The sequence below is a fragment of the Pseudophryne corroboree genome, chromosome 10, assembly GCF_028390025.1.
Source record: "Pseudophryne corroboree isolate aPseCor3 chromosome 10, aPseCor3.hap2, whole genome shotgun sequence".
NCBI lineage: Eukaryota > Metazoa > Chordata > Amphibia > Anura > Myobatrachidae > Pseudophryne > Pseudophryne corroboree.
Window position 1 is genome coordinate 66,290,736 of NC_086453.1, and position 950,000 is coordinate 67,240,735.

A 950,000-nucleotide genomic window follows, 5' to 3' on the forward strand; every position below is an offset into this window, starting at 1 on the left:
AGTGGTACTGTCGTATAAGTCCAGTGGTACTGCCGTATAAGTCCAGTGGTACTGCCATATAATTCCAGTGGTACTGTCGTATAAGTCCAGTGGTACTGTCGTATAAGTCCAGTGGTACTGCCGTATAAGTCCAGTGGTACTGCCATATAATTCCAGTGGTATTGGCGTATAAGTCTAGTGATACTGCCGTATAATTCCAGTGATACTGTTGTATAATTCTAGTGATACTTCCGTATAAATCCAGTCCAGTAGTACTGCCGTATAAGTCCAGTGGTACTGCCGTATAATTCCAGTAATACTGCCGTATAATTCCAGTGATACTGGATCCTAGGTTTAAAGCCTACGTTGTATCTCTTTCCAGCAGACACAAGTCTGCAGAGGTTCAAAGACCTGCTGGTGAGAAAATTGTCAATTCAAGTGGAACGTGACCCGTCAACAGCTCCATTTTCACCCGCAACTGGGGCTGCGAGGAAAAACATAAGATTTCCTAGCCCACCCGCTGGTGGTGATGCAGGGCAGTCAGGAGCGAGTGCTGACATCTGGTCTGGACTGAAGGACCTGCCAGCGATTACTGACATGTCTACTGTCACTGCATATGATTCTGTCACCATTGAAAGAATGGTGGAGGATTATATGAGTGACAGCATCCAAGTAGGCATGTCAGACAGTCCGTATGTATACTGGCAGGAAAAAGAGGCAATTTGGTTGCACTTGCACAAACTGGTTTTATTTTACCTAAGTTGCCCCCCCTCCAGTGTGTACTCCGAAAGAGTGTTTAGTTCAGCTGGTAACCTTGTCAGTGATCGGCGTAGGAGGTTACTTCCACTAAATGTGGAGAAGATGATGTTCATCAAAATTAATTATAAATTCCTCCAGGAAGACCTTTACCAGCAATTGCCTCCAGAAAGTACACAGGGACCTGTGATGGTAGATTCCAATGGGAACAAATGAATACTCTGTGAGGAGGAGGATGTACACACTAGAGATGAGCGGGTTCGGTTTCTCTGAATCCGAACCCGCCCGAACTTCATGTTTTTTTACACGGGTCCGAGCGACTCGGATCTTCCCGCCTTGCTCGGTTAACCCGAGCGCGCCCGAACGTCATCATCACGCTGTCGGATTCTCGCGAGACTCGGATTCTATATAAGGAGCCGCGCGTCACGGCCATTTTCACACGTGCATTGAGATTGACAGGGAGAGGACGTGGCTGGCGTCCTCTCCGTTTAGAAATTAAAATAGATAGGAGAGTGAGAGTGAGACACTTCATTTACTTACTGGAGCTTAGGAGGAGTTATACTAGTGACTGATGACCAGTGACCTGACCACCAGTGCAGTTTTATAATTTATTATTATTTAATAATCCGTTCTGTTCTTGTTCTCTGCCTGAAAAAAACGATACACAGTGACTCAGTCACACTCACATACCATATCTGTGCTCAGCCCAGTGTGCTGCATCATCTATGTATAATATCTGACTGTGCTCACACAGCTTAATTGTGGGGGAGACTGGGGAGCAGTTATAGGTTATAGCAGGAGCCAGGAGTACATATTAAACAGTGCACACTTTTGCTGCCAGAGTGCCACTGCCAGTGTGACTGACCACTGACCACTGTGACCAGTGACCTGACCACACTGACCACCAGTATAGTATATTGTGATTGTCTGCTTGAAAAAGTACACTCGTCGTGTGACTTGTGTGGTGTTTTTTTATTCTATAAAAATTAAAAAACTCATTCTGCTGACAGACAGTGTCCAGCAGGTCCGTCATTATATAATATATACCTGTCCGGCTGCAGTAGTGATATATATATATTTTTTATATCATTATTTATCATCCAGTCTATACTAGCAGCAGACACAGTACGGTAGTTCACGGCTGTAGCTACCTCTGTGTCGGCACTCGGCAGTCCATCCATAATTGTATACCACCTACCCGTGTTTTTTTTTTTCTTTCTTCTTTATACATACTACATCTCATTATCATCCAGTCTATATTAGCAGCAGACACAGTACAGTACGGTAGTCCACGGCTGTAGCTATCTCTGTGTCGGCACTCGGCAGTCCATCCATAATTGTATACCACCTACCCGTGGTTTTTTTTTTCTTTCTTCTTTATACATACTACATCTCATTATCAACCAATCTATATTAGCAGCAGACACAGTACGGTAGTCCACGGCTGTAGCTACCTCTGTGTCGGCAGTCGGCAGTCCATCCATAATTGTATACCACCTACCCGTGGTTTTTTTTTTCTTTCTTCTTTATACATACTACATCTCATTATCAACCAGTCTATATTAGCAGCAGACACAGTACGGTAGTCCACGGCTGTAGCTACCTCTGTGTCGGCACTCGGCAGTCCATCCATAATTGTATACCACCTACCCGTGGTTTTTTTTTTCTTTCTTCTTTATACATACTACATCTCATTATCAACCAGTCTATATTAGCAGCAGACACAGTACGGTAGTTCACGGCTGTAGCTACCTCTGTGTCGGCACTCGGCAGTCCATCCATAATTGTATACCACCTACCCGTGGTTTTTTTTTTCTTTCTTCTTTATACATACTACATCTCATTATCAACCAGTCTATATTAGCAGCAGACACAGTACAGTACGGTAGTTCACGGCTGTAGCTACCTCTGTGTCGGCACTCGGCAGTCCATCCATAATTGTATACTAGTATCCATCCATCTCCATTGTTTACCTGAGGTGCCTTTTAGTTGTGCCTATTAAAATATGGAGAACAAAAATGTTGAGGTTCCAAAATTAGGGAAAGATCAAGATCCACTTCCACCTCGTGCTGAAGCTGCTGCCACTAGTCATGGCCGAGACGATGAAATGCCAGCAACGTCGTCTGCCAAGGCCGATGCCCAATGTCATAGTACAGAGCATGTCAAATCCAAAACACCAAATATCAGTAAAAAAAGGACTCCAAAACCTAAAATAAAATTGTCGGAGGAGAAGCGTAAACTTGCCAATATGCCATTTACCACACGGAGTGGCAAGGAACGGCTGAGGCCCTGGCCTATGTTCATGGCTAGTGGTTCAGCTTCACATGAGGATGGAAGCACTCAGCCTCTCGCTAGAAAACTGAAAAGACTCAAGCTGGCAAAAGCACCGCAAAGAACTGTGCGTTCTTCGAAATCCCAAATCCACAAGGAGAGTCCAATTGTGTCGGTTGCGATGCCTGACCTTCCCAACACTGGACGTGAAGAGCATGCGCCTTCCACCATTTGCACGCCCCCTGCAAGTGCTGGAAGGAGCACCTGCAGTCCAGTTCCTGATAGTCAGATTGAAGATGTCAGTGTTGAAGTACACCAGGATGAGGAGGATATGGGTGTTGCTGGCGCTGGGGAGGAAATTGACCAGGAGGATTCTGATGGTGAGGTGGTTTGTTTAAGTCAGGCACCCGGGGAGACACATGTTGTCCGTGGGAGGAATATGGCCACTGACATGCCTGGTGAAAATACCAAAAAAATCAGCTCTTCGGTGTGGAAGTATTTCAACAGAAATGCGGACAACAGGTGTCAAGCCGTGTGTTGCCTTTGTCAAGCTGTAATAAGTAGGGGTAAGGACGTTAACCACCTCGGAACATCCTCCCTTATACGTCACCTGCAGCGCATTCATAATAAGTCAGTGACAAGTTCAAAAACTTTGGGCGACAGCGGAAGCAGTCCACTGACCAGTAAATCCCTTCCTCTTGTAACCAAGCTCACGCAAACCACCCCACCAACTCCCTCAGTGTCAATTTCCTCCTTCCCCAGGAATGCCAATAGTCCTGCAGGCCATGTCACTGGCAATTCTGACGAGTCCTCTCCTGCCTGGGATTCCTCCGATGCATCCTTGCGTGTAACGCCTACTGCTGCTGGCGCTGCTGTTGTTGCTGCTGGGAGTCGATGGTCATCCCAGAGGGGAAGTCGTAAGCCCACTTGTACTACTTCCAGTAAGCAATTGACTGTTCAACAGTCCTTTGCGAGGAAGATGAAATATCACAGCAGTCATCCTGCTGCAAAGCGGATAACTGAGGCCTTGACAACTATGTTGGTGTTAGACGTGCGTCCGGTATCCGCCGTTAGTTCACAGGGAACTAGACAATTTATTGAGGCAGTGTGCCCCCGTTACCAAATACCATCTAGGTTCCACTTCTCTAGGCAGGCGATACCGAGAATGTACACGGACGTCAGAAAAAGACTCACCAGTGTCCTAAAAAATGCAGTTGTACCCAATGTCCACTTAACCACGGACATGTGGACAAGTGGAGCAGGGCAGGGTCAGGACTATATGACTGTGACAGCCCACTGGGTAGATGTATGGACTCCCGCCGCAAGAACAGCAGCGGCGGCACCAGTAGCAGCATCTCGCAAACGCCAACTCTTTCCTAGGCAGGCTACGCTTTGTATCACCGCTTTCCAGAATACGCACACAGCTGAAAACCTCTTACGGCAACTGAGGAAGATCATCGCGGAATGGCTTACCCCAATTGGACTCTCCTGTGGATTTGTGGCATCGGACAACGCCAGCAATATTGTGTGTGCATTAAATATGAGCAAATTCCAGCACGTCCCATGTTTTGCACATACCTTGAATTTGGTGGTGCAGAATTTTTTTAAAAACGACAGGGGCGTGCAAGAGATGCTGTCGGTGGCCAGAAGAATTGCGGGACACTTTCGGCGTACAGGCACCACGTACAGAAGACTGGAGCACCACCAAAAACTACTGAACCTGCCCTGCCATCATCTGAAGCAAGAAGTGGTAACGAGGTGGAATTCAACCCTCTATATGCTTCAGAGGTTGGAGGAGCAGCAAAAGGCCATTCAAGCCTATACAATTGAGCACGATATAGGAGGTGGAATGCACCTGTCTCAAGCGCAGTGGAGAATGATTTCAACGTTGTGCAAGGTTCTGATGCCCTTTGAACTTGCCACACGTGAAGTCAGTTCAGACACTGCCAGCCTGAGTCAGGTCATTCCCCTCATCAGGCTTTTGCAGAAGAAGCTGGAGACATTGAAGGAGGAGCTAACACGGAGCGATTCCGCTAGGCATGTGGGACTTGTGGATGGAGCCCTTAATTCGCTTAACAAGGATTCACGGGTGGTCAATCTGTTGAAATCAGAGCACTACATTTTGGCCACCGTGCTCGATCCTAGATTTAAAGCCTACCTTGGATCTCTCTTTCCGGCAGACACAAGTCTGCTGGGGTTGAAAGACCTGCTGGTGAGAAAATTGTCAAGTCAAGCGGAACGCAACCTGTCAACATCTCCTCCTTCACATTCTCCCGCAACTGGGGGTGCGAGGAAAAGGCTCAGAATTCCGAGCCCACCCGCTGGCGGTGATGCAGGGCAGTCTGGAGCGACTGCTGATGCTGACATCTGGTCCGGACTGAAGGACCTGACAACGATTACGGACATGTCGTCTACTGTGACTGCATATGATTCTCTCACCATTGAAAGAATGGTGGAGGATTATATGAGTGACCGCATCCAAGTAGGCACGTCACACAGTCCGTACTTATACTGGCAGGAAAAAGAGGCAATTTGGAGGCCCTTGCACAAACTGGCTTTATTCTACCTAAGTTGCCCTCCCACAAGTGTGTACTCCGAAAGAGTGTTTAGTGCCGCCGCTCACCTTGTCAGCAATCGGCGTACGAGGTTACATCCAGAAAATGTGGAGAAGATGATGTTCATTAAAATGAATTATAATCAATTCCTCCGCGGAGACATTGACCAGCAGCAATTGCCTCCACAAAGTACACAGGGAGCTGAGATGGTGGATTCCAGTGGGACGAATTGATAATCTGTGAGGAGGGGGATGTACACGGTGATATATCGGAGGATGATGATGAGGTGGACATCTTGCCTCTGTAGAGCCAGTTTGTGCAAGGAGAGATTAATTGCTTCTTTTTTGGTGGGGGTCCAAACCAACCCGTCATTTCAGTCACAGTCGTGTGGCAGACCCTGTCACTGAAATGATGGGTTGGTTAAAGTGTGCATGTCCTGTTTATACAACATAAGGGTGGGTGGGAGGGCCCAAGGACAATTCCATCTTGCACCTCTTTTTTCGTTAATTTTTCTTTGCGTCATGTGCTGTTTGGGGAGTGTTTTTTGGAAGGGCCATCCTGCGTGACACTGCAGTGCCACTCCTAGATGGGCCCGGTGTTTGTGTCGGCCACTAGGGTCGCTTATCTTACTCACACAGCTACCTCATTGCGCCTCTTTTTTTCTTTGCGTCATGTGCTGTTTGGGGAGGGTTTTTTGGAAGGGCCATCCTGCGTGACACTGCAGTGCCACTCCTAGATGGGCCCGGTGTTTGTGTCGGCCACTAGGGTCGCTTATCTTACTCACACAGCTACCTCATTGCGCCTCTTTTTTTCTTTGCGTCATGTGCTGTTTGGGGAGTGTTTTTTGGAAGGGCCATCCTGCGTGACACTGCAGTGCCACTCCTAGATGGGCCCGGTGTTTGTGTCGGCCACTAGGGTCGCTTATCTTACTCACACAGCTACCTCATTGCGCCTCTTTTTTTCTTTGCGTCATGTGCTGTTTGGGGAGGGTTTTTTGGAAGGGCCATCCTGCGTGACACTGCAGTGCCACTCCTAGATGGGCCCGGTGTTTGTGTCGGCCACTAGGGTCGCTTATCTTACTCACACAGCTACCTCATTGCGCCTCTTTTTTTCTTTGCGTCATGTGCTGTTTGGGGAGTGTTTTTTGGAAGGGCCATCCTGCGTGACACTGCAGTGCCACTCCTAGATGGGCCCGGTGTTTGTGTCGGCCACTAGGGTCGCTTATCTTACTCACACAGCTACCTCATTGCGCCTCTTTTTTTCTTTGCGTCATGTGCTGTTTGGGGAGGGTTTTTTGGAAGGGACATCCTGCGTGACACTGCAGTGCCACTCCTAGATGGGCCCGGTGTTTGTGTCGGCCACTAGGGTCGCTTATCTTACTCACACAGTCAGCTACCTCATTGCGCCTCTTTTTTTCTTTGCGTCATGTGCTGTTTGGGGAGGGTTTTTTGGAAGGGACATCCTGCGTGACACTGCAGTGCCACTCCTAGATGGGCCCGGTGTTTGTGTCGGCCACTAGGGTCGCTTATCTTACTCACACAGCTACCTCATTGCGCCTCTTTTTTTCTTTGCGTCTTGTGCTGTTTGGGGAGGGTTTTTTGGAAGGGCCATCCTGCGTGACACTGCAGTGCCACTCCTAGATGGGCCCGGTGTTTGTGTCGGCCACTAGGGTCGCTTATCTTACTCACACAGCTACCTCATTGCGCCTCTTTTTTTCTTTGCGTCATGTGCTGTTTGGGGAGAGTTTTTTGGAAGGGCCATCCTGCGTGACACTGCAGTGCCACTCCTAGATGGGCCCGGTGTTTGTGTCGGCCACTAGGGTCGCTTATCTTACTCACACAGCTACCTCATTGCGCCTCTTTTTTTCTTTGCGTCATGTGCTGTTTGGGGAGGGTTTTTTGGAAGGGACATCCTGCGTGACACTGCAGTGCCACTCCTAGATGGGCCCGGTGTTTGTGTCGGCCACTAGGGTCGCTTATCTTACTCACACAGCTACCTCATTGCGCCTCTTTTTTTCTTTGCGTCTTGTGCTGTTTGGGGAGGGTTTTTTGGAAGGGCCATCCTGCGTGACACTGCAGTGCCACTCCTAGATGGGCCCGGTGTTTGTGTCGGCCACTAGGGTCGCTTATCTTACTCACACAGCTACCTCATTGCGCCTCTTTTTTTCTTTGCGTCATGTGCTGTTTGGGGAGAGTTTTTTGGAAGGGCCATCCTGCGTGACACTGCAGTGCCACTCCTAGATGGGCCCGGTGTTTGTGTCGGCCACTAGGGTCGCTTATCTTACTCACACAGCTACCTCATTGCGCCTCTTTTTTTCTTTGCATCATGTGCTGTTTGGGGAGGGTTTTTTGGAAGGGCCATCCTGCGTGACACTGCAGTGCCACTCCTAGATGGGCCCGGTGTTTGTGTCGGCCACTAGGGTCGCTTATCTTACTCACACAGCTACCTCATTGCGCCACTTTTTTTCTTTGCGTCATGTGCTGTTTGGGGAGTGTTTTTTGGAAGGGCCATCCTGCGTGACACTGCAGTGCCACTCCTAGATGGGCCCGGTGTTTGTGTCGGCCACTAGGGTCGCTTATCTTACTCACACAGCTACCTCATTGCGCCTCTTTTTTTCTTTGCGTCATGTGCTGTTTGGGGAGGGTTTTTTGGAAGGGACATCCTGCGTGACACTGCAGTGCCACTCCTAGATGGGCCCGGTGTTTGTGTCGGCCACTAGGGTCGCTTATCTTACTCACACAGCTACCTCATTGCGCCTCTTTTTTTCTTTGCGTCATGTGCTGTTTGGGGAGGGTTTTTTGGAAGGGACATCCTGCGTGACACTGCAGTGCCACTCCTAGATGGGCCAGGTGTTTGTGTCGGCCACTAGGGTCACTTAGCTTAGTCATCCAGCGACCTCGGTGCAAATTTTAGGACTAAAAATAATATTGTGAGGTGTGAGGTATTCAGAATAGACTGAAAATGAGTGGAAATGATGGTTTTTGAGGTTACTAATACTTTGGGATCAAAATGACCCCCAAATTCTATGATTTAAGCTGTTTTTTAGGTTTTTTGGAAAAAAACACCCGAATCCAAAACACACCCGAATCCGACAAAAAAAATTTGGTTAGGTTTTGCCAAAACGCGGTCGAACCCAAAACACGGCCGCGGAACCGAACCTAAAACCAAAACACAAAACCCGAAAAATTTCCGGCGCTCATCTCTAGTACACACTGAAAGGGTGGTCTTCAGTTTTCCAGCTGTCAGGATCCCGGCGCACAGTATACCGGTGCCGGAATCCCGACTGCCGGCATAACAACACTTATTCTCCCTCTTGGGGGTCCACGACCCCCTTGGAGGGAGAATAAATAGCGTGGCGCGCATAGCGCACCACCATGCCCGCAAGGGACTCATTTGCGCTCAGCGCGCTGTCGGTATGCCGGCGGTCGGGATCCAGGCGCTGGTATGCTGGTCGCCGGGAGCCCGGCTGCCGGCATACAATACTACACCCCACTGAAAGGGGTGAGAAATCGGAGGATGAGGATGAGGTCAACGTCTTGCCTCTGTACAGCCAGTTTGTGCAAGGAGAGATTGCTTCTTTTTTGGTGGGGGCCCAAACAAACCAGTCATTTCAGCCACAGTCGTGTGGCAGGCCCTGTCGCTGAAATGATTGGTTTGTTAGTGTACATGTCCTGTTTATACAACATAAGGGTGGGTGGGAGGGCCCAAGGACAATTCCATCTTACACCTCTTTTTCTTCTTTGAATCATGTGCTGTGTGGGGACTAATTTTTTAAAGTGCCATCCTGTCTGACACTGCCGTACAGCTCCAGGTCTACTGCCGTATCAGTCCAGGGGTACTGCCATATAAGTCCAGTCCAGTGGTGCTGTCTTGTGCTGCATCAATCCAGTGGTGGTGTCTTGTGCTGCCATAAGTCCAGTGGTGGTGTCCTGTGCTGTATATTATTTACTCCAAATAAAAGGGTTATATACATAACTTATATTATTATCCAAATAATCTTTTACAGGGTTTGCCCTGTTTGGTGTAGGGGTACGCTCACCTGTGCTGCATATTATTATAATAGCTCCAAATAAAATGGTTATTATTATCCAAATTAATTTTACAGGCTTTGCCGTGTGTGTGTGTGTGTGTGTGTGTGTGTGTGTGTGTGTGTGTGGTTTAGGGGTACACTCTCCTGTGCCACCAATATTGTACATGTATTACATCTGGGCAAATTCCAGCACGTCCCATGTTGTTTGTGCCGCACACTTGTGTCGCTTAGCTTAGTCATACAGCTACCTCATTGCACCTCTTTTACTTCTTTGCATGATGTGCTGTTTGGGGCCTAGTTTATTTAAGTGCCATCCTGTCTGCAACTGCAGTGCCACACCTAGATGGGCCAGGTGTTTGTGCCGCACACTTGTATCACTTAACTTAGTCATACAGTTGCCTCATTGTACCTCTTTTACTTCTTTGCATGATGTGCTGTTTGGGGACTATTTTTTTTAAGTGTCATCCTGTCTGCAACAGCAGTGCCACTCCTAGATGGGCCAGGTGTTTGTTCCGCACATTTGTGTCACTTAGCTCACTCATACAGCTACCTCATTGCACTTCCTTTACTTCTTTGCATGATGTGCTGTTTGGGGCCTAGTTTTTTTAAGTGCCATCCTGTCTGCAACTGCAGTGCCATTCCTAGATGGGCCAGGTGTTTGTTCCGCACACTTGTGTCGCTTAGTTTAGTCATACAGATAGCTCATTGCACCTCTTTTACTTCTTTGCATGATGTGCTGTTTGGGGCCTAGTTTTTAAATCTGCCATCCTGTCTGACACTGCGTGTCACTCCTAGATGGGCCAGGTGTTTGTGCCGCACACTTGTGTCACTTAGCTTAGTCATACAGCCTCCTCGGTGCAACCTTTTGGCCTAAAAACAATATTGTGAGGTGTTCAGAATAAACTGGAAATGACTGGAAATGAATGTTATTGAGGTTAATAATTCCGTAGGATCAAAATTACCCCCAAATTCTGTGATTTTAGCTGTTTTTATGTTTTTTTTCAAAAAGATCCAAAACCAAAATCAAAACACGAAAGGGTGGTTTTGGCAAAACCAATCCAGATCCAAAACATGAGCATGGAACCAGAACCAAAACACAAAACACGAAAAGTGCCCGCCGCACATCTCTAGTATTTACCCTGCACAGATGTGAAACCCTACTGGTAGTGTGGTACACTTACTTGGGGTACCCGAAATATAGCATTTCACCCCTTTGCTGTTGCTCTCTTCTGCTCCGGCTATGGCGTGGGTATGGCGTCTATGACCAGCAGGGTCCCCGAATACACGGGTGCTCTGCTTAGCACAAAGTACCTGATGGAGGGAATACATATGGACAACAGGTGCAGTGCAAGAAGGAAATGTTGGGTGCCAGACCATCTCGTAATGCAAGAACAAGAAAACTTTATTTATTTGCTTACAAGCTCTAATTCGCCAACTTCCTCCAGCACAATACTTTCAGCAGATGGCAAATGCTGTATACTTAAATCTTGATGGTTACAAAAGGTTAACTATACAGTAGTTTCCACTCCAAACGAACACCTCCAGCACAGTCTTACGCATATGACACAGCAGTAAACACAGCACATACCTGATGTTGCTGGGTACAGTAATTCAATATAGTAGATTCAATCCTCATAGGAGACTTCTAACGTATGGAAACATCCCAATACACAGGGACCCTCTCTCCTTCCGTCACCCCACATGTACCTTCTTCAGGCATACTAACGTCCTCTATATTCAAGGACTCTGCCGCTAATACATATCCCACTATCCAGGGACCTTTCATCTGACACGCTGACAACCTTCACCTCATGCAGGCCTTAAACCCTTCACTGCTGGTCTCTTCCACTTACGTATACGGTTACTCAGGACTCCCCTCTAGCCTCGCTGCCACTTTGCAATGACCCCTCCCTTACTATGGGGCACTTCTCCAGGGGCTATCAACCAGGGATCCAGTGTTACACATCACAAAGACACTCACCCTCTCACGCACGGGCTGTCTCTTCACAGGAGATCTCTCATCTTCCACTGTGGCACTCACTGCTCTGCTACAGGGTTACACTGTACAGGAGCACTCCCCACTGCATATTTCTCACTGCAGACACGTAACAGCTAAAAGCACTCCCCCTCTGCCAGGGGTCTCTCACCAGGGACGTGCAAAACTCTCTCTCTCTCTCTCTCTCTCTCTCTCTCTCTCTCAAACTGCACTGTTACTATAGCTGCAGTCACTTGCATGAGGCAACATCATGTCTCTCTCATGGGCTTCCTTTCCTATCTGAGGGCACTTGAGGGCGGCCCACTATGTCACGGGGCTTTCCCACTTATTTCAAACGATGGGGCACTTAATAGGGGCCCTTATTAACTGTGCCCTAATGGCAATGCCATGCACCCCCCAATGCCAGGGTAAGATAGGACCTCCTCCCGTCCCACGGCTCCAGCTAAAATGCCCGCCACTTTCCTCTTCACATGGACGCCGGGTACCTGAGCCTGTATAGACTCAGGTTCTGACGTCAGGGGCTGCAGCTTCGGGCGGAATGAGATGCTAGGCCATGCACCTTTTTGTCCCGTGAGAGCACCCCCCCCCCCCTTGTGCAGCCAGCTGCTCCCTGCCCTCCCAGTGAGTGACGGGTGATGTCATTGGGAGGCAGGGCTTAATCGTGACAGTGACAGGAGACCGGGCTTAGAAAGGAGGCGGAGCTTAAACCCGGCTCTGACAGGTATTTCACAGAAACAATATAACCAACCCAAATCTAACTCTCTCTGCACATGTTATATCTGCCCCACCTGCAGTGCACATCGTTTTACCCATTGGAGGAAGATTTTGCTTTTGCAATCAACCTTGCATTAGGCCCTATGTGTAGAAACAAGCACCGCATCATCCAGTCACTGTGACTACATCAGCAGTTCCATGCAGCCACATTGTATAACCACAAATTTCAGAACTTCAGGAGTCCCTTTGACAAAGTGAAAACAAACAACACTTTGGGGTCTATTTACTAAGCCTTTGAGCACTTTTTCGCAGCCGTGTGAACGAGACAGAACTGCGCATGCACGCGAACGGAAATGCACTGGCGCATCGCTGCCTGGCGACGGCCGTTGCCGGGCAGCGACGAGAATGGCGGTGCAGCAAGATACAGCAATGGACTACTGTACTGTACTACTGGGTGGTCTTCAGTATGCCGAATGTCGGGATCCCGGCGCACAGTATACCGGTGCTGGAATCCCAACACCCGGCATACCGACAGCTATTCTCCCTCGTGGGGGTCCACGACCCCCCTGGAGGGAGAAAAAAATAGTGTGGCATGCGTAGCGCGCCACCGTGCCTCGCCGCGCTGTCCGTATGCCGGCGGTCGGCCTCCCGGCGCCGGTATGCTGGTCGCCGGGAGCCCGAGTGCCGGCATACCGTACTACACCCGTACTACTATATCTAGGAGTGGCACTGCAGTGTCAGACAGAATGACACGGAGCAGCAAGATACAGCAATGGACTACTGTACTGTACTACTATATACTGGTCACCACAATGCAGCACTGATACTGAGCACAGATATTGAGCACTGTTCAGGATACTAGAACTGACACGGAGCAGCAAGATACAGCAATGGACTACTGTACTGTACTGTACTACTATATACTGGTGACCACAATGCAGCACTGATACTGAGCACAGATATTGAGCACTGATGAGGATATTAGAACTGACATGGAGCAGCAAGATACAGCAATGGACTACTGTACTGTACTACTATATACCGGTCACCACAATGCAGCACTGATACTGAGCACAGATATTGAGCACTGTTCAGGATACTAGAACTGACACAGAGCAGCATGATACAGCAATGGACTACTGTACTGTACTACTATATACTGGTGACCACAATGCAGCACTGATACTGAGCACAGATATTGAGCACTGATGAGTATACTAGAACTGACACGGAGCAGCAAGATACAGCAATGGACTACTGTACTGTACTACTATATACTGGTCACCACAATGCAGCACTGATACTGAGCACAGATATTGAGCACTGTTCAGGATACTAGAACTGACACGGAGCAGCAAGATACAGCAATGGACTACTGTACTGTACTACTATATACTGGTCACCACAATGCAGCACTGATACTGAGCACAGATATTGAGCACTGATGAGGCTATTAGAACTGACACAGAGCAGCAAGATACAGCAATGGACTACTCTACTGTACTACTATAAACCGGTCACCACGATGCAGCACTGATACTGAGCACAGATATTGAGCACTGTTCAGGATACTAGAACTGACACGGAGCAGCAAGATACAGCAATGGACTACTGTACTGTACTACTATATACTGGTCACCACAATGCAGCACTGATACTGAGCACAGATATTGAGCACTGATGAGGATACTAGAACTGACACGGAGCAGCAAGATACAGCAATGGACTACTGTACTGTACTACTATATACTGGTCACCACAATGCAGCACTGATACTGAGCACAGATATTGAGCACTGTTCAGGATACTAGAACTGACACGAAGCAGCAAGATACAGCAATGGACTACTGTACTGTACTACTATATACTGGTCACCACAATGCAGCACTGATACTGAGCACAGATATTGAGCACTGTTCAGGATACTAGAACTGACACGGAGCAGCAAGACACAGCAATGGACTACTGTACTGTACTACTATATACTGGTCACTACAATGCAGCACTGATACTGAGCACAGATATTGAGCACTGATGAGGATATTAGAACTGACACGGAGCAGCAAGATACAGCAATGGACTACTGTACTGTACTACTATATACTGGTCACCACAATGCAGCACTGATACTAAGCACAGATATTGAGCACTGTTCAGGATACTAGAACTGACACGGAGCAGCAAGATACAGCAATGGACTACTGTACTGTACTGTACTGTACTACTATATACTGGTCACCACAATGCAGCACTGATACTGAGCACAGATATTGAGCACTGTTCAGGATACTAGAACTGACACGGAGCAGCAAGATACAGCAATGGACTACTGTACTGTACTACTATATACTGGCCACCGGGATCCGGTCTGAAGATCGACAGTATCTAGGTCGACAATGTTTAGGTCGACCACTATAGGTCGACAGTCACTAGGTCGACATGGATGGAAGGTCGACAGGGTTTCTAGGTCGACATGTGCTAGGTCGACAGGTCTAAAGGTCAACATGAGTTTTTCACTTTTTTTTTCTTTTTTTGAATTTTTTCATACTTAACGATCCACGTGGACTACGATTGGAACGGTAATCTGTGCCGAGCGAAGCGGTAGCGGAGCGAAGGCACCATGTCCGAAGCATGGCGAGTGAAGCGAGCCATGCGAGGGGACGCGGTGCACTAATTTGGGATCCCGGTCACTCTACGAAGAAAACGACACCCAAAAAAAAAAAAATCCTCATGTCGACCTTTAGACCTGTTGACCTTGCACATGTCGACCTAGAAACCCTGTCGACCTTCCATCCATGTCGACCTAGTGACTGTCGACCTATAGTGGTTGACCTAAACATTGTCGACCTAGATACTGTCGATTTGATGAACCACACCCCTGGCCACCACAATGCAGCACTGATACTGAGCACAGTTATTGAGCTGATATTTAGCTGATATTGGGCTATTCAGGCAGAGAACGTTGCCACGTCCTCTCCGCTCAATCTACAATGCACGAGTGAAAATGGCGGCAACGCGCGGCTCTTTATATGGAATATGAATCTCGCGAGAATCCGACAGCGGGATGATGACGTTTTGCCTTGTTCGGGTTTTGCGAGTAAGGCGGGAAGAACTGAGGCTGCCTCGGACCCGTGTTAACCACGTGAAGTTCAGGGGGGTTCGAATCTTGACGAACCGAACCCGCTCATCTTTAACTGAAATACAAATATATATGGCAATTGGGCGACACTCATGGCACTTTTAAACATGCAGACACTCCAAGATAAATCTAATGTTTCAGAACTTTTTAAATGCATTTTTATTTATCTTGGACTCTGTGTATGTCCTTCTCCATCTTCTCTACATGTTGGATTTTGTAAATTTAAGATGGTCACTAGTGGCATTCATACTACTTTAAAGCGCACAGCATGCCGATTACTTTTGTTTTCTGTAAGGTGTTCTTTTTTGTTTTGTTTTTATGAGACTGAGGGATGTAATTAGGAGTTTAATGCTGTGTGTAGAATATGGGTTTACTAATGCTGTCTGTAATATATGGTGTTCACTAATGCTGTCTGTAGTATATGGGGGTCACTAGTGCTGTCTGTAACATATGGGGTCACTAGTGCTGTCTGTAGTATATGGTGATCACTAATGCTGGCTGTAGTATATGGTGGTCACTAATGCTGTCTGTAGTATATGGGGTCACTAGTGCTGTATGTAGTATATGGTGGCCACTAATGCTGTCTTTAGTATATGGAGGGGGGTGTCACTAGGGCTGTATTTAATATTTGGTGGTCACTAATGCTGTCCGTATTATATGGGGTTCACTAGTGCTGTCTGTAGTATATGGTGTTCACTAATGCTGTCTGTAGTATATAGTGGGTCACTTGTGCTGTCTGTAGTATATGATGGTCACTAGTGCGATCTGTAGTATATGTGGTCACTAATGCTGTCTGTAGTATATGGGGTCACTAGTGCTGTCTGTAGTACATGGGGGTCACTAATGCTGTATGTAGTATATTGTGGTCACTAGTGCTGTATGTAGTATATGGTGGTCACTAATGCTGTCTGTAGTATATGGGGGTCACTAGGCCTGTATGTAATATATGGTGGTCACTAATGCTGTCTGTAGTATATGGGGGTCACTAGTGTTGTCTGTAGTTTTTTGGCATCACTAATTCTGGCTGTAGTATATAGTGCCCTCCCCTCTTCTCCCCTCATTCTTCGAGTCCCCGGCTCTTCCTCTCTGAAGCAGTCCTGCTCTTGCCATCAAACCCGTGGATTCTGACATCACAATCGCATGACCAGCCCCTGAGCGAGAAACCAGGGAGGACAATAAGATCCACCCTCCAATTGCTGCAGTACTGGTGTGGGCCCGGGTAAGTAAATAGTATACCCTACAGAATCTCAGCCCAATCCATTTGCACTTCTCCTGTGCAATCCGACCCATTCCCTACGTATATAGCACACACTCCACACAGGGTATAAGCATTATTCATGTACAATGCTAAATAGTTTTTAGTCAAATCAGGATTATGTACTACGGTATTTGTACTTTATGTGCCAGGGCACACGGATCTCATGCCATTCAGCATCCTAAAACAGATTAGTACATGGTTCTTTCACTGTAGAAATACAGATACACATTCCGATGAAAAGTTGAACCCATGTCGTCCATAACTGCGTGCGCGAAAGAGACGCTCCATATAATGATTCTGCCCCAAAATGTTCAACGTATTGAGTAGTAGTAGAAGTACAACTATGGCCCTCATTCCGAGTTGTTCGCTCGGTAATTTTCTTTGCATCGCAGCGATTTACCGCTAATTGCGCATGCGCAATGTTCGCACTGCGACTGCGCCAAGTAAATTTGCTATGCAGTTAGGTATTTTACTCACGGCATTACGAGGCTTTTTCTTCGTTCTGGTGATCGTAATATGATTGACAGGAAGTGGGTGTTTCTGGGCGGAAACTGGACGTTTTATGGGAGTGTGTGAAAAAACGCTGCCGTTTCTGGGAAAAACGCGGGAGTGGCAGGAGAAACGGGAGAGTGTCTGGGCGAACGCTGGGTGTGTTTGTGACGTCAAACCAGGAACGAAACTGACTGAACTGATCGCAGTGGCAGAGTAAGTTCCGAGCTACTCAGAAACTGCTAAGAAATTTCTATTCGCAATTTTGAGAATCTTTCGTTCGCAATTTTGCTAAGATAAGATTCACTCCCAGTAGGCGGCGGCTTAGCGTGTGCAATGCTGCTAAAAGCAGCTAGCGAGCGAACAACTCGGAATGAGGGCCTATGTTGGAAGCATAAGTTTAATATTTGGTACAAGAACCTCACATTCATATTCCATTTTCTGGCTTTCTGCTGTGACTCTGTAAATTTAAATGGGATTTTTTCAATGTCAGACGACTTGGATTAATTGATTACTTTCCCTCCGTCAACTAATATTTGTCTAATCTCTCTCTCTGGCGTCCTCCTGGCCTTATCAGCAATGTCTTTATATCACTAGGCAGGATTGCCTATTTTCTTCACTTTGCAATATAACTCTCCGGGTGCAATTGCACAGAATGCGACCAGCCAGGCAGAGATGTCATATTTCTGGGTAGCCAGAACAAATAGCTCTGCCTGATAACACAAACGTATGGCCTAGAAGCGCATAATGAAGCCAAAGAGATAACGTAATGTATTTACTAAAAGTTACAGGAGTATAATTACCAGCCGACGTATTCATGTAATCTGAAGGTGCAGAACTTTTACTCGTTTCAACTTTTCCTTTTTTTTCTCCTAAAATTCTATTTGGCTGAGTCGTTTTTGTAGTAAATGAAAGTATCTGTATTGCGTGTGCTACTAGTGTACATTGCAATGTCTGTGTTTCTGGTTGGAAGGTGATAACAAATTTGCATTCCTATAAGTGTGCCTGGAAAGTAAAAAGGGCATCCTAGTGACGTGTATAATTTAGTTATCCTATATCTTTATATTATTGTAGCTGGCCGGGAGATACTCGTTGCTGCCCGACTCGCAGCGGCTGCGTGTGACGTCACGCAGCCGCTGCGGCCCGCCCCTTCCCCCGCGCACGGTCCGGACACGCCTGCGTTGGTCGGACCGCGCACACCAAACAGCGGCCAAACGCCGCCGTGCCGCCCCCTCTCACCCAGCGAGCGCCTCTGCCTGTCAATCAGGCAGAGGCGATCGATAGGCAACAACAACCGTCGGCTGTCAGCTGGTGCCGGCGTATGCACAGTTCTGACCTGATCGCTGCGCTGCGATAAACTGCAGTGAGCGATCAGGTCAGAATGACCCCCAATATGTCTCTCCTCCATGGGTACGGCCTGTTGCCGATAAGTTGACACCCAGAAGCTCCCATTTAACTGATGGAAAAGGCGAGATCCGCCTGACTCAGAATTGCTGAGAGAGGAGAATGCTCGTTGCAGTGCAAGCGCAGTTTACGAGAACCCGCTAGATGAAGCCGCATTTGCACTTGTGTGAAAGTCTAAATCCGGACCATTATTTCCTTGCCGCGTAAAATAAACAAAGGCCCCTAGACTGTAAGCCGCGAGGAGCAGGATACTCTGACGCACTTCGTTGTCACCCTCATAAGTATCTTTCCTTATTGTCTGTGTAACTTGTTTATTAGTGTGATACACTGTCCCCTTTCTCCAGTGCTGCAGCTCTTTGTGTCGCCTTACAAAGCAGCCATGATGAGGATACAATCATTTCCACTTTCTATTATTGTGAGTTCTAGCACTTTGCACTGTATATAGGGACAGGATGGGACCTAGCGGGGGTGCCGGCATCAGCAAGTGCATACACACCAATGCCAGCAGCGACGGAGCGACTCAATGGCGATGAATAAACCCCATGGTCAGTAGTATACTCTCCACTGTGAATAAACCCCATGGTCAGTAGTATACTCTCCACCTCTGAATAAGCCTCATGGTCAGTAGTATACTCTCCACCTCTGAATATGCCCCATTGTCAGTAGTATACTCTCCACCTCTGAATATGCCCCATTGTCAGTAGTATACTCTCCACCTCTGAATAAGCCCCATGGTCAGTAGTATACTCTCCACTTCTGAATAAGCCCCATGGTCAGTAGTATACTCTCCACCTCTGAATAAGATCACTGGTCAGTAGTATACTCTCCACCTCTGAATAAGCCCCATGGTTAGTAGTATACTCTCCACCTCTGAATAAGCCCCATGGTCAGTAGTATACTCTCCACCTCTGAATAAGCCCCATGGTCAGTAGTATACTCTCCACCTCTGAATAAGCCCCGTGGTCAGTACTATACTCTCCACCTCTGAATAAGCCCTGTGGTCAGTACTATACTCTCCACCTCTGAATAAGCCCCATGGTCAATAGTATACTCTCCACCTCTGAATAAGCCCCATGGTCAGTAGTATACTCTCCACCTCTGAATAAGCCCCATGGTCAGTACTATACTCTCCGCCTCTGAATAAGCCCCATGGTCAGTACTATACTCTCCACCTCTGAATAAGCCCCATGGTCAATAGTATACTCTCGACCTCTGAATAAGGCTCATGGTCGGTAGTATACGGTCTTCCTCTGAATAAGTCCCATGGTCAGTAGTATACTCTCCACCTCTGAATAAGCCCCATGGTCAGTAGTATACTCTCCACCTCTGAATAAGCCCCATGGTCAGTAATATACTCTTTGAAAATGGATAAAATCATATAATTTTTGCAAACCAAGCCCAAATTTTTTACATTCGAATTACGAGCTGCAGGAAGATCATATCCAGCAATAAGGTCGGTTCGGATCAGCATAATTCAGGAGGGTTCGGATTTTTAAAGAACCGAACCGCACATCTCTACTAGTAGTGCACCCCTAAGTATCACCATAAGAAAAGGCATTGTGTATATAATATGAAAAACTAATGACTAATAACAAGCTGCTAGTGGCAATTAAAGGGTCGGCTGCCGCCACAGGCCGATCCTGTGCATCCTCTCCACAAACACAGGCCAGCCTGCTCCTAGGAACATGTGCAGCATAAAAAGAAATAAATGTCTTTCGATGCTAGAGAACCCCCTTAAGTATCTCTATTCCTCAAGTTAAATGTGACTGGAAAAGGCAAGCTAAGAATGAGGTGTATGCGGAAGAGGCTATTATGTATGCAATCCATGTCTGACGGCTCAATCACCAGCGTGGGGATATGCTGCTATTATGGGTGTGTGAGGACTAGACTTGGGAACACTTGTAATACTATTAAAATACCGATATGAGATGATATATGAGAATGAATGTGATGGTTTCTGTTGCAGTGTGTCAAAGGGGCTATTTAATTTTTCCTCTACGTGAGACACACATAGCAACAGGAGAGTGTACGTGGGTGGAATGGCACACGAAGGAGGTGGAGTGTGTTTCATCGCTGTGTTGGGGGAGAGGTACAGTAGTATTAAAAGGAAATTATTTTGATCACAAGCCTCTAACGTATCTGAGGCTTGTCATCAAAGGCCTAATTAAAAACTTTAGATTTACTAAAGCGCAAACGTGCCTGACACACATGTAACATTTTGTGACAATGCGTCTAATTTTGCACAATTGAGCCTCTTTTCCAGGGAGGTGCAAAAGTCTACATGCTAAGATGGCCAGGATAGTGGTGAGGTTGTTTGACACTCCAGGCAAAGGTTCAGTCTGCCTCCTCTCCTCTCCATTCCCAGCACTTCTATCATTCTCTTTCCTAAAATTAAAATAATAACTCTATCCTTCTCCCTGGCTGGCAAAGCTGGAGTAACGATGCACGGATGTCCAGATTCACTGATGTTTGATGGAGAGTGTTATCAGGTTCCACTGCTGCCAAGGGGCAAATGCAGGAGTTCTAGGAGCGGGTGGTTTCCAAATGTTATACTTAAGGTATATATTTTATTTGCCTTCACATGCCCATCTGCCCTACAACTTATTTCTCACTTAGCCTTCTTCCCACCAGCTTATTATAGCTCACATGTCTCTGTGCCCACCAGCTTTTCCTCACATGCTTCTCTAGCTACCAGCTTTTCCTCACATAGAGAAAACAATGCATTGCCCATTTCTGGTGAACACACTACAGTGCAATGCCCATGACTGGTGACCATACTACAGTACAGTGCTCATTTCTAGCGACCACACTGCAGTGCAGTGCCCATTTCTGGTGAGCACACTACAGTGTATTGCCCATTACTAGGGAACACACTACAGTGCATTGCCCATTTCTGGTGACCACACTACAGTGTATTGCCCATTACTGGTGACCACACTACAGTGCATTGCCCATTACTAGGGACCACACTACAGGGCATTGCCCATTTCTGGTGACCACACTACAGTACAATGCCTATTTCTGGTGACCACGCTACAGTACAATGCCCATTTCTAGTGACTACACTACAGTGCAGTGCCCATTACTGGTGACCACACTACAGTGCATTGCCCATTTCTGGTTAGCACACAACAGTGTATTGCCCATTACTGGTGACCACACTACAGTACAGTGCCCATTTCTGGTGACCACACTACAGTGCAATGCCCATTTCTGGTGACCACCCTACAGTACAGTGCCCATTTCTGGTGACCACACTACAGTGCAATACCCATTTCTGGTGACCACACTACAGTACAATGCCCATTTCTCTTACGTCCTAGAGGATGCTGGGGTCCACATTAGTACCATGGGTATAGACGGGTCCACCAGAAGCCACCGGCACCCCAAGAGCCTGAGAGTGTGGTCTGGCTCCTCCCTCCATGCCCCTCCCACCAGACCCAGTTTAGAAAATGTGATTGGAGGAGCCGGTCACAGCTAAGGGAGCTCTACAGAGCTTCTTTAGAAAAGTTTTTTTTAGGGTTTATTATTTTACAGGGAGGCTGCTGGCAACAGGCTCCCTGCTTCGTGGGACTAAAGGGGGGAGTAGTGACCGCCCTGCGGAGTCTGAGCCCCTATCTCTGCTGACAGGACACTGAGCTCCTGAGGGGATTGATCGTTCCCCGCCACAGGGGATCGCTCACCCCAGCAGCATGCCGCCACCCCCTTACAGAGCCAGAAGATTGGTGGCGAGTGAGTCACCGACCCCCCTAGCAACCGGGGGGCCAGTGTGAAGATAGCGGCAACAGGGTATGGAGCGCAGTACTAACTGCGGTCCGGGGCTCAGCGGTACACAGTGCGGCGCTGTAAGGGGCGCCCTGAGCCAGCGCCTACACCCTACACTGGTCACACAGCCTATTGGGGTCCCGGGATCTCTGCCAGCATAATTCCTCAGGCCAGTATACTCCTATGAAGAGCGGGAAGACAGCGCCATTTTGGGAGCGGAGCTTCTCCTCAGAGTGGACCCAGCAGCGTTCAGCGACATTTTCCTGCCTGCACAACGCTGTCAGTGAAGAGCAAGTCCCTCCAGAACAACTCCAGCTATCTCTCACGGTACCAGGAGGCTGTATACAGGCTGTGTAAACTATTAAGGTGCACAGTCAGCGCTGGTTGGGGGTCTCCCTTTACCTAAAAAGCGCTGTTTGTGGGTTGGCTCCAATCTCTGTGTCTCTCTTGCCATTCTTGGGGGTGAAACTCTGTCTGCCCGTGTGTGTGTGTGTGTGTGTGTGTGTGTGTGTGTGTGTGTGTGTGTGTGTGTGTGGAGTGCCTGTGGTCTCCATTAAGCTATGTCCAGGGACTCTGTGTCATATGCTGCAGAGGATATGCCCTCTCAGGATGATCCCGTTCCATGTAATCAGGATTGCACTGTTTTAGCACAGATACCAGCAAGGGAGCCTGAGTGGTTATCCTCTATCAAATCTATGATTTCTCAGATTTCTACTAGGGTTGCACAGAATGAGTCTGCAAATCAGGCTTTATAGAACTCTATGGCAGTCTAGCCCAGTTCTGTTACCTCAGGGCACCCCACTGTATATTCCCAAAAATATGCTCTTGCACAGATTATGCAAGATGACACGGATACCGATTCTGACACTGAGGACGGTGATGGGAATGTGTTGAGGGGGACAGCATCTCTTGCAAAAGGGGTGCAGTTGATGATAGAGGCCATTAGGGATGTGTTGAATATTACTGATACAACACCCGAGCAGGTTGAGGAGACTTACTTCACTGAAAATAAGAAAGCCTCGCTAACCTTCCCTGCATCAAAAGAATTAAATGCTATTTTTGAAAAAGCATGGGAAAAACCGGAGAAAAAATTCCAGATCCCTAAAAGGGTCCCTGTAGAGGATAAAAAAAAAAGGGAAATCCCGCCCATTGTTGACGCGTCTGTATCCAGACTCTCAAAAAAGGTGGTTTTACCTGTTCCAGGATCCACCACCTTGAAAGAGCCGGCTGATCGTAAAATTGATAATACGCTCAAATCCATGTACATGGCTTCAGGGGCTATATTACATTCCACTATTGCCAGTGCTTGGATTGCCAAAGCTATAGTAAAGTGGTCAGGCACGTTACTTGAGGACTTGGATACTATGGATAAATGTGATGTTGAATTGTTTTTGCGTAACATTCAGGATTCGGCAGGATTTCTGGTAGAATCCATGAAAGACCTGGGTTCCATGGCTGCAGGAATTTCTTCCATGTCTGTCTCAGCTCGTCAAGGACTGTGGCTGCGACAGTGGTCTGCCGACGCGGAATCCAGGAGAAGTGTGGAGACCCTACCTTACACAGGTCAGGCTCTCTTTGGGGAAGTGTTAGATGCGTGGATCTCCACGGCTACAGCGGGTAAGTTACCTTTTCTTCCCTCAGCTGCACCTGCTACGAAGAAACCTTTTTCTTCAACTGCATCACAGCCCTTTCGTGCTGCCAAGCCACGAAAAGGCCAGACCATCCAACACCTTCTTTAGGGGAGGCCGGCCCAAATCCAAGAAACCGGCTGCAGTGGGTTCCCAGGAACAGAAACCTGCTTTAGGTACGCCGACGTCCTCCGCATGAGGGTGGACTGCGCACCCCGGAGGTGGGGCCGGTGGGAGCGAGACTCAGGCTTTTCTGTCACGTCTGGGTGTCGTCCGGCCTGGATCCCTGGGTTCAAGATATCGTGTCCCAGGGATACAGGCTGGAATTTCAAGATCTCCCTCCTCTCCGATTCTTCAAATCAGGCTTGCCAGCTTTGCTGGCAGACAGGGCTGTCCTGCAGGCAGCTGTCCAGAAGTTGGTGGAGGCACAGGTTAATGTACCGGTCCCTCCTTATCTGTAAAATGAAAGTTACTATTCAAACCTTTTTGTGGTTCCAAAACCAGATGGTTCGGTCAGGCCCATTCTGAACCCAAAATCACTAAATCCCTTTCTGAAGGAGTTCAAGTTCAAAATGGAGTCTCTAAGGGCGGTGATATCAAGTCTGGAAGAGGGGGAATTCCTGGTATCCCTAGATATCAAGGATGCGTACCTCCACATTCCGATTTGGCCGCCGCATCAGGCTTATCTCCGATACGCACTGTTGGACTGTCACTATCAGTTCCAGGCTCTGCCATTTGGCCTCTCCAGAGCACCGAGGGTTTTCACCAAGGTGATGGCGGAAATGATGGTTCTGCTCCGTAGACAGGGGGTGAACATAATTCCATATCTGGACGATCTGCTGATAAAGGCACCATCCAAGGAGAAGCTGTTACAGTCCATCCTTCTCATGACCCACCTGCTCAGGGAACACGGTTGGATCCTGAATCTTCCAAAATCACATTTGGAACCAACCAAGAGGTTGTCCTTTATTGGAATGATCCTTGACATGGAAGTGCAGAGGGTGTTTCTTCCAGAGGAAAAAGTGTTGGTGATACAAACAATGGTCCGGGATGTCCTGAAGCCAGCCCGGGTGTCGGTTCACCAGTGCATTCACCTTCTGGGAAAGATGGTGGCCTCTTACGAGGCACTACAGTATGGGAGGTTTCATGCTCGGTCCTTCCAACTGGATCTCCTGGACAAGTGGTTGTTATCCCATCTACATATGCACCAGAGGATACGTCTGTCATCAAAGGCCAGGATTTCACTCCTCTGGTGGTAGCAACTACCTCACCTTCTGGAGGGCTGCAGGTTCGGGATTCAGGACTGGATCCTTCTAACCACGGATGCAAGTCTCCAAGGCTGTGGCACAGTCATTCAAGGGGAGACCTTCCAAGGAAGGTGGTCAAGTTTGGAAGATGGCCTGCCGATAAACATTCTAGAACTAAGAGCCATCTACAACGGTCTTCTCCAATGGGACCATCTTCTGAGAAATCAGGCCATTCAAGTGCATTCGGACAATGTAACGACAGTGGCTTACATCAACCGACAGGACGGAACGAAGAGAAGAGCTTTAATGTCAGAGGTAACAAGAATCATCCTCTGGGCAGAAAAACACGCGTTGGCGCTGTCAGCAATCTTCATTCCGCGAGTAGACAACTGGGAAGCGGACTTCTTCAGCAGAAACGATCTCCATCCAGGAGAGTGAGGACTCCATCCGGAGGTTTTCACGGAGGTAACAGATCTTTGGGGGGGTACCTCAAATCGACATGATGGCCTCTCATCTCAACAAGAAGCTTCGGCGATATTGTTCCAGGTCGAGGGACCCGCAAGCAGTGGCGGTGGTCGCCCTGGTGACTCTGTGGGTTTTCCAGTCGGTGTACGTGTTTCCACCACTTCCACTCATTCCAAGAGTGCTAAAGCTCATAAGAAGAACAAGGGTTCAAGCGATCCTCATTGCTCCAGACTGGCCAAGAAGGTCTTGGTACACGGATCTTCTGGATCTACTGCTAGAAGAGCTGAGGCCTCTTCCTCTTCGGGAGGACCTGCTGCAGCAGGGGCCGTTCGCCTATCAAGACTTACTGCGGCTGCGTTTGACGGCATGGAGGTTGAACGCCAGATACTAGCTCGGAAGGGCATTCCGAACAAGGTTATTCCTACCCTGATACAGGCTAGGAAAGGAGTTACGTCTAAACATTACCATCATATTTGGAAAAAATATGTATCTTGGTGTAAGTCCAGGAAGCTTCCTACGGTGGAGTTTCAACTGGGACATTTTCTCCTCTTCCTGCAAGCAGGTGTGGATATGGGCCTGAGGTTGGGATCCATAAAGGTCCAAATTTCGGCCCTATCCATTTTCTTCCAGAAACAGTTGGCTGCCCTCCCTGAGGTTCAGACTTTTTTGAAGGGAGTTCTGTACATCCAACCTCCCTTTGTGCCACCTACGGTGCCCTGGGATCTTAATGTGGTGTTGCAGTTCCTCCAGTCGAACTGGTTTGAGCCTCTACAGGAGGTTGAGGTCAAGTTTCTCACGTTGAAGGCTGTCAATTTGTTGGCCTTAGCTTCTACTCGACGTGTGTCTGAGTTGGGGGCTTTGTCCTGTAGAAGCCCATACTTGATCTTCCATGAAGATATGGCTGAGCTTCGGACATGTCAGCAGTTTCTTCCGAAGGATGTGTCGGCATTTCATATCAACCAACCTATTGTGGTGCCAGTTGCTACTAACTCCTCAATTTCATCAAAGTCCTTGGATGTTGTAAGGGCTCTGAAAATCTATGTGAAGAGGACTGCTCGTCACAGAAAATCGTACTCTGTTTGTCCTGTATGATCCCAAGAAACTTGGGTGTCCTGCTTCTAAGCAGACAATCTCTCACTGGATCAGGATCCAGCATGCGTATTCTATGGCAGGATTGTCGTGTCCTATGTCTGTTAAGGCCCACTCTACTCGTAAGGTGGGTTCTTCCTGGGCGGCTGCCCGGGGTGTCTCGGCTTTACAGCTTTGCCGAGCGGCTACTTGGTCTGGGTCGAACATGTTTGCAAAGTTCTACAAGTTCGATTCTTTGGCCGCTGAGGACCTGAAGTTTGGTCAATCAGCTCTGCAGGAGCCTCCGCGCTCTCCCTCCCGTTCTGGGAGCTTTGATACATCCCCATGTACTAATGTGGACCCCAGCATCCTCTAGGACGTAAGAGAAAATAGGATTTTGGTTACCTACCGGTAAATCCTTTTCTCGTAGTCCGTAGAGGATGCTGGGCGCCCCCTTCCCCCAGTGCTTCGTTTTCCTGCTATCATTATTTGGTTCAGTACAACTTAGTTTTAGTTGAGTACTGCATTGTTACATGGTAAGTAATGTTTCAGCAGTTGCTGCGTTTCAAGCTAATTAGCTTGATGTGCCTTGTATGTGTCACCTGATGTGAATCTCGCCACTATCTGTGTAAAATCCTTCTCTCAAAGATATCCGTCTCCTCGGGCACAGTTTCTGGACTGGGTCTGGTGAGAGGGGCATGGAGGGAGGAGCCAGCCCACACTCCCAGGCTCTTGGGGTGCCGGTGGCTCCTGGTGGACCCGTCTATACCCATGGTATTAATGTGGACCCCAGCATCCTCTACGGACTACGAGAAAAGGATTTACCGGTAGGTAACCAAGATCCTATTTTCTGGTGACCACACTACAGTGCATTGCTCATTACTGGTGACCACACTACAGTACAGTGCCCACTTCTGGTGACCACACTACAGTGCAATGCCCATTTCGGGTGACCACACTACAGTACAATGCCCATTTTTGGTGACCACACTACAGTGCATTGCCCATTTCTAGTGACCACACTACAGTACAATGCCCATTTCTGGTGACCACACTACAGTGCAATGCCCAGTGCCCATTGCTGGTGATCAGACTACAGTACAATGCCCATTTCTGGTGACCAGACTACAGTACAGACCAGACTGTGTCTGGTGACCACACTACAGTGCAATGCCCTTTTTTGGTGAACACACTACAGTGCAATGCCCATTACTGGTGACCACACTACAGTACAGTGCCCATTTCTGGTGACCAGATTACAGTACAATGCCCATCTCTGGTGAACACACTATAGTGCAATGCCCATTACTGTTGACCACACTACAGTGCAATGCCCATTACTGGTGACCACACTACAGTGCAGTGCCCATTTTTGATGACCACATTAAAAATACACAATCCATCTTCTGAATATTAAAGGATGACTAAGCCTTGAATCATAACATCATAATTTCCTGCTCTTCTGCATTTGAGGAAGAGTCTCCCGGCTCCCGGGAAAGTGGATAACTACTAACTACCAGTGATGTAATGTCATGATGACAAGAGTTGTGGCACCACGTGTCCACTCCAAATCTATGCCAAAGTTGGCAAGTATGCCTAACATCCTACAATATAAAAAGTAGGAGAGGAATGAAAGGTGGCCATGTGTGAATTAGGGTTTCTAACCATTGACAGTAATATGCATTGCAAACCTCTATACTGCTGGGCAATAAATCAGCTGCAGGGCACTATTGTTTGCCGGGATCTGGATGATAAGTCGACCTTAGTACTAAGGTTGACATCGACAAAAGGTCGACATGGCAATAGTCATCACAGAAAAAGTTCGACATGAGTTTTTTTACAATTTTGTTTCATTTTCAACTTTTTCATACTTTACCATCCACGTGGTCTATGACTGGGAATAATAACCTTGTCCGCAGCATGGCGACTCACCATGCAAGGGGACACGCTAATTGGGGTTCCCGGTCAATTTACAGAGAAAACTACACGAAACCCCCCCACCCATGTCGATATTGTCCTGTGTCGACCTTTTCCTAAGTCAACCTTTTCACCATGTCATCTTTTTCCCTGGTTGACCTTTTGCATGTCGACCTTTTTCAGGATAACCCAATCGCCACACACCCATTAGCAATGTGTGATAATACACAGGAATAAGTAACCGGCCACGGATACTTCCCTTCATCTGTCTTCCTTTCTAATGGGTGGGGTACACAATGCCAGAATGTTGACTCTACCCTAACCCTAGCCTTAACGCTAGCCTAACCCTTACCACAATTGTGTTAATGTCCACTTTGTCAACATTCAGAACGTCAACATTTTAGCAATGGGGCGATTCAGAGATGGACGCAGCCGAGCGTCTGGACGCAGGTGAGCGTCTGAATGCAGCGGCCACGTCCATCTGGTCAGCGCACATGCACTGGTAATAGTGCGCATGTGCGACCCCTTACTCTGCGTTCGCATCCTGGAGGAATGCGAGTGCATAGTGATTGACAGCGGCAGGCATTCGTGGGCGGGGCTTATCATTGCAGGTAAAACGGGGGCGTACTGGGAGCATTTTTGTGCCGGCTGGGTGACGTCACATGTTGCCACTTTGATAAGAAAAATGTTGGCGGACAGGCTGTGCTGGCAGGGGTCGACCTTACACCAATACCTCCGCGCATCGCGGGGACGCTCCACACACATGCTGGGCGGCCTTGCCCTGTGCTGGGCGGTCCCCATCATGTGACTAGAGGGATGCAGATCTTGCTGCGGGAAGCAAGATCTGTGTCCATCTCTAAATAACCGCCCATATACACCCTGCTAACACAGTAGCTGCTGCAGGACAATGAATGAGGGCATGGTGGCCAGAATAAATGAGTTGTGTCTTTATTTACTGCTTAAACTCTCCTCCCCTTACTGAAAAAGCAAACAAATGTCAATAATGCATTACATTTAATTTCATTTTATTTTATCTTGGGAAGGTTCAATAAAACAGATACGAGCATCAGTTCTGCGCCTAATTTATTTATACATTTGTTTCAAGGGGCACATATCTGCTATTTATAAAACAGCCATATTTATGCAGAGTCACCCAGAGGGCAATGTTACAGACAGCGCACTGCACATACACTGATATGAAATAGAAAGTCAAAATGATCCAACCCAACTATGTTTACAGGCACTGGGGGATTTTTCGTCTTTGTACATTGGATCTAATTCAAGATTGATTGCAAAACAACATTTTCACCTAATGGGCAAAACCATGGGGGTAATTCAGAGTTGATCGCAGCAGCAAATTTGTTAGCAGTTTTGCAAAACCATGGCTCTCATTCCGAGTTGATCGCTCGCTAGCTGTTTTTAGCAGCCGTGCAAACGCATAGTCGCCGCCCACGGGGGAGTGTATTTTCAATTTGCAAGTGTGCGAACGCGTGTGCAGCCGAGCTCTACAAAAACATTTTGTGCAGTTTCAGAATAGGTCTGAACTTACTCAGCCCTTGCGATCACTTCAGTCTTTTTTGTGCCGGGATTGACGTCACACACCCACCCTCCAAACGCCAGGACATGCCTCCATTTTCCCTACCACTCCCAGAAAACGGTCAGTTGACACCCATAAACGCCCTCTTCCTGTCAATTTCTTTGCGATCGGCTGTGCGTATGGCTTCTTCGTTAAATCCAACACTCAGATATGATCCGCATTGTACCCGTACGACGCGCGTGCGCATTGCGGTGTATACGCATGTGCAGTAGAGACCTGATTGCAGTGGCAGCATGCAATCAACTCGGAATGACCTCCCATGTGCACTGCAGGTGGAGCAGATATAACATTTGCAGAGAGAGTTAGATTGGGGTGGGTTATTTTGTTTCTGTGCAGGGTAAATACTGGCTGCTCTATTTTTACACTGCAATTTAGATTTCCATTTGAACACACCCCACCCAAATGTAACTCTCTCTGCCAGAGGCGTAACTACGGTAGGGCGAGTGGGGCACGTGCCCTGGGCGCCTTGGCAGGCCCAGGAGAGGGGAGCGCCGCCGGCGGCCAGGGCATCATGCCCCACTCGCCCCCGTCATGCCGAAATGTGAGGGGAGGAGAGCGCAGCGTCTCTCCCTCCCCTCACCGCCGCTGCCAGCACTAGCAGCGCTGCGTGTGTCCGGTCTCCGGCGGCGTTAGCCAATCAGAGCTTGCGGACCGGCTCCTGATTGGCTGCCGGTCCGCGAGCTCTGATTGGCTAGCGAACCGGCGCCACATAGCCGCCGCCGGAGACCTGGATCGGTGAGGGGCAGGAGAGGTGCTGCGCTCTCCTCCCCTCACATAGCAGAGGGAAGCGCCGCAGCGGTGAGTGACTGACGGCCCGACTGCAGCGGCGGGGGAGGGGGAGTCTTGTAACTGGCACTGTGGGGCATGTATCTGGTACTGTGGGGCATGTATCTGGCACTGTGGGGCATGTAACTGGCACTGTGGGGCATGTATCTGGCACTGTGGGGCATGTAACTGGCACTGTGGGGCAATGTAACTGGCACTGTGGGGCACAGAAACAATATAACCCACACAAACCCACACAAATCTGACTCTCTCTGCACATGTTAAATATGCCCCCCCCCCCCCCGAAGTGCACATGGGGGGGTCATTCCGAGTTGATCGCTCGCTAGCAGATCTTAGCAGCATTGCACACGCTAGGCCGCCGCCCTCTGGGAGTGTATCTTTGCTTAGCAGAATTGCGAACAAAAGATTAGTAGAATTGCGATTAGAAAATTCTTAGCAGTTTCTGAGTAGCTCGAGACTAACTCCTACACTGCGATCAGCTCAGCCCGTTTCGTTCCTGGTTTGACATCACAAACACGCCCTGCATTCAGCCAGCCACTCCCCCGTTTCTCCAGACACTCCCGCGTTTTATGTTGGCACGCCTGCGTTTTCCATACTCCCAGAAGACGGTCAGTTTCCGCCCAGAAACACCCACTTCCTGTCAATCACACTCCGATCACTTCAACGATGGAAATTCTTCGTTCGGACGTGAGTAAATCTACAAAGTTTTGTGCTAAAATACTTAGCGCATGCGCACTGCGTACCATGCGCATGCTCATTTTTGCCTTAATCGCTCCATTGCGAAAATCGGAAACGAGCGATCAACTCGGAATGACCCCCATGGTTTTGCCCATTAGAGGAAAATTTTATTTTGCAATCAACCTTGAATTAGGCCCATTGTGCAATTATTTGCCCCAGCCCCATGTACACCCACCTGTGCCATAAATTGGAGCACCTTTCCCCTTTATATTTCTGTGAAACACATGCTTTGTTGGTCGTTGTACAATTAAATATTCTCAGGCACCAATCAAAATTAGTAGCAACAAAAACCCCCACACACCTGCGTGCTGATCCTAGGTGGCACAAACTCAAACTGGAATAACCTGCAGCTTCCAAACAGAGGAACTGTTGAACCCCTCTAACTGTTACAAAAGAAAGAAATGTGGGAAATAGATTCCCATTGGAAGCACGGTTTTCCTAGATGAAACTTTTTATAACACAATTAAATTCAGCAATATTACATTGATCATAAAAACTTATAGCCGTAGTATATAAAAACAGTAACTTCTTAGTTTTCATACTAATTATCATTACTGTAAATGTTATGTATACGGTATTGATTATGAGTTTATGTTCTTAGAATTCTTATGTGGCTATAGTCCTTATATTGTATAATCAAGGTGATATTTAGCAATATTTTGCTTGGCTGAATCCGAAGTGTTATAATTGGTTATTCCCAAAAAATTATTTGGTTAGACGCATGATATTATAAAGTCCAAATAATTATTATAGTTAGTATGTCCATATAGTTATTATAATATGTATGTCTAGTTGAGTAATTCCACATTCACTTACCGTGCTCTGATGGTAACAGTAATTATTGCACTGCCTGTGCTAAACCAGTACAGAGCCACACAAGTGGAATTGAAAAAAAAGCCTCTTACCTACCAACTATGATGTCCTAAGATTTAGCTAATTAGGAGGAATCCAAGTCCTACTATATATAAACGATCCTCTAGCAAAGACAAGTCCACTGGATCCTGGGCAGTCACAACATGTGCAGCGCACTGTAGACAGTATTAACGCGTTTCTCCACTTCTCTGTCAGCAGCTTCAGCAGATGAAATGTGAAATGCATGACTTCACTTACTGTATATTTGTCTACTTTATGCAGATCACACCCAAGGTGCAAGTGCAAGGATGTGACTATGGGACATATGTATTAAGTCTGGAGAAGTAATAAAGATTAAGCAGTGATAAGTGCAAGGTGATAACGCACCAGCCAATCAGCTCCAATATGTAAATTTACAGTTAGGAGCTAATTGGCACTTATCACTGCTTTATCATTTCCCCAGGCTTAATACATCTGCCCTAGTGTGACTTGTATCATCATGACCCTTTCCACACTGTGCAGTGTCCGATTTGCCTCATTGCACATTGGTTGTAGGCATGATGATGCTATTTGCAGTGAACTGCTTCAATACTGCTCCGATCACTTTACTTGGCAAGTGGATGGGTTATGGGCCAAAGAGTCGGCTACTGGAGGCTTGGTCACTCTCTAGAAAGCCGGGAAGCACTCTCCCCAAATCTGTGAGTCCCCTGGAAACTCTCAGTTGCCACGTATGCATATAGCACTCTATATACTACTGTATATGTAATGTTTATTTATTTATTGCATACATCACAGCATTGCCCAAAATAGATCAATACTGACATTTGTCATCATAAAGATAGAGGACGGTGGAGACTGGCACATATACTAAATGGTATTAAGATTAATCCTGTAGCTCCACCCAAACTCCCTCGGACACGCCTCCTCGGAATGGTCGCTCAACGTGCCCAAGAGTAGGCAAAGGTGGAGAAAAAGTGAAAACGCAGCACATTTTCCCTCATATTTTCCTTAACACATTTAACTCATACAGTAGAAGTTGTCAACCCGTGATGTTGTTGAACTATAATCCCCAGCATGCTTTGCTAGCCACCGCAGTTCTTGGTCAACAGCCCATTCCAACCCAAAGCCGTGGCTAAGCCTTGTCCACAGTGTGGGGTCATCAAGTACAGAACACAGATTATGCAGTGGAAGTCATTTATTTAAATAAAGACGATCCATTTTATATAGTGGCGGAAGAATATGAACTTGTACAAATGACTATAGGGGGTCATTGAATCTCCGTGATACAGTTCTTTCTGCAGACAAGAGTGACGACCTGGGCATAGATCTTGTCTTGCGGAGAGCCAGGCTCCGGCAAGTGAATCTTAATTTGGTGGAAATACATCATAATACAAGATATAATTTACAGATTCTAAATCATTATGACATAAAGGCCAGCAGCAGCCATTACACATAAAGACATTGTGATTTAAAATGCATTGTATCATGTTCTGACTAATTACCAGACGTCTTACGAGAGCTCTGTTTCCTATATCTACCTCCTGAATGAATTAGTTTTTAAAAGGGCAGGATCCCTGTTTTCCTTGTTATATGACTGGATGATATCCTGAATATAACATTTGTGCTTGCTGATCATTGCTTCATTTCCTAAAGGAGATCTCCAATCCTGACAAAATACTGATTCTTCCCCCACTCGTTTTACCACAGGTGGGATGGCCATCGATGGGTTAACTATTAATGATGCACCCACTGGTTAACATCGATGGTATGAAACCATTGATTGGGAACCATTGATGTTTCAACCACTGTTGGGCATCCTTACTCTATTACTCACCAGGCAGGTGGGGGTGGGGCTTTGTAACAGGAGGTGGAGCTAGGCTCTGTGTTCTGGCACCAGGGAGAAAGAACAAAAACCGTCACAGGGCTCTAGTAAAGGGGCCAGTGTATTTCCGCCATCGATGGTTATTAACCAGTGATGGTGGCCACCCCCAAGCACAGTGTCCTTGGACTGCAGACATTTTCCCATTACACTCCCTTCATATTCCCTACATAATGCGCCTGATTCAATGTCATTTTTACGGATTCATAGCTGTGATAATATACAACTGCTGGCCTTAGCCATCCCCTTGTGTATTAGGGTGCATTGGAATCTGTAAACCCTGAGACGCCCATTTTCAGTGCCCATAGACGGTATAATTCCACCGGTGGTTCTGAACAATCCACCAACGGCGCATGATCGTGCTCACCATCTGTGCTTGCACATGCCTATGGCAGACACAGTGTCTCCTGCTGAACTCTGGGTAAAGATGGCCACTGTGGCTGCAAGCCTGTGCCTGAAAACTCAGTCCACCCACCAGCTTCCCATAACACGCCCATGAGAAAGCTTTTCTTTTTGTTTCCCTCAGGCCACCTTCCGCCGCTCGGGAACGCCCATGAGTTTGCCTCGCCGTTACTAATGCCAGGCATTCCAGACGGAACAGTGCACACTCAGTAGAACGCATGTGCTGTAGGGGTTTTCAGGGTTTTTGGCGCCAACACAGCAGCAAATAATTGAGTAACTGCGCATTGCGTTCACCTATGAATCACGCCCAATATGACCTCCTTGCTCACTGAGTCAGAGAATATTTTAAGGCATACTTAATGATTGTATTCATCTTCCCGCCAAGAGTTCTCAGAGAAGAGATGCAGGTGGCCAGTCTTAGGGGGTGGGAGACGCAAATCCAACATCAGTGCCCCATCCTGTGCTGGGCAATGGCGCATATTGCAGAGGGGGTGAAGCTAAGATGATGCTATCGCCATCAATCCCGTCATCACACCTCTGTCCCTTTCATTTCACCAGGAAATGGGTGGGAGAGTGACCCACTCTTTTGAGAGTCCATGGGGCAATTCGGGAATGGCCTGGATGTTCTGAGAGATCAGGCAAGTATATCTAAGATTACTGTGTAAATGAGGACCGGACATTATGCCGATTGGATAAGCCACTTTGGGGGGGGTGGGGGGTGTGTGAACGTTTTAAAGCCCCATCCGTTTGCTCTTCAAATATTTCTGCAGTGTAGTGGCTGAGCACCGACATGCTCTGTGACATCATCGTGCCTTGACTTGATGATGTCATGACGTACTGCCTCTTCGCCCAGACCCTCTGGCAGGAAATAAAGTTGGAGGATGGTTAAGTATTATAGTGACCCATGTGAACCAAGGACGACTGAGAGAAGTACTGTATATGTGCAGGATGAGTCCTACTTGTCCTTGGCACAGAAGTGGTTAAAGATAACTAAAGACTTTCTCAGCATTGTATGCAAGCATCATTACAGCCGACACTGGATTAATAAACAGCCCCACCAGGGCCATACCTCCAGGCAGGTCTGTCTTGTGAGCCTGGTGAGGCTGGAATTGAAAGCAATGATAGGCCTGTGTTATTGACTGTTAAAAAGAAAACACATTGTGAGCAACACTGAAAGTATACAGGGGATATAAAAAGTCTACACACCCTTATTGAAATTGCCGGTGCTTGTGATGTAAAGGCTGAAATCAGGATAAATTATGTCAGTTCCTTTTCCGCCTTCATTGTGACCTTGCAACCAAACGAATTCAAGGGAAAAAACAAATAGGCAATTCATATGAAATACAAAACCTACAATGCTCTGCTTGCATAAGTGTGCACAACTTTTCATAATGGGGGTGCAGCTGTGTACAGCGTGAACCAATCACATTAAAATCTTATTCAAACGTATTTATCACACACCTGCAAGCGCTGACAGGGACTGTTATTACCCCCAAATAAATAGGGATCCGGTCTCTAGGTCGACCCCTATTGACAATGTCTAGGTCGACCACTATTGGTCAACAGTAACTAGGTCGACAGGGTCTCTAGGTCGACAGGGTCTCTGGGTCGACATGTTCTAGGTCGACAGGTCAAAAGGTCGACATGAGTTTTTCTCATTTTTTTATTTTATTTTTTCATACTTAACGATCCACGTGAACTACGACTGGGAATAGTAACCTGTGCCAAGTGCAGTGGTAGCAGAGCGAGGCACCTTGCAAGGGGACACGGTGCACTAATTGGGGTTTCCAGTCACTGTATGGAGAAAACGACACCAAAAAATAAAAAAACTCATGTCGACCCTTTGACATGTCAACCTAGAAACCCTGTCAACCTAGAATCCCTGTCGACCTAGTTACTGTCGACCAATACTGGTCGACCTAGACACTGTCGACCTAGGTGTGGTCGACCTTCCATACCACACTCAATAAATATCAGCTGTTCCTGTAGGCAGTGTCTGACTGGGGCATGAAGGGCCCACCGGGGGAGCACAGTGTTAGGGGCCCATATTTAGGGGTGTGGCTAGTCTCCAGAGGGGGTGTGGCCAGCCACCATATTTGTTTTCTTAACCATTAGAGAATGCATGGGCTGGGCCCTTTGATAAATATATTTATTAAATACTGTTAGTGCATACATGATAGTGTAACAGATTAATAACAGCAATTCACTGTAGACAAATAACCATAGTCCTGTGCAGTGTGAGGTAACATATGTATAATGTATAATTCAAGAACATAGGGGGTCATTCTGAGTTGATCGCTAGCTGCATTTGTTCGCAGCGCAGCGACCAGGCTAAAAACCGGCAGTTCTGCGCATGTGTATGCGGCGCAATGCGCATGCGTGTTGTACGGGCACAACGAACGATGTAGTTTTGCACAAGGTCTAGCAAAGCTTTTCAGTCGCACTGGTGGCCACAGAGTGATTGACATGAAGTGGGCGTTTCTGGTTGTTAACTGACCGTTTTCAGGGAGTATTCTGCAAAACGCAGGCGTGCCAGGAAAAAGGCAGGCGTGGCTGGGCGAACGCTGGGCGGGTTTGTGACGTCAAAACAGGAACTGAACAGTCTGAAGTGATCGCATGCGCTGAGTAGGTTTTCAGCTACTCTGAAACTGCACAAAAATACTTTGTAGCCGCTCTGCGATCCTATCGTTCGCACTTCTGCTAAGCTAAAATACACTCCCAGTGGGAGGCGGCATAGCGTTTGCACGGCTGCTACAAACTGCTAGCGAGCGATCAACTCGGAATGACCCCCATGGTTTGGAACCTGATCCCTAGAGGAAGAGGTGGGGGGCCCAGGCAGTGGGGCCTACCGGGGGTTCCCCCTGTTGGCCAGTCCAACCCTGCCTGTAGGGTTTCCTGTCAGGTCTCTTGGTAGCACCGTACTAGTACAGACATGGGGCCTAATTCAGCATGGATCACTATTCAGAGAATTCACTAACTGAGCCATTATTGAACAACTGAACATTCATAGCGTTCACATTGCGCACATGTGAGGGGAAATAGCGACAGAAAATGCATACAGATCATAATCGCAATGTAGCCACTGTCTGACTGACAGGAAGCCGGCGTTTCTGGGCGGAAACCTGACGTTTTCTGGGTGTGTCAGAAAAAATGCAGGCATGTCCATGTGTGTTTGGGCAGGGTCTCTGATGTCAGTGCAAACCACTTCCAGGCCGTCTCAGTCGCAGATTACTGGCAGCCTCAGACATACTTACATTTGATCAGATGGCAAAAAACCTTCGATGTTCCAGAAATTGCACGTGCATCTGCGAGTGTATAGCGATCTGCGATGCATTCGCAAACTTGCACGAGGCGTTTTTTCTTCCTGTCAGGGCAGTGCCTTTCTACTCGCAGACAACTGCAATTTCACAGAATAACGATCCATGCAAGTGTCAAGGCTTTATATCCCCTATATAAGAAAAGGCTAATGCTGCTCCTCACCTCTACGGGGGAATGCAAGTGTTTTGAGTGGCGGTGTTTTGAGTGGTGAGTTCTGTCATCACAGTTTTCCCCATTACTAGTATATAAGCTGAAGCTAAACTAACGCACACCTCCCAACTTTGTTCCGGTGGCAAGTGGGCCAGCTGCGCATGCCGGAGGTGAGCTCTCGGAATTAGGGGGCGTGGCCTCACAGGAAATGCTGCAATCGCAAGCCACGTTCCCAATTTCATCACTGTCAGGGCATGATCAGCGCTCTGTAAGCTGCTGGCAATGCTCCCATTCCATCTATTCCCCACCCTCCACCCTACCATGGGACACTGTGACTTGCGGGTGGGACAGCAGGACAGTGTCCGAAAAATGGGACTGTCCCGCCAAAATCGTGACAGTTGGGAGGTATGCTAGTGCAAAAACATTGTAAAAGTGCCCCCAAAAATTAGTAGCCAAGGATCCATGCAGTCTTATCTTTCTATTTTTGGTTTTAAAAAAAAGGCCAAAATGACAAGAAACAATTACATGGGATCCTCATCCCCCTCCAACATTGGAACCAGCACTAGACCTTCAAGCCTAGACTGGTAATGGAAAAACCTGGAAAAGTTGTGTCGCACTGCCATAGTGCCAACCAGCACTAGAGATGCCACAATATGTTGCATGGTTACACATGCGCCCCTCTCGTGTGGCCCTCTGGTGAGAGTCTATGTAGGACATTGGTGGCCAATCAAATGTGGCCACTGGTGGCCAACAAATCAGCTACCATGCACCTGTCCTTGCAGATAAGTGGCTGGGGAGCTCTCAGTCTCCATAATGTAATCGTTATATCGTAAGAAACTCACTAAGGGGTCTATTCATGAAGCAGTGAAAAGTGTGGAGAAGTGAGCCAGTGGAGAAGATGCCCATGACAACCAATCAGTTGCTCTGTATAATTTTATAGTGTGCAAATTATAAATGTTACTTCAATGCTGATTGGTTAGCAACTTCTCCAGTGGTTTACTTCTCCACACTTTTCACTGCTTCATGAATAGACCCCCTAAGCGCTTTCAGACAGATTTCCTGGCCCCGGCAGAGGGAAAACAGTGGCCATCCTGACGCAGACTCTGGTCACGGCACCCAATTGTAGAACAGTCCACGTCACCGTCTTCCCCCAAAACGTGCTGATGCTTAGGTGCACTGAGAGCGACAATGCAGGACCCATTCTGCACATGCGCAGAGTGAGTCCTGTGAATGCTGCGTCCATCCGCCATTGCATTTGCGCACTACTGTGAATCAAGTCCTATGAATTTAGCAGTGGTTTTTATTTAAAACCAAATTAAAGGAACGGCAGAGAGTTATTTGATTGCCTGCTAACAGTGGGGTATATTCAATTAGAGTTGGAAACTGCCGTCTTGTCGGAAAGACGGCAGTTTCTGACTGGAATAGGTCGGAAAGGGGTTCCGACCTATTCAATCCGGGCTCAGTTTCTCCGACAAGTCGGGAAATCCGACTTGTCGGAATGCTGTCAGGATACACATAGATTGGTGGCTTCAGCCGCCGAGCCGCATGTATTGTCGGAAGCGGGGCCAAACCTGACAGGTTTTAGCCCAGTTTCCGACACTGTCAATCCGACTTTAAATAAAGTCGGATTGACAGTGTTGGGAACGGGCCAAACCTGTTGGGTTTGGCCCGGCATTGAATAGAGAGCTGTCAGGTCCTTTCCGTCGGACAGCAATTGAATATACCCCAGTGTCTGGCTTCAGTTACATTTTAGAGAATGTTGTATAATATAGTTCCATCCCCATAGTCAGAGCCAGACTGGAACTGTGAGCCCACATTTCTGAACTTGTCTGAGGCAAAAATAAAAATGAAATCTTCCTAAACGTAATGTCACAGGGAAGGGCAATTATTCTCTGAAAGGCTCAGGGTTGCATCTGTCTGCTGGCACCACTGCTGATCCTACACTAGTGGGAGCAGAGGCTTAACTACTGTATATATACAGGTTGAGTATCCCATATCCAAATGTTCCGAAATACGGAATTTTTTGAGTGAGAGTGAGACAGTGAAACATTTGTTTTCTGATGGCTCAATGTACACAAATGTTAATACAAAAAGATATAAAATTTTTTGTATTAAATGACCTTCAGGCTGTGTGTATAAGGTGTATATGAAACATAAATGAATTGTGTAAATGTACACACACTTTGTTTAATGCACAAAGTTATTAAAAATATTGCCTAAAATTACCATCAGACTGTGTGTATAAAATGTATATGAAACATAAATACATTCTGTGCTTAGATTTAGGTCTCATCACCATGATATCTCATTATAGCATGCAATTATTCCAAAATACGGAAAAATTCCATATCCAAAATACTTCTGGTCCCAAGCATTTTGGATAATGTATTTGGGCCCCACAGAAACTGTTTGTAAGGTCCCTAATGTACAGTCCAATGGTGCAAAATCTATATTACAGGTGGAACATTACCAGGGAAGATGGGCCCCCCCTCAGCTGCGGGCCTCATAGCGGATATGGGCAGGGCCAGATTAACAATGGGGCGGATGGAGCTGCAGCTCCAGGCCCCCCATTGACAATAGGCCCACAGGAATCCCTGCAGCTCAGAGAGTGTTGACAGAAAGAACATTTTCTCCTGTCATCACCAATAGCACTGTTCCATTCGAGTCCAGCCAGCCAAAGTTCCGCCTATCCCAAGCTGCCAGCAGCTGCGCACAATCGCCACCCATGCTGTCAGCCAAAGCTTCAAGCTAGTACCCAGGTTTGAAATAAGCTCCACCTGAAGATCACGATAAGCTCCACCCCCTGGTCCGCCTGCAGTTGTGTCTCCGTTTGCCAAAAGTTTCTCTCATTTGCCAACGCCACCCGAATCTGTGTCTATAAACCATTATAAGGTCTGCTCCTTCCACTGCAGTGCTGAGCACCTATCGCCCAAAGCTCCACCCCCAGCCATGCTAAGCTCCGCCCACTGGACAGTGTGCCGTCGTGGTCGTGTCCTCCCCCCTTCCCGGGTCATATGAAGTCTTGCTGATTCAGCCGCTGAATAGTGGCATGAAGTGTCCTGCTGCTGATGTTTCCAGGTACAAAGGAGCACTACGTTGTATAATGAGGGGTCAAGAGGCAGCAGTGCAGCTAGGCATGTTTTCCTATGCCCAGGAAGCAATTGTAGAAGCCTATGTATGCAGTGAAGTGTGGGCAGTAGATCTGCTGTTACTGTGGCCCTCATTCCGAGTCGTTCGCTCCGTAATTTTCATTGCATCGCAGTGAAATTCCGCTTAGTACGCATGCGCAATATTCGCACTGCGACTGCGCCAAGTAATTTAACAATGAAGATAGTATTTTTACTCACGGCTTTTTCTTCGCTCCGGCGATCGTAGTGTGATTGACAGGAAATGGGTGTTACTGGGCGGAAACACGGCGTTTTATGGGCGTGTGGATAAAAACGCTACCGTATCCGGAAAAAACGCAGGAGTGGCCGGAGAAACGGGGGAGTGTCTGGGCGAACGCTGGGTGTGTTTGTGACGTCAAACCAGGAACGACAAGCACTGAACTGATCGCAGATGCCGAGTAAGTCTGAAGCTACTCTGAAACTGCTAAGTAGTTTGGAATCGCAATATTGCGAATACATCGTTCGCAATTTTAAGAAGCTAAGATACACTCCCAGTAGGCGGCGGCTTAGCGTGAGCAACTCTGCTAAAATCCGCTTGCGAGCGAACAACTCGGAATGAGGGCCTGTGCACGGCTTGGATTGTGTGCCTTTGCCACGGAAGATCCTGTGTGTACTCAGGTTACTTCCAGTGGTTATAAAGGAGCCTGATGATTTACAGTATCTTCATTCCAGTCTCCCGTCATTACGGAGCCTCTTCCAGGGGTCAGAACCTGCTGCACCCTAGCTGAGATATTAAAGTGCAGGAATTAGTCCTGCCCGACTTAAAGAAAAATGCTTTTCCAGGACAAAGAATCAGGTATCACCATTCAGTGCATGTGGTGGTAATATAGTACTACAGTAGTCTCTCCAATGTGTAAATTCCACAGAATGAAAGAAAAGGTAATGTACTATACACAGAATCCACTGTAATGGTGCTGTGACTGCCTGCAATGATTATGGCTACAGTACTGTGACTGATCGAACTGTAGCCCTGTTTAGTTTTATTTCTACAGTAATTCACCAGTCAGACCAGACAGAGTAAAACCATCTCAGTGTGTTACAATTTGTCATTTACCCATTTAGCTATTTTTAATGGGTGCTGTAAAGTCTTACTGTAGTTAGAAGGGGAAAGGGGTTTTAGCAGGTAAACAAAATGCCTAATACAAGAACAATCAGTACATGTATTTGCATCACATATTGGTAACTACAAAATCAGAGTATATACTGAGAGGATGCGGTCAAGATCCCGCAGGTCGGAATACCGACACCCGACCGGCACAATCCCGACATATTCTCCCTCTGTGGATGTCCATGACACCCATAGAGGGAGAATAAATTATGTCCGCAGCGTAGTGAGCGCAGCGAGCCCGCAAGGATTTGCGTTGCGTTCGCCCCCCAGTCAGGATTGTGCCGATCGGGATCCCGGTGTCGGTATTCCGACCGCTGGGATTCCGTCCGGTGGTATTGCATACTGATTTCTTACTGAAGTAGATGCATGAAACTGTACCCTAACGTTCCTTATGTGCACTTGGCACTTTTCCGCATTATCGCGGTGTTTAGAACTCACCATTCTCCCTAATGTATGATTGGTGCTCCGACCCCTTTAAGAATTCGTTGTGGCCAGGGGTGGCGATGCAGTCACACCCTTCTCTTCGGTGTTCGTCGTGGACTTGCACATGCGCAGTGTGCTCACTTCCCAGTGTCCACCGTGCCTGTCACCCTGCACATGCGTGAATCCTTTGTAAGGACTTCGGGGACCTGAGGCGAGCGTGGCAGCGCGCATGCGCCTTCTTTCCAGCGAGCCGTGCTGTGTGACCCGGCGCATGCGCGGAAGAGCCCCCAGACACTGTGGCCAGACAATAAAGTTATATTAAAAAAAAAAAAAAAACACACAACAAAGAACTAGTGTGGCAGCGCCAGCCCCGACCTGCCGAACTCACAGAGGGGGAGTAATGAGCGACAAGGCGCGGCCACCCACATCATACATCAGGTTTCCGCCGCCAACACACAGCACAGCGCACCAGACAAAGCGGCCCCATGCGCATTGCATTTGCCTTAAACTCCCGCTGTGAGCCGCATCATACATAACTGTGATGCGGTAACAGCAGGAGTTACCGTGCGCTATATGCAAAAAGCAAATAGCGCATGTTTTTACATCTGTCCCACTATGTGGTTGTCTATTCTGCGTATTAGAAATCTGCCCCCTGCATTAAGCCCTTAGCAGTGACATGGGTGGCAGAGATACTGCATGATTTCACTAGATAGCTCCTTTGTTTAGCCACTACTGCCAATACAAGTCTCAGGTAAACTCTCTTAGCATGCACAGGCAGGTTACTTTCCATAACATGGTCAAAGACGCCAAACGGGATGGTATTGTTATCCTGGCGCTTGGGATGCCAGCAGTCAGAAGACTGACCGTGGAATCCCAACGCACAGAATCCCAACACCTGCTAGTTAAGTATTCTAACCATCCTCTTTTACCCCCCTAACCCTCCTTCCCTGCAGCCTAACCCTCCCCCCTTAATGCTTAATCCTAACTCTGCCTGTTTTGTGCTTAACCATAACCCTCCCTCCCCGCAGATTAACCCTATACTCCCCCCCCCCCCCCACTCCCCCTGCAGCCTAACCCTAACTCTCCCTCTAGTGCTTAAACCTAACCAGCACTGGCATACTTACGTTTGGGATGCCAACAGTCGGGATTCAGGAGCCAGTATTGTAATTGGTCAAGATCTGAACATCGGTTTTCTAACCAGTGTTGGGATTTTGGCATCAGAGTCCTCATACCTGCTAGCTCACAATCGTACCGATTACTGTTGTACCCAGACGTCTCTATCTATACAGACCCTGCTGTAAGTTACTTGAACAGTCCATCTGCCCGCTATTTCACAGAGGGTAGTGTACACTAATTATGTTTGCAAAGGTAGATTATTTCAGACACACTATCAATCTATCTAGTGCTTACATGTTCTTCCTTAAATATACAAATTATTCTAAAGTAAAAAGAAACAATCCACCCACAGCATTGATCACATAATCATGGCATGGGTCACCCGGCGGTGGCACACAATAGGCCTTTTGTAAATTTCAGCTCCAGGCCCATGTGGACCATAATCTGGCACTGGATATGGGGCCTAATTAAGACACGATTGCTGTTGTGCTAAATTGCACAGTGGACGATTATGGAATAACTGCGCATGCATATGCACCACAATGCCCAAACAGCGACAGGATGGTGCTAAAATTTCGATGGCTAGGCATGCGGACGGTGATTGACAGGAAGAGGACGTTTGTGGTGGGTAACTGCCCATTTTCTGGGAGTGTCAGGAAAAACGCAGTCGGTCCCAAACGTTTTCAGGTAGGGTGTATGACGTCAGCTCCGGCCCCGATCAGCCTGATTCTTTCACCTTGTAGTAGTAAGTCCTGGGCTACGCACGGACTGCATAGACTGGATGGTGAGTGAGTTGCGAACGGATTTGCAGCTGGCCAGTGTTTGCAAAGCGTACGCAGACTTGCACGGGGCGGATTTTCACTCTGGCTGGGCGGCGACTATCATATCGCAACCTCTGCAAATGCGCAGAGGAGCGGTCAGGTCTGAATTAGGCCCATGCTCCTTGCAATTTGAGTGGGAGCCAAATGGACAGAGGCCCTAATTCAGCATGAGTTGTAGTTGTGCGACTATTCGCACAACCAAAATTCATTACACTAACATGCGGGGGGCCGCCCAGCACAGGGCAAGGCCGCCCCGCATGCCGGGTCTTCCCCTCGCTAACATGCAAGCACTCGCATGATAAGGGTAACCGCTGCCTATGCAGCCTAGCTGCATAGACAGACGGCGGGCCGCCACGTTTCGGGACACAGTGGCTGCGTGTGATGTCACGCAGGTGCCGCGGCTCTCCCCACAAATAGTCTGGACACGCCTCCGTTGTCCAGACCACGCCCCCCCCCGAAAGTAGAGTGACCATATTATCCCTTTTTCATGGGACGCTTATGGACTACACAGGTTCTGTGGCTGATTAAGTAACCAGCTGAAATGTAGGCTTGAAGTCAGCCAGTCACGGAACCTGTGTAATACATGAGCTTCCCAGGTAAAAGGGATAATATGGTCACTCTACCAAATGGTGCATTGACGCCTACAAAACACTGTGTTGACGCCCTGTTCCCGACCCCCTGCCGGGACTTAGACTGCGATCACATGCATTCGCAGTTTTAAGTCCTCACGCATGCATGCAACAAATAGCGATTTTATCACTTCAGCGATTCATGCTGAATTAGACCCAGAGCACAGGGGCTGTACAAGAAGATGTGTTGCCATGACGATGTGATGGTGATACAGCAGAAGGAAGGAAATGTGTAGCTACCGAGGGGGGGGGGGGGGGGGGGGGGAGGGGAATATGTTGCTATGGGGATGTGATGGTGATACTGCAGAAGGGAGGAAATGTGTAGCTACCACGAGGGAAGGGGAATATGTTGCTATGGGGATGTGATGGTTGTGATGTTAGTGTATTAGAATGCTTAATATTTGTAGACACTCCCTTACTAACATGTGTAAGCCTGAATCTTCAGTGATGGTCCCTGGGACCAGGGAGATGCTGGGAAGTGGGTGGTCCAGTGTGCAGTGTGCCTGGAGTTGGAGGGAATAAACAGCACAGCAGTGAACTCACATGTCTCTGTGTCCTGATGACTGGATTTACAAACATATGAACAAAACATGGTGTCTGAAGAAGTTTAACTTGGACTGCTAGTGCTCTCAGAGTGTGAAAGAATCTTGCAGAAGTCTGTAAGGCTGTGATAATCAGTGTCTGCAAAGCCTGCCATGTGCTCCTCTCTTCAAATAGTGAGTAATCATGGATAAACTAGCTCCTCCAACCGGCATGCTGATGTCTGGTAACTTGTCTGAAAACTGGAAAAGATTTAAGCAAAGGTTTAATATATATCTTGCTGCATGTGGAGCTGATACAGAGGCTGACAAAACGAAGGCATCCATTTTCCTCCATGTGATAGGAGAGGATGTGCTGGACATTTATAATAGTTTTCAGTTTGCTAAGGGGCAGAATATAGTGCTATCTTCTATAATGCAAAAGTTTGAAGATTACTTTGTGCCAAGGAAAAATGTGACATATGAAAGATATAAGTTTTTCACATGTGATCAGAAGTCTGGAGATGGATTTGATCAGTATGTTACAGAGCTGCAATCACTCAGTAAAACCTGTGAGTTTGGTGATTTAAAGGATTCACTGATTAGAGATCGTATTGTCTGTGGAATACCTGATAATGGACTCAGAGAGAGACTGCTGAGAGAGCAAGACCTAACACTAGAAAAGGCAGTGACTATGTGTAGATCTGCAGAAATAACTAGATTTCAAGCCAAAAAGTTACACACGGATGCTGATGCTGCTGTATATGTAGTGCAGAAAACAGAGCAAAGCAAACCTACATTCTCAAGAATGAAGCAGTCTAAGCCACAGTCTAATAAGGAAATGTGTAGTAGATGTGGAAATGCTCACAATCCTAAAATGTGCCCTGCTTATGGTAAAACCTGCATGAAATGTGGTAGACTTAATCACTTTGCGAAATGCTGTAAAATTAAAAGTAAAACAACCAAAGTGCATGCTGTTAAACAGATTAATTATTTGTGGATTGCATTGAACTTTGCAGTGCAGATAAGAAAGAATGGATTGTCCATTTAACTGTGAATGAGATTGTCATTCCCTTTAAGCTTGATACTGGCGCGCAGGTGAATTTAATATAATTTCAATACTATAAGACTTTTACAGTAAAACCTAAAATTCATCCAGCCAAAGTGAAAGTTACAGGGTACACTGGGGAGGAAATTCCTGTGAAAGGTACATGCTTAGTGACACTAAGCAGGGACAACAGTTTAAAATATCTCTACTGATTGTGGATAAAAATGTGCAACCGATTCTAGGATTAAGTTCCTGTGAGAAACTAAGCTTGCTAAAGAAAGTTTTTATGGTGACATCACAAGTAGAAGATGACTGCAAATCGATGTTTACAGAATACAGAGACTTGTTTGAAGGTCTAGGTTGTTTGCCTGGAGAGCATAAAATAAATATAGACATGCAAGTTTCTTCAGTGATACACCCCTGTAGAAAAGTGCTGTTTGCGCTGAGAGAAAAACTGAAACAAGAGTTAAATCGCATGGAAGCCTTGGGTGTGATACAGAAAGTTGATGAGCCTACTGAATGGGTAAGCTCCTTAGTAATTGTTGAAAAGAAAAATGGACAACTCAGAATATGTCTAGACCCCAAAGATTTAAACAAAGCTATTAAGTGAGAACATTTCAAACTACCAACCAGAGATGAAATCATGTCACAATTTGCAGGTGCAAAATGGTTCAGTAAATTGGACGCATCTTCAGGACTCTGGCAAATGAAGCTAGATGAGGCCAGCTCAAAGCTTTGTACATTTAATACACCAGAAGGTCGATACAGATTTCTTAGACTATCATATGGAATATTGTCTGCTCCAGAAATATATCACAAAAAGATACACATGATTTTTGAACATATTCCAGGTGTTGAAACAATGATGGATGACATTATTGTCTGGGGATCTACAAAGGAAAAACATGATTCTAGATTGAGACAAGTAATGGAACTTATCAAGAAAGTGAATCTAAAGCTAAACAAGGACAAATGTGAATTTGGCGTGAATACACTTACCTTTATGGGCGACGTGGTCTCGGATCAAGGTGTAAAACCAGACCCAAGGAAAATATCAGCCATAGTGAACATGGAATGTCCTAACGACAAAGATGACGTCAGAAGATTCCTAGGAATGATTACTTACTTAGGAAAGTTTATTTCTCAACTCACTGAACGAACAGCCTCTCTTAGATGGTTGTTGGACAAAGATAACGAGTGGATGTGGTCACATGAACAAGAAGAAAGTTGGCAAAACTTGAAACAGATTAATACAGAGCAACCAGTGCTAAAATTCTTTGATCCTGCGAAAAGAATAAGAATTTCAGCAGATGCTTCGCAATTTGGCCTAGGCTCAGTGCTGTTACAAGAACATGAGGATACATGGCAACCAGTAATTATGCATCAAGAGCACTGACAAGTGCTGAAACAAGGTGCTCAGATAGAAAAAGAACTTCTAGCGATCACATATGCATGTGAGCGATTTCATCAGTTTGTGTAGGTCAAACATTTACAGTGGAAACTGACCACAAGCCATTGGTCATTACATGACTGTCCCATGAGAATTCAACGAATGCTTATCAGACTACAGAAATATGATGTACACTTGCTGTACTGTCCCGGCAAATACATGTACATTGCTGATACACTTTCTCGTGCTGTGGACAAAAGTGAAGGTTCCAAAAGTCTGATGGATGAAGAGATAGAAGCCTATGTTAATTTGATCGTAGCTTCTCCACCAGTGTCTCTTGCAAGACAAGAACAGATTAGGAAAGAAACTGAGACAGATGACACAATGAAAGTGTTGAAAGATATCATTCTGAAAGGTTGGCCAGCAGAAAAACATGCGTGTCCGCTGTCTATCCATGATTATTGGATGTACCGCAGTGACCTTACAGTTGTCGATGGTATTATTTACAAAGGCAATAGGTTTGTCATACCTGCACGACTAAGAAAAACTATGCTGTGCAAGATACATGAAGGCCACTTAGGAGAAGATAAATGTAAGCGGAGAGCACATGAAGTTATGTATTGGCCAGGAATGAACCAAGACATAGCACAGACTACAGCTACATGTGAATTATGTCTTACGTAAAGACCGAAACAACAAGTCGAGCCACTGAGTCCTCACGCAGTGCCAGAGAGACCGTACCAGAAAGTTAGCGCAGATTTGTTTGATTGTAATGGGAAAACGTACATTGTCGTGACTGATTATTACTCTAACTACCCTGAGGTGAAGAGACTACATACAACTACTAGTAAAGCCGTAATCAATTGCATGAAGTCAATCTTTGCAAGGCATGGTGTTCCTATGGAAGTGTTCACTGACAATGGTCCTCAGTTTTCCAGTGCTGAATTTAGCCAATTTGCTGATGAGTGAGAATTTGTCCATACTACGTCAAGTCCCCACTATCCATTCTCAAATGGGTTGGTGGAAAGTTCAGTAAAAACTGTAAAGAGTCTCATGAAAAAAGCTCAAGAAGGTAAAGAAGATTTCTACAAAGGTCTTTTAATCTACCGCAGTACACCTTTACAGAATGGACTTTCTCCTGCACAAATGCTGATGGGAAGGAGGATTAGAGCAAATCTCCCGATACATGATGAACTGCTTAATACACATAACTCAGCGTTGGTCAGACTGAGTAAGGAACGTCAACAGGCGAAACAGAAACTGTTCCATGACAGGCGAGCAAAAAGCTTATCTGATCTAAAATCGGGTGACCAAGTCCATTACAGAGATCACGAGAAAGGTATTTGGGTGCAGAAAGGTATTGTGCAAGCACAAGTAGCACCAAGATCTTATACTATACGTACAGAGCGTGGAACGGAAGTAAGAAGAAATCGGGTGGATTTAAGATCTCAACCTAACCATAATGAAGACAACATGACTGAAGAATATCCTTCATCTGACATGTATGATGATCCTGATAATGGTGAACAAACCACGATTCTAGAAAGTCCAATATGGTCGATGAAACGTAGACTGTGTATGAAAGACCCAAAAGGGAAATACGCAGACCTGAGAGACTCATTGAAACGTGTTAGATGATGTTCTTAATATGACGTTGTTAATTGTTGCATTGAAGTGTACAGGGCTTATCTTTAAAGAAAAGAGGATGTGATGTTAGTGTATTAGAATGCTTAATATTTGTAGACACTCCCTTACTAACATGTGTAAGCCTGAATCTTCAGTGATGGTCCCTGGGACCAGGGGAATGCTGGGAAGTGGGTGGTCCAGTGTGCAGTGTGCCTGGAGTTGGTGATGAAATAAACAGCACAGCAGTGAACTCACATGTCTCTGTGTCCTGATGACTGGATTTACAAACGTATGAACAAAACAATGGTGATACTGCAGAAGGGAGGAAATGTGTAGCTACCAGGGGGAAGGGGAATGAGTTTGTATGGGGATGTGATGGTGACACTGCAGAAGGGAGGAAATGTGTAGCTACCGCCGGGGGGGGGGGGGGGGGGGGATTAGGAATGTGTTGCTATGGGGATGTGATGGTGATGCTGCAAAGAGAAGGAAATGTGTTGCTACAGGGGGAAAGAAATGTGTTGCTATAGGGATGTGATGGTGATGTTGCAGAGGGGAGGAAAGGGGAATGTGTTGCTATGGGGATGTGATGGTGATGCTGCAGAGGGGAGGAAATGTGTAGCTATTGGCAGAAAGGGGAATATGTTGCCCTGGGGGTGTGATGGTGATGCTGCAGTGGGGAAGAAATGTGTAGCTACAGAGGAAAGAATAATGTGTTGCTATAGGGGTGGGATGGTGATGCTGCAGAGGAAAAGGGGAATGTGTCGCTACGTGGGATGGCAACATTCCCTTAATGGTGCATCCTACTTTGAGGAATTGTACCTTCTCCTGTCTCTAGTCTATAGGGACATTATAACAATGCTGCAAGGCCTTTGTCCACTAGTATAGGACAAGATTGAGAGCTTCCTCTAAAACCAGGGGTTAGAGTGGGATGGAATGGGGCAGAACGGAGTTCTGTACCCTAGAGTTACCTGGGACGCTCATGATTTAAACAGGTTCTGTGGCTGATTAAAACCAGCTGAAATGTAGGCCTGAAGTCAGCCAGCCACAGAACCTGTGTAATACATGAGCGTCAACAAAAGAAAGGGAACGGGCTGTACTATCGGTGCACATAAAGAGAGGTGGTTTGGTTATCACCTCTCCATAAAATGTAACTTTTATTATTATTCTCATAAAAAATAGTGTAGAATGTCTTTATTTAGACTGCAAGTTAAGGCGAAACATAGAGGTTAAAATCAATGACATAAACAAAACATGTAAAAGTGCAATGGAAATTAATGAATGTGAATTAAGATTAAAAATGTGTGTCGAAGGGCGTGGCTTGGCGGGCTGGGGAGAAGGACGTGCCTTAGATCAGCTCCTGCACGGCGTCCGTTAAAAAGATAAAACATCCAGCCGTTTGGCCCACCAGGTTCACCCACGCCACCTGTTCTCCCACTGCTGCGGACGGGGGACTGGAGGAGGCGGGTTGCGGAGCCGGGGGACGCTCAGAGCGTCCTTGCGGGTTGCGGCCCTCTCACCTTCACACAGCCGGGACCTCTAGTGCGCTGGGCGCCGGCCGCGGGTTGCCAAGGCGACGGAGCGGAGCTACCCACCCCGTTCGTGCCCGCGACTGAAGCGCTGTCTCTCCTGCTCGCCAGCGTGTGTTGCCTGGCGATCCAGGTCCTGGCCTCCCCCTGCATACAACCTACATTCGTCCTACAAACACGGAGCCCACACACAGGATCCCTGGGGTTGATTCCTTGGGCAATACATCATCCGGCGGCCATCTTAAGTGTGGGAAACATTACTGGAAAAGCCTGCAATTCTACCATTCTCCTGCCTTCCAAGCTTTGTGGCTGAAGTAAGCGGGTAAGGACAGACGAGTACTCTGTCTTCCCATACCGTGTGCCCCTCAGAGATATTTCTATTCCTGTTTTGTCATTATTGTTTTTTTTTTTTTTTTTTTTTTCTTCACGATACCTCTTCCGCTCTGGGGCTTTGTTTCCACATATAAGCGGCTATTGCTACGGGGTCTATTTTGTTCATCGGACCGGTCCGCAGCGTTTATCCTGAGACTCCATTCAACTACACCGCAGGCTGGCCTATTTGTGCAGCTATAGAAGGAAGGGAAAAATAAGGGCGGAAAAAGAAAAGATAATTTAAGAGAGAAGGAAGGAAAAAAGAAAAAAAACTGCAGACCATCCTTAACGCATAGAGTGGGAGCTCCCCCAGCTGGTGCGCAATTATATTGCAACTACAAGTCTACCTACACCTTTTATACCTTATCATACCCTGCGGATCCCTATACACCATAAGTGTCTCATAATGGATAAGTACATGGCTAAAACTCCCAGAAACCCCCGCGGTTCACAAGCGAATAAAGGCCGGGGCCGAGACAACATCCCTGCAGATAGCCCTCAGTCACCGGCATCTGGTTCTAATAATAGTCCATTGCGATGCTCATCACTTACTACAACAACGGATTCTGCCAAATCCTTCACAACGCATGAGATCACTGACATCTTGGCCTCCCTCTTGGATCAAAAATTGGCCCCATTGAAGGACTCATTGGACTCTGCCCTTACTCAGTTGAATCATCATGACCAACGTTTGTCGGAGGCGGAGCAAAGAATCTCAGACCTTGAGGATGATTTAACAACAGCCAAAACGGCCCTCTCGGAACAGGATAAAATAGTGACGTCCATGCAGGAGAAACTCGAAGATTTAGAGAACAGAAACAGAAGAAGTAATGTGCGCCTTATAGGGCTCCCAGAATCGGTCAAATCATACGAACTGATGAATCTGGTATCTCAATGGCTGCCGAGGGAATTGGGATGTGTATCAGACTCGGAATCAGTGATGATTGAACGTGTTCATCGTATTGGTCCAGACCGACAATCTACCAAAGATAGGCCCAGACCGGTCATCATGAAGTTTTTGAATTACGCTGATAAGGTTCGTCTGCTTGATGCCTATAGAAAACGTTCCTCTCTGAAATACCAGGAATCCAAGATTCTTCTTTTTCAAGACTTCTCATATATGGTGGCTGCAAAGCGACGAGAGTTTTCCCCAGTATGCAAACGCATGTTTGAGATGGAGCTTCGATTTGCACTACTGTATCCTGCGAAACTGAGGGTCACACATTCAGGAAAAACTTACTTCTTCGACACTCCGCAAGCTGCAAGTAATTTTATAGATTCCTTAGCTTCTTCCCGCTCGTCCAGGATGGACGATGCGGATTGACACTACAAAATTGCTTTGTGAAGTCATCTTCTATTTCTTGAACATTCAGGTTACAGTTGATAGTATTTGATTTAAAACGTATTAGATCTATTTCAGGTAGTTTCGTGCCTAGATATGATGTGCTGTGTTGTAGCATTTGTTGGATTCTTTTCGGGACCAACCATCCTATAGAAAATCTTCAGTTCAGTCTTCCTTTTTTCCTCTTTGGCTCACTTGCCCTCTTTTCCTTATTCTTATTCTTTATCTATGACTCACTGATCTCATTTCTTCTCTCTCTTATCATCTTTACTCAACTTTTAAAATGCTCTAGTACTAGATGGCCCTCTGGTTCGAAATCCCTATTGTTCTCATGGTATGATTGTATCCTGCAATGTTCTGTTGGGATGCGACCCAGTCGGAAATCCTCCTGGGTTCATATAATGTTAAAAAGGTTTATTGTAATTGTTGGAATTTTAATTGAGGTTGACACATTTGATGTATCCCTATTAACTGTGATATGTTTATATTCCCCCCTGCTGGTCACTTTTTCATTATCCCCTTCCCCGCTCGCTGGGACGGGAAAGGGCTCATAAAAAGAGAGAGGTTAATTTTATGATTTGGCCTAGGGTTGACATCGGTTAAATGGCTGCGATTATTAATCCCCCTAAAAAGTTAAAAACAGCTCTTAAACTAGTTACTTGGAATGTGGAAGGTTTAAATTCTCCTATAAAGAGAAAGAAAATTCTGACCCACCTAAAACGTTTACGGCCAGATATTGTTTTCTTACAGGAAACGCACTGGAAAATTTCTGACCCTAATGTAGTACGGGATTCATGGATAGGAGACTTCAAAACGGCATCTTACACATCTAAACAACGGGGGGGTCATGATTATTTTTAGTAAATTTCTGGTTTACAATATTAGTGACTGCTTAATAGACCCAGAGGGAAGGTATCTGTTTTTGAAAATAACTGTACATGATATACCTTACACCTTAGCTAATATATATGCTCCCACGGGTACAAACGCTTACTTTTTCACAGAAATCTATGCAAAGTTGCAAAACTGGGCAGAGGGCGCAGTCATTTTGGGCGGGGACTTTAACTGTGTTCAATTGACAGGATTAGACAGAACCATCTCTACAACCGCCCATGGTTCGTTGGCCCCCCCATCGCTATCCCTATTGACCAACTCGATGAGACTATGCGATCCCTGGAGGTGCCAACATCCTGATTCACGTGAGTATACATTTTATTCACATCCCCATCACTCCTCATCCAGATTAGATTATTGGTTGATTTCGGATGCCCTTTTGCAGCAGGTAGTACACTCCCAGATAGATCCCATTCTCCTTTCTGATCATGCTCCGGTGTGGTTCACTATAAAGTTAGACACCCCTATACCACAATCCTACAACTGGAGGTTTCCAGCCTATATGGAAAACTCCTCAGACTTTCGCCTGCATCTTGAACAGGCATTTTTAAATTACAAAACTGATAACATTGAACATGCGGAGGACATAAATCTGTTTTGGGCCGCCTCGAAACCGGTAATACGGGGCCAGATTATGGAGTACGTCTCCAGGAGACGCAAGGCACTTAACATTCACTTAAATGTTCTTAGTCAAACTTTAACAAAAGCTTATAATTTACTTGTTTCACACTACTCACCTGAAAATCGCCAGGCCTACCTTGCAGCTAAACAGCAATATGATGCCCTGTGTACCGAACGGGCGAGTTTCTCTCATGATATCCGTAGGAACAAGTTTTTTAGAACTGGCAATAAATCGGGCCGGTTATTGGCAAACTTAGTTCGGTCGTGCTCTGCTCCTTCACGTATTACTCAATTGTATATTGACCCTGCTTCTACGGTTATGGATACTCCTACTATCTCTGAGGAATTTTTACGCTATTACCAGACTTTATATCAGTCTCCTCCTGATCATCCAGAGGAGGGACTGAGGTTTTTGGAAAGGGCGGGATTGCCAGTACTAACGGAAGGGGAGAGGGAGTCTCTAACGGCACCGGTCCAGGAATCGGAATTATTATCTCTAATCAAATTGTTAAAAAAAGGGAAATCCCCTGGTCCAGATGGGTTTGGGGCAGAGTACTACCGAATGCTTACTACACATTTGACACCACACCTGCTAGCTCTTTTTAATTCATTGTTGCGAGGAAATCCGGCTCCGACCGGCTTCGATGAAGCTAGAATAGTGGTCTTTCCGAAACCGGGAAAGGATCCTAAATATGTACAATCCTATAGACCGATCTCCCTACTGAACCAGGACTTGAAACTTTTTACCAAATTATTAGTGTTTCGACTTCAGCCCATCTTGCAGCGAATTTTACATCCTGCTCAAAATGGGTTTGTCCGAAACAGAACTTCAGTACATAATATACGTACTTTGTTGGCAGCGATACATAGCTCAAATCAATCAGAATGTCGAAAAGCCCTTATAGTCAGTTGTGATGCCGATAAGGCATTTGACCGCGTCTCCTGGTCCCATATACTGCGAGTCCTACAGGCCCAACACTTTGGTACGGAGTTTATCAATGTTTTTAAAACTTTATATGCCACACCCCAAGCATTTATTACGATTAATGGGTTAAATACAAATTCATTTCAGCTACACAGAGGGACGAGACAGGGTTGCCCCCTCTCTCCATTGTTATTTAATTTGGCTTTAGATCCGCTTATACGCACATTTATTAATGAAGAGTCTTGGAAGGGTATTGCAGTGGGCTCTCATACCATAAAAGTATCTGCCTTTGCGGATGATCTTTTACTATACTTCAGCGACCCTATAACATCTTTTCCCTCATTATTGACTACCTTGCGGAATTTCAACTTAATATCAGGATTTTTTATTAATTTCGATAGGACGGAGGCACTGGCGTTAGGTGGAGATGCGAGGGAGGGATGGGATGGTGCTTTCCCATTTAAATGGGCGCATAACTATATAACATATCTTGGTATACGTGTATCATCTAATCCCTCGGAATTGTATTCTTTAAATTTTTCTTATTACATTAATAGGATAATTGAGGACTTTACGAGGTGGCAACATCTGCCGATCTCATATTTGGGTAGATGCCATTTATACAAAATGGTGTCTTTTCCGCGTTTGCTTTATCCGATACAGATGCTCCCATTCTTGTTATCCAAAAAGGATATTCATGCATTAAATAAAGCCATTACAAAATTTATATGGGCGAATAAACGTCCTCGAATTGCACTGTTTAAATTAAAACAACCACCCTCACTTGGGGGAGTCAATCTCCCCTGCCTGGAAGATTATTCTTTAGCGGCTAATTATAGATGTGCCTTGGACTGGATAGGTGATGGGAACAATTTTGTTAACAAGGAACTAGAACAGGCTTTGTTCCCTAGTCATGATTTGCTAAAGATATTGCATTTCCCGAATTCCTCCATATCGCAGGATTTAAAATCAATTCCATTATTATATGCTCCCTACAAGGCATGGCATCACATTAGAAAATGTTCTAAACTCACTCTGACACATTCCCTGTTCCAGCCTTTATTAGGGAATCCGGCTTTTCAGGGAGGGGAGGCAGGTGAGATTATACACAGTTGGCACCTCCAGGGACTCCGCTCATTATTTCAATTCTTAAATGGTGACTGCTCAGCAGTATTATCATTGTCCCAATTACGGGATAGATACCCGACTTTACACTTCCCTTTTTTTGTGTATTTTCAAATGCGTAGCTTTGCAACATCCGTTTTAGCCCACTCACAGTCCACTGATCTCGCTTTTCCACTAGATGGAATAGTACGACGACGTCTAGACTCCCCTCACTCTACATCTTTAATATACACTTATATCAGACGAAAGATTGACTATACTAAAACCACCACGGGCATAGCTAAATGGAAAGATGTCTTTGCGGGAGTAGATATACACACGATTATTAAATGGTCTAATTTGCTCACTAAACAGTTGGTATCTTCCTCGTATGCGGAGATGCATTTGAAAATTCTGCACAGAGCTTATTATACCCCTCGACTGCGGTTCCTTACTGGGGCTGCAGATGACTCTCTATGTTTCAAATGTCGATCCCCTGATGCTGATATTATACATTGTCTATGGTCTTGCCCAGTTATACAATCATTCTGGAATCTAGTACAGATATACATTAAGACCAACTTGGGTATCCCATTTACATTAACAATGGCATGGGCCTTCTGGAACTATATAGAACCCCAAACCCCTGCACTAACCAAGGGTATACGACTGCTCCTGGCTCGCATCACAGCTGCAGCGAAGAAAACAATACTATCCCAATGGATACAAAAAGACCATATCCCTATTTCTCTTATGTTGCCCCGGTTATTGCTCCTATTCCAAATGGATTGGACTGAATGTGCTTTAGACGTCGAATCCCGTGCTGCTGGGTTTTTTGAGATCTGGCTTCCTTTCTTACTCACATTGCCTATTGATACCAAAGAGAATATTTGTAAAGTGGTTAGATTAACAACTTGGTATAATGCAACAACCCTTACTGATGGGTTGCCACCGTTTTAGTTTCTCTAAAAGGGGACTCTCACTGTTTGATATTTACCATTCCACCCTCACTCATTATCATGCTTTGGCGTAGCTGTTATGTATTATTATACTATACTTTATGACCATTGGGGAATTAAATACTTTGCTTTGCAGTATCTTACAATTAAACGTATCGCTGGAATGAACGGACAGGTGTGTCAACCGTCCGACTTTAATGCTTCATATTGTATTATTACATGTGTGTTACATGTCTTCTATTTAATAAACACAATTTGAAAAAAAAATGTGTGTCAGCGTTCTTCATTCTAATGTCCAAAGAAATATAATATTTGTCCCAAATTAAGCCAGTAGTCAGTTATTCTTTAATTTGTCAACATTGTATTTATGGATATTAATTTCACTATATACTCGATGTGAGATTTCTATAATATAGAGGTATGTTGGAAAGTGCAGGTCCTGTTTAGTATTGTGATAATAGTTCAAAGTTCTATAATAGGTCTTAGATCAAAGCAGATAAGTCAATTATTGTTATTTCTAATTGCAGTGCCAGACACCCTGGCCGTCATCCAGCAGGTGATGGTAACACTAATTGCACTGGTGGAATATAGTGCTAGTGAATCTAGTGAGCGTTATTTAGTATATAGTCTACTATGGATGTATAATACACCATCCAAATAATGTATATATATACCTCCTCAGTGAAGGCAATGCACTAGGTCTGATTATACTAGGTGATACACCTTGGAGGATATATACCTTCATTAACTATGTGATAGTTATAATAATCTGGTGCACACACAATTGTTGTCCTTAGAGGAGAAGCACCCTCATTATTTGGGACTGGTGGCACCCTCTTAACTAATCACATTTAAATCCATACGTATAAAGATGATAGGTATATTTCAATTTATATATGATAATGCCTCATTGTGAGGTGTATCACTAGACCAATAAATTATGCACACCTTTTAGATATACAGAGTATGCTATTATAGGAGGATTTATTTTACACATTCATAGAGAACATTAATTCAGATATTGATTTTATGATTGCTCACTATTCGCACACCACAACTGCGTGCTCATTAAGTAATTGTAACTAATGATATTAGGACATTTGTTATGCTCGTCTGCAAGATTCTTCCCAGATGTCATACAGCCTGCATAAATATCTCCTGTGTATATACAGTGTCTCAATACTAGGCTGACATTGTTGCCATCTATTAGCTATTGAAACATTTGTTGCATCCTTATAAGGACAGTTTGCCTTACTCCAGTCATTGCGGACTCATCCTCATATATTATAGATATAAAGATATATCTACTTCACAATACCTAACATTAGATATATGATCTGAGAATCAGACTATTTAGACATTAGACTAGCTTCGAGACTTTAAGGACTAGCCTACCACATCAATTTAAGATATAATAAATCCTTGCCCCTTTTCACTAGCACTTTATTCACAATTATTGGTATTTTTCTGTAATTTTAACATAGGGGGTCTTAATGTATTTTTCTATCCCCTTTTATCACAAGTTTATTTCACATCTCTGGATACCTCACTCATTGTTTAGTAATTTATGCTGACACATTTATCCATTTTGTCTCTAAGGGATAAATTATACCCTTTTGAGATGATCTTATAGTTTTTAGCCATTTATTTTTGTTGCTATCCTCATTCTTTTCATTCTTAGAGGGTTAAATATACCCTTCATCACATCACTGTACAACACTTGATTATCACAGACCTATCACAACCTCACTAATTCCTTTCTTCCTTTGTAACATGTCACGACACACTTACCATCACCACTTATCAAGCTTAAAATCCCCTTAATTGATAAACTATATATGATTAGTTAATAAATGAACGAGTGTCACTCGCAGGAAATAGTCATACTAATATGGAACTGATGATAACTATATTATAATAGTGATGAGGATTGGTTCTGTATATGATAAATGTACTAACAGATATCTTTACAACTGTGAAATAATATTGATATACTTACCTACTATAATCGATCCAATGATCCAGACATTAATATCTTTATTTTTGCTCCCATTTTGAGATGTCATAATATTGATATAATCAACTGCTGGAGATCCTGATCCCATACATGGTACAGGGTTTCTAGAAGTATGGGACATGTATACTTTTTAATGACTTGAATGGGAAAAGGCACATGCTAGGAAGTGGGAATTGTGTGATATCCACTCCAACTGATGTGTCTGATTGAACAGAATTATTGATATCGCCGGGAGGACTTTGGAGACAATATAACATGGAGAATACATGAATATGACTCTACTTATACAGATGACGGGGCGCTAATGAGCAGCAGCGCCCATGACTTCATACAGATAGAATCGCTGTCATGACAACAAGGAAGCCGTATCATTGGCTTAATAAGTCATGTGACCACTGACGGGGCGCCGACGAGCGGTAGCACCCGTGATCTCGTATAGACAACAATCGTTGTCATGGTAATAAGGAAGCCCCATGATTGGTCTAAGAAATCATGTGACTACTGGACGGGCATTGAGATTGGCTAACAGCCACACATGACTAATCGATCCCCTCGGATTGGATAGCGGGGAAAGCTTAAATTATATGCCAGGAGAGGCATTCGGGTTCAAGCCCTGACGAAGCTGTCAGAGTAATGGCGGAACACGCGTGTGGGCAGCGTGTGTTCAGCGTCTTCCTATGTCCAAACCTAAGCATTGAAATAATGATTAGCCAGTTAACAATTCAGTAAATGTAATCGAATTTAGGTATTGCTGTAAAGTGCAGGCAGATAATTAGATCATAGTAGTAAGAGAACTGTTTAGTACTACAGGTTGAGTATCCCTTATCCAAAATGCTTGGGACCAGAGGTTTTTTGGATATCGGATTTTTCCGTATTTTGGAATAATTAGATACCATAATGAGATGTCATGGTGATGGGACCTCAATCTAAGCACAGAATGCATTTATGTTACATACACACCTTATACACACAGCCTGAAGGTAATTTTAGCCAATATTTTTTATAACATTGTGCATTAAACAAAGTGTGTCTACATTCACACAATTCATTTATGTTTCATATACACCTTATATACACTGCCTAAAGGTCAATTAATACAATATTAATAACTTTGTGTATTAAACAAAGTTTGTGTACATTAAGCTATCAAAAAACAAAGGTTTCACTATCTCACTCTCACTCAAAAAAGTCCGTATTTCGGAATATTCCGTATTTCGGAATATTTGGATATGGGATACTCAACCTGTATATGGATTGCCAAGTGCTTAGATAATAAGTGGCGAATCGATGGCAACAAAGATAATAGGTGCATTATACACTAATGTGAGGAGCATATGACCACTGTGAAACATCCGTGGTAATACTGTCCTTATAAGGATGCAACAAATGTTTCAATAGCTAATAGATGGCAACAATGTCAGCCTAGTATTGAGACACTGTATATACATAGGAGATATTTATGCAGGCTGTATGACATCTGGGAAGAATCTTGCAGACGAGCATAACAAATGTCCTAATATCATTAGTTACAATTACTTAATGAGCACGCAGTTGTGGTGTGCGAATAGTGAGCAATAATAAAATCAATATCTGAATTAATGTTCTCTATGAATGTGTAGAATAAATCCTCCTATAATAGCATACTCTGTATATCTAAAAGGTGTGCATAATTTATTGGTATAGTGATACACCTCACAATGAGGCATAATCATATATAAATTGAAATTTACCTATCATCTTTATACGTGTGGATTTAAATGTGATTAGTTAAGAGGGTGCCACCAGTCCCAAATAATGAGGGTGCTTCTCCTCTAAGGACAACAATTGTGTGTGCACCAGATTATTATAACTATCACATAGTTAATGAAGGTATATATCCTCCAAGGTGTATCACCTAGTATAATCAGACCTAGTGCATTGCCTTCACTGAGGAGGTATATATATACATTATTTGGATGGTGTATTATACATCCATAGTAGACTATATACTAAATAACGCTCACTAGATTCACTAGCACTATATTCCACCAGTGCAATTAGTGTTACCGTCACCTGCTGGATGACGGCCAGGGTGTCTGGCACTGCAATTAGAAATAACAATAATTGACTTATTTGCTTTGATCTAAGACCTATTATAGAACTTTGAACTATTATCACAATACTAAACAGGACCTGCACTTTCCAACATACCTCTATATTATAGAAATCTCACATCGAGTATATAGTGAAATTAATATCCATAAATACAATGTGGACAAATTAAAGAATAACTGACTACTGGCTTAATTTGGGACAAATATTATATTTCTTTGGACATTAGAATGAAGAACGCTGACACACATTTTTAATCTTAATTCACATTCATTAATTTCCATTGCACTTTTACATGTTTTGTTTATGTCATTGATTTTAACCTCTATGTTTCGCCTTAACTTGCAGTCTAAATAAAGACATTCTACACTATTTTTTATGAGAATAATAATAAAAGTTAAATTTTATGGAGAGGTGATAACCAAACCACCTCTCTTTATGTGCACCGATCGTACAGCCCTTTCCCTTTCTTTTGTTGGCATTCACTTTAGCTGTAGTTGGTAGCACCCCCATGATAAATGGTAATTACCAATAACTTATAGGGGTCTTATTAGGAACCTTTGTTTCAAATTCTTATCCAGTTAATTGTGTGTGTGCAGATACATCCCTATTCCTAATACATGAGCGTCCCAGATAAAAGGGATAATATGGTCACTCTATAGTAACCTGCAATTGTAGGCGGAATGGGCTCACAAAGAGTGACACTAGCAGCATCAGAAGATTAGGCTGATGCTGCTAGTGTCACTGTCAGGCTGCAGCCGGCTCCCCCTCCACAGGTCCCGGCGGCTCCATGGTCCTCCTCTGCCTGCGCCCTCCTGGTACTCACACTGTGTCTGTCGGCCTGTTTCCTGGAGTTAGACAGGAAGATTAGCTTCTGGAGGAACATGGGGGCTGCTGGTGGGACACAGGGGCAGGGAGCTACTGGAGGGGCACAGGTAGGGTGCTGCTGAAGAGACATGGGTGGTGAGCTACTAAAGGGGCAGATGGGGTGATGAGCTTCTGAACAGACACAAGTAGAAAGGCGATTTGCTGATGAGATACTGGAGCAGGTAGGTGCTGGAGGGACACAGGGGCAGTGAGATCCTGGTGGACACAGGGGCAGTGAGATGCTGGGGACACAGGGGCAGTAAGATGCTGGGGTACACAGGGGGAGTGAGATGGTGGAGGGACACAGGGGCAGTGAGATGCTGGAGGGACAGAGGGGCAGTGAGATGCTGGGGGACACAGGGTGTTATGTTCAATGTACTCGGAACCCGAGAGACAGGGTGGCAAAAGATGATCTTCGAGTACAGAAACGTGATGCTGCAGTTCGAGCAGAGATTTGCTGCAACCCCTAAAGAAAAAAATGACAGGCGTTATTGTAAGCAAACCCAGCCAGGGGAAGATAATCCTACCAATAGTTCTGAAGCTTGGCAGTATAAAGACACAGATATTGCTTCAGCGATTGATTCACACGCTCCATCTGCCCGTTGGACTGTGGATGGTATCCTGAGGTTAAACTGAGTTTCATGTTTAACAAAGCACAGAAGAGCTTCCAGAAACGGGCAATAAACTGCGGTCCCCGGTCCGATACAATATCCACGGGTAATCCATGGAGCCTGAAAACATGGTGGAGGAACAAGACTGCCAAAACCTGAGCAGACGGCAATTGGGGTAAAGCAATGAAATGGGCCATCTTGCTAAAATGTCCCGCTACACCACCATCGCTAACAGTACCCCCCCCTTAAGGGACCCCTACACCCGGGTTTATGAGGAAATTCCCCCCAAAAAGGCTTTTTTAGCTTAGGGACATGCAAATCCTTGTCCCACACCCAAGATCTTTCCTCTGGGCCATACCCCTTCCAATGGACCAGAAAACAGAGGTGACCACGGGAAAATTTGGAATCCAAAACCTTCTCTACCAAGAACTCCTGTTGGCCCTGAACATCCACAGGGGGGCTACCCCAAATGATTTTCTGAGGAAATTTCCTGGAAAGAACACATGGCTTGAGCAGAGAACAATGAAAGGTGTTGGAAATTTTAAGTGACTTTGATAACTGCAGCCAAAAAGCAACCGGATTGACCTTTTTGATAATAAGAAATGGCCTGATAAATCTAGGTCCCAATTTAGCCGAAGGTTGTCTGAGCTTGATGTTACTGGTTTACAACCTCACCTTGTCTCCCACCTTAAAGGTGCTTGGACGTCGGAACCTATCCGAAAAAAATTTCTCCCGTTAGGCAGCTTTCTTAAGAGCAAGGTATACCTTCTTCCAAATAGCTCTGAGGCGGGAAGTTAAGGCCAAGGAAGAAGATGGACAATTAAGAGTAAAGAAACTGGCTCTAGGATGAAAGCCCAGGACCGAAAAGAACGGGGACACCTTGGTGGATGAATGACAGGCGTCATTGTAAGCAAACTCGGCCAGGGGAAGATAATCCGACCAATCGTTCTGAAGCTTGGCAGTATAAAGATGCAGATATTGCTTCAGCGATTGATTCACACGCTCCAGCTGCCCGTTGGACTGTGGATGGTATCCTGAGGTTAAACTGAGTTTCATGTTTAACGAAGCGCAGAAGAGCTTCCAGAAACGGGCAATAAACTGCGGTCCCCGGTCCGATTCAATATCCACGGGTAATCCATGGAGCCTGAAAACATGGTGGAGGAACAAGACTGCCAAAACCTGAGCAGACGTCAATCTGGGTAAAGCAATGAAATGGGCCATCTTGCTAAAGTGATCTATGACCACCCAGATCACTTGAAAACCAGAAGAGAGTGGAAGATCCACCACAAAATCTATGGAAATGTGTGACCATGGCCTGACTGGAATAGCTAGAGGCATGAGCTGTCCAACGGGCAGAGACAAGGACACCTTGTGCCTAGCAAAATCTTGAAAGGAGACAACAAACTCCCTAACATCCTTGGAAAGATTAGGCCACCACACCGAGTGAGAGAATAACTCCAACGTTTTAGCAATACCAGGATGGCCAGCAACCTTGTTATCGTGAAACTCGGCAAGGACACTGCCTCTCAAGAATTCTGGAACAAAGAGACGACCAACAGGAGTATTACTGGGAGCCTGCTGCTGAACCTGAACTGTGTGTGTAGATCCTGTGTAAGGCCGGTCCGGATTGAGGATGCTGGGATAATAGGAGTAGCAGGAGAATGGTTATCGTGAGCAGGAAAAAAAAACAGCGTGACAGGGCATCGCCTTGGTGTTCTTAGAACCGGGCCTGTAAGTGATGATGAAACAGCGCCCAGCGAGCCTGCCAGGAATTAAGCCGTTTAGCAGACTCAATGTACTGTAAATTCTTGTGGTCTGTAAATATAGTGACAGTATGCTTTGCTCCCTCAAGCCAGTGCCTCCACTCCTCAAAAGCCCACTTGACCATTAACAATTCTCTATTACCAACATCATAGTTGGTCTCTGCAGAGGAGCATTTTTTGGACATGAAAGCACAAGGATGTAACACCAATGACTCGGGGTCTTCTTGAGACAGAATAGCTCCCACCCCAACCTCAGAAGCATCTACCTCAATAATAAAAGGAAGATCGGGGTTGGCGTGTCTGAGGACAGGAGCTGAGACAATGGCCTGTTTCAGAGTCTGGAAGGCATGCTCGGCTTGAGGCGACCACTTAGAAGGATCAGCTCCTTTTTTAGTCAATGCCACAATAGGAGCAACCAACTCGGAAAAAGCATGAATAAAACATCTATAATAATTGGCAAAACCCAAAATCCTTTGAATAGCCTTCAAGTTAGTGGGTTGAGCCCAATTCAAGACTGCCTGGAGTTTCTTAGGTTCCATAAAAAAACCCCTCTGGAGAAATAATATAGCCTAAAAAGGACACCTCAGTAATGTGGAAATCACATTTCTCCAATTTGGCATACAAGTGATTCTCTTGCAATTTATTAAGCACTTGCCCACATGGAGAAAATGCTGTTCCGGAGACTCAGAATAAATTAAGATGTCATCCAAATAAACTACCACGAATCTCCCCAGGAAGTCACGGAGGACATCATTTATAAGATCCTGAAACACTGCAGGAGCGTTAGACAGACCGAACGGCATCACAAGATATTCGTAGTGTCCGGACTGTGTACTAAAAGCCGTCTTCCACTCATCCCCAGATCTTATTCGGATGAGGTTATATGCCCCTCTAAAATCGATTTTAGAAAAAATGACCGCGGTGCAGAGCTGATCGAACAACACAGAAATTAAAGGTAAGGGGTTGGTGTTTTTGACAGAAATCTTATTCAGGGCCCGGTAATCTATGCACGGCCTAAGAGATTCATCTTTTTTTTTCAACAAAAAAAACCCTGCACTCAAAGGGGATTTCGAGGGCCTAATAAACCCCTTTTTTAGACTTTCCTGTCCAGACAGTGCATAGAGTCCCCCTTTTGGCAAAGTAGCACCAGGAACGAGGTCAATGGTGCAGTCATATGAACGGTGGGGTGGAAGGACGTCCGCATTACCCTTGGAAAACACATCTGCGTAGTCCTCGTATACCGAGGGAATAAGTTACGAAACAATGACCGCGACCCGTACCGGTCGAGAAATACACCTCTTAGAACAGTTGGAACCCCACCGTGAAATTTCCACAGATTGCCAATCAATGGTTGGATTATGGAGGGACAGCCAGGGGTGACCTAAGACTAGAGGCATGGCTGGACAATGGGTGTGAAGGAATTCAATCCTCTCGGAATGTAATGCACCCACAGTCAACAGTAATGGTGGGGTCTGATGGGTAATTACCCCGTTAGAGAGAGGGCCACCACCCAGACCGCGCATGGTAATTGGTCTATCAAGCTGGAGCTGCGGAACTCCCACAGCTTGAACCCAATTAAGACCCATAAAGTTCCCAGCAGCTCCGCTATCAATAAATGCTGAAACAAAAGAACTCTGACCTCCTGACGACATTTCGGCAGGAACTAACAAGGAATCATGTGAGGAGACTAATTGAAGACCAAAGTGAACCCCCTCACTTTTCACTTGGTCAGAGGGTTTCCCTGCTTATTTGGGCAGCTGCGCACAATATGTCCCTTGCCGCTACAGTATAAGCAGAGCCCTACATTCAACCTTCTGGTTCTCTCCTCAGAGGACAATCAGAACAGACCCACTTGCATGGGTTCTTCAACGTCCTGAGGGAGAGCATACACACAGGGACTAGGCCTAAAACTAGCCCCTCTTTCAGTCCTCCACTCTCGTAGACGGCGAACGATCTTAATAGCAAGCTCCATGAGCTTATCCAAAGTCTCCGGAGCTGGGTACTGAATGAGACTATCCTTGATCACTTCTGACAAGCCGAGGCAAAACTGACTGCGCAGAGCAGGATCATTCCAGCTACAGTCGTTCGACCAACGGCAAAACTCAGTACAATACGCCTCAGCTGGATTTTGACCCTGTCTTAACGCACGTAAATGGCTCTCCGCAGATGCTTCCCTATCCAGATCATCATACAACAGGCCTAATGACTTAAAACAGGCATCCACCATGAGTAATGCTGTATCATCGGGTTTTAGACCAAAGGCCCAAGTTTGTGGGTCCCCCTGAAGTAAAGACACAATGATGCCCACTCGCTGGGATTCTGTACCTGAGGACCGGGGCCTTAAGCAAAAGTAAAGTTTACAGCTCTCCCGAAAATTAAAAAAATCTTTTCGGTTGCCCGAAAAGTGGTTGGGGAGATTCATCTTGGGTTCAGTGGCTACACTCGGGGAAGTTCGCAAAAGATCCTCCTGAGCCCTCACCCGAAGGGTAAGGTCCTGCACCATCCGAGTGAGATTCTGAATCTGACTGGCCAATACCTGGCTGGGATTCTGTCCTTGCACTGATGGATTCATGAGGACAGAATTTCAAGGCCGGTGATAATGTTATATTCAATGTACTCAGAACCCGAGAGACAGGGTGGCAAAAGATGATCTCCGAGTACAGAAACGTGATGCTGCAGTTCGAGCTGAGATTTGCAGTAACCCCTAACGAAAAACCCTGACTCCGTTGTCTCTCCCTAGTGGCAGTCAACGCCTGCGAGACTATGGTTTCTTGGGCCCACGGCAGCCGCGTTTGAACGGGCGAATTAGGTCTGCCCGAACTCCGATGCCCCCGGTCTTAGTTGGTGACAAGGCGTTAACCGAGACAGAGAGAGATCAAGGGGAAAACTAACTAAGACAGACACAAAAGAGATAGGGAAAACCAATGAAAAACAATAAACCAATTTATGTGTGGCGCGGCCGCCAAGAAAAACCGTAACCAAAATACGCTGCCCAAATACCGAATACGAATCCGTCGTAGTTCGGTAAAGACAACAGTGGTGGAACCTCCGCAGAACACAAAAAAGCAAAAGATAAGAATAATACGGCCAAAGCCATAACACCGGAAAATGTGCATGTAGAAGGAACAGGACCCAAAGGCTGAAGATTCAGGATCTCTGGGCTTGGAAGACTGGATCAGATTCCCAGGACCAGGCTCCGGACACCAGAACATAGGATGCAGGAACGAACTGGCTGCACAGGAACACTCCAGAGGCAGGACACAGCTCCACAGGAAGCTATCATCGGCGGGGCAGCCTTGGTCTGGCTCCTACAAAAAGCCCTGCAGACCAATCAGGCTGCCCAGCCCCCGGATCTTAATTGAGCCAGCTGTCCCTGTGCGAGCGGCGCACAGCGTCCCGGCTGCTTAGCAACCACCGGGACCGCTGTGCAGAGCGGCCGCCTGGCATCCCTGGTTGCCATGCAACCAGCTGCGGACGGGGAGCCAAAGGCTGAAGTGAAGTGCCGGCCCCGCTGCCTAGCAACGTCCGGGAGCTGCTGCGTCCCGCTACACCACCACCGCTAACACAGGGGCAGTGAGATGCTGCGTCCCGCTACACCACCACCGCTAACACAGGGGCAGAGGATGAGGTGAGCTTCTGGAGAGACACAGGTAGTGGGGGTGAGCTTCTGAAGGGATACAGGAGCAGGTAGCTGCTGGAGGGCAGGGCAGTCGAGAGCCGAGCTGGGCCCAGGTACTTTTCAAGGGGCGTGGCCTTATCACAGGAGGTGTGGTCATGTACCCTTAGAAAAAAATATTGGAAAAATAGTATTTTAAGCACCTCCATGGCCACGCTGCAGCCCAGTACAAAGCAGCGAGTGCAGAGCTGCTGCTGCCAGGTAAGGGGGAGTGAGCCTGGGCCCCTACTAGACCCTCACTGGACCCCTCCATCAGACCTGGGCCCAGGTAATTTGTACCCTCTCCCCCCTCTCTCGGCACCACTGCTGGAGGGACACGGGGCAGGGAGCTGATGGAGGTACATGGGGCAGGGAGCTGCTGGAGAGACACAGGGCAGGGAACTGCTGAAGAGACACTGGGCAGGGGGCTGCTGGAGAGACACGGGGCAGTGAGCTGCTGTAGGTACGTGGGGCAGGGGGCTGCTGGAGAGACACGGGGCAGGGAGCTGCTGGAGGGATACGGGGCAGTGATCTGCTGGAGGGACACGGGGCAGGGAGCTGATAGAGGTACATGGGGCAGGGAGCTGCTGGAGAGACACGGGGCAGGGAGCTGATGGAGGTACATGGGGCAGGGAGCTGCTGAAGAGACACGGGGCAGGGAGCTGCTGGAGGGACACGGGGCAGTGATCTGCTGGAGGGACACGATGCAGGGAGCTGATGGAGGTACATGGGGCAGGGAGCTGGTATGGATACACGGGGCAGGGAGCTGCTGGAGAGACACGGGCAGGGAGCTGCTGGAGAGACACTGGGCAGGGAGCTGGGGTTCTGACAGCCAAGCTTTGGCTGAAGGGACAGCTGCCTGGGAAGGGAGTAGACGAGGTGGCTGAATGTAGTTCCTTCTCATGGAGTGGAGGCCTTAGTATGTGTTAGAGTTGGCAAAAGGACATAAGAAGAGAAGGAGGACTCCGTAGGAAGATAACTGTAGTTTTACTGAGAAGTAAAATGGTACACTGATACTTGAGAGATTGAAAGACACTGAATTAAAGAACTGAAGTCTATGATTAATGATTTGAAGAATGAGGCTGAAGAACTCTGGCTTTGAATAACTGAAGACTGTGATTAATGATTTGAAGATTGAGGCTGAGGAACACTGACTTTGAAGAAATAAAGACTGTGGCTTGTGATTAAAAGATGAGGCTGAAGAACACTGACTTTGAAGAACTGAAGACTGTGGCTTGTGATTGAAAGACGAGGTTGAAGAACACTGACTTTGGAGAACTGATGTCCGCGGGAACCACCATTAGCACCCGAATAACTGAAGACTGTGATTAATGATTTGAAGAATGAGGTTGAGGAACACTGACTTTGAAGAAATAAAGACTGTGGCTTGTAATTGAAAGACCAGGCTGAAGAACATTGACTTTAAAGAACTGAAGACTGTGGCTTGTGATTAAAAGATGAGGCTAAAGAACACTGACTTTGAAGAACTGAAGACCGTGGCTTGTGATTGAAAGATGAGGTTGAAGAACACTGACTTTGGAGAACTGATGTCCGCGGGAACCACCATTAGCACCCGAAGCTCCTCTACAACCTGGGACCCCATGAGCGCTCCACGAGTAGTGACAGGCTTTAAGGAACGGGGCTGTAGCAGCAGTAGGTAACCGACAGGCGATAGCAACCAGAACCAGGGCACCTGGAGCAAACTGGGAGCACAGAGCTAGAGCACCGTTCACAAGAAAGTAACTTGAAGCACTGGCACCCTCTCTCCGGACCAGCCCCCCTTTGTAAGGGAAAGCTACACTGGATTGGCTGGACACAGAGTGGGAACTCCAATTGGCAGAACTTTGGTCTCCAACATGGCAGCCCCCAGCACAGGGGACATTCACAGGTGCAGCACACAGCTTACCCAGCTCCTGCCTTTGACTCCCTGGAGTCGTGTATCTGCCGGAGGACCCTACTGCAGCAGCGACCACGCCGCAGCACTCAGCTCACCAGACCCCTGCCCCTGGCCTTCTGAAGCTGCACACGTCCCGGAGGACCCTGCCGCAACAGCTCCCCGCCACAGCAACCGTGTCAATCACCAGGAAGGTAGCCCCCGGGAGCCCACGCCGGAGGATGCTGACTCTTGAGAGACACGGGGCAGGGAGCTGCTGGAGGGACACAGGGGCAGGGAGCTGCCGGAGGAACACGGGGCAGTGAGATGCTGGAGGGACACATGGGCTGTGAGATGCTGGAGGATCAAGGGACAGGGAGCTGCTGGAGGTGTCACGGCTGAGTTTGTTTGTGAACCCGGACTAGTACTGGACATTGGGTTTGGTCTTGAACACTGTGGACAGAATTGGGTTGGCTTGTTGAATGATCTGCTCACTCAGGTGTGGCAGTCAGGCAGTTTACTCTATGAGGAAAGATGACCAGCTATGGGTACTGGAACACTGGTGGTGGGAGCCACCAGTGCAATGAGTATCTGGGTTGTCACCTAATGGAGAGTCACATGAGGACTGGTGAGTTGACGGAATGCTGGGAGGACCGGCAATGCAGGAGATTCTCGGATCAGTGGTTGGAACTAGTGTAATAGCTGTTGAAGAGACTGAGAACAACAGCAATGACTGTAGAGGAAGCTGAGGACATCAGCAATAATTGTAGACGAAGCTGAGGACATCAGCAAAACTTGTAGACGAAGCTGAGAGCATCACCAGTAACTGTAGACGAAGCTGAGAACATCAGCAATAATTGTAGACAATGCTGAGGACATGAGCAGTAACTATAGATGAAGCTGAGGACATCAGCAATACTTGTAGATGAAGCTGAGAGCATCAGCAAAGACTGTAGAGGAAGCTGAGGGCATCAGCAATAATTGTAGACGAAGCTGAGGACATCAGCATTACTTGTAGATGAAGCTGAGAGCATCAGCAATGCGGATTTCCAGATGCTGGCCAATTGACAGAGCCGGCCCTAACCAATATGATGCCCTAGGCAAGATTTTGGCTGGTGCCCCCTAGCACCGCCGCTAGTTCCGCCTCTGACCCTGCACCCCTTTCCCAGCACCATCACCTCTCACCCATTGCAGTCCTGATTTTGGTGTTCTAACCACCTATATTTTAAATAGGAACAGTGCGCACATTTGGCGCACAGCCCAAAAAGAGGTGTGTTCTTGCTAGGAAGGGGCATGTCCGCACAATAGTACCCCCAATTCAAATTACGCCAACAGTACTGCAACTTTATACACATTTTATCATGCGATAGTGTCCATTTTTTACGTCACATCACACAGTAGTACCACTTTACCTTATATACTTACTCCTCACAGTAGTGCCCCTTATTCACATTACACCACACGGAATTGCTCCTTATTCACATTACACCACACCCTATTGCTCTTTACTCACATTAGACCACACAGATACCTGGCGTTAGTCAGCTGGCAGCTCTGCTAACGTTGGGTGCCTTTTTATGAAAATGTGTATTATTTGCATTGCTATGTGGCTAAGATGCACAAGCAGCTTCTGCTGATTAAAATGATATGCAGCATGCCTATATTCTGTGTGTGATTGTGGCTGTATCTGCATATAAAATGCAATGTTACAGTAATTTCCAGGAATACACTGTAACATAGAATTCATATGCAGATACAGTCGCAGTCACACACAGAATATAGGCATGCCGCCTATCATTTAATCAGCAGAACCTGCTTGTGCCCCATGGCATACCAAATGCCCTAGGCATTTGCCTAGTTTGCCTATGCCTAGGGCCGGCTCTGCCAATTGAGGCAGCACTGTGGGGATTCCAAATGCTGTGTAATGCAGTGTCAGCACTGCTGGTTTCCCAGGTGCTGTGATGTAGTGTTTCTGCACAATGTATTAGTTATTGCTGCAAGGTGGTAGACAGCAGTAGCAGGCTTTCCAGATACTGAGGTGCGCTACCTTGCACAGCAGTTAAACTGGAAGCTGGTAGGAACCAGCAGAGTCTCTAATGCCGCTAGGGATATAGGACAGTCCCTCTGGATCACTGGAGGACTTCCAGTGAATCTGGAGATGCCAGGATGCAGTGGCAGCAATGGCCCTTTAAATCATCCAGGGAGTCAGGGAGTGCGGTAGATGGTAACTGCACTGAGTCTATTACCAGCAGGAGATTCTGGAGCTCACTCCAGTTTGAGGGACACCAAAGCATTGACCCCTTGCTAGTGCTGAGACCTGGAACTTATACCCAGTGCTTACAGCTGAGTGGATGAGCGACTCACATGATGCGGAAGTGAATCCGGATTGGCTCCTGGGAGATCAGCTGACTGGAGACTGTCATGGCGCTGTCCATGGGGGAGAGTGGTGGGAACTTCGGCGTGCTGGGCCAGAGCCAGCCGCTATGGCCGCGAGACAGGGAGGCGCTGGTACACAGTTACAGGTGCCGCGGAGAGTAGCGGGACACATCAGAGAAGCGCCGGGATGAAGGATCGCGCCCAGGCTTGCAGCGGAGGTGAGCTAAAGCGCGGCTAGGGAGCGCAGATAACCTCCGTTTTGTGACAGGAGGGACATGAGGCAGTGAGATACTGGAAGGACACAGTGGCAGGGAGCTGCTGGAGGGACATAGGGGCAGGGAGCTGCTGGAGAGACACAGGGGCAGTTGGCTGGTGGAGGTACATGGGGCAGGTAGCTGTTGGAGGGACACGGGTGGTGAGTTGCTGGAAGGATACTGGGACATTGAGCTGCCAGAGTGATACAGCAAGGGTGAGCTGCTGGTTGGACACAAGGTGGTGAGCTGCAGAGATGCAGGAAAATGGTGCTGAAGAGATGCAGATGGGGATGGAGTAGAAGTGAAGACGCAGGGGGGATTACGCTGGTGAAACAAAGGAAGATGGCGCAGGGGGGTGGCACTGGAGAGATATTAGGGGAATGGTGTTGGAGAGACACAGGGGGTAATGGCGGAACTTACCTTATTTGTGTTTCCAATGTATATAGTATTTCAGTATCAATATAAGTATACAGCCAAAATTTGAAAGAACAGTTTTCAAGGGGCAAAATTATTATTATTTGCTCTGGGCTCCATCAAACCCAGCTGTGCCTCTGACCTCTCAGAGTAGCTCCACCTAATGTGTGTGTGTGTGGTGGTGGTGGTGGTGGTGGTGGTGGCGGGTGTAGGTAGCTGGAGAAATTACTTCTATTTTCTCTCTAGGACCACTTTAAGCCCGGTCTAGAACAGGGACGTGCAGTCAGGGGAGGCAGGGGAGGCAGTGCCTCCCCAGTGATTAATTATTAAAATAATATAAAGAAGATACTTATGACACATATTCTGTGTCATAAGTATCTTCTTTATGTAATTCTAATAATTTTCCTGCCTTAAATGTGTTTGGGATGGAAACGGGACAGAGCGGGAGGCGGGGCCAAGCACTGGGCTGTAAAAGCCCATTAAAAAAGATAGGGAAAGCGGCACTTCTACAAGTGCTTCGCTGACAGGGACACCACCCCCATGTCAGCGAGGCATCTGTGCTGGATCCGCTTGTCCAATCACCCACACGCGGCGCTGGAGGCGGCGGGTCCCGGTGGTGAGTGGCGTCTGCAGTGTGCGCCCCCCCATCCTCCTCCGCCGCTGACAGGAGCGGCATTGTGCGGCTCTCCTCCGTGCGGCTCTCCCCTTCCTCCGCCGACTCCGTCCTCCCACTAACAGGAGCGGCGGTGTGCGGCTCTCCCCCTCCTCCGCCGGCTCCGTCCTCCCGGTGTGGCCCTGCAGTGTGCACGGCTCTCCCCAGCAGCAGAAGGTTACTCTCTCTCTCTCTGTCTCTCTCTCTCTCCCTCTCCCCCTCCCTCTCTCTCTCACTCCCTCCCCCCTCCCCCTCCCTCTCTCTCTCCCCCTACATCTCCCTCTCTCTCTCTCTCTCTCTCTCTCTCTCTCTCTCCTCCTGTGGATTGAAGTTTGTAAGTATAATTTTCATTTTTACAGGTACCCCTACCCTATTGGATTCTACTGGACAAGTGGACGTGACCGGTGTGGGATGTAGGTAAGTAATCTGTCTCTCATTTTTACTAGTGATGAGCGGGTTCGGTTCCTCGGAAACCGAACCCCCCCGAACTTCACCCATTTTACACGGGTCCGAGGCATACTCGGATTCTCCCGTATGGCTCGGTTAACTCGAGCGCGCCCGAACGTCATCATCCCGCTGTCGGATTCTCGCGAGATTCGGATTCTATATAAGCAGCCGCGCGTCGCCGCCATTTTCACTTGTGCATTGGAAATGTTAGGGAGAGGACGTGGCTGGCGTCCTCTCCGTTTATTGTTGATGCAAATATTTGTGCTTGCTTATTGCTTAATTGTGGGGACTGGGGAGCAGCTGTATAATATAGGAGGAGTACAGTGCAGAGTTTTGCTGATCAGTGACCACCAGTTTTATCCGTTCTCTGCCTGAAAAAAATGCTCCTTATCTATGCTCAGTGTGCTGCATATATCTGTGCTCACACTGCTTAATTGTGGGGACTGGGGAGCAGCTATATTATATAATAGAAGTACAGTGCAGAGTTTTCCTGACAGTGACCACCAGTATACGTTGTCTGCCTGAAAAACACTCCATATCTGTGCTCAGTGTGCTGCATATATCTGTGCTCACACTGCTTTATTGTGGGGACTGGGGACCACCAGTATATTATATAGGAGGAGTACAGTGCAGAGTTTTGCTGACCAGTGACCACCAGTATACGTTGTCTGCCTGAAAAACACTCCATATCTGGGCTGCATTGTAGTATATAGTAGGAGTACAGTGCATAATTTTGCTGACCACCAGTATATAAAATATAGGAGTACGGTACAGTAGGCTGTACCTACCTCTGTGTCATCAAGTATACTATCCATCCATACCTGTGGTGCATTTAAGTTTTACACAGTTTGCTGACCACCAGTATATAATATATAGCATTACGGTACAGTAGGCCACTGCTGTACCTACCTCTGTGTCGTCAAGTATACTATCCATCCATACCTGTGGTGCATTTAAGTTTTGCACAGTTTGCTGACCACCAGTATATAATATATAGCATTACGGTACAGTAGGCCACTGCTGTACCTACCTCTGTGTCGTCAAGTATACTATCCATCCATACCTGTGGTGCATTTAAGTTTTGCACAGTTTGCTGACCACCAGTATATAATATATAGCATTACGGTACAGTAGGCCACTGCTGTACCTACCTCTGTGTCGTCAAGTATACTATCCATCCATACCTGTGGTGCATTTAAGTTTTGCACAGTTTGCTGACCACCAGTATATACTATATAGCATTACGGTACAGTAGGCCACTGCTGTACCTACCTCTGTGTCGTCAAGTATACTATCCATCCATACCTGTGGTGCATTTAAGTTTTGCACAGTTTGCTGACCACCAGTATATAATATATAGCATTACGGTACAGTAGGCCACTGCTGTACCTACCACTGTGTCGTCAAGTATACTATCCATCCATACCTGTGGTGCATTTAAGTTTTGCACAGTTTGCTGACCACCAGTATATAATATATAGCATTACGGTACAGTAGGCCACTGCTGTACCTACCTCTGTGTCGTCAAGTATACTATCTATCCATACCTGTGGTGCATTTAAGTTTTGCACAGTTTGCTGACCACCAGTATATAATATATAGCAGTACGGTACAGTAGGCCACTGCTCTACCTACCTCTGTGTCGTCAAGTATACTATCCATCCATGCCTGTGGTGCATTTCAGTTGTGCGCAGTATATATAGTAGTAGGCCATTGCTATTGATACTGGCATATAATTCCACACATTAAAGAATGGAGAACAAAAATGTGGAGGTTAAAATAGGGAAAGATCAAGATCCACTTCCACCTCGTGCTGAAGCTGCTGCCACTAGTCATGGCCGAGACGATGAAATGCCATCAACGTCGTCTGCCAAGGCCGATGCCCAATGTCATAGTAGAGAGCATGTAAAATCCAAAAAACAAAAGTTCAGTAAAATGACCCAAAAATCAAAATTGAAAGCGTCTGATGAGAAGCGTAAACTTGCCAATATGCCATTTACGACACGGAGTGGCAAGGAACGGCTGAGGCCCTGGCCTATGTTCATGGCTAGTGGTTCAGATTCACATGAGGATGGAAGCACTCATCCTCTCGCTAGAAAAATGAAAAGACTTAAGCTGGCAAAAGCACAGCAAAGAACTGTGCGTTCTTCTAAATCACAAATCCCCAAGGAGAGTCCAATTGTGTCGGATGCGATGCCTGACCTTCCCAACACTGGACGGGAAGAGCTTGCGCCTTCCACCATTTGCACGCCCCCTGCAAGTGCTGGAAGGAGCACCCACAGTCCAGTTCCTGATAGTCAAATTGAAGATGTCACTGTTGAAGTACACCAGGATGAGGATATGGGTGTTGCTGGCGCTGGGGAGGAAATTGACAAGGAGGATTCTGATGGTGAGGTGGTTTGTTTAAGTCAGGCACCCGGGGAGACACCTGTTGTCCGTGGGACAAATATGGCCATTGACATGCCTGGTCAAAATACAAAAAAAATCAGCTCTTAGGTGTGGAATTATTTCAACACAAATGCGGACAACAGGTGTCAAGCCGTGTGTTGCCTTTGTCAAGCTGTAATAAGTAGGGGTAAGGACGTTAACCACCTCGGAACATCCTACCTTATACGTCACCTGCAGCGCATTCATCATAAGTCAGTGACAAGTTCAAAAACTTTGGATGACAGCGGAAGCAGTCCACTGACCACTAAATCCCTTCCTCTTGTAACCAAGCTCCTGCAAACCACACCACCAACTCCCTCAGTGTCAATTTCCACCTTACACAGGAAAGCCAATAGTCCTGCAGGCCATGTCACTGGCAAGTCTGACGAGTCCTCTCCTGCCTGGGATTCCTCCGATGCATCCTTGAGTGTAACGCCTACTGCTGCTGGCGCTGCTGTTGTTGCTGCTGGGAGTCGATCGTCATCCCAGAGGGGAAGTCGGAAGACCACTTGTACTACTTCCATTAAGCAATTGACTGTCCAACTGTCCTTTGCGAGGAAGATGAAATATCACAGCAGTCATCCTGCTGCAAAGCGGATAACTCAGGTCCACCGTTAATTCAGAGGCAACTAGAGACTTGATTGAGGTACTGTGTCCCCGGTACCAAATACCATCTAGGTTCCATTTCTCTAGGCAGGCGATACCGAAAATGTACACAGACGTCAGAAAAAGAGTCACCAGTGTCCTAAAAAATGCAGTTGTACCCAATGTCCATTTAACCATGGACATGTGGACAAGTGGAGCAGGGCAGACTCAGGACTATATGACTGTGACAGCCCACTGGGTAGATGTATTGCCTCCCGCAGCAAGAACAGCAGCGGCGGCACCAATAGCAGCATCTCGCAAACGCCAACTCGTTCCTAGGCAGGCTACGCTTTGTATCACCGCTTTCCATAAGAGGCACACAGCTGACAACCTCTTACGGAAACTGAGGAACATCATCGCAGAATGGCTTACCCCAATTGGACTCTCCTGGGGATTTGTGACATCGGACAACGCTAGCAATATTGTGCGTGCATTACATCTGGGCAAATTCCAGCACGTCCCATGTTTTGCACATACATTGAATTTGGTGGTGCAGAATTATTTAAAAAACGTCAGGGGCGTGCAAGAGATGCTGTCGGTGGCCCGAAGAATTGCGGGCCACTTTCGGCATTCAGCCACCGCGTGCCGAAGACTGGAGCACCACCAAACAGTCCTGAACCTGACCTGCCATCATCTGAAGCAAGAGGTGGTAATGAGGTGGAATTCAACCCTCTATATGCTTCAGAGGATGGAGGAGCAGCAAAAGGCCATTCAAGCCTATACATCTGCCCACGATATAGGCAAAGGAGGGGGAATGCACCTGACTCAAGCGCAGTGGAGAATGATTTCAACGTTGTGCAAGGTTCTGCAACCCTTTGAACTTGCCACACGTGAAGTCAGTTCAGACACTGCCAGCCTGAGTCAGGTCATTCCCCTCATCAGACTTTTGCAGAAGAAGCTGGAGACATTGAAGGAGGAGCTAAAACAGAGTGATTCCTCTAGGCATGTGGGACTTGTGGATGGAGCCCTTAATTTGCTTAACCAGGATTCACGGGTGGTCAATCTGTTGAAATCAGAGCACTACATTTTGGCCACCGTGCTCGATCCTAGATTTAAAACCTACGTTGTATCTCTCTTTCCGGCAGACACAAGTCTGCAGAGTTTCAAAGACCTGCTGGTGAGAAAATTGTCAAGTCAAGCGGAACGTGACCCGTCAACAGCTCCTCCTTCACATTCTCCCGCAACTGGGGCTGCGAGGAAAAGGATTAGAATTCCGAGCCCACCCACTGGCAGTGATGCAGGGCAGTCTGGAGCGAGTGCTGACATCTGGTCCGGACTGAAGGACCTGGCAACGATTACTGACATGTCGTCTACTGTCACTGCATATGATTCTGTCACCATTGAAAGAATGGTGGAGGATTATATGAGTGACCGCATCCAAGTAGGCACGTCAGACATTCCGTACGTATACTGGCAGGAAAAAGAGGCAATTTGGAGGCCCTTGCACAAACTGGCTGTATTTTACCTAAGTTGCCCACCCTCCAGTGTCAGCAATCGGCGTACGAGGTTACTTCCGGAAAATGTGGAGAAGATGATGTTCATCAAAATGAATTATAATCAATTCCTCCGTGGAGACATTCACCAGCAATTGCCTCCAGAAAGTACACAGGGACCTGAGATGGTGGATTCCAGTGGGGACGAATTAATAATCTGTGAGGAGGGGGATGTACACAGTGAAAGGGGTGAGGAATCGGAGGATGATGATGAGGTGGACATCTTGCCTCTGTAGAGCCAGTTTGTGCAAGGAGAGATTGATTGCTTCTTTTTGGTGGGGGCCCAACCCAACCAGTCATTTCAGTCACAGTCGTGTGGCAGACCCTGTCGCTGAAATGATGGGTTCGTTAAAGTGTGCATGTCCTTTTTATACAACATAAGGGTGGGTGGGAGGGCCCAAGGACAATTCCATCTTGCACCTCTTTTTTCTTTCATTTTTCTTTGCATAATGTGCTGTTTGGGGACAATTTTTTTGAAGTGCCATCCTGCCTGACACTGCAGTGCCACTCCTAGATGGGCCAGGTGTTTGTGTCGGCCACTTGTATAGCTTAGTTTAGCTTAGCCATCCAGCGACCTTGGTGCGCCTCTTTTTTTCTTTGCATTATGTACTGTTTGGGGACAATTTTTTTGAAGTGCCATCCTGCCTGACACTGCAGTGCCACTCCTAGATTGGCCAGGTGTTTGTGTCGGCCACTTGTGTCGCTTAGCTTAGCCATCCAGCGACCTTGGTGCGCCTCTTTTTTTCTTTGCATCATGTGCTGTTTGGGGACTATTTTTTTGAAGTGCCATCCTGCCTGACACTGCAGTGCCACTCCTAGATGGGCCAGGTGTTTGTGTCGGTCACTTGTGTCGCTTAGCTTAGTCACACAGCGACCTTGGTGCGCCTCTTTTTTTCTTTGCATCATGTGCTGTTTGGGGACAATTTTTTTGAAGTGCCATCCTGCCTGACACTGCAATGCCACTTCTAGATGGGCCAGGTGTTTGTGTCGGCCACCTGTGTCGCTTAGTTTAGCCATCCAGCGACCTTGGTGCGCCTCTTTTTTTTCTTTGCATCATGTGCTGTTTGGGGATTATTTTTTTGAAGTGCCATCCTGCCTGACACTGCAGTGCCACTCCTAGATGGGCCAGGTGTTTGTGTCGGCCACTTGAGTCGCTTAGCTTAGCCATCCAGCGACCTTGGTGCGCCTCTTTTTTTCTTTGCATCATGTGCTGTTTGGGGACAATTTTTTTGAAGTGCCATCCTGCCTGACACTGCAGTGCCACTCCTAGATGGGCCAGGTGTTTGTGTCGGCCACTTGTGTTGCTTAGCTTAGTCACACAGCGACCGTGGTGCGCCTCTTTTTTTCTTTGCATCATGTGCTGTTTGGGGACTATTTTTTTGAAGTGCCATCCTGCCTGACACTGCAGTGCCACTCCTAGATTGGCAAGGTGTTTGTGTCGGCCACTTGTGTCGCTTAGCTTAGCCATCCAGCGACCTTGGTGCTCCTCTTTTTTTCTTTGCATCATGTGCTGTTTGGGGACTATTTTTTTGAAGTGCCATCCTGCCTGACACTGCAGTGTCACTCCTAGATGGGCCAAGTGTTTGTGTCGGTCACTTGTGTCGCTTAGCTTAGTCACACAGCGACCTTGGTGCGCCTCTTTTTTTCTTTGCATCATGTGCTGTTTGGGGACAATTTTTTTGAAGTGCCATCCTGCCTGACACTGCAATGCCACTCCTAGATGGGCCAGGTGTTTGTGTCGGCCACTTGTGTCGCTTAGCTTAGCCATCCAGCGACCTTGGTGCGCCTCTTTTTTTCTTTGCATCATGTGCTGTTTGGGGACTATTTTTTTGAAGTGCCATCCTGCCTGACACTGCAGTGCCACTCCTAGATGGGCCAGGTGTTTGTGTCGGCCACTTGTGTCGCTTAGCTTAGCCATCCAGCGACCTTGGTGCGCCTCTTTTTTTCTTTGCATCATGTGCTGTTTGGGGACAATTTTTTTGAAGTGCCATCCTGCCTGACACTGCAGTGCCACTCCTAGATGGGCCAGGTGTTTGTGTCGGCCACTTGTGTCGCTTAGCTTAGTCACACAGCGACCTTGGTGGGCCTCTTTTTTTCTTTGCATCATGTGCTGTTTGGGGATTATTTTTTTGAAGTGCCATCCTGCCTGACACTGCAGTGCCACTCCTAGATGGGCCAGGTGTTTCTGTCGGCCACTTGATTCGCTTAGCTAAGCCATCCAGCGACCTTGGTGCGCCTCTTTTTTTCTTTGCATCATGTGCTGTTTGGGGACAATTTTTTTGAAGTGCCATCCTGCCTGACACTGCAGCGCCACTCCTAGATGGACCAGGTGTTTGTGTCGGCCACTTGTGTCGCTTAGCTTAGTCACACAGCGACCTTGGTGCGCCTCTTTTTTTCTTTGCATCATGTGCTGTTTGGGGATTATTTTTTTGAAGTGCCATCCTGCCTGACACTGCAGTGCCACTCCTAGATGGGCCAGGTGTTTGTGTCGGCCACTTGTGTCGCTTAGCTTAGCCATCCAGCGACCTTGGTGCGCCTCTTTTTTTCTTTGCATCATGTGCTGTTTGGGGACAATTTTTTTGAAGTGCCATCCTGCCTGACACAGCAGTGCCACTCCTAGATGGGCCAGGTGTTTGTGTCGGCCACTTGTGTCGCTTAGCTTAGCCATCCAGCGACCTTGGTGCGCCTCTTTTTTTCTTTGTATCATGTGCTGATTGGGGACTATTTTTTTGAAGTGCCATCCTGCCTGACACTGCAGTGCCACTCCTAGATGGGCCAGGTGTTTGTGTCGGCCACTTGTGTCGCTTACCTTAGTCACACAGCGACCTTGGTGCGCCTCTTTTTTTCTTTGCATCATGTGCTGTTTGGGGATTATTTTTTTGAAGTGCCATCCTGCCTGACACTGCAGTGCCACTCCTAGATGGGCCAGGTGTTTGTGTCGGCCACTTGTGTCGGTTAGCTTAGCCATCCAGCGACCTTGGTGCGCCTCTTTTTTTCTTTGCATCATGTGCTGTTTGGGGACAATTTTTTTGAAGTGCCATCCTGCCTAACACTGCAGTGCCACTCCTAGATGGGCCAGGTGTTTGTGTCGGCCACTTGTGTCGCTTAGCTTAGTCACACAGCGACCTTGGTGCGCCTCTTTTTTTCTTTGCATCATGTGCTGTTTGGGGACTATTTTTTTGAAGTGCCATCCTGCCTGACACTGCAGTGCCACTCCTAGATTGGCCAGGTGTTTGTGTCGGCCACTTGTGTCGCTTAGCTTAGCCATCCAGCGACCTTGGTGCGCCTCTTTTTTTCTTTGCATCATGTGCTATTTGGGGACTATTTTTTTGAAGTGCCATCCTGCCTGACACTGCAGTGCCACTCCTAGATGGGCCAGGTGTTTGTGTCGGTCACTTGTGTCGCTTAGCTTAGTTACACAGCGACCTTGATGCGCCTCTTTTTTTCTTTGCATCATGTGCTGTTTGGGGACAATTTTTTTGAAGTGCCATCCTGCCTGACACTGCAATGCCACTCCTAGATGGGCCAGGTGTTTGTGTCGGCCACTTGTGTCGCTTAGCTTAGCCATCCAGCGACCTTGCTGCGCCTCTTTTTTTCTTTGCATCATGTGCTGTTTGGGGACTATTTTTTTGAAGTGCCATCCTGCCTGACACTGCAGTGCCACTCCTAGATGGGCTAGGTGTTTGTGTCGGCCACTTGTGTCGCTTAGCTTAGCCATCCAGCGACCTTGGTGCGCCTCTTTTTTTCTTTGCATCATGTGCTGCTTGGGGACAATTTTTTTGAAGTGCCATCCTGCCTGACACTGCAGTGCCACTCCTAGATGGGCCAGGTGTTTGTGTCGGCCACTTGAGTCGCTTAGCTTAGCCATCCAGCGACCTTGGTGCGCCTCTTTTTTTCTTTGCATCATGTGCTGTTTGGGGACAATTTTTTTGAAGTGCCATCCTGCCTGACACTGCAGTGCCACTCCTAGATGGGCCAGGTGTTTGTGTCGGCCACTTGTGTCGCTTAGCTTAGTCACACAGCGACCTTGGTGCGCCTCTTTTTTTCTTTGCATCATGTGCTGTTTGGGGACTATTTTTTTGAAGTGCCATCCTGCCTGATACTGCAGTGCCACTCCTAGATTGGCCAGGTGTTTGTGTCGGCCACTTGTGTCGCTTAGCTTAGCCATCCAGCGACCTTGGTGCTCCTCTTTTTTTCTTTGCATCATGTGCTGTTTGGGGACTATATTTTTGAAGTGCCATCCTGCCTGACACTGCAGTGCCACTCCTAGATGGGCCAGGTGTTTGTGTCGGTCACTTGTGTCGCTTAGCTTAGTCACACAGCGACCTTGGTGCGCCTCTTTTTTTCTTTGCATCATGTGCTGTTTGGGGACAATTTTTTTGAAGTGCCATCCTGCCTGACACTGCAATGCCACTCCTAGATGGGCCAGGTGTTTGTGTCGGCCACTTGTGTCGCTTAGCTTAGCCATCCAGCGACCTTGGTGCGCCTCTTTTTTTCTTTGCATCATGTGCTGTTTGGGGACTATTTTTTTGAAGTGCCATCCTGCCTGACACTGCAATGCCACTTCTAGATGGGCCAGGTGTTTGTGTCGGCCACCTGTGTCGCTTAGTTTAGCCATCCAGCGACCTTGGTGCGCCTCTTTTTTTTCTTTGCATCATGTGCTGTTTGGGGATTATTTTTTTGAAGTGCCATCCTGCCTGACACTGCAGTGCCACTCCTAGATTGGCCAGGTGTTTGTGTCGGCCACTTGAGTCGCTTAGCTTAGCCATCCAGCGACCTTGGTGCGCCTCTTTTTTTCTTTGCATCATGTGCTGTTTGGGGACAATTTTTTTGAAGTGCCATCCTGCCTGACACTGCAGTGTCACTCCTAGATGGGCCAAGTGTTTGTGTCGGTCACTTGTGTTGCTTAGCTTAGTCACACAGCGACCTTGGTGCGCCTCTTTTTTTCTTTGCATCATGTGCTGTTTGGGGACAATTTTTTTGAAGTGCCATCCTGCCTGACACTGCAATGCCACTCCTAGATGGGCCAGGTGTTTGTGTCGGCCACTTGTGTCGCTTAGCTTAGCCATCCAGCGACCTTGGTGCGCCTCTTTTTTTCTTTGCATCATGTGCTGTTTGGGGACTATTTTTTTGAAGTGCCATCCTGCCTGACACTGCAGTGCCACTCCTAGATGGGCCAGGTGTTTGTGTCGGCCACTTGTGTCGCTTAGCTTAGCCATCCAGCGACCTTGGTGCGCCTCTTTTTTTCTTTGCATCATGTGCTGTTTGGGGACAATTTTTTTGAAGTGCCATCCTGCCTGACACTGCAGTGCCACTCCTAGATGGGCCAGGTGTTTGTGTCGGCCACTTGTGTCGCTTAGCTTAGTCACACAGCGACCTTGGTACGCCTCTTTTTTTCTTTGCATCATGTGCTGTTTGGGGATTATTTTTTTGAAGTGCCATCCTGCCTGACACTGCAGTGCCACTCCTAGATGGGCCAGGTGTTTCTGTCGGCCACTTGATTCGCTTAGCTAAGCCATCCAGCGACCTTGGTGCGCCTCTTTTTTTCTTTGCATCATGTGCTGTTTGGGGACAATTTTTTTGAAGTGCCATCCTGCCTGACACTGCAGCGCCACTCCTAGATGGACCAGGTGTTTGTGTCGGCCACTTGTGTCGCTTAGCTTAGTCACACAGCGACCTTGGTGCGCCTCTTTTTTTCTTTGCATCATGTGCTGTTTGGGGATTATTTTTTTGAAGTGCCATCCTGCCTGACACTGCAGTGCCACTCCTAGATGGGCCAGGTGTTTGTGTCGGCCACTTGTGTCGCTTAGCTTAGCCATCCAGCGACCTTGGTGCGCCTCTTTTTTTCTTTGCATCATGTGCTGTTTGGGGACAATTTTTTTGAAGTGCCATCCTGCCTGACACTGCAGTGCCACTCCTAGATGGGCCAGGTGTTTGTGTCGGCCACTTGTGTCGCTTACCTTAGTCACACAGCGACCTTGGTGCGCCTCTTTTTTTCTTTGCATCATGTGCTGTTTGGGGATTATTTTTTTGAAGTGCCATTCTGCCTGACACTGCAGTGCCACTCCTAGATGGGCCAGGTGTTTGTGTCGGCCACTTGTGTCGCTTAGCTTAGCCATCCAGCGACCTTGGTGCGCCTCTTTTTTTCTTTGCATCATGTGCTGTTTGGGGACAATTTTTTTGAAGTGCCATCCTGCCTGACACTGCAGTGCCACTCCTAGATGGGCCAGGTGTTTGTGTCGGCCACTTGTGTCGCTTAGCTTAGCCATCCAGCGACCTTGGTGCGCCTCTTTTTTTCTTTGCATCATGTGCTGTTTGGGGACAATTTTTTTGAAGTGCCATCCTGCCTGACACTGCAGTGCCACTCCTAGATGGGCCAGGTGTTTGTGTCGGCCACTTGTGTCGCTTAGCTTAGTCACACAGCGACCTTGGTACGCCTCTTTTTTTCTTTGCATCATGTGCTGTTTGGGGATTATTTTTTTGAAGTGCCATCCTGCCTGACACTGCAGTGCCACTCCTAGATGGGCCAGGTGTTTCTGTCGGCCACTTGATTCGCTTAGCTAAGCCATCCAGCGACCTTGGTGCGCCTCTTTTTTTCTTTGCATCATGTGCTGTTTGGGGACAATTTTTTTGAAGTGCCATCCTGCCTGACACTGCAGCGCCACTCCTAGATGGACCAGGTGTTTGTGTCGGCCACTTGTGTCGCTTAGCTTAGTCACACAGCGACCTTGGTGCGCCTCTTTTTTTCTTTGCATCATGTGCTGTTTGGGGATTATTTTTTTGAAGTGCCATCCTGCCTGACACTGCAGTGCCACTCCTAGATGGGCCAGGTGTTTGTGTCGGCCACTTGTGTCGCTTAGCTTAGCCATCCAGCGACCTTGGTGCGCCTCTTTTTTTCTTTGCATCATGTGCTGTTTGGGGACAATTTTTTTGAAGTGCCATCCTGCCTGACACTGCAGTGCCACTCCTAGATGGGCCAGGTGTTTGTGTCGGCCACTTGTGTCGCTTACCTTAGTCACACAGCGACCTTGGTGCGCCTCTTTTTTTCTTTGCATCATGTGCTGTTTGGGGATTATTTTTTTGAAGTGCCATTCTGCCTGACACTGCAGTGCCACTCCTAGATGGGCCAGGTGTTTGTGTCGGCCACTTGTGTCGGTTAGCTTAGCCATCCAGCGACCTTGGTGCGCCTCTTTTTTTCTTTGCATCATGTGCTGTTTGGGGACAATTTTTTTGAAGTGCCATCCTGCCTAACACTGCAGTGCCACTCCTAGATGGGCCAGGTGTTTGTGTCGGCCACTTGTGTTGCTTAGCTTAGTCACACAGCGACCGTGGTGCGCCTCTTTTTTTCTTTGCATCAAGTGCTGTTTGGGGACTATTTTTTTGAAGTGCCATCCTGCCTGACACTGCAGTGCCACTCCTAGATTGGCCAGGTGTTTGTGTCGGCCACTTGTGTCGCTTAGCTTAGCCATCCAGCGACCTTGGTGCGCCTCTTTTTTTCTTTGCATCATGTGCTGTTTGGGGACTATTTTTTTGAAGTGCCATCCTGCCTGACACTGCAGTGCCACTCCTAGATGGGCCAGGTGTTTGTGTCGGTCACTTGTGTCGCTTAGCTTAGTTACACATGGACCTTGATGCGCCTCTTTTTTTCTTTGCATCATGTGCTGTTTGGGGACAATTTTTTTGAAGTGCCATCCTGCCTGACACTGCAATGCCACTCCTAGATGGGCCAGGTGTTTGTGTCGGCCACTTGTGTCGCTTAGCTTAGCCATCCAGCGACCTTGCTGCGCCTCTTTTTTTCTTTGCATCATGTGCTGTTTGGGGACTATTTTTTTGAAGTGCCATCCTGCCTGACACTGCAGTGCCACTCCTAGATGGGCTAGGTGTTTGTGTCGGCCACTTGTGTCGCTTAGCTTAGCCATCCAGCGACCTTGGTGCACCTCTTTTTTTCTTTGCATCATGTGCTGCTTGGGGACAATTTTTTTGAAGTGCCATCCTGCCTGACACTGCAGTGCCACTCCTAGATGGGCCAGGTGTTTGTGTCGGCCACTTGTGTCGCTTAGCTTAGCCATCCAGCGACCTTGGTGCGCCTCTTTTTTTCTTTGCATCATGTGCTGTTTGGGGACTATTTTTTTGAAGTGCCATCCTGCCTGACACTGCAGTGCCACTCCTAGATGGGCCAGGTGTTTGTGTCGGCCACTTGTGTCGCTTACCTTAGTCACACAGCGACCTTGGTGCGCCTCTTTTTTTCTTTGCATCATGTGCTGTTTGGGGATTATTTTTTTGAAGTGCCATCCTGCCTGACACTGCAGTGCCACTCCTAGATGGGCCAGGTGTTTGTGTCGGCCACTTGTGTCGGTTAGCTTAGCCATCCAGCGACCTTGGTGCGCCTCTTTTTTTCTTTGCATCATGTGCTGTTTGGGGACAATTTTTTTGAAGTGCCATCCTGCCTAACACTGCAGTGCCACTCCTAGATGGGCCAGGTGTTTGTGTCGGCCACTTGTGTCGCTTAGCTTAGTCACACAGCGACCTTGGTGCGCCTCTTTTTTTCTTTGCACCATGTGCTGTTTGGGGACTATTTTTTTGAAGTGCCATCCTGCCTGACACTGCAGTGCCACTCCTAGATTGGCCAGGTGTTTGTGTCGGCCACTTGTGTCGCTTAGCTTAGCCATCCAGCGACCTTGGTGCGCCTCTTTTTTTCTTTGCATCATGTGCTGTTTGGGGACTATTTTTTTGAAGTGCCATCCTGCCTGACACTGCAGTGCCACTCCTAGATGGGCCAGGTGTTTGTGTCGGTCACTTGTGTCGCTTAGCTTAGTTACACAGCGACCTTGATGCGCCTCTTTTTTTCTTTGCATCATGTGCTGTTTGGGGACAATTTTTTTGAAGTGCCATCCTGCCTGACACTGCAATGCCACTCCTAGATGGGCCAGGTGTTTGTGTCGGCCACTTGTGTCGCTTAGCTTAGCCATCCAGCGACCTTGCTGCGCCTCTTTTTTTCTTTGCATCATGTGCTGTTTGGGGACTATTTTTTTGAAGTGCCATCCTGCCTGACACTGCAGTGCCACTCCTAGATGGGCTAGGTGTTTGTGTCGGCCACTTGTGTCGCTTAGCTTAGCCATCCAGCGACCTTGGTGCGCCTCTTTTTTTCTTTGCATCATGTGCTGCTTGGGGACAATTTTTTTGAAGTGCCATCCTGCCTGACACTGCAGTGCCACTCCTAGATGGGCCAGGTGTTTGTGTCGGCCACTTGTGTCGCTTAGCTTAGTCACACAGCGACCTTGGTGTGCCTCTTTTTTTCTTTGCATCATGTGCTGTTTGGGGACAATTTTTTTGAAGTGCCATCCTGCCTGACACTGTAGTGCCACTCCTAGATGGGCCAGGTGTTTGTGTCGGCCACTTGAGTCGCTTAGCTTAGCCATCCAGCGACCTTGGTGCGCCTCTTTTTTTCTTTGCATCATGTGCTGTTTGGGGACAATTTTTTTGAAGTGCCATCCTGCCTGACACTGCAGTGCCACTCCTAGATGGGCCAGGTGTTTGTGTCGGCCACTTGTGTCGCTTAGCTTAGTCACACAGCGACCTTGGTGCGCCTCTTTTTTTCTTTGCATCATGTGCTGTTTGGGGACTATTTTTTTGAAGTGCCATCCTGCCTGACACTGCAGTGCCACTCCTAGATGGGCCAGGTGTTTGTGTCGGCCACTTGAGTCGCTTAGCTTAGCCATCCAGCGACCTTGGTGCGCCTCTTTTTTTCTTTGCATCATGTGCTGTTTGGGGACAATTTTTTTGAAGTGCCATCCTGCCTGACACTGTAGTGCCACTCCTAGATGGGCCAGTTGTTTGTGTCGGCCACTTGAGTCGCTTAGCTTAGCCATCCAGCGACCTTGGTGCGCCTCTTTTTTTCTTTGCATCATGTGCTGTTTGGGGACAATTTTTTTGAAGTGCCATCCTGCCTGACACTGCAGTGCCACTCCTAGATGGGCCAGGTGTTTGTGTCGGCCACTTGTGTCGCTTAGCTTAGTCACACAGCGACCTTGGTGCGCCTCTTTTTTTCTTTGCATCATGTGCTGTTTGGGGACTATTTTTTTGAAGTGCCATCCTGCCTGATACTGCAGTGCCACTCCTAGATTGGCCAGGTGTTTGTGTCGGCCACTTGTGTCGCTTAGCTTAGCCATCCAGCGACCTTGGTGCGCCTCTTTTTTTCTTTGCATCATGTGCTGTTTGGGGACTATATTTTTGAAGTGCCATCCTGCCTGACACTGCAGTGCCACTCCTAGATGGGCCAGGTGTTTGTGTCGGTCACTTGTGTCGCTTAGCTTAGTCACACAGCGACCTTGGTGCGCCTCTTTTTTTCTTTGCATCATGTGCTGTTTGGGGACAATTTTTTTGAAGTGCCATCCTGCCTGACACTGCAATGCCACTACTAGATGGGCCAGGTGTTTGTGTCGGCCACTTGTGTCGCTTAGCTTAGCCATCCAGCGACCTTGGTGCGCCTCTTTTTTTCTTTGCATCATGTGCTGTTTGGGGACTATTTTTTTGAAGTGCCATCCTGCCTGACACTGCAATGCCACTTCTAGATGGGCCAGGTGTTTGTGTCGGCCACCTGTGTCGCTTAGTTTAGCCATCCAGCGACCTTGGTGCGCCTCTTTTTTTTCTTTGCATCATGTGCTTTTTGGGGATTATTTTTTTGAAGTGCCATCCTGCCTGACACTGCAGTGCCACTCCTAGATGGGCCAGGTGTTTGTGTCGGCCACTTGAGTCGCTTAGCTTAGCCATCCAGCGACCTTGGTGCGCCTCTTTTTTTCTTTGCATCATGTGCTGTTTGGGGACAATTTTTTTGAAGTGCCATCCTGCCTGACACTGCAGTGCCACTCCTAGATGGGCCAGGTGTTTGTGTCGGCCACTTGTGTTGCTTAGCTTAGTCCCACAGCGACCGTGGTGCGCCTCTTTTTTTCTTTGCATCATGTGCTGTTTGGGGACTATTTTTTTGAAGTGCCATCCTGCCTGACACTGCAGTGCCACTCCTAGATTGGCCAGGTGTTTGTGTCGGCCACTTGTGTCGCTTAGCTTAGCCATCCAGCGACCTTGGTGCTCCTCTTTTTTTCTTTGCATCATGTGCTGTTTGGGGACTATTTTTTTGAAGTGCCCTCCTGCCTGACACTGCAGTGTCACTCCTAGATGGGCCAAGTGTTTGTGTCGGTCACTTGTGTTGCTTAGCTTAGTCACACAGCGACCTTGGTGCGCCTCTTTTTTTCTTTGCATCATGTGCTGTTTGGGGACAATTTTTTTGAAGTGCCATCCTGCCTGACACTGCAATGCCACTCCTAGATGGGCCAGGTGTTTGTGTCGGCCACTTGTGTCGCTTAGCTTAGCCATCCAGCGACCTTGGTGCGCCTCTTTTTTTCTTTGCATCATGTGCTGTTTGGGGACTATTTTTTTGAAGTGCCATCCTGCCTGACACTGCAGTGCCACTCCTAGATGGGCCAGGTGTTTGTGTCGGCCACTTGTGTCGCTTAGCTTAGCCATCCAGCGACCTTGGTGCGCCTCTTTTTTTCTTTGCATCATGTGCTGTTTGGGGACAATTTTTTTGAAGTGCCATCCTGCCTGACACTGCAGTGCCACTCCTAGATGGGCCAGGTGTTTGTGTCGGCCACTTGTGTCGCTTAGCTTAGTCACACAGCGACCTTGGTGCGCCTCTTTTTTTCTTTGCATCATGTGCTGTTTGGGGATTATTTTTTTGAAGTGCCATCCTGCCTGACACTGCAGTGCCACTCCTAGATGGGCCAGGTGTTTCTGTCGGCCACTTGATTCGCTTAGCTAAGCCATCCAGCGACCTTGGTGCGCCTCTTTTTTTCTTTGCATAATGTGCTGTTTGGGGACAATTTTTTTGAAGTGCCATCCTGCCTGACACTGCAGCGCCACTCCTAGATGGACCAGGTGTTTGTGTCGGCCACTTGTGTCGCTTAGCTTAGTCACACAGCGACCATGGTGCGCCTCTTTTTTTCTTTGCATCATGTGCTGTTTGGGGATTATTTTTTTGAAGTGCCATCCTGCCTGACACTGCAGTGCCACTCCTAGATGGGCCAGGTGTTTGTGTCGGCCACTTGTGTCGCTTAGCTTAGCCATCCAGCGACCTTGGTGCGCCTCTTTTTTTCTTTGCATCATGTGCTGTTTGGGGACAATTTTTTTGAAGTACCATCCTGCCTGACACTGCAGTGCCACTCCTAGATGGGCCAGGTGTTTGTGTCGGCCACTTGTGTCGCTTAGCTTAGCCATCCAGCGACCTTGGTGCGCCTCTTTTTTTCTTTGCATCATGTGCTGTTTGGGGACTATTTTTTTGAAGTGCCATCCTGCCTGACACTGCAGTGCCACTCCTAGATGGGCCAGGTGTTTGTGTCGGCCACTTGTGTCGCTTACCTTAGTCACACAGCGACCTTGGTGCGCCTCTTTTTTTCTTTGCATCATGTGCTGTTTGGGGATTATTGTTTTGAAGTGCCATTCTGCCTGACACTGCAGTGCCACTCCTAGATGGGCCAGGTGTTTGTGTCGGCCACTTGTGTCGGTTAGCTTAGCCATCCAGCGACCTTGGTGCGCCTCTTTTTTTCTTTGCATCATGTGCTGTTTGGGGACAATTTTTTTGAAGTGCTATCCTGCCTAACACTGCAGTGCCACTCCTAGATGGGCCAGGTGTTTGTGTCGGCCACTTGTGTCGCTTAGCTTAGTCACACAGCGACCTTGGTGCGCCTCTTTTTTTCTTTGCATCATGTGCTATTTGGGGACTATTTTTTTGAAGTGCCATCCTGCCTGACACTGCAGTGCCACTCCTAGATTGGCCAGGTGTTTGTGTCGGCCACTTGTGTCGCTTAGCTTAGCCATCCAGCGACCTTGGTGCGCCTCTTTTTTTCTTTGCATCATGTGCTGTTTGGGGACTATTTTTTTGAAGTGCCATCCTGCCTGACACTGCAGTGCCACTCCTAGATGGGCCAGGTGTTTGTGTCGGTCACTTGTGTCGCTTAGCTTAGTTACACAGCGACCTTGATGCGCCTCTTTTTTTCTTTGCATCATGTGCTGTTTGGGGACAATTTTTTTGAAGTGCCATCCTGCCTGACACTGCAATGCCACTCCTAGATGGGCCAGGTGTTTGTGTCGGCCACTTGTGTCGCTTAGCTTAGCCATCCAGCGACCTTGCTGCGCCTCTTTTTTTCTTTGCATCATGTGCTGTTTGGGGACTATTTTTTTGAAGTGCCATCCTGCCTGACACTGCAGTGCCACTCCTAGATGGGCTAGGTGTTTGTGTCGGCCACTTGTGTCGCTTAGCTTAGCCATCCAGCGACCTTGGTGCGCCTCTTTTTTTCTTTGCATCATGTGCTGCTTGGGGACAATTTTTTTGAAGTGCCATCCTGCCTGACACTGCAGTGCCACTCCTAGATGGGCCAGGTGTTTGTGTCGGCCACTTGTGTCGCTTAGCTTAGTCACACAGCGACCATGGTGCGCCTCTTTTTTTCTTTGCATCATGTGCTGTTTGGGGATTATATTTTTGAAGTGCCATCCTGCCTGACACTGCAGTGCCACTCCTAGATGGGCCAGGTGTTTGTGTCGGTCACTTGTGTCGCTTAGCTTAGTCACACAGCGACCTTGGTGCGCCTCTTTTTTTCTTTGCATCATGTGCTGTTTGGGGACAATTTTTTTGAAGTGCCATCCTGCCTGACACTGCAATGCCACTCCTAGATGGGCCAGGTGTTTGTGTCGGCCACTTGTGTCGCTTAGCTTAGCCATCCAGCGACCTTGGTGCGCCTCTTTTTTTCTTTGCATCATGTGCTGTTTGGGGACTATTTTTTTGAAGTGCCATCCTGCCTGACACTGCAGTGCCACTCCTAGATGGGCCAGGTGTTTGTGTCGGCCACTTGTGTCGCTTAGCTTAGCCATCCAGCGACCTTGGTGCGCCTCTTTTTTTCTTTGCATCATGTGCTGTTTGGGGACAATTTTTTTGAAGTGCCATCCTGCCTGACACTGCAATGCCACTCCTAGATGGGCCAGGTGTTTGTGTCGGCCACTTGTGTCGCTTAGCTTAGTCACACAGCGACCATGGTGCGCCTCTTTTTTTCTTTGCATCATGTGCTGTTTGGGGATTATTTTTTTGAAGTGCCATCCTGCCTGACACTGCAGTGCCACTCCTAGATGGGCCAGGTGTTTCTGTCGGCCACTTGATTCGCTTAGCTTAGCCATCCAGCGACCTTGGTGCGCCTCTTTTTTTCTTTGCATCATGTGCTGTTTGGGGACAATTTTTTTGAAGTGCCATCCTGCCTGACACTGCAATGCCACTCCTAGATGGGCCAGGTGTTTGTGTCGGCCACTTGTGTCGCTTAGCTTAGTCACACAGCGACCATGGTGCGCCTCTTTTTTTCTTTGCATCATGTGCTGTTTGGGGATTATTTTTTTGAAGTGCCATCCTGCCTGACACTGCAGTGCCACTCCTAGATGGGCCAGGTGTTTCTGTCGGCCACTTGATTCGCTTAGCTAAGCCATCCAGCGACCTTGGTGCGCCTCTTTTTTTCTTTGCATCATGTGCTGTTTGGGGACAATTTTTTTGAAGTGCCATCCTGCCTGACACTGCAGTGCCACTCCTAGATGGGCCAGGTGTTTGTGTCGGCCACTTGTGTCGCTTACCTTAGTCACACAGCGACCTTGGTGCGCCTCTTTTTTTCTTTGCATCATGTGCTGTTTGGGGATTATTTTTTTGAAGTGCCATCCTGCCTGACACTGCAGTGCCACTCCTAGATGGGCCAGGTGTTTGTGTCGGCCACTTGTGTCGCTTAGCTTAGCCATCCAGCGACCTTGGTGCGCCTCTTTTTTTCTTTGCATCATGTGCTGTTTGGGGACAATTTTTTTGAAGTGCCATCCTGCCTGACACTGCAGTGCCACTCCTAGATGGGCCAGGTGTTTGTGTCGGCCACTTGTGTCGCTTAGCTTAGTCACACAGCGACCTTGGTGCGCCTCTTTTTTTCTTTGCATCATGTGCTGTTTGGGGACTATTTTTTTGAAGTGCCATCCTGCCTGACACTGCAGTGCCACTCCTAGATTGGCCAGGTGTTTGTGTCGGCCACTTGTGTCGCTTAGCTTAGCCATCCAGCGACCTTGGTGCGCCTCTTTTTTTCTTTGCATCATGTGCTGTTTGGGGACTATTTTTTTGAAGTGCCATCCTGCCTGACACTGCAGTGCCACTCCTAGATGGGCCAGGTGTTTGTGTCGGTCACTTGTGTCGCTTAGCTTAGTCACACAGCGACCTTGGTGCGCCTCTTTTTTTCTTTGCATCATGTGCTGTTTGGGGACAATTTTTTTGAAGTGCCATCCTGCCTGACACTGCAATGCCACTCCTAGATGGGCCAGGTGTTTGTGTCGGCCACTTGTGTCGCTTAGCTTAGCCATCCAGCGACCTTGGTGCGCCTTTTTTTTTCTTTGCATCATGTGCTGTTTGGGGACTATTTTTTTGAAGTGCCATCCTGCCTGACACTGCAGTGCCACTCCTAGATGGGCCAGGTGTTTGTGTCGGCCACTTGTGTCGCTTAGCTTAGCCATCCAGCGACCTTGGTGCGCCTCTTTTTTTCTTTGCATCATGTGCTGTTTGGGGACAATTTTTTTGAAGTGCCATCCTGCCTGACACTGCAATGCCACTCCTAGATGGGCCAGGTGTTTGTGTCGGCCACTTGTGTCGCTTAGCTTAGTCACACAGCGACCATGGTGCGCCTCTTTTTTTCTTTGCATCATGTGCTGTTTGGGGATTATTTTTTTGAAGTGCCATCCTGCCTGACACTGCAGTGCCACTCCTAGATGGGCCAGGTGTTTCTGTCGGCCACTTGATTCGCTTAGCTAAGCCATCCAGCGACCTTGGTGCGCCTCTTTTTTTCTTTGCATCATGTGCTGTTTGGGGACAATTTTTTTGAAGTGCCATCCTGCCTGACACTGCAGTGCCACTCCTAGATGGGCCAGGTGTTTGTGTCGGCCACTTGTGTCGCTTAGCTTAGTCACACAGCGACCTTGGTGCGCCTCTTTTTTTCTTTGCATCATGTGCTGTTTGGGGACTATTTTTTTGAAGTGCCATCCTGCCTGACACTGCAGTGCCACTCCTAGATTGGCCAGGTGTTTGTGTCGGCCACTTGTGTCGCTTAGCTTAGCCATCCAGCGACCTTGGTGCGCCTCTTTTTTTCTTTGCATCATGTGCTGTTTGGGGACTATTTTTTTGAAGTGCCATCCTGCCTGACACTGCAGTGCCACTCCTAGATGGGCCAGGTGTTTGTGTCGGTCACTTGTGTCGCTTAGCTTAGTTACACAGCGACCTTGGTGCGCCTCTTTTTTTCTTTGCATCATGTGCTGTTTGGGGACAATTTTTTTGAAGTGCCATCCTGCCTGACACTGCAATGCCACTCCTAGATGGGCCAGGTGTTTGTGTCGGCCACTTGTGTCGCTTAGTTTAGCCATCCAGCGACCTTGCTGCGCCTCTTTTTTCTTTGCATCATGTGCTGTTTGGGGACTATTTTTTTGAAGTGCCATCCTGCCTGACACTGCAGTGCCACTCCTAGATGGGCCAGGTGTTTGTGTCGGCCACTTGTGTCGCTTAGCTTAGCCATCCAGCGACCTTGGTGCGCCTCTTTGTTTCTTTGCATCATGTGCTGCTTGGGGACAATTTTTTTGAAGTGCCATCCTGCCTGACACTGCAGTGCCACTCCTAGATGGGCCAGGTGTTTGTGTCGGCCACTTGTGTCGCTTAGCTTAGTCACACAGCGACATTGGTGCGCCTCTTTTTTTCTTTGCATCATGTGCTGTTTGGGGACAATTTTTTTGAAGTGCCATCCTGCCTGACACTGTAGTGCCACTCCTAGATGGGCCAGGTGTTTGTGTCGGCCACTTGTGTCGCTTAGCTTAGCCATCCAGCGACATTGGTACGCCTCTTTTTTTCTTTGCATCATGTGCTGTTTGGGGACTATTTTTTTGAAGTGCCATCCTGCCTGACACTGCAGTGCCACTCCTAGATGGGCCAGGTGTTTGTGTCGGCCACTTGTGTCGCTTAGCTTAGCCATCCAGCGACCTTGGTGCGCCTCTTTTTTTCTTTGCATCATGTGCTAATTGGGGACTATTTTTTTGAAGTGCCATCCTGCCTGACACTGCAGTGCCACTCCTAGATGGGCCAGGTGTTTGTGTCGGTCACTTGTGTCGCTTAGCTTAGTCACACAGCGACCTTGGTGCGCCTCTTTTTTTTTTTTTGCATCATGTGCTGTTTGGGGACAATTTTTTTGAAGTGCCATCCTGCCTGACACTGTAGTGCCACTCCTAGATGGGCCAGGTGTTTGTGTCGGCCACTTGTGTCGCTTAGCTTAGCCATCCAGCGACCTTGGTGCGCCTCTTTTTTTCTTTGCATCATGTGCTGTTTGGGGACTATTTTTTTGAAGTGCCATCCTGCCTGACACTGCAGTGCCACTCCTAGATGGGCCAGGTGTTTGTGTCGGCCACTTGTGTCGCTTAGCTTAGCCATCCAGCGACCTTGGTGCGCCTCTTTTTTTCTTTGCATCATGTGCTGATTGGGGACTATTTTTTTGAAGTGCCATCCTGCCTGACACTGCAGTGCCATTCCTAGATGGGCCAGGTGTTTGTGTCGGTCACTTGTGTCGCTTAGCTTAGTCACACAGCGACCTTGGTGCGCCTCTTTTTTTTTTTTTGCATCATGTGCTGTTTGGGGACAATTTTTTTGAAGTGCCATCCTGCCTGACACTGTAGTGCCACTCCTAGATGGGCCAGGTGTTTGTGTCGGCCACTTGTGTCGCTTAGCTTAGCCATCCAGCGACCTTGGTGCACCTCTTTTTTTCTTTGCATCATGTGCTGTTTGGGGACAATTTTTTTGAAGTGCCATCCTGCCTGACACTGCAGTGCCACTCCTAGATGGGCCAGGTGTTTGTGTCGGCCACTTGTGTCGCTTACCTTAGTCACACAGCGACCTTGGTGCACCTCTTTTTTTCTTTGCATCATGTGCTGTTTGGGGACAATTTTTTTAAGTGCCATCCTGCCTGACACTGCAGTGCCACTCCTAAATGGGCCAGGTGTTTGTGTCGGCCACTTGTGTCGCTTAGCTTAGCCATCCAGCGACCTTGGTGCACCTCTTTTTTTCTTTGCATCATGTGCTGTTTGGGGACAATTTTTTTGAAGTGCCATCCTGCCTGACACTGCAGTGCCACTCCTAGATGGGCCAGGTGTTTGTGTCGGCCACTTGTGTCGCTTAGCTTAGTCACACAGCGACCTTGGTGCGCCTCTTTTTTTCTTTGCATCATGTGCGGTTTGGGTACTATTTTTTTGAAGTGCCATCCTGTCTGACACTGCAGTGCCACTCCTAGATGGGCCAGTTGTTTGTGTCGGCCAATTGTGTCGCTTAGCTTAGCCATCCAGCGACCTTGGTGCGCCTCTTTTTTTCTTTGCATCATGTGCTGTTTGAGGACAATTTTTTTGAAGTGCCATCCTGCCTGACACTGCAGTGCCACTCCTAGATGGGCCAGGTGTTTGTGTCGGCCACTTGTGTCGCTTACCTTAGTCACATAGCGACCTTGGTGCGCCTCTTTTTTTCTTTGCATCATGTGCTGTTTGGGGACTATTTTTTTAAAGTGCCATCCTGCCTGACACTGCAGTGCCACTCCTAGATGGGCCAGGTGTTTGTGTCGGCCACTTGTGTCGCTTAGCTTAGCCATCCAGCGACCTTGGTGCGCCTCTTTTTTTCTTTGCATCATGTGCTGTTTGGGGACAATTTTTTTGAAGTGCCATCCTGCCTGACACTGCAATGCCACTCCTAGATGGGCCAGGTGTTTGTGTCGGCCACTTGTGTCGCTTAGCTTAGTCACACAGCGACCATGGTGCGCCTCTTTTTTTCTTTGCATCATGTGCTGTTTGGGGATTATTTTTTTGAAGTGCCATCCTGCCTGACACTGCAGTGCCACTCCTAGATGGGCCAGGTGTTTCTGTCGGCCACTTGATTCGCTTAGCTAAGCCATCCAGCGACCTTGGTGCGCCTCTTTTTTTCTTTGCATCATGTGCTGTTTGGGGACAATTTTTTTGAAGTGCCATCCTGCCTGACACTGCAGTGCCACTCCTAGATGGGCCAGGTGTTTGTGTCGGCCACTTGTGTCGCTTACCTTAGTCACATAGCGACCTTGGTGCGCCTCTTTTTTTCTTTGCATCATGTGCTGTTTGGGGACTATTTTTTTGAAGTGCCATCCTGCCTGACACTGCAGTGCCACTCCTAGATGGGCCAGGTGTTTGTGTCGGCTACTTGTGTCGCTTAGATTAGCCATCCAGCGACCTTGGTGCGCCTCTTTTTTCTTTGCATCATGTGCTGTTTGGGGACAATTTTTTGAAGTGCCATCCTGCCTGACACTGCAGTGCCACTCCTAGATGGGCCAGGTGTTTGTGTCGGCCACTTGTGTCGCTTACCTTAGTCACACAGCGACCTTGGTGCACCTCTTTTTTTCATTGCATCATGTGCTGTTTGGGGACAATTTTTTTGAAGTGCCATCCTGCCTGACACTGCAGTGCCACTCCTAGAAGGGCCAGGTGTTTGTGTCGGCCACTTGTGTCGCTTAGCTTAGCCATCCAGCGACCTTGGTGCGCCTCTTTTTTTCTTTGCATCATGTGCTGTTTGGGGACTATTTTTTTGAAGTGCCATCCTGCCTGACATTGCAGTGCCACTCCTAGATGGGCCAGGTGTTTGTGTCGGCCACTTGTGTCGCTTAGCTTAGCCATCCAGCGACCTTGGTGCGCCTCTTTTTTTCTTTGCATCATGTGCTGTTTGGGGACAATTTTTTTGAAGTACCATCCTGCCTGACACTGCAGTGCCACTCCTAGATGGGCCAGGTGTTTGTGTCGGCCACTTGTGTCGCTTAGCATAGCCATCCAGCGACCTTGGTGCGCCTCTTTTTTTCTTTGCATCATGTGCTGTTTGGGGACTATTTTTTTGAAGTGCCATCCTGCCTGACATTGCAGTGCCACTCCTAGATGGGCCAGGTGTTTGTGTCGGCCACTTGTGTCGCTTAGCTTAGCCATCCAGCGACCTTGGTGCGCCTCTTTTTTTCTTTGCATCATGTGCTGTTTGGGGACAAATTTTTTTAAGTGCCATCCTGCCTGACACTGCAGTGCCACTCCTAGATGGGCCAGGTGTTTGTGTCGGCTACTTGTGTCGGTTAGCTTAGTCACACAGCGACCTTGGTGCGCCTCTTTTTTTCTTTGCATCATGTGCTGTTTGGGGACAATTTTTATGAAGTGCCATCCTGCCTGACACTGTAGTGCCACTCCTAGATGGGCCAGGTGTTTGTGTCGGCCACTTGTGTCGCTTAGCTTAGCCATCCAGCGACCTTGGTGCACCTCTTTTTTTTCTTTGCATCATGTGCTGTTTGGGGACAATTTTTTTGAAGTGCCATCCTGCCTGACACTGCAGTGCCACTCCTAGATGGGCCAGGTGTTTGTGTCGGCCACTTGTGTCGCTTACCTTAGTCACACAGCTACCTTGGTGCGCCTCTTTTTTTCTTTGCATGATGTGCTGTTTGGGGACAATTTTTTTGAAGTGCCATCCTGCCTGACACTGCAGTGCCACTCCTAGATGGGCCAGGTGTTTGTGTCGGCCACTTGTGTCGCTTAGCTTAGCCATCCAGCGACCTTGGTGCACCTCTTTTTTTCTTTGCATCATGTGCTGTTTGGGGACAATTTTTTTGAAGTGCCATCCTGCCTGACACTGCAGTGCCACTCCTAGATGGACCAGGTGTTTGTGTCGGCCACTTGTGTCGCTTACCTTAGTCACACAGCGACCTTGGTGCACCTCTTTTTTTCTTTGCATCATGTGCTGTTTGGGGACAATTTTTTTAAGTGCCATCCTGCCTGACACTGCAGTGCCACTCCTAGATGGGCCAGGTGTTTGTGTCGGCCACTTGTGTCGCTTAGCTTAGCCATCCAGCGACCTTGGTGCACCTCTTTTTTTCTTTGCATCATGTGCTGTTTGGGGACAATTTTTTTGAAGTGCCATCCTGCCTGACACTGCAGTGCCACTCCTAGATGGGCCAGGTGTTTGTGTCGGCCACTTGTGTCGCTTAGCTTAGTCACACAGCGACCTTGGTGCGCCTCTTTTTTTCTTTGCATCATGTGCTGTTTGGGTACTATTTTTTTGAAGTGCCATCCTGTCTGACACTGCAGTGCCACTCCTAGATGGGCCAGTTGTTTGTGTCGGCCAATTGTGTCGCTTAGCTTAGCCATCCAGCGACCTTGGTGCGCCTCTTTTTTTCTTTGCATCATGTGCTGTTTGAGGACAATTTTTTTGAAGTGCCATCCTGCCTGACACTGCAGTGCCACTCCTAGATGGGCCAGGTGTTTGTGTCGGCCACTTGTGTCGCTTAGCTTAGCCATCCAGCGACCTTGGTGCGCCTTTTTTTTCTTTGCATCATGTGCTGTTTGGGGACTATTTTTTTGAAGTGCCATCCTGCCTGACACTGCAGTGCCACTCCTAGATGGGCCAGGTGTTTGTGTCGGCCACTTGTGTCGCTTAGCTTAGCCATCCAGCGACCTTGGTGCGCCTCTTTTTTTCTTTGCATCATGTGCTGTTTGGGGACTATTTTTTTGAAGTGCCATCCTGCCTGACACTGCAATGCCACTCCTAGATGGGCCAGGTGTTTGTGTCGGCCACTTGTGTCGCTTAGCTTAGTCACACAGCGACCATGGTGCGCCTCTTTTTTTCTTTGCATCATGTGCTGTTTGGGGATTATTTTTTTGAAGTGCCATCCTGCCTGACACTGCAGTGCCACTCCTAGATGGGCCAGGTGTTTCTGTCGGCCACTTGATTCGCTTAGCTAAGCCATCCAGCGACCTTGGTGCGCCTCTTTTTTTCTTTGCATCATGTGCTGTTTGGGGACAATTTTTTTGAAGTGCCATCCTGCCTGACACTGCAGTGCCACTCCTAGATGGGCCAGGTGTTTGTGTCGGCCACTTGTGTCGCTTAGCTTAGTCACACAGCGACCTTGGTGCGCCTCTTTTTTTCTTTGCATCATGTGCTGTTTGGGGACTATTTTTTTGAAGTGCCATCCTGCCTGACACTGCAGTGCCACTCCTAGATTGGCCAGGTGTTTGTGTCGGCCACTTGTGTCGCTTAGCTTAGCCATCCAGCGACCTTGGTGCGCCTCTTTTTTTCTTTGCATCATGTGCTGTTTGGGGACTATTTTTTTGAAGTGCCATCCTGCCTGACACTGCAGTGCCACTCCTAGATGGGCCAGGTGTTTGTGTCGGTCACTTGTGTCGCTTAGCTTAGTTACACAGCGACCTTGGTGCGCCTCTTTTTTTCTTTGCATCATGTGCTGTTTGGGGACAATTTTTTTGAAGTGCCATCCTGCCTGACACTGCAATGCCACTCCTAGATGGGCCAGGTGTTTGTGTTGGCCACTTGTGTCGCTTAGTTTAGCCATCCAGCGACCTTGCTGCGCCTCTTTTTTTCTTTGCATCATGTGCTGTTTGGGGACTATTTTTTTGAAGTGCCATCCTGCCTGACACTGCAGTGCCACTCCTAGATGGGCCAGGTGTTTGTGTCGGCCACTTGTGTCGCTTAGCTTAGCCATCCAGCGACCTTGGTGCGCCTCTTTTTTTCTTTGCATCATGTGCTGCTTGGGGACAATTTTTTTGAAGTGCCATCCTGCCTGACACTGCAGTGCCACTCCTAGATGGGCCAGGTGTTTGTGTCGGCCACTTGTGTCGCTTAGCTTAGTCACACAGCGACCTTGGTGCGCCTCTTTTTTTCTTTGCATCATGTGCTGTTTGGGGACAATTTTTTTGAAGTGCCATCCTGCCTGACACTGTAGTGCCACTCCTAGATGGGCCAGGTGTTTGTGTCGGCCACTTGTGTCGCTTAGCTTAGCCATCCAGCGACATTGGTACGCCTCTTTTTTTCTTTGCATCATGTGCTGTTTGGGGACTATTTTTTTGAAGTGCCATCCTGCCTGACACTGCAGTGCCACTCCTAGATGGGCCAGGTGTTTGTGTCGGCCACTTGTGTCGCTTAGCTTAGCCATCCAGCGACCTTGGTGCGCCTCTTTTTTTCTTTGCATCATGTGCTAATTGGGGACTATTTTTTGAAGTGCCATCCTGCCTGACACTGCAGTGCCACTCCTAGATGGGCCAGGTGTTTGTGTCGGTCACTTGTGTCGCTTAGCTTAGTCACACAGCGACCTTGGTGCGCCTCTTTTTTTTTTTTGCATCATGTGCTGTTTGGGGACAATTTTTTTGAAGTGCCATCCTGCCTGACACTGTAGTGCCACTCCTAGATGGGCCAGGTGTTTGTGTCGGCCACTTGTGTCGCTTAGCTTAGCCATCCAGCGACCTTGGTGCGCCTCTTTTTTTCTTTGCATCATGTGCTGTTTGGGGACTATTTTTTTGAAGTGCCATCCTGCCTGACACTGCAGTGCCACTCCTAGATGGGCCAGGTGTTTGTGTCGGCCACTTGTGTCGCTTAGCTTAGCCATCCAGCGACCTTGGTGCGCCTCTTTTTTTCTTTGCATCATGTGCTGATTGGGGACTATTTTTTTGAAGTGCCATCCTGCCTGACACTGCAGTGCCATTCCTAGATGGGCCAGGTGTTTGTGTCGGTCACTTGTGTCGCTTAGCTTAGTCACACAGCGACCTTGGTGCGCCTCTTTTTTTTTTTTTTGCATCATGTGCTGTTTGGGGACAATTTTTTTGAAGTGCCATCCTGCCTGACACTGTAGTGCCACTCCTAGATGGGCCAGGTGTTTGTGTCGGCCACTTGTGTCGCTTAGCTTAGCCATCCAGCGACCTTGGTGCACCTCTTTTTTTCTTTGCATCATGTGCTGTTTGGGGACAATTTTTTTGAAGTGCCATCCTGCCTGACACTGCAGTGCCACTCCTAGATGGGCCAGGTGTTTGTGTCGGCCACTTGTGTCGCTTACCTTAGTCACACAGCGACCTTGGTGCACCTCTTTTTTTCTTTGCATCATGTGCTGTTTGGGGACAATTTTTTTAAGTGCCATCCTGCCTGACACTGCAGTGCCACTCCTAGATGGGCCAGGTGTTTGTGTCGGCCACTTGTGTCGCTTAGCTTAGCCATCCAGCGACCTTGGTGCACCTCTTTTTTTCTTTGCATCATGTGCTGTTTGGGGACAATTTTTTTGAAGTGCCATCCTGCCTGACACTGCAGTGCCACTCCTAGATGGGCCAGGTGTTTGTGTCGGCCACTTGTGTCGCTTAGCTTAGTCACACAGCGACCTTGGTGCGCCTCTTTTTTTCTTTGCATCATGTGCTGTTTGGGTACTATTTTTTTGAAGTGCCATCCTGTCTGACACTGCAGTGCCACTCCTAGATGGGCCAGTTGTTTGTGTCGGCCAATTGTGTCGCTTAGCTTAGCCATCCAGCGACCTTGGTGCGCCTCTTTTTTTCTTTGCATCATGTGCTGTTTGAGGACAATTTTTTTGAAGTGCCATCCTGCCTGACACTGTAGTGCCACTCCTAGATGGGCCAGGTGTTTGTGTCGGCCACTTGTGTCGCTTACCTTAGTCACATAGCGACCTTGGTGCGCCTCTTTTTTTCTTTGCATCATGTGCTGTTTGGGGACTATTTTTTTGAAGTGCCATCCTGCCTGACACTGCAGTGCCACTCCTAGATGGGCCAGGTGTTTGTGTCGGCTACTTGTGTCGCTTAGATTAGCCATCCAGCGACCTTGGTGCGCCTCTTTTTTCTTTGCATCATGTGCTGTTTGGGGACAATTTTTTGAAGTGCCATCCTGCCTGACACTGCAGTGCCACTCCTAGATGGGCCAGGTGTTTGTGTCGGCCACTTGTGTCGCTTACCTTAGTCACACAGCGACCTTGGTGCACCTCTTTTTTTCATTGCATCATGTGCTGTTTGGGGACAATTTTTTTGAAGTGCCATCCTGCCTGACACTGCAGTGCCACTCCTAGAAGGGCCAGGTGTTTGTGTCGGCCACTTGTGTCGCTTAGCTTAGCCATCCAGCGACCTTGGTGCGCCTCTTTTTTTCTTTGCATCATGTGCTGTTTGGGGACTATTTTTTTGAAGTGCCATCCTGCCTGACATTGCAGTGCCACTCCTAGATGGGCCAGGTGTTTGTGTCGGCCACTTGTGTCGCTTAGCTTAGCCATCCAGCGACCTTGGTGCGCCTCTTTTTTTCTTTGCATCATGTGCTGTTTGGGGACAAATTTTTTTAAGTGCCATCCTGCCTGACACTGCAGTGCCACTCCTAGATGGGCCAGGTGTTTGTGTCGGCTACTTGTGTCGGTTAGCTTAGTCACACAGCGACCTTGGTGCGCCTCTTTTTTTCTTTGCATCATGTGCTGTTTGGGGACAATTTTTATGAAGTGCCATCCTGCCTGACACTGTAGTGCCACTCCTAGATGGGCCAGGTGTTTGTGTCGGCCACTTGTGTCGCTTAGCTTAGCCATCCAGCGACCTTGGTGCACCTCTTTTTTTTCTTTGCATCATGTGCTGTTTGGGGACAATTTTTTTGAAGTGCCATCCTGCCTGACACTGCAGTGCCACTCCTAGATGGGCCAGGTGTTTGTGTCGGCCACTTGTGTCGCTTAGCTTAGCCATCCAGCGACCTTGGTGCGCCTCTTTTTTCTTTGCATCATGTGCTGTTTGGGGACTATTTTTTTGAAGTGCCATCCTGCCTGACACTGCAGTGCCACTCCTAGATGGGCCAGGTGTTTGTGTCGGCCACTTGTGTCGCTTAGCTTAGTCACACAGCGACCTTGGTGCGCCTCTTTTTTTCTTTGCATCATGTGCTGTTTGAGGACAATTTTTTTGAAGTGCCATCCTGCCTGACACTGTAGTGCCACTCCTAGATGGGCCAGGTGTTTGTGTCGGCCACTTGTGTCGCTTAGCTTAGCCATCAAGCGACCTTGGTGCACCTCTTTTTTTCTTTGCATCATGTGCTGTTTGGGGGCAATTTTTTTGAAGTGCCATCCTGCCTGACACTGCAGTGCCACTCCTAGATGGGCCAGGTGTTTGTGTCGCCCACTTGTGTCACTTAGCTTAGTCACACAGCGACCTTGGTGCGCCTCTTTTTTTCTTTGCATCATGTGCTGTTTGGGGACTATTTTTTTGAAGTGCCATCCTGCCTGACACTGCAGTGCCACTCCTAGATGGGCCAGGTGTTTGTGTCGGCCACTTGTGTCGCTTAGCTTAACCATCCAGCGACCTTGGTGCACCTCTTTTTTTCTTTGCATCATGTGCTGTTTGGGGACAATTTTTTTGAAGTGCCATCCTGCCTGACACTGCAGTGCCACTCCTAGATGGGCCAGGTGTTTGTGTCGGCCACTTGTGTCGCTTAGCTTAGTCACACAGCGACCTTGGTGCGCCTCTTTTTTCTTTGCATCATGTGCTGTTTGGGGACAATTTTTTTGAAGTGCCATCCTGCCTGACACTGCAGTGCCACTCCTAGATGGGCCAGGTGTTTGTGTCGGCCACTTGTGTCGCTTAGCCATCCAGCGACCTTGGTGCGCCTCTTTTTTTCTTTGCATCATGTGCTGATTGAGGACTATTTTTTTGAAGTGCCATCCTGCCTGACACTGCAGTGCCACTCCTAGATGGGCCAGGTGTTTGTGTCGGCCACTTGTGTCGCTTAGCTTAGCCATCCAGCGACCTTGGTGCGCCTCTTTGTTTCTTTGCATCATGTGCTGTTTGGGGACAATTTTTTTGAAGTTCCATCCTGCCTGACACTGCAGTGCCACTCCTAGATGGGCCAGGTGTTTGTGTCGGCCACTTGTGTCGCTTAGCTTAGCCATCCAGCGACCTTGGTGCGCCTCTTTTTTTCTTTGCATCATGTGCTGTTTGGGGACTATTTTTTTGAAGTGCCATCCTGCCTGACATTGCAGTGCCACTCCTAGATGGGCCAGGTGTTTGTGTCGGCCACTTGTGTCGCTTAGCTTAGCCATCCAGCGACCTTGGTGCGCCTCTTTTTTTCTTTGCATCATGTGCTGTTTGGGGACAATTTTTTTGAAGTGCCATCCTGCCTGACACTGCAGTGCCACTCCTAGATGGGCCAGGTGTTTGTGTCGGCCACTTGTGTCGGTTAGCTTAGTCACACAGCGACCTTGGTGCGCCTCTTTTTTTCTTTGCATCATGTGCTGTTTGGGGACAATTGTTTTGAAGTGCCATCCTGCCTGACACTGTAGTGCCACTCCTAGATGGGCCAGGTGTTTGTGTCGGCCACTTGTGTCACTTAGCTTAGCCATCCAGCGACCTTGGTGCACCTCTTTTTTTCTTTGCATCATGTGCTGTTTGGGGACAATTTTTTTGAAGTGCCATCCTGCCTGACACTGCAGTGCCACTCCTAGATGGGCCAGGTGTTTGTGTCGGCCACTTGTGTCGCTTACCTTAGTCACACAGCGACCTTGGTGCGCCTCTTTTTTTCTTTGCATGATGTGCTGTTTGGGGACAATTTTTTTGAAGTGCCATCCTGCCTGACACTGCAGTGCCACTCCTAGATGGGCCAGGTGTTTGTGTCGGCCACTTGTGTCGCTTAGCTTAGCCATCCAGCGACCTTGGTGCGCCTCTTTTTTTCTTTGCATCATGTGCTGTTTGGGGACAATTTTTTTGAAGTGCCATCCTGCCTGACACTGCAGTGCCACTCCTAGATGGGCCAGGTGTTTGTGTCGGCCACTTGTGTCGCTTAGCTTAGCCATCCAGCGACCTAGGTGCGCCTCTTTTTTCTTTGCATCATGTGCTGTTTGGGGACTATTTTTTTGAAGTGCCATCCTGCCTGACACTGCAGTGCCACTCCTAGATGGGCCAGGTGTTTGTTTCGGCCACTTGTGTCGCTTAGCTTAGTCACACAGCGACCTTGGTGCGCCTCTTTTTTTCTTTGCATCATGTGCTGTTTGAGGACAATTTTTTTGAAGTGCCATCCTGCCTGACACTGTAGTGCCACTCCTAGATGGGCCAGGTGTTTGTGTCGGCCACTTGTGTCGCTTAGCCATCCAGCGACCTTGGTGCACCTCTTTTTTTCTTTGCATCATGTGCTGTTTGGGGACAATTTTTTTGAAGTGCCATCCTGCCTGACACTGCAGTGCCACTCCTAGATGGGCCAGGTGTTTGTGTCGGCCACTTGTGTCACTTAGCTTAGTCACACAGCGACCTTGGTGCGCCTCTTTTTTCTTTGCATCATGTGCTGTTTGGGGACTATTTTTTTGAAGTGCCATCCTGCCTGACACTGCAGTGCCACTCCTAGATGGGCCAGGTGTTTGTGTCGGCCACTTGTGTCGCTTAGCTTAACCATCCAGCGACCTTGGTGCACCTCTTTTTTTCTTTGCATCATGTGCTGTTTGGGGACAATTTTTTTGAAGTGCCATCCTGCCTGACACTGCAGTGCCACTCCTAGATGGGCCAGGTGTTTGTGTCGGCCACTTGTGTCGCTTAGCTTAGTCACACAGCGACCTTGGTGCGCCTCTTTTTTCTTTGCATCATGTGCTGTTTGGGGACAATTTTTTTGAAGTGCCATCCTGCCTGACACTGCAGTGCCACTCCTAGATGGGCCAGGTGTTTGTGTCGGCCACTTGTGTCGCTTAGCCATCCAGCGACCTTGGTGCACCTCTTTTTTTCTTTGCATCATGTGCTGATTGGGGACTATTTTTTTGAAGTGCCATCTTGCCTGACACTGCAGTGCAACTCCTAGATGGGCCAGGTGTTTGTGTCGGCCACTTGTGTCGCTTAGCTTAGCCATCCAGCGACCTTGGTGCGCCTCTTTTTTTCTTTGCATCATGTGCTGTTTGGGGACTATTTTTTTGAAGTGCCATCCTGCCTGACACTGCAGTGCCACTCCTAGATGGGCCAGGTGTTTGTGTCGGCCACTTGTGTCGCTTAGTTTAGCCATCCAGCGACCTTGGTGCGCCTCTTTTTTTCTTTGCATCATGTGCTGTTTGGGGACAATTTTTTTGAAGTGCCATCCTGCCTGACACTGCAGTGCCACTCCTAGATGAGCCAGGTGTTTGTGTCGGCCACTTGTGTCGCTTAGCTTAGTCACACAGCGACCTTGGTGCGCCTCTTTTTTTCTTTGCATCATGTGCTGTTTGGGGACAATTTTTTTGAAGTGCCATCCTGCCTGACACTGTAGTGCCACTCCTAGATGGGCCAGGTGTTTGTGTCGGCCACTTGTGTCGCTTAGCTTAGCCATCCAGCGACCTTGGTGCACCTCTTTTTTTCTTTGCATCATGTGCTGTTTGGGGACAATTTTTTTGAAGAGCCATCCTGCCTGAAACTGCAGTGCCACTCCTAGATGGGCCAGGTGTTTGTGTCGGCCACTTGTGTCGCTTAGCTTAGTCACACAGCGACCTTGGTGCGCCTCTTTTTTCTTTGCATCATGTGCTGTTTGGGGACAATTTTTTTGAAGTGCCATCCTGCCTGACACTGCAGTGCCACTCCTAGATGGGCCAGGTGTTTGTGTCGGTCACTTGTGTCGCTTAGCTTAGTCACACAGCGACCTTGGTGCGCCTCTTTTTTTCTTTGCATCATGTGCTGTTTGGGGACTAATTTTTTAAGTGCCATCCTGCCTGACACTGCAGTGCCACTCCTAGATGGGCCAGGTGTTTGTGTCGGCCACTTGTGTCGCTTAGCTTAGCCATCCAGCGACCTTGGTGCGCCTCTTTTTTTCTTTGCATCATGTGCTGTTTGGGGACAATTTTTTTGAAGTGCCATCCTGCCTGACACTGCAGTGCCACTCCTAGATGGGCCAGGTGTTTGTGTCGGCCACTTGTGTCGCTTAGCTTAGTCACACAGCGACCTTGGTGCGCCTCTTTTTTTCTTTGCATCATGTGCTGTTTGGGTACTATTTTTTTGAAGTGCCATCCTGTCTGACACTGCAGTGCCACTCCTAGATGGACCAGGTGTTTGTGTCGGCCACTTGTGTCGCTTAGCTTAGCCATCCAGCGACCTTGGTGCGCCTCTTTTTTTCTTTGCATCATGTGCTGTTTAGGGACTATTTTTTTGAAGTGCCATCCTGCCTGACACTGCAGTGCCACTCCTAGATGGGCCAGGTGTTTGTGTCGGCCAATTGTGTCGCTTAGCTTAGCCATCCAGCGACCTTGGTGCGCCTCTTTTTTTCTTTGCATCATGTGCTGTTTGGGGACAATTTTTTTTGAAGTGCCATCCTGCCTGACACTGCAGTGCCACTCCTAGATGGACCAGGTGTTTGTGTCGGCCACTTGTGTCACTTAGCTTAGTCACACAGCGACCTTGGTGCGCCTCTTTTTTCTTTGCATCATGTGCTGTTTGGGGACTATTGTTTTGAAGTGCCATCCTGCCTGACACTGCAGTGCCACTCCTAGATGGGCCAGGTGTTTGTGTCGGCCACTTGTGTCGCTTAGCTTAGCCATCCAGCGACCTCGGTGCAAATTTTAGGACTAAAAATAATATTGTGAGGTGTGAGGTGTTCAGAATAGACTGAAAATGAGTGGAAATTATGGTTATTGAGGTTAATAATACTATGGGATCAAAATGACCCCCAAATTCTATGATTTAAGCTATTTTTGAGGGTCTTTTGTAAAAAAACACCCGAATCCAAAACACACCCGAATCCGACAAAAAATTTTCAGGGAGGTTTTGCCAAAACGCGTCCGAATCCAAAACACGGCCGTGGACCCGAATCCAAAACCAAAGCACAAAACCCCGAAAAATTTCCGGTGCACATCACTAATTTTTACAGGTCCCCCTATTAGATTCTACTGGACAAGTGGAAGTGACCGGCGTGGGATGTAGTTAAGTATGTGTGAGTGTGTAAGTGTGTTTTAATAAAATTTTACTGTTTACTGTGTGTTGTGTTTTTATTTGGGTATTTTTGTTGTTGTATAACTACAGGTACCAGCGGGCCCGTTATTTCCCCGCATGCTGGTACTTGAGGTTCTCCTAGTACCAGCAAGCGGGGGAGGCTTGCTGGGCCTTGTAGTTCCACAACTTAAAACAATATTCTTTTTTTTACACACATGGCTATCAGCCTCCCATCCACCACCCACGGATGGCTTGCTGGGCCTTGTAGTTCCACAACAAAAAACAATATTCTTTTTTTTACACACATGGCTATCAGCCTCCCATCCACCGCCCACGGATGGCTTGCTGGGCCTTGTAGTTCCACAACAAAAACCAATATTCTTTTTTTTACACACATGGCTATCAGCCTCCCATCCACCGCCCACGGATGGGGGGACAGCCTCGGGCTTCACCCCTGGCCATTGTGTGCCTGGAGGGGGGGTGACCCCTTGATTTAAGGGGTCCCCACTCCTCCAGGGTACCCCGGCCAGGGGTGACTAGTTGGGGGGGGGGGTAATGCCACGGCTAGTGGAGCCCGGTGCTGGTTTTAAAAATACGGGGGACCCCCACATCTTTTGTCCCCCATATTTTTGGAACCAGGACCAGACTAAGAGTCCGGTGCTGGTTGTCTAAATACGGGGAACCCCTGTCCAATTTTTTCCCAGTATTTAAACAACCAGGACCGGCTCAAAGAGCCCGAGGCTGGTTATACTTAGGAGGGGGGACCCCACGCATTTTTTTTTACATTTTTTAACCCATTCAGACCCTTCTACATTAAGTTAATGGAAGCCCTGGACAACAAAATTGCATTCATGTCCTCCTCCCATCCCTTCCCAATCCCAAGCACTAATTATTATTTTTTTCTATAAAAATGTACAATATATCACAAGTATGATGAGCAGGCAGGCAGCGGGCATTGGCGGCATCGGACTGAGATGCAAATTAGTGGCGGAGGGCTGGGTCAGTTGATGGTGGGCGAGTTTGTAAGCCATTGGTGGTGGCAGTGGACATCGGCTCAGAGGCAGTAGCGGGCATTGGCTCGGCGGCAGTAGGGGTCATCAGCAGGATTCGGCGGACATTATGGCCCTCATTCCGAGTTGTTCGCTCGCAAGGCGAATGTAGCAGAGTTACACACGCTAAGCCGCCGCCTACTGGGAGTGAATCTTAGCTTCTTAAATGTGCGACCGATGTATTCGCAATATTGCTATCACAAACGAGTTAGCAGTTTTTGAGTAGCTTCAGACTTACTCTGCCTGTGCGATCAGTTCAGTGCTTTTCGTTCCTGGCTGACGTCATAAACACACCCAGCGTTCGCCCAGGCACACCCACCGTTTCCCCGGCCACTCCTGCGTTTTTCCCGGAAACGGTAGCGTTTTCAGCCACACGCCCCTAAAACGCCGTGCATCCGCCCAGTAACACCCATTTCCTGTCAATCACAATGCGAACGTCGGAGCGATGAAAAAGCCGTGAGTAAACTTACTTTCTTCATAGTAAAGTTACTTGGCGCAGTCGCAGTGCGAACATTGCGCATGCGCACTAAGAGAATTCTCACTGCGATGCGATGAAAATCTCCGAGCGAACAACTCGGAATGAGGGCCAATGGCTGTAGTGCCTCACCAGCCACTGACCTCACCGCACGCCACTGGTCTAGAATCAACCCGGAAGATGAAGGAGCTTACTAGCAACGGCCTCTCTTGAGACTTCTACAATGATTAATTCATCCTCATGTCTACACATTCCGTTGCATCTCCTCATTCCACGCATAGCACACTGCCGGTAGCTGCACAGAATGACAAACCCCAGTGGCTGCTTCTAATACTGGCGGCAGATTGTGTTCTGTCTTACAGCAGCCATAGCCCACTTCCCCCACCAACAGCTACAATTCTTATTCCTCTACCTTGTGCTGCCAGGATTCCTCTCACCTATTTGATGAAACAACATATAAACATGGTAAACTTTTGACATTTATTGCTTAAAAACTGCTGCTTGTATGATTTTCTTTTATAGGGGTGATTGTCACAGTCACGTATAAGACCCCAACAGTAGTCAGCCATCATATGCCTCTCCCATCTACCTTGATACCTCTCCTCCATCACTTTTATGTCCTGGTGAAATCTCTCACCTCGTTCCTCACTGTAGTCTAATAAATTACCTGGGAATCTGTCCAAGTGACTGTGAAACGAAAGTGCACCTTTATGCTCGTATTTGCCACTATCTTCTGCAAATATTTTAGCATGTTTTCGACCAATACTTGATAATTCTCTGCTTTGTGATTTCCCAAAATATTTGCCGCAAATGTAACAAAATACATCAGGATAATTTAAGCAAGATCTTCGAGATGAACTCATGTTTGCCTGGAAAAACAACTAATTTTGCTCTTTAATGATGTTTGTGAACGAACAAACAAGTAACTAAAAGTATCAGATGCAGTAAGTACACAATGAAGATCAAACCACAACTACTAAGACAAGCAGGTCTAAAGCGCTTATGGGAAAAATGCAATTTCAGGGTATATGCAATATCTCACAAAATAGAGCCAATCTGGGAAAACCAATGGTATTTTTGGAATCAGCACCCTCAAATTAACCTAAATTCATTCAAATATCCTTAACTATAGAAATTCTTATTTATTTTTATTTTTTGAGCAGTACAATAAATGGGACATATTGCAGGACTACTACAGTGTAAAGGTTTTTAGAATTAATTAGTTATACAGTGAAGTTGTCCCCTTCCTGTCCAATTCTTCCTTTTCATGTTCTATATCAGGGGCGGCCAACCAGTCAGTGACAAAGGGCCAAAAAACCTTGTTAGGTACGTCAAAGAGCCGACATCGAGCCGAAGGCGCGCATGCACAAATGGAATGTGGCCTTGTGCCTGCTAGACCACGCCGCTGGTATAAAATACATTGAAAAAGCCAGAATGACATAAAATAAAATATTTTAAAGTCCTATCCATTGAAAAAGCCACTTTCACATAAAATAATTGAAAAGCCAGATTCACATAATAAACTTAAGTTCCCCCATGTGTCACTCCAGCCAGCTCCCCATGTGACACTCCTTCTAGAACGCTCCTATGTCACTCCAGCCAGCTCCCCATGTGACACTCCTTCTAGAACGCTCCTATGTCACTCCAGCCAGCTCTCCCATGTGTCACTCCTGCCAGCACCCCCCTGTGTCACTCCAGCCAGCTCTCCCATTTTTCACTTCTGCTACCACCCTCCTATGTCACTCCAGCCAGCTTTCCCATGTGTCACTACTTCCAGCACCCTCCTTCATCACTCCAGGCAGCTCCTCCATGTGTCACTCCTGCCAGGACCCTTCTGTGTCATTCCAGCCAGCTCCGCCTTGTGTCACTATTGCCCACCCTCATGTGTCACTAAAGTTCCCCCACCAAGTCGTGCCATTGCAGCAGTCCCTCTTGTGTTCTCTGTTTGCCAGTGGGTGTCTCGCCTCTAGTATCTGGCTCCTTTAATTCTCAGTCCCTGTAGTGCTGCTGCATGTCTGGCTGGAGTGTAGCAGTTTCTGTATCTGTTGTGGTCACATGATTTAGAGTGTTGGGAGCCACATTTAAATAAAGAAAGAGCCTCATGCGGCTCAAGAGCCACTGGTTGGCCACCGCTGTTCTATATTGTCCTCCACATGTCTAGGCCAAGTCCATCTGCATAGTATTTGGCCTAGTGTCCAGTCCTTTATTGTTAGTACACAATTTATGTGTTTCTACTTAGTGGAATTCGCCGCATGACACATGCCAGTAAAATATGCACAGGATTGCAGCAAAGTATGGAAACACTGCAGTCTTTCTGGTTTAGCAGGCACTGATTCTGCCAAGATGAACTCACAGGAAAAGTAATCTTCTACAGGACTAGTCTGGTGTGCCGAGAGGTCTGCGCTATGCCTTATAAAACCTGGAATGAAACACAGAGAGAGCATTGCAGAATAATATAATTTATCACTTCTGTCCTGTTTCACTAGTTTATTTCTGTACTAAAGTGAGGCCAATCATGAGCCGGAGAGAAGGAATTCTTTCCTTTTTATGTCATATCCAGCGTCTTCACACACCACATCTTGTCCAATGTCTCAGCACTAAATTATTCTTCAGCTAGAAAATTGTACCTAGAAAGTCAGAAGGTAACAACTTGTACAAAACACACACACACATGCACACGCACACACACACATATTTTATATATATATATATATATATATATATATATATATATATAGTTACATATACATATGCGTAGCAATCAATGTGATTCATTCTAAAAGTCCTTATTTAAATGATTCTTTTAAAATCAGATCCACTACTGACAGAAGAAGAGATGAGTTTAACACCAGCCAATTACTATAAAGATGGGGTGGAGCTTATGTTTTGGAAAAGTGCTGGTTCCCACTGCGCGACAATCAATGCTGAATTTTGACATCCAATCAGGGCCATCTTAACATATAGTCACACTGGATACAAAACAGATGTCTGCCCAGGGCCCACAATTTTAGTGGCGGGGCAGGTTGTGGTCAGACAATTAGAGCGACCAGGCAGCATTCTCTACCTGCCTCCCAGCTTCAGCCAGTGGATAGCTGCCAGCATGCTGGTTGGTGGATGGCTGGAGCTGTCCACCAATCAGAATGCTGACAGCCATTTACTGTATGGAAACGTGGAGAGACAATGCTGGACCGCAGGAGGGGTATGTTATATTTAATTGAATTGGTTCCCTTGAATGTGTGAGTAGAGGCCCCAGTGCACTGCATTGTCCAGGGCCTACAATGCTGCATCCAATGTTGACATCCAGAAAGTCCTCATTGTCTGATTGTCAACATTCAGAATGCCGACATGGACAGGAGGTTGACACTGATTATGAGATAGCGATTGCTAAGACCCGATTGCACGCTGCAGTTATTCATAGCACAGCGATCAGGGCGGAACTGCGCATGCACTGGTGCCGCAGTGCACCGGCGCATGCCAGACGGCCCGAGGGCCGTCGTTACCTAGCGATCGCTTCTGCCTGATTGACAGGCAGAGGCGGTCGCTGGTCGGGAGGAGACGGATGGATGAATTGATGATCTGAGGAGTGTGAGTAATATTTAAACACTGTTTGATACTTGTTTTTTATTTTATTTTTTTCGCTGCTATATTTGACCTTCCTAGTCAAATCCTGTATCTGTTTATGTGGATGTTTGTATCCCTTGTGGATTAATGTGTAATCCAATAAATTTTGTCATTTTTTGGAAAAATTGTGAAATCGAGTGTGATTGATCTCCTCTGAATAAGTAGTTTATCCACATAAAGATACCTCTATGCGAACATCTCGACATTATGAATTGTGAGTTGGGGTACGCTTCATGTTACCTGATAAAGATACCCTTATGTGTTTTCTACATATCTCTATCCTGTGAGTTTGGGTACGCCTTTATAAAGTAAGCGTGATCTGTCTATACCACTCACGTCTTTCCGTACACCACGGGGTTATCTGTAAAGGCATCCTACCTGGATTGGATCCCTCACTCTGAATATCATTCAGGACATGACGGCTGTTAAAGATACCTTTATGTGCTTTCTACCTACTTCTATCTTCTGAGTTTGGGTACGCCCCATATAAAGTAAGCCTGTTCTGTCCACACAAGTTTTATTCACTCCTGTCTGCATACTACGGGTCTATTTGCAAATTCACCCTATCTGGCGAGCTTGAAAAAAAACTCTGGTGAAAGATACCTTTATGGGTCTACAATCATTTCTACTTGTGTGAGTGGGGTACACTTTAATCCTCCATTATAACAACTCTCCTGTTTCTAAAGGCCATCCTTTTATTTGGACACTAGGTGATTCATCGCGCCCTACGGGCGCTCTTCACACCGTCGTAAGGGGCTATGCACGCAGGGCCTGATGAATTACCTAGTAGGCGCAGATGGGGGAGGGGCTCCAGAGGTTTCACAAGTGGGGGAGGAGCGGTTGTGGGGGTGCTGCGGGTGGGGCTGGTGCTGTGGTGTCGTGCATGAGGGAGGGGCGGGTACGTGGGTGGCGCAGGTGGGGTCCGGAGCAACCGCGGGTGGGAGAGGAGCGGTTACGGGGGTATCGCGGGTGGGGGAGGGGTGGTTACAGGGTTGGGTGGGGGAGGGTCGGGTGCGGAGGTGTTGCAGGTGGGTGAGGGGGTCCGGAGCCACAGTGGGTGGGGGAGGGGCGGGTTCGGTGGTGCCGCGGGTGGGGGAGGGAGTGTATGTGATGTAGCTTTAGGGTTGAGGAATGTCGGAGGGGAATGGAGGGTTGTGCATGAGGGAGTGGTGTGTGCAAGGGCTAGGGGGATGGTAGAGGGTGGTGAAAGGTGCCATGAGTGTGTGTGGTCCACATGGGGTGGGTGGGTGAATGGTGGAGGCTATTGGGGGTGTGTGGTTTGGAGGGTGGGGGGGGGTATGCGGATGGGCAAGGGTGTGTTGAGGCGCAGGGGTGGAGGAGGGGTTGTGTATATGTTGAAGGAGGGTGCAAGGTATGGGGCTAGCTTGGAAGGGTAACAGGCTTGTGAGAATGTGGCGGATGTAGCATTGGTGGGTGTGTTGTTGTTGGGGGTGTAAAAATAAAATTGTGTGTTTTGGATTTGAAAGGGGGTGGGTGAAGTGAGGTGTGTCTGTATGCCGCTGTCTTTTTGTAATGTAGGTAGTGCCTGCTAGTGGGTACGGATAGTGTAGTACAACGTGGTTAATGTGGTGGATGGGTGGTTGAAAAAGGAGGCTGTAGATGGGGGTGTGGTTTCTGAGTTGCTGTTGCAAATGGGGTATGTACATGCTGTGAGTGGTGGATGGCTGGCTGTGGGGGGGATGGAAATGGTGGAGAGGGTAGGGATGTGCTCTGTGTGATGAAGGAACGTGTGGTGGAGAGGTGGGTTCTGAGAGGGTGAAGCGTATGTCAGAGGGGGTTCCAAGGTGGTAGTGGCGGTGGTAAGTCAGGTGGTGTAGGTTTAGGGGTGGTGGTTGTATGTGATAGGTTGTGGGGGGGTTACTGTAGGAATGTGGAGGCTGGTGAAGGTATTGTGGTTGGTGGTGAGGTAGTTGTGAGGAGTAAGTGGTTTGGGGTGGGTGTCCCCGTGCTGCTCTGGGTGGTGTATGATCAGGCGTGGGCAAGATTGTGGGTGGGGGATGGTGACTGTATATGGTGCGGCCTAGGGGTGATGGATAGGGGAGGGGACTGGAGGTGTTGTGCTTGGGGGATTTGTGGGTGTGGTGGGCTGGGGGATGGTGGCGGGTGATGGAAAGTGCCATGAGTGATGGAGGGCCACATGGAGTGGCTGTGGGGATGGGGGAGGGTATTGGGGGATGTGGCATGTACAGGGGAGGCTGGGGGAGTGGGGTAGGCGGATTGGGAAGGTTGTGTTCAGGTGTAGGGGGTGGTGGAGGGGTGGGGTATTTGTGTAAGGTGGGTGGCAGGTATGGGGCTAGTTTATTTGGGGAATGTCCGGTGTGTGTTGCATAGGTGGGTGCGTTGTGGGTGGGGGTTAGCAAATTGACCTGTGTGTGGTTTGGATTAGAAAGAGGGAGGGTGGAGTGAGGTGCAGTTTCAGAGGGGATGCAGGGTATGCTAGATGGGGTACATAGGCGGTGCTGGGGTGGAGTGGCAGTTTGTTTACGGTCGGGTACGGAGGTTTGTATGTGATTGGTTATGGGGGGTTTAGTGCTGGATTGTGGTGGGTGGTGAAGGTACTGTGGTTGTTGGAGTAGTGTTTGCGAGGGGTACGTAGATTAGGGTGGGGTCCCCGAGATGCTGTGGCTGCTGGATGACGGGACTTGGCCAAGAGGTGTGGGTGCCAGGGGGATGAGGAAGGTTGCGTGAGGGTGGCACGGGTGGGGGAGGTCCACATGTGCTGGGCGGGTGGATGTGGGAGGGCATTGGAGGGTGTAGTGTGTACTGGGAAGTGGGTAGGTAGATGGGGAAGGGTGTGTTAAGGTGCAGGGGGTGATGGAGGGGTTGTGTATTTGTGGAAGGTGGGTGATAGGTATGCTTGGGGGATGTCCTTGTGTGGTGCGGTGGGTGGTGTACAGGCGAAGTTGTGGTGAGTGGGCTTTGATGTTTGCTTGGAGTTGTGGTTGTGCGAGGGTGGTGTTTGTTGCTGTGGTGTGTGAGTTAGGTGTGCATGAGGTGTAGTGGTTGTGTGGGGGTATTTTACGGATGGAGAAGGGGTTTTCAGTTTGCTGGGGGTGGAGGAGGGTGCCTGCATGTTGTAGTTGGCAGGGGTATTCCTGTGTGTGAAGGAGAAAAGGTTACTGTGGTGGGGAGAGTGGTGGTGGCTCAGGTGTGATGGTGTGCCTCATGTGGAAGGTGCGCTGTACACCTTTGCGGCTGTACCATATGTAGCTATGGGTGTGCACTCCCTGACTGCTGCCGTGAGAGAATGATTCGGCTGCAGAGGGAGGGAGCGCCGGGTGCTACAGGAATACTTCAGGTGTATTGGTCCGTCCTGTGGCAGGTCTGCAGCGCTTGGTCTGTCCCTTGTGAGCAGCGGCATGCCTCCACACTGTGTTCTTGGGGCCAGGGGGATGTGATGGGGCTGCTACGTGCGTGTGTCCCCAGGGCAGCGGACTGGCGGTGAGCCGAAGGGAAGATGCGGATACGGGTGTGCGCTCCCTGACTGCTGCAGAGGGAGGGAGCGGCGGGTGTATTGTTCCGTCCCATCTGCAGCGCTGTCCTCCACACTGTGTTCCTGGGGCGGCGGGCTGGCGGTGAGGCGCATGCAATGGGCATTAGTCAGTGTGTGATCCGTGTGGCAGGCCGATGAACATAATCCCCGCTGCCTCCCTGGCACCTTTCTCCCCCAGTGACTGTATGCGGCAAGCGGTGGCATGGGGGAGCATAAGGGAGGTGGTCCGGCGTGGGATGTAAGGGGCAGCATGGTGTGTACCCGGCAGAGGTGTGGGTTCCATCCACCTGCTGCTTCCATGTATCCTTAGTGTACTCTGTCTGTATACCTGTCTCTGCTGTTGCCATAGCCCATGGAGATGCATTAGCCTCCGCCCAGCTCTGTGAATCCGCCCAGCGTTACAGGCCAGGCACAGAGTCACAGATCTGGGCTATTATCACAGGCGTGCGCAGCACATTTTATTAGGGGGTGCACCGTCAGAGTGGTGTGTCTAGCACCGCCTTTTGGGTATGTCTAGCACCATCTATTGACGGTCAACACAATATAATTATCCACCCTTGTACCAATCCTAATAATGCAGATACATTGTCAGATGTTGTGGTGTGCACCAAACAAACACCCCTGATGGCACTCACTGCAATTACACTGCTCCTCCTCAGCCTGGTCTGGCTCCCCCGCTCTTTCCCCTGCAAGCTCCAGCAGCTTACTTACAAGTCAGTAACTCACTGACACTGACAGTCGCAGACTAGGGGGTAAATTTACTAAGATAAGAGTTTTATTTAAGATGGGATGTTGCCCATAGCAGCCAATCAGAGTCTACTTCTCATTTATCTAGCACCATCTAGAAGATAATACCTGGAATCTGATTGGTTGCTATGGGCAACATCCCATCTTAAATAGAACTCCCATCTTAGTAAATTTAGCCCTAGTACTGCTGCTGGTGGAAAAACGAGTGACGTGTCAATGCGGTCTGCCTGCCAGTATTGAATTTATCTTCCTAAGAGGAACGCTGGCTGCATGCTGATCCTCATCAGTGGCTGGCGTTGGCATAATATAGAAGGAGAGAGGTGGGCGTGTGACGTGTGGGCGTGCGCGCAGCATGACGTCATCATGTCACATCATGCTGTTTTTGTACATGGAGGTGGAGCCGGGAGTTTGAAAGCCGGTGGCAGTGGCACCCTTCATTAACCCAGGCGTCCAGTCAGTAATGCAGTCCTGACAGGGTGCAGCGCAGAGGGGACAGTAATCAGCCTGCTTGCTGCATCAGGCATGTGAGATCGGGGTGCCAGACATTAGGGGGTGCCTGTGCGCACCAGGCACCCCCCCTGCGCATGTCTATGGCTATTATATAGGAGTTACTACACATTGGATTGTTGTTTTTTATCTTTTTGTTTTGCATGATTGGAGCTGTTGCTCTGAACACTATCCAGGACAGGAGAACGCACATCAAAGGACATTATTGTCAAATACAGACAAGGGGGTATATTTACTAAGGTCCCGATTTTGACCGAGATGCCGTTTTTTCTTCAAAGTGTCATCTCGGTAATTTACTAAGCAAAAATCACGGCAGTGATGAGGGCATTCGTAATATTTTGGAAGTCCTAGGAAAAAATCACGAATCAATACACCATCGGTCAAATACGCCTGCAATTTGGTAGAAATCGGTCATTTACAGGTTGAGTATCCCTTATCCAAAATGCTTGGGACCAGAAGAATTTTGGATATCGGATTTTTCCGTATTTTGGAATAATTGCATACCATAATGAGATATTATGGTGGTGGGACCTAAATCTAAGCACAGAATGCATTTATGTTACATATATACCTTATACATACAGCTTGAAGGTAATTTTAGCCAATATTTTTTATAACTTTGTGCTTTAAACAAACTGTGTCTACATTCACACAATTCATTTATGTTTCATATACACCTTATACACACAGCCTGAAGGTCATTTAATACAATATTTTTAATAACTTTGAGTACTAAACAAAGTTTGTGTACATTGAGCCATCAAAAAACAAAGGTTTCACTATCTCAGTCTCACTCAAAAAAGTCCGTATTTCGGAATATTCCGTATTTCGGAATATTTGGATATGGGATACTCAACCTGTACTAAAAAGTGCAAAACACAAACACTGCCGACAATAGCCAAACACTGCCGTGCTAAAATACAAATCGTGATAAAGTGCTAAAAAAAAACAGACCTGCTTTTTTATCCCGTGTTTGTATAGGCATGCACGGATCCATGAGATCCGTGCATGTTTTTCAGTGGGAAGGGGTGGGAAATGTTATAATTTTTCTAAAAAAAAATGCGTGGGGTCCCCCCTCCTAAACCAAACTAGCCTTGGGCTCTTTGAGCCGGCCCTGGTTGCAAAAATATGGGGAAAAAATTGACAGGGGTTCCCCCATATTTAAGCAACCAGCACCGGGCTCTGCGCCTGGTCCTGGTTCCAAAAATACGGGGACAAAAAGCGTAGGGGTCCCCCGTATTTTTGAAACCAGCACCGGGCTCCACTAGCTGGACAGATAATGCCACAGCCGGGGGTCACTTTTATACAGTGCCTTGCGGCCGTGGCATCAAATATCCAACTAGTCAACCCTGGCCGGGGTACCCTGGGGGAGTGGGGACCCCTTCAATCAAGGGGTCCCCCCCCCAGCCATCCAAGGGCCAGGGGTGAAGCCCGAGGCTGTCCCCCCCATCCAATGGGCTGCGGATGGGGGGCTGATAGCCTTTGTTGAAAGTAATGAATATTGTTTTTAGTAGCAGTACTACAAGTCCCAGCAAGCCTCCCCCGCAAGCTGGTACTTGGAGAACCACAAGTACCAGCATGCGGCGGAAAACCGGGCCCGCTGGTACCTGTAGTACTACTACTAAAAAAATACCCCAATAAAGACATTACACACACACCTTGAAAGTATAACTTTAATGCATACATACACACCACCATATACACATACTTACCTTATGTTCATACGAGGGTCGGTCCTCTTCTCCAGTAGAATCCATGGTGTACCTGTTGAAAAAATCCTACTCACCAAATCCAGTGTAGAGGGCTCCTCGGATAATCCATTTGTAATCCACGTACTTGTAAAAATAAAAAAACGGGACACCCGACCACGAACTGAAAGGGGACCCATGTTTTCACATGGGACCCCTTTCCCCGAATGCCAGAAACCCCCTCTGACTGATGTCTAAGTGGGTTTCTTCAGCCAATCAGGGAGCGCCACGTTGTGGCACCCTCCTGATCGGCTGTGTGCTCCTGTACTGTCTGACAGGCGGCACACGGCAGTGTTACAATGTAGCGCCTATGCGCTCCATTGTAACAAATGGTGGGAACTTTGTGGTCAGCGGTGAGGTCACTTTCGGTCAACCGCTGACCTGAAAGTTCCCACCATTGGTTACAATGGAGCGCATAGGCGCTACATTGTAACACTGCCGTGTGCCGCCTGTCAGACAGTACAGGAGCACACAGCCGATCAGGAGGGTGCCACAACGTGGCGCTCCCTGATTGGCTGAAGAAACCCACTTAGACATCAGTCAGAGGGGGTTTCTGGCATTCGGGGAAAGGGGTCCCATGTGAAAACATGGGTCCCCTTTCAGTTCGTGGTCGGGTGTCCCGTTTTTTTATTTTTACAAGTACGTGGATTACAAATGGATTATCCGAGGAGCCCTCTACACTGGATTTGGTGAGTAGGATTTTTTCAACAGGTACACCATGGATTCTACTGGAGAAGAGGACCGACCCTCGTGTGAACATAAGGTAAGTATGTGTATATGGTGGTGTGTATGTATGCATTAAAGTTATACTTTCAAGGTGTGCGTGTAATGTCTTTATTGGGGTATTTTATTAGTAGTAGTACTACAGGTACCAGCGGGCCCGGTTTTCTGCCGCATGCTGGTACTTGTGGTTCTCCAAGTACCAGCTTGCGGGGAGGCTTGCTGGGACTTGTAGTACTGCTACTAAAAACAATGGCCCTCATTCCGAGTTGATCGGTCGCAAGGCGAATTTAGCAGAGTTACACACGCTAAGCCGCCGCCTACTGGGAGTGAATCTTAGCTTCTTAAAATTGCGACCGATGTATTCGCAATAATGCGATTACTAACTACTTAGCAGTTTCAGAGTAGCTCCAGACTTACTCTGCCTGTGCGATCAGTTCAGTGCTTGTCGTTCCTGGTTGACGTCACAAACACACCCAGCGTTCGCCCAGGCACTCCCACCGTTTCCCCGGCCACTCCTGCGTTTTTTCCGGAAACGGTAGCGTTTTCAGCCACACGCCCCTGAAACGCCGTGTTTCCGCCCAGTAACACCCATTTCCTGTCAATCACATTACGATCGCCGGAGCGAAGAAAAAGCCGTGAGTAAAATTACTTTCTTCATAGTAAAGTTACTTGGCGCAGTCGCAGTGCGAACATTGCGCATGCGTACTAAGCGGATTTTCACTGCGATGCGATGAAAAATACCGAGCGAACAACTCGGAATGAGGGCCAATATTCATTACTTTCAACAAAGGCTATCAGCCCCCCATCCGCAGCCCATTGGATGGGGGGGACAGCCTCGGGCTTCACCCCTGGCCCTTGGGTGGCTGGGGGGGGGACCCCTTGATTGAAGGGGTCCCCACTCCCCCAGGGTACCCCGGCCAGGGGTGACTAGTTGGATATTTGATGCCACGGCCGCAAGGCACTGTATAAAAGTGACCCCCGGCTGTGGCATTATCTGTCCAGCTAGTGGAGCCCGGTGCTGGTTTAAAAAATACGGGGGACCCCTACGCTTTTTGTCCCCCGTATTTTTGGAACCAGGACCAGGCGCAGAGCCCGGTGCTGGTTGCTTAAATATGGGGGAACCCCTGTCAATTTTTTCCCCATATTTTTGCAACCAGGGCCGGCTCAAAGAGCCCGAGGCTGGTTTGGCTTAGGAGGGGGGACCCCACGCAATTTTTTTTTAAAGTTTAAACATTATTATTTTTTTTAACAAGGTGCACAATGAAGCCCAGCACGGATCTCTCAGATCCGGCCGAGATTCATTGTATTAAAGTCGGCAGTGTTTTACAAGTCACTCACGTAAAACACTGCCTAAAAAAACGAATGACATCGACATCGGAAAAAACGAAAATGCAGAATACGGCAGCTTAGTAAATTAGTCGTAATCAATTCAAAAAGTTGCATATTTACACTTTCGATGTCATTCGTGATTGAACTTTGACCTCAAACGGGAAAATACGATTCTTAGTAAATTTACCCCAAGGAATGTATTGTATTTCTTCTTTCTAGCGCTCAGTGTGTTATAGCGGCTGCTTTCTCGATTGTTGTTTTTGTACATTTAAATGTGGTGACATTTATTTAGGAGCCTCAAACACCCGAGCTGCTTTGCGCCAGTTTGGTGAACTTTCCAAACTTTATTGTATTCTTAGGGCCGAAGGCCGTCGTTACCTAGTGATTGCCTCTGCCTGATTGACAGGCAGAGGCGGTTGCTGGGCAGGAGGGGACAGCACGGCGACGTTTGGCCGCCGTTTTCAGGGCGCGGTCCGGCCAACGCAGGCGTGGCCGGGCCCTGCGGGATTGCGGGCCGCAGTGGCTGCGAGACGTCACACGCAGCTGCTGCGACCCAGGGCAGCGACGAGCAACTCCCGGCCAGCCGCAGCAGCTGCGCTGGCCGGGAGCTACTCTTAAAGTACAAAAGCTTCGCCGCTGTGCAATGCTTTTGTACTTGTGCGGGGGGGGGAGGGGGCGGACTGACATGTGGGGCGGACTAGCCCTGTGCTGGGCATCCCCCCGCATGTCTGGGAAGATGATCGTAGCTGTGCTAAATTTAGCACATCTACGATCATCTCAGAATGACCCCCAAAAAGCAGAATATTACTACAAGAGTTTCTTTGCAAGGTGTCAGTGTCACCACAGACAGACAGACCGATAGATCGATAAATAGATGTGCTGAATAATTGCGTTCCCTTGTTGGATTTGATATTAATCTTTAAAGAAGTGTTTTGTATTGTTTTTATTTCATTATGGCTTATATGCTTTTAGTGTTTGCGTTGTAAAAAGTTACATGACATTATTAAGTTCATCCATAAAAAATGACGCCAGTAGTCATTGCCATTATCACCATAAACATATAGGTCTGTCAGGAGGCCTCGCTGTCACACACATAGATATTTCCTTCGTTGTACAGACATCTGTATCTGCTTTTGGAAACACCTCCGTGTTTGTGGAGCCATGTGCGGGGGGGGGATCAGGGGCCTCTGGGCCTTAAAGCACTGTTGTTGGTTGCTTATCCTCTTGCCAGAATGGAGTATGTGTGCTGACTCTGCCTCTTTCATCCCCAAACAAAATAGTACAATGGCAATGCTTACACAGAATAATGACTGTCAATTTCTGTGCTTATTTGGTCATTTACTGTGATGTTTCTCATAAGGATTGTGTCTTTATGCTGAGACCGTGTTATTACATTACCCCGTGCTTACTGACATTTTTCTCATTGTATAAGATAACAATACACCGCTATGCCACTTACGAAAGGAAAATAGACAAACTGAAATACATTCACAAACTCACCCTCGCACTAGATCTGCCAAAATAAATTCAATCACTGAACAGGTGAGTCAGATGGATGCTGAGAGAAGTGAAATATGAGGACTGGCAGAAGTTACACCAAACATTATGGTATTGTGTGCATGACATTGCATTCGTTTGAAATTCAAATATTCACTCGGAGTGATCAATGGGACTGTAAATGTTCGCAGATTGCATGCAAGGAACAAACTGCCTGTTTCTGAGCCAAAAAAGGCAAGTAACTTTGGGGCAGATGTATTAAGCCTGGAGAAGTGATAAAGCAGTGATAAGTGCAAAGTGATAACGCACCAGCCAATCAGCTCCAATATGTAAATTGACAGTTAGGAGCTGATTGGCTAGTCCATTATCACCTTCCACTTATCACTGCTTTATCATTTCTCCAGGCTTAATACATCTGCCCTTTGTGTCTGAAACAAACCATGTAGCAATGCAAGGGGTGCAAATGCCTATATTATTTTTGCATGCATGGTAAATACTTGCTGCTTTTGGATGTAGCCCACAAATACGGGACACATTTCTTTTTTGCACTGCAATTTACTGTAGATGTGAGTTTGGACACGCCCCTCCCAACTCTAAATCTCTCTGCACGTGTTACGTCTGTGCCACCTGCAGTGCAACATGGTTTTACCAAGGTGCAGAGTAAATACTGGCTGCTTTTGCATGTCGCCCACAAATGTTAAACAACTTTATTTTTACACTGCAATTTTGATTTCAGTTTGAGCACACCCCACCCAAATCTAACTCTCTCTGCACATGTTACATCTGCCCCACCTGCAGTGCAGTGGATTTGGCCAGTTGTTTGCTTTTGTACTTTCATTGCAAACATGAATTACCCCCAAAGTGCAGCTACTCAGCAGTATGCAGTGTGGTACACATCTACGGGTAGTTTGAGGGTCATTGCCGAGAGCGCTGTAGCCTGAGGTTGCAGCTACAATCATCACCTGCCCGCACGCTACAGGCGGGTTAAAGTTCCTGGTGTTGATCAGAAATGGTCGGGGGTGGCAGATAGCAGTGCCGCCCACATGATCATTTGTGCTGGGTCATTCTGCTGTCTGCGGCCACCTCTGATCCAGGTCCCTGCGTTTACACTGTGCGACAATGTGTGGTGTTCATCGATTATGTACAACATCACGCCGCGTCACCGAAAATGAAGAGGAGCGCGAAGATGAGCATTCCAGCTGTCAAAGATGAAGGGAAATTGGAGGGGGCCAGTGAGGTGATTGGCTTTTGAGGTAACACAGGATGGAGGAGGCTGGAGTGACAACAGGGCTAGAGGATGGAGAAACATGGGGCAGGACAGGAGGCTGGAAAGACACAGGGCAGAAGGGTGTAGTTACAGGGACAGGAGGCTGGAGAGACACAGGGCAGGGGGGTGTAGTTACAGGGACAGGAGGCTGGAGAGACACAGGGCAGGGGGGTGTAGTTACAGGGACAGGAGGCTGGAGAGACGCAGGGCAGGGGGGTGTAGTTACAGGGACAGGAGGCTGGAGAGACACAGGGCAGGGGGGTGTAGTTACAGGGACAGGAGGCTGGAGCGACAGGGGCAGGACAGGAGGCTGGAAAGACAGGGCAGAGGGTGTAGTTACAGGGACAGGAGGATGGAGAGACACAGGGCAGGGGGGTGTAGTTACAGGGACAGGAGGCTGGAGAGACACAGGGCAGGGGGGTGTAGTTACAGGGACAGGAGGCTGGAGAGACACAGGGCAGGGGGGTGTAGTTACAGGGACAGGAGGCTGGAGAGACACAGGGCAGGGGGGTGTAGTTACAGGGACAGGAGGCTGGAGAGACATGGGGCAGGACAGGAGGCTGGAAAGACAGGGCAGAGGGTGTAGTTACAGGGACAGGAGGATGGAGAGACACAGGGCAGGGGGGTGTAGTTACAGGGACAGGAGACTGGAGAGACACAGGGCAGGGGGGTGTAGTTACAGGGACAGGAGGCTGGAGAGACACAGGGCAGGGGGGTGTAGTTACAGGGACAGGAAGCTGGAGAGACACAGGGCAGGGGGGTGTAGTTACAGGGACAGGAGGCTGGAGAGACACAGGGCAGGGGGGTGTAGTTACAGGGACAGGAGGCTGGAGAGACACAGGGCAGGGGGGTGTAGTTACAGGGACAGGAGGCTGGAGAGACATGGGGCAGGACAGGAGGCTGGAAAGACAGGGCAGAGGGTGTAGTTACAGGGACAGGAGGATGGAGAGACACAGGGCAGGGGGGTGTAGTTACAGGGACAGGAGACTGGAGAGACACAGGGCAGGGGGGTGTAGTTACAGGGACAGGAGGCTGGAGAGACACAGGGCAGGGGGGTGTAGTTACAGGGACAGGAGGCTGGAGAGACACAGGGCAGGGGGGTGTAGTTACAGGGACAGGAGGCTGGAGAGACACAGGGCAGGGGGGTGTAGTTACAGGGCAGGAGGCTGGAGAGACACAGGGCAGGGGGTGTAGTTACAGGGACAGGAGGCTGGAGAGACATGGGGCAGGACAGGAGGCTGGAAAGACAGGGCAGAGGGTGTAGTTACAGGGACAGGAGGATGGAGAGACACAGGGCAGGGGGGTGTAGTTACAGGGACAGGAGGCTGGAGAGACACAGGGCAGGGGGGTGTAGTTACAGGGACAGGAGGCTGGAGAGACACAGGGCAGGGGGGTGTAGTTACAGGGACAGGAGGCTGGGGAGACACAGGGCAGGGGGGTGTAGTTACAGGGACAGGAGGCTGGAGAGACATGGGGCAGGACAGGAGGCTGGAAAGACAGGGCAGAGGGTGTAGTTACAGGGACAGGAGGCTGGAGAGACACAGGGCAGGGGGGTGTAGTTACAGGGACAGGAGGCTGGAGAGACACAGGGCAGGGGGGTGTAGTTACAGGGACAGGAGGCTGGAGAGACACAGGGCAGGGGGGTGTAGTTACAGGGACAGGAGGCTGGAGAGACACAGGGCAGGGGGGTGTAGTTACAGGGACAGGAGGCTGGAGACACAGGGCAGGGGGTGTAGTTACAGGGACAGGAGGCTGGAGAGACATGGGGCAGGACAGGAGGCTGGAAAGACAGGGCAGAGGGTGTAGTTACAGGGACAGGAGGATGGAGAGACACAGGGCAGGGGCAGGGCCGTCTTTTCGTATGGGCTCAATGGGCTCTTGCCCAAGGGCCCCAGGAGTATAAGGGCCCTAGGCTGATAGCTATGGATCCCCTCTTTCCAGGGGTACCAGATTTTTGAAAATCGGCTCTGGGAAACCAGAGATATCTGACTTGAAAGCAGTGGTCACCAACCAAGCCTGTTAATTATTCTTCCCAGCCAGATATCTCGGGTTTTGACTGACTTAGAGTTTTTCTGCGGGTATAATCCAAAAGCTGCGACTCTCCCCTTTTGGTGGACACTGACAGCTTGTCTCTACTATGCCCAGAACTAGAGATATCAGCCTTCCAGCAGCCAGTCCCTGCTCCAGCTCCACACGCCTAATGTACAGTTTTAGATTTTCGTTGGTGAATTGCTTTGGCTCCTGAAGTCTGATCCCCAACTCAGCAGAACCTCCTGAAAGATGGGACTCTGTAGTTTTTTTTTATCCCATTCAAAGCTAAGAAATATATTTTCAGGAACTTGAGATATCTGCAGTCAAGCAAGCTGCCCTCCCACCGGAAAATAATAAATATTAAGCCCACTCCACTATCCACCCCTCCCCTATGCATTAAACACCCCCTACCACCCTGGAAGTCATGTACCCGGGCTCCTTCATTCAGCCCAATGCCCCCTTCTACAGTTTAGCCCCATCTGTGCAGTAAAGGAGTAATTAGCAGAAATTACTGCTCCAGGTCCTACATGCTGAGCGGAAGATAGAACACCCCCTACCGCCCGCGGGACATCAAAGCTGCCGCTGATAGCACCTCCCACCCCTGCCGCTGGAGGACAGGTAGGGGGCCCCAGTGCATTGCTGTGCCCAAGGGACGACACTGCTGTTAAGACGGCCCTGGGCAGGGGGGTGTAGTTACAGGGACAGGAGGCTGGAGAGACATGGGACAGGAGGCTGGAAAGATAGGAGGTTGGAGAGACAGGGGCAGGAGGCTGTAGTTACAGGGGGCAGGAGCTGGAAATATAGGAGGCTGGAGTGAAAGGAGGTTGAAGAGACATAGGACAGGAAGCTGGAAAGACAGGAGGCTGAAGTGAGAGGGAGTCTGGAGAGAGACAGGGCAGGAGGCTGGAGAGTTATGGGAGGCTGGAGGGTACACATAGGGCAGGAGGTAGATACAGGGGGCACGAGCCTGGTTGAACCTCTGTTGTATGATGATGACATTGGTTCTATTCCTACACAGGCACCTAAATCCATCAACAATAGTCAGCTTTGGGGCTGACGCAGAGGTGCATGCTGTCCTGATTCTTACGGCGTAGGCTGATGTTTATAGGACTGCGCATGTGCCTCGTTACAGCTGGGATGTCGGTCGCAGACTCACAGTTCCATGTTAGCTGCAGCATGATTGAGAGTGTAGATGGGGAGCGCTGTACAAAATGCAGGTGTGTTGCCTCCGTTTTGTGGGCATGTCAAAGCCAGTGTCTGCAACAGCCGACGCAGATTCACTGGGCTCAGCAGCTAAGAGTACTCAGTTGTCTTATGCTGCGACAGATTGTCGTAATGTTGATCTGATGCTGCGACATTTGCATCCAACCTTGAATCAGGCCATTACTCCTTTTGCGGAAGAATGGGTGATGTATTGTTTTAGATCTGTGCAAGGCAGTTCCCCGTGTCATTCAATGCTCTCCCTAATCTGCCTAATATAATGTCCACTTTCAGACCTGTCCCTGCTCTCTTCCCCTAATACCCCTTTCAGACAGAAAACCCGGCAATTACCTGGCATTTTAGTGCTGGGTCGTGTTGCCGGGCTCTGTCTGATCCCCCCTTTCACACAGACAAGCAAATTACCGATTCGAGAATTTAAACTTGGTAATTTGCGGATCAACACGGATATTTTGTCTGTGTGAAAGGGTCAACTCGGGTCGAAATTCCCGGGTCTCCAACCCTGGTAAATTCCATGGTCGAAGTCCCAGGAATTTCAACCCGGGTTGACCTGTCACACAGAAAAAGGAACCGCGTTTTTCACGAAATTACCGGGTACAACTGCTTCATCCGGTAATTTCAGTTTCTGTGTGAAAGTGGTATTAGCTAAAGCCGCATACACACTAGACGATATTCGCTCATCACTAATTTTATATAGAAATGGGCATGATTAAAAATTGGTATTATTCTGATTGATGTATCGATGTACCAATGTGTTATACCAGTTAAATGTCTTTGGATGTAAAATAGCAGAAACTTAATTGATCTGCTTGTATAGAGCTTGTTTACAGTACAGAGCTGTCAGATACCCTTTAATGCAGGGAACCAGAGATAGCTTGGAGAATGCATGTAAGTGCCTGGAGGGAATCCCTCAGAGATGCTTGGCCAGCAGGGTGTGACTTTCCTTTCCTGGGACCCGATTATAAGGCCAGGATATTTACACAGGCCTCATACTACAGCTTTAAAGCAATCCATAAAGATGATAAAAACAGTCCAGGCTCCTTACAAAACCAACTCTCTAAGCATCAAACAAGCAATAGAAGATAAGAGCATCCACCCCTGCCAGAATGGATGAGCTGAAACTCAATATACTCTTGCTTTGGAAGGGTTAAACAGGAATCCCAAGAGAGGGGGGGGGGGGGGGGTCTGGAGGTGAATTGGAGGGGGTTTAAATATGGGACACTCTGCCATTCGGTCATTATCATGAAGGGGTCTGGATGATCATAACGAAACATACCTACTAGAGGAGACTTCACCTCAATCAGTATTCAGCCCTGCCTAGGTGATATGAATGTTGTACCTTTTTTTTTCTCAATATTTTTATTTCTTGAGATTGTTATGACGTGTGTGTGACTATTTAAATTATTATTTTCTTGTAAGTTTCTTTTTTCTGTAACAATAAGCTTTGAAGTTTTTACTTAAATTAAATTATCTTAATTTTATATCTGATTGTCTGTGTTTTAACGCGGAAGCCTTTAGAGGCTCAAGTCACCTAATTTTTTACGTATTAATAATTTTGTGTGCGGGTTAGAGCAGAAGCTCACCATGGGCATAGTCCCTTAAAGTCGCTTAGCCTGGCTGGTGCAGCGACTGGTACTTCTGCTGGTGGCAGTTACTGCATGGATTTACCACACGCACTTAGGTAATCAATAAGGTGTTATGGGCAGTGTTCTCAGATTGGCGTATCTGTAGAATCGCCGTGCCGGAATCTTGACAGATATTATGAACTATATCGCTCATTTTGGGCTTTATGAGCGATATCATTCACAATACAGTCCAGTGTGTATGCAATGAATGATGAACGATGCACGCCCCCTCCCGTCGTCAGCTAGGGTTTCTGTCGTCTGAACTTGCAGCTCAATTTTGCCTATATCGTTCATGTAAAAGTGTATATTGTTCAGTGTGTATGCAGGGATCGATGAATGACGAGCAATATGAACAATATTTATCATAATAGCCTCTCTGTAATGCCAACCCATTATTTAGATTAGCCACCATAGTGTCCCAGATGATACTAGCAATATTGTTCATTGTTAATATCGTTTGAAAAATCATTTAGTGTGTATGCACAATATCTTTCATCAAGTATGCCTGGAAGCTCAAGGGAAATCATTCACCAATATAGTTCATCGTTCATATCGTTTAGTGTGTATGGGCCTTAAGGTCCATTCGTGGTTTGTGGGACTGTAGTTGAACAGTTGGGAGCCCTCCAGTGGGTATGGGTCGTTGGGTTGACACACATTAGGTCGACATGCATTGGGTCAACCACTAAAGGTCAACATGCACTAGGTTGACAGGGTGTCTAGGTCGACAGGGTCGTTAGGTTGACATGTGCAAGGTCGATGGGTCAAAAGGTCGACATGGGTTTTTTGACTGTTTTTGGTGTCATTTTCTTCGTACAGTGATGGGGAACCCCAATTAGTGCACCGCGTCCTCTCGTCATGCTTCGGGCAAGGTGCCTCGCTCCACTACCGCTGTGCTCGGCACAGATTACCGTTCCCATTAGTAGTCCATGTTGATCGCAAAGTATGAAAAAGGTAAGAAAATTAAAGAAATGGTGAAAAACTCATGTTGACCTTTTGACCTGTCCACCTTGCACATGTCAACCTAATGAACCTGTCGACCTACTGCATGTCGACCTTTAGTGGTCAAACCAATGCATGTCGACATAATGCATGTCGACCTAACAACCGCAACACCATGTAGTAGAGACAGCATTTTGCCTGAGAGAGCCAAGTTCTGAGAACAAGGCTGCAGAAACGCAACAAGACGCAGCTATGCTAAAGGGGCCTATTTATGAATATTCCTCCCATTACACGGATAGCTATGCCCGGGGCCTTCAGAGGCAGATGCCTGGGAGTATGCACGTACACCACAGACAGACAGGCACAGCCACCAATACTACGATGCACAGTGGAATGCAACCACGAGGGGAGCCATTACTTCTCCTCTATGACTGGCCTGAGCCTACACCAGGCCCTCCCAGGGGAGCCTGGATCTGGTTAATCAGTATCCTCCCCACCCCTCCGTCTGTGCAACTATATGCTAATTGTGTAGTAGCTTATCTTATCACTTTCCTGTCTATTAAATATTAAATATCACTGTAATAATCATTAGCTTCATAGCTCAGTCAGTCTATCAGACCTAGGGGTATATTTACTAATATTTGTGTTTTAGCCGTTTTTAAGGGTGTTTGAACTCGAATGGTATCGGGTGCATTTTACTGCAACTTTTTGAATCCTGATACGGTCATTTACTAAGCTGCCGAGTTTGCAACATTCGTCTTTTCCGATGTCGATGTGATTCGTAATGTCAGGCAGTGTTTTACGGGAGTGATGAGTAAAATACTGCCTGACAAAACACAAGGAATCCCGGCAGGATCTGTGAGATCCGTGCAGGGCTTCATTGTGCACCTTTAAAAAAAAAATTAAAGTGTAAAAACTTTTAAAAAAAATTGCGTGGGGTCCCCCCTCCTAAGCACAACCAGCCTCGGGCTCTTTGAGCCAGTCCTGGTTGCAAAAATATGGGGGAAAAATTGACAGGGGTTCCCCCATATTTTAACATATTTTAACTATATAAAAGTGTCCCCCGGCTGTGGCATTATCTCTCTGACTAGTGGAGCCCGGTGCTGGTGTTAAAAATACGGGGGACCCCTACGCTTTTTGTCCCCCGTATTTTTGGCACCAGGACCAGGCGCAGAGCCCGGTGCTGGTTGTTAAAATATGGGGGAACCCCTGTCAATTTCCCCCCCATATTTTTGCAACCAGGACCGGCTCAAAGAGCCCGAGGCTGGTTGTGCTTAGGAGGGGGGACCCCACGCAATTTAAAAAAAAAGTTTTTACACTAAACGACCCTTTCCCATTGATAACCATGCACAGATCTCACTGATCCGTGCATGATTATCCAAACTCGCCAGGAAAAAGCAGGTCTATTTTTTTGCTGCTTTTTTTAACGAATCGCAAAAAAAAACACCCGCACTTGAGCATTCAGAGACTAACACCCAAATACGAATTAATAGTGAATACCCATGTTGTATGAAATAACAGACGCATTTGACCGATGGTCTATTCATACGTATTTCTGAACTTAGCCTTGAAAACCATTACGAATAGCCCAAACACTGCCGAGATTTGTGCTTAGTGAATTCCCGTGTTGGGACTTAGAAAAAAAAACACAAATCGGTCAAACTCGGATTATTAGTATATATAGGCCCTAGAGTCAAGTTTTTATGAACGGTATTAACAGGTTGGTTTTGTGGTTAATGACTTATATTGTACTAATTAATGCAACAATTGCAGCAAGCAAGACTAATTAATGCGCTGCCCAATATGCAACCGAAAAAAAACATCCTATTAAAATAGTTTTGGAAGACTAAAATAGAAAAAATAATAATAATAATAATAATAATAATAATAATAATAATAATATTACAGGTACTGTATATAAAACTGGCGTAACAGAAAAATATGAACATGGCCCCGGCCTGGAAGGGGTTAAGGAGAGAGATAGCTGGCAGATTGTTCACAGTTTATTACAGTTTTCAATGTGAAGAATTAATCAATGTTTTGCGTTCCGCCCATAGTTCATTCCTCTAATGCAGCTTCTCCATAGCCAGAGTGGGAAACAAAAGGTCGGCAAGGCAGACGGACAAAGCATTGCCGCAATCAATACCCTCATCACTCAGCCGCTGAATGCTAGGATGCTCAGGGACCTTAGCTACTTCTCTTCCACCGGGTGGCTTCTGCTTCTGAGAATATCTTCCACAATTATATCAGTTTTTCTTTTAAAGAGCCCATTATGAGGGTCGAGCAGTTCCCGATAATCACCTGTGTCCATAAGTGTACCTGTAATGGGTGCACGAAGGTCCTTGGGTCCGTCCGGGACTCTTCTCTCTGAGCATACAGTACCTACCTCTCGGACCCCCCTTCCTCTGAGCACCTCCTGTACCTCCTTACCTACCTGGTGCCAGTAAACGGGTTCCCACTCCTACGCGGTGCTATCTTCCCAGCGCCTCGCAGTGAAAGTAAAGACTGTGCCAGTTGCTATCTCGCGCACAGTGCGCCATCTTCTTGAATATCACTGGGAAGATGGTGTTACAGGGTGGAAATCCACTTGTTGGCACCAGGTAGGATGTGGAGGGGTAGGGAAGAGGCTGCTGCTCAGAGTAGGGGGGCCCACTGCACACTGGACCCCTCAGGCAATTATACGTCCCTGTGTGTCATCTGCCTAGGGGCACCGTTTGCCCCTAGGCACGTACAATGCACGTAAGTTACTACTAGCGAGCTGTTACCTGGGGGCTACCTGAATGTGTGACAGGAGGACCCACGTCCAGCTGAAACCTCCCATACCGGAGGGGGCATCCGGTACACCAGCAAGTATTGCAACAATAATATTGTACTAAGGAGTGACCTGATCCCTAAATCCGCCCCTGGGGCTGCGTACAGTATCTCAGGCACATTTTCTTGAACGCAGTACGGAATTTCTAGCCATGGATTGTGAATCTACCACGAATATGGATTTAGGTAGCGTGGCTCACCGGCTATTGAGGCACTGTTTGTGCCAGCATATGTCACAATTGGCAAACCAATCTCTAAGAAGCCTATACAGGTTGAGTATCCCTTATCCAAAATGCTTGGGACCAGAGGTATTTTGGATATCGGATTTTTCCGTATCTCCTATATAATAGCCCAGATCTGTGACTTTGTGATTCATTTGCTAACGCTGGGCGGAGTCACAACACTGGGCGGAGTTAGTCAAATGAGTCACAGATCTGGCCAAATCTATAGGAGACTAGGAGCAGAAGCAAATAGTATGGGCATGGCACAGGCAGGGGTGCACACCTCCCAGCTTTCTGCAGGAGCTTTCTTCAGGCAGAAGGAGGGACACACACTCGGCGAAAAGGGGGCGTGGCTTCACGGGAGGGCCCCCGTTTTCGTCAATGAGGGGGCATGCCCAGTGCTCTGTGAGCTGCTGGCATGCCCCCAGGGGCTGATTATGAGTCCGGGGGTCCCAGGGCACTTGTGACAGGGGAGCCCTATCTCATTGCTGTGCCTGCTGTGGGTTGGGGGCGTGGCCTAATCGCGACCGCGAGGCCACGTCCCCTTACGCAAATTCCGTTGTTGTTTTTTTGGGGGGTTTTTTACATGGAATTTTGGCCCCTCAGCTAGGGGTAAATCCAGAGGGGGTGGTCGCTCCCCTCTACACACCTGCACAGGCAGAAGAAAGCACTGCTGCCTCCCTGCAACACCACAGACCTGCCAATACGCAGCAGCGTGTGCTGACAGTAGCACAATGCTGCCGTTGTTGCTGGCAGGACAGGGGGGGGGGGGAGCTTCTGAGCTGGGACAGAGCTTCTCGAGCCGGGGGGCCCCCTAAAACTGTGGGGCCAACGGTACGTACCCCCTGCCCCCCCCTTAATCCGGCTCTGCTGCTGGAACCCCCCCTTAATCCATACCCCCTGATGCCCCCTCTCCCTCTGTCTCCACTATTCACCGCTGCTCTGCTAAGCAGAACAGCGAGTACAGGAGCTTTCCAACTGACCCCCCCGTTACCGCGGGACACTGCGACCCGCGGGTGGGACAGCGGGACAGACCCAAAAAAATGGGACTGTCCCGCGAAAATCGGGACATTTGGGAGGTATGGGGGTGTGTGAGGGGGTATGCCGTACAGACAGACGGGCACCGGCTCACTGTGTGCTTGACCCCCCCCCCCTCTGGCGCAGAGGAGCGTCACTTTCTGGCACACTCCACGCTTCTTAGCTGCAGTTTTGTGGGGCACCTGCCGCTGTGCAGGTTCCGTACTGCCTCTGTTATCTCCAGCCCCGGCAACCCCACCGCTAGCTGCAGCGCTGCCACCCACAGTGAGGTGCGCCCAGCTCCTCCACACACTTTAGCCGGCGGGTAACGCTGCAGAAGTCCGAGCTGCTTGCAGGGTCCGACCCCCTCCTCCCTCCAGCCGCAGCATCTCCTGGGGGCTAACCAGTCATTCCCAGTCTCCCCTTACCACAGTGCCCGGCAGCTGCGCGAGGTCTGCGGTGTGTGACTGAGGAGGGGGGGAGGGATGCGGACGGGCAGAGGAAGCAGGACTCCAGCCTAAGAGAGTCAGCCATGCCAAGTCTCCACCAGCAGCAGATCCCAACAGGTTGGAGTGGAACAGCAGCAGCCAGCAGCAGTGACTCCGGTAAGACACATCTGTCTGTCACCACTGTTTTGTCCCTAATACCAATCTCTCCCGTGCCCTGTGTTCTGTCATGTCCCTGGCCTTGCCCTGCCACCCTTATCCTGGCCCTTTCACCCTTTTCCTGGCCCTGTCACCCTTATCCTGGCCCTTTCACCCTTATGCTGGCCCTGTCACCCTTATGCTGTCCCTGTTACCCTTATGCTGGCCCTGTTACCCCTATCCTGGCCCTGTTACCCCTGTGCTTGCCCTGTCAACCCTATACTGGCCCTGTCACCCCTGTCCTGTTCCTGCCACCCCTACCCTGGCCTGTCACCCCTATCCTGTCCCTGTAATTTCTGTCCTGGCCCCGTCGCCCCTGTCCTGGCCCCGTCACCCCTTTTCTGACCCTGTCACCCCTGTCCTGGCCCCGTCAACCCTGTTCTGACCCTGTCACCCCTGTCCTGGCCCTGTTACTGCATACCCTCCAACTACCTTTTTGGCAGGTACAGTACCCGCAGCGCCTCCAGACCTCTCCCCAATGCACCACACCTCGGCACCTTCCCCTCCACCACATGCGGCACTCCACCCCTCCCCCACACGCTGTGCCTCCAGACCCCCTACACCACCTGCGGCTCCCACTCCTCCGCCCCTTCACCACCCACAGCACCTCCAGGCCCCCTCCACCATCCACCCCCTTTATATGTCTCCCCCCACACCTGCCCCCCTCCACCCGCAGCATCTGTAGACACCCTCCTCCATCCGCGGTCCCCCCTCCCCCACCCCTCCCCCACCAATGGCACCACCGCACACCTGCCCCTCCACCACCACCTCCGGACCTCCTTCCCTATGCGCCGCACCACCCGTACCTGCCCCTCCCCTACCCATGGTGCCTGCGGACCCCTACCCCACCCCCGGCACCACCGCCCTTTCCCATCCCACAGCACCTCCGGAACCCTTCACCCATCCACAACATCCCCACACCTGCCCCTCTCCCTCCCATGGCACCCCTGCCCCTTCCCCACCTGCAGTGCCTCCGGACCGCTCCCCAATCTGCATCCCCCACTCCTCTACCCCTCCCCCACCCGCAGCACCTCCCGACTCTTCCCCATCCGGGCCCCACCCTCACTTTTGCCCCCCCTCCACCTGCAGCATCTACAGACACCATCCGCAGTCCCCCCCGCACCCGCTACATTCTGTACATCGTGCCCTGCAGGTGCTGTTCACGCCGTCGCAAGGGGCTGCGCCTCCTTCACCATCGCACGCCCTTTCATTGTGCAATATTTAACCACTAACAAAGGAATGCAGGTAATACTTTATATAATACAAATATTGAACCCCAGAAAGGCATGCAAGGGTTAAGGGGGCGTAGCCCCTTGCGACGGTGTGAAGAGCGCCCGTAGGGCGCGATGAAGCACCTAGTTTTGGAATAATTGCATACCATAATGAGATATCATGGTGATGGGACCTAAATCTAAGCACGGAATGCATTTATGTTACATATACACCGTATACACACAGCCTGAAGGTCATTTTAGCCAATATTTTTTTATAACTTTGTGCATTAAAACAAAGTGTGTGTACATTCACACAATTCATGTATGTTTCATATACACCTTATATACACAGCCTGAAGGTCATTTAATACAATATTATTAATAACTTTGTGTATTAAACAAAGTTTGTGTACATTGAGCCATCAAAAAACAAAGGTTTCACTATCTCACTCTCACTCAAAAAAGTCCGTATTTCGGAATATTCCGTATTTCGGAATATATGGAATACTCAACCTGTACTACATCATTGTCAGTCACATACTTGAGTGATGTAAGACAGAGAAGCTCCACCCTGCTAAGCAGCTTCCAGCTGGTTTACTTTTATGGTAGACAATTTCAGCCATGTTAGCAGAAGCTTGCTGAGGTTTATCGTTCATCAAGAGCTGGGGAGAACCATCCCTCTACCCTGCGCCACACTACTGAATGTTTGCAGCAATCTTATCTGAATAAGCTGTATAATTTCATAGCCTGGAATCCTTGTATCTTCTCTGTAGCTGGTATGTTCTGCTTCAGTGTCCAGCGCCTCATTCTTATCCCTATATTTCTTTGTTTCTGCGAGTCGGGCTATTTCATGTCTGGAAACCTTCCTTTAGTCTAAAATCATTTGTGGACGAGCCGATTCATTATGGTAATTCTCTGTGTCAGTGGAGACAATTCATTTCCTTTACTAGGGAAAATTATATTATAACAAGGCTTTCTGTCAATAAAGATGCTGTGTGGTCTGACATATTGGATCTTAAGTAACATTATTAGAAGTGGGACAGATTAGAGGAAAACTAGCATTTAATATATCATTTACTGTAAGCAAGCTTTACAACATTCAAAACTGGAGGCTGCTTTTCTAAAACTAGTCCCACGCGTGAAATATTCCTGTCCCCACACCCTTACCCTGGTGTGGTAGGTCTTTTACAATATGGATCTCATTGTATCTGCAGTCAGCATCAACATCTTAAGTTTCAGTCTCAAAAAGAAGAAATGATCCTTTCATGGGTATAGCATCAAGTTGGTGGTGCTCCCAGAACTAAGAACAGGAATTTAATTGCATAGACGCAGAAGGAAAAAAAAAATCTGTGTGGGGCACTCTTTATTTGATAAATGTTTTAAATTAAAACATAACTTTTCATGCAAATAACAACAAATAAGAGAAGTATTAGGTCACCTCGTGGATTTACTCCAATCTTTTTAAAGGAGTATGGTTCCTCCAATGATTATCTTACTCGGTTCTAGGAGTATGGTTCCTCCAATGATTATCTTACTCGGTTCTAGGAGTATGGTTCCTCCAATAATTATCTTACTCAGTCTACGAGTATGGTTCCTCCAATTATTACCTTATTCGGTTCCAGGAGTACGGTCCCTCCAATGATAATTATCTTACTTGCTTCTAAGAGTATGGTTCCTCCAATGTTTATCTGCTGTGCCCTGTCCCCAGAAGCTGACACCTATGCGGAGAGACTTCCTCCTAAGTGCACATGCCTCCTGCCCTCATGTCCCTTCCTCGCTGTTGCTGTATGGGAAAGCCACACAGGAAAATGATGTCCCCTTTAGCAGCTGAATTAGTACCTGTCCCCCTCCCCCTCTCGGTGCCCCTACCAATTAGATCACCTTTGATACTCCTCGCTGCAGGCCCCAACACCCTGGGCTGGCAACAGAAACCTTGGGGCCCAGTACACTGATCTCTCTGGGGCCCACCCTCAACCACACTCAACCTTCAACCTGCTACAAAAGCATCTTTACATACATACACACACACACACACACACACACACACACACACACACACACACACACACATATATATAGTCATAATTATTACCTCTCCCTGACTTTCCATCATCCCTCCCTTATCCTTCGTGTGATCTCCATCACCATTGCCCATCCTGCAAGTACGGAGCACAGAGCAGAGGAGAGACACCAGGACACCAGCCCCAACAGGATCGGACCAAGTGACCGGTAATAGCGGGGGGTGCTGGTGCGGACAGTTAACTGGTTATTGATTTAATTGGCGGGCTGTTTCAAGGCTATCAATAGGTGCTGCTGCCCCATTTTTAAAGTCCCTGGTCCTCGGGGCCCCTCTGACTCACAGGGCCTGGTACAGGTGTCCCCTTTGATCCACTTGGCGCCGAGCCTGCCGACACCTGCCTGCATACACCACTCACATTGACAAAGAAGGCTGTAGAGAAAGCCTGCACAGGATCTCTGGCATTTGGAAGGAGCAGATGTCTGTCTATCATATCAGCTGAAGCTGGCGACTCATTGGCTTGGACTCCTAGAACTGCCGCCATGAGGATGGGAGCTGAGGCTCTGCGACATTAGGAAAGCACGGCTGCCAGTCCATCCTCGTGTGCACAGATTCAGTGAATAAGAGATATCACTTTACTTTTAATTTTTTACTGTAGGGTCCCCCTGTGTGAAGCTCCCTGTGACCTTCAAAGCCTTAATCTGGTCCTGATTGTATTATATTATTCTTGACAATCAGATGTTTGGTGCATGAATGAACGACAGAAGAGTAAAACAGATAAATGGATCATATAAACAGCAGCACATTCCTGTCTCACTGACAGCAGCACATCCCTTCCTCACTGACAGCAGCACATCCCTTCCTCACTGACAGCAGCACATCCCTTCCTCACTGACAGCAGCACATCCCTTCCTCACTGACAGCAGCACATGCCTTCCTCACTGACAGCAGCACATCCCCGCCTCAAAGACAGCAGCACATCCCTTCCTCACTGACAGCAGCACATCCCCGCCTCACTAAAAGCAGCACATCCCCGCCTCACTGGCAGCAGCACATCCCTTCCTCACTGACAGCAGGACATCCATTCCTCACTGACAGCGACACATCCCTTCCTCATTGACAGTGGCACATTCCTTCCTCACTGACAGCAGCACATCCCTGTTTCACTGAGTGCAGCACAGTCCTTCCTCACTGACAGCGGCACATCCCTGCCTCACTGACAGCAGCACATCCCTGACTTACTGACAGCAGCACATCCCCGCCTCACTGACAGCGGCATATTCCTGTCTCACTGACAGCAGCACATCCCTGCCTCACTGACAGCAGCACATCCCTTCCTCACTGACAGCAGCACATCACTTCCGCACTGAAAGAAGCACATTCCTGTCTCACTGACCGCAGCACATCCCTTCCTCACTGACAGCAGCACATCCCCGCCTCACTGACAGCAGCACATCCCTTCCTAACTGACAGCAGCACATCCCCGCCTCACTGGCAGCAGCACATCCCTGCCTCACTGACAGCAGCACATCCCTGCCTCACTGACAGCAGCACATCCATTACTCACTGGCAGCAGCACATCCCTGCCTCACTGACAGCAGCACATCCCTTCCTCACTGACAGCAGCACATCCCTTCCTCACTGACAGCAACACATCCCTGTCTCACTGACCGCAGCACATCCCTTCCTCACTGACAGCAGCACATCCCCGTCTCACTGACAGCAGCACATCCCCGCCTCACTGGCAGCAAATCCCCGCCTCACTGACAGTAGCACATCTCTGCCTCACTGACAGCAGCACATCCCTGTCTCACTGGCAGCAGCACATCCCTACCTAACTGACAGCAGCACATCCCTGCCTCACTGCAGCAGCACATCCATTACTCACAGGCATCAGCACATCCCTGCCTCACTGACAGAAGCACATCGCTGCCTCACTGACAGCAGCACATCCCTGCCTCACTGATAGCAGCACATCCATTCCTCACTGACAGCAGCACATCCCCGCCTCACTGGCAGCAGCACATCCCTGCCTCACTGACAGCAGCACAGCCCATCCTCACTGACAGCAGCACAGCCCTGCCTCACTGACAGCAGCACATCCCTGCCTCACTGGCAGCAGCACAGCCTAGCCTCACTGACAGCAGCACAGCCCTTCCTCATTGACAGCAGATCCCTGCCTCACTGACAGCAGCACATCCCTGCCTCACTGTCAGCAGCACATCCCTGCCTCACTGGCAGCAGCACATCCCTGCCTCTCTGATAGCAGCACAGCCCTTCCTCACTGACAGCAGCACAGTCCTTCCTCACTGACAGCGGCACATTCCTGTCTCACTGACAGCAGCACAGCCCTTCCTCATTGAGAGCAGTACATCCCTTCCTCACTGACAGCAGCACATCCCTTCCTCACTGACAGCAGCACATCCCTTCCTCACTGACAGCAGCACATCCCTTCCTCACTGACAGCAGCACATCCCCGTCTCACTGACAGCAGCACATCCCCGTCTCACTGACAGCAGCACATCCCTGCCTCACTGTCAGCAGCACATCCCTGCCTCACTGGCAGCAGCACATCCCTGCCTCTCTGATAGCAGCACAGCCCTTCCTCACTGACAGCAGCACAGTCCTTCCTCACTGACAGCGGCACATTCCTGTCTCACTGACAGCAGCACAGCCCTTCCTCATTGAGAGCAGTACATCCCTTCCTCACTGACAGCAGCACATCCCTTCCTCACTGACAGCAGCACATCCCTTCCTCACTGACAGCAGCACATCCCTTCCTCACTGACAGCAGCACATCCCCGTCTCACTGACAGCAGCACATCCCTGCCTCACTGCAGCAGCACATCCATTACTCACAGGCATCAGCACATCCCTGCCTCACTGACAGAAGCACATCGCTGCCTCACTGACAGCAGCACATCCCTGCCTCACTGATAGCAGCACATCCATTCCTCACTGACAGCAGCACATCCCCGCCTCACTGGCAGCAGCACATCCCTGCCTCACTGACAGCAGCACACCCATTACTCATTGGCAGCAATGCATCCCTGCCTCACTGACAGCAGCACATCCCTGCCTCACTGACAGCAGCACATCCCTACCTCACTGACAGCAGCACATCCATTCCTCACTGACAGCAGCACATCCATTCCTCACTGACAGCAGCACAGCCCTTGCTCACTGACAGCAGCACATCCGTGCCTCACTGGCAGCAGCACACTCCTGCCTCACTGACAGCAGCACAGCCCTTCCTCATTGACAGCAGCACATCCCTTCCTCACTGACAGCAGCACATCCCTTCCTCACTGACAGTAGCACATCTCTGCCTCACTGACAGCAGCACATCCCCGCCTCACTGGCAGCAGCACATCCCCACCTCACTGACAGCAGCACACCCATTACTCACTGGCAGCAATGCATCCCTGCCTCACTGACAGCAGCACATCCCTGCCTCACTGACAGCAGCACATCCCTACCTCACTGACAGCAGCACATCCATTCCTCACTGACAGCAGCACATCTCTGCCTCACTGACAGCAGCACATCCCCGCCTCACTGGCAGCAGCACATCCCCACCTCACTGACAGCAGCACACCCATTACTCACTGGCAGCAATGCATCCCTGCCTCACTGACAGCAGCACATCCCTGCCTCACTGACAGTAGCACATCTCTGCCTCACTGACAGCAGCACATCCCTGTCTCACTGGCAGCAGCACATCCCTACCTCACTGACAGCAGCACATCCCTGCCTCACTGCAGCAGCACATCCATTACTCACAGGCATCAGCACATCCCTGCCTCACTGACAGAAGCACATCGCTGCCTCACTGACAGCAGCACATCCCTGCCTCACTGATAGCAGCACATCCATTCCTCACTGACAGCAGCACATCCCCGCCTCACTGGCAGCAGCACATCCCTGCCTCACTGACAGCAGCACACCCATTACTCACTGGCAGCAATGCATCCCTGCTTCACTGACAGCAGCACATCCCTGCCTCACTGACAGCTGCACATCCCTACCTCACTGACAGCAGCACATCCATTCCTCACTGACAGCAGCACATCCATTCCTCACTGACAGCAGCACAGCCCTTCCTCACTGACAGCAGCACATCCGTGCCTCACTGGCAGCAGCACACTCCTGCCTCACTGACAGAAGCACAGCCCTTCCTCATTGACAGCAGCACATCCCTTCCTCACTGACAGCAGCACATCCCTTCCTCACTGACAGTAGCACATCTCTGCCTCACTGACAGCAGCACATCCCCGCCTCACTGGCAGCAGCACATCCCCACCTCACTGGCAACAGCACATCCCCGCATCACTGATAGTAGCACATCTCTGCCTCACTGACAGCAGCATATCCATTCCTCACTGACAGCAGCACATCCCTGTCTCACTTGCAGTAGCACATTCCTGCCTCACTGACAGCAGCACATCCCTGCCTCACTGACAGCAGCACATCCATTACTCACTGGCAGCAGCACATCCCTGCCTCACTGACAGCAGCACATCCATTCCTCACTGACAGCAGCACATCCCCGCCTCACTGGCAGCAGCACATCCGTGCCTCACTGACAGCAGCACAGCCCTTCCTCACTGACAGCAGCACATCCCTGCCTCACTGGCAGCAGCACATCCCTGCCTCACTGACAGCAGCACAGCCCTGCCTCACTGAGAGCAGCACATCCATTACTCACTGGCAGCAGCACATCCCTGCCTCACTGACAGCAGCACATCCCAGCCTCACTGACAGCAGCATATCCATTCCTTACTGATAGCAGCACATCCATTCCTCACTGACAGCAGCACAGCCCTTCCTCACTGACAGCAGCACACCCCTGCCTCACTGGCAGCAGCACATCCCTGCCTCACTGACAGCAGCACAGCCCTTCCTCACCCGCAGCAGCACATCCCTGCCTCACTGACAGCAGCACATCCATTCCTCACTGACAGCAGCACATCCCCGCCTCACTGGCAGCAGCACATCCCTGCCTCACTGTCAGCAGCACATCCCTGCCTCACTGACAGCAGCACAGCCCTTCCTCACTGACAGCAGCACATCCCCGCCTCACTGGCAGCAGACAGCCCTGCCTCACTGACAGCAGCACAGCCCTGCCTCACTGACAGCAGCACATCCATTACTTACTGGCAGCAGCACATCCCTGCCTCACTGACAGCAGCACATCCCAGCCTCACTGATAGCAGCACATCCATTCCTCACTGACAGCAGCACAGCCCTTCCTCACTGACAGCAGCACATCCCTGCCTCACTGGCAGCAGCACATCCCTGCCTCACTGACAGCAGCACAGCCCTTCCTCACTGACAGCAGCACATCCCTTTCTCACTGACATCAGCACATCCCTTCCTCACTGACAGTAGCACATCTCTGCCTCACTGACAGCAGCACATCCCCGCCTCACTGACAGCAGCACATCCCCGCCTCACTGGCAGCAGCACATCCCCGCCTCACTGACAGCAGCACATCCCTGCCTCACTGACAGCAGCACATCCCCGCCTCACTGGCAGTACACATCCCTGCCTCACTGACAGCAGCACATCCCTGCCTCACTGACAGCAGCACATCCATTCCTCACTGACCGCAGCACAGCCCTTCCTCACTGGCAGCAGCACATCCCTGCCTCACTGGCAGCAGCACAGCCCTGCCTCACTGACAGCAGCACAGCCCTTCCTCACTGACAGCAGCACAGCCCTTCCTGACTGAAAGCGGAACATCACTGTCTCATTGACAGCGGCACATCCCTGCCTCACTGGCAGCGGCACATTCCTGCCTCACTGACAGCAGCACAGCCCTTCCTCACTGACAGCAGCACAGCCCTTCCTCACTGACAGCAGCACATCCCCGCCTCACTGACAGCAGCACAGCTCTTCCTCGCTGACAGCAGCACATCCCCGCCTCCCTGACAGCAGCACATCCCCACCTCACCGACTGCAGCACAGCCCTTCCTCAATGACAGCAGCACCTCCCCGCCTCACTGACAGCAGCACATTCCTTTCTCACTGACAGCAGCACATCCCTGCCTCACTGGCAGCAGCACATCCCTGCCTCACTGACAGCAGCACAGCCCTTCCTCACTGACAGCGACACATCCCCGCCTCATTGACAGCAGCACAGCCCTTCCTCACTGACAGCAGCACAGCCCTGCCTCACTGTCAGCGGCACAGCCCTTCCTCACTGACAGCGGCACAGCCCTTCCTCACTGACAGCGGCACATCCCTGCTTCACTGACAGCAGCGCATCCCTGCCTCACTGGCAGCATCACATCCCTGCCTCACTGACAGCAGCACAGCCCTTCCTCACTGACAGCAGCACAGCCCTTCCTCACTGACAGCAGTTCAGCCCTTCCTCACTGACAACAGCACAGCCCTACCTCACTGACAGCAGCACATCCCTACCTCACTGGCAGCAGCACATCCCTGCCTCACTGGCAGCAGCACATCCCTGCCTCGCTGGCAGCAGCACAGCCCTTCCTCACTGACAGCAGCACAGCCCTTCCTCACTGACAGCAGCACAGCCCTGCCTCACTGACAGCAGCACAGCCCTTCCTCACTGACAGCAGATCCCTTCCTCATTGACAGCAGCACATCCCTGCCTCACTGGCAGCAGCACATCCCTGCCTCTCTGACAGCAGCAGAGCCCTTCCTCACTGACAGCAGCATAGCCCTTACTCACTGACAGCAGCACATCCCCGCCTCACTGACAGCAGCACATCCCTTCCTCACTGACAGCAACACATCCCTTCCTTATTTACAGCGGCACATTCCTTCCTCACTGACAGCAGCACATCCGTGCCTCACTGACAGCAGCATATCCCTGCCTCACTGACGGCAGCACATCACTGACAGCAGCATATCCCCGCCTCACTGACAGCAGCACATCCCCACCTCACTGACAGCAGCACAATCCTTCCTCACTGACAGCAGCACATCTCTCCCTCACTGACAGCAGCACATCTTCGTCTCACTGACAGCAGCACTCTTTTTAGTAAACATAAAAACCGGAGAGAAGTTGTTTTTTCTCTTCTACCTATTTATAGAAGAAAACACTGTAGTGAATTCAATGATTACATTCTCTTCAGAGATGTGCCATTTCACTGCTTGACACAGTCATCCTCTCTCCCTGCCTGCTGTCTGCAACAGGGGAGGGGGCTGAGGGGGCAGTGGGACCCTGGACCTCGCCGGAACCCTCCAACAGACATGGACCCAGGTAAAGAGTGCCCCCCCTTTTGGTGCCACTGCCCGTACACACAGCCAGATGTGACAATATATCTGTAGGCCATCGGCTGCGCAGTAGAGCCAACGCGATACGTCTGTAAACGACGTCATGGTAAGAGAACTTTACATACTGGGTTGGACACTTTTTATGGAACTTATCTGAGGGCAGTTACACATATTAATTTCATGTTTTCTTACTGTTGTGATCAGTAGCCCTGAGTGATATACATTCTGATTTCTGTATTATTATTGTTGTTGGGTACAGTTTGGGAACACTTCATATCTAGGGGGGTAAGTGCATATTTCTCTCTGTTCTGTATTGATGTGAATAAACGTGTCTATAGAACATGGGCCCTCATTCCGAGTTGTTCGCTCGGTATTTTTCATCGCATCGCAATGAAAATCCGCTTAGTACGCATGCGCAATGTTCGCACTGCGACTGCGCCAAGTAACTTTGCTATGAAGAAAGTAATTTTACTCACGGCTTTTTCTTCGCTCCGGCGATCGTAATGTGATTGACAGGAAATGGGTGTTACTGGGCGGAAGCACGGCGTTTTAGGGGCGTGTGGCTGAAAACGCTACCGTTTCCGGAAAAAACGCAGGAGTGGCCGGAGAAACGGTGGGAGTGCCTGGGCGAACGCTGGGTGGGTTTGTGACGTCAACCAGGAACGACAAGCACTGAACTGATCGCACAGGCAGAGTAAGTCTGAAGCTACTCCAAAACTGCTACGAGGTTTGTGATCGCAATATTGCGATTACTTCGGTCGCACTTTTAAGAAGCTAAGATACACTCCCAGTAGGCGGCGGCTTAGCGTGTGTAACTCTGCTACATTCGCATTGCGACCGATCAACTCGGAATGAGGGCCATGGAGTTGTACTTTAAGTTGTGCTGCAGTCATATATTCTCTTTGTACTTTTGTGGTTCAGTAGATGGGGTCAAGGCATAGGCTGTTGTCACCAGGAGAATTACATTCTCAGTATGACTACATGCTTTAAGCACCGGGAGGTCTAACAGCTCCAATATCCACAAATTAAAATAATTAGCTTGTTTACTAGTAATCCTCATAATACCCTAACAGAACATTAACTCCATCCCTGTAGAAAGACTAGGATTCTGGAATAGAAAGTGAATTAACCCCTTCCCTGCTTAGTCGGCTAAATCACCATCAGTGCACTACATACTATTTTATTTTAGACTGAGCTGCTGCATCTATGGCAAGGTTCTCCAGGTTACCGTCCCTAGCACGGGACTCACTAATTGCATACTGTATGTCCAGATATTTTGGACAGACAAAGTGGTACCGAGTGCACCACTCCCAACTGTCCCACTTTTCATGGGACAGTCCCGTTTTTCTTTTTTGTAACCTTTTCCTGACCACTTATTTATATTGGAGAAAGAAAAATGCTGATGCACACTCTAATGCTGCATTCAGACTGCAAATGCCGGATCCTACCCGGTAAGACAAACGTGTACTTACCGGGTGGGATCCGGCATTTGTACTCTGCTGCTGGCTTTCCGACCCGGCAATATACCGGGTCGGTTGCCATAACAACAGAGCGCGCAGCAGCAGCAGGGGCGGGGGTGGAGGCGGTGTCGGGAGATGAGCTCATCTCCAGCGCCGCCTCTCCCTATCTTGTGAATGGGAACCGTGTCGCATCGACACGGCTCCCATTCACACCGCACCTGACCCGGTAATCAACCCGGGTAAAACCCTTCTTTTTTACCGGGTTGATTTACCGGGTCAGGCGACCCGCTAAATCGGCCAGTGTGCTTTCACATCGCACACTGACCCGGTTCGACACGGCAATATGCCGTGTCGGTACCGGGTTATTTGTGCGATGTGAAAGGGGTATAAGAAAAATGATAGTAAAAATAATTTTATAGGGTGTGCAGTTCCCCCTCCCCCTTTTTACCTCTATATGTGTGTTTATATATTGTACTGTACTCTTGAAGGTAAGGCTTCCTTCCTCTGGTATTGGCACCCCTCCCATTTACCCTGAGGGGTTTTTAATTAGCACAGGTTCCTACATTGCTGACCACACATTAATAAGGGCTCTATTTGAAGGTAAGACCTAGATAAATTTACGTAATGTAATAGTATTAGGAACTCATGTAATTAGGTCACCTGGTCGCGGTACATGGGCCCACATATTTGCGCAAATGTGTGATAAGAACTTCACTTATACTCCATGTTAATTGTGAGGGTTTATCAAAATTATTTTAACTATCAGTGTTCTTAGTGCTTGGAGTGTGCATCAGCATTTGTCTTTTCTCCAGCATAGTACTAGAAGCCTTAGCATGGTAGCACCTCTTAATATGCTTAGAAATAGGGTGTCCACTTATTTATATTATGTAACTGTTTGATACAGCCTATACTAGAGACCATCTATAACGTTACATATTAATACTGTATTCCATACAGTATCCAGTGTATAAAAAGACCAAAGTTTATATTAATGTCCAGGGTGAGAGATGGCGCATTCTCCACGATGTTCCCTCTCTATATAATTAGTCAGGAGGTTATGAGGACATTGTAGGGAGGTTGTCATTTTTATACTGGCAAAAAAAAAAGGGTGCAATAAATAAAACAGTAACAGAAAACCTAACATTCCACTTTAAGTCAAAAGAGCTTATTTGTCCAGTATTAACATGTCCCGGCTCGGGCAGCAGTCATCTCTGACTAAAGTTCCCAACGCTGTTTTCCTTGTCTGGATTCCCCTGTGTATTAGGGGAATCCTGTAAACTCCTTGTGCCTGGTGTCAGTAGAAGTTCCCTGAATGTGTCACGCTCAGGGACTTCCTTATTCCTGTGACTAATATTCCTGCTGCTCCACACAGTTCTTAGGCAGACATGTAACTATGGGCAAATCCATTTCATCCCACTTTACTAGTACAATATAACCGGGGTAGAACTAGAACTATTGCAAAGGGTGGGGTGGCTATGGGGTCCAGAGGTAAGGGACCCTACAGCCATCATGCACACTCGATATACCGGGTTTAGTATGAAATACCTACAATCAAAATCCCAACAACAATTGACTGACGGTCAGAATCCCAACAAGGTCAAAATACCAACAAGGTCAAAATACCGACATTTAAAATGTTGACAGGTCAAAAAGTTGACACACATTTTTCATTGTGGTTTTTTTTGGTGTGTATTTCAACCTATAGGTCGACATGGACACCGTATAAGTGTACCGCGTCTCCACGCATGGCTCGCTGTGCTCGGCACACTATTATATTCCCCCTTCAGGTCCACTGGGATGGTATGAACAAGTCGGTTTCTAAGAAAAAATCATGAAAAACCCCTGTTGACTTTTTGACCTGTCGACATTTGAAATGTCGGTATTTTGACCTTGTCTGTATTTTAAATGTCAGGATTTTGACCATGTTGGGATTTTGACCATCGGTCAATGGTTGTTGGGATTTTGACAGTCGGGATTTTGGTTGTAGGTAAATTGACCGCATCCCAATATACCTTCCTCCCTTTTGAATTTTGCTATACATGTTATAGTCGGTCCCGAATCCTTTTCCCGTTCACCCCCACCCTCATCCTCCTGTCCATCACTTCTGTTCTCTTATTGTTTTCTTGTTTTGTTACAGATTTGCATACAGAAAAAAAATAGACCTTGTGTACCTACTCACTGTATACTGTAGCCTGATTGGTTTGTACCCGTCACTTCCGTTTTATAGTTCAGAAATCAGGACAAAAGTAAGCCAAATTCCTGATTTCCCAGCCCTACCCCAATTTTGACATGCCCACACTGGCAGATAGAAAACCAGCCCCCTTTCAGGTACAGTAACAGGACTTTTGGGATAAAGGACCTAATTACTACTCATTCTATAGCACCAGCATATGCCGTAGGGTTGTACAGAGAATTTGTATTCATTCCCCAGTCTATTCCCCAGTCTATGCGCCAGTAGAGTTTGCAGCTCACACTAGGGCCAATTCATCTATCAGTTTGCTTTAGAACCCTGGAAGGAGACCAGAGAGCACCATACCCTCCAACATTCCATTAGGTACAAAATGCTCTGTTTCTGAACTTCACCAGTGGCAGTTACAGAGGTGGGGCTGTAGCATGGTCCAAAATTCAAATAGGGGAGCCATACCAACTGCCAGTGAGTCCCGGCAAGTGATGCTTGGGGTGGCAGTTGGTGTGGCTCCCCTAGTTGAATTTTGGACTATGCTGCAGCCCCACCTCTGTAACTGCCACTGGCGAATTCCAGAAACAGAGCATTTTGTACATAATGGAATGGGTCATGTTGGAGGGTATGGAGTACCTGGAGGAAATTCATGTGGACACGGGAAGAATATAGATTATCCATACGTATGGTATACCCCGGTCGGATCCTAGTGGGGTGCAGCTGCAATGCTAATTAGAAATATATCTAAATGCAAGGAAATACAATTGCATGGCATAGGGTACACCAGTGACTAAGTGGTGAGCATTGATGTTTCATAGCCTTCAGGCCATGGGTTTGAAAACAACCTGGGCCCTACATATGTGGAGTTTGTATGTTGATGTAGCCTATTGGGATAGTGGTGACAATAGGGGCACAGCAGACATGAAAGTGACTGTTAGGCTCCACAGACAGTCCGTAACCAGGGAGATGGGTTTATTGGTAAACAGCAGTAACAGGATATGCAGGATCACAGTGGTAATGCAGGGGCTAACAAGAGTGGGATCACTCATAGGGTAATAGCGGTATATAGCAGCTATCTGAGTGTCTCACCTCAGGAGCTAACACTCTTACACAGTAAATATGGCTGAAGACTGCACATATCTAGTTGGAGGTCTCACCTCCCTGCAGAATCTGGGTCCTAGTGGCCAGAGTGTATGCAGCATATAAGATGGTCAGCGACTATCCATGATTCAAAACCATTGATGGTCTATACCCAATGTTGAATACTTGATAGGGGAGAACCAGATGGTTTCCCGCCATCGAAAATAAAGAATCACCTGATGCTTGTTTGATTTTTCCTTCCAAGGTGTCAGGACACGGATCCTAGCTCCACCTCCTGATGCACCCACAAAGCCCTGCCCCTGGACTCTGATTTGTCCGCAGCCCAGTGAATGGTTTCACACCATCAAGGTTGACCATCAATGGTACCATTGATGGTTAACCCACCAATTACCATCCCTATATGAGATATTTCCAGGAGTTTAGTGCAGTTAAATTACTGCTGACTAAATGGACTTTAATGTGTGGGTGTTTGTGAGGTAGAGAATTCAGGCAATAAGCTCCATTTTGAATAATGAAATATTCTTTGTAGATCCCTGTGTAACATGGTGGCAGTATGTAATACACTACTAACGACTAGTTGAAATCTTTCATATATGTGTCCAATAAGGTAATTAACAAATCAGTACAATGCTAGATGCTAGCCTTCACTTTATTAGCAATAACCATACACATATGGCAAAATGGCTGCATGAAAACAAATAGTTCAGTCACAAAATGGCTACTCCCGCTGCATTAAAACAAACAGTTCAGTCACAAAATGGCTACTCCCGCTGCATGAACACAAACAGTTCCGTCACAAAATGGCTACTCCCGCTGCATGAAAACAAAAGGTATACTTTAATGTGACTTTTTTTTATTCTTTTTATTTCATACATTTTAAATTTATTTTGATTTAACGTTTTTCTAAGCGTTCCCGACTTAATCAAAATGGGTTCCACTCTATCGGCTCGGACATGATTCATGACTAGATTTCATATGTTCATTACCTCTTAGAGCTCTTATCACCTTGTTATATTATACGCTGGTATGTATTATATACTGCTCATTTATATGCAGTCCTTCATTCTTCCTGCCTTACATTAAGAATTGAGCAGCGCTCTCTCATATTCTGCATCAATCAGGAATCGGAGATGCAGGAGCCGCCGTACAATCTCGAGGCGAACGGGCAATTTTTTCTTTCTTTTTCGCAACAGCCTGAGGGATAATGAATCCTTCTCAGAAACTAATAAAAATATAGCAAGCAATGAAGCTTAAATATACTACTCTTGGAATCACCTGAGATGTAGACAGGCAGACACAAGCTCTTCATAAAACAGGGATTACTAGAGCAACTGTAATGTGGAGTTTGCGGATGATGTTATATTACAGGTATAATCTTCTAACAATATTAAAGCCTACGACAAAATCAACAATTTGTAGCATCTTTAAACACTGCACCGATGGAAAGAAGGGAGGTGACATTTCCAGCGGGCCAAATGATTTATCAATATTCATAAAGCAGAAGGTGCCTGTTGGGTCATTGTAATTTTATATGTGGGATAATGATTCCTTTACTGTGAAATCTAAGGATATTAGTGAAACTGGCAAGGAGTGAAGGTAGGCCCTACGTCATCAAGTGCTGAGGGGGGACACAGCCCTTTTCCCTGATGTTCCAACAGTGGCCTCTGGCAGGGCTTGGAAACAGGGACTATGGGGGAGATTTAGAAAAGCTTGGAGAGAGATAAAGTATGAACCAATCAGCTCCACACACACACTTTGAAACCGTGTCAAAACCACAGTAATAAACAATTGGTGACAACCAGCACCATCAGGGTACATCCAGCACACATTCCCTAGGAAACTGGATAGGAACACAAGAAAACTAACATGCACCTCAGATACAGTATTGTGGGGGACTGTGACTGGCCAACTTCTGTAGGACTACAAAGCTTAGCATGCCAGTCAGTACCTAGGACCATTTAAAGAGGAGTAGTAACAACTTTCTGGGTAGGGGGGATACACAATGTGGGTTATCCTGGCTGCAGAGAGGCGTTCATAGGACTGGCTGGTGGTATATACCTGATATGAGCCATGCAGTCACTGTATCACAATGAAAGGGGGGGGGGGATGACTCCGGCTGGCCAACTGCAAGACTACAAAGCCCTGCATGCCAGTTGGGACCTAGGGCCACTGTTTGGGAGGCAGCAGCAGCTGTCCTGGCGTATAGAGACCTCACCTCAGTGCCCAGACTATTTATTGGCTGCTGTTGCTTCCTCTCGCCCTTTCCTTCTCTGGTGGAGCTGCTGTGCAGGAAGGGGGAGGCCCTAAGGAACAGGGCCAGGGGCAGACATAGTTTACACAGGCACAGGAGTGTGTGAACGGCCACCTCTGCCCCATTCAAAACTGTTGTAGTTGCTGGGGGGCTAGTTTCCCAGGAGTCCACATTGGTGGTACTGAGGAGCTGGGATCTGCAGCGAGGGTTCTGTCTGGGACCCGGCAGTAGGTAGCCTCTTAGGTCCATGTCCTCCTCTGGTGGAGCTGCATGTGGGAAGGGGGAGGCACCGGGAACAGGCCTGGGGGCAGATATTGCTTACACAGGCACAGGAGTGTATGAGTGGCCATGGACCAGCCCGTGGGAAATGAATGAGTACAGCAAGTTGCCGGGGAAAGGGGGGGGGGGGGAGTTTCCCAGGAGTCCACATTGGTGGTGCTGGGGAGCGTGTACCTGCAGCAAGGGTTCTTGGATCGGGCAGAAGGTAGCCCCTTAGGGCTGAGAGGAAGATTCTGCACCCTTACCACCCACCCACCCAGTTGCGACCATGGTATTGCTATCACTTCACCTCGCCAGCCTGAGGGGGACACCAACTGGCATCTGCAGTCAGATCAGGACTGACTTACTGTACTAGTAAGAGGTGGTGTGGTGCCTGCTGCTTTGCAGTTGTAGCCCTCGCGACACACCCTCTTACCTTCAGGCAGGGCCGGACAGCGCCAGCTGGAACTTCTGGCATATGCCAGAAGGGCTGATGGTCTGGTAAGCCAGTATGGTCCGACAGAGAGCCAGGAAGGCAGCACGCAGTGCAGCTTCCGGCTCTCTGGTTTGGCCGCCCCCGCCCGAAGCATGTGTCTTTAGGAAAATGGGGCATGCCACGATCTACATCCCTCTTGACTAGTGGCATGCCCTTGTGAGCCAAGTCCGCGCATCCATGTCTGTTTTGTTCATACGTTTGTAAATCCAGTAATCAGGACACAGAGACATGTGAGTTCACTGCTGTGCTGTTTATTCCATCACCAACTCCAGGCACACTGCACACTGGACCACCCACTTCCCAGCATCCCCCTGGTCCCAGGGACCATCACTGAAGATTCAGGCTTACACAGATTAGTAAGGGAGTGTCTACAAATATTAAGCATTATAATACACTAACATCACATCCTCTTTTCTTTAAAGATAAGCCCTGTATGCTTCAATGCAACAATTAACAACGTCATATTAAGAACATCATCTAACACGTTTCAATGAGTCTCTCAGGTCTGCGTATTTCCCTTTTGGGTCTTTCATACACAGTCTGTGTTTCATCGACCATGTTGGACCTTTCTAGAATCGTGGTTTGTTCACCATTATCAGGATCATCATACATGTCAGATGAAGGGTATCCTTCAGTCATATTGTCTTCATTATGGTTAGGTTGAGATCTTAAATCCACCCGATTTCTTCTTATTTCCGTTCCACGCTCTGTACGTATAGTATAAGATCTTGGTGCTACTTGTGCTTGCACAATACCTTTCTGCACCCAAAACCTTTCTCATGATCTCTGAGATGGACTTGGTCACCAGATTTTAGATCAGATAAGCTTTTTGCTCGCCTGTCATGGAACAGTTTCTGTTTCGCCTGTTGACGTTCCTTACTCAGTCTGACCAACGCTGAGTTATGTGTATTAAGCAGTTCATCGTGTATCGGGAGATTTGCTCTAATCCTCCTTCCCATCAGCATTTGTGCGGGAGAAAGTCCATTCTGTAAAGGTGTACTGCGGTAGATTAAAACTTTTGTAGAAATCTTCTTTACCTTCTTGAGCTTTTTTCATGAGACTCTTTACAGTTTTTACTGAACTTTCCACCAACCCATTTGAGCGTGGATAGTGGGGACTTGACGTAGTATGGACAAATTCCCACTCATCAGCAAATTGTCTAAATTCAGCACTGGAAAACTGAGGACCATTGTCAGTGAACACTTCCATAGGAACACCATGCCTTGCAAAGATTGACTTCATGCAATTGATTACGGCTTTCCTAGTAGTTGTATGTAGTGTCTTCACCTCAGGGTAGTTAGAGTAATAATCAGTCACGACAATGTACGTTTTCCCATTACAATCAAACAAATCTGCGCCAACTTTCTGGTACGGCCTCTCTGGCACTGCGTGAGGACTCAGTGGCTCGACTCGTTGTTTCGGTCTATACGTAAGACATAATTCACATGTAGCTGTAGTCTGTGCTATGTCTTGGTTCATTCTTGGCCAATACATAACTTCACGCGCTCTCCGCTTACATTTTTCTTCTCCTAAGTGGCCTTCATGTATCTTGCACAGCATAGTTTTTCTTAGTCAAGCAGGTATGACAAACCTATTGCCTTTGTAAATAATACCATCGACAACTGTAAGGTTACTGCGGTACATCCAATAATCATGGATAGACAGCGGGCACGCATGTTTTTCTGCTGGCCAACCTTTCAGAATGATATCTTTCAACACTTTCATTGTGTCATCTGTCTCAGTTTCCTTCCTAATCTGTTCTTGTCTTGCAAGAGACACTGGTAGAGAAGCTGCAATCAAATTAACATAGGCTTCTATCTCTTCATCCATCAGACTTTTGGAACCTTCACTTTTGTCCACAGCACGAGAAAGTGTATCAGCAATGTACATGTATTTGCCGGGACAGTACAGCAAGTGTACATCATATTTCTGTAGTCTGATAAGCATTCGTTGAATTCTCATGGGACAGTCATGTAATGATTTAGTCATGATACCTACCAATGGCTTGTGGTCAGTTTCCACTGTAAATGTTTGACCATACACAAACTGATGAAATCGCTCACATGCATATGTGATCGCTATAAGTTCTTTTTCTATCTGAGCATACCTTGTTTCAGCACTTGTCAGTGCTCTTGATGCATAGATTACTGGTTGCCATGTATCCTCATGTTCTTGTAACAGCACTGAGCCTAGGCCAAATTGCGAAGCATCTGCTGAAATTCTTATTCTTTTCGCAGGATCAAAGAATTTTAGCACTGGTTGCTCTGTAATAATCTGTTTCAAGTTTTGCCAACTTTCTTCTTGTTCATGTGACCACATCCACTCGTTATATTTGTCCAACAACCATCTGAGAGAGGCTATTCATTCAGAGAGTTGAGAAATAAACTTTCCTAAGTAAGTAATCATTCCTAGGAATCTTCTGACATCGTCTTTGTTGTTAGGACGTTCCATGTTCACTATGGCTGATATTTTCCTTGGGTCTGGTTTTACACCTTGATCCGAGACCACGTCGCCCATGAAGGTAAGTGTATTCACGCCAAATTCACATTTGTCCTTGTTTAGCTTTAGATTCACTTTCTTGACAAGTTCCATTACTTGTCTCAATCTAGAATCATGTTCTTCCTTTGTAGATCCCCAGACAATAATGTCATCCATCATTGTTTCAACACCTGGAATATGTTCAAAAATCATGTGTATCTTTTTGTGATATACTTCTGGAGCAGACAAAATTCTATATGGTAGTCTAAGAAATCTGTATCGACCTTCTGGTGTATTAAATGTACAAAGCTTTGAACTGGCCTCATCTAGCTTCATTTGCCAGAATTCTGAAGATGCGTCCAATTTACTGAACCATTTTGCACCCGCAAATTGCGACATGATTTCATCTCTGGTTGGTAGTTTGAAAAGTTCTCATTTAATAGCTTTGTGTAAATCTCTGGGGTCTAGACATATTCTGAGTTGTCCATTTTTCTTTTCAACAATTACTAATGAGCTTACCCATTCAGTAGGCTCATCAACTTTCAGTATCACACCCATGGCTTCCATGCGATTTAACTCTTGTTTCAGTTTTTCTCTCAGCGCAAACAGCACTTTTCTACACGGGTGTATCACTGAAGAAACTTGCGTGTCTATATTTATTTTATGCTCTCCAGGCAAACAACCTAGACCTTCAAACAAGTCTCTGTATTCTATAAACATCGATTTGCAGTCATCTTCTACTTGTGATGTCACCATAAAAACTTTCTTTAGCAAGCTTAGTTTCTCACAGGAACTTAATCCTAGAATCGGTTGCAAATTTTTATCCACAATCAGTAGAGATGTTTTAAACTGTTGTCCTTATATTTCAGTGTCACTAAGCATGTACCTTTCACAGGAATTTCCTCCCCAGTGTACCCTGTAACTTTCACTTTGGCTGGATGAATTTTAGGTTTTACTCCTAAAAGTCTTATAGTCTTGAAATGATATTAAATTCACCTGTGCGCCAGTATCAAGCTTAAAGGGAATGACAATCTCGTTCACAGTTAAAGGGACAATCCATTCTTTCTTATCTGCACTGCAAAGTTCAATGCAATCCACAAAGAATTAATCTGTTTGTTTATGTTATGAGCCACGGCTGTGGCTCATTCCTGTTTTGCAGTTTTGTTCTGTATTTCATGTTATACTTCTGTTTATGTCCCCCGTGGGTGTCATGGGGTGCTCGGAGCTCACCCTTAAGGAGGGGATACTGTTATGAACCACAGGTAGTGGTTCATTCCTATTTTATGTTTATAAAGTTGTCTTGCATGCCAGGATTTCCTGTTGCTCTGTTTTAGAATACTCTTGTCTGCTGCCGATGGTGAGTCTGTGTAATTGCAGCTTGTTCCCTTGTGTTCAGCCTCACCTGGCTGCTAATTGCATCTGGTCAGTTTGGAATCATGCAACAAGGCAGCTGCATGGGATTATTAATTAGGCCTCTCTGTTATATGCTGGCTGTTTGCAATTCACAGATGCTGGTGATATTCCTTGGTTTGCAGTCTGCTTGAGTTCTGAGCTTGATTCCTGCTAGTTCCTGAGCTTCCTGTGTCGATTCCTGTGTCAGTCCCTGTGTCGATTCCTATGTCTGATCCCGTGTCCTGCCGTGAGGCGTTCCTGTCCTGAGGTCCAGTACCGTTGCCTGTGCAAGTTTCTGGCTTCTTGGTGTCCACCGGTCTGTCGTTTGGGATTCTGCCTGTCCTCCAGTTCTGAGAGTCTGTGTCAGCAGCATTGGGAGTTCCTGTCCGTTTGCCAGTATTCGTACCGGTTCCGTGAGTAGCGGCACGGCTGCGTCCGTCGGCCTAGGCCGCTGTATTCCCTTATTATTTCTGTCACTGGTGTTTTGCAGAGGGTTCTGCTTATGCTGTCACCGCCGGTACACAAAAGTATTGTGTCGGCGTGTGGTCAGCATTTCCTTTGTTGTTCTTTTCCTTTGGCGGCAAGCCGCACATACTTTGGTTTTAGGTTTGTTAGTAGCCCCTGGCCTTGTTGTTTAGTCAGAGGGCCCCTTGTTATCACCCTGTCTCGGTTCACTCTTTGTCTCTCATTAAGACCTGAGGGGGCATCGAAGTTGGGCAGACGTAATCCGCCCTTCAAACACGGCTGCCATCGGCTCAAGCAACCATAGTCTCGCAAGAGTGTACTGACAGCACGGGTGAGACAACGGAGATAGGGCGCCAGGGGCTATTCCCTTTCCATTCCCCTTTCCCAGCATTACGTCCTGGTGCTCTGGACTCGCTTCATAACATCTCCCTTGTTCTGAGCACCAGGAACCTAACATTATCACCAGCCATACCACAAAAAAGAAATAAAACTTTTTTTCTTTTTTGGCCCAGTCCAGTGTCTAGTCTAGAATCCAGTCCTGTCTAGAATTCAGTGTTTAGAATCCAGTCCAGTGTTTTAGAATCCAGTCCAGTGTTTTAGAATCCAGTCCGGTGTTTAGAATCCAGTCCGGTGTTTAAAAAAAAAAAAAAAAGTCTTGTTTTGTTTAGCAAAATTTAGTCTTGCCTTGCCTTGTCTTGCCTTGTCTTGCCTTGCCTTGTCTTGCCTTGTCTTGTCTTGTCTAGTTTTAAATCCTCCTATGTCTACTATGCAAGCCCTGCAGGCATCTCTCGCAGCCCTGAACTCTGTATTCAGTGCTTTGAGACCAGAGCGACTAGAAGTTTTGCAGCAATCCGTAAAGCAACTGCAAAACCTTCTGACTAAAATCTTGCTCATTTTGCCAGAAGTCGTTGAGAGTACATCTATCTCTAAAGAGACTCTTGTTCACAGTATGGTGACAAGAGAATCCTCTGGTTTAATTGAAGAGAAAAGGTTTAAAAGTTTTCTGCGGCCCAGGCTCTCAGAAGAGGAGCGTCTGCGTCGCGGAAACTTAAACTTATGCCTATATTGTGGGGGTTTAGGCCATTATCTGCAGACCTGTGAGTTGCGCAAGCCAAAGTGTGGTGACGAGTCTTGCCCTCTGGCCAAGTTGAGTCATGATACAAGACCTACTCCTGTCTCTACTGTGGCAGAGGTACTTGTCACACAACCCACACAAAAAAGCTCTCTGTCCTATAATTGGGGTCCTTGGGCAAGGGAGCCCCATTATAGATTCAGGAATCAAAAGAGAATGTTTCTCTCCTCTCTAGGGGTTCCTGTGGAAGCGGAGTTGCAAGTCCCTGGAGTGGTGCCTGATGCCCAGGTTCCTGGAGTGGTGCCTGATGCCCAGGTTCCTGGAGTGGTGCCTGATGCCCAGGTTCCTGGAGTGGTTCCCGATGCCCAGGTTCCTGGAGTGGTGCCCGATGCCCAGGTTCCTGGAGTGGTGCCCGATGCCCAGGTTCCTGGAGTGGTGCCCGATGCCCAGGGTCCTGGAGCGGTGCCCGATGCCCAGGGTCCTGGAGCGGTGCCCGATGCCCAGGGTCCTGGAGCGGTGCCCGATGCCCAGGGTCCTGGAGCGGTGCCCGATGCCCAGAGTGCTGGAGCGGTACCCGATGCCCAGAGTGCTGGAGCGGTACCCGATGCCCAGAGTGCTGGAGCGGTACCCGATGCCCAGAGTGCTGGAGCGGTACCCGATGCCCAGAGTGCTGGAGCGGTACCCGATGCCCAGAGTGCTGGAGCGGTACCCGATGCCCAGAGTGCTGGAGCGGTACCCGATGCCCAGAGTGCTGGAGCGGTACCCGATGCCCTAGCTTATAGAGGGACATCAAATATTATTGTTCAGGTGTCCATACCGGAAGGGGTCTCAGAAGCTGTTACCCCAGGTAGGGACTTGAAAAGCGCAACCCTAGAAAGGGTCTCTAAAACCATAGTTCTTGAGGGGAACTCGAGAAGCAAAACTCCAGAAGGGATCTTTGAAGTAATATCCCCAAGTGGGGTCTCGAGAGACGCAGCCCCAAAGAAGGGTCTAGAAGTCGCTTCCCCAGGAAAGAACTTAAGAAGCATAGCATTAGTGGAGGATCTGAACGTTATTGCTTCAGCAAAAGTCCCGGAAGTCATAGTCCCGGGAGAACTTTCGATAATTATTGACTCAGAGAGGGAGGCCGATGGCCCGATCCCAGTCAGGGAGGCCAACGGTCCGGTCCCAGTAAAAGAATCCGAGGTGCTGGCCCCAGCGGGGTTCTCGGAGGCCACTGCCCCAGCGGGGTTCTCGGAGGCCACTGCCCCAGCGGGGTTCTCGGAGGCCACTGCCCCAGCGGGGTTCTCGGAGGCCACTGCTCCAGCGGGGTTCTCGGAGGCCACTGCCCGAGCGGGGTTCCCGGAGGTCACTGCCCCAGCGGGGTTCCCGGAGGCCACTGCCCCAGCGGGGTTCCCGGAAGTCACTGCCCCGGGTGGGATTCAGAAAGTCACTGCCCCGGGTGGGGTTCAGAAAGTCACTGCCCCGGGTGGGGTTCAGAAAGTCACTGCCCCGGGTGGGGTTCAGAAAGTCACTGCCCCGGGTGGGGTTCAGAAAGTCTCAGCCCCGGGTGGGGTTCAGAGAGTCTCAGCCTCGAGTAAGGTCAATAGTGACCAGGTCCTAGCAAAGCACTCCAGTCAGTCAGATGAGAAGGAAACAGATCCTGACTCTGATATCTCAACATCCATAATCTTTGATGGGGACTTAGCCCAATTTTTGGCACTTTACAAACACTATTACATTATTATGTTGTCTAGACCATTTCTGGGCATCACTTCAGAGAACATTGTGCTTTATCTGATTTATTATTTTAGAGGAGAGCCTTTTGAGTGGGCGACCAGCCTAATGAAAGCTGAAGATCCCATTCTTCAGGATCCCCCAGCATTCAGTGATGCAATTATTAAAAGATATGGTTCCAAAGAAATTGGTTCAGGTTCCTCTAAGTCACCCGTCTTGTCTGCTGAGTGTCCACCAAATACTGTAAACTCGGCACAAGAGTCCCAGCCCGTTGTTTTGACTGCAGGATGTGCTTTTTTGACTTCTTCTTCTAATAATAGTACTTTACCAGAAAGTTCAGCTCCCAAGGGTAAGAGACCTGTCTCTGATTTGAACGCAGCCTTGCTGGGTGGTACCATCAGTTCAGACAATGTTTGGGGAATTACCTTGGTCAGACCTAAAGAGCTTTGTAAAAAGAAGAAGAAGAAAAAGAAATAATTTTTGACTCTTGCCTTGATAAAAAAAAAAGGATTTTTTCCCCCCGTGTCTTGTGTCCAGTGGCCACCATCAAGGGGAGGGCACTGTTACAAGTTGTTGCTACAGCTTGTTTTTTGTTTTCTTGTCTGTTAGACCAGTGTGTCAGGTTTTTTTTTTTGTATCCCTTGTTCTGGATAGTCTGAATTTTGGGGTCTTTTGACCCCTCCTCAAGGGGGGGTAATGTTATGAGCCACGGCTGTGGCTCATTCCTGTTTTGCAGTTTTGTTCTGTATTTCATGTTATACTTCTGTTTATGTTCCCCGTGGGTGTCATGGGGTGCTCGGAGCTCACCCTTAAGGAGGGGATACTGTTATGAACCACAGGTAGTGGTTCATTCCTATTTTATGTTTATAAAGTTGTCTTGCATGCCAGGATTTCCTGTTGCTCTGTTTTAGAATACTCTTGTCTGCTGCCGCTGGTGAGTCTGTGTAATTGCAGCTTGTTCCCTTGTGTTCAGCCTCACCTGGCTGCTAATTGCATCTGGTCAGTTTGGAATCCTGCAACAAGGCAGCTGCATGGGATTATTAATTAGGCCTCTCTGTTATATGCTGGCTGTTTGCAATTCACAGATGCTGGTGATATTCCTTGGTTTGCAGTCTGCTTGAGTTCTGAGCTTGATTCCTGCTAGTTCCTGAGCTTCCTGTGTCGATTCCTGTGTCAGTCCCTGTGTCGATTCCTATGTCTGATCCCGTGTCCTGCCGTGAGGCGTTCCTGTCCTGAGGTCCAGTACCGTTGCCTGTGCAAGTTTCTGGCTTCTTGGTGTCCACCGGTCTGTCGTTTGGGATTCTGCCTGTCCTCCAGTTCTGAGAGTCTGTGTCAGCAGCATTGGGAGTTCCTGTCCGTTTGCCAGTATTCGTACCGGTTCCGTGAGTAGCGGCACGGCCGCGTCCGTCGGCTTAGGCCGCTGTATTCCCTTATTATTTCTGTCACTGGTGTTTTGCAGAGGGTTCTGCTTATGCTGTCACCGCCGGTACACAAAAGTATTGTGTCGGCGTGTGGTCAGCATTTCCTTTGTTGTTCTTTTCCTTTGGCGGCAAGCCGCACATACTTTGGTTTTAGGTTTGTTAGTAGCCCCTGGCCTTGTTGTTTAGTCAGAGGGCCCCTTGTTATCACCCTGTCTCGGTTCACTCTTTGTCTCTCATTAAGACCTGAGGGGGCATCGAAGTTGGGCAGACGTAATCCGCCCTTCAAACGCGGCTGCCATGGGCTCAAGCAACCATAGTCTCGCAAGAGTGTACTGACAGCACGGGTGAGACAACGGAGATAGGGCGCCAGGGGCTATTCCCTTTCCATTCCCCTTTCCCAGCATTACGTCCTGGTGCTCTGGACTCGCTTCATAACATCTCCCTTGTTCTGAGCACCAGGAACCTAACAGTTTAACAGCATGCACTTTGGTTGTTTTACTTTTAATTTTACAGCATTTGGCAAAGTGATTAAGTCTACCACATTTCATGCAGGTTTTACCATAAGCAGGGCACATTTTAGGATTGTGAGCATTTCCACATCTACTACACATTTCCTTATTAGACTGTGGCTTAGACTGCTTCATTCTTGAGAATGGAGGTTTGCTTGGCTCTGTGTTCTGCACTACATGGACAGCAGCATCAACTTCCTTGTGTAACTTTTTGGCTTGAAATCTAGTTATTTCTGCAGATCTACACATAGTCACTGCCTTTTCTAGTGTTAGGTCTTGCTCTCTCAGCAGTCTCTCTCTGAGTCCATTATAAGGTATTCCACAGACAATACGATCTCTAATCAGTGAATCCTTTAAATCACCAAACTCACATGTTTTACTGAGTGATTGCAGCTCTGTAACATACTGATCAAATCCATCTCCAGACTTCTGATCACATGTGAAAAACTTATATCTTTCATATGTCACATTTTTCCTTGGCACAAAGTAATCTTCAAACTTTTGCATTATAGAAGATAGCACCATATTCTGCCCCTCAGCAAACTGAAAACTATTATAAATGTCCAGCACATCCTCTCCTATCACATGGAGGAAAATGGATGCCTTCGTTTTGTCAGCCTCTGAATCAGCTCCACATGCAGCAAGATATATATTAAACCTTTGCTTAAATCTTTTCCAGTTTTCAGACAAGTTATCAGACATCAGCATGCCGGTTGGAGGAGCCAGTTTATCCATGGTTATTCACTGTTTGAAGAGAGGAGCACACGGCAGGCTTTGCAGACACTGATTATCACAGCCTTACAGACTTCTGCAAGATTCTTTCACACTCTGAGAGCACTAGCAGTCCAAGTTAAACTTCTTCTGACACCATGTTTTGTTCATACGTTTGTAAATCCAGTCATCAGGACACAGAGACATGTGAGTTCACTGCTGTGCTGTTTATTCCATCACCAACTCCAGGCACACTGCACACTGGACCACCCACTTCCCAGCATCCCCCTTGTCCCAGGGACCATCACTGAAGATTCAGGCTTACATATATTAGTAAGGGAGTGTCTACAAATATTAAGCATTCTAATACACTAACATCACACTGTCCCCCTGCCCAAAGTGTGTGTCTCAAGGAAAATGGGGGCGTGTCATGAGTCCACGCCCCCCTGACTCACAGCATGCCCCCGTGCGCCATGTCAGGGTGCCCCCTGTGATGTGTATGCACACCTTCACTAATGTCAGGGCTGATTAGTAGCCCTAGTCCATCCCTGCCTTCAGGCCATATAAGTAACAGACGGTCTTGGTATGCAGACTTTATCTAGAAGGAAGTGCATTAGCCTAGGGTGGACAGTTCCTAGTTGCTGCTTATCCAGACTGCGGCATTCCACAAGTTCCGATTGCTACATACTCCGACTGCAGTATTACCCTAGGCGGACGCGACCTGCGAGTTCTCTACATCACAGAACATCCTGCCTTGTGTTAGTTCTTGTTAGTGGGCGTTCCTGGCCGGTGACAGGGAGGTGGCTTAGCGGACGCACGGAGGGAGAGGGCAGCCAGGTTGGCACCGTGGGAGGCGATGTGGGGGGCGTGGCTTGACATAGGGTCGGGGAGGGTGTGACAGAGCACAGGAGGCTGTGGTGGACGTGGCCACACAATCATGTCATCGTGGCCAAGCACCCCCGCTATATAAGGGCGGCGTGGCTACAATGATGTGATTCAGCGCGAGAGACAGAAAAGTGGGGGCAGACCCCTCTGCCTTAAGGCTTTATCCGGCTCTGTCCATTGCCATGCTGCCCTGCGGTGCGCCATAGGGCATAAGTAGAGATGTGGCAAAATTGTGGATGACTGTGTTCCCTGTAGCTACGTCTGCTTTGTTCCGGAGCTTTCTTTGAGCGAAACACACAAATTACGCTTGCATTCAACTCTGCATTATGCCTACTGTCAGCAAATTTCCTTACAAAATAATGTCAGAAAACCATATAATTTGCCTAATGAAACATATTGTAAATTACTCCCGTACTGTGTCCAACACATGATAGAACTGGGCAACATTTACCTTATAAAGCAGAATTGCTGCCATCTATATCACTGCCAATGCAGACTCTGAGCTACAAATCTGCAATGCTTTTGTATATTTTCAGCCTTAAAATGAATTATTACTGAGACATAAAACAGTCAGTTTACAGAATGCTGTAAATGTATGCAGGCGGAGACGGCCGTAGCCAGCAGTGGTTTTCTGGTGTGAAAAATCTCCTTTGGAAATTGTTTCAAAAGGTTCTAGAAATGTAACTAGAAAGTATACATTTAAATTGTAATGCGAGGAGAGCAAGTTAATCCAATAGCAAAGCCATAAATATTCCAGAACAGGCCTTAGAATAATGGTAACGCTTTACCGTTCTGCCGTACAGTAAGTTATTGGGAATTCCAGCCATGACTTAGAAGGTAAGTAGTCCTGTGCATCTTTCCCTTGGCGTTGTCACACCTGTAGTGGTGGGTGGCTTCTCCAGCCCTGTAGTAGCTAATGCAAGGTCCGCGGGAGCAGCCCTCACCTGGGAACTACGCAATTTCCAATTAAACATCCGCAGGTTGTGCCTCGCATAGTTGCCGTGTAATCTGCGCTTCTCACATATCTCTTCAATATCGTCTTACTGTGTGTGGCCAAAACACATCACTCAAGTCCCTGTAAGGTTCAGGTAGGAGACTGCTTGAACTAGAAGGAGTTGTTTCAGGAATTACCTGATGACCTTGGAGAGGTACTACATGCGCAAGACATTTCTGAAGACTCTGAGGACCCCAAGCTAAAATATACATAGTGGACCAGTCCACAGTGGGCCTATGAACTTGAAGCTATGGTAACCCTAGAACCAAACTATAGCCCGATTCAGCATGGAACACGTTCGCATGCTGGGGCCTTTTGAAGTGTGCGCACGTGCGCAGTGAGATACAATGACATTTCACATCTGTGAACACCTCTGCCTGATTGACAGGCAGAGCCGTTTCACGGGGCAGGAGGGGGGCGTCTCGTTGACTTTTAGGGGGCGTCGACTCGCCATTAGGGGGCGCGTTCCGGACAACACAGGTGTGCCTGGACCGTTTGAGGGGCGGGCCGCGGCGGCTGCGTGTGATGTCACACGCAGCTGCTGCGACACGAAACTTGTAGAGTAGCTGTTTGTGTGTGCAGCTAGGCTGCGTATGAATAGGGCTACCCTATACATGTGAAAGCATCGCTGCTGTGCAAGGCTTTTACATGTTTGAGGGGGGGTGCTGGATCCGGCATGCGGGGTGGACTTGCGCTGTGCTGAGCGTCCCCCCGCATGTCAGAGTATTGGATGGTAGATGTGTGTTTTTTCGCATATCTACGATCCATGCTGAATTAGGCTCTACGGGGGTCATTCCGACCCGATCGCTCGCTGCAGTTTCTCGCAGCGCAGTGATCGGGTCGGAACTGCGCATGCGCCAGTGCCACAGTGCGCCGGCGCATGCCAGCCGTTGTTGCCTAGCGATCGCCTCTGAGGCAGAGGCGTTCGCTGGGTGGGAGGGGGCTGGACGGCGGCGTTAAGCCGCCATTTAGGGACCGCGATTCAGCCAACGCAAGCGTGGTCGGACAATTGGGGGGGCGGGCCACAGCGGCTGCGTGATGTCACACGCAGCCGCTGTGGGCCAGGAGCGGTGAGAAGCTCCCGGGCAGCACGCTAAAGCTGCGCTTGTCGGGAGCTACTCTTCAAGTGCAAAGGCATCGCCGCTGTGCGATGCCTTTGCACTTCTGCGGGGGGGGGGGGGGGGGGGCACTGACATGCGGGGCGGACTAGCCCTGTGCTGGGCGTCCCCCCGCATGTCAGTGTGAATGATCGTAACTGTGCTAAATTTAGCACAGCTACGATCAACAGGGAATGACCCCCTACGTGCAGGATTAGACAATACAAGAAACTCTGTTTCTTCATGGTGCAGGGCTCCGATAAGGACTTTACCCGGAGGTGTGCCTGTGGTACTAGTACCTCCCTGATTACGACTTCCAATAACTGCTGAAAGAACTAGCGGAGGAGAAAATTACTTGGTTGGAATCTTTAATTCTTGAACCAGACTCTTGGAAATAAAATTCCCTGCTGCCCCGGATTCTATCAGAGCATCCACTTCCTTAAGAACAGATATAGAAAAAATTTGAACAGGTAAATAACTATCTGAAAAATGGGAGACTGTACAAAGGACCCCCAACCGAGCACTCAGAACCCTGGTTAGGGTTTCCCGTTTCCCGAGAGCTGCGGGCAGGTGTTAATGAAATGACCAGAGGTAGCACAGTAAATGCACAGTTTATCACGAACGCGACAAAACCGTTCTGCTGGAGATAGGCGAGATCTATTTATTTGCATTGGCTCGTCTTTGGAGGGAGAGGATAGCCTAGAAGAAGAAGATACAGGGCGATTCCTGCCTCGACCCTCTTGCCACCTATTTGACTGTCTTTCTCTATGATGAAGATCAATCTTAATGCACAGAGAGATTAATTCCGACAATGTTTCTGGAAGATCATGTGCAGTAAGTTCATCCTTTAGTTTTTCTGATAAACCATTGAGAAAAACAACTCTTAAGGCTCCGTCATCCCAAGCAATAGTTTTAAACTGGACTACGTATTGTCCCACCGTGCGTGATCCCTGGCGTACACGTAGAATCTCAGAAGAAGCAGACATAAGCCTACCAGGCTCATCAAAAATTCTCTTGAAGGACTTGATAAAATCTGTATAATTAGAGACCAAATCATCCGATCATTTCCGTAAAGGAGAATCTCATTCCAGGGCAAAAGCTGAGAGTACAGAAATAATGTATGCAACTTTAGCCCTTTGAGTAGGGAAATTCTGCGGGAGAAGTTCAAAGTGGATCTCGCACTGATTAATAAAACCCCAACAAAGTTTAGGGCTTCCATCAGAACTATTTGGAGCCGGCAATTGAAGGCGAGACTTAGAAGATGAATGCGCACTAGAAGGATTCACCGGAAGTGCCACTGGAGCTGGCGGAGCAGGAGACACGGTGGCCAGAGTGTTCTGGATGGTTAACAGCTGAGCCAAAAAGTCTTGCAGGTATTGAACCACCTGTTGCTGAGTGGCTTCTTGTTTCTTGACACAAGAGGCTAGATTCTGGATAGCCCCCGCACCTTGAGAATCCTTTTGGGCCTGAAGAAACTGTCACATTCTGGGTCCCTGTGAACTCAGCTGATGGTTTGTGAGAGGGGGTTACTGGGTTGGGATGCCACAATAAACGGGGAGGGCGAATGTAGGATCTCTTCATGTACTGCTAATACCTGATATTGGCGAGACCTGACCAGAGACCTCCCAAGGAGGTTTTCACCAGTGATCCCTTCCAGGTACCGATGGTACTCCGTACTTGAGACACTGGAGAACTAGAAGACACTTGAAGAAGCAATAGATGGTAACCGTTGGTACTCAGTACTTGAGACACTGAGAACTAGAAGATACTTGAAGAAGCAATTGATGGTGACCGGTGGCACTCGGTATCAGAAGAATCAATCGATGTTGATGTTTAATAACTCTGAGCGTAGATTAGTACTGAGCAATGATTACCATGTAAATGCTCTGGGGAACACGTCGTGGAGACACAGAGTGGAGCCTGGAACCTGGAGCAGCAACACACAAAGCAGCATGCACTGAAGAAGGAAGTTGTTCAGACACCTTCCTGCTCCCAGGATCCCACTTATATACCATGAGACAGTCTGCTATTGCTGGAAATAATCAGCTGAGAAATCCCAGGATTCCCATTGGGAATTAATGCAGTCAGCTGACTCTGTAACATCGCTGCCCAACGTCCTGTATACTCTAAGCTTTCCATTACAGTGTACCCTGAGATGGAACAGAAGCATGTATCGCAGCCACAGCTGACAGCACCCCTGACCCACGGAAGCCGGCATCGTGGTGAGTAACTGCTGGCTGTAGGCCAGATCCTGGCACTGGGTACACACTGTAGCAATGTTGGGCCGATTTGCCATTTCGTAACATTAAACCGCCTACATTGCTCAGTGTGTACAGGTGATTCGGCTCTCCCATGGTTGCTTGGGACAGTCAGCTGGTTTGATGTGTTGCACATCAAACCTAGAGAAATCTCTAGTGATTTGGTGCCTATCGGGCAGTGTTTACGGTGAATAGGACAACTGTAAAACCCCACTGGTACTAGGCATGCAAAACTGCAGTCACTGTGTATAGTGCATCACACTTACTCTGCCCCGGCTGGTCATGGGTTCAGGCACAGATACCAGAGGGTCCCCTGAATAATCAGGTGTTTAATTATAGTTGCATTGTGGGAGTGGACTACAGGTGTTAGTGCAGCACATAAAGAATTGGGCGCCAGGCCATCTCATAAAACAGCATAAAGTTTATTTAACATAAAGCAGGGATATAGCAGGGATAACTTCTGAACACTCTCCTCCAGCACAAAGCTTAATGGTTACATTCGATCCCACATCAGGGCACCTCCTCCAGCACATCACTTAATTGCAGTGGCATAAATATGGCGAACAGCATTACGTACCAGGGCATTCTGTGACCAGTGGTGCTACACATACCAGGTTACCATCTCTCTCTCTTGATAGCGAGGACTCTTGTCCATGGGGGGCTTCTAATCATGCCGCATGGCTTCCGACCACTCACCCAGATACATCCTCTCTTGAGACTCACACCTGTAACAGTCTTCTCCTGGCATCACCCTTTCACTGGATTCTGAATACTGCTGCTCTCACACTGCGGTCTCTCCCTCTGTCAGGTGCCTTGCTGTATCTGGTATCTCTCCCCACATAAACATGTGAGGAGCCCTCACTGGGGCTACATCTTTCCAGCTCACACACCACGCTTCTCTCCTAGCTAACACACATGCTTCTCCTAGCTAACACTCCAGGCTTCTGGGCTGCAAAGACCATGCTGCTGCTGCATGACAGCCTTTTGTAACCTTTTACTCCCAGGAAGACATTCCATCTTGGATTTCCCGCCCTGAGCTGCAAATTGGTGAGCCCTGCCTTTGCTTTTTGCAGGCTGATCTGTCTTGCTGTGAGCTGGGCTGTTAACCCCTTCTGTGCTGCAAGCTGTAGGCTGCTGGCTCAGTTCTATGCAGCTCCAGCAACCCTTTTACTTTTATTACATAGGGCTAGATGCATCATCGTTTGGAAAGTGATAAAATGGAGAGTGAAAAAGTGCCAGCCAATCAGGTCCCACCTGCCATGTCACAGGTTGTGTTTGAAAAATGGCAGTTAGGAGCTGATTGGCTGGTACTTTTTCCACTCTCCATTTTATCACTTTCCAAGTGATGATGCATTTGGCCCATAGTCATGCTGGCACCTGTAGTGCCACAGTTGCTTTGTGCTTGCAGGCCCTTGCAGTTCCAGGATATTACACAACAAATGTTATGCCAGACCGATTTCAGGTCACCTTTATGCCACTCCTTTTAAGGGAATCCTAACGACGGTTGTTCTAGTGTATACAGGAGCAACGATAAATCGCATGCTTCCAAATGATGTGATATATCGTTCGGTCATGAGCAAGATTGCAGTGTGTGTACTCTCAATCTTGCTGTTCTGGGCTCAAGGGAAATCATCAGTAAAGTCAGAATGATTGCTGGTCGTTCCAGTCCGTACCCAGCTTTTGAAATACAAAACAGACATGTCTGATAATAATGGGTTTCAGTGGTAACTTTACAGGAGGATTATTTTGGGAAACTTAGTAAACTGTGGGCCTAATTCAGACCTGATTGCCGTTGTGTGAAATTGCACAGTGGCCGATTATCGAATGACTGCGCATACGTATGCGCTGCAATGCACACGCGCGAGCCCAAACAGCAACAGAATGATGCAAAAATTTTGATCGCTAGCCGTACGCAAGGTGATTGACAGGAAGCGGACGTTTGGGGGGTGGTAAGTGACCGTTTTCTGGGAGTGCCAGAAAATACATAGGCATTCCCAAATGTTTTCAGGGCGGGGATGTGACGCCAGTTCTGGTCCCGATCAGCCTGTTTGCATAGCACTGTAGGAGTAGGTCCTGGGCAGCACACTGACGGCACAGAATGGAAAAATCATTCAATGGTGAATGAGCTGCGAATGGATTTGCAGAGGAGCGATCAGGTCTGAATTAGGCCCAGTATCTCTTAACCACTTGCCTGGCATGGTGGCATCAGATGCGACCAAACCAGCAAGTGTTTTACCTGACCTGGTCGCACAGGATGCGACCAGTAAGATAAACAGTGTTAGCAGCGGCAGGGAAGGGAAGCTTCCCTCCGCTGCTGCTCTCAGAGGGACCGGAAGGTCCCTCTGCCTCCCTGCACACTCCTCCAGTGTTGCCGTGCTTCTGCTCCCTGCTGATCGGTCAGCAAGGCAGGACATCCCGCCCAGCGGCTGCAGACAACAGCAGCCGCTGGGAAAGTGTAAAACATCCCCCACAAGCCATCCCCAGACCCCCCCTGTGTACCTGGCAGCTGTCTTGGGGGTAAAAAGTAACGTTGTGATGGTCATGATGTTACCGATGTTCCGATGTTACATATCTTCCCAACCGATGTTCTGATGTTTGCGAAAAATGTTTTTTAAACAAATTTAAAAAAAAAATTATTTCCTTTTGTTTAACTAAAATTATTTTGGATAAGGTTAAATTTATGTTCTTCACCTTATTCACTCATTAAAAAAAAAACACGACAACTTCAAGTGGTTTTGGCATACCTCCCAACTGTCCCGATTTTCGCGGGACAGTCCCGTTTTTTGGGGACTGTCCCGCTGCCCCACCCGCGGGCCGCAGTGTCCCGCGTGGGGGGGGGGGGGGGGCAGTTGGGAGGCTCTGTTTCTCGCTGAGCAGCGGTGAATAGACGCTGTGCGTCTATTCACGATTGACAGAGGGAGAGGGGGCATGCCAGCGGCTCACAGAGCGCTGGGCATGCCCCCTCAGTGACAAGAGCGGGGCATGGCTTGCGATCGCGGGTCCTCCTGTGAAGCCACGCCCCCTTTTCTTAGGCCACATCCCCTTTTCGGGAACGCGCACGGCTTCGCCGCGCGTGTGTCCCTCTATAGAAAAAGGAAAAGTTGGGAGGTATGGTTTTGGGGGGAAAAACTGTCAGTTAGGTGGTTAAATGACATAAAGATACTGTAGTAGGGTGAGGTGGCAGAAGATAGACCAACAGCAAAGTATATTTCATTGTAGCAGGCAACAATTGTATCCAGACTTCCACTATGAGTACAGTTACCAGAGACTGGAAATCCAGCCTGAGATACAGGTAATGGGTGTGGATTATTAGATCTACACTAAAAAGGTCTACAGTCAATAGGTCTACCACTAATGGTAGACGTGCATTAGGTCGACAGGGTCAAAATGTCAACATAGAATAGGAAGACAGTAGGAAAGGTCGACATGGTCAAAAGGCTGACATGGAAATGGTCGTCACAAAAAAAGGTAGAAACAATTTTTTTATTTTTTGTGGGGGCATTATGTCACTTGTTTGCCACAAACAAGCCCCATTAGTGTACTGCGTCAGCTCGCGTGGCTCGCTTTAGTCGCCATGCTTCGGGCAAGGTGCCTCACTCCACTACCGCTGCGCTCAGCACAGGTAACTATTCCCAATCGTAGTCCACGTGGATGGTAAAGTATTAAAAAGTTGATAAAAAATGATACAGCATATAAAAAAACTTGTATCTACTATATGTGTGTCAACCATTGCCATGTCGACCTGTTGACCCTGTCGACCTATTGACCCTGTTGACCTTTTGACCCTGTCAACATAATGCATGTCTACCATTAGTGGGGGACCTATTGACTGTAGACCTTTTTAGCGTAGCTCTATAGCCCGGATACCACAGGTAATAAGCCTTCTAAATTCTAAAGATTAATTGTGGTTATTCCTTTCCATGTTTGCCGGATATAAAACCTCACTGGGCGGTTGTGCCATATTTTAGCACCTGTAGTTAAAGCAATGGAAAATAAATTAAAAAGGGTCAGTTCTGTAAGTTTCAAAAAGTTCTCCCTCAGTCACCAAACAGGGGAGTCTCGGATGGCGGTCAGGCACGGCTGTCAGCCACCATTACATTTACTGGCAGTCAGTAAAAGGTTACCTGTCATTAAACAATGAGATCACTGCAAGAATGTCAGCCTGTCACATTACTACGGTTTTCCTTGAATTCACCGCTATGGTTTTGGATGAGAATAGGGTTATGACCCCACTATGTTCTGTATATGACTATATGTATATGCACAGTTTTCCTCTAGATGCTACTGTCTTCACTTTTGCAGACGTTTTACAATTAAGTAAGAATGTTGGGTTATTAGTATACAGATGGAGCCCTGCTCATCTATCCCTTTAGTAGGACTAACTGAGCCAATGCTGTAATGACTTAATCCCCTGCTGTAATGACTTAATCCCCTGCTGTAATGACTTAATCCCCTGCTGTAATGATTTATGGGCTAATTCAGGTTGGATCGCAGTGTGCGATCCATTTCCCGGGAGGAGACGGAACGTTGCGCTGGCGGGGCTACCCGAACGGTGCGATGCGAACGGGGGCATATCGGGGGCATTGTCACGGTGGCTGCATGACGTCACACGCAGCCGCCGCAACAGGTAAGATGGCGCCGGGACTCCTGTGGCCGCAGCTGAGCTGCGCCGGCAGGAGTCATCTTTAGTTTCTGCAGAAGCAGAAATTGTGAAGCGATCGCAATTTCTGCTTGTTGAAGGGGGGGGGGAGGCGCCGGTCAGTATGCTGGACGGCCTTGCCCTGCGACGGGCGGCCCCCAGCATGAGACCAAAAGGATAGCAAATTCTGCTGATTAGCAGCATCTGCTGTCCTTACTGAATTGGCCCCTAAATCCCCTGCTGTATTGTTCTCTTTGTATTGTATTGCAGCTGAGAACAGTAGATGAAAGGACTATGCTAATAAGCCTTGGTGCACCATGGTGCACCAGAGAAGGCTAGATGAGTGAGGCTCCATCTGTATATTGTAACAGACACACCATCGCTGCACTATCGGTCACAATATAAAGGGCTGCACTAGTCCTATATGGCAGGTTGTAATATTGCTATCTGGCCTCCTGTGTCAGTGCACCCTCATCCTTTGCTGCACTGGGTGTCAGCAACACGCCCGCTTGTGGCTAGCCACCCGCATGTTACCACCCCAGGTATGCCCACTGAAAATCAATCCCTCTGTGCGCAATTGTGACCTGCGTCTTCGAGCTGTGACCATCAGGATGCATGTGGGGTGTGACTCAGATGTATGCGCAGGCTGAAAACATCGTCCAATTGTGTGCGCCATTTGCCACCGCGTGCACTAATAAATCAGAACCATTGTCCGTCAGGACTACTCGTAAGGGTTGTCAATCTTACAGGGAGGATAAAAGGTTGTAATCATCTAATAAATAGTTACAAAATAAAATAGTGTAATTTATTATTATTATTATTATTATTATTATTATTATTCTTAATAAAGTTATTTATTTCATTTATAAATACAGAAATAAATGATAGCTGTACCAGGCTGATGCCCCCCTTTTGTAGGGATGGCACTCAGCAAGTCATGGTGCATGGTAATAGCACCCGCTCAGCCTCCTCCATCCATGGTGGCACAAATGTGTGCATCCCGCCAGGCACCATAGTCATGCCACCGATGGGGCGATCAGTGGGCAAGGGTTGTGCCCAGGCGTTTGCGTCTTCTTTCAGTCTTCCGCCTCTGCACACTTCCCAGCAGTGCAGGATAACCAAATAGACAAGCACAATCTTTCTTGAGTCTGGCTCTAGCTCTAAAAACACTGGTAAATGCGCGGGGGCGTGCATTTAACAGGTGTTTTTTCCTAGTGGAACTGGCCCCCCGTGCAAATTCCAGGATCAAGTGATCCGGGGAATCTTACCCGTGTAGCTTGCCGGGTTGAACATGTGTTCAACCCGGTAAGCTGTGTAGTGTAAATGGAAGCCGTGTCGATGCGACACGGCTCCCGTTCACAGTGTATGGAAGGGCGGCGCTGGGAGATTATGTGATCTCCCAGCGCCGCCCCTGCCGCGTCAGCAACAGCGTCACCAACCCAGCAATATGCCGGGTTGAGTGAGCTAGTGTAAAAGGGGGCTCTAGCATGGGTCAGACTCCTGGCTGCGACCCGTGCTACAAGTGGAAAAGGGGTATAATTAAGAGGATGGAGACGCTGGAATACCAGGAAAGGCTTGATATGTTCACACTGGAAAAGAGATTAAGGGGGTCATTCCGACCCGATCGTACGCTGCAGTTGTTCACAGCGGTGCAATCGGGTCAGAACTGCGCATGCGCCGCAGTGCGCCGGAGCATGCCAGACGGCCAAAGGCCGTCGTTGCCTAGTGATCGCCTCTGCCTGATTGACATGTAGAGGCGGTTGCTGGGTGGGAGGGGGTGGCACGGCGCCGTTTGGCCGCCATTTTAGGGGTGCAGTCCGGCCACCGCAGGCGTTGCCGCACCGCTGGCTGGGAGTTACTCTACAAGTACAAAAGCATCACCGCTGTGCGATGCATTTGTACTTGTGCAGGGGGGGGGGGGGCAGCACTGACATGTGGGGCAGACTAGCCCTGTGCTGGGCGTCCCCCCGCATGTCAGTGTAAATGATCGTAGCTGTGCTAAATTTAGCACAGCTACGATCAGGTCGGAATGACCCCCTAAGAGAAGACATGATCAACATTTATAAATACTTAAGGGGACAATACATAGAGCTTTTGGGGATCTGTTTTTGTTAAGACCAACACAGAAAACACGTGGACACCCATTTAGGTTAGAGGAGAGGAGATTCCGCACACAGAGGTGAAAAAGTTTTTCACAGTAAGGACAATACGAGTCACATAGCTCAGGCTGGGCAATGGATAAAACCCAATTGCTTAGCAGGCAAATCTGGGAAATGCAACTTTATAACCTGGGTCCAGGTCCCCTTAAGCCTCTGGGCCCCATAGCAATGGCACCCCCTGCACCCACCATAGTTACACCCATGTATCTAACTATCTATATACAATATGTTGCAGTAATTGCTCAGTAAGGGGTGGTCTTCAGGTTGCCAAATGTCGGGATCCCGGCGCCGGAATCCCGACACCCGGCATACCGACAGATATTCTCCCTCGTGGGGGGTCCACGACCCCCCTGCAGGGAGAATAAATAGCGTGGCACGCGTAGCGTGCCACCGTGCCCGCAGCGTGGCAAAGCGCAGCAAGCCCACAAGGGGCTCATTTGCGCTCGATATGCTGTCGGTATGCCGGCGGTCGGGCTCCCGGCGCCGGTATGCTGGTCGCCAGGAGCCCGGCCGCCGGCATACCATACTACACCCCCCAGTAAGATTTACTTGTTGATGACTATACACTGGTATCTTTCAGAGCTTGGTCATGTATTTTGTTTTACCCACAAGTGGTTCCATATAAGTGGCAATGAGAAACCTTACTTGAAAATGTATGTAGCCATAGGGATCATTGTAAAATGACAGTGATCATCCCTTCTTAATGTATATATCTCTGATTTCTTTTTCCCCAAGTGGTGTATATAAGAGCTACATAATGGGGTTAAGGCGCAATCATGGAGATTGCTACTATTCCAGGGAATCTCCCTGACATTCAGGGAAGGTTGGCAAGTATGGGTAGGGAGCACTGTAATGTGCTGGGTGAAGTAGGGAGCACTGTAATGTGTGGGTGAGGTAGGGTAGGGAGCGCTGTAATGTGTGGGTGAGGTAGGATAGGGAGCACTCTGTAATACTGGGTGAGGTACGGTGTGAAGCACTGCAAAATGCTGAGAGAGGTAGGGTAGGGAGCGCTGTAATGTGTGGGTGAGGTAGGGTAGGGAGCGCTGTAATGTGTGGGTGAGTTAGGGTATGAAGCACTGCAAAACGCTGAGAGAGGTAGGGTAGGGAGCGCTGTAATGTGTGGGTGAGGTAGGGTAGGGAGCGCTGTAGTGTGTGGGTGAGGTAGGGTAGGGAGCGCTGCAGTGTGTGGGTGAGGTAGGGTAGGGAGCGCTGTAGTGTGTGGGTGAGGTAGGGTAGGGAGTGCTGTAATGTGTGGGTGAGGTAGGGTAGGGAGTGCTGCAGTGTGTGGGTGAGGTAGGGTAGGGAGCGCTGTAGTGTGTGGGTGAGGTAGGGTAGGGAGCGCTGTAGTGTGTGGGTGAGGTAGGGTAGGGAGTGCTGTAATGTGTGGGTGAGGTAGGGTAGGGAGCGCTGTAGTGTGTGGGTGAGGTAGGGTAGGGAGTGCTGTAATGTGTGGGTGAGGTAGGGAGCACTGTAATGTGTTGGTGAGGTATGTAGTGCTGTAATGTGTGGGTGAGGTAGGGTAGGGAGCGCTGTAATGTGTTGGAGAGGTAGGGAGCACCGTAATGTGTTGGTGAGGTAGCGAGTGCTGTAATGTGTGGTTGAGGTAGGGTAGGGAGCGCTGTAATGTGCCAGTAGGGTACGGTAGGGAGCGCTGTGCGGTAGGGAGCGCTGTAGTGTGTGGGTGAGGTAGGGTAGGGAGCACCGTAATGTGTTGGTGAGGTAGCGAGTGCTGTAATGTGTTGGTGAGGTAGGGTAGGGAGCGCTGTAATGTGTTGGTGGAGTAGGGTAGGGAGTGCTGTAGTGTGTTGGTGAGGTAGGGTAGGGAGCGCTGTAGTGTGTTTGTGAGGTAGGATAGGGAGCGCTGTAATGTGTTGGTGGGGTAGGGAGCACTGTAGTGTGTTGGTGAGGTAGAATAGGGAGCGCTGTAATGTGTTAGTAGGGTACGGTAGAGAGCGCTGTAGTGTTTTGGTGAGGTAGGGTAGAGAGCGCTCTAGTGTGTTGGTGAGGTAGGGTAGGGAGCGCTGTAATGTGTTAGTAGGGTACGGTAAAGAGCGCTGTAGTGTGTTGGTGAGGTAGGATAGGGAGCGCTGTAATGTGTTAGTAGGGTACTGTAGAGATCGCTGTAGTGTGTTGGTGAGGTAGGGTAGAGAGCGCTCTAGTGTGTTGGTGAGGTAGGGTAGAGAGCGCTCTAGTGTGTGGGTGAGGTAGGGTAGGGAGCGCTGTAGTGTGTGGGTGAGGTAGGGTAGGGAGCACCGTAATGTGTTGGAGAGGCAGCGAGTGCTGTAATGTGTTGGTGAGGTAGGGTAGGGAGCGCTGTAGTGTGTTGGTGAGGTAGGGTAGGGAGCGCTGTAGTGTGTTTGTGAGGTAGGATAGGGAGCGCTGTAATGTGTTGGTGGGGTAGGGTATGGGGCGCTGTAGTGTGTGGTTGAGGTAGGGTAGGGAGCGCTGTAATGTGTTAGTAGGGTATGGTAGGGAGCGCTGTAATGTGTTGGTGAGGTAGGGTAGGAAGCGCTGTTATGTGTTAGAGAGGTAGGGTAGGGAGCGCTGTAGTGTGTGGGTGAGGTAGGGTAGGGAGCGCTGTAGTGTGTGGGTGAGGTAGGGTAGGGAGCACCGTACTGTGTTGGAGAGGTAGCGAGTGCTGTAATGTGTTGGTGAGGTAGGGTAGGGAGCGCTGTAGTGTGTGTGTGAGGTAGGGTAGGGAGCACCGTAATGTGTTGGAGAGGTAGCGAGTGCTGTAATGTGTTGGTGAGGTAGGGTAGGGAGCGCTGTAGTGTGTTTGTGAGGTAGGATAGGGAGCGCTGTAATGTGTTGGTGGGGTAGGGTATGGGGCACTGTAGTGTGTGGTTGAGGTAGGGTAGGGACTCCGCAGTGGCGATTTTTACCTATGGGCTGCAGGGCTGCAGCTCCCCCAGGTAATATCCACCACCTAGCTCACTGTCAGTGAAGCCAGATGCAGTCCGTGAGACTGCACTGGCTTCACTGTGACTGGCAGTGACTTCCCATTGGAAGTCCTACCTGTCAGTCACAGACACACAGGGCCGTCCCATTGGGAGGTGTTTCCTCCCTCCTGGACTGCCAGACCGTAGGAAGTCACTCCCTGCCTCGTTAGCCCTAGCCGGCTTCTACGGACTGTAGCCGATGCAGTCCATAGTAGCCTGGTTATTGCACATGCGCAGTACCATCGCGCACTGGGTCCCAGCGTCTGTGAACTACATAGTACAGGTGTTGGGACTCAGGAGGCGGCCCTCCTCCTCCACCCAGGTAGGAGCCGCCTCCCATAGGGAGCACTGTAATGTGTTGGTGAGGTAGGGTACGGATCGCTCTAATGTGTTGGAGAGGTATGGTAGTAGAGATGGGCAAGCCGAGACACTGGTGTGTGTCGAGTCACATGATTCAGCTCAGTGGAGTGGCTTGGCTCATGGCTCGGCTCATGGCTCATCTTCAATGCATCGCACTGTAGAGGGATTCAGAGCAGAGACAAGGGGGTGGATCCTAATCCCAGGAGTCTCTCAGGACTCATCAGGAGAAGAGAGCCGTAGTCCGAGGGAGAGAGAAGGGGGCAGATCCTGAGCCCGGGAGTCACTCAGGACTCATCAGGAGGGGAGAGCCGTCGCCCGGGGGAGAGACTAGGGGGCGGATCCTGAGCCCAGGAGTCACTCAGGACTCATCAGGAGAGGAGAGCCGTCGCCCGGGGGAGAGACAAGGGGGCAGATCCTGAGCCCGGGAGTCACTCAGGACTCATCAGGAGAGGAGAGCCGTCGCCCGGGGGAGAGACTAGGGGGTGGATCCTGAGCCCAGGAGTCACTCAGGACTCATCAGGAGAGGAGAGCCGTCGCCCGGGGGAGAGACAAGGGGGCAGATCCTGAGCTCGGGAGTCACACAGGACTCATCAGGAGAGGAGAGCCATCGCCCGGGGGAGAGACTAGGGGGCGGATCCTGAGCCCGGGAGTCACTCAGGACTCATCAGGAGAGGAGAGCCGTCGCCCGGGGGAGAGACAAGGGGGCAGATCCTGAGCTCGGGAGTCACTCAGGACTCATCAGGAGAGGAGAGCCGTCGCCCGGGGGAGAGACTAGGGGGCGGATCCTGAGCCCAGGAGTCACTCAGGACTCATCAGGAGAGGAGAGCCGTCGCCCGGGGGAGAGACTAGGGGGCGGATCCTGAGCCCAGGAGTCACTCAGGACTCATCAGGAGAGGAGAGCCATCGCCCGGGGGAGAGACAAGGGGGCAGATCCTGAGCTCGGGAGTCACTCAGGACTCATCAGGAGAGGAGAGCCGTCACCCGGGGGAGAGACAAGGGGGCGGATCCTGAGCCCGGGAGTCACTCAGGACTCATCAGGAAAGGAGAGCCGTCGCCCGGGGGAGAGACAAGGGGGCAGATCCTGAGCTCGGGAGTCACTCAGGACTCATCAGGAGAGGAGAGCCGTTGCCTGGGGACTTATTCTGATGAAACCGACTGCCCTTAAGTCGGAGAAACGCGTTAATTAGGGCTGGAGCTACAACTTTATGGTCCTGACCGCCTCCACATTTGCTACTGGGCTGACTGCCGACCATCTCCGCCACCTTGGAGCCGCGTCTGCTTCCCCCCCGGGAACTGCCAACGTCCGCTTATTGCCACACCTGAGACCTGCCATCATCTCTACACCGCTGCTCCCGCACTGCCTGGCTTCCTGAGGGCTACAGGATACGGCTTCTGTCTATCATCACATCTGCGGTATTGCAGACACCTGAGACCTGCCATCGTCTCCACACCGCTGCTCCCGCACTGCCTGGCCTCCTGAGTGCTACAGGACACGGCTTCTGTCTATCATCACATCTGCGGTGAGCCTCTAGTCTTATATGTGTGGAGGTTGAAAAGTGAAGCAGTACGCAGGCTAGGAGATATCAACATCATTCTCGTTATAGGTGGCGTCCAAATTCTATTTCAAAACATACCTTTTCCAGCACAATATTTACGGAGGTATTTGCAATTCACGGTGGACCTTGTTCATTAAACAGAGTTTGAAGCGAGACATCTCTTCATCAATACTCTGCATTGGTTCCATAAATATTAATTGGATACTCCATGCTTCACAAAATATGGGAGATTGTTATTAGTTATCAGCGATGGTCAGTTGATCTTATGCTCCATGTTCAGTAATCATCTTGTTTAATTGATTATATACTTTTTTAAATATTTTAATAAATTGTATTTATCTATTCAGCACCTTGCGCTCTCTTATATAGTTATATAAGTATAATTATATTTACAAAATATACTGTGTTTTTAGGTGTTGCAGACACCTTATATGGGAGCTGCAGTTTACATATTAATTTATTAGTGTGAACTTATATATTGTTTTTACTTTACTATAGCGCCTGTATTGATTTTGCTTCAATAGTAATATCAATTTTAGTTGTCACTCAGGACTCATCAGGAGAGGAGAGCCGTCGCCCGGGGGAGAGACAAGGGGGCAGATCCTGAGCTCGGGAGTCACTCAGGACTCATCAGGAGAGGAGAGCCGTCGCCCGGGGGAGAGACAAGGGGGCAGATCCTGAGCCCAGGAGTCACTCAGGACTCATCAGGAGAGGAGAGCCGTCGCCCGGGGGAGAGACAAGGGGGCGGATCCTGAGCTCGGGAGTCACTCAGGACTCATCAGGAGAGGAGAGCCGTCGCCCGGGGGAGAGACAAGGGGGCAGATCCTGAGCCCGGGAGTCACTCAGGACTCATCAGGAGAGGAGAGCCGTCGCCCGGGGGAGAGACAAGGGGGCAGATCCTGAGCCCAGGAGTCACTCAGGACTCATCAGGAGAGGAGAGCCGTCGCCCGGGGGAGAGACAAGGGGGCGGATCCTGAGCTCGGGAGTCACTCAGGACTCATCAGGAGAGGAGAGCCGTCGCCAGGGGGAGAGACAAGGGGGCAGATCCTGAGCCCGGGAGTCACTCAGGACTCATCAGGAGAGGAGAGCCATCGCCCGGGGGAGAGACAAGGGGGCGGATCCTGAGCCCGGGAGTCACTCTGGACTCATCAGGAGAGGAGAGCCGTCGCCCGGGGGAGAGACAAGGGGGCAGATCCTGAGCTCGGGAGTCACTCAGGACTCATCAGGAGAGGAGAGCCGTCGCCCGGGGGAGAGACAAGGGGGCAGATCCTGAGCTCGGGAGTCACTCAGGACTCATCAGGAGAGGAGAGCCGTCGCCCGGGGGAGAGACAAGGGGGCAGATCCTGAGCCCAGGAGTCACTCAGGACTCATCAGGAGAGGAGAGCCGTCGCCCGGGGGAGAGACAAGGGGGCGGATCCTGAGCTCGGGAGTCACTCAGGACTCATCAGGAGAGGAGAGCCGTCGCCCGGGGGAGAGACAAGGGGGCAGATCCTGAGCCCGGGAGTCACTCAGGACTCATCAGGAGAGGAGAGCCGTCGCCCGGGGGAGAGACAAGGGGGCAGATCCTGAGCCCAGGAGTCACTCAGGACTCATCAGGAGAGGAGAGCCGTCGCCCGGGGGAGAGACAAGGGGGCGGATCCTGAGCTCGGGAGTCACTCAGGACTCATCAGGAGAGGAGAGCCGTCGCCCGGGGGAGAGACAAGGGGGCAGATCCTGAGCCCGGGAGTCACTCAGGACTCATCAGGAGAGGAGAGCCATCGCCCGGGGGAGAGACAAGGGGGCGGATCCTGAGCCCGGGAGTCACTCAGGACTCATCAGGAGAGGAGAGCCGTCGCCCGGGGGAGAGACAAGGGGGCAGATCCTGAGCTCGGGAGTCACTCAGGACTCATCAGGAGAGGAGAGCCGTCGCCCGGGGGAGAGACAAGGGGGCGGATCCTGAGCTCGGGAGTCACTCAGGACTCATCAGGAGAGGAGAGCCGTCGCCCGGGGGAGAGACAAGGGGGCGGATCCTGAGCTCGGGAGTCACTCAGGACTCATCAGGAGAGGACAGCCGTCGCCCGGGGGAGAGACAAGGGGGCAGATCCTGAGCCCAGGAGTCACTCAGGACTCATCAGGAGAGGACAGCCGTCGCCCGGGGGAGAGACAAGGGGGCGGATCCTGAGCCCAGGAGTCACTCAGGACTCATCAGGAGAGGAGAGCCGTTGTTTAGGGGAGAGACAAGGGGGCAGATCCTGAGCCCGGGAGTCACTCAGGAATCATCAGGAGAGGAGAGCCGTCGCCCGGGGGAGAGACAAGGGGGCGGATCCTGAGCTCGGGAGTCACTCAGGACTCATCAGGAGAGGAGAGCCGTCGCCCGGGGGAGAGACAAGGGGGCAGATCCTGAGCCCAGGAGTCTCTCAGGACTCATCAGGAGAGGAGAGCCGTTGTTTAGGGGAGAGACAAGGGGGCAGATCCTGAGCCCAGGAGTCACTCAGGACTCATCAGGAGAGGAGAGCCGTCGCCCGGGGAAGAGACAAGGGGGCAGATCCTGAGCCCAGGAGTCTCTCAGGACTCATCAGGAGAGGAGAGCCGTTGTTTAGGGGAGAGACAAGGGGGCAGATCGTGAGCCCATGAAGCACTTAGGACTCATCAGGAGAGGAGAGCCGTTGTTTAGGGGAGAGACAAGGGGGCAGATCCTGAGCCCAGGAGTCACTCAGGACTCATCAGGAGAGGAGAGCCGTCGCCCGGGGGAGAGACAAGGGGGCAGATCCTGAGCCCAGGAGTCTCTCAGGACTCATCAGGAGAGGAGAGCCGTTGTTTAGGGGAGAGACAAGGGGGCAGATCCTGAGCCCAGGAGTCACTCAGGACTCATCAGGAGAGGAGAGCCGTCGCCCGGGGGAGAGACAAGGGGGCAGATCCTGAGCTCAGGAGTCTCTCAGGACTCATCAGGAGAGGAGAGCCGTTGTTTAGGGGAGAGACAAGGGGGCAGATCCTGAGCCCATGAGGCACTTAGGACTCATCAGGAGAGGAGAGCTGTCGCCCGGGGGAGAGACAAGGGGGCAGATCCTGAGCCCAGGAGTCACTCAGGACTCATCAGGAGAGGAGAGCCGTCGCCCGGGGGAGAGACAAGGGGGCAGATCCTGAGCCCAGGAGTCTCTCAGGACTCATCAGGAGAGGAGAGCCGTTGTTTAGGGGAGAGACAAGGGGGCAGATCCTGAGCTCAGGAGTCACTCAGGACTCATCAGGAGAGGAGAGCCGTCGCCCGGGGGAGAGACAAGGGGGCAGATCCTGAGCCCAGGAGTCTTTTAGGACTCATCAGGAGAGGAGAGCCGTTGTTTAGGGGAGAGACAAGGGGGCAGATCCTGAGCCCATGAGGCACTTAGGACTCATCAGGAGAGGAGAGCTGTCGCCCGGGGGAGAGACAAGGGGGCAGATCCTGAGCCCAGGAGTCACTCAGGACTCATCAGGAGAGGAGAGCCGTCGCCCGGGGGAGAGACAAGGGGGCAGATCCTGAGCCGAGGAGTCTCTCAGGACTCATCAGGAGAGGAGAGCCGTTGTTTAGGGGAGAGACAAGGGGGCAGATCCTGAGCCCAGGAGTCACTCAGGACTCATCAGGAGAGGAGAGCCATCGCCCGGGGGAGAGACAAGGGGGCAGATCCTGAGCCCAGGAGTCACTCAGGACTCATCAGGAGAGGAGAGCCGTCGCCCGGGGGAGAGACAAGGGGGCGGATCCTGAGCTCGGGAGTCACTCAGGACTCATCAGAAGAGGAGAGCCGTCGCCCGGGGGAGAGACAAGGGGGCAGATCCTGAGCCCGGGAGTCACTCAGGACTCATCAGGAGAGGAGAGCCGTCGCCCGGGGGAGAGACAAGGGGGCAGATCCTGAGCCCGGGAGTCACTCAGGACTCATCAGGAGAGGAGAGCCGTCGCCCGGGGGAGAGACAAGGGGGCAGATCCTGAGCCCGGGAGTCACTCAGGACTCATCAGGAGAGGAGAGCCGTCGCCCGGGGGAGAGACAAGGGGGCGGATCCTGAGCTCGGGAGTCACTCAGGACTCATCAGGAGAGGAGAGCCGTCGCCCGGGGGAGAGACAAGGGGGCAGATCCTGAGCCCGGGAGTCACTCAGGACTCATCAGGAGAGGAGAGCCATCACCCGGGGGAGAGACAAGGGGGCGGATCCTGAGCCCGGGAGTCACTCAGGACTCATCAGGAGAGGAGAGCCGTCGCCCGGGGGAGAGACAAGGGGGCAGATCCTGAGCTCGGGAGTCACTCAGGACTCATCAGGAGAGGAGAGCCGTCGCCCGGGGGAGAGACAAGGGGGCGGATCCTGAGCTCGGGAGTCACTCAGGACTCATCAGGAGAGGAGAGCCGTCGCCCGGGGGAGAGACAAGGGGGCGGATCCTGAGCTCGGGAGTCACTCAGGACTCATCAGGAGAGGACAGCCGTCGCCCGGGGGAGAGACAAGGGGGCAGATCCTGAGCCCAGGAGTCACTCAGGACTCATCAGGAGAGGACAGCCGTCGCCCGGGGGAGAGACAAGGGGGCGGATCCTGAGCCCAGGAGTCACTCAGGACTCATCAGGAGAGGAGAGCCGTTGTTTAGGGGAGAGACAAGGGGGCTGATCCTGAGCCCGGGAGTCACTCAGGAATCATCAGGAGAGGAGAGCCGTCACCCGGGGGAGAGACAAGGGGGCGGATCCTGAGCTCGGGAGTCACTCAGGACTCATCAGGAGAGGAGAGCCGTCGCCCGGGGGAGAGACAAGGGGGCAGATCCTGAGCCCAGGAGTCTCTCAGGACTCATCAGGAGAGGAGAGCCGTTGTTTAGGGGAGAGACAAGGGGGCAGATCCTGAGCCCAGGAGTCACTCAGGACTCATCAGGAGAGGAGAGCCGTCGCCCGGGGAAGAGACAAGGGGGCAGATCCTGAGCCCAGGAGTCTCTCAGGACTCATCAGGAGAGGAGAGCCGTTGTTTAGGGGAGAGACAAGGGGGCAGATCGTGAGCCCATGAGGCACTTAGGACTCATCAGGAGAGGAGAGCCGTTGTTTAGGGGAGAGACAAGGGGGCAGATCCTGAGCCCAGGAGTCACTCAGGACTCATCAGGAGAGGAGAGCCGTCGCCCGGGGGAGAGACAAGGGGGCAGATCCTGAGCCCAGGAGTCTCTCAGGACTCATCAGGAGAGGAGAGCCGTTGTTTAGGGGAGAGACAAGAGGGCAGATCCTGAGCCCAGGAGTCACTCAGGACTCATCAGGAGAGGAGAGCCGTCGCCCGGGGGAGAGACAAGGGGGCAGATCCTGAGCTCAGGAGTCTCTCAGGACTCATCAGGAGAGGAGAGCCGTTGTTTAGGGGAGAGACAAGGGGGCAGATCCTGAGCCCATGAGGCACTTAGGACTCATCAGGAGAGGAGAGCTGTCGCCCGGGGGAGAGACAAGGGGGCAGATCCTGAGCCCAGGAGTCACTCAGGACTCATCAGGAGAGGAGAGCCGTCGCCCGGGGGAGAGACAAGGGGGCAGATCCTGAGCCCAGGAGTCTCTCAGGACTCATCAGGAGAGGAGAGCCGTTGTTTAGGGGAGAGACAAGGGGGCAGATCCTGAGCTCAGGAGTCACTCAGGACTCATCAGGAGAGGAGAGCCGTCGCCCGGGGGAGAGACAAGGGGGCAGATCCTGAGCCCAGGAGTCTTTTAGGACTCATCAGGAGAGGAGAGCCGTTGTTTAGGGGAGAGACAAGGGGGCAGATCCTGAGCCCATGAGGCACTTAGGACTCATCAGGAGAGGAGAGCTGTCGGCCGGGGGAGAGACAAGGGGGCAGATCCTGAGCCCAGGAGTCACTCAGGACTCATCAGGAGAGGAGAGCCGTCGCCCGGGGGAGAGACAAGGGGGCAGATCCTGAGCCCAGGAGTCTCTCAGGACTCATCAGGAGAGGAGAGCCGTTGTTTAGGGGAGAGACAAGGGGGCAGATCCTGAGCCCAGGAGTCACTCAGGACTCATCAGGAGAGGAGAGCCATCGCCCGGGGGAGAGACAAGGGGGCAGATCCTGAGCCCAGGAGTCTCTCAGGGCTCATCAGGAGAGGAGAGCCGTTGTTTAGGGGAGAGACAAGGGGGCAGATCCTGAGCCCAGGAGTCTCTGAGGACTCATCAGGAGAGGAGAGCCGTTGTTTAGGGGAGAGACAAGGGGGCAGATCCTGAGCCCATGAGGCACTTAGGACTCATCAGGAGAGGAGAGCTGTCGCCCGGGGGAGAGACAAGGGGGCAGATCCTGAGCCCAGGAGTCTCTCAGGACTCATCAGGAGAGGAGAGCCGTTGTTTAGGGGAGAGACAAGGGGGCAGATCCTGAGCCCATGAGGCACTTAGGACTCATCAGGAGAGGAGAGGAGAGCTGTCGCCCGGGGGAGAGACAAGGGGGCAGATCCTGAGCCCAGGAGTCTCTCAGGACTCATCAGGAGAGGAGAGCCGTTGTTTAGCGGAGAGACAAGGGGGCAGATCCTGAGCCCATGAGGCACTTAGGACTCATCAGGAGAGGAGAGCTGTCGCCCGGGGGAGAGACAAGGGGGCAGATCCTGAGCCCAGGAGTCACTCAGGACTCATCAGGAGAGGAGAGCCGTTGTTTAGGGGAGAGACAAGGGGGCAGATCCTGAGCCCATGAGGCACTTAGGACATGGCAGAAAGACATGTGGGCTGCACTGTGCTGTATGTGAGTGTGTGTGATCTGGGGAGAGAGGCTGCTGCAGTGAGTATTATGTCTCGAATCATTCGAATATCTACAAGATTCCAGTCAGTGTGTTAAGACATTCACTCAGCAGCCATCTCTATATGGTAGGGAGCGCTGTCATTTGTTAGTGGGATAAGGTATATATGGGGTCATTCCGACCTGATCGCACGCTGCCATTTTTTGCAGCGCAGTGATCAGGTCACTACTGCGCATGCGTATGCACTGCAATGAGCAGGCATGTGGAACGGGTACAAAGTGGATTGGTGCTGAGCGATGCATTTAACGAAGAATCCATTCGCACAGCTGATCGCAAGGAGATTGACAGGAGGGCGTTTGTGGGTGTCAACTGACCGTTTTTCAAGGAGTGGTTGTAAAAACGCAGGCGTGTCCAAGCGTTTGCAGGGAGGGTGTCTGACGTCAATTTCGGGACCAGGCAGGATGAAGTGATCGCAGCGGCTGAGTAGTTTCAGACCTACTCAGAAACTGCACAAAATGTTTTTGCAGAGCTCGGCTGCACATACGATCGCACAGTTGCAAAGCAAAAATACACTACCCTATAGGCGGCGACTATCTGATCACAGCGCTGCAAAAAGTAGCTAGCGAGCGATCAACTCGGACTGACCCCCATAGAGCGCTGTATTGTGTTGGTGAGAGAGTGTAGGGAGCGCTGTAATGTTTGTGTGAGGTAGGGTAGGGAGCGCTGTAATGTGTGGGTGAGGTAGGGTAGGGAGTGCTGTAATGTGTGGGTGAGGTAGGGTAGGGAGTGCTATAATGTGTGGGTGAGGTAGGGTAGGGAGCGCTGTAGTGTGTGGGTGAGGTAGGGTAGTGCGCTGTAGTGTGTGGGTGAGGTAGGGTAGTGAGTGCTGTAATGTCTGTGAGGTAGGGTAAGGAGTGCTGTAGTGTGTGGGTGAGGTAGGGTAGGGAGCGCTGTAGTGTGTGGATGAGGTAGGGTAGGGAGCGCTGTAGTGTGTGGGTGAGGTAGGGTAGGGAGTGCTGTAATGTGTGGGTGAGGTAGGGTAGGGAGCGCTGCAGTGTGTGGGTGAGGTAGGGTAGGGAGCTCTGTAGTGTGTGGGTGAGGTAGGGTAAGGAGCGCTGTAATGTGTGGGTGAGGTAGGGTAGGGAGCGCTGCAGTGTGTGGGTGAGGTAGGGTAGGGAGCGCTGTAGTGTGTGGGTGAGGTAGGGTAGGGAGCGCTGTAGTGTGTGGGTGAGGTAGGGTAGGGAGCGCTGTAGTCTGTGGGTGAGGTAGGGTAGGGAGCGCTGTAGTCTGTGGGTGAGGTAGTGTAGGGAACACTGTAGTGTGTGGGGGAGGTAGGGTAGGGAGCGCTGTAATGTGTGGGTGAGGTAGGGTAGGGAGCGCTGTAATGTGTGGGTGAGGTAGGGTAGGGAGCGCTGTAGTGTGTGGGTGAGGTAGGGTAGGGAGCGCTGTAGTGTGTGGGTGAGGTAGGGTAGGGAGCGCTGCAGTGTGTGGGTGAGATAGGGTAGGGAGCGCTGTAGTGTGTGGGTGAGGTAGGGTAGGGTAGGGAGTGCTGTAGTGTGTGGGTGAGGTAAGGTAGGGAGCGCTGCAGTGTGTGGGTGAGGTAGGGTAGGGAGCGCTGCAGTGTGTGGGTGAGGTAGGGTAGGGAGCGCTGTAGTGTGTGGGTGAGGTAGGGTAGGGAGTGCTGTAATGTGTGGGTGAGGTAGGGTAGGGAGTGCTGTAATGTGTGGGTGAGGTAGGGTAGGGAGTGCTGTAATGTGTGGGTGAGGTAGGGTAGGGAGTGCTGTAATGTGTGGATGAGGTAGGTTAGGGAGCGCTGTAGTGTGTGGGTGAGGTAGGGAGCGCTGTAGTGTGTGGGTGAGGTAGGGTAGGGAGCGCTGCAGTGTGTGGGTGAGGTAGGGTAGGGAGCGCTGTAGTGTGTGGGTGAGGTAGAGTAGGGAGCGCTGCAGTGTGTGGGTGAGGTAGGGTAGGGAGCGCTGCAGTGTGTTGGTGAGTTAGGGTAGGGAACGCTGTAGTGTATGGGGGAGGTAGGGTATGGAGCGCTGTAATGTGTGGGTGAGGTATGGTAGGGAGCGCTGTAATGTGTGGGTGAGGTAGGGTAGGGAGCGCTGTAGTGTGTGGGTGAGGTAGGGTAGGGAGCGCTGTAATGTGTGGGTGAGGTAGGGTAGGGAGCGCTGCAGTGTGTGGGTGAGGTAAGGTAGGGAGCGCTGCAGTGTGTGGGTGAGGTAGGGTAGGGAGCGCTGTAGTGTGTGGATGAGGTAGGGTAGGGAGCGCACGTCACTGGCTGTAATGTGTGGGTGAGGTAGGGTAGGGAGTGCTGTAGTGTGTGGGTGAGGTAGGGTAGGGAGTGCTGTAATGTGTGGGTGAGGTAGGGTAGGGAGCGCTGTAGTGTGTGGGTAGGGAGCGCTGTAGTGTGTGGGTGACAGGGCCAGTTCTTGACCTTGTGGCGCCCCAGGCAAAAGATAGGCGCGTGTCTTAATACGGGGGCGTGGTCAGTCACGCCCCCATTTGTAGCGCCGCTGAAAGGAGAGAAAAAAAAAACAAGTATACTTACTATACCCCGCTCCTGATTCCAGACCTGCAGACCTCCGCCGGCGCCGCTCTTCTCCTCGGATCTATGGGAGAGACGTCAGTCATGACATCTCTCCCATAGCACAGCAAAGACACTAGAGGTCAATTATGACCCCTAGCGTCTGTGCCACAATGCTGTGCGGTGCACGATGACGTCATCGCGCACCGCACAGCAAAGGTCCTCTCCATGAAGGGAAACTAGACGCTGAGCGTCTGATTCCATTCACAGCCGGGGGAGGGTGGGGTGGTGGGGACCAGCGCCACGAAGGGAAACTAGACGCGTAGCGTCTGGTTCCCTTCTCACAGCGAGGGAAGGGGCACAGCGGGGGGCACTGCTGGGGGGCACACTGCACAGTGGCGGATCTTGCCATGGTGCGGCGCCCTCCGGAAGGCGGCGCACCGGGCAAAAGTCCTGCTTGCCCGTGGCAAGATCCGCCACTGGTGGGTGAGGTAGGGTAGGGAGCGCTGTAGTGTGTGGGTGAGGTAGGGTAGGGAGCACTGTAGTGTGTGGGTGAGGTAGGGTAGGGAGCGCTGTAGTGTGTGTGAGGTAGGGTAAAGAGTGCTGTAGTGTGTGGGTGAGGTAGGGTAGGGAGCGCTGCAGTGTGTGGGTGAGGTAGGGTAGGGAGCGCTGTAGTGTGTGGGTGAGGTAGGGTAGGGAGCGCTGCAGTGTGTGGGTGAGGTAGGATAGGGAGCGCTGTAGTGTGTGGGGGAGGTAGGGTAGGGAGCGCTGCAGTGTGTGGGTGAGGTAGGGTAGGGAGCGCTGTAGTGTGTGGGTGAGGTAGGGTAGGGAGCGCTGTAGTGTGTGGGTGGAGTGAGGTAGGGTAGGGAGCGCTGCAGTGTGTGGGTGAGATAGGGTAGGGAGCGCTGTAGTGTGTGGGTGAGGTAGGGTAGGGAGTGCTGTAATGTGTGGGTGAGGTAGGGTAGGGAGCTCTGTAGTGTTTGGGTGAGGTAGGGTAGGGAGCGCTGTAATGTGTGCGTGAGGTAGGGTAGGGAGCGCGGTAGTGTGTGGGTGAGGTAGGGTAGGGAGCGCTGTAGTGTGTGGGTGAGGTAGGGTAGGGAGCGCTGTAATGTGTGGGTGAGGTAGGGTAGGGAGCGCTGTAATGTGTGGGTGAGGTAGGGTAGGGAGTGCTGTAATGTGTGGGTGAGGTAAGGTAGGGAGCGCTGCAGTGTGTGGGTGAGGTAGGGTAGGGAGTGCTGTAGTGTGTGGGTGAGGTAGGGTAGGGAGCGCTGTAGTGTGTGGGTGAGGTAGGGTAGGGAGCGCTGTAGTGTGTGGGTGAGGTAGGGTAGGGAGCGCTGTAGTGTGTGGGTGAGGTAGGGTAGGTAGCGCTGTAGTAAGTATACTTACTATACCCCGCTCCTGATTCCAGACCTGCAGACCTCCGCCGGCGCCGCTCTTCTCCTCGGATCTATGGGAGAGACGTCAGTCATGACATCTCTCCCATAGCACAGCAAAGACACTAGAGGTCAATTATGACCCCTAGCGTCTGTGCCACAATGCTGTGCGGTGCACGATGACGTCATCGCGCACCGCACAGCAAAGGTCCTCTCCATGAAGGGAAACTAGACGCTGAGCGTCTGATTCCATTCACAGCCGGGGGGGGGGGTAAAACGGGGGGCACTGCTGGGGGGCACACTGCACAGTGGCGGATCTTGCCATGGTGCGGCGCCCTCCGGAAGGCGGCGCACCGGGCAAAAGTCCTGCTTGCCCGTGGCAAGATCCGCCACTGGTGGGTGAGGTAGGGTAGGGAGCGCTGTAGTGTGTGGGTGAGGTAGGGTAGGGAGCGCTGTAGTGTGTGTGAGGTAGGGTAAAGAGTGCTGTAGTGTGTGGGTGAGGTAGGGTAGGGAGCGCTGCAGTGTGTGGGTGAGGTAGGGTAGGGAGCGCTGTAGTGTGTGGGTGAGGTAGGGTAGGGAGCGCTGCAGTGTGTGGGTGAGGTAGGATAGGGAGCGCTGTAGTGTGTGGGTGAGGTAGGGTAGGGAGCGCTGCAGTGTGTGGGTGAGGTAGGGTAGGGAGCGCTGTAGTGTGTGGGTGAGGTAGGGTAGGGAGCGCTGTAGTGTGTGGGTGGAGTGAGGTAGGGTAGGGAGCGCTGTAGTGTGTGGGTGAGATAGGGTAGGGAGCGCTGTAGTGTGTGGGTGAGGTAGGGTAGGGAGTGCTGTAATGTGTGGGTGAGGTAGGGTAGGGAGCGCTGTAGTGTTTGGGTGAGGTAGGGTAGGGAGCGCTGTAATGTGTGCGTGAGGTAGGGTAGGGAGCGCGGTAGTGTGTGGGTGAGGTAGGGTAGGGAGCGCTGTAGTGTGTGGGTGAGGTAGGGTAGGGAGCGCTGTAATGTGTGGGTGAGGTAGGGTAGGGAGCGCTGTAATGTGTGGGTGAGGTAGGGTAGGGAGTGCTGTAATGTGTGGGTGAGGTAAGGTAGGGAGCGCTGCAGTGTGTGGGTGAGGTAGGGTAGGGAGTGCTGTAGTGTGTGGGTGAGGTAGGGTAGGGAGCGCTGTAGTGTGTGGGTGAGGTAGGGTAGGGAGCGCTGTAGTGTATGGGTGAGGTAGGGTAGGGAGCGCTGTGGTGTGTGGGTGAGGTAGGGTAGGTAGCGCTGTAGTGTGTGGGTGAGGTAGGGTAGGGAGCGCTGTAGTGTGTGGGTGAGGTAAGGTAGGGAGCGCTGCAGTGTGTGGGTGAGGTAGGGGAGGGAGCGCTGTAGTGTGTGGGTGAGGTAGGGTAGGGAGTGCTGTAATGTGTGGGTGAGGTAGGGTAGGGAGCACTGTAGTGTGTGGGTGAGGTAGGGTAGGGAGCGCTGTAGTGTGTGGGTGAGGTAGGGTAGGGAGCGCTGTAGTGTGTGGGTGAGGTAGGGTAGGGAGCGCTGTAGTGTGTGGGTGAGGTAGGGTAGGGAGCGCTGTAGTGTGTGGGTGAGGTAGGGTAGGGAGCGCTGTAATGTGTGGGTGAGGTAGGGTAGGGAGCGCTGTAATGTGTGAGTGAGGTAGGGTAGGGGGTGCTGTAGTGTGTGGGTGAGGTAGGGTAGGGAGTGCTGTAATGTGTGGGTGAGGTAGAGTAGGGAGCGCTGTAGTGTGTGGGTGAGGTAGGGTAGGGAGCGCTGTAATGTGTGGGTGAGGTAGGGTAGGGAGCGCTGTAGTGTGTGGGTGAGGTAGGGTAGGGAGCGCTGTAGTGTGTGGGTGAGGTAGGGTAGGGAGTGCTGTAGTGTGTGGGTGAGGTAGGGTAGGGAGCGCTGTAGTGTGTGGGTGAGGTAGGGTAGGGAGCGCTGCAGTGTGTGGGTGAGGTAGGGTAGGGAGCGCTGTAGTGTGTGAGTGAGGTAGGGTAGGGAGTGCTGTAGTGTGTGGGTGAGGTAGGGTAGGTAGCGCTGTAGTGTGTGGGTGAGGTAGGGTAGGGAGCGCTGTAGTGTGTGGGTGAGGTAAGGTAGGGAGCGCTGCAGTGTGTGGGTGAGGTAGGGGAGGGAGCGCTGTAGTGTGTGGGTGAGGTAGGGTAGGGAGTGCTGTAATGTGTGGGTGAGGTAGGGTAGGGAGCGCTGTAGTGTGTGGGTGAGGTAGGGTAGGGAGCGCTGTAGTGTGTGGGTGAGGTAGGGTAGGGAGCGCTGTAGTGTGTGGGTGAGGTAGGGTAGGGAGCGCTGTAGTGTGTGGGTGAGGTAGGGTAGGGAGCGCTGTAGTGTGTGGGTGAGGTAGGGTAGGGAGCGCTGTAATGTGTGGGTGAGGTAGGGTAGGGAGCGCTGTAATGTGTGAGTGAGGTAGGGTAGGGGGTGCTGTAGTGTGTGGGTGAGGTAGGGTAGGGAGTGCTGTAATGTGTGGGTGAGGTAGAGTAGGGAGCGCTGTAGTGTGTGGGTGAGGTAGGGTAGGGAGCGCTGTAATGTGTGGGTGAGGTAGGGTAGGGAGCGCTGTAGTGTGTGGGTGAGGTAGGGTAGGGAGCGCTGCAGTGTGTGGGTGAGGTAGGGTAGGGAGCGCTGTAGTGTGTGGGTGAGGTAAGGTAGGGAGCGCTGCAGTGTGTGGGTGAGGTAGGGTAGGGAGCACTGTAGTGTGTGGGTGAGGTAGGGTAGTGAGTGCTGTAGTGTGTGGGTGAGGTAGGGTAGGGAGCGCTGCAGTGTGTGAGTGAGTTAGGGTAGGGAGTGCTGTAATGTGTGGGTGAGGTAGGGTAGGGAGCGCTGTAAACAGTGGCGTAACTACTGCCCCCGCAGCCCTCGCGGTGGCTTGGGGGCGAGGGGCTGCGGGGGCGCCACTGACAGAACAGATTGACATGCGAACGAGCGTCCGCATGTCAATCTGCAGGTCTCCTCTCCCTCCTTCCCTCCGCTACTGCCTACTGTGTACGGAGGGACACGGAGCGCACATCGCGCGCCTCTCCTGTGTCCCTCCTGGCTCTCCCCCGGCTGGTCTAATAAAGGAAGTGCCGTTCGTGAGCTCTGATTGGCTCATGAACCGGCACTTCCTTTATTAGACCGGCCGGGGGAGAGCCAGGAGGGACATTGGAGAGGCGCGCTATGCGCTCCGTGTCCCTCCAACACAAAGGAGGGGGAGGGGAAGCAGGTACTGGGGGGGCATATACCTGGCACTGGGGGCATATACCTGGCACTGGGGGGGCATATACCTGGCACTGGGGGCTTATACCTGGCACTGGGGGGAAGCAGGCACTGTGGGGGAATATCTGGCACTGGGGGGGCATATACCTGGCACTGTGGGGGAATATCTGGCACTGGGGGCATATACCTGGCACTGGGGGGGAATATCTGGCACTGGGGGGGCATATACCTGGCACTGGGGGGGGGGCATATACCTGGCACTGGGGGGGGGCATATACCTGGCACTGGGGGGGAATATCTGGCACTGGGGGGGAAGCAGGCACTGTGGGGGAATATCTGGCACTGGGGGGGGGGCATATACCTGGCACTGGGGGCATATACCTGGCACTGTGGGGGAAGATCTGGCACTGGGGGCATATACCTGGCACTGTGGGGGAAGATCTGGCACTGGGGGCATATACCTGGCACTGTGGGGGAAGATCTGGCACTGTGGGGGAAGATCTGGCACTAGGGGCATATACCTGGCACTGTGGGTGAAGATCTGGCACTGGGGGCATATACCTGGCACGGTGGGGGAATATCTGGCACTGGGGGCATATACCTGGCACTGTGGGGGAATATTTGGCACTGGGGGGAGCAGGCACTGAGGGGGCATATGTGGCACTGTGGGGGAATATCTGGCACTGGGGGCATATACCTGGCACTGTGGGGGAATATCTGGCACTGGGTGCATATACCTGGCACTGTGGGGGAATATCTGGCACTGGGAGCATATGTGGCACTGGGAGCACGGCCCTAGCAACAAGCACTACCCCCTAGCAACAAGCATGACACCCAGTGCATGAAACCCCTGGCAACGAGCATGACACCCTGAGCATGAAAACCCCTGGCACCGTGCATGGAACCAAGAGCATGAAACCCATGGCAACGAGCAGGTAATTTAAAAGTAATTGGAAGCCTTACTGTAGAACTTAATGTGTAATGGGCATTACGGTGTGTGGTATACTATATCACGGGCATTGTGTGGTATGTGGTATAATGTCTCAGGGTCACTGCAGTGTTTGGCATAATGTATCACGGACATTGCGGTGTGTGTCATAATGTGTCAGGCATTACGGTGTGTTGTATACTATATCACGGGCATTGTGGTATGTGGTATAATGTCTCAGGACAGTGCCGTAACTAGACATTTTAGCGCTGTGTGCAAGATAGGGCATCGGCGCCCCCCCCCCTCTATGTAAAAAAAGGGGCAGTGTGCGCCGTAGGCGCGCGCAAAAAATATAGGGGCGTGGCTTCATGGGGAAGGGGTGTGGCAACAAAATAATACCAATTCACATTACATATTATAGTAGTCTCCATTATTCAAATTACGCCGCACAGTATCGCCACTACACCAGGTACAGCCCCTCTTACACATTACGGCAGACAGATTCCCCTTTTTACACATTACGGCAGACAGCGTCCCCCTTTTTACACATTAAGGCAGACAGCGTCCCCTTTTTACACATTAAGGCAGACAACGTCCCTCTTTTTTACACATTACAGCAGACTGCGTCCCCTTTTTACACATTACAGCAGACATCGTCCCCTTTTTACACATTACAGCAGACATTGTCCCCTTTTTACACATTACGGCAGACAGAGCCCCCTTTTTACACATTACGGCAGACATCGTCCCCTTTTTACACATTACGGCAGACAGCGTCTGTCATCCCCCCAGTCCCTATACACACCACTAGCGTCTCTATAATGGGTGCAGTGTGTGCGGTGCACACGGGCCCCTAAGTCCAGAGGGGGCCCCCACCGCACATGCTGCACCCATTTTCGGAATACTCACCCCTCCGTAGTCCCGCGGCGACATCCACGGCGGTGTTAAAACTCCATGAAAATGGCCCAGCGCCCATTTTCACGGAGTTCTGCGCATGCGCAGTAGAGAAATCTCGGGGAAAATAGCCGCCGCGCCATTTTCCCAGGGATCTGCGCATGCTCAGTAGAGTTTGAGCGCTCTAGTGCTCAGACTCTTCCCGCTGCCGGCAGAGAGGAGGGGGCCCGAACGGAGGAGGCTGCACCCGGGCCTCCTCCTCTCTTAAAACGCCCCTGATACACATGCACACACTCTGTCCCCTGTAGTCACCACACACACTTTACCTCCATGGTGAATGACTGCAGGAGTAACTAGTCAGAAGGTGAGAGAGCACTGAGCAGGTAGGGCTGCACACAATTTGCCAAGGCCAAGTCGGGGGCGTGGCCTAATCGCGGACCCCAGTGGCCACGCCCCCTTTAAAAAAATCCCGAACCATAGAGCACGCACCTCCAGCTGCTGACCTGGCCGGGAGAGCAGGAGATCTGGGAATGCAGGCAAGGCCAGCAGCACATCAGTTCACCTGCCCCTCTCAAGCTGAGCCGGCGTGGGGGCGTGACCAACAAGTATTGCTGGGCGGGGTCTCCGCCTTGCTTTCTCGGGGTCTGCAGGCTTCAAAGTCCCCCTCCCTTATCCTCCTCCCCTCGCTCCGGTGACCGCGCACATCACAGGGCACAGGCGGCTTATAATGAGTCAGTCTGACTCATTACAATGCTGCACACTTTGTGCCCCTTGAACGGGTATGCGGGCAGTGGGAGCGCAGGGGGAATATGCGCTCTAACTAGGTGTGCGCTGTGGGCAACGCCCCTTCTGCACACATCTAGTTACGGCACTGTCTCAGGATCATTGTGGTGTGTGTCATAATGTGTCACAGACATTGGGGTAAATTTACTAAGAATCGTATTTTCCCGTTTGAGGTCAAAGTTCAATCACGAATGACATCGAAAGTGTAAATATGCAACTTTTTGAATTGATTACGACTAATTTACTAAGCTGCCGTATTCTGCATTTTCGGTTTTTCCGATGTCGATGTCATTCGTTTTTTTAGGAAGTGTTTTACGTGAGTGACTTGTAAAACATTGCCGACTTTAATACAATGAATCTCGGCCGGATCTGAGAGATCCGTGCAGGGCTTCATTGTGCACCTTGTTAAAAAAAAAAAAAAAATGTTTAAACTTAAAAAAAAAATTGCGTGGGGTCCACTAGCTGGACAGATAATGCCACAGCCGGGGGTCACTTTTATACAGTGCCTTGCGGCCGTGGCATCAAATATCCAACTAGTCACCCCTGGCCGGGGTACCCTGGGGGAGTGGGGACCCCTTCAATCAAGGGGTCCCCCCCCCCCCCAGCCACCCAAGGGCCAGGGGTGAAGCCCGAGGCTGTCCCCCCCATCCAATGGGCTGAGGTCACTTTCGGTCAACCGCTGACCTGAAAGTTCCCACCATTGGTTACAATGGAGCGCATAGGCGCTACATTGTAACACTGCCGTGTGCCGCCTGTCAGACAGTACAGGAGCACACAGACGATCAGGAGGGTGCCACAACGTGGCGCTCCCTGATTGGCTGAAGAAACCCACTTAGACATCAGTCAGAGGGGGTTTCTGGCATTCGGGGAAAGGGGTCCCATGTGAAAACATGGGTACCCTTTCAGTTCGTGGTCGGGTGTCCCGTTTTTTTATTTTTACAAGTACGTGGATTACAAATGGATTATCCGAGGAGCCCTCTACACTGGATTTGGTGAGTAGGATTTTTTCAACAGGTACACCATGGATTCTACTGGAGAAGAGGACCGACCCTCGTGTGAACATAAGGTAAGTATGTGTATATGGTGGTGTGTATGTATGTATTAAAGTTATACTTTCAAGGTGTGTGTGTATTGTCTTTATTGGGGTATTTTTTTAGTAGTAGTACTACAGGTACCAGCGGGCCCGGTTTTCCGCCGCATGCTGGTACTTGTGGTTCTCCAAGTACCAGCATGCGGGGGAGGCTTGCTGGGACTTGTAGTACTGCTACTAAAAACAATATTCATTACTTTCAACAAAGGCTATCAGCCCCCCATCCGCAGCCCATTAAATGGGGGGGGACAGCCTCGGGCTTCACCCCTGGCCCTTGGGTGGCTGGGGGGGGGACCCCTTGATTGAAGGGGTCCCCACTCCCCCAGGGTACCCCGGCCAGGGGTGACTAGTTGGATGTTTGATGCCACGGCCGCAAGGCACTGTATAAAAGTGACCCCCGGCTGTGGCATTATCTGTCCAGCTAGTGAAGCCCGGTGCTGGTTTCAAAAATACGGGGGACCCCTACGCTTTTTGTCCCCCGTATTTTTGGAACCAGGACCAGGCGCAGAGCCCGGTGCTGGTTGCTTAAATATGGGGGAACCCCTGTCAATTTTTTTCCCATATTTTTGCAACCAGGGCCGGCTCAAAGAGCCCGAGGCTGGTTTGGTTTAGGAGGGGGGACCCCACGCATTTTTTTATTGAAAAATTATAACATTTCCCACCCCTTCCCACTGATAAACATGCACGGATCTCATGGATCCGTGCATGTCTATACAAACACGGGATAAAAAAGCAGGTCTGTTTTTTTTAGCACTTTTTCACGATTTGTATTTTAGCACGGCAGTGTTTGGCTATTGTCGGCAGTGTTTGTGTTTTGCACTTTTTAGTAAATGACCGATTTCTACCAAATTGCAGGCGTATTTGACCGATGGTGTATTGATTCGTGATTTTTTCCAAGGACTTCCAAAATATTACGAATGCCCTCATCACTGCCGTGATTTTTGCTTAGTAAATTACCGAGATGACACTTTGAAGAAAAAACGGCATCTCGGTCAAAATCGGGACCTTAGTAAATATACCCCATTGTATGTGCTATAATGTATCAGGGGCATTGCAGTGTGTAGCATAATGTATAACGGGCATTGCGATTCCTGTCATAATGTGTCACAGGCATTGCGGTGTGTGGCATAATGTGTCGGGGGCATTATGGTGTGTGCATATTGTGTCATGTGCATTATTGTGCGTGGAATAATGTCTAAGGGCCATTGCAGTATGTGGCATAATGTATACTGGGCATTACTATAAGGAGGAAAAATGACAAATAATGTAAGGGGCATGAATCAGGATTATTTTTCTTTCCTGTGGTGGCTAACGTCTGGGCGTGCAGGTTGCAAAACTGGGGTATAAGGTAGTCTTTTCCTGCAATGCCACGCCCCTTTACTCGAAGCCACGCCCATTTCAACGGAGCCACACACCCTTTTTGGCGGCGCGCGCATATTTGTCCCTTTACTAGTGCCAATTATGGGGGGTATGGGGGGGGGCGCCGAAGGATTTTTTGGCTTGGGGGAGAAAAATTTCTAGTTACGCCACTGGCTGTAAAGTGTGTGTGAGGTAGGGTAGGGAGCGCTGTAATGTGTGGGTGAGGTAGGGTAGGGAGTGCTGTAGTGTGTGGGTGAGGTAGGGTAGGAAGCGCTGTAGTGTGTGTGTGAGGTAGGGTAGGGAGCGCTGTAGTGTGTGGGTGACGTAGGGTAGGGAGCGCTGTAGTGTGTGGGTGAGGTAGGGTAGGGAGCGCTGTAGTGTGTGGGTGAGGTAGGGTAGGGAGCGCTGTAGTGTGTGGGTGAGGTAGGTAGGGTGCGCTGTAGTGTGTGGGTGGGGTAGGGTAGGGAGTGCTGTAGTGTGTGTGTGAGGTAGGGTAGGGAGCGCTGTAGTGTGTGGGTGAGGTAGAGTAGGGAGCGCTGTAGTGTGTGGGTGAGGTAGGGTAGGGAGCGCTGTAGTGTGTGGGTGAGGTAGGTAGGGTGCGCTGTAGTGTGTGGGTGGGGTAGGGTAGGGAGTGCTGTAGTGTGTGTGTGAGGTAGGGTAGGGAGCACTGTAATGTGTTGGGTTACACAGTAAACAGAAGTGATCTCATTTGTGTGACACAGATAACAGGCTAATCTCCCCAGTTTCACCACATGCAGCACACACCCACACAACGAGGCTGAAGTTAGCTTCTTATTCGAGCTTCAGCTTCTTATTCAGATCATTCAGTTTTACAACAAATTTGACACCTGAAATTCACAGAGCAGGGTCCCTTTCATATGACCCACCTGTATTTTGGCTTGCCCAACGCTGGTTTGGGCATGAAATACGCTGGCAAAGTGGGCACCTTAACACTATCATTTTCTATTATGAATAAGTAGCTGTAGTTTTCAAGGGTTAACGAGTCTCGGGCAACAATTTTGACACCTGAAATCAATAGAGTCGGGTCACTTGCATATGACCCACATGGATTTTGCCTTGCCCAACATTGGTTTGGGCATGAAATACGCTGCCCAAGTGGGCACCTTAACACTATCATTTTCTATTATGAATAAGTAGCTGTAGTTTTGCAAGGGTTAATGAGTCTCGGGCAACAAATTTGACACCTGAAATCAACAGAATGGGTATCTTTTTAATAAGAAAATTGCTACATTTATATGATAAATATGGTAAAATTCATAAAACAAGACACACAATATACATTGAATTGTTGTCTAGCTAACCAAAAAGAAAGCAACAAAGCTTGTATGGCTGCACACACTTCCAGTACAGCTTAACACAAATCATCTGGACAAAACCAACCTACTATACAAACAATACACATCATAACCACAAGCAATGAAAAAATGAATTAAACCTTTTAGCCACATGTAAACCGTTTCAACAACAAAAAACAGAAAAAGAAAATCTACGGGGAGGGGAAGAATAGAAAGCCAGAAGATGAACAAGAAAAGGATTCTCAAGGGGGTTTCAAGTGGCGCCAGAGCCTGGACCACCCGACAGCATCCAACCTCCTTCTGTCCATATCCATCATCCTCCTAATCTCGTGTAGAATATTTCCCACCACCACTTCACAGGGGAGGACCTTTGCTCTGAGGGAAACCTGACACTGTGCACCCCATGGCCCTCATTCCGAGTTGTTCGCTCGTTCTTTTTCATCTCATCGGTGCGATTTTCCACTAACTGCGCATGCGCAATGTTCGCACTGCGGCTGCACCAAGTAAATTTGCTAAGAAGTTTGGTATTTTACTCACGGCATTACAAGGTTTTTTCTTCGTTCTGGTGATCGGAGTGTGATTGATAGGAAGTGGGTGTTTCTGGGCGGAAACTGGACGTTTTATGGGTGTGTGAGAAAAAACGCTGCCGTTTCTGGGAAAAACGCGGGAGTGGCTGGAGAAACGGGGGAGTGTCTGGGCGAACGCTGGGTGTGTTTGTGATGTCAAACCAGGAACGACAAGCACTGAACTGATCGCACTGGAAGAGTAAGTCTCGAGCTACTCAGAAACTGCAAAGAAAAATCTTTTCGCAATATTGCGAATACTTCGTTCGCAATTCTGCTAAGCTAAGATTCACTCCCAGTAGGCGGCGGCTTAGCGTGTGCAATGCTGCTAAAAGCAGCTAGCGAGCGAACAACTCGGAATGAGGGCCCATGTGTGAAACCTAATTGCTAAACTAACGAAAAAAATTGTGGTTAAATCATATCCTTTATTCCCTTTGAACGTCCCATAAACCCACTCAGGGTAACTATGCCCCGAAAGGCACGAGATGAAACCACTTTACAAACCTTTATATTGAAGGGACACTCAAGGAGGAAGTGGTCCATTGTCTCCTCCTCCCCTAGACATTCCTCACGTGAGCAACCACGATCATCGGCACTTTGGCACTTGAGATTACCCCGCACATAAAGTCTCCCTTGGAAGGAAAGCCAGGCAATATCCCTGAACTTCAGTGGGATTCTCTGAGAATTAATCAGAGACAACCCAACTGAGCAGACACTGCCCGGGCAGTCCCTTAACGACAGCGGAGCATAGAAGTGAGTCTATAAAATTCTTCTCTCCAACTCCCTTCTAGAGAAGTTTTTGACTTCACCCACCTCCAGCCCCCAAAGCCTCGTCATCTTCAAGCACAGTATAACGTAGATCGGGAGGTAGCCATGCCGGACTCCAAGGGTTTTTACTCGGACACCATACATCCATAACCCGAGGAAGGGAGACACCCAGGCCCTAAAACTTTCTACCCAGCGAGGGGGAGTTTCTAGAAACAAACTCCCTAGATTTAGCTTTAAAAAAGTTGTAGCGAAAAACACTACAGGGTTGACCATACTCAGCCCCCCCTTGTTCCCTCGATCTGTAGGTAATCCCTTTCTTGACCAGATTTATTCCATTCCCCCATAACAGAGGGGATTGGGGGAGGGGGATGGGAGGGGAAGGGGTGCGCCAATGACAATTACAAAGTGCGCACATCAGGCAGAGAGAGGACACTCCCTCTCTCCCCAGTCAGCACACAGCATGTAAAAATGATGTCCAGCACAGGACAATCCACCCACCAAGACGGTCACAGTTTCATCACAAATAATAAGTACTATACCTTTGAAAATTTTGGTTGACCCCGGGCTACTCAGCATATTGAGTATGCAGTTGCACTGGACATTATGTTTTAAGTCACATCAATAGCAGCTGACGTAAGATGCATGCGTTGAAAACCACCATGACATTCCTGCATTTTTTTAACCACTCCCTGAAAATGCACATAAACGCCCATCATCTGTCAATCAATCTGTGATCGCATCCCGTCAGCTAACTACTGTAGCTTGAAACTCAGCAACCGCTGAAACAGTACTTACCAAGTAACAATGCAGTACTTAACTAAAAACAAAGTTGTACTGAACCAAATAACCACTGCAGGAAAATGAAGCACTGGGCTAGCTCACAGCATCCTCTACGGACTACGAGAAAAGGATTTACCGGTAGCTAATTAAAATCCTATTTTCTCTTACGTCCTAGAGGATGCTGGGGTCCACATTAGTACCATGGGGATGTACCAAAGCTCCCAGAACGGGAGGGAGAGCGCAGAGGCTCCTGCAGAACTGATTGACCAAACTTCAGGTCCTCAGAGGCCAAAGTATCAAACCTGTAGAACTTAGCAAACGTGTTCCACCCCGACCAAGTAGCCGCTCGGCAAAGCTGTAAAGCCGAGACACCCCGGGCAGCTGCCCAGGAAGACCCCACCTTACGAGTAAAGTGGGCCTTAACCGATTTCGGACACAGCAATCCTGCCGTAGAATATACATGCTGGATAGTGAACCTGATCCAGCAAGAAATCGTCTGCTTAGAAGCAGGACACCCAATTTTCTTGGGATCATACAGGACAAATAGAGAGTCCGATTTTCTGTGACGAAAAGTCCTCTTCACATAGATCCTCAAAGCCCTCACAACATCCAAGGACTTTGATGTTACCGAGAAGTCAGTAGCCACTTGCACCACAATAGGTTGGTTGATATGAAAAGCCGAAAAGCCGACACAACCTTTGGAAGCCTTGAGAAAGGGCCTAGTAAGGCCTGAAACGCGTTGGCACAGCTGGGGACATTCGCTTTGCTGTTTGTGGAAGGAGCTATTGCCGGACAAATCCAGAACGCCATTTCCCGGGAGGCTATCTGGTGACTAAAAACACGCTGGTCCGAGGATTTTGTATCCTCCAACTATCTGGAATAAAAAGGTATTACACTAGATATTCCTCTTTTCCTTTATATGACACCACAAATTGGATTCTCATCGAGACTGCCAGACGATACATATGAGGGAATCAGAGAATACCTCACACGCCTGATTGCAAGTATTTTAAAGGGACGTCCACTCAATATATCTTGAACATCTCCCCATTTTCTTATTCCACTGTTTATACATTGTCATTTGGCGCCCAGTACAGTGTTTACCTACTTTTTGCATACTGTTGTTTTATACGGGATAGAGTTACGCCCATATTTCTTGGTCTACACGGTTAAGGCAGCCATCTCCGCGCATTGGAGAGGCGTTCCACCCAATTTCCTTGTCAGAAGGACAAATAGAGAGTCCGATTTTCTGTGACGAAAAGTCCTCTTCACATAGATCCTCAAAGCCCTCACAACATCCAAGGACTTTGATGTTACCGAGAAGTCAGTAGCCACTTGCACCACAATAGGTTGGTTGATATGAAAAGCCGACACAACCTTTGGAAGGAACTGCTCACACGTCCTGAGCTCAGCTCTATCTTCATGGTAGATTAAATAGGGGCTCTTATAGGACAAAGCCCCCAATTCCGACACACGTCGAGCAGAAGCTAAGGCCAACAAAATGACAGCCTTCCATGTGAGAAACTTAATTTCAGCCTCCTGTAAAGGCTCAAACCAATCCGACTGCAGGAACTGCAACACCATGTTAAGATCCCAGGGTGCCTTAGGCGCCACAAAGGGAGATTGGATGTGCAGAACCCATTTCAAAAAGGTCTGGACCTCAGGGAGGGCAGCCAATTGTTTCTGAAAGAAAATGTTTAAGGCCGAAATTTGGACCTTTATGGATCCCAAACGCAGACCCATATCCATACCTGCTTGCAGGAAGAGGAGAAACTCCACCATAGGAAATTTCTTGGATTCACACCACGACACATATTTTTTCAAAATGCAATGGTAACGTTACCCCTTTCCTAGCCTGTATCAGGGTAGGAATAACCTTGCTTAGAATACCCTTTCGGGCTAAGATCTGGCATTCTACCGACATGCCATCAAATGTAGCCGCAGTAATTCCTGATAGGCAAACGGCCCGTTGCAGAAGGTCCTCGAGGAAGAGGCCACAGATCTTCCAGCAGTAGGTCCAGAAGATCCGCGTACCTAGCTCGCCTTGGGCAGTCCGGAGCAATGAGAATTGCCTGAACCCTTGTTCTCTTTATGAGCTTTAGAATTCTTGGAATGAGTGGAAGTGGAGGGAACACATACACTGACTTGAACACCCATGGAGTTACCAGGGCATCCACCGCCACTGCTTGTGGGTCTCCCGACCTGGAACAGTACCTCCGAAGTTTCTTGTTGAGACATGAGGCCATCATGTCCATTTGAGGCACGCCACAATGACTGGTCACATCTGTGAACACCTCTGGATGGAGGCCTCATTCTCCTGGATGGAGATCGTGTCTGCTAAGGAAATCTGCTTCCCAGTTGTCTTCTCCTAGAAGGAAGATCGCTGACAGCGGCAACGCGTGCCTTTCTGCCTAGAGGAGGATTCTTGTCACCTCTGACATTGCAGCCCTGCTTTTTGTTCCTCCCTGTCGGTTTACGTATGCCACCGTCGTCACATTGTCCGACTGTACTTGAATGGCCGATCTAGTAGAAGATGAGCCGCTTGGAGAAGACACGGCTCTTAGTTTCAGAATGTTTATTGGAAGAATGTCTTCATGATTTGACCATCTGCCTTGGAAGGTTTCTCCTTGGGTGAACGCTCCCCAACCTCTGAGACTTGCATCCATGGTCAGAAGGATCCAGTTCTGGATTCTGAACATGCGGCCCTCCAGAAGGTGAGGCAACCACAAGAGGAGAGGAATCCTTGCCTTTGGTGAGAGATGTATCTTCTGGTGCATGTGCAGATGAGATCCCGATCATTTGTCTAGGAGATCCAACTGGAAGGGTCGAGCATGGAATCTCCCGCACTGTAGAGCCATGTAGGAGGCAACTATCTTCCCCAGAAGGCGAATGCACTGATGAACCGATACCCGGGCAGGTTTCAAGACATCCCGGAACATGGATTGAATCACCAATGCTTTTTCCCTTGGAAAAAATACCCTCTGCACTTCCGTATCGAGGACCATCCCCAGGAAAGACAATCTCCTTGTCGGCTCCAGATGTGATTTTGGAAGGTTCAGGATTCTACCGTGATTCCTGAGCAGTTGAGTCGTAAGAGCAATGGACTGCAATAACCTCTCCCTGGACACTGTCTTTACCAGTAGATCGTCCAGGTATGGAATTATGTTAACTCCCTGCCTGCGGAGGAGAACCATCATCTCTGACATCACCTTGGTGAACACCCTCGGTGCTGTGGAGAGACCGAATGGCAGTGCCTGGAACTGAAAGTGAATTTCCAACAGTGCGAAACGGAGATAAGCCTGATGCGGCTGCCAAATTGGAATGTGGAGGTACACATCCTTGATATCCAGGGATACCAGAAACTCCCCCTCCTCCAGGCCTGAGATCACCGCTCTCAGAGACTCCATTTTGAATTTGAACTCCCTCAGATAGGGGTTTAATGATTTAAAATTCAAAATTGGCCTTACCGAACCATCCGGTTTCGGTACCATGAAAAGGTTTGAATAGTAACCCTTGTTGTGCATATGAGGTGGAACTGGGACAATGACCTGTGACCCTTCCAATTTTTGGATGGCTTCCTGTAGGATAGCCCTGTCTGCCAGCAAAGCTGGTAAGCCTGATTTGAAGAATCGGGGAGGCGGGAGTTTTTGAAACTCCAGCCTGTACCCCTGGGACACAATGTCCTGTACCCAGGGGTCCATACCGGACGACACCCACACATGGCTGAATCGTCTTAGCCTCACCACCACCTGCCCCTCCTCCAGGCCGTGTGGTCCACGTCATGCTGAGGATTTTGATGCACCAGAAGGAGGCTTCTGGTCCTGGGAGCCTGCAGTAGCAGGTTTTTGGGTTTTTTACTGCCCTCCTCTAAAGAAGGGGTTATGCGGCTTTTTATTTCTTGATTTAGGAGTCCGAATGGACTTTGACGTAGCTGAAGAAAAGGGCTTCTTCATACTAGGCACAGCTGAAGGAAGAAAAGGTGACTTACCAGCAATTGTCATTGAAATCCACGCACCTAGCGCTTCCCCAAATAGAGCCTGACCTGTGTAGGGCAGGTTCTCCACGCCTCTCCTGGATTCCGTGTCGGCAGACCATTGGCGCAGCCAGAGTCCTCTAGGAGCCAAGACAGACATGGAAGATATCCCAGCAGCCATCGAACCCACGTCTTTCATGGATTCCACGGTAAATACCGCAGAATCCTGGATGTTACGTAAGAACAATTCAACGTCACTTTTATCCATTGTTCCAAGTCCTCAAGTAAGGTGCCAGACCACTTTACCATAGCTTTAGAAATCCATGCACAGGCAATGGTAGGCCGTAGCATCGTCCCCGAAGCCATGTATATGGATTTGAGCGCAGTGTCAATTTTGTGATCAGCAGGTTCGTTCAACGCGGCAGATCCCGGGACAGGTAAAACCACATTCTTTGACAGTCTGGACACCGATGCGTCAACTATGGGTGGGTGTTCCCATTTCTTTCTATCCTCCTCAGGGAAGGGGAATGTCACCAGAACCTTTCTGGTGATCTGTCATTTTTTATCTGGGTTTTACCAGGATTTTTCAAATATAGCATTTAACTCTTTAGACGCAGGAAAGGTTAGCGAGGCTTTCTTATTATCCGTGAAGTAAGCCTCCTCAACCTGCTCAGGTTTTGTGTCAGCAATATTTAACACATCTCTAATGGCTTCAATCATCAACTGCACCCCCTTTGCAAGAGATGCCGCCCCCCTCAGCACGTCCCCATCACCGCCTACCGTGTCAGAGTCGGTATCCGTGTCGTCTTGCATAATCTGAGCAAGAGCACGCTTTTGAGAGTGAGTGCCAGGGGGCCCTGAAGGTGCCAACCTGGACCAAACAGCCATCGAATTCTGTAAAACCTGAGTTGCAGTTTCATTCTGTGCTACCGTAGCAGAAATCTGAGAGATCATACTCTTAATAGAGGTTAACCACTCAGGTTCTCTTATTGGAATCTGTGCTAAATCAGAGCAATCCTGATTACATGGAATGGGATCATCCTGAGAGGACATATCCTCTGCAGCATATGACACAGAGTCCCTAGACATGGCTTTTTGTGAGACAGCAAACCCCCCCCCCCCCCCCCACACACACACAGGGAAATGGCAGACAGAGTTTCCCCACTGAGAATGCCAAGAGAGACACAGAGTTTGGAGCTAACCCACACACAGCGCTTTTTAAGATAAAGGATACCCCTTACCAGCGCTAACTGTGTACCTTAATAGGTTACAAAGTCTATTACACAGCCTCCCCCCCTTCTACAACCCCCTGGTACCGTACAGATAGCTGGAGTTGATGTGGAGGGACAGCTCTCCCCTGTCAGCGTCCCTGCATGCAAGAAAGATGGCGCTGAACGCTGCTGGGTCCGCTCTAAGGAGAAGCTCCGCCCCCTTTCATAGCGCTGCTTCCAGCTCTGATTTGAATTTTATACTGGCCTGAGGTATGTGCTGGTGGTGATCCTGGGACCCTGACAGGCTTTCTAAATAGTGTAGGGTGTAGGCGCTGACTCAGGTCGCCCCTCTCAGCGGCGCATTAAGTACCGCTAAGCCCTGGAGCGCAGTTAGTACTGAGCTCCCTACCCTGATGCCGCCATCTTCACACCTGGTACCCGCTTGTCAGGGGGGCCGGTAACTAACTCGCAACCGAAGTCTTCTGGCTCTGTAGGGGGTGGCGGCATGCTGCTGGGGTGAGCGATCCCCTATGGCGGTGAACGTACGATCCCCCCAGGAGCTCAGTGTCCTGTCAGCGGAGATAGTGGCTCAGACCCCGCAGGGCGGACACTCCCCCCCCCCCCTTAGTCCCACATAGTAGGGAGGCTGTTGCCAGCAGCCTCCTTGTGCCTAAACTCTATTGAAAAAATAAAACTAAAGAAACTCCTATGGAGCTCCCCTAGCTGTGACCGGCTCCTCCGGGCACATTTTCTAAACTGAGTCTGGTAGGAGGGGTATAGAGGGAGGAGCCAGCCCACACTCTCAAACTCTTAAAGTGCCAATGGCTCCTGGTGGACCTGTCTATACCCCATGGTAGTAATGTGGACCCCAGCATCCTCTAGGATGTAAAAGAAATTGCGATCACCTTGCAATTTCTGCTTCATCGTAAAAACTATTGATGCCTCTTGCCGGCACAGCTTAGATGCGCCCGCAGGAGAACCGGTGCCATCTTACCCATTGCGGCGGCTGCATGTGACATAACACAGCTGCCGCAATCATGCCTATGACACCACCCCCATTTGCGGCGCCCTGCCTGCCGTTTGCGCTGCCCCGCAACGTTCTGTCTCTTCCCTGGAAAGGGAGCGTCGACGCCCCCCACCCCGCAACTGCCTCTGCCTGATTGACAGAAAATGATAGTGTTAAGGTGCCCACTTGGGCAGCGTATTTCATGGCCAAAACAGTGTTGGGCAAGGCAAAATCCATGTGGGTCATATGCAAGTGACCCGACTCTATTGATTTCAGGTGTCAAAATTGTTGCCCGAGACTCGTTAACCCTTGCAAAACTACAGCTACTTATTCATAATAGAAAATGATACTGTTAAGGTGCCCACTTGGGCAGCGTATTTCATGCCCAAACCAGTGTTGGGCAAGGCAAAATCCATGTGGGTCATATGCAAGTGACTCGACTCTATTGATTTCAGGTGTCAAAATTGTTGCCCGAGACTCGTTAACCCTTGCAAAACTACAGCTACTTATTCATAATAGAAAATGATAGTGTTAAGGTGCCCACTTGGGCAGCATATTTCATGCCTAAACCAGTGTTGGGCAAGGCAAAATCCATGTGGGTCATATGCAAGTGACCCGACTCAGTTGATTTCAGGTGTTGAAATTGTTTCCCTGACACTCGTTAACCCTTGCAAAACTACAGCTACTTATTCAAAATAGTAATTCATATTACTGTGTATGTGCCCACCTTGCCAGCGTATTTCATGCCCAAGACAGTGTTGGGCAAGCAGAGCCGGCCCTAACCAATATGATGCCCTAGGCAAGATTTTGGCTGGTGCCCCCTAGCACCACCGCTGGTTCTGCCTCTGACCTTGCACCTCTTTCCCAGCACCATCACCCCTCACCCATAGCAGTCCTGGTACCCCCTATATTTTAAATAGGAACAGTTCGCACATTTGACGCACAGCCCAAAAAGGGGCATCTTCTTGCTGGGAAGGGGCATGGCCACACAATAGTAACCCCAATTCCAAATATGCCACACAGTACTGCAACTTTATTCACATTTTATCTTGCAATAGTGTCCATAATTCATATTACATTCCACAGTAGTATCACTTTACCTTATAAACGTTACTCCTCACAGTAGAGCCCCTTATTCACATTACATCACACTGAATTGCTCCTTATTCACATTACACCACACCTTATTGCTCTTTATTCACATTAGATGACACAGTAGTGCCCTTTCTATATGCAACGCCACATAGTAGAGCACCTTATACACATAATGCCACACATTAGTAATGCATTTATACACAATTCCACACAGTAATGCCCCTTACACATATGAGACACATTAATGTCCATATAAACATAATGCACCTTACACATTATGACAACCTTTATTAATGCCCTTTTACACATAATGTCCCTTACACATATGCCGCACATTATTAATGCCCTTATACACATAATGACACACATAGTGCCCCCTACACATTTGCTGCACATTATTAGTGCCCCTATACACATAATGACACACATACAGTAGTACCCTGTTACACATATGCCGCACATTATTAATGCCCTTATACACATAATGACACACATAGTGGCCCTTTACACATATGTTGCACATTATTAATGCATTTTTACATGACACACATAATGCTCCTTACACATATTCCGAACACTACTGCACAACCAACCCACTCACATGCACACAGCACTCACACTGCCACTAACACTGTGACCTCTGCCTCTGCTTGGAAACAGATGTGTCCTCATTAATCTTGCATCAATGCTAACGTCGGGCACCTTTTTTTCTGAAAATGCATCTTATTTGCATTGCTATGTGGCTAGGATGCACAAGCAGCTTCTGCTGATTAAACTGATATGCAGCATGCCTATATACTGTGTGAGACTGTGGCTGTATCTGCATATGAAATGCTACATACAGAATATAGGCATGCCGCATATCATTCTAATCAGCAGAAGCTGATGGTGCCCCTAGGCATATCAAATGCCCTAGGCAATTGCCTAGTTTGCCTATGCCTATGGCCGGCTCTGTGGGCAAGGCAAAATACATGTGGGTCATATGCAAGTGACCCGACTCAGTTGATTTCAGGTGTCAAAATTGTTGCCCGAGACTCGTTAACCCTTGCAAAACTACAGCTACTTATTCAAAATGGTAAATTATAGTGTATGTGTCCACTTTGCCAGCGTATTTCATGCCCAAACCAGCGTTGGGCAAGCCAAAATGCAGGTGGGTCATATGAAAGGGACCCTATTCTGTGAATTTCAGGTGTCAAATTTGTTGCCCAAGACTCATTAACCCTTGCGAAACTGAATGATCTGAATAAGAAGCTGAAGCTCGAATAAGAAGTGAATAAGAAGCTGGCCGAGTCAGAAGCTAACTTCAGCCTCGTACATACAATGTGATAACATCTGCCTGGCTACTAGTGACGCTCCTACCAGCCTGCTCTGTTATTGGTCAGCAGGAGTCTGGAAACTTTCCCCAGGCTCTCCCCGCCTCCTCCTGCTTGGTGTCACGTGTGTGCGTTGTATTGTTGCATTGTGTGAGTTACTTCTGCTGCAGGAAGCTGCTGTGTTACAAAACAAAGACTGAGGAGATACAGCAACATGAAGTCCCTGGGGTGTTTGCCTCTCCTTGCTGTGATCTGCGCCCTGTCCGCCCATGGGGGTAAGATGCGTGTCCTCCCTGCTAGAGTACTAGTAATGTAATGTGGGGTCCTGGGCACTTTACTGTCTGTGTACACAGGGGCAGTGATGCTGTTACTCTGCTTGTTTGTTTGTGTTTTCCGGTTAGTTTTAAATACTTTTCTCCTTGTTTGTTACTTTGTTTCATGTAGTTACAAGTGTATGCATTATGTATAATTACAAATATAGTGCTGTGCCGTGGGTGATGTTATTGTGCGTATTGCAGGGTGTTACTGTAGCCTTTATGTTCCCTGTAACTTTCACCTAGATCCCATACATGGTAATCCGGTTATAGGATCTTATTACAAATGTCTCTGTAAAGTTATAGGGACCAGGGGTTTACTGTACAGTACAGGTACTGAGAGTTGGTGATTGTGCTTGGAAAAGGGACAATTGTTGGGACCTAATGTGGGTTCTATATTAATAGATTCCATTACAGTGTTGATTTAGGGTCAGGAATAGAGGACACCCATATACGAATGGGCATCCATGCAAATAGCAATCTATATATAATGCTATAGACATTTAAATGTTCTTTATTAATAATGGAATGTGTATCATAATGCTTCAAGTGCCTCAATTAAAATAATTAGAGTGGTAGGAGCATGAAAAATACAGCACTCAAAGTTTAGTCACTTTGAGTGTAATGCGCTGCAGAGTATGCGGGCGCTATATAAGAGCATGCAAAGAACATCAGCTAAAAAGAGCTGAGTAATGCGAACACGGTCCTGGGTTCTGCTGCAAAATGCGTTGTGACCTCATGTGGAGACACTGGTCATATAGAAATGACCTTGTGTAGGAACTGCACTTGGTGAGCTGACAATCTGCTCTGCACACATCTCTGCAAAGTGGAAGCGGTCTGCGGAGAGGCAGAAAAATCTGGAGAGGTGCGATATACAACAGTGTCACATCCAGCTCACAGCTGGCACAAAATAAGTGAGGTTTAACAGTATGAGCGGTATTCAAATGATATATCTCGCCCAATCTCCTTTCTAAAGTGATCCCCGTTATCGCGCCCATAGTAATCAGGTTTAGTTGCATAAAAGGTTATGCGTCTCACTACCCCGGGGGTAGCAAGCTGAAATGATGATACCACGGCCGTCAGCAGAAACAGAACGGGCGTGGAAGGGGGCGGAAAGAATTGAATACCGCCCATGTTCCTTCTCCACCCCTTCATCTCATTTCAATAACCTGCCAGTGCTTCACCTATGTACCCCGCGCAGAATTGCAATGCCCTTCCTCCATTTAGGGGTCTATTCATGAAGCAGTGAGAAGTGTGCAGAAGTGAGCCAGTGGAGAAGTTGCCCATAGTAACCAATCAGTGCTTACGTAACATTTCTAAAGTGCATTCTATACAATTATTCATAGCAGCTGATTGGTTGCAATGGGCAACTTCTCCACTGGCTCACTTCTCCATACTTTTCACTGCTTCATGAATAGACCCCTTAGTTCCTTACGTTGTGCCACAACGTTTTCAGGTTGGGGTGGTGGGGGCCAAGATATCATTTCATTCTCACAGCCTAAATCCCTGAGTGTAAACCCCCCTCCTTGTTCCTGTGCTTATTGTCCTGGCTACTCTGTATCAGTTGGCCACTGTGTGGTGTCTATGCTGTCTGATTGGCTGCTGGTTATTACAGCTTCTCGTGTCCAAGCAGTGGCGGATCCAGGGGGGGGCACTCGGGCCCGTGCCCCCCCTGTCATTTGTGGCCTCCGTCCCCCGTTCTCCCCCGGCGCCAGCGCCGCACAGGGAGATGACGGGCGCCCGCTGAGATTGTGTTACCAGCGGGCGCCCGTCTCCCTGCACAGCGGCAGCCGGAGGCAGGAGCTCAGTACTGAGCTTCGGCTTCCGGTGCTGTCACTGTGCGGCGTGCGCTATGGGAGAGACGTCAGTCATGACGTCTCTCTCATAGTGCTGAGGAGAGGACGCCAGGAGGAAGTCTGGAAGCGGGAACGGGGTTCGGTAAGTATGAAGTTTTTTTATCTTCCTTAATGCAGCGGGGGCATCTACTCGGGGCAAACTACGGGGGGACATTACTACTGGGGGGGCATCAACAAGGGGCATTACTACTGGGGGGGCATTACTACTTGGGGGCATTATTACTGGGGGGCATCTACAGGGGGCATTACTACTGGGGACATTACTACTGGGGGCATTACTACTGGGGGCATTACTACTGGGGGCAGCTACTGGGGGACATTTTTACTGGGGGCCATCTACTGGGGGAATTATTACTGGGGGGTCATCTATTGGGGGCAAACTCCTAGGGGGCATTACTACTGGGGGGAAATTACTGGGAGGACATTATTACTGGGGGACATTATTACTGGGGGGCATCTACTGGGGACAAACTACTGGGGGACATTATTACTGGGGGTCAACTACAAAGGGGCTAACTACTGGGGGCATACTACAGGAGGGCATTACTACTGGCGGCGTAACTACAGGGGCATTACTACTTGGGGGCTAAACTACAGGGGGGCAAAACTACAGGGGCCAAACTACTGGGGGATAACTACAGGGGCCAAACTACTGGGGGCATTACTACTGGGGGCTAAACTACAAGGGGGGCATAACTACAGGGGCTAAACTACAATGGGGCAAACTACAGGGGGCATTACCACTGGGAGGCTAAATTAAAGGGGTGGGTGTAAACTACTGGGGTCATAACTGCAGGGGCATTACCACTGGGGGCATAACTACTAGGGCGCTAAATGACTGGGGGCATTACTACAGGCAACATTACTACTGGGGGCAATACGAGCATTGCATAAGGGGCACCACTACTATGGGGTCTATATAACGGGCACTACCAGTACAGTGGGCATTGTATAAGAAGCGCCACCTCACATGCACCGAAGCCGCACGCAAATGTACTTGCCCCTTCTATGGTGCCCCCCCTATCATTTTCTTCTGGATCCGCCCCTGTGTCCAAGTTCTCTCGGACACTGGTGATTACAGCTTCTTGTATCCGAGCTCTCTGATTGGCCACTGGCTAATACAGCTTCTTGTATCTAAGCTATTGTTGGCCACTGGTCATTACAGCTTCTCGTGTCCTAGCTTTCTGATTGGCCACTGGTCATTACAGCTTCTCTGGTCTGAGCTCTCTGGTTGGCCACTGGTCATTACAGCTTCTCGTGTCTGAGCTCTCTGGTTGGCCACTGGTTATTACAGCTTCTCGTGTCTGAGCTCTCTGGTTGGCTACTGGTCATTACAGCTTCTCGTGTCTGAGCTCTCTGGTTGGCTACTGGTCATTACAGCTTCTCGTGTCTGAGCTCGCTGGTTGGCCACTGGTCATTATAGCTTCTCGTGTCTGAGCTCTCTGGTTGGCCACTGGTCATTACAGCTTCTCTGGTCTGAGCTCTCTGGTTGGCCACTGGTCATTACAGCTTCTCGTGTCTGAGCTCGCTGGTTGGCCACTGGTCATTATAACTTCTGGCTTTATCACCAATTTCTGGCACAATTCAGTTACATGCAACATTCCCACTGCTCATACATTGTGGGATGTTCAGCTAGTGATATCTCGCTTGTTTTGGCTCACATCCTATAGAGCTGGGAGTGAAAAACAAATGAGAGTCCCATACAGTAATGGCTGGAAATCTGAGAATATGCACATTGGGGGACATGAATCAATCCTTCTTAAGTGAAAAAGTGGTGAAATTACCCATAGCAACCAAACAGCTACCAACAGTCATTTTATAGACCAAAGAAGCTGTTCCCCCCTTTGTGAACAAGCCACGGGCGAAACGTACGTTAAAGGAAGGAGCGTGTGGGCGCCCTGCCAGTGCGCACGGCGGGCTGCCCCCGGTACAGGTCGTATGAGACGAATGATACTGTTGTGAAGCTTATATATAGGAAATAGGTGTGCTATAACCGTTTACTAATATCCTCTCTTGATTAGGTATACACCCTGGAATAATTCTGGGCTTTTTTTTTTTTTATGCTCCGAGCCATGATATAATCACTAAACATTGAGCACCGTTGCTGGGGGCAACAAACCATCAGGTTCCTATATATATTCATGTTTTCAACATTGTGCTCCACAACCAGGACGTATACCACAAAAACAAGTATTGTTATTCTGGAGGATTGATTATCATTGTCACAATAGATGAGTATAAGATATAAAGGATAGTTGAATACCAAAGCCAGCAATATTCAAATTAAATTACAGTGGTCTAAAAAAGTTACATATTGGGGTCGATTCTATTTGGCAACTAATGAATAGCGCCGGGAATTAGCTCCCGACGCTATTCAATTCAGCAACTAGTTACGTCGGCGATGGCCCGTTCTCGCCGACAAAACAGGTTGAATTGTCGGGAGAACGGGCATTCTCCGACTTAACTCCCCGGCGCGAGGCTGATTCCCGACAGAATCAGCCTCGCGCCGGCCGCGAGGCAGCACTTTTGTCGGGTTTCTCTTCTCATCCCCCGGGGATGAGAGAAGAATTCCCGACAATTGCAGGTAATTAGTTGCTGAATTGAATAGCGTCGGGAGCTAATTCCCGGCGCTATTCATTAGTTGCCGAATAGAATCGACCCCATTGACCAAATTATTTTTCTATGTATATAAGAAGTATAATTTGAATAAAACCTATGAAAGGAGATAAGAGAACATTGTCCTCTCTGTGATATACAGTACATGCTGATTCTTATCTGTGATAATATGCAATAGATGATAAGAGATGAGATCTACAGTGTCTTTTGTACTTTCAAGACTACAATAGCAAAGCATCAGTAACCCCGAATCGGCTGCACTGATCTTAGTATTATCAGCCAATATCCGAGGTGAATGAGACACAGTGCATATTGACTGGCCTAATCTATGTTTCCATTGACCAGCATCAGTAATGGTCTCTCACCACGCATATAATGCTAAAGCACATGCGTGGCAGCAGAACCACGAAGTGTAATATATAGTCTTGCCTTTATACACACTATACACTCTGTACTCTTCTCAACACCAGAGCAGGTTAAGTGTCAGTAGCTCTCTCATTGGCTGCACTGACCATAGGTCATCAATCAAAAGTTGAAGTGAATGAGACACTCTCCGCTGATGCTCTGGCACTGTCTGTGACTCTAGAGACTGGCACAAGTAATGGTCTCTCACCTACGTATATAATGCAAAAGCACATACGAGACAGCAGAACCAAGAAAACTGCCATAAGGTCTTGACTTAAATTCTGAAGGTGTCATTCACAAAATCATTCTCTATCAACAGAGAGGGCTAAGGCCCATTAGAGTTTATACATTACCTGTACCTTTTATATTTGTTACATGTTGCATTGTATGTAGTGTGTCTATATTTCGCCTTTTTAGATAAAGTGAGTGTTCTATCTCTCTAATATATTAATTATTCCACAATAAAAGTTAAGTTTAAATAGAGTTTTCTTCTATTCCTATCTTTCCTCTTTCTTTCTCTCTTTCCCTATTATTGATCCAAGAGTGTTGCACACATATTTATGACACCAACTGAGTGCCCCAATATAGGAGAGTTCTTGTTTACCTTTCTTGGTAAAGTTCTGTTGCAAAATTTTATAGACCAAGTCAGACAAATCCTAGCTAGAAGCTGATTGGTTTCCGTGGGAAACATCTCCACTTTTTCTCGTTAGAGTGATTGATACATCTCCCCCGTAGTGTGATGTTCAGATGGAGGAGTGAGTCCTGGGCTGCACTCAGACTTCACAAAGTGGATTTTTTTTTTAAATTCTTTATTTTTCATTTTATAAATTGAAACAATTTCCATATACTTCAGCATATATGTCAAAAAATAGAACTTTAGACAATATTTGCATAGCATAGTGACTGTAGTTACAAAAATGGCAACAAAGAAAAAGGGTTATCAGATACATATATATGTCATCCTACGCTGTATATCATTCAACATAAAATATAATATTTGGAATAAAGAGCACCTCTTAACAATACCACTCATTACTATAGTAATCATACAATATTTGAGGTAGCAAACATTTAGAAACAATCAAAAATTAAAAGGGGGAGGACAAGGGGAAAAAGAAGGGGGGGGGGGAGTGGAAAAGGTCACATATATAAATCATTCAGAAGCCAGAGAGGAGGTATCAACAAGTTCCATCCTCAATGTGTACTCTGGTGCGTAGTCAGCGTACGTCTTGGTGGTCTTAAATTCTATCCAGTGAAGCCAAATAGCTATATAGTCTGAATATTTGTCTAAGGCGGCAGAGTAAACATCTTCCATATGCATATAGAAATCAATGCGTTGGAACCATTCCCATATCGTCGGCGGGTTAACGGACCGCCAGTGTACTGGGAGTACAGCTCTTGCTGCGTTATTTAAGTGTTTAAGGAGGGACTTCTTGTAGTGAGACAGGGATATACTGGAGTGTGATAGAAGCCAAAAATCCGGACCTGTTGGCACTGGGCCCCCCAGAATTTCTATTGATAGTTTAATAATTGTGCACCAGAAGGGGGCAATAGACATACAGTCCCACCAAATATGGATCAACGTACCAGTACCCTTACCACACCGCCAGCACAGGGGAGAAACTGAGGGGTAGAATTTATGTAGAAGAGACGGGCACCTGTACCATCTCGTTAGCAATTTGTATTGTGTTTCCACAACTTCCAAGCTAGTGGAGCATTGTGCTATAACCTTGCAATGTGTATCCCAGTGGATCTTAATTCCCCGATGTAGTAAGTCCTTATCCCAAGCATCACAGAAAGAAGGGACAGCAGGGAAGCAGCCCCGCAGAAGGATTTTGTAAATACCCGACACTACATGTAAGGGGGCCATCTCCCGATTGCACATGGATTCAAAGGGGGTAAGAGCCTTATAAAGGTCTATCGCTCCTCTCTGCGACTTAATGAAATGGCGCACCTGGAGGTAGAACCAGTAGTCTTTAGCAGGTATATCGCCCGCTGCCTGTATCTCAGAGAATAGTTTGAGTTTGCCATGTGCAAGCAAGTGAGTCACCCTAGTCACACCCGCCTTTTCCCATCTAGAAGCAATCGTATTCGACCTTCCTGGGGGGGGAACAGCGGGTTATCAAAAATAGGTATAAGGGATGTTCGTCTAGACGAGACTCCCATCTTGTAACGAAGCGTCCGCCATAAAGCTAATGTGGGCCCCACAGTGGGATGGAATGAGCGGCTGAATCTAGGGGACCAGGGCACTGCCTGTAAATTAAGATTAGTGGAAGAAGCCTCCAGATCAACCCACTGTTTCCTATCCGGACTGGGGCGGGACCAATCTACAATCCTATGCAGTAGTGTGGCATGATAGTATGCAGAAATCATAGGCAGTTGTTGTCCGCCTTGAGATTTCAGTCTAGACAGATGGCTATGCTTGAACCTAGGTTTCCGTCCGCCCCAGATGAAATGACTTATCGCCTTGTGTGCTTCAGCTAAGAATTTAGGGGGGAGTTTCAAAGGGATGGTTTGAAAGAGATATAACCGCCTAGGGAGAATGTTCATCTTCACTATATTTATACGGCCTAGCCATGAAAACCTCTGCGTGAGCCAAAACGTCATCTCCTGACGCAGTTTGCGGAGAAGAGGATTGTGGTTAATGGCCACTATGGCATTAAGCGACGAAGGGATTTGAATCCCTAGATATGTAATATGGGATTTCTGCCATGTGAATTGAAATGACTGTGCCAAGAGAGAGGCCGTTGCAGGTGGGAGCGTAATATTCATTGCCATAGATTTTGAATAATTAATTTTAAAATTTGATAGGTTTCCGAAGCGCGTGAATTCATTCATTAGGCTGGGTAGAGAAATCAAAGGATTTGTTATGACCGCTAATAAGTCGTCTGCAAAGAGGGCCAAGCGGTGGTCAACCTTGCCCACCTGCAGGCCCGCAATGTTAGGGTTGCATCTGATCGCACGAGCCAAAGCCTCCATGCATAGGACAAAAATTAGAGGCGACAGCGGGCAGCCCTGGCGCGTGCCATTGGATATCGGTATTGGTTCAGAAAGAATGCCATTCACCCTAACCCGAGCAGATGGAGCTCTATACAACGAGAGAATCCTCTGCAAGAAAACATCTCCTAGACCCAGGCGTCTAAGCACTGCCTCCATAAAGTCCCAGTCCACCCGGTCAAAGGCCTTTTCTGCATCTGTAGAGAGGAGCATAAAGGGGGAATCAGTAGGCTGTGCGTGCGCTATTAGGTCGATGACTCTGGTAGTATTATCCCTTGCCTCTCTGCCCATAACAAAGCCGACCTGGTCAGGGTGGACTATATCTGGTAATAACGGCCGAAGGCGATTAGCCATGAGTTTTGCAAATAATTTGATATCTACATTCAGCAGTGATATCGGCCTATAGCTGGAGGGGAGTGTCGGATCTTTAGAATCTTTTGGAATGACGGTAATATGGGCGCTCAGGGACTGGCCCGACAGAGGGACCGCCGATGATATGGCATTGCAGGCCTGCAGGAGAAGGGGGCCGAGCTTATCTTGAAAGGCCTTATAATACGTGACCGGGAAACCATCCGGTCCTGGGCTTTTACCATTGGGGGATGACTTTAGGGCGGCTAGCAGTTCTTCCTCAGTGAAAGGATCATCTAGGGCCCGTGCTGCGCCTGTTGGGAGAGTCGGAAAAGTAATTTAGTCTAGAAATACCTGTATGTCGTGTATGTGGTCTAAGCGTGCAGACGATGTACGCGTGGAGGTCAGATTATACAAAGTCGAGTAGTAAGTATGAAATATCCCAGCTATCTCAGTATCAGAGGCATGGGACAGCCCGTCAGCGCCTGTGAGTTTAGATATATACGTTAAAGATCTCTGAGCTCTAAGAGCACGTGCCAGAAGTTTACCGGGTCTATTTCCCCACCTATGGTATTTATGGCGACATTTACGAAATGCCCTGCGGGTACCATCGCTGAGCAAAGTATTAAGAGCTTGTCTTGCTGACTGGAGTTTGGCAAAAGTGTCGGACGCTAACGTGGATTTATGTGCCAATTCTAATTTTTTTATTTTCTTTAGCAGGGCGTTTCTACACTCAGCCTTTTGTTTTTTCAGGTGTGTGCCCAATTGTATGCACTTACCCCTTATCACACACTTATGTGCCTCCCATAATATTACCGGAGAGACATCACCAGTCGCATTTAAAGAAACGTAATCCTCTATTGCCTTCTCAATCTGGGCTCGGTAAACAGGGTCCCGGAGGAGTTGTTCATTGAACCGCCAACGCCAGTGCTTGGGAGGTGGATGTCGGAGGGAAAGTGTGATCGTAACCGGAGCATGGTCGGATAGTGTAATTTGGCCGATGGTAGCATCAGTCAATAGATCCAGATGGGCATGGCTCACGCAGAGGTAATCTATTCGGGAGTAGGAATTATGTGGGGATGAGTAAAAGGTAAAATCCTTGTCTGAAGGGTGAAGAAGACGCCAAGCGTCTACCAGTTGAAAATCGTGCAAAACAGTTCTAAACCGTCTGGACTCTCTAAGAGTAGTCCTTGGAGATCCAGAAGAGGAATCCAAACGGGGTTCTAGGACCCAATTAAGATCCCCTCCCACCACCAAAGTACCTACCAGGTTTTGCTCAACTTGCTCCAGGGAGTACCTAAGAAACCGGGTTTGGCCCTGGTGTGGAAGGTAGAGATTTACAAAAGTGAATGTCTGATGGGCTATAGTAGCCCTGACCAGAATCCCTCTCCCATCACCTATTAGCATTTCCGAAACAACATCCATCAGCCTCAGATGCTTGGCAAAAAGGATGGTGACACCTCTAGCCTTCGCTCCGGAGTAATCGTTAAAGTACCCCTTTGGAAAGTGGCGAGAGCGAAGACCCGGGGAGGCCCCCTTCCTGAAATGTGTCTCCTGCAAGAAAATAACCTCCGCCCCATCAGTATGCAAGGTGTGTAGAAGACCTGACCTCTTTTCAGGGATATTTAGGCCCTTCACATTATAAGAAACAATTTTTAAGCTAGCCATAATGGAAGGGATGTAGGGACTGACTGACTGATCGATTTACCATAGCTATAGCTCCAGCATATTTTAGCACCAAGAGTAACCTGAAGTTGGCGGTGGTATGGGAGGGAAGGGGTGGCTGGGGAAACACAAGAGGAAAGAAAGGAGGACACAGATAACTGCACATAGAAAAAAAGAAAAATAACAAAGACATATAAAACAACATGTTATAGCACTCTCTGCATTGAAAGCCATGGGTAAAAACTAAGCATCCCATGGTCTAAGAAATATACAGCAGAGAAGGGGGTCCAAAGGGTGATAACGGGTGCAACACATTTATAATAACAGATTAAATGGGTAGTTTATAGGGATATGTCATGGTCAAGAAGGAGATGAGCGAGAAAAAGGGAAACAACTGCCGTCTCCCTCTCCGTCTCTCAGCTCCATACAACTCACAGGGAACCTCCCAGGCAGAGTACAAAATTAATTTCCACCATCAAGAGAGCAGTACGTATTCCCAAAACAATTTAAGTCCATACATTAAACAAACAGAAAATAAACATGAGCTTTCAATAATAAATTGCGAGGAAAAAAAAAGGATATCACAATTTAGAGTGACAAGTACAGTCACGAGGTTCCAGAGGCCTCATCGGTCTTGCCGGCTCGATTACGTCGTCTGGAGTTGCTCACTTTTTTCCAAGGCTCCTTGCGGGGGAGTGATGTAGTGGGAAGTTGCAGAGGATCCGTCCAATTTGGCAGTGATATGAACGGTAGTCCCAATGCAGAGCAGAACGATGGGACGTCTTCATAATCCTCAAGAACATAACGTGTCCCTTCACGGGTCACTTGGACACTTAAAGGATATCCCCAGCGGTACCTAATATCCTTCTTCCGAAGAGCTTCCGTGAGGGGGTGGAGAAGACGCCTCTGTTGGAGGGTTGCCCATGAGAGGTCCTGGAAGATCTGTATGTGATGGCCTTTAAAATCTGGCCTTTAAAATCTATGTTCGAGGCCTGTCTGGATTTCTGTAGGATAGTCTCTTTCACCTGAAAATAATGCAGACTGCAGATGACATCTCTAGGCCTTTCTGTGGGTGCTCCTTTCGATCGGAGTGCCCGATGCGCTCTGTCAAACATTATTTGAGAGCTGGGGTCGGCACCAAGAAGGTCGTTGAATATTGTAGATAAAGCCGCAACCAGGCCCTGAGGAGGTACATCTTCCGGAAGACCTTTGACCCTCAGGTTATTCCGCCTACCCCTGTTATCTATATCATCCAATCTACGTCTCATTTCAGTGGTGGTACGGGAATATCGAGATACGAGATCATGTAAATCAGCGAGCTTAGAGTCCGTTTCATCTCTGTGGTCTTCCAAGTCAACCACTCTATTCGCTACTTGTGAGAGATCAGATTGGATGGTGGAGAGACTTGCCTGTAGAGAATCGTGAATCCATTTCTCCATGCTGGATAAATCTTGCTGAATGTCTTGGCGTGTTGGAAGAGAGCGCAGTTGTATAAGAACTGCCGCCATATCGGCGGAGTCTTTACTGGCAGACCCAGATTGGCGCTTTTTTGGGGAAGAAGCCGGGGCCCCATTATCCTCCATGATGTTCGATGTCAAGGGTTCAGAGAGGGGCGTAGAGGGAATGGGGCCGGGTACGGGAGTGCCAAATAAAGTACGGAAGGCCGCAGCTCGTGAGGTTACGGGTTTAGCTTTTGATGAGTTGCCAGAGCGGCGCCGCCTTGTCATTTGTCTAAGTGGAGAAAACAGAATCCAGAACAGTTACAAAAATGCATCTCACAATGGCGCATATCACTGAATAGAGTACTTTCCTCATGAAATTTTTGATAGAAAATGAGTTCCACTTTCTTGAATCAAAGAATGGCGAGGTTCTCAATCGTACACCATGAGGATATCCACTTGGAACTTCCAGATTGTTTCCCAATCTCAAAGATAAAAGCAAAAGAATCTAGTGCAATATTGTCTGATATACAAGACAAAATGAATTTTTATTACATTAGACTCACAATAACATGGAATTAAAACAGCATATAGTGGTAGGGGATCACATAAGCTCAAAGTTCCACTTCGTTGCACGTCCCAGATGGAATAAGGGATTGGAGAATGACGGCCCGGGTTCCTTACACCTCCTCAGGTAAGTATTGGACAGAAAAGAGCTCTCCCTTTGGATGTTCTCACCAGCAGCCTAAAGCTTTTCGGACACCAGGTCCTTCATCAGAAGCATGGTGAGTAGTACTAAACCTCCTATATTTATACCCCTTCTAATTGGATTAAATTTTCCCGCCACAGCATCATACATGACATCAGCGGAAGTGACATCGTAAAAAGTCCGTCATAATCAAGCGTCCATAACATTGATAGGAACTTCCTGTTCCCGAATACATTTAAGCGTCCGACAAACACAACAGGAAACCGTCCAAAAAGACACTCCTCACGGACGTGACGTCCCGTCTATCTCCCGTTCTCAAGCGGAAGTGACGTCACCCCGGAACTTCTCTTTGCGTCTCAGCGGGATTCCGATTGCGTTCCAAAGGCGGTGTTGATCCCGGAACTAGCCTCATACATTGCAGAAGGTCCTTCAAAGTGCCGTGCATCAATAAATAGACAATTAAAACGTCCATGAAAAGTCCATACATATGTAAGAGAAGGAAAGAGGGAATAAATAGTATTAAAAATTGTAAACATTATAAAAGTTATAAAAACCATTTCATTTCAAATTCTCCATTAAACCCATTAGGAACCAATGTTTTTAGCTTAAAAATCCATTTCATTTCTGCTTTAGCCAATCTTGATTCCAGATCCCTATGTCTCCAGTTTGTTAAGATAGTCTGTATACCAAAAAAGGTAAGATAGAAAAAACACCCCGAAGGAATTTACTGATAGACAGGCCCAGCCTCCTAGTAGAGAGATAAACACCCATCAGAGAGATAATGGTTGGACAACTATAAAAAGGAATAGACAAGAAGGAACTAATTATCGTTAACCAATCCAATTAGAAGGGGTATAAATATAGGAGGTTTAGTACTACTCACCATGCTTCTGATGAAGGACCTGGTGTCCGAAAAGCTTTAGGCTGCTGGTGAGAACATCCAAAGGGAGAGCTCTTTTCTGTCCAATACTTACCTGAGGAGGTGTAAGGAACCCGGGCCGTCATTCTCCAATCCCTTATTCCATCTGGGACGGGTAACGCAGTGGAACTTTGAGCTTATGTGATCCCCTACCACTATATGTGGTGATATGCTGTTTTAATTCCATGTTATTGTGAGTCTAATGTAATAAAAATTCATTTTGTCTTGTACATCAGACAATATTGCAGGAGGGGGGAGGGGGGGAGGGGGGGGGTTTGGGCGACAATCCTTGGTTATATGAAAATAGGAAATTGCTGCAAAACTGTACAGTGTGGACAGTTCCAACTCTGGGTGTTTTCCTTAGCCTGAGAGTGACGGAGGTGTTTGAATTCTTGGAACTATCTGCAAGTACCGCAGCACTCCTAACTTCCTCTTATACCCCTTTCAGACATAGGACCCGGGAATTTCCCTGCTTCAGACCCGGGATTTTAATTACTGAAAATTCCCGGGTTTTTGCTGGGACCCCCTTTCAAACTAAACCTGAGACCTGGGAAATTCCCGGGTCGACCCCTTTCAGACCTAAGCCTGGTCTGCCCTGGCAGCCAGGTCAGACCAGGCTACTTTCATGTCACATGTCTTATACATACACACACGTCACACTCGTACATTTACACACACGTCTCACACATACATATGTCACACTCAAACACACACATACATGTAATATACACACACATGCCAAATTCATATACATACACACACACACACACACACTCACTCACACAGGCCGCCTCTGTTTTTTGGCTGCGCCGGCTGCTTCAACTACTCACAGCAGCATAGACTACAGCAGCCAGCGCACGCACCCTTTTTACTCCGGCCTCCTCCAGCCAGCCCCGCCAATCAGGTGCAACCTGGGAGCAAATTCCCTGGTCGCACCTTTCAGACCTAAGCCGGGTTGTCTTCCCAGGACTTGAGTCTCGGGAAAAACCCTGGTCAATTGCAGGGTTGGTGACCCGGATCTCGTTCCCGGGTCGGTGCCTTTCAGACATACCAAATTCCCGGGTTGAAGCGCGTTCATGTGCAAAATCCCGGGAATTTGGAGCATGTCTGAAAGGGGTGTAAGCAGCTTTCTCATGGCAGCCTTTGAGTCACTGATTTACCCCCCTGGCTTTTTACAATGTGACACAGGATTGTGAAATAAGACTACGCTCAAGCAGATGTTAATCATTTAACTACAATAAACCTATATTGTATATAATACAGACATCTTTCCGGTGTATAGGATACACTAAGCTTAGGTGTGTCATGTTTCCGTGTGTGCGACCGTGTGTTTGTATAAGTTGTCTGTATTTTTCCTGTGTACTTAAGCTGCTGATGTTTTGCCTTCCGTGTTTGCTTTCCCATCACATGTGTGCGGCCTGTGGCAAACGGCAAGCTGCAATTTATATTCTACTGCTTTGTATAAATACACCTGTGCTCCTCTTCTGTCATCCTATATAATGGTAGTTAGGCAACCTGTGTGTAGCAGTGCCAGCCGGGTAACTACTCCCACCAGGTCTTGATGCCGAGCCTTGCTGCGCAACAACACCCTCAATTGGTGTATGTTTTGTGATATTACTTATGTATGCATTCATTTATTTACTTAAGCACTAGTTACCAGCCCATCAAAATGGCGGAACAACATAACAGTAATATCAAGCACCGGTGGCTATGCGCGTCCGAATGGAACAACAGTTGAATTGCTCTGTTGGATGCCAACTAGTGTCCGCTGGCAACAAAACACTTGAATTCCCCCCATAGAGGTGAGGAGCACACAGTATGGAACATAAGCATGTGAAATATTTGTACTTCGCAGCACTGGGTGCACAAAATACACACAGAAGTCAACATCCCGGTCAGGCTTTATCCCAGCAGTATGAAGGGCCCCATACACTAGAGCGATTATGCCCGATTTCAGCCCAGTTCAGGCATTCGGCCCGATATATTGGATGAAATCGGGCATTTTTGAGGTGTCTCCGGTCCGATCCGATGCGTGTTCCCATGAGCATCGGATCGGATCCTCCAGATTGAGTGTGCTGCAGTCTATTAGGTCCGACCTGGGGCATGGCTGGGATCGCCCAGGATACATCGGATGCAAAAGGACAGCACCCGATTTATCTTGGGCGATCCTGCCCCCCCGGGAGGCTGCTGGGGTGATCGCCTCCGACGTGCGGTCGGATAAGTGTATGGGGCCGTTAACTACACGTACACATCTAAAGGGCAGGAGGAGGAGGGATCTGAAAGGATCCCTCTTTGCAGTCCGGGAAGCAGTGGGGCTCAGTGCGCTAACGCCATCTGAAGTTACAACCTGGACAAGCTCCGAAACCATTCAGATTTTGGTGCTTAGGAATAGTCATCCCCATATTAGTGTATGGGGAAACGTGGGGCATCAGGTCCCTAGTGCATGCAGGAAATAACCGTGATATCTTCTGCATTGCAACTTTAATAAAGGGGTCTATAACTTAAATATATAAAAAACATGTGGAAATTATCCAACTAGCAGAGAAAAAACATTGCCTGTTAGTTTTTTGCTACTTTTTCCCGATGTTTCACCCTTTAATTTTTTACAGGCTATCCAATTTGGTCGCCTATAAAAAAGAAAAAGAAAAATTCTCTCCCAAAAACACACGGGTTCAGTGAAACCTGTGTGTTTTCGGTAGAAACAGCTAATAGGATAGCCCCTGGCTAGACAATTTGCCTCAGTAATTAACCTCAGCTATTTGGGGGATATTCAGCGGTTTTTATTAATGATAAATATTCCCCCAGGTGATATCTTTGATTCACATATAAAAGTACAGTATGTAAAACACTAAATAATAATAATAACGCTAGTGAAAATTCCCAGAGTTCAAGGACATGGGGACATAAAATGTGAGTGCAGAATCTTTAATCAATAGAAAACGCTATATATTCCTTTAATTCACATCTACTGTACATGAAAATAAAACCATACATAATTCAGGTAAAATTGCGCCTGTGAGACGTGCTGCTCGCCAGTGGCATTTCACATAAGAGAAAACTGCATTTCAGTTCTAATTTTCCATTAAGACCTGTGAGATAATCCTTTCTATTTTCCTACAAAGTAAAATCATAAGATTTGTTCTGTTCGGTTTAATTTCAACTCTGAAGACTCGTCACTTGATCTACAAAGGTGTTTCAGATCCTGTAGGGATAAGCCCCCCTCTGGTGATGATACAATTACCAGGCATGTAAGTCACCGTGAACATGTAAAGATCACACTGTGATGGATATTGTCTGAGCCAGCGGACTGTGACTACGGCCACGACCAGGACTTTCATCAGGGCTGGCAAATATTGCTGGGAGTCCACTAGGCAGAAGCTATTAGCTGGGGGATGAGGAGCTCACCAGTCCATCTAACGCTACAGATCTATTGTAAATAGAGGTACAGTTAGTCTCATTGATGTGCCTGTGAGTGTTCTCTGTATCTGTCACATTAGAATGAAGCTTATCTGTTCACTAGGAACTACCCATAGCACTGAGGGACAGCAAGAATATAGGATTGGCACACAAATTTGCTGCCTCCCCCTAGGCACGCTGTGACACTGGCCGGGCCCCCTTCACCCCCCCAGGTACGCTTTGACACTGGCCGCCCCAACACCCCCCTCCCCCCCCCCAGGCACGCTGTGACTCTGGCCGCCCCCCTCCCCCAGGCACGCTGTGACACTGGCCGGCCCCCCCAGGCACGCTGAGACACTGGCCGGCCCCCCCAGGCACGCTGAGACACTGGCCGGCCCCCCCAGGCACGCTGAGACACTGGCCGGCCCCCCCAGGCACGCTGAGACACTGGCCGGCCCCCCCAGGCACGCTGAGACACTGGCCGGCCCCCCCAGGCACGCTGAGACACTGGCCGGCCCCCCCAGGCACGCTGAGACACTGGCCGGCCCCCCCAGGCACGCTGAGACACTGGCCGGCCCCCCCAGGCACGCTGAGACACTGGCCGGCCCCCCCAGGCACGCTGAGACACTGGCCGGCCCCCCCAGGCACGCTGAGACACTGGCCGGCCCCCCCAGGCACGCTGAGACACTGGCCGGCCCCCCCAGGCACGCTGAGACACTGGCCGGCCCCCCCAGGCACGCTGAGACACTGGCCGGCCCCCCCAGGCACGCTGAGACACTGGCCGGCCCCCCCAGGCACGCTGAGACACTGGCCGGCCCCCCCAGGCACGCTGAGACACTGGCCGGCCCCCCCAGGCACGCTGAGACACTGGCCGGCCCCCCCAGGCACGCTGAGACACTGGCCGGCCCCCCCAGGCACGCTGAGACACTGGCCGGCCCCCCCAGGCACGCTGAGACACTGGCCGGCCCCCCCAGGCACGCTGAGACACTGGCCGGCCCCCCCAGGCACGCTGAGACACTGGCCGGCCCCCCCAGGCACGCTGAGACACTGGCCGGCCCCCCCAGGCACGCTGAGACACTGGCCGGCCCCCCCAGGCACGCTGAGACACTGGCCGGCCCCCCCAGGCACGCTGAGACACTGGCCGGCCCCCCCAGGCACGCTGAGACACTGGCCGGCCCCCCCAGGCACGCTGAGACACTGGCCGGCCCCCCCAGGCACGCTGAGACACTGGCCGGCCCCCCCAGGCACGCTGAGACACTGGCCGGCCCCCCCAGGCACGCTGAGACACTGGCCGGCCCCCCCAGGCACGCTGAGACACTGGCCGGCCCCCCCAGGCACGCTGAGACACTGCTGCCTGCCCACCCCCCAGGCACGCTGAGACACTGCTGCCTGCCCACCCCCCAGGCACGCTGAGACACTGCTGCCTGCCCACCCCCCAGGCACGCTGAGACACTGCTGCCTGCCCACCCCCCAGGCACGCTCTGACACTGCTGCCTGCCCACCCCCCAGGCACGCTCTGACACTGCTGCCTGCCCACCCCCCAGGCACGCTCTGACACTGCTGCCTGCCCACCCCCCAGACACGCTCTGACACTGCTGCCTGCCCACCCCCCAGACACGCTCTGACACTGCTGCCTGCCCACCCCCCAGACACGCTCTGACACTGGCCGCCCCTCCAGGCACGCTCTGACACTGCGCTGCTTCCTCCCCAGGCACACTCTGACACTGCGCTGCTTCCCCCTCCAGGCACGCTCTGACACTGCGCTGCTTCCTACCCAGGCACGCCCTGACACTGCGCTGCTTCCTCCCCAGGCACGCTCTGACACTGCTTGGCATGTTGTATCATTTTGTATGATTTTGGATGAAGTCTGAGCTGTCACAAGAAGGTAACAAGCTTGTGTGTGTTTCTCTCTTTTAGCCAGAGCCAGGTTGACTATCTCTGGGCCACAGTATCCAGTACAAGAGGGAGATGACGTGGTCCTGGAATGTCTTTCAGACAGTGACACCGATATGGGGAACTATACGTTTCAGAAATACAGCACAGTAAGTATGCGTGTCTGAATGTGGCGAGGGCTGTGTAATTGGTCATATGTACTCTGTACTGTTACTGAGGTCTGTCTGCCGTCTGCACACATCAGGGACAGACCGCATGTTTGTACGCGGATGCCTGCGCAGCTGCATTTTTATTGTTAGGCTGCGGAATTGTTAATCATGTGAAGCTGCCACCCGCTGGAGCCATCGCAAACTCATTCGCAACTGCGCACACATATGCAGACTATACGCAATAACCAGGAACATTGGCTGTTAGGGTAGCTCTACGGCTATGCAGGCTGGTTCTGGCAGTAACGACGCAGGCGCTATGCTTTTGTACATACATGATCAAAGCTGATGACAGATGCACGCCCCGAAAACGGACATGGGGGGTAATTCCAAGTTGATCGCAGCAGGAATTCTGTTAGCAATTGGGCAAAACCATGTGCCCTGCAGGGGAGGCAGATATAACATGTGCAGAGAGAGTTAGATTTGGGTGTGGTGTGTTCAATCTGCAATCAATTTGCAGTGTAAAAATAAAGCAGCCAGTATTTACCCTGCACAGAAACAAAATAACCCAACCAAATCTAACTCTTTCTGCACATGTTATATCTGCCTCCCCTGCAGTGCACATGGTTTTGCCCAATTGCTAACAAAAATCCTGCTGCGATCAACTTGGAATTACCCCCATGATACGCCTGTGTTTTTGCTGCCGCTCTCCGTTACCTCCCCTAAATGGTTCCTTCCTGTCCATCACTGCAATAAAAATATGCGAGCACAGTTGCTATGGCACCTTGGCGCGCGCAGTGTGATCGCGGCACATGCTGGAGAGGATATATAACAAGTATATATATGGGCGCTGTGGTGAGTAGGTTTTCCCTAGCAGCTGTATGGATAAGGGGTAGTCAAACCCTTGAGAAAACAAGAGGAAAAGAAAATATATACAGCGCTGCTTGACACAGTGTAATCTAAAAATGTATATATTTAATGTAGAGAATTATAAAAATGACAAGACTTAAAACAATTAAAAAATAATAATAATAATAATAATAATAATAACACTTTAAGATATATTATGTCTCATGAATGACTTCAGGTGGACTTAAATGCTGACATTAAATAACCTAAGCACTCATTGGTATACTGAAACCAGCACAAGCACAGTCATAATAATGGACCAGATGTACATTAATTCATCCAATTGGATGTAGTTACCAAGTCTGTGTTCCGTTTAAAAGGATCCCGTGAAGTATAAGTCCGTATGGCAGCGGTATTAATGTTGGGGTCCTGGTTCACAGTTCACTTGGAACTCCGTGTTCCATTAGGTGGATCCTCCTATAGATATCATGGGCAGTAGCAATGCCAGTGGGGGTCCTGGTTCACGGAGGTGAGGATGGAAGCAAAGGTCCTGACTGCAAGTGATGGCGTGATGAAAGTGCTGGTCAGCATAAGTCCACACAGGTTGTTGCCTAATCGCGGCACATACACAGTCTGACGATAGACGCTCCGTTGTGTGAACATCGGCAATTAGGCCAATTTAGTGCATAATTTCCTATTAAATGGACTATATTCTTTTCACTGTGTACATTAATGGTTAGTTGTAGAAAATATTCTTGTAATATATACTAAAATGGACCTATTAGAGTGCTTTTAGAATTCACCTTTGAGGAGAGGTGCCATTGCTTTTCTTCTCTTCCTCATAATCTTTTACACTTCACCAGATCCACGATCTTAGTCTTCTTAAGGCATGAGATTACTTGCATAATAGCATTGTCCTTGGGGCTTGTCATAGTTGCAGAGGTTATGTTTGATATGAATATGGAGAGGTATAATATCACTGGGGGCTGTAGGACAGACAGAAATGTCGGCAGATGCTATCCCTTGAGGTTTCCCCTAAGGCCACATAGAAGCACAACATACAACTATGTTTAGTAAATATGTAGCCTGTCTGTGCTTGACCTAAAAAAAAAAACGCAATGCCCAAAATAAAATTATCTGTACATGTTTTTGTTTTACGTAACTTAAGTCTTTGTGGCATACTATAAGTAGAATCTTAGTATTTACAGCTGTTAACGATTCATAATTCTTCTGAATTTTTTCAGCCTTAGGTGACTATTACCATGGTAACCACAGTCACATGGCATATGATGTAATGAGCAGAAAGGCTTTGGGAAAGCCGATCTGAGCTCTTTTCATTGTGTCACGCCCCATACTTCCTCACGTGACATGCTGAGAGCTGTGCCGCTTTTACTGCCATGTTTATCGCCCCTCCTGTATGGTATAGAAAAAGAGATAACTATTTGTAAGAGTTTAAATAAAGAAAATACATTTAAAATGAGCCTGTGTGGGATTGCTGCTTTAATTCAGTTGCCAGTAAATTTATCAGAATATTTAGAAAAGCCCTGCATTAATGTTTTGCCTTTCTTTGTTTTTTTTCTCGTGTTCTTCTACGTTTTTCTTCTCTGTTGTGGGTTTCGCTGCCAAATGTTTCTGGCCGATACTTAGTAATTGAAAGTGAAATATTAACTTGGTAACAATCTGAAACACAGCTATGCTGTAACCTAGCTTGGGATCTTTGTTATGTCACTGTTTGTTCAAGGGAACGTCATGCATTGTGCTTTGTGTACACAGTATCAAATAACAAGTGATAATGTGATGGCACCAGAGCAGACAAGCTTGGGCCAGCGTCACATGATAAACCTGTAACTTCGTTAGAACTCATGAACTGTTGATGCGGTATTATAATGGTCTGTATCCGTGTGCCACGCTGTACTAGAATAAATCTTTTTTTAATTTTGCTGTGTACATAGGGGGTTATTCCGAGTTGATCGTAGCTGTGCTAAATTTAGCACAGCTACGATCATTCAGACTGACATGCGAGGGGACGCCCAGCACAGGGCTAGTCCGCGACACATGTCAGTGCCCCCCCCCCCCCTCCCCTGCAGAAGTGCAAAGGCATCGCACAGCTCCCGACCAGCGCAGCTTTAGCGTGCTGGCCGGGAGCTACTCGCCTCTCCTGGGCCCGCAGTGGCTGCGTGTGACGTCACCCAGCTGCTGCGGCCTGCCCCCCCAATAGTCCGGCCACGCCTGCGTTGGCCGGACCGCGCCCCCTAAACGGGGGCTTAACGCCGCCGTCCAGCTCCTTCGCGCCCAACGACCGCCTCATTTTCAGAGGCGATCGCTAGGCAACGACGGCTGCCATGTGCTGGCGCACTGCGGTGCCGGCGCATGCGCAGTTCCAACCCGATCGCTGCAACAGACTGCAGCGAGCGATCGGGTCGGAATGACCCCCATACTCTGGAAACCAGACATTGTCACTTTATCCTTGTGCACAGCAGCACCATTCATTGCTATAGACCTATAATGGTGTTTATACAGCCTCCTATAGATGTGTCCTTATATGTACATCTAAACCTGGCACAACTTAGATGCTCTGTCACTGGTAGCGAAAAAATCCATGATAAAGCAGCCTATGGGCTATAATAGGGTAACACCATCTTCAGAGCGACATTAGCCAGGGCCGGTTACTAAGGTGGTGCCACCGGTGCGTGGCACATAGCACAAAATACCCCGTGGGCAGAACCGGACGCATTCACCTACAGTCGCCTGCTGTACATCCTGTAGTTACCACGGTGGATAACGGCGCGGACCAATAAGAAAGGTCCCAGGCAGCAGAGCCCCGCCCCACCCTGTCTCAGCCTGGCAGATTGAAGGTAGCCAGAGAGGCACGCTCTGCAGTAACCCCTCACTGTCTGTTAGCGGTGACTGAGCACCTTCCCCTGGCACCTACACAGAGCAGAGGGGAGGAGAGGCTGCCGCCATCAGCAGTATAGAGCAGCTGGAAAGTCTTTATGCCGGGTTACGTGGCAGGGCAGTCTGTCCTTGGGTCCTAGGCTGCATGGTCTCCCCGGCCAGGTCTATCACCATTCGGCTGTAGTGCACCGCCATCACACACAACAGGTGTTGGAGCTTGTTCCTGATAGCCTGTCCCACCTAACAGGACAGGATATTCAGGTTCCTTCCCAGCACTCCCAGGATTATTCGTATATGCTGGCCAATGGTCCTGTGTGCACACTGAAGACTCTGGCTCAGGACCTGGACGATGTATCTGAAGTTACTGTTAAATTAGTTGTAAACTCTACACTTATCACTGCAAGTAATAAGAAATGATGCTTAAAGGTCAGAAAATGGGATGTGTAATAAATATTCCCCATTAGTCACTGACCGGTTTCTTCTGCAGTCACTGTGCGGAGCAGTGTAGGGAAGGACAGCGTAATACTGCATGTTTCTCATAATAACTGGAAAACAATGCTCAAGTTCCGGGTCAAAGATCCCATTCCTGTATGCTGGGAATTACATGCAGAACCGTGTTGGTTTTGGACCCGCTTGGGGCAATGGCAAAAATATGTGGACAAAGTCACTCATTCAGTCCTCAGCTATTTCAGCTACCTGAATCTATCATGCACGGGCAAGGTCACTACACTTGTGAGGCGCCTGGGACCTTTTCATGGACTGTAATAGTGACAAATATGCACGCTTCATTTTCCTGAAGCCAGAGCGGAGCTTTGGGCTGTGAGAAGTGAAACATTCATAATGACAAAGCAGTTTTGTGGCTTGTTGCAACCATGCAGTAAGCTGACTTTACCGTAACAACACTGCTTACCACCATGCATACTGTAGTAGAGCATCATGCAGGCACAAGCATGTGATTGGTAATTACTGGTGTCATTAATTGTTGCACTACTTTTAAAGGAAATTTGAATCACCAAAGGAGTGTTTAGATTTTTATTTCCCTATTGTGCAAACATATTTATGTTTGCCCTGTTCCCAACTACCCCATTTAGTGCCACCGTATGACCTGTCTGAGTGGCCCCATCTACATTGTATTGTTGGTGGGGAGAATGGTTGTGCTTCCAAGTGTCTTTTTCAAACAACAGATACAATCTGATGGCGCCTTTCCCCATAACTGGGGGTTTGTGCGCCCCGTAATGGCACCCTGCAGAGTCAACTGGAGTCTCTAAGAGACACACCAGGCAGACATCCTGCAGCCTGTGTAGCTTCCGAGAGTGTCCTTAGAATCAGGGCCATCTTAACAGCAGTGTAGGCCCCTGGGCACAGCTATGCACTGGGCCCCCTACGCATCCTCCAGCGGTAGGGGTGGGGGGTGCTATCAGCGGCAGCTTTGATGTCCCACAGGTGGTAGGGGGCGTTCTATCTTCCGCTCAGCATGTAGGACCTGGAGCAGTAATTTCTGCTTTTTACTCCTTTACTGCACAGATGGGTCTAACCTGTAGAATGGGGCATTGGGCTGAATGAAGAAGCCCTGGTAAATGACTTCCAGGGTGGTAGGGGGTATTTAATATGTAGGGGAGGGGTGGATAGTGAAGTGGGCTTAATATTCATCATTTTCTGGTGGGAGGGCAGCTTGCTTGACTGCAGAAATCTCTAGTTCCTGAAAATATATTTCTTAGCTTTGAATGGGATAAAACAAATAGAGAGTCCCACCTTTCAGAAGGTTCTGGGGACTTGGGGATCAGAGTTCAGGAGCCAGAGCAATTCACCAACGAAAATCTAAAACTGCATATTAGGCGTGTGGAGCTGGAGCAGGGACTGGCTGCTTGAAGGCTGATATCTCTGGTTCTGGGCATAGTACAGACAAGCTGATAGTTTCCACCAAAAGGGGAGAGTCCCAGCTTTTGGATTATACCCTCAGAGAAACTCTAAGTCAGACAGAACCCAAGATATCTGGTTGGGAAGAGCAATTAACAGGCTTGGATGGGGACCACTGCTTTCAAGTTGGATATCTTCGTTTCCCCAGGGACGATTTTAAAAAATCTGGTACCCCTGGAAAGAGGGAACCCTCAGCTATCATCATAGGGCCCTTATACTCCTGGGGCCCTTGGGCAAGAGCCCATTGAGCCCATACGAAAAGACGGCCCTGCTTAGAATGTTCCAGACAGCGACCCCGTCCCCTGGGATGGGGTCTGCACGTGGAGCACTGCTGTCCTGTCACAGCACTGGCTGCTGCCCACATATACTTGGAGCTGTGAGGTGAGCCAGGAGGCCCCAGACAGCTCGTGGGGCTCTCCTATTTGTAAGCAATTACAGAGGGGTAGTGAGTTTGTACTTGCACAGTTACCAGCGGTGCGGACCTGTAGGGAACAGGTATTACAGCGGTTAGCTGAACTGGCTTTATAAACTTAGGCACGGTTACTTTAATTATCCATACGTTCATACTCCACATGAGGAGTTTATTTTGACTCTAGTTTCAAAATAATGAGGAGTCTGAGTATTTATAATAACTATTTCTATATTATTGCAACATTGGAATTGTTTGTGACACTAAAGTTGCATCAGTTGCACTTTATAGTTGTTTTTAGATGTATTTAGATACATAATAATGTGTTTTAGTTGTATGAATGTTCATACGTGCTTTTTTATGAATGAAATAATGTTTTTGGATATTATTCTATTGGCTCTACATTGTTTGTGCGGGGATTATTAGTGCGGCCCTTCCTGTATTTATATTTGTGTTTCTTTGCGGAAGGCTGGCAATATCCCACCTGCGTTGGATTGCAGCAGAGATAACCCAGTGTTATTTTGCAGCAGGAAGCAGCAGGAACTCCGTTCCTGAACCTCTCATTAAATATGACCTCATCAGGAACTGGGTTCTTGAACCTGTCCTGGGCCAAAATGTAGTTTCCATTTATTTTAAAGTCCATTTTGAGTGCCTTCGTGTCTAAAAAACTCCTGTCTGTCTGTCTGTCTATCTATCTTATACAACACAGACATACTGTTCAGGAGACACCCACTTTTAATAGCTCTTCCTCCAGACCCATAGTTCTTGAACCTATTTTTCTAGCAAAATAGTACTACAAACACCCATATCTGGGGTGCATTCAATGGGCAGTGTTTCATAAGGCCACACCCCTTCCCTCTGAGGCAATGCCCATTTCCTGGGCACGTGTCTTATATCTCTATGGGGGGGGTGCACTGATGCTCTTTCTGGCACAGGGCACCAAAATGCCTATTTATGACACTGGCGTCACCTATGGGGACCAACCTCTGGAATGTTTCACATTCTGGAGCTTGGTTAATACGACTGCATACAAACTTCTGGGTGCTGCTTTGTGGTCAGACATGGAGGGACTGCAGCAGATATTGGAGATATATGCTGTGGCCCCTCTATCATAAATACTGAGGTTGTTTAATATTTGCATGTACCCCCTGTAAATGGGTGTTAGGGGGGATATCCCTTAAATATTATTTGATAAATAGGTCCCATTGTCTGTCAGGGTAAAACATTGCTAGGTTGCAAATGCAAATTTGGGATAGTCCTGAATATCAGGGAGACCTCCTTTGTGCCCCCTCCCGAATCCCGCTTATCATTCTTGTAAAATGGGCAGGGGCTCTATGATGCAGGTCACATCTCCACGTCCCATCACCACTGATGGTGCAAATTGTGTCATTATGCACCACCCCCTGCTGCACCGTAACATGGAAGGCAGAATTGCAGAGAGGGAGACTACGGTCCTGATGATTAAACATTGTGTCATCATGCCCCTCCTAGTTGACTCCGTCGACCCAATAGTAGCCAAGGCACCATCGCAGGTCCTGCTTGGACTTCTAGTTCCATAATGGCTACAGAAGCACAGGTTACCTATGTCTGATCTGTAAGATCTCCTATTGAGGCAGGAAGCTTTGATAGGACACAGAGACCTTGTCCTCTCGCCAAACTCACAAAAAGGGTCAACTAAGATCTGAACTGTGGCCCAGACACTCTTTCAGTGACCATGTGCATTTACCCACTGAACCACTCAATAAAAAAAATGTAGTTCCCACCCCAGTACAGCTAAAGCCAGCCGCACGTCTGCTCAGTCTCTTGTCTCCCAAAATCTGTATGAAAATAAAAATGATTGTATTACCCGTGTTTGTTTTACACTAAACAAAGAGCGAACACAAAGTTTTACTTGTAAAATGAAAAGCAAATACAATTATATGAAGGCTCCGGTCTCGCTCGGCGGCCCCGTCTCCTTTCTGCTCCGAGCCTGCTTGAGAACGTCACTACATGTTTGCTTATGCGGTGCTCGGCGTGATGGATGGCTAAGAAGCTGCTTACAGGAGAAAAATGCTTCTGTCGGCGTTAAATAAGAGTACTTAGAGGAACAATGTACACTATTTACAAGCAGGGTTTATTTTCTCTAAATGTAAAGGATTACACTGGCGAGCGCTCAGAATTATCCGTATCTCTGTATTGATTTTGCCTGAATTGAGATTTCATCATCATCTATTGGAACCGGGTAAATAACATAGAAAACTATTACTTTTCATGTCTTTATTGAACATGTATGTTGGACGTCAGCATAGGCCCCTGGACTATACAGCTGCCTAATTGCAAGGGGTGGGATTCGGCCTCTTGTTTCATCGTCCTTCCACTTATATTCACGTTTGCCCCAGGTGGCATAAATTCCAAGGGTCATTTTTAACCGCTACTGATTTGTGTGGTCTGTGGCGCTCTGTTGTTGTGCTGGTGTGTGAGCAGCAGAAACGTCTTAGGGGTCAGCCAATGCAAAATTGGTCCTGTACGTGGTTGTATGCAGGAGATTAATTAAGTGCGGTAATTACGTCAGGGAAACATTCCTCGTTCTATCTCGCTCCTCTATGGGATGGGCGCAGAAACATTATCCTGCCTCTATAAGCTGCATTATAGCAGTCAGAATTTTGTGGCTAACTTTCACTTAATGTAGGTCAGGGTTTACCGTACTCTGTCCTCAAGGCATCCTAACAGTCCAGGTTTTAAAGATATCCATGCTTAAGCATAGGTGACTTAATTAGTACCTCAATCATTTTGATTATGCCATCTGTGTTGAAGTATGGATATCCTTAAAACCTGGACTGCGTTTGGGAACTCCCTTCCCCCCGACTTAATACAAGACCGTGCAAAACATGTCACTGTCGCCGTGCAAATACCATTTGCTCCCATTTTCCATGCCAGGTTTTAGTGCTCACAAAGGGCCTGTACGTCAGGTGGTATCTGGATGACAGGTCGCCAGTATATACTGTAGGTCGACCCCATATGGTCGAAAAGTAGACAGTACAAAATATCTATAGGCTTAAAAGGCCGATATGAGAATGATCGACACACACATGGTTGACACAACTTTTTTTATTTTTATTATTTTTCAACTTTTTCATACTTTACTATTGACATGGACTACGATTGGGAATAGTAACCTGTGTCAAGCACGTCGGTAGTGGCGCGAGGCAGCTTGCCTGAAGCACAGCGAACACAGCGATACCCTAATTGGGATAATATGTGGTTCAACTTACAACATGACGCCCAAAAATGAAGACACCCCCCCCCCCCCCCGTGTTGACCCTTTTTGTCAACCGTTTACATGTCAAAATTGTGTACCTGTCTACCTTTTCTATGCCGACCTTTCGACCCTGTTGACCTTTTCAATGCCGACATTTTCACCCTGTTAACCTTTTTTCCTGTTGATCTAGTGAACCATACCCGTGACAGGTACACGTGACAAATGCTTACATCCCACTTGAGTCCGTGATGTAAGTTAATTTTATGTGCAACATATACATTTGCTGCATAAATGAAACTAATTCAGCACAAACAATATCCCAACCTGCATACGCTAAACCTCCGCAAACCCTAATACCTTAGCTTGAATACGCTCAATAAAGAACAGTCAATGCCCCACAGACGACAACATCACCAGTCACAAGCAGCCAATCACAGGCGGTTCCCTAGGTCTGCCCTCTGTAATCATCATCAACACACGTTACTTCAGTCTGCTTCTGACCACGTGCAGATAATACGGCTTTTTGGGAGTATATGCGGTCACTGTCTGGCCTGCATGTATGCCTAATATCACAACCATTTTTCTCCCTTTGAAAGAACTTGATATTTTCCCGTCTTTGCCATGGAGTTATGTATTAAGCCACCTCAGCTGTCTAACTGTGTAACCTGGCATGAGTCACTTATTATCATGGCGTCCGTCTGAGAGATTACTCATCCTAATAATGATGTGCTTAGTACAGACATGTCTGTGTTACAGCTGGTTCTGACAGACGTAGGCTTTGGAAATTTACCTCAGATTAGATTAGTGACTGTGCATCCTGTATGCTCATGGCCCTCTAGTACTTTGTGCTTAGAGGAAAGAGAGGTTGGTAAACTGTAGGTAGGTAATAAAGTGATAAAAATAACACAAAACTAATTGTGTGGTAAATAGATGGAAATAATGAAAATGAACGAACGGCCACATAAAGCAGAGCTAGAGGTGCGCGTCTGCAGAAAAGGGGAAGAGGACGATGTAAGATGTGCTGCGTGGGTGTCATCCGTGATCTGTTATGCTGAAATCTTCCTCTGTGGTAGATGCATCTTCCTCTCAGGGCGAGGTGTCATCGAGATATTCTTCTTTATCTCCTGCTATTCTCTGCCAGTCCTCTGAATTATTGCCTGTCAGGGGCATAGTCTCCCTCGTACCCTGTGTTATTATTTACTGCTCTTGTGATACCGTATTCTGTTACATGATGTGTTATTGCGCAATTTCATACCGTAACCTTCGCTGTTATGTTGCGCATCATATGTTGCTCCCTGCTCCCCTGTTCTGCTGTGTGACTTTTCTATGTCATAATGTGATCAGTGTCCATGCTGTGTACTAATGCTCCCCTGTGATATCCTGTGATACCGGACACTCCCCCATAGCACCATGACACCCAGGGCCAGAATTTGCACCAAAGATGTGTCAACCCTCTAGCTGGCTGTCTGCTCCTGGCAGTGCTGAGCGTGTTATGTCACCTAGCTGAGAGCCCTACTGTAAGTTACCCAGGGGAAGGTGAGTGAGGCGGGGTGAGGCGGGGGGATGGTGAGAAGTAATGCATTATTGTGTGTGCCACCTGCTCATTGCTGGCTTTGGATACACTTCCTGACAACTGGGCAGGAATTGCCAGAGTTGGTAGAGTTGGCAAGCGTACTCATACACATATTATTTCTCTTACGTCCTAGAGGATGCTGGGGACTCCGTAAGGACCATGGGGATAGACGGGCTCCACAGGAGACATGGGCACTAAGAAAGAACTTTAGGTATGGGTGTGCACTGGCTCCTCCCTCTATGCCCCTCCTCCAGACCTCAGTTTATTACTGTTCCCAGAGGAGACTGGGTGCATTACAGGGAGCTCTCCTGAGTTTTCCTGAAAAGAAAGTATTTTGTTAGGTTTTTTATTTTCAGGGAGCCTGCTGGCAACAGACTCCCTGCATCGAGGGACTGAGGAGAGAGAAACAGACCTACTTTAACGTCAGGCTCTGTTTCTTAGGCTACTGGACACCATTAGCTCCAGAGGGAACGGAACGCAGGTCTCACCCTCGCCGTTCGTCCCGGAGCCGCGCCGCCGTCCTCCTCGCAGAGCCGGAAGATAGAAGCCGGGTGAGTATGTGAAGAAAGAAGACTTCAGAGGCGGCAGAAGACTTCAGTTCTTCATTGAGGTAACGCTGCGCACCATTGCTCCCACACAGACACACACAGGCAGGCACTGTAAGGGTGCAGGGCGCAGGGGGGGGGCGCCCTGGGCAGCAATAAGAACCTCCAGATCTGGCAATAAACATATATACAGGCTAGGCACTGTATATAAAAGAGATCCCCCGCCAGTTTTTTTCATTTTTCAGCGGGACCGAAGCCCGCCGCTGAGGGGGCGGAGCTTGTTCCTCAGCATTTACCAGCGCCATTTTGTCCACAGCACACCGCTGAGAGGAAGCTCCCCGGACTCTCCCCTGCTTACCACGGTGAAAGAGGGTTTTAATGAAGGGGGGTGGGGCACATAATTTGGCGCAAATAGATGATTACAGCGCTATCTGGGTAAACATTGTGTTTTTTCCTGGGTCATTAGCGCTGGGTGTGTGCTGGCATACTCTCTCTCTCTGTCTCTCCAAAGGGCCTTGTGGGGGAACTGTCTTCAGATAAGAGGATTCCCTGAGTGTGTGGTGTGTCGGTACGCGTGTGTCGGCATGTCTGAGGTAGAAGACTCTCCTAGGGAGGAGGTGGTGCAAATGAGTGTGGTGTCTTCGTCAACAACACCGACACCTGACTGGTTGGATATGTGGAATGTTTTAAGTGCTAATGTGAATTTATTGCACAAAAGGTTGGACAAAGCTGAGTCTAGGGAACATGCAGGGAGTCAAGCCCTGCCTGCCCCTATGTCGCAGGGACCTTCGGGGTCTCCAAAGCGCCCACTATTCCAAATAGTAGACACTAATACCGACACGGATTCTGACTCCAGTGTCGACTACGATGATGCAAAGTTACAGCCAAAATTGGCAAAAAGTATTCAATATATGATTATTGCAATAAAAGATGTTTTGCATATCAGAGGAACCCCCTGTCCCTGACACGAGGGTACACATGTATAAGGAAAAGAAACCTGAGGTAACGTTTCCCCCATCTCATGAGCTGAACGAGTTATTTGAAAAGGCTTGGGAATCTCCAGACAAGAAACTGCAGATTCCCAAAAGGATTCTTATGGCGCATCCTTTCCCGGCTAAGGACAGGATACGGTGGGAATCCTCCCCAAGGGTGGACAAAGCGTTGACAGACCCTGGGTCATATTAAAGATGCTCAAAGAGACATTGGCCTACTGGGTTCTAGAGTCAACGCTATGTCGATTTCTGCTAGACGAGTCCTATGGACCCGGCAATGGACAGGTGATGCCGACTCAAAGAGGCATATGGAGGTTTTACCTTACAGGGGTGAGGAATTGTTTGGGGAAGGTCTCTCGGACCTGGTCTCCACAGCTACGGCAGGTAAATAAAATTTTTTGCCTTATATTCCCTCAAGGCCTAAGAAAGCGCCACATTATCAAATGCAGTCCTTTCGGTCAAATAGAAACGAGAGTCCTTTCTTGCCAGAGGTAATGGTAGAGGGAAAAAGCTGCCAACCACAGCTAGTTCCCAGGAGCAGAAGTCCTCCCCGGCCTCTACAAAATCCACCGCATGACGCTGGGGCTCCGCTGAGTGAGTCCGCCCCAGTGGGGGCACGTCTTCGACTTTTCAGCCACATCTGGGTTCACTCACAGGTGGATCCCTGGGCAATAGAAATTGTTTCCCAGGGTTACAAGCTGGAATTTGAAGAGGTGCCTCCTCGCCGGTTTTTCAAATTGGCCCTACCAGCTTCTCCCCCAGAAAGGGAGATAGTGTTAAATGCAATTCACAAATTGTATCTTCAACAGGTGGTGGTCAAAGTTCCCCTACTCAACCCTGTTTGTAGTCCCGAAACCGGACGGTTTGGTCAGACCCATTTTAAAATTAAAATCCTTGAACCTATACTTGAAAAGGTTCAAGTTCAAGATGGAATCACTCAGAGCGGCCATCGCCAGCCTAGAAGGGGGGGATTTTATGGTATCCCTGGACATAAAGGATGCATACCTTCATGTTCCCATATATCCACCTCATCAGGCGTACCTGAGATTTGCGGTACAGGATTGTCATTACCAATTTCAGACGTTGCCGTTTGGGTTTTCACGGCCCCGAGGATTTTCACCAAGGTAATGGCGTAAATTATTGTGCTCCTGCGCAAGCCGGGTGTCACAATTATCCCGTACTTGGACGATCTCCTCATAAAAGCGAGATCAAGAGATCAGATGCTGAAGAACGTGTCGCTCTCCCTGAGAGTGCTCCAACAGCACGGTTGGATTCTCAATCTGTCAAAGTCGCAATTGGTTCCAACAACTCGACTATCGTTCCTAGGCATGATACTAGACATGGAACAAAAGAAGGTTTTTCTCCCGTTGGAAAAAGCCCAGGACCTCCAGAACATGGTCAGAGACCTGCTAAAGCCAAAAAGAGTGTCAGTTCATCAATGCACTCAAATTCTGGGAAAAATGGTGGCCACATACGAGGCCATCCCCTTCGGCAGGTTTCATGCGAGGACGTTTCAATGGGATCTTCTGGACAAGTGGTCCGGGTCCCATCTACAATTACATCAGAAAATAACACTGTCCCCCAGGGCCAGGGTGTCTCTTCTATGGTGGCTGCAAAGTGCTCACCTTCTACAGGGTCGTAGGTTCGGCATTCAGGACTGGGTTCTGGTAACCACGGACGCGAGCCTCCGAGGATGGGGAGCAGTCACCCAAGGAAGAAATTTTCAGGGACTATGGTCAAGCCAGGAGTCCTGTCTGCACATAAACGTGCTGGAATTAAGGGCCATATACAACAGCCTTCGACAAGCGGAGAGTCTTCTTCGCAACCTACCGGTTCTGATTCAATCAGACAATGTCACAGCCGTGGCTCATGTGAACTGCCAAGGCGGGACAAGGAGCAGAGTCGCAATGGCGGAAGCCACCAGGATTCTTCGCTGGGCGGAAAATCACGTAAGCGCTCTGTCAGCTGTCTTCATTCCGGGAGTGGACAACTGGGAAGCGGACTTCCTCAGCAGACACGATCTCCATCCAAGAGAATGGGGACTTCATCAAGAAGTCTTTGCAGAGATAACGGGTCTCTGGGGAATTCCTCAAATAGACATGATGGCGTCACGCCTCAACAAAAAGCTTCAGAGGATAATTTGAGGATAATAAGACAAAAAAGAGTACAGTCAATACTCATTGTTCCAGACTGGCCTCGAAGGGCCTGGTACTCAGATCTTCAGGAAATGCTCACAGAAGATCCTTGGCCCCTTCCTCTCAGGGAGGACCTGCTGCAGCAGGGGCCCTGCGTATTCCAGGACTTACCGCGGTTACGTTTGACGGCATGGCGGTTGAACACCAAATCCTAGCTGGGAAAGGTATTCCGGAGGAGGTTATACCTACTCTGATAAAGGCTAGGAAGGAGGTAACGGCGAAACATTATCACCGTATCTAGCGGAAATATGTCTCTTGGTGTGAAACCAAGAATGCTCCTACGAAGATTTCCATCTGGGCCGTTTTCTCCACTTCCTACAGACAGGAGTGGATATGGGCCTGAAGTTAGGGAAGAAATCTGTACCTTAACAGAGCCTATCTATATTCTTTCAGAAGGAATTGGCTTCTCTACCAGAAGTCCAGACTTTTGTAAAGGGAGTGCTGCACATCCAGCCTCCTTTTGTGCCCCCAGTGGCACCCTGGGACCTTAACGTGGTGTTACGGTTCCTTAAATCTCACTGGTTTGAGCACCTTTAAACTGTTGAATTGAAATTTCTCACCTGGAAGGTGGTCATGTTATTGGCCTTGGCATCTGCAAGGCGTGTGTCAGAATTGGCGGCCTTGTCTCACAAGAGCCCCTACTTGATTTTTCTCTAACGTCCTAAGTGGATGCTGGGACTCCGTAAGGACCATGGGGAATAGCGGCTCCGCAGGAGACTGGGCACAAAAGTAAAAGCTTGAACTAGCTGGTGTGCACTGGCTCCTCCCCCTATGACCCTCCTCCAAGCCTCAGTTAGATTTTTGTGCCCGAACGAGAAGGGTGCATGCTAGGTGGCTCTCCTGAGCTGCTTAGAGTAAAAGTTTATTTTAGGTTTTTTATTTTCAGTGAGTCCTGCTGGCAACAGGCTCACTGCATCGTGGGACTAAGGGGAGAAGAAACGAACTCACCTGCGTGCAGAGTGGATTGGGTTTCTTAGGCTACTGGACATTAGCTCCAGAGGGACGATCACAGGTTCAGCCTGGATGGGTCTCGGAGCCGCGCCGCCGGCCCCCTTACAGAGCCAGAAGAACGAAGAGGTCCGGTGAAATCGGCGGCAGAAGACGTTCCTGTCTTCAACTAAGGTAGCGCACAGCACTGCAGCTGTGCGCCATTGCTCTCAGCACACTTCACACTCCGGTCACTGAGGGTGCAGGGCGCTGGGGGGGGAGCGCCCTGAGACGCAATAAAAACAAAAATACCTTAGGATGGCAAAAGAAATACATCACATATAGCTCCTGGGCTATATGGATGTATTTAACCCCTGCCAGTTTTCCAGAAAAAAGCGGGAGATAGGCTCCGCCCCTTCACGACGGCCTTATCTCCTCAGCACACAAGCGCCATTTTCCCTCACAGTTCCGCTGGAAGGACGGCTCCCTGACTCTCCCCTGCAGTCCCTACAGAATCAGGGTAAAAACGAGAGAGGGGGGGCACTATTGGCAGCTAAATTATAAACAGCAGCTATAAAAGGGAGTAACACTTATATAAGGTTATCCCTATATATATATATATATATATATATATATATATATATATATATAGCGCTCTGGTGTGTGCTGGCAAACTCTCCCTCTGTCTCCCCAAAGGGCTAGTGGGGTCCTGTCCTCTATCAGAGCATTCCCTGTGTGTGTGCTGGGTGTCGGTACGATTATGTCGACATGTATGAGGAGGAAAATGATGTGGAAGCAGAGCAATTGCCTGTATTAGTGATGTCACCCCCTAGGGAGTCGACACCTGACTGGATGGTTGTATTTAAAGAACTACGTGACAATGTCAGCACTTTACAAAAAACTGTTGACGACATGAGACAGCCGACAAATCAATTAGTGCCTGTCCAGGCGTCTCAGACACCGTCAGGGGCGATAAAACGCCCGTTACCTCAGTGGGTCGACACAGACCCAGACACGGATACTGAGTCCAGTGTCGACGGTGAGGAGACAAACGTAATGTCCAGTAGGGCCACACGTTACATGATCACGGCAATGAAGGAGGCATTGAACATTTCTGACACTACAAGTACCACAAAGAAGGGTATTATGTGGGGAGTGAAAAAACTACCAGTAGCTTTTCCTGAGTCAGATGAATTAAATGAGGTGTGTGATAAAGCGTGGGTTTCCCCCGATTAAAAAAGTGCTAATTTCTAATAAATTATTGGCACTATACCCTTTCCCGCCAGAGGTTAGGGCGCGTTGGGAAACACCCCCTAAAGTAGATAAAGCGCTCACACGTTTATCTAAACAAGTAGCGTTACCGTCTCCTGATACGGCCGCCCTCAAAGAACCAGCGGATAGAAGACTGGAAAATATCCTGAAGGGTATATACACACATACTGGTGTTATACTGCGACCAGCAATCGCATCAGCCTGGATGTGCAGTGCTGGAGTGGCGTGGTCGGATTCCCTGACTGAAAATATTGATACCCTGGATAGGGACAGTATATTACTGACTATAGAGCATTTGAAGGATGCATTACTATATATGCGTGATGCACAGAGGGATATTTGCACCCTGGCATCAAGAGTGAGTGCTATGTCCATTTCGTCCAGAAGAGCGTTATGGACGCGACAGTGGTCAGGGGATGCGGATTCCAAACGACATATGGAAGTATTGCCGTTTAAAGGAGAGGAGTTATTTGGGGCCGGTCTATCGGACCTGGTGGCCACGGCAACGGCCGGAAAGTCCACCTTTTTACCCCAGGTCACCTCTCAGCAGAAAAAGACACCGTCTTTTCAAACTCAGTCCTTTCGTTCCCATAAGTACAGGCGGGCAAAAGGCCACTCATTTCTGCCCCGGGGCAGAGGAAGAGGAAAAAGACTGCACCAGGCAGCCTCTTCCCAGGAGCAGAAGCCCTCCTCTGCTTCTGCCAAGTCTTCAGCATGACGCTGGGGCTTTACAAGCGGACTCGGACACGGTGGGGGCCCGTCTCAAAAATTTCAACGCGCAGTGGGCTCACTCGCAAGTGGACCCCTGGATTCTGCAGGTAGTATCACAGGGGTACAAACTGGAATTCGAGACGTCTCCCCCTCGCCGGTTCCTGAAGTCTGCTCTACCAAAGTCTCCCTCCGACAGGGAGGCAGTTTTGGAAGCCATTCACAAGCTGTATTCCCAGCAGGTGATAATCAAGGTACCTCTCCTACAACAGGGAAAGGGGTATTATTCCACGCTGTTTGTGGTACCGAAGCCGGACGGCTCGGTGAGACCAATTTTAAATATAAAATCCTTGAACACTTACATAAAGAGGTTCAAATTCAAGATGGAGTCACTCAGAGCAGTGATAGCAAACCTGGAAGAAGGGGACTATATGGTGTCTCTGGACATCAAAGATGCTTATCTCCACGTCCCAATTTACCCTTCTCACCAAGGGTACCTCAGGTTTGTAGTACAAAACTGTCATTATCAGTTTCAGACGCTGCCGTTTGGGTTGTCCACGGCACCTCGGGTCTTTACCAAGGTAATGGCCGAAATGATGATTCTTCTTCGAAGAAAAGGCGTTTTAATTATCCCTTACTTGGACGATCTCCTGATAAGGGCAAGGTCCAGGGAACAGTTAGAAGTCGGAGTAGCACTATCTCAGTTAGTGTTACGTCAGCACGGGTGGATCCTAAATATTCCAAAATCGCAGCTGATTCCAACGACACGTCTCCTGTTCCTAGGAATGATTCTGGACACAGTCCAGAAAAAGGTGTTTCTCCCAGCGGAGAAGGCCAGGGAGTTATCCGAGCTAGTCAGGAATCTCCTAAAACCAGGCCAGGTGTCAGTGCATCAGTGCACGAGGGTCCTGGGAAAAATGGTGGCTTCTTACGAAGCGATTCCATTTGGAAGATTCCATGCAAGAACGTTTCAGTGGGATCTTCTGGACAAATGGTCCGGATCGCATCTTCAGATGCATCAGCGGATAACCCTGTCGCCAAAGACAAGGGTGTCTCTTCTGTGGTGGCTGCAGAGTGCTCATCTACTAGAGGGCCGCAGATTCGGCATTCAGGATTGGATCCTGGTGACCACAGATGCCAGCCTGAGAGGCTGGGGAGCAGTCACACAGGGACAAAATTTCCAAGGCTTGTGGTCAAGCATGGAAACATCTCTTCATATAAACATTCTGGAACTAAGGGCCATTTACAATGCCCTAAGTCAAGCAAAACCTCTGCTTCAGGGTCAGGCGGTATTGATCCAATCGGACAACATAACGTCAGTCGCCCACGTAAACAGACAAGGCGGCACGAGAAGCAGGAGGGCGATGGCAGAAGCTGCAAGGATTCTTCGCTGGGCGGAGAATCATGTGATAGCACTGTCAGCAGTGTTCATTCCGGGAGTGGACAACTGGGAAGCGGACTTCCTCAGCAGACACGACCTTCACCCGGGGGAGTGGGGACTTCATCCAGAAGTCTTCCAAGAGATGGTAAACCGTTGGGAAAAACCAAAGGTGGACATGATGGCGTCCCGTCTCAACAAAAAACTAGACAGATATTGCGCCAGGTCAAGGGACCCTCAGGCAATAGCGGTGGACGCTCTGGTAACACCATGGGTGTACCAGTCAGTGTATGTGTTCCCTCCTCTGCCTCTCATACCAAAAGTACTGAGAATTATAAAAAGGAGAGGAGTAAGAACTATACTCGTGGTTCCGGATTGGCCAAGAAGGACTTGGTACCCGGAACTTCAAGAGATGCTCACGGAGGACCCGTGGCCTCTACCTCTAAGAAAGGACCTGCTCCAGCAGGGACCTTGTCTGTTCCAAGACTTACCGCGGCTGCGTTTGACGGCATGGCGGTTGAACGCCGGATCCTGAAGGAAAAAGGCATTCCAGAAGAAGTCATCCCTACCCTGATAAAGGCCAGGAAGGATGTAACTGCAAAACATTATCACCGCATTTGGCGAAAATATGTTGCGTGGTGTGAGGCCAAAGAGGCCCCTACAGAGGAATTTCAACTGGGTCGCTTCCTACATTTCCTGCAAACAGGACTGTCTATGGGCCTAAAATTAGGGTCCATTAAGGTTCAAATTTCGGCCCTGTCGATTTTCTTCCAAAAAGAACTGGCTTCAGTGCCTGAAGTCCAGACGTTTGTCAAAGGGGTACTGCATATACAGCCTCCTTTTGTGCCCCCGGTGGCACCTTGGGATCTCAATGTGGTTTTGGGGTTCCTAAAATCACATTGGTTTGAACCACTCACCACTGTGGAATTAAAATATCTCACATGGAAGGTGGTAATGCTGTTAGCCCTGGCTTCAGCCAGGCGTGTCTCAGAATTGGCGGCTTTATCTTATAAAAGCCCTTACCTGATTTTTCACACGGATAGGGCAGAATTGAGGACTCGTCCTCAATTTCTCCCAAAGGTGGTTTCAGCGTTTCACGTGAACCAGCCTATTGTGGTGCCTGCGGCTACTAGGGACTTGGAGGACTCCAAGTTACTGGACGTAGTCAGGGCCCTCAAAATATATATTTCCAGGACGGCTGGAGTCAGGAAATCTGACTCGCTGTTTATCCTGTATGCACCCAACAAGCTGGGTGCTCCTGCTTCTAAGCAGACGATTGCTCGTTGGATTTGTAGTACAATTCAGCTTGCGCATTCTGTGGCAGGCCTGCCACAGCCAAAATCTGTAAAAGCCCATTCCACAAGGAAGGTGGGCTCATCTTGGGCGGCTGCCCGAGGGGTCTCGGCTTTACAACTTTGCCGAGCAGCTACTTGGTCAGGGGCAAACACGCTTGCTAAATTCTACAAATTTGATACCCTGGCTGAGGAGGACCTGGAGTTCTCTCATTCGGTGCTGCAGAGTCATCCGCACTCTCCCGCCCGTTTGGGAGCTTTGGTATAATCCCCATGGTCCTTACGGAGTCCCAGCATCCACTTAGGACGTTAGAGAAAATAAGAATTTACTTACCGATAATTCTATTTCTCATAGTCCGTAGTGGATGCTGGGCGCCCATCCCAAGTGCGGATTGTCTGCAATACTTGTATATAGTTATTGTTACAAAATTCGGGTTATTATTGTTGTGAGCCATCTTTTCAGAGGCTCCTTCGTTTATCATACTGTTAACTGGGTTCAGATCACAGGTTGTACGGTGTGATTGGTGTGGCTGGTATGAGTCTTACCCGGGATTCAATATCCTTCCTTATTATGTACGCTCGTCCGGGCACAGTATCCTAACTGAGGCTTGGAGGAGGGTCATAGGGGGAGGAGCCAGTGCACACCAGCTAGTTCAAGCTTTTACTTTTGTGCCCAGTCTCCTGCGGAGCCGCTATTCCCCATGGTCCTTACGGAGTCCCAGCATCCACTACGGACTATGAGAAATAGAATTATCGGTAAGTAAATTCTTATTTTCATGTGGATAGAGCGGAATTGAGGACTCGTCCTCAATTTCTGCCTAAGGTGGTGTCTTCTTTTCATATGAACCAAGCTATCGTGGTGCCTATGGCTACGAGTGACTTGGAGGACTCCAAGTCCTTGGATGTAGTCAGGGCCTTAAAAATGTATGTAGCCAGAACGGCTAGGGTTAGGAAAACAGAGGCTCTGTTTGTCCTGTATGCAGCCAACAAGATTAGCGCGCCTGCTTCAAAGCAGACAATTGCTCGCTGGATCTGTAGCACGATTCAGCAAGCTTATTCTACGGCTGGATTGCCGTTACCAAATTCGGTAAAGGCCCATTCCACTAGGAAGGTGGGCTCTTCTTGGGCGGCTGCCCTAGGCGTCTCGGCAGTACAGCTTTGCCGAGCAGCTACTTGGTCGGGTTCAAACACTTTTGCAAAATTCTACAAGTTTGATACCCTGGCTGACGAGGACCTCGCATTTGCTCAGTCGGTGCTGCGGAGTCATCCGCACTCTCCTGCCCGATCTGGAGCTTTGGTATAAACCCCATGGTCCTTACGGAGTCCCCAGCATCCTCTAGGACGTAAGAGAGAAAATAAGATTTTAAACCTACCGGTAAATCTGTTTCTCCTAGTCCGTAGAGGATGCTGGGCGCCCGTCCCAGTGCGGACTGGATCTGCAAGACTTGTATATAGTTATTGCTTACATAAGGGTTATGTTACAGTTGGAATCGGTCTTTGACTGATGCTGTTATTTGTTCATACTGTTAACTGGTTATGTGTATCCCAGGTTATATGGTATGATTGGTGTGGGCTGGTATGAATCTTGCCCTTAGATTAACAAAATCCTTTCCTCGTATTGTCCATCTCCTTTGGGCACAGTTCTCTAACTGAGGTCTGGAGGAGGGGCATAGAGGGAGGAGCCAGTGCACACCCATACTAAAAGTTATTTATAGTGCCCATGTCTCCTGCGGAGCCCGTCTATACCCCATGGTCCTTACGGAGTCCCCAGCATCCTCTACGGACTAGGAGAAAAAGATTTACCGGTAGGTTTAAAATCTTATTTTTCTCCCCCATGGGTGCCATTGCGTTACATCCTCCTTGGTATGTGCAGGGATATCAGCCAGTGTGAGAACACGTGAGTGCTAAAACCTCTTTTACCCCTGCTAAAAATGAGCAACTGCAGCCGAGTCCATCCTGGAACATGAGAGAATTCCCCTCGCACTCCAGCCCACAGAGATGTTGACAATAATGTGGTCTAAAACCAGTTTGGTTGCATTTCAAAAGGATTTGGTTGTGTAACAGAAACTTTTTTTTTTCTCCTGCTTCATGAACGACTTCCTCGTCTGAGGTAAACAAGGCCTCTGGTGTTACCGGTGTGCTGTGTATGAGGAAATGATGTAACGCTGCAGATTAGAGATGGTTTGAGCGCTGGCAAACACTGACCACTGTCTCAGACCATTTGTTCCCACACCTATCTCCATAAATAACTGCACGGAAAGACCTAGGCCTACAGTATTAGGGCTGTCGGCGTTATAGACATTGTGAGTGATCACACTGCTTCAGAGATGGACACTACTGGCCAGCTGCTGCGACTTTCTACGCAGCAACTGTTTAATAATATGCTAATGGTCGTGGAGGCTTCTTGTGCAAATATACTCCGGCTTCTCTGATTTGCCGATGTGTTCCTTAGGTAACTCAGGATGACCAGTGTTTTTACTCACACTCCATCAGACCCCCCTCCATGGCTATAATAATTTTCATATATTGGCGTTGTGCCATTTTCACGTGGAATAAGCGTTTTATTGGTCAGTCCTCACAGTGAAATGCTATATTGTTTGTTCATGACTGACTTTGGCAGCGAAGTGGAACATACAGCGCTTTGTTCACTTTCATTTTACAGGCAGTAGCAAAAACTGTATTTTTTATTGCCATGATTTTTCCTTTAAACTTCAGTGACACAAATAGACCAAAACAGATGTTTATCCAATAATGCAATCGGCAAGCTCTGCCGTGTATAGCTATACTATATACAAGGTCTGACATTGGTACATTGCCAGGGATAAATGTATGGATTTCACTTGTCACAATGTTATCTCCTTGCTTCTCCTCATACCGTGCACCCATATACTCAGATTCTTCTGACAGGGCCATTTTAACGTATAGGCACACTGGGCAGCTGCCCAGGGCCCCGAAATTCTAGGATCCTTCGAGCAGGGACAGGTGGTGGTCACACAGTCGGAGCGGCTAGGCAACATTCTCTACCTGCCTCCCAGCCAGGCAGTGAATGACTGTCATCATGCTGATTGGTGGATGGCTGGAGCTATCCACCAATGAGAGTGCTGACAGCAATACACTGTATGGAAGCATGTGGAGAGACGGTACAGGGACCGTAGGAGGGGGCATGTTATGACTTTTTTATATTTTAATTGGTTCCCGTGAATGAGTGTGTAGGGCATAGCTCTGCAACCTTGGTCCTCATTACCCCACACGGTGCATGTTTTGCAGGTCTCCTCACAAAATCACAAGTGAAATAATTAACTCCACCTGCGGACCTTTTAAAATGTGTCTGTGAGTAATTAATAGACCTGTGCACCTGCTGGGTTACCTGCAAAACATGCACTGTGTGGGGGTAATGAGGACCGAGTTTGCAGACCTATGGTGTAGGGGTCCCGGTGCATTGGTTTGATCAGGGCCTACAATGCTGTTATGAAGCTATGAAGTAAAAAATAAGGGGTTTAGCACCATTTGGGAAGTTTTGGGGTGACTATCACATACAATCATCAATGTGCTTTTATCAAGCAGGCTTGGGTTCTTATTTTTCCATTTAGTTTTCCATTATTAGTAGTTGTTCAATACTATAATAGAACTTTTCCAGAGAATACAAAGCCCCGTAGACAAATCCTTATGCTACATCATTTGTGACTGTATAAATAAGAGCTGATAATGGGGTATACGTTCAAGATGTCGGCTGTCGGGATCCCGGCAGTGAAAATACAGACGCCGGAATACAGACAGCTGGGATCCCAAAGGTAAGTATGGCCGGGAGGGCAGGTTTTGGCTGTGTTGGGGGTGGGTAGCGGTTTAGCCGCCAACTCGGGGGGTTAGGGTTAGGCACTACCATGGTGGTGGGGATTTAGGTTTAGGCACTAAGGGGGGAGGGTTAAGGTTATTCTGCAGAAAGGGGGGTGGGGGGGTCTAGGTTTAGGCACTAAGGGGGGAGGTTAGGGTTAGGCTGTGGTAAGGGAGGGTTGGGGTTAGGTAGAATACTTGTCTCACCCCTGTCGGGATCGTGACCAATGGGATGCCGGCGTTGGCTTTATGACCGCCGGCATCCCATCCGCCGGGATTGTATACCGATCCCGATAATAGTATGCATTGACGTCTGGCTCTGATTTACATAGAGGAGCACACAGCATCTTCCTACAGAAATGTAGGTACCGGCCATGTAGCGGTTTAAGGCATAATTGTGTCTTTAGACCTTTGTTATGTAGCTTGCACCACATTTTCCAAAGACGTGCAATCTGTGGCCGTCCTACAGTTGTGGAACTGTAAGTCCCAGCATATCCTGCCAGCCGGTGCTGTCTACCATCTGTGAGGACTAGGTTACGGTGGCAAAATTAATTTGCCATTGGTTAATCCCCCACTGGGGTTCTGCCTCCTCAGACATTCAGGGGTGGGGGAAGGCGGTATGTAGTACAGGTGCACCCTATCCTGATTAATGAAGAGAGCTCAGGACAGTGAGAAGGTCCCATAGGCCGGTGAATAGATTTATTTTTGCTGCCTGAATGCTTTTAGTGATCTACAGGTACCGCCATAATATAGTGATCTACAGGAACCGCCATAATATAGTGATCTACAGGTACCGCCATAATATAGTGATCTACAGGTACCGCCATAATATAGTGATCTACAGGAACCGCCATAATATAGTGATCTACAGGTACCGCCATAATATAGTGATCTACAGGAACCGCCATAATATAGTGATCTACAGGAACCGCCATAGGCAGCAGGACAGCAGACTTCACATCAGGGGCAGTTTTACCTCAATACAGCGTTTACCTGTATGACCAAGGCCTAACGCAGTAATAGTTCTAACGATCCCGCGACTCTCCACCTACTGCTATCTGATGTACAATACTATCAGCTGATGTCTTAGTTTTATCTTTTTTTTTTTTAGCTGGTCTATAGGTTTATTGTGTATATTTTAGAAACTTTGTATGACTGTTTTCTTGAATAATGGATTATAAAAAGATTTTGTTTGAATTATAAATATGTCTCTTTAAATTACCAGTGGATGGGGTCTTGGGTTCAACTGGACGCCATTCGGTATCTGCGATGCTGGTTCTTCAACGTCAACATTTCTCGCACCGATGGACGACTGCTCATGCAACTCAACGATATCTCCGATTACCAGAAAGGGCCGTACCGCTGTGTGTCAAGCGGGAACCAGACCAGCGACTACGAGGCGTCAGACAATGTCACCGTCTCTGTCATCTGTGAGTTTTTTTGTTTTATTTTGTTCATTTTCCTTAAGTGCTAGGCAACAGGGTGCCATATAAAGATGGAGTGCCCGGTTGTTTAGAGCGGATGGGTGGCATGGTGGTGCTATTAGGGTCTTGGGTTTGATTTTGATGAGGTTGCCATGTCTGTGGAGTTTGCATGTCCACCCCATGTATGCATGGGTTTCTACTAACCACCTACAAACCAAAAACATACTGCCAAGTTAATTCACTTTCTATGGAATTAGCGGGATGCGGTTAAGATGCCGGCTATCGGGATCCCAGCAGTTGAAATGCCGACGCCGGAATCCGAACACCCGTCAGAATGTAGACGCCGGCATCCCGGAAAGGTCAGGAGACCGACGCCGGCATCCCGACCGTAACTATAGCGGGCGGCTTGGGGTTAGTGCTGGGGGTGGGTGTGTTAGGGTAACAACCTTACTCAGGACTCAGGAGTGATCTGAAAATTGCTTGCTCCAGTAAAAAGAAATGTTGATGAAAAAAATACCATACAGCAAAATGTTTACATTAAAGCAAACAAAAAAGTATCTACAAAAGTGGAAAAGGGGCCCAGGGATTGTAAGAATGATATTCACAAAGGCAAGGGGCACCCACATATCTAGCTGCCTATTCCATGACCGGAATGGGCGATCCATCAGGGAAATTCTTCATGTTAAAAATCCCTGATTTGCTGTTCCCGACCTGTTTCGATCGGAGAATCAAGATATTTGTTGAATATTTCCAGGCGTCAGGGGATTGGAAAATTGCAACAATTTGTCATAGATGTATGGGGGCCTTTTACTTTGGAGAGATAATTATCTAAAGTGGAGAAGTGGAGTCATGCTCATAGCATCCAACCAGATTCTAGCTATCATTTTATACAATGTACTAGGTAGGGAGGCCAATCCCGGGATCGGCGGGATCCCGGGATTTAGGCCCAAAAATGGCCGGGATTCAATCCCGGGATTAGAAGCTCCAATCCCGTGGATTGAGGGATCAGCGTTGTGTCCTCAGGACGCTCAGACGCTGCACGGCTTCCTCCTTCCGGGTCCCCAGCGCAGCGTGACCTGTGAGGTCACGCTGCGCTGTCAGCAGCCGCAGAGCAGGAAGGTACGGCGGTATTCACCCGCCGCCTCATCCCGGCTCCCCCTGCACTCACCCGCTGCCTCCTCCCGGCTCCCCTGCACTTCCCCGCAGCCTCCTCCTCACCGGCTACCCGGCTGTGCAGGTTTGTACTTTTTTTTTTTTTTTTAATGTCTGCGGGGCAGGTGGGGGGGCGTGGGGGATGGCCGGACACAGTTGAAAGCCAATCCCGGGTATCCCGGGAATCCCAGGCTTGACCATTTTTCAATCCCGATACCCGGGATTGAAAAAATGGCCCGGGATTGGCCTCCCTAGTACTAGGTCACAGTGATAGATGCAATCTGATTGGTAGCTGTAGGCAACATCTCCTCTTTGAACTACTCTTAATCCCAAAGCCAAACATTTGGAACCTGCTCCTTACTGACCCTAATTATTATTATTATTATTATTATTATTATTATTATTATTATTATTATTATTATTATTATTTGATTTTTGTTCTACTCCTGAATAAAACACAAATTAATGTGTACTTTTAGTAAATTTGCTGGCGTTGGCTCTCACTTGGATAAGCCAATGGTTGATTTTTACATTATTTTTTTCTTGCAATAGTGACACCCAGTTTTGCTTCTGTGCACCTGTACTAGATGGGTCACCCTGCGTAAATAAGCTGTGGTTTTATTTCTGCAGGGCTGTATTAAGGGAAACACGGGCCTGGGACTGTAAATGATCAAGGGCAGAGCTGGGACCAGTGCCGTGTAGAGGTGGCCAGTGCCGTGTGGGTGTGGCCAGTGCCGTGTGGGTGTGGCCAGTGCACTGCTTCTCCACTTTATCTCTCTCCAAGGCTTGATACATCTCCCCCTAAATATGCTAAAGTAGAAAAATTGCACCATTTTGTGAGAAATTATCAGTTATGATCTATGTCTAACCATGTACAACCGTGTGCCCAGCTGGTTGGCATGGGGCTGGCCGTTATAGTGCTGTCATGATAATGGGCCTTTTTTATGTGGAGGCCTGGAGCTGTAGTCCCAACCGCCCCAGTGTTAATCTGGCCCAGTTGACATATCACAACAAAGTCCACTTTATGACCATTAATAACTTAGAAATGTTCTGTCTGATGACACTGTTTATTCTTAAACTGCCTCAGTTTAGATGTAAAAGAATCAAGGGTGTTTTAGTTTATTATTTATTATTATTTTTTTTATTATACTACATGTACTACTTGTATATGCCTAAAGCTTTGTTTTGGGCACAATGCCCCTAGAATTGCTGCCACGCTATGCAGTCTGAGAGGAAAATGGGCCTGCTTGCTGAAGGAGTGCTGCACCTCGGCACGGAGCTCGGGAAATGAGATCCAGTGTGTTTATCTGTAGTGGCAGCAGAGATAAGCGCCTTTTCCCCTGGCTGTATCACCATCATTGTCCCTTTCTGGAGGCGCAGGTCTTTAGCAGGCGCAGTGCAGGAGCTGAATGCCTAGGAGGGCAGCACATCACAGGCGACATCTTTCATCTAAAGGGCACAGGGAAGCCTAGGAACGTGATCACCACAACAATGTACTAAATGAAAGCAGTGGGAGGCAGGGAGAAATATCACTGGGTTATCACAAAATGTCACTAAACCCCACAAAGAGCCACAGGAAATACATCAAATATTGAAATGGAGCTGGGCGTATAATGAGCTCTTGACTGAAACGTACACAGGGATAGACACAATCGCGTATCCTCAAACACCGTCGCCTGGGCTATCTCCGCAGCCGGGTGTCAGGTGGAAGAGGGGATAGAATGAATGAAACAATAAAACCAGTTGCAGCGCTGGGGTTGTATGTCGGTCCGTGTCACATTCTAGAGCACATGGAAGCTGATGAGGGGGGGATGAATGGGAGGGCCTCTGTCCTGGGCAGGCAGATATACACATCAGGGGCTTCTGACTAAATGAGAATGACAAAAAAAAAAAAAAAAAAGGACGCCAGATTTTTAGTCGGATACGTATTAAAAATGCCAAATTTATATGTTGCCATATGTGATCAATTCTCTGAGGGTAAGTAACCGGGCCGTATGGTGCCCCCGGCATTGTCAGATTGTTGAGGTCAGTGACTGGATTTTTCCTCCAGTTCCGATTTCCGGTATGTAGTCATTATGACAACATCACAATGTCAACCTATGACGATAGGGTTAGGCTGTAGTTATGGTAAGGTATAGGTTGCATTTAGGGTTAGGTTGCATTTAGGGTTAGGCTGCTATTAGGGTTAGATTGCAGTTAGGGTTAGAGCTAGGTGGCTTTTAGGGTTAGGATGCAGCTAGGCTAGGGTTAGGCTGTAGTTAGGGTTAGGTTAGAGTTAGGCTGCAGTTAGGGTTGGGCTGCATTTAGGTTAGGGATATGCTGCTCTTAGAGTTAGATTAGGGTTAGGCTGCATTTAGTGTTATGGTTAGACGTAGAGTTAGGTTTTATGTAAAATTCCATGATTCTCAATCTGACATTCTGGCAGTGTCGGGCCGTGTTGGCATTATGCTGTCGAATATTGACATAGTATGCCAAGTGCATCCCATCTTCCCCCATTAAAATCTGAGCACCAATAATCAGAAATGGATTTGGTTTGCTTGTCATTATAGACCTCAAAACCGTGGTTTATTGGTGTTGCGTATATATTGGTGAAGTTAAAAGCCAGTTTAGATGTGCACCCTTGGACAATACATAAACATGTACAGACTCCGAGTACATCAACATGAAACCCACAAATGTTGCACAACCAAAAACATTACAGTGGTGCTTGAAAGTTTTTGAGGCTGTCAGAATTTTCTATATTTTTGCTAAAATTTGGACTAAAACTACCTCAGATTTTCATACAAGTCCTAAAAGTAGATAAAGAGAACCAAACGAGGGACAAAAGTATGTGAACCTTTAGGCAGATATTTTGAAGGTGAAATTAGAGTCTGGCATTTTCAATCTATGGGAAGACAATTGGGTGCGAGAGGACAACCTGTTTTCTTAAAAGAACAGGGATCTATCAAAGTCTGATGTTCACAACACATGTTTGTGGAAGTGTATCATGCCACGAACAAAGGAGACTTCTGAGGACCTCAGAAGAAGAGTTGCTGATGCTCATCAGACTGGAAAAAGTTACAAACCCATCTCTAAAGAGTTTGGAATCCACCAATCAACAGTCAGACAGATTGTGTACACATGGAGGAAATTCCAGAACATTACTACCCTTCCCAGGAGTGATCGACCAACAAAGATTCATGCCAAGAGCAAGGTGTCTTGATAGTTTGCAAGGTCACAAATTAACCCAAGGTAACATCTAAGCAACTGAAGGCCTTTCTCAGATTAGCTCTCTTTATCTACTTTTAGGACTTGTGTGAAAATCTGAGGTAGTTTTAGGCCAAATTTCAGCAGACATACAGAAAATTCTGTACATCTGTGAATGCCAATGAGATTTACCCACCAGGAGCCTATCCTCCACAGACACATCCTCCTTCACAAACTGTGGGCATTGGCTGAAATTTAGACTGGTTTATAAAAAATCAAGGAGTCTCTTACTCCTAGTCTATCCCATTTTATGTTTTGTGATTGAAGCCTCATTGGAGGCGGGTATTTGGTGGGCTCATACAATAAATATCAATTCTGTATTTACCACTGTATTGAGAATAAGTAGGGCAGTCATTTACAAGGCGAAACCGACCATATTTTTTCATTCCCCTTCACAGATTTGCAGGATATTTACATCCAGAGTGGCCACTCCTGGCGCTACACTGTCTCTGATTACTTGTGGGTGGAAGAAGGTTCCACAATGGAAGTGACATGTGTGTCCTATTCCTCAGAGGAGCCGTATTACTCGTGGAGCCAAGAGGTGAGTGAGTAACGTGATGGGAGACATTTAGGAAAACTGTTCTACAGTTAGCTGTAAAGGAAAGGAGATGTTGGGCATTTTAATCCGCTCGGAAATCTGTTTATTAAGGCAAATGTCTTACAGTCCATGGGCCAAATTACAAAAGAACTTTGAAACTCATGAATGTTCTCATAAAATCTTACTGCCTTTAATGTAATATACTTTTATGTATTTCAAAGTCTTAAGTTTTTTTCTTCTTTCATTCTAACCAGCAAAACTAAAAAAATATAGCATTTTAAAGGACAAAATAATTGCAGCAAGTAAATTGTTGCTTGTTTTGGAGCTTGGAAGCAGTTGGGTTCATTTATTTTAGCCATATTGCCATAAAGGACTTACCAGGATATCTAATTACATTACACTGTATACTGGCTTGGCCTGGGACTGTGTTTCACAGTTCATGCTATTGCACTTAGAGGGCCGTATTCAAATGTTCTCTCCCACCTCCCGGCCGTGATCGCGCCCCTGGCAGTATTCTAATGTTACTGCCGATGGGCGTGACAATTTATTTTCAGCTGAAATGCACTTCAAGAGACCCGTTTGGGTACCCAAATGGGTCTTTCCACAATCACGCTTATTACTTTAGTCGGGTTTTGCGCTCCTAAACCCGACTATAATGGGCGCGAATACGGGGGGGGGGGGGATTCGAATATCGCCCCTCTATCTCCCGTCACTTTAGACAGGAGATAGAGGGTGCGATAAGATTTGAATTCCCCCCCAGAGGCTTCAATTAAAAGAAATTGATGGGCAGACTGAAAGCTGTAATCTACAATATAGAACGGTTTTCAGGAATGATTAGTAGACCTGGGGGTAAATATACTAAGGTGGGAGTTTTTTTTAGAACTGGTGATGTTGCCCATAGCAACCAATCAGATTCTACTTAACATTTGTCTAGCCGCTTCTAGAAGATAATAGATACAATCTGATTGGTTGCTATGGGCAGCATCACCAGTTCTAAAAATCTCCCACCTTAGTAAATTTACCCCCTGATGTAATAATAGTATGGAGAGTCCGTGTGCTGCTGCCCTTACACACTAGTTGTGATCCTGCTTTGTTTTGGCATAAAGAAATCCTTGTCATGTAAGTATATTCTCCTTGCGATAATATTTGATTTGTATAAGCAATACATTATCATAGTAATCACTATGTTGGGCAGTATGGTTGATGTAATGGTAAGCATTGCTGCCTCACAGCAACGAGTTTGTGGGTTTGATTCTCACTGGCGCTGTGTGGGGTTTGCATGTTCTCTCCACGCTTGCATGGGTTTTCTCCAGGTACACCTTTTTCCTCCCACACTCTAAATACATGCTGGTAGGTTAATTGGCGCCCAAAATATAACCCTAATGCATATGTGTACAAATGGCAAGCAGTATAGATTGTATGCTCCACTGGGGCAGGGACTGATGTGAATGGCCAAATATTCCCTGTAAAGCGCTGCGGAATATGTGTGCGAATCTTAATAAATAAGTGTTCATTAAGAAAAGTGTACATGATAACAAATAATGTTCTCCTTATTTTGGGTATCACCTGTGGATTTTTGATGCTGTTATAAAAGCTTTTGGACCATAGACCTCTGCTTTTATGTGGTCAGGAAATGACTGTGACCCCTACAGTATGTACATGTTATATACCGTATGTATTGGAAGGAATAATACACCCATGATGATTATAGATATTAGAAGTCCACAGTTTGTGCCCTGATACTTGTGAATAATCAGACTCCTCTGTAGAAGTTGGAGGGGGGATGGTCACGCCATCCTGTAGATATGGCTGTACCTTTTTAGCACCCCCCCACCTTCCATCCTGCTGCAACCCTAGTAGTCACTATGGATTTCCATAGCCTGAAGTCTTGTACATTTATATGGCCGTAGAACTCATTGGCCCTTATCTATCTGTAGGGTGTAACGTAAGGAACACACAATCCATATGTAACTCATCTCTTGTTTTATAATCCCCATTTCTCTTACGTCCTAGAGTATGCTGGGGACTCCAAAAGGACCATGGGGTATAGACGGGATCCGCAGGAGACATGGGCACACTAGAAGACTTTGAATGGGTGTGAACTGGCTCCTCCCTCTATGCCCCTCCTCCAGACCTCAGTTAGACTTTGTGCCCAGGAGAGACTGGACACGTACTAGGGGAGCTCTACTGAGTTTCTCTGAAAAGACTTTGTTAGGTTTTTTATTTTCAGGGAGACCTGCTGGCTACAGGCTCCCTGCTTCATGGGACTGAGGGGAGAGAAGTCAGACCTACTTCTTCTGAGTTAAGGGCTCTGCTTCTTAGGCTACTGGACACCATTAGCTCCAGAGGGTTCGATCACTTGGTGCGCCTAGCTGCTTGTTCCCGGAGCCGCGCCGTCACCCCCCTCACAGAAGCCAGAAGAAAGAAGCCGGGTGAGTATGCAGAAGGCAGAAGACTTCAGTGACGGCAGAAGACTTCAGTAACGGAGGTACTGCGCAGCGGTCGCGCTGCGCTCCATGCTCCCACTCATACACCAACGGCACTCACAGGGTGCAGGAGGGAGCGCCCTGGGCAGCAGGTTACTGGAGTATTCACTGGCAAAAAGAGCATATGTAAGGTGTCTGGGCACTATATATGAGACCCCCGCCAGTATAATAATTTTACATTTGAGCGGTACTACAGCGTGCCCGGTGGGGGCGTGGCTTAGCCGCACAGCTTACCAGCGCCATTTTCTCTCTTCACAGAGCATGCAGAGACGCTGGCCCGGACCTCCACTCTCATTTACAAGTACAGGGAGCAAAACGGGGGGGGGGGGGACTTACAGTAAATTGGTGCTATATACTTATATATTAAAACAGCGCAGTGATCATATATTATTTTTTAGTAGTATATGGGTGCTGGGGTGTGAGCTGGTATACTCCCTCTGTGTTCTCTCTAACAGGCTTCCCTGTGGGCCTGTCCCCTATTGCCAGTGTGAGTGTGTGTGTGTCGGTACAGTGTGTCGACATGTCTGAGGCTGAGTGCTCCTCCCCGGAGGAAGTTACTGGGGGCGCAGAGAAGGATTTGGGAGTGACTCTGTCGGCACAGCCGACTGCTGATTGGGTGAATATGTTGAGTACATTGAATGCAAATGTGGCGTTATTGTCTAAGAGGCTGGATAAATCTGATTCTCAGACACAAACGTGGAGAAAATCCATGGAGGACGCCTTGTCTCAGGTGCAGGCCCCTTCAGGGTCACAGAAATGTTCCTTTACCCAGATGGCAGATACGGATACCGACACGGACTCTGACTCCAGTGTCGACTATAGTGAGGCCAATTTACATTCAAAATTGGTTAAGAGTATTCAGTACATGATTGTGGCTATTAAAGATGTTTTACATATTTCTGAGGAACCTCCTGTTCCAGACACAAGGGTTTGTTTATTTAAAGGGAAAAATCCTGAGGTGAAGTTTCCCCCCTCTCATGAACTGAACGCTCTTTGTGAAAAGGCTTGGGAGTCGCCTGACAAAAGGTGGCAGATTCCCAAGAGGAATTTTTATGGCATATCCTTTCCCCTCTGACGACAGGGAAAAGTGGGAGTCATCTACCAATGTGGACAAGGCTCTGTCCCGACTGTCCAAAAAAGTGGTGCTTCCGTCTCCTGACACGGCTGCCCTCAAGGATCCTGCGGATCGCAAGTAGGAAGCGACATTAAAGGCCATTTATGTCACTACGGGTGCGCTCCTCAGACCTGCCGTGGCGTCTGCATGGGTGAGTAGTGCTATTGCTAAGTGGGCTGATAATTTGGCATCTGACATGGATACCCTTGATAAGGATAACATTCTTTTGACTCTTGGTTATATCAGGGACGCTGCAGCTTACCTAAAGGATGCGGCGAGGGATATTGGCCTCTTGGGATCAAGGGCCAATGCCATGGCAGTCTCGGCCAGGAGGGCGCTGTGGATTCATCAATGGAATGCTGATGCCGACTCCAAGAAGCTCTCCCTTTTAAAGGTAGTGTCTTGTTTGGTGACGGCCTCGCTGACCTGGTGTCTACCGCTACTGCGGGTAAGTCATCTTTTCTTCCTTATGTTCCCGCGCAACAGAAAAAGGCGCCCCGTTATCAGATGCAGTCCTTTCGGCCTAATAAATACAAAAAAGGAAGGGGCTCGTCCTTCCTCGCTTCAAAGGGTAGAGGAAGGGGACAAAGGTCGCCTGCTGTGTCTGGCGCCCAGGACCAAAAGTCCATCCCCCGCCTCTGCCAAGTCCACCGCATGACGCTGGGGCTCCCCTACGGGAGTCCGTGCCGGTTGGGGCCCGTCTCCGAATCTTCAGTCAGGTCTGGTTTCAATCGGGCCCAGATCCTTGGGTCTTAGACATACAGTAGTGTCCCAAGGGTACAAACTGGAGTTTCAGGAGATGTTCCCCCGCCGATTTTTCAAATCAGCCTTGCCAGTTTCTATCCCAGAAAGGGAAGTAGTAAATGCTGCGATACAAAATCTGTGTCAACAGAGGGTCATTGTCCCGGTTCTTCCGTCCCAACGGGGGGAAGGGTTCTATTCGAGCCTCTTTGTCATGGCAAAACCGGGCGGCTCGGTCAGACCGATCCTGAACCTAAAATCCCTTAATCTGTACTTGAAAACTTTCGAGTTCAAGATGGAATCTCTTCGAGCTGTGATTTCCAGCCTAGAAGGGGGGGATTTTATGGCGTCAGTCGACATAAAAGATGCCTACTTACACGTCCCGATATATCCTCCACATCAGGCCTTCCTGAGGTTTGCGGTGCAGGATTGTCATTACCAATTTCAGACGTTGCTGTTTGGGCTTTCCACGGCCCCCGAGGGTCTTCACCAAAGTGATGGCGGAAATGCTGGTACTCCTACTCGAGCAGGGTGTCACAATTATCCCGTACTTGGAAGATCTCCTTATAAAGGCGAGATCAAAGGAGCAGTTGCTAAGAAATGTGGAACTCTCCCTGACGGTTCTACGACATCATGGTTGGATTCTAAATTTGCCAAAGTCTCAGTTGATCCCGACAACTCGGCTGCCCTTCTTGGGCATGATCCTAGACACGGAACTACAGAGAGTGTTTCTTCCGGCGGAAAAAGCTCTGGAAATCCATTGCATGGTCAAGGAGTTTCTGAAACCGGCAAGAGTGTCGATTCATCAATGCGGTCGAGTGCTAGGGAAGATGGTTGCGGCTTACGAAGCCATTCCGTTTGGCAGGTTTCATGCCCGGGTGTTTCAGTGGGACCTGTTGGACAAATGGTCCGGGTCTCGCCTGCACATGCACCGGAAAATAAGTCTATCTTTCAGGACCAGAATTTCTCTCCTGTGGTGGCTGCAAAGTTCTCGCCTTCTAGAGGGATGCAGGTTCGGGATCCAGGATTGGGTCCTGCTGACCACGGATGCAAGTCTCCGAGGCTGGGGAGCAGTCACACAAGGAAGAAGTTTCCAGGGAAAATGTTCAAGCCAGGAATCTTGTCTCCACATAAATGTTCTGGAGTTAAGAGCCATTTACAACGGCCTTCTGCAAGCGGAAAACCTTCTTCGAGGTCTACCTGTCCTGATTCAGTCGGAAAACATAACAGCGGTGGCGTACGTAAACCGCCAGGGCGGAACAAAGAGCAGAGCGGCGATGGCGGAGGCCACAAGAGTTCTCCGCTGGGCGGAAAAGCATGTGAGCACTCTGTCAGCAGTCTTCCTTCCGGGCGTGGACAACTGGGAAGCAGACTTCCTCAGCAGACACGCTCTCCATCCAGGAGAGTGGGCTCTTCATCAAGAGGTATTTGCAGAAGTGACAAGTCGTTGGGGAATTCCTCAAATAGACATGATGGTGTCTTGCCTCAACAAGAAGCTTCCAAAGTATTGTTCCAGGTCAAGGGACCCCCAAGCCAGTGCAGTGGACGCCCTGGTAACTCCGTGGGTGTTTCAGTCGGTATATGTGTTCCCTCCACTTCCTCTCATTCCAAAGGTGTTGAGGATCGTAAGACGAACAAGGGTTCCGGCAGTACTCGTCGTTCCAGATTGGCCACGGAGGCCCTGGTATCCGGATCTTCAGGAATTACTCATAGAAGATCCTTGGCCGCTTCCTCTCAGAGAGGACTTGTTACTGCAGGGGCCATGCGTTTTTCAGGACTTACCGCGGCTGCGTTTGACGGCGTGGAGGTTGAACGCCAAATCCTAGCTCGAAAGGGTATTCCTGGGGAAGTAATCCCCACTCTTCTTAAGGCTAGAAAGGAGGTCACGGCGAAGCATTATCACCGTATTTGGAGAAAATGTGTCGTGGTGTGAAGCCAAGAAAGCTCCGGCGGAGGAGTTTCAGCTAGGTCGTTTCCTCCATTTTTTGCAGGCAGGCAGGCGTGGATGCAGGCCTGAAATTGGGTTCCATCAAAGTGCAGATTTCGGCTTTATCTATTTTCTTTCAAAAAGAATTGGCCGCCCTTCCTGAAGTTCAGACTTTCGTGAAGGGAGTGCTGTATATCCATCCCCCGTTTGTGCCACCCCATGGCACCGTGGGATCTTGACGTGGTGTTGCAATTTCTTATGTCTCACTGGTTTGAACCTTTGCGGAAGGTTGAGTTGAAATTTCTCAATTGGAAAGTGGTCATGATTTTGGCCTTGGCGTCCGCCAGACGGGTGTCGGAATTGGCGGCTTTGTCTCACCAGAGCCCATATTTGATTTTCCATGTGGATAGAGCGGAATTGAGGGCTCGTCAACAATTTCTGCCGAAGGTGGTTTCTTCGTTTCACATAAATCAACCTATTGTGGTGCCTGTGGCTTCGGATGCCGTGAAGGTGCCAAAATCTCTCGATGTTGTGAGAGCTTTGAAAATTGATGTTGCCAGAACGGCTCTGGTTAGGAAAACGGAGGCTCTGTTTGTCCTGTACGCTTCCAACAAGATTGGAAATTCTGCTTCCAAGCAGACTATTGCATGCTGGATTTGTAATACGATTCAGCACGCTCATTCTACGGCTGGATTGCCGTTGCCGAAGTCCGTAAAGGCCCATTCTACCAGGAAGGTGGGCCCATCTTGGGCGGCTGCCCGAGGGGTCTTGGCACTTCAACTTTGCCGAGCAGCTACGTGGTCGGGTTCAAACACTTTTGCTAAGTTCTACAAGTTTGATACCCTGGCTGATGAGGACCTCGTGTTTGCTCAATCGGTGCTGCAGAGTCGTCCGCACTCTCCCCCCGGTCTGGAGCTTTGGTATAGACCCCATGGTCCTTTTGGAGTCCCCAGCATCCTCTAGGACATAAGAGAAAATAGGATTTTAATACCTACCGGTAAATCCTTTTCTCCTAGTCCGTAGAGGATGCTGGGCGCCCATCCCAGTGCGGACTGTTACTTGCAGTTGTATTGTTAGTTGTTGTTTCAATTACATGAAGGCTGTGTATCGGTTATGTTCAGCTTGTTGCTGTTTTTCGTTCATACTGTTCTCTGGTTTCCTGCTAATCCAGTTGTACGGTGTGTTTGTGGTGTGAGCTGGTATGTATCTCACCCGTAGTGTAACAAAAATCCTTTTCCTCAAAATGTCCATCCCCCTGGGCACAGTTCCTATAACTGAGGTCTGGAGGAGGGGCATAGAGGGAGGAGCCAGGTCACACCCATTCAAAGTCTTATAGTGTGCCCATGTCTCCTGCGGATCCCGTCTATACCCCATGGTCCTTTTGGCGTCCCCAGCATCCTCTACGGACTAGGAGAAAAGGATTTACCGGTAGGTATTAAAATCCTATTTTTTTTTTTTTTTTACACCAATTTCTCTCCACAGGACAGTGACTGGATTTTACCCTCTGACACCCTCCTCATCAAAAATGTGAACAAAGCTCACGAAGGGATCTACATCTGCCAGGCCCGGCACCCCCAAATGTACAGTCTGGTGAAGACCAAGTCCTTCCAGCTCATGGTGATGGAGAGAGGAACACAGCCAGTCAGAGAAGGTAAGTAATGGCCGCTCCCCCGTCTCTTGGAACATTTATGGAAACTCATGATCAGTAACTTCAGTTAAGCCGATAGATTGACACCTAAGAACACGGTCAAGATGCCAATATGAGGGTGGGGTGGGGGGGGGTTTACAAAACCACACACTAGATCTTCCAAATAGATTGTATCTCTGACTATCAATGACACTTGTCATCATTTTGTAAAGAATAAGTAGCTTGGTTGGGGAGACTTACTGAGTAACATTTCAGATGGCCCTAAAAAGTTGCTTTATTCAAAGTACTTCACATATGCTCCAACCCCTCGCCACCCGTATGGGCACAGACTATAAGAATGGGGAGGGGGATGTGCAGGTATTTGCAGAGTACAGTTGGGGCGCCTCATGCAGGCCATAGCATAGACCCATATGCAGTTGACGTAGAACCTGCTGGGGCGCCGACGATGATCCCTTGCTTTGCCTTTGATTGGCTGATCCATCTCACTGATTTTATTACTATTATTTGTGTGACCGCTGTGGTCTATTTGCATTATTAAGTTCATATTTGCATTCGGAAAGATTCCGATTTGATTATTTAAAGGGGAAGACGATAGAGGTTTATATTTAATTGAACTTAATTAGTAATTTACGCTTCGTATTTGTGCCTGTGTTTAATTGTATTTTACTTTGTACTTATAACTAACACTGTCCAGACACAGACTCTCTTATGCAATATAGTACTTTAGAGAGGTATCCTCGACATTAGGGCTTCTCAAACTATTTTGCTCTGGGTCTCTGTCAGACAATAAAAATTATTACAGGACCCCAGCAAGTTATTGCAGAATTTCCGCCACAATATTGCAATCACTTTATTTCTTACACAATCGCAGGGACGAGTTCCTTTCGGAGTCACTGCCCTGCATATGTTTTTTTAATATATTCATGCAAATGTTAACGTGTATACCTGCTGTGAAGGTTTTGGGGGTGGCAGTAGGTGACAGGGAAGAGGCAGTGGATGGCAGAGGGTGATGGGGAGGCAGTGAATGACAGGTAGAGGCAGAGGGTGGCAGTGGGAGAGAGGTTGAGGCAGAGGGTGACTAGGGAGAGGCAGTGGGCAACGGGGATAGCAGTGAGACAGAGGGTAACTGGGGAGTGGCAGTGGGTGATGGGGGTGGCAGAAGGTGACAGAAGGTGGTATAGGGTGGCATGGGAAGCAGTGGGTGATGAGGCTGGCAGCGGTTGATGGAGGATGGCAGGGAGATGCAGAAGGTGGCAGTGGGGGAGAGGTTGAGGAAATGGCTGCATGGAGATGCAGAGGATGATAGGGAGAGGTGGAAAGGCAGAGGGTGACTAGGAAGAGGCAGGGGTTGGCAGAGAGTGACAGGGAAGCAATGAATAATGGAGGATGGCAACGGGTGATGGGGATGGAAAATGGTGACTAGGGAGAAACAGTGGGTGTTTATTGAGTTTTTCCCTGTCCCCCTCCACATCCTACAGTGTGCTCACTTGTCCCCCCCCCCCCCCCATCCACAAACTCATCCCATAGTCTGTGCTCAGTGCCCCCTCTTTCACCCTCAAGCCCTCCGATGCTACTAACCCAGGTGTGCCCTTGCTGCCAGCCGTGTGCCCCCTATAAATATCTGCCTGTAGATGAGGGAGCCAGAAGTGTAGCCTGCTGGTGGCAGCAGCGGCTGCTGATCTCTTGGCATAACACTGGCGCGTATACTGCTGATCTCTCCTGGCATAACCCTGGTGAGTATACTGCTGGTCTCTCTTGGCATAACACTGGCGCATATACTGCTGGTCTCTCTTGGCATAACACTGGCGCGTATACTGCTGTTCTCTCTTAACTTAACACTGGCGAGTATACTGCTGATCTCTTGGCATAACACTGGCGCATATACTAATGGTCTCTCTTGGCATAACACTGGCAGGTATACTGCTGATCTCTCTTGGCATAACACTGGTGTGTATACTGCTGGTCTCTCTTGGCATAACCATTTCTCATATACTGCTGATCTCTTGGCATAACACTGGCGCGTATACTGCTGGTCTCTCTTGGCATAACACTGGCGCGTATACTGCTGGTCTCTCTTGGCTTAACACTGGCGGGTATACTGCTGATCTCTTGGCATAACACTGGCGCATATACTAATGGTCTCTCTTGGCATAAGTGGCAGGTATACTGCTGGTCTCTCTTGGCATAACAATGGCGTGTATACTGCTGGTCTCTCTTGGCATAACACTGGCTCATATACTGCTGATCTCTTGTCATAACACTGGCGCGTATACTGCTGTTCTCTCTCGGCATAAGAGAACCTGTTGTGGTTTAAACAGTCTTTCTTTTTTTTTATATTATTTCGTACTCTTCAAATGAACCTCAGTCAGATAATACGCTGCTCAGTACAACCCCCACCAAGCCGCATCCTGTTACACATGCCATCGCCTCACATGATAGAGATGGGTGACCACTTCTTATCATAAACAGAAGTACTTAAACATATAACACAGTGTACCAAAACATTATTTAACACAACTGCAACTAAAATGTTCTAGTTCCTTTGTTCTAGAATGACTACTCCTGTATTACAAGGAACACTGCACCCTCTACTCTGACCATAATATCCGTCACCTCGGAGCCCCGTCACCTGCATGATTTATATGATCACGGAAATCCTCTGACTTCTAATATTCTTATTTCTCTGTAATTATTATATCTTATGTTATACACATAAGCCCATGTCTGCCTATGTGTTCTCTCTACGTAGGTGCATTAATAATAATACAGTGACGAGGGACTAGCTCAGGATTGTGACAGGCGCACTAGTATGTGAACAAGACTTTAGGCCACGCCTACTGCGCCACCGTCAGCCTATCTTCACTTCGGCGATGTCAACCTTAGTAATGTTGATAGTTAAGTTACATTTCTGTATTCATTATTATGTGTCTGTCTCCTATCAGCAGTTTTCTCGGCCGACGTACCAGATTTTCTACTGTACATAACTATTCCTGCTGTGCTGCTGGCAACCCTCGTCTTCTTCATCTTCTTCATCATCTTTCGTCACCGCAGGCAGCAACTCAGGAAGCCGCAGATCAGCCTGTGAGTGGTTTATGCTATTATCCTTTATTTATAAAGCTCCAACATAATATGTAGCGCTGTACATTGAGGGTTCATGGTGCAAATACCATACCATTATCAATTTTATATATATATACATATATATATATATATATATATATATATATATATATATATATATATATATATACACACACACTTACCAGCAGTAGTGATATAGTCTCACCAGGATAAGCCTCTTATACATGTCTTTTTGTGTAATTTTAAGGTAGATTTATCAAACCTCCCAAGGAGGATAGGCGGAGGTGTTACCCGTAGCAACCAGATTCTAGCTGTCATTCTTCTAGAATGCTTCGGTCAAAACCTCCCTCGTGTCCTCTTTTGAATATTTGGCAAATCTTCCCATTTGTCGCACCAGTGATGCAAATATACAGTGAGCACTATGATCCTCAGCTGGCGCTAGTTATTTCATGCAATGAGCACTATGACCATCAGGTGGCGCTAGTTATTTCATGCAAGCATCTCATACATAATACAATTTGTAGACTATACTAGGGGAAGATACAAATATGCCTCGCTTGTGTGTACACTATATTATATTGTCTAATACAGTGTGGAATCAGGCTTCTAGTAATAGAATTCCATTAGATAATGTGAAGACATGCACGGCCAGTTCAAAGTGCTAGTTTATCCACCAGTAATATAATGTTCTCATGTAATCATTGCCACTTCCCTAGACCCACCATTAATAACCATGGGGGTCCAACAGCCTTCATATCATCAATGAATGTATACAATTATTTTATTTCAGTCATACGGACTATGGGGCAGATGTACTAATCCGTGGAGAGAGATAAAGTACCAACCAGTCTGCTCCTAACTGACATTTTTCAGACACAGGCCCAGATTTATCAAGCCTTGGAGAGTGATAAATAGCACTGTGATGAAGTACCAACCAATCAGCTCCTAACTGCAATGTTACAGGCTGTTTTTGAAAAATGACAGGAGCTGATTGGCTGGTACTTTTTGACCGTGCAATTTTTCACTCTCCAAGGCTTGATAAATCTGAGCCACAGCCTGTAACACAGTTAGGAGCTGATTGGCTGGTATTTTATCCGTCTACAAGGCTTAGTACATCTCATCCTAAGTAACTGTCAACTTCATCCTGTCCATCAGTCCTGGCTGCCCAAGCTTTAGATATAGCTGTCACCCTGTAAATCGTGCCCTCCTGATCATCTGTGGTGGCAGTGCACGTGCCTGAGTGATGTTGAGAAGAACACAAGAGTAAGGGGACATTTACTAAGCAGTGATGAGAAGTGAGTCAGTGGAGAAGTTGCTCCATCAACCAATCAGCAGCTCTGTATCATTTTATAGTATGCAAATTATAGATGTTCATTCAGTGCTGATTGGTTGCCATGGGCAACTTCTCCACTGGCTCACTTCTCCACTCTTATCACTGCTTAGTAAATGTCCCCCTAAGAATGTTCTGTAGCTCACTGGACCTTTCTGTTGGCTCTAGGTGGTAACCAGTAAGTAACAGAGATACAAGGATTAGGCCTGTTCTTCTGAACGGTCTACCACAGGGAGGGCTCTCAGGTACAGTAGCTCCTATGTGAAAAGGCTAAAGGGGGGGATGCATCAAGCCTTGGTGAGAGATAAAGCAGAGAAGTTGCTAAAAGCAACCAGTAAGCTTCTAGCTATCATTTATCTAGCACAATCTACTAGGCAACGTCTTCACTTTATCCCTCTGGAAGGTTTGATACCTCTCCCCCTAAGCGAGAAGACGCGTCAGGGATTTACATTAGGCAGCAAGAGGCGAGCAGTGGTATATGAAGCAATGTCTTGTTGGTGTTCTACATTTCAATTTCAAAATGAGGAGGACTCATCACAGGTTCCCAGTAACTGCCCTGGATCCACGAGGCCAATGCTGTCAGGTGATGACTTCACCACCTGTAAAATGATGGAGTCACTGTCTGAATCTGCCTCACCAGCAGAGGGCTCTGGTGTTCTCTCCCGTTATACAATACAGATACCCAGTGCTGTACTCAATGCATTAACTTGTCCTTGCTGTCTCCTAAACAGAGTGGATGGTGAGAAGAGGTCCCCCATATACAGAGGGAGCCTCCAGTCTGTGCGCAGCACCACCTCGGACACGCAGCCCTTGGTCATGTGATTGGAGGGAGCAGGTTAGTGTCGTAGCATTGACCAGATGATTGCTGTGTTCTAGTCGGGGTAACATTATGCAGAGCTGCAGTCTGGGGGAAATCTCAGAAAGGGACATGTATGGAAGCTTCCGGAAGCCATTCTGGAAAACCAAGCGCAACTGGAAACTCACCGAGATAGTTTGTGGGACAGAACACTGGACAGTTTTATTTATGGGGTATGTTTTGTTTGTCCAGAGCAAGGCTGCCTTAGCCGGTTATTAAAAGGTGGTAAATTCAGTTCCACTTCAGTAAGACACACGGACCATTCTTCAACAGCTTGCGGACTGCGACCTTTACTCGCCTCGCTCGTGTTCTGCCATGCGTTTGGAAGTGCTCAGCGTTTGCCGACAGTCCGGTTCACTACAGTAATGGACGATCTTTATTTTCGCAGCCGTTCAAGGAGCAGCGACCACCCCTTGAAATAGAACGAGCCACTTACACAAGACATACTACTACTGATGTGTCATTATACACCTAGCCTCAGTACGCCTTGCGGCCCGAGACGCCTGCGGCGAGCGAGCTGCACCAAGTGGTGTAGCGGATTTTCTGGCCGCATGTGCTTCTTAATCGCAATGCGATGCAAGAAAACTGGGTCTCTGAATCTGTAGGCAAAGCACAAAGCAACTTGACATGACAAGAAGCCTGCAGCATCGTAGCACTTTGTATACAGATACAGACTCTGGGATCTATTCATGAAGCAGTGATAAGAGTCTAGAAGTTGCCCAAGGCAACCAATCAGCTCCTATGTATGATTTTATAGTATGCAAATTATAAATGTTGCTTCATTGCTGATTGGTTGCTACGGGCAACTTCTCCACTGGCTCACTTCTCCACACTTTTCACTGCTTCATGAATAGACCTCAGTCACACACAGATATACAAGCATCGCATATCAAATTATTCAGCGCAGTATCGCGAAGTGGTTTGACCACATCGCATTGCGATAGTCGCACATTCGGGCAAGCCGAGCCACACAGGACCTAGCACGCCGAAAAGGATTGATTGGCGTGACTGTAAAATTGTATGAGGAGACGTCTTTATATCTACCCATCTACAAGCCGCCACAGAACTTTTCAATGTACGATTACTGGGCACTATAAATATATTATATATGCATTAGGTAACCACCCAGATAAGTAAATGCCACTGACTTCATCTTCAATCCATTCACATTGTAGCTGCAATGTAGGGGCCTCCCTTAGTCATAGTAGTAACGGTGCTTCTTGAATCTGATGATCCTTTGCAAAATACTTTATTTAAGTGTAGGGCCACACATAGCGGCCAAGTGTGTCCCGTTCAGCGGGACCCGCTTGGCCGCAAGGAGACTGCACGTGGGTGCCTATGCATCCACACGTGCAGCAGTCCTGCCGCCCCCGGCTCCAGCCGCAGCATGCTGTGGTCGGGCCGGATGACAGGACGGCGGGATTTCAGTGAGAACACACACATTGAAAGACGCACTGTGTTCCATTGAATTCCCGTGTGTCACTGGCCGGATCCTGTTCTATGGGATTCCGCAGAACAGGATCCGTGTGCACACAGATCCTCCCTCCCGGCTAAGCTAGGGGACCCGCTTGGCCGCTATGTGTGGCCCCAGCCTATGAGGGAATACGTTTTTAGCTGTTGACCTTTGGAACAGGAAGTCATGATAACTGTGAGCAGAGAAAATAAGGGTTATTTGAGTTTTTACAAATAATTGTCAAATTGCAGCCTCAGGCCATGATCTCCTATCAGGCTGGGTGAGGCCAGTGTATGACACTTTTCGCTAATTGTTCCGTCTGTCTCCTTCCAGGACCGCCTGGGACATGTCGTCTTCCCTGCTTCAACTTCACAGCGTGTTCCCAACCAAATAAAGCCTACTGCTTTCCTCTATGTGCCTCGTCTGAATCCGGTGGAGGGAATTCAAGGGACGGAAAAGAGAAATATGTTTGTGTGATGTTATTAATCGATTCAGGGTTTAAAAAAAAAAAAAAAATCTTACTGTAGTACATGGTGATTTAAGACTTTAATCAAACTTCTTTTATGGCAAACCTGATCGCTGTGACACTGCTTACTCTGCAATGCCTACTTCAAAGACCAGCAATTAGCCCGGCAACTTGGGGTACCAAAGATTTCAGACTTGTTTCTTGTGCTGTAGTTGGTAATTGGATTACTACAGATTTCTGTAGTTGGGTTCTGCAAGCTGGCTTCCTCCTGTCTCCATGGAAGAATTGCACCCTTTGTCCCTCTAATCTGTCAGCATTCAATGAGGTTTAGAACAACTTGGCCCTAGTCCTTCTAAGAGCAGATGATGGATCTGAATTGCTTGGCCCAAGTACAAAGCTTTGCTCCTGTGATATACTGTATTTGTGCCATGTTCCGGGTTATAGTTATCACAAATCTAAAGCCAAGTATTACTGTCTTACGCATTTAGCGCACAAAAATAGCACCCCAGCATCCGATAACGGACAGGACCTGTAGCTACTCCCATATCCGGATGTGGTTCATTGGGTCGACAACTATTGGTCAACAGCGACTAGGTCGACACAGCCATCAGGTCGACATGGATAAAGTTTTTTAATATATTTTTTGTGTCATTTTCTTTGTAAATGACCGAGAACCCCAATTAGTGCACCGAGTCCCATCGCGTGGCTCACTTCGCTCGCCATGCTTCGGGCGGCGGTCAGGTGGCCGACGCCGGTATCTTAACAGCTGGAATACCGGTGGCGAGCGCTGTGGTCGCCATGTTTCGGGCCCAGTGGAGACCTTTGGTAGCCACAGGGTTATATTTTTCCGCCTCGTGTGGTGGAGTGGACCACCACCCGAGTGTGTATTCTGGGCGGTGGTCGGTATTGCAACCGCCGTTGTTTCACCAGGTTTCAGGATTCCCGAGTCGGAATTCTGACCGCCGGGACCCTGGTAGCTGGCAACTTGAATGCCTTCCAGCCCACATTGCAACTGATAGGGTTGTTGGCCGCAGTCACATTAATGTACGTAGACTTTCCATACCAAAGTACTTTCTACAAGCTGTACCAACGCTAGAAGACCCAGGGCCTGATGCAGTACATGTCCTGCGCTGTCGGAGGCACTGCGGCTGCAGACGGCAAGAGATTGACAGTCGGCAGCCATTTGGGGATGGAGATGGAAGCTGTTTCCCAAAACGCAGACACGTCTCCTCTGTTTTATTGAAGTGCCGAGACTAGGATCTCCGTCGGAAGCCTGCGATCTCCTGGTCTCTTGGTGGGAGCTGCGGCGGCCAGCTTGTGTGACCCCAAGGATCACTCAGCACAGGATCACACATGCATGCAGGAGGCAGACGCAGCGGCGCCCTCTCCATCCACATCTGAAACAGGCCCTTTGTGCATAAACAACCTTTCAAATGTTAGTGCATGGAACGAATACTGGCAGCCGAGCTGTTCTCCCTTGCCTGTCAAAGCAAGAAACCAGAGGAGTTGGTTTCTTGTGACCGGTGGTTGGGAGACCGCTGGTCACCATACCGACGCCGGGATCCTGGCTGTCAGATGGCCTGCGAGAGGGACAAGCACAACGAAGCCCCTGGCAGGCTCGCTGCGCTCACAACGGTATGGATCACGTGGCTGTTGTTGAACTACAAGTCTCTGCATGCCCTGCCTGGGGAGCTTTCAGAAACCACTGTATGGTGACAGGTTTGTAGAGCGTGGAATCTAGACACATCCCCACAAGTTCATAAACCGGGTAAGCTTTGCATTGCCGGCGCTTAGCAATGTGTGCCAAGTAATATGACTTCAGCCAGGATCTTGTAATGAATAGAGGGGTATGGGTCGTTGGGTCGACTCAAGTTAGGTCAACCATTGAAGGTCGACATGGGCATTAGGTCGACATGCACTAGGTCGACTGGTGAAAAGGTCAACATGAGTTTTTAGATTTTTTTTGGTGGTGTTTTCTTCGTAAAGTGATGGGGAACCCCAGTTAGTGCACCGTGTCCGCTCGACATGCTTCGGGCAAGGTGCCTCGCTCCGCTACGCTCGGCATAGGTTACCGTTCCCAATCGTAGTCCACGTGGATCGTCAAGAAGGAAAAATCCAAAAAATGAAAAGGAAAAAAAAGTGAAAAACTCATCTCGACCTTTTGACCTATTGGCCATGTCGACCTTATTACCTTCGACCTCAGCTGTGTCGACCTAACGATCGTATCCAGATTAGAGAATATTAAAGACCAGTCCTAGCTTTTGGATGGTAATAAAAGTGGATGATGACGGGATAACCGCACACTTCCCTATCATATATGTAAGAATGTGGTCTATCAGTTCATTAGGAGATAGTGACATCACTCAAGCGGGAAGTTTACCCACAGTGATGTCACAAAGTCCTAGTGCACTTTTGAACTGCATTTCCCCTAAATATTGGTTCAGACCTCAGAATAGGGTGTGTGTGTGTGTTGGTGTGTGCGTGTTTGTGTGAGGAGCGTTTATAAATATTTGGCAACGTATCGCACTAGTTGACATATGAAACAGATAATGATGGAAGTTTGGGGGGGAGGGGGGGGGTGTAGTTGTTTTATTTGAATATTTTCTTCCTGTTTTCTTTTCTGCGCTTGGATGTCCAATCCCTGCAGCGTTTCAAAAGCCATACTGAATATTACAGCACATTAATGCACATTTTTATATGACTCGATGTTGTGTATGAATCACTGTTCTAGATTTACCTGTGTTAAGTTTTTCTTGTACTAATAAAGTTCGACATTGGACACCTGACACTTGCGGGTTTTTTTTTTGGAAGAAGCAATCACCGCAGAGCTGGGAAAAGACGTGCACAAGGACAGTGGGAAGAAAGTATTGGTACTGACAGAATAATGGTCCGATACAAAAGTGTACTTAGAATAAAGGATATCAATGTGACGTTATGCATTATACAAGTCCTCACAACTGCAGTGTATGACTTAAACGTACTGTTCAGCTATGAGGACCGGTAAAGCTGCTGTTCTCACATGTTGGGAAAGTTCCACCACTGATTCCGGTGCACCGATCACTGGAACCACAGCACATTGCCAGCTGTGAGGACAGTATAGATTCCAGGATGCCCTAAACCATTCTGGAATTTGTGGTTCATTTATTTATCTCATTCATTCTCCGGGTTTTAATAAAACACCACACAAGTCAAATAACTAAACATGAACTTTATTATTATTATTTTTTTTTCGGTTTTCATATTAGTTTGTTTTAATCTGTCCGCTCTTTTCAACTGTTGTGTTTTTCTTTTTTTTTTCTTTTTGGTACATTGTGTACAAAATTGGTGCTCCGGACAGGCTGTGAGATGACAGAAAAATGGACCAGGGAGTGAAGGAGAGAGGAAAGAGGGGGCATGAAGGGGTAAAAAAAATATACAAAGCCCCCTCAACTTCACCATCCCCCACGCAACAAATACTAGGAATATCCCCCTCTGCCTCTCTCTCTCCATCATCATGATCAGTGTCCACATTTCCCAAACAGTAAAGCAACTTGTATTTTAGTACCAGAGAGACCATATACATTTAAAATAAATGAGACTGTACACAGTTTTCAGCTCAGGCGATAAAAAGACGAACAGAAAAGTCTCTCTGGTTTTCCCGCCAAAAGTTGCAGCTTTTCCCACTTCTTTTTTATTTTTCTCTAGATCTGTGGAACGGGGCATTGTGCTGTTTAAAATATATGGCTTTCAGGCCGGATATTTGAAGCAATTAGCCCTTTTGCTGAGAGAGAGGGGGTGGTTCTACAGACAGCAGAAGAGCTAAAGCAATACATAAAAATAAAAAGATGGCACAATACACGTTAAGTGGGTGAGTGCGTCCATTTCTCTTGTCATGGCAGCGCCCTCTGCTCCTGCCTCCAGAATTGACTTTTGATGCTATAAGTTTTTATTTACATATATATATTTATATATTAATTTCCCCCTAGGTTCATGGCTTTTTAAAGGTTTTACAGTTAACGATAAACAACAAGAGAGACAATTGGGTGTAATAATAATAATAATAATAATTAAAAAACAAAACAAAACCAAAAAAACTCAAACGAACCAGAAAAATAACACGGCACAAAGAAAAAAAAAGAAACACATTCACCCCGCCCCCAATGGAAAAATACAGACAATATACACACAGCCCCGTCAATAATGGCTTCCTGTCAAACAGGAAGCAGTGTTACAAAGCAGGTCATTGGCTCCCAACTGTCTCATAAATATCATGAATTATATAGAAGGAGTGAGATCGAATTCTGTTTCCGTTTGTTGGACATAACCCTGCACTGTATCCCATCACTAAAACAATTCTTCTTGACTTTACAATATATTTCTATAACATTTGTTTGGGATAAAGTAAATGTGTGGGGCTTCTATAAATGGAACACTTGATTTGGGTCAGAAATTAAATTTGACGGATGTAATCTGACCAGTACACTCATGCCCTGTGTGGAATATAGCCTCCGTTTCATGACGCCGAGACTGTACAACGCAACGTTTGTCTCCAGATGCTTTCATCATTATCCCCAAGACGTTTAAATATTGGAATTACAGTATAAAATAAGTTGGATTGCAGCGTATAGCAGCCAATATAAAATCGGCTTTGATTAATTTACTAACAGTGGGAAATGTCTGACTTATTTCTATATAAGAATATAGCGGTAATATTACCATTTTAATAAAGTCGCCTCTAGTGGCTGCGACATCAAAATAAGTGCCTCCTGGTCCTTGTGCCTCGTTGACGAGGCGAGCTCGTAGTGAACTAAGATGGCTGCCTACAGCCTTTGAGACTTAATTGAAGCTAAAATAGAAAAAAAAAAAACTACCATCCTTGGTATATAATTTATGACTAAACATGATCGAGTCACATTATTATGACCACAAGCTAGGTGCAGTGACCTTTCTGATTACTTCGGAGCCTAAGGGTCCGCTGAACTGCTGTTTTAGATACACGTCTGGTAGCCCCCAGGTTCATTTTGATGGTGAGCTGCTCCACTGTAGTGTGTCAGTCGGCCCTCACGCACTTTCGTAGCCGACGTTCACCTCATATCAATGCCGCGCAGTGCTCCGCAGTTTCCACGTCTGTTATTCGCAATGGTGCCATTCGTCCAGTCACAATACACCGCAAACAGTTCACAAACTGCACTGTGTCAGAAATACTGCCACCCTTGGCCCAAAAGCCGATAATCATCCCTTTTTGCAACTCTGGTAAATCGCCCCTTTTACCCATGACAGGAACGAGTAATATGTGTGCAGACGGCCTATCGCACACCTTATATACCCACCAAGCCAGCGCACGACACGTGACGCACTTCATGGATGTCAAATGTAGTAGGTGGTCATAATACTGTGACTAGACCGTGTATCATCCCAGCCCTATTTTGCCCCATGGCTGCAATTAGGGCTGTGGGAGATGGGCAGATACATGGGGTCCAAATATGAAGGGGGTGCATTTGAGGTAATTTGAGGCTTTGGCTCTCTAGTCACAATGATTTTTCCCTCAATGTAACATCTCACCTTAAGGAAGGCCAGTCAGATTTAAAGAAAAAGAATACTGTATAGTGGGAAGCAACTGTGGAACTACAAGCTCTAGCATGTTACACTAGTCAAAGGTTAATTGCTTGAGCCTGCTAAAAAAAAAAAAAATTCTATCTTGTTCTAGCAATTCACAGAAAATAATATGAAATATTATTCTACACCTGATCTACCAGCATTTTTTCTTATTATAATTTGTACTAAATATATTAAAAAATAATAGCTATAAAAATGAACAAGGTCAATGGGCCGGATGTAACGGCGTCCCAAGTTCGGCAGCCGTGGGGGATGCCGGCCGTATTCGGACATTTATTTTTTAAAGGGGCAATCAGCTGGTATCCTGCACGGCCCTGAACTTGGGCATCATTACATCCGGGCCATAAAGAGGTTTTAATACAATTTTTTTTCTCTATTTTTGCATCACAAAGTCTCCAGTTTTGTGGCACAGCCACATACCCTACACCAAAGCTGCTAAGATGAATTCATAAAGCAATAGTCATGAAATAGGGAATTAAACTACATGACCAGGTGGCCATTTTGAAGCACTTTTACAAATGGGAGCAAACAAAATTCTACAGTACTGCCATTTTCACAGCTAGCTCCTATTTCGTGCCTGCTGTCCTTCCTCACGGAACTAGGGTCAAGACCCCTCCCTTTATTACAGAAGCCAAGCATTGTGTAAAGTACAGGTTTTTTTGGAATTACAGCAGTCACTTCATTTTCCTCCTCCCATTATGAGATATTATGAGATATCAATATTTAGCGCTGTAATTATAATTAAAAATTATTATAAATAATTGTAAATGCGCCATGGATAGGGAAATTATTTATTGGGGTAGATCATGAGCCCTTGGGGTTCTCTCATTAGCTAAAACAGCCCATCGCTTCTGAATATCGGAGTCTGTTGCCTGACATGTTGGACCCTTTAAATTTGTTATTTTAAAAGGGGATACGGTCGTTAGGTCGACACAGCTTAGGTTGATAGTCATTAGGTCGACATATATAAGGTCGACAAGAGTTTCAAATTTTTTTTCTTTTTTGGACTTTTTCATACTTGACGATCCACGTGGACTACAATTGGGAACGGTGCCCGAAGCATGGCGAACGAACACGGTGCACTAATTGGGGTTCCCCGTCACTTTACAAAGAAAACGACACAAAAAAAAAAGTCCAAAAACCAATGTCGACCTTTTGACCTGTCGACCTAGTACATGTCGACCTAATGACCATGTCAACCTATTGCCCCTGTCGACCTTCCATGGTCGACCTAATTTGAGTCGGCCCAACGACCCATACCCTTTAAAAGACCATTTATGCGTCACCATTGTGCAAATAAGCCACTCCTATTCAGGACAACAGCCTTCTGGGAAAGCCATTTCCCAAGAATCTGTTCTTTCGAGTCTTCTTCCTACAAAGTAGCTTCAAAACAACCCTGTCTCTCTCCATTGCTTCATCAATGCTGCATAACCATTTAAATGAGTTGCCTGATACATGTTGGGCCCTTTAAATTTATGATGTCATTCTAACACACCATTTATGCGTCACCATTATGCAAATAAGCCACTCCTATTCAGGACAACAGACTTCAGGGAAAGCCATTTCCCAGGAAACTGTTCTTTCAAGTCTTCTTTTCCTAGCTCTTCCCATTGCTTCAGCAATGCTCCGTCACCATTTAAATGAGTTGCCCGATACAGCTATTTACAGACATAATTTGCTGATTTCCACAAAGGATACCCAAGTCAGCCTCATCCTGATTGTAAACTCTTCAGCTGCCACTACAATATGAACAAAGCTATGTCACTGGTGTTATTTAATATTCTGATTTATCTCATTGTTGGCAAGAAGAAAAAAAATGGCTGCATGGGGGTGAGCTACCTCACCTGCATGGGGGGCACTACAGTGTGTTTAACAAATTTGTGGCGCTGGGACTATTTACACTGCTGGGACTATTTTTTAATACAGCATATCTTATTGACAAGTTCAGTTGGCCAGAAGGCACCCATACACCTTACTCCAGCCCTGGATGAACGTGATGTTCACACATAGTCCTCCTCAAATGTGCATGTGCTTTTGCCTGATCCTGTAATATATTTCCTCATGGAACGTGACATGTACGACACAATGGCTCTGTTCTCAACTACCGGACAAAGGGGTTACCAAAGCAAACAGGACAGGGGCTCTCTCGCTTCTGACACAGCGCAAGAAAAACCGGTAAAAGAAAACGCTGCAGCTTTGGATGAGACAGCAGAAGTGGTTCTGCACAGTGCTCCCATATAATTACTGTAACGCGCTCCTCCGGCACCATCATGGCGGTGTCACCTAGATTCCGCCGCAACGGCAAGATTGCTACCGTAAGCAGCTGATTGCTGCAGTTATTTTGACAGAAGTGATGCAATTAGTGTCTAAAAGTAGATGGCAACTAATTAGCGTAACCAATTAATGTATAATGCATGTTTTAAAAGTTGCAGACAAATACTTGTGCACGTTGATTGTGAAAAGTTCCCTACGTGGGGCAGGAGTGTTTTCAGCAAACATAAGTGGCTAGTAACTGGTTTCCTCGCAGTGCTTATAATGCCTCAATCAGTTCCTCGAATTACTCTCGTTCTCCCTTTTAAACCTGTGACTTATGGCTTCATTCCGTCTCCCCGCAGCACTCCCCTCCTCACTGGAGACTCTGAGCCGTGCTGATTTCTGCCTAATTAAGGTGATTAAACAAACGTCACGCTCTTAATACTCAGCCTGTGCTGGCACAAATCTCTGAGCGTTCGTCCTGCCCAGCTCACTTTTCATCCAAGCTATTACCAGGAGTACTGCTCTATAACCATAGCCCTTCCTGGGAACTGTATCGTCCTAGAGGTGCCAGGCTTTCGCCTTTGCAAATGAGAGGGAAGGGCTCCCAGGCCTGGCATTGCCAGCTGTACATCAATAACCGTACTAGGCCCTGTGTCGTAAGATGCAACAGACTCTGTATTCCTTAGCGACAGAATCTCGCCTCCTGCCACCCTTGCTACAGGTTTAGAGACTACGGGTGACGTCCTACAATGGTTGATGGGTTGAGATATAGGTATATTCACGCAAAGGTCTCCCCCAGAGCTATGCATCATGGTCACCTCTCATTTCACCCTTAAGTGCACAAATGCTCTGCTGCGAGCGTCCAACCACAAATATACCGTTTTTTGTTCTTTTTTTTCCGTCCATTAAAGAAGATTCAGAGATCCATAAATACCCTGAACAGAACGGATGTCAAATCATAATCGTTGCCCGCTACTTGTCTCACATCCCCCACGGTCAGTTAAGCAAGTTCTAAAGCCAGATCACTGCCCCGCCCCCTGCGCCGCAAAGGGTTCAGCAACTGCCACGATTGCTGATACTCTTGCAACAGAGAAGCGAGTACGTTTTCCCCCTCTATCAACTCTATACACCTTCTCACTACCCCACTTCCTCAACTCCTCCCATTGCCCACCCGCAAAAGGTAAAGAAAAAGAAAATAAAATGTAAAAAAAAAAATCAGGTTATTAATACTGTGTTGGGATTTTTTTTTCTTCTTCCTCCATGTGTCTTTTTTTTTTAAATAAAAAATTCCTCCTTCCGCTTGTGGTTCTCGCCTCCGTTTAGAAAAGCCTCCCTAGCTTCTCCGTGTTCATCCAAGCCGCTGGCTTCGTGAGTCAGGTAGGAACCTACAAGAGAGAGTCACAAACATCAAATACAGCACGGGCTCGGATACGCGCAGCCACATGACTAGAGGCGTACATAGGACGATAGTGCCAGTCACTGTCAATAGCCCCAAGCGACACTGATGTAAATCCAGCACCTGTCAAGTCAGATCATTGATCTGTGCACAAAGGAACGGAAAAAAAGGAAATATAACTGGAATGAATTTCATGCCTGGTAGAGGAAGTGGTCTTACCTTGATCATCCAGTGTGAAGCCCGGGGGGCATGGCTTAGTCTCCACAGCAGAAGAAGGCAACCTGTGCCCTGCTGCTGTTGAACCATTACCCCAACATGGCCATACCGGCCTCACTTCTGCTGTATAGGTATTTATAGGAGGGTATAATGGCCAGCCACACACATTGCCACTTATTACAGTAAGCAATCACTGCTCTATGGGAGTGCAAGGGCAAATGAGTGAAGATACATGACCTAGAGAGCCATCACATCCGTACCAGGGACAAGAATGGAACAGCCCCTTAAGTATGCTTCATTTTTTTTTTAATGGTAGAGGATAGATTTAATGTATGAGGCGATCCTCATCTGCAGGTCTGGCTCCATTACCAAAAAAACGCTTAAGCCAGTGCCATCGCTATTCTCTAAATATCTCCTGGATGTCCCACTGTTTCCTGTTACCCAACATGGCCAAGAGAGACCTCATTGCTTATTCCTCCTCCTCTCCCCCTCTCTTCTGTCACACCCAAGTCTGCTGCCTCTGTGTCATCCTCAACTCCGCGCTCTCCTTCACTCCCCACATTCAGCCATCTCTCAATCCTGCAGCCTTCTTGTCCAGAATGACAACAGAATCCAGCCCTTCCTTAATACTGATGCCACCAAAACGCTAATCCATGCACTCATCATTTCCCGCTAAGATTGCTGTAACCTCCTCCTCCCTGGCCTAATTATCTCCTATCTCTCCCTACTTGGATCTATTCTTAACACTGTCATTTGTTTCATTTTCTTCCCTCGTTGTACAGCTCCTGCCTCCCCCTCTGCAAAATGCTTCACTTGCTCCTTATCTCACTCAGAATCCAGTTCAAACTCCTCCCTCTCACTTCCAAAGCCTTAAACCATTTGGCCCCTTCCTACATCCCCAACCTCATCTCTGTCCACACTATCTCCTTCCCTCTCCACACCTCCTCTGACCAACGCCTCTCCTCCACCTTAATCATCTCCTTTCATGTTCACCTCAAACATTTTGCTAGAGTCCCAACTGTCCCCAGTTTTAACCCCTTCGGTGGTATGCACGGAAATCTTCCAGGCTAGCCCGGAAGATTTCCGTGCATACTACCTGCTGAGTCCCTGGGGACAGTCGTGCAGCGTGCACGGCGCCCGGGAATCAGCATACACCATTATGGAGTTTAGCCCGCCCCCTGGACTCCTATTGGCTGGGGGGTAGGAGTAGCTGTAAAATGGCCTTTGCTGATTTCCGGGAGCCGACGGCGGGCAGGAATCAGTGCTGGGACTGGCCATCCCTGTGGGCGATCGCCAGGTGAATACCTCGCCCTGCCCCATCCCTCGCTCCCTCTGCACCTTCCCCCCCACTCCCACTTCAATTTAAAAACATCCCCCCAGGGGTTTTTCATTCATTCGTACCAACCCTCGTCAAATTCTCCAACACTCCACCAAGTATCTTCCTTCGTTACCCTCCAACTGTTCTTCCCTATCCCTTAGTATGTGAGCTCTTACAGGCAGGGCTCTCCTCCCTCTCCTTCCCTAGCACTATCCAAATCACCAATGCCCCGCCCCCTTCTCCTCTTCAGCAAATATGACTGTCTGCTCGCCCCTACTGAGGGGTACAGGATCACAGAGTACTGAACAGATTCCCACCTGCGTCTCCTGTCAGTTTCAGCGAGTTGCCCAACCCATGCCTCAGATACCTACAAAGCCTGTGGTGTGATATTAATGTTTGGTACTTGTGCTAGGGTAGGCCATTGTGTATCGTATTAATACCGGTCTACTGTGAAATGTTTTGTGTTTACCCTGTGTGGCACTGCGCATACTTTGTGGCGCCTTATAAATAATAATAGTTAATACTGATAAATATAATGATACATTGCTCAGAAGCGGCCTGACTACTAGCCACATCCACTCCACTGACTCCTCTTACCTTTTTGCCGCACGGAGCACCAGACCATGACAATGAGGACACAGATAACGAGGAAGACCAGAAGCGCCAATATCCCACCTATGATCGCATAGGGAACCTGAGTCTGAGCCTCAATAATCGCTCCAGGATCTGAGGGAGTTATAGAAAACCTCAAATAATCTGTACAGCCTGAAAATAACAGTATACAGTAGTCTGCATCTGTTAGCCATGTCAGTATTTGACCATGTTATGTAATAACCCATAACCACAAAAACTGGGATATTCTACATACAGCTTTTCTAACCAAGCACCGAACACACAGGGAAGATTGGGCTATGGCCAAACATGTAAATGTCATAACATAACATGGAGGATTAACAGGTATAAGGTATAGTAGAGTAAACTTGCACAACAGAGAGATAACTTAAGACACAGCGCCACCTACTGTCTTGCCAGTATAGTTTCCATGGAATAACCAGCCTGCAGCTGTTGCTACACTCCAACAGAGATCTGCATTAAGTAACTTTTTTATTACTCAGGAGAGTCAGTTGGAAACATCTGGTGCTGTACGGCTATTTCACAACCTAAACCCACCGGAACAAATATGTTCTGTAGATGGTGTCATTCTTAATTATGGAAGACACCTTTTGGAATTGCTTCCATGAGCCGTATTCAATTGAATGCAGTAATTTGCAGGGAAAAGGGTGGTAGCTTTAGGCTTTAACGCCCAGGGCTATAAAATTACCATTTCAACTTTGGGGCCCATTTACCAATGTTTTCGCTATTTAAAACTTGTTGCATATGATAAATGGTGCTCCAGCCAATCAGCTCCTAACTGTCGTTTTTCAAACACATGACAGGAGCTGATTGGCTGGAGCCCCAATTATCATATGCAACAAGTTTTAAATAGCTAAAACTCATTGATAAATGGTCCATAATGAAGCCTAGCAACACTCACATTCTGCTGTGCCCCACCACCCCACCACCCGCACTCATTCCACTGGTACTCTGTCCCCTACTCACCATACACCACCAGCACGTACTGGTCGGAGGAGCGACCGTGCTTGTTGGAGACCTGGCAGCTGTAGGTGCCGTTGTCCTGGAGGCTGAGTGAGGGGAAGTTCAGTAGATCACCCTGGATCTGTGTCCGCTCTGGTAAGGAGTCATTAAGGCGGCTCCAGATGATCTCAGACGGCCTGACAGGACGGGAATAAAGGTATTGTCAGTATGCAGCAGTATACAGTATTGCAGATTATACAGATATCATCTATCTGGGCTGTCATTGCCTTACAGTAAACCATTTACCCCATAGTATTGTATACTGTCCAACCAGGAAAAAGAACTATGCTGGGAGTTGTAGTTCACTTTAGCTGTGGATTCATAGGTTGGATAAACCCAACCTGTAGTTCCAGTTTAGCGTAACTTTAATGCAGGGGTTGATGCAGAGCTGTACATGACGCTGGTTTTTGCATGGCACCGTGCGTGAATTCACATTGCGCCTACAGTAGTCAGAAAGGGACCCATTTATCATTGAATACTTGCAGCTTATTCCATTTTCGGGGGGTAACCGCAAATACACTGCTCAAAAAAATAAAGGGAACACAAAAATAACACATCCTAGATCTGAATGAATGAAATATTCTTATTAAATACTTTGTTCTTTACATAGTTGAATGTGCTGACAACAAAATCACACAAAAATTATCAATGGAAATCAAATTTATTAGCCCATGGAGGTCTGGATTTGGAGTCACACTCAAAATTAAAGTGGAAAAACACACTACAGGCTGATCCAACTTTGATGTAATGTCCTTAAAACAAGTCAAAATGAGGCTCAGTAGTGTCTGTGGCCTCCTCGTGCCTGTATGACCTCCCTACAACGCCTGGGCATGCTCCTGATGAAGTGGCGGATGGTCTCCTGAGGGATCTCCTCCCAGACCTGGACTAAAGCATCCGCCAACTCCTGGACAGTCTGTGGTGCAACGTGGCATTGGTGGATGGAGCGAGACATGATGTCCCAGATGTGCTCAATTGGATTCAGGTCTGGGGAACGGGCGGGCCAGTCCATAGCATCAATGCCTTCGTCTTGCAGGAACTGCTGACACACTCCAGCCACATGAGGTCTAGCATTGTCTTGCATTAGGAGGAACTCAGGGCCAACCGCACCAGCATATGGTCTCACAAGGGGTCTGAGGATCTCATCTCGGTACCTAATGACAGTCAGGCTACCTCTGGCGAGCACATGGAGGGCTGTGCGGCCCCCCAAAGAAATGCCACCCCACACCATTACTGAACCACTGCCAAACCGGTCATGCTGGAGGATGTTGCAGGCAGCAGAACGTTCTCCTTGGCGTCTCCAGACTCTGTCACGTCTGTCACATGTGCTCAGTGAGAACCTGCTTTCATCTGTGAAGAGCACAGGGCGCCAGTGGCGAATTTGCCAATCTTGGTGTTCTCTGGCAAATGCCAAACGTCCTGCACGGTTGGGCTGTAAGCACAACCCCCACCTGTGGGCGTCGGGCCCTTATACCACCCTCATGGAGTCTGTTTCTGATCGTTTAAGTAGACACATGCACATTTGTAGCTTGCTGGAGGTCATTTTGCAGGGCTCTGGCAGTGCTCCTCCTGTTCCTCCTTTCACAAAGGCGGAGGTAGCGGTCCTGCTGCTGGGTTGTTGCCCTCCTACGGCCTCCTCCATGTCTCCTGATGTACTGGCCTGTCTCCTGGTAGCGCCTGAATGCTCTGGACACTACGCTGACAGACACAGCAAACCTTCTTGCCACAGCTCGCATTGATGTGCCATCCTGGATGAGCTGCACTACCTGAGCCACTTGTGTGGGTTGTAGGGAGGTCATACAGGCACGTGGAGGCCACACACACTACTGAGCCTCCTTTTGACTTGTTTTAAGGACATTACATCAAAGTTGGATCAGCCTGTAGTGTGTTTTTCCACTTTAATTTTGAGGGTGACTCCAAATCCAGACCTCCATGGGTTAATAAATCTGATTTCCATTGATAATTTTTGTGTGATTTTGCTGTCAGCACATTCAACTATGTAAAGAACAAAGTATTTAATAAGAATATTTCATTCATTCAGATCTAGGATGTGTTATTTTAGTGTTCCCTTTATTTTTTTGAGCAGTGTATTTAATATCCCCCGAATGTATGACAGATGGGCCGCAGCAGACATCTCTGATACCTGCTGCAATCCCTCCATTCCCACCTGCAGCACCATCCCTCGTTCCACGGGGGATTCAATGCTGCCAGACTTCGCAAGTTCAGAGATGCTAGCCTGCACATCGCAAATTTAGCCAGGAGAGGGTTCCCCCGGATCCCTCCCCAGCAATGGCCACTGCGCAAGCTTGGTCAGCCCCGGCACCACACTGAGCACAACGCAGGGACTGGCTTCTGTCGGAGCCCCTGTCCCCGCAGATATAGGGCCTAATTCAGACCTGATCGCAGCAGCAAAATAGTTCTCTAATGGGCAAGACCATGGGGGTAATTCTGAGTTGATTGCAGCAGGAATTTTGTTAGCAGTTGGGCAAAACCATGTGCACTGCAGGGGAGGCAGATATAACATGTGCAGAGAGAGTTAGATTTGGGTGTGGTGTGTTCAATCTGCAATCTTAATTGCAGTGTAAAAATAAAGCAGCCAGTATTTACCCTGCACAGAAACAATATAACCCACCCAAATCTAACTCTCTCTGCACATGTTATATCTGCCTCCCCTGCAGTGCACATGGTTTTGCCCAACTGCTAACAAAAATAAGAATTTACTTACCGATAATTCTATTTCTCGGAGTCCGTAGTGGATGCTGGGGTTCCTGAAAGGACCATGGGGAATAGCGGCTCCGCAGGAGACAGGGCACAAAAAGTAAAGCTTTACGATCAGGTGGTGTGTACTGGCTCCTCCCCCTATGACCCTCCTCCAAGCCTCAGTTAGGATACTGTGCCCGGACGAGCGTACACAATAAGGAAGGATTTATGAATCCCGGGTAAGACTCATACCAGCCACACCAATCACACCGTACAACCTGTGATCTAAACCCAGTTAACAGTATGATAACAGAGGAGCCTCTGAAAGATGGCTCCCTACAACAATAACCCGATTTAGGTAACAATAACTATGTACAATTATTGCAGATAATCCGCACTTGGGATGGGCGCCCAGCATCCACTACGGACTCCGAGAAATAGAATTATCGGTAAGTAAATTCTTATTTTCTCTATCGTCCTAGTGGATGCTGGGGTTCCTGAAAGGACCATGGGGATTATACCAAAGCTCCCAAACGGGCGGGAGAGTGCGGATGACTCTGCAGCACCGAATGAGAGAACTCCAGGTCCTCCTTAGCCAGGGTATCAAATTTGTAGAATTTTACAAACGTGTTCTCCCCCGACCACGTAGCCGCTCGGCAGAGTTGTAATGCCGAGACCCCTCGGGCAGCCGCCCAAGAAGAACCCACCTTCCTTGTGGAGTGGGCTATTACCGATTTTGGCTGTGGCAGGCCTGCCACAGAATGTGCAAGCTGAATCGTACTACAAATCCAGCGAGCAATAGTCTGCTTAGACGCAGGAGCGCCCAACTTGTTGGGAGCATATAGTATAAACAGTGAGTCAGATTTCCTGACTCCAGCTGTCCTTGAAATGTATATTTTTAAAGCTCTGACAACGTCCAACAACTTGGAGTCCTCCAAGTCGCTTGTAGCCGCAGGCACTACAATAGGCTGGTTCAGATGAAATGCTGACACCACCTTAGGGAGAAAATGTGGACGAGTCCGCTGTTCTGCCCTGTCCGAATGGAAAATCAGATATGGGCTTTTGTAAGATAAAGCTGCCAGTTCTGACACTCTCCTGGCCGAAGCCAGGGCTAGTAGCATGGTCACTTTCCATGTGAGATATTTCAAATCCACATTTTTTAGTGGTTCAAACCAATGAGATTTGAGAAAGTCCAAAACAACATTGAGATCCCACGGTGCCACTGGAGGCACCACAGGGGGCTGTATATGCAGTACTCCCTTAACAAAGGTCTGGACTTCAGGAACTGAAGCCAATTCTTTCTGGAAGAAAATCGACAGGGCCGAAATTTGAACCTTAATAGATCCCAATTTGAGACCCATAGACAATCCTGATTGCAGGAAATGTAGGAATCGACCCAGTTGAAATTCCTCCGTCGGAGCACTCCGATCCTCGCACCACGCAACATATTTTCGCCAAATGCGGTGATAATGTTGCGCGGTTACTTCCTTCCTTGCTTTAATCAAGGTAGGAATGACTTCTTCCGGCATGCCTTTTTCCTTTAGGATCCGGCGTTCAACCGCCATGCCGTCAAACGCAGCCGCGGTAAGTCTTGAAACAGACAGGGACCCTGCTGAAGCAAGTCCCTTCTCAGAGGTAGAGGCCACGGATCCTCCGTGATCATCTCTTGAAGTTCCGGGTACCAAGTCCTTCTTGGCCAATCCGGAACCACTAGTATCGTTCTTACGCCTCTTTGCCGTATAATTCTCAATACTTTTGGTATGAGAGGCAGAGGAGGAAACACATACACCGACTGGTACACCCAAGGCGTTACCAGCGCGTCCACAGCTATTGCCTGCGGGTCTCTTGACCTGGCGCAATACCTGTCCAGTTTTTTGTTGAGGCGAGACGCCATCATGTCCACCATTGGTCTTTCCCAACGGGTTACAAGCATGTGGAAAACTTCTGGATGAAGTCCCCACTCTCCCGGGTGAAGGTCGTGTCTGCTGAGGAAGTCTGCTTCCCAGTTGTCCACTCCCGGGATGAACACTGCTGACAGTGCTATCACATGATTCTCTGCCCAGCGAAGAATCCTTGCAGCTTCTGCCATTGCACTCCTGCTTCTTGTGCCGCCCTGTCTGTTTACATGGGCGACTGCCGTGATGTTGTCCGACTGGATCAACACCGGTTTTCCTTGAAGCAGAGGTTCTGCCTGGCTTAGAGCATTGTAGATTGCTCTTAGTTCCAGAATGTTTATGTGAAGAGACGTTTCCAGGCTCGACCACACGCCCTGGAAGTTTCTTCCTTGTGTGACTGCTCCCCAGCCTCTCAGGCTGGCGTCCGTGGTCACCAGGATCCAATCCTGTATGCCGAATCTGCGGCCCTCCAATAGATGAGCACTCTGCAACCACCACAGAAGAGATACCCTTGTCCTTGGAGACAGGGTTATCCGCTGGTGCATCTGAAGATGCGACCCTGACCATTTGTCCAGCAGATCCCTCTGGAAAATTCTTGCGTGGAATCTGCCGAATGGAATTGCTTCGTAAGAAGCCACCATTTTTCCCAGGACTCTTGTGCATTGATGTACAGACACCTTTCCTGGTTTTAGGAGGTTCCTGACAAGTTCGGATAACTCCTTGGCTTTTTCCTCCGGGAGAAAAACCTTTTTCTGAACCGTGTCCAGAATCATCCCTAGGAACAGCAGACGTGTTGTCGGAATTAACTGGGATTTTGGAATATTCAGAATCCACCCGTGCTGCTTTAGCACTTCTTGAGACAGTGCTAATCCCATCTCTAGCTGTTCTCTGGACCTTGCCCTTATTAGGAGATCGTCCAAGTATGGGATAATTAATACGCCTTTTCTTCGAAGAAGAATCATCATCTCGGCCATTACCTTGGTAAAGACCCGAGGTGCCGTGGACAATCCAAACGGCAGCGTCTGAAACTGATAGTGACAGTTCTGTACGACGAACCTGAGGTACCCCTGGTGTGAGGGGTAAATTGGAACGTGGAGATACGCATCCTTGATGTCCAAGGATACCATAAAGTCCCCTTCTTCCAGGTTCGCTATCACTGCTCTGAGTGACTCCATCTTGAACTTGAACTTTTTTATGTACAGGTTCAAGGATTTCAGATTTAGAATAGGTCTTACCGAGCCATCCGGCTTCGGTACCACAAATAGAGTGGAATAATACCCCTTTCCTTGTTGTAAAAGAGGTACCTTGACAATCACCTGCTGAGAGTACAGCTTGTGAATGGCTTCCAAGACCGTCACCCTGTCGGAGGGGGACGTTGGTAAAGCAGACTTCAGGAAACGGCGAGGTGGATCCGTCTCTAGTTCCAACCTGTACCCCTGAGATATTATCTGCAGGATCCAGGGATCTACCTGCGAGTGAGCCCACTGCGCGCTGAAATTCTTGAGACGACCGCCCACCGCCCCCGAGTCCGCTTGAGAAGCCCCAGCGTCATGCTGAGGCTTTTGTAGAAGCGGGGGGAGGGCTTCTGTTCCTGGGAAGGAGCTGCCTGTTGCAGTCTCTTCCCCCTTCCTCTGCCTCGTGGCAGATATGAATATCCCTTTGCTCTCTTGTTTTTAAAGGAACGAAAGGGCTGCGGTTGAAAAGTCGGTGTCTTTTTCTGTTGGGGAGTGACTTGAGGTAAAAAGGTGGATTTCCCGGCTGTAGCCGTGGCCACCAAATCCGATAGACCAACACCAAATAACTCCTCCCCTTTATACGGCAAAACTTCCATATGCCGTTTTGAGTCCGCATCACCTGACCACTGTCGCGTCCATAAACTTCTTCTGGCCGAAATGGACATAGCACTTACCCGTGATGCCAGTGTGCAAATATCCCTCTGTGCATCACGCATATAAAGAAATGCATCCTTTATTTGCTCTAAAGACAGTAAAACATTGTCCCTATCCAGGGTATCAATATTTTCAATCAGGGACTCTGACCAAGCTACCCCAGCACTGCACATCCAGGCTGTCGCTATAGCTGGTCGTAGTATAACACCTGTATGTGTGTATATACTTTTTTGGATATTTTCCATCCTCCTATCTGCTGGATCTTTAAGTGCGGCCGTCTCAGGAGAGGGTAACGCCACTTGTTTTGATAAGCGTGTGAGCGCCTTGTCCACCCTAGGAGGTGTTTCCCAGCGCGCCCTAACCTCTGGCGGGAAAGGGTATAAAGCCAATAACTTCTTTGAAATTAGCAGTTTTTTATCGGGGGCAACCCACGCTTCATCACACACCTCATTTAATTCATCTGATTCAGGAAAAACTATAGGTAGTTTTTTCACACCCCACATAATACCCTGTTTTGTGGTACCTGTAGTATCAGCAATATGTAACGCCTCCTTCATTGCCAAAATCATATAACGTGTGGCCCTACTGGAAAATACGGTTGATTCGTCACCGTCGCCACTGGAATCAGTGCCTGTGTCTGGGTCCGTGTCGACCGACTGAGGTAACGGGCGTTTTACAGCCCCTGACGGTGTTTGAGGCGCCTGGACAGGTGCTAATTGATTGTCCGGCCGTCTCATGTCGTCAAACGACTGCTTTAGCGTGTTGACACTATCCCGTAATTCCATAAATAAAGCCATCCATTCTGGTGTCGACTCCCTAGGGGGTGACATCCCCATATTTGGCAATTGCTCCGCCTCCACACCAATATCGTCCTCATACATGTCGACACACACGTACCGACACACAGCAGACACACAGGGAATGCTCCTAAAGAAGACAGGACCCCACTAGCCCTTTGGGGAGACAGAGGGAGAGTTTGCCAGCACACACCAAAAGCGCTATATATGACAGGGATAGCCTTATAATAAGTGCTCCCTGTATAGCTGCTTTAATATATATATTTTTGCCACAATTTTGCCCCCCTTCTCTTGTTTTACCCTGTTTCTGTAGTGCAGTGCAGGGGAGAGCCTGGGAGCCTTCCTGACCAGCGGAGCTGTGTGAGGAAAATGGCGCTGTGTGCTGAGGAGATAGGCCCCGCCCCTTTTTCGGCGGGCTCGTCTCCCGCTTTTTAACGGATTCTGGCAGGGGTTAAATATCTCCATATAGCCCCCGGAGGCTATATGTGAGGTATTTTTTGCCAAAAAATAGGTTTACATTGCCTCCCAGGGCGCCCCCCTCCCAGCGCCCTGCACCCTCAGTGACTGCCGTGTGAAGTGTGCTGAGAGGAAATGGCGCACAGCTGCAGTGCTGTGCGCTACCTTAAGAAGACTGAGGAGTCTTCTGCCGCCGATTCTGGACCTTCTTCTCGTTTCAGCATCTGCAAGGGGGCCGGCGGCGAGGCTCCGGTGACCATCCAGGCTGTACCTGTGATCGTCCCTCTGGAGCTAATGTCCAGTAGCCAAAGAAGCCAATCCATCCTGCACGCAGGTGAGTTCACTTCTTCTCCCCTAAGTCCCTCGTTGCAGTGATCCTGTTGCCAGCAGGACTCACTGTAAAATAAAAAAACCTAAGCTAAACTTTTCTAAGCAGCTCTTTAGGAGAGCCACCTAGATTGCATTGCAAATGCAATTGTTGATAAATGGGCCTCAAAGTGAGCACAATGCCACGTGAGAGTACAGAGGCCTACGCCATTAGGCAGAACAACTCTTATGACCGAAGAGGAAGGGGGGGGGGGGGGGGGGCATTGTCACGCAGCCACAGGTCAGTGACAGTGTGTCCACGCACAAAAGCGAAACTACACCTGTTAGGAGGAGTATCTGGTGCAGGGTAGGTGCCACAGACTCGCTGATGATGACTTGTAGTATCCAGGGGCAACACACATACATACAGCGCTGCTTACGGGGGACTATACACCGTGTATGCTCTTTTCAGTAATGTACACTTGATATGTTTCTAACCCTGTATGAGCCCCACTCAGCGTACTCTGTGCTGTGTGTCATGGCAGATCGCTGCTGAGAATGCATTTCAGCCAATGGGCTACGTCATTTTCTGAGACTGTTCTTATTTACTTACATATCCTTGTTTAGCAGTTTGTAATGGGGTTTGATTTGGCTTTTATAGAAGTCTCCTTTGTATGCCCTGGAAGAAGAGACTGAATGCTGCAAACACAACAAGGCTTTATAGAGCCGGCGAGCCGTGCCGTCTCCGCAGTCACTGCAGCCTCCACTGTACGTATGAAATAACAATGCCCGCCATATCCCATAATACTGATTCATGCAGGAAACGAGGGAACTGTCTTTACCGGTCAACGGGCTTAATAAGAACTTCTGGTTTTTAGTATGGGGCGGACGCCATTTTCCCTGACCTAAAAAATAAGAATTTACTTACCGATAATTCTATTTCTCGGAGTCCGTAGTGGATGCTGGGGTTCCTGAAAGGACCATGGGGAATAGCGGCTCCGCAGGAGACAGGGCACAAAAAGTAAAGCTTTAGGATCAGGTGGTGTGCACTGGCTCCTCCCCCTATGACCCTCCTTCAAGCCTCAGTTAGGATACTGTGCCCGGACGAGCGTACACAATAAGGAAGGATTTTGAATCCCGGGTAAGACTCATACCAGGCACACCAATCACACTGTACAACCTGTGATCTGAACCCAGTTAACAGTATGATAACAGCGGAGCCTCTGAAAAGATGGCTCACAACAATAATAACCCGATTTTTGTAACTATGTACAAGTAATGCAGATAATCCGCACTTGGGATGGGCGCCCAGCATCCACTACGGACTCCGAGAAATAGAATTATCGGTAAGTAAATTCTTATTTTCTCTATCGTCCTAGTGGATGCTGGGGTTCCTGAAAGGACCATGGGGATTATACCAAAGCTCCCAAACGGGCGGGAGAGTGCGGATGACTCTGCAGCACCGAATGAGAGAACTCCAGGTCCTCCTTAGCCAGGGTATCAAATTTGTAGGATTTTACAAACGTGTTTGCCCCTGACTAAATAGCCGCTCGGCAAAGTTGTAAAGCCGAGACCCCTCGGGCAGCCGCCCAAGATGAGCCCACCTTCCTTGTGGAATGGGCATTTACATATTTTGGCTGTGGCAGGCCTGCCACAGAATGTGCAAGCTGAATTGTATTACACATCCAACTAGCAATAGTCTGCTTAGAAGCAAGAGCACCCAGTTTGTTGGGTGCATACAGGATAACAGCAAGTCAGTTTTCCTGACTCCAGCCGTCCTGGAACCTATACTTTCAAGGCCCTGACAACATCCAGCAACTTGGAGTCCTCCAAGTCCCTAGTAGGCGCAAGGCACCACAATAAGCTGGTTCAGGTGAAACACTGACACCACCTTAGGGAGAGAACTGGGGACGAGTCCGCAGCTCTGCCCTGTCCGAATGGACAAACAGATATGGGCTTTTTTGAGAAAAAACCCACCAATTTGACACTCGCCTGGCCCAGGCCAGGGCCAAGAGCATGGTCACTTTTCATGTGAGATGTTTCAAATCCACAGATTTGACTGGTTTTAAACCAATGTGATTTGAGGAATCCCAGAACTACGTTAAGATCCCACAGTGCCACTGGAGGCACAAAAGGGGGTTGTATATGCAATACTCCCTTGACAAACTTCTGGACTTCAGGAACTGAAGCCAATTCTTTCTGGAAGAAAATCGACAGGGCCGAAATTTGAACCTTAATGGGCCCCAATTTGAGGCCCATAGACACTCCTGTTTGCAGGAAATGCAGGAATCGACCGAGTTGAAATTTCTTCGTGGGGCCTTCCTGGCCTCACACCACGCAACATATTTTCGCCACATGTGGTGATAATGTTGTGCGGTCACCTCCTTCCTGGCTTTGACCAGGGTAGGAATGACCTCTTCCGGAATGCCTTTTTCCCTTAGGATCCGGCGTTCCACCGCCATGCCGTCAAACGCAGCTGCGGTAAGTCTTGGAACAGACATGGTACTTGCTGAAGCAAGTCCCTTCTTAGCGGCAGAGGCCATAAGTCCTCTGTGAGCATCTCTTGAAGTTCCGGGTACCAAGTCCTTCTTGGCCAATCCGGAGCCATGAGTATAGTTCTTACTCCTCTACGTCTTATAATTCTCAGTACCTTAGGTATGAGAAGCAGAGGAGGGAACACATACACCGACTGGTACACCCACGGTGTTACCAGAACGTCCACAGCTATTGCCTGAGGGTCTCTTGACCTGGCGCAATACCTGTCCCGTTTTTTGTTCAGACGGGACGCCATCATGTCCACCTTTGGTATTTCCCAACGGTTCACAATCATGTGGAAAAACTTCCCGATGAAGTTTCCACTCTCCCGGGTGGAGGTCGTGCCTGCTGAGGAAGTCTGCTTCCCAGTTTCCACTCCCGGAATGAAACACTGCTGACAGTGCTATCACATGATTTTCCGCCCAGCGAAAAGTCCATTGCCCTCCTGCTTCTTGTGCCGCCCTGTCTGTTTACGTGGGCGACTGAGGTGATGTTTTTCCCACTGGATCAATACCGGCTGACCTTGAAGCAGAGGTCTTGCTAAGCTTAGAGCATTATAAATTTACCCTTAGCTCCAGTATATTTATGTGGAGAAAAGTCTCCAGACTTGATCACACTCCCTGGAAATTTTTTCCTTGTGTGACTGCTCCCCAGCCTCTCGGGCTGGCCTCCGTGGTCACCAGCATCCAATCCTGAATGCCGAATCTGCGGCCCTCTAGAAGATGAGCACTCTGTAACCACCACAGGAGAGACACCCTTGTCCTTGGATATAGGGTTATCCGCTGATGCATCTGAAGATGCGATCCGGACCATTTGTCCAGCAGATCCCACTGAAAAGTTCTTGCGTGAAATCTGCCGAATGGAATTGCTTCGTAGGAAGCCACCATTTTTACCAGGACCCTTGTGCAATGATGCACTGACACTTTTCCTGGTTTTAGGAGGTTCTTGACTAGCTCGGATAACTCCCTGGCTTTCTCTTCCGGGAGAAACACCTTTTTCTGGACTGTGTCCAGAATCATCCCTAGGCACAGCAGACGTGTCGTCAGGATCAGCTGCGATTTTGGAATATTTAGAATCCATCCGTGCTGTTGTAGCAGTATCCGAGATAGTGCTACTCCGACCTCCAACTGTTCCCTGGACTTTGCCCTTATCAGGAGATCGTCCAAGTAAGGGGTAATTAAGACGCCTTTTCTTCGAAGAAGAATCATCATTTCGGCCATTACCTTGGTAAAGACCCGGGGTGCCGTGGACAATCCAAACGGCAGCGTCTGAAACTGACAGTGACAGTTCTATACCACGAACCTGAGGTACCCTTAGTGAGAAGGGCAAATTTGGGACATGGGGGTAAGCATCCCTGATGTCCCGGGACACTATATAGTCCCCTTCTTCCTGGTTCGTTATCACTGCTCTGAGTGACTCCATCTTGATTTGAACCTTTGTAAGTGTTCAAATTTTTTTAGATTTAGAATAGGTCTCACCTAGCCTCTGGCTTCAGTACCACAATATAGTGTGGTATAATACCCCTTTCCTTGTTGTAGGAGGGGTAATTTGATTATCACCTGCTGGGAATACAGCTTGTGAATTTTTTCCCATACTGCCTCCTTGTCGGAGGGATACCTTGGTAAAGCAGACTTCAGGAGCCTGCGAGGGGGAAACGTTTCGACATTCCAATCTGTACCCCTGGGATACTACTTGTAGGATCCAGGGGTCCTGTACGGTCCCAGCGTCATGCTGAGAGCTTGGCAGAAGCGGTGGAAGGCTTCTGTTCCTGGGAATGGGCTGCCTGCTGCAGTCTTCTTCCCTTTCCTCTATCCCTGGGCAAATATGACTCTTATAGGGACGAAAGGACTGAGGCTGAAAAGACGGTGTTGACATTATCACGTAATTCCCTAAATAAGCCATCCATTCCGGTGTCGACTCCCTAGAGAGTGACATCACCATTACAGGCAATTGCTCCGCCTCCTCACCAACATCGTCCTCATACATGTCGACACACACGTACCGACACACAGCACACACACAGGGAATGCTCTGATAGAGGACAGGACCCACTAGCCCTTTGGAGAGACAGAGGGAGAGTTTGCCAGCACACACCAAAAAACGCTATAATTATATAGGGACAACCTTATATAAGTGTTTTCCCTTATAGCATCTTTTTATATATTTCTAACGCCAAATTAGTGCCCCCCCTCTCTGTTTTAACCCTGTTTCTGTAGTGCAGTGCAGGGGAGAGCCTGGGAGCCTTCCCTCCAGCCTTTCTGTGAGGGAAAATGGCGCTGTGTGCTGAGGAGATAGGCCCCGCCCCTTTTTCGGCGGGCTCGTCTCCCGCTCTTCAACGGATTCTGGCAGGGGTTAAATATCTCCATATAGCCCCCGGAGGCTATATGTGAGGTATTTTTTGCCAAAAAATAGGTTTACATTGCCTCCCAGGGCGCCCCCCTCCCAGCGCCCTGCACCCTCAGTGACTGCCGTGTGAAGTGTGCTGAGAGCAATGGCGCACAGCTGCAGTGCTGTGCGCTACCTTAAGAAGACTGAGGAGTCTTCTGCCGCCGATTCTGGACCTTCTTCTCTTTTCAGCATCTGCAAGGGGGCCGGCGGCGAGGCTCCGGTGACCATCCAGGCTGTACCTGTGATCGTCCCTCTGGAGCTAATGTCCAGTAGTCAAAGAAGCCAATCCATCCTGCACGCAGGTGAGTTCACTTCTTCTCCCCTAAGTCCCTCGTTGCAGTGATCCTGTTGCCAGCAGGACTCACTGTAAAATAAAAAACCTAAGCTAAACTTTTCTAAGCAGCTCTTTAGGAGAGCCACCTAGATTGCACCCTTCTCGGCCGGGCACAAAAATCTAACTGAGGCTTGGAGGAGGGTCATAGGGGGAGGAGCCAGTGCACACCACCTGATCCTAAAGCTTTACTTTTTGTGCCCTGTCTCCTGCGGAGCCGCTATTCCCCATGGTCCTTTCAGGAACCCCAGCATCCACTAGGACGATAGAGAAATACCCTTCTGTATAGTGTGTCAGGACTCATCAAGAGTTTCAGCAGTTTGTCCATCTTTTCTGCAACATGCATTACATGAAAGGAAGGGGGGGGGGGGGGGGGGTTAAACACAGTCCAGATTGATCTACCTGATTGCCACACAACAACTTCCTGTCCAGTTCCATGAGAAGAATCGCAGATTGGACATTTGATCTGCGCAGTTTGCAGCCGTCAGCTGACCAGAATGTTTTCAGCCGGTCGGATCCCGGGTTAGTGGAGATCTCGCTATCATGTTACCAGCTTCTGCGTATGCTGAAATATTTTCACAGCGCTCACAATAAAAGGCTTTTAGGGAAATCTGAGCTCCCACCACAAATGGAGTCAGAACCTGATTAAGATGGGGCCTGAAGCAATATAATGGTTTGTGGTCCCTTTTCCCCTTTCGCAGTCAAAAATGAACACATAATTAATAACGGATTACAGTAATACCACTTCCACATCACATAAAGCGGATCGCACCCAGGATTTGTGCACCGGTGCGACTCTCGAGACACCTTTGAGTAGAGATGGCTACTGACTCACTGTCTCAACACAGTGACTCGAATCATCAGGAAGTGTGAATGATTCGAGTCACTCACTGTTTAATGAGTGGAGACAGCTGCAGCAGCAGCCTCTCTCGGCCAGAGGGAGGAAACTCAGTGTGTCCTTCAGTCAGTGTCTTCTGCTCTGCTGAGTGTCTTTAGCTGTGATTGGCCAGAGGCTATACCAGGTGACACCCAGTGGGAGGGGGGAGGGAGCAGTCACGACTCACCAGTCAGTGAGTGCTGTGCTGCTGTGCCTGAGTCATGTCATGAATCATGATTCATCCTGAGTCTGCCAGTGAGTTGAGACAGTTGTACACTGTGTAGACTCAGTGACTCAGTGGATGAATCTGATTCATGCAGCATAAGCCTGCAGGAGGTGGAGCCCCTGCGGTACAGGGCTCTCAGGCTCAGGGTTGATTCTATTTCGGAGTGGGAGAAGGGACCTTCTGACGTATCTAGGGGAGGAGACACGTCACCAGGGGGAGGAGCTACGTGCGAACAGGGTACCCGATTACTAAAGGTAATAGTTGGTGGCGTGGACAGTAGAGGAACTATCCCGCTGGCCTAGCTCCTCCCCCTTGTGTCGTAACTCCTCCCCCTTACGAAAAAGGTCCCTTAGCCCACTTGATTCTAGCATCTACCCTCAGCTCAGTGCTCACTGATCCTGCTCAGTGTGATTGTGGGTGGCAAACTCCCTGGAGGCTAGATAGTGGATAATATAATAAATCCAAGCCCACCTAAAATCATCCAATTAGCAAAGTATGCAAAATAAAAAATAAAATTTTTATTTGGTTTAGTTATAGACTGAATGATGTGTTTCATGGCTGTTAAGCTTTCTCTCCTCAACCAGAAGTAATGTGCATATTCTGTAACTAGTATGCAATAAGTGGTTATTAATAATATATCAACATAACAGTGAATCTATGTTAATATATTATTAACAATCAGTGCATAAGCAGCTGCCTCCCCCAGATACACTGCACAGTCACTGCAGCTGAATAACTCCATGGGGTAAATTTACTAAGATAGGAGTTCTATTTGAGATGGGATGTTGCCCATAGCAACCAATCAGATTCCAGGTATTATCTTCTAGAAGGTGCTAGATAAATGAGAAGTAGAATCTGATTGGTTGCTATGGGCAACATCCCATCTTAAATAGAACTCCCATCTTAGTAAATTTACCCCCATGAGTCCAGCACTGATCTGCCAGCACTGGCAACTCACTGATTCATGGGCAGTCTCTGCAATTCATTAAAATACAAATGAGTCATGACTCATGTGCCGAGACACTGACTCGAGACACTTCACTGAACTGAGTCATGTGTCTCAACTCAGTTCAGTGAATCACTTTGCCCATGACTACCTTTGAGAATGTCAGCCCTGACACAGCATATTGCCGTGACGTTGACGTCACTGCGTCATGTGCGGAGGCGGTGCTTGGAGATCAGATGATCTCCAAGCGCCGCTTGCTCCCATACAGTGAACGGGTAGCATTGACCTGGCAACCCGCTCATACTGCACTTCAACCCAGGTTGTACCCATGTAAAACTCTGCCTTAATCACGGGTTGAAATACCGGGTTTGCTCCACTCGGGTTATTTCCCCTGGCCCCTTTCACACTGCACAAAAACCCGGGTTACTGCACACTCACGTGCAATAACCCGGATTATTTTTGGCAGTGTGACAGGGGTATAATCTGAATCCCTGAGAGCCCATTGAGGCCTTAGGCAGGAGCCTAGGTTGTCTAACGGATGACTTGACATTGGACATAGTTGAAGCTTTGACAGATCCTAGCGGCTCCCAGCTAATAAGGGCTGAGACTATACGGGTCTATGTACTAAGCTTTGAAGAGAGATAAAGTGGACAGAGATAAAGTACCAGCCAATCAGCTCCTAACTGCCATGTTACAGCTGTGACATGGCAGTTAGGACTTGGTAGGTTGGTACTTCATCTCCGTCCACTTTCTCTCTCTTCAAGGCTTAGTACATAGACCCCTGGTGGGTGTAATGCAAGTTTAGTGCTTTCAAGGATATACACTACATACTGTAGATGAGCATGTAGTATTTTTATGCTTGTGCGTTTAGTTGTACCTTAACAAGCCCTTTTTTAATGCTGGTTAATATACTTGTTCTGGAGGAAAACTGTCATTGCTCTTGTAAACTCTGTTTACAGGAGACTCTCCACCCATGCGGTGATAATAGGTTTTAAGCACCGGGGCTTCCTAGTTACTGAGCAACTGTCATACTACTCAATATGCGCAGGAGACTAACATGTCATACTGTGCAATGGCGCAAGTGTGCACAACTGCTCCGGGATAACTACGGCTCATATGGAGGCTGCAGAGCTGAACCATTTGCCTAGGGCCACTGGTGGCGGCTTGGGTTCCTAGAGAGTAAATCTGCATGTCTAATTAAGGTAAGTTACCGAGGCAGAATTTCTAAGTACATTAACTTTAAAATATTCAAGCTCAGACATGCACATATTACATGATCGCTTATAGTTTGCCTGGAACCTACAGAAAGTGGATTAAACCATTTTGTGGCAGCCTAGGAATACGCAAAGCATTAGTGACATGACTGAGGCATGAGGCACGACTATCAATGAGAAAACTGTATTCCAGGGAGGAGAGTAGCAATCGCTACGTATGGTTCTCGGATGTCGTATCGCTGTACAGTGGGAACATATACATATTTATTTATTATTTATTAACAGTTTCTTATATAGCGCAGCATATTCCGTTGCGCTTTACAATTAGAACAACAGTAATAGAACAAAACTGGGTAAAAACAGACAGACAGAGGTAGGAAGGCCCTGCTCGCAAGCTTACAATCTTCCCACGGATCCCAATAAATCCTGTGACTTCAAAATAGTTTCAGCACAGACAAATGCTGTGCATGCACAACCCGAGCTTACTTGACTACAGAAAAAATTAATAAAGTAAACTGTTGTCCGCCCATTCTCCAGATATGTCAATCTGAAAATCGCCGCCAGGGACTTATGGTTACATCAGACACGGTAACTACCACCGGAAAGAGGAATTCAGTGATATGACACTAGGCAGCTCTTAGTATAATATAATTATTAATATTTCATGAAACAGGTAACATGAACCAAACAAGCGCACAAGATCATCAAGAACACAGAGAATACACTAGATTAAAGGTGTTTTTAATCCATAAAAATATTTCCAAAGTTTATAGCTAAAATAGTATAAAAGTATAGACGCATAGATTATATTGCAATAATTTTGTAAATAAAAACAAAAGGAATAAAGGGGGTTATTCAAAGATGGATGCAGATCGCTGCATACGCAGCAAGATCTGCGTCCATCTCACATGCTGGGAGCCGCCCAGCAAAGGGCATGGCCGCCCAGTATGTATGGCGCCTCCCAACGATGTGTCCGCAGCATTGATTTAAGGTTTACCCCTGCTGGCAGACAGTCCACCACCCTTTTTATGTATTGGAGCGGGTGTGTGTGGCGTCACGCAGCTGCCTAAAAAATGCTTGCGACACACACCCATTTTGGCAACCATGCCCCCGCAATGCCGTGTCGCCGCCTCCCCCTGATGGCCGCCACTGTTAATCACTGTGATCTCTTTTTCTAGAAGGATGCAGCTGCAAGGTGTAGGGTTGCGCAGGCACACTGCATGCGAACCCGTGGCTGTATCCAGGTCTGAATGACCCCCAAAGTTTTCAGAAATCCAGAATTTACTACAAAGATTTTAGGTTTCTGTTGCGGGAGGTTTTGCAAAGACAAAGGGTACCGGGCATTCTCAACATGAGGTTGTCCTCCAAAAAATGCACACTGGACTCAGTTACACATATTTATCTCTCCAGTCCTGCTCCTTGACCCCCACCTCTAGAATTAACTCCTTCAATGCCAAAGCCCCCTTAATCTACTACAGGGTTTCTCTGTCCAACAAGCAGGGCCTACAGAGAATTTACAACATTTGTGTCACAAGTGTCCATCTAGCTTCTGGCCTAGTGATATACAATATGACTAGATCAGTCATATGGCAGGAAACATTCTAGAAGTCACTGATCTGCAGACACACATAACTGTCCTCTCTGAAGAGCGGAAACATCCTCAGAACCCGTTATCTGTACTTCCCTTTTAACTTCAAAAGATATGGGGGGTCTATTTACTAAGCCTTGAAAGGATATAAAGTGCATGGAGATAAAGTACCAGCCAATCAGCTCCAAACTGCCATGTTACAGACTGTGTTTGAAAAATGACAGTTAGGAGCTCATTGGCTGGTACTTTATCTCCATGCACTTTATCTTCATTTAAGGCTTAGTAAATAGACCCCTTGGCCCTGCGTTGTCTCATTGGGGGGTCATTCCGAGTTGATCGCTCGCTAGCTTCTTTTTGCAGCTGTGCAAACGCATAGTCGCCGCCCAAAGGGGAGTGTATTTTAGCTGTGCAAGTGTGCGAACGCATGTGCAGCCGAGCAGTACAAAAGCAGTTTGTGCAGTCTCTGAGTAGCCCAGGACTTACTCAGCCGCTGCGATCACTTCAGCCTATCCGGTCCCGGAATTGATGTCAGACACCCTCCCTGCAAACGTTTGGACACGCCTGCGTTTTTCCAAACACTCCCTGAATACGGTCAGTTGACACCCACAAACGCCCTCTTCCTGTCAATATTCTTGCGATCGGCTGTGCGAATGGATTCTTCGTTAAATCCATCGCCCAGCAGCCATCCGCTTTGTACCCATATGAGGCGCCTGCGCCTTGCGGTGCATACGCATGCGCAGTAGTGACCTGATCGCTGCACTGCGAAAAACGTCAGCGTGCGATCAGCTTGGAATGACCCCCATTGTCTCTTATGCAGCCGCACAGACTATACCCAAAGCAGAAAAAGTGAACAATGTTCCCAGCCCACACACACAGCCCCCTGCAGTGTATGGTACACACACATTCTTTTACAAGCTAGTAGAGGAGAGATAGGAAATCTCAAATGTCCTTTGACTCAGTTTAATTACTTGGGAGTTAATTACAGATTGGCAGTTTTGCATACAGTTTTAAAAATGACACTTTCCATACAGAATATACATTGATACAACATACAGTTTCAACAATACCATATTGTGCGATCTGATAAAAGTGACAGATCACGACATAAACACTAAACTGTAAAATCACCTTTGTGTCTAAGCTATACTTTCTAAGCTGCCACCTGTGGCCTACAAAGCCACAGCGGGCATAATAGTGATGTCATTTGCATAATCATGCCCACCATTATATGATAAGATAAACCATACCAATGGGCGTCAGGGAGCGGAAAGACATTGAGTGCAGCAACACAGGCCTCCAACACGGTGCAATAATCCGTTCTGCATCATATTGCAGCGGTGGCCGGGTCATGATGATGTCAATTGTATCAGCGTGCCCTTGACCCCACCCATTTTTCTGGGAAGGTTGGTATGCATATTGCAGGCCCCAAATCTCCCCTATATCTTACATATAATAGACCATTACCTGCTGAAATGTCTATTCCCTGGAAATGGCTCTATGGGGCTGATCCAACCCTGGAGGCAGTTTTGATTCGGTCAACGACCAACGTCTTTGGGGCTTTGCATGTGCCAGAGCTGCAGTGCACGTCTCGCGCTGGTCTCAGTGTCTGGTTAGCTCAGCATGATTGACGTGATTGACATAGCAGTCATTTCGGGGCGGCGATGAGGAGTGTTCCAGGAAACGGGGGGGTGTCAGCCCCTGGCCATGCCGCAGCAAGTGGCTGAATCCACAGACGCAGTTTCACTGAACCCGGCGGCGTAGTTTTGCCGGACATCCTGTGCTACCCGAGGTCCAATGTTCACGCAGATGATCCAATGCTGCATTCATGGATGTAGCAGTGGATCACGGAAGCTGGCAGTGGGTGTCTTTATATACAAGACGCCTCCTGTGGCTTTGGCATATTTCCGCACAGAGGCCTTATGTTCCAGGAGTGAATATCTGTACAATAAGATGCCTCTCTTTGTGCGGTTTCTACATAACCAGGTCTTACCGCCTACTCTGATCTTCTATTGTTACCATCGCGGCTTAGCATTTATTGTAAATGAGTATTTAAAAAAAGAGAATTCTTATATATAGTACACACAACACGATCGGATTATAGTGGTCCAAGGTCTGTACGAACAGTATGATGTGGAACCTGCGTGGATGGGGAACGAGTCCGTGGGAAATATTTCTGAAAGGTTGTCATTGACTGGGGTTACAATAACTATGAGAACAATCCTGAAAAAGTGAATTTATTTTATAACTAAAAAAAGAAAAAGATATGATGTTTCCTGCAAAACAAAAGCCACAGCTCTCTTGGGGGAGCAGGAAGAGGAGGGGGGGGTAATAATAAAGTGGAATTTAGAAGAGTACACAAAGTAATAAAAAAGAAAAATACTTCTTGGTTAAACAAAGACATAGAAAAACTGTGAGATGTAGTCGGATCACATACAGATTTATTCACGGGCTGACAATAGTATTGTACAGCTTAGTACACACTCCATAGAATGGGATTGTGAAGAAATGTTCTCCTTATTGCATACCACCCAACTGTCCCGATTTTCGCGGTACAGTCCCGTTTTTTTGCCCGTAGTGTCCCGCTGTGGGCGGGGTTGGGGGGGGCAGTCGGGAGACTCCTCTGTCATCGCTGCCCTGCTTAGTAGAGCAGCGGTGAATAGACGCTGTGCACGTGCGCACAGCGTCTATTCACTGGAAACAGGAGGAGAGCGGGCATGCCAGCAGCTCACAGAGCGCTGGGCATGCCCCCTCAGTGATGAACGCAGGGCGTGGCTCGCGATCGTGGGTCCTCCTGTGAAGCCACGCCCCCTTTCATAGGCCACACACCCTTTTCGGGAGCGCCTGTGTCCCTCTGTAGGAAATATGAAAGTTGGGAGGTATGTTATTGGCATACTGCTTAACAGCCTTAGTAATGGCGTGATACAGCCTAACAACCGCAGACATTGCACAGCGCTGCCTAACAGCCCCTCTCAGACAGCTCAGCCCTGCCTAATAAACTCTTCCTATTGCACAGTACAGCCAAAGTCATTACACAGCACTGTTTGAAGGGCAAATATATTCATATAATATCAGATAGATCTTATAGCGTCCCAGTACTTGTTTGCAGTTGCTCGCCTCGGTGTTGCACTGGCTGGTCCCAACAGTGCACATCACGCCGCGTGTCTTACTCCCTGCTCTTAGCGACACCTAGGCTCCGCCAACTGGAAGTGTGCGTTGGTTTGCGTAAAATTCTGGAATGGTGCACGATACTAATGGGTAGCCGCCACCAAAGAGTCCAGCTTGCTGTCACTTTGTTAACGGATACGCCTTTCCCATTTTCCTGCTGAAATCCAGCTTGTTACAGCCTCATGAAGTAGCTTAAGTCATTCACAAGAGTGTGCCTGTATGGGGCAGGTAGGACTGTCTCATGATCAGTTTTACGTCGGGCAAAGCACATCTAGAAACGTCTGCACTGCCATAGTACAACTGGAAGACGCAAAAGTATAAAACAAAATAGATTGCCGTCAGCACAAAACTGGTGAAAAAATATTGGGGATTATTCCGACCTGCTATTTTTTGCAGCGCTGCGATCAGGTCAAAACTTGCCAAAACTGCGCATGTGTATGCACCGCAATGCGCAAGGCACGTCGTATGGGTACAAAGTGAATTGTTGCTGGGCGATGAATTTAACGAAGAATCTATTCGCACAGCCGATCGCAAGAAGATTGACAGGAAGAGGGCGTTTATGGGTGTCAACTGACCATTTTTCAGGTAGTGTTTGGAAAAACGCAGGCGTGTCTAAGTGTTTGCAGGGCGGGTGTCTGACGTCAATTCCGGGACCGGATAGGCTGAAGTGATCGCAGTGGCTGAGTAAGTTCAGACCTACTCGGAATCTGCACAAAACTTTTTTGCAACGCTCGGCTGCACAGGCATTCGCACACTTGCAAAGCGAAAAAACACTCCCCCATAGGCGGCGACTATTTGTTCACAGCGCTGCAAAAAACAGCTAGCGAGCGATCAACTCGGAATGACCCCCCATAGTCCGCTTCACATGTGTATTCATGGTGGTACCACTAGATAGAAAGGTCAATTGCTATGTCAGGTTGTCTGATCTGGCACATTCACCAATGGTCCATAGCTAAGAACACTTTAGACCTGTGATACATATGGGGCCGCGTTGGGCAGACCTCTAACCTTCAAAAGAGCCGCACCTCTGTAGTGGCCCCCTTAATTATGGATCCCTACCACTGCATTCCCCTGGAGGGCACTTTATGCCACATTCCGACACTGGCCACACATTGGGGGTCATTCCGAGTTGTTCACTCGTTAGTGTTTTTCGCAACGGAGCGATTTGTCGCAAACTGCGCATGTGCAATGTTCGCAGTGCGGCTGCGCCAAGTAAATTAGCACAAAAGTTTGGTATTTTACTCACGGCCTAACGAAGATTTTTCATCGTTCTGGTGATCGGAGTGTGATTGACAGGAAGTGGGTGTTTCTGGGTGGAAACTGGCCGTTTTATGGGAGTGTGCGGAAAAACGCAGGCATTTCAGGAAAAAACGCGGGAGTGGCTGGAGAAACGGGGGAGTGTCTGGGCGAACGCTGGGCGTGTGTGTGACGTCAAACCAGGAACGAAACTGACTGAACTGATCGCAGTGTAGGAGTAAGTCTGGAGCTACTCAGAAACTGCACATAAATTTGTATTCGCAATTCTGCTAATCTTTCGTTCGCAATTCTGCTAAGCTAAGATACACTCCCAGAGGGCGGCGGCCTAGCGTGTGCAATGCTGCTAAAATCTGCTAGCGAGCGAACAACTCGGAATGAGGGCCATTACCCTTAGGGGTCTATTTACTAAGCCTTGGATGGAGATAAAGTATCAGCCAACCAGCTCCTAACTGTCATTTTTCAAACCCAAACTATGACAGTTAGGAGCTGATTGGCTGGTACTTTATCTCCGTCCACTTTATCTCCATTCAAGGCTTTAGTAAATAGACCCCTAAATCTCAGTAGTAAATGAAACTTATATATTTAATCACTGAAACAGACACCTGTCTATAATAACATAACAGCGGTCATTGTAAAACAAAGCATTACACGGTATAACAAACAAATATGACAACAAAGCAAGATGGAGCTTGGGGTTGCAAATGAAGGCTCTGGGGAGTTCGGCCATCACTTGCCCATCACATGATGGGATTGTGACCGCTGACAACATACTTAGGCACTTTTTAAAATAAGAACATTGAAAACATAAATGCCCACACGTCCTCTTTAAGAAGGATATTGGGGGGTGTTGGTGTTGTAAGGATGAACTTTGACATGAGGCGTTTACATTGTCTACTACATGCGGAGCAGTTTTATGGGGTGCAGTTCCAGGAGAAATAAAGGCTTTGGGCGTGCTCCTTTTCAAGTGCGAGGAGAATAATTATGTGCATTTCCACACATACTAATGTATTTTACCTCTGCATATTTTCAGAAATTACATTAATTATCTATGGGCCTAATTCCGAGTTGATCGCAGCAGCAAATTTGTTAGCAGTTGGCCAAATCCATGTACACTGCAGGGGGGGGTCGGAATATAATATGTGCAGAGAGAGTAAGATTTGGGTGGGGTGTGTTCAAACTGAAATCTGAATTGCAGTGTAAAAATAAAGCAGACAGTATTTACCCTGCACAGAAATAACATAACCCACCCAAATCTTACTCTCTCTGCACATGTTATATCTGCTCCCCTGCAGTGCACATAGTTTTGCCCAACTGCTAACAAATTTTCTGCTGCGATCAACTCTGAATTACCCCCTATGATGTTCATTAGAACATAGGATACAGAATTTTGAGGCTGGGAAAACTATTCCTGTGTGTATTTGCAATGAAATCTGGCCTAATGCATTTGGTCCTGAGATTAAATAAATTCTCATTCTTAGCGCCACCTAGTGGCCAACAGATTGCAAGAGCTTGCGGATTACTATGTTTGCTTTTACCAAGCAATAGCTTCCAAACAAAAACATCTCTCGTGGAAGCCCATTGCTATTTAGTATTAAGTGGGACAAAGGCAGAACCTGAAAGATATATATATATATATATATATATATATATACATACATATACACACACCCACACAACACAGGTTGAGTATATGAATATCCTTACAAAGTATTAAGATTCAAACAGGGTTGAGATTGCCTAAAGGATAAAAAAAAAGGGGCAGACTAGATGGGCCTAGTGGTTCTCTATGTTTCTATGAGTATCCCATATCCAAATATTCCAAAATACAGATTTTTTTGAGTGAGATAGTGAAACCTTTGTTTTTTGATGGCTCAATGTACACAAACTTTGTTTAATACACACACAGTTATTAAAAATATTGTATTAAATGACCTTTAGGCTGTGTGTAAGGTGTATATGAAACATAAATGATTTGTGTGTCTCCAGTAACCCTGATCCCCAGCTTTCCTTTCTGTTCAGTTTTATAATCACTTTTACATTGTGAGATGGGTTTATAGTTTCCTTCTATCAATGTTGCTATTCCAAGGCTTTTGGGTACACAACATTTCTCTAACGTCCTAAGTGGATGCTGGGACTCCGTAAGGACCATGGGGAATAGCGGCTCCGCAGGAGACAGGGCACAAAATAAAAGCTTGAGATATCAGGTGGTGTGCACTGGCTCCTCCCCCTATGACCCTCCTCCAAGCCAGTTAGATTTTTGTGCCCGGCCGAGAAGGGTGCAAACTAGGTAGCTCTCCAGAGCTGCTTAGAATAAAAGTTTAGTTAGGTTTTTTTATTTTCAGTGAGTCCTGCTGGCAACAGGCTCACTGCATCGTGGGATGGAGAAGCGAAGAAGCGAACTCACCTGAGTGCAGAGTGGATTGGGCTTCTTAGGCTACTGGACGTTAGCTCCAGAGGGACGATCACAGGTTCAGCCTGGATGGGTCACCGGAGCCGCGCCGCCGTCCCCCTTACAGAGCCAGAAGAGACGAAGGTCCGGTGAAAGCGGCGGCAGAAGACATCCTGTCTTCAAGACTAAGGTAGCGCACAGCACCGCAGCTGTGCGCCATTGCTCTCAGCACACTTCACACTCCGGTCACTGAGGGTGCAGGGCGCTGGGGGGGAGCGCCCTGAGACGCAATATAACACACATATACCTTAGCTGGCAAAAGGAATACATCACATATAGCTCCAGGGCTATATGGATGTATTTTTTCCCCTGCCATTTTACACAAAAAAGCGGGAGTTAAGGACGTCGTGAAGGGGCGGGGCCTATCTCCTCAGCACACTGGCGCCATTATTCCCTCACAGCTCCGCTGGAAGGACGGCTCCCTGATTCTCCCCTGCAGTACTGCATCTGATTCAGGGTAAAAAAGAGAAGGGGGGGCATTTTGGCAGCAAATAACTAGATTAACAGCAGCTATAAGGGATTAACACTTATATAAGGTTATCCCTCTATATATATAGCGCTGGGTGTGTGCTGGCAGACTCTCCCTCTGTCTCTCCAAAGGGCTAAGTGGGGTCCTGTCCTCTATCAGAGCATTCCCGGTGTGTGTGCTGTGTGTCGGTACGCGTGTGTCGACATGTATGAGGAGGAAAATGAGGTGGAGGCGGAGCAGTTGCCTGTGTTAGTGATGTCACCCCCTAGGGAGTCGACACCTGACTGGATGATTGTGTTTAAGCAATTAAGTGATAATGTCAGCAATTTATAAAAAACTGTTGACGACATGAGAAAGCCGGCAAATCAATTAGTGCCTGTTCAGGCGTCTCAGACACCCTCAGGGGCCCTAAAACGGCCGCTACCTCAGTGGGTCGACACGGATCCAGATACAGATACTGAATCTAGTGTCGACGGTGACGAGACAAACGTAATGTCCAGTAGGGCCACACGTTACATGATCACGGCAATGAAAGAGGCATTGAACCTTTCTGACACTACAAATACCTCAAAGGCGGGTATTATGTGGGGTGTGAAAAAACTGCCAATAGTTTTTCCTGAGTCTGAGGAAATAAATGAGGTGTGTGATAAAGCGTGGGTTTCCCCCGATAAAAAACAGCTAATTTCTAATAAGTTATTAGCACTATACCCTTTCCCGCCAGAGGTTAGGGCACGGTGGGAAACACCCCCTAGGGTAGATAAGGCGCTCACACGTTTATCTAAACAAGTAGCGTTACCGTCCCCTGATACGGCCACCCTCAAAGAACCAGCTGATAGGAGGCTGGAAAATATCCTGAAAAGTATATACACACATACTGGTGTTATACTGCGACCAGCAATCGCATCAGCCTGGATGTGCAGTGCTGGAGTCGCATGAGCGGATTCCCTGACTGAGAATATTGATACCCTGGATAGGGACAATATTCTGTTAACTATAGAACATTTAAAGGATGCATTGCTATATATGCGTGATGCGCAGAGGGATATTTGTACCCTGGCATCAAGAGTAAGCGCAATGTCCATCTCTGCCAGAAGAGCATTATGGACCAGACAGTGGTCAGGGGACGCAGATTCCAAACGGCACATGGAAGTATTGCCGTATAAGGGGGAGGAGTTATTTGGGGCTGGTCTAACAGACCTGGTGGCCACGGCAACGGCTGGAAAATCCACCTTTTTACCCCAGGTTACTTCACATCAACAGAAAAAGACACAGTCTTTTCAAACTCAGTCCTTTCGTTCCCATAAGTACAAGCGAGCAAAAGGTCACTCTTTTCTGCCCAAGGGCAGAGGAAGAGGAAAAAGGCAGCACCATGCAGCCGCTTCCCAGGAGCAGAAGCCCTCCCCTGCTTCTGCCAAGTCTTCAGCATGACGCTGGGGCTTTACAAGCAGACTCAGACACGGTGGGGGCCCGTCTCAAGTATTTCAACGCGCAGTGGGCTCACTCGCAAGTGGATCCCTGGATTCTACAGGTAGTATCACAGGGGTACAAACTGGAATTCGAGGCGTTTCCTCCTCATCGGTTCCTGAAGTCTGCTTTACCAAAGTCTCCCTCCGACAGGGAGGCAGTTCTGGAAGCCATTCACAAGCTGTACTCCCAGCAGGTGATAATCAAGGTACCCCTCTTACAACAGGGGAAGGGGTATTATTCCACACTATTTGTGGTACCGAAGCCGGACGGCTCGGTGAGACCAATATTAAATCTAAAATCTTTGAACACTTACATAAAAAGGTTCAAATTCAAGATGGAGTCACTCAGAGCGGTGATAGCGAACCTGGAAGAGGGGGACTATATGGTGTCGCTGGACATCAAGGATGCTTATCTCCACGTCCCAATATATCCTTCTCACCAAGGGTACCTCAGGTTTGTAGTACAAAACTGTCATTATCAGTTTCAGACGCTGCCGTTTGGATTGTCCACGGCGCCTCGGGTCTTTACCAAGGTAATGGCCGAAATGATGATTCTTCTACGAAGAAAAGGCATCTTAATTATCCCTTACTTGGACGATCTCCTGATAAGGGCAAGAACCAAGGAACAGTTAGAAGTCGGAGTGGCACTATCTCAGGTAGTGCTAAGTCAGCACGGATGGATTCTAAATATTCCAAAATCGCAGCTGATTCCAACGACACGTCTACTGTTCTTAGGAATGATTCTGGACACAGTCCAGAAGAAGGTGTTTCTCCCGGAGGAGAAGGCCAGGGAGTTATCCGAGCTAGTCAGGAACCTCCTAAAACCAGGACAGGTCTCAGTGCATCAGTGCACAAGGGTCCTGGGAAAAATGGTGGCTTCTTACGAAGCGATTCCATTCGGAAGATTCCATGCAAGAACTTTTCAGTGGGATCTACTGGGAAAATGGTCCGGATCGCATCTTCAGATGCATCAACGGATAACCCTGTCGCCAAGGACAAGGGTGTCTCTCCTGTGGTGGCTTCAGAGGGCTCATCTACTAGAGGGCCGCAGATTTGGCATTCAGGATTGGATCCTGGTAACCACGGATGCCAGCCTGAGAGGCTGGGGAGCAGTCACACAGGGAAGGAATTTCCAGGGCTTGTGGTCAAGCATGGAAACATCTCTTCATATAAACATTCTAGAACTAAGGGCCATTTACAATGCCTTAATTCAAGCAAAGATTCTTCGCTGGGCGGAAAATCATGTGATAGCACTGTCAGCAGTGTTCATTCCGGGAGTGGACAACTGGGAAGCAGACTTCCTCAGCAGACACGACCTTCACCCGGGAGAGTGGGGACTTCACCCAGAAGTCTTCCACCAAATTGTAAACCGTTGGGAAAGACCAAAGGTGGACATGATGGCGTCACGTCTAAACAAAAAACTGGACAGATATTGCGCCAGGTCAAGGGACCCTCAGGCAATAGCAGTGGACGCTCTGGTAACGCCGTGGGTGTACCAGTCAGTGTATGTATTCCCTCCTCTGCCCCTCATACCGAAAGTATTGAGAATCATAAGAAGGAGAGGAGTAAGAACTATACTCGTGGTTCCGGATTGGCCAAGAAGGTCTTGGTACCCGGAACTTCAAGAGATGCTCACGGACGAACCGTGGCCTCTACCTCTAAGACAGGACCTGCTACTGCAGGGGCCTTGTCTGTTCCAAGACTTACCGCGGCTGCGTTTGACGGCATGGCGGTTGAACGCCGGATCCTGAAGGACAAGGGCATTCCAGAAGAAGTCATCCCTACTCTGGTAAAAGCCAGAAAGGAAGTAACCGCAAAACATTATCACCGCATTTGGCGTAAATATGTTGCGTGGTGTGAGGCCAAGATGGCCCCTACACAGGAATTTCAACTGGGTCGTTTCTTGCATTTCCTGCAAACAGGACTGGCTATGGGCCTAAAATTAGGGTCCATTAAGGTTTAAATTTCGGCCCTGTCGATATTCTTCCAGAAAGAACTGGCTTCAGTACCTGAAGTTCAGACATTTGTGAAAGGGGTGCTGCACATACAGCCTCCTTTTGTGCCTCCAGTGGCACCTTGGGATCTCAATGTTGTGTTGAGATTTCTAAAATCACACTGGTTTGAACCATTGTCTACGGTAGATTTAAAATATCTCACGTGGAAGGTGTCGATGCTGTTGGCCTTGGCTTCAGCTAGGCGTGTGTCAGAATTGGCGGCTTTATCATGTAAAAGCCCTTACCTAAATTTTCATTCTGACAGGGCGGAATTGAGGACTCGTCCTCAATTTCTACCTAAGGTGGTTTCTGCATTTCACATGAACCAACCTATTGTGGTACCTGCGGCTACTAGGGACTTAGAGGACTCTAAGTTGCTGGACGTTGTCAGGGCCTTGAAAATATATGTTTCCAGGACGGCTGGAGTCAGGAAAACTGACTCGCTGTTTATCCTGTATGCACCCAACAAGCTGGGTGCTCCTGCTTCAAAGCAGACGATTGCTCGTTGGATTTGTAGTACAATTCAGCTTGCACATTCCGTGGCAGGATTGCCACAGCCAAAATCAGTAAAAGCCCATTCCACAAGGAAAGTGGGCTCATCTTGGGCGGCTGCCCGAGGGGTCTCGGCTTTACAACTTTGCCGAGCAGCTACTTGGTCAGGGGCAAACACGTTTGCTAAATTCTACAAATTTGATACCCTGGCTGAGGAGGACCTGGAGTTCTCTCATTCGGTGCTGCAGAGTCATCCGCACTCTCCCGCCCGTTTGGGAGCTTTGGTATAATCCCCATGGTCCTTACGGAGTCCCAGCATCCACTTAGGACGTTAGAGAAAATAAGATTTTACTTACCGATAAATCTATTTCTCGTAGTCCGTAGTGGATGCTGGGCGCCCATCCCTAGTGCGGATTGTCTGCAATACTTGTATATAGTTATTGTTACAAAAAATTCGGGTTATTATTGTTGAGCCATCCTTTCAGAGGCTCCTTTAAATTTATCATACTGTTAACTGGGTTCAGATCACGAGTTGTACGGTGTGATTGGTGTGGCTGGTATGAGTCTTACCCGGGATTCAATATCCTTCCTTATTATGTACGCTCGTCCGGGCACAGTATCCTAACTGGCTTGGAGGAGGGTCATAGGGGGAGGAGCCAGTGCACACCACCTGATATCTCAAGCTTTTATTTTGTGCCCTGTCTCCTGCGGAGCCGCTATTCCCCATGGTCCTTACGGAGTCCCAGCATCCACTACGGACTACGAGAAATAGATTTATCGGTAAGTAAAATCTTATTTTTTTGTCTTCCCACCTCCATTTCTGTGCATTATTTTAGTTCACTGAATTATGGTCATTTCTGGCAGTTATTACAGTTCCTTAAAAGTTTTCATCCAAATCCATCCAGTGGAAGGCCCAGAACAGACTCCCTGTGTCAAAGCTCTGCCCAGCGTACACCGCCATGAGGTCTGACCGGGAAACCTACCACCCCATTAGGTAACCCAAACCAATTGCCACCCCTCTGTGAAGTTTTCTTCCAAATCCATTCAGTGGATGCCCAGAACAGGCCCCACGGGTTAAAGTTCTGTTTGGCGCATTCCACCGTGAGGTCCAACCAGGACCCTAACTCCCCCCCCCCCCCCCCCCCCACCTCTCCAAAACCTGGTCAGGGTGCAACTGGACCACCTCACCTTGGTTTCATCCCAATCGGTGCAGGGATGTCCAAATGCATAACCGGACAGACAATCAAAACAGACTAATGAAATTTATATATAAGATATTATGAAATTCCAGCATTATATTCTGTATTACCAGAACAATTACACCAATATTCCACAACCTTGGGCATTCTAACTTCTGTGGAACTACAAATCCTAACTGGCCCTTCCAACCGGAGTCCTAGGCGCTCTACATCTAAATGTGCTTGAAGGTCATTAATTTAAAGTTAATTGTATTCAGCCTTTATCGCCTCGGTTTTGAAGTGGGCGGGGACAGAACAACCTGCAGCCAATCAGATCATCAGAATGGTCACAGGCACAGAAGACAATTGGGCCAATCATGAAAGTCCTACAGTGGAAGGAACAGGGGGCCTAATCCATGTTTGAACTACAATTGTATCCACAAGTGTGATTTTATACGCTACGGAAATGCTAACATTAGCAAGTGAAGCCGCCGCCCGGAGTCATTGCAAGCTCATTCACAATTGGGTACACATTAGCGGACTATACGCAATTACGGAGACCGTCAAAGCTAAATGTTGGTTTATAATACTCTTACAGTATGCCAATAATATCATTCTCTTCTCTATATCATTTAGCCAGTGGAGATCTGGTTGTAGTTTGAGGCTGGTCAATTCCCGATCCCAACACAAGAAGATGAGAGAGACAGCAGCGGCCTTCACAACAGATATTCATTGTTCTGCGGAGAACAGATCTCGGATAACTATGGTGACAGACAGAAGGGCAGTCACTGCCGGCGAACACAGAAAACAGCTGGGGAGAACTAGGACGGAGAAATAACCATTTAGGAGCAATTGTCTTTTCCTCTGTGTTGCCGGAACAGAGGGCACCACATTTGTTTGCATTCACTTCAGACAAAGAGAGTAAAATGAGGAGGTGACCGAGTGACAGAGAGGCACAATCTGGACAATGTCTTGTTACAGTCTATGTACTCTCTGGGCTTAGACTTTTGGACATAATAGCAAAAAAATAAATCATTAACCAGACCTGGAAACTGGAAACGTTCACAGTGTATTAGAATTCAGAGTTCATGCTTTTAAGAATACTAACTTGTAATACAGATCTACAGTATTTCCATCACTGTGGGGCACTCCTGTGACACTCCTAAATTAGGGATTCCTGCTAAAGCAGGATAATCACCTGCAATGGCGCTTACCTGCCTGCAGGGTGTGGGGAGACATGCCGTAGTGACACACTTCTTGTGACTGTACACAAGGCCCCGCCCCCTCAATGATGCAAACTGCATCACTAAGGGGGACATGTACTAAGCAGTGAAAAGAGTGAGAAAAGAGAGGAAATACCCTAAGGTATGACTACTCAGGCGCTGGATGTGGGGTTCACCACAGCAGCTATAAAAACCGGGGCTGGTCAGACCCCTAAATACAATAGCAGAAACAAGGAAAAATAGCGCTAAAATGGTCACAAATGCAAAGGTGGATCACAAGTAAATTCACAATTTAATAAGAATTGTATCTGGGTATAAAACATCAAATGCAATGCATATAAGTGGTCAATACCACATAAAAACTCTGTATAAAAACAATTGGAGAATGATAACCGGTGTAACTCCCAATGCCGGATGTTGATAATGAGAATGTCTGGTATAATGTACCTGTTCCTATAACAGTCCCCTTTGATTTGTAAGGCCCAATGTCCTATCTGTGGAGTATAGTTACCACCAAGATCTTTAGAGGTATTTAAGCGAATCTGCGTCCGCAAAGGCTGTTCCTCGTCATATGGTGGAGATGGACTTCCCACGATGAGATAGGAATGTCCTTGTATGATCCAATGGAAATTTCCAACGGGGACTTGGTCCAGGTCCAGAATGTCCGCAAGAAGGGAGTTGACACAGTTGACACAGTCAGGCAGGTCTCACCAACGCGTTTCGTTGCATATATGCAACAAAACGCGTTGGTGAGACCTGCCTGACTGTGTCAACTCCCTTCTTGCGGACATTCTGGACCTGGACCAAGTCCCCGTTGGAAATTTCCATTGGATCATACAAGGACATTCCTATCTCATCGTGGGAAGTCCATCTCCACCATATGACGAGGAACAGCCTTTGCGGACGCAGATTCGCTTAAATACCTCTAAAGATCTTGGTGGTAACTATACTCCACAGATAGGACATTGGGCCTTACAAATCAAAGGGGACTGTTATAGGAACAGGTACATTATACCAGACATTCTCATTATCAACATCCGGCATTGGGAGTTACACCGGTTATCATTCTCCAATTGTTTTTATACAGAGTTTTTATGTGGTATTGACCACTTATATGCATTGCATTTGATGTTTTATACCCAGATACAATTCTTATTAAATTGTGAATTTACTTGTGATCCACCTTTGCATTTGTGACCATTTTAGCGCTATTTTTCCTTGTTTCTGCTAGTGAAAAGAGTGAAGTGAGCCAGTGGAGAAGCTCCTAACTGTGAGAATAGGATGTATCATGGCTGTAGTCTTGCATCATTCTCCACCTTTCATTTCTGATGCTGATCAACAGTGTCTATGGCGGGCCACCAAATGTATGGTCTCTCATAGATGTGGGTGTGGCAGGGGTGTGGCTTGGCATGTCAGGACAATTTTAGACTGTTTCCCCAGGAATTAGAGGAAGCAGGCAGTCGCTGCACAGGTGATCAGGTCCTTATAATCTCGACACTTGCCGATCGGCAGCTGCAAACATAAGCGAGCACAAAAACGGCAGGACAGGGCTACATGCCTGCGACAACAAACAGGATTTCAAGAAAATAGACAATAGTTTTATCGGTCTTAAAAAATTTCAATTTTCTTGTTGCAGAATCCTCAGTTGTCAAAGGCTACGTCTGATAAGCAATGACTATTTTATAGAATACATTGTTCCATACTTCTCAACCGTCCCGATTTCAGTGGGACAGTCAAGCTTTTAGGGCACTGTTCCGGGGTTCCATCCGGAGCGCCGGGCAAGCCCTTGTCATGACAAGAATGTGGCATCACACCCTCATCATGAGACTATGGGGGACATTTACTAAGCAGTGATAAGAGAGGAGAAGTGAGCCAGTGGAGAAGATGCCCCATCAACCAATCAGCAGCTCTGTATCATTTTATAGTATGCAAATTATAGATGTTACTTCAGTGCTGATTGGTTGCCATGGGCAACTTCTCCACTGGCTCACTTCTCCGCTCTTATCACTGCTTAGTAAATGTCCCCCTATGCCTATTTTAAGGTCTCCTCCCCAATGTTGGGAGTTATGTGGCAATTGACGCTGGGGTAGACAAAAAGCAGCCAGTGCAGGGTAGAACGGACGCCTTTTGGCAGCCGTGTATCTTGTGTGTTTCTGCTCTGTGCAAGGCCTCAGACGGTGCATACACCAGCGCATGTAGCAGAGTTTTGCACACTACAACTGCACCTACACAAGAGACTGAGGTGGCGTAACTGCACTGCAACGCAGAGCTCTCACATAGCTTCAGAGAGAGGGCGTGCTGACAGAACTGCGGACTGTGCGGAGCTGGACGTAACCATAAATGCGTCTGTTTCCAGGTGTACCATTTGCATCACGTATAAGCTGGTACAAGTCCACTTACGATAACAAGTAGCATAGCAAACCAGCCCTTATTTATCAATGAGTGATACATTTCACTGTGAGTGATACATTGCACCAGCCAACCAGCTCCTTCCTAACTGTCATTTTTCAAACACATGCTCTTATTTATCAATGAGTGATAGATTTCACTGTGAGTGATAAATTGCACCATCCAACCAGCTACTAGCTGTCATTTTTCAAACACAGCCTGTAACATGGCAGTTAGGAGCTGATTGGCTGGTGCAATTTATCACTCACAGTGAAATTTATCACTCATTGATAATAAGGGCACAAGTGTACCGACAGGGGCCAGATGCGTACAGCTCTGAACACGGGGGAATATACGCATATACTTTCCTGCAAGCAATGCACGTCTCTCAGGGAGAGAACTTCCAGAATTGGGAACATCCAGGTTTGCAAATGATTCTATAGCTGTCAACGTGGCCAGGTGATCAGAATTAATATTTCTACTGTGCGTGCTGAAAATCTGAACTCTTCCATCACATGAGCTGTAAACCGTCCTGTGCGCACAAACCACCGGATAACGCTATTATGTAGTGATTAGATCTTTTGATGACTGCTCAGAAAATGATTTCATGTTTCATAGTGACCGCTATGACCCGTGTCTCCGTTTAGAGGCATTTACAGCTGTGCGTGGCAAGCTGTGCTGTGTGATATTGCTATCGGGGAGACGCTGAGGTGTGTGTACGCACAAAGTGCCTTGGGAGTCAGTGACGTCGCTATGTCCTAGTGATAAGGGAGGCTGCATTCCCAGGCCACATACAGATGCGTTCTCATATATCTGGCCTGAATACACCATGCAGCGGGAGATACCTGGTGTGAGTGAGCCGACAGGTCCCGGACAACTCTGCTAGCCTCAGGCGTCTTTTATTGCCAGAAATGCGTCTTAGTCGCAACGCAATGCCACTAGTGCGCATGGTGAGACTGTGCGGATTAATTTGATATACTGTATGACACTTGTATATTGTGTGTGGCTGAGTCTGTATACGGAGTAGAACACAACTTGTACTGGAAAAAAGCTGTGGCTGCTACATTGTAGCACTTTGTATACAGATGCAGAGACTCACACACAGATATAAAAGTGTCACATTAAATTAATCAACACAAGTCTCCTTCTGCATCCTGGTCGCATTTCGTTGCTACTAGAACACATTTTGGGCAAAAAAAAAAAAGACGCCCAACGCTAGAAGATTCTTATGCAATCTGGAGTGCCAGGAGAGGCTGATTGGTGTAGGGATGGCAATCAGTGGGATATCCATCATACCATCAATGGATAATCTCGATGGTGTAAAACCATCTGTAAGGGAACCATTGATGCGTTACTCTAAAATGAACTGCGGGCCAGTCAGAACACAGGGGTGTGGCTTCACCGGTGCCAGGGGGTGGGGGTAAGCTTTGTGCCCTGACACTTTGAGGAAAAAAAAATTATAATAATTCGGTAGCACTAAACCATCGATGGCGGGAAACCATCTGGTTCTCCCCCATCGATGGTATAAGTATTCAACATCGGTCACAGACCATCAATGATTCCGAATCATCGATGGCCTTCCCTAGTTTGGCGTGACTGTGTTTTGGCGTGACTGATTTGTCCTTATATCAGACCATGTTTAGGTTTCAGGTCTGATTTAAGGACAAAGGGAGATATGTATCAAGCCTTGGAAAGAGATAAAGTGGACAGACATAAAGTACCAACCAGTCGGCTACTAACTGTCATTTTAATGGCTGTGTTTGACAAATGACAGTTAGGACTGGTTGGTAGTTTATCTCTCTCCACACTCCAAGGCTTGATACATTTCCTCCCAGGCACTGCTAGTTGTGTAGCAGGGAGAGCCACATTAGGCTTGGAGCGTACAGTGAAGATTGAGAGTCTGACACCTCGCCGACTACTGATTCATGCGGGCTACCTAGTGCTCTGTACAATCCGACGGTTGTATGGGGTCTTCTAGAGCAATGTGCTGATTAGGATTCTTAGTGGTGTTTAGGGATGCGGTGGGAGGTTGTGCGTCTGCTCTCTCTCTCTCTGCCTGCCGCTGCAGTGTGAGATATATGGGGTGTGCAGGTCGTATTAAAACACGTTTTATGTTCTGCCTGCACGTCACCGGGATATGTCTGTGGGGTTTATACATCCGTGCACAGGCTGCAGAAGAGATGCGGGGACAAATTATAAGAACGGAGGCTGTACAGTTCCAAGTCACAAACCCCCCCCCCCCCCAAATATATATATATTTCCCTGCCCCTTCCTACAGCGCACTGCTGCTAATGACGACCGTATATTTCACTGTGAAACCTTCCTCTGGTGCCTGGACAAGGGGCGAGGTGCTTACATATTCATGTCACGGGCTCTTGGAAAGTCGCTGTCGTATTGGAAAGGCTCGGAAATCCCCTTAGAATCCAGTTCCCATTTCAACATATAAACGCAAAACACAACAGTAAAGTTTATTTCCCATTAACATGTAATTCTGTGTGCGCACCTGCCCTGATGGCGGCTTCAGTGCTCAAAATAGATCTGGCTTAAAAAAAGGCAAAAAGATGGAGATTTTGCATAGACCACAACAGAGCCAACAGCAGAACCTGATTACAGGGGGATGCATAGAATTTGGGGGCAAAGTAAACTCCTTAAAATGGGGTCTTCAGTGGCAAATGCAGGATTTCTAGAGGGGGGTTTCCAAATGCAGTCCATAATATCCCACTCTGTAGAAAACTGGAGCAACTGCGGGAGTCTGGGGGAGCAGTAGAAGTACCCAGTAACGACTCTGGATAATGTAAACATACTGTATACACTGCATACTGCATGGAAAACAGTATTAATATTTAACACTATGGCCCTCATTCCGATTTGTTCGCTCGCTAGCTGCTTTTAGCATCCATGCAAACGCTAAGCCGCCGCCCTTTGGTAGTGTATCTTAGAAGTGCGAACGAAAGGATCGCAGCGCGGCAACAAAAAAATAAGAATTTACTCACCGGTAATTCTATTTCTCGTAGTCCGTAGTGGATGCTGGGGACTCCGTCAGGACCATGGGGAATAGCGGCTCCGCAGGAGACAGGGCACAAAATTTAAAAGTTTGACCACTAGGTGGTGTGTACTGGCTCCTCCCCCTATGACCCTCCTCCAAGCCTCAGTTAGGATACTGTGCCCGGACGAGCGTACACAATAAGGAAGGATTTTGAATCCCGGGTAAGACTCATACCAGCCACACCAATCACACCGTACAACTTGTGATCTGAACCCAGTTAACAGTATGATAACGTAGGAGCCTCTGAAAAGATGGCTCACAACAATAAACAACCCGATTTTTTTGTAACAATAACTATGTACAAGTATTGCAGACAATCCGCACTTGGGATGGGCGCCCAGCATCCACTACGGACCACGAGAAATAGAATTACCGGTGAGTAAATTCTTATTTTCTCTGACGTCCTAGTGGATGCTGGGGACTCCGTCAGGACCATGGGGATTATACCAAAGCTCCCAAACGGGCGGGAGAGTGCGGATGACTCTGCAGCACCGAATGAGAGAACTCCAGGTCCTCCTTAGCCAGGGTATCAAATTTGTAGAATTTTACAAACGTGTTCTCCCCTGACCACGTAGCTGCTCGGCAGAGTTGTAATGCCGAGACCCCCCGGGCAGCCGCCCAAGATGAGCCCACCTTCCTTGTGGAGTGGGCATTGACAGATTTAGGCTGTGGCAGGCCTGCCACAGAATGTGCCAGTTGAATTGTGCTACAAATCCAACGAGCAATCGTCTGCTTAGAAGCAGGAGCACCCAGCTTGTTGGGTGCATACAGTATAAACAGCGAGTCAGATTTTCTGACTCCAGCCGTCCTTGAAACATATATTTTCAATGCTCTGACAACGTCCAGCAACTTGGAATCCTCCAAATCGCTAGTAGCCGCAGGCACCACAATAGGCTGGTTCAGGTGAAACGCTGATACCTTCTTAGGCAGAAAATGAGGACGCGTCCTCAATTCTGCCCTGTCCGAATGGAAAATCAGATATGGGCTTTTATACGATAAAGCCGCCAATTCCGACACTCTCCTGGCTGAAGCCAGGGCCAGTAGCATGGTTACTTTCCATGTAAGATATTTCAAATCTACCGATTTGAGTGGCTCAAACCAATGGGATTTGAGAAAATCCAAAACTACATTGAGATCCCACGGTGCCACTGGGGGCACAACCGGGGGCTGTATATGTAGTACTCCTTTTACAAAAGTCTGGACTTCAGGAACTGAAGCCAATTCTTTCTGGAAGAAAATCGACAGGGCCAAAATTTGAACCTTAATGGACCCTAATTTGAGGCCCATAGATAATCCTGTTTGCAGGAAATGTAGGAATCGACCCAGTTGAAATTCCTCTGTCGGGGCCTTCCTGGCCTCACACCATGCAACATATTTTCTCCAAATGCGGTGATAATGTTGTGCAGTCACCTCCTTCCTGGCTTTGACCAGGGTAGGGATGACCTCTTCCGGAATGCCTTTTTCCCTTAGGATCCGGCGTTCAACCGCCATGCCGTCAAACGCAGCCGCGGTAAGTCTTGGAATAGACACGGTCTCTGCTGAAGCAGATCCCTTCTTAGAGGTAGAGGCCACGGATCTTCCGTGAGCATCTCCTGAAGTTCCGGGTACCAAGTCCTTCTTGGCCAGTCCGGAGCCACTAGTATCGTTCTTACTCCCCTTTGCCGTATAATTCTCAGTACCTTGGGTATGAGAGGCAGAAGAGGGAACACATACACTGACTGGTACACCCATGGTGTTACCAGAGCGTCCACAGCTATTGCCTGAGGGTCTCTTGACCTGGCGCAATACCTGTCCAGTTTTTTGTTGAGGCGGGACGCCATCATGTCCACCATTGGTCTTTCCCAATGGACTACAATCATGTGGTGAACACTGCTCCTTGCAGCTTCTGCCATTGCCCTCCTGCTTCTTGTGCCGCCCTGTCTGTTTACGTGGGCGACTGCCGTGATGTTGTCCGACTGGATCAACACCGGCTGACCCTGAAGCAGAGGTTTTGCCAGGCTTAGAGCATTGTAGATTGCTCTTAGTTCCAGTATATTTATGTGAAGAGACGTTTCCAGGCTTGACCACACGCCCTGGAAGTTTCTTCCTTGTGTGACCGCTCCCCAGCCTCTCAGGCTGGCATCCGTGGTCACTAGGACCCAGTTCTGTATGCCGAATCTGCGGCCCTCTAACAGATGAGCACTCTGCAACCACCATAGCAGAGAGACCCTTGTCCTTGTCGACAATTTTATCCGCTGATGCATCTGCAGATGCGATCCGGATCATTTGTCTAGCAGATCCCACTGAAAAATTCGTGCATGGAATCTGCCGAATGGAATCGCTTCGTAAGAAGCCACCATTTTTCCCAGGACTCTTGTGCATTGATGCACAGACACTGTCCCTGGTTTTAGGAGGTTCCTGACGAGTTCGGATAACTCCCTGGCTTTCTCCTCCGGAAGAAATACCTTTTTCTGAACAGTGTCCAGAATCATCCCTAGGAACAGCAGACGTGTCGTCGGGATCAGTTGGGATTTTGGAAAATTCAGAATCCACCCGTGCTGTTGGAGCACTACTTGAGTTAGTGTTACTCCGACCTCCAGCTGTTCTCTGGATCTTGCCCTTATCAGGAGATCGTCCAAGTAAGGGATAATTAATACGCCTTCTCTTCGAAGAAGGATCATCATTTCGGCCATTACCTTGGTAAAGACCCTGGGTGCCGTGGACAATCCAAACAGCAGCGTCTGAAACTGATAATGACAGTTTTGTACCACGAACCTGAGGTACCCTTGGTGTGAAGGGCAAATTGGGACATGAAGGTAAGCATCCTTGATGTCCAAGGACACCATAAAATCCCCTTCTTCCAGATTCGCTATCACTGCTCTGAGTGACTCCATCTTGAACTTGAATTTTTGTATGTACAGGTTCAGAGATTTCAGATTTAGAATAGGTCTTACCGAGCCGTCCGGCTTCGGTACCACAAATAGCGTGGAGTAATACCCCTTTCCCTGTTGTAGAAGGGGTACCTTGATTATCACCTGCTGAGAATACAGCTTGTGAATGGCTTCCAATACCGTCGCCCTGTCTGAGGGAGACGTTTGGCAAAGCAGATTTTAGGAACCGGCGAGGGGGAGACTTCTCGAATTCCAACCTGTAACCCTGAGATACTACCTGCAGGATCCAGGGATCCACCTGCGAGTGAGCCCACTGTGCGCTGAAATTCTTGAGGCGACCCCCCACCGCCCCTGAGTCCGCTTGTAAGGTCCCAGCGTCATGCTGAGGCCTTTGCAGAAGCCGGGGAGGACTTCTGCTCCTGGGAAGGGGCTGCTTGCTCTCTTACCCTTTCCTTTGCCTCGGGGCAAATATGAATGTCCTTTTGCTCGCTTGTTCTTATATGAACGAAAGGACTGCGGCTGAAAAGACTGCGTCTTTTTCTGCTGGGAGGGGATTTGAGGTAAAAAGGTGGACTTCCCGGCTGTTGCCGTGGCTACCAAATCCGATAGACCGACCCCAAATAATTCCTCCCCTTTATACGGCAATACTTCCATATGCCGTTTGGAATCCGCATCGCCTGACCACTGTCGTGTCCATAGACTTCTTCTGGCAGATATGGACATCGCACTTACTCTTGATGCCAGAGTGCAGATATCCCTCTGTGCATCTCGCATATAAAGGAATGCATCCTTTAATTGCTCTATAGTCAATAAAATACTGTCCCTATCCAGGGTATCAATATTTTCAGTCAGGGAATCCGACCAAGCCACCCCAGCACTGCACATCCAGGCTGAGGCGATTGCTGGTCGCAGTATAACACCAGTATGTGTGTATATACTTTTTAGAGTATTTTCCAGCCTCCTATCAGCTGGATCCTTGAGGGCGGGCGTATCAGGAGACGGTAACGCCACTTGTTTGGATAAACGTGTGAGCGCCTTGTCCACCCTAGGGGGTGTTTCCCAGCGCGCCCTAACCTCTGGCGGGAAAGGGTATAACGCCAATAACTTCTTTGAAATTAGCAGTTTTTTATCAGGGGTAACCCACGCTTCATCACACACGTCATTCAATTCCTCTGATTCAGGAAAAACTACAGGTAGTTTTTTCAGACCCCACATAATACCCCTTTTTGTGGTACTTGCAGTATCAGAGATATGCAAAGCCTCCTTCATTGCCGTGATCATATAACGTGTGGCCCTACTGGAAAATACGTTCGTTTCTTCACCGTCGACACTAGATTCGGTGTCCGTGTCTGGGTCTGTGTCGACCGACTGAGGCAAAGGGCGTTTTACAGCCCCTGACGGTGTTTGAGACGCCTGTACAGGTACTAACTGGTTTGCCGGTCGTCTCATGTCGTCAACCGACTTTTGCAGCGTGCTGACATTATCACGTAATTCCATAAACAAAGCCATCCATTCCGGTGTCGACTCCCTAGGGGGTGACATCACCATTACCGGCAATTGCTCCGCCTCCACACCAAAATCGTCCTCATACATGTCGACACACACGTACCGACACACAGCAGACACACAGGGAATGCTCTGATAGAAGACAGGACCCCACTAGCCCTTTGGGGAGACAGAGGGAGAGTTTGCCAGCACACACCAAAGCGCTATAATTATATAGGAACAACCTTATATAAGTGTTGTTTCCTTATAGCTGCTTAAATATATATAATATCGCCAAAAAATGCCCCCCCTCTCTGTTTTTTACCCTGTTTCTGTAGTGCAGTGCAGGGGAGAGCCTGGGAGCCTTCCTAGCAGCGGAGCTGTGTAGGAAAATGGCGCTGTGTGCTGAGGAGATAGGCCCCGCCCCCTATTCCGGCGGGCTCTTCTCCCGGTTTTTCTGAGACCTGGCAGGGGTGAAATACATCCATATAGCCTCATGGACTATATGTGATGTATTCTTTTTAGCCAGAAAGGTATTAACATTGCTGCCCAGGGCGCCCTGCACCCTCAGTGACCGCCGGTGTGAAGTGTGCCTGAGCGCAATGGCGCACAGCTGCAGTGCTGTGCGCTACCTCATGAAGACTGAAAAGCCTTCAGCCGCCGGTTTCTGGACCTCTTCTTACTTCGGCATCTGCAAGGGGGTCGGCGGCGCGGCTCCGGTGACCCATCCAGGCTGTACCTGTGATCGTCCCTCTGGAGCTAGTGTCCAGTAGCCTAAGAAGCAAATCCATCCTGCACGCAGGTGAGTTCACTTCTTCTCCCCTAGGTCCCTCGTTGCAGTGAGCCTGTTGCCAGCAGGACTCACTGAAAATAATAAAACTATCAAAACTTTTACTCTAAGCAGCTCTTTATGAGAGCCACCTAGATTGCACCCTGCTCGGACGGGCACAAAAACCTAACTGAGGCTTGGAGGAGGGTCATAGGGGGAGGAGCCAGTACACACCACCTAGTGGTCAAACTTTTAAATTTTGTGCCCCGTCTCCTGCGGAGCCGCTATTCCCCATGGTCCTGACGGAGTCCCCAGCATCCACTAGGACGTCAGAGAAAAAGATTTTGAGCACCTCCAGATCTACTCCTACCTTGCGAACACTTCAGACTATTTAGTTCCTGTTTTGACGTCACGAACACGCCCTGCGTTTGGCCAGGCACGCCTGCGTTTGTATCTGACACGCCTGCGTTCTTCCACACACTCCCCGAAAACGGTCAGTTACCTCCCAGAAACGCCCACTTCATGTCAATCACTCTGCGGCCAGCAGTGCGACTGAAAAGCTTCGCTAGACCTTGTGTGAAACTACTTTGGGTGTTGTGAAAGTACGTCGCACATGCGCATTGCGCCGCATACGCATGCGCAGAAGTGCCGCTTTTTTGCCTAAACGCTGCGCTGCGAACTAAAACAGCTAGCGAACAACTCGGAATGACCACCAATAGCTGCAGAGTACTGCACTTTTTAAGCACACACTCTCCCACCTCATGGTAAGGCTCCTGTCTCTTCTTCCTGGTAGCTACTCTCTGGTCTAGTGCACTGATTGAGGACTCAGATCCACACACACAGCGAACTTGGTAGAAGTAGCTCCAGTAGTTGTATTATATACCATTGCTTTGTTGTCATAATTTGAGCCACTTGCCAAGAGGAGGAGGGTTTCCGGGCAACCGGAACCCCCCTTCCCCACCCCTGCATTTGCCTATGGTCTTTAACCACCTAAGTTAGCACCCCCTGTAAAACATTTTGTGAATCTTGCTTTGCACACTGAAATCTTCTATTTGCAATAATCCACAAACCAGATTCAATGTTGCGGATGTAATCACCAAGGGTGTGATATTGAAGGTCGACAATGTCTAGGTCGACCACTATTGGTCGACAGTAACTAGGTCGACAGGGTCTTTAGGTCGACATGTTCTAGGTCGACAGGTCAAAAGGTCGACATGAGTTTTTTATGTTATTTTGGTGTCGTTTTCTTCGTAGAGTGACCGGGAACCCCAATTAGTGCACCGCGTCCCCTCGCATGGCTCGCTTCGCTCGCCATGTTTCGGGCATGGTGCCTTCGCTCCGCTACCGCTTCACTCGGCACAGATTACCGTTCCAATCGTAGTCCACGTGGATCGTTAAGTATGAAAAGGTTAAAAAAAAAGAAAAAATTGCGAAAAACTCATGTCGACCTTTTGACCTGTCGACCTAGAACATGTCGACCTAAAGGTCCTGTCGACCTAGACACCCTGTCGACCTAGTTACTGTCGACCAATAGTCGACCTAGTTACTGTCGACTTAGAGACCGGATCCCAATCACCAAGAGCGCTATGCATTTCGTGTGGGTTGGTTCATAATGTTATCCTGATGGCTTCATTAACATTGTTCTTAAAGTTTTAAAAGAAAGAGACTATCACATGTCTACTTCCCATCTGCAGAACAATCTACTGGGGCTTCCATGCTGGCTGTCAAAGGCATGAGACGACACTGCTGCCGAAACAGTACCATGTGTGAGTCTTGTCCCCTGTATCACCAAACATAAAGATGGAGACATCTTTATCTTGGCCTTTAATAGGATTAACTGAGCCAGGGCAGTCGGACTTAATCCCCTGCTGTATTGTTCTCTGTATTGTATTGCAGCTGAGAACAGTAGATGAAAGGCTTATGCTAATAAACCATGGTGCACCTAGGTGCAGCAGAGAAGCCTAGATGATCGTGGCTCCATCTGTACTACCAAACACAACAGACAATACAGCTAGGTCAGACCCGGAATTCTAGAAGACAGCCCATTGGTAGATATACTGTATATAGCACGGTGAGCTTGGTGGTCAGCGAGTGACGAGACAGCTGGTCCTTACCTGGGGTTCCCAGTTACGTCACATTTCAGAGTAAGCAGGTCTCCTTCTCTCACTAGGCCCGGGGAGGCTTGTATGCGGGCTGTCGGGGAAACTATGGGAGAGAAGAGGGAAAGTGCAGATAAAATGGGTGCAATTCAATCAGCTGCAACCTGCAAGCTACAACCAAAGTACAATTCCTATCGGACGGGCGTCAGAGCGGTGTATGAGGGTGTATCGCTAAGCTGTCAGTTTGTCTCTCTCTTAGTGGCTTAATAAATAAATCAAAAGATCATCATATCATCAGATATCAGTTGGCATCATAAATGGGGCACCCTCATTGGGCGAGATCCGCCCTGTCAGGAGTCATTAAGCCAGGTGGATCATTTTCAACTGACAATGGGCCTTGTTAAGGCTGTCGGAGGCCCATAGCGGTTACTTGCTCCCCAGCATATATCCTTTTCTATTACATTATCATATAACCTCACATCTGTTCTGGGTCCAAAGACAAGACAATATCAGGTCCATCACCCATGAATAGGCAGATGGACTCCTGAGGCCAAAACCTGGGAGTGGAGTGACCGGCGCTATTCGCAAAGGACAACTCTTATTGGAAGAGCTGCCCTTTGCAATACTAATCGCGTCAATGTGATGTGCGGCAGGATGTACCGCCATTGGTTAGTACATCCCGCCCTATATCTCTCTCCAATGCGGTGTCTGTGAGGTGGCTTACATTGCATACACATATTATTGGGTTGCTATAGTTACAGCTGAACCGGTGACGCCCCTGTTGCTAATTAAGTCCGTTGTGTGAGAAATGTTAATTTAATTAGAGGTAAATGATGGAGCTTCGCCGCATCCACTTCATGAAAACTATCAATAGAAGTATTTGGGCTTATCTGAGACACACACAGCGCAGCAGCAGATATATAGTAATGTATTCCTGCCCCCCCACCGGCCTCTCAGGATTCATGTTATTTTATTTACATAATGCTGATTGTGTGCGGCAAGGTTCAGACATCCTCACATGGAGGGGAACTGCATGTGTCTAGTAACGCCATCACTGAGGGAGGGGGCTGCACCCACCTAGGCGACAGCTGCTGGAGCACCTCTTGGCAATTTTTTAAAGGGACACAACATCGTTTGCGCATAAATAATTATTTGCGGAGCGTATGTATATATTTTTTCTTCTGTACGCATTAAAAAAAGAACCATAGGGCAAAATATGCCCCCTCTATGAGTCCCCTCAACCAAGACCGCATTACTGCAAAGAACCTATGCCCATTTATCAACAGGTCTCATCCCGGAATTGGGCCATTCACTGTCCCATCAAGAACAGGAAAGTTGCTCAGGCCCCGTGTAATAATGGGGTAGACGGGAGTACAGCCCATTGAAATAGGCTTATCATTATTACAGTATGAGGATGACTATTCACCCAGCTGGCCACACAGTCAGACATAAATCTTATAGGGTAGATGTACTAAGCCTTAGAGAGTGATAGTGGAGAGAGATGAAGTACCGGCCAATCAGCTCCTAACTACCATCTGCCATGTTACAGGCTGTGGGGCAGATGTATTAACCTGGAGAAGGCATAAGGAAGTGATAAACCAGTGATATGTGCAAGGTGATAAAGGCAGCAGCCAATCAGCTCCAATATGTAAATTAACAGATAGAAGCTGATTGGCTGGAGCGTTTATCACCTTGCACTTATCACCGCTTTATCACTTCCTTATGCCTTCTCCAGGTTAATACATCTGCCCCACTGTGTTTGAAAAACGTGTTAGGAGTTGGTAGTTTCTCTCTCTCCTCTTTATCTCTCTTCAAGGCTTAGTACATCTTACCAAGGGCTGATAGTGTAGGGGTGTATACACCCACATGGCTCTGGCCACACCCCACATATCAGTGGCCACACCTACATGGCTCTGGCCACACCCCACACATCACTGGTCACACCTACATGGTTCTGGCCAAACCCACACAGTACCTGTCCAAGCTCCTCCTCTAGTTCCTTGAACATTTTCAGGCCCAGGCCCGTGTGGCCCTTAATCCGGTTCTAGGTATGCTAATTGCTGGAACTGTAGTTGTCCTCCCCAAGGGGTCTATTCATGAAGCGGTGAAAAGAGTAGAGAAGTGAGCCAGTGGAGAAGTTGCCCATGGCAACCAATCAGCATTGAAGTAACATTTATCATTTGCATAAAATACAATTTTAGAGTAGCTGATCGGTTGCCATGGGCAACTTCTCCACAGGCTCACTTCTCCAACATTTTCACCGCTTCATGAATAGACCCCCATACCTTTTTAATCTTAACTGGAGATGTATCAAACTATTGCCAAGATTTATCAGGCCTTGGAGAGAGATACATTACCAAACAATCAGCTCCTAACTGCCATATTACAGGATGTGTTTGAACAGTTAGGAGCTGATTGGTTCGTACTTTATCACCGTGTAATTTATCACTCTCCAAGGCTTGATAAATCTGGGCACTTCTTTATGTTCATGTTTGATAGTGGAAGTGTTTCCCTTAGCTTACAACAGTACATATTATACAATTATAGCTAGAATTTGATTGGTTGCTATGGGCAACAGCTGCTCTTGTACAGGGTTGGGATATCATAGTGCCTTCAATAACATGCATAGCGATTTCATAGTAATAAAACCCGAACAAAAACTTACATTTATTTTTGAAACACTGGGGCAGATGTATTAAGCCTGGAGAAGTGATAAAGCAGTGATACAGTAAGTGCAAGGTGATAACGCACCAGCCAATCAGCTGCCAATTTACATATTGGAGCGGATTGGCTGGTGCGTTATCACCTGTCACTTATCACTGCTTTATCACTTCTCCAGGCTTAATACATCTGCCCCACTGATAGAACATTGGGGGTAATTCCAAGTTGATCGCAGCAGGATTTTTGATAGCAATTGGGAAAAACCATGTGCACTGCAGGGGAGGCAGATATAACATGTGCAGAGAGAGTTAGATTTGGGTGGGTTATTTTATTTCTGTGCAGGGTAAATACTGGCTGCTTTATTTTTACACTGCAAATTAGATTGCAGATTGAACACACCCCACCCAAATCTAACTCTCTCTGCACATGTTATATCTGCCTCCCCTGCAGTGCACATGGTTTTGCCCAATTGCTATCAAAAATCCTGCTGCGATCAACTTGGAATTACCCCCCTTAAACTATGTTTAAAAGTACAGAGTACCAATGGCTTCCACTATTCAGAAGGCTTATTGTCAGGAAGTCTGGAGTGCCCAGGAAAAAAATACTCGTCTTTAGTCTCTGATATCATTTTGTATTTATAAAATTGTGAATATTATTAGAAATACATAAATCAAATTCTATTTTAACTTTTGATGTCCTGTAATAGGTTCATGCATGCTTGAATTTAAAGTTCCGCAACATATTATCTACAGTATATACCCCAATGGGACAGTACCTGTAGTAGCTACATTATCATGGAAATACTTTATATTATGGGGGTCATTCCGAGTTGATCGCTCGCTAGCAGTTTTTAGCAGCCGTGCAAATGCATAGTCGCCGCCCCCGGGGGAGTGTATTTTCGCTTTGCTGGAGTGCGAACGCCTGTGCAGCAGTGCGCCTGCAAACACATTTTGTGTAAAACAAGACCAGCCCTGTAGTCACTTATCCTGTGCGATGATTGCTGCGACGAGTGACACGGTAATGACGTCAGATACCCGCCCATCAAAAGCCCGGCCACGCCTGCGTTTTTCCAAACACTCCCAGAAAACGGTCAGTTGACACCCATAAACGCCCTCATCCTGTCAATCTCCTTGCGTTCGGCTGTGCGATTGGAATCGTCGCTAGAACCAGTGCAAAACCACAAAGGACTTTGTACCCGTACGACGCACGTGCGCATTGCGGTGCATACGCAGATTAGCCGTTTTTTTCACTGATCGCTATGCAGCGAACAACGGCAGCTAGCGATCAACTCGGAATGACCCCCTATATACCAAGTAATACCAATTACACAAAGCTACTCAGGGCAGCACTTCTTCAGTTCAGCAAGGGAAGTCCTACAGGACATTAGTAGTTTTCAGATTCAGTAATGTTACACTGCAACACCCTTTAAAGACCATAAAGGACTCCGAAGTTGCAGTAAGTCCATTAAACAATCAGCCATATGGGACAGGGACACACAATGCTGTCAGCTGCTCAGTTTAGGGAACATGATATATGCACTACACACATTAAGTCCCTCATTTGTGAACAATGATTCTTAAGTGACGGCTGGAGTCTTAAAGAACATCAATATCTGTTAAGGTCAGGGAGACTGCAAGCAAGGGTCATCGGGAATTATAAAGCTTTCCGTGGAGTTTAAGGGGGGTCTGTGTGGGGATTGCGGAGGATTACTGCCAGTCAATGGGGGTCACAGGGATATAGTCTGAGTATCTAGAAGCTGGTAGGGGGTCAAAGTTATTGAGAATTAGTGGAGGGCAGATGTTATTGTGATTTTATTTCAGATACTGGGATATATGAACCATCAACAGAAGTTGAGTGATTAGGACTATTAGTGAGAATTACAAGGAGTATATTAAGGTTATTAGGAGTTTGTAAAGATTATTATAAACGTCACCATTTGGCGCTGAACGGGCATTTTAGGACATAACGCTGGCTACTGTACTCCCAACAATGGAATAATCAATACTGACTCCACTTACACTGAACATCTAACACATATTGCGTCTGCTTCTTCTGACCCTTTAGGGCGGGGTGTGAGGCCTCGCAGGTGACTATCTCCCCGTTATCCCTCCGTTCCACCGGGAACTGGATGCTGTTTGTGATGCTGAAAGTCTTTATATTTTCCTGTTTGCTGGTGACTCCTAAATGGGAATAGTGACACCAAAACAATTATAAACCGGCTATTGCCGTACACACATACTTATTGCAGCACAAACAGTTGTTTTCAATATACACATTTTGTGTCAGAAAAAGTCACATTTGAACTGCATATGCCCCAGGAATATCCGAGTTATTCATCTCATCTGTTCCATCCGCCTGTTCATATGCACAGTGCAAAGATAGGACTTAGTGGCATCATCATCGATATTAATGTGTGATGTGTAAGAGAAGCATATAAGGTAAAACAAACACAAATTCTATATAAACAAACACACACACATACAAAAAAAAATATATATACATATACACTGCTCAAAAAAAATAAAGGGAACACTAAAATAACACATCCTAGATCTGAATGAATGAAATATTCTTATTAAATACTTTGTTCTTTACATAGTTGAATGTGCTGACAACAAAATCACACAAAAATTATCAATGGAAATCAAATTTATTAACCCATGGAGGTCTGGATTTGGAGTCACCCTCAAAATTAAAGTGGAAAAACACACTACAGGCTGATCCAACTTTGATGTAATGTCCTTAAAACAAGTCAAAATGAGGCTCAGTAGTGTGTGTGGCCTCCACGTGCCTGTATGACCTCCCTACAACCCACACAAGTGGCTCAGGTAGTGCAGCTCATCCAGGATGGCACATCAATACGAGCTGTGGCAAGAAGGTTTGCTGTGTCTGTCAGCGTAGTGTCCAGAGCATGGAGGCGCTACCAGGAGACAGGCCAGTACATCAGGAGACGTGGAAGAGGCCGTAGGAGGGCAACAACCCAGCAGCAGGACCGCTACCTCCACCTTTGTGCAAGTAGGAACAGGAGGAGCACTGCAGAGCCTTGCAAAATGACCTCCAGCAAGCCACAAATGTGCATGTGTCTACTCAAACGATCAGAAACAGACTCCATGAGGGTGGTATGAGGGCCCGACGCCCACAGGTGGGGGTTGTGCTTACAGCCCAACACCGTGCAGGATGTTTGGCATTTGCCAGAGAACACCAAGATTGGCGAATTTGCCACTGGCGCCCTGTGCTCTTCACAGATGAAAGCAGGTTCTCACTGAGCACATGTGACAGACGTGACAGAGTCTGGAGACGCCAAGGAGAACGTTCTGCTGCCTGCAACATCCTCCAGCATGACCGGTTTCGCAGTGGGTCAGTAATGGTGTAGGGTGGCATTTCTTTGGGGGGCCGCACAGCACTCCATGTGCTCGCCAGAGGTAGACTGACTGCCATTAGGTACCGAGATGAGATCCTCAGACCCCTTGTGAGACCATATGCTGGTGCGGTTGGCCCTGGGTTCCTCCTAATGCAAGACAATGCTAGACCTCATGTGGCTGGAGTGTGTCAGCAGTTCCTGCAAGACGAAGGAATTGATGCTATGGACTGGCCCGCCCGTTCCCCAGACCTGAATCCAATTGAGCATATCTGGGACATCATGTCTAACTCCATCCACCAATGCCACGTTGCACCACAGACTGTCCAGGAGTTGGCGGATGCTTTAGTCCAGGTCTGGGAGGAGATCCCTCAGGAGACCATCCGCCACCTCATCAGGAGCATGTCCAGGCGTTGTAGGGAGGTCGTACAGGCACGAGGAGGCCATTGGGCTGCAGGGGGAGGTTAGAGCTAGGCTGTGGGCGGGAGGGTTAGGGTTAGACTGCGGGCGGGAGGGTTAGGCTGGGAGTTAGGGGGCATGTTAGCATTAGGGTTGGTTTACTGCATAGTACCAGTCGGGACTCCAAGTAGTCGGGATGCCGGTGTCGATATTCTGACTGCCGGTATCCCATACCCAACCCGTGTAGATATATACACAAATACAATTTATGACCATATATATATATATATATATATATTGCATTAACACACGTACATTTAGTATACATGCTATACACATACACTGAGCACACCATAATATAATATGGGTATCAGGACATAGCCATACACAGTAGGTCACATCTCACTTTGCTGCTGGGTTAAAATTTAGATCTCCCCCAAAACAAATCTGCATACTACATAAACATGAGCATGCGCCGGTCTCCGCGGGAAGCAGACATCGTACACGGCAATACTAATGAGTAACGCTGTAGTCTGTATACACGGCCTTTCTTACCCAGTAGCTGCAGATGCCATAACTCAGATTTGTTTTTTTATTATTTATTTATATAAAATACATTTCACAGGACGCTGTGAGAAAGTGGCTTTTCCAGCTTTGATTTCAATCTTTTCTGAGTGGTTTTAACTTATCACAGTTGCGATCCTCTCACCAGCAACAGAGGAAAGGAATTCAACATTGATTTAAAACACTCTACACCCCCCTGCAACAGGTCTCAGCAAAAACACATTCCATTAAGAAAAGAAATTGTACCAGATTTCTCAACAAATGATTATTCTTTTACAAAATGACGTGCGCCGGCGGTAAGGTGACACCGACATTTATAAAACGGAGTCCTACCCATTCACGCGGAGGCAGTGATATCACTGAGTCTCCAGCGTGCAGGAAGCGGCTGCTTATGGATTTATAGGAAACAAGCGGGAGGAGTTGCCCTTAGCAACCAATCAGATTCCGCCTATCATTTTGCAGAATGAACTAGATAAATTACCGCTTCACCGGACCAGTCTAAAAGGGATCTGCGCACACCTCCTAGTTCTATTGGTCGAACTATGTTATTTGTTTATTAAATAGAATTAAAAAAAATATGGCCCGGATTTATCAAGCCTTGGAGTGATAAATAGCATGGTGATAAAGTACCAACCAACCAGCTCCTAACTGTCATTTTTCAAACACAGCCTATAACATGGCAGTTAGGATCTGATTGGTTGGTCCTTTATCACCGTGCAATATATCACTCTCCTAGTGTTCACTCTAGGAATTTTTTAGGGCAGGGTGCTGATCACGGGTAGGGCACATTTTTCATTCGTGAGGGCACATTTTTAAGTTAGAAGGGCAAAAATAGGTACATACTATATCGCTTGGTGCGCCCATTCCTATAGGTGAAAGCATGGACAGTGCGCACCGGAATTTTTTTAGGGGTGTTGTTTCGTGGGGAAGGGGCATGACGACATAATAGTACTAAATAACATTATACCACACAATAGTGCCGCTCATACACATTGCACCAGGTAGAATCTCCTATACACACTGCGCCAGGTAGAGCACGTTCTACATATTGCGCATACTGGAGAGAGCACTGGGGCACACTGCACAAGGGAGAGATAGCAGTTGGGACAGTGCTGGGGGGCAAGGGGATTAGGAGCAGGTAGTACTGTAGTCAGTGTTAGGGGTATGGAGGCATTAGTACCCAGGATACCCACTCCCCAATTACCTTTTAAGATCAGCTCCTCTCTGAGATGTGTGTATGCTGGGCACTATGTGTGGACATAGGATTGTATGTATGCTTGGCACTGTGTATGGGAGAGGTGGGGTGTATAATGAGCATTATGTGGGTATGGAGGGTGTAATGGGCACTGTGGGGTGTGTATGCTGGCAATGTGGGAGTGTACATATGCTGGGCACTGTGTGGGCATGAAGGGTGTAGAATAAGCACAGTACGGGTATGAAGGGTGTTATAGGCACCGTGGGGGTGTACATATGCTGGGCACTGTGGGTGTATAATGAGCACTGGGTGGGTATGGAGGGTGTTATGGGCACTGTGGGGTGTGTATGCTGGGCACTGTGGTGGTGTGCATATGCTGGGCACGTGTGGGTGTATGTTGTCCACTGTGGGGGTATTGGGTGTGTTTATGTTGGGCAGTGTGGTGGCATGGGTGAAGTAAATAATGGGCACTGCCCCAGCCCCGACCATTTCTATCATTAGCCGAATTACGCCCCCCACCCCACTCTGTTAGTTGCTTACAAGTTTAACTTTGGCTACATGCGGCTGTACTCCATGGGGACAAAGTTAAACTTGTAAGCAACTAACGGAGCGGGGTGGGGGGCGGCTGTACTCCATGGGGACAGAGACATGGCTACAAGATGGTGAAACTCAGTAATAGATGCATTGGGTGAGGGCGCGCGTTGCTCACAAGTGACATACAGTATCTACCAGAACAGTCTCCCAGCCCTGCCGTACCTTTAGTAACAGCAATGTTACCCGCTGTCAGTAGGTTCCGGAGGGCGGAAGCAGAGAACCTAACCCGTTCCAGCGTCTCCGCTATTTTCCAAGCGACCTCGCACCAGCAAACAAGTAGTGTAGTCAGTCCCTGGAGCAGCATGCGGGCAGGGAGGAGGGAGGGACGTCTCAGGCGGGCTTCGATAGCGAGACACTGCAACTGGATGGGGAGACGCTGCCGGCACCGATTGGATGATGAGACGCTGGCGGCGATTGGATGACGCGGCGCTGCCGGCGGTGATTGGATGAGGAGGCACTGGCGGTGATTGGATGAGGAGGTGCTGCCAGCGGCGATTGGATGAGGAGGCGCTGCTGGCGGCGATTGGATATAGCAGCGCGTATTTTGCGATCACATGGGGGGAGAAGTGACAGCGCGGCGGGGGGAGAAGACAGCTCTTAGCAGGGCGGGCGCAAACGGGCAGGGCGCATTCTGTCACTCAAAAAAGGGGCAGGGCGCAGCGCCCTGCGAAAGAAGCTTAGAGTGAACACTAACTCTCCAATGCCTGATAAATCTGGTCCATAGATATGCAAAACAGTTTTCATGAATCCCAATGTGCAAAAAAAAACCCCAAACTTTTATTTTAAAGGTTTTCACTCTTCTATAGTCGTCACAGCGATAACAGAAGACGGATTGCGTCGGCACTGGCATTGCCGCAGTCCTTGCAATAGTAAGCGAGGCACCGGAATTGCTCGCACCTCATTTCAATTTTTTCCCCTTTCCAGATATTGGGGCAGATGTATTAAGTCTGGAGAAGGCATAAAGACGTGATAAAGCAGTGATAAGTGCAAGGTGATAACGCACCAACCAATCAGCTCCGATATGTAAATTAACAGATAGAAGCTGATTGGCTGGTGCGTTATCACCTTGCACTTATCACCGCTTTATCACTTCTTTATGCCTTCTCCAGGCTTAATACATCTGCCCCATTGGGTCTTAATGATGGTGTCTGTGCTCATGATGTGCGCCCCAGCGACTTGCCAGGAAGATTAAAATGGTGGAGTCACTGCCAGAGGCTCTGTGACGGCTGAGACTCTGTCTCCGATCAGTCCATGTGTTTGGTAGTCCTGATACAGACGGGCGTGCAGAGAGCCATCTATATCTGTCTCATCCATCTACTCTTTCATTATCTCCCTTCCCTATCATAGCCGCACACATTCCCTATACATCTCCCTATTTTTAGCCGCATTTAGCTGATCGCTCTGCACCGCTGCCATCTTCTTATCTGGAGTCATTCTCTATATTCCTGTCTGCATCTCCGCAGTTTCAATCACCCTGCAGCCACAATGAATCCTGGATACATAAACCGAGCGCTTGTTGTTCTCTCTGCAGAACTTCCGCGCGTTCTTACAGCACCCAGGGGGAGAAATCCCTCTTATAAGAACAACGCCGCCTTGCCACGTCCGTGCTGGAGCAGAAAGCACTTCATCCTGATTACAGTGTCCCCGCAGAACCCTGACTGGATCGCTCCCGGGGGACACAAACCAAAGGACGCAATGCGTACACGCACACACACACACAACAAACCGATAACACACATATCTAATCACTATACACACCAAGAACTCACGTGTCCTCCCCCATACAGTGTCACACACAAGCCGAAAAACACACAGTGCACATACAACAGCCATATGCACAGTCGCAAGGGGTGGTCACATATTAACGCACAAATTGATACACACACACACACACACACACACACACACACCCCTGACTTGACCATCTTTAGGGACTAAAGATGGTCCCATATTAACACACAATCCAAAGTATACATTACCCACACACAAACAAACTCACCTACGTAGTCTCAAGAGACATCACACACAAACCCGCAAACTGATACACAATTCATACGCACACACCTGACATGATTAATCTCAAGAGGCTTTCCCCATAAACAATATGTGGCTATTTTCTAAGGAGACTAAGGGGGAGATGTACTAAGCAGTGATAAAAGCGGAGAAGTGAGCCAGTGAAGAAGTTGCCCATGGCAACCAATCAGCTGCTCTGTATACGTTTATAGTATGCAAAATATAAATGTTACATCAATGCTGATTGGTTGCCATGGGCAACTTCTCCACTGGCTCACTTCTCCACTTTTATCACTGCTTAGTACATGTCCCCCTAAACACACAATTACTCTACTCACCCTATGTCCACAATCAAGGGGCCTCATGTACAAACTCATGTGCCTTATACCAAGAGGTGTCACTCACAAACTCATGTACCAATACACACACACATATACCTAAAGAGATACCACGACCCCCCTAAACAAGCGTTATCATACACGAACAGAAATAGCCACAAAATATACGACTTTTATGTACACAATCTCAAGAGGTGTCACACAAAACCAAAACATACACTAGTCACCTCAGCTACCGTCTTTTGGGGGTGATTCCGAGTTGTTCGCTCGCTAGCAGATTTTAGCAGCATTGCACACGCTAGGCCGCCGCCCTCTGGGAGTGTATCTTAGCTTAGCAGAATTGCGAACGAAAGATTAGCAGAATTGCAAATAGAAATTTCTTAGCAGTTTCTGAGTAGCTCCAGACCTACCCACAAATAGCGATCAGTTCAGTCAGTTTTGTTCCTGGTTTGACGTCACACACACACCCAGGGTTCGCCCAGCCACTCCCCCGTTTCTCCAGACACTCCCGCGCTTTTCCCTGACACGCCTGCGTTTTTCCGCACACTCCCAGAAAACGGTCAGTTTCCGCCCAGAAACACCCACTTCCTGTCAATCACACTCCGATCACTTCAACAATGAAAAATCTTTGTTCGGGCGTGAGTAAATCTACTAAGTTTTGTGTTAAAATACTAACCGCATGCGCACTGCGTACCATGCGCATGCGCATTTTTGCCTTAATCGCTCCGTTGCGAAAATCGCCAACGAGCGAACAACTCGGAATGACCCCCTTTGTTTGCATATAAACACACAATTTACACAAATAATCCGAAAATTGTCATGTAAATATACCAGATACAAAGCGAGGCCTTTCAGCTAAACCCTTGACATTTATTTATTTATTGCACAAGAAGGGAGCGGATTGTCTGTGCTGGAAGAATCGCCGGCTACAAACGTAGAGAATGATCTACAGTATAAAATATATCTTTGTTTGCCTGCTGAGGAGCACCTGCAGGAGCAGGGGCTCTGATTGATACCAGCGAGAAACTGGAATGCTGCTCTTCAAATATCAACCGTGATGTTCTGGAGAGTAGAAGTTTATAGGTCAATACGGCCAAGAGCACAAGCCCCCATTCTGACTGCGCAAGACCCCATCCGGTAACCTATGACTGGCTTATGAACTATACAAAATTCAGTGTACATACACGCAATTACAACTAAATTATGCTTAATAAATACACAATTACCCACAAACTACTCTAAATGTACACATAAGCAATACATCAATAACAATTACACTGCACTTAAAGTAGACAAAGCACAACAGAATAAAATAAAAAAAGTAATTTCAAAAAGTAAATGGCATCTAATTATGACTTTAGAATTATAGAATGGACAACATGTACTGACATATCACTTCTGCAATCTCAGATCACATGACATGATACAAGCCTAGACTGGAGGCGGGTTTTGCTCTTGCACAGACAGACAGCAGCATGCAGAGACAGTATGACAGTAGAGCGGGACGCAGTGCTAGCCGTGCACATTTGTGTTACTCTCACCTTTCAGTTCCCTGCGGTCTCGGTACCAGCGCAGTGTCGCTTCAGGTTTCGTCCGGGGTGCCGAGCAGATGAGCTCCACCTGCCCCCCCTCCACCGCCTGCTCCCTTACTTCTACCACTGGGTTTTCTGGGGGAACTGTGAGAGACAAAAAGGTTTTTTTGTAGACAATGTAAATTCGATGGAAAGAGACGCTGCGTTCATGATTGTGTCGCAAAGCATTTTATACGTCAACTAGTGTTAAATAGGTGCAGGTAAGAAAACCCGCCGCAGCTGTGATATATAATTACAGCATGCTTCTGATAGTGATGCAGTATAAAATCTTCTCTTGGGAGCCGCCAATAATGGTTCCGGTATGAATGGTCGACCATGTTATGGCCGACAGTCATTAGGTCGACCACTATTGGTCGACATTGACACATGGTCGACACATGAAAATGGTCGACACGTGACAGGTCGACACATTAAAATGGTCGACATGGATTTATTTTATTTTTTGTGTAATTTTTCTGTAACATGACCTCCAATTAGTGTACCGCGTCCCCTTGCATGGCCTGCTCCGCTCGCCTTGCGTCGGGCAGGTTACTATTCCCAATCGTAGTCCTCATGGATGGTAAAGTATGAAAAATTTGAAAATCTCAAAAAAGCCATGTCGACCTTTTCATATGTCGTCCTGTAACGTGTCGACCATTTGCTTGTGTCCACGTCGACCATGTCAATGTCGACCTAATGACTGTCGACCATAACATGGTCGACCATCCAAACGGATGCCACCAATAATAAGCTGTCCTTGGTGGCCTTGTAGATACACACATGCAATGCCGTTGCGGCACTTACCGAGAACAGTGAGTGTGGCGATCTGGTGGTGGGTGTCTTCTGTATACAGCTGGCAGAAGTAACCACCTTCATCCTCCAACTTTGCATTGGATAAATGGATCTTGACCAGTTTCGGTGTAAACTCCACGAGCTGGAACCTCTCGTCCTTTAGAGCTGGGGACAGATAGCACAAGATAATACTATGAAAGGTGGAAGGAGAGGTCAGGAGATGCTGAGATGATAACAATGAGATGGAGAATGTCATCTCCACCGTAGACACACTACAGATAAAGACATGTTGTGCTGAAACTGAAACACTCCATAATTGTGAAGGGGGGGGGGGGGGGGGGGGGCTGGATTGCACACCCTAATTCTAAACACATCAGAGGTGCTACCATGCTGAGACTTGTAGTGCCACACAGCAAAAAGAGAGAAAATGCAGGTGTGCATTAGGGCAAAAGTCCTAAAAACTCTGATAATTAGAACACTTATAATAAACTCTGCATATTAACATGGGGTAAAACTGAGGTTCTTAGCATAACTTTTGGCCAAAAATATAGTTCCACCTACCACGGCCAGGTGACCTCATCAGGTGGGTCCCTAACATTCCCAAGGTTCAAGTACAGAGCACGGGACCTCCTAGGTCAGCACAACCCAACCGCCCCAAGGCATCACACTAGTAGGAAGTTGCCCTTTAAGTGTTAAAAAGTGTTACATTAAGAAGAAGTAGCAACTAAGTGCTAAAAGTGTTACATAGGTGAGAAGTAAGAACTAAGGCGTTAAATGTTTTAAATTGGTAAAAAGCAATTTAAATGCTAAAAAGTGATATATTAAGTGTAACAATAATGATGCCCAGAAGCAGCCTGGCCTCACCAACCCATGAGGCCCCAAGCCCAAAAATGATTCTAAAAACCTAAATTATACCCTATGCTAGTTTATTATATTTGTTCTGTTTATCAGTGATCTTAGGGCTTAGAGTGTGCGCCTGCTTTTTTTTTTTTTTTGGAGTATGGTGGCACTACAAGTCTCAGCGAGGTAGCAACTCTTATTATGTTCAGAATTAGGGTGTGTAGTCAAGCCCCCCCCCCCCATTATATTTTTTATTGTGTACATGTGTTTACACTTGAAGGTGGAGACTCCTTCAGTTTGGACTAGCACCCCTCCCACCTGTCCTTGGGTGTTTTTATCTAGTATGGGTCTTAATATTTGCAGTCTACATTTTGGAATAGGCACTATGAATGGTAAGTACTGAATACATTTGTATATTATGTAGTATTAGAAATGGGTTCGGCTTTGGGCTCCCCAGGGTTTGCTGAGGCCGGGCTGCTTTGGGGCATCATTATTGTACCACATAATGTAACACTTTTTAGCATTTAAATAGCTTTTTTAAAGATGTAAAAAATTTTAACACCTTAATTACTAGTGAAAAAGATAGATTAGGTGCAATAGGGTGCGCTAAATGCGTGAAATACACATAAGAGTAGATTTATGTCTTATGTGCTGAAATAAAAAGTAATACTTCCCTTAATACTACCTATATGAATATGTTCTTTAATTCGTTCCACATGTAAAAAGAGGAATAAACAGCATATAGTGTAGTATATTTGAATAGGGCAAGATTTAATACAATGAATAATATGAATAATATCATGCAAAATAAAACATGCAAAACACACATAAAATGCAGATCTGGAATGATAAAAGTCTGTTTCTCCCAAATGGAGGGTAATAAGGTGGAGGATTACCAGATAAGAGTAGTAAGTGAGCGTATCAGATGTAACCTTGGGGTAACTGGCTCCGGAACCGGGTTCCCACGTCCACGTTACAATCGTCTGGAATAACCTTTTACCTGTTGAGGGTTTGGTCAGCAACTTCACTCTCCTGCTGCTACGCGTTTCGGGAATATCCCTTCATCAGGCAGTGAGGGTGAAGTGACCAAGATGTCCTATTTATACCTGAACTCATTATTACTTCCGGTTCATAGGTCATATCTTGACAGTAATGAATAAACCTTAAATGGTGTGTAACTTTTACAAAAATACAGCGGAGAAATGTGTATACAGAATAGTAAATATCATAAACACAGAATTCTAGGTGTTTTTTTTAAAATGATAATATACTGGAATTACATTGTGATGACCGGAAGTGACGTTTATGTGACCTCCGGTCCCGACTGGGATGAATGGTGTGTCATATCAAAATAGTCAATCCTTTATACTTTTAAGTGGTGTTGAATCCCCATCTCCTCGGTCTAAATCACGCTACTGAGAGGAGAAAAGAAGTCATATTAAAACAGAGCGTTCCGCGTTACTCGCGGTGAAACGCTCTTGGAACGCACAAGGGTTTCCGGTGACGTACTTCCGGTGATTCGATAACCGCGATTACCAGCGTCTTGGGATGGAACGCACTTGAAGCGCATAATGACTTCCGGTAGTACACTTCCGGTCTCGGCCGCCGTCATCAAGTGGAATAAATCAAGTCTTTGCCATATGTTATATACTGTATTGTTCTGAGTTCTTTATATACGGATTCATATGTGTAAATCAAAACAGGAAACACTCCTTTCCATGGAACTGAATACTGAGTCTCATTCCTCACATATTTCCTGGATCCCAGCTCCATTTTGGAAGTGGGCAACTATGCCCATAATTCTGGTTTTAATAAATAGAAACAACAAGCAAATTAAAATCAGCATGTATTGATGAAGGGCTTTAAAACTAATATGGTGTGCAACAAAAGTTGATACTTGGAGCAGGGAATAGAGGAACAGAACTTATACTGATATACACACATGTATACACACATATGTATATATATATACATATATATATATATATATATATACCAGGGCGAATCAAGCTTAATAGTGGAGTGCTTGTAGGACATTCAGGCTGGTGTAATATGGAAAGAAAGTTGATAGTTGGTGGAGGAAAAAATAAATTAATTGTGACAGGAGATGGTGATAATTGGAGTGAGAATTAGAGGAACCATTTTAGCTCAAAGTCTGTGTTGAGTCCATATGGGATAAGGCTCTTAACTTTGTGGATCCATTTCATTTCACTTTTTGCCAGGCGAGTGGCCTCGTCTCTGTATCTCCAATTGTTCTTAATATTCTCGATTGCTAGAAAACGGACGATATTGTTAGTGGAGCAGTTATGGACTTCTTTGAAATGGTTGGATAAAGAATGTGTAGTTAAGCCCTTCTTGATATTACGAAGATGTTCACTTATTCTGGTTTTCAGGGCTCGGCTGGTCCGACCTATATATACCAGGTTAGAGCTACATTCTATTAGGTAAACCACATTGGTGGTGTGACATGTCATGAATTGATGTAGTTTATATTTATTGTTCTTAACAGTGAAATCTTCATACTTGGATCCGTCTGATTTGATCGCTCGACAGGCCTGGCATGTCCCGCATCTGAAGAAGCCTTTATTTCTTATGGGATGGTGATCCTGGTTTGGTAATGCGCTCCTAGTGAGTTTGTCTTTCAAATTTGGGGCTTTTCTGTAGATGAAGCGCGGTAATTGTGGTAGCACTCCTTTCAATACAGGGTCTTTCAATAGAAGATGCCAATGTCTTCGCACAATGGATTCCATTTTCCTATGCTGGCTGTTATACTGAGTGATAAAAGCGAATTGATTTTTGTTCTCATTTTCTTTCATTTTCTTGGTCCCTTCCAGGAGTTTGGTGCAATCTTGTTGGAGGGCTTCAGTCTTGAATTTTTCTAACTTGTTTTCATCATAACCTTTATTTATGAAGCCCTTTTTCATAATATCTATTTGTTCTTCGCACACTGTTTTTTTGCTGCAATTTCGTCTCAGTCTTAGGAATTGGCTTTTAGGGACACTTGTAAGCCAGTTAGAATGATGTTCACTGGTCATTGCAATGTAGTTATTGGCGTCCGTTGGTTTTCTGAAACATTTGGTCTCTAGTTTGCCGTCCTCAATGTATAGCGATAAATCCAAGAAGCTTAATTCTGTTTGACTGATTGTGACACTCAGTTTAATATTTGAATCTTTGGAATTTAGTTCCTCTGAGAAAGTCTTGATGGTTTCTTCATTCCCTTTCCAAAAAAAGATAATGTCGTCAATGTATCGATACCAAAGGATGAGATCTTTTCCAAATGATTGATTAGTCTTTATGTTATTTTCTTCCCAGTAGGACATAAATAGGTTCGCAAAACTTGGGGCAAATTTTGTCCCCATTGCGGTACCGACAAGTTGGTTATAGTACGTACCATCAAAATGGAAATAGTTGTTCTTAAGTATAAATCTTATACCTTCCAGAAGAAATTCCTTTTTGCCCACCGAATAATCTGTTTTATCCAGGTAGTATTTGACGGCTTCTATTCCCTTCTCGTGTGGTATGTTGGTGTATAGTGCCTCTACATCGGCTGTTGCCATCCACATATCATCGGTCCATTCAAATGTGTTGATCTTCTGTAGTATGTCGGTGGTATCCTTAAGGTGGAAAAGTGTTTTAGAGACCAATGGTTGTAGATGGGCGTCGATGAATTCTGAAAGGTTAGCTGTTAAGCTCCCCACTCCTGCTATGATTGGTCTTCCTGGTGGTTTTGTTGGATTCTTATGTACCTTCGGTAACACATAGATGGTTGGTATTACAGGATCTAGAACATTGAGGTACTCAAATTCTTTCTCGGTAATTGTTTTTTTGTCTAAATGTGTCTTTAACAGTTGGCTAAGGGCATTTCTTATTCTATTGGTGGGATCGCTTCTTAATTTTGAATATGTGCCACTATCTTCTAATTGACGGTAGATCTCTTTCATGTAATCTTCTTTATTCAGTATAGCCACTCCTCCACCTTTATCGCATGGTTTTATCACAATACTGTCATCTTTCTGGAGTGTCTTCAATGCCAATCGTTCCTTTTTTGACAGGTTCCACTTCTTCGTTTTGACTTTGTCTAGTCTTTCCATATCCTCCAAAACGGATTTATGAAAACTGTCCATAAGACTTCCCTTCAGATATTTCGGATAAAAGGTCGATTTTTTCTTAAATTGTTCTCTAGTGTTGTCCATCTCTTTTAGCTCCGCGGGACTTTTTGTTAAGAAGAATTTTTTCACTGTCAGTTTCCTTATAAATTTTTCCACGTCGATGTATACATCAAATGGTGAGGGTTTATTGGTAGGTGCATACTTAAGTCCTTTTAACAGCAGTTTTTCTTCTGTGTCAGTGAGGTTCCTATTGCTCAAATTGAAAATTTTTCCTTGTGTTGGTTCGATGATGTTGTTAGCCATGGTTATCGGAGATGGTCCCGTCTCTTTGGATTTTTTTGTAGTTTTTTTCTTCTTCTTTTTTATTCCTCCTCGCTTCCCCCTTTTTCTTTCATTCAGTACTTCTGGTACTGGCGTCTCTCTAAAAAACGGACATGGTCGTCTTGTCTTTTCGTGATGGTCCTGTCTCTGTTGTCCATATTATTTCTCCAATATCTATTGCCTTCATCCCCGTAATTCTGGTGTCTCCTATTCCAGTCTCTATTACGATATGGGCTTCTGAATCCGTAGTGCTGATAATTCCTATTGTTAAAGATTCTGCCCGCTGCTCTTTCTTTTCTTATTGGTGAAACATACTGGATTCTTCCTGTGTCTCTTCTGGGGCTCTTATGTACAAAATCATCTTCTCTCTCAGGTGAGATATCTTCCAAATATTCTCTCTCTCTGAGGTTGTTACCTCTTGTCTGGTAATTCTTTGGCGATGATCTTCTTTGGATCCTATTTTGAGTACTTGCTTCCCGTTTGGAATTCACTGGTCTCTTTTTCTTCATGAAGCGGGGGCAATCTTCTCGGTGTGTTATATTCAAATCTTGATTAGATTCAGGTGAGACGTCTCCATGATCTTCAGTAATGGAGCATATAGACACCATGGAGTTGTCATCTTTCATATGTGCGAAGGGGTCCTTTCCTTCTTTTTTATAATATTCATGGTCTCGTTTTAATTTCTTCTGTTTCTTGATCATTATTTCTTTAGTGTTAATCACAATTCTCTGTTGTATTTCTTTTTCTTTTTTCTTGTATTCCGGTAATTCCTGGGAAGATTCAATAGTAGATTGGATTGCCGTGATCTGTTCTTTGATAATTTTTAACTTGTCCCTACGTTCTTTCATGATTAGCTCAATTAATGTGTATGAGCAGATCTCCAATGTGCGCATCCACTCGTCTTTAAATTTATCGCTACAGTCATCAAAAGACGGTAATTTCTTGATTCTAAGTCCTTTCGGGATAATTTGATCAGTAACGTATTTTTCTAAGGTTGCGCATTCCCACCAAATGCGATTCTCTTTTAATAGTAGTTTTTCCAGTCGGTCCATCGTTGTCATTAAGTCTTCATCTACCATAGTGGGGGATGTAGTGAGGAATATTTCCTTACATTTTTCTTCTCTGCTTTTTAGATGGGAAAACATGTTGTCGCCTAAAAGTTCTCTAATTAGGGAATAGACGTGCTGTAGTATAGAAGAAGTATAGAGAACGAATATGGCGCCACCGGCAAAAGCAGCTACCCCTTTGCACCAATGGTATTCCCTTATACCAGTGTGTAATAGTGAAAAAGATAGATTAGGTGCAATAGGGTGCGCTAAATGCGTGAAATACACATAAGAGTAGATTTATGTCTTATGTGCTGAAATAAAAAGTAATACTTCCCTTAATACTACCTATATGAATATGTTCTTGAATTCGTTCCACATGTAAAAAGAGGAATAAACAGCATATAGTGTAGTATATTTGAATAGGGCAAGATTTAATACAATGAATAATATGAATAATATCATGCAAAATAAAACATGCAAAACACACATAAAATGCAGATCTGGAATGATAAAAGTCTGTTTCTCCCAAATGGAGGGTAATAAGGTGGAGGATTACCAGATAAGAGTAGTAAGTGAGCGTATCAGATGTAACCTTGGGGTAACTGGCTCCGGAACCGGGTTCCCACGTCCACGTTACAATCGTCTGGAATAACCTTTTACCTGTTGAGGGTTTGGTCAGCAACTTCACTCTCCTGCTGCTACGCGTTTCGGGAATATCCCTTCATCAGGCAGTGAGGGTGAAGTGACCAAGATGTCCTATTTATACCTGAACTCATTATTACTTCCGGTTCATAGGTCATATCTTGACAGTAATGAATAAACCTTAAATGGTGTGTAACTTTTACAAAAATACAGCGGAGAAATGTGTATACAGAATAGTAAATATCATAAACACAGAATTCTAGGTGTTTTTTTTTAAATGATAATATACTGGAATTACATTGTGATGACCGGAAGTGACGTTTATACCTTAATTACTACTTCTCACCACTTTTAACCTTACATTTCTACGTCTCACTAGTGTGATGCCTTGGGACAGTTGGGTTGTGCTGGTCCAAGGAGTCCCGTGATCTGGACTTGAACCTTAGGAATGTTCAGGACCCACCTGATGAGGTCACCTGGCCACGGTAGGTGGGCCTATATTCTTTGGTGAAAATATTGCTAAGAACCTCAATTTTACTCTATGTCAAACTGCAGAGTTTCTTATAATTGTTCTGATTATCAGTGTTCTTAGGGTTAGTGTGCACCTGCATTTTCTCTACACTCCATAACTGTACCTGTTGCCTACAGTGTGTTTAGGAGAATGAAGCCTATTAAGTCACTGTATAGTACTACTTATGTATAAAGATTGAGAAGTGAGGTCAGTGGTAATTATCGCAGAGTAGCTTCCTCCCTTCACATACCACAGGAAGTGTTGTGAATGGTAAAACAATGATGTGTCCCCCCCAATGTAAACTCTTAACATGTGTTACAAGTCACCTCTTAGCTTGTAGCCTCATCCCTTATCAGCGGGCTGCCTGGTGCCTTCTAATATACTAATAACTTACATTACGTTGTACAATATCTCATGCCCAGAGGACAATAAATATTAATATGGACGCAGTACCGAAATAAATCAGAGGGTGCACAATCACTAAAACATTCCTAGTGACCAGTTGCAGCTAATAACGGTATTGGAAAGCAGCTCGAGGCCTGTGACAAATAGTCTTGTGGTGGGGGGGGGGGGGGGGGGGGGGTGGGGGTTTATGATCTAGGAACTGTTGGTAACAAGCATCTAGAAAGCATCTAGAAAGAGTAACGCATTTCGCCACAATCTCCAAAACAGAGACATTTCCACCCCTTCTCTGTCCTCTGGTCGCTGAAGATAAGGGCCCCATACACTAGGGAGATGTATCTCAGCAATGACTTGCATGCAATTTTCCTGCAATCTTGACGGGAGCGTCCCGGGAGGCCTGCGATTGCAATTTCATACTTGAGTGTATTTTTACATGTGATTTATCTCATGCAATCTAATGTTATTAAACCTATTTCCATGCAATTGAGATAAATCCCACGTGCAGCACGTGTGATCTGCGATTGCGATGGGTGACACACCGGAGTGCGCAATCGCAAGAAAAGTACACGCAATTTGACATTTTTCATGCTATCCATCTCAGGAACTCGTCGCAATTGCACGAAAATGTGCAATATCGCACTAGTGTATGGGGTCCTTACAACTGAACTGCAACGGCAGATGTCTGGATAAAATTAGAAGTGAGATGGAATTAGTCTGAATCACAGAAGGAAAGAATTATCATTATGTTAAATTCTAATGTTTAGTCTCCTTTTGGTCTTTCAATCTACCCACTGTATCCTCAGCTACACAGACACCGGGAATCTTTACCCTCAGTTGGATATAACAGAACAATAGGGCAGGCTTTACGGGTTCACTACGGCTGGCCGGCGGTCGGGCTCCCGGCGACCAGCATCCCGGCGCCGGGAGCCCGACCGCCGGCTTACCGACAGCTTGGCGAGCGCAAATGAGCCCCTTTATTTTATTCTCCCTCTATGGGGGTCGTGGACCCCCACGAGGGAAAATAAGTGTCGGTATGCCGGCTGTCGGGCTCCCGGCGCCGGTATACTGAGCGCCGGGAGCCCGACCGCCGGCAAACAGAAGACCACCCGGCTTTACAAGTGTCTGAATAATCCACACTTGAAGCTACTGTAAAAACAAAGGGGGTAATTCCAAGTTGATCGCAGCAGGAAAATTTTTAGCAGTTGGGCAAAACCATGTGCACTGTAGGGGAGGCAGATATAACATGTGCAGAGAGAGATAGATTTGGGTGTGGTGTGTTCAATCTTCAATCTAATTTGCAGTGTAAAAATAAAGCAGCCAGTATTTACCCTGCACAGAAACAAAATAACCCACCCAAATCTAACTCTCTCTGCACATGTTATATCTGCCTCCACTGCAGTGCACATGGTTTTGCCCAACTGCTAAAAATTTTCCTGCTGCGATCAACTTGGAATTACCCCCAAGGACCAAAGTCTACCCAATGAGAGGCAAGCTGCATCAGTGTTGTTTAGTGGTAACGCACAGTTAGGCAACCTGTCGCTCTCCGCGTGTTGTGGAACTACACGTCTTAGCATGACCTAGCAGAATATGTCCCACGACAGCTAAGTGTTGCTTCCAAGTAAAGCGGCATTTATATATTACATGGGGGGTAATTCCAAGTTGATCGCAGCAGGATTTTTGATAGCAATTGGGCAAAACCATGTACACTGCAGGGGAGGCAGATATAACATGTGCAGAGAGAGTTAGATTTGGGTGGGTTATTTTGTTTCTATGCAGGGTAAATACTGGCTGCTTTATTATTACACTGCAATTTAGATTGCAGATTGAACACACCACACCCAAATCTATCTCTCTCTGCACATGTTATATCTGCCTCCCCTGCAGTGCACATGGTTTTGCCCAATTGCTAACAAACTTGAAGCTGCGATCAACTCAGAATTACCCCCATTATGTGCTCGAGGGTTGAACACTATTCAAAATTAGAATCTGTGAGAATCTAAGCAACTCCGACTACGAATAAGCTTTGCTGCACCTGGCCTGCGGGCCGTCAGTTGGAGAACCCCGACTTATATAGACAATCAAATCTATGCTAGCACCATATAAACCAGAGGTTCTCAAACTCGGTCCTCGGGGGCCCACACAGTGCATGTTTTGCAGGTCTCCTCACAGAATCGCAAGTGAAATAATTAGCTCCACCTGTGGACCTTTTAAAATGTGTCAGTGAGTAATTAATACACCTGTGCACCTGCTGGGTTACCTGCAAAACATGCACTGTGTGGGGTCCTGAGGACCGAGTTTGAGAACCTCTGATATAAACAGTACATTAGCCAAGCCGCAGCTAGTGACCGCTACATGTCTGTACTGTACTCACCCCGTGTGCCATTAAAGAAGAGGGTTTGGCGAGAAGGATTCTGGATCACCACGATGGAACCATCATACTGGTGTAACCGGCAGCTGATCTCCGCTGTGCCCCCCTCTACGACTGTCACGTTCTCAGCTTGCACCTCCTGACAGAGAACTGTAAGAGAAAGAGGCACAGGTGACCCGATGATAAATGTTAGAGCCCATTACAGTGTTCTGAACAGCCAGTAGCGGACAATTATAGCTACATTACGATAAGATGAAATAAAATGACTGCACATACTGTAGAACATAAAGTCACATTTAAAAAAATAAAATAAAATCTGCTGATATTCTGCTGTTCCGGCTACAATTGCGTCAAGTTAGTTTTGCCGGATCCCATGAAGAAACAAATACACGCCTTCCAACCGCCTTGATTTTGGCACAGCAGTGCTGGCGGTTACACTGTCCCTCATAAATACTCGTGCTGGGGGCGTGGCCACGTACCACTTTAGCACAGCCACGCCCACAGTATGCAAGGATCACATCCCCATCCCGATTTGAATTCTCCCAGGGATTGGAGGTGTGCAAACATCATATGTAACTCCCAGGATGGTAACCGGATGATAGATTCGACCTATTGTGCCTGTCATTCTGATGCATGTCAACCACTGCCGACCATAAAATTGCCGATCCATTAATCCACACCCCTCGTGATGGCATTCCATTGTATGTGTGTGAGTCATCAACCAGCCCACGCATGTGCAGAGAACTTGGAGACTTCCCCAGGCAGTGCACATGCTGCTGAGTAATGTTTAGCTGCCCCTGCGAATTTCTTTTTTTATATGCAGGCGATACGTAATTTATAGTGGCGATAAAATAAAAAAATTACAGTCATCGCTGTAATAACGAACATTCTAAGCCATGTTGCTGTGGAACGGTGCCGATGCCATTTTGCATTTCCATTCTGCCTGTTTTACACGTAGCACACATATACTGGAGTGCTTTAGAGTAACACAGAGGTGAGCTAGGTTGCGTCCTGTTGGGGTTATTCAGAGTTGTTAGCAAACCAAAAAAGTTAGCAATTGGGCAAAACCATGCTGCACTGCAGGGGGGGGGCAGATGTAATATGTGCAGAGAGAGTTAGATTGGGGAGGATTATTTTGTTTCTGTGCAGGGTAAATACTGGCTGCTTTATTTTTGCACAGCAATTTAGATTTCAGTTTGAACACATCCCACCCAAATCTAACTCTCTCTGCACATGTTTTATCTGCCCCCCTGCAGTGCACATGGTTTTGCCCAATTGCTAACTTCTTTGGTTTGCTAACAAACCTCCTGAATAAGGGCACAGATGCAAAAACTGCTCATTCAAACGCGGTCTACCCTTCCCAGGAACGGAGGCCCAGAGACCTCTAGACATGATAGGGAGAATGGGGGGAAACTAGAATGTGGGACAGGCTACAGGGGCGTAGGAGAAATGCGGGGCGGCCAGAGTGTGACATGCATGAAGGTGGGAGAAAGTGTCACAGGAGGTGCGAGCCTCCATCAGATAAAGAACGCAGCTCCCTATATAACCAGGCATCATCGCCAGGACTTTTCTTTGACATTCCTCTGAGTTTTCTGCAGAAAGCCAGTCAGACAGAAGCAGCTTGTTAACCAAGGTCTTTACACTGACACAGATCATTAGCCAGTAGATTTAGGCTGAAGTTTTACTCGGCCCTCAGAAAAAGGAATAAGTGACGAGCGTACAGCTTTATATGTCCTATTAAAGAAAAGAAAGGCGAATGTGGTGCGCCGCCCAGCGAGTGGCCGGCTGTGGGGGTTAATAATGCAGCATAAGGAAGCGGCACAGAAACCGATCACCTTCCACATAATAATTAGACAGAATTAGAACCTCGCGCACTACCCTCCTGACGCCCACAAAGCATCTTAATCAGACAGCAGACAGGAATTTGTGCTGCTTGCAGACCAGCGTACAACATACACACAATTAGGCCCATTTATAACAACTGTCTTTCAGAGGAGGCTATTTCAGGTGATAAAAAAAAAAAAAGTCATTAAAATGGACTCTCACTTGCAACATATTTATAGTGTTGTACTATATGTTCCGCATCTGTCTCATCATTATCCAGACAATGCGGAGGGCAAGGAGCAGGCTGCAGGGAGCGCGCTTCGTTTTCCTGTTGCCGCGTTGTGGCTAAGTATGTCGCATAGCGGTCTGCACATGTGCACTAACAAACAATTTGGTGGTTCAGACCCGATGTGAACATTCTGATCACCTCATTGGTTGTAGGGTGATCTATATAAGATGATGATGATGATGATGATGATGATAAAAATTTGATTGTGTCCTAGTTAAGTACAATATCAAAATTTTACTTTATAAATCAATATCAAACATAGGGGTCAGCGGAGAGAGATAAAGTACCAGCCAGTCAGCTCCTAACTGTCATTTTTCAAACACAGCCTGTAACATGGCAGTTTGGAGCTGAGTGGCTGGTACTTTATCTCTCTCCACTTTATAAATAGACCCTATATGTAGTAATCCTTGGAGAGAGATAAAGTACCAGCCAATCAGCTCCAAACTGCCATGTTACAGGCTATGTTTGAAAAAAATATCAGGAGCTGATTGGCTGGTACTTTATCTCTCTCCAAGGCTTAGTATACACGCCCTATGCATTGTGCACAACTCCCAGTATTGCATATCCATAAATTGGGACTAGGGGCATGGGTACATTAGAGGGGGTTGTCACATTCTGGGGGAGAGGGGGGTCCTAGAGGTCATGAAGCATTAGGCTGCCCTTTACCCTCCCTCCAAAAAGGCATGGAACGTCCTGCCTATTCAAGCAATTACTGATGGACACATATTTTTGACAGTGCCCGCTTGACCAGATGTGTATCAATCCAATGATGATTTCAACTTGTGCTTCAAAGTCAAGATGGCTGGTACTTATAGAGTGAAAAAGCCAGCTCCAAGACCTGGAGCCACGGCAAAGCAGATAGCGGATTATTTTTGTTTAACTATCTTTCTGGTGTGGAGTTGGGTCAATAGTGAAAAATTCGGGCATTTAATAATGAAATAAAATTCCAGATAAAAAATTTCCAAAACTGGGACCACCCCTCTGAGGTTGGCAACCATGGGGGTCATTCCGAGTTGTTCGCTCGCAAGCTGCTTTTAGCAGCTTTGCACACGCTAAGCCGCCGCCTACTGGGAGTTAATCTTAGCTTATCAAAATTGCGAACGAAAGATTAGCAGAATTGCGAATAGACACTTCTTAGCAGTTTCTGAGTAGCTCCACACTTACTCGGCATCTGCGATCAGTTCAGTCAGTTTCGTTCCTAGTTTGACGTCACAAACACACCCAGCGTTCGCCCAGACACTCCTCCGTTTCTCCTGACACTCCCGCGTTTTTCCCAGAAACGGTAGCGTTTTTTCGCACACACCCATAAAACGGCCTGTTTCCGCCCAGAAACACCCACTTTCTGTCAATCACATTCCGATCACCAGAACGAAGAAAAAACCTCGTAATGCCGTGAGTAAAATACCTAACTGCATAGCAAATTTACTTGGCGCTGTCGCACTGCGGACATTGCGCATGCGCATTAGCGACGAATCGCTCCGTTGCGAGAAAAAAATAACGAGCGAACAACTCGGAATGACCCCCTATATACCGTAATTTTCTTAAGATGGACAGGAACCCTTAAAAATAAATAAACAATAAATAAATAACATTTTAAAAATTCTGAGCCGAAACAGCACTATGGGGCTGATCCGTCGATATATCAGGGATTGCTGGAGCTGGGAGTTGGTATTGGCGCTGGAGACTGGTCTGAAGTTGGCAACACTAGTCCAAACTCCAAAGAAGTATAGTTGGAAAGTAAGCAGACGTTACAATGCGACAGGAGACGCTTCTCTTCATGCTACCACAGCGACAGTACAACACAGAAGTATGTGTCAAGCACTCTTCCATACTAATTACCCAGAAACCGGTTGGAGGGCACACGGCGCCCGGTCCGCTCGTAGCCGGACATCAGTGGACTGGTGGCGCAAGTTCATTTGACACCCAAGGCAAAGATGCTGAAGTGCCCTTTACTCGTTGAATAAACACAATGTAATTGAATAGTCACAGCATAGTAACGCTGCAAGGCTTGTACTTTACACTTCTGTATGTTCTGGTGGCCTTGAATATTAATATAACGAGCTATGGAAACGCTGGGATTTCTCTTTGAAGATACACAGGAAAAAAACATTTATGCCTGACCTTGTGCCACCGAAGATTGTTTATGTTCATTTCTGCCTGCACTCTGCACAACCCTGCTAGTCATTGGTGAACCAATATAGGACATAGGGGCCAATGTACTAAGACTTGGAGAAAGATAAAGTGTACAGAGATAAAGTACCAGCCAATCAGCTCCTGTCCTTTTTCAAACACCGATTGTAACATGTTATGAGCTGATTGGCTGGTACTTTATCTCTCTCCACTTAAACTCTCTCCAAGGATTAGTTTGTAGACCCCGTAGTGTCTACAACTGCCAAGTTTCTAAGGGCTCGCCACAGTTCTAAGGGTGCCCAGGGGGGAGATGTATCAAAGCTTAGAGAGAGATACAGTTGAGAGAGATAAAGTACCAACCAACCAGTTACTGTCATTCTTCAAACATTGCCTGTAAAATGACAGTTAGGAGCTGGTTGTCTAGTATTTTATCTCTCGCCACGCTTTCCAAGATTTGATACATTTCCCCCACATTATCCTGTAACCTTTAAAATGTAAGTGCTCTTTTTGCCCCTTGCTCGTCCAGCACACTCTTCTCCCCTTACAGCCAGAATTTTCATCTCCACCGCTCACTTACTATATTAGTGTGTACTGGTGCAATTATAGGGGGTAATTCCAAGTTGATCGCAGCAGGACATTTTTTAGCAGTTGGTCAAAACCATGTGCACTGCAGGGGAGGCAGATATAACATGTGCAGAGAGAGTTAGATTTGGGTGGGGTGAGTTCAATCTGCAATCTAAATTGCAGTGTAAAAATAAAGCAGCCAGTATTTACCCTACACAGAAACAAAATAACCCACCCAAATCTAACTCTCTCTGCACATGTTATATCTGCCCCCCCTGCAGTGCACCATGGTTTTGCCCAACTGCTAAAAAATTTCCTGCTGCGATCAACTTGGAATTACCCCCATAGTTCCAAGCATTGTACAACTGCTTCCTGTGAGCTCTCAGAACAGAACAAAGCAGTAGTACAGTCTACAGCTCTTACTATAACATGCCGCTGATCTGGGACAAAGATCTCAAAGCTTATTACATCATCCGCAGTAGTTCTGCCGCTTCTCTTTACGCAGTGGATCCAGCTCGTGCCTCAGTGCTTCCATGAGAACCTACAAACACACTGTTATAGTATCACCTCTGAGCAGGGCTTGTTGGTAAGTGCATAGACATGTTTACAGTTAATTATGAGACGGTGGATCTACAGCTCCAGGCCTCCACATATAAATAGGCCCATCAGCCCACAGTCTTTCTCCTCACCGGGCGAGGCTGCCTTTACTGTCTACTTCGGTGAGAGTTTGGAGGTTTTACAGGTCTTTGGAGAATAGGGTAAAGTGACATAAAGTGGAATCTGGACTGAGGGGCTGATTCAGACCTGATGGCTGCTGTGCATGTTCGCACAGCAGCGATCAGGTCTGAACTGCGCATGCGCCAACACCGCAGTGCGCCGGCGCATGCCAGACAGCCGACGGCTGTCTTAGCCCTGCGATTGCCTCTGCCTGATTGACAGGCAGAGGCGGTCGCTGGGTGGGAGGGGGCGTTCAGCCGCCATTAAGGGGGCGCGGTCTGTGCAACACAGGTGTGCCTGGACTGTTGGGGGGGGGGGGGGGCGTGCCGCGGCGCTTCGTGATGTCACACGCAGCTGCTGCGACCCGAGCAGCTCCCTGCCAGCGCGCAGGAGCTGCGCTGGTAGGGAGCTACTCTACCAGTACAAAAGCATCACCGCTGTGGGATGCTTTTGTACTTGTGCAACGGGGCAGGGACTGACATGCGGGGCGTGCTAGCGTCCCCCCGCATGTCAGTGTGACTGATCGTAGATGTGCTAAATTTAGCACATCTACGATCAGGTCTGAATTAGCCCCTGAGTACGATCTGTGGGGGGTTATTCAGAGTTTGCAAACTAAAAAAGTAAGTAACTGGGAAAAACCATCTGCAGTGCAGGTGTGGCAGATGTAACATGTGCAGAGAGAGTTAGATTTGGGTGGGTTATATTGTTTCTGTTCAGGGTAAATACTGCAGAGGGTAAATACTATCTGCTTTATTTTTACTCTGCAATTTATATTTCAGTTTGAACACACCCCACCCAAATCTAACTCTCTCTGCACATGTTACATCTGCCCCCCCTGAAGTGCACATGGTTTCTGAATAACCCCCATTGTCCGCTCCTTTGAATGTGATTTGTCTACTTCTTCTAGTAGACCATCTTATCCGGTCTCTGTCACTGTATATGAAGCATTGAGTGTATACATGTATACATTATCTCATCACAGAGTTACGCTATGGAAACGATGGCCGGGATGTAATGGAGGCCAATAATGCCGCCCGGAAAAGTATCGCACCGCATCGGACAATTCAAATGTGCGTCTATTTACCAGAACTCAGGCACTGTAATGGCATGCGTATATTTCCCGTCTTCAGAGTCTCGGATCTGAGGTGTTGCGGTATTTAAACTAGATAACATTCAATATTTACGGACCAACTGAAATGTCTCTTTTAGTATAGGAGGACCACATTGTCAGAGAAAGTCACCGACTGTCTCCCAAAAGTCCCATGATTTCACTTTCTGGCCGCTATTACATTAGCCAACTTTGCAAAATGCCTGATATTTGCGGCAATAGCAACAAACAACGGGCATTTTGTCGTTATCTGCTCACATTACATCCCAGACGTTGTCTCTTGTGTTTTGAGTATCTTTACAGAACCTTTGAGAAGAAGACTAATTATTAGTGCCATCATGACTAGAAAAGGACATTTTATGTAGTTTGATAGCGCCAGATGATCTAGCAGTAATATCTTTTGGTCTGTGGTATTGGTGAAGTGTGGGTAACATTTCATACCTACTGGTCTACAGGCAACAACACAGGTGCAGATACCTTTTCCATCACTTGTTTGCGTTGTGTAAAAATAAAGCTGTCTAACATTTGTGGGCTACATGCAAAAGCAGCCAGTATTTACCCTGCACAGAGAAAATATAAATGTATTTGCTCCCCCTGCATGGCAACATGGGCCCTCATTCCGAGTTGTTCGCACGCAAGCTGCTTTTAGCAGCTTTGTACACGCTAAGCCGCCGCCTACTGGGAGTGAATCTTAGCTTATCAAAATTGCGAACGAAAGATTAGCAAAATTGCGAATACACTTCTTAGCAGTTTCTGAGTAGCTCCAGACTTACTCGGCAACTGCGATCAGTTCAGTCAGTTTCGTTCCTGGTTTGACGTCACAAACACTCCCAGCGTTCGGCCAGACACTCCTCCGTTTCTCCAGCCACTCCCGCGTTTTTCCCAGAAACGGTTGCGTTTTTTCGCACACACCCATAAAACGGCCAGTTTCCGCCCAGAAACACCCACTTCCTGTCAATCACATTCCGATCACCAGAATGAAGAAAAAACCTCGTAATGCCGTGAGTAAAATACCTAACTGCATAGCAAATTTACTTGGCGCAGTCGCACTGCGGACATTGCGCATGCGCATTAGCGACTAATCGCTCCGTTGCGAGAAAAATATAACGAGCGAACAACTCGGAATGACCCCCATGGTTAGTTCCAGACACAAAGTTACGTGCTATTTTTGCTTTATTTCCAAACATGAATCAGGCCCTTTCAACGTGTTGCTATAGATTCCTCCAGTGCACAGGTACGACGGGATCTTTAGGATAAGGAAAGCACAAAGTACTGTGCAGCGTCTGAATAAATGAAATATTAATGAACTAATGCGCACACAAAATACCCGCACACTTAGGAATCTGTCATAATACACACAATTTACTTTACATCACAAGCAGTACTAAAATAATTAACATTTATATATTTTTTTAAAAGCTTTTTTTAGCCAGAACGTAAGGCGGGGGAGAACAATGCCCGTGTTTTGTGGTATTTTGCCTCCTGCATACATAACCATACATGACAGACTTATTGGCCCGGCAGAGACGCCAACGGGTAGATGATTTAGTCGTCCTGTGTGCAACATATGTGCCAGTCCTGAGGGGAATCTCTCTGTGGATAATCCCCTGAGGACCTGAGCTACTAAGTTATCCCAGTGTTCATGTTAACACCACAGTACCTGTACATTTCTTTCTTCTGCATTCTTACGGTATACAGTACATCCTCCCTTTTCTTATAATCTCTATTCAATAGCCGTCTCGCTTTCGGAACTACTCGCAGACATTCTCTACATAACAATGTACAGACATATAGTATTGTAGTATGGATTTCACATTAAACAACTTGTACACTCCTAGCGCATTCAGCAAACCTTAGATCCCATATCGTTTGGACAATGGTAACGCTATTTGTGGTGTCAATTTATGGAAACTACATTTAGTGAGAGGAGTGCCAAGCCTTGGAGAGAGATAAAGGGGGTCATTCCGAGTTGTTCGCTCGCTAGCTGTTTTTAGCAGCCGTGCGAATGCATAGTCGCCGCCCACCGGGGAGTGTATATTTGCTGTGCAAGGGTGCGATCGCTTTTGCAGCCGAGAGATGAAAACACAATTTGTGCAGTTTCTGAGTAGCTCAGAACTTACTCAGCCGCTGCGATCACTTCAGCCTGTTCAGTAACGGAATTGACGTCAGACACCCGTCCTGCAAACGCCTGGACACGCCTCCAACCACTCCGAGAAAACAGTCAGTTAACAACCAGAAATGCCTCCTTCCTGTCAATCTCCTTGCGATCGCCCGTGCGAACGGATTAGTCGTAGAATTTATTGCTAGGCGCCAATGTGCTTTGCACTCGTACGATGCGCCTGCGCATTGCAGTGCATATACATGCGCTGTTCGGACCTGATCGCTGCGCTGTGAAAATCCGCAGCGCGCAATCAGGTCGGAATGACCCCCAAAGTACCAACCAATCATCTCCCATCTGTCATTTTAAAAATGAGAATTAGAAGCTGACTGGTATGTACTTTATCTCTCTCTAAGGGGGTATTCAATTAGCTCCGGTAATCTCTGAGCTATCGAATTCACCCTCCTGCATATTCAATTGCGGTCCGTTTTCGCTTTCTTTGTATGAAAGGGCATTGGCGAAAAATTACTCAAAATATGCAAACAGAGCCTGCGTTTTCATTGGCGCAGGTGAAAAAACATGTGGATTCGCTGATCCACATGTTTTTCGCTCCTAGTGAATTTTTCGCCTAGACGAAAAAATGGCCCTGCTATTGAATAGGGCGAATCCCCATTCGCCCTAAAAAGCAAAAAAATTTAAATAAATGGACCTAATTGAATACCCCCCTAAGGGGTCCACCATGAAGCAGTGAAAAGAGTGGAGAAACAGAGCAGTGGAGAAGTTGCCCATGGCAACCAATCAGCATCTCCCTTACAATTTATAGAATGTACTTGATAAAGGCTTCCTTCAAAACTGATTAGTTGTCATAGGTAACTTCCCCACTGGTCCTTTTCCTCACGCTTTTCACTGCTTTATGAATTGACCCCTAAGACTTGATACATCTCCCCCTGTGTACCTCAATTATTTCTCTATGCTTAGTGGTAAACAGAACTGTATTATTACTGTGTGTGGAGATGAAAAACTTTTGCCAATGACACAATGGGAACCAAAGGTGTCCCAGTTTCCCTTTTCCTATTCTCTGAGCTTTAATACAGTAGTTACCATTTATTACAGTACAGATGAAAGAGACAAAAATGTTCGTCTTGGGGGTTTTAATGCACCTAGGTCTGTCTATTTGTCCCTCAACCTGCCCAAGCAGGGGAGTGTCCCCAGAAATTGTATTCAGATATGAAGCCTGCTTTCTTCTGGACGGAGTTCACAGAATGGCAGAGAAACAATGGTTCAACAAAGAAATTGAGCCGCAGAGCGACTTGACATGATTTGCCGTATTAAAGGCAATAGCCGAGATTCAGTAAAAGGATCATTAGTCATTGGAAAATGTTTTTTTTTGCGGCCCAAGACAAATATACCAAATGGCATACATTTTATAAGGAACTAAGAAGACGGCGCAATTCGGAGAGCGTGCCGCGCCTCTCTGCTAATATCTAGGTCAATTCATATTCTTTCAGGGCAACAAACAGTTACACACGATGGTTAATCACTCACAAGACTTCAACAACCCTATCATTTATATGTCAGTGAGACAAAAAAGGGGCCTACTTACTAAGCCCTGGGTGCAAATAAAGTGGACAGAGATAAAGTAACAGCCAATCAGCTCCTAACTGCCATGTCACAGGCTGTATTTGAAAAATGACAGGTAGGAGCTGATTGGATGGTACTTTATCTCCATCCACGGCTTAGTAAATAGACCCTTAATCTCCATCCACTTTATCTCTATCCAAGGCTTAGTAAATAGACACCATAGTTTATATTGCCAATAATATATAAATACAACGTCACATGGGACAGCCATTCCAAAGTAAGAGCAGGGGCCTCTGACCATCAGGACAGAGGGCCAACATTAGACACCCTAGCACATAGGACATAAAAATAAGAGAGAGCCAGTGTCGGACTGGGGCATGAAGGTCCCACCAGGGAATGACGTGGTAGGGGCCCAAGATTACGGGGTGTGACCAATTACCGCAGAAGGACTTGGCCGACCATTAGAGAGGGCATGTGAAGAACAGTACCCCTTTATAAAGATACGCGGGTCTGTCAGAACCACCCACTTGGCAGGAAGGCTAATCTTGGTGTAGAGTAAAACGCTCAATAGTGTATCTCTCCCATGAGAAAATATATTGTTTCTATAAAGTAAGGACCGCATCGTTGTATGTGTGTGTATGTCTTTATATGTTGTATACTGGCATTAGGTATTTTTAAACTATACTTTACTGTCATTTAACATATATATATATATATATATATATATATATATATGTATAGCAATAAATCTATATATTTTGTATATTTTTACCATAGAAGTTTTTTCAAAGTCGTAAGTAAGCGCTAGAGGTACCTTTTTCTATTTCATTGAATAGTTCTTCCCCACGTGGCACAGCAATTAACCGCAGGCTGATTGAATTCCACCCTTACTGAATTTACAGGTTGTATTTTTAATTTCTATTTAGCATTAAATATTTACTGGCGTATCCCCCAAATGTATGAAGGACTATATTACTGGTTATTTTGAGGCCTAACAGACAGAGGGGGGATTATATCAAAGAATGGAGAGGACTAAAGTGCAGAAAGATGAAGTCCCAACCAACCAGCTCCTGTAATTTTTCAAACACAGCCTGTAAAATGACACAACGGAGCTGATTGGTTGGTACTTTATCGCTCTCCACTTTAGCTCTCTCCAAGCTTTGATAAATCTCCCCCAGAGAATGAAAAGTCAGTCACAAATCGCTGCTTAGAAGCAGCGAACACGCGCCGTGTGCCAGGTACTTGTCAGAGACAATTGATTCCAATAGAGCTGTATTTTCCAGGAGCGTTTTCCCCCTCGGGTAAATCTATGTCAGCAGCTGCAGCCAGCGCGTCGCTGGTACAACAGCCTTCTCTAACATTTAATGGATGTCAGGGTCTATATTTGCAGCAATTTTCAGTTGTGACTTCTATGGATATAATCAGTGCGGATAAACAGCCAGTGTGACATTACTCCTGACACGTAGAACCTGACGACATGCTCCAGCTGTATTTTTCCCATTCTGACTCTGTCTGCGCTCCTATATTTCCTGCACACGTTGTCCTCTTCTCTCTCACCTTCCTCTTCTATTCTCTCTCACCTTCCTCTTCTTTCCTCGTCAGTCCTCACTCATCACCCGCTATATTTGCATTAATAAGCAGACTTTGGGGATCTCAGTGGTGTTCTGCGTTCCGACATATAATCTGAGGACAGCATCAGCCGCTAAATGCTTTTAAAGTGCTGCATGTGGCAGGGTGGAAATTAAGGTTCTGTAGGAGTTTAAATGTCACCAAGAAATTGCTTTTACTGACAGAAGCTGAACCTACAGCTCCAATGTAACCTGTGCCTGGAAAACCAAGGGACACTTATTATCTACGTTCACTATTAATCACCTGCATCATATAACCAACGCCAAATCAGCTACTTCTGAGCCCAAGCCATGGATAACATATTACCTGGAGTGCCAACCTCCCTCGATGTCTGTTCCATATAGTATTTACTCGTTGTGGCAGAAAGGGTACTTTGCCACGTTACAATGCTCAGAACAGGACCTGGGGAGATGTACTAAGCAGTGATAAGAGTGGAGAAATGAGCCAGTGGAGAAGTTGCCCATGGCAACCAATCAGCTGCTCAGTATAATTTTATTGTATGCAAATTATAGATGTTACTACAATGTTGATTGGTTGCAGTGGGCAACTTCTCCACTGGCTCATTTCTCTAATCTTTTCACTGATTGGTACATCTCCCGCTATGTCCCTAGGACAAGGGGGAAGTAGGGTTAAGAATCCTGTTTCTTGCTACAGCAAAGATAATACACACACGCACAGCTGCACTGCATGGGTGTGACTCATTAATTGTGTGAAGGTATAAAGGTTTGTTGGAACCAGGGGCGGGGCTTCTGACGCCAGTTAGTGGCCGGATGACAGAGAGAGGCGGTGTGGGATTAGCTATCGGTCAGGGAAGCCGTGTTTGCTGAACAAATGTGACGTGACAACATTTGTGAGGAATAAAGAAGCCACCTGATTAATGGGTCATTCTTTGTGAAGCATGCCTTTTACAGTGTCTCTCTCTATAAGATGGGGAAACCCTATCTAAGTCTTCCCCATGCACATCATATGGTTCCCGCCTGTGGTAAGATTCCATAGGCATTGCTGGGGATACCCCTCTTGTGATGCGAACAGAAGATTAATAACGAAGAATATATTTTATCAATTGAACACATTTTTTTTTTCTTTCAAAATTCTGATATAGTTTTTCTAAAAAATGGGTTTTTATTTATTTTTTAAATAAATGAAGCTGAATAACCAAGCCCGGACATTTAGTTAAACCTTGCGTGCCCTTCAGCCTAACATGTGCACGGGGCGTCAGTTAATAATTTCCGTTCTGGGAAAGCTTAGCAGGCAAGACTGATTATTGCTCGGCTGCTGCAACTGGCGAGTATCCCGATAATCAGCGATAGAGAGAAAAAAAAATCAGACCAGTTGCCGACTTTTAATAAGTGGACGCCAGTTGGTCCCATGCAAACAGCACTACATGTATTTCAAGAGGGAATTATGATAATAATGTCTCATCTCATTCTTTAAGATATCCCTATAGCTATGGTACAGTAGCTACGCCCTTGCTATAAACCCCACTGTCCAATGAATTAGGGATGACCATCAATGATTTGAAATCATCGATGGTTTATGACCATTGTCAGTTACTTTTACCATCGATGGGGGAGAACCAGATGGTTTCCCTCCATCGATGGTTCAGTGCTGCCAAAAAAAAATTCCTCCAATCCCTCAAGGGGTCAGGACACTGCGCTTAGCCCCGCCCCCTGACTCAGTGAAGCCACACCCCTGGGCTCTGATTGGCCCGCATTTCATTATACAGGAATGCAGGGGTGGCCATCGATGGGTAAAACCATCAATGGTTCGCTAACAGATAGTTTTACATCATCAAGGTTGTCAATCGATGGTACCATCGATGGATAACCCACCGATGGCCATCCCTACAATAAATACGTAAGAAAATAATGGAAGGGCTCTACAGAGCCACACAATGGCCAAAAATGGTATTGCGTTTAGTTTCTTGCATTAGCGCTATAACCAGTCCAGATTCCTGTTCTGCATGTATGCCAGTGATCCTACTATTGCTTTCCAAGCCAAGTCTATCAACCATTGTTCTACAGAAACTGTTCTAAATACTCTTCTACAGCTCCATAATACATCCCCCCTTCCCTGCTCTACATGTGGGATCTCCAAACCTGTGCAGTAAGGCTTTTATAATCTCTCCTATAACAATTCTGTCAATTCATTGTTGCTATCTTGTATAATTGTTTCTTCCAACAGCCAATTAAAACTTCTAAGAGTCGCTCTCGTCTTAAAATTGCAACAGAGAACATTACACGAAACTCCTCCCTGTACTGATTCCATATAATTCACTGTGATCCTCATACCCTGCCTTTGTTTCATTTCCCCAGTATAGAACAAGGATGATGTCATATAATTCACTGTGCACATCCTGCCATGAAGGCTCTGCGAAGCAGAGCAAGTACACGGGGGGAGCCATCCACCATCCGACGCCCCACAACAGGTTAACGAATGGTACAGAAGCCCCCCCTTACATCTCCCGGACAGAACAGGACAGGCTGACCCCAGATTGCTCATGTCTTGTACTGAGCTGCACAATTATGTAGCATTGTAATGACTGAAGCTGGGCAGCTCTGTACACAGGATGGATAAGGTGCTCTCATCACAATTCCAGACATTTGCTGAGTGTTTAAGGGGTTTGTTTTGGAAAGCTCACACCAGTGCCGAGGATTTACTGGTTACACTTGAAGCCATTAGATGCTGAGAGAACCAGATTAGATTAGAACGTCCTAAAGCCTGGCACCAATTTCAGGCCCTTCAATTATAAAGCAGGACTACCTGACCTTGCCTCACCATGCAGGCTGCCGGCACATGCTTAACTGCGGCGTGTATAGTCTAGAAGCAAGGTCCAATGTTCGAATACGGATATAAAAAACTAGCAACAGCATAAATAGCACACAACACCCTGCAGGCACCAATCGTAAGTGCCTGTTTACTGGCTCAGTTTATAATCGTTGTTCCTCGGCAATTTGTGCTCCTTTGTTCTCCAAATGGTATTTATCCAGGGACTGAGCATTTAGCATTGATGCAGTTCTAAAACTTCCAGGAACAATCTTAGGCCGAAAAATGCGCCAGTCGTCAACACACAGCTTGCGAGCAGGGCCTTCCTACCTCTATGTCTGTCTGTTATTTCCCAGTTTTGTTTTATAACCGAGGTGGTCTTTCAATAAAGCCACGACTTGGGGGACCAAAGTAACAGATGTTTGGGATATGGAGCTAATCACATGTGGGGCTGTTGGGCCACCAGGAGGGGATGTCGGCATAATGTCGGCAGTCACAGAGCTAAGTCGGGTCTCACTGAGTTGGATGCAAACTAGCCGAGATTGCGTGATGCCACAGAAGCCATGCGCTACTGTAAGTTTCCGTAGGGCTATTTGGAGGTTTGCTGCGTCTTTAAGCAGGAAGCCAAACCCCTCCCCCACTACTGTATATCTCCATCCCACAAGACGGAACAGTATCGTGCGATTAAATGATCATCGGGTTACACCGAGCAGCAAATTCCACTGATGAGATGACACATGAAGCACTTATTACAGGAAGTTTTCAACTCTTTAAATCCCAGATTACTTGGTTTCATAAGTAGCCTCCTGATCTCACATATGCTGGAAGCAAACTTCAGTCTTCAGAGCCTGAGGCGGAAGTCATAATACTGCATACATCTCAGCAGTAACCAATAACACTGCACGGATGGGTAACTGCGTAACGTCTCAAGGTCAAAGAGGACACGCAGTTATTAGCACGATTAGCATTTACTTATATAGCACCAACATAATATGTAGCTCCTTCCCATTGGGTACAAACGGTAAATAAACAAGTCTGGGTACTACGGACACAAAGGCAATGCGGTAAGAGGGTCCTGCAATAACACACATCTATGGCAGGTCTGAGAGAGCAACACTGGGATGCAAGGATTGGGCCAGAGCATGCAGACAACAAGTTGAAGTTTCATGCTTCACCTTTAATGCAGCTACGCGCGGGGAGCCTTCACCTTTAAGCTGATAATGCAAAGCATTTGGGGGCGATAGTGTGGTACTGACCTTTTGGGAGGCGGGTGACATTCCAGATGGAGATGACAGCAGAAAGCACTGGGGAGTGGGCAAGGGCAGGGGGGGCAGCGGGGTGACCTGCCCTGCAATGGCGGAGTGTGGAAGTGACAGGCGAGGGGCGCGGAGCTGCCACTTAAAAAGGTCACAGAAAAATGTCACAAGATTTATCACTACTCTGCAGGCCTTGAGAAATGGAGAGATGTAGGAAGGAGGGTGGTGGGGGTGTCGCTGCTGATACCGAGATGGAGCGAGAAAAAGAACGAAGAACAAAGAAATGGAAGAGGATGCAAGGACATCAGCAGTAAAACAAAAAAAAAATTGCCAAGATATAAAGGACGGCGGCGCTTGGAAGACACACTGAGAGGCACACAGCACGTGGACGGAGCTGTAATAACTGTCTAGGTGAGAAGAAAATGAGGTTGGTTCATTTATTGGACCCGAATGGCAATGCCTTATTCATGTCACTTTCACGCTAGCTGCTGATGCTGCAGGATGTGGCATTACAGGCCTCTGGACGTATGGAGAGAGCAGGCCATTTGGCAGTAAAAGAAACAAAATTGTGTATTCAACAACACTAACGGTGAGCTACCTGAGCTACAGAAAGCTGCAATATAACTACAAACACCAGACATGGATGCAATCAGTGGCCCTGGGAACCAATTAAATGCAGAAAACATGGCAAAAAGGGAGCAGGGTTTATTGCACAGTCACTATCACAGACGGTCATGAATGGTCGTATTGTGCATTCTGTGTGACATCAGTCAACTATCCCTAGTATTCACAAAGTAATACACAGAGATAATAGCATGGAAAGCAAATACAGTATATTCAGAAAGCGAGAGATGCAAGAAAGAAAGAAATAACAGAAAAATATCACGTAACACAGCCACACAAAACACACACAGATGAAGAGATTTACGCAGAGAAAGTACACAGGACGTGCGCTGCCGACAGGTTTCTGCACACCTGGCCGTCGTCCAAACACGTTCAAGAAATAAGGAAATCAGCCCAAATCTGACTGAAGTGCGGAGTGATTGTAACTTTACCCACAGTAAATTACATGCCAGAGAGCACTCAGCATGGCAAGCGCAGCTGGCAGGATAGAGAGACTGGGAGAGGGGGAGGTGCGCCAACCGGAAAACAGAGAGAGAGAGAGAGAGCAAAGAGAGGAAGGGTGAATGACAGACTGAGCTAGAGTCATATGAGAGGGAGTGAGAAGATTAGAGGGAGAGACAGGAGAGAAAAGGAATGATAGAATGAAAAGGAGAGGGAAGAGAAAAGAGGAGAGAGAAAGAAATGGAGAAATGGAGAAAAGGAGAAAGTGAAAGAGAGACAGAGAAAGACAGTGTAAAAAAAGCATAGAGAGAGACAGAAAACAGGAAAAGTGAGATGTGAGAGGGAGTGAGAAGCATTAGAGGGGGAGAGACAGGAGAGATAGAAAAAAAGGAGAGAGAAAAAAAAGAAAGCGTGAGAGAAAAAGGAGAGGGAAGAGATGAAGGGAGAGATGGAGAGGGAGAGAAAGAAACAGACAAAAGGAGAGAGAAGGAGCGAGAGAAGGAGCAAGATACAAGGAGAGGAGAAAGGGAAAAGGAGAGAGAAGGGCCGAGAGAAGGAGCAAGATACAAGGAGAGGAAAGAGGGAAAAGGAGAGAGAAGCACAGAGAAAGAAATAGCAAGAGACAGAAAGAAAAGGGAAGAGTGAAAGAAGTAGAAAGAGACAGATAAAGAAAATGAGAGGAGACAGGAAGAAATGGAGAGAGGACAAAGTGAAAGAAACAGAGAGAGAAAGAGAAAATGAGAGGGAATGAGAGGAGAGGTAGAGAAAGAATGAGGGTCAAATAAGAAAGAAGAGAAATAGAGATTACAGGAGAGAAAGATTTAGAGGGGGAGAACACAAGAGAGAGAGAGAGATAAAGAAGAGGCAAAAGAGATAGAAACAGAGAGAGCAAGTGATAGAAATAAGAGAGTTATTACATTACAGACTGTGTAGATTACAGGCGAGACATCACAGGTAACGGCATGTACACAGACATTACACAGTGCCATACTTTTCTCTCTAGGCCAGAGGTTCCCAAACTGTGTGCCGTGGCTCCCTGGGGTGCCTCGGGACACTTGCAGGGGTGCCCTGGGTTGGTGGTCCAGGACCAATTCAAATTATTCATGGTCAATATAATAGGCAAAACCAGTGCTGGTGGCTGCCAGTCATAAAATATGTGGCCAAACAGAAGCAAATCTTGTCCCTCACCACACAACTGACCCTAAGGATGACATATAAACACGATCTACTTAATGTAATATTTCTTTCTAAATTTCTCACTAAAAATTTTTTGGCCTAGGGGTGCCGTGAAGAAAAATTCTGATATTCTGGGGCGCCGTGATTCAAAAAAGTTAGGAAACCACTGCTCTAGGCCTTAGGAGCATGATATAATGGGAGCTCATCAGTGGAAGTACACATTACAGCACCAAGATGTGGACAGCTCCTTTCACACTGTACTAGAAGAGAGCATGACGAGAATGTTGGAACGTGCAATACGCTACAATAACGGCTAGAAATTCACAGAAGCCTAACCTGCACCAGAAGTACAGACAGAGTATCTAACACATATTCCGAGGGACGGGTCATCTTTATTTATTATTTTTGGTTACACTCCCTCTCGCTGTATATGAGAGAATTTGGGGCAAATCCTCTGCAGTTACTAATACAAACCCTGCTGAATATTGTATTCTAGGCACCAGTGTATAGCTAGGGGTGGATTTACTACAGCCATCAAATCGATTCCACCAACACAGTCCCAACATCCTAGTGAGTTCTAGAGCCACCATCGACTGAAGAATAGCGTCTCCATTAGGCTGTATCGTGGTCACTGATTTGCTATTTCAGGAGAGTTTGGGGAATACAATCTATCCATCTTAGGTGGAAGCTGTCATGTTAAGAACAGATCCTTCTTGATTACTAGGCTCGGATAGTGTCTCACACATCTCAGGACCTGCCAACATAGGGAAAATATATAATGCTGCATATACATCAGATTGCAGCGTGCACTTTCAGAGACAACCAGTTCAGGCTATTAAAGTTCATTGCTGCAAAACTTTATATGTAAGTTCCTGGGGGATGGTATTGGGATCCCAGCGCTTGTGATCCGGCAGTCATAACACTGACAGCGGCATCTCGACACCTCGTAGGTAAGAGTTCTATGCCTAATCCCTAACCCCAACCCTTGTTTCTCGCAGCCTAAACCTAAATACCCCCCTGCAGCCTAACCCTAAACCTCCCTGGTGGTGCCTAAGCCTAACCGCCGCAGCCTAAGCATAACCCTCCCCTGGCAATCTCAACCTAACCTTCTCCCCGTAGCACGCCTTACTTTCACTCGGGATCCCGGCGTCAGCATTCTGAGCAGTGTCAGGATTCCTGTGGCGGTTTTCCGATTGCCAGGATCCTGACCACATCCCATTTCCTGGTGCTCCATATAACTGTCCATATATATTACTACCAATGCAGCAAACAATTGCTATCTGACTCTAGCCACTGCACTACTAACCCTAATAACCTCCCTGTTACTGCAATACTGATCCCAATAACCCCCCCCCCCATTATTACAATATGCTGATTCCAATAAGTTCCCAGTCGCTGCAATACTGACTCCATATAGCCTCCCAGTCGCTGCAATACTGACTCCATATAGCCTCCCAGTCGCTGCAATACTGACTCCATATAGCCTCCCAGTCGCTGCAATACTGACTCCATATAGCCTCCCAGTCGCTGCAATACTGACTCCATATAGCCTCCCAGTCGCTGCAATACTGACTCCATATAGCCTCCCAGTCGCTGCAATACTGACTCCATATAGCCTCCCAGTCGCTGCAATACTGACTCCATATAGCCTCCCAGTCGCTGCAATACTGACTCCATATAGCCTCCCAGTCGCTGCAATACTGACTCCATATAGCATCCCAGTCACTGCAATACTGACTCCATATAACCGCCCAGTCGCTGCAATACTGACTCCATATAACCGGCCAGTCGCTGCAATACTGACTCCATATAACCGCCCAGTCGCTGCAATACTGACTCCATATAACCGGCCAGTCGCTGCAATACTGACTCCATACAACTGACCCAGTCGCTGCAATACTGACTCCATATAACCGCCCAGTAGCTGCAATACTGACTCCATATAACCGCCCAGTCGCTGCAATACTGACTCCATATAACGACCCAGTCGCTGCAATACTGACTCCATATAGCCTCCCAGTCACTGCAATACTGACTCCATATAACCACCCAGTCGCTGCAATACTGACTCCATATAACCGCCCAGTCGCTGCAATACTGACTCCATATAGCCTCCCAGTCGCTGCAATACTGACTCCATATAGCCTCCCAGTCGCTGCAATACTGACTACATATAGCCTCCCAGTCGCTGCAATACTGACTCCATATAACCGCCCATTCGCTGCAATACTGACTCCATATAGCATCCCAGTCGCTGCAATACTGACTCCATATAGCCTCCCAGTCGCTGCAATACTGACTCCATATAACCGCCCATTCGCTGCAATACTGACTCCATATAGCATCCCAGTCACTGCAATACTGACTCCATATAGCCTCCCAGTCGCTGCAATACTGACTCCATATAGCCTCTTAGTCGCTGCAATACTGACTCCATATAGCCTCCCAGTCGCTGCAATACTGACTCCATATAGCCTCCCAGTCGCTGCAATACTGACTCCATATAGCCTCCCAGTCGCTGCAACTGACTCCATATAGCATCCCAGTCACTGCAATACTGACTCCATATAACCGCCCAGTCGCTGCAATACTGACTCCATATAACCGGCCAGTCGCTGCAATACTGACTCCAATAACCGCCCAGTCGCTGCAATACTGACTCCATATAACCGGCCAGTCGCTGCAATACTGACTCCATATAGCCTCCCAGTCGCTGCAATACTGACTCCATATAACCGCCCATTCGCTGCAATACTGACTCCATATAGCATCCCAGTCGCTGCAATACTGACTCCATATAGCCTCCCAGTCGCTGCAATACTGACACCATATAACCGCCCATTCGCTGCAATACTGACTCCATATAGTATCCCAGTCACTGCAATACTGACTCCATATAACCGCCCAGTCGCTGCAATACTGACTCCATATAACCGCCCAGTCGCTGCAATACTGACTCCATATAACCGCCCAGTCGCTGCAATACTGACTCCATATAACCGCCCAGTCGCTGCAATACTGACTCCATATAACCGGCCAGTCGCTGCAATACTGACTCCATATAACGACCCAGTCGCTGCAATACTGACTCCATATAGCCTCCCAGTCGCTGCAATACTGGCTCCATATAACCGCCCAGTAGCTGCAATACTGACTCCATATAACCGCCCAGTCGCTGCAATACTGACTCCATATAACGACCCAGTCGCTGCAATACTGACTCCATATAACCACCCAGTCGCTGCAATACTGACTCCATATAACCGCTCAGTCACTGCAATACTGACTCCATATAACCGCTCAGTCACTGCAATACTAACTCCATATAACCGCCCAGTCACTGCAATACTGACTCCATATAGCCTCCCAGTCGCTGCAATACTGACTCCATATAACCGCCCAGTCGCTGCAATACGGACTCCATATAACCTCCCAGGCTAGCGCAAGTAAGAGTTACAGTATCTGTAGAGTACGTCTCAATCACCTTTAGCAATATCAGGGTTAAAAGCCCCTTCCCTATAACTGCACCCGCACATATCCTTTCCACCTAGCACCGCAGGATGCGTCTATGCTGATGCAAATAATTACTGCCACAAGTACAACATGGTGGAGTGGATTAATCACTGCCGATACCTGTACCCGGTAATAATTCTGTACTCTAGAGAAAACATTCAATATGCAGAAGTGTGCAGAATCTCCACGGCTTGTCCTGGAATGAGTCAATGGTATAATAACCGTGGTATGACAGCTAAGAGATGGATTGCACTGCGGGAGAGGGAATCCCCGGACCTCCCATACATAATGAAAACACAATGTAATTAGCAATGTGCGTCCAGGGACCAGAGCAGGGAGGGGTCCTGTGCGCAGACTGCCCACTATATCTACCATCAACAAATACTTTCTCTGTTGCCGCAGTAGTAATGGATCTGCCAGTCCCTGGAGACCGACTGAATATCAGCAAAGAAATGAATAGCTTTCTTAACCCCTGCTACGCCAAAATGCCCATGCAATGCCACAAGCTGTACGGACAGCTAACAGAATTAATTCATTACAACCTGTAAGGGGTTGGGATTGTGTGAACGGTGGTTGGAAGACTCGACGGTCACCATAGCGATGGTGGGATCATGGCTTTTAGATGGCAGGCAGGGGGGTAGCGCAATGAAGACCCTTGCGGGCTCGGTGGCTCTCTGCGTTCACCACAGGTTCTATTCCAATGCTATGGGTGTCATGGAAATAGTCCCTGTTGGTCGGCATGCCGACCGTTGGGCTGTTCAGCGTTTGGGATCCTGGTGCCGGTATAGTGACCGGAGGTCACATAACCACATTCCCCTGTTAGTTTAGTAGGAAGCTTAGGGTGCCATATGTACCACACGACCCCCCCAAAAAACGGTTGTGAAGCTCGTATGTTTTTGCTGCCACTCCCTGTTACCTCCCACAAACGTTCCCCAGCTGTCAATCGCTTTGCAAATAAACTCTCCTCTGTGTAAGACCATCGCGTCACACGCGCAGTCAGCCAATAATCGCTCAACTGCGTAACTATCGGGATAGCGTCCAACTCTGATTAAGGCTATTTGTTACCCCAACTAAGCTCAGAGAACAGCTGCCACTACAGTGCATGGTTTACAAAGCATTTCCAGGATGCAACAGAGAAATGATAGACAGAATCTGTTGGTTGCTATGGGCAACCTCACAGTTTTTAATTTTTAGAAGCTTTATTTTGTGGAACATTCTTGACATCAAATTCAGGGGAGAAACGGCACATTTTTAGTAGAGATGTGCGTAGGCCCTTGTGTTTTGGTTCTAATTCATTGTCGTGTTTTGCTGTTACAAAACCACATTCAAGTCTTTCGGGTCCGGTTTACTCACTGTAAAATAGTGATATCAATAGCGGGTTACCTTAAATGCGTTTGACTGGAAAACCATTTTGCAGTTTGTCTTTCACTGTACAAAACAGAGATGCAGTTTGTGCACCACTGTAAGTGCGTCTGCAGTTATATACTTTGTGTCATGATAGAAAATGCGACTACTTTGCTGTTGGAAATACGGGGACGGTACACGGCAAGGCCGAGACCTTTAGTCTGTTTGATAAATAACCCCATTTGTGTGTCACGCTGCAGAGAGCTCTTGTGGGAAGAGGGCAAGGAGGGAGGGGGGAGGGGGAAGTATAAAATCATTGTAAAAGGTAAAATGGAAGAAAATTGTTGTAAAGTCATAGGACTCCACTTATAAGCTCAATTGTCAATTTTTAAATAAAGATGTGAGGTTGACTGAAAGTGAGCAAAACAGACGGACGATCTTGGGCAATCTTGCATTTAAGGAGATGCAGTAGTCACTATCTAGTCTGAGTAATATCAGAAACCTCTCCATTTTCTGTGGATCTTTTCACTGTCGGACCAAGCAAACTCAAAATTGCAGCGCGCTCTGCTAAGTAAATGGCTTCCTAGTAACTGGGAGATGTCTCTTTCTGAAGAGACTGTTCTCAGCCCTCTTTGTGCTTAGCTGACCTATCCCAAATGGCGGGCGATATTGATAAAACGGATATACAATGGCAAGACAAATAACAAGGAGGGGGAATATAATGTAATTAAGACTAAACAATCTCGGGGAAAAAAGCAAAATGGAATTAACGAATTGTCAGGTAAAATGTATTAGCGTTTCAGATAAGAGCCGGGTATGAAACAATTATATTTATCACAACACACCATTGGTAGAACGTATTTCAAAGTGGATTGCAAACAGGGAAAATGATCCAATATACAGTGATAGATTACCACAAATCCGGGGCATTGAAGCGTTAGAGAGCTAGGAAAATATATCTTGATATGTTGCAGCAGGGGAAGGTGCCGCAACCCTCTCCAACTGTTGCATTATAATTCTCAACACTTATGGGCTTATTTAACAAGACGGACCGATAACAAATGTTTTTTTATTGACACTTATTAGAGCAATAAAATAACTTTTTCTTTTTGCAAAGGCCAAAGCAGGCAAGCAATACACAGCTCCCTGGCAATACCGGCTGGTGATGGTAACTGTCCTCTTACCAATGTGTTGCACACTCCAGGGGCGGGATGTACTAAGCATCGCATCTGTGGTGCGGCACATCGCGCCACTTATCAGGTACATATGCCAATGCGAATAAAATCGCAAAGGACAGCTCTACCGAAAACAGCTGTCCTTTGCAATCACTGGACTTCCAGATGTAGGACCTGGGAGTCCTGCACATGCACAGTAATAAGCGGGGAGTGCTGGGAAGGATCCAATTGGATCCCTCTCAGGGGGAAAGGCGAAGAGAACCTTACAGATTACTATTGGGTAACTCCACCCAGAGATGGCATCACAATCTGGAGTTTGGTACACACAGGAAAACAGTGAAAACAGCATTTTCTGAGTTTTAGCTGCATTTTCGAGGTTAGTCCATCCCGCCTCTAGTTTCCTATGTGGATGCATGACTCTACTTAGCCGGTGGAAGAGACTCTTGCAAGACCTTGTGTTGTTTCTATGGAAACTACCCCTAGATTAGTGCTCCTGCCAGAGTGGGTGGTCCTGACACACCCCTTTCTCCTCCTGTTCTTTGCAGGCTAAGGGACCTTGGAGAGAGATAAAATGGAGAGGGATAAAATACCAACCAATCAGATCCAACTGCCCTAACATGGCAGTTGGGAGCTTATTGGTTGTAACTCTCTGCAACCTTTGATACATTTCCCCCAATGACCTATCTAATGGTTGGCCATACCCCCTCTTGTGGTTGGCCACACCTCTTAGGCTTGGGTCCTTGCCACTGCATTCCCTTGTAGGCCCTGGGTGCCCATGTCTGGCCCAACTGGGCATAAGTATCCTTTGCCAGCTGACGTGTCAATATTAAAAAAAAAAATCGAATAGAGTCCTACTAATGACACATTTCACCGCTGTCTGACTTCCTGAGGAGAAGGCGTTTTCCTCTCTAGCCTGCCGTGAGCATGTGTTCAGCAAATTAGGGCCACGCTTGGGCCCTGGGACATAGTAGGGATTGCTCCTGCAGCACTGCAAAAGGGGCAAATGTATTCAGATCCCTTTACAGTATGTCCACGTCAAGCATCCATGAAAATAATTAGTGACATTCCTATATCTGTGGGGAAGTCATTACATGAATACACTACTCTTTTACAAAGCGACCGTCTGTCAGCGCCAATGCCCGACCTCTTGTTCCAGGACTTCTCTCCCTCTGAGTTATGTTTTCCCAGACTCCTCTGGTAAATCCCTTAATGTGTGTAAATGTTCTTATCACTCCCACTTTACTCTTCCTTGCTCCAAGCTCCACATACTACACAGAAAGCCAATGGCTCCTGTGGGTGCTGTATAAGAGGGATGTTCCGCTCCCATACTTCTCTATATGAGGGACTATTAGCGGTGCGGCGTTGATCTGAGACTTGGTTCCAGGCCGGCTGGTTCTCTCTCACTCCGTAACTTCGGCACAAACTTTCAGATATTAAGAGGAATTGATGCCTCACAGATTTTCTTTGTACTCATAGATCAATTACATGAAAACCGCGGCAATTTACGGGTTTTGGCAGCAGACGATACCCATGCCAAGGTGACAAATTCCGCAGGTTACGTGTAGCCAAGCGAGGGGGGGGGGGGGGACTGGGCAGTGTGTGTATCCAGAGATGATGTAAAGCTGGGACAGGCTGTGCTGACAGGAGCTGATTCAGTGCACACTGCCCTGTGAGCAGGATTCTGTGCTGGAGGTCTGCAGAATATTGCACCCTGAGTCATCTGACACAGCGAGAGAAACAAAACCGAGGAAACGGCGAACTAATGACGGATGAACGGCGAGGCTGCTAACAACAATATGCATTTTAATTGCAAGCTATGACCATTAAATCACTTTTAAAGGTGTACACATTGTATTTATCCTTCAGCATAACCTTTACAAGCTGTTGTTTTGTTTTAAATACCTCATACATTAAAGTTATTTTTATGCTGGAGCCATGTTTTTGCTGTCCCCCCATCTGATTTATTAACCTCTCACCTTTCTTTATGCAGTTAAAAATAAGGGCCCTACTCGGCTCTGTACGCAGTGCTGATGTTTCGTATGGTCAATACTTCGCTACTGTGCATGCACTAATATCCTCAAAAACCTTATTGCGCACGTGTGAACTACGAATGAGGTTGCCCTTGCTTACTTAATCGCAAGCAAATGAGAAGACCATTGCGAGGCATTTGTGAATGAGCACGCAGTTACTCAATCACATGTACATGCGAGGCATTTGCGAATATGGGTGGCGACAGGGTGGTAACCCAAAATGAACACAAAAAGATGCTGTGTTGTGGGCCTGTAATGGGAGCGCAATGGCTGTGCTTGTGCAGGCAGCTGAGCCCTGTCTTGCAGAACCCCCGCCACAGTGGCCATATTTGTTGAAAGTTACAGAGCTCTATCTGCGTCAACCAGAATTTACGTGAGCTTCCGATGTTTTGCCGATGTTGCAGTGTGCACACTCAATCTGGCAAATCTGCACAAAACTCAGATAAGTAAAGGGGGGCGTTTTTACCTTTACACAGTCCATCTCACGCTCATACACGTCGAGACTGCTTACAGTAGCATTTTTATATATTTTAGCACCTTAACTGCGTAAGCATACCTCCCAACTTCCATGGGTGCGGATGTGGGACTCCACGGCGGTGGGAAATTGGGCATGGTCTAAATAAAGGGGCGTGACTCGTAATGCCGCGATTGTGAGCCACGACCCCATTTTCAATCACTATAGGGGCACGTCCAGCACTCTGTGAGCTGCTGGCCATGCCCCCCAGTCCCTCTTGTCTCCGGGAATAGACGCTGTGCGCATGTGCACAGCGTCTATTCACCGCTGCTCTGCTAAGCGAGGCAGCGAGTGCAGGAGCCTCCCAACTGCCCCCCACCCCACTGTGTGATTGCAGAATCAGGGCCTAAGTGCGCACTATTACCTGTAATTATCCGATAGAGTTGCCGGTAGGCTATTCCCGAAACAGTATAAAAGAAAAAAATCATTAACTTGAATTTTTAATTGATAACACTGAAAACAGGACAGCGCTCGCTCTATATAATAAAATCCTAGAAACAGACATTTTATTTCCTTGTTAAAATAGATTTTTGATTTGGAAATCTTTGTGTTGAAAGCCACTCTGCATGACGACAGGCCGCAGTCTGAGGTGTACTTGTACAAACACTGTTATAGCGAAATACATCACTTGGTAAGTGAGGTATTTGCATCTCAGTTAACACTGCATATTACAGATGGCTACGCAGTACTGCTAATATACAAACATGTACCTGAGATTTTTACCACACAGTGTAGGCGGCCATTTTTATAGACAAAAATTCAACCTAATGGCCCACTATCAAGTAATGGCATCATGTGGTATACAATACCTTGTGCCTCCTGCCTCAGTAATACTAGATCTGAATTGATGTCTACAATTTAGCTGCGGTTATCGGTCCTGGTGTGAAAGGTCTGTCCCGTCATTCAGCAATCAGCAACATTGTCTCTGCTGTCTGAGGGGTACATTGCATGTAACAGTGCAGAAAATAATACTCCTCCATGCATAATGTGGCGATTCGGAATAATTTATCGGAGCAATGAGTCAAGAAACCGAAGCCGGAACACGATAAGAGCCCGTTATGGCAGCTGAGTAAAGAGAAATGTATTTATTATATTTATTTATGGGGCAGACTGGCTTGATAGATAGGCCCCCACATCACAGCTAGGGCATGGCCGCATCACGATGGGGTGTGGCCACTATTCCGGGTGATACGCAACGCCTCTGAAGGTGCTAGGATGACAGTAAAGTCTCTAAATACTCACAGGTACACCCCCCTCCCCCCCCGGCGCCATCTAAAAGTCGGGATTTCGGCGTTGGTATGGTGACCGCTGGTAACATATACCCAACCCACCCAATCGGCTCCTGTCATTTGAAAATTGACAGTTAAGAGGTGGCTGGTTTGACTTTATCTGTCTCTCCAAGGCTTAGTAAATAGACCCACAATCTCTTTTGCCTATGCCCTGTTTTTCATAAGTGAAAAAATCAAAGGCATAAAATAAAACAAAAAGGCGGAACAACAGGGAAGAGAGGAAGGTCAGGGAGATTGAGGCTGAAGAGAGAGAGAAAACTTGGCCTTCTGAAAACGGCTTATGTTTGCAGAATTCCCAGTAACCGGGGTGCAGCATTTATCGCCCTGCTCAGCCCTGCCTTTGCAAGCTTGCGGCACGTACAGTATTGTAGGGATGTGTTTACATACCTAAATGGATTCCAGATATTTGTGTGGGAATGCAGTGAAGTGTGGCGCGGCCCAACTGGCCAAATATTGTGTTTGAAATACTGTAGTTTGCGGAATGTAAATGTGCTGTGAAAGGTCGCCTCAGGCCAGATGACAGGCTCCTGACGCCGGGTGAATTTCCTAAAGGCCTCAATTTACGAAATACCCAGCTGTAGTGCAATCAGTCAGAGTGGAGTGTGCTCGCCACTGAACCGCAACAGTAACTTCTAACAAATAATGGACTTCACTAACGCAAACATGAAACTAGAAAACGGGATTAAAAACAACAACAAAAGAAAGTCAAATAAAAAAAAGTAAATTCCTAATAATATACAGATGGGCCCAAGTTTATCTTGGCCTTTAATAGGATTAACTGAGACTGGGCAGTCAGACTTAATCCCCTGCTGTAATGATTTGGGGGTTCATTTCGAGTTGTTTGCTCGCTAGCAACTTTTTGCTGTGCTGCGATCAGATAGTCGCCACCTATGGGGGAGAGTATTTTCGCTTTGCAAGTGTGTGAATACTTTTGCAGCCGACGGCCCAAAAAAGTTTTTTGTCGTTTCTGAGTAGCTCTGGACTTACTCAGCCGCTGCGATCACTCCAGTCTTTTTGGTCCTGGAATTGACGTCATACACCCGCCCTGCAAACGCTTGGACACGCCTGCGTTTTTACAAACACTCCCATAAAATGGTCAGTTGACACCCACAAACGCCCTCTTTCTGTCAATCACCTTGCGATCGGCGGTGCGAATGGATATTTCGTTAAATCCATTGCCCCACACCGATCCTCTTTGTACCCGTACGACGTAGTTTTGGCGAGATTTAACCTGATCGCAGCGCTGGAAAAAGTTGCTAGCAAGCGATCAACTCGGAATATATATATAAATAAGGAGATTTATGGTAGACTTACCATGGTTAAATCTCTTTCTGCAAGGTACACTAGATTCCACAGGGAATAACATTGGGGGGTGGGGGGGGGGGTAGAGTTGTATCTTTATCCGAGGCACAAACAGGCTAAAGCTTTGACTGTTCCCAGGATGCACTGCACCACCTCCTCTATAACCCCGCCTCCAGGCACTGGAGCCAGTTTTGTTAACCAGTCCAATGCAGTAGCAGGTAAAAGAGACAGTGGATGTTAGTCACATAGAACCACGTTCTCACGACAGGAGAAGGGACTAGCGGCTAATTTCATACAAACGCAAAGAAGCTAAGTGCGTCAGGGTGGGCGCCATGTGGAATCCAGTGTACCTTGCAGAAAGAGATTTAACTATGGTGAGTCTACCATAAATCTCCTTTTCTGCAGCGGGGTACACTGGTATTCCACAGGGAAGAACATCGGGGATGTCCTAAAGCAGTTCCTCATGGGAAGGGACGCACTGTAGTGGGTACAAGAACCCGGCGTCCAAAGGAAGCATCCTGGGAGGCGGAAGTATCAAAGGCATAGAACCTAATGAACGTGTTCACTGAGGACCATGTAGCCGCCTTGCACAATTGTTCAGAGGACGCGCCACGGTGAGCCTCCCAAGAAGGTCCAACAGACCGAGCAGAATGGGCCTTGATAGCAGCAGGAGCTGGAAGTCCAGCCTGCGCATAAGCTTGTGCAATCACCATTATAATCCATCTGGCCAAAGTTTGCTTATTCACAGGCCAGCCACGTTTGTGAAAACCAAAAAGTACAAAAAGGGTACAGGACCTCCTGAGAGAGGAGGTCCACTCCACGTAAATACGGACAGCCCATACCACATCCAAAGACCGCTCTTTGGAGGACAAACCAGAAGAGATAAAAACCGGAACCACAATCTCTTGGTTAAGATGGAAAGATGACACCACCTTAGGTAGATAACCGGGGCGAGTTCGAACAACTGCCCGATAACGGTGAAAAATCAGAAAGGGTGGACGACAGGACAAAGCGCCTAAGTCCGACACCCTCCTAGCAGAGGCAATAGCCAGCAGAGACATGACCTTAAGTGTAAGGCATTTAAGGTCCACAGACTCGAGGTTTAAATGGAGACTCTTGCAGGGCATTCAGAACAACAGAAAGATCCCTTGAAACCACAGGAGGGACATAGGGAGGCTGAATCCGTAAAACACCCTGAGCGAAAGTATGAACGTCAGGATTAGATGCATTTTTTTTCTGAAACCACACCGACAAGGCCGATATGTGAACCTTGAGGGAGGCCAGACGAAGGCCGAAGTCTAGGCCTTGTTGCAGAAAAGCCAAAAGTCTGGAAGTTCTGAACATGTATGCATCATAATTCTTAGCAGCACGCCAGGTGAAATAAGAATTCCAAACCTTGTAATAGATACGTGCAAGAAGCCGGTTTACGGGCCTTCAACATAGTTTGAATAACCGCCTCGGAGAATCCTTTGGCCCTCAGGAGTGAAGCCTCAAGAGCCACACCATCAAAGCCAGTCTGGCCAGGTCCGGGTAGACACAAGGGCCCTGAACGAGGAGGTCTGGCCATTGAGGAAGTAGAAGAGGATGCTCACTCGATAGACCCTGCAGGTCTGAGAACCAATGCCGTCTGGGCCACACTGGAGCGACTAGAAGTATTATTCCTCCTTCCTGCTTGAACTTCCGTATTACCCTGGGCAGGAGTGACACTGGAGGGAACACATGTGGCAGACGAAAGTTTCATGGAATTGCCAGTGCGTCCAAGAACGCTACTTGAGGATCTCTTGTCCTTGATCTGAAGACCGGAACCTTGTGATTGTGTCCAGACGCCATCAGGTCTACATCTGGTAGACTCCAATTGTCCACTAGGAGTTGAAAGACTTCCGGATGAAGACTCCACTCTCCGGCGTGCATGTCCTGACGACTGAGGAAATCCGCTTCCCAGTTGAGGACTCCCGGAATGAACACTGCCGATATTGCTGGCAGATGGCGTTCCGCCCAATTAAAGATTTTTCACACTTCCATCGTTGCCATGCGGCTTCGAGTGCCGCCTTGATGATTTATGTATGCCACCGTGGTGGCGTTGTCTGATTGTACTTGAACAGGCCTGTTCTGTACCAGAGGCAGGGCCAGTGTCAATGCATTGAACACTGCCCGCAATTCCAGAATGTTTATCGGGAGGAGAGATTTCTCCCTGGTCCACCGACCCTGGAGAGAGTGTTGCTCCAACACCGCGCCCCAACCTCGCACACTGGCATCCGTTGTCAGGAGGACCCAGTTGGAGATCAAGAAGGGACAGCCCTTGCTCAACTGTTGGTCCTGTAGCCACTAGTTCAGTGACAGACAAACCTCCAGAGTCAAAGAGATAATTTGAGACCTGATCCGATGAAGCAGGACGTCCCACTCGGAAATAATAACCTCTGCAGAGGGCGGGAATGAAATTGAGCGTACTCTACCATGTCAAAAGCCGACACCATGAGGTCTAGCACTTGCATCGCAGAGTGTACCGACACTTTCGGGCGAGAGAGGAAGTAACTGATCTTGTCCTGAAGTTTCAGGACCTTCTCCGGAGACAGAAACAGTCTTTGGCTGTTTCCAATTGATGAGCCACCCGTGGGCTTGTAGGAATTGGACCAACATCTCCAGTTGACTGAGGAGGACCTCTTGGGAGTTTGACAGAATCAGCAAGTCGTCAAGATATACGGCAGAATCCTGATTCCCTGAGGACGGAGGAAAGACGACATCATGGCCATGACCTTGGTGAAAATCCGACGTGCCGTGGCCAGTCCAAACGGTAGAGCTTGGAATTGAAAATGAAGGTTGCCAATAGCAAACCACTGATATTGCTGATGCGAAATGGCAATAGGTATGTGCAGGTAAGCATCCTGTATGTCCAGGGATACCATATAGTCCTCAGGTTCCATGGCCAGCACAATAGAGCGCAGGGGTTCCATATGGAATTTGGACACTCTCTCAAACTTGTTCAATGATTTGAGGTTGAGGATAGGCCAGAAAGACCCATTTGATTTCGGAACATGAAACAGGGTCGAATAGTAACCCCTGCCTCTCTGGGACAGAGGTACCGGCACCACCACTCCAGTTTCCAGGAGAGATTGTACAACCAGGTGTAGAGCTTGCGCTTTCAACGGATCCGAGGGGATAACTGTTGAACAGAACCGACGAGGGGGACGTCACTTGAAAGAGATTGCGTACCCGTGAGAACATCCCGCACCCAGGCATCTGAAGTGGTCTTTAACCAGGCCGGGGCGAACTGCAGAAGTCGGCCTCCCACCCTGGGGTCCCCCAGGGGGAGGCCCGCCCCATCATGCAGCAGGCTTGTCTTGTTTGGAAGCAGGCTAGCGGACAGCCAAGGATTTTTTAGATTTGGGCTTAGTGGATTTGGAAGTACGAGCCTGTCTCGGGTACGCCTGACCTTTTGTTTTACCTGGAGGTCGAATGGAACGAAAAGTTGTACTCTTAGCCTTCAGAGCAGAAGGATTAGTACTAGAGAGAAATGCAGTCTTGTCCGTCGCCAAGTCAGTCACAATTTGTTCAGATCCTCCACAAATAGTATGTCTCCCTTGAAAGGAAGCACCTCCAAGGACTTTTTAGAGTCTAGGTCGCCTTTCCAGGACCTTAACCACAGAATCCGGCGAGCCAGGATAGACGTAGTAGATGCCTTGGCCGGCATGACCCCTGCATCAGAGGCCGCCTCCTGAATATAGTGAGAGGCTGTGGTAATATACGACAGATATTGTCTGGCCGTGTCACAAAATCCTGAGGCAGCTCATCCTCAATTGCTTGAATCCATGCTTCAATTCCTTTTGCCACCCAAGAGGCAGCCATAGTGGGTCTATGTACAGCACCGGTAAGAGTGTAAACAGACTTCAGCCATCCCTCCTCACGCTTATCTGTCGGTTCCTTCAGTGAGGTGACAGGTAGAGTAGATGACACCACAAGACGGGCGACATAAGAGTCCACCGGCGGTGGCGTTTCCCACTTCTTACTCAACTCTGCAGGGATAGGATAACGAGCTAGCATCGTTTTAGACAGGGAAAACTTCTTTCCTGGAGATGACCAGGATTCCTGAAGTATGTCAATTAAAAAGTCAGAATGTGGTATGACTACTTTAGCAACCTTCTGACGTTTGAACTTATCCGGTTTCTTAGACGTAGCGGGGGGCTCAATGTTATCATCAATTTGGAGAATCAGCTTGATAGCCTCCACTAGGTCAGGAACATCAACTTGACGTGTAGATTCCTCATCAGAAACAACTGTACCAGTGACTGACGGATCAGTATAATACCCATCCTCATCGGAAGAATCATCTGAAATATTAGTGGACTGAGAGGAAGAAATGGCCCGCTTAGATGACCCCTTGTCCCCAGTAAGGCGAGGGGTAGGTTTTTGTCTAACCAAAGACTGATTTAATTGTTGTAACTGGGTAGACAGAGTATCCGCCCAATGCGGGTTAACTACGGGGACAACATGTGGCTGTAATGGCACAGATGGTCCCACAGGGGGCGTAAGCCATGTTACAAGCGTAATCAGCATATTTGAAAATGCAGCCCAAGGTGGCTCTTGATTTACCACAGGTGCTGCAGACTGACTGGAAGGTGCAGGGCACCCAGTACCTGAACCCTCGGCTGAAACCTTTTCCTCAGTCAAATCCGCGGCACCAGCACTGCATGATGCAGGAGTGTTTGTGGATTTCCCTGTGTAGCAGACATTATTGGGAATGTAGCCTTAGGGCATAACAGTACAATATAACCAGACACACACAATACCTGCAAAAAAAACCAACAAAAAAAAAAACCTGTGTTATGTGACAGCAAATATAGAGCACAAACAGAGGATTTAAGCGGTGTGAGGTGACTGAAACACACAGTGAAAAATACCAAACGGTATATCCTGCGGCACACTATGTGTTATATGAGACCCTGATGCACATAGCCCCCCATGGTACAGAATATAGTAATAGGAAAACATGTGATACACAGAATAGAAACCACATAGCAGCTATAGGCACACTCAGTCACAGGTACATTGCAGAAATTATCACATATAATACAATAAAACTGCACTGGACTAGTAAATCTACAAATAGATTAGTATGTATACAGATATAACAATGCACAGTAAACACTGGATGTATATCATAGAATACTTGTACTAAATATTCATGGAGCAGTACACTTGTTCTTAACTAACACTGTCTAAAATGACATGTACAGTAGAATACTTAAGTGTTTGTAAAAACACAGCGCCGACAAGGCAGGCGGTTTTACAGAGGAGACAGTGATCAGCCCAGCTAGTAGTGAAGATGGCGCCAAAATCTCAGCAGGGAGTGAGGGAAAGAGAAATGCAGCTCCAGGGCCAGCTGGGGGAGGGGCTACAGGTCAGTGCCTTATCCCCTGTGCTGGACTTCACCACCGGGTACTGTGAAGCCTATTACAAACAGATTTTAGTAAATCTGACTTGTGCTACCTGCCCTGGTGGATATAGTGGGGTCGCTGTACGACCACAGTGTCCACGCCAGCGGCGCGGTCCGTCTCCTGGGACCGCGACCGGATCACGATTTACCAGCGGGTCCCACCTGGGGGACCCTCATACCTCCTCCCTGTCATGCAACCACGCAATCCAGGAGAGCAGCAGTGGTGGTGTGCCTAGAAACCGGTGCGTCCCCGATGCAAGTACCCGGGAACTAGGCCGCGGGAGTATGCAGCGCCGCTGAGGGAGGTGATGGAGCCGCAGCACAGCATGTCAGAATGACATAGAAAGTGCTGTGGTCCTTGAATTCTTCTAAAAAAGCTCTTTTCAGGGCTGCCTAGCGCAGCCCCACCTGTTAGCTGCCTGCACTGCAGGCACCAACTTACAAACTGAGTTCCAGTGCCTGGAGGCGGGGTTATAGAGGAGGCGGTGCAGTGAATCCTGGGAACAGTCAAAGCTTTAGCCTGTTGGTGCCTCGGATCAAAATCCATCTCTACACCCCGATGTTATTCCCTGTGGAATACCAGTGTACCCCGCTGCAGAAATATGTAAATATATAGATATAACAATGCACAGTAACTACTGGATGTATATCACAGAATACTTGTACTAAATATTCAGATAGCAGTACACTTGTTCTTAACTAACACTGTCTAAAGTGACATGTAGAATACTTAAGTGCCTGTAAATGCACAGCGCTGATGAGGCAGGCGGCTTTACAGAGAAGACAGTGCCCAATAGTCCCAGAATCAGAGCAGCTAGTAGTGTAAAGATGGCGCCAAAATCTCTGTAAGGGAGTGAGGGAGAGTGAAATGCAGCTCCACCAGCAGTAGATGGCGCCCGGAGCTGGGGGAGGGGCTACAGGTCAGTGCCTTATCTCCTATGCTGGTCCTCACCACCGGGTATTGTGGAGCCTATGTGAAACAGATTTTAGTAAATCCGACTTGTGCTCCCTGCCCTGGTGGATATAGTGGGGTCCCTGTGCAGTACAGTGTCCACGCCAGCGGCATGGTTCGTCTCTTGGGATCGCGATTTACCGGTGGATCCCACCTGGGGGACCCTCTTACCTCCTCCCTGATGTGCAGCCACGCGATCCTGGAGAGCGTCAGCGGTGGTGTGCCTGATGACCAGTGCGCCTCTACTGCAAGTAACCTGGCCGCGGGAGTATGCAGCGCTATTGGGGAGGTGATGGAGTCGCAGCACAATATGTCACAGTGACATATAAAGTGCTGCGGGCCTTGAAGTCTTCGTAAAAAGCTCTTTTCGGGGCTGCCTAGCGCAGCCCCACCTGTTAGTGACCTGCTCTGCAGCCACCAACTTACAAACTAAGCTCCAGTGCTTGGAGGCGGGGCTATAGAGGAGGCGGTGAGGTGCATCCTGGGAACAGCCAAAGCTTTAGCCTGTTGGTGCCTCGGATCAAGATACAACTCTACACCTCCCCACCCCCTGCAGAAATAAAATCTATCTATCTATCTATCTATCTATCTATCTATATATCTATATATAGACCTGAATCCAATCGAGCACATCTGGGACATCATGTCTCGCTCCATCCACCAATGCCACGTTGCACCACAGACTGTCCAGGAGTTGGCGGATGCTTTAGTCCAGGTCTGGGAGGAGATCCCTCAGGAGACCATCCGCCACCTCATCAGGAGCATGCCCAGGCATTGTAGGGAGGTCATACTGGCACGTGGAGGCCACACACACTACTGAGCCTCATTTTGACTTGTTTTAAGGACATTACATCAAAGTTGGATCAGCCTGTATTGTGTTTTTCCACTTTAATTTTGAGGGTGACTCCAAATCCAGACCTCCATGGGTTAATAAATTTGATTTCCATTGATAATTTTTGTGTGATTTTGTTGTCAGCACATTCAACTATGTAAAGAACAAAGTATTTAATAAGAATATTTCATTCATTCAGATCTAGGATGTGTTATTTTAGTGTTCCCTTTATTTTTTTGAGCAGTGTATATATATATATATATATATATATATACACACACACACACACACACACACACACACACAGTGCATCCGGAAAGTATTCACAGCACTTCACTTTTTCCACATTTTGTTATGTTACAACCTTATTCCAAAATGGAATAAATTCATTTATTCCTTCAAAATTCTACACACAATACCCCATAATGACAACATGAAAAGCGTTTTTTTTTAGATTTTTGCAAATTTATTAAAAATAAAAAACTAAGAAATCACATGTACATAAGTATTCACAGCCTTTACTCAATACTTTGTTGATGCACCTTTGGCAGCAATTACAGCCTCCAGTCTCTTTGAATATGATGCCACAAGCTTGGCTCACCTATCTTTGGGCAGTTTCGTCCATTGCTCTTTGTAGCACCTCTCAGGCTCCATCAGGTTGGATGGGAAGCGTCGGTGCACAGCCACTTTCAGATCTCTACAGAGATGTTCAATCAGATCCAAGTCTGGGCTCTGGCTGGGCCACTCAAAGACATTCACAGAGTTGTCCTGAAGTCACTCCTTTGATATCTTTACTGTGTACTTAGGGTCGTTGTTCTGCTGAAAGATGAACCGTCGCCCCAGTCTGAGGTCAACAGCGCTCTGGAGCAGGTTTTCATCCAGAATGTCTCTGTATATTGCTGCATTCATCTTTCCCTCTATTCTGACTAGTGTCCCAGTTCCTGCCGCTGAAAAACATCCCCACAGCATGATGCTGCCACCACCATACTTCACTGTAGGGATGGTATTGGCCTGGTGATGAGCAGTGCCTGGTTTTCTCCAAACATGACACTTGGCATTCAAGCTAAAGAGTTACATTTTTGTCTCATCCGACCGGGGAATTTTGTTTCTCATGGTCTGAGAGTCCATAAGGTGCATTTTGGCAAACTCCAGACGGGCTGCCATGTGCTTTTTAGTAGGAAGTGGCTTCCGTCTGGCCACTCTACAATAGAGGCCTGATTGGTGGATTGCTGCAGAGATGATTGTCCTTCTGGAAGGTTCTCCTCTCTCCACAGAGGAATGCTGTAGTTCTGACAGAGTGACCTTCGGGTTCTTGGTCACCTCCCTGACTAGGGCCCTTCTCCCCCGATCGCTCAGTTTAGACGGCCGGCCAGCTCTAGGAAGAGTCTTGGTGGTTCCGAACTTCTTCCACTTACGGATGATGGAGGCCACTGTGCTCATTGGGACCTTCAAAACAGCAGATATTTTTCTGTACCCTTCCCCAGATTTTTGCCTCAAGACAATCCTGTCTCGGAGGTCTAGAGACAACTCCTTTGACTTCATGCTTGGTTTGTGCTCAGACATGCACTGTCAAGTGTGGGAACTTATATAGACAGCTGTGTGCCTTTCCAAATCATGTCCAATCAACTGAATTTACCACAGGTGGACTCCAATTAAGCTGTAGGAACGTCTCAAGGATGATCAGTGGAAACAGGATGCACCTGAGCTCAATTTTGAGCTTCATGGCAAAGGCTGTGAATACTTATGTACATGTGAATTCTTAGTTTTTTGTTTTTAATAAAAATGTTGTCATTATGGGGTATTGTGTGTAGAATTTTGAGGACAAAAAAGAATATAATATATATATATATATATATATATATTTTTTTTTTATTTTTATTTTTTGCGAAGTATACAGATTTGCTTTTGTCTTGCACGCACAATTGTCTCATCATTACCATGTGCAAACTTGAGATAGAGATACAGTGCCAACCAATCAGCTTCTACCTGCCAGGCTGTGTTTGAAAAATGACAGGTGCTGATTGGTTGGTACTTTATCACTCTCCAATCTTTGATAAATCTCCCCATAGTTTGGATCATCCTGTGGGCATGGCTGCAATTTTGCTACAGAAATGCTCTTTTAAACACATATTTGGGCAAACTGAGAAGCGCTCAGGATGGCAGAATCACTCAGATCCAGAATCACTAATGCGGATAGTTTCTAGTGTATTGATGGGCTCCCTGTGGTCCAGGCTGCAACACAGCAGGTTCCATAGTGTGTGAGGAACCAATGGAACATTCTGCGCCTTCACTTACCCATTTCTTTTCTTCCCGGCTATTTTGCAGTAAATGTACATATACAGTATCTACACATATATATCACTATATTTAATTTCCCTTTCAATCTGCCAGCCGCAGACACATTTTCCTTGCCTTTTCTATTCTAATCACAGATCCACATCTCCATCCGTTTTCATTCTTTTAACACTCTTTCATCTTCTCTCCTATTTTCTCCCTCTTCTTCGTCCTTTCTATCTTTTTCCTCCTTTCCCACAAACCAATTACTCCTCCACACATAACTATTTTCTGAGCTGTCAAGTCTTCCCATTATTGCAGAATTTAGTGAGTCCTTGAATATATACAGGAGGTAAGCATTGTGAAAATATGGGGGTCGTGCCCCCACCCCGCACCCACTCCCAGAATGCCTAGTGGCACGCACTGTCTATTCAGCACCTCCTATGAACTGCATCAAAGAACACATATCTGTGCAGAAAATAGATAGACTGCAAGCTCTCTGCGCAACACAGAACGTACAAGTGGAAAAAAAAGTTATCTGTTAAGCCGGTAAAACATATATACGTAGGGGGATATGTACTGAGCCTTGGAGAGTGATAAAGTGGAGAGAGATAAAGTGCCAGCAAATCAGCTCCCAACTGCCATGTTACAGGCTGTGTTTGAGGAATACATATGATATGCCTGCACCCCGATGAAGAGAATCCCGACCTTCCGCGCATCCTATCCCTAACCCTCCACTCCCGGCAGAGATCGATCGGGAATCTGGCACCAGCATTATAATCTATGTTGGGATGCTGGCGTTGGCATTCCGAGCAGTGTCGGCATTCTGGCGTCGGTATTCTGACTGCCAGGATCCCGAATGCAGGTATCCTGAACGTATCCTGTGTTTGAAAAATGACAGTTAGGAGCTCGATGGCCGGTACTTTATTCCTCTCCACTTTATCTCTCTGCAAGGCTTAGTACATCTACCCCATATATGCTTAATGAACTGCCCCTAAGTACAGTAAACTATTTCCCTGTGTTCCCAACCACTAATAGAAGCTGACATGACGCTTCAATTACCATCGCAGAATAAATGTTGTATACACAGCGCTTAGATTTCCATCAACAATGCTAAAGACTTTAAATGTCATTATCACAACAATAATCTCCGTAAGAACAGAATTATTGCTGAAACAAACTGTAAATAAGCGCAAGTGCCTCTGCACATTCCAGAATCGTTACCTCAGATAACACCAAAACATCACTGAACTAAAAACAATACCTCTAATATTGGTTTACCCCCAAAAAATGTCTGCCTCAGTCGGGGTATGGTTCATTAGATCTGCACGGATAAGGTCTACTGTCAGTAGGTCGACTCCAAATGGTCGACATGAACAAGGTCGGCGGGGACAAAAGGTCAACAGGGTCAAAAAGTCAACAGCAAAAAAGGTAGACAGTAGAAAAGGTCAACATGGGAATAGTCGACACACAAAAAAGGTGAACACTGTTTTGGGTTTTTTTGCATTTGTGGATGTCATTTTGTATTTTTAACCACTTGACCCAAATGAGTGTACCGCTTCACTCGCCGTGCCTCAGGCAAGGTGCCTCGCTCCATTACCGTTGCTTTTGGCACAGGTTACTATTCCCAATTGTACTCAATGTGGACAGTAAATGAAAAAGTTGTGTCGACCTCTTGAACCTGGTGACCTTTTGTACGGTCTGCAGATGGAGCCAGGCTCATCTATCCCTTTAATGCGATTGACTGAGCCAGATCAGTCGGATTTAGGGGCTAATTCAGACCTGATCACTGCTGATTGACAGGCAGAGGCGGTCGCTGGGCAGGCCGGCGGCATTTGGCCGCCGTTAAGGGGGCGAGGTCCAGGCAACGCAGGCGTGCCCAGACCATTGGGAGGGGGGGGGGGGGGGGCGAGGCGGCGGTGTGATGACACATGCAGCCGCTGCGACCCGAGCAGCGACGAGTAGCTCCCTGCCAGTGCGCAGGAGCTGCTCTGGTGGGGAGCTACTCTTCCAGTACAAAAGCATCGCCACTGTGCAATGCTTTTGTACTTGTGTGGTGGGGCAGGGGCTGACATGCGGAGCGGACTAGCACTGTGCTGGGCATCCCCCCACATGTCAGGGAAGCTGATCGTAGATGTACTGAATTAGCCCCTTAATCCCCTGCTGTATTGTTCTCTCTGTATTGTATTGCAGCTGAGAACAATAGATGATAGGCTTATGCTAATAAGCCTTGGTGCACCTATGCGGAGCAGAGAAGCCTAGATGAGCGAGGCTCCATATGTACCTTTTACGTGTCGACCTAATGCATGTCGACCTTTTGACTGCAGACCTTTTTAATGAAGATCTATCAACCGGATGCCCTCCATTGTGTGTGTGTAAAGTAAACAACACAAAACAGTTAAGCAATGACCCAAAATCAACTGTGCGTAGCGGCACATTTGCCAAAAGCAACAACTACCATTTGTGTCCGTTTTGGACTACGATTCTTAATTATGATAGAAGTACGGCCCACTTGTGCCACGTGACTTGTTCTGTAAATGATAAAGTGTGAAATGTTTGCACGGCGATTACTTGCTGCTGCAGTTGTGCAAATGACTGTGGTAACCCCTACGGCGCGTGGTTTATCCTGAGTGTATGCTAATATGCGCTATCGCGAAAGGAGCCGCGGGGAACAGAAATGGTGAGGCAAAGCGAGGGGCGGTGTCCTGAAGGGAGAACAGAAAAAAATATTCACAACAAGGGCGCGTCACTACAAGTGGGCTGCGTTCTCAGAAGCAGAGTCGCTCCCACAGAGACCATGTCCAGACTGAGACACTGCACGTACCAAAGGCAGGTGCGAGTGTCAATGGTGGAAGCGATGGTGCACTGATGGTGGACTGTTTGGAACCACCAGAGGTGCTTCTGTACACTGTGGGGCAGAAAATGGGTGTCTCAGGACATTCACATTCTGGAGCACGCTACTACACAAGGTGAAGGTTGCGGCGGTTGCGTTAATATGCAAATGGTAATGAAATTACATGGAACTGCCTTGTCTCATGGGAGCATTGTAGACTTGTAAATTTACACTCAACTCTGCATCACCTGTACATGCATAAGATCAGCTCTGGTGCATGCACAGAGCGAAACACGTGATACACCTCACATCACCTGTACGTGCATAAGCTCAGCTATAGTGCATGCACAATGTGAAACGCGTGATACATCCCACCAGTAAGCATACACTAAATTCTGCATCACCTGTATGTGAATAGGATCAGCTCTGGTGTATGCACAATGGAAAACATGTGATACATCCCACCAATAGGCGTACACTCAACTCTGCCTCACTTGTATGTGCATACGCTCAGCTCTGGTGCATGCACAATGCGAAACGCGTGATATGTCCCACCAAAGGGCATACACTCAACTCTGCATCACCTGTATGTGCATGCACAATGCGAAACGCGTGCTACATCCCAACAGTAGGCGTACACTCAGCTCTGCAGCACCTGTGTGTGCATAAGTTCAGCTCTTGTGCATGCACAATGCGAAACGCGTGATGCACTCCGCCAATAGGCATATGCTCAACTGTGCAGCAGCTCCATTACGTACAGGGAGAGTATTTCTGGATGTACGCTATCTCAATATTGTGTACAATATTCTGCAGTATCACTGGGTATAGCGTTCCCTGTGCTGCCACCATTGGATTTCTCTGTATCTGCTACTGCTTCCTCCTCAGCATTCCCTGTTCTGTTCTATTCTACAGCCACTGTCCTCTGACTCACCAGTAATTCACTGCCATCACAATTCTGATTCCGCTTGTTTGCGCGTCTCTAACTCCTGGCTCCACACCATCATTTGCATTTATAAACAAGTAGACGAGCTGCTCCGTGAAATTATTGCTTCAGTTCTGCATTTGGCTGCAAATCTTAGCAATTTCGCTACTGGAAATTGACCTCGCGTGTTCCTAATATTAGCCTGCCCCAACCCACAACAGAATGAACTGATTATCATCAGCTGCTCTCCATCCCCAGCACGTGCCTCCATGACGTCGCAGTAGAGGAGGCACACGAGCAGGACGCTGGGCACATCTTGAGGAAATACTATGCAGCTCTCCAGACACCTAACATGCCCAGCTTTGGTGCCACTGGGACAGACAAGGTGCCGCCCCCTGGACAGTAACACCTGTCACACCCATACTGCTGCCATCTTGATCATCTCTAAGATCATTGGTTGGCAACCATTTTGGTGGGCTGCACCAATATTCACGACAATGCATCCATTCAGTTCACTAGGAACCCTTCATATCACTAAGACACTTAAGGGAAGCTGTATCAAGCCTTGGAGAGCGAGAGAAAGTAGATCAGTTGCCCAAAGCAACCAATCTGCTGTCATTTCAAAGACTGTGCAGATATATAACAGCTAGCAGCTGATTAGTTACTCCATTTTATCGCTCTCCAAGGCTTGATACATCCCCCCTCAGTGGCAGCAGCCATTTTGTGGGTTGAACCAATAATCAAATGCCACCTATTGATGCAACAGGGCCAATGACAATGCATTCTGAGGAAATTGGCTAGGCACATGAAATGACTGACTCCACTGTATGGTGGCAGGTTCACCATATTGTATAATGGTATTTTTTCTTTAGAACTCTATATATTAAGCTCTTTTATGGCACCATATGTTATGGTACATGGGCTTACTGACCACATGGAATATGGAGAGATATTCCAGTTGCCATTCCTAGTATATGTCCATCTATGTATGGACTACTGTCCCCAGCTGTCATGTCTGTAGTCTCCATTTTGCAGACAGGCCCTTCAGGTCAGCAACTGGAAATCTGCTCTTCTGTCCCATGTCCTGAAGCTCAGACGGTCCTAGGTCACGAGGTTCCTCGTTTATCCCTTGTGCATTGCTCCAGCAGACAGAGATCAAATCCGTTATCCCCAAGGCTGGAATTATTAGGATAATAGCACAGGACACCTGAGGACTCCTGATCTCCAGTAAATACTGTGGCCTCTTCGCGAGTCACCAATATGTACGATAATTATTCCCTGTACACTTAGATAGACACATTAAGATCGGAGGAAGCTTATTTCAGCAACTGAAAATTGCCCTTTTCCTGTTTTATTGAGCAATCTAAGGGCCTGATTCATGTTTGTAAGTAAAGCAAAAAAGCAAGTAAATTTGTGTCTGGAACAAACTATGTTGCAATGCAAGGGGAGCGAATGCATTTATATTTTCTCTGTACAGGGTAAATACTGGCTGCATTTGCACGTAGCCCACAAATATTAAAAAGCTTTATGTTTACACTGCAATTTATATTTCAGTTGGAACACCCCCCCACCCAAATCTAACTCTCTCTGCACGTGTTAAATCTGACCCACCTGCAGTACAACACGGCTTTGCCCAGTTGCTTGCTTTTTTGCTTTACTTACAAACACAAATCAGGCCATGAGTACAAAACTGTGTTACGTTTACTAGGGACAAAGCAGAATATAATAAAACCAATAAATAATGACTTTAATAAAGCGGTTTTCCAATGTCCAAAAAGACACGTTAAAGTACGGCGCAATTGCTGGTGCTGAACGTTTATTTTCTCAGTCCCGTCCACCACAGCATGGCTTTAGAGTGCGAGCGAGCGTGGGACAGGGACGTGTGAGGTCTAAGAAGGGGGATCTATAAAAAAAATCCTGTGCGTTCATCCTATAAAGAATATCTCAGGCTGCCAAAGATCTATTATCCTCATAAATATTCTCTGTGCTTTTATGGAGTGAACGTTTTACACTGTCTGATTATAATCGCCTGGAGTACCGGTCTTAACCTCTTATCTCCAACAGTGGGAAAAACAATTCTGGACCAGAGAGGAAGTTGTGCAAAAGTTCTAACCGACGAGTGCGCAGGAATAATAATTATAAAACAGTGTGTGGCAGATAATACGGGGGCTTGAGGCTCCGTAGGGGGGGGGGGGGGGGGCTAAAAGGGCATAAATTGCACTGGCAAGTATGGTCTTGTTACCCCAGGAACGCAATCGAGACACTTATGTCCCATATGGAGTACATGTTGCAAACCATTTTTTAACGTTCAACAATTGCATTTGCTATTTGGCAGCAATTAGACTACAGAACCTCAATCGAATCCTACAGAAATATTCTACATGTCACGCAGACACGCTCACATCAGCATAATCTATGCCCAGCAGTGTACCAATCAGTATCAGCAGAGCAGCCTACCCTGATACGTACATGTCTTTTCCCTATTCTGCATGCGTTCCCGATAACACAAAAACGCCTTTACTGCGCTGGGCTGACGTTAGAACGGGTGTGATATGGAGGATCTACAGTTTCCAGACAGTCATCAGGTCGACTCCATATGGTTGACATGCAATAGGTCGACCGGGTCAAAAGGTCAACAGATGAAAGGTTGACAGTGGGCAAGGTCGACAGGTGCAAAGGTCAACATGACACACAAATGGTCAAAACAAGTTTTGTTTGTAGTTTTTGTGTTATTTTGTATGTTTCCTCATATGTGACCACAATCCGTGGAAACGTGTCCCGTCGCGGGTTCTCTTCGGGCAAGGTGGCTCGACATGTACCGCTGCGCTTGCAACAGGTTACTGCTCCCAATCGTAGTCCACGTGGATAGTAAATCAAGCAAAAGTTGGGAACACAAGTAGAAAACCCTCAAAATAACTTGAATTAAGGTAGTAATCGTCAGGACACACGCTGTGGGTCAGACCCTTTGTGGACCACAATGTAATCGGCGGGTAGGACTGGGTGAAATGGATGTGGACATCTAGATACATAGAGTTCTGTCTTGAGTGATGCCAACTTGACATGTATCCCTGTGTGGCCCACATAAATAGGAACGGAGGGGGTTAATGTTTACAGGTCACGTGATGTCGCTCATTTGCATGTGTAACGAGAGGTACGGCTGGAAGGGTTCCGGGCCCTGATTGCATACATATTTAAAGGGTTACCAAAATTAACCTCCAGCTTGAAGATCCGCTCACATCTCTGAAAGAGATTAACATAATGGTGCTATTAAGAAGCTTGGCTCTGCCCTGCAGCCCCTCTGCTATTCCAGCGCAGGCACTGCTTGCCCTGTGCATCTTCAGCCGGCCCTGGAGAGAGGAGGGGGCGGACACACTACTTACTGATCCTTGATTAAGACCTCACCTGAAGCAGTGCCACTGAGCATTCACCGACCAACTCCTGGAGGAGGGGGGGTGCTGGCAAGGGTACGTGGGCACGATGACATAAAGAATATACATGTGTACCACTGCATCTCAGATATAGGAGTGAGGTATTTACATTGGCATGACGAGTAAGCACTATGCTCCCCAGTGCATTATCTTGCATTGTTATAATCAGCGAGTAGTGCTGTAATCACATCATTCTTCTGTTATGCAAAATAACATCCATTTTATTGTATATTAGGAGGTTACTAACCATTCATTTCGTGTCAGCTCACTAAGGCAGAGTCACCCAAGTACCAAGAGATCTAATATGTGCTCTGGAGGGGGAAATACCATACACGCACACATTGGGGTGACCTACTGTTACCTGTCTATTTTGTTCTGACACAGCTCGTAAAATGACTGGGGCTGATTGGTTGGTACACTCTCTCTCCAAGTTTTGATAAATCTCCCCCGTTGTATCTATGTTTCTGACTACCTACCGAACAATCTCATATCTGTCTACACATCTACATCGTACATATTTAACTTATATTCATATATCTTTGTTATATTTATCTTATAGTGTTCATTCTAGCACACTGCACCTGTCGCACCTGTTCCTCTTTCCTGCCAGGGGTGTCGCTCTCTGCTCTGGTGCTTCTAGCACACTCTGTTCTGTAGCTCAACCCTGAGATACAGACCAGGGTGTGGCTGCCTCTAAGAGTCCGGACATAGGTTACACGTTGAATATTTAGTCTTTTAAAACTCTCCAAATGGTGCAAATATCTGAATAACTGCTTACATTTGCAGCATACAGCACTCGCCTATTTCCAGAAGCCGAGTAATGGTTCATAAATTCAAAACCGTATTTGGCGATTCCGATTTCTCCAAGTTCTAGACCAATCTATCCAAGTCATTTAAAAGTGCCACTCTTCTCTGAACTTTTCAAACCTGCGTTCTAGGCAGATGGCAGTAGATGCGTGTACCCGTGTCTACACAGAAGTCTATGGTGCATAGGCTGTATCTCTCTCTCTCTCTGGCCAAGCCCTGGTTCAGAAAATGCACTAATGATAATAACTGTCAGCAGCTGTGTCTCAACGGCAGCTGTGTGTGGACAGGGGGAATTGTATCAAGCCTTGTAAGGAGTGGCCAAGTGGGGAAGTTGCCCAAATAATCAGCCTCTAGCTATAAATGTATAGAATGTACTAGATAAATGCTACCTCGAAACGGATTGGTTGCTATGGGCAACTTTTCCACTGTTTAGAAGGATTGAAACATCTCCCCCCAAATCACTAGCACGGCTGCTATATTAAATGAAGTCACTTCATCAACTCACATTACATAATTGATCTTTCCATTTGGACTGTGGTAATGAAGAATATTCCCACTTGAATTTTAAAGGGGAAGGCAGCAGATGTTTGTGTTTAATTGAATTCCATTTATCTTTTTGTAATTTTCACTTGTGACATCCATATTTATAAATGACACCGTCCAGTCACTCCAATACATTATTAAATTGGGTGCATATACTACTAACAAAACACAATTTCCCATGTCTGCCATAATAGTGCACAAATGGGTGCATCATGAGATGTGTCCGGCTTAGCACTCCCGCGTAATTGCGTCCATTTTTCACCATTTCACACCTGCGTTTTTTTACCTACTATAAATACACCCAACTGTACAACCGATAAATCGGCGAAGCTGCGATGTGAATGGCAGGGCTGCCATGACAAATTGTGGGGCCCAGGACTGACAAAATAGACGGGCCCGCCCGCCTCAACCCCCCAAAAAAAAGATTCTGCCACACTGCTCCACCCCTATGTGATGTCACACACCATGACGTTTCATATAGATGGATCGCTGCGGACCTGTGGGAACGATTCACAGAGAGTTGATGCACAGGGAAGGCCTGTTCTAAGAAATACTCCCGATGCATCAGCCAGCTGTTGTTGCGCAGTCTGATGCAGCTCTCAAGATATCGGCGGTAGGAGCCAGGAGTGAGCCTGCCTCTTTGTAAGGGCCTGGGACTCAAGCCCCTGCAGTCCCCCCCTGATGGCAGCACTGGTCAATGGTATATAGATGGATGTAAAGACACAGTAACAGTTAATACCTCCACAGAAGCCAACATGGAATTAACCCCAGGCAATAAAATAACAGCTTTCTGCTACAGAATGCTATAAAAAGAAGCACCATGATAAACGGCTGGGCCGATGGCATCCTTTTGCACGAAAGTCATTCCCAGATTTCATTAGTGAGATACAGTACGATGCCTCCAAATAACTAAATATTAAGGGCCTGTCAGCCTGTCCAGACTGCTGCTTGGCTGGGGGTACTCTATGAGGAAGGGTTATGCTACTGGACACATAGATCTTTAGAAAGTAATAACTTTTCCAGAAGCTGGCTGCTCACCATCTACTTTTACACTTTCACTCCTTCAGACAAGTGAGAGAAAGAGACGTATAAATAGGAGCTGGTGTTATCACACCCAGCAGGAGAAGACATGGCGTGAGAGAAAGGGGGTGCAGCGGAAAAGGGAGGCGGGAGCAGAAGATTTTTAGAATATGATGAAATTGTGTAATAAGAAAAATAAGCTAAGCTTTAGCAGGAGAATAGACAGGAGATAATTACAGAGAAAGAGAATAGGAGAAACACAGAAAGAAAAGGAGATGTAATGACAAGGTGAGCGCCTGCAGGAGAAAAAAAAGAGATGGGGGTGCGGGGGGGGAGGGGGCCCAATGTCATTCCCACCATCTCATGAAACCTGTTGACTGACACATCACACAGTACTGGGGTCACTGATACACACCCCTGACTATGGGGTTCCATCACTAGCCAACCCTGCTTGCTTAGACGTTTCCACGGCGACAGTAGTTACTGATTTGCATATGTGCTAAAGAATTTTATTAGTCCTTAGAGACTATTATATCTCTCCCTACAAGGGGTGCGTGGAGATCAGCAGCATCATGCATTCACATCTCCTGTGATCAAAGGGTCAATCAAGGCATCAAACACCTACTACGAGCCCCCCATTCCTGTGGTCAGTTATCACCTCTCAGTCAGTTAACATAACTACTGTATTGCATTATTATTATTTAAGCCCTAAGTCACTTGATAGGTTCCAAGTATTACAGAAGCCGTGATGCTAAGCTTTCAGAGCGCAAATCCCTATTACTGTCAAAGGGGCTTTCTGTGATAATTGAAACAGCGGGACTTTTAGGGCCTGGAGGTCAGGTCAGAAGTCACAAGGCGACCTCTGACCCTCTAACCGAAATACACTGACAGACAGAGCATCATATTTGCGGAAATTTCAGGCTGGGTGATGGAGGCCTCATTAGAATACCCAGAAAAGAGCAGCCAGCGTGTGTGTGTGTGTGTGTGTCTGGGAGCAAAATATCATATACACTGAGAGCAGAGCCATCTGTCTTTCAGCGGAATAGAGGAGGGAATGAAGAGAGAGAGAGAGAGAGAGAGAGAGAGAGAGAGAGAGAGAGAGAGAGCAAATAAAACAGAACAGAGCAGGAATTATGAAGGAGAGGAGCGAAAACATATCAGAGGGAGAGAGAAAAGACAGATATAATGGGGGGCGTGGCCTGGCAAGTGAGCTGAGAGGAGGCGATTTCAGTGAGCTCCTGCTGGCCCTGCTCTTTTTCTAGCTTTAAAAAGTGAATTGGGGGCTTACACACACCTGCAAAGTAGTGTACCCTCTCCCTATCATACCTGGGACTGGAGGGTCTGGACTGCAGAGCCGGGGAGCCCTTTTCAGGGTTCCTGCAGGTTGCGGCCTTCCCCTCCACAAGAAGCCGGGGACTGAAGTAGGACTCCCCCCCCCCTCCCCCCCCCGCCCGGAGACGCGGTTGTGCGGGCTGTCAGAAGAGGGGACCTGGGTGTGCACACGCATGTGAAAACTGAGCATCGACTGGTGATTTCCTCGGAGCCTGAGACGTGCAGCTGATATCGGGACTGAGGGGAGCTGGCGGCGGCGGCTCCGTACGGCGGGTGAGTCCTCTCCTGCGGGTTTACTCCGGCGCAGCATCGGAGAACCTTCCCCCCCTCCCGCCGCTGTCCCTACCCCCCTCGACTTGCCTGCTACAGCCGGGTGCGTGCCGCGGAATCGGGGAGCAGACCCTGGAGCTCCCGCGGATAGCGGCCTAGCAGCTTCCCACAAGCCGGGACCTGGATTTTACCGCCGGGTCGGCGAGGTCCGCGGTTCAGGCTCCCCACCCTCACCTTCTCTCCTGAGCACCCTCACCTTCGCTCCTGAGCACTCAGCACGCCGCTGCTCACCTTATTGGAGGCCTCCCTGCTGCCCTTGAACTGGACCACGCCGTAGGCCGTGCGGCTTGGTGGAGCTGAGGGACGCCCGGCGGCCATCTTAGATGGGTCTCAGCTCTCCCCTGGGTTTCCACCTTAGTAGCACCCACTGACCCCCGAGACGCCTGTTGGATACCCCAAGGTATAATTATCTCCACACAGCCTCACAATACACTGCTGTGAAGCTCACTGCACTGCTACTGGGAGAATACCCCTGCATGAGCACTCTCTCTCCCCAGCAGTATATCCTCAGATTGAGATCTCACGGGGACAAGCTGCCCATACCAAGTCCTCTCCGATAGGTCTGTAATACTCCAACCTATATCCCTGTGTTTCTAAAAGCACCTCTGTGGTGCTTTCTCTTGCACCTCTACATATTACAGCGAGGGAACAGCACGGCAGACCCAGAAGAAATACGGCAGTACTTACCCCAGAAGACCGGCCCACTGTGGCCCTATCCCAACATCTGAGCCTCACTCAGTGCTCCCCTTGGAGACCCCCCTGACATCAAACGGCGGGTCAGTTCACTGCCGGGTGGCTGAGGGAATACCTCACTCTGCTCTCACCTCTACCCCCTGAACATCCAACCGTGTTCTATAGGAGCTCTTACGAGCCGGTACTACTAGACCAGGCAGCACCTCGGAACACCATTACCACTATATCGGTACTATCTAAACGCCCTGCGGAGGCGTCGACCCCCCCCTGGCATCCACACACACTACGCCGGCAGGGCCTTGGGCATCCCTAAAAGAAATCCCGGTCCCCGGTGGACCCCAAACCTGCTGGAACCTGAGAGCGTACATTCACTGCGCTGAGGCTCGACCATTACCTACAGGACATGGCACGCCAGACTGGGCCCGTCTGACCATCCTCTCCAAAGCGTCTAGCATGTGATCTCGATATGTACTACACTTGGTCTCGTGTGTGATCCTAATGATATAGGAGCTTCCCTCATCCTTCCCAGGTGTTGACAAGTAACCTACCTCACCTCCGCCACTATGCCTAAAGGGGGGAAAAAGACGAACGCCCATAACCTGGTGGGCTACTTCAAGAATCCTGCTCCATCCTCCACCCGGAGAGCAACCTCACCCCCACCCACTCCAGCAATATCTGACAAAGACTCAGACGATGACTCTTCCTCCACTCCCGCCACAAAGGCTGATGTCGCCCTTCTCCTATCCGAGATGCGTAATATTAAAAAATCAATACGTGCAGAGGTACAAGAGGCTATCTCGGGTCTAAAATCGGACGTGGATAGCCTGGGCACCAGAGTAGATGCCATCGAAAGAAAACAGGAAGAGCTTATCGCCTTCCAACAAGAATCAGAACAGGAGATATCTCAAATGCGTACGGATGTTATGCTCCTAGCGGACAAACAAGAAGATTTGGACAACAGGGGGCGCCGGAACAATCTTAGAATTCGTAACGTCCCCGAGACGATAGAACAAAACCACCTCACGGACTATCTACTCCGCCTCTTCCGTTCTCTCGCTCCCTCCGTCCCAGACGATATGCTTCTTTTGGACAGGGCTCACAGGGCTCTACGTCCTAGATCCCAAGATGCTAAAACACCAAGAGACGTAATCCTCCGCTTTCATTATTTCGCGGTCAAAGACCAAGTCTACGCCAAAACTAGGAGGATGACGACGATCCCGTTCGAAGGCTCCGATCTCTTGATCTTCCAGGACTTGTCGCCGGTCACGTTGAACAGACGGAGGGAATTAAAAGACATAACCAAAGCCCTAAGAGATCATAATATCCGATACAGATGGGGCTTCCCCTTTGCACTCCAAGTTAGAGCAGATGGTAAATTCCTCTCCGCTAGATCCCCAGATGAGGCACTTCAACTACTACACCAACTGAACATCTCCGGCCCTCCGTCCACCCCTCATCACTCTCCCCCAGTCAACACCTCCCCTTCTCTCACAGCTCCAGCCTCAGAATGGACCACCGTCGGATCTGCTTCACACACCTCCCCAGATACATGAATTACCATGTATAGATGTCCAGGATAGGACTTGTGACCACACGAGTCCACAACGGACTACAGGGGGTCTTTCCGCACTATGCCAAGATCCCCATACGGTGTAGAACCTTGGGTTAAGATAATGTTTACCATTTAATGCCTTGTTGATCCTGTTGTGGGGGGACCTGTCCGGGCCCTCGGGGCCGGGGTTCTTCGTGGCTGGCCGCGTGGGCTTCGGTCCCGGGAGGCCCGTATGGGGTGAGTTTTGTTTTTTCTTGTTCTCCTTTTTTACCTCACACAGGTCTTAATATTATTGTTGTTAATATGCGTTCAGCATGCCATGTTTACCCCCAGTCCTACTAATGCTGTTACCCCCCCCCCCCCTTCCCCCCTCCCCTTTAAGCTCCCCTAGCTTATTGTTCGCACTGCGTACATTTAAATATAGTATGATCGCACACGGGACCCGGTCTCCTCTCTGAGCAGCTGGGTTCACCCACCCCCCATTCGACCTCTAGGGTCGACGTCGGACGACCTAGACCTGCGGGTCTGTCTCTCCCTTGGGTCCGACTGACGAGAATGGATTCCCTCCGCCCTTTAACCACTGATGCTAATGTATGCTTGTTCTTCATCTGTTCTCCTACCCTCTCTCTTCCCTTCTTCCTGATCCTCTTTCCTTTTCCTTCCCCCCTATCTTTCGGAACTCCGCTGGCGCGCTTCCACATGAAAAGTGCTCTGCTCTCAAACCATGGTCCTTAGGATAATCACATTGAACACGAAAGGTCTAAATAGCCCACGCAAACGCTCCCTTTTATTTCAATCCCTTAAGCAACTTAAAGGCGATATCGTTTTCCTACAGGAGACCCACTTCTCAGGTAAATCACACCCAGCACTTAAGTCCAAACACTTCCCGCACACTTTCCATGCTTGCGACCCCATACACAAGAAGAAAGGGGTCTCTGTACTCTTTGCTAACCATTTAGATTTCATCCCCTCTGAAATATTGAGCGACCCTGAAGGCAGATACTTGTTGCTGGTAGGGTTGTTAAACGGGACTCCCTATACATTCCTAAATGTCTATGCTCCAAACCAGACCCAGGCTCCCTTTTTCCACTCCTTAAATAGCCTCTTAGCCCTACACAGACGCGGTAATGTGGTATTAGGGGGGGATTTTAATGTGACTTTAGACAGCGCTCTGGACAGATCTAAACCTCTGCCCAGATCCATGCGCCCCTCACACACGCGCAATGCAACTGCTTTGAACCTCCTGCTGTCACGGCACCTTCTCTTCGATGCATGGAGAGTAAAAGAGCCAACTGCCAAAGACTACACTTACTATTCCCCCATATGCGATGTTTACACGAGATTAGACATGATTTTCCTGAGTTCGGAGCCTGCACAAAGTATCATTGACACCTCCATTCACCCCAACACGTGGTCAGATCACGGTCCGGTCACCGTAGATGTCGCAGGCCCACACCCACCCGCTCGCCACCCTGTGTGGAGATTGAACGATAGACTCCTTCTTAATCCCCAAACGAAAGCCCACATAGCCGCCGAAATCTCCCACTACTTTGAGACAAACACATCCCCGTCTGTCCCCCCTATGTTACTTTGGGACGCTCACAAAGCGGTCATACGCGGATACCTGATCAGTGCCTCCTCTTATAACAAGAAGGCCAGATCCAAACGCATCCGGGAACTCACGGACATACTTGGCTCCCTCTCACTGAAACACAAAAAAACAGGGTCCGAAACGGACCTCTCCGCCCTATCTGCGGTCAGAGGTGAGTTAAACATGCTCCTGACGACGAAAGTGGAGACCAGCTTGAAGTGGCTCAACCAATCCTTTTACGAAAAAGGAGATAAAGCTGATCGGCTGCTAGCCTCTAGGCTCCGGGCTAAACTTACAAGGAATAACGTTATGTCTATCCAGCATCCCTCTGGTGTGAAGACTAGGGACCCCAAACGCATCACTGAAACTTTCTCTCGCTTCTACGAGAAACTATACAACGGCCATAAGACCACTCAGACGAAACCAGACTTTATTGGGGCTATTCGTACCTTCCTATCCCAATGCCATCTCCCTCGTTTAAACTCATCGGTCTCAGCCGAACTGAATTCGGAGATATCCGAAGAAGAAATTGCCACTGTTGTCAAATCCCTAAAACTTAGCAAAGCTCCTGGCCCAGACGGCTTTACGGCCGCATATTACAAGACCTTTCTCCCCCAACTTACACCTCACCTCTCAGCCCTTTTCAATGCTGTCTTGCAGGGAGCTTCTTTCTCCAAAACGGCACTGGAGGCCAAGATAATAGTCATCCCTAAGGAGGGTAAGGACACATCTATTTGCGCTAACTATAGGCCTATATCATTACTTAACTCAGATATCAAGATCTATGCCAAAATATTAGCTCTCCGTCTAAATAGAGTCTTACCCCACCTTATCCATAACGACCAGGTAGGATTTATCCCCGGCCGTCAAGCACGAGACAACACGAGACGAATTATTAGCCTGACCCACTATATCAACCTTACACACACCCCTGCTCTCTTGCTTTCTCTGGACGCGGAGAAAGCATTTGACAGAATAGGGTGGCCCTTTATGTTTGAAACTCTTGCACATCTGGGCTTTCAGGGGGAATTCCTTACAGGGATACAAGCCTTATATTCGACCCCTTCCGCTAGGGTATCTATAAACGGAGTACAATCTGACCCTTTGGACATCTCCAACGGTACCAGACAGGGTTGCCCACTCTCACCCCTGATCTTTGCCTTAGTGATAGAACCATTAGCAGCCCGAATCCGAGCCTCGCCCGACATCGGGGGGCTGGGAGTAGGGGACTCTGTTTACAAGATTTCCTTGTTCGCAGACGACGTCCTCCTATCACTTTCCTCACCTCACACCTCTCTGCCGAACCTTTTTACTCTCCTGTCTGAATACGGAAAGTTATCGGGCTACAAAGTCAACTGGTCCAAGACGGAAGCTCTCCCCTTCCACATCTCCCCTCCCCAAATAACTAACATGCAAAACAACTTCAAATTCACCTGGTGCACCTCTAAAATTCGATATCTGGGGGTCTATATTACGAGCCGCTATGGAGACTTGTTTAAGGAAAATTTCTCGCCTTTGCTTAAAAATCTTAAGGCCGATCTCCATAAATGGCAATCATTAATCATATCTTGGTTAGGCCGTATCATAGCTCTGAAAATGAATATTATCCCCCGCCTCCTCTATCTATTTCAAACGCTACCAGTGAAAGTGCCGGACTCGGTACTGGCACAAATTCATACGTGGTTGCTACGTTTTGTGTGGAGAAATAAAACTCCTAGGATAGGGTTCTCTACCCTCCGCAGATCAGTACAAGAAGGGGGGAGAGGATTCCCAGATATCCGTCTTTACTATCTGGCTACCCATCTCAGCCAAGCGGTTGCATGGTTCGCCCCTACGCAGACCATACGTTGGCTCCAGATAGAGAGGACACTTAGCCGCACTCCTCTATCGTCTCTACTCCTATCCCCTCCTAAATCTAGGCCTCCCCATTTGCAACTCCACCCGGTTCTGGAATTCACCTGTCAGATCTGGGACTATTGTACACGCCATTTCCACATGCTATCAGCCCCTTCGGCGCTTACTCCATTGTGGGGCAACCCTTCGTTCGTCCCAGGCCATTCCATGACCCGCTCGCACTCATGGTCGACACATAACATCCGCTTTGTTCTAGATGTATTGTCCGAAGGGGCCTGTACACCCTTACCGGAAATCGCGTCAAAATATGACTTCCCGGATGCGAATCCTTTTACCTATCTCCAGGTGAGACACTTTGTCTCGTCCTTAACAAGCACATCCCCATTCCAAGCTCTCTCCACCCTGGAGTCCTATTGCTATTACAAACCGCTCGCTCGTGGAATCATCTCCCAACTGTATTCCCTTCTCCAGGTAGGGGATAAGGAGACGACCCCGGCTTTTATACTCAAGTGGGAACAGGACCTTGGCCCGATACCAGATGACTATGATTGGTCAGATGTCTTTGCGGCTGCCGCGAAATCCTCGATATCAACCCTAGTTAAGGAAAACGCATATAAAATCTTATATCGGTGGTATCTAGTCCCCTCTAGACTTCACAAAATGTTTCCCTCCTCCCAGCCATTGTGCTGGAGAGGATGCGGCGGACACGGCTCTTTCCTCCATATATGGTGGACATGCCCTAAAATCGAGCTATTCTGGGATTCAGTCGCCCACTTGTTGAGTACAGTGCTCCAGACCCGGATATACAAAGATCCTTGGTCCTTTCTGCTAGGCCTCCCCACTGCCAATGCTCCTCCGAACTCCGGTAAATTACTGACACAGATCTTGAACGCGGCTAGATGCGCAATTGCCCTAAACTGGAAAAAGAAGGAGTCCCCCCCTATACAACAGGTCATCAACAAAATATGGTACTTCGCAAGCATGGAAAAAATCACTGCATACCTCCATAACAGATCTTTTCAGTTCCTTCAAATATGGGAACTTTGGTTTGACTCACAGGCCCCCGCACACGGAGCTCGACCCCCCGGGAGCTCGACGGCTCTACTATTATGACCCCTGTACTCTCCTAGCCTGACAAGTTGCTCAGAGGATATCCTCAACATATCCTTTTCGTGTTCCCCGAGTAGCACTTTCCATTTAGTACTAGAGCCATGCGCGTACCAGCGCAAAACAGGGGCGTACCAGCGGCATTTCCCTGACCCTGCCACCTCTCCTCCTACTCTATTCCCTCCCCATCTCCCCTGTCTCTTTTTCTCGCCTCTCAGGTTCTATCTCTTTAGTCTCTACCCTCCTACAGTCATAATTACGAACCTGTGTGTCGGTTCCCACCCATCTGAACAGTCTCTGTCTACCCTGAGACATAACTCTTTGCTGTTTCTTTGCATTGTGGGAACCACATGTTCCTTATTTTAAGGTTATTTTTCTGTTATCGGTAATGTAATGTTAGACAGAACAGCCCATCCCATGTAAGGGGGAAGGCTGCAGTAATGTTTGTAACCTGTAAAGTTTATACCCTGAAAATTAAAATAAACAATTTAAAAAAAAAAAAGACAGATATAATGGAGAAAGAGATAGGAGAGGAAAGAGAAAGGGATAGAAACCAATGCAGAGATATATGTGGTTGACATGAGAGAATTCAGACTGGGTCTGATGGGGGATGAGAGAACGAGGCCAAAAAATAAAGGGGAGGAATTAAGAAACAAACGAAAAAAGAAAAAAACAACAACAACAACAGAAAAACACATGTAAGACTGAAAACAATGAACTTAATGATTCAGCTCTTACATACTGTCCATATGTACAGTAAATTCCCTACATGATAACCACAGCTAGGTGGATATGTTATTATGACCATACCAACTTCCATCACTTCATACCGTACAAGAGTGAAGCTTGTGTTCTCTGCACAACGTGGCTGACATGCAAAAGTTCAAAGTATATAGGAGTAAATGAAACTTAACACCCTCCTCTTATACTCTGCCTTACCTCTGAATGAATTCCTCTTATGCGCTGCCTGTCTTCTGATTCTCCTCCTCTTGTACCCTTCCCTTCCCCTGATTCTCCTCCTCTTGTACCCTGCACTTCCTCTATATCTCCTCCTCTTGTACCCTGCCCTTCCCCTGATTCTCCTCCTCTTGTACCCTGCACTTCCTCTATATCTCCTCCTCTTGTACCCTGCCCTTCTCCTGATTCTCCTCCTCTTGTACCCCGCCCTTCCTCTCAATCTCCTCCTCTTGTACCCTGACCTTCCTATGATTCTCCTCCTCTTGTACCCCGCCCTTCCTCTCAATCTCCTCCTCTTGTACCCTGACCTTCCTATGATTCTCCTCCTCTTGTACCCTGCCCTTCCCCTGATTCTCCTCCTCTTGTACCCCGCCCTTCCTCTCAATCTCCTCCTCTTGTACCCTGACCTTCCTATGATTCTCCTCCTCTTGTACCCCGCCCTTCCTCTCAATCTCCTCCTCTTGTACCCTGACCTTCCTATGATTCTCCTCCTCTTGTATCCCGCCCTTCCTCTCAATCTCCTCCTCTTGTACCCTGACCTTCCTATGATTCTCCTAGTCTTTTATTGTGCTCTCTCTTAATCACCTCTTTTTGTACCCTGTCCTGCATCTGAATCTCCTGCTCTTGTACCCTACCCTTACTCTGAATCTCACGGCTTGCACCCAGCCCTTCCTCCAAATCTTCTCTTGTACCCAGCCCTTCCTCCGTATCTCCTCCTCTTGTACCCTACCCTTCTTCTGAATCTCAAGGCTTGCACCCAGCTCTTCCTCCAAATCTTCTCTTGTACCCAGCCCTTCCTCTATATCTCCTCCTCTTGTGCCCTGCCCTTCCTCTACATCTCACTGCTTGTACACTGTTATGCTTCTGAATCTCTTCCTCTTGTAACCTGCTCTTCCTCTAAATCTCCTCCTCTTGTATCATGTCCTGCCTCTGAATCTCCTCCTCTTGTACCCTGCCCTTACTCTGAATCTCACTGCTTGTACCCTGTTATGCCTATGAATCTCCTGCTCTTGTACCCTGCCCTTACTCTGAAACTCACTGCTTGTACCCTGTTATGCCTCTGAATCTCTTCCTCTTGTACCATGTCCTGCCTCTGAATCTCACTGCTTGTACCCTGTTATGCCTATGAATCTCCTGCTCTTGTACCCTGTGCTGCCTATGAATATTCTGTTTGCATCATGCCATTTATGTGAATCTCATGCTTGTACCCAGCCCTTCCTCTGAATCTCCTCCTCCTGTACCCAACCCTTCCTCTGAATCTCCTCCTCCTGTACCCAGCCCTTCCTCTGAATCTCCTCCTCCTGTACACTGCCCTTCCTCTGAATCTCCTCCTCCTGTACCCAGCCCTTCCTCTGAATCTCCTCCTCCTGTACACTGCCCTTCCTCTTTATATCTAACCATGTGCCTGTTGGGAAGCATTAGATATTCCTCTATCTCATAAATATTCCTGAATCTCCTTCTCTTGCATCCTGCCCTTCCTCTGAATCTCCTTCTCTTGCATCCTGCCCTTCCTCTGAATCTTCTACTCTTGTACCTTGTCTGTCCTCTGAATCTCCTCCTCTTGTACCCCATCCCACCTCTGAATCTCCTCTATTTGTTTCATGCCATTTTTCGGAATCTCCTCCTCTTGTACCCTTTATGAATCTCCTCCTCTAGCACTTTATCCTTCATCTGCATCTCCTCTATTTGTACTGTCCTTCCTCTAGATATCATTACATGCCCTTCCTATGAATCTCTACTTTTACACTGTCTTTTTCCTCTGGATCTCCTCCTGTTGTTTCATTTCCTTCATCTGAATGTCCTCCGTTTGTAACCCGTCCCTCCTCTAACTGTCCTTGTTTGCTACATGTTCTTGCAATGAATCTTTTCCCCTGTACCCTGTCCTTCTTCTGAATCTTCACTTCTTGTACTCTGTCTTTCCTCTAAATCTCCACCTTTGCAACATGTCCCTTCTTTGAATCTCCTCCCCTTAAAACCTGTCTGCATGCTGGATTAACACCTCTTGTAACCTGTCCTTTATCTGAATATCTTTGTATACTTGTCCTGTGAACTGGTCATGAAGGAAATAGATCAGTTATTCTAGATAGGAAACACATGATAAGAATAGTGAGTCAAAGCGGGGGGGGGGGGGGGGGGGGCAGACGTTGTAGATGTTGGTACCAATGATCCATCAATTATGTTGGAACAGTATCTATTAGGGAAGGAGTTTGGGCAGGCAGTGTCCTCAATGTCCTTCTCATAAGTTCTGTAGGTTTATGAGATAGAACTTAAGTTCCATTGTATAGGCTGTGCAAAGCCAGTTGGCTGTGGATTTAATATCGAAGTGCATTTGTATCAAAGTGTGATAAAATTGACACATAACAGTAGCGTTCTATCAGCGTTCATTTATCTTCAGCTGATATCAGTTGTGAATTGACGTCTCTTCTCGTCTTGTCATCTACAGGTAACTACTACCACCAACATATTCTGATGCATTACACTTCTATAGGCCAGGCTGATACTGCTAGGGGACTACAACCACCAACATATTCTGCAGCATTATACTTTTATAGGCCAGGCTGATACTGCTAGGTAACTACAACCACCAACATATTCTGCAGCATTATACTTCTATAGGCCAGGCTGATACTGCTAGGTAACTACAACCACCAACATATTCTGCAGCATTATACTTTTATAGGCCAGGCTGATACTGCTAGGTAACTACAACCACCAACATATTCTGCAGCATTATACTTCTATAGGCCAGGCTGATACTGCTAGGTAACTACTACCACCAACATATTCTGCAGCATTATACTTCTATAGGCCAGGCTGATACTGCTACGTAACTACTACCACCAACATATTCTGATGCATTACACTTCTATAGGCCAGGCTGATACTGCTAGGTAACTACAACCACCAACATATTCTGCAGCATTATACTTCTATAGGCCAGGCTGATACTGCTAGGTAACTACTACCACCAACATATTCTGCAGCATTATACTTCTATAGGCCAGGCTGATACTGCTAGGTAACTACTACCACCAACATATTCTGATGCATTACACTTCTATAGGCCAGGCTGATACTGCTAGGTAACTACAACCACCAACATATTCTGCTGCATTATACTTCTATAGGCCAGACTGAGATTGCTAGGTAATGCAAATTTAAACATTATTGCATAGTAGTATCTCATTCTGATGTACTTTACTTAGTTTTGAATTGTATAGACCCAATGGTTATCTATGTGGTATAGCTGTTTGTTTTTGTTAGGTAATTTACTGCCTGGTATTCTAGGGGGTGGGGAGTGGTTGTAGATTCCAATTATTAGTTTCACATGTAGTATTCCTTTACTTAAGTTCTATTGTGTAGGCTGTGCATTTGTATCAAAGTGCGATAAAATTGACACATAACAGCAGCATTCCATCAGCGTTCATTCGAAGTGAAAATGAAGGAAACCAGAAGCACACCATTCTAACAAAACATAGGAAACTGAAAAACTATTATCAAATGTGAGTTACTTACTCTTTATATCACTTACCTCCTGATTGTCGCATCTGATCAAATAGCACAAATAGCACGGAACTACCTTATTTGGACATTTCAACAACCATCCATTTTACCAACAAATGCTTTTATCTGTATTTTGGTAATCTGTTATTTATGCACAGCTGCACCAATGCAAATTTACCAACAAACACTTAAAAATCCTTTCAGAATTACCATTGCTTTTTAACCCTCTCACAATCCTCTCATTTCTATCAGTCCACATACATTTCTGCACCCACTTTATCTACGCTTTTGATCCACTTCAAACTAAATCTACACCCACTGAGCCTACACTGCTTTTCTCACCTGCATTTCTTCTGCTTTGATTCCCTCACAGCCTCCTCTCCTACTTCCAGTATACCCTCAACCTATTTACCTACTTAACTATGTCCAGATTTTCTTCTACTCCCCACATGACTCAGTGTCTACCTAATCATGTGTCTTGCCCCCTGTTCGTACCTTTATCCTTCCCCCCTAGTCTCCTACACCTCCTCCTCTCTCCCCTCAATCCCTCTGTTTACTTTCCCCTCCTTTCCTGTTACCCTACTTTCATTCACCTCTGCTCCATGATTCTGCTACCCCACAACTCAGCCCTGCTCCCTCCATTCCCTGTCATCTCCCCACACCCCCATTCACATCACGCTGAACTCCCTCCCTGCCCACCTCATGCAGTTTCCCCTCTTAGCTCAGGCACCCGCACCATCACTACTCTCTCATCATCCCTGCCCTCAAAGTTAATCTCACCTCACAGCTACAGCAACCCTGATAATCTCATTCACATCTCTCCCACAGACTCCTATCCCGTCTCCTGTGCCCTCTGGAATGCCAGATCTGTTTGTAACAAACTGGTCCCCACTCATGACCTTTTCATTTCCGACTCCCTGCACCTACTAGCCATTACTGAAACTTGGATTACACCCTCTGACACTACTTCTCATGCTGCTCTCTCTGCTGGGGGCCTCACATTCACACACACACACAAACACACACACACACACACACACACACACACACACACACACACACACCCAACCTGGGGGTCGCCATGGGGGTGGTGTTGGGGTCCTTTTACTTTCTAGTTACTCCTACCAACTCATACCATCAGAACCGTCCCTTACATTCTCTACATTTGAGGTCCATGCTATATGCCTCTTCCAACCAGTCCATCTTAGAGTAGCTGTCATTTTCCAACCCCCCCCTGGCATTGCCTCCAAATTCATCGACAACTTTGCTTCCTGGCTTCCTCACTTCTGACATTCCCTCCATTATCCTAGGTGATTTCAACATCCCTATCAATATCCCCACACAATCCCCTGCCTCTAAACTCCTTAACCTCACCTCTTCACTCGGTCTCTACCAGTGGACCTCCTCACCCTCCCATGTGAATGGGAGCTCACTGGATCTCACCGTTGTGATATTTCTGATTTTTCCAACTCCCCATTTCCCCTCTCTGACCACCACCTGCTCTCCTTTAACCTATCCCTCTCTGCTTAACCATCTCTACCTCCTAAGGCTACCATCACTAAGCGTAACATTGAGGCTATTGACACCACATTCCTTTCCTCCTTAACACCTCAACATTGGCACACCAAATATCTGCAAAAATGCTCACGTACGGCTGAGCGACACTGGAGGAAATCACACTCTAAGGCAGACTTCCTCCATTTCAAACTTATGCTCTCATCCTTCAGTGCTGCCCTTTCCCTTGCTAAACAGTCAGAGTTCAAGTACCTCATCTCCTCCCAGTCTTCCAACCCCCAGCGCCTCTTTGCCACTCTCAACTTACTTGTCTGCCCACCTCCACCTCGTCTCCCCTCCTCATTCTCTGCTCTTGATTTTGCCGCTTACTTCACGTCCAAAATTGACTCCATATGTCAGGACATCACATCACACTAGACCATCAGCAACCAGCCTCCTCCCATAACTTACCACCCCTCCCCATCCCTCTCACCAACTCTTACATCTTTCTCCCATGCATCTGGTGAGGAAGTCAAGGCCGTCATTCGTTCCTCTCCTGTCACCACCTCCCCTCTTGACCCTATACCCTCCCGCCTCCTCCGCTACCTCTCTCCTTCTGCCTGTTCCCATCTTTCACACCTTCTCAATCTCTCCCTCTCATCAGGCACTGTCTCCTCTGCCTTCAAGCTTGCACTCATCTCTCCTATTCTTAGAAAACCTACCTTTGATCCAAACACTCTCTCCAACTACCAACCCATCTCTCTTCTCCCTTTAGCCTCCAAACTCCTTGAGCGTATTGTCTACAACTGCCTTACTTCCTTTCTTTCCTCACACTCACTGCTTGACCCATTCCAGTCTGGCTTCCGTCCTCTCCACTCCACTCCACTGAAACTGTGGACCACCCTTTCCTACTGCAAATCCTTCACTCCATTGGTCTGCGTGATACTGCACTCTCTTGGCTGTCTTCCTACCTCTCTGACCGTTCATTCACTGTCTCCTCTCATGACTCCACCTCCCTCTCACTTCCACTAACTGTAGGTGTACCCCAAAGCTCTGTCCTTGGTCCTCTTCTTTACTTTCTCTATACATCCTCACTAGGTAAGCTCATTAGCTCTTTGGATTTCCAATATCATCTCTATGCTGATGACACTCAAATCTATCTTTCCTCTCCGGACCTCTCCGCTTTTCTCCTCACTCGAATCTCCAACTGACTCTCTGCTATCTCTGTTTGGATGTCCCAGAGCTTTCTTAAACTTAACATGTCTAAGATTGAGCTGATCATCTTCCCTCCCTCCCGCATAACCTCACCTCCCACAATCTCATTTTCTGTTGATGGCACTACTATCTCCTCTAGCCCCCAAGTGCGCTATCTTGGAGTAATCCTTGACTCCTCCCTCTCCTTCAAACCACACATTCAGCACCTATCACAAACCTGCCGTTTTCATCTAAAAAATATTTCCAGGATCAGACCCTTTCTGAACCAGGATGCTACTAAGACCCTTATCCACTCACTGGTCATCTCCAGACTGGACTACTGTAATCTCCTCCTGACTGGCATTCCTGACAAATACCTCTCTCCACTCCAATCTATCCTCAATGCTGCTGCCCGGCTCATTTTCCTCACCAAATGCACTACGTCCACCTTTGCTCTCCTACAAGACCTTCACTGGCTTCCCTTCCCTTTCAGAATCCATTTCAAGCTTCTCACACTCACTTATAAAGCCCTCACCCACTCCTCTCCCATTTACATCTTTGACCTTATCGCCCCTTACACTCCCACCGGTCCTCTTCGCTCTGCTAATGCACGCCGACTCTCCTGCCTACTGATTACTTCCTCCCACTCCTACCTCCAAGATTTTTCACGTGCTGCACCAATTCTCTGGAATTCCCTACCTCTCCCCCTCAGACTCTCCACCTCTCTACAAAACTTCAAACGGGCTCTCAAGACCCACTACTTCACCAAACCCAGCCAAATCTCATCCTAACCTTCTGTTCCACGCTCTCTATGTACCCAGTCTATGTCACCCCTGTCTGTCTATCCCTCACCTTTAGAATGTAAGCTCTCACGAGTAGGGCCCTCTTCCCTCATGTGCTTATCCTTTCTCTTACTTTAATAATCTTCAACTGCATCAACTCCAGCAGTCCTCTGCCACCTGATACTTATTTCAGCTGTTTTCCTGATTTGATTATTTATGTAGTCTGTAACTGGGCGCTGCGGAACCCTTGTGGTGCCATATAAATAAAGAATAATAATAATAAAAAATAAAAAAAAAAGGAATATCTAATGATTCCCAACAGACACTTGGTTAGAAAGGATATAGGAAAGAAGAGTCTGAATTTGTCAATCATGACAGTAGAATTTGGAAGGATAAGACATTCTTATAGATTTTATAAGAACAAGTTAACAGCAAGTGCAGGACAGGACAGTGCAAGGTGCAGATAGATTTAAAGCGTTTCAGCAAATCTAGAAACCACTGAGAGGTTTTGTCGAACAGGAGCAATTTGAAGACCCCCAGGAGAAGAGGTGGAATTGGGTATTAATCGAGGAAATCACCTAAAGGTCAATCAAAGGTGAAGTGATAATTACAGTATGGGAGATATTGTTGTCCCTTGATGGTTGGAATTTGCCAATGGCTAAATCAAACAAGAGTCGTGATATTAAGGGAATGTTTTCATGACAGATCTCTCAAGTAATTATTTAAGGAAGCAACCCTAGATTTATTTATCATGAATGCCTGAGTATAATATTTGTGTAGGTATGTGATCTAATGACAATGGGGCCAATGCTGGTTGATGTACAGCTAATGAAACAAACACCAAAACAAAAGGTTTTTAATTTTGGAAGCCTGACTTCATTCAGTCAAATGAGAATCAGGTAATAAAAGGACATGAAGAGGTAAACTAAAAGAGAATAAGCACACAGCAAAACAAGCTCAAGCAGAAACAGAATAAAAGATTGCACTGTCAGGAGAAAAGGCTAACAACACATTCTTTAGATAAATTAGTAAAAGGAAAAAGAAAACAAAGGGTAGAAGAATAATACGGATAAAACTGAAGTGGGAGGAAACATTGAAGAAGACAAAGAAACTGCAGACTTCCAAATAACCATTTTTGCTCTGTAGTCATGGCTGAAAATTAAAAAAATGTGTCACCTCTATGAACAGGGGGGGGGGGGGGTGGTAATATTGTACTGTACTGTAGACAAAAATATCGTAACTGTAAAGGAGGCATTGCCTGAGGTCTCACCATAAATAGTAGGTACGGTAAACATTTGGGAGTTATAAAAGGAGTAAGAATAGACATTTCACTTTTTACCCAAATTTTGTTCCACTACACAAAAAAAGACAACAGGGAGAAACATAATTGTTGGACTGGGCATAAAGGGACCAATAGGAAAATGCAGAGGGAGAGAACCCATGCTTAGGGGTGTGGCCAGTGACCACAGAGGCTGGGCTAGCCATTAGAGAGTGCATGGTCTGGGCCCCTGATAAACCTAAAGAGCAAATACTGCTAGTGCATGCATGATAATGTACCAGATTAATAACAGGAATATACTGTTGAAAATACATTATAGTCCTTAGTATAATGTAATATATGTATGATGTATAATTGAAGTGCACAGTCCTCAACCTGATCCCTAGAGGAGGTGGTGGGCCCTCAAGCAGTGGTGCCCACCAGGGGTTCCCCTGTACCCCTGTGGGCCAGTCTGACCATGAGGAGCATGATAACTATTAACCAGTCAATAGTAGGGGGAATTAATAGGCTCACTTTAAAAAACAGAATTAAATTTTTTTTTTTTTACTATTTATAGCCAAACACATAATAACATCCATTGGGTGCTGTGAGATAACGACAAAGAACTCTACTGGACCTTTTTTACTTTGAAACAGAAATAACACAGATCAGGGTGCTTCAATCTATATAAAACGGAAGATATAAAAGGCTCAATGTAAGAAGTAGTGAAGAGCTATTTTGGCAGCATAAACACCAGCAACAGCTTCTAACACTGATTTTTGCAATTTAATGCCAAAGAAAATGCTGATTTACCCTACTTTGTGCACCATGCCCCTGGACCCTATAGGAAAGGCATCTTAAGTCTATTGAACCAGCGCAGAAAAAAATAGCTTCCAGGCACTAAGCCATGCATCTTGTGATGGCATTCATCAACTATATCCAGCAATGGGGACCGGAGAAGGCACTCCAGCTTTGCCGGATTCCCGCTGGATGTGCACCTTCAGACAGTTCCTACATGTGTGCGTTTCATGTTGACGGCAACTCAGGAGGGGTGTGGTTCATCAAATCGACAGTATCTAGGTCGACAATGTTTAGGTCGACCACTATAGGTCGACAGTCACTAGGTCGACATGGATGGAAGGTCGACAGGGTTTCTAGGTCGACATGTGCTAGCTCGACAGGTCTAAAGGTCGACATGAGTTTTTCACATTTTTTTACTTTTTTTTAATTTTTTCATACTTAACGATCCACGTGGACTACGATTGGAACGGTAATCTGTGCCGAGCGAAGCGAAGGCACCATGCCCGAAGCATGGCGAGCGAAGTGAGCCATGCGAGGGGACGCGGTGCACTAATTTGGGATCCCGGTCACTCTACGAAGAGAACGACACAAAAAAAAAAAATCCTCATGTCGACCTTTAGACCTGTCGACCTTCCATCCATGTCGACATGTGCTAGGTCGACAGGTCTAAAGACTGCCTGGCTGGATAGAAAGAGATAATAGTAGCAGTAAGAGGGGGTTACATGTAGGACTGTACTTTGAGTACTGTGTAAAGATCTTTAGACTCTATCTACATAAATCTACATAAATACATTTAGAAAAATCCAGAGAAGTGACACTAAATGGGTCATAGGCTGCATAAGAAAAGTGTTACTTAGAGGAGAGAAGGGACAAATGTAATATTAAACTTTTAAATATATATCAAAAATATTAATGGCGTTCAGGAATGCAATATGATTTATAATAAAAGGAGTTTTAGAACATGGGGACATATTAAATTTGAAAGCAGGAATAATGGAAGTTAATGCAAGGAAGAATTTGTTTTCCAGAAAGGGTGAAAATAAGAATTTACTTACCGATAATTCTATTTCTCGTAGTCCGTAGTGGATGCTGGGGACTCCGTCAGGACCATGGGGAATAGCGGCTCCGCAGGAGACAGGGCACAAAAGTAAAAGCTTTAGGATCAGGTGGTGTGCACTGGCTCCTCCCCCTATGACCCTCCTCCAAGCCTCAGTTAGGATACTGTGCCCGGACGAGCGTACACAATAAGGAAGGATTTTGAATCCCGGGTAAGACTCATACCAGCCACACCAATCACACCGTACAACTTGTGATCTGAACCCAGTTAACAGCATGATAACAGCGGAGCCTCTGAAAAGATGGCTCACAACAATAATAACCCGATTTTTGTAACAATAACTATGTACAAGTATTGCAGACAATCCGCACTTGGGATGGGCGCCCAGCATCCACTACGGACTACGAGAAATAGAATTATCGGTAAGTAAATTCTTATTTTCTCTGACGTCCTAAGTGGATGCTGGGGACTCCGTCAGGACCATGGGGATTATACCAAAGCTCCCAAACGGGCGGGAGAGTGCGGATGACTCTGCAGCACCGAATGAGAGAACTCCAGGTCCTCCTCAGCCAGGGTGTGCCCGTGACCAAGTAGCAGCTCGGCAAAGTTGTAAAGCCGAGACCCCTCGGGCAGCCGCCCAAGATGAGCCCACCTTCCTTGTGGAATGGGCATTTACATATTTTGGCTGTGGCAGGCCTGCCACAGAATGTGCAAGCTGAATTGTACTACACATCCAACTAGCAATCGTCTGCTTAGAAGCAAGAGCACCCAGTTTTTTGGGTGCCTACAGGATAACAGCAAGTCAGTTTTCCTGACTCCAACCGTCCTGGAAACCTATTTTCAGGGCCCTGACAACATCTAGCAACTTGGAGTCCTCCAAGTCCCTAGTAGCCGCAGGTACCACAATAAGCTGGTGCAGGTGAAACGCTGACACCACCTTAGGGAGAAACTGGGGACGAGTCCGCAGCTCTGCCCTGTCCGAATGGACAATCAGATATAAGCTTTGTGAGACAAAGCCGCCAATTCTGACACTCGCCTGGCCGAGGCCAGGGCCAACAGCATGGTCACTTTCCATGTGAGATATTTCAAATCCACAGATTTGAGTGGTTTAAACCAATGTGATTTGAGGAATCCCAGAACTACGTTGAGATCCCACAGTGCCACTGGAGGCACAAAAGGGGGTTGTATATGCAGTACTCCCTTGACAAACTTCTGGACTTCAGGAACTGAAGCCAATTTTTTCTGGAAGAAAATTGACAGGGCCGAAATTTGAACCTTAATGGACCCCAATTTGAGGCCCATAAACACTCCTGTTTGCAGGAAATGCAGGAATCGACCGAGTTGAAATTTCTTCGTGGGGCCTTCCTGGCCTCACACCATGCAACATATTTTCGCCACATGTGGTGATAATGTTGTGCGGTCACCTCCTTCCTGGCTTTGACCAGGGTAGGAATGACCTCTTCCGGAATGCCTTTTTCCCTTAGGATCCGGCGTTCCACCGCCATGCCGTCAAACGCAGCCGCGGTAAGTCTTGGAACAGACATGGTACTTGCTGAAGCAAGTCCCTTCTTAGCGGCAGAGGCCATGAGTCCTCTGTGAGCATTTCTTGAAGTTCCGGGTACCAAGTCCTTCTTGGCCAATCCGGAGCCACGAGTATAGTTCTTACTCCTCTACGTCTTATAATTCTCAGTACCTTGGGTATGAGAAGCAGAGGAGGGAACACATACACCGACTGGTACACCCACGGTGTTACCAGAACGTCCACAGCTATTGCCTGAGGGTCTCTTGACCTGGCGCAATACCTGTCCAGTTTTTTGTTCAGGCGGGACGCCATCATGTCCACCTTTGGTCTTTCCCAACGGTTCACAATCATGTGGAAGACTTCCCGATGAAGTCCCCACTCTCCCGGGTGGAGGTCGTGCCTGCTGAGGAAGTCTGCTTCCCAGTTGTCCACTCCCGGAATGAACACTGCTGACAGTGTTATCACATGATTTTCCGCCCAGCGAAGAATCCTTGCAGTTTCTGCCATTGCCCTCCTGCTTCTTGTGCCGCCCTGTCTGTTTACGTGGGCGACTGCCGTGATGTTGTCCCACTGGATCAATACCGGCTGACCTTGAAGCAGAGGTCTTGCTAAGCTTAGAGCATTGTAAATTGCCCTTAGCTCCAGTATATTTATGTGGAGAGAAGTCTCCAGACTATATCACACTCCCTGGAAATTTTTTACCTGTGTGACTGCTCCCCAGCCTCTCAGGCTGGCATCCGTGGTCACCAGGACCCAGTCCTGAAAGCCGAATCTGCGGCCCTTTAATAGATGAGCACTCTGCAGCCACCGCAGAAGAAACACCCTTGTCCTTGGAGACAGGGTTATCCGCTGATGCATCTGAAGATGCGATCCGGACCATTTTCCAGCAGATCCCACTGAAAAGTTCTTGCGTGAAATCTGCCGAATGGAATCGCTTCGTAAGAAGCCACCATTTTTCCCAGGACCCTTGTGCAATGATGCACTGACACTTTTCCTGGTTTTAGGAGGTTCCTGACTAGCTCGGATAACTCCCTGGCTTTCTTCTCCGGGAGAAACACCCTTTTCTGGCCTGTGTCCAGAATCATCCCTAGGAATAGCAGACGTGTCGTCGGAAACAGCTGCGATTTTGGAATATTTAGAATCCACCCGTGCTGTCGTAGAACTACTTGAGATAGTGCTACTCCGACCTCCAACTGTTCTCTGGACCTTGCCCTTATCAGGAGATCGTCCATTTTCTTTGAAGAAGAATCATCATTTCGGCCATTACCTTGGTAAAGACCCGGGGTGCCGTGGACAATCCAAACGGCAGCGTCTGAAACTGATAGTGACAGTTCTGTACCACGAACCTGAGGTACCCTTGGTGAGAAGGGCAAATTGGGACATGGAGGTAAGCATCCCTGATGTCCAGGGACACCCTATAGTCCCCTTCTTCCTGGTTCGCTATCACTGCTCTGAGTGACTCCATCTTGATTTGAACCTTTGTATGTAAGTGTTCAAATATTTCAGATTTAGAATAGGTCTCACCGAGCCGTCTGGCTTCAGTACCACAATATAGTGTGGAATAATACCCCTTTCCTTGTTGTAGGAGGGGTACTTTGATTATCACCTGCTGGGAATACAGCTTGTGAATTGTTTCCAATACTGCCTCCCTGTCGGAGGGAGACGTTGGTAAAGCAGACTTCAGGAACCTGCGAGGGGAAGACGTCTCGAATTTCCAATCTGTACCCCTGGGATACTACTTGTAGGCTCCAGGGGTCCACTTGCGAGTGAGCCCACTGCGTGCTGAAACTCTTGAGACGACCCCCCACCGCACCTGAGTCCGCTTGTACGGCCCCAGCGTCATGCTGAGGACTTGGTAGAAGCGGTGGAGGGCTTCTGTTCCTGGGAATGGGCTGCCTGCTGCAGTCTTCTTCCCTTTCCTCTATCCCTGGGCAGATATGACTGGCCTTTTGCCCGCTTGCCCTTATGGGGACGAAAGGACTGAGGCTGAAAAGACGGTGTCTTTTTCTGCTGAGATGTGACTTGGGGTAAAAAAAAAAAGGTGGATTTTCCAGCTGTTGCCGTGGCCACCAGGTCCGATGGACCGACCCCAAATAACTCCTCCCCTTTATACGGCAATACTTCCATGTGCTGTTTGGAATCTGCATCACCTGACCACTGTCGTGTCCATAAACATCTTCTGGCAGATATGGACATCGCACTTACTCTTGATGCCAGAGTGCAAATATCCCTCTGTGCATCTCGCATATATAGAAATGCATCCTTTAAATGCTCTATAGTCAATAAAATACTGTCCCTGTCAAGGGTATCAATATTTTCAGTCAGGGAATCCGACCAAGCCACCCCAGCGCTGCACATCCAGGTTGAGGCGATCGCTGGTCGCAGTATAACACCAGTATGTGTGTATATGCTTTTTAGGATATTTTCCAGCCTCCTATCAGCTGGCTCCTTGAGGGCGGCCGTATCTGGAGACGGTAACGCCACTTGTGATAAGCGTGTGAGCGCCTTATCCACCCTAAGGGGTGTTTCCCAACGCGCCCTAACTTCTGGCGGGAAAAGGTATACCGCCAATAATTTTCTATCGGGGGAAACCCACGCATCATCACACACTTCATTTAATTTATCTGATTCAGGAAAAACTACAGGTAGTTTTTTCACATCCCACATAATACCCTTTTTTGTGGTACTTGTAGTATCAGAAATATGTAACACCTCCTTCATTGCCCTTAACATGTAACGTGTGGCCCTAAAGGAAAATACGTTTGTTTCTTCACCGTCGACACTGGAGTCATTGTCCGTGTCTGTGTCGACCGACTGAGGTAAATGGGCATTTTAAAGCCTCTGACGGTGTTTGAGACGCCTGGACAGGTACTAATTTGTTTGCCGACCGTCTCATGTCGTCAACCGACCTTGCAGCGTGTTGACATTATCACGTAATTCCCTAAATAAGCCATCCATTCCAGTGTCGACTCCCTAGAGTGACATCACCATTACAGGCAATTGCTCCGTCTCCTCACCAACATCGTCCTCATACATGTCGACACACACGTACCGACACACAGCACACACACAGGGAATGCTCTGATAGAGGACAGGACCCCACTAGCCCTTTGGGGAGACAGAGGGAGAGTTTGCCAGCACACACCAAAACGCTATAATTATACAGGGACAACCTTTATATAAGTGTTTTCCCTTATAGCATCTTAATATATAATCATATCGCCAAATAAGTGCCCCCCCTCTCTGTTTTAACCCTGTTTCTGTAGTGCAGTGCAGGGGAGAGCCTGGGAGCCTTCCCACCAGCAGTTCTGTGAGGGAAAATGGCGCTGTGTGCTGAGGAGAATAGGCCCCGCCCCCTTTTCGGCGGGCTTCTTCTCCCGTTTTTCTGACAACCTGGCAGGGGTTAAATACATCCATATAGCCCCAGAGGCTATATGTGATGTATTTTTAGCCAGTATAGGTACTTTCATTGCTGCCCAGGGCGCCCCCCCCAGCGCCCTGCACCCTCAGTGACCGTTGGTGTGAAGTGTGCTGAGAGCAATGGCGCACAGCTGCAGTGCTGTGCGCTACCTCATGAAGACTGAGAAGTCTTCAGCCGCCGATTTCTGGACCTCTTCTCTCTTCAGCATCTGCAAGGGGGTCGGCGGCGCGGCTCCGGTGACCCATCCAGGCTGTACCTGTGATCGTCCCTCTGGAGCTAGTGTCCAGTAGCCTAAGAAGCCAATCCATCCTGCACGCAGGTGAGTTCACTTCTTCTCCCCTAAGTCCCTCGTTGCAGTGAGCCTGTTGCCAGCAGGACTCACTGAAAATAAAAAACCTAATAAAACTTTTACTCTAAGCAGCTCTTTAGGAGAGCCACCTAGATTGCACCCTTCTCGGCCGGGCACAAAAACCTAACTGAGGCTTGGAGGAGGGTCATAGGGGGAGGAGCCAGTGCACACCACCTGATCCTAAAGCTTTTACTTTTGTGCTCTGTCTCCTGCAGAGCCGCTATTCCCCATGGTCCTGACGGAGTCCCCAGCATCCACTTAGGACGTCAGAGAAAAGTCTATGACAAACGTCTGTATTAGAGGTGGACACTAATTGCGTCACTATTACAACTACGTACGCAACGGATCTAAGAAGGTATACAAATATCGCAGGCGTCATGTTTAGTACAGAGATGCCAACTGATTCTTAGATCAGCGGATGAATATGGTCGCACCATCTGGCCTCGCAACGAAGATGCCGGAACCAGTGATACTGTACCTGAAGAAGCAATCACTGGCTGCAACACTTCCTAGAAATGGTCGCAACACTCCTGTGTTTTATTTGAAACTAGCCCATCACACCCCTCAAACAATCACTGTCTGTCAAGCAATCTGCATCCTAACCAACACTACCACCGCCACTGGAAAACCATCATGGCACATGCGCAGTGTGAGTCAGGCACAAAAAAGGACTGACTAGATGGACATTTAGCCAATTAACAAACACAAAGTTGTACGCTTCATCCTTCCACTTAATGTCCTCCTCCTCTAATCTGTCTTTGCCCTGAATGTCCTCCTCTAATCTGTCCTTCCTCTGATTGTCCTCCTCCTCTGAATATCCTTCTTCTTTAATCTTTCCTTCCTCTGAAAGTCCTCCTCTAATCTGTCTTTCCCCTGAATGTCTTCCTCCTATAACCAGTCCTTACTTTGAATGTCCTTCTCCTCTAATCTGGTCTTCCTCTGAATGCCCTACTCTTTCATCTGGTTTTGCTCTGAATATCCTCCTCCTCTAATCTATCCTTTCTCTGAATGCCCTCCTCCTCTAATCTGTCATTCCCCTGAAAGTCCTCCTCATCTAATCTGCCATTCTTCTGTAGGCACACCTCTTTACCCTGTCCTTCTTTGAAGGTAATTATCTTTACCTTGTCCTTTCTCTGCAGGTACTCCTCCTTACTCTGTCCTTCCTGTGTAGGTAATACTCTTTGCCCTGCCTCTCTAGGTACTCTTCTTTACTATGTCCTTCATCTGTACGTACTGTACACCTCTTTATGCTGTTCTTCCTCTATAAATACTCCTCTTTACCCTGTCCTTCCTCTGTAAAGGTACTCCTCTTTACTCTGTCTCTGTAATTACTCCTCTTTACCCCGTCCTTCCTCTATAGGTATTCATTTTTACCCTGTCCTTTCTCTTTAGGTACTCCTCTTTACTTTGTCCTTCCTCTGTAGGTTCTCCTCTTTACTCTGTCCTTCCTCTGTAGGTTCTCCTCTTTACTCTGTCCTTCCTCTGTAGGTTCTCCTCTAAACCCCATCCTTCCTCTGCTTGTATCCTCCTGTAAAACCTTTATATTTAAATTGCACTTTCAGATGTCCCACCCTCACTTGTCCTTACTCCAAATGTCACCGTCCTCTAACCAGTCATTACGCCGAATGTCCTCCTCTTTTTATAACTGGATGGTCTTGTATTTAACAGGTCAAAACAAATCCACCCGATTTAGTTGCAAAGTTAGTGATACTGCAAAAACCGATTTCCCATCAAATTCAATCTTTTCAACATTTCTCGTAATTATGATGAATTTAATGCCGCCACCCTACCCAATGGGGCAGACACCAGCTTAGCCTTTTAAAGGGTCAATCCAATCTGACCCAATAACAGCAATGAGATTAATAACCCGGATCAATCAATTGTGCAATTTTCACATTCTAGATACAGATTCAGTTCCTATCCATTAGCAATCCTATTAATTGATAGGGAATACCACTCACATTCTGCTGCATGGAATTGGAATACCGTAGCTTGGATGAAAACTGTAAGGAACCAACTTGAAATTGATTAAAAAAGAAAGGACTCTGCATGGAAACCAGCAAAATTTTGAGCCCAAATTTCAATCAACTCCAGCAACTTGCAAAAATCAAGAGTTACAAGGTTATAGCCACATGAGGGAAGATGCCGGGGGCCAGAAGACCAGATTTTGCAAATGATGTTCTTGATTACATAAAGAGGGGAATATTCAGACAATTTTTATTTATTTATTTTTTTGTTAGTCACTAGTTATTTCCAAGAAAGAAGAGCTACAAGGTTAAACACACACAGAGGAAGCTCTCACTTGACAACAAAAGACCAGAAATTTGCAAATGATGCACAAGATGAATGGACATAAATTTGCATGTTAAGAAACAGAGATCTTGGTCCTGTATTAGGTGACATTTAATAAAAGCCTTTAATGAACAGCAGCTGAAGCGACGTGAATACTGAGTGCCATTTGCTCTATTAAGGAGTATTTAACTGATTAAGGAAAAGTATAAATAAGATACACACTACTCCCTTATGGAAGTGTACTCTCTGGCAATTCTAAATATAGTCGTGAAAAAAAATTGCAGACTTTTGCAGAGATATTTGGTATAATTCCTGCTTGCAGAGAGGCAAATTATTATTGCACGTTCTTATTCCAAGAGCCTGTATTGAGGCTGTGTGTCTTCTGACAAGCACTCCTGATTAGAGGGAATTGGCAGCTATCCAGTCAGTTACACCTGTCAGTGTATGCAGTGTTTCCAATCCCATGATGTCATTATATGTTCAGGAGTGGAATTATACAAATGCAACTACCGCCAGTGCTAAATCACTCCCGGGCTGGGTGCCCATGGGGGATAGGTGCGGGGTAAATGGGAAGACAGTAAAGCTGGGTACACACTTGAAACAAATGCCGGGGGCGCTTTAAGAGAGGAGGAGGCCCAGGTGCAGCCTCCTACGTACGGGACCCTCCTCTCTGCCGTTAGTGCTGAGAGTCTGAGCACTAGAGGGCTCAGACTATAGAGCGCATGCGCAGATCACCGTGAAAATGGCGCGGCGGCCATTTTCCCAGTGATTTTTGTACTGCGCATGGGCAGAACTCCGTGAAAATGGCTGCTGCGCCATTTTGACTAAGTTTTAACACCGTTGCGGACGTCGGCGCGGGACTCCGGAGGGGTGAGTATTTATAAAATGGGTGCAGCGTGTGCGGTGGGGGCCCCCTCTGAACTCGGGGTCCCGCGTGCATCGCACACACTGCACCCATTATAAATATGTATAGATAAAGATATTGTGGGCGCTCTGAAAATTGATGTATTAACAGCTGCTGGTTTTGTAAACACAACTGTTTATTCATAAATTGCTTTAAAAATAAATTATAACAGTAAATTAATCTCAACATATCATAAAACCATTAAAACAAAACTATGGACACGTGTCCTAAGACTCAAGACCTGCTATTTAGTAACACATATTGCTGGTTTTGATTATAAGAATTTGCATGCTTATAATAGAAGTTAGTAGCCACTGATTAGTAATAATCCATGAAGCTTAAGCAAGATGTTAATGGCAACAAAAGCAGTTCTTAGCTAAAAGATTTGTTAGTGCTCCATCTATGTAAAGCTGTTTTTGGCATGTCCAGCTGTGTTGGGGAGAAATAAAATCTTTGCAAGCAGATATTTCCACGTCAGTATTAATGTCCCATAAGCCTGGGGATGGTTTACTCACTGGCCAGTTAGATGGTGGCCACTTTGTGGCGGCTCCCCGATATGAGAGTCCTAGGACTCGTTATCTATGCCGTGGGGTCTTATCCACCTTGTGTGGCCGCATCAGAGCACCTCTGATGAAACCGCCCTTGTGAGAGGCGGAGAAACGCGTCAGATGACCAATCAAGGATCGTGGAACGCAGCCGGAAGCCCCGAACCCGGAAGACGCGGACCGCGGCGATTGTGCGCTCCCTGCAGCTCCAGGCTTGCCAAACAGCCAGGGTGTTTTTGCGGCCACACACGGTGGATACGACCCCACGGCATAGCTAACGAGTCCTAGGACTCTCATATCGGGGAGCCGCCACAAAGTGGCCACCATCTAACTGGCCAGTGAGTAAACCATCCCCAGGCTTATGGGACATTAATACTGACGTGGAAATATCTGCTTGCAAAGATTTTTATTTCTCCCCAACACAGCTGGACATGCCAAAAACAGCTTTACATAGATGGAGCACTAACAAATCTTTTAGCTAAGAACTGCTTTTGTTGCCATTAACATCTTGCTTAAGCTTCATGGATTATTACTAATCAGTGGCTACTAACTTCTATTATAAGCATGCAAATTCTTATAATCAAAACCAGCAATATGTGTTACTAAATAGCAGGTCTTGAGTCTTAGGACACGTGTCCATAGTTTTGTTTTAATGGTTTTATGATATGTTGTGATGAATTTATTGTTATAATTTATTTTTAAAGCAATTTATGAATAAACAATTGTGTTTACAAAACCAGCAGCTGTTAATACATCAATTTTCAGAGCGCCCACAATATCTTTATCTATAGTTGTGTGTACATTTTGGTGGATATCCAGATCCCCCAATTGTGGGCTGCCAGAAAATTATTGACAAAAACGTAAATTCACTCATTTAGAGTGTTTTCATTTTAAATAGCGCCCACTTTTTCTATTGTTCATTATAAATACGTCACTGCCATCAGCCCAGATTGCCTTACACAGTGGAATGATGTTAACGAAGGACGGAACAGACGGAACGGATGCGCAGCGGCAGCCTGACTTCCGGGATTCGGCCCCGGGAGTCAATGTGCGCATGCACTGGGTGACGGGGGCGGCCGCAGGGCATGCTGGGAGGGATCCGATCGGATCCCTCACACAGCGCCGCGGAGAGAAGCCCATAGGCTTCTATGGACTATCGCCAGCTAAAGCTGGCGAACCCCGCCGCGGCGCTGATCTTCCGGACGGGGCTTAGTACATCAGGAAAATGCGGTAAACAGGGGGTTTACCGCATTTTCCGCTTAGTACATCAAGCCCACTATGAGATATCGCAGAGTGTATGTCCATGACATCTGAGGGGTGCCATACTTACAGATAAAATGCGTGTCGGTCTGGCATTTTATCTGACCGTGTATGCCCAGCATAGGAAGGCTCTGTTTTGCTGTTTAGGCTTCTCCGCTCATTCTACATTTCATACCTGCTCTTTGGGAGATATGGAAGGCGTGTATAAAAGGAGTCATCAAATGCGTTAGCAGGAAAGGTAGGATGGTGCCAAATGCGTCATTGTATATGCAAATCTGCCAACTGCTCTGATTTTGGTGAGACAGTTTTGATTTACAGACCTGAAGAGAGTTCTGACCAAAAGTGGTGGTTTCTAGTCAGATTGGAGTGGGCTTCAGGTAGATTTGGGTGAAGTTTGGGTGGATTGGGGGTGGGACTTATCTTGCACCGAATTTATATTTCTATATGTTGGGAAGTCTGCAACTCTGTCCCATCTGTGTTACCATAGGTGGCTTCCCACACACCAGATGTTAATCAATGATGAATAGCTAAAGTATGTGATTTTATAGTCTATTTATGTTGCATAGATCTGTAAAGGGAAGCCATGTATGTATGTATGTGTGTGTGTGTGTGTGTATGTGTGTGTGTGTGTGTGTGTGTGTGTGTGTGTGTTCATCTATTTATTAACCTATATGCAGATTGTACATAGAACGTTTAATCATTTATATTGATCCCTGCCTCAGTGGAGCTTACAATCTATATCCCCTACCACACCATCCCAGAAGCCAGTTAATCTGTCAATATGTTCCTGAAATGTGGTAGAAAGTCGGAGCACCAAGGGGGAATTGGGGGTGTGTGGTCACAAACACAGGGAGAACTTACTGTACAAAGAAAGGGCGTTAGCAATGATAATCACTGTGCCACCGTGCTGCCCAATCAAAGCAGATGCCGGATTAGTTCCTATGGCTTTAGTGTAGATTAACTCGCACTGGCTTTGAATACAGTCTGAAAATGATTGATAACAAGTTATTACTCTCTCCTAATGTTCCAAGTCCACCGTTTCAGATGTAGCATTAAAGGAATTTTATCAAATCTAACAAATGAAAGAATAAATAATTGCACTTGTACAAAAAGCAGGAGTGTAAGTATAACAGAAAGTCAGAGAAGATGAAGAACAGAACAGGCGGGATAAATATCAGATAAAGGCGATCAGGAGGGGGGGGGGGGCATTGTGATATAATAAGATAGAGAATGTAGGTTGGCGACTTGTCAATGTCACAGACGAGCTTTCTGGCTGAGCATCTATAAACTTTATGTCACTTTTACAGACCCTGCGTGTTCTGCTGGTAATAAAGTGAAGTCCACGGACGTAGGCACTAGGAAAGAAGCAAAATAGAAATTGGCAATGAGAACACCATATTGAGCATGGTGTGAAGACCACGTTCACAACTTCAGACGGGGAGAATGCCAACCAATAGGACAGACGCAATGGGTATGGCAGATAATGAAGCTCACAGCTTCTGCCAGGACCTATAGTCATGGGGGCCTCTTGGGGGGGGGGGGGGGGGGGGGGCACACCTGCTGGGACAAATGTCCCACTTTGCTGTACCATAGTATTTTTTAATTATTTGTTTTCTGGAGGTTCTATGGCCACACGTCCCATATTTGTCCAGACCCCCTTTGGTACCATGTCACAGTTCTTCCTTTAGCAATGTCTGATTACAGGAACCAATATTCTGATTCACGAGTGATACTCACGTCCAGCTAACTATGTGACTCTGGCCCCTTAGGCCTCTTGTTGAGAAGCATGATCCAAGGGAGCTCTGTGATCATTTGGGGTAAAAGCAGCGAGTTGTGGTAATACGGCATTATACTATATTTTTGTTCTTACGCAGCAGTTGACAATCAGTGGGAATGAAGAGATACTACAGAGGGCGAGCCAGCCGTTGTGTCCTGCAGGACAATCATGGATGACCGTTCTGGGGACATCTGCTATGTGTACTGGATGTCACTGGCCCTCCAAGCTAACAACTAAAGATCTGTTGTACATACAGAGACTGAGAACACCCACAGGCTGAACGTACTGCACAAGACGCTGCTTTAAATGCTGCATGGAGATACAGTACACCAGCCAGCAGTTATTAGGGAAATGGTGTAAGTCCTCTATTTCACACCACTTATCCACCATGGTCAACATTTGTACCTCTTGTTTATTGTCTTTGATGTCATAGATAAAGGGGGGAGATGTACCAAGTCTTGGAGAGAGATTAAAATAACCAACCAATCAGCTTGCAAATGCCATGTTACAGGCTGTGTTTGAAAACAGCTAGAAGCCACTTGTTTGGTACTTTGGGGTCTATTCATGAAAGAGTGAAAAGAGTGGAGAAGTGAGCCTGTGGAGAAGTTGCCCATGGCAACCAATCAGCTGATCCGTACAATTGTATATTATGCAAATTATAAATGTTACTTCAATGCTGATTGGTTGCCATGGGCAACTTCTCCACTGGCTCAATACTCCACACTTTTCACTGCTTTATGATTAGACCCCTTTATCTCTCTTCAAGGTTTGATACATCTCCCCCAAATTCACACACACCTTCCCATGCTAGCAAATGCAAGAGAGACTGGCATCACCCTTTTGGTCTGTTAAGTTGGTGAAGGTTGGCGGCTGAGAAAATACAGTCGGACAGCCCCATGGTTATGACATGTCCACTCTGTGTCGCTGGACCCAATAATTGCTTTGTATCTGAGCGGATTAATGTTTCCCGTTGGCTCATTCTGAAAGGCATCCGTCTTGTTTTGCCTTTCTCAACAAAGACAGAAGACCGGTCAACCACTCCGCGCAGATTCCTGTGTGTGAAATTGCCCACCTGCCCAGCGACCGGCTTTCCTCTGCCTTGTGCCGGATAATGGAACAGACACTAATCTAATTAAACCCTGATATCCACTACAATAATGGCAGCAGGTATTGGATGTCGGCCCTGTCTGATGATTAGCTTCCTGGAAGATGGCGGGCCCATTTCATTGGAACATTGAAATAAATGACACATTGCTTAATGAGAGATGCTGCCGTAACTAGGTGTTCTAGCTGGCCAACCATTTACACAGCGTCTGTTGATTGACGCTTCTGCCTAATTGTCTGCTCTCTCATTGTTTCTTGGTTTGGATATTTAGTGGTATGCAGTAGTAATATCAGTAGTTTGGCAGCTCTGGCACAAGAGAAAACGAAATCATCTTCTCTAATGTTTAACGTTATCATCTTGTATTTCCATCAATAGACGTGGTGCGCCTAATGGCGATATCTAATGTTGGACCATGACCAGGAAATTTGTGACGCCGTTGAATACTAGGACAACAGCACATAATGACTGACTGTAATCTACTGAGTGTCCGTGGCTCTAAGGTCTATCCAGTGACGGTGACAGGCAATGACTGACACTGTAGAGCCACGGGCCGATGACCAGTGACACATAAACCTATGGTGTGACACGACATTGATATGTAATAAACACTATATGATAAGTGACTCTGTAAACTACTGCGCTACACTGACATGCAATGATGGTTGCGGCTGCCTGTTGTGCGACATCGACAAATACTGAGTTATACGTGTAATGAGAAACACTTATATGTTGAGTGATACTGAGTTGTGGTGGGGGAGGCCATTATCTGTCAGTCAATAATGATTGACATGTCATTAAAGGTAATTTACCGATCAAGTAACATGGACATTCAATGAGTGGTGCTGTTTTCTATAGGTGAAGATGACACGGAATAAGTGACACTTGTCTATCGTGTAACACCAACATGTAATGAGTGACACTTATCTGTCCGTTAACACTTAAGTAGTGAGTGACACTTATCTGTCCGGTAACACTGACGTAGTGAGTGACGCTTATCTGTCCGGTGACACCGACGTAGTGAGTGACACTTATCTGTCCGGTAACACCGACATAGTGAGTGACACTTATCTGTCCAGTAACACCGACGTAGTGAGTGACACTTATCTGTCCGGTAACACTGACGTAGTGAGTGTCGCTTATCTGTCCGGTAACACTGACGTAGTGAGTGACGCTTATCTGTCCATTAACACTGACGTAGTGAGTGACACTTATCTGTCCGGTAACACCGACATAGTGAGTGACACTTATCTGTCCATTAACACTGACGTAGTGAGTGACACTTATCTGTCCGGTAACACCGACATAGTGAGTGACACTTATCTGTCCAGTAACACCGACGTAGTGAGTGACACTTATCTGTCCAGTAACACCGACGTAGTGAGTGACACAATTCTGTCCGGTAACACTGACGTAGTGAGTGACGCTTATCTGTCCATTAACACTGACGTAGTGAGTGACACTTATCTGTCCGGTAACACTGACGTAGTGAGTGACACTTATCTGTCCGGTAACACTGATGTAGTGAGTGACACTTATCTGTCCGGTAACACCAACGTAGTGAGTGACGCTTATCTGTCCATTAACACTGACGTAGTGAGTGACACTTATCTGTCCGGTAACACTGACGTAGTGAGTGACACTTATCTGTCTGGTAACACTGACGTAGTGAGTGACACTTATCTGTCCGGTAACACCAACGTAGTGAGTGACGCTTATCTGTCCAGTAACACTGACGTAGTGAGTGACACTTATCTATCCGGTAACACTGACGTAGTGAGTGACACTTATCTGTCCGGTAACACTGACGTAGTGAGTGACACTTATCTGTCCGGTAACACCAACGTAGTGAGTGACACTTATCTGTCCGGTAACACCAACGTAGTGAGTGACGCTTATCTGTCCAGTAACACTGACGTAGTGAGTGACACTTATCTGTCCGGTAACACCAACGTAGTGAGTGACACTTATCTGTCCGGTAACACCAACGTAGTGAGTGACGCTTATCTGTCCAGTAACACTGACGTAGTGAGTGACACTTATCTGTCCGGTAACACTGACGTAGTGAGTGACGCTTATCTGTCCGGTAACACTGACGTAGTGAGTGACACTTATCTGTCTGGTAACACTGACGTAGTGAGTGACACTTATCTGTCCGGTAGAACAGATGTAATGACTGTCCGGTAACAAAACAGGTTAGGTTACTGACTATATCCATTTTATGGCATAAAATGAGAATTTCCTTTAATGTTTTAAAATATTTTAACTTATATTTGGTTTTTAATCAAGTCAACACTGTAATATCAGGAACATAAGGTTGCTGCCAACAGTGGACTCCCGGAACCGGGCATTTTCGTTTTTTCAATAAAGTTGTACCAATGTAAAGAACTGCTGTAGAGACAGCCAACATCCTCAAAAGAGAATCCTATGCAATTCAAAACGCATTGGATTACTTGCAGCAAAATAGGGGTGCAAGTAGGAGCAAAGCAGGACGCCATTGTGATTCTCCTCCGGCATCTGAAGTAATCGGAAGTGGCTGCGAGTACTTACGCCAAGTGTGCTCTGTCACCGGGATAAACAACGGAAGATCTGTCAAGCTGGGCCCTCCGCCCCAGTCAAGGTAAGTCATGGGCAGATCCCACCTCAGTCTACAAGATAGAAGCGGGCTATTGATCGGTCACTACTGAACCTCAAGTCACCACCAGCTCCAATTATCCCTAAAAGGCTGCAAACATTGTGGTCTTATAACCCTTTTTACTGTTGAATTTCGCATTGTTATGCTATTTATACTATGTATTCCTGCTATCTTTTTCTCTTTGTTTCTACTTTAACCTTATCTCAAGTTTTTTAACCCCTATTCTACCGTCACCTTCTCGTGATTGGCTGATACTTTCTACTCATCCACTTTATCTCTTTCCAAAGCTTAGCACTTGGACCCCAAAGTTTCCTATGGAGTAAAGTTAACACATGATAAATGACACTATTATTAAGAATGCATCCAACCCGTATTTTTCTTTATCATTATTCTTAGCCCAATCTCCGCTTGTTAACATTATGCAAAAAGGATTAATAAATAGTTTCTACAACTTTAATCCCTGGATGAAATATACTTGTGACGTCATCATCTGTCAAGGGCCAACAATGAGCAATAAGTGACATCATCTATCAAGGGGCAATGATATATAATGAATGATGTAATTATCTACTGAGTGAAGTCATCATGTATTGTGGGGTAGCAACACTTAAGGAGTTATATCTATCAAGGGCCAACCACACACAATTAATGATGTCATCTATTGAGTGATGTCATCAAGGAGGTCATTCCGAGTTGTTCGCTCGCAAGCGGATTTTAGCAGATTTGCTCATGCTAAGCCGCCGCCTACTGGGAGTGAATCTTAGCATCTTAAAATTGCGAACGATGTATTCGCAATATTGCGATTACACACCTCGTAGCAGTTTCTGAGTAGCTTCAGACTTACTCGGCATCTGCGATCATTTCACTGCTTGTCGTTCCTGGTTTGACGTCACAAACACACCCAGCGTTCGCCCAGACACTCCTCCGTTTCTCCGGCCACTCCCACGTTTTTTCCGGAAACGGTAGCGTTTTTTCCCCACACGCCCATAAAACGGCCTGTTTCCGCCCAGTAACACCCATTTCCTGTCAATCACATTACGATCGCCAGAATGATGAAAAAGCCGTGAGTAAAATTACTAAGTGCATAGCAAATTTCGCAGTGCGAACATTGCGCATGCGCATTAAGCGGAAAATCGCTGTGATGCGAAGATTTTTACCGAGCGAACAACTCGGAATGAGGGCCCATGTACTGGGGGGGTAACAATACTTAATGACTAATATCATCCATCAAGGGACAACCACACATAAGTAATGATGTCATTATCTTATGAGGGGCAACAGCACATGATGAGTGATATCATCTGTCGAGTGTCAACGACACACAATGAATGATGTCATCCTCCATCAGCGGGGTCCCATGAATTGGAATGAGTGATGTCATCACCTATCAAGGGTCAACGAAACATAATCAGTGATGTCACAATCTGTCGGTGGGCACATATAATGATGCAGCCAATGACAGCATCCCACGGCACGAACATCGGACTGTAGATATTCTCGATGAATTAGTGCACCGACACGAGAGTAACTGTCGACACTTTTAAAGAATTCCTAGTCCCTAATAATGAGCTCCCTGCCTTCCAATCAGCACGGCTGACAATCTGCCTAGCAACCAATGACACTTGCTGCAAAACAGACATATAACTAATGAGTGAGAGTGACATTTAATGAGCTAGAGCGTCCTCTGATAAAGTGACTGCTCTGGAAATGTTACCCGCAGAACAATGGAAGCGGTGAGAGGTGAGGGATCAGTAGAGGAAGCGGTGTGTGGGGCGAGGAGAGAGAAGGACAGAGCTGCGGAGAGTAATGGAAGGGTCTCTAATTGAGTCACTGTTGGATGCCTCAGGATTGTCTGTCTGCCTCTAAACACTCAGGAACTATTGATTAAAAACTCAAAGGGCCTATACTGCTGTCTTTTATTGTGCTTTATACCTCTCCATCTCTCCCAGCCCTATTCTCTTCCCGTTCTCGGTGTCAGTCCTCCCCTCTGTGTGTCTATCATCTTTCTGCATCTCTCTCCCTCTCGGCTATTCCAACTCTATCCCACCGCCTGCATTTCCCTCTGTATTGTTTCCAACGCTTTTCTAGACGGTAATCGGCTCTCCTCTTCTATTCTTTCTCACAATGCACAGTTCTACTGAACAAAAGATTTCCATCGCCGCCCTGCAGTATGGATCTTTCATAAGTGCCTGGTGTTAACTCCTTCACCGGTTGCCTCAAACAGGTCTCTCTCTCGTCATCGTCTCTCTCCTTTTTCCTGACCCGCTCTCCTCCCCGTCCTCTTCTATTCCCATCTTTTCTCTGTCCCCTGCTCGCCTTCTCCCTGCGTGATAAAAGTTGATGACTTCACATTTTGCCAATCACTTCACTATATTGTTGTGACAGTGGCTTGGGTACACAAAGCATCCACTCTCTCTCTCTCTTCCTTTCAAAGACGCTCGTTATTCCGCAGAACCACCACTCATCCACTCTGCCTGACCGAGAAAGGGTTAATGAGCTGGCATTGGAACTTGCCAGAAAATTGAAAGCTCACCATCCCTCGGGAAGTACTGCTCCATCTCATCTCACAAAACACATTTCACCATTACATTAACATGATAGTGTGTACATAATATTGTGTCTGCATCCAGACAACGGTCCCCAGAGAAGACTAGTCTTCGAGGTACTAACCTCTGCAAGCCAGCTCCTACCCCACACACTGTGCTTGAGATGTGGAATTAATTTGTGGAGACTTGAAATCAAGCAGAAGACGGTGTTGTGCAATTAGCCATTAATCAGATACTCATGGAAACTGAATAAAACATTGCATAGCACTTTCTTTTCCTTATGCGTTTTGCAGGAAAATGACAAATAACTAATCTGCATGCCATGCCATGATGTTTTAGTCATGCCAGGCTGCGTACATAGTCATGCCAGCCGGGCGTCTTCATAGGCTGCACTATGATGTATTACAGATGCCAGGCTGTGTACTCAGCACAATGATGCATTCGCTATGACAGACTGTGTACCCAGCGCAATGAAGAATTAAGAATGCCAGCTTCAGTACCCAGCGGCGGTCTGTGTTAACAGCTGAGTAGGATGCACTTTCCTATATGAGGGTACCATTAAGCAGTATACCATAAGGTGAATACATGGAACCGGATTGTGGGATGAGATGATTGCATTGAAACTCTGCAGCTTGTTACACAGACCTGTTGCAGGTGTTTTAATAAGCGTCCTAATTAGCCTGATAATTCAGCTTTGTACTACGTTGTGTTGCCAGTAATTGACAGATTAAGGTCTTGGATTGCTGTCGAACAGCATTACGGGGTCTATTCATGAAGTAGTGAAAAGCCCTGTTTAATTGAAAATAGGGCTTTTCACTGCTTTCTTCTATTCATGAAGGGAGTTACCGTGGAGAAGTTTGTGATTTCTCCAGCAGCACCCCTGCTCCCTGTCTGGATCACTTCCCCATACAGTAGTATGGTGAGGGTGATTCATAGAGGAATGGGAAGCTCAGCTTTCCGTTTCCCAGCTGTTATCGGATTCGCCATCTCAGGATGGCGTAAATGAGGCTCCTGAAGGGAGAAGAGCCGCGAAAACTGCTGTCTCCCCGCCTCCTCCCTAATCTTCCCGCCCGCTTTATGTACATCGGCCAATCAGACAGCAGACAGGAAAAAGAAGTGTGATTGATACTCGTGCTGCCGGCTCACTCTGCCCCACCACAGATCTGTCCTGTTTAGACTGGTGAGCCATATGCTGGGTCACCTCAGCGTGTTGATTACCCACTATATAACGCACTGAGCTGATGCGATATATAGTGAAAAATAACAATTCATATCCATAGAACTACATGAATAGAACAAAGGTGGTCATTCCGAGTTGATCGCTAGCTGAAAATGTTCGCTGCGCAGCGATGAAGCACAAAACCAGCACTTCTGCGCATGCGGCGCAATGCGCACGCAAAACGTACTTTCACAACGGCCGATGTAGTTTTACACAAGGTCTAGTGAAGCTTTTCAGTCGCACTGCTGGCCGCAGAGTGATTGACATGAAGTGGACGTTTCTGGGTGTCAACTGACCGTTTTCAGTGAGTGTTCGAAAAAACGCAGGTGTGCTAAGAAAAACGCAGGCGTGGTTGGGAGAACGCAGGGCGTGTTTGTGACGTCAAATCCGGAACTGAACAGTCTGAAGTCATCGCAAGCTAGGAGTAGGTCTGGAGCTACTCTGAAACTGCACAACTTTTTTTTGTAGTCGCTCTGCGATCCTTTCGTTTGCACTTCTGCTAAGCTAAAATACACTCCCAGAGGAAGGCGGCATAGCGTTTGAACGACTGCTAAAAACTGCTAGCGAGCGATCAACTCGGAATGACCACCAATATGTTCTTCAGGGGCAACACAAGGGGCATCAACCAGCAGCACAAAGTGTTTGCACAAAACAGACTATGTGATACCACCCTAACAAGAGTCACTGGGAAGTAGTGTTAGTCTTCTATCCATCAACATACCATAGGTGGCAGCCCACTGATAGTAAAACCACCTCCCCCCAAAAAAAACACTCACCATCGACATCAGATGGTCGCTAAACCATCAATGCTGATGGCCGAGACTTCTGTCATGTGCCAAGTTGTACAACAGATGCAAGGCTGGTAGCAGGAGACACGTTATACTGCTGTACTATTCTGCCAATCGCTGCACTATTCTCAATTTATGTTTATATAATGCTCTTATTATTTCAACGATCTAGAAGAGCTGAAGAACATTCATATGTCAATGTGTATTCATCTTGTGCCAGATATGTCCGGCTCTTTAGAAATGGCTCTCACTTTACACTGCAGGTAACAGACTTCTGTCATGAACCAAGTTGTACAACAGATGCCGGGCTGGTAGCAGGAGACACTTTATACTGCCGTAGTATTCTTCCAATCGCTGCCCCGTCAGCGCTATTATCCACAATTTTATTATGAGTGTAAGAACGTCCTCAACAGTAATGTTATCCCTAGGGAGACAGCAAACTTACAAAAACACCAGCTGGCTCATAGAAAAGAGGAGCATACGCCAGTTCTAAGCTGCATTGGGTTGATTTAAAGAGGACTCAGCACTAGACTAGATCCAACAAAGTCATTTTTTGGTTTTATTACATAGTGGCTTTGTGCACTAGAGAGAGTGTTTATTGAAAGTGTTGTTTTCTTGCCCTATTGTGAGCTGGAAATGCCTCCCCCCGTGTCGCACACAGTATTGGGAACGGCTGGGCTGCCATTAGAAATTGTGGAGCCCGGGACTAACCAAATAAGCAGGTCTACCATGCTGGGTCATGGGGGCACAGGGGAAAGGTGGGTGGTGGGGGCACCAAATTCAAAACACCACCACTGTCTGTCCATGACTGGCTGCTAGTACATGGTCTGGTGACGGCCCCGGAACCCTCTCTGTCAGGGCTCGGGAAGCAAGTCCCAGCAGTCCCACCCTGATGGTGGCCCTGAGGAACGCTGTAATATGGAGGAAACTGGCCCAGGAGCGGGTTCCAACTGTCCTAACATCCCCTGCATTCACACTGCAGTAGGATTGTCCCAGAGTCATGTTTACCTCATTGCTTTCTGCCTGGGAGGTCTGCCCAAAAGGGAACATAGCACAGGACACACAAAGCTCTCTCCTAGATAAGGAGGGTCTATGGAACTACGCCCCCAACCCATTTATTTTGGGGGGGTGCAGTGTGATTTCCTGATGGACGGGATGCCGGCGGTTAGAATACCGACAGCGTCATCACGTCCATCAGAATCCCGACAGCCCCCTGTAAAGTACCCTAACCCTCCCCTGTACCCTACCCTAACCCTTCCTCGTGGGTGCCTAAACCTAACCCTCCCCGGTGGTGCCTAATCCTAACCCTCCCTTCCCCACTGCCTAAACCTAACCCTCCCCGCTTGGTACCTAACCCCAACGTTCCCCTTCTATGTGCCTGAACCGAACCTTTCCTCCCCGGTCCCTAACCTTCCCGTCCCTGCACCCTAACCCCCCCCCCCCCTTCTCTTGCCTAGACATAAATTACCCCTTTACCCCCCCTCCACGGCAGGACGCCAGTGCATCTTGGATGGACATTTGGGATTCCGGCTGTCGGTATGTGACGCTGGTATCCCGTACGGTGTCGGTATTTAGACGCTGGGCTTGCGGCGTCCTTCGGGATCCCGGCGCTGGTGTGTCGACCGCCGGGATCCTGTCCGTTGGGAAGCCAACTGCATTTTGGGATACCATGTGATATAAAAGGCACAACTGTATATAGGGAAGCAAACTAATAACAATAATAACAATAATAATAATAATAATAATAATAATAATAATAATAATAATGTCATAGCACCTGATGAGAAGTCTGTTTTAAGGGATAATTGGGCAGAATAAAGAGTGAAGTCTCTGCATTGAATGGTAGAAGCTCAAATCAATTTATTGATTCATCACAGGTGCATGTAATGGGGGCGTAATCTAGTCTAGATGAAGAGAAAAATTCCCCCAGCACACAGTAACGGACCAGCAAAGGACATGCATCCTACATGATATTAGTAATGCAGAGATCTCTGTTACATACTGTACATTTGAAAACATAGCAAGACTTTATAAATACCCTGTAACATACAAATCCCATATAACAGAAGCCTAACCTTGCTCCTTAACTCTATGGGGATATTCAAGTGTTTTACGTGCCATCGGTCACTAGATGGTGCCCGACACAGCAATTACACTGTTGCTCTGCTCGGGCGCGCCCAGCGGCCGGCGCTGCTATTACGGTTATGTTGCTCCGTCATTTTGACGGGCTAGTAGCTAGTATCTTAATAACTTTATACAACATTTTTGAACTATTTGTAATGCATGCAAAGTGCATCATTATATTCGTATGAGAACTAAACATCATTAAAATAAATTTGGAAATATAAGTATATTACATGAGAACTATTTGACGTCATGAATCCAACACGAAGCATTAAGGGTTTATCAAGTCGATAATGTTCCTTTACCTACATCAGAAAAGCACAGTTCACCTCTTAGACACAGCACCGTATTTCAGCAATCTGTATAAAGATAATACACTCTACATATGCATCCCAGAAACAAATCAGGCCTTCCCAGCCTCGAGCAGGTGATAAAGCAGGCGATAACAGCCTCAATTATTTGCGTTATTGCACACATTTCATCTCCGGGAATCAAGCTATCACCTACAGTATTTTACGGTGAAATAATCTCCCAAAGCGGCGTTACATCGGGAGCTGTACACACGCCATATGAAAGCATCAAGTGATTAAAAGACTGAAATTTTTGCTGACAAATCAAGAGCCTCTTTATGGTGATATATAATTCCGGCACCTGTTCTAGATCCAAGCCCCCATACGCCGCCGATTCTCCAGCTGGACATATTGTACCCTGTAAGGATTAGCATTCAGCCTCTGATTGGCCAGAACTGAGGGGATGGCCGCATGCAGATTAACATAACTAACTGCAAAAACTGCCTCGCTGAGGGGGAGAACTCTCACACCACTGATCGGTATACCAGAGCAGCAGGTGAATAGATGCCATGCACAAGGCATCTACACAGTGCGGGGGGAGAAAGTGGGGGCAGCGCAGCATCTCTGGGAGTGTTGGGCACCCCTTCAAAGTAATGAAAATGGGTGTGTGTTGTGAGGCCGCACCCCCTATCATGCACTGCCACGCCCCTTAGGTGCGCACCTGTTGTCCTTATATTGAACTCCCAAGTGTTGGAAGGTACATGTAAGAGGAAACGATTGAAAGGCAATGAGGCTAAAGGGGAGTTGTATCAAGTCTTGGAAAGAGCTAAAGAGAAGTTGCCCAAAGCAACCAATCAGCTTCGATCTGTCATTTATTTAGCACAGTATTTGAAATAGAAGTTAGATGTTAATTGGTCAACTGCTATATTTTATTTCTCTCCAAGGCTTGATACACCTTCCCCTATAACACAATGGACGGGAAGCTAATTTTGCGGTCAAACCGCTGATAATGCTGATTATGGAGGTTTGGCCGCATTTCCCGTAGGCACCAAGCTCCAGAATGTGACGCATCCCTCCCAGTGTCCTCTGTGGAGCGCCAGTCATCCAACGCAAGTGTTCAGTGGCAGGATGCACCACATGCATCCCCGCCCAGTAGCTAATGCAGATTACGGCTGGTGCAGAGTCCTGCACATCTACACTTATGAACGAGGAGGCAAAATTGAGCTGTAATGTAACTTTCACATATAGCTGTAAGTTGCACATTTTAGGCACTGGAGGACTGCAACCTCCAAATGGTGCAATATATATGTGGCAACTGACTGGGCAGCGCCGTCATCTTTTCACTTGCAGGTCACCTATTGCAGGCCTCAGAGATGTAATCTGTCCGTCCCACCTATTAAAGGCCACGGTGTAGGCAGTCTTATGAGGTAATGGTGTGGGACCCAGCGGAGAGAACCCGACCAATTTGCTACCAGGGAAAAAAAAGGGTGAGGGGTTATTCAATGTTGCATAAACCGTTTAAGAGAGATTGGTTGGAAAGCAATCACAGTCCTACAACCTCTGTTAATTACAATGGCATTGTTGAAGGCAGGCAGGTGAGGAGGCGAGAGCGGAGATCGGCTGCAATAGCCAGAGAGAGTGCGGGAGATGTGCAAGCTGACAGTCACAGCACTCAGCCTCTTCCTGGAATGGGGTGAATGAGAGTTAATGAGAAGAAATGAATACTTTTTTCCTGCATTCTACTGCCAGTTTGGCATCAAACAAGGGGCAGGCAGACTGCCATCTAAAACTTCCCTCCACTGTTTTAATGTCTGTTATAATTTAGGAGTGCAGCGAGAGGAATCTCCAGTCATTTGCTGCTCTATCCTTGTGGACTAACTAAAGGAGTTTAGGAAATGAGCGGCGTATCAGCAAAAATGTAAAGCAACATGATAAGCACATATCACCCGTGTCAGTACAGAGAGCACACCTCACCCGTGTCAGTACAGAGAGCACACATCACCCATGTAAGTACAGAGAGCACACCTCACCCATGTCAGTACAGAGAGAACACCTCACACGTGTCAGTACAGAGAGCACACATCATCCATGTCAGTACAGAGAGCACACCTCATCCGTGTCAGTACAGAGAGCACACATCACCCGTGTCAGTACAGAGAGCACACATCACCCGTGTCAGTACAGAGAGCACACCTCACCCGTGTCAGTACAGAGAGCACACCTCACCCGTGTCAGTACAGAGAGCACACATCACCCGTGTCAGTACAGAGAGCACACCTCACACGTGTCAGTACAGAGAGCACACCTCACCCGTGTCAGTACAGAGAGCACACCTCACCCGTGTCAGTACAGAGAGCACACATCACCCATGTAAGTACAGAGAGCACACCTCACACGTGTCAGTACAGAGAGCACACATCACCCGTGTCAGTACAGAGAGAACACCTCACACGTGTCAGTACAGAGAGAACACCTCACACGTGTCAGTACAGAGAGCACACCTCACCCGTGTCAGTACAGAGAGCACACATCACCCGTGTCAGTACAGAGAGAACACCTCACACGTGTCAGTACAGAGAGAACACCTCACACGTGTCAGTACAGAGAGCACACCTCACACGTGTCAGTACAGAGAGCACACATCATCCATGTCAGTACAGAGAGCACACCTCATCCGTGTCAGTGCAGAGAGCACACATCACCCGTGTCAGTACAGAGAGCACACCTCACCCGTGTCAGTACAGAGAGCACACCTCACCCGTGTCAGTACAGACAGAACACCTCACACGTGTCAATATACAGAGAGCACATATCACCCGTGTCAGTACAGAGAGCACACCTCACCCATGTAAGTAAAGAGAGCACACCTCATCCGTGTCTGTACAGAGAGCACACATCACCCGTGTCAGTACAGAGAGCACACCTCACACGTGTCAGTACAGAGAGCACACCTCACCCGTGTTAGTACAGAGAGCACACCTCACCCGTGTCAGTACAGAGAGCACACATCACCCATGTAAGTACAGAGAGCACACCTCACACGTGTCAGTACAGAGAGCACACATCACCCGTGTCAGTACAGAGAGAACACCTCACACGTGTCAGTACAGAGAGAACACCTCACACGTGTCAGTACAGAGAGCACACATCATCCATGTCAGTACAGAGAGCACACCTCATCCGTGTCAGTGCAGAGAGCACACATCACCCGTGTCAGTACAGAGAGCACACATCACCCGTGTCAGTACAGAGAGCACACCTCACCCGTGTCAGTACAGAGAGCACACCTCACACGTGTCAGTACAGAGAGCACACCTCACCCGTGTCAGTACAGACAGAACACCTCACACGTGTCAATATACAGAGAGCACACCTCACCCGTATCAGTACAGAGAGCACACCTCACCCGTGTCAGTACAGAGAGCACACATCACCCATGTAAGTACAGAGAGCACACCTCACACGTGTCAGTACAGAGAGCACACATCACCCGTGTCAGTACAGAGAGAACACCTCACACGTGTCAGTACAGAGAGAACACCTCACACGTGTCAGTACAGAGAGCACACCTCACACGTGTCAATACAGAGAGCACATATCACCCGTGTCAGTACAGAGAGAACACCTTACCCGTGTCAGTACAGAGAGCACACCTCACCCGTGTCAGTACAGAGAGAACACCTCACACGTGTCAGTACAGAGAGCACACCTCACACGTGTCAGTACAGAGAGCACACCTCACACGTGTCAATACAGAGAGCACATATCACCCGTGTCAGTACAGAGAGAACACCTCACCCGTGTCAGTACAGAGAGCACACCTCACCCGTGTCAGTACAGAGAGAACACCTCACACGTGTCAGTACAGAGAGCACACCTCACCCGTGTCAGTACAGAGAGCACACCTCACCCGTGTCAGTACAGAGAGCACACATCACCTGTGTCAGTACAGAGAGCACACATCACCCGTGTCAGTACAGAGAGCACACATCACCCGTGTCAGTACAGAGAGCACACATCACCCATGTAAGTACAGAGAGCACACCTCATCCGTGTCTGTACAGAGAGCACACCTCACCCGTGTCAGTACAGAGAGAACACCTCAGACGTGTCAATACAGAGAGCACACCTCACCCGTGTCAGTACAGAGAGCACACCTCACCCGTGTCAGTACAGAGAGCACACATCACCTGTGTCAGTACCGAGAGCACATATCACCCGTGTCAGTACAGAGAGAACACCTCACCCGTGTCAGTACAGAGAGCACACATCACCTGTATCAGTACAGACGGCACACCTCACCCGTGTTAATACAGAGAGCACACATCACCCATGTCAGTACCGAGAGAACACCTCACCCGTGTCAATACAGAGAGCACAGATGACCCATGCCAGTACAAAGAGCACATATCACCCATGTCAGTACAAAGAGCACACATCACCTGTGTCAGTACAGAGCACACCTCACCCGTATCAGTACAGAGAGCACACCTCACCCGTGTCAGTACAGAGAGCACACATCACCCATGTGAGTACCGAGAGCACACCTCACCCGTGTCAGTACAGAGAGCACACATCACCTGTGTCAGTACCGAGAGCACATATCACCCGTGTCAGTACAGAGAGAACACCTCACCCGTGTCAGTACAAAGAGCACACATCACCTGTGTCAGTACAGAGCACACCTCACCCGTGTCAGTACAGAGAGCACACCTCACCCGTATCAGTACAGAGAGCACACCTCACCTGTGTCAGTACAGAGAGCACACCTCACCCGTATCAGTACAGAGAGCACACCTCAACCGTGTCAGTACAGAGAGCACACCTCACCCGTGTCAGTACAGAGAGCACACCTCACCCGTGTCAGTACAGAGAGCACACCTCACCCGTGTCAGTACAGAGAGCACACCTCACCCGTGTCAGTACAGAGAGCACACCTCACCCGTGTCAGTACAGAGAGCACACCTCACCCGTGTCAGTAAAGAGAGCATACTGTACCTCACCCGTGTCAGTATGCTGCACACATCATCCATGTCAGTATAGATCACACAGGCTTTGCAACATGGGACATGTCTTATAATCAGTGCACAGAAGGGTTTGCTCTGTAGTCTTTGTCTTTTATCCCATTTACTGTACACTACATTATTAAAAAGCCCGGGTAGCATATAGCTGGTGGTCCTATCACTGGATATCTGAGTGTATTATCTTTATACAGATAGGTGAAACAGAATGCTGTGCTATGCTGCCTACAGACAATTAAAGATGGCAAAGTATAAGACAGTAACGTCAGGGGACCTCTCAGGGAGATCACTGCTGGCCAGCCATTGGCTAAATATTATTGGGGGGTTTCTACTAGGCACTGTGGGAGCCCTGCTTCTGTGTGACCCCTTCTGCCACCAAGATCTGTAGAGAGCACATACAGTTCAACTGTTCTAACAACATACAGTGGTGGGCATATGCAAGGTTGCCAAGTCAAGGGTGGTTTGGTTGGGCCCGAGTGTGCAGTGTGTGTGGATGACCAATGCAGCGTATCAATTGTATGGAGCAGTACTGCAAATGAGAATTTATATGAGATCTTAGGTTGGGGACAGGGATGGAAACCGTATCGCCATGCCCCACAGCAATATTTAGGGGTAAAATGATGATCCCCAGACATACCCTCAGGGGGTCACAGAGGGAACCCTGGAAGGTTAGTCTGGCATTGCTGGGACCTCCACACCCCTGGATCTCCTAGCTGTTGTATCCATGGCCGTCTTAACAGCAGTGCAGGCCCCTGGGCAAAGAAATGCACTGGGCCCCCTACCCATCCTCCAGCGGTAGGGGTGGGGGGGTGCTATCAGCGGCAGTTTTGATGTTGTGCGGGCGGTAGGGCTTGTTCTATCGTCCGCTCAGCATGTAGGACCTGGAGCAGTAATTTCTTCTTATTAGTTCTTCACTGCACAGATGGTGGGAGATGGGGCTGGAGGAAGAACACTAAACTGTAGAAGAGGGCATTGGGCTGAATGAAGGAGCCCCAGTACATGACTTACAGGGTGGTAGGGAGTGTTTAATACACAGGGGAGGGGTGGATAGTGGAGAGGGCTTAATAGTCATCATTTTCCGGTGGGAGGACAGCTTGCTTGCAGATATCTCCAGTTCCTGAAAATAGATTTCTTAGCTTTCAATGGGGTAAAACACTAGAGAGAGTCCCACCTTTCAGGAGGTGCTGGGGACTTAGGGATCAGAGTTCAGGAGCCAGAGCAATCCACCAATGAATATATAAAACTGCATTCCAGTGTGGAGCTGGAGCGGGAAACAGCTGCTGGAAGGCTGATATCTCTGGTTCTGGGCATAGCATACCTCCCAAAATTTGGGCATCGGAAGGAGGGACCCACATATGGTGTCCAACTGTCAATCACCAGTCACTTTCAGTATAAATCCCTGAATCAAGTCTAAAGTACAGGAAGAGGTGAAAGAACTGGACAGAACCAAGGGGGTCATTCCGAGTTGTTCGCTCGTTGGCGATTTTCGCAACGGAGCGATTAAGGCAAAAATGTGCATGCGCATGGTTCGCAGTGCGCATGCGGTTAGTATTTTAGCTCAAAACTTAGTAGATTTACTCACGTCCGAACGAAGATTTTTCATCGTTGAAGTGATCGGAGTGTGATTGACAGGAAGTGGGTGTTTCTGAGCGGAAACTGGCCATTTTCTGGGAGTGTGCGGAAAAACGCAGGCGTGTCAGGGAAAAACGCGGGAGTGTCTGGAGAAACGGGGGAGTGGCTGGGCGAACGATGGGCGTGTGTGTGACATCAAACCAGGAACGAAACTGACTGAACTGATCGCTATTTGTGGGTAGGTCTGGAGCTACTCAGAAACTGCTAAGAAATTTCTATTCGCAATTCTGCTAATCTTTCGTTCGCTATTCTGCTAAGCTAAGATACACTCCCAGAGGGCGGCGGCATAGCGTGTGCAATGCTGCTAAAAGCAGCTAGCGAGCAAACAACTCGGAATCACCCCCCAAGGCCAGACTAATTGCTCTAACAACTGAATACTAAATCTATCCAACTTACATTCTTCTGTATTACATTTCTGCAATCACTTTCTATCCACAGTCACATATGTATAGCCTATGCCTTTCTTTTCACCCCCCTCCATCTGACATGAAGTCTTTGCCTCCATACGGAAGAAAATTTCTTCTAACCTCCAAAACATATTATTAGACGGTTGCAGATATTGAGAACTGAAGGTCAGGAACGACTGTAGCATCAAGAAGGTGACTACGTGTTCAAGACTGAAATCATTACTGTTTTCTTAAAAGATTATATCCAATAATCCCAAGGGAGGCAAATGTCTGACCATGTGTGGAGGTTCAGCAGCGGTAATACGCTAATGAAGAGACGTCTACAGCGCAGTTTCAGATGGTGCCTTCATCAGTCTCCTCAGCCCGGGAAGTGTTAAATGTGTATCTCCAACATAAGGCTTGGGAGAGAGACGAGGCCGCATGCAATGACATTACTCACTGTCTGTCATCGCGGTATGACAGAGGAGGGCAGGGGCGCTCAGTAATTACACGGCAAACGGACTTTTAGACACAAATTGCAATGAGCAAACACCGGCAAGCTAGATGTGTTGTCTTGATGATACAGAACAGCCTTGAAAACACATAGAGGGTTGGGTTACAGGGGTAGGGGGATTTAAATGGAACAAATGCCAGTTAGTATCTAGAATATGTGACTTGTGGCACTCATGTATATAACATAGAACCAAAGACGTAACTGCCCTGAAGATATAATAATTGCACAGATGGAAGCCTGCATTTTTTGTTGTCCTGCCAGTGCACAAAGACATCCAGGGTTTGGGATGAGTTAGCAGACGGAGATGAGGCTGCCTAATCCTGTCAGTACCTTGGTAGGTTACACAGTTTTAGCCTGAGGCCTCTCGGTTTACCGAGACCTGCTGCCTATCAGCACATAGTTCTAGGGCTCCAGGGAGAGGTACCTGTTAGATGAACATGCTCTGCCTGCCTGCTCCAATAAGGACAACTCCACAGAGCCTGCCCTAGGGGAGACTAACCTTGTGTAGTGTGTGTACAAGTACTATATATATATAAATATATATATATATTTATTTCCAGCTTGTTGAAAAGTACTTGCTCACCCTCTCTGTATTACTGTGCAATGATTTGTGATTCCCTACTATGCATTGGTCTTACTCCAGAGCTTCTCAGTGTTGGTATATATATATATATATATATATATATTTATTGTGGCAGGAGAGGTACTTTGCCATCTGTAAGCTACACACAGGGTCCTGTGGGTGGATGGGAAGTGTGGATGGACCGGGTTCCCATCCATTTGGCCCAGACCAGGTCTTATACTGTAGGCTTCTTAGCCCAAGAAGCTGCTTCATCAGCCAGCACCTGGGTGCTGGGTTTAAAGCAGAGTCTCTCCCATGAGTCAGGGCTCCTGAAGGCAGTTAGTGTCCAGGTGATAGGCCTGCTAGGGACAGTGGGATCTGGAGGGCTGGGCCACTAGTGTCAGGATGCCGGGACCTGAAGGGTTCCTTATTTAGTAAGAGGGAGTGAGGCAGGGCCTAACCTCCCTGGTAGTTTATACTAAAGACAGTGATCTTTGTTTTATGTATATCTTTGTTTTTGAGCTACCTGAATAAAAGGTATTTGTTGTTTTTGCACAAGCCTGGAGTCGGTCGTTGGTGGAGTTTTGTAGCAGAGCACATTCTAGCAAGTCTCCTGTTACTATATATATATATATATATATATATATATATATATTTATTATACACATATACTGAGGGATTTGGTGCCGTCAAAGGGAGTATGGAGTAGAATGAAAAGCACATGAGGGAAGAGGGTCCTGCTCGTGAGAGCTTACATTCTGAAGGGGAATATTTCCATGACTTTGTGTGCCAGGGGAGAAACTAACCAAAACCAATTGGCATGTACACACACAGTGCAGGAAGCCGGTACTCCAAGGTAGCATAGCTCCCATTATGATGTAGACATCCCCACTATGTGGGAATAGACATGCCCCAATCATCACATGGGCATACCACATGCTCCAAACTACAGACTATGGAAGCACTAAGGCACCTCATGACCAGTAAGCATGAGTTACTGCTTCATATTGAGGCCGCTTTCTGATTTCAGCAAGAAAACAGACATCTTCACTGAACCAAGACTGGTTCACATAGTCTCTTGTCACAGAGATGTCATTATTTCCTAATAAATGGATATCCTGCATTCCCATGAACTTAGGTTCAGCATACAAGATGGCTGCCACCTCTGTGACTAGGGAGTTGAGGAAACAAGCATTGAAAAAGAGTGGAAGTAGAGAAGTTGCCCACAGCAACCAATCATTTTATAGACTGTACTTGACAAATGCTACCTTAAAGCGGATTGGTTGCTATGGGCAACTTCGTTACCGGTTCACTTCTCCAGTCTTTCCACTGCTTGATACATCCGCCCCAAGGTGTTAGGGTACACAATCAATTATTACAAGCATTACCCACCTATGCTTGAGGATATATTGGATTTGTGGGCTGGGAATGCCTAGGAATGCTTGTATGACCTCAGTTCAGCCATCTGTGTGTGTGACTATTTATACACACCTCAGTTCAGCCATCTGTGTATGTGTGTACCTCAGTTCAGCCATCTGCGGTTAAGGTTGGTACAGTACTATGGACACCTGGGTAGCAGCTTTATCAGGGCAGTCTAAGGCGCTGATTCAGTTCCAAGCGATGTGCGCGTCACTCTGAGTTATGCTATAGCAGCAATGTGCATTATGGGCGTTCTGACAGCACATCGCTAACATTACTCAGACTCTAATTGTCCCTAAGATAGAAGTCTGATTGAGGCACACTATCATTTCTTCTTCTCTGGGTTAGAGCTGGCGAGCCAGGGTTTGATCGTCCTAAAGGACAGAGGACCTGATGCAGAAATGGGCGCTAATCGTGTCGCTGCTGCATCTTTGTATGCAGCGGAGCCGAGAAGCTTTGCAAATGCCGTTGCCGCTGAGATGCCCAATGCCAGCTTCCAGATCGTCGGTCACCCCATTGGACATGTAAGCTATACTGTAGTTGCTTAGAATGTAAGTAAGGTCCCGGGCCAGAACCAGTGCGTAAGATGAAGCAGCTGCTGGCAGCAACTTGCCCCCAAAGCAGTCCCAACACACCTGCGCTCAAGTTGCCACACCCCAGTTACCTCCAACCAGCAGTCATTTTCCTGTCAATCACTCCAAACGCCCAAATACTCTTTACAGCTGACGACACAAGACCAGTAGCAAAAATATCCACTGACTACGCAAACAATGTCTTTGTGTCGACCTTTTGAATCAGGCCTAGGGTAGAGGCCCAATCTACCTACCCCAAAAGGTTCACAAGTTCAGCCTCCCAAACTGAGGCTGCTACAAGCTTTGGCCTTTTCTCCCTGCAGTTATCTGGCCCTGCAGTCTGCTGAGAGATGAGAGCGCTTTCTCTTGCACCTAGCCATCTACTCTTACCATATTACAGGGAAAGTATTCTGGGAAAAACAATAAAGATATTGGTGCTAATTTGTTCCTACAGTAAACCATCTGCCACTAAGAATGCTCGATAGCTCTGAAAACGGCGATTTGGCCCTTCCTCAAGCTGCCGCCAAGTACTCTATTGCAATTCAGGCCCCTTCCCCTTGGGATTAAAAGCAGGGTTCCATATATGTAACTATACAGTCGCAGGCTTCCTGCATACATCTAGGCATCTGTAAATTGCGGTGGGCTAAAAGAATCCTCTGTGTAGTCATTATAGAGAGCTTATTGCAGGTGTGAATGGATCCTCTTCTGCATATGAGTAGACGGCTCCGCATACAGAACGTGCTCTGCAGCGACTGAACACTGCAGAATGCTGTCAAGTACCTGGCGATTCTCATCAGATGGCACGAGCGTCTACACTTATCTTGTAAAGGGGCTGTGTCTACACCAACTTGTATTACAGCCTAACAGCTCTCTATGCTGTCAGCTGGAAGACATTCAATCCTGCACTGTGTATACACAGATGAAAGTGCCACATGACTACACCTGATATTACATCCAAGTGCCCTTATCCGAGGCTCCTTGCCATGCCGGAGCAGGAAAACAAGCAGCAGAGTGCAGGGGGCGCTGTATGAATAAATGATAATAAGACACTCAACAGTGTGCGCTCAATGGGATTTTTTTTTTCCGTCTGGTTTTCTTTTATAAGAGGGATAAAAAAAAAAACTTTCACCATTTATCTCTGTCAGATCTGTAGCCACAGGAGTGACAGCTAATTTCCTCAATGAACTGTTTTCACAGACAGCATCGCTGTGGTTGTAGTTACGACCCTATTGTATAAAGAGCCGACTGTGTTGCTGGTTAAACAAAAAGCAACGTAAGGGGCTCATTTATCAACAAGTGATAAAACTCGTTGTAAATGATAAAAACTCTCTGCATATGATAGATGGTGCTCCAGTCAAACAGCTCCCAACTGTCATGTGTTCAGCTCCTAACGGTCATGTGTTCAGCTCCTAACGGTCATGTGTTCAGCTCCCAACTGTCATGTGTTCAGCTCCCAACTGTCACGTATTCGGCTCCTAACTGTCACGTATTCGGCTCCTAACAGTCACGTGTTCGGCTCCTAACAGTCACGTGTTCGGCTCCCAACTGTCACGTGTTCGGCTCCCAACTGTCACGTGTTCGGCTCCCAACTGTCACGTGTTCAGCTCCCAACTGTCACGTGTTCAGCTCCCAACTGTCACGTCTTCAGCTCCCAACTGTCATGTGTTCAGCTCCTAACTGTTGTGTGTTCAGCTCCCAACTGTCGTGTGTTCAGCTCCCAACTGTCATGTGTTTGAAAAATGATAGTTAAGAGCTGATTGGCTAGAGCACCATTTATCATTTGCAACAAATGTATCACTCTTTGATAAATAGGCTCCTTAATCTTAAAACCATAAAAATCTAATTCCTTATATCACACTTACCAGATCTGGGGAGGGGGAGTTTGGGTGAAAGGTGCACGATGTAACCAAGGGTATTGAGACTGGGATGCGTGTACTAAGTAGGCAGTCATGGACTTAAAGGCATCGCAGCGATCAGGCTAAAAAACGGCAGTTCTGCGCATGCGTATGCGGCACAATGCGCACGAGTGTCGTACGGGCACAACGAACGATGTAGTTTTGCACAGGGTCTAGCGAAGCATTTCAGTCGCACTTTGTAGCCGCTCTGCGATACAACCGTTCGCACTTCTGCTAATCTAAAATACACTCCCAGTGGGCGGCAGCATAGCATTTGCACGGCTAGCGTGCGATCAACTTGGAATGACCCCCACAGAACTTAATGCACTACGTAAGAGTGATTTTCTTTATTCCCGTTTTGTTTATTGAACTCCTTATATTCTTTGTAATCTTTTTACCCTTGAAAACCCGAAGATATTTCTTAATTATAATAAAAATATAATTTTAGTTCTGACTACTGTGCTCTTGAACCCAAGTCAAGCAAACTCCATGTTACCTATTGAGATTTGTGGTTACAGGTAAAGCTAAAGACGCCTGCAACATCCGTAATACATTGAAAAGTGTTTGCTGGTGGCAGCGTTGATTCGCACAGCACTGGCGCAACTCTCGGATTGGTGTATCCGAAGAGTGGGGCGGCCGGGGGCCGTGACAGGTGTAATATCACGTAACACAGCGAATAAAGACATCACAGTCCTGTCCATTTTACTGAAGATGTCAGTGGGATCTGGGTGGGTTGCACATGCTCTCTGGAGCCCAGGGAAAGCTCCCCGAACATCGGGAGCCTCCCAGGCTTTCCGGGAGTAGGCAGAGTATGTATTAAATATAGGGGGCCTTGGACTGCACACCCTAATTCTAAGCATAATGAGATGTGGCTGTGCTACCATGCTGAGAGTTGTAGCTCCACACAGAAACAAAGAGAGAATGCTAGTGCACACGCTAAGTACTAAGCACTGCTAATCTGAATAACTTTAATAAACTCTGCAAAGTAACAGAGTACAATAGAGGTGCTTAGCATAATTTTGGGCCAAAAATATGAGTTCACCAACCGTCACCAAAAGTGACCTCATCTGGTGAGTCCCCAACATTTCTAAGATTCAAATCCAGAGCATGGAGCTTTGGGGGATTTTGTCCCATTGTGCGAATTGGTGGAGTGAAGCCACTGAATGGTCACTGCAGTAGCTGCTGTTCCTCCCAGTAAATAGGAACTGTACATAACATTAAAGGCTGGGGCCGGATGAGATCTTTTCAGCTTGCTGGGGGAAAAAAAGTAGCTTGAAAATAAAAAGCTGAAGTTACATTTTTTTAGCATATTTATTCTGAGCAGTTTAACTCCGACGAACTCAGCAGAAAATTGCCAGCTGAAAATGTATCCGTGTTTTTCAGCTCTGAACCAAATACAAAGGGTTATATGTTAACTGCATTGGTGTGATGGGGGGAAAAAGAGAACACTATTACAGCTATTAAAATCCATGTGTGTCACTTACAGAAGAGTTTATATTCACTTTAAAGTAACAGTATTCATGGCGAGCATTTTCATATGCCAGCCTCAGATGTTGCAATTAACGTCTGGAGCATTTATACTGTAGCTATGAAAATACAACAGTGCGGCAGGATTTTTTTCTTCTTCATAGTACGTTGTTTTTTTGTTTTGTTTTTAGTATGTAATCATACTTTGGCATTGAATACGCCACCTGAGACTACGCCAAGGCCAAAGCAGAAAGCTGGTGATTTGTCTGCAGGCGGCACAATCAGCCTTATAATCGATGGCGAGGTAAGTGGATAGAAAAATGAACTACAATTTTGGGGTGTTTGGATATAAACAGATGAAAAAGAAAAAAGGATTCATTTTGGGCCCAAAGTGGCATTAAACTTACGCCAATTTCCAGAGCATACAATTGTGCAAATTTAAAGAGAACCAGTGGCAAAAGCAGGATTTCTCGAGGGGGGTTTACAAATGCAATCCACAATCTACCACTCTGCAGAACACTGGAGCAAGCTCGGGAATACGGGGGAAAGACAGAAGAACCTAGTAATGACCCTGGACATTAATGTAAACATTGGTCTTTTTAAACACTGGATAATGTATGCAGAGGCGTAACTAGGGTAGGGTGAGTGGGGCACGTGCCCTGGGCGCCTTGGCAGGCCCAGGAGAGGTGGGCGCCGCCGGCGGCCAGGGCATCATGCCCCACTCGTCCCCGTCACACCGAAATGTGAGGGGAGGAGAGCGCAGCGTCTCTCCCTCCCCTCACCACCGCTGCCAGCAGCGCTGCGTGTGTCCGGTCTCCGGCGGCGTTAGCCAATCAGAGCTTGCGGACCGGCTCCTGATTGGCTGCCGGTCCGCGAGCTCTGATTGGCTAGCTAACCGGCGCCACACAGCCGCCGGAGACCTGGAGCGGTGAGGGGAAGGAGAGGCGCTACGCTGCGCTCTCCTCCCCTCACATATCAGAGGCGAGCCACAAGCGGTGAGTGACCGGGGGGGGAGCACAGTGGGGCATGTAACTGGCACAGTGGGGCATGTATCTGGCACTGTGGGGCAATGTAACTGGCACTGTGGGGCATGTATCTGGCACTGTGAGGCATATAACTGGCACTGTGGAGCATGTATCTGGCACTGTGGGGCATGTAACTGGCACTGTGGGGCATGTATCTGGCACTGTGGGGCATGTATCCGGCACTGTGGGGCATTGTAACTGGCACTGTGGGGCATGTATCTGGCACTGTGGGGCATGTAACTGGCACTGTGGGGCATGTAACTGGCACTGTGGGGCAATGTAACTGGCACTGTGGGGCATGTATCTGGCGCTGTGGGGCAATGTATCTGCCACTGTGGGGGCAATGTATCTGGCACTGTGGGGCATGTAACTGGCACTGTGGGGCATGTATCCGGCACTGTGGGGCATTGTATCCGGCACTGTGGGGCATTGTATCTGGCACTGTGGGGAAATGTAACTGGCACTGTGGGCCATTTTCAGTGGCCACACCCCTTCTGGTGTGTGGCCACGCCCATTTTTTCGTCGCACGCGCCTTCGTCGCACGCACATGCTTCTTTTGGTGGGGGTTTTTGTTTTGTTTTTTGGGGGGGGGGCATTTTCCATCTTCCCCTGGGCTCCGAAAACCCTAGCTACGCCTCTGAATGTACGTAATACAGTATTGATACTTAACACTATAGATGGTCTATAGAATTGGCTGTATCAAACATATTCAAATAATATAAATACGTGGTCAGGATAAGTTTAAACATCCCATAATAAATAAATAAATACACAAACTTAATAGAACCTGTACTGCACTTCCTACGCACACATTCTCCCACCTCATGGTAAGACACCTGTCTCTTCTTCCTGGCTGCTACTCTCTGGTCCACAGCACTGATTAAGGATTCAGAGTCACACAAACAGCAAGCTTGGCAAAAGAAGCTGGTACCACCGGGCATGTGCAGCAGCTCTGCTCTGTCTCTTAAACTGCTTGATGTGGCCGCAGCTCTAGTAATCGTATTATATACCATTGCTATTGTCATAATTAGGGCCACTTGTCAAGGAGATGGGGGGTTTCCGGGCAACAGGAAACCTCCCATGCATTTGCCTACGAGAACAGATGCATATGCGCCAATGCAAACATGTGTATCTAGAACAAATGCTTCACTACGACTGGAGAGGAGAAATGAGTAAGGGTAGGAGTGGTCTAACTTAAGAGTATGCAAATGAGTCTGATGGAGACCTGCAGAGACATTCATACACGCCTGCTATAGGGTAGGTGCAAATACCTGTTGATAACTTGACGTACACAGTATCCGGTCTTTATGTCAAAGGTCAAGAGGTTGACCACTATTGGTCGACATGCATTAGGTCAACACTGTGAAAAGGCCGACGCAGCATAAGGGCGACTTTTCACAATGCGAGGGGACACGGTACACTAATTGGGGGTCCATGTGCTAAAAGTAAAAAATTGACACCCCAAAATCCTAACCCCCCCCCCCTGCATGTCGACCTTTCCATGTGCCGACCATTTTCATGCTGACATATTGCTTGTGTCAAATTTTTCCTCAGGTCGACCTTTTGGGGTCGACCTAGACGCTGACCACCTTTTTATTGTTAACCTTATCAACTACAGTATACTCGGCGTAAACCAGGAGCGCACCCCGCCAATGCAGAAAAGGATACACTGCGAGATGTGCACGGTTCTGCATACGGCCGCATATACGCCGTTTGTGTGCTTTTTTTTCACTTCTGTCCTTAGGCCCTCATTCCGACCTGATCGCCAGCAGGTTACTTTTAGCACTGCTGCAATCAGGTAGTGGCCGCCTATGCGGGAGGGGGGAATCGCTGTGCAGGGCTGCGCTCGCTTGTGCAGAGAGCTGCACAAACAAAAGTTTGTGCAGTCTCTGCATAGCTCAGGACTTACTCACCCGCTGCGATCATCCAGGATGGAGCTGACGTCAGGATCCCTCCCTCGAAAAGGCTGGGCACGCCTGCGTTCGGATGGAAACTCACTGAAAACGGCCGGCTTCTTCCTGTCAATCTTCTTGCGGTCGCAGGTGTGATCGCTTTCTTCGTTAGCTCTGTCGCTCCCTGGCGAGAGCAACGCGCCTGCGCACTGCAGTCGCGGCGCATGCGCAGTTCAGACCCGATCGCACCACTGTGAAAAACTGCAGCGTGCAATCGGGTCGGAATGACCCCCTAAATCCCTTTAATTTTAGGATTTTCCTATATACAGTTTTTTTCTCTATTTTTTAATCCTGCAGAGAATCCTAGCATTATTTAAAAACAAAAAATAAATGAGCATTTTCCTGCGTACAACGCTCCGCCTCATTCTTCTCCCTGCACCCCCGGGATATCACGCTGCTTCCTGCTATTACATCCACATAGTGATCTCTTGTGTGATTTCTCCAAACACTCTACACCTAATGTTCTTACACCTCCACTACAGCTCCCTCGCACCCGGAGGTAGAATAGACCACCCTCGGATTCTCTCACAATTCCCCATCATATAAAATTCCTTATGCACGCCACTTGGGGATCCTGCCGTGCAGCAATATTACATTTGTGACACATTACATATCCCTGTTCAGTTTTGCATCGCCAGCAAGGGCCATAAGAGAGAGCGTATATTGCCCCTGGCCTCTGTGAATACAAAACACTGTTAATTAATAAGAGGGTAGATCTGCAATGCTGGTGCTGTCTATCTTGTTTAGTGGAAGAAGTAAAATTCCTGCGTACAACATATGCTGCATCTAAAACTGTGAATACCGGCAATAATGTCTCAACCAGCAGAAAGATTTAGTACGTTTCACTACGCTTTAATCAGTAGAACAATTTAGCACAGGAGAGCTGATGGGGAGAACAAAGGATGTGATGAGTTGAGTCTGAAATGGGAAAAATTCAAGGGTTGATCTTTAAGACGGACAGGTGCACATGAGCAAAGTGCCCTGTACATGTGTGTTCCACTTCTGTATTTTAACTTGCAAACATTAAATGCTAAAGGTGATGACACCTAGGGGGTCATTCCGACTTGATCGATCGCTAGCAACTTTTTGCAGCTCTGCGATCAGATAGTCGCAGCCTATGAGGGGAGTGTATTTTCGCTTTGCAAGTGTGCGAACGCATGTGCAGCCGAGCGCTACAAAAAAGATTTGTGCAGTTTCTGAGTTGCCTAGAACTTACTCAGCCGCTGCGATCACTTCAGCCTGTCCGGTCCGGGAATTGACGTCAGACACCCGCCCTGCAAACGCTTGGACACGCCTGCGTTTTTCCAAACACTCCCAGAAAACGGACAGTTGCCACCCGCAAACGCCCTCTTCCTGTCAATCACCTTGCGATCGACTGTGCGAATGGATTCTTCGTTAAATCCATCGTCCAGCACAGATCCTCTTTGTACCCGTACGATGCGCCTGCGCATTGCGGTGCATACGCATGCGCAGTTTTGCAGAGATTTAACCTGATGGCAGCGCTGCAAAAAGTTGCTAGCGAGCGATCAACTCGGAATGACCCCCTTAGCTTCAAAAACTGCACAAGGTTGCAGGCAGTTGAGAAGTTAAAGTAATCTGGAGGTGGAATTGTATGCTCAAAACACACATCAAGCCAGCAGCTTTCTTCCCAAGGTCATCAGCATAAAATGGGAATACACGCGTTCACATACACCTATCCTGAAATCGCGCCAAAAAGCCCAAAATGCAGGCTCGTCATGTCCGTTTTTGGGGCATGTATCTGCCTTCAGCTGTGATCATGTTCGTACTGTAGTGAAACATGGCACCAGCGTCGCTACTACCGCGACCAGTCCCCGCAGCCATAGGGCAACCCTTACAGTCGATGTTTCTCATTCTTGCGTATAGGCAGTGAATGTGTACGTAATTGTGAAAAGGCTCCTATACCAGTTACTCGCCTCACGCATAAATATACTTAACCTGCTACTTTATACCAATTCCCTTTGAGACAGAAAATAATAGTGATAAATACCCTTATTAGCCAAATAAGACGCACAGTCTGCGGAAAATACCTCAAGCCCGGGAATCGCTACATGAAGTGGAGCGTCTGAGCCATGTCATGCGTCATATAGCGCAAGGAGGATAGGTCTATGAAGACACATCTGTAGAATTCCTGAATTCAGCCACCCAAAATTCTCTTTATTGCATATTAAGATAAAAGTGCCGGCAATTACGTATGTGACGGAGTAGAACTGGATTGGGGCTGTTATTATCTGCTTACAGTACATAATAATACACCTCCACTGAAAGCGTGTACTTGTAAAACATTATCATGGAGACAGCATTTTGGGGGCTGAACCGATAATTACCAGAATGCAGCCTGGACGAGTGATGTCATCAGTTTCCCATGACTTGTTCCGCCCTCACAAGAGCAATTTCCTCGATGGTGCCTCTATACTGTATGTGTTAAATATTATGCCGCTCACACAAGAGCAATTTCCTCGATGGTGCCTATATACTGTATGTGTTAAATATTATGCCGCTCACACAAGAGCAATTTCCTCGATGGTGCCTCTATACTGTATGTGTTAAATATTCTGCCGCTTATACATTCATTTTCTGTACAGTATGCAAAGTACTGCTGCCTGGGCACCTGTGTCTAATCCGTTTATATGGTTAGATTACTATGCTGTTCATCTATATATTGAATATGGTCACATCATAATTTTACATAGGTAATACAGCTATAGTAAATGTTCTGCACATGGTAATTACACCCCTTTACGGAACACTTGCCACTCACAGTGCACCCTGCAGCTACCAACAATCCAGGATTATTACAGATCTCTGTACAAGCACCTACCGCTGACACGTTATCAGGTGTACTGTGCCACACGGCAGAGCCATAAGGACTGCAGCTCTGGTACTGCCACAACCCGCATGGCACTCTGCGGCTCACAAATACCACTAGTGTGAGGGAGATTGATCTCTGCTCTTCTCTCCTCCAGTATTACAGGGAATCCCTGCTTGGATGGGTTTACTTACAGACAGAGGCAGGGGATTAATCTCCCGCTAATTCCTTTCTCTGTGTCTAATTCTCCTCTATGTTGAACGACCCTTTACTGACTGTCCGTCTCTACCAGGCTACACATATAACGTCCGTCTCTACCAGGCTACACATATAACGTCCGTCTCTCCCAGGCTACACATATAACGTCCGTCTCTCCCAGGCTACACATACAACGTCCGTCTCTCCCAGGATACACATATAACGTCCGTCTCTCCCAGGCTACACATACAACGTCCGTCTCTCCCAGGATACACATATAACGTCCGTCTCTCCCAGGCTACACATATAACGTCTGTCTCTCCCAGGCTACACATACAACGTCCGTCTCTCCCAGGATACACATATAACGTCCGTCTCTCCCAGGCTACACATACAACGTCCGTCTCTACCAGGCTACACATATAACGTCCGTCTCTACCAGGCTACACATATAACGTCCGTCTCTCCCAGGCTACACATATAACGTCCGTCTCTCCCAGGCTACACATACAACGTCCGTCTCTCCCAGGCTACACATATAACGTCCGTCTCTCCCAGGCTACACATACAACGTCCGTCTCTCCCAGGATACACATATAACGTCCTTCTCTCCCATGCTACACATATGATGTCCGTCTCTCCCAGGATACACATATAACGTCCGTCTCTCCCAGGCTACACATACAACGTCCATCTCTCCCAGGCTACACATATGACGTCCGTCTCTCCCAGGATACACATATAACGTCCTTCTCTCCCATGCTACACATATGACGTCCGTCTCTCCCAGGATACACATATAACGTCCGTCTCTCCCAGGCTACACATACAACGTCCATCTCTCCCAGGATACACATATAACGTCCGTCTCTCCCAGGCTACACATACAACGTCCATTTCTCCCAGGATACACATATAACGTCCGTCTCTCCCAGGCTACACATATAACGTCCGTCTCTCCCAGGCTACACATATAACGTCCGTCTCTCCCAGGATACACATATAACGTCCGTCTCTCCCAGGCTACACATATACCGTCCGTCTCTCCCAGGCTACACATATGACGTCCGTCTCTCCCAGGATACACATATAACGTCCGTCTCTCCCAGGATACACATATAACGTCCGTCTCTCCCAGGCTACACATATAACGTCCGTCTCTCCCAGGCTACACATATAACGTCCGTCTCTCCCAGGATACACATATAACGTCCGTCTCTCCAAGGCTACACATATAACGTCCGTCTCTCCCAGGTACACATATAACGTTCATCTCTCCCAGGCTACACATATAACGTCCGTCTCTCCCAGGCTACATATATAACGTCCATCTCTCCCAGGCTCCCCATATAACGTCCGTCTCTCCCGGGCTACACATATAACGTTCGTATCTCCAGGGCTACACATATAACGTCCGTATCTCCCAGGCTACACATATAACATCCGTATCTCCCAGGCTACACACATAACGTCCATCTCTACCAGGCTACACATATAGCGTGCATCTCTCCCAGGCTACACATATAACATCCGTATCTCCCAGGCTACACATAGTAACATAGTAACATAGTATCTGAGGTTGAAAAAAGACAATTGTCCATCGAGTTCAACCTATTTGTGGTGTCCTATGCATGATGATTTGACTAAAATTTCTGACTGATGCTGCTGTCAGCCATTGCATTTTATCCCTATTTATAGTAACTATAATGCATGACTATGCACCATACCCCTGGATATCCTTATCCAATAGGAATTTATCTAACCCATTCTTAAAGGTCTTGACAGATTCCGCCATTACAACTCCCTCGGGCAGGGAATTCCAAACACGTATTGTCCTTACCGTGAAAAAGCCTTTACGCCGTATTGTGCGGAATCTCCTTTCCTCTAACCTGAGCAAGTGTCCACGAGTCCTCTGTGTTGATCTAACCAAAAACAGGTCCCGCGCAAGCTCTGTGTATTGTCCCCTTATATATTTGTAGATGTTGATCATATCCCCTCTTAGTCTCCGCTTTTCCAATGTAAACATGCCTAGTCTTACAAGCCTTTCCTTGTATTCCATCGTCTCCATGCCCTTAATTAGTTTGGTCGCCCTCCTCTGTACCTTTTCAAGCTCCAGGATATCCTTTTTGTAGTACGGTGCCCAGAACTGTACACAGTATTCAAGGTGTGGCCTCACTAGTGATTTATATAACGGGAGTATAATACTCTCGTCCCTAGCATCAATACCCGTTTTATGCATGCTAATATCTTATTAGCCTTCTTTGCTGCAGTCCTACTTTGGGTACTACTGCTTAGCTTGCTATCTATGAGGACACCTAAGTCCTTTTCCATTACAGAATCCCCTAATTTTACCCCATTTAGTAGGTAGGTGTAATTTTTGTTCTTGTTACCAGAGTGCATTACCTTACACTTGTCTGTGTTGAAGCGCATTCTCCATTTGGCTGCCCATGCTTCTAATTTAACTAAGTCGTTCTGAAGAGACTCGGCATCCTCCTCTGTATTTATAGCCTTACACAATTTGGTATCATCTGCAAAAATTGACACCATGCTCTCCAGACCTTCTGTTAGGTCGTTAATGAAAATATTGAACAATAGCGGTCCTAATACTGAGCCTTGCGGCACACCACTTAGCACTTCAGTCCAAGTTGAAAAAGATCCATTAACCACAACGCGCTGCTTCCTATTATCTAACCAGTTTTTGACCCAAGTGCATATTGTGCTTCCTAGCCCTGATTCTTGTAGCTTGTATATAAGTCTCATGTGTGGTACAGTATCGAACGCTTTGGCAAAGTCTAAAAAGATTACATCCACGTCTTTACCCTGATCTAGGTTTGCGCTTACTGTTTCATAAAAGCCAAGTAAGTTGGTTTGACAGGATCTGTCCTTCATAAACCCATGTTGATTCCTTTTAATGACCTTATTGGTTTCAAGGAACTTCTGAATACTATCTCTTAGAATACCTTCCAATACTTTCCCCACTATAGATGTAAGACTAACTGGTCTATAATTACCTGGTTCAGCTTTACTTTCCTTTTTGAATATAGGCACTACTTCCGCTATACGCCAGTCTTTGGGAACCATACCTGATATAACTGAATCCTCAAAGATCAAAGATAGCGGTTTTGCCAGTTCAGAGTGAAGCTCCATTAGAACCCTTGGATGAATACCATCGGGCCCTGGTGATTTATTAATCTTTAAATGTTTTAATCGGTCACAGACTACTTCCTTGCTTAAATAAGTACCTATCAGTGTGATATTGTCATTATTGAGATTGTGTGTCAGTCCCTGAATTGGGTCCTCTCTAGTGAATACTGTTGAAAAAAACTCATTTAGTGTGTCCGCTATGTCATTATCATTTTTGCTTAAGACTCCCAACTTGTCTTTCAAAGGGCCTATACTCTCCTTTTTTAATCTCTTGCTATTAATGTATTTAAAGAATTTTTTGGGATTCGCTTTGCTTTCCTTTGCTACTAGTTTTTCAGTTTCTACTTTAGCCGCTCTTATTTCCTTTTTGCAATTTTTGTTACATTCCTTATAGTGCTGAAATGACTCTGCTTCCCCGTCAGATTTGTATTTTTTAAATGCTCGCCTTTTCTTGCCCATAAGTTCCTTAATCTTTTTGTTAAGCCACATCGGTTTATGATTTTTATTCCCTTTTTTGCTACTCATAGGAACATATTTGAGTGTATTTTTAGCTAGCAGGAATTTTAGTACCTCCCATTTCTCCGTAGTATAACGTCCATCTCTACCAGGCTACCCATATAACGTCTGTCTCTCCCGGGCTACACATATAACGTCCGTCTCTCCAGGGCTACACATATAACGTCCATCTCTCCAGGGCTACACATACAATGTCCGTCTCTCCTGTATTCAGAGAAGGTACCACTATCTTGGGGTATGACAGTGCAACCAGCATGCCCGAAAACCAAGGTGGACCCAGGCCCATGTACTCTGATATCATCCTCATACTAATTATTTCACTCTGAATTCTGAGAACACCCGTTTAGCGGACGTCTATCCCTATAATCAAAGTTCTTTCATACACTGTATCTTCCTGTACTCCATCATTCATACACTGTCTCTTCCTGTACTCCATCATCCATACACTGTCTCTTCTGGGCAGCTGCCCAGGGCTTCACTATTCTAGGGGCCTTCAAGCAGAGGAGGGCTGGGTCGGGGACATCTGCACCCCGTGCTGGTGCCTCTGGAGCTTCTTGGGAGGCAGCTAGAGAATGCTGCCCAGCCGCTGATTGTGAACTATACACAATCAGAGTGGCAAGGCAGCATTCTCTAGCTGCCACCCCTCCTACAGCCAGACAGTGAATAACTTTCACTATGCTGATTGGTGGATGTCTGGAGCTATCCGCGAATCAGAATGCAGCATTCTCTACCTGCCTCCCAGCCTGCAGCCAGATAGTGAATGGCTGTTAATATGCTGATTGGTGGATGGCTGGAGCTATCCACTAATCAGAGTATTAACAGCCATTCACTGTATGGAAGTATGCGGAGAGGCGCCTCAGCACCACAGGAGGGGTAAGTTTGTATTTTTTCCCCCCATTTATTCCTGTGAACCATACTTACCGACTTTGTATTTCTCCTCTCCGGGAGAAGCACGGAGAGGAGACGCTGCAGGTTTATTCGGGGGGCGGGGCCAGACTGTGACATCACTAAGCCCCGCCCCCACATCGGGAAATGCCGCGATTTGCGGGTCCTCGGGAAGGGGGCAGGGCTAAAATGATGCGATTTGCGTCATTTTAACCCCTTCTCCACCCGACGGACCCGCGAATGCGGGAGGTTATCTCTCCATCCTGCCCGCATCACTAGGGTGCGAGCAGGATGCGGGAGACCTGCCCACTCTTCTGGTGGTGCGGGGGGCTACCCCAAGAAACGGGAGCCTCCCGCAGTTTCCGGGAGAGTAGGTAAGTATGCTGTGAACGGTGTATGACATCACACACCCGCCACAACCCCCGCCCCCAACGGCCTGGACATGCCGTTGGCACGACCCGTCCCGCCCTGCAACCACCTCTGCCTGTCAATCAGGCAGAGGCGATCGCTGGGCTCCCGGGGTGAGCACTCCACAAAGTAATTCAGACTGTGATCACTGCCGCTGCAGCAATGCAGTCTGAATTACCCCCACTATCCATATACTGTCTCTTCCTGTACTCCCAGTCACTGTACAGATCACAAAATATATACTATGTTCGAAAAATGGTTTTATTCAGGTACACAAGTACAATTACTTGGCTGATTACTAAGAGAAACGGATACACAACCTCAGTCTCTGCCCGAAGTTCAGAAAAACCACATACTGTAAGCGCGGCCCTCGCATGACAGAACTGTAACAAAGTAGAATTTGTTACAGTCTTTTTTTTCCCATTTAAAAAAAAAGCAATCATGGTCATTACTGTGTTCTTATACAAAGTGACCGCAATATAAAGTCCTATAAATAATATGTAAAAACACTGATACCATCGATGCCATCAGCGATCATTAGGGAACTTATAACATGCCCTCTGCTGTCTTTTATCACAGATACTACAAGTCACCTGCGAAATCCATAACTCCCCAGCGACTCCTATCACCAAATGATGTACAGCAGTTTGTGTTCTATCCCATAAATACGCCTGAAGGGCCTCATTCAGCGTTACAGAGGTGTTTGCGCATTCTGCCTAGTATTGTCGCACTGTGCACTTTACTTAAGTCTGTTTTCTGAGTGGCACTTACATCCTCTTGTCCTATGCGAGGCGGGTCAGGTGTAGGTGACATACAATGAGGACAATATACAGTCTTATTCACACCTATGTCATCTTTTGGGTTTCAGCAGGTACATCTATAAGCCCGTTGTTTAATGGGTGGATGACGAGGACGAGTGCAGCTTTGCTGTAGTAACATCTATGGGGGTCATTCAGACCTGATCGCACGCTAGATTTTTTCACAGCGCAGCGATCAGGTCACTACTGCGCATGCACCGCAATGCACAGGCGCGCCGTACGGGTACAAAGCGGATCATTGCTGTGTGATGGAATTTACGAAGAATCCATTCGCACAGTCGATCGCAAGGATATTGACAGGAAGAAGGCGTTTGTGGGAGGCAACTGACCGTTTTCTGGGAGTGTTTGGAAAACGCAGGCGTGTCCAAGCGTTTGCAGGGTGTCTGACGTCAATTCCGGGACCTGACCAGGCTGAAGTGATCGCAGCGGCTGAGTAAGTTCTGGGAAACTGCACAAAACGTTTTTGTACCGCTTGGCTGCACACGCGATCACACACTTGCAAAGCAAAAATACACTCCCCTATAGGCGGCGAGTATCTGATCGCAGCGCTGCAAAAAAATAAGAATTTACTCACCGGTAATTCTATTTCTCGTAGTCCGTAGTGGATGCTGGGACTCCGTAAGGACCATGGGGAATAGCGGGCTCCGAAGGAGGCTGGGCACTCTAGAAAGATCTTAGACTACCTGGTGTGCACTGGCTCCTCCCACTATGACCCTCCTCCAAGCCTCAGTTAGGTACTGTGCCCGGACGAGCGTACACAATAAGGAAGGATTTTGAATCCCGGGTAAGACTCATACCAGCCACACCAATCACACCGTACAACTCGTGATATGAAACACAGTTAACAGTATGAAACAATAGAGCCTCTCAACAGATGGCTCAACAATAACCCGATTTAGTTAACAATAACTATGTACAAGTATTGCAGATAAACCGCACTTGGGATGGGCGCCCAGCATCCACTACGGACTACGAGAAATAGAATTACCGGTGAGTAAATTCTTATTTTCTCTAACGTCCTAGTGGATGCTGGGACTCCGTAAGGACCATGGGGATTATACCAAAGCTCCCAAACGGGCGGGAGAGTGCGGATGACTCTGCAGCACTGAATGAGAGAACTCCAGGTCCTCCTCAGCCAGGGTATCAAATTTGTAGAATTTTGCAAACGTGTTTGCCCCTGACCAAGTAGCTGCTCGGCAAAGTTGTAAAGCCGAGACCTCTCGGGCAGCCGCCCAAGATGAGCCCACCTTCCTTGTGGAATGGGCATTGACAGATTTTGGCTGTGGCAGGCCTGCCACAGTATGTGCAAGCTGAATTGTACTACAAATCCAACGAGCAATAGTCTGCTTAGAAGCAGGAGCACCCAGCTTGTTAGGTGCATATAGGATAAACAGCGAGTCAGATTTTCTGACTCTAGCCGTTCTGGAAACATATATTTTCAGTGCCCTGACAACGTCTAGCAACTTGGAGTCCTCCAAGTCCCTAGTAGCCTAGGCACCACAATAGGCTGGTTCAGGTGAAACGCTGACACCACCTTTGGGAGAAACTGGGGACGAGTCCTCAATTCTGCCCTATCCATATGGAAAATCAAATAAGGGCTTTTACAAGACAAAGCCGCCAACTTTGATACTCGCCTGGCAGAAGCCAAGGCCAATAACATAACCACCTTCCACGTGAGATATTTCAGATCCACGGTTTTTAGTGGTTCAAACCAATGTGATTTTAAGAAACTCAACACCACGTTGAGATCCCAAGGTGCCACAGGAGGCACAAACGGGGGCTGACTCTGCAGCACTCCTTTTATAAATGTCTGAACTTCAGGTACTGAAGCTAGTTCTTTTTGAAAGAAAATCGACAGAGCCGAGATCTGTACCTTAATGGAACCCAATTTAAGGCCCATAGTCACTCCTGCTTGCAGGAAATGCAGAAATCGACCTAGTTGAAATTCCTCTGTTGGGGCCCTTTCGGCCTCACACCATGCAACATATTTTCGCCATATGCGGTGATAATGAGTTGCTGTAACCTCTTTCCTGGCTTTAGTAAGCGTAGGAATGACTTCCTCCGGAATGCCCTTTTCCTTCAGGATCCGGCGTTCAACCGCCATGCCGACAAACGCAGCCGCGGTAAGTCTTGGAACAGACAGGGCCCCTGCTGCCGCAGGTCCTGCCTGAGTGGCAGAGGCCATGGGTCCTCTGATATAAATTCTTGAAGTTCTGGGTACCAAGCTCTTCTTGGCCATCCACGAGTATCGTTCTTACTCCTCGCCTTCTTATTATTCTCAGTACCTTTGGTATGAGAGGCAGAGGGGAGAACACATAAACCGACTGGTACACCCACGGTGTTACCAGAGCGTCCATAGCTATCGCCTGAGGGTCCCTTGACCCGGTGCAATATCTTTTATAGCTTTTTGTTGAGGCGGGACGCCATCATGTCCACCTGTGGCCTTTCCCAATGGTGTACAATCCTATTGGAAGACTTCTGGAGGAAGTCCCCATTCTCCCGGGTGGAGGTCGTGTCTGTTGAGAAGATCTGCTTCCCAGTTGTCCACTCCGGGAATGAACACTGCTGACAGTGCTAACACATGATTTTCCGCCTATCGGAGAATCCTTGTGGCTTCTGCCATCGCCATCCTGCTTCTTGTGCCGCCCTGTTGGTTTACATGGGCGACTGCCGTGATGTTGTCTGATTGGATCAGTACCGGCTGGTTTTGAAGCAGAGGCCTTGCCGGCATCAGGGCATTGTAAATGGCCCTCAGGTCCAGAATATTTATGTGTAGGGAAATAACCTGACTTGACCAAAGTCCCTGGAAATTTCTTCCCTGTGTGACTGCCTCCCAGCCTCAAAGGCTGGAATCCATGGTCACTAGGACCTAGTCCTGTATGCCGAACCTGCGGCCCTCTTGAAGATGGGCACTCTGCAGCCACCACAGTAGAGATACCCTGGTCCTTGGAGACAGGGTTATCAGCCTATGCATCGGAAGATGCGATCCGGACCACTTGTCCAACAGGTCCCTCTGAAAAGTTCTTGTATGGAACCTGCCTAATGGGATTGCTTCGTAGGAAGCTACCATTTTTCCCAGGACTCGCGTGCAATGATGCACCGCTACCTATTTTGGCTTCAGGAGGTCTCTGACTAGAGATGACAACTCCTTGGCTTTCTCCTCCGGGAGAAACACTATTTCTGGTTTATGTCCAGAACCATCCCCAGGAACAGTAGACGTGTCATAGGAACCAGCTGTGACTTTGGACTGTTTAGAATCCAACCATGCTGTTGTAGCACTTTCCAAAATAGTGCTACCCCGACTATCAACTGCTCCTTGGACCTCGCCCTTATAACGAGATTGTCCAAGTACGGGATAATTACAACTCCCTTTTTTTGAAGGAGTATCAACATTTCGGCCATTACCTTGATAAAACACCCTCGGTGCCATGTACAGTCCAAACGGCAGTGTCTGGACTTGGTAATGGTAATCCTGTACCACAAATCTGAGGTACTCCTGGCGAGGATGGTAAATGGGGACATGCAGGTAAGCATCCTTGATGTCCCAGGATACCATGTAATCCCCCTCGTCCAGGCTTGGAATAACCGCCCTGAGCGATTCCATCTTGAACTTGAATTTTTGTGTTCAAGGATTTTAAATATAAAATGGGTCACACCGAACCATGCGGTTTCGGTACCCCAACCCGTGTGGAATAGTAACCCCGTCCTTGTTGAAGTAGGGGCACCTTGAGTATTACCTGCTGGGAATACCGCTTATTAATTGCCTCTAGCACAGCCTCCCTGCCTGAGGGAGTTGTCAGCAAGGCATATTTTAGGAAACGGCTGGGGGGAGACATCTCGAATTCCAGCTTGTACCCCTGAAATACTACTTGAAAGAAACAGGGATCCACCTGTGAGCGAGCCCACTAATTGCTGAAATTTTTGAGACGGCCCCCCACCGTACCTGGCTACACCTGTGGAGCACCCGCGTCATGGTGTGGCCTCACAGGAGGCGGGGGAAGAATCTTGATTCTGGGAACAGGCTGACTGGTGCAGCTTTTTTCCCTCTACCCTTGTCTCTGTACAGAAAGGAAGCGCCATTTGACCCGCTTGCTTTTCTGAAGCCGAAAGGACTGTACCTTTGTCTGTGAGGAAACCTGAGGTAAAATTATTTCTTCCCAGCAGTTGCTGTGGATACGAGGTCCCAGAGACCAACCCCAAATAATTCCTCACCCTTATAAGGCACTCTATGCGCTTTTTAAGTCAGCATCACCTGTCCAGTGACAGGTCTCTAATACCCTCCTGACAGAATGGACATTACATTTATTTTGGATGCCAGCCGGCAAAATATCCCTCTGTGCATCCCCCATATATAAGACGACGTCTTTAATATGTTTTTATGTTTGCCAACTAGTATCCCTGTTTGACAGGGTCACCGACCACGCTGCAGCAGCACTATCTGCAGGTCTCAGTCTAGTACCTGAGTGTGTAAATACAGACTTCAGGATAGCCTCCTGTTTTTTATCAACAGGTACCTATTAAAGTGGCCGTATCCTAAGACGGCAGTGCCACCTTTTTTGACAAACGTGTGAGCGCCTTATCCACCCTAGGGGATATCTCCCAGCGTAACTTATCCACCTGGCGGGAAAGGGTACGCCATCAGTAACTTTTTATAAATTACCAGTTTCTTAACGGGGGAACCCACGCTTTCACACACTTCATTTATTCATCTGATGGGGGAACAAAACACTGCCTGTTTTTTCTCCCCAAACCTAAAACCCATTTTTAGAGGTGCTTGGGTTAAAGTCAGAAATGTATAACACATTTTTTATTGCCGGGATCACGTCACGGATGTTCCTAGTGGATTGTGTATATGTCTCCACCTTGTCGACACTGGAGTCAGACTCCGTGTCGACATCTGTGTCTGCCATCTGAGAGAGCGGGCGTTTTTTGAGCCCCTGATGGCCTTTGAGACGCCTGGGCAGGCGCGGGCTGCGAAGCCGGCTGTCCCACAGCTGTTACGTCATCCACCCTTTTATGTAAGGAGTTGACACTGTCGGTTAATACCTTTCACCTATCCATCCACTCTGGTGTCGGCCCCACAGGGGGCGACATCACATATATCGGCCTCTGTTCTGTCACCATATAAGCCTCCTCATTCAACATGTCGACACAGCCGTACCGACACACCGCAGACACACAGGGAATGCTCTAAACGAGGACAGGACCCACAAAAGCCCTTTGGGGGGACAGAGTAAGAGTATGCCAGCACACACCAGAGCGCTATATATATATACAGGGACTAACTGAGTTATGTCCCTAATAGCTTTTATATAATATACTGTATACAGTGCCAATTTTAATGCCCCCCCTCTCTTTTCCCTCTGACTGTACTGTAGAATTGCAGGGAAGAGCCAGGGAGCTTCCCTCCAGCCGAGCTGTGAGGGAAAAATGGCGCCAGTGTGCTGAGGAGATAGGCTCCGCCCCTTTTTCGCGGCCTATTCTCCCGTTTTTTATGGAATTCTGGCAGGGGTATTTACCTCATATATAGCCCCTGGGGCCATATATTGAGGTATTTTAGCCAGCCAAGGTGTTTTTATTGCTGCCTCAGGGCGCCCCCCCCCAGCGCCCTGCACCCTCAGTGACCGGAGTGTGAAGTGTGTGAGAGGAGCAATGGCGCACAGCTGCAGTGCTGTGCGCTACCTTGGTGAAGACAGAGTCTTCATGCCGCCGATTTTCCGGACCATCTTCTTGCTTCTGGCTCTGTAAGGGGGACGGCGGCGCGGCTCCGGGACCGAACATCAAGGCTGGGCCTGCGGTCGATCCCTCTGGAGCTAATGGTGTCCAGTAGCCTAAGAAGCCCAATCCGGCTGCAAGCAGGCGAGTTCGCTTCTTCTCCCCTTAGTCCCTCGCTGCAGTGAGCCTGTTGCCAGCAGGTCTCACTGAAAATAACAAATTCTAAGACTATAACTTTCTAAGAGCTCAGGAGAGCCCCTAGTGTGCATCCAACCTCGGCCGGGCACGAAATCTAACTGAGGCTTGGAGGAGGGTCATAGTGGGAGGAGCCAGTGCACACCAGGTAGTCTAAGATCTTTCTAGAGTGCCCAGCCTCCTTCGGAGCCCGCTATTCCCCATGGTCCTTACGGAGTCCCAGCATCCACTAGGACGTTAGAGAAATAGCTAGTGAGCGATCAGGTCTGAATGAACCCCTATGTGCGCTATTCTAGGTTACATGTGCGCACATCGTGCAAATAGACTGGAGGACTATAGAGGCCCAGTACATGTGTTATATAGGAAGGAATGTATAGGGTGCACAGTATAGTTTGGCATACACATATATTCTCTTTATACCGTACTGCAGACACGTACCCACATTTATTCTTTTCGTTCTCATCCATCTGCCTTTTCATTTTCTTTTCTAAACTCTATTTTCTCCCTCCTCTTTATCTAATGGTGCTCTCTCCTTCCAGCGACTCTGCCATCTTTCTTCTCTCGGATTCCACTGCCACCCTCCTCCCACATTACCCTTCCATTTCATTCTCTTATAATCTCATTTTCCCTCAGAGGATCCTTTCATCTTCCTGTCTGGATCCTGCTCATTGCTCTTCCCCCCTCGGTATCGGAGCTTTCATCTGTCCTCCTCACCCTGCCCCTCTCTCCCCCTCACACTCCTCCATTCTATCCCTCCCGCTACGGGAACACTACACCTGTTGCTCAGTTACTTTATGGGTCCTACAGACCGAAAAACATCAATTACAGATCACACAGGTAGGATAAGTGATAAGTCCCATTCGGCTAGGCACAGACCAGCTGGTACTGCACCTTATTTATCAAACATGCCATGCAAAGAGAAAGGACGGCATAAACACGACGATGTGAAAGAAGAAGAATCACTATAGAGGAGGGGTAAGAGTAATGGGGAATTTAGGAACACAGAAAATAAAGTGACTATTAGGATGTGTATATACAAATCTCCCTGTTTGCCTGCTATGCTGACATGAAAACGTGGCTTGTCATGACAAAGACCCTTAGAGGCCGAAACAACAACTTGGATTACGTTTGAACATTAAGGGGTAAATTTACTAAGATGGGAGTTCTATTTAAGATGGGATATTGGGGGTGATTCCGAGTTGTTCGCTCGCTAGCAGATTTTAGCAGCATTGCACTCGCTAGGCCGCTGCCCTCTGGGAGTGAATCTTAGCTTAGCAGAATTGCGAACGAAAGATTAGCAGAATTGCGAATAGAAATTTCTTAGCAGTTTCTGAGTAGCTCCAGACCTACTCACAGATTGCGATCAGCTCAGGCCGTTTCGTTCCTGGTTTGACGTCACACACACGCCCTGCTTTCGGCCAGCCACTCCCCCGTTTCTCCAGACACTCCCGCGTTTCTCCAGACACTCCCGCGTTTTATCCTGGCACGCCTGCGTTTTTCCGCACACTCCCAGAAAACGGTCAGTTTCCGCCCAGAAACACCCACTTCCTGTCAATCACACTCCGATCACTTCAACGATGAAAAATCTTCGTTCGGACGTGAGTAAATCTTCTAAGTTTTGAGCTAAAATACTAACCGCATGCGCACTGCGTACCATTAGCATTTTCGCCTTTATCACTCCGTTGCGAAAATCGGCAACGAGTGAACCACTCGGAATGACCCCCATTGCCCACAGCAACCAATCAGATTCCAGGTATTATCTAATAGAAAAGGCTCTAGATAAATGAGAAGTAGAATTTGATTGGTTGCCATGGGCAACATCCCATCTTAAATAGAACTCCCATCTTAGTAAATGTACCTCTAAACGTCTATGTAACTTTGGAAGTGGGGAGTGCCCTCATTATATTACAGTCAGGAGCCATATTTGCCTACCCTCCCATAATACCCCTTTCACATCTCCATTGCCGGATCCCACCCAATAATTGGAAACGGGTCCTTCCTGGGTGGGATCCGGCATTGGAGCCTCAGCGCTGGCTTCCCAATCCGGCAATATGCCGGGCCGGTTGCCATAGCGGCGGGGGGCGGAGCTGGCAGTGGCGGTGGAGGCGGTGTTGGGAGATGAGCTTATTTCGGGCACCGCCTCTCCCTATGTAGTAAACGGTTTACACTGCCACTGACTCAGTATTCAACCCGGGAATAACCCTTTTATTACCCGGGTTGAATTACCAGGTCAGGTGACTCGAGAATTCGCCAAGGCCCCTTTCACATCGCACACTGACCCGTGTCGACCCGGGTTATTTTTGCGATGTGAAAGGGGTATAAGCTGCGGTAGATTTTTATGGCAGTCCCCATAGCCCCGGAAGGGTATGTGGCTCTCCTGCATCCCACCCGCACCTGCCCGCTGAGGATAGAAGCAGAGAAAATACAGTGATGCTGTGAAGGGGGTGGGGCTAAAAGACGAGAATGACAGTCTGGGCCAGACCCCCGAAGTGACCCGGTGTGTGTCCGCTCCGGCCTCTCCTGGAGAGTAGTAAAAAAAAAAGGTAAGTATGGTAGGAGCTGCTATGTGAAGCTAGAGGAGGCGTTGTATGGTACAGTGGGAGGAGATGTAGCACAGATGGACAACCCTTTACAACATACTGTATAGAGGTCTTATTTATTAACGGGAGGTAAGCCCTGTCTGTTTCCTATGCAGTTAGGGTCCCTCACTTAAGTATGAATACCCAAACGGATAAACTATTCACTGGCTTACCCCAGTGAACGATCCTGAAAGCCTATTTAAAAAGGCACTGCAATCCATTTACAGCAAACAAAAATAAAACGCTCTACTAATTTAAAAAGTAAGCATTTTGACAACCCCCCCCCCCCCCTAAAAAAAAAAAACACCAAAAAACAAAACCAAGTAAACACAAAAATAAATGGGGCCGAATGTAATGCCGCACCAGTTCGCCGCTTGTGCAGGATGCCGTCCGAACTTTAAAGGGGCAATCATTTACAAGGCATGGTTTTGCCATGTAAGTGATTGCCCCTTTAAAAAAACACCCGAGTCCGGATGGCGTCCCGCACAGCCGCCAAATTCGGGCGGCATTAGATTCGGCCCATTGTTTCCGTAGACTGAACATATGAACCAGCAGAACACAGGCGATATACAGTAGTCGCCACAGATTTATAGGTAGACACGCCAGAAGGATATTAGTAATGACAGACTATCTGTAGTCATGTATAATATTATAAATTGTTATGCTGCGCAGGAGGGCGGCTTATGCGGAGACGGCATACAACAATGAAGAATTGCCAGTGGGTGTCCTGGTGGCCTTTCTTCCTCATTGGCAATTAATACAAACAATTACTGTGCCTCTTTTGTCGAGCATCTAATTGATCTACATTTGCAAAACAATTACTAACAATTACTGCTATTTACATTCTACCATACATTCTACATATCAATATATTTGACAGCGCATCACGTACCACCAGTGGCACCGAGATGGGGGGCCATGGTACTAATTACCCAGGCCAGGGCTTGTTGCAGGGGCCCAGGTCCGCCAGCCTCGCCCCTCCCTATTCTGGCTGGGTACTACTGATCAGAGCCTGCTTGAGAGCAAAGTTGAAAATTAAACAGAGGGGTAGTTCTCAGGCTGGCAGCAGATTATAGACTTAAGCCTGGGCTGCTACAGGGGAGGAACCCTCCTTAATTAAGCTTGGAGGGGCTGCCCCAGGACTTCTACACTGATCCGGAGGGTCCTCAAGAGAAGGAGTGGCTATACACAAAAGGGGCCGGACTAGCAGAAGAGAGGAGGTGTTTTGGGTGAGACGGGGAGGCGGCCACCTTGCGCTCTCCATCTGTACTAGAGAGCCAGGTTTCTGATCACTGGCGCTGCAGTCGCTCCTGGAACCGCAGCGCGCTGCCGATAAGCAGTAAAAAGTGTGCAGAAGTGAGCCAGTGGAGAAGTTGCCCATGGCAACCCATCAGCTGCAACGTCTAATTTTATAGAATGCACTTTATAAATGTTACCGCAACACTGAGTGGTTGCCATGGGCAACTTCTCCACTGGCTCTCTTTTCCACTCTTTTCACTGCTCCCAACTAGCCAGCCACAGTAAATTAGGGCTGGGGTAGCACAGATGTGCGAAACTCATACTACCTGTGGGTGGTATAGGGTAAGTGCAACTAACAGATGATGACAGTGACTGGCGCTAACGAGTCGGTCGCAATTGGCTGTGCTCAGGCACAGAGATCACGTTTTGTGTGATTGTGCTGTATTAGGGAGCTTTACGTCGCTTATATGACACCTTATGGCGAATGCGTTTGCTGCACATGAATGGTCTACAACGTGTGCACTAGGATGTGTCTGTAACATCTCTCTGGTGTAAACCAGACGCTACTGCTGCCGACCGTAGCACATCTGGAGCCAAAGACATTGGTAGAGACATGCTATATGTGCATACAATGCCCCCGACCCCCCCTGTAACCCCACAGTAATTTACACACAGATTAAAACCAAATATGTATGAGCCACAGACATCAGTTCTACCACTATACAAGGCCTGCATGTTCAGGGGACTGCAGACATGATGTCCTGTCTATTTGCAATGCAGAGTATATAAGATAAGCTTAATGCTCTGTGCCCAGTGAATGAAAATGCTGCTATCCGGTCATTGCCCAAGGTCATATTAACAAGGGAGGGATGGAATCTGGAGAGGGTCTGGAGGAGCTTCATTCCTCACAAGTGCCTGGCTTTCTAGTAGAAAATCTCTACCACTTTATTTAAGACATTGAATTGGAGCAAACTGCTGGCAGCACAGCCCTGTGAGGTGCCCACGGATGGAGCTGGACGTGATAATAGGGGACATCTGGGGTTGACACAGAACCCCCCCCCCCCCCCCCCTCCGAACACACCACCCTTCTTCATTGCCACTCGCTGCTGTCACCAAAACTGCAGCTGCATCCTATTACCATGACAACTGCCCCCCCGCCCTCCGGCGTTGCTAAGAAACAGCAGCATCCGCCATCCCTCAAAAGCTGCAGGCAGGAGGGGGTGGGAGTTAACCCTTGAACCGCTGACAAATGCAAAGAGACAGACCAACATGCAGAACCGTGGTACAGAGCAAGGTTACAGACACAATTCTCCAGAGCACCGTGTTGTATCATTTTATCCAATAGGCATGAAAACCAGAATATGCACAAATTTACCACAGTGAGGGTACATTGTAGCAATGTTCTTGGTTTTATAGCATATCCAGCATTGTGCAGTAAAGTAGTCTTTGGTGGGTGTGTCTTCTTGATCAATAAATCCGTAGCATTGGGCCCGATTCAGAGTTGTGCGCATATGCCTATGCGGACGATATTGCTCAGGTCCCCGGCTTGCTAACCATCGCAAGTGAATCAGCCGCCCAGAAATGAATATAGACACCCACCGGAGCCATCGTGCAGTCCTCAGCTCAAAACAAAGATATACCAGCGCTGGCTTTTGAGTGACAAATTAGAATCAGGACGGCTTGTTAAAAATAACACATTTATTTAAACAATATACACAATCAAATCCCATTGGATAAAAATTCATAAGAAAAAGTTAGGCCACATATTAAGTTGTACTATTGAGTTGATAAGTCAAATACTTAGTGATTAGCCAGTATTCCACGGAGATAGCCAGGACTCACTTACTGTATATATTAGGCTAGCAAATGTCACTGGGAAAACAGCAATATCACCGGATGATAATCACCAATATTCAGCGACTTATGGTAAGATGGTTATTACCGGTATATCAGAGCTGAATGTGCAGTCCCATTAGTATCAGCTGGGTGTGGTCCTTTAGGTGCTGAGTGGATCAGTTCTGCCGCAAAATGCTGAAATATAGGAGGTCATTCCGACCCGATCGCTCGCTGCAGTTTGACGCAGAGCAGCGATCGGGTCGGAACTGCGCATGCGCCGGCACTGCAGTGCGCTAGCGCATGGCAGTCGTCGCTGCCTAGTGATCGTGGCCGGACTGTTGGGGGGGGGGGCGTGCCGCGGCGGCTGCGCAACGTCTCACGCAGCCGCTGCGGCCAGCGGCAGCGACACACAACTCCCGGCCAGCCGCAGGAGCTGCACTGGCCGGGAGTTACTCCACAAATACAAGAGCATCGCCGCTGTGCGATGCTTTTGTATTTGCGCGGGGGGGGGGGGGGGGGGCAGCACTGACATGCGGGGCGGACTAGCCCTGTGCTGGGCGTCCCCCCACATGTCTAAGTTCATGATCATAGCTGTGCTAAATTTAGCACAGCTGCGATCAACTCGGAATGACCCCTATAAGTCCTAGAGGTGCCAGAAAGTGGTACAAATCTCGCCAGTGGTGGAGAGTGTGTCCAAATAGCAGAGTACATTGTATAGCAAGGCTCAACGCGTTTCACATTTTGCTGCAAAACTCACCCACTCAGCACCTAAAGGACCACACCCAGCTGATACTAATGGGACTGCACGTTCAGCGCTGATATACCGGTAATAACCATCTTACCATAAGTCACTGAATATTGGTGATTATCATCCGGTGATATTGCTGTTTTCCCAGTGACATTTGCTTGCCTAATATATACAGTAAGTGAGTCCTGGCTATCTCCGTGGAATACTGGCTAATCACTAAGTTTCTCTGACGTCCTAGTGGATGCTGGGGACTCCGTAAGGACCATGGGGAATAGCGGCTCCGCAGGAGTCTGGGCACAAAAGTAAAGCTTTAGGACTACCTGGTGTGCACTGGCTCCTCCCCCTATGACCCTCCTCCAAGCCTCAGTTAGATTTTGTGCCCGAACGAGAAGGGTGCACACTAGGTGGCTCTCCTGAGCTGCTTAGTGAAAAGTTTAGTTTTAGGTTTTTTATTTTCAGTGAGACCTGCTGGCAACAGGCTCACTGCATCGAGGGACTAAGGGGAGAAGAAGCGAACTCCCCTGCGTGCAGAGTGGATTGGGCTTCTTAGGCTACTGGACATTAGCTCCAGAGGGACCGATCACAGGCCCAGCCATGGATAGGTCCCAGAGCCGCGCCGCCGGCCCCCTTACAGAGCCAGAAGACAGAAGAGGTCCGGAAAATCGGCAGCAGAAGACGTCCTGTCTTCAACAAGGTAGCGCACAGCACTGCAGCTGTGCGCCATTGCTCTCAGCACACTTCACACTCCGGTCACTGAGGGTGCAGGGCGCTGGGGGGGGGGCGCCCTGAGACGCAATAAAAACACCTTTGATGGCAAAAAATGCATCACATATAGCTCCTGGGCTATATGGATGAATTTAACCCCTGCCAGAATACACAGAAAAACGGGAGATAAGGCCGCCGAGAAGGGGGCGGATCCTATCTCCTCAGCACACTGGCGCCATTTTCCCTCACAGCTCCGTTGGAGGGAAGCTCCCTGGCTCTCCCCTGCAGTCACTACACTACAGAAAGGGTTAAAAAAGAGAGGGGGGCACTAATTAGGCGCAGTATTAAATAATACAGCAGCTATAAGGGGAAAAACACTTATAATAAGATTTTACTTACCGATAAATCTATTTCTCGTAGTCCGTAGTGGATGCTGGGGACTCCGTCAGGACCATGGGGATTAGCGGCTCCGCAGGAGACAGGGCACAAAAATAAAGCTTTAGGATCAGGTGGTGTGAACTGGCTCCTCCCCCTATGACCCTCCTCCAAGCCTCAGTTAGGATACTGTGCCCGGACGAGCGTACACAATAAGGAAGGATTTTGAATCCCGGGTAAGACTCAAACCAGCCACACCAATCACACCGTACAACTTGTGATCTGAACCCAGTTAACAGTATGACAAACGTAGGAGCCTCTGAACAGACGGCTCACAACAATAACAACCCGATTTTTTTGTAACAATAACTATGTACAAGTATTGCAGACAATCCGCACTTGGGATGGGCGCCCAGCATCCACTACGGACTACGAGAAATAGATTTATCGGTAAGTAAAATCTTATTTTCTCTGACGTCCTAGTGGATGCTGGGGACTCCGTCAGGACCATGGGGATTATACCAAAGCTCCCAAACGGGCGGGAGAGTGCGGATGACTCTGCAGCACCGAATGAGAGAACTCCAGGTCCTCTTTAGCCAGGGTATCAAATTTGTAGAATTTTACAAACATGTTCTCCCCCGACCACGTAGCTGCTCGGCAGAGTTGTAATGCCGAGACCCCTCGGGCAGCCGCCCAGGATGAGCCCACCTTCCTTGTGGAATGGGCCTTGACAGATTTAGGCTGTGGCAGGCCTGCCACAGAATGTGCAAGTTGAATTGTGCTACAAATCCAACGAGCAATCGTCTGCTTAGAAGCAGGAGCACCCAGCTTGTTGGGTGCATACAGTATAAACAGCGAGTCAGATTTTCTGACCCCAGCCGTCCTTGAAATATATATTTTCAATGCCCTGACAACGTCCAGCAACTTGGAATCCTCCAAATCGCTAGTAGCCGCAGGCACCACAATAGGCTGGTTCAGGTGAAACGCTGACACCACCTTAGGCAGAAAATGAGGACGCGTCCGCCGTTCTGCCCTGTCCGAATGGAAAATCAGATATGGGCTTTTATACGATAAAGCCGCCAATTCTGACACTCTCCTGGCTGAAGCCAGGGCCAGTAGCATGGTTACTTTCCATGTAAGATATTTCAAATCCACCGATTTGAGTGGCTCAAACCAATGGGATTTGAGAAAATCCAAAACTACATTAAGGTCCCACGGAGCCACTGGGGGCACAACCGGGGGCTGTATATGTAGTACTCCTTTAACAAAAGTCTGGACTTCAGGAACTGAAGCCAATTCTTTCTGGAAGAAAATCGACAGGGCCGAAATTTGAACCTTAATGGACCCCAATTTGAGGCCCATAGACAATCCTGTTTGCAGGAAATGTAGGAATCGACCCAATTGAAATTCCTCCGTGGGGGCCTTCCTGGCCTCACACCACGCAACATATTTTCTCCAAATGCGGTGATAATGTTGTGCAGTCACCTCCTTCCTGGCTTTTACCAGTGTAGGAATGACCTCTTCCGGAATGCCTTTTTCCCTTAGAATTCGGCGTTCAACCGCCATGCCGTCAAACGCAGCCACGGTAAGTCTTGGAATAGACACGGTCCCTGCTGAAGCAGGTCCCGTCTTAGAGGTAGAGGCCACGGATCTTCCGTGAGCATCTCCTGAAGTTCCGGGTACCAAGTTCTTCTTGGCCAATCCGGAGCCACGAGTATCGTTCTTACTCCCCTTTGCCGTATAATTCTCAGTACTTTTGGTATGAGAGGCAGATGAGGAAACACATACACTGACTGGAACACCCACGGTGTTACCAGAGCGTCCACAGCTATTGCCTGAAAGTCTCTTGACCTGGCGCAATACCTGTCCAGTTTTTTGTTGAGGCGAGACGCCATCATGTCCACCTTTGGTTTTTCCCAACGGTTCACAATCATGTGGAAAACTTCTGGATGAAGTCCCCACTCTCCCGGGTGTAGATCGTGTCTGCTGAGGAAGTCTGCTTCCCAGTTGTCCACTCCCGGAATGAACACTGCTGACAGTGCTATCACATGATCTTCCGCCCAGCGAAGAATCCTTGCAGCTTCTGCCATTGCTCTCCTGCTTCTTGTGCCGCCCTGTCTGTTTACGTGGGCGACTGCCGTGATGTTGTCCGACTGGATCAACACCGGCTGACCCTGAAGCAGGGGTTTTGCCAGGCTTAGAGCATTGTAAATCGCTCTTAGCTCCAGTATATTTATGTGAAGAGACATCTCCAGGCTTGACCATACTCCCTGGAAGTTTCTTCCCTGTGTGACCGCTCCCCAGCCTCTCAGACTGGCATCCGTGGTCACCAGGACCCAGTCCTGTATGCCGAATCTGCGGCCCTCTAACAGATGAGCACTCTGCAACCACCACAGAAGAGACACCCTTGTCCGTGGCGATAAGGTTATCCGCTGATGCATCTGCAGATGCGATCCGGACCATTTGTCCAGCAGATCCCACTGAAAAGTTCTTGCGTGGAATCTGCCGAATGGAATCGCTTCGTAAGAAGCCACCATCTTTCCCAGGACTCTTGTGCATTGATGCACAGACACTTTCCCTGGTTTTAGGAGGTTCCTGACAAGTTCGGATAACTCCCTGGCTTTCTCCTCCGGAAGAAACACCTTTTTCTGAACCGTGTCCAGAATCATTCCCAGGAACAGCAGACGTGTCGTCGGGGTCAATTGAGATTTTGGAAAATTTAGAATCCACCCGTGCTGTTGCAGCACTACTTGGGTTAGTGCTACTACGTCCCCCAGCTGTTCCCTGGACCTTGCCCTTATCAGGAGATCGTCCAAGTAAGGGATAATTAATACGCCTTTTCTTCGCAGAAGAAACATCATTTCGGCCATTACCTTGGTAAAGACCCGAGGTGCCGTGGACAATCCAAACGGCAGAGTCTGAAACTGATAATGACAGTTTTGCACCACGAACCTGAGGTACCCTTGATGTGAAGGGCAAATTGGGACATGCAGGTAAGCATCCTTGATGTCCAGGGACACCATAAAGTCCCCTTCTTCCAGATTCGCTATCACTGCTATGAGTGACTCCATCTTGAACTTGAATTTTTTTATGTACAGGTTCAAAGATTTCAGATTTAGAATAGGTCTTACCGAGCCGTCCGGCTTCGGTACCACAAATAGTGTGGAATAATACCCCTTTCCCTGTTGTAGGAGGGGTACCTTGACTATCACCTGCTGAGAATACAGCTTGTGAATGGCTTCCAATACCGTCGCCCTGTCTGAGGGAGACGTTGGCAGAGCAGACTTTAGGAACCGGCGAGGGGGAGACTTCTCGAATTCCAACCTGTAACCCTGAGATACTATCTGCAGGATCCAGGGGTCCACCTGTGAGTGAGCCCACTGTGCGCTGAAATTCTTGAGTCGACCCCCCACCGCCCCTGAGTCCGCTTGTAAAGCCCCAACGTCATGCTGAGGGCTTTGCAGAAGCCGGGAGGGGGCTTCTGCTCCTGGGAAGAAGCTGCTTGGTGCACTCTCTTACCCTTTCCTTTGCCTCGGGGCAAATATGACTGTCCTTTCGCCCGCTTGTTCCTATGGGAACGAAAGGACTGCGGCTGAAAAGACGGTGTCTTTTTCTGTTGGGAGGGGACCTGAGGTAAAAAGGTGGATTTCCCGGCTGTTGCCGTGGCCACCAAATCCGATAGACCGACCCCAAATAATTCCTCCCCCTTATACGGCAATACTTCCATATGCCGTTTGGAATCCGCATCACCTGACCATTGTCGCGTCCATAAACTTCTTCTGGCAGATATGGACATCGCACTTACTCTCGATGCCAGAGTGCAAATATCCCTCTGAGCATCTCGCATATAAAGAAAAGCATCCTTTAATTGCTCTAAAGTCAATAAAATACTGTCCCTATCTAGGGTATCAATATTTTCAGTCAGGGAATCCGACCAAACCACCCCAGCACTGCACATCCATGCAGAGGCGATGGCTGGTCGCAGTATAACACCAGTATGAGTGTATATACTTTTCAGGGTAGTTTCCAGCCTCCTATCCGCTGGATCCTTGAGGGCGGCCGTTTCAGGAGACGGTAACGCCACTTGTTTTGATAAGCGTGTGAGCGCCTTATCCACCCTAGGGGGTGTTTCCCAGCGCGCCCTAACCTCTGGCGGGAAAGGATATAATGCCAATAACTTCTTTGAAATTAGCAGTTTTCTATCGGGGTTAACCCACGCTTCATCACACACTTCATTCAATTCGTCTGATTCAGGAAAAACTACAGGTAGTTTTTTCAGACCCCACATAATACCCCTTTTTGTGGTACATGCAGTATCAGAGATATGCAAAGCCTCCTTCATTGCCGTGATCATATAACGTGTGGCCCTACTGGAAAATACGTTTGTTTCTTCACCGTCGACACTAGATTCGGTGTCCGTGTCTGGGTCTGTGTCGACCGACTGAGGTAAAGGGCGTTTTACAGCCCCTGACGGTGTCTGAGACGCCTGTACAGGTACTAACTAGTTTGCCGGCCGTCTCATGTCGTCAACTGATTTTTGTAATGTGCTGACATTATCACGTAATTCCATAAACAAAGCCATCCATTCCGGTGTCGACTCCCTAGGGGGTGACATCACCATTACCGGCAATTGCTCCGCCTCCACACCAACATCGTCCTCATACATGTCGACACACACGTACCGACACACAGCAGACACACAGGGAATGCTCTTATCGAAGACAGGACCCCACTAGCCCTTTGGGGAGACAGAGGGAGAGTTTGCCAGAACACACCCAAGCGCTATAAATATATAGGAACAACCCTATAGAAGTGTTGTCTCCCTTATAGCAGCTTAATATATATCAAAAAACGCCAAAAAAGGTGCCCCCCCCTCTCTGTTTTACCCTGTTTCTGTAGTTCAGTGCAGGGGAGAGTCCTGGGAGCCTTCCTCGCAGCGGAGCTGAGCAGGAAAATGGCGCTGTGTGCTGAGGAGATAGGCCCCGCCCCCTATTTCGGCGGGCTCTTCTCCGGAGTTTGTGAGACCTGGCAGGGGTTAAATACATCCATATAGCCCCAGGGGCTATATGTGATGTATTTTTTAGCCAGAACAAGGTATTCTCATTGCTGCCCAGGGCGCCCCCTGCAGCGCCCTGCACCCTCCGTGACCGTTGGTGTGAAGTGTGTGACAACAATGGCGCACAGCTGCAGTGCTGTGCGCTACCTCATGAAGACTGAAAAGTCTTCTGCCGCCGGTTTCTGGACCTCTTCACTTTTCGGCATCTGCAAGGGGGTCGGCGGCGCGGCTCCGGGACCGGACTCCATGGCTGGGCCTGTGTTCGATCCCTCTGGAGCTAATGGTGTCCAGTAGCCTAAGAAGCCAATCCATCCTGCACGCAGGTGAGTTCACTTCTTCTCCCCTAAGTCCCTCGTTGCAGTGAGCCTGTTGCCAGCAGGACTCACTGTAAAATAAAAAACCTAAAAACTTTTTCTAAGCAGCTCTTTAGGAGAGCCACCTAGATTGCACCCTGCTCGGACGGGCACAAAAACCTAACTGAGGCTTGGAGGAGGGTCATAGGGGGAGGAGCCAGTGCACACCACCTGATCCTAAAGCTTTATTTTTGTGCCCTGTCTCCTGCGGAGCCGCTAATCCCCATGGTCCTGACGGAGTCCCCAGCATCCACTAGGACGTCAGAGAAATAAGGTTATCCCTGTATATATATAGCGCTCTGGTGTGTGCTGGCAAACTCTCCCTCTGTCTCCCCAAAGGGCTAGTGGGGTCCTGTCCTCTATCAGAGCATTCCCTGTGTGTGTGCTGTGTGTCGGTACGTTTGTGTCGACATGTATGAGGAGAAAAATGATGTGGAGACGGAGCAGATTGCCTGTAATAGTGATGTCACCCCCTAGGGGGTCGACACCTGAGTGGATGAACTGTTGGAAGGAATTACGTGACAGTGTCAGCTCTGTATAAAAGACAGTGGTTGACATGAGACAGCCGGCTACTCAGCTTGTGCCTGTCCAGACGTCTCATAGGCCGTCAGGGGCTCTAAAGCGCCCGTTACCTCAGATGGCAGATATAGACGCCGACACGGATACTGACTCCAGTGTCGACGGTGAAGAGACAAATGTGACTTCCAGTAGGGCCACACGTTACATGATTGAGGCAATGAAAAATGTTTTACACATTTCTGATAATACGAGTACCACCAAAAAGGGGTATTATGTTCGGTGAGGAAAAACTACCTGTAGTTTTCCTGAATCTGAGAAATTAAATGAGGTGTGTGATGATGCGTGGGTTTCCCCCGATAACAACTGATAATTTCTAAAATGTTATTGGCATTATATCCTTTCCCGCCAGAGGTTAGGGTGCGTTGGGAAACACCCCCTAGGGGGGATAAAGCGCTCACACGCTTGTAAGAACAAGGGCTCTACCCTCTCCTGAGATGGCCGCCCTTAAGGATCCTGCTGATAGAAAGCAGGAGGGTATCCTAAAATGTATTTACACACATACTGGTGTTATACTGCGACCAGCAATCGCCTCAGCCTGGATGTGCAGTGCTGGGTTGGCGTGGTCGGATTCCCTGACTGAAAATATTGAAACCCTAGATAGGGACAGTATATTATTGCCTATAGAGCATTTAAGAGATGCATTTCTATATATGCGTGATGCACAGCGGAATATTTGCCGACTGGCATCAAGTCTAAGTGTGTTGTCCTTTTCTGCCAGTAGAGGGTAATGGACACGACAGTGGTCAGGTGATGCGGATTCCAAACGGCATTTGGAAGTATTACCTTATTAAGGGGAGGAGTTATTTGGGGGTCGGTCTTTCAGACCTGGTGGCCACGGCAACAGCTGGGAAATCCACGTTTGTACCCCAGGTCGCCTCTCAACATAAGAAGACGCCGTATTATCAGGCGCAGTCCTTTCGTGTGCAAGCGGACAAAAGGTTCCTCATTTCTGCCCTATGACAGAGGGAGAGGAAAAAGGCTGCAGAAATCAGCCAGTTCCCAGGAACAGAAGCCCTCTCCCGCCTCTGCCAAGCCCTCAGTATGACGCTGGGGCTTTACAAGCAGAATCAGGCACGGTGGGGGCCCGTCTCAATGAATTTCAGCGCGCAGTGGGCTCACTCGCAAGTAGACCCCTGGATCCTTCAGGTGATATCTCAGGGGTACAAATTGGAATTCGAGACGTCTCCCCCTCGCCGTTTCCTAAAGTCGGCTTTACCGATGTCTCCCTCTGACAGGGAGGCAGTTTTGGAAGCCATTCACAAGCTGTATTCCCAGCAGGTGATAATCAAGGTACCCCTCCTGCAACAGGGAACGGGGTATTATTCCACACTGTTGTGGTACCGAAGCCGGACGGCTCGGTGAGACCGATTCTAAATCTAAAATCTTGAACACTTACATACAGAGGTTCAAATTCAAGATTGAGTCACTCAGAGCAGTGATTGCGAACCTGGAAGAAGGGGACTACATGATGTATCGGGACATCAAGGATGCTTACCTTCATGTCCCAATTTACCCTTCTCACCAAGGGTACCTCAGGTTTGTGGTACAGAACTGTCACTATCAGTTTCAGACGCTGCCGTATGGATGGTCCACGGCACCCCGGGTCTTTACCAAGGTAATGGCCGAAATGATGATACTCCTTCGAAGGAAGGGAGTTTTAGTTATCCCTTACTTGGACGATCTCCTGATAAGGGTAAGATCCAGAGAACAGTTGGAGGTCGGTGTAGCACTATCTCAGGTAGTGTTGCGGCAGCACGGTTGGATTCTCAATATTCCAAAATCGCAGCTGGTTCCGACGACTCGTCTTCTGTTCCTAGGGATGATCCTGGACACAGTCCAGAAAAAGGTGTTTCTCCCGGAGGAGAAAGCCAGGGAGTTATCCGAGCTAGTCAGGAACCTCCTAAAACCGAGCCAAGTCTCAGTGCATCAATGCACAAGGGTTCTGGGAAAAATGGTGGCTTCCTACGAAGCAATCCCATTCGGCAGATTCCACGCAAGAACTTTCCAGTGGGACCTGCTGGACAAATGGTCCGGGTCGCATCTTCAGATGCATCAGCGGATAACCCTGTCACCAAGGACAAGGGTGTCCCTCCTGTGGTGGTTGCAGAGTGCTCATCTTCTAGAGGGCCGCAGATTCGGCATTCAGGACTGGGTCCTGGTGACCACGGATGCCAGCCTGCGAGGCTGGGGAGCAGTCACACAGGGAAGGAATTTCCAGGGCTTATGGTCAAGCCTGGAGACATCACTTCACATAAATATCCTGAAGCTAAGGGCCATTTACAATGCTCTAAGCTTAGCAAGACCTCTGCTTCAAGGTCAGCCGGTGTTGATCCAGTCGGACAACATCACGGCAGTCACCCACGTAAACAGACAGGGTGGCACAAGAAGCAGGAGGGCAATGGCAGAAGCTGCAAGGATTCTTCGCTGGGCGGAAAATCATGTGATAGCACTGTCAGCAGTGTTCATTCCGGGAATGGACAACTGGGAAGCAGACTTCCTCAGCAGACGCTCTGGTAACACCGTGGGTGTACCGGTCAGTGTATGTGTTCCATCCTCTGCCTCTCATACACAAGGTACTGAGAATTATAAGATGGAGAGGAGTAAGCACTATATTCGTGGCTCTGGATTGGCCAAGAAGGACTTGGTAACCGGAACTTCAAGAGATGCTCACGGAGGATCCGTGGCCTCTACCTCTAAGAAGGGACCTGCTCCAGCAAGGACCCTGTCTGTTCCAAGACTTACCGCGGCTGCGTTTGACGGCATGGCGGTTGAACGCCGGATCCTGAAGGAAAAAGGCATTCCGGATGAAGTCATCCCTATCCTGATCAAAGCCAGGAAGGATGTAACCGCAAAACATTATCACCGCATTTGGCGAAAATATGTTGCGTGGTGCGAGGCCAGTAAGGCCCGACGGAGGAATTTCAACTGGGTCGATTCCTACATTTCCTGCAAACAGGAGTGTCTATGGGCCTGAAATTGGGGTCCATTAAGGTTCAAATTTCGGCCCTGTTAATTTTCTTCCAAAAAGAACTAGCTTCAGTCCCTGAAGTTCAGACGTTTGTAAAAGGGGTACTGTATATACTAGTGATGAGCGAGGTTCGGTTTTACTCGGTTTTACTCGGTTCTCAAAACGGCATCTTATTGGCTATCCAAAACACGTGACATCCGTGAGCCAATAAGATGCCGTTTTGAGAACCGAGTAAAACCGAGTAAAACCGAGTAAAACCGAATCCGCTCATCACTAGTATATACAGCCTCCTTTGGTGCCTCCAGTGGCACCTTGGGATCTCAATGTAGTTTTTGGGTTCCAAAAGTCACATTGGTTTGAACCACTTAAATCTGTGGAGTTAAAATATCTCACATGGAAGGTGGTCATGCTGTTGGCCCTGGCCTGGGCCAGGCGCGTGTCAGAATTGGCGGCTTTATCCTGTAAAAGCCCTTATCTGATTTTCCATTCGGACAGGGCGGAATTGAGGACTCGTCCTCAGTTTCTCCCAAAGGTGGTTTCAGCGTTTCACCTGAACCAACCTATGGTGGTGCCTGCGGCTACTAGGGACTTGGAGGACTTCAAGTTGCTAGACGTTGTCAGGGCCCTGAAAATATATGTTTCCAGGACGGCTGGAGTCAGAAAATCTGACTCGCTGTTTATCCTGTATGCACCCAACAAGCTGGGTGCTCCTGCTTCTAAGCAGACTATTGCTCGTTGGATTTGTAGTACAATTCAGCTTGCACATTCTGTGGCAGGCCTGCCACAGCCAAAAATCTGTAAATGCCCACTCCACAAGGGAGGTGGGCTCATCTTGGGCGGCTGCCCGAGGGGTCTCAGCTTTACAACTTTGCCGAGCAGCTACTTGGTCAGGAGCAAATACGTTTGTAAAATTCTACAAATTTGATACCCTGGCTGAGGAGGACCTGGAGTTCTCTCATTTGGTGCTGCAGAGTCATCCGCACTCTCCCGCCCGTTTGGGAGCTTTGGTATAATCCCCATGGTCCTTACGGAGTCCCCAGCATCCACTTAGGACGTTAGAGAAAATAAGAATTTACTTACCGATAATTGTATTTCTCGTAGTCCGTAGTGGATGCTGGGCGCCCATCCCAAGTGCGGATTGTCTGCAATACTGGTACATAGTTATTGTTACCAAAAATCGGGTTATTGCTGTAGTGAGCCATCTTTTCTAGTGGCTCCTCTGTTATCATGCTGTTAACTGGGTTTAGATCACAAGTTATACGGTGTGATTGGTGTGGCTGGTATGAGTCTTACCCGGGATTCAAAATCCTTCCTTATTGTGTACGCTCGTCCGGGCACAGTATCCTAACTGAGGCTTGGAGGAGGGTCATAGGGGGAGGAGCCAGTGCACACCAGGTAGTCCTAAAGCTTTACTTTTGTGCCCAGACTCCTGCGGAGCCGCTATTCCCCATGGTCCTTACGGAGTCCCCAGCATCCACTACGGACTACGAGAAATAGAATTATCGGTAAGTAAATTCTTATTATTTGACTTATCAACTCAATAGTACAACTTAATATGTGGCCTAACTTTTTCTTATGAATTTTTATCCAATGGGATTTTATTGTGTATATTGTTTAAATAAATGTGTTATTTTTAACAAGCCGCCCTGATTCTAATTTTTCACTCAAAAGCCAGCGCTGGTATATCTTTGTTTTGATTTGTTTATCTCTATAGGGATCTGACCATCGCTCTACCGGCTGCTGTTGACAGCGCAACTGATATACTCTATATCACAGGTTCTCAAACTCGGTCCTCAGGACCCCACACAGTGCATGTTTTGCAGGTCTCCTCACAGAATCACAGGTGAAATTAGCTCCACCTGTGGACCTTTTAAAATGTGTCAGTGAGTAATGAATACACCTGTGCAGCTGCTGGGTTACCTGCAAAACATGAACTGTGTGGGGTCCTGAGGACCGAGTTTGAGAACCACTGCTCTATATTAACGCAGTCCTCAGCAACTGCCGACACATACGCAGCACCGACGCAGAAATGAGGAACATCGACTGCCCGAAAGAGGCTACGGTCACGCAGACTGGCCGGGGGAACCGAGAGCCTGGCACCGGGGTTTCTGTGTAGGGGATCACATGTAGGCAGATACACGTCCCAAAAAACGGTCGCGACAAGTCTGTTTTGTGACGCCACTCCCCCAAAATGGTTCCTTCCTGTCAATCACTCTGCAATTAAATCCTCAATGTGAGCGGCATCGCAAAGGTACCTTGGCACGAGCGCAGTGCAACTGCAGCACATGCACAGTCGGCCGATAATTGTGGAGTTACGGAATCAGGCCCACTGTCCTCAGATACTTGGCTAATGTAGAAAAAGAATGGTTCCGAGGGCATTAGCTGTATAGCTATTGCCCCTGGTGTGAAAAAAGGGCCCGATTCAGAACTGATCGCTGCTGTGTGTTTTCGCACAGCGGGCAATTATCAATTAACTGCACATGCGTATGCACCGCAATGCGCACGCATGTCACCAAACAACAGGCGTCACCAAACAGTGACAGGACGGTGCGAAAATTTTGATCGCACAGCCATTCGCAAGCTGATTGACATGAAGAGGGCGTTTGTGGGTGGTAACTGACCGTTTTCTGGGAGTGTCAGGGAAAACACAGGCGTTCCCAAGCGTTTTCAGGGCGGGTGTGTGACGTCCGGACCCGATCAGCCTGTTCTCATCGCACTGTAGGAGTTAGTCCTGGGCTGTGCACACACTGCACACAGTGGAAAAATCATTCGATGGTGAGTGAGGTGCAAAGGGATTTACAGCTGTCTACTGACTGAGGGACATTTTCGCACGGCGTACACATGCGATCGCACACTTGCACAGACGAATTTACACTCCCCTTGGGCGGCGACTATCTGATCACAGCAAAATTAGCAGCCCAGCGTTCAGATCTGAAGTAGGCCCCAAGTTCCAACATACATTCTACACCTGGCTTTGTACGTGCAAAATAATTGTTTATGCCATCATCAAACGGCTGTAAATCGTGTAACCGTGTGCACAGACGGCCCAATCACACCTACAGCCATTCAGATGCTGGTCCCAACAATCCATTAAGCTTCTGTGAGACATACACTTTTACTCACAGATTTATCCAAGCTGGGAGAGAGATAAAGTACTGGCCAATGAGCTCCTTATTATTATTACCAGTTATTTATATAGCGCACACATATTACACAGTGCTTTACAGAGAATATTTACCCATTAACATCAGTCCCTGCCCCAGTGGAGCTTACACTCTATATTCCCTACCACATGTACACACACACACATTCACACTAGGGTTAATTTTGTTGGGAGCCGATTAACCTATCAGTATATTTTTGGAATGTGGGAGGAAACCGGAGTACCCAGAGGAAACCTAGTGTTCACTCTAAGCTTCTTTCGCAGGGCGCTGCGCCCTGCCCCTTTTTTGAGTGACAGAATGCGCCCTGCCCGTTTGCGCCCGCCCTGCTAAGAGCTGTCTTCTCCCCCCGCCGCGCTGTCACTTCTCCCCCCATGTGATCGCAAAATACGCGCTGCTATATCCAATCGCCGCCAGCAGCGCCTCCTCATCCAATCGCCGCTGGCAGCACCTCCTCATCCAATCACCGCCAGTGCCTCCTCATCCAATCACCGCCGGCAGCGCCGCGTCATCCAATCGCCGCCAGCGTCTCATCATCCAATCGGTGCCGGCAGCGTCTCCCCATCCAGTTGCAGTGTCTCGCTATCGAAGCCCGCCTGAGACGTCCCTCCCTCCTCCCTGCCCGCATGCTGCTCCAGGGACTGACTACACTACTTGTTTGCTGGTGCGAGGTCGCTTGGAAAATAGCGGAGACGCTGGAACGGGTTAGGTTCTCTGCTTCCGCCCTCCGGAACCTACTGACAGCGGGTAACATTGCTGTTACTAAAGGTACGGCAGGGCTGGGAGACTGTTCTGGTAGATACTGTATGTCACTTGTGAGCAACGCGCGCCCTCACCCAATGCATCTATTACTGAGCTTCACCATCTTGTAGCCATGTCTCTGTCCCCATGGAGTACAGCCGCCCCCCACCCCGCTCCGTTAGTTGCTTACAAGTTTAACTTTGTCCCCATGGAGTACAGCCGCATGTAGCCAAAGTTAAACTTGTAAGCAACTAACAGAGTGGGGTGGGGGGCGTAATTCGGCTAATGATAGAAATGGTCGGGGCTGGGGCAGTGCCCATTATTTACTTCACCCATGCCACCACACTGCCCAACATAAACACACCCAATACCCCCACAGTGGACAACATACACCCACACGTGCCCAGCATATGCACACCACCACAGTGCCCAGCATACACACCCCACAGTGCCCATAACACCCTCCATACCCACCCAGTGCTCATTATACACCCACAGTGCCCAGCATATGTACACCCCCACGGTGCCTATAACACCCTTCATACCCGTACTGTGCTTATTCTACACCCTTCATGCCCACACAGTGCCCAGCATATGTACACTCCCACATTGCCAGCATACACACCCCACAGTGCCCATTACACCCTCCATACCCACATAATGCTCATTATACACCCCACCTCTCCCATACACAGTGCCAAGCATACATACAATCCTATGTCCACACATAGTGCCCAGCATACACACATCTCAGAGAGGAGCTGATCTTAAAAGGTAATTGGGGAGTGGGTATCCTGGGTACTAATGCCTCCATACCCCTAACACTGACTACAGTACTACCTGCTCCTAATCCCCTTGCCCCCCAGCACTGTCCCAACTGCTATCTCTCCCTTGTGCAGTGTGCCCCAGTGCTCTCTCCAGTATGCGCAATATGTAGAACGTGCTCTACCTGGCGCAGTGTGTATAGGAGATTCTACCTGGTGCAATGTGTATGAGCGGCACTATTGTGTGGTATAATGTTATTTAGTACTATTATGTCGTCATGCCCCTTCCCCACGAAACAACACCCCTAAAAAAATTCCGGTGCGCACTGTCCATGCTTTCACCTATAGGAATGGGCGCACCAAGCGATATAGTATGTACCTATTTTTGCCCTTCTAACTTAAAAATGTGCCCTCACGAATGAAAAATGTGCCCTACCCGTGATCAGCACCCTGCCCTAAAAAATTCCTAGAGTGAACACTAAAACCCACGCAAGTATGGGGAGAATATACAAACTCCACACAGTTAGGGCCATGGTGGGAATCAAACCCATGACCTCAGTGCTGTAAGGCAGTAATGCTAACCACTACGCCATCCTTACTGCCCAATAGGTTCTGTTTGAAAAAATTACAGTTAGGAGCTGTTGGGTTGGTACGTTATCTCTCTCCACTTCATCTCGCTCCAAGCTTTGACACATCTTCCCCATAGTTTCCAGATGGTTCGATAATCTCATAATGGATCAATGAGCCACTAACTCCCCCTATTTCCACCATGACTGATAAATGCAAATGAAACCGACGTTACGCATAAACATTGGGCCTACAACGGTCAGTCTGGTATAAAATAATAAGATTTTACTTACCGGTAAATCTATTTCTCGTAGTCCGTAGTGGATGCTGGGGACTCCGTAAGGACCATGGGGGAATAGACGGGCTCCGCAGGAGACTGGGCACTCTAAGAAAGATTTAGTACTACTGGTGTGCACTGGCTCCTCCCTCTATGCCCCTCCTCCAGACCTCAGTTAAGGAAACTGTGCCCGGAAGAGCTGACATTACAAGGAAAGGATTTTGGAATCCAGGGTAAGACTCATACCAGCCACACCAATCACACCGTATAACTTGTGATAAACTTACCCAGTTAACAGTATGAACAAACAACAGAGCATCAACCAATGGATGCCAACATAACATAACCCTTTATTAAGCAATAACTATATACACGTATTGCAGAAAATCCGCACTTGGGACAGGCGCCCAGCATCCACTACGGACTACGAGAAATAGATTTATCGGTGAGTAAAATCTTATTTTCTCTAACGTCCTAGTGGATGCTGGGGACTCCGTAAGGACCATGGGGATTATACCAAAGCTCCCAAACGGGCGGGAGAGTGCGGATGACTCTGCAGCACCGAATGGGCAAACACAAGGTCCTCCTCAGCCAGGGTATCAAACTTGTAGAATTTTGCAAAAGTGTTTGAACCCGACCAAGTAGCAGCTCGGCAAAGCTGTAATGCCGAGACCCCTCGGGCAGCCGCCCAAGAAGAGCCCACCTTCCTTGTGGAATGGGCTTTCACTGATTTTGGATGCGGCAATCCAGCCGCAGAATGAGCCTGCTGAATCGTGTTACAGATCCAGCGAGCAATAGTTTGCTTTGAAGCAGGAGCACCCAGCTTGTTGGATGCATACAGGATAAACAGCGAGTCAGTCTTCCTGACTCCAGCCGTTCTGGTTACATAAATCTTCATAGCCCGGACTACGTCCAGCAACTTGGAATCCTCCAAGTCACGAGTAACCGCAGGCACCACAATAGGTTGGTTCAAATGAAAAGATGACACCACCTTTGGTAGAAATTGCGGACGAGTCCGCAATTCTGCCCTGTCCATATGGAAAACCAGATAGGGGCTTTTACATGACAAAGCCGCCAATTCTGACACACGCCTAGCCGAAGCTAAGGCCAACAGCATGACCACTTTTCATGTGAGATACTTTAGCTCCACGATCTTAAGTGGTTCAAACCAGTGGGATTTCAGGAACCCCAACACCACGTTAAGATCCCAAGGTGCCACTGGTGGCACAAAAGGGGCTGAATATGCAGCACTCCCTTAACAAACGTCTGAACCTCAGGCAGTGAAGCCAGTTCCTTTTGAAAGAAAATGGATAGGGCCGAAATCTGGACCTTTATGGATCCTAATTTTAGGCCCATAGTCACACCTGACTGTAGGAAGTGCATGAATCGACCCAGCTGGAATTCCTCTGTAGGGGCCTTCCTGGCCTCACACCAAGCCACATATTTTCGCCATATACGGTGATAATGCTTTGCTGTCACGTCCTTCCTAGCCTTTATCAGCGTAGGAATAACTTCATCCGGAATGCCTTTTTCCGCTAGGATCCGGCGTACAACCGCCATGCCGTCAAACGCAGCCGCGGTAAGTCTTGGAACAGACAGGGCCCTTGTTGCAACAAGTCCTGTCTGAGAGGCAGAGGCCATGGGTCCTCTGTGAGCATTTCTTGCAGTTCCGGGTACCAAGTCCTTCTTGGCCAATCCGGAGCAATGAGTATTGTTCTCACTCCTCTTTTTCTTACAATTCTCAGCACCTTTGGTATGAGAGGAAGAGGAGGAAACACATAGACCGACTGGAACACCCATGGTGTTACCAGTGCGTCCACAGCTATCGCCTGAGGGTCCCTTGACCTGGCGCAATACCTGTTTAGCTTTTTGTTGAGGCGGGACGCCATCATGTCCACCTGTGGCAGTTCCCATCGATTTGCAATCAGCGTGAAGACTTCTTGATGAAGTCCCCACTCTCCCGGGTGGAGGTCGTGCCTGCTGAGGAAGTCTGCTTCCCAGTTGTCCACCCCCGGAATGAACACTGCTGACAGTGCTTGTACGTGATTCTCCGCCCAACGAAGAATCCTGGTGGCTTCTGCCATTGCCACCCTGCTTCTTGTGCCGCCCTGTCGGTTTACATGGGCCACTGCAGTGATGTTGTCTGATTGAATCAGCACTGGTTGGTCTCGAAGCAGAGGCTCTGCTTGGCTCAGGGCGTTGTATATGGCCCTTAGTTCTAGGATATTTATGTGCAGACAAGTCTCCTGACTTGACCACAGCCCTTGGAAGTTTCTTCCCTGAGTGACTGCCCCCCATCCTCGGAGGCTTGCATCCGTGGTCACCAGGACCCAGTCCTGTATGCCGAACCTGCGGCCCTCGAGGAGGTGAGCACTTTGCAGCCACCACAGAAGTGACACCCTGGCCCTGGGGGACAGGGTGATCAGCCGATGCATCTGAAGATGCGATCCGGACCACTTGTCCAACAGATCCCACTGAAAGATCCTGGCATGGAACCTGCCGAAGGGCATGGCTTCGTATGACGCCACCATCTTTCCCAGGACTCGCGTACAGTGATGCACCGATACCTGTTTTGGTTTTAGGAGGTCTCTGACCAGAGTCACGAGCTCCTGAGCCTTCTCCTCCGGGAGAAACACCTTCTTCTGGTTTGTATCCAGAATCATGCCCAGGAAGGGCAGACGCGTCGTAGGAATCAGCTGCGACTTTGGAATATTCAGAATCCAGCCGTGCTGTCGCAACACTTCCTGAGAGTGTGCTACGCTGAACAGTAACTGCTCCCTGGACCTCGCCTTTATGAGGAGATCGTCAAAGTATGGGATAATTGTAACTCCTTGCTTCCGAAGGAGCACCATAATTTCCGCCATCACCTTGGTAAATATTCTCGGTGCCGTGGACAGGCCAAACGGCAACGTCTGGAATTGGTAATGACAGTCCTGTACCACAAACCTGAGGTACTCCTGATGAGGTGGATAAATGGGGACATGCAAGTAAGCATCCTTGATGTCCAGAGACACCATGAAATCCCCCTCTTCCAGGCTTGCAATGACCGCTCTGAGCGATTCCATTTTGAACTTGAATTTCTTCAGATAAATGTTCAGGGATTTTAAATTCAAAATGGGACTGACCGAACCGTCCGGTTTCGGTACCACAAACATAGTGGAATAGTAACCCCTTCCCTGTTGAAGGAGGGGAACCTTTACCACCACCTGCTGGAGATATAGCTTGTGAATTGCCGCCAACACTACCTCCCTTTCCATGGGGGAAGCTGGCAAGGCCGATTTTAGGTAACGGTGAGGGGGTGTCACTTCGAATTCCAGCTTGTATCCCTGAGACACAATTTGTATAGCCCAAGGATCCACCTGTGAGTGAACCCACTGGTGGCTGAAATTTCGGAGACGCGCCCCCCACCGCTCCTGGCTCCGCCTGTGGAGCCCCAGCGTCATGCGGTGGATTTAGTGGAAGCCGGGGAGGACTTTGGTTCCGGGGAACTAGCTGCATGGTGTAGCTTTTTTCCTCTACCCCTGCCTCTGGCAAGAAAGGATGCACCTCTGACTCTCTTGCTTTTTTGTGAACGAAAGGACTGCATTTGGTAATACGGTGCTTTCTTTGGCTGTGAGGGAATATATGGCAAGAAATTTGACTTCCCAGCCGTAGCTGTGGAAACTAGGTCCGAGAGACCGTTCCCAAACAATTCCTCACCCTTATAAGGCAAAACCTCCATGTGTTTTTTAGAGTCGGCATCACCTGTCCATTGCCGAGTCCATAGGACCCTTCTGGCAGAAATCGACATTGCGTTTATTCTAGATGCCAGCAGGCAAATGTCCCTCTGGGCATCCCGCATATATAGGACAGAGTCTTTGATATGCCCCAGGGTTAGTAAAACAGTTTCCCTGTCCAGGGTATCTATCTCCTCAGGCAGATTATCTGTCCATGCTGCTACAGCACTACCCATCCAGGCCGAAGCAATTGCTGGCCTCAGTAGAGTACCAGAATGTGTATAAACAGACTTCAGGATAGCTTCCTGCTTTCTATCCGCAGGATCCTTTAGGGCGGCCGTATCCTGTGACGGTAGGGCCACCTTCTTAGATAAGCGTGTCAACGCTTTGTCTACCCTCGGGGCGGATTCCCAGCGTAACCTGTCCGTTGGCGGGAAAGGATACGCCATAAGTAATCTCTTGGAAATCAGCACTTTCCTATCAGGGGAATCCCACGCTTTTTCACATAATTCATTTAATTCATGTGAAGGGGGAAAAGTCACCTCTTGCTTTTTCTCCCCATACATATAAACCCTCTTGTCAGGGACAGGGTTTACCTTGCTATAATCATGTAACGGATGGCTTTAGTCATTTTAGGCTGCAACTTTGCATCATCGTCATCGACACTGGAGTCAGAATCCGTGTCGGCATCTGTGTCAACCATCTGGAATAGTGGGCGCTTTTGAGACTCTGACGGCCTCTGAGCTGTAGGATCAGGCATGGGTTGAGACCCTGACTGTCCCAAGGCTTCAGCTTTATCCAACCTTTTATGCAAGGAGCTTACATTATCATTTAACACCTTCCACATATCCATCCAATCAGGTGTCGGCACCGTCGGCGGCGACACCACATTCATTTGCACTTGTTCTGCCTCCACGTATCCTTCCTCGTCAAACATGTCGACACTAACGTACCGACACACCGCACACACACAGGGAATGCTCTAACTGAGGACAGGACCCCCACAAAGGCTTTTGGGGAGACAGAGAGAGAGAGTATGCCAGCACACACCCCAGCGCTATATAACCCAGGGATTACACAGTAACTTAGTGTTTACCCAGTAGCTGCTGTATATGATAATTTGCGCCTAAATTTATGTGCCCCCCCTCTCTTTTACCCTTTGTCTACCTTGATACTGCAGGGGAGAGCCTGGGGAGCTTCCTCTCAGCGGAGCTGTGGAGAGAAAATGGCGCTGGTGAGTGCTGAGGAAGAAGGCCCCGCCCCCTCAGCGGCGGGCTTCTGTCCCGCGTTTGTTTGTAAAATAATGGCGGGGGCTCATGCATATTACAGTGCCCAGCTGTATATATGCTGCTTTTGCCAAGAGGTATCCTAATTGCTGCCCAGGGCGCCCCCCCCTGCGCCCTGCACCCTACAGTGACCGGAGTGTGTGGGTGTAATGTGGGAGCAATGGCGCACAGCTGCAGTGCTGTGCGCTACCTCATATGAAGACAGGAGTCTTCTGCCGCCGATTTTGACGTCTTCTTGCTTCAACCCGCCGGCTTCTGTCTTCTGGCTCTGCGAGGGGGACGGCGGCGCGGCTCCGGGAACGGACGACCAAGGTTAGATTCCTGTGTTAGATCCCTCTGGAGCTAATGGTGTCCAGTAGCCTAAGAAGCGCAACCTAGCCGCAGTTAGTAGGTTTGCTTCTCTCCCCTCAGTCCCTCGTAGCAGAGAGTCTGTTGCCAGCAGAAGCTCTCTGAAAACAAAAAACCTAACTAAAATACTTTCTTATTAGCAAGCTCAGGAGAGCCCACTAAAAGCACCCAGCTTTGGCCGGGCACAGATTCTAACTGAGGTCTGGAGGAGGGGCATAGAGGGAGGAGCCAGTACACACCAGTAGTACTAAATCTTTCTTAGAGTGCCCAGTCTCCTGCGGAGCCCGTCTTTTCCCCCATGGTCCTTACGGAGTCCCCAGCATCCACTAGGACGTTAGAGAAAATTATATTGGCCAAGAAAAGTTGCAGGCATGTACCCAGCCTCACTTATTAGCTGCTGCAGCCTGCAAGCATCACTGAACTTATCAGCTGGGAAGTATTTTGCATATTAGCCAATACAGACCTGTCAATTAACACTGTATCGCTATTTACAACGCTTTCCAGATGCTAACTGGATTAAAATCAATATACTGTATACTACTGGTCAAACGTTTTAGAACAGCCTCATTATTCCAGTTTTTATCGCAATTTATGCAGTTTAATGTCTTATTGTACCCTGAAATTAAAGCACAGGAAAATGAAACATTTGGAGATTAAAAATAAATAAATCATAGAATCATTAAACAAAATGTATATAAATTTCGGAGTCTAAGCAGACGGGTTTTGCATATATAACCGCCGATCGCACTTATAGCAATCTTTGTAATATGGAAATCCTATATTGTTGCAGACGCTATCACAAATGTGTTGCACTTGTAGGATGCTAGTCTTCAGTGCTGTTTCTAGCAGCTGGCGAGCCGGCCGATCGCACGAGGCGCCCACCGCAGCACTTGCTGGCTCCTAACCTGCTCCCCCACCTACTCCCCTCGGGGGGCAGAGTTTTGCGGAATGACGCGGAGTACTATGGGCGCGAGGAGGGGGAGCAGGATAGCAGTGCTGGCAATCTGGTGCCAGGATTGCTACACCCCTGGCAAAGAACATTACCCCTAGCAACAAGCATTACCCACCCCTGGGAACGAGCATGACACACAGAGCCAGAGCATGAACCCCCTGGCAATGAGCATCACACACCCCTGGCAACGAGCATGACACCTAGAGCATGAAACCTCTGGTAACAAGCATAACACCCAGAGCATGAAACCCCTGGCAACGAGCATGACACCCAGTTCATGAAAACCCTGGGCAGGTAATGAGCAGGTAATTTATAAGTTATTAGAAGCTTTACTGTAGGTCATAATGTATCACGGGCATTGCGGTGCAAGGCATAAAATGGTGCAGGGGGCATTACTGTGTGGGGCTTAATATGGTGGAATGTTTTTCTTTTTTTGCCCGTGGTGGCCAAGGTCTGTCGGTGCAAAAACTGGGGTTTAAGGTAGTCTTTTCCTGTGAGGCCACGCAAAACAGATTTTTTTTTATGTCTATTGGGAGGGGACTGGTGGTGCATTGTTGACTGTCTATGGGGTGGGGGGTATAATTTTTTTACTGCTCACAGTGGGAGCCAAATTGTCTAGAAACAGTCCTGCTAGTCTTTCACTCTCTTGTCCACTTCATCACAAGCCATGCAGAGGCGTCACTAGGGGGGGGGATCAACCTCTGTAGGGTGTCATCAAAATGCCCGCTTCTCCCCAGTGGCAGGAGCCATGTGCTGCACTGTGACATTATCGTGTAACACTCGGCACCTGTTACAGAGCAGGAGCTGGCATTGCAGACAGACGAGTCTCCTGGGGCAATCAGCATGTCCGGGAATGTTGGACACTCCTCCCGAGTGCTGAAAATGTGGGAAGGCCACCCCCCTTTTCCATTAGCCTACACTCCTTCCCATGAGGCCATGGCCCCCTTTCGGCCACATGCACCTTTGGCGTGTGTGGGGTGCTATTTAACGCAGTGGGTGCCACAGACTTCAGTGATACCCCTGGCTGGATGGGGTTTAAGTCAGAAGACTACACTGGCAATTCAGATGAAGCCTGCCGTCTTTTTCCTTTCCTTGAAGGTAGCTCTGACAAAGCCAGGGGGCGCTGACAGCTACTGTAGGTGTAGACCAAAGGGTATTGTATGGTGCTGCAAAATTCTGCGGTAACTCTTTTGGTTCATGGTGCCAGTCACCGACTGCTTCCCGATGTGTTTAATCCCGAAATTTAAAAGGGCAATGCTTTTATTAGAAAACCACAACTTGTGTCTCTTGATGAATCAAAGACTGCAAATTTTGATTAATCGGCCTATTAGACCTTTCAGTAGCCCACTGGCAGACACTGGCCCAGATAATACTCTATCATTGCTGCAGAACAGCTGTAAGTTCTTACCACATAACTTGTTCCCTGAAAAGGTATTTTTGCTAAACTATTTGTTGTTGTTTTTTAATCTCTATGAGTGTACAACTTACCTTTGTACCATTTCAGGGTATTCCCTGGACTTATATTGCTTATATTTAAATACAAACTCGATAAATGTGGGTGTTCTAAAGCTTTTGGCCAGTAGTGCGGCGGATCTCTGACGTAGCCAAACTTTAGGTATGTTTGTCTTTTGCCCGTTTAGCAGGAAGTGTGACATTAGAAGAGGGAATGCATACTTGTACGCGGTTGCTTGGATCTGCAAAGTTGCCTGTGGGTGTCTCAACACACTTCCAGGCGGCTAATGCGTTAGCGCACACCGCTAAATCGGGCCCTGCGTCGCTTTTGATAATACCCCAAAACAGAAAACACAGATATTGTAAATATTACATTACTAAAATGTATTATCACGTTGCCACTGTGTCATGTTCCCGTGGTGCACACACATCTAACGCTGCTGTATGGCAGCTCCGAGCAGTGTTCTGTAAGGAAGAGGATTTTCCATCTCTTGGAAGTTATCCTGAAATCTGCGCTTACAGTAAACTCTTACAGAAACAACGCATTGCTGCAAATCCAGGTGCCAGGCTGATCTGATCTATGCAGATACCCAGCAAGACAAGTCCAAGAACGGTTTATGCTCTCTTTACGTCGAACAAAAAACGTGCCCGTCGTCTACAAACAGAAGAAGAGGCCACTTTGGCGACTGAAATAATATTTTTCTAAAAAGCCTGTGAATATATTAGGACGGCGGCAGGAGACAATCTGTGTATAAATACAAGGCATGCTTAGAAGTGCTCACAGACCTTTACTACACATGGGACGTCCTCTTACAGAAAGCAATTAATTGCTTCTGCTCATTTTCTCATACCCCCTCCTAACAGCTTCATACTGCTTGTGCCTCTTAATGTAATACTAGGTTGGAGGGCTCCGGAGACCGTGCTCAGTTGTGACGGTCTACTGGGAGGAACAGCAATTGGTGCGCTGATTGTTTCTGTGTTTTCCTTCCACTCCTGAGCTTTGTGACTTCCACAGGGGTCCTCTCCTGTACCGTGCAGTGTGACGTGAAGTAATAAGTTTAGGAAGTACGGGGACAAATTGACTTCCTCCTGGAGCCTTCTAAAAAAAGTGGAGGCTGCTGCACTTAAACCGCAAATGAGAAACATCTCACAAGCATGCGCTCATGTTACAGGCCGGCATCACTCAATTAGCTAATGGGGAACAGGGTTCTGAGAGGGGTCGCCCACATTTGGAGGACACTTCTCCCAGCGATTTGCCAGTACTCGGTGAGACTGTAGCTATGGGTGCACTCAGGACTAGTCTCCACAGTGGTGACAACTGCAGTGCATAGAGCCTATAATAACTTCCAGGCACTCAGATGCACGCAAGCCGTACAAGGCCATTATAAAGCGCAGTGTTTAGAGCACAAATCACACCCGTTCTGAAATCCTCTGCAAGATAATACACGCACTTCACACCAGTATTAATTAGACCCTACAGCCGCTGATTATATTGCATTTCGAATTGACAGAATAACTCCAGTATGCAGTAATATAATGAGCAGCTTCCTCCAGGCCGGACAGATTAATCCACACCCTGTCTGGGACTCTCGATAGCTCATCCCTGTGCCGCTCTCTTATGGGGAGATGTACCAAAGTTTGGAGAGAGACAAAGTACCAACCAACACAGCCTCTGTGCGGAGGTAAAGTATCATTTAGCCAGCACGCAATTAACCTCCATTTCTGGTAGGTGGGGGCAGGGCTCTGCATTCTCATCATCATTGCCCCCCCCCAGTGTTTAAAGCTGAGTCGTGTCGCATTTTACGACATGGGGTGGGGCTACGCATCATCATGACCCCGCCCCCAGGTATTCAAAACAGCCATTTGCGGTATTTTACAGAGGGGCGGAGCTAGGATGATGAAAATAAATCCTAATAGCATCATCAAACCGCCCTTGCCATCCACTTCAGTTGGGAAGTGGGCAGAACAGGCTGCAAGGCTAACTCTGTAGAAAGAAGGGTGAACGGGAGAGCCCCCCCAACCCCTTCCACCCTTCCCCAACCTTTCAGGGAGAGTTGTCAGGTTTTCAAATTCATTGCACATGCGCCAAATGGCTTGCCGAGTCACACATGCGCACATCCCCGGGAAGTGTCGCCGAAGCAGCCAACATTCACCTCAGCTGCCACGGTTTGAGCTTCTCGATATATAATGGCAATGGGTGGTCTTCTATCGCCGCGATAGAGCAGCAATAAGAAACCAGCTCTTGTTGCCATGTATTGCTAAATAGGCCCGCAAGAGAAAGTTTGGCCAAAGGTGGACAATACCTTTAAACACCTACATAATCACATACACCCCTACTGTTTTGATATCACAGACATTTCCTAGAAGCGTTTTGGATGCAGGCATCTGTCATAATTAAAACGCCCCTTTTTGTGGCCTCTAATTTTGCCATTAATCAAATATAATTAAAAGGAACTAACTTTCACGGTCATGATTCCCTAGGCTCGTATGGCAGAACATTATCACTTTATCTTGACAATAACACACTTCATATGATGTAACTAACACAAACAATTGCCTGCAGTATATGCTGGTGAGAGAACATTTATGAATCTGCACAATTCTGGGCTAAAACGTAATCCTGCGCTCTAATCATAGGTAAAACAAATCCGACTATGGGAAAAATAGGCTGAAAAGATGAAAAGAGTAGTGTCAAGTGTATTATGACCACCTTCTACATTTGGTGTCGGCAGTGCGTAGCCCATGAAGTATATCATGTGTCGCGCGCTGGCTTGGTGGGTATATAAGGTGTGCGATAGGCCGTCTGCACACATATCCCTCGTTGCTGTCATGGGTAAAAGGGGTGATTTATCCGAGTTGCAGAAAGGGATGATTATCGGCTTTCGGGCCAAGGGTGGCAGTATTTCTGACACAGCGCAGTGTGTGAACTGTCTGCGTGCGGCTGTGGTGAAGGTGTGTCGTGACTGGAAAAATGCCACCATTGCCAATAACCGACGTGGAAACTGCGGAGCACCACGTGCCACTGATGTGAGAGGTGAACGTCGGTTACGAAGCTGCGTGAGGGCCGACCGACACGCTACAGTGGAGTAGATCACCGTCACAATGAACCTGGGGGGGGTTACCAGATGTGTGTCTAAAACGACAGTTCAGCCGTCTAGCTGCTGCACACGGCGGTTACTCTGGCTATTAGCTGGTAGTCATAATAATGTGACTTGTCTGTGTATAATGTAAGCATTAACATATTCACAAACGCATCTTCTTGCAGTGTTCAAGCAACGCACAGCTTTTCGCAGAAAACACGGTTTACCTGTCGCAGGTGAAAGTGCTGCATGCAGCTGAAACCTAATTGGAGCAGTCTAAAGAAGACAACCAGAAAATGTCAATGTTCCAGCAATTATGTAGATAGAAAGGGGATCAAATACATTGAAGCCAGACAGGGGATTGATCATGTGCAGGAAATGTCATTACTACGATAAGGGGTGCAGCCAACGACTACATCTAAATGTTCCCATACATTCTCAAAGCATAAAGAGTGAGTCATTGGATCAATAGACACTTGTAGAGAAAAGGAGGAAGCAAGGCAGAAAAGCAGCAATTTCACAAATCTTTGGTTGTATCAAGTATGTATTGTGCAAACTCCTTATCATCACAATGAATAAAGACAATGAAAAGTGCAAGTTATTACGTTTTCTGAAATATTTATTGTCTGTTACTAGAATGGATATAAGAGAATGAATTGGATGCAAGAATACATGCATTGACTTATTTAATGACATGGAACAGTGTGTAATCGATATAGCCAATCACATGCAGGCTCACATTTTCATAGAACAGCTAAGATAGTGAAAATAAGCATCTGATTGGTTGTCAGCAGGGCCGTAACTACGTGTGTGCCAAGTGGGCTTGGCACACAGCGCAGTTGCCCTGAGGGCGCACGGCCAGCGGCATGTAATGAGTCAAATTGACTCATTACATGCCGCCTCTGCTCTGCGCCGTGCGCCGCGCTGTGGAGGGAGAAGAGGACCAACGCCGGGCAGCGGAGAAGGAGGAGGAGGGAGGGGGAGCAGGGAGCCGCAGCAGCGCTATGTCATTGGTAGTAAGCGCCGCTGCAGCATCCCCCTCTCCTTCTGTATTGGCTGCCCGGCGCTGCTGTGGATGCTGGGATGCGGTTCCTCCATCCCAGCATCCACAGCAGCGCCGGGCAGCCAATACGGAAGGAGAGGGGGATGCTGCAGCGGCGCTTACTACCAATGACATAGCGCTGCTGCGGCTCCCTGCTCCCCCTCCCTCCTCCTCCTTCTCACCTCACTGCCTGCACCGAGGGAGCTGCACGAGGAGCCTGACTGCCAGCAGGGAGATGGTAAGTATATCTCTCTTTCTCTCTCTCTCTCTCTCTCTCTCAGGGGGTCACCGTCTGCCGCAATGTGTAAAAAGGGGGACTGGCTGCCGCAATGTGTAAAGAGGGGGCCTGGCTGCCGCAATGTGTAAAAAGGGGGACTGGCTGCCGCAATGTGTAAAAAGGGGGCCTGGCTGCCGCAATGTGTAAAAAGGGGGACTGTCTGCTGTAATGTGTAAAAAGGGGGAAGCTGTCTGCTGTAATGTATAAAAGGGGCTCTACCTGGTGTAGTGGCGCTACTGTGCAGCGTAATTTGAATAATGTAGACTACTGTGCACCGTAGTATGAATTGCTATTATTTTGTGGCCACGCCCCTTCCCCATGAAGCCACGCCCCTATATAAAAAGGGGGGGGCCGCTGTTGTTTTGTGCACACAGCGCTAAAATGCCTAGTTACGGCACTGGTTGTCAGGGTGTATAGCTCCAACTTTGGACATCTCTTAATCGAGACATTCCTCTGAAAAGGGTGTGTCTGCTGCATTCAGTGGGTGTGGTCACATCACAAAGAGCATGGGCACACCCCTGAGGGGATACCTCGCACTCTGAAGTGCTAAGCCTTCATCAAAACCTCTACCCTCACCTAAAATCACGGTTCAATAGCCTGAGACACAGGATTCTAGTACCTGCGGCACATATGTTACTCCGGGCTCGCTGCATGTTGGGACCAACGTGGCGTTGACAGGACAGTCCCTTAAAATTGAGACTGTCCTGGCACATTGGGACAATTGGACGGTATGCATTTGTACAATGAGCACCAATATTAAAAAATAAAAACCCATCAGAAACTTTCTATCACCACTGGTCTGGGGTTTTCCTGTCATCAAAGAGAAGCATCTTGATAAATGGCATAAGTGCTTTGACATGTTGCTCTACACACTAGAGGGCACCAGTTGGCACCCCTTCCAATAAGGGATTACAATGTATAGGCCAACGGTCAAAAGGTTGAACAGGTAAAACGTAGACAGTGCTGAAGGTCAACAGGAACAAGATGCTGACATGGTCAAAAGGTCGACATGACAATGGTCGACACGATGGTTTTTTTTTTTTTTTTTTTTCCCCCCCTAAGTCTTTTGCTTGATTTACTATCCATGTGGACTACAACTGGGAATAGTAACCCGTGACGAACGCAGTGGTAGCAGAGCTTAAAAAACTTGTGTCACCCGTTGTCATGTCAACCTTTTGACCCTGTCGACCTTACCCACTGTCTACCTTTTACCTGCCAACCTTTTGACCCTGTCCATAATGCATGTCGACCATATTGGGTCGACCTAATGGCTGTCTATCTTGTAGATCTTCTTATACCAGCCCCCCAATAAGATCATCATGGGAGTGTGTGAGGGTAAGCAGCCACAATAATGGCCCTGACGGACTTCCACTAGCAAACCAGTCCTTAAATAAACATCGATGAAATACTATGGTTTATAATTGCCACCGCTCATTGTTCACTTATGTGGCTAACCCAATTCTGGTGTATCTGGTTGCCATAGCTGCCTGAGGGAAGTATATAGGGCAGCACGTCCACCCACTGGGATACAAATGCCAACAGAAGGGACAAAGACAACTCCCAGGCATTGCAGGTCTGCAGATATTTATCACTCTCTGCTGGAGACCCATCTCTTACCATACATCAGTCTATAACCAGGTAGACAAATTCTGAGCTCTCTGTAACAAATCTCTGAGGAAAACACATCAATAATCTGCATCATTAACCCATTCACTGGGGACTATTGTGGTGGACCACGTTGGAACCTGCGCTCGCTGCACGGGCGGTGTAATCTGGGAGACAGTTAATACCCTTCTCTCTCACTGCGAGGGTCAGAGCAATGAGCTCCATCAAGGAAGTCTGCATTCCCGGGCTGGGGCTGCAGCGAGAGGATGGGAGAGGAGAGGGAGAATGCGCTTTGAAAGAAATGATTTGCTTAAGGGAAATCAAATCCATGCTGTGATAATGGCAGAGATTAAAGGAAGACTGGAGGGAGTGGACTAAATGCAATGCAATGACAGGGAGATATATCCAGGGAGATGGAGGAGGACTGAAGGGGGGGATGGGGGGGCTCTGTGGAGGCAGAAACAATGGAGAAATAAATCTGACCGAGGGGGGAGAGATGGAGAGAGAAATGTGTGATAGTGTACTGTATAAAGACCGCACAAATTGTACACGGGACAGTGTGAGAGATGCGTTGCTGATTTGTACACACACACACACACACACACACACACACACACACACACACATATATACACACATATATATATTTTTTTGTGGCCTGTGCTATCAAGCCTTAATTATAACCTATAATCCACTAGGACAGGATGTCTCCGCCATTACAGTCCAAGTTTTAAGGGTATCCAACCGAGTGGCACTCGGTATACCGGCTGTCGGGATCCCGGCGCTCAGCATACCCGACAGCCGGTATACCTACAACTTTTCTCCCCTGGAGGGAGAATAAATAGCGCAATGCGCCACCGTGCCCGCAAAGGGCTCTTTTGCACTCACTCCACTGCCGGCACTCCAGCTGTCGGGATCCCGGGTGTCGGTACGCTGGGCTCTGGGATGCCGACAATTCGTAGTACACCCATCCAACCATATGAGGTTCAAATGGTTAAATCAAATTGACTGATCTAATAATTAATTCACCTGTGGTCAAGCATGTATATACTTAAAAACTGGACTGCAATGACGAAGTTTGGGAAACTCTGCACTAGGAAAAAACGGACATGGCTGATGCTTGAGGCAGCCATTTTGCTGGCTGAAACAATACACACAGTCCAATTTGCAAGAGACTAGTGACCTCATCGAGACACAAGCACAAAGTGATGTCTCTATTTCCTAGTATTGCTACCTGGCAGGCATGTTTAATAATTTCTTTTGACCTGATCACCCAGAAGATGGCAGTTTTCCCCCGGGTGTAGAAGATACACGTTACGCCATTTCGGCGATGGCATTGGTTGCTTGTAAATATGCCTCATTTTCATACATTTTGGCCTAGGTCATTAAAATGGCTGCCTCCTGTTTGTGCAGACGATGGAGATCCTTTGTTACCGATGGGACTCAGGCCAGTTCTTAAATTCTAATGACCTCACAGGTATGGATTTTTTGGGGGTTTGTTTTTCTTTTCTTCACAGAAAGATCGATAAAGGAAGCCGCAAATCGCTGAACCTCAGTTATAACGAGGGAAGAACACTTGCAAAATGTAGTCACAAATTCATCAGTTTCTCCTTATCAATAGCCAAGTGTGCTTCTTAGGATAATGCGGACATTACCAGAGGCCCTAAAACAATGTATTTATACCAGTAGAGTTACGTATGGATTTCTCACCAACGTATTTTGGGCCGTAGATAAAAAAAAAAAAAAAAAAAAAAGATGGTTCAGTGAAAACCGTAGCAGCGCGGCCCATAGTGCATACGCATCCGATTGTCTTAAACATCCTCAACGAGAGAGCACAGGATTAACTGGAATGTTTATATATGTGGACATGTAAATGCTGCCTAGTGTACTATATCTGCTTATGCAGCGTCCGTGCCAGGAAAACTAAGCAGCAAAGTCAGTGATTGGTAAAGACCCTCTGCATAAGCTGCATCATCCTGCACACTGAAAGCAATAAGAGCCGTTTATCAGCCATCACCATAAGGGATAGAATTATCACCCGTACGCTCCAGCCCTGTCTACCCCATTCCGAGGAACCGAGCAGCTGTTTTACTGAAATATTTATCAGCTGATAGACCTACAAGGATCGGTCTGCAAACACTGCAACAAATATATACAGTATATGTATACATGGTACGTGCATCTTCTTTAACCGTTTGCTGACCACAGGGCCCCAGGCTGGATTGCACCGCCGGCCGGCCTGCCTGCCTGGAGGAGATTAACGTTTGCTTCTACTTAAACCTTTAGGGACTATTTGCAGCCTTTATGTAATGTCTTCCAGCGACTGCTTGTCAGGCCTCCAAGTTCTCTGGTGTACGTTGGCAAAGCAATTATGATGCCATCATTAGTCAAACAGATAAACATAATTAGCCGATGTTTGGAAGAGCTGCGCCCGGAGAAATGACATTTTTTCACCCCCCCCACCCCAGAATAGCGGCACGTAAAGTCGAATGATGATCCCTGAGGACCCAGTGTTACAATGAGAAGTCAATGTATTGCCGACCGCCGCTTTAGTGCTCAGAACGGTTTAGCTGCCTTGGCTGCCAGAAGAGAATTAAGGCTCGGAGGGCATGCCATGCTATTTTACATGCACGATCCTTTATCCTTCGACGGACATTACACTGTAAAAAGGGATTACTCTGAAAACTAAGTTTCTTGCAGAGAAAACAATGGTTATGCCGGAGTCTGAGATACTCTGCATACAAATATCATTACTCACACTGACCTGCTCAGACCAGGTTTAATCCCACATTTCCCGTATGCGCACAGGTACTTCGTTAGCAGAGCTGCGACAAACAACAAGGGGAAGGCTCTTACTTTTGTTTTTTTTTATGCATGGATAAATGCCAATTAAATCGCCTAGGACAGCTCTTCCAGTAAGCGCTGTCCTTTGCGTCATGAGGACTATTGCACTTGTGCAAGCTGCGTGAGGGACAAAGACGGATCCTTCAGATCCCTCTCATGGGAATTCTGCGGTGAGAAGCCCATAAGCTTCTATAGATGGCTCTGTCTATCAGGAACAAGCTTTGGAACGTTTTGCTTCCCGGAGCTTGATGCAGTACCGGAGGGCCGCAGCAGATTCCAATGCAGACCACTTTACTGCATATGGGGATTGTAGAAAATCTCAGAAAATTGCAGCGTGACCGCATTTCTGGGGTACATACATCTCACCTCAAGTATTATGTTCTATAGCTTTGTCGCCAGCAATGGAATTCAACGGACAACTTCACCCGAACCCAAAAATGAACATCTAGTACTGGGTGGAAGTCACTGTTAGATACCTTTAAAGTGCCGTTCTACAGTACGCTGACCATGATTAACCCACTGGCGCTGAACCTTTTAATGTTGGATCTCCGTAAATATGTAAGATGGAACAACATAATTATTACTATAACAAGGTGAACTCTGATTAAGAACAGATCTTCTGGTAGAGTGTCTCATCTTCCTCTCCCAACGTACTGCTTCTGCCTCCTTTTCCCCAGCAGTCACTCCACCGGCTCCCCTTATCCTTCAGAACTCCATTCAAACTCCTCATATTCACCTAAAAAGTCCTCACCCGATCCTCCCCCTCCACACTCCCACCGCTACAGAGCCATCCGCCTCTCCTCCCAACTGATTACCTCCTCCTAATCCCGCTTCCAAGATTTTGCACACAGTCTCTCCCCTCTGTGTCACCCCCGTCTGTCTGCCCCTCCCCTTTAGAAGGTTAGGGCTCACGAGCAGGGCCCCCCTTCTGTGTATTTTCCCATCCCTCAGTTATAGCATCATCTCCTCTCCACTGCCTACAACGGTAAAGAACCTTTGGGATCCGCTGGAGCTGCTTGGTGGGAATTATGACTGCGTGTGCTGCAGTGGCTATATAGCTTGCATCCTATGTTCTGCTATGTTTCCTACAATAAATCTTTTGCACTGTTTTGTTTGCACTGTCTCTACTTATGTAAGGCGCTGCAGACCCCTCGTGGTGACATATAAAGTATGATGATATATTAATGTGTCTGATGGAATTCTACAATATTCTAACAAACTGGAAATTAAGCTTCTGGTAAGAAGTACACACCAAATACATCCTGGTACTCACATGTCTACAGAGAATCACAGATGATCCCGGTTATAACGTTTTCCCTGGTAATGCGGCCACCAAGCTGAACTGTTCCATTGTTGTCAATAGGGGAGATTTAACAGACAGTAAAGCAGACTATTGATAAGTCAGCTTCCGCATACACCGCATACCCACATTGACGGAGATTGGCACGGAGAAGCGGGGGCCGCCCTGGTGATTTTATATCTGGAGTACTTTAAGGGGGAGATTCAATTGTTTGAAAATTCAGTTGGGTGTCTGTTTTTTCCTATCTAATAGACAGGAAAAAACAGACACCCAACCGACTTTTCAAACATTTGAATTCCCCCCTAAGAGTCCTATTCAGTATTGCAACGACTGAAAAGTTTTAAACTAATGGAAGATCAGCTTGTTTAGAGTAAAATAGAGATTTTGTAAAAACAAAACAAAAACCGTCCATACTCACAACGTACCTGGATATAATATTTGAACTATAAGGGCGGTATTCAATTCTTTCCGCCCTCTTCCACACCCGTTCTGTTTCTACCGACGGCCGTGCTATCATCATTTCTGCTCGCTACTCCCGTGATAGTGAGGGAACCCAACCCATTACGCAGCTAAACCTGATTACTATGGGCGCGATATTCACGATAACGGGGATCACTTTAGAAAGGAGATTGGGCGTGATATATCATTTGAGTTCCGCCCTAAATCTGTCCGTGTTATAGAACATATTGCTCTTCTAAGAATGTTATTAATTTGTCATGATACCTGTCCTGTAAATAATGTGACTGATCGGTCCTAGGAATACATGGGGGGTTACGTCACACAGACCCCTAAAAAGTGGCATGGCGTTCGGAAATAGCAACTAGGTTAAAAGTGCTGGCCTGCAGAATCATTGTTTTCAATGTCCATCACATCCTGATCTACAGTAGGAATCTATCCAGATCGTCCAATCTGCTCTGGAAGAAACTACTTGCTGTAGGTAGCCTTCAGGCCTCCAGCTGCTGCTGCTGAAAATTTCCCATGATGCTCAGCTTAGCGTCCTGGGAGGCAAAATTCCTCAACAGTTGGAGCGCCAAAGGCTGCACTTGGCAGAGAAATATTTATTTAAAATTTGGCAAGATAGTAAAGTACCAACGTTACCCAACAAAGGAAAGCAGAGACGTAGCGTCTTGCAGCACAAACAGCAGGAATTTCACAGCAGCACTTCCATCTACCGGGGCAAAATCTTCTAGCCTTTCCATAGCTGGAGTTCGGGCTCCGCACCATGCTACTGTTGCAGATATCAAAACTGTCCTGATTTTGGATGGGACAGCCCCGCTTTTTGGACACTCTCCTGCCTTCTCGACAGCGGGTGAAGCGGGGAGGGAGGTCAATGTGGTTTCAGTTGCCCCAAACTGCTCAGCTTTCGTTTTCCCAGCTCAAAATGTACACCTGATTTGCACAAATAAAACCAGTTTGCGTCACATCAGGCCCCCTTTTTTTTGGAGAGGAGGGGGGGGGGGGGGGTCAAATCTTTTTATTATGATTTTTATGAATAAAGATGTAAAAACGAAGATTCAGAAACATGAAACAAATAGATTATCATACAAAGCAAACATATGATAATCACACAAAAGAGCCAGATGAGGTGTGGATGAATAACAGAGGACAGTCCAATGTGTTGTTACGAAGCTTGTAATACTGAGACCAAGGGGGTCATTCCGAGTTGATCGCTCGCTAGCTTTTTTTTGCAGCGCAGCGATCAGATAGTCACCGCCTATGGGGGAGTGTATTTTTGCTTTGCAAGTGTGCGAACGCTTTTGCAGCCGAGCGGTACAAAAACAGTTTGTGCAGTTTCTGAGTAGCTCTGGACTTACTCAGCCGCTGCGATCACTTCAGTCTTTTTGGTCCTGGAATTGACGTCAGACACCCGCCCTACAAACGCCTGGACACGCCTGCGTTTTCCCAAACATTCCCATAAAATGGTCAGATGCCACCCACAAACGCCCTCTTTTTGTCAATCACCTAGCGATCGGCTGTGCGAATGGATTCTTCATTAAATCCATCGCTCAGCACCAATCCTCTTTGTACCAGTACGACGCGCCTGTGCATTGCGGTGCATACGTATGCGCAGTTTTGCCGAGTTTTGACCTGATCACAGCGCTGCAAAAAAATAGCTAGCGAGCGATCAACTCGGAATTACCCCCTAAGAGGTCTATTTACTGGGTGTGGTATGGAAGGTAGATAGTAACTAGGTCGACAGTGTCTAGATTTACCACCATTGGTCGACAGTAATTAGGTCGACAGGGATGCTAGGTCGACAGGGTCAAAAGGTCGACATGCGGTTTTTATGTTTTTGTGTGTCGTTTTCTTCATAGAGTGATCGGGAACCCCAATTAGTGCACCGTGTCCCCTTGCAACAGGTTACCGTTCCCAATTGTAGTCCACGTTTATCATTAAGTACGAAAAGGTTCAAAAAAAGAAAAAAGTCGTGAAAAACTCATGTTGACCTTTTGACCTGTCAACCTAGAACATGTCGACCTAGAGACCCTGTCAGCCTAGAGACCGGATCCCCTATTTACTAAGCCTTGGATGGAGATAAAGTGGACGGAGATAAAGTACCAGCCAACCAGCTCCTGTTATTTCACAGGCTGGGTTTGAAAAATGACAGTTAGGAGCTGATTGGCTGGTACTTTATCTCCATCCGAAGCTTAGTAAATAGACCTAAGCATCCATTTGGCAATATACATCTGACACTGAACCATCGCAATACAATTAAACGATAAGGCAAGAAAAGAAAAGGAGGTGGGAACGGGACACCAGGAGCACAAACAATGGGAATAGGTGGAAGGAAAAAGGGGGGTGGATGAGGCAACGTTGGGCCCTTCGAGTGGTTTGAACTGTGTCCAAGATGCAAATAAGGCAGTTAAAGGAAAAGAAGGAACAGTACACCTCTCAGATTGGCTGTTGCGCCGGGCGTATCACGCCGTGTGGCCTGTTGGAACTTCGTGGGACACATCTGTATTAGTGACTGAATGGCACACTTGCCCCTCTGCCATATTTATTGGCAGAAATAAAAAGTATATTACTCATGAATATGAAGACTGACAGCCTGGCAAACTTGCTCTGCAGACATGCAAAATGCAGCACACTCAAGGGCAAAATTAGCTCTTTGACATCCCATCATCAGGAGACGTCCCAAAGACGTGAGCTAAGCTACAGTGGTACGTCTGGGTAACGCTGAACAGTGTCTTTTACCTCTATGGTGCATATGTCAACATTTTGGATTCAGGACTTTGTGATGCCTTAAGTAATATTCACAGCCTATGGGACCGTTCTAGCTGATGCTCGTTCCATAGCCTCTACCAGGTGAAGGTACTCACACCTGTGAACATGTTTTTGTTAGGGAAGGGGGTTGTGGCGGGCCTAGTCATTCCGAAGCGCTGGACACCCTCCACCAAACGTGATTTGACCATGACCCCAATGCATGCATCATGACCGTACACCTCCTCAAGTGCACTCTCCCGAACATTGATTCACAAATGTACGTAGGTAAGTAATCATCTAAGCCACTGTGCCTTTCACACAATCCGCCGTGTTGCGTGCGTGCGTGCGTGTGTGTGTGTGGAAGGAAGTCTTCATTTACAGACAAAAGCAATGAATAGCCGGCACCCAACAAAAGAGTCTCTTTGAGGAAACTGCCTTTCTATTCCTTCCTCTACAACAACACTACAACAGTAGGTGTTATACAATCTCTAAGATCTTGTCACTCAAACACACCCAATGATAAATGTAGGAAATTACTCATACTTCATAGAATGCAAAAAAGAGCATTTTCATCAAAATACGAAAACAATAAAACACTTTTCCCTTCATGGCTTTCGGAGAAGGACTGAAGCTTTTTGAGCAGTTTTTTTTTTGTAAAAGGCTAAATATAAACCATCGTTGACCAGATTTGCAGTAAAATATACAGAGCGTAACGTATAGCAAGCAGAAAACCTACATTTTGCATGTAATTAGATTTATGGATCTATGATACATAACTTGTCTCCCTGTGATGGCAACGTGTGTGTATGTGTGTGTATACCATATATACGCACAACCACAACATAGTTTGTCTATCCTATGACCCCTCCCACTAGTGTTAGTGATGTCACTTCCGCCATAACACATTCTACAGTCTCCAAACACTTATTTCCCATACTTAGGGTTCTATTCATGACGCGGTGAAAAGATTCGAGAAACAGACCAGTGAAGGAGTTGCCCATGGCAACCGATCAGCATCTCCCTTACATTTCATAGAATGTACTTGATAAAAGCTTCCTTCAAAGCTGATTGGTTGCTATGGACAACTTTTCGACTGGTCCTTTTCTCCACTCTTTTCACTGCTTCATGAATAGACCTCTTACTCATCACACACCACCTCATGAAAACAACACACAGACACTCCTGATAATTGTAGGATAATAACACCACAAATTATTGACAATCAAAAATTTCTAAAAGCATAGAAGAGGATTAAAAGGCACGCACTGTGTAGATAACCCAAGAAATACAATAGTAAAGTATGAAAAGAAAAAAATAAATATGCTATTGATAATCTATATAATAAAATCAAGTGATGATAGATGTGTATACATACATACATACATACTTATTATGTGTATACCTTTATGTAAAGGTGTCTGCAAGCCAATAAATACTGTAAGAATATTTTAGGCAAACAAACCCTAAAAATTCTACATATCCTTATAGAAAATGCATGTTTTTGTGATGTAAAGCCATGTGATACCTTTTTGCACCTAACACATAGGGCGGGATGTAATGAAGTCCGAGTTCGGCGGCCGTCCTGGATGCTGGCTGAACACTAAAGTTTTTTCTTAAAGGGCCAATAATTTTCAAGGCTAAACCGTGCCTTGCAAATGATTGCACCTTTAAAAAAAAAAGTCCAAGTTCAGCCGGCATCCCAGACGGCCGCTGAACTTGGACTTTATTACATCTCGGCCAGTATGTGAGCTTAAAATGAAGAGAGAAAAAGGCAATTTTAAGACAAAAGAGGTGAACTAAAAAACCTACAGTACCTGGTTGCGTAAGTATGCATACCCTTTCATAGCTGTGTGCAGAGGTAAACAATCACTTCCAAATCATGCTGAAAGGTAATTAGCATACACCTGCCAGCAATGAAAGTGATTGAGATTAACCCTAATTAAAGATCAACTGTTCATATAGGATTTCCTGGCGGTTTTCTTGTTTGCATCCTGCTGGGGCGGCCATGGTCCGTAAAGAGTGTTCAAAAACATCTTCGGGATCTGATTATCGAAAGGTACCAAACAGGAGAGGGGTATAAAAGAACTATGAAGGCATCATATGTACCATGGATCATTATAATAAGCAACATCAAGTGGTGAAAATTTGGCATATCATGGACACTGGCGCAATGACAACAGAACAAGGAGATATCTCCTAAGGGGGGCTACCACGAGACCTACTGCCACATTAGGATCTGAATGTACTTCTAGCAGGAACTGCTCATTCCCAGCATGTGAAAGCAATCTACCGCACTGTGCTATGGAGTAGGACGGTAAGACAAAAAGACAAATAAAGGATATCCAAGCCTGTCTAAACTTTGCAAAACAGAACACTCTCAACCACGCCAAAGCATGCGGTTAAATGTCTTATGGTCCGATGAGACCATAGATTAAGTTTGTGGCTATAATTCACCAAAAGAACACAATACCTACTGTGATGCATGATGGTGGCAGGACAGGGAGGAGACATGCACTAGTCAGCATAGAGGGCATAATGAATAGCTCTAAAGTTCAAGATATTTTGGACTGAATCCTGCTGGTGAAGGTGAAGAGGAATTTTGAGTACCAACATGAAACCAAAACAAACCAAGCCAAGCACACCAAGGATTGGCTTTAGAAAAATAAAGATCAACGTTTTGGATTGTGCCAGTCAGGGCCAAGACCTCAATCCCACGTAGATGGCAAGAAACCATTGATGGTTTGAACCCATAGATGGACATCCCTGCTGTAGGAAACGTTAGGCAGCAGGCCAATGAGAGAAGGGGCGTGGCTTAACAGCTACGCTTGCTCCCCTGTTCCAAAAAACTGCTGCCTCTCAGCCATTGATGGTGGAGAAACCTCAGATCTCTGCCATCAATGGAAAAACCATCGACCATCAGGGGGCAAACCATTGATGGCTGTTAACCAATAATGGTCAACGGCCTCGGCCATCCCTAGTTAACAGACATTTATTAAAAATGACTCACTGGTATGACAAGAGCAAAAGGTTATTTTTTTTATCTTATTCTTATGAATTATCTATTTGTCTTTCTTTTGATTTTTTCTGGCTTTAATTCACATTAAGTGCGCATAGTCACGCATACGGTCAATGTTTTTCAACAGTGCGTGCGTCTAAGTAGCTAAAAACTATCGCCATAGAGACAAACAATCTCAGAAGTTTATTGGGCGATCCTGGGTGGTGACTGGGAGGATGCTGTTCAAACGCATGAAAATTTACCATTTTATGGGCATGTTATGGAAGTGTTTCATTTATGTCCATTAACTGGTTACTGAACCGGACACTTCATTGCTTACATTGGAACCCATACCATGACCGAGAAACTGAACCTACTGTAGCATGGAACAGGGGCCAGTTTAGATGGCGCAACCGATGGTTGCACTTAAAGATTCACCAGGCAAGATTGGTGACCGCTTGTACACCTAGATTAGTGCATTAACTGGCATCGGCACAAAGCGCAGATGCCACTATGGCAAAAGAGGCTGCAGTGGTTTCAGCAGAGTGCGACCAACAATCAGCACCTAAGGGTGCTAGAGGCTCTGCCAGGATTCTTCTTGATTTCAGCCTTTACATCGCAGTAACAACTGTACTAATTTTATATCCTTCTATTTCTGCTGTCTCCTTTTGTCAACCCTCTCCCACGGTGCCAGTGACGTTTTTATTTAAATAAGAGTGAAGAGAAGAGACAGACTCATAAGATATTATAGCAGTTTAAATTTAGAGATGTCCCTACACGGCTTTCTTCGAGAGAGGGATGTCAAAGAAATTATTTACAGCTCTCCCTTTCCATTTCTTAGCACGCATTCAATTCGAAAAAATATTATTACATTTAATTCTGTAAAAAGACCTGATCGGTTTATGCGAGGACAAGTTCATCTGCTTATTATGTGCTAGAATTATATTCCCCATAAAGTGTTACCATCATTTCTGTTATTTTAAATACAAATGATAAAGGAATAAGTTTTCTTTAGAGCATTTTTTTTTTATTAGTTCTATTACACTGATCTTTTTTATGTGTTCCATAGAATGAATAAAATTATTAATCAAAAATGGATAAAATGAGGAGTGGGGGGAGGGGTGTGAAGGGGGGGGGGGGGGTGGAAACAAGGCTGCAAGAAAGGGGCAGAATTACAAAACTATGGGCCTAATTCAGACTTGTACCCAAACCGATGGTCCACGAACAAGACCGATGGTGAGGACACTGCGTATGTGTAGGACACATTCTGCGCATGTGCCGAACGGGTCCTGCATCCTTGCACGCAGTGCACCCTAAGACCCAGCCTGGGTCCCTCCCTCAAAAAGGAGGTGTATCGCCTCTGTTTTGTGGGAGTGTCAAGGTCAGTGTCTGCGCCTGGCAACGCAGATTTACTGACATCAGCTGCGGACCTGAGTCCGCCATCCTGAGTAACCTAAAGGTTACTCAGATGACCTATGGTCATGCAGTGTGATTGAGACGAACCAGCGGATCTTGGAAGCAGTGAGGCTTAAATTTACACCAGACGCCTCCTGCTGCATTTGCATATAAGCTATATGGTATTGCACAGCAGCTTCCCTGCAGCTGTGCAATAGCGTACAGCTCTGAATCAGGCCTAATAAACACTGCAACTAAAATAAAGAACATACAGAGAATAAATAAGAAGTTTCTAGAATACTTTTATCATTATAATGCAGCATAACCTTTGTTCACTGCAAAATGAACCTAAAGTGGCCACAAGAGTCAGCCGTTCACTGCTTGGGCTGAGAGGTCCCGCCAGGGCCGTAGAGGGTGGTGCCGGGCCCAGGGTACTAAAGTGGGTGTGGCCTAATCAGAGTTGCATGGTCACGCCTCCTACAAAAAAAATATTAATCACAAAAAATTAATTGCGGGGTCAGAGTCTTTGCTTTCACTGGGCAGCAGCAACTTACTGAAGATGTCACTGGGAATCCACTCCCCACAGCAAGGTAAGTATACTCAGAGTATGGGAGGGGGCAGCATGACCCTGCCATGCCCCTTCAAGAAGCCTGGGCAGTTCCCCCTTTCTTGGCACCAGTGGGTCTGTAGGTCTTAGAGGCAGACCCCCCGAGACCTACCGAGATTAGTAAGGAGACCACCCCACGGCTGTTAGAGGAACAGTATATTGCAGTGACCTAGCAAGGTGTGATCATGCTTTGTTATTGGTATACACATTTAAAACAACACAGTACAATTCTCCTGTGATGCATCCTGCAATCACTGTAGTGTGGTGACTGATCGTTTCAGAAAAGTAGGGACTGGAGCAAGGGTGAAAGCATTATCTCTCCCCTGCCCCTACTTTACTTTTATTGTCAGCCTCTAGAGCTGGGGTTCCCATCCACGGTCCTCAAAACACGCTAACTATCTAGGTTTTAAGGATTACCATACTTGAGCACAGGTGACTAAATTACTACCTCAGTTATTTTAATTTAACAATCTGTGCTTGAATCAAGCATGGATATCAGTAAAACCTGGACTTTGATAACAAGAATATCACTCATTGTTAAATCTGCCCCCTAACACCAACCAAAACTACCTTTATGGACGTAGCACATTACCTACACAGCGGGATCTGCCATTTTGTGAAATGAGCCAATGTTGCAGCCTTTGTTGGGGAGTAATTAATAATGAATTTGAAGATTGCATTGTCATTACATCTCAAAGCCCCATAATTACAGTAACTCCTGCGAAGGTGACAGTTCAGCCTGTGAACCCCACCATGCTGACATGTAGATCTAAGCACCTCCCCTTCTAACTCGATGCGTTTCAGCAAAAACGGCTGTATGCCTCATATGGGTTGTGCTTGTGCCTTTTTGCACTTACACACTGCAAATTACCTTAAAAAGATTTTTTACAGTGCAGGAGGAGTTGTGCAGAACCCATACAAAGCAACCATTAAAATAAGGGTGCAGGGAGCAAAAACGGTCCAAAAAGCTTCTTGTGTCTCGAAGATTCTGTTGTGTTTACTCACTGTACAGCAAAGGGCATTTTTTATTGTTTAGGGTGGGGACTTGCAGAGTAACAATGGTTACCAGTGGGCTCCATTCTATGGGCCCGGGTAGTTCAAAGATCCCCAAAACCAAAAACGGTCTCAATCCTTTTTCTAATATTTTACAGGCAGTTTAATATGATATTTATTTGACCTTGAAGAGAGGTTCATCCCCACACTGATGCATGTTCTATAAAATGGCTCTTTTGATGCACAAGTGTACAGAGAAAGATGTGGATGAGATGTAACCTTGCTTAAACCCTCTTTGTGATTGTACATAACAACAGCCCATTTGGCTTCTGGCTACAAATTCCATTCTACCCAGGTGGAACATCGTGCTGCTCTGATTTGCCTGTTGTGCAACAAGGCTTCAGGTACATTAACGGGTTACTTAATACAAAGAACGCTGAGAGGAAGTGAGGGGGGGGGGGGTAAAAAAATGAGCTAAAGAAAAACAAAGTATAATATTTGAGAGAGGTGCTTGAAAGAGACATGCTGAAGGCACAAGATGGCATCTGTTTAGCACAGAGGCTGCAAACGGCATCTGGTTAGTGGAAGATAAGAAAAACCTGTCTGCATGCCATATGGGGGCTGTCAGGGACCCCTCCCACTCATTTTTAAAGCATTAATACATAATAGCTTATGGCTTTGTAATAAGAATCCAACACACCAAACAAGATTCATTAAAGTCTGAGAGGTTGGCATAACGCTCTTACCCCCCAAAGAAAGCCCAACATTTCCTACAAGGAAAGCATTTCCACATTCATTTTAAAAAGTTTGAAACACTTATTAAAAATCATATCATAGGTTTCCTTTATGTGACAGGTTTACACGTCGACTGAGACTACTACTCTGGCTCTGGGTTAATGTGATATTCTCCAGCAATAAGAGAGTCGGATTATAAATATATATATACATATATATATATATATATATTTTATTGAAGCCCAGCTGCCTGGCTCAGACAGTGCCTCGGGCGTCAGGCACTGCCAAAGGCTGCGGTTAGGATGTCAAATCCCCCTCAGGGTCCACAAACCACTTAACAGCATTTTCTTTTTTCTATATTTTTCTTAAATCTACGGGAAAAAGATCAGATCTCAGGAGCCCAGATTACCTAAAAAACAACAACAAAGCTATTAGGAATTGTGTCATTACAGAGTAAGAGGTCAGGTCTCACAGACGCTGGCACCTGTGGCGGCACAGACTGCACAGACCGAAAGACGCAACAAAGTACCCTTTGCTCTTCCAGGAATAACTTCAGTGGTCAATCAAGAAGCGCAACTGATGCACCCTGTATTGGCACCGGTGCATGCTGGCTGTCCATAGGGTGTACACCAAGCTGCATACTGCATGTCTGCTCTCTAATCTCGGGAGTCACCTCCTTTAGATGTGGGCGGAGGGGGAGCTGTATCAAGCTTTGGAGAGGTAAAGTGGAAAAGTTGCCAAAAGTAACCAATCAGCTCCTGCTATTTATCTAGCACAGTCTTTGAAATGACAGAAGCTGATTAGATGCCTTGGGCAGCTGCTTCATTATAGCTCTCTCCAAGGCTTGATACATCCCACCCAGAGGAGACGCCAGGATGCACAAGAGGGAAAAGGCAACAACAAAAAGTCAAACCCCATAGCATTTTATTACCACCATTTTCAATAGAATAAACTTTTCTCCACCCAGCTGATGAAGGCGGCTGTAACCTTAAGGATTTAACTCTTAAACGCTCGGCCCCCACAGCTACAAATGTGCAAGGAGCCAACTATGTCCATTGGCTTCAGAATCAGGACCGCCAGCGCAACAGAAGTCACACGGGCGACTCCGGCAGTAGCCAGGCCACTGCGGACACCCCTCTGCACAGACAGGAAAGATGCTAACAATGCACCTTCTCCGCCCCTTTATCTCCTTCCAGTAATCTCGCTCCATAACTGGAAATCTCATTTCTGCACTGTTCTATGCTAGCAACACTTCTCCCATCGACCAGCGACTTAGGTGGGCCAGTCCTGATTTGTGGGTATTTAGATCAGGACAGGGCAATGGGGAAGTTGGTAAGTCTCCTCTGTCCACTGGCGCACCCAGCAATTAAAGGGTGTTTGGACGGGTGCTCAGGGTAGACTAGCACTTCTAACCTCTAGGTATTCCCATAGTGGGCATGACCACACCGCCGTTTCCGATTAACAGATCAGAAAGGAGATGAATGCAAAGCAGCATTTGCACAATTCCGCAGATGATTTGCCATTGGAAAAAGACCTACACTTTACCGGTCATTCTAGCGTTCAATAATGGACAATCTACACTTATAGTTGTCTACCTTCATACCACTTTACTTTTTTTGATTTGTATATACCCCTCATACAGCTTTCACCAAACACATTGCTAAACTTTATTTATATCTTACAAGTTGTTCTTCCGCTTATTACGCTATGATACCACACAGCTCTGTTCTTCTCTTGACTTGCACCCCAACGTTAACAGGACACCCTGATGATAATCAAACATGGCTGAAACGCGAAAAAGGTAGAATGATAAAGTAATCTATGATGTTCGGAAGCCCTTTAAAAAAAAATCTTCCTCTTGTGCCCTTTGAACTTGTTTATAGTGCTTCATCAGGTCTCACTATTCCTTTTGATTGAGATAAGTACATTGGGGATGTGGTCATGTGACCGCCGCTCGGGATCCTGGTGGTCACATGCAGACGCCGGAATCCCGAGCGATCACAATGCCGCCTGACGGAATGCCGACACACAGGGTCTATTCCCACTCGTGCGTGGCCACAACACCCATAAAGTGGGAATAGAACCAAGCACGATGAGCCACCGAGCCCGCTGCCTGGTGGGTGCAGCAAGTGCGCAAGGGGTTCTGTTGCACTCGCCCCTGCCCCCGCCCCCTTGCTGGGATCCCGGCCGCAGGCAACACGTTACCAACGTGTACATTTAAAGCCAATGGGTGAGCAATAATTCTCAATATCAGGCTTCCATTGCAAGGTGAAGTAATTGCCATTTATTACATGTGTAATACTACACAGGAATTCAGCTCCATTTAAACAAATCACAAGTCCTTGGTAAACAATACCTGAAATACAAAGACACGTTTTTCGGCAATTCTTGGGAGAAAAAAAAGAAAAGAAAAGAAAGAAAGACTTATCTTAAGAAGTTCAAGGAAGGGCAAGAAAATAAAACATGGATAATGGGTATGGGAATTATTATTGAATTCTATCCAAATGTAGTTTGTTTGCTTTCAGAGGAAGGTGCATTGGTTTACTGTGTACAGACAAATCCGGGGTCAATATAAAGATATTTTGAAGAGACCCTTTCATGTCATTGTATAAGTGACAGGAGTAAATGGAGAGACACTAATCCATCAGCAAATGATAGCCTTCATCACTCCAAGGGCAATTCAGCTGTGAAATTCACTCTGGCCACAGATAAATGAAATATACTTTGCAGGGAAGTCTGTACTTGGAGACGCTCGCAGTTGTTCAAGATATGGGGGAACGAAAATGAGCTGTTAAAATGATTTACATGGATTAGGGGCCTAATTCAGACCTGAACGCTGGGCTGCAAATTTGCGATCAGATAGCCGCCGCCCAGGGAGAGTGAAAATAAGAATTTACTTACCGATAATTCTATTTCTCGGAGTCCGTAGTGGATGCTGGGGTTCCTGAAAGGACCATGGGGAATAGCGGCTCCGCAGGAGACAGGGCACAAAAAAGTAAAGCTTTTACCAGATCAGGTGGTGTGCACTGGCTCCTCCCCCTATGACCCTCCTCCAGACTCCAGTTAGGTACTGTGCCCGGACGAGCGTACACAATAAGGGAGGCAATTTGAATCCCGGGTAAGACTCATACCAGCCACACCAATCACACCGTACAACTTGTGATCTAAACCCAGTTAACAGTATGATAACAGAAAGAGCCTCTTAAAGATGGCTCCTTAACAATATAACCCGAATTTGTTAACAATAACTATGTACAGTATTGCAGATAATCCGCACTTGGGATGGGCGCCCAGCATCCACTACGGACTCCGAGAAATAGAATTATCGGTAAGTAAATTCTTATTTTCTCTATCGTCCTAAGTGGATGCTGGGGTTCCTGAAAGGACCATGGGGATTATACCAAAGCTCCCAAACGGGCGGGAGAGTGCGGATGACTCTGCAGCACCGAATGAGAGAATTCCAAGTCCTCTTTTGCCAGGGTATCAAATTTGTAGAATTTTACAAACGTGTTTTCCCCCGACCACGTAGCTGCTCGACAGAATTGTAATGCCGAGACCCCTCGGGCAGCCGCCCAAGATGAGCCCACCTTCCTTGTGGAATGGGCCTTAACAGATTTAGGCTGTGGCAGGCCTGCCACAGAATGAGCAAGTTGAATTGTGTTACAAATCCAACGAGCAATCGTCTGCTTAGAAGCAGGGGCACCCAACTTGTTGGGTGCATATAGTATCAACAGCGAGTCAGATTTTCTGACTTCAGCCGTCCTTGAAATGTATATTTTTAAGGCTCTGACAACGTCCAACAACTTGGAGTCCTCCAAGTCGCCAGTGGCCGCAGGCACCACAATAGGTTGGTTCAGGTGAAACGCTGATACCACCTTAGGGAGAAAATGCGGACGAGTCCTCAGTTCTGCCCTATCCGAATGGAAGATTAGATAAGGGCTTTTATAAGATAAAGCCGCCAATTTAGATACTCTCCTGGCGGAAGCCAGGGCCAGTAACATAGTCACTTTCCATGTGAGATATTTAAAATCCACCTTTTTCAATGGTTCAAACCAATGGGATTTGAGGAAATCTAAAACTACATTTAGATCCCACGGTGCCACCGGAGGCACCACAGGAGGCTGTATATGCAGTACTCCTTTAACAAAAGTCTGTACCTCAGGAACTGAGGCCAATTCTTTTTGGAAGAATATTGACAGGGCCGAAATTTGAACCTTAATAGATCTCAATTTGAGACCCATAGACAATCCTGATTGTAGGAAATGTAGGAAACGACCCAGTTGAAATTCCTCCGTCGGAACACTCCGATCCTCGCACCACGCGACATATTTTCGCCAAATGCGGTGATAATGTTTCGCGGTGACTTCCTTCCTTGCCTTAATCAAGGTAGGAATGACTTCTTCTGGAATGCCTTTCCCTTTTAGGATCTGGCGTTCAACCGCCATGCCGTCAAACGCAGCCGCGGTAAGTCTTGAAAGAGACAGGGACCCTGTTGTAGCAGGTCCCTTCTCAGAAGTAGAGGGCACGGGTCGTCCGTGACCAACTCTTGAAGTTCCGGGTACCAAGTCCTTCTTGGCCAATCCGGAGCCACTAGTATTGTTCTTACTCCTCCTCACCGTATAATCTTCAATACCTTTGGTATGAGAGGCAGAGGAGGAAACACATATACTGATTTGTACACCCAAGGTGTTACCAGTGCGTCCACAGCTATTGCCTGTGGATCTCTTGACCTGGCGCAATACTTGTCCAGTTTCTTGTTGAGGCGAGACGCCATCATGTCTACCATTGGTCTTTCCCAACAGTTTATTAGCATGTGGAAGACTTCTGGATGAAGACCCCCCTCTCCCGGGTGAATATCGTGTCTGCTGAGGAAGTCTGCTTCCCAGTTGTCCACGCCCGGGAAAAACACTGCTGACAGTGCTATTACGTGATTCTCCGCCCAGCGAAGAATCTTGGCAGCTTCTGCCATTGCACTCCTGCTTCTTGTGCCGCCCTGTCTGTTTACATGGGCGACCGCCGTGATGTTGTCCGACTGAATCAACACCGGTTTTCCTTGCAGGAGTGGTTCCGCCTGGCTTAGAGCATTTTAGATTGCTCTTAGTACCAGAATGTTTATGTGAAGAGACTTTTCCAGGTTCGTCCATACCCCCTGGAAGTTTCTTCCTTGTGTGACTGCTCCCCAACCTCTCAGGCTGGCGTCCGTGGTCACCAGGATCAAACCCTGTATGCCGAATCTGCGGCCCTCCAATAGATGAGCCTTTTGCAACCACCACAGAAGATATACCCTTGTCCTTGGCGACAGGGTTATTCGCAGGTGCATCTGAGGATGCGACCCTGACCATTTGTCCAACAGATCCCTTTGGAAAATTCTTGCATGGAATCTGCCGAATGGAATTGCTTCGTAAAAAGCCACCATTTTTCCCAGGACTCTTGTGCATTGATGTACAGACACCTTTCCTGGTTTTAGGAGGTTCCTGACAGGTCGGATAACTCCTTGGCTTTTTCCTCGGGAAGAAAAACCTTTTTCTGAACCGTGTCCAGAATCATCCCTAGGAACAGCAGACGTATCGTCGGAAAACAGCTGCGATTCTTGGAATATTTAGAATCCAGTCGTGCCGTCGAAGAACTACTTTAGATAGTGCTCTTCCGACCTCCAACTGTTCTCTGGAACTTGCCCTTTTTAGGTCGTGCAAGTAAGGGATAATTTAGATGCCTTTTTTCTTTGAAGAAACATCTTTTCGGCCATTACCTTGGTAAAAAGGCCCGGGGTGCCGTGGATAATTCAAACGGCATCGTCTGAAACTGATATTGACAGTTCTGTACCACGAACCAGAGGTACCCTTGATGAGAAGGACAAAATTTGGACATGGAGGTAATCCTTGATGTCCAGGGACACCATATAGTCCCCTTTTTTCCGGTTCGCTATCACTGCTCTGAGTGACTTTATCTCGATTTGAACCTTTTATGTAAGTGTTCAAAACATTTTAGATTTAGACTATGTGTCACCAAGCCGTCTGGCTTCAGTAGCACAATATAGTGTGGAAAAATAATACCCTTTTCCTTGTCGTAGGAGGGGTACTTTGATTATCACCTGCTGGATATACCGCTTGTGAATTGTTTCCAATGCTGCCTCCCTGTCGGAGGGAGCCGTTGGTAAAGCAGACTTCAGGAACCTGCGAGGAGAAGATGTCTCGACTCTCCAATCTTTACCCCTGGGATAATACTCGTACGATCTAGGGGTCAACTTGCGAGTGATCCCACTGCGCCCTGAGACTCTTGAGACTACCCCCCCACCTTGAGTCCGCTTGCACGGCCCCAGCGTCATGCTGAGGACTTGGCAGACGCGGTGGAGGGCTTCTTTTCCTGGGAAAGGGCTGCCTGCTGCAGTCTACTTCCCTTACCTCTATGTCTGGGCAGATATGACTGGCCTTTTGCCTGCATGCCCTCATGGGAAAGGAAAGATTGAGGCTGAAAAGACGGTGTCTTTTTTAGCTGAGATGTAACTTGGGGTAAAAAAGGTTGGATTTCCCAGCTGTTGCTGTGGTCCCCAGGTCCGATGGACCGACCCCCAAATAACTCCTTCCCTTTATACAGCAATACTTCCATCTGCCGTATGGGATCTGTATCACCTGACCACTGTCGTGTCCCTGACATCTTCTGGGAGATATGGACAACGCACTTATCTTGATGCCAGAGAGCAAATATCCCTCTGTGCATCTCACATACATATATATAGAATGCATCCTATTAAATGCTCTACATGAATAAAATATTTTCAGTCAGGGAATCCGACCAAGCCAACCCAGCACTGCATCTCCAGGCTGATGGCGATCGCTGGTCGCAGTATAACCACCGTATGTGTGTATATACTTTTTAGGATATTTTTCCAGCTTCCTATCAGCTGGCTCCTTGAGGGCGGCCGTATCTGGAGACGGTAACGCCACTTGATAAGCGTGTGAGCGCCTTATCACCCTAAGGGGTGTTTCCCAACGTACCCTAATTTCTGGCGGGAAAGGGTATAACGCCAATATTTGCTATCGGGGTAACCCTACGCATCATCACACACTTCATTTTATTTTATCTGATTCAGGAAAAACTACAGGTAGTTTTTTCCACTCCCACATAATACCCTTTCTTGTGGTACTTGTAGTATCAGAAACACGTAACACCTCCTTCATTGCCCTTAACGTGTGGCCCTAATGAGAAATACGTTTGTTTATTCACCGTCGACACTGTATTCAGTGTCCGTGTCTGTGTCTGTGTCGACCGACTGAGGTAAATGGGCGTTTTTTAAAACCCCTGACGGTGTTTCTGAGCCGCCTGGACCGGTCCTAATAGATTGTCGGCCGTCTCATGTCGTCAACCGACCTTGCAGCGTGTTGACATTCTCACGTAATTCTCTAAATAAGCCATCCATTCCGGTGTCGACTCCCTAGAGAGTGACATCACCATTACAGGCAATTTCTCCGCCTCCTCACCAACATCGTCCTCATACATGTCGACACACACGTGCCGACACACAGCACACACACCGGGAATGCTCTGACAGAGGACAGGACCCACTAGCCCTTTGGGGAGACAGAGGGAGAGTCTGCCAGCACACACCAAAAACGCTATAATTATATAGGGACAACCTTATATAAGTGTTTCTCCCTTATAGCATCTTTTATATATATACAATATCGCCAAAATCAGTGCCCCCCCTCTCTGTTTTAACCCTGTTTCTGTAGTGCAGTGCAGGGGAGAGCCTGGGAGCCTTCTCTCCAGCTTTTCTGTGAGAGAAAATGGCGCTGTGTGCTGAGGAGATAGGCCCCGCCCCTTTTACGGCGGGCTCGTCTCCCGCTATTTTTGAAGTTAGGCAGGGGTTAAATATCTCCATATAGCCTCTGTGGGCTATATGTGAGGTATTTTTTGCCTCTAATAAGGTTTTTATTTGCCTCTCAGAGCGCCCCCCCCAGCGCTCTGCACCCTCAGTGACTGTTGTGTGAAGTGTGCTGAGAGGAAAATGGCGCACAGCTGCAGTGCTGTGCGCTACCTTTATGAAGACTCAGGAGTCTTCAGCCGCCGATTTTGGACCTCTTCTCTCTTCAGCGTCTGCAAGGGGGCCGGCGGCGCGGCTCCGGTGACCATCCAGGCTGTACCTGTGATCGTCCCTCTGGAGCTAGTGTCCAGTAGCCAAGCAGCAAATCCACTCTGCACGCAGGTGAGTTCACTACTTCTCCCCTAAGTCCCTCGTTGCAGTGATCCTGTTGCCAGCAGGACTCACTGTAAAGTAAAAAACCTAAGCTAAACTTTCTCTAAGCAGCTCTTTAGGAGAGCCACCTAGATTGCACCCTTCTCGTTCGGGCACAAAATCTAACTGGAGTCTGGAGGAGGGTCATAGGGGGAGGAGCCAGTGCACACCACCTGATCTGGTAAAAGCTTTACTTTTTTGTGCCCTGTCTCCTGCGGAGCCGCTATTCCCCATGGTCCTTTCAGGAACCCCAGCATCCACTTAGGACGATAGAGAAAATACGCCCCGTGCAAGAGTGCCAATATATGTGTACGCCGTGCGAATATTCCGCCAGAGGACAGCTGCAAATCCGTTCGCAACTCTCTCACCATCGAATGTTTTTTTCCAGTCTGTGCGTAGCCCAGGACTTACTCCTACAGCACGATACGATCAGGCTGATCGGGGCTGGAGCTGACGTCACACACCCACCCTGAAAACACTTGGGAACGCCAGCGGTTTTCCCGACACTCCCAGAAAACGGGCAGTTACCACCCCCCAAATGCCTGCTTCCTGTCAATCACCTTGCGAACGCCTAGAGATCAAAATTTTCGCACATCCTGTCGCTGTTTGGTGATTGCTGTGTATGCGCAGTCATTCAATAATCGGACGCTGTGCAATTTCGCACAACATCGATTAGGTCTGAATTAGACCCTAAGTTTCCTTAGTATATACTGTATATGCTGGATTTTGCGATGCATGCTATATTGCATGGAAAACGCAAGTTAAAAGCATATAGATGATACTGGGCATAATTGAGCGATTATCTGTAAACTGTGCCTGCGTCACTGCAGCAATGCGCTTACATTTAGATTGCGATTCATTCTGGAGTGATTGACGTTGTGGCTGCTTTGTGGGAGGGGATGGGGAGTTGCGGGAGTAATGTGGGCGAGACGGAACCGTTTTGGGGGCGTGAATTTTACTGTACTTTTTATGTGCATTTAAAAATGTGTTCAGTGTACGCTTTTAAACATCTCTGACCGTTAGCAACCTCTACCCACATTAAGGGTTACATTTATTAAACAGTCAAAAGAGGGCAACAAACCAGATTTTAGCTATTATTTATCTAGTATATCCGATAAAATCTTTTATCTGTGGGTTACACCGCCACTTGTCCTACCTAGAAGGCTGCTATATCTCCGGGTGGTCTTCTGTATGCCGATTGTCGGGATCCCGGCGCACAGTATACCGGCGCCAGAATCCCGACACCCGGCATACCAACAACTATTCTCCCTCGTGGGGGTCCACGACCCCCCTGGAGGGAGAATAAAATAGTGTGGCGCGCCACTGTGCCCGCAGCGTGGCGAGCGCAGCGAGCCCGCAAGGGGCTCCACTGCGCTCGCCACGCTGTCAGTATGCCGGCGGTCGGGCTCCCGGCGCCAGTATGCTGGTCGTCGGGAGCCCGAGCACCGGCATACCATACTACACCCATATCTCCCCATAGTGATCATTTAGATTTTAGCCAGAAGAGGTTGCCACAGGAATCAGTGACACCAGTTGTGGTTTTCGTTTTAAAGATAAATTTGCAAAAAACAACACAAACATTAGGAAGCACTGGACAGGGGGCATGCGGGGTCTGGAGAACTGAAACTATTCCAGAGAAATTTAACAAACAAAAACAGCTTTTTGGAGTCTTATATATAAAGGAAGCAGCGCGTCGAGCTGGTATCTTGGTACAGGTAATGTAGGCACCTTATGCAGGGACCATGGCAATTAACCAGCATATGGGTACAAACAACAAAACAAATGAGTGTTACTAAGTTATAGGTGGATTAGTGCTTCTACATACACCATATAACATATTCTTGGTGGCCCCTGCTGATATACATGTAGGGCGACGACTTGGTTGATGAGAGACCACCAAATCCCCAGATAAAGGGCTCATTTATCAATGAGTGATAAAACTCGTTGTGAATGATAAAACTCGTTGCATATGATAAGTGATGCTCCAGCCAATCAGCTCCTAACTGTCATTTTTCAAACACATGACAGTTGGGAGCTGAACATAGGAAAGGAGCTGTACACGTGACAGTTGGGAGCTGAACACGTGACAGTTGGGAGCTGAACACGTGACAGTTAGGAGCTGAACATGTGACAGGAGCTGAACACATGATAGTTGGAAGCTGAACACATGACAGTTGGGAGCTGAACACATGACAGTTGGGAGCTGAACACATGACAGTTGGGAGCTGAACACATGACAGTTGGGAGCTGAACACATGACAGTTGGGAGCTAAACACATGACAGTTGAGAGCTGAACAGATGACAGTTGGGAGCTGAACACATGACAGTTGGGAACTGAACACATGACAGTTGGGACCTGAACACGTGACAGTTGGTAGTTGAAGAACACGTGACAGTTAGAAGCTGATTGGCTGGAGCACCATTTATCATATGCAACAAGTTTTATCATTTATAGTGAGTTTTATCACTCGTTGATAAATGGGCCCCTAAAACTTTAATAAACGTTGGTGGGTTTTATCGGAAGGTCAAAATAAAAATGAGACCAAAACATTGTTTAAAAAAATTAATTGACCTATAGAATAGGTTCTCAAACTCGGTCCTCAGTACCCCACACGGTGCATGTTTTGCAGGTCTCCTCACAGAATCGCAAGTGAAATAATTAGCTCCACCTGTGGACCTTTTAAAATGTGTCTGTGAGCAATTAATACACCTGTGCACCTGCTGGGTTACATGCAAAACATGCACTGTGTGGGGTCCTGAGGACCGAGTTTGAGAACCCCTGACCTATAGTAAATATAAACACAATTATGTTTACAACACAGAAGGGTTCATTTAACAAGGGAGAATAGGGCCCATTTATCATTAGTTGCATATTCAATGCAATCTGGGTGTGATATTAGCACCCAAAATTGCATTGCAATACGCAATTATAACGGTAGGATGGATGATCGGATAGCCGCTGGGACAGGGGCTCTGAAAGGAGCCCTTCTCTGCGATGAGCTCACTGAGCTGCTGCACATGCCTTGAACCTGCTGACCGCAGATGTACTGCTGCCATTACCGCGGAGGGTTCCAGGGGAACCCTTCCGGAACTACATCTGTGGTGTGTAGTCTATAGGCTACAGCAGGCTATCGCCATCTTCAGCCTGGTAAATATAGTTCTTGTGATTAATGAGGATTATACCCTAAAATTGACACAAAAAGTTACTTCAGTATAAGGTTAAATTTAATAATAACAAATATACAGAATGATAACACTATTTTAGCAACATTTTTGCACAGTTTACATACATGTTAAAGAGTTAAATGGGACGTGGTTTAGATTAACATTAAAAAAAAAAAAAAACTGAAAATAAAAAGTAATTTATATAGAACTAAGATGAAGTTCAAGACAATAAATTAAATGAAGCCGAAAAGGAAACTCCATTATGAAAGTGCTGCTCACGCTGAAAGTGTTGTTAAAAGTTTTCATTTTTGTTGTAAAAAATAAAAATAAAAAAAAGTAACAAAAAAAGTTCAGTATTCTTTTATTTATAATTATTTTGTTTTATTGAGGTTTTAGAAGGAAACAAACATAAAAATGAACCCGCTGTAAAAGACGTTACCATAATGTATTACTAAATGCACGGCCTAAGTGTTAGATACATAGAAGGCTATTATCTGTAAAACTGAAACAACAAACACATAAAAATGGTAGTGGGAGGAATATCACCAGACCGCCATCTGCTGGGTACACACCTCAGCGATCCGGCAATGCGTCCATATGATATAGCTATAGATCCCCCGTACTACGTCACATATTGTTACACGCATTATCCCATCTGATGTGCCAAAGTGACTCTGAAAAAGCAAAACACTGCTTCCAGTTGCCCCACGCTTACTTGCAGTAGTTTGAGGCACATAACACTTTCTACGCCGTTCACTGGGGCTTATTCTGAGTCTGTCCCACCTGCAACCACTTTTCCATAACGGGTGCAGGAGCCTGCTTACTGCCTTATACTAATGCAACTACTCTCCCAAGTACATCGATTATACGTGCACCTGCATGGAAAAAAGCCGAACCCACTGTTTTACCCTCTGCCACCCACCTCGTCCCTACTCCATACTGGGTGCAACAGATCAGGTGTCCCACCTCTGTCCACACGCTACAAAAAAAGCTTACACTCGCCGGACACCCCCAAGAGTTGGAACAGTTGCGTGCAGTCGCCTGGTTGTCGCCCCATTTCATTGAAAGAGCGGACCGATCAATCCAGCAGCAACTGCAATCTCTATCCTTTGTGCGTACGCCAGGTGTGGCACACGTGCAGTCGACGGCCGCTATCTACGGAGCATGCCGCATTTGCAGCCGCCCACCAGACCCATCCGCATTTCCACTTGCGTCCAAATCGAGAACTGTGCCCTAGTGCAAGTTCAAACAGAATAAAGCTACGGGCTAAAAAACGCATTTGGAACACATCTGTGTCTAACAAACGGCTTCAGTGGCATTTGCAATAGCGTTGCCAACCTAAAGATGGCCAGGCACTTTATAGACCCTAAGGGGGACATTTACTAAGCAGTGATAAGAGCGGAGAAGTGAGCCAGTGGAGAAGTTGCCCATGGCAACCAATCAGCACTGAAGTAACATCTATAATTTGCATACTATAAAATGATACAGAGCTGCCGATTGGTTGATGGGGCAACTTCTCCACTGGCTCACTTCTCCGCTCTTATCACTGCTTAGTACATGTCCCCCTTTAGAACAGCGGTTGCTTATGTGGTAAGCATAATGTATACCATGTAAATGTATTTCCTGCAAACGTATGTACATTTATGTACTCCCAAGTAAATATATAGCAAGATGCTACTAAAAGATCTCAAAATATCTCTTTAGCCTTTTATTATTTGTTCGATTAAATATGATGTATTATATATGAACAAATTTAATGTTATTTTGACTTATATTTACCTAGCATTTTGTACAATGTACTTGATAACTTACAGCCAGAATCTAATTGGTGTCTATGGTCATATTCCCTACACCTGGAATCTATAAAACGTTTATGCATCGGACACAGGGGGTGATTCAGACTTGATCGTAGATGTGCTAAATCTAGCACATCTACGATCAGCTTCCCTGACATGCGGGGGGACGCCCAGCACAGGGCTAGTCCGCCCCAAGTGTCAGTCTCTGCCCCGCCGCACAAGTACAAAAGCATCACACAGCGGCGATGCTTTTGTACCTGACAAGTAGCTCCTAGCCAGCGCAGCTCCTGCGCACTGGCAGGGAGCTACTCGTCGCTGGCCAGGTCACAGCGGCTGCGTGTGACATCACGCAGCCGCCGCGGCCCCTTCCCTCCAACGGACAGGGCACACCTGCGTTGCCCGGATCGCACCCCCTAAACGGCGGCCAAACGCCGCCGGCCCGCCACCTCCCGCCTCTGCACTTCAGACCTGATCGCTGCAGTGCGAACACACACAGCAGCAATCAGGTCTGAATTAACCCCACAGTTCTAAGAGACAGATTACAGAGTTACTCAAAAACTGACCATAATATACTGGAGTGTGGATCATTAGATCGACACTGTCTAGGTCGACAATGTTTAGGTCAACCGCTATAGGTCGACAGTTAGTAGGTCGACAGGGTTTCTATGTCGACATGTCACAAGGTCGATATGAGTTTTTCATGGGGGGGGGTTTGTGTCGTTTTCTCCGTACAGTGACCGGGAACCCCAATTAGTGCACCGTGGTTACCGTTCCAATCATAGTCCACGTGGATCGTTAAGTATGAAAAAGTTCGAAAAAAAGAAAAAAATTGAAAAATTAATGTCGACCTTTTGACTTGTCGACCTAAAACATGTTGACCTAGAAACCCTGTCAACCTTGAAAACATGTCGACCTAGTGCCTGTCGACCTATAGTGGTCGACTTAAACATTGTCGACCTAGACACTGTCGATCTTCAGACCGGATCTCAATATACTGTGCCCTGCACGTCTTCTGTAGGTATGTAGGGGGGATATGTATCATACTATATCTTCCGAAAAAGTGTAACAACCAGTCACATCCCAGCTATCAATTTTATAGAATGTTGCTGCGGAAACAGCTCCACTTTTGCATTTTAGAAGTATTGATAAATCTCCCTCTAAGGTCTGTAATTCGCTTTCTGCATCTCTCTCTAGGAAGGGGGGGGGGGGGGGGGGGGGGGGTATTAGAATTTTGGGAGAGAGATAAAGCAGAGGGAGATAAAGAACCAACCAATTAGCTTCTAAATATCATTTTACAGTACGTGCTAGACAAATTACAGTCAGGAGATGATTAGTTGGTACTTTCTCTCTCTTCAAGATTTGCTAAATGAACACCTCCCCTGTTTTTATTTATCAGGTTACAGATGTCATGGATGGGAATTCAATTGCCAGCAACTTGTTCACCCGGCCAAATTCCCACGACACCTGCCGCACTTTACGGCGGCGAGATCTCGGTCAAAAGTGTTTGCTACCCCATTGGTTAGTGAGCACTTTTAAGCATAATGGGTGAAAATTGGGTAGGGCGATGGGTGTATATCGTGCAATTAAGCCCCTTCGCCCACAACTGAATTGCCCCCTATGACTGCATTTTGACGTACCTTCAGATATATAACGGAATCCAATAGTAAACATATTTTTATACTCAGGCATAGATTTACTAAGCTTGTAAAGCAGACAACTGGTGGTGTTGCCCAAGGCATCCAATCATATTATCTAGCATGCAATAGAGAAATGATAGCTACAATGTACATCACCACCACTTGTTTTTTTTTTTTAGAAGATTCAGTAAATCTACAGCTCATTTATAGAGATATAGATATAAAAATTACCTACACTATGCCCAATCAAATGTAACGTACAGCATACTTCAGACTAGTTTCCAAGTTCAGCGGATCTATAAACAGGAAGTCAGGTGCGCATTGGAAAAATACTTCCTCCACAAACCATTTAAATGAAAACAACCTTTGAATCAGATAAGATCCTAAACAGTTATAGAATATGAAGAGCTCCTCCATTCATGGCAGAAAAGCATTTCAGATATTGCTCTTGGCGCCAAATCTTGCCCGCCAACAAGATGTAGATTTATAGACGCACTTACAAAGATAATATTAAATCCTGGCTGACTCTATGGTCTGTATAAGCAACAAGATGAGAAAGTGATATCTTAGTGCACAGAGAACCCGCGATACAAACCAATATTTCAATACTTCACATATACCCGAGGCCAGATAATGATAAACAGGTTCCTCGGCAGTCTATATACAACGAGGACGGAGAAGTGACGATAAACATGTCTCACACTTGAGCTCTGCGATGTCAGGAGCCTATTTCTCACCGCAGTGTATTACCACTCATATAATCACACAGGCATATATGTGGTGTTTGCCAGACTGGGTATTTATAAAGATAGCTTGTCCGCCGTTGTCAGTGACAAATTGCAGAGCATCCTTGTAGCGGAGGCTGTTGGATGTGATGTACAGCAGGCGGATGATCTACACGGACAGGACAGTAAACACTGCTCTGGTTAAATCCACAAGATCTTCTAATGAAAGTACTCACGGGCCACGTCAAGGAAAGAAAACCGAAAAGGCTATATATATATATATATATATATATATATATATATATAAAACCATACTTCTTTACAGAAATGACATCACTTCTCAAGATGTTTACTGCAATCTCCCAGTCATAATTGCCGACGCCAAGTCAGCACAGCCGGAGGGGTGTGGTTGGCAAAGAGGAGGTGCGTTGAGGCATAGGTGGGTGGTCTAGGGGCGTGACAGGGTAACAGTCATCTTGGCCCCACCCCCACTATGCAATGCAGAGATCACCAGCATTGGAAAGTGGGGGGCGTGGCTACAATAACACAATTCAGCATCTGGACCACCCACTTTACTCGGGAAGTGGGCGGCAATGGTTGGACCTGCTGCAGGACTGGGAGAGTTGAATGATCTTCTGGGCAGCCTGGAGCGGCACCCCAAAATAAGGAGCTTCCCGGCCGTTCTGGTAAAGTAAGCAAGTATGCCTGGAGTGCTGTCAAATCCTTGGATTATACTAACCCTTCATACTCCTGGAATTGACGTTTTCAATTATATAATATATATTTTATATATATATATATATATATATATATATACACATATATTGTAGAAACGACATCGCTTCTGCAAATGATATACAGTAGCCATATTAAATCCTATGGCTCACGTAGATTCTACGTTTATTTCAGTGTAACTTTGACTTTAGTAAATGTCGGATTCTTTTTTTTTTTTTTTAACTCTTGCTGCAGATCTCCTGCACGATTGTCCTCAGATGACGACTGGCCATTCCCGCCAAAGCCCGGCATCTCTTGCCACCTTGGTCCGGTGGCTCAGTGAAGCAAGGCTCCCTAATGAGAATATCACTATTACAGATTATTAAGCAATGTCCCCAAGCCTGGGATGGAGCAGTCAGTTCATTGGCTCAGAACACTGCCTTCCGCCAGAAGCCTGAAACGCGGGCCAACACATCTCTAATGGGTCATTTAACTTGCTATGCAAATTTTATGCTAATTCCCTCTCCCTTCACACAGCAATTACTCCATATAGGGGAGGTACCTTCTCTTGCCATATAGAACAAGATGAGCGATCGCCAGGAAGACACATTGTTAGCCTGATACTGCTTTAAGGGAATGATAAGATATAGTGAATAAGTCAGAATAAGACAGACAGCAATATCTATCTTTTTCTTCGTCTTTTATATTAGTGTAATCTCTTTAGCACAGGCGCTCCCGATCTTCTGTCGTCTTTGTTTTTCTGTCTATTGTAGCAGAGCCTTCTGTGATCACTGTAGGCTACAGTATGTACGGAGTCAGAATTTTGCCCATCTGTAGACCCTGGCACCAGATTACCAGCTGCTGCAATCAGAGTCCCCTTTATGTAATGAGCTGTGGGTCATACTTCATGCCAGGCTGTGTCTTCCTTTTGCAGCTAGGAGGCTTTAATAAATGGAGACCACGTGGAGTAGAATTGTATACTCAAACACACTCTGCTATAAAAATCTTATATTACATTTCAACGATCGCACATCCAGGTTTTATACCTAGAGGAGCCCGAAGAGTCCTAAAGAGGATTGGCCCGAACTGGGGTAAAAAACAAACAAAAAAACAGTTATCATTTGTATAATACCATTTATCAGAGGGGGTATCCAATGAATCATGGTCGATGTCTGCGGGTAATTGCATCACTGAGGGCTATCCTATTAGGACAGGATTTGTCCGTTCCTGACCATCTCAATCCGACTTTAAAAAAGTGGGATTGAGATGAGGGATCTGAGAGAAGGAGACGGGGGAGAGCAGTGGGGAGACGGGGGAGAGCAGCGGCTACAGCAGCGGAGCTCACGGCAGCGTCCACCCGGCTCCAGCAAGCGGGACCTCGCTTGCTGGAGCCGGGTGGACGATGCCGTGACCGGCTGCGGTGCCCCATCCTCCTGCTACGCTGCTCTCCCCCGTCTCCTCCTCTCAGCTCCCTCATATCAATCCCACTTTTTTTAAAGTCGGATTGAGATGGTCGGAAACGGGGCCAAAACCTGTCGGATTTGGCCCTGTTTCCGACAGAAGCGCCCCATGATCGGCGGCTATTCCGCCAATCCATGTGTTTTCCGACAAGTCGGGAATTCCCGACTTGTCGGAAAAAACAGCCCCTAATGCAGTGGTTTCCAAACTTTTTTGAATCACGGCGCCCTAGAATATCAGAACTTTTTTCACGGCACCCCTAGGCCAAAAATTTCTTATTGAGAAATTTAGAAAGAAATATTACATTAAGTAGATTGTGTTTATATGTCATTCTTAGGGTCAGTTGTGTGGTAAGGAACAAGATTTGCTTCTGTTTGGCCACATATTTTATGACTGGCAGCCACCAGCACTGGTTTTGCCTATTATATTGACCATGAATAATTTGAATTGGTCCTGGACCACCAACCCAGGGCACCCCTGCAAGTGTCCCGAGGCACCCCAGGGAGCCACGGCACACAGTTTGGGAACCTCTGCCCTAATGAATAGGTCAGAACCCCTTCCGACCTAAATCTGTCGGAAGCTGCCGTCTTTCCGACAAGATGGCAGCTTCCAACACTTATTGAATATACCCCTAAGGGGGGAATTCAGTTAGCCATAATAAGCTGCTGCTTAGTTGTCCATGTTTGGGGTAAAAAAAAGTAAAATCATGGAAATTGGTGTGCAAGGTATGGGACATCTATATTGGGGGTGCTTTATAAGTGGGACAAGTGTTTTTAGGCTTGCAGGTGGGAGTAATTGGTTTCTTTTGGAAGTTTTTCTTTTAAAGTGGCTTAAAATGACCTATAATATATACTTATACCCATTTTTATGTACCCTCCCAAGTTAATTTGAGCACTTATTTTGCTGAAGAACACTTGCTTTATCTAATTGTATTACTCTTTTAATATATTGCATATAACAGCCATTTGACACAATTTAAGCACCCAAACCTTTTTAGTATGACCACTAATGGACTTCTATACTGTTTTCCTATATCATTTTCGTTTTTTTTGGAGGGTATAAGCAGATTTTGCCATTTTCCTCACACTTTTCCCTGGTTTTGACGGCAAGAGTTATTACAAGAATCCCGTTTTCAAGAATCTGCAATTGAATAGGGCGAAACATGGGAGTGCACAAACCCGCCATGTGTCACTTTTTGCAGTCATTTTTTGCCGATGTCCACTAAAAGTCAGGACACTGCAGTCATGTAAAAAAAAAATGACAACACATAAACAAAAGCAAAAATGGGGCAAAAAAAGTGACCCGTGCAGAAACACTGCAAACCCAAGTGGCCACACCCATATTACAACATCACCCCAAATCAGCAAGCTCCACCTTTTCTGCCCAGACAAATCAGAACTGTACAATGAAAGTCAAGACTTTTCCATTCCACTTTACCATTATCCGTAGTTTGTGCTATTTATATTTAGGCTCTGTGACAGGGTATATGGATTTATGTATCGAGCGATAAAACTGCACACCAAGCCTCTTGTCTATTGTCAGCCTCAATTCATTATTAGACCAACACATCGCCTTATGTCATGGTGAGGAAGGATAAACACGACCAGGGACAAGCACACAAATGTGTCACTCATAGAGAGATTAAGGAACGCACCTATGAATGATGCCAATAAATGACCCATCACATAAAATGCCTGATCTTAGCGGGCGTAGGGCAGAGATGACTTAGGGAAGCCCTCTTAATAGTGTTGTGAATGACAAGAGGCCACTTGCAACTACCCTATAGATGTTAGGTGGGCATAGGGTGCACACCCCTTTAACCCTTTATTGAAAAGGCCCTAAATAAATTCTTACAGTAAATTAATAATATTTAAAAAACTGAATTGAGCATTCCGAGAGAATTGTGGCTTATACCCCCTTTCAGACCATGAAAGTGCATAACCCGTGTTCATGTGCGGACTGAAAGGTGCCAGGGTTGAAATACCGGGTTGGGCGACCTGGCATTACAACTCGGGGTCGCGAGCAACACGAGTACAACCCGGCTCGCTGTGCGGTGTGAACGGGAGCCGGGTCTATGTGACCCGTTTCCTGTTCACTGTGTGTGGACGGGCAGCGCTTGGAGATCATGTAATCTCCAAGCGTCCCCCCCGCTGTGTCACAGCTTGCGGGGCACCTGAGAAGGGTCGCGCCCTGGGAGCTCCCGTCTCAGGCTCCCGGGTGAGACCTGCCTCAGGCGGTCTGAAAGGGGTATTAGTAATTATGCTAAATAAATGAACATATTCAAATACAGTTTAAAAGCGCCAATCTGACGGCTGATAAGGCCATTATAGAAAACCTTTTAATACCTTATATGTTACTGTATTTCATGTTTTCTGCAGATCCCATATATTTTATCTTGTAATCATCTTAACTGGTGGCTGGAAGTGCAATGAAGGGTAAGGAAGGCCATTGATCATCAATTATTAATAATCATCGATGGCTTGCCACAGATCATTCCACCATCGATGACAGAGGACCTATTGCGATGCAGCAATGGGGCTTTTGCAGCACACAGCACTTAGCCCCACCCCCTGGATACGACTTGCACTCCTTCTCCGATTGGCTGACTGCATTTACATGTTCCACAGAACTGATGGTGCCATCGATCATTTATAGCTGTGAGAGCTTAACCAGGAGTATTCCAGGGGTGTGGTTCATTGGGTCGACACTAACTAGATTCACAGTCATTAGGTCGGCCACTATTGGGCGATAGTGAGTAGGTCGACACCTGAGATAGGTCGACGTGGTCATTAGGTTGACATGGAAAGGGGTCTAGGTGAGGTTTTTTTGTGTGTCATTTTCTTTGTAAAGTAACGGGGAACCCCAATTAGTGCACCGTGTCTCCTCGCATGGCGAGTGAGCTTCGGGCAAAGGTTACTATTCCCAATCGTAGTCCACGTGGATCATAAAGTAAGAAGTTTAAAATCTGATTTTTCGACCTTTTCATGTGTCGACCTTCTGATCATGTCAACCTAATGCATGTCAACCAATAGTGGGCGACCTAAAGACCGGATACCGTATTCCACATGTGGACCTTTAGGTGCCTTGGAACTATACCAACCCAGCATATCCTGCAACAGTTTTGCTAATAAAGCATGCTAAAACTGTGGCAGGGCATGCTGACATATGTAGTGCCACAGCAGCTGGAGGGTTGTTTGTTGAATACCACAGAGCTAAACCATTTTCTATGAACAGTTTTCGTAAAAATAATTACTGACAAGCGCACATTTTTATCGACGTCTTATACAAAATTAAATTGTACGGAATTTTTTTTTAATGTGCAATCTATCTATATGTGAAGGGTGAACGGCTGTCCGGCAGCCCGGGTTATAACAGACGCAGTGACTGGATTTCTAGCAATTTTACTCTGTATTCATTCTTAATTAGCAATTTTATTGAGCTGTTTATGAAAGGTTACATTTTATTGTTTTATTCCTTTCATGGGGCTCTGGGCCCGATTGCTTATTTGGGCATTTTGTGGTTTGCATTTAATTGTTGCTGTTCAGCGTAGGCTTAATTCTCACCGTTGTGCAATGTGGCACAGTGATGACCGTTTCCTAGTCACCGATCCAAGCTGCCAAGGGTACAAGAAGCAGTTTATAAAGAGCAGCACTGGCAGTGCCATGCTCCCTGGAAACAGCTTTCCCTGCCAATACCTCTATACATAGAACAGTGCTGGCTCCCTGTGAACAGTCTGCTCTGTCTATCTTATCATGTCCACATAGAATAACATGGGCACTCTCTATGTACTATACCAGGATCATCCTGGTTGTTACATTCGGCGTGACAGAACCTCTTGTTGTCATTCAGTCCCAGTGTGGATCCTTTCCCTGACACACTCTGCCCAGTGCTGCCTGACAGGGAAAAGAGATAGAAGAAGGGGCTGGATGTATAAGGAGAACAAACGAGACTCTGTAGGAAAACCTCCTCCCCAGTGAGCCATGTAACAGGGAGCTATAATCTGCAGGCTGCAGGGAGCGCGTGAGGAAAATGCAGAACACAAGCAGCATCCCCTTCCCCTCCCTGCTCTGCACCCTCCTTATCGTATGCCCTCCCTGCACCCTCCTTATCGTATGCCCTCCTCTGTACCCTCCTTATTGTATGCCCTCCCTGCACCCTCCTTATCGTATGCCCTCCTCTGTACCCTCCTTATTGTATGCCCTCCTCTGTACCATCCTTATTGTATGCCCTCCTCTGTACCATCCTTATTGTATGCCCTCCTCTGTACCATCCTTATTGTATGCCCTCCTCTGCACCCTCCTTATTGTATGCCCTCCTCTGTACCAGGGGTGTATCTACCCATTGGCCAGGATGGCACTCGCCAGGGGCGCCAGGCAAGGAGGGGGCGCCACCTGGCGAGTGACACCCGCTGCCAAAGGGTAGAAAAGCAGTACTGTCAGACTGTACCTGGTGAGAGTGTGTTACTGCTGGAGCGGCGCCGGTGTCCGGCAGCACCGTACTTGTAATCAGACTCAAACTAAACTTCAGTTCCCAGCAGCCCTTGTTGCTGGGAGCTCCCGGCAGCAAGGGCTGCTGGGAACTGTAGTTTATTGTGAGTCTGATTACAAGTGCGGTGCTGCTGGACACTGGTCTGATCACTAGTGCAGTACGGTGCTGACGGACACCAGTGCCGCGCCGGCAGTAACAGACTCTCACCAGGTACACAGCAATAGTTACATAGCACAGTGCTATAGATCTATTTGTTGTTGAAGATAATAAAAAAGTGTCAGTGTTTGGGAGAAGGGACTGTAGTACCTGGAAAACTACACGATTTTCATGCATGTTAGATGTAAGCAAGCGAAAACTTTAACATGTTGAGTGTAATAAAGAAAATACAAATCTTACCTATTTCAAGGCCAGGTTCAAGGAAATGTATATCAGTTAATTGTATAATTGATCATTTTATCTTGGAAGTGATGGCACCCTGATGTCTTTTCTAACAGGAAGCACTTCTACCATCCAACTAATGGTGCTGGGTCCATTTGAGGCTCATCTCACCGCATCTCATTAGCATTTCATTCGGGATGCAGTTAAGATGCCGGCGTTTGACATCCCGGCGGTCGGAAAGCTGACGCCAGCATCCCCAAACTGCTCGGAATGCTGATGCTGGTGTCCCAACATAGATAGCGATGCAGAATGCCAAAATCCGGATTGAGTTGGTGCCAAAGTCTTCACTGGCAAGCCGCGTGGGAGGGTTAGGGTTAGACTGCGAGGGAGGGAGGTTTAGGGTTAGGCTGCGAGGGTGGGAGGGTTAGGCTGCAGGGAGGGAGATTAGGAAGGGTGGGTTAGGGTAAGGCACCACTGAAGATGCTGGGGGTGGGCGGGTTGGGGTCAGGCTGTGGGAAAGGTGGGTTAGGGGGGAGGGATGGTGTAGCGTGAATACGAGACACTACTGTGCGGTGTAATGCGAATGAGGGACACTACTGTGTGGCATAATTTGAATTAGAAGTACTATTGTGTCCACGCCCTTCCCCCACAAGACCATGCCCCATTTCCAATACTCACACCATATTTCAAATGTGTGTAGGGGGCGGGGTGGGGTGGGCGCCAGCCCCTTACTTTGCCAGGGGCGCTCAGACCCCTAGATACACCCCTGCTCTGTACCCTCCTTTATGTCCTGCTCTGCACCCTCCTTATCTATACCCTGCTCTGCACACTCCTCATCTATACCCTGCTCTGCACACTCCTCATCTATACCCTGCTCTGCACACTCCTCATCTATACCCTGCTCTGCACACTCCTCATCTATACCCTGCTCTGCACACTCCTCATCTATACCCTGCTCTGCACACTCCTCATCTATACCATGCTCTGCACACTCCTCATCTATACCCTGCTCTGCACACTCCTCATCTATACCCTGCTCTGCACCCTCCTTATTGTATGCCCTCCTCTGTACCCTCCTTAATTATGCCCTCCTCTGCACCCTCCTTATTGTATGCCCTTCTCTGTACCCTCCTTTATGTCCTGCTCTGCACCCTCCTTATCTATACCCTGCTCTGCACACTCCTTATCTTTACCCTGCTCTGCACACTCCTCATCTATACCCTGCTCTGCACACTCCTCATCTATACCCTGCTCTGCACACTCCTCATCTATACCCTGCTCTGCACACTCCTCATCTATACCCTGCTCTGCACACTCCTCATCTATACCCTGCTCTGCACACTCCTCATCTATATCCTGCTCTGCACACTTCTTATCTATACCCTGCTCTGCACACTCCTTATCTATACCCTGCTCTGCACACTTCTTATCTATACCCTGCTCTGCACACTCCTTATCTATACCCTGCTCTGCACACTCCTCATCTATACCCTGCTCTGCACACTCCTCATCTATACCCTGCTCTGCACACTTCTTATCTATACCCTGCTCTGCACACTCCTTATCTATACCCTGCTCTGCACACTCCTCATCTATACCCTGCTCTGCACACTCCTCATCTATACCCTGCTCTGCACACTCCTTATCTATACCCTGCTCTGCACACTCCTCATCTATACCCTGCTCTGCACACTCCTCATCTATACCCTGCTCTGCACACTCCTCATCTATACCCTGCTCTGCACACTCCTCATCTATACCCTGCTCTGCACACTCCTCATCTATACCCTGCTCTGCACACTCCTCATCTATACCCTGCTCTGCACACTCCTCATCTATACCCTGCTCTGCACACTCCTCATCTATACCCTGCTCTGCACACTTCTTATCTATACCCTGCTCTGCACACTCCTTATCTATACCCTGCTCTGCACACTTCTTATCTATACCCTGCTCTGCACACTCCTTATCTATACCCTGCTCTGCACACTCCTCATCTATACCCTGCTCTGCACACTCCTCATCTATACCCTGCTCTGCACACTTCTTATCTATACCCTGCTCTGCACACTTCTTATCTATACCCTGCTCTGCACACTCCTTATCTATACCCTGCTCTGCACACTCCTCATCTATACCCTGCTCTGCACACTCCTCATCTATACCCTGCTCTGCACACTTCTTATCTATACCCTGCTCTGCACACTCCTTATCTATACCCTGCTCTGCACACTCCTCATCTATACCCTGCTCTGCACACTCCTTATCTATACCCTGCTCTGCACACTCCTCATCTATACCCTGCTCTGCACACTCCTCATCTATACCCTGCTCTGCACACTTCTTATCTATACCCTGCTCTGCACACTCCTCATCTATACCCTGCTCTGCACACTCCTTATCTATACCCTGCTCTGCACACTCCTTATCTATACCCTGCTCTGCACACTCCTTATCTATACCCTGCTCTGCACCTCCCTTGTACAACATTTCAATTAAACTTATTTTGCTTATTTTCCCCAAACCATATCCTGCTAATTATCTCTAATTCTCAGTATTGGTGGGCTGGGCAAAACCATGTGGGTGATCCAGACCTGATCGCTGCTTTGCGTTTTGGCACAGCGGCCGATCAGGTCATAACTGCGCATGCATATGTACCACAATGCGTCCGCGCGTCGGACAACAACAACGGGCATCGCCGGCCAGCAACAGGATGGTGCGAAAATTCAGATCGCACGGGCGTTTGTAAGGTGATAGACAGGAAGAGGCCATTTGTGGGTGGTAACTGAGCGTTTACAGGGAGTGTCCGGAAAAAAATGCAGGAGTTCCTAAGCGTTTTCAGGGAGGGTGTGTGACGTCAGCTCCGGCCCCGATCATCCTCTTCTGATTGCACTGGAGGAGTAAGTCCTGGGCTGCGCAGAGACTGCATACACTGGATTTTTGCAGCTCTGCGCACTCTTGCACGGCGAATTTACACTACCCCTGGAGGCGGCGACTATCTGAACACAGGACAGCAAAGTGTGCATCCCAGCGAACAGATCTGAATCACAGCCCATGTGCACTGCAGGTGGGGCAGATATAACATGTGCAGAGAGATTATACCCCTTTTCCACTAGCTAAATTTACCCGTGTTTTTGCATGGGGGCGCACATTGACACAGGTTTTTAGTAAGTGGAAACGGCACAACACGGGTTGAGTGACCCTGGAATTCTACCCGGGTAGCTACCGGGGTTGAACACGGTAATGACCCGGGTAATTGTGCGGTGGAAACGGTCATTACCCATGTTTTCAGACCCAAGTAACGCTCTGAGACACTGATTGGTGCTTCTGGGGCACAGGAAGATGATGTCATCCCTGGGAGACAAGCTGGGCGCATACAGCCATTGCAGCAGTCTCTGAACGCGGCGTTGACACGCTGGGAGACACACTGGGCACAGCTATTGCAGCAGCCTGCAGAAAGACACTCCGCTGGACACATGCAGATATTGCAGCAGCTTCCAAACATGCTAGACACAGCTGCTGCATCAGTCTCCATTGCTGCAATGCTGTGAACAGGCCCCACCTCCCTTTTGTTCATTTTTTTTACATCATCTTGTTGAGACAGTAAAAAGTCAATTTTAATGACATCAATAGGCTTTAACAGAGCTTACCCGGATAAGTGGAAACAGATCCGACACGGGAATAACCTGTGTCGAAGTGCAGTGGAAACACCGGGGCCAACACCCTATGGTGGGGCAGGAAAGGGTTGGAGATGTGCTGATGGTAGACAGAATGGAGGGGGGGGCGGGGTTGTAAAAATGCTCAGCCCTGATGTACAGTATATTATGGCTAGGTGAGTGACTTACCATCTGTGCAGGCTCCAGGGCGTGGTCATTAGGGATGGGAATCGAATGATGTTTCATTGGAACCATCGATGGATTGCTTCCATTGTTCGATGGCTTACCCAACAAAGGTGAGGCTCTAATATCTCCTCGCCATCGATAGCTAGCTATAGTGTTATCTTGACATGATAGTCCCCCATGGCCGGCTTTTCCCGAATCTTCAGCTGGGCACGTACTGCAGGAGCAGGCAGCTTGTCTACGGCATGATGCTACCACTCAGCATGGCATGTTGATGCCAGAGTGCACTGCTGGGTGAGTAAGCTCAAAGTCCATCAGGGCAGTCCCGCCCGTGTCACTGGTCACGGGCGCGGCTCAAGCAGCGGAGCAGTGTGTGAACCCTGTGATCAGTGTTGCGCACACAGCAGAGCGGCAGTGAGCCCAGCATTATCATCAAGAGGAATAATGAGTCAGCTCAGCCCTGCCGAAATGACGAGAAGATAAGACTAAACAATGTCTTGTGACCGATGTTAAAAACACTGACAATGCCTAACATTTTTTTCAGTGGGGTCATTCTGACCCGATCGCTCGCTGCAGTTTCTCGCAGCGCAGCGATCGGGTCGGAACTGCACATGCGCCGGCGCATGGCAGCCGTCGTTGCCTGGCAATCGTATCTGAGCCGCCGTTTAGGGGGAGCGGTCCGGCCAACGCAGGCGTGGCTGGACCATTGAGGGGGGCGGCCCGCGGCGGCTGCGTGACGTCACACGCAGCCGCTGCGGGCCAGGGTGCGATGAGTATCTCCCAGCCAGCACGCTAAAGCTGCGCTGGTCGGGAGCTACTCTTGAAGTACAAAGGCATCGCCGCTGTGCGCTGCCTTTGCACTTATGCGGGGAGGGGGCCTGTGCTGGGCGTCCCCTCGCATGTCAGTGTGAATGATCGTAGCTGTGCTAAATTTAGCGCAGCTACGATCAACTCGGAATGACCCCCAGTGTCCCATCCCTAGTGGTTGCAATAAGGCCTCCTTAACAGTCAAAACTTCATCTAGGGGGAGGCCAGAGGCGTCAGCCTCAGAGGGAGGAAAGCATGGCCTGCACAGCGCTCAAAAGATGGCGAAGAGCTTAGCGTTTAATAGGCTTGTGTTGCCTGCGATTGTGGCGATCGATGCTGGATGGTCAGCAGTAGGGGGGGGGGGGTGCTGAGGTGACCCGGCATGTGTCAGATCCAGATTACTAGTTATTTGGATTTATCTTGCAATTTTGGGAAGTTCTACTGCATTGCTGGGAGTAAGCCCACCTCATGGATCCACTAAAGCGATTCGCTGAGGATTTTGTCAACATTGCTCCGCCCCATTTACCGCTACTTACAGAACTGCACATGGGGCTAGCCGCGACTCCACTACACCGGCTCCTCCCACTTTTACCTCTAAAGTAGGAATGATACCTGTATATATGAATGACATGTAAACAGAAGGCGACCTGTACAGTGCATGCTGTCCTATTATCAAGCTGCCCAATCTACAACATTTTCTCTAACACACAAAGGGGGTCTATGTACTAAGCTGTGGAGAGAGATATAGGAGGACATTTACTAAGCAGTGATAAGAGCGGAGAAGTGAGGCAAAGGAGAAGTTTCCCCATCAACCAATCAGCAGCTCTGTATCATTCTACAGTATGCACATTATAGATGTTACTTCAGTGCTGATTGGTTGCCATGGGCAACTTCTCCACTGGATCACTTCTCTGCTCTTATCACCGCTTAGTAAATGTCCCCCAAAGTGGAGAAAGATGAAGTAGCGGTCAATCAGCTCCTAACTGTCATGTTGCAGGCTGAGTTTGAAAAAGGACAGTTAGGAGGTGATTGGTTGGTATTTTATCTCTCTCCAAGCTTCGATAAATCTCCCCCATACTCATTTGCATGTTTTTTTCTTCCAACCAACCCCTTTCCTTTTCTTACTCCCGCCTTCTCCTCATCCTCTCACCCACCCTTGTGCCCTGGTCTCGGATCATGAACGGGGTCCATGGGGAATGTGCAATGCTTTAGGCAGCTGGGTTCCTCATTAAGATCAGCGATTCGTTCTCTTACAGCGACAGATGAGTCTCATTACTGGGCAGGACGGCAGAGGAATGACCTTCTCACAGCTTCCCTCCGGGCACTCTGACCACAGGTATCTCATCTAGACACCGTGGGCCACTTATCATCGTGATGGCCATTCCTATAGATCGCGACACAACAACCTGCGACATAGCTTCTCACTTCCCAGACACACCTATTGCTTTGGATTCAATTAGATTAATGGCCCCCGTAAAAATTAACTGATCACCGGCTCGGACCAGCTGACTTATTGATCTGCCGTTCTGCCATCTTCAAATTGGGACCATCCCTCATTTCCTTGTTAAGAGAGCTCGCGTTCAGCCTTGAACCATCTGCTCTTATTTAACTCTCGCTGTGAACTGCGCGTACTTGCTCTCTCGGCTGGCAGGCGAAGGGTAAAGCGGCTTACTGTAACATTATACAATGGAACTCTTGAAAAATGAAAAATCTACAGTGCTTGATTCATAAATACTTGTAATTGCTCGCACTGCTGTTATGCTATTGAATTATAATAATTTGCAAATGTATATTTAATGCTATATTGTAGCACTTCGCTGGACTTCCCACTCAGGAACGTTCCTTGATTCAGCCCTTGTTAGAAACTGGTTAAACAACGCGGCTAGGGGACCCGGTTATTGTAACACCCCCTTCCAAGAACGCTGCTCGGCTGTTCCAATTTGCCCCTGCTAGAAATGTTATGAGATTTAAATCCCTTTAATCTTATCGCAGGCTAAGCATGTCCAATCAATTAAATCCTATTATAAATTCTAATTACACCCCATATAAGCGTGGATAGGAGAGAGGAATTAGCCTACACACAATCATACGCCGCTAAGTCTCATTTCTCCCATTCATTGCAGTGAAAAGCCAGTGCTATGTGTAGAGTCACTAACGCACAGGGGCTCCCTGACCTCTCAAGCCGTCTAATTTGTATTAGTTTAACTAGGGGGGGAAAAAAGAGTCCGCTAGTTTATGTTGTAAATCTGTGGTTCCTTCGCCAGGAAAACCAAGGCCGCGTGACACCGTCGTAATGTGATCAGACGGAAATAGCAGACTTACCGTGTCGACAGTAGGGATTTTACCGAGAGCAAATAACCGTTTTATTCAGTCACACCCACATTATGATGTGAATATGGCCAGTGTCCCAGAATGCACAGTGACAATGTTGGGGGGTATGTTACACTGGGTTGCTGAGACATCACTGGTCCTGCCCCTGCTTACTAATCCACCAATACAGATTACTACAGAGCAAGTCTGGGCAGGGCCGATGGCAGACCTGTTGGGCCCCAGTACTAGGAAACACAGCCAATCGTTTAGGTACGTGGCCATGCACTGTTGCAAAATCCAGGGCGCTGCTTGGTGGTGTTGGGCTGAAGGGGGAATGACCACACACAGCTTAGGAGCATGGAGGCACCTCCGACAGGCCTGAGTCACCAGACATGCCCGAATACGCCGGTATATCGGCAAGATAGGTGATTCACCCTCTATGGGTGTCCACGAGGGATCGGTATGAAATACCTACAATCAAAATCCCGACTGTCGAAATCCCGACAGCAATTGACCGACGGTCAAAATCCCGACAAGGTCAAAATCCTGACGTGGACAAAATACCGACATGCAAAATGTCGACAGGTCAAAATGCCGACATGAGTTTTTCATTGTGTTTTGTGTGTATGTCGACATAGGTCGACATGGGCATGGACACCATATAAGTGTACCGCTGCGCTCGCCATGCTTCGGGCATGCTATAATATTCCCCCTCCAGGTGCACTGGGATGGTAAAGTATGAACAAGTCGGTTTCAATGAAAAAATCATGAAAAACTCATGTCGGCATTTTGACCTGTCGACATTTTACATGTCGGTATTTTGACCTTGTCGGTATTTTAAATGTCGGTATCTTGTCCATGTCGGGATTTTGATTGTCGGTAAATTGACTGCATCCCGTCCACGACACCCATAGAGGGAGAATAGAGGCTATGTTGTGCTTGCCCCCCTGCCGGCATTCTACCGCTCGGGATGTCGATGTCGGGATACTGATATTCGGCATCCCGGGCGGCGGTAAATCGTACCGAACCTAACCAATACAACTGTACTGATGTTTATTTTTGTCCTAACAAACTGAGATTGGTGCAAGTGCTCCTAGATTTATAGAGAAGTGCAAAATTTGTGATAAAGGGATGGCACTAAAACTTTGTTGTGGTGCTTTAATTGTGACTACATTTTCCTGTGTCCCCCCCATCCTGTAAAACTAGGCATAGTTTGCTTTTACGGGGGTGTTTTAGAGTGAGTGTGCAACTCTAAATGTGTTTGGCGGAAAGTAGGCGCACTTGCACACAAGATAACCAATTACTGGATTCCGGAGGTCTGAGGTATTTCAGAAATAAAACATGAACAGAATATTAAAGAATGAATATATGGCAGGAAGCAGTAATCTTCTCTTCATGTACTGTCCTTGAGATCTAAAGTTTTAAAAGAGATACAGTGCACATCAGGAATCAATTGATACAGATGATCTGGATCATTTATTACGGTTGCTTCGCGTTTAATTCAAGAGATTTGAGTTTGGAGAGAAGTTCGGGGAGTTCTATAGCGACTTCTGAAAGTTGTCTCTTGGTGTGTAGTCTGGTCCTAGTTAAAAGTGTGTCTCATTTTTTGGGGGTGATTCCGAGTTGTTCGCTCGCTAGCTGCTTTTAGCAGCATTGCACACGCTAAGCCGCCGCCCTCTGGGAGTGTATCTTAGCTTAGCAGAATTGCGAAAAGAAAATTCTTAGCAGTTTCTGAGTAGCTCCAGACTTACTCCTAAACTGCGATCAGTTCAGTCAGTTTCGTTCCTGGTTTGACGTCACACACACGCCCAGCGTTCGGCCAGCCACTCCCCCGTTTCTCCAGACACTCCCGCGTTTTTCCCTGACACGCCTGCGTTTTTCCGCACACTCCCAGAAAACGGCCAGTTTCCACCCAGAAACACCCACTTCCTGTCAATCACACTCCGATCACTTCAACAATGAAAAATCTTCGTTCGGGCGTGAGTAAATCTACTAAGTTTTGTGTTAAAATACTAACCGCATGCGCACTGTGAACCCCTTTGTCTGTTGTGCATTTTCTTTTCTGTTTTGGTCATGTCCGTGTTTATTTGTATGTGCGTGTGGTGCATTTGTGAGGAGTGTGGAGTAAAGGGGGGTACTCACGGAGAGATCCATTGCTTAGATTTTAAGAACAGATGCGCGGCCCCGCACATCGCTATCACCGGTGCTAGATTGAGCCTGCATGCAGGCCAATCTAGCACGTTGCTCATTTCAACCGCTAGGTGAAATGAGTGGCCCCCCTTCCTCCCAGGCATCACTCAGTACACATCTCTCTCGTCTATATGGGCCTTTAGTGTAGGTATACTTTTCCCAGTGCTTGTTAGTCTTCTCTGTCTTCTTTGTGTTACTTGTTATTCGTTTAGATCAGGGGTGGGGAACCTTTTTTCTACCAAGGGCCATTTGGATATTTATAAAATCCTTCGGGGGCCATACAAAAATTATCAACTTAAAAATGAGCCTTCCCCCAGTAGATATGTCCCCAGTAGATATGCCCCCAGTCAGTAGTAATGCCCCCAGTAGATATAGCCCCAGTCAGTTGTTATGCCCCCAGTAAGTATGCCCCCAGTCACTTGTTATGCCCAATTAGATATGCCCCTAGTAGCGACACTTACACATACACATTAAAAGAAGAAAAAAAAACACAATACTCACCAGCCCCGCTCCTGCTTCTGGACCGTTGCCCTCCGCCTGGCCACTCGCTCCTCAGAACTATGGGTGAGAAGTCACGACATCTCTCCCATAACACCGCTCAGCAGCACACGCACACTGGCAGAGCCGGAAGCCGGAGCTCAGGAGTGAGCTCCTGCCTCCGGCTGCTACTGGGGGTAAGAAGCCAGGCGCCCACTAGTAACAAAATGTCAGCGGGCGCCTGGCTAGGTGAGCCTGGCCGGGCCGGATCAAGTGGCTCTGCGGGCCTTATACGGCCCTTGGGCCTGAGGTTCCCCACCCCTGGTTTAGATGTAGTAGAAGAGGTAGGAACAGAGAGGACCCACACGCACAAACCCTGAGCACCCTATCCCAAGCCTCACTTCCTAAAAGGAAATTATAACATCCAATAATTTGCCGTCATGAAATTTACAGTTCAGCATACTTACCATTACAATGTTTATTTATTGGTTCTGTGAAGAAAATGTTAACACGGCAACCAATATATTTTGTAAAGGTACACCAAATGTGATACACTGGTTTTGGGCAATGTTTCACACAATATGTTACAACAGGCAGAGTGAGGCCTATTTTGACAAATGTTTCAATTGTATTTTGTATTTTTAAACAATTGACAGTGTAGATATTAACGCAGAAAAAGAGAAAATGCAGATGCACTCTGTAGTACCAAGCATTGCTAATCAGAATAATTAGAATAAACTCTGCAATCTAACACTGAGCAAAACTGAGGAGCTTAGCATAATTATAGGCCAAAATATGTGCCCAACCAACCGAGACCAGATGACCTCATCTGATGAGTTCCAAACACTAAGGTTCAAGGCCATGGGAGCCACCAGGCCAGCGCTAGCCAACCGCCCAAAGGCATCACACTAGTAAGAGGTTTAAGTGTTAGAAAGTGTTAAATAAATAAGAAGCAGCAAGAGTGACCATATTCTTGGGCAAAACAATATGGCCAAAAATTATGCTAATTATGATATAGTTTCAACGCCGTCAACACCAACCCGCGCTCTTCGCACAGACAGCCGGATCCCCCAGCGCCGAGTAAATCCTCCCGTCACCTAATTGAATTTCCCCCCATAGTGTGCAAACTATTCACTTTCTCATCACTTACTGTATAGCAATTGTACTTTTATTTTTGTGTTGTGCTCAATAAAAACATGTTTTTTAAAAAAATGACATGGCAACCCTGCATTAAAAAATAAGATAAAATAGGATATATATATATATATATTTAATGTAAAAAATTTTTTTCAAAAAAGCAGAATTCCGTAAAGCAAAACTAATTTGACCAGGCTTGCTCATATTCGTTGGTTCTCTAGCTGGCTCTCATGTTGCTGCGTTTGATAGACGTTCAGGCTGAGTTTGATACATTTTAGTAAGTGCGGATGACCAAGCTTAAACTCATACTTTTAAAAATATCATTTAAATAGAGTTAGTCTTTTAACTATCATTATTATTAATATTATTATTATTATTATTATTACTATTGATTTTTTTTAAACTAAACATGGGCCTCTAAAGGCAAACTGTAAATACAAATTTAAACCAGGGACTAACCGACGATACATGTATCTGGGCACCGAACCAGGGACAATCAATCAGATTTAAAACAGTTTCAAGTATCACTACGTCCTGCAAATCATCCACTACTGTACATCCCAATGATTACTTTATACTGATATGAAGGCCCATTCCAGCCTCTATATAAAATAAAACTATATATCCCGTCCCTAACCCCAAAGACTAATACAGCCACACCTTATATCTCAGTCCTCACAGTCACACACAGCCCCCAATCTCCCCATTGGGCCTAATTCATGTCTGTACGCAATAGCCGACTATCACGCAACGAAGCAGTTAATGGCAGACTACTTATTGCTGCGATCGCAATGCACATGTGCGAAGGGGCCGCTGCAATCTCGCTCACAATGAGGATTCCATGGAAAAGTGATAAAGAGGAAGTGACCGCTTGCAGGTGGTAATGGGTAGTTTACAGGGGTGTGGTATGCAAGGTCGACAGTAACTAGGTCGACCACTATTGGTCGACAGTAACTAGATCGACAGGGTCTCTAGGTCGACAAGTCAAAAGGTCGACGTGAGTTTTTAATGTTTTTTTGGTGTTGTTTTCTCCGTACAGTGACCGGGAACCCCAATTAGTGCACCCTGTCCCCTTGCATGGCAAGCAAACTTCGGGCAAGGTGTCTCCCTCTGCTACCGCTGCACTCGGCACAGGTTACTATTCCCAATCGTAGTCCACGTGGATCGTTAAGTATGATAAAGATAAAAAAAGATAAAAAAAATTTGAAAAACCCATGTCGACCTTTTGACCTGTCGACCTAGAGACCCTGTCGACCTAGTTACTGTCAACCAATAGTGGTCGACCTAGTTACTGTCTACCTATTTACTGTCGACCTAGAGATCGGATCCCAGTTTACAGAGAGTGACTGGAAAGACATAGACGCGTCATGGCCGTTTCGGGTCGTGTACCCGCCGTCGACTGCGAACATGGCATCTGTGTCGCTACTGCTGTGTCCCGTCTGCGTAGCCATGGGCCTACCCCTAGCCTCAATGTTCCTTGTTTTTGCTTATAGACGGTGTATGCGCACGCAATTGCAAATTAGTTTGTGATGGCTCCGGCGGGACATCTCTCAGATCTGTAGCCTAGAAAATCGCACTTGTATCTGCGTACAAACATGGCTTAGGCCCACTGGCTGTTCTCTCCTGTGTACAGGGCTATAAGTATACTGCCATTGCCATTCAGACTCTAATAATAGCAATTTACAGAACAACCAATAAGACAAGCCATTTTACCTTTTTCTCTGAATTCTTCCTCATTTATACCTAATCATTTTAACCCAAGATTACTGTTTAATGATACAATCAAAGTGCATTCCTGAGCACTGATTAAAGTGTAACTTAGCAGAAAACATGAAAGCGCCAGTGCTAAAACTCCACGCAAGCGGGCTTCGTTTCATGTCTTTGTAAGTGATAACTGGGTAATACATTAGTTATACAACTTCAACCTTTGCTGATCATGAAGGGGGTGCTGTGGGGAGGGGGGTCTCACAATAGTTTGGTGCCTTGTAGTAAATGTTATGAGGATATACTTTTTTTGTTTTACCAGCCTGTATGTTTTATTGGGTTTTCTTTTTTAGAAACTGAACACAAGCAAAAATACTGGGCCTAATTCAGATCTGATCGCTGACTGCACATGCGTACGGATCGTAATGCGCAGGTGCTAGGCCAAACTGCAAAAAAATGTCTAAGTCTTTTTTGATCGCTAGGCCAATGCAGGCTGATTGACAGGAAGCGGGCGTTTGGGGGCAGTAACTGCCATTTTCTGGGAGTGCCTGGAAAAAGGCGTTCAGAAGTGTTTTCAGGGAGGGTGTGTGACGTCAGCTCCGGCCCCGATCAGCCTGATTCTTTCACTGTAGGATTAAGTCATGGGCTACGCACAGAGGGGGTCATTACGAGTTGATCGCTAGCTGAAAATGTTCGCTGCGCTGCGATTAAGTAAAAAAACAGCACTTCTGCGCATGCGTATGCGGCGCAGTGCGCACGCGCGACGTACTTTCACAACGGCCGATGTATTTTTACACAAGGTTTAGCGAAGCTTTTCAGTCGCAATGGCTGCCGCAGAGTGATTAACATGAATTGGGCGTTTCTGGGTGTCAACTGACCGTTTGCAAGGAGTGCTCGAAAAAACGCAGGCGTGCCAAGAAAAATGCAGGCGTGACTTGCCGAACGCACGGCGTGTTTGTGATGTCAAATCCGGAACTGAATGGTCTGAAGAGATCGCAAGCGCTGAGAAGGTCTGGAGCTACTCTAAAACTGCAACATTTTTTTTTTTGTAGTCGCTCTGCGATCCTTTTGTTCGGACTTCTGTTAAGCTAAAATACACTCCCAGAGGGTGGCGGCTTAGCGTTTGCACGACTGCTAAAAACTGCTAGCGAGCGATCAACTCGGAATGACCCCCAGAGTGCACAGACTGGAAAAATCATTCAGTGGTGAGTGAGTTGTGAACGGATTTGCAGCTGACCGGCGTTTGCAAAGTTTTTTTCGCAACACGTATGCAGACTTGCACGAGGTGGTTTTTCACTCTGTCTGGGCGGCGACTATCTGATCGCAAACCTCTGCAAATTCGCACAACAGCGATCAGGTTTGAATTAGGCCCACAGTCAGGGATAGAAAGTGATTTGACGCACCTCGGAAGAAGCGCAAATACTGTGTGACAGGCTATCATTTCTACATATCTAGAATCCAAAAAAACAGTCAACATCTGTATTTATAAGTGGAACTAGGTATTGTCAGACGCAAGCTCAAAAGCGGACATATCCCACCATTATGTGCTGAAAAAAGCAACTGCAGTCTGCCGTTGCACGGAACGTACACCGGAACCTTAATGGAACATACAAGAGTGGACACAAGGAACAGATATGTCACATGTCATCGGAGTATATCCCAATTCCGTGCTTGCTGGAGGTGTGTGCACAGAGGTGGAATACTTATTCCAGAAGGAACTTTTGCATCCGACTCATGTCCTGTACGTGTAATTATACCAAGTATTGCACATGTAAGTAGAAATTGTCAGCTGTTTTGAAACATCTAACATTAATAGCTGTGGTAGACTTACCCCACTAGTTGTGGTGATACGGTGGGTAATGTTGGCATGGCCCCTTTTCTGGACCTGAAAAGCCAATAATGAGCTTCGCTGTGCATGTTCCAGGTCCCATGCATGATCAGAAAACAGAGCGGGGTCTATAGGGAACAGATCAGCGTTTCCCCCCTCAACCACACTATGGGACTTGGGAACGGAATGATACTAAGGTCCAACTAAGACCCCTACAGGGCCCAAGACTCTGCTGTAGAGGATCAAAAAGGCCTCCAGTACACTTAAGTCTCCTTACAATCTTCACTAGATGTCCAAAGAAGACTAGATAGCCGTGGTTTTAAAGAGGGGAATGTTGTGACAATTGTGATCTCCACAATTAAAAATGAAATCTGAGCCTGATCCTTACACAGGCCTAAACATCAAACCTTATATACAAACCTACAACATGCAAGATACCCTCTCTGGAGATACCCGAATGGGTGATTTGCTTCTGCCGCCATGGGCCCCACTCATGCCTAAAAATCAGCCTTGTCCATTGAAATTTGGGAACTCTACAACCTCAATTCACTATCCGAAAGCCAATGCGGAATTCTGAAAAGTTTGTACACATTCTTCAAGGAGTTGTTTTGGGTTAAACTCACAAAAATTCTGTGTGTTCCTGGGCGTGGGTTATGTGAAGGCCTGAAAAGGCTCGGTGATAAATTGTCAATTAACTGGGTTGTTTGCCTTGTAATGCCTCATTCCAGCTCTGTACATCCAGCTTGAAACGCTAATAAAACTTTATACCGGCAGAAATCCTACTAAAAATATTTATCCTCAAGCTTTTAATCATATAATCTTATTGGATAAACCCCTAATGGCCTCGGTGTGTCACATAAGCAATTAATTATTGTTAATAGATGAGAATTAATCTCTGCCTTACATCTTATTGCAGGGTAACATGTCATTTTTAAATGGAAATATTATTACACCCTCTCCATGTCATTACAGAAAATTCAAAAGTGGCTTGTCAGAGGGAAGAGAACCCCGCTTAAAGGGAACTCACTGCGGATAGGTTTGAAATAAAAGACTACATTGTGGTCTTCACAATTATATCAATCGAATGGTGCAAAATGGAACAGTACGCAGTCAGCGGCTTCAGGTTACATTGTCCTAGTGAATGACAGGATCTTTCACTAACGAAGCACCACAAGATATTCATTGGTGGTGCACAGCTCCAACAAGATTTACGGAACAAGATGGCTCCTTTGGGGAAGAGCAGAAATTCTCACCGGCCCATAGGAGCATTTAGAAGGAGAACCTTACTAGGTGAACCAATGCGTCTAGCTTTGCAACATAGAGATTACGTATTGCAAATGGGAAGTTATTAAAAGAAGATAAAGAAGGGACACCCAAATCACCAAAAACTGTGTACCACCTTAGTTATCGGCACAGATTGCATTACATCCTGTTCATTTAAAGCAGTGGTCAGGGAACAGGGGTAAATTACCACAAATAATTCCTTGGGGTAATGGACGGTCGCGCTTCCGAGACACAGCCCCGTCCAGCTCGCGATGTGACGTGCTGAAGTCACACCGTGCTCCCTCCTGCCCACCCTGCGCTGTGATCCTGGCCGCAGTGTGACGTGCTGACGTCACACCGCGCTCCCTCACGACCGCCCATCCTGCGCTGTCCTGTCCTTTCGCGGCCCGCCAACCCACACACAGAACTTGAAGTGTTCTGTGGCTGACCGCTGACGGAGTTCCGCAGGATCAGACAGTGGCCCACATAACAGTGGGAAATTCCCACTGACATTACTGAGGTGAGGGTGTGACCATCTGTCTCCTAAAAGTTGCGTGTCCCCTCCTTCCCCCTCATCCATCTTTCTTACATTCATTATGGTGTTTTGGGGAGAAAGTGTTAATTAACCCATTCATTCCCAAAAAATAATTGGCGAAAATAAAAAATAAAATAAATAAACACACACACACACACACACACACACACAATCTCAGAAATGCCATATAAACAGTGATAACCAGTATTTATGTACAATAATATATGATTTCCTTCCTTTCAAATCAAGGGAGTAACGTCGGCGTATCTAAATATATTTTGGGGTAAAAGGTAAAAAAGTTCCCTGACCCCTGATTTAATGGGACACCCTTTGCATTTTCCACTTGCACGCCGGCAGAGAATCAAATTTTTAGTCCCACTCTGACAAAATGTGAATAAAAAATAAAAACACCTAATGAAATATAATTAAGACTCTTCTTACTTTCTGTCACTCATAATTAAGGTCACACATGAGGCTTAAGCCAGCAATGTTTTCATTCAAAAGATGAAAGTTTGAATGTAACAACAGTTGGTGGTTGTGATATAGTCGGAGTTTGAATTTAATGTTACAGTTATACAATGCTCCTCTTCAGTCCATTAAGCACTCAAGTCCGCCGTGCGCAGACAAGAGGTGTGCTTTGTGCGTTGCTTAAATGAATGTTACATATGCCATCCAGAGACGTTCAATTGCATCTTGGAGCTCGGAACAACTTGTTATCGAATATGATACAAGATGAGGGACTGCGCTAACCATCCTGCTACCTGAGGTGACAGCGGAGGGATGTATAACAGGTGTGAATAAAAAAAACGTTATCAGATCTACTGAAAAAAGATAAACGCAACCCCAGATTTCTTTTTCCCATTTTTCTGTAGAATAAAAAGTAAATAGCTGTACATTTTTCCAAACTTTTTTATTCTCCAGTCAATGGAAATCCTGCAGAGAAACTGATAAAAGTAACAATAGGATTTGTAAAATCATGAAAACCTCACCGTCCTCTGTTATTCTAGGATTTAACAATGGGTAATTCAGGTGTTCATGTTAGCACTAAAACACCGCAGGTGTCACAATTGCTAAAGAGATTATTCTCTTTAAGAAACTGCTTCCCGGGTTTAGCACAGGTGCAGAAATATTTTATGAACATTACAGGAGTTTGGTCATTACATCTGTGTGGGTTTTGGCACAATAATTGCCAATACTTTTCTTACTTTAATAATCCTCAACCGCCCAGATCCCACAGTTTTTTGACCACCTGGAACTTATCTCTATGTTTACTGGTGTAGTTATGCTTAGCTGCCCTGTACTTGTCCTATATTGTATTCAACTGTAAGTCACTGTTTTCCTATTTTTTATGTGCATTTGTACTCTGTAATCGGGCGCTGCGGAACCCTTGTGGCGCCATATAAATAAAGGATAATAATAATAATAATAATAATGTACAGTAAGAGACTTAATTTTCTATCACTCAGACTCCTGGTGCACCGACGGTAGATTAAGAGACATGGGCCCTCATTCCGAGTTGATCGGTCGCAAGGCGAATTTAGCAGAGTTACACACGCTAAGCCGCCGCCTACTGGGAGTGAATCTTAGCTTCTTAAAATTGCGACCGATGTATTCGCAATATTGCGATTACTAACTACTTAGCAGTTTCAGAGTAGCTTCAGACTTACTCTGCCTGTGCGATCAGTTCAGTGCTTGTCGTTCCTGGTTGACGTCACAAACACACCCAGCGTTCGCCCAGGCACTCCCACCGTTTCTCCGGCCACTCCTGCGTTTTTTCCGGAAACGGTAGCGTTTTCAGCCACACGCCCCTGAAACGCCGTGTTTCCGCCCAGTAACACCCATTTCCTGTCAATCACATTACGATCGCCGGAGCGATGAAAAAGCCGTGAGTAAAATTACTTTCTACATAGCAAAGTTACTTGGCGCAGTCGCAGTGCGAACATTGCGCTTGCGTACTAAGCGGATTTTCATTGCGATGCGATGAAAAATACCGAGCGAACAACTCGGAATGAGGGCCTTGGTTGTAATAGATTCCTCCAATTGTTTTATTACCTCTCAGTGCTGGCGGGGTTATTTTGTAAGGTGATCAAACGTCACGTCAAAAACGGGCCGGATTTTCTGAAGCTCAGTAGTATGTAGTTAGTACATATTAGCCCTGTGCCTTTTCCTATTGCAGGGACCGATTAAAGGGGGTAATTCAGACCAGATCGCAGCTGTGCGTTTTCTCACAGCGGGCAATCAGGTCCAAACTGCGCATGCGTATGCACCGCAATGCGCAGGCGCGTCGAATGGGCTTGTGTGACAGATCCATTCGCACGAGCGTTCGCAAGGAGATTGACAGGAAGAAGGCGTTTGTGGGTGTCAACTGACCGTTTTCAGGGAGTGTCTGGAAAAACACAGGTGTGTCCAAGCGTTTGCAGGGAGGGTTCCTGATGTCAATTCTGGTCCTGGATAGGCAGATGTGATCGCAGCGGCTGAGTAAGTCGTGGGCTGCGCAGAGACTGCACAAAATCTGTTTGTACAGCTCTGCTACACATGCGATTGCACACTTGCACAGCTAAAATACACTCCCCCTGTATGCGGTGACTATCTGATCGCAGCAGTACAGGTCTGTATTAGGCCCAAAGACCCCAAGACGTTAGGGTTTGACACTAGGGCAGGGATGGGGAACCTTTGGCCCCCCAGCTGTTGTTGAACTACACATTCCAGCATGCCCTGCAACAGTTTTAGCATTGCCAAATAGCAAAACTGCAGCAGGGCATGCTGGCACGTGTAGTTCAACAACAGCTGGGGGGTCCAAAGGTTCCTCACCCCTGCACTAGGGGGGAGGTTTACGGTTAGGATTATAGATATATACTTTCTGCCAGAAGCGCCACTAGATACACCAGAAGATACAACGCTGGACCCGCCAGACCAGGTAAGTCACCACTAGACCTCCTGGCATGTTTTATAAATATTCTAATCAAGGTGACAACTTCATCAATATTGACTTGATGGATGTCGACGTGCACATGTTGACATGATCAATTTTGATCAAAATACACCACCCCTCAGCCCCTCTTCCATTACTTTGACAGAGAAGATAAAGTCCATTTAAAATAATGAATATGTTGCCCAGTGAACAGCGCAGCCCTGGACACTTGGCTAGCTATCCTGAATGCTAAGCCCAGTCCCTTTTAATGGGCACATTTTATGACCTTGTGAGCCTCTAGCAAATTAACATTTATAACATGAAGATTTCCTACAAATGCTATGTTCTGGTGATTGGCCAAACTATATACAACATCATCACATCAAGGGCACTTAAGAGTATATCTCATTTCCAACACAGCGGGTCTGCCAGTAATCCCTGACTGTCCGTCATCCGACAGGTAATAATGAAAAAGAATGTAGACACTTGTATGCGCGCTGTACTAAACTCTGGGGGATCTAGTACTAGGTTCCTACTGTGTGACACGCGTAATTAACCCAACTCCCCCAGCAATTAGCGTCACGTTTCATTCAGACACGAGTTTGCTGCCGCAGCAAAATCACCGCTGCGCTTTTTAAATTATTTACTTACAAGTTTTTCCAGTGATTTTTTTTTTTTCCCTTTCCTGTCATCCCTTGTAGCATTTAGAAAATGTAGTGACAAATTGCAGGTCTGTATAATCTACTATTCGCCGTGAGATCTTGTTGTGTTGCTGGAAAGTTACCATCAAGAGGAAAACATTTTTGGAATAAATTTCCCGTGAGGATAAAGTCACGTCTTACATACAGTGATGACATCACGGTTTGTGGCTTTAGATAAGCATAAAAACTTACAGCATCACTCCAGGACTTAGTATCCTGACCGCTGACCATGGTGCTGAATGCTGGAAATCGTACAGAGATGTACATGAATCATCAAGATTGGTGCAGTTTTGTAGGGTTTTAATGAGCCTGGCGACATTATATGCGATGCAAAAATGATATCTTCATACTAATATCATATCTTCATGGCTATAGTCTAATTAAAATATGTCATCATATCATTTACAAGAGTAATGGAGCTTGAAGCTACTCAAAAACCTAAGATGACTGCAAGAATTGGCATTCTTAAGGTCACCCTACCCGGACAGTTCCTTACTATTATTCTGGAAGTGGCACAATTAAGATACAAATGAATTAATTGACTTCAACAAAAAGTTTTAATAATAATAATAATAATAAAAACTGCTAGCCTTAATTTAATGGAAGCAAGTTAGCGGGCCAAAAACTAGCACTCTAATAACGCCGTACGCACTTTTTTTGGTAGAGTTCACGGAGCATTATTAGAAAATCATCTTGCTCCACTCACGAGCATTTGCCGCAAGTAAAGGCACTGAGTAAGTGTAGAGTCACCTGTAACCAGAGATAGGGGGGAAGGGGGGAGCTGTGCAGGGCCCAGGTAATCTGAGGAGGCGTGGCTGACGCAGGGAGGTGTGGCCAGTCCTTCTCCTTTAAAAATAAAGTTTATGTGCAGGCAAGAACACGAGCCGGACAGGGTGGGGTGGTGGGTGAGCAGCAGGGACGGCTGTAGCGGGGTGCTGGTGGTTGCGATCGGTCACCTTCTCACATGTCAAGCAGGGAGAGAGAGAGGACACTGCTGCAGCTGCCTCTCTCCCCAGCTCACAACACTATCCTCTCTTTCTCAAGGCTCCATGCCGACACTGTCTACATCAGAGAAGGAAGGGGGGGTAAAGAGTACCTGCTCCCCCACCTCTTGGCGCCACTACCTGCAACCGCCAAACTCTTACTTTAGCAAGCATGTTCACTTTCATCTTTACTTGGAATTTTTTGGTGTTCTAAATGTATAAGTAAGAAAAAAAAAGCCGCCCTAAATTAAAAAGTTAATGCAAATTACAAGGCTGGTCTTTATCTCTTTAGCAGGACGTTTATGAAAATCGACACCACAGAGGATACATAGACAGCCTGATAGACGGGCTACCTCGTCCTCAAACTACCTGACGGCTGAAATCCGGATGCTTTTCCTATGACATTGTGGCAATCCTAGGGAACTAGAAAATCTCTTTAACTGGAGCAGAGCCTGTAATCCAGCAATTGAAATCTTCCTCGTCCTCAGTGCGTAGGACTCCGCGTGATCCCAGGAGGGAAAAACAGAATAATCCCACACTCTTCAAAGCATTTCCTACCCCGGAGCGAGAGATAGCTGCGCAGGCTCCTCTTGCTCCCTCACCACAAAAGCAGACAGATCAAACGCAAAAGCCAGGATTTGGCTTCAAAGGCGCTCAGGATAGGAGGGAAGGAGGGGGGGAACCTTTTGGGAACTGTACCCCAGCTCTTCCATCTTTCCTATGGGGCCATTCCCAGATCAACGACCGAAAGCGTCTGAGCGCGATAACAAGAGACGTAATATGTAATTACATTTCATGGGTCAGTAGCTTCCCTTAGACAATCATCTGCAAATCAACTTACTTTCTTTTTCATAAAGAGGGGATAAATCAGATTAACGCTTGTTGGATCTTTCAAAATAGGTTAACCCTTCCTGTACACAGGACCTCTGTTCTGCTTTTACTGTTGATGAACGCAGCACGGTAACAAACTTATAGCTTGGGGGAAGTAGCAGAAACTTTGTTGCTGGGAACTTTTGAAGAACTAAGATCTCTTCTTATTTACCTGCACAATCCGAGTGATCACTATAGCACCCTGCTCCAAATCAGTGAGAAGGGAATATTTTAATTTTTTAAGGGAAAAATTTTTACGGAATGTACCGCTACAGCGTTCGCTGTAACGATACATCATGCCAAAAATGTTGCCCTTCAAAATTAAAATATGCTCTGCTCACGGATTAGAAGTGATCACTAGGATCTATAACATCCAATACTTGCAAATAATTTGCAGTTGCATCAGTAGATTGAAGAAAGTCTTAAACATGACCTCACCACTGGACATAATTAGGGGCGGTGATTGGTTCTCCAGTTCCCGCTGCCCGGGGCTGGCACATGTGCAGCCAATATCCATTTAGCACCCCACTATACATGCGCAAAGGCACCACTTCATTTGTGGCTCTCCCCAATGCCTCTTGCACTTGATGTCATTCTGCCACTCTGTGGACAGCTGGGTAGGAGACTCAGGAGGTGGAATGGCATATTTTATTTGGCTCAGGGGATGTGGCAGGGCGTCCCAGTAGAGTGGCGCTCCTATTATTTGGACATCATAATAATAATAATAATACACTTCTATTACACTCTATACAGACATACAGTAGGACACTACACTCCCAATATGAACTGACCACTGGACATGATCATAATACATAGGCAGGTGTAGCAAAATACAGATAAGCCGCGCCACGCGCCGGCTTATCTGGGCTAATTAGATGCCCCCGGCAGTGACACTTTACAACCGCAATTGTTGCGGGCAAATTGAATATCCCTGATAGGACACTACACCATAAACATGACCTGACCGCTGGCCATGACAATAATACATCTATTACACCCTATACAGACATAGGACACTACACCCCCAATATGAACTGACCGCTGGCCATGACCATAAAACATCTATTACATCCTATACAGACATAAGACACTACACCCCCCAATATGACCTGACCACTGGGCGTGACCATAATACATCTATTACACCCTATACAGGCATAGGACACTACACCCCGAACATAACCTGACCACTGGACATGACCATAATACATCTATTACATCCTATACAGACATAGGACACTACACCCCCAATATGACCTGACCACTGGACATGACCATAATACATCTATCACACCCTATACAGACATAGCACACTACACCCCCAATATGACCTGACCACTGGGCGTGACCATAATACATCTATTACACCCTATACAGACATAAGACACTACACCCCCCAATATGACCTGACCACTGGCCATGACCATAATACATCTATTACATCCTATACAGACATAGGACACTACACCCCCAATATGATCTGACCGCAGGCCATGACCATAATACATCTATTACATCCTATACAGACATAGGACACTACACCCCCAATATGACCTGACCGCAGGCCATGACCATAATACATCTATTACATCCTATACAGACATAGGACACTACACCCCCAATATGACCTGACCACTGGCCATGACCATAATACATCTATTACATCCTATACAGACATAGCACACTACACCCCCAATATGACCTGACCGCTGGACATGACCATAATACATCTATCACACCCTATACAGACATAGCACACTACACCCCCAATATGACCTGACCACTGGGCGTGACCATAATACATCTATCACACCCTATACAGACATAGGACACTACACCCCCAATATGACCTGACCACTGGACATGACCATAATACATCTATCACACCCTATACAGACATAGCACACTACACCCCCAATATGACCTGACCACTGGGCGTGACCATAATACATCTATTACACCCTATACAGGCATAGGACACTACACCCCGAACATAACCTGACCACTGGACATGACCATAATACATCTATTACACCCTATACAGACATAGGACATTACACCCCAACATGACCTGACCGCTGGACATGACCATAATACATCTATTACATCCTATACAGACATAGGACACTACACCCCCAATATGACCTGACCACTGGACATGACCATAATACATCTATTACATCCTATACAGACATAGGACACTACACCCCCAATATGACCTGACCACTGGACATGACCATAATACATCTATTACACCCTATACAGACATAGGACTCTACACCCCCAATATGACCTGACCACTGGACATGACCATAATACATCTATTACACTCTATACAGACATAGGACACTACACCCCCAACATGACCTGACCACTGGACATGACCATAATACATCTATTACACTCTATACAGACATAGGACACTACATTCTCAATATGACCTGACCACTGGACATGACCATAATACATCTATTACACTCTATACAGACATAGGACACTACACCCCAACATGACCTGACCGCTGGACATGACCATAATACATCTACTACACTCTATACAGACATAAGACACTACACCCCCCAACATGACCTGACCACTGGACATGACCATAATACATCTATTACATCCTATACAGACATAGGACACTACACCCCCCAACATGACCTGACCACTGGACATGACCATAATACATCTATTACACTCTATACAGACATAGGACACTACACCCCCAATATGACCTGACCACTGGACATGACCATAATACATCTATTACACTCTATACAGACATAGGACCCTACACCCCCAATATGACCTGACCACTGGACATGACCATAATACGTCTACTGCACTCTACACCAGGGATGGGGAACCTTCGGCCCTTCAGCTGTTGTTGAACTACACATACCAGCATGTCTTGCTACAGTTTTGCAATTTGGCGATGCTAAAACTGTTGCAGGGCATGCTGGGATGTGTAGTTAAACAATAGCTGGAGGGCCGAAGGATCCTCATCCCTGCTCTACACAGACACAGGACACTATTATTATTTATTTATTACCAATTATTTATATAGCGCACACATATTCCGCAGCGCTTTACAGAGAATATTTTGCCCATTCACATCAGTTCCTGCCCCAGTGGAGCTTACACTCTATATTCCCTACCACATGTACACTACACACATTCATGCTAGGGTTAATTTTGTTGGGAGCCAATTAACCTATCAGTATATTTTTGGATTATGGGAGGAAACCGGAGTACCCGGAGAAAACCCACGCAAGTATGGGGAGAATATACAAACTCCACACAGTTAGGGCCATGGTGGGAATTGAACCCATGACCTCAGTACTGTGAGGCAGTAATGCTAACCATTACACCATCCGTACTGTTCTAACATGACCTGCCACTACACCCCAACATGACCTGACCAGTGGACATGACCATAATACATCTATTACACCCTATACAGACATAGCACACTACACACCCAACATGACCTGACCACTGGCCATGATCATAATACATTACAGACATAGCCAATATGATATGACCATTTGATATAATTATAATCCACTTTTTATTCAGTTCTATATACAACAAAGTTACAATGCCAGCCTCAAGTGAACTAGCAATCTGGCCGTCTGAATGTAATTTCATTACACCGGCACCACAACATCATTAACAATGATGAATCACAATGTAAAGAAAGATCTGCTCCCAAAAGTTAATTTAAAAAAAAAACAAAAAAAAAACATTTTTAGTCTCATCTCAACAGGACCAATATGGTTCTAGGCTCATGTGACATTTCCATCTATTGTAATATAAAGCTCTACTTTAATGGCGCTTAAATTGGCAATTACGTTGCTGAATAAAAAGTCTCATGATGCCTGGAAACGCAGAACTTGACTACGCATCATGGGTGGTCTTGTAAAGGATTTTTTTTTACAGCGACATTTGCACAAGCTAGAAGATTCATCACATTCAGATGAAAGAAAAAAGTCCTTTCATACACGGGTGACCCATCAAATATCTCCATGTATGTCACTGGGAACACAATTATCTATCACATTTATGCAGCCCTCCTAAGAGAGATTAATGCCTGTTACATAGAAGAAGTGGGCAGACAATGGCTTTTCCGACCCTCTGGCAGTGACAATGTCCACACTTGTATGAAGGTCTAGTCGCCAGTTACTTGGAAACCTCCTGAGATAATGAGACGTGACTCATCTGGTTCTGTGGAGTTAAATCTGCCTGCTGGCGCACAGGCTGGTGTGGAGGCTTCATGTAACATTAGGTAAACTGAGAAAATACCCTTCATCTTACACATATGCACTCTAGAGAAAATCACCGTTTGATAGATAATAATTGATGGATACGTGGCATCATCAGTCAGTGGGTACGGTGAGAACGCTACAGCGAGAGGAGCTTGCCAATTAATATATCTCACTTTTTCCTGCAGAAGTAAACAGCGTTTTTCTACTACTTTATCACTGGCCACCAGGGCAGAGCAGAACTCCCCGGTGCAGAAGACGCAGGTGGCACTCACCAGCAATTGGACAAAACACATTGGTGGAGTGAATGTCGCACTGGGCAATGCACTGGAGCAGAATGAAGTGGGCAACTATGGTTTTTAAATGAACCCCGGCATCAGTGGTAGGCCGAGGTATTAGGGTGCTTCAGTATATAAATGGGCGATTACCCCTAGCACAAAACATATACAAATTTTGAGATAACCCCAAAGTCAATAGGAAGAGTTACCCTCCTCTAATTTACCCTCCCGCCCCCTACGGTCGGCCAATGACCGTCGCCTCTCCTCTGCCCTGGTCACTGCTTCCCATGCACGAGTTCAAGATTTTGCCCATTCTGCATGCTTTCAGTGGAACGCGCTCCCCCACTCCCCGACCTTGCAAATCTTCAAACGTGCACTGAAAACCCACCCATTCATCAAAGCGTACCTCTCCGATGCATAACCTAGTCCTGAGGCTGCTCCTCCATCCCCCTGCCTCATGCCTTGAACATCTCTGCTTTGCTTACATACTGCTATCAGGCTACCTCCCGCTTGCTTGCACCTCATGTCATCTGTCTGCCGCCCTTCCCCACTAGATTGTTAGCTCTTCAGAGCAGGGCCCTCTTTCCTCTTGTTGTCAAAGCCCTCTTCTCATCACACTTCACTCGCAGCTCTCCCCTACTCAGCGACCATCTTTACCGGTTTTTCTCCCTCTGGTAAAGGCTCAGCTCCATCGATGGCCACCAGCTCCTAGTAGTACGACGATCATTCCCTCACTACTTACATCTGAACTCTATTATGTTTTGAGAATTGTGGTGCTCTTTGTTACCTGTACTCTATTTCTGTTATTTATTTACTGTCATTTTGTCTCCCTGTACTGTCCTTTGTACGGCGCGGCAAAATACTTGTGGCGCCTTATAAATAAAATGTAATAATAATACCCGGCTGTTTGCCCACCTCCTCTTGCTGTTACATCACTTAGGGGTCTATTCCTCAATCATCACACACGCAATGCGATCTGGGCGCGATACTAGTGCCCAGAATCGCATTGCAGTATGCCATCACACCGGGCAGATGCATGAAGGAAAAGTCCGAAAGGAACCTGTCCCTGCGATGAGCTCGGGGTGGTAGCAGGACTCCTGGGCACTGACCAATCATGTGCAGTAGCCATTGCGGGGGGAGGATTCCCGGAGAACCCTCTGCTGCCTAAATTTGTGATCTGTAGCCCATAGACTGCGTTAGCTGCGGGGAGCCAAGCTCGGGAATGTTCTGCGTTCCGGAGCTTGGTAAATCTGGCAGCATTGCAACCACCATAGAAACTTACAGGGGCTGCTGTCAGAAACGGAGAGATTGCTGCCGATACCTCCGACACCCGCTGCGCTCCCAATGTCTTACATTTGGGGGATACTAAATATTTAGTTACCCACCGAAAACAGGTGTTTTGGGGGGGAATAAGCTGCAAACACAGTATTTAATGATAAATGGGACAGAGAAAAGTCATTACAGATCCCAATCCCTTGGCAACAAAACTTGTTTTGAAGTCCTAGTTTGTGCGCAAGGCATTCTGGGGCTTCCAGTACTTTGTGGGGCTGGTGATCGCACAGCATTCAGCTCAGTAAGTTCCCAGCTACACGGGGCCCAGTCGCTGGGATGATGTAAGGCTTAAAATAAGAATTTACTTACCGATAATTCTATTTCTTATTTTCTCTAACGTCCTAAGTGGATGCTGGGGACTCCGTAAGGACCATGGGGATTATACCAAAGCTCCCAAACGGGCGGGAGAGTGCGGATGACTCTGCAGCACCAAATGAGAGAACTCCAGGTTCTCCTCAGCCAGGGTATCAATTTTGTAGAATTTTACAAACGTATTTGCTCCTGACCAAGTAGCTGCTCGGCAAAGTTGTAAAACGTATTTGCTCCTGACCAAGTAGCTGCTCGGCAAAGTTGTAAAGCCGAGACCCCTCGGGCAGCCGCCCAAGATGAGCCCACCTTCCTTGTGGAGTGGGCATTTACAGATTTTTGGCTGTGGCAGGCCTGCCACAGAATGTGCAAGCAGAATTGTACTACAAATCCAAAGAGCAATAGTCTGCTTAGAAGCAGGAGCACCCAGCTTGTTGGGTGCATACAGGATAAACAGCGAGTCAGATTTCCTGACTCCAGCCGTCCTGGAAACATATATTTTCAGGGCCCTGACAACGTCTAGCAACTTGGAGTCCTCCAAGTCCCTAGTAGCCGCAGGCACCACAATAGGTTGGTTCAGGTGAAACGCTGAAACCACCTTAGGGAGAAACTGAGGACGAGTCCTCAATTCCGCCCTGTCCGAATGGAAAATCAGATAAGGGCTTTAAGAGGATAAAGCCGCCAATTCTGACACGCGCCTGGCCAGCATGACCACTTTCCATGTGAGATATTTTAACTCCACAATGTGACTTTTGGAACCCAAAAACTACATTGAGATCCCAAAGTGCCACTGGAGGCACAAAAGGAGGCTGTATATGCAGTACCCCTTTTACAAACGTGTGAACTTCAGGGACTGAAGCCAGTTCTTTTTGGAAGAAAATTGACAGGGCCGAAATTTGAACCTTAATGGACCCCAATTTCAGGCCCATAGACACTCCTGTTTTCAGGAATTGTAGGAATCGACCCAGTTGAATTTCCTCCGTCGGGCCTTACTGGCCTCACACCACACAACATATTTTCGCCAATGCGGTGATAATGTTTTGCGGTTACATCCTTCCTGGCTTTGATCAGGATAGGGATGACTTCATCCGGAATGCCTTTTTTTCCTTCAGGATCCGGCGTTCAACCGCCATGCCGTCAAACGCAGCCGCGGTAAGTCTTGGAACAGACAGGGTCCTTGCTGGAGCAGGTCCCTTCTTAGAGGTAGAGGCCACGGATCCTCCGTGAGCATCTCTTGAAGTTCCGGTTACCAAGTCCTTCTTGGCCAATCCGGAGCCCCGAATATAGTGCTTACTCCTCTCCATCTTATCAATCTCAGTACCTTGGGTATGAGAGGCAGAGGAGGGAACACATACACTGACTGGTACACCCACGGTGTTACCAGAGCGTCTACAGCTATTGCCTGAGGGTCCCTTGACCTGGCGCAATACCTGTCGAGTTTTTCCCAACGGTTTATAATCATGTGGAAGACTTCTGGGTGAAGTCCCCACTCTCCCGGGTGGAGGTCGTGCTGAGGAAGTCTGCTTCCCAGTTGTCCACTCCCGGAATGAATACTGCTGACAGTGCTATCACATGATTTTCCGCCCAGCGAAGAATCCTTGCAGCTTCTGCCATTGCCCTCCTGCTTCTTGTGCCACCCTGTCTGTTTACGTGGGTGACTGCCGTGATGTTGTCCGACTGGATCAACACCGGCTGACCTTGAAGCAGAGGTCTTGCTAAGCTTAGAGCATTGTAAATGGCCCTTAGCTTCAGGATATTTATGTGAAGTGATGTCTCCAGGCTTGACCATAAGCCCTGGATATTCCTTCCCTGTGTGACTGCTCCCCAGCCTCGCAGGCTGGCATCCGTGGTCACCAGGACCCAGTCCTGAATGCCGAATCTGCGGCCCTCTAGAAGATGAGCACTCTGCAACCACCACAGGAGGGACACCCTTGTCCTTGGTGACAGGGTTATCCGCTGATGCATCTGAAGATGCGACCCGGACCATTTGTCCAGCAGGTCCCACTGGAAAGTTCTTGCGTGGAATCTGCCGAATGGGATTGCTTCGTAGGAAGCCACCATTTTACCCAGAACCCTTGTGCATTGATGCACTGAGACTTGGCTCGGTTTTAGGAGGTTCCTGACTAGCTCGGATAACTCCCTGGCTTTCTCCTCCGGGAGAAACACCTTTTTCTGGACTGTGTCCAGGATCATCCCTAGGAACAGAAGACAAGTCGTCGGAACCAGCTGCGATTTTGGAATATTGAGAATCCAATCGTGCTGCCGCAACACTACCTGAGATAGTGCTACACCGACCTCCAACTGTTCCCTGGATCTTACCCTTATCAGGGAATCGTCCAAGTAAGGGATAACTAAAATTCCCTTCCTTCGAAGGAATATCATCATTTCGGCCATTACCTTGGTAAAGACCCGGGGTGCCGTGGACCATCCATACGGCAGCGTCTGAACTGATAGTGACAGTTCTGTACCATAAACCTGAGGTACCCTTGGTGAGAAGGGTAAATTTTGACATGAAGGTAAGCATCCTTGATGTCCCGAGACTGTCAGGAATCGACTTACCAGGCTGACATCCGTCCGCCGCTGCGGACTCCGTCCTGGCTCCCTGCGGTCACCTGTCACCTATGCCTCTGCCATGGGACATCATCAAGGGCCTGGGAACACTCCTGAGACAGCGGGCATGTAGCGCGCCGCGTCCCTGCTAGGCCGCAGCGTGGGCGCCGCCATGACAGTCTGTAAACAGCCAGTATACTGCGGCCAATCCGGTGCTTGGCCGCACCCACTTTCCTTCACTCATCCAATCCCTGTGCACCATGGGGTACATAAGAGACTGCAGGATCAGTCTGCAGGCATCCTGGACTTTGTGTCTCTCCAGCGACCCATGTGAAAGGATCTGTTCCTGTTTCTCCTGTGTTCCTGGTTCTCTGCTTAAGAACTCGTACTCCTGGTTACTCTGCACAGCTCCGTGGAACTTCAAGGCCCAGCAATACCTGCAACCTGCAAATAAGGCTTCACACTCATCACCATCTTGTGTGCTTCAGCCTGCAGTTGAAGACTGACTCCAGGTGTGTTTCATTCCTCCACCTGTGATACAGCTTGCTGCTGCCAGTGCCTCATCACCTGCACTGTGAAGTCAGACTCCTGCCTCTGCTCAGGTTTGCCATTCTACACCTTGCTGCCTAAAGTTTCCTGTTTTAAAACCTGCACTGGTTTCCAAACCAGAACCATTTCACAAACACTTGTTCTTCTGTTTATATATTACCGGATATTATTTTCTCAAGTCATCTGTCATCCATTGCCATAGACTTTCAGTTATCATACTGAGTGATTGACTTTATTCATCTGTTATTATTGTTTCTGCTATCATTCTGTGTTATATCATCTGCTAAATAAAATACCATTGCGCTCATGCGCAGGAACGTTATCCAGCCTCCTCGTTTTCTCCCATCTACCTCCACTGACCCACTAGCGCCCCCTCCGGGGACACAGCCCAAACACAATCTGACAGTAAGTCCAGGATCCATGGACTCGGATGGTGGACGGAGTGTGGGGTCAGAGGCCTTGCAAAATCTGGTCTCCCGTCTGGATGGTCAAGAGGTTGCGCAGCAGCAGATGCTTCAATTCCTGCAAGGGATGTCCTCCCGATTAGATACACTACAGCAATCTCTGCCTAGTGTACTCTCTCCTACTGTTCCTGTTACTCCAGCACCTGCCAGTGCTGTGAGTTCTTCTATGCCGGCTGCATCAGCTCCAGTGTCACGTCTGCATCTGCCCGTGCCGAGCAAGTATGATGGCAGTCCTAAGTTATGTCGCGGGTTTCTCAATCAATGTGAAATACAGTTTGAGTTATTGCCACATAATTTCCCCACGCCAAGATCCAAGGTTGCCTACATCATCTCCTTACTCTCTGGATCTGCTCTGAGTTGGGTGTCTCCTCTGTGGGAACGTGCTGACCCTCTGATTAACAACTACACAGACTTCGTGTCAACCTTCAGACGGATCTTTGACGAGCCTGGTCGTGCGACATCAGCTTCGGCAGACCTGATCCAACTTCGTCAAGGTACCCGAAGCATGGGACAATATGTCATCCAGTTCCAGACGTTGGCTGCAGAGGTTCAGTGGAACAACCAAGCTCTGGTAGCAGCTTTCTGGCACGGACTCTCGGATCGGATCAAGGATGAACTGGCGACCCGTGACATTCCTGTTCAACTGTCTGATTTGATCTCCCTGTGCATTAAGTTGGACTCTCGCATCCGCGAACGCAATAATGAACGCGCTCGGAGTGAGCCACGCAGATCAAGGTTCATACCTCCTGTACAGTTCCAGTCTCCCTCTTCTGACGAGCCTATGCAGATAAATAGGTCCCGCCTAACTTCTGAAGAGCGGGCAAGAAGAATACGTGAGAGACTCTGCCTATACTGTGCTGCTGCGGGCCATCAGATTAACTCCTGCACGGTGCATTCGGGAAACGCCAGATCCTGACTTGTAAGGGAGGAGTCAAGTTAGGATCTTTCAGTCAAGCTCCTTCTCAACAAGACCTCATCCTTCCAGTGATGCTAGAGACTCCAGTTGGGCTCCAGTCTGCGTCAGCATTAGTGGACTGCGGTGCTGCAGGAAACTTTATCACCCAAGCTGCGGTAAATAAATTTTGCCTATCTACCTGTGAACTTTCTTGTCCAGTTTACATTACTGCTGTGGATGGTAGTCGAATCTCCAAGGGGAACATTTCTCATCAAACTGTTCCAGTGGTTCTGGGAGTTGGATTTCTCCATTCTGAACTGATCAAGTTCCTGGTCATCCCTCAAGCCACCCAGGAGATTGTCTTGGGCATGCCCTGGCTCCAGCTACATAATCCACAGTTTGACTGGTCAACGTTGCAGCTTACCTCATGGGGTTCACATTGTCATCAATCCTGCTTAGCCCAAGTGTGTCCCATTAAGTCTACCGAAGTAAAGACACAGTCAAGTCTCCCAGCAGCTTATCAAGACTTCTCAGACGTCTTCTGTGAAAAGGCTGCTGATATCCTGCCGCCCCATAGGGAATGGGATTGTCCCATCGATCTCCTTCCTGGCAAGAAGCCACCTAGGGGGCGCACCTACCCGTTGTCTGTTCCTGAAACTGAGGCGATGAGTAATTACATCAGAGAGAATCTTCAGAAGGGATTCATCCGTCCGTCATCATCTCCCGCTGGTGCAGGTTTCTTCTTTGTTAAAAAGAAGGATGGAGGACTGCGTCCATGCATTGACTATCGGGGTCTCAATGACATTACTATCAAGAATAGTTATCCATTACCACTCATTACCGAATTATTCGACAGAGTTAAAGGAGCCCGCATCTTCACCAAGTTAGATCTCCGCGGTGCCTATAATCTCATCAGAATTCGGAGTGGTGACGAGTGGAAGACAGCTTTCAACACTCGAGATGGCCATTATGAATACCTGGTAATGCCATTTGGGTTGAGTAATGCTCCAGCAGTGTTCCAACACTTTGTGAACGAAATCTTTCGTGATGTCCTGTATAAGTACCTCGTTGTTTACTTAGATGATATCCTTATCTTCTCCCAAGACCTTCCATCTCATCGTCTACAAGTTTGTGAAGTTCTCCGACGTCTTCGTGAGAACCGGCTCTACGGGAAACTATCTAAATGCACCTTTGAAGTTCCCTCTATACCCTTCCTGGGTTATATAATTTCCGGATCGGATCTTCAGATGGACCCGACAAAATTGGAAGCTATCGCCAATTGGTCCATTCCAAACTCTCTCAAGTCTATCCAGCGATTCCTGGGTTTCGCCAACTACTATAGAAAATTTATTCGAGGATTCTCCACTCTCATCGCTCCTATTACCAACCTGACTCGGAAAGGGGCAGACCATTCCAACTGGTCAGAAGAAGCCTTGGCAGCCTTCCAGAAGATCAAGCTAGCCTTTATGTCTGCTCCAGTGCTGTCTCAGCCAGATGTCAACAGACCATTCGACTTGGAGGTAGATGCCTCTACAGTTGGGGTTGGAGCTGTTCTCTCCCAGAAGGGATCCGATGGGAAAGTCCACCCTTGTGGGTTTTATTCTCGAAAGTTTCTTCCTGCAGAAGCTAACTACTCCGTGGGGGATCAAGAACTACTGGCGATCAAGCTGGCTCTCGAGGAATGGAGATATCTCCTAGAAGGGGCCAAACATCCGTTTAATATCTACACGGATCATAAAAACCTGCTATACTTAAAGGCAGCTCAGTGCCTTAACCCTCGCCAGTCTAGGTGGGCTATGTTTTTCTCACGTTTTAATTTCAAGCTTCATTTCCGCCCAGGTTCGCAGAATGTGAAAGCTGACGCGTTATCCCGATCCATGGAATCTGAAGAAGGAACATCTGACTCAGTGCCACATTCCATCCTGAGTCCCGTGGTTTTCGCTGCATCTCAAGTCTCCCCAGCTCCTCCTCCTGGTAAGACTTTTGTTTCCCCAGATCTCCGTCCCAAGTTGCTATCTTGGGCCCATCAATCCAAGTTCACTGGTCATCCTGGGGTCCTGAAGACCTTCAAGTTCCTTTCTGCTACATATTGGTGGCCAAAGATGAAAATGGACATCCAGGATTTCGTGGCATCCTGTCCTAAATGTGTGCAGCACAAGACTCCTCGTCAGTCTCCAGCAGGTCAGTTACAACCACTGTCTATCCCTAGTCGTCCCTGGTCACACCTGTCCATGGATTTTATCACCGACCTTCCTCCTTCTCAAGGACATAATACCATTTGGGTCGTAGTGGACAGATTCACCAAGATGGCTCATTTTGTTCCTCTCCAGGGTCTCCCTTCTGCCCCAAAACTTGCCCAAATCTTCCTACGGGAGATTTTCCGCTTACATGGTTTACCCTCTGAAATAATATCTGACCGGGGGGTACAGTTTGTAGCGAGGTTTTGGAGGGCCCTCTGTTCTGCCATGCAGGTCAAACTGAAGTTTTCATCTTCATACCATCCTCAGACGAATGGGCAGACAGAGAGGGTCAATCAAGAACTTGAGACTTTTTTAAGATTATATGTTTCATCTTCCCAGGATGACTGGTTCGATCTGCTCCCATGGGCCGAGTTTGCCCACAACTTTCGATACCATACTGCCACTGAAACGACACCATTCTTTGCAGTATATGGGCAACATCCCCGTGTACCTGATTTCCAAGAACTCCCTCATATGGATGTTCCTGCTGCCACTACTGCTCTGACTCAGTTTTCATCTATTTGGAGAAAAATTCACGTTTCCCTCAAAAAGGCCTCCAGTCGGTACAAGGTCTTTGCCGACCGCAAGAGACGTGCGGTTCCCCATTTGAAACCTGGGGACAAGGTTTGGCTATCAACCCGTAACCTCCGTCTCAGGGTCCCATCCATGAAGTTTGCACCACGCTTCATTGGTCCTTATCCTGTCGAAAGAGTCATCAACCCAGTGGCCTATAAATTAAAGTTACCATCCTCCCTTCGTATACCTAACGCTTTTCATATTTCTCTCCTCAGACCTCTAGTCCTAAACCGCTTTCAGAATACTCTTCCAGTAGGTCCCAAGGTTCGAACACAGCGGGGCGTGGAATTCGAGATCAACAAAATTCTGGACTCCCGTTGTCGGTATGGACGTCTCCAGTACCTGGTCGATTGGTCCGGTTATGGCCCAGAGGAGAGAAGTTGGGTGAATTCGTCCGATGTCCATGCTCCTAGGTTGGTCCGTGTCTTCCACAGCACTCATCCCTCCAAACCACGTGGGTGTTCGGTGTCCACCCCTAAAGGAGGGGGTACTGTCAGGAATCGACTTACCAGGCTGACATCCGTCCGCCGCTGCGGACTCCGTCCTGGCTCCCTGCGGTCACCTGTCACCTATGCCTCTGCCATGGGACATCATCAAGGGCCTGGGAACACTCCTGAGACAGCGGGCATGTAGCGCGCCGCGTCCCTGCTAGGCCGCAGCGTGGGCGCCGCCATGACAGTCTGTAAACAGCCAGTATACTGCGGCCAATCCGGTGCTTGGCCGCACCCACTTTCCTTCACTCATCCAATCCCTGTGCACCATGGGGTACATAAGAGACTGCAGGATCAGTCTGCAGGCATCCTGGACTTTGTGTCTCTCCAGCGACCCATGTGAAAGGATCTGTTCCTGTTTCTCCTGTGTTCCTGGTTCTCTGCTTAAGAACTCGTACTCCTGGTTACTCTGCACAGCTCCGTGGAACTTCAAGGCCCAGCAATACCTGCAACCTGCAAATAAGGCTTCACACTCATCACCATCTTGTGTGCTTCAGCCTGCAGTTGAAGACTGACTCCAGGTGTGTTTCATTCCTCCACCTGTGATACAGCTTGCTGCTGCCAGTGCCTCATCACCTGCACTGTGAAGTCAGACTCCTGCCTCTGCTCAGGTTTGCCATTCTACACCTTGCTGCCTAAAGTTTCCTGTTTTAAAACCTGCACTGGTTTCCAAACCAGAACCATTTCACAAACACTTGTTCTTCTGTTTATATATTACCGGATATTATTTTCTCAAGTCATCTGTCATCCATTGCCATAGACTTTCAGTTATCATACTGAGTGATTGACTTTATTCATCTGTTATTATTGTTTCTGCTATCATTCTGTGTTATATCATCTGCTAAATAAAATACCATTGCGCTCATGCGCAGGAACGTTATCCAGCCTCCTCGTTTTCTCCCATCTACCTCCACTGACCCACTAGCGCCCCCTCCGGGGACACAGCCCAAACACAATCTGACAGAGACATCATGTAGTCCCCTTCTTCCAGGTTCGCAATCACTGCTCTGAGTGACTCAATCTTGAATTTGAACCTCTGTATGTAAGTGTTCAAAGATTTTAGATTTAGAATCGGTCTCACCGAGCCGTCTGGCTTCGGTACCACAACAGTGTGGAATAATACCCCGTTCCCTGTTGCAGGAGGGGTACCTTGATTATCACCTGCTGGGAATACAGCTTGTGAATGGCTTCCAAAACTGTCTCCGTGTCAGAAGGAGACATCGGTAAAGCCGACTTTAGGAAACGGCGAGGGGGAGACGTCTCGAATTCTAATTTGTACCCCTGAGATATCACCTGAAGGATCCAGGGGTCTACTTGCGAGTGAGTCCACTGCGCGCTGAAATTCATTGAGACGGGCCCCCCACCGTGCCTGATTCTGCTTGTAAAGCCCCAGCGTCATACTGAGGGCTTGGCAGAGGCGGGAGAGGGTTTCTGTTCCTGGGAACTGGCTGATTTCTGCAGCCTTTTTCCTCTCCCTCTGTCACGGGGCAGAAATGAGGAACCTTTTGCCCGCTTGTCCACGAAAAGACTGCGCCTGATAATACGGCGTCTTCTCATGTTGAGAGGCGACCTGGGGTACAAACGTGGATTTCCCAGCTGTTGCCGTGGCCACCAGGTCTGAAAGACCGACCCCAAATAACTCCTCCCCTTAATAAGGCAATACTTCCAAATGCCGTTTGGAATACACATCACCTGACCACTGACGTGTCCATAACCCTCTACTGGTAGAAATGGACAACGCACTTAGACTTGATGCCAGTCGGCAAATATTCTGCTGTGCATCACGCATATATAGAAATGCATCTTTTAAATGCTCTATAGGCAAAAATATACTGTCCCTATCTAGGGTATCAATATTTTCAGTCAGGGAATCCGACCACGCCAACCCAGCACTGCACATCCAGGCTGAGGCGATTGCTGGTCGCAGTATAACACCAGTATGTGTGTAAATACATTTTAGGATACCCTCCTGCTTTCTATCAGCAGGATCCTTAAGGGCGGCCATCTCAGGAGAGGGTAGAGCCCTTACAAGCGTGTGAGCGCTTTATCCCCCCTAGGGGGTGTTTCCCAACGCACCCTAACCTCTGGCGGGAAAGGATATAATGCCAATAACATTTTAGAAATTATCAGTTGTTATCGGGGGAAAACCACGCATCATCACACACCTCATTTAATTTCTCAGATTCAGGAAAACTACAGGTAGTTTTTCCTCACCGAACATAATACCCCTTTTTGGTGGTACTCGTATTATCAGAAATGTGTAAAACATTTTTCATTGCCTCAATCATGTAACGTGTGGCCCTACTGGAAGTCACATTTGTCTCTTCACCGTCGACACTGGAGTCAGTATCCGTGTCGGCGTCTATATCTGCCATCTGAGGTAACGGGCGCTTTAGAGCCCCTGACGGCCTATGAGACGTCTGGACAGGCACAAGCTGAGTAGCCGGCTGTCTCATGTCAACCACTGTCTTTTATACAGAGCTGACACTGTCACGTAATTCCTTCCAACAGTTCATCCACTCAGGTGTCGACCCCCTAGGGGGTGACATCACTATTACAGGCAATCTGCTCCGTCTCCACATAATTTTTCTCCTCATACATGTCGACACAAACGTACTGACATACAGCACACACACAGGGAATGCTCTGATAGAGGACAGGACCCCACTAGCCCTTTGGGGAGACAGAGGGAGAGTTTGTCAGCACACACCAGAGCGCTATATATATATATACAGGGATAACCTTATATAATAAGAATTTACTTACCGATAATTCTATTTCTCGGAGTCCGTAGTGGATGCTGGGGTTCCTGAAAGGACCATGGGGAATAGCGGCTCCGCAGGAGACAGGGCACAAAAAAGTAAAGCTTTACTAGGTCAGGTGGTGTGCACTGGCTCCTCCCCCTATGACCCTCCTCCAGACTCCAGTTAGGTACTGTGCCCGGACGAGCATACACAATAAGGGAGGCATTTTGAATCCCGGGTAAGACTCATACCAGCCACACCAATCACACCGTACAACTTGTGATCTAAACCCAGTTAACAGTATGACAACAGAAAGGGCCTCTTAAAGATGGCTCCTTAACAATAACCCGAATTAGTTAACAATAACTATGTACAAGTATTGCAGATAATCCGCACTTGGGATGGGCGCCCAGCATCCACTACGGACTCCGAGAAATAGAATTATCGGTAAGTAAATTCTTATTTTCTCTATCGTCCTAAGTGGATGCTGGGGTTCCTGAAAGGACCATGGGGATTATACCAAAGCTCCCAAACGGGCGGGAGAGTGCGGATGACTCTGCAGCACCGAATGAGAGAACTCCAGGTCCTCCTTTGCCAGGGTATCAAATTTGTAAAATTTTACAAACGTGTTCTCCCCCGACCACGTAGCTGCTCGGCAGAGTTGTAATGCCGAGACCCCTCGGGCAGCCGCCCAAGATGAGCCCACCTTCCTTGTGGAGTGGGCTTTTACAGTTTTAGGCTGTGGCAGGCCTGCCACAGAATGTGCAAGTTGAATTGTGTTACAAATCCAACGAGCAATCGACTGCTTAGAAGCAGGTGCGCCCAACTTGTTGGGTGCATACAATATAAACAGCGAGTCAGATTTTCTGACTCCAGCCGTCCTTGCAATGTATATTTTTAAGGCTCTGACAACGTCCAACAACTTGGAGTCCTCCAAGTCGCTAGTGGCCGCAGGCACCACAATAGGTTGGTTCAGATGAAATGCCGATACCACTTTAGGGAGAAAATGCGGACGAGTCCGCAGTTCTGCCCTATCCGAATGGAAGATTAGATAAGGACTTTTATAAGATAAAGCCGCCAATTCAGATACTCTCCTGGCAGAGGCCAGGGCTAGTAACATAGTCACTTTCAATGTGAGATATTTCAAATCCACCTTTTTCAATGGTTCAAACCAATGGGATTTGAGGAAATCTAAAACTATATTTAGATCCCACGGTGCCACCGGAGGCACCACAGGAGGCTGTATATGCAGTACTCCCTTGACAAAAGTCTGGACCTCAGGGACAGAGGCCAATTCTTTTTGGAAGAATATTGACAGGGCCGAAATTTGAACCTTAATGGATCCCAATTTGAGACCCATAGATAATCCTGATTGCAGGAAATGTAGGAAACGACCCAGTTGGAATTCCTCCGTCGGAACCCTCCGATCCTCGCACCACGCTACATATTTTCGCCAAATGCGGTGATAATGTTTCACGGTGACTTCCTTCCGTGCCTTAATCAAGGTAGGAATGACTTCTTCTGGAATGCCTTTCCCTTTTAGGATCTGGCGTTCAACCGCCATGCCGTCAAACGCAGCCGCGGTAAGTCTTGAAAAAGACAGGGACCCTGCTGTAGCAGGTCCCTTCTCAGAGGTAGAGGCCACGGTTCGTCCGTGAGCATCTCTTGAAGTTCCGGATACCAAGTCCTTCTCGGCCAATCCGGAACCACTAGTATTGTTCTTACTCTTCTTTGCCGTATGATCTTCAATACCTTTGGTATGAGCGGCAGAGGAGGAAACACATACACTGACTGGTACACCCAAGGAGTTACCAGTGCGTCCACAGCTATTGCCTGTGGATCTCTTGACCTGGCGCAATATTTGTCCAGTTTCTTGTTGAGGCGAGACGCCATCATGTCTACAATTGGTCTTTCCCAACGGTCTATTAACATGTTGAAGACTTCTGGATGTAGACCCCACTCTCCCGGATGAAGATCGTGTCTGCTGAGGAAGTCTGCTTCCCAGTTGTCCACGCCCGGGATGAACACTGCTGACAGTGCTATCACGTGATTCTCCGCCCAGCGAAGAATCTTGGCAGCTTCTGCCATTGCACTCCTGCTTCTTGTGCCGCCCTGCCTGTTTACATGGGCGACCGCCGTGATGTTGTCCGACTGAATCAACACCGGCTTTCCTTGCAGGAGAAGTTCCGCCTGGCTTAGAGCATTGTAGATTGCTCTTAGTTCCAGAATGTTTATGTGAAGAGACTTTTCCAGACTCGTCCATACTCCCTGGAAGTTTCTTCCTTGTGTGACTGCTCCCCAGCCTCTCAGGCTGGCGTCCGTGGTCACCAGGATCCAATCCTGAATGCCGAATCTGCGGCCTTCTAATAGGTGAGCCTTCTGCAACCACCACAGAAGTGACACCCTTGTCTTTGGTGACAGGGTTATTCGCAGGTGCATCTGCAGATGCGACCCTGACCATTTGTCCAACAGATCCCTTTGGAATATTCTTGCATGGAATCTGCCGAATGGAATTGCTTCGTAAGAAGCCACCATTTTTCCCAGGACTCTTGTGCATTGATGTACTGACACTTTTCCTGGTTTTAGGAGGTTCCTGACCAGATCGGATAACTCCTTGGCTTTTTCCTCTGGAAGGAAAACCTTTTTCTGAACCGTGTCCAGAATCATTCCTAGGAACAGCAGACGAGTTGTCGGGATTAAATGGGATTTTGGAATATTCAGAATCCACCCGTGTTGTCTTAGCACCTCTTGAGATAGTGCTAAAGCTGTCTCCAGCTGTTCTCTGGACCTTGCCCTTATTAGGAGATCGTCCAAGTATGGGATAACTAATACGCCTTTTCTTCGAAGAAGAATCATCATCTCGGCCATTACCTTGGTAAAGACCCGAGGCGCCGTGGACAATCCGAACGGCAGCGTCTGAAACTGATAGTGACAGTTTTGAACAATGAACCTGAGGTACCCCTGGTGTGCGGGGTAAATCGGAACGTGTAGATACGCATCCTTGATGTCCAAGGATACCATAAAGTCCCCTTCTTCCAGGTTCGCTATCACTGCTCTGAGTGACTCCATCTTGAACTTGAACTTTTTTATGTAGAGGTTCAAGGACTTCAGATTTAGAATAGGCCTTACCGAGCCATCCGGCTTCGGTACCACAAATAGAGTGGAATAATACCCCTTTCCTTGTTGTAATAGGGGTACTTTGACTATCACCTGCTGAGCGTACAGCTTGTGAATGGCTTCCAACACCCTCTCCCTTTCGGAAGAGACGGTTGGTAAGGCAGACTTCAGGAAACGATGAGGAGGATCCGTCTCTAATTCCAACCTGTACCCCTGAGATATTATCTGCAGGATCCAGGGGTCTACCTGCGAGTGAGCCCACTGCGCGCTGTAATTTTTGAGACGGCCCCCCACTGTCCCCGAGTCCGCTTGAGAGGCCCCAGCGTCATGCTGAGGTTTTTGCAGGAGCCGGGGAGGGCTTCTGTTCCTGGGAAGGAGCTTGGTGTCTCTTCCCTCTTCCTCTGCCTCGTGGCAGGTACGACAAGCCCTTTGCTCTCTTATTTTTGTAGGAGCGAAAAGGCTGCGGTTGAAAGGTCGGTGCCTTTCTCTGTTGGGGAGTGACTTGAGGTAAAAAAGTGGATTTCCCGGCAGTAGCCGTGGCCACCAAGTCTGATAGACCAACTCCAAATAACTCCTCCCCTTTATACGGCAAAACCTCCATGTGACGTTTTGAATCCGCATCGCCTGTCCACTGTCGTGTCCATAAGGCTCTTCTGGCTGAAATGGACATAGCACTCATCCGAGATGCCAGTGTGCAAATATCCCTCTGTGCATCACGCATATAGATAAATGCATCCTTTATTTGTTCTAACGACAGTAAAACATTGTCCCTATCTAGGGTATCAATATTTTCAATCAGGGATTCTGACCAAACTACTCCAGCACTGCACATCCAGGCAGTTGCTATAGCTGGTCGTAGTATAACACCTGCATGTGTGTATATATTCTTTTGAATAACTTCCATCTTTCTATCTGATGGATCCTTAAGTGCGGCCGTCTCAGGAGAGGGTAACGCCACTTGTTTGGATAAGCGTGTGAGCGCCTTGTCCACCTTAGGGGGTGTTTCCCAGCGCGCCCTAACCTCTGGCGGGAAAGGGTATAATGCCAATAACTTTTTTGAAATTATCAACTTTTTATCAGGAGCAACCCACGCTTCATCACACACGTCATTTAATTCTTCTGATTCAGGAAAAACTGTTTGTAGTTTTTTCACACCATACATAATACCCTGTTTTACGGTATCTGTAGTATCAGCTAAATGTAACGTCTCCTTCATTGCCAAAATCATATAACGTGTGGCCCTACTGGAAAATACGTTTGAATTTCTACCGTCGTCACTGGAATCAGTGCCCGTGTCTGGGTCTGTGTCGACCGACTGAGGCAAAGGGCGTTTTACAGCCCCTGACGGTGTTTGAGGCGCCTGGACAGGCATTAATTGATTGTCCGGCCGCCTCATGTCCTCAACTGACTGTTTAAGGGAAGATAAACCATCACGTAATTCCACAAATAAAGGCATCCATTCTGGTGTCGACCCCCTGGGGGGTGACATCTGCATATTTGGCAATTGCTCCGCCTCCACACCAATATCGTCCTCATACATGTCGACACCACGTACCGACACACACCGCAAACTCACAGGGAATGCTCTAATGAAGACAGGACCCACTAGCCCTTTTGGGGAGACAGAGGGAGAGTCTGCCAGCACACACCACAAAGCGCTATATATACAAGGGATATCCTTATATTAAGTGCTCCCTTATAGCTGCTTTAATATATATATATATAGCCATTAATGTGCCCCCCCTCTCTGTTTTACCCTGTTTCTGTAGTGCAGTGCAGGGGAGAGACCTGGGAGCCGTTCTGACCAGCGGAGCTGTGACAGAAAATGGCGCCGTGTGCTGAGGAGATAGGCCCCGCCCCTTTTTCGGCGGGTTCTTCTCCCGCTATTTTTCCAGTCAGGCAGGGGTTAAATATCTCCATATAGCCCCTATGGGCTATATGTGAGGTATTTTTAGCCTTGTATAAGGTTTATATTTGCCTCTCAGAGCGCCCCCCCCCAGCGCTCTGCACCCTCAGTGACTGCCCAGTGAAGTGTGCTGAGAGGAAAATGGCGCACAGCTGCAGTGCTGTGCGCTACCTTATGAAGACTGAGGAGTCTTCAGCCGCCGGTTTCCGGACCTCTTCACGCTTCAGCATCTGCAAGGGGGTCGGCGGCGCGGCTCCGGGACCGGACTCCACGGCTGGGCCTGTGTTCGATCCCTCTGGAGCTAATGGTGTCCAGTAGCCAAGCAGCAAATCCACTCTGCATGCAGGTGAGTTTACTACTTTCCCCCTAAGTCCCACGTTGCAGTGATCCTGTTGCCAGCAGGACTCACTGTAAAGAAAAAAAACCTAAACTAAACTTTCTCTAAGCAGCTCTTTAGGAGAGCCACCTAGATTGCACCCTTCTCGTTCGGGCACAAAATCTAACTGGAGTCTGGAGGAGGGTCATAGGGGGAGGAGCCAGTGCACACCACCTGACCTAGTAAAGCTTTACTTTTTTGTGCCCTGTCTCCTGCGGAGCCGCTATTCCCCATGGTCCTTTCAGGAACCCCAGCATCCACTTAGGACGATAGAGAAAAGTGTTTTTCCCCTTATAGCTGCTGTATCTTTAATACTGCGCGTAATTAGTGCCCCCCCTCTCTTTTTTAACCCTTTCTGTAGTGTAGTGACTGCAGGGGAGAGACAGGGAGCTTCCCTCCAACGGAGCTGTGAGGGAAAATGGCGCCAGTGTGCTGAGGAGATAGGCTCCGCCCCCTTATCGGCGGCCTTATCTCCCGTTTTTCTATGTATTCTGGCAGGGGTTAAATGCATCCATATAGCCCAGGAGCTATATGTGATGCATTTTTTTGCCATCCAAGGTGTTTTTTATTGCGTCTCAGGGCGCCCCCCCCCCCAGCGCCCTGCACCCTCAGTGACCGGAGTGTGAAGTGTGCTGAGAGCAATGGCGCACAGATGCAGTGCTGTGCGCTACCTTGTTGAAGACAGGACGTCTTCTACCGCCGATTTTCCGGACCTCTTCTGCCTTCTGGCTCTGTAAGGGGGCCGGCGGCGCGGCTCTGGGACCCATCCAGGCTGGGCCTGTGATCGTCCCTCTGGAGCTAATGTCCAGTAGCCTAAGAAGCCCAATCCACTCTGCACGCAGGTGAGTTCGCTTCTTCTCCCCTTAGTCCCTCGATGCAGTGAGCCTGTTGCCAGTAGGTCTCACTGAAAATAAAAAACCTAAACTAAAACTTTCACTAAGAAGCTCAGGAGAGCCCCTAGTGTGCACCCTTCTCGTTCGGGCACAGAGATCTAACTGAGGCTTGGAGGAGGGTCATAGGGGGAGGAGCCAGTGCACACCAGATAGTCCTAAAGCTTTCTTTAGATGTGCCCAGTCTCCTGCGGAGCCGCTATTCCCCATGGTCCTTACGGAGTCCCCAGCATCCACTTAGGACGTTAGAGAAATATAGACAATTGTATCATTGTAAATTCTGGCAGATGGTTTTTGTTCCATACCTATGAAGCTCATCTTCCGTGGATTGTACAGATTTATGCTGAGGTAATTTCTACAGGTGGGTGGCTGTGAGTCACAGACCTGGATTTGCCTTTCTTTGCAGGCATGTGGTTGCATCTTTGTCTATGTGTCTATGTGCCGTGTTGTTTATTTGCGTTCTGTATTGCTGCAAATCTGTGCAAGGGAATGTGAAACATATGCCGCCTGAGGCTGTGTGCACATAGCTGCCCAATACCACTCATTTCCAGGGACAATCCAAGTTTTAAAGACATGTCTCTGGGAAGGTCTGTCCCTAGAGTGTCCCTATGTTTCAGTATACCCACAGCACTGTACAATTCCTATAATTACTGTGTAATAACCAACATAGCCAACACCAATTGCTATATCAACTCCTCAGACAAGACCCCGCACACCCCACCCAGATTCCTTGGAACTCACCAATCCGCAGTCAGTGCATTACCCCCCTCCAAATACCAAGCTGGTTTCTCTCCTCCCCGTCACCTCAGATATACTTGTGCAGCTTGTGCATAGACACCTGCATCGCTTCCTCCCCTCTCACCCTCTTCTCCATCATCGGAAATCTAGCCTCAGCCTCCAACGTTCCACAGATTCTCATACAAGTGATCAATGATCTGTTTACAGCAAACCCCAAGGATCCCTTCTCCATACTCATCCTCCTGGATCTCTCTGCCACTTTTGACATCAAGGATCATCATCTTCTCCTGCACAGCAGTCAATCAATTGGCCTTTGCGACACGGGGGGAAATGTATCATACCTTCTAAAGAGTGGACAAATGGTGAGGTTGCCCATTGCAACCAATCAGCTTCTACCTATCATTTTATGGAATGTACTGGATAAATGCTAGTTAGAAGCTGTTTGCTTGATTGAAACGGGCAACTTCTCCACTCTTTGATACATCTCCAACACACTTCCTTCCAAGCTCACATCTTAATAGCTTCTTCATTTTATCTACCTCTTGGCAGGTCCTTCCTTCTTTCCACTCTATTTGTTGGGGTCACATATAAGGCTTTATGTTCTAACCGTTGTTCTCTTCTCTTGTTGAAGTCAATCACCTTGCACTGATGTCCACCACATCTACCTCTCCCCTCTAACCTCTCGTCTTCTCTATTAAACTGTATGACCAACTGTCTCTCTACTTCTATTTTCATAAAGCTACATAGAGCTCAACATGTCCAAAGCCGAGGCTTACGTCTTCTTCCCACCCAAAGTGATCAGCTCCTCTGACAGCTCCATCAATGTCAGCGACACCACAACTTTCTCAGTCTCCCATGCCCGCTACCAAATCAAGGGGGTAATTCCAAGTTGATCGCAGCAGGAAATTTTTTAGCAGTTGGGCAAAACCATGTGCACTGCAGGAGGGGCAGATATAACATGTGCAGAGAGAGTTAGATTTGGGTGGGGTGTGTTCAAACTGAAATCTAAATTGCAGTGTTAAAATAAAGCAGCCAGTATTTACCCTGCACAGAAACAAAATAACCCACCCAAATCTAACTCTCTTTGCACATGTTATATCTGCCTCCCCTGCAGTGCACATGGTTTTGCCCAATTGCTAAAAAAAATCCTGCTGCGATCAACTTGGAATTACCCCCAAATTCTTTATGGCCAATGTGACAGGCAAAACCATTGCTGGTGGCTTCCAATCATAACATATGTGGACAAACACAAGCACAACATTGTCCACCCAAAGGATGACAACTAACACACATTGGGGGTAATTCCGAGTTGATCGCAGCAGGAAATTTTTTAGCAGTTAGGCAAAACCATGTACACTGCAGGGGGAGCAGATATAATGTGCAGAGAGAGTTAGATTTTGGTGGGTTATTTTGTTTATGTGCAGGGTAAATACTGGCTGCTTTATTTTTACACTGCAATTTAGATTGCAGATTGAACTCACCACACCCAAATCTATCTCTCTCTGCACATGTTATATCTGCCTCCCCTGCAGTGCACATGGTTTTGCACAGTTGCTATCAAAAATCCTGCTGCGATCAACTTGGAATTACCCCCCATGTGCACTGCAGGGGGAGGGGGGGGGGGGCAGATGTAACATGTGCAAAGAGAGTTAGATTTGGGTGGGTTATATTGTTTCTGTGCAGGGTAAATACTGGCTGCTTTATTTTTACACTGCAATTTAGATTTCAGATTGAACACACCCCACCCAAATCTAATCTCTCTGCACATGTTATATCTGCCCCCCCTGCAGAGCACATGGTTTTGCTCAACTGCTAACAAATTTGCTGCTGCGATCAACTCTAAATTAGGCCCCTTATTTATTTAAAAAAAAAAAAATATGTTATGTCTCCATAAGAAACTTTGGGCCTAGGGGTGCCAGAAAACACAGCATACTTACCTACTCTCCCGGATTCTGTGGGAGACACCCGGTTTTCGGGTAGTCCCCCGCAGACCCCGGAAGAGTGGGCACCCCTCCCGCATTCTGCCCACTTCCTAGTGAAGTGGGCAGAATAGGGAGAATTACACAGTAAAATCACGGACCCGGCGGAGGGGCGGAGCCTAATGACGCGATCATATGCTAATCGCGTCATTTTAGCCCCGCCCCTATCAAAATTTCGGCCAATTACAGTCTTTTACCGGTGGGTGGGCGGGGCCTACTGATGTAATCAGCTTGGCTCCTCCCTCACAACCGCCCACCTGCTTCTCCTCTCCGGTCATCTCCCGGAGAGAAGATTTAAAATATCGGCAAGTATGAAACACAGCTAACACTCCACCCAGATCAGCCATGATCAGAAAATCGAACTATGACCTCGGTGCTGTGAGACAGCAATGTTAACCACTACACCAACCATACTGCCCAACTGACTAGACTCTCTCCAACATTCATACCTGTAAATACTCTCTGAAAACCTGCCTCTTTACTAGATCTTGCACTATTATCTACACTTATCCACTATGACCAACATCTGCTCGCCCCTGTACCCATTACACTGTAGAGGGGAGAGCGTCCCTCCCTATCCTTTTATTACTATTAATAGTTTTGTTTACCCAGTATGTGCCAGCTGTATATATGCTCTGTTGCTCCCCTGCCTGGCAATGGAGAGCACTGATGCACTTTGTAGCAATAATAATACACTTTATGCAATTATCCTTCTCTCTCCTTAGTCTCCGGGCTTTACAGAGTAGATATTTTAAAAAACAGTGTTTAAAATGCCATAATGCGGAATTATAATGAACTTCAATCACAAAAGGGATTAAAGAGCTCCGAGGTCTGGGCAGATGTTACCTTGCATGATCTAATTAGTTGCACCTACACAATAGCACAGAGTCCCTGGAAGTTATTTCGGAGAGTTGCCTGTATGAGGTTCCATGCGTCAGCGCACTACGAGGTGACGTTTGTCAGCAGACAACCTTGAACTACAGCTAGAGAATGCAAACCTACATATTTTTTGCCCAGATCCCACCTGTTGTTTGTAAAGTACAGGAATGCGGATTTCACAAATGCCCATGGCTGACGTTAAAATAAATACCTTTATGTGTAGGCAACAACAACTAAACAACGCAGCAACATCCAGTGTTTGGGATATATGGAGCAGTCATTAGCTATGATTGCGCTCTCTGCGACCATCTGCAGTGATGTCCACAGAGCACATTAGGTTGGCCTAACATCGTTATTTTTACTACCTGCACTGAGATACAAATCAGAGTGTGCTAGAAGCACCAGAGCAGAGAGCGACACCCCAGGCAGTAAAGAGTAACTGTATGGGTTGTGACAGGTGCAGGGTGCCAAAATGAACACTACGTATTTTAAGAAAAGTTGCATGGCTCGGCTAAGTCCCAAAGTCCGTAGTGCGCCAAATGTGCCTATTTGGCGTGAATTGATAATCGGAATATGTGGACACAACCGTACATGTAAAGAGGTTAATTAAGAGTCATGAGAAAGGCTTATGTTGTTAAACGTAAATCTAATGGTGTTCTAGTTGCAGATAAAAGAACCATGCATCTCCTATAAGGGATTGCAGTGAGGTATTGGGTAGAAACCGCAACATTCCGGAACCTGTAACGTCTGACCGGCTCCCTGCAACAAACTCTGCCATTCTGGAGCTTGTAGTGCTCATCAACGTCCGGCCGGAGTCCCTTCAGGGGGTGTCTATGACAGCTGTCCCGGAGAGAGAGAGATTACAGCCTCCCCATATGGCCTGGGGATGGGGTAATAATCGGAACGGTCTGGACCGTACTGGGAAGCTGTAATCTCTCCCCCTCCACCTCCCCAGTGACAGCTGTCACAGGCACCCACCCCCCAGACAGGACACCCCCTAGACGGGGACGAGCACTACACGCTCAAGAATGTTAGAGTATGTTGCAGGAAGCCGGTCTGGAGTTCCAGGTTCCGTAAAGTTCCTGTTTTAAACTAATCCCTTGCAGTAAGTTATATAGCTCTTTACTTTCTGCAAGAGCGTTACCATGCTAGAGGGGTACAATACAAAGGATTAGACAATACTTATCACACTCCCCATGTGCGCAGTATGTGTAGGAACCCTGGCCTACATCCAGCTCTTGCAGGAGCCCTGGAGAATGTGGGGTACAAAAGCAACGCATGCCATGGCTGTCACGCTGGCATAATTTTTTGGACACTCTGTTTTTTGGAGCATCCTCGTGCTTACCCTAGAAACACTTCTCCAATGTTGTCCTCACAAAAGTATTGCCAACCAGGACATGTGTAGCGCTTTGTATATACGTGACGCCGGCTGAACGCCTGCCACTATCATTACCCCGCAGAGGGCGGCAGGACTTAATGGCCACTCTTGGGGTTGCAGACCATCCAAGTACAGCAGGAGTTAACATACAGTCAAGGTCAGATGACTCTACTGTGTGCTGTAGTCATATCATCCTCCCACCTTCTGGCAAATTAAATGCAAACCCACTCTTTAAGCACTAAACCAAGGGTCCTCCTGTATAGGCTGCAGAGGTGATTCCTGTGCTGCACGTGATCTCTATGTGTGATAAGAGCCTGGGCTTCCCGCTGAGATCGCTGCGAGGAGCCAGTAAAGAGAGATGTTTCAGTGCTAAAAAGGAGCATCAATAATGCAGCAGGGATCTGTAACCGCACATTATGGCTGGCAGCTTATGCACTTAACTCCTTTCTATCAAAAGACCTTCACATCATCCGTGATGTCCTGGGAAAGCTACATACGCCAAACCCCAGGAGCCATTGGGGTATGCAGTGTACAAAGGGTTGAAAGAAACAGAATGGGGGCTACAGAACACAAGGAATAATGAGAGAATAATAAAGGGCGGTGGAAGAAAATGGGGATGAGGGAACACGACAGAGAGGAACGATAACTTAGCAGTAGAAGGCATACGGTGAATAGTTTACCACATGTCAGTTTCATATTATCTAAGAAGACAAAGAGTTTATATAACGAAATAGAGAAAAATCAGAGCTGCGGAGGAAGGGACAGTGATACAGAGACAGTACAGCAAACCCTGAAGGTTTATCTACAGAGGCCTTAGGGTGCAGAAGGACAAACTTTAGGTACACCATACAAAAACACAGGGGGTCATTCCGAGTTGTTCGCTCGTTATTTTTCTCTCGCAATGGAGCGATTAGTCGCTAATGCGCATGCGCAATGTCCGCAGTGCGACTGCGCCAAGTAAATTTGCTATGCAGTTAGGTATTTTACTCACGGCATTACGAGGTTTTTTCTTCGTTCTGCTGATCGGAGTGTGATTGACAGGAAGTGGGTGTTTCTGGGCGGAAACTGGCCGTTTTATGGGTGTGTGTGAAAAAACGCTGCCGTTTCTGAGAAAAACGCGGGAGTGGCTGGAGAAACAGAGGAGGGTCTGGGCGAACGCTGGGTGTGTTTGTGACGTCAAACCAGGAACGACAAGCACTGAACTGATCGCAGATGCCGAGTAAGTCTGGAGCTACTCAGAAACTGCTAAGAAGTGTCTATTCGCAATTCTGCTAATCTTTCGTTCGCAATTTTGATAAGCTAAGATTCACTCCCAGTAGGCGGCGGCTTAGCGTGTGCAAAGCTGCTAAAAGCAGCTTGCGAGCGAACAACTCGGAATGACCCCCACAATCACAGCACAGCGTGTAACAAGGCACAGGCCACAACCCGAGAACTACAGAAAAGAACGAAGACATTCCACCACCAGAAGTAGTGGCGGTAAACTGGAGACAGTGGGGTATATTTACTAAGGTCCCGATTTTGACCGAGATGCCGCTTTTTCTTTAAAGTGTCATTTCGGTAATTTACTAAGCAAAAATCTCGGCAGTGATGAGGGCATTCGTAATATTTTGGAAGTCCTAGGAAAAAATCACGAATCAATACACCATCGGTCAAATACGCCTGCAATTTGGTAGAAATCGGTAATTTACTAAAAAGTGCAAATCACAAACACTGCCGACAATAGCCAAACACTGCCGTGCAGAAATACAATTCGTAAAAAAGTGCTAAAAAAAAACAGACCTGCTTTTTTATCCCGTGTTTGGATAGGCATGCAGGGATCCATGAGATCCGTGCATGTTTATCAGTGGGAAGGGGATGGAAAAGTGTGTATTTTTTGAAAAAAAATTGCGTGGGGTCCCCCCTCCTAAGCAAAACCAGCCTCGGGCTCTTTGAGCCGGTCCTGGTTGCAAAAATATGGGGGGGAAAATGATAGAGGTTCCCCCATATTTCAACAACCAGCACCGGGCTCTGCGCCTGGTTCCAAAAATACGGGGGACAAAAAGCGTAGGGGTCCCCCGTATTTCTGAAACCAGCACCGGGCTCCACTAGCCAGATACATAATGCCACAGCCGGGGGACACTTTTATATAGCTCCCGGCGGCCCTGGCATTACATAACCAACTAGTCACCCCTGGCCGGGGTACCCTGGAGGAGTGGGGACCCCTTCAATCAAGGGGTCCCTCCCCTCCAGCCACCCAAGGACCAGGGGTGAAGCCCGAGGCTGTCCCCCCCATCCATGGGCTGCGGATGGGAGGCTGATAGCCGTTGTGTAAAAAATGAATATTGTTTTTAGTAGCAGTACTACAAGTCCCAGCAAGCCTCCCCCGCAAGCTGGTACTTGGAGAACAACAAGTACCAGCATGCGGAGGAAAACCGGGCCCGCTGGTACCTGTAGTACTACTACTAAAAAAATACCCCAATAAAAACATAAGACACACACCTTGAAAGTATAACTTTAATACATACATACACACCTCCATATACACATACTTACCTTATGTTCACACGAGGGTCGGTCCTCTTCTCCATATAGAATCCATGGTGTACCTGTGGAAAAAATTATACTCACATACTCCAGTGTAGAAGCCTCTTCTTCTTTTAATCCAGTTGTAATCCAGGTACTTGTCAAAATAAAAAAACGGACACCCGACCTCGCACTGAAAGGGGCCCCATGTTTTCACATGGGACCCCTTTCCCTGAATGCCAGAAACCCCCTCTGACTTATGTCTAAGAGGGTTTCTTCAGCCAATCAGGGAGCGCCACATTGTGGCACCCTCCTGATTGGCTGTGTGCTCCTGTACTGTATGACAGGCGGCACACGGCAGTGTTACAATGTTGCGCCTATGCGCTCCATTGTAACCAATGGTGGGAACTTTGTGGTCAGCGGTGAGGTTACTTTCGGTCACCCGCTGACCACAAAGTTCCCACCATTGGTTATAATGGAGCGCATAGGCGCTACATTGTAACACTGCCGTGTGCCGCCTGTCATACAGTACAGGAGCACACAGCCGATCAGGAGGATGCCACAACGTGGCGTTCCCTGATTGGCTGATGGAACCCACTTAGACATAAGTCAGAGGGGGTTCCTGGCATTCGGGGAAAGGGGTCCCATGTGAAAACATGGGGCCCCTTTCAGTGCGAGGTCGGGTGTCCGTTTTTTTTATTTTGACAAGTACCTGGATTACAAATGGATTACAAGAAGAAGAGGCTTCTACACTGGAGTATGTGAGTATAATTTTTTCCACAGGTACACCATGGATTCTACATGGAGAAGAGGACCGACCCTCGTGTGAACATAAGGTAAGTATGTGTATATGGAGGTGTGTATGTATGTATTAAAGTTATACTTTCAAGGTGTGTGTCTTATGTTTTTATTGGGGTATTTTTTTAGTAGTAGTACTACAGGTACCAGCTGACCCGGTTTTCCTCCGCATGCTGGTACTTGTGGTTCTCCAAGTACCAGCTTGCGGGGGAGGCTTGCTGGGACTTGTAGTACTGCTACTAAAAACAATATTCATTTTTTTACACAACGGCTATCAGCCTCCCATCCGCAGCCCATGGTCCTTGAGTGGCTGGAGGGGGGGGACCCCTTGATTGAAGGGGTCCCCACTCCTCCAGGGTACCCCGGCCAGGGGTGACTAGTTGGTTATGTAATACCAGGGCCGCCGGGAGCTATATAAAAGTGTCCCCCGGCTGTGGCATTATGTATCTGGCTAGTGGAGCCCGGTGCTGGTTTCAGAAATACGGGGGACCCCTACGCTTTTTGTCCCCCGTATTTTTGGAACCAGGACCAGGCGCAGAGCCCGGTGCTGGTTGTTGAAATATGGGGGAACCTCTATCATTTTTCCCCCCATATTTTTGCAACCAGGACCGGCTCAAAGAGCCCGAGGCTGGTTTTGCTTAGGAGGGGGGACCCCACGCATTTTTTTTTTTTATTTAACACTGATTTTTTAATAAAAAAAAGTGCACAATGAAGCCCAGCATGGATCTCTCAGATCCGGCTGAGATTCATTGTACTAAAGTCGGCAGTGTTTTACAAGTCACTCACGTTAAACACTGCCAAAAAAACCGAATGACATCGACATCGGTAAAACGGAAAATGCAGAATACGGCAGCTTAGTAAATTAGCCGTAATAAATTCAAAAAGTTGCAAATTTACACTTGCGATGTCATTCGTGATTGAACTTTGACCTCAAACGGAAAAATACGATTCTTAGTAAATTTACCCCAGTGTTGGACTGGCCCACAGGGGAAATACCCACTGTCCCCACTGTCTGAAGGCTCCACACCTTACTCCATGGGTCAGGTTCTAGACACTCAAGTTATACATTGTTACTCTACTACTATAGGGTCAGTAACTTGGTGGAGCAGGATAATGTATGAACTTAGGCGCTTCGTTTGTTTCTACGGAACCTACACTGAAGTTCACCTTCATGCCAATCAAAGATGGTGGTCCTCACACACCCCTGTATCCTCCTTTTTAAAAGGGCTGTCTGCTTTGCAAGTCTTATCTAATGGTTGCCCAAGCCCCACTGTGATGGCTGGTCATACCTCCTCTGGTGGCTAGCTACACCCAATAAGTTTAGGCCCCTACCACTGCATTACCTGGTGGGCCCTTCATGCCCCAGTCCAACACTGACTGGAGACATCAGACCAGGAGAGTTTAAGTTTAAGCCACATACTAAGAACTGGAAATCACATCCAATACTTCTCCACATCAGGGTAGGTTCAAGATATTCTCGCATCAGAGGTCATCCTAGTGACTACAGATATTAGACTAGGAGAGTGCAAAGGAGAATAAGTCACACTACTGAGTATTACAAATTAAATCTGTATAACTCCACCATCAGAGACCAGAATACTAATTGGAGACTCCAGACCAGGAGGGACTAATAAGAGTATAAACCACAGTCTGATGATTAGAAATCCAATCCAATACACCTCCCTATTAGAGACAATCAGAATAAACTGGAGCTTCTGTTGTAGGTGGGTCTAAGAAAACTGGACCACAGCTTGAGTTCTACAGACCAAATCTGAAACACCCCACCCCTGAGACAGTCAGAGCAAACTAGTCACACTCCACAATGGTGGAGGTTCTAACATAAACAGAAGCCACGGCAAACCATCTATAACCAAAACTGCAAACAATCCACCATCTGTGCAGACTGGAAACACCCAACTAGGAGGACCCGACACTGCTGACCAGACAACCAAAGATTATTCATTTGCTGGTTGAACAACCAGATCTTTACAATTTAGATCAGATCAGTTGCTATGCCTACAAACACTTTCAGGATGTTTATAGGTACAGTAGCGTGACACCCACTATCAGAGACCATACGGATAAACTGAGACCCCCTACTTCCAACAGAGACGGAGTATAACAAGAAATCTGCAGAACACTCACCAAGAGGCCCACCATCAAGATCTATTTACATCCTCAGAACTTTCATTTAGTTTTCATGCATTTTGCATGAACAAGGCATAAAAAATACACGCCAAGTGAATACGGTTCTGCTTAATCCATGCACAACAACTGAAATGCATGGAAATCTTCTTAGGAAAATGTAGACAATTCTTCGACAATACACACATACAGCAAGACAGCACAAGAGACATGCAGATTACATGGCTGCAATGCACAAATGTCCTTGAGGGGGGGAAAAGGACGTTCTACCACTGCAATGAACCTGCAGATCAGCTTTACAGAGGGAAATAACACATCCCACAACTGTAAGGAACCTGCACGGTAAGAAACGATAGGGGGCTTGCCGGACCTAAATGATTCAGCACCATATACAGTAACTGCATATGGAAAAAGAAGAAAGTTTGGGTCACTACATAAGGGAAAACCAGACATACACAGGTCATGTTAAGCAGAAGATAAAGGTGGTCATTCCGAGTTGATCGCTAGCTAGCAGTTTTTAGCAATCGTGCAAACGCTATGCCGCCTCCCACTGGGAGTGTATTTTAGCTTAGCAGAAGTGCGAACGAAAGGATCGCAGAGCGGCTACTTAGTTTTTTTGTGCAGTTTCAGAGTAGCTCAAAACCTACTTAGCGCTTGCGATCACTTCAGACTGTTCAGTTCCTGTTTTGACGTCACAAACACGCCCTGCGTTCGCCCAGCCACACCTGCGTTTTTCCAAACACTCCCTGAAAACGGTCAGTTAACACCCAGAAACGCCCACTTCATGTCAATCACTCAGCGGCCAGCAGTGCGACTGAAAAGCTTCGCTAGACCCTGTGTGAAACTACATCGTTCGTTGTAATAGTACGTCGCGCGTGCGCATTGCGCCGCATACGCATACGCAGAGGTGCCGTTTTTTTGCCTCATCGCTACGCAGCGAACGAATGCAGCTAGCGATCAACTCGAAAGTGTGGTCATCTTCGGGTGACCCCATCAGCAAATCTCCCGAACGCCCATCCGATTGCTTTGCTCCGTCACATGGCAGACTGGGGGGGTTTAACTGGGAATAATATCTGGACTGAGAAGGGGCTGACGTCTCGTGGCGCCTGATCCACGCTCCCACTCCTGAGTTCTATAACAATGTCACTCACTTGCATTGTCACTTTGCTGCTCCTAGCCACAGATAATATATTCTGTGCACATATAGATGGGGGATGGGGGCACGCCTTAGAATTTTTACACATACTAAACAGCACATTGAGTGTATCAGGCTCTGTGTGTGATAAATAGAAAGTAACGTACTACAGCATATTAGCAAGTAAAGATATTTTCCAGCCTGAGTCACCATGAGGACAGCGGTATCTAAAACGCACGAGACAGTTAAATACCTCCATTGCAGACGGCAAATAAAATAAAATATAATTACCGTTATTAAAAGATTGTGCAGGTTTACACATTTCTACTTTTTAAGGGCTTACGGTCATTAGGTCGACAGTCACTAGGTGGACATGGTCACTAGGTGGACATGCATTAGGTGGACATGCATTAGGTGGACATGGTCACTAGGTGGACATGGTCATTAGGTGGACATGGTCACTAGGTGGACATGGTCACTAGGTGGACATGCATTAGGTGGACATGGTCACTAGGTGGACATGGTCATTAGGTGGACATGCATTAGGTGGACATGGTCATTAGGTGGACATGCATTAGGTGGACATGGTCATTAGGTGGACATGGTCATTAGGTGGACATGGTCACTAGGTGGACATGGTCACTAGGTGGACATGGTCACTAGGTGGACATGGTCACTAGGTGGACATGGTCATTAGGTGGACATGCATTAGGTGGAAATGGTCACTAGGTGGACATGGTCACTAGGTGGACATGGTGGTTATTAGGTGGACATGGTCACTAGGTGGACATGATCATTAGGTGGACATGATCATTAGGTTGACATGTACTATGTCTACATGAGTTTTTCACATTTTCTTTTTCGTTTTTTTTTACTTTTTCATACTTTATGATCCACGTGGACTACGATTGGAAATAGTAACCTGTGCCGAGAGCAGAGGTAGTTGAGCGAGGCTCCTTGGTAAGCCATGCGAGGGGACACGGTGCACTAATTGGGGTTCCCCATCACTTTATGAAGAAAACGACACCAAAAAAAGGTTAAAAAAAACTCATGTCGACCTTTTTCCATGTTGACTTAGTACATGTCGACCTAATGACCATGTTGACTTAGTGACCATGTCAACCTAGTGACCATGTCGACCAATAGTACCCCTTTTTAAGACTAAGGCTGGGCACACACCTGACCAACACGTCGGCGGACTCACCATCATGCCGAATAAGCAGCCGATTAAGGTGTCGGTCAGGATTCCCTGCTGGACAGACATCTGAATCTGCCCGCCCAGGCGTGACATCAGCCCCCCACAGTCAGCGGACCGCCCGTACACGCAGCCAGATGGCCCGAAATTTACGCAGATATATCGTCCAGCAATCTGTGAACGGCGTCATACACAGAAATATCTGGGGTACACACCTGCCGACCACAAAATATCGGCTAGTGTACACCCAGCATAAGTTACCACCAGGCTGATGCAACAGATGCCCTCCAGTAGTTGTAGAACCAGCCTGCCTACATTTGGGGTAGCAGGTAAGTTGCTGTGTAAGGTTCGGTATGAAATAGCGGCACCCAGGAAACCGACGCCGGAATCCCGTCAGAGAGCGCAGCATGTCCACTCGCCACACTCTGGTCTCGATGGCAAGCTTTGCTCGCCACACTATTATATTCTCCCTTGGGTGGTGGCGTAGATCACCACCCGAGTGGGCATACCAGGCTTCGGTTGGGATTCCGTCCACCGGCATTTCTCCGGCTGTCGGGATTCCGGCGTCGGTATCCTGACCCCCAGGATCCCTACAGCCAGTAAACTAACTGCATCCCGCTATGCATATAAAGAGAAAACTGTATACAGCATTCTGCGTTCATCCAGGTATACAGTACTTTATCACTCTGGGGAAAATACACAGGTTGGGATTAATAGAAGCATCTAAAAACAAAGAAAATTACTTTTTAGCTCAATTTTATACATGGAATCAATTCTACCCTGTATTTTACATATTTTGCAACAGCACAACCCATAGCCAGATAAAGGGGTCTATTTACTAAAGGTGGGTACACACTGATAGATATATCTACAGATCAACTGATCTGCAGATATATCTATGGACGGATCGGGCAGTGTGCTGTACATACACACTGCCCGATCTGTCGGGGACTGACGTCACGAACACACGCTCCCCGCCCAGTTCAGCTGTCAATCACCACCGGTCACCGCAGCATGTGTACGGGCGGCCGGCTGGTAGCCCGTACACACACTGCGATGCGCCAACATATCGAGTTCACAGACATATCGGGCGTACACACTGGCCGACGGACCCGCAATATATCGCCCATCATGTACCCACTTTAAGCCAACCAGCTCCAACAGTCGTTTTTCAAACCCAGCCTGTGACATGTATGTGAGGAGCTGATTGGCTGGTACTTTATCTCCATCCAAGGCTTAGTAAATAGACCCCAAAGTCTTATAAAAATCCCCATAGTCTGAAGAGAGGGCCATACTCCTGTGTGGGACTGAGATTTATATTATAGAGATCATCTCTGCCCAGGGTACATGCAGCATAGACTGCCCCCTAAAGTCCCACTGTAAACACCTGCAGAGTGTGCATTTTATTTTACTGTAAAAGGTCTCGTCGTCGTCCCCTCCTACGCCTTTGTGCTACTGAAGGTAGATAATTCTTATAATTAACGCAACTACATTTTTCTCCTTTAGGGGGGAAAAAAAAAATCTACAATGAGTAAAATATAGAATTCCAATCACGTTAAAAAAATAAATAAAAAAATAAATAGATAGATAAAATAAATAAATAAAGAACTAAAGGCCCGTACACACTGGTCGATATATCGGTCGTTCACTTGAACGGCCGATATATCGCGGGACTGTCGGCCAGTGTGTACGGCCGATACGTCTGTGAACTCCGTCGTTCACAGTCGTATCGCGTCGGCCGCGCAGCACAGCCGACGGCCAATATATCTACCGATATATTGGCGCGTCGCTGTGTGTGTACGGGGCGGTCGTCCAACCGCCCGTACACATGCTGCGGCGGCCGGAGGTGATTGACAGCTGAACTGGGCGGGTGGGCGGGCGCCCGCCCAGTTCATGACGTCAGTCCCCCGATGGATCGGGCAGTGTGTATGCACAGCACACTGCCCGATCCGTACATAGATATATCTGCAGATCAATTTATCTGCAGATATATCTATTAGTGTGTACCCACCTTTAGATAATTAAATAAAAACAAAACAAACAAATAAATAAATAAATAATAAGCGGTTTGTGAGTAGCCGCACACTGGGTCATGCACACACTGGTAACACTGCAGCTATAACTCAGTGAGTGCTCAGAACTCTGGCTGAAACTGATTGAAATTCCGAAAAGACTGTCCTTCGCTTCACAGCACCCCACCCCCAGCCAGTTAATGCCACGTTAACCAAGCGCACTGGCACACAAGCACGCACACACACATACACAGAATAACTCGTATGTACTAAAGAATATACTTGACACACTCTAAAATGTTTAATACTGTTCAAGTAACACCTCTTTTAGCATACACTGCTTATACTGTACATTGCACCAATGTATATCCAAGGTATATAAAATTGAAAAAAACAAACTAACCAGAATCAAAACAAAACACCCAAATTCATAGTAAATATTGTCTACCTACAACAGCCCGATGACACAGTTCCCTGAGATGCACCGGCGGCTAGGACATCTTATAGTGTCACTACTCGGCGGAAAGCTGGAAATTGGGAGTGATAATCTATTATCGCTGCCTGATTACTATGCAACACATCCCTTGCACCAGCCTAACATGATTACAGCAAGACCATATTTCCCAGCAAACACTCCACCACACACAATATAAAATAACATGCAGCCCCCAGGTCGCTATTCACTCCACACAGCGGGGGCACAGATAGAGATCCTCAGCGGAGACACCAGCATTTTTCCTGATGCAACCTCACCCTCCGGCTGGCTGCAGGCTATTGGGAATTTATAACCATGGAATTACACCAGACTTCATGTTCTTCTTAGAAAACAATATATAGTGAACATTACACTCAGTTGTGTTTGTGGCGCAGGCATTGTTTTTGCTGTTTACTGCAGTTACAGTACTACAGCCAGTGAGAAGTTAGCAGCCATCTTGGCTCACTGCAGACCACCGTTAATGTATCTAAGGTGTTGCATTTAAAAAGTGCATGTGTCCCGGCCTTTTCTCGGGGCATTATTTAAAAAAAATCAGTGAGCCTGTGTGCTAGGTTAGTGCTTTCCCCGGGATGCGGTTACCATTCCGACGGTTGGGATCCCGGTGCACGAGATACCGGCGCCGGAATTCCAACACACAACGGAATACCGACGCCGGAATACCGAAAGGACACAGAACACAATGCCGGAATCCCGACTACTGCGATCCCAAGTGCTAACACAGCGGCCCGGGTAAGTACTACGCTGGGGTTGGGGTGTCAGGTTTAGGTGAGCCCCAGGGGGCTTAGGGTTAGGTTGGGGGTGGTTAGGCACTACCAGCAGGGGGGGTTTAAAGTTAGGCTGTGTGGGGGAGATGGTTAGGTTGATGGTGTGAGGGGTTAGGTTTAGGCACCACCCGGGGGGGTTAGGGTAAGGTTGTAGGGGGGAGGGTTAGGGTCAGTGGTTAGGGTTAGGTTGTAGGGGGGAGGGTTAGGGTCAGTGGTTAGGGTTAGGTTGTAGGGGGGAGGGTTAGGATCAGTGGTTAGGGTTAGGTTGTAGGGGGGTTGGGAGGAGGGTTAGACTCCATAACACTCCATGTCTAGATTTCTATTGATGAAATGTTGCCGTCGGTCTCCTGACCGTTGGTATCCCGACATGCTGCTTTACATTCCCAACTCCTTGCCCCCGTCCCCATAGGTATTCCTCCCAACATTTGGGATGTGGTCAGGCTATACTGGGGTATGTCACTTCCCTGAGTTGCCCCATCTCAAACCATCATCACTTCTCTAAAACACAGCTTAAAAACAGAACGTACTTTACACTGGTACACATGGTACTGAAGAGCCAACACTTAGAGCCCCCATACCTCTTTGGCCGCGATTCCACAATCCGCCGGCATGCCTATCTGCTAACTGGATCCATCGAGCGGCAGCCAAAGATACATGGGGGCCTTAAGTGTTAGCTATTCAGTACCACGTATGCGATTCCCTGATCCCGAAAATGGTCGGGATCGGGGAATCAGGATTTTTTTAACATGTTTAATGTTCCCGATTCTCCGACACAGCCTTTGGGGAAACGGCAAAGTGAAGCAATAAATTGCTGATGTATTGGGGCCATTAGAGAGGCATATCTCCCAACTGTTCCCAAATCCAGGAAGGTGGGACAGGACCCTCGCCACAGTTGGGACACAGCGGACAATGGCTGGAAAACATGGCATGGGGAGAGTTTGGGGGGATATGTGACATTTCATTTTCAGCTCATACCCCTACCTTTATTTTTTATTATGTACACTGGATAACCTGTAATTCTCAGTATACGTTCTTCCTTGAGCATAACGGGCAGGGGAATCGTTGGGTATAACACGCTGGTCACTGCAAGCACTAAATTCATCATTGGCAAAAATAATTACTGCTTTAGCATACGATTACGCAACTGCAGGTTTTCAAATCAGTATGACCAAATGAGAATGGGGTAAAAAGGAAGAGAAAGAAGTGCTGGTGTCACCGGTGCAATAATTAATACTAGTTACCACCCCGACAACAACAGCAACGTCAGAGCCGGCATCTGTGCGCGCCCAAACGGAGCAACACTTGAATTGCTCCGTTAGGTGCCATCTAGTAACCGCCAGCACGCAAAACGCTGGAATTCCCCCCACAGAGGCGAGGAGCAGCGTAAGCCTTTCATGCTATAGGATTATGCTGTTCTTCAGAATGATTATTTCAAATCTGGCAGCCTTTCCATGAAACAGTTTTCTATCATATCTTTTATTAACATTTTATTTCATTTTCTTTTTTTTCTCCCATAAACAGCCGCACTAATGACACTAACGCTATTTGTGTGTCTATTGGAGATTTAGCCGGCTCGGTGGGCTTCAGTACAATGGTTGAGCACCTGCAGCGCTAACTTATATTAAACTCGATTTGGTGTTTCAAATAAATTGCATTAAATAATTAATCATGCTGTAATTAATTACATTTACTTAAGCTTAAGTAAGCTATTACCGCCATGCACTGTACAGAAATGTAGGAATATGAATGGTGGTATGTACTGTGATTGTGCAGAAGGGAGACACTGTGGTTGGCTGCAGGGATTAGATGCATACTGTGTGTCGGGCAGGGATGGGGAACTGTTCAACAACAGCTGGAGGGCCAAAGGTTTCTCATCCCTGGTATAGGGGGGGATGGTGTCGGGATCCCAGTGCTTGTAATGGCCAAAAGCGACATCCCAATGCACAGACTCCCAACACCTGCTAGGTAAGTAGTCTAACCCTTCTCCTCTACCCCGTAACCCTCCCTACCTACCTGCAACCTAACCCTAACACTCCTCCTCCCGCAGCCTAAACCTATACCCCCCTGCTTACTGCATAACACTAACCCCCCCTTAGTGCCTAATCCTAACACCCCCTCCCGCTTAGTGCCTATCCCTAACCCTTCCTTTTTAGTTCCTACCCCTCCCTCCCATCATCCTAACCTTCACCCCCCCCCCCCCTCCCACCCCCCACCCCCGCCCCAATCCTCTCTGTAGTGCCTAAAGTGGCAGACTAGATGGCCCATGCGGTTCTTAGTTGCCATCAAATGCGAAGTTTCTATCTGCAATTTAGAAAAGTGTTATGTAATAAGGTTAGATTTATCACGAGTGTATATACTGTGGCAGGGAGGCCACAGTGCCACTAGTCAGGGACATTTTCACCATCTGACTACCTAGGTGTGGGATGGTTGTCAGATCCAGTCCAGGTTTTGCAGGGTGCTGAGGTTCACAACCAAGCAATCAGCCCATCTGTGAGCTAGGATAAAGCTTTGCTGTAAACAGAGAACAGGGCTCCTGACGCTGGACAAGCTGTCCAGGTGATAGGCTGTGGGTGGTAACTAGTGATAGGATACAAGGACCAGGATTTCTCACAAATCTTATGTATGCTGTCTGTGAGCCAGAGTGGCAAACCTGGAAATGTGACTGCTTCATCCTGTATGGTGTTGTGATCTGAGGTAATACCAGTCCTGATGAAGCGGATGTGAATAAACAATCGGCTGTTTTACCGTATCGATGATGTGACCAATGGTTGCGTCTAAGGACGCTTAAAGTGGGGCGTCTTGCTCCTTGCACAATCCGGCACAGGCTTGTACACCAGGATGGGCTATGTAGCAGCTTTTGCATAAAGACGCAGGTGCGACCCGTCAAAGAAGCAGACACGGACGCCCCTACATACAACTCAGAATAAGCACCTGAGACTCACTTACACCCAAAGCACATGGGATGGTTAAGAACCTGATCAAAATTGTGCAACATGTACTTGGCTCTGCATGAGCTTGTGGTCCACCCGGCGGACATCAAGGAGTCTACTGTCCCTCTCAGAATATGCCTGCACCAATAAACTGTAACCCCCCCCCCCCTCCTCCAAAAGAAAAACAAAGTACAAACAAGAACAAAATAAATAAAAAAACACATCTTGGATTGCTGGGCGGTGGGAAAGTCTAAACCAGCAAAGTCTAACCTACTACCATCTAACCGCTTCCACACAACGCGTCCAGTCCTCCTACAGTACACCGCAGTGTATACAATACTACCATCTAACCACTTCCACACAACGCGTCCAGTCCTCCTACAGTACACCGCAGTGTATACAATACTACCATCTAACCACTTCCACACAACGCGTCCAGTCCTCCTACAGTACACCGCAGTGTATACAATACTACCATCTAACCACTTCCACACAACGCGTCCAGTCCTCCTACAGTACACCGCAGTGTATACAATACTACCATCTAACCACTTCCACACAACGCGTCCAGTCCTCCTACAGTACACCGCAGTGTATACAGTACTGCCATCTAACCGCTTCCACACAACGCTTCCAGTCCTCCTACAGTACACCGCAGTGTATACAGCACTGCCATCTAACCGCTTCCACACAATGCGTCCAGTCCTCCTACAGTACACCGCAGTGTATACAGTACTGCCATCTAACCGCTTCCACACAACGCTTCCAGTCCTCCTACAGTACACCGCAGTGTATACAGTACTGCCATCTAACCGCTTCCACACAGCGCTTCCAGTCCTCCTACAGTACACCGCAATGTATACAGCACTGCCATCTAACCGCTTCCACACAATGCGTCGTCATCCTACAGTACACCGCAGTGTATACAGTACTGCCATCTAACCGCTTCCACACAATGCGTCCAGTCCTCCTACAGTACACCGCAGTGTATACAGTACTGCCATCTAACCGCTTCCACACAACGCTTCCAGTCCTCCTACAGTAGACCGCAGTGTATACAATACTGCCATCTAACCGCTTCCACACAACGCTTCCAGTCCTCCTACAGTACACCGCAGTGTATACAATACTGCCATCTAACCGCTTCCACACAACGCTTCCAGTCCTCCTACAGTACACTGCAGTGTATACAATACTACCATCTAACTGCTTCCACACAACGCATCCAGTCCTCCTACAGTTCACCGCAGTGTATACAATACTGCCATCATGAAGGTCTTAAATTAATGACATTTTCAGGGAAACAGGACGAGTACTTCAGAACATACATTACATGCCGCTTTCTCTGTTGACCTTGGTGTTTTTATTTCATTTTGTTCTCTTATTTAATAAAGACTGTACGCAATAAGATACATAAATGGCTTATACACAGTTGCACATAACTCCACTACGCATCCTCATAGTACAAGTAATGCACAAATATCACAGATACCGTGCATCAGACAACAGCCCGTACAGGATGATGTATTCACCATTAGCAAGACTTCAGGATACACTTCCATGTTTAGGAGACTTACCAAACCTTCAGTAGCTCCCCGCACATCCCATACCTTTAATAAAGTGTCTGTTCAGCGGCGATTCCTATAAAGGATGCACATCGGCTCCTGGTTCCAGGGGACCTAAACCTCACACCCTGCAGTCATATCTTATACTTACCTATATAGATGCCCATATCAGCACGGCTGAAATCACCAGGAAAATGGCACGGCGGCCATTTTCCTGGAGGTTTACGCATGCACAGTAGAGAAGACAGTACCAGTGTCTAATGTGCCGTGAAAGAGAAGAGGGCCCACATGAAGACTGCACACAGGCCCCCTGCCTACCTTAAACTGACCCTGTGTCTGGGTACTTACAACACATATAACGGAGTCTCATAAATGTAAGCTATCACGTGTTTGCTTTACTTTTCCTGGACCTAATCAAAATGTAATTCTTGTTGAATAGTAGATTGTCCTATTCAATAATAATTGTGATGCACACTTGCTTGATATAAAACACTAGGAATACATGTAGAGTATAGATTTACGATAATATAATATTAGAACTTGTGACTGTCGCTGGAAATGATGCGCAAGCACACGCAGTAGTTATAATAGATACACTGCCCTCTGCAGGGAAATACATGAACTGCGCTGATCCAGCCAAAGTCACCATTCGGCACAAAATGCATGCACACCAATAAATACGCTCACATATATGACTGATTTCCCCGCTACATTCTGCTACTGCTGCGCTGCTCTGTCCGCTCTTACACTAGTTGCCAGTATTTTACTGAATCCAATATAAAATACTTCAACTAATATGCAAGACTGTTTATAATTAGAGTATACCTACTCAGAGCAATCTGGAGTGAGTTCTAAGGCTCCCAATGAAGAGAACTCTGAATAACAGGTACTTCAGAGGATACTTAGCCATCTACTGAAAACAAAAAAAAATGATTTGTTAAAAATTTTGTCACCAGGTGGCAACAGAAGTTACTTGAAGATCGCTACAATTGCTAAGTCAACACTATACTGAAGAACGGGTCATCAGCTGCCACTCTCAAACCACCCCAAAACACGTTATCACCCCAAACACTCATGTGAGTTTTGGTTGTGGGGATTTTTGAAGAACCCGGTGCATCAGGACGGATGTCTTACCCTGTCAGAAAGGCAGCATTAGATGTCATGTGCTGGCCATTCCACCTGATATATTCTCTGCTATAGAGAATGCTATTTTACAAATGGAAACTGCTGTTGATCTCAATGGAGGACACACTGAAAAATTGTGGGGCTTGTGATCGCCACATGGTGACAAAATTTGTAACCGATATATATTTGTTCAATAAACAGTTAGCACATTCTCTATATATAAACAGACGTCATCACTTATATTTGGAGACTAGTGATGTCACTCATGTAAAACATATCTTACAGCATTTTTGGAGAAAGCGACATCACTGGTGTCACATCCTAATTCTAAATGTGTTCCATGATGGAATGTATAGCCGTCAGTGAGGGTAAGACAACCTTGACTTTACAATTGTCTTGCAGGGGAAATTTGCGTTGATCCAAATTGAAACGTGTCTTACATTGAATAATGAACCTCATACAATCATTTCAATGAGAAGGATAGAATAACTCACATGGAATATAACTGATCATAGAACGTCTCCTCAGTATCTAATACCCCTTACAGAAGATGGTCCATAATTCTCATTACAAATACGCATATACACCCTTTGCGTTAGAACATATATTTTATATAGTGTAATTATACAAGGATGGGAGGAAATTTAGCATGTTCTGATGCTGAGAGATGACACAGCCAATTGTTATTATAAACGTATTAAATTATAGCTTAGAACTACGAGCGGAAACAACAAAGATGAGTAAGTATCAGGCAGGATGAAGCAGTGACTGGCAATAAGGATAACAATTCAATATCCACAGCACACAGGTGCTGTTTACACCGTGTTATTACATAGCTATCACTGTGTACACACCTGTCATGAAGAGACTTGTGGATTTCCACAGAAATCATAAAGACACAGATCACGGGAGTTATAATTAAGCGGACCAGGAAGGAGAAATCTTCACTGATGTATTATGTATCTTTCCAGCAGCAACCGCAATAAAAGCCACAAAGAATGAAGAGGCTCCGGGGGACACTAGGAAAGAAGAAGAAAAAAAGCGGCTTGCAAGCTAGAGATGGAGGGGAATTGTAACACAGAGAGATCTTCAGATGTTATGTGTCAGGAAAATACAGGCCATAAACCTGCGACAGTCAACTTCCCGCAGACTGTCTGCCACAGATCTCCCAAGACGCTCAGATATTCTGCAAAGGAATCTTTACCTCTCTCCTGATTTGTAGGCATTAAAGGGAGCCTGACAATACACAGTAGAGCAGACAATGTTCCCAAGAAGCAAGCCCATCCATCGATTTGTGCCTCAAGCCTCAGTAATGATATTGGTTCATCTCCAGAAAATGGCTACCTCCATGATACAGGTGGCTGCTGAAAGCAACAAAGTATTGCGGAAACCTGAGGAAGCTACAACTGGAGACAAAAACGCATCTGAGGTAACCAATCATTATTTTTTAATAAGTTTTATTTATTTTTCTTACTTCAGTGTTCACAGGGGGTGATTTAGTAAGGATCGCATATGGATGTGCAGAACGGGCCCTGCGCAGGTGTGCCAACGCCTCTGCGTTGACAGGCAAAGGAGTTCGCGGGGAGGGGGCGACTAGAAAAATGGGACAAGGACTGTGTCGCGAAACACCGTTTCCATGGCCCCGCAAGCAGTGCAGATCTGTGTTGCGTCTTCGGTAGCAGCGGATCTGAGTGCACATGCACTCTTGCATAAAGACGCCCCCTGCTGGCTTCTCAGATCTCAGATGAAAACTGTCGGGAGCACGCAGCCACTGGCTTCAGCATGCCAAGAAACGGGAGCCGACACCCCTTTTCATGCATCGCCTGTCAATCAGGCTACGGCTAACAGTGTACTGCAACCGACTGCATCTCTGACACGTAGCCATCTAAACATCCGCTCAACTTTGGAAAAATCGGAACATCGTCCTCTTCTGGAATCTGCCCTGTGACAAGAACCACCTCTCTTTACCATCTGTCTGGCTATGTGCACCCAATAACAGACACATTATATCACCGGTTGATAACGATGGAACGGACGACGCCATAACACATTTACATATATACTCTGCTTTCACAATGGAGCGGCACTATGGAGCACGGTGACGTCTCACAAATCACAGATGATAATAATATCTGCCATATGTCTGCTGTGTCCTCTTACACCTCCGCCCGACTCTCATCCGTAAAACCAGCCTTGAGGTGTTACGAATGCAGCTGACAGCTGCGGTGTAAAGTGTGCACAGTACTAGCATCCCGGCAGCACAAACTAACCTAAAGCCGATGCATTAACAACCCTGCTCATCTTTAAATGCTACACTGACCTCTCCCCCACCCCCAAAATTCCATTTCCCATTCTCCGATCCCTCGTTTCTAAGCCTAAGCACCTGCCAGGAATTACAGCAGACACACTGCAATAGCTGCTGCAATCAGGCACAATTGTACCATGAATTCAGCCTTATTCTCCAGAAATTCAATTGCTCATCGCCCCATAGCGCAGGAGGGGGCTAGCATATTAAGGAGGCTGTTGCCCCAGGATTATAGGATAATTGCACTAGGCACAGGAACACTGCCAGCCTGAACGAATGGGGGGGGGGGAAGTGATGACATGAAAAGATGACAGTATCTGTGCATCAACATGCAGAGGCAAGAAACAAGCACCCGCTACCAGTAATGTACTGTAATTGTTTAATCCGTTTACTGCCGGAGGGTCCTACAAAATCTTCTACAAATAATACGTGCCTAACGTACAATCTCTGATATAATCGAGTTGCAGAAATTGCTTAATGTGACGCAGACGTTTAGCGTTTTTGAGTGGCAGGTGTCAAGCTGCATCGCAGTAACCAGAGGCCCCCACAGACGGAGACATGATACGTCCCATTACAGCACAAACACGGCCCTGGCTTTCTCTGTTCACAAGCTGGCACAGAAGCACGACAGGTGGAAGGCATCGTGATGCGTTATACTTAGGAAGCATATTAAGCGAAGTATGAATATCGAAAAAATAAATACAAAAGAAAAATATAGGGGTTGTAGGATCATTTTTTTTTTAAAGCTAGATCATTTGTATAAATAATATACAGTAAACTGCTGGGATTTAGGTGGTGACGGTACCTCGCGGTATTCAGCCACAAATCGGAATCTAGTATTTACGGAAATGATTTATATTTTACAGAAATCATCTCTATGCAAAAGATTTGCAAGGTCGGTGGGGAGCACCACCCAAGATTCGAAAGTATAGGAAAAGCATGGGTAAACCTCAAACGTGGAGTTGGGATTGAAATGCCGGCGGATAGAATACCTAACGCAGCATCCCGATGTTCAGAATCCCGACAGGGGAAGGTAAGTATACTTACCTTCTGCCAATGGTCCCCTAACCCTTCCTTCTAGCAGCCTAAACCGTACACACACCCCCAGCCTAACCCTAACCCCCCATCCCTGCAGCCTAAACCTAACCCCCACTCACCCCGCAGCCTAACCCTAACCCCCACTCACCCCGCAGCCTAACCCTAACCCCCACTCTCCCCGCAGCCTAACCCTAAACCCCTCCCCGCAGCCTAAACCTAATCCCACCTCCCAGCAGCCTAACCCCCACTCTCCCCGCAGCCGAACCCTAACCCCCCATCCCTGCAGCCTAAACCTAATCCCCCCTCCCCGCATCCTAAACCTAACCCACCCTTCCTGCAGCCTAACCTTAACCCCCACTTTCCCCGCAGCCTAACCCTAACTCCCACTCTCCCCGCAGCCTAACCCTAACCCCCACTCTCCCCGCAGCCTAACCCTAACCCCCATTCTCCCCGCAGCGTAAACCTAACCCCCCCTCCCCGCAGCCTAAACCTAACCCTCCCTTCCCGCAGCATAACCCTAACCCCCACTTTCCCCGCAGCCTAACCCTAACCCCTTCCCTGCAGCCTAAACCTAACCCCCCCTCCCCGCAGTCTAAACCTAACCCTCCCTTCCTGCAGCCTAATCCTAACCCCCACACTCCCCGCAGCCTATCCCCCCTCCCCGCAGCCTAAACCTAACCCGCCCTGTCCCGCAGTCTTACCCTAACCCTTCCTGGGGGTGCCTAAACCGACCCCCCCTCCCCACAGCCTAAACCTAACCCCCCCTGTCCCGCAGCCTAACCCTCCCCCCGGAGCCTAAACGTAACACCCCATGCTCAACACAGCGCCCGACACGGACTGAAGATGGAGAAGGGACACAGCTGGCTAGGGTAAGATAGGGATAGCGTGATACACTATATCACCAACGCTTCCACAGTTACCCCTTCTGAAACCAGAATCCCATACCAGCAAAAAATTCGAAAAAGAGCTTAAACATATTATTGTTTTTTAATCTTTTTGAAATGTTTGTTTGTCCGGACTCAATTCACTATTTGCCACTTAGCGCTTGCATACCTTTATTGAAGGTGACTGAAAGCTCTCTCCACAAACCTACATCTCTATAAAAACATACTGTATGACTGCTTACAGTGGAATGTCCTTAAAAGTGAAAAGATCAACCGTCCGTCAGTTAAGGTGGCGGAACGCAGGTCCCGCGCCCTTCTCCTTGTTTCGTTGTCTTACTTTTAAAAAATATGTTAAGTTGATTTAATGTCTTTTGAAAAGTGTAATTCTTTCCTATTTCTTGTGTAACTGTACTTCTGCCGGGAGGAGGAAACAAGGGTGTGTTGTTGAACATAAGCCTGTCAGCTTAAAATAAGTGTGATCTTCTAATTGCTGCTAAAATATGTATATTTCTCTTCTACAGATAAGAAGTGGTGGGTGTTAAGGCTGGGAAGCTCCACAGAAACTAAAAGCCCGGCCTGCTGGTTGGTTCATTTTGCATACATTTCTCTTACACCTGGGTTCCCCTGGCAGCCAATTTGTGTTCTCTGTACCCTTAGGCCACACAGCCATCCATAAATAATAAGTGTTAAAATGACAAAAGTATATAGATAAATAGATAGATACTGTTTTCCCTATGGCTAGGATGTACTAAACCAGAAATGCAGTATACAACATGCTTTTCTGGGTTTTTATTGCATTTCCAAATGTACTAAAGTCTCGACACCATGGCTTTAATGCGGTGGGTAACGCCAGCTATAGCACATCCTGCCACATATCTCATCGATCAGTAAGGCTAGTACATCCCGCCCTATGTGTCTGATTATCACCTAGATCATACCTCCCAACACTTTGGAATAGAGAAGCGGGACTCTCTTGCACGCTCGACCGGAAAGGGGGTGTGACTTAAATAAAGGGGCATGGCCTCGTGGCAGTGCCACGATCGTGAGTCACGCCCCCGTTTAATGTCACTAGAGGGCGCATGACCAGCGCTCTGCGAGCAGCTGGCATGCCCCCAGTCCCTCTGTCTTCACTGAATAGACGCTGTGCGCGGGCGCACAGCATCTATTCACTGCTGCTCTGCTTGCAGTGACTGGAGCGTCCCAACTGCCCCCCCAACCAACCCCACCTCAGGACACTGCGGCCCGCGGGTGGGACAGCCCCAAAAAACCGGGACTGTCCCGCAAAAATCGTAGCAGTTGGGAGGTATGACCTAGATGTCCCACCCGTACCATTACAGAATATATTTCAAGTACACCTGAAGGTCACAGCGAGCGCACAGGCCGAGACCCACAGCATTGCAAACGAAGCCTGGGTAATAGATTATAAAACACCGTTGGGACTTTTTATCACCCGCGTCCGTGAACGTGGCGAGGCTGAGTTGGTGAATGAGGCGCAGCCGAATGGGCAGAATGACAGCGGCTGTCAGACCGGATGGCAGATCTGAGAGTAAGGCAGGGTCAAGTCTCTTTTCCCTCATTTTTTTTCCATCCAGAACTCAATGTGATCATTAATAACTAAAGTTTACAGCTGCGGCGAGCCGGCTAAAGGCTGTTTATTCGTGTCCAGAGCAGTGATAGATTGTGTGTCCCAAAGAGACAAAACAGGAGAGAGATACGGAGAGAGCCGAGCAGTGAGGGACAGAGAGATAGAGGTGAGAATGATGGATCGGGAGTTAGATAGAGACCAAAGCGGGGTCTGAGGTAAAAAAAAAAAAATAGCACGATAAAATCACACAAAGAGTCAACTCTTCTGAAAAGAGAGAAAGATGAACAGAGCGAGTGAGGATGAGAAAGTAATATCTGCACCAAAACCTACCAGCAAAGAACAGGGAATTTATTTTATTCTTCCGAGAATATTTCCAAGACTATCGGAGTATAAAATATGCACAATTCTGACAGGAATCCAAGGATGAAATACAAAGGAAAGGAGGGTGGGCGAGAGTGATGAGGGAAAGAGGATGGCAGCAGCTGGCACATACAGAGGTAATACTCTGCAGAAATGCAAACTACTGAGGTAACTTTATAAGGAGGCAATAGTCTGCAGGTCAGACCTTTATTGTTGTAATACTCTGCATCAACCTGGATAATAGCGATGAGGTGCACTACTGGCTGTTCTGATAATCCGCAACAGATTACGCTGCTGAGATATTCTGTGCTGAACTACGGGTCATACTGCGCAGCGTACATCGCTAATACTCTGTATTGAGGCAATAGTCTGCAGACAAAGCATCATCAAGTGGAAACTCTGTACAGTTCTGGCAATGATCATCTTCAGGGTGCCACTGAACAGGGCACCGCACCTGTCGACTGCAGAAGCTACGGTTCCCAGGGTGCTTCTGCCAATAAACATATTAATAGGATGATAACCGAGGTCAGTTTAACGCCATTTTCAGAGATTTAAAAAAAAAAAGGGGGCTCCCATTAATATTAAATTATTAAGGTAAAATTATTACATACATAGGGAGAATAATATCCAATAAACATAATAAGAATAATTGTACCTTGCAACAGATCAGTTGTTGGGGAAAAAGGGACATTTCCGAGAGTGAAACTGTAAGGGGACCAAAGGGTCTATTCATGAAGCAGTCAAAATGTGGAGACATGAACCAGTGGAGAAGTTGCCCATGGCAACCAATCAGCATTGGGGAAAGAAACTTTTGAGGGTTCTGGTGGACCCGGCGGCCCTGTAACGCCTGCCTGAAGGAAGCAAGTTAAACATGCTGTGGCCGGGGTGTAGCTGGTCCTTTACTATCTTTGTTGCCCGTTTTTTAGTTCTGGACTGGTACAGATCCTGGACTGAGGGAAGGTCGGCCTCGATGATCTTCTCTGCGGTTCTGACCACCTTTTGGAGCCTGCATCTGTCCTTCGGGCTGGCGGAGCTGTACCATACCAGTATCGAGGAGCACAGTACCGACTCCACAATCGCGGAGTAAAAGAGGAGGAGAAGTTTCTGTGGGATGTTGAACTTCCTTAGTTGCTTGAGGAAGAACAACCTCTGCTGTGCTTTCCTGACAGTGGCGTCAGCGTTGGACCCCCATTTAAAGCCCCGGGAGATTGTGGTCCCCAGGAACTTGAAGGAGTCCACTAGTGATATCACACAGTCAGCAATCGTTAGCGGAGGTGCACTAGCTGACTTCTTCCTGAAATCCACTATCATCTCAACAGTTTTGAGGGGGTTGAGCTCAAGGTTGTTGTGGCTGCACCACTGGGCCAACCGGTCTACTTACCATCTATAGGAAAGTAGACAGGTTCCCTATAGATTCGTCCCCGTCCTTGATGAGGCCGATGATGGTGGTGTCATCGGCGAATTTGACGATCTTTACTGATTGCGCCTCTGAGGTGCAGTAATTTGTATACAAGGAGAAGAGCAGGGGTGAGAGGACACAGCCCTGAGGGGCCCCTGTACTAATGGACCATGCTTGAGAGGTGAATCGCGGTCCATTAGTACAGGGGCCCCTCAGGGCTATATCCTCTCACCCCTGCTCAGTAAATCTGGGACTGTCCTTGGAAGATGATAACAAAGATAGAGAAGGTAGTAGAATTTAAAACAATATATATATATATATATACACATGGAGATCAGCAGCACTCCATCCAGGAATATGATATATTCAGTAAGCCGGTGCCCTCCAAGTAACTACCCCAAATGAGGTGTCCATAGATAAATGTAGCAATCAGCGGCACTCACGGCTCCCAGGTAGGGAAAAGAAGACTCTCAGTCGTTGTGCGGACCGCACAACGACTGAGAGTCTTCTTTTCCCTACCTGGGAGCCGTGAGTGCCGCTGATTGCTACATTTATATATATATATATATATATATATATATATATATACATATATTTGTTTCTCATTTCTTAGGTCTTTCTCTACAATCCTGTCTGTCTCCGTCTCCTCCGAGCTCCTCTCACCACTGTCCACGTTGCTCTTCTCCTCTTCTTCTCACCCTGTCTTGCTGATCCCCTCACCCCCACCCCACACACACACACACGTTACTGCACCTAATGAGGGTTATTTTTCACACAGCTGCGAGATTTACTATCATTTTTTCTTTTCTCTCCATTGACATATGCCTTATGATTTATACACCAGCCAGGGCCCACGGACATCAGACAGTTAAAGGAACTATAACCAGAAAAAAAGATAAGAGAGGGCTAAACATTTGGCTGGTTACCAAACAAATTAAGAAGAAATAATTTATCTGGCACAGAGGGATGAAACACATTACTATGCAGGAATAAAACCATTCCTTCTGATAGCTCAATGTATCAATCTCACTACACCCGTGTTTACACATAATGCTTATTTCAGTACAGCTAGAGGATTTCATCAAGTTGCATTAGGGGTAGCAGCTATTAGGAAGAGAGATATGGGAGCGCTTTTCTGTCTCTCTCTTATCAGGTTCCTTCCTCATCCACATTCAGGTGGCAGATAGGGCAATTAATGGCCTCCTCATCTCCTTGGTGGCCAATTAATTATTTGGGCTTTGTCACGGCCTAAACCGGGAGATCACCTGACCTCGGCAAAACAACCTACGAGACATGAGATGATTAGATGCCCGTGGTCAGACAACCCATGTGCACAGTATTTTACCAACACCGCCAACGGAACCTCTCACTTTATTCTCCATAGGACAGGAACACGAGCAGTGACAGAAGGTGCTACAAATAATGCAGGCCTGGCCAACTCGTGGCTCTCTAGCTGCTGTGAAACTACAAGACCCAGAGCTGATTGGTGGGTGAGGGGGGCGGGGGGGGTAAACTGGTACTTATAGTTTCTTATAGCACTTTTGATGCAGAACACTTATAAAGCTTGTAGCAGATTAGGGGCAGATGTACTAAGGCTTGGGGGTGTTCATTGGGTCGACCCTAACTAGGTCATTAGGTCGACCACAATTGGTTGTTAGTGACTAGGTCGACACGATCATGAGGTCGACACGGAAAAGGCATGGAAAAAGGTCATGAGTTTTTTTTTCTTCGTAAAGTGGCCGTGAACCCCGTTAGTGCGCCGTGTCCCCTCGCGGCTTCGGACAAGGTGCCTCGCTCCGCTACCACAGTGCTCGGCACAGGTTACTATTCCCGATCATAGTCCACATGGATCGTAAAAGTAAGAAAAAGTTGGAAAAAAACCAACAAATTTGAAAACTCAGGTCGACCTTTTCATGCGTCAACCTTTGCCATGTCGTCCTAGTGACTATGTCTACCTAAAGACCATGTCAACCTAAAGCACGCTGACCAATAGTGGTCGACCTAATGACTGTCGACCTAAGTGTGGTCGACCTAAAGACTGGATACCGCCTTGGAGAGTGATTAAGTGGAGAGAGATAAAGGGGGTCATTCCGACCCGATCGCACGCTACGCTTCTTCGCAGCTGTGCGATCGGGTTGGAACTGCGCATATGGGCGCATTGCGCAGGCACATCGTTACCTGGCGACAGCGACGCCGCTAACGACGAAAATTGTCACAGTGGCGACCGCAAGAAGATTGACAGGAGGAAGGCGGAACCGGGCATCAACTCACCATTTTCTGGGTGTGGAGATCCAAACGCAGGCTTGTCGAGGCGTTTGGAGGGCGGATGTCTGACGTCAATTCCGGGACCTGCATCGCTGGATTGATCGCACAGGGTAAGTAACTCTTACCATGGTCTCGTTCTACACAAAACAAGCGATCGCAGCCCTGCTATGCAGAAATACACTCCCCATAGGCGGCGTCTAGTTGATCGCATGGACAGCAAAAAGTTGCAGCGTGCGATCAACTCGAAATGACCCCCAAAGTACCAGCCAATCAGCTCCTAACTGCCATGTTACAGGCTGTGTTTGAAAAAGGACAGCTAGGAGCTGATTGGCTGGTACTTTATCTCTCTCCGCTTTATCACTGTCCAAGCTTTGAGAAACCTCCGCCTAAGTGACCAGTGCCAGAGATAAAGTGCAGCCAGCTTTCTTGGCTGTGGCTTCTTGCAGGCTGGCTGGTACGTATGTCTGTGGGCAGAAACCTCTGTGTTTAGAACAATGGAATTCCAGAAGCGACTGTGCTGAACAGATACAGTATTTGTTGGACACTGTACAAGGAGATTGCTGACTGAGCGGAGGATCAAGGGGACATGGAGAAGAAAGGAGACTGGCTTTACTGGAACATTGAAGACTTCTCTGCTTCATCAATTTTATCACACTTGATATATACTCCAGAAATTACAACAGATCAGAATTTCGTTTTTTGGGATTTGCGCCCCCACCCCCCCCCCCCCCCCCATCCCCATCCCATCCCTGTCTGGATTTGATTATTTGGACCACAGAAATGATGAAAATTCCACAAATAGTATAAACCCAGTGCAGAATCAGCTCAATCACAGCAAAAGGGAAGGCACAAGAGCCAACCAAGAAGGGTCACGTATCTAGTACCTTAAAAGCGGCATATAGCACCTCTGGTGCTAATTCTCAAGGGACGAGGGGTGGAGGGGTTGGGGGTGCTGGGAGTCTCTTGTGACAAGAGCGTGACTATTAAGCCCTGACCCCTGACTTAGGGTCTATGGGGGTCATTCCGAGTTGATCGTAGCTGTGCTAATTTTAGCACAGCTACGATCATGAACTCAGACATGCGGGGGGACGCCCAGCACAGGGCTAGTATGCCCCGCATGTCAGTGCCGCCATCCCCCCCGCAGAAGTGCAAAGGCATCGCACAGCGGCGATGCCTTTGCACTTCAAGAGTAGCTCCCGGCCAGCGCAGCTTTAGCGTGCTGGCCGGGAGCTACTCATCGCTCCCCGGCCCGCAATGGCTGCGTGTGATGTCACACAGGCACTGCGGGCACTCCCCGCACGGTCCAGCACATGCGCAGTTCTGACCCAATCGCTACGCTGCGAAAAACTGCAGTGTGCGATCGGGTCAGAATGACCCCCTATGTACTAAGCCTTGGAGAATGATAAAGTGGAGGGAGATAACGTACCAGCCAATCAACTCCTAATTATGGGGGTAATTCCAAGTGGATCGCAGCAGGAAATTTTTTAGCAGTTGGGCAAAACCATGTGCACTGCAGGAGAGGCAGATATAACATGTGCAGAGAGAGTTAGATTTGGGTGGATTATATTGTTTCTGTGCAGGGTAAATAGTGGCTGCTTTATTTTTACACTGCAATTTAGTTTGCAGATTGAACTCACCACACCCAAATCTAACTCTCTCTGCACATGTTATATCTGTTCCCCCCCCCCCCCTGCAGTGCACATGGTTTTGCCCAACTGCTAACAAATTTCCTGCTGCGATCAACTTGGAATTACCCCCTATGTTACAGACTGTGGGCCCGATTCAGACCTGATCGCTGCTGTGCATTTTTGCAGCGGTCTGCAATCAGATATCCACCGCCCATAGGGGGTCATTCCAAGTTGATCACTCGCTAGCTACTTTTTGCAGCTCTGCGATCAGATAGTCGCCGCCCATAGGGGAGTGTATTTTCGCTTTGCAAGTGTGCGATCGCAAGTGCAGCCGAGCGGTACAAAAAAGTTTTGTGCAGTTTATTAGTAGCTCAGAACTTACTCAGCCGCTGCGATCACTTCAGCCTATTTGCTCCCAGAATTGACGTCAGACACCCGCCCTGCAAACGCTTGGACACGCCTGCGTTTTTCCAAACGCTCCCAGAAAACGGTCAGTTGCCACCCACAAACGCCCTCTTCCTGTCAATCTCCTTGTGATCGGCTGTGCAAATGGATTCTTCGTTAAATCCATCACTCAGCAACGATCCGCTTTGTACCCGTACGACACGTCTGCGCATTGCGGTGCATATGCATGAGCAGTTTTGACCTAATCGCATTGCAGCAAAAAAACCTAGCAAGCGATCGGGACGGAATGACCACCATGGAGAGTGAAAACCCGCCCCGTGCAAGTGTGTGAATGCATGTGTACGGCGTGCAAAAACTTTGCCAGGCAGCGGACATCTGCAAATCCGTTCGCAACTCACTCACCATCGAATGATTTTTCCAGTCTGTGCAGCCTGTGCGCAGCCCAGGACTTACTCCTACAGTGCGATACAAACAGGCTGATCGGGGCTGGAGCTGACGTCACACACCCTCCATGAAAACGCTAGGGAACGCCTGCTTTTTTCCTGACACTCCCATAAAACGGTCAGTTACCACCCACAAACGTCCTCTTCCAGTCATTCACCTTGCAAACGCCCATATGATCTAAATTTTTGTGCGATTTAGCACAACAGCAATCCGGTCTGGATCGGGCCCAGTGTGTTTGAAAAATGACATATAGGAGCTGGTTGGGTGGCACTTTATCTCTCTCCAAAGTTTAGTACAGAAGACCCCTTCCTTATTTATAAGGCAAAATGACCAGCGAGCAGTGTAAAATCTGCTCTGGTCTCAACAGGCGCCCAAATTTCCTCCAACATGCAAGGGTTTGAAACAAGAAGTCACCCTTTTGCAATGCGGTTCAGACATGCCCGGTGGCAGGAGTTGGGCGGAGTGAGCTCATTTCACAGGACGGAGCAGGCGCATACTTTTGCAGAGCAGTGCAAACACAAGTTTGCCATTTGCAGAGCAAGGTTCAGTAAAACAAATAAAAAGGGCGCAATGTTACGAGTAGCTGCTTGCCACGTGGAGGGGTGTAAGGTTTCTTCCACTACACAAAACCAGCCAAGAGCTGGCGATCTTCAGTTATATTTGTAATGGGGCACACCTTGCGCTTTTGGTTCGGACTACCTTTCTTTTCTTTCTTCACGCACTATAAGAACAACATTATGAAAAGCTTTATACAAACTCTAGCGACTTATTTAAGCCATAAAGTTAATAGTAATAATGATATTTTTATAGGGGTCTTATTATAAAATAGTCCCAAACAGTGCTATTTTCTATTGCCAATCATTGTGCTGACAGAAAATATCCGCAACAAGTGCGTAAATGAATAAAGGGATAAACTAGCTATGCTGTAACATCTCTTCAGTGACACTTGTGGATAATCACCACCCTCCTCTGGGACGGAAACACCGCGCCTCGCTAGAGTAACTGCGAACCATACGCCGGCAACATATGACATTTTTCTATACTTGGCCTCATATTCCACACTGGGAATAGCAACTTATTAACTGGTCACATGACACCCAACCATGCAGATTGCCGGGATCCTAGCTGCCATCCGTCAGGCGAAACATGCACGCGTGTCCCTTGCGCCTTTGTGGCACTGTCACCCTAATTGAAATCCCGGACAGACAGGTTATACCGTGTCGCCCTGGATTGAGGGAGAGAGAACTCATGAGCCGTATTTCCTGTCTGCCGGTGTCGGGCTGCATTGTAACGGTCACATTCAATGAGCAGCAATTGCTCTGTGCTCGTGTCATTGTGTCACTTTGCATTGTACGGTACAGATTCCTGGCTTCCTCCTGTCACCCCACATTGGGAAATAGATTAGACGTTCCGTCAGAAAGCCCCCTTCAGTCGCCCGTTCAATTCGCAACGTATAACTTTTTTTTTTTCCCCAGCAGGTTGGCAGTTGTGGTAACCAGGCAAAAGTCGACACCACTGATGCTGCGCAAACAGGACAAAGAGACGTCAGTCGCTTGCCATGAGTCGCTGAGGAATGCTAAGTGTGCTGGTCACCGGGCACCAGGCCCTGGATTCCTCGCAGAGGCCTGTCCCCATGACTGAATGCACTTTTGTCATTGCTCGGCCTGACACAGCCGCAGTGAGCTCAGGCATCCCCGGCTAGGCCCACGCAGCTGAGATATGCCAACAATCCATACATTCTCTAGGGAGCACTGCTGTTCTGTCAGGAGCGCCCAGCATACCAAAAACATTAACCCCTTAGAGCACATCCATGTCCTTATTTGTCTGAACAGCTGATCGCGGCGATGGTGTTAGACAGTTCTCTGTTGACACAGTGTCGCGTAGCTAATATTTACTGAACTGTTTATGATGAAGCTCAGGCACATCTGATCCACCCTGTGATCAGGATGCAAGAGTGTTTATTTAGTGTAAGCAGGGAAAGCCCGGGTCGGGGCGCAGATCGCCACCATCAGTGCCCTGCGCCAGCCTGGTGTGTGTGGTGCACGCGTTGCTTGCACAAATAATTACCGCTGGAAAGTTCCTGTCCCCCACAATTTAAAAAGCTTGGAGATTGTGAGGTAAAATCAAGTCGATTTAATAGCAGCACACATAAAAACGTACATCGAGTTAAAGGATCATCAGCATAAGCTTTGCCTGCTAGCGGTCCACCAACTCTGGAACTCAATATGGGTCCTTCTTTAGTATTGGCGGTATACCGTATGAGCTTGCCTCCCCGCCGCTTGACTCTGACCACCAGCAGATGGTCCTACTTCTGCGTTGTGGTCAGCTAGGTCATGCCCCAAATGCGTTTTCTCATGCAAAACTTCCTTAGATGGCGTTGCTACAGTATCTGGTCCAAGCTCCAGAAGGTTTCGCTTTCTGGAGCTTGGTGCATATGGGAAACACGGTCACACCTCTGAATACTGCATTTTTGGAGGTTTGGCCGCATGTTTGCCGTTGATGCATCCCGCAATCTGTGACACAGGGGAGCTTCTGAGTCAGACATACGGGTGATGCTCATACCTGTTAGGACCCCCCTGGTGTGAGGTAATCTTAGGCTGAGGTAAACAAGATGGACAAGTGAGGAATGTTGTAGAGAACACATTATTAGCAACCCACTGAGCCACAGTATTAGATATAATGAAAGCTGAACTATAGGCCATTGGCTAATATTAACACGCAGAACAAAATCCTGTATAGTATCACTAGATCTACTAATGACATTTGGGAACGTATAAAGACGGATTAAATCAACAACATGTGGATCAGGTTTATAATAGGCTTTCTCCTTCATCATTTATAATTTACATTCTTATTTTGACATCATTCAGCCAAAACCGGCATGAACCAAAGCTTGCGTGTCAAATTCATTACACTGCCATTTTCGGAGGTTTGGCTGCATTTCACTTATGCACCAAGCTACGGAATGCGTACGTTCCATAGCTTGGACCCGGTAGGTAACGCCATCTACAGATAGCATTGCCTAATAGAGGCCTATAGACTTCCTATAGCAATTAGGATGGCAGTGTCTGAGCTGGTTCACCATATGGCTCAGACACTGCCCGGCTCTGTCCTCCCACGGATGTGCAGCTGTGCTCACTGAGCAGTATGATGTGGTGTCAGAGGTCACAATGCGCAGAACAGCGCAAGCCGCGCTGCCAGCCAGAATGCCCACACCCGCCACCTGCCAGGCCTGCCAACAGCACCACAGTCTGCCACCTGACCCACCGTCAGCACCGCTACCTGCCGGCCGGACCCGCCAACAGCACGACTGCCTGCCGCCTAGACGCGCTGACAGCACCGCCAACAGCCGGACCAGAGGAGGCGGAGTTTTTTTTACCAACCCAATTCTGGGTATCCAAGGAATCCCAGGATTGACCATTTTTTAATCCCGAGTCCCGGACCTCCCTAGTTGCCAAGATCCAACTGGATCCCTCTCAGTGTACCTTGCGCACCGCACATCAGCCAATGCATGTCATAAACCCGTAAGTCCTACCATCGCAGAGGACAGCTCTTATCAGGAGAGATGTCCTTTCCGATTTTGCTTGCAATGACTGGCGGGATGTTTACATGCAATGCTTGTTGTATTCCACCCATTGAGAGAGAAGCGTCTAGTAGTCTGCTCTGTGCCATGGTGTTTTAGATATATTAATATGTAAATAATAAAACCATTTCTCTGTTTGGATGGTTGCATCGCCCTCTTCTTTTTCCCTTTGAATTATACTGGCTGTCATCTACACGCATTCACTGGAGACCAGTGGCATTAATGAGGCATGAGGAACGAAGTGCCTCATTATTCTGCAAGGCCACTAGTTCCTTCGCAAAATGAGAGGGGCATATTGGTTCATCCCAGAAAATAGTGTCTACATAAGGGGTCTACTTTAAGAAAGCGTATGGCAGGCCCTATGAATGTCAGTATTACAGTTTAATGGTAACTGGTCTACATTGTCCATTATACGTACAGTTGACCAGACCACTGAGACACATTTCCTCTCGTGGTGCTATACAGTACATTAACTGAGATACCAAAATAGATAGAAAATCAGTTTCTTCCCTAGAAACACTCTAACGTTTGATGGAATAAGGTAATGAAAAACCTGAACCCAATCAATATTTCACAAGTGACCTTGGGTCAAAAGATCTCCCTTTACTGTCCTTTCTAGAAGTGGTAATTAAAACAGGAATTCAATAGGTGGGGATCCACTCAAAAAAAGGACTTCAAGTGAGAACTGCGATATATAAAATCGCACTGTCAAAAAGACATCCAGATCTTAGGGCCTCCGAATCGGAAATCTGTTCTGGTTCTCTTCATGCATTCACAGACCTTAGGACATTCGCAAAGCTGGATCAATCAGAGTTAATTTTGTTTTTCTTGTAACATTTCCATCACACCATGCATGAAGGGGCACACTAAGATGACTCAACTAATTCCATGTCACCAAAATAGATCTAGTTCTGGTTTTAACCTTGATACGTATTTGCAAACCTTCTACAAAACACTCCCCCGTTTCCAACTAGCAGGAGCTCTCTTTGGGGCAGTATCAGAACCTCAGAGATCCAACATTTGGCAGTTACACCAGGGGGTTGGAGCACCAGGTTGTGGAGTAGTGCAGACATTTAGTGTCATGCCTGAACTGATGTGACTTTGGCAGCTGTTACGTGGCAAAGGGTGGTAGGTGTATCCTTTAGATTGTAAGCTCTCACGAGCAGGGCCCTCTTCCCTCATGTGCTTATCCTTTTCTTACTTTAATAATCTTCAACTGCACCAAATGCCGTGGTTTTCTGCCACCTGGATACTTATTACAGTGTCATTTGCTGATGCAGCTATGTTTATTTACCCTGTACTTGTCCTATACAGTCATCAACTGTAAAGGTGCATACACACGGAGAGATTTTGACTATGAGAGATTTTGACTGAGCGATTTCCCTTAAACTGGCTGTAGGAGATTTTGACTAACTTTACCAGCGATTTTGACTAACTTTACCAGCGATTTTGACTAACTTTACCAGTGATTTTGGCTATGGGCGATTTTGGCTAACTCATTCAAGCAAGGGGATGCTTTTTCTTTTCCAGCGACCTAGCCAAAATTGACTTGCCTGCACAGTCTATTTTTAGCAGCGATAGCGACCTGGCGGGGACGCGCATCGCTATCGCTGGCTGTGTACACATGGAGAGATATGCACTAACTTTCTGAGCGATTTTGACTATATAGTCAAAATCGCTCAGTTATATCTCTCCGTGTGTATGCACCTTTAGTCGCTGTTTTCCGGTTTTATTTGTTTATGTACTCTGTAATTGGGCGCTGGGACCCTTGGGGCGCCATAAAAATAAAGGATAATAATAATACATTCTGACCGTCTGGATTTCAACCGCCGGGATCCTGACCGCACCCCCTTCAGTACATATAACATTTGGAAAGTATGCATATTGAAAACACACATACAGATATGTCATAACACAGCTAGCATCTATGCGCCATACATTGTAAGATGCCTGGCGCGACTGAGATGGCCTGAGAGGTGTAGAGTACCAGCTTTTCTTTCAATTCTGCATCATATATACAACGCCGATGTAGCGAAACCTAACTCACAGTGCACAACAGGTGCGGGGCTGCGGCTTTATCTACCAGGAACTAGATGTAAACATGTACAAAGTTGAATATGAAGCCCAACAGACATTGGTGAGAGAAATACAGATTCGCACACAGAGCCGGATTAAGGGGGTGGCTATAGGGGTAAGTACAAGAGATGCTATTTGCAGTGACCTGAGCAACAATGTATAAGGACACATCTGTACAGGGATTTCATCACGTGAATTATTTGTTCTAAGGGATTGCTGGGGTCGTTTACATGCTCTCCTCATGCCATTAATATGTGCAATCCCCATCGGGAATTAAGAGCCCGATTCAGAGATGCACGGCAGAGAATTCGCAGCAGCGATCCTGTACGCAGCTAATGTGCGAAAGTATGCTAATACTGTAGCCGCCTGGATATGTGTTGAGACCAGCAGCTTCACTGATCCAAGCAACTGCAAAGCGGTCGCAGATCCTTCAATAACTGACTGTATGGGTAACCCTAGAGCTGGGCAGAATGGGCGTGGGATCTGAGACGCAGACGCCATGTTGTCTGCACATGGGATCGCAGCTGTAGGCCGTGACACTTTCCAAAAATGGCCTGCTTATTCGCCACATGCCCCCATGACCTCCCCTCAAACAGTCCCTGACTGAATTACTTTCCCACTTGCCCGAAGGACGGCTCCGTACAGACAAGTCCCGACATGTACAAGCGTGCATGCTGGTACTTGTAGTTTCACAACGAGTAGAGCATAAAAGCAGACAGCCGCGATGCACAGAGCACGCCCCCTGCGTGTACACAACATATATGTGACTGATGTTAGAGGCAGAAGACGGCCAGGTGGGCAGAGAAGGGGCCAAAAAGGAGACAAACAAAATTCTACTTTGTGAGGATAAAGGAAAGAGGAAGCATCCGCCAAATGCAGGAAGCGTTGATATGTTAACAATGCAGCTCATACAACAATGGGCACAGAAGACACGGTGCGCATGAATATAACGCACGCACAATAAGGCATAAGAAGTAGCATTGATCTATCATATGAGTGACAATCAAATTACAATACACCTCATTATCCACAGAACAAATTTCTTCTCGGCTTCAATTGCGCTGCACTAACTTTCCTGAGCATCTTCCAACAGATGATACAAGTGATGATACATCTCCTGACCTCGCACAGCTATGTATAACAGTCATGTATGTACCCCTCACTCCTAGTCCTGTGTATGTACGTCCGACGCATTAACATAACATTGTAGTCTTGTGCGAGAATGCCGATTTCAAATACTGCATACCCTCCAACATGACCCATTCCATTAGGTACACAATGCTCTGTTCCTGGACTCTCTTGCCAGTGGCAGTTTAGCGGTAGGGCTGCAGCACAGTCCAAAATTCAAATAGGGGAGCCTCACCAACTGCCACCCCTAATACTGCCAAACATCGCTGGCCTGGACTCACTGGCAGTTAGGGTGGCTCCCCTATTTGAATATTGGACTGTGCTGCAGCCTCACCTCTGCACCTGCCACTGGCAAAAAAGTCCAGGAACAGAGCATTTTGTACCTAATGGAATGGATCAAGTTGGAGGGTATGATACTGCAGCATATGTACTAAGCCTTGGAGAGAGTTAAAGTACCAACCAATAAGCTCCTGTCATTTTTCAAAAACACAGCCTGTAACATGGCATTGAAGAGCTGACTGGCTGGTACTTTGGGTGTCAATCAGACCCGGCGGCGCATCAGCGGCCCGCAGCGCTGTTTGCCGATGGCGGCAAACTGTGTATGCGCAGTGGCCACACACACATCACGGTCGCATCCCCAATAGAAGTGACCGCAACGTGATTGCCGGCAGCGGGCGTTTGCGGGGCAGCGATGCGGCATGGAGGGGGGCGGGGTGAACAGGGGTGGGCCGGGACCGTTTGCGGGGCGGCTGTGTGACGTCAAACGCAGCCGTTCCATACAAAAAATGGCTGCCAAACTGCCAGGCAGCCATTTGCGTTCATCTCTGAATAATCCCCTTTATGTATCTCCCAGGCTTAGTACATAGCCCCACAATCACTCACACAGTGGGTGTACACCATGTGATGTCAGTCTTCAGTGGGGGAATGTACTAAACATTGGAGAGTGATAAAGTGGAGAGAGCTAAAGTACCAGCCAGTGACCTCCTAACTGCCGTGTTACAGCCCGTGTATGAAAAATTAGCTGTGGAATTGGTTGGTACTTTACCTCACTCCAAGTTTTGATACATCTCCCCTATAATTAGTGTTGTCTTGAACTTTGCCCCACCAGATTATGCAAATTCCATCATGCCAGGCCCACCTCTATCTTTTGTATAACCCGCCGACCCATCTCTTGGAACAGAGGTGTGGAAAGTAGGTAATTCTGTGCAAGTTCCTCCAGACTCCCGTCTACCACGCCTATAGTATGTAAGGTGAGGAAGTGTAATTCCGCAATGGTGCAAAACTCAGCATTATGGAGCATGGGTCGGGGCATTGATGACAGAAATTGCACCAACACCAGTTCCACACATTTGCCCCTTGAACCTCCCCTTGGCATTTTCACCATTAGAGAAGCCCGGCCCTGAAACTTGCACCCTCTGATCTGGGTTTCCTCCGAATGTATCTGAAAACGGGCCCCTTATGCTGCAGTGCACAGGCATATCTCAATACAAATTGCCTCAATTATACTTTCCGCACTCTTGTAACCATGAATACAGCTTTTTATTACTCACCATTCCCAGGTTTCCTACAAACCCTGCTTTTATTCTAAATTACAGAACATTTTCTAAAGAAAACATTGTCATTTACTCAGAAGCAGACTGGTCCTGACCTCTTGGTAGTGCATTGTGCAGTCTAAAGCCATCTGTCAATTGCCAAACAAGAGTTTATTTGATATTATTTTTATGTTTCTAGGACTACAAAAAAAATATTAATAGTATATAAGCAGAGACCGCTCTGTACAGGTCCTATAGTAATATTAGGCACCTTTATTTCAGTGAAAGCAAACAGAAATGTTTGTAGCATCAAAGAACATCAACAGATGGACAGACATTTATAGAGATTGGAGCTTTCATCATCCAGTATCTTGCTTATGCGTCTATGTTTTTCCTTAAATTCTGCAGAATAATATTTGAAAATTGAAGGATATAGAACTCTCAAAATTCAAGGCCAAATAAACAAGAAGCATGACAGATGCACTAACATTTCTCTTCATCTTTCATTCGTTTGATCAAAAACAAATAATTTCTATTTAAATCAGCGCAGAGCATTTGTTACCTATGAGACTACAAGCCTGTGTCTTTTATGAAAATGCTGTGATAAATACTTAAAAAGTTGATCTTCTATCGCCACAATTTAATATCAAAATCTCGACAAGGCAACAGAATGATACTCGGCTGGTTTAAATAAGCTGGCTCCATGCCTTTGATAAATAGACCCTGTATATTGAAAGAAATTCTGACAAGTTATTACTTATAGCTAGGTGTAATGGACAACTGAGAGGCATCACTCACTCACTAGACACCCAGTGCAGCGGCTGCAAAAGGGGGCGTGGTTTCACAAGATGGGGGCATGGCTCTGTGGGATGGAGGGCATGGCTAAGCGTCCTGACCCTGTTTTCGTCACTTCGGGGGTCGGGGAGATGCGGGCTGCCCCTGGAGACTGCTGCGTCTGCAGTGCTGGCTTTTACATGGTGAGAGGAGCTGGGTTGCTGCACGTAATGTCACAGTGCAGCGCCCGGTTCCTGTCACTGAGCAGGAGCCGGCACTTTGGTGTCACCGCTCGGCGGGTGACACCTGGGTGTGGCCCGCACCCCCTGCTGTGACGCCACTAATGGACATACAGAGAAACAACATAGGAGGAGGTGTATCAACCCTTCAAAAGAGGACAGGTGAAGTTTCCCATGGCAACGCAACCATTTGAAGCTATAATTGTATAGAATGTTCTAGATAAATGATAGCTAGAAGCTGACTGTACCTTCACTTGTCCTTTTTTCAGGGTTTGATACACTACCCCCTTAGAAAGAAACGTCTTTTCTGTTTTCCCTGAAATACGGTGACAATAATACCTTTTTCAGACCGGTAACACGGGTTATTGCACATGAGTGCGCATAACCCCTGTTGCTGTGCGGTCTGAAAGGGGCCAGGGGAAATATCCTGCGTCGAGCGACCAGGGTTGAACACAGTTTCAACCCTGGTCGCTGTACGGTGTGAACGGGAAAGCCGTGTCAATGCGACCCGTTTCCCGTTCACACTATAGGGACAGGCAACGCTTGGAGATCATGTGATCTCCAAGCACCGTCCCTCTGCCCGCATTACCGCTGATGTCACTAACCTGGCCATATGCCAGGTTGGGAACGTCAGTGGAAAGAGGCCTGAACGGGTCACATCCGTGAAGCATCCGTGTACGGCTCCCGGGTGCGGCCCGCAACCTGCGGTTTGAAAGGGGTATTAGTGGCCCATGCTATGGCATTTATGCAGCATAAGAAAACACAAACCCGACGGTATAAGCATCACTATAAACATCTCTGAACTCTACGTGGCTAGAAACTCATTATATATTATAATACAAAGAAAATGTCGCCCCTCATGACAAAAAGCAACGCTCGTTTAAAACAAACATTTACAGAAGTTAGCTGTTTGCTCTCTTCCAAGTCTCATTAAGATTAATAAAAACCTGCATAACATTTCAGCCGTCTGCTGCTAATACCCTGAATGAACTCGGGTGAACTTACAAAAGCCATTTAATATACTGCAGATCAAAAGGTAAAACAGAATGTACTATAATTACTAGAGTGCCTATGGAAGAGGCAGAAATTGGGATCTGCAATGTGGAGAGACGTCTTCCCATTGTAACGAAAATTAATTACTGCATCACATGAAGTATTTGTGATCAAAGGGAAATTGTCTTTTTCGGTGCATTTGGCCAGTCTCAGATCATCTATTACACTTTGTATAACTGGTTACACATAAAACGAGGGAGTGGGACAGGCTACAAAAAGAAATAGTCCATCAGAGCGCTGGGTATCTGACAGAAGAACAGAGTTGTGATATCAAAACTACTGTCAAATGGGGGGGGGGAGTCATTGGTGCCAAATACACACATATATGATATATGGCATGTACAGTATCGTCACTTTCTTGTTTACTTCAATACGGTGTACAGGTCAGCAGTCAGCTTACCGACGAACGGGATCCCGACGGTCGATATACCGACGCCGGAATCCCGAAGGAGGACACAATTCCGGCGTCAATAAACAAACGAGAAGCCGGCGTCAAAACACTGACGCCTGGCATCCTGAACGTCCTGACAGCGGAACGCGCTACCGTCCTGCCGCGGGGGGAGGGGGGATGGGGAGGTTAGGTTCAGGCAACAGGCTTAGGGTACACACACAGGAACATATGGGTTAGGTACCGGGGAGGGAGGGTTAGGTTTAGGCACTTACAGGGGGAGGTTAGGGTTGGGCACCTAGCGGGGAGGGTTAGGTTTAGACAGCGAAGAAGGGAGTGTTAGGGTTAGGCACCACCGGGGAGGGTTAGGGGGCTAAATGGGGGGCTGTCAGGATTATGATGGATGGGATGCCGCTGTCGGTATACTGACGGCCGGCATCCAGTCCATTAGAATATCATGCTGAACCCCTGTAATGGTTAGCATTACTGCCTCACAGCACTGAGGTCATGGGTTCGATTCCCACCATTGCACTAACTGTGTGGAGTTTGTATATTCTCCCCGTACTTGCGTGGGTTTCCTCCGCGTACTCTGGTTTCCTCCCTCAATCCAAAAATATACTGGTAGGTTAATTGGATCCCAACAAAAATTAACCCTAGTGTGAATGTGTCTGTGTGTACATGTTGTAGGGAATATAGATTGTAAGCTTAACTGGGGCAGGGACTGATGTGAATGGGTAAATATTCTCTGTAAAGCGCTGCGGAATATGTGTGCGCTATATAAATAACTGGTAATAAATAATAACATAATAACAGTCACCAAGTCATTGTCGTTGCTTCTTGGCTGGCTTCAAATATAAAATGTACATACTGATGTGTCGGCATTCTCCCCTCAACATAATGCTGTTGACATTTTAAACCATCAACAGTATTAAAGTCTAAATAAAACACTTAGAACATTATACACCCTAAAATAGATTATCTGACCTTCTGAGATTTTTGTGTCCGTTAATGATAATCCATCGTAAGGGTTCTATCCTATTAGCAGCGGTAATTTACCGCTGCTAATAGGTTCGACCGGGGGCTACCTTATAGCCCTGATGCCGGCATCCTGATCCTTCGATGCCGGCACTTACGGGTATTATACTGCGCGTGCCTCATGCACCTAAAGCATAATCTCCGATAAGTAGCCCTTCAAAACCGCGATGACACATGGGTCTGGGAACTTATCCCGGATGTCATATGCTATCGCTCGTAAACGGGATATGTTCGACCGGAATAAACGGCCTAGAATAGGATAGCCCAATACTCACCATCAGGCTAAAATCACGATATTACTGTACTGTAAATCGTTGTTTGCTGATTGGTTGGTACTTTAACTCCGTCCACTTTATCTCCAACCAAAGCTTAGGGCGGGATGTACTAATGCACATCGCAACGATGCTGATCGCATATGTACTCACTACTAATCTAAAGGCCATTACTCACTACTTATTCTCCTTGATCTCTCTGCTGCTTTTGACACTGTTGACCGCTCTCGTCTCATACAAACACTACAATCCCTAGGTCTTCAGGACACAGCCCTTTCTTGGTTCTCATCCTACCTATCTAATCGCTTCCTTCAGTGTTCGTTTCTCTGATTCCACCTCCTCTTCACTACCTCTCTCAGTTGGAGTACCGCAAGGCTCAGTCTTAGGTCCTCTGCTTTTCTCTATCTATACCACATCACTTGGCAAACTAATCAGCTCTTTTGGATTTCAGTACCATCTGTATGCTGATGATACTCAAATCTACCTATCCTCCCCTGATTTGTCACCATCTGTATTGGGCCAGGTCACTGAATGCCTTTCTGCCATTTCATCTTGGATGACATATCGCCACCTCAAACTTAATATTTCCAAAACAGAATGAATTATATTTCCACCGGACGATAGCAGTTACCAACCTGATATCTCTATCACTGTTGATAACTCAGCAATCATCCCTACCCCACAAGCTCGGTGCCTAGGTGTCATTCTTGATTCTGAACTGTCCTTTGTTCCCCACATTCAATCTGTCTCAAGATCATGTTACATACATCTAAGAAACATCTCTCTAATAAGCCCTTATCTTACACAAGACACAGCAAAAACTCTAATCCATGCTCTCATTATCTCCCGCATTGATTATTGCAATAGTCTTCTTACTGGTCTTACTAAGAAGAGACTCTCACCACTACAATCCATTCTGAATGCAGCTGCGAGGCTAATATTCCTTGTTAGACGTTCATCGTCTGCAGACCCACTCTGTCAGTCCCTGCATTGGTTACCGGTATTCTACCATATTAAATATAAAATACATCTAATGACATACAAGGCTATTAACCAAACTGCACCAACATATACCTCTTCAATCATCTCAAAATATCTCCCAACACAACCTCTCCGCTATGCACAATATCTGCGTCTCTCATCCACACACATTACTTGTTCCCACTCAAAACTACAGGACTTCATCCGGGCTGCACTCACTCTATGGAATTCCCTCCCACGCACAATAAGACTCACCTCTAGTCTCCAAACCTTTAAACGTTCCCTGAAAACTCACCTCTTCAGACAAGCCTATTAAATTACAGACCCACCCACATAACCTTCAGTGCTTCCCTACCTAATTACATCCTCTCTGTACACTACACATAACATCACATATCGTGTCTTTCTTTACTCTCACACCCTCCTGACCCTTGGCCAACATTGCTGGGTGATCATATAATGCAACTCATTAAAAACCTAGCAATCTGGTGGACCATTATGCAACAGGTAGCGTCTATCCTTGTGTATCAATGCCTATTTCCCTATAGATTGTAAGCTTGCGAGCAGGGCTTTCCTACCTCTATGTCTGTCTGTTTTTACCCAGTTTTATTCTATTACTGTTGTTCTAATTGTAAAGCGCAACGGAATATGCTGCGCTATATAAGAAACTGTTAATAAATAAATACTTACATATGCGATCAGCATTGCGGAGGACAGCTCTTTCCCGATAAGAACTGTCCTCTGCGATGCACAGCGGCTGCCTGACTTCCGGGATTCGGCCCCGGGGGTCAGTCTGCACATGCACAGGGTGACGGGGGCAGGCACGAGGCATGCTTGGAGGGATCCGATCCCCATAGGCTTCTATGGGGTATCGCCAGCGAAAGCTGGCGAACCCCTCCGCAGCACTGACCCGGCGGCCGGGGGTTAGTACATTAGGAAAATGCGGTAAACAGGGGTTTACCGCATTTTCCGTTTAGTACATCCCGCCCTCTGAGAGGCAGGTGGGACTCCGTGGCCAGCGGTCCCATCAGGGGAGGAAGGCGGGGATACATGGGCCACATTAAAGAGGCTATTTGTCCCCTGCACTGGAGGAAGCGGGGGCGCTGACATACTGGACCTCCAACATTGATGGCAAACCCATCTGCCATTAGTGGCCAACCATCAATGGTCGAAGGCCCAAAAGAAATTTCCAAACCGCAAATATGCTTTCATCTTTTAGAGACAAGATTTCAACAGCAAAAAAAAAAATATCTAAACCTGTCGTAAAGTGTAGCAATATCAAAGATACCAAACCACTGATGTTCCCAGCAGACCCTCCCCACTTCTCACAGCCCTCCAATACATATGACCTTGGGTCTATCTTCTGCATTAATTATAGCTTTGAAATGCATTAGGGGACTGAAAGCAGATCAACCTACATGAGCATCCGCCTGCGTGGGCAGCCGTGTACTTCTGTGTCTGTAGATGCCCCCACCAGCTGAGCTGAACGGCGGAGGTCACCAGGCAAGCACATCACCGTGACACCTTCCTGACAAGGCGGACAGCACCGCGCCGAAAGCTTCCTACTACAAGAGAGTCCCCGAGTAGCGCCAGCCTTTCAAGTGAGCCACTTTTAAATGGTAATTTTCCTTGGTTAGTTTTCATTTTACACTGTAAATTCTGCATGACAGGGTGGCATTGTTCCAGTGACCCTATTAGCTCCGCACAAGTTAACATCTTACAATGTTATTATTTGTAACAAAGAAGATTAATATAAAAAAGGTGGACTCCCGCTCCTGAACCTATTGTAGCGGTTGCCTTTTTCAAGTACCAGGCAGGAGGACGGCTTCAACCCTCTGAACGGGATCCAGAAGATGCAAATGTAAGAAATGTAATGACTGAAAGATCACAGCAACCAGCCAGGGATAAGAGACATTAGAAACGTTCCAGATTGCGGCTGAGAGAGGGGGGAAGACATCCACCCTTCCATCTATTTGCTTAGAGGCAGAAAATGCGATTTGGCAGAAACTGCTACTACCAGCAGTTTCAAGTTACAAAAATAGGTGTTCTCTCTTATTTATTTTTTTGCATCCATGGCTAATGGTGAGTTGGCAGAACAAGAAAGGGAATTATCAAACGCGATACACAAATGACTTGTAAATGAGGAGGGAGATACAAGGGCCGTCGCAAAATGAAGTGGGAGCGGAGTACGGAGGACTTGGTAGACTCGTAGAACATTAAGTGGAATTTCACAGTCAAGAGAGGATCTGAAGCATTGTCCTATAGGTACATAGGACTCCAGTGCAATCCCCGGCATGCAATTATCCAGCCATTCACCCAGATACCTGCTGACAAGACCTGTGCCCCAACCATTCTCTAAGGATGTAGGGCTATAAGCCTTGTACTAATACTTTGGAAGAGGTTGTATGGGCCTACTACATTAAAGAACTGGCAATATATCCACGAGAACGCTCAACATCTCTTCATGCACATTATCCATGTAATCTAGGGTCTAATTAACTAAGGCAATATTTATACTGGTAGTTCTCGTAAACCTATCCATAGTTAGGATCCAGGAGACGACATTAAAATGTATGCAATTAGTCTCCTTCGGCCAAGGGCCCTAAACCTTCTGGAAATTTCAGTTTATCAAGGAGAATATTCAACATCTTAGCTAGCCTTGAAGATATTGAAGGTTGCCTTGCTCTCAAACGATAATATGGTGATAGGTTTAATTAGAAGAAGCTCCAATTGCAACAAAAGCTTTTGTGATTTAGGAGAGACATTAAACCTTGTAAAGATTGAAGAAGTTTCCCATAGCAACCTGTCAGCATCTAGGTAGCATTTTATGGGGTACACTTGCTATGACCAACATCTCCTCTTTAGAAGGAGGAGGTAATTCAATTGTTCCTGCCACCCGCTTGCTTAAGGGTAAGGCAACTGTGGCAGCTGCCTTAGGCGGCAGGGTGTTCTAGGTCCTAGCAAGCATTATATTTCAGTATTTTTTGTATTCCTGATAAACGGAGAATGATTTTATTCTACTTTGAACAAGGAGAACTTTAATATCGTCTTGTTTCTTAGAAAGCTAGTGTTTTGTCAAGCCTAGAAAAAATTCATCAGGGCGGCAAATATATGGGCATTGGGAGGTTTGTTGCGATCACGTGTTGTTTAGCAACCTCTGTGAATGGGATGGTATTGATACCCTGTCGGCTGAAATCCCGGCGATCACGGTAAGTATTTTAACCCTATACCAACCCACCCCCCACCCCACCATCACTTCCTAACCCTAACCCGCCCCCAACTCTCCTCGCCACCCCCAGCCTAACTCTAATCCTCCCCCTAGTGCCTAACTTTAACCCTAGTATTTACCGTCGGGACCTGTCAGGATTCTGGCCGACGGGATGCCGCTGTTCGCATTCTGTCAGGATTTCAATGACCGGGACCCAGACCGCATCCTCTGGGTATGAGTCTAGAACCAAACTCCGTTAAACTTTGATAATGTACCAATAGCTAAATTTTATCAAGCGAGTGCTTTTAAAAAATATATATATTATAAAGATGGCATTTGAGTCAAAGTCATCTGTGTTCAGTAACTTACATTCACTATCACTTAACCTCTCAGTCATCGTCCGCTTTTTCAGGGTTCAGCCTGAAGAAGAGCTTGCCACCCACTTGCAAGACTGATCTGCGCAAAGTACATCATAACCATCAATTTTATTTCGGGAACTGTAAATCATTCTCCCGGCGCATGCGGTGAGAATGTGAAATCAAGGCTTGCCTCAGTTCCACAATGACCTGGGATTCTTGGCAGGTGCAGCAGGAGAAGGTAGAGAGCAGTGGAAAACGCATGTCGGCTGTCTGTCAGCACAAAGCTGCTGGGGGTTAGGATCTGATTTGCAAGGCGAGCAGAGCACACAGCGCCATTATACCGAATATACAAGCTGCTCAGATTTTATTTGTATTTTTTTCCACAAAGAATTGCCGGATCCCGACGAGTGGCTGATTTTACTTGTTAAAAAGTCTTTGCAGGGCGATGCAGAATGCAGGGGCTGGCAGTGGGGTGATGTGGCGCCTGTCTTGCATACCAATAGCCAGAGAATTCAGCTCTTTCTCTGAGGATACGTCCCGGAGCCTCTGTACTGAGCCCACACGCAGGGAAATTACACAGTTTCATTAACCTCCTCGTCCCCACTGGTACCACGCGGATCGGTGTGAAGACTGGGTCAGGGCTGAGAGTTAGGCTAGTGACGCGGTCGATTTTCTAAAACTTGCAGCATCTTGCAGGCGGCGCATTCCCGAATCTGAGCGTCTTTTGACACCACCATCGGCAGATGCACTTTCTCCGCCTACGCATGTCCTCCTGTGTGAGCAGTTGGGCCCGCATCCCGCTACCTCCAAGGACTGCTCACTAAAGGGGAGATGTACTAAGCAGTGATAAAAGTGGAGGTGAGCCAGTGAATAAGTTGCCCATGGCAACCAATCAGCATACTTATAAAAGTATACAGAGCAGCTGATTGGCTCAGGCTCTGTGTCCACCTCTAAATCAGGCCCTTAATCCAATTGTGCAGATCCGCGTGGTCAGGGCTGATTCTCCCATCGGAGCACAGCTGTCCATTACTAATTTGCTGGAAATTGCAGACCCAGAATGTCCCTGTTTTATAATATGCAAAGTAAATTTCAGATGCTTTGCCTGTAAAGGTGCTATTCGCACCTTTTATTAATACAATAATGATGTTATGAAAGGTGATATTTATTAAAAAGAATTAACAAAAATATGTCACAATCGAATTCAGTGATCATGTAATAATGGGGATTGTGTGTGCGAAATGCGTGGGTACACCTGCACAGCAGGTACGAGTGCCTGGGGGGGAATGGACTGGCCAAGCCCCTGATCTCAGATAATACCCTTATATAAATAGTCCATAGCCGAGCCTTGAATGTACAATACAACCAAATGATACAGGGTCTAGCAAGCAGGGCAACCATTTGGTGAGATACTCATATCCGTGTGCCATAGGCCCTACTTGAACAAGAATGAGGTTCAATGGCTGCCGAGATCTCAATGCTCTGGTTGGGGTTGAGAGAACTGATTGGACGGCCTCAGCAAGCATCCAATCAGAGCTTCTGATACAAGAGGATTTGGCAGTGCTGAAATACAAACTGCTCCTGCCTCCTCTGGCAGGAAAATTAACCAATAGTTATTCTAGATGGGGAGGGGGATCCATTATAATATAATTTCTCTGACGTCCTAGTGGATGCTGGGACTTCCGTAAGGACCATGGGGAATAGCGGCTCCGCAGGAGACTGGGCACATCTAAAGAAAGCTTTAGGACTAGCTGGTGTGCACTGGCTCCTCCCCCTATGACCCTCCTCCAAGCCTCAGTTAGATTTCTGTGCCCGAACGAGAAGGGTGCAAACTAGGTGGCTCTCCTGAGCTGCTTAGTGAAAAGTTAGTTTTAGGTTTTTTATTTTCAGTGAGTCCTGCTGGCAACAGGCTCACTGCATCGAGGGACTAAGGGGAGAAGAAGCGAACTCACCTGCGTGCAGAGTGGATTGGGCTTCTTAGGCTACTGGACATTAGCTCCAGAGGGACGATCACAGGTACAGCCTGGATGGGTCCCAGAGCCGCGCCGCCGGCCCCCTTACAGAGCCAGAAGCCTGAAGAGATCCGGAAAAATCGGCGGCAGAAGACGTCCTGTCTTCAATAAGGTAGCGCACAGTACCGCAGCTGTGCGCCATTGCTCTCAGCACACTTCACACTCCGGTCACTGAGGGTGCAGGGCGCTGGGTGGGGGCGCCCTGAGACGCAATGAAAACACCTTAGATGGCAAAAGAGGCATCACATATAGCTCCTGGGCTATATGGATGCATTTACCCATGCCAAAAATGTACAGAAAAACGGGAGATAAGGCCGCCGATAAAGGGGCGGAGCCTATCTCCTCAGCACACTGGCGCCATTTTCCCTCACAGCTCCGTTGGAGGGAAGCTCCCTGTCTCTCCCCTGCAGTCACTACACTACAGAAAGGGTTAAAAAAAGAGAGGGGGGCACAAATTAGGCGCAGTATAAAACAATACAGCAGCTATAAGGGGAAAAACACTTATATAAGGTTATCCCTGTATATATATAGCGCTCTGGTGTGTGCTGGCAAACTCTCCCTCTGTCTCCCCAAAGGGCTAGTGGGGTCCTGTCCTCTATCAGAGCATTCCCTGTGTGTGTGCTGTGTGTCGGTACGTTTGTGTCGACATGTATGAGGAGGAAAATGATGTGGAGACGGTGCAGAGTGTCTGTAATAGTGATGTCACCCCCTAGGGGGTCGACACCTGAGTGGATGTACTGTTGAAAATTACGTGACAGTGTCAGCTCTGTATAAAAGACAGTTGTTGACATGAGACAGCCGGCTACTCAGCTTGTGTATGTCCAGACGTCTCATAGGCCGTCAGGGGCTCTAAGGCGCCCGTTACCTCGGATGGCAGATACAGACGCCGACACGGATACTGACTCCTGTGTCGACGGTGAAGAGACAACCGTGTTTTCCAATAGGGCCACACGTTACATGATTGAGGCAAAGGGAAATGGTTACACATTTCGGATAATATGAGTACCACCAAAAAGGGGTATTATGTTGGTGAGGAAAAACTACTTGTAGTTTTCCTGAATCTGAGAAATAAAATGAGGTGTGTGATGATGCGTGGGTTTCCCCCCGATAACAATTGATAATTTCTAAAAAGTTATTGGCAGTATACCTTTTCCCGCCAGAGGTTAGGGTGCGTTGGGAAACACCCCCTAGGGGGGATAAGGCGCTCACACGCTTGCAAGAACAAGGGCTCTACCCTCTCCTGAGATGGCCGCCCTTAAGGATCCTGCTGATAGAAAGCAGGAGAGTATCCTAAAATGTATTTACACACATACTGGTGTTATACTGCGACCAGCAGTCGCCTCAGCCTGGATGTGCAGTGCTGGGTTGGCGTGGTCGGATTCCCTGACTGGAAATATTGATATCCTAGATAAGGACAGTATATTATTGCCTATAGAGCAATTAAAAGATGCATTTCTATATATGCATGATGCACAGCGGAATATTTGCCGACTGGCATCAAGTATAAGTGTGTTTGTCCAATTCTACCAGTAAAGTGGTCAGGTGATGCGGATTCCAAACGGCATTTGGAAGTATTGCCTTAAAAAAAGGGGACATTTGGGGTCGGTCTTTCAGACCGGGTGGCCACGGCAACAGCTGGGATATCCACGTTTGTACCCCAGGTCGCCTCTCAAAATAAGACGCCGTATTATCAGGCGCAGTCCTTGTTGGCAAGCGGACAAAAGGGTTCCTCTTTTCTGCTCGTGACAGAGGGAGAGGAAAAAGGCTGCGGAGATCAGCCAGTTCCCAGGAACAGAAACCCTTTCCCGCCTCTGCCAAGCTCTCAAACGCTAGGGCTTTACAAGCTCAGGCACGGTGGGGGCCCGTTCTCAATGAATTTCAGTGCGCAGTGGGCTCACTCGCAAGTAGACCCCTGGATCCTTCAGGTAATATTTCAGGGGTACAAATTGGAATTCGAGACGTATTCCCCTCGCCGTTTCCAAAAGTCTGTTTTACCGACGTCTCCCGCTGACAGGGAGGCAGTTTTGGAAGCCATTCACAAGCTGTATTCCCAGCAGGTGAAAATCAAGGTACCCCTCCTGCAACAGGGAACGGGGTATTATTCCACACTATTGTGGTACCGAAGCCAGACGGCTCGGTGAGACCGATTCTAAAATCTTTGAACACTTACATACAGAGGTTCACATTTAAGATTGAGTCACTCAGAACAGTGATTGCGAACCTGGAAGAAGGGGATTACATGATGTCTCGGGATATCAAGGATGCTTACCTTCATGTCAAAATTTACCCTTCTCACCAAGGGTATCTCAGGTTATGGTACAGAGCTGTCACTATCAGTTCAGACGCTGCCGTAGGGATGGTCCACGGCACCCCGGGTCTTTACTGAAGTAATGACCGAAATGATGATATTCCTTCGAAGGAAGGGAATTTTAGTTATCCTTTACTTGGACGATTCCCTGATAAGGGTAAGATCCAGGGAACAGTAGGAGGTCGGTGTAGCACTGTCTCAGGTAGTGTTGCGGCAGCACGAGTGGATTCTCAATATTCCAAAATCGCAGCTGGTTCCGACGACTTGTCTTCTGTTCCTAGGGATGATCCTGGACACAGTCCAGAAAGAAGGTGTTTCTCCCGGAGGAGAAAGCCAGGGAGTTATCCGAGCTAGTCAGGAACCTCCTAAAACCGAACCAAGTCTCGGTGCATCAATGCACAAGGGTTCTGGGTAAAAATGGTGGCTTCCTACGAAGCAATCCCATTCGGCAGATTCCACGCAAGAACTTTCCAGTGGAACCTACTGGACAAATGGTCCGGGTCGCATCTTCAGATGCATCAGCGGATAACCCTGTCACCAAGGACAAGGGTGTCCCTCCTGTGGTGGTTGCAGAGTGCTCATCTTCTAGAGGGCCGCAGATTCGGCATTCAGGACTGGGTCCTGGTGACCACGGATGCCAGCCTGCGAGGCTGGGGAGCAGTCACACAGGGAAGGAATATCCAGGGCTTATGGTCAAGCCTGGAGACATCACTTCACATAAATATCCTGGAACTAAGGGCCATTTACAATGCCCTAAGTCAAGCAAAGCCTCTGCTTCAGGGTCAACCGGTATTGATCCAGTCGGACAACATCACGGCTGTCGCCCACGTAAACAGACAGGGCGGCACAAGAAGCAGGAGGGCAATGGCAGAAGCTGCAAGGATTCTCCGCTGGGCGGAAAATCATGTGATAGCACTGTCAGCAGTGTTCATTCCGGGAGTGGACAACTGGGAAGCAGACTTCCTCAGCAGACACGACCTCCACCCGGGGGAGTGGGGACTTCACCCAGAAGTCTTCCAACTGATTGTAAACCGTTGGGAAAAACCAAAGGTGGACATGATGGCGTCCCGTCTTAACAAGAAACTGGACAGATATTGCGCAAGGTCAAGGGACCCTCAGGCAATAGCGGTGGACGCTCTGGTAACACCGTGGGTGTACCAGTCGGTGTATGTGTTCCCTCCTCTGCCTCTCATACCAAAAGTACTGAGAATCATAAGAAAGAGAGGAGTAAGAACTATACTCGTGGCTCCGGATTGGCCAAGAAGAACTTGGTACCCGGAGCTGCAGGAGATGCTCACGGAGGATCCGTGGCCTCTACCTCTGAGAAGGGACCTGCTCCAGCGGGGACCTTGTCTGTTCCAAGACTTGCCGCGGCTGCGTTTAACGGCATGGCGGTTGAACGCCGGATCCTGATGGAAAAAGGCATTCCGGATGAAGTCATCCCTACCCTGATCAAAGCCAGAAAGGATGTAACCGCGAAACATTATCACATTGGCGAAAATATGTTGCGTGGTGTGAGGCCAAGAAGGCCCCACAGAGGAATTTCAACTGGGTCGTTTCTTACATTTCCTGCAAGCAGGACTGTCTATGGGCCTAAAATTAGGATCCATTAAGGTTCAAATTTCGGCCCTGTCGATCTTCTTCCAGAAAGAACTGGCTTCAGTGCCTGAAGTTCAGACGTTTGTCAAGGGGGTACTGCATATACAGCCTCCTTTTGTGCCTCCAGTGGCACCTTGGGATCTCAATGTAGTTTTAGGGTTCCTAAAATCACATTGGTTTGAACCACTCACCACTGTGGACTTGAAATATCTCACATGGAAAGTGGTAATGCTGTTAGCCCTGGCTTCAGCCAGGCGTGTCTCAGAATTGGCGGCTTTATCATATAAAAGCCCTTACCTAATTTTTCATTCAGACAGGGCAGAATTGAGGACTCGTCCTCAATTTCTCCCGAAGGTGGTTTCAGCGTTTCACATGAACCAACCTATTGTGGTACCTGCGGCTACTAGGGACTTGGAGGACTCCAAGTTACTGGACGTAGTCAGGGCCCTGAAAATATATGTTTCCAGGACGGCTGGAGTCAGAAAATCTGACTCGCTGTTTATCCTGTATGCACCCAACAAGCTGGGTGCTCCTGCTTCTAAGCAGACGATTGCTCGTTGGATTTGTAGTACAATTCAGCTTGCACATTCTGTGGCAGGACTGCCACAGCCAAAATCTGTTAAAGCCCATTCCACAAGGAAAGTGGGCTCATCTTGGGCGGCTGCCCGAGGGGTCTCGGCTTTACAACTTTGCCGAGCAGCTACTTGGTCAGGGGCAAACACGTTTGCAAAATTTTACAAATTCGATACCCTGGCTGAGGAGGACCTGGAGTTCTCTCATTCGGTGCTGCAGAGTCATCCGCACTCTCCCGCCCGTTTGGGAGCTTTGGTATAATCCCCATGGTCCTTACGGAAGTCCCAGCATCCACTAGGACGTCAGAGAAAATAAGAATTTACTTACCGATAATTCTATTTCTCGTAGTCCGTAGTGGATGCTGGGCGCCCATCCCAAGTGCGGATTGTCTGCAATACTTGTATATAGTTATTGTTGCAAAAATCGGGTTATTTTTGTTGTGAGCCATCTTTTCAGAGGCTCCTTCGTTATCATACTGTTAACTGGGTTCAAATCACAAGTTGTACGGTGTGATTGGTGTGGCTGGTATGAGTCTTACCCGGGATTCAAAATCCTTCCTTATTGTGTACGCTCGTCCGGGCACAGTATCCCAACTGAGGCTTGGAGGAGGGTCATAGGGGGAGGAGCCAGTGCACACCAGCTAGTCCTAAAGCTTTCTTTAGATGTGCCCAGTCTCCTGCGGAGCCGCTATTCCCCATGGTCCTTACGGAAGTCCCAGCATCCACTACGGACTACGAGAAATAGAATTATCGGTAAGTAAATTCTTATTATTATAATGGATATTATAATGGATATATGAATGAAGACCCTCAGAAAAAAGGCAGAACACTGTCACATTATTCCATCAACAGCCTCAATCTGCAGATCATTGTTCTTACTCCCGGGCAATCTGCCTCAAAGGAAGCTCATAATAGGATGGGATCTTTATCAAAGAATAACGTAACAATCTGACTTCTGGAACACAAATCTATCGGTATGGAACGTTCTATAAAAACCAGAGAACAGACTGCCGGCCTATTTTAGCCGGTTAACTGATAAGAACTTCATGATGCCTTACCACCGGCTATAATACAAAGTAAATGTACCAACCTCAAATGAACACGAATGCACTCATTACTGATATCCCAATGCCAACTGCAACCAAGATACTGAGCGGAGGGAGCCTGGGCAGCGAGGGGTTAATCCGTGTGTAAATGAGGCATTGTTGTTCCCGTAGGCTGAGAAATAAGACAAACAGAGCTCCCCCTCTCCGCCCTCAGCTGGAGAGTTCCAGGATCCCCAGCCAAGAGAATGGAATCGGGAGAAGCCCAACCATTCTGGAACTGAGTGATGTTAGGAATTCACCACCGGGCAACATGGTGGCCAGGAGACGTCTAGGAAAAAACTGCTGCTGTTACTCATTAATAACTAGGCATTGGCTCTCACGTTCTACATGGTGCAAGAACAAATACCTGCACCCCCTACATGAGTAAAAGAAGTAGTGTTGCCCATATCAACAAGTGATTTCAGTCATATAGGGGTAAATGTACTAAGCCTTGATAGAGAGTGATAAAGTACCAGCCAATCATCTGCTAACTGCCATGGCACAGGCGGTGTTTGAAAAATGACAGTAAGGAGCTGATTTAGTGGTACTTTGGGGTCTATTCATAAATCAGTGAAGAGTGGAGAAGTGAGCCAGTGGAGAATTTGCCCATAGCAACCAATCAGCTGCTCCGTACAATTGTATAGTATGCAAATTATAAATGTTACTCCAATGCTGATTGGTTGCCATGGGCGACTTCTCCACTAGCTGAATTCTCCACACTTTTCACTGTTTCATGAATACACCCTTTATTACTCTTCACTTTATCACTTTTTAAGGATTAGTACATCTGGCCCGATCATTTTGTAGACTGCGATAAAAAAAAAAAGGAATAGTTAAAATCACTTTTCTGTTTTACAGGTATATTCAATTAGTGCTGAATTTTCCGACAGAAAATCGGCAATATTTCGACCTCAGCGTATTCAATAGCGGGCGTTTTTGCCTGCATTTAAAACCATTTTCGTCCATGACTTTTCGTGGTTTTTTTTTTTTTGGGGGGGGGGGGGGCGAATCGGCAAAGGCGAAAACAGACCCAAAAACTGTCGAAAACGCACAAATTCGACAAAACACGTGACTCTACGTGGTTTTCTCCCGTGCGGATTTTTTGACAAGTCGAAAAAACGTCACAGGCGTTAAATAGGTCCACTGTAAATTCCACCTGAAAACGGGGTCAAAAAGTGCCGTCACTAATTGAATACCCCCCTTAGACGTTTCAGTAATTCTGCCCATATGTAACTGAGTCATACATAGTGTGACAGTGACCACGTACTGTATGCAGCCACGTCCCTCTCCATGCCTGCAATTATAACATGACACAATGGTGAGGTGTTGTCTCATCGGTGGTGAGATACACGAGGATGATCCAGAGCCCTTACATACTGGGTAGCTGAAGACGGTGAGAGGATTAAACATATTAAGCAGGGTGAGGTTTCCATCTTAAACCTTTCACTCCCAGAGGGGTCTTTCATTGGCTGTAAACTAAAAATCCATCCACTTGCCAAATATAACCTCTCCCTATTAAACCTCTTATTACTGTCAATAGGCCTTCGGAGACACCTCTAGTAATGCTCTATATAACTGCTGTGCAGAACTCAGATTCTAGAACGTAGTAACCACTCCCTGTACTGTCACCTAGTACAATGCATCCATACATTGCAGCAAGTATTCAGAATGCCCCCTATTGTGTTATATAAACACGAATCCTTTTGTCCTAACAAATCCCTATTTGATAGATGTATCAATCCTCCACAACGCCCCATCCCTCCTAAGCAGTGTTGCCTGCTAGTATTGCAGCATGTGAATTAACCCTATATATGCTGGGCTTTCTTCTTTTCTTTGCTGCTCCTTGCTGGCAGCGGCCTAAAGACATGCGCAATGGGGTGGAGTCAGACAAAGATTAAAAATCTTGAATTAATATGGGGGATATCCAATTACAGGTGAAACAGCATCGGGTGCAAAAAAAAAACGGCCGTTTGCGCACTTTCTTCTGATGTTCCACCAATATTTTTTTACAGGCTGGATCGACAGTAAAAAAAAAAGAAAAGCTTTCCTCCCGAAAACACACAGGATCAGTGAAACGTGTGTTTTTGACAGAAACAGCCCCGTTTTCATGCTGTTTACGGGGATTTGGTTTCGTCTGCCTGAGGCAGGTGAAACAAAATCCCTGATAAGCCACGTCTCGCGGAGCCATATCGGGGCTAATTAGATAGCTCTGGCAGGGGCAATGTTGAAAGTTTTGAACAAAGTATCACCAGTTGATCCTGCAGACAACATGGGCAATAGAGCAAAAGCAATAAGAAGCCCCATCGCTTGCTAAATGACCCTTTTTTTGCCCCTATATAAATTGGCGCCTTAGTATGGATTTGCTCATGAGGAATCTAACAGATTGCAATGTGTGCTTCACTGATCCCTACTCCTGCACATGTCAGCGATTCAGGTTCTAAACCAGCGCCAAACTCTGGAAAAATAATCAGATCATGGTGTTTGCACCACTGGTTGGCCAAAAACCCATAAACAGCAACCCCTCTATAAGCAATACATTCAGGTTAGGTTGGTCATCTAGTAACCCATCATATTGTGCAATGTCTAACTAAATCCTTTCCGAAACCCAAAATCTGTGACATATAGTATCTATAATGGATGCAGGTTGTGCGGTACAATCAGGTGATCTAAAGGTACATTCAGACCCAGGGTCCTAGCTCCTTCATATACCTGCACCCGGCAGCAAAATCTCTCCTGTAATCTTCTAATAGGCACCTGTACAGAGGTTACCAAAGACTCTGGTGCAGTTTCAGATGCTCTTTTGCACATGCGCCATCTTTCTGAATAGGTGCCGCCAGGAACGTGTGTGTGTGTGTGTGTGTGTGTGTGTGTGTGTGTGTGTGTGTGTGTGAGAGAGAGAGAGAGAGAGAGAGAGCTGCACCCATGCCCCCAGCTCCATTAACACAAACCATACCCAAAAGGCATTGTTATCAGTTCAAAATTAGAAGATTTGGCATAAGACAGCAATGGACAGCCGGCAGAAGTGGACTCAAATACAGGGATCAGATGTAATCGAGTGCTTATTACAGGCCGTACGGCACAGTATGTATCGACACATATATTTAGGTTTTACTCATTAAGGAATCTTATGCCTTGGCTATATATATATATATATATATATATATATATATACACACACACACACACACACACACAAATGAAATGTACTCCAAGTGTGGGTCAATGAAAGTTTTTAGGAGAAACAATGGATTTATAAAGTACATATATCGGTTATTCTTTTTTATCTCTGTATTTTTCACTATAGTCACAAAAGTGCATAAGAGGTATATCATTAATACAAAAATAGGAAGTAATTGAAACAAGAAAAAGCATGTTGACATAATAGTCTAAATGGTTGACTAAAGTTTAGAAGTAAATATGGGAAACAAAACAAAAAACAGCAAATAATAAAGAAAACTAATAAATAAATAAGTACATATTAATGGAGAAAGGGAAAAGAAGGGGACGGGAGGAGGTACCGGAGGAGAGAAAGGCAACCTGCTGTATTACATGAAGAAAGTGAAGACCTGCCCCACTGAAGTCCAGGTAAGCGTCTATGATATGTAGAACACCAGGGGTCCCACAGGGTGTGGAATTTTGGTAGAGTAACATGCGTCAAAGCAGTTATATATTCCACGACCGCGAAATACCCCACTTTGTTAAGCAAATTAGAAATTGACAGGACAAGGGCTTGGTTCCAATTCAGAGCCAGACCTGAGGGGTTTATAGAGAAGCATTTGTAGAGAGAATTTAGAAGGTGAAACCCCAACCACATTAGGGCCTAGATTTATCAAGCCTTGGCGAGTGATAATTTGCACGTTGATAACGTACCAACCAATCAGCTCCTGTCATTTTTCAAACACAGCATGTAACATGGCAGTTAGGATCTGGTTGGTTGGTGCTTTATCACCGTGCAATTTATCACTCTCCAAGGCTTGATAAATCTGGGACTACCTATAGAATCACTTCATCCTTAAATTTGGAGATTATGGGACACTCCCAAAAGTTGTGTATATAAGTCCCTTTCTGGCCACAAAACACAGATGGATAGGGAGCGAGAATAGAGTGTAGGATTGAAATGAAGCCTTTACAATTCGGATCAGACAGCGCCGTTTCGAAAGGAGCGGGGTTTTGTCATTTATGAGTTTTAAACTGCTTTAATCTTTCTATTGACAATGAAAATGTAAAAAAAAAACAGATTGGTTTCTATGGTTTTATTTCAGGTTTGCAAGTTAGGGCAATGTTACAAAGTAACCCTCGCAGACAACATAATCACTCCATATGTCCCAGGGTTTTAGGAGCAGGCTCAACTTGCAAATGGAGCGGAAGTTGGGGGAATGTTACAAAAATAAGATTTTAAACCCACCGGTGAATCTTTTTCTCCTAGTCCGTAGAGGATGCTGGGGACTCCGTAAGGACCATGGGGTATAGACAGCCTGTCAGGAGACATGGGCACTATAAAGAACTTTAGAATGGGTGTGCACTGGCTCCTCCCTCTTTGCCCCTCCTCCAGACCTCAGTTAGAGAAACTGTGCCCATAGGAGACGGACAGTACGAGGAAAGGATTTTGTTAATCTATGGGCAAGATTCATACCAGCCCACACCATCCACACCGTATAACATGGAATATACTAACCGGTTAACAGTATGAAACAAAACAGTATCAGCCCGAGACTGATCAAAACTGTAACATAACCCTTATGTAAGCAAAAACTATATACAAGTCTTGCAGAGTTTAGTCCACACTGGGACGGGCGCCCAGCATCCTCTACGGACTAGGAGAAAAAGATTTACTGGTAGGTTTAAAATCTTATTTTCTCTTACGTCCTAGAGGATGCTGGGGACTCCGTAAGGACTATGGGGATTATACCAAAGCTCCAAAACGGGCGGGAGAGTGCGGATGACTCTGCAGCACCGATTGAGCAAACATGAGGTCCTCATTAGCCAGAGTATCAAACTTGTAGAATTTTGCAAAAGTGTTTGAACCCGACCAAGTCGCCGCTCGGGCAAAGCTGTAATGCCGAGACGCCTCGGGCAGCCGCCCAAGAAGAGCCCACCTTCCTAGTGGAATGGGCCTTTACCGAATTCGGTAACGGCAATCCAGCCGTAGAATGAGCCTGCTGAATCGTGATACAGATCCAGCGAGCAAAAGTCTGCTTAGAAGCAGGAGCGCCAATCTTGTTGGCTGCATACAGGACAAACAGAGCCTCTGTTTTCCTAACCCGAGCCGTCCTGGCTACAATAATTTTTAAGACCCTGACTACATCAAGAGACGTGGAATCCCCCAAGTCCCCCGTAGCCACAGGCACCACAATAGGCTGGTTCATATGAAAAGATGAAACCACCTTAGGCAAAAATTGAGGATGAGTCCTCAATTCTGCTCTATCCAGCCGTAGAATGAGCCTGCTGAATCGTGATACAGATCCAGCGAGCAAAAGTCTGCTTAGAAGCAGGAGCGCCAATCTTGTTGGCTGCATACAGGACAAACAGAGCCTCTGTTTTCCTAACCCGAGCCGTCCTGGCTACAATAATTTTTAAGACCCTGACTACATCAAGAGACGTGGAATCCCCCAAGTCCCCCGTAGCCACAGGCACCACAATAGGCTGGTTCATATGAAAAGATGAAACCACCTTAGGCAAAAATTGAGGATGAGTCCTCAATTCTGCTCTATCCACATGGAAAATCAGATAGGGGCTTTTGTGAGACAAAGCCGTCAATTCGGATACCCTCCTTGCAGACGCCAAGGCCAACAACATGACCACCTTCCAAGTGAGAAATTTTAATTCCACTGTCTGAAGAGGTTCAAACCAGTGAGACTTTAGGAACTGTAACACCACGTTAAGGTCCCATGGCGCCACTGGAGGCACAAAAGGAGGCTGTATGTGCAGCACTCCCTTTACGAAAGTCTAGACTTCTGGGAGAGAAGCCAATTCCTTCTGAAAGAAAATTGATAGGGCCGAAATCTGTACCTTAATAGAGCCTAATTTCAGGCCCATATCCACTCCTGTCTGCAGAAAGTGGAGAAGACAGCCCAGATGAAAATCTTCCGTAGGAGCATTCTTGGCCTCACACCAAAATACATACTTTCTCCAGATACGGTGATAATGCTTCACCGTCACCTCCTTCCTAGCCCTCATCAGAGTAGGGATGACTTCTTCCGGAATGCCTTTTCCAGTTAGGATTCGGTGTTCAACAGCCATGCCGTCAAACGTAACCGCGGTAAGTCTTGGAACACGCAGGGCCCCTGTTGCAACAGGTCCTCTCTGAGAGGAAGAGGCCACGGATCTCCTGTGAGCATTTCCTGAAGATCTGAATACCAGGCCCTTCGAGGCCAATCCGGAGCAATGAGAATTGTCCGCACTCTTTTTCGTCTTATGATTCTCAAAATCTTTGAGATGAGTGGAAGAAGAGGAAACACATAGACCGACCGAAACACCCACGTGTTAGGGTCTCCTGCTCTGTGCTGCCACGTCGTCATGGCAATCGGGAGACAAGTGCTAGCGGAGTAACCTGAGCGTAGCTGATACTCCGGTTCGGGTCTTTTGCTGTGCAATGGTTACAGACTCTGTGCACGGCAGGGGATCCGGTGCTGGTTTTTGTGCTCACAGTCTGTGAGGTCTGAGTGGGGCGTGGACAGCACCTGCTATATAAACCCTTTTCTCAGGTTAGGCAGATGCTGCTGAATCTTTGTTGGTTAGTCAGTTCCTGAAAGCTAGCTAGTACTGTGTAAACTTTGTATTTGTTTGTTGCTTACTGCAAATAGGCCTTGGGATTTGGTATTACACTCTGCCAATCCAGACCTAGCAGTAAGACTGGAGTCAGTCGTTTAACCTGCTGGGGTTCTTTTGCTACTCTGTGAACCTAGCAAGTTTGCGGCTGTATTCTCAGACTTGCCTGCCAAAATCCTTTCTCACTGTGCAAGGTGTTCAGGTGTCAGTTTAGTGGCAGTAAGCTGAACCAGTGCACTGCAAGTGAGGACTAGGATTGTGGAGACTCTCCTTGTGTCTATTATTCCATCTCTGACCAAGGAGTTTACTGCCACACCCGTTAATAACCCTTTAGGGTTTTGCTGTTGCCCTTAGCAACAGCATTTCGGGTTCTCTACGTATTAAATCACTACATCTCGCTTCTTTCCATCTGAGCATTCCTAATACTAGGGAGACACCCGGTTTCTTAGCCTTTGGGCTTCTCTGTTCACTTTGTGTTTATTTTGTTACCCTATCACCTTCTGTGTATGTAATGTCATATTCCCCAGTCTGTCTGTGAGTTCATTTGTTTTGCATCCCTCACCGTTCAGACACCAGTACATTCCTGCTGGCACTGGTGTGCATAACATATTCAGCAGCCTCATACTCCTGTTGAAATTTTGTAGGAATATGGAGCATACCCCTCAAAATACTTTGCAACAGGTGGTCGATCAGGTGCAGGTCCTGACACGACAATTGAATGATTTGTCCATTAAAATGCACACCTCGCAGGCCGCTGGCGGAGCTCCCGCAGCAGCAGTACCTTCAGGGGTTAAGGAGCCGAAAGTAAATCTCCCGGATCGTTTTTCTGGAGATCGCTCGTAGTTCTTCTGTTTCAAGGAGAGCTGCAAGCTATATTTCCAGCTTAGGCCTCAGTCTTCTGGGTCAGAGATTCAGCGGGTGGGCATAGTGATTTCCTTGCTACAAGGAGACCCACAGGTCTGGGCATATGGGTTGCAGCCTGACTGTCCGTCGCTTAAAAGTGTTGATGCTTTTTTTACGGCACTGGGCATGTTGTATGATGACCCTGACAAGACGGCCTCAGCCGAGGCTCAGATTTCGATCCTTAAGCAAGGGCGAAGGCCAGTTGAGGTTTATTGTACAGAGTTTCGGAGGTTGGCCCATGATACCCAGTGGAATGACCCAGCCCTGAGACACCAGTACCGAAGAGGTCTTTCTAACCAGTTAAAAGACCAACTGGTACAATTTCCCTTGCCTGATAGCTTGGATCAGCTCATGCAGTTATCCATTCGGGTGGATAGACGGCTGAGAGAGCGCAGGCTTGAAAGGGAGACCGAGGTTTCCTTCTTTCCCAAGGGAACCTCAGACTCTGAGGAATTTTCCGAGGAGCCTATGCAGATTGGGGCTACCCGCCTCTCCTCGCGTGAGAAGACGCGGAGGAGACAGCAGGGGTTATGTTTGTACTGTGGGAATAAAGGTCATGTGGTAGTATCATGCCCAGAAAAGCCGGAAAACTTCAGGGCCTGAGGGTGATGGGAAATATCCTGTCAGGTCAGAAGTCGGAATTTCCCAAGAAGACTTATATCATTCCAGTGACCTTGAAGATCCTCGGTCAAACTGTCAAGACTGAGGCCTTTGTGGACAGTGGGGCCGACGGGGTTTTTATGGACCGCCAATTCGCCCTGAGACGCTCTGTTCCCTTAGTATCCTTGGCATCGGAAATTGAGATTTGTGGGTTAAACGGGGAACCATTATCCCAGGGTAAAATTACCTCTTGCACTAGCCAGATTTCTTTGTTTATTGGAGCCACACACTCTGAAAAATTGTCCTTTTATGTGACTGTCTGTACTTTTGCCCCATTGGTGTTGGGGTTACCCTGGTTAAGGGCCCACAATCCTCAATTTGACTGGGTCTCTGAGGAGATTCTTAGTTGGGGTACTGATTGTTTCAGGAGTTGCTTGAGCCTTCCAGTCAGGCTTTCGCAGCTAAGTTTGCCAGGATTGCCAGGATGTTATGCAGATTTTGCGGACGTGTTCTCCAAAAGAGTTGCAGAGGTACTACCTCCCCATCGCCCCTATGACTGTGCCATTGATTTGTTGCCGAATGCTAAGCTTCCCAAGAGCAGGTTGTACTCCCTGTCACGTCCTGACACTCAGGCTATGGCAGAGTACATTCAGGAGAACTTGGCTAAGGGATTTATCAGACCTTCACAGTCTCCAGTTGGGTCGGGGTTCTTCTTCGTGGGTAAAAAGGACGGTTCGTTGCGACCCTGCATCGACTTCAGGGAATTGAACCGTATCACGATTAAAAACTCATACCCACTGCCTCTCATTTCGGTCTTGTTTGACCAGCTTCGTACTGCCACCATTTTTTCTAAGATTGACCTACGCGGTGCGTACAATCTAATCCGAATAAGAGAGGGGGATGAATGGAAGACTGCCTTTAATACCCACTCAGGGCATTATGAATATTTGGTGATGCCTTTTGGGCTCTGTAATGCCCCGGCAGTCTTCCAGGACTTTATGAACGATGTGCTCAGGGAATATTTGGATAGATTCTTAGTTGTATACTTAGATGACATCCTAATCTTCTCCCATTCCCAGGAGGAACATCGGAAGCATGTACGCTTAGTCCTCCAGAAACTCAGAGACCACCGGCTTGGGGCGAAGCTGGAGAAGTGCGAATTTGAAGTTCAGCAAATCGCATTTCTAGGATATATTATCTCCCCAGAAGGTTTCCAAATGGAGGGTTCCAAGGTATAGGCAGTCCTGGATTGGGTACAGCCCACTAGTTTGAAGGCGCTTCAGCGTTTTCTGGGCTTTGCGAATTTTTATAGACGATTTATCGCTGGATTTTCGTCTATAGTGGCGCCCTTGGTGGCACTCACTAAGAAAGGGGCGGATGTTGCTCACTGGTCTTGTGAGGCCAAAGCGGCTTTTGTCTGTCTCAAAAGGGCATTTGTCTCGGCCAAGGTGCTGCGACACCTAGATCCAGAGCGTCCTTTTGTGGTGGAGGTGGATGCCTCTGAGATGGGTATTGGGGCAGTGCTCTCTCAGATGGGGGTGTCTGATAATCGCCTTCATCCCTGTGCTTACTTTTCCCGTAAATTTTCGCCTGCCGAGATGAATTATGACGTGGGTAACCGGGAATTGTTGGCTATTAAGGATGCACTCGAGGAGTGGAGACACTGGCTTGAGGGGGCTAAGTTTGTGGTCTCAATTCTCACCGACCATAAGAATTTGGCATATTTAGAGTCAGCGAAGCGCCTCAATGCCAGGCAGGCACGATGGGCTTTGTTTTTTGCTCGCTTTAATTTTTTGATAACATATCGCCCTGGGTCAAAAAACATCAAGGCTGATGCGCTCTCGCTGAGTTTTGCTCCAATCCAGGAGACCACCGAGGAGCCATTGCCCATTGTGTCCCCATCATGTATTAAAGTGGGCATTACCCAGGACCTCTTGTCATTAGTCCTTAGAGCACAGGAGCAGGCTCCTCCAGACCTTCCGGTAGGTCTTTTGTTTGTGCCTCCTAGGTTAAGACAGCGAGTGTTCCTGGAATTCCATGCCAAGAAGTCGGCAGGTCACCCGGGTATTGCCAGAACTCGGGAGTTGCTATCTAGGGCGGTGTGGTGGCCCTCGGTGGCTAGGGATGTGGATCAGTGGGTTCGGGCATGTGACATCTGTGCCCGAAATAAGACTCCTAGAGGGGTTCCTGTTGGCCCATTACATCCACTCTCTATTCCATTTAAGCCATGGACCCACATTTCAATGGATTTTGTGGTGGACTTGCCCAAATCCTCGGGGATGACAGCCATCTGGGTTGTCGTTGACAGGTTTTCGAAGATGGCGCACTTCGTTCCATTGGTTGGGCTGCCATCGGCCAGACGCCTGTCTGAATTATTTATGCTGCATGTTGTGCGCCTCCACGGGTTGCCACTTGATGTGGTCTCTGACCGCGGATCCCAGTTTGTGGCCAAATTCTGGAGGGCATTTTGTTCCGATCTCCAGATTTCTGTCAGCTTGTCGTCAGGCTACCATCCGCAGTCTAATGGGCAGACTGAAAGGGTGAACCAGTCCTTGGAGCAGTTCCTCAGGTGTTATGTCTCCAAGTGTCAGACTGACTGGGTGGCTCATCTGTCCATGGCGGAGTTTGCCTATAACAACGCGGCTCACTCTGCTACAGGGATCTCTCCCTTCCTTTGTGTGTATGGGCATCATCCTAAGGCCAATTCTTTTGACCCCCTGGACTCCACGCCTGGTGGTTCCTCTGTGGTTTCGGTCCTTAGAGGTATTTGGAGGAAAGTGAAGAAAGCCCTTGTGTCTGTGTCATTAGTGACCAAAAGGGTTTTTGATAAGCGGAAAAGACCCTGCAGCTTCAAATTAGGAGACTTCGTCTGGTTGTCTACCAAGAATTTGAAGTTGAGACAGCCATCTCATAAGTTAGGCCCCCGGTTCATCGGTCCTTATAAGATCACTAGGGTTATCAATCCGGTGGCATTTCAGTTAGATCTACCCCGTTCTTTGGGTATCAATAAAACATTTCATTGTTCCCTTTTAAAACGGGCGATTAGTAATCCTTCTTCCAGTGGAAGACCTTCCCCTCTTCTGATACGTGGCCAGAGGGAGTTTGTTGTTGAAAGGATTCTTGACTCCAAGATGGTTCGGGGTCGGCTGTCATTTTTGGTGCACTGGAAGGGGTATGGCCCGGAGGAGCGGTCGTGGGTGCGCAGTTGTGATCTTCATGCCCCCAGACTGATACGCTCTTTCTTCTCGCAGTTCCCCGATAAACCCGGTGGTAGGGGTTCTTTGACCCCTCCTCAGAGGGGGGGTACTGTTAGGGTCTCCTGCTCTGTGCTGCCACGTCGTCATGGCAATCGGGAGACAAGTGCTAGCGGAGTAACCTGAGCGTAGCTGATACTCCGGTTCGGGTCTTTTGCTGTGCAATGGTTACAGACTCTGTGCACGGCAGGGGATCCGGTGCTGGTTTTTGTGCTCAGTCTGTGAGGTCTGAGTGGGGCGTGGACAGCACCTGCTATATAAACCCTCTTCTCAGGTTAGGCAGATGCTGCTGAATCTTTGTTGGTTAGTCAGTTCCTGAAAGCTAGCTAGTACTGTGTAAACTTTGTATTTGTTTGTTGCTTACTGCAAATAGGCCTTGGGATTTAGTATTACACTCTGCCAATCCAGACCTAGCAGTAAGACTGGAGTCAGTCGTTTAACCTGCTGGGGTTCTTTTGCTACTCTGTGAACCTAGCAAGTTTGCGGCTGTATTCTCAGACTTGCCTGCCAAAATCCTTTCTCACTGTGCAAGGTGTTCAGGTGTCAGTTTAGTGGCAGTAAGCTGAACCAGTGCACTGCAAGTGAGGACTAGGATTGTGGAGACTCTCCTTGTGTCTATTATTCCATCTCTGACCAAGGAGTTTACTGCCACACCCGTTGGTAACCCTTTAGGGTTTTGCTGTTGCCCTTAGCAACAGCATTTCGGGTTCTCTACGTATTAAATCACTACATCTCGCTTCTTTCCATCTGAGCATTCCTAATACTAGGGAGACACCCGGTTTCTTAGCCTTTGGGCTTCTCTGTTCACTTTGTGTTTATTTTGTTACCCTATCACCTTCTGTGTATGTAATGTCATATTTCCCAGTCTGTCTGTGAGTTCATTTGTTTTGCATCCCTCACCGTTCAGACACCAGTACATTCCTGCTGGCACTGGTGTGCATAACACCACGGTGTCACCAGTCTACCGCTACTGCCTGAGGATCCCTTGACCTGGCACAATACCTCTGAAGCTTCTTGTTGAGGCGTGACGCCACCATGTCTATTTGAGGAAGTCCCCGACGACTTGTTATCTCTGCAAAAACTTCTTGATGAAGTCCCCACTCTCCTGGATGGAGATCGTGTCTGCTGAGGAAGTATGCTTCCCAGTTGTCCACTCCCGGAATGAAGACTGCAGTCAAAGCGCTTACATGATTTTCTGCCCAGCGAAGAATCCTGGCGGCTTCCGCCATTGCCACTCTTCTCCTTGTTCCGCCCTGTCGGTTTACATGAGCCACGGCTGTGACGTTGTCTGACTGAATCAGAACCGGTAGGTCGTGAAGAAGATTCTCTGCTTGACGCAGGCCGTTGTATATGGCCCTCAATTCCAGTACGTTGATGTGAAGACAAGCCTCCTGGCTTGACCATAGTCCTTGAAAGTTTCTTCCTTGTGTGACTGCTCCCCATCCTCGGAGGCTCGCGTCCGTGGTCACCAGAACCCAGTCCTGAATGCCGAACCTGCGACCCTCTAGAAGGTGAGCACTCTGCAGCCACCACAGGAGAGACACCCTGGCCCTGGGGGACAGGCTGATTTTCTGATGAAGATGAAGATGGGACACGGACCACTTGTCCGGAAGATCCCACTGAAAAGTCCTGTCATGAAACCTGCCAAAGGGGATGGCCTCGTAGGATGCCACCATCTTCCCCAGCACTCGAGTGCATTGATTGACTGACACTCTTTTCGGTTTCAACAGGTCTCTGACCAAGTTCTGGAGTTCCTGGTCTTTTTCCATTGGGAGAAAAACCTTCTTTTGTTCCGTGTCCAGAATCATGCCTAAGAACGATAGCCGAGTTGTTGGCACCAACTGTGACTTTGGTAGATTCAGAATCCAGCCGTGTTGCTGCAGCACTCTCAGGGAGAGCGCCACGCTTTTCAACAACTGACCTCTTGATCTTGCCTTTATCAGGAGATCGTCCAAGTATGGGATAATTGTGACTCCCTGCCTGCGCAGGAGTACCATCATTTCCGCCATTACCTTGGTGAAAATCCTCAGGGCCGTGGAAAGCCCAAACGGCAACGTCTGAAACTGGTAATGGCAGTCCTGTACAGCGAATCTCAAGTACGCCTGATGAGGGGGATATATGGGAGCATGAAGGTACGCGTCCTTTATGTCCAGTGACACCATAAAATCCTTCCCCCTCCAGGCTGGAAATAACTGCCCGGAGCGATTCCATCTTGAATGTGAACTTTTTCAAGTACTGGTTTAGGTATTTTATATTTAGAATGGGTCTGACCGAGCCATCCGGTTTCGGGACCACAAATAGGGTTGAATAGTACCCCTTCCCCTGATGACCTAGGGGAACCTCGAACACCACTCGTTGTTGACATAGTTTTTGAATCGCAGCTAAAACTATTTCCCTCTCTGGGGGAGAAGCCGGTAGAGCCGATTTGAAAAATCGGCGAGGAGGCATGTCTTCGAACTCTAGCTTGTAGCCTTGGGATACAATTTCCATTGCCCATGGATCCACGTCCGACTGAACCCAGACCTGGCTGAAAAGTCGAAGACGTGCCCCCACCGGCGCAGACTACCTCAGTGGAGCCCCAGCGTCATGCGGTGGATTTGGCAGATGCTGGGGAGGACTTCTGCTCCTGGGAACTAGCCGTAGCAGGCTGGTTTTTCCCTCTTCCCTTACCTCTGGCGAGGAAGGAAGAGCCCCGACCTCTTCTGGACTTATGCGACCGAAAGGACTGCATCTGATATTGTGGTGTTTTCTTTCGCTGTGGGGAAACATACGGTAAAAAGGTAGATTTGCCCGCGGTAGCTGTGGAAACCAGGTCCGCGAGACCTTCCCCAAATAAATCCTCACCTTTGTACGGCAAAACTTCCATATGCTTCTTTGAGTCGGCATCACCCGACCATTGACGGGTCCACAGGGCTCGCCTAGCAGAAATCACCATGGCGTTGGCTCTCGAACCTAGCAGACCAACGTCTCTCTGAGCATCTCTCATATATAAGACTGCGTCTTTAATGTGAGCTAAGGTCAATAAAATGGTATCCCTATCCAGGGTATCAATGTCAGCTGACAAGGTATCCGTCCAAGCTGCAACAGCGCTACAAACCCAAGCCGAGGCTATTACTGGTCTGAGTAAGGTCCCCGTATGTGTATAAATAGATTTTAAGGTAGTTTCCTGTCTGCGATCAGCAGGATCCTTGAGGGCAGCCGTGTCTGGAGATGGCAGCGCCACCTTTTTGGACAAGCGCGTTAACGCCTTGTCCACCCTGGGTGAGGATTCCCACCGTACCCTGTCCTGTGTCGGGAAAGGATACGCCATAAGAATTCTCTTGGGAATCTGCAGTTTCTTGTCTGGAGCTTCCCAAGCCTTTTCAAATAACGCGTTCAGTTCATGAGATGGGGGAAAGGTTACCTCAGGTTTCTTTTCCTTAAACATGTGTACCCTCTTGTCAGAGACAGAGGGGTCATCAGTGATATGTAAAACATCCTTTATTGCAATAATCATATAATGAATACTTTTGGCCACCCTTGGGTGTAACCTCGCATCATCGTAGTCGACACTGGAATCAGAATCCGTGTCGGTATCAGTGTCTGCTACTGGGGACAGGGGACGTTTCTGAGACCCTGAAGGGCCCTGTGACATAGCCAAAGTCATGGATTGACTCCCTGTTCTATCCCTGGACTCTGCTTTGTCCAACCTCTGATGTAATAAAGACAGATTTGCATTTAAAACATTCAGCATATCCATCCAATCATGAGTCGGCGTCGCCGACGGAGACACCACAATCATCTGCTCCACCTCCTCCTTAGAAGAGCCTTCCGCTTCAGACACACACGTACCGACACCCCCACACACTCAGGGATATATCTATATGGAGACAATTCCCCAGTAAGGCCCTTTGGAGAGACAGAGAGAGAGTATGCCAGCACACACCCAGCGCCAACTGACACTGGAAACCAATACCCAGACAAAAACAGCGCTTTTATATCAATATACACTCACTGCGCCAATAAAAAGTGGCCCCCCCCTCTTTTTTGCCCTCTGTCACAGTGTTCAGCAGGGGAGAGTCCGGGGAGCCAGCTTCTCTGCAGTGTGCTGTGGAGAAAATGGCGCTGGTTAGTGCTGGAAGATCAAGCTCCGCCCCCTCAGCGGGGGGCTTCGGTCCCGCTCAATTTTTCCATACTGGCGGGGGATTTTACCATATAGTGCCTCCGCAGCCCCTATATTATCATTAGCCAGTCCCAAGAGGTTTAAATTGCTGCCCAGGGCGCCCCCCCTGCACCCTTCAGTGTGTGTTGTGTGTGGGAGCAATGGCGCGCAGCGTTACCGCTGCGCGTTACCTCAGAGAAGATCCGAAGTCTTCAGCCGCCTTTGACGTCTTCTTTCTTCTTATACTCACCCGGCTTCTATCTTCCGGCTCTGTGAGAAGGACGTCGGCGCGGCTCCGGGACGAACGGCGAGGGTGACACCTGCGTTCCGACCCTCTGAAGCTAATGGTGTCCAGTAGCCTAAGAAGCAGAGCCTATCACTTAAGTAGGTCTGCTTCTCTCTCCTCAGTCCCACGATGCAGGGAGCCTGTTGCCAGCAGTGCTCCCTGAAAATAAAAAACCTAACAAAATTCTTTTTTTCAGAGAAACTCAGGAGAGCTCCCCTGTAGTGCCTCTAGTCTCCTCTGGGCACAGGATCTAACTGAGGTCTGGAGGAGGGGCATAGAGGGAGGAGCCAGTGCACACCCATTCTAAAGTTCTTTATAGTGCCCATGTCTCCTGCGGAGCCCGTCTATACCCCATGGTCCTTACGGAGTCCCCAGCATCCTCTAGGACGTAAGAGAAATAAATAATAATAAAAACTCTGTGAGGATAGAAGTTTAGTATCTGATGAGAGAGAGAAGAGAAGCCGACGGATGCTGATCGCCCAGCTATTTCTACAGACTTCCTCTCTTCATTTATTGTGGATACATGGAATACTCCTAGAAGAGCTCAAATAAGCAACTTATGACTGTCCTGTTGTTGTAGAATTACAAGTTCAAGACTGTCCTGCCACTGACGGGCATCCTGGAACTTGTAGTTCTGCTGGAGAGCAACAGGTTGCCAGAGCTGAAGAGAGTGAGAGAGTGTCTATCAAAATCCCCATTTATAAAAATTAAATGAGTACAAGCTTTTAAACTGACTTGGACATACGCAGTCACAAATGAGCCATTTGGGTCTTTTCAGCTGTCGGTTCCTATGTCTCCAATTAGAATTCTGCACAAATCTCTACTACATATAGATGCTTGCTGGCAAACATTCCGCTCATGTTGTCCTATTCCTGCTCCGGGAGACACAACTAATCCTGAATTCCACGGACGACTTCTCATCCTCCTGCAGATCACTGGAGTGTGTCCTGAGGGAAATCTCAAGCAAACAGGGCTGGCCTCACACTGTCCCTGCTAATCACAATCATGTTCTGACCCCACCGCAGGGTGACACTGCTTCAGGATGGCAGCGACTTAGCGGTAACCCAGGCCTGGCTAACCTGTGGCTCTCCAGATGTTGTGAAACTACACATCCCAGCATACCTTGCCACAGTTTTAGCATTCCCTAATAGCAAAACTGTGGCAAAGCATGATGGGACTTGTAGTTTTACAACAGCTGGAGAGCCACAGGTTGGCCAGGCCTGCGGTAACCCCTTCTTTGCCCGGAGGGCTTGCAATCCAGAGTAAAACGTGGGGAAAAGTTAGTGATCCCATCAGATTATCCACAATCTGTGGCGACTGCTGCAGGGATAAACTGAAAAATGGCAATTTCTTTTAATGTCACTTGCAAGGAAAATGAAGATTTTATATGCTTCATTGTGAGGGCACCCAGTGTAATATTTCAACAAGTGGCTGTGCCGGACCCTCACCGCTGTCTATATATATAGAGTTTGCGCGTGACGTGAGCAGTGTATCCAGATAATCAATTTGCTATTTGGAAGTGACTCGTGAGGTATAGGTGCACCCGTACTCTGATTACTGGTAGTAGGTTAGATGTATCAAAGCTTGGAAAGAGATAAACTGGAGAGAGACAAAGTACCAACCAATCACCTCCTAACTGCCATTTTTCCATAGATTGTAAGCTCTTGAGCAGGGCCTTCCTACCTCTATGACTGTTAGTTATTACCCAGTTTTGTTTTATCATTGTTGTCTCCAAGTGTAAAGTGCAACGGAATATGCTGCGCTATAAAAGAAACTGCTGATAAATAATACTCTTTCTTCAAGCTTTGATACATCTCCCCCAGTATACGATTTTCACAGTGATGAATAATCTGTAATCAGCAACATAACAGTGGGCCTACGTATTCAATGCCCGTGCTGTTTTTTTCGACTGGTCGAAAAATCCGGAACCGCCGAAAACCATGTGTATTGGCAAATTTGCAAGCATTTTCGCCTGTTTTTAACGCAATTGTAAATGTATTAAAAAAAGGCGAAAATTCCTGCAATTGAATACCCGGTGTCGAATTAGTACCGTTTCTTCGACCAGTCGAAAAAACGTCACTTAACTGAATACCCCCCTAAGTCACTGCCAATTTTGGTCAAACTTTATCAACTTGGTTCTTTACAAAATTTGATCAGAAGAGTAACGACACTTTGCAAGAAATCAGCTGTCCACCACACAGCAACAACCTGCAGTAGTGGCTCGGTGTGTGGCCATCAGTTGTATGCAGGCAACATTGATCACACGGCAATATAAAAAGATAGCTGCTCAATCAATTTCATAGTCCTTCTCAGGTGCATGAAAGGGAGGGGTAATTCTAAACACGAAAATAAAAGGTAAGATTGTCTGCAGCACAATGAAAATTCAGCAATGAGATTTGAAGGCTACATAACAATAGAAATACAGAGACATATTTTTGCAAGGATATGATTAAGCTGCCAGGCCGCATCAAGGCTATTCTGTTACTGGCAGTCCCTAACTCTACGTGATAATAGCACATACTCTGGGTCACATAATTGCTTATTGTTATGCTACATGATAATAGCACATACATGAATGTATCTAAATTGAGAGTCAACTCACCTGGAATGTAGGATTGCAATACAGCAGACGCGATGCACCCACCACTCTTTGCAAGCATAACCGCTTACCGGGAGAGTAGAACAGCTCTCCCGGTAAGAGTTTAGGCCCCTCGGAGTCCTTCTGCACATCCGTCGAGTGCCACACGCACCACATGGGGAGCTGGGAGAGGTCAGATTGAATCCCTTGCAGGGGCAATAGTGGAAAGCAGCCCATATATACCTGTAAGGCAACACCATCTAAAGATCGTGTTGCCCACCGCATTCAAGTCCTGGAATGTATTGCATTCCAGAGTTTGGTGCATATGCGGTAATTGGGCAAAAATGTAAAAGATGATGGTACGTTACACCTCCTTGAGCGACTCAGTCATGCCAGAAGTCTTGTGCCATATAGAGTGTCTGCTAGCTGTATGAGAACACACCTGTACTGACAAATCTTCAGACCCATAGTATGTCGCCAGCACATACTGTATCAGGGTGCACCCATATTTCCCTCTTTTGGAATCCCCTCAAATATCAATATGCGCAGTAAGATCACACCAGAGTCCATTCTCCCACCACTGGAGGTCCAACACCTTTCTTTAAAGGGTGTAGTATGGTATGCCGGCGGCCAGGCTCCCGGCGACCAGCATACCGATGCCGGGAGGCCGACCGCTGGCATACCGACAGCGTAGCGAGCGCAAATGAGCACCTTGCGGGCTCGCTGTGCTTGCCACGCTGCGGGCACGGTGACGCGCGCCACGCTATTTATTCTCCCTCCAAGGGGGTCGTGGACCCCCACGAGGGAGAAAATCTGTCGGTATGCCAGCTGTCGGGATTCTGGCGTCGGTATACTGTGCGCCGGGATCCTGACAGTCGGCATACTGAAGACCACCCTCTTTAAATGCTTGTTTTACTCCTAAAATATGGCTTGAATAAATGAGGAGATATTGGGACGGTCTTTACCATGCCTCACAGCTTTTGTGTAAAGCTTTTTAGCACTTTCTGCAAATGAGCTAGAAAGTCCAGACAGCATCCCAGGACCATAGAGGGTGGCGAGAACCAGCGGAGCGTGGCAAGATCAACGCAACGTCATCATAGAACATGGGGGAGGGGTAGGGGGAGGGGGGAATAAAAATAGTCCATGCATGGGATTTCCTAACCCGAAAACCAAAATTAACAACGACCCAGGAACCAGAAAGGAAAGATAGTAATTGTGGTGATTTATATCATACAAGCAGCAGTTGTCATTCACTCAGCTCCAACTTGGCTGAGCCCCAGTGATATTACAGAAGTGCTGCGGCTACTAGGACCTGGCAACACATCAAGTCCAGGTGCCTGATAAAAGGGTGTGCTGGGTGTGAGTAAATATCTACCAGGCAACCAGACTTCCTGAAGCTCTATTCCGGTGAGAGGCAGACAGCTTTCAAATTAAAATAATATAATGATTGTTTGCAAAATAAAAGGACAAGTTCATCTTTTTCCCTGGATTTTTACGAATGGTGACCAAAGGTAGGGAAAAATCCCTTGGCCAGAAATACAGGTTCTATACCCGTACATATAGCAACCTTCTCCTGGAGGCTCCTTCTTGGACTTCTTGGCAGACGTCGGTAACGCTTTGCCGGCGGCCAGAATCCTGGGGGACAGCATACCGACCGCGGGATCCCAGCAGTAAAATGCCGGCGGGGGACGGGGAAGCAACAAAGCTCCTTGAAGGCTCAGTGGCTTGATGCGCTCGCCACATGTTCTATTCGCACGAGTGTGAATAGGCCCTGTGTGTCGGCATTGTGACCATTCGGGATTCCGGCGTCGGCATGGTGCATGGTGACCGCCGGGATCCGAAGATACGGTCACATGAGCAGGTACAGGCTTTCTTGCTCAGCACTGGACTCACTGATCCCTATTTCAAGTCAACATAGGCGGAGTAGTACTAAGCACATAAAACCTCTCTCCTAACTAATAAAGTTTAATCTGGAAGACAGGACTTTTTAATATATGTGCAAATTACTATTTACACAAATTATATTCTGAACTACAGACAAGCAAACTTTAAAAACTGTTCCAAGAAATGCTCTACTAACTCAGCACGTGGCAATGACATTTGACGCGTTTCACTGGTGGAATTTCACCGTAAGGGTGTCCAGTCCTAACCCCATCACCCCACACAGTAGAATGTACTTGCCTACCATCATGGGAGCTCCTGAAGACTGCAGGATTATTGGGAGTCCTTCGTACTCCCAGGAAAGTACTCCACATGATTCATGTACCCCCCCCCCCCCCACCACCACCACCACCACACACTATGCCATGTTGCAAATTGTGGCATTTTGCAGCAGAACCATAATTGAGCAAATCACACACTTGCCCCTTGGACCTCGCCTCTGGTAACCCCTACAGTGAAGTCTTTTAAAAGTCTATATATTCAGCAAAATATGGTTTCAGCAGTACATCTCAGAATGGCAATGCAAAAATGGAGCGGGAAGTTTTGGTCACAGAACGTTGCAGCACGGCAAAATAGTTTTGGTGCAAAAAGCAATTTGGACTTCACCGCAAGTTACTCATCTCTACTTGTTACTTATGCGGTCCATACATCTAAAACATCAATTTCTATATGCCGATCCAATCTGCCTATCATCGGACTCCGATGAGCGTCAATTTCTTTGAAATCACCAAAATGATGCAGGTTAAAAATCTCCAACATGTAGATTCCGATAGTTATTGGGTCAGAATCTGCGAATCGAGACTGTCCAACATGTTGGATTTTGCCGATCCAGGCACCTTACAGTAAGCGGAGTAGAGAAAGTAAAGAGACTCTTGTTTTCGCAGTCTAAAAATATGTTTCATTAGGAAATGAAACAGTCGATCAGCTACTGTTTGTGTAAACACAGATTCTACCATGCATAAACATACTCGCTACAAGTCGTTCCTCCAGCAGAAATACATATATACATTATATTATTGCGCTATTAGTATTTATTTATATAGTACCAACATATCTACAAACACAACCTCCTATTACGAGCTTGCAAGATGGCACATTTTGCTAAACGCTAGAAGGCCTTTTTTTTTTCCCCGGCACTGGGAAGCCGATCGGACAAGCAGCAGCAGGCACACAAAACCTTGGCAGAGTCCCAGTTAGATTAAAAAGTCTTCGGGCTACTTTGCCGGGCGAATGCATCAACTACAGATTCCAACAGATAAGGGTGTGCGTTGGGTGTGAGCTAATACCTACCAGACAGCGAGACGCAGGATTCCTGAAGCGCTCGTAGGGTAAGAGGTGGCTCTCTTTCATAAAATAGCAATAATTAACGCTATAAAGAGAAAAGCCAAGCTGATCCATTAGCTCTTTATTTTACCAACTTGAGGTGTCTGCAGTCCACCGTGTCTCCACTCTCCAGGAGAGCCTTGCACAGCAGTGGTGCCTCACTCTGACTCTCATGCTCAAGGGGGTAAATTTACCAAACTTTCTAAAAATAAAAAAAATGTGGTGACACTGCCCATAGCAACCAACCAGAATCATTTCTCTATTGCACCCTAGAAAATGACAGCAACCAATCATGTTCTGTCTATCATTTTCTAGGGGGCAATAGAGAAATGATAGACAGAATCTAATTGGTTGCTATGGGCCAACATCACCACTGCGTATTAGCTGGCAGCGGCAAGTGAAGTGTTAGCCTTTTGCCAAGACAGTCGTGGGGGGTTCTGTGCAAGTCATCTATCTCGATAAAAGAAAATGTTAAAATAAATAAAAAATAAAAATACATTAAAAATACATACATCCTTAACCGATATCCTTATTTTAATGCTGTGCATCTATTACACATAGAAGGGTATCTGCTCAGAAGGTCGACAGTATCCATGCCAACGGTCATAATCTTGAGATCAGAATGCCGCCATGATTTAATCTGTCAACAGGCACCAGCTCGGCATCCTCAAACGGTCAACCGGTTCGCAATGTTGACAACTGAAACTTTGCTATTCTGTTAGGGTTAGGCACCACCGGGAGGGTTAGAGTTATGCTGTGGGGTGGGGGAGGGGGGAGGTCTGGGGTATTAAGGTTAGCCACTAGGGGAAAGATTAAGGTTAGGGATTAGGATGAGGGGGCAAAATACTCACAGGAACACTGTAGCATCACATGTCCGCACCAGAAGCCCACCACCACCGGGACCCGGACAGAGATACTGGAGCCACCACTACTGCCTGGAGAATGTAAGAAACCAATAGACCACAAGGCCCAGTGTGTCAACAGTTCATCATGTTGACATATCATCTGGGTAGACAGGATGACTGTTGACATAACAACTGTTGACAAGTTATATCACACCTCAAAAAAAGTGTAACACGCAAACTCTAGCACTCTAACACACAATGGGACTGATACAGCCCAATTGTAGCCATATCCGTGTATGCCTCTATTAGCGGTCACCCATCTGAAACCCTGTACATATGCCGCTATAAAGTGCCTACTTGGTGTACATCAGTGTGTCTGAATGTACAAGGACTGAGATGCGCCCGCAAGCAATGAAATACCAATTGGTGCGTCTTTATACCACTGAAACTAGCTTCAGCCCTACGGCAGATGCAGTTTCTCCATACGTATATAGCATCATGTATAAGCGGTACAGTGCCTTTGTATGCAGCCGCTTTCACCAACACGCTGCGACACTCCCGTAACACGGACCAGGGCAGTACGGATGGTGTAGTGGTTAGCATTACTGCCTCACAGCACCAAGGTCATGGGTTCAGTTCCCACCATGGCCCTAACTGTGCGGAGTTTGTATATTCTCCCCGTACTTGCGTGGGTTTCCTCCAGGTACTCCGGTTTCCTCCCACATACCCAAAAATATACTGGTAGGAAATGTGTGTGCGTGTACTTGTGGTAGGGAATATAGAGTGTAAGCCCCATTGGGGCAGGGATTGGTGTGAAGCCCTGGCCATATATTTTCTGTAAAAGTGCTGTGGACTATGGGGGTTATTCAGTATGGATTGCTAATAAGCAGAATTTGTAATCCATTCTTTCACATGCTGGGGGCCGACCCTCGCAGTGCAAGGCAGCCCAGTGGCTGTGACGCAGCAACTGCGGAAGACCTGCTGCAGCTAAGCTGCGTATGCAGGCGGTCCGCCGGCATTTTCTAGATCGAATCGGCTGCGTGTGATGTCACGCAGCCACCTCAAAAACGCAGCCGCATAAGACAGGACATGAGTGTGCAGCGGGGGTTATTGCAGTCGCATCGATTAGCGATGTGACCTGAATAACCCCCGATGTGTGCACTATATAAAAAAAGTATAAAAAAATAAATAAAAACATCCGAGTATGCGCTAGGCCACCTCCTGTCACCGCCCAGAAACTCACACAACATTACTGATACCGTGTGTCTGGATCTCAATAGTGCCTTTGTGCATACCCTCCATGTAACACATGTGCTTTGAAAAGTATTGGGGGATTTTTGTGTTCGCGAAGTAGCAAAAAAATAAAAACACATAAAAAGAAAAAAAAAATTGCCAAACTATGTGAACATCTCAAATCAAAATCAGGCCCAATTATCCCCACACACTGATTGAAAAACACTTAATTAGCCCTTTCCAAAGCTACAAAAAGTAACCTTGTCACGACGCTGACGGCCAATTCCACAAATACGCCAATTTGAGAATTGCCACATGCGACGTGCGGGTCACTTTCGACACACGGGATTACTCAAATACCTTAGCTGCCACCAGCAAGAGGAAATTAGCGTATAAACGCAAGGTAGCCTTCGCTTCTACCTGTCACACACACACACTGCAATACTTAGAAAAGTAAGTAGACGTGGGCCACAAGGCCTTGGTTCATAAGAATCACAGAATCTTTAAGATCTTACCTAACAAAGGCCCTCATTCCGAGTTGTTCGCTCGCTAGCTGCTTTTAGCAGCATTGCACACGCTAAGCCGACGCCCTCTGGGAGTGTATCTTAGCTTAGCAGAATTGCGAACGAAAGATTAGCAGAATTGTGAATAGAAATTTCTTAGCAGTTTCTGAGTAGCTCGAGACTTACTCTGCCACTGCGATCAGTTCAGTCAGTTTCGTTCCTGGTTTGACGTCACAAGCACACCCAGCGTTCGCCCAGACACTCCCCCGTTTCTTCAGACACTCCGGCGTTTTTCCCAGAAATGCCAGCGTTTTTTCGCACACTCCCAGAAAACGTCCAGTTTCCGCCCAGAAACACCCACTTCCTGTCAATCACAGTACGATCACCAGAACGATGAAAAATCCTTGTTATGACGTGAGTAAAATACCTAACTTTTGTGTAAAATAACTAAGCGCATGCGCTCTGTGAACCTTGCGCATGCGCAGTAAGCGACTAATCGCAATATAGCGAAAATCGGCAACGAGTGAACAACTCGGAATGACCCCCAAAATCTGATGCTGCTGCTCCACATTAAATTACTTTATGTAATGCACTTACTGTGTGAACATATTGACATGTAAATAGACAGACGAACAAACAAGCAACACATAGGGGTAGATTTACTAAAGCTTCTAGAAATATAAAGTGGTGTTATTGCTTATAACAGTGGCGTGCGTGGCCCAATAACAAACTGCAGCGTGTGTAGCCTAATAACAATCTCAATGCTCATTAATAATCAAAAGCATAATCAAACAACTCTTCCTACCGTATTAACACGTCCCAGTGACTGGAAGTTATCTAGCTGAACACACAGGCACACACATGGGGGGGACTCCAGTTACCAGGAAACCCTCCTTCCTCACAGCCTGGCCACCAGCAACTACATGCAATATTAAGGGAGGACTGGAGCTGCTGCACATGCCCAGTGGCTGCAGATTTTCCTACCAATTGCTGTAAAATTAAACATTTGGAAATCGCCTCCAGAAATCCTGCCTTTGCCCCTGGAGCGGTAGTATAGTTGTTGGCTGAGGAAGATGTACAGTCACTGATTGTTAAATCTTATATCTCAACCCATACCAGAATGGGGAAATCGCATGCAAAGCTTTTCTCCACTTGTAGCATTGTGCAGCCACCACAGTTGCCTAGGAACGTAGACGATTCACAGCAGAAATCACTGATTTCTTTGTGGTATCCCGACAAAAGCCAGAGAAAGAGATTACTGTATCACAAATCTTTCACGTCCTTGGTCTCTCATGTCTCATTAATTGTACGTCACTCATATATTTATGGAAAAATCTGTATTTCGTCTTTATTTCTGTCATTTTCTTGTTGTGATACGAATGTATCGCCATACGGCATAGGGAGCGAGACACCCAGCGCGAGTAACGTTCTGTTGTTTTCTTTAAAGTCTGCATCTTATACACGTCGCACAATCAGTGAAAAGTCGCTCACAACAGGGCTTGGCGGGAGGAGCAGCTGCAGTCGCTCGCATCGGAGTCCTTTTATAAAACAGATTTAGACTCCATCGCACACAGATGTACCAATGCCGCACGTCAAATGATCAGTGTAATCTAGCAGTATAAGTTCTGTCGCTCCCAGCTGTTTCATTTATGTGAATAAGAAGCACAATTTGAAGAAAGACGCTTTGCGCTGCAGTGGCCTGGGCCCTGACTTACCGAGAAGGGGTGATTGGGAATGAGGTCACCGCTGTACGATGAGAATGATAATACTACTACAATTCATACAATCTAGAGGGCACGGGAACGGACGCCCAGGTTTATCTCAGTAGTAAGGCTGCACAAAGTATGAGCTAAACGTCAGTTCACGGGAACTCATGCAATGCTATGCAGCGGATCTGGGGCCTAATTCAGATCTAATCGCAAGGGCGTAGCTACCATAGGTGAAGGTAGTGCAGATGCTATGGGGCCCAGAGCTGAGAGGGGCCACCTTCCCTGTCACAGTTACATGTGTTATATACAAGGGCGTAGCTACCATAGGTGAAGGTAGTGCAGATGCTATGGGGCCCAGAGCTGAGAGGGGCCACCTTCCCTGTCACAATTACATGTGTTATATACAAGGGCGTAGCTACCATAGGTGAAGGTAGTGCAGATGCTATGGGGCCCAGAGCTGAGAGGGGCCCACGTTCCTTGTCAAAGTTACATGTGTTATATACAAGGGCGTAGCTACCATAGGTGAAGGTAGGGCAGATGCTATGGGGCCCAGAGCTGAGAGGGGCCACCTTCCCTGTCACAGTTACATGTGTTATATACAAGGGCGTAGCTACCATAGGTGAAGGTAGTGCAGATGCTATGGGGCCCAGAGCTGAGAGGGGCCACCTTCCCTGTCACAGTTACATGTGTTACATACAAGGGCGTAGCTACCATAGGTGCAGGTAGTGCAGATGCTATGGGGCCCAGAGCTGAGAGGGGCCCACGTTCCTTGTCAAAGTTACCTGTGTTACATACATTTTTCACCATTGGGTGGTACACAGGAGGACTTACAATTTTTGCCTTGAGACATACAATATATCTAGTTATGCCCCTGGACCTGAACATTGTAATGTGTTATAAAATGAACTGGAGAGCATTATAATGTTACAAAATACGAACTGTGGCACTGTATTGTGGCACAGTATAAAGTGGAGGCACTATAGTGTTGAATAAGATGAACTAGAGGAACTGTGAATTGGGGTAATGTGTTGTATAAAGGGGGTCATTCCGAGTTGTTCGCTCGCTAGCAGATTTTAGCAGCATTGCACACGCTAGGCCGCCGCCCTCTGGGAGTGTATCTTAGCTTAGCAGAATTGCGAACGAAAGATTAGCAGAATTGCGATTAGAAAATTCTTAGCAGTTTCTGAGTAGCTCGAGACTTACTCCTATACTGCGATCAGCTCAGCCCGTTTCGTTCCTAGTTTGACGTCACAAGCACGCCCTGCGTTCGGCCAGCCACTCCCCCGTTTCTCCAGACACTCCCGCGTTTTATCCTGGCACGCCTGCGTTTTTCCGCACACTCCCAGAAAACGGTCAGTTTCCGCCCAGAAACACCCACTTCCTGTCAATCACACTCCGATCACTTCAACGATGAAAATTCTTCGTTCAGACGTGAGTAAATCTACTTAGCGGATGCTAAAATACTTAGCGGATGCGCACTGCGTACCATGCGCATTTTTGCCTTAATCGCTCCGTTGCGAAAATCGGCAACGAGCTAACAACTCGGAATGACCCCCAATGTGTACTGGTGGCCCTACAATGTGAAATAATGTGAAGTAAGGCTCTACTATGGTTCAGAAAATGAACTAGGGCACTATTATGGGGCATAAAAGTTAACAATTGCTGTGGAGAGGTGTCTCTCTAGAAGCAGTGGGTCAGGGGCCCCTTCAAAATGTTGCTATGGGGCCCACAAAGTTCTGGCTACACCCCTGCCTGATTGCTGTCGTGCGATTTCGCATGACGGGCGATTATCAAACAAATGCGCATGCCAATGGATCGCAATGCGCAGGCGCAAGGCCAAACGGAGAGAATGGTGCGAAAATTTCGATCACTAGGCGCACGCAAGTTGATTGATAGGAAGCGGACGTTTGGGGGGTGGTAACTGGACGTTTTCTGGGAGTGTCAGGAAAAGCACAGGCGTTTCCAAGCGTCATCTCTGGCACTGATCAGCCTGTTTGTATCGCAGTGTAGGAGTAGTTCCTGGGCTACGCACAGACTGCACAATCATTCGATGGTGAGTGAGTGTCGAATGGATTTACAGCTGTCCGCTGTCTGGTGAAGTTTTTGCAGGGCGTACGCATGCATTCACACACTTACACGGGGCGGGTTTTCACCGTCTATGGGCGGCGGCTATCTGATTGCAGACCTCTGCAAAAACAGAGGAGCGATCAGGTCTGAATTAGGCCCATGGAGATGTAGATTATGGTGCCGAAAAAATGACTATTGTTTTAGTAAAAGAAGTAATTCAAAGGCAAGTACTCCGATGTACTTCAATACAGAGCAAAATAGTATGCCGCTGAACAATGAATCAAAGCTCTCCAGCGGAATTGACGCATCTTTGTATAGTGGCCGGGGCTAACACAGAGCTCCATTTGCGCCACATTTTGTTGGGAAAAAGCTATAGTACTTAAACTAGATAAAGTACTAGTTAGCTCCCGTCCAACCAGAAACTCTACAACCAGAGTGCAAACCGCCCAGGGGTGATTCTCGCTACAGCTGGGGAACATGTGTGGCAGAGTTTGCCAGTTATAGCGCTAATCACTCCGGGCTGCATGGGGCTTGGAGTGGTTATCACAGACGATAATGAGGGTTTCATCGATTTTACTTGTCATTGCTGGAGTTGTTGTTTTTTTATTCTTATCAATAATGCAAGCTTTTCTTCCGTACAAATACTCCCCATAGCATTATGCAGTACAGAGGGGATGCCGACATCGCTTCAGTCCGCAAGGCTAGTAAACCCCACGAGGCTCTTCAAAATCAGGGTATGGGCGATGCAGTATAATGATACGGCTGTGAGAGAATGCAGTGCCAGGAGGATGCAGTACTGCAGTGCCCAGGAGATGGAGATATATAGAAGTTATAGCACTATGGATTGCAGTGCACAGAGGATATAAAGTTATACAGTATACAGATGATGGGGATCTATTGCATGCAGTGCACAGTAGATAAAGAGCTATGGTATGCAGTGCACAGATGATATAGCACCAAGGTATGCAGTGCACAGTAGATAAAGAGCCATGGTATGCAGTGCACAGAAGATATAGCTCCATGGTATGCAGTGCACAAAAGATATAATGCCATGGTAATGCAGTGCACAGAAGTTAAAGCACCATGGTATGCAGTGCACAGAAGATGTAGTGCCATGGTATGCAGTGCACAGAAGATATAGCACCATGGTATGCAGTGCACAGAAGTTATAGCACCATGGTATGCAGTGCACAAAAGATATATCGCCATGGTATGCAGTGTACAGAAGATATAGCACCATGGTATGCAGTGTACAGAAGATATAGCACCATGGTATGCAGGGCACAGAAGTTATAGCACCATGGTATGCAGTGCACAGAAGTTATAGCACCATGGTATGCAGTGTACAGAAGATATAGCACCATGGTATGCAGTGCACAGAAGATATAACACTATGGTATTAGTACACAGGAGACGCTGAGTTACACAGGTCACAGAATATAGGCCCTCATTCCGAGTTGATCGCTCGCAAGCTGCTTTTAGCAGCATTGCACACGCTAAGCCGCCGCCTACTGGGAGTGAATCTTAGCTTATCAAAATTGCGAACGAAAAATTAGCAGAATTGCGAATAGACACTTCTTAGCAGTTTCTGAGTAGCTCCAGACTTACTCGGCATCTGCGATCAGTTCAGTGCTTGTCGTTCCTGATTTGACGTCACAAACACACCCAGCGTTCGCCCAGACACTCCTCCGTTTCTCCAGCCACTCCCGCGTTTTTCCTAGAAACGGTAGCGTTTTTTCGCACACACCCATAAAACGGCCAGTTTCCGCCCAGAAACACCCACTTCCTGTCAATCACATTACGATCACCAGAACGAAGAAAAAACCTCGTAATGCCGTGAGTAAAATACCTAACTGCATAGCAAATTTATTTGGCGCAGTCGCACTGCGGACATTGCGCATGCGCATTAGCGACTAATCGCTCCGTTGCGACAAAAAAATACAGAGCGAACAACTCGGAATGACCACCATAAAGAACAATGAATTTATAATGCAGTGCTCAGGACATTATAAAGCTGGGTAAGTGGTGGGTAGAAATGGAGATGAATGGGGCCAGGGCATCTCAGGAGGTGCAGTGTGATGTATAGCTGGGCGATGCACTGCGGAGGTTGTGGTGACCTGGCCTCTGGATCTAGTTCAGCTATTGATTTGTAGAAAATGTAATTTCACAGGAGGCATCTGCTGGCTACGATAAGATGTCCTGAGGCTCCAGAGGTGGGAGGTACAGAAGAATATTCACAGGGAAATGTGCACTGAAACACAAACACCACATACTGTATGTAGCACTGCCTCTCTGTCCTCTTCATGACTTAACCTTCCTGAACAGCTTTGATTCGCTAATTTGAGCCGAGTCAAGCGTCACAGAGAAAAGAAGATAGAGAAACAGGGGTGGGGGAGTGAGAGAAGGGGACAACTACAGAGGGAGAGATGGCGATAGAGACTGACAGATGGGCAGTAAAAGCAGGAGAGAAGTGAGATGATTAAATGAAAAAAGAAGTGAGGAAGAAAATGCCAGAGACCGCTCCGACACCTAAATGTCCTCTGCAGCGCTACATAGGGGGAACATAAACAGTGCGCACACAGCTCAGGTAAAGCAATAGTGGTTCGCAGCGCAGTTCCGGTGGCGGCAAACTGTGCATGTGCAGTGGGTGCACAGCCATACACGTTGTGGTTGCATGAATGTGATCGACAAGCGAGGCCGTTGCGGGGGCCGAATTTTGGCGTTGTGTAGGCGGCGGCGGGAAAACGGGGGCGGGTGCGTGACATCACACGCAGCCACTCCAGAAAAAAACCTTTAAATCTGATGCGTTCGCAATTAGATTGCGGACGCATCGGGAGGCGGCCTTGCACTGTGCTGGTCCCTAGCTCTATATACAGGGTGCCTGTGCAGGACAGACCTAGTGCTATATCCAGGTTCCCTGTGTAGTACAGATATACCACTACAGTATAGGGGTCTCTGTGCAGTACAGAGATTGTGCTATAGCCAGGGTACATATACTATACACAGTTATATATACAGAGCTTCATATACAGGTTACGCTCCCACCTGTCCTGTTTTACAGCTCGACTACCTCTTTCCCAAATTATTTCCCTTTCAGACCAATTGGGGTAAATTTACTATGATAGGAGTTCTATTTAAGATGGGATGTTGCCCATAGCAACCAATCAGATTCTATTTCTCATTTATCTAGCACCTTCTAGAAGATAATACTATCTTCAAGTTATTTCAAATTATAAAGCGCAACGGAATTTGCTGCGCTATATAAGAAACTGTTAATAAATAATAAATAATACCTGAAATCTGATTGGTTGCTATGGACAACATCCCATCTTAAATAGAACTCCCATCTTAGTAACTTTACCCCACTGTCTTCCAAAAGTGTTGGCTTGGCCCCTAAACTTCCATCAATGGGGGTAATTCCAAGTTGATCGCAGCAGGATTTTTTTTAGCAGTTGGGCAAAACCATGTGCACTGCAGGGGAGGCAGATGTAACATGTGCAGAGAGAGTAAGATTTGGGTGGGTTATAGTGTTTCTGTGCAGGGTAAATACTGGCTGCTTTATTGTTACACTGCAAATTAGATTTCAGTTTGAACACACCCCACCCAAATCTAACTCTCTCTGCACATGTTATATCTGTCCCCCCTGCAGTGCACATGGTTTTGCCCAACTGCTAAAAAAAATCCTGCTGCGATCAACTTGGAATTACCCCCAATATCCACAGCACTATATGAAGCATACATCGCCAAGCAGACAGAGCCAAGTCACTTACATATTAATGGATTAGAGCAGGGGTGGGGAACCTCTGGCCCCGCGGGCCGTATAAGGCCCGCAAAGCCGTTTGTTCCGGCCCACCTGCTTGTGTATCAGAGAGACACGCCGCCGCTCAATCCGGCAGCGGCGTGTCTCAGCTGTCAGGGCAGAGAGGAGAGCGCAGCTATATGTCCAGCGGTAGTGGTGGATATGGTCTCAAACCAGCCGCTGGTCCGTTAGCCAATCAGAGCTCGCGGACCGGTAGCCAATCAGGGGCCGCCGCTGCCGGTCCGCGAGCTCTGATTGGCTCAAGAACCGGCAGCTGCTTTGAGATCCTACACGCCACTGTTGCCCGACATAGCTGCGCTCTCCTCCCTGCCCTGACCCCTTGACAGCTGAGACACGCCGCCGCCAGACGGAGCAGCAGCAGCGGTGAGCAGCACAGTGGGGTGGGGGGGGGGCATTTGTGGATCTGGCACTGTGGGGGCATTTGTATATCAGGCACTGTGGAGGCATTTGTGTATCTGGCACTGTGGCGGCATTTGTGTATCTGGCACTGTGGGGGCATTTGTGTATCTGGCACGGTGGGGGCATTTGTGTATCTGGCACTGTGGGGGCATTTGTGTATCTGGCACTGTGGGGGCATATCTGTATCTGGCACTGTGGGGCATTTGTATATCAGGCACTGTGGAGGCATTTGTGTATCTGGCAATGTGGGGGCATATCTGTATCTGGTACTGTGGGGCATTTGTATATCAGGCACTGTGGAGGCATTTGTGTATCTGGCACTGTGGCGGCATTTGTGTATCTGGCACTGTGGAGGCATTTGTGTATCTGGCACTGTGGGGGCATTTGTGTATCTGGCACTGTGGGGACATATGTGTATCTGGCACTGCACTGGTATATGTGTATCTGGCACTGCACTATTGGGGGCATATGTGTATCATGTCCCATTTTAATTGGCCACACCCATTTTTTGGTGCGTGCACTCAGTACCTCTAAGGGGCATAACTACTGGGGCATAATTACTGGGGGCAGGGTAATTTTTAAGTTGATAATTTTTGTATGGCCATCGAAGGATTTTATAAATATCCAAATGGCCCTTGGTAGAAAAAAGGTTTCCCACCCCTGGCTTAGAGAGTTTTGTAGGCCAGCTGGTTTAGAGAGTACCCAGGTAAACGCACAATGTAGTTACGGACGCACACAGAGAGATTTGCTGTACATGATAGATGCTGTAGCAGCCAGAATAACAGAATAAAAATCAATGCAAGTAGCTACTGTAAGGAGTCCTGCAAGCAGATGGGATGTTGGAATCTCCATCACACACTGGATAATGGCGCCGCGGGTGGAGAGACTCCCATGTAGGGTGAGCGGGGCACATGTACACATCCGTACATACAGTACAATACATCCACTACACTAATCAATATAGATGTTTTCACTTATAACTGAGATTAAGGGGCGGATAAAGTTATCGTGTTTTAGACTGGATAATTATAATTTCTTATCACGACAAAGATAAATTGATAGATCGCCAAGATACACATACCGGAGCTTGGTAAATCCGTCAGCCTAGAAGCTCTTATAGAAACTGAAGAGGGCTGCTTTGTGGTCGGAAACGGTGAGATATCTAAGATATATGCTTCGGCTCCTCCATGTTAAATCCTGGGGATACTTAGTATTTGCAGAACATCCTGCTAACAATCTTTAGTAAATACATTCCTAAGGTACAGTACATCACTGATCGGGATTGGCACTGCCCACATTAAAACCAGTGGAACTGGGAATCCATTTTTGGACACTGACTTGTTGCGGATTTGGCACTCAGGCTGCAATAATGACTTCGAATAAAACACTTAACAGCCACTTAAAGGGGCAGTACACTCATTATACAAGTAGGTTTAGTGGTCATTTTAAATGATCAGTAAAGCTTTAGCATATGTATTTAGGAAGATGAAGGTAACGTTAAATAATCAACCGCAGAGTCCTCCAGAACAGGGCTTTTTAGTGACCAGATTGTGATTCAAATAACTAAAAGGCTTACAAAGAGTACCTTGAAAATAATATTACCAGGACGCATTATGAAATTAAAGGCTACAATTTTTTTTTTGCCATTTCGGGTGGAATTAGGAGACATAGGGGTGAATTCAAATAGCATCAAAATCAAAGTAATTTACAGCGATTTACGGTTTCACCGCATTCATTTATTTTTCTGCAGTGAAAATATAGCATGTGCGCTCCCTCAGATTTGTGTATTCAATTACGAAAACGTTAAAATAAAAGTAGCGTGAAAATTGGTGCAGAAAATGAAAAGTAAAATTTTTTTTTTTATTTGGCCCACAGAATAATACAGGTTGAGTATCCCTTATCCAAAATGCTTGGGACCAGAGGTATTTTGGATATGGGATTTTTCCGTATTTTGGAATAATTGCATACCATAATGAGATATCATGGTGATGGGACCCAAGTCTAAACACAGAATACATTTATCTTTGATATACACCTTATACACACAGCCTGAAGGTAATTTTAGCCAATATTTTTTATAACTTTGTGCATTAAACAAAGTGTGTGTACATTCACACAATTCATTTATGTTTCCTATACACCTTATACACACAGCCTGAAGGTCATTTAATACAATATTTTTAATAACTTTGTGTATTAAACAAAGTTTGTGTACATTGAGCCATCAAAAAACAAAGGTTTCACTATCTCACTCTCACTCAAAAAAGTCCGTATTTCGGAATATTCCGTATTTTGGAATATTTGGATATGGGATACTCAACCTGTATACAGAAAGTTAGATATTCCTGTTCTGTGAATCCAGCATTTAAGGCTAGTGTCCCCCTTGCATCTAATGTTGTAAGAAGCAGTTCTTCTTGGGTGGGTCTTGTTCGGGTGTGGTATGGAAGGTCGACAGTAACTGGGCCAACAGTGTCTAGGTCGACCACTAGTGGTCGACAGGGTCTCTAGGTCGACAGGTCGAAATGTCGACATGAGTTTTTTATTTTTTGGGGGTGTCATTTTCTCCGTACAGTGACTGGGAGCCCCAATTAGTGCACCGCTTCGCTCGCCATGCTTCGGGCAAGGTGCCTCGCCCCACTACCGCTGCACTCGGCACAGGTTACTATTCCCAATCGTGGTCCGTGTGGATTGTTAAGTATGAAAAAGTTTTAAAAGAAAGAAAGAAATTGTGAAAAACTCATGTCGATTTTTTGACCTGTCGACCTAGAACATGTCGACCTAGAGACCCTGTCGACCTAGTTACTGTCGATCAATAGTGGTCAGCATAGTTTAGGTCGACCTACTTACTGTCGACCTAGAGACCGGATCCCGTCTTGTTCTGGCTGTCAAAGGCCCTTCCCCATGGACTTATAATTCCTGAGAGGTTATCAGGGAGAAACCTGAACAACCCGTCACAAAGCCCAGACAGGATGGAGTCTCTTCTTCTCGGATCGTAACTGTGAAACGCGCCCGATCCACTAAGTGGGTAAAGATAAGCTAACCGATTAATTTGCCCATGACTGGACATTTATTTGACTTTTGTCTATTTAAATCAAACTATTTATAATTATTACAGCGTTAAGGAGGTTGACATTTTTGCTAAATTATATTGTTATTCAACCAGAGGAGGAGGAACACAGATCCCAGTAATGCTTGTCTATTCTGCATGCTGTCTGCACAACTTCTATCCCTGTACATTTAGAAGTCAGAAAAACACAAGCCACAACATATGTATGTAAAATGTGTCCGTGTGTTTCGCATACTGGCGTCCCATTCAGAAAGTAAAACAGACACATTATATATAATGCACTCCTCTACTGTAAATTATATTGATACTAGGATACTTCAAACTCTTTCATACATGTCGGAGATCTCTGCATTGACTTCTAATTACCATAGTAATGCACAGTAAGAACTAAACAAGTAATATTGATCTTGGATACCAATTACCAAGGCTCTATATACCATCGCTTGACCACCAGTTCAGTAGAATAAACAGATAAGGCTCATTATAATATGCATCAAGCACCTCACATTAACACTGGGCTCCTCCAAATCTGCTGCACCCCTGACAGGAGACTCAATCCTGTACTGCTAAACCAGGTTCCCATTCTTCTGCTCTTATTTTATCTGTGTAGGTCAAAAGCATGGTGTCTAAGCAAAAGGTTAATTCGACTAGACTATACAGTCAGTTCCACCTCCCATTTCTCATCATCCTTGTCTGCTTGCGTCACTGATCTATCACCCTTTTCCTATTGTTGAACATGTGCCGCCTGCCCTGACCTTTGGCCTGTTTCAGAGTTTGTTTGTGGAATATCATTTAAATTCTGGTCCTCTGGTATTGGCTGCATGAAACTCTGGCGCCAAGGCCAAATGTTTTTTTCTGAACCTGGTCCTCAGGTGATAGTACCCACTGCATATGCCCAAAGGCAAGGATGCTACAAAACTATTTTTGAAGTCTGCAAAACTACTTTTCTCTATCGTCCTAAGTGGATGCTGGGGTTCCTGAAAGGACCATGGGGAATAGCGGCTCCGCAGGAGACAGGGCACAAAAAAGTAAAGCTTTTACCAGATCAGGTGGTGTGCACTGGCTCCTCCCCCTATGACCCTCCTCCAGACTCCAGTTAGATTTTGTGCCCGAACGAGAAGGGTGCAATCTAGGTGGCTCTCCTAAAGAGCTGCTTAGAGAAAGTTTAGCTTAGGTTTTTTACTTTACAGTGAGTCCTGCTGGCAACAGGATCACTGCAACGAGGGACTTAGGGGAGAAGTAGTGAACTCACCTGCGTGCAGAGTGGATTTGCTGCTTGGCTACTGGACACTAGCTCCAGAGGGACGATCACAGGTACAGCCTGGATGGTCACCGGAGCCGCGCCGCCGGCCCCCTTGCAGACGCTGAAGAGAGAAGAGGTCCAAAATCGGCGGCTGAAGACTCCTGAGTCTTCATAAAGGTAGCGCACAGCACTGCAGCTGTGCGCCATTTTCCTCTCAGCACACTTCACACAACAGTCACTGAGGGTGCAGAGCGCTGGGGGGGGCGCTCTGAGAGGCAAATAAAAACCTTATTAGAGGCAAAAAATACCTCACATATAGCCCACAGAGGCTATATGGAGATATTTAACCCCTGCCTAACTTCAAAAATAGCGGGAGACGAGCCCGCCGTAAAAGGGGCGGGGCCTATCTCCTCAGCACACAGCGCCATTTTCTCTCACAGAAAAGCTGGAGAGAAGGCTCCCAGGCTCTCCCCTGCACTGCACTACAGAAACAGGGTTAAAACAGAGAGGGGGGGCACTGATTTTGGCGATATTGTATATATATAAAAGATGCTATAAGGGAGAAACACTTATATAAGGTTGTCCCTATATAATTATAGCGTTTTTGGTGTGTGCTGGCAGACTCTCCCTCTGTCTCCCCAAAGGGCTAGTGGGTCCTGTCCTCTGTCAGAGCATTCCCGGTGTGTGTGCTGTGTGTCGGCACGTGTGTGTCGACATGTATGAGGACGATGTTGGTGAGGAGGCGGAGAAATTGCCTGTAATGGTGATGTCACTCTCTAGGGAGTCGACACCGGAATGGATGGCTTATTTAGAGAATTACGTGAGAATGTCAACACGCTGCAAGGTCGGTTGACGACATGAGACGGCCGACAATCTATTAGGACCGGTCCAGGCGTCTCAGAAACACCGTCAGGGGTTTTAAAAACGCCCATTTACCTCAGTCGGTCGACACAGACACAGACACGGACACTGAATACAGTGTCGACGGTGAATAAACAAACGTATTTCTCATTAGGGCCACACGTTAAGGGCAATGAAGGAGGTGTTACGTGTTTCTGATACTACAAGTACCACAAGAAAGGGTATTATGTGGGAGTGGAAAAAACTACCTGTAGTTTTTCCTGAATCAGATAAAATAAAATGAAGTGTGTGATGATGCGTAGGGTTACCCCGATAGCAAATATTGGCGTTATACCCTTTCCCGCCAGAAATTAGGGTACGTTGGGAAACACCCCTTAGGGTGATAAGGCGCTCACACGCTTATCAAGTGGCGTTACCGTCTCCAGATACGGCCGCCCTCAAGGAGCCAGCTGATAGGAAGCTGGAAAAATATCCTAAAAAGTATATACACACATACGGTGGTTATACTGCGACCAGCGATCGCCATCAGCCTGGAGATGCAGTGCTGGGTTGGCTTGGTCGGATTCCCTGACTGAAAATATTTTATTCATGTAGAGCATTTAATAGGATGCATTCTATATATATGTATGTGAGATGCACAGAGGGATATTTGCTCTCTGGCATCAAGATAAGTGCGTTGTCCATATCTCCCAGAAGATGTCAGGGACACGACAGTGGTCAGGTGATACAGATCCCATACGGCAGATGGAAGTATTGCTGTATAAAGGGAAGGAGTTATTTGGGGGTCGGTCCATCGGACCTGGGGACCACAGCAACAGCTGGGAAATCCAACCTTTTTTACCCCAAGTTACATCTCAGCTAAAAAAGACACCGTCTTTTCAGCCTCAATCTTTCCTTTCCCATGAGGGCATGCAGGCAAAAGGCCAGTCATATCTGCCCAGACATAGAGGTAAGGGAAGTAGACTGCAGCAGGCAGCCCTTTCCCAGGAAAAGAAGCCCTCCACCGCGTCTGCCAAGTCCTCAGCATGACGCTGGGGCCGTGCAAGCGGACTCAAGGTGGGGGGGTAGTCTCAAGAGTCTCAGGGCGCAGTGGGATCACTCGCAAGTTGACCCCTAGATCGTACGAGTATTATCCCAGGGGTAAAGATTGGAGAGTCGAGACATCTTCTCCTCGCAGGTTCCTGAAGTCTGCTTTACCAACGGCTCCCTCCGACAGGGAGGCAGCATTGGAAACAATTCACAAGCTGTATATCCAGCAGGTGATAATCAAAGTACCCCTCCTACGACAAGGAAAAGGGTATTATTTTTCCACACTATATTGTGGTACTGAAGCCAGACGGCTTGGTGACACATAGTCTAAATCTAAAATGTTTTGAACACTTACATAAAAGGTTCAAATCGAGATAAAGTCACTCAGAGCAGTGATAGCGAACCGGAAAAAAGGGGACTATATGGTGTCCCTGGACATCAAGGATTACCTCCATGTCCAAATTTTGTCCTTCTCATCAAGGGTACCTCTGGTTCGTGGTACAGAACTGTCAATATCAGTTTCAGACGATGCCGTTTGAATTATCCACGGCACCCCGGGCCTTTTTACCAAGGTAATGGCCGAAAAGATGTTTCTTCAAAGAAAAAAGGCATCTAAATTATCCCTTACTTGCACGACCTAAAAAGGGCAAGTTCCAGAGAACAGTTGGAGGTCGGAAGAGCACTATCTAAAGTAGTTCTTCGACGGCACGACTGGATTCTAAATATTCCAAGAATCGCAGCTGTTTTCCGACGATACGTCTGCTGTTCCTAGGGATGATTCTGGACACGGTTCAGAAAAAGGTTTTTCTTCCCGAGGAAAAAGCCAAGGAGTTATCCGACCTGTCAGGAACCTCCTAAAACCAGGAAAGGTGTCTGTACATCAATGCACAAGAGTCCTGGGAAAAATGGTGGCTTTTTACGAAGCAATTCCATTCGGCAGATTCCATGCAAGAATTTTCCAAAGGGATCTGTTGGACAAATGGTCAGGGTCGCATCCTCAGATGCACCTGCGAATAACCCTGTCGCCAAGGACAAGGGTATATCTTCTGTGGTGGTTGCAAAAGGCTCATCTATTGGAGGGCCGCAGATTCGGCATACAGGATTTGATCCTGGTGACCTCGGACGCCAGCCTGAGAGGTTGGGGAGCAGTCACACAAGGAAGAAACTTCCAGGGGGTATGGACGAACCTGGAAAAGTCTCTTCACATAAACATTCTGGTACTAAGAGCAATCTAAAATGCTCTAAGCCAGGCGGAACCACTCCTGCAAGGAAAACCGGTGTTGATTCAGTCGGACAACATCACGGCGGTCGCCCATGTAAACAGACAGGGCGGCACAAGAAGCAGGAGTGCAATGGCAGAAGCTGCCAAGATTCTTCGCTGGGCGGAGAATCACGTAATAGCACTGTCAGCAGTGTTCTTCCCGGGCGTGGACAACTGGGAAGCAGACTTCCTCAGCAGACACGATATTCACCCGGGAGAGGGGGGTCTTCATCCAGAAGTCTTCCACATGCTAATAAACTGTTGGGAAAGACCAATGGTAGACATGATGGCGTCTCGCCTCAACAAGAAACTGGACAAGTATTGCGCCAGGTCAAGAGATCCACAGGCAATAGCTGTGGACGCACTGGTAACACCTTGGGTGTACAAATCAGTATATGTGTTTCCTCCTCTGCCTCTCATACCAAAGGTATTGAAGATTATACGGTGAGGAGGAGTAAGAACAATACTAGTGGCTCCGGATTGGCCAAGAAGGACTTGGTACCCGGAACTTCAAGAGTTGGTCACGGACGACCCGTGCCCTCTACTTCTGAGAAGGGACCTGCTACAACAGGGTCCCTGTCTCTTTCAAGACTTACCGCGGCTGCGTTTGACGGCATGGCGGTTGAACGCCAGATCCTAAAAGGGAAAGGCATTCCAGAAGAAGTCATTCCTACCTTGATTAAGGCAAGGAAGGAAGTCACCGCGAAACATTATCACCGCATTTGGCGAAAATATGTCGCGTGGTGCGAGGATCGGAGTGTTCCGACGGAGGAATTTCAACTGGGTCGTTTCCTACATTTCCTACAATCAGGATTGTCTATGGGTCTCAAATTGAGATCTATTAAGGTTCAAATTTCGGCCCTGTCAATATTCTTCCAAAAAGAATTGGCCTCAGTTCCTGAGGTACAGACTTTTGTTAAAGGAGTACTGCATATACAGCCTCCTGTGGTGCCTCCGGTGGCACCGTGGGATCTAAATGTAGTTTTAGATTTCCTCAAATCCCATTGGTTTGAACCATTGAAAAAGGTGGATTTTAAATATCTCACATGGAAAGTGACTATGTTACTGGCCCTGGCTTCCGCCAGGAGAGTATCTAAATTGGCGGCTTTATCTTATAAAAGCCCTTATCTAATCTTCCATTCGGATAGGGCAGAACTGAGGACTCGTCCGCATTTTCTCCCTAAGGTGGTATCAGCGTTTCACCTGAACCAACCTATTGTGGTGCCTGCGGCCACTGGCGACTTGGAGGACTCCAAGTTGTTGGACGTTGTCAGAGCCTTAAAAATATACATTTCAAGGACGGCTGAAGTCAGAAAATCTGACTCGCTGTTGATACTATATGCACCCAACAAGTTGGGTGCCCCTGCTTCTAAGCAGACGATTGCTCGTTGGATTTGTAACACAATTCAACTTGCTCATTCTGTGGCAGGCCTGCCACAGCCTAAATCTGTTAAGGCCCATTCCACAAGGAAGGTGGGCTCATCTTGGGCGGCTGCCCGAGGGGTCTCGGCATTACAATTCTGTCGAGCAGCTACGTGGTCGGGGGAAAACACGTTTGTAAAATTCTACAAATTTGATACCCTGGCAAAAGAGGACTTGGAATTCTCTCATTCGGTGCTGCAGAGTCATCCGCACTCTCCCGCCCGTTTGGGAGCTTTGGTATAATCCCCATGGTCCTTTCAGGAACCCCAGCATCCACTTAGGACGATAGAGAAAATAAGAATTTACTTACCGATAATTCTATTTCTCGGAGTCCGTAGTGGATGCTGGGCGCCCATCCCAAGTGCGGATTATCTGCAATACTGTACATAGTTATTGTTAACAAATTCGGGTTATATTGTTAAGGAGCCATCTTTAAGAGGCTCTTTCTGTTATCATACTGTTAACTGGGTTTAGATCACAAGTTGTACGGTGTGATTGGTGTGGCTGGTATGAGTCTTACCCGGGATTCAAATTGCCTCCCTTATTGTGTACGCTCGTCCGGGCACAGTACCTAACTGGAGTCTGGAGGAGGGTCATAGGGGGAGGAGCCAGTGCACACCACCTGATCTGGTAAAAGCTTTACTTTTTTGTGCCCTGTCTCCTGCGGAGCCGCTATTCCCCATGGTCCTTTCAGGAACCCCAGCATCCACTACGGACTCCGAGAAATAGAATTATCGGTAAGTAAATTCTTATTATTACTCCTATTGTGAGGGCAAATTCTAAAGAGCGGACCACTAAGCAGTACCCGTTGTTCAGGTCGGGAAAAATGCATATTCTACAGGTCTTGAGCTAGGACATCACTCTTGAGGATCTTCTGTAAACAAATAGACCTGAAAATGGAATTTTCTTCGTCACTCCACCCTGTGTGTATGTACGGACAGACCGACCGAGGTCACCAAATCTTTGAATACGACCTTTCCAATTTTGTCTCTGCCAAGAAGACTGTACAAGTTTGCTCCCCTAGGCAGAGTTGGCATCAAATAATAACACTCACGTGTCTAATAACAAAACTATTCAACTTTAATTCATTTGCATTTTTGTTGAGAATAAAATGTTTCCACCTAACCCACTGGAGCCCAGAGACCAGTCACAAAAGTGGAGTACCGCCACACATGTCCCTTGTGCTAGGTGGAATCCACTGAAACACTGTTTCCCTTGGCACATGCCCATACTTCAGTTCTTTTATCAGTAATAGGGGTCTATTTACTAAGCCTTGCATGGAGATAAAGTGGATGGAGATCAGTGGTGCAAGTAGAAATATATTCTTACTAGGTGCTTCATCCCGCCCTACAGGCGCTCTTCACACCGTCGCAAGGGGCTACGCCCCTTTAACCCTTGCATGCCTATATGGGGTTCAATATTTGTATTATATGGAGTATTACCTGCATTTCTTTGTTAGTGGTTAAATATTGCACAATGAAAGGGCGTGCGATGGTGAAGGAGGCGCAGCCCCTTGCGACGGCGTGAACAGCACCTGCAGGGCACGATGTACAGAATGAGCGGGTGTGGGGGGGATTGCGGATGGGGAAGGGTGTCTGTAGATGCTGCAGGTGGAGGGGGGGCAGATGCGGGGGGGGGCCCGGATGGGGAAGGGTTGGGACGTGCTGCGGGTGGGGGAGAGACAGAAGAGTGGGGGCTGTAGATGGGGGAGGGGTCCGGAGGCACTGCAGGTGGGGGAGGGGCAGGGGTGCCACGGTGGAGGGGCAGGTGCAGGGATGTTGCGGATGGGTGAAGGGTTCCGGAGGTGCTGTGGGATGGGAAGGGGCGGGGGTGCCGGGGGTGGGGGTCCGGAGGCACCGCGGTGGGGAGAGGAAGGTGCGGGTGGTGCGGCGGACGGGGAAGGGGGTCCGGAGGCGCTGCAGGTGGTGGAGGGGCAGGTGCGGAGGTGCCGTGGGTGGGTGAGGGGGGGACCGCGAATGAAGGAGGGTGTCTGCAGATGCTATGGGTGGAGGGGGGCAGGTGTGGGGGGAGACATATATGGGGGGTGATGGTGGAGGGGGTCTGGAGGTGCTGTGGTTGGTGGGGGAGTGGAAGCCGCTGGTGGTGTAGGGGGTCTGGAGGCACAGCGTGTGGGGGAGGGGTGGAGTGTCGCATGTGGTGGAGGGGAAGGTGCGGAGGTGTGGTGCATTGGGGAGGGGTCTGGAGGCGCTGCGGGTACTGTACCTGCCAAAAAGGTAGTTGGAGGGTATGCAGTAACAGGGCCAGGACAGGGGTGACAGGGTCAGAACAGGGGTGACGGGGCCAGGACAGAGGTGACGGGGCCAGGACAGGGGTGACAGGGCAAGGACAGGGGTGACGGGGCCAGGACAGAAATGACAGGGACAGGATTAGGGTGACAGGGCCAGGGTAGGGGCGGCAGGACCAGGATTTGGTTGACAGGGCCAGGATAGGGGTGACAGGGCCAGGACAAGGGTGACAGGGCCAGGATAGGGGTGACAGGGCCAGGATAAGGGTGAAAGGGCCAGGATAAGGGTGACAGGACAAGGCCAGGGGTGACAGGGCAAGGCCAGGGGTGACAGGGACATGACAGAACACAGGGCACGGGAGAGATTGGTATTAGGGACAGAACAGTGGTGACAGACAGATGTGTATTACCGGAGTCACTGCTGCTGGCTGATGCTGTTCCACTCCAACCTGTTTGGATCTGCTGCTGGTGGAGACTTGGCATGGCTGACTCTCTCAGGCTGGAGTCCTGCTTCCTCTGCCCGTCCGCATCCCTCCCCCCCACTCCTCAGTCACACACGGCGGACCTCGCGCGGCTGCCGGGCTCTGTGGTAAGGGGAGACTGGGAGTGACTGGTTAGCCCCCAGGAGACGCTGAGGCTGGAGGGAGGAGGGGGTCATAGCATGCACGCGGCGCGGACCTCGCGGCTGCCGGGCACTGTGGTAAGGGGAGACTGGGAGTGACTGGTTAGCCCCCAGGAGACGCTGCGGCTGGAGGGAGGAGGGGGTCGGAGCCTGCAAGCAGCGCGGACTTCTGCAGCGCTGCCCGCCGGCTAAAGTGTGTGAAGGAGCTGGGCGCACCTCACTGCGGGCGGCAGCGCTGCAGCTAGCATTGCGGTTGCCGGGGCTGGAGATAACAGAGGCAGTACGGAACCTGCACAGCGGCAGGTGCCCCACAAAACTGCAGCTAAGAAGCGTGGAGTGTGCCAGAAAGTGACGCTCCTCCGCGTCAGAGAGCCCCTGCTGAGTATGCTGATGTGGGGGGGGGTCAAGTACACAGTGAGCCGGTGCCCGTCTGTCTGTATGGCATACCCCCTCACACACCCCCATACCTCCCAACTGTCCCGATTTTAGCGGGACAGTCCCATTTTTTTTGGGTCTGTCCCACTGTCCCACCCGCGGGCCGCAGTGTCCCGCGGTGGGTGGGTGGGGGGGCAGTTGGGAAGCTCCTGCACTCGCTGTTCTGCTTAGCATGCACACAGCGTCTATTTAGTGGAGACAGAGGGAGAGGGGGTATAGATTAAGGGGGGGCCCAGGGGGGATGTACCACGGGCCACACAGTTTTAGGGGGCCCGCGGCTGGAGTAGCTCTGTCCCAGCTCTGAAGCTCCCCCGTCCTGCCAGCAACAGCAGCAGCATTGTGCTACAGTCAGCACACGCTGCTGCGTGTTGGCAGGTCTGTGGTGTTGCAGGGAGGCAGCAGCCTCCCTGCTGTCTTCTGCCTGTGCGGGTGTGTAGGGGGGAGCGACCACCTCCTCTGTATTTAGCCCTAGCTGAGGGGCCAAAATTCCATTAAAAAAAAAAAAATCCCGGAATTTGCATAAGGGGGCGTGGCCACGAGAGCCGCAATTAGGTCACGCCCCCAAACCCACAGCAGGCACAGCAATGAGATAGGGTTCCTGTCTCAAGTGCCCTGGGCCCCCCGGACTCATAATCCGCCGCTGGGGGCATGCCAGCAGCTCACAGAGCGCTGGGCATGCCCCCTCACTGACGAAAACAAGGGTGTGGCTCGCGATCGCGGGTCCACCCGCGAAGCCACACCCCCTTTCCTGTTAGCCATGCCCCCTTTTTGCTGTGCGTGTGTTCCTCCTGCCTGAAGAAAGTTGGGAGGTATGCACCCCTGCCTGTGCCATGCCCATACCATCTGCTCCTGCTCCAAGTCTCCTATAGATTTGCCCAGATCTGTGACTCATTTGACTAACTCCGCCCAGTGTTTTGACTCCGCCCAGCGTTAGCAAATGAAGCACAAAGTCACAGATCTGGGCTATTATATAGGAGATGGGTACTGAGTGACGAAAAATGGGTGTGGTCATGTGTTGTGAGGGGGCATGGCCACATGCTGCTAGTGGGAGTGGCTACATGACACAGCCCCTTTTTTGGAGGATTCTGGAGGCAAGGCTAAAAATATATAGTAATGCCTCCAGTATAATAGAAATATATAGTAATGCCTCCAGTATAATAGAAATATATAGTAATGCCTCCAGTATAATAGAAATATATAGTAATGCCTCCAGTATAATAGAAATATATAGTGATACCTCCTGTATAATAGAAATATATAGTAATGCCTCCAGTATAATAGAAATATATAGTGATATCTCCAGTATAATAGAAATATATAGTAATGCCTCCAGTATAATAGAAATATATAGTAATGCCTCCAGTATAATAGAAATATATAGTAATGCCTCCAGTATAATAGAAATATATAGTGATACCTCCTGTATAATAGAAATATATAGTAATGCCTCCAGTATAATAGAAATATATAGTGATATCTCCAGTATAATAGAAATATATAGTGATACCTCCTGTATAATAGAAATATATAGTAATGCCTCCAGTATAATAGAAATATATAGTGATACCTCCAGTATAATAGAAATATATAGAAATGCCCCCAATTTAATAACAATATATAGTAATGCCTCCATTATAACAGGAAAATACAGCCACTGTCGCACTCCCAGTAACCCTGACATAGTGTGAGAAGCCGTCATGCTGCCAAGCACCATGGTCTTGTTGCTTTGTGGCACTTAGAATTGTGGCAATGGCAAAGTGTGTGGCAGGTGGTACTGCATACCCGCTGCCAAATTCTTAAGGATACTCCGTACCCGAGCGTACCCACATACTTGCACCACTGATGGAGATAAAGTACCAGCCAATCAGCTCCTAACCGTCATGCCAGAGGTTGGGATTGAAAAATGACAGTTAGGAGCTGATTGGCTGCTACTTTATCTCCGGCCACTTTATCTCCATCCAAAGTATAGTAAATAGAACCTACAGTCCTCACACCAGCAGGCTTCAGAAGAGGTTGCTCCATTCACAACACCGTGTCTCAGCTATAGGCCGTTTTAGCTATTGTTTGCTAGTTTCCTCACATTCTCATCCATCCATCCTACTTCTTCTTATCCTGACTTTCACTTTATTTCCCAAAACTAAACCCACACTTTAGCATTGAGACTGCTTTCAAGGGAAGTCTACCTTCAAGTAAACTCAATTTAATGGTTTGTGCAGCTTCAAGTAATATATCAAATCACTTTATCTTCTATGTGTTTCAGTCACGCTTTGACATCACTGGTGAGAATTGTTTATTTTCATCGCACACCAAGCTAATCTCGGAATGCGATCCTACCCAAAGCAGAAAACAAAAATATTGTATCCCAGGGCAAGAAACAGCTCTGCCTGATAATATGAATAAATTGCTGAAAAGCACAGATGGAAACCTGAAAAATAACACAATCTGCCTAGTAAAAGATGCAGATGGCCATGTGGAAAAAATAAATACATGCCATCCGTGGTGGCCAACCTCTTTAACTCATTAAGCACAACATCATAGCAATTAATGACGATATCTCTTCATCAAAGTATTAGAAGATTTCTTGAATTTAATCCCAGCACCACACATTTGCAAGTCTGACCTTGAATAACGCCCCCCACCTCCTGCTTCCAGATACCACTCTATAAAATGTGTAATTGTAATTATAGGAATATAATTGCTGGTATCTTTGATTTCAGCACAGAGTAGCAATGTGCAATCTCCCCTTATTTGCCGGAGGGGCCTGTAAACCAATGCATGGAATTTGATATTAAACAAAAGCCTTTGAAGTCGGTGTGCAGAACAATTTGTAATTGTAAGGTACTATTTAAATGCAGGTTGTTGGTATAATTTAAGTGTTACAACTGGAACATACACATTTTAGCAAGTTCATGGATTTATGAAACAGAAATTGATGCCCTCAATCCAAGTAAGAGATTTATTTTTTGTGTTATGCAATCATTTTTTTTAATTTATTTTTTTGCATTTAAAGTGAAACCAACATCCTCTGGATCAAGGCAACCATTTTGTGGGATAAACCCATGGTCAGCCTATCGAATCACTAAGAACTAGGAAAAGCAATGAGCCATAAATATTTGGTTAGCTTACAAAATGGCTGCTTCTGCAGTGTTGAGGTAACAAGTATACTAAAGTTGTAATAACAACAATAAATTATATTTTTGCTCTGCAATGCTGGACTCTAAATCATAAGGTGCTAGGGACGTTTTAGGACATACGCCGGGGATTCATTCTAATAAATACTTTAATAGGTATTTTACATTACGTTTTAGACGTTGTAAGCTTTTTCAGCATTGTTAAGGGCAAAGTAAGGACAAAATTGTATAATAGAAGTCTCATAAGCTTATGAGAGAAAAATGTACCATTCCCACATCTCAGTGCAATGATCACCTGGAAGCTGTAACACTGTAATTTAGGATAAAAATAAGGAGAGGACATTTTGTAGAGCAGGGGTAAACAACATGCGGTGCGCTATCAAGCTGGCAGTGCATGCTGGGAATTTAACAACTGGAGTGACAATTTTTTTGAGGGAAAAATGTTTTTCCTTATGCCTTAATATTCACTTGAAATATAAAATGGAATGTAGGCACTAGCGTACATTATGGGCCCCTGTGGTTTATAAGCTACTTTTAATGGAACACATTTGGCCTACCTATGGGAAAGATGTGTCAAGCAAAGAACATTCTAGAATTATTTTTTTTTACTGCTTGATACATGTGCCCCCATGTCCGTAGATGCACAGATAGCCCTGTGATGCCTTTTGCGCTCTCCTTGATGCGGAAGAATATGTGCCCCAGTGGCTGCGCAATATAATGATACATTGCGCCACTGTGCACACTGCGCCATCCGGTGTGCGATGGTGCGATGTGTCGCTACAGCATGCACGTAGCTGCATGCTGTCATTCACTGCAATGTCCCATCTGACGCGCAGCACATAAGATCGGCTAGTGGAGCGGGCATGGTGCCTCACTCCACTATTGCTGCGCTCTGCACTGGTATTCCCTTCCTCAGTCCACGTGAATGGTAAAGTTTTAAAAAGAGGTAAAAAATGCAAAGAAAACCCTTAAAAAGTTGTCGAAAAAGTTGTGTCGACATATGTTGACCATATCTGTGTCGACCAATGACACATTGCCATGTCGAACATTTGAACCTATCAACTTTTTGTATCTGTCGACCTTTTCCAGTGTCGACCTTTCATAGGCACCCTTTGTCCATGTCAACCTTTCATCAGTACCGACCATATGGGGTCAACCTATTAACTGCCGACATAGACATTGTCTGTGTATACATTGGAACTCACAATGAAGCAGAGCCATGTTATAATGGCGGCGTGAGCTAACCCTTGCCATCAACCTCCCCAAATCAGGACTATCGCGCCTAAATCAGGGACAGCTTTGAGGCAGCGAACATACCATGGACGTAGAAGACGCCGGTTTTACTCTTTCAACCAGACGCATTTCCAGCCAGGCCTGCAAACCTACAACAGGCCGGGCAGTGATTTTATGAGAGATTACAGAAATACGGCACAGTAAATTTTTTTCACAGCCTCATATTTTGCTGTTTGCAACTGACCAGAATGACTAATCTGTGCATAAAACTGTATCAAAAGCTTCTAGAGCAAATCTCTGCTGGCACCAAATAAAACTACTTTCCCGGGATGATAGGCGATGGTGGTGAAAAGCACAGATGGAAAGCGGAAGGATAAACAAACACAGGAGAGCAAGGACAGTCCATTAAATATGTGGAAAACACCTGTATAAACTTTAACATATACATGAATTAAAGTGACAAGAAGACCCCTTTCTCTTTAGGACTATTACACATATTTTTGGGTATCTTTGAACTTTCTTTCCGTCTCCGCAGTTTTTAGAACTCTGCATTGTACAACTAATAACACAGGCATGCCCAAGGGCTATATGATATACATCATCTGTCCAACCCTCTCACTTATATCTGACAGGAATATTTGTGTTACGTCATTGACAGCGCTGCCGACATTTGCGCACCTAAGTTACTTGATATTTTTATTTTTTTATTTTTAGAGCTTGAACAAAAACTCTTTTGGCACACAAAAACATCCCCGATTTATTTTTACATAGATATTTGACAGGCGTGTTTGATCTTGTGGCATGCTAGATTTGTTTACAAATTGACGTGTTCCGGGCAGCTCTGCAGAATTTGAACCAACTTGTGTTTAACCTGTCATCGACTTCTCACAGCGGATGACAGCGAACTAACAAGACCGGTAGTGGGAATAGCTATGCTGTATATTGTTGTTGTTGTTTTTACATTATTATTTTTTTGCGCAAACCTTTGAAAGACGTCAGTTTTTAATCTGAAAATCGTAGACATTATTCCCTTCTATTATCCTATGCAAATTACAAAAGGCCTACTCTTTCACCTCACACCCTCAGGGCTTTCTCTGGACATGTGACTAGAGTACAGGCATGTCAAAACTATTCGTGCACAATGGCACGCCCACCTGGGCTGAAGGATGTGCAGGTTTAACCAGACTGGCGTTCACATATCCTGAAAACATCATGTAGGAAAACAGCACCTAGCTACCCGATCAAATGGTTGGTTCTAAATCGGAGTGGGAGAAGGGACCTTCTGACGTCACTAGGGAAGGAGACACGTCACCAGGGGGAGGAGCTACGGCCGAACAGGGTACCCGAAAATACACTCGCCACACTTCGGGCTCGGTAGCTCGCTTCGCTCGCCACCTGATTACTAAAGGTAATGGTTGGTGGCGTGGATAGTAGAGGACCTATCCTGCTGGCCTAGCTCCTTCTCCCTTGTGTCGTGCCTCCTCCCCCTGACGTAAAAGGTTCCTTAGGCCACTTGAATCTAGCATCAACCCAGATCAAATACCGGCTACTCTGAAGGCATTGAATAAGGTTATGCACCCAAAAAATTCAACAACTAAAGAAGAAGATACTTTATTAAAGTGATACTAGCTGATAAACCAGGCAGCGGTTTGTTGGACGGAACATTTTACCCCTTTTCATTCCCTTAGGAGTCGAATTTTCGAGAAATCCTTACTTAGTGAGTGGTTGCAAATAACTGTCACAGTTTCCAGACCAGCAGGTCACATGTTCCAGGTCAGTATCCGGATGACAGGTCAACCTTAATCAGGTCAACAATCAATAGGTCGACATACATTAGGTCGACATATAAAAGGTCAACAGTGCTTAAAGTCAACATGTGTAAATGGTCAACACCGCTTTATGGGGATTTTTTCATTTTTTTCAACTTTTCCATCACCAAGGACTACGATTGGGAATAGTAACCATTGCCGAGTAAGGCACCTTGCCCGAAGTGTGAGCGGACGCAGTGCACTAATTTGGGTTCCATGTACCGCGACAGTGAAAACGACACCTAAATAAATGAAAAAATAAAAATTCTGTGTCGACCATTTTTGTGTTGACCATTTGTCATGTTGACCTTTTCCAGTGTCAACCTTTTCACCATGTCAACCTTTCACATGTTGAGTGGTCAACCTAATAACTATCGACCCTGTGATCCATACCCTTCCAGGTAACCCGGTGGGTGCACAGGGAGAGTTCATAATAGATAGACACGTTCGGAGGCGGCGTTTGGAGAGGAGATGACCTCCAAGCACCATCTCTTTCTACTCAGCGAATAGGTGACGGGTCGAATTACGCGTTCACACGTGTTCAACCCTGCTCGCTACCCGAGTCGAAATACCTGGTTATACACAAGTCCCCTGTAACACAAATAATATTATAACGTACAGTAGTGGGAGCATTACCATCATATAATACACAGAATAACTCCGCAAAGCACTTAAACTCCCAATAATACAGTTAGAAGTTAGATACATACTTTTGAATACCAAATGATAAATATATATATATATATATATATATATATATATATATATAACAAATACAAAAAAGACAGTAACTAAAAAAAAAAGAGGGAGGCAATTTATAAAAAAAAATAATAATTATAGAACGTTACTTTCTATAACACCATGTAATCTAACAAAAAAAAATAATAATAATTAACTGCAATCAGGGCTAGAGAAAGTATTAAATAATGAAATTGTGAAATAAATTTTAAATAACCTTTGCGTTGGAGTAAGCTGTATAACACGTTACAGACACATATACATATCATAGACAAGTAATACATACTCTCCATGTTTAATATTGAAAAGTCTGCGCCTCTGAATCATTGATAAATATGCACGACGCTGTGTTAGAGGTTCCATATTTATAGCCATGAATATAATTACTACAAAGATTCCGTTTTGTACTTTATAGGTCAGCCTTGATAGATTAACTACCCAATATTGGACAGTTCCATATGCACCGAAGTGTGACGTATAGCAGATAATGCCTTAGTGTGTGCATCTAACCACTGACTAACCGTACTCACCCCTGCCTGGTGTACTGGACACTGTGCATCCAGCCCCCTCACTAACCACACTGCCCCCTGCCTGGTGTACTGGACACTGTGCATCCAGCCCCCTCGCTAACCACACTGCCCCCTGCCTGGTGTACTGGACACTGTGCATCCAGCCCCCTCACTAACCACACTGCCCCCTGCCTGGTGTACTGGACACTGTGCATCCAGCCCCCTCACTAACCACACTGCCCCCTGCCTGGTGTACTGGACACTGTGCATCCAGCCCCCTCACTAACCACACTGCCCCCTGCCTGGAGTACTGGACACTGTGCATCCAGCCCCCTCACTAACCACACTGCCCCCTGCCTGGTGTACTGGACACTGTGCATCCAGCCCCTCGCTAACCACACTGCCCCCTGCCTGGAGTACTGGACACTGTGCATCCAGCCCCTCGCTAACCACACTGCCCCCTGCCTGGTGTACTGGACACTGTGCATCCAGCCCCCTCACTAACCACACTGCCCCCTGCCTGGTGTACTTGACACTGTGCATCCAGCCCCCTCACTAACCACACTGCCCCCTGCCTGGTGTACTGGACACTGTGCATCCAGCCCCCTCACTAACCACACTGCCCCCTGCCTGGTGTACTGGACACTGTGCATCCAGCCCCCTCACTAACCACACTGCCCCCTGCCTGGAGTACTGGACACTGTGCATCCAGCCCCCTCACTAACCACACTGCCCCCTGCCTGGTGTACTGGACACACTGCCCCCTGCCTGGTGTACTGGACACTGTGCATCCAGCCCCCTCACTAACCACACTGCCCCCTGCCTGGAGTACTGGACACTGTGCATCCAGCCCCCTCACTAACCACACTGCCCCCTGCCTGGAGTACTGGACACTGTGCATCCAGCCCCCTCACTAACCACACTGCCCCCTGCCTGGTGTACTGGACACTGTGCATCCAGCCCCTCGCTAACCACACTGCCCCCTGCCTGGAGTACTGGACACTGTGCATCCAGCCCCTCGCTAACCACACTGCCCCCTGCCTGGTGTACTGGACACTGTGCATCCAGCCCCCTCACTAACCACACTGCCCCCTGCCTGGTGTACTCGACACTGTGCATCCAGCCCCCTCACTAACCACACTGCCCCCTGCCTGGTGTACTGGACACTGTGCATCCAGCCCCCTCACTAACCACACTGCCCCCTGCCTGGTGTACTGGACACTGTGCATCCAGCCCCCTCACTAACCACACTGCCCCCTGCCTGGTGTACTGGACACTGTGCATCCAGCCCCCTCACTAACCACACTGCCCCCTGCCTGGAGTACTGGACACTGTGCATCCAGCCCCCTCACTAACCACACTGCCCCCTGCCTGGTGTACTGGACACACTGCCCCCTGCCTGGTGTACTGGACACTGTGCATCCAGCCCCCTCACTAACCACACTGCCCCCTGCCTGGAGTACTGGACACTGTGCATCCAGCCCCCTCACTAACCACACTGCCCACTGCCTGGAGTACTGGACACTGTGCATCCAGCCCCTCGCTAACCACACTGCCCCCTGCCTGGTGTACTGGACACTGTGCATCCAGCCCCCTCGCTAACCACACTGCCCCCTGCCTGGTGTACTGGACACTGTGCATCCAGCCCCCTCACTAACCACACTGCCCCCTGCCTGGTGTACTGGACACTGTGCATCCAGCCCCTCGCTAACCACACTGCCCCCTGTCTGGAGTACAGGACAGCGACAGCTCAGATTGCCCTGCCAGAGAATGAATGTGCGGGTGCAGAGGCGACGCGGGCTTGTTTAACAACTAATGTGACAAATGATCACTGACATAAACAGGCCACTTTCTCTGTTTTGTCATGTGGTCAGGTTATCATATTTCCAATGATTAATGCAAGAACTTCACCCATGTGCTAAGGCTCAATATGTATTATAGAAATGAGGGGAAAAGCAATGGCTACAAGATGCAATAAGGCACACTGGGGATGGTTGGCAAATTCTGTTTGTTGTAAACAACTGAAGAGAAGACTATTTGGTATACGAGAAATTTTATATATATATATATATATATATATATATATATATATATACATACATACATACATACATACACACACACACACACACACTATGCTCTTAGAATGTTTGCATCCATCAGGCAGACCCGCTGTAACTCCACATACAGTGTGTGACAATTATGTATCTGGAGTTAACAAGCCATCCATTAGCTGCAGCATTCAGAGACTTAACATCCTGAAAGGCGGTATTGTTGGAAAGCCCATTGCTATATCTCCCTCTAATGACGGGAAAAGAACACGCTGAGAAGTAAATGACCTTTACTTCCCAAAAACTATACAGACATCAAGTTACGAGTCAGGAGGTGTCAGGTGCGCAGCAGATGGCACGAAGCAGATTAGATGGGCAAAGGGGGGGGTATCAATCCCCGTCACAGCCACCAGCCTACACCAGAGGTGGCCGACCTGCTCTATAGAACTACAAGTCCCAGCACCCATGTGACCAAGCTGGAACTTGTAGTCCCACAGCGGCTGGTGCTCTGGCATACAGGATCAGCAGGACACATGCCCCCCAGTGCCAGGGGTCAGGTCCCTGCCTATAAATCTCTGCCCCACTGTCACATTTGTATGAAAGCATCTGCTGCGCACGCAGTCTCCGGCTGACACAAACATGCAGCATCCATGGAGATAGGACCCTGTGCAGCCCCAGCACGGTGGGTACCACTGCCAGTCTCACTGAATGGACAATGCGGACAATTGGGATGGAATCTCGCCTGCTGGCTTGGCACTGGGGAGGGGAGCAAGTGAAGAAGATGACAAGGACAGAATGAGGGGGGGCTAGCGCTGACTTGTCCCGGACCCCGGGGATTAACTCTTTCCATCAATGACACACACACACTGGAGAGGGGATGGGTACACAGAACCAAAAAAAAAATAAAAGGGAGGAGGGAGCGCAGCATTCAGCAAATGATTCTGCCCCTTGCACACACGTCTCTTTGTTTAAAATCTGCAGCAAGAGGGGAGACCAGAAACCAGAGAAGCATCTCTATAATACCAAATACACCTCCTATGTGCATTACCTTCCGCAATGCAAGCTGTGCTGCATGCCACCCTCCTTAACTCCTTCCATGCCAGGGTGACCTGCCAACCCCCCCAATGCCACACAGCATGCCCTGGTAGCCAAGAGGTGGAGGCAGAGAAGAACAGAAACCCTTCATGTCATTTAAAAAAAGAAAAACATATAGCATATGCCTTTAACTCCTTCCCTGCCAGCCAGTGATTGCAGGTGTCTCTGTGTAATGTATCAGTCATTGCAGTTTCCTCCCACTGCCCCCACCCCCCAACCAATGCCACAGAGCAGGCAGCCAGGAATGCCCCACTGGTGCCAGTGCCAGCCTACCTGTCCCCGCAGTGCAGAGCAGAGCGATCCCCAGGACAACGCAGCCGTGCGCCGGTGACAGCAGTGTGTGTCCGGAAGCCATGGTGTAGTAGCAGTGCCTTCCCAATGCTGCTGCTGCTGTCTCCTCGCTGCCTGCCGCTGCTGCACCTGCCCTGCCGCCGCTAATGTATGCTAATGAGATGCAAAGGCAGGGGAGGAGCCCCCGGGAGAGCAGCCTATGGCGGGGGGAGTCTCGTCCCCTCTATGCAGAATGGGAGGTGACTGTTTACTAGTCCCATGCGGGTGTTAGGAGGGGGCATTAACCCCTTACGGGACTCCGCTGGAGCTGTGTACCGCAATGGGGGAAGTGGTGGGGGGATTAGTAAATATGTGATGCAAAAATAAATTGACAGAATAAGTTTTGCATTTTATTTCCAACACCAATTTAGCATTGAAGTCCTTGTCATGCTGTGTCATTTATTTATTTATTTGTTTGTTTGTATTTTTATTTATTATTATTATTTATTTATTAGTAAAATGCTGAATAAAAATGTTGAGTTCAAGGTGTCTGGGAAAAATAGATAAATAAAATGTTATTTACATTAATGTAATGCACACATATATATATATATATATATATATACGTTGCAATGTAGCTTGGCACTCCGGACTCACGAAAGTTCAAATTAGGGGGGCCCTCCTAATCAAATTCATATTTACCAATGTCCTTGCTTGAAAGAACGAGGCGGCACTCCCAAATATATCCAAAAAACGTGTTGTATTCAATTAAAACATATGATGCTGTTTTGATTGAATACAACACGTTTTTTGGATATATTTGGGAGTGCCGCCTCGTTCTTTCAAGCAAGGACATTGGTAAATATATATATATATATATATATATATATATATACATAATTTACATATATATATGTATTATATACACACATATATATATATATATATATAAGCGCCTTGAGTCCTATTGGAGATAGAGCGCTATATATATAAAATTATTATTATTATTATTATTATTATTATTATTATTATTATATTCATATATATATATATATATATATATATATATATACAGCAGGTAATAACGAGGCGGCACTCAGAGTCTTTGAAAAAGCAGCAACAGTGTAATAGTGCAAATCAACATTTCGGGGTTACCCCCTTCATCAGGATTCAAACCCGAAACGTTGATTTGCACTATTACACTGTTGCTGCTTTTTCAAAGACTCTGAGTGCCGCCTCGTTATTACCTGCTGTATGTATACTAGGGGTTGCGCCCCGGGAGGAGGGCACCAGAGCAAGATAGTCCCATAATAGGGACGGAGCCGAGTGCCGGGACGGAATTGGTGTATATATATATATATATATATATATATATATTGGTGCCAGTGCTATTTTGATTGGTAGTACATTTTTTTGTCTACCCCATGCAAATTCCAAGCATTGTGGTCCCTGGCAGATGCATCAAAGTCACTGATAGTAGGCAACCTGTGTGTGGCCCGCTGGCTTTGGAAGTCCAAAAACCCAGCAAACCTAGCCAGCCAAGGGTTGCTGAATTGGCTTAGACACAGGTTGACAGATTAGACTGACTTGAACAGACTGATGCTGACTCTAAATGCATTTGTGTAAAACAGCGAATAAAATATTGCATATGTCAAACGCGTACACTAAAACGAAAACTCAATTCCGCACAATTGCAAGCGGCGTGCAGCTGTTCCTCAGTAGCATATGTGCTGGTTTTACATCTGGCATACACCAGATACACATATAGTAAAGTATGCACAAAAAGAACCCTCGCAAATACAGCTGGCGTAACTCTCCTCGCGCAAAAATAAATAAAATCTTACTTAAAACGCTTATTTCTTATACGCACGGCGGATGAAAAAAAGCAACTACCAGCTTCAGCGATGTATCCACAATCAGCCAATCAGAAGCAGCTGGAGAGTAGGCATGGACATCGGAAGCCTGGCATCGAATGGTTGGTGGGTTTCTGACAACCAATCCAGCGGTGCAATATTGTACGCACAGAGGTTTATTTGCAAAGCGGCAGATGCGTTAAGCCTGCAGAAGTGATAAAGCAGTGATAAGTGTAAGGGGATAACGCACCAGCTAATCAGCTCTTAACTGTCATTTTTCAAACCCTTAATGATTGGCTGTTGCGTTATCACCTTCTACTTATCACTGCGTCATCACTTCTCCAGGCTTAATACATCTGCCCCTGAGTGACAAGTACTCAGCGTCTGGGAGAGGTAATGAAGGGGGGGGGGTTCTAGCCACAGCCATGTCAGAACCATTTTATGTGGTTCGCCAACAGTGAGCGTCTTCGGGCACAAGACAGCGGCTGTGCAATTAGCATATTTTTGCAAGTGCCCTGTGAGCGCATTTTCAGTTCTGCATGGAACTGCGCGCACCCCTGAAATCAGGGCCATTATCCTCACTGTGCATTTGCACTTTCCCTTACACACAATAGAAGGGATCTGACTGATGTATTTGCGTCTCTGTGCTATTTGGACATACACGGCACCCATTTCCGCGCTCTGAGAATAGTCTAGCTCTGCTTTACGACAACTTGGGCAGAAGGTGTAGACTGATGTTAGAAAAAACTCTTTCATTCCAGTTAAATGAATTGAAGCGACATTATTGCCGGAAATGCAGAAGCCGGCTGTAATCACACAGAGAGAATGAGTGAGGTTGGCAGCCATGTAACGTCACTATACGCGGCGTGATAACACAAGCAGGCAGACTGTGCTTGTATTCCGCTTTTACCCAGCACGCACGCCAAGAGTGGCCTATGCATCTCACCAGGATCCATAATGTACCTGTCACTTACCTGCGGCTCTGTTTCTTTAAATAAATTGTACAAGGTGCGACACTACCGTGACTGAAAATAAAATATATTTGCACAGCAGGAACTCCTTGTTTCACACAGAAATGTGCTCCGTCTCTTGGATCAAATTATTAACCAAGAGGCTAATTTTTGTCATAAAATGGGAACTATTTTTGCAATTTGCAGCATTTCCACATGTCCTTGTTTTAGCCTATACCAGTGGTTCCCAAACTTTTTGGAATCACAGCACCCTAGAGCAGGGCTGGCCAAACCGGTCCTCGAGATCTACCAACAGTTCATGTTTTCCAGGCCTCCTGGAGATCTGTAGAATTGTCAGTTTGGAATACATGCAGCACATCTTAATTAGTAATGACTACACCTGTGCACCAGTTAGGTGGTCTGGAAAATGTGAAGAGTTGGTAGATCTCGAGGACCGGTTTGGCCAGCCCTGCCCTAGAGCATCCGGAAAAAAAAAAATCTCAGCACCTCAAGGCCAAAAGCTTCTTATTGAGAAATTTAGAAAGAAATATTAAATGAAGTAAATTGTGTTTATATATGTCATTCTCATGTGTAATTGTGTGGTGAGGGACAGGATTTGCTTCTGTTTGTCCACATATTTTATGACTGGCAGCCACCAGCACTGGTTTTGCCTATTACATTGCCCATAAATAATTTTAATTGGTCCTACACCACCAATCCAAGGCACACCTGCCAGTGTCCCGGGGCACCCCAGGGTGCCACAGCATACAGTTTGGGAACCACTGGCCTATGCAGTATGTATCCTGTTTACATACCTCCCAACATGACCCTCTCCAGGAGGGACACAATGCTCTGCTTCTGGACTTTCTTCTTAATTTATGATTGCCGGCTCCTGTGTTGAACAGGTTAATGAATAAGAAAGGTGTTTCAGCACAGGTGATGGCAATCATAGATTAATAGGGAAGTCCAGGAGCAGAGCATTCTGTCCCTCCTGGAGAGGGTCATGTTGGGAGGTATGTGTTTACAGTATGTTCCTGGTTATTTCAGGTGTGTACATTCCCCTTGTAATGTATTGTACCCATCACCAACACCCGGTGGCTATAAATATTGTGAGCCAGATACGTGAACGCAGCACATTAATTCAAAAGGGATTGTTTTTAGATGACAAATACACTTTGGGGAAGCTATATCAAAACTTGGAGAGAGATAAAAGAGAGAGAGAGAGAGAGATAAAGTATCAACCAATCAGCTTCTGTCATTTTTCAAACAGCTTGTAACATGTCAGTTAGGAGCTGATTGGTTGATACTTCATCTATCCCCAATTTATCTCCCTCCAGGAGCAGCCATGTTGGCTCAGCAGGGGGTGTTGCTACTGAAAACAGGAAGGTCTGGGGTGTGGAGACGCAATTGCGTCATCGCATCTCCGCCCCCCACTATACAGTATTTCCAGCACTGTAAAGTGGGGCTGGGGCCGCAATGACGTGATTCAGTGCAAATCGCATCATTGCCCCTCCCACTTTTCCACTGGATGCGGGCAGCTGCTGAGGTGAGCAGGGGACAGTGCGGGGGATGCAAGCTGGATGGGGGAGGTTTGCCACTTTTCCGGGTGTCCGGGAGTGCCGCCCGATTTGACTATGTATCTCTCCACTGTATCTCTCTCCAAGCTTTGATACATAATGTGCGTCTTCCATTGGATAATTAGCCTTGAAAGCTTGCACTGTACTCTAGTACCAACCCCACCATTGTTGGTATTACGATGTGACCGCGGCAGAGATGCAACCGCTAGGAGGCCCAGAGGTAAGGAGGCCCCAGCGATGCCAGACTAACCTTCCAACAGGTTTGGACTGGCCCACAGGGGTACAAGGGAAACCACCGGTGGGCCCCACTGCCTGGCGTCCAACCTCCTACTCTAAGGATCAGGTTCCAGACTGTGCACTTGAATTATACATTATACATATGTTACATTATACTGGATTATAGTGTATTTTGTACAGTGCATTGCTGTTATTAATCTGGTACATTATCATGCATGCAGCAGCTGAATTTACTGTATATATTTATGAAGGGGCCCAGACGTTGCACTCTCTAATGGTTAGTCAAACCAATGAGGTGGCAGGCCACACCCCCTCTGCAGACTGGCCACACCCCTAACATAGGTCCCTACCACTGCATTCCCCCGGTGGGCCTTACATGCCCCAGTCCAACACTGCCTTCCAGGGTGCCCTCTGTGATCCCCTGAGGGGATACCTGGGGATCATCATTTTACCCCTAAATGTTGCTATGGGCATGGCGATATCCGTTTCCATCTCTGTCCCCAACCTAAGATCTCATATAAATTCTCATTTGCAGTAAAAATGTTTAGAATACAGTAAATAATTTAGCTGCGCTGTCATGGAATGGGAATGAATCTTCGCCGTCCTGTATCTCTGGAGTCAGGTCTGTCAGTCTCACAGCATGTCAGGGAAAACACATTTTGCTGCATTCAGGGACTGGAGGCGGAGACATGCAGATGAGCACTCCTGTGTGTCACCTTTTCGTTCATATCCCTTTAAAGGGGAAGCCTACTATTACAGCTGCACCTTGTCGTCCTAGCACATCCTGCTAAGACAGTTTACCTGGGATCGGCAGAAATTGTGCACAGCCTGTCACTACCCTCTTACGTGTGTAAATCAGGGAGTCATGTTACTTTACTACAGTACTGCCAAAATCAGTTTTACCTTCCCTTATTTTTCTCACCCGACATATCTTTCAGTCAATTGAAATGTCAATATTGTGAGGTGTGTAAGCCGAGGAATATTCTCTATTTCCATCTGTCGTTTCGTATGTAGAAAGTTGCGCGCCTACTTCCTGGTTTAACCAGTGCCCTCGGGCAAACAGTTGCTGCATGTTTTGCAGGAATGCACATAGTAAAAAGGTCAGGTCCTAATCCTGACTGTCGCCACTTTAGGAGCCGCCTCCTTAATTAATTTCAACTACCGTATTATTCCTAAACTACTGCTCCTTGGTGCCTTGGTTATCATTTCTAACTCTCTGGGATTGTCAGGGAGACTCCTGGAGTTAGTAGGAGAGCTCCCTGCAGTGGCGCTTAGAGAGGGGGGGGGGGGTACAAACTACCTGGGCCCAGGTCTGATGGAGGGGCCAGTGGGGGCCGTAGGTTGCCCCCCCCCCTCCCCCTTACATGCCTGGAGGCAGAAGCTGCCAGGGAGGTGCTCAATATACTTTTTTGTGTATTTTTTTCTGCAGGTGCATGGCCACGCCTCCTGTGATTTGGCCATGCACCCTGAAAAGTACCTGGGCCAAGTCAGGCTCTCTACTGCTCTGGCTGGGAGGCATGCCATGGGTGCTTCTCATGTGCTAGACAGAGAGGTGTGGCCATGCCCCCAGCATGCTGTGCTCACCCCACCTCCAGGGGGGAAACGGGGGGCCCAAGAAGTTGTTGTACCAGGGCCCAGTATTTCTCTTGGAAGCCCTGCCTCCCTGACCCCAGGGACAGTAGGCTATTCCTCTGGAGGAAAAACACAAAATCATATCAGAGAAGTCGTGAAGTGGCTGGTGGTCTAATCATATCTTTGCAAATATATGTAACTGAGATCTCTGTATTTCTACTATCATATAGGATGTAAATCTCATTTACAGGTCCATTATAGTGTGCTGGGGGAATTTTGTGTATATTCTTGTCTAGATTAGCCCCTTCCTTGCAAGCACCTGTTATTGACTAATAAATTGATTTGAGCAACTTGCCAGTTTTGTATATAACTATTCCCAAGGAGAGCAATTACTTTCCTCAAGGTGGACATCATCAGGTCTCTCTGCTGCTCGCTGCTTCAAAAGGTAGTTAGGGGGTCTATTGACCTAACTGCTAAACCCACATCATGATGTAAATTGCATCATTAATGGTCACCCCCATAGTAATGGGACTACCACCATTCCAGGGAGTGCCGCAGCAACAGAGATTGGAGGTGAGAGGGAGCCTGTCACGAATCATACAGCTCAATGCCCGTTCTTATTACTAGTTGGTGCAGGCAATGGTGATAATGCATCCACTATTGATGCCTCCATCCAGCTGCCCCAAGAGGAGTGGCAGATTTGCCCGGGAGGCATAAACTCACATCCAAGTTTGCACCTTAAGCCTCCCTTCCTTATTGGGGCCCACTAGGCTCCCCAGTATTGATGCCCACCCAAGCTCTCGGCAGCCCCACTTGCAGGGCCGGCCCTAACCAATATGATGCCCTAGGCAAGATTTTGGCTGGTGCCCCCTAGCACCACCACTGGTTGCACCTCTTTCCCAGCACCATCACCCCTCACCCATAGCAGTCCTTATTTTGGTGTTTGTACCCCCTATATTTTAAATAGGAACAGTTCGCACATTTGGCGCACAGCCCAAAAAGGGTGTGTTTTTGGTGGCAAGGGGCATGACCACACAATAGTAACCCCAATTCCAATTACGCCACACAGTACTGCAACTTCATTCACATTTGATCATGCAATAGTGTCCATAATTCATATTACATCCCACAGTAGTATCACTTTACCTTATAAACATTACTCCTCACAGTAGAGCCCCTCATTCACATACCATCACATTGAATTGCCCCTTATTCACATTACACCACACCCTATTGCTCTTTATTCATATTAGATGACACAGTAGTGCCCTTTCTATACGCAATGCCACATAGTAGAGCACCCTATACACATAATGCCACACATTAGTAATGCATTTATACACATAATTCCACACAGTAATGCTCCTTAAACATTATTAATGTCCTTATAAACATAATGTGCCTTACACATTATGACAACCTTTATGAATGCCCTTTTACACATAATGTCCCTTACATATATGCCGCACATTATTAATGCCCTTATACACATAATGACACACATAGTGCCCCCTACACATTTGCTGCACATTATTAGTGCCCCTATACACATAATGACACACATACAGTAGTACCCTGTTACACATATGCCGCACATTATTAATGCCCTTATACACATAATGACACACATAGAGTAGTACCCTCTTACACATATACCGCACATTATTAATGCCCTTATACACATAATGACACACATAGTGCCCCTTACACATATGTTGCACATTATTAATGCATTTTTACATGACACACATAATGCTCCTTACACATATTCTGAACACTACTGCACAACCAACCCACTCACATGCACACAGCACTCACACTGCCACTAACACTGTGACCTCTGCCTCTGCTTGGATACAGATGTGTCCTCATAAATCTTGCCTCAATGCTAACGTCGGGCACCTTTTTTTATGAAAATGCATCTTATTTGCATTGCTATGTGGCTAGGATGCACAAGCAGCTTCTGCTGATTAAACTGATATGCAGCATGCCTATATACTGTGTGAGAGTGTGGCTGTATCTGTAAATGAAATGCTACACAGAATATAGGCATGCCGCATATCATTTTAATCAGCAGAAGCTGCTGATGCCCTTAGGAATATCAAATGCCCTAGGCAATTGCCTAGTTTGCCTATAGCTATGGCCGGCTCTGCCCACTTGCATCAACTAGTAATAATTACAAGCGTTGCAGTATGTGTTCCGTCATTGCCTGCACCCACTGTTATATATGAGCATGTATTTATGTCCTACGTGAGTAAGGGGCATCAGTGCTATCTGTATTTATTGTGGCAAATCTTTTTTTTTTTTTCATGGGTTTTTGTATTTTTCCCCGCTGTGATCCAACTGCATCTAAGCAAATTCTAAAGGAATGAAATTGTAACGGATCTAAAATATTTTTTATACACATTAAAGATGAACACATTTTATTTCCTTCATTATAAGAGAGCATCTTTCAACATTATTATATAGATTTGCTGTGTATATAGACTTTCTTAAAATCTCTAATATTTTGTTAAACATTTTTAAATCTATTGATTATTTAACAAAATTATTTAATGATACTTGTAAAATAGCTACATTTATAAAATGAAAATGGTAATTGGCTTAAATTTACTGTAAATAACTCAAGAGGATATCTAGTTGAAGCATGTGCGTGTGTTTATTTTTTAAATAGCAAGTTAAGGACCTACAGTATTAAGCATGTCTCTCTAGTTGGAGTATATTTACTGAAGTGTGGGTTTATAGAAGTGGAGATGTTGGCTATAGCCATGGCTGTCTTAACAGCAGTGTAGGCCCCTGGGGCTGGGCACAGCAATGCACTGGGGCCCCTACCCATCCTCCAGCGGTAGTGGTGGGGTGCTATCAGTGGCAGCGTTGATATCCCGCGGGCGGTAAGGGGTGTTCTATCTTCCACTCAGCATGTAGGACCTGGCGCAGTAATTTCTACTAATTACTACTTTACTGCACAGTTCCTGGAAATATAGGCCCTCATTCCGAGTTGATCGCTCGTTATTTTTCATCGCATCGCAGTGAAATTTCGCTTAGTGCGCATGCGCAATAGTCGCACTGCGACTGCGCCAAGTAACTTTGCTATGAAGATAGTTTTTTTACTCACGGCTTTTTCTTCGCTCCGGCGATCGTAGTGTGATTGACAGGAAATGGGTGTTACTGGGCGGAAACACGGCGTTTTAGGGGCGTGTGGATGAAAACGCTACCGTTTCCGGAAAAAACGCAGGAGTGGCCGGAGAAACGGGGGAGTGTCTGAGCGAACGCTGGGTGTGTTTCTGACGTCAATCCAGGAACGACAAGCACTGAACTGATCGCACAGGCAGAGTAAGTGTGGAGCTACTCTAAAACTGCTAAGTAGTTTGTGATCGCAATAATGCGAATACATCGGTCGCAATTTTAGGATGCTAAGATACACTCCCAGTAGGCGTAGGCTTAGCGTGTGTAACTCTGCTAAATTCGCCTTGCGACCGATCAACTCGGAATGAGGGCCATAGTTCTAAGTTCAATGTGATAAAAAACTAGAGAGTTCCACCTTTCAGGAGGTACTGGGGACTTGGGGATCAGAGTTCAGGAGCCAGAGCAATTCACCATCGAAAATATAAACCTGCATACCAGGCGTGTGGAGCTGGAGCAGTGACCCAGCTGCTAGAAGGCTGATATCTCTGGTTCTGGGCATAGTAGAGACATACTGCCAGCATCCACCGAAAGGGGAAAATCTCAGCCTTTGGAGTATACCCTCAGAAAAACTCTAAGTCAGGCTTCGATGGGGACCACTGCTTTGAAGTCTGATATCTTTGGTTCCCCAGGGCCAATTTTCAAAATCTGGTACCCCTGAAAAAGGGGGACCCTCAGCTATCAGCATAGGGCCCTTATACTCCTGGGGCCCTTAGACAACTGCCCATTGAGCCCATACAAAAAGATGGACCTGCCTATAGCAACCAATCAGATTCTACTTATTTATCTAGCACCCGCTAGAAGATAATAGCTAGAATCTGCTTGATTGCTATGGGCAACTCCACTCTTATAAACCCTCAAAGGCAAATATACTTTGTCATGTCTTGTCAGTGTGAGACTGCAGTGGTTGGGACCCATGTTTAGGGGTGTGGCCAATCTCCAGAGGGGGTGTGGCTAGCCATTATATAGTGCATGGTCTGGGCCCCTTGATAAATTATATAGCAAATACTGCTACTGCATGAATGATAATGTAACAGATTAATAACAGAAATGCACTGTAGAGAATGCACCGTAGTCCTGTGGAGTATAAAAGGTAATATGTCATACTTGCCTACTCTCCCTGAATGGCCGGGAGGTTCCCCAAAATCGGGTGGCGCTCCCGGCCCCCCAGAAGAGTGGGTAAGTCTCCCGGCCGAGCGCCCATGACCTGCATCCCTCCCCCGCATCCCCTAGCAAACCCCCGGCGGCGCAGTTCAAAGTGGGCGGTCTGGGGGTCATATGACGCAATTCACGTCATCCTGGCCCCGCCCCCTGCCTAGACAGGAAGTGTGGCCACAATGACGTGATCATGTGGCTACGCCCCCAATCCCGCCCCTAAACGCCATCCTCCATTATCGTCATGCCGAAGCTGCTCTGACCTGGCTGCCCCTCCTCCCTCCAGCAGAGCCCAATGGGGAGGGGGGGGGGAGGCCTGTACCCCTGTGGGCCAGTCCAACCCTGTGTCTTGTCATGATTTGCCATATTACAAACCCTTGCGAGCATAAGCGTAGCTATAGTGAGTGCAGGGAATGCCGTTGCTGTGAGGCCCAGACACTTTGGGGGCCCCAGACCCAGGTTAGTTAGTTGCATACCAATTTCCTACATTTAGCTGCTCAAAAATTTGAGATTGCATTTTCAGTGAGAGGAGTGTGTAGTGGATTCTATAATGGTGAGGGGGCACTGTAATGTGGCCTAATTTGAACTGGAGGGCACTGTAAGGTGGCATAATCTGAATTGCTTATTGTTTATTTTTTGAGCCACAGTAGTGCTCTAGTTCACATTAGGTCATATTGTAGGGCTGCTAACATGTACATATTACTACACACAGTACCCCAATTAACATTATGACATACAGTATCCCCAGTTCATATTATGGTACATTACAGTGCCCCCTATTCATATAATGCCACACTATAATGCCTCCAGTTCATTTTGTGCTACATTGCAGTGCCCTCCAGTTCCAGTTATGCCAAATTCCAGTGGCCCAGTTCATATTATGTAACATTAAAGTGCCCTCCAGATCATATTCTACCAAATTACAATGAGTAAATCAGATCATGACACCTTACAGTACCCCCTTACCAGTCTAACGTCCACTACACACAGCTCTCATTGAAGATGCAATCTCACTCCATTGAGGCTGGGCAATGGGTCGAACCCAATTTTTGAGCAGCTAAATCCAGGAAATTGGTATGCAACCCCCCAAAGTCTCTGGGCCCCATAGCAATGGCATTACCGGCACCCACTATAGCTACACCGATGCCCCCAGCCATCCAAGACACAAGCCGACAATGTGTAACACCCAGGTAAGTATGGGTGCCGGATGGTTGTGGTTTAGACTACTTTAGATTACTCTGATAGAACTTCTTTGAAGATTATTTAGTAATATACTGCAAACAAATTGAAGTAAATGCAATTACATCAACAACAATTTGCACAATAAGATTTAGTACAATTCATAACATTTCCAGGTAATTGCCATACACATAAAGGTAAAATCATTTCTGTCACAGGAACAGGGCGCGGCCTGGCCACTCCTCTATACTTGGTAAGTATGAATCACCTGGAGCTGAAACACCAACTTAGCTTCAACTCCAGCTTTATTGGTTAGATAACTGTTACACTGTCGCCTCTCCCAGGGCCGGACTGCCCATCTGGCACGTCTAGCTTATACCAGAAGGGCCAATGGTCTGGTGGGCCGGTTCCACAGAGACCCGGGAAGGCCGCGCGCAGCTGAATACATACAGTAGATTTAAGTCTCCGGAAAATTGATGATCACAACTCCAAGGAGGCTGGGTTTACCTCATGAATAAGTATAGGGCACTGTGACCCAGATTTATCAAGCCTCAGAGAGTGATAAACTGCACGATGATAAAGTACAAACCAACCAGCTCCTAATTGTCATGTTACAGGCTGTGTTTGCAAAATGACAGGAGCTGATTGGTTAGTACTTTATTACCATGCAATTTGTCATTCTCCAAGGCTTGATAAATCTGGGCCTGCATCAGTTATCATTATAAGTTATAAGTCACTCTAGACTGAGGTAACTCCTATGCACTGAATAGTGGGCCGAATTCAGACCTGATCGCAACAGCAAACTTTTTCTCTAATGGGCAAAACCATGGGCCTTATTCAGACCTGATCGCAACAGCAAACTTTTTCTCGAATGGGCAAAACCATGTGCCTAATTCAGACCTGATCGCAGCGCCAAAATTGTTCTCTATTGGGCAAAAACATGGGCCTAATTCAGACCTGATCGCAACAGCAAACTTTTTCTCTAATGGGCAAAACCATGGGCCTAATTCAGACCTGATTGCAGCACCAAAATTGTTCTCTATTGGGCAAAGCCATGGGCCTAATTCAGACCTGATAACAACAGCAAACTGTTTCTCTAATGGGTAAAATCATGGGCCTAATTCAGACCTGATCGCAGCAGCAAAATTGTTCTCTATTGGGCAAAACCATGTGCACTGCAGGTGGGGCAGAAGTAACATGTGCAAAGAGAGTTAGATTTGGGTGGGGTGTGTTTAAACTGAAATCTAAATTACAGTATAAAAATAAAGCAGCCAGTATTTGCCCTGCACAGAAACAATATAACCCACCCAAATCTAACTCTCTCTGCCCCACCTGCAGTGCACATTGTTTTTTCCCATTAGAAAAAGATTTTGCTTTTGCAATCAGGTCTGAATTAGGCCCTGTGTCCAGGACTAAATAGTCACTGACAGTTTACAACTGCACTTATCTTCACTAAGGGGCCAATTTATCTCCATGCACATCCAAGCATGTGGATGATAGGTGATAAAATCAACCAAATCCGCACTGCGATAATTGATTACATCGCACGGATGTACCAATTATCATATGCAGGGACAGAGCTGCAACAGTACCGGGAAAAATACCCATTTGTCCTGCTGTACATGCACTGCCACCACCAACATCACCACTACTGCCTCCGGGTCGACCCTACCGTCACGACTACCCCCCCTCTCACCGCGCTACCCTCCCCTCGCCAACATTAAACATACTTACCAGTCCAGAGAGCCGGTGATCGTTGCTCCTGCAGGGCTGCTGGACAACAGATCCTCTGCACTGCTGTGACCCCCAGTGCTGTATAGTGAGCTGCCGTTTTGCCGTACTGCAGCGGGGGTCAAAGCAGCACAAAGGAGGTCCCGATGAACGGCAGCTTGCACCGGAGCACCAATCACCGGATCCTGGGACTAGTATGTTTTTCTTTTTTACCAGTGATCAGCCTGTGTGTCCATCGGACATCCATCTAGGGAGGCAAATTCCCGGGCCATTTAAAAAAAAAAAAACGGGTGTTGGCTGGCTTCCCATTGGACTCGGCGGCTGATGACTGCACAGCGTGACCTCAGAGTCAGAGGTCCTGCTGCGCAGGGAGAGGAGGGAGCTTAGCAGCGGTCACGCTGCACAGAGAAACAGAGAAGGGACCCGGGCAGCGGTCACGCTGCGCAGGGAGAGGAGGGACACGGGCAGCAGTCACGCTGTGCAGGGAGAGTAGGGAGCCAGGCAGCGGTCACGCTGCACAGGGAAAGGAGGGAGACGGGCAGCGGTCACACTGCGCAGGGAGAGGAGGGAGCCAGGCAACGGTCACACTGCGCAGGTAGTGGAGGGAGCCAGGCAACGGTCACACTGCGCAGAGAGACAGTGGAGGGACCCGGGCAGCGGTCATGCTGCGCAGGGAGAGGAGGGACCTGGGCAACGGTCACGCTGCGCAGAGAGACAGAGAAGGGACCCGGGCAGCGGTCATGCTGTGCAGGGACAGGAGGGAGCCAGGCAACGGTCATGCTGCGCAGGGAGAGGAGGGAACCAGGCAATGGTCATGCTGCGCAGGGAGAGGAGGGAGCCAGGTAGCGGTCATGCTGCGCAGAGAGACAGAGGAGGGGCCCGGGCAGCGGTCATGCTGCGCAGGGACAGGAGGGAGCCAGGCAGCAGTCACACTGTGCAGGGAGAGGAGGGAGCCAGGCAGCGGTCACACTGTGCAGGGAGAGGAGGGAGCCGGGCAGCAGTCACGCTGCGCAGGGAGAGGAGGGAGCTGGGCAGCGGTCACGCTGCACAGGGAGAGGAGGGAGCCAGGCAACGGTCACACTGCGCAGAGAGACAGAGAAGGGACCCGGGCAGCAGTCATTCTGCGCAGGGAGAGGAGGGAGCCAGGCAACGGTCATGCTGCGCAGGGAGAGGAGGGAGCCAGGTAGCGGTCACGCTGCACAGAGAGACAGAGGAGGGGCCCGGGCAGCGGTCATGCTGCGCAGGGACAGGAGGGAGCCAGGCAGTGGTCCCACTGTGCAGGGAGAGGAGGGAGCCAGGCAGCGGTCACACTGTGCAGGGAGAGGAGGGAGCCGGGCAGCAGTCACGCTGCGCAGGGAGAGGAGGGAGCTGGGCAGCGGTCACGCTGCGCAGGGAGAGGAGGGAGCCAGGCAACGGTCACACTGCGCAGAGAGACAGAGAAGGGACTCGGGCAGCAGTCACGCTGCGCAGGGTGAGGAGGGAGCCAGGCAGCGGTCACACTGTGCAGGGAGAGGAGGGAGCCGGGCAGCAGTCACGCTGCACAGGGAGAGGAGGGAGCTGGGCAGCGGTCACGCTGCGCAGGGAGAGGAGGGAGCCAGGCAACGGTCACACTGCGCAGAGAGACAGAGAAGGGACTCGGGCAGCAGTCACGCTGCGCAGGGAGAGGAGGGAGCCAGGCAGCGGTCACACTGTGCAGGGAGAGGAGGGAGCCGGGCAGCAGTCACGCTGCGCAGGGAGAGGAGGGAGCTGGGCAGCGGCCACGCTGCGCAGGGAGAGGAGGGAGCCAGGCAACGGTCACACTGCGCAGAGAGACAGAGAAGGGACTCGGGCAGCAGTCACGCTGCGCAGGGAGAGGAGGGAGCCAGGCAGCGGTCACACTGTGCAGGGAGAGGAGGGAGCCGGGCAACGGTCACGCTGCGCAGGGAGAGGAGGGAGCCGGGCAGCCGATGCTCAATGCTGCCCGTCATTAAAGGGCCGCTTGATCTCGCAAGCCCCATGATTGGAGCTTCCAATCCCGGGATTGAATCCCGCCAGATTTTTGGCCTAAATCTCGGGATCCCGACAATTTTGATCCCGGGATTGGCCACCCTACATCCATGGCAGCCTAATCCTAACCATCTGGGGGGGGGGGTTTGCCTAAACCTAACCCCCCCACCCCATGGCCTAAACCTATCCCCAGGGGTCGCAGCTTAACCCTAACCCTCCCCTGCAGCCTAAATCTCCCCCCCCCCCCCCCCGGCGGTTTACCTCTCCAGCGGCCCGGTGACTTGTCGGTCGGCATCTTCAGTGTCAGGATTCCGGCGCCAGGATGTTGAACCTATTCTGGATGCCGGTGTTGGCATTCCAAATAGTATCAGGATTCCGCCATCAGTATTCTGACCGCCTGGATCCCAACAGCCGGTATCCTGATCGGATCCCCACAGGAGACCCCACTACCAATTTCACCATGTCTCTGAAGACCAGGGGACACCTTGCAGCGCAGTTCCGCTCTCTTTCTCCATACATCAACTGAAACTGTTAATGAGAACAAGGCTTGTAGCAGTTTATCAGATATCAGCTTCGGTAAGAGGCTGTCCTGGCTATTGCTATCACTTCATTGTATCTTCTGACACTGCGCCTGCACGGCCTTTGGGCGCCACATGTACATATAGAAAGTGCAATGGAGAGCTAGGGAATAGGAAAGAGGCCATCCAAAGAGAAGTAGAGGTCGGATGTCACTATGAAAACAGACATAGGCCCTCATTCCGAGTTGAAGCGCAGCGATCAGGTGAAAAAACGGCATTTATACGCATGCGCTAAGTACTTTCACACAAAAGTTTGCAGTTTTAGAGAAGGTCGAGCGACGTTTTTCAGTGGCTCGAGTGTTCGTAGTATGATTGACAGGAAGTGGGTGTTTTTGGGCGGCAACTCAGCGTTTTCAAGGAGTGTGCTAAAAAACGCAGGCGTGCCAGGAAAAAACGCAGGCGTGGCTGGAGAAACGGGGGAGTGGCTGGCCGAACGCAGGGTGTGTTTTAGAGATGAGCGGGTTCGGTTTCTCTGAATCCGAACCCGCCAGAACTTCATGTTTTTTTTCACGGGTCCGAGCGACTCGGATCTTCCTGCCTTGCTCGGTTAACCCGAGCGCGCCCGAACGTCATCATGACGCTGTCGGATTCTCGCGAGGCTCGGATTCTATCGCGAGACTCGGATTCTATATAAGGAGCCGCGCGTCGCCGCCATTTTCACACGTGCATTGAGATTGATAGGGAGAGGACGTGGCTGGCGTCCTCTCCATTTAGATTATAAGAGACTGAGAGAGATTTACTGGAGCTGACTAGGAGGAGTACTGTTACTGTAGAAGTGTAGAGACTGAGTGGAGAGAGTTTACTAGTGAGGACAGTGCAGTTTACTTTATAATCCGTTCTCTGCCTGAAAAAAGCGATACACAGCACACAGTGACTCAGTCACATACCATATCTGTGTGCACTGCTCAGGCTCAGGCCAGTGTGCTGCATCATCTATTATCTATATATAATATTATATATATCTGTCTGACTGCTCAGCTCACACAGCTTATAATTGTGGGGGAGACTGGGGAGCACTACTGCAGTGCCAGTTATAGGTTATAGCAGGAGCCAGGAGTACATAATATATTATATAGTGAGTGACCACCAGACACACAGTGCAGTTTATTTAATATATCCGTTCTCTGCCTGAAAAAAGCGATACACACAGTGACTCAGTCAGTCACATACCATATCTGTGTGCACTGCTCAGGCTCAGGCCAGTGTGCTGCATCATCTATATAATATATTATATATCTGTCTGACTGCTCAGCTCACACAGCTTATAATTGTGGGGGAGACTGGGGAGCACTACTGCAGTGCCAGTTATAGGTTATAGCAGGAGCCAGGAGTACATAATATTATATTAAAATTAAACAGTGCACACTTTTGCTGCAGGAGTGCCACTGCCAGTGTGACTAGTGACCAGTGACCTGACCACCAGTATATATAATATTAGTAGTATACTATCTCTTTATCAACCAGTCTATATTAGCAGCAGACACAGTACAGTGCGGTAGTTCACGGCTGTGGCTACCTCTGTGTCGGCACTCGGCAGCCCGTCCATAATTGTATATACCACCTAACCGTGGGTTTTTTTTCTTTCTTTATACATACATACTAGTTACGAGTATACTATCTCTTTATCAACCAATCTATATTAGCAGCAGACACAGTACAGTGCGGTAGTTCACGGCTGTGGCTACCTCTGTGTCGGCACTCGGCAGCCCGTCCATAATTGTATATACCACCTAACCGTGGTTTTTTTTTCTTTCTTTATACATACATACTAGTTACGAGTATACTATCTCTTTATCAACCAGTCTATATATTAGCAGCAGACACAGTACAGTGCGGTAGTTCACGGCTGTGGCTACCTCTGTGTCGGCACTCGGCAGCCCGTCCATAATTGTATATACCACCTAACCGTGGTTTTTTTTTCTTTCTTTATACATACATACTAGTTACGAGTATACTATCTCTTTATCAACCAGTCTATATATTAGCAGCAGACACAGTACAGTGCGGTAGTTCACGGCTGTGGCTACCTCTGTGTCGGCACTCGGCAGCCCGTCCATAATTGTATACTAGTATCCAATCCATCCATCTCCATTGTTTACCTGAGGTGCCTTTTAGTTGTGCCTATTAAAATATGGAGAACAAAAATGTTGAGGTTCCAAAATTAGGGAAAGATCAAGATCCACTTCCACCTCGTGCTGAAGCTGCTGCCACTAGTCATGGCCGAGACGATGAAATGCCAGCAACGTCGTCTGCCAAGGCCGATGCCCAATGTCATAGTACAGAGCATGTCAAATCCAAACCACCAAATATCAGTAAAAAAAGGACTCCAAAACCTAAAATAAAATTGTCGGAGGAGAAGCGTAAACTTGCCAATATGCCATTTACCACACGGAGTGGCAAGGAACGGCTGAGGCCCTGGCCTATGTTCATGGCTAGTGGTTCAGCTTCACATGAGGATGGAAGCACTCAGCCTCTCGCTAGAAAAATGAAAAGACTCAAGCTGGCAAAAGCAGCACAGCAAAGAACTGTGCATTCTTCGAAATCCCAAATCCACAAGGAGAGTCCAATTGTGTCGGTTGCGATGCCTGACCTTCCCAACACTGGACGTGAAGAGCATGCGCCTTCCACCATTTGCACGCCCCCTGCAAGTGCTGGAAGGAGCACCCGCAGTCCAGTTCCTGATAGTCAGATTGAAGATGTCAGTGTTGAAGTACACCAGGATGAGGAGGATATGGGTGTTGCTGGCGCTGGGGAGGAAATTGACCAGGAGGATTCTGATGGTGAGGTGGTTTGTTTAAGTCAGGCACCCGGGGAGACACCTGTTGTCCGTGGGAGGAATATGGCCGTTGACATGCCAGGTGAAAATACCAAAAAAATCAGCTCTTCGGTGTGGAGGTATTTCACCAGAAATGCGGACAACAGGTGTCAAGCCGTGTGTTCCCTTTGTCAAGCTGTAATAAGTAGGGGTAAGGACGTTAACCACCTCGGAACATCCTCCCTTATACGTCACCTGCAGCGCATTCATAATAAGTCAGTGACAAGTTCAAAAACTTTGGGTGACAGCGGAAGCAGTCCACTGACCAGTAAATCCCTTCCTCTTGTAACCAAGCTCACGCAAACCACCCCACCAACTCCCTCAGTGTCAATTTCCTCCTTCCCCAGGAATGCCAATAGTCCTGCAGGCCATGTCACTGGCAATTCTGACGAGTCCTCTCCTGCCTGGGATTCCTCCGATGCATCCTTGCGTGTAACGCCTACTGCTGCTGGCGCTGCTGTTGTTGCCGCTGGGAGTCGATGGTCATCCCAGAGGGGAAGTCGTAAGCCCACTTGTACTACTTCCAGTAAGCAATTGACTGTTCAACAGTCCTTTGCGAGGAAGATGAAATATCACAGCAGTCATCCTACTGCAAAGCGGATAACTGAGTCCTTGACAACTATGTTGGTGTTAGACGTGCGTCCGGTATCCGCCGTTAGTTCACAGGGAACTAGACAATTTATTGAGGCAGTGTGCCCCCGTTACCAAATACCCTCTAGGTTCCACTTCTCTAGGCAGGCGATACCGAGAATGTACACGGACGTCAGAAAAAGACTCACCAGTGTCCTAAAAAATGCAGTTGTACCCAATGTCCACTTAACCACGGACATGTGGACAAGTGGAGCAGGGCAGGGTCAGGACTATATGACTGTGACAGCCCACTGGGTAGATGTATGGACTCCCGCCGCAAGAACAGCAGCGGCGGCACCAGTAGCAGCATCTCGCAAACGCCAACTCTTTCCTAGGCAGGCTACGCTTTGTATCACCGCTTTCCAGAATACGCACACAGCTGAAAACCTCTTACGGCAACTGAGGAAGATCATCGCGGAATGGCTTACCCCAATTGGACTCTCCTGTGGATTTGTGGCATCGGACAACGCCAGCAATATTGTGTGTGCATTAAATATGGGCAAATTCCAGCACGTCCCATGTTTTGCACATACCTTGAATTTGGTGGTGCAGAATTATTTAAAAAACGACAGGGGCGTGCAAGAGATGCTGTCGGTGGCCAGAAAAATTGCGGGACACTTTCGGCGTACAGGCACCACGTACAGAAGACTGGAGCACCACCAAAAACTACTGAACCTGCCCTGCCATCATCTGAAGCAAGAAGTGGTAACGAGGTGGAATTCAACCCTCTATATGCTTCAGAGGTTGGAGGAGCAGCAAAAGGCCATTCAAGCCTATACAATTGAGCACGATATAGGAGGTGGAATGCACCTGTCTCAAGTGCAGTGGAGAATGATTTCAACGTTGTGCAAGGTTCTGATGCCCTTTGAACTTGCCACACGTGAAGTCAGTTCAGACACTGCCAGCCTAAGTCAGGTCATTCCCCTCATCAGGCTTTTGCAGAAGAAGCTGGAGGCATTGAAGAAGGAGCTAAAAGGGAGCGATTCCGCTAGGCATGTGGGACTTGTGGATGCAGCCCTTAATTCGCTTAACAAGGATTCACGGGTGGTCAATCTGTTGAAATCAGAGCACTACATTTTGGCCACCGTGCTCGATCCTAGATTTAAAGCCTACCTTGGATCTCTCTTTCCGGCAGACACAGGTCTGCTGGGGTTGAAAGACCTGCTGGTGACAAAATTGTCAAGTCAAGCGGAACGCGACCTGTCAACATCTCCTCCTTCACATTCTCCCGCAACTGGGGGTGCGAGGAAAAGGCTCAGAATTCCGAGCCCACCCGCTGGCGGTGATGCAGGGCAGTCTGGAGCGACTGCTGATGCTGACATCTGGTCCGGACTGAAGTACCTGACAACGATTACGGACATGTCGTCTACTGTCACTGCATATGATTCTCTCAACATTGATAGAATGGTGGAGGATTATATGAGTGACCGCATCCAAGTAGGCACGTCACACAGTCCGTACTTATACTGGCAGGAAAAAGAGGCAATTTGGAGGCCCTTGCACAAACTGGCTTTATTCTACCTAAGTTGCCCTCCCACAAGTGTGTACTCCGAAAGAGTGTTTAGTGCCGCCGCTCACCTTGTCAGCAATCGGCGTACGAGGTTACATCCAGAAAATGTGGAGAAGATGATGTTCATTAAAATGAATTATAATCAATTCCTCCGCGGAGACATTGACCAGCAGCAATTGCCTCCACAAAGTACACAGGGAGCTGAGATGGTGGATTCCAGTGGGGACGAATTGATAATCTGTGAGGAGGGGGATGTACACGGTGATATATCGGAGGGTGAAGATGAGGTGGACATCTTGCCTCTGTAGAGCCAGTTTGTGCAAGGAGAGATTAATTGCTTCTTTTTTGGGGGGGGTCCAAACCAACCCGTCATATCAGTCACAGTCGTGTGGCAGACCCTGTCACTGAAATGATGGGTTGGTTAAAGTGTGCATGTCCTGTTTTGTTTATACAACATAAGGGTGGGTGGGAGGGCCCAAGGACAATTCCATCTTGCACCTCTTTTTTCTTTTCTTTTTCTTTGCATCATGTGCTGATTGGGGAGGGTTTTTTTGGAAGGGACATCCTGCGTGACACTGCAGTGCCACTCCTAGATGGGCCCGGTGTTTGTGTCGGCCACTAGGGTCGCTAATCTTACTCACACAGCTACCTCATTGCGCCTCTTTTTTTCTTTGCGTCATGTGCTGTTTGGGGAGGGTTTTTTGGAAGGGCCATCCTGCGTGACACTGCAGTGCCACTCCTAGATGGGCCCGGTGTTTGTGTCGGCCACTAGGGTCGCTAATCTTACTCACACAGCTACCTCATTGCGCCTCTTTTTTTCTTTGCGTCATGTGCTGTTTGGGGAGGGTTTTTTGGAAGGGACATCCTGCGTGACACTGCAGTGCCACTCCTAGATGGGCCCGGTGTTTGTGTCGGCCACTAGGGTCGCTTATCTTACTCACACAGCGACCTCGGTGCAAATTTTAGGACTAAAAATAATATTGTGAGGTGTGAGGTATTCAGAATAGACTGAAAATGAGTGTAAATTATGGTTTTTGAGGTTAATAATACTTTGGGATCAAAATGACCCCCAAATTCTATGATTTAAGCTGTTTTTTAGTGTTTTTTGAAAAAAACACCCGAATCCAAAACACACCCGAATCCGACAAAAAAAATTCGGTGAGGTTTTGCCAAAACGCGTTCGAACCCAAAACACGGCCGCGGAACCGAACCCAAAACCAAAACACAAAACCCGAAAAATTTCAGGCGCTCATCTCTAGTGTGTTTGTGACGTCAAACCAGGAACTAAACAGACTGCAGTCATCGCAAGATAGGAGTAGGTCTGGAGCTACTCAGAAACGGCATGACATTTTTCCTGTGCAGTTCTGCTAATCTTTCGTTCGCACTTCTGCTAATCTAAAATACACTCCCAGAGGGCGGCGGCCTAGCGTTTGCATTGCTGCTAAAAGCAGCTAGCGAGCGATCAACTCGTAATGAGGGCCATAGTGGGGTGTTGCAGAGCCTTTTTTGCTATCTATACGATATGTCATATGACTGTGGTCGCCACGGGAGACACTAATACTGTTGAGAATCTGCAGAATTATAAATCATTAACTGCAGTCTCAAGAAAAAAACAAGGGTAAAAAGTAATTTCCAAGCTATTTGTTACAGTGCTGCATGTTAACAAAAACACACAGCTCAGATTTTCATGGGGTAGCTGCTTTAATAAGGAGATTTTAAAAATAATATTAACATTTTTAGAAAGAGACTTTGGTAATTTCTACTTACACGATGGATCATACGTTTTTTAGGAAACCGGCCTGCATACACAACTTAGAGTGACTGGGCGCATCTCATTTGCTAATTAATGCACATTACTGGATGGCAAGGGGTGATGATAGAATGGTGAGCTATTCAGAAGTGAGCGTGTGCAGAGATACATCCAATTTAGGGCCTAATTCAGACTTGATTGCAGCAGCAAATTTGTCAGCAGTTGGGCAAAACCATGGGGGTAAATTTAGCACATCTACGATCAGTCACACTGACATGCGGGGGGACGCCCAGCACACGGTTAGTCCGCCCCGCATGTCAGTTTCTGCCCCGTCACACAAGTACAAAAGCATTGCACAGGGGCAATGCTTTTGTACTTGAAGAGTAGCTCCAAGCCAGCGCATCTCCTGTGCGCTGACAGGGAGCTACTCGTCGCTGACCGGGTCGCAGCTGCTGCATGTGACGTCACGCAGCCACCGCGGCCAACCCCCCCCAACAGTCCAGGCACGACTGCGTTGCCCAGACCACGCCCCCTAAACGGCGGCCAAACGCCGCTGGCCCGCCCGCTGTCACCCAGTGATCGCCTCTGCCTGTCAATCAGACAGAGGCGATCGTTAGCTAAAGACAGCCGTCGGCTGCCTGGTATGCGCAAGCGCACTGTTTTCGCACAGCAGCGATCGGGTTTGAAATGACCCCCCATGTGCACTGCAGGGGGCAAATATAACATGTGCAGAGAGAGTTAGATTTGGGTGGTGTGTTCAAACTGACATCTAAATTGCAGTGTAAACATAAAGCAGCCAGTATTACCCTCCACAGAAACAAAATAACCCACCCAAATCTAACTCTGTCTGCAAATGTTATATCTGCCTCCCCTGCAGTGCACATGGGCCCTCATTCCGAGTCGTTCGCTCGGTAAATTTCATCGCATCGCAGTGATTTTCCGCTTAGTGCGCATGCGTAATGTCCGCACTGCGACTGCGCCAAGTAATTTTGCAATGAAGATAGTATTTTTACTCACGGCTTTTTCTTCGCTCCGGCGATCGTAATGTGATTGACAGGAAATGGGTGTTACTGGGCGGAAACAGGCCGTTTTATGGGCGTGTGGGAAAAACGCTACCGTTTCCGGAAAAAAGGCGGGAGTGGCTGGAGAAACGGAGGAGTGTCTGGGCGAACGCTGGGAGTGTTTGTGACGTCAACCCAGGAACGACAAGCACTGAACTGATCGCAGATGCCGAGTAAGTCTGAAGCTACTCTGAAACTGCTAAGAAGTTTGTAATCGCAATATTGCGAATACATCGTTCGCAATTTTAAGAAGCTAAGATTCACTCCCAGTAGGCGGCGGCTTAGCGTGTGCAATACTGCTAAAATCGCCTTGCGAGCGAACAACTCGGAATGACCTCCATGGTTTTGCCCAACTGCTAACAAATTTGCTGCTGCGATCAACTCTGAATTACCCCCTTAAGATGGATCACTTGCACCATGGATGATGTGACTGTGAACGCAGACAAAATTGATGACAGCTGGGGTGGTGCAGTCATATAGAGGCGGATGTTTGCATTGCTTTCTAACCGTTGGAAATGGCCACAGTCCCGACTGCGTTATATGGGACTCAGAATCAGACCGTGAGGAAAGAGGAAATTTGCTTATATAACCCAACAATGTAATTTTGACTTTTCACATTTGTGTTAAAAACTAAAACATGAATTTTTCAATTCCAACTCTCACAAGCAGCAAAATATGCATCCTGTAGCAAAAGCTTGTTCTGAAAACCACAATATTAATATTAGTAAAACAGCTAAAAGGCTAAGCAAAGCATGTCAGTTTTAACCTTTAAACTTTACAGTCTCAGAATCATTAATGCACTTGCTGGGTTTGCTTGCGTTGTAATGGGGCCATTTTTTGCCACTGCTACCCTGTGTAGATTCCGGGAACAGGGGTGTATCTAGAGGTCCAAGCGCCCCTGGCAAAGTAAAGGACTGGTGCCCCACTCATATTTGAAATATCGAAGGCGCATGTGCCAAAAAAGGAGCGAGGTCACTCAACAGTACCCAAATACAAACTACACCACACAGTAGCATCACTTACTAACATTATGCAGCACAGTAATGTCCGTTATTCACGTTATGTTACACAGTAGTCCCCTTATACACATTATGCCACACAGTAGTGCCTATATATATATATATATAAATATATATATATATATATATATATATATATATATATATATATATACAAAAAATGCTAACCCAGTACACCACATTGGGCTATATATATATATATATATATATATATAGTGAAAAATAGGGGAATTGAGCGCCCAAGAATTATATCAACCCCAGATGATTAAAAGAACCTGAAGAGGTTACACAGTTACAGCTGAACAAGCTTTAGAATGTAAAAATGAACTGTTCATTTATAAAGATTTATTAAAAGAGTACAAAGGCATACATAGGGGTAAATTTACTAAGCTCCCGATTTTGACTGAGATGCCGTTTTTTCATGAAAGTGTCATCTCGGTAATTTACTAAGCAATAATCACGGCAGTGATGAGGGCATTCGTAATATTTTGAAGTCCTAGGAAAAAAATCACGAATGAATACACCATCGGTCAAAACGCGGCTGTTTAAGTATGAATCTCGGTAATTTACTAAGAAGTGCAAAGCAAAAAAAAAAAAAACACTGCCGTGAAAAATTACAACTCGTAAAAAAGTGCAAAAAAAAACCAGACCTGCTTTTTTTTTCCGTGATTGGATAGGCATGCAGGGATCCATGAGATCCGTGCATGTATATCAGTGGGAAGGGGTGGGAAAGTTGTTATTTTATTAAAAAAAATTGCGTGGGGTCCCCCCTCCTAAGCATAACCAGCCTCGGGCTCTTTGAGCCGATCCTGGTTGCAGAAATATGGTGAAAAAATTGACAGGGGTTCCCCCATATTTAAGCAACCAGCATCGGGCTCTGCGCCTGGTCCTGGTTCCAAAAATACGGGGGACAAAAAGAGTAGGGGTCCCCCGTATTTTTAAAACCAGCACCGGGCTCCACTAGCTGGACAGATAATGCCACAGCCGGGGGTCACTTTTATATAGTGCCCTGCGGCCGTGGCATCAAATATCCAACTAGTCACCCCTGGCCGGGGTACCCTGGGGGAGTGGGGACCCCTTCAATCAAGGGGTCCCCCCCCCCAGCCACCCAAGGGCCAGGGGTGAAGCCCGAGGCTGTCCCCCCCCATCCAATGGGCTGCGGATGGGGGGGCTGATAGCCTTTGTTGTAAAAGAAAAGATATTGTTTTTAGTAGCAGTACTACAAGTCCCAGCAAGCCTCCCCCGCATGCTGGTACTTGGAGAACCACAAGTACCAGCATGCGGCGGAAAAACGGGCCCGCTGGTACCTGTAGTACTACTACTAAAAAAATACCCAAAAAAACACAAGACACACACACCGTGAAAGTATAATTTTATTACATACATACACACATACATACATACTTACCTTATATTCCCACGCAGGTCGGTCCTCTTCTCCAGTAGAATCCAAGGGGTACCTGTTGAAGAAATTATACTCACGAGATCCAGGGGTCCAGGGTCCTCGGGGAATCCAGGTGTAATCCACGTACTTGAAAAAAATAACAAAACGGACACCCGAGCCACGCACTAAAAGGGGACCCATGTTTGCACATGGATCCCCTTTTCCCGACTGCCAGAAACCCACTCTGACTGATGTCTAAGTGGGTTTCTTCAGCCAATCAGGGAGTGCCACGTTGTAGCACTCTCCTGATCGGCTGTGTGCTCCTGTACTGAGTGACAGGCGGCACACGGCAGTGTTACAATGTAGCGCCTATGCGCTCCATTGTAACCAATGCTGGGAACTTTCTGCCCTGCGGTTGACCTAAAGTGACGTCACCGCTGAGCAGAAAGTTCCCAGCATTGGTTACAATGGAGCGCATAGGCGCTACATTGTAACACTGCCGTGTGCCGCCTGTCACTCAGTACAGGAGCACACAGCCGATCAGTAGAGTGCTACAACGTGGCGCTCCCTGATTGTCTGAAGAAACCCACTTAGACAGAAGTCAGAGTGGGTTTCTGGCATTCGGGGTAAGGAGTCCCATGTGAAAACATGGGGCCCCTTTCAGTTCGTGGCTCGGCTTTCCGTTTTCTTATTTTATGCAAGTACGTGGATTACAAATGGATGCCCCGAGGACCCTGGGACCCGCGATCTGGTGAGTAGAATTTATTCAACCGGTACCCCTTGGATTCTACTGGAGAAGAGGACCGACCTGCGTGTGAACATAAGGTAAGTATGTATGTATGTATGTTTGTGTGCATGTATGTAATAAATCTTTACTTTCACGGTGTGTGTGTCTTGTCTTTTTTTGGGTATTTTTTTAGTAGTAGTACTACAGGTACCAGCGGGCCCGTTTTTCCGTCGCATGCTGGTACTTGTGGTTCTCCAAGTACCAGCATGCGGGGGAGGCTTGCTGGGCCTTGTAGTACTGCTACTAAAAACAATATATTTTCATTATCACAAAAGGCTATCAGCCTCCCCATCCGCAGCCCATTGGATGGGGGGGGACAGCCTCGGGCTTCACCCCTGGCCCTTGGGTGGCTGGGGGGGGACACCCCTTGATTGAAGGGGTCCCCACTCCCCCAGGGTACCCCGGCCAGGGGTGACTAGTTGGATATTTGATGCCACGGCCGCAGGGCACTATATAAAAGTGACCCCCGGCTGTGGCATTATCTGTCCAGCTAGTGGAGCCCGGTGCTGGTTTTAAAAATACGGGGGACCCCTACTCTTTTTGTCCCCCGTATTTTTGGAACCAGGACCAGGCGCAGAGCCCGATGCTGGTTGCTTAAATATGGGGGAACCCCTGTCATTTTTTTCCCCATATTTCTGCAACCAGGATCGGCTCAAAGAGCCCGAGGCTGGTTATGCTTAGGAGGGGGGACCCCACGCAATTTTTTTTTTTGATTTTACAGTGTTTAATTTAAAAAAAAAAAAAAAAATGAACCCCAGCACGGATCACACAGATCCGGCCGAGATTCATTGTAAAAAAGTCGGCAGTGTTTTGCTAATCACTGCCGTAAAAAAAAAAAAAAAAACACGAATGACATCGACATCGGAACAAAAGAAAAACCCGAATACGACAGCTTAGTAAATCCATCGTAACAAATTCAAAAAGTTGCAGTTTTACACTTTCGATGTCATTCGTGATTGAACTTTGACCTGAAACGGGAAAACACGAATGTTAGTAAATTTACCCCATAGTGTCCATCATATTACATAAGCAACAAGATGTAATTCTCCTATATTTTGTGGAAGAATGTAGGTAAATTTCTGCTGTGTCCTCAATCTCCCTTACTGAATATTCGGAGATAACATCAGAAAACAGAGTAATAATCCAACGTTTCGTCTAATATCAAGACTTCATCAGGGGTGCGTCTCTGGTCTTTGGTAAGTAATGACAAAAAAAAGTATTTTGATGAACCCAGACAGTCAATCAGGGTTATTCATAAGGAGAGTTCAATAGCCACTAATGTGGCAGTATCAATCCAACCTCTAGGGTCAACTACCCAGATTCATAAAACTGGGGAATAAGGGAAGTTCAAAAGAATAATAGAGTCGGCAAATTCCAACAGAAGAGGACCTCAAAGGTCAACTTAAGGAATGGAACTCATATATAGAAAAGATCCTTGTAAATACGAATGGATATGAAACCCTCCAAAGGATTGTCAGTGATAGTCCAGTATCCATGCAAACTGGAGTTTTATGAATCTGGGTAGTTGACCCTAGAGGTTGGATTGATACTGCCACATTAGTGGCTCTTGAACTCTCCTTATGAATACCCCTGATTGACTGTCTGGGTTTATCAAAATAATTTTTTTTGTCAGGCCCAAGAGAGGCTCAAAAACTAGTCAGGTGCTCTGCCCGTGACACCAGAGAGCACTAGGTCCATTGTATAAAGAGAGGGTCCACAGATAGGCAGACGCCAGGCTCATGGCACCAGAGGGCACTAGGCACATTGTATAAAGAGAGGGTCCACAGATAGGCAGGCACCAGGCTCATGGCACCAGAGGGCACTAGGCACATTGTATAAAGAGAGAGCCCACAGATAGGCAGGCGCTAGGCTCATGGCACCAGAGGGCACTAGGCACATTGTATAAAGAGAGGGCCCACAGATAGGCAGGCGCTAGGCTCATGGCACTAGGCATATTGTATTAAGAAAGGGCCCACAGATAGGCAGGCGCCAGGCTCATGGCACTAGGCACATTGTATAAAGAGAGGGCCCACAGATAGGCAGGCACCAGGCTCATGGCACCAGAGGGCAGTAGGCACATTGTATAAAGAGAGGGTCCACAGATAGGCAGACGCCAGGCTCATGGCACCAGAGGGCACTAGGCACATTGTATAAAGAGAGGGTCCACAGATAGGCAGGCACCAGGCTCATGGCACCAGAGGGCACTAGGCACATTGTATAAAGAGAGAGCCCACAGATAGGCAGGCGCTAGGCTCATGGCACCAGAGGGCACTAGGCACATTGTATAAAGAGAGGGCCCACAGATAGGCAGGCGCTAGGCTCATGGCACTAGGCATATTGTATTAAGAAAGGGCCCACAGATAGGCAGGCGCCAGGCTCATGGCACTAGGCACATTGTATAAAGAGAGGGCCCACAGATAGGCAGGCACCAGGCTCATGGCACCAGAGGGCAGTAGGCACATTGTATAAAGAGAGGGTCCACAGATAGGCAGGCGCTAGGCTCATGGCACCAGAAGGCACTAGGCACATTGTATTAAGAGAGGGTCCACAGATAGGCAGGCACCAGGCTCATGGCACCAGAGGGCACTAGGAACATTGTATAAAGAGAGCCCACAGATAGGCAGGCGCTAGGCTCATGGCACCAGAAGGCACTAGGCACATTGTATAAAGAGAGGGTCCACAGATAGGCAGGCGCTAGGCTCATGGCACCAGAGGGCACTAGGAACATTGTATAAAGAGGGCCCACAGATAGGCAGGCGCTAGGCTCATGGCACCAGAGGGCACTAGGCATATTGTACAAAGAGAGGGCCCACAGATAGGCAGACGCTAGGCTCATGGCACTAGGCACATTGTATTAAGAGAGGGCCCACAGATAGGCAAGCGCCAGGCTCATGGCACTAGGCACATTGTATAAAGAGAGGGCCCACAGATAGGCAGGCACCAGAGGGCAGTAGGCACATTGTATAAAGAGAGGGTCCACAGATAGACAGGCGCTAGGCTCATGGCACCAGAAGGCACTAGGCACATTGTATTAAGAGAGGGTCCACAGATAGGCAGGCACCAGGCTCATGGCTCCAGAGGGCACTAGGAACATTGTATAAAGAGAGCCCACAGATAGGCAGGCGCTAGGCTCATGGCACCAGAGGGCACTAGGAACATTGTATAAAGAGGGCCCACAGATAGGCAGGCGCTAGGCTCATGGCACTAGGCACATTGTATTAAGAGAGGGTCCACAGATAGGCAGACGCCAGGCTCATGGCACCAGAGGGCACTAGGCACATTGTATAAAGAGAGGGCCCACAGAGAGGCAGGCGCTAGGCTCATGGCACCAGAGGGCACTAGGCATATTGTATAAAGAGAGGGTCCACAGACAGGCAGGCGCCAGGCTCATGGCACCAGAGGGCACTAGGCACATTGTATAAAGAGAGGGCCCACAGATAGGCAGGCACCAGGCTCATGGCACCAGAGGGCACTAGGCACATTGTATAAAGAGAGGGCCCACAGATAGGCAGGCGCTAGGCTCATGGCACCAGGCACATTGTATAAAGAGAGGGCCCACAGATAGGCAGGCGCTAGGCTCATGGCACTAGGCACATTGTATTAAGAGAGGGTCCACAGATAGGCAGACGCCAGGCTCATGGCACCAGAGGGCACTAGGCACATTGTATAAAGAGAGGGCCCACAGATAGGCAGGCGCTAGGCTCATGGCACCAGAGGGCACTAGGCATATTGTATAAAGAGAGGGTCCACAGACAGGCAGACGCCAGGCTCATGGCACCAGAGGGCACTAGGCACATTGTATAAAGAGAGGGCCCACAGATAGGCAGACGCTAGGCTCATGGCACCAGAGGGCATTAGGCGCATTGTATAAAGAGAGGGCCCACAGATAGGCAGGTGCCAGGCTCATGGCACCAGAGGGCACTAGGCACATTGTATAAAGAGAGGGCCCACAGATAGGCAGGCACTAGGCTCATGGCACTAGAGGGCACTAGGCACATTGTATAAAGAGAGGGCCCATAGATAGGCAGACGCTAGGCTCATGGCACCAGAGGGCATTAGGCGCATTGTATAAAGAGAGGGCCCACAGATAGGCAGGTGCCAGGCTCATGGCACCAGAGGGCACTAGGCACATTGTATAAAGAGAGGGCCCACAGATAGGCAGGCACTAGGCTCATGGCACTAGAGGGCACTAGGCACATTGTATAAAGAGAGGGCCCACAGATAGGCAGACGCTAGGCTCATGGCACCAGAGGGCACTAGGCACATTGTATAAAGAGAGGGCCCACAGATAGGCAGGTGCCAGGCTCATGGCACCAGAGGGCACTAGGCACATTGTATAAAGAGAGGGCCCATAGATAAGCAGGTGCCAGGCTCATGGCACCAGAGGGCACTAGGCACATTGTATAAAGAGAGGGCCCATAGATAGGCAGACGCTAGGCTCATGGCACCAGAGGGCACTAGGCACATTGTATAAAGAGAGGGCCCACAGATAGGCAGGTGCCAGGCTTATGGCACCAGAGGGCACTAGGCACATTGTATAAAGAGAGGGCCCACAGATAGGCAGGCACTAGGCTCATGGCACCAGAGGGCACTAGGCACATTGTATAAAGAGAGGGCCCACAGATAGGCAGGCACCAGGCTCATGGCACCAGAGGGCACTAGGAACATTGTATAAAGAGGGCCCACAGATAGGCAGGCGCTAGGCTCATGGCACCAGAGGGCACTAGGCATATTGTATAAAGAGAGGGCCCACAGATAGGCAGACGCTAGGCTCATGGCACTAGGCACATTGTATTAAGAGAGGGCCCACAGATAGGCAGGCGCCAGGCTCATGGCACTAGGCACATTGTATAAAGAGAGGGCCCACAGATAGGCAGGCACCAGGCTCATGGCACCAGAGGGCAGTAGGCACATTGTATAAAGAGAGGGTCCACAGATAGGCAGGCGCTAGGCTCATGGCACCAGAAGGCACTAGGCACATTGTATTAAGAGAGGGTCCACAGATAGGCAGGCACCAGGCTCATGGCTCCAGAGGGCACTAGGAACATTGTATAAAGAGAGGGCCCACAGATAGGCAGGTGCCAGGCTCATGGCACCAGAGGGCACTAGGAACATTGTATAAAGAGGGCCCACAGATAGGCAGGCGCTAGGCTCATGGCACTAGGCACATTGTATTAAGAGAGGGTCCACAGATAGGCAGACGCCAGGCTCATGGCACCAGAGGGCACTAGGCACATTGTATAAAGAGAGGGCCCACAGATAGGCAGGCGCTAGGCTCATGGCACCAGAGGGCACTAGGCATATTGTATAAAGAGAGGGTCCACAGACAGGCAGGCGCCAGGCTCATGGCACCAGAGGGCACTAGGCACATTGTATAAAGAGAGGGCCCACAGATAGGTAGACGCTAGGCTCATGGCACCAGAGGGCACTAGGCACATTGTATAAAGAGAGGGCCCACAGATAGGCAGGCACCAGGCTCATGGCACCAGAGGGCACTAGGCACATTGTATAAAGAGAGGGTCCACAGATAGGCAGACGCTAGGCTCATGGCACCAGAGGGCACTAGGCACATTGTATAAAGAGAGGGCCCACAGATAGGCAGGCGCTAGGCTCATGGCACCAGGCACATTGTATAAAGAGAGGGCCCACAGATAGGCAGGCGCTAGGCTCATGGCACTAGGCACATTGTATTAAGAGAGGGTCCACAGATAGGCAGACGCCAGGCTCATGGCACCAGAGGGCACTAGGCACATTGTATAAAGAAAGGGCCCACAGATAGGCAGGCGCTAGGCTCATGGCACCAGAGGGCACTAGGCATATTGTATAAAGAGAGGGTCCACAGACAGGCAGGCGCCAGGCTCATGGCACCAGAGGGCACTAGGCATATTGTATAAAGAGAGGGCCCACAGATAGGCAGACGCCAGGCTCATGGCACCAGAGGGCACTAGGCACATTGTATAAAGAGAGGGCCCACAGATAGGCAGACGCTAGGCTCATGGCACCAGAGGGCATTAGGCGCATTGTATAAAGAGAGGGCCCACAGATAGGCAGGTGCCAGGCTCATGGCACCAGAGGGCACTAGGCACATTGTATAAAGAGAGGGCCCACAGATAGGCAGGCACTAGGCTCATGGCACTAGAGGGCACTAGGCACATTGTATAAAGAGAGGGCCCATAGATAGGCAGACGCTAGGCTCATGGCACCAGAGGGCATTAGGCGCATTGTATAAAGAGAGGGCCCACAGATAGGCAGGTACCAGGCTCATGGCACCAGAGGGCACTAGGCACATTGTATAAAGAGAGGGCCCACAGATAGGCAGGCACTAGGCTCATGGCACTAGAGGGCACTAGGCACATTGTATAAAGAGAGGGCCCACAGATAGGCAGACGCTAGGCTCATGGCACCAGAGGGCACTAGGCACATTGTATAAAGAGAGGGCCCACAGATAGGCAGGTGCCAGGCTCATGGCACCAGAGGGCACTAGGCACATTGTATAAAGAGAGGGCCCATAGATAGGCAGGTGCCAGGCTCATGGCACCAGAGGGCACTAGGCACATTGTATAAAGAGAGGGCCCATAGATAGGCAGACGCTAGGCTCATGGCACCAGAGGGCACTGGGCACATTGTATAAAGAGAGGGCCCACAGATAGGCAGGTGCCAGGCTCATGGCACCAGAGGGCACTAGGCACATTGTATAAAGAGAGGGCCCACAGATAGGCAGGCACTAGGCTCATGGCACTAGAGGGCACTAGGCACATTGTATAAAGAGAGGGCCCATAGATAGGCAGACGCTAGGCTCATGGCACCAGAGGGCATTAGGCGCATTGTATAAAGAGAGGGCCCACAGATAGGCAGGTGCCAGGCTCATGGCACCAGAGGGCACTAGGCACATTGTATAAAGAGAGGGCCCACAGATAGGCAGACGCTAGGCTCATGGCACTAGAGGGCACTAGGCACATTGTATAAAGAGAGGGCCCACAGATAGGCAGGCGCCATACTCATGGCACCAGAGGGCACTAGGCACATTGTATAAAGAGAGGGCCCACAGATAGGCAGGCGCTAGGCTCATGGCACCAGGCACATTGTATAAAGAGAGGGCCCACAGATAGGCAGGCGCCAGGCTCATGGCACCAGAGGGCACTAGGCACATTGTATAAAGAGAGGGCCCACAGATAGGCAGGCGCTAGGCTCATGGCACCAGAGGGCACTAGGCACATTGTATAAAGAGAGGGCCCACAGATAGGCAGGCGCTAGGCTCATGGCACCAGAGGGCACTAGGCACATTGTATAAAGAGAGGGCCCACAGATAGGCAGGCGCTAGGCTCATGGCACCAGAAGGCACTAGGCACATTGTATTAAGAGAGGGTCCACAGATAGGCAGGCGCCAGGCTCATGGCACCAGAGGGCACTAGGCACATTGTATAAAGAGAGGGCCCACAGAGAGGCAGGCGCTAGGCTCATGGCACCAGAGGGCACTAGGCACATTGTATAAAGAGAGGGCCCACAGAGAGGCAGGTGCCAGGCTCATGGCACTAGAGGGCACTAGGCACATTGTATAAAGAGAGGGCCCACAGAGAGGCAGGCGCCAGGCTCATGGCACCAGAGGGCAGTAGGCCCCAACTATAATAGTGTTTATTTATGAGAAAGATTCTTCCTTATTCACAAATCAGACCTCTTGTAGTGTTCAGTGGAAGCCAATCAGTAGGGGAGAAACATTAAACTTTCTATCGGCCGATGTCAGACCGCATGACATCATTCATTACTCAATAACCTTACGAATAAATGTGAACTAACTTAACTTATCTAGAAATAACGACACTGAGAAATAATGACACAGACCACTGAAATGCCATTAAAATCGGTCAAACCTTATTTAATTTCATTCTAATACTTAAACTAAAGGGCCCCATACATTAGAACGATAATGCCTGATTTCTTCCAATTTTGGGCATTCGGGCCGATATATTGGGTGAAATCGGGCATTTTGGAGGTGTTTCCGATCCGATGCGCGTTCCCTTGAGGGCCAGATCGGCTCCCCTAGATCATTAGTGCTGCACTCGTGAGAGTTCAAGGGAAATCGCCTCTGACTTCAGTCTCAGACATATCGCTGTAGTGTATGGGGGCCTTAAGTATGGTGGCAAATAAGAAAGAATGGCCGGATCAGCAGTGACATTATGACTTATTGCTGCTACGCATGTTCATGACATGACTTTATTTATCTAATTGGCTACGCCAATAAGCGCTGAGTCTCCAACTCTCTCCCCAATACACCGTAATAGGGCCGGCCAGACAGCCAAGTCCAATGACCCCCGGTAAGGAGGGCCAGAGTATACAATGTATTGGGCAAAGAGCGCACCTCAAAACAGCGGCGCAATAGCCACTGTAGCCACCATTCTTTACCGCCACACACCGGCTCAGCAAGAGCTGGTGCCGCCACCATACAACAACACAACTAACTATACCCTAACTAACTCAAGCCATACCTTCATCCGTCAAATGGACGCAATCAATTCTCAATAAATGGGCATCCTTACCGAATAAGTGGGTGGTAAACTACTGCGCCACCAAAATCCTAACCGCACTATGGGAATGGCCAGGGGGGGAGAGGGGAGGGGCACGACCTGTCCTGAAGTGAAAACCTGCACAACCTGCCACAGAGGGTGCGAGCCAATATCACCCTCCCGGGTTCTCAGGAGAAAAGCAGGGCAAAATCCAACAGGACCCTCGCCATTCAAACGGTGACGAGTGGCCAAAAAAGGCTACAGGTCTAGTCCAGTCGAGGAAAAACAAGCAGACGGGGAAACAAGATGGAGTGGAGGACACCCTCGCAGACTTACACAGAAAATTACATGCAGCCAAGCGAAGGCACCCCCACCCCGGCCGGCCCGAACTGAAGCAAAACAAAAACTGAAAATGAAACTTTAGCTAAATCTCGGGGGTGGGGGGTGGGGGGGGGGGGGGGCGTCCCGGTAGTGGACATAAACTGTATAGGCATTGGATTACCAGTGACCAAGCGATTTAATCTCGGCGTCTGAGAATCCCAAGGACGCTGCCGTTGTCACAGCCTCCATGCGAAAGGAATTCGTGCCATCCCAACGCAAGGAGGCAATTCCACCAAAAGTGGTAGACTGTCAAAGGGGACCCATCAAGGTGCAGGAGCCAACGCTCTGCCACCAGGAGGCAGCAAACCACAGTACGCATGAGCCAATGTGTTAGGGCAGGCGGGTAAGGCAACCCAACGCCTGTGCCCCAGCCGCCCGCACTCAATAACTGCTACCCAATGAGTGAACGCTGCCCGATATTTTACTTGTGTGGCTGGAGCCACGACTGGGATGCCAAAGCAGTTATCCCTGCCATATAACCTGCCAAGAAAGAGAAGGGCAAACGTTACCTGTAAGTGCTGCAGTAGGAGCCAATGCGCGGAACCTATCCCACTGTCGCCTAGAAAGAGCATCAGCAATCCTGTTGTCTACCCCTGGAACGTGACATGCAACAAAGTGTACATTAATACGCAAGCAGCGCAAGACCAAATGGGCCAACAAGTGAAGAATGGGGAGCGAAGATGATCGCTGCCCATTGATAGCCTGAACCATGCCCAGATTGTCACACCAGAAGACCACGTGCCGGTCTCTAACCCGTTCACCCCACAGCTCCAATGCAACTACAATGGGAAAAAGCCCCGCTGGAACCAGGAAACTGGCCAAGGGGCAGAGGACCATGCACCATCGAGGTACGCACCGTATCCACAGGAACCTGACACATTGGTGAACAACTGGATACCCAGACTGTGGACCGTGTTTGACAGCCAAATGGATACACCATTGAACTTACTTAAAAAGGTATACCAAACTAGCAGATCCCTGCAAAGCTCGGATTACAACCTAATGAAGTGATGTGGCCGATGCACGCCAGCAATCGCCCGCTCCAATTTGCGACAAAAAATCCTACCCATGGGAATGACCCAGCAAGCAAAATTGAAAATACCTAAAAGGGATTGGCACTGGTGCAAGGTAACCTTGGCATCTGCCAATGCCCTCTCAATCTTCCCACGCAGTTTGGCAACTTTGTCTAGGGGCAAACGGCAGCAGCCCGACTCAGTATTGTCAAAGTCGAAAAATATTGTAATGCATACACCATGTACAAACCCCATACACATGCCCGCTGCCCATGCACTTGTTCCACCGTGCGTGCACATATCCGCAATTTGCGTATGATCGCTCCCGCGTTCCTACGCGTGGTATGGGTATTTACGGCGGGGTTTGTGAGCGCATAGAGGGTTATCAGAACATTACATATTTAATCCAAATAGTGCACATTTTACACATAGCCCCCCTGCACCACATCAGCAAGTATCAACAGTTTAAATGATTCCAGGGCTAAGGGATTCGCCTTTGCATGATAGGAAGGGACAGACAAAGGTTATATGGTGATGTCTAGTATCCAGCTGTAGGGTATTTTAAGGGTAACATTCCGGTGTTGGTTAGAGAAAGATCGCATGTTCCAGCGTATAGTTATGTGCAGAAGTAGAATATAGATATAAACTGTATTTACTGTATATTATGTATGCGGCAGGAATCCAGAGGATACCACCCCCAAGAGCAGTTGAGAAAGACATCGCCCACCTTTTCAAATCAACCTATGACCTCTCCTGTAATGTAAAGATGCATCTCTGTGTCCAATGGACAATGAGATTACAGTGACCATTGTATTGTGTATAGAAGTTGTGTATAAAAAGCCTGTTGCTGCCTGGCCGGTCAGAAGACTCTGAACGCTTTCTACCTGATAAGCGGAGGACTGGTCCAGGTTGCGCAAGCGAACATTCTCACGTATGTACATTGACTGTAGATATTATTCTGTTGTAGATTTCTCTTGTTAGCCTGTAGTGTATAATTTGTACTGTTATCCCTTTTGAAATAATCCACTGTGGCCTTAGAACCCTGTGGTTCACTACATATCGGTGTTGTGTCCTCACTTTCCTGCAAGGGTTTAAAGCGTATTTTACTGTATAAGGTTTAAGAGTGTATTGATAAGGTGTACGCACTGCGGGTACTTTAAACCGTCAGTGCTACTTAAGGTTTAAAGTATAACATCATTACAGTGCTTTGCGGCACATGGTTTAGAGTGTAAGAATAACATTGCATTGCATTACGAATAAGGTTTAAAGTTTATTAAAAGTGTGTGCGCACGCTGTGCGTACTCTGTACACTCAGCGCGGCATGTGTACGCCAAGTACTTACCACATACGGGACTCTGTACGCAAATAGCGTACAAAGTGCGTAGCGCGTGTATTCAGTCTAGCGGCCATAGCGGCTCCACGGTAAAAGTGTATCTAGAGGTATATCTTTATGGTTTAAGATAATATCGACATTATCAGTATCTATTTCAATGCCTAGATACGAGAGGCAAGTGCAGGGACCCTCACATTTGTCTGGAGCAATCGGTACACCGAATTCAGAAAAGAGTGCTTTTAAGGAGAAAAGTAAACGCGCACACCTGTCTGAATTGGAAGGCCCTATGCACAGGAAATCGTCCAGATAGTGGGCGACACCCGTTTTACCTGTCCCAGTGCAAACGGACCAATGGAGAAATGAACTAAAAGCCTAGAAGAAAGCACAGAAGACCGAGCAACCCATAGGAAGGCATTTGTCGATGTAAAATCTGTCGTCCAGCCTAAAGCCCAGGAAACAAAATGAATCAAGGTGCAATGGCAAAAGACGAAATGCAGATTCAACATCAATTTTACCCAATAACACATGGGAGCCCGCCGCTCTGACAAGGTGCAACGCGTCATCAAACGACTGATATGTAACTGAGGATAGCGCCGCGGGGATTGCATCGATAACTGACGCGCCACGCGGGTAAGACAGGTGCTGGATTAGTCTAAGTGCGCCAGGAGTTTTCTTAGGGACCACTCCGACCGGGGATAAAACCAAGTTCGGCAAAGGGGTAAAGCAAAGGGGGCGGCCATGCGACCCAGCTGCACCTCCTTGGCCACTTTGCCTTTCAGAACATGGGGAAGGTCTCTGGCCTGCATAAGTTCAGAGGAGCCGAGTAAGGGACCTTACCGCTAATGAGAAGGCGAAATCCCCCGGTAAAACTGTCCAGCAAAAATTACGCCTGAGGGTGAAGTGGGTACCAGTGCAGCCATTTGCGCATGGCATCCACCCTGACGGGGGAAGGGGCTTTACTGAGCGCTTTTAACGCTGGAGGATCTGCCACCTGATCCTGCATCGGCAGGCCTGGGACATTACTTAGCTGGATGGGACTCTCCGTAATGCAGGCAGCAGTGTCAAAAATGACATGTGGACCCGGAGCCACAATCGCCATTGTTAAAGGCAAAACAATGACCCTTGGACCTTTTTTCTGCGTTGGCCCGAAAGGAACCCCTATCGTGCGGCTGAACTGGCTGGGCAGGAGAGGCTTCCTCAAGCTCGAGGGAGCTCTCGGTAACCTCAAGTCACACTTCGACGTCCTTCACTCCTAAGGCTGTGATGTGCAGTCCATGCTGCTTGCGCCTGAAGAAACAGACCATGAATCATATGCAGATAGCACACGATGTTTATGGCCTCTTCCGGGCGCGTCTCCAGATAATAGGCTGAGAAGATGTAGAACCCCTTGAGCCAGCTAACATAGGACCTATAGGCGTCCTCACCTATCCCACTCTTCTTCTTGGCCACCACCAAAGCCTTGCGGGTCTTGGATGTCAAGACAAAGACATCCACGTAATTCTCGCTATTGATACGATCCCGTATCCATGGGTGGAGACCATGCAAGACCTTGGTGTACGGGCAACGCACAACATCACTGAGGCTGCTCTGTTTCGGACTGCTGCTACTGCTCCTGTGCCTATGGCGATGCGAACACTTACCGCGCTTGCAGGAACGCCCGTGCCTCCGGCGTTTACCTTTGGAAAGCTCTGCATGCCCCTTGCCACTCGCAGCCTCGACCACCTCACCTCGCTGCCCTAGTGCGCAATCAACATCAGTCTCACCTGACGAGGAGGCTTGGTAATCCTGTCTCGGGCTGGTCGATGCAGAAGATTGGATTTGCTCTCCACCATGTCCACCTGATCTGAAACATGTGAGGGAACAGAAGGTGCCAGCGAAGAGCCAGGCAATTGGTTATTTGCAGACGCCTGCACACCGGACCCATCGGCAACCAGTGAGTGCTGTCCCGCAGAAGAAATAGGCGGCGCCTAATAACGATGTCAGTTGAGTAACCAGCGGGGTCAGGGCAGACCGCAAGTCACTGAACTGCCCCGATGATCCACTCCCGGACGCCTGCGCAGTCAACAGGGGAGTCAAAATCCCTATGACAGAAATCAGCAACGCGGTAACAGAACCTGTGTCCCCGGTCGCAGATGCGGGCCCCGCCGCTGGTGTAATAGGGAGCGCAATGCCACTAACAGTAGGTTCACCTCCAGCCAAAGGCCTAGCACCACCATCCATATTTGGAGGACCTTAGAGCTGTTTGTCTAGTCCTACGCCCAGTGACACCGACCAGGGCGTTCACGGCCCGATGGGATCCCCGAATCAGGTCGACCCGGAGTGGCCGCTGATGCCAGAGCGTCCGCCGCAGGAGACTGAGCCACGCTAGAAACAGTGGCAACCCCCGGCTGGGTAAAACAGCACCACACCTCCCGACGCGCAGAGCCCGAGCGCCGCATGACAAGATGGGTGCATGTGCTGCTGCCCCGCATGTGCCCACGACCCTGTGAGGACCCCTCAGCATTATTATTATTGGGGACTGAACCCCTGGGGGCTGGAACATCATGCCCTCCAGGGGACAGCCGCTGCCTCCCCCTTGTGGACCGATCATGTGCGTTATGTCATTACAATGCACAAATAAGGAGTCGAAAATAGAAAAAGAAGAAAAGGACAGAAGTTTATTAAGAGAGAATAAATAGGTCAGGGATAGAGAGGAAGAGTGAAAGAAACATTGAAGAGCAAGAAGAGGAATGTAAAATAAAAGGGGGGTTACTTGCAGGAGCACAACCTTCCCAGGGAAAATTCTGGAGAGAAAGAGAGGCAGATGAAACTCCTATCTCTCCTCAAAATGTCTGCTAGCTCCTCCCTAACACTCCCATTATTCTAATTAACATCCAACCCCCCAAACCTCTTTAACTGTTTGCTAACCTGCTAATTGTGCAAGGCCCATGCAATCCTGCAGCCTTGAAGTTATCAAACACTTGCCCTATCTGCACTCGCTCTTCATTACCTGCAAACCTGCCTACATGCTTGACCACATCCTGACATTTGACATTTATTAAAGCCCTGACTGCCTACTTTCTTATGATATCCTACATTTGACTCAGCCAGGTCTAAGTTCTGTGCTTTTTATATACTGAAGCTGGGGCACAAGCACGTCGGTAGGATTGATGAATGTCACAATATTGGGGTATCACTGCTGACTACCGGGTACTGCTTTGCTATACACCTACTTCTGTTGACCCTGTTCATATTTTCGCACATAGGCATATGTCCGTAATGAAATATATCTTCTTTCCAGCATCTACCAGGAAAATCTCCAATCAATCTACTGCTCTTGTGCGGGTCTGCGGGAAAGTAGGGCCCGCGCCTTGCTCATAAGAACTTCTCTACTGCGCATTTGCGAATCACTGGGAACGCTAGTTGTGCCATTTGCGTTGCGATTTTAGCTGATCTGAAGCACTGGGCCGCTGCCCAAAGCGAGACTCCGGAGGCAGCAGGGGTAAGTAAAAGCAAGGCCGGCCCGAGCCTAATATTTTTGGTATGCAAATATATATTTTGGCGCCCCTATGTGGAATATACAGGGGTGTGGCTTAATGGGAAAGGGGTGTGGTCACAAAATAGTATCAGTTCACATTGTACCACACAGTAGAGCCCAATATACATGCCATGCCACAGAAGAGCCCCTTATACATGCTACGTTACACCACAGTAGAGACGTTTATACACGTTACGCTACAAAAGAGCCGCTTATACATGTTACACCACAGAGGAGCCACTTATACACGTTACACCACAGAGGAGCTACTTATACACGTTACACCACAGAGGAGCTGCTTATACACGTTACACCACAGAGGAGCTGCTTATACACGTTACACCACAGAAGAGCTGCTTATACACGTTACACCACAGAGGAGCTGCTTATACACGTTACACCACAGAAGAGCTGCTTATACATGTTACACCACAGAGGAGCCACTTATACACGTTACACCACAGAGGAGCTGCTTATACACGTTACACCACAGAAGAGCTGCTTATACATGTTACACCACAGAGGAGCTACTTATACACGTTACACCACAGAGGAGCTGCTTATACACGTTACACCACAGAGGAGCTCCTTATACACGTTACACCACAGAAGAGCTGCTTATACACGTTACACCACAGAGGAGCTACTTATACACGTTACACCACAGAAGAGCTGCTTATACACGTTACACCACAGAGGAGCTACTTATACACGTTACACCACAGAGGAGCTGCTTATACACGTTACACCACAGAAGAGCTGCTTATACACGTTACACCACAGAGGAGCTACTTATACACATTACACCACAGAGGAGCTGCTTATACACGTTACACCACAGAAGAGCTGCTTATACACGTTACACCACAGAGGAGCTACTTATACACGTTACACCACAGAGGAGCTGCTTATACACGTTACACCACAGAAGAGCTGCTTATACACGTTACACCACAGAGGAGCTACTTATACACATTACACCACAGAGGAGCTGCTTATACACGTTACACCACAGAGGAGCTGCTTATACACGTTACACCACAGAGGAGCTACTTATACACGTTACACCACAGAGGAGCTGCTTATACACGTTACACCACAGAGGAGCTGCTTATACACGTTACACCACAGAGGAGCTGCTTATGCACGTTACACCACAGAGGAGCTGCTTGTACACGTTACACCACAGAAGAGCTGCTTATACACGTTACACCACAGAGGAGCTACTTATACACGTTACACCAGAGAGGAGCTGCTTATACACGTTACACCACAGAGGAGCTGCTTATACACGTTACACCACAAAGGAGTTACTTATGCACGTTACACCACAGAGGAGCTGCTTATACACGTTACACCACAGAAGAGCTGCTTATACACGTTACACCACAGAGGAGCCACTTATACACGTTACACCAGAGAGGAGCTGCTTATACACGTTACACCACAGAGGAGCTGCTTATACACGTTACACCACAAAGGAGTTACTTATGCACGTTACACCACAGAAGAGCTGCTTATACACGTTACACCACAGAAGAGCTGCTTATACACGTTACACCACAGAGGAGCTGCTTATACACGTTACACCACAGAGGAGCTGCTTATGCACGTTACACCACAGAGGAGCTGCTTATGCACGTTACACCACAGAGGAGCTGCTTGTACACGTTACACCACAGAAGAGCTGCTTATACACGTTACACCACAGAGGAGCTACTTATACACGTTACACCAGAGAGGAGCTGCTTATACACGTTACACCACAGAGGAGCTGCTTATACACGTTACACCACAAAGGAGTTACTTATGCACGTTACACCACAGAGGAGCTGCTTATGCACGTTACACCACAGAAGAGCTGCTTATACACGTTACACCACAGAAGAGCTGCTTATACACGTTACACCACAGAGGAGCTGCTTATACACGTTACACCACAGAGGAGCTGCTTATGCACGTTACACCACAGAAGAGCTGCTTATGCACGTTACACCACAGAAGAGCTGCTTATGCACGTTACACCACAGAGGAGCTGCTTATGCACGTTACACCACAGAGAAGCTGCTTATGCACGTTACACCACAGAGGAGCTGCTTGTACACGTTACACCACAATTATTTTTTTTTACTACAATTAATTTTTATGTGTGTGTGTGTGTATATATATATATATATATATATAAATAAAACAACGTGTCACACCTGACACTGGCTGGCCGAGGGAAGCAATAGCCACCTACACCTTCACCTATCAGCCATCCACCCTATCTTGTGACCTAACTGTCCCACCTCCCTGTTGCTGCATGGTGGGAGATGCTGACCCGCCCACATCCCCAAAGCATTCATGGCGCTCCCCCCCCCACACACACACACTCACAGTCTGGGCTGCAGCCTAGGCTCTCTACTCTGGTTACCTGCTCCTGAATGCAGCAGCAGTGAGGAGCTCACAGACAGCACAGGAGCAGGGTGCACAGTGGTTTCCTGAAGGCCGCCTTCTGCTGTCCACGGCCATATATGCACCGCCCGCCATTGGCCCTCATTCCGAGTTGTTCGCTCGCAAACTGCTTTTAGCAGCTTTGCACACGCTAAGCCGCCGCCTACTGGGAGTGAATCTTAGCTTATCAAAATTGCGAACGAAAGATTAGCAGAATTGCGAATAGACACTTCTTAGCAGTTTCTGAGTAGCTCCAGACTTACTCGGCATCTGCGATCAGTTCAGTCAGTTTCGTTCCTGGTTTGACGTCACAAACACTCCCAGCGTTCGCCCAGACACTCCTCCGTTTCTCCAGCCACTCCCGCGTTTTTCCCAGAAACGGTAGCGTTTTTTCGCACACACCCATAAAACGGCCAGTTTCCGCCCAGAAACACCCACTTCCTGTCAATCACATTACGATCACCAGAACGAAGAAAAAACCTCGTAATGCCGTGAGTAAAATACCTAACTGCATAGCAAATTTACTTGGCGCAGTCGCACTGCGGACATTGCGCATGCGCATTAGCGACTAATCGCTCCGCTGCGAGAAAAAAATAACGAGCGAATAACTCGGAATGACCCCCAAAGTCCCTTCAGCTGTAGCACAGAGCTCATGCACGCCACCCCCTCGCCCGGAGCCGCCGTCCTCCTGCAGTGCAGCTCTGGAGGGCGGCATGCAGCAGCGAGGGTGACAGTGACTCAGTCACTATCACTGGCTGCAGTGCGCTCTCATCACTCCCGCGCTCTACGCAGCCGCATAGTCGGCATATGTACAGGGCTGGGCCTGAGTATAAGTATATATGGGTGCAGGGTGTGCGGTGTGTGCTCTGCACCCATTAGCATACCTCACAACTTTTGGGAGGTAGAAAGAGGGACTCCCTGCCTGCCCGAAAAAAGGGGGTATGGCCTAAGAAAAGGGGGTGGTGCCACGCGGTAAAGCCACGATCGCGAGCCACACCCCCATTTCATGTCACTGTGGGGGCATGGCCAGCGCTCTGTGAGCTGCGGTCATGCCCCCTGTCCCCGTGAATAGACTCTGTGCGCATGCGCACAGCATCTATTCACCGCTGCTCTGCTGAGCAGAGCAGCGAGTAACAAGAGTCTCCCAACTAGGGATGGCCATGGGTGTGGTGATATGGAAAGTAACCATCGATGGCTGTAAACTATGCAGTGGGTAACCATCGATGGTTCCCACTATCGATGGTCATCCCTGTTTTTTCACTGACTGGCCCATGGGCCAATCAGAATACAGGGGTGGGGTTTCACATGTGTAGGGGGCGGAGATATTCTCTGTGTCTCGGCACCACACTAAAAATAAAAAATGTGGTTCTACCTTTCCATCGATGGAGGGAAACCATCTGGTTCTCCCACATCGATGGCAAAAGTATTCTACATCGGCCATAAACCATCAATGGTTTTGAATCATCAATGGTCGATGGCCATCCCTACTCCCAACTGCACCCCCCCCGACCCCCACCCCACCCCCCACCGCGGGACACTGCTGCCCGTGGGTGGGACAGCAGCACAGTCCCAAATTTTTTTAAATCGGGACAGTTGGGAGGTATGCATTATAGAAACACCATTGAATTTGGGTAGTTTACATGCATAGAGTAATTAAGAATAATTAGTTAGGCATTATGTGTACGCTGCTCAGCAATTTATGTAAAAAGATGTTCTCAGCCACTTTTTAGTCCAGTCTTCATCTATAATCAGACGAGTGCGATACGTGATATTACAGCGGCAGCGGGCTTTGTTGTGTGTGCTCTGTTTCATCCAACAGGAGGTCTGGCTATGGTCCCACAGGGTGGGGCCTTCAGTCAGGTCCATTTTCCAGAAGGTCTCATATCTTTCCTGCGGTGACAGTTTAGCTTTCTGTGGTGCTCTTGACAAGTCTTCTTACAATATTCCTGGGACCTGCATAATAAATGTAATACTTTAGGTGCTGCCTGGCTTCCTCAGAGAAGTAGTGATTAAAGGAGGATTTCTGCATTTAATATCAAAGATCTTTTTCTCTCTTTCTGTTTTTTATGAATATTGCAGTAACGTTGCTGCCAGCCACTCAGAGAGGGAACAACAAATTACACAGAATATTGCATAAGGAACGCTGGCAAAACCTTTATTAACAGGAAGCGTGGAGTTCAATAAAAACACATTTAATAAACAAGTAGCAAAAATTTTTAGTGGACTTGTCAGACACCAGCGACGGTTGTTTCTAGATATGCAACAGAAAAAAAGATTATTATGCTCATTTTAGTAAGCTTATAAAAAACATTAATGTCCAAAACAAGTACTATAATATTAAATGCCCAATAACAACAGCAACAAAAGCCTGGATGGGGTTAGCGAATGGGCCAAGCACTGAAAAGTTAAGCTGCTCAAAACTTGGACAATTGGACATGTACTGTATGCAGTCCCCGTAGAAAGCAATTGCAGTTGGATTTAGGGGGTTATTCAGAGTTGTTAGCAAACTAAAAAAGTTAGAAATTGGGCATAACCATGTGCAATGCAGGTGGGGCAGATGTAACATGTGCAGAGAGAGTTAGATTTGAGTGGGGTGTGTTCAATATGAAATCTAAATTGCAGTGTAAAAATAAAGCAGCCAGAAACAAAATAACCCACCCAAATCTAACTCTCTCTGCACATGTTATATCTGCCACACTTGCAGTGCACAAGGTTGTAACCGGACGGTCCCGTATGGCAGCCCTCACCGCTTCGCGTCCCATCCCCAGTCACAGAATGGTTGTTTAGGTCACACGGGACCTGGCCACATAGGGGATTCCTGCTTACCGTCAGTAATCACCTGTTACTGACTCCACCCATTGCACAGTGGGTGGGATCTACGCTGCCACCACCAAACTCCTAACCTGGCATCTGGAACCACGGATCTGCTCTGTATGCACCGACACACCGCCTTACCACACCTGTGTGATGTTGACGAATCCCCACTAGTCGCTTGACTAGGCCTCTATCCGGTAGCTGGCTGGAGGCGGAGCTTGGAGACGCTGGGTACACCCTGGACAGCCAGAAAACGGAGCTAGGTTTCGCCTAGCCCTGCAGGTCACAAGATGAAGCGGTCGTCTTGAGGCACATGAGGTTTATTTGCTCAAATAGCCTTCAAAAAGACTCTTCCCTATTGCTAGGGTCAACAGCAATACAGCAAGATGTTACAGCAGAAAGTAGTTGGTATAATACACTTTTAATGGGGCAGCAGCCCTCCTTTTATCCTACTCCAATACACAATGCCACAGGGGGTAAGTTCGCCCTGTGGTTTACAACCAATCAATGTTTACCCATGGGCTGGGCATGCCTTGGTCACATGCACAGCTACCATTGTCCTCTATGGACAGCGGGGAGTGGTCACTCTCCCTTGACCGTCCCATCCTGGAGGATCTGGATCCTCCCCGGTGATGTTCAGTCTGTGCTGGGGGAAGTTTTCCTGCCTAAACTTACTTCCAGGAATCTGCCTGGGACCCAGCTCAGCATCTGCAGCCTGAATTCGGGCTCCAGAGCTGGGCAGCCTAGATCCCCAGTCAGGGTTTCCTGCTCACCAGAGGTGATCTCTATGGAGCTCCAGAAAACCACTGATCTTCTCCTCTCTCTCCCCATGGTACTTTTTAGTTTAAGGCTGGAGGAGAAGGAATTCCGTTTTTGGGGAAAAGGTCTGGAGGAATCCAACAGCCTGCACAGCCATGGATTTCCCCCTCCTGGGACACACAACCAGTAAGTGCATTTTACCTTAAAATACATTAAAATACACGGTACATTTCTCTTTAAATATACACTGAGCCTGTGCTCTGCACAGTGCTCCATATACCCAGGCACTGCAGCTGGGGAATCTGCTATCCCCAGCTCAGTGCTTCACATCACAACATATATATTATTTCATTTAAAAACATTGTTTTTACTTTACTGTGCCCAACGCTCAGTGCTGGGCTCCCTGAGCCCTGCAGCCTGGCTGCTAGGGCTCTTCCAGTTCTGGGGGGCTGGCTTCCCTGCGCCTGGCTGCCCCCTTCCCTCCAGGACAGCTCTACACTTCAGTGCCTTGCCACAGCCCTCAGAGGTTATCCTGGCTGCGGCGCCGCCCCCCCTCCCCTCCCCCCCGGCTGCTCAGGACGCTCGTCCTGGCCGCCGCAGTTCTGTGCTCCTGTAGCGCTGAGGCGCTGGGAGCATACAGTAGCTGCTCCCGGACTGCAGCGCTCAACATCCTACACACCTTCCGCCGCATAGGGAGCTGGCTAGCCTGGTCCCCCATGAGCGGCGCACCCCCCTTGCAGCCCGGGATGAGCTCGTCCTGGCTGCCGCGGCTTGCCACCTACATAGCGCTGAGGTACCGGGAGCAGAGCTCCCGACCCCAGCGGCGGCACACTCTGAGCGCTGCAGCGGGAGCTGATCTCCTGGCTGCAGCGGCTCTCCCTTCTCCCCCGGCGCACACACACAGTTTAGACCGCTGGTGCACTCCCTCACTGCTGCGGTCGCCAGAGAGGTCTGGGACCGCGGCGCAACAATATAAATACATTTGTAAACATTTTTAAATACACGGCGCCTAGAGCCTTTACAGTTTTAAAGATGGCACCTAGCGCCCAGGTACATTTAAAAGTGGCACCAAGCGCCCATTGTCCTTTGTAATGGCGTTAACCCCTTAAGTGCCGTGGCCGCCATTAACCATGTGGCCACAAGGGGCTCCAGCTACAATGGTTTTCCTAATTGCTAACTTTTTTGCCTGGGGGCCCACCTCCTGCTCTAAGGATCAGGTTCCAGACTGTGCACTTGAATTATACATTATACATACATACCTCCCAACTGTCCTGATTTTCGCGGGACAGTCCCGTTTTTTGGGGACTGTCCTGCTGTCCCACCCGCGGGCCGCAGTGTCCCGCGGTGGGGAGGGGGGGGGCAGTTGGGAGGCTCTGTCTGTCGCTGCCCTGCTTCACTGAAGTCAGAGGGAGAGGGGGCATGCCAGTGGCTCACAGAGCGCTGGGCATGCCCCCTCAGTGATGAAAACGGGGCCACGCACCCTTTTTCTTAGGCCACGCCCTTTTTTCGGGAGCGCGCGCGCCGCGCGTGTGTCCCGCTTTAGAAATTAGAAATGTTGGGAGGTATGTACATATGTTACCTTATACTGGACTATGGTGTATTTTCTACAGTGCATTGCTTTTATTAATCTGGTACGTTATCATGCATGCAGCAGCTTAATATACTGTATATATTTATGAAGGGGCCCAGACGTTGCACTCTCTAATGGTAGGTCAAACCAATGAGGTGGCTGGCCACACCCCCTCTGCAGACTGGCCACACCCCTAACATGGGCCCCTACCACTGCATTCCCCCCGGTGGGCCCTGCATGCCCCAGTCCGACACTGGTCACCTCACTGGGGTCTCTGTCATCTCCCAGACTGGAAAGCAGGCAGCAGTCAGTCCTGGGCTCCTTCTCCCTGCAGCCAGAAGGACCTCCAGCTGTGTTGCTGGGGGAGGAGGAGTTTGGATTCCGGGACCAGTGCTGTCTGCACACAGATATGCTGGGGGGAGGCGTGACCTGCGCGGGGCGGCGGCAGGATACCCTCTGCATCAAAATCCTGCCGGCCGGGGTTAGTACATATGAAAATGCGGTAAAACCCCTGAAAACGGGAGTTTTACCGCATTTTCCCTTTAGCACATCCCGTGCATAGTTGGATGTGGCCATTTGGAGGTGTTAACGAGGAGTATATGGGGAGCGGTTGGGAAAACGCAGGCGTACCATGACCGTTTATGGTGCGTGTATTTGCTGATGGCAGTAAGCTCGTACGTGCAACAACATGACGTCTGAGTCACGACTTCTGCGTGTCCGGTCTGCGTAGCCATAGACCAACCCTTAGCTCCGATGTGTCACAATCCTGACTGTAGGTTTTATATTTGGTGACTTACCCCTGCCATCTGTCCTGGATCCTGTGTCTTTTCACTCACGGAGTTAAACAGCTTGTCAGTTTTCCTGAGTTCTCTGCCTGAGAGGTAATAGGTAATCAGCTCCACCTGTGGTGATCTCCTGTGTGAGGCTGAATTCAGTAATCTAAAAGCAAGCATCCTGTGTTTTGCAGAAGTCCAGGCTTCAGTGTTCTCTTGGCCTGCTAGGCCTCATTCTACATCACAGCCTTGGCTAGAGTAGTCACATGACAGTGACATCACCTAATCCTGCCCACCAATCATCAAGGACCAGGAAGTATAAATCAGGAGGCTGAGTTGGAATCTGGGCCAGTTCCTTGTGTCACATACAGCTTTGTGTGGGTCTTAAGCTGAGCTCCCTAAAGGTAACCTTTGTACCTAAGTTCCTGTGGAAACTCTGTTCCCTTGTTACCGTTTGGTTTATTTGTGTGTTGCCATTTGATTTCACCATTTCCCTGAGTCTCAATGTAAAGGTACAGCTGCAATGTTTCGTCTTAAAGGCACAGTACTGAATTCCGTGTTCTCCACTGAAAACCACAGCTGTCGTGTTTCAGTTTTACTACTGTTGTAGTTGGGATCTCCAGGGCTCAGTACCTCGTGCCTCAGCATCTCCGTGCTTCCAGCATCTCTGTGCCTCAGTACCTCCGTGCCTCAGCACCTCCGTGCTTCCAGCACCTCAGTATCTCCGTGACTCAGCATCTCCGTGCCTCAGCACCTCAGTGCCTCAGCATCTCCGTGCCTCAGTGCCTCAGCACCTCCGTGCTTCCAGCACCTCTGTGCCTCCGTGCCTCAGTACCTCTGTGCCTCAGTACCTCCGTGCCTCAGTACCTCCGTGCCTCAGTACCTCCGTGCTTCCAGCACCTCCGTGCTTCCAGCACCTCCGTGCCACAGCACCTCCGTGCCACAGCACCTCCGTGCCTCAGTACCTCCGTGCCTCAGCATCTACGTGCTTCCAGCACCTCCGTGCCTCAGCACCCCTACGCACCCCAGTGTCTCTACGCACCCCAGTGTCTCCACGCACCCCAGTGCCTCCACGCACCTCAGTGCCTCCACGTACCTCAGTGTCTCCAAGCACCTCAGTGCTTCCACGCACCTCAGTGCCTCCACGTACCTCAGTGCCTCCACGTACCTCAGTGCCTCCAAGCACCTCAGTGTCTCCAAGCACCTCAGTGTCTCCAAGCACCTCAGTGTCTCCAAGCACCTCAGTGTCCGCAAGCACCTCAGTGTCCGCAAGCACCTCAGTGTCCGCAAGCACCTCAGTGTCTCCAAGCACCCCGTGCCCTTTAGCACAATTATACCTGGTATTCTTCACTGATTCATCAGTGCCTTTCCAGTTCTGTCTTTCAGGAGACCTTCAGCATGCCTCCTGTCTGCCGACCTAATCCTGCATGAGGAGAACCTAGATTCGTCCATCTCTGCTGCGGTTCCTCTTCCCAGTCACCAGAAGAAACCCAGAGTCCACAACAGTCCCAAACCAGGTCAGTGGTAGTATTCATATAATCCTCCAGTCGCCCGCACAGACTTCACTAACACCGGGTTCACAAAACCTTAGTCATGACAGTAGGAACTGGCCACATGGACCCGGCCGAAAGTGTTTGTCTGACGCATGACCTCCTAAGCAATATTGCAGGACGCTTGGAAGGTCTGGAGTCGACTCAGCATCGATTGGCACAGTGTCTGCAGCGGAATTCGTCCTCCAGAGATTCTATGACCTTCTGCTCTAAGACTCCTGACCAACTGCAGATTTTCTACCAGATGTTACTACAGTTACAAGAACTTTTGCCTAGTATTCTCTCTGTGATGCCTGATCTCCTCAGGAATACTACCAACGTTGTTGATCCTGTTTTGTCCCATCCAGTTAATAGAGTCTCTTCCTCTGCGCAAGGGAAAGTTTTTCATCAGAGCTATCCACGGCCCAAGCTCTCTGAAGCTGAACGTCAGCGGCGTAAGGAGCTACATCTCTGTCTTTACTGTGGAAATTCTGGTCATTTTGTTAAAGACTGCATTCTTCGCAAGCCAGGTAATAGTGACAAATCTCAGTATCATAGTGCTCATGTCTACAAGTCATCCACAGTATCCAATCCTTCTGCTGCTGACGGGGGTATCAAGAAGGCTACTCTTCTGAGAGAGACTCAAATTTATGACTGGGGTCCGGTGGTTAAAAGACCTTATCCCAAGTTGGGTGTCCAGAGAAGAATGTTCAAGCCATTTACAGTCACAGAGGAGTCCGTGTCCACAGCCCCAGGAGGGGCGTTTTCAGAGCGTCCAGCCCCAGGAGGGGCGTCTTCAGAGCGTCCAGCCCCAGGAGGGGCGTCTTCAGAGCGTCCAGCCCCAGGAGGGGCGTCTTCAGAGCGTCCAGCCCCAGGAGGGGCGTCTTCAGAGCGTCCAGCCCCAGAGAGTCTTCAGAGTGCTGCCCAGCCAGTGAGTCTTCAGAGTGCTGCCCAGCCAGTGAGTCTTCAGAGTGCTGCCCAGCCAGAGAGTCTACAGAGTGCTGCCCAGCCAGAGAGTCTACAGAGTGCTGCCCAGCCAGAGAGTCTACAGAGTGCTGCCCAGCCAGAGAGTCTACAGAGTGCTGCCCAGCCAGAGAGTCTACAGAGTGCTGCCCAGCCAGAGAGTCTACAGAGTGCTGCCCAGCCAGAGAGTCTACAGAGTGCTGCCCAGCCAGAGAGTCTACAGAGTGCTGCCCAGCCAGAGAGTCTACAGAGTGCTGCCCAGCCAGAGAGTCTACAGAGTGCTGCCCAGCCAGAGAGTCTACAGAGTGCTGCCCAGCCAGAGAGTCTACAGAGTGCTGCCCAGCCAGAGATTCTACAGAGTGCTGCCCAGCCAGAGATTCTACAGAGTGCTGCTCAGCCCCGTGAAGTGGGGGCTCTTGCCTCAGCCCAGCCCCGTGAAGAGGGGGCTCTTGCCTCAGCCCAGCCCTGTGAAGAGGGGGCTCTTGCCTCAGCCCAGCCCCGTGAAGAGGGGGCTCTTGCCTCAGCCCAGCCCCGTGAAGTGGGGGCTCTTGCCTCAGCCCAGCCCTGTGAAGAAAGGGCTCAGCCCGTCCCGGTTCCAGCCGGTCCAGCAATACTCCAGGCCCTGCCTGGTCAGTCCGTCCCGGTTCCAGACGGTCCAGCAATACTCCAGGCCCTGCCTGGTCAGTCCGTCCCGGTTCCAGCCGGTCCAGCAATACTCCAGGCCCAGCCTGGTCAGTCCGTCCCGGTACCAGCCGGTCCAGCAATACTCCAGGCTCCGCCTGGTCAGTCCGTCCCGGTTCCATCCGGTCCAGCAATACTCCAGGCTCCGCCTGGTCAGTCCGTCCCGGTTCCAGCCGGTCCAGCAATACTCCAGGACCAGCCTGGTCCGTCTCCTTTGGCTCCAGCCAATCCAAGTATCCTCGGATCCAATCCAGTCCTACTCGTCCAGCCAAAGCTTTCTTCGGTTTCATCCTCTAAGCTTTCGTCTGATGGTTTTCCACCTATTTACTTTGATGGAGATTTATTGCAATATGCCGCTCTGGTTGAACAATTTCTCTCTCGGATGGAGTCTGATCCTTCAGGTGCAGTAACTCTTTCCAACGTTACTCGATATCTGTTCCTGGCATTCAGAGGAAGAGCTTTGGAGTGGGCCAACATGCTCTTTGAGAGTAATGATCCTGTGTTCCATGACTTACAGACTTTCAGTAACGCTGTAGTTAAAGAATTTAGTCCTAAACCTTTGGAATCTGCATCAACGAAGGTCCTAAATTCTTCTGTATGAATTTCTCAAGTTCCTCTAAGATTCAAGATGGGTGTCCGGAGTCCACCCTTGAAGAGGGGGATACTGTCACAATCCTGACTGTAGGTTTTATATTTGGTGACTTACCCCTGCCATCTGTCCTGGATCCTGTGTCTTTTCACTCACGGAGTTAAACAGCTTGTCAGTTTTCCTGAGTTCTCTGCCTGAGAGGTAATAGGTAATCAGCTCCACCTGTGGTGATCTCCTGTGTGAGGCTGAATTCAGTAATCTAAAAGCAAGCATCCTGTGTTTTGCAGAAGTCCAGGCTTCAGTGTTCTCTTGGCCTGCTAGGCCTCATTCTACATCACAGCCTTGGCTAGAGTAGTCACATGACAGTGACATCACCTAATCCTGCCCACCAATCATCAAGGACCAGGAAGTATAAATCAGGAGGCTGAGTTGGAATCTGGGCCAGTTCCTTGTGTCACATACAGCTTTGTGTGGGTCTTAAGCTGAGCTCCCTAAAGGTAACCTTTGTACCTAAGTTCCTGTGGAAACTCTGTTCCCTTGTTACCGTTTGGTTTATTTGTGTGTTGCCATTTGATTTCACCATTTCCCTGAGTCTCAATGTAAAGGTACAGCTGCAATGTTTCGTCTTAAAGGCACAGTACTGAATTCCGTGTTCTCCACTGAAAACCACAGCTGTCGTGTTTCAGTTTTACTACTGTTGTAGTTGGGATCTCCAGGGCTCAGTACCTCGTGCCTCAGCATCTCCGTGCTTCCAGCATCTCTGTGCCTCAGTACCTCCGTGCCTCAGCACCTCCGTGCTTCCAGCACCTCAGTATCTCCGTGACTCAGCATCTCCGTGCCTCAGCACCTCAGTGCCTCAGCATCTCCGTGCCTCAGTGCCTCAGCACCTCCGTGCTTCCAGCACCTCCGTGCCTCAGTACCTCCGTGCCTCAGTACCTCCGTGCTTCCAGCACCTCCGTGCCACAGCACCTCCGTGCCACAGCACCTCCGTGCCTCAGTACCTCCGTGCCTCAGCATCTACGTGCTTCCAGCACCTCCGTGCCTCAGCACCCCTACGCACCCCAGTGTCTCTACGCACCCCAGTGTCTCTACGCACCCCAGTGTCTCCACGCACCCCAGTGCCTCCACGCACCTCAGTGCCTCCACGCACCTCAGTGCCTCCACGTACCTCAGTGCTTCCACGCACCTCAGTGCCTCCACGTACCTCAGTGCCTCCACGTACCTCAGTGCCTCCAAGCACCTCAGTGTCTCCAAGCACCTCAGTGTCTCCAAGCACCTCAGTGTCTCCAAGCACCTCAGTGTCCGCAAGCACCTCAGTGTCCGCAAGAACCTCAGTGTCTCCAAGCACCCCGTGCCCTTTAGCACAATTATACCTGGTATTCTTCACTGATTCATCAGTGCCTTTCCAGTTCTGTCTTTCAGGAGACCTTCAGCATGCCTCCTGTCTGCCGACCTAATCCTGCATGAGGAGAACCTAGATTCGGCCATCTCTGCTGCGGTTCCTCTTCCCAGTCACCAGAAGAAACCCAGAGTCCACAACAGTCCCAAACCAGGTCAGTGGTAGTATTCATATAATCCTCCAGTCGCCCGCACAGACTTCACTAACACCGGGTTCACAAAACCTTAGTCATGACACGATGTTCCGTGTTTTTGCGTGTAGTCTGTGAATGTGTACGCAATTGTGCATGAGCTTGCCATGGCTCCGGTGGGCGTTTTTCTTAAATTTTTGCGCGGAATCTTCACTTGCTAACATTAGCAATGCCGTAGCCTTTGCAAATAAATCCTCACTGCGGCTGCTGTCACAAGACCACCGTGGCACATGCACAGTGGCAAAAAATGGCTTCACTGCGTACAACACCAACATTGCGCCCAGCGCTGAATCAGGCCGTGTTTCAGGGACAACAATCTGAACGTTTGTGGCGTTCCTGGAAATCCCGGCATCAGTCAGAGCAGCAGCTTCTGTAAATAAATAATAGTTATTGTATCCTTAATATTCCGAGCACTCACTGTGCGTCACGCAGAGAAGTGAATAAGTCCGATAGTACATTAAATACTCTTGTATACTGTTATTATTTATTTAGGATTAGTAACATATTTAGATGTTAATTATTTATAAAAGATTGTGATTATAAAAGAGCAGGGTGCCTCTATTACGAACAAACAATGTGTATCCATGGCTTGGTGTTATGTATCCACGTGTCTGTTATACAGAGCATTGTCTAACACGCAGAGCATTGTCTAACACGCAGAGCATTGTGTTTATGTATGGAGTGCAGCGATATGTTTCTGCATTCCTGTAACATGCAGAGTGGTGCTATCCTACCTATAGCATGCAGAGCAACGTGCTTCCCTATAAGGAATCAGTATGATTTACCAGCAAGCGGTAAATGGGAATAGTCCATATTTGTCGGAATTGCGGCTGGCGGCATTGTCGGCTGGCAGGATTCCGGTGTCGACAGCCATCAAATTCAGCGCATTCCCCCTATAACACGCTGGATGTGCAGTATACTCATTTACTTGTTAAAAATCTGCAAATCTATACAGTGCACGCCCACAAAGAAATGGATTTAATGCATATGATCACTGGCGTTTCTATAATGGGTGCAGTGTGTGTGGTGCACACGGGCCCCTGAGTCCAGAGGGGGCCCACACCGCACAGACTGCACCCACCGGCGCTGTTAAAACTAGAGATGAGCGCCGGAAATTTTTCGGGTTTTGTGTTTTGGTTTTGGGTTTGGTTCCGCGGCCGTGTTTTGGGTTCGACCGCGTTTTGGCAAAACCTCACCGAATTTTTTTTGTCGGATTCGGGTGTTTTTTTCAAAAAACCCTAAAAAACAGCATAAATCATAGAATTTGGGGGTCATTTTGATCCCAAAGTATTATTAACCTCAAAAACCATAATTTCCACTCATTTTCAGTCTATTCTGAATACCTCACACCTCACAATATTATTTTTAGTCCTAAAATTTGCACCGAGGTCGCTGTGTGAGTAAGATAAGCGACCCTAGTGGCCGACACAAACACCGGGCCCATCTAGGAGTGGCACTGCAGTGTCACGCAGGATGTCCCTTCCAAAAAACCCTCCCCAAACAGCACATGACGCAAAGAAAAAAGAGGCGCAATGAGGTAGCTGTGTGAGTAAGATAAGCGACCCTAGTGGCCGACACAAACACCGGGCCCATCTAGGAGTGGCACTGCAGTGTCACGCAGGATGTCCCTTCCAAAAAATCCTCCCCAAACAGCACATGACGCAAAGAAAAAAGAGGCGCAATGAGGTAGCTGTGTGAGTAAGATAAGCGACCCTAGTGGCCGACACAAACACCGGGCCCATCTAGGAGTGGCACTGCAGTGTCACGCAGGATGTCCCTTCCAAAAAATCCTCCCCAAACAGCACATGACGCAAAGAAAAAAAGAGGCGCAATGAGGTAGCTGACTGTGTGAGTAAGATAAGCGACCCTAGTGGCCGACACAAACACCGGGCCCATCTAGGAGTGGCACTGCAGTGTCACGCAGGATGTCCCTTCCAAAAAACCCTCCCCAAACAGCACATGACGCAAAGAAAAAAAGAGGCGCAATGAGGTAGCTGTGTGAGTAAGATAAGCGACCCTAGTGGCCGACACAAACACCGGGCCCATCTAGGAGTGGCACTGCAGTGTCACGCAGGATGTCCCTTCCAAAAAACCCTCCCCAAACAGCACATGACGCAAAGAAAAAAAGAGGCGCAATGAGGTAGCTGACTGTGTGAGTAAGATAAGCGACCCTAGTGGCCGACACAAACACCGGGCCCATCTAGGAGTGGCACTGCAGTGTCACGCAGGATGGCCCTTCCAAAAAACCCTCCCCAAACAGCACATGACGCAAAGAAAAATAAAAGAAAAAAGAGGTGCAAGATGGAATTGTCCTTGGGCCCTCCCACCCACCCTTATGTTGTATAAACAAAACAGGACATGCACACTTTAACCAACCCATCATTTCAGTGACAGGGTCTGCCACACGACTGTGACTGATATGACGGGTTGGTTTGGACCCCCCCCAAAAAAGAAGCAATTAATCTCTCCTTGCACAAACTGGCTCTACAGAGGCAAGATGTCCACCTCATCATCATCCTCCGATATATCACCGTGTACATCCCCCTCCTCACAGATTATCAATTCGTCCCCACTGGAATCCACCATCTCAGCTCCCTGTGTACTTTGTGGAGGCAATTGCTGCTGGTCAATGGCCCTCATTCCGAGTTGTTCGCTCGGTATTTTTCATCGCATCGCAGTGAAAATCCGCTTAGTACGCATGCGCAATGTTCGCACTGCGACTGCGCCAAGTAACTTTACTATGAAGAAAGTATTTTTACTCACGGCTTTTTCTTCGCTCCGGCGATCGTAATGTGATTGACAGGAAATGGGTGTTACTGGGCGGATACACGGCGTTTCAGGGGCGTGTGGCTGAAAACGCTACCGTTTCCGGAAAAAACGCAGGAGTGGCCGGGGAAACGGTGGGAGTGCCTGGGCGAACGCTGGGTGTGTTTGTGACGTCAACCAGGAACGACAAGCACTGAAATGATCGCACAGGCAGAGTAAGTCTGGAGCTACTCTGAAACTGCTAACTCGTTTGTAATCGCAATATTGCGCGTACGTCGGTCGCAATTTTAAGAAGCTAAGATTCACTCCCAGTAGGCGGCGGCTTAGCGTGTGTAACTCTGCTACATTCGCCTTGCGAGCGAACAACTCGGAATGAGGGCCAATGTCTCCGCGGAGGAATTGATTATAATTCATTTTAATGAACATCATCTTCTCAACATTTTCTGGATGTAACCTCGTACGCCGATTGCTGACAAGGTGAGCGGCGGCACTAAACACTCTTTCGGAGTACACACTTGTGGGAGGGCAACTTAGGTAGAATAAAGCCAGTTTGTGCAAGGGCCTCCAAATTGCCTCTTTTTCCTGCCAGTATAAGTACGGACTGTGTGACGTGCCTACTTGGATGCGGTCACTCATATAATCCTCCACCATTCTTTCAATGTTGAGAGAATCGTATGCAGTGACAGTAGACGACATGTCCGTAATCGTTGTCAGGTCCTTCAGTCCGGACCAGATGTCAGCATCAGCAGTCGCTCCAGACTGCCCTGCATCACCGCCAGCGGGTGGGCTCGGAATTCTGAGCCTTTTCCTCGCACCCCCAGTTGCGGGAGAATGTGAAGGAGGAGATGTTGACAGGTCGCGTTCCGCTTGACTTGACAATTTTCTCACCAGCAGGTCTTTCAACCCCAGCAGACTTGTGTCTGCCGGAAAGAGAGATCCAAGGTAGGCTTTAAATCTAGGATCGAGCATGGTGGCCAAAATGTAGTGCTCTGATTTCAACAGATTGACCACCCGTGAATCCTTGTTAAGCGAATTAAGGGCTCCATCCACAAGTCCCACATGCCTAGCGGAATCGCTCCGTGTTAGCTCCTCCTTCAATGTCTCCAGCTTCTTCTGCAAAAGCCTGATGAGGGGAATGACCTGACTCAGGCTGGCAGTGTCTGAACTGACTTCACGTGTGGCAAGTTCAAAGGGCATCAGAACCTTGCACAACGTTGAAATCATTCTCCACTGCGCTTGAGACAGGTGCATTCCACCTCCTATATCGTGCTCAATTGTATAGGCTTGAATGGCCTTTTGCTGCTCCTCCAACCTCTGAAGCATATAGAGGGTTGAATTCCACCTCGTTACCACTTCTTGCTTCAGATGATGGCAGGGCAGGTTCAGTAGTTTTTGGTGGTGCTCCAGTCTTCTGTACGTGGTGCCTGTACGCCGAAAGTGTCCCGCAATTCTTCTGGCCACCGACAGCATCTCTTGCACGCCCCTGTCGTTTTTAAAAAAATTCTGCACCACCAAATTCAAGGTATGTGCAAAACATGGGACGTGCTGGAATTTGCCCATATTTAATGCACACACAATATTGCTGGCGTTGTCCGATGCCACAAATCCACAGGAGAGTCCAATTGGGGTAAGCCATTCCGCGATGATCTTCCTCAGTTGCCGTAAGAGGTTTTCAGCTGTGTGCGTATTCTGGAAAGCGGTGATACAAAGCGTAGCCTGCCTAGGAAAGAGTTGGCGTTTGTGAGATGCTGCTACTGGTGCCGCCGCTGCTGTTCTTGCGGCGGGAGTCCATACATCTACCCAGTGGGCTGTCACAGTCATATAGTCCTGACCCTGCCCTGCTCCACTTGTCCACATGTCCGTGGTTAAGTGGACATTGGGTACAACTGCATTTTTTAGGACACTGGTGAGTCTTTTTCTGACGTCCGTGTACATTCTCGGTATCGCCTGCCTAGAGAAGTGGAACCTAGATGGTATTTGGTAACGGGGGCACACTGCCTCAATAAATTGTCTAGTTCCCTGTGAACTAACGGCGGATACCGGACGCACGTCTAACACCAACATAGTTGTCAAGGACTCAGTTATCCGCTTTGCAGCAGGATGACTGCTGTGATATTTCATCTTCCTCGCAAAGGACTGTTGAACAGTCAATTGCTTACTGGAAGTAGTACAAGTGGGCTTACGACTTCCCCTCTGGGATGACCATCGACTCCCAGCAGCAACAACAGCAGCGCCAGCAGCAGTAGGCGTTACACGCAAGGATGCATCGGAGGAATCCCAGGCAGGAGAGGAATCATCAGAATTGCCAGTGACATGGCCTGCAGGACTATTGGCATTCCTGGGGAAGGAGGAAATTGACACTGAGGGAGTTGGTGGGGTGGTTTGCGTGAGCTTGGTTACAAGAGGAAGGGATTTACTGGTCAGTGGACTGCTTCCGCTGTCGGCCAAAGTTTTTGAACTTTTCACTGACTTATTATGAATGCGCTGCAGGTGACGTATAAGGGAGGATGTTCCGAGGTGGTTAACGTCCTTACCCCTACTTATTACAGCTTGACAAAGGGAACACACGGCTTGACAAATGTTGTCCGCATTTCTGGTGAAATACTTCCACACCGAAGAGCTGATTTTTTTGGTATTTTCACCAGGCATGTCAACGGCCATATTCCTCCCACGGACAACAGGTGTCTCCCCGGGTGCCTGACTTAAACAAACCACCTCACCATCAGAATCCTCCTGGTCAATATCCTCCCCAGCGCCAGCAACACCCATATCCTCCTCATCCTGGTGTACTTCAACACTGACATCTTCAATCTGACTATCAGGAACTGGACTGCGGGTGCTCCTTCCAGCACTTGCAGGGGGCGTGCAAATGGTGGAAGGCGCATGCTCTTCACGTCCAGTGTTGGGAAGGTCAGGCATCGCAACCGACACAATTGGACTCTCCTTGTGGATTTGGGATTTCGAAGAACGCACAGTTCTTTGCGGTGCTTTTGCCAGCTTGAGTCTTTTCATTTTTCTAGCGAGAGGCTGAGTGCTTCCATCCTCATGTGAAGCTGAACCACTAGCCATGAACATAGGCCAGGGCCTCAGCCGTTCCTTGCCACTCCGTGTGGTAAATGGCATATTGGCAAGTTTACGCTTCTCCTCCGACAATTTTATTTTAGGTTTTGGAGTCCTTTTTTTACTGATATTTGGTGTTTTGGATTTGACATGCTCTGTACTATGACATTGGGCATCGGCCTTGGCAGACGACGTTGCTGGCATTTCATCGTCTCGGCCATGACTAGTGGCAGCAGCTTCAGCACGAGGTGGAAGTGGATCTTGATCTTTCCCTAATTTTGGAACCTCAACATTTTTGTTCTCCATATTTTAATAGGCACAACTAAAAGGCACCTCAGGTAAACAATGGAGATGGATGGATACTAGTATACAATTATGGATGGACTGCCGAGTGCCGACACAGAGGTAGCTACAGCCGTGGACTACCGTACTGTACTGTGTCTGCTGCTAATATAGACTGGATGATAATGAGATGTAGTATGTATAAAGAAGAAAGAAAAAAAACCCACGGGTAGGTGGTATACAATTATGGACGGACTGCCGAGTGCCGACACAGAGGTAGCTACAGCCGTGGACTACCGTACTGTACTGTGTCTGCTGCTAATATAGACTGGATGATAATGAGATGTAGTATGTATAAAGAAGAAAGAAAAAAAAAACCACGGGTAGGTGGTATACAATTATGGACGGACTGCCGAGTGCCGACACAGAGGTAGCTACAGCCGTGGACTACCGTACTGTACTGTGTCTGCTGCTAATATAGACTGGATGATAATGAGATGTAGTATGTATAAAGAAGTAAGAAAAAAAAACCACGGGTAGGTGGTATACAATTATGGACGGACTGCCGAGTGCCGACACAGAGGTAGCTACAGCCGTGGACTACCGTACTGTACTGTGTCTGCTGCTAATATAGACTGGATGATAATGAGATGTAGTATGTATAAAGAAGAAAAAAAAAACCACGGGTAGGTGGTATACAATTATGGACGGACTGCCGAGTGCCGACACAGAGGTAGCTACAGCCGTGGACTACCGTACTGTACTGTGTCTGCTGCTAATATAGACTGGATGATAATGAGATGTAGTATGTATAAAGAAGAAAGAAAAAAAAACCACGGGTAGGTGGTATACAATTATGGATGGACTGCCGAGTGCCGACACAGAGGTAGCTACAGCCGTGGACTACCGTACTGTACTGTGTCTGCTGCTAATATAGACTGGATGATAATGAGATGTAGTATGTATAAAGAAGAAAGAAAAAAAAACCACGGGTAGGTGGTATACAATTATGGATGGACTGCCGAGTGCCGACACAGAGGTAGCTACAGCCGTGGACTACCGTACTGTACTGTGTCTGCTGCTAATATAGACTGGATGATAATGAGATGTAGTATGTATAAAGAAGAAAGAAAAAAAAACCACGGGTAGGTGGTATACAATTATGGATGGACTGCCGAGTGCCGACACAGAGGTAGCTACAGCCGTGGACTACCGTACTGTACTGTGTCTGCTGCTAATATAGACTGGATGATAATGAGATGTAGTATGTATAAAGAAGAAAGAAAAAAAAAACCACGGGTAGGTGGTATACAATTATGGATGGACTGCCGAGTGCCGACACAGAGGTAGCTACAGCCGTGGACTACCGTACTGTACTGTGTCTGCTGCTAATATAGACTGGATGATAATGAGATGTAGTATGTATAAAGAAGAAAGAAAAAAAAACCACGGGTAGGTGGTATACAATTATGGATGGACTGCCGAGTGCCGACACAGAGGTAGCTACCGCCGTGGACTACCGTACTGTACTGTGTCTGCTGCTAATATAGACTGGATGATAATGAGATGTAGTATGTATAAAGAAGAAAAAAAAAACCACGGGTAGGTGGTATACAATTATGGATGGACTGCCGAGTGCCGACACAGAGGTAGCTACAGCCGTGGACTACCGTACTGTACTGTGTCTGCTGCTAATATAGACTGGATGATAATGAGATGTAGTATGTATAAAGAAGAAAGAAAAAAAAACCACGGGTAGGTGGTATACAATTATGGATGGACTGCCGAGTGCCGACACAGAGGTAGCTACAGCCGTGGACTACCGTACTGTACTGTGTCTGCTGCTAATATAGACTGGATGATAATGAGATGTAGTATGTATAAAGAAGAAAAAAAAAACCACGGGTAGGTGGTATACAATTATGGATGGACTGCCGAGTGCCGACACAGAGGTAGCTACATCCGTGGACTACCGTACTGTACTGTGTCTGCTGCTAATATAGACTGGATGATAATGAGATGTAGTATGTATAAAGAAGAAAAAAAAAACACGGGTAGGTGGTATACAATTATGGACGGACTGCCGAGTGCCGACACAGAGGTAGCTACAGCCGTGGACTACCGTACTGTACTGTGTCTGCTGCTAATATAGACTGGATGATAATGAGATGTAGTATGTATAAAGAAGAAAGAAAAAAAAAAACCACGGGTAGGTGGTATACAATTATGGATGGACTGCCGAGTGCCGACACAGAGGTAGCTACAGCCGTGAACTACCGTACTGTGTCTGCTGCGACTGGATGATAAATAATGATATAAAAAATATATATATATCACTACTGCAGCCGGACAGGTATATATTATATAATGACGGACCTGCTGGACACTGTCTGTCAGCAGAATGAGTTTTTTTATAGAATAAAAAAACACCACACAAGTCACACGACGAGTGTTTAACTTTTTCAGGCAATCACAATATAGTATACTATACTGGTGGTCAGGTCACTGGTCAGTCACACTGGCAGTGGCACTCCTGCAGCAAAAGTGTGCACTGTTTAATTTTAATAATATGTACTCCTGGCTCCTGCTATAACCTATAACTGCTCCCCAGTCTCCCCCACAATTAAGCTGTGTGAGCACAGTCAGATATTATACATAGATGATGCAGCACACTGGGCTGAGCACAGATATGGTATGTGACTGAGTCACTGTGTATCGTTTTTTTCAGGCAGAGAACGGATTATATTAAATAAAACTGCACTGGTGGTCACTGGTCAGTGGTCAGTCACTAGTAAACTCTGCACTCTCTAGTACTCCTAAGCTCCAGTAAATCAAGTGTCTCTGTCTCAATCTCACTCTCTCTCTTCTAATCTAAATGGAGAGGACGCCAGCCACGTCCTCTCCCTATCAATCTCAATGCACGTGTGAAAATGGCGGCGACGCGCGGCTCCTTATATAGAATCCGAGTCTCGCGATAGAATCCGAGCCTCGCGAGAATCCGACAGCGTCATGATGACGTTCGGGCGCGCTTGGGTTAACCGAGCATGGCGGGAAGATCCGAGTCGCTCGGATCCGTGTAAAAAAAGCTGAAGTTCGGGCGGGTTCGGATTCCGAGGAACCGAACCCGCTCATCTCTAGTTAAAACCCCGTGAAAATGGTGCAGCGGCCATTTTAATGGAGTTCTGCGCATGCACAGTAGAGAAATCTCTGGGAAAATGACCGCTGCACCATTTTCCCGGAGATCTGCGCATGCGCAGTAGAGTCTGAGCCTTCTAGAGCTCAGACTCTACAACGCTCCTGCAGAGAGGAGCTCCTGCACATGGACCTCCTCCTCTCTTAGGGGCCTATTTATCACCATCAGCATCCAGGATGCGGATGACAGGTGATAAAATCGCCCAAACTCGCACTGCGATAACTGATTACATCGCAGGGATGTATCAATTATCTCATGCAAAGACAAAGCTTGCGGTCAAGCTCTGTCCCTGCAATGCCTCTTCGCAGCATCATCGGGGTATATTTCATAAAAAATACCCCGATGTCCTGCTGTGCACGTGCCGCCCCCGCCGACATCGCCGCTGTCCGGCTGACCTTCCCCCGCTGCGACTACCCCCGTGCGCCACAGACGCCTCCCCCAACAGGATAATATACTCACCTGTCCGGGTAGCCGGTCCGCGCTGCTTCTGCTGGGCTGCCGGGCACTGGATCCTGTGTGCTACGGTGACCCCCGATGCTGCCGCTTTGTATTGTCACTTTACTGCACCGGGGTCACACTGCAGCATATGGGGTGTCGGCGCCCCGCAGCACTCATAGGAGCAGCGGACACCAGCTCCCTGGACAGGTGAGTATGTTTTTTGGTTTTTTTTTTTACTTTTTTTTCTTTTTACACTGTGATCAGCTTGTGTGTCCATCGGACATACAGAGCTGATCACTGGAGTCGGGTCCCGCTCAGCTTTCTATGCCAGGGGCACAGAAAGCTGGGCAAATGCCACCTTATCACAGTGCTGCCTTGTGATCTCGCCAACCTGAGCTGGCGAGATTATCACTGGGCACACTGCGGTATTTTTTCACTTTTTTTTGTTTGTTTTGTAAATCTGGTCAGATCGCGTTTCCCATTATAAATATGGGGAATGCGATGTGGGTTACTAAAAAAAAAGTGAATTAAAGGGTTTGGAGCAGATTTTCATGAAAACTGCTCCAAATGCCCTTTAATACATTCAGGTGATACCAAAATAATGTGAAAAGGGTGTGCAAACAGAAAACACCCTTTTTCACATTATTTTAGTAAAAATAATGGGGGTAATTCTGAGTTGATCGCAGCAGGAATTCTGTTAGCAACTGGGCTAAACCATGTGCACAGCAGGGGAGGCAGATATAACATGTGCAGAGAGAGATAGATTTGGGTGTGGTGAGTTCAATCTGCAATCTAAGTTGCAGTGTAAAAATAAAGCAGCCAGTATTTACCCTGCACAGAAACAAAATAACCCACCCAAATCTAACTCTCTCTGCGCATGTTATATCTGCCCCCCCCTGCAGTGCACATGGTTTTGCCCAACTGCTAAAAAATTTCCTGCTGCGATCAACTTGGAATTACCCCCAATGTTAATAAATATAGGCCTCTTAAAGCGCCCCTGCATATGATACTTACGCTTGCTTGAGACTGAAGAGGCCGGACAGGAAGGTGAAGCAAGCAGTTTAGTAAGGATGTGTTCATGTAGACGCGACCAAGGTAGGAAGAGGCGCATGTATCTCTTACATGTGCTGCTCCACTGGGGTGAATAATGCACTGATGATGATTACACTTCTAATTGGCTGATTGCCCCTGGACCCCGTGGTGGCTACAGAGGTGGGGCTGCAATAATCAAATAGGGGAACCACACCAACTGTCACCCCAAACTCTGCCAAACATAGCCGTCAGGGACTCCCTGGCAGTTGGTGGGACTTCTCTATTTGAATTTTGGGCTGTACTGCAGCCTCACCTCTGGGGCCTGCCTGGACCTCTACCAGTGTGCATAAATCAGACTGGAGAAGTTGCCATGTTCTCTGTAAGTAGCATTAAGTGCTGCACATCTGTAGGACACATAGCAACACGCCTTTATAAATAATATGCACATCATAAGACTGGCAGGTTTTATAGACAGCATATGATAATCTGCAGGGACGTGGCAGGGAATGAGTTAAGTACAGATGAATGCCCAGGCTCTGCCCTCCTGCAGGTGGGTGCTCGGAGCCGGGGAGGATGGCACTGCAGCCTTGTCTGCACCCTTTGTTCATTGTACCCTGCAAACATCCCAATGTGAATGAATCTATTCCAAACATCCCGCGAGTGTGTGTGCGGGGGGGGGGAAAGGCCAGCGCTGAGTCACATGACTGCATGCCAAGGTCCGTTAGGTCTACGGTGTTTTATTACAGACGTAACTGTCTCTGGAATATGAGATGCCAGATAAATGTCCTGCAGACACATTGGGCCTGACTGAGGTGGCGGCTGCTGCCTCCGCACTTGCGTCTGTTGGCGGAGTCGCTGGAGCGGTAATATGCAAATGCTAGTTTCAGCCTTCCCCTTCTGCAGATGGCAGTTCCCTGAGATGCCCACTTTCCACACCTCTGCCCACTGTAACACCGCCAGTGGTTCTAGACACTCCACCATTGGCGCGCCATTGACTTTGATACCTGTCCCATGGCTTGGGTTTTTTTTCTGTATCCATGGGCGGGATGTAATGAAGTCCGAGTTCGGCGGCCGTGTGGTATGCCGACCGGACTCTGATGTTTTTATAAAGGGGCAATCTTGTACAAGGCATGGCTTAGCATGCCACCGAATCTCGCATGGCCGCCAAATTCGGACTTCATTGGATCCCGGCCCATATGGTTTCTGTGGAAGCGGCTGTGTATTGGAGAACGCAGCCACTTTCAATGACACACCCGCGGCATTCCCATAATACGTCCTTGAGATTTTGTTATGTTCACTTCAGGCCACCTCCCAGTCACCGCCCAGGAACGCCCATTTGATTTCTGGGACCTTTCTGATACCATCTGAATGGATTTCGGCAGCACCTTTGTGCCCACACTCAGGGTAATACAAGCACCGTAGGGGTTTCCAGGAGTTTTTGTACATACTATGGGCCACATCGCCAGTTCTAAAAAACTCTCACCGTAGTAAATTTTAGTGATGTGCACCGGACATTTTTCGGGTTTTGTGTTTTGGTTTTGGATTCGGTTCCGCGGTCGTGTTTTGGATTCGGACGCGTTTTGGCAAAACCTCACCGAAATTTTTTTGTCGGATTCGGGTGTGTTTTGGATTCGGGTGTTTTTTTCAAAAAACCCTAAAAAAAGCTTAAATCATAGAATTTGGGGGTCATTTTGATCCCATAGTATTATTAACCTCAATTACCATAATTTCCACTCATTACCAGTCTATTCTGAACACCTCACAATATTATTTTTAGTCCTACAATTTGCACTGAGGTCGCTGGATGGCTAAGCTAAGCGACACAAGTGGCCGACACAAACACCTGGCCCATCTAGGAGTGGCACTGCAATGTCAAGACAGGATGGCACTTCAAAAACATTGTCCCCAAACAGCACATGATGCAAAGAAAAAAAGAGGCACACCAAGGTCGCTGTGTGACTAAGCTAAGCGACACAAGTGGCCGACACAAACACCTGGCCCATCTAGGAGTGGCAGTGCAGTGTCAAGACAGGATGGCACTTCAAAAAAATTGTCCCCAAACAGCACATGATGCAAAGAAAAAAAGAGGCGCACCAAGGTCGCTGTGTGACTAAGCTAAGCGACACAAGTGGCCGACACAAACACCTGGCCCATCTAGGAGTGGCACTGCAGTGTCAAGACAGGATGGCACTTCAAAAAAATTGTCCCCAAACAGCACATGATGCAAAGAAAAAAAGAGGCACACCAAGGTCGCTGTGTGACTAAGCTAAGCGACACAAGTGGCCGACACAAACACCTGGCCCATCTAGGAGTGACACTGCAGTGTCAAGACAGGATGGCACTTCAAAAAAATTGTCCCCAAACAGCACATGATGCAAAGAAAAAAAGAGGCGCACCAAGGTCGCTGTGTGACTAAGCTAAGCCACACAAGTGGCCGACACAAACACCTGGCCCATCTTGGAGTGGCACTGCAGTGTCAAGACAGGATGGCACTTCAAAAAAATTGTCCCCAAACAGCACATGATGCAAAGAAAAAAAGAGGCGCACCAAGGTCGCTGTGTGACTAAGCTAAGCGACACAAGTGGCCGACACAAACACCTGGCCCATCTAGGAGTGGCAGTGCAGTGTCAAGACAGGATGGCACTTCAAAAAAATTGTCCCCAAACAGCACATGATGCAAAGAAAAAAAGAGGCGCACCACAGGTATAGAATGTAGATGGATAGTATACTTAATGAATGACGACACAGAGGTAGGTACAGCAGTGGCCTACCGTACTGCTATATATAGTATACTGGTGGTCACTGTGTCAGCAAACTGCAAAACTAAAATGCACCACAGGTATAGAATGTAGATGGATAGTATACTTAATGAATGACGACACAGAGGTAGGTACAGCAGTGGCCTACCGTACTGCTATATATAGTATACTGGTGGTCACTGTGTCAGCAAAACTCTGCACTGTACTCCTCCTATATAATATTAATTATACTGGTGGTCCCCAGTCCCCACAATAAAGCAGCACACTGAGCACAGATATGGAGTGTTTTTCAGGCAGACAACGTATACTGGTGGTCACTGTCAGCAAAACTCTGCACTGTACTCCTGCTATATAATACAGCTGCTCCCCAGTCCCCACAATTAAGCAGTGTGAGCACAGATATATTATGCAGCACACTGAGCACAGATATGGTATGGAGCGTTTTTTTCAGGCAGAGAACGGATAAAACTGGTGGTCACTTATCAGCAAAACTCTGCACTGTACTCCTCCTAACAGCTGCTCCCCAATCCTCCCCACAATTAAGCAATAAAGCAATCAAGTTCAACAATAAACGGAGAGGACGCCAGCCACGTCCTCTCCCTATCATCTCCAATGCACGAGTGAAAATGGCGGCGACGCACGGCTGCTTATATAGAATCCGAATCTCGCGAGAATCCGACAGCGGGATGATGACGTTCGGGCGCGCTCGGGTTAGCCAAGCAAGGCGGGAAGGTTCGAACCTGCCTCGGACCCGTGTAAAATGGGTGAAGTTCGGGGGGGTTCGGTTTCCGAGAAACCGAACCCGCTCATCACTAGTAAATTTACCCCAATCATGGGATATGCAGAGTCAGAGTCGGACTGGGGTATGTAGGGCCCACCGGGGGAATACAGTGGTAGAGGCTCATGTTTAGGGGTGTGGCCAGTCTCTCGAGGGGGTGTGCCCAGCCGCCTCATTGGTTTGCCTAACCATTTTGCATGGGTTGGTCCCCTAGATAAATATATACAGTAAATACTGCAGTGCATGCATGATAATGTACTAGATTAGTAACAGCACAGTCTGAAACCTGATTCCTAAAGGAGGGGATGGGCCCCCAGGCAGTAGGGCCCACCGGTGGTTTTCCCTGTACCCCTGTGGACCAGTCCAACCCTGTGCAGAGTTGTGAGTCAGTGTAATTACTCCTGTCATCAGACGCAACTGTTGCACCAGGGATAGGGCTGGTGCAAGTACACACTGATAATAATGATGGCTATGAAACTAAGTGTACGGAGTCGTTCCGCCCAGTACAGTGACATAGCCTGTCATGTATGTGTTAGCGATGCCTATTGATGGACCCGTTACACATCCAGAACCATGTTTCCGCGTGTTCTAACGTAAGTATGGGCCCGTTATTAGTCTGCACCATATTCAGCAAATTCCCAAAACTGAAAGTTTTTGGAGTTTGACTGCGGGAACCTACGCCATCCTATGGAATGAGGTCCGGGTTGAGAAGAGGATTAAAATCGGATCACTCTATCCATTAAGGCCCTGCATTGCCTCCAGCAAAGCACATGTGTGAGGTTACTTTGCTGATGTGCGCTAACATTGCTGGGCCAGTCCAAGCTGCGAACAACTCCGCTACTACTACCGAACCCCCCTGAACTTCACGATCCGAGCAGGGAACTTAGTCCGATTTCGGACTTCCCGCCAGACTCGGATACCAGAACGGGGTAAAACATCATCATCCCGCTGTCGGATTCTCGCGGGTTTTGGATTACATATAAGGAGCCGCGCGTCGGACTTGGAGAGAGACAGACCTCACTCTGTGAATGGTGGTGTTGGGTGGGGTCAGTATGTGCTCTCTAGGGGCACTGTCCTGTGGTGTTCGGGGTGCTGTACATGTGTGTTGCTGTCGTGTCACTGTGCTGTACAGGGGCACTGTCCTGTATGCTATAAAAAATACAAGGGTGTTGTATAAATAAAGGTACACTGGCCCTGTCTTGTATGCTGTAAAATTACAAGGGTGTTGTTAAAATACGGGGGTGCTGGCCCTGTCCTGTATGCTGTAAAAAAATACAAGGGTGTTGTTGTTAAAATACAGGGGTGCTGGTCCTGTCCTGTATGCTGTAAATACAGGGGAATTGTTAAAATAAAGGTACACTGGCCCTGACCTTTATGTTGTAAAATACAGGGGTGCTATGAAAATACAGGGGTGCTGGTCCTGTCCTGTATGCTGTAAAAATACAGGGGTGTTATTAAAATACAGGGGATCACTCCTACCTTACACTGTCCTACTAGTTGCATTGGCCACGACCCTCTGCAGCCTATCCTCCTTCCTGCATCAGTGCCTATCCCCTCCTCCCATGCCTCTGCCTATCCCCCCATGTCTGCCCAGCCTAAGTTTTGCCGGGCTGTGGGAGCCCACTTTAGCCACTGCACATCATGGGCTTCTAGATGGAGAGATGATGCAGCTTTCTCCCGTCCTCAGGTAACTGCACCCCCTGGACACCTTACCTCATTCTGCAGCTGATGCTGGCTCTTTCTCTCCCCCATGCCTTTTGATCTCTCCCTATGCCCCCTCCTACTCTCGCTACCCATGCCCCCCACTCTCCATATCCTTCTCTCTCCCTCCCCATGCCCCCTCTCTCCATGCACCTCTCTCTACTTCCCCATGCCCCTGTGATGTTAGTGTATTAGAATGCTTAATATTTGTAGACACTCCCTTACTTATCTGTGTAAGCCTGAATCTTCAGTGATGGTCCCTGGGACCAGGGGGATGCTGGGAAGTGGGTGGTCCAGTGTGCAGTGTGTCTGGAGTTGGTGATGGAATAAAACAGCACAGCAGTGAACTCACATGTCTCTGTGTCCTGATGACTGGATTTACAAACATATGAACAAAACAGCCCCCTCTCTTCATATGTATATGTATATGTGTATATTGTAGAGATGAGCGGGTTCGGTTTCTCTGAAACCGAACCCGCACGAACTTCATGTTTTTTTCACGGGTCCGAGCAGACTCGGATCCTCCCGCCTTGCTCGGTTAACCCGAGCGCGCCCGAACGTCATCATGACGCTGTCGGATTCTCGCGAGACTCGGATTCTATATAAGGAGCCGCGCGTCGCCGCCATTTTCACACGTGCATTGAGATTGATAGGGAGAGGACGTGGCTGGCGTCCTCTCCATTAGAAATTAGATTAGAAGAGAGAGAGAGATTGTGCAGAGTCAGACAGAGTTTACCACAGTGACCAGTGCAGTTGTTGTTAGTTAACTTTTATTTATTTTAATATCCGTTCTCTGCTATATCCGTTCTCTGCCTGAAAAAAAACGATACACAGCAGCAGCCAGTCACACAGTGTGACTCAGTCTGTGTGCACTCAGCTCAGCCCAGTGTGCTGCACATCAATGTATAAAAGGCAAAGCTTATAATAATTGTGGGGGAGACTGGGGAGCACTGCAGGTTGTTATAGCAGGAGCCCCCAGGAGTACATAATATTATATTAATTTAAAATTAAACAGTGCACACTTTTGCTGCAGGAGTGCCACTGCCAGTGTGACTAGTGGTGACCAGTGCCTGACCACCAGTATAGTAGTATATTGTTGTATGTATTGTATACTATCTCTTTATCAACCAGTCTATATTAGCAGCAGACACAGTACAGTGCGGTAGTTCACGGCTGTGGCTACCTCTGTGTCGGCAGTCGGAACTCGGCAGGCAGTCCGTCCATCCATAATTGTATTACAATATATACCACCTAACCGTGGTATTTTTTTTTCTTTCTTTATACCGTCATAGTGTCATACTAGTTGTTACGAGTATACTACTATCTCTTTATCAACCAGTGTACAGTGCGGTAGTTCACGGCTGTGGCTACCTCTGTGTCGGCAGTCGGCAGGCAGTCCGTCCATCCATAATTGTATTATTATTATAATATATACCACCTAACCGTGGTTTTTTTTCCATTCTTTATACCGTCGTCATAGTGTCATACTAGTTGTTACGAGTATACTACTATCTCTTTATCAACCAGTGTACAGTGCGGTAGTTCACGGCTGTGGCTACCTCTGTGTCGGCAGTCGGCAGGCAGTCCGTCCATCCATAATTGTATTATTATTATAATATATACCACCTAACCGTGGTTTTTTTTCCATTCTTTATACCGTCGTCATAGTGTCATACTAGTTGTTACGAGTATACTACTATCTCTTTATCAACCAGTGTACAGTGCGGTAGTTCACGGCTGTGGCTACCTCTGTGTCGGCAGTCGGCAGGCAGTCCGTCCATCCATAATTGTATTATTATTATAATATATACCACCTAACCGTGTTTTTTTTTCCATTCTTTATACCGTCGTCATAGTGTCATACTAGTTGTTACGAGTATACTACTATCTCTTTATCAACCAGTGTACAGTGCGGTAGTTCACGGCTGTGGCTACCTCTGTGTCGGAACTCGGCAGGCAGTCCGTCCATCCATAATTGTATTATTATTATAATATATACCACCTAACCGTGGTTTTTTTTCCATTCTTTATACCGTCGTCATAGTGTCATACTAGTTGTTACGAGTATACTACTATCTCTTTATCAACCAGTGTACAGTGCGGTAGTTCACGGCTGTGGCTACCTCTGTGTCGGCAGTCGGCAGGCAGTCCGTCCATCCATAATTGTATTATTATTATAATATATACCACCTAACCGTGGTTTTTTTTCCATTCTTTATACCGTCGTCATAGTGTCATACTAGTTGTTACGAGTATACTACTATCTCTTTATCAACCAGTGTACAGTGCGGTAGTTCACGGCTGTGGCTACCTCTGTGTCGGAACTCGGCAGGCAGTCCGTCCATCCATAATTGTATTATTATTATAATATATACCACCTAACCGTGGTTTTTTTATTGCGCCTCATTGCGCCTCTTTTTTTCTTTGCGTCATGTGCTGTTTGGGGAGGGTTTTTTGGAAGGGCCATCCTGCGTGACACTGCAGTGCCACTCCTAGATGGGCCCGGTGTTTGTGTCGGCCACTAGGGTCGCTAATCTTACTCACACAGTCAGCTACCTCATTGCGCCTCTTTTTTTCTTTGCGTCATGTGCTGTTTGGGGAGGGTTTTTTGGAAGGGCCATCCTGCGTGACACTGCAGTGCCACTCCTAGATGGGCCCGGTGTTTGTGTCGGCCACTAGGGTCGCTAATCTTACTCACACAGCTACCTCATTGCGCCTCTTTTTTTCTTTGCGTCATGTGCTGTTTGGGGAGGGTTTTTTGGAAGGGACATCCTGCGTGACACTGCAGTGCCACTCCTAGATGGGCCCGGTGTTTGTGTCGGCCACTAGGGTCGCTTATCTTACTCACACAGCGACCTCGGTGCAAATTTTAGGACTAAAAATAATATTGTGAGGTGTGATGTGTTCAGAATAGGCTGAAAATGAGTGTAAATTATGTTTTTTGAGGTTAATAATACTTTGGGATCAAAATTACCCCCAAATTCTATGATTTAAGCTGTTTTTTAGGGTTTTTTGAAAAAAACACCCGAATCCAAAACACACCCGAATCCGACAAAAATAATTCGGTGAGGTTTTGCCAAAACGCGTTCGAACCCAAAACACGGCCGCGGAACCGAACCCAAAACCAAAACACAAAACCCGAAAAATTTCAGGCGCTCATCTCTAGTATATTGTCAATAAAATGACAGGCAGTGCTTGCTTCATATTAAGCAAAGAGTGGAGGGCGATTGTGGGGTCTATTCATGAAGCAGTGAAAAGTGTGGAGAAGTGAGCCAGTGGAGAAGCTATCCATGACAACCAATCAGCATTGAAGTAACATTTACAATTTGCATACTATACAATGGTACGGAGCAGCTGATTGGTTGCCATGGCCAACTTTTCCACAGACTCACTTCTCCACTCTTTTCACTGTTTCATGAATAGACCCCTGAGTTAGTTGAAGGTATGCGCTAGCTATGCCCTCCATGTTGCTAGCTATGCCTTACGGCACAGGCTATGCCTTACGGCACAGGCTATGCCCACAACCTATGTGTAGACCACACCCCCTCAGCACTGGTCATGCCCTCACATCACTAGTCACACCCATGCAACACTGGTCACAACATCTGTGATGGCACACTATAGGCCCTTCATAAATTTCAGCTCCAGGCCCATGTGAACATTAATCTGGCACTACGTATGTGTAATAGACTCTGGAACATAGCCAGACACTACTGCACTGCCAGAGAGTATGGGGACCACACGGTGCCCCCTCCTCTCTTAAACCACCCTTGCAACACGTGGTGAGTTGGTTATTTAATTATTGAATTAGAGTTATTGAATAGGCCCTTAGTGTTTATTGTGGTTGCTTTATTTGTATCCAGAAGTTTGTAGAGTTGTGATATACTTGTCTACTCTCCTGCAAATATCCCGGTGACACTGTGAGGGTTCGATGATGAAGACGCAGATGGTGACATTACACCCTTCTCAAGTGGCTTTTGGCCTTCCACGACTAAAATATCAGTGTAAGAAATTAAAGCACTCACCAAGAGATCTTTACACATTATAAGATATAGGGGTATATTTACTAAAGATTGTTTTTTTCAAAGCCGCAGATTCTCTGAGACTTTGTATGCTGGATTTTAAAGGACAATTGATACAAATAAAGACTAGTTAGCAAACTAAAACAATTAGCAATTGGGCAAAATCATGCTGCACTGCAGGTGGGGCAGATGTAACATGTGCAGAGAGAGTTATTTTTACACTACACTTTAGATTTCAGTTTGAACACACCCCACCCTAATCTAACTCTCTCTGCACATGTTACATCTGCCCCACTTGCAGTCCAAAATGGTTTTGCCCAATTGCTAACTTTTTTGGTTTGCTGACATAGCTGGAAAGAATAGTAGCATCCAGTGCAATAGTCATACCCATTAAGGAGACTCACTTATCCATATCGTGTTATCACAATGCAAGGGAATACCACAGTGGTAATGAGTGATGGCACAGCACCAAACCTGCTTAGTAACTTTTGTTTAGGAAGTCAATATTTTGGTTCGTTGTCTTGACAAAGGTAAAGAAGACTTTTCAGGCTGTTCTCTGCAAGCCCCGTGCTATGGCTGAAAGAAAAAGAAAAGTTATTGGATGCATTACGGGGAATATAATGTAAATTAAAACGAAAAAGTGGGCATAATATACTGCCAAATGTAAGGCTTCTCCGTATTCTAGCAACAAAGGTAGATGAAGGCTCTGGTTGGACAAAGCATCTTCTCATGTAACTGAAAGGGGAAAGGCTCTAATAGGAGATGGAAAATGTAAACATTTCACAATAAGGGGCATATTTATTAATTGTTGGGTTCTGCTGAAAGTGGAGTGCACAGAACCCATGTATTTACCCCTCTGGCGTAGCTTCATTCCCTGTACCAAGATGGCCGCTGAGGCTACAACTGAGCATGTGTGGTGCCATTTTGATACTGTGGGGCAGATGTACTATGGCCCAGATTTATCAAGCCTTGGAGAGTGATAAATGCACGGTGATAAAGTACCGCCCAACCAGCTCCTTACTGTCATGTTACAGGCTGTGTTTGCAAGATGACAGTTAGGAGCTGCTTGGTTGGTACTTTATTACTGTGCAATTTATCACTTTCCAAGGCTTGATAAATGTGGGTCTAAAAGTCTTGGAGAGTGATAAAGTGGAGAGTGATAAACTGCCAATCAATCAGCTCAAAACTGTAATTTTTCAAAGACAGCCTGTAACATGGCAGTTAGGAGCTGATTGGCTGGTACTTTATCAGTCTCCAAGGTTTAGTACATCAAACCCTCTGTAAGAGTGCCACAGTGTGAGACAGTAGTCTTTCATTTGGCTCCAGTGAGACCTGTGTTTCCCTGCACCGCTACCTGGTGCCTACATATAATCACCAGCTGGTGTGTATAACGCGGGAATAGGGGCTCCTATAAGATCCTGTCCGTGTGATGAGTTAAGTGATCACTAGTGCAATCGCTTCACTTCTTCTGGACCCCGCAGTGCTGTTGCACATGTGCAGTCTGCTGATCATGCATGTGCACGAGGCCATGGTCTCTTCTGGTAAATGCCACATAGTGTAATCCATAGACTACAATGGCTGAAGCCATCTTAAGTGTACGTCATGTTGCAAATAGCTATGAGGCGTTAACTAGAGGAGAGACCCTTCAGTATCATAGATTCCCCTCTTTATTAACAATCTCTGAGTTCCGTTACTCTGTCTAATGGGCCCTACACACTTAGCGACGTTGACGGGCGATATGACAGATATCCTTCAGAAATTAACGATATATCGTTCATATCGTTAAGTGTGGAGGCACCGACGATGAACTATGCGCCTCGCCACTGTCGTTCATCGTTGGTTTTCCGTCGTTTTTCAATGCAAGTAAATTTGGACGCTAACAATCATCATTCAGATCTCTCATCATCGAAATCGCTGACATCGCCAAGTGTGTAGGGCCCATCAGTAATGATCAGACACTAGGGGGTAAATTTACTAAGATGGGAGTTCTATTAGAGATCGCATGTTGCCCATAGCAACCAGTCAGACTCTACTACTCATTTATCTAGCACCTTCTAGAATATAATACCTGGAATCTGATTGGTTGCTAGTGGCAGCATTCCATCTTAAATAGAACACCCATTTTAGCAAATGTACCCCTATGACTCACACCACAGGGGGTAGCTGGTAAGCAGGGTAAGTATGCGTGTGCATCACATCCACACCCTCTGCAGGGACACCTAATACCAGGGGACATATGAGCGGTGTATACCAACGTCATGGAAATTGAGATGTTTAAGAACAGGTCAGGAGGGGTAGGCAACTCAGTACTGTGGGCCTGATTCAGATTTGTAAGTACATAGCAATGTAGCTGAGATTTTTCGGCCTGCAAACTTGATAATCATCGCAAGTGAAGCGGCCGCCCAGAAAAGAATATAGACGCCCATCAGAAGCCATTGCACAGTCCTTCAGCAACGGCATACACATAACCGGCATCGACCCAGAAACAAGGGACATTGACTCCCTGAGTGAGTTTATGGTAACGTAGACTGGCCACGGCAGTAGCGGCGCTGGCACCATGTTTCTCTGTGTACATGATCACAGCTGAATGGAGAAATACAACCCAAAATCGTCCGTGACACACCTGCCTTTTTGGCGCCACTTCCCATTACCTCCCCCAAACAGCCCCTACCTGCAAATAAATCCTCACTGTGAGCGGCATCACTAAGGAACCGTGCACAGTGTGATCGCGGCACATGCGCAGTCTAGCGATAATCGCTCAGTTTCATGAACATCAGCAAATATGTACAAATGTGAATCAGGCCTTGTGTAACATTTTCTGGGGTGTGGAGTTTAGGCTCCTGCAAAGAGATACTGGAGAGAGGAGGGTTGTCTCCTGTCAGCGGGATGGTATTACAGGATTCTACAGTGGGAAGAAGTACAGGCCTTGGCGGCTGGACTAGGGAGCCAACTCACGCTTCAGCAGAAAATTACACCTGAGAGTTTTGTCTCTGGGTGCTCATACTGTAGGCACATAGTAATACTGCACAGGGTAAAACAGAACATTACAGTAACCAACACATAAACAGAACACAAGTAACAATTACCGCCACAGATACACAGTACCCAATACAGCTGGTAAGCAAGGTGAGCGAGGGAGTAAACGGCAACGCTAGGAAACTGTCACCAATAGCGACGGCGCAAGTAGCAGGTTAAGAGTTGCTGGAAGAGATGAACAGCTAGGAGCATTCTGGGAAGACGGCCAATGCGTAGGTGACGGCTGTAATAGAAGAAGGAGAAGAGAGCTGAGAGAACAGGAGGGAACAGAACTTTGTAATGTTTATGGTATTGTACTTCATTCTCTCCTGCTCACCTGTCCTGCAATGCCCACCGCTAACAAGAAGCAGCTCCCACCTGGCTCCTAGATAAAGAGAAGTATAATAAATGTAGGAGTTCTCCATAACACGTTCCACCTGTTACGTCTCTTACTGGTTGCTGTTCCCCTTTTACTCTCATTCTCCTTTAGTGCCAGACTCATGCTCCTATGATGCCACTCTCATGCACCTTCCACACTGGCACCATGACAGCTCTGCAGAGGCTAGGTACCAGCAATACAATTTCACAAGATATGGTACATTGCTTCCTGGATCTTATCCAGCCCAACATTCACCAATCATTCCAGCTCAGTGGGTGCATTTATGCATACAGAGTAATCATTAGTACAGATCCTTGATTGATTTTACAGGTGATTTAAAACAGGCAGAGACTGAGTCATTCTTGAATTCTTCACTTCTAAACAACACATTGGGCCTAATTCAGACCTGATCGCTCGCTAGGGTTTTTTTGCACTGCTGCGAGCAGATAGTCACTGCCCATAGTGTATTTTAGCTTTGCAAGGGTGCGTTTGAATGTGCAGCCGAGCGGTCCAAAAAAGTTTTCTGCAGTTTCTGAGTTGCCCAGAACTTACTCAGCCGCTGCGATCACTTCAGCCTGTCCGGTCCCGGAATTGACGTCAGACAGCCGCCCTGCAAACGCTTGGACACGCCTGCATTTCTCCAACCACTCCCAGAAAACGGTCAGTTGACACTCACAAACGCCTTCTTCATGTCAATCTCCTTGCGATCGGCTGTGCGAACGGATTCTCCATAAAACCCATTGCACAGCAACGATCCGCTTTGTACCCGTGTAACGCGCCTGCGCATTGCGGTGCATACGCATGCTCAGTTCTGACCTGATCGCAGCGCAGTGAAAAACGTAGCGTGCGATCAGGTCTGAATGGCCACCATTGTCCTTTGTATCTGCTTACATACGGTACACGGTTTCACACAGCAGGTCACAGTCGGCAAAGAGGAGGATATGTGAGTCAGGACTTTGGCTGCTGAGTAAAGGTAAGGTACTCCCAGCTTCATTTTCAAAGCGGAAAGCATCTGCTGTTCAGTGCAAGAGCAGCTTTGATATGCTACTCGGCTTCATCTGTTCCAGGGCCCCTGTAAAGTATTTCCGCCATGGTTTTACTCAGCAAGATACTGCAGCATCGTTAGAGGAAGACCAGGGAGAGAGGACAAGTTGGGGGGAGGGGTGACCTTCTCTATAAAGTACTGTCCAGGGGTACCATCGGGACTGGTACAAGCCCCGGGGGTATCAGAAGTGGTGCACTCCCACTCCCTTACTCAAAAGTGGTGCTGCTATCACCACACTCCCAGCCCAACACAATCATGGAAGCACAGCAATCTGTATTGGGGTCCTGGGAGGGGCGTTCCTGCATATTCACAGGATAAGCCCCCTAATCACTGACATCCAGGGGAACGGACTGACTTACTAATGGTAATTCAGACCCAAGGACCCCCAAAATATCACTATTTTTATTTTCTAGTGGGGAATAGATCTGGAAATAAAATCAAGGCATACTTGGTGACTTTTCGCTGGCACCCTTCACGAAGGGGGCACCCTGGTGGCTGGTGCAGTGAGCATGGTGCAACAGAATGGATGGTGTGGAGATGTGGCAGTGCAATTGTGACATCATGACCTCGCCTACACCATACAGTGGCATAATTACTGGTATAGCAAGGCGGGGCCACGATGGTGCAATTCAGCCCGAACTGCATCATCAAACAGTCCAGACCGGTCACTTCTACTGGGAAGTGGGTGACAGAGGGCAGCCTCCAGCAGACTTGCCTACCTTTACAGGTGGCCGGGAGAGCACCCAAGATTTGAGAGTTTTGAAAAAACAAAAAAACAAAAAATACTTTATTTTTATATGATTATTTCCCCCAGTAGCGGATCTGGTATCCCAAAGCTATGATTTTACCTCCACTCCATAGGCAGAAGCTGACTCGTGTATGCCCCGTGCTGCAGAAGCGGGCCAGGCAAAGCGGCAATGAACCCTTAGCACTCAGCTGTCCAACAAAATGTTTTTGTTACATTGCGGCAATAAGTGGAGATTTTTTTAAACCATCGTCTTTAGCACAACAGGTTAATAAATATATAGTTTAGTTTTCCCTGGGGCCTCTCTTACCCTGGGGGGTATCTCTTCATTAACACATAGATTGTCCTGCAAAGAGTAGTGACCTGCTTATCTGAGAACCTTCCTATAGATAGCGGAGGCTGATTTGGTTCCTAATTATATAATCTTGATTCGGTGATACATTTTGGAGTATATTTACTAAAGGTTTTATATGCATAAAAATGTCTAAATCAGTGTTGTGTTTCAGGGGCTAAAACAAACATTTACTAATAGACATTTTTTTTATATTAATTTCCATCTAAAATTTATGAAAATCGACCTTTAGTCAAATTTTAAAGGAATCCAAAAGCGAACCAAAAACCGAAGCCGAATCACAACACTTGAGGGTGGTTTTTAAACCCCCCCCCAGAACAATGAATTAGAAAGAACCAAGACCAAAACACGGGAGTCCGCAACATCTCTACTGATTACTACAAGCGTATTTTTGGCTCATCGCATGCAGTGTCTATTTTTTTACATTTTGCACCAGATACAGACCGACATGTTCCATGAATCCCAAATGGCTGAATATTTTGAAGCTGGAAACAGATATGGTTCATCATATCATTACTGGGACCAGCTGTGGCTGACATGTCTGTTTTTTCCACCCTACATTTTGTAATATGAACCAGATTGCAAATCCAGTTGACATTTTCACATCACAACTGCAATATATTTGCGGATTGTGATAAATATGCCCATTGGTATTGTTTCCTAGGTTTTGTATTAGAGATGAGCGGGTTCGTTTCCTCGGAAACCAAACCCCCCCGAACTTCACCCATTTTACACGGGTCCGAGGCATACTCGGATTCTCCCGTATGGCTCGGTTAACCCGAGTGCGCCCGAACGTCATCATCCCGCTGTCGGATTCTCACGAGATTCGGATTCTATATAAGGAGCCGCGCGTCGCCATAATTTTTCACTCGTGCATTGGAAATGATAGTGAGAGGACGTGGCTGGCGTCCTCTCACTTTGTTTCAGGGGGCTGCATATCTTTATTCTGGGGACCAGCAGTATTATAGGAGGAGTACAGTGCAGAGTTTTGCTGACCAGTTACCACCAGTATTATACGTTGTCTGCCTGAAAAACTCTCCATATCTGTGCTCAGTGTGCTGCATATATCTGTGCTCACACTGCTTTATTGTGGGGACTGGGGACCAGCAGTATTATATAGGAGGAGTACAGTGCAGAGTTTTGCTGACCAGTGACCACCAGTATTATACGTTCTCTGCCTGAAAAACGCTCCATATCTGTGCTCAGTGTGCTGCATATATCTGTGCTCACACTGCTTTATTGTGGGGACTGGGGACCAGCAGTATTATATAGGAGGAGTACAGTGCAGAGTTTTGCTGACCAGTGACCACCAGTATACGTTGTCTGCCTGAAAAACGCTCCATATCTGTGCTCAGTGTGCTGCATATATCTGTGCTCACACTGCTTTATTGTGGGGACTGGGGACCAGCAGTATTATATAGGAGGAGTACAGTGCAGAGTTTTGCTGACCAGTGACCACCAGTATACGTTGTCTGCCTGAAAAACGCTCCATATCTGTGCTCAGTGTGCTGCATATATCTGTGCTCACACTGCTTTATTTTGGGGACTGGGGACCAGCAGTATTATATAGGAGGAGTACAGTGCAGAGTTTTGCTGACCAGTGACCACCAGTATTATACGTTCTCTGCCTGAAAAACGCTCCATATCTGTGCTCAGTGTGCTGCATATATCTGTGCTCACACTGCTTTATTGTGGGGACTGGGGACCAGCAGTATTATATAGGAGGAGTACAGTGCAGAGTTTTGCTGACCAGTGACCACCAGTATTATACGTTCTCTGCCTGAAAAATGCTCCATATCTGTGCTGCATTGTAGTATATAGTAGGAGTACAGTGCATCATTTTGCTGACCACCAGTATATAATATATAGGAGTACGGTACAGTAGGCCACTGCTCTACCTACCTCTGTGTCGTCAAGTATACTATCCATCCATACCTGTGGTGCATTTCAGTTTTGCACAGTTTGCTGACCACCAGTATATAATATATAGCAGTACTGTACAGTAGGCCACTGCTCTACCTACCTCTGTGTCGTCAAGTATACTATCCATCCATACCTGTGGTGCATTTCAGTTGTGCGCAGTATATATAGTAGTAGGCCATTGCTATTGATACTGGCATATAATTCCACACATTAAAAAATGGAGAACAAAAATGTGGAGGGTAAAATAGGGAAAGATCAAGATCCACTTCCACCTTGTGCTGAAGCTGCTGCCACTAGTCATGGCCGAGACGATCAAATGCCATCAACGTCGTCTGCCAAGGCCGATGCCCAATGTCATAGTAGAGAGCATGTAAAATCCAAAACACAAAAGTTCAGTAAAATGACCTAAAAATCAAAATTAAAAGCGTCTGAGGAGAAGCGTAAACTTGCCAATATGCCATTTATGACACGGAGTGGCAAGGAACGGCTGAGGCCCTGGCCTATGTTCATGGCTAGTGGTTCAGCTTCACATGAGGATGGAAGCACTCATCCTCTCGCTAGAAAAATGAAAAGACTTAAGCTGGCAAAAGCACAGCAAAGAACTGTGCGTTCTTCTAAATCACAAATCCCCAAGGAGAGTCCAATTGTGTCGGCTGCGATGCCTGACCTTCCCAACACTGGACGGGAAGAGGTGGCGCCTTCCACCATTTCCACGCCCCCTGCAAGTGCTGGAAGGAGCACCCGCAGTTCAGTTCCTGATAGTCAAATTGAAGATGTCACTGTTGAAGTACACCAGGATGAGGAGGATATGGGTGTTGCTGGCGCTGAGGAGGAAATTGACAAGGAGGATTCTGATGGTGAGGTGGTTTGTTTAAGTCAGGCACCCGGGGAGACACCTGTTGTCCGTGGGACGAATATGGCCATTGACATGACTGGTCAAATTACAAAAAAAATCACCTCTTCGGTGTGGAATTATTTTAACACAAATTCGGACAACAGGTGTCAAGCCGTGTGTTGCCTTTGTCAAGCTGTAATAAGTAGGGGTAAGGACGTTAACCACCTCGGAACATCCTCCCTTATACGTCACCTGCAGCGCATTCATCATAAGTCAGTGACAAGTTCAAAAACTTTGGATGACAGCGGAAGCAGTCCACTGACCACTAAATCCCTTCCTCTTGTAACCAAGCTCCTGCAAACCACACCACCAACTCCCTCAGTGTCAATTTCCTCCTTACACAGGAAAGCCAATAGTCCTGCAGGCCATGTCACTGGCAAGTCTGACGAGTCCTCTCCTGCCTGGGATTCCTCCGATGCATCCTTGAGTGTAACGCCTACTGCTGCTGGCGCTGCTGTTGTTGCTGCTGGGAGTCGATCGTCATCCCAGAGGGGAAGTCGGAAGACCACTTGTACTACTTCCAGTAAGCAATTGACTGTCCAACAGTCCTTTGCGAGGAAGATGAAATATCACAGCAGTCATCCTGCTGCAAAGTGGATAACTCAGGCCTTGGCAGCCTGGGCAGTGAGAAACGCGTTTCCATTATCCACCGTTAATTCACAGGCAACTACAGACTTGATTGAGATACTGTGTCCCCGGTAACAAATACCATCTAGGTTCCATTTCTCTAGGTAGGCCATACCGAAAATGTACACAGACCTCAGAAAAAGAGTCACCAGTGTCCTAAAATATGCAGTTGTACCCAATGTCCACTTAACCACGGACATGTGGACAAGTGGAGGAGGGCAGACTCAGGACTATATGACTGTGACAGCCCACTGGGTAGATGTATTGCCTCCCGCAGCAAGAACAGCAGCGGCGGCACCAGTAGCAGCATCTCGCAAACGCCAACTCGTTCCTAGGCAGGCTACGCTTTGTATCACCGCTTTCCAGAAGAGGCACACAGTTGACAACCTCTTACGGAAACTGAGGAACATCATCGCAGAATAGCTAACCCCAAATGGACTCTCCTGGGGATTTGTGACATCGGATAACGCCAGCAATATTGTGCGTGCATTACATCTGGGCAAATTCCAGCACGTCCCATGTTTTGCACATACATTGAATTTGGTGGTGCAGAATTATTTAAAAAACGACAGGGGCGTGCAAGAGATGCTGTCGGTGGCCCGAAGAATTGCGGGCCACTTTCGGCATTCAGCCACCGCGTGCCGAAGACTGGAGCACCAGCAAACACTCCTGAACCTGCCCTGCCATCATCTGAAGCAAGAGGTGGTAATGAGGTGGAATTCAACCCTCTATATGCTTCAGAGGATGGAGGAGCAGCAAAAGGCCATTCAAGCCTATACATCTGCCTACGATATAGGCAAAGGAGGGGGAATGCACCTGACTCAAGCGCAGTGGAGAATGATTTCAAAGTTGTGCAAGGTTCTGCAAGGTTCTGCAACCCTTTGAACTTGCCACACGTGAAGTCAGTTCAGACACTGCCAGCCTGAGTCAGGTCATTCCCCTCATCAGGCTTTTGCAGAAGAAGCTGGAGACATTGAAGGAGGAGCTAAAACAGAGCGATTCCGCTAGGCATGTGGGACTTGTGGATGGAGCCCTTAATTCGCTTAACAAGGATTCACGGGTGGTCAATCTGTTGAAATCAGAGCACTACATTTTGGCCACCGTGCTCGATCCTAGATTTAAAACCTGCGTTGTATCTCTCTTTCCGGCAGACACAAGTCTGCAGAGGTTCAAAGACCTGCTGGTGAGAAAGTTGTCAAGTCAAGCGGAACGTGACCCGTCAACAGCTGCTCCTTCACATTCTCCCGCAACTGGGGTGTCACGATCCGGGTATCTGGACGCCATTTCTTACCCATCAGATGCCTCCTAAGGCTGGCTCAGCGCTCCAGGACCGGATCCCATCTGTTATCCTAATGTTCACATTCCTGCATCCTCTCCTGTCTCTCTGAGACGCTGTCACAGTAACGCCTTATTACATCTGGCATGGCGTCTCCCGCGGCCTCTGCCGCCGTCCCTGAGCTTCTGCATGCAGAGTGTCAGAGTGGCGATTACGTCAGCCGCGGCCTCCGCTGTGTCCGCGTGGTTGGATGTGCACTTGTCAGCCTGGCGTCTCCTGTCTCCAGTGGCCGGCGCCGCCATTACTGTTTTCATTACCACATGGATTACAAACCAAACTTCCCTCCAAGTGTCTGCATGGGCGCAGCCATCTTGGATTCTGTCAGCTGATCATTTCCTCCAATCTGTTGTCAGTATTGTTAATCTGCATAATTGCCTAGCCAATCCCTTCCTTGCTGCAGGTATAAATACACTGTGCCTGAGCAAGGAAGGCGTCAGTGCTTTGGTTGTCAAACCTAGTTCCTGTTTGTCTCTCTCCTGTGATTGTCTTCCAGGTTCCAGCTCCTGTCTCAAGACTTCCACCATAGAGACCCGCACCAGCATTCCACCTGCGGTGTAGCCTGACTCTCCAATCCATTGTGGATTCATCTGTTTCCAGCTACAACATTACCTGCTTCCAGCTCAGCTTCCAGCAGAGTACAGCTTCCCTTAAAGGGCCGGTGTCCTTTCTACACTTTACCACTCTCCACCGGTATTATTATTTCTCCGCTCTCAAGTTCTACATTTCAGTTCATATTTCATCGCTCCCAAGTTCATTTATTATTTAACTGGTTCCAGCCAGTATCCACTCCGTGCTAACAACAGTCTGGTTCCAGCCAGTATCCACAGCAGCTGTTTTATCTTCAGCAACCCAGCTTTTCCTGGAACACCAGCTGGCACAATCCTGGGTTATCTCCATTGCTACAGTCGGGCCTGGTAAGGACTTTCTATCTAGAAGATCATAAGAACTATCTCACACTACCAGTGCCCTGTGGCTCCTGCCATCCTGTAGTACCCAGGAACTGTATTTATTCTTTGCTGACTTTTACGTTTTCTTTTACTGCTGCTGTGTTGCGGAGTTGTCATAATAAACATCATTGACTTTTATCCAAGTTGTCGTGGTCACGCCTTCGGGCAGTTATTATTCATGTTACTTACATGTCCAGGGGTCTGATACAACCTCCCAGGTTCCGGTACATCTCAGCCCCTACAACTGAGGCTGCCTCCCGTCAGCTCAGGCCCTCAGTTGTGACAGTAAGCACTGACCTAATGAATCCAGCCGGAGACCAGGATCAAGCGGCCAGGCCGATGCAAGAACTGGCAGCCCGACTAGAACATCAGGAGGCTGCACAGGGCCACATCATCCGCTGTCTCCAGGATCTCTCTACTCGGCTGGATGGGATTCAGACAACTCTCCGTGGATCAGGCGCGTCTGGTGCGTCAACCACAGTGACTCCAGCTATAACACCACCCACCTTACCCATTTCTGCTCCACGTCTTCATCTTCCAACGCCAGCAAAATTTGACGGATCTCCAAGATTCTGCAGGGGATTTCTCAACCAGTGTGAGATTCAGTTTGAGCTACAACCTGGCAATTTTCCCAGTGACCGTACAAAAATTGCCTACATTATTTCTCTTCTCAGTGGCTCAGCCCTTGATTGGGCATCACCGTTATGGGAGAGGTCCGACACCCTGCTATCTTCCTACACTGCCTTCGTGTCAACATTCAGGCGCATCTTCGACGAGCCAGGCCGGGTAACCTCAGCTTCATCCGAGATTCTCCGTTTACGCCAGGGGTCACGTACTGTAGGACAATATCTGATACAGTTCCAGATCCTGGCATCCGAACTGGCATGGAACGACAAGGCCCTGTATGCTGCATTCTGGCATGGCTTATCTGAGCGTATTAAAGATGAGTTAGCTACCAGAGACTTACCTTCTAAGTTAGATGAGCTAATCTCACTCTGCACGAAAGTTGATTTACGTTTCAGAGAGAGAGCAACTGAGCGTGGAAGATCATCTGCTCCAAAATCTTCTGCTCCTCCTCCTCGTCAACTGTCACCATCTAAAGATGAGCCCATGCAACTTGGCCGTTCCTGTTTAACTCCTGCTGAGCGCCGAAGACGTCTCTCCGAGTTTCTCTGTCTCTATTGTGCAGCTCCGTCACACACCATTAATGCCTGTCCCAAACGTCCGGGAAACTCCAAATCCTAGCTCGCCAAGGAGAGGGCCGGCTAGGAGTAATGATCTCCTCTCCATCTCCTCAAGATTGTAATCTCCCAGTCTCGCTTCAAGTTGCTCAACGTTATCGGAACGTCATTGCCCTCCTTGATTCCGGAGCAGCTGGGAACTTTATTACCGAAGCCTATGTTAAACGGTGGTCCCTACCCACCGAGAGACTTCCTTCGTCCATTTCTTTAACTGCCGTGGATGGCAGCAAAATTTTTGATGCAGTTATTTCTTTAAGGACTCTACCAGTTCGTCTGAGAGTGGGAGTTCTTCATTCCGAACTTATTTCTTTTTTAGTGATTCCAAGAGCCACACATCCTGTGGTCCTGGGCCTTCCATGGCTCCGTCTTCACAATCCTACAATTGATTGGACGACTACGCAAATCCTGGCATGGGGTTCCTCCTGTGCTGAGACATGTTTGTTTAAAGTATTGCCTGTCTGTTCTTCCTCCCCCAGGTCGTCTGATGTTCCACCTCCTCCATATCAAGATTTCACGGATGTGTTCAGTAAAGCTTCTGCTGATATCCTTCCTCCTCATAGAGAATGGGACTGTCCGATTGATCTCGTTCCAGGGAAGGTTCCACCTCGAGGCCGAACTTATCCGTTGTCTCTGCCTGAGACGCATTCTATGGAGGAATATATTAAAGAGAACCTAGCAAAGGGGTTCATTCGACCTTCTTCTTCTCCAGCCGGCGCAGGCTTCTTTTTTGTAAAAAAGAAAGATGGTGGTCTGCGGCCGTGCATCGACTACAGAGGTTTGAACGACATTACCATCAAGAACCGTTATCCTTTACCCCTGATTACTGAGCTCTTTGACAGAGTTAGCGGAGCTACCATCTTTACAAAGCTGGACTTGCGAGGTGCATACAATCTCATCCAGATCCGTGAGGGTGACGAGTGGAAGACCGCCTTTAACACCCGTGACGGACATTATGAGTACCTCGTCATGCCCTTCGGATTGAGCAATGCTCCAGCTGTCTTCCAGCATTTTGTCAATGAGATCTTCAGAGACATTCTATACCGTCATGTCGTGGTCTATCTAGACGATATCCTCATTTTTGCCAACGATTTAGAGGAACATCGTTTTTGGGTTAAAGAGGTTCTGTCCCGTCTCCGTGTCAATCATCTCTATTGCAAATTAGAAAAATGCGTCTTTGAAGTCAAGTCCATTCCGTTTCTAGGGTACATTGTGTCCGGTTCCGGACTAGAGATGGATCCTGAGAAACTACAAGCAATCCAAAATTGGCCGGTACCCTTAACCCTCAAAGGGGTCCAGAGGTTCTTAGGGTTCGCCAACTGTTACCGAAAGTTTATACGAGACTTTTCCACCATTGTGGCGCCTATTACTGCTTTTACTAAGAAGGGTGCTAACCCGTCCAAGTGGTCTGAAGAAGCCATGCAAGCATTTCATCTTTTAAAACAAAGGTTCATCTCTGCGCCTGTTCTGAAACAGCCTGACATCGACTCTCCTTTCATCTTAGAGGTGGATGCCTCCTCCGTTGGAGTAGGAGCGGTGTTATCTCAGAGGGCTAAAGATGGCCATTTACACCCTTGCAGTTTCTTCTCCCGGAAGTTCTCCCCAGCTGAGCGCAACTATGCCATTGGCGACCAGGAGTTGCTAGCCATCAAGCTCGCTCTAGAAGAGTGGAGGTATCTGTTGGAGGGAGCTTCTCATTCAATCACCATACTTACAGACCACAAGAACCTTTTATACCTGAAGGGCGCACAATGTCTCAACCCTCGTCAGGCCAGATGGGCACTTTTCTTTTCCAGGTTCGACTTTAAACTCCAGTTCTGTCCGGGCTCTCAGAATCGCAGGGCCGATGCCCTTTCCCGCTCATGGGAGCAAGAAAATGAGTCAGAGTCTTCAGACAAGCATCCTATTATAAATCCGTTGGCATTCTCCACGGTAGGGATGGACTCTACGCCCCCATCAGGGAAAAGTTTTGTGAAGCCGATGCTAAGGAAGAAGCTCATGCATTGGGCCCATGCTTCCCGTTTTGCCGGACATACAGGTATCCAAAAAACCCTGGAGTTTATCTCTAGGTCCTATTGGTGGCCAACTCTGAAAAAGGACGTCTTGGAGTTTATTGCATCTTGCCCAAAGTGTGCCCAACATAAAGTATCCCGCCAGTCGCCTGCGGGGCAACTGGTTCCACTATCCGTTCCCCGTCGACCATGGACCCACTTGTCGATGGATTTCATTACAGACTTACCCATGTGCAACAAGTTCAATACCATCTGGGTGGTAGTTGACCGGTTCACCAAGATGGCACACTTCATTCCTCTCACCGGTCTTCCGTCAGCTTCCAAGTTGGCTCAAGTATTCATACAAGAGATCTTCCGACTCCACGGTCTTCCTGAAGAAATTATCTCAGATCGAGGAGTTCAATTCACAGCCAAATTCTGGCGAAGTTTATGTCAAGTCCTCCAAGTCAAGCTAAAGTTTTCCACGGCTTACCATCCTCAGACCAATGGTCAAACCGAGAGGGTGAATCAGGACTTGGAGGCCTTCTTCCGCATCTATGTGTCCTCCTCTCAAGATGACTGGGTTCAATTACTTCCCTGGGCCGAGTTCTGTCATAACAACCAGTATCATTCTTCATCTGCTTCAACACCATTCTTTACTAACTTTGGATTCCACCCTAAAGTCCCTGAGTTCCAACCGCTTCCAGCAACTTCTGTTCCCGCAGTAGATATCACCTTGCATCAGTTTGCCAATATCTGGAAGAGCGTACGATCAGCTCTGCTCAAGGCATCGTTCAGGTACAAGAAGTTTGCGGATAAGAAGCGTCGAGCAGTTCCTGCTCTCAAGGTGGGTGATCGGGTATGGTTATCCACGAAGAATTTGAGGTTAAGAGTTCCCAGTATGAAGTTTGCACCTCGCTATATCGGTCCTTTCAAGATTGAACAAGTCATCAATCCTGTTGCTTACAGACTCCAGTTGCCTCCCTTCTTAAAAATACCCAGGACATTCCATGTTTCCCTGTTGAAACCGCTGATCTTGAATCGGTTTCATTCCTCACTTCCTCCAACTCCGAAAGTCCAAACTCAACGAGGCGTTGAGTATGAAGTGGCCAAGATCCTGGACTCACGTCACCGTTACGGTCAACTACAATATCTTATTGACTGGAAGGGTTATGGTCCTGAGGAACGTTCATGGACCAATGCTTCTGATGTCCATGCTCCTGCCTTGGTCCGGAGATTCCATTCCAAGTTTCCTCAAAAACCAAAGAAGTGTCCTGGGGCCACTCCTAAAGGGGGGGGTGCTGTCACGATCCGGGTATCTGGACGCCATTTCTTACCCATCAGATGCCTCCTAAGGCTGGCTCAGCGCTCCAGGACCGGATCCCATCTGTTATCCTAATGTTCACATTCCTGCATCCTCTCCTGTCTCTCTGAGACGCTGTCACAGTAACGCCTTATTACATCTGGCATGGCGTCTCCCGCGGCCTCCGCCGCCGTCCCTGAGCTTCTGCATGCAGAGTGTCAGAGTGGCGATTACGTCAGCCGCGGCCTCCGCTGTGTCCGCGTGGTTGGATGTGCACTTGTCAGCCTGGCGTCTCCTGTCTCCAGTGGCCGGCGCCGCCATTACTGTTTTCATTACCACATGGATTACAAACCAAACTTCCCTCCAAGTGTCTGCATGGGCGCAGCCATCTTGGATTCTGTCAGCTGATCATTTCCTCCAATCTGTTGTCAGTATTGTTAATCTGCATAATTGCCTAGCCAATCCCTTCCTTGCTGCAGGTATAAATACACTGTGCCTGAGCAAGGAAGGCGTCAGTGCTTTGGTTGTCAAACCTAGTTCCTGTTTGTCTCTCTCCTGTGATTGTCTTCCAGGTTCCAGCTCCTGTCTCAAGACTTCCACCATAGAGACCCGCACCAGCATTCCACCTGCGGTGTAGCCTGACTCTCCAATCCATTGTGGATTCATCTGTTTCCAGCTACAACATTACCTGCTTCCAGCTCAGCTTCCAGCAGAGTACAGCTTCCCTTAAAGGGCCGGTGTCCTTTCTACACTTTACCACTCTCCACCGGTATTATTATTTCTCCGCTCTCAAGTTCTACATTTCAGTTCATATTTCATCGCTCCCAAGTTCATTTATTATTTAACTGGTTCCAGCCAGTATCCACTCCGTGCTAACAACAGTCTGGTTCCAGCCAGTATCCACAGCAGCTGTTTTATCTTCAGCAACCCAGCTTTTCCTGGAACACCAGCTGGCACAATCCTGGGTTATCTCCATTGCTACAGTCGGGCCTGGTAAGGACTTTCTATCTAGAAGATCATAAGAACTATCTCACACTACCAGTGCCCTGTGGCTCCTGCCATCCTGTAGTACCCAGGAACTGTATTTATTCTTTGCTGACTTTTACGTTTTCTTTTACTGCTGCTGTGTTGCGGAGTTGTCATAATAAACATCATTGACTTTTATCCAAGTTGTCGTGGTCACGCCTTCGGGCAGTTATTATTCATGTTACTTACATGTCCAGGGGTCTGATACAACCTCCCAGGTTCCGGTACATCTCAGCCCCTACAACTGAGGCTGCCTCCCGTCAGCTCAGGCCCTCAGTTGTGACAGTAAGCACTGACCTAATGAATCCAGCCGGAGACCAGGATCAAGCGGCCAGGCCGATGCAAGAACTGGCAGCCCGACTAGAACATCAGGAGGCTGCACAGGGCCACATCATCCGCTGTCTCCAGGATCTCTCTACTCGGCTGGATGGGATTCAGACAACTCTCCGTGGATCAGGCGCGTCTGGTGCGTCAACCACAGTGACTCCAGCTATAACACCACCCACCTTACCCATTTCTGCTCCACGTCTTCATCTTCCAACGCCAGCAAAATTTGACGGATCTCCAAGATTCTGCAGGGGATTTCTCAACCAGTGTGAGATTCAGTTTGAGCTACAACCTGGCAATTTTCCCAGTGACCGTACAAAAATTGCCTACATTATTTCTCTTCTCAGTGGCTCAGCCCTTGATTGGGCATCACCGTTATGGGAGAGGTCCGACACCCTGCTATCTTCCTACACTGCCTTCGTGTCAACATTCAGGCGCATCTTCGACGAGCCAGGCCGGGTAACCTCAGCTTCATCCGAGATTCTCCGTTTACGCCAGGGGTCACGTACTGTAGGACAATATCTGATACAGTTCCAGATCCTGGCATCCGAACTGGCATGGAACGACAAGGCCCTGTATGCTGCATTCTGGCATGGCTTATCTGAGCGTATTAAAGATGAGTTAGCTACCAGAGACTTACCTTCTAAGTTAGATGAGCTAATCTCACTCTGCACGAAAGTTGATTTACGTTTCAGAGAGAGAGCAACTGAGCGTGGAAGATCATCTGCTCCAAAATCTTCTGCTCCTCCTCCTCGTCAACTGTCACCATCTAAAGATGAGCCCATGCAACTTGGCCGTTCCTGTTTAACTCCTGCTGAGCGCCGAAGACGTCTCTCCGAGTTTCTCTGTCTCTATTGTGCAGCTCCGTCACACACCATTAATGCCTGTCCCAAACGTCCGGGAAACTCCAAATCCTAGCTCGCCAAGGAGAGGGCCGGCTAGGAGTAATGATCTCCTCTCCATCTCCTCAAGATTGTAATCTCCCAGTCTCGCTTCAAGTTGCTCAACGTTATCGGAACGTCATTGCCCTCCTTGATTCCGGAGCAGCTGGGAACTTTATTACCGAAGCCTATGTTAAACGGTGGTCCCTACCCACCGAGAGACTTCCTTCGTCCATTTCTTTAACTGCCGTGGATGGCAGCAAAATTTTTGATGCAGTTATTTCTTTAAGGACTCTACCAGTTCGTCTGAGAGTGGGAGTTCTTCATTCCGAACTTATTTCTTTTTTAGTGATTCCAAGAGCCACACATCCTGTGGTCCTGGGCCTTCCATGGCTCCGTCTTCACAATCCTACAATTGATTGGACGACTACGCAAATCCTGGCATGGGGTTCCTCCTGTGCTGAGACATGTTTGTTTAAAGTATTGCCTGTCTGTTCTTCCTCCCCCAGGTCGTCTGATGTTCCACCTCCTCCATATCAAGATTTCACGGATGTGTTCAGTAAAGCTTCTGCTGATATCCTTCCTCCTCATAGAGAATGGGACTGTCCGATTGATCTCGTTCCAGGGAAGGTTCCACCTCGAGGCCGAACTTATCCGTTGTCTCTGCCTGAGACGCATTCTATGGAGGAATATATTAAAGAGAACCTAGCAAAGGGGTTCATTCGACCTTCTTCTTCTCCAGCCGGCGCAGGCTTCTTTTTTGTAAAAAAGAAAGATGGTGGTCTGCGGCCGTGCATCGACTACAGAGGTTTGAACGACATTACCATCAAGAACCGTTATCCTTTACCCCTGATTACTGAGCTCTTTGACAGAGTTAGCGGAGCTACCATCTTTACAAAGCTGGACTTGCGAGGTGCATACAATCTCATCCAGATCCGTGAGGGTGACGAGTGGAAGACCGCCTTTAACACCCGTGACGGACATTATGAGTACCTCGTCATGCCCTTCGGATTGAGCAATGCTCCAGCTGTCTTCCAGCATTTTGTCAATGAGATCTTCAGAGACATTCTATACCGTCATGTCGTGGTCTATCTAGACGATATCCTCATTTTTGCCAACGATTTAGAGGAACATCGTTTTTGGGTTAAAGAGGTTCTGTCCCGTCTCCGTGTCAATCATCTCTATTGCAAATTAGAAAAATGCGTCTTTGAAGTCAAGTCCATTCCGTTTCTAGGGTACATTGTGTCCGGTTCCGGACTAGAGATGGATCCTGAGAAACTACAAGCAATCCAAAATTGGCCGGTACCCTTAACCCTCAAAGGGGTCCAGAGGTTCTTAGGGTTCGCCAACTGTTACCGAAAGTTTATACGAGACTTTTCCACCATTGTGGCGCCTATTACTGCTTTTACTAAGAAGGGTGCTAACCCGTCCAAGTGGTCTGAAGAAGCCATGCAAGCATTTCATCTTTTAAAACAAAGGTTCATCTCTGCGCCTGTTCTGAAACAGCCTGACATCGACTCTCCTTTCATCTTAGAGGTGGATGCCTCCTCCGTTGGAGTAGGAGCGGTGTTATCTCAGAGGGCTAAAGATGGCCATTTACACCCTTGCAGTTTCTTCTCCCGGAAGTTCTCCCCAGCTGAGCGCAACTATGCCATTGGCGACCAGGAGTTGCTAGCCATCAAGCTCGCTCTAGAAGAGTGGAGGTATCTGTTGGAGGGAGCTTCTCATTCAATCACCATACTTACAGACCACAAGAACCTTTTATACCTGAAGGGCGCACAATGTCTCAACCCTCGTCAGGCCAGATGGGCACTTTTCTTTTCCAGGTTCGACTTTAAACTCCAGTTCTGTCCGGGCTCTCAGAATCGCAGGGCCGATGCCCTTTCCCGCTCATGGGAGCAAGAAAATGAGTCAGAGTCTTCAGACAAGCATCCTATTATAAATCCGTTGGCATTCTCCACGGTAGGGATGGACTCTACGCCCCCATCAGGGAAAAGTTTTGTGAAGCCGATGCTAAGGAAGAAGCTCATGCATTGGGCCCATGCTTCCCGTTTTGCCGGACATACAGGTATCCAAAAAACCCTGGAGTTTATCTCTAGGTCCTATTGGTGGCCAACTCTGAAAAAGGACGTCTTGGAGTTTATTGCATCTTGCCCAAAGTGTGCCCAACATAAAGTATCCCGCCAGTCGCCTGTGGGGCAACTGGTTCCACTATCCGTTCCCCGTCGACCATGGACCCACTTGTCGATGGATTTCATTACAGACTTACCCATGTGCAACAAGTTCAATACCATCTGGGTGGTAGTTGACCGGTTCACCAAGATGGCACACTTCATTCCTCTCACCGGTCTTCCGTCAGCTTCCAAGTTGGCTCAAGTATTCATACAAGAGATCTTCCGACTCCACGGTCTTCCTGAAGAAATTATCTCAGATCGAGGAGTTCAATTCACAGCCAAATTCTGGCGAAGTTTATGTCAAGTCCTCCAAGTCAAGCTAAAGTTTTCCACGGCTTACCATCCTCAGACCAATGGTCAAACCGAGAGGGTGAATCAGGACTTGGAGGCCTTCTTCCGCATCTATGTGTCCTCCTCTCAAGATGACTGGGTTCAATTACTTCCCTGGGCCGAGTTCTGTCATAACAACCAGTATCATTCTTCATCTGCTTCAACACCATTCTTTACTAACTTTGGATTCCACCCTAAAGTCCCTGAGTTCCAACCGCTTCCAGCAACTTCTGTTCCCGCAGTAGATATCACCTTGCATCAGTTTGCCAATATCTGGAAGAGCGTACGATCAGCTCTGCTCAAGGCATCGTTCAGGTACAAGAAGTTTGCGGATAAGAAGTGTCGAGCAGTTCCTGCTCTCAAGGTGGGTGATCGGGTATGGTTATCCACGAAGAATTTGAGGTTAAGAGTTCCCAGTATGAAGTTTGCACCTCGCTATATCGGTCCTTTCAAGATTGAACAAGTCATCAATCCTGTTGCTTACAGACTCCAGTTGCCTCCCTTCTTAAAAATACCCAGGACATTCCATGTTTCCCTGTTGAAACCGCTGATCTTGAATCGGTTTCATTCCTCACTTCCTCCAACTCCGAAAGTCCAAACTCAACGAGGCGTTGAGTATGAAGTGGCCAAGATCCTGGACTCACGTCACCGTTACGGTCAACTACAATATCTTATTGACTGGAAGGGTTATGGTCCTGAGGAACGTTCATGGACCAATGCTTCTGATGTCCATGCTCCTGCCTTGGTCCGGAGATTCCATTCCAAGTTTCCTCAAAAACCAAAGAAGTGTCCTGGGGCCACTCCTAAAGGGGGGGTGCTGTCACGATCCGGGTATCTGGACGCCATTTCTTACCCATCAGATGCCTCCTAAGGCTGGCTCAGCGCTCCAGGACCGGATCCCATCTGTTATCCTAATGTTCACATTCCTGCATCCTCTCCTGTCTCTCTGAGACGCTGTCACAGTAACGCCTTATTACATCTGGCATGGCGTCTCCCGCGGCCTCCGCCGCCGTCCCTGAGCTTCTGCATGCAGAGTGTCAGAGTGGCGATTACGTCAGCCGCGGCCTCCGCTGTGTCCGCGTGGTTGGATGTGCACTTGTCAGCCTGGCGTCTCCTGTCTCCAGTGGCCGGCGCCGCCATTACTGTTTTCATTACCACATGGATTACAAACCAAACTTCCCTCCAAGTGTCTGCATGGGCGCAGCCATCTTGGATTCTGTCAGCTGATCATTTCCTCCAATCTGTTGTCAGTATTGTTAATCTGCATAATTGCCTAGCCAATCCCTTCCTTGCTGCAGGTATAAATACACTGTGCCTGAGCAAGGAAGGCGTCAGTGCTTTGGTTGTCAAACCTAGTTCCTGTTTGTCTCTCTCCTGTGATTGTCTTCCAGGTTCCAGCTCCTGTCTCAAGACTTCCACCATAGAGACCCGCACCAGCATTCCACCTGCGGTGTAGCCTGACTCTCCAATCCATTGTGGATTCATCTGTTTCCAGCTACAACATTACCTGCTTCCAGCTCAGCTTCCAGCAGAGTACAGCTTCCCTTAAAGGGCCGGTGTCCTTTCTACACTTTACCACTCTCCACCGGTATTATTATTTCTCCGCTCTCAAGTTCTACATTTCAGTTCATATTTCATCGCTCCCAAGTTCATTTATTATTTAACTGGTTCCAGCCAGTATCCACTCCGTGCTAACAACAGTCTGGTTCCAGCCAGTATCCACAGCAGCTGTTTTATCTTCAGCAACCCAGCTTTTCCTGGAACACCAGCTGGCACAATCCTGGGTTATCTCCATTGCTACAGTCGGGCCTGGTAAGGACTTTCCATCTAGAAGATCATAAGAACTATCTCACACTACCAGTGCCCTGTGGCTCCTGCCATCCTGTAGTACCCAGGAACTGTATTTATTCTTTGCTGACTTTTACGTTTTCTTTTACTGCTGCTGTGTTGCGGAGTTGTCATAATAAACATCATTGACTTTTATCCAAGTTGTCGTGGTCACGCCTTCGGGCAGTTATTATTCATGTTACTTACATGTCCAGGGGTCTGATACAACCTCCCAGGTTCCGGTACATCTCAGCCCCTACAACTGAGGCTGCCTCCCGTCAGCTCAGGCCCTCAGTTGTGACATGGGGGTGCGAGGAAAAGGCTAAGAATTCCGAGCCCACCCACTGGCGGTGATGCAGGGCAGTCTGGAGCGAGTGCTGACATCTGGTTCGGACTGAAGGACCTGCCAACGATTACTGACATGTCGTCTACTGTCACTGCATATGATTCTCTCACCATTGAAAGAATGGTGGAGGATTATATGAGTGACCGCATCCAAGTAGGCACGTCAGACAGTCCGTATGTATACTGGCAGGAAAAAGAGGCAATTTGGAGGCCCTTGCAGAAACTGGCTTTATTTTACCTAAGTTGCCCACCCTCCAGTGTGTACTCCTAAAGAGTGTTTAGTGCAGCCGCTCACCTTGTCAGCAATCGGTGTACGAGGTTACTTCCAGAAAATGTGGAGAAGATGATGTTCATCAAAATGAATTATAATCAATTCCTCCGTGGAGACATTCACCAGCAATTGCCTTCAGAAAGTACACAGGGACCTGAGATGGTGGATTCCAGTGGGGACGAATTAATAATCTGTGAGGAGGGGGATGTACACAGTGAAAGGGGTGAGGAATCGGACGATGAGGAGGAGGTGGACATCTTGCCTCTGTAGAGCCAGTTTGTGCAAGGAGAGATTGATTGCTTCTTTTTTGGTGGGGGCCCAAACCAACCAGTCATTTCAGTCACAGTTGTGTGGCAGACCCTGTCGCTGAAATTATGGGTTTGTTAAAGTGTGCATGTCCTGTTTATACAACATAAGGGTGGGTGGGAGGGCCCAAGGACAATTCCATCTTGCACCTTTTTTCTTTCATTTTTCTTTGCATCATGTGTTGTTTGGGGACTATTTTTTTGAAGTGCCATCCTGCCTGACACTGCAGTGCCACTCCTAGATGGGCCAGGTGTTTGTGTCGGCCACTTGTGTCGCTTAGCTTAGCCATCCAGCGACCACAGTGCACCTCTTTTTTTCTTTGCATCATGTGTTGTTTGGGGACTATTTTTTAAATCGACCATCCTGTCTGACACTGCAGTGCCACTCCTAGATGGGTCAGGTGTTTGTGTCGGCCACTTGGGTCGCTTAGCTTAGTCATTCAACGACCTCGGTGCAAATTTTAGGACTAAAAATAATATTGTGAGGTGTTCAGTGTTCAGAATAGACTGGAAATGAGTGGAAATTATGGTTATTGAGGTTAATAATACTATGGGATCAAAATGACCCCCAAATTCTATGATTTAAGCTGTTTTTGAGGGTTTTTTGTAAAAAACACCCGAATCCAAAACACACCCGAATCGGCCAAAAAATTTTCAGGGAGGTTTTGCCAAAACGCGTCCGAATCCAAAACACGACGCGGGACCGAACACAAAACCAAAACACAAAACCCGAAAAATGTCCGGTGCACATCACATGATGTACACAAACTTTGTTTAATACACAAAGTTATTAAAAATATTGTATTAAATGACCTTCAGGCTGTGTATATAAGGTGTATATGAAACATAAATGAATTGTGTGAATTTAGACACACTTTCTTTAATGCACAAAGTTATAAAAAATATTGGTTAAAATTAGTGATGAGCACCGGAAATTTTTGGGTTTTGTGTTTTGGTTTTGGGTTCGGTTCCGCGGCCGTGTTTTGGGTTCGAACGCGTTTTGGCAAAACCTCACCGAATTTTTTTTGTCGGATTCGGGTGTGTTTTGGATTCAGGTGTTTTTTTAAAAAAACCCTAAAAAACAGCTTAAATCATAGAATTTGGGGTTCATTTTGATCCCAAAGTATTATTAACCTCAATAACCATAATTTCCACTCATTTTCAGTCTATTCTGAACACCTCACACCTCACAATATTATTTTTAGTCCTAAAATTTGCACCGAGGTCGTTGGATGACTAATCTAAGCGACCCAAGTGGCCGACACAAACACCTGACCCATCTAGGAGTGGCACTGCAGTGTCAGACAGGATGGTCGATTTAAAAAATAGTCCCCAAACAGCACATGATGCAAAGAAAAAAAGAGGTGCACTGTGGTCGCTGGATGGCTAAGCTAAGCGACACAAGTGGCCGACACAAACACCTGGCCCATCTAGGAGTGTCACTGCAGTGTCACGCAGGATGGCCCTTCCAAAAAACACTCCCCAAACAGCACATGACGCAAAGAAAAAAAGAGGCGCAATGAGGTAGCTGTGTGAGTAAGCTAAGCGACCCTAGTGGCCGACACAAACACCTGGCCCATCTAGGAGTGGCACTGCAGTGTCACGCAGGATGGCCCTTCCAAAAAACACTCTCCAAACAGCACATGACGCAAAGAAAAAAAGAGGCGCAATGAGGTAGCTGTGTGAGTAAGCTAAGCGACCCTAGTGGCCGACACAAACACCTGGCCCATCTAGGAGTGGCACTGCAGTGTTACGCAGGATGGCCCTTCCAAAAAACACTCCCCAAACAGCACATGACGCAAAGAAAAAAAAAAGGCGCAATGAGGTAGCTGTGTGAGTAAGCTAAGCGACCCTAGTGGCCGACACAAACACCTGGCCCATCTAGGAGTGGCACTGCAGTGTCACGCAGGATGGCCCTTCCAAAAAACACTCCCCAAACAGCAGCACATGACGCAAAGAAGAAAAAAAAGAGGCGCAATGAGGTAGCTGTGTGAGTAAGCTAAGCGACCCTAGTGGCCGACACAAACACCTGGCCCATCTAGGAGTGGCACTGCAGTGTCACGCAGGATGGCCCTTCCAAAAAACACTCCCCAAACAGCACATGACGCAAAGAAAAAAAGAGGCGCAATGAGGTAGCTGTGTGAGTAAGCTAAGCGACCCTAGTGGCCGACACAAACACCTGGCCCATCTAGGAGTGTCACTGCAGTGTCACGCAGGATGGCCCTTCCAAAAAACACTCCCCAAACAGCACATGACGCAAAGAAAAAAAGAGGCGCAATGAGGTAGCTGTGTGAGTAAGCTAAGCGACCCTAGTGGCCGACACAAACACCTGGCCCATCTAGGAGTGGCACTGCAGTGTCACGCAGGATGGCCCTTCCAAAAAACACTCCCCAAACAGCAGCACATGACGCAAAGAAGAAAAAAAAGAGGCGCAATGAGGTAGCTGTGTGAGTAAGCTAAGCGACCCTAGTGGCCGACACAAACACCTGGCCCATCTAGGAGTGGCACTGCAGTGTCACGCAGGATGGCCCTTCCAAAAAACACTCCCCAAACAGCACATGACACAAAGAAAAAAAGAGGCGCAAAGAGGTAGCTGTGTGAGTAAGCTAAGCGACCCTAGTGGCCGACACAAACACCTGGCCCATCTAGGAGTGACACTGCAGTGTCACGCAGGATGGCCCTTCCAAAAAACACTCCCCAAACAGCACATGACGCAAAGAAAAAAAGAGGCGCAATGAGGTAGCTGTGTGAGTAAGCTAAGCGACCCTAGTGGCCGACACAAACACCTGGCCCGTCTAGGAGTGGCACTGCAGTGTCACGCAGGATGGCCCTTCCAAAAAACACTCCCCAAACAGCAGCACATGACGCAAAGAAAAAAAGAGGCGCAATGAGGTAGCTGTGTGAGTAAGCTAAGCGACCCTAGTGGCCGACACAAACACCTGGCCCATCTAGGAGTGGCACTGCAGTGTCACGCAGGATGGCCCTTCCAAAAAACACCCCCCAAACAGCACATGACGCAAAGAAAAAAAGAGGCGCAATGAGGTAGCTGTGTGAGTAAGCTAAGCGACCCTAGTGGCCGACACAAACACCTGGCCCATCTAGGAGTGGCACTGCAGTGTCACGCAGGATGGCCCTTCCAAAAAACACCCCCCAAACAGCACATGACGCAAAGAAAAATGAAAGAAAAAAGAGGTGCAAGATGGAATTGTCCTTGGGCCCTCCCACCCACCCTTATGTTGTATAAACAGGACATGCACACTTTAACCAACCCATCATTTCAGTGACAGGGTCTGCCACACGACTGTGACTGAAATGACGGGTTGGTTTGGACCCCCACCAAAAAAGAAGCAATTAATCTCTCCTTGCACAAACTGGCTCTACACAGGCAAGATGTCCACCTCATCATCATCCTCCGAAATATCACGTGTACATCCCCCTCCTCACAGATTATCAATTCGTCCCCACTGGAATCCATCATCTCAGCTCCCTGTGTACTTTGTGGAGGCAATTGCTGCTGGTCAATGTCTCCACGGAGGAATTGATTATAATTCATTTTAATGAACATCATCTTCTCCACATTTTCTGGATGTAACCTCGTACGCCGATTGCTGACAAGGTGAGCGGCGGCACTAAACACTCTTTCGGAGTACACACTTGTGGGAGGGCAACTTAGGTAGAATAAAGCCAGTTTGTGCAAGGGCCTCCAAATTGCCTCTTTTTCCTGCCAGTATAAGTACGGACTGTCTGACGTGCCTACTTGGATGCGGTCACTCATATAATCCTCCACCATTCTTTCAATGGGGAGATAATCATATGCAGTGACAGTAGACGACATGTCCGTAATCGTTGTCAGGTCCTTCAGTCCGGACCAGATGTCAGCATCAGCAGTCGCTCCAGACTGCCCTGCATCACCGCCAGCGGGTGGGCTCGGAATTCTGAGCCTTTTCCTCGCACCCCCAGTTGCGGGAGAATGTGAAGGAGGAGATGTTGACAGGTCGCGTTCCGCTTGACTTGACAATTTTGTCACCAGCAGTTCTTTGAACCCCAGCAGACTTGTGTATGCCGGAAAGAGAGATCCAAGGTAGGTTTTAAATCTAGGATCGAGCACGGTGGCCAAAATGTAGTGCTCTGATTTCAACAGATTGACCACCCGTGAATCCTTGTTAAGCGAATTAAGAGCTCCATCCACAAGTCCCACATGCCTAGCGGAATCGCTCTGTGTTAGCTCCTCCTTCAATGTCTCCAGCTTCTTCTGCAAAAGCCTGATGAGGGGAATGACCTGACTCAGGCTGGCAGTGTCTGAACTGACTTCACGTGTGGCAAGTTCAAAAGGTTGCAGAACCTTGCACAACGTTGAAATCATTCTCCACTGCGCTTGAGACAGGTGCATTCCACCTCCTATATCGTGGTCAGTTGTATAGGCTTGAATGGCCTTTTGCTGCTCCTCCAACCTCTGAAGCATATAGAGGGTTGAATTCCACCTCGTTACCACTTCTTGCTTCAGATGATGGCAGGGCAGGTTCAGGCGTTTTTGGTGGTGCTCCAGTCTTCTGTACGTGGTGCCTGTACGCCGAAAGTGTCCCGCAATTCTTCTGGCCACCGCCAGCATCTCTTGCACGCCCCTCTCGTTTTTTAAATAATTCTGCACCACCAAATTCAAGGTATGTGCAAAACATGGGACGTGCTGGAATTTGCCCATATTTAATGCACACACAATATTGCTGGCATTGTCCGATGCCACAAATCCACAGGAGAGTCCAATTGGGGTAAGCCATTCTGCGATGATCTTCCTCAGTTGCCGTAAGAGGTTTTTAGCTGTGTGCGTATTCTGGAAAGCGGTGATACAAAGCGTAGCCTGCCTAGGAAAGAGTTGGCGTTTGCGAGATGCTGCTACTGGTGCCGCCGCTGCTGTTCTTGCGGCGGGAGTCCATACATCTACCCAGTGGGCTGTCACAGTCATATAGTCCTGAGCCTGCCCTGCTCCACATGTCCGTTTAGGACACTGGTGAGTCTTTTTCTGAGGTCTGTGTACATTTTCGGTATCGCCTCCCTAGAGAAATGGAACCTAGATGGTATTTGGTACCGGGGACACAGTATCTCCAACAAGTCTCTAGTTGCCTCTGCAGTAATGATGGATACCGGAACCACGTTTCTCACCGCCCAGGATGCCAAGGCCTCAGTTATCCGCTTTGCAGCAGGATGACTGCTGTGATATTTCATCTTCCTCGCAAAGGACTGTTGGACAGTCAATTGCTTGGTGGAAGTAGTAAAAGTGGGCTTACGAGTACGACTTCCCCTCTGGGATGACCATCGACTCCCAGCAGCAACAACAGCAGCGCCAGCAGCAGTAGGCGTTACACGCAAGGATGCATCGGAGGAATCCCAGGCAGGAGAGGACTCGTCAGAATTGCCAGTGACATGGCCTGCAGGACTATTGGCATTCCTGGGGAAGGAGGAAATTGACACTGAGGGAGTTGGTGGGGTGGTTTGCGTGAGCTTGGTTACAAGAGGAAGGGATTTACTGGTCAGTGGACTGCTTCCGCTGTCGCCCAAAGTTTTTGAACTTGTCACTGACTTATGATGAATGCGCTGCAGGTGACGTATAAGGGAGGATGTTCCGAGGTGGTTAACGTCCTTACCCCTACTTATTACAGCTTGACAAAGGCAACACACGGCTTGACAAATGTTGTCCGCATTTCTGTTGAAATACTTCCACACCGAAGAGCTGATTTTTTTGGTATTTTCACCAGGCATGTCAATGGCCCTATTCCTCCCACGGACAACAGGTGTCTCCCCGGGTGCCTGACTTAAACAAACCACCTCACCATCAGAATCCTCCTGGTCAATTTCCTCCCCAGCGCCAGCAACACCCATATCCTCCTCATCCTGGTGTACTTCAACACTGACATCTTCAATCTGACTATCAGGAACTGGACTGCGGGTGCTCCTTCCAGCACTTGCAGGGGGCGTGCAAATGGTGGAAGGCGCATGCTCTTCACGTCCAGTGTTGGGAAGGTCAGGCATCGCAAACGACACAATTGGACTCTCCTTGTGGATTTGTGATTTCGAAGAACGCACAGTTCTTTGCTGTGCTTTTGCCAGCTTAAGTCTTTTCATTTTTCTAGCGAGAGGCTGAGTGCTTCCATCCTCATGTGAAGCTGAACCACTAGCCATGAACATAGGCCAGGGCCTCAGCCGTTCCTTGCCACTCCGTGTGGTAAATGGCATATTGGCAAGTTTACGCTTCTCCTCTGACAATTTTATTTTAGATTTTTGAGTCCTTTTTTTACTGATATTTGGTGTTTTGGATTTTACATGCTCTGTACTATGACATTGGGCATCGGCCTTGGCAGACGACGTTGCTGGCATTTCATCGTCTCGGCCATGACTAGTGGCAGCAGCTTCAGCACGAGTTGGAAGTCGATCTTAATCTTTCCCTATTTTTGGAACCTCAACATTTTTGTTCTCCATATTTTAATAGGCACAACTAAAAGGCACCTCAGGTAAACAATGGAGATGGATGGATACTAGTATACTTATGGATGGACGAGCGACTGCCGACACAGAGGTACCTGCAGCCGTGGACTACCGTACTGCGTCTGCTGTTAATATAGGCCCTCATTCCGAGTCGTTCGCTCGGTATTTTTCATCGCATCGCAGTGAAATTCCGCTTAGTGCGCATGCGCAATATTCGCACTGCGACTGCGCCAAGTATCTTTGCTATGAAGAAAGTATTTTTACTCACGGCTTTTTCATCGCTCCGGCGATCGTAATGTGATTGACAGGAAATGGTTGTTACTGGGCGGAAACACGGCGTTTTATGGGCGTGTGGCTGAAAACGCTACCGTTTCCGGAAAAAACGCAGGAGTGGCCGGAGAAACGGGGGAGTGGTTGGGCGAACGCTGGGTGTGTTTGTGACGTCAAACCAGGAACGACAAGCACTGAACTGATCGCACAGGCAGAGTAAGTCTGAAGCTACTCTAAAACTGCTAAGTAGTTTGTGATCGCAATATTGCGAATACATCGGTCGCAATTTTAAGATGCTAAGATACACTCCCAGTAGGCGGCGGCTTAGCGTGTGTAACTCTGCTAAATTCGCCTTGCGACCGATCAACTCGGAATGAGGGCCATAGACTGGATGATAATGATATAAAAAATATATATATATATATCACTACTGCAGCCGGACAGGTATATATTATATAATGACGGACCTGCTGGACACTGTCAGCAGCACTGCAGACTCCTAAAGTAAGCTACTAGTAGTATCAAGAAGATAGAAAGAAAAAAAAACACCACAGGTAGGTGGTATACAATTATGGATGGACGAGCGACTGCCGACACAGAGGTAGCTACAGCCGTGGACTACCGTACTGCGTCTGCTGCTAATATAGACTGGATGATAATGATATAAAAAATATATATATATCACTACTGCAGCCGGACAGGTATATATTATATAATGACGGACCTGCTGGACACTGTCAGCAGCACTGCAGACTCCTAAAGTAAGCTACTAGTAGTATCAAGAAGATAGAAAAAAAAAAAAACACCACAGGTAGGTGGTATACAATTATGGATGGACGAGCGACTGCCGACACAGAGGTAGCTACAGCCGTGGACTACCGTACTGCGTCTGCTGCTAATATAGACTGGATGATAATGATATAAAAAAAATATATATATATATCACTATTGCAGCCGGACAGGTATATATTATATAATGACGGACCTGCTGGACACTGTCAGCAGCACTGCAGACTCCTAAAGTAAGCTACTAGTAGTATCAAGAAGATAGAAAAAAAAAACACCACAGGTAGGTGGTATACAATTATGGATGGACGAGCGACTGCCGACACAGAGGTAGCTACAGCCGTGGACTACCGTACTGCGTCTGCTGCTAATATAGACTGGATGATAATGATATAAAAAATATATATATATATCACTACTGCAGCCGGACAGGTATATATTATATAATGACGGACCTGCTGGACACTGTCAGCAGCACTGCAGACTCCTAAAGTAAGCTACTAGTAGTATCAAGAAGATATATAAAAAAAAAAACACCACAGGTAGGTGGTATACAATTATGGATGGACGAGCGACTGCCGACACAGAGGTAGCTACAGCCGTGGACTACCGTACTGCGTCTGCTGCTAATATAGACTGGATGATAATGATATAAAAAATATATATATATATCACTACTGCAGCCGGACAGGTATATATTATATAATGACGGACCTGCTGGACACTGTCAGCAGCACTGCAGACTCCTAAAGTAAGCTACTAGTAGTATCAAGAAGATAGAAAAAAAAAAAACACCACAGGTAGGTGGTATACAATTATGGATGGACGAGCGACTGCCGACACAGAGGTAGCTACAGCCGTGGACTACCGTACTGCGTCTGCTGCTAATATAGACTGGATGATAATGATATAAAAAATATATATATATCACTACTGCAGCCGGACAGGTATATATTATATAATGACGGACCTGCTGGACACTGTCAGCAGCACTGCAGACTTCTAAAGTAAGCTACTAGTAGTATCAAGAAGATAGAAGAAAAAAAAACACCACAGGTAGGTGGTATACAATTATGGATGGACGAGCGACTGCCGACACAGAGGTAGCTACAGCCGTGGACTACCGTACTGCGTCTGCTGCTAATATAGACTGGATGATAATGATATAAAATATATATATATATATCACTACTGCAGCCGGACAGGTATATATTATATAATTAATGACGGACCTGCTGGACACTGTCAGCAGAATGCGTTTATAGAATAAAAACACCACACGACGAGTGTTTAACTTTTTCAGGCAGACAATCACAATATACTGGTGGTCAGACAGTGGTCACTGGTCAGTCACACTGGCAGTGGCACTCTGGCAGCAAAAGTGTGCACTGTTAAATAATATGTACTCCTGCTACTGCTCCCCAGTCTCCCCCACAATTAAGCTGTGTGAGCACTGAGCACTCAGCACAGTCAGATATACATAGATGATGCAGCACACTGAGGCTGAGCACAGATATGGTATACTGTTACTGTGTCACTGTGTATCGTTTTTTTTCAGGCAGAGAACGGATTATATTAAATAATAATATAATAAAAAAACTGCACTGGTGGTCACTGGTCAGTCACTAGTAAACTCTGCACTCTCTGAGTACTCCTAAGCTCCAGTAAATCAAGTGTCTCACTCTCACTCTCTCTCTTCTAATCTAAATGGAGAGGACGCCAGCCACGTCCTCTCCCTATGAATCTCAATGCACATGTGAAAATGGCGGCGACGCGCGGCTCCTTATATAGAATCCGAGTCTCGCGATAGAATCCGAGCCTCGCGACAATCCGACAGCGGGATGATGACGTTCGGGCGCGCTCGGGTTAGCCGAGCAAGGCGGGAAGATCCGAGTCTGCCTCGGATCCGTGTAAAAAGGCTGAAGTTCGGGGGGGTTCGGATTCCGAGGAACCGAACCCGCTCATCACTAGTTAAAATGACATTCAGGCTGTGTGTATAAGGTGTATATGAAACATAAATACATTCTGTGCTTAGATTTAGGTCCCATCACCATGATATCTCATTGCGGTATGCAATTATTCCAAAATACGGAAAAATCTGATATCCAAAATACCTCTGGTCCCAAGCATTTTAGATAAGGGATACTCAACCTGTATATATTTTCTATTCAAAATCTTTTTATTTTAGATCACCTGTGACACATCCGTCAATTAGAAAAATTGGTTATAGCGCTGTTTTCTTTCTGTTTTCCATGTTTGTTTGAGGAGGTTGACCACCTCCTATACAGCTGCTGTGAGAACCAGCCCTGGTGGCGCCCGTTTAGGTTTTTCTTGTTGATTTACCTGCTTCCATTGCAATACTTATCAGGAGATGTCTGTGGTGGTAAAGCATGGAGGTCTGCACAGCCGTGCAGTCTGACTCCCAGCTGTAGAGAAGATGATGCAGTATGCACTGGAACACTGTGAGTCTCTGTAGCTGAGATTTGCTCCCGGTCTCAGTTCTGCACACTTGTACACACAGGATTCTCTCAGTCTCTGTCACATTCTCCTCACTCTCTGTGGTTTGGTGACATGGCCTTGACCATCTTTGCACTTTTATCAATGGGAGTACTTACTGGTTCTGCATCTGTCATTCCGTACTTGGAAATTATTGCCTCAATGTATGTTTGTTGGTCAATTGTGACAGTTCCCTCTTGCAGGTTTTGTACAATTTTCATACCCAATAGATGATTTGCAGGGCCTAGACCTCTCAACTTGAATCTTTATTTAAGCTGGTGCTTGACATCAGTGATGTGATCTTCTTGACCTGCCAAAAGTAAATCATCTACATAGACAGCTATGATGAACAACTTTTCTTTGATGGTTTTGTGGTATAGGCAGTGATCAGTCTCTGACCTAACAAAGTCTAGTAACGCTCCAACTTTACATATACCAGTAATGACCACTTAGCTTGAGGCCGTATAGTGACTTTCTTTAAGAGAACTTTCCCAGCTTGGAATATGTCCATATCATAATGTTCAGGTGGTTCCATATAAATTTCCTCAATGAATTCTCCATTAAGGAATGCGGAATCAAAGTCTAGTTGATATAACAGTAGATTATGTAGTGTTGACAGTTCTGTATCAATTGCTGACTTCCACTCTGTCCAATCACTGCTTGACTTTGCTTCCTGTATGTTTTGAGGTTCACAGTAAGCTATGTTTGCATACTCCTCACTGTATTTCTTGTCTGGAACACCTTTGTTGCTCCTCGTGGAACTTCTGTTCTCTGACTTGTTGTCTGCTTTGACACTCTCAGATTCAGACACACTTTCTGCTGCCTGTACATCCAATAATACATTTTGTTGTTGCTCCACTGCTCCAGTTAGTGGTGCTGTCCCGTAGAATACCACATCTCTGGATGTAAGAAGACGTTTACTTGTAACATCCCAAAGTCTGTATCCTTTGCTTTCGTCGCCGTTTCCGAGCATTATACATTCTATGGATTTTGGATCTAGCTTTATCCTTTTCTCCTTTGGTATATGTGCAAAAGCTTTGCTCCCGAAGACATGAAGATGACTGATACTTGGCTTTTTCATGGGACACGCCTCCAGTGGTGTTTTACCTTTGACGGCCACTGTAGGTGCTTGAGTCTTTAGGTATACTGCAGTAGATACCGCTTCTGCCTAAAACTTCTTTTCCAGGCCAGCAGCACTTAACATAGTCCGTGCTCTCTCAACAATTGTGCGGTTTGCCCGCTCACTCACGCCATTCTGTTACAGTGTGTAGGCAATTGTTAGCTGATGCTTTATGCCATATTTCCTAAGGAATGCGGCTAAGACTTTGTTATTATACTCTCCACCGTTGCCTGATCTCAGGATCTTTAGTTTCAGATCTGTCTGATTCTCCACCAGGATTTTGTACCCCACAATTTTGTTGACAACTTCACTTTTCTCCTTAAGAAAGTACAAGTGTGTCATTCTTGTGGCGTCATCAATGAGAGTCATGAAATACCTGTAGCCACTGATTGATTCTACCTCCATTGGACCACACACGTGTGTGTGCACTAGAGCTAATGGTGTCTCTGCTCTATTAACTGACTGTGGTAATGGGTTGCGAGTTTGCTTGCCTTTTATGCAACTCTCACACATAGGTCTTTCAGCATTGCTCACTGTGATCCCTGTTTCCATTCCATCTTACAGTTTCTGGACATTGTAATATCCCAGATGGGTGGTCTTCTGTATGCCGGCGGTCGGGCTCCCGGCGCTCAGTATACCGGCGCCGGGAGCCCGACAGCCTGCATACCGACACTTATTTTCCCTCGTGGGGGTCCACGACCCCCATAGAGGGAGAATAAAATAGTGTGGCGCGCGTAGAGTGGCGAGCGCAGCGAGCCCGCAAGGGGCTCATTTGCGCTCGCCACGCTGTCGGTAAGCCGGCGGTCGGGCTCCCGGCGCCGGGATGCTGGTCGCCGGGAGCCCGACCGCCGGCCAGCCGTAGTGAACCCATCCCAGATTACCCAAGCTTTTGTGTCACAGCTCCATTGACTGTTTTTCCTCAGTAGCCATCATTGCAGTACACTCCTCAGTGTCCAGGACATATAGTTGGTTACACCTGGTTGCTGAAGCAAAAACAGTCCCTCTTTCATTCTGCACCATACATTTGCCCTTCTGAAATTGGACTTTGCAGCTTTTCTTTTCTAGGATGCTGATAGCAATGAGATTACTTCCTAAATTAGGCACGTACAAAACATATTGGATATCTGTAAAAACTGTTTCTCCTCCAATTCTTAAATGTACTGTGATTGTCCCAACTTGTAATGCAGTAAGGGCCTTATTTCCAATCCCTGTAACTGTAGTGGGAACACACAGTGTTAAAGAATTGAACCAATGCTTATTGCAAGTGAAATGTTTAGTGACCCGAGTCCATGTCCCAGAAATCCTTCCTGTGACTGTCTGACACATTCAATGCCGACTCGTTTGGTTTGTCACGCTGCTTCTGCGCACCACTGGAATTTCTCATCTTGCAATCTGAAGCTTTATGTCCTATCTTGTGACATACAAAACACTTGAATTTGTGCTTTCTAGACTTTGTGCCCTTTGTGATCAAGGCAGAACCCTCAGCTATAGTCTCGACAGGAATACGTTCTTGGGACTGCAGCAACTTGGCTCTTACAATCTCCGTTGTCAATTTAGTGTCGTTTGACTCTAACGCAACCACCCAAAATAAAAATTAAATTCTGGCATCAGATTCTGTAACATAGCCATTGCGACTTCTTCCTCGTCCACCTGTGCCCCCACAGATGCCAACTGCTGAGCTATCGACAATAACTAGCAATGAATAGCAATGTAATGTAATAAATAGCAATGTAATCGTTCATGTCCTTGCAGGCACTCAGTTTCGTTCCATATAGCATGTGTCTTAAACTTATCCTTCTCATTAGGCCTTTAGCTTCATATGCATTTTACAGGGTTGTCCATATGTCCTTAGCTGACACTTTCCCACTGACTATTGAATAGACATGCTGCTCCACAGCTAAACCTATCATCCCGATGGCTCTGTCTATGTCACAGGTTCTCAAACTCGGTCCTCAGGACCCCACACAGTGCATGTTTTGCAGGTCTCCTCGCAGAATCACAATTGAAATAATGAGCTCCACATGTGGACCTTTAAAAATGTGTCAGTGAGTAATTAATACACCTGTGCACCTGCTGGGTTACTTGCAAAACATGCACTGTGTGGGGTCCTGAGGACCGAGTTTGAGAACCTCTGGTCTATGTCATCTGGGCGTGGACCTGCTCCCGGGTCTATAGTAACCTTCCACAACTTTTCCCGCTTAAGCTGCATCTCCATGGCAAACTTCCATGCAGCATAGTTCTCTGAACCTTTGAGCTTAGCAAAGTTCATGCTGTGTCCTGTATTATACATCCTTTCTGCACTTGTATAAAATGTCACTTGAAACTGTCACTGTGATTATTTAAAAGCACTCAGGGGGTTAGTCTTTAAATACACACAGGTCTGGGCATGGGACTGGGTCCATAACCTGTTGGCAGAGTGTACTGGGCTATCTGGTGCAGTGACATCAGTCCACACACTTTGTGACTGAAACAGTAATGCAGGTTTAGTGAACAGATGTAACTCAGATAAAACACTGATATCTGTAATCAGGAGCCCATGTATCACACAAGGTAGCAGCATTAGGTAATGGTACTTATCAGGAGTTGTCTGTTGTGGTGAAGCATGGAGGACTGCACAGCTGTGCAGTCTGACTCCCAGCTGTAGAGAAGATGATGCGGCATGCACTGGAAACACTGTAAGTCTCTGTAGCTGAGATCTGCTCCCAGTCTCAGCTCTGCACACTTGTACACACAGAACTCTGTCTCAGTCTCTGTGTGTCACACTCTCCTCACTCTCTCTGAGATGGAGGAACAGGAACTTCCATCATATGACTCCGAGTGACTCTTGGCACTAGAGGTCTAACACTAGGGGATGCACCCATAGACTGATACACAGAAGGAGACAGGTACAGAGTGCACCATATCCTACCAGATATAACGTGCAGAGAGAGGTAGATTTGGGTGGGTTATATTGTTTCTGTGCAGGGTAAATACTGGCTGCTTTTTTTTTTACACTGCAATTTAAATTTCAGATTAAACACACCCCACCCAAATCTAAAGCCCCGTACACATGGGGAGCTTTATCCCGGAAATGTGTGCTGAGCAATCTAGCACAGATTGTTCAGCACACATCTCTCAAGGCCAGCACACAATGCGACGCACGGGGCCGCGCATCACTGTCGCTGGCACCCCTACACATGGAGCGATGTTTGCTTAATTTCTAAGCAATCTAGTCAGATTGCAAATAAATTAAGTAAATGTTGCTCCGTGTGTACCCCCCTTAACTCTTTCTGCACATGTTATATCTGCCCCTCCCTCCCTGCAGTGCACGTTTTTGCCCAATAGCTAACAAATTTGCTGCTGCGATCAGATCTGAATTAGGCCCTGTGTGTGATATATATGCATCATGTATGCAGAGCCGGCGGAACCCGCTCAGCAAGGTCATGCATTGCAGGTAGGCACCGGCCAGCAGAGGTGCTCTCCACGCTCTGGTACCCTGCTGATGAGTCCACCGTTGCTGCCACTGTCTAGTCATACTAACAGGCAGCTGCACCGGCAATGTAAATAGTGGTGCCTGCTCGTTGCTTATAGCAGGTCTTGCTGACTGTGACCCCGGCGTCTGTCCTGCTGGGTGGGTTTCAGCGTCGGGGCCTGCCATGCAGTACTTCAATTAGTTAGCAGGCTGCCACTGCAGGGTTTCCGTAGTTTACAGGAAGCGGAGCCCTGAGCAGCATTAAAGACGACCGAAATGGGGGAGGAGACTTGCAGTTCTCCCGCTGCGGAGGCTCCATGGTGGGATGTTTTTCACTACACTGGCCTGGACTCTTCTGGAGGCTGGAGCTGAGGCTGCATGTGAGAGGATGCCGTGTTCAGAGTGGGCTCACCTAAGCAGCTCACAGCCAGCCCCTACACGCTGATGGTGAACTCCAGATAGCAGCAGCCAGTAGGTAACTTAGTGTAACCTTAATTCTAATCCTCCACCCCCCCCCACAGCCTAATCTCCCCCACGCAGCCTGACCCTAACCCAACCATACCCCACAGCCTAACAATCCCTCACTGCAGTCTAACCCTCCCTCCACGCAGCCTGACCCTAACCTCACCCCTCCCACAGTCTGACCCTCTCCCCCCTCCGCAGCCTAACCTTCCCGCCGCCTAACCCCCCCCCGCCTGAGAGATGACGCAGGGAGGAAATGATGGCGTGGCTGGGAGACGCAGGGGGGAGATGATATAGCTGAGAGGCAACACAAGGGGGAGATGATGTGGCTGAGTGACACAGGGGGGAGATGGTGTGGCTGAGAGATGACACAGGTGTCAAGAAGTGACTCAGGGGGCAGGATATGACTCTGGTTGAACCACTGATGATGACATTGTTAATATTCTACACAAACAGGCATCTTCCAACCGATGTGATTTCCTACATGAATATTGAATAATGACTGAGGACGCCGTCTTCCCAGGGAGCATACATTTCTTCAGAGGTTCCCTACTGTGAGGAACCATCATATAGGTAAGGGTCATATGGAATGGAAAGGAATGTTTCCAGAGTGACTAGAAACGGGTGGTGGGTCATGATGTCACGCTCCATTTTCAATGACCACGCACCTTTGCGCACTTGGGGGGGAAGTACAATGTGACATCGCCGCCCATTATCACGATGCTAAGCTCATATGTACTTACATATGCGCTTAGCATTGCAAAGGACAGCTCTTCCGATAGGAGCTGTGCTTCGCGATCCCCGGCGTCTCCCTGACTTCCGGCCGCCTGTGTCATTCTGTGCATGTGCAGAATGACGGGGGCGGCCGCGGGGCATGCTGGGAAGAATCCGATCAGATTCCTCACACAGTGCTGCCGAAAGTAGCCCATAGGCTTCTATGGGGTATCGCCAGCAAAAGCTGGCAAACCCCTTCACAGCGCTTTCCTGGCATCCGGGGGATTGTACATTAGGAAAATGCGGTAAACAAGGGGTTTACCGCATTTTCCACTTAGTGCATCCTGCCCATAGTTTCAGAAGAGTGGAGTGGGATGGGGGGGAATTCCATCTACCATCTTGACCAGGGCGATGAAGACTCTAGTTACGCCTCTGCTTTGCAGCCCTGCAGAGGGTAGGTAGGTTATGTGACATTCCACCCTGAACTCAATTCCCTTTATGACCCTCACACAGTTCTGAGGCGCAGATTTATTAAGCCTGGAGAAGTCATAAAGTGGAAGGTGATAACGCACCAGACAGTCAGCTCCTAACTGTAATTTTTCAAACTCAGCCTGTGACATAGAAGTTAGGAGCTGATTGGCTGGTACTTTGGCCCTCATTCCGAGTTGTTCGCTCGCTAGCTACTTTTAGCAGCATTGCACACGCTAGGCCGCCGCCCTCTGGGAGTGTATCTTAGCATAGCAGAATTGCTAACGAACGATTAGCAATTCTGCTATTAACTAGGTGCTTCATCGCGCCCTACGGGCGCTCTTCACACCATCGCAAGGGGCTACGCCCCATTAACCCTTGCACGCCTTTCTGGGGTTCAATATTTGTATTATATGGAGTATTACCTGCATTCCTTTGTTAGTGGTTAAATATTGCACAATGAAAGGGCGTGTGATGGTGAAGGAGGCGTATCCCCTTGCGACGGCGTGAACAGCACCTGCAGGGCAGAATGTAGTGGGTGCAGGGGGGACTGCGGATGGGGGAGGGTGGATGTAGATGCTGCGGGTGGAGGGGGGGCGGAAGCGGGGGGGACCGGATGGGGAAGGGTCGGGAGGTGCTGCGGTTGGGGGAGGAGCATAGGAGTGGGGGTTGCAGATGGGGGAGGGGTCCAGAGGCACTGCAGGTGGGGGAGGGGCAGGGGTGCCATGGGTGGGAGAGGGGCAGGTGTGGGGATGTTGCGGATGGGTGAAGGGTTCCGGAGGTGCTGTGGGGTGGGAAGGAATGGGGGTGCCGGTGGTGGGGTAGGGGTCCGCAGGCGCCGTGGGTAGGGGAGGGGCAGGTACGGGTGGTGCGGCGGATGGGAAAGGAGGTCCGGAGGTGCTGCAGGTGGTAGAGGGGCAGGTGCGGGGGTGCCATGGGTGGGGGAGGGGTGGGTGAGGGGGGGACCGCGGATTGAGGAGGGTGTCTGCAGATGCTGCGGGTGTAGGGGGGCAGGTGTGTGGGGAGACATATATGGGGGGTGGATGGTGGAGGGGGTCTGGAGGTGCTGTGGGTGGTGAAGGGGCGGAGGAGTGGGAGCCGCGGGTGGTGTAGGGGGTCTGGAGGCACAGCGTGTGGGGGAGGGGTGGAGTGCTGCATGTGGTGGAGGGGAAGGTGCGGAGGTGTGGTGCATTGGGGAGGGGTCTGGAGGCGCTGTGGGTACTGTACCTGCCAAAAAGGTAGTTGGAGGGTATGCAGTAACAGGGCCAGGACAGGGGTGACAGGGTCAGAACAGGGGTGACGGGGCCAGGACAGGGGTGATGGGGCCAGGACAGGGGTGACGGGGCCAGGACAGGGGCGACGGGGCCAGGACAGGGGCGACGGGGCCAGGACAGAAATGACAGGGACAGGATAGGGGTGACAGGGCCAGGGTAGGGGCGGCAGGACCAGGACAGGGTTGACAGGGCAAGCACAGGGGTGACAGGGCCAGGATAGGGGTAACAGGGCCAGCATAAGGGTGACAGGGCCAGGATAAGGGTGAAAGGGCCAGGATAAGGGTGAAAGGGCAAGGCCACGGGTGACAGGGACATGACAGAACACAGGGCACGGGAGAGACTGGTATTAGGGACAGGACAGTGGTGACAGACAGATGTGTCTTACCGGAGTCACTGCTGCTGGCTGCTGCTGTTCCACTCCAACCTGTTGGGATCTGCTGCTGCTGCTGGAGACTTGGCATGGCTGACTCTCTCAGGCTGGAGTCCTGCTTCCTCTGCCCGTCCGCATCCCTCCCCTCCTACTCAGTCACACACCGCGGACCTCGTTAAGCTGCCGGGCACTGTGGTAAGGGGAGACTGGGAGTGACTGGTTAGCCCCCAGGAGACGCTGCGGCTGGAGGGAGGAGGGGGTCATAGCATGCACGCGGCGCGGACCTCGCGGCTGCTGGGCACTATGGTAAGGGGAGACTGGGAGTGACTGGTTAGCACCCAGGAGACGCTGCGGCTAGAGGGAGGAGGGGGTCGGAGCCTGCAAGCAGCGCGGACTTCTACAGCGCTACCCGCCGGCTAAAGTGTGTGAAGGAGCTGGGAGCACCTCACTGCGGGTGGCAGCGCTGCAGCTAGCGGTGGTGTTGCCGGGGCTGGAGATAACAGAGGCAGTACGGAACCTGCACAGCGGCAGGTGCCCTACAAAACTGCAGCTAAGAAGCGTGGAGTGTACCAGAAAGTGACGCTCCTCCGCTCCAGAGAGCCCCTGCTGAGTATGCCGATGTGGGGGGGTCAAGCACACAGTGAGCTGGTGCCCGTCTGTATGTACAGCATACCCTCTCACACACCCCCATACCTCCCAACTGTCCCGATTTTCGCGGGACAGTCCCATTTTTGGGGGTCTATCCCGCTGTCCCACCCGCGGGTCGCAGTGTCCCGCGGAGGGGGGGGACAGTTGGAAAGCTCCTGTACTCGCTGTTCTGCTTAGCAGAGCAGCTGTGAATAGTGGAGACAGAGGGAGAGGGGGCATCAGGGGGTACGGATTAAGGGGGGGTTCCAGCAGCAGAGCCGGATTAAGGGGGGGGGGGCTAGGGGGTATGTACCGTTGGCCCCACAGTTTTAGGGGGCCCCCCGGCTCGAGTAGCTCTGTCCCAGCTCTGAAGCTCCCCCGTCCTGCCAGCAACAGCGGCAGCATTGTGCTACAGTCAGCACATGCTGCTGCGTGTTGGCAGGTCATTGGTGTTGCAGGGAGGCAGCAGTCTCCCTGCTTTCTTCTGCCTGTGCGGGGATGTAGGGGGGAGCGACCACCTCCTCTGGATTTAGCCCTAGCTGAGGGGCCAAAATAAAAATTTAACAACCCCCAGAATTTGCATAAGGGGCATGGCCTCGTGTCCCGCTATTAGGCCACGCCCCCAATTTCACAGCAGGCACAGCAATGAGATAGGGCTCCCCTGTCTCAACTGTCTTGGGCCCCCCGGACTCATAATCAGCCCCTGGGGGCATGCCAGCAGCTCACAGAGCGCTGGGCATGCCCCCTTACTGACAAAAACGGGGGCCCTCCCATGAAGCCACGCCCCCTTTTCACCGCGTGTGTGTCCCTCCTTCTGCCTGAAGAAAGCTCCTGAAGAAAGCTGGGAGGTATGCACCCCTGCCTGTGCCATTCCCATACTATCTGCTTCTGCTCCTAGTCTCCTATAGATTTGGCCAGATCTGTGACTCATTTGACTAACTCCGCCCAGTGATGTGACCGCCCAGCATTAGCAAATGAGTCACAAAGTCACAGATCTGGGCTATTATAGAGGAGATAGCAGAATTGCGAACGAAAGATTAGCAGAATTGCTACTAAATAATTCCTTGCAGTTTCTGAGTAGCTCCAGACCTACTCCTAGATTGCGATCACTGCAGACTGTTTAGTTCCTGGTTTGCCGTCACAAACACGCCCTGCGTTCGGCCAGCCACTCCCCCGTTTCTCCAGCCACTCCTGCGTTTTTACCTGGCACGCCTGCGTTTTTTAGCACACTCCCTGAAAACGGACAGTTTCCGCCCAGAAACACCCACCTCCTGTCAATCACACTATGAGCAGCAGAGTGATTGAAAAGCTTTGTTCGCCCGTGAGTAAAATAGCATAGTTTTGTGTAAAATTGCTTAGCGCGTGCGCCCTGCTGTGCATACGCATGCGCAGAACTGCCGGATTTTAGCCTATTAGCAATTCTGCTAAAAGTAGCAGCGAGCGAACAACTCAGAATGACCACCTTTATCACCTTCCACTTTATCACTTCATCATGCTTAATAAATCTACCCCTCTGTCACTCAGCTCTTTCCTAGCGACTTGATGTACTGTATTCTCATCAATGTTGGTTTGGCCTATGAAATGGGTGCTTTTTTTGAGGGTCCTCTTTAAAACAGGCTAAACTTAACTATTTACTAAGAGAACTCTATGCTTATGAGACAACAAATGCATTATTGTTAAAAGAAAGGGATGAACCATACTTTCCCCACATTCGGAAGACGCCGCTATTCCTTCCCCTCTCCACAGACCCGCGTATTTCTCCATCCTACCCGCATCACTAGGATGTGAGCAGGATGCGGGAGACTTGCCTACTCTTCCGGGGGTGCGGGGGGGGGGGCTACCCCAAAAAACGGGAGCTTCCCGCAGCTTCCAGGAGAGAAGGCAAGTATGAGTAACTCTTTGGCAAAGCTGTAGATAAATGCAAAACGTATCCATCTATTGGATGTTTGGCGCACATTAGCGGTGAGAATAAAGACAATTTATTGAGTTCTAAAGCATTGAGGCAAATAAGAATATCTTCAGCAGTGAATCAGATGCAGACTGTGTATTATGCCGGGATTACTGGGCACTACCGGGCAGCGGTGTAATGTTAACGACTCTTGGCATGCTCTTATGACGGATTTCAAAGCACAACACATCTATGTAAGAAGATTATCTCCTCCACTAAGGTTACCAAGGATTTGAAACAACAACAAAAAATAGTTTCTGTGTTATTCCCAGCGCAGCCAAAAGTTCTCAGAATAAAGTTCTGCTTAGAACTACCATATCGCCGGCTTACAGAGAGTACAGTATCCCCCATTCGGGAAAAAGTATCAGCCCTTCCTAAGGGGGCAGGTGAAGCAGTTGTCCATAGCAACCAATCAGATTCTAGCGAACATTTTGTGGAATGCACTTGAGGAATTATACCTGCTAGAAGATGGTTGGTTGCTATAGGCAACTTCACATTCTCTTTAGAACGGATATATTTTTTCCCATTGTGTTATTAGAGCAGATTTGCTCCTTTTATGAAGAACAAAACACCGGACGCATTTATTTATTTACATGTATTCATTTATTAAATTCACCCTTTAGGCCAACAAGCAATACGCTTACGTTCACATACTGTAGTTGAAATTTAGTGTCAGCATAGTTTTTTGTTTATTGTACCCTAAACAATCAGCACTTCTAATTCAGAGCTGATCATAGATATGTGAAAAAACACATCAAAATCTCTGACATGTGCGGGGTCGTCCAGCACAGGGCTAGTCCGCCCCGCATGCCATGCCCTACCCCCTGCAGAGGCGCGAAAGCATTGCACGGTGGCGATGCTTTCGCACCTGACGAGTAACTCCCTGCCTACACGGGTGGTATTCAGTATACCGGCGCCGGAATCCCGACAACCGGCATACCAACACCTTTTCTTCCTCTTGGGGGTCCACGACCCCCCTGGAGGGAGAATAGATAGCGTGGCGCGCATAGCGGGCCACCATGTCTGGAGCTTGGCAAGCGCAGCTAGCCCGCAAAGGGCTCATTTGCGCTCGCCCCACTGTCGGCAAGTTTTTGGTCGCAGCGGCTGCGTGGGACGTCATGCAGAAACCGTGGCATGCCCTGCCCCGCAAATAGTCTGGACACACCTGCGTTGTCTGGACTGCGCCCTCCCAACGCCATCCAAATGCCGCCGGCGCACCCTCTCCTGCCCCGTGACGTCTCTGTCTGTCAGTCAGGGGTGATCGCACCAGTTAGATGCCTTTGCATCTCACGGTGTGTGCACACGCAGCGCGCCTGCTGCACGTGCACACACCTCTCCGGGCTTCAGTCTGTGGTCGCTGCTGTGCAACGATCAGGTCTGAATTAGGCCCTTCGCTCCCTCTTTCTCTATGTGCAACATTTTGGCTGTAGTGTCATGGTATCTACCAGCGGATTGGATGGTCCGTAGACATGAGGGTGCAGAAGGAAGCAGAGAGCGTTGATGTCATTTGCTATCTTAGGACTGTCTGGCATGGCTGTGCAAACACAGAGGACTAGATGAAGAAATTATACAGCGCAAATGCTGTTAAGTCTCGCACCTCGTTTTCATTTCTGCTCATTCTATCACAGTCACTGAAGAGCTGTGACTCAGTGATGTCACTTCAGACAGGTTAAGCGGCTTCCTCTGGCGGGGAGACTGGAGAATCTTTTGTGCAGGCACAAATAATTTGGAGCAATACAGATGAGAGACTGCCTTGTATCAGATGAGGAATGTCATGGGTTCAGTAATCACATAAAACTCAATACTATAAAGAGAAATAAAGACACTGAGACGAAGATTTAGCATATAAAATGTTAGCTCACTTATTTAAAGCAATATTATGATTAATTTAATTTAAAGCTATATGGTGGCAAAGAAAGGACGGGCAAAAATCAGCCAATCTGCAATACTCAAACAGCGCCAACAACAAGCATTGCAGACGTATACCGACCAGTGTGCAACATATAACCACTTATAAGCAACAAAAAGTATACACTCACCCTCCACATTGACTACCCACCCGTTTGGTGATGATACTGCCCCCCCCCCTCCCCCGTTAAGCTGGTACAGCCAACTACCAGTCAACAAAGGGAATGCACCTCAAAGAAATAATTACACACAGTCTAGTGACCTGCTGTTCTTTCCCGCCACTGCAAGGTTCTGATCACAGCAACCGCCGCACCGCCACCATACAAAGCTAAACAACTCAACAATTCCAAACAAATCCTCAACAAACAATAACAAACCCTCCTCTGTTAAATGAACCCCATCCACTTGGTACAAAGACCCGAAGCGGAATTGAATTCTCGAATGTGGAACTACACCCCCTTCGTTGGCCACCACAAACGTTGCCACTGCTGAGTTGAGTTTTTTCCGCGGCTCATCTATTGCGGGAAAATTTTGAACCCCGCGCCAAACTTGATGAGGTACAATGCAGGTCCAAATAATCTTGCACGAAGGCTAGGCCGACAACTCTCGACAAATCATCAATATTAGAGCACCACAACTCTAAAGTGGATCCCTGACCTAAGTCATTACAACCTAAATGCACCACTAAGACCTGCAGAACTCGAAAATGCTTAGCCGACTCCAACAGACATAGGGGGTCATTCCGAGTTGTTCGCTCGTTATTTTTTTCTCGCAACAAGGCGATTAGTCGCTAATGCGCATGCGCAATGTCCGCAGTGCGACTGCGCCAAGTAAATTTGCTATGCAGTTAGGTATTTTACTCATGGCATTACGAGGTTTTTTCTTTGTTCTGGTGATCGTAATGTGATTGACAGGAAGTGGGTGTTTCTGGGCGGAAACTGGCCGTTTTATGGGAGTGTGTGTAAAAACGCTACCGTTTCTGGGAAAAACGCGGGAGTGGCTGGAGAAACGGAGGAGTGTCTGGGCGAACGCTGGGTGTGTTTGTGACGTCAAACCAGGAACGACAAGCACTGAACTGATCGCACTGGCAGAGTAAGTCTCGAGCTACTCAGAAACTGCACAGAGAAGTCTTTTCGCAATATTGCGAATCTTTCGTTCGCAATTTTGATAAGCTAAGATTCACTCCCAGTAGGCGACGGCTTAGCGTGTGCAAAGCTGCAAAAAGCAGCTTGCGAGCGAACAACTCGGAATGACCCCCATGGTCTAAAGGAATACCGCAAAGTACCCCTAAAGCCTAACCAATGCACCTTGTCCGCACTTGCAAAAACCGGGGCTCTCCCTGAAGCAATAAACCTATACGCCAAGAACACATAAGAGTGGCCTACAAACCATACTGCACGAGAATCAAAAGACAACCCTGAAAAGAAGGAAGGGCCATAAGAACTTAACAAATAAATGAGGATCTGCCAAAAGAAAAATTAGTCTAATAGGTTGCTATCTTACTAAAGAGGCTTTGACAAACAAAAAGACACATGAGCGAAATGCAGTAAGGGGAGGAGGAGGGAGGGAACTAGGAAAAAACAGGTGAACTCAGCGACAGGTAAAATAAAAACCTGCTGAGGGACAGACCTATGCCCAAATTATGAAGTTGTAAACCCGAATTAGCCGTCAGTCCAGGTAAAAATTTTAAATCCCTCAAGACTCCAATTGCCAACAATGATGAGTAGCTAGCCCTGAATAGGTAGGACAAGGGTCACAGGCCGGACGCATAAGGACAAACATACACAGGACAACAACACATACACAGGACAACAACACAAAATAACCAGAAACTGTAACAGTACAGTAAAATTACAAAAATGGCCAATATTAGTACAAAGGCCTAATATAACATTTGTAACTGGCAGATTTCCAACAACCCAAGGCCTTGATCTCAGAGAAACCCGCACCAATCCTAAATGAGTGAGTTCCAAAATCCTGAGGTGAGAGGTCAATGCCAACCAAACTGGTATTTTGTAAGCAGAGTCCCGTCCGAGCCATGAACCAGGAACTTCCAGGCGCAGTGATACATAATGCTCAGCATGAGCCACAGGGCAGATCCGCTGGTCCCTGGATGGACCCAATGAACCCACCTACCTCTACCAGCCTGGTTGGTTTTTGACTCCCTAATTCTACATAGGACCAACCTCTCACCTACCAGGACATCCGATAGGAGCATAATCGCATGTGTACGTTTGGAAGGTGCAACTAGCTCCAAAACGTGCATGGCCCAATGAAAGGCCACAGAAAAAGCAACATGTAAAAGCAGCATTACGTACCGTGAAATGGCAATCCCTCCCACAGCCACGAAGACAGATGGAAGCAAATGCACGTCCACAGGCCTCCTGCGGTCCAACACATGCTGGGAGACCCTCACCCAACCCCTTAATGCCTTCGCAATGAAAAAGCTTTAAGTGAGGTCCGTGATGCCCTTCAACTTTCAATACAAGCAAATACCGGTTAAGTAGCGCACAACAGAAGCCCTGGATCTGCCAGTTACATAAAGACTCAAAATAAAAGAAAGCAGCGAACGATGCCGACTCTTACCGGCCTTCCTGCAACTATGGGAATAAACTTCCCATCCCTATCATGCCTGCCGATAGGCCCGCAACGTAGCGGGGTGTAGAGAACGTATAGCTAAGCCAACCATGCTGGCTCGATCACCTGCCAAACATAAGAGGGGAAAAGCGTACCAATGTGGTCAGCTCCAGGAGCCAAAGATTGAAATCTAGACCACTGGAAACGAGACAATGCATCAGCTATCTCCTTCTCCACCCCCAACACATGAGGTGCTTTAAACATGATGTTACAGTGTAGGCATGTCAACACCAGTTGCGCCAGCAATCACAAAATGAGTAGGAAAGCAGCACGCTGCCGACTGATAGCGGGCACCACCCCAAGGTAATCACACCTCATTACTGTTCTATGATGCGTAACATCTCACCCCAGATTTCCAAGGAAACCATCACTGGAAAGAGTTTGAGAAGGAGCAAATCCTTAGTCAAACCTTTAACTACCTATTCTGCAGGCCAAGCCAACACACGCCAGGCTCCATTGAGGTAGCAACCGAGCCCTGTAGCACCCGCTAAGGGGCTTAGTTGGAAAATCTGCAGGTGAGAGTTGTCCGCAACTGGGGCCATCCAAAGCCCTATACCATTAAATTCCTTGAGAAAACGAGTCCCAAATAGACAGGTCCCTTCTAATCTCTGATGACAAATACCCGGGCTTAGCGACCCCGGCTCTCTACAGTCTCCAAGAGAAAACCCAACTCATCGTGATAACCTTGCAGGCAAAGTTCGACAAACCCATAAGAGATTGGGCCTGCTGAAGCGGAATCTTATGTGCAGTTGTGCAATCAGCCATAGCAGCATGCAATTTGTCCACCTTATCCTGAGGAAGGCGGCAAGATCCAAAACAGGTATCGATCTCGATACCGAGAAATGATAAACAGGAGGCAGGACCCTCTGTCTTCTCGACAGCTACCAGAACTGTGAAATGGAAAAGCAACGCTTGCAACGGAAACAAGCAACAAGTTACCACATCTATCCGAATCTGCCAACCCGATGCACAGAAAGTCATTGAGATAATGAGCAATCTGATGACCCCCGCTAGAGATATTCCACTTACCAATGGAGGATGGTTCTCTAAACCAGGGCTGGCCAAACCAGTCCTCGAGATCTACTAACAGTTCACATTTTTCAGACCACCTAGCTGGTGCACAGGTGTAGTCATTACTAATTAAGATGTGCTGCATTCATTCCTAACTGACAATTCTACAGATCTCCAGGAGGCTGGAAAACATGAGCATTGGTAGATCTCGAGGACCGGTTTGGCCAGCCCTGCTCTAAACCATTTGAAAAATGCACAGGACACTGAACATCCCATCGGCAAACACTTTGTGATGTATTAAAATCCGTCATCCAGCCGAAAACCTAATAAATATTAATGAATCAGGATACAAGGGTAGCAAGTGGAAAGCTAGCTTAGCCATTATTACAAACTACACCCAAGGCCTCGGCAAACGACTGATACACCACCGAGGACTCTTCAAAATGGTGTGACATAGTTCACTGATGAACCTGGAAGGCAAGACAGACGTTGAGTGAGCCCATATTTACTGGGAACTTTCTTAGGCACCACCCCCACCATACACAGGACCAGATTCGAAATTGGCGGATCAGCAAAAAGCCCTACCATGCGCCCAAGGTTGTTCTCAGTGGCAACCTTATCCTTAACAATGTAGGGCAAGTGAACAGCGGACTTAAGATTCCGAAGCGCACCCATATTCACAACTCCACAAACCGGCAGACGAAGCCCAAAACTAAAACCGTCAAACAATAAAGCTGCGCCTTGTTCGTTCGGGTACCAGTCCAACCATTTGGACATTGTCTCAACATGAATAGAATAGTGCACCTCTCTTAGGTCAACCGAGCGGCGGCGGTAGCAGCGATGCCGGCACATGCGCAGCAGGACATCAGGGTATTTTTTACGAAAAAGACCCCAATGATGTTGAGGAGTGTCATCCCAGGGACAGAGCTTGCAAGCTCTGTCCATTGCATGCGATAATTGATACATCTCTGCAATTTAGTCAATTATCGAAGTGCGAGTTTGGCCGATTTTATCACATGACATCTGCAACCAAGGATGGTGATAAATAGGGCCCTTAGTACCTGCAGGCTTGAATGCTGGGCCAGACTTCTGCACACCAGCTTTGAAAATCTGGAGAACGGGTGGGTGCCCCCGTAATGCAGGCAGAGGTGTTGGAAGTGATATCTAGCCCCTGCAAACAGGAAGTATACAAGTCTCCCTGAAACCATGTAACACAGCCATATTGTCACAGTGAACTCCAGTGGAACCACTGTCCACCTCCTCTAGCTTCTTGCGCCTATGCGCTCGATGCTCCCGCCTAGATCGTCACTTTGCCTTACGCTTAGCGTACTTTGCTGCCTGCTTGCGTGCCCAAAGCTCTCAATACCTGTGCCAACTGTTCCTCGTCTGCAAAACCAATGTTACCCATACCCGCATCACCAACACTGGTAGTGGCCTTGAAGCCTACCGCAGGGTGGGCCTAATATGGCGGCCGCCCTACTGGGAGAGCTGAACGGGGCTCACTGCCGTATTAACATGTGCCACAGGCAGCCTGGAGGGTGTCCACCTCCCCCTGCGGGACCTCTGTCTCACTCCATGCCTGCTCATATCCGGCCTCCCCCCTTCAGCGGGGGCAGTGCTCGGCTGCCCGAAATCGGCCCACGGGCAAGCAACGCTGCCGAGAAGAGGGACACCCGTGGCCGGGGACAGAAGCCCGGCGGTAGCAGCGGACCTGACCATAGCCCCCTAAGCAGTACCAATGCACACCCTCAGTCAGACCATGGGTGAGCAGATCCGCTGGGTATCAGAGGATTTTCCGCCAGGGACAGGTACGGACCCCCGGTGGCAGTAGAGGACCCGACCGCCAACTCGGCCGCAGCCACGGCTGTCCCATGGGAGCCTGAAGCAGCAACACCAGCAAGGTAAGGTGAATAGAAGGCGGTGACGCAGCATGACCAGCGCACGCATGGGAAGGAGCACCTTGACAGGGGAATAAAGGAAATGAAGGACAGTGAGGCACAAAGAAAAAAGAATATAATGACTGGAAAAAAAAGGAAAGATAAATAAGAACAATATATGCTAGCAATGGTGCCTCAGCACTCACCTAAGCCTGGAAACAGAGGCTTTGGCCTATCAATCCAGTCCCCTAAATAGACTTTCACTACCGACACGCACCTGCCCTGCCATAGGCTACCAACAAGATTGATTAGCAGCCATGACAGCGCCTATCCTAAAGGTTTAAACCACCTCCTTTCTTATACAGTCATTAGGTTTCTCTTTTATAAGGACTCCTCCCTAATGTTGCCTCCTCGAACTATTGTCACATGCACAGTCTCCGGTGAGATCCCGTAGAGGTCTGAGAAACTACAGCCAGCGCTGCCCGGCCAGCCCCCAGTATCAACAGCGGTCCTCATTTGGAAGTGATCCAGCAGCCGTGTACGAGGTGAGCACAGCCTTGCCTTGGCCCTCCCTCGCTACAGGATCAGGTAATTAGATCGGTGGGACGCCACACTTACCTGGTCCGATACCGGCTTCCTTCCAGACGCAATTTGTATGAATACAGCTGTTCTCCACCCGGTAATTAAGCCAAACAGTATTTTTTTTCATATTTGGACTCTATGAAGGGACTCCCGAATATAAGTTACACATCTACCAAGATTTCATTGAAATTTAAGAGACTTGTTGCTATTTCAGTCACCTCATTTTTCACTTAAAAACAGTGAACTCAGATGGACGTTTTAATTATACACAGTCTATAATAATAGACAACACAGCTTATGTTATATTCTTGCCTTTGCAATTGATAAATTTACTATGTGTGATTGTTCTTTGTAATTCAGATTGAATACTGTGCAGAGTAAATTTTTAATATTATTGTAATTCATATATATATATATATATATATAAAAGTATTTATATGCATTCAACAATCAGTTTATTGATTCTTTGACACACAGTTTTTATATATTTTATATCTATATATATTCTGTTCCATACTCCGCTAATCCCAGGCACAGTTGTTTTTTCCGCTCTATTTCTGTATTCTATACACAAACCTGCAGAGGTTTGTTCACAGCAGCGAACGGGAGCAGCGAAGATGGGAAGAATTACGTACGCACATATATTGCATTGTTAATTAATTGTTTTTTTAAAATTCAGCGCCTAAGTTTTTTTTCTAGAGAAGATTTACCATCAGCAGCATATCATTTGGCTATTGATCGGGCCTACTCTCCCGGAAGCTGTGGAAGGCTCCCCGCACCCTCGAAAGAGCAGGCAGATCTCCCGCACCATGCCCACAGCCTAGTGAAGCGGGCAGGATGGAGAAATACTCTCCGGTATTCGTGGGTCCGTGGGGTGGGGGAGGAGCTAAAATGACACAAATCGTGTCATTTTAGCTCTGCCCCCTCCCACGGACCCCTGAATCGCTGCATTTTTCAGATGTTGGGGCGGGGCTTGATGATGTCACAGCACAGCCCCGCTCCTCCCAGAGAGGAGAAATTGAAAGTAGCTAAGTATGGATCAGGCTCGGGCACCCTGTTACATGTCGGCTGCAGGGGAACTCAAGCACCACCATGCCCTGCTAGCTAAGCTGTGGTATGTGATGTTCATCTTCACAAAGTAGCATCATACCTGTGTTTTTTTTTGTTCAGAACCGCAGTTAAGTGTTTAATGCTGTATTGTAGTAAGAGTTTTGTGCGGCTGTAGCTTGCAACTTTAGCTTGAGCCTCCAGCAGAGTTACCAGCAGCCCCGTACTACTCAGGATATCAAAGCATATGTGTTCTTCATCCATACGGGATGCAGTTTGTAAGATATCAGTGTTAAACCCCCTCAGGATTTTGGCAGTTATTGTCAGTGCTTGTTTCTGACCAGCGGATGCATTTCCCTGCGCCGCTATCCTACAGAGATGTCAATTGTTTTACATCTGAGATACGCAACTATACTACCAGATATGGGTCTTTCCATCAGAGCCAGACTAACAACTGGGCAGCTCCCACACACTACAGGACCCCCACATATAGCTACGTCACTTGTGTGGCGGGCACTGCGGCATATATACTGGGGTCTCTGTGTGGCATAATGTGCCCTGGGGTCACGACAGTGTGTGCAATACATCTGTGGTGCTGGGAGTATTTACACAGGAAACTTTTTACTGACATCAACAGCATATCTTCCTGACAGTTTAATTGGTAGGGGCCCCCCTAGATTGGTTGCCCTAGGGCCCCCACTAACCTTAACCCAGTCCAGCTTTACATTAGACATTGTCACACCTGAGGGCTGAGGCTGACCTGGGGAAGCCTCAGGCGTTGGGGCTGACATGTCCTTAAACCTGGGAGGTAGTATAGGGTTCTTGGTAGAGACGTGCACCGGACCTTTTTCGGGTTTTGTGTTTTTGTTTTGGATCCGGTTCCGCGGTCGTGTTTTGGATTTGGACGCGTTTTGGCAAAACCTCCCTTATAATTTTTTGTCGGATTCGGGTGTGTTTTGGATTCGGGTGGTTTTTTTCAAAAACCCCTCAAAAACAGCTTAAATCATAGAATTTGGGGGTCATTTTGATCCTATAGTATTATTAACCTCAATAACCATAATTTCCACTCATCCCCAGTCTATTCTTAACACCTCATACCATTATTTTTAGTCCTAAAATTTGCACCGAGGTCGCTGGATGACTAAGCTAAGCGACCCAAGTGGCCGACACAAACACCTGGCCCATCTAGGAGTGGCACTGCAGTGTCAGACAGGATGGCACTTCAAAAAAATAGTCCCCAAACAGCACATGATGCAAAGATAAAAAAAAAAAAAAAAAAGGTGCAAGATGGAATTGTCCTTGGGGCCTCCCACCCACCCTTATGTTGTATAAACAGGACATGCACACTTTAACAAACCACTCATTTCAGCGACAGGGTCTGCTACACGACTGTGGCGGAAATGACTGGTTGGTTTGGGCCCCCACCAAAAAAGAAGCAATCAATCTCTCCTTGCACAAACTGGCTCTACAGAGGCAAGATGTCCAACTCCTCCTCATCGTACGATTCCTCACCCCTTTCACTGTGTACATCCCCCTCCTCACACAGTATTAATTCGTCCCCACTGGAATCCACCATCACAGGCAGTGCCGGCCCTAACCAATATGATGCCCTAGGCAAGATTTTGGCTGGCGCCCCCTAGCACCGCCACTAGTTCTGCAGGAGATGCCTGGCATGAGTCAGCTGGCAGCTCTGCTAACATCGGGTGCCTGTTGTTTATGAAAATGCATCTTATTTGCATTAGTATGTGGCTAGGATGCACAAGCAGCTTCTGCTGATTAAAATGATATGCAGCATGCCTATATTCTGTGTGCGACTGCGGCTGTATCTGCATACGAAATGCTACATTACAGTGATTTCCAGGAATACACTGCAACGTAGCATTTCGTATGCAGATACAGCCGCAATCACACACAGAATATAGGCATGCCGCATATCATTTTAATCAGCAGAAACTGCTGGTGCCCCTAAGCATACCAAATGCCCTAGGCATTTGCCTAGTTTGCCTATGCCTAAGGCCGGCTATGATCACAGGTCCCTGTGTACTTTCTGGAGGCAATTGCTGGTGAATGTCTCCACGGAGGAATTGATTATAATTCATTTTGATGAACATCATCTTCTCCACATTTTCTGGGAGTAACCTCCTACGCCGATCGCTGACAAGGTTACCGGCTGCACTAAACACTCTTTCGGAGTACACACTGGAGGGGGGGGGGCAACATAGGTAAAATAAAGCCAGTTTTTGCAAGGGCCTCCAAATTGCCTCTTTTTCCTGCCAGTATACGTACGGGCTGTCTGACATGCCTACAGTGATGCTGTCATTCATATAATCCTCCGCCATTCTTTCAATGGTGACAGAATCATATGCAGTGACAGTAGACGACATGTCAGTAATCGTTGGCAGGTCCTTCAGTCCGGACCAGATGTCGGTATTCGCTCCAGACTGCCCTGCATCACCGCCAGCGGGTGGTTTTCGAAATTTTATCCTTTTCCTGGCAGCTCCAGTGGCGGTAGAAAATGAAGGAGGAGCTGTTGGCGGGTCACGTTCCGCTTGACTTGACAATTGTCTCACCAGCAGGTCTTTGAACATCTGCAGACTTGTGTCTGCCGGAAAGAGAGATACAACGTAGGCTTTAAACCTAGGATCGAGCACGGTGGCCAAAATGTAGTGCTCTGATTTCAACAGATTGACCACCCGTGAATCCTGGTTAAGCGAATTAAGGGCTCCATCCACAAGTCCCACATGCCTAGCGGAATCGCTCCGTTTTAGCTCCTCCTTCAATCTCTCCATCTGCTTCTGCAAAAGCCTGATGAGGGGAATGACCTGACTCAGACTGGCAGTGTCTGAACTGACTTCACGTGTGGCAAGTTCAAAGGGTTGCAGAACCTTGCACAACGTTGAAATCATTCTCCACTGCGCTTGAGTCAGGTGCATTCCCCCTCCTTTGCCTATATCGTAGGCAGATGTATAGGCTTGAGTGGCCTTTTGCTGCTCCTCCATCCTCTGAAGCATATAGAGGGTTGAATTCCACCTCGTTACCACCTCTTGCTTCAGCTGATGGCAGGGCATGTTCAGGAGTGTTTGCTGGTGCTCCAGTCTTCGGCACGCGGTGGCTGAATGCCGAAAGTGGCCCGCAATTCTTCAGGCCACTGACAGCATCTCTTGCATGCCCCTGTCGTTTTTTTAAAAAATTCTGCACCACCAAATTCATTGTATTTGCAAAACATGGGACATGCTGGAATTTGCCAACATGTAATGCACGCACAATATTGGTGGCGTTGTCCGATGTCACAAATCCCCAGGAGAGTCCAATTGGGGTAAGCCATTCTGCGATGATGTTCCTCAGTTTCCGTAAGAGGTTGTCAGCTGTGTGCCTCTTATGGAAATCGGTGATACAAAGCGTAGCCTTCCTAGGAACGAGTGTTATGCACACCAGTGCCTGCAGGAATGTACTGGTGTCAGAACTGTTAAGCACTCCAGTGCCTGCAGGAATGTACTGGTGTTTGAACTGTTATGCACACCAGTGCCTGCAGGAATGTACTGGTGTCTGAACGGATAGGTATGCAAAGCAAATGAACTCACAGACAGACACAGAAGGTGATAGGGTAACAAAATACACACAAAGTGAACAGAGAAGCCCAGAGGCTAAGGAACTGGGTGTCTCCCTAGTATTAGTAATGCTCAGATGGGAAAAGCAAGATGTTGTGTTTTAATACGTAGAGAACCCGAAATGCTGTTGCTAAGGGCAACAGCAAAACCCTAAAGGGTTACCAACGGGTGTGGCAGTAAACTCCTTGGTCAGAGATGGAATGATAGACACAAGGAGAGTCTTCACAATCCTAATTCTCACTTGCAGTGCACAGGTTCAGCTTACTGCCACTAAACTGACACCTGACACCTTGCACAGTGAGACAGGATTTAGGCAGGCAAGTCTTAGAATACAGCCGCAAACTTGCTAAGTTCACAGAGTAGTAAAAGAACCCCAGCAAGCTAAACGACTGACTCCAGTCTTACTGCTAGGTCTGGATTGGCAGAGTGTAGTACCAAATCCCCAGGCCTATTTTCAGTAAGCAACAACAAATACAAAGCTACACAGTACTGGCTAACTTTCAAGAACTGACTAACCAACAAAGATTCAGCAGCATCTGCTTAACCTGAGAAGAGGCCTTATAAAGCAGGTGCTGTCCACGCCCCACTCAGACCTCACAGACTGTGGGCACAAAAACCAGCACCGGATCCCCTGCCGTGCACAGAGCCTGTAACCACTGCACAGCAAAAGACCCGAACCGGAGTATCAGCTGCGCTCAGGTTACTCCGCTAGCACTTGTCTCCCGGTTGCCATGACGACGTGGCAGCACAGGGCAGGAGACCCTAACAACGAGTTGGCATTTGCGAGATGCTGCTACTGGTGCCGCCGCTGCTGTTCTTGCTGCGGGAGGCAATTCATCTACCCAGTGGGCTGTCACAGTCATATAGTCCTTAGTCTGCCCTGCTCCACTTGTCCAAATGTCCGTGGTTAAGTGGACAGTGGGTACAACTGCATTTTTTAGGACACTGGTGACTCTTTTTCTGACGTCTGTGTACATTCTCTGTATCGCCTGCCTAGAGAAGTGGAACCTAGATGGTATTTGGTATCGGGGACACACTACCTCAAGCAATTCTCTAAGTCCCTGTGAACTAACGGCGGATACCGGACGCACGTCTAACACCAACATAGTTGTCATGGCCTGAATTATCCGCTTTGCAACAGGATGACTGCTGTGATATTTCATATTCCTCGCAAAGGACTGTTGGACAGTCAGTTGCTTACTGGAAGTAGTACAAGTGGTCTTCCAACTTCCCCTCTGGGATGACGATCGACTCCCAGCAGCAACAACAGCAGCGCCAGCAGCAGTAGGCATTACACTCAGGGATCCATTGGAGGAATCCCAGTTAGGAGAGGACTCGTCAGACTTGCCAATGACATGGCCTGCAGGACTATTGGTGTTCCTGTCTAAGGAGGAAATTGACATTGAGGGAGTTGGTGGTGTGGTTTGCAGGAGCTTAGGTACAAGAGGAAGAAGGGATTTAGTTGTCAGTGGACTGCTTTCGCTGTCACCCAAAGTTTTTGAAGTCAATGACTTCTGATGAATGTGCTCCAGGTGACGTATAAGGGAGGATGTTCCGAAGTGGTTAACATCCTTACCCCTACTTATTACAGCTTGACAAAGGCAACACACGGCATGACACCAGTTGTCCGCATTTCTGTTGAAATAATTCCACACCGAAGAGGTGATTTTTTTTTTGTATTTTGACCAGGCATGTCAATGGCCTTATTCATCCCACGGACAACAGGTGTCTCTCATGTGTTTACCCGGTTGCCTGACTTAAACAAACCACCTCACCATCAGAATCTTCCTTGTCAATTTCCTCCTCAGCGCCAGCAACACCCATATCCTCATCCTGGTGTACTTCAACAGTGACATCTTCAATTTGACTATCAGGAACTGGACTGTGGGTGCTCCTTCCAGCACTTGCAGGGGGCGTGCAAATGGTGGAAGGAGCCACCTCTTCCCGTCCAGTGTTGGGAAGGTCAGGCATCGCAACCGACACAATTGGACTCTCCTTGGGGATTTGTGATTTAGAAGAACGCAAAGTTCTTTGCTGTGCTTTTGCCAGCTTAAGTCTTTTCATTTTTCTAGCGAGAGGATGAGTGCTTCCATCCTCATGTGAAGCTGAACCACTAGCCATGAACATAGGCCAGGGCCTCAGCTGTTCCTTGCCACTCCGTGTCGTAAATGGCATATTGGCAAGTTTACGCTTCTCCTCAGACGCTTTTAATTTTGATTTTTGGGTCATTTTACTGAACTTTTGTTTTTTGGATTTTACATGCTCTCTACTATGACATTGGGCATTGGCCTTGGCAGACGACGTTGATGGTATTTCATAGTCTCTGCCATGACTAGTGGCAGCAGCTTCAGTACTAGGTGGAAGTGGATCTTGATCTTTCCCTATTTTACCCTCCACATATTTGTTCTCCATTTTTTTAATGTATGGAATTATATGCCAGTAATATATCTGGAATTACACGGTAGTAATGTCTGGAATTAGATACCACTAGATAGATACCAGATACCACTGTGACTGGAATGATGATGACCTACGCACAGTGACAGGACACTACCACAGCACCCTACAGCAGCAAGATGCAGCACAAGACACTGGACTTTTAGTCACTACAATGCAGCACTGATACTGAGCACAGATATTGAGCACTGTTCAGGATAATAGAACTGACACTGGGCAGCGAGAACAGCACTGGACTACTGTACTGTACTACTATATACTGGTCAGTGGTCACCACAATGCAGCCATGATAATAATGAGCACAGATATTGAGCACTGTTCAGGATAATAGAACTGACACAAAGCAGCAAAATACAGCAATGGACTACTGTACTGTACTACTATATACTGATCACCACAATGCAGCAATGATAATAATGAGCACAGATACTGAGCACTGTTCAGGATAATAGAACTGACACAAAGCAGCAAAATACAGCAATGGACTACTGTACTGTACTACTATATACTGATCACCACAATGCAGCAATGATAATAATGAGCACAGATACTGAGCACTGTTCAGGATAATAGAACTGACCCTGGGCAGCGAGAACATCACTGGACTATTGTACTGTACTACTATATACTGGTCAGTGGTCACCACAATGCAGCAATGATAATGATGAGCACAGATACTGAGTACTGTTCAGGATAATAGAACTGACACTGGGCAGCGGGAACAGCACTGGACTACTGTACTGTACTACTATATACTGGTCAGTGGTCACCACAATGCAGCAATGATAATAATGAGCACAGATATTGAGCACTGTTCAGGATAATAGAACTGACACTGGGCAGCGAGAACAGCACTGGACTACTGCACTGTACTATTATATACTGGTCAGTGGTCACCACAATGCAGCAATGATAATAATGAGCACAGATACCGAGCACTGTTCAGGATAATAGAACTGACACTGGGCAGCGAGAACAGCACTGTACTACTGTACTGTACTACTATATACTGGTCAGTGGTCACCACAATGCAGCAATGATAATAATGAGCACAGATATTGAGCACTGTTCAGGATAATAGAACTGACACGGAGCAGCAAAATATAGCCAGTATATAGTAGTACAGTACAGTACTACCATATACTGGTCACCACAATGCAGCAATGATAATAATGAGCACATATATTGAGCACTGTTCAGGATAATAGAACTGACACTGGCCAGCGAGAACAGCACTGGACTACTGTACTGTACTACTATATACTGGTCAGTAATCACCACAATGCAGCAATGATAATAATGAGCACAGATAATGAGCACTGTTCAGGATAATAGAACTGACACTGGGCAGCGAGAACAGCACTGGACTACTGTACTATACTACTATATACTGGTCACCACAATGCAGCAATGATAATAATGAGCACAGATATTGAGCACTGTTCAGGATAATAGAACTGACACGGAGAAGCAAAATACAGCAATGGACTACTATACTGTACTGTACTACTATATACTGGTTACCACAATGCAGCAATGATAATAATGAGCACAGATATTGAGCACTGTTCAGGGTAATAGAACGGACACTGTGCAGCGAGAACAGCACTGGACTTCTGTACTGTACTACTATATACTGGTCAGTGGTCACCACAATGCAGCAATGATAATAATGAGCACAGATATTGAGCACTGTTCAGGATAATAGAACTGACACGGAGCAGCAAAATACAGCAATGGACTACTGTACTAAACTACTATATACTGGTCAGTGGTCATAACAATGCAGCAATGATAATAATGAGCACAGATACTGAGCACTGTTCAGGATAATAGAACTGACACGGAGCAGCAAAATATAGCCAGTATATAGTAGTACAGTACATTACTACCATATACTGGTCACCACAATGCAGCAATGATAATTATGAGCACAGATACTGAGCACTGTTCAGGATAATAGAACTGACACTGGGCAGCGAGAACAGCACTGGACTTCTGTACTGTACTACTATATACTGGTCAGTGGTCACCACAATGCAGCAATGATAATAATGAGCAAAGATATTGAGCACTGTTCAGGATAATAGAACTGACACTGGGCAGCGAGAACAGCACTGGACTGCTGCACTGTACTATTATATACTGGTCAGTGGTCACCACAATGCAGCAATGATAATAATGAGCACAGATACTGAGCACTGTTTGGGATAATAGAACTGAAACTGGGCAGCGAGAACAGCACTGGACTACTGTACTACTATATACTGGTCAGTGGTCACCACAATGCAGCAATGATAATAATGAGCACAGATATTGAGCACTGTTCAGGATAATAGAACTGACACGGAGAAACGAAATACAGCAGTGGACTACTGTACTGTGCTACTATCTACTGGTCAGTGGTCACCACAATGCAGCAATGATAATAATGAGCACAGATACTGAGCACTGTTCAGGATAATAGAACTGACACTGGGCAGCGAGAACAGCACTGGACTACTGTACTGTACTACTATATACTGGTCACCACAATGCAGCAATGATAATAATGAGCACAGCTATTGAGCACTGTTCAGAATAATAGAACTGACACGGAGCAGCAAAATATAGCCAGTATATAGTAGTACAGTACAGTACTACCATATACTGGTCACCACAATGCAGCAATGATAATAATGAGCACAGATATTGAGCACTGTTCAGGATAATAGAACTGACACTGGGCAGCGAGAACAGCACTGGACTACTGTACTGTACTACTACATACTGGCCAGTGGTCACCACAATGCAGCAATGATAATAATGAGCACAGATACTGAGCACTGTTCAGGATAATATAATTGACACTGAGCAGCAAAATACAGCAATGGACTACTGTATTGTACAACTATATACTGGTCACCACAATGCAGCACTGATACTGAGCACAGATATTGAGCTGATATTTAGCAGATATTGGGCTATTCAGGCAGAGAACGTAGCCACGTCCTCTCGCTATCTCGACAATGCATGAGTGAAAATGGCGGCGATGTGCGGCTCTTTATATGTAATCCGAATCTCGCGAGAATCCGACAGCGGGATGATGATGTTTTCCCCCGTTCGGTTTTTGCGTGTAAGGTGGGAAGAACCGAGGCTGCCTTGGACCCGTGTAAACCACGTGAAGTTCGAGGGGGTTCGGATCTCGACGAACTGAACCCGCTCATCTCTAGTTCTTGGACATGCAGGGAACCTTAGCACCGATGTCCGAAGGTGTGACCAAGACAACTTGAATAAAAGCAAAGGTTGTTTATTAAGCATACAGTGCATATACACTTCGGCAGTTCAGAGAAATTATATGCTCAACGACAAGGATGTGCAGATTACAGGAGACAGTACAGTTCCTAAGGCGCAGTGGTGATAGATTACTGTGGCAATGCTGAGAACTATGAGGGGCCGTTCAAGTCAAAATTACAGCTTTCTGGATATAACGTATAGCTAATTTTTGCTTTATGGATATGATGTATGACGAGATAGATATGATGTATGCTGAGATGGATATGACGTGTACTGAGATGGATATGACATATGCCTAGATGGATATGATGTGTGTTGAGATGGATATGATGTATGCTGAGATGGATATGACGTGTACTGAGATGGATATGACATATGCCGAGATGGATATGACATGTGCTGAAATGGATATGATGTATGCTGAGATGGATATGACATATGCCGAGATGGATATGACGTATGCCAAGATGGATATGACGTATGCTGAGATGGATATGACGTATGCTGAGATGGATATGGGATATGACATATGCTGAGATGGGTATGACATATGACAAGATGGATATGGACTATGCTGAGATGGATATGACATATGCCGAGATGGATATGACGTTAGCCGAGATGGATATGACGTTAGCCGAGATGGATATGACATATGCTGAGACGGATATGGACTATGCTGAGATGTATATGGACTATGCTGAAATGGTTATGAATTATGGTGAGATGGATATGGACTATGCTGAGATGGCTATGAATTATAGTGAGATGGATATGGACTATGCTGAGATGGATATGACGTATGCCGAGATGGATATGACATATGGTGAGATGAATATGACATATAGTGAGATGGATATGACATATGCTGAGATGGATATGACATATGGTGAGATGGATATGACATATGGTGAGATGGATATGACATATGTTGAGATGGATATGACATATGGTGAGATGGATATGACATATGATGAGATGGATATAACATATGGTGAGATGGATATGACATATGGTGAGATGGATATGACATATGATGAGATGGATATAACATATGGTGAGATGGATATGATGTATGGTGAGATGGATATGACATATGCTGAGATGGATATGACATATGGTGACATACGTCATATCCATCTCAGCATACATCATATCCATTTCAGCACATGTCATATCCATCTCGGCATATGTCATATCCATCTCAGCATATGTCATATCCATCTTGGCATATGTCATATCCATCTCGGCATACGTCATATCCATCTCAGCACACATCATATCCATCTAGGCATATGTCATATCCATCTCAGTACACGTCATATCCATCTCAGCATACATCATATCCATCTCAACACACATCATATCCATCTAGGCATATGTCATATCCATCTCAGCATACATCATATCCATCTCAGCATACGGCATATCCATCTCGTCATACATCATATCCATAAAGCAAAAATTAGCTATACGTTATATCCAGAAAGCTGTAATTTTGACTTGAACGGCCCCTCATACACAATATGGAATAGTGCTTGCAAGACCTGGAGATGGCAAGTCCGTTTAGGCCAACAGCTATCCACTGTAAAGGTGAACGTACAGATACAAACCAGCAGATGGCACACTGGAAGCTGGAAATGGTATAGTTACACAGAGGTAGAGGTGAGCTCAGAAGTACTGCCAGGGTTGCCGGGTAGAACCGGCCAGATGGTAAAGATGCTAAGGAACTCACTGATGTAGACAGAGTTCGATGGTGAGGGCACCGATGGTGGATGGAAGCGATGCTAGAACACCGCTGAGAGCTGGAAGCAATACTTGAACACCACAGAGAGCTGGAAGCGATACTAGAACACCACTGAGAGCTGGAAGCGATACTGGAACACCGCTGAGAGCTGGAAGTGATACTGGAACACCGCTGAGAGCTGGAAGCGATACTGGAACACCGCTGAGAGCTGGAAGTGATACTGGAACACCGCTGAGAGCTGGAAGCGATACTGGAACACCGCTGAGAGCTGGAAGAGATACTGGAACACCGCTGAGAGCTGGCAGCGATACTGGAACACCGCTGAGAGCTGGAAGAGATACTGGAACACCGCTAAGAGCTGGAAGTGATACTGGAACACTGCTGGAAGCTGGAAGCGATACTGGAACACCGGTGAGAGCTGGAAGCAATACCGGAACACCGCTGAGAGCTGGAAGCGATACTGGAACACTGCTGAGAGCAGGAAGTGATACTGGAACACCGCTGAGAGCTGGAAGCGATACTGGAACACCGGTGAGAGCTGGAAGCAATACTGGAACACCGCTGAGAGCTGGAAGTGATACTGGAACACTGCTGAGAGCTGGAAGTGATACTGGAACACCTATGAGAGCTGGAAGTGATACTGGAACACCACTGAGAGTTGGAAGTGATACTGGAACACCGCTGAGAGCTGGAAGCGATACTGGAACACTGCTGAGAGCTGGAAGCGATACTAGAACACCGCTGAGAGCTGGAAGTGATACTGGAACACTGCTGAGAGCTGGAAGTGATACTGGAACACCTATGAGAGCTGGAAGTGATACTGGAACACCACTGAGAGTTGGAAGTGATGCTGGAACACCGCTGAGAGATGGAAGTGATACTGGAACACCACTGAGAGTTGGAAGTGATACTGGAACACCGCTGAGAGCTGGAAGTGATACTGGAACACCGGTGAGAGCTGGAAGCAATACTGGAACACCGCTGAGAGCTGGAAGCGATACTGGAACACCGCTGAGAGCTGGAAGCGATACTGGAACACCGCTGAGAGCTGGAAGCGATACTGGAACACCGCTGAGAGCTGGAAGCGATACTGGAACACCGCTGAGAGCAGGAAGTGATACTGGAACACCTATGAGAGCTGGAAGTGATACTGGAACACCGCTGAGAGCAGGAAGTGATACTGGAACACCACTGAGAGCAGGAAGTGATACTGGAACACCGCTGAGAGCTGGAAGTGATACTGGAACACCGCTGAGAGCTGGAAGTGATACTGGAACACCGCTGAGAGCTGGAAGTGGTACTGGAACAAAAGAAAAGAGTACAGTATCTCCCAGCGCTAGTATAATCAAGTGTATTCTCTATAAATAATCACTATAGTGTCTACTCATAAAAATGGTGTATAAGGAAATGACTCTAACACCAATCTACTATCAAGATAAAATAGTGTTTTATTTCCCTAACACAAAACAAAACTAAATCCAATAAAATCGGAAAAAATAATAACTGGTGAATCCTAATACCGGTATACGGAATACAAACAACCACATACAACATAAAACATGAAAAACCAGTGATACAGTAAATTAGCGAATTACTCACTGGATGAGTATTTGTAGTCCTCAGGTAAGCATAGGTCAATCTTGAAATATATGAGTGGGTGCTATTATATAGTCACCTCTCAAGCAGGAAGTTGTCCTATCGGGTTCTCTGGTAAAAACCAGCCACAATGTAATCTCTCCGGTGTAGGTATGCACAAAACACTTTAAGTGGGATAGCCAGATCCTCAGTCTTTATACCTATGAAGCCCAAGCACTTACTTCAATGACACGGGAAGTGGATGAATGGGTGTCTGCCGGCAGACTGTAACTTATAGCTCCGCAATCAACTAGTTTCGCCGGTCTCCGCAGGCTTCCTCATGATGGCCGAGCATGTTCATTACCCCGTTCTTTATACTCACCTGGCGTGTCAGTAGTCATGGTTACCTGGATCTCCATGCGCGCTTTGTATATGCTCCGTCCCGTTGGTTGCCATGGTAACCGGACCTCCGTCTACGTCCTCAACGTGTCATTCTGGTAATCCATGCGCGCTTTGTATATGTTCCGTCCCGTTGGTTGCCACGGTGACCGGACTTCTGTCTACGTCCTCAACGTGTCATTCTGGTAATCAGTGGTCATGGTAACCGGATCTCCGTACGCGCTTTGTATACACTCCATCGTGTTGGTTGCCATAGTGACCGGACCTCCGTGCGTGTCCTCAGCGTGTCATTCAGATTGTCATAGAAGCTGGGAATGTTAGAATGCTCCTATCTCCTAACACTTCCCTCTTTTCCATCCGCGTATGTACTTCATAACTTTCACTTTCTGTGGCAGTTAGTAGTAGTGAGATAACACTCCCATATAGCCCAGCCATTCTCCTTGCCAGTCATTATAGTGGATAGTTGTTTATCGCTCCTTCAGTAATATTCCTAATTTTATATAACTCTAATAGTTACTTAGTCCCCAAATTCATGCTTACATAAGATAACCATAGAAGTCATGATATCTGAAAAATAAGGCAGTCTTGGAGAGTTCGAACTCAAATAATATCCACATATAGTAGGGACAACAAACAAAAAACACAGTGCCCCTCTATAATAGGAACCTGATGAAAATGATGACAGTAGGGATCAAAATATTTCTAATATCCCCCCAGGTTTCTTCCAACTCAGTCTCACTGGCGGGCATAATCTCCTATTGTTCCCAGTGGGCTACTTAATCCTTTAGGAAGGGAAAAAGGTCCCAATCTATATTTAAGCCCTTAGGCATCAATGTTTCTAACTCAAAGATCATTCTCGCTTCCTCCTTCAATAGTGCATTATCCCAATCCCCTCATCTCCATGATTTTTGGACTAATTTTATTCCAATAAATTCTAAACCCATAGGGTCACTATTATGCATCTTGGTGAAATGTTCCGGAATACTGTGATTGTCTTTGTTCGTTCGAATACTGTTCAAATGTTCGTTTATCCTTATATATAAACAACGGTAGGTCGTTCCTACGTATTGTAGACCACAGGGACATGTCATTAAATAGATTACGCCTTTCGAATGACATGTTATTTTATTTCTTATTGTGTATTCTTTCCCTGTACTGTTGGATTTATATTTGTCAATACGTTTAGTCGAGATTTTTCTTGTTTTTCTACATGCTGTACAGTTGTTGCATCTACAGAACCCAGACTTCGTATCTTCCAGCCAGGTTTCTCCTCCTTTCTGGTCGTTCTTATGATAGCTCTTGACCAGGCTCGTCTTTAAGTTGGGCACTCTTTTGTAGATAATTTTGGGCTTCGTTGGTCAAATTTCCCTAAGGTCATCATCTGTGGTAAGGATGTGCCAATGTTTGTATATACTTTCTTCTAGGAACCTCTGTTGACTTGAGAAACCTGTCAGAAATATCACATCTTGCTTAGTCCCAGTGTTCTTCTCTTTATACTGAAGGAGGTTCGTTCTGGCCATTTCACCCACCTCTTCCTTGCTTTTCTCAAGGTCACTCCTTCTGTAGTTCTTCTCCTCAAATTACTCCATCAGATCCATAGCTTGTGCATCGTAATCCACTTTCTTCGAACAATTTCTTCTTAGTCTGATCATCTGTCCTTTAGGGACATTAGCTAGCCACTTGGGGTGATGGTTACTCTTGAAGTTCAGGAAGCTATTGCAATCTACCTCCTTTCTAAATGTTCTTGTTTCGATCTTATTTCCTTCGATAAAGATGGTTAAATCCAAGAAGTTGATATTTTTGTCACTCATCTCACTCGTGAATTCTAGATTGTATATATTATCATTTATTTTTGTAATAAATTGGTCAAAGCATTCTTTCGTCCCATTCCAGATGATGATCACATCATCTATGTATCTTGCCCATAAGGCAAGATTAGGAAGGTATTCATTGTTGGCCCTTATGAACTCGTTCTCCCACTGGGCGAGGAAAAGATTTGCGTATGAGGGTGCAAAATTTGTGCCCATCGCTGTCCCTTGGGTTTGTTTATAGTACTTGCCCCCATACCAAAAGAAGTTGTGTTCCACTGTAAATTTAATACCCTCCATAATAAAATTAATTTGATCAATTTTCATCTCAGACTCATTAGTAATAATTCTTCGGACATTCTCCATTCCTTGATCATGTCGAATTGAGGTATAGAGTGCTTTGATGTCACACGTAGCTAACAGATAGCCTTCTTCCCATGTCATTCTATTCAAAATATCCAAGATATGTACGGTGTCTTTTATGTAACTCTGTTGTGTATTGACCAACTTTTTCAAGAAGACATCTATATAGCATGATAGATGTGAGGTTAGTGACTGGATTCCTGCAACAATTGGCCTTCCCGGAGGGACATTTTTGTCCTTATGGATTTTGGGCAAGTGGTAAAACACTGCCACCTTGGGATGTTCCGGATATATATACTTAAATTCGTCCTTAGTGAGAATGCCTTTCATCACTGCCTCTTTCAGGATTTTTTCCAGTTCTTTCTTATATTCTCCAATAGGATTCTTTTGTAGTAGTTGGTAAGTAGAGGTATCCAATAACAGTCTCTCACATTCTCCATCATATTTCTCCTTGTCCAAAATGACAATCCCCCCCCCCCTTTGTCTGCCTCTTTAATAACAATTTTGTCATTTTGTTTAAGATTCTTAAGGCTTCCTTCTCTTTAATACTCAAATTCCATTTTCCTGCTGTACCAACCTTCCCTGATACTGGAACACCGCTGAGAGCTGGAAGTGATACTGGAACTCCACTGGAAGCTGTAAGTGATACTGGAACACCGCTGAGAGCTGGAAGCGATACTGGAACACCGCTGAGAGCTGGAAGTGAAACTGGAACACCGATGAGAGCTGGAAGCAATACTGGAACAACACTGAGATCTGGAAGCGATACTGGAACACCACTGAGAGCTGGAAGTGATGCTGGAACACCGCTGAGAACTGGAAGTGATACTGGAACGCCGCTGAGAGCTGGAAGTGATACTGGAACACCACTGAGAGCTGGAAGTGATACTGGAACACCGCTGAGAGCTGGAAGCAATACTGGAACATCGCTGAGAGCTGGAAGTGAAACTGGAACACCGATGAGAGCTGGAAGCAATACTGGAACAACACTGAGATCTGGAAGCGATACTGGAACACCACTGAGAGCTGGAAGTGATGCTGGAACACCGCTGGAAGCTGGAAGTGATACTGGAACACCACTGAGAGCTGGAAGTGATGCTGGAACACCGCTGAGAACTGGAAGTGATACTGGAACGCCGCTGAGAGCTGGAAGTGATACTGGAACACCACTGAGAGCTGGAAGTGATACTGGAACACCGCTGAGAGCTGGAAGCAATACTGGAACATCGCTGAGAGCTGGAAGTGAAACTGGAACACCGATGAGAGCTGGAAGCAATACTGGAACAACACTGAGATCTGGAAGCGATACTGGAACACCACTGAGAGCTGGAAGTGATGCTGGAACACCGCTGAGAACTGGAAGTGATACTGGAACGCCGCTGAGAGCTGGAAGTGATACTGGAACACCACTGAGAGCTGGAAGTGATACTGGAACACCGCTGAGAGCTGGAAGCAATACTGGAACATCGCTGAGAGCTGGAAGTGATGCTGGAACACAGCTGAGAGCTGGAAGTGATGCTGGAACACAGCTGAGAGCTGGAAGTGATACTGGAACACCGCTGAGAGCTGGAAGCGATACTGGAACACCGCTGAGAGCTGGAACACTGCTGAGAGCTGGAAGTGATGCTGGAACGCCGCTGAGAGCTAGAAGCCGGTGAAGATTCACTGCAGGTCACAGAGGGCAATGTAGAAACACTGCTGGAGTCAGGCAGAACCGCAAGATCAACACAATGTTGACGGGAAGTGGGCAGCGTCTACACTCTATACTTTTAACGCGTTTTTCGACGCACTACGGTGTCTTTATCAAGTAGAGTGCTACAATTAAAAACACTCTTGTAAAAACCTTGTCTGTCTACATCCAATCCTACAGTTTCCTGCCCTGATGATAGTAAAAAAAAAAAAGTATAGAGTGCAGACGCTGTCCACCTCCTGTCAACAATGTGTGGGACAACCCGGGTACCATCATCCCACACATGTTGTTAGGGTAGGGACAGTTTTCATTTTAAAATAAATAAAATTGTTTCTAGTAAACAGAAACTACATACACATCTTTTTATTTATTTTGAGACATATTGAGAGGAACCTATAATTGCTCCAATACGATAAGGGGACGTGCAAAGAAACCTTTATGTGCAAGTGGTTGCTATATTCATGTAAGCATACATGTGAGCGTATATCTTACATCATCTAGACTCCTTGAGTGTTGAATGTTTGCTGAGGGATCCTTTGGATGCATGCTGGGGAGAGGACTCATCACCTTCCTGTTTCTTGCACATTTGGGATTGTTTCAGTGGACTCATTTATACAGTTTTACACATTGTTCTTTTTTTGTATATTTTGTCGAAAATATTACAGCCATACACATCACGTACAAACACCACACAGATGGCCTCCGCGCGCGTACTTGTTCTGCCGTGTGTGCACACGCTCATGCGGTCCTGCGTATTAGCGCGTCGTATGAGTAATTACGGTAGCATTTGTATTTGCATGGAAAAGCCACAAAGACACATTTCATATATAATCCACATAGTGCACAATTTACACATAGCCTGCATGCACCACACCAGCGAGTTATACTTGCTTAAAAGGTATAACAACAGAGGGATTCACCTTTACAGGATATGAGGGGACAGCATTAGGCTAGGAGGTGGTGTTTGGTATCCAGCTGTAGGGTATTTTAAGAGCAATATTCTGGTAGCAGTTTGCAGAAGATAGCACGCTCCTGCGCATAGATATGCGCAGGAACAGAATATTAATATTAACTGTATTTACTGTACTCCTGATATTCGGCGGGAACCCAGTGGAGACCAACCGCAAGTACACCTGGACCAGGCATCGTCCACCTATTCAAACCGACCTATGACCCCTCCTGTACTGTAAATGACCATACCAGTGACCTATAGGTGAAGAGATTACAGTTTTCATTGTATCATGTTTTGGACAAATGTATAAAAGCCAAGCTGCCTGGCCGGCCAGACACATTCTCTGAAGGTCATTTATCTTGATTGACTGAGGACCAGGACCGGGTGGCGCTGGCGAAACAAACGTATGTATCATTGATTGTAGCCTCTTCTCTTATTGTATTATTGTTGTAACCCCCTTTTAGTAAATAACTGTTGGTGGGTCGGATCCCAACATAATTAAATACAATTGGTGTCATGTCCCTTTCCTGCTAAAGGTTTAAAGTGTATCTCAGCCACACGTGTTGCTGCATTGTGCTCACAGCGTGTAGGCCTGTGTACGCAAAGTGTGTACTTATTACGCCCGTTCGGTGTGAGTACGGAGAGTGCGTACACGGTACGGGCTTGTGTACGCAAGGTGTATAAACAGTACAGAGGTTAAGGATTGTATTCAGCGGCCGCAGCGGCTTGAACTTTATTGATATAAGGTATTGCTTTTTCGTCCTGTAAGTTAATCAGCTTTAACACACATGTGCAACGACCTATTGAGGATAATATCCACACATTGTGAAGAATTTGAGGATAATTGGAAAGCAGAAAGTGAGATGTAAACCTTGTGTTTGTTCAATAAAACAGATAAGGTACACCTCCAGTGCTACTAGAGGAAATACATTTTATGTATAGGAGGACAACAGACATGTTATAAACTGGACAGCACAGTATAACATTATTTTCTTGGATGGCGATTCCATGTGAGCATACATGCCATATTCCTGAAACAGCGGATTGGTAAAGCTGTGCCTAAAGATTGAAGCAATAAACTTTATTCATTGTCATTGTATAAATAAGTAGTCAGTGCCCTTGTTTTTTGTGGGAAGGGGGAGGAATTATAGAAATACAGTTGTTACTTATATAATAAAATATAATATAATAAAATGGAATGTAAATAGAGTGGTCACTAAAATGCTCTCAGTATTGTCTGTCAGTCACACTAACACTCTCCGTATTGTCTGGAGGTCACATTAATGCTTTCCATATTGTCTGGAGGTCACAATAACGCTCTCCTTATTATCTGGAGGTCGCAATAATGCTCTTTGTACTGTCTGGTGTGTAGCGTTCACTAAAAAGCTCTTAGTATTGTGTAGTGGTCACCGATATGCTCTTAGTATTATGTAGGAGTCACTAATATGCTGTTAGTATTGTGTAGTAGTCACTAAACTGCTCATAGTATTGTCTGGTGGTCACAAAAATGCTCTCGGTACCCATGGTCTAATGCTTCATAGGTTAGTGGGAAATGGGCTGAAACCGGACGGTTGAGTAACACACACAATACAACTAATTTCCATAGGAATGTCATGGACATGTCATTCATTTTTCAAAGTCAAAGAGTCGGTGGTGGTGGTGGTGGTGGGGGGGGGGGGGGGCACCAAATTTTTCTTGCCTCTGGGCGACTTGGATAAACTTACGCCACTGATTTCGGCATAGATGTTCCGACTGCGGCACCCTAAACGCTGATACAGTGACCAGATCCCGTTTGGCACAGCTTGAGGCAATAGTAGGTTCTGGATTGCTGTTTACTCTATTGACTTATAGTTCAGATAGGGTGATAATAAAAGAATGTCTATGTGACCGTTGTGGCTTCTTAAATACCAGACTGAATGCAATAATCTTTGGTATAGGTTTGGTGAGACTGAGTTTTGCTAAATCCGCATTACTGTTCCAATTTCTTAACATCACGTGATGTAGTATTGGTTTTACTATTTTATATTATCTACCTAATACAGTTAACTTCCACAGCTCTTACACTATAATTCTGTGTAAGTATTCTTTGTGTGTTACCAATACTAGGGTTTATGTGTCCACTTGCGGCATATGCGTTCCACTGTGAAACTCATATGGATAGCGGATTGGTGTCTTAACACACTGCTATAAGTGCTGTTGTAATCAGTGACGTGCGGTGGGGTGAGGCAGGTGAGGCAGAGCCTTTCCTGTCATACTAATTTTTTGCCAGAGTTTTGACTGTATAAAGTATATGAAAAATACAAAGAATTTGTTTGAAATATCTTCTTTGCATTATCCTAATATTTTTTATAGCCAAAACTTTGGAGCAAAAAGTCTACGGCAGGTGAGGCAGGCATCTTTTCTGCACATCTCTGATAAAAACTAACCAAATTTCCAGGAGTTTATACTGCTGCACCTGTGTATAATGCCCACATGTATATACTGCTGCACCTGTGTATAATGCCCACATGTACCCTCTGGCTCATATATTGCATGTAAATCTGGTTCTGGGGCTAGCTAGTGCTTCCTGAGCCATTTAGCTCACCGCACATCTCTGCGTTGTGTTCACCTACAGTCAGTGGTCAAAGTGGAAATTTTGAAGTGGGGGTATGCAAAAGTCAAGGACGCAATTATGCGCACGCCGAAGGCGCACTCTCTCCAGAAAAGGGTGCGTGGTTACCCAAAAGGGGGCGTGTCCAGTGTAGTTGAACCCCTTATACTATCTAGTACTGGTGCCCGTTTCACCTTATAGCACACGTTACGAGCTGAAATTCACATTATAGCACACGGTACGAGCCGAAATTCACATTATAGCACACTGAATGAGCCGAAATTCACATTATAGCACACTGAATGATCCGAAATTCACATTATAGCAAACAGAATGATCCGAAATTCACATTATAGCAAACAGAATGATCCGAAATTCACATTATAGCACACTGAATGAGCCGAAATTCACATTATAGCACACTGAATGAGCCAAAATTCACATTATAGCACACTGAATGATCCAAAATTCACATTATAGCACACTGAATGATCCAAAATTCACATTATAGCACACTGAATGAGCTGAAATTATGACAGCAGGGACAGTCAGAGTGACAGTGACGACAGGGAGAGAGAGTGATGACAGGAAGAGAGAGTAATGACAGGGAGAGAGTAACGACAGGGAGAGAGAGTGACGACAGTGACAGCAGGGAGAGAGAGAGTGACGACAGTGACAGCTGGGGGAGAGAGAGTGACAGTAGGGACAGGGATGGTAACGACAGGGAGAGAGGTGACAACAGGGGAACATTACCTCATTTGTTGCTGGTGGCTGGCAGCGGGGAGTGACTGGTGGCGGTGAGTGGTGGGTGGCTGGCGGCGGTGAGCAGCGGGCGGCGGTGATCGGCATGCGGTGAGCGGCTATGAGCTAGTACAGCGCTCTACACAGCCGCCGGCCGCCGCGCAGGGACGGGGAGCAACTTGTGCAGCAGGATGGCCACTTATCTCGCCTCCTGCTGCACTTTAATTTCCTAATTTCTGGGTCAATGGAAGAAGTGGCGGTATACCATACCGTTGTATACCGCCCCACTTCGACCACTGCCTACAGTATACTATAGGTCTGTCTGTCTGTCTGTCTATCTATCTACAGTATTATCTATCTATCATGGTCCTCCTACGATGCAGAATGTGGTTCCAGAGTAGTATGCGCGCATGAAAAGGGGGGTAGCGGCCCCGTCAGCATTACTATTGCCTACTTTTGAAAAAGCATTTCAGGGAGATTGTGAAAATAACAACTATCAGCGCGGACGCATACCAATACATCGGAGAGGAGTGTTATGAAAATGACTTACATCCAAATGTAAATGAGCCCCTGTAAATGAGCCCCAAAGTTAGTAAGATCTATTTGTTGAAGAAAAGAGACTGATATTTTGCAGAATTTGCTCGGGTATTGTGTTTTACAAGAGATTCCATATACTGTAAGTGGCCACGAGAAACCTTATTTAAAATGGATGTAGCCATAGGGATCATTGTGCCTTATAACCAATGTGTCAGGCTCCGGAGCCTCACCTCCGACGGGTGCTCCGTTGGCGCGGCTGTGGTGGCAGGGAGCTGCTGGCGGCGGGTCCTTCTGGACGGATGTGCGGCTGCCAAGGGCCGGGGGCCGAGGGTCTGGAGAACCGAGCGCTGCGGCGGGGATCACTGCCGTAAGGTCTTCTAGTGGTGACACAGTATAGTGTGTCAGAAACAGAAGCTGGCTAAAGCTGTGTGCTAACAGCTAAGGGGGTAATTCCAAGTTGATCGCAGCAGGAAATTTTTTAGCAGTTGGGCAAAACCATGTGCACTGCAGGTGTGACAGATATAACATTTGCAGAGAGAGTTAGATTTGGGTGGGTTATTTTATTTCTGTGCAGGGTAAATACTGGCTGTTTTATTTTTACACTGCAAATCAGGGAAGTGCAGTCAGGGGAGGCAGGGGAGGCAGTGCCTCCCCTGTGATTAATTGATTAAAATAACAAAAAGAAGATACTTATGACACATGTTCTGTGTCATAAGTATGTTCTTTATGTTATTCTAAGAATTTTAGGGGTTTAAATAGGTTTGGGAGGCACTGATAGCAGTGCCTCCCGTAGATAATGTAAACGGGGATCGAGCGGGGGGTGGGGCCAAGAAGTGGGCTGTAAAAGCCCATTGAAAAAGATAGGCAAAGCGGCACCTATAGAAGTGCCTCGCTGACATCACTGTCAGCAAGGCAGAAATGATTGGACAGCGGATCCAGTGCTGGATCCGCTGTCCAATCATCCATAGGAGGCGGCGGGACAGTTAGCTGCTCCCTCCCTTCATCTCCCCCGCCCGTAGTCCGTCACCTGCTGCTGCCTGTTGTGGATCATCACCCTGTGTAGAAGATAGCGGCGGGAGCGCTCCTAGAGCCGGCGTGTGTAAGGTAAGTAGTGAAAGTTAAGCGGCGGCTGGCACTCTCCTCCTCCAGCCTCTGCAGCCAGTGTCTGTGTGTGTGTGCAGCGGAGCCGCGTCCGGAGCGCAGGGACAGCGAGAGGCGCCTGTGGTGAGTTCAGAGTCAGTCTCTGCTCTCTCTCTCTCTCTCTCTATCTCTCTCTCTCTCTCTCCCCTTTCCACAGGTGGTGACTGCAGAGTGCAAGAATGGGGAGTGGGGGGACAATGTGCTCTATTATCCTGTCCACAGCTCCATGGGTCTTATTGATTTGTGGTCTTATAATAAGTAACATTAATACAGATATAACAGTATAACCCCTTACAGGTAGCCAGGTCCATGGGCCTTAGTGATAGATGTGTGGTCTTCTAGGTAACAGTAATACACCTTACAGATAGCCAGGTCACAGCTCCATATACCTTAGTGATAGATGTGTGGTCTTCTAGGTAACAGTAATACACCTTACAGATAGCCAGGTCACAGCTCTATGTACCTTAGTGATAGATGTGTGGTCTTCTAGGTAACAGTAATACCCCATACAAATATACAGGTCACAGCTCCATGGAACTAATTGATAGATTTGTGGTCTTCTAGGTAACAGTAATACCTCATACAAATATACAGGTCACAGCTCCATGGAACTAATTGATAGATTTGTGGTCTTCTAGGTAACAGTAATACCACATACAGATATATAAGTCACAGCCCCATGGAACTAATTGATAGATTTGTGGTCTTCTAGGTAACAGTAATAATCTTTACAGATCTAACAGTATTACTCTTTACAGATAGCCAATTCACAGCTCCATGGAACTTAGTGATAGGTGTGTGGTCTGTCTTCTAGGTAACAGGAATACTCCTTACAGATGTAACAGTAATACTCCATACAGATAGCCAGGTCACAGCTCCATATAACTTAGTGATAGATTTGTGGTCTTCTAAGTAACATATACTCCTTACAGATATGGAGGTCACAGCAGCACAGCCAGTGATTTCAAGGTTTGTGAATAAAGATACATCCGCTGCTATTTGAGCTTTTCCATTAATCCTGGCAGTGATTCAGACCTTGGTGATTGGTGGGTACAAGATGATAAAATACTCATCTAGACATTACCCAAAAAGTAGACAAAAACATCCCGGAATACTTTTAGTGATGAATCTGCAATTACGAAGTCATAGCAAGACTTATACCCCTTTCACACTGCACAAATAACCCGGTATCAACCTGGGAAAATTGCCGGGTCAATGTGGGTCACTCTGCGGTGTGAAAGGGTCACTCCTGAATTGCCTGACCCAGTAATTCAACCCAGGAAGGATCTGTTTCTAATTCCCGGCATTTGCAGTGTGAAAGCGGTGTAAGTCTAATATCACCTTGTCCTGCTAATGTGTAGTAAGGTGGGGGAGTGACTGTATTCTGCACGCAGGTGGCGGCTTCCTAGGTTGTCTTAGTGGATTGGTCAGCATGTTGCCTCCTCACTATTAGCAGATATTTGCGTTCAGCTGAACTTCCACCCCACAGTATCTCCATTGTGTAAGAGTAACTTGTGTGACTGTAGAGCCTCTTTAAATGTTCTTCACCTATGTAGTACTCATTTTTACAGGTACCCTATTGGATTCTACTGGACAAGTGGACGTGACCGGCGTGGGATGTAGGTAAGTATGTGTGAGTGTGTAAGTATGTTTTTAATAAACTTTTACTTTCACGGTGTGTGTGTTCTGTTTTTATTTGGGTATTTTTTGTTGTTGTAGAACTACAGGTACCAGCGGGCCCGTTATTTCCTCGCACGCTGGTACTTGAGGTTCCCCAAATACCATCAAGCGGGGGAGGCTTGCTGGACCTTGTACTTCCACAACAAAAAACAATACTCTTTTGTTTTACACACATGGCTATCAGCCCGGCACCCACCGCCCAGGGGTGCTGGGGACAGCCTCGGGCTTCACCCCTGGCCCTTGGGTGCCTGGAGGGGGGGGAAACCCTTGATTTAAGGGGTCCCCACTCCTCCAGGGAACCCCAGCCAGGGGTGACTAGTTGGGGGGGTAATGCCACGGCCGCAGGGACCTACATAAATGTGTCCCCCAGCTGTGGCATTATGTCCCTGGCTAGTGGAGCCCGGTGCTGGTTTTAAAAATACGGGGGACCCCTACATCTTTTGTCCCCCGTATTTTTGGAACCAGGACCGGACTAAGAGCCCGGTGCTGGTTGTCTAAATACGGGGAACCCCTGTCAATTTTTTTCCTGGTATTTAAACAACCAGGACCGGCTCAAAGAGCACGAGGCTGGTTATACTTAGGAGGGGGGACCTCACGCATTTTTTTTAAACAATTTTTTAACCCGTTCAGACCCTTTTCCATTAAGTTAATGGAAGCCCTGGACAACAAAATTGCATTCATGTCCTCCTCCCACTCCCTTCCCAAACACTAATTTTTTATTTAATTTTTTTCTATACAAATGTACAATATATCACAAGTATGATGCGCAGGCAGGTAGCAGGCATTGGCGGCATTGGACTGAGATGCATATTAGTGGCGGAGGGCTGGGTCAGTTGATGGTGGGTGAGTTTGTAAGCCATTGGCGGTGGCAGCAAGCAGCGGCTCAGGGCAAGTAGCGGGCATTGGCTCGGCGGCGGTAGGGGCCATCGGCAGGATTTGGCGGACATTATGGCTATCGTGCCTCACCAGCCACTGACCTCACCGCACGCCACTGCTGCAAATTAGATTGCAGATTGAACACACCCCATCCAAATCTAGCTCTCTCTGCACATGTGATATCTGCCTCTCCTGCAGTGCACATGGTTTTGCCCAATTGCTAACAGAATTCCTGCTGCGATCAACTTGGAATCACCCCCTAAGTCCAGCCAATCCTGCGTGTTCTCCCCTTACAAAAGGGGGCTGGCTCAGAGGGAGATTGCCAGTGCTTCATGTTACCTCCTTGTGAAAGGTTCTCCAGCTCTGTGCTCCCAGGTTACTTCTGGTTCCCTGGTCCTGGCTGCTCTCATCCATCGGTTACCTAAACGCTGCTGCAGTCCTGCCGTCTAAGTCCGTTGCCACTCATGGAAGTGCTCACGGGGTCCCAGGTCGTAGAGGAACTCCAGGTGCTAACGGCGGTTCCCGCAGACGTCTTCATTTTTTCAAAGTCCAAGTTCTTCAGCCTCGTCTTTCAATCACAAACCAGTCTTCATTTCTTCAAAGTCCAAGTTCTTCAGCCTCGTCTTTCAATCACAAACCACAGTCCTCATTTCTTCAAAGTCCATGTTCTTCAGCCTCGTCCTTTAATCATAAAACACAGTCTTCAGTTCTTCCTTACCAGAGTTCTTCAGCTTCACTCTTCAAGTCATTTAACCATAGACTCTAATTCTTCCAGTTTCTTCAATTGCTCCAATATTTGTGTACAGCCTGATTATTCATTAAAACTACAGTTATTTTCCTACGAAGTCCTCCTTTTCTTTATGGCCCTCTGGCCAATGTTAACACTTAGTTTGGCTTCCACCCCATGAGGAGGAATTACATTCAGCCACCTCGTTTACTCTCCTCACAGGTAGCTGTCCCTTCAGCCAAAACTCGGTTGTCGGAACCCCAACTTACACCGAGCGTGACAGTAAGCACTGGCCCAATGGATCCAGCAAGTGAGCAGGCTACCAGGGGGCGATGCCTTTGTGGATATTCTGTCTCGTCTAAATAGACAGGAGGCCATGCAGGCACAGACTGTACAGTTCATGCAGAGTATGTCCACTCGTTTGGATTCTCTTCACACAGCCATTTCCACATCTCGACTCCAGTTCCAGCTTCCAATCCGCCAGCACCTAATCCTCTAGTGTCGATTCCAGTTCCTCCTTTACAACTACCGCCACCCAGTAAATTTGACGGTAGTCCAAAGCAATGCCGAGGGTTCCTCAATCAATGCGAGATCCAGTTTGAGCTTCAGTCAGCTAACTTTCCGTCTGATCGGACCAAAATTGCATACATCATTTCACTTCTGACCGGAACAGCTCTGGATTGGGCTTCACCCTTATGGGAGAGAACTGATCCCATACTCTTGAATTACCCGGAATTCGTGGCAACTTTTCATAAAATCTCTGACGAGCCAGGCCGGACCACCTCTGCCTCTTTGGAGATTCTGCGTCTGCATCAGGGAACCCGTTCTGTCGCCCAGTACGTGATCCAATTCCGTACTCTGTCTTCCGAAGTGGGCTGGAATGAAGAGGCTCTCATTGCCGCCTTTTGGAACGGTCTCTCCGACAAAATTAAAGATGACCTAGTCACTCAGGATGTGCCAGTTAAGCCCGATCAGCTTATTTCTTTATGTAACAAGATTGATCTAAGCTACGAGAAGCAAGGTCTTGAGAGAACAAGGTTCGAGCGACCCAAATCTCGGGCCTGTCCCACTCCTAGACCATCCTCACCGTCTACTGAAGAACCCATGCAGGTCAACCGTTCTTGTCTCACCAATGAGGAACGTCAAAGACGCAGACAGGCAAACTTCTGCATGTATTGTGGGGCGGCCGACCACTTTGTTAAGTCTTGTATTCAACGACCGGGAAACTCCCGCTCCTAGCTTACGCAGGAGAGGTTAAGCTAGGAGCATTCCCCAACCAATTTACCAGGAAGCAATCACTGTTGGCTGTATGTCTGGAACTTCCCTTTACCTCCTTTTATGTTACAGCACTTTTGGATTCTGGAGCTGCAGAAAGTTTCATTACTTCCGCCTTAGTCCGACAGTCTGAAATACCAACCACTCGTTTGGAGCGAGCTATCTCTATCACCGCGGTTGACGTAAGTTATATCCCTGAAGGGATCATCACCCACCGTACAGTTCCTCTAAAGATGAAAGTTGGTATTCTCCATTCTGAAGTTCTCTCTTTCCTGGTAATTCCCTAAGCCTCTCAAAAAATAATCCTAGGATTCCCGTGGTTGCAGGTGCACAATCCCCGCTTGGATTGGCAAACTATGGATGTACTCGCCTGGGGGGAGTTGTGTTCTCAAAGCTGTTTATCCACCATCAAGCCACTCTTTACCCTACACTCCACTGATCTCCCAGATGCCTATCCGCCCTTTCTGGACGTGTTCAGCAAGCAAGGGACGGATACCTTGCCTCACCACCGAAGTTGGGACTGCCCTATCGATTTACTGCCTGGTAAGGTACCTCCCAGAGGCTGAACGTACCCTTTATCTCTCCCATAAACCCAAGCGATATCTGAGTACATTCAGGAGAATTTGGCCAAAGGGTTCCTTCGCCCTTCCTCTTCTCCAGCCGGGGAAGGGTTTTTTTTTTTAAAAAGAAGGACGGGGGCCTACGGCCTTGCATCGACTACCGGGGCCTCAACAACATTACAGTTAAGAACAGATACCCCTTGCCCTTGATTCCCAAACTATTGGACCGTGTAAAGGAGGCTACCATTTTCACCAAATTGGCCATGCGGGGAGCTTATAACCTTATACGCATTCGCGCAGGAGATGAGTAGAAGACTGCGTTCAATACTCGTGACGGGCATTACGAATATCTGGTGATGCACTTTGGCTTATGCAATGCTCCAGCAGTCTTCCAGAATTATGTCAGCGAGTTATTCCGAGATCTCCTCTATAAGTGTCTGGTTGTGTATCTGGATGAGATTCTAATATTTTCCAAAGATCTGAAAGTCCATCGGGAACAAGTCAGAGAAGTCTTGAGACGTCTAAGGGAAAATCGACTCTTTTGTAAACTAGAGAAGTGCACGTTTAAGGTTCCTTCCATCCCTTTTTTAGGTTACATAATTTCCGGGAGGGAATTACAGATGGATCCTGCCAAAGTCCAAGCAATCAGAGATTGGACCCATCCTACCACTCTGAAGGGATTCCAGCGTTTTTTAGGCTTCGCCAATTTCTATAGGAAGTTTATTAAAGATTATTCCTCCATCATTGCCCCGATAACAGCACTAACAAGAAAAGGGTCTAATTCTGCAGCTTGGCCACCTGAGGCACTAAAAACCTTTTCGTTTCTAAAAGAGGCCTTCATGTCTGCTCCTATCCTTCGGCAACCTGATCTCAGTCGTCCTTTTCAGGAGGAGGTTGATGCTTCTTCAGTAGGAGTGGGGGCCGTCTTATCCCAGTACTTTGAGGATCAGAAAGCTCATCCTTGTGCTTATTTTTCCTGAAGATTCTCTCCGGCAGAACAAAACTACGCCATTGGAGAACAAGAATTTCTTGCCCTAAAACTTGCTTTTGAAGAGTGGAGGTACTTACTGGAAGGAGCTCTGCACCCAATCTCAGTAACCACAGATCACAAAAATCTTTTATATCTTCAGACTGCCCGATGTTTAAACCCACGGCAAGCCAGGTGGGCACTATTCTTCTCACGTTTTTCTTTCAAGCTCAGTTATCGTCCAGGGTCTCTTAATTGGAAATCAGATGCGCTTTCTCGTTCATTGAATTCAGATGAGTCCACAGATCTTCCGGACAGACAATTCATCCTAGATCCTGCCTCCTTTGCTGCAACTCATACTACTCCGCTTCCTCCACCGGGAAAAACCTTCGTTGCACCAGAACTCAGAAAAAACTGCTCACGTGGGCTCATGCCTCACCATGTATGGGACACGCAGGTAGCCTCAAGACTCTTAAGTTCATCCAACGCTCCTATTCGTGGCCTCATCTGAAGACGGATGTTTTGGAATTCATAGCTGCATGCCCAAAGTGCGCCCAACATAAAAGTCCAAGAGGATCACCTTCGGGTCTTCTTCATCCGCTATCGGTTCCACAAAAACCCTGGACACACATCTCCATGGACTTTATAACTGACCTACTTGTCTCCAGAGGACGAAACACCATTTGGGTCATTGTGGACCGATTTTCCAAAATGGCGCACTTTATCCCACTCACAGGTCTTCCAACCGCTCCACAACTATCAAAAATGTTCATATCAGACATCTTCCGGTTACATGGACTTCCACAAGAGATAGTTTCCGATCGAGGGCCTCAGTTTGTGGCTAAATTCTGGAGAGCACTGAGTTCAGCTCTTGGAATGGAATTAAGTTTCTCCTTTGCATACCATCCCCAAATGGATGGCCAGACTGAGAGAGTGAACCAAGACTTAGAAACTTTCCTACGACTCTTCGTGTCTTCTTCTCAGGATGATTGGCTGGACTATCTTCCACTTGCTGAATTTCTTCCAGCTCTCGAAGTACCTGCCGCAGAGTTAGCCCTTCAGCAATTCACTAAGATGTGGAGACAAGTTCATGAGGCTCTGCTTAAAACGTCCAATAAATACAGGTTTTTTGCAGATCGGAAACGGAAGGCTGTCCCTAGTCTCAAAGTGGGTGATCAAGTCTGGATTTCTACTCGAAACTTAAAGACTCAAGGTCCCTTCCAAGAAATTTGCCCCCAGATACATTGGACCATATCCTGTTGATCCCAAATGCATTTCACATCTCCTTGCTGAAGCCTCTCATACTGAACCGTTTTCGGGCTGCGCTCCCTAGACCTCCCAAGGTGCAAGCTGCTCAGGGAGAAGAACTTGAAGTTCATAAGATCCTTGACTGTCGTAAAAGATATAGTCGTCTCCAATATCTTATTAATTGGAAGGGATATGGACCGGAGGAAAGGTCCTGGGTTTCTGAAGAGGACGTCCATGCTCCAAGATTAGTCCAGACCTTTCATACCAAGAATCCGATGAAAGCACAAGGGTGTTCAGAGCCCACCCTAAAAAGGGGGGTACTGTCAGGCTCCGGAACCTTACTTCCGGTGGGTGCTCCCGCGGGTTACCATCTCGCTGGTTGGCGCGGCTGCGGTGGCAGGGAGCTGCTGGCGGCGGGTCCTTCTGAACGGATGTGCGGCTGCCAAGGGCCGGGGGCCAAGGGTCTGGAGAGCCGGGCTCTGCGGCGGGGATCGCTGCGGTAAGGTCCTCTAGTGGTGACACGGTATAGTGTGTCAGAGACAGAAGCTGGCTAAAGCTGTTTGCTAACAGCTAAGTATGTCTCCTGTGCTGGTGGCAGCCATGTTGGAGACCAGAGTATTACCAATGAAGTTCCCAATCTGTGTCCAGCCAATCCTGCATGTTCTCCCCTTACAAAAGGGGGCTGGCTCAGAGGGAGATTGCCAGTGCTTCATGTTACCTCCTTGTGAAAGGTTCTCCAGCTCTGTGCTCCCAGGTTACTTCTGGTTCCCTGGTCCTGGCTGCTCTCATCCATCGGTTACATGGACACTGTTGCAGTCCTGCCGTCTAAGTCCGTTGCCACTCGTGGAAGTGCTCACGGGGTCCCAGTTCGTAGAGGAACTCCAGGTGCTAACGGCGGTTCCTGCAGATGTCTTCATTTCTTCAAAGTCCAAGTTCTCCAGCCTCATCTTACAATCACAAACCACAGTCCTCATTTCTTCAAAGTCCATGTTCTTCAGCCTCGTCTTTTAATCATAAAACACAGTCTTCAGTTCATCCTTACCGGAGTTCTTCAGCTTCACTCTTCAAGTCATTTAACCATAGACTCTAATTCTTCCAGTTTCTTCAATTGCTCCAATATTCGTGTACAGCCTGATTATTCATTAAAACTACAGTTATCTTCCTACGAAGTCCTCCTTTTCTTTACGCCCTCTGGCCAACGTTAACACTTAGGGGGTCATTCCGAGTTGTTCGCTCGCAAGCTGCTTTTAGCAGCTTTGCACACGCTAAGCCGCCGCCTACTGGGAGTGAATCTTAGCTTATCAAAATTGCGAACGAAAGATTAGCAGAATTGCGAATAGACACTTCTTAGCAGTTTCTGAGTAGCTCCAGACTTACTCGGCATCTGCGATCAGTTCAGTCAGTTTCGTTCCTGGTTTGACGTCACAAACACACCCAGCGTTCACCCAGACACTCCTCCGTTTCTCCAGCCACTCCCGCGTTTTTCCCAGAAACGGTAGCGTTTTTTTTTTCCGCACACTCTCATAAAACGGCCAGTTTCTGCCCAGAAACACCCACTTCCTGTCAATCACATGACGATCACCAGAACGAAGAAAAAACCTCGTAATGCCGTGAGTAAAATACCTAACTGCATAGCAAATTTACTTGGCGCAGTCGCACTGCGGACATTGCGCATTAGCGACTAATCGCTCCGTTGCGAGAAAAAAATAACGAGCGAACAACTCGGAATGACCCCCTTAGTTTGGCTTCCACCCCATGAGGAGGAATTACATTCAGCCACCTCGTTTACTCTCCTCACAGGTAGCTGTTGCTTCAGCCAAAACTCGGTTGTCGGAACCCCAACTTACGCCGAGCGTGACACAATGCAGGGAAATGGCACTGATGATCCCATTTCTTCCCCCCCCCCTCCCCCCCTATAATGTAACAGTTGCATAATGGGGTTAAGGTGCAATCAGGGAGATTGCTGGTCTATTAAGGGAGTGAGGGAGATTGCTGCTATTTCAGGGAGTCCCTTCCAGAATGAGGGAGGGTAGGCAACTATGTATGGGGGCGATCTGGCCCCCTCAACGTCACTAATAGGGATGTGCCTCAGCCGTCAGCGTCATTAATGGGGGCGTGCCTAGGCCCAAGCTCTCCTTTTAATGTGAATATTCATGCAGCGTTAGTGAATATTCACTGCTATCTATCGATCTATCTATCTATCTTCTTTCACTGGTGGAACATGTTTTTTGGTTCACTTTCCAGAATGTGGTCACACCACCACATCAGAAGTCACTCCCCCACTGTGCGTGGGAACATAGGTAAGTATGTATGTATGTTGGTGTGCATGTATGTATTAAAGTTATACTTTCAAGGTGTGTGTGATGTCTTTATTGGGGTATTTTTTTAGTAGTAGTACTACAGATACCAGCGGGCCCGTTTTTCCGCCGCATGCTGGTACTTGTGGTTCTCCAAGTACCAGCTTGCGGGGGAGGCTTGCTGGGCCTTGTAGTACTGCTACTAAAAACAATATCAAACACTTTTCACAAAGGCTATCAGCCCCCCACCCGCAGCCCATTGGATGGGGGGGACAGCCTCGGGCTTCACCCCTGGCCCTTGGGTGGCTGGGAGGGGACCCCTTGATTGAAGGGGTCCCCACTCCCCCAGGGTACCCCGGCCAGGGGTGACTAGTTGGATATTTGATGCCACGGCCGCAAGGCACTGTATAAAAGTGACCCCCGGCTGTGGCATTATCTGTCCAGCTAGTGGAGCCCGGTGCTGGTTTCAAAAATACGGGGGACCCCTACGCTTTTTGTCCCCCGTATTTTTGGAACCAGGACCAGGCGCAGAGCCCGGTGCTGGTTGCTTAAATATGGGGGAACCCCTGTCAATTTTTTCCCCATATTTTTGCAACCAGGGCCGGCTCAAAGAGCCCGAGGCTGGTTTGGTTTAGGAGGGGGGACCCCACGCATTTTTTTTTGTGAAAAATTATAACATTTCCCACCCCTTCCAACTGAAAAACATGCACGGATCTCATGGATCCGTGCATGCCTATACAAACACGGGATAAAAAAGCAGGTCCGTTTTTTTTTAGCACTTTTTCACGATTTGTATTTTAGCACGGCAGTGTTTGGCTATTGTCGGCAGTGTTTGTGTTTTGCACTTTTTAGTAAATGACCGATTTCTACCAAATTGCAGGCGTATTTGACCGATGGTGTATTGATTCGTGATTTTTTCCTAGGACTTCCAAAATATTATGAATGCCCTCATCACTGCCGTGATTTTTGCTTAGTAAATTACCGAGATGACACTTTGAAGAAAAAACGGCATCTCGGTCAAAATCGGGACCTTAGTAAATATACCCCACAGTTTTGCAATCTTAAGACATTATTTGTTGGAGTTTTCTGCTGTCTCTGCGACTCTGGGGTTGCAGCCATCTGAGTGCCCTTTTGCTATATGGATAAGTGATACTTTACTTTAGATAACATAGCAGAACGATACTTGTGTACTTAAGCCCTTAGGAAACAAATTATTTTCAAAATCAGTTAGTTATTTTCCATTCGGAGATCTTCCCCAGATGACGGCACAAGATTACATTATGCTGGCTGAAAAGTTTTTTCTGCCTAAATAAAATTGCTAAAATTGAGATGTATTGGGAATGAGATTTTTAATTGTTCCATCTTTAGTACTTCAATTTCTGAGCGTAAAAGATCTATAAATGTTTATAGGATTATACCCCCTGGCGTCCACTAAAGATATTATATTTCTAACCTCTTCTGTAGCTATAACTGTTATCATTACACATCCAGCACTTTCTTAGAATCCACAATTAGCGCTTCACAGTTTTCCAGATATCTTGTTTTGTTCTCTTTTTATATTACGCAGTTTTTGCATTTTGTTAGATTATTCTTATAGCAGCCTGAAAGTTTGATGGGTTCATAGCAGGTAAAGGGCCTGATATTGTGTCCGTGATGCACGCAGTTGGCCGATGTTTTATTTTTGTGCATGTGTCCCGGTTGCACAGCGAATGAGCCCCTATTGTTAGTGTTCAGAGACGCAGAACAGAATCGAACGCACGGTCTGCAGAACTCAGTGGACGTTCCTGGAAATAACGGGGTAGGGGGGTGGCTCGGCAGATGTGGGCGTGAGAGGGTTGAATAAATGGGAATATAGCCTACCCAAGGCTGGCAACAGAAATCTTGGGGCCCGGTACAATGATATCTCTGCCCCTCACCCCAGGTTCCCCACGCTGCCTGGCTGTGCCTGTTTCTTCTGCACTCGGCCCTGGTCACATTCCTGCTCCTCTTAGGTGGGGACCCGGACCGTCGCCACTGCAAACAGAACAGGGAAGGGCGGGGAGGAGGGCGCAGCGTCGTATGTTGTGTGGGCACGTGACATCATTCCCCAGGACAGGTAACCTGGGGGCAGCCAGTGGGGGGTTGCTGGAGGAGGGGCTGTCTCAGAGTTATTGACTACTACAGTGGCTGGTATGAGCCATTTAAATTCCATCTATGCTAGCCGTGGCAACCGCTACACTGCCGCAGCCCGCAGCAGCCATGATTATTGCCCAGAACCTTGGTCACCCTCACAGCGTTGAGGCCCGGTATGGGTGTCTCCTTTGACACCCCCTGTCACCGGGCCTGAGCCAACCAACCATCTACTGACATCACTGAAGGGTGGAGCAGGTGATGGGTCGAGATGCTAAAATGATTCAATAGAGATGAGCGGGTTCGGTTTCTCTGAATCCGAACCCGCACGAACTTCATGTTTTTTTTCACGGGTCCGAGCGACTCGGATCTTCCCGCCTTGCTCGGTTAACCCGAGCGCGCCCGAACGTCATCATGACGCTGTCGGATTCTCGCGAGGCTCGGATTCTATCGCGAGACTCGGATTCTATATAAGGAGCCGCGCGTCGCCGCCATTTTCACACGTGCATTGAGATTGATAGGGAGAGGACGTGGCTGGCGTCCTCTCCATTTAGATTATAAGAGAGAGAGATTTACTGGAGCTTAGGACTAGGAGGAGTACTGTAGAAGTGTAGAGAGTGCAGAGAGTTTACTAGTGAGTGACCACCAGACAGTGCAGTTTATTTAATATATCCGTTCTCTGCCTGAAAAAAGCGATACACACAGTGACTCAGTCACATACCATATCTGTGTGCACTGCTCAGGCTCAGCCCAGTGTGCTGCATCATCTATATATATTATATATCTGTCTGACTGCTCAGCTCACACAGCTTATAATTGTGGGGGAGACTGGGGAGCACTGCCGTGCCAGTTATAGGTTATAGCAGGAGCCAGGAGTACATAATATTATATAGTGAGTGACCACCAGACAGTGCAGTTTATTTAATATATCCGTTCTCTGCCTGAAAAAAGCGATACACACAGTGACTCAGTCACATACCATATCTGTGTGCACTGCTCAGGCTCAGCCCAGTGTGCTGCATCATCTATATATACTATATATCTGTCTGACTGCTCAGCTCACACAGCTTATAATTGTGGGGGAGACTGGGGAGCACTGCAGTGCCAGTTATAGGTTATAGCAGGAGCCAGGAGTACATAATATTATATAGTGAGTGACCACCAGACAGTGCAGTTTATTTAATATATCCGTTCTCTGCCTGAAAAAAGCGATACACACAGTGACTCAGTCACATACCATATCTGTGTGCACTGCTCAGGCTCAGCCCAGTGTGCTGCATCATCTATATATATTATATATCTGTCTGACTGCTCAGCTCACACAGCTTATAATTGTGGGGGAGACTGGGGAGCACTGCAGTGCCAGTTATAGGTTATAGCAGGAGCCAGGAGTACATAATATTATATTAAAATTAAACAGTGCACACTTTTGCTGCAGGAGTGCCACTGCCAGTGTGACTGACCAGTGACCTGACCACACTGACCACCAGTATAGTTAGTAGTATACTTATATTGTGATTGCCTGAAAAAGTTAAACACTCGTCGTGTGACTTCACTTGTGTGTTGTTTTTTTTTTTATTCTATAAAAATAAAACTCATTCTGCTGACAGACAGTGTCCAGCAGGTCCGTCATTATATAATATATAATATATACCTGTCCGGCTGCAGTAGTGATATATATATATTTTTTATATCATTTATCATCCAGTCGCAGCAGACACAGTACGGTAGTTCACGGCTGTGGCTACCTCTGTGTCTGCACTCGGCAGGCAGTCCGTCCATAATTGTATACCACCTAACCGTGGTTTTTTTTTCTTTCTTCTTTATACATACATAGTTACATAGACATCTCTTTATCAACCAGTCTATATTAGCAGCAGACACAGTACAGTACGGTAGTTCACGGCTGTGGCTACCTCTGTGTCTGCACTCGGCAGGCAGTCCGTCCATAATTGTATACCACCTAACCGTGGTTTTTTTTTCTTTCTTCTTTATACATACATAGTTACATAGACATCTCTTTATCAACCAGTCTATATTAGCAGCAGACACAGTACAGTACGGTAGTTCACGGCTGTGGCTACCTCTGTGTCTGCACTCGGCAGGCAGTCCATAATTGTATACTAGTATCCATCTCCATTGTTTACCTGAGGTGCCTTTTAGTTGTGCCTATTAAAATATGGAGAACAAAAATGTTGAGGTTCCAAAATTAGGGAAAGATCAAGATCCACTTCCACCTCGTGCTGAAGCTGCTGCACTAGTCATGGCCGAGTGTTATGCACACCAGTGCCTGCAGGAATGTACTGGTGTTTGAACTGTTATGCAAAACAAATGGACTCACAGACAAACTGGGGAATATGACATAACGTACACAGAAGGTGATAGGGTAACAAAATACACACACAGTGAACAGAGAAGCCCAGAGGCTAAGGAACTGGGTATCTCCCTTGTATTAGAACTGCTCAGATGTAAAAAGCAAGATGTTGTGTTTTAATACGTAGAGAACCCGAAATGCTGTTGCTAAGGGCAACAGCAAAACCCTAAAGGGTTACCAACGGGTGTGGCAGTAAACTCCTTGGTCAGAGATGGAATGATAGACACAAGGAGAGCCTCCACAATCCTGATTCTCACTTGCAGTGCACAGGTTTAAGCTTACTGCCACTAAACTGACCCCTGACACCTAGCACAGTGAGACAGGATTAGACAGGCAAGTGTTAGAATACAGCCGCAAACTTGCTAAGTTCACAGAGTAATAACAGAACCCCAGCAAGCTAAACGACTGACTCCAGTCTTACTGCTAGGTCTGGATTGGCAGAGTGTAATACCAAATCCCCAGGCCTATTTGTAGTAAGCAACAAACAAATACAAAGGTACACAGTACTGGCTAACTTTCATGAACTGACTAACCAACAGAGATTCAGCAGCATCTGCTTACCCTGAAAAGAGGCCTTATAAAGCAGGTGCTGTCCACGCCCCACTCAGACCTCACAGACTGTGAGCACAAAAACCAGCACCGGATCCCCTGCCGTGCACAGAGCCTATAACCACTGCACAGCAAAAGACCCGAACCGGAGTATCAGCTGCGCTCAGGTTACTCCACTAGCACTTGTCTCCCGGTTGCCATGACGACGTGGCAGCACAGGGCAGGAGACCCTAACAGTACCCCCCCTCTGACGAGGGGTCAAAGAACCCCTACCACCGGGTTTATCGGGGAACTGCGAGAAGAAAGAGCGTATCAGTCTGGGGGCATGAAGATCACAACTGCGCACCCACGACCGCTCCTCCGGGCCATACCCCTTCCAGTGCACCAAAAATGACAGCCGACCCCGAACCACCTTGGAGTCAAGAATCCTTTCAACAACAAACTCCCTCTGGCCACGTATCAGAAGAGGGGAAGGTCTTCCACTGGAAGAAGGATTACTAATCGCCCGTTTTAAAAGGGAACAATGAAATGTTTTATTGATACCCAAAGAACGGGGCAGATCTAACTGAAATGCCACCGGATTGATAACCCTGGTGATCTTATAAGGGCCGATGAACCGGGGCCCTAACTTATGAGATGGCTGTCTCAACTTCAAATTCTTGGTAGACAACCAGACGAAGTCTCCTAATTTGAAGCTGCAGGGTCTTTTCCGCTTATCAAAAACCCTTTTGGTCACTAATGACACAGACACAAGGGCTTTCTTCACTTTCCGCCAAATACCTCTAAGGACCGAAACCACAGAGGAACCACCAGGCGTGGAGTCCAGGGGGTCAAAAGAATTGGCCTTAGGATGATGCCCATACACACAAAGGAAGGGAGAGATCCCTGTAGCAGAGTGAGCCGCGTTGTTATAGGCAAACTCCGCCATGGACAGATGAGCAACCCAGTCAGTCTGACACTTGGAGACATAACACCTGAGGAACTGCTCCAAGGACTGGTTCACCCTTTCAGTCTGCCCATTAGACTGCGGATGGTAGCCTGACGACAAGCTGACAGAAATCTGGAGATCGGAACAAAATGCCCTCCAGAATTTGGCCACAAACTGGGATCCGCGGTCAGAGACCACATCAAGTGGCAACCCGTGGAGACGCACAACATGCAGCATAAATAATTCAGACAGGCGTCTGGCTGATGGCAGCCCAACCAGTGGAACGAAGTGCGCCATCTTCGAAAACCTGTCAACGACAACCCAGATGGCTGTCATCCCCGAGGATTTGGGCAAGTCCACCACAAAATCCATTGAAATGTGAGTCCATGGCTTAGATGGGATAGAGAGTGGATGTAATGGGCCAACAGGAACCCCTCTAGGAGTCTTATTTCGGGCACAGATGTCACATGCCCGAACCCACTGATCCACATCCTTAGCCACCGAGGGCCACCACACCACCCTAGATAGCAACTCCCGAGTTCTGGCAATACCCGGGTGACCTGCCGACTTCTTGGCATGGAATTCCAGGAACACTCGCTGTCTTAACCTAGGAGGCACAAACAAAAGACCTACCGGAAGGTCTGGAGGAGCCTGCTCCTGTGCTCTAAGGACTAATGATAAGAGGTCCTGGGTAATGCCCACTTTAATACATGATGGGGAAACAATGGGCAACGGCTCCTCGGTGGTCTCCTGGATTGGAGCAAAACTCTGCGAGAGCGCATCAGCCTTGATGTTTTTTGACCCAGGGCGATATGTTATCAAAAAATTAAAGCGAGCAAAAAACAAAGCCCATCGTGCCTGCCTGGCATTGAGACGCTTCGCTGACTCTAAATATGCCAGATTCTTATGGTCAGTGAGAATTGAGACCACAAACTTAGCCCCCTCAAGCCAGTGTCTCCACTCCTCGAGTGCATCCTTAATAGCCAACAATTCCCGGTTACCCACGTCATAATTCATCTCGGCAGGCGAAAATTTACGGGAAAAGTAAGCACAGGGATGAAGGCGATTATCAGACACTCCCATTTGAGAAAGCACTGCCCCAATACCCATCTCAGAGGCATCCACCTCCACCACAAAAGGACGCTCTGGATCTGGGTGTCGCAGCACCTTGGCCGAAACAAATGCCCTTTTGAGACGGGCAAAAGCCGCTTTAGCCTCACAAGACCAGTGAGCAACATCCGCCCCTTTCTTAGTGAGTGCCACCAAGGGCGCCACTATAGACGAAAATCCAGCGATAAATCGTCTATAAAAATTCGCAAAGCCCAGGAAACGCTGAAGCGCCTTCAAACTAGTGGGCTGCACCCAATCCAGGACTGCCTGTACCTTGGAACCCTCCATTTGGAAACCTTCTGGGGAGATAATATATCCTAGAAATGCGATTTGCTGAACTTCAAATTCGCACTTCTCCAGCTTCGCCCCAAGCCGGTGGTCTCTGAGTTTCTGGAGGACTAAGCGTACATGCTTCCGATGTTCCTCCAGGGAATGGGAGAAGATTAGGATGTCATCTAAGTATACAACTAAGAATCTATCCAAATATTCCCTGAGCACATCATTCATGAAATCCTGGAAGACTGCCGGGGCATTACACAGCCCAAAAGGCATCACCAAATATTCATAATGCCCTGAGTGGGTATTAAAGGCAGTCTTCCATTCATCCCCCTCTCTTATTCGGATTAGATTGTACGCACCGCGTAGGTCAATCTTAGAAAAAATGGTGGCAGTACGAAGCTGGTCAAACAAGACCGAAATGAGAGGCAGTGGGTATGAGTTTTTAATCGTGATACGGTTCAATTCCCTGAAGTCGATGCAGGGTCGCAACGAACCGTCCTTTTTACCCACGAAGAAGAACCCCGACCCAACTGGAGACTGTGAAGGTCTGATAAATCCCTTAGCCAAGTTCTCCTGAATGTACTCTGCCATAGCCTGAGTCTCAGGACGTGACAGGGAGTACAACCTGCTCTTGGGAAGCTTAGCATTTGGCAACAAATCAATGGCACAGTCATAGGGGCGATGGGGAGGTAGTACCTCTGCAACTTTTTTGGAGAACACGTCCGCAAAATCTGCATAACACCCTGGCAATCCTGGCAAACTTAGCTGCGAGAGCCTGACTGGAAGGCTCAAGCAACTCCTGAAACAATCAGTACCCCAACTAAGAATCTCCCCAGAGACCCAGTCAAATTGAGGATTGTGGGCCCTTAACCAGGGTAACCCCAACACCAATGGGGCAAAAGTACAGACAGTCACATAAAAGGACAATTTTTCAGAGTGTGTGGCTCCAATAAACAAAGAAATCTGGCTAGTGCAAGAGGTAATTTTACCTTGGGATAATGGTTCCCCGTTTAACCCACAAATCTCAATTTCCGATGCCAAGGGTACTAAGGGAACAGAGTGTTTTAGGGCGAATTGGCGGTCCATAAAAACCCCGTCGGCCCCACTGTCCACAAAGGCCTCAGTCTTGACAGTTTGACCGAGGATCTTCAAGGTCACCGGAATGATAAAAGTCTTCTTGGGAAATTCTGACTTCTGGCCTGACAGGATATTTCCCATCACCCTCAGGCCCTGAAGTTTTCCGGCTTTTCTGGGCATGATACTACCACATGACCTTTATTCCCACAGTACAAACACAACCCCTGCTGTCTCCTCCGCGTCTTCTCACGCGAGGAGAGGCGGGTAGCCCCAATCTGCATAGGCTCCTCAGAAAATTCCTCAGAGTCTGAGGTTCCCTTGGGAAGGAAGGAAATCTCAGTCTCCCTTTCAAGCCTACGCTCTCTCAGCCGTCTATCCACCCGGATGGATAACTGCATGAGCTGATCCAAGCTATCAGGCAAGGGATATTGTACCAGTTGGTCCTTTATCTGGTTAGAAAGACCTCTTCGGTACTGGTGTCTCAGGGCTGGGTCATTCCACTGGGTATCATGGGCCAACCTCCGAAACTCCGTACAGTAAACCTCAACAGGCCTTCGCCCTTGCTTAAGGATCGAAATCTGAGCCTCGGCTGAGGCCGTCTTGTCAGGGTCATCATACAACATGCCCAGTGCCGTAAAAAAAGCATCAACACTTTTAAGCGACGGACAGTCAGGCTGCAACCCATATGCCCAGACCTGTGGGTCTCCTTGTAGCAAGGAAATCACTATGCCCACCCGCTGAATCTCCGACCCAGAAGACTGAGGCCTAAGCCGGAAGTATAGCTTGCAGCTCTCCTTGAAACAAAAGAACTGCGAGCGATCTCCAGAAAAACGATCCGGGAGATTTACTTTCGGCTCCTTAACCCCTGCAGGTGCTGCTGCTGCGGGAGCTCCGCCAGCAGCCTGGGAGGTGTGCATTTTAATGGACAAATCATTAAATTGTCGAGTCAGGACCTGCACCTGATCGACCACCTGTTGCAACGTATTTTGAGGGGTATGCTCCATATTCCCACAAAATTTCAACAGGAGTATTAGGCTGCTGAATATGTTATGCACACCAGTGCCTGCAGGAATGTACTGGTGTTTGAACTGTTATGCAAAACAAATGGACTCACAGACAAACTGGGGAATATGACATAACGTACACAGAAGGTGATAGGATAACAAAATACACACACAGTGAACAGAGAAGCCCAGAGGCTAAGGAACTGGGTATCTCCCTTGTATTAGAACTGCTCAGATGTAAAAAGCAAGATGTTGTGTTTTAATACGTAGAGAACCCGAAATGCTGTTGCTAAGGGCAACAGCAAAACCCTAAAGGGTTACCAACGGGTGTGGCAGTAAACTCCTTGGTCAGAGATGGAATGATAGACACAAGGAGAGCCTCCACAATCCTGATTCTCACTTGCAGTGCACAGGTTTAAGCTTACTGCCACTAAACTGACCCCTGACACCTAGCACAGTGAGACAGGATTAGACAGGCAAGTGTTAGAATACAGCCGCAAACTTGCTAAGTTCACAGAGTAATAACAGAACCCCAGCAAGCTAAACGACTGACTCCAGTCTTACTGCTAGGTCTGGATTGGCAGAGTGTAATACCAAATCCCCAGGCCTATTTGCAGTAAGCAACAAACAAATACAAAGCTACACAGTACTGGCTAACTTTCATGAACTGACTAACCAACAGAGATTCAGCAGCATCTGCTTACCCTGAAAAGAGGCCTTATAAAGCAGGTGCTGTCCACGCCCCACTCAGACCTCACAGACTGTGAGCACAAAAACCAGCACCGGATCCCCTGCCGTGCACAGAGCCTATAACCACTGCACAGCAAAAGACCCGAACCGGAGTATCAGCTGCGCTCAGGTTACTCCACTAGCACTTGTCTCCCGGTTGCCATGACGACGTGGCAGCACAGGGCAGGAGACCCTAACACCGAGACGATGAAATGCCAGCAACGTCGTCTGCCAAGGCCGATGCCCAATGTCATAGTACAGAGCATGTCAAATCCAAAACACCAAATATCAGAAAAAAAAGGACTCCAAAACCTAAAATAAAATTGTCGGAGGAGAAGCGTAAACTTGCCAATATGCCATTTACGACACGGAGTGGCAAGGAACGGCTGAGGCCCTGGCCTATATTCATGGCTAGTGGTTCAGCTTCACATGAGGATGGAAGCACTCAGCCTCTCGCTAGAAAAATGAAAAGACTCAAGCTGGCAAAAGCAGCACAGCAAAGAACTGTGCATTCTTCGAAATCCCAAATCCACAAGGAGAGTCCAATTGTGTCGGTTGCGATGCCTGACCTTCCCAACACTGGACGTGAAGAGCATGCGCCTTCCACCATTTGCACGCCCCCTGCAAGTGCTGGAAGGAGCACCCGCAGTCCAGTTCCTGATAGTCAGATTGAAGATGTCAGTGTTGAAGTACACCAGGATGAGGAGGATATGGGTGTTGCTGGCGCTGGGGAGGAAATTGACCAGGAGGATTCTGATGGTGAGGTGGTTTGTTTAAGTCAGGCACCCGGGGAGACACCTGTTGTCCGTGGGAGGAATATGGCCGTTGACATGCCAGGTGAAAATACCCAAAAAATCAGCTCTTCGGTGTGGAGGTATTTCACCAGAAATGCGGACAACAGGTGTCAAGCCGTGTGTTCCCTTTGTCAAGCTGTAATAAGTAGGGGTAAGGACGTTAACCACCTCGGAACATCCTCCCTTATACGTCACCTGCAGCGCATTCATAATAAGTCAGTGACAAGTTCAAAAACTTTGGGTGACAGCGGAAGCAGTCCACTGACCAGTAAATCCCTTCCTCTTGTAACCAAGCTCACGCAAACCACCCCACCAACTCCCTCAGTGTCAATTTCCTCCTTCCCCAGGAATGCCAATAGTCCTGCAGGCCATGTCACTGGCAATTCTGACGAGTCCTCTCCTGCCTGGGATTCCTCCGATGCATCCTTGCGTGTAACGCCTACTGCTGCTGGCGCTGCTGTTGTTGCCGCTGGGAGTCGATGGTCATCCCAGAGGGGAAGTCGTAAGCCCACTTGTACTACTTCCAGTAAGCAATTGACTGTTCAACAGTCCTTTGCGAGGAAGATGAAATATCACAGCAGTCATCCTACTGCAAAGCGGATAACTGAGGCCTTGGCATCCTGGGTGGTGAGAAACGTGGTTCCGGTATCCATCATTACTGCAGAGCCAACTAGAGACTTGTTGGAGGTACTGTGTCCCCGGTACCAAATACCATCTAGGTTCCATTTCTCTAGGCAGGCGATACCGAAAATGTACACAGACCTCAGAAAAAGAGTCACCAGTGTCCTAAAAAATGCAGCTGTACCCAATGTCCACTTAACCACGGACATGTGGACAAGTGGAGCAGGGCAGGGTCAGGACTATATGACTGTGACAGCCCACTGGGTAGATGTATGGACTCCCGCCGCAAGAACAGCAGCGGCGGCACCAGTAGCAGCATCTCGCAAACGCCAACTCTTTCCTAGGCAGGCTACGCTTTGTATCACCGGTTTCCAGAATACGCACACAGCTGAAAACCTCTTACGGCAACTGAGGAAGATCATCGCGGAATGGCTTACCCCAATTGGACTCTCCTGTGGATTTGTGGCATCGGACAACGCCAGCAATATTGTGTGTGCATTAAATATGGGCAAATTCCAGCACGTCCCATGTTTTGCACATACCTTGAATTTGGTGGTGCAGAATTTTTTAAAAAACGACAGGGGCGTGCAAGAGATGCTGTCGGTGGCCAGAAGAATTGCGGGACACTTTCGGCGTACAGTCACCACGTACAGAAGACTGGAGCACCACCAAAAACTACTGAACCTGCCCTGCCATCATCTGAAGCAAGAAGTGGTAACGAGGTGGAATTCAACCCTCTATATGCTTCAGAGGTTGGAGGAGCAGCAAAAGGCCATTCAAGCCTATACAATTGAGCACGATATAGTAGGTGGAATGCACCTGTCTCAAGCGCAGTGGAGAATGATTTCAACGTTGTGCAAGGTTCTGATGCCCTTTGAACTTGCCACACGTGAAGTCAGTTCAGACACTGCCAGCCTGAGTCAGGTCATTCCCCTCATCAGGCTTTTGCAGAAGAAGCTGGAGACATTGAAGGAGGAGCTAACACGGAGCGATTCCGCTAGGCATGTGGGACTTGTGGATGGAGCCCTTAATTCGTTTAACAAGGATTCACGGGTGGTCAATCTGTTGAAATCAGAGCACTACATTTTGGCCACCGTGCTCGATCCTAGATTTAAAGCCTACCTTGGATCTCTCTTTCCGGCAGACACAAGTCTGCTGGGGTTGAAAGACCTGCTGGTGACAAAATTGTCAAGTCAAGCGGAACGCGACCTGTCAACATCTCCTCCTTCACATTCTCCCGCAACTGGGGGTGCGAGGAAAAGGCTCAGAATTCCGAGCCCACCCGCTGGCGGTGATGCAGGGCAGTCTGGAGCGACTGCTGATGCTGACATCTGGTCCGGACTGAAGGACCTGACAACGATTACGGACATGTCGTCTACTGTCACTGCATATGATTCTCTCAACATTGATAGAATGGTGGAGGATTATATGAGTGACCGCATCCAAGTAGGCACGTCACACAGTCCGTACTTATACTGGCAGGAAAAAGAGGCAATTTGGAGGCCCTTGCACAAACTGGCTTTATTCTACCTAAGTTGCCCTCCCACAAGTGTGTACTCCGAAAGAGTGTTTAGTGCCGCCGCTCACCTTGTCAGCAATCGGCGTACGAGGTTACATCCAGAAAATGTGGAGAAGATGATGTTCATTAAAATGAATTATAATCAATTCCTCCGCGGAGACATTGACCAGCAGCAATTGCCTCCACAAAGTACACAGGGAGCTGTGATGGTGGATTCCAGTGTTGACGAATTGATAATCTGTGAGGAGGGGGATGTACACGGTGATATATCGGAGGGTGAAGATGAGGTGGACATCTTGCCTCTGTAGAGCCAGTTTGTGCAAGGAGAGATTAATTGCTTCTTTTTTGGGGGGGGTCCAAACCAACCCGTCATATCAGTCACAGTCGTGTGGCAGACCCTGTCACTGAAATTATGGGTTGGTTAAAGTGTGCATGTCCTATTTTGTTTATACAACATAAGGGTGGGTGGGAGGGCCCAAGGACAATTCCATCTTGCACCTCTTTTTTCTTTTCTTTTTCTTTGCATCATGTGCTGATTGGGGAGGGTTTTTTGGAAGGGACATCCTGCGTGACACTGCAGTGCCACTCCTAAATGGGCCCGGTGTTTGTGTCGGCCACTAGGGTCGCTAATCTTACTCACACAGTCAGCTACCTCATTGCGCCTCTTTTTTTCTTTGCGTCATGTGCTGTTTGGGGAGGGTTTTTTGGAAGGGACATCCTGCGTGACACTGCAGTGCCACTCCTAGATGGGCCCGGTGTTTGTGTCGGCCACTAGGGTCGCTTATCTTACTCACACAGCGACCTCGGTGCAAATTTTAGGACTAAAAATAATATTGTGAGGTGTGAGGTATTCAGAATAGACTGAAAATGAGTGTAAATTATGGTTTTTGAGGTTAATTATACTTTGGGATCAAAATGACCCCCAAATTCTATGATTTAAGCTGTTTTTTAGTGTTTTTTGAAAAAAACACCCGAATCCAAAACACACCCGAATCCGACAAAAAAAATTCGGTGAGGTTTTGCCAAAACGCGTTCGAACCCAAAACACGGCCGCGGAACCGAACCCAAAACCAAAACACAAAACCCGAAAAATTTCAGGCGCTCATCTCTAGATTCAAACCAGTTTGAAATTTGCCTAGATTTATCCTGTTCAGAGACTTTGGGCCTAATTCAGAGTTGATCGCATCAGCAAATTCGTTAGCAGTTGGGCAAAACCATGTGCACTGCAGGCAGGGCAGATTTAACATGTGCAGAGAGAGTTAGATTTGGGTGGGGTGTGTTCAAACTGAAACCTAAAAATTGCAGTGTAAAAATAAAGCAGACAGTATTTACTCTGCACAGAAACAAAATAACCCACCCAAACCTAACTCTTTCTGCAAATGTTATATGTGCCACACCTGCAGTGCACATTGGGAGTTGATTGCAGCAGCAAATTTGTTAGCAGTTGGGCAAAACCATGGGGGTCATTACGAGTTGATTGCTAGCTGCATTCGTTCGCTGTGCTGCGATGAGGCAAAAAACGGCACTTCTGCGTATGCGGCGCAATGCGCACGCGTGACGTACTATTACAATGAACTATGTAGTTTCACACAAGGTCTAGCGAAGCTTTTCAGTCGCACTGCTGGTGGCAGAGTGATTGACATGAAATGGGCGTTTCTGGGTGTCAACTGACCGTTTTCAGGGAGTGTTAGAAAAAACGCAGGCGTGACATGGAAAATGCAGACGTGGCTGGGCGAATGCAGGGCGTGTTTGTGACGTCAAAACAGGAACTGAACAGTCTGAAGTCATCGCAAGTGCTGAGTAGGTTTTGAGCTACTCTAAAGTTGCACAAAAAAAACTTTGTAGCCGCTCTGCGATCCGTTCGTTCGCACTTCTGCTAAGCTAAAATACACTCCCAGTGGGAGGCGGCATAGCGTTTGCACGGCTGCTAAAAACAGCTAGCGAGCGATCAACTCGGAATGACCACCCATGTGCACTGCAGGTGTGGCAGATATAACATTTGCAGAGAGAGATAGATTTGGGTGGGTTATTTTGCTTCTGTGCAGGGTAAATACTGGCTACTTTATTTTTAAACTGCAATTTAGATGTCAGTTTGAACACACCCCACCGAAATCTAACTCTCTCTGCACATGTTATATCTGCCCCCCCCCCCCCTACAGTGCACATGGGCCCTCATTCCGAGTTGATCGGTCGCAAGGCGAATTTAGCAGAGTTACACACGCTAAGCCGCCGCCTACTGGGAGTGTATCTTAGCATCTAAAAATTGCGACCGATGTATTCGCAATATTGCAATCACAAACTACTTAGCAGTTTTAGAGTAGCTCCACACTTACTCTGCCTGTGCGATCAGTTCAGTGCTTGTCGTTCCTGGTTTGACGTCACAAACACACCCAGCGTTCGCCCAACCACTCCCCCGTTTCTCCGGCCACTCCTGCGTTTTTTCCGGAAACGGTAGCGTTTTCATCCACACGCCCATAAAACGCCGTGTTTCCGCCCAGTAACACCCATTTCCTGTCAATCACATTACGATCGCCGGAGCGATGAAAAAGCCGTGAGTAAAAATACTATCTTCATAGCAAAGATACTTGGCGCAGTCGCAGTGCGAATATTGCGCATGCGCACTAAGCGGAATTTCACTGCGATGCGATGAAAAATACAGAGCGAACGACTCGGAATGAGGGCCATGGTTTTGCCCAACTGCTAATAAATTTGCTACTGCGATCAACTCTGAATTAGGCCCATGGTTTTATCCAACTGCTAACAAATTTGCTGCTATGATCAACTCTAAATTACTGCCTTTGTTTGTAGCACAATTTTGATTTTTGCCCCTGTTCGATGAAGTTTGACAGCCAATGCCTCCCTGTCTTCAAAGACAAACATTGAACTACAATTTGCGATTCAGGGGTAAAATATGTTAAAACACGCGAACAATGCGCACTTGTGTAAAGCGCACCAACCAACCAGTACACAAACAATAGATATAATAGTTTTTATTTTGATATTTTTAAACTTTCAGCTAGGTTCGAACTGCGCAGATCACAGGGCTTATAGATTCACATGAACAAAATGCACTTGAGTAAAGCGCACCAACCAACCAGTAAAAAAACAATAGATTTTATATATTTTATTTTTCTATTTGTAAACTTTCAGCTTGGTTTCAACTGTGTGGGTCACAGGGGTTATAGGTGCACGTAATCAAAGCACACTTGAGTAAAGCACAGCCAATACAGCAGAGTACAGCTCAACACACAGAAGCATGCAGCATGCCCCTATATACACAGTCACTATACTACACAGCCACAATTAGAGTCTCTGGACAGACACAGCAGAGTATAGCGCAGCATGCCCCTATATATACACTGTCACTAAACTAAACATCCACTTAAAGAAGTCTGGAGTCTGGACACAGCACAGCCTAAACAGCAGAGTATAGCGCGGCGTGCAGCGTGACCCTATACACACTAGGGGTGAGTGCCGGGCCATGTTTTGCGGGTTTTGGTTTTGGATCTGGTATTTTTTTTTTAAATCATGAAAACAGCTAAAATAACTGAACTTGGTGTTTTTGTTCCTACTGTATTATTAACCTCAATAACATTCATTTTCACTCATTTCCAGTCTATTCTGAACACCTCACAGCTCACAATACTGTTTTTATCCAGTTTAGGCCAAAAGGTTGCGCCGAGGTACCTGGATGACTAAGCTAAGCGACAGCAGTGGGCAGCAAACACGTGTCAGTTAACAATATATTTTTAAATGCTATAATCATCTGTTAAAATAATTTTTAACTTAGGATCAAGTTCTTCTGTTCTCAAAGATATATTTGACATGGAGAAGGTTCGCTAATCATCCATTAAAAATTATTTTCAAATTAGGATTACGTTCTTCTGTTCCTAAAAGATATCTTTGACATGCAGAAGGTTAGTTATATTAATTTAAATTTAGTTAATTTTATAATAACTAGGTGATTCATCGTGCCCTATGGGTGCTCTTCACACCGTCACATGGGGCTACTTCCCTTTAACCCTTGCATGCCCTTGTGGCGTACAATATTTTTATTATATGGAGTATTACCTCCAATCATGGGGGTATGTAGATGCTGCTGGTGGGGGAGGGGTGGGCGCGGGGGGGGCGCAGATGAAGGAGGGGGTCTGGAGGTTCTGTCCGTGGGGTGGTGGGTGCAGGGGTGGTGCATTTGGGGTAGGGGCGGGGCAGGGTAGGATAAGTTTGTGGTAGGGTTCCAGAGGTGCTGCGGGTGGTGGATGGGTGGTTGTGGGGTGCCGCAGATGTGGTCTGTAGATGCTTCAGGTGGGGGAGGGGTGGCTGCAGGTGGGCCTCGTATGGGGAGGGGGCAAGAGGTGCTGCGGGTGGGGTGGGTGGTGGAGGGATGGGTGCAGAGGGGGTGCTGCGGATGGGGGAGATGTTCAGAAGGTGTTGTGGGTGGGGGAGGGGTGGAGAAGTGGGGGCCATGGATGGGGGTTGGGTTCCAGAGGCGCTGCGGGTGGTGGAGGGGCAGGGTTGTTGCGGATGGGTGACTAGTTACAGAGGCACTGCAGGTGGGGAAAGGTCGGGTGCAGGGGTGCTTCAAGTGGGGTAGGGGGTCGGGAGGCCAAGCGGATGGGGGAGGAGTGGGGTTGATGTGGGTGGGGGAGTGGCAGGCGTGCGGGGGTGCCGCAGATGGGGCCCATAGACGCTTTGGGTGGTGGAGTGGTGGGTGTTGCGGTTTGGATAGGGGGTCTGGAGGCGCCACGGGTGTGGGAGGGGCAGGTGCAGGAGTGCCGCAGATGGGGGTCGGTGGCGCTGCGGACAGGGGAGGAGGTGCTGCAGGTGGGAGAGGGGGTGGGTGCGGGGTTGCCATGGGTGGGGGAGGTGTGGGTGCAGGGGTGCTGCGGGTGGGTGCGGGAGGGGCGGGTGTTTAGTTCAGAATGGAAATAGACGCAGCAACGTGTGGTCAGGAGGGAGTGCGACCTCTGCATCTTAGGTGCATCAACTACTCACCAGAAAGTAAAAGGATCATGGCCTGCATCCAGCCGTCTCTCCTATATATTTGGGCAGATCCGTGACTCAGGGGGCGGCACCTATCTCTCCCGCTTCGGTATCTGGCTTATCGCTTCCTGTGTGGTCTCCTCGTTAATAGGTTCTCCGCCTGCTGCACGTAGTTTTCTCCTCACTGCTCTACCGCCTCATCACCGCAGCGGCCCCTCAGTCCTGAACTCTCCGTAGCGGTTGATCAGCGCTGTGCTCCCCCTGTTAGTCGCACATGCGCACACTGGTTATGGCACACAGCAGAGACAAGTGCCCATGCACGACTGACAGGGGGAGCACAGCGCTGATCAACCACTATGGAGAGTTCAGGACGGAGTGGCCATGGTGGTGATGAGGCGGAAGAGCAGTGAGGAGAAAACGACGGGCAGCGATGGGCAGCGGGCAGTGATTCTCTTACCGAGAAGAACACACAGGATGTGTTAAGCCAGATACCGCAGTGGGAGAAGTTAGTACATCCTGCCCTGACTCCACCCAGCATTGTGACTCCGCCCAGCATTAGGAAATGAGTCACAGAGTCACAGAGCTGGGCTAATATATAGGAGATTAATAATAATAATAATAATAATAATAATAATAATAAAAATATTAATTTGAATTAATCACAATGTGGTAATAAGAAGAATTACGAAAATAGGACAATAAATTATAACATAAGAATATGAGCTACGGACACAGCACCCTGAAATGGACAGAGCACATCTGTATATATATTGGGAGGATACTGCAGACAATATATATATAAAAAAGTATTTTATTTTGGGTAGACTGACAGAACACCCCTAGATGGACAGAGCACCTGCAGTCCCTAGATGTATACTAGGATGACACAGCACAAAATATAAAAAAAAAAATGTATTTAAAAAGACGCATTAGGTAAGGCTCAAGATTTCAGTTCACAAAAAGATGAACTGGGCAAAAAATAATTAAAAAAAGGCAATATTTTAGATGCAGTAATCAAGTTCTTCTGATTCTCAAAGATATCTTTGATATGCAGAAAGTTTGCTATACATGTGCGGAGAGTTTAGTTATATTAATTTAAATTTAGTTAATTTATAATTATTATTAATAATAATATTAATTTGAATTAATCACAATGTGGTGATAAGAAGAATTATGAAAATAGGACAATAAGTTATAAAATAAGAATATGAGCTACGGACACAGCACCCTGAAATGGATGGAGCGCACCTGGATGTATACTCGGAGGATACAGCACATGATATAAAAAAAATAATTCTTTTTTTTTGGGGTGGACTGACAGAACACCCCTAGATGGATGGAGCAGCTGCAGTCCCTGGATGTATACTGGGATGACACAGCACAAAATCTAAATTTAAATGAAAAAAAATATTTTTTATATAACACACTGCAGTTTCAGTGTCGCACAAATGAGTAAAAAATATGTATTATTTTTTATATCACACACCGGCGGTTACAGTATCGCACAAATGAGTCAGAAATATATATTTTTACACACTGTGGTTTAGCTTCACCATCTGCTTTGCACAATACGTGTATAAGTAGGAAATAATATACTGCGGTCTGACTGGCAGTGTCATAGTACTTATAAAAATAAAATAAAAATTGTATAGCCACTGAGGTACAGAACAAACAAAAAAATTTTTTTTTTATAATTAGAATTTTAGGATTTTTGTTTTTAGCTTTTATTATTTTCATTTTACACTGGGGCAGCGTCCGTGGATGAACGGGCAGAGCACCCCTTTCAGATACAGCAGACAGACAGAGCACCCCTTTCAGATACAGCAGAGAGAGCACCCCTTTTTCAGATACAGCAGACAGAGTATAGCGCAGTGTGCCCCACTGTATATACACTGTTACTACTATACTGCAGCCACTTTGTGAAGTCTGGAGTCTGGACACAGAACAGCCAAAATAGCAGAGTATAATGCAGCAAACAGCAGCAAACATTGAGCACAATGGCGCCGAGGCCTGGCCGCAGCGCCTTATATCGAATCCAAGTCCCACGAGAATCTGACGCCGGGAAAATGACATTTGCCTCGATGTGGAATACGAGTCTGGTGGGAATTACCAATATTCCGTGCAATCAGAACCGCTCATCTCTAATTAAAATGCAATACATACTGTAGCAACATAGTAACTTAGTTAATGAGGCTGAAAAGAGGCTAAAAGCCCATCGGGTTCAACCTGTATTCTGTATTAAGCTGAGTTCATTATAATGTCCCTGCTGAAGTAATGTTTTAGGTCTAGTTAACAACTATAAATCATGTTCCTCCCAGATTATCAATGTCAATATTTTAAATGCTATAACCTTGGATATCATTTTCAGTCAGAGATGTATCCAATCCATTTTTAAATGCAATTACAGAGTCCACCATTACCACCTTATCTGGCAGGGAATTCCAAATCCTTATAGCACTAACAGTGAAGAACCCTTTCCTACAATGAGACATCATGGCAATGGGACCCAAGTCTAAGCACAGAATGCATTTATGTTTCATATACACCTTATACACACAGCCTGAAGGTAATTTTAGGCAATATTTTTAATAACTTTGTGCATTAAACAAAGTGTGTGTACATTCACACAATTCATTTATGTTTCATATACACCTTATACAGACAGCCTGAAAGGCATTTAATACAATATTTTTAATAACTGTGTATTAAACAAAGTTTGTGTACATTGAGCCATCAGAAAACAAAAGTTTCACTATCTCACCATCACTCAACAAATTCTGTATTTCGGAATATTCCGTATTTTGGAATATTTGGATATGGGATACTCAACCTGTATTAATAATGTCTCCTCTTAGACGCCTCTTTTCCAGTGTATACATATTCAACCTACAGTAGTAAGCCTTTCCTCATACTCCAGTCCCTCTAGCCCTTTAATCAATTTAGTAGCTCGCCTTTGAACCCTTTCAAGTTCACAGATATCTTTTTTATAATGTGATGCCCAAAATTGAACACAATATTCCAGGTGCGGAAGTACCAATGATTTGTACAGCGGCATGATTACACTTTCATTCCTTGTCTCAATTCCCCATTTTATGCACGCAAGCACCTTATTTGCCTTTTTTGCTGCACTTTGACATTGTATACGGTTATGAAGCCTATTATCAATGAGTACTCCCAAATCTTTTTCCAATACTGTTACCCCTAGATTTTCCCCATTTAATGTGTAGGATGCAAGTTTGTTTTTAGTCCCGAAATGCATAACTTTGCATTTTTCTATATTGAACCTAATTCTCCATTTAGACACCCTGATTTCAGAGTTAGATAAGTCATTCTGTAGAGACTCCACATCTATTTCCGAATTAATTACCCTACACAGTTTAGTATCATCTGCAAAGATTGACACTGTGCTTTCCAGACCAATTTCTAGGTCATTGATAAAGATGTTGAACAGTGGGGGTCATTCCGAGTTGTTCGCACGCAAGCTGCTTTTAGCAGCTTTGCACACGCTAAGCCGCCGCCCTCTGGGAGTGAATCTTAGCATAGTAAAATTGCGAACTAAAGATTCTCAAAATTGCGATTACACACCTCTTAGCAGTTTCTGAGTAGCTTCAAACTTACTCGGCATCTGCGATCAGTTCAGTGCTTGTCGTTCCTGGTTTGACGTCACAAACACACCCAGCGTTCGCCCAGACACTCCTCCGTTTCTCCAGCCACTCCCGCGTTTTTCTCAGAAACGGTAGCGTTTTTTCACACACTCCCATAAAACGGCCAGTTTCCGCCCAGAAACACCCACTTCCTGTCAATCACATTACGATCACCAGAACGAAGAAAAAACCTTGTAATGCCGTGAGTAAAATTCCTAACTGCATAGCAAATTTACTTGGCGCAGTCGCACTGCGGACATTGCGCATGCGCATTCGCGACTAATCGCTCCGTTGCGAAAAAAAATAACAGCGAACAACTCGGAATGACCCCCAGTAGTGGCCCTACTACGGTCCCTTGTGGTATTCTGCTGACTACTGGTGTCCAGCTGGAGGACATTCCATTGACCACTACTCGCTGTACCCTGTTATTCAGCCAGTTACTTATCCATGTACAAATAGTTTTTCCTAGGCCACGCTTCTTTAATTTGATGATCAGTCTCCTGTGAGGCACTGTATCGAAGGCTTTTGCAAAATCTAAGTATGTATGTAATTTTTATTGTGCGTGTGTGTATTTTAAACTGTGTAATTTTTATGGAAATTAATTGATATAATAAATTGCTAATGCGCTCTCTTGATAAATTGATCTATTGATCTTATTTATTATATTTTTTTCTTCTATACTATTGGCAGGACAGTACTGCTAAATTGGGAGCGGCATTCCAATTATAATTATATAAAAATTGGTTAAGCTTGGTGGCTTGGAAGCACTGGGACTTCATTGTTGTATTTTGCAAAATCTAAGTAGACCACATCCACTTCTTTAACCTGCTCAAGATTGTCGCTTACTTCCTCATAGAAGCTAAGTTAGTTTGACAACATGATCTGTTCCTCACAAACCCATGCTGGTTCTTACTAATAATTTTAGCGGTCTGCAGATACTCCTGTATGCTATCCCTTAAAATTCCTTCCAATATTTTCCCCACTATAGATGTCAAACTAACCGGTCTGCAGTCATCCCAGATGATTTTCAGATCCCTTTTTAAATAATGGCACTAGCAAAGCTGTACGCCAATCCCTCGGTACCATGCCTGATGTAATTTAACTATTGAAAATCAAGTATAGGGGTCTTGCTAGTTGTGACCTAAGCTCCATAAGAACCCTCAGGTGAAGTCCATCTGGGCCAGGTGATTTATTCATTTTAATTTTGCTTAGTCTCTCCTGGACTACTTCTTCACTTAAACAAGTATCTAGCCAAGAATCATTGCTGTCACTATCATTATGCACTACTCCCACTGTCAGTTCTTCTTTGATGAACACTGATGACAAAAAATTGTTCAGTATTTCCGCTTTTATTTCGTCATCATTTATCAATACTCCAAATTCATCTTTTATTGCACTTACGTTCTCCTTTTTTTTAACCTTTTACTGTTTATGTATTTAAAACACTTTTTAGGATTGGTTTTACTCTCTATAGCGATTTGCTTTTCGTTTTCAATTTTAGCTGCTCTTATTGCTTTTTTGCATCTTTTATTGCATTCCTTGTAGTACTGGAATGACTCCTCCTTACTATTAGATTTAAATGTTTTGAAAGCATGCTTCTTTTTATCCATTTCTTCCTTGACCTTCTTATTAAGCCACATCGGTTTGAGTTTGGTACTCCGGTGTTTACTGCTCATGGGAATGAATTTGTGAATATTGCTATCTACCAACCCTTTTAAAGAATCCCACATTTCCATAGTGTTCTTTCCAATAAAAAAAAACTTCCCAGTCAATGTCATTTAGTCACATCTCGGCATACTGAAGTTAGCCTTTCTAATGTTAAATGTTTTGGTTGATCCCTTATAGCTATCTTTCTTGAAACGGATGTTGAATGTGATTATATAGTGAACACTGTTACCCAAAGTCTCCCCAACTTTAGTGTTACATATAATGTCCACATTATTGGTAATTACTAGATCCAGAGTAGTTTTACCTCTAGTTGGGTCCTCGACTAATTGAGACAAGTAGTGATCCTTTGACGTATTTAAGAACCTGTTGCCCCTAGTTTTAACACATGAATCGTTACTCCAATTTTTCTCCCTCACCCAGTAGCAGCTCTTACACCTTTCTCTCCCCTAAAAGCACACTCTCACTCAGCAGCAGCCCTCACACCCTCTCTCTCCCCTAGCAGCACACTCTCACTCAGCAGCAGCCCTCACACCCTCTCTCTCCCCTAGCAACACACTCTCACTCAGCAGCAGCCCTCACACCCTCTCTCTCCCCTAGCAGCGCACTCTCACTCACCCAGTAGCAGCCCTCACACCCTCTCTCTCCCCTAGCAGCACACTCTCACTCACTCAGCAGCAGCCCTCACACCCTCTCTCTCCCCTAGCAGCACACTCTCACTCACCCAGTAGCAGCCCTCACACCCTCTCTCTCCCCTAGCAGCGCACTCTCACTCACCCAGTAGCAGCCCTCACACCCTCTCTCTCCCCTAGCAGCACACTCTCACTCAGCAGCAGCCCTCACACCCTCTCTCTCCCCTAGCAGCACACTCTCACTCACCCAGTAGCAGCCCTCACACCCTCTCTCTCCCCTAGCAGCACACTCTCACTCACCCAGTAGCAGCCCTCACACCTTTCTCTCCCCTAGCAGCACACTCTCACTCACCCAGTAGCAACCCTCACACCTTTCTCTCCCCTAGCAGCACACTCTCACTCACTCAGCAGCAGCCCTCACACCCTCTCTCTCCCCTAGCAGCACACTCTCACTCAGCAGCAGCAGCCCTCACACCCTCTCTCTCCCCTAGCAGCACACTCTCACTCACCCAGTAGCAGCCCTCACACCTTTCTCTCCCCTAGCAGCACACTCTCACTCACCCAGTAGCAACCCTCACACCTTTCTCTCCCCTAGCAGCACACTCTCACTCACTCAGCAGCAGCCCTCACACCCTCTCTCTCCCCTAGCAGCACACTCTCACTCAGCAGCAGCAGCCCTCACACCCTCTCTCTCCCCTAGCAGCACACTCTCACTCACCCAGTAGCAGCCCTCACACCCTCTCTCTCCCCTAGCAGCACACTCTCACTCACCCAGTAGCAGCCCTCACACCTTTCTCTCCCCTAGCAGCACACTCTCACTCACCCAGTAGCAGCCCTCACACCTTTCTCTCCCCTAGCAGCACACTCTCACTCACCCAGCAGCAGCCCTCACACCCTCTCTCTCCCCTAGCAGCACACTCTCACTCAGCAGCAGCAGCCCTCACACCCTCTCTCTCCCCTAGCAGCACACTCTCACTCAGCAGCAGCAGCCCTCACACCCTCTCTCTCCCCTAGCAGCACACTCTCACTCACCCAGCAGCAGCCCTCACACCTTTCTCTCCCCTAGCAGCACACTCTCACTCAGCAGCAGCCCTCACACCCTCTCTCTCCCCTAGCAGCACACTCTCACTCACCCAGTAGCAGCCCTCACACCCTCTCTCTCCCCTAGCAGCGCACTCTCACTCACCCAGTAGCAGCCCTCACACCTTTCTCTCCCCTAGAAGCACACTCTCACTCAGCAGCAGCCCTCACACCCTCTCTCTCCCCTAGCAGCACACTCTCACTCACCCAGTAGCAGCCCTCACACCCTCTCTCTCCCCTAGAAGCACACTCTCACTCAGCAGCAGCCCTCACACCCTCTCTCTCCCCTAGCAGCACACTCTCACTCACCCAGTAGCAGCCCTCACACCTTTCTCTCCCCTAGCAGCACACTCTCACTCACCCAGTAGCAGCCCTCACACCCTCTCTCTCCCCTAGAAGCACACTCTCACTCAGCAGCAGCCCTCACACCCTCTCTCTCCCCTAGCAGCACACTCTCACTCACCCAGTAGCAGCCCTCACACCCTCTCTCTCCCCTAGCAGCACACTCTCACTCACCCAGTAGCAGCCCTCACACCCTCTCTCTCCCCTAGCAGCACACTCTCACTCACCCAGTAGCAGCCCTCACACCTTTCTCTCCCCTAGCAGCACACTCTCACTCAGCAGCAGCAGCCCTCACACCTTTCTCTCCCCTAGAAGCACACTTTCACTCAGCAGCAGCCCTCACACCCTCTCTCTCCCCTAGCAGCACACTCTCACTCACCCAGTAGCAGCCCTCACACCCTCTCTCTCCCCTAGCAGCACACTCTCACTCACCCAGTAGCAGCCCTCACACCCTCTCTCTCCCCTGGCAGCACACTCTCACTCACCCAGTAGCAACCCTAACACCTTTCTCTCCCCTAGAAGCACACTCTCACTCACCCAGTAGCAGCCCTCACACCTTTCTCTCCCCTAGCAGCACACTCTCACTCACCCAGTAGCAACCCTCACACCTTTCTCTCCCCTAGAAGCACACTTTCACTCAGCAGCAGCCCTCACACCCTCTCTCTCCCCTAGCAGCACACTCTCACTCACCCAGTAGCAGCCCTCACACCCTCTCTCTCCCCTAGCAGCACACTCTCACTCACCCAGTAGCAGCCCTCACACCTTTCTCCCCCCTAGATGCACACTCTCACTCAGCAGCAGCCCTCACACCCTCTCTCTCCCCTAGCAGCACACTCTCACTCACCCAGTAGCAGCCCTCACACCCTCTCTCTCCCCTAGCAGCACACTCTCACTCACCCAGTAGCAGCCCTCACACCCTCTCTCTCCCCTAGCAGCACACTCTCACTCAGCAGCAGCCCTCACACCCTCTCTCTCCCCTAGCAGCACACTCTCACTCACCCAGTAGCAGCCCTCACACCCTCTCTCTCCCCTAGCAGCACACTCTCACTCACCCAGTAGCAGCCCTCACACCCTCTCTCTCCCCTGGCAGCACACTCTCACTCACCCAGTAGCAGCCCTCACACCTTTCTCTCCCCTAGCAGCACACTCTCACTCACCCAGTAGCAGCCCTCACACTCTCTCTCTCCCCTAGCAGCACACTCTCACTCACCCAGTAGCAGCCCTCACACCCTCTCTCTCCCCTAGCAGCACACTCTCACTCACCCAGTAGCAGCCCTCACACCTTTCTCTCCCCTAGCAGCACACTCTCACTCAGCAGCAGCAGCCCTCACACCCTCTCTCTCCCCTGGCAGCACACTCTCACTCACTCAGCAGCAGCCCTCACACCCTCTCTCTCCCCTAGCAGCACACTCTCACTCAGCAGCAGCAGCCCTCACACCCTCTCTCTCCCCTAGCAGCACACTCTCACTCACCCAGTAGCAGCCCTCACACCTTTCTCTCCCCTAGCAGCACACTCTCACTCACCCAGTAGCAACCCTCACACCTTTCTCTCCCCTAGCAGCACACTCTCACTCACTCAGCAGCAGCCCTCACACCCTCTCTCTCCCCTAGCAGCACACTCTCACTCAGCAGCAGCAGCCCTCACACCCTCTCTCTCCCCTAGCAGCACACTCTCACTCACCCAGTAGCAGCCCTCACACCCTCTCTCTCCCCTAGCAGCACACTCTCACTCACCCAGTAGCAGCCCTCACACCTTTCTCTCCCCTAGCAGCACACTCTCACTCACCCAGTAGCAGCCCTCACACCTTTCTCTCCCCTAGCAGCACACTCTCACTCACCCAGTAGCAGCCCTCACACCCTCTCTCTCCCCTAGCAGCACACTCTCACTCACCCAGCAGCAGCCCTCACACCCTCTCTCTCCCCTAGCAGCACACTCTCACTCAGCAGCAGCAGCCCTCACACCCTCTCTCTCCCCTAGCAGCACACTCTCACTCAGCAGCAGCAGCCCTCACACCCTCTCTCTCCCCTAGCAGCACACTCTCACTCACCCAGCAGCAGCCCTCACACCTTTCTCTCCCCTAGCAGCACACTCTCACTCAGCAGCAGCCCTCACACCCTCTCTCTCCCCTAGCAGCACACTCTCACTCACCCAGTAGCAGCCCTCACACCCTCTCTCTCCCCTAGCAGCGCACTCTCACTCACCCAGTAGCAGCCCTCACACCTTTCTCTCCCCTAGAAGCACACTCTCACTCAGCAGCAGCCCTCACACCCTCTCTCTCCCCTAGCAGCACACTCTCACTCACCCAGTAGCAGCCCTCACACCCTCTCTCTCCCCTAGAAGCACACTCTCACTCAGCAGCAGCCCTCACACCCTCTCTCTCCCCTAGCAGCACACTCTCACTCACCCAGTAGCAGCCCTCACACCTTTCTCTCCCCTAGCAGCACACTCTCACTCACCCAGTAGCAGCCCTCACACCCTCTCTCTCCCCTAGAAGCACACTCTCACTCAGCAGCAGCCCTCACACCCTCTCTCTCCCCTAGCAGCACACTCTCACTCACCCAGTAGCAGCCCTCACACCCTCTCTCTCCCCTAGCAGCACACTCTCACTCACCCAGTAGCAGCCCTCACACCCTCTCTCTCCCCTAGCAGCACACTCTCACGCACCCAGTAGCAGCCCTCACACCTTTCTCTCCCCTAGCAGCACACTCTCACTCAGCAGCAGCAGCCCTCACACCTTTCTCTCCCCTAGAAGCACACTTTCACTCAGCAGCAGCCCTCACACCCTCTCTCTCCCCTAGCAGCACACTCTCACTCACCCAGTAGCAGCCCTCACACCCTCTCTCTCCCCTAGCAGCACACTCTCACTCACCCAGTAGCAGCCCTCACACCCTCTCTCTCCCCTGGCAGCACACTCTCACTCACCCAGTAGCAACCCTAACACCTTTCTCTCCCCTAGAAGCACACTCTCACTCACCCAGTAGCAGCCCTCACACCTTTCTCTCCCCTAGCAGCACACTCTCACTCACCCAGTAGCAACCCTCACACCTTTCTCTCCCCTAGAAGCACACTTTCACTCAGCAGCAGCCCTCACACCCTCTCTCTCCCCTAGCAGCACACTCTCACTCACCCAGTAGCAGCCCTCACACCCTCTCTCTCCCCTAGCAGCACACTCTCACTCACCCAGTAGCAGCCCTCACACCTTTCTCCCCCCTAGATGCACACTCTCACTCAGCAGCAGCCCTCACACCCTCTCTCTCCCCTAGCAGCACACTCTCACTCACCCAGTAGCAGCCCTCACACCCTCTCTCTCCCCTAGCAGCACACTCTCACTCACCCAGTAGCAGCCCTCACACCCTCTCTCTCCCCTAGCAGCACACTCTCACTCAGCAGCAGCCCTCACACCCTCTCTCTCCCCTAGCAGCACACTCTCACTCACCCAGTAGCAGCCCTCACACCCTCTCTCTCCCCTAGCAGCACACTCTCACTCACCCAGTAGCAGCCCTCACACCCTCTCTCTCCCCTGGCAGCACACTCTCACTCACCCAGTAGCAGCCCTCACACCTTTCTCTCCCCTAGCAGCACACTCTCACTCACCCAGTAGCAGCCCTCACACTCTCTCTCTCCCCTAGCAGCACACTCTCACTCACCCAGTAGCAGCCCTCACACCCTCTCTCTCCCCTAGCAGCACACTCTCACTCACCCAGTAGCAGCCCTCACACCTTTCTCTCCCCTAGCAGCACACTCTCACTCAGCAGCAGCAGCCCTCACACCCTCTCTCTCCCCTGGCAGCACACTCTCACTCACCCAGTAGCAGCCCTCACACCCTCTCTCTCCCCTAGCAGCACACTCTCACTCACCCAGTAGCAGCCCTCACACCCTCTCTCTCCCCTAGCAGCACACTCTCACTCACCCAGTAGCAGCCCTCACACCCTCTCTCTCCCCTAGCAGCACACTCTCACTCACCCAGTAGCAGCCCTCACACCCTCTCTCTCCCCTAGCAGCACACTCTCACTCACCCAGTAGCAGCCCTCACACCCTCTCTCTCCCCTAGCAGCACACTCTCACTCACCCAGTAGCAGCCCTCACACCTTTCTCTCCCCTAGCAGCACACTCTCACTCACCCAGTAGCAACCCTCACACCTTTCTCTCCCCTAGAAGCACACTCTCACTCACCCAGTAGCAGCCCTCACACCCTCTCTCTCCCCTAGCAGCACACTCTCACTCACCCAGTAGCAGCCCTCACACCTTTCTCTCCCCTAGCAGCACACTCTCACTCACCCAGTAGCAGCCCTCACACCTTTCTCTCCCCTAGCAGCACACTCTCACTCACCCAGTAGCAACCCTCACACCTTTCTCTCCCCTAGCAGCACACTCTCACTCACCCAGTAGCAGCCCTCACACCTTTCTCTCCCCTAGCAGCACACTCTCACTCACCCAGTAGCAGCCCTCACACCTTTCTCTCCCCTAGCAGCACACTCTCACTCAGCAGCAGCCCTCACACCCTCTCTCTCCCCTAGCAGCACACTCTCACTCACCCAGTAGCAACCCTCACACCTTTCTCTCCCCTAGCAGCACACTCTCACTCACCCAGTAGCAACCCTCACACCTTTCTCTCCCCTAGCAGCACACTCTCACTCACCCAGTAGCAGCCCTCACACCTTTCTCTCCCCTAGCAGCACACTCTCACTCACCCAGTAGCAGCCCTCACACCTTTCTCTCCCCTAGCAGCACACTCTCACTCACCCAGTAGCAACCCTCACACCTTTCTCTCCCCTAGCAGCACACTCTCACTCATCCAGTAGCAACCCTCACACCTTTCTCTCCCCTAGCAGCACACTCTCACCCAGCAGCAGCAGCAGCCCTCACACCCTCTCTCTCCCCTAGCAGCACACTCTCGCTCACCCAGCAGCAGCAGCCCTCACACACTTCCCTCTTTCACACACGCGGAAAAGTGGCCCTCTTACACAATGCAGTAATGGCCCTCACACACTTACTCACTCACTCAACTTGCTGCAGCAGCGGCCCGGCAGCGGTAGGGGCCCTCACACTCACCCACTCTCACTCACTCCTACACACACACCGGCGGCAGCAGCAGCGATCCTCTCGCTGCACGCTCCGCTGCGTTCAGCCCACTCAGCCCGGCGCCAGCCCCGACTTCCACTGCTTCACTTCCGGTTTCCCACCATTACCAGTGTTCTCCCGCCTCCGCAGCGTCACCGTACTCCTCCTCCTCCTCCTCACGTACTCCTCCTCCAATGGTCTTAGTCTATGGGATGCAACAAATAGTTTACTCGCTCTATGGTTGGCTAATGGACATAGTGAAAACTATAGGCTGCCATACAATTCTGATGTGCAATTTGGGTTGGTAACGTGTGACTGGCGGTCGGGAGATCCTGGCATCGAGATGGCCAGTGGGGGCGAGCGCAACAAAGCCCCTTGCGGGCCTGGTGGCGAACTGAGCTCGCCGCAGGTTTTATTCCCACTCTAAGGGTGTCGTGAACACCACGAGTGGGAATAGTCCCTGTTAGTCGGCATGCCGGCTGTAGGGATTGTGAGCGGGCGGGATGTAGATGCGATTTGGTTTACAAAGTGAGCAAGTCTATAAAGGACAAGCAAAGTGCACATCAAATGGTATGGTTTTTAGTTTACACCATCATCCAAATATGGGGGTGGTCTCTTGTCCAGTGGTGTACATAAAGTGGGAACAATTATTTAAAGACATTTTTTTTATAAATTTGTGTTTTCTGTCCCCAAAATAAAGCTTCCTTATCACTGTAATCTGTAGCAGTAAGGATTCCTTATTCCTGTAAATGAACCATTACCGAGTCGCCGGGACAGGGGCTCTGATAGGAGCACATCCCCGCCATCAGTAAGAAGTAAATTGATCGCATATTCGTTCACTTTACGTCCTACTTCGAACCCCAAGTGTGGTACTGGGCATGGGAGGGATAGTGTGGATCCCCCTCCAGTAACAATAGGCAATGCAGTAGACCATAGGCTACTATGGGCTTACGCCATCTTCAGATATCTATGGAAAGGATACACTAGTATTTATGAAGTATTGTTCATAAAAAGAGAGCACAACTAGTTGTTTAGTTTATTAATGGGACAACTCTTGAAAGCGACATATAAGTCTTCCCTGCTACCCACTGACCAGTTGTATCAGAAGGGGCCCCCTGCATTTGGTATTGCGTGGGTCATTTAACTATTGGACCGTCAATCCGTCCCATGCCCAGGTCGGGTGAGGGTTTTGTATGTTGGGGCAAATCAAGCCACTGTGATTTGCAGCACTGGAGCTGATAGCTATAATGCATGCGATTATTGATACATCCAGGCGATGTAATCAATAATCGCATTGTGGATTGGTCAGTCATCAGATGCGGCCCCTAAGAGTCTACTGGAAACCCCTGATTTTCACAAGGGAATGACCTAGATTTTGCTACAGGGATCCCATAATGTGAAATCCAGCCTCATACAACAACAGCTGGATATACAGAGAGGGCAGAAAGAAATGTTAGTTGATATCTGCAGACTAAAGGGGTCACTCAGACCTGATCGTTGCTGTGCATTTTCGCACAGCGGGCGATCAGGTACTAACTGCGCATGCACTGCAATGCGCACGCCAGTGGAGGAACTAGCGAGCGGTGGGCCCAGGTGCGACAAAATGCTTTGGCCCCCCCCCCCCCCCCAACATCCCATCCAAGACCACCCCCACACCCCTGGAGAGGATCTGGTGAGGGGGACCTGCTCAGGGCCAGAGAAATGGATACCTAGCAACAGTGCCGTAACTAGACATTTTAGCACTGTGTGCAAGAATCGGCATCGGAGCGCCACCCCTCCATGCAAAACAGGGGCAGTGCACGCCGCAGGCGCGCGCAAAAATACATAGTGGCATGGCTTCGTGGGGAAGGGGTGTGGCCACAAAATAATACCAATTCATAAAACGGTGCACAGTAGTCTCCATTCTTCAAATTACGCCGCACAGTAGCACCACTACACCAGGTAGAGACCCTTTTTTTTTACACCTTACAGCGGACAGATTCCTCTTTTTACACATTACGGCAGACAGCGTTCCCCTTTTTACACATTACGGCAGACAGCGTCCCCCTTTTTACACATTACGGCAGACAGTGTGCACTTTTTACTAGAGATGAGCGGGTTCGGTTCCTCGGAATCCGAACCCCCCCCGAACTTCAGCCTTTTTACACGGGTCTGAGGCAGACTCGGATCTTCCCGCCTTGCTCGGCTAACCCGAGCGAGCCCGAACGTCATCATCCCGCTGTCGGATTCTCGCGAGGCTTGTATTCTATCGCGAGACTCGGATTCTATATAAGGAGCCGCGCGTCGCCGCCATTTTCACACGTGCATTGAGATTGATAGGGAGAGGACGTGGCTGGCGTCCTCTCCGTTTAGAGAGTGAGACACTTGATTTAGTAATTTAATTTTAGTAATTTTGGGGAGCATTAGGAGTACTCAGAGAGTGCAGAGTTTTGCTGATAGTTATACTAGTGACCACCAGTTTTATTTATTATTTAAAATCCGTTCTCTGCCTGAAAAAAACCCGATACACAGTCACATACCATATCTGTGCTCAGCCTCAGTGTGCTGCATGATAATATCATCTATGTATAATTGACTGTGCTGAGTGCTCACTGCTCACACAGCTTAATTGTGGGGGAGACTGGGGAGCAGTTATAGCAGGAGTACATAACAGTGCACACTTTTGCTGCCAGTGTGACTGACCAGTGACCACCAGTATATTGTCTGCCTGAAAAAGTTAAACACTCGTGTGGTGTTTTTTTTTTTAATTCTATAAACGCATTCTGCTGACAGACAGTGTCCAGCAGGTCCGTCATTCATTATATTATAATATATACCTGCAGTAGTGATATATATATATATTTTATATCATTATCATCCAGTCTATACTAGCAGACGCAGTACGGTAGTCCACGGCTGTAGCTACCTCTGTGTCGGCAGTGCTCGTCCATAATTGTATACCTACCTGTGGTGGTTTTTTTTTTCTATCTTCTTCATACTAGTAGTTTAGGAGTCTGCTGCTGACAGTGTCCAGCAGGTCCGTCATTATATAATATATTCCTGTCCTGCATTAGTGATATATATATATTTTTTATATCATTATCATCCAGTCTATACTAGCAGACACAGTACGGTAGTCCACGGCTGTAGCTACCTCTGTGTCGGCAGTCACTCGTCATCCATAAGTATACTAGTATCCATCCATCTCCATTGTTTACCTGAGGTGCCTTTTAGTTGTGCCTATTAAAATATGGAGAACAAAAATGTTGAGGTTCCAAAAATAGGGAAAGATCAAGATCGACTTCCACCTCGTGCTGAAGCTGCTGCCACTAGTCATGGCCGAGACGATGAAATGCCATCAACGTCGTCTGCCAAGGCCGATGCCCAATGTCATAGTACAGAGCATGTAAAATCCAAAACGCCAAATATCAGTAAAAAAAGGACTCAAAAATCTAAAATAAAATCGTCGGAGGAGAAGCGTAAACTTGCCAATATGCCATTTACCACACGGAGTGGCAAGGAACGGCTGAGGCCCTGGCCTATGTTCATGGCTAGTGGTTCAGCTTCACATGAGGATGGAAGCACTCAGCCTCTCGCTAGAAAAATGAAAAGACTTAAGCTGGCAAAAGCACAGCAAAGAACTGTGCGTTCTTCGAAATCACAAATCCACAAGGAGAGTCCAATTGTGTCGGTTGCGATGCCTGACCTTCCCAACACTGGACGTGAAGAGCATGCGCCTTCCACCATTTGCACGCCCCCTGCAAGTGCTGGAAGGAGCACCCGCAGTCCAGTTCCTGATAGTCAGATTGAAGATGTCAGTGTTGAAGTACACCAGGATGAGGAGGATATGGGTGTTGCTGGCGCTGGGGAGGAAATTGACCAGGAGGATTCTGATGGTGAGGTGGTTTGTTTAAGTCAGGCACCCGGGGAGACACCTGTTGTCCGTGGGAGGAATAGGGCCATTGACATGCCTGGTGAAAATACCAAAAAAATCAGCTCTTCGGTGTGGAAGTATTTCAACAGAAATGCGGACAACATTTGTCAAGCCGTGTGTTGCCTTTGTCAAGCTGTAATAAGTAGGGGTAAGGACGTTAACCACCTCGGAACATCCTCCCTTATACGTCACCTGCAGCGCATTCATCATAAGTCAGTGACAAGTTCAAAAACTTTGGGCGACAGCGGAAGCAGTCCACTGACCAGTAAATCCCTTCCTCTTGTAACCAAGCTCACGCAAACCACCCCACCAACTCCCTCAGTGTCAATTTCCTCCTTCCCCAGGAATGCCAATAGTCCTGCAGGCCATGTCACTGGCAATTCTGACGAGTCCTCTCCTGCCTGGGATTCCTCCGATGCATCCTTGCGTGTAACGCCTACTGCTGCTGGCGCTGCTGTTGTTGCTGCTGGGAGTCGATGGTCATCCCAGAGGGGAAGTCGTAAGACCACTTTTACTACTTCCACCAAGCAATTGACTGTCCAACAGTCCTTTGCGAGGAAGATGAAATATCACAGCAGTCATCCTGCTGCAAAGCGGATAACTGAGGCCTTGGCATCCTGGGCGGTGAGAAACGTGGTTCCAGTATCCATCATTACTGCAGAGCCAACTATAGACTTGTTTGAGGTACTGTGTCTCCGGTACCAAATACCATCTAGGTTCCATTTCTCTAGGCAGGCGATACCGAAAATGTACACAGACCTCAGAAAAAGACTCACCAGTGTCCTAAAAAATGCAGTTGTACCCAATGTCCACTTAACCACGGACATGTGGACAAGTGGAGCAGGGCAGACTCAGGACTATATGACTGTGACAGCCCACTGGGTAGATGTATGGACTCCCGCCGCAAGAACAGCAGCGGCGGCACCAGTAGCAGCATCTCGCAAACGCCAACTCTTTCCTAGGCAGGCTACGCTTTGTATCACCGCTTTCCAGAATACGCACACAGCTAAAAACCTCTTACGGCAACTGAGGAAGATCATCGCAGAATGGCTTACCCCAATTGGACTCTCCTGTGGATTTGTGGCATCGGACAACGCCAGCAATATTGTGTGTGCATTAAATATGGGCAAATTCCAGCACGTCCCATGTTTTGCACATACCTTGAATTTGGTGGTGCAGAATTATTTAAAAAACGAGAGGGGCGTGCAAGAGATGCTGTCGGTGGCCAGAAGAATTGCGGGACACTTTCGGCGTACAGGCACCACGTACAGAAGACTGGAGCACCACCAAAAACGCCTGAACCTGCCCTGCCATCATCTGAAGCAAGAAGTGGTAACGAGGTGGAATTCAACCCTCTATATGCTTCAGAGGTTGGAGGAGCAGCAAAAGGCCATTCAAGCCTATACAACTGAGCACGATATAGGAGGTGGAATGCACCCGTCTCAAGCGCAGTGGAGAATGATTTCAACGTTGTGCAAGGTTCTGCAACCTTTTGAACTTGCCACACGTGAAGTCAGTTCAGACACTGCCAGCCTGAGTCAGGTCATTCCCCTCATCAGGCTTTTGCAGAAGAAGCTGGAGACATTGAAGGAGGAGCTAACACAGAGCGATTCCGCTAGGCATGTGGGACTTGTGGATGGAGCCCTTAATTCGCTTAACAAGGATTCACGGGTGGTCAATCTGTTGAAATCAGAGCACTACATTTTGGCCACCGTGCTCGATCCTAGATTTAAAACCTACCTTGGATCTCTCTTTCCGGCAGACACAAGTCTGCAGGGGTTCAAAGAACTGCTGGTGAGAAAATTGTCAAGTCAAGCGGAACGCGACCTGTCAACATCTCCTCCTTCACATTCTCCCGCAACTGGTGGTGCGAGGAAAAGGCTCAGAATTCCGAGCCCACCCGCTGGCGGTGATGCAGGGTAGTCTGGAGCGACTGCTGATGCTGACATCTGGTCCGGACTGAAGGACCTGCCAACGATTACGGACATGTCGTCTACTGTCACTGCATATGATTCTCTCCCCATTGAAAGAATGGTGGAGGATTATATGAGTGACCGCATCCAAGTAGGCACGTCAGACAGTCCGTACGTATACTGGCAGGAAAAAGAGGCAATTTGGAGGCCCTTGCACAAACTGGCTTTATTCTACCTAAGTTGCCCTCCCACAAGTGTGTACTCCGAAAGAGTGTTTAGTGCCGCCGCTCACCTTGTCAGCAATCGGCGTACGAGGTTACTTCCAGAAAATGTGGAGAAGATGATGTTCATTAAAATGAATTATAATCAATTCCTCCATGGAGACATTCACCAGCAGCAATTGCCTCCACAAAGTACACAGGGAGCTGTGATGGTGGATTCCAGTGGGGACGAATTGATAATCTGTGAGGAGGGGGATGTACACGGTGATGAATCGGAGGATGATGATGAGGTGGACATCTTGCCTCTGTAGAGCCAGTTTGTGCAAGGAGAGATGAATTGCTTCTTTTTTGGTGGGGGTCAAACCAACCCGTCATTTCAGTCACAGTCGTGTGGCAGACCCTGTCACTGAAATGATGGGTTGGTTAAAGTGTGCATGTCCTGTTTATACAACATAAGGGTGGGTGGGAGGGCCCAAGGACAATTCCATCTTGCACCTCTTTTTTCTTTCATTTTTCTTTGCGTCATGTGCTGTTTGGGGAGTGTTTTTTGGAAGGGCCAGCCTGCGTGACACTGCAGTGCCACTCCTAGATGGGCCAGGTGTTTGTGTCGGCCACTAGGGTCGCTGAGCTTAGTCACACAGCTACCTCATTGCGCCTCTTTTTTTCTTCTTTGCGTCATGTGCTGTTTGGGGAGTATTTTTTGGAAGGGCCATCCTGCCTGACACTGCAGTGCCACTCCTAGATGGGCCAGGTGTTTGTGTCGGCCACTTGGGTCGCTGAGCTTAGTCACACAGCTACCTCATTGCGCCTCTTTTTTTCTTTGCCTCATGTGCTGTTTGGGGAGTGTTTTTTTGAAGGGCCATCCTGCGTGACACTGCAGTGCCACTCCTAGATGGGCCAGGTGTTTGTGTCGGCCACTAGGGTCGCTTAGCTTACTCACACAGCTACCTCATTGCGCCTCTTTTTTTCTTTGCGTCATGTGCTGTTTGGGGAGTGTTTTTTGAAGGGCCATTCTGCGTGACACTGCAGTGCCACTCCTAGATGGGCCAGGTGTTTGTGTCGGCCACTAGGGTCGCTGAGCTTACTCACACAGCTACCTCATTGCGCCTCTTTTTTTCTTTGCGTCATGTGCTGTTTGGGGAGTGTTTTTTGGAAGGGCCATCCTGCCTGACACTGCAGTGCCACTCCTAGATGGGCCAGGTGTTTGTGTCGGCCACTTGGGTCGCTTAGCTTAGTCATCCAGCGACCTCGGTGCAAATTTTAGGACTAAAAATAATATTGTGAGGTGTGAGGTGTTCAGAATAGACTGAAAATGAGTGGAAATTATGGTTATTGAGGTTAATAATACTTTGGGATCAAAATGACCACCAAATGCTATGATTTAAGCTGTTTTTTAGGGTTTTTTGAAAAAAACACCCGAATCCAAAACACACCCGAATCCGACAAAAAAAAAATTCGGTGAGGTTTTGCCAAAACGCGTTCGAACCCAAAACACGGCCGCGGAACCGAACCCAAAACCCGAAAAATTTCCAGTGCACATCTCTACTTTTTACACATAACGGCAGACAGCGTGCCCTTGTTACACATAGCGGCAGACAGCGTCCCCTTTTTACACATAACGGCAGACAGCGTGCCCTTGTTAAACATAGCGGCAGACAGCGTACACTTTTTACACATTACGGCAGGCAGATTCCCCATTTTCACACATAGCGGCAGGCAGATTTCCCCTTTTTACACATTGCGGCAGGCACATTCCCCCTTTTTACACATTGCAGCAGGCAGTCCCCCATTTTTACACATAGCGGCAGGCAGTCCCAAGAAAGAAAGAAAGAAAGAGAAAGAAAGAAAAAGAAAGAAAGAAAGAAAGAGACAAAGAAAGAGACAGAAAGAAGAATTATACTTACCCTCTCCGCTGGCTCAGGCTCCTCGGTGCAGCGTCAGACGATTCCCGGGCAGGAGAGAAGGAGGAGGAGGGAGCCGCAGCAGCGCTGTGTTATTGGTGGAGGCGCTGCTGCCCCTCTGCTTCACTATAGGCTGTTCTCGGAAGACAGCCTATAGTGAAGCAGATGGGCAGCAGCAGCAGCGCCTCCACCAGTAACAAAGCGCTGCTGCGGCTCCCTCCTTCACCTCCCTCCTCCTCCTTCCCCCCCGTACCGCTGCTCCTCTCCTCTCTCCGGGCGGCTGTGCGCTGCGGGCAGCGGTTGCCCGCAGCACACAGCGGCATGTAATGAGTCAGTTTGACTCATTACATGCTTTGGGCCCCTGGACAGAGGCGGGCCCCAGTGCAACGCACTGGTTGCACTGGCGGTAGTTCCGCCTCTGGCGCACGCACATCGGATACCAACAAAGGGCATCGCCGGTCAGTGACGGGATGGTGCGAAAATTCCATTCGCACAGGTGTTCACAAGGTGATTGACAGGAGGAGGCCATTTATGGGTGGCAACTGACTTTTTACTGGGAGTGTCCGTAATTATGCAGGCGTTCTCCAAGCGTTTTCAGGGCGGGTGTGTGACGTCAGCTCCGGCCCCGATCAGCCTGTCCTCATCGCACTGTAGGAGTAAGTCCTGAGCCGCGCACACACTGCACACAGTGGATTTTTTGCAGCTCAGCGTACACATAGAATTGCACAGCGAATATACACTCCCCCTGGAGACGGCGGCTATCTGAACGCAGGACAGCAAAGCTAGCAGCCCAGCGATCAGATCTGAAGCACCCCCTAAGATCTGACAGGCAGAACGGGTTCAGTAGAACATGCCAGGGCCAGGGTACACAGCAACAACAAGTCCGGTCAGTAACAGCAGCTCAGACAGAATGATGCTCTAGTCAGTCTAGACAACAGATTTTAATATGACCAGTTCAATCAAAGGTCAGTGGATGTAAGATATAAATGAGCAATTGATTCCTGGGTTGGAAGGGGTGGTAACTATTTCCTCCCTTGCAGTGGTATCCCAAATAAGGCCGCACTCTGGAGCCTGAATCATAGATTCTCATATGAGATTTGTTTTACTTAAAAAGGAGTGACAGATATAGGGACATATTTACTAAGCCTTGGAGAGTGATAAAGTTGACATGTATAAAGTATCACCCAATCAGCTCCTAGCTGCCATGTTACAGGCTGGGTTTGATACTTTATCTCTCTCTGCTTCAGCTGTAATTCCCCTTTCTGATGTACAGAACTAACCCCATAGTTACCTACTTTGCTGCCTCCTCTTCCGGGAGGAGGCAGCGTTGTAGGTGTATGGGGGGCGTGGCCGGCACAGGATAGGCGGTCCGGGGGCGTGGCCGGCAGCAGGATGGGCGGTCCAGGGGCGTAACATCAGGGTCGCGTCATCGTGACTCCGCCCCCCGCTGTGCTGTGCAGAGAAACGAGGGGGCGGAGCTACGATGACGCGATTCCGTGCGAATCGCGTCATCGGACCCCCTCGGGCCGCCGGCTTGTTCTCTGCTGCGGGCGGCCGAGGGGGAAAGTGGGAGGCTTGCCTACCTTTCCGGGGGGCCGGGAGGGTCACACGATTTTCAGAAGCTTCCCGGCCATTCCGGGAGGGTAGGCAAGTATGACTAACCCACACACACAAACCATTGACCCACAGCAGAGGAATGGCTGACAGAGACTGGATGTGGCCGCTTTCTTTATTATAGAAACAATCATGAAATTGCTACAGTGAATATACAGTTGGCAAAGCCAAAGAATCTATGAATCGGTCTGTGAATTTTGCACCTTCATGCTGAGAGGCCAACTGTGGGTGCTATTACCAACATGCCCACGTCTACAGGCGCATACATTGCGATGCAAACAGCGCAATATAGTGAGCTTAAATTAGCAGAACTACTGCAAGCAATTCATAACTACCAACCAATAGGCCTAATTCAGACCTGATCGCAGTAACAAAATTGTTCTCTAATGGGCAAAACCATGTGCACTGCAGGTGGGGCAGATGTAACATGTGCAGAGAGAGTTCGATTTGGGTGGGGTGTGTTCAAACTGAAATCTAAATTGCAGTGTAAAAATAAAGCAGACAGTATTTTCCTTGCACAGAAACAATATAACTAGTGATGTGCACCGGACATTTTTCGGGTTTTGTGTTTTGGTTTTGGATTCGGTTCCGCGGTCGGGCTCCCGGCGACCAGCATACCGGTGCCGGGAGCCCGACCGCCGGCTTACCGACAGTGTGGTGAGCGCAAATGAGCCCCTTGCGGGGCTCACTGCGCTCGCCACACTACGGGCGCGGTGGCGCGCTACGCGCACCACACTATTTTATTCTCCGTCCAGGGGGGTCGTGGACCCCCATGAGGGAGAATAAGTGTCGGTATGCCGGCTGTCGGGATCCCGGCGCCGGTATACTGTGCGCCGGGATCCCATCAGTCGGCATACAGAAGACCACCCATAATACTGCTGGTCCCCAGTCCCCACAATAAAGCAGTGTGAGCACAGATATATGCAGCACACTGAGCACAGATATGGAGCGTTTTTCAGGCAGAGAACGTATAATACTGGTGGTCACTGGTCAGCAAAACTCTGCACTGTACTCCTCCTATATAATACTGCTGGTCCCCAGTCCCCACAATAAAGCAGTATGAGCACAGATATATGCAGCACACTGAGCACAGATATGGAGCGTTTTTCAGACAGACAACGTATACTGGTGGTCACTGTCAGCAAAACTCTGCACTTTACTCCTCCTATAATACTGCTGGTCCCCAGAATAAAGATATGCAGCCCCCTGAAACAAAGTGAGAGGACGCCAGCCACGTCCTCTCACTATCATTTCCAATGCACGAGTGAAAAATGGCGGCGACGCGCGGCTCCTTATATAGAATCCGAATCTCGCGAGAATCCGACAGCGGGATGATGATGTTCGGGCGCGCTCGGGTTAACTGAGCCATACGGGAGAATCAGAGTATGCCTCGGACCCGTGTAAAATGGGTGAAGTTCGGGGGGGTTCGGATTCCGAGGAACCGAACCCGCTCATCTCTAAATATAACCCACCCAAATCTAACTATCTCTGGACATCTTATATCTGCCCCACCTGCAGTGCACATGGTGTTGCCCATTAGAAAAAGATTTTGCTGCTGCAATCAGTTTTGAATTAGGCCCAATGTGGGGTGGTTCAGATGTGTTTGGAATGAGCATCGATGCTGCTTGCTCGGAGGCTGCAGCGATGGTCAGATATGGTAAAGCAGCAGGGGGCATGTGGTATAAGCAGAGACCTCCTACGTTCATGTGTGAAATGAGGATGCAGCATCATTGGCCGCCAAAGTGAACCCCGAGGTCATGTTGGATGTTCACCGCAGCTCCGCTCCTAAGGCCAGGAATCTCTGTCGGAAGATGAAGACAGTGGCATCAGGGCCGAAACTAGGATTTTTGTCACCCGGGGCAAGGTAGTCATTTGACCCCCCCCCCCCCCCCCCCCGCAAAAAAAATAAAATAAATATTTTACAATAAATAAAAATAATAATAAAATAAAATAAATAAATACATGAATAAAAATATTATATATATATATATATATATATATATATATATATATCTCTCTTTCAGAACTTTTTTACCTGAAAAATTGCCTTTTCTAACATAAATTTCATGTCCAGGAAAAAGTGTCCCCATTTTACACAGTACGACAGGCAAGTGTCCCCATTCCCCATTTTACACATTGCGGCAGACAGGTGACCCCATTTTACACATTGCGGCAGACAGGTTTCCCCATTTTACACATTGCGGCAGGAAAAAGTGTCCCCATTTTACACATTGCGGCAGACAGGTGACCCCATTTTACACATTGCGGCAGACAGGTGTCCCCATTTTACACATTGCGGCAGGAAAAAGTGTCCCCATTTTACACATTGCGGCAGGCACGTGTCCCCATTTTACACAGTACGCTGGCAAGTGTCCCCATTTTACACATTGCGGCAGGAAAGTGTCCCCATTTTACACATTGCGGCAGGAAAAAGTGTCCCCATTTTACACATTGCGGCAGGCACAGGTCCCCATTTTACACATTGCGGCAGGCACAGGTCCCCATTTTACACATTGCGGCAGGCACAGGTCCCCATTTTACACATTGCGGCAGGCACAGGTCCCCATTTTACACATTGCGGCAGGCACAGGTCCCCATTTTACACATTGCGACAGGCACAGGTCCCCATTTTACACATTGCGGCAGGTGGTGGAGGGAGAGAGAGAGAGAGAGAGAGAGAGAGAGAGAGAGAGGAAGGGAGAGGGGCTGACTTACATTTGAAGCGGTTCTCGCCGCTCTTCAGCCGCCTCTCCCTCCTCGTCCGGTCTGCGCGGCTCCCCCTTCTCCCTCCTCCTGCGGGGTTTCGTGGAATGACGCGTTTGCGCCGTGACGTCACGACGCAATCGCGTCATTCCGCGAAACCCCGCCCCCCGAGCTGGGCACTCGGGAGAAGGGGGTTTCAAAGTTATAAAAGTGCCGCGGCGGGTGTTAGGGGGTCTCGGCGCCCCCTCCAATCCGGCGCCCAGGTCGCCAGCCCCCCTAGCCCCCCCCTAGTTTCGGCCCTGGTGGCATTGGCACTCCCACAAAATGGAGCCGACACATCGCTTCCCCTTCCCAGCCTCCAAAGTCTGCAGCCTGTCAATCCCTTGGTGTCTGTAAATGTACCACAGCCGATGATGCAGGATCTGTACTGTGTGCACGTGTGCAGTACGGGTCCGCTGCATGCACAATGTACCAAACATCGGTACTTTGAGTCCCACGCGCCACTGCCTCGGGACCTGAATATTTTGGTTATGGCTGTTTCAACAATCACACTTGTCTCTCAGAGGTCTTAATGAGACATTAAAGAGAGCATTGATACTTGATACGAACTAAGGGCCGGAGTCAGAGACCCAATGTCGATATTTACAGCGTTGAGTCATTATAGGCAGACTGCACATGCATTATGGTCGTACTGCATGCTGTGCACTTCCCTGTTCCTGTAACCCTGGCCTGTCTGTCTGAACTCTGGTTCCTTGCCAATCCTATGACCTGTGACCTGTTGGATCCTGCCCAATACCTGTCATCCTGTGTCTGTTCCTGCTCCGTGTCACCATCCAGCCATAGCCCTCCAGTTATTCTCATGCGTGGTCCTGATGTAACAACACACTTCTTACGGTACCGGCCTCTTGTCTTCTTCCCTACACGTTGTGAGCAACTACTAGTATAGTATAATGGGTTCTGAGAATCGTACCTTATTTATTATCTGACCTTCGTCCTCTTCACAGGAATAAGGGATCAATCCATGAATTACCAATAAAACAAACATGTATTTTATTTCCCAATAACAGGACTCTCATATACTTGTACGGTATAATACGGTATAATAAAACATAGAAGGCAATAGATGGCATTGAATACAGTTCTATTATATACAATACATTTTTCATACTACCATGCAACAGCATTCCATCATACACTTAACGAAATGAATATAAGTTCTTGCTTTATTTTACTGCATATTAGGGATCCCAGTAGATCTCGGTCCTGGAGGGTAAGAAAGGTTAGGATATAAACCACAAATAAGCCCACATATATTTTGCATAAATACCCTTGCAGTGTGCCAGATACAATACAATATTTTAACCAGCAAGACTTCTAAGTATCTGGAATTGTATCTATTCTACACTCTATACTAAATAGTCTAATAACCCTTAAGTATTTATACTGCGTAGTGAACTATGGCCATTCAGTTGGTGCACATGGAGTCTTTTAAGCATTAATGCATTACAGATGAAGCTCAGTGAATGGAATCCTTGTTTATATTGTAGAATTACTCCTGAATAGATACTCCTAATAATTCCTCGTATCCTATCCAACATGCGCGGATGCTGCGGTCCTCAGCAGTTACTGTCATCTAAATAACTTTTACTACCAGGAAGTGTTCATTGGCTGTAGGATTTATTAGATTATTTGATGTATGTATATCTCAAAATGTGTGTAATTCTCTTGTCTACTCTGTACTGGGTTGGTTACCTTGAAGACCACCTGAAGAAAGCTGATGTAAATTATTTTGTTCTTTTTGTTTCCTTTACTCTAGTTTTCTACAATGTGCAAGGAAGGCTCACTGACTCTACAGCAGCGTGTCAAGATAGCAAAGAGAACGGCTTTATAACTATCAATCTGTGTGTGCAGACAGGGTTGGACTGGCCCACAGGGGTACAGGGGAAACCACCGGTGGGCCCTACTGCCTGGGGGCCCACCCCCTCCTCTAGGCATCAGGTTCCAGATTGTGCTGTTACTAATCTAGAACATTAACATACATGCACTACAGTATTTACTGTATATATATTTATCTAGGGGATCAACACTTGCAAAATGGTTAGGTAAACCAATGTGGTGGCAGGCCACACCCCCTCTAAAGACTGGCCACACCCATAAACATGGGCCCCTACCACTGCATTCCCCCCGGTGGGCCCTACATGCCCCAGTCCGACACTGTGTGCAGAGGTAAATCTCACTCAGAATAAAAATTACAATATTATATGATATCCAGTTAACTGTTATTGTTTCTTCTCACTGGTTATTATTTTCCTTTCATTACTGACAGCCAGTTTATGTTAGGAATATCCCTCATCTGTCACTCATGGATTAAATGCATGTGGAGTCGTGAGATGTTGCAGCAATGTTCCTTCAGGGAGAGTTAGCTGTGAACGTTGTTTCACCAGTTCTCATGCGTTAGGGCACTGTACTGATAAATCTAGGTATTTCCTTTTCTATTTTATAATTTATCAAAGTTTTAGTGCGGAGAAATGTCGGACCTTGATAACTCTCTGTAGTGTACTGCTCTCCTAATCCACTGCCTCTCTATTTCTCTTTCTGCCAGCCTCTAACCTGGTACGGAGTCTCAATGAACTACCTCCCGTTCTCCCTTGTCCTGTCACTCACATATACCGGGTCCCTGTTAGCCAGGGCAGGGTAGCCGATTCTTCCTTTGTTACGTCCCTCAGGGTGTCCCCAGGGCGTTTTCTCCAGTCGGTCCGCCCAAGGTACCTCCTCTATCCCCGTCGTCCCCTCACGGACCTCCTCTTTCTGTCAGATCCAAAGCCGGAGACTCGTTGTGCTGCACGGGATCCCTGGAGGCAGCGTCAGGTATGTGTCCGGGTGTCCCTCTGTCACGATCACCGGCTGAAGCTCCCTCTCTCTTTACTTGACTCTCTCGCGGTCACAGGAACACAGCTCCGGCGTTCACTCTCTCCTCCGCCGACAGCCAGGACATCCCACCGGCCCGCTCTGTGACCACACACTGTGCCAGGGACAGCTGCCGCACCTCCGTATTCCGAGATCACCTCAGCACCACACACACTCCTTTTCAGTTTTTTTGATTCTTTTATAGGCTCTGTTCAAATGCCCGGATCAGTCCCGCCGTTATTTTTCCTGCACGCGCCGACTATATCTTAGGCTTATAGGCGACCAGAGCTCCCCTATAGTCAGGTTAATAAGCAAGTCTGAAAGTCACGAGCCTGTCTAACCCCTGGGCCGTTAACTGCTCGGCCTGTCCCATTTACCCTGCTTCATAAGTTCTTTGCCCTCTATGAGGGTAACATAACCTTTAATATAATACTTTTAATTTATATTTTATAGTTATATTAATATTCTATTAACTGCTCAAATTAACTTATTACAAGAACAGGGTATTACACTGATACTTGCATAGACTCCTGCCAAGTCTTTGTGAATATATCCTGCCACCTCAGGTCTCGTGTACATCCAGCCTGTGTGTCCTTGGTTGTCGTTAGGAAACTATGGGGGTCATTCCGAGTTGTTCGCTCGCTAGCTGCTTTTAGCACACGCTAGGCCGCCGCCATCTGGGAGTGTATCTTAGCTTAGCAGAATAGCTACTAAATAATTCCTTGCAGTTTCTGAGTAGCTCCAGACCTACTCCTAGATTGTGATCACCTCAGTCCGTTTAGTTCCTGCTTTGACGTCACAAACACGCCCTGCATTCGGCCAGCCACTCCCCCATTTCTCCAGACACTCCCGCGTTTTTTGCCTGGCACGCCTGCGTTTTTAGCACACTCCCTGAAAACGCTCAGTTACCACCCAGAAACGCCCCTTTCCTGTCAATCACTCACCAATCAGCAGTGAGAGTGAAAAGCACCGCACGAACAACAGCAAAACTGCTAAGTTTTTAGTTAAATAACTAAGTGCATGCGCTCTGCATACCATGCGCATGCGCATTTAGCAGCAAATCGCAGCATAGCAAAAATCGTCAACGAGCGAACAACTCGGAATGACCACCCATATTCACTCCAGCCGTGCTCTATTCACAGGACTGCAGCATTTCCTGGATATCTGTATTAATTAGAGATGAGCGGGTTCGGTTCCTCGGAATCCGAACCCGCCCGAACTTCAGCTTTTTTTACACGGATCCGAGCGACTCGGATCTTCCCGCCTTGCTCGGTTAACCCGAGCGCGCCCGAACGTCATCATGACGCTGTCGGATTCTCGCGAGGCTCGGATTCTATCGCGAGACTCGGATTCTATATAAGGAGCCGCGCGTCGCCGCCATTTTCACACGTGCATTGAGATTGATAGGGAGAGGACGTGGCTGGCGTCCTCTCCATTTAGATTAGAAGAGAGAGAGTGAGATTGAGACAGAGACACTTGATTTACTGGAGCTTAGGAGTACTAGAGAGTGCAGAGTTTACTAGTGACTGACCACTGACCAGTGACCACCAGTGCAGTTTTATTTAATATAATCCGTTCTCTGCCTGAAAAAAACGATACACAGTGACTCAGTCACATACCATATCTGTGCTCAGCCCAGTGTGCTGCATCATCTATGTATAATATCTGACTGTGCTCACACAGCTTAATTGTGGGGGAGACTGGGGAGCAGTTATAGGTTATAGCAGGAGCCAGGAGTACATACATATTATTAAAATTAAACAGTGCACACTTTTGCTGCAGGAGTGCCACTGCCAGTGTGACTGACCGGTGACCTGACCACACTGACCACCAGTATAGTATACTATATTGTGATTGCCTGAAAAAGTTAAACACTCGTCGTGTGACTTGTGTGGTGTTTTTTTATTCTATAAAAAACTCATTCTGCTGACAGACAGTGTCCAGCAGGTCCGTCATTATATAATATATACCTGTCCGGCTGCAGTAGTGATATATATATATATATTATATCATTATTTATCATCCAGTCGCAGCAGACACAGTACGGTAGTTCACGGCTGTAGCTACCTCTGTGTCGGCACTCGGCAGTCCATCCATAATTGTATACCACCTACCCTTGGTTTTTTTTTCTTTCTTCTTTATACATACTACATCTCATTATCAACCAGTCTATATTAGCAGCAGACACAGTACAGTACGGTAGTCCACGGCTGTAGCTACCTCTGTGTCGGCACTCGGCAGTCCATCCATAATTGTATACCACCTACCCTTGGTTTTTTTTTCTTTCTTCTTTATACATACTACATCTCATTATCAACCAGTCTATATTAGCAGCAGACACAGTACAGTACGGTAGTCCACGGCTGTAGCTACCTCTGTGTCGGCACTCGGCAGTCCGTCCATAATTGTATACCACCTACCCGTGTTTTTTTTTTCTTTCTTCTTTATACATACTACATCTCATTATCATCCAGTCTATATTAGCAGCAGACACAGTACAGTACGGTAGTCCACGGCTGTAGCTACCTCTGTGTCGGCACTCGGCAGTCCATCCATAATTGTATACCACCTACCCGTGGTTTTTTTTTCTTCTTTATACATACTACATCTCATTATCATCCAGTCTATATTAGCAGCAGACACAGTACAGTACGGTAGTCCACGGCTGTAGCTACCTCTGTGTCGGCACTCGGCAGTCCATCCATAATTGTATACCACCTACCCGTGGTTTTTTTTTCTTTCTTCTTTATACATACTACATCTCATTATCAACCAGTCTATATTAGCAGCAGACACAGTACAGTACGGTAGTCCACGGCTGTAGCTACCTCTGTGTCGGCACTCGGCAGTCCGTCCATAATTGTATACCACCTACCCGTGGTTTTTTTTTCTTTCTTCTTTATACATACTACATCTCATTATCATCCAGTCTATATTAGCAGCAGACACAGTACAGTACGGTAGTCCACGGCTGTAGCTACCTCTGTGTCGGCACTCGGCAGTCCATCCATAATTGTATACCACCTACCCGTGGTTTTTTTTTCTTTCTTCTTTATACATACTACATCTCATTATCAACCAGTCTATATTAGCAGCAGACACAGTACAGTACGGTAGTCCACGGCTGTAGCTACCTCTGTGTCGGCACTCGGCAGTCCATCCATAAGTATACTAGTATCCATCCATCTCCATTGTTTACCTGAGGTGCCTTTTAGTTGTGCCTATTAAAATATGGAGAACAAAAATGTTGAGGTTCCAAAATTAGGGAAAGATCAAGATCCACTTCCACCTCGTGCTGAAGCTGCTGCCACTAGTCATGGCCGAGACGATGAAATGCCAGCAACGTCGTCTGCCAAGGCCGATGCCCAATGTCATAGTACAGAGCATGTCAAATCCAAAACACCAAATATCAGTAAAAAAAGGACTCCAAAACCTAAAATAAAATTGTCGGAGGAGAAGCGTAAACTTGCCAATATGCCATTTACTACACGGAGTGGCAAGGAACGGCTGAGGCCCTGGCCTATGTTCATGGCTAGTGGTTCAGCTTCACATGAGGATGGAAGCACTCAGCCTCTCGCTAGAAAACTGAAAAGACTCAAGCTGGCAAAAGCACCGCAAAGAACTGTGCGTTCTTCGAAATCCCAAATCCACAAAGGAGAGTCCAATTGTGTCGGTTGCGATGCCTGACCTTCCCAACACTGGACGTAAAGAGCATGCGCCTTCCACCATTTGCACGCCCCCTGCAAGTGCTGGAAGGAGCACCCGCAGTCCAGTTCCTGATAGTCAGATTGAAGATGTCAGTGTTGAAGTACACCAGGATGAGGAGGATATGGGTGTTGCTGGCGCTGGGGAGGAAATTGACAAGGAGGATTCTGATGGTGAGGTGGTTTGTTTAAGTCAGGCACCCGGGGAGACACCTGTTGTCCGTGGGAGGAATATGGCCGTTGACATGCCTGGTGAAAATACCAAAAAAATCAGCTCTTCGGTGTGGAAGTATTTCACCAGAAATGCGGACAACATTTGTCAAGCCGTGTGTTCCCTTTGTCAAGCTGTAATAAGTAGGGGTAAGGACGTTAACCACCTCGGAACATCCTCCCTTATACGTCACCTGCAGCGCATTCATAATAAGTCAGTGACAAGTTCAAAAACTTTGGCCGACAGCGGAAGCAGTCCACTGACCAGTAAATCCCTTCCTCTTGTAACCAAGCTCACGCAAACCACCCCACCAACTCCCTCAGTGTCAATTTCCTCCTTCCCCAGGAATGCCAATAGTCCTGCAGGCCATGTCACTGGCAATTCTGACGAGTCCTCTCCTGCCTGGGATTCCTCCGATGCATCCTTGCGTGTAACGCCTACTGCTGCTGGCGCTGCTGTTGTTGCTGCTGGGAGTCGATGGTCATCCCAGAGGGGAAGTCGTAAGCCCACTTGTACTACTTCCAGTAAGCAATTGACTGTCCAACAGTCCTTTGCGAGGAAGATGAAATATCACAGCAGTCATCCTGCTGCAAAGCGGATAACTGAGGCCTTGACAACTATGTTGGTGTTAGACGTGCGTCCGGTATCCGCCGTTAGTTCACAGGGAACTAGACAATTTATTGAGGCAGTGTGCCCCCGTTACCAAATACCATCTAGGTTCCACTTCTCTAGGCAGGCGATACCGAGAATGTACACGGACGTCAGAAAAAGACTCACCAGTGTCCTAAAAAATGCAGTTGTACCCAATGTCCACTTAACCACGGACATGTGGACAAGTGGAGCAGGGCAGGGTCAGGACTATATGACTGTGACAGCCCACTGGGTAGATGTATGGAGCGGCGGCGGCACCAGTAGCAGCATCTCGCAAACGCCAACTCTTTCCTAGGCAGGCTACGCTTTGTATCACCGCTTTCCAGAATACGCACACAGCTGAAAACCTCTTACGGCAACTGAGGAAGATCATCGCGGAATGGCTTACCCCAATTGGACTCTCCTGTGGATTTGTGGCATCGGACAACGCCAGCAATATTGTGTGTGCATTAAATATGGGCAAATTCCAGCACGTCCCATGTTTTGCACATACCTTGAATTTGGTGGTGCAGAATTTTTAAAAAAACGACAGGGGCGTGCAAGAGATGCTGTCGGTGGCCAGAAGAATTGCGGGACACTTTCGGCGTACAGGCACCACGTACAGAAGACTGGAGCACCACCAAAAACTACTGAACCTGCCCTGCCATCATCTGAAGCAAGAAGTGGTAACGAGGTGGAATTCAACCCTCTATATGCTTCAGAGGTTGGAGGAGCAGCAAAAGGCCATTCAAGCCTATACAATTGAGCACGATATAGGAGGTGGAATGCACCTGTCTCAAGCGCAGTGGAGAATGATTTCAACGTTGTGCAAGGTTCTGATGCCCTTTGAACTTGCCACACGTGAAGTCAGTTCAGACACTGCCAGCCTGAGTCAGGTCATTCCCCTCATCAGGCTTTTGCAGAAGAAGCTGGAGACATTGAAGGAGGAGCTAACACGGAGCGATTCCGCTAGGCATGTGGGACTTGTGGATGGAGCCCTTAATTCGCTTAACAAGGATTCACGGGTGGTCAATCTGTTGAAATAAGAGCACTACATTTTGGCCACCGTGCTCGATCCTAGATTTAAAGCCTACCTTGGATCTCTCTTTCCGGCAGACACAAGTCTGCTGGGGTTGAAAGACCTGCTGGTGACAAAATTGTCAAGTCAAGCGGAACGCGACCTGTCAACATCTCCTCCTTCACATTCTCCCGCAACTGGGGGTGCGAGGAAAAGGCTCAGAATTCCGAGCCCACCCGCTGGCGGTGATGCAGGGCAGTCTGGAGCGACTGCTGATGCTGACATCTGGTCCGGACTGAAGGACCTGACAACGATTACGGACATGTCGTCTACTGTCACTGCATATGATGCTCTCACCATTGAAAGAATGGTGGAGGATTATATGAGTGACCGCATCCAAGTAGGCACGTCACACAGTCCGTACTTATACTGGCAGGAAAAAGAGGCAATTTGGAGGCCCTTGCACAAACTGGCTTTATTCTACCTAAGTTGCCCTCCCACAAGTGTGTACTCCGAAAGAGTGTTTAGTGCCGCCGCTCACCTTGTCAGCAATCGGCGTACGAGGTTACATCCAGAAAATGTGGAGAAGATGATGTTCATTAAAATGAATTATAATCAATTCCTCCGTGGAGACATTGACCAGCAGCAATTGCCTCCACAAAGTACACAGGGAGCTGAGATGGTGGATTCCAGTGGGGACGAATTGATAATCTGTGAGGAGGGGGATGTACTCGGTGATATATCGGAGGATGATGATGAGGTGGACATCTTGCCTCTGTAGAGCCAGTTTGTGCAAGGAGAGATTAATTGCTTCTTTTTTGGTGGGGGTCCAAACCAACCCGTCATTTCAGTCACAGTCGTGTGGCAGACCCTGTCACTGAAATGATGGGTTGGTTAAAGTGTGCATGTCCTGTTTATACAACATAAGGGTGGGTGGGAGGGCCCAAGGACAATTCCATCTTGCACCTCTTTTTTCTTTAATTTTTCTTTGCGTCATGTGCTGTTTGTGGAATGTTTTTTGGAAGGGCCATCCTGCGTGACACTGCAGTGCCACTCCTAGATGGGCCCGGTGTTTGTGTCGGCCACTAGGGTCGCTTATCTTACTCACACAGCTACCTCATTGCGCCTCTTTTTTTCTTTGCGTCATGTGCTGTTTGGGGAGGGTTTTTTGGAAGGGCCATCCTGCGTGACACTGCAGTGCCACTCCTAGATGGGCACGGTGTTTGTGTCGGCCACTAGGGTCGCTTATCTTACTCACACAGCTACCTCATTGCGCCTCTTTTTTTCTTTGCGTCATGTGCTGTTTGGGGAGGGTTTTTTGGAAGGGCCATCCTGCGTGACACTGCAGTGCCACTCCTAGATGGGCACGGTGTTTGTGTCGGCCACTAGGGTCGCTTATCTTACTCACACAGCTACCTCATTGCGCCTCTTTTTTTCTTTGCGTCATGTGCTGTTTGGGGAGGGTTTTTTGGAAGGGCCATCCTGCGTGACACTGCAGTGCCACTCCTAGATGGGCACGGTGTTTGTGTCGGCCACTAGGGTCGCTTATCTTACTCACACAGCTACCTCATTGCGCCTCTTTTTTTCTTTGCGTCATGTGCTGTTTGGGGAGGGTTTTTTGGAAGGGCCATCCTGCGTGACACTGCAGTGCCACTCCTAGATGGGCACGGTGTTTGTGTCGGCCACTAGGGTCGCTTATCTTACTCGCACAGCTACCTCATTGCGCCTCTTTTTTTCTTTGCGTCATGTGCTGTTTGGGGAGGTTTTTTTGGAAGGGCCATCCTGCGTGACACTGCAGTGCCACTCCTAGATGGACACGGTGTTTGTGTCGGCCATTAGGGTCGCTTATCTTACTCACACAGCTACCTCATTGCGCCTCTTTTTTTCTTTGCGTCATGTGCTGTTTGGGGAGTGTTTTTTGGAAGGGCCATCCTGCGTGACACTGCAGTGCCACTCCTAGATGGGCCCGGTGTTTGTGTCGGCCACTAGGGTCGCTTATCTTACTCACACAGCTACCTCATTGCGCCTCTTTTTTTCTTTGCGTCATGTGCTGTTTGGGGAGTGTTTTTTGGAAGGGCCATCCTGCGTGACACTGCAGTGCCACTCCTAGATGGGCACGGTGTTTGTGTCGGCCACTAGGGTCGCTTAGCTTAGTCATCCAGCGACCTAGGTGCAAATTTTAGGACTAAAAATAATATTGTGAGGTGTGAGGTATTCAGAATAGACTGAAAATGAGTGGAAATTATGGTTTTTGAGGTTAATAATACTTTGGGATCAAAATGACCCCCAAATTCTATGATTTAAGCTGTTTTTTAGTGTTTTTAAAAAAAAACACCCGAATCCAAAACACACCCGAATCCGACAAAAAAAATTCGGTGAGGTTTTGCCAAAACGCGGTCGAACCCAAAACACGGCCGCGGAACCGAACCCAAAACCAAAACACAAAACCCGAAAAATTTAAAGTGCACATCTCTAGTATTCATGCTACATATCTCCCCCTGTCTGTTACTATAGCCTAGTCACTGTTCACCAAGCAAGTTTCTCTACTCAGGTCAGGCTGACAAAACTTTGCTTTCAATCAACACACACACTCACCTAGTTAGATTACTCCCAGCAGTTATCACCTCATTAAATCATTCAGTTCCCATTATTCTGTTACCAGTGCATATTCAGTCCTGTGGCTTCCAGTTATCATACCTTGTGGAGCTTGACTGCAGTAACCTTTCTAGTATCCTGCTAACCTGACCTGCAATTAACCCCTGCTTTGCTATCTGGTTAAATAAAGTCTTGCTGTCTTCTCTTGCATCAGCCTTGCCTGCATTGCCTAGCCATAGTTTTCAATTAACCCCAATCTTGCCAATTCATCTTGCATCCAGTCTGCTTGCAATCTACCCTTGCCTTGCTAGTTGCTATACTCCAGCTAAATTAATCTAGTGCACAGGTTCTCAAACTCGGTCCTCAGGACCCCACACAGTGCATGTTTTGCAGTTCTCCTCACAGAATTGCAAGTGAAATAATTAGCTCCACCTGTGGACCTTTCAAAATGTGTCAGTGAGTAATTACTACACCTGTGCACCTGCTGGGTTACCTGCAAAACATGCACTGTGTGGGGTCCTGAGGACCGAGTTTGAGAACCACTGATCTAGTGCACACACAGGTTCTCAAACTCTTACATCTCAGGGATGTATCAATTATCGCGTGCAGGGACAGAGCTTGCGGTCAAGCTCTGTCCCTGCGATGCCTTTTTGCAGCACCATCGGGGAGTTTCGTAAAAAATACCCAGATGTCCTGCTGCGCATGCACCGACCCCGCCAACATCGCCGCTACTGCCACCACCTGTGTCAACCACCCATCGCGACTACCCCAGCGCGCCGCGGACCCCCCCAAGCAGGATAATATACTCACCCGTCCAGGGAGCCAGTCCGCGCTGCTTCAGGAGGCTGCCGGGTGCCGGGTCCTTCTCCTGTACTGTGACCCCCCCGGTGCTGTAAAGTTTTGCAGCATCACTTTACTGCACCGGGGTCACATTGCAGCACATGAGGGACCTGGCGCCCGGCAGCGCTCACCGGAGCAGCGGACACCGGCTCCCTGGACAGGTGAGTATGGTTTTTATTTTGTAACTCTTTTTTTACCCTGTGATCAGCTTGTGTGTCCATCGGACACACATAGCTGATCACTCTGCCGGGTCCCCGCTCAGCTTTCTCTGCCAAGGGCAGAGACAGCTGGGCAAAAGGGTGCACATCGCAGTGCTGCCCTGTGATATCGCCAGCCTGAGATGGCGAGATTATCACAGGGCACACTGCGGTATTTTTTCACTTTTTTTTTTTTAGTAAATTTAGTAATATTTTGTAAATTTGGCCACATCACATTTCCCATTATAAGTATGGGGAATGCGATGTGGGGTACTAAAAAAAAAGTGAAAAAAGGGTTTGGAAATACATTCAGGTGATACTAAAATAATGTGAAAAGGGTGTGAAAACAGAAAACACCCTTTTTCACATTATTTTAGTAAAAATAATGTTAATAAATAGACCCCATTATCTCATTTGTCTCCTCGGTAACTATTGAACTGGATTTCAAGGGCAGATACTGTATGTGCTAATCGAATGCAATATTAATGTCACTTAGTTCCTGTTGGATAGCGCTCATTGTCTCCGCCATTTGACTTTGAACAGATTAATAAGATTGCACTAAGACTAAAACTTGCCACAATGTGTTCTTTACTGACAATACTGATGGGAATTTAGTGTTGTACTAACTGCTGGGCTGGATTGGGTGCATGGAACAATGAGATCAGCGGATCCTTCTCTGGGGCGAAAGGTGCATACACACAGAGTGATATAGCTGAGCGATTTTGACTATATAGTCAAAATCCCGCAGAATGTTGGTGCATATCGCTCTGTGTGTACACAGCCAGCGATAGCGATGCGCGTCCCCGCCAGGTCGCTATCGCTGCTAAAAATAGACTGTGCAGGAAAGTAAATTTTGGCTAGGTCACTGGAAAAGAAAAAGCATCCCCTTGCTTAAATGAGTTAGCAAAGTCGCCCATAGCCAAAATCGCTGGTAAAGTTAGTCAAATTCTCCTACTGCCAGTTCAAGGGAAAACACTCAGTCAAAATCTCTCATAGACAAAATCTCTCCGTGTGTATGGACCTTAACCAAAATGCGTGTCTCGTGAGATCTGAGGAAACTTTCCTCTGTCAGCTCTTTATATAGGGGGTCATTCCGAGTTGTTCGCTCGTTATTTTTTTCTCGCAACGGAGCGATTAGTCGCTAATGCGCATGCGCAATGTCCGCAGTGCGACTGCGCCAAGTAAATTTGCTATGCAGTTAGGTATTTTACTCACGGCATTACGAGGTTATTTCTTCGTTCTGGTGATCGTAATGTGATTGACAGGAAGTGGGTGTTTCTGGGCGGAAACTGGCCGTTTTATGGGTGTGTGCGAAAAAACGCTACGGTTTCTGGGAAAAACACGGGAGTGGCTGGAGACACGGAGGAGTGTCTGGGCGAACGCTGGGTGTGTTTGTGACGTCAAACCAGGAACGACAAGCACTGAACTGATCGCAGATGCCGAGTAAGTGTGGAGCTACTCAGAAACTGCTAAGAAGTGTCTATTCGCAATTCTGCTAATCTTTCGTTCGCAATTTTAATATGCTAAGATTCACTCCCAGTAGGCGGCGGCTTAGCGTGTGCAATGCTGCTAAAAGCAGCTTGCGAGCGAACAACTCGGAATGACCCCCATAGTGCACACATATTGCTCAGCATGGTCTGAGCATCAGTCCTTTCATCATGGAGTTTACAGTCTAGGGGCCTAATTCAGCATGGATCATTATTCTGAGAAATTGCAGTTGTCTGCGCCGCCCTGACAGTAAAAACTCCCCGTGCAAATTTGCAAATGCATCGCAGATCACTACCCACTCAGAATCAGCTTTATTGGCCAGGTGTACTCACGTACACTAGGAATTTTTTGTGGTACAATGCATCGCCAAGCAGCAACATGAAGGGGAATACACAGCATAAGAAGGGGGAAGAATGTAGCATACATTACAAACATTACACGTATCGGTGCATACTACACATTGCAACTGTACAATAGACTCGACATATTAGACATAGTATACATGTAAAAACGAAGGCTGCTTGGCAGATCAGCACCGAGCCAGCCATCCGCGGCGCCATCTTGAACTCATTTATGTTATGTGATCCAAAAATGATAATGGGTTCATGAACAGAGTCATTGCTATAACCTATTGCTGCTCTTTAATCCAATGGGTATATTTGAAATAATAATAATTTTATTTATATAGCATTCTTTCTCCAACAGGACTCAAGGCGCTTTACAGATATAAAAAACAATGCACATAGGGGGTCATTCCAAGTTGATCGCTCGCTAGCTACTTTTTGCAGCGCTGTGATCAGATAGTCGCCGCCTATAGGAGAGTGTATTTTTGCTTTGCAAGTGTGCGAACGCCTGTGCAGCCGAACTCTGAAAAAACGTTTTGTGCAGTTTCTGAGTAGGTCTGAACTTACTCAGCCGCTGCGATCACTTCAGCCTATCTGGTCCCGGAATTGATGTTAGACACTCGCCCTGCAAATGCTTGGACACGCCTGCGTTTTCCCAAACACTCCCAGAAAACGGTCAGTTGACACCCATAAATGTCTTCTTCCTGTCAATCTCCTTGCGATTGGCTGTGCGAATGGATTCTTCATTAAATCCATCGCTCAGCAACGATCCGCTTTGTACCCCTACGATGCGCCTGTGCATTGAGGTGCATACACATGTGCAGTAGTGACCTGAACACTGCGCTGCGAAAACGGCAGCGTGAGAACAGATTGGAATGATCCCCATAATACAGAAGATTCAAGTAATACAGCAATAGATAAGCCAAACAGACATAAAAGAAAACCTTGAGCACACAGAAAGAATAGTGCATGATTGTAGAGATGAGCGCCGGAAATTTTTCGGGTTTTGTGTTTTGGTTTTGGGTTCGGTTCCGCGGCCGTGTTTTGGGTTCGACCGCGTTTTGGCAAAACCTCACCGAATTTTTTTTGTCGGATTCGGGTGTGTTTTGGATTCGGGTGTTTTTTTCAAAAAACCCTAAAAAACAGCTTAAATCATAGAATTTGGGGGTAATTTTGATCCCAAAGTATTATTAACCTCAAAAAACATAATTTACACTCATTTTCAGCCTATTCTGAACACATCACACCTCACAATATTATTTTTAGTCCTAAAATTTGCACCGAGGTCGCTGTGTGAGTAAGATAAGCGACCCTAGTGGCCGACACAAACACCGGGCCCATCTAGGAGTGGCACTGCAGTGTCACGCAGGATGTCCCTTCCAAAAAACCCTCCCCAAACAGCACATGACGCAAAGAAAAAAAGAGGCGCAATGAGGTAGCTGTGTGAGTAAGATTAGCGACCCTAGTGGCCGACACAAACACCGGGCCCATCTAGGAGTGGCACTGCAGTGTCACGCAGGATGTCCCTTCCAAAAAACCCTCCCCAAACAGCACATGACGCAAAGAAAAAAAGAGGCGCAATGAGGTAGCTGACTGTGTGAGAAAGATAAGCAACCCTAGTGGCCGACACAAACACCGGGCCCATCTAGGAGTGGCACTGCAGTGTCACGCAGGATGGCCCTTCCAAAAAACCCTCCCCAAACAGCACATGACGCAAAGAAAAAAAGAGGCGCAATGAGGTAGCTGACTGTGTGAGTAAGATTAGCGACCCTAGTGGCCGACACAAACACCGGGCACATCTAGGAGTGGCACTGCAGTGTCACGCAGGATGTCCCTTCCAAAAAACCCTCCCCAAACAGCACATGACGCAAAGAAAAAAAGAGGCGCAATGAGGTAGCTGTGTGAGTAAGATTAGCGACCCTAGTGGCCGACACAAACACCGGGCCCATCTAGGAGTGGCACTGCAGTGTCACGCAGGATGTCCCTTCCAAAAAACCCTCCCCAATCAGCACATGATGCAAAGAAAAAGAAAAGAAAAAAGAGGTGCAAGATGGAATTATCCTTGGGCCCTCCCACCCACCCTTATGTTGTATAAACAAAACAGGACATGCACACTTTAACCAACCCATCATTTCAGTGACAGGGTCTGCCACACGACTGTGACTGATATGACGGGTTGGTTTGGACCCCCCCCAAAAAAGAAGCAATTAATCTCTCCTTGCACAAACTGGCTCTACAGAGGCAAGATGTCCACCTCATCTTCACCCTCCGATATATCACCGTGTACATCCCCCTCCTCACAGATTATCAATTCGTCCCCACTGGAATCCACCATCTCAGCTCCCTGTGTACTTTGTGGAGGCAATTGCTGCTGGTCAATGTCTCCGCGGAGGAATTGATTATAATTCATTTTAATGAACATCATCTTCTCCACATTTTCTGGATGTAACCTCGTACGCCGATTGCTGACAAGGTGAGCGGCGGCACTAAACACTCTTTCGGAGTACACACTTGTGGGAGGGCAACTTAGGTAGAATAAAGCCAGTTTGTGCAAGGGCCTCCAAATTGCCTCTTTTTCCTGCCAGTATAAGTACGGACTGTGTGACGTGCCTACTTGGATGCGGTCACTCATATAATCCTCCACCATTCTATCAATGTTGAGAGAATCATATGCAGTGACAGTAGACGACATGTCCGTAATCGTTGTCAGGTCCTTCAGTCCGGACCAGATGTCAGCATCAGCAGTCGCTCCAGACTGCCCTGCATCACCGCCAGCGGGTGGGCTCGGAATTCTGAGCCTTTTCCTCGCACCCCCAGTTGCGGGAGAATGTGAAGGAGGAGATGTTGACAGGTCGCGTTCCGCTTGACTTGACAATTTTGTCACCAGCAGGTCTTTCAACCCCAGCAGACCTGTGTCTGCCGGAAAGAGAGATCCAAGGTAGGCTTTAAATCTAGGATCGAGCACGGTGGCCAAAATGTAGTGCTCTGATTTCAACAGATTGACCACCCGTGAATCCTTGTTAAGCGAATTAAGGGCTGCATCCACAAGTCCCACATGCCTAGCGGAATCGCTCCGTGTTAGCTCCTTCTTCAATGCCTCCAGCTTCTTCTGCAAAAGCCTGATGAGGGGAATGACCTGACTCAGGCTGGCAGTGTCTGAACTGACTTCACGTGTGGCAAGTTCAAAGGGCATCAGAACCTTGCACAACGTTGAAATCATTCTCCACTGCACTTGAGACAGGTGCATTCCACCTACTATATCGTGCTCAATTGTATAGGCTTGAATGGCCTTTTGCTGCTCCTCCAACCTCTGAAGCATATAGAGGGTTGAATTCCACCTCGTTACCACTTCTTGCTTCAGATGATGGCAGGGCAGGTTCAGTAGTTTTTGGTGGTGCTCCAGTTTTCTGTACGTGGTGCCTGTACGCCGAAAGTGTCCCGCAATTCTTCTGGCCACCGACAGCATCTCTTGCACGCCCCTGTCGTTTTTTTAAAAATTCTGCACCACCAAATTCAAGGTATGTGCAAAACATGGGACGTGCTGGAATTGGCCCAGATTTAATGCACACACAATATTGCTGGCGTTGTCCGATGCCACAAATCCACAGGAGAGTCCAATTGGGGTAAGCCATTCCGCGATGATCTTCCTCAGTTGCCGTAAGAGGTTTTCAGCTGTGTGCGTATTCTGGAAAGCGGTGATACAAAGCGTAGCCTGCCTAGGAAAGAGTTGGCGTTTGCGAGATGCTGCTACTGGTGCCGCCGCTGCTGTTCTTGCGGCGGGAGTCCATACATCTACCCAGTGGGCTGTCACAGTCATATAGTCCTGACCCTGCCCTGCTCCACTTGTCCACATGTCCGTGGTTAAGTGGACATTGGGTACAGCTGCATTTTTTAGGACACTGGTGACTCTTTTTCTGAGGTCTGTGTACATTTTCGGTATCGCCTGCCTAGAGAAATGGAACCTAGATGGTATTTGGTACCGGGGACACAGTACCTCCAACAAGTCTCTAGTTGGCTCTGCAGTAATGATGGATACCGGAACCACGTTTCTCACCACCCAGGATGCCAAGGCCTCAGTTATCCGCTTTGCAGTAGGATGACTGCTGTGATATTTCATCTTCCTCGCAAAGGACTGTTGAACAGTCAATTGCTTACTGGAAGTAGTACAAGTGGGCTTACGACTTCCCCTCTGGGATGACCATCGACTCCCAGCGGCAACAACAGCAGCGCCAGCAGCAGTAGGCGTTACACGCAAGGATGCATCGGAGGAATCCCAGGCAGGAGAGGACTCGTCAGACTTGCCAGTGACATGGCCTGCAGGACTATTGGCATTCCTGGGGAAGGAGGAAATTGACACTGAGGGAGTTGGTGGGGTGGTTTGCGTGAGCTTGGTTACAAGAGGAAGGGATTTACTGGTCAGTGGACTGCTTCCGCTGTCACCCAAAGTTTTTGAACTTGTCACTGACTTATTATGAATGCGCTGCAGGTGACGTATAAGGGAGGATGTTCCGAGGTGGTTAACGTCCTTACCCCTACTTATTACAGCTTGACAAAGGGAACACACGGCTTGACACCTGTTGTCCGCATTTCTGGTGAAATACCTCCACACCGAAGAGCTGATTTTTTTGGTATTTTCACCTGGCATGTCAACGGCCATATTCCTCCCACGGACAACAGGTGTCTCCCCGGGTGCCTGACTTAAACAAACCACCTCACCATCAGAATCCTCCTGGTCAATTTCCTCCCCAGCGCCAGCAACACCCATATCTTCCTCATCCTGGTGTACTTCAACACTGACATCTTCAATCTGACTATCAGGAACTGGACTGCGGGTGCTCCTTCCAGCACTTGCAGGGGGCGTGCAAATGGTGGAAGGCGCATGCTCTTCACGTCCAGTGTTGGGAAGGTCAGGCATCGCAAACGACACAATTGGACTCTCCTTGTGGATTTGGGATTTCAAAGAACGCACAGTTCTTTGCGGTGCTTTTGCCAGCTTGAGTCTTTTCAGTTTTCTAGCGAGAGGCTGAGTGCTTCCATCCTCATGTGAAGCTGAACCACTAGCCATGAACATAGGCCAGGGCCTCAGCCGTTCCTTGCCACTCCGTGTGGTAAATGGCATATTGGCAAGTTTACGCTTCTCCTCCGACAATTTTATTTTAGGTTTTGGAGTCCTTTTTTTTCTGATATTTGGTGTTTTGGATTTGACATGCTCTGTACTATGACATTGGGCATCGGCCTTGGCAGACGACGTTGCTGGCATTTCATCGTCTCGGCCATGACTAGTGGCAGCAGCTTCAGCACGAGGTGGAAGTGGATCTTGATCTTTCCCTAATTTTGGAACCTCAACTTTTTTGTTCTCCATATTTTATAGGCAGAACTAAAAGGCACCTCAGGTAAACAATGGAGATGGATGGATTGGATACTAGTATACAATTATGGACGGACTGCCACGGTTAGGTGGTATAAAAAAACCACGGTTAGGTGGTATATATTATAATAATAATACAATTATGGATGGACGGACTGCCTGCCGACTGCCGACACAGAGGTAGCCACAGCCGTGAACTACCGCACTGTACACTGGTTGATAAAGAGATAGTAGTATACTCGTAACAACTAGTATGACACTATGACGACGGTATAAAGAATGGAAAAAAAACCACGGTTAGGTGGTATATATTATAATAATAATACAATTATGGATGGACGGACTGCCTGCCGACTGCCGACACAGAGGTAGCCACAGCCGTGAACTACCGCACTGTACACTGGTTGATAAAGAGATAGTAGTATACTCGTAACAACTAGTATGACACTATGACGACGGTATAAAGAATGGAAAAAAAACCACGGTTAGGTGGTATATATTATAATAATAATACAATTATGGATGGACGGACTGCCTGCCGACTGCCGACACAGGGGTAGCCACAGCCGTGAACTACCGCACTGTACACTGGTTGATAAAGAGATAGTAGTATACTCGTAACAACTAGTATGACACTATGACGACGGTATAAAGAATGGAAAAAAAACCACGGTTAGGTGGTATATATTATAATAATAATACAATTATGGATGGACGGACTGCCTGCCGACTGCCGACACAGAGGTAGCCACAGCCGTGAACTACCGCACTGTACACTGGTTGATAAAGAGATAGTAGTATACTCGTAACAACTAGTATGACACTATGACGACGGTATAAAGAATGGAAAAAAAACCACGGTTAGGTGGTATATATTATAATAATAATACAATTATGGATGGACGGACTGCCTGCCGACTGCCGACACAGAGGTAGCCACAGCCGTGAACTACCGCACTGTACACTGGTTGATAAAGAGATAGTAGTATACTCGTAACAACTAGTATGACACTATGACGACGGTATAAAGAATGGAAAAAAAACCACGGTTAGGTGGTATATATTATAATAATAATACAATTATGGATGGACGGACTGCCTGCCGACTGCCGACACAGAGGTAGCCACAGCCGTGAACTACCGCACTGTACACTGGTTGATAAAGAGATAGTAGTATACTCGTAACAACTAGTATGACACTATGACGACGGTATAAAGAATGGAAAAAAAACCACGGTTAGGTGGTATATATTATAATAATAATACAATTATGGATGGACGGACTGCCTGCCGACTGCCGACACAGAGGTAGCCACAGCCGTGAACTACCGCACTGTACACTGGTTGATAAAGAGATAGTAGTATACTCGTAACAACTAGTATGACACTATGACGACGGTATAAAGAATGGAAAAAAAACCACGGTTAGGTGGTATATATTATAATAATAATACAATTATGGATGGACGGACTGCCTGCCGACTGCCGACACAGAGGTAGCCACAGCCGTGAACTACCGCACTGTACACTGGTTGATAAAGAGATAGTAGTATACTCGTAACAACTAGTATGACACTATGACGACGGTATAAAGAATGGAAAAAAAACCACGGTTAGGTGGTATATATTATAATAATAATACAATTATGGATGGACGGACTGCCTGCCGACTGCCGACACAGAGGTAGCCACAGCCGTGAACTACCGCACTGTACACTGGTTGATAAAGAGATAGTAGTATACTCGTAACAACTAGTATGACACTATGACGACGGTATAAAGAATGAAAAAAAAAACACGGTTAGGTGGTATATATTATAATAATAATACAATTATGGATGGACGGACTGCCTGCCGACTGCCGACACAGAGGTAGCCACAGCCGTGAACTACCGCACTGTACACTGGTTGATAAAGAGATAGTAGTATACTCGTAACAACTAGTATGACACTATGACGGTATAAAGAATGAAAAAAAAACCACGGTTAGGTGGTATATATTATAATAATAATACAATTATGGATGGACGGACTGCCTGCCGACTGCCGACACAGAGGTAGCCACAGCCGTGAACTACCGCACTGTACACTGGTTGATAAAGAGATAGTAGTATACTCGTAACAACTAGTATGACACTATGACGGTATAAAGAATGAAAAAAAAACCACGGTTAGGTGGTATATATTATAATAATAATACAATTATGGATGGACGGACTGCCTGCCGACTGCCGACACAGAGGTAGCCACAGCCGTGAACTACCGCACTGTACACTGGTTGATAAAGAGATAGTAGTATACTCGTAACAACTAGTATGACACTATGACGGTATAAAGAATGAAAAAAAAACCACGGTTAGGTGGTATATATTATAATAATAATACAATTATGGATGGACGGACTGCCTGCCGACTGCCGACACAGAGGTAGCCACAGCCGTGAACTACCGCACTGTACACTGGTTGATAAAGAGATAGTAGTATACTCGTAACAACTAGTATGACACTATGACGGTATAAAGAATGAAAAAAAAACCACGGTTAGGTGGTATATATTATAATAATAATACAATTATGGATGGACGGACTGCCTGCCGACTGCCGACACAGAGGTAGCCACAGCCGTGAACTACCGCACTGTACACTGGTTGATAAAGAGATAGTAGTATACTCGTAACAACTAGTATGACACTATGACGACGGTATAAAGAAAGAAAAAAAAATACCACGGTTAGGTGGTATATATTGTAATACAATTATGGATGGACGGACTGCCTGCCGAGTTCCGACTGCCGACACAGAGGTAGCCACAGCCGTGAACTACCGCACTGTACTGTGTCTGCTGCTAATATAGACTGGTTGATAAAGAGATAGTATACAATACATACAACAATATACTACTATACTGGTGGTCAGGCACTGGTCACCACTAGTCACACTGGCAGTGGCACTCCTGCAGCAAAAGTGTGCACTGTTTAATTTTAAATTAATATAATATTATGTACTCCTGGGGGCTCCTGCTATAACAACCTGCAGTGCTCCCCAGTCTCCCCCACAATTATTATAAGCTTTGCCTTTTATACATTGATGTGCAGCACACTGGGCTGAGCTGAGTGCACACAGACTGAGTCACACTGTGTGACTGGCTGCTGCTGTGTATCGTTTTTTTTCAGGCAGAGAACGGATATAGCAGAGAACGGATATATTAAAATAAATAAAAGTTAACTAACAACAACTGCACTGGTCACTGTGGTAAACTCTGTCTGACTCTGCACAATCTCTCTCTCTCTTCTAATCTAATTTCTAATGGAGAGGACGCCAGCCACGTCCTCTCCCTATCAATCTCAATGCACGTGTGAAAATGGCGGCGACGCGCGGCTCCTTATATAGAATCCGAGTCTCGCGAGAATCCGACAGCGTCATGATGACGTTCGGGCGCGCTCGGGTTAACCGAGCAAGGCGGGAGGATCCGAGTCTGCTCGGACCCGTGAAAAAAACATGAAGTTCGTGCGGGTTCGGTTTCAGAGAAACCGAACCCGCTCATCTCTACATGATTGGTGTAGGCATTTTGGGTAATAACTTCCAAGGGTTGTGTATTCCACCCTCACAAGGTACCAGGTGTGGCAGCCATCTTGGGAGCACTGCTTAGGATTACCCAGGGTGGAATAGTCTACTCCTAGAAAAGATAACACAAAATGGAGAGATTGCAGAGTCCTAAAGTTCAGAGTAGGGTTCCAACAAAACAAATTTTCATCCCATCCAAAAGCGCACCAGATAAGGCAGCCATGTTGGGCGCACTGCGAAGGTTACACTGTGGGAGATGAGCCATACAGGGTCCAAATGCATGTATGGGAAAACTGACACGTGTGTAGTAGTATGCTATACCCTGCATGGAAAGATCCAAATGAAGCACACCCTGACCACGGAGGAACCATCTCAGGCAGCCATGTGGGGTGCACTGTGTAGGTTACTGCTGGCAGGGTGTGCAACCAATGGAGGTACACATTACGGGAATAGCACACAGTGGGGTGGAAGTACAGTGTAAGAAGAAAAAGAAACGAAAACCGCATTTGCAGGAAAACTGTAATAATATTATATTGCGAAAATGATAAATGTCCTGGTCTCATGAGAGCAGTGCGGGTGGGTGTGAGAATGTGGGGAGCACACTAATGTCCAATGGAAATGACCCTGCAAAGTGTGGTCCTGGTGCGCACGCCCCTCATTTCCCTGCTCAGCTTGAGAGGTAGTCCCGGGGGCAGTCATGATGTTATCGGGCAAAGGAGTAGTAGGCATTGGTCCTGGTGTTCTCATGGCAGAGGTGAGGAGAGGCCACATAATGGTCCTGAGTTGCAGTGTTTGGGGAATTAGTTTAATTAGAGATTCTAGCGCAGTCCTTAAACTGTGGTTCTAACTTCATCCTTAAAATACATCCTTCACAAATGCAAGCAGGCCAAGTCCTGACTGCAGGCCTTGATGATATTGCTCTTAAATGCTACAACTATGGCCCTCATTCCGAGTTGATCGCTCGCTAGCTGCTTTTAGCAGCAGTGCAAACGCTAAGCCGCCGCCCCCTGGGAGTGTATCTTAGCTTAGCAGAAGTGCAACTGAAAGGTTAGCAGAACTGCTCGTAAAAATTTTCATGCAGTTTTTGAGTAGCTGCGAACCTACTCATACCTTGCCATCACTGCAGACTATTTAGTTCCTGTTTTGACGTCACATACATGCCCTGTGTTTGGCCAGCCACTCCCCCATTTAACCAGGTACGCCTGCGTTATCTTCTGACACGCCTGCGTTTTTTAGCACACTCCCGGAAAACGGTCAGTTACCTCCCAGAAACGCCCTTTTCCTGTCAATCACTCACCGATCAGCCGAGCGACTGAAAAGAGTCGCTCGACCTTGTGTAAAACTGCATAGTTTTGTGTGAAAGTACTTCGCGCGTGCGTACTGCGGCCCATACGCATGCACAGAACAGCCGATTTTTAGCCTGATCGATGCGCTGCGAACAACGGCAGCTAGCGAACAACTCGGAATGACCCCCTATATCAGCTGGCAAAGGGGGAGGTGGGCAATCAGAAGTTTAGCTAATTAACAGAGGGGATTTTGCATTGAACACAGATCGCAGACATTTGTAGACAAACTATCTTGGGGTGTGAAAAGTGCAGCCAGAGAGAGATGATAGACTCAGATATACAAGCATGAGGATGGTGTTTTTACCTTTTGAAGAAAAGAGAAGAGAAGAGATGCATACGCAAATTCCAAAACATCGAAGAGTCTTTGCTGAAATATGAATAGATCTGAGGCTGCTGCTAATCTGCGACTGAGACGACCTGGAAATGGTCTGTGCTGACGTCAGAAACCCTTCCCATAAACGCCTGGGCACGCCTGCGTATTTCTAACACACCTGACATATACACGATCAACTTACATTTTCTCTGACGTCCTAGTGGATGCTGGGGACTCCGTAAGGACCATGGGGAATAGACGGGCTCCGCAGGAGACTGGGCACTCTATAGAAAGATTTAGGACTATCTGGTGTGCACTGGCTCCTCCCCCTATGACCCTCCTCCAAGCCTCAGTTAGATTTCTGTGCCCGGCTGAGCTGGATGCACACTAGGGGCTCTCCTGAGCTCCTAGCAGAAAGTATAGTTTAGGTTTTTTATTTTCAGTGAGACCTGCTGGCAACAGGCTCACTGCAACGAGGGACTAAGGGGAGAAGAAGCGAACCTACCTAAGTGGTGGTAGCTTGGGCTTCTTAGGCTACTGGACACCATTAGCTCCAGAGGGATCGAACACAGGACCCGACCTCGTCGTCCGTTCCCGGAGCCGCGCCGCCGTCCCCCTTACAGAGCCAGAAACAAGAAGGTGATCCGGAAAATCGGCGGCTGAAGACTTCTGTCTTCTCCAAGGTAGCGCACAGCACTGCAGCTGTGCGCCATTGCTCCTCATGCACACCACACACTGCGGTCGCTGATGGGTGCAGGGCGCTGGGGGGGGGGGGGCGCCCTGAGCAGCAATAATAACACCTTGGCTGGCAAAACTAACACCATATATAGCCCCAGAGGCTATATAGGTGTATATTAACCCCTGCCAGAAACGATAAAATAGCGGGAGAAAGCCCGCCGAAAAAGGGGAGGAGCCAACTCCCTCAGCACACTGGCGCCATTATTCCCTCACAGTTCCGCTGGAAGGAAGCTCCCTGGCTCTCCCCTGCAGTCCTGCACTACAGAAAGGGTAAAAAAGAGAGGGGGGGCACAATTTAGGCGCAGTATATATATATATATATATATATATATATAGGCAGCTATAGGGGAAAACACTTTGTATAGTGATATCCCTGTGTTATATAGCGCCCTGGTGTGTGCTGGCATACTCTCCCTTTGTCTCCCCAAAGGGCTTTGTGGGGTCCTGTCCTCTGTAAGAGCATTCCCTGTGTGTCTGCTGTGTGTCGGTACTGCTGTGTCGACATGTATGATGAGGATAATGATGTGGAGGCGGAGCAAATGCCTGTGAATGTGATGTCACCCCCTGCGGGGTCGACACCAGTGTGGATGGACTTATGGAAGGAATTACGTGACAGTGTCAACTCCTTACATAAAAGGTTTGACGACATAGGACAGCCGGCTACTCAGCTTGTGCCTGTCCAAGCGTCTCAAATGTCATCAGGGGCTGTAAAACGCCCGCTACCTCAGATGACAGATACAGATGTCGACACGGATACCGACTCCAGTGTCGACGATGATGAGACGAGTGTACCCTCCAATAGATCCACCCGTTATATGATTGAGGCTATGAAAAATGTATTACACATTTCTGATGATACCCCAGGTACCACAAAAAAGGGTATTATGTTTGGTGAGAAAAAACTACCAGTAGTTTTTCCTGCATCTGACGAACTAAATGAGGTGTGTGAGGAAGCGTGGACTTCCCCAGATAAGAAATTGATCATTTCTAAACGGTTAATGGCTGCGTACCCTTTCCCGCCAGAGGATAGGTCACGCTGGGAAACACCCCCTAGGGTAGATAAAGCGCTGACACGCTTATCAAAGAAGGTGGCACTACCGTCTCCGGATACGGCCGCCCTAAAAGAACCTGCTGATAGAAAGCAGGAAAGTACCCTAAAAGCTATATACACACACACTGGCATTATATTGAGACCCGCTATTGCATCAGCTTGGATGTGCAGTGCTGCTGCTGCGTGGTCAGACTCCCTGTCGAAAAACATTGATACCATGGATAGGGACAATATTTTGCTAACGATTGACCATATAAAAGACGCGGTCTTATACATGCGTGATGCACAGAGGGATATTTGCCGGATGGCATCAAAAATAAGCGCTATGTCCATTGCCGCCAGACGGGGGTTATGGACTAGGCAATGGTCAGGTGATGCCGACTCCAAGCGGCACATGGAAGTTTTACCCTATAAAGGGGTGGAACTTTTTGGGGAAGGTCTTTCAGACCTCGTTTCCACAGCTACTGCTGGGAAATCGACCTTTTTGCCACAGGCTACCCCGCAGCAAAAGAAGGCACCGTATTATCAAGTACAGTCCTTTCGGCCCCAGAAAAATAAGCGGGCTAGAGGCTCATCCTTTCTGCCGAGGGGCAGAGGAAGGGGGAAAAAACTGCAGCACACAGCTAGTTCCCAGGAGCAGAAGTCCTCCCCTGCGTCCGGTAAGTCCACAGCATGACGCTGGGGCTGCTCAGGCGGAATCGGGAACGGTGGGGGCACGTCTCAGGTTTTTCAGCACACAGTGGGCTCTCTCACAAGTGGATCCCTGGGTCCTTCAAGTAGTATCTCAGGGGTACAGGCTGGAATTCGAGACGTCTCCCCCCCGCCGTTTCCTAAAATCTGCCTTGCCGGCAACTCCCTCTGCCAGGGAGGCAGTGTTGGTGGCTATTCAAAAACTGTATTCACAGAAAGTGATTGTCAAGGTACCCCTCCTTCAGCAAGGAAAGGGTTACTACTCCACAATGTTTGTGGTACCGAAACCGGACGGTTCGGTGAGACCCATCTTAAATTTAAAAGCCTTGAACACATATCAAAAGGTTCAAGTTCAAGATGGAATCGCTCAGGGCGGTTATTGCGAGCCTGGAGGAGGGGGATTACATGGTATCCCTGGACATCAAGGATGCGTACCTGCATGTCCCCATTTACCCTCCGCACCAGGAGTACCTCAGATTTGTGGTACAGGACTGTCACTATCAGTTCCAGACACTGCCGTTTGGGTTATCCACGGCACCGAGGGTCTTTACCAAGGTAATGGCCGAAATGATGATACTCCTTCGCAAGAAGGGAGTTTTAATTATCCCATACTTGGACGATCTCCTGATAAAGGCGAGGTCCAAAGAACAGTTGATAGTGGGGGTGGCACTTTCTCAGGAAGTGCTACAACAGCACGGCTGGATTCTAAACATTCCAAAGTCACAGCTGGTCCCGACGACACGTCTTCTGTTCCTGGGAATGATTCTGGACACAGACCAGAAAAGAGTGTTTCTTCCACTGGAAAAAGCCGAGGAATTGTCATCTCTGGTCAGAGACATCCTAAAACCAGGAAAAGTGTCGGTACATCAATGCACACGAGTCCTGGGAAAAATGGTAGCTTCATACGAAGCAATTCCATTCGGAAGGTTCCACGCAAGGACGTTCCAGTGGGACCTGTTGGACAAATGGTCCGGGTCCCATCTCCAGATGCAACAGCGGATAACCCTATCGGCCAGAACCAGGGTGTCACTGCTGTGGTGGCTGCAGAGGGCTCATCTACTAGAGGGCCGCAGATTCGGAATACAGGACTGGGTCCTGGTGACCACGGATGCCAGCCTTCGGGGCTGGGGGGCAGTCACAAAGGGAAGAAATTTCCAAGGACTGTGGTCAAATCAGGAGATTTCTCTTCACATAAATATCCTGGAGCTAAGGGCCATTTACAATGCCCTAAGCCAGGCAAGACCCCTGCTTCAAAACCAGCCGGTACTGATCCAGTCAGACAACATCACGGCGGTCGCCCATGTAAACAGACAGGGCGGCACGAGAAGCAGGATGGCGATGGCAGAAGCCACAAGGATTCTCAGATGGGCAGAGAATCATGTGTTAGCACTGACGGCAGTGTTCATTCCAGGAGTGGACAACTGGGAAGCAGACTTCCTCAGCAGGCACGACCTCCACCCGGGAGAATGGGGACTTCATCCAGAAGTCTTCCAAATGCTGGTCAACCGGTGGGAAAAACCACAGGTAGACATGATGGCGTCCCGCCTCAACAAGAAGTTGAAAAGATATTGCGCCCGGTCAAGAGACCCTCAGGCGATAGCGGTGGACGCTCTAGTGACACCATGGGTGTACCAGTCGGTTTATGTGTTTCCTCCTCTACCTCTCATACCCAAGGTACTGAGAATAATAAGAAGCTTACCGCGGCTGCGTTTGACGGCATGGCGGTTGAACACCGGATCCTGAAGGAAAAGGGTATTCCGGAGGAAGTCATCCCTACCCTGATCAAAGCCAGGAAGGATGTCACCGCAAGACATTATCACCGCATTTGGCGAAAATATGTTGCTTGGTGTGAGGCCATGAAGGCCCCGACGGAGGAATTTCAACTGGGTCGATTCCTGCACTTCCTGCAAGCAGGGGTGACGTTGGGCCTCAAATTGGGGTCCATAAAGGTCCAGATTTCGGCTCTGTCGATTTTCTTCCAAAAAGAACTGGCTTCACTGCCCGAAGTTCAGACTTTTGTCAAAGGAGTACTGCATATTCAGCCTCCTTTTGTGCCCCCAGTGGCACCTTGGGATCTCAATGTGGTTTTGGTATTCCTGAAATCACATTGGTTCGAACCACTTAAGACTGTAGATTTAAAATATCTCACGTGGAAAGTGGTCATGCTGTAGGCCCTGGCGTCGGCCAGGCGGGTTTCAGAATTGGCGGCTTTGTCTTGTAAAAGCCCTTATCTGATTTTCCATATGGATAGGGCAGAATTGAGGACTCGTCCTCAGTTTCTCCCAAAGGTGGTCTCAGCTTTTCACTTGAACCAACCTATTGTGGTGCCTGCGGCTACTAGGGACTTGGAGGATTTCAAGTTGCTGGACGTAGTCAGGGCCCTAAAAATTTATATTTCCAGGATGCCTGGAGTCAGAAAGACTGACTCGCTGTTTATCCTGTATGCACCCACCAAGCTGGGTGCTCCTGCTTCTAAGCAGTCTATTGCGCGCTGGATTTGTAGCACTATTCAGCTGGCGCATTCTGCGGTAGGCTTACCGCAGCCAAAATCTGTAAAAGCCCATTCCACACGGAAGGTGGGCTCATCTTGGGCGGCTGCCCGAGGGGTCTCGGCTTTACAACTTTGCCGAGCAGCTACTTGGTCGGGGGCAAACACGTTTGCAAAATTCTACAAATTTGATACCCTGGCTGAGGAGGACCTGGAATTCTCTCATTCGGTGCTGCAGAGTCATCCGCACTCTCCCGCCCGTTTGGGAGCTTTGGTATAATCCCCATGGTCCTTACGGAGTCCCCAGCATCCACTAGGACGTCAGAGAAAATAAGAATTTACTCACCGGTTATTCTATTTCTCGTAGTCCGTAGTGGATGCTGGGCGCCCATCCCAAGTGCGGATTGTCTGCAATACCTGTACATAGTTATTGTTACAAATATCGGGTTTTGTTGTGAGCCATCTCTTCAGAGGCTCCATTTGTTATCATACTGTTAACCGGGGTTCCTATCACGTGTTACATGGTGTGATTGGTGTGGCTGGTATGAGTCTTACCCGGGATTCAAAAATCCTTCCTTATTGTGTCAGCTCTTCCGGGCACAGTTCCTAACTGAGGCTTGGAGGAGGGTCATAGGGGGAGGAGCCAGTGCACACCAGATAGTCCTAAATCTTTCTATAGAGTGCCCAGTCTCCTGCGGAGCCCGTCTATTCCCCATGGTCCTTACGGAGTCCCCAGCATCCACTACGGACTACGAGAAATAGAATTACCGGTGAGTAAATTCTTATTATTATGGCCACCTCCTACATTTGACGTCAGCAGTGCATAGCCCATGAAGTACGTCACGTGACGTGCGCTGGCTTGGTGTGCGATAGGCCGTCTGCACACATATCACTTGTTGCTGTCATGGGTAAAAGGGGCGATTTATCAGAGTTGCAGAAAGGGATGATTATCAGCTTTTCGGGCCAAGGGTGGCAGTATTTCTGACACAGCGCAGTTTGTGACCTGTCTGCGTGCTGTTGTGGTGAAGGTGTATCGTGACTGGACAAATGGCACCATTGCCAATAACCATACCTCCCAACTTTGGCCGCCTTGAAAGAGGGACACACGCGCTCCCGAAAAGGGGTGTGGCCTATGAAAAGAGGGCGTGGCTTCACGGGAAGACCCGCGATCGTGAGCCACGCCCCCAATTTCGTCACTGAGGGGGCATGCCCAGCGCTCCGTGAGCCGCTGGCATGCCCCCTCTCCCTCTGTCTACAATGAATAGATGCTGTGCGCACGCGCACAGCGTCTATTCACCGCTGCTCTGCTAAGCAGGGCAGCGAGAGACTGAGCCTCCCAACTGCTCCCCCCCCACCGCGGGACACTACAGCCCGCGGGTGGGACAGCGGGACAGACCCCAAAAAACGGGACTGTCCCGCGAAAATCGGGACAGTTGTGAGGTATGCAATAACCCATGTGGAAACTGCGGAGCACCACGTGCCACTAATGTGAGAGAGATGAATGTCGGCTACAAAGTTGCGTGAGGGCCGACCAACATGTTACAGTGGAGTAGATCACCGTCACAACGAACGTGGAGGCTACCAGACGTGTGTCTAAAATGACAGTTCAGCCCGTCTACCTGCTGTCCGTGCTGCACACGTCTCTTCTTCTTCCTAGCTGTTGGGTGTGGGTGTACTGAAGAAGAAAAAGAAGGCACCTGATGCATTTATGAGGTTCATAGATTTCTCTACCTGTCACTTTAAATATTCCAGCGACCTAATGCGAGCAGACCTCTAAATTCTTGGTATTTACCATTCCATGTCTGACAGCTTGGCATGACATTTTCCCCAGACTTCTTGTTCAGGTCTCAAATGATTCCAGGATACAAGTTTCTTCAGCTATGAAACTCATTTTCTGCTTTCTGTCATATTAGAATTTCTTCCTATCATCCTTACCCTGTGCTATATCATTTAAATAAATGTTTCTTCCATTATTAATCCTAATACTCTATTTAGCTTGTAATAATCCCATGCAAAGTAATTGCATACAATTTGCATTTTTCTTCAGTTTGCAAAAAAATATATATTAGTTTTCAAATTCTTTCACCATCCTGAACCTTTTTTTAATACGTTGTCATATTTTATGTCGTTAGATAGAGTCATTTATTAACTTTTTCACAGATGATCAGTCACGGTGGATGTATTTACTTTCCAGATTCCCTTCCCAAATTTTCAAATAGACGCGATGGTGTTTATAGTCCCACCATTTTGTACCATTTTAGTACTTAAAGCGCACCTGTCGCACGTGCTACAGTAGACGGCCATCTCCTTGTCTGAAGCAACGCTCAGTCTTTAAAAGTCTTTAGAAAAATGGGACGTGGTAAAGATGCTGACTGTCGGAATGCCGACGCAGGAATCCCGACAGCCGGCATACTGATCGTAAGTATAGCAGGGTGATGGGTTAGGTTAAGGTGCCACCCGGGGGGGAGGGGGATTAGGGTTAGGTTGTGGGATGGGGGAGTTAGGGTTAGGCATCACCGGGGGAGGGGGGTTAGATACTAAAGGAGGGAGCAGGGTTAGGCTGCGGATATCAGGGTTAGGCTGCGGTTAAGGGGGGGGTTAGGTTTAAGCACCACAGGGAGGAGGTAAGGGTCAGGCACTAAGGGGAGAGGCTTGGGTTAGGCTGCAGAAAGGGAGGATAAGAGGAGAGGGGATAATTCTTACCTCCCCCTGTCGGGATTTAAACTATCGAGATGCCGGCGTCAATATTCTGATCGCCGGCATCCTGTCAGCCGGGATATGATATTGAATCCAAAAATATAATGATTTAATTGTGACATGAGGCCCTTTGTGGTGAGAGAAGATTCTGCCCTTGTCAAGCCGAGGTGCAGCCAAGGGAAGGGCCAGAGCAGAGGGTAGCCCTCTGTGTCTACCAGGTTCTGTAGAACAGGTAAGGTCCCAGTGGGACACCCTTACCTCATTACCAGCCTAGACCACCAGGGTGTCGGGCATTATGACCGTGGTACGCAGTTGCATGGTAGACCCACTGGCATGGCATGGTGGTGGTGGCAGGGGTGTATTAAGGAAACAAGTGCAGTCAGTAGTTTGATAAATGGGAATCTGGAAGCAGCTCACCAGAAAGGGTGGCTAACCCCTAAATGCTACCAGCAGAAGAGTGGGGGCACGGACAGATTTAGCATATATACATTTATTAATGCAGCACTAAAAACAATAATATAAATTGGTAGGTACCTAGATTACAAAATAAAGAAATAAATAATAATCACAATAGGAATATAATATAATAATAGATGGAAACCTACGGCAACCACATACTCACCACTGCGCTGTCAGCAGGAATAAACATAACACTAATGTGTAATGTAACAGTGAAAACATAATCCCAGCATGCCTCACGCCCAGAGCCGGCCCTAACCAATATGATGCCCTAGGCAAGATTTTGGCTGGTGCCCCCTAGCACCGCCGCTAGTTCTGCAGGAGATGCCTAGCATGAGTCGGCTGGCAGCTCTGCTAACGTCGAGCGCCTTTTGTTTATGAAAATGCATATTATTTGCATTACTATATGCAGTGCCGTTTCTTGCGGCGGGCGAGCCGTGCAACCGCACGGGGCGCCCGCCGCGGCACTTTACGGGTCTCAGATTCCCCCCTCCTCCCTTTTCCCGAGTACTCCTGCTCGGGGGGCGGAGTTTCACGGTATGACGCGGTTGCATCATGACGTCATGACGCAACAGCGTCAATCCACGAAACTCCGCCCCCCGAGCAGGAGTACTCGGGAAAAGGGAGGAGGGGGAGCCAAGCAAGCTGTTAAGAGGAGGCGCCGGCGCGAGGAGCGGGGAGATCTTCACATGTAAGTTGTTCATCTCTCTCCCCCCCTCCCTCTCCCTTCCCCCCCCCACTTGACACTTAACTGCCGTACTGTGTAAAAATAGGGACACTTTCCTGCTTTACTGTGTAAAATAGGAACACTTTCCTGCCGTACTGTGTAAAATAGGGACACTTTCCTGCCTTACTGTGTAAAATAGGGACACTTTCCTGCCGTACTGTGTAAAATAGGGACACTTTCCTGCCGTACTGTGTAAAATAGGGACACTTTCCTGCCGCAATGTGTAAAATGGGGACTCTTGCCTGCCGCAATGTGTAAAATGGGGACACGTGCCTGCCGCAATGTGTAAAATGGGGACACGTGCCTGCCGCAATGTGTAAAATGGGGGCACGTGCCTGTCGCAATGTGTAAAATGGGGACATGTGCCTGCCGCAATGTGTAAAATGGGGGCACGTGCCTGCCGTACTGTGTAAAATGGGGACACTTGCCTGCCGTGCTGTGTAAAATGGGGACACTTGCCTGTTGTACTGTGTAAAATGGGGGCACGTGCCTGTCGCAATGTGTAAAATGGGGGCATGTGCCTGCCGCAATGTGTAAAATGGGGGCACGTGCCTGCCGTGCTGTGTAAAATGGGGTCGCGTGCCTGCTGTAATGTGTAAAATGAGGACTTTTTTTTTTTTATCCTGTGGTGGCTGTGATGATGAGATCAGATGAGGACACGCCCACCTTAACAAACCCACGGCCATTTTAATGAGGCCACACACCCTTGTCGGGAGCGCGCACCTTCGGCGTGCGCATGCTTTTCCTCTTTATATCTATGGGGGGGGGGCCGCATTTTTTTAAATGTGAATGGGGGGGGGGGGGGGGGGGCGCATTTTTAAATCTCGCACTGGGAGCCAAATTGGCTAGAAACGGCCCTGACTATATGGTTAGGATGCACAAGCAGCTTCTGCTGATTAAAATGATATGCAGCATGCCTATATTCTGTGTGCGACTGCAGCTGTATCTGCATACGAAATGCTACATTACAGTGATTTCCAGGAATACACGCAACGTAGCATTTTGTATACAGATACAGCCGTAGTCACACACAGAATATAGGCATGCCACATATCATTTTAATCAGCAGAAGCTGCTGGTGCCCCTAAGCATACCAAATGCCCTAGGCATTTGCCTAGTTTGCCTATGCCTAAGGCCGCCTCTGCTCACGCCCGCCCCCGTCACCCTGCGCATGCGCAGACTGATTCCCGGGGCCGACTCCCACATGAGAAAGTGGGCGTGGACACTGCTCACAGAGGTTTGCCACGAATCAGGGGGGCATGGACATTCGGCATGCCCCCATCTTTCTTTGAAACAAGCACCTCGGGTGGCAAGTAGGGGGAAGGGGGCTGCAAAACAGAGAACCGAAACCTGTGCTGCGCTTGGCCTACCCAGTTCTCTGTGTGACCGGACCGGCCCACCAGACCATCGGCCCGTCTGACATATGCCAGAAGTGCCAGATGGGCAGTCTTTCTCTGCCTTGTATTAAAAAAATAACAATGTTACTTTTGAGTGTTGCCCATGGTGATTGCAGTCCATCAATGTAATGTAATAACTGTCTTTCGTGATTCTCAGAGGAAACAGCCAGTTCTCTTAGGTCTGAGAAACCGGTTAGGTGTCCTCACTTCCAATTGTTTCATGAGTGTGACCTTACAGCACTATCTTCTAGATTGCCTTGTTCATCTTCTAGCTTCACTTGGGACTTTGCTGATGCATCAGCACTATTAGCACTCAGCAGCTCCGACCCACCGGCTGAACGGCTAACAATCCAACGCTGCTGCCATTGCCGCAGCGCTGTTCTGTAGCACGGATGGAGCACCCTCACAGCCGGCACTACCTTCCACCTGGCACGCTTGTAAACAACACACGGACTGCTCCTGTCTGGTAAGAGCTCTGGATATATTTCCAAAACAGCAGTGCAGGCACTCAGGATCTCTTTAACCCCTAGCACAAGCATTCACAGAGGGGTCAAGCTCCCGACATTCTGACTTACAGTGATATATCATTCTGGTTGGATTTCTATGGTCTAGGAAGACTCTCATTTCTGCAATGTGCCCACCATATGTGTGTCAACCAATGTCATGTCCACCATATGAACTTGTTGACCTTTTGACCCTGCCGACGGTTTCCAGTGTCGACATTTTGTCCAGGTTGACCCAGTGTCTGTCGCCCATAGGGGATTGATCTAATGGCAGTCGAACTATTGTAATGCAGCCTTCAGGGGATCACTAAAGACAAGTATAACATTGATGGTCTACAATCACCGTGAGCAACGCTTAAAATTAATATTGTTTATACAAGGCGACTGCATGCTTTCACAAGGTGACTGTTTTATTGATTATTTTACTAGACTTGTTTTCAGTATCTAGTTATCTACACTGATCCCAAGTACAGTATGTTTTCACTGTTACAGTACACATTAGGGTTACCAGGTTTATTCCTGCTGACAGCGCAGTGGTGAGTACGTGGTTGCTGTAGGTTTCCATCTATTACTATATTGTTCCTATTGTGATTATTATTTATTTTTTATTTTTTTAATCTAGGTAACTACCATTTTATATTATTGTTTTTATTAATAAATATATATATATGCTAACTCTGTCAGTGCTCACAGTCTTCATTTTCTGCTTGTATTAAGAGAGGAGGGGGACCCTTGTTCACTCTCCATCCGGGCCCCCTCTTCTCTACAGCTGGGTGGTATTCATGTGACCGCCGGTCAGCTGACCGACAGTCACATGACCTCCTCCACGAGCCCGACGGCTCACTTTCCCGATGGTCGGCATGCCGACCAACAGGGACTATTTCCACTCGTGGGTGTCCACGACACCCATAGAGTGGGAATAGAACCCGTGGCGACCACATGTCGCCACCGAGCCTGCAGCGTGGCGAGCGCAGCGAGCCCGCAAGGGGCTTGCTGCACTCACCCCTCCCCGCCGGGATCCCGGCGTCGGTATGCTGCCGGGAT

General features: G+C 47.7%; 2 protein-coding genes across 3 annotated transcripts; one reads left to right on the plus strand and one right to left on the minus strand.

Moving 5' to 3' along the window:
* The first annotated feature begins 213,146 nt into the window (after window positions 1-213,146).
* On the plus strand, window positions 213,147-280,008 carry LOC134966036 (uncharacterized). Of its 2 annotated transcripts, none has more exons than XM_063942496.1 (8): window positions 213,147-213,311; window positions 231,618-231,742; window positions 256,986-257,190; window positions 261,981-262,123; window positions 269,871-270,039; window positions 272,982-273,117; window positions 275,179-275,282; window positions 277,090-280,008. In XM_063942496.1, the coding sequence occupies exons 1-7, from the start codon at window positions 213,251-213,253 to the stop codon at window positions 275,267-275,269; spliced, it is 930 nt and encodes a 309-aa protein (XP_063798566.1). In that variant the 5' UTR covers window positions 213,147-213,250; the 3' UTR covers window positions 275,270-275,282; window positions 277,090-280,008. The 2 variants fall into 2 exon arrangements, with proteins under 2 accessions (XP_063798566.1, XP_063798565.1); XM_063942495.1 differs by having other exon boundaries at window positions 213,148-213,311; window positions 272,979-273,117.
* Window positions 280,009-280,415: 407 nt separating this feature from the next.
* CADM4 (cell adhesion molecule 4) lies at window positions 280,416-710,338 on the minus strand. Its single transcript, XM_063942494.1, has 9 exons — window positions 710,163-710,338; window positions 357,864-358,010; window positions 347,631-347,783; window positions 346,797-346,931; window positions 338,813-338,974; window positions 334,149-334,239; window positions 289,603-289,775; window positions 288,601-288,729; window positions 280,416-286,458 (listed from the first exon to the last, which is right to left on the minus strand). Exons 1-9 carry the CDS (start codon window positions 710,242-710,244, stop codon window positions 286,349-286,351), a joined length of 1,182 nt encoding a protein of 393 aa, XP_063798564.1. The 5' UTR covers window positions 710,245-710,338; the 3' UTR covers window positions 280,416-286,348.
* Window positions 710,339-950,000: the final 239,662 nt, after the last annotated feature.

What these genes read in the sequence shown, in the direction of transcription:
- LOC134966036 (XM_063942495.1), top strand. Translation starts at nt 213,251, where the DNA reads ATGAAGTCCCTGGGGTGTTTGCCTCTCCTTGCTGTGATCTGCGCCCTG. An exon ending in TGTCACCGTCTCTGTCATCT is followed by an intron (nt 257,191 to 261,980) that starts GTGAGTTTTTTT and finishes TCCCCTTCACAG; the next exon opens with ATTTGCAGGATATTTACATC. An exon ending in AGGAAGCCGCAGATCAGCCT is followed by an intron (nt 273,118 to 275,178) that starts GTGAGTGGTTTA and finishes TCTCCTAAACAG; the next exon opens with AGTGGATGGTGAGAAGAGGT.
- CADM4 (XM_063942494.1), bottom strand. Translation starts at nt 710,244, where the DNA reads ATGGCTTCCGGACACACACTGCTGTCACCGGCGCACGGCTGCGTTGTC. An exon ending in GCTCTGCACTGCGGGGACAG is followed by an intron (nt 358,011 to 710,162) that starts GTAGGCTGGCAC and finishes TTTCTCTTACAG; the next exon opens with TTCTCTGTCAGGAGGTGCAA. An exon ending in CGCCACACTCACTGTTCTCG is followed by an intron (nt 346,932 to 347,630) that starts GTAAGTGCCGCA and finishes TGTCTCTCACAG; the next exon opens with TTCCCCCAGAAAACCCAGTG.